The sequence below is a fragment of the Ambystoma mexicanum genome, chromosome 1q (genome assembly GCF_040938575.1).
Source record: "Ambystoma mexicanum isolate Mex_15411 chromosome 1q, UKY_AmexF1_1, whole genome shotgun sequence".
NCBI lineage: Eukaryota > Metazoa > Chordata > Amphibia > Caudata > Ambystomatidae > Ambystoma > Ambystoma mexicanum.
The window spans coordinates 1,105,282,080-1,106,435,512 of NC_090922.1; the positions used below are offsets into that span (position 1 = coordinate 1,105,282,080).

General features: G+C 48.0%; 1 protein-coding gene and 1 non-coding gene across 8 annotated transcripts; one reads left to right on the plus strand and one right to left on the minus strand.

The window, feature by feature from the left end:
• Positions 1 to 83,369: 83,369 nt before the first annotated feature.
• DIPK1A (divergent protein kinase domain 1A) lies at positions 83,370 to 928,186 on the minus strand. 7 transcript variants are annotated; one of them, XM_069641809.1, is made up of 9 exons: positions 927,928 to 928,124; positions 685,910 to 686,063; positions 680,518 to 680,611; positions 666,199 to 666,305; positions 621,545 to 621,638; positions 537,799 to 537,933; positions 417,837 to 417,944; positions 233,826 to 234,002; positions 83,370 to 84,801 (listed from the first exon to the last, which is right to left on the minus strand). In XM_069641809.1, the coding sequence occupies exons 5-9, from the start codon at positions 621,545 to 621,547 to the stop codon at positions 83,989 to 83,991; spliced, it is 1,236 nt and encodes a 411-aa protein (XP_069497910.1). In that variant the 5' UTR covers positions 621,548 to 621,638; positions 666,199 to 666,305; positions 680,518 to 680,611; positions 685,910 to 686,063; positions 927,928 to 928,124; the 3' UTR covers positions 83,370 to 83,988. The 7 variants fall into 7 exon arrangements, with proteins under 7 accessions (XP_069497910.1, XP_069497911.1, XP_069497908.1 ...); XM_069641810.1 differs by lacking the exon at positions 680,518 to 680,611 and having other exon boundaries at positions 666,199 to 666,308; positions 927,928 to 928,184; XM_069641807.1 differs by lacking the exon at positions 680,518 to 680,611.
• A 137,975-nt stretch (positions 928,187 to 1,066,161) lies between these two features.
• Positions 1,066,162 to 1,066,266, plus strand: LOC138565201 (U6 spliceosomal RNA). Its single transcript, XR_011301106.1, has one exon. It is a non-coding gene; the product is annotated as a U6 spliceosomal RNA (small nuclear RNA).
• Positions 1,066,267 to 1,153,433: the final 87,167 nt, after the last annotated feature.

The window sequence follows — 1,153,433 nt, forward strand, 5'->3', positions numbered from 1 at the left end:
TGGCCTGCCTCTCTGAGCCTTCTCTTCACCGTTCCAAAGTTCATTCGACTCAATTGTACAAGCAGCGTGTAATTGTCAGGCTCACTCCTGAATTCCGTCAATTTCACCCCTCTTCCCTGTGTGCCCCTCACACCCTCCTGCTCACCTGTGGTCTCCTCGTCTGATGTGAGTCCGAATCTCTTTAATCTCAATGCCTCCTCTCTGGAGTGTGGATGAGGTCCGCCTCGAGAGGAAGCCACCCTGCCCCTCTAACACGGGGCCGAGGGGGCCCCCGTACCGGGGCAGACCGGTTAAGGGGAAAAAGCCGATAGGCGCAAAAAACCCCGTCTTAGTTGAAGATGGCAGCAGGATACAAGGTGGGACGGTGTAACTTGAAGGATCCAGCTGATAAGGAAATGGTGTATGGCGACTGCTCTAGGGGAGAAAACAACAGTACAAAAGACGGGGTGACTAATGACTGAGCTGAGGGGGAAGGAACCAGGAGAACAGGGGAGAAAGGAAAGAGAGAGAGAGCCAAGGTGGAGCGGAGAAGAAGCTCCAACAGAGCGAGGCGTTCCCAGAGCAAATGAAAGCCAGCAAGCATACTGGAGAAAAAGGAAAGGAAGCGGCGGCAGCCGCTGAGGAAAGGACTGAAGCGTACCAACCCGGAAGCCTAACGCGAAAGGTTGCAACGCGCTGGCTTCCGGGTTGGCGCTCGTTAAAAGGACGTCGCTGGTCAGAAGGGCTGGAAGAACTAGACCGCTGCCGAGGAAAGCGTGGGCGGCGTGACGGCTAAATCAATGGCCGCTCCACCGCCAGCGTCTCCACAGCTGCCAGCGACTGCCGTGCGTGACAGTATACCCCCCTCCAGACCCGAACCCTCCGGGCTTCCCTGGATGTGTCCGGTTAAAACGCCTGACAAGCCTAGGCGCATGTACATACGACCTGGGCTCCCAGGAGTCCTCTGAACTAGGATAGTTCTTCCATGACACCAGGTATTCCAACCTGCCCTTGCGATATCTGGAATCTAAGATGGCAGACACCTCATATTCTTCAGGTATAGACTTGGGATTACTCAATAGCCCTGTAGTCTTATTAACTTGGGTGTCTGGATCAACTGGGCAGAGAAGAGAGGAGTGAAAGACCGGGTGCACCCGAGACATGGACTTGGGAAGTTGCAATTTGAAAGCCACTGGGTTAATCCTCTTGATTATCTTGAAGGGTCCTATAAATCGGGGGGTAAGTTTGGTCGAATGTACCCACCTAGGCAAGTATCTAGTAGATAACCAGACCCGATCACCCTCCTTCCAGTCAGGACAGGGTAAACGAGCTCGATCAGATAGGTCCTTATACCTGCGTCTAGCCGAAGCTAAACTCCGTTTAGCTGTAGTGTGGGCTGCAGTTATTTGATCCAGGGTGGATTCGATGGTGGGTATATTCGTAGGTGAGGAAAAAACTGGGAGAATACTGCGAGGGTGATAGCCATAAGAACAGAAAAAAGGGCTAAGTCCCGTTGCCGAGTGCACAGCGTTATTATACGCAAATTCGGCAGTGGGCAGAAGGTTCACCCAATTGTCCTGATTATTATTGACATAACACCTGAGGTATTGCTCGAGAGTGGCATTGAGCCGCTCTGTCTGACCGTTAGTCTGAGGATGGAAGCCTGATGACAAAGCCCTCTCTATCCCTAATCGTTGACACAGGGCACCCCAAAATCGAGATGTATACTGACTACCCCGGTCAGAAATAATCTTGTCAGGAAGTCCGTGGAGCCTAAAAATGTCCCTGAGGAAAACTTCGGCCATCTCGGTGGCAGACGGAACTCCCCGTAGTGCGGAAAAATGGGCCAGCTTGGTGAATGTGTCAATTGTAACCATAACACAAGTCGACCCCTGGGATTTGGGCAAGTCTACTATAAAGTCAGTGGAAATTTGGGACCATGGCCGGCTTGGCAAGTCCGGCTGCATAAGCAACCCGTAGGGTTTGTGGGTGGAGTTCTTATTCTGGGCGCAAACCACACACGTTTTACAGTGTTGCCTTACATCATGGGATTGTGAAGGCCAAAAAAAAGATTGAGAAATTAGCTCTAAGGTACCTCGGACTCCCCTGTGCCCTGCGGTTACATGGTTGTGACCCCATTCCAGAACCTTAAGTTGTAAGGACTTAGAGGGGACGTACAAACGCTGCCCCACCAGTAAGAGACCCTTAGACCAATGGATTTGAGAACGTAAGTCACCAGGTACGGTGGTTGCTAAATCAGGTTTAGTTACTGTCTTAATCTCTTGCAGGAACAAGGACACTATCCCCACGATTCAGTTTCGAGGAAACAGAGTGGCTAACGGAGTGAGAGTGGTAGTCTGCAGACCGACATCTAGACAGGGCGTCCGCCAAGCTGTTTTGGGTGCCAGGAATGTAGGTAATGGTAAAGTCATACTGGCTGAAAAAATGCACCCAGCGAGCCTGCCTTGAATTGACGCATTCCATATTACGGAGAATCTTCAGATTCTTATGGTCAGTACGTAATGTAAACGGATGTGCTCCGCCTTGCAGCAAGTGTCTCCACTCTTCACAGGCCACCTTGAGAGCCAAAAGTTCTTTTTCAATAACAGAGTAGTTCTGTTGACTTGTGGAAAGAGTCTTGGAAAGATATGCTACAGGATGTTCCTTGCCATCCGTCAGTTGAAGGAGTACCGCACCTAAGGCGCTTGCAGAGGCGTCGGCCTCGACTATAAAAGGCTGGTCTTGATCTGGTTGAGATAGAATAGGAGCGGAGCAGAATCTTCTTTTGAGATCGATAAAAGCTTGATTAGCTGGTTCCGACCAGAGTAAAGGTTTGGCGTCTTTTTTAAGTAGAGAGGTAATGGACAGTACAAGCTGCGAAAATTGACTGATGAACTTCCTGTAGAAGTTGGCTAGACCCAGGAACCGTTGAACGTCTTTCAGAGAGGTGGGTGTGGGCCAGTCCAGGATGGCAGATACTTTCCTCGGGTCCATGGTGATGCCTTCCTGGGAAAGAATGTATCCCAAATATGGAACGGCAGACGTATTGAAGAGGCACTTCTCGGGTTTAACTAATAGATGTTGGGACTGTAAACGATGTAGGACCGTCTGGAGATGTAATGTATGTTCAGAGGTGGACTTCGAAAAAACTAAAATGTCATCCAAGTAAACTATGACACTGAGGTATAACAGATCAGAAAACAGGCGATCCATAAAATGCTGGAATATGGCAGGAGCGTTAACCAAGCCAAATGGCATCACTCGATACTCGAAAAGGCCAAACGGAGTCCGGAAAGCGGTCTTCCATTCGTCCCCATTCTTTATTCGGAGAAGGTGGTAGGCACTTCGGAGGTCTAACTTAGAGAAGGTGGTGGAACCCTGAACAGCTTCCAATATGTCTGTTATCAAAGGCATTGGATAGCGGTCACGAACCGTGACCTTGTTCAAACCCCGATAGTCAATGCATGGCCTTAACTCAGAGGAATCCCTCTTAGGTATGAAGAATAGAGAGGCTCCAGCCGGAGATTTGGAGGGACGAATGAGGCCATTGGTCAGATGGGAGTCCAAATAATTGCGAAGAGTCCTCTTCTACAGTAGAGACAAAGAAAACATGCGGCTAAACGGAACCAGGGCATCTGGCACCAGCTCGATGGCACAGTCTTCGGGCCTATGTGGGGGTAACTCTAAGACAAGATTGTCTCTGAAGACTTCTTTGAATTCGGCCAGCTCCGGGGGAACCTTACAAATCTCATTTACTCCTCCTTGTTGGGGAGTAAGAACTTGGACCAATTCTTCTGAAGAATGAAATAAACAATTCTGTTTACAGTATGGGGAGTTAAAGGCCAGGGTGTTCTGCGCCCAATCGATGAGCGGATTAGGCCTCCTCAGCCAGGGAATCCCAAGGATTACTGGGAAATGGGCTGCTCGAATCAAGTCGAATTGTATCTGTTCCGAATGCTGGAAAATGCGGACCTTCAAGGATACTGTGGAATGGGTAATAGGCCCCGACGAAAGCGGGGAACCATCTACTCCTTCTACCTTCTGGAACTCTTCCTGTTTTAGCAGCGGGAGACCTTTTTGGTGTGCCCACATAGTATCCATAAATACCCCAGCGGCACCACAATCCAGCAAAGCCATGGTGGAGAGTACTTCTGTCGGAGTTTCCAACTGGATAGGAACAGCCATAAGGCGAGAGTCCAAGGTGGTTGGGTGTGAAGCTACCGTCACAGTGACATAGGGACTAGCGCTCTGACCTCGGTTACTCGTCCCTTTTAGTTCCGAGGTTGTTTGTTTCCCGACCGTCTAGGCGGGACTTCTGGACAGTTCCGAAGTAGGTGGGCGCTTGATCCACAATACATGCAGAGGCCAGCATCCCTCCGACGTCTTCTCTCTTCGGGTGTCAAGGGAGATTTAGTGGACCCCACTTGCATCGGTTCTTCCTTGTTACTGGAGTGAGGCAGGGAGGGCAATGAGTGGGCACTTGGTAGAAAGGGCCCAGGGGCTTTTTGCTTCTTCCTTTCAGCCTTGCGTTCACAGAGGCGATAGTCAATCTGAGTAACAATGGAGAATAAATCAGACAGGGTGGTGGGGCGGGCTATCCTTGCCAGTTCATCCTTTAACTCCTCTTTCAAACCTCGACAGAATATCGTGTACTGGGCCCGTTCTGGCCATCCAGCCTCTGAAGCTAGACGTTTAAAGGTGGAGATATATGTCAGCAAATCACTGGAACCTTGATGCACATCCAAGAGTTCTTCCGCAGCAACATGTATTATCTCAGGTTGTTCAAAAGTCTGGCGCAGTAAGGTCAAAAGCCCTCATAGTCTCTGATGGTAGGATTATTGTTGGTCACTAGAGGGGCGGCCCAAGCTAAGGCATTCCCTGTCAAGTTGGATACCATAAATCCCACCTTGGTGTGATCATTGAGAAACAACTGAGATCTAAAGGTAAAATAAATGGAGCAGGCTTCCAAAAATTCCTTGAGGCGCTTCGGAGTTCCGTCAAACTTGCCTGAGGATAGGGCCATAGGAGGTAAGTCGGAATCCCTAGTTTCCCGAGTAGAGACCATCTGCCTCAAGACTGCGTTATCAGCCTTCACGTTCTGTAATTCTACGTTCATGGCCTGGACTGCGGCCACTAGTTCTTGTATTTGTTCTGGGGTGGCCATATTCCTTTTTTGGCGTTGCAAATTGTCAGGCTCACTCCTGAATTCCGTCAATTTCACCCCTCTTCCCTGAGTGCCCCTCACACCCTCCTGCTCACCTGTGGTCTCCTCGTCCGATGTGAGTCCGAATCTCTTTAATCTCAATGCCTCCTCTCTGGAGTGTGGATGAGGTCTGCCTCGAGAGGAAGCCACCCTGCCCCTCTAACACGGGGCCGAGGGGGCCCCCGTACCGGGGCAGACCGGTTAAGGGGAAAAAGCTGATAGGCGCAAAAAACCCCGTCTTAGTTGAAGATGGCAGCAGGATACAAGGTGGGACGGTGTAACTTGAAGGATCCAGCTGATAAGGAAATGGTGTATGGCGACTGCTCCAGGGGAGAAAACAACAGTACAAAAGACGGGGTGACTAATGACTGAGCTGAGGGGGAAGGAACCAGGAGAACAGGGGAGAAAGGAAAGGGAGAGAGAGAGCCAGGGTGGAGCGGAGAAGAAGCTCCAACAGAGCGAGGCGTGCCCAGAGCAAATGAAAGCCAGCAAGCATACGGGAGAAAAAGGAAAGGAAGCGGCGGCAGCCGCGGAGGAAAGGACTGAAGCGTACCAACCCGGAAGCCTAACGCGAAAGGTTGCAACGCGCTGGCTTCCGGGTTGGCGCTCGTTAAAAGGACGTCGCTGGTCGGAAGGGCTGGAAGAACTAGACCGCTGCCGAGGAAAGCGTGGGCGGCGTGACGGCTAAATCAATGGCCGCTCCACCGCCAGCGTCTCCACAGCTGCCAGCGACTGCCGTGCGTGACAGTAATCCGTACAAGCTGTTATATTCGCTGACCCCCTTTCTATCGTGCCCCCTTGCCGGAAAAATTCGAGAATCTTCTTGCGGTCACGATAGTTCAAGATCTTTGCAATCAACGGCCGCGGGGGGGCTCCTGGGCCGGTCGCCTGGTCAGGGCCCTGTGCGCCCTTTCGACCGCGAACCCCTGGGTCAGCTCTCTACCTGTAATCTCCTGCAAAAGCATGGTTTCAACGAAATCCGTGGGGTTCGATCCTTCCATTCCCTCCGGTACCCCCACTATGCGAATGTTGTTGCGCCTGGCGCGCTCCTCCGCCTGCTCTGTCCTCCAAATTGCCCACTCGCTGCACGAGGGCATGAAGTTCCTTGGCGTGTGTATTGCATGCCTCCACGGTCGGGGCCAACTCCTGCTCCAGTTCCCCAGTGCGCTCCGCGATCGTTCGCACATCCTGGCGCAACAGGTTCACTTCTTCACGGACCTCTCCTATCTTGAGGTTTAGGCCCTCTTGCAACTCTTTCATGGCCAGGCCCAGCTTCGTCTCCCAGGCCACCTTCAGGTCAGCAATTGCTGCCAGCACCTCCTGGATGGTACCCGGTGGGTCTGTCGCCGTCGCAGGGGTTTCTTTGCTCTTGCCCCCTTCCGCGCCCGAGGGCGACCTAGCATAGGTCTCCATCGTAGGCTGCTTGATCCAGGGTCGCACCGACTTGGAAGACATCTTGTTGCGTCGGTTGGGCCCACGCGCCCAGCTGTATCCTCGCGGGTTCACTCTGCTAGTCCGCCACAACCCATGGCCTCTGCAGTAGGGGCTCGCCCTTATGTTCTTGCTTTCAGCCCGAGGCGCATGCGACCCGTCTATCTGGTTGGGCTTGCGCACGTTCCAACCTTGTCTTCCTCAGCTCGTCGGACCTTTTATGGCCCTTTGTCCACAGGCGGCCATCTTGGGTGCTCCCCTTCCTTTGCGCGATCGCCAACTTCTTCGGGGTCTAGTTCCGTGAATATGCAGTCTCGCCGTTGGGGAGGGCACGCACCGTATGCCCCCCACTTTCATACGCCTTTAGATGCACTCTGGGCTCGAAAGTCTGCCAAAAACCATCACTTTTTTCCCAGGATCAGGATCGGATCATCAGGAGCTCCTCCAAGGAACGTCCTCTCACGTAGCCATCAAGCCACGTCCCCCCTTTTTGGGATACCCTTGAGGGTATTTATTGGAGGAAAATCATGAAACTGCCTGCCTAACTGTGTCCCAATAGTGGCTATAAGATATGAATTGGGCTTGGTCTCTCTGCGAGCCAGAATTCTTTGGAGAGTCCTAACCCCTTTCTCTGCCTTGCTCTCTCCCAAACATGACGCCCTCTACGTTGATGTGGGTAAAACCCTCTTTGCAGAGGGATCCTTAGATCGTAACCTATATCTTTCTAGTTTTTGTGACCTCTGAGATAGGACACTATCAGATCTTTCCAGAGATAGGGATACCTTGTTAACTAATCCTAATAAAGTCAAGGAATCTCTTTTTAGTGCTGATTGGAGTCACATGCTTGAAAAATTGCATCTCTACCCTTCTCTTAACGATCTACAATTTGACCATAAGAAGAGGGGTTGCTTGTCTTTTATACTGACTCAATTCCCTAACCGTCACTTTCGCTTACTTCTTCTCAAGCTTAGATGGAATCTCCTCCCTACTAGGGAAGTTCTTCATAGAAAGAAGGTGATTAGCGATTTAGATCTTTTATGCCGGTTGTGTCATACTCCTGGGGTTATTGAATCTACTCGACATTTTTTTTTTAGACTGCATAGCTTTGAAAGGTCCTAGGGATCTTTATCTGGGAAGATTCAATACCCTGGGTATTTTGGGGGCCGAAAATCGCATTTGGTCTCAGTGTCTTGCCATCTCTCATATTAAAGATGGTCTTGCTATGGCTGGATTTATCAAATCTTTAGATCTGTATGCGCCTTCCCTCTGATTAAACTGTATGATATTCTGTATGATGAAATTTTGTAATACTACTGTTATCTCTTCAAGATTTTATGTTATGTAAAGGGAAGCTGCCTTTTTTTTTTTTATTGTCAAAATCAAAATAATACCGTATTTTAATTTGCACTGAATTCTTTTATCAAAACTGATTTGTAATGTGTTTCTGATCCTTAAAAAGGGATAATTGGGTCTTTAAGTATTTTTTTTTAATATATATGAAATAAAATTTTTTTTCCCCTTTCTTGTGTTTTCTACTTAATGTATTTGTAAAGGTTTCTTTTTGTAAACCATATACAATAATTTTTTTTAAAAAATAGTAAAAAATAAACACCCCAATACATGGGTAGGGTGCAGCTGCTCTATGCGCAGCCAATGGCCAGAGTCCGAGTCAATGGATATAGGTCCCAAATATTTCCACTGCAGAGAGGCACCTGACAGGGGGGGCCCACTGTCACCCCTGCTGTTCATCATGGCAATAGAGTCACTGGAGCAGCTTCTACGAACCAACCAGTTTATCCGGGGGTTCATGTGGCCCAGAGCGGGGAGCACAGAATCTCCCTATACGCGGACAACTTTGTAGTGTACCTGGGGGACCCAGTAACATCAGGCAGCAAACAATTGAAATATTGGAAGAGTTCCAATGGTACTGTGGGCTACAGATTAACTGGGAAAAATCGGTGATGATGCCAGTCAAAGGAGGGTTGGAGGCCATACCGGGAGGCTGCCCCCTCCAGGTTGCAGTGGAAGGCTTCAAATACTTAGGAATACAAGTGCAATGGGGCATGGGAACCTTTTTAGAGCGTAACCTTGACCCAATAATCGATAAACTACAGGAGGATGCCAGGCACTGGGCAACTTTTCCAGTGAACCTGCTGGAGAAGGTGAACTTATTAAAGATGTTTGTGCTCACCCGACTACTGTACATACTGCAGAACACCCTGGTGTGGCTCCCAAATAGACAATTTAATATAATTAATACCCTGATTAGGGAGGTAATATGGGGAATTAAATCCCCGGTATAGCATTGCACACAATGACTAGGTCTGTTTGGGAGTGAGGGGTGGGATTGCCGGATATTAGGCAGTACTACTGGGCAACCCAACTCGTAGCAGCGAACAAGTGGATGTTCCGGGGGAAGCAGGGACTCCCTTGCGACCTCTGTGGTCACCCTTGCGACCTCTAGTAAAAAAAGAAAAGTGTTTTTTTTTTTGTAATTCAAGCTCGTGGCCTGTGGCTCTTTAGTTCTGGAGTGGCTGGCTTTCTTGTTAAAGCCCCTTAAAAAAAGAAGAAAAGGAGTGACGCAAGTAACACATTCAGCACTGACCCTAAATAAGAAAGATTAGGAATACCAAATAATGTGTCTTTCTGGAATTCTATACAATAATTGCTAGACTCATTAAAGGTTTATTTCAGGCACACTTAAGGCGGTGAGTCACTGATTTAGTCTGTTCTTAAATGCCTCAAATCAGCCTTTCATCCTTCTGAGGTCGAGAAATGAGTACCAACACAGGTTGGGTGATATTGGGTGTATAGTTTTTCCATATAAAGCGTTTAAGCGTAAATGCTATATAATAACGCATCATTATTATTTGGTCATGGACTTCTGCTTGCATTCACAGTAATTTGGTAATATGGGCCTATACACACTGATCTTATCAATAAATATGGCGATCCATTCTTGTATGAAATGTACATCACATTATAGAGATATCGTAATCATATTTTTTGTAGTGTACAATGCTATGTGATGGCACTTCCTGTTTTGTCAACGGGTGAAAGGTCGCGTTTCCATCGCCTCCCGCAATATCACTTTGGGGTGGGGTTAAATGACATCACTTCCTGTGATGTCACCAGGGGGTCAAGGGTCATGTGATGTCACTTCCGCTACCCCTGGCATTTTGGTGAAATGACGTCCCTAGGGGGAAGGCTGCTGCCGAATACAAGGCTGGAGCTGAACGGTGCAGATTCACTGCAAGTGTTGTATGGGAGTTCTGGAGGGCGACAGTTACCTCCAGCAGTTTAGTGCAAAATCTGGAGGAGGCCATGAGGGCATTGGGATCGAAAGGGAAAATTACAAGGTTCCAACCCTTAAGGGACAACTTGCGCTGGGGGAAATTAAGAAGTTGGGAGATCAACCACAGTGGGTCAGAGCAGAGATAACAAGAGAGGGGGATGTGCTTGAACAAAATGTCATGCTGTCCTTCCAGGAACTGAGGAACAAATATGGCCTGGATGGGGGGGGGGCTTCTGTACGCCTTATTCATGCAGTATCGGCACAGTTTAGGGGAATTCTTGATCTTCTGGACCACAGCTCCCTAGAGGTCAACTTGCTCACAGAGGCACTATGGAAGAAGGGGATAACAGTACTGTACCACGCCATTAATATTTTTTCTACACCCCCGCTAGCACAGTTGAAGCTAAATGGGAAGGGGATCTCGGTATTCCTGAGAGTGAAGACTGGGCGGAGGTCATGGTGGCAGCCAGGGAAATTAATGCATCAGCCCGGATTCAGCTACTCCAATATAAAATCCCACACAGGGTATATTAATCAAGAGATCGTTTACACAGGATGGGCTTAGCAGAGACGGCCACATGCCTTAAATGTGGGGAAGCTGAGTCAACGCTTTACCACATGCTGTGGAATTACAGGCTGGTCTCAACCTTGTGGGACGCAGACCTTGGCAAACTGGCAAGGGTGTTGGGCAGGACAATCCCCAAGGAGCCCAAAATGCTTCTCTTACACATCAACAGGGTGAAGGGAACAGGTGGAAAACCTGATTGATGGCAATCGTGGCAATGGTGGTCAAGAGAGACTTGGCAACCAGATGGGGTTCCGGAGACATGCCAATGGTCGCAACATGGGAGATGGGGATGGAACATTGCTGCGGCATGGAACAGATAACCTACCGGTCCAGAGGGATGCAAGGCAAATACCTGACAATAAGGGGGACATGGGAGGATTATGTGGACTAAAAGGGTGGGGATCACACCAATAGAGGGACAACTAGGATCAGGGGGAATAGCAGGGATCGGGTGTTGGGGATGGAGCTCCACTCGGAGGAAATTCCCTTGAGCAATATGTTTTACACTTCGGTTGGCACCGGTTGCGAACAGATCCACTTGAGGGGTTCCCCAATGGGCGAAGATCTCCTGAAGGACTACCTGAGGCAACTCCCACTCATGGGAGACCCTGCTGCGCCTGCTCAGAGCATCCGCCGCCGTATTCTCCGAGTGAGATTCCTTGCTGTATTGCCCAGAACCAGAGCTGCAACCCCTCCCTGCAGAGCAGAAGCGACCCTACACCCACCTTCTTGTTGAGGAAATGCATGGCCACAGTGTTGTCCGTCATGATCAGGACACTCCTCCCGCGTACAGAGGGCAGAAAAGCCTTCAGGGCTAGCCTGAAGGCCCGCAGCTTCAAAAGATTGATGTGAAGTCTGGACTCTGATTGAGACCAACGACCGCTGGTGGCCAGACCGTTGGCGTAAGCCCCCCATCCTTCGAGGGAAGCATCCGTCACAACCATCACCTCCAGCCATGGTTGCCAAAACAGCTCCCCCTTCATCAGATTCTCTTCACTGGCCCACCACAGGAGATCCTGTGAGAGGAATCTGAAGGAGATCCGACATCTTGCCCGTGAATTGAGAGCACTGTGTCCTGAGGGCCCATTGAAGGGATCTCATCTGCAGCCTGGCCTCTGGCACCACAGGAATGCAGGATGCCATGAGGCCGAACAACCTTAAGAACTCGAAAGCCGGCAGATGCTGGGCATATTGAAACTTGTCGACCATCTGGACAATGTGAAGAGCCCTTACCTCGGGTGGCTAGCACTTCCCCAAGGACATGTCCAACACAGCCCGATGTACTGAAGCTGTTGGAAAGGTGTCATGTGCAACTTCTTGAAATTGAGGTAGAAGCCTAGCTTTTGAAGCGAGTGGCAGGTGAGGCTGAGGTGCTCCATGGCCTGTTCGGGAGAACGCACCCTGATCAGCCAGTCGTCCAGGTAGGGATAGACGGGAATCCCACTCTCCTGAGATACGCCGCCACAACAACCATGAGCTTGGTGAAGACCCTTGGTGCGGAGGTCAACCCGGATGGCAAGACCCAAAACTGAAAGTGGGAGTTGCCAAGGGCGAACCTCAGGTATCTCCTGTGCTTAGGATGGATTGGCACATGAAAGTAAGCATCCTGTAGGTCCAATGACACCAACCAATCCTGAAGTCGAAGGGCCTGAAGGACCTGAGAAAGAGTAACCATCTTGAACTTGTCCCTCCTGAGGAACTTGTTCAAGCGACGCAAGTCCAAGATGGGTCTCAGTCCTCTGTCTTTCTTGGGAATCAAAAAATATGGGGAGTACCATCCCTTGTTCCTCTCTGCCACAGGCACTAGTTCTATTGCGCCTTTCTCTAGCAGGGTCAAGATTTCCTGCACAAGGATCATATCCGGAATCTTCAAAGCGAGGCTCCCTGGTGGATTGTCGTGAAGCAGAGTTAGGAAGGGTAGGCAGTATCCATGGGCTATTGTTTCCAAAACCCACACATCCGAAGTAATGGCTTGCCACTCTTCTAAATGCTGCGCCAGTCTGCCTCCAACTGGTGAACAATGAGGCCTGGCCTCAGAGCTGTTTCGGAGAGGCTGCGGCAGGGGGGTGTCTGTACTTCTGCTCTCTATATGGTAGAGGAGAGGCACAGAGGACCCCAGCCAAGATTCTCTATTGTGGTAGCAATGGGCTAACAATCAAGGCATAGCTTCTCAGGAGGTGATGCAGGCTGGTTCTTAAGTACAGTGTTGTCCCCCAAGCACCCACAAAGGAATGACCGCACACTGTATTAGTTAAAAATCAGTCTTTATATAATTAATATTCAAGGTTATGTACAATATCACGATAACTCACTTTGTACTCAGTTATCTATAATGGCAAATATACAGTTCTACTCGGTACCACAATTACTATTAGATCTCTTTAAAGTGCATCAACTCTATGGTTAAATGGCACACAAATCAGTTCATAACAGAAACCAACAATAGATATAAGAGGAAAGCAATTGGTTAGAACAATTGGAAGAATATTAGCCCCAATACCTAGACATAGTTCTGTGTGGAGATCCCCCCCCCACCTGGGCAACCTGTAGAATAAAGATATATCACAAGCCCAGTCCATATATTGTTCACAAGAGACTTTCCAATAGTTCTGCAACCCCAAAGTAAAGGCCCTTCTTGAGTGCCCTCCCTTTAAGGCAGGAGTCACGGTTCGTCGAACGTCCGACAGAGAAAAGGGTGAGCTACGATGGTGAAGTGGCAGCTTCTTTCCTAGCGGGGCTCGTCGACGGGGGAAGCGTAAACGTCCTGCAAGGAAGAGGTGTGCAGGGCACCTCGGTGCCGATAGTTCAGGACCGCAAAGAGTTTGAAGAACTGTGGCCCAGCAAGGGTGTCGAGTCGTCGGCATCTCTGTGGTCTTGGGGTGGCGGGAAACCCACCGGTGGATGCTCCTTGGCGCGTCGACGGCCAGGCCTTCTCCGGCGGGATAAGGCGGCCAGCGGTGCGGACGAGCGCGTCCGTGAATCTAAAGTTCTTAGGCAATTGGAGCACGGTGTCTCCGGTCGGTGATGAGGGTCATCAACGGTGGCAGACAACCGTCCGGGCACTTCTCTTTGGGATTCCGCGGCAGTCCCTGTCTCCGGTCTGCAGCCTGTCGTAGGTCTGTCTACCAGGGAGCTTTGGCAAAGATCAGCTGGTGCACGATGGTCCCTCGTAGTTCGGGAAGAGGGCGCCTTACCAGGTCCTCTCTGGGTCAGTCCTTGGAGACACAGCAGCTTTCAGAATGATGAAGAAGAGCAACGGCAATTCTTCTCTTACAGCAGGGCTTCAAGGTTAAGCTTCAGTTTTACTCCAGTTACTCGTCGTAGTGGACTTCAGCTTCTGAACACTTCTGAACAATTCTGAACACTGAGAGGTCCCAGATATACTGTTGATCTCCCATTCATTTCGCTGTGTCATACTTAAGCATCCAATCACTGCGAAGGGCATTCATGCAGGCAGGCAGCCAATCAGGTGCATAGTGCGTTCAGGCCATTCACTTCTCTCCAGACACTCGCAACAAGTTATGTGTATTGGGACAAGTACCCAGCCATTCAACACTTCACACTGCATTCATACCAGTTTCGGGCAGGGCTGTCTCAGTCATTGTGTCAAACACCAGAAACTAGACATCTACTGCATATTCGTCACACGCTCCATTCACCGAGGTCCCACCCACAGGCGTACCCACAACATACGGTTGTTGGGAAGGCTCCAGCCAGTCTGGTCGGCACTTCCCCACACTACCATATATGGAACTTCCACCCAACAGCCAGTCAGGGGACAGGGACAGAGTCAGGGCTTCCTGGGACTTCGGGAAGATAAAGGTAACAGGCGATGGAAGGCAAGAGGCCACGGGGGCCATCTTGTCTCCATCAGGAATCTACTGATTCCAATGACAGGGCCTGGGCATCCCAAAATGGAGGACGCTCAGGGAACCGGTCAATTCAGCACGGAGCTGCCACCAGCCCATACCCTTCTCTGTGGGCCACACACAGGTGCCCAAAAACATACACTAGGGGCACAAGGTTGTACCCTTACCCATGGGTGCCATAAGGGTATCCCATGGGTCTGTACACCAAACCAAAGGAGAGAGCTGCACCGCCAGGAGTCCCACATGAACTCCTGCGCGGAAAACACGACAGAACACACAATAAAAGGCAGTAAAGACAAGGATATGGAGGCTCTGTCCCTCTGATGCATTTCCAGCATCGCAGGCACCATGTCCACCTGGAGAACCTTTACGGCTGCCCCTTTGAGTGAGCGGTCACTCCTCTCGCCCAACAAAAGGAGGAGTAGTAACAAAAGGAACCCCTCCACTGTTGTCCCCTAGGACGAAACGGCAGAGGTTGACGCACAGCAGCACCCAAAGATTTAGCAGCTGCTTTGGAGGTCTGCAACCTCTCAAAGCTCTCGTCAGCCTTGCTGCCAAACAAATGAGAGCCGTCAAATGGCATGTTGAGGAGACAGGCTTGCACGTCTTGGGTAAATCCCGACTTCCGCAACCACGCAAACCTGCATATCATGATGCTTGCAGCCATGGACCGGCTTACACTATCCGCAGTGTCCAACCCAGACTGAAGGGATTCACACATGGCATCCTTGCCATCCTGAGCAATATCAAGGAACCCATCCCTTTCTTCCCCCTCCGGAATATGCTTAGACGCCGGAGAGACAATTCCACAGAATGCGCGAGAATTTGGCCAAGGCACAGGTGGAGTTGGCCAATTCAAGGGCCATACTCCCCGCCGAAAATACCTTTCATGCCCATCCATTGAAGCGCTTGTCGTCCCTATCCGGAGGGATGGTAGGGTACGCAGCCTGCCTCGAGATGGCCGTAGCAGCCTGAACCACCAAACTCTCGGGAGTGGGGTGAGTGGATAGGTAGCTGGGGTCGCTACTGGATGGGTGGTATTTCTTAGTCAACTACTTGTTGACCGCAGGAAGAGACTCCGGGGCGATCCAAGTAGCCGCCACCCACTTCTGTAATGTCAAATGGAAAGGTAATACTGAGTCAATGGACAGACCCTGATCCAAAATATCAGTCAGGTCATCCTGAACAAATTCGACTGGAGGACCTGACCACTCAAGGTACTCAGTGACCCTCGACATCAACCTCCTATAGGAGGATTCAGCATGAACTCCAGGCTCTGGCCTGCCTAATTCCATCTCTGGAGATGTATCCAGGCCACTGGTATCATGTAAGGACTGACACAGATCCTCCAATTGACTGTCCTCCGAGAAACCCCTATCAGGAGCCTCAGGAGCGACAACATGATCCTCAAAGTGCTCCAACTCCACATCGGACCTCTCCTCATCCTCAAGAGATTGAAAGAACTCTCCCCTAGAAACAGGAGGAGGCCTGGAGTCGACAGAGGGCTTCACAGACTTGGGCAGAGTCTTTCTTGGAGGATAGACAGCCTTGGGAGCCACCATCGGCAAAGTCAGGCCTGTAGGCCCGGATGGCATCAATGGCGCAGACGGCTTCGGCGTCGACAACATCGCCGAGGGTTCTGAGGGCCGGTCCGAGGTCAAGGCTCCGACGGGCATACCCGATGGGCCTGACGCCGACGACCCCTTCCTCGACACTATCACAGGTTTCGACAGTCTCGCTCGGGATGAGGACCACGACCTGGACCTGGACCTAGACCTGGCACATCTCTGGCAATCAACCGGATTCTTGTCCAAGGGGGACTTCAACGGTTCCCGATGCTGATCGCTCGGGAGCGAAGACGCGCGAACGTCGGACCAAGACTGACCCCCGCCGGCTTCTTTCAAAGACGCGGATGGGGCAGTGCCCCAAGATTGAAAAATCTCTAACATTTGCTCCCTGAATGCTTCCCACTCCTCTGGGGTAGAGGATTTAGTCGGGCAAGCCACTTTCCTCGTGGACCCATCATCCGACGAGGATGGGGAAGGCGACCGGTGATGCCGCTTTTGGGAGTGCCTCTCCGGGATCGAGATCCCCTGGACTCCCGCCGACGGGGAGAGTCGCCCCTCGAGTCATCAGTGGAAAGACCAGTTTTTGACTTAGATTGACTTAGATTTACAGGGTTTGGAAACCCGACCTACCTGCAATTTCCCCGTATGCTCCCGCAAGGCCTTCGCAGTCAACAACTTGCACTTCGCGCAGTCGTTGGTGTCGGGACTCTCACCCAGACACCACAAGCAGACACGGTTCGGGTCTGTGATGGACATCTTGGACGTACAGTCCTTGCACCGTTTAAAGCCTGACCGACGGGTCAGAGGGGTAGATGATGAAGACATCTCAAAAGGTAAGATACGAGGTACGCCGAGTTCTCGAAGCAAATACGTTTGCGGAAAAAACAGAACTGAGGCTACGGCACCGTGCGTCCTACTAATAACATCCGATGATGTCACTCGGGCTACAACGGAGGCCCTCGAGGGACACTGACCAGACGCCATCGACGCAGGACGCCCTCTGCCGAAAAATGTCCAAAGCAGCACAGCGGTGGGCATTCCATGTCAAAGATGTGGAATACGTTGGAGGACACAATCCATTCAAATAAAACGTATAAGTGGGGAGACCGTAGTTTAAACAAATAATTACGCGGCTCCCAGTAAACTGGACTTGATGTGTATAGCCTATATATTTTCACCTCTGTCTAGTTTTCTCCACAACTGATTTTAGCGGTTCACTCAGGCTTATAGCTTTAAAGTGGTTAAAAACGATAATCTCTATGTCTTTAAACCATACACTCCTTCAGCCTCTTCGTACATGTGGCCTATCAAGGAAGTATTATCTATACTAGCCCAAAATCTGCAAACTGAAACCTTCCAAAGGGAAGTTAATAACAGTGTCCCCAACTCCAATCTAATTGCCTCAATATGAACCGCACCCGGAAGACCCAAAAAGGATTGCAAAATTTGGGGGGGCGTGGCTTGGACGGCCATGTAAAGGGACGTGCTCTTGTGGAGCTCTGTTGATCCTACAATGATCCTGGAGAAGTGCGTGCACGGGAGCCGGCCGGCACCGAAAAAAATAACGTCCATGCCTGTGAAGATGACGGCTACACTCGCTGAAATTTTGATGCGTGTGGAAGGTGCGGACACTGAGCTATACTCATCTGCTCGCCGCGGGCCCCGAATCGGCGAGTGGAACAAAATGGCGGCAGAGACAAAGAGGACGACGGGGGTCACGAGAGCGCCGCTGCGTTCACAAATGTAGGACCTGCAAGCCCCCTGCATCGAACACCAAGACCTGCGATTAGAGGCAGACCGCGGTGTTGGGAAACAGAGGAGGAGTATCGGTTTGCCCGGGACGCGCTGCTGCTTCACTGAGGCAGCGCACATCTGAAGGCGCACGCACCCGGAGCTGATACAATCTACGGATTGTACACTACCGAGAATCGCCGAGCGAACTGGTAGCTGACGCTGGGACAGCGGCGTAGTCGGATCGAACGCCGGCGGAACCCAGGAAGATACATTGTGGCAGCGCACCTTGGGGAAAAATGTGCGAATGTTGCGCCGGCAACAAGGTGGCTGCGGACCCTGGGGCCAGCGCGAATGAGCGGGCGGCGGTGGCTGCAGTTTTCACAGCGCTGCGGATTAACTCTGTACACGCAGGGAGATGGGAGAAATCCCATAGGGACAGTCAGTAGGCACGCTCTGAGCACCTTTAAGCTGGGCTGCCCGAGGAGAGGGTGGTCGCGGGCACCGTGAGGAGTGCTGGGCCCGCTCCTGGAAACACAGGGTGTAGTGGACACTGCGGCACCGGGGGGCCCAACATAGATATGGTACACTGAATAGGGGTACCCAGGCCCGACCATGGTGGGCCTGCATCACGAAACATTGGCGCAGGCCAGTTGAGGAGGCCGATGCGAGACATTTGCTGATCCCCTGACACTTAAAGCGCCCCCCCAGAGCCTGGGTACGGGAGTACCTCATCTGGAACTGCATTGTGGGCTGGATGGCCTCGTGATTGCGGAAGAGGGGGAACAAAGGGAATGCAGCGGATAGGTGAGCGCACTCGAGAACTGGCCACGGAAGGAACAAGACCGGTGCCACGAAACCGAGAGTGTACGAGTAAGTGGGAGGACACGGCCCACTCTGGGTGCGAGGGGAGAGACAAGTACATACCTGGACTGCTGAGAGTGGTGAGTGACCACGCGGACCTTCGTGCAGAGGGAGGCACGGCAGGCTTTCACCCAGTTAACACAGCAGGATGTCCTCTAAAGTGGTTAGACCCAGGATCAAACAGCCCACGATGGAGGCCTATGCCAGGTCGCCCCCAGATGCGGAGGGGGGCAAGAGCAAGGGGACCCCCATGGCAACGGCGGAGACACCGGGCATGATCCAGGAGGTGCTGGCAGCGATTGCAGACTTAAAGGTGGCCTGGGAGACTAAGTTGGGCCAGGCTATGAAAGAGCTGCAGGAGGGCCTGAACCTCAAGAACGGAGCTGTCCAGGAGGAGGTGAACCTGCTGAGACAGGACGTGCGAACGATTGTGGAGCGCACTGGGGCCTTGGAGAAGGAGATGGCCCCGAACACGGAGGCGTGCGCCGCACATGGAAAGGAGCTCCATGCCCTCGTGCAACAGGTGGGCAATCTGGAGGAGAGAGCTGAGCAAGCAGAGGGGCGCGCCAGACGCAATAACATCCGTATAGTGGGCTTGCCAGAAGGTATGGAAGGGTCAAACCCCACAGAATACGTGGAAACCATGCTCTTACAGGAGATAACAGGCGGGGTGCTGACCTAGGGGTTCGCGGTTGAAAGGGTGCACAGGGCCTTGACAAGGAGACCGCCCCCAGGACCCACCCCGCGGCCGCTGATCGCAAAGATCCTGAATTATCGGAATCGAGAGAAGATACTTGAATTTTTCCGGAGGGGAGGAACGATTGAAAAGGGTTCAGCAAAAATTACGGCTTACCCGGACTATATGCTGCATGTACAGCGTAAAAGGATGAACTTTGGGTCAGTAAAAAGGAGGCTAAAGGAAGCAGGCCATCGCTACATGTTGCTCTACCCAGCCAAGTTGAAAGTGTTTTATAAGAACAGATCCCTTTGAGATGCCGACTGAGGCGATGGATTGGCTGGATATGCAGGGCCGACCTCAAGAACCGGATGTCCAGATGGGAGCTGCGGAAGATAAATAGCACGCAGCTGTGGCACCTAGGGTGACATGGCCAAGACATTGGGACTTGAATATAGAGTTGTATTAAGCTTGTGGGGAGTGTGTTGTAGTATCAACTGGCTGGACCCGTTGGACGCACCAATCCTAAAATAGACGACTGGGAGCTCCTAGGAGGCATCCCTTGAACCCAATAGTAATATACTTAGTTAGGTCACTGTTAGATCGGTGAAGCCCTGCGGGGTCCTAGTCCTCGGCGACGGGACAGGACCAGACGTGGGTGGGCCTGAGATCCAGGGATGGAGCTGGGCATTTGTTGGGGTAGGGTAGGGTGGGGGGAAGGGCGGGGCTGTGTGCAGTGGAATGGAGTTGGGGAACAGGGAGGGGGGGGAACTGTTGAAAGGGGGAAGAGGGAGAGTCGGAAAACGAACCATCAAGGGAAGCATTAAAGGGAGAGGTGGATTGGGAACAAACCGAGTAGATGGCATCGGGTAATCTCAGAATTGTGACCTGGAACGTACGGGGCCTAAATAGCTATCTGAAACGTAATAAAGTGATGCTGTATTTAAAAAGGATGCGCATTGACATAGCCCTGCTGCAGGAGACTCATCTCACAAGGGAGAAGTTGGAGGTTGTCAGGAGAAAATGGAGGGGTTACGTTGTGGGGGCTATGTATTTGGCATACGCTAGAGGGGTTATCACTTGGGTGGTGCCGCATGTGCCGTTTCAGGTGCTTAGCTCAACGGTAGACCCAGAGGGCAGAATGGTGGCGGTGACAGGACTCCTGGAGAACAGGGAAGTGCATATCATAAATCTGTACGCCCCCAACCAGATACAGCAGCTTATTTTAGGTCCCTTTACAGCAAAATTAGCCCCCTGGTTGGGGGTGCGGTGGTGTGGGGAGGGGACTTTAATTGCACCCTGAATCCCAAAATGGATAGGTCAGTTGACAAAGCGGGGAAGCTGGCGCCGGCGGCCAAAGCGCTGGGGACAATGTTAAAAGACCTAGGCCTAGAGGATGTGTGGAGAAGGTTGCATCCAATGGATAGGCAATACTCGCACTACGCAGTGCCACATGACCTGCACACGAGGCTAGATTATGTGTTCATAGCGGCTGAGATAGCGGGAGAAATGGTGGGAACGGGATACAAGGCCCGGGTACTATCTGACCACTCACCTTTGGTTGTAGAGTGGCGACACCAACCCCCCAGAGCGTGGATCCCGACATGGAGACTTAGGACTGAGGCATTTGAGGGAGGCCATCAAGGAATATTTTGATATAAACACGGGCAGTGTACGCTCTGTGGGAACATTAGGGGAGGCGTTTAAGGTGGTGGTGCGTGGAGTAGCCATTTCGAAATCCAAAGGGCTCCAGGGGGGCATTGAAAGGGAACTTCAGGAAACAGAAAGGGAGCTGGAGGGTCTCACCCGACATGAGGATACCGCCCATGAGAATAGCGCCAAGATAAAGGACCTACAGCTAACCTGCAGTGGACTCTGGACTAGGCTATGTAGACTAAATTACAAGAAATACACGGCGAGGCTACACACAGGGGGTGATAAGCCGGGCAGATTGCTGGCCTGGCTGTATAAGAGTGAGACCCCCGCTCAGTGATCAGTGAGATTAGGGATGAGGAAGGTCGCATCTGTAATACCCAGGAGGGGGTAAACAAGGAGTTCCTCAAGTTTTACAGACACTTATATGAGGACACAGGGAAGGATAAGTGTCAAGACATACTGGACATGTTAGAGGACATAGAGCTGCCCACCCTGGACGACCTAGAACGTGTGGAATTGGACACCCCTGTCACCTCGGATGAGCTGGAGGTGGTGATCCAACATTTGCCCACGTGCAAGGCACCCGGGACGGATGGGTTGCCTAGTGTGTTTTACAAGACATACAAACAGGAGCTGCTTCAGCCACTGCTTGCCATGTTCAACGAGGCCTATGAGCAGGGGAAACTGCCATTGTCCCTTCACGAGGCGATGATCATCCCACTCCTGAAACCAGGCAAGCCGGCCGTGGAGTGCGGGTGCTACAGACCCTTGTCCATGCTCAATCAGGACAGCAAAATACTTACGGCAGTGCTGGCCAATAGGCTGAAGAGGGTGATCGGTAAAATGATATACCCAGATCAGACTGGCTATGTCCCCGGCAGGAACATTACAGATAACCATAGGAGGCTACACCATATCATTGACTACACTGAGGAAGATACGGGTGAGCTGGCTATCGTGCCTTGGTTGAAAGCGGCCCTAAGGGGATACGAGAATGGCACCTGGATATATCAGGTGGGTCCAGTTGTTATACAGCACCCCGATGGCAAGAGTTAAAACAGGATCCATAATCTCAGATACTTGGCAGCTCAGCAGGGGGACCAGACCGGGATGCCCCGGTCACCCATGTTATACATTCTGGCATTAGAGCCGTTGGCAAAATGGCTGTGGCAACAATACGGGGAGGTGGGGACTAGCACGGTAAGTGGTAGACACCTGGTATCGCTGTATGCAGATGACATGCTCCTTTATCTGCGCTATCCGGAGGAGAACCTGCAGTATGTGCTGGAGGTGATGAACCGTTATGCCACCCTCTCGGGCTTATCGGTGAACCCTAGGAAGTCTAGTTTGTTCCCCTTGGGTAGATATAAGAATATCCTGTTACAGAGGCTGCCTATCCTGCCAATACCATGGCAGACTGAGACATTTGGGTATTTGGGAGTAAATATTTACCACAAGATCGAGGCAGAGCACAAACATAATACGGAGAAAGCAATAGAGGGAGTCAAGAACAGCATGGTGTTTTGGTCTAGATTGCCCCTGACTATGATGGGGAGAGCGGCCTTGCTCAAGATGGTGGTCCTGCCTAGACTCTTGCATTTTTTTGTGAATGTCCCGTTTTTGATTCCCAGGAGCCTATTTGTGAGACTTCATAGCGTGTGCAGGGGCTTCATATGGGGTAACTCTAGGAACAGAGTGGACCTGTGGAAACTCCAGAACCCATGTGACAAGGGGGGCATAGGCCTGCCGAACTTTGAGCTTTATTATCTGGCGGGGCAGCTGCTGATTGTGGCCAGATGGCTGTCGGCTGAAGACTCGGCGGAAGCCAGGCTTTTGCGGGGAGACTCGGCCCCATACCTTTTGAGGGAAGTGGTGTGGTTACAAAAGAACAAACTGGTGGGAAGAGGGCGGCTATTGAGGCTGGGCTGGGATGTCTGGCGCAGAACGTGGAGAATGATGGGTGACTCAGAGCCGTTCTCTCAGCAGGCCCCGCTGGTGGCGCTATGCGGGAACGACTCTCAACTGTTTGAAGCGGTCCGTAGATATTGGGAACCGGTAGGCCTGGCCACTCCTGAGGACATATGGCAAGAAGGAGAGGCATTGGAATTACAGAGGTTGCAAGAAGAGACAGGGGTGCATAGAGGCCAGTATATAACCTACGCTAGGCTCATGAAACGGGTTAGGGAAAGATGGCCTGAGACAGTGCTAGCGGATGACCCTGATGCCTCCCTGGAAACGATGTATGATGTTTGGGAGGGCGGGCACGAAATATCAAGGATATACGAGCTTCTGAGAGCAAAGGCAGGGAAGGAGCTGTTTCAACTGAGACAGGACTGGGAGGAGGAAGTAGGAGGACCCATGACAGAAGAGCAATGGGAGAGAGCCCAAAGGTACCATAAAAAGGTGTCCCGGAATGCGAGACTCCAACAACTCCAATTGTATGTCACTCACAGGGATTCTCTGACTCCCGGGAAAATTGCAAGGTTTGGAGGCTCGGCTACGCAGAAATGTCCCAGGTGTGGGGAGGTGGAAGCGGGGCTGCTACACATGTTCTGGGATTGCCCAGAGGTGCACAGATTTTGGGATGAGATTAAAACTAAACTGGCTAGTGGGGGAGTGGAGCTGGACGTGGGATCAGTTTGGCCATGCATGCTCGGGATTTTTCCCAGGCCACGGGATTTAAAGCACATAAGCAAAATGAAGGACTTAGCCTACATCCTGGCCAAGCGCAGGATTGCAATGGGCTGGAAGGCGGCCCACAGACCCAAGGTGGAGCTATGGTGGGCTGACCTCCTCAGATGGGCGGATGCGGAATCCGTAGTTTGGTTTGAAGCGGTTACTAGGGGGGGAGAGGAGGAAGTAGGGCCTTTGCTGGCCTGGCGGCAATTGGTGACCTCTATGGCAAACCCTCACCAGGGCAATAACGAACCAGAGGACTCGGATGAGTGCATAAGCACTACAATACCTAATAATGCTCCTGTAGATGACATGAGTGAGCCGGCTCTAGTTTGTGGGGTGGGAGGGGGGAGGACGGAGAATTACACTGTATAATGTGATGGTTTGATGCTGATTATGTACGTCCTAAACAGTTGTATTGTGTGTTGTTATGTTTGGTTTTTTGAAAATAAATAAAATAAAGGTAAAAAAAAAAAAATAAAAAGAAAATAAAAGGATTGCAAAATGTTTGCCTCCTACCTTCTCAACCATGAAATACCCTGAACAGTCTATGTGTCTAATGCATACAAAATGCCAGGAACTATAGAAATCCTGTACGCCTGGACTTTCACCTCTATTGAACCTCCCGCATGTGCATCAATGGCCCTCCTAATAATCAGCCATTTTTTCCAAGCCTTTGGAGGCACTATTTCTACCAAATGGGTTAAGGTCCTTGAATTTTTAATCATCAATCCCAAGTACTTATACTCACTCACCTGTTCAATGCGGAGGGTTCCCAGCCTTCACGTAAATGCTGTTTGGCCATATGCTCTTTTCCCTATAACTATAATATTTGTTTCATCAGCGTTGAACTGGGTGACCTCCAGCCCTTTAAGATGAGTAGCAATACCCTTGAGATGGATGGGGATGCAGACTTTATTCATACATCAATAATCGAAACGACTCCGGTAGTTGGCAAAAAAGGATAACTGTTTTAATATCAATTATCTAAAGCAGGAAGTACAACGGACATCAACGGATGTCTCAGCGCAAATTCTCTCAATGCATCTTAGAAAAAAGTTTCTTTTATGGCAAAAGAATTGTCATAGATGAAGTCAATTTACGTGTTTACTAACGTCATCCTACGTGGCAACTTACAAAACCTATTGAAGAAAGTGATGTTGTCTAAAGGGATTTCTAAGTATATGTTCTATACTAGTATAGGACAGTGAAAGAAAGCGATTGGTTTTTTTAACATCAGGTGAGGCAACTAAGCCGTGCCCATAAAAAGGTCACTATGAACGAACGTCACTAAGTGCACAACGGCCCATTGGTTCTACAAGTATAGGACCCTTGATTACATGGTCCCCTACAATTTGTTGGCACTCTAACCTTCGTCAGTACTTTTCCACCCACAATAGCAGCACGCAGGCTGGGCTTCCAGGTGCTGATGAGCTTGTCTTAACCATAGCTTCCCACCTATCGGCATATACATCTATCATCACCTCAGTGGTCTGCTGTCAATTAGGACTTTGAACTTGTTCTTGGGAGTTTTCTTAGCTCTGGAGAATTCAGGGAGTGAAGGCATGCTCTGCCCTCATGCGTAGTGTTACCATCATGCTCGTCCAACTTCATCCTTCCATGTGACTGAAGACCACAAAATCGAGCCTTTCGTGTATTAAGATACTATTTTCTAATGGACCTCTGACATCTTCCTTGTTTTGTTCATGCCTTTCTAAACAGGACTTTTGTTCTTTCACACAATATGTACCCAATGTCAGCCCACCCCAGCCTGATAAGACCTTGGCTTCTTGGCTTGGCTTCATGGCTCATCCAGCCTTGCCTTTCTGAGATTAACTTTGTAATTCATTTTGTTTCTTACTGTGACACACTGGCAAAAGAGGCCTTCTTTCTCTAGCCCAGCTCTGCTATAGTTTGCAGTGGAAACATACATCCTTTACTCACTTATGCATATATGTATATGTTGGTGCATACCGCAATCTATTCACTATAAAGCTAGCCTCAAGAATACTTAGTCTGCTTGCGTTTCTTGGCATATGTACAAGTGTAAACTGGCTTGATCTCTTCGTCAGTTCTGTAGCATAAGCTTCTTTACCTTAGTCCCAAGATGTCACTTACCCTTAATACTTTCTTGATGCCTTATAAAATATCTGCATTCTCTTGTCTCTGCCGCTCTTCTATGTACGTCAGCTCGACTCTGCATGACGTCACCATTCGTCTTCACCATTCACTTGCACTGCTTCTTCAGGGATTTAATTCAAATGGCCATCATATTTTCTCGTATGCAAGTATGGTTTTCTCAATGGGAACCTTGCTTCCAGGATTCTCTTTGGTATTGGTATTCTCACTGGTAGAGCACGTGTCTCACATTCTGGCGCCCAGTATATAGGTAATATGGGTGATGTGGTTGAGGTGGGGGTACTTGGCACCTTCTTTACAGCGTTAACCCGGAGGCCATTTGCCCTTGAGTACTCACAAAGCGTATCCAATGATCGCTGGAGGACCTCTGCTGTACGGTTCAGAATCACAGTATCATATGCATTGACAAGAGAGTGAATATCATCATTACCAAACAGTAGCGGATAGTTATTAACTATTTTCAAAGCCGAGGCAAAGTCCGAGACATAAAGGTGCTCTAACATAGGAGCAAGGACACATCCTTGCTTTAGGCCCTTTTTCGTGGGATAGGAATCTGATAAGTCTCTGTTTTGAGATAACCTCTAACCTGGGTATCATTATATAAAAACTTAAGAAAATAGAGTACAGAATGATCAATACCCCAGGTTGTCGGTCTTGATATTAGATAGACTTTTCAAATCACACGTAACCCTTACCCCAATACATAGTCTTACTTGGGGACGTCCTGCCATTGGAACTGATCAGAGAAAAGTAGTGAATAGCCATCCAGATCAAATGGAACAGTTTGCCAACCTGTAAGAAAACTAATTAGACATACTTTGTTTTTTTCAAAGCTTTGGCATTTTGGAGAAAAGAGCGATGGCCACGCATATTCCAGGAAATCAATCAAAAGGAATATTCAGAACATTTATACTTCAGTCACTGAGAGGGTTGAGGCACATCTACCCAGGACCCTGCCATTCGTTCAGATTCAGGCCTTTAGTCAAGCTCCTTAGGTGCCAGAGACCTGTGGTTATATGTCTGATTTCTTATACTTGTGCCTAAGCCCCTCTCCGACTGATTCAGAGGCTGAAGGACCACAATGTCCAAGCCCAGTGCAGAGAAAGAATCCACATGTTTACAGATCCGTTCCACCACTGTAGGGGGCAAGAAGGATACTAAAACCCAATTCGTAGCACTATGCATTCGGGGTAATTCCAACCCCTCAATGTCTTTTGAGGTAATATTGCACAAATCCGGAATAAAATGTAATAAGTCCAATAGCCATGATCGATTAAGTAAGGGGCTAGTAACCATTGGATTCCTCTTAGTGACCTCAATACATTTTGAGTCAGCATACCATGGGGATTCAGGTTGAAAACATACTTGAGCCTTTTTAATACATTGTATTGAATCCATACGTGTGAGCCAATGGTCATGAGACAGGACTGTCGAGGGTAGGGGAAGAGGTCCATCTCTTGTGAGTCATGAATATTTCCTAATTTATTTATTTTATTAGTAGTAGGCAAACCATCCAACTCAGATGACAGACAGCCACCTGGAATTCCTGCTCAGATCTCTCCCATCCACAAGCAGCCGGAATATCCAACATGATTTGTTTTGAAGGGTCAGCTTCAATCAAAACAGAGTTCAAAGGCCTATTCACTTCTTTAGTGACAGCCCTCTTCCTTTTAATAGAGGGCGGTTTATCAGGGCACTCATTTGACACTGACATACTTACTACTCTACTAACGATCTCTGCCTGAAGGCCAGCAAGACGGAGATCCTCCTCATTGGTACACCTTCACCCTCCTTTCCCATCACTCTCTGGCCGGCCTCCCTTGGCCCTCCTCATACCCCCTCCTGCGAGGCCAAGAACCTCAGGGTCATTTTGATCCCACGCTTTCCTTCTCTGCTCACATCTCCAATTTCTCTAAAAAGTAAAACTTCCTACTGCACCTGCTCAGAGGTACTCTCTTTCCTCTCCTTCCCCCAAAAGCTCAGTGTCTCCCAAGCACTGGTTCTCTCTAGGTTGGACTATTGTAACAGGCTCTTTCTAAATATACCTGCCTCTACTCTCTGCCATTTGCAACATATCCAGAACAGGACTGCGAGACTTGTCCTTGGCCTCAAGCCCTGGAATCGTATCTCTCCACTAGCTCCCAGTGGATGCAAGGATTAAATTCAAAACCCTCTGCATTGCCCACAAGGCTTTCTGCGGCCTGGGTCCAAAATACCTTCAGCTATCCCTCTGTAAATACCTCCCCTCTCGAGTTACTTGCTCCTCTAACTCTCTCAGGGTCAGTTGTTATTCAAAGAAACAAGCTGGGGGTAGCTCTCAGTCTTCGGCTGGGGCCTCCTTCTGGAACAGCCTCCCTGCCACTCTGAAACTTGAGAACCATCTCCAGAAGCACCTCAAGACCTTCCTCTTTGCTTCTGCCTTCGCACATCCTCTCCCCTTCTGACCTCTCTGTCGGCACCGTGCACCTGACCTACCCTCTGTCTTCCGGGCCCAGGTACCTGCTCACCCTGCCACCCACCTGCATTGCCTGTGGGCAATCCCTTTCACTGGGGTCTGTATCTGCAACCATACAGCTTCCCCACCACAAGCCCCTTTTTCCTGCACTTATCAGACATATCCTGTCTGCTGCCTTAAACACAGCACTTGCCACTTACTGGCTGCACTACCACGGTTTGTTGCCGTTTATTATTTATTTAATTATTAATCTGTTGTCCTTTGCTCTGCACTTTCCACTTCTCCCCCCTTTCATGCACTTTTCCCCTTTCCGTCTCCCATGCACTTGCGCGTTATCAATGTCACTGGGCCAAGTAAGATGGTTGTTTTTGTTTCTCCCTTGTTCCCCTCCCTTGCCTTGTAGCGCTCTGAAACACTTGTGTACAAGCGCGATACAAATAATATATCAATACTACATCAATCACGTTGTTTGCCCTAACATGTCCAGTATCGATTGTATTTTGAGATTCCAGCCATTTGTCCAGTGGAACAGGCAATAAAACTTGTCTGACAAGGGTTCATAGTAAGGACCTTATTTTTTTGAACACAGATGGATGTGTGGGCTGACATTTTTAGGACACGTTTTTCACCCTCTGTTCACATCGCAAAGAGAGGGGACTGTTTAACATGGAGAGTTCCATGCACAAAGCTTCTATAGCATGTTCCTCTGAGGATGCCACAACATTAACCCCATCCTGAATATCCACATCCATCACTACGGCGGTAGAAGTAACAGTTTGCTTGCACTGCTTCTTCTGAGGTTCTCTTTGAAAATTGGCAATATTCCTTAGTTTTGGTCCCTGTTGTCGTCGAGGGCCAGAATCAACTTCATTCAAATCCCGATTTTCACTCTGTAAAAGGACCTCAATTATACTGTTCTCTAAAATTACATCCACCACTATGGCAAATAAGTTTTTAAAATCCTTCTGTTCTGTAGCCCAACTCATGCAAAGATAGAGCAGTACTTCTAATTTAGATTCAATCATATTCATTGATGCCATCATCTTTGAGGTATATTTCACTGTACTAGAAAGAGGAATGTTACTGTGCTCTAAAAGAACTTCTTCTGAAACACTATCACTCGAAGAAGATGATGAAACAAACTGAACACAATCAGGTGATGCGGAGAGATTCATTCCAATAATTAGAATGTGCAGGGCCCAGTGAAATTAGTTTTAGGTTCAGGCAGTGACTTACCAACAAATCATTATTATCAATATCAAATGAATTTTCCGAAGGGATAGTGTTTATTGTAGCGCTCTGTCCAACAATATGCAAATGTTCCTCCTGTATGGCAATCACAGTGTGCATTACCGCCTCCCCTACCATTAGAGCCACTTCACCAAGAAAGCCTGTGATTGGCAGTTGGCATCCTTTCCCACCCTCATCGTTATCTCTTTTCCCCTTTTTCATTAAAAGGGAGATTGGTCTTAGAGCGTGTATTACGCACCAGACTCTGCCCTCGTTTACCCATGGTGTTTGTTGTACTGCGTAATTTGTAGCGACTCATCGTTATCTCTTTTCCCCTTTTTCATTAAAAGGGAGATTGGTCTTAGAGCGTGTGTTACGCACCAGACTGTGCCCTCGTTTACCCATGGTGTTTGTTGTACTGCGTAAACTGTAGCGAACCTGCCAACGCTCTTTCATGTATGGTATAAGTTCAATGTTCCACAGTAAAAAACTCTAATTTGTAGGTGAAACGAGGGTATCACACCAATATTGAAATTCAGCAGAGGAGTTTACAAGTGCTTACCTGATGAAATGGCTTTGTAGACTTCGGCTCCAGCAGCCTGCAAATGTGCAAATCTGCACTACACTGCACACGCGCAAATTAGTGCGCTTGACCCTTTTAAGCTGTTTCCAGGGTCTAAAGGCGGGACTTCCTTTACTCCAACCAATGGGATGCAGATGTAGACAAAACTCTTGCTTGAGAGTACTTATTTTTATTTTATTTGTATATGATGCACATGCACCTTTACAAATATGTATAAAAAATATATAATTCATAAAGAAATACCAGACATTTTCATGAAATCAATATTCATAATAATATACAAATTAGAACTACTTTGAAACATGCAATTTGAAAGAAACAAGTGAATGAATCAAAAATGCCCTAATGGCTGAAGACTAAACATAAATCTGGAAAAGCTTATTAAAATCTGCCAAAATGAGACAATGATGCACGATATTACATGTATAACAAATTAGTAATCGTATAAACGTAGAACTACAACTAGATAAGAATTTTTAGAGCCATAATTCAAAAGCATTGTTTTAAACAATTAATTAAAGTGAGAGAAGAAAGAAAATATAGACTTGGGACAAGTGCCAATATCTTCAGACAAGATAAGGCGATGAGCTTGCACAAAAACAAATATTTCACATATCTGCATGCAACAAATAGCAGTTATTAGTACTAAATATTGGCATGTTCCATAATTCCTGTCGAGATGCGGACATACAATTATTGTAATTCATTCCTCGAGCTCATTCAGTTCGGCCTGAACCGAGTTTAGGAAGCATGCTAAGGAGAGAATTAAAGTATTACTATGTCCCCACATACAACAAAACCACAATAGCTTGCGGGAAAATAGCGATGAGTGAAGCAAGTTTTTTCACCAACATTAGCGATCTTTGATTTAAAAAAAAAATTGTTAAATATAATGAAATACTTTAATGTTTCTAGTTCATCACTGTTGTGACAAAAACGACAAAGGAATTTGCTTGCATTAGTGTGAAATAAATAGTGTAATCTGAATCTCATGTAGAGATTTCTAGATTTATTGCACCGAAAGCATGTAAGATAGGGCATACAAGGATGCTGTTTATCCCTAAATTTGACGTATTCAACATAGGATTGGTATGTCGCAATACGGTCCGATGTGTGAGCCCAATCGTGTTGAAAGAGCTTTTTCTTCACAAGCGCAGAGCGTGCTAAAAGATCTTCAGGCTCCATAGCGATCATAATAAGCAAAGACTGCATTTGTTTGTTAAAAAGCGCAAGCAAACCTGGTGAGAGCTTGACAAGCATTGCCGCGAGATCCTCATAAAGACAATTAGCCGCGGGGTGTAACATTTTGCCCTCATTGTTAAACCTTCTCCACTGAAGCTTGGAAGCCAAGGAGAACAACCAAGTTTGTGAATATGAATGACACTGGGCAGTCCTTTTGGAAGACCAAGAATGATTTTCTAGATACTGTCTTGTATCTTATTAAGAATTGATCCAATATCTAGCAAACAGAGATCCAGACCATAAAGAACGGTCGCCTCTACTTTCACGAGATCGAAGTCTATCAGTGGCATGAGTGAAAATTGACAGTACCTGTAATGGATAAGTTTCATTTGAGCTATCAGTGGAGCAATTTCGATGGTTAAAGAGCTTTGCCACATCTTTAAGGAGTTGGTATTTGAAAGATTGTAGCCCAAATATGTCATTCCCATAATACGCTGAATTGGATCAATGTTCCATTGAAATTTGCATAGATTTTTCTTGTTGGAGAAGACGAGAATTTTCGATTTGGTTCAGTTAGTGGCCAGATTGTGCTGTTTACAAAATCGAGAGAAGCAGTGAAGTTTTTTCTGCAGACCAAAAGGTGTACGGTCAAATAGTATGACGTCATCAGCAAATGCAAGCCAATTAAGATGCAACTCCCCCAATTTTACCAGAAAACTGTCAGATGTGGACCATAGTGAATCAATGTCAGCAAGATACAGATTAAAAAGTACTGATGCAAGATTGCATCCTTGCTTCACTCCGATCTCTGTAGGAATTTTATCAGTAAGAAGACCCGTTTGGTTGATGCGTATTCTATGATTGGTTTGGTCATGTAGTAAAGCAATGATAGCGGTGATATGTGTTGGCATGCCGTATGTCTGCATTCTTTGTCGTAGGGTACCTCTAAATACAGTCAAAAGCAGAAGACAGGTCAAGTGATGCCATGTAGATTGGTCCGTTTTTAGACTGCTGAGAGGAGGCTAAAAAAATGGGCTAAGATTGTGGCATTAAGTGGTGTGCCCATTGATTTTCTGAAGCCAACCTGAAATTGTGACAGTGTGTGATGGGTTGAAATAAAACGGTCTAGATCAGTGAGAATCAGTATGGCGAATACCTTGGCTGAGACGTCAATCAATGCGATTTGATGAAAATTAGCCGGGACTTCGATTGCGCTTTTTTTGTGCAGGGGAATGATAATGGATGTCAACCATGAAGGTGGACTAATCTTGGTTTGAAAGATGACATCAAAACGGCACTTCAAGATTGTTGCCCAGAAGTGAGGATCGTCCTTCAAAACACAAGGGGGAAGCCAGCCTGGGCCAGCAGCTTTGGAGAATTTAAGCTTTTTGATCGCCCATTGGACGTTTTCAACTTCCCACTGGCATTTGGAAGGAATTGAGTTACTAAAGTACGAACATCAAATGGGATAAATCCCTGTGGTAGTTGACATTTACCCTTGTAAAAGTTGTCCAAGTATCCCCTGAAATTGCGGATTTTAAAGAAGATACTCGATGCCCGAGTGGATTCCTCAAAATTGTCCAGACATCCCTGGTATTATTATTGCATAAGTGAGCAATCATTGCTTGGTTATCCTTCAAGAGTCTTTCAAATTGATTCTTTTTCAGCTCAATTTTATATGTGGAAGTCCTTTTGTTACTGAGGCAAAAGTATCCCAAAGGGGATACAGATTGCAAATATAATAATGCTGTAAATCTGCACTGCTCTGCACTCACACCAATTGGGGAGGTACTGAAGACACTGGATATCTGCATTGTGCAAGTTTGAAGTGGAACATGGTTGTATGTTTGTAAAATGCTAATAAAAAGAGTTGATAAAAAAAGTTTGAAGGTAGCCAGGCACTCGCAGAGATGAGTGATATTCTCAGCCCACTAGCCTTAAGGTAAAGCAGAGTCTCATCAGTGTACGGATGTACGATTATGCTGGAATCGTTTAGGAGAGTTCTCACAGCTTCCATTTATAGATTGAAGAGGATTGCGCAGAGGATGAAACCTTAGGGGACCCACACATGGATCTGAATGAGTCCACCTGTACGGCTTGGTGTCCTGTTGGATAGGTAGGATGCAAAACGTGTTAGGATGGTTTCTAAGAAGCCCATCCTTTTGGAAAGGAGAGTTACATGGTTCACTGTGAAAGAGTGGCCCTCAATCACAGGGCATGAGAGGAGCAGGGAGGAGGTGATGACTAGGTCGAGTGTGAGGCCTTTGACATGCATAGGTGAAAAGTTTGATGGTTGGGACTAAGGGATGTTGGAGGGTGTTAGTAGAATAGGAGACTGTTGAAGACGAGAGACGGTTGAAGAGATCATTGGTGAAGTTACCACTGCCCTGGGGTGACCTGCAATTAAGGTGCAATGTAAAGGACTCATTGTTTAAGATGGGTAAATGGCATATGAGGAATAGTAATGAGCTGTGTGCAGGGCTCAGGATAAACGTGCAGGACTAGTTAATCTTATAGATGATTGCCACCCCACCTCCAGTTTTTCCCCTGTGTGGTCAGTATTTCAGTAAGATGATGTTGGGGCGCATGGGGGGACGGTGTAAATCACTTTTTGGTAATGAAAAGGGCATCAAGATCGTTACTGGGTATGAGGTTGGTGACCTGTGCAACAGTTGAGCAGACAACCATCATAACAAGGCAGATGAGAACAGTAGGTGCATGTTGCAGGACTGTATGGGGTATGGACAAGATTAGCTAGGACAGCTGCTTTGGCTGTACGATCCCTGCAGAGGATGGGAATGGGTTGTGGCGAGAGGAGGCACATGGTGAGGTATACCTGGTGTACGACTGCCAAGAGTATCTGGATAGGCCCTTTCCAGGCCCTAACAGGAACAAACAGGAACAGGAAATGCCCTTTCTGTGTCTGCTAGGAACAAAAAGGAATTGCCCTTTTCTTGTATGCCCTTCAAAAACCCGGTGACAGACATCCTGTGATATAACAGTTAAGAAAGGAAAGGAAGAGCTGGGCCTACGCAGATGGGTGGGGAGGTTATGGGACCTAGGTCCACTTACACGTGCTTACCAACTTCAAACGAAAATCAGCTTATGTACAGACAAAAAGTGTGTCAAAACAAGAGGCCACCAACAGATGAGAAGGGATTGATATGTGGGTGGGGCAGAGGTACATGACCATATCTACTTGCATCAGCTGTCCAACTACCAACTGATAATGAATCCCCATCTAAATGCAGGATTCCAGGGTCGTCAGCATATGTTCAAAAATGAATACCACATTTTTGGAGAAGTTTTGTTAAGGGGTGAAGGTAGCATTTAAATAATCGTTAAATAACTGATACAAAACATTTCTAAATTTCCATAATATATATAGTTCATGGATAGAGTGAGTCCCTTTATTACAGTCACGATTCGATATTCCACGGCCCCAAAACCAAATGAGTTTCCTGTAAGCCTTGTCCCCCAGGGGTGTGAGCTTCACACCAGATAAAGCATAGTTAATTGAGGTGCCCCCAAGTGGCCCGTCAATTTCAGGATGAGGATACAGACTAATTACAACCCCGCTGTTGGCAGTTCAATCATGACACCCAGATCTTCCCAGGCCACCTTTGGCCAATCTCAGATTTCGAAATACCAGTTTTATAGCGTCATTGGGGTTATCACCCATAACAAACATTCTGTAGCAGCCCACCAGGGCTATGCTGGAAACATAAGCGCTGCCCCCTAACAGTATAAAGCCAGTGTATGCATTTATTTGATAAAGCTTTCCTTGGTTTTTCGCTTGCTTCATCGGTCAATTTGGGTACCCCATGAAGAAATACTGTGTCACTTCTTTGCCCCCCATGATCGTAACCCTTGGTTGTACTGTCCTTAGGCCAGTGAGTACAGGCTCTAGAATCCTTCAGACTAAGGCCTTAGATTCCCATTACGCATATCTCAGTACAATATTCTTAACATAAGGATTGGGGACCTTACTAGGCATAATATGCTGCAATAACCACTCAGGCTGGGGCTGCATCATATGGATATAGCCATTGGGCTCACAGGGGACAATAGCCAAAAGGGGTCTTGCATAGTCGAGATTGTAACTGTCTTCTCTGCAAGGGTCGACGGACCAGGTATGGCATTCCAAAGTTGGATACAACACTAGAAGGCTCCCCCTGGCGATCCCCTCTTCCTAATACTAATAACAGTTTTTTGATGATTTCCAATTCTGCAAGGACCCGTTTGCAGTTACATCCACGAACAGTATGATCCTCCCTGGAAAGTAGGTCAGAGATAGGTTGGATGCCTTGGTTGATTTGCTTAGAAGCCCTGAATGGAGGAAGGAGCTGGACCCTGACCACGTGGATGGCATGTTCTCACTTCAAGTACTGTAAGGGAGACTGGGGGATGACTGATCTTCAGTTCCATTGAACATCTCTGTCCATTTGATCCGGGAGGCATGGTGCAGGATTGGGAATAAGAATGGGCACAGGCAGGGGATCAAAGACCAAGCAGTTGTTCTCAGGGGTAAACTAGGATAACAAACCCCCCCCTCCCCACTGACCTCCCCCTGGAATCTATGGAGGGACCATCAAAAGCAACCACTGTTTGGAGGAGGGTGTGCCCCTAAAGCAACCTCATCCTCTGGATACGTTTGGTCAATACTGTCCTTGTGGGTAAGTCAATGGGTACTAATGCCCTGAAAGCAACAGGGCCTGAATGAGCTGCTGGTGACTAGTGGATGTCTGGCCTCTATATCTTCTTCCGATTGTTGGAGTACACCTTCAAATGAAGCTCTCAAAGAGGCCGCTGTTTCTTTGTCCTCTTTTAAACTTTCCATAGCCCTTTCCGCATGCATATGAAACAGGCTTTCCCTGTAAAAAGGCATGTTTCAAATATTAAACTTGGTATTCACTTTGGAGTAGATAGAAGAGGCACTGAGGTTTCAGGCTGGTGGAAAGGCCCGAGGAACTTATTCCTATTGATTTTTTTTAAGTGAGCCTGTAATCTGGGTGCCAGTATTGCCCAAGGTTTTTTTCCTTCAAATTTGTACTTTATTAAGAATTTAAGTCATATAAAACAAACTGCAGTGGTCGAGGACTTTACATCTGGCCCTCGGGGCGGCAACATCATCAGGTAATACCCTCTCGCCTTCCTGTTACTCCCCCCTCCCCCTAGTACTACTCCCTCCCGTTCGCCTACCCAACTTGATCCTTTGATACACACCATCAAGTCAACGTTTCAGTATGAGACTGCCCATTTCCTCTCCAGTGGGCAGCTCATTAAAGTCCATTATCGTGGTCCTTGGTTCATGGTTATTTCTTTTGTTTCAACATTTAACCCCCACATCTGCCCCCCTCATGTCTCCCATTCGGGTCCTTACAAGTTACGGATCCGGGCTCATATTTCGCAATTAATTCGGCCCATTCCATCTCCAGAGGGCCAGCTAGTCCATGTAGACTTGCTGTAATTCTTTCCATAGTATATACATTCCTAACAACATTGATCCATTCACTTTTACTTGGGGGGGGGAAGGGGTGGAGGGTCTCGTTTTTCCATGTGGCTACTATACATGCTCTTGCGGCCAGCATTAGGGCTGCTGGCATTTTTGAAAGCTTTGTGTATTCCCCTTCCACCTCTTCCATACTAAACAGTGCCAGAATGGGTGCTTTAGTTCGGGCTATACGATCCAGGTCTTTTATCCACCCAAGGACTTCATCCCAGAAAATGTGCACCGCAGGGCACACCCACCACATATGCCAGTAGTAAGCGTAATTCAAACACCATTTCCGAGACATGGGACTCGTGTTCGGGAAAACGACCGAGTCGTAGTGCCATCAATGAAGTAGTTCAATGGAGTGGAGTTTATATTGGCAAGAGATTGATGTCTGTGCTACCCCCCTGCAAAGTCTATCCCAGAGGTCGGAGTCTATATTGGTTCCCAAATCCCGTTTCCCTCGACCCCTCAGTTTTTCTGTGGAGCTCCTACTAGATCCCACCAGGGCCCCGTACATTGCTGAGATCAGCCCCCTCATTTTGTCCTCTTATCTAGGAGCGACTCAAAGGGTGTGAGGTCCCTGTGTATCTTTTCCTTCAGGTTCGTTCGTGTGAGGGCCCCTTTTAGCTGAAGGTAAGTGAATACTGAGAGCTTGCCTATATCTAGTACCTCCTCCAATGCAGTTATGGTGAAGAAGTTACCTCCCCTCCAGATTTGCCCTATCCTTTCCTATCCTAGCCTGCTTTGAAACATTTCTGTAATCGTTCGGGGTTCAGTATCAAGTCACGCACTCCCAGCACCCAAAGATACCCCAGTGGTAAGGGCCATGTAGTCACCCCCCTCATGTCCCCCTCTTGTCTCCAGATAGCCTATATAGTCACCACAATAGGGTGTTCACAGATCCTGCTCGGGAGCCTATTTTCCGGGACCCATAGCCAGTCACATACTGTGCCCGGGTACAGCTGCTGGTTGTCCAGCGCGATTCACTGCAGGTCCCTTTGAGATGAGGTATTAGGACTCTAAGTTGCGCTGTCTGATAGTAGAGCTTCAAGTCTCGGATGCCCACTCCCCCTTTCTCTTTGGGTATTACCAATGTTGCTCTAGGGATTCTTGCCTTTTTCCCCTGCCACAGATAGCTTAGGATGGTGCCCTGAATCACTCTAAAAAAATGCCTCCGGAATGTGAATGGGGAGCATTTGGAATACATAAAGTACTCTGGGGACAGCCACCATTTTGAGCGCATTGAGGCGGCCCAACCAGGAGATTAGCTTCTCCCATTTTAGGAGGCCCAACTTTACTTTATTCTATTCATCCGGGGGGGGTGGAGGGGAGGGAGTTCGCCTCAAATAGATACTCACAGGTCCTTGTAACGTTTATGCCCAGATATTTCATCTTGTCCAGACTTATCTGCATCTCCAACGCTGCAAACCTTTCAATACGCCCATCCCATTTGCGATCTAGAGCGAAAAGCACTGTATTTGGGTCTATTAATGTTTAGTCCGGCCCTTCAACCAAATTGCTCTATCAGTGATAGCATTGCCGATATTGAGTTCAGTGGGTCCCTAACGTGTAGGAGCTTATCATCCGCATACAATGCAGTTTTGGATTCCGCCCCACCACCCCCGGGTCATCCCTAATCTTTTGGGCTAAAGGCTCTATAGAAAGTGCGAAGAGTGTCGGGTATAGGGGGCAGCCCTGCCTTGTTCCCCTTCCCAGTTTGAACCAGCGGGAATACCCTCCATTAACCATGACACTTGTGCTTGGGGACGAATAGACCGCAATTATACCCCAGAGGAATTTTTCTCCTATTCCAAATTTTACTAGCACTACCTTGAGGAATCTCCACCCAACCCTATCAAATGTCTTCTCAGCATTGACTGATAATAGTGCAGGATCCCAGCCATATCTTGGGCTGTGTGGATAAGGTGAAGGGTCTTTCGCATTGTATCTGCTCCCCGTCAGCCCTTAATAAATCCCACTTGATCTCGGTGTTAGCCCGGCATGTGCCCTTTGAGTCTGGTCGCTAAAATACAAGTATATATTTTGGCATCTACGTTCAGGAGGGAAATCGGGCGGTAGGATGCACATCCGGGGTCCTTCCTCTACTTGTGTATTACTGTAATGAGCACCCTGCTGAAGGATTCCGGGGCCTTACCCGTGTTCAGTATACTGTTAAACAACTCCGTCATGAGTGGTAATAGGCGGGGAGAAATGTCTTCTAGAACCCTGCCGTAAAGCTGTCCTCCTCCGGACCCTTTCCCAGTGGTAATCTGCCCACTGCTCCCCTGACTTTGTCCTCCGTTATGGGGGAGTCTTGTGCATCGGCTATCGTGGGGGAGAGTTTGGGCAGATGGATCTCCCAGAGGTACCTATCCGGTTTGCCCGCTAGGTGCTCCACCTCAGAGCCGTACAGCCTCTTATAAAAGGTTGCGAAGGCCTCCACTATCCCACCTCCGGGTGATTCAGTCATCGCCTTCGCCCCCCTCGATTTCTGTGACCCACCTTTCGGCCCGTTGTCTCCTTAACCTGTACCGAAAAAAACACTCAGGGAAACAATTTTAGTTTTACTTTGTAGTTTGACCTGAAGTGTTAATTTTTGGTATGTTTTTAACACAAAAGAACACTTCGTGGGGTCCACTTTTTTTAGCGTGGAGACTGGTGATTATTCATATACCAATTAATGTGTGGCCTCAGAATATCTTTTCTTCTGGAGTGGTCCTCATAGTATATGTGGACTGCTATCCTTAGGAGTAGGGTGCACGGATCCTCTGCCCATAAAAGGGTGGGGGCAGAGATTAATGTCTTGGTGAGGCTTGGGGCCACATTTCAGAGATGAACTGTTTCACAGGTCATGGGACCTTTTTGATTTTATTGACCTTCGTACGAAGTGTGGGGTCCCCAAGTATTGGATCACTTTTGTGATTGCCAAAATAAATTGAAGGTTAAAAATGGGATTTTTTTATAGGCCCATCCGTTGTGACGTTCTCCTTTCAAGTGGTCTTTTATATTTTTGGTCTGGCTTCTTTCAGGGTTATGGTCCAGTATTGCCTTTGTGATCTATTTCACTTGGTGCTTTTCCACTTGGATTAGTTTTGATACAAAGTTTTTTTTTGGTTGAATGCTTCCTCCACAACACAATGTTTTGGTTTTTCTTCAGAGGGGTATCTCGATTAATTTCTTGGGATATCCTTGGTTTTAAAAAGAGGTCAACCGGTTTCGATGATTATTATTTATCATCTTCTTCAGGACCGTGATGTGTGAACCTGTCTTGATAAGATCAGGACAAGAAAGGGGTCCGTGGAACCGTTATGCCAACTGCCTAAAGAAGGAAGCGAAAACCAGAATAGGTTCTTCTGTTCATGAGGTCGTATGATTAGATAGCTAGTGAATAAGTCATAATTAATTTAATTATTAAAGAATTACTAAATGGACAGTCTTTTCTATTGGCGAAAGGGGACAGGGGACAAAAACTGCTTTTACCCAAAACAAGGTATTGTCCCCACAATTGATTGATACCTTCCATGCAGCTCTGCTGGTCAGATGGTGTAAGCCGTGTTGTAGTTATTGATGGCTGGAAGGTTGCATCTTGGTATCCTGTAAGACACAATATGGTGATGTGTCAGTATATGTGCTTTACCAATTCCATAGTACATGAGTGATTCTGTTTATTATAGTTTCTGCCTGACGCCTGCTGGTCCGCATCTATGCGCACTCTGGTGGAGAGGTGGCGCCAAAGGGGCCATGCAGCATGGGGCGTAAGCTAATGAATTGGACACGCTGGGTGTCTCTGGGCCCCTGCTGCAAGCAGGGCAGCCCGGAACACTGCATGGTATGCAGGGTGCTCTCGATCGCGAGCGCTGCAGGCAGCTGTGCTTGCCTCGGCTCGCGATTGTGCGCCTGTTCATCTTTACATAATACATTCGCGTTAGGCGCTGGTGTTTGCTGAAGGCAAGGCTGCCCATATCAGTTGGTTACAGTTGGTTACAGTGTTCGTTGGGCGGATGCGAATGAATTGGACACGCTGGGTGTCTCTGTGCCACTGCTGCAAGCTGGGCAGCCCGGACCCCGCACAGAATGCCGGGTGCTCTCGATCGCCAGGGCTGCAGGCAACTCGCGATCGTGCGCCTGTTCATTTTTACATAATACATCCGCGTGAAGCGCGGGTGTTTGCTGAAAGAGGGCAAGGCTGCCCATATCGGTTGGTTACAGTTACAGTGTTCGTTCACGGTCGCGAGCGCAGCAGGCTGTTGTGCCTGCCGCGACACGCGATCGCGGATGCATTTCATTTATACAAAGCGTCTTGGTTGGAAAATCGCATTCTAAAATGCATCGCTTACCGAGTAGTTTGTGTGGTCTCCGCTTGTTGTCAGGCCGTGGGACGCCGGGGTTCTCGCTCTGGGTATCAACCAACGGTTGCTCGGCAACAGAGATAGCTATTTATAGTCCATCTTCACTGCTGGTGTCCCTGGTCGCATTGGGCGGCCATCTTGGAGCATTTTTGGCTCCTATGGAGTACCCCATGCGTCTGGTGCCTTACACACTGTATGGATGGGTGACAGGACCCCAGTGGTTGGCGCTTTTTTGATTCGATGACAACATTTATGAACATTTTTCAAAACGATGACAACATTTATGAACATTTTTCAAAACATGCTCTGAGCTCGCAATGGAACATATATTCATTAGGATGTTATACTATTCTTTTCAGTGTAATCACTCTCCCATGGTGAGACTCTTTACGCGGAGATTCATAATATTTTGTAATATTTTTCAACAGTATCATAGCACCTTTTTCAATGCGTGCCATGAGAACGTGACAAAACCTATATTCATTTATTGCACAGTTAACATTATGACATTCATTGTTAAAGTGTCGCCATTCTCCCCTCGTAATTAGTGCTGATCTGGAAGTATTTTATGGATATAAATTTTAGTGGTGAATATGGTGGGGACACCACAATTGTTCTTATTGGCAGTCTAGTTGACCCATGTTATGTGTGCACTGTTTTTGCAGGGGGAGGAGGGTGTGCACAGCATTGACCAAGGTCTTTGTCCATGTTCATGGTGCGTTGTTTTCATATATGTGTTGTTCTCTGTGCTATGGTCTTCATTTTTCTCCTTTGTGTTTTCTTTCTTCATCTGTTGAAGATGTTCATTTCATTAGAGCCAGGTTGTTCCACTGTATTTCCTCGTTCAAACCATTTCTCAATGTATCTAGTCTGAAAATCCATAGTTGTTCTCGTTTCAACAGCATTTGTCCAAAATCCCCACCCCTTCTTGGGGGTGTTAGTTTTTCAAGAATTGTCCATGTGAAGTCATCCTGAGTGTGCCTTTTTTGGACAAAATGACTCACCAGCGTGCCGTTAGTTTTTTGGTGTGATTGCATGATTTATGTTCAATGAGTTTCTTCTTCACCTCCCCTTGTTGTCATGCCCACATATCGGAGTGTACAGGGGCATGTGATAAGAGACCACCCCTTTGGATTTACAGTTAGTTAGATTTCTTTGTTGCCAGGGTGTGTGCCATCCTATCTCAATGGTCTTACTCCTTGAGGTTTGTGCACACATGGAACAGCCCCCACAAGGTGTGTGTCCTATTGGTTTCTCTGCTCCGCAGATTGTATTTTCTTCATTGTCGTCTCGTTCCTTTAGTGTATGTACAAGACTATCTCTTAAATTTCTGCGTCTTTTGATGGTGAAAGACGGTTGAGCTAAGGTACTTGACCCTGTATTCAAAATAGGACACAGTATTTTGATTTCTTTTTTGATGGTATTGAACATCGGGGAGTAGCTCATTACAGTCGTTATCTCTCCTCTTTTTGGGTCTTTTTTTATGTTGCTGTAGCGTAATCTCCCTTGGTATATTTCTTGCCCGTTTGCATGCATCATTGACAATTTTCTTCGGGTAAGCTCTTTCTCTTAGTTGTTTTTTTAAAACTCCAGATTGCTCTTAGAAGTCTTCCAGTCTTGTGCATGTTCTGCGGTACCGGAGAAATTGGCCAAAAGGAAGGTTGTCCTTCAGGGCTTTCGGGTGGTAGCTGTTTTAACCGCAGAAGTGAATTCCTGTCAGTGTCTTTTTTGTAGACCCGCGCCCCTAATCCGTCTTCTTGGGTGGTAATATGCAGAGCCAGGAAATGTCTCTGTCCTATTCGCATCAATGGTGAATTTGAGCTGAAGAAGCTGGAGCTAATGGAAAAAGATCATACATTTGTACATAACAACTACAGCAAGACGGAAGCAGAAGCTCTGAAAATACTTGCGAACAATGACAAAATAGTAATAAAACCAGCAGACGGGGGAGGAGCCACGGTCCTTATGGACACCCAGGATTACCAGCAGATTTCCCCCTTGCTGCCATTATGTGTTCCTCGCGTCTCCCCGACCGCTCTTGTGCTTTTTTCCAGTTGTATCTCCTCCCTCAGCCGTCCTTTAATTAGTGCATGTTCCCTCTTTTTCCTCGCCCCCTCTCTAATTAGAATCCCTCTCCAAGTGGCTTTCCCAGCTTCCCATAAAATGTCCCTCTCGAACTCGCCTGTATGATTTTGTTCTGAAATACCACCGTTCCTTCCCAAACTCGGCGTGAAATACAGAGTCCTTCCACAGTGGTTTGTTGCACCGCCATTTCGACCCCCCTAGGGGTCAGTCCCAGCCATTCTACTTCCGCTGTGACCATATCATGGTCTGGCCAAGAGATTGGAGTAATCGCAGAGCCCCGTGCTTCTTTCCACAGGTCCCTAGATATGTAGATGTAATCTATTCTGCTATATGTTCCATGTGGGGGAGAATAAAAGGTATATGCCCTTTCACGGGGGTGAAAGTGTCACTGTGTGTCCCTAAGCCCATACCCCTCTAGCACCTCCTGGAATTCCAGATGACCTGGTCCAGGCGGGTCCTAGTCTCCATCATGTAGTGTCTGTCTATCTAATTCTTTATCAGCCCATATATTAAAATCCCCACTGGTGATGAGGTGACCTGTGATTTCCACCAACATTTTAGCAAGTATTTTTCAGAAAACTTAACTGCCCCTTGTTTGGTGCATAGACCGTGGCAAACGTAAAACACACTTTCCTTATGTTTCCAGAAACCAACATGGCCCGTCCCTCAACATCCGACCAGACCCTGGTAAGTTCCATCCTGAGTTATTTATTGATCAGAATCCCCACTCCCGCCTTTTGCAGGGGACCCGAACCCCAGTATTTTCTGTCTATGTGTCTTCCTGTCTTGGAATCCTTCTCTCCTCCCCCTTGGCGAATCTGGTCTCTTGCAGGAACAGGATATCTAGTCCTGACCTTCGGAAATTCTCTTGCCACCAGTGATCGTTTCGTGGGCGAGTTAAGCCCTTTTACATGTAAGGTGCCCACTCTCAGGATGTCACCCCGGGGTACCGCAGGAGCCATGACCATCATGTTATCCCCGACCATAAGTTCAATCCTTGTCACCCATGAGGACTACCGATGTGAGTGTAGACTTTGCTGTAGGATCCCAAAATTAGGGATAGAGCCTGTACCAATGGTCCCCCCCCCAGACACACCTCCCCTCCCCTCCCCATCCCCCCCGGGTGTCTGATCCCTCCTGGTTAAAGGCACCAGGTTGGAACCAAACCGCCTAGGCTCCTGTTCAGTCGGAACCCTTTCTCGTAAAATCACTTGTCCCAACCTCTCCACCTCCGACAGGCGTACGTCCATCTGGCTCTTCAGGGTATCCAGGGAGGATTGGTTGTGCTCTACATCCTACAGTCTTTCCTCCATCTTGTCAATACTTTGAGTCATTTTATCCACCCTTCCACCAATGTCCCCTCTCATATTCCTAATCTCCTCCAGTGGGGCTGCCACATCTTTTTTTGGTAACCACTGATTCATCCTCTCCCTGAGACATGGTTTTCCGTTTGTCTAGTACTGCTTTCTCCGAGTATATTTAAAATCTGCTAATTAAGCCCTTGTGTCCATATGCCACCTCTCACCTCCTTGCATGCCCTTGGGTGACGGTGGTGTCCCCAGTGCCGTGACCTATTGTCTTTTTTTTTTTGTTGTAAATTGTTTGTTTATTGTTTTTAAACACAGTCAAGCATTGGGTACACATAACAACTTGAGGGGTGGCCCCTCCAAAATCACTTCAGATATCATGACTTGTTCCCCCATTAACTCCACACCCACCCCTCCCCCCAATGTGTCAATTAAACTCTCCCTTCAGAAGCATAAGAGCAGAACTGTCCAGTTATATATCAGTCCGAGTTTCAAGTGGGTCGAGAACACTCAGTACACATCTTCTAGAGTTCCATGGCCCAGCCCCAAACACTCCATATCCATTCGGGTCGGGCAGGTTCTCTTTTTATAGACCATCTGCCCTTTCTCCCCTTACCCAAATGTGTTGCGAAACTGTATCCATTCAATTTCCACTGATGCGCTCCCCCCATGGATAGCTGCAGTGATCTTTTCCATTAAAAAGAAAAATGTCAGAGTGAGTCCTGGGAAATCCCTTACTAGCGTCTGCCGACGTGAGAATCATTCTTTGACGCTAGTAAGGGATTTTCCCGCAACTCACTCCGACATGGATATTTGAACATGAATATGAGCAATTTGCCCATTTGTTTAGTTTTGAAAAAGGCTCTTGTGTAGCCGAAACACGTGTTAACTAGAGGGCATTGCAATTCCATATGCTGCAGGTTTTCTCTTTGATTTACAATTACAATTTTCTTGGAAAATCAAAAATTGGATGTTGTGTGTGGCGCAGTCAATGTGTGGTGAAACCTTTTTCTTTTTTATAAACCAAGGAGGTAGGGGTACTGGTTCCTCCACCAATCACCTCACTGACGCGACATGGCCTAAAGGCACAATTAATAAGGTCACCAACAGAAGAAGTTGTACCCCGAACTAACTCCAAAACCGAATCTTTTCCATTAAGTAAATGTCTCTCGCCGTGTTCGACCACTCTTTCACTGTAGGGAGGGTCTTCCTCTTCTAGTACCTGCCAAGAAATGCATGCACCGCGAGGAGGAGAAAGTGCATCAGCGGTGAAAGTACACACCACTGGTCCTCCCACCTCTCTAACCCAAACACCAACATGGGGTCCAGACCTTACACCCCTCCTCCTGCATCCTTAAGCCCACCCCAGGACCTCAAACCAGTAGATCTGCACCCCAAGGTGGCCTCACCACATGTGCCAGTAGTCAGCCCTAGCACCACATGCATGCCAACAGCACGGGTCCACCGTGGGAAACATCTTGGACAAGCGCAACGGGTTATATTACCAGTAATGTAGCAGTATTATAGCATACAGCTTGTACTGAAATGATATGGACGTCTTGAAGGCCCTCCTACACATCAGCTGCCATAGGTTCCCCCGCTAGTGTCATACCTAGGTCCCTTTCCCATTTTGCTCGAGGTCCCTGTGTAACCCCTTCTCCAGGTTCCAACAGGGCCCCATAGGTGTGTGAAATTAGGCCTTTCATTTCCACATGTCCATCTAAAACCTTCTCAACCAGCATAAGGTCCCTCTGGTTATACTCTTTACACTTTTCTGCCATGAATATTCCTTTAAGCCTCAGGTAGAGAAGCACTGATAGTCTGCCTATGTCCAATGCCGCCTCCAAAGCCTGTATGCCTATGAACTCTCCTTCCTTCACCAGTTGACCAACCCTGGCTAGCCCCCCCCCCCACCCCAAACCATGGCTGGTACTGTATGACCTCAGGTATCGCATTCCTAACTGGTGAAGCCCAAATGTGGCTCAACGGACCTCCCAGTGCACTCGCAGGATTGGCTGATCCACGATTCGCCTGGGGAGTCTACCCTTCGGAACCCAGAGGCATTCACCCACTGTTGCTGGGAGCAAGTGTTCGATTTCCAGAAATACCCATCCCTTTCCCGGGTGCCCTCTCAGATGTGGAACCAGTGCCCTAAGTTGTGCCGCTCTATAGTAAGTCATCAGCTCTGGGACATCCTCCCGTCTGTTGGCAATATTAATGTCCCGTACGCCACCCTGGGTTTCTGGCCTTGCCAGAGGACCTTCGAGATGCCCGATTTAGCCTCTTTCAACAGCACCTCTGGCAACATTTGAAACAGGTACAGTACTCTCGGGAGGAGATTCATCTTCATCGCAGTAAGTCTCCCCATCCATGACAACTGCCCCATATGCTCATCTCTGAGAACAGCTTGTCAAACAGGGGGGGTTTGAGGGGATGAGTTGGCAAGGCCCAAGTCCTCTCCCAGTCTTACAATATTGACCTCCAGATACTTCACTCCTTCCAGCTGAATCTGTAATCCCAGCGGCCTCAACCCCTCTATTTCCCTAAGGCGGTCTGAAGCAAAATGAAACAACAATGTCTTTCCTCTATTCACCCTAAAACCTGCGAACCTCCCATACTCTTCAATTATCAATAGGGCCAGGTGTAACATGACATCCTTTGCATAGAGCCCTAGTTTAAACTCTCTACTGCCCACCCTGATACCTTTGACCTGCGGGGTCCTCCTCAGGTGTTCTGCCAGCGCCTCCATAGTCACAGCGAATAGGAGGGGTGAGAGGGGACAACCATGCCTCATCCCCCTTTGCAATAAAATGGGCGAGACAGTGTGCCATTGACTGTGACCCTGGCAGTTGGGGATGTATAGAGTGTGCAAATCCCCTTCATTATCCCCTCGCCAAATCCGAATTTCTTAAGTACCCCATAAAGGAAGCTCCAGTCAATGCAATCAAAGGCCTTCTCTGCATTCATGGCCACCAGGACCGGGTTCCCCTCTCCCCCTGCAGCTGCCTCCATTAGATGAAGCATTTTACGCAAGGTGTCGGCCCCCTTCTGCCCCAGAATAAATCACACCTGATCTGAGTGGATTCATTTCGGCATGAGGACCTCCATTCGTGTGGCCAGCACTCTAGTGAACATTTTTGCATCCACATTAAGTAAGGAAATGGGCTGGTAGGACTTACAACTCTCTGGTTCTTTGCCCACTTTAGGTATGACCGTGATCAAAGCCCTCCCAAAGGATTGGGGGCCCTCCCCGTGGCCATGATGGTATTAAATAGTCCTGCCAGGTGCTGCGCTAAGGATCCCGCAAAGGTCTTATAAAACCCAGTCGTGTACCTAACTTCCCTGGAGCCTTCCCCACCTTAAGCCCGGATATTGCTTTTAATACTTCCTTTTGGGTGATTGGTTTTTCAAGTTCACTGCTCTCACTACTCCGGAGGTTTGTCAGAGGTACCTCCGCCAAATATGCACCCAGTTCCCCATCTTCAACCCCCTGCTCCCTCCCATAGAGGTGCTCGTAAAATGTTGCAAATTGTTGCGTGACCTCCCCTACAAGGGAGTGTAGTTGCCCTCCCGTATCCCCGACACCCATCTCTCCGCTCTCTGGCTCAGAAGTTTCGCCGTCGGCAGCACATCAGCCTTGTCCCCCTTCTCATAATAGCTTTGCTTTAGGTACTGTAAGCTAGCCAACACCCTGCCCATCTCTAGGTCAGCTTCTGCCGCTTTCCCCTTGCCAGCTTGAGACCTTCCTCCCTCTCTCTTTCCCCCTTACCTTCCGCCCTCTCTAAGTGACAAAATCTTACCTGAGGTTTCGGCCTAGCAGGGCCCCAGTTCGTTTTTTGGAGGCACCCTCCCTGATAAGGAGGCCCATCCATGTAGCCTTCGCCGCATTCCAAACCATCCCCTTTTCCACGTCCCCCGTATCATTGAGTTGAAAGAATTCTTCAAACGCAACTTTCATTTTGTCTGCAAAGACCATGTCCTTTAAGAGAAGGTCATTGCACTGCCAAAGGGATTCCCGAAGTCCCAGGCCCGATAGGACTATTTCCAACTCCACCATGTCATGGTCTGACCAGCTAATCGGGCGGTGTTCGACCTAGTAACCATACTTGCGTGCTGCTGACATATGAACCAGTAATCCATCCTCGTTCTGGTGCATGGGCGGGGGAGTAAAAGGCAAAGCCCCTCTCACCCGGATGACATTCCCGCCACATATCCACCAACCCAATCCCACATGTAGTCCATGAATCTGCCTTTGAGGTGTCTATCTCCTCCCATAGGGAATTGCCCCGTTATGGTCCATCTCTCTGTCTGCCCACATGTTAAAGTCACCCCTGAAAAGGGGAAAGCCCTCTGTTTTGTCAAGTATCTCCCCCATAGATTCCTGCAGAAACTGCATTTGGCCCACATTCGGGCAGTATATCGATGCATTGGTCAACCTTGAACCCTCTATAACCCCTGAAACCAGCAGTGCCCTCCCATCAGCTGTACGCCATACCACTGGGTCCTCCATCTTCATCCTTCGATTGAGGATGATCCCTACACCTCCCTTCTTAAGTGTCCAGAGGCCCAGAAGACCTGCCCAACATGTGCCCTTGTGATGTGTCTCTTTTCTCCAAGTACCGTCCGTGTCTCGTGTACCAGGAGCACGTTCAGATCACAACTCTGCATCTCTCTCCCCAGCAGCGAGCGTTTAGTCAGAGAGTTTAGGCCTTTTACATTCAAAGATCCCATCTTAAGAACCTCTGCCCGGCCCACTGTCTCAAGGTGCATCAATTGGTGACATCCCCTCTCGTCCTGCCCACTCGGTCTCACTTAATACAGAACTCTTAATATATAACTTGGAACTGCCTTTTCTCTCAAAAGTTTCTGTGCCCCCCCCCCGCCCCTTGAGAATACTCATTTGTGAGACACCCACCCAAACGTGTGCCACTAGGGATGAGAGGCTGCCTCTCCCGCTGTTCCAAATATCCCCCCTGGCCCCCAGTGTGATCATTGCGCACGTGACATCTCCTGTTTCCTAGGTCACTTGTCCCCAGACCCCTTCTGTGGAAGGGAGTTCAGTTTTATACATTTCCTGCCACCCAGCATCTTTTTTGAGCTCTGTGGGCCCTTGTGTTTCCAATGGCACCATCTCTGTTCCCTCCTGGCCCTCCGTCATAACTTCTCCCTTGAGGACCTGAAGTACCTGCTGCGCCTCCTGACCACTAGTCACACGGTAGTCCACCTCTCCACATTCAAACGACAGGGTGAAGGGGAAAGACCAGTGGTACCGAATGCCCTTGTCGGTCAGCCATTGTGCAAGAGGGTGGCAGTCTCTGAAATGTGCCAATGTCAGTCCTGAAAGATCCTGGAACACCTTGATTGCGTCGCCCTCATACTGCAAGCTCCCCAGGCGCTTTGCTTTGTCAAGTACTTGCATCTTCTCCCTCTATCTAAGGAAGCGCACAACTTTGGATATTGGGCCTTCGCCACTGCCACCTCCGCCTCTGTGAGCTCTTTCCAGTTGCACCTCCTTGCTCCCCCACCCCCCCCAAGTCGAACAGTTGGTTAATCAACTCTTGTACCTTCCTCCCCTCCTCAGCTGCCGACTCTCCCTTCTGCTCTCCGACTCCAAGGATGCGTAGGTTGTTAAGCCACTCCCTATTCTCCAAATCGTCCAGCTTCAATAGGGTTTCTTCCTCCCGCATCTCAAGGTTAGCTAGTCGCGCTTCATATTTCATGTCATGGAGGGAATGGAGAATAATCACCTGCAAGTAGACCTCCTTATCAGTCCTGATCCGGAAATATGTCCCTCAGGTCTTCGCTTGTCAGGATCGATGCAGGTGTGCTCTCTTCTGCCGCCATTACGTGCTGGCCATGAAGAGTTCCCTCCAAGGCACTCACTGAACTTCTCCGGAAGCATTGTAGGGACAAGAACCATGCTAGGACTTCCCTACCATTCTCAAACTGTACCCATGGATTCCCCCAGCGTGCCCACAGGACCAGTCAGCTGAACATGGCTCCAGTTCCTCCAGCTTGGTGGTGGTGCAGCCTTTCTGGACCCTTCAACCGCTTCGCAGGTCCACTGTTGTCCTCTCGGGTTGCTCCCCCTGTTCCATTGCGTCTGCCCCCAACCTGCTCTAGGCCCCTAAGTCAGGCTATGGGCCCCAATATGAGTCTAGTGCCACTTCTTGATATATCTTTCCCCTTTCATTTTAGCCACGTGCAGGGCCACCTGGGCCTCTCCCCCCAAACCTCCATGTATGGACACAGTCATTCAAGATTAGGCCCAGTGAATGATCAGGGTTGCTTTGTCTCCACAAGTTAGTCTTTGTGCGAGGGCTTCACCCCTACGGCCCTGGTTACTTCCAAAACACTATCTTTTATGTCCTGTTTTTGTTCAGGACCTTTTGTGTAGCGGTATCAGCCCCCAAGCACGCCAGTCATGGTGCTGTGCCTCACGCTGCCCCCTGGGCGCCTCTGGCTCTAATTTTCACCCTTTAGGCCCGGGATGTAATGAGTTTGTGACTTCTTTCCTCCAATCTCCTCCCAGGGCCTCGTCCCGCTGTTTCAACTCCCGCCAGGGACTCTCGCCACTTAAGGCGTTGTAGGCTCGTGCTGGTGGCCATTATGTGGGCTTCCACACTGCTCCGCCCAGAATCTCCTTCCTTCTGGGACTCCACGCCTTCCCTGCCGGTCCCTGTGTCGTCTGGGTTTGTCTTCCTGCAGTCTGCAGTTCACGATTCTCTCAGGCTGCTCTCCGCTCAGCGGCTCTGCCTCTTCTTTCCTTCAGGGGGTCATCGGAGCGCACGTTCCCCTCCTGGGATCAACGCGGCCTGGTCTCCCTGACTCTTCAGTCAATGCTGCCACCTCGGGTAGACTCCAGGCTCCAACACAAGTGGGACTCTGTGTTGGTTGCTCACAGCCTTGCGACTCTGTGATAGGTTAGCGGTCCTCCAGGTGACAGGCTCCAGACGGCCGCCACTCCACTGTGAACCGCAATTCCCGCTGCCAGTCTTGGGGGTCCCGGGTGCCCATTCCAATCCTCCTCATGGCGCACGCTCCCCTCTCCGCCATTGGTGGTGGGGGGCATCAGGGCTCCCCGCGCCTTTTCTCAAGGGGCTCGGCATTTCTCCCGAGTGGGATTCTCCAGGTCGCCGCTGCCTCCCGTTTCTACGGTACTGCCAGGGGCTGAGGCCAGCAAGTTCCGCCGGTTCATCCTGGGTCACCAGTGCTCCTAATTCTTGCAAGATCGCTACGTTCTCCACTTGGGGGAGAATCAATATCACAGGCCCAACGGCTTGAGGCATGCCTACTGCTTCACGTGACCATCCTGGTCCGCACCGCCTAGCAGTCTCACCTATTATCTTTTGACCACCTACGGTGTGAAGACCGCCCTTGCGTCACTTGTTTGTGGGTCCTTTTCACCTGTTTTGATCCCGGTCACTTCTGTGGCATCACGATTTGGAGGGGTCACCCACTATCCATCCACCAGGACCCAACCGTGGGGCCCCGTGCCCTGCCAGGATACCCCTCCAAAAACTGTTTTTCTGGCTTGTGGACCTGGTATGCTCAGATTCCCTGAGCCGTCCTTCTGGTGGGGAGGCAGGCACACGCCCCTGAGAAGGGGGCCCAGACCTGTGCCTCCTCCGGGCCCTGGTTATGGATGGATCCTCCCGATTCCCCATGTTCACTTTGGGCCTTTTTAGTAAGCAGTCTCGGCGCAGCACCTGGTCGGGCGATGGGGTCCCTTGACTCCAGGGCCACAGCGGTACCAGAAGTGATCCTCCTCGTGCTGTGAATGAAGGTTGGATCCGGTTCTCTCAACTTGTGTGGGTGGTTAGGTCTCTCTGTGCGGCAATGTGCTTTAGGAGGGCTGAACTCCCCCAGCTGACAAGGCCCAGCAGACACGCGTTTGGCCCTACAAATCTGTTCTTCCTGGGGCCCCTTAGTCACTGGTGGGGTGTGGCCTAGGGCACCAGTGGGCCAGTGCTGTGTCTTGGTACACTATCTGCAGGCACCACGGCGCACCGACAGGGCCTTGGAGGGGTTCACGCTCCTCTAACAACGTTTCTCACTGTCAAACCACATGTACTTTGGGGCCATGTGAGATTGGAGGGTCCCAAGTGCCCTCCCCCCTCACTGTGTCCACACACGGGCTCCGGTGGGCCTATTACTGGAGGGGCTTCACCCACCTCTGACTGTATCGTGCCGGCCACTTCCTCTGTGTGGGGTGGGAGGCCTCTATCTCTACCCATGCTCCGTGTCGCACAACTTATGGGCACCAAATGAGGTGGGGGCCCAGAGTGGCCACTGATGAGGGGGCACTTCCACCACCTCAGCCCTTTTCAAGGCTTGCCAACCTGCGTGCCTGCCAGGCGGCAGTTCCGTCGTCACCTCTTGTGTGCTCCACACCCCGGGAAATCTGAATACTGTATTTTTTGGCTCCCTGAACATTCGACACGCATGGTACAAAAGGTATAACTTGCTAGCCCTTACAAGCTGAATTTTTTTTGTTTTCTGCACCAGCACCTGTTAATTTGTTATACTTAGCGGCTTGTCCCGAAAGGTTCTAATTTGTTTGAAGGATAATGTGGAAACATTTTCTAATCTGTTTATCAAATTTTAAAATGGTTTTCTATCTGTTTTTTTAATGAATGTTTGTATTTGAACCTCATGATGGCTCACAATGAATAAAGGGTTTCAACAACAAAGTAATAACTCTTCATAACCAGTGCTGTGGCTGCCATCTTACTGCAGTTTCTACTCTGTCCAAGGATATTTGTATCATTGAATTTGGTGCAACTCTATCTTCTTGCAGAATCGCATGTGTTTGTGCACAAATTTCCTCTAGAAGCATCTTAACAAATGGCACCATTTCATCCCACCTGGAGCAATCCTATGTTTCAATAAGTGCTGTGGAGTTTTCAATACATATACTGTATGACACCGTTCTGGACATTTTCCTACAAATGATCATGTATATGCTTGCATTCCCTGTCAATTTGTGTTGTAGATGCTGACGCTGGTGTACTGCAATACTTCCTATCCCATCTGATTTTGGGTAACCTGTTTGGGGGTCATCTGGCACAGGTCTATCTTTATCAAAGTAGCAGGACTGAGAATGGTGCATTTCAGTTCTATTATGGGAATTGTCTTTAGAAGTCATCTTGGTTCATCAAGTGCCTTCACCCAACAGTCATTTTCATCCTCGTACATATGCAGTTGTAATCCGGCTGCCACCATTATGATGTGCCTGGAGGCTAGCTGAGGGGCAATGCGATTGTCTTGGAAGCAAGACAACAAAGAGCAACATAGGGTTGGAGCCCAATCCTGCGCTTATAGACTGGTATCCACTGTTAAGCGTGTTACAAAAAATGTATGATTACTTCATGTTTTGTCTGGTCGCAATTAGATGAAGAGGCTGTTCAGTTTTATCAGAGCAATACATAATGTAAGGACCACAACGTCCCTTTAACGTTTTTTCACTGAATTTCATAGGTTTTTATTAGTGCAATTTAACCATAATGTCCATTTAATAACGTTTTTTCACTGAATTTCATGGGGTTTTTACCAGTGCACCCTAATTTGCTATAATAATAAATGTATCCCCAAAATAGCTGTAAAATGCTTCAAAAACATTTAAACTTTGATTTACAGGGCAGAGGACCAGTGTCCATAACAATGGGTTAGAGGATGTGGCTATAAGACGAGATGATGCAGGGGAGGTAGAAACATGAACCAGGGACAGTAGTGCATGGTATAGTAACGTATAATGGAGGAAGTGCTAAGTTTCAGAATGAAGGGGTGAGGGATACATGCTGTGGGGTTATCGCAGAGAGGCAGGGGGCAAGCAGAACAGTGAGATGTGGAATGCTGTGCAAGTAGTTCTTCAGAAAGGAGAACTCGGAGGTTGGATTTAAATAAAGATGGAGTGAGTAGTGCAGACAGGGAGAAGAGCACTCCAGAGTAAGGGAGCGCGGAGAGGAAGAGAGCCGCAGCGAGCAGGGGTGCAAGGGGCATGCGTGGTGGCAAGGAGGTGAGCCAAGGATGACCATAGGGAGAAAGAGGGATAACAAGGAGTGAAAGGAGCCAATAGATATGGTGGGGCAAGTCCTTCTATAGTTTTGAGGATGTGAATGAGTTTATTTATACTTTGCCCGCTGTATTACAGATAACCAGCCTAACTGACGATGAGCTGGGAAGGTGACAGTGAAGTGGGGAATGTTGAAGAGTGTATGGACAGCAAAGTTGAGGACTGTTATGAGGTGTTAATTACTGCACATTAACATACCATTTTAGCAGTATTAAGTTTCATTAAGTTATACTTTGTGTTGCAATCGTTTCTTCCACAAATTGAACGCTATGTTACTTTCAAGTATGGATGTTGTGCCCCGCTCCATTTCATACTTACATTTTGCTTGTGGTCTACAAAAGGTTGGGGAAACCTAGAACATCCAGAAAGATCGTCAGCAGAGTTTACCATGCAGCGGAAAGAAAGATGATGACCAAGTAAAGAAAGAATTTGCATTGATGTGGCACACCATTGAACATCGGAGGCACATGCCACACTCCAGCAGCAACCAAAGAGCACCCTTAAAGAGACTTGTGTCACTGTGCCACACAGCAGTTTCGAAAAGACCTAACAAATCTCCAATACCTACCTTGGATTTCACTGCAACATAGTCCCCTAACACGAACTGGGATACTTGCCTTTGTTGCAGCATGGCAGCCCCGCCTGGAAGAGGCAGGGCGTAACCATCATTTTGTAAAAAGGGAATGCTGTACCACCTCCCAGAAGGGGGAGCACAACACCAGATTGTTTAGGGCCATATGTCCAGTGGGAGAGGATAACAAGGGTGACAGAAAACTGGAGGGTGCGAGTTGTTCAGGTGAGGGCAGAGAAGGAGGTGGCAGACCAAGAGACGAAAAGGTGAGGTATTGGTTGGTGAGATCAAGTGATACTGTGCTGAGTATGTGTGCAGGGGGAGTAACAGTAGTTGAGAAAGTGTAGAGTGAGTAGAAAATTATTATGCAAAAGGTGTGACTAAGAAGAAGGTGGGGTGGAGAAGTGGTAGCATGGAGAGCAGTAGTAGAGGTGAAAGCAGTAGTGTGTAGAGGGAGAGTGGTAGTGTGTACAGGGGAGAGAAGTCATGTGGGGAGGGGAGTTTGTAGTGGTAGGAAGTCGGAGGGAATAGGAAGACAACATATTAGAGGGTGGAGGCTTATTGTAGGAGATGAAGAGACATTAGAGCAAACAGAGAAAGAAGACCTAGGACGAGAGTGGAGAGGAGGTGGGAGGAGTTGGAGGGCAGAGAGTAGGCAGAAAGGAGAAGAATATAAGGAAATAGGAAGAACAACATCAGGGCCTGAAAGGAGGAGTTCCCAGTGGGGCTAAAGTATGTGGAAGGCACATCCCTACCATCCCTTACAATTAATCAGAATGTTAAATTAAATCTAGCCTAGAAAGCCCCTAAGGATTAGACAGCAAAGGCAATTGCATTTAGGTCCTCACTACCAGCAAGGTAGTATTTAGAGAGTAGGGATACCTTGCCCTGGGAAGAACCTGCTTACATTAGTTGAGTCAGTGATGGGCATTAGGGCCCTGCCAAAGATTTTAATAAAAACCCTTGAACCTTCTCTAGGAGTTGGCATGTTCGTTACGCCATCATAGACATGTGGTGTCATTGTGGGATCCAACAGGCTCTGATACAGATGCTGTCCACAGAAGAAAGAACACGGACTAAAAATCAGGCACTGGAGACTCCAACAGCAGGCCCTGAGCTGATCGACTGACATTTTGGAAATTAGAGTTAAGAGTTCCCCAGCCTGGATCCAATACTTGGGGAATCAGATGATTCTGGGGAGTTGGTAGCAACCAATAATGGCAATCTAATCAGACCCCAGAAGAGTCTAGCATCCTGGTGGAAGATCTACAGAAAAGCCTAATCGACCAGATCAGAGAGGTGAGAGAAATGACCAGCCAGTGGAAGCTAGCCCAAGTCCAAACCAGAGGGCTACTAGAAGCTCTCCGTAGCTAGGGTTTCCAAAATTGGAAAAATACTACAAGTCCAGATGAGGAAGAAGAGGCCATACTTACCCCTTCTGATTAGGAAACCGGCCCTGAACACTGAAAACTATAGACAACGTATTAAGAGCCCTGATAGAACTATTGGCTATCAGCTGCCAGCATCAAAACACAGTTACTGCCCTAAAGGGTGCCATTCGAGAGCAGAGAGAACAACCAGATGTGCCAATGGCCAAATTACAGTATGTAGGCAGCAGCGAGCACCCGAGGTCTTCTCTCTAAACTTTGCGAGGGTGGCTGAGACTGCAGGCCAGCATAGCAATTAATGGGCTTGGTACATCGCCCCATTGCTCACAGGAAAAACCCAACAGGCTTTCAAAACAAACTCTCAACCAGGATGGGAGAACACCCTAAGCAGAATTAAAACATGGAATCTTGGAGAGACTGGGTGAAAATCAGGAACACCATCGCCTATATCTGAGACATCTACACCTAAGACAGGAAGAAACACCACGCCAGATGTCTTATCGAGTCCGAGATCTGTTTGAAAAGATGAATAGCTAATAAGGCCTTTGACGAGGTGAGGGGGGAAAAAAGCTAATCTTAGAGCAGTATTTCAACTCGTTACCCCCCAGATTTACACAAAGCGGTCTGGCAGCTACATGAACCAACCCTTGAGGAAGCCACACAAGCCACCATGCACATCAGAGGGCCCTATGTAACCAGGAAACAACCAATGGCAGGAATAAACCCCTTGAAACCAATCAGGGTCACAGGGTGAGAGGAAAGCCCCACAATGAGGTCGCCAGACCACACTTTAAAACCAGCGATACTTAGATGAGGGTACCTACTCCAGCAAACAGGTGTAAGCGCAGACCTACATCAGAAAATGTAAATGTGTTACACGCCTGCAGTAAACCAGGACACCCGGCACAATTTTGTACAGAAAAGACCAAAGAAGAGCCGATAGAGATTGTGCTTCTCCAATCGGTGCAGGCCCCGATTTACTAAAAGGAAGAGGACCGATCAGACTGGACGACAGAATCCCAGTAGAAGGAATACTTGGCAAACGTATTTCTCGAGGATGAGGAGAACCCAGCAGAATTACTGGAGTAAATGACCAGAAGTGTGGAGAGACCAAAGCTCTACTCTGGGCTGATAAGGTCGAACTAGAAGACATGGTTGCATTAGAAGAACTGCCCTCAGGAAGTATGTTCCCAAACGTTTGTGTCCAAGGAGACGTGGATCTTGATCTACAGGCAGACATAACAATCTGAGTGCTACAAAGATGTGAGCATGCCAATGATTGTAATGCCTGGGCTCCCAGAAGAGGTTTCACTGGTTATAGACTTACTGTTAGTTGACCCCAAGAAGCACAAAGAAAGGAAAAAGCCTGGGAGGTGAGTAACAAGGTCAGTAATCTGACCTGTCACAAAGAGATTGGCCTTTAACCCCAGCCCAAGAGGAGTGCCCATCAGGGAAGCCAGAGACTGTACTACTGAAGAGAAAGATTCTCGGTTTTCTTTTTGTAAATGCTGACCATTGCAACACCTTCAAGTGGGAATACAGGATTTGATTGGTTAGACATAGAAGTCCAATGGGAGAAGCGGGAGGGGGACAAGAAGGGTGGCAGGAAGCGGGTTATTCGGGTGAAGTCCGAGGAGGAGGTCGCAGACCAAGAGACCAGCAGGAGGAAGGATGATGGACTGGAGTGTGGAGGCGTTTGGGTGGTGAGAGAAGAACAAGTTACTTACCAACTGGTAACATTTTTTCGATTGGATGTTCCTCCAACGTATTCCTCATCTTGGATGTATTCCATCCAGCTTTGCTGCTCTTCGGAAATTTTTTCGGCAGAAGGTGCCGTGCGTCGATGTCGTCGAGTTGATGGTCCCTCGAGGGCCTCCGTCGAGGGTGACGTCATCGGGTGTATAAGTAGCACGCGCGGCGCCCGTTGGCCTCAGTTCTGTTTTTCCCCTCTTTTGTATCTGATCTTGTACTGTGTAGATTGTGCCGGCAGACAGGTATCAGTCTTGCAAGATTTGAGATGGCAATAACCCGGAAAAAATCTACAGAGGGGTAGGTTGGGAGGTCGATGAGGAATAAGTTGGAGGAACATCCAATCGAAAGAACGTTACCAGTTGGTAAGCAACTTGTTCTTCGAGTGGATTGTGTCCTCCAACGTATTCCTCATCTTAGATAGGCTCCCAAAGCAGTATTTTGCATAGTTCCTCTGGAGGAGGGGTCAGATATTTTTTCCCCACCAATGCCTTTAGATGGCAGAATAAAGCACTGCTTTTCCAAAAGTCAGCTCCCTAGACTGGGAAGCATCCAGGCTATAGAATTCTGAGAAGGTGTGAAGTCAAGACCAAGTTGCTGCTTCGCAAATTAACCTTATTGGGACACCTCTTTGAAGGGCTATGGAAGAGGCGATGCCGCTGGTGGAATGAATCCTTAACCCTTCTGGTGGGTCTTTTTGTGCTAGTCTGTAGCATTCTGAAATGCAAAGCATGATCCAGCGTGAAATTGTCTGTTTTGTTACTGATTGACCCAGTTTTCTTCCTGTGTAGCCTATACACAACTGGTTGTCCACTCTAAGCCTAGAAAGTCTAGAGATGTAAAAGCTTAAAACTCTTTTTGGGTCCAGTCTGTGTAATCTTTCTTCCTCCTTAGAAGGATGAGGTGGAGGATAGAATGAGGGCAAAACAATTTTCTGACTTAAATGAAAATCAGATATTACCTTTGGTAAAAATGATGGTTTAACCCTCAATACAATTCTGTCCTTATGGAACACAGTATAGGGTGGCCCAGAAGACAGTGCCTGCAATTAGCTCACTCTTCTTGCTGATGTTAGAGCAACTAAAAAAGCTGTTTTCCATGTTAATAATCTTAATGGACACGTGTGCATAGGCTCAAAAGGGGCACCCATTAAGAATTTTAAGACTAAATTTAGATCCCAAATCGGTACTTGAAATGGGTGAGGAGGAAACACATTAGTGAGACCTTTTAAGAATTGTGTTATCAAAGGAATTTTGAAGTAGGAGCATTCTTCCAATGAGCGCTTGAAAATGGAAAGCGCTGCAAGGTAACCATTTATTGTTCCGATATTCAGAACTCTATGTGCTAGGGTCAGAAGGAAAGATAGTAGTTCCGGAATAGAACATAGAAAAAGGATCGACATTCTTTTCCCTGCACCACTTGCAAAACTTTTTCCAATGGCAACGGCACAGAGACTTTGTTGCTGGCCTTCTTGCCGAAAGCAACACCTCCATAACATCATCTGGAAGGTTACAATCCCTGTATCTCAGCCTTGCAGATACCAAGCATGAAGGTTGAGTGTTCTGACCGCTGGGTGGAGAACCTGACCTTCCATTTGAGAGAGAAGGTTCTCTCTCTGAGGAAGACGTACTGGAGAACAGATGGACATATCTAGAAGGTCCGGATACCACGTTCTCCTGGCCCAATCCGGAGCAATTAGGATCATGCGGTTCCCGAAGCATCTCAGCCTCCCGATGACCTGAGGAATGACGGGAATCGGAGGGAATGCGTACAATAGAGGGAAATTCCAATCCTCCACGAACGCGTCCCCCAGGGCTCCTCTCGGGGGGAATTCCCTTGAGCAATACCTTTCGCATTTTCGGTTGGTACTGGTTGCGAATAGGTCTACCTGAGGGGTTCCCCAAAGGGCAAAGATCTCTTGAATGACTTCCTGAGCCAATTCCCATTCGTGGGATACCGTGCTCTGCCTGCTCAGAGCATTTGCTGTCATATTCTCTTCCCCGGCTAGATGAATTGCAGTTAAAGAGATTCCTTCCTGAATCGCCCAATACCAGAGCTGCATTGCCTCTCTGCACAGGGGTAATGACCCCACACCTCCTCTTTTCTTTAGGTAGTTCATGGCCACTGTTGTCCGTCATTATCAGGACATTCTTTCCCCTGACAGATGGCAAGCAGGCCTTCAGCGCTAGTCTGATTGCCCTCAGCTCCAAAAGGTTGATATGTAGTTTGGACTCCGATGGAGACCAACAACCCTTTATTGTCAAATCGTTGGCATGTGCTCCCCACCCCAGGAGTGAGGCGTCCGTCATTACTGTGATCTCCGGCCATGGTTGCCAAAAAGGTTCTCCCTTTAGGATGTTCTCTGCACAGGTCCACCATAGGTGGTCTTGTCTGACCTTGTTCAGAATCTGAAGAAGATCTGTCATTTGACCCGGGAACTGGGACCACTGAGTCTTTAGGGCCCATTGAAGGGGTCTCATCCTCACGCGTGCCTCTGGTACCAGAAAGATGCAGGATGCCATGAGGCCGAGCAACCTTAAAAAGTCGTAAACCTGGAGATTTTGGGCATTTTGGAATTTGGAAACCATCTGAAGAATGTCTTGAGCCCTTGTCTTGGGAGGCAAGCTCTTTCCCAAGGATGTGTCTAATACAGCTCCTATGTACTGAAGCTGTTGGGAAGGTGTCATTTGAGACTTCTTCAAATTGAGGGAGAAGCCCAGTTTGTGGAGGAAGTGGCAGGTGACTTTCAGATGATCCAGTGCTTGCTCGGAAGAGCGCGCTCTGATCAACCAATCGTCCAGGTAGTGGTAGACATGAATCCCCCCCCTCTCCTGAGGTGCGCTGCCACCACTACCCTTAACTTGGTAAAGACCCTCGGGGTGGAGGTCAACCCGAATGGCAGGACTCGAAACTGATAGTGTGAGTCGCCAACTACGAACCTCAGGTATTTTCTGCGTTTGTGATGAATCGGCACATGAAAATAAGCATCCTGGCGGTCCAATGACACCAACCAGTCCTGGAGTTGAAGGGCCTCAAGGATCTGAGAAAGGGTAACCATCTTGAACTTGTTCTTCCTGAGGAACTTGTCCAAGATGGGTCTCAGTCCTCTGTCCTTTTTGGGGATCAAAAAAATACAGGGAGTACCAACCCTTGTTCCTCTCCGCTGCAGGTACTGGTTCTGTAGCACCTTTCTCCAGCAGGGTTAGAACTTCCTGCTGTAGGAGCGGGTTGGAAAGTTTCAACGGGTGTCTCCCTGGTGGATTGCTTTGAGGTTGCTTTAGAAAAGGAAGGCAATAGCCTTGGGCTATTATTTCTAGAGCCCAATCATCTGAAGTAATGGCTCGCCATTCTTGCAGATGATGCGACAGCCTGCCTCCTACATGTGTTTTGTGGTGCAAGTCCTCAAAGTGGTTTTATGGCGGATGTTGCAGCTGGAGCTGGCTTAGCACGTTTTCCTCGTCCACCACGAGTGGCCTTTCTTTGGCCCCTTTGACTGGCCATTCCTCTCGTCTTCCTGTTTGAGGTGTAATAACGATAGGATCGTCCCCTCCATGATTGCCCTTGCGCACGAAAAGGCTGAGGTTGCCTAATAGCAGCTCCTCAAGATTTGGCCACTGCTTTTGAGGTCTGCAACCTCTCAAGGCTCTCGTCAGTCTTGTTGCCAAAAAGGTGAGACCCGTCAAAAGGCATGTTCAGGAGGCGGTTCTGTACGTCCGATGCAAAACCCGACTTCCGTAACCACGCAAACCTGCGCTTTACCGTGCTAGTGCCCATGGACCAGCTTACACTATCTGCAGTGTCCAATCCAGATTGAAGGGATTCCTGCATGGCCTCCTTTCCATCTCGAACGATGGCTAAGAAACCTTCCCTTTCTTCCCCTTCTGGTATGTGCTCCGCCGCCATTGCGATGCACTCCCACAGAGTGTACGAAAATTTTGCCAAGGCACATGTGGGGTTGGCAGATTTTAATGCCATGCTCCCGGCTGAAAATACCTTCCGTGCCCAACCATCCACACGCTTATCGTCCCTGTCTGGAGGGATAGACGGGTACGCACGTTTGTTGGAAGCTGTGGCTGCCTGTATGACCAAACTCTCGGGGGTTGGATGTTTTGACAGATAGCCGGGGTCGCTACTGGCTGGGCGGTATTTTGATGCGAGAGATTTATTTAGCGGAAGAATAGAATCCTGAGTTTCCCAATTCTTTGCCACCCTGTTTTGTAAGGCTGCAAGAAAAGGTAGTACTGGGTCTTCAGTGGGACCATGGTCCAATATGTCTGTTAAATCACCCTGGACAAATTGGGCTGGTGGTCTAGCCCATCCCAAGTAATCTACCACCTTGGTCATTAACTGACGGTAAAATGGACTGGCATGCTCTCCTGGATCTGGTCTACCAAAGTCACTCAGGAGAGGTGTCAATACCACTTGCATTATGTAATGACTCCACCAAAACCCTCATTCTGCTTTTCTCTGATATCAAGCATTCTGGGACATTTTGGGTGCCATATTCCAGTCAAAAAGGTACATCTTCCTCCTCGGATCTCTCCTGTTCCTCAAAATTTGAGGTCAAAGATTTGAAAAACTCCTTCCTAGGGAGAGGCTTGAAAACCTTCTCTGGGAGAGGAGGAGAAGAGGTGTAGTACCAGGTTTTGAAGAAGATACATGTTTTGTAGTTTTCTCCTTCTCTTTTTCTGGCTGCCCTGGCTTGGTTGGAGCCTTTGGTGCCGAAGGTTTCGGCGTCGATGTCGATAAAGGCGTCGATGACATAGTGGTCGTCGACAGGGTCTGCTTCGAGGGCGTCGAGGCGACCTTCGACGGTTTCCCCTTTGAGGTGTGATAGGTCTCGGATGGCGGTGACCTCGAGCGGTCAACTCGACTCGAGCGTTTATCGCTCGGCGTCCTGGAAGGTTCCCCATCCTTCCTTTAACAATCACCCGGGCTCGAGGGCGCGAGTGTAGGAGCCATTACGCTTCCGGCGAAGGCACAGACCGAGGCTTCGCCTTCTCAAACACCTCCATCATTTTGACCCTGAATGCTTCCCACTCTTCGGTGGTAGACAAATGTTTTGTGGGGCATTATATTTTCAGAGACTCGTCTGACGACGAGGTGGAGGGAGACCTATGGCGTCGTTTCTTCAACCTTTTGGACGAAGACGAGCAATGAGAATCGCTTCGGGATCTAGATAGATGCCTTTTGCGTCAAGGAGATTTTTCCCCATGGGGTCTCGACTCGACGCTAGAGGCTTTTCGATCCTTCCGACCTACCTGTAGCTTTCCTCTCCTTTCTCGCAAGGCCTTCCCCGTCTTCGCCTGACACTTCGAACAGGCCTCCATGTCGTGTCCTTCCCCGAGACACCACAAACACTTGCGGTGTGGGTCCGTGATCGACATTTTTGAGCCGCACGACTTGCATTTCTTAAAACCCGATCTCGGGGTCGTGGTCGGCATCGATGACGAGGACATAATTACTTCTCGTTATATTATATTTCTTGACAGAACCCGAGGCGCGGCGAATGTCCGAAGCAACGTAACTGCGGAAAAACGGAAATGAGGCCAACGGGCGCCGCGCGTGCTACTTATACAACCGATGACATCACTCTCAACAGAGGCCTTCGAGGGACCATCGACTCGACGACATCGACGCACATCGCCCTCGGCCGAAAAAATTTCAGAAGAGCTGCAAAGCTGGATGGAATACATCTAAGATGAGGAATACGTTGGAGGACACAATCCACTCGAAATATTATTGTGTGTGGTGAATGTTCATGCAAGGTGAGGTGAGTGACGGTATTAAAGAAAGTGTAGAATTTGAGTGGAAAGTGATTGAGAGGGTGAAAGGAGGGTGACTGAGAAGAAAATGGGGTGGAGTAGTGGTAGTATGGAGAGGGAAGAGTAGTAGTATTTTGCAGATGAGTAATGATATTGCACTGCTTTTCTTGACTATGAAAGGTGCTAAATAAATAACAAAAATAAATAAGGGCATAGACTTCACACATCAATACAGCCTCATATGGCCAGTTACTAATATTCTATCCCAGCTATAGTCTCTTTTCTTTGGCTTTTTGGGTTTACAAAACATTCTGCTGTGTGAGGTTGTCCTCCCTGAAATTGTTATGTTTGCCAAAATGTATTGGTGACTTACACCCTACTGTATGGTATGTCAGGCAGGAAATATTTTCTAAGTCCTGCGATTAGTTATGCTGCAGCATGTGGTACTCTTCAAAAAGGTGCAACGGCCATGTCCGGTATGCTTGGCAAGAGAGCATTACCACTACCCAGGTAGAAAGAACTAGGTCTGAACCAGACATCCAGTAGGACTTCCCTTCAATCTGGATTTGTGTTATTCAAGAGAACAGGGCTGACATGAATAGTAAATAAACTGAGAATTCCAATGTCATTCTATGATCCACTTCTGGGCCCAAATTGATGCTTTATTTGCCTAGAGATTCCTCGGCTTACTGTCAGGGGTGGGAATGTGATGTACCTTTTCCAGATGCACTCTCTAGAACCTTGTGAGGATAGACTGCTCCACATCAAGGTTCTGTAGCTGAAGGCCATCTTGTTTGCAGTGAAGGTGTGGTGGTCCAACACAATACATGATGCAGAGATACAGCTTTAACAAGTTCATTATTGTTTGGACGGATGGTGTTGAGATAAATCCTCCTCCGTTCTAGGAATGTATCCACAACAAATTCAAGTTGCAAGTTATTAGTCAGCCATAAAAAAAAGTCAAGCACCATGTCAAAACTATACCTACAGACAGCCCACCATGTCCTATTCGACAAGAGCCAAATATCAATACCAAATGGCTAGTGCTAATGTTGCACCCTGAGCATAGGATTAAATAATAGTACATATGTAGTACTCTATTTAATAGGAATAGTAGCCTCACTCTAGACATCTACTCCAACCAGGGTCTTGGGATATAGTTCCCAGCATGCTTCTTAGTTCTCGAAAACACAGTCTCAGGGATACAGCACATATTATTTGTAATCCATGCAGGGAGATAATGCCTGCCTCACTTCTTTCAGCTCCTAGAGATAATGCCTGCCTCACTTCTTTCAGCTCCTAGGGATATAGTGCCCAACTCAGTGCTCATGAATACAGTGCCCAGTTCATTCCTCAGGAATATAATGCCAAGCTTACTTCTCAATGTGTATGGTAATTCCGTGGATATCACAGAATCAAATGCACAATATAAGCGCGCATAATATACACTAAGAAATTTCATCTGAGGGATTTAGGGGAAATGGAGGGGAGTTAATACAAAGCATAAAAGCTACATGTTAAAATCTATACTCTTATAGTCTTGCATCTGTATCTTACCAAGTGAGCCGATTTAACGCCTGCAGCAGCCATTAACGTCCAATAGTTGGAACACTTGCCCCTCCGGCCCCCATCACTAACACCAACTGTGCATGTGTGAAGGGTGCACCGCAGAGGTGCAATTGCCAGCCCCAATCACCAAGACATGCACAATGCAAAACATCTCACACATATACTTGGATGTGCGGGATGATTTGCAATTCACACGGAGGCTAACAAAAGCAATGGATGCTGTTTTTTGCGACGTTCACAAATTAGACACGACGACTGGTCAGCAAGTCGGCCGGATCCCTAACTCCACAAGGCCCCAGCTTAACACAATGATTGAGAGAAAGAATTATGTTGTGAGACAACTATTCAAAAACCTGACAATCTGCAATTCTACTGTTTTGGGTGCCCTCTCCCTTTTCTTCTAGTTCCTTCCTCCCTCGCTCCCTCATCACATTACCTTTCCCTTTACTTAATTATGGAACTTTCATTCCCCTGGCAGTGTTGTTTTAACAGGTGTGAATTATGTATTGTGTTTTCCATTCCTATTCCTGTACAAAAGACCTATGGCCATAAGCATTCAAATCCCAATTTCTCCCCTCACCCTATCAGTATCTGTTGCCTTATTTTTTCGTCTTATGTCTGTTTGATTTCTCTTAGCCTTTTTCTGTTCATATCTGTCCCGCCTCTCTCTCCATATTCTTGCTGGTTTCTCTCTCCCTGGAACAGTTCCAATAATATTAATAATTATATGTATTACACGTTTGTTAAATGTAGCTACCGCCTTTCGGCATCTTGCCACCATTTTCAGTGTCCAAACATGGCAACCTCAGGAAACCTACTCAAGACAAGAAAAAACACCAAAAAAAACAGGTTTTAATAATCTTGCCGCATTCTAAATGACTGGTTAGCATTCTGTGTCTCAGTGGTACATCATTTCAGAATTTAGACAACTGTCAGTCGATAAATGTATTCCATGACGGGGGAAAGCCCAAGGTAGCTTTTTTTGTAAGGATTAACAGGCTGTAATTATAGACTTCTTATGGACTAAGGAAAGAACTTTAAACAGAGTCCTATCCTTTACTGGGAGCCAGTGCAACCTACGCCGCAAAGAGGTAATAAGATCAAGAGTTCATACATTGCACAATAATTGGACAGCAAGGTTCTGCACCCTTTGACGCCTCGTGATGGCCCAATAAGGAAGAACTAGATGATGTTTAAATAATCAAACCAGGAAAATACCAGGGACTTAATCATGCTTGTGGGGGTATTCTCTGAAAATGTCTGAATAACCTCGTAAGTAGTTTAAATTGGAAGAAAAACACTTTTATAACCTCAGAGACCTGATTTTAAGAGACAAAGCAGTCAGGGCCCATACACGTAGGACAAAATGATTCTGACCAAACATCCTGGATACCAATGATGCTCAAAATCTCGGTCTTTGCACCATTAAGCTTCTAGCGATTGCTACATGTCCAGGGATCAATTGATGCTAGGCAATGTCTAAATCTGTTCGCAATGTTCATAGACCACCTACCCATTCTGGCGATATCTGCGATTTTATGAGTGTAGGTGATGAATTGGAAACCACAGAACTGAACAAGTTCAGCCAGGGTGTAACAAAGATTGAACAAAAGGGGAGACAAAGTCGATTCCTGTGAGAACCCACAAGTTATCCTAACTTCAGGTTATTCAAACAAACCTAGGACAATGGCTGGAAAACAAACCTGGTGGAAAGAATTTGGCCACTGTGCTGTGAAAGCAATAGTCACTAAATGTCAAACGAGGCAGACAAATCAAGAAGAATCAGTACTGCACTGTCATTAGCATCAATGATCTCTTATGCCATTTAAAACATTCACTATAAAACTGTTCCCATGCCTGGGCGGAACCAGGACTGCAGAGTACAATGCAGGCCATTCATTTCTGCAAAAGACTTAATTTGCATTGCAACAGTTTTCCTGGAAAACCTGCCAGAGAGGAGGAGTTGTGAAATAGGTCTACAATTAAGTGATTTAGCTGGATCTGGAGACTTTTCTTCAGTAGTGGTTTTAGCATTACTGTTTTAAAATCTGTTGGCACTTCTCCCTGTGAAAGCAAATATGAGAGATCTGGTAAGAGTATAGCATTTCAAGATTTAAATTCATATGCTGGTAAGAGATCACAGAAATTTGGATGCTTTAATAGAGGCAACAAGCTTAGCCCAATCAGAACTGGAGGGTAATGTACCTTTCTCTGTACTAATTGTGCTAAAATTGTCATAGTCTATTGGCTTCTCCAAGTTATTTTCTTCATAGTAAACTACTGGCTCAGCTACGCCCAAGTGAGCACCCTCACTTCCTTGTTACATCTGCCTTACATGATCTTATATCTACCACGAAGGACGCGCCTAGCATACGAACTGATATTTCTTGTCTCAGCCCTTTATCTTGCCCACCTGCGCTCAGAGCCCTCCACGTTGTAATATATACTGCCACAGCATGCCACACAAGGTTTTCACACCCCCTGTGGAGACGCCTTGCTTTCAGGAAAGCACCACTGCACAGTGACTCAGACTTCCCGCTTCTCTTGTCGCTCGACTCCCGCGGCAGGCCAACCAACACTTCATCAGACCTCATCCATCGATGTACGTCACCTGATATCAATTAGCACTGCGCAAACTCTATACCCCCGCCGCCTAGATCCTTCAGCTGCCCTATGCCATGCCATGGCAGTACAATCTACCGCTCATGTTCATTGTAACCCATAACTGATTGTGCCAGGAACTCAAAGTCACATGTATGACCTGTGCCATTAAGTGAGCCATACTGTAACATTCCGCCTACTGTGAATTGAGTCTCACATTGTGCTATTAGCCCTTTATTCTATTGAGCGATCCATACTGTAAAGCTCTACCCACTGTGCTCCTTAGCTTCCTGCGAGTCGTGAATCACTGGGATGCCCATTGTGACTACCTTTCATTCCTCTTCTGTGACCTATGCTAGCTCACCCTGATGTCTCCAACAATGTATGCTATCCCCATTACCTTTAGCGCCATATTCCTGCTCACTCTTCATGCTATTCTCCCACCAGGTAATATAGTCAGCCAACTGAAGCTCCAGCTCCCACTTTCCAAAATACCAAACCCAATTCTCAGAAACCCAGCCACTATGTCTACTCCTGCGAACACTGCAAACCGGATTAAACTAACTAGGTTTATACCACCCTTTATCCTTCCGGACCGGATCAAGCCCACAGCATTCCTGCCACCACTGAAATCTCCGACCTTTAGAGTCATCCCACTTCCAATAGCTCCCATCAATAACCCTAACAATCCCCTTTTTAACCAACCATGTTGCATCCCCACTACACTGATCCACGCCCTATCGCCTCAGACTATCTCCTCCAGAATAATCCCAAAGTGCCCTTGCCCTACAGCAATTAGGAACGCTAGACTTGGCGCTAGGCTAGACAAATCGTATACCATCACAACTGGGACACACCCTACTAGCAGCCAACTATAGGGACAATATAAAACTCTACCCAAAACCCACAAAGCCTGTTCAAAAGCCAGACCGATAGTCCCTATAGCCGACACTAATGACCAAAGCAATAGTCCCACATCGATCATTGGTACACTGATCAATGCTAGATCCCTGGTGGCACAAGCAGTAGAAAGCGCAGATCTAATTATGGATACAAATGTGGAATTCCTAGCAATAACGGAGACCTGGCAATATGCAGCTGCAGGCCCCTCACTCCTTATTGCCACTCCAGACAACTACACAGTCCTTAGATCCGACAGAGAATCCACTAGAGGCGGTGGAATAGCCTTTATTGCCAAATCTACCCTCTGTCTCAGACTTGTCCCACATACTCCCACCAAGCCATGCGAACTGTTGTCAAACTCCCTCTCACCAACTTGCGCACCATAACACTACATCTGGACCTACTGGCTCCTTCGAGGAAGATATCATCACTCTGCTCTCCACCAATACCAAACCATCTTCACAAATCTTAATACTAGGTGATATCAACCTTGGTCTCAATGACCCCAATGACCAACCTGCCAGTACCCTGGCAAACTCGCTGGCCGAGCTTGGCCTTACACAAAGAGCTCTCTATCCCCACACATGAAAAAGGATGGGTAGCTGACCTTAACTGTGAAACTACCATAACCTCCATTGAACCCTACCCTTGGACCGACCACTCTCTACTCACCTTTAATATCCAAGACTGCAAACTTCCGAATAAACAAAACCTCACTGCTCCACCCATCCCGACCAGAAACAAAAGGAATATCACAGTGGACAATCTTAAGCCCTTTCTCCTACCTATAATCAATCCTCTGACCCGGTGAATTTAGTAGAACTCTACAATGATACTATCACCACAGCCTTAAAAAAAATTGCACCTTTTAAACTGTAAAAGCAAACCTAAAGCACATTTGAGCACCTAGTTTAAACCTAAACATATATCCCTACGAAATGAAAAGAGGAAATGGGAATGTACCTGGAAAAAAAATCCCACTCTAGCCAACAAAGACAGCCGCCTCAAAATCACAGCTAATTATAAAAAGAAATTCTCTCAGATAAACGCAATACCTACAACGATAGGATTAACAAAGCCAGTTTGAGTACCAGAGAACTCTTTACCATATTAAGAGAACTGTAATCTCCCACACCACTGACAGATAACTGTCTCAAGGACAAAACCTGGTGCACCAAGATCCAAGATGGACTAGCAAATAAGATCGCCCTAGTCCAAAACAAGATAGCTGCCAAAAAAAGTAACCTCCCAACTCAAGTAAACACTCCTAAATCTGGTCCTAACTGCCCCAAACCGCCTAAACAATTTAAATTCACCCAAGTATCCTCCCTCAAAGTGGAAAAAATCATAGCTTCACTTAAACCTTACAATTGCTAAGGAGATTCCTGCCCAGCTTCAACCATTAACGAAGCGGCTAGCGAATTAGCCACTTATCACCACGCTTATCAATGCATCCTTCCGCACATGTACCGTCCCCACTAATCTGAAAAACTCATGGGTATTACCGAGTCTATAAAAAAAAAACTCTAGATCCAAATATCCCCACCAACTTTAGACCCATCACTACAGTCCCCTTCCTGTTAAAGATCATCAATAAAGCAGCCTATATCCAGATAAATCATGCCTTAGAGACCAAGAACCTATTAGGACTCCGACAATCTGGCTTCAAACCCCAACAAGGCACAGAAACAGCCCTGATTGACCTGAAAATGCAGATTGACGACCTGAAAGATAAAGGTAAATCTGCCCTTTTGCTCCTACTGCGCTTGTCTACTGCTTTTGATCTGGTTGATCATAAGGTGCTCTGCAAACACCTATCATCAGCGGCCCATTACTCAGCAGAGGCAACAGCATGGATCCAATCTTTCTTAAACAATAGATCAATGAGTTTTTTCCTCCTCAGCAGCTGCCAATCCTATCCCCATAACTTGTGGAGTCCCACAAGTATCATGTGTTTCACCCACTATGTATAATGTGTTCACCAAACCACTGTTTGATGACCTGGACCATATGGGTGTCACCTACACTAACTATGCAGATGACACCAAGATCCTTATACCTCTGACAAGCGACAATGAGAGAGATTTGGCCTTGGTTAACAAAATCTATCTAATCATTAAGGCATGGAGGACCACACACGGTCTGTGTCTGGATGATGAGAAGACTGAGCTGCTACTCATAGCCACCGCCCCCTAATCAGAAGAAACTGAGTAAGCAATATCCCTCTTTCATCATTGATGGCAATGACATCAAGGTGGCTAGAGAGGTAAAAACCTTGGGCTTCTATCTAGACTCCTCCCTGAGTCTACGTAACACAAGTCAGTGCCACAGTGTCGGCGACAGCTAACACTTGTAACCTGATCCACGCCTGTAAACCTTTTCTCTCTACAGCAAGCTGCATCAAGTTGGCTAGAGCTCTCATTTTGTCAAAAATGGACTACTGCAATGCTCTTTACCTAGGTGCCAGCAAATATATTGTTAATAAATTCCAGATCCTCCAGAACAATGCACTTAGAACAGCCCTAGGCATCTCCAGAAGACAACACATCTCTGGGTTTAGACGTGACAACAATTGGTTATCCATTAAGGACAGAATTCAACTCAAAACAGCCTCCCTGACTTACAAATACCTCAGCAACTCAGCCCCCCAATATCTCACAGAACAATTCACTAAGACCAACTCAATCCACTAGGACTACCAATGACGGCTACCTAAGAGTTCCCCAGGTTCGAATTGAAAAAAGCAGGTGGCAGTAGCTTTCCCGTCATCGCGGCCCAACTTTGGAATTCCCTACCTACCACCCTAAGAGTTGACCAATCCTTCTATAAACACCAAACTGTGGCTCACCTCCAAAGACCTCCCACCGTGTTAGACGTCCTCTCCTAGGACCTCGCTAACAACGCTAGTGACATTTCCTTATCTATGTATATTAGCCTTGCACTATCAATGTATGCCTCATTATGCCTACAACTGTATCCTTACACAGTGTGACTATGTACTACATTGTATTTTTTACTGTACCATAACCTGTAATCCTTTTGTACTGTAACTAAGAAAATGCATATTCTTATTATGCACCCAGATACCTGAGGGTGAGGAGCACTTTATAAATGATAAACAAACAAAACATCCACTGGTGTTTGTGAGAGAAGAAAAGAGATTAGTTGCTTGAAAGGCTTTTTAGGCTACTTAATAGCAGGCCAAAGAACAAGTTACTTCTTACCTGGTAACATTCTTCCGGTGGGATGTTCCTCCGACGTATTCCTTATCTTGATAGATCATCTCCAGCTTGCTGGCCTCAGAATTTTTTTTTCAGTAGGGGGCGCTGCGGTCGATGTCCCTCGAGCCGATGTCCCTCGACAGCCACCGTACCGGCTCCGACGTCGTCATGCGTATAAATCGACTCACGCAGCGTCCGTTGCTCAGTTCCGTTTTGACATTAACAGTTGTTTTACATTAATTGGTTATTGACCCAGAAGGAGCGTAAGCTGTAACCACAAGGGAAGTTATACGGAGGGGATGAATGGGAGGGGCGATAAGGAATACGTCAGAGGAACATCCAATCGAAAGAACGTTACCAGTTAAGAAGTAACTTGTTCTTCGAAGGGATTGTGTCCTCTGACGTATTCCTTATCTTGATAGACTCCCATAGCAGTGGTGTGTAACTGGAGATGGGAGTAAAATTGCCGTGTTTCCCTTCAAGAATGAACAGAGTGCAACACAGCTTTGCCAAATCTAGTCTCTTGGCTAGAGGAGGAATCCAGGTTGTAAAATCTTGTGAAGGTATGTGCAGACGACCATGTGGCAGCAGCGCATATGTCTCGAATCGGTACCCCCCCTCTTTGGAGGGCCGAAGAGGCTGCAATACCCCTGGTTAAATGAGCCCTAAGATTTTGAGGAGGCTCTTTCCCTGCCAGTTTGTAACATTCCAGAATGGCCAAAATAATACATCTGGAAATGGTCTGTTTTGTTATCGGTAATCCCAATTTGTGCCTAGAGTAACCAACAGTTGGTCTGCTTGCCTAATCCTAGCAAGTCTGCTGATGTAAAAGCTCAAAGCCCGCCTTAGGTCCAGCCTATGCAGCCTTTCTTCCTCTTTCCCCGGATGGGGAGGGGGATAAAATGAAGGTAAGGTAATCATCTGAGTGATGTGGAATTCAAAAACCACCGTTGGGAGAAAATTAGGCTTCACTTGTAGGACAACTTTGTCTTTATGAAAAATTGTATGAGGGGGTTTACAAGATAGAGCTTGTAATTCGCTCACCCTCCTAGCAGATGCCAATGTCACTAATAAGACAGTTTTAAGGGTGAGAAACCTTAGTGAACAAGAGTGAAGTGGTTCAAAAGGAGTACCCATCAGGAAATTTAAGACTAAATTTAAGTCCCATAAGGGAACTTGGAATGGTCTTGGAGGATAGACATTGGTTAATCCCTTCAGAAATTGTATTACTAAAAGGTAACTTGAAATACGATGGTTCCTCTGCAGTGCGCTCCAAGATCGATAGCGCTGCGAGATAGCCCTTGATAGTGCCAATCTGAAGGCCCGAATTTGCCAAATAGAGTAGAAAAGATAACACCGTTGGTGTACCACATGAAAGGGGTCGATATTCTTTTCTCTACAACAGCTCCAAAATTTGTTCCAACGGCAGTGGTATAAAGTCTTTGTTGCTGGCCTTCTTGCCGAAAGCAACACCTCCATGACGTCATCTGGGAGGTCCCAATCCTTGTATCTCAACCTTTCATATACCAAGCATGAAGGTTGAGGGTTCTGATGTCTGGATGGAGAACCTGACCTCCCTTCTGCGAGAGAAGATTCTCCTTGAGTGGAAGACGAATTGGAGGGCAGATGGACATGTCCAGAAGGTCTGGGTACCACGTTCTCCTGGCCCAGTCCGGGGTAATTAGGATCATGGCTTTCCGGAACCTGCTCAACCTCCTGATCATTTGAGGAATGACAGGGACTGGAGAAAACGTGTATAGAAGTGGAAACTCCCAGTCCACTACGAACGCGTCCCCTAGAGCTCCTCTCGGGGGAAATTCCCTTGAACAAAACTGATCGCACTTCCTGTTGATGCTGGCGAAGATCTGTTGAAGGACCTTCTGAGCTAGTTCCCACTCGTGGGAGACTGTACTCTGCCTGCTCAGAGCGTCCGCTGTCAAGTTCTTCTCTCCGGCTAAGTGAACTGCCGATAGAGAGATTCCTTCTTGGATTGCCCAAAACCGGAGCTGCATCGCCTTTCTGCACAGAGGCAGTGATCCTACGCCTCCTCTTTTGTTGAGGTAGTGCATGGCCACTGTGTTGTCCATCATTATCAGGACATTTTTCCCCTGTACAGTTGGCAGAAAAGCCTTCAGCGCTAGTCTGATTGCTCTCAGCTCTAACAGGTTGATATGTAGTCTGGACTCCGATGGAGACCAACGACCGCTGATGGTCAAGTCGTTGGCATGGGCTCCCCCCCCGTGAGTAAGGCATCCGTGACTACTGTTATCTCCGGCCATGGTTGCCAAAACAGTTCTCCTTTCAAGATGTTCTCCTGGCAGGCCTACCACTGAAGGTCTCGAGCCACCTTGTCCGGAACCTGAAGGAGATCTGTCATTCTCCCTGAGAATTGCGACCACTGAGTTCTTAGTGCCCACTGAAGAGATCTCATTCTCAGGCGAGCCTTTGGCACAAAGAAGATGCAGGATGCCATGAGGCCTAGCAACCTCAAAAAGTCGAAGGCTGGGAGACGTTGGCCATTTTGAAACTTGGTGACCATCTGCAGAATATCTTGAGCCCTCACCTCTGGTGGCAAGGCTTTTCCCAGGGAAGTGTCCAGGACCGCTCCAATGAACTGGAGTCTCTGTGATGGAAGCCCAGTTTGTGAAGGAAGTGGCAGGCATAATCTATCTGGATCTGAGCTTGTTCTGGAGATACAGCTCTGATCAGCCTATCGTCCAGGTAAGGGTAGACGTGAATCCCTTCCCTCCTTAGACTTGCAGCCACTACCAACATTAGCTTGGTGAAGACCCTCGGGGCAGAGGTCAGCCCAAATGGCAGAACTCGAAATTGATAATGAGAGCCGCCAATTGCGAACCTCTGGTATTTCCTGTGTTTGAGATGGATTGGCACATGGAAATAAGCATCCTGAAGGTCCAGAGATACCAGCCAGTCCTGGAGCTGGAGGGCCTGAAGGATCCGAGAAAGAGCTACCATCTTGAACTTGTCCTTCCTGAGGAACTTGTTCAATTCTCGTAAGTCCAGGATGGGTCTCAGTCCTCCGTCCTTCTTCGGTATTAGGAAGTAGGGGGGGGGGGGGTGGGAGTACCAGCCCTTGTTCCTCTCCGCTGCAGGTACCGGTTCTATGGCACCTTTCTCCAGCAGGTCTACAATTTCCTGCAAGAGGAGAGGATCTGGAACTTTCTGAGAGCTGTTCCCTGGTGGATGAATGAGGAATGCGTAGAAAAGGCAGGCAGTAACCTTGGGCAACTGTCTCCAATGCCCAAGCATCTGACTTAATATCGTGCCATTCCGTCAGATGTTGAGTTAGCCTGCCCCCTACTGGTGTCTTGTGAGGAGAGTCCTCAGTGTGATTTAGAGGCAGCTGATGCAGGTGCCGGGGGTAAAGACGCACCTGCTGCTGCGGCTTTTGTATTTTTACCCCGTCCACCTTGGGTGAGTCTTTTTTGACCTCTTTGAACCGACTGTCCTCTGCCTTTTCCGAATGCGGAATAAAAGAGAAAGGACTTACCTCTCCAAGAGGTTCCTGAGGGGCGATATGACGTTTGACGGATTGCAGCTCCCAGGGATTTTGCTGCTGCTTTGGATGTCTAACTTTTCTAGGCTGTCATCCGCCTTCTTACCAAACAAAGAAGAGCCGTCAAAGGGCATATTTAAAAGTCTGGCTTGTACATCATGAGCAAACCCAGACATTCGCAACCACGCAAATCTGCAGGTTTTAGTACTTGCCGCCATGGCCCTACTGATGCTGTCAGCAGAATCAATGCCAGTTTGAAGGGATTCGCACATTGCGTCTTTACCATCCTTCTTAATGATGTTTAGAAACGCTTCCCTTTCTTCTCCCTCTGGGAGGCAGTCAGCCGCTGATGAAGCACACTCCCAAAGTATATGGCTGAACCTTGCGAGCGTACAAGTAGCGTTAATAGATTTCAACGCTATGCTACATGCAGAAAAAACTTTCTTAGCCATAGAGTCGTATCTTTTGTCATCCCTGTCCTGTGGAACAGTAGGGTATGCCGATCTACTGCCGGATGCAGTTGCTGCTTGAACAACCAGACTCTCTGGAGTTGGATGTTTAGACAAAAAATCAGGGTCAGTAGTAGATACCCTATATTTGGCTGATAACTTATTAACCGCCGGGATAACCTCAGGAGTTTCCCAGTTATCCAATATTTTTCTTTGTAACGCAGCATGAAATGGAACCACAGGATCGTCCTGTGGGCCTTTAACTACAATGTCTGTAAGATCATCCTTTTGGAATGCAGGTGAAGGTGTAGACCAACCCATTAATTCTATAATTCTTGCCATTATAATTCTGTAAGGGGTCTCAGCATGTTCCCCTGGGTCTGGTTTGGCAAATTCTATTTCTGGGGAAGTATCTAACCCACTTGCCTCAGGTAAGGATTCTCGAAGGTCCTTCAACCTATTTTCCTCAGAGATAAATCCCTCTGGTTCTGGTGTTGCAGATCTCTGCAACCCGAAGGGTCTTTCTTGATCCGAATCCTCCCCTTCCTCATAAATTGAAGACAAAGGTTTGAAATGATCAGACCTTGGAAATGGCTTAAATCCCATTTCCAGAGCAGAAGGGGCAAAATGTCATAATTGGTTGGGAAAACGTCTACGTCGTTGACGCGGACGTTAAAGGCTTCGAAACACCGAAAAAGGCGTCGAGAAGATTGGAAGAGGCCTTGACGAACTCGAGAGGATCGGGATCCTACTCGAGGTTGTCGATGACCTCGAAGTCATGTTAGAGGCCCTGGGTATGACCACTGGCTGTGAGGTAGTGACGGCCGTGGGTTTGTTGTTTTTCGACGTCGAAGACGGCATCGATTCGATCGACCTATGCGTCGATGAGCCCTTCGATAATGGCGACGATGACGCAGATTTATGCATCGAAGGGACCTTCGACAATGGCGTCGATGGCACAGTGCCTTTGCTCGAGGGTTTGTGACGCTCTCTAGTAGTTTCTTTTGCCGGGTGCAACAACTCACAGCGTTTAGATTTTTCGGGTCTTTCACCCAGGTTATCACCCTCAGCTGTCTTCGAGGGGGTTGAGGCCGCTTTCTCGAAGACGCTAAGCATCCTTTTACGGAATTCCTCCCACTCAGCCTGAGAGCTATGTTTTGTGGGGCAGGTGACTCTTTTCGGAGAAACAGAAGACGACGAGGAAGGGGATCTTCAACGTCTCTTACTTGAATGCTTGGATCTCGAAGAGTGGTGGGAACTGCTTCGAGACCTAGAACGAGAATGTTTCCTGTGTCGGCGAGGAGACAAATGGCTCGACTCTGCCGAGGAAACTTTCAAAGGAGTTTTAACTGTCTTACCTCTCTCAAGCTTCCCCTTACGCTCCTTCAAGGCTTTCGCCGTCATGGACATGCAGTCCTCGCACTCCGAACATTGGTACTCCGATCCCAGGCACCACAAACAGATCCTATGAGGATCTGTCAGTGACATTTTCTTTCCACAGTCTCGACATTTTTTTAAGCCGGACCGTGGAGTCGTCGGTTCGGATGAGGAAGCCATCGAGTAAGAGTTGGTATTCGAGGAATAATGAAGAATATATTTTCTGACTAACGAACTGAGCAACGCGATTCCGAGGCCCACGAAGCGCGGAAAAAAAAACTGAGCAACTGAGGCTGCGCGAGTCTATTTATACGCATGATGACGTCGGCGTCGATACAGAGGCTGTCGAGGGACATCGGCTCGAGGGATATCGACACGCAGCGCCCTCTACTGAAAAAAAAATTCCAAGGCCAGCAAGCTGGAGATGATCTATCAAGATAAGGAATACGTCGGAGGACACAATCCCTTCGAAAGATTTCTTTAGATGCATTCAAGGAGAGGTCAGTTTTATCCAGATAAAATAATATTTCTGCTGTCTGATTGGTGTTTCCTGAGAAAAGCTAGAAAGTTTTACTTTTCTGGCCTCCCATAAGATCAGCACCATCGCTATGCCTTCTTGACAGAAGCCTGGCAAGTTTTGGTAGGCTTGGAGTCAGTGATTTTTACTTCTTTCTGTGACAATTCAATCCAAAGCATCCATCAAGTTGTTGGTGAAAACCTGTAAGCATGAAGCCCACCTGGCAATTGAGATTATGAGATATTTATTTTACACAGACGGAACAATGCTCTTTTGATCACAAAAGAACATACAATAGATATGAAATAGATTTGATGAGAAACAGTAAGATTCTTAGAAGGGGGTGAGTTTAAGGGACATTGTGACCAGGTTGTGGAGGGGAGCAAATGTAACAGTCACCAGGGACACTACATAAATGGACATATATTTGTATTTTGTATTTAATTTATATAGCGCTTTCGATTAAGGACAACCAACATTGGACATTTTGCAGGTAGGCGGTATGGCCAGCTGTGCTCTGGATGCGGCCATGGTGGATGAAGTGCTAGAGTGGAGGGGTATCCCTACAAAATATCTCCACCAAAAATATCACCATACATATGACAGTTTGTCTCGCTATAGGCAATATTTTTGGGTGGGATAATTTGTGGGAGTGTGGGATGCAAAATAACGCAGGGGTTGCAGGGGTGTGCCCCGCAGGGTCCATGGGTCAATATCGTTGCAAAAATATGGCAATGTTTTTGTATCGTGATATTTTTGCAGGGATATTAACACATGGAACCAGTGGAGGGAGTGAGGGACAGAGGCAGGTTAGAAGAAAGGGAAACATTTCCACTACCATGGAGATGAGAGGTAGGTTAAGAGGGTAACGCAGAGGTGAGGAGGTAGGCTTTTAGTTTGGTCTTGAACAAATCCATGTGGACTGTTTCTCAGATGTCCAGGGGAAGAGAATTCAATGCAAGTGGAGCAAGAAGAGAGAAAGAGCAGAAGCAAGAGGAAGCACAGGGAAGGCGAGGAGGCAGAGCAGAGATTACAAGAAGGTTTGTAGAGTTAGACATAGGATAGATACAGTGGTGCCTTACTGTGGATAGATTTGTGGACCAGGAGAAGACATTTAAATCTGGCCCTGTTTTGCAACATCAGCCATCCAGCCTGGTGATGGGACAAGGAAGCAGATGTGAAGTGATGGAGTTCAAAGAGTCCTGGTAGCAAAGTTAAGGATCTCGTCAAGAGGACAGAAAGCATAGTTGGGGAGATCAAAGAAGATGCTGGCTCAGTAGTCCCGTTTAGAGATGACAAACGTGGTTAAGGGATGTTTAGTGGTGTTAAAAGGAAGGAGGTGCCTGATTTTCCTAATATTTAGGAGGGTGGGGCAAGCAGCTTTTCCAGTTCTGTAGATGAAAGTAGAGAAGGGTCATAGATGACGTCAAGGTTTCTAGCTGAAGAAGAGTAGGGGAGAGTGTCAGGTGGGTACTGGGTAGGCAGAGGAAGAGATGAGAGTGTGTTTTTGGCCGGGAAGAACAGAGAGTGAAAAGACATCCAATATTTAATGGCAGAGAGACTGTTGGAAATTTTGATAGAAAGATCAGATGAGAGTAAAGGAAAAGAGAAGATGATTTGGGTGTCGTTCACGAAGAGTTGGTACGAGAACCCAAAGGAGGAGATTAGTGCCCGAAGAGCAGACATGTAGAGTGTAAAAAGGAGCTGACCCAAGACAGTGCTGTGTGGAACACCAACAGTTAGAGGGGTGTGAGTTGAGAGGTGATGTTGCTCCAGGAGACAGAATTGGTGAGGTGCAAGGTAGGATTCAATCCAGGCAAGTGCTTGAACGCAAATCCCTAGAAGAACGAGTATTAAGAAAATTAGAGTGATCGACCGTATCAAAGGCAGCAGACAGGTCAATGAAAATTAGGATAGAGGATAGGTTAGAGTGCTTATCAGAGGCAATGAAGTTGGACACATTCATGAGAGCAGTTTCTGTGGAGTGACAGGAGCGGAAACCTGCTCGTAAGGGGTCTCAAAGGTTGAGGATGAGTAAGAAAGTGTTAAGACAGTTGAACAAACCCCTCTTGAACACTTAAGAGTAGTGCAGAAGGAGAGACACCGTTTAGCTGATAGGTTCGGGTCAGCCCCTTGCTTTTTTAGGAGAGGGATGACCATGGCTGTTTTGAAAACAGAGGAAAAGCAAGCGAAGTCGAAGGCCAGGTTGAAGAGTGCAGCTAGATGAGAGGCCACTAAAGGCTTGACTAGCTGAGGAGCAAGAGGATCTCGGGGACACAAGAGGGGTTAGCTTTTATCAGTAGAGATAGGGCTTTGTCAGTATTAGTGTGACTTAAGTGGGAGATAGAGGCAGATGATGATGGTAGAGTAGGCAGAGTGTAAAATGTAGGAGCAGGGAGTGTAAGGAAGGTCAGGAGAGAGTCTCTAATTTAGGAAATGTTTGCAGCAAAGTATTCAGCTAGGTCATTAGCTGCAAAAGTGGAGATGATAGTCAGACGTAGGAGGAGGGAGGAGTGAGTTTACGGTTCCCTGTAGCCGGCGAGGATGGTTGGAGTGAGAGTTAATGAGGGTTAGGTATAAATCCATTTTTGCTCTATCAAGAAAGGACTTGAGAGTGTCCAGGGCAGAGATGTAAAGTTGCAGCTCCTCACCCATGTGGGCACGCCTCCATTTGAGCAGCAGCCGACGCATGTCTGTACAGAGTTTACGAATGGGGTGACCAATGGTTGAGGATGCTGTGACGTATAGTAGAGATTGGAAGCTGGATAAGGCAGTGTTGGTGGAAGAGGCATCGAGTGTGAAGGAGGAAACATTGTAGGTCAGAGAGAAAGGGGGAATGGCAGAAGGTTTCATTTCATTTTAGAAATAGGTGAAGCAAGTGGTGAGGAAAGGTCAGAAGGCAGAAAGGAGATTGTGGTGCAAACAATGGAGTGATCAGATATGGATGGTGTGATAGTATTAGTGGCTGAGAGAGGTGGAGATGGATGAGAGATCCAAAGAGTTAGCCCCTGTGTGGAAAGGAAGTTTATGGATAGAGTGGAGAGCGTGGTCACTAAGAAAAGACTGAAGTTCATATTTCTGAGAAGTTTTTGGAGAAGGAAGGTTAAAGTCACTTAAGAGAATGAGGTGATATTTAGTGGAAAGAGAATCAAGAAGTTGCCCAAGATCATCAAAGAATGGTCCAGTGGCACCAGGGGGGAGATAGATGGAGATATTGTGAACCGAGTTGGTAGAGCAATAGTAGAGATGATGAATTCAAAAGAGGTAGGTGAGGATGTGGCATTGGAGAATTGTGTGGCATTGAGGCGGGAAGAGAGTAGGTGCCTGATGCCTCCACCACTGCCAGTAAGTCGAGAAGAGTGAATGAAAGATAATTTGGAGTAATGTAGGGCTGCCAGAGTGGAATTGTCAGATGGAGAAATTCAGGTTTCAGTGATAGCAAGGTGGTTTAGGGGAGGAGAGTTGGAGTGAAAGTCGTCCGTCATAAAGGACGTTTTGTTGCATACAGACTGAGCATTCCAGAGTACAATGTTCAGTGGATGAGGGAAGGAAGAGAAGTTGGGTCTCACAAGAAGAGAGTCGAGCTAGATAGGTGTTAGCAGAGGTATGGTTAGCTTGTTGGCTTTGTTTGTTGGAAGTAGGTGAAAGAGAGGAGTAGTGGAGTTTCGAGTTGCGAGTTTTATAACAGGGATAGGAAAGGAGGCAGTTTTAGCGTGACTGGAGAATGCATAGGGAGAGGTGAATAGGAGCAGGAGCAGCAGCAGGAGTGAATGCATTATAGGTGAGTAGCACAGTCTGGCGAAGCAGTACAGTAATTAGGAAGCTTAGGGTACGCCAGGGTGCAACAGGGAGAAAGGTAAAAGCAAAGATAGCAGACAGTAGGAATCTACAAGTGCAGAGTACCGAATACAACCAAGACCCTCTGCATCATCCACAAGGCTTTCTGGTGCCTGGGTCCACACTAAATGCTACAACTTTCTCTCCCTCAATACTTCCCTGCTAGAGCCGTCCGCTCCTCTAACTCCAACTCTCTTATTGTCAAATGCTTCTCCAAGTAGAGTGAGGGGCAGGTCTCTCTCTTTGGCTGGTGCCTCTCTGGAACAGCCTCCCTACCACTCCGAGACTTGAGTCGGACCTCCTTAAGTTCTGTAAACCTCTCAAAACTCTGCTTTCTACTTCTTTCTCTTCCCGGCTTATCAGCCCACTGACTGGCAGCCTGGTCCTTCATGAATCTCACAGATTACGAGGTCGTCTGCCCAGTCCACACCAGTACCCCGTACCAGCCCCCAAGCACTGCCCTTGTGGGCCCCCTGCCTGGCGGCTGTGCATCCCACCCTTGGGATCCCTCTGCCCAGCACTTAGCCAGTGGCCTCCTTCCCTGGCACTTCACTTCCAGGATCACCACCACTTGCCCATACCTTGCTCACCCCCGTCCCTCCCTTCATCATCTCCTGCATTTTTCTTCACTGCACCTGCACGTCCGAATGTCACAAGGCCTAGTAGAACCACGTTGGTGATATTTACTCTTCTTTTTTTCATTGTATTTACTCCCCTTGTTACCTCCACACTTGCCTTGTGGCGCTTTGAAACACCATTGTTTTGAATAAGCGCCAAACAAATGTGCAATAAATAAACTAGCTTCCAGGTTTGTACGTTTTGTATGTTAAAGATCTACAATTTAACATACGTGAAATGGACATTTTATATGAAAATGGTTTAGCGAAACATTTAACCCAAGATAACTACTAAAACACACAAAACAATTTGGCCCTAAAACCACATAAGATATTTTGTACCGGTTACCTTGAGGAGATGTACCCAACAAGTTTGTCTCATATTTAATGGAAAGAAGAACATTTGGAAAACTGTCAAATGGGTACAGTTATGCAATAGGTATCCTTGGTTTTTGGGTCTACACTTGCCCCAGAGGGATCCACACAGTAATTCTGTAAGTACTTGACACCTGAACAACTACTGAGTATTGGAAGGGTCGCCTTGATTATGCAGACCAGGAAAAAAGAATGAGAAATGCATGAGAATAATTTTGCTGGAAAAAAAAGAACATCTTGTGTGTTGCCAATCAGCCAGGTGAAAGCCTTGCTTTGTACCCTATAACCATGTTCTAATTAATCTTTACATAAATACTGAGGCAAGGTAATAAACTAGACTAAGATCAGATAGTCAATGGTCAATCAATTTTTAACACATATTCCAAAAGGACCATTGGCTTTTCAACACATAATTGGGCATTTTCAACTGTCACCTTGAACAAACATTTGTTTCAACACAAAGGGGAATATACAAATTATTAGCATACAACAACATCGCTTAAAAGTACCATTTTATTCTCACATGAATTGTTTAGCCATTTTAATTCTCCAACCATGATGTGCAAATTCTGCCATGCTAAAATATTAGTAAATTTAAGTTTCATAAAAATGTCTGTAGAATCATTTAAAACAGCAGCTTTTCACTAACCACACCGTGTCCAGGGGTGGTTGTTTGGCTAGTGCTTGCAAAACCACTTGCAAAAACACTTTGGAGTTGCATGGATATTTACAAACGAGTAAGTCATGTTTCACAGCATTGTAAAAAAGTTAAGGTTGTCCTTATGGTAGCACAGTGAACGCCGTCAGCAGAAGGCTGATGATAGAGAGCAGTACAGTGTCTCATGGCAAAGATCCTAGGAGTATAAGTGCACTGTAGAAATTAAGCTCTTCGTCCCATTTATGGAGCACGATCAAGACACTACTTTCATATCAGAGCTCGCCATCTGAACCTGAGAGAGATGGTTCTCCCCCTGCCATGGTAGGCGAGGGTGCTGTGGTATTAATTACGGTGTAGTAAAAAAGAAAACACAGACACATACTGATCATGATTTTGATGAAAAGTGGTGAACCTCCTACAGTGGTATGATGTCTTATTCTGCTTCTGGTAGAGAAACTAAGAATCATTAGTGTGAGATATTTTCTTCCACAACAATGTTTTTAAATTGTTTAATATTAAGGAGTGCTCCATTTCCATCTGATGTGCTGTGACTTTAAGGGCAATGCAAGCATACATTTGTTTCTCCAATTCTTCTCGAATTTCTGTAGGAGCACCTTGAAGCAGGTAATCTTTAAGTAATTGGCACACTTTTGCCAAATTTGGCTGAATTACTTGTGTAGTGCACTTCATTTTATTTGTGTTGCAAACAGTCCTGCAGTCTGTGCCATAAACACAGTCCATATCTGATACACAATGACGATCTTTCATTAATTCCTTTAAATTCATCTCTGGCTCAATTTTTCTTAAGTCTGCCATTTTGAAGTCATATTTATCATTGTAGCCCAAGATGTTGGCACTTATATCACACATAAGAAAATTACCATAAGGCCCATGAAAAATGTCTTCTACAAATTCTAGAAGCCCTATAGCAATCTTAGCTTTCCTGGGCCATGATGGTGTAAACCACTGGTCCATACTTCTCCGAAAACCAGATGGAATGAAAATCTCCATGATCCATGGAACACTTACACCATACAGAGACGTGTATTCAACTCTTTCCATCATGTAAACATCCCCGCAGAAACCAAGCAGTTTGGGTGTATGTTCTTTATCCCGAAGAATGACCATCAGCAGAAACTCATTCAGCTGTACAAGTGCCCAAGCAGACTTCGCCTCTGAAAGGGAAACATGTCCATCTTTGTTTCCATCAGCAACTGACAGGATCAGATTGACCAGTTCAGAAAGACTGCCCTGATCGCCCAACTTTGCCTGGAAGCATAAAAAGAATGGCATCTTAATCTTACACGGATATGTTTTGAACAGTACAATCAAGCATGTTTCCAAGTATTAAACATCAAATACATATTAAGTTTGATTCATGCCCATTGAGTTAATCCATACATGGAAGAATCAACAAAAGTGAGAGGAAAAAACGCCCTCCTGGTTGAGCTTGAAATTCGACAACTGACTGACACAAACGCATTAACTCAGAGAACCCACTACCTGTCTAATCACCACAGATCATGCCATTCATCGCAGCTGCACACAGCAGTGGCTGCACACATACCGAGGGCACCCACACACCATATATTACCCTACTCTCCACTGAACTGGTCTCCGGTCCCCGTGGGCGTTCAACCCACAGCGCTTTGAGATCATACCAATGGTATATAAAGCGCTATACAAATGCACAATAACAAAACACTGCCCTACTACCAACGTCCTCTGGAGACAAGAAGACAACCTACCTTCCACTCGCTCAGCACCTTCAAAAACAAATGCAGTTCACAGTACAAAACAGCCAACTTTGACTCCAGCCAACAAAAAGCCCAAGTATATGCTATGACACATAATGAAAGAAGCAAGACAAACAAGGACACCCCATGCCTCCTCATCTATGACCACACCATTGTGAAACAGTCCACAGGCATTTATGACCTGCTTAGCGAGAAGAAGACAAGTTTATTGTTCATCACTGAAACCTGGCTAACAGATGGCTACTCAGTAGTTATCCACAAAGCCCTTCCTTCACAATACTAAATTAAGCCTGCTCATTGGACTGGCAAGTGAGAAGGAACAAGTTACTTACCTGTAACTGTTGTTCTCCAGCATGGGTCTGGCATGGATTCACATGCTCATGAATATTCCCCGTCGTCAGGCTGGGAATCCTCGGTAAAGAAAAAGCCAGTATCAGTTTCGTTTCTGATCTGTCTTTCGTAGTAATAACCAATCACTGGTCTCTGCGTCATACTGACCACAGCCAATGACTGCCCTCTACCTAAGCACCGCCTCTGGCAGCCATCTTCAGATTTGGAAGCACGTGAAGTGGCAGTATGACCAAGTGAAGAGCCGCAGAGGGGTAGGCGGGAGGGTTCGCATGTGAATCCATGCCAGACCCATGCTGGAGAACAACAGTTACAGGTAAGTAACTTGTTCCTTCTCCAGCATGGGGTCTGGCATGGATTCACATGCTCATGAATAAAGAATACATAGCAGTACACACATGCACAACCACGGGAGGTGGCAAAGGCTCAACATTAAGCATCACATCAACTCAACATTAAGCATCTTACCTCCTCACCAGGCTCACCTCAGGCGAACAGGTTGCGCAGCACTGCTTGGCCGACCCTGGACTCCTCCCTGGAATCCCGGTCGACGCAGTAGAATTTCGTGAAGGTGTGCGTCGACCTCCACGTAGCAGCCCTGCATATGTCCAGCAGGGGCACACCAGATAGGAACGCCGTGGTAGCTGCGATCGCTCTGGTGGAATGGGCTCTCGGACGGCCAGGCAGCGGTCGGTTTGCCAACCGGTGACAGTACATGATACAGCCGGAGAGCCATCTGGAGATGGAAGCCTTCGAGAGAGCCTTCCCCTGATTGACAGGTCCAAAGTTCACAAAGAGTTGTGACGTCTTCCGAAAACCTTTCGTGCGGTCCACGTAGAACTTCAGCGCTCTAGCTACATCCAGCGAGTGCAAAGTCCTCTCAGCCGGCGACGAAGGCGACGGGAAGAACACAGGTAACACCAAGGGTTCGTTGAGATGAAAGTCCGACGGTACCTTGGGCATGAAGGAGGGGTGCGTCCTGAGCACTACCCTCGTGTCGTGGAAAGTCAAGTACGGGGCCTTGCAGGAAAGGGCCTGGATCTCTCCCACTCGTCGTGCGGAGGTGATGGCCACGAGAAAAGCTGTTTTCCACGATAGAAACTTCAACGGGGCCGAGTGCAGAGGCTCGAACGGAGGTCCCATGAGTTTGGTCAGTACCACGTTGAGCTCCCACGCCGGGGCCGGAGCCTTCACCGGCGGGAACGATCTGAACAGTCCCTTCATGAACTCTTTCACCAGACGATGAGACCACAAGGACGTCCGGCCCGTGGTTCTGGTGTATCGGGAGATCGCAGCAAGATGAATCTTGATGGACGCGTGTGCCAGACCAGCTTTGGCCAGCGTCAGCAGGTACGGCAGCACTTGGGGAGCCGTAATCCGTAGAGGGTTAATCTTCTGTGCGTGGCACCAGACAGAGAACCTCTTCCATTTGTGTCCGTAGCATTTAAGAGTCGAGGACGCCCTGGCCTTTGCAAGAACCTCTCTGCAATCGGCCGGTATGTCGTATCCTCCAAACTCTAGCGCTGCAGGAGCTTGTTGACGAGCCGGATTAGCAGAGGCAAGGGAGGGAACGCGTAGAGGAACAGGCCCTCCCAGGGGAACGAGAAAGCATCGCCCATGCTCCTCGTCTGGGGAAACCTGCTGGCGAACCTCCGGCACTTGGTGTTCGTCGCCGTCGTGAACAGGTCGATCTGGGGTGTGCCCCACCGTCGGAAGAGGCGATCCACCAGATCCTGCCGTAGTTCCCACTCGTGGCACGAGCGCAGCTCCCTGCTGAGTGAGTCGGCGATGGTGTTTTTTATCCCTGCCAGATGAAACGGCACCAGAAGAATCCCTTGGGCGACGGCCCAATGCCACAGGTCCTGCGCCTCCTTGGACAGCGCTGGGGACCTGGTTCCGCCCTGTTTCCTGATGTAAAACATGGTGGTGGTGTTGTCGGTGAAGATCCTCACCACCTTGCCCTTGAGGGACGGAAGGAAGGACCTGAGGGCCCAAAACACTGCACGGAGCTCCAGGACGTTGATATGCAGGGACTTCTCCGTCGGGAGCCAGAGTCCCCTTGCGTGCAGATTTTCGGTGTGCGCTCCCCACCCTTCTAGGGAGGCATCCGTGGTCACAGTCACCTGGTGGGCTGGGGTCTGGAAGTCCATGCCCGCCGTCAGATGCGCGCGGGTGCCCCACCACCGTATCGCTCGTCGGAAACTCTCGTCGAGCTTGATCCTTTCCTCGAAGCTGCCCGTCGTCTGGATCCAGCGCGCATCCAGGAACTCTTGCAACGGGCGCATCCGGAGCCTGCACATGGGAATGAGGTAGATGCAGGAAGACATCATCCCGAGGAGGGACTTGATGGACCTCACTTTGGCCGCGTCGGCCACCAACATCCGTTGCACCTTGCCCAAGATGGTCCTGGTCCTCTCCTCCGACGGGGAGGCCAGAAGGGACACTGTGTCGAGCCTCGCTCCCAGAAACAGTGCGACTTGCGCGGGCACCAGGTGGGATTTGGCGTAGTTCACGGAGAATCCCAGGTCCGTGAGGAGTTGGACGGTCCTTGCCGTGTGGACCACGGCGAGCTCCCTCGTCTTGGCGCGGATGAGCCAGTCGTCCAGGTAGGGGTAGACGTGAATCCCCTCGCGGCGCAGCTGCGCCGCCACCGGTGCGAGGCACTTGGTGAAAACCCTGGGTGCCGACCGCAGTCCGAAGGGAAGGGCTTTGAACTGGTAATGACGCCCTTGGACCACGAATCTGAGGAATTTTCGGTGCCCCTTTAGGATGGGAATGTGGAAGTAGGCATCCTCCAAATCCAACGACGATAGGAAGTCTCCTTCCTCCAGCTGACCCAGGACGTGCTGGAGGGTGACCATCCGGAACTTCTGCGCCTTGATGAACTTGTTCAGGCGTCGCAGGTCCAGGATGGGGAGCCATCCTCCCGTCTTCTTCTTCACGAGGAAGTAACGCGAGTAGACTCCGGAGCAACGAAGCCTCTTTGGGACGAGTTCGATGGCGCCCTTTCTGAGCATCGCCTTTACCTCCAGGAGAAGTTGAGGGACGTGAAGTTCTTTCCTGGCCACGGGGGGGACGCGCGGGCACCTTCTTTGAAACTCGAGCGCGTGGCCCCGGGCCAGGGCGTCCAGCACCCAACGGTCGGTGGAGATGGACTCCTACACGCTGACGAAGCCCGCCAGCCGGCCTCCCACCGGGGTGCTTCGGTGGGGGCCCGACCCCACGGCCGGTTCAATCCTGCTTGGACGCGGCCTTGCCGCCTTGGCCTCCTTGGCGACGACGGCGGGGGCCGCCAGACTTGCCTCGTCCTCTGTAGGCCTCTTGCGACGACGAGCGGGCCGCTTGACGGTAGGAAGCGAAACCGCCGCCGGAACCTTTGGAGGCGCCCTTGCCTCCGCCGCTCCGAAAGGGCGTCCGCCGTTGCTGCAGTACTCCAAGGGCCCGGGCCGTCTCAGTATCCGCCTTGATGGCCTGAAGGGAATCGTCCACTGTCTTCCCAAACAGGTTGTTCCCGTCGAAGGGCATGTCCAGGACCCTGGTCTGGACGTCCTGCCGAAAGTCCGTAGCCTTGAGCCATCCGCGACGTCGAAGGCAAACGCCGTTGCCCATCTGGCGGAACCCAGTGTCGGCGATGTCCGTCGCCACGGTGATGGCGTGGTCCGAGGCCACCTCACCTTCCTGCAGGATCTCAAGGGCCTCCGCCCTCTTGTCGTCCGGCAGAAAATCCAGCAGGGGAGCTATCTTGTACCAGAGTTCCCTGTCGTAGCGGGCCACGATAGCCAAGGCGTTGGCCGCTTTAATCGTCGTCGCCGCCGACGAGATGACTCTGCGTCCCATGGCATCCAATTTCTTTCCCTCGCCGTCCGGCGGGGAAGTCGACGTGGAGGCCGCACCCCCCCCCCCGCTTTCTTCCTGGCTGCCGCGGAGACGACGGAGTCCGGGGTAGGCTGCGCCCGGAGGCATAGGGGGGCCGAGTCCGGGACCCGGTACTTTTTCTCGTACCGGTCTCTTTTCGCTGGCGTCGTGGAAGGGTTCTTGAGGAGGGAAAGGCCCTCATCCCAAATGTCGTCCAACAGAGGCACTGCGAGGACCGTCTTCCTCTTGGTCTCGCGCCGTTGGTAAAGGAAGCCTTCCTTTTTCTTCTCCTCAGGGCAGAGTTGGAAAAGCTCGGATGCCCTGGCGATCATTGAGTGGAACGATCCAATCTCGTCGGGCGGAGAAGCCCTGGTGGGAGGCGACGACGGAAAATCCTCGTCGTATGCCTCGTCGTCCGTACCCGTCGCTGCCGTGTCAGTCCCCGTATCATCCCCTCGGGTGGACGGGGAGGAGGGCTGGACGGGGCGCGACGGTTGAAAAGGAGGCGGTGGATGGATCCTTCTTTTCTTGGTAGGGGGAACACCAGAAGGTCCCGGTTCTGGATCCCCCGACGGGAGAGGTTCCTCCGTCGGTAACGGTAGTCTCGTCCTTATCTCGGAGCATAAGGACTGTATAGCCAACAAAATGGCCGCTGAGTTGTCTTGCGGCGCTGGCAGAGGGGAATCCGACGGGCGAGCAGGGGCCCCGTCGGTATCCTCGACGATGTCGTCGTCGTCACCTGCGTCGGGGCCCATTCCGACGGGCTGGTCTTGTTCCACGCCTAGGCCGTGGCTTAAGACCTCGATCAGTTCCTCTTCTGAGGTTGAGGCCGAATCTACGACGACGCCCTGCCCCCCCTTCTTCCCCACGGAGGGTTTCACGGGGGTCCTATCGATGGGCACGAAAGAAGACTCCCTCCGAGGAGGCAGGGAGATTCTGGGCCCCGAGGCCGCCACCACTGGTGCAGCCTCCACAGGCTGGGCCAGGGCCGCCGCGACCGTTTCGATAGAGGGCTTGGTCGAATGGATCAAGGCCTTCACCACCTTAGGTGCGCTCACCGCCTTATCCTTGAGGGAGGGGGCACTGCCACGCTCCTCCTCTGCCTTAGAGCTCGACCGGGGTCTCTCCAGGAGCTTCGCCGGGTGCTCGGCCTTCCTCTTACCCGACCCAGAGCGTTGGCTCGTGGTTGATGGTGCCGGGGAGGGTGCGCCCTGCCTGGCGCCCGTAGAGCCCGACCGTTCGGCGCTCCCGGTGCCAGCGGACTCGCGGTGCTTGGCCTTATGTTGGGCCCCCGTCGCCGGGGCGCCCTCAAAGGTCTTAGAAGACCGCTCAGATTTCTTCTTCTTCTCGCCAGACGGGCTCTTACCCTCCAGCCAGCTGGCGAGACGTTGATGGCGGTCCTTCATGGTCCGTTCCGACATGTTGCCGCAAAACGCACAGTCCTTCTCCACGTGCGTCTTGTCCCCATGAAGGCAGTAAAGGCAGAAAGAGTGTTCGTCCTCCTTGAAGACGTTCTGCAGCTGGCATCCAGGGCAGGCCCTGAACAGCTTTCCGGGCGTCGAGCTTCCCTTCTCCTGGGCCATCTCCGAGACCGGGCCTGAGAAGCTTCTGGAGTCCTCCGAAGTGTAGCTCGACGAAATCTTCACCCTTGAGGGGCACAGATGAATCCGACACGGGTCCCCGTTGATCGGATGTAGGATCGGTGGAGCTTGAGGCTCTTTTGACCGAAAGAATCGAAGTTTTTGTGAAAAAGCGCGAAAAAATAGCACTAACGCTCGAGAGCAATAGCACGAGGATCCCAACACATGAACGTGCGGTAAAAATCTGAAGATGGCTGCCAGAGGCGGTGCTTAGGTAGAGGGCAGTCATTGGCTGTGGTCAGTATGACGCAGAGACCAGTGATTGGTTATTACTACGAAAGACAGATCAGAAACGAAACTGATACTGGCTTTTTCTTTACCGAGGATTCCCAGCCTGACGACGGGGAATATTCATGAGCATGTGAATCCATGCCAGACCCCATGCTGGAGAAGTTAAAAGCTCACGCATACAAAAAGACTCATGATGTCAAAAGATCACCATCCAAGAATATGAATCACTCCACCACATTGCAAACATCCACACCACGCTTTCTCCTTTATTCTTCTTCACATAACGCCTCAATTCCCATGCAACCTGGCAGATGTTCCTAACCTCTTGGTAGACTGCCAACACCTCACCATACTAGGACACTTCAAACTATGGTTTGGTAAAATGGGACAACGAGTTACACAATCCCTCCCTCTGCGAATCTGGATGCCCTGCATCTCAAGCCATAATAAGAGGAGCCGCCACAAATGCAGCTGAACCTGCCCTGGATGGAGTTTTCTGTTATAAAAACAAACACCTTTTCTAATACTCATTCAATAGGGTGACCAATTTGCCGGCCTGTTCACAATATTCACGCTGGCTGCACTGTTACCAAAAAGTACCATGGGTCCTTCCACATTGATCAGACCCTGGAAGGACATGAGGGTGGACATGCTTTTAACAATCCTGATACTTCTACCTCTCCATGCTCCCTATGTACATCAGATGATGTCACCAGATGAATAATTCCACAACCTTCACACATGGATTTCACAGACACTGTAAGCACAGGCCCCACAAAAGTCCTTAATATGCTCCCCAAACAAGCAAGTTGCTGCATGGGTTATTACCAAACGTAACAATTTCAAGAAAATAAAACAGGAGGCTCGAGCAACCCTAGAAGAAAATGCTTGCCAACAGACAACATTAAGTAATGTCAACAACGCTACATAGCAGAAATGAAAGAAGCACACAAAACTCTTACACACACTGCATAAAGTCCGAGCAACTTGTCAGAAGGAAATGTTAAAAATCACTAAATAAAAAAGAAAACCCTGCTGTTCAATCAAGATGCCTGCTAATCTAGCAAAATCTTCACTGCCTGTGGATCCTGTGTTTTTTTGTTGTAAATGATTAAAAATCCTTACCGATAGTGTATTCTGTATGTAACCTTTGTAAATGTCTCGTAATATTGAAAATCCTTACCTAGAATGTATTCTGCATGCCAAGATCACAAAACCCAATGGCTCCTCACCCGCTTGCACCAGAACTTTCTCTGTAACGTCCTCATTGTGCTTCACTGATTAAGTTATAAATTATGCTTGTAACCAATCCCGTAAGTCTTATGCGCCTAGATACCTCTGGGTTTTGTGAGCTATATAAATGTTCAAATAAATAAAATAAATAGATAAATAAAATATGGAGTATGCAGCACTGCACAATCCCCTCCCAACAACTATATGCCTCCATCTCGGCACACTTCAACAACATAATTCTACAAATCCGAGAGCAGAAAAGGGCCAACTATAGACCTCCACTCAGTGATTAAGATGGTGATGGAGGCAGCACACAGCAAACGTTCAATGCCGGCACCAAGTGCTTTCCACTGCTTCTTAATACACAGAATTCATTAGCACAGTAAATATCAGATCCCGCAGGATTGCCAGAGGAACCATATGTCCCTTTAATGTCTACGAGGTCATAAACCAGCAAACTGAACTTGCCCCCTATACCAAAAGCTCCTAAATGCATTAACAGAACAAGGCATTGCCCAGTGGACCACAAAAACGGCTTACGTTAAAGCTCCACTCAAGAAAACCACAACTAACCCTGAAAACCCAGTGTACCAGTGTCCTATCTCCAACACACATTTGACCAAAACAAATCCACAAAAAACAAATCTAGCAACAACTCTAGGACTATTGTGTAAACTAACAACCTACTGCAAGTATACCAATACAGATTCTGACCGATGCGGGTGGGGTGGGGTAGGGAGATGTCGGGTGGGGTGGGGTGGGATGGGAAGAAGTGCAGGAGAGGAGGAGAAAATATCCACCATCTCTTCCACATGGGACACTCTAAAAAGCAATGCTGGTCCAAACACTCCAAATGGGGTCATCCTCCTGGGAGTCCCTGCAGCTTTCGTCATGATCAGCTGCAAGGTTTCCCTAAAAAGACTTGTGGACATTGGATTAAAGGGAACAGTGCTATGCAGGATCACATCACTCCTCACCCAGAGGACGGACATTGCACACACATGACACCCTTCAAGTCTCCCCTGAAACATCACCTGTACTCCAAGAATCTGGATTATTACCACTTCTCTTCAACACCTTCAACTCAGGGTTCACATGATCCTTCAATGACACAGGCAATCAAATCATCTACAAATACTTCAAATGCACATCTATCAGATCTTGGCACATGTCTCGCACAGGTCAGCTCGATGACAATTAAGCAAAATATAACCTCAACAAATAGGAACTGATGATTTTTGGCATCAAGACCCGACCCAACCCCCACATCGATCCACTGGCCTGAAGTAACAGTAATCTGCCTATCGCAACCGGTTTCAATCAAAAACCTCAGGCTCATCACGTACAGTGCCCTCACAACCAGAACGCAAGGTAAAGATATTGCAAGAAGCTGCTTCTTCCAAGTTTGAACTTCTGGTGCATTATGTAATACCTGACGTTCCCACAAAGAACAATGGCCAAGTGATCACAAGTTTTGAATCCACCTCTACTCAGAGAATACCTACTAAATCACCTACAAGAGCGCAAAAAGATGAATCAAGACTAAGATTCCCAACATGGAAACACATCACCCAATCTCTCCAAACATTTACTAGCCCCTGGTCAGATGCAGGATGCAACTCAAAATCCTCTATATTTCCATTGCACCTCCCAAATCAGTGGTTCAGAATCCATCAAAGAACTTAATTCACTACAACATGGTCATAAATTCACTCTGGCAACATGGCTTTGCCAGACTTACCAGACTTTACCCAAAAATGCAAAAGAGGATCCTCCATCTCACTTCTATTCACCAAATAACCAGGCAGCTTTGCACAGATGAAGTTCAAGTAGCCTTGAGAAAATCCGTGAAAACTTAAAATTCAGAAGCCCACAATAGACAATATAGCCTTGCCCCTTCCAGGAAAAGACTAAAGTAAACCTTTCAATCTAATAGCAACCCCAGTCTATGTTTTTGAGATGCACCAGAAACAGTCAAACAAATACAAGCAAAGAACTTCCTAAGAGCTGACCACCTAGATTTTAACCACAAAAATAACCAAACATCACAAACCTGGACCTGAAGCCCTTGCACAGCAAAGACTAATACGAATACCACATAAGAAATCTAGACTAAATTGGGACAATGCCCACATCAAGAAATTTAGGGAGACCGAACTCACTTATATCAATCTCCAATTCTTCCACATCACTTAGAAGACAATGACACCACCCCACAACCATCACAAAATAGAAACCAGAACAATAACACCTCGCTAATTGATAAAACACATCTGGTCTCAGCACAACAACAAGGTGGAACATAAACAGTTCAGTCTACTGACTTCTCACAAACCCTACACCAGACCCCTTTGTCAATAAATCAAATCACCTCTCCATCTAGCACCCTTGCAGAATGCACACATACCACAAACCAAGGGAGCAAGGGATTCCTTTAAGATCCATTGATCAACAAATCGAGACTCGTGGAGCAGTTTGCAGCTCATTGATGGTGGCTTGCCATATCTTTAGTTCCATCAGGCACATAGTCTATGCCACAGGCTCTTCCATTGTCCTAGCATGTCATCTAATAGATCTTGGGTTCTCCACTCCTGATAAAAAACGTACTCACAACAAATATAGAACCATGCAAGCACTCAGAATTCAATAACTTCAATTCCCGCTTTCCTTGCAGAGTCACAGGCAACAAGGCACCAAAAGGGCACTTTACATTACAGAGATAAAAATGAAGAGTTGGTGAGTAGGAGCTAAAAACAGCTCCTTCCCATCAGGCATTGCATGGTAAGCAGGAGCTACATTGCAGCATAACAAATCTCAATTCTAAATGCAATACAAGCGATATCATATCCATTCTGTATAGACCTTGTTCATGCTTTTTTGTAATAAATCTTTTTATTAGCATTTTGGGAATGATACAAAAGGCTTAAGAATGTCATTGCTTACACCTAAGGTAATTTCCAATAACCCAATCCCAAACACCCCCTCCCCAGAAATGGACAGGCGACATAAATCAAACAAGAAGTGGCGAAACGCTATTTTTCCATGAGATAACCACAGATGCAACCATGATTATAGATTCCTGCACTGTCGGCTCATTGTGGCAATTCATTCTGTACCCCTTTGTGATAGGGTGAAGGGCATCCAGGGGTGCCAACTAATTCAATGGGGGTGAGCGGGAGGGCAAGATAGACTAGTGGGACAGAGCAGAGATTGTCATGTGGCACCTGCGATTCCTAGACTAGATGGTCTACTTCCCTTTGGGTGTGTCCAAGAACAATCTAGCAGGTAATGCGATGTCCAAGTTATGCATCTTAACATAGTCCAAGAAGCAACCAGATTGTGAAAAATTGAGACTTTCTTATTTATTATTATTTTCAACATCTACCTTGCACCTCTTGCTCTCCTGATCTCTGCCTTTTCTCCTCATTTCCAATGTTACACAGATGACCCACCTCTGCTTCAAGCTCTCCTCTTTCTCTTCCCCTTCCTCATCCATCATCCATCATCCCTGACTGCCTGTCTGCTATTCAATCTTGGTGCATCTCCAATGATCTCCGTCTTAATGCCAGTAAAACTGAGATTTTTCCTATTGGCACACCTGCTCCCTGTCTACCTCTTGCACTCTGGCTGCCCTCTATGGGTTCATCTCCCTCTCCTTCCACCAAGGCCAGAAATCTTGCAGTCATCTTCGACTCCTCTCTCCTTTACTCCTCACATCTTCGCCTTGCCAAGAAGGCCCACTTTCAACTTCACCTCCTTAGAGGCATTCTCCCTTTCCTCACCTTCCCCCAGAAGCTCAACTTCGAAGGGATTGTGTCCTCCGACGTATTCCTCATCTTAGATATATCCTTCCAGCTCTGCTGGCCTCGGAAAATTTTTTCTCTAGAGGGCACTGCGCGTCGACGTCCCTCGAGTCGATGTCTCTCGACAGCCGCCGTATCGACGCTCGACGTCATCCTGCCTATAAAGGCCGCGCGCAGCGTCCGTTGCTCAGTTCCGTTTTTCCGCACTTACTCGGTGCCTCGGAATACCGTTGCTCAGTTCTTAGTCAGATTAATCCTATTTACCTCGAGTTATTCGATCCGTACTCGATGGCTTCCTCGTCGGAACCGACAACTCCTCGATCAGGCTTCAAAAAATTTCGAGATTGTGGGAAAAAGATGTCGTTGACCGATCCTCACAGAAATTGTCTGTGGTGCTTGGGAGCTGAACACCATTGTTCGGAATGCGAGGACTGTATGTCCATGACAGCTAGGGCCCTGAAGGAGCGTAGGGGGAAGCTGGAGAAAGGTAAGACTTTTAAAGCTTCTTCTTCGGCGACGAAGTCGAGACATTCGTCTCCTCGTCACCATTCGCGCTCCAGGTCTCGGAGTGGGTCTCATCACTCCTCGAGATCGAAGCACTCGAAGAGGAGACGTCTAAGATCCCCTTCTCCGTCTTCCTCTTCCTCTGTTTCGCCAAAAAGAATCCCTTGCCCCACGAAACATAGTTCCCGGGCTGAATGGGAGGAATTCCGAAAAAATATGATGAGCGTCTTCGAGAATGCGGCCTCGACCCCCTCGAAGACTGCCGAGAGCGATGCTCTGGTCGAAAGACCCGAAGGTCAAAAACGCTGCGAGTCGCAGTACCCGGCGAAAGAAACCTCTCGAGCGCGTCTCGAACCCTCGAGCAGGACTATGACCTCCAAACCTTCCTCGAAGGTTCCGTCGACGAAGGTTCCGTCGAGGTCGATGTCTTCGATGCCGTTGTCGAAGGGACCTTCGACACACGGGTCTGTCGACTCGACGCCGGCCTCGACACCGGCGTCGACGCCAAGAAAAGTCACGGTGACCACACATCCAGTGACTATCCCCAGGCCCTCGACGTCGATGGCGTCGATATTGTCGAGTAGAATTCCAATTCTGTCGAGGTCCTCGAGGCCTCCACCTCTGTTTTCGACGTCGCTCGAAGCCTTCGACGTCGGCGTCGACGACATCAACGTTTTCGAGGCCAATAATGACAAGTTCGGCACCCTCTGCCTTGGAAATGGGATTTACTCCCTTTATGAGTTCAGAACAATTGAGAACTATATCCTCAATTTTAGAAGAGGGTGATTTGTCTGAACAAGACACATTTGAGTTACAGGAACCTGTAACCCCAGTTAGAGAGGAATTTTCCTCTGAAGAGCGCAGATTAAAGGATCTTCATGATTCTTTACATGAGGCAAGTGGGTTAGACACTTTCCCTGAGGTGGATTTTGCTAAGCCAGACCCGGGGGAGCATGCTGAAACCCCCTACAGAGCCTTAATGGCCAGGATTATAGAGTTCATGGGGTGGTCTGCACCTTCACAATCTTTCCAGCGAGATGACCTCACGGATATTCTCGACAAAGGCCCACAAGAGGATCCTGTGGTGCCCTTTCATAAAGCTTTTCAGAGAAAGATCATGACAAACTGCGAAACCCCAGATGTAATACCAGCAGTAAATAAAAAACTGTCTGCAAAGTACAGGGTATCTTCCACAGACCCAGAGTTTTTGTCTAAACATCCATCCCCAGAAAGTCTGGTGGTACAAGCAGCATCCTCTACCGATGTCAAGACGGTTTATCCTACAGTCCCACAGGACAGGGACGATAAAAAATATGATGCTATGGCAAAGAAAGTCTTTTCAGCATGTCGCATGGCATTAAAGTCTGTTAATGCTACTTGCACCCTTGCTAGGTTCAGCCATACACTTTGGGAGTGTGCTTCTACAGCGGCTGACTGCATCCCGGAGGGAGAAGAAAGGGATGCGTTCCTGAATATTATACAGGACGGTAAAGACGGTATGTGCGAATCCCTCCAGACGGGCATTGATTCGGCTGACAGTATCAGCAGAGCAATGGCGGCAAGTACATCAACCAGGAGATTCGCTTGGTTGAGAAAGTCGGGTTTTGCCCCAGATGTGCAAGCCAGGCTCTTGAACATGCCATTCGATGGCTCTTCTTTGTTCGGGAAAAAGGCGGATGACAGTTTAGAGAAACTGCAAACTTCAAAAGCTGCAGCAAAATCCCTAGGAGCTGCAATCCGTCAGACTCCTTTTCGTCCCACAGGAACCTCTGCGAGGGGCAAGTCCTTTCGCTTCTACTCCGCATTCGGAAGAGGTAGAGGACGACCGGCTCAAAGGGGTCAAAGAAGAACTACCCGAGGTGGACGGGGTAGATATTCTAAAGCCGCAGCAACAGCAGGTGCCTCTTTACCATCTGCATCTGCATCAGCTGCCCCAAAACCACTCTGAGGACTCCCCTCACAGGACACCTGTAGGAGGCAGGTTGACTCAACATCTGACGGTATGGCAGGCTATCACGTCAGATGCTTGGGCATTGGAAACAGTCGCCCAAGGTTACTGCCTGCCTTTCCTACGTATACCTGAGTCATCCACCGGGGATCAGCTCTCAGAAAGCTCCAGATCCGCTCCTCTTGCAGGAAATTTTGGACCTGCTAGAGAAAGGTGCCATAGAACCGGTACCTGTAGCGGAGAGGAACAAAGGCTGGTACTCCCCTTACTTTCTCATTCCGAAGAATGACGGAGGACTGAGACCCATCTTGGACTTGCGAGAATTGAACAAATTCCTCAGAAAAGACAAATTCAAGATGGTCACTCTTTCTCAGATCCTCCAGGCCCTTCAGTTTCAGGACTGGTTGGTATCTCTGGACCTTCAGGACGCTTATTTCCATGTGCCTATCCATCTCAAACACAGGAAATACTTGAGGTTCGCAATTGGCAACTCTCACTATCAATTTCGAGTACTGCCATTTGGGCTGACCTCCGTCCCGAGGGTCTTCACCAAGTTAATGTCGGTAGTGGCTGCAAGTCTAAGGAGGGAAGGGATTCACGTCTACCCCTACCTGGACGATTGGCTGATCAGGGCTGTTTCTCCGGAGCAAGCTCAGATCCAGCTAAATCACGTGTGCCATTTCCTTCACAGACTGGGCTTCTCCCTCAATTTAAAGAAGTCACAAATGATACCATCGCCGAGACTCCAGTTCATAGGAGCGATCCTGGATACTTCCCTGGGAAAAGCCTCGCCACCAGAGGTGAGGGCTCAAGATATTCTACAGATGGTTACCAAGTTCCAGCATGCCCAACGTCTCCCAGCCTTCGACTTTTTGAGGTTGCTGGGCCTCATGGCATCCTGCATTTTCCTTGTGCCAGAGGCTCGCCTGAGAATGAGATCCCTCCAGTGGGCACTGAGGACTCAGTGGTCACAATTCTCAGGGAGAATGACAGATCTTCTTCAGGTTCCCGGCAGGGTGGCTCGAGACCTTCAGTGGTGGGCCTGTCAGGAGAACATTCTGAAAGGAGAACAGTTTTGGCAACCCTGGCCGGAGATAACAGTAGTCACGGATGCCTCACTCACGGGGTGGGGAGCCCACGCCAACGACTTGACCATCAGCGGTCGTTGGTCTCCATCGGAGTCCAGACTACACATCAACCTGTTAGAGCTGAGAGCCATCAGACTTGCGTTGAAGGCTTTCCTGCCAACTGTACAAGGGAAGAACGTCCTGATAATGATGGACAACACGGTGGCCATGCATTACCTCAACAAAAGAGGAGGCGTAGGATCACTACCCCTGTGCAGAGAGGCGATGCAGCTCTGGTTCTGGGCAATCCAAGAAGGAATCTCTCTATCGGCAGTTCACCTAGCCGGAGAGAAGAACTTGACAGCGGACGCTCTGAGCAGGCAGAACACAGTCTCCCACGAGTGGGAGCTAGCTCAGGAAGTCCTTCAAGAGATCTTCGCCCTTTGGGGAACCCCTCAGGTAGATCTGTTCAGCCACCAGCCTAAACAGGAAATGCGACCTGTTCTGCTCAAGTGAATTTCCTCCGAGAGGAGCTCTGGGAGACGCGTTCATAGTGGACTGGGAGTTTCCGCTTCTGTACGCGTTCCCACCGGTCCCTGTCCTTCCTCAAATGATCAGGAGGTTGAGAAGATTCCGGCGAACCATGATCCTAATTGCCCCGGATTGGGCCAGGAGAAAGTGGTACCCGGACCTTCTAGACTTGTCCATCTGCCCTCCAATTCGACTTCCTCTCAGAGAGAACCTACTCCCACAGAAGGGAGGTCAGGTTCTCCATCCAGACATCAAAACCCTCAACCGTCACGCTTGGCTTCTGAATGGCTGAGGTACAAGGATTGGGACCTCCCTGATGATGTTATGGAGGTGTTGCTTTCGGCAAGGAGGCCAGCAACAAAGTCTTTATACCGCTGCCGTTGGAACAGATTTTGCAGCTGGTGTAGAGAACAGAATATTGACCCATTTTCATGTGGTACACCAATGGTTTTGTCCTTCCTACTATATTTGGCAAATTCAGGCCTTCAAGTTGGCACCATTAAGGGCTATCTCGCAGCGCTATCTATCTTTAAGCGTACTGCGGAAGAACCATCCTATTTCAAATTACCCTTGGTAATACAGTTTCTAAAGGGGTTAACCAATGTTTATCCCCCAAGACCATTCCAAGTTCCCCTATGGGATTTAAACTTAGTACTAACTTTCCTGATGGGCACACCTTTCGAACCACTCCATTCTTGTTCGTTAAGATTCCTTACCCTTAAAACTGTTTTATTAATAGCACTTACATCTGCTAGAAGGGTGAGCGAATTACAAGCTCTTTCTTGTAAACCCCCTCATACAATCTTTCACAAAGACAAAGTTGTCCTGCAAGTGAAGCCTAATTTCCTCCCAAAGGTGGTTTCTGAATTCCATATCACTCAGAAGATTACCCTACCATCTTTCTATCCTCCTCCTCACCCGGGGAAAGAGGAAGAGAGGTTACACAGACTAGACCCTAGGAGGGTTTTAAGTTTTTACATTAGTAGACTAGCCAGGATAAGACAGGCAGACCAGCTGTTTGTAGGTTACGCAGGTCACAAGCTGGGGTTACCAATAACTAAGCAGACCATTTCCAGATGGATCATTCTAGCCATTCTGGAATGTTATAAACTGGCAGGGAAAGAGCACCCTCAAAACCTTAGGGCTCATTCGACCAGAGGTATTGCAGCTTCATCGGCCCTGAAAAGAGGCGTGCCGGTTAAAGACATATGTGCGGCCGCTACATGGTCGTCTGTCCATACCTTTACACGTTTTTACAACCTGGATTCCTCCTCCAGTCAAGAGACTAGGTTTGGAAGGGCTGTACTGCATTCTATTCATCAATAGAAGACAGCGTGAAGTCAGTACTCCCTCCTCCGAATATAGAATACTGCTATGGGAGCCTATCTAAGATGAGTAATACGTCGGAGGACACAATCCCTTCGAAGAACAAGTTACTTCTTACCTTGTAACGTTCTTTCGACGGGATGCTCCTCCGACGTATTCCTCATCGACCCTCCCATCCATCCCCGCAGTTCTACTTCCCTTGTTGTTGCAGCTTACGCTCCTTCAGGGGGATTAGTCTAGTCCAGACAGTAATACTGTGGGCTACAAAACGGAACTGAGCAACGGACGCTGCGCGCGGCCTTTATAGGCAGGATGACGTCGAGCGTCGATACGGCGGCTGTCGAGGGACATCGACTAGAGGGACGTCTACGCGCAGCGTCCTCTAGAGAAAAAATTTTCCGAGGCCAGCAGAGCTGGAAGGATATATCTAAGATGAGGAATACGTCGGAGGAACATCCCGTCGAAAGAACGTTACAAGGTAAGAAGTAACTTGTTCATCTCTAGAACTCTGGTCCCCTCTAGGCTGGATTACTTTAACTGCCTCTTCCTCAACCTGCCTCTTTCTTCACTCTGTCCTCTTCAACTAAAGCAGAATAGGGCTGCAGGACTTATCCTTGGCCTCAAGCCCTGGTACTTTATCTCTCCAGATCTAAAATATCTCCACTGACTACCGGTTGCTGCAAGGATCAAATTCAAGTCCCTTTGCATCATACACAAGGCCGTCTGGGGCCTGGGACCACGCTACCTGCAGCTCTCTCTTACTAAATACTCTGCTTCCAGATCCCTCCGATACTCTGGCTCCAACTCTCCACTGATCAAATCGTTTTTGCAAGCAGAGGGCTGGGGCAGATAGATATCTATCTCTCATTCTCTCTCTCTCATAAGGTTAAGCATGTGTACCAGCTATGTCCAGTAGCGTGAGCTTGAGGCAGTGCCACCAGAAGTGTATATATGCCCCGCCTTTGATCGGGCGTTCGGTAATCTCTCGCAAAGACTTGAAAGCCTGTTCTGCAAACCTAGAGTAGATCTTCGCAATCCTTGCCATATCTCCAGCCATCTCTCTTCAGTGAGTTCCAAGCCTAGATCCCCGTGTCATGCCTGTGCATATGAAGGCATGACAAACCTTTCCCTGTGTTTGTTACAAAGACAAGACAAGAGTAATGTGCGAATTGAATCCCTAAATATTCTTCTCTCCAACTCTGTAAGTGGTCTAAGGGACACCTTTTAATTTCTCGCCTGCATTGCCCAATTTCTTAGCTGCCAACAGTGGAATCTCTCCCTCTCGCCAAGCCCAAAGGTGGATTAACTGGATTTGCAAGACCCGATTTGGCACTTCTACAACAAGTGGGATAGGTATTCACACCCCCTGTTCTCCATCTGGCGAAGGATTCCCAATCATAAACTGGTTGGAAATCTAAATTAAAATGAATTGGGGTGAAAGGTAGGATGAGATACAAAAAGGCATGACAATGTTATCCCCACACAAAGGTTCTAGTAGTTCAAAGCTCATACATGCTCAGGGGCCCGACTAGCCTCGCGAACCGGGACATGCATCGAAGAGGCCTACCAGACACCACCTACTCCAGGAGCTTCCACTCCTTAGATGAATGAGTGTAAACTCAGTCATGCAGAACTCTTCGCTGTGCTGCTGGGAAAAACCTTGTAATGTTCAGGAGCGACAGTCCACCCCTGTCCCTGTTTCTAAGATGGTAGCCCCGGGTATCCTAGGCCTAGCATTTTGCCAGATGAAAGACATCCCATCGTGCTGCAGCCTTCAGTGGGACATATATTGGAACGACTTGAAAATTATATAGCAACCTTGGGAGGATGTTAATCTTAATTGAAGCAATCCTTCCGAACAGGGAAGCCAGCGGTGTACACCGGCGATACGGCTGGATACACTGTGTCTCCCGTCGGAGACACATTGTGGCGTGCACCCGAAGCGCGCATGTGAGCGCTGGAACGGCTAAGGGGAAGCCCCGGAGGCACACTGAGTCACTGCGGACATGCCCTGCCCGCATAGCGCGGATGTGTTGGCCGCCCACATGGGCTAACATGACTTTTGATTGGAAGTGAAAACAAGGCATGAAAGCCGGGGGATACATGGTAGCCCCGCTCCACCGCTGAAACAACAATCGAATTGAGCTGTGCGAACACGCACGGGGCAGGACATATTGTAGCAGCGGGATAGCGGCCGCGGAACGGGGGCCCAGGAACAATCCCCCTTGGAAACACGGATTGAAGTGGATGCTGCGACACCAAAGGGCCCTACACGGACACGGCACACCGTACGAGTGTGCATTGGCCTGATCACGCTGGGCCTGCACCTTGGAACGTCGGCGCTGATCAGCTGAACAGGCTGATTTAAGACTTCTTGTTGATCCCTTGATGCCTACTAGGGCCCCCTCTGATGCACACAGGGGCCCCTGAATAAGGGTGCAGGAGTACCACATTGGTGACCGCCCTATACACTGGATGGACTTGTGCCGGCGAAGCGAAGGCACAAAGGGGATGGGTGAGCGCTCTTGAGCGCGGTTCACGAATAGTGCACGGCAGAGCCCGGTAACATAACACAGAGAGTGCGTGAGTACGTGGGAGGACACAGCCCACTCTAGGCGCGTGCGGCGGACAGATGCAGGTTTGGATGGCAGTGGGTGGTTTGTGACCACGTGGACAGTGGAGTGAAGAGGAGCACGGCGTGATCTTGCCCAACTGACACAGCAGGATGTCCTCCAAAGTGGTACGACCCCGGATCAAGCAGCCCACGATGGAGGCCTACGCCAAGTCGCCCCGGGCGCGGAAGGGGGCAAGAGTAAAGAGACCCCTGTGGCGGCGACGTACCCACTGGGTACTATCCAGGAGGTGCTGGCAGCAATTGCAGACTTGAAAGTGGCCTGGGAAACGAAGTTGGGCCTAGCCATGAAAGAGCTGCAGGTGGGCCTGGACCTCAAGATCGGAGAGGTCCAGGAAGGGGTGAACCTGCTGAGACAGGACGTGCGAACGATCGTGGAGCGTACTGGGACACTGGAGAAGGAGTTGGCCCCAAACACGGAGGCGTGCGCTGCACATGCCAAGGAGCTTCATGCCCTCGTGCAACGAGTGGGCAATCTGGAGGACAGAGCAGAGCAAGCAGAGGGGCGCGCCAGACGCAATAACATTCACATAGTGGGTGTACCAGAAGGAATGGAAGGACCGAACCCCACAGAATACGTTGAAACTATGCTCTTGCAGGAGATTACAGGTGGGGAGCTGACCCAGGGGTTCGCGGTTGAAAGGGCGCATAGGGCCTTGACCAGGAGACCAGCCCCAGGAGCCCCCCTGCGGCCGCTGATCGCGAAGATCTTGAATTTTCGTGACCGCGAAAAAATTATATTATTTTTCCGAAAAGGAGTAACGATAGAAAGGGGGTCAGCAAAAATAACGGCGTATCCGGACTATACGCTGCTTGTACAGCGTAGTCGAATGAACTTTGGATCGGTGAAAAGGAGGCTTAGAGAAGCAGGCCATCGCTACATGTTGCTCTACCCCGCCAGGTTAAAGGTGTTTTACAAGAACAGATCCCTTTTCTTTGAGACGCCGACTGAAGCGATGGATTGGCTGGATATGCAGGGTCGACCTCAGGAACCGTATGTCCAGATGGAAGAGGCTGGAGATAAGTAGCACGTCGCGGAGGCACCCGTGGTGCCATAGTCATGACATTGGGACTGGAATATAGATTGGTATTGTGCTTGTGGGGAGGAAGTCATGTTATCTGCCGGCGGGTCCCGTTGGACGCACTTCTCCTAAATAGATGACCGGGAGCTCCTAGGAAGCACCCTCTGAACCCAATAGTAGTACACTTAGTTAGGTCACTGTTAGATTGTTGACGCCCTGCAGGGTTCTTGTCCTCGTATACGACAGGTCCAGACGTGGGTAGGCCTGAGATCCACGGATGGAGCTGGGCAATTGTTGGGGGTTGGTAGGGAGGGGGGTGGGGGGGAGTTGTGTTCTGTGGTGTAGAGTTGGGGGATGGGGAAGGGGGGGTTCTGTTTGTAAATAGAAGGGAGAGAGCCAGAAAACAAACTAGCAAGGGGAGCACTAAGGGAAGGGTTAGGATGGGGCTAGTCCGAACGGATGGCATTGGGTAATCTCAAAATTGTGACCTGGAATGTACGGGGCCTCTAGGGAAAAGCTGGAGGTGGTCAGGAGGAAATGGAAGGGCAATGTTGTGGGTGCTGCGTACTCGGCGTACGCTAGAGGGGTTATTACTTGGGTGGCGCCGCATGTGCCGTTTCGGGTGCTTGGCTCTACGGTAGACCCGGAGGGTAGAATGGTGGTGGTAACGGGTCTCCTGGAAAACAGGGAAGTGCATATCATAAATTTGTACGCCCCCAATAACGACACAGCGGCTTATTTTAGGACCCTTTACAGTAAACTTGGCCCCCTGGCAGAGGGTTCGGTGGTGGGGGGGGGGGTTGAACTTTAATTGTACCCTGAATCCCAGAATGGATAGGTCAATGGACAGGGCAGGGAAAACGGCACCGGCGGCCAAAGCGCTGGGAACCTTACTGAAAGACCTAGGCCTAGAGGATGTGTGGAGAAGGTTGCATCCTATGGCTAGGCAATATTCACACTACGCAGCGCCACATGATCTGCACACGACTAGATTGTATGTTTCTAACTGCTGAGATAGTGAGAGACATAGTGGGAGCGGAATACAAGGCCCGAGTATTATCTGACCACTCGCCCTTGGTGGTAGAGTGGAGACACCAGCCCCCAAGACCGCGGATCCCAACATGGAGACTCAGGACCGAGGCCCTGCAGGACGAGGGGTTCCGGGAGGGTCTGAGGGATGCCATCGGGGAGCGTACGCTCTGTGGGCACACTGTGGGAAGCGTTTAAGGTGGTGGTGCGTGGGGTAGCCATTTCCAAAGCTAAAGGGCTCCAGGGGGGAATCGAAAGGGAACTCCAAGAAGCGGAAAGGGAGCTGGAGGATCTCACACGTTGCGAGAACACTGCCCATGATAACAGAACCAAGATAAAGGACTTACAGTTGTCCCGCAGTGCACTCTGGGATAGGCTGTGCAGACTCAATTACAGGAAATACACGGAGAGGATACACGTAGGGGGCGACAAGCCGGGCAGATTGCTGGCCTGGCTGAATAAGAGTGAGACCCCCCGCTCAGTGATCAGTGAGATTAGGGATGAGGGAGGTTGCATCTGCAACACCCAAGAAGGGGTAAACGAGGAGTTCCTTAAGTTTTACAGACACTTGTACGAGGACACGGGGGAGGATATGTGTCAAGACATACTGGACACATTGGAGGACATAGAGCTGCCCACCCTGGACGACCTAGAACACGAGGGGCTAGACGCACCTGTCACCTCGGATGAGCTGGAGGTGGTGATTCAGAGTCTGCCCACATGCAAGGAGCCTGGTTCGGATGGGTTGCCCAGTGAGTTCTATAAAACATACAAGCAGGAGCTGCTTCAGCCACTACTTGCCACTTTCAACGAGGCCTATGAGCAGGGGGTGTGATTATCCCACTCTTGAAAACCGGGCAAGCCGGCCGTGGAGTGTGGGTCTTACAGACCGTTGTCCATGCTCAATCAGGACAGCAAAATACTTACGGCAGTGCTGGCTAATAGGCTGAAGAAGGTGATTGGGAAGCTGATACACCCAGATCAGACGGGATATGTTCCAGGCAGGAACATCACCGATAACCATGGGAGGCTACACCGTATCATTGATCAAACTGAGGAGGACACGGGCGAGTTGGCCATAGTGTCGTTAGACGCGGTCAAAGCCTTTGATTCGGTACGATGGCCCTGGCTGAAAGCGGTCCTGAGGGGATACGGAATGGGACCTGGATAGCTCGGATGGGTCCAGTTGTTTTACAGCACCCCTATGGCGAGAGTCAAAACGGGGTCCACAGTCTCAGACACCTGGCAACTTAGCAGGGGGACCATACAGGGATGCCCCTGGTCATCCATGCTATATATACTAGCATTAGAGCCGTTGGCAATATGCCTGCGACAACAATATGGGGAGGTGGGCATAAGCACTGTAAGTGGTAGGCACCTGATATCACTATATGCGGATGACATGCTCCTTTATTTGCGTTATCCAGAAGAAAATCTGCAGCATGTGTTGGAGGTAATGGAACGGTACGCCATCCTTTCGGGCATATCGGTGAACCCAAGAAAGTCTAGTCTGTTTCCTTTGGGCAGATATAGGAATGTCCCTTTGCAGAAGCTGCCTATCCTACCAATACAATGGCAGACTGAGACATCTAGGTATTTGGGAATAAATATTTACCACAGGTCCGAGGCGGAACACAAACTTAACACGCAAAAAGCAATAGAGGGGATCAAGAACAGCATGTTGTTTTGGTCTAGATTGCCCCCGACTATGATGGGGAGAGCGGCCTTGCTCAAGATGGTGGTCCTGCCTAGACTCTTGCACTTTTTCGTGAATGTCCCGTTTTTGATACCCAGGAGCCTATTTGTGAAACTTCATAGCGTATGTAGGGGTTTCGTATGGGGTAACTCCAGGAACAGGGTGGCTCTGTGGAAGCTGCAGAACCCGTGTGACAAGGGGGGTATAGGCCTGCCAAATTTTGAACTCTATTACCTGGCGGGGCAGCTGCTGTATGTGGCCAGGTGGCTTTCGGCTGAAGACTCGGCAGAAGCTAGGCTCCTGCGTGGAGACTCAGCCCCATACTTTTTGAAGGAAGTGGTGTGATTGCGTAGGGACAAACAGGTGGACAGGGGGCGGCTACTGAGGCTGGGCTGGGATATCTGGCACAGGGCATGGAGGATGATGGGGGATTCGGAGCTGTACTCCCAGCAGGCCCCATTGGTGGCGCTGTGCGGGAGCGACTCACTTGAATCGGTCCGTAGATACTGGGAACAGGTAGGCCTGGCCACCCTCGGGGACATATGGCAGGAAGGGGAGGCATTGGACTTTGAGGTTGCAAGAAGGGACGGGGGTGCATGGTAGTCAATATATAACCTACGCTAGGCTTGTGAAAGAGACCAGAGAAAGATGGTCCGAGACAGTGCTAGCGGAGGATCCTGATTCCTCCCTGGAAACTATGTATGATGTATTGGAGGGCGGGCACGAAATATCGAGGATATACGAGCTCCTGGGAGCAAGGGCAGGGAAGGAGTTGCTCCAATTGAGACAAGATTGGGAAGAGGAGGTGGGAGGACCCATGACAGACGGGCAATGGGAGTGGGCCCAGAGGTACCATAAAAAGGTGTTTCCCGGAACGCAAGATTCCAACAACTTCAATTGTACATTACCCACAGGGCTTATCTGACTCCCGAGAAAATTGCAAAGTTTGGGGGACCGGCTACACAGCAATGCCCCAGGTGTGGGGAGGTGGATGCAGGGTTGCTACACATGTTTTGGGCTTGCCCGGAGGAGCACAGGTTCTGGGATGAGGTCAAAACGAAACTGGCTGGAGGGGGAGTGGGGCTGGATGTGGAATCAGCCTGGTCATGCATGCTCGGGTTCTTACCTAGACCCCGACACTTAAAACACATAAGCAAGATGAAGGACTTGGCTTATGTTTTGGCCAAGCGCAGGGTTGCCATGGGCTGGAAGGCAGCCCACAGACCTGGGGTGGAGCTATGGTGGGCGGACCTCCTAAAATGGGCGGAAGCTGAATCGGTAGTCTGGTTTAAAGCGGTCACTAGGGGGGGCGAGGAGGAAGTAGGGCCCCTGCTGGCCTGGCGGCAATTGGTGGCCTCTATGGCAAACCCTCACTAGGGTAACAACGGAACAGGACTCGGATGATGAGCGCTTAAGTATTGTGCTACCCGATAATGCTCCTGTAGATGACATGTGATGACCGGCTATAATTCAAGGGGGGTGGGGGGGAGTTGGGGAGTTCTAATAGAAATGTGATGGTCTAATGATGCTTTTAACGTATTGAAACAGTTGTGTGTGTTTTGTTTGGTTTTGAAAATAAAATAAAAAACAAATTAAAAAAAATAAATAAAAAATAAATCCTTCCGAACAGGGGAATCGCATGTGTGCTAGATCTTAAACCCACCTTGATTGTCGTAAACGACCCCAAGTAGTTGGCTTATTATAGGGCTGACCTATGCAGTGTCAACTGTGTGCCTATGTACTTCAGAGTATTGTTGAGCCAATGAAATGGGAACTCCACTTTATCCGGTCAGTAGTAGATGGATTTATATTGATATCAATGGTCTAGGATTGCTTTGAATCTGGAGGTGTCACAGAATTCCTCAAGGAGTTTCATTAATGGCTGAATCTAAACCTCTGCCTCAGTTATAGATAAAATAATGTCATTGTCCTTGTCTAATCCTTGCTGCAAGAGTCTCTGCAGCCAAGGCCAAAAGCAAAGTGATAGCGGCTTCTTTGTCTGGTCTGCCTAGAAAGACGTAATTCCAGAGGCAGAAAGGCATTAGAGGCCGCACTAGCTGTGGCCATGGAGTAGAGAGAGAAGATCCCTCTGATAAAGGACTCACCCCAATTAAATCTTCTCAACGTTTGGTGAAGACAAGGCCACTCAACTGATGAAACGCCTTTTCAGCATCAAGGCCAAAGAGCATGGCTGTGGTGTAGGTCCTATGGGTGATGTTGACCAGCCCTATAATCTTACTAGCATTATCTGAGCCCTGTCTCCCAATCAGAAATCCAGCTTTATCTCACCCTACTAAGAGTCTGCTCGAAAGTACTTTGCATATTCATTTGTCTGTATTGAGCACCGCAAAAGGGCGGTAGGGCGTACAGAACGTTGGATCGCTTCCCTCATTAAGTAATACTGTTATCTTACCTCAACCATGGATGCAGATGTCACAGAGTTAAATATTCTGTTAAACAAGAGCTCTGTAACAGGGTCACCAGACTGCTTGGGTAATGCCTATAGGAAGGTGCGGACAAGCCATCCAGTCTCTGCGCTTTAGCCCATTTCTGAGTAGAAAGAGCTTTAAGGATATCCACCTTTGTGATGTCCCCACTGAGGGGTTCTAGTTGCTCTGCCGTAAGCTGGGGGAGGGTCTTCCATGTAGGAACTCTTATTTGTGAAGTATCAGAGTGTTTAAACTAGTAGAACGCCCTGTTGTATTTGTCAAATTCTTTTTGAATATCCTTCTCAGAGTGTGCCATATTACCTTTCTCCCCTCTTATCTCTAGAATTAGTCCAGCCCAGCTCCTCTTTTTCCTCTTTTTAAGTTTACAGGCCAGTATTCTCCCTGATTTATCAATGTGTTCAAAGTACCTTTGTCTCAAGGCAAATTCAGCCATAGAAGCCTCCTTGACATTTATCGGGCATTCTAGTATTTTGTAGGTCCCTGTACGCTCTATCGGATCTTGACTCTCTATATGTCTCCTCCTTCACCATACATTCTGTTTCTAGCTGTAAGAACTGTTCCCATCTTAATCTATTGATTGCAGTTGCCTTGGAAATAAACATCTCTCTCCTGTAAGCCTTAAACACGTCCCATCTACTTGTCTCTGGTACCTGCTCATTCTGGTTTTCAAAGAAATCCCCAATTTTTATTTCCTCAAGTAAATTTCCAATATTTGGGAATGGCATGACCCAGGTGCAGCTAGAGCGACATTTTTACAGGAGCTTGATCGGAGAAGTTCATATTCCCAATCTCCACTCCTCCCAGCACTGGTGCCCACTCACTGCTGTCCCAAATATAGTCTATTCTGGAGCACTCCCGGTGGGAATGCGAGACGAAAGTGTAGTCCCTAGAAGTAGAGGGGGTTGGGGGGGGGGGGTGTTTCCAGGCATCTACCAGATTGGCTTTGGATATCCAGATATCCAGTCGGTAGTCCATGGGAATGTTGAAGGCTACCGTTAATATGATATGCCGCAAAGGATAGCAGCTCCTTGAGCAGTGAATAGGAATGGATTCTGTCCCGCTTTCGGCCTGCAGACCGTCACTAGGGTGACCGGATTACCCCCTAGGTGCCCTGATTTAAATGGATATCTCCCTTCTTCGTCAGCCTTGGTATTGTGCACCTGGACTTGGGATCTACCACCAACTAGTTTCCCCACTCCCCTCTTCTTTTGGTGGCAGGCAGAAAAGAACTAATGCAGGAAGGGGTTCATCCTAAGCCTCAGGGTATCACATCTGGGCAAATGGGTCTCTTGTAAGAATGCCACATCTATCGAGTCACGCTTCAGCTTCTAAAGGAGCTATGTCCTCTTCCTTGGGGAATGTAGGCCCCTTACATTGTATGTTACGTACCTCAATGACATCTTACATAAGAGAGGTTGAATGCAGGAAGGTATAACATCTGTTGGTGGCGACTTGTTTCGGTGAGTGGACAGAAGGAAATGTCTCTGAAATTGGCTGGAAATAAAAGACAATTCTCAGACATTTCCCTATGGCCACCCACCGAAACACGCCAACACCACATGGCCTACCTTCCCGCGTACCCACACGTGTCCCAATGGAAACGGTACCGCACATGTGTGGGTGCACCTACCTGGGGTGCAAAAGGAAAAGGGTAACCCACTGGTAACCCCATGCCTTTCGGCACACCACATTTTGTTTATGTGGGCAACCTACAGATCTGGGCCTAGGGTGTCGAAGTCAGCAAGGAAAACCGGGAACACCATGCATTTCCCAAAAGAGGACACCCGTGGGAATCCAGAGGTCTGACTTGTGCAAATCGGCCCAGAATCTACTACCCAGAACCCCCGGCAAAGTCAAAATTTGGGGGCAAAACACACAATTTTCAGACATTTCACTCTGCTCACCCACCGAAACACGCCGCCAACAACAGATGTCATACCGTCCCGCATTCCCACAGATGTCCCGACGAAAACGGTACCTCACTTGTGTGGGTGTACCTACCAGGGCACAAAAGGAAAAAGGCTACACCACTTGTAACCTCCAAAGAGTTTGGGGAGACAACGTACAGATTTGGGCCTAGGGTGTCCAAGCCACCAAGGAAAACAAGAGGAACCCCATGCTTTTCCAAAAAGAAGACATCTGTGGGAATCCGCAGAGGTCTGGCTTGCGCAAATCGGCCCAGAATGTATTACCCAGAAACCCCAGCAAACCTCGAAATGTGGCAAAAAAACCCCAATTTCTGCACATTTCACTCAGCTCACCCACCGAAACACACCCCCAACAACACATGGCCTACTGTCCTGCGTTCCCAGATGTCCCGATGAATATGGTACCTCACATGTGTGGGTGCACCTACCTGGGCGCCAAGGGGAAAGCCTAAAACACGGGTAACCCCAAGTCTTTCGGCACAGCGTCATTTCAGGAATTCTGTGTTACGCTCACCTGGTATCCATGGGGGCGCCACACGATACTGGATAGAGGTCTAAGTGCTACCCGGACCCCTCTCTGATTGGTTATGTGCCAGACATTGGATAGTGCCTTAGGTTTTTGTGCGTTGAACTCTCTGTCCTGCGTCTCTGTGCAGGGGCACGTGGTTGGTGCAGGCGTTCCGTGGACCTAGTTGCTTCACTGGTCTGTGTGCCCTTATGTCGGGTCCAGACCGGCTGTGACTCAGACTCTGCTTGCTGTCTTCCAAGTGAGTTATAATGTCTTTTCCGTCTTTATTCTGTCAGTTTCCCTCCGTTTTCTCTGTCTTCTCGGCGTCTTGCTCCGTTACGCTGTTCCCTAACAATGTCTTTTTGTTTGTTGTTCACAAGGATGGTTGCGATCTCGGAGTTGCCGTCCTGATGGCGAAGACCTCAGTGAGATATAGAAGCGTGGAGCGCTGCACTGTTTATTGGTGTTAATTGCTAACCTGTGTTCTCTACCCTTCGTTGTACAGGTTGCAGTGATGTTTCCGGAGTGATGAGCGATCGAAGCGCTGCTTGCCCAGGTAAGTGCTTTGTTAATGCTGTCCTTGTTCCTTCTCCCTTGCAGGTTGCAGTGAAACCCGGAGATGGGTGAGGTAAGAGAAGCGCAGTGTGCTGCCAGGACTCGCTGCTTGCCCAGGTAAGAATTGTTATTAATGCTGTTCTTATTTCTTTACCTTTGCAGGTTGCGATGAACTCCGGAGAAGGGCGAGGTAAGCGAAGCACCGGATAGTCAATACCGGTTACTTCACAGGTAAGTGTTCTTGCTCGCTAATGCTGTTCTTGTTCTTCCAGGTTAATAATGGAATCCGGATCTAGGGCTTCAGGATTGGGCCGCCGGAGAAGCAGATGAGCAGGAGCTGGACACGGTGAGCGTTATGCTGCAGGAATGCAGAAGAACACGAAGCGTGTTCTGCTGTTTGGGTGTGGTTTAAATAGCCCAGGCCAAGTAGTTCCAGGCCCAGCCACACCAAAACACTAGACTGCATGGCTTGGTTCTAAAGAACTGAGCTGTGTAATAGGCCTCCATGTTGGATTAAGGTCCGAAACTGGTATTGCTTTATTCCTGATAATGAGCCCAAGGCGCCAGGACCGACTCCATGTATGTTTCTGATGGAGTTTTAAGGCCCTTCGGGGCCAGTGTGACGGGCTTTAGCCCCACTGCTGCCAGGCAGCTGTCATACCGGAGGGGGTCAGGGGCATGAATCGTGACATTCTGCTCATGCGCACACCCTACTGATTTGGGCCTAGGGTGTCGAAACCACCAAGGAAAACAGGGAACCCCATGCATTTCCCAAATGAGGACACCCGTGGGAATCCGCAGAGGTCCGACTTGGGCAAATCTTCCCAGAATTTATTACCCAGAAACCCCAGCAAAGTCTGAAATGTGACGGAAAAAAACGATTTTCCGCACATTTCACTCGGCTCATCCACTGAAACAAACCGCCAACAACACATGGCCTACCGTCCCTTGTTCCCACAGGTGTCCCGATGAAAACAGTACCTCACATGTGTGGTGCACCTACCTGGGCCCCAAGAGGAAAGCCTAAAACACTGGTAACCCCAACTTTTCGCACAGCAGGATTTTGACTAATGTGCACACCATATAGATTTGGGCCTAGGATGTCCAAGCCACCAAGGAAATCTCGGAACACCATGCATTTCTGAAAAGAGGACACCCGTGGGAATGCACAGAGGTTTGACTTGTGCAAAGCGGCCCAGAATTTATTACCCACAATCCCTGACAAAGTGTGATATTTGGTGGGGAAAAATACAATGTTCACTTGTCGGGATTCTGGGTAATAAATTCTGGCCCGCTTCGCGCAAGTCAGACCTCTGTGTATTCCCAAGGGTGTCCTCTTTTCAGAAATGCATGGTGTTCCCCGTTTTGCTTGGTGGCTTGGACACCCTATGCCCAAATCTGTAGGGTGTGCACATGAGCAGAATTTCTGAAATGATGCTGTGCCGAAAGACTTGGGGTTACCCGTGTTTTAGGCTTTCCCCTTGGCGCCCAGGTAGGTGCACCCACACATGTGAGGTACCGCTTTCATTGGTACACCTGTGGGAACACTGGGTGGTAGGCCATGTGTTGTTGGCGGTGTGTTTCGGTGGGTGATCAGAGTGAAATGTGTGGAAAATTGAAGTATTTTCCCCACATTTCGGACTTTGCCAGGGTTTCTGGGTAATACATTCTGGGCCGATTTGCGCAAGTCAGACCTCTGCGGATTCCCACGGGTGTCCTCTTCTCGGAAATGCATGGGGTTCCCTGTTTTCCTTGGTGGCTTGGACACCCTAGGCCCATATCTGTATGGTGTGCCCGTCTGGAAAAATCATGAAGTCCAGCTGTCGGAAAAGACTTTGGGTTGGGGGCGTTTTCGGCTTTCCTCTTGGCAGCCAGATAGGTGCACTCACACATGTGAGGTACCATTTTCATCGGGACACCTGTGGGAACGTAGGAATGTATTACATTTGTTGTGTTTGTGTGGTTTTCATAACATTTTCGACCCATTTGCTGGTGCCCTTTGTCACACAACCCTTTCATTTCCCAAATGTGCCCTACATTTAGTTGCTGCTTTAGGCACCCTACACTTTTGTAACCGGCACAAGTCACCTACCCTTGAAAAGGTCTTCCTGTGCTCTTTCCAAAAATGTACGCTTGCCGTTCCTCACCACACTGGTTTTCCTGGTTAAAACATGCTAAGTGTGTCTTAAGCACGTAAGCATAAAACTCATGTGTACCATGGCTCAGTGTTTGGCTTGTGGTATTGCTTGTTTTGTTAAACACTACAAAAAATGTGTGCTTTCCTAACTGCAAGATTCGGGGGAATGTAGCGGAGCATAGTTTTTCTCAAAATTCATAGAAGCCATTGCCGTACCAAGCCAACCATATCCACCACATACCTTTTTTTCCAGGCATTTTCCCTCTTTTTCCCCCAATCTATGGCATTTTCCCCGACCTAGTCGTTGCCTGACCTGCGCAAATCACCCCTTCCTAAATTTTGTCTACTTTTCAGAAATGTATGCCAATCTGTCCTCCAATTCAGCTTTCCTACCCTTTTCTACCATTCCGTCCATGCATGTCCAATTGGCAAAAATGGCCAAAAACGCCTTCCTCTCACTAAACGGTTGATAAACACATCAAAATATATTTTTTTCCCCTTTCCGCTCAACCTGTTCCTGAAAACCAGGAAATTGGGGAATTCAGCACAGCAAACCATTTGTTCCTAGCTCTTACAAGGAAAAAACCACAGGCTTCTTTGTACATTACTTTATTGCCATTTTTTGAAAAAACACATTTTACCCCTTTTTGGTTATTTTCTCTCACCCCCCCTAAAGCAACCTAGGATTCCTGGGTGGCGTTACAACCGCCTACATGTGGGAAAAAAGGGGCCAAATTTGACCAAGATATCCCATGTAACAAAAAAGTTACAAGACATTGAATGGCGACATACCAAAATCACTAAAAAAGGCCTAGTCACTGGGGGGGGGGGGGAACCCATGGCACTTAAAGGGTTAACAGTTCAGGCTTGGGCTTCAAGATTCTCGCAGTTTAATCACTTCCTTAGGCAACACATCCGCCTTGTCATAAATATACAGTTCCACTTTTTACCCTTACTGTACAGGCTTCCCTCTGCCAGGCTCAAGCCCGTCTTTCGCCTCGTGAGGTTCCATTCCCCATGTTTTGTGTCTGGTGTCTATTCACTGTCTTAGACTTTCCAAACTACAAGGATTTTACATAGACCTCTCTTTCAATAACTCTACAATGCACAATCTTCCTCCTCAACGTGATTGTTTGTTTGCCTTTGAGTCCCAATCAACTCAGAACATTTCACAAAGACTTTCGAATGTGCGATTTCGCATTGCAGGACCACTCAGTTACTTTGAATCCATTAATTTTACAATTCAGCAATTGTCCTTTCCATTATGCATTTTATCGACATACACGCAACCTTCACCTTTTGAGTTACAGTTACTATTTGCTTTTAACACAAACCAAACTTTCGGTGCCTTTGATAACTCAGCGGTTGTGTTAATAAGCCTTCTTGCATCAACACTTTCCAGGCAGCAGTTAAGGCCATCTCCAACGCCACCCCTGCTCCTCCCCAACTCAGTCATTCACCCGGGAGGGCCACGGGCTGCTTTCAAGTACCTTGAAGGTTTCTTTCTTCTGCTCATTCAGTTTCAGTCTTCAAACGCTTACGGCTTCCCGAAAGTGTGGGATTCTCGCCTGGCTCTCTCTCCATCTTCGTAACTGCAGATCAGCACCTGACCTTCCGACTTCCATCGGCAGGTTCGCATCAGCCCCGAAAAAGCTGTTCCTTCTCGTACCCAGCCCTGCTCAGGGCGTGGCTGTGCGCGCCACCTTTTATTAATCTGAACGAGAGTTTTAACAAGTGGCTGGTGTTCATAGTTAGGATTACGTGCCTGACTCTACCTGGCCTCATTACAGTGGCAGAGCCATTGCAAGTTAGTGGAGGTAATCTGCCAGACCTTATTCCTCATATTCCTCGCCTCAGTTGTTTTGCCAATATAATGGGGGGAGGAATTATGGGAGATGTAGTTTCTCATAAAATAAGCATGGATAGAGGTTAGATGGGTTGCGGAAATAGGGGGATACCATGTCTCGCCATAAGGTGTTTCTGCCCCAAACCCAGAGGATTCCTACCTAGGTGATCCTCTCTCACTTTTCCACCCCAGGGTCGGAAACCAAATGCAATGGTCTTTCCCGTGGACTAGGTTGGTTTTCACTCCAAGTATCTGGGTAAATCCAACTTCATCCCTCCACAACCATCAATGTAGTACAGGGAGCCTCCAAAACAGAGGCATAATTGTTGTATCTAAACAGATCTCCTCAAGTTTGGCCCGGTCCATCACCCCCTCGTGTCTACGGTTTCTGGATTGCCCTCTTGTTCAGGCCCCAGTGACATCCCAAATACGTTGGCGGCCTATTCCGATGTTGTACATCTGCATTTTCGGACCTCCCAGGAGAAGAGCAAGCCGAATGGGAACATACACCCGTACATGAATTGCACCTGCTGTACCTTCCCTGTATTGGGGTGGAACGTCTGTCTCTTCTGAAGGCTGCCTTCTCTTTCAAGATCCGCAGGATCTCCTCTCTTACCATAAAAGAGCAACATTTAATTATGTCACATGGTGGGCTTGCAGGCCCCTTTGTAGCGGTCCAACCCGGTGGATAGGTCAAGAGTGATGCCCTGCTTTGCTATTTCCGAGAAGGTCTCGCCAAACAATCGAGGACATATGCGTTCAACTCTGAGCCCTGCGTGCCTTGTCCAAGCCCTCCAATTCTCAGATTCTCTCTTCTGTTCCCGTTCTCCAGGTCTTCGATGGTAGTAAGTAGTTCATACATGTTATGCTTAGACTCTGCCAGCTCCCCATTAAGATGTGTAATGTCCTTTTGCTAAGCTTGTATGCCTCTGCTGCATCGCCAATCCTAGTGTTCACTTGCTTTAAGTCCCTGAAAAGGTCAGCCAACTTCCGTAGCTCTGTGTATTTTGCTCTTAACTGCATGGAAAATCTCCTCCTTTATGGTACTCATACAGTCCAGCAGATCCCTCCTTGTAAGAGGACCTGACCCAAGCTCCATAGATATAGCTTTCAACATATCGGTCCCCTTAGAGATTTCTTCGCAATCCCTCTTGTTTTGGGCCGGCCTTGAAGACCGGAGAGACGCGATTCATTTGCATCTCCCTGGAGTTTTGGGCAGCGACATTAAGTAGCAAATCAGTAGCTTGGGTGGTGCTTTTTCCCACTCGCGCCTTTCCACACAAGCCCAGCCTGTGTGGGTCCTCAGTACCACAAGTGGTCCCACTGCAGGGGGCTGTACGTTCTGAATGATTTAAGTAGCATTATATGGGCTCCACTTCACGCCAGGGCATATGCATCAGTGCTTCAGGGAGGCAATGGGTCAGATGGGATTGCTGGGCTATAGAGAGGGTGAGGGCATACTGGTTGGTACCAATTCCCTCCACTTCCGACCCCGCCAGCCTGGTTGATCAGTTGGTCATGGGAAGGGCCAGAGTGCTGTCGCCACAGCTCCCAGCCACCCCTGGTCACTGGCATGAGGGTTGCTCCGAGGGCCTGTTCTCCCAATGTCACCGCCTTCTCCACCCTCCTCGATTACGATGCAGTTGGGATGGCGACTACACCCGCACTTCCCCTCTGCAGAGGAGATGGGGAAGGCAGAGAGCACCCTCCCGGGTTGGCAAATCTGCATCTACCCTACTTCTCCTAGCCTCCAGGACAGACCCCAGTTGCCGTTCACATAGGCCGATGGGCTGTGTCCTAGTCCCCGCTATCGGCTCATCAGGAGGATGTCTCACCAAGCACCAGACTGCTGTACACAGGGCGACATGCTGCGCCTCCATCGCTGTTGTCCATCGCCCTCTTAGAGCCACATTCCAAGCTTTTCAACTACACTAGCGTGGTCTCAGGGGTCCGGCACCCACAACTAACTAGTGGCGTCTCCCGGTTTGCTCCTTTTGGGGGCTAGATGGGGCAGATTCGGCCAGTGGTTTTTAGAGGACAGCCATCTTAGGTGCCATTGACCGCTCCTTTAAGCACATTCCCAAAAACACAGATGTGTCACATAGGTATGTTTATAGGGGGCCAAAGACAATAGTAGCTCCTGGTAACTTTTGTTCTTAAGCTAGGCAGGATCTGCTATGCTACGAGCAGGAGCTAAATTGCTCCCAGCAATTCCCAACAGTAATCTCTGGTTTTCACACCCTCAACATGCACAGTGTAGGGCATGGGATTTAGGAGGACAGTTCAACATTAATAATTTGTTGCATTACCCCCGCCTCCCTCTTGCCGTTCCAGTACCCCATTGGTATGCAGTAAATGCAAAAGATTTCAATTGCTTACTTGACCCCCCAATAAAAAAAAAATGTAGGTGCCCCCAAGGATATTTATTTAAGGGATTAAGATAAATATTATAGCCATCACACTAGATCAGAGCCGTAAACCATGCCTCAGGAATAAAGAAGAATATGTCATGCGACGTTAAATAACTTTAAATTAACTTGTTCCCAAATATATGTATGAATGCTCCCTCGAATTCCAGGAAATTAACAGCACTTTAACAATCCAGCAGTCATGAAGAATATTTCAACAATGTGGTTGGAGCTTCTGGAAGCCAACTCCAATCTGATGCAATCGTAGTACTTTTGGAAGTACGCCCAGGTCCAGTGACCACTAGTCTTTTGCCTTTGCTGTTAGTAGGGACTTTGATTTGTATCTTATTTGCTGCTGAAAGGGAACTCTTTGTATACCCTTAATCTGGCCTCGATCAGATCTTTTTGCTCTCTAAAATGGATAACCTGAAAACCTATTGGGCGCAGACTCTCCGGGTGTTCTAATATCATGCCAAAGTAAAATGAACTTTAGAAAGTGGAAGGTCATATAGAAGTAGAACAAAGCAATGTCGCTTGAGGAAATCAGACAAAACATTGGTACTGTTTTAAAGATGGCAAGAATCTGTGAGCGGTTCAAGAGTAAAGACTTCTCTCCAAATATGTCTTTCATAATCCACTGCAAAACGTTATCATAGTTTAGAGACTTTTCCAACAGTAATTAAGTGACACAGAGGCTTCTGCTGGGAAGGTATCAATTTGACTGGGAGAAGATTTGTCATGAATCCTGGTCGTCAAGGCTCAATCTGACTTTTCATTTAGGTCCAAGACAGATGGGCCTTGAGTAAAACATTCCTCCAAAGATCCTAATCTTATACCTTCTGGGGTCACATTGGGTATCCCTCTTATAGGTAACCCATTCTCTGCAGCATTAAGCCCTCACGTAGTACTTACATCCCCATCTTTCTAAGTAGGCATATCTCATGGTCATATTCCACCAAAATGTGGGACTGTCCCCCTACCCCTCATCACATTGCAACCCGACAACTATTAAAACTGGTGGTGTTGGTTTTTTATTTTTCCTCTTTCTTCATATTATCCCCTTTCCCTTTTTTACCTGGCACCGATTGTTCATTCCCTCTGGGTTTTAGCTTCTTTTTTTGTTGGTACTTCAATAGAATTACTACTCCCCATTTTCTTCTGAGCAGATGACAGTATTGTAGAACTGAAAGCTTCTTTGTTATTTAAAGCTTCTACCAGATTTGGTAATGGACAATTAGGAAGCAACATCTCCTGAAGATTACTTCCAGCAAGCAAATGGCCTTACAACCGTGTCTGGGCGTATTGCACAGTTCCCGCTTAGTCCATTTTCCAATCCACAAAGTGATTGCACATGGTGTTATAACCAACACCAGCGTGATTCCTTGCTGTTCCACTTCATGCTTTAATAGCTCAAAAAGCTTCACCAATGATTTTAAGACAAGATGTAAGGCTCTTAGCACAGACGGGCAGATTTTCTAGTAGCATGGTATGCGTCTTGGTCAGTGGTTTGCAGCCGGTCATGGTTAGGCGAATGGGTTAGAGTAGAAACAAAACCTGTCATACTCCCATTGAGACATGAAGTATGCAATGTTTGTTGGTTGAAAATCAGAAGATAAATGTTCCTTGTCAGTTGGCCACAATACATTGTTGCGTATGATGACGTCATGAATATGAGCAAGTAAGAGGAGAGTAATTCCAGTTGCTTGTTCCACAGAAGTTACCGGGTTTGAAGCCATAAGTTTGAGTGTGCGAATGCTGTGATGGGGGGGGGGGGGTCTTCTGAAGCAATGCTGCTAAGTGTTCTCACTGGATCATACTTTTGTTGAAGATGGATGTGATTTTTAACATTATTACTGTGAGCTAATCTGGCAGAGGAGAATAAGATGGAGATGTCAGCAATAAAAGACTCACTCCTGTGAGGTGGTCTGTAGATGAGGTGGGAGGTTATGGATTCCTTGTGAGATAAGGAACAAGTTACTTACCTGTAACTGTTGTTCTCCAGCATGGGTCTGGCATGGATTCACATGCTCATGAATATTCCCCGTCGTCAGGCTGGGAATCCTCGGTAAAGAAAAAACCAGTATCAGTTTCGTTCCTGATCTGTCTTTCGTAGTAATAACCAATCACTGGTCTCTGCGTCATACTGACCACAGCCAATGACTGCCCTCTACCTAAGCACCGCCTCTGGCAGCCATCTTCAGATTTGGAAGCACGTGAAGTGGCAGTATGACCAAGTGAAGAGCCGCAGAGGGGTAGGCGGGAGGGTTCGCATGTGAATCCATGCCAGACCCATGCTGGAGAACAACAGTTACAGGTAAGTAACTTGTTCCTTCTCCAGCATGGGGTCTGGCATGGATTCACATGCTCATGAATAAAGAATACATAGCAGTACACACATGCACAACCACGGGAGGTGGCAAAGGCTCAACATTAAGCATCACATCAACTCAACATTAAGCATCTTACCTCCTCACCAGGCTCACCTCAGGCGAACAGGTTGCGCAGCACTGCTTGGCCGACCCTGGACTCCTCCCTGGAATCCCGGTCGACGCAGTAGAATTTCGTGAAGGTGTGCGTCGACCTCCACGTAGCAGCCCTGCATATGTCCAGCAGGGGCACACCAGATAGGAACGCCGTGGTAGCTGCGATCGCTCTGGTGGAATGGGCTCTCGGACGGCCAGGCAGCGGTCGGTTTGCCAACCGGTGACAGTACATGATACAGCCGGAGAGCCATCTGGAGATGGAAGCCTTCGAGAGAGCCTTCCCCTGATTGACAGGTCCAAAGTTCACAAAGAGTTGTGACGTCTTCCGAAAACCTTTCGTGTGGTCCACGTAGAACTTCAGCGCTCTAGCTACATCCAGCGAGTGCAAAGTCCTCTCAGCCGGCGACGAAGGCGACGGGAAGAACACAGGTAACACCAAGGGTTCGTTGAGATGAAAGTCCGACGGTACCTTGGGCATGAAGGAGGGGTGCGTCCTGAGCACTACCCTCGTGTCGTGGAAAGTCAAGTACGGGGCCTTGCAGGAAAGGGCCTGGATCTCTCCCACTCGTCGTGCGGAGGTGATGGCCACGAGAAAAGCTGTTTTCCACGATAGAAACTTCAACGGGGCCGAGTGCAGAGGCTCGAACGGAGGTCCCATGAGTTTGGTCAGTACCACGTTGAGCTCCCACGCCGGGGCCGGAGCCTTCACCGGCGGGAACGATCTGAACAGTCCCTTCATGAACTCTTTCACCAGACGATGAGACCACAAGGACGTCCGGCCCGTGGTTCTGGTGTATCGGGAGATCGCAGCAAGATGAATCTTGATGGACGCGTGTGCCAGACCAGCTTTGGCCAGCGTCAGCAGGTACGGCAGCACTTGGGGAGCCGTAATCCGTAGAGGGTTAATCTTCTGTGCGTGGCACCAGACAGAGAACCTCTTCCATTTGTGTCCGTAGCATTTAAGAGTCGAGGACGCCCTGGCCTTTGCAAGAACCTCTCTGCAATCGGCCGGTATGTCGTATCCTCCAAACTCTAGCGCTGCAGGAGCCAGGCCTGCAAGTTCAGCGACTTCGGGTCGTGGTGGAGGATGGCGCCTCCTTCCCTGGAGAGTAGATCCGCGTCCGCCGGCAGCTTGATTGGCGGGGACGCCGACAAGTCCAGAAGGTCCGGGAACCATATCTGCCTCGGCCACGCAGGTGCGACGAGGATCATCCTGCACCGTGACCTCTTGAGCTGGTTGACGAGCCGGATTAGCAGAGGCAAGGGAGGGAACGCGTAGAGGAACAGGCCCTCCCAGGGGAACGAGAAAGCATCGCCCATGCTCCTCGTCTGGGGAAACCTGCTGGCGAACCTCCGGCACTTGGTGTTCGTCGCCGTCGCGAACAGGTCGATCTGGGGTGTGCCCCACCGTCGGAAGAGGCGATCCACCAGATCCTGCCGTAGTTCCCACTCGTGGCACGAGCGCAGCTCCCTGCTGAGTGAGTCGGCGATGGTGTTTTTTATCCCTGCCAGATGAAACGGCACCAGAAGAATCCCTTGGGCGACGGCCCAATGCCACAGGTCCTGCGCCTCCTTGGACAGCGCTGGGGACCTGGTTCCGCCCTGTTTCCTGATGTAAAACATGGTGGTGGTGTTGTCGGTGAAGATCCTCACCACCTTGCCCTTGAGGGACGGAAGGAAGGACCTGAGGGCCCAAAACACTGCACGGAGCTCCAGGACGTTGATATGCAGGGACTTCTCCGTCGGGAGCCAGAGTCCCCTTGCGTGCGGATTTTCGGTGTGCGCTCCCCACCCTTCTAGGGAGGCATCCGTGGTCACAGTCACCTGGTGGGCTGGGGTCTGGAAGTCCATGCCCGCCGTCAGATGCGCGCGGGTGCCCCACCACCGTATCGCTCGTCGGAAACTCTCGTCGAGCTTGATCCTTTCCTCGAAGCTGCCCGTCGTCTGGATCCAGCGCGCATCCAGGAACTCTTGCAACGGGCGCATCCGGAGCCTGCACATGGGAATGAGGTAGATGCAGGAAGACATCATCCCGAGGAGGGACTTGATGGACCTCACCTTGGCCGCGTCGGCCACCAACATCCGTTGCACCTTGCCCAAGATGGTCCTGGTCCTCTCCTCCGACGGGGAGGCCAGAAGGGACACTGTGTCGAGCCTCGCTCCCAGAAACAGTGCGACTTGCGCGGGCACCAGGTGGGATTTGGCGTAGTTCACGGAGAATCCCAGGTCCGTGAGGAGTTGGACGGTCCTTGCCGTGTGGACCACGGCGAGCTCCCTCGTCTTGGCGCGGATGAGCCAGTCGTCCAGGTAGGGGTAGACGTGAATCCCCTCGCGGCGCAGCTGCGCCGCCACCGGTGCGAGGCACTTGGTGAAAACCCTGGGTGCCGACCGCAGTCCGAAGGGAAGGGCTTTGAACTGGTAATGACGCCCTTGGACCACGAATCTGAGGAATTTTCGGTGCCCCTTTAGGATGGGAATGTGGAAGTAGGCATCCTCCAAATCCAACGACGATAGGAAGTCTCCTTCCTCCAGCTGACCCAGGACGTGCTGGAGGGTGACCATCCGGAACTTCTGCGCCTTGATGAACTTGTTCAGGCGTCGCAGGTCCAGGATGGGGCGCCATCCTCCCGTCTTCTTCTTCACGAGGAAGTAACGCGAGTAGACTCCGGAGCCCCGAAGCCTCTTTGGGACGAGTTCGATGGCGCCCTTTCTGAGCATCGCCTTTACCTCCAGGAGAAGTTGAGGGACGTGAAGTTCTTTCCTGGCCACGGGGGGGACGCGCGGGCACCTTCTTTGAAACTCGAGCGCGTGGCCCCGGGCCAGGGCGTCCAGCACCCAACGGTCGGTGGAGATGGACTCCCACACGCTGACGAAGCCCGCCAGCCGGCCTCCCACCGGGGTGCTTCGGTGGGGGCCCGACCCCACGGCCGGTTCAATCCTGCTTGGACGCGGCCTTGCCGCCTTGGCCTCCTTGGCGACGACGGCGGGGGCCGCCAGACTTGCCTCGTCCTCTGTAGGCCTCTTGCGACGACGAGCGGGCCGCTTGACGGTAGGAAGCGAAACCGCCGCCGGAACCTTTGGAGGCGCCCTTGCCTCCGCCGCTCCGAAAGGGCGTCCGCCGTTGCTGCAGTACTCCAAGGGCCCGGGCCGTCTCAGTATCCGCCTTGATGGCCTGAAGGGAATCGTCCACTGTCTTCCCAAACAGGTTGTTCCCGTCGAAGGGCATGTCCAGGACCCTGGTCTGGACGTCCTGCCGAAAGTCCGTAGCCTTGAGCCATCCGCGACGTCGAAGGCAAACGCCGTTGCCCATCTGGCGGAACCCAGTGTCGGCGATGTCCGTCGCCACGGTGATGGCGTGGTCCGAGGCCACCTCACCTTCCTGCAGGATCTCAAGGGCCTCCGCCCTCTTGTCGTCCGGCAGAAAATCCAGCAGGGGAGCTATCTTGTACCAGAGTTCCCTGTCGTAGCGGGCCACGATAGCCAAGGCGTTGGCCGCTTTAATCGTCGTCGCCGCCGACGAGATGACTCTGCGTCCCATGGCATCCAATTTCTTTCCCTCGCCGTCCGGCGGGGAAGTCGACGTGGAGGCCGCACCCCCCCCCGCTTTCTTCCTGGCTGCCGCGGAGACGACGGAGTCCGGGGTAGGCTGCGCCCGGAGGCATAGGGGGGCCGAGTCCGGGACCCGGTACTTTTTCTCGTACCGGTCTCTTTTCGCTGGCGTCGTGGAAGGGTTCTTGAGGAGGGAAAGGCCCTCATCCCAAATGTCGTCCAACAGAGGCACTGCGAGGACCGTCTTCCTCTTGGTCTCGCGCCGTTGGTAAAGGAAGCCTTCCTTTTTCTTCTCCTCAGGGCAGAGTTGGAAAAGCTCGGATGCCCTGGCGATCATTGAGTGGAACGATCCAATCTCGTCGGGCGGAGAAGCCCTGGTGGGAGGCGACGACGGAAAATCCTCGTCGTATGCCTCGTCGTCCGTACCCGTCGCTGCCGTGTCAGTCCCCGTATCATCCCCTCGGGTGGACGGGGAGGAGGGCTGGACGGGGCGCAACGGTTGAAAAGGAGGCGGTGGATGGATCCTTCTTTTCTTGGTAGGGGGAACACCAGAAGGTCCCGGTTCTGGATCCCCCGACGGGAGAGGTTCCTCCGTCGGTAACGGTAGTCTCGTCCTTATCTCGGAGCATAAGGACTGTATAGCCAACAAAATGGCCGCTGAGTTGTCTTGCGGCGCTGGCAGAGGGGAATCCGACGGGCGAGCAGGGGCCCCGTCGGTATCCTCGACGATGTCGTCGTCGTCACCTGCGTCGGGGCCCATTCCGACGGGCTGGTCTTGTTCCACGCCTAGGCCGTGGCTTAAGACCTCGATCAGTTCCTCTTCTGAGGTTGAGGCCGAATCTACGACGACGCCCTGCCCCCCCTTCTTCCCCACGGAGGGTTTCACGGGGGTCCTATCGATGGGCACGAAAGAAGACTCCCTCCGAGGAGGCAGGGAGATTCTGGGCCCCGAGGCCGCCACCACTGGTGCAGCCTCCACAGGCTGGGCCAGGGCCGCCGCGACCGTTTCGATAGAGGGCTTGGTCGAATGGATCAAGGCCTTCACCACCTTAGGTGCGCTCACCGCCTTATCCTTGAGGGAGGGGGCACTGCCACGCTCCTCCTCTGCCTTAGAGCTCGACCGGGGTCTCTCCAGGAGCTTCGCCGGGTGCTCGGCCTTCCTCTTACCCGACCCAGAGCGTTGGCTCGTGGTTGATGGTGCCGGGGAGGGTGCGCCCTGCCTGGCGCCCGTAGAGCCCGACCGTTCGGCGCTCCCGGTGCCAGCGGACTCGCGGTGCTTGGCCTTATGTTGGGCCCCCGTCGCCGGGGCGCCCTCAAAGGTCTTAGAAGACCGCTCAGATTTCTTCTTCTTCTCGCCAGACGGGCTCTTACCCTCCAGCCAGCTGGCGAGACGTTGATGGCGGTCCTTCATGGTCCGTTCCGACATGTTGCCGCAAAACGCACAGTCCTTCTCCACGTGCGTCTTGTCCCCATGAAGGCAGTAAAGGCAGAAAGAGTGTTCGTCCTCCTTGAAGACGTTCTGCAGCTGGCATCCAGGGCAGGCCCTGAACAGCTTTCCGGGCGTCGAGCTTCCCTTCTCCTGGGCCATCTCCGAGACCGGGCCTGAGAAGCTTCTGGAGTCCTCCGAAGTGTAGCTCGACGAAATCTTCACCCTTGAGGGGCACAGATGAATCCGACACGGGTCCCCGTTGATCGGATGTAGGATCGGTGGAGCTTGAGGCTCTTTTGACCGAAAGAATCGAAGTTTTTGTGAAAAAGCGCGAAAAAATAGCACTAACGCTCGAGAGCAATAGCACGAGGATCCCAACACATGAACGTGCGGTAAAAATCTGAAGATGGCTGCCAGAGGCGGTGCTTAGGTAGAGGGCAGTCATTGGCTGTGGTCAGTATGACGCAGAGACCAGTGATTGGTTATTACTACGAAAGACAGATCAGGAACGAAACTGATACTGGTTTTTTCTTTACCGAGGATTCCCAGCCTGACGACGGGGAATATTCATGAGCATGTGAATCCATGCCAGACCCCATGCTGGAGAAAAGGAGCTGTCAGGTAAGTGATTCAAATGAGTTTGCACTGGCAGAGAGCATGGTCAAGCGCTCCTGTGAATGATTGCCACTCCACCTCCTTCGCGTCTGGCTCGTTGACATGTTTGATGCAGTAGCCTGGGTGTAGGATGATGTTGAAAACATGAGGAGGAGGGTGGGGTCAACCATGTTCTGGTGATGTAGGGGGCAACAAGGTTATTGTATGAGATGAGGTCAGCGATCTCTGCAGGCTGAGCTACTTCTGAGCGAGTAATTATCAGCTTGAGGGAGCATGTGCTTGTGGTTCGTGGGTGATGGATGGGGGCAAGGATGATATTAATGAGGTTCGCTAGGGTAACTTTGTGGGGCTGCCTAAAGCATTCGGCCATTCAAACCCTAGCAAGGGTGGAATAGGCTGTGGAGGGAGGAGAAACATGGTGATCTCTTTTGGGAAGTAGTAGTAGTAGAAGCAAATACTTGGTAGGTGAAATGTAGGAAAGTGGGTCTGTCCCTTTGCCCCATCAGGCCTCAAAAGTCACCAACAGGTGAGGTCCTTCTATTCGTTCGTCCTTTGCCTAGTATGCCTAAAGACTGGTGAAATGGATGATGGATGGGACAACTGAGTGACAGGGACTAGTCACGTGACCAGCAGCCCCCTCAATGCTGTCTGCCTGGAAGGCGTGAAACCTGGTGGTGGACAGAGCAACTGAGTTGCAGGAACTGGTCATGTGACCAGCAGCCTCCTCCATTTTTTCTTCCTTTATCGTCAATTTGGTTCCGAACTGCGACCACAACGTTCCCTGAAACACCCACACTACTACCACTCTGTGCAGGTCTTCTATACCCCCGTGTTCCATCCCACTGGGCCGAGCTTTGGAAAAGGGCTGTCACCTGCATAGGGAAATTAACATCTGATCGTGATTGGACTGCTTGTATATAAATGTTTGTGTTTCAGGTGTGTGGCAGCTTTGGGCAGGATTTCCCACTGGTTTTCATAATTGTAGTTTTCCTCTGGTTGTGACTGTGCAAACGCTTGGGGCTCCAGGAGCAGAAACAATGGATCTCCATTGCATGTGCCTTCTCAGCAAAGGTGTTCTATTTCTGACTAGTGCATGTACACTCACAGGAAGTTTAACCTCTGCTGTGTCAATGTCACTAGGCTCACAGTGCCCATAATATGCAATCATTCTCCTCAAGACATTTCATTTAAAGGGCTAGCCGCATTTTGGTTGAATGGTATAAGAATGGTATGAATGGTAGAAGAATGGTATAAGAATGGTATGAATGGTAGAAGAATTCCAAAACAGGTCCCCGTTTTCGGAAGTGGAAACGGTGGAGCTTGAGGCTCGATTAAACCGAAAAAAATGAGAAATCTCCTGAAAAAGCGTGAAAAGGCAGGAAAAAAACTCGAGAGCTAAACACGAGGACTCCCAACACTTGAGCGTGTGGTAAAAATCTGAGGATGGCTGCCAGAGGCGGGACCTAGGGAGAGGGCAGTCATTGGCTGGGGGCAGTATGACCCAGAGATCAGTGATTGCTTACTACTAAGAAAGACAGATCAGAAACGAAACTGATACTGATTTTTTCTTTACCGAGGATTCCCAGCCTGACAACGGGGAATATTCATGAGCATGTGAATCCATGCCAGACCCCATGCTGGAGAAATGCCCTACCCAGTGGTAGAGACTATGTTGGAGGTAAATGGGGGATCCTCTCTATGCCACACCTTGGCCAATCACCCACTTGTAAAATACCAAAGACAACTCAGAATTTAAAAATTGGCAGTCCTCAAAGTAAAAAAAAAAAAAAGAAAAAAAAAAATAGACTACGCCACAAGAATCCAATCGGCAACAAATCTGCAAAAATAACTTCAGAATCATAGATCAAAAACCCTACATCCTGCAACAAATGCGTAATCTCATCACACGCACTATGTGACAACATCATCAACTACCTTAGAACAAAAATTTAAACAATCCAACAAATCACTGAAGCAAGTCGCAGAACTATAAAACACAACCACAGAGCCACTGACAACTGGCGATCCATCAACCACAGCAAAAATGTGAACTAATAGACAAAGATGTTTTCTCCAGACGCATAAAGGACACCAACCTTTCTGGATCTCCATGTGACTCTTTGCCCCCAGCCATCTACAAAGAAGTCATCAACCACAGTATGGCAGCATCACAATTGCAGCTACTGAAAAACCCATGCCTAAACACAGGATTAGTACCTAAATCATTCAAATCGACTTACATCAAGCTGAACTTATGAAAAAACTAAATGAAAAGCGCAGAAGATCCGAGTAATTACAGACCTATATTCGACCGGTCCTACCCAGCAAAAATACTGGAGAACGATGTATACAAAATTCTACATAGAAACAAACGGAATGCACAACTACTCGCAAGTCAGCTTCAGACCCATGAGAGGAACAGAATTGGCACTCCTATCCATATGAGATGAATAAAAAATAAATGCAGTCAATCTGCCCTCATACTACTGGACGTATCAGCAGCGTTCTAAATAATCAGTCACACACCACTAATTGAATGACTGGAGGAATACAGTGTTAAGACTGCCTTTTAATGGCTGTAATCCGTTGTCACAAATTGAACTGAAAAACCTACTTACAGCCTTTTACCTCAAACATCTCATGTGGGGTGCCACAAGGCTCTAGCCTCTCCCCTTCAACATCCACATGCCCCCCTGCCAGATGAAAGCCACTCTAAACCACAGACTTACCACCTACAACTACGCAGATGACACACAGCTCATCAAGATAGCCATAACCAGAGACACAAGCAACACACTCAACAATTGCCTCACTGATATACACAGCTGAATGACAACAAACAACCTCAAATTAAACCCAGCCGAAACAGAAATAATGATCTCTCCCCCAGAGGACAACCTAACCGACACACAACTGGACTGGTCGCCTGGCATGGGAACCCAACTACAGATATCAAACGTACAAAATCTCGGAATACTCATGGACAACAGACTCTCACTGGTACCACAAGTCAACAATATTACAAAGTAATACTTCTACCTCCTGAGACTACTTAAAGGGGTACTCCCCTCCCTCTCCTTCCCACATAGAACCTTTGGAATCATTTACCTAGTATTATCAAGAATTGACTATGCAAACAGCCTCTACCTTGGAATGCTGAAATGGCTAACCAAAAAACGTCAACGCCTCCTAAACACTGCAGCAAGGATACTCCTGAGACTAAACAGAAGAGACCACATCGGATCAGCTCTGAGAGGCCTACATTGGCTCCCAGTACAAAAAAATGCATTACATTCATGCTGCTTATCTGGACAAAATAGCCCCAGTGTACACCACTGCTCAACACAATCCAAACACACCTAGAAACTAGACCTACTGGTTCTACAAGCACCAACAGAAAAGTACAACCTCTATCCTACTCCCTCTTCCTTCACCAACTTACCCTACCATGTGAGCAACTGGAGACTATGCCAATGGTAATGGTGTGCTGTATAAGACAACATAAAATTTGTTTGTGGAGGTGCCCGGCCCTCAGCAGGGGACTTTGTCACAGTTCCCAAGTCAAAGGTGAAACCCCAGATAAAATGCTTGAACAAAACTCTTAATGAACTGTTTGAAGATCTTCTCTGCAAACAGAGACTGGTTACAGTGATACTTTTTTTTAACAGGGAAAAATGCCTGACTCTGCCTGAATATTAGTGGGACAGTTTCAGTTCTTTCTACAGTAGGTTTCCCTCACTTTCCCCATGTTGTTTCTATGAATCTATGTGATCACCGCGCCGCCCGTAACTGTGCTGCCCATAACTGCGCCGATGAAAATGTCGACTCCATTTAAGGCGTGGTGCAGTAGTCAAATAGATCACTTTACCCACCTCACCTACTCTCCCTACCCAACCCTCTCGCCTCACTTACCTTCAGGGTGGCACTTGTGTGTGCCGCTGACTCCCTGCTATACCTCCTACTTGCATGGGTCGGAGGCACCACCGCAGGTGCTTTTTTCTTCTTTACTTTGTTGTCCCCGGCTTACCACAATGGTAAGCGGGGGACACCCCGGCAGCCGCCAACTCCTGTTATTGCCCCCAAGGAGAGTGGGGGAAACCCCCGCAACTCCTGCTCTGCTTGGGGGAAGTAATGGGAGTCAGTATTTTGTGCGCCCCCAAAGTTGCAGTGACTGCGGGGGCACACAAATGAGGGCGACATTATGGTGTATTTCTGTTTCTATGGGTAATCTTTACTGCTCCTAGTTGCCTCTTTCTCGTCCCTGTATTGGTTGGCAAAGGGGAGGAGGTAATGGAAGGGTTTTCAGGATAGATCTATTTCCCGCTATTTTATCAGAGAATCGACTATTGACATAGGGAAATCTTTTAGCCTGGTTTTCGCTCAAGAGGGTGGTTGCTCCCTTCCACATTCCTGATGGTTGATTATGCAGTGTTTTTATGGTATTCCCTGGGATTTACATTGGTAGAGGATGAAGGGATTTTAACATCGGACTCAAGGCTTTTTTTTAGTTGGTTTTCCTTCCTTCCTCACCTTGGGCAATTGACTCTTTCCTTCCTCCCCCTTGGGTCATTGATATCACGATTGGAATTAGCGAAAATTAGACTTGGATTAGGGTGGCGGGAATCAACGTACCCCATGAAGGCGTCCGGGACTTCCTCCTCCTCTTCTGTCTCCCCGCCAGAATAGTGAGTCTCACCTCGAGTATTCCCGCAAAGGCAACTCAAGATTTCCCTACCCAGGTTATCCTTCCTTCCTCGTCCACCCCCACGGTTGGGATCCAAGAGCGATGGCCAACCTCCTGCCACCTGAATAGAGGACTCTCAGGGTCTTAATGGAATGATACCCCTAGGTTTCTTACAGGTGCCATCAATCTTTCTGGTACTGCTGAGCACGGTGAGCTGTTCCGGTCCTCATTTCACCGGACAGCTTGAATCCCCAGAGAGGCACACACCATTCAACCAACAATAAATGAGGCACTGAAGCGTGCGTTGGGTCCCACAAATCACGGTACTGTTCCAGTGCAGTAGCAGAGGTTGGAGGGTGTGGGGGGTAGCTGTTTTTGGTCCTTATACATGATGCACTGCTCCGGGGAGCTAAATATCCATAGGAACTAGCAGGCTCCCCCACAATTATTTTACAAAGTCATGCAGCGCTGTGAAATTACAAGAGATTATTCGGAAAGGACACATATAATGTGAATGTTCACGTGAAGCATGAGCATCTTCCAATTAAGAGTGCAGAGAATAGCTTGCCCACAGAGCTATGGCACTGCCTGTACAAGTGCAATTGGCCTACTGCAAAAAGTGGAATATACTGGCAAAGAGTGGCGTGTAATGCTCAAAATAGGAGTGGGCAGTAGATGAAGTGATGTCTCTGCAAACGACAACCGAAAGTACTACCAAAAGCTCTGTGAGGGGTCAGAAATGGGAGGCAGACAACTTGGTAAAGGTTTTTCACAATTGGCTATTTTATAAACTCAAAATGTGTGAAAAACGCCTCACTATCCCCAATCTAAAGAGGATTTTCCTGCCTATTGAAACAGAAATAAAGGAAACCGGTCTAATAAAAGTAATCTGTCCCTCACACTTATACATACATTAAACTCATGAAAGTAGAATATGGCATTTCACACTTCACAAAATTAACAGTTATGTTCAACATAAACCTTGTAACTATGTATCCTTACAAACTGGGTCAGATCCCCTTCCCCAGGTTCAAAGCAGGATTGCCAACCAAAGTTCAAAATTAGAACCGTTTCTTTTTTTTAAACTAGGCTCTGTTCATAAAGTTCTTCTTGCTCCAAAATTCTTTCACTCAACATTTCCACAAAAAAAGACTTCCAACTGAAAGTCAATATTTCAATATCACTTCTTGGAAAAAGAAACACTTTCACAATAATTGATTTATAACCATTTTTGGTCAGGATGATTTTTACCACAGTTCAAACACAATTGTGGCTTTACCACTTTCTTTCCTTCATAACCACAATCACAATGTAGTACTTCAATGTCTTCTTCCTGGTTGACACAGGTAGTATAGCTCACTGGCAACGTGCTCTTCTTGGAAGCAAGACAACACAGAGGAACACAGGTTCCAATACAGCGTCAGTGATAAAAAAAATAATAACCTGCCAGAACTACCACCAACAATCCTGTTCTTGGTATACCCGCCTGCCAGGACAAAAAGTCCTAACACTACTACAAGTACTGTGTGGTGAGGCTTGCTTCACATTTTTAGATGGGTCTTTAACTTTCAACAATATGGACCTCCAAACACATTGAGATCACCAACTTCTTTAGTAAAGATAGACTACACATTGATGCTGTTTGTTTCATTGATTTACAAGCAACGCAGGTTGCTTTCCTCCCTACCTTGACACCTTTGCCAAGGAAGACTCCTCTCCTGCCAATTCCGACTTCTCACTTGCACATCAGATACATGCAGACAGTGTCTCGTTATTGTATTTGTCTTTTGGCTTAGGCATTACTTGTTGGTGTTTGACTCAACTATTGCCTCTTTAATGACTGTGGGAATAAAGGTTAAAATCTCAATACAATATTGTTCTCTCTTTACCTAGGCAATGCTGGTTATGCTGTGAGGTTTTGCCCCCTCCTTACTTTGGCAATGCTGGTTATAGTTTGTCCTCAGTATTGCCCCCTTGTGACTCAGGCAATGCAGTTTCCTAACTTGGTCCAATATTGCACCCTCTTTACATTGGCAACAGTAGTTGTAACTTTTATTTTGCCTTCCTTCACAGTTAATACAATGCCAATGCGACTTTCTTACATCAGTTTGGTATTCAAAATCTGTTAGCAGTCAGGGGTCGATTTACGAAGTGCCCCGGGGTTACCAAGGAATGGATAATGCACCGGTCTCTCTCCATGCATCCGCTTGATCTGTTGCCACTGCCGCTTCTGTTACTTTTCTTGTTTCCTGAAACTCTGGTAGCTGTGGTTGTATTCCCGCGGCCCACGAGGACAAGGCACAAAGCAATGAAAGCGCTTCTCTCGTTGGGGACAGCTTACAAAAACACTGCTCCCACTGCACGGCCTCTGCACTTCAGGTTCTCTGCCTCGAAGACTCTCTCACAACTGGCATCCGCTTCAACAATAGCGGTGGGTTTGGCATCCTCTGTTTTTTCGGCTTCTGCAGCTGCAATGGCAGTTGCACACCTCTTCTGCTACTCCACCTTCCTGTTCTAAATATTCCGAAGTCCCACTCGGGTATGAGTCATTAGAACTAATAGACTGCGTGCTGCAGTTCTGCACCGCCAAGCTCCTCTTCCCTGTCCCAGTACTTAGGGTATTGTGGGACTTTGAAGTACCCAAAGCTCTATTACTTTTTATATCACAAGTTTCAAGTCCAACCTTATTTAATTCTGTCTGTTTATTAAATACATCTTTAAGGAAATATTTTAGAGAGGAAATAGATGGTCCTTAATTTCACAGCTCAAACCTAAGTGAGAATCAATTATCAGAAGCTAAGGTATTAGGGTTCTTTTATTTTTTTTATTTTTTTTTGATGAGTGGTACGAATGTCTGATAGTGTTTTATTAGCAAGTGCAGTGGAAATTCTGGTTCTGATTCCCGTTTAACTTGGTGTCTGTTTTGCTATGTGTTCCCAGAATTACATAGTTCTAAGGATGAGTGGGAAAGAGTGTCCACTTGTGATCTCTTCCCAGCTTTTATTTATGTCTTTGAAGGTTTGTTCTTCTTGTGCAAAGATTCTCAGTGTTTCATCTAGAGAAGGGCATTAAAGTTCTGCTATATAATATATATATATATATATATATATATATAATACATTACTCACCGTAATCATATTTCTGATGCTTGTATCTGCTTAGATTCACATGCTGTGCATAGGCCGACATCTAGTGGAAGCTGCAGACTATTACAGTTGTTTTCGAAACTCGAAAAGGGACGTCGACACGGCGTGCCATAATACTGTCTCTAGTGTGATGTCCACTGTACCCATGGTGCTTGACGCGCTGAGGTCCCTCAGATTGTTATTTTTCTGACATGAGGTAGCATGAGTACAGTTGTATCCAAGCAGATACGTATCAGACAAGCTCATAAGTAGCCATGCGCCTTCTCTCCATGGGGAGGAAGGGTGGGCACATTTGAATCTAAGCAGATACAAGCATCAGAAATACAATTACGGTGAGTAATGTATCCCTTCTGAGGCTTGTGGAATCTGCTTAGATCACATGCTGTGCATAGATTAGCGAGCAGTGTTAGGAGAAGGTGGTGGGATGTGAGAAGTTTTGTGGGCGAACAGATGTCTTCGAACCTCTTGTCCCACCTGTGTTTCTGTCTTGAAATGAGTGTCAATGCAGCACCCGGAGGGAAACCTCCAATACATTCTGGAAGTGATGGGAAAATATGCAGGGCTGTCTGGTATAGCGGTGAACCCTCAGATATCTAGCATTTTCCCATTGGGTGGATATAAAGGGATCCCACTGAAACAGCTACCTGTGTTACAGATACTATGGGAGGTCAGCACAGGATAAATATATACCATACGATGGAAAAGGAGCATAAATATAATACAGAGGTAGCGATCAGAAAAATTGAAAATTGTATGAAATTCTGGGTGAAGCTGCCCTTAGCAATGATGGGACGTGGGACAATGTTGACGATGGCGGTCCTACCCAGGCTCCTACACTACTTTGGGAATATACTGCACCTGATACCAAAGAAGTTCTTCATTAGATTGGACAGTATGTGCATAGATTTCCTTTGGCATGGTACACGAAATAGTCTGGCCCTCTGGAAACTACAGAATTTCCATGAGAGAGGGGGTATAAAACTGCCCAACTATGAAGTTTATTATATAGCAAGCCAGCTGCAATGGGAACCAGTGGGGATAGCAACAATGGGCGATATATGGCGAGGGGGGACCATAATAGATTTCAAAGTGTTGGGGGAGGAAACTGGGTTACACACAGGCCAGTATATCACGTACCATAGAGTGGTGCGGAGTATTAGGAAGACATGACCCGAAGCAGTATTGGGGGAGGAACCAGACGCTACCATAGATACAATCTATGACATATCGGAAGGGGGACACAAGATATCCAGAATATATGAGATGATGATGTCCAAAGTGGGAAAGGAAGTAGTACATCTGAGACAAGACTGGGAGACGGAAGTGGGAGCACCGATGGATGAGATGTGGGAACGAGTCCAAGGGTATCACAAAAAGGTATCGAGGAATGCAAGACTAAAGCAGATGCAACTATACATTACGCATAGGGTGTATCTGACACCCCAGAGGATAGCTGGATTCAGGAATGCGAGACGGCAAGCATGCCCCAAATGTGATGAGGAGAATGCTGGAAAGGTGCATATGTTTTGGTCATGTCCAGTTGTCATTTTGGAGTGAAGTGGCACACATACTAGAAGAAAGGGGTATTAAGATTGTGGTGGATAAAGTGTGGGCCTGCTTGTTAGATGGATTTCCTAGACCACGGAAACTTAAGCATGTGAGCAAACTTAAAGACCTGGCATATGTACTCACAAAGAGGAGAATTGCTATGGGGTGGAAGACATGCCATAGACCACGACTGGAGGTATGGTGGAAAGATTTACAAAAATGGGCTGAGGCAGAAACCATGGTGTGGCAGGAATCGAGTAGTGCTGCTGGGGGGAGGAGGAAACGGAGACCCTGATGGCCTGGAAATTATTAATAGCAGAGTTATTTGGGCCAATGCAAGAACCAATGGAACCCAATGGAACCAAAGGAAGAAGAAACCCGATCACAAGATGCAGAAACAGAACATGAGAGGAAGTAGGCTCGAAAGGGGGGGTGGGATAGGGGATGCGGTGAACACAATTAAGCAATTTATAATTGAAATGTTATTATATGCACTGCAAGTTTGGTTTGTATTGTTTGTTTGAATAAACCAATAAAAATGTTTTTAGAAAAATAAAAATGAGTGTCAATGCAGTAATGCTGAGTGAAAGTGTGTATTGAGCTCCATGTAGCTGCTTTGCAAATGCTGTCCAGAGGGACATTTGCAATGAAAGCCAGAGTGGCTCCTGTGCTCCTTGTGGAGTGCGCTCTGAGCGTGAAAGGTAGTGTTTTGTTTCATAATGGATTTCACAATTGTATACATCTGACTATCCATCTGGGGATGGCATTTTTGGAAATGCAGTCTCCTTCTCTGCCTGTAGCTATGGAGACAAACAGTTGGTCTGTTTTCCTAAGCAGTCTAGTCTTGTTTAGATGTGAGGGGGGGGTGGTCCTTTACTATGTAGTGTGTGGAGTTTTACCTCAGCTGAGCTGGTGGGGTTCTGAAAGAAAGCCGGCAGCTCAATAGACTCAATTACATGAAATTCAGAGATGAATTTAGGGAAGAACAAAGGATGTGTACGTAAAACCAGCTTATCCTTATTTACAACAAAGAAAGGATCCTGCACTGACAAAGCTTGTATTTCACTTACTCTTCTTATGGAAGTAATAGCCACTAAGAAGGCAGTTTTGTAAGTTAGGAGTTTAAGGCTACACTTATGCATCGACCCGAAAGGAGGTCCCATGTGCTTAGAAAGTACAACATTGAGAGCCCATCCTGTCGGTGGATTAGAAAATGGAGGATGCAGTCTCTTTACCCCCTCAATGAATGCTTTAATGACAGGCACCTTCCACCATGAGACTTTATTGTGGGAGGTGGTGTAGGCTGACAAGGCCGCCGAGTGGACTTTTAAGGAGTTGAATACCAACCCTGAATCTAGCAAGTGGAGCATATAAATTAGAATGTGGGATGGAGTACATTCTATAGGGTTAATCTGTTTAGACTGGCACCAAACTACAAATCTCCTCCACTTGTCGAAGTAACAGTGCCTAGTGTTAGGTCTTCTTGCTTCTTTCAAGATATCCATGCATCTCTGTGGTAGGTTAAGATGTCCGAACTCTGACTTCAGGAGCCATGCTGCCAAATTCATTGAGTGAGGTTGAGGGTGCACTGTTAGCCCCCCCGTACTGAGTGAGTAGGTCACTCGGGCACGGGAGCTTGATGGGTTCGCACATCGCCAGTTTGCGCAGATGTGGATACCAAGGTTGTCTTGCCCACATAGGAGCAACTAGGATGAGCGTCATCTGTTCCTTGTGGATCTTGTTGACCACCTTTTTCATGAGGGCTGTTAGGGGGGGGGGGAGTCTAAGAAAATTTCCCTGACCAGTTCATCCATAGGGCGTTTCCCTTGGAGCCTAGCTGAGAGACCCTGGACGCGAAGTCTGGGCATTGACTGTTTTCGCTTGTAGCGAACAAGTCTATTGTGGGGTAACCCCATTGAGAGCATAGGTGCTCTACGACCTCTGTGTGTAATCACCATTCATGTTCCTCTGGTAGGGGATCTCTGCTCAGTGAGTCTAGATCAGTGAGACCACTAGATCGTCACTGACCACTTGCTCCAGACCATTGTTTCGCCAACCACTCCTGAATGGGTCGCAGGCGTGCGTGTGGTACCAGGTAAATTCAAGATGCCATCATGCCTAGCAAACGCAAAGCTTTGCGCACCCTTATCTGGCAGCCACCTTATCTGTGTTTAAGACAGCTCCCAGGAACTGTTTGGTTGTGCTTGGCACTAGGCTTTATTTTTTATCGTTTATCGAAAAGCCCAATTGAAAGAGAAGGTTGATACTTCTTTGAGTGTTTTGCCTGCAAATTAGGGGAAATTCCCCTGTAATCAGCCAGTCATCTAGGTAAGGGTACACTGCGATTGCCTCCCTGCACAGGTGTGCTGCCACCACCGCCAGTACCTTCGTGAATACCCTTGGTGCAGATGCTATCCCCGAGTGGCAGTACTTTCAAATGGTAGTGCTGGTTCACTATCTTGAAATGCATGAATCTTCTGTGCTCTGGGAATATTGAAATGTGAAAATAGGCATCTTTCATATCCAGTATTGCCATGTAATCCCCTTTTTAGTTGAGGGATTACCTCTTGTAGCGTAGTCATGGAGAAATGTTGAGGCTTGAGACATTTGTTTGCAGGGCGCAAAACTAATACTGGGCACATTGTTAGATCTTTCTTTGGCACAAGGAAGTAAGTTGAATAAATACCCTTGTTTACCTGGTTGGCTGGGACGATTTCTAAGGCGTCCTTTTGGAGCAGCGCAACTATTTCCGCGAGGAGGGTGCGTTGGTCTTCTTTGGAGTGGGTTTTCTGGCGTGGGGGGCGATTGTGGGGTTGCCCGAGAAGCTCTATACAATATCCTCCCGCTACGGTGGACAGCACCCATCTGTATGAGGTGAATCCCTCCAATGCTTGGGGAAAGTTGGAAAATGCGCACTCCTACTGGAGAGGCATGGGAGGGCACCTGAAGCATGATGTCACTGCTTCTAGGGTGTGGTACTACCTCTGGAGGAGGAACACCTTCCCCGACCGCAAGATCTGCGTGGTCCTCTTTTGTAATTTTGAGAGGTTTGGCCTCGATTGTTCCCCCAGGCCGTACCTTGACCTTAATTATAGGAACCCCTCTGGGCAAAATTGTCCTTGTGTGCGACGAAAATTGCTGTTTCCCCTTTGGCCAGGAGGTTTATTAGTCCATTGGCCCAAAGATTTCAAAGTATCATACTCTTCCTTGGCTGTCTTCAGGGCGTCCTCGAGGGCCTTGCCAAAGAGTACGTTGGGCTCGACGGGCATGTTAATGAGCCAAGCCTGCATTTCTGGTTTAAATCCGGATTGGCATAACCAAGCGGGACGCTTAATAATGGTACCTTCAGCTTTTATTCTGCTGGCGTTGTCCGCAGTGTCAAGACCGCTCTTTAGCAGACAGCTTGACACCGCCCTCTCTTCTGCAGCCAATAGTGCTAATTGAGACTTGAGGGGTTCTGGTGCTGACTAAAGTAGCCCTGAGACTCCCCCCCCCCACCCCCCATTTATCGCAGTTCTAACTAGCCAATAACGTAGAGTTATTAGCAATTCTGGTTTGGTAAGCAGCAGAAGAGGCCACCTTCTTGCCCATTGTGTAAAGCCTTTTGCTTTCTTTGTCTGGGGGAGCCTCAGAGGAGGCTAGGGGAGTACCTGTTCTTTTTCTTGTTGTAGTAACAACTAGCGAGTCAGGTTTTAGTTGGCCCCTAATATAAAGCGGGTCTGATGGTGCAGGTCTGAAAAGTTTCTTTATGCGTGGGTTCACGACCCTCGTCTGATTGGGTCTCCAGAGAGGGTTGTATCTTCCGCTGGACTGACTTTCTAAGTGGAATAAACTGAGTAACCGCCTTCTTGTCTCCCAAGATTTCGTCCACAAAATCTTTGTCCTGTGGATCCTCTTGGGTAGCTATTTGAAAATGTTCTGCCGCTTTGATAAGTACCTCGTTAAGAAGAGGATGATTGTCTATGGGTGAATCTACAATCAAGGGGTCTTGATCCACTGGTGAATCTATGATGTACATGTCTGCATCAGGGACATGCTCCTCCTCCTCATTATCTTTATAATAAGGGTCTGCAGTTTCTTGGTCAGAGGTCTTCATGATCTGTGTCCGGGTCATAAAGTTCAACTGTAGTTGGATCTTGCTGTGGTTCACCGGGGCAAGATCTTTTAGCAGGGGATTCATCAGGGTTCTGCGACCCATAGGCTGCTGTTGTGGGAGGGGTGGAGTGAAAATTAGCCATGAAAGACATTCTTCTCATGACCCTTTCGATATCCTCCGCTGACCATTGGGCAGAACTAGGTATGACCAAAAATTGGGGAGGGAGATCCAGGTCTTCTGCAGTGGGTGGGATTACTTTAGAAGGTGTAGCCTTTTTCTTCAAGGCTGAAGACAGGGAATCCTGTGTTTGAGGTTCCTTACTTTTCTGAGGGATCCTATCCTTCTGTGTCTTATTCCTATGAGGGGTTTTACAGGAGCTCTTTTTAAACTCCCTTGACTTTACAAGGCTCTCCGGTACATGCGTTTTAACTAATTGTGCAAGTCCGGCTTGTATGGCCTTTTTTACAGCTATTGATGAAGAAAGATGAATCTCGGCCACTGTTAGCTCCGAAGTCTCGTCAGCTGACTCACGATCTTCAGGAATATTTTTATTGACAACGTCTGTTCTGTCATTCGACAGTGGGCATTTGTCATGTGGCGATCTCGATCTGGAGTGCCCAGAGGACAGCAAATCAACTGACCTTTCCCTAGACAAAGCACGTTGCCATTTGCTCGACACGTTTGTCGATGCTCAGCGGTGGGTTGTGTGTTTGGTGGGGGGGTTTATGAGAGCGCTTTCGCCGCCGGGTGTAGTCCCCATAACATGGCCGCTGGCCTGTCTGTTGGGGTTGGGGGCCTGCGCTCGGGAAACTTGAGTAACCCCGTCGCCTTCGCCGTCGTATACCGCAGCATTATTGCCGTAGCTGAAAGCATCCTCGACTTCAATGGCCTCGAGTTGCCTGGCGTGATGGGCACAGCGCTTAGTTAAGTGGTCCTTAAGTGTCTTGGGTTTGAAGAGTCTATATGCTCGACAGGAACCTCGACGTGTTCCAGAGAGAGACACAGGTTACACACAAGGTGTTTGTCCACCCACAGGAACTTTTTGCTGCACTTCAGGCACAATTTAAAAGGGGGTCCTTTCCATGACAGAATGACACAGCAGTTAGGCGAATGTAGTGTACGAAAAGGGGTATACACATTCTAGTATGACCTCCCCCCTCTCTCCCTAATGTGTAATAATAAATGGCGATAAGCCGAAAGGGAACTCCGCGAAACAGCGTCCTTCTAGGATGGCGGAAAAAAACAATCTGAGGGACCTCGACGTGTGAAGGACCATGGGTACAGTGGACATCATACTAGGGGTAGTATTACTGGCGCGCCCGGTCGCCGTCCCTTTTCGAGTTTCGAAAACAACAACTGTAATACTCCACAGCTTCCACTAGATGTTGGCCTATGCACAGCATGTGATCTAAGCAGATTCCATAAGCCTCAGAAATAAATATTACTCCCATGTTGATCATAACAGTTCTTACTATTACTAAAGTGGGTAGTTTTGAAAAGGTCTCATTTTGACAAAAAGCCATAAGATATTCTGGTATCATTGAAATATCTCCCTCTGAGGACGACAAATACTGCATCTCTCCTGAGTGAGCCCTCCTGCTCACTTGTGGGCCTTTTCCTCCCAGGTGATTCACCCGGCTAATTCCACCCCATGGTTAGGATCAGGTAGCAGCTGCCTTACCCTGGCCAACTAGGAGGAGACTCTAGGTAGGGTTTCTGTGAGGACTCAACAGGATTCATCACAGCTCCCAGACTATTAAAGCATTAAACCTTGCAAACTGGGAAGATGGAGGGTCCAGGGACGGCCCGTGACGAGGTTCAGGAAAAGGAGAGGCGGCAACATCAGAGAAATCAGTACCCCACTCAAAAAATTATCTCTAGGACTGCTTGGGCTTGTTTAAAGAGGATCTGACACAAACCTAGAAGCAAGACATTCAAAATGCCACAGCCAATATGCGCAAATCTCTCTGATATATCCCAAGACTTGCAACACATGGATACCTGTATTACTAAAGTGAAGAACTCTGCCCACTCATTGCAAGAGAATGTTATTAATTTGCAGGGAGAACTGGTTGATGCAAAACAAAACATGAAAGCTTTGGTGACCGCCGCTAAGGATCTGGAGAACACCATCAGCATGAGAATTTGAGAATACAGGGCATAAAAGAAGGCTCCTAGTGGGCAAACTTTAAATAATAGACCAGTCAATGTTTGAATCCCTTTTCCCTGAGATTGCAAAAGGAGTTAGAACAGTGGACAGAATAAATCGGGTAGGTCTGGCACGCCAGGGCTGAAGAGCCCAACTGCAAGGTATCATGAATGAAGTTGCGTGCATATGGCAAGAAGAACAGTTGCCCAGGGATCAAGAGAGATAGATGGCTACCATCTCATATAGGGCCAGCAATTATTCATCTTTGAAGACATTGCTTTTGCAAGCGTACAAAAGAGACCAACATTATGTTTGGACATGGAAAAGTTCACGCACGAGTATAAAGGGGAAATTTACATCTTCTCATAGGAAGGAAAACAGGTCATTGGAGGATATGGCTACTGCAATGAGGTTAGCAATAGAAATTGAAGAAAACTTGGGACAATGCAGAAGTTGCTGGAGAAGTGCAACAACTTGCCCAAAATGAGAGGTTCTCGGAACATGAGAAGTAGAGCTCCAACTGAACAGGCGAGTATAAACTGAATCAGGCAAGGAAACTTCAAAAGGAGACATTGGAATTCTTTAAGAACTACCCAGGAAATAAGGTGGATCTAGGTATGCAATGGTATGCATTCAAAGCTTATGTATGAGGCATACTAGAAGATCAAACAACAAGAAATGGCAGAATTTACAGAAAAGCTTTGCCAGTGTGAAAAAGATAGAGAAGTGGTCCCCCAAGAGATCTTTAGTGACATGTAAAACAAATACTCAACTGAATATCCCGAGCAGCAAGGGAGTAGAATATGCCATGTTGAGATGTGAAAGTTTTATCAATGGGGCAATAATGCAGTAAAACTACCTCCATACGAAATAAAAGGTAAAACCATGTCCAACCATATAGGCGGGATTAGGAATAAGGGAGGTATCCTGATGGGAGTCAGATTCTGATAAATTAGAGTAGTTCAGGACATTCTACAAAGATTTGTATCCGTCAGAGGCCAATATAGGTTGGCTGACAAAGAAAACATTTTAAAACGGAAAAGCCCCCTTTCTTAACCGTGCAAAGAATAACCCTTAAAAAGAGTACAGTGAAGTCTATGAAGAAGGGGAAAGATCCGGGTTAGATGGCTTCCAAGTGTACAACCATACAACATTTGCTAAAACACTTCTTAAACTGATCGTAGAGGTATACTAGAGTAGAGTGAAGCTAAAATTACTATAATACATAAGGATGGTGAACACCCAGAAAACTCTGCTTCCTACTGCCACATTGATGCAGAACTGTATGCTAAAATATTAACAACATGGTTGAAAAAGGTGCTATCACATTTTATTGGAATAGAGAAGTCGGGTTTCATAGCTAATAGGCAAGTAGCAGATTATTATTATTAATTATTTAGAGTGAACTTTGCTCCTGTAAGCAATGGAGTGTTTCGCAGTCATAGTGGGAAAACATGGTGAAGGATGCAGAGAAACAGGAAGTGGGGCGCTAACAAGAGGAGGGGGGGCAATTTGGCAGCAAACGATCTACAGAAAACCAAGGGAGGTAACAGTAGGGAGCAGATCACAGAGTCTTGCGTAACGTGGGGAGCTGTGTTTGTGTGGACCCAGGTGTATGGGAGGAGCCATTTCTGAAACTGTAAAGGTGAGGGGGCAAGTCTGATGCTGATGGAGAGGAGGTTCCAGAGTCTTGGGGCATAGACAAAGAAGGCATGCCTTCACCTGCACCAGCGAAGTTTAACTCTGCAAATGTCCTTACTTCTTTCTAGTGGATCATCTGACTCCAGAGATGCAGAGTTTCTCAATGAAGTAGCTTGGGTGACTGCCTTGTAGATGATGCAGCAAGATTTGAAAGTTGTACAGGCTTGCAGCGGGAGTCAGCGCAGTTTGGTGAGGGTCATGGCGATGTGGTCTAATTGGCAGATTCCTTTCATGAGTCATTCTACAGCATTCAGGACAGATCTCAGGGGTGCCAGATGGCCTTCCAAAACAGCATTGCCACCACCCAGCTGTTTGTCAAGGCTCGGACAGCATATCTGAAGTGGTTTTCTGGGATGAAGGGCTTGATTTTCCACAGGAGAGAAAGTTGGCATCAAGCCATATGTGTCTTCCTTGCAATGCACTGTTTGAAGTAGAGGTGTCTGCCTATGACGAACCCAAGTGACTTTGCTCAAGTGGCGAGCTTTGGTGTGAAGCCCTTGTGCTTCACAGCAGAGAGCCAGGTCTGGATGTCAGGGTCTTGGTTCGTCAAAGATAGGAATTCAGTCTTGGAGGGGTTGTGTTTAAGGTAAGCAATGGGCATACAGAACTGGATCAATGTGAGGCAGGCATCGAGTCTGTGGCCATCTTTTGGGGGATATTTTGAGGTAAAGCTGCATGTGTATGTTGTGTAGAGAGAGGAGAGTTCCAAACAGTTTCATGTAAAGATTGAAGATCATAGGGGAGAGTATGGATCCTTGCGGGCATCCACATGTGATGGGTAGAGTTGGTGATCTGGTGGAATCCATTTGTACAAACTAGAGGCGATTAGCAAGGTGGGATTTGAACCAACTGAGGACAATCTCACTGATCCCCATGCAGCGATGTAGTCTGGTGGTGAGTGTCTACTGTGTCAAATGCTGCTGAGAGGTCAAGAAGAACAAGGAGGCAAGGATGGTCAACATTGAGGATTTTAAGGGCATCATCAACCTCCTTGACGGTAGCTGTTTCTGTGCTGCATCTTTGTCTGAAGCCAGATTGGTAGGACTGAAGGAGGTTGTTGGCTTTGATGTGTTGGATGAGTTGTGTGGCTACTTCTTTCTCAAGGTTCTTACCTAGGAAGGGAAGATGGGGCGATAGTTGTGGAGGTCGTCTGGACCAAGTGTTGGTTTTTTGAAAAGTGGGAGGATTTGTCCAATCTTGAGCGTCGAGGGGAAGGTGTCTTGGGTTTGGCAGCTGCTGATATTTGTCAGGTAAGGAAGGAGTGCTTCAGTCGTGAAAGGTCTCGAGTACGGAGGTTGGGAGGATGATATCCACATACAATGTGGCCTTGAGGGATGCTAGGGTGGCAGTGATGTCTTCCATAATTAGTGTCTTGATAATGTTGGATGCGTTATGAATTCGGTAGGCACATCTCAAAGAAAAAGTAATCAACGGTCCTGTTCGCGTTCAATGCTGAAAAAGATTTTGACCGAAATTGCATGGCCTTTTTGCGAGGCATTATGTTTAAATACGTTCTTGGCAAGAAGTTTATTATGGGAGTAGTCTCCCTGTACGCTGACCCCCCACAGGAAGAATAATGGTAAATGGATCCTTTTCCAAGAGATTTGGGTTCACAAGAGGAACAGGACAGGGGTGCCCTACTATGCTCCGTTTGCGCTAGTGGTTGAAACACTGGCAATGGGGATCAAGACTGTCGCATCGATTAAGGGGATCACCTGTTGGAATAGATCCTGTATAGGAATGCTCTTTTCTGATAAAATTATATGCTCGCCTAAATACTTCCACCACTTCTCTGACTATTAAAAAATCTTTAGCACAATCTCAGAATTTAAATTAAATTTAAATAAAAGCGAGGTGCTGAACTTAACTTTAGACGTGGCACAAATGGATTTAACATACAACACTTTTTTTGATGGGCAGATGGAAGTCTTAAGTACTTCACGCTGTCCCTTGGGGCTATTAACTCATTTCTATTTCTATTTGTTAAGCGCCAAAGCCCTTGGGCATCCGGGCGCTACACAGAGACAAGAAAACAAAGACTAACGGAAACAAGACAACACAGACCAGAGGAAAGAAGGAGAGACGAGAGGAAAAACTCCCTGAAGGCATTTCCTGAAAACAAGATGATCTTTTTCTGTTTGCAAATTGTCTGTAAGCTTATTCCAGGCTTGTGCCAATCAGACTGGAAAGGAGCGACCATTTCCCCTGCTTCTCTTGAAGCGAGGAACGACTAAGGCTTGTGCGTCTGAGGACCGAAAGTGGCGGATAGGTTTATACACAACCGATTTCTCACTCAGATAAGAAGGCGTATTTCCGAATAGGCATTTGTGACCCAAACCCATCTTAAATTGGACCCTGGCAGCAAGAGGAAGCCAATGGAGTTCTCTACAGGCCTCTGAAATTGGTTCTCTACAGGCAATATTACAAACAACTTGCACTGAATCATTTTGGATCTTTTGTAACTTGCCCAGATATTCCTTGCTGGCCCCACCGAGCAAGGAATTACAATAATCAAGTCTGGGCAAGGCAATGGCCTGAACTAACTTCTCATGGTTTGATTGAACGACTAGGGGGCTGATCTGCTTCAAGACCCATAGATGGTAATTAGAGTTTTTGACCACATAGCTAACATGGGCATCTGCATTAAGTGAATCTTCCATGTAAACACTGAGGGTTTTGACTTTACTAACCATGGCAATATATTCTCAGTCTATACTAAAACTCTTATATGCAGTGCTCAGCCTATCTTTAGCATGTTTTGACCCGTAAATCATTAGTTCGGTTTTGGCTGCATTTAAGCATAACCAGTTCGAGGTCCTCCAGTCTTTAATAAACTGGTAGATTTTATTTAGGTTTTCCTGTTCCTCGTCATGGTTTCCACTGAGTTCCATAGACCATTGAAAATCATCCGCGTAATTTGCAAAGAAAACCTCCAGTGTCTCTAGCGCAGCGCATAAGGGCTTGATGTAAATTTTCAAAAAGGGACAGGGACAAACAGGCCCCCTGTGGTACCCCACAGCTAATGAGAACAGTATCAGAAAAGGAACTCTGGAGTTACAGCCATGGAGGAAAGAATCCATCCATTTCCTGGCTTTCTCTGAGAATTGTCCAACTTGAGTCAACGTATTTAACAGTCGACAATGATCCAGTAGGTCGAAAGAAAAGATGCAGATGGATCCAAAAGAACCGGCAGTCCCGACCCACTCGTTTCAATGGCAGTTAGCATATGAGTATGGAGATCTAGAAGGCCGCTCTCTGTGCAATGGGCCCAACGAAATTGCTTCTTATGGAGAAGACCCATGTTCTCCACATATTGCTGGATTTGAGTAGTAGCCATTTTATACATTTTTAAAACAATTAAGGTGTTCAGTGATAGGCCTACGTTTTTAGCAGACCCTTGGGTCTAACCCTGCTTTTTTTTTTTTTAAAGTAGCGGGGTCACTACTACCTCCTTGATGACCAAAGGAACAATACTATGTGCGAACGAGGCGTTAATGAATCGTCTAAAGGGCATAAACAATTCCCTGTTCACCAAGATGATTTTGGAAGGGAGAAGGATCTCCAGAACAGCTAGTTGGATGCATGCTTCCCAACAGCACCACTGCATCACTATTTGATACTGGGCTGAAGTCAAAAGAAACCGGAGACTCCCGGCATTGCTCCATGCCCGTGGTGGTAGGTGGTTCAGACTAAGCCTGATTATCCAAGTCTTTACAGATTCGTGCCCATGCAAGGCTAATTTTACGCTCAAATTCTGCACATGGATACAGCCGTCTCTGCCTGGCTTAAAAGCTTGGTCCAAGATGCTGGGCTTTTCCCAGCTGCTGAACAGTTTGAATAACTCTTTGGTTTCATTCCCAGCTTTAGTTATTAGCTCATTATGATAGTTTTTTCTTCGCCTCCAGAATCTTAAGTCTACAAGCTTTCTCAATGAATTTCCAGGCATCTTTCGTTGCCTGGGTTTTCTCCTTGAGCGAATTGCGCTCTGCCTGTCTCTTTGTTTAAGTTGGGTTAAATCTGGAGTGCACCAACTCTGATGATTAGGGTGATCTTTAATTGTTCTAGATTTGAGAGACACGTATATATTCAAAAAGACTTCCAAGTGCGAACTGTAACTCTTTACTAAATCATCGGGGAGGTCCTGGTCAGACGTTTGAGACATAAGTTCCCTCAGACAATTGGACAGTTCCAGAGATTGAATTTTTTGAATTTTTTTTCTAAAAACCATGCAGGAAATCTCATGTTCACGCAGATGAAGTGATGGTAACTGTACTTTAGCTGTAACAAAGAAATGATCCAACCATATGCAAGGTGTAGTGGTCTCATCGACTAAATTAAAATATTTGTATTAGAAAGCTAGTCTAACGTGTGACCTTTAATATGTAAAGGATCAGAGTTAATTATACAGAAGTCAATTTTCTTTAACGAAACTTCCAAATCCAAGGCTGCCTTATCTCTTGGATCGCCCTTCTAGCGATTGAAATCACCCAGAAGTATGGTAGAGCAATTGTTTTTTTGCAGAGGAGATCACAACTGTGCAATACATCCATTGAAAGTGGGCATCTCTGAAGGAGGCCTATAGACCAGAATAAGGTTTTGTATTTAGGATTTCACACCCATCACATTATCCCTACCTCACACATTTCTAGGTCTTTCCTGCAGATAATAGCAACAACTCCGCCCACCCCCTCAAATCGATTTTTTCCAAAAAAGACAGTCAGAAGGGGTTGCTTGTCCTATATTTGGCACGTGTGAATACAATAACCATGTCTCAGTGATGCACATGATGGCCAAAAGATTTCCCACAATGTAATCATGGACATCATGTGCATGTTTAGGTAGAGATCTGGTACCCAAAAGGACAAGTTTATCCTCACTGGCTGTGGAGCTTTTACGCCCCCTTCCGACTTACAGACTAAATTAAGACGTTTAGAGGTGCTGTCCAGCAATGCTGGTGTACCCAGGACAAGAGCAGAACATTCTGTCCCTCCCAGAGTATTAGTATGGGAATCAGCATGGGAAAAGACTTCATTAAAACTAGGATAGTCAGCTAGTACTTGCAAGGTGGACGGCACTGCCTTAGAGTTCGGTAGGATATACATACTATGTCTAGTCTTCCATTCTAAATAGGCCATAAGTAAGGGCGAAATAGCTACAGTAACAAACTCTAATAAGACTTTTAGTGCTTACCCAACCTCCAACACCACAGAAAACTACGCAGCAGGACGGGAGCAACAACACGAATCTGCACTAACCGGAGGCTCAAACGCGCCAGGCGCTAACGCGCCTGTTAAATAAATATGCACAGAAACTACAAAACCGCAGGGGATTGTAGTTCCTAAAGCGCACGTTCAGAAAATGATAAGGTACTCACCATAGTGACTAACATACTCTTAGTCCACAGTCCCCTTTCCTCCATACTGTATGGGCGTCCCTTCCAAGGTACAGGAGACGGAACCTTTGTCACCAGAAAAAACCTTCTTCCCCTTAGAGGCGCGCGGCCCATGGAGCATGCGCTGCCCTGACTCCGCCCTCCGGCGCCACACCTCAGTCCCCATTGACGTGACGACAATAGATTTAACATTGCCTAATGACACCAGTGTTTTTCGGGGGGAGGTTGGTGGGACGTATGGAGGAAAGGGGACTATGGACTAAGAGTATGTTAGTCACTACAGTGAGTAACTTATAATTACTCTTACGTCCCATCCCCTTTCCTCCATAGTGTATGGGCAATTACAACTGAATGTAGCCCCAGTGGATAGAAGACCATCCTTAAGCAAATAGGTTCCTGAGAACCACCTGTCCAAAAGCCGCATCAGATCTAGAGCCACCATCCAAACAGTAATGCTTGCAAAAAGCTGAGGGAGAGGCCCAAGTGGCCGCCCTGCTTATGACTTGCCAAGGGACATGGCGCTGGAATGCGATGGCCGTTGCCTCGACCCTGACTGCGTGGGCATGCATGTTGGTCGGGAGCGGCTTGTGCTGGCCCTCATAGGCTTCTTTGATGGCAGAGACCATTCAGCAGGATATGGAAGCCTTTGAGGCCTGATAGCCTGGCCTCGAGCCGCCGAAAGTGACAAACAGGGCGTCCGACTTGCGGAAGCCCTTGGTCCTGTCGAAGTAGAATTTCAGGGCACGCCTGACATCCAGTCAGTGTAGCACTCTCTGTGCTTTGACTTGGGATTGGGAAAGAACGTCGGAAGGACTATTTTCTCGTTCAAGTGAAATGCAGATGGAACTTTGGACAGAAATGCTGGGTGCGTCCGCAGGACTACCTTGTCCCTGTGAAAGGTGGTGTTTGGTTCAGAGGCGACCAGGGCTTGAATCTCGCTGACTCTGCGAGCCGAGGTAAGACCGACTAGTAAGGCCTTCTTGATGGTGACCAACCTAATGTCCACGGATGCCATTGGCTCGAATGGTTTGTGCGCCAGGGCGCCCAAGACTATATTCAGGTCCCACACTGGGTGCGGTCTCTTGACGGGCAGGTAGATCCTCATGAGACCAGTTAGGTGCTTCTTGACGATAGGGTTGGAGGAGGAAAAAATGCCTTCCTCCGAGTTCCTGTAAGCCCCAATGGCTGCAAGGTATGTATGGCAGGTGTCCACCTGTACGCCCGAATGAGCGAGGTGCGCCCAAAAGGAGAGCATGTCGTCCAGATTGCAGGCCAAAGGGTCTATTTTCCTGGAGCATTTGCTCTTGAACTGGGCCGTGGTGGCTTTGCTCCTGGAGCCCTGTATGATCTCCAGATTGGCCTGGAGAGGCTAAGGTGCCGAAGCATTACCTGCTCAGGTACCACACTGTGAGGGCTAGTTTCCCTGGCGCAGGGTGGGTGATCCTGCCCTCCTGCAGCGCCAGAAGATGTGCTGGGCCCGTCGTGAGGTGTATCGGGGGAACCTCCAAGAGGCTGAGGAGCTCTGAAAACCATGGTCTGGCCGGCCACCACAGAGCAATTAGAATGATCAGGAGTCGGTGCGACTCCTTGATCTTGCAAAGGAGTGGGCGGAAAGGCGTAGGCCTTCATGCCGGTCCACTGGAGGTGAAATGCGTTGCCCAGAGAGCCGGGGCCCTGACCCTGCCAGGATGCGAACTGGGGGCACTTCTTGTTGTGTGTCACGTCTCCCAGCCCACACTCTGGTATACATACTACAGATACACCAATCAGCCAGCACCTACCTGATACAGCGACCACCTCCCACCAGGGCACTTGTGATTCACGAGCTCATGTACACAAGCAGCAGCGACGTCCCGTCCGACAGGGGAGATACATTGTTGGCATTCCGGGAGTTTTCCGACCCTCCCTCCGATGGCAGCTACCATGGAAACTCTGCTGCCGCCCGGGTGCACGGAGAGGTCCGCCTCACGTGATGAGGCATCCACAACAGCCTCGTTCAACATCACGAATCACGTGACACGCTTCCGCACGCTCCCCGTGACCCGCATCATGTGATTGCATCGCACAGTTAAAAGCATCAGGAAACAAGGAAACAGTGCTTCACAGCTGCTTCTCGTAAGGACTGTTTGGTGTCTTGGATATTCTTGGATTACTAGGTACTACAACCACGGAACGTTACACGGATTGTTTTTCTCTTGTCTCCTTGCATTTGTCAACTGCCGGAACATTGCTTTGAACCTCGTTTCTCCTGGATTTCGACCTCATACTTGTTAACTGGACTGCACTCGGATTATCCTCGGTAGTGAACTTTTCGGCTCTTTGATTCTACTGTTTTTTGTAATCTTGTTTCTGTTAACTGGACTGCTAAAGGATTACCTCAAGTTCATCTCATCTTGGCCCAGGTGTTTTCCCACTAGCCAAAGCCTTGCTGGAATCCTGCTCCACTGATTCTGCTGTTGACCCCTGATGTTGATATTTCCCATTAAGGCCCTTGTCATCATTTACACTTAGGTAAGCCTTGCTACGACTTGTCCTTGTACTGCATTATTGTCCAATTGCATCATTTGACTAATCACTCATTGCCTTACAGTGCTCAGGGGGTCCTTTCGGCGTTCCTGGTTCCAGATTGACGGCTCACTACGCCTGTGGCCTCAAAGATTGTACAGGTAGTGATTGGTATTTCTACCTGTGCGGTACTTGGGGACGGAGGTATCATTAATCTGCACGACCATCAAGAACACGGCCTACGCTTCCAAATTAATTGCACTCAGCCGTCAATTTCTGACCCCAGCAAACTGCCTCACCCTGGCCAGAGCACTGGTCCTATCGAAATTGGACTACTGTAATGTATTACTACTGGGCACCTCCAACACCAACCTGGCCAAAATGCAACTTTTGCAAAACAAAGTCCTGAGGGCAGCGCTAGGCATAAAAAAATCAGACCATATATCCAAGACCAGGAAAGATGCCCACTGGCTCCCCATCAAAGCCCGCATCATTTTCAAAACATTATGCATCACCCACAAATGCATTACAAAAAAAGGACCTATCTACCTCAATAACACTCTGCATCCTAAAACTAACATAAGATTACTGAGATCCAACGACAAACTCCTCCTGGACCCCCCCCGATTCAAAACCACAAGAGCAGGGGGCAGCAGCTTCACCACTTTAGCCCCCAAACACTGGAACACCCTACCTATCATCATCAAAAAAGCATCCTCCTTCACGATCTTTAAGAAACAGCTAAAAACCTGGTTATTCAACCAATATTAGCACCCAAAGATAGGACCCCTTCCATCGGATACTGTTGTAAATACTTAGGCCACTGTATATTGTTGTGAATATGTTGTAACCTATATCATGTAATGCAACTAATGCAATGTTTGAATGTGACTAATTTCTAAGCTATTTTATAACCTCGCCGTGATACCCGAGGGTCTGGGCGTGTAACAAATAAATAAAATAAATAAAATAAACATTGTGCCAGGCGGCAAAAGAGATCCACTTGGGGGTGACCCCACCTGTTGAAGTTCTCCTGAATAACAAGGTTGTTTAGCTGCCACTCGTAATTGTACGCTCCCAGCCTGCTGAGCTTGCCCGAGAGGTACATTTTGTTTTCCAAGGCCCATTCCCACATGCTGATCGCCAGTCTGCACAGAGGAGGGGATCTGGTGCCTCCCTGCTTGTTGACGTAGTACATGCTGGTCAAGTTTTCTGTCTGGATGAGGACAACCTTGCCCTTGAGAAGTGGTAGGAATGCTCCGAGCGCTAGCCAGATGGCGTTCAGCTGCAACCAACTGATGTGGTATTCCTGTTCCTGTCGAGTCAGGTGCCGTGGACCGGGAGATCATCCAGGGGGGCTCCCCAGCCCTCGAGCGAGGAGTCTGTGGTGATGGTGGTCTGCAGAGAAGGCGGCCGGAAGGGCTTGCCCGTCGGTAGGTTGCAGTCCCTGGACCACCAAGTTAGGTCCGGGTGGAGGAACATTGATCATTTCGAATTGAGAGCCCCGCTCCAGACTCCATGAGGCTGCGAAGTGCAGCTGAATCCTTCTCATCGTTTGTCTCATGAGCGGGATGGCTAGCAGAACCGCTGCTTGTAGACCCAGGAGATGTTGATACCACCAAGCCGAGGTCACCTCTCTGCTGAGGAAGTGGGCGGTGGCCCTCTTGATGGCCGAGATCTTGTCTTCAGACGGGAAGATCCTCTCGGAGCATGTGTCCCAAAGGAGTCCCAGGAACATCAGAGTCTGCGTAGGGAGCAGCTGTGACTTCTTGAGATTGAACAAGAAGCCCAGGTCGTGCAGTGTGTTCATAAGCGCCTAGGAAGAGTGTTGAACCGCCTCTGGAGATGTAGCCCTGACAATCCAGTCGTCGAGGTATGGATAGATGTGGAGGCCCTGGTCTGAGGGCTGCTACCGCATTCATGAGTCTGGTAAAGACCCTGGGGGCCGAGTTGAGGCCAAACGGGAGGACCTTGTATTGGAAATGGTAGCCCATGATCCTGAACCGGTCTGAAAGAATGATGGGACTGCCAAATCGGGACGTATTGGTACGCGTCCTTCAGGTCTAGGGCGCACATCCAGTCTCCCTTGTCCAATGTCTCAGCTATAAAAGCTGGCGTAACCCTCTTGAATTTTTTCAGGGGTAAGGAGAGGTTGAGGGTGAAAAGGTCCAGCACAACTCTCAGGCCCGCCTGGTTCTTCTTCTGAATGGTGAAAATCCTGGAGTAGAAGCCAAAGCCTCGCTGGGAAGCTGGAACTGCCTCCACTGCTTGGCTATCTACGAGCGACCGGATCTTCGCCAAAAGAGTTGCTGTCCCAACCTGTGGGAGCGGAGGGGAGGAGGGAGGCGAGGCTGGAACGGGTAGGCGGTACCCCGTGGATACTACGGAGGGGATCCAGGGATCCGCAAAATTCTGGCACCAGAAACGTGCATGGAGAGTAAGCCTGCCCCCCCCACCGGAGACATGTGGACCCGAAGGGGCGTGTCATGCCTTCTTTCTCTCAGAGGCTGAGGAGGGGGACTGGAAAAAGCCCTTACTATCCCCCCTCCCCCTCTTTTGTCATTTGCACCGGTTCTGAGACGGCGAGCGGTCCGGCTGCCTGGATCTGCGTTCCTGGAAGCCGTAGACCCCCTCCATATGTACGACCCTTCTTTGAGCACTGCTGAGATTGGGTGTAAGAGTTGGGCGTGGTCTTTGTAAGAATAGACAAGGACTTTTCCGTTTGTGAGCTGTTCTTCTTTTTGTCCAACTCTTCATCCGTAGAGGAGTGGAAGAGGTCCCCTCTCCCCCCTCCTCGAACGGTAGATCTAGAATGCGCTCCTGGACGTCCAGGTTGAATTTCGTCACCCGGAGCCAGGCCGTGCACCTCATGTACATGGCAATGCAGATGGCACGGCCCAAGGTATCTATATGCGCCACTGTGGATTCCATGAAGTCATACGCCACAAGCTTGGCCTGCTCTAGCCCCGTCTTAAAGCGCGATTCGCATTGGGTGGGGAGTTCCGGGAGGAAGTCTGCAATTTCCCACCATAACCGTTGGTTGGTGGCAGCCAACATGGCATCTGCGTTGGCCTAAAGCAGGTGCAAGGAGGCGTTGGAGTAGATTCTTCTTCCCATAAGCATCCAAGACCTTCTCCTCCTTGCCTAGCAGCGCCACAGAGGAGGAGGCTGAGTACGCCTGCGGCTTGGAGTAAAGTGATGCCGCAGTGATCACCGAGGAGTGTGGCTGAGGATGGGTCGAGAGCAAGAGTGTGTCCCCCTTCATCTGCCTGTACTTGGCGTCCAGGCGTCGGTTGACCGGCTGGACTGAGTGGGGCTTGAGCCAAACCTTCTTGGCAAGGGAGACTACATCGGTTTGCAGTGTAATCCCCGTGTTGGAAGAGGGGCTTCTTGTGAGGACTTCAGCCAGAACCCCTCTGCCGGCTGTTCGACCTCGGGCTGAGGGAGGCCTAGGTATTCCGTCAGGCCAGCAAGACGTTCATAGAAGGCCCTGGCTAAGGATGGCATGTCTAGATCCTCCTCCTCGTCTGCATCATGCGGATCTGGAGGATCTTGTGGAGAAGGAGAGGTAGATGGTGCCGGAGGCTGGGGTACAGAAGCTACAGCCGGAGGCTGAGGAGGTGGCGGAGGTTGCAGAGTTGGCTGTGGAGCCGGACGTGACGGCTGCACCGGGGTAAAGGGGCCCAATGTAGGCGTCTGTGTTGCCGCTAGCATGGCAGGGAGGACTTCCCCGACTGCGTCCTTGATAACCCCCATCTGAGGAGACCTCATGAGGCCGAGGAATTTATCGAAGAGCACTTCCTCACTGGCCAAAGAGGTGGCAGGGGGTACCGACAGGGTAGTGGGGGACTGCTGGAGCCGCTGCGTACCCAGTCCGTATGGATGCATGGGAAATTTTCCCTGTGCATCTGAAGGGTAGACTGTAGGTCACATACCTGGTTGCGACCAGTCCCACCTTGACACTCGTTCTTCGACAAATTCGTGGAATGGCGTCGGACGGGGGCCCCTGTCTGGCACGGCGGCCATTTTGTCGAGCTGCCTGCCACGTGCCTGCAACGTGTTGCCCAGCCTGCTGGGTCCTGCCTCGTCCAAGACTCTGGCATGTGGATCAGGAGGCCTACCCTGCTCCTCGTGTCTCGGCCCGGTAGGTGTGACACCCTCGACTCAGGGGTCGGTAGAGCTGTGTTTAGGCGCCCCCTTGGACATATTGCTGGTATTAGGACGTAGCCCCTAGGACGTATTGCCGGTGTTAGGGCATAGCCCCTCGGCTATTGCGCTGGTTAAAGGGCATAGCCCCTCGGGTGAAGACCCGGTACAAGAACCTTCCAGTCCCTCGACACTGCGTCTGGGAGGATCCGAGGACCCCTCGACCCAAAGGCCGGTAGCTGTAGCAGCCTCGGTGCACGTGCCAGTATAAGGACCTGGCCGGTCCCTCCCGCGTGGGAGTGTCCCTGGGCAGTGTTAGGGAGAATTCTCAGAAATGGCTGATTTCCCTTACCTAATGAGTCCCTCAGCAGCTTTGTTGGATTTCTAGGGTTTATTTGTTTCACCTGGTAAGAGTGTGAGCCTTTTTCCCACTCCAAGGGATAAAGGCATGAATCTAACACAGCCGCACCATTATCAGAACAATGCGGATGCAGGTGGGGACCTGCAAACAATTGATCTAACAAATACCGCCCTGACAGAAATCCAAGAAGTTGATTAAAGTTTAAAGTTGATCCCTTGCACTGCTACAACTACGACAATCCAGGATTTGTGTGCTGAGAATGCATACAACTCTAAGCCATCCACCTCAGCCAATGCTGAGGGGATAATTGGTAACCACACAAAGCCCGGTGAGCGAGTCAGAAAACAAAATCCATAAAGGCGATGGTAGTTACTAAATATTTCATCCAACAAAAGCACTTGGCAACAAAGGAAGAGTGGTTAAAACTCTACAAGTAAAAAAAGACAAATTCTAGCCAAAAGAAAGGGGTGCAACCCTAACAATTCCTGAAAATTTCTAAGAAATATCAAGGCCCTGAATGTCACCATTAACTCAAACCATCCAGTTAGCTCAGCAGACATTATCATGAAAAACCAGGCCACTTCTAAAACTATCGATGAGGTGTCTGTGGTCAATGAGCCTGTCAGTGATAACGATGACATGATGGACTTAATAAACTTATCAACTTATGACTGACACCAACGAAGAACACGAGTAGGGTAAAAACCAACATGAACAACCGGACACAAGTGTCAAACTTAGTCACAGAGAAGCAGAGTCAACCAGGCTGTTGCGGGTGTGTAAGATCATCCCGCTGACGGATGACATGCTTGACAGATCATCAAAATCTAGGGCAGCAAGCTTTCGTAAGCTTGATCGGAGGAGCATGAAGTTTTAAGTGCCAAAACATGAAATTAAGGCGAGTGAAGAGCAAGAGGGCCACCATTCCATAATAGGTCCGGTTCCGGCCGGGAATCACATGCTGGTGTAGAAAGCTTGTTGGCTAGTAAGCTGGGATGTGATCCGGTAAGGCGGTCTGAAGGAAAAACACAGATCAAGAGATCAGGAAAGCAGCTTGGCAAGGTGTGAAACCTCCAAATGCCAAAAACTTCAGTGTAAATAAAAAAACACAGGCTAAATACTTGCTAATATTGGAACATATTTTGGCCATCAGAGATGGACTTATTCTAAACAGAAAGAAAGTTCTTTGCCTGCTGCACCATATGCCGATGTTAAGAACTATTGAGTTAAATGATATTGCGATCGTTGAATTTATGGATGAACGTGATCAAGATAGGGTGCGGCTACATACGAACTTGAGAGTGATCTGTGTCTTCTGTGCGTGGTTCTATTTCTCATACCTCTTGGTTTTGACATTGATCTAGAGCGCAAAGAGGAACACATAGTTGAAAAACGTAGCTCAGACATAGACCAAGGTGATTCAAGTAAGCAAAAGACTAACAAATGCCAGAGAGAAAATACATCTAAACGATCTGCGGAACGAGTGATCATATTGTAATCCTTTGAACATATCCATCAAGGAGCTTGAAAATCCTGAAAGCGAAGCTCAATTAGGAGAACGCTTAAAAATCAGTTGTGTGTAGTAATAAATTTAGCTCAGTAAATACCAGCAAAAATGACGTTCCAACTGAAACTACCAAGACTGATAACTGGAATTGGCTAGCAAATGCCCTAGGTGGGAGTAATTACAGCTAATGCCACCAAATAGGAGGAAAGGTCTTACATCACGTCGGCACATGGAACACAAGGGGAGTTGTGCACTTGTTTAACAACTCAATATGGATAGACCACTTTGATATACTGTGCTTGGAAGAAACTTAGCTTGCAGAATGTCCGATCATTGAAGGTTTTGATACAATGAATCTTGCCATTAGAAAACCGAAAGGCCGCCCAATGGCGGGTCTTCTAACATGCATAAAAAGAAATCTCTGGTTACTGAGTCATTAACACTAATATCATCTCCCCCTACATTCAAATAACTACGATTGGATTGATAAATGAACATAACTGTGAAGAACATAGGACTTATATTATTAATCCATACTGGCAACAAAGCTGCTGGGACAACAATGTTCATTGACCAAGTGTCCGAATTGAATGACATCAACTCTGAGGAACTATATACGAATATAATTGTGTGTGGTGATCTTACCAAATTGTCTAAGCATCAGGCAAGGCGGCAATCAAAAGGCAAATGCCCAACAGCATATAGGAGCCCGTTGGCATGAAGAGACAGGACCATACTTAATGGGAACACAAAAGGAGATATACCTCAGGCTACTTGGAGGAGGGATACACAAAACTCCATCCTGGACTATTTTTTTGTCTCTGGCAAAGTGGCCCAACGTATGGTATCTCGTCAAGTCACGCCCAAGGCAGAAAGTGACCACAACCTGGTTGAAATGACAGTCTTTAGTTCTAAAAGAATTAGGAAAGCTCCATGGAACGCCTTGGTGTCTGTTGAATCCAGCAGGATCAGATTGTTTTCACATTGTTGTCATTTAGACGCAATCATAGAAGCCTTGGCCTTCTGTTAAAACAATATGCTGAAAGCAATTAAGGCTTTCGAAAGTGTGCATTCAAAACATATGTACAACGCACAGATCTTGAAATAGAAGAGAGTGTTGTAAAGAAATCAGGCTCAGTTTGAAAGCACCAAGAGATAGCACCAATGCTGTAAGGAAAAAAGCAAGACAAAAATACAAAAACTGGTTGATCGCACACAGACATGCCATGGAACAACACGATGCAGAAACCATGATGAACACCTTAGTAAGTAAAAATTTGCGAGACTTTCGGAAAATTATTAATGATGTAAATGCCTCGCAACAAGCTCTACACTCCAACACGGTTGTGGAAAAACAGATAATCCATTACAGTGAGCTCTACAAGAAAGGACAGCCAGAAAACCTGATTCTCCCAAAATTAGATCACTGGAACATCAGCTTTGGAAAAGAGGACATCCTCAAAAACATCAAATCAATTAGTTCTTCAAGGGCTCCGGGCCCAACGGAATTACTAACTGCATGCTGAAGAAAAATCCAGAAGAATGGGCTGAACTCTGCTCTATTGTTCTCCACGATACTGCTTGAATGTTCATGGAAGTGTGCGATCGTTGTTTCGATCTTTAAAAAAGGCAATAGAGCGGAGCCTAAAAACTACCGCCCGATCGAACTCCTAGATGTCGTCGGGAAGATCTTTGCCATGCAACTCCAACTACAACTATCATCTTGGATAGCATCTAGTGGCCACAAACCAGATTTGTCAAGGGCATTGGCTGTGGTTTAAACTTGCTACTAATCAATCTCCTGAAAATTGAAGCCATACGTCGGGGAACGAAAATCTACCATGTCTTCATTGACTTGGCCGACACGTTTAATAGCGTGGATACAGAGCTTCTCTGGACAAAGCTGAAAAACTGCAACTGTCCTAGTCTGATTTTGGCATTGAAAGAGCTGCATCCCAACACAAACAAAAATCAGACTTGACCAGGCTGGCAATTTATCCACCCCTATAAAAACGTATTGATGAGTGAAACTGGGATGTCCCCTGGCATCAATTTTGTTCAACCTGTTTCTATCCGATATGGGCGTTAGATTCATAAATATGGCTGTGTTTGCTCCTAAAATCCATGGGTGTCATCTAAGCTGGATGCTGTACGCTAACGACTTAGTGCTTCTCGACGTAAATCCTATTGGGTTGCAATGAAAACTACATTCATTGGAAGAGTATGTTAATGCAAATGGATTAAACATCAATCCCGCCAAATCGCAAATTCAAATTCTTCAAGATTTGAGGGGACGAAAGACCCAGTCGAACAAGAGGTTTCATTGGCATTTGGAAAAAGAAACTTGAATGATGCTCCATGGGTGGAGAAAATCAAAGCTAATTGGCAGTACAAGCTGCCATGATAAACAAAAAAAAGTTTGGTAAATTCTCATCGAAACCTGCAAATGACTTTTATAAACAAAAAGCGGTTCCAACTTTGATCCATGGAGTGCAATTTGCGCTGGGTTGCCCGTATTCACTATGGGCCACATTGGAAAACATCTTCTGGCAAAAAGTGCTGTGGCTCCCGAAAGGGCCCCCCGACAGGATGCATCCGATATAAATTGGGCCTTATCTCGATAAACGCTACAGTAACATGCTCACGTTGTATCGAAAAATTATCAATTTCAAATTTGACATAATCCTAATAGTGGAAAGAAGGAAAATATCCTCACCCAATGGGCAGAACGCTGTGACAAAATCCTAGAAGACCTTAACATTGACAAAAAAACTCTGCAAATGAATCCGAATCTGGCCAAGAAAAAACTGGCTGCAAGATTGGGTAGATACTCAACAAGACCAAAGATACAAACATAGAATAATGCAAAATATACCATACGTAGCCAAAGCCTTGAACAAGATCCGGAAATACCTGGAGAAATTCCCTGATAGACATCGAACAGCTCTTTATATGATATTCTGACTAAATCAATTTGAGACCAAAGAGGTCCTTAGTCGTTGGGCAAGCAATTCAACAAAAGACATTAGTTGCAGATTCTGTAACAAGGCGGAGGAAACGCTCAAGCACTTGACTCTGTATTGTCCTGCTTTAAGATCCATAAGAAAAACAAGTTACTTACCAACTGGTAACGTTCTTTCGACTGGATGTTCCTCCAACGTATTCCACATCTTTGACATGCAATGTCCACAGCTGTGCACTTCGGAAACTTTTTCGGCAGAGGGCGTCCTGCGTCAATGGCGTCGGGTCAATGTCCCTCGAAGGCCTCCGTCGAGGGTGACGTCACAGGATGTTATAAATAGGACGCACGGTGGCCGGTTTCCCTCAGAACGTGTAGGACCAGTCTCATGCCTGCTTGACTGCACTTCGCCTTGTGGAAGCAGAAGCTGCAATCGCATAGGAAAGTCTCCTAAGGGGCAGGCTGGGAGGGCGATGTGGAATACGTTCGAAAAACATCCAAATTGTTCTTCGAATGGGTTGTGTCCTCCAACGTATTCCACATCTTTGACAGACTTCCAAAGCAGTACCAGTAAATGGAGGAGGGATAGGAATTTAGAGTACCCAATTAAATTGCGGAATAAAGAACCGCCTTCCCAAAGGCCATATCCTGACCATGGATTGTATGCAGGGAATAATGTTTTACAAAGGTGTGGATGGAAGCCCATGTAGCGGCATCACAAATATTCCTAATAGGAACACTCCGCTGGAGGGCGGTGGAAGTACCCACGCCACTAGTGGAATGAGCTCTCAACCCTTCAGGAGGGTCCTTACCTGCCAATCGGTAACACTCCGTAACATTAGTCAGTCCTTTAAGAAACTGAGAAATCAAAGGAATCTTAAACTAAGAACATTCTTCAGATGTGCGCTTAAAGATAGATAGACAGCACCGCCAGGTAACCTTTAATGGTACCTACATGAAGGTCCCTGTGGTTCAAAGAAAGTAAGAAAGACAAAACGATAGGAACTGAGCACTGAAAAGGATCAACATTGTGATCACTGCACCAGTCGCAGAACTTGCGGCAATGGTACAGGGATTTTGTTGCAGGGCGCCCGGCAGAAAGCAACACCTCCATCATGTCATCCGGGAGGTCCCAATCCTTATACCTCAACCTTTCAGATACCAAGCGTGAAGGTTGAGAGTCTTGACCTCTGGATGGAGAACCTGACCACCCCTCACGCGAGAGCAGATCTTCCCAGTAGGGAAGACAGCGTGGAGGACAGATGGACATTTCTAGAAGGTCCGGGTACCATGCTTTCCAGGCCCAATCCGGAGCAATGAGGATCATGTGGGAACCGAACCTCCGTAACCTCCACATCACTTGAGGAATGACGGAGACTGGAGGAAACGCGTACAGCAGTAAGAATGACCAATCCACCACGAACGCATCTCCTAAGGCTCCTCTTGGAGGAAATTCCCTTGAGCAGAATCTCTTGCACTTCCGGTTGACACTGGTGGTGAAGAGATCCACTTGCGGGGTTCCCCAAAGGGCAAAGATCTCCTGAAGGACTTCCGGAGCCAACTCCCACTCGTAGGGGACTGTGCTCTGCTTGCTCAGAGCATCCACCGCCGCATTTTCGTCTCCGGCCAGATGAACTGGCGAGATCGAAATTTCCTGCTGGATGGTCCAGAACCAGAGCTGCATTGCCTCTCTGCACAACAGAAGTGGCCCCTAACCCCCCTTTTTGTTGAGGTAATGCATGGCCACTGTGTTGTCCGTCTCAATCAGGACACTCTTCCCCCGTACAGAGGGCAGACAAGCCTTCAGGGCTAGCATGACGGCCCTCAGCTCTAACAGATTGAACGTGGAGTCTGGACTCCGACGGAGACCAATGACCGCTGGCGGTCAAGTCGTTGGCATTAGCACCCCATCCTGTGAGGGAAGCATCCGTCACTACCGTGACCTCCGTCCATGGTTGCCAAAACAGTTCCCCCTTCATCAGATTCCCTTCGTTGGCCCACCACAGAAGATTCTGGGAGACCGAGAGTGGAATCTGAACGGGATCCGACATCTTGCCGGAGAACTGTGACCACTGCATCTTGAGAGCCAACTGCAGGGATATCATCCGCAGCCGGGTCTCTGGCACCAGAAAAATGCAGCAGGCCATGAGGCCGAGCAACCTTAAGAATTCGAAAGCCGGGAAACTCTGGGCATGTCCACCATCTGCACATTGTGATGAGCCCTTACCTTGGGAGGCGAACACTTCCCCAAGGACGTGTCTAAAACAGCCCCGATGTACTGGAGCTGTTGGGAAGGTGTCAGATGCGACTTCTTGAAATTCAGAGAGAAGCCCAGCCTGTTGAGGGGGCGGCAGGTGGCACCGAGATGATCCAACGCCAGCTCGGGAGAGCGCACCCAGACCAGCCAGTCGTCCAGGTGGGGGAGACGTGAATCCCCCCCCTCACCTGAGGTTACGCTGTCACCACCACCATTAGCTTGGTGAAGACCCTCGGGCGGAAGTCAATCCGAACAGCAGGACCCGAAACTGAAAGTGCGAGTCGCCAGCCGCAAACCTCAGGTACTTCCTGTGCGCGGGATAAATCGGCACATGAAAGTAAGCTTCCTTAAGGTCCAGAGAAACCAACCAATCCTGAAGTTGAAGGGCCTGGAGTGTTAGGGAGAATTCTCTGTTTAGGCTGAATTTCCTAACCTAGTGAGTCTCCCAGCAGCTGGATTTTTGGGGTTTATTTTCTTTCTCCTGCCAAGAGTGAGACTCTTTTACCCTCACTCTTGGACATGATTTGAGTGTGTTTCTTTGACTCTAGATGTGTTTAATGGGCTATGGGGTCTTTTACTCCATAGGGCTTCATGTGTTTTTGTGATGTGTGTTACACAGCACCCTCAGTGCAGTAACAGGGTTGTCATAGTGACTCCATACCCTGGGACTGACTACTGTGTCCCAGGGTCTGTAAAGTCACCATTGACTTTACTAGTCTTAAATTCTGAACAGAACCAGTACAAACCATCATTTTGTGGACGTACTGGCTGGGGCAATTCAATTGCCCCGGGGTCTGTTAATCGAGGGGGCACGTCTCCGTCCCCCCTGATCAAGTTTTGGCTGGTAGCAGTGGATACTACTTTTTATATTCAACCGTGAATATTTCTCTATGGGATTTTCCCATTGTTCGAGGCTACTATCTTTATTTATTTAATTACGATAGCCTCAAACATACCGCCGGTTTATTTAATTAATATTAATTCTCTGGTTGGTATTTTTTTTGCCAAAACTCGGTTCTAAAATGGCATTTGTGTTCTCTTCTGTGACTCCAACCCAAGTCGAGCCCTTTGTTCCACTTTTGGGCGGGCTTCTCCACAGAAGCCCTCCGAAGTGGTGCTACTCTGTCTGGGGTACTTATGAGGGGTGGAGGGGGATTTAGGCACCCTGGACTGAGTTGCCTAGGCAACTCAAGTCGCACTCCGTCCTGATTGGGCCAAGTGGTGAGCCGGCCGGCTCAGCACTTAGCATGTTTGAGTGACAGCTAGGCTGAGTGAATGGGGGTTTTCTGCATAAAAGCAGGGCTTTGGGGACAGGAACTTCAGAAGTCGCCACAGGACCTATGAATCCGACGAGGGAGAAGCTGAGCCGACCTGCCACGACGACACCACCGGTGGAGCCCTGCTGGACCGTCTCACCACTTTTCCCAACGACAGAGGAGATCGCCCGCCGGAGAGTCTTCTTCCTTTGACTGATGGGGATAACCAGTTTCACCGTCTTTTCGCCTTCCCGACGTATCTCGTGGCCGCCTTGCCTGTGCCAAGCACCCCGGCAACCGGGATACCACGTTTTACCACGACAGCAAATTAAAGAGTAATACCTTTAACCGGAAAACTCTGCGGCTGGTTTCTTCCCTGGCAGTGCAACGACCTTCATCTTTCCTCCAAGTCGAGATCTTCTCTTCCCCTGGACGACAACGAGACTTGCACCCGCTGCCAGGAACAACTGCCACCGCTGGAGGATCCTTCCCACTTAAGGTACCGTGTCCTGCCCGGCTTCCCTTGCCACCGACTGTACGGGGTAGATTTAGCCCCCGGCTTTCGAACCTGGGTTAGCCTGGGACACCCTGGCTAAACTTTTCTGAGCCTCTCTAAACTCTTTTCGAACTCTCTGCAAGACTTTCTAAGCCTAGTGTAACTGTGTGATCTTGGGCGCATTTGTGCTCTGCTCTCTCTAAGAGTGGGCCCAGCCTTTGGACTTTGGCTCACAAGTGATTTTTGCTCTTCTGCCTTGCTAATAGTGTTCCTAAAGCTTAGAGTGGTGTACCTTCCCATATTCTGTCTTTTCCCCTCCCTTCTTCATGAACTTGTTGGAGTGCCATCTATAGTTAAGCACTCACCGCTGTATGAAAATAAGTGGTGTTAACTAAGACATATCTGAGAAGGAATAAGGGTTGTATATATTATAATAGTAACTGTGTTTAGAGTGTTTTACGATAAGAGTGCTGGAGTGTTTCAAACAGTGTGTTTTTAAATAAATAATTATATACTTTGATACCAAAGCTCTGGTCAGTGTTTGCTTGTATTGTTGTATCTGAGTGCCTATTGTGTATACTTTGCATACTGCCTAACTCTTCTTGAGGGAAGTCTGACTGCTCAGCCACAGCTACCAGGGAAATCTGGGTGGTACAGACTGCTACCAAGTGGGTTTACTGCTAACAACTGTAGTCCTAAATCTTTTGCAGTGTTCCCAAAGGGAACTGCACAGGTTTCTGCCTAACATGGAGGACTTGAGAAAGAGTGACCATCTTGAACTTGTCCTTCCTGAGAAGTTTGTTCAACCAACGCAAGTCCATGATGGGTCTCAATCCCCCGTCTTTCTTTGGGATCAAAAAATAAGGGGAATACCATCCCTTCTTCCTCTCTGCTACAGGTACCAGTTCTATAGCACCTTTCTCCAGCAGGCTCAAGATTTCCTGCGCAAGGATCGGATCCGGAAGCTTCAAAGAAAGTTTCCCCGGTGGATTGTCGCGAGGCCGCTGAAGGAAGGGAAGGCAGTAGCCGTGGGCAATAGAATCCAGAACTGACGCATCTGAAGTAATGGCACACCATTCTTCGAGATGCTGAGACAGTCTGCCCCCAATCGGTGAACCATGGGACATGGCCTCATGACTGTTTGGAAGCGGCTGCAGCAGTGCCTGAAGGCAAAGAGGCAGCTGCCTGAGCGGCTTTGGCACCACAAGTTCCCCGACCACCAAGAGTACTTTTTCGCTGGCCCCTTTGACTGGCAGCCCCTCTCGTTCTACCAAAGGAGGAGTAGTAACGCAAGGAACCTCCCCTCCACTGCTGTCCTAGTATGAAAAGGCAGATGTTGACACATTGCAGCGCTTTAATATTTCGCCACAGCTTTTGAGGTCTGCAACCTCTCAAGGCTCTCGTCAGCCTTGCAGCCAAACAAATGTGCGACATCAAAGGGCATGTTGAGAAGACGGGCCTGCACATCCGGAGCAAAGCACGACTTCCGCAACAACGCAAATCTGCGTATAACGGTCCTCACAGCCATGGATCGGCTAAAACTGTCGGCCGTATCCAAACCCGACTGAAGGGATTCACGCATGGCATCCTTGCCGTCCTGCACAAGAGCAAGGAACCCATCCCTTTCTTCCCCCTTGGGAATATGCTCAGCCGCCAAAGAAACACAATTCCACAGAGTGTGTGAAAACCTTGCCAAGGCACACGTGGAGTTGGCCGATTTCAGGGCCATGCTCCCAGCACAAAATACATTCCAGGCCCAACCGTCTAAGCGCTTGTCGTCCCTATCCGGAGGGATGGTAGGGTACGCCGCCTGCCTCGAGGTGGCCGTAGTCGCCTGAACCACCAAACTCTCGGGAGTAGGGTGAGTAGATAAATAGCTGGGGTCGCTAATGGAAGGGCGGTATTTTTTGGTCAAAGACTTAATAGCCCGAAGAGATTCCGGAGACTGCCAAGCAGCTACCACCCTTTTCTGCAAGCTAAAATGAAATGGCAAAACAGGGTCAGAGGACGGACCTTGTCTAAAATGTCCGTCAGATCATCCTGCACAAAGTCTTCAGGAGGACTGGACCAGCCCAGATACTACGAGACCCTTGCCATGAGCCTCCTGTACAAAGATTCTGCATGAGCCCCAGGCTCAGGCCTACCGAATTCCACTTCCGGAGAATTGTCCAACCCACTGGCATCATGGAGGGTCTGCCTCAACTCCTCCAACTGATTGTCTCCAGAAAAAAGTGGAGCATCATCAAGTCACCAGGTTTCTTAACCTCAGACCTTTCCTCCTCTTCATAAATATCATCCAGAGGGAGTTGAAACCCAGGTCTGGGGACAGAAGAGGGCTTACAGGCCAAAACCGGCCTCACAGACTTCAATGTAGCCTTCCTTGGAGAATCCACGATATCCGGGTATTCCAATGGCAAATTGAGAAAAAATCCCCAAAAGGCACCGATGGCGTCTAAGGCTTCGACGTCGAGAACGTCAACAACCTCAATGTCGTGATCGCGGAAGGCGTCGACACAGGTGCCGCCGGCACCGTGGGCTGATATGACAGCAAGGCGTCGATGTCCAAATCGGACGGACACAGCGTCGAACGAGTTGACGCCAGCCCCAAGCCCGCAATAGGTTGCTGCGGTCCCGCTGGAGAAAAGGACCGAGACTTAGAGACACATTTCTTCCAAGTCTTCGAATCCTTGTCCGAACGGGACCTCGACGGCTCCCAGTGCGAGTCGCGTCGTGTACCCGAGCCCGAAGGCGTGCGAGCCACGGTACGAAACCGATCCTGGCCGGCTTCGTCAGAAGGCGCGACCGTGCCCTGCGATTGAAAAATTGCTAACATGGATTGTTTAAACGCCGCCCATTCCTCCGGAGTCGAGGACTTCAAAGGGCACGTAACCTTCCTTGAGGCACCATCCTCCGAGGACGACGGGGAAGGCGACCAGTGATGGCGCTTCCTAAAGCGCAGGGACGAGGAAGACGAGTGGAGGGAACCACTCTGGGACCGAGAACCCCGGGACTCTTTCCGACGCAGAAAGTTGCCCCTCGAGTTGTCGGTGGAAACCCCCTTGGACTTGAAAGTCCGGGATTTAACAGGCTTTGAGCCCCTACCTACCTGGAGGTTCCCCTTCCGCAAGGCCTTGGCGTCAGCGACTGGCATTTCGAGCATTCTTTGGTGTTGTGCGACTCGCCTAGGCATCACCAACAAATGCGGTGGGGGTCGGTGAGCGACATCTTCGACTTGCAGTCCCGGCAGGTCTTGAAGCCAGACCGCGGAGTCAGAGGGGTCGAAGAGAATGACATCGTAATGATGAGCACACGAGGTGCACTGAGTCTCACGAAGTTAACACGTTATCGGAAAAAACGGAACTGAGGCTACAGTTGCCGTACGTCCTACATCCTGTGACCGGGGGACATTGACCCGACGCCATCGACGCAGGACGCCCTCTGCCGAAAAAGTTTCCTAAGTGCACAGCTGTGGACATTACATGTCAAAGATGTAGAAGACGTTGGAGGACACAATCCATTCGAACCAGCTATTTAGGGCTGTTTATAACAGAGTCCATCGAGGAGTGCGGAAGACCGGTGGTTCGTTTCGACGAAACAAATAAGAAATTAACATTTGCTCTGATGTTTTTTTTTTTTAAACAATTGGTAAAATTGCTAGCAGCTTAAGTTCAGAATGTTTTATATTAAGAGTACATTGTACAAACTTGTTACATTTTGTGAAAAATAAGAATATATTATTTGTAAGCACCAGTTGAAACGGTATGGAATGTGGCTAAATGATGAAAGGTTTGTAATAAACCAAATGAAATAAAAAACGTAAAAGGTCTAAACTCCCTGACAAAGAGATCTTTGGTTGACAGAGAATTCCATAAAGCCTCCCTAAACGTGCTCTTCCTGCAAGAAACATGCTTGATACAAGGGGAAGAGAGGGCCTTAAGAGGGGCAGCGATAGGACAGGCCCACTGGGCAACAGGAAACTCCGAGAGAGGGTCCGGGGGTCGAGATTGACAAACTATGTAAATTGCGGGAATGCGTGGCCAACAACCTGCTGGAGGGGAGGTTACTGATACTGCAAAGCATCATGGGGCGAGTGTGTTACTGGCTGCAGCGTATGCACCCAATCAGGGACAAGCACAGTTTATAACAAATGCGCTTATGCGATACAGGGGCAGGAGGGCCAACCTATATGTCATAGAGGGGGGGGGGGGGCACTTCAACTCCTGGGCGAATGAATCCTGGGACAGGAAAGCAGTGGGACAGGAGACGCCGGGAGATGAGAAGAAAGACCTAGGGCAGGAGATTGAGACCCATTGCCTCAATGTGTGGAGAGAGTAGCACCCACGTGAGAAAGGGTACACCTTTATTCTCAGCCCCCAAAAAACGTATACAAGGATCGATTATGTGATCCCAAATAGAGACCACGGGACAAGGGTGATGGGCTGTGAAATCAGACCGGTGGGCTGGACTGACCACGACATGAATACCTGAGGGAGGTGGATATGAATAAACTCATAAGCTCAGAAACAGAGCAACTAGAGAGCCCAATAACACCAGAAGACGTACAGGAGGCAATATCTCGCCTCCCGAATGGCAAGGCACCAGGGGAGGATGGGTATACTATAGGGTTCTACAAGAAATATGCGGGGGTCCTCTCTCAACACATGGTAAAGTTGTATAATTGCATCCTGGAAATGGGGGTGGCTCCACTCACGTTCAGTAAGGCACTAATCTCTGTAATCCCGAAAGAAGGGAGGGACCCAACCCAATACTCCTTATACCGCCCCATCTCGCTTCTGAATGTGGACAAGCAAAGTTTTCACACAAATCTTGGTGACGTGATTCGAAGAGAAACTGCCCCGAATCGTCCACCCGGACCAGATAGGATTTACAGAAGGTAGGCAGGGCCCGGATGCAATTAGAAAGACATTGGACCTCATGGAGCACGTTGGTGAAGACTCAGGGGACCATGCTCTACTGAGTCTTGATGCAGCAAAGGCCTTCGACCGAGTTGAATTGGTGTTCTTATTTGCAGTGCTACAAAAAAAATAAGAGTGAGAAAATGTGTCGGGCTATCAGGGCAATTAACTCAGGACAATATTCAGGGAATTCAGACTCAGTAGGGGTACTAGGCAGGGGGGTCCACTGTAGCCCCTCCTCTTTGCCTTGACTATGGAGCCACGAGGAGAGAAAATTATACAATACTCACTGTAGTGACTGACATACTGTTCGTTCTCCATACTGCATGGGCGTCTCTCCAAGGGACGGGAGACGGAACCTTTTTCACCAGAAAAAACCTTCTTCCCCTTTAAATTTAGAGGCGCGCAGGGGTGCAGCACAGGGTGCATTAGCTGCCCCGACTCCGCCCTCCGGCACCACACTCAGCCCCCATTGACGCGTCAACAATAGATTTAACATTGCCTAATGACACCAGTATTATTAGGGGGGAGGTTGGTGGGATGTATGGAGGAAAGGGGACTATGGACTAAGAGTACGTTAGTCACTACGGTGAATAACTTATAATTACTCTTACGTCCCGTCCCCTTTCCTCCATACTGCATCGTCGATTATAACTGAATGTAGCCCCAGGGTGGAGAGGAGACCCTCCTTAAGCAAATAGGTTTCTGAGAACCGCCTGTCCGAAAGCCGCATCGGATCTAGAGCTGGCATCCAAACAGTAATGCTTGCAGAAAGCCTAGGTAGTGGCCCTCCTGCTTATGACTTGACAAGGGACATGGTGCTGGAATGCGATGCCCGTCGCCTTGACCCCGACTGCGTGGGCATGCATATTGGCCGAAAGCGGCTTGTGGTGGCCCTCAAACTCTTCCTTGATGGCCGAGACCATCCAGCAGGATATGAAGGCCTGATAGCCTGGTCTTGAGCCTCCGAAAGTGACAAACCGGGCGTCCGATTTGCGGAAGCCCTTGGTCCTGTCCAAGTAAAATTTCAGGGCACGCCTGACATCCAGGCAGTGAAGCACTCTCTGTGCTTCGTCCCTGGGATCGGCAAAGAACGTCAGAAGGACTATTTCCTTGTTCAAGTGGAAAGCAGATGGCACCGTGGGCAGAAATGCCGGGTGTATCCGCAGGACTACTTTATCCCTGTGAAAGGCAATATATGGTTCCGAGGCGACCCGCGCCTGTATTTTGCTGACTCAATGAGCCGAGGTGAGGCCCACTTGCAAGGCTGTCCTGATGGTGACCAACCGGATGTCCGCGGATGCCATTGACTCAAATGGTTTGTGTGCCAGGGAGCTCAAGACTATGTTGAGGTCCCCACACGGGGTGCGGCCTCTTGACAGGCGGGTAGAGCCTCGTGAGCCCCGTCAAATGTTTGACGATAGAATTGGAGGAGGAGAAGATCCCCTCCTCCAAGTTCCTGTAAACTATGATGGCTGCGAGGTATGTACGGCAGGTATACACCTGCACACCAGAGTGGGCGAGGTGCGCCGAGAAGGAGAGCACGTCGTCCAAAGCACATGCCAGGGGGTCGATTTCCTTGGAGTCTGCCCAGTGGCAGAATCTGGTCCATTTACTTTTATAATGGGCCCCGCTAGCCTTGCTTCTTGCACCCTGTATGATTTCCATATTAGCCTGTGAGAGGCTGAGGTGCTGCAGCGTTACCTGCTCAGGTACCATGCTGTGAGGGCTAGTTTCTGTGGTGCAGGGTGGATTACCCTGCCCCCCCTGCTGCACCAGGAGGCATTAGAGGCATCTCCGAGAGGCTGAGCAGCTCCGAGAGCCATGGCCTGGCCGGCCACCATGGAGCTATTAGAATGATGTTGGGTTGGCGAGACTCTTTGATCTTGCAAATCACTCCGACGGTCCACTGAAGCTGAAATGCGTCGCCCAGGGAGCCAGGGCCCTGTCCCTGTCAGGAGGTGAACTGAAGGTACTTCTTGTTGTGCCAGGTGGCAAAGAGATCCACCAAGGGATGACCCCACCTGTTGAAGATCTCCGGAAGGACTAGGTCATTTAGCTGCCATTCGTAATTGTCCGCTCCCAACCTTCTGAGCCTATCTGCCTTCAGGTTGGCTTCCCCCCGGGAGGTGGACTGCCGCGAGGTAGATGTCGTTTTCCAGGGCCCACTCCCACATGCTGATTGCCAATCTGCACAGAGGAGGGGATCTGGTGCCTCCCTGCCTGTTGACGTAGTACATGCTGGTCAAGTTGTCTGTCTGGATGAGGACAACCCTGCCCCTGAGAAGTGGTAGGAATGCTCTGAGCGCTAGCCAAATGGCATTCAGCTCTAACCACTGATGTGGTATTCCTGCTCCTGTCAAGTCCAGGTGCTGTGGACCGAGAGATCGTCCAGGGTGGCTCCCTAGCCCTCGAGCGAGGAGTCTGTGGTGATGGTGGCATGCAGAGTGGGCGGCCGAAAGGGCTTGCTCGTCCGTAGGTTGCAGTCCCTGGACCACCATGTTAGGTCTGGGTGGAGGGATGGAGGAACGTTGATCCTCTCGTATTGAGAGCCCCCGCCTCTGGTTCCATGAGGTCGCGAAATGCAGCTGAATCCTCCTGAATCTCGTGTGTGGGACGGCTAATAGGACTGCTGCCGAGAGACCCAGGAGATGCTGGTACCACCAAGCCGAGGACACCTCTCTGTAGACGAAGTGGGAGGTGGCCCTCTTGATGGCCGAGATCTTGTCCTCCGACAAATACCTTCTCGGAGCACGTGTCCAAGATGAGACCCAAGAATGTCAGAGTCTGCATGGGCTGCAGCTCGACTTCTTGAGATTCAACGAGAAGCCCAGATCGTGCAGCGTGTTCATAAGGGCATGGGAAGAGTGGTGAACCGCTTCCGGATGTAGCCCTGACGAGCCAGACATCGAGGTATGGGTAGATGTGGGGGCCCTGCGCTCTGAGGAGGGCAGCCACTGTATTCATGAGCCTGGTAAAGACTCTGGGGGCAGAGTTGAGGCCAAAAGGAAGGACCTTGTATTGAAAATGGTAGCCCATGATCCTGAACCGAAGGAAAGAACGATGGGACTGTCAAATCAAGACGTGTCGGTACGCATCCTTCAGATCCAGGGAGCACATCCAGTCTCCCTTGCACAATGTCTCTGCTATAAAAGCTGGCGTAACCATATTAAATTTTTGCAGGGATAAGGAGAGCTTGAGGGTGGAAAGGTCCAGCACAACTCTCGGGCCCGCATGGTTCTGATTCTGAATGGGGAAAATCCTGGAAAAAAAGCCGAAGCCTTGCTGGGAGGCTGGGACTTCCTCCACAGCCTGGCTCTCTACGAGCGACCGGATCACCACCAGAAGAGTTGCTGTCCCAACTTGAGGGAGTGGATGGGAGGAGGGAGGAGAGGCTGGGATGGGTAGGCGGTACCCCGTGGATGCTACGGAGAGGATCCAGGGGTCAGTTAAATTCTGGCACCAGAAATGTGTATGGAGAGCAAGCTTGCCCTCCACTGGAGACATGTGGACCCAGAGGGACGTGTCATGCCTTCTTTCCCTCAGAGGCTGTTGCAGAGGAGGGGGACTGGAAAAAGCCCTTACTCCTCCCCTCCCCCTTTTTTGTTGCTTGCGCCGGTTCTGAGGCGGCAAGCAGTGAGGCTGCCTGGATCTCCGTTCCTGGAAGCCACGGAACCCTCTGTACGTACACCCCCAGTCGGAGCGCTGCTGTGACTGGGTGTACGACTTGGGCGTGGTCTTGGTCAAGATGGATAAAAACCTGGCCGCTTGTGGGCGATTTTTGTTCTTGTCCAGTTCTTCGTCCGTGGAGGAGTGGAAGAGGTCCCCCTCTCGAAGGGCAGATCCAATATGCGTTCCTGGACGTCCGGGTTGAATTTCGTTGCCCGGAGCCAGGCTGTCCTTCTCATGTTTGTGGCGATACAGATGGCACGGCCAGAGGTGTCAATATGGGCCATGGTGGATTCCATGAGGTCCTGCGCCACCAGCTGCATGGCCTCAGCCAGACCCGCCTTAAAATGTGATTGGCTCTGCGTGGGGAGTTCTGGGAGGAAGTCCGCAATTTCCCGCCATAACCTTTGGTTCGCTGCAGCCAGCATGGCATCAGCTTGGCATGAAGAAGATGCAAGGACGCGTTGGAATACAGCTTCTTCCCGTATGCCTCCAAGATCTTCTCCTCCTTGCCAAGCATTGTCGCTTAGGAGGAGGCTGAGGATGACTGAAGCTTGGAGTATAGTGATGCCGCAGCGATCATTGAGGAGTGTGGCTGAGGATGGGCCGATAACAAGAGTGTATCCCCCTCCATCTGCCTGTACTTGATGTCCAGGTGTCGATTGACCGGCTGGTCAGAGTGGGGCTTGAGCCAATCCTTTTTGGCCACGGAGACTACATCTGTCTGCAGTGGAATTCCCGTTTTGGCAGAGGGGCGTCCTGTGAGTACTTCAGCCAGAACACCCTCTGCCAGCTGCTCAACCTCAGGCCGACGTAGGCCCAGGTACTCCGCCAGCCCTGCAAGACATTCGTGGAAGGCCCTGGCTGAGGATGGCGTATCAGGATCCTCCTCCTCCTCATCATCCGTATCCTGTGGGTCAGGAGGATCCTGAATAGGTGGAGGAGTAGCGGGAGTTGGAGGCTGGGGTATGGAGACCGGAGCCGTAGGCTGAGGCTGGTACGGAACCGCCTGCGCAATCGGCTGGGGAGCGGGAGGCTTCGCCGGAGGAGCCTGTGGTGCCGGTAGCATCATAGGGAGCACGTCCCTGAGGATAACCCCCATCCGAGGTGACTTCATGAGCCCGAGGAACCTCTCGAAGAACCCCTCTTCACAGGCCGGAGAGGTGGTAGGGGGTATGGGGTACCGACAGGGTAGCGGCGGGCTGCTGCAACTGCTGCATACCCTGCCCATAAGGACGGGCGGGAACCTGCCCTGTGCAAATGAAGGATACGCTGTAGGCCACGTACCTGGTAGAGGCAAGTCCCACCTTGACACTCATTCTTCGCCGAACTCCTGGAATGGTGTCGGATGGGTGCCCATGTTTGGCACGGCGGCCATTTTGTCGAGCTACCTGCCACGTCCCTGTGTCGTGTTGCTCGGCTCACTGGGCCCAGCCTCCTCCAAGACTCTTGAGTGTGGATCGCGAGGCCTACCCTGCTCCTCAGGCCTAGACCCGGTAGGTGTGACACCCTCGACCCGGGGATCGGTAGAGCTGCGTTTAGGCAACCCCTCAGACATATTGCCGGTAATAGGGTGTAGCCCCTCGGATGAAAATCGGGTACAAGAACCTTCTGGTCCCTCAATACTGTCACCAGGAGGATCCAAGGATCCCTCGGCCTGTAGGCCAGTAGCTGAAGAAGCCTCGGTGCCCGCGCGAGCGAATCCTTGGGAAGGAGTCTCCTTTGCGGGGTGCGATGGAAACTAGAGGCCCTACCTTGGGCCTGGCTCAATGTTTCACAAAGTTCTTCAGGTCATCTGGAGGCGACTTCTGAAAGAGCTCCTTCCACCTGACTAGTGTGCTCTTCAGCGATTTCGATGATAGGGCGTTGCACACTGAACAAGCTTGCCAGCCATGGTCGTGGCCAAGGCAACGTAGGCAGAGGGTGTGGGGGTCTGAAGTTGGAAAGAGCCCGTTACAGGATGGACACGTGCCGAACCTTGTGGAAGTTGACATGCGCCGGGGAGGAGCATGACGCCTGAGGACCAGGCACCTGAATAATAAGACAAAAAAGACAAAGAGAAGAAGTATACACACGTGGAATTACATGGCTGAAGTCAAAACCAGGAATGCTGGTGAATTCGGCCTGTTCCCGTCGTCGCAGAAGAGGGGACTGAGGTGTGGCGCCGGAGGGCGGAGTCAGGGCAGCGCATGCTCCCAGGGCCACACCCCTGTGCGCCTCATTTAAAGGGTAAGGTTTTTTCTTGTGAAAAAGGTTCCGTCTCCCGTCGCTTGGAAGGGACGCTCATGCAGTATGGAGGAAAGGGGACGGGGACGTAAGAGTAAGTAGAGATGACCAGATTGGCGGCATCAGGGTGGGAGAAGATGACCATAAGCTAAGCATGTACGCAGATGACGTCCTGCTGTATCTTCCAGCGATGGGTGAAACAGTCCTGAGGGTGCTTCAACTCTGGAAAAGTATGGAAGTGTATCAGGGTTCAAGGTGAAAGTAATTAAGTTGGTGCTCTTCCCTTTAAAAGAGGTCACCGTGTCCGTAGAGCAGAATGGAGAGGGTTGGGGATACCGGTAGAGGAAGATAGTGTAAAGTACCTGGGGGTGAGAATACCCGTGAAGCTGGGTGATCTCTATGAGAAGAACTTTCTCCCACTATTGAACTGGCTCCGTCGGAGAACTGTACACCTGGTCGAAACTCACCATCTTGTGGGTAGGCCAGCTGAATGCGCTGAAGATGGTGCTTCTCCGCAGAGTGCTCTATCTGTATCAGGCATTGCCAATAGAATTACCCGACCTACATTTTGCAGAGCTAAAAAGAAGGATAGTGCAGTTTCTGTGGCAGGGAAAAAAGCGAAGAGTAGCCTACAGGGAGTTAATACTGTCCAAAGAGAAGGGAGGGGTGAGTCTGCCCAAAATGCCAACATACTACAGGGTGGTCCAGTTCAGGGCCCTGGTTCCCCATCTGCGGGGTGATGAACAAAAGCAGGGGTAGGTATCGAGAATTATATGTTCAGGCCAGTCACGTTGGGATGAGTGGCTCTGGGCTCCGTAGGAAGCAGCCCCGAGAAGGGTACGGGATTCTGGGTCTGTTTTGGAGACTGGAGAGTTAAAGGGAAATGACAGGGTGACAACATGGCCTTCGCCACTGAGCCACATATGGGCCCCAACCATTAGAGAACATATCCCAGAACATAAGATTTTTCAAGACTGGTTTGAAGCAGGAGTGGAAAAAGTAGGGCAAGTCTTGAAGAAGGATGTATTCATAGACTTGGGTGAGCTGGAAGGGATACTGGAGTGGGCGAAGTCTCTGTGTTCAATTATCTACAGCTAAAAGGGGTACTGATGTCGGGTGATTGGAAGGAGGTGCTACAGAGGGACCTGATTGCCACAGAGAGGGTATTTGACACAGGAAAAGAGATGAGGAATGATATCCAAATTGTACTAGAGGCGCAGAGAGGGGAAGCTGGAACACACAAACAGAAATGGGAAAAAGATGGGGATGGAAATGGAGATGGAACAATGGCAAAAACTATGCATGAATGCACACCGCTGCTCGGTGGCCTGTAAATATAAGCTGCATGGGATTAAACTCCTATATATGTGGCAGTGGGACCCAGTGAGGTTATCAAAGATGTGCCCAGGAGCTGACCCCCACTGTTGGAGGAGGTGTGGGCTGACCGCAGACTATTGACACATGTGGTGGGCGTGCAAGAAGGTGCAGAAATACTGGAAGGAGATCCTGGGGTGGTTCAGGAGCCTAGACAGGGAAGATGCACGCCTGGACCCCCAATTCGTGCTGTTTGGGGTGGAAGAAATTAAGTGAGACTGGGTCAAACTTCCACACACGCCGTACTATCTGCTGCTAGCGGCAAGGGCTTATTTAGCAAGTGGTTGGAAGAGGGAAGTACTGCCCAGTGAAAGACAATGGGTCTGTAAAGCACTGGACATATACAGAATGGAATAACTCACCAGACAAATTGGATGACCAATCCCCATCCAGGGCACTAGAGTGGGCACTATTCCTCGAGAAGTACGACCCTGAGAGGCCTCAGTTGGAAGCAAGACATGAGAGCCCGAAGCCCACTGGGGACCGTGGGGGGCGGTTTGTGAGACCTGATGCAGGAGGAAAGGTCAGAGGGAAAAAATGAGGGGAAAGCAGCCACGGCTGGCACAAGAGGAAATTGGTTGAGAGCCACATCGGCGGACCTCAACTCAGACCCCATAGAAATGTTGTAAAAACCATTAACGAATGCGGAGGAAGGACTCAAATTTAAGTGTGGGGCAAACGATTGCTGGAGCTTGCCGCAAGCAGGCTCCAATGAGACAACCCAGGGGCCAAGTTACGATGGAGGGAGGGGGGAGTGGTAGTGGAATTGCAGTTTGGGGGGAGTTGGGATAGAAGTTAAAGGTTGGGGAGGGAGCGAGGGGAAAATACTCAAACATTTGGTACAGTGAACCTTGCAATATGTATATGAGAACATATATTGTTTTGTGTCCGACAGTTCACCAATAAAGCTTAGTTGAAAAACAAAAAAAAAAATTAATTAGGAGCAAGGTACCAATGGAGCATGGGGTGTCCAATACGGCAGAAAGGGGAAAGACAGGTGTAACAAACCTGCTTTAATCCGGCACTAACCGGATGCTCAAATCGCACCAGGCGCCAACACACTCTATAGTTTGAATTATCCTAAACTGTGGTTACTAGGATCTTGGGAGTTGGGAAAATATAGCACTATCATGGTTTAGAAGTATACTAGCAATAGTCAAACTTGTTTATTTTGGAAAATAAATTCATAAAACGCAAATAAAAACACATTTCATACAATATTAAAACAAAGACAAAAAGGAGTCCATCCAAACAAAATAGTGAAATCCAAAAATGATGTGTACATTCATTGTTATGTTGACATCATAAGGATATAAGCACATACTAATTAATGTAGAGTATTGATATAAAACAAAAATTGTATAGAGATATTGCATGGGTACAGGAATAGTAATTCACATTTCCCTTTCCACAGCATTCCGTTGCTCTGAGGGCGGTAACAATAAAAAGCTCCCTTAGCACATACCAGGAAGCTGGCAAAGGCAAACACCACCATCAGCTCCATACACAACAGCAAGAAGGTGAGTGCTGGTTGCTAAGTGAGGTGGAAGTCTGACGGAACCTTCTGCATCAAAGTGGGGTGCATACGCAGCACCACCCTCGATTTGTGGAAAGTCATAAGGCTACTTGCAGGATAGGGCATGGATTTCACCCACTCGTCTGGCTGAGGTGATGACCACAAGGAACGCAGTCTTCCACGAGAGAAACTTGAGTGGGGCCTGATGCATAGGTTTGAAGGGTGCCCCCATGAGTCTTGACAGGACTACGTTGAGTTCACATGCCGGGGGCCGGCGCCTTCACCGACGAGAAAGATGGAAAAAGCCCCTTGAGAAACTCCTTGACGAGTCCATTGGACCAAGACGAGGATCTTCCTGTGGATCTATCGCCAGGTGTACCTTGATAGAGGCGTGAGCCAGAACAGATTTTGCCAAGAAAAGTAAGTATGGAAGAATCTGTGGGGCCGTGACCCTCAGAGGGGTAATCTTCTGCGACCCACACCATGGAGAAACGCTTCCATTTATGACTGTAGCATTTTAATGTCATTGATGTCCTTGCTTTGGCGAGGACCTCGCTGCAGTCCGCTGGCAGCTTAAAACCTCCAAACTAAGGCTGCAAGAGCCATGCCTTCAGGTCCAGAGATCCTGGGTCGTAATAAAGGATTGCGCCTCTCTCTGGTGAGCAGATCCAGAAGTACCAGCAACTTGACTGGAGGCGACACAGACAGGCTGAGTAGGTCCGGATACCAAATCTGCCTCAGCCACGCCGGGGCGACAAGTATCATCTTGCACCGACACAGAGTGTGTTGATCAAACGTAGCAGGAAGAAAAGTGTACAGAAACAGACCTTCCCACAGGAAGGAGAACACATCCCCCCATGCTCCTCGGCTGCTGGAATCTGCTGGCAAACTTCTGGCACTTTGAGTTTGCCGCCGGGGCAAACAGATCGATCAGGGATCTACCCGATTTGATGAACAGACGGTCCCCCTGATCCTGACTAAGTTCCCACTACTAGCAGGAGTGCAGTTCCCTGCTGAGGGAGTCAGCGATGGTGTTCTTGACGCCTGCCAGGTGGAAAGGGACGAGGACCATCCACTGTGCGATGGCCCAATGCCACAATCCCTGGACCTTCTTGGAGAGCACTGGGGATCGAGTGCCCCCTTGCTTCCTGATGTAGAACAGGGTGGTGGTGTTGTCTGAAGATCAGCACCACCCTCCTGAGCTCCGCCCTGCGCATCGTCCTTCAGTCCTTTTCTATCGCCAGGTCCAGGGCCATTTAGCAACAATAGAGGGGACGGCTTGCAGGCGTATGGAGGAAAGGGGACTATGGACTAGGAGTAAGGTAGTCACTACAGTGAGTAGATTTGTCATACTCCAACGTCCCGTACCCTTTCCTCCATACTTGTGGGAGATTCCCAAGCACTGACCATATGTATTACGGGCGGATGGACATTTCCCTTACTGGAATACATTTTTAAGAACTGCTTGGCCAAACTGGGCATCAGCCCATGAGCTCAGGTCAAGACAGTAATGTCTCCAAAAAGCTGATGGAGACACCCACATAGCCGCCTTGGCAATGGACTCCCAAAGGACATACTTTTGGAGGGCAACAGCAGCCGCTTTGCCATGGACCAGATGTGCACGAATGCCCTTTGGTGGGTGAAAGCCTTGAACCATGTAGGCCTCAGAAATATATGAGGCTATCCAACGGGAGATGGATGCTTTTGAGGCTGGTTTCCCCGTAGGGTCACTGAACGTAACAGTTGTGCAGAGCTTCGGAGATCACTTGTTCAATCGAGTTAGAACTTCAGAGCTTGTCTGATGTCTAGGCTGTGCAGGAAGAAGACTGGTAAAGATATGGACTGGTTCAAAGGAAGGAAGGAAGGAGGGGAAGGAAGAAAGGAGGGGAAGGAAGAAAGGAGGGGAAGGAAGAAAGGAGGAAGAAAGGAGGGGAAGGAAGAAAGGAGGGGAAGGAAGAAAGGAGGGGAAGGAGGGAAGGAGGGGAAGGAGGGAAGGAAACGTGCGATGCACAACCTTAACTTTGTGGAAAGTTAGGAAAGGATGTTCCACCGAAAGAGCCTGAAGCTCACTTATTCACCTTGCCAATGTTTCTGCAATCAGAAAAGCCACCTTCCAAGAAAGGTACTTGAGTACAGTAGTGGCCACAGGTTCAAAAGGCTTATGGCATAAAGCGATGAGGACCACATTCAGATCCCATTTGGGATGAAGGGCCCGAACCGGCGGGAAAGGATGAAGAAGACCTGCAAAGTGTCTCTTGATGACAGGGTTAGCCAGTGAAAAAGAGCAGTAGTCTGTAGACAGGTAAGCTGCAATGGAGGAAAAATAAGTCCTGCAAGTTAAGACATGTATGCCAGAGGCTGCAAAGTCCGATACGAAAGACAAAAGAGTGTCGATAGAGGCATGCCTGGGGTCAAGCTCTTTGGCTAGACACCAGTGACAAAAACACAGCCACTTGCTCCTGTATTGCGCTCTCATAGAGGGCTTTCTTGCCGCTTGGATTATACGAATGTTATCCTCAGAGGGGTTGAACTGTGCTAATCATCAGAACTCAGGCACCAGTACGCCAATCTGAGCAATTGTGGACAGGGGTGCCACAACTGGTGATTGATCTGATGAAGGAGGTCGGCAATTTGCGGCAGACTGTTCGGAGAAGACCTCGACAGGTCCTGCAGTTCCAAAAAACAGAATCTGGCTGGCCACCATGGCGTTATGAAGAGGAGAGTGCAATTGAATGCACTCCTGAGTTTACTAAGTGAGCGATGTATCAGTAGCAAAGGTGGGAAAGCGTAAGCTCTCAAGTTGTCCCATGGGATCTCGAGGGCTTCCCCCAAGGAAGTCACTGAGTCCGTTCCTGGAAACATAAAGGAGGGGAGACTTGGTGCCCCGTTTGTTGATGTAAAACATTGCAACGGAATAGTCCATGCGAATTCGAAACACATTGTTCGTGATTGAGGGTTGAAAAGCCTTGAGCTCCAGAAAAACTGTCAGGAGCTCCAGGTAAGGGATATGGACGCGCCCGTCTTGGGTGTGTCCACAAATTGTACACCTCGTGGTGACGCAGTGTCGCACCCCACCCCAGCAGGGAGGAGTCTGTGGTAACAGTTACTTGTGGGCAGGGCTCCTGGAAGGAGGTCACCATTGAAAGGTTGTTGGCAGATAACCACCATTGAAGATCTGCCGTCATGCTGGATGATCTGAGACCTAGAAGTTTCTGTACCTCAGCTCTGAAGGAGGGTGACCCAGTCTGCTGGAGAGGAGGGTGGGTTAAGGGCAAGCGGAAGCCCGCCTGAGCGACTGACAAAACCCATTGTTCTTCTGTGATGGTCTGCCACGCCTCCAGATGAGACGAAATTCATCCTCCCACCGAAATCTCGTGTGACCGATTGAAAAAATTATTTTGATCTTTTATCGGTGGAGAGACCACCCTTTGCTGAAGAGGAGGCTGTTGGGCGAGAGAAAAACCGGCCACCCTGCCGTTGCTGTTTATGGCAGGGGCCGCCAGTTGTAGCATCAGTGCGGCGTGCGCAGTGGTCCTGAAACCCTCTGAAGCCAGAGAAGGACCTAGTGTGAGACCCGACCTCTGAGTGTAAGGTGCCTTTGCTGGTGTCTTCGCAAGGACTGGCAATGACTTGGCAGTTTGAGTACTCATCCGTGGAGGAGTGGAACAGTTCTTTACCCTCGAAGGGGAGATCAAGCACCTTGTCCTAAACTTCCTTCGAAAACTTAGTAGCATGCAGCCACGCTTGGCAGGAGATGTCTAGCCCGATCATAAGGCCTCGAGCAGAAATGTCTATGTGATGGGCCGCAGCCTCAAGTAGATCCTGTGCCAGAACCCCGGTGTCAGATTAGCCGCGCTTGAGGTCTTTGTGCCTATCAGGAGAAAAACATTGCTGGAACTCGGCTAGCTCCTTCCACAGTTTGACATTTGGTAATGGCTTACCGAGCTCAATAAGATTGGAGGCAAACTATACGTCCTTTAGAAAGAAACGAAAAACAAGCCTATTCAAGTAAAAAGATCTAGCCAACCTCACCGTTAGGGAGAATTCTCTGTTTAGGCTGAATTTCCTAACCTAGTGAGTCCCCCAGCAGCTTTGCTGGATTTCTGGAGTTTGTTTTTTTCTCCTGCCAAGAGTGAGTCTTTTTCTCCCACTCTTGGACATGATCTATGGTGTTCCTTTGACTGTTAATGTGTTGTATGGGCTATGGGGTCCTTTACTCCATAGGGTCTCATGTGTTTTTACTGTGTGTGTTGCACAGCACCCTACGTGCAGTGACACAGGGGTGTCATAGTGACACCCCACCATAGACTCCATACCCTGGGACTGACTACTGTCGCCCAAGGCATGTAAAGTCACCATTGGCTTTACTAGTCCCAAATTATGAACAGAAACCAGTACAAACCATCATTATTGTGGACGTACTGGTCGGGGCAATTCGATTGCCCCGGGGTCTGTTAGTCGAGGGGGCACGTCTCCGTCCCACCTGATCGGGTTTTGGCTGGTGGCAGTGGATACTACTTTTTATATTCGACCGCGAATATATCCCTATGGGATTTTCCCATTGTTCGAGGCTACCAACTTTAATTATTTAATTCTCATAGCCTCGTACATACCGCCTGTTTATTTAATATTTATTCGCCGGTTGGTATTTTTTGCCAGGACTCTATTCTAAAATGGCGTTTGTGTTCTCTTCTGTGACTCCAACCCAAGTCGAGCCCTTTGTTCCACTTTTGGCAGGCTTCTCCACAGAAGCCTCCAAAAGTGGTGCCACTCTGTCTGGGGACCACAGGGGGTGTGGGAGGGGGTTTAGGCACCCTGGACTGAGTTACCTTGGTAACTCAAGTCGCACTCTTGTGTGATTGGCCCAAGTGGTGAGCCGGCTGGCTCACCACTTAGCATGCTCGATTGACAGCTGAGCTGAGTGAATGGGGGTCTGCTGCATAAAAGCAGGGCTTTGGGGACTGGAACTTTAGAAGTCACCACAGGACCTGAGAATCTGACGAGGGAGAAGCTGAGCCGACCTGCTACAACACCACCGGTGGAGCCCTGCGGAACCGACTCACCACTTCCCGACGACAGAGAAGATCTCCCTGCTGGAGAGTCTTCTTCCCCTGACTGGCGGGCACAACCAGTTTACCTTCTTTTCCTCGCATCCCAGGACGTCTTGTGGTCGAATTGCCCGTGCCAAGCACCCCGACAACCGGATAGCCACTTACCACTGGACCGCGAACCAAAGGACCGCTCCTTTTAACTGAGAACTCTGCGGCTGGTTTCTTCCCTGGCAGTGCAACGGACTCCTGTCTTCCTCCCCGACGAGATCCTCTCTTCCCCCGGATGAAGCACCGACTTGCATCCGCTGCCAGGAACAACTGCCCCCACTGGAGTATTCTCACCACTTTAAGGTACAGTGTCCGCCAGGCCCTCCCTTTCTAAAGATTGCTACAAGGTTATAATAATCCCTTAACCTTCTGGACTGGGCTGGCCGCCTTGACCATCTAACTGGTCCCTTTCTTTTGGTCCAACTCTTTCTGAACCTTTGAGACTTTTGTGCACTTTTCAATGTGTGACCTTGGACACATTTCGTTCTGATCCTCTTAAAGTGGATCTGGCCTTCTGAACTCTAACTTCACGGTTTGACTCTGCCTTCCTCTTTTGCTGTGTTCTTGTGAAAGTGTTGGGATCTGTTTCAATTTATACTCTGCTTTTCTCTCCCTTTTAAAACGAATTATTAGAGTGCCAACTGCGTTAAGCGCTCACCGCTGTCTGAAAATAAGTGGGGCTTTACTTAAGACTTGTCTAATATTCTTGTAAGGGAGTGTATATCTTTTAGTGACCGTGTTTTTGAACTGCTTAATGGTCAGTGTTTGCTTGTTCTACTGTGTTCTTTTGACCTATTGTGAATACTCTGTATACTGCCTAACTCTTCTTTTTTTTAACTTTGTTTATTTTAAATCAAGGCAGAATGATAAATACAGACATTATATGCAAGGGTTATCTCAGCAAGTTGACCCCCAGTCTTTAGACCCCCCCTGTGTCTTCTCTCTCTATCCTCCTCCCTGGGTTATCAGTCCCACAGGCTCTGCGAGCGGGCTCCTCCCGCCCGGGCGGTCCGGCTGGATCCTCAGCGGTCAGGAGTCTTCCTCCGGGCTCGCCTGGTTCGTCAAGATCCAGAGGGCTCTGGCGGGCCTATAGGTCAGGGCGGGGAAGCGCTGGTCGAATTCCAGGACTGGGGCCCAGATGTTCTGAAAGCGGTGTAGTATCCCCGCTCGTGCTGCCGTTACCTTCTCCGCTATCAGAATGTCCCATACTTTGGTCCACCATTGGGCAATGTGAGGGCCTTCCGGGGATTTCCAGGTTCGGGCCACCACCGTTTTCCCTGCCAGTAGGCAGTGAGTCAATAGTTTCGCTCTGTGTCCGGAGCGCGGGTAGATCCCGGGAATTGGAGCTCCTAACAGGATCGGCTCCGGTTCCGAGGGAATCATTGTTCCGGTAATCAGCGAAATAGACTCTAGACAAGCTTTCCAGAACGGTCGGATCTTCGGGCAGTCCCACCACATATGGAAGAAAGAGCCAGGGAGGCCGCATCCTCTCCAGCAAGCAGCGTGGTCTATCTGGGGGTTCATATGGTGGAGTCTGAGGGGCGAATAGTACCATTGCAGCATGATTTTGTATGCGCATTCTCTGTTGGTGATGCAAGTGGATGCGGTATGCGTTCGGGTCCATATGTCCACCCAGGTTTGATCCTCTATCGGGTGTCCCAGGTCCGCTTCCCATTGGGCCATACATCGGGTTCTTGTGGTTAGGAAGTCGCTTAAGAAGCGTTTGTAGAGGGTGGATACGCTGCCGCGAGTCGGAAGGTCTCCTAGGGTGAGTTCCAGGGCAGTGGGAGGACGGGTCGCTGCTTGCAAGGTTTGGGGGTGTGAGCACCAGTGGCGTAGTTGGATGTAAGTAAATCTATCACATTCCCGAAGTTGGAACTTCTCCTTACATTGGGCGAAAGTGAGCGGTTCCTCCCCTGTATACAGCTGGTCTATGGTTTCTAGCCCACCTTTGGTCCAATTTTGAAAATTGCGGGGATGCATGCCCGGTGCGAACATTGGGTTGAGAAAGACCGGGGAGCGTGGGCTCAGTCTTCTTGGCACTCCCTTTCGTTTCAGCGCCCAGTCCCAAGTGCTAAGGGTGTGAGCAGGAGCTCTCCCCCATGGGATCTGAGGGGGGGCGGGATGTGTGGCAGAAATCGCAGAGGCAGGGGGGTCCGCGACTGTTCCAGCTCCACCCATCTCGGGCGGTCTGTCGTATTTTGCCAGGCCTGGACCCGGGCCAGTTGGGCTGCCACCCTGTAGGCCTGAAGGTCTGGAACCCCCAGTCCCCCCAGTTTGGGACTCCCCAACATAGTTCTGAGAGGGATTCTCGCTTTCTTACCTCTCCAGATAAAGTTCAGCATTTTCCTCTGGATCCCTCGGAGAATCGGAGTGGGGATTGCCACTGGCAGTGAGGCGCATATGTATAAAAATCTCGGGAGAAGGTTCATCTTGCATGCCGTGATGCGTCCAAGCAGCGAAATCTCCTGGGTCCCCCATCGCTTCAAGTCGCCCTCCAGTTCCTTGAGAAATCGGGGAAAATTGGATTTGTACGTCTCTTTTGGATCAGCCGGAATGTAAACCCCCAAATAGGGGATGGCGCTCCTTTCCCATATTATCGGGCACATCCTAGTCAGCGGTTCTCGCTCTGCTGGGGTGAGGCCAATGCCCAAGGCGGAAGATTTATCGAAGTTTATGGTGAGGCCCGAGACTTCGCCATAGCTGGTGATTTCGTGAATCGCATGTTCAAGCGATGAGGGGGCCTCCGAGATCGTAAGCAAAATGTCATCCGCATATAGGGCAAGTTTATGATGTAAAGGGCCGCTTGTTATGCCCTTAATTTGGTCGTTCCGCCTAATTTTTTGTGCGAAGGGCTCCATGGTGAGTGCAAAAAGTAAGGGCGACAGCGGACAGCCCTGCCGAGTCCCGCATGACAAGGGGATTGGAGCCGAGAAGTGGCTGTTGATCCTCAGGCTTGTTGTAGGTCGATCATAGTTGGCCAGCACCATCGTTTGGAACGCCGGTCCGAAGCCGAAGGCCCCTAAAGTGTGTCCCATAAACGTCCAATCCACCCTATCAAACGCCTTAGCTGCATCGAGGGGCCACAAGGATTAGTTTTTGGGAGTTCCGGGAGGCGAGGTCCACCAGGTTCAGGGTTCTCCGGATATTATCGCCTGCAGTCCGGTGCCGGATAAGCCCAGCCTGGTCTGGATGAATGATGTTCGGCAGGATGCGATTCAAGCGGGTCGCCAAAATTTTCGAGTAAATGTTCGCATCTATGTTCAAGAGTGCGATGGGCCTATAAGAAGTTATGCTTCTTGGGTCTTTTCCAGGTTTAGGCAGAAGGATGGTGGTCGATTCCTGCATCGATGGGGTCACCGCCCCCGTTTCCCTGAAGGAGTTGAATAGGGTGGTAAGATGGGGGGTCAGTTGCGACCTGAATAGTTTGTAAAACCTGGTTGAGAAGCCCGTGTTATGAGAGATTTGATGGCGTCCTCAATTTCCTCCCCCGTGATGGGCTCCTCCAGTTCATTTCTCATTGCGTCGGAGAGCTGGGGCACCTCTGCCTGCCGAAGGTATTCCTTCTGTTGTGCTGGGTTTCGTGGGGTTGCCTTCACGGTATGGGCCAAGTGCTCAATCGCGAGGCGTTGCTTCTCGGGTTCTGAGTATAGTACGACCCCGTTGGTGTCTTGCAGGCCCATGATCGCGATGCTGCGTCTCTGCTTGGCTAATTTGGCCACCAGGAACCTGTTCGCTTTGTTGCCCTTCGCATAATACGACTGTTTGACCTTCGCCATTAGTTGGGCGGTTTGTTCCGCGTAATGGGCTTCCAGTCTTTTCCGTGCCGTGCGAATGGCCCGTTGTGTTCTGGGGGACCAGCCTTTCTCCTTGTGGAGTGCCTCGGCCTCTCTCAATTCAAGCTCCAGGGCCGTCCGGGTTCGTCGTCTATCTCGATGGTAGGCCGCACCCTGGGCTATCAGGGAGCCCCTGATTACTGCCTTCATGGCGTCCCAGTTGTTTGCTAATGAGGTGTCTGAGGCCGGGTTTTCCACAAAGAAGTTCTTTATTTCCGTTGCGATCTTGTCTCTGGTGGCCATGTCGTTGAGGATTGGGTCGTATAGCATCCATTTGCGCGGGGTGGTGGGGTCAGGGTTCTGAAACCGAAGCTCCAGGAGCACTGGAGCGTGGTCGGAGATCGCTCTTGTGCCGATAGTGACCTTCTTAACTGAAGGGAACGTGTGAGGTGAAATCAGGAATAGGTCAATCCTTGAGAAGGTGCGGTGGACATACGAGTAAAACGAGAAGTCCTTATCATCGGGGTGAAACACCCGCCATGAGTCTATTATCTCCAGGGTCCTAAAGAGACGAAGGAGGCTGAGTGCTTGGGCGAAGTCGCCTGGGGTCGGGGGGTGTGATCGGTTTTTAGTGGGGTCAGGGACCCCGTTGAAGTCCCCACCGACGATCGTTTGGCCCTCCACGAAGTTGGCGAGCGATGTGCCCAGGGCGTCATAAAAATGTGATTGTCCAGAGTTGGGGGCGTATACTGAAACGAGGGTGTACAAGTCTCCCAACAGGAGACGTTTGATCGCTATAAATCGGCCTTCTGGGCATGTCTTTGTTTCCAGAATCTGTGGGTTCAAGTCTTTCCTGAAGAGAATCGCCGTGCCTCCTTTTTTGCTTGTGCCGGAGGCAAAGAATTGAAGCGGAAATAGCCGAGACCGAAGGCGGGATACATCAGCGGGCAACAGATGGGTCTCTTGAAGCATGGCAATCGCGGCCTCCTCGTCGCGGAGTTTTAATAGAATTGCCTTTCGCTTGTAAGGAGAATTCAAGCCATTAACATTCAGGGAGAGGATCCGAAGCGACTGAAAGTCCTCTGAGGGCTCACTCTTCGTTCCCTGCGTTAGGGGGGGGTCCTGGGGTGGAGGTTCAACTGCCATGACTGACGGAAGCACTCACAAAATCATTCTGCACTTGAGGTTTTAACGCGAAAACCCAACGGGGGATCGCAACTTTAACAGGGCGGTAGACCGACTTTGTTAGTACGGTCGTACCTAAGGCCAACAGGGCCAATTGTCCCATACTGTGGGTTCCCAAGGAACAGAAGATGGAAAGTATCCATGGGGTGGGTATGAGCCATGGGAATGCCCCGCCGCCGTCATGTACTTAAAAGAGATTGGCAAGTAGGTAGCGGGTTCTAATTCAGACGAGCATATCTGTGTCCCGGCTAGCTCATTGACGGAGCCTGGGACCGTGGAGGCGTCCACGTTCATCACTTCTTGTTGTTTCGTTGTATCGACGACCAAGGCGTGCGTTTAGCTTTTGGGGAGGGAGGCGGACCAGGGCTCTCAGTCCCCTCTAAGAGTGGCGTGGGAGGGTACCGCGGAGCGGTTGAATGCAAGATTTTCTCCGCGTCTTCCAGGTGGCTGATTCGGCGTAGGGTGCCATTATATGTGAATTGAAGAGCTGTCGGGAACAGCCATCTGTAACGGATCTGTTGCTCCTGGAGGAATAATGTCAGAGGCCGAAGTGCTCTTCTTTTCTGGAGCGTGAGTGCCGAAAGGTCCTGGTAAATTTGAAGAGGGGTGCCCTGGAAAGTGATCTCTTCACCTTGGCGGCTGATCGCTGATATCGCTTCTTTCGTTGTAAAGAAGTGGACCCTAGTGATCACGTCTGGAAGGGGGTCCGAATCTGTCCCGCGGCGCTGGCAAAGCCTGTGGGTGCGGTCCAATATGAGCCGAGATTTGTCCAGATCTGGAAGTAGAGCCTCAAAGAAATTTGCCACGTAGTCCGCTAGCTTGTTATCGGGGACGGAGGATGGGATGCCCCGAATGCGGAGATTATTGCGCCGGGCCCTATTTTCGAGATCTTCCTGTTTAAATTCCATGATCTCGCATTTGTGATGCAGGGAATCGATCGATTTTTGCATTTCCCCCAGAGCGGTGGTGTGCTCCTGGGCATGATCTTCGATCTCTCCAAACCTCTGCTCGAGTTCTGTGACTCTCTGACCTGTTTGGTCAACTTTGGTGGCGAGTTCCGAGAGGCACGCGCGGAACTCAGATTTGATGTCCGCCATGAAGGCTATTAGGTCTCCTTTAGTGGCAAGCTCGCCCCTGTCCTCTTGCTGCTTCTGTGGGGTCAGTTTGGGAGGTTCCTGTTTCTTGGGTTTCTCCGTAGCCGTAAACATGGCGGAGATATCCGTGCCTTTGCTCACTTTTGTTTGTCTCGACATGTTGCTCACGCCAAACAGTTCCAGTCGGGAAACTAGCGGCAAGGCCCAGGACGGTGGGAGATGGCAGCTGGAGAACTCCGTCACCCTGGCCTTCGCTCCGGGTCAGGTGTAGATGGGTGGGCAGGGGCGCCCCAGGAAGGATGGAACGGGGAGAAGGACTTCGGTAGGGCTGATCCAAGATGGCCGCAGTGGTCCCGACTTGATCTGCAAAGTAGGGAGAGGAGTGGGGACCTGCTCTCGGTAGCAACCCAGAAGGAATCCAGGCTGCCCAACCGAAATCAGAGGATTCTATATTAGGTACCGCTCCCCCTCTCCGGCTCTTCTGCCTCCCAAGGTCCCACTACGGACAGGTGCAGAGCGTGCTGCTGAGCCCCGGTACGGCGGCCATCTTAGTTTCGTCCGTCGGGTACGGGAGAGAAGTTCAGCTTCAAATTTCTAGTAGAACGCCGCCACGGTCGAAGACGATGTTTAGCCAGGTTATGCCATGTCGGTTCCGGTCGCTGTAGATGGCATTAGCGACACGAAACCCCGCCTAGAGCCGCCAGATTTCGACGGCGGCGGCGGACATCCCACGGGCGGCCTCAGAGGAGCGACCACATCGATGGCGCTCCAAGCCACGCCCCTGCCTAACTCTTCTTGAGGGAAGTCTGACTGCTCAGCCACAGCTACCAAGTGAATCTATGTGGTACAGACTTCTACCAAGTGGGTTTACTGCCAAACACCTGTAGTCTTAAATCTTTTGCAGTGGTCCCAGAGGGAACTGCACAGGTTTCTGCCTAACACTCACTAAAGAACTTGGTTGTCCCGTTCATTATTTGTTATCCTTGTCCTCATGTACACGCCCTGATGACCGCGGGCTCCAGCAAGATATAAATTATTAGCCTGACGCAGCCGAAGAGCTGAATTGGAAAAAACCCTTTCCCCCCAATGGCATCAAGAAGTTTGTCCTCCTTGGAAAGGATGTGAGACGCTGCAGTGGAGGATGTAGATGGCAGCTTTGACTGGAGAGTGGCTGCTGCCACCACCGTTGACAAGGGGAGAGCATGCAGACAAGGAAATGTCCTGAGATGTGTGAAGCTTGTAGCAAGCATCTATTTTCTTGTTTAGGTGCTGCCCGGTATGGAGTGTTTCCCATACCTTACGGCCTCGGCCGGGACATCGTCCTGAAGGAACAAGCCGGTGCGATCCTGTATCGACAGAGTGAAGGCTCCAGAAAGTACCCCCTCTTGTGGAGCTAGGGGCTCGGGTATTGGGATGTCTAGCAGTGCCATCATATCCAGCACCCAGGCATGAAAGGCGCTAATAGAGTGGGGCAGGACATTGCCGTCCTGGTCCGCCTGGTCCTCATCCAGCGAGGATGGAGCAGAAAACGTTTCCGCCACATGGGGAGGCCCCAAAGGTGTGGTTGGCAGAGCAACCAGAGTCTTTTCCACAGGGGAAAGTGGAGGCAGATGAGGCAGTGAGGGAGGAGGCCCCATAGGGAGCGGTGGTGGAGGTGGCACTACAAGGACCTGCATAGGGATTGCCAGAGTAGGGGCCGGTTCAGGCAGCTTATGATACATTTCCATAAACAAATCCTTAAAGTACACCTTCATGGGATCCAAATGCATTTGCGTCTGAAACTTGCCAAAAAACGCATACTCAGATGAGGGTCTAGGCGCTGGAAAGGGCAAAGGCTGCTCGGAATGGGTATACCCCCAGGATCGCAAAGAGGATGGTTGCCAGGATGGCCCTACACCAACTGAATCCACGTAGATCAAAGGTGCGGACGCAGGAAGGGGCGAGACTATGCGGCAGCGGAGTCCGAGCACGCCAATCCATTGGAGGGCGGAACAGGATTTTATTGTCCACAAACCGCGGAAAAGGCTGCTATGCCACAAAAACAAGCAACTCAACACCAGCCGTGGTAAAAGTTGGTGTAAGAGAGGTAGTCAAAATGGCTACCATGGGGGTTGGACCGCCATTTTGTCAACGCCTGAGGCGAACTGCGTCACATGTGTAAGTGAGGCTGTGGTCACCACAGGGGAGTCAGGGGTCTTATGTGCCGTCTTAGCCTAGTGACAAGGAACCTCGGCAGAGCCGGTGCTAGCAGATCTAGAGTGTTTCTGGGACACCTTAGGGACTGCTGATAAATTAGCCCCAAATAGGAGACCCTCGGCATAGGCAGTACTAGAAGACTTATGGTGCGTGACCGGCTTCTGTGCCCCCTCAGCAGGATTGGTTCCACCACAGGTCTGAGTGTGGGAAGGCTTAGAGTAACCCTGTGAAGCCAGGACCCTCAAAAGGACCCCCTCAATCTTGCCGGTCTTAGATATTGCCCCAAGAAGGGGAACCTCGGGGATAACCCTGGTACGTTTAGTCACCTTGGTAGGGACCTTGAGCCAAGACTCTATACACTTGGTTCCAAACATCAAAACCTCAGGACTGACCCCGGTGAAAAAGGCACCAGAAGAACTGGGCCCAACTTTAGCCCCAAAAAGGGGAACCTCAGATTAAGATCCGGTTTTGGCAGCCCCTTTACAGGAGTCCTCGGAGAAAACTCTGGTGCGCCGGTTAGATCCCTTGTGGGAACCTCAGGGAGATCCCTGGTAATAGAACCGCTTGAGCCCCCTCCCAGATCCAGAAGATCCCAGGAAGGAGTCCGCTAGCTGGGGTGCCCTGAAAAGGAACAAACTTACAGGTCGTCTCCTTTTTTCTTCAATGAACTGCTGTAAATGTGGCGGAGGAACGTGTTGAAACACTTCCTCCCACCTGACTAGCCGACGGACTGCCCGGACAGAGAAGGAGTCGCAGTAGAAGCATGTGTCCCAGAGCTGTTCCCAGCCTAAGCACTCCAGGCAAAGATAATGGGGATCCACCGGATGAACAGGATACAAATCCCAGATGCTCCGGCATAAACGGCAGAAGAGATGACCATGGAACTGGAGCATGAATGAAGGACAAGGGAACAAAAATATTCCCTGTGATGCAAGTGTGTCTGACCCCGACGAGAAAAGGACTGAAGGGCTAAGAGTTGGGCAGAGCTCAGGAGGGCGGTGCTACGGTCACGTGCGGTAGCCAGAGTAAAAATAAAAAGGACAAATATTTCATATTTCATTTTTGATGTTTAAAAAAGTGCTCCGGTTCCGTACCGATGGACGGAATGTCCCACAAGTATGGAGGAAAGGGGACGGGCCATAGGAGTACGAGGTTCCCTGTGGTGGGGACAGCCGTCTTGATCGGTTCAGACTTGCTTGGGTACTGGTGCCCTGTCCTGTGGGTGGTGCAGATCTCTACTCCCATAGGTCTGGGAGCGACTTCTGTAGGCTTCCTGCATGGAGCATCGGGGGAGGCTGCCTGTAAGACATGGAGTATCCCTTGGATGATCCGCTCGATTTTCCCCTATTGGAATGAAAAGATGAGCGATGCTGCTGCAGAGTGCCAAAGGAACGTGGCATCTCCGTGCCAGTCTTTATGGCTTGAAGGGATTCCTTGACCGTCTTCGCGAACAGATTTTTGCCATTGAAAAGCATGTCCAGCACATTTACATGAACGTCTCAGCGAAAATGTGTGACCTTCAACCATCCCTGCTGACAAACTCTTTTCAGATTTGTCAGAAGCCTGTGTCGGCGATGTCCACTGCCACCATAATGGCATGTCCGAAGCCACCGCCCCTTCCTGAAAAAGGGCGAGAGCGTCCGTTTTCTTGTTGTCGGGGCCGAATTCCAGGATAGGGCCAACCTTGTACCAAAGCTCCCGGTCATATCGGGACAAGATAGCCAGCGCATTAGCTGCCTTGATCATGGATGCCACCGTATAGATGACTCTCTTCCCCATGGCATCCATCTTCTTCTCCTTGTTTTCCGGGGCGACTGATGATGTGGAGGCTGGGTTGGCTGAACATTTCCTTGTGGCGGCCTACACTACCGAGTCCGGCAAAAGGTTGTGAACTCAAGCACTTGGGTGCAGAGTCCGGTACCCTGTATTTCTTCTCCAACCTGTCTCGCTGAATGTCCCAAGAGCCGGGACATTCAGCAGGCTGTGTCCTGGGGACAAAGGGAATGTGCCAGGAGCTCCCGCTGTCGGAGAACAAGACGGCTGTCGATTGGGGGTTGGGGGGGTGGGGTGGGGTATGTTCCCTCCCCACCTCAACAAGGAGCCTAATATTGCTGGTGGCGGTGGCTAGAGCCTCAGAGGTGGGAGCAGGTGAGCTCACATCGATATAGTGCTGGCCAGGTGAACAACACGATCCTGGTGAAGCTGGAATGCAGAATCCATTTTGTGGCTGGTGGTGAGGGAGGGGGTAGGGGACCTTGTCCACGGACTCTGATGTGTGCATAGCGCTCTGTAAACATGCAGGCAACTGACAGAGTTGGAGCAGGAGCGGTGATGGGCAATGCTGCATGGGCATCCCACAAGCGAGGCAGGGTAACTGCTGTTACCATCGGCAGCTGGGAGAGGGGCAGCCCCAACCTCCCCGTGCCTGCTCCTCTCCTCCCCCCAGCTACGGAGACACGCAGTCTCGGCAGCACAAAAGCCACGGAAGGGTAAGGTGCGAACAGTCATCTCACCCTTCCTCAAAACAGCAAGGTGCTAAGCGCAATAAGGAAAACAACCGTCAGGCAGGGCCCAAGTTCAAAAGATCTGCCCCCACCAGGAGGTCAGACAGTCGGCTATCCGGCCGGGGGCTGCGACAACAGCAGCCCCCACCACATACACAACAAAGACCCAGGGCCTCCCTGGGTCCTATAAATGAGAGCAGCATGCTCAGAGTAAACACAATCTGTTTGTGGACCCTGAACGGGGACCCAAGCAAACAGGAGGTTCACTGTTTACTCAGTGTCTTCCAAATCTTCTTGCTTCTTTAGCAATTCTTGAAGTTTGCTGTGCATCGCAGTGGCTTTTTTCCTTCTTGAACATTGTACTGTTCAAAGCAATTGCAATGCAGCTTTAACGAAGGAAGAAGCGGCAACCGAAAGCCCAGCGTGGACGCTGTCAACCTCAACATCTCAGCATAGAGGGAAAAGCGAGCAGCGAGCGTGTCCAAAACAAGCAAAGATGCGTGCTGCGGAATCATCCCCAAAACCAGTGCGAACGAAGGAGAGAGAGGCACTCGAACAGCACGGCGCGGACGGCGACCGATTCAACAACTTACAGGTGAGCCACCGCGCTGGGTCTACGAGGGAGGAAAAATAGACATTTATGTCCGGAAGAGATACATTTTATTACAGTGGACCGGAACCCCTGCGTTATAAGGCAGGCGGGGCAAGATCACACAAGCCAGTTTTAAACTCGGGCAGAGTCACAAGCCAGCTTGGTAGCACGGCGAGCCGGGACTCGTCTTTTCTTGACGGCTACGCAGAGCTGGCGAACACAGTTTCAAGCTCAGCGGGCCCAAATACTGCAGATTTAAAATAATTTCTGTAATATTGCAGCGCGACCTCACAAGCGAAACCAATTATTTAAATCCAGTAAATCAAGCCTGGGGGCTGCCCAATTTTTTTAATCCGGTCAAGAAGGCACCAGTCAACAGTTACCCAGCACGGGCAACAAATAGAACAGGCGCAAAGAACCTGCCGATAACAACAGTTTAACTCCTTGATAAAACCTTTTTCCTTTTCCTATAGCAGGCATAGAAGAACATGGGGCCCAAACGGAAACCATGGGCACCCCCAAAACCGGTGCAGAAGCCCAAATCACCACAATTGCTAGCAGCCATTGAATCGGCAGAGCACTACGGATGGGCATGGGTTAGAGAAAACATGTACGCCTACCCAGGGAAGGAATTACCAGCCCACCCAGCCAGGAGGAGCTTTCTGCACCATTAAAAAGGAGAAAAATATCCAAAGGTGCCAGAAAAGGTACCAAAAAATTGTCAAAACTATGCGAGAATGTAGCGGAATTACAGCAACTAATGGTAGAAATAAGGGGAAACGGACACCGCCCACAAGGGAACCTGGGGCCTCAAACCCTACCATCGCAATAGAACAATAACGTTTGTCAACCCACCTGTAACACTATCTGCAGCAATCCCGCCACAACAAGTACAGCAGTTGCCAATAGCGCCCACAGCTATAAATACAACAGCCTCCACAACTCCAGCAACAGATTCAGCAGGTGCCCTAAAAGCATGGGCAACCCCAGGCACAGACAACACGGGCGCGACAGGGACACCCGGCAGCAATACAACTGACATTGTAACAATCTGCACTGCACAATTAGACCAAAAAATGAAATCTTTCCAAACAGAGATAGTAAATAGATACAAAAGATGCCTGGCATGGAACATTGATACCACAATCAAAGAAGCCATATGGGCCAAAGAATTTATAGAAATCTTTTCCCTAATAGAAGCCCAGCGCAAAGGGGAAGACGCTTTCAGAGACCCCAAAAAAATAGAAGAAAAAGCTATTGCCAGAAACGCGCAGGTCGAACAAAACTGGGACAACTGGTTACAGGCCTTTGCCATTTTAGCAACAATATATGAAGAAAAATTCCCCATGGATGGTAGGACGATCTGGGCATACATTGATAAAATAAGGGAAGTAAAAGTAACACAGAGGGGGAAGACATGGCTTGCATACAACATCAGATTTAGGAGGAGCATGTCAGAAAGGCCGGCCATTGAGTGGGATGAAGTCCAGAACGATTAATACACCCTCAACGCCGAACCTCCCCAGGAAGAAGATACCATGCATTCTTCTTCCAAAAATAGCAAAAATTTGCAAGTAAGCAAATCCCATGACAATGATGAATCCAAAAAAGGGGAGCAGCCCTTTCGGAGGAACAAGCCTTGGGAGGCTAAAAATAATGCCCACAGACAGAACAAACAGCAGGCTGTCAAATCCAACATCCCATGCAGAAATTTTGGGAAAAACCAGTGAAAATGGGGCAAAGAATGCTGGTACAAACACGCCTGCACAAACTGCAACGGCGACCATGCAGCAAGCAACTGCACCAGACTACCAGCCAAGAAAGAATGATATCCCAATTTTAGAACCAGGACGAACGCCCATCAATCCGGGGAATTTTAGGGACGCCCTAAACAGCTACCCAGACAAGGAAACCAGCAGGATATTATCGCATGGTTTCACCAAAGGTTTTTTCATCCCATTTAAGGGCACTGGGTCACAATACATCCCGATGAACCTAAGGTCAGCCAGGGACAACCATCAGATAGTAGAAACCAAAATCAAGAAAGAACTGCAACTGGGCAGGGTAGCAGGTCCCTGGGACGCCATGCCTTTAAAGGACTATTTAATATCTCCACTAGGCCTGGTCCCCAAAAAAGAACCCGTAAAAATGAGGCTAATCCATCACCCCTCCTACCCTAAAGGCCAGTCTTTAAACGACGGCATCCCACACACAGAATCCGCTGTATCTTACACGCATTTCCAAGAGGCGGTAAGGCTCATACAAGCGTGCGGCAGAAACACCTTGATGGCTAAACTGGACATCGTATCTGCTTTCAGACTCTTGCCAGTCCACCCAGAGTCACAGCAGTGGCTAGGTTTCACTTTTAACAACACATTCTACGTAGATAGATGCCTCCCCATGGGGTGCGCAGGATCCTGTGCACTATTTGAGCAATTCAGTCCTTTTTTCAATGGGCTTTCCCAAAGCAGAGACCAGGGACAAAATGGTACATTACCTGGACGATTTCATGGTCATAGGGCCACCAAACTCAGAGGAATGCGGCCGGGCTTTAGCAAAACTGGAGCACATGGCCGAACAGTGGGGAATTCCCCTAGCGAGGGAAAAAAAAAACCCAAACCAGACACAAACATAATTTTTCTGGGCATCGAAATAGACTCAGCAAAGGGGCTCTGCAGAATCCCCAAAACAAAAATATCAGAACTCCTGGCTAAAATACAAAACCTGATAATGAGAGAAAAGGGGACTGTAAAGGAAATACAATCCTTAGCAGGCAGCCTCAATTTTCGCATCCAAAATAATACCTCAAGGGAGGATATTTTCCAGAAGCCTGGAGTTCAAAATCAAATCACTCACCAAACCACACTTGCATATCCAGCTAGGCAGAGAGGTGAAACAAGACCTGGAAGCATGGGGAAAATTCCTCAGAGATTTCAACAGGTCTTTACTTTGGCGAACGCCTTTAAATACCCGGTGAAACAGGGTCCTATACACCGACGCAGCTAGGAGCAAGGGGTTTGGAGCCATACTAGACTCCGAATGGGTGGCAGGACACTGGCCCAATTCATGGCAAGCAGCAGGGTAGACAAGAAACATCACCCTACTAGAAATATTCCCCATCTGGCTAACATTACACATCTGGGGCAGGCGACTAGCAAATACGGAACTTTTGATCTGGTGCGATAACAAGGCTGTAGTGAGCTCTATAAACAGAAGGTCTACGAAATGCCCTTTAGTACTAAATGTATTACGAGCTATTACAACAGTCACACTACAAGTAAACGTTGTACTCAAAGCGAAGCACATTTCAGGGGCAGATAATAACATTGCTGATGCCTGATCTCGTTTCCAGTGGACAAGATTCCGAGAGCTAGCGCTGCACGCCCAAGAACAGATGACGCCAATACCAGCAGAATGCTGGGCAATAATGGGAAGACAAGAATAACGGCATCAACGCCAACACCAGAGAGCACAGGCCGGGATGCCCAACGAAAACCAGGCACCTCTAAAACGGGTGCCAACAACACATTGGCATCAACGCCAGCACCAGAGAGTGCAGGCCGGGATGACCAATACAAAGCAGGCACCTCTAAAATGGGTGCCAGCAACACATTGGCATCAAAGCCAGCGCCAGAGAGCCCAGGCCGGGATGCCCAACAAGAATCAGGCACATCAACAACGGGTGCCAACAACCTCACAGGCTTCCTAACGGAGATGGCAGAGAGGGCGGTGGCAAGCACCACTGCAAAACAGTACAGTAAGTGTTTGCAAACAGTATTTAAGGCCACAGTTGTAAACCACGTAGAACTAATAACGATTAAAGTTATAGAGGTATTTTTAAAATGGGCTCGGGAACAAGGTTTCAAAAGGGATTGGGCTAAAAGACACCTGGTGGCAATTTCATACTTTACAAAAATACGGGGTGATTCAGACCCCACCCAGAACTCCCTCATCTCTTATGCAATGAAGGGATAGGGCAGAATAGAGGGTCCGCAAGTGGACACCCGCCGACCCCTTGATTTCAGCAAACTGGTGCAGATAGCAAGCCATTTGGAAGCCATATGTTGGCACCCATACGAGATAATGTTATTTAAAACAGCCTTTTTCCTAGCCTACTTCGGGGCTTTCCGGGTAGGAGAACTCATCGCTTCCAGCACCAAGGCCACAAACGGCCTGGGCGTCATGGAAATCAGAGTGAGACAGTAGAGTGTTAACATAGAAATGCAACAGTTGAAAATGGGTGCAAAAAGAACCATCAATATTTGTTGCATCGATGAAGCAACAAACTGCCCGGTTTGCATCACCAACCTCTATTACGCACAACGACCCAAAGTGGGAGGGAGTTTTTTAATCCACAAGGATGCATCGGCCCTAAGCCGCTACCAATTTAAAGGAGTGCTGATGAAAGCAATCAGCAGAGCAGGGTGGGATCCCAAACATTTCGGCACTCATTCCTTCAGGATAAGTGCCGCCACTGCAGCATGGCAAGGAGGTTTAGCACCGCAACTACTAAAAAACATAGGGGGATGGAAGTCAGACTGTTATAAAAGATATATCAGACCACAATCGATATAGCCATCCGCCCTAAAATTTTCTTTCTTTTCCCTCCCTCCCACCACAACAGAAACAGGCGAATCGACGACCACACTCCGATCAGCATGGATAGTTGGCCACTCATTCGTTTTCAGGACAGGCAGATGGGCAGAAGAGACTAAAGAAGGGCCACCTTTCAGAAACACCATTACTTTATGGTGGGGATATAGAGGCCTACGTTGGGCTGACGTCCACGAAACACTAACGGAACTGGTGGCATACAGGGACCCCCCCAGAATTCCTGATCATGCATCTAGGGGGCAACGACCTAGTCAACACAGCTAGATGCATCCTATGCAAAGAAATCTGCTCCTCCCTAGCAGGCATTTCGCACAACTGGAGGGGTACTGAAATATACTTCTCAGCCATCTTACCAAGAAAGAAATGGCTAGTGGCCAACTGCTACAAATCTATAGACATATCCAGAAGAAAACTGAACAGGACGATAGAGAGATTCTGTATGACAAGAGGACTGGGTTTCATAAAACACCCAGCCATTACACTAGGCAACCCAGACCTTTTACTCCACGACGGCACCCATCTGTCTAGCCAGGGCATGGAGCATTTCTTTCGGGAAATCAATAAAACACTTGCTCACAGGGGCTGTCTCTAGGGCATACTCTTGGGGGAACACGGCCAGCCGGCAACCTGCCCGTGTGTGGCGGCACGGGTCCGAGGGGGTAACCTCAGGATCCGGTACCCAAAAGTAAGATACCATCATGATATGTGATATTGTTATTGCCATAACCCATATCTGTACAATAAAATCCTACGGCCTTTTATTGCCAACACTTTATACAAGTTGTGAGCCTATCATTATGGGAGAGGGTTTGGGGTTCGGCCATTACTAATACATGCATAGGGTTCAGCAGTTATCACATAGTGTTAACTGCCTCTTATCAACAGCAATTGCAAAGGACTAGAGGTAATTAGCCCTGCAGAGAAGCTTGTGGCAGATAATGGTCGCCTGCCATGCACCAATGGATATCCTCCACCCGGGGGTGGCTGCCCTTGCCCTATTTATCCAGAGCCTGGATGTCTCAGCAACTAGAGGAAGCAGCAGGGACCCATAAGACGGAAGAGCGAAAAGTTGCGGATGGCGAAGTTTTGATAGCAGGGACAACACAGATCTGTTATTGGAGTCAATCTAGACAGCCCCAGAGGAGGCATAGTGAGCATCCAGTTGAGTGAGGGGCCTCCATCCTTCTCCTTCTCCACAACTCATCCATGCGCAAGATGAAGCCTGTGAAGGTTAAAGACAAGCTGACGTCCTCTATTAATGAGATGCTTCAGCAATCTAAACCAGCATCTGAGCAGGCACGGACTGTAGGCGATGCTCAGCCTGCCACGAGGGGGTATATTTTTCGTCTGTTTCAGTTAATAAAAAAGGAAATGGCATCAACAATGCAAGAACTAAAAAGCTTTTTCCAGGAACTGTCTCAATGTGCAGCAGAACAAAACTAGACCGGGAGAACTGGAAACGGCCGCCTACGACCAGGCAAACACCCAGGATCGGCTGGAGCAAAGTGTGGCGGCACTTGAGGCATACAGGCATTTGGTGGAAGAAAGGCAGGAAGATGCTGAAAATCGTTCCTGGAAGTACAACGTCGGTATTAGAGAGGTACTGAGTGAAGTTAACGATCACGATCTGGAGGGATCTGTCCAGGGTTATTTCAGCAAAAATTGGGGAATACAGACACTGATCTTAAGCTTGATGGAACACATAGGGTATACTCCAACTTTCCAACATGGCAAAATCTCCTCCCGGACGTCTTGACAAGAGTTCACTTTTTCAAGACCAAATACCTTATCTTCCAGAATGGCACGCAGAGGCCTGTGTCGGCATTTTTTTTATTTCAGAAGCAGCTGAAGTTAGAAGGATAATTATCATAAGATGAGGAATACGTGGCAGGACACAATCCATTTGAAATGGATATACCCAATTACAGCATTGTGGGGCCCAAGCACACGTAACAGCCCAAGGGAAACAGAATACAACCCACTTTGATTTGTTTATAGGTGATCCACCAGCAGCAAGGCTTGCATCACTGTACAATGTGCTGAACCCTAGCAGGTTCAAGGACCTACACAAGTACATGTCCGAATGGGAGGAGGATGTGGGAAGGCCCAGATGATTTGACTTGGTACAACATTTGGATGAGGGCGGGCAAGTCATCACAGGTGGTGCAACTCAAAGAGAACGGTTTTAAGTCATTATGCCGTTGGTATCTGCCCCCAGAACCACTACACAAGATGAACCCGAAGCTTTCACCCCTGTGTTGGAGGTGTGGGGCGTCCTCTGGCTCCTTTTTCCATATGTCATGGGTGTGCCCTCAGATTCAGAGGTTCTGGAGGAAAGTGGTTGCCAAAATGAAGGAGATCTGTGGGTTTGAACAGGAACTAAAAACTCTAGTGCTGCTCTTGGGGACAATGACTCACAGGGCCATTACACATTAGCATCCAGAAGCTCTAGATTGGTCACCCACTTTCTGGTTGTGGCGGGACTGGTGATAGAAAAGCACTGGAAGGCTCAGGATGAGCCTGACATGAAGGAGGGGTGGACACGTTTGTGGTATGTGGCTGCTTTGAGCAAAATAGATGGGGCCATGCAGGATCGGATGACGCAATACTCAACTGACTGGCCTTCTGATTACGTGTGTGAGTGAACATGATAACCCCAATATCCACCACAGGCCTCAAAAGAGGGCATCATTCTCACTATAAATTACTGGCTGAGATTAAAACCGGTACCCAGCCCTAACATGACACTCTGATTAGTACCTGAATCTGCTCATAAGCAGCTCCATGGTTGTGGAGCATTCTCTTTTCTTTTGCATTTTGTTTACCTTTTCTTCTTTATTAGAAAACTGTTTCCAAATATTTTATATGCAACATGGGGAAAAGCCTTGGAGGGAGGCCAGGGAAGAGGGGTTGTGATATACTTAGCTGTTGCCGTCTTCCGTTCGAGCACTTGAATAATTAAGCTGTAGCTGTTTTTGGTACAAGAAGTATTATGCTTGGATAAAATTTAAATGGCAAAAAAAATAAAAGTAATATGATATTTGTCCACCCAAATACATGATAGGTGGCTCTAATACTGTGCTGATTAGACATCTCTTGAACTGGGAATGAAAGGTAAACTTGAAGTTAGTGGTGGTCAGGAGTTGGTATTTTCTTTTTCTTGAAAAAATGTTGTCTATGTGGTTTGCTTAGGAAAATGACTTAACTTGAAGGTATTGTTAGTATTTGATAAAAAAGCTAATAAAAACATGAACAGAAATAACTGCCCAGACAATTATCAAAAAAGCTTGCCCATTCTCTCCCATCTGACCCTAGATGTCGGATTGCAAAGCGTTGTGCATTTGGTGTTGCTCTCCGTTACATTGAGATCTATCTCTGCAAAAGTGATTTACCGGACTTTTAATATTTCCTGTAGACAGGCTGAAAGCTACAAAACCATTATATTATATAAAAGACAGTCACAAGGGGGGCATGGATGGGGTGGTGTTCAAACACAGTTAGGATGCATGCTGAGCAGTCGAAAAGCAGAGCTTCAGGGTATATGGGTATGGACCACTTGGATTCTTCATTTGGTAATGGTTTAATGCGCATTAGACAGCACAAGTTAACGAGGTTGCACATTAGACAGCACAAGTTAATGAGGTTGCCAAACTCCAAGCTTTGCACCAAATGTTATCTTTGGATTTGGAGAAAGCACTGCAGGGTCCAGTGTCTGACCAGTCTTGATAAGAAGGTGGATGGCTTGCATGTGAATTCATGGCAGATAGCAAGTGTGGATAACTATGGTAACAGAAATTAGTACATGGGTTTTCTTTAGCTACCTTGAGTAGGCCCCTAAACAGTATGCTGGCTTTTTGGTTTCTATACTATCTTTTTGACGGAAACATTTACAGAGGTCTCCCAGATAGTTAAAACTTAGTTTTGGTGTGCTGCCCAACGTAGCCCTTTAACTCGGCAGGGCTGCTCTCAAAGCACCCCATTTGTCCCTGTGTGAACATTCCCACCTAGAAGGTGTGTTGGTAAGCTGCTAGTAGGTAAGAAAAATGTACTCACTGCAATGACTAATGTATACTTGGTTCCTAGCCCCCTTTATTCTCTATTGTATGGGCATCTCTGCAAGGGTATGGGACCAGAATCTTTTTGCCCCACAAAGTAACACAGTTCCCCTTTAAATTTGGAGTGAGTGCAGGCATAGCTGCAGGCTCCATAATAGCCCCGCCCTCCGGCACCTCACCTCAGTCCACTTTTTCCATGCTGGATGCAAGTCTACTGCCTAGATCAACTTATTAAGGGATGGAGGGAGGGTTGTATGGAGGAAAAAGGTCTATGCAATAGGAGTGCATTAGTCACTACGGCGAGTAACCTTTTCTTACTCCTATGTCCAGTCACTCCATCCTGTAATGGCGATTTCAACGCGCCTAGAATTCAGGAAAAAGGATTACTTACTCAGCAATCGGGCAGGCAGCAAAAAGGTTCCTCAACTGCCTGACCAAAAGCAGCATTTGATCTGGAGCTAGCATCTAAAGAATAATGCTTCCAAAAGGCTGAGAGGGGAATCCAAGTAGGTGCTTTGTCCCAAGACACATGTCACATAAATGATACTGTGGAGCATTTGCTCTTACTGCATGAGCGTTAATCCCTATTGACGGCGCACCAGCAACAGATGCCTTGGGCACGTCATTGCTCAGGCAATACCCCTAAATGTGTCCAACAGTGCACTAGACTTCTCAAAACATTTGTTTTTGCGAAGATGACATATAGTGCTTGCCTTAAATGAAAGCAGTGCAGTACTTTATCTGCGTCAGATAGCATTTTAAGAGAAAATGTTGGTAAAACCATTTCTTGATTGATCTGAAACAGATATCCTTCGGCAAGAACGTGGGATGAGTACGTAGCACCCTTTGTCCCTGTGAAATACTGTGAAGGTTTTGTAACATGCCAATGCCTGTATTTTGCTCATCCATGATGCGGATATTAATGCAACCAATTATGTTGTCTTCCATATAACCAATCTGACGTCCACTGGTGACATTGGTTGAAAAGGTTTGTTGGAGTTGGCTGCAGAGTTGCAGTCTGTGGCAATCACTCCATTCCTCCCAGAGACCGGAGTCTCTCTACAGTTACCAGCCTTTCATTTTGTGGGTGGACCCATAAAAACTTCATTCAGCCACGGAGCGGCCGCGGAGTTGGCTGCAGAGTTGCAGTCTGTGGCAGTCACTCCATTCCTCCCAGAGACCGGAGTCTCTCTACAGTTACCAGCCTTTCATTTTGTGGGTGGACCCATAAAAACCTCATTCAGCCACGGAGCGGCCGCGGAGTTGGCTGCAGAGTTGCAGTCTGTGGCAGTCTGTGCATGGCTGAATTGGCCTCAACGCCAGTGTGCTCACCCTCCATGGCCATGGACCACGAACCCGTGGAAATAGAGGAGGGTTGCCTGTTGAGAAGCGCGTGCCCACACCCCGCTGCAAAAGCCCTACCACAACGTAGTGCACAACCACACCATCTGCTGAGCCTGCCACAAAAACATCTAAAACCCCCAGCAGCAACAACAGTAAATGCCCGCTTAAAACGGGACATTTTTGAACAATCCGCGGCAAAAACTTCCAAAACATCAACAAACTTGCCAAAAACAAGTCTTACAGAAGCAGAGGACCCGCATCAACATGTACCTGGTCCCTCGCCTCCAGCACCGGATCCAGACCTCAGCGCTCCCTCGCCCGCGCCAACACGTTCCTGCTCCCCTGCATTCTGCTTCGATTCGGACCTCGCCGGCACCCGGCCAGCGCTCATTCGCCCGCGTCCCCCACCCTCACAGCTCCGGGACCTGATGGCCTCTGGAGGGAGGATCGAGGACCATGAGCAGGGGGGGTGGGTGATGGAGCTTGCGCCTGTGGGGAGCGCGGAGCAGCCGCCACGGGCCTGCCTGGGGGGAGAGCAAAGTCCTGCACCCCCGCTCTCGGCAATGGCTGCCCCGCAAATGGCCCAGAGCGAGGCCACGCAGCCGCGGGCCTTTCAGGGGGAGGAGCCTGGATCCATCTCTCCTCCCCCTGCAGGACGTGATCAGCACTCTCGGATGGGCTCGGTGGTCATAACACCACGCCCCCCGCCGAGGAAGACTTGCATCTAGTATCCTCGCAACCAAACGGAGCGAAAGAGCCCTCTGGGGAGGAGAGAGGTCTCGAAAAGCATCCAGTTTCTACTACGGCAAACCCAGACACCAATGTGCCGCTACAAATAGTAGCCCAAGTGCACTCTAGCATGCCACCCAAAGTTTTTCATTGTCATTCGGCAGACGAGTGCAGGGTCTCGGCGACCCCAGGAAATGAAGACCAGGACTCTGGCCTGGGAAAGCCTACGACCCCCTTGCCTAACCCTTTGGCAGGCCTGATAAACAAACAAAAAATGCACTAGGAAAGAGGCGGAGTCCCCCGACACAGGAAACACCAGAGCTTCCAGGAAGAAAGTACCCCCAAAAACTCAACAAAACACAAACGTACAAACAGGCTACAGATGCCAAAAAATAAAACAAATGGTCAACCACCAAAAAAACCAGGGATCTCAGAATCCATAAAGCCATCGGTTGCCAGCCTCGAAACTGACTTTTTTCATGCATTCGCACCAGATTCCCACTCCAGGCAAACTGACCTTACCGATGAGGAAATCCTGGAAGCAATTAAAACCTGTCAAAAGCGAGAAAAATAGGCTCATCGAGAGACCTGCGTGCTCAGCCCCAAAATTCCGCAAATGACAAACAATCTCCTCCATCCCCAAAACGGCCTCCGCAGGAGAAATCACTAAAGCAAATTGACTCGACCCCCCCCCCATCTTGATTTGGGGCCCCAGATCGTATCTGAAAAGGAGAAACCGCCAAAACAAACACCAGAAACTGACCGAGACATCCTAGCCATCGACAAGCTCACCGGCGTGACGCCAATAGCCTCTCCTTTGGAAATCCCCGCTCTTGTCAAACTTAAAGCCATTCAAACTCACATTGAAGGTTCCTTTAAATCAACACTGCCGAAATCTAAAGCCTTCCCTGCAACCTCAGGGCAGGCAGGGACACAGTTGCTTCAGGAACAAGCCTCAGAAACCCAGAGGCCAACACTACCGTTAAATGGACAGAAACCTGAAACTCCCACACACAACGCAGGCTCACCCTGGACAAACAAAGATCGGCCAGTCGGCACCCGGCAGGAAGGCGCTCCAACCGTCCTTCTACTCAAACCACAGCCTCTGGGGCGACTCAGTGGTGGCCTATCTGACCTACCATCTTCGCCGGTAGTAGGACGGCTCCTAAACAAGTCCTATTCACCTTCTCCAGCTCCCAAACAGCGCCCCCTCCCCCAGGGCGGGTCAACGGATTCTCCAGCGCAACACAAGAGAACCCTTCTATCAATAATGTCAGCAGTCACCATTTCAATGAACCCATTTACCAAACTTTACGAAGGTATTAACGAAAACACCTCGATCCAAGCAACAATGCCCTCAAAATTAACTTTCCTGGAAGGATACATCACAGCCTTAGACGATAAATTCAAAGGCCTAAGGTTGGACGTGGAACAAGGACCAAGATCTTGCAATCCTTCTCACCACATCCCTCTCGGGGATCAAACCGGGAGGCTCAAACCCTTCAGTGCAATTTTTATCTCCTCCTTTCAGCGCCGTCGCCCATCAGTCATCGAACCTCGGCCTGCCAAATTCCAAAATGCACGAGGTGATTGACATTACAGACGATACTGCCAATGCCCCCCTTCCCCTGGAACCGCCAGTGGGGGTGGAAGACCCTTCGTACCCCCTGTTCACAGGTCCGAGACCAGAAAAATCAGCTCCCGGGGGAATCCAAACCCCAGAAACTAAACTCAGCCAAGCAACAAAGTACATGCTCATCCAAAAGAAAAGAGAAAGTAAGAAACCTGGCCAGAGTCCGGCCGCAAGCCAAGAAACATCAAAGGCATCAAACGCCTCCCCAGAACATCAGATGATTTCCTGGCAGACGAGGTCTTGATGAACATCTCTCAGCACCTAGACGTCACTCAAGATATATCACCGGACAAAAGTGGAAAAAAGCCCCAACCATCTAATCCGCAGGCCTCTTCACTCGAATGTGAACAAAAAGCTGAGAAAGAAACCTCTGAGGAATCGTCTGAAGAGGACTTTGCACACAAATTTACCACTCTGGAAGGGCGTAGGAAAATCCTCCATCTCCATCAGCCGACGAGCGGTCAACTCGCAAAAAGCCAGCCTCTGGCGTCCAACATCTTCAACAGTCCACGAGACGAAACCAGGACCACCACTCAAAGCCTAAAGGAGGCTCATCTTCGGAGTTAAAGAAATCCGACAAAAGGGGGCAACACTCGCGACCCCACTTCACTTCAAGGACAGAGCAACATCGAAAAAGTCATGACTCCTTTAGGGAATCTCCCATCAAGCTCGAACAGCATTCTGAAAACGACGATGACATAATACTGAATAGAAGAGGGATACTTACACTATTCAGCCTGATCCCAGCCCTCAGGGAAATAAAGTCCTCAGACTTAAAAATAGTCGACCCAGATTACTCAAACGAAAGAGCGAAAGCCTATATCCACGCAGCGTCAAAGCGCACCAAGACGGTAATTGCGGGAGCAACAAACGACTTGGCTGCGCTAGGATACATCGTGCAAAGGGATCCTCAAAAAAGCCAACATCTGGAGAAGTTTCACTCGGAAAGGAAATCGGCTCGTAAGGACAAAACCCCAGACAAAGAGAAGTGAGTGGAGCATCGAAGAACTTCGGAACTCACTCGAACAGTGGTAAACTTACACTCTAAGCCACAGGCGAGCCCCTGTGGAAATACACAAGATAAACCCAGGCGCGACAAGCCGACAAAGTCCATCGATGCGAAGACCCCGAACGCCAAACAGCCAAACGCAGATCTACCTAACTTGACCACGACTGTGCTCACGGCGCAGAGAAACAAGTCAACCACCAGAGCACCAAAAGAGTGTGTTAATACGTCCTCAAAATCAGCTGCTAAACTACAGGGGTTGTGGGCCTGGCTCCCAAAGGCTCTGTCCCAAGCGACAAAATAGTAATCCGCAGGTCGGCTTGCTGAGTCCCCGGGAAAACGGAAAGTCGACCACTTCACATCTTCACTACACTTCTGCTCATGGAACACGAGAGGGTACTTAAACCTTACAACAACGGGCGATGCAAACCTAGCCTCATTTGACATCATCTATCTCCAAGAGACCTGGCTTAGGCAAACCCCGGCTATGGATGGATACAACACTATCTTGGCCCCAGCCAATAAAGGGGTTTTGGGTTGCCTGAAATCAGGTCTCCTTTTGGCCTGCCGACAGGGAATCGGGCTGACACTCAAGTCCACTCTTCAATCAAACCTCTCAATATTAGCAGTACTACTCGACTGGACCGAAAAACCCCTTTCCAATTCATCACAAATAGTGCTGATTAAAACCTACTGGAACCCAGCTGCCATCAACCACCAGACCAACCTCTCAATGATGGAAAACCTGGTTGACGAAATTCAAGCAATACACCAGGTCTATTCAATCATAATCTGTGGGGACCTGAATGCCAAATTCTCCAAGGAGTCGCGAATGCCGGATGCAACCTCTCAACCAACAACAGCAGTGAAAAGAGGGTGTCTATGGTCCTCTTTGATGTCCTCCAGAAAGTTCGATAACCTGAATTTGTTTTCCCAAACGATCAGCGTTTGCCGACTTGGGAACAAGGATCACTAAACGCGACTATAGATTACATCTACGTATCCAGACCCCTCCTGAGCAAAGTAAATACCTTTGAAGTTCGAAAGACCACAGCCAGCGACCACAACCAGCTGACGATGACTCTGGCAAATCACTTCAAGGAGCCTAATCGTAAGCCATGGAAGTGGAACCAAACGCCTGTGGAAACCGCCTAAACTTGACAACTCGAGCGGTCACATCTTTGCTGGCAAATTATACCGGGGAAGGAAGTCCCAAGGGCGCCAACTGTCTGGACTACGTGCCTTTGTTGCTAAAACATGTGGTGAAATCAAAACAGAAAGTCCCGTCCTCCATCTCTCCAAATCACACTTACGACATCATCCTGGGGGCAAAACGACGGGAACTCCGCAAACTTAAAAGACAGCTGGGAAACCATCCGTCGAATAAAGAAAAACTAAAATCAGCAATCTCAACCTACAAATCATGGGTGAAATAACATCGACACCGACTATACCAACAAGACACGGAAACCATGTTAAAAGCCATCTGTGGCAACAAAGTCAAAGAATTTTGGTCCTTGCTGAAATCTGTGGCGCCTTCATACAACAATTCGACAATCAACGCTATGCCGGAGCACAAATGGATCACACACTTCACCACGGTCTTCCAAGCCCCCGTACCAACCGCCATCCTGAACAACACATCTCAGACGACAGCATGGCTCAAATTGGATGACCAACAAGAAATCAGCAATCGCATCAAAAAACTGAAGATCTCCAGAGCAGCGGGCCCGGATGGGATCTCAAACATCGATCTGAAAGCAAACCGACCGGAATGGGCCGCGCTGATGGCGTCTATCTTCCAGAAATGCTCTGAGCAGAAATCTTTGCTGCCGTCATGAACAAAAGCCATCATTGTCCCCATCTACAAAAAGGGGGACATCACTGACCCTCTAAATTATCGTCCCATAGCACTGCTAGACTGCATTGGAAAAGTCTTCGGGAGTTTGCTTCTGAACCGTTTTCAATCTTGGGCCGAATCAGCCCCATGCAACGACAAGTTCCAATCGGGCTTCAAGAAAAACATGGGCACGGCGGCAAACATTCTTGCGATCAGTACCTTGAAAAGCAAGGCTTGGGAAAGAAAATCTCAGATCTTTATTGCCTACATCGATCTCTCCCAGGCTTTTGACCTTGTCGACAGGTCTTGCTTGTGGAAAAAATTGGAGGGGTGGAGCTGCCCACAGGAAATCATACAACCAATTAAAGCGCTCCACACGGACACCACCCTCAGGGTTCGCCTTTCCCAAAGAGGTACCCTATCAGATGAAATCCAGATAGGACGGGGTGTAAAACAGGGTTGCCCTCTAGCTCCTGCGCTGTTTTTCTTGCATACATTGGCGACTACAGGGCCTCAGAAGATCCGGAGCATACTTTTCCACCGTCACTTGCATCCTCAAAAATAAGCCATCTGTTAGACGCTGACGATTTAATACTACTGGATCAGACCCAGATCGGCCTCCAGAGACAGTTATCCTATCTCTTGAGCTACACTGCTGAAAATAACTTAAAAATAAACCAAGAGAAACAAAAATCATGATACTGGAAGCGGGCCAGAAGTACAAAACATCAGAAAAATTCAAATGGTTCCTTGAGAAAAATGTGATCGAGAGGGTCACCGATTACAAATACCTAGGCGTCCAGATCGACTCCTCAAAAAATGAGGCATCCATGCAGAATGCCTTTCAAATCAAGCTAAAGAAATTAGCCTCTCAAGGAAAGGCTATCGATTCAAAATTCGGAAAATGTTCTTGCATTCCTGTAATAGAATTTTACAAGAAAAAAGTTGTCCCTTCAATCACCTACGGAGCCGAGGCTATGCCAACGATCCCAGAAAGAACCTGGCAAAAATTGGAAAGCAGGTTCTGGAAAACTGTCCTGAGTCTTCCGAATTCTACATCTATTGCTGCAATCCACCGGGAGCTAAGCCTATTGTCACTAACAGCAACAGTCAACATAAAAACTCACTCAGGCTATTTAGGAAATGCATCATGGACGATAGTGAGCAAATCTTTGGCCTGTTGAACAAAGAACTACAATCAGGCAAAGTCAAAATGCTAACAAGCTGGAAAGATAAAAACATGTCCCTTCTTGATTCAGTCACGTGCTCGGAAGCTGATCTCATTACAAACCCGTTGAGAGTCTACAAGAAGATGAAAGAAACAGACTGGATCCAAACTCAAGACTTAGCAACCAGAAACAAACTCCTTCTTCACCTACCTCCCTCGTTCTCCAAACTAAACGAGCCGATGCAGTACCTCCAAAAATTCCCAAACAGGGGGGCACGCAACTTCATGCTAAGGACTAGGTTGAACCTGCTTGAAACCAACGAAATTTTAAACATCAGAGGCCTATCAGACTTAAGTACGTGTCGACTGTGCAAAGCCAAGACAGAAACCATCAGGCAATTACTGCTGTCATGCCCAAAAACTCTAGACTTGAGATTGGCCTACATAAAGCACTTCAGCCTAGAGGAATGTGGGTGGGACGGAGATATCTGCTGGCAAGGACTGATCGGAGGAGACCGAACCTCCTGGCTCCTAGCAACCATCAAAATACTCCAACATACTCGGACGAGGATAGAGGGATAAGGGTCTCTCCCTTGTGTAGTCACTGCACTTTGTTTTCTCTGCCCAACTATCTTTTTTTGTAAAGTTCTTATGAACATACACAAATAAAAAAAAAAGAATAATAAAAAAAGGTTTGTGTGCTAATGCTCACAGTACAATATACAATATTGAGGTCCCACACAGGGTGACGTAGCCTGACTGGCAGGTATATTCCTACCACGCCTTGCAGATGCCTTTTAACTACTGGGTTAAAGACAGTGAAAGGAATCTCCTCAGTTTCTGTTCTCTCCAATCGCCGCAAGATATGTGCAACATGTGTCCATCTGAACGCACGTGTCTGCCAAGTGCACTGAAAATGGGCAGGATAATGGATCATTATTCTTACCTTTGCCTAGAAGCAGAACTAATTTTATTTGCTCTGGTATTGAGTGTTTTGTACTCTTTCCTTGCTTTTTGAATAATCTGGAGATTTTATTTTGACAAACACAGGAGTCCCAATATACATTCTTCAGGAAGTAAGCCACTAGGGCTAGTATTTCGGGAGATGGGTGAACCACTGCTTCCCATGCTGGGTTAACAGATGCTGGAATAATGTCGCTAAGGTCAGAGGACCTTGCACCACTAGTCATATCAGGACCGGAAAACGACATACTGGAGGGACATAGCGTGGCCACCAGAATCATTGTGCAGCTGACCGACATGCAAAACTTGTGCATCACCCTTTGCATATGGGAGTTGGGGACGACGCATAACACCACAGATTGTTACTGGGTATCTGGGACGAATCCCCCAACAATGCTCCACTCTTTCCTTCCCACAAGGTGAAGAGAAGATCTTTGGCATTTGCAGCTGATACAAATAGGTCCACTTCTGGATAATCCAATTTCCAAAACACTGGGTCCAGAGATTCCTGTTGTAGCTCCCACTCATAGGTGTTTATTCCCAGCCTTCTGAGTCTGTCCTCCTCCGTTTTACACATGTCTATTGCCAGTCTGCAGAGGGCAGGAGATCTGGTACCTCCCTGTTTGTGGCTATAAAATGTGTACCTTGAGATGTCTGTCCTGACCAGCACCACCCTGTTCAGGGTCAGAGATAAATAGGACCTCAGGGATAGACAGAATGCCTTGAGTTTTAGAAAATATGTGTTCAATCTGTCCTCATGAGACCGGATCCCATGCATTGAGAGCCTGCCACCCCTCCCAGAGTGGTCCCACATTCTTCCATCATGACCGTGCAGAGCTTGGTAAAGCGACGCTCTGCATATGATATATGATATGATATATGATTTGGCATTTATAACGCGCCTATACATAAGTGTTTCAAGGAGCGACGAGGCAAGGGAGGGTGAACAGAGGGAAGACGGACACACCTACTAGGCCAGGTGTCATTCAGATCGCACAAGTGCATGGGAAGGGGGAGGGGACAGTGCAGAACATGGGATAATAGAATAAATAACATAGTATAAATACGGCCAGCTGGTGGCAAGTGCAGGGGTAAGTGCAGACATCAGGTATCAAGTGCTGGTAGTGGGACTGTAGGGATACACAAACGGTCACCAAGTGCGGGGGTTGCCAGGAGGGCAGTGCAGGTGTGTAAATGGCGCGGGAGGGGGACCTGGGCCCGAGAACAGAGGGTGGCCAGGTAACCAGTGCAATTTCAGTTTTAGCCAGGAAGTCAGCAGGGGAGGAGGAGAAAAAGCAGAAGCAAAGAGAAAGGTTTTGAGGTGCTTCCAGAACCGGAGATGATTGTCCTCGAGTTTCAGGGAGTGAGGGAGGCTGTTCCAGAGGGAGGCCCCAGCCGAAGAAAGAGATCTACCACCAACTTGTTGCGATCTACCACCAACTTGTTGCTTGGAGAAGCGACTGACCCTGAGGGAGTTGGAGGCGGATGAGCGAAGAGCTCGGGAAGGAAGATATTTAGGAAGAGATAGTTGAAGGTATTGAAGCCCCTAACCCCAGAAGGCCTTGTGGACAATGCAGAGAGTTTTGAACTTAATCCTCGCAGCCACTGGGAGCCAATGCAGAGATTACAGGCCTGGAGAGGTACGATCCCTGGGCTTGAGGCCAAGGACAAGTCTTGCAGTCCTGTTCTGGATGAGTTGCAGAGGGCAGAGAGTAGAAGGCAGATTTAGAAAGAGGCTGTTACAATAGTCCAGCCTAGAGAGAACCAGAGCTCTGGAGACAGTGAGCTTCTGGGGGAAGGAGAGGAAAGGAAGAATACCTCTGAGGAGGTGAAGCTGGTAGTTGACTTCTTCTCTCTTCACATCTCTGACGTCTCTAAGGAGAGTGTAGAGTCAAAGATGATCCTGAGGTTTTTAGCTTCACATGTGGGAGCAGGAAGAGTGCCAAGAGAGGCCGGCCAGAGAGTGACAGGAAAGGAATCAGTGGGTGTGCCAATGAGGAGAATCTCTGTCTTACTGGCATTAAGGCAGAGATCATTGGCGGCACACCATTCCTGGATGGCGGACAGACAGTCAGAGATGAGAGAGGGTGAAGAGGTGGCTGAAGGTAGCCTAAAAATGAGCTGAATGTCATCCACATAGCACTGGAAGTTGGGCCAGAGTGTGGAAATGCGGTGGGCAAGAAGTACCAGGTATTGGTTGAACAGCCAGGGAGAGAGGTTAGACCCCTGGGGAACACGACAGGTAGAGATAGAGAAGAGAAAGGACCCAAGTTAAACCTGGGAGGGTCGGTCAGAGAGGAAAGAGGTCAACCATGGCAGGATCCGACCAGTGATATCCAGGTTATAACGGAGGAGGTTGAGCAGGATGGCATGGTTGACCGTGTCAAAGGCAGAAGAGAGATCAAGTAAGATGAGGACACAGGGGGTTTTGGAGTCGAGGCTGGAGAGCATGTCTTCACAGATGTTCAGGAAAGCAGTTTCCATGCTTCTGGCAACTCTGAAGCCAGACTGATGATCATGGAGACAACCAACAGATTCATTGTGAAGATTAAGCTGGGAGACGGCCAACTTTTCCAAGAGTTTGCCCAGGAAAGGAGTGATGGAGACTGGGAGATAATTAGCCGGGCAGGACAAGGCAGCAGAGGGTTTCTTAAGAAGAGGGTGCACAAGGGAGTGCTTCAGGAGGGGGGGGGGGAGGGAAGATTCCAGTGGCGAAGGAGTGATTGCAGAAGTCGCCAGAGCAGGAGCCAGGGAGTCAATATGGTCCTTGATGGTTTTGGAGGAGCAGGGAAGAACCGGTTTTGATGAGACTTTCATAGATCGAACTTGTCTAGAAACCTTGTTTGGGGAGAATAGGGAAAGGAAGAGAAGGAGGGAGGAGAGGTGGCCGAAGAAGGGCCAGAGGAAGCAGGGAGTAGAGGGAGGAAGGGGAGAGGAGGAGAGAGAGGACAGGATGTCCTGAGTTTTAGAGACAAAATGTGATGCCAGTGCTGTGTAGAGGGCTTGTGAGGGGACAGGAGAGATAGAGACTGCAGCAGGATTGGCCAGTTCCTTGCATATTTTAAAGAGTTCTGTCGAGTTGCTAGTTGCCGCAGAGACACGGGCTTGGATGTGAGCTCTCTTCTTGATGAGGGCAGAGAGCCGGTATTGCCTTTGGAGCAGGCGGCAGGCCAGTTTGCCAGAGAATGTACCAGAAGCAAGCCATTTCCTCTCAGCCACCTTGCAGTTGCGTTTGAGGGTGACGAGGTCTGAGTCGTACCAGGAGTTGCACTTGGCTTTGGGCTTCAGGCGGATCCTCATGACGGGGACAAGAACATCGAGAGTATCAGATATAGCAGAGTGGAGCATGGAAAGGGTTGTGTCAGGGTGTATGTCAGCCAAAGAGGGAGGGGGTGAGAAAGTGGTGGCGAAAGCCTCAACTGACACACGCTTCATGGGTCGGATGACCGAGAAGGTGGGTGGCAGTGCTGGAGTTGGCTTAGTCTGAGGGGCAGAGAGGGTGAGCTGGGAGGAAAGGAGAAAGTGATCACTCCAGCAGAGAGGAGTTGTGAGAGGGGTAGAAAAGGGAAGGTCTGAGGAGATCAGACAGAACATCCAGAGTGTGCCCTGCAGAGTGAGTCAGGCCAGAGGGGAGACTATAGAGAGAGAATCGCAAAGGTCGCGAAAGAGTCCAGATGAAGGACAGGAAGTATCCAGGTGGATGTTGAAGTCTCCAAGAAGGAGGAGTTGAGTGGTCGAGACCAGGAGGGAAGAGGAGAGGTCTGCCCAATCAGAGAGGAAGGAGGAGGTCTGACCAAGTGGTGGATAGATAATAGCCACAGTAAGCTAATGGCTAGGAGAGAGAGAGAGCCTGCAGATGAGGCATTTGAAAGAGGAGTAGGCCTGCGTAGGAATGACAGAGGCAGGAATCCACTCAGGGAAGATCAGGGCAACACCCCCTCTGGGACGGTTCGATCTGGGCACGGAGAGGATTTTGTAGCCATCAGGGAGGAGAGTGTCAAAGCTTGTGACAGAGCTGGCCATGAACCATGACACTGTTCACCTCCTTTCAGCATAATAGAGGGAGGCATTCAGATTTTGTGCGTCTGTGGACCCCTCTCCTGGCCCAAAGACTGAACTAAGTGAAGCTGAAAAAGTAGCATCTGTAATGAGAAGGAGCACCACACTGAAAGCCGTGCCGCCAGCGCAGGAACCCAGGGGGATTAGTGATGCTTCCCTTGAATTGGCCAATTTCTGGGTCATACTAGTTTTCTGAGCCATACCGGCTCATATAGCTTCGAAATTGGCCAATGGAGGAGTGCCACGTCACTCCCCTGGGATATGTTTTCTTCACTTGTAGTTTTTCAGAGACAAATACATAGTCCAGTGTGGAGAAGGCATTACCACGGGACCACGTTAGATTCGAAGGGCAGTCACCTTCAGCAGAGCCAATTAGCATGAAGAGGCCCCACGAATTTAGAAACTCTGACCACTGTCTCCCGGCCTTGGAGGTTTTTACCCATTTTGATACGTTCTTCGTGTCTTGAGTCATAATGCATTGCGTATTCAGATCACCGCCCAAGATCACACTGTCATCACCATGGAACAACGCAATTTTCTCCAACACCATTGACAGCGACCGATGGAATTGACCAAGGCTACATTGCGCTGGGTTCCAATAAATATTCACTACTACAAGGGAAGGAAGATCATGGACAGACTGTAGTTCAATTTCACATGCCAGGATTCCTCCCTTTCCATTGTGCAGAAGTGTGACATTTTTGCTAAATAAGTTGTTAATTCCAAGCAACAATCCCCCTGATGGTCGACCTTCAGATTTTTGGCTTGCCGGGGTTGTGAATATTGCGAACCCTTCTATTTCTATTGGGTGTGTGTGCCAGGTCTCCTGGAGTAGGATAGCATCAGAATTTAAAAAGAGATCTTTCTTTCTGCTGCTCGCAGTAAAGGTCTTTGGGCCGCGGGTGTTACAGCTTGTAATAGTAATTTAATTATGCCTAAAGACTCTGCTGAGTCAACCCCAGCTTTAGTAGTACTTGTGAGAGGATCTCTGGGAGTGCTGCTAAAGTGCTAGCCTTATTTTCTTCCGAGTTACCCCGAGATGGCACCACTGGCTCCTGATTTGAGATTCCCACAGCTTTCACGCTTTCTCCTTCAGTGGTAGACATCTCGCTGTTTTGACCCATTTGTACTTCCCCAGGGTTCTTCTCAAGAATCAGGCTGTTTTTTTCCAGCTCTTTTTTGTTACTTTTAATGGCTTTCCACGCTTTTTGTGATGCAAAACTCACCTCTACTATGTTCATCACCTGTCTGCTCGGAAACCTTACATATTCTATGTCCTCTGAGCCAAACAGGTAGAGGTTGGGAACTCTTGACACAGTCCAAGATAGCACTTCTGCAAAGTGATGCATGTTTTGGTATTTTATTTAGCGCTTTTAGCCAATGTTTTGGGACAGCATATTCTTGGATTTCCAAGTCTTCTTCCAGGACTTGTTCATGGGTGTTCGCCTCTACATATACTGTTATTTTGAGGTCTTCTGTTTATGTCAGTTACTTATGTCAGTTTCTTAGTCTTACCCTGACCATTTTTGATTTCAACCATCAGTGATGTACTTGACTTGTGCTTTTTTTGGTGTCTCGTTTTAAAAAGATTGATGCGATTTTTAACCTTTCTTTTGTTGAACCCTGACTTTTTTTTAGGAAGATTTCTGTTCTCCTTCCCCAAAAATATTGAGGCCCAAGGTGGGCCTTTCAATGATGGGCAGATTAGAATTGATTTTTTCCCTCTATTCTCTTCTCCACTCCCGGTTGAGCTTTTGGTTCTCAAGGCTCCTGCAGATAAAGGTTGGCGTAAAACTTCTTGTTGATCCAAAGGATGTGTCTGAAGGCCAACGTTAGCCCTCGAAATCTTTGCTTTAGTCGGGCTGCACATGTCAGATTCCAAGATGGCTTTCTGCTTCCCTTCGGTCTGTTTTTTTTTTCTTTCGGCATCACAAAAGGGTTTCCCACTTTTTTTTTCTGGGAACCTTTCGTGTTTCCATTTGTTATGTCCAGTAGATGCGAGTCATTTCCTAGCATATCTTTCTGGGAGGTATTTTTCAAGTCTTTGATTGTAGAAGGGTCTTCATTATTAAGCTGTTTCGTTTTTAGGGCACCAGGCTTGACTTCTCTTTTTTTTTGCTTTTGCAAGATAACTGGGAATGCCATTGTGCTGATTTTCTGTCTCATTTCTTTTTTTTTTTGCCTTTCCTTCGTCCCTTTGACAATTGTTTGCCAGGTACCAGCCGTTTACCAAAACTACCATCCTGAGGGCTTGACACATTCTCCTGAATATTTATGGGGGGCTCAATTTCTACCAAGCCTTCTGAACTCCTCCCAAACTGACTCCGAGAGGGGAGTATCGTCAAACTGATTGTTTGTCCCCTCTCGCTCTGGCTTGCCACAGATCCAGTTTCTGTATTCCTTTCAATCTTCACTAGGTGTAAGATTTCTTCAAGCAAACATTTGTGTTTTTCTTCTTCCTCTTTTCTTTGTCAATGACCTTTCTAGGGCTGAGAGGTCCAATCCTTGTCTCGCTAGCTCCACTCTCAGCTGTACTAATGCCGGAATAATGGTTGTGTTAATTGATGAGGTCAACCCCACTACTGTGGAGTCCAAACTAGTTAGATCTTTAGTTATTTCCATCAGGATACCTGATTGAAGTTGAACTTCCAGTGTCAATTGCTCAAAGACAGACACCAATGAACTTAATACGAAATTCAAAGCACCCAGTGCAGCTGCACTTGGCTGTTTTGGAGATTCTTCTCCTATTGTATTTTTTGGTTCCTTGGCTGCTTGACATGGAACTTTTTTCCCCTTTGTAATTTTGTAAAGGAGCTTCCTCTTCTGGCGCCTCCTCTACATTTGGTATATCCCTTTCAGGCACTGCAATTTTTTGTACAGGCGTTTGTGGGGGAGGGTCTACTATGGATGAACAGTCATTTGTCATTTCCTAAAAATTCTGTACCGTTTCAACATGTACCATCTCCATTAACACAACGTTTTTTCTTGCCAAAGTGTTCGTCGATTTTCCTTTGGATCTTACTTGTGGTGGTAGTGTATTCCAAATCCTTTCTCCACGACTGTACCGTGTCAGAGGGGGTACTACTAAAACAACACGACAGTCAAACCACACTGCCGTGAAGGACGCTTAGCCGCTGCTACCAACTGTCAAGTGTCAAATGTATAGCAGTGGGCAGGGCACGACAGCTGTACGTTGCAAGATCAAGCTACCGAGCTAGAAACGCCCAGCCACTTCCAGCCTCACAGCAAAGTACGCAGGGAAGAAGAAACCAGGCTATACCAGGCTATACAAAATGCTCAGGTATGACAATGCATTACTTACCGTAAAAGCATTTCTGATGGTTGTATCTGCTTAGATTCACATGCTGTGCATAGTCCAACATCCAGTGGTCACTGCGGAGTATTGCATTTTGTTTTTCGTAGTCGAAAAGGGGACGTTGACAAGGTGCGTCTGTAACACTATCCCTATAGTGACGTGCGTTGTACCCACAATCCCTCACACGTCGAGGTCCCTCTGTTTGTATTTTTTCTGCCCCGAGGGAACCTTCTATACGTGAGTGAGTAGAGAAAAGAGAGAGAGATGTAGAAAGGTGTCTATGTTCCTTCCATCCGAGCGGGGAGGAAGGGTAGGCGCATGTGAATCTAAGCAGATACAACCATCAGAAATGCTTTTACGGTAAGTAATGCATTGTCTTCTGATGTTTGTTAATCTGCTTAGAATCACATGCTGTGCATAGACTAGCGAGCAGTAACTGGAGTTGGCGGTGGGTTATGAGAAGGAACAGTAGAGAAAAGATGCCAATACTACCTGTCCCACCTGGGAGTCAGATCTAGAGTGTGCATCTAGACAGTAGTGTTTTGTAAAGGCGTTCACAGAACTCCAGGTTGCCGCTTTGCAGATGGACTCAAGGGGAACATTTTCAATGAATGCTATGGATGCCCCAGTGCCTCGAGTAGAATGTGCTCTTGGCTTGAAGGGTAGTTCTCTCTTAGCAAGAGTGTAACAGAGAGTGATGCATTGAACAATCCATCTAGCTATAGTGGATTTTGAAACTGCATCTCCTTTTCTTCCTGCTGCCACCGAGACAAAGAACCGATTAGTTTTTCTCAGTGGTCTGGTTCTTTCCATGTAGAACATGACAGCTCTGCGCACATCAAGTGCATGCAGACTTTTTTCTCCCGAATTGGAAGGGTTTTGAAAGAACGTTGGTAGTTCTATTGACTGGTTTACATGGAATTTTGCGATGAATTTCGGTGCAAACCTTGGGTGCGTGCATAGAACCACTTTATCTTTGTGAACTGCTACAAAGGGGTCTAAAACAGAAAAAGCCTGTAGTTCGCTTACTCTCCTAATGGAGGTGATAGCTGTAAGGAAAGCAGTCTTAAGAGTGAGGTCTTTAAGAGTTGCTTTGTGCATGGGTTCAAAGGGTGAGCCGATGAGTCTGGTAAGTACCACATTCAGGTCCCAGCCGGGACCTGGGTTTGCTATCGGAGGGTGTATTCTCTTTACCCCCTCCATGAAGGCTTTGATAACTGGGACTTTCCACCACAACACTTTAAGCTGGGAAGTGGTGTATGCAGAAAGTGCCGCTAGGTGGACTTTAATGGAATTGAACACTAGGCCTGAGTCCAGTAAATGGATCAGGTACAGGACAATGTGCGTGGGGGAGCAGTCAACTGGGTCGATGCTTCTTCTTCTACACCAAATGACAAATCTCTTCCATTTGCTAGAATAACAGTGACGAGTGTTAGGCTTTCTAGCCTCCCTGAGGATGTCCATGCATCTCTGCGGGAGTTGTAAGTGTCCAAATTCTATGATCTCAGGAGCCAGGCTGCTAAGTTCATGGTCTGAGGGCATGGATGCAGTGTCCTGCCCTTGTCCTGTGACAGCATGTTGTGCGGGCAGGGAAGTTTCACTGGGGGAGATAGAGACATCTCCATCAAGTGAGCGAACCATGGCTGCCGGGCCCACGTAGGGGCCACTAGTATCATGGTAACTTGTTCCTGGTGCATCTTGTGCACAATCTTGTTGAGAGGGGGAGTCGGGGAAAGGCGTAAGCAAGTTTCCCTGACCATGAAATCGATAGACCGTTCCCCTTGGATTGGTTCTGGGGGTACCTGGAGGCGTAATCGTGGCATTGTGAGTTCTCCAGAGTTGCAAACAGGTCTATTTCTGGGAATCCCCATTGTGTGAAGACGTCGAAGACGATGTCTTTGTGCAACTGCCATTCGTACTCTGAGGGCAGAGGGAAGTCTCTGCTGAGTTCGTCTGCTAGCAGATTGAGTTCCCCTGGTACATGTTGCGACAGTAGGAACATGTGTTTGAGAGCCCACTTCCAGATATTCTGGGACAGCTTGGACAGTCCTGGAGAGTGGGTGCCCCCTTGCTTGAGGTAGTACATGGCTGTGGTGCTGTCCGTAAGGACATCACTGTCTTCCCTTGTAGGTGTTCCTGGAAGGCTTTTAGTGCCTTGAACACGGCCAGTAGCTCCAGTAGGTTTATGTGCTTGGATGCTACGCTCGGAGTCCACACTCTGTGAGCAGTCTGATGGGATAGGTGAGCCCCCCCATCCTGTGAGGGATGCGTCTGTGGTTAGAGTGGCTTCCACTGCGGGTGTGGCAAAGGGTTTCCCTCTTACCAGGTTTTCCTTTGTCCACCACCGTAGCGAGAGAACCAAGGCCTGCGAGACCACCACTAGATCGTCCCATTGTCCGCTGGCCTGACACCACTGGCTGTTGAGCCACTCTTGCATTGGGCGCATGCGCAGGCGCGCGTGAGTTACCAAATACATGACGCCATCATTCCTAGCAAGCGCATAGCTTTGCGCACTGTCACCTCCCGACCTGCCACATATTGGGGGATCTGAAACAGCATGTTTTGGACCCTCTCATTGGAGGGGAAGACGAGGCCGTCCTTTGTTCGAATTAGAGCCCCTAGGAATTGTTTGACTTGGCTGGGGTCTAAGCTGGACTTCTTCTCGCTGATGGAGAAGCCCAGTTGGAACAAAAGGTCTACAGTCTTTTGGGTGTTTGAGAAGCATGTCTCGTAAGAATCCCCTGTTATGAGCCAGTCATCGAGGTAAGGGTATACTGGGATGGATAACCTGCGCAGGTGGGCCGCTGCCACTGCCAGTACTTTCATGAATACCCTTGGTGCAGATGCTATGCCGAAGGGTAGCACCCTGAACTGGTAGCGTTTGCCCTCTATCATGAACCTGAGGTATTTTCTGTGCGCTGGCAACATTAAAATATGAAAGTATGCATCTTTCATGTCCAGTGTTGTCATGTAATCTCCCTGTGATAGCAGTGGGATCACTTCCTGTAAGGTCACCATACGAAACTTTTGGGGTTTGACAAACTTGTTCACTGGGCGCAGATCTAATACAGGGCGCATGGTTAGATCCTTTTTGGGTACAAGGAAGTACACTAAATAAATACCTTCCGTTACCTGAGATAGAGGCAAGACCTCTATAGCTCCTTTTTCCAGTAGCTGGTCCACTTCTTGGAGAAGGATGGCGAGGTGTTCTGGTGTCATGCGTCGTCCCCTCAGGGGTCTGTATGTTGGGGAACTGTTGAACTCTATACAGTAGCCACGGGCTACGGTGGATAGTACAAAGCGGTCTGATGTTATTCCCTCCCATGCTGGAAGAAAGGATGTTAACCGGCCCCCGACCTGCGATGCATGGGAGGGGACCCGAATCTTCGCGTCACTTGGTGTTGTTGGTGGCTTGGGAGCCTCTAGGGGTGGAACCCCGGCCTCTCCCCTTGCCACGGCGTTGACCTCTCTGATTGTACTGGCCAATATTACTTTGGTAGTTGTTGGCAGAATATTGAAGTTGTTGATTCTGTTGCTGGCGTTGGCCACGAAAAGAACGCTTGTTGCCAAATCCCCACCTGTTAGGGGGCTTTGAGATTTGGTCCAAGGTCTTTATGGTATCAAATTCTTTTTTCGCATTTTCCAGTGCATCGTCCACTGCCTTTCCAAAGAGGTTAGACTCTTCAATAGGCTTGTTAATGAGCGCCGCTTGCGTTTCCGCCTTAAACCCAGAATTGCAAAGCCAGATGTGGCGCTTCAGCAGAATTCCCTGTACCAAAGAGCGGCCAGCTGTTTCCGCTGCATCGAGGGTATTCTTAATGATGCATTGGTTGAACAGAGACCCTTCATTAACAGTAGCCAGCAATCTAGTTTTTAGGGGTTCAGGGACTTCCTCGATGTCCTGCTTAAGCTTTCCCCATTGCGCATCAGCGTAGCTTGCCAGCAATGTGTTATTATTGGCAATTCTAGTTGAGAATGCTGCCAAGGTGGTAGTTCTTTTGGCTAGGGCATAAAGCTTTTTCTCCTCTTTATCCGGGGGGTGCCTCGCTGGTAGACAGTGGAACCCCAGCCCTTTTCCTAGTGTTAGTCACCACTAAGGAGTCCGGGATTGAGTGACACTTAATATATAGTGGGTCTGATTGAGAGGGCGAGAACAATTTTTCGATTCTTGGTATAACCCCTCTTACTAGTGCAGGGGTGGCCAGTGAAGGGTTGATTGGAACTGTTTGGCTGGTGGGGGGTTTTTCTTTGATAATCCTTTCCACGAAGTCAGTGTCTGGGGTGACCTCCCCAGTTTCGACGTCAAAATGTGCTGCTGCCTTCCTCAGCAGCACGTTAAAGGTGGGCTGATCGTCAACAGGTGAAGGGTTTCTAACTGGTGTGGTCTGAGGAGACCTGATGTCTATAATATCTGGCTCTGTAGACCATGATGGTGACTGCCAGGGATTTGGGTCACCTTCACCTGGGTCTTCTTCGTACCCTTCCTCACTTATGTTAGTGTCCTCATGAAAGCCTTCTCCCTCTTGTGGGTTTTCATCATTAATGAACTCCTCTCCTTCCTGGAAGTGGGTGTCCTCTTCGGTGAGGTCGTAAGAGTTCATATCCTCCTGAAAGGGGTTATAGAACAACTTTGGGTATTTAGCCCTTGGACTTTCTAGGAGTATCTCGTAGGTCTTTTAGGTGTCCTATTTTCTGGAATGGCCATGAATCTGTCTAACTTGTCCATACAGGACTGGAACTTCTCTAAGGTCCACTGAGGTAGGCCAGAGCGGTCTGGAAGTGAAAAAGGAGTTTCTTCTCCTTGTATTCGCCTAGATCTGTCCCATAGCATCGAAGATAAGGTGCCTTCGCCTTCTGAGAAGTGTTCTGGCAGGCTAGGGCTTTCCGTCGACGGTGGGAGCTGTCCCAGCCTACTTTCCGGCGCCTTCGGCATTTCTTTGGCTTTGTGCGCGGTTTTTGGCGTGTCACTTGTCCGTCTCTGGCCGTCCTTCGAAGATATACGCGCAAGGCTTTCGGCGATCATTCTGTCTGCCGAGGGATCGCTCGCCGTCGCGCTAGGTACCGTTGAGTCTTTACTGGCAACGTGCGCACTCTTACGAGGCGCGTCGCCGCCTGAGGGTTTGGGGTTAGCGCCCTTATTTCCAGAGTGCCCGGTCGCCTGTCGCGGGAGCGGTGGCGGGGAGGGCTGGCGACCCGTATGGTCAGCGGAAGACGCCGGTGGGCCCGGCCCCTCCGTTGGCGCTATGGCTGCCTTCGTCTTCGACGAATGCGTGCCGTGGGGTATGTGTTTATGAGATTTCTTGTGTGCGTCCTTGTCGCCGGGGTGTTCATCCCCATAAACTGGCCGTGAGCCGGGCTTGTCGGGGCCGGGGACGGATGAAGAGGAGCGAGAATGCTCCCTCGAGAGGTCTACAACCTCCGTTACAGAGGCCATGTAATCATTGTCCTCGTCACATTCGGCGGCAGCGGGCGAGGAATTTGACCTAGACATGGCATAGGCCGCCCACCTTTTGACCCTGAGGTCCTTTATCGTTTTGGGCTTAAGTAACTTACAGGCCGCACAGCTGTCCTCCTTGTGATCGAGGGGCAAGCAACGGTTGCACCGTTTGTGCTTGTCCTTCCAGGTATTTTTGCCTTTGCAAAGTGGGCAAAACCTAAAGGGCGTCCTTTCCATAGCTGAAGGCAAGAAGTGTGATTACGACCTCGAAAGAGAGGGAGGGGAAAGAGAAAGGCATTCTCGGTGTTAGATATTAATAATAATAAACGACCAAGGGTCGAAGAAATGATTTTGCAATGTCTCTCGAAGGAGCTCCGCATAGAGGCGACCAATAACTGGGCGGAAAAAAACAATCTGAGGGACCTCGACGCGTGAGGGATTGTGGGTACAACGCATGTCACTATAGGGATAGTGTTACAGATACGCCTTGTCGACGTCCCCTTTTCGACTACGAAAAACAAAATGCAATACTCCGCAGTGACCACTGGATGTCGGAATATGCACTGCATGTGATTCTAAGCAGATTAACAAACATCAGAAGCTTATTTACCCACCCCCCCAGGTGATTAATTCCTGCTTATAGTATGCCCGGCAGTATGCCCGGCAGCACAGCAGTTCAATACAGCCCAATCCAGCACAGTATTAGCACTGCACTAGCAGCACTAGCACAGACAAACCAGTGGGATAAAACCAGGTGGACAAGGTGGGAAACAAGGTACAAAACAAGGCAGCACGCCTTTCACAGCCTCTTCCTGAAGATTAGATGTAGTTTCACTCTAGTCCACCCAGCACCTCGGGGGTAGAAAGTTAAATATGTTGGTGTCCAAAGGCGAAAAGGCCGCTGATCAGGCAAATCCGGCAGCTTGCCCGAACCACTCAGCTTCTGCTTCCGCCCCGCACCTTCAACGGCTCCTCTCCCGGTGCCGAGCTCCCGGTGCGTCTCAAACGCCTCAAGCACCTCAAACGTACCAAGCTCTTCGTAGGCTCTCCGGGTCCTGGAGCTCTGGAGCTGGACTCCCGACCAGCTCCCTGAGCTTACCCGAGTGGGGGAATCAGGGTGGATCAGGTAACTTTATGAACCGTGGTTCGCTTGTTTTTTTTTCCCGGACGCTGCTTCGCTTTGCCGGCTTCAAGGGCCCGAGTAAAAGACCCTACAAACTACTCACTGCACACAGACTCAAGCCGCACCTTGCGTATGCCGTACGTTTCTCAGACAAAGAGAGGCTGCTTCCGAGACTGACTGATCATATAATGAAGGTCATTGGTCTAGGAGTTCATTATTTTTGTAAAAACGTGAGGAGCTGAATTGACACCAAAAGGTAGAACCCTGTATTGAAAATGTGTGCTCTTAACAGTTGTGGATGTCAACTGGTACACGTAAATTAGCATCCTTCAGTCCCAGGGAGCACATCCAAGCTCCCAAGCGGGGAGACACTGCACTCTGAACCAGCAGCACCAACTTGAATTTTCCCAGGGGTAGGTATGAGTTCGCGAAGGACAAGTCTAGCACTGCTTGGAGGCCGGCTCAATTGTTTTTTGATCTGTAAAAATCCTGAAGTAAAAACCAGTGCCCCTGTGCAAAAGGGAACTAGTTCCACCGCCTGGTTGTGTAATTTCCCTGAGTAGTGTTGGAGAGCCTGTCTTCAGCAGTGGAGGAGATACAGGTGGCTAGCAGGAGACTGGTACACTAAACCCCATTGAAACCACTGAAAGTAGTCAAGTGTCTAGAAACAGATGGCACCATTCCAACAAATGCTGAATCAGTCTGCCCCCTATCAGAGAACTGTGGACCTTGGTGCCAACTTCTTTGGTTTTTTGAGTCCGACGCTGGTGAAGAGATGGTGACGAGAAACATTTGTTTGGGGTTGTAAACCACTGCTTATTCATACTGGGGGACCGCTCTGGTTGTCACCCAGTACGAATAAGCAGAAGTGGTTTACAACCCCAAACAAATGTTTCTCGTCACCATGTCTTCACCAGCGTCGGACTCAAAAAACCAAAGAAGTTGGCACCAAGGTGCAACAAGATTGACCTCTGTGGTCGTCTGGCCATCCTTTCTTGAAACCCAGTAAGGACACCAAATGATCTTGATCTCGAATAATAACTGGTTTGATGCTGACTGAAAGGCTTTACAGCAGGTTTAGACAGTATTGCTAGTGACTTAACAGTTTGCAGCTAGCCTTTTTATTTGCTAATTTCTCATCCCTCAAATGGTAAATGCAGAATACGATCCTGTATGTCCATAGTGAATTTGGCAGCATGCATCCATGCACCACGCCACATATATCTGCCCCAATGGCAATGCTATTGGCTGTGAGCCGCTGAATACTCAATGTCAGAAAATTGGTGGGGGCATGTTTGAGTGGTGGCAGACATCACTTTAAGGGCATCAAGCCCTGGCATTGCAGCTCCGGGAGGCCATGAACTACATTACTCAGGTGCCCCTGGGATGGCGTGGCTCTGCGCATACAGCACAGCCGCTGCGCATTTAAGCCACTGCCTGGTCATACCAGGTGTGGATTATTGGGAATCACAGCACAGGCGGATGCAGCATTGTGGCGAGGCAGACAGGTTAGGCAGCTGCAAGTACCAGAGAAGAGAGCGAGGACCTGGGCCATGTGGCAGTGACAACCGGAAACTCTGGTGCATTACGACATTCTACACATCGTCAGAGCAGCCTTACGGGGCTTCCGGACTAAGTTAACTACTCACACCGCATTAAATCATTGTATTTCGTGATTTTCCCATTTCAATAACGCATGTGTGGCAAATGGCTACATGTGGTTGACTTACATTGCTTGTGTTCACTTACGGATCATGAAATTGCACATTTCTTCGGACTTAATGGTTAAGAACTGCACAAAGTAACATGTGTAGTTTAACACGTTGCTAAGTTACAGCGTGTGGTAGTTAACACGCAAACATACAGCATGGGCACAGTTAGGGCAGGTTGCGTTTGCTTGCAATATGTTATATGTCTCTTCATGCACCACTTTGCCTATCAGGCCATGAGTCATGTGAAATCATTTGGGGAAAAACCCCGGTTGTTTGTTCCATTACACTTGCCATGTCCATTTATTTTGGTTCAATTCACCCTCATGTGCTCATCATGCTTGGTGTCTCAGTCTAGTTAAGGTCTATTGTTCATGTTGTATGGGAAATGCATGTTAGATTATGATTACAGGTATGCAAGGTTATGCTGCAGGCAGGTTAGGCAACAAATAGGTTATGTCAGGTTAAGATATGTATTACATGGTATCAAGGTGTGTTTTTCCCTCCCTAAACTCCCCCTATCGAACCAATCTTGTTACCCTAACCCTCTTTCCGGATTTTCCTAACTCTCCCTCATCCCTCTCCCCCCCCCCATTGGTTGCCACGTGGTAGCCTGTACTTATAATATCAGGAACACGTGCCAACCATGGATGAGGTATGGGGAGGTTCTATCCCATTTGGCTTCTGTGGTTCGAGAAAGGGTGTCAATACTCTCCCTTTTATGGTCTTGACGCTCAAGGAGATCTTAAGCTATCATTTTGCCACAGAAAGCTCTGCTTTGGAAGCTGCTTGTTGGTGTGGAGGTAGGTTAGGCAAACATGTGCTATCTCCCACCATAGGAGAATAACATCAGCATTGACCAGTCTTGGATGTAAGCCTCTTTCAAATAGACTTTTCATCCACAAACCTCCAAAACTCTGTCCTCCTTAAAAACGAACGAGGTTGAGGAAGAAGCTGCCGAAATTTCTGCTGCTGCAGCAGGCATTTAATAAAGAGATCCTGCTGCCACTATCAAAGCGTGTGGCTGTGGGTAAGAGGACAGGAGCACAGACTCTCCCCCCCGCCCACTGCCGCTCTGTAGCTGGCATGCAGCCACATAGACTGGTAGCGCATAGTGAGGGTTCCTGCCCAGAGGAGGACTGGTACATTTTAGCCTGGGTGGCAAGTATAATTTTCTAGCCCACAGTGCTGTGGCCCAAGCCCACAATGCAGCCGCCCCAACGTCCAGAACAAGTAAACCAAATACCAACCTCTCCTCCACCCACACATTCTCAAGTAGACATTATTGACATTACTTTCCTTTTAAGCAACACAACTTTCAGTTATGTTTGTGGTTTTACATACCAAACATAATTAAATGATTTTACCAGGATAACACAATTTGGTGAAATTGGAAAACTGATATTTGAGCCCAGGTTTCCTTGAATTAATGTTTGCGATTTGACAGCAAGCTACATCTCCTCCCTTCCATCCAATTCCATCTTTAGTTTTAGACCAATATAAAGAGGTGGGAAGAGCTAGAGAATTCGCTGGTAGAGACCAGCCATAGCTGAGTCAGGTGGTCTGGCTTCAGTCTAGGAGCCAAATAGCAGCTGTCACAGCAGAAGACCCATTCCTGGCTTCTTGCCTATCGACAACACAAACCAATTACTGGGTCTTTGGCTACTTTGATGAATCGTGGGATTCAGTCACTTCTCCCCAGGGGGAGAGCCTTTCCCTGTGAGGCTAGGGAGGTGAGTCCGCTATGAAATACCCTTCCTAGAGGTAGAGCCAAGCAGGACCTCACCGGAAGAGACTCTACCCTTGGGGACAAGGACTCCCGTTTCGAGGAGGAACTCCATAAGTTACTCACTCAAAACTCACTATCAACAGCTACAACAGTAAGAAGACAAGAAGAACGAGCTACTGATTGTTACTCTGGTATAGAACCATTGTTTCATCATGAGGAGCAGTACTCGTGTAATACTGAGAAGAAGAAGAGTGCCAGAGTAATACAGAAAACTCAGGCAACAAAGAGGAAGGACTATGAGGCTCTGCTGGGGAAGACCCAGCACCCCGTCATAAAAGCAGAAAGAGGAGTCCTATCGGAGAGAGAAGCCCGGGAGCTTCAAGTCCGCTATGCAGCGAGAGCTGATAGAGACCAGGACGCACAGTGTTTGAATATGGATGAAGGCTGGCGTGTTAAGCTGACAAGAGAAGAGCTGGAAGCAGGAGAAGCTGGGGAAAGGGAACTCCAATGAAGATACCGATACTTAAGTGGTGGCATGACCAAGAACCGGTGGACTGAAGCCCTGCAATGATGTTGAGACCACAGAACCGCTCGCATCACTGAGCGGACATCGAGAAAGAGAAGCTCAACGTCAACCTGACGACGCAAGAGAAGCTTCCCGTCCTGAGTGCAGGCCGGTGACGCTAACCCCAGTGCAAAGAGGTAACTGGGAAAGCGGGAGACCTGGGAGGGATAACTAGTATAACGAATGCATGAATCATACTAATCTCTGTGAAAACGTACTAATGGATAAGATTACGAATTACTATGTCAACCCTGATACAAGTATCGATAAGGATAAGGCCCTAAAGAATCAACGGAATTGTTACTGGAACATTTATACTCATCCCAGTAAGAGTAAAGAGTGGAAACCAAGTGAGCATCAATACTGGAAACACAGAAAAGTGAGAATCCATTTGAGAGAGTTTCTAACTGGCCCAGCCAGGGGAAAGAGTGGACATTGTGTCAAGAGAAAGTAAGAAATCTAATCAATCAAGTGAGCGAACAGAGCCATCTCAGAAGAGGAAAGCAAGGTGTCAAGGACACGAAAGAGAATCTGAAGAGCCCTATTTCGGGAACTGTACGAACTGGCAAAAGTAGTTGCTAAAAACTACTTGCAAATAAGTTACTAATGTGAGTGTGTTAAACAGACCACAGGAGAAGGAAGGCATTCTGCTGTGCTTTAGTTCCTTTTGATAGTGGTAAGGACAGAATAGCTTAGTTTTGGACAGAGGATAGATCTTCCTTTTGGACTCACTGACGAGTACCCTAGTTAGTTTTGGGTTAGGTAGGGAAAACCCATAGTTTAGGGACAGTTACGAGTGTGCATCATTTTATTTAATCAATAAAATACTTGAAAACGGAAGATATCAGTCTCTATCCTTCTGACCCGCCACACTACCCACAACTGAAGACCCTCACTAGGCATCCTGCTTACCCACCAGTAGATGATATATAAATAGTTCATATTATATTTTAGTATGGACTAACACTGTGGATTATAAAGCCATGGGATGTTCTCTGCAGATAGTTAAGAATAATAAGGCAAAGTAATTAAAAGTTATGTGCTCAGGATTATTTAACTTTTCAAGTGTGGCTGAAGGGCAATGATACTACAACCCAAAGTCCATGGAGAAGCCTTTTAGCGTATCCCAACAATAAAGTGAAAACCATAATGGAAGGTCTGTCTAGGAGAGGGGAAAATGCTGATATCCCTGTTGAGGACCCTGCATACATCAAAAGGCAGACTATAGCTACACCACAATGCTCGCCCATGATGGGTAGGTACAAGTGATGGGTTAAACACAATGGTTTTCACAATGGAAATTGTAATAGAAAATTGGACTGCAGTGATAAAAATAAAAGTTGACTAGAATTTCTGGTAAAGGGACAAGTTTTAGCATCTTGAGGGGGGGGCAGGGGTGGGAAGAAAAAAAAAATAATACTCTACACAAGTTCAACAATACAATAAGAGCAGATAATCCTTAAGGGTTTTCTGGATTCCAGAGGAGCCCGACTTAAGACAGAGTGCTCCAGTTTGCTTCCGGGACCTTTCAGGCGATAGCAAACAAGTAGAGAAGGATAAACAGAATTCTAGAGGAGAATAACAATCCATTTAGCTGGTCTAAACATGAGTTTTAAAGCTGTAGCACTCAAATAAATCCTTAAATCTCATTCTCACAGGGACCAAAGCTTTACCAACCTCATCCTGGATACAATACAGTAACGTAACCCTCTTCTTCCCACAGGAAACCGCCATTACAGATACATGTCCAGGCTTTGGTCTAATATGTTAATCAAGACAAAGGCAGTCCAGACTTTTTGAGAACCAGTTGAAGCAGATAAGGGGCAGGCCTGTTTTGTGTTTAGATTGCTGGCTATACTGTGATATACAACGTTTAAATTCTGGTTCAAGAATGGTTTGAGTATTCCAACAGAATGGTGGTATAACAAGAGGCCTATTGGAAATGATTAGGAAATAAATATATGCCCCAACCCCTCCTTCCACGGGGACATTTCACAGAGTATACATTAAATTACTCTGGGTTGTGAAGTGACGTCCGTGTTTGTGTTTAATATAGAGCCTTTGGTTTGAAATGCACTATCCTTAAAAAAAGCAAACAAGAAAAACATGTATACTCTACTTACTTTGAAAAGGGTGTAAACCATTTCTTTGAATTTTTGAACAGTCGTTCCTCTGGTTGGTTTTTCAAAGAGAACCATCTCTTTTCTAGGTTCTACTTCAGATCCAAAATCCAGATGAAGTACTTCTTCCATTTGGCATTTTATCACACCTTGTTGATTGCCCCAGAACCCTAAATACATCTAGAAGAGGAAAACAAGAAGATTGCTTACAGACATCAAATAGTACCAACTGTACAGTTCAACATGCGTTTGTAGAACTATTGCAACTGTTTGAAAGTTCTGTTGACATCTTATCCGTTGATCCCGCAATAGAATGTTTTAACCCCTAAGCAGCGCACACTATCATGCTCTGCATATTTTCCCTCTCTCTGTATTCTAGCACTTTTTTCTTAGTGCATTCCATTCCTTTGTAGCTAGGTTTGCAATTCATAAATCCCATATATATGGGATACATTACTCACTGTAATTGTATTTCTGGTGCTTGTATCTGCTTAGATTCACATGCTCTGCATAGTTCAACATCTAGTGAAAGTCGCTGAGTATTGCAAGATTTGTTATTGAAACTCGAAAACGGACAAGGATGGGGCTTGTTAGTAATACTATCCCTAGTGTGACATGCACTGCACACATGGTCCTTCACGTGTCTTGGTCCCTCAGATTCTTTCTGAAATGAGGTTGGATGAAGTATACCATGAGTACAGATGTGCTAAAGCAAATCAGTGATAACCTAGAAAACTTCTATGCGCCTTCTACTCCAGTAGGATAGGAAGGGTGGGCGCATGTGAATGAAAACAGATACAAGCACCAGAAATACGATAACAGTGAGTAATGTATCCTTCTGGAGCTTGTGGATCTGCTTCGATCACATGCTCTGCATAGATTGGCGAGCACTGTCTGGAGAAGGGGGTGGGAAGTGAGTAGGTACAACGGCAAAGAGATGTTTTAGGACCGCTTGTCCCACCTGTGAATCTGCTTTAGAGTGTGTCTCAATGCAGTAATGTTGTGTGAACGTATAGATGGAACTCCATGTGGCAGCTTTGCAAATGGCCTCTAGAGGGACATTTGCAATGAAAGCCAAGGTAGCTCCTGTACCTCTGGTAGAGTGAGCCCTGAGGGTGAAAGGTAAGACTTTCTTGGATCGGAAATAGCAGAGCTGTATTCATTTGACTATCCATCTGGAGCTAGCGTTCTTTGATATGCGATGGCCTTCTCTTCCACGTTCTATGGAAACAAAGAGTTGGTCTGTTTTCCTTAGAAGATTAGTTTTGTTCACACAGTACAAGACCGCCATACGTACATCCAGTGTATGGAGGCTTCTTTATGCTGAGTTAGATGGATTTTGAAAGAAGTTAGGAAGTTCTATGGATCGATTTACATGGGACTTTGAAATGAATTCAGGTAAGAGCCTAGGATGCGTTCTGAGGAAAACCTTGTCCTTGTGTATAACGAAAAAAAGGGTCTTCTATGGACAAAGCCTGTAGCTCACGGACTCGTCTTATGGAGGGGATAGCTACTAGGAATGCCGTTTTTTAAGTTAGGTGTTTTAGGTTGGCTTTGTGCATAGGCTCAAAGGGTGGACCCATGAGCTTGGGGGATGGTTGGAAATTGGGGGGTTTAGCCTCTTCACCCCTTCCATGAATACCTTAATGACAGGGACTTTCCACCAGGACAACTTGTTCTGTGAAGTGGTGTAAGCTGACAGGGCCGACAGGCGCTCTTTGATGGAATTAAATACTAGGCCGGAGTCTAGTAGGTAAAGCATGTAGTGTAGAATGTTAGCTGGAGAACATTCTGTTGGGTTTAGTGTATGTGACGTGCACCATATCACAAATCCCTTCCACTTATTAAAATAACAGGGTCTGGTGTTGGGTTTTTGTGCCTCTTTTAGGATATCCAAACACCTTTGTGGAAGATTTAAATGGCCAAACTCTAGGACTTCAGGAGCCAAGCTGCCAAGTTCATATACTGAGGGCACGGGTGGAGGGATTCTCCCTTGTGTTGTGTAAGCATCTTGTACGGGCACGGTAGCTTGACTGGGTCGCACATCGCCAGTTTGAGCAAATGTGGAAACCAAGGTTGTCTCGCCCACATTGGAGCAACCAAGATAAAAGTTACTTGTTCCTGGTGCATCTTGTGCACTATCCTGCTGAGGAGTGGTGTCAGGGGGGAAAGAGTAAGCAAATTTCCCTGACCAGTTCATCCACAGAGCGTTCCCCTTGGACCCTGGTTGGGGATACCTGGGTGCGAAGTCTGGGCATTGTGCGTTTAGGCTTGTGGCGAAACCCGCTGTGAGAATATTCCATCTAGGATATCTGTCGAATTGCCACTCATGTTCTGTTGGTAGAAGGTATCGGCTTAGAGTATCTGCCAGAGAATGGAGTTCCCCTGGAACATGTTGAGATGTTAGGAACATGTTCCACTTGAGTGCCTGCTTCCATATTCTTTTGGATAGCTTGGAGAGACTTCGAGAGTGTGTCTGCTTGCTTGTTCAGGTAGAACATGGCAGTGGTCCTGTCTGTGAGGACTTGCACTGTTTGACCTGTGAGATGTTGCTGAAAGGCTTTAAAGAGCCTTGAGGACTGGCAATAGTTCCAGGAAGTTGATGTCTGGTGGAGGAAGTGAGCCCCCCCCCCCCAACCGGCGAGCGAGGAGTCTGTAGGCAGTATCGCTTGTGCTCGTGAGGGTTTTCCCTTTAGTAGGTTGTCCCTTCACCACCATAGAAGAGCCTACACCAAAGTTAGTGAAACAACCACTAGATGGTCCCACTGACCGCTTGCCTGAGACCATTGTTTTGCTATCCATTCCTGCATTGGACACATACGCAGGTACGCGTGTGGAACCAAGTGAACGCATGAGGCCATCATGCCGAGCAAGCCATTTCTTTCCGTACCGCTATCTGACGACAGACCTTGTACTGAGGTACTTGCAACAGCATGTTTTGTACTCTCTCGTTTGAGAGAAAAGCCAGTTCCTCTTTTGTCATTAGGATAGCCACTAGACATTGTTTTGTTTGGCTGGGGACTAGACTGGATTTCTTTTCATTGATGGAGAAGCCCAGACTGAAAAGAAGGTTTGTCCTTTGCGTATTTAGTTTGCAAATTTGAGTAGGTTCCCCGGTGATTAGCCAGTCCAGATAAGGGTATACTGGGATCAATTTTCCATACAGGTGTGCCTGCCACTACTGTGAGCACCTTTGTGAATACTCTTGGTACTGAGGCAATGCCGAAAGGGAGTACATTGAACTGTTAGTGCACTCCCACTATCTTGAAACACAGATATTTCTGTGCGCAGAGAGCATTGAAATAGGAAAGTATGCATCTTTCATATCCAATGTCGCCATGTAATCCCCCGTTTTAGGAGTGGGATCACCTGTTGGAGTGTGGTCATGCAAAACTTTTGGGGTTTGACTTATTTGTTTGCAGGGTGCAGATCTAATACTGGGTGCATGGAAATGTCTTTCTTTGGCACAAGGAAGTACGTTGAATAAATACCCTTGTTTAACTGGTTTGCTGGGACAATCTCTATGGCGTCCTTCTCAAGCAGTGCCTTTACTTCTTCCAACAGAAGAAAAAGTTACTTACCCATGGTAAAGTTCTTTCGACTGGATGTTCATCCCACTTATTCCTTATCTTTGATATTTCCAATATCCAGCTTGCTGCCTCAGAACATGTTTTCAGTAGAGGGCGCTGTGCGTCGATGACTGGTCGAGTCGATGTCACTCGGAGGCCTCCGTCCTGACATCAACGTCATCACTGGTAAAAGTAGCTTGCGCCGCGCCCGTTGCTCAGTTCCGTTTCGAAGAGCGAAGCATTATCTTGAGTGGATGGTTACTAACCTTGGGAGAGCGCAAACTGTAACCACACAGGAAGTTTCACTGCGGGATAGGATAGGAGGGTGATAAGGAATACATGGGAGGAACATCCAGTCGAAAGAACGTTACCATGGGTAAGTAACTTGTTCTTCAAATGGATTGTGTCCTCCCACATATTCCTCATCTTTTGATACACTCCCAAAGCAGTTATATTATTTGAAGGAGGGAGTAAAATTGAAGTCATCAAGAATGCGCTGAGTGCAGAACTGCCTTTCCAAAAACAGACTCTTTAGTAGTAGAGGAATCCAGACTGTAGTATTTTGTAAAGGTGTGTGCAGAGGACCATGTGGCAGCTGCACAAATATCCTTTATCGGAACTCCACCGTGCAAAGCAGACAAACTTGCGATACCCATGATCGAGTGACCCCTTAAGTGTTCTGGGGGATCCTTACTGGCTAGTTTGCAACATTGCGACATTGTTAAAATAATCCATATAGAGATGGTTTGTTTGGTGTTGGCTAGACCCAATTTATGACTTGTGTAGCCCACAAACAACTGATCATCCTGTCTTAGTTTTGCTAATCTGGTAATATAGAAGCTCAATGCACGCCTAGGGTCGAGTCCGTGAAGTCTTTCTTCCTCTTTCCCCGGGTGTGGCGGAGGATAAAAGCATGGTAAGGTTATTTTCTCAGTGATGTGAAATTCAGAAACAACGCTGTGAGTTTGGCGACTGAGTTTGAGGAGTGAAGAGTGGAGAGACTCTGTTCAACAAGCTCTTGGATCTGTGTGCTGGACTGTACCTTTAAGGAAAGCACCTCCCCTGAAGCCCATAAAGCAACACACTGGCGCATAGCGCCGGCACGTGAGTTTGGCGCCAGAGTTTGAGGAGCTTGGAGGAGCGGAGGCTCCAATGGGCTCCCCTGTCCGTCCTCGACCACAGACACGACATCAGATTCTGAAGTCTAAGGCAAATGAGCTGCAGAGATGGAAAACAGCAACAGCGGGCTACTCTTGACTACTGTTTCCAGCCGTGAGATTGACTCTGAAGACAACCAAATACATTTAACCAAGAAGGTGAGTCACACCATGTGTGAAGTGACACCGGCAGATAAGAGTCCTCTGAACATTTAGAGACTAAACCAGTGTTTAAAACTCTTACACCTGTGTGCGGGGCTGATGTGTGTTCGCTTGACACTCTGAACACATCGCCCCACCTATACCATTTGGTTGTTGGTAACACGGAAGAAATGGCCCAACATCTTAAAATCCAACGTCTCGACCGTTCCCAGAATGACGGGTTAAAGATAGAAGAAATGGAAGTCTCAAATACAGCGAAAGCCGGAGAGGTGGAGTCCGGGACTGTCAAAAATATGTCACCACTCAATAACAAGGAATATTTTCTGGGTACTCAGGACCAGATCTCGACAAGAGAGACAATGGAAAGCTGGTCAAACAACCACCACAAGTTCAAAAGACAGGTCTAAATGAACAAACTGAGACCCCCCCTCTGACGAGCTTAGAAGACGAGCAGCGCAGGGGCAAAGTTAGTGTGGCAACAGAAATGTACACTTGCAACCACTCTACAAAACCCAGCGGTGACAGCGACCCCCTAATCGAACAGACGCACAGCTCGTTTATCACTCGATATCACGGAAATAGAATTGTTGATGGCAAATCACGAAAAACGGAATGCAGTATTTGGACCAACTGCTGCATTTTGCGGAAAAAAATCAAAACCGAAATGACATCAACACCTTTACCACAGAAGGGGTGTTCTAGATTTGACTTTGACTCAAACTTATCACCGCACATGACTGCCCCCGAGCCTGCGGCTGTTGCATTCGCAATTGAATCAAGAGCAAAAGAGAAAAACTGCACTGAAAGAAATGAAACCATGGCAGCAAACAGGAAATCGTTTTGCAAATGTGACAGCAATTATACACCGCATCAACAACATCATAATGCTATCCTGATAAGAATGCAGGACCTGCAGAACATTCTAACGGTGGCTTCTTCTGTAGCTTTAGCCCCATTTGTGAAATTGTATGAGAGCTCCAGCGAATCGATGAAAGACCAGGCTACGCTGCTAGCTCTCATACATACAGAACAAATTCACAATTAATAAAATCCAAGCTCGTCTGGCCGTAGAAGCAGAACAATCCAGGCAATGGCAACCCCACCTCTTTGATATTGCTAGACTGGCCCACATGAATAAGGCATGCCTAACCACCACTTTGATGGAGATGTTAAACAAATTTCTACATGGAAACCAGCAGGACGAAAATCGTAAGAACTCTAGCCTAGATAGAGCGAATCAAGACCCTCAGGATAGGAAGAATTCACAACAAACAAGGGCTGCTTCACTAAAAGCTCCCATAAATACCCAACATAACTGTACTCAGAGTCAAGATCCATGAACGATCCTCAAACAAAGAAAGGCTTCCGGTAAATGCAAACATCCAAGATGATTCTAGTAACAACTTGATAAACTTGGCTTGGAATACTGCACAAAACGGTATAATCTCACAACCCCAAGGTGCGTTCCCAATTTTTTAAGACTAACCAACTAACACTGAATACAAAAGTAGTGAGATTGCAAAAAGTCGGCCACTACAGAACAAAAAAAAATCAGTCTGTAAAGTCAAAATACAAAGCAAATGGATCTCATGCTTTTCTGAGAAACCTGCCTATACCGGACCAAACGACGAGCCAGCTAAACAAAGCTATACTCAAAAAAATGTCTAGAGTAATACTTCCAACTCAAATGTCAGAAATTTACCAAATGAAGAACAGACCCAACAAGATATTCTGCTAAATCTCTCAGTTTATTCAATAAATGAGATGTCAATGAAAACAATCAAGCCTAATGAAGACGCCTCGATTGCTGAGGAAGAACGATGTGGATTTTGCACGAGAAAAAAACAGAGTGGGCATAACACGTTTATTATAATTTCTGAGCTATCTTGTGAAAAAATATCGGATGCAAACTTAGAAATAACAGAATACAATACAATATTTAGATACGATAGAAAGGCCTCTTCATATTGCGACCAACTCGTTGCATCATGAGATCAGACATTCAGAACAGTGGCCCAAAAGTGGCACCTTGCTCCACAATCTATCTCACCAAAGTGTGTTGCAGAAAGAAAGCCAGTGAATTAGGATCTTCAACTGACTCTGCCCAAATGTATTGATCCACAAAGCTCCTTAGAAGCAAAATCAATAATTATACAAAGTAAGAGAAAACGTGTTGAGGCTGCAACATTCAGTCCACGAGATTTGTCCGGTAAAGAAATCCGATATCAGAATTGTGGAATTCTTAAATGAAATGGACACAGCATGGGTGGAAGTATATTTGAACTCGACGACACTTCTAAAATCTATATTGGACAATCAACCCGCGTTCTGGTACCTGAGCTTTAGAATATCTCTGCCTCGGAGGACACAAATACCAGACTCGACAATGAATGAAAAAACATTGGAAAATAGAGCAAGGAAATCTAACATTGGGCAGAAAGATGAAAAACTTGCAAAACCAATGATCTGCAACGATTGAGGACATATACCCCTACAAATTAAGAATGAAACTTGGGTTGCTCGCATTTACAAGACTTGACAGTGTAGAGCTGGCAAAGGATATACTTAAGAAACTAACACAACATTCTGTAGACACAGAATATCAACATAAAAACCTAAGAAAATCATAACTTAAAGAGGTACAAGATCCAGAGCCTTGGTACTTCTGTTCATGGAATGCGAGAGGACACACATCTTTTTGAGGAGAAAAACCAACAGATGACTAAACATGATATTATATGCCTCCAGAAAACCTGGATCCGTCTTCAACCGATGTGTGATGTATATGTAACGATCATGAATCCAGCAATAGTCATATCTAAAGGCCGCCTCTCAGCAGGGTACATTTGTAAATACTTGAAACTCAAAATCCAAACCCCTTTATACAGGTATCGATTGTGGAACACAAACCATCTAACTGTTCCTATGGAACACAAAATAACACCATCTTTCAATGTGAAATAATGGGCTTCATCAATCTATATTGGAACCCCCGCTTCCATTAATGACTCCTATTCTATTAATTGTGTACTGTCAATAATCGACATACATATACGCTTTGAAAATGTAAGCATCATAGTCTGTGGAAACTTGAATATACATATTTTTTTACAACATTGCCGCACCGATTCCACCACAGAAACTAATGAAAGCCTGTACCTGGAGAAAGGAACTGTCAAGAAGAGATCTAGTACTATTACATGGACATACTAAAGGAGACCTGCCAGCCGGGACGACTTGGAAAAAAGTGAATTCAGAGGAAACTCTGGATTACATATATATATGTCCCAAGACGCGAGAAATGGAATACAAATAATGCAAACCATTCCAACTGAGTCTAGTGACCACTATAAACTGGTCATGACATGGGGAGCCAACAAATTTTGTACATCTTCTCAAACGCTAACACCAATGAATTTGTCTTATACCAACACAAGGCTACGAATTACTGATGACCAAATGAGAAATCTGAAGTATACTTTTATGACCACGAACATGCTGGAATCTCAAAAAGTAGAATATGAATGGCTTCTACTACCTTATAAACATACAGTACGTCCTAAAACAAAGGAGCAAACACACCATAAACATGTGTAAAACAAAACCCTAGCTAGGAAGAAAAGGCAACTGCACACTGAGCTAAGAAAAATCAAGCATCTGTAGTTGGACCAGCAATCGCAAAGAGGAAAACTCTGCAAGCAAACATATAAAAACTGGTTATCAAACACTAAGATGATACGGGCACAAAATTATGCAGAGGAAATGCTACAAGCTCTTGCAGGCAGAACTACGAGAGAGACACAGATGGACCTGATAACATCGAATGTGCCAGAATCATCCTGGAGCACTTCACTGAGCTATTCGGGAAGAAAATGGTGGATGTTAACGAGGCTGATACCCCGACCAAAACATCATGGGACCTAAATTGGGATTATACAGAGTTATTGAAGCATATTAGGCGGCTCAATCCCTCCACAGCTCCAGGACCAGATGGGCTCTGCAAACAAATACGAAGGTCGAACCCAGAGACATGGGATGACCTGTGTCTCTGCCTATTTGGTATTATCTACAAGTGCAAACAAATCCCTGCAACCTGGCGAGCAGCAACCTTGATACCAATATATAAAAAGGGAGACAAATGTAATCCAAGCAATTATCGACTGATTGCTCTGCTTGACCCCCTGGGGAAAGTTTTCGCATCATTTCTACCAAAACAATTTCCGATTGGACAACAACAACTAATAGAAGAGACCCGAGACAAGCTGGCTTCACCCGGGGAGTAGGGATAAACCTCAACCTACTCATCCTGAATTTACTTAAATTAGAAGCGATCAAGTCGAACACAAGTACAAATGCAGTATTCATAGACTTTAGGTTGGCATTTGATAGTGACAACCGATCGAAACGGTGGTAAAAATCTAAGGCTGTGGAAGTGCCCGAATGACATCATGGAACCAATAAAAGCATTATATGAAAATACCATTATAGGGAGACCACCAAGGGGCACGGGACAGGATGGCTTCTTAGCCCTGCAGCTCCCGCTCACTGCGGAAAAGAGGAGAAGAAATCGAGAGTGATCGCCCGTGCAGCTGATCTAAACGGTTGCCATAGCATGCCGAAGGCTGCGGGGCACGACCATTGACCAGAGGGGCAGAGAAGAATAAGCTGGAAAGTCGAGACAGTGCAATCCCCCGCCGTGATACAATCAGCAGCGAAACAAGGCCGCAGCCCTGTGGAGTGGAGGGCCAGACACAGAGAGGGGGACAGATCACGCCAAGAAGGTGAACCAGAGACCCCAGAGGATCGGAACGGGCTGCTAGAACCTGCAACTCACACTCGACTGAGAGGGAAGGGCCACCACGGAACAAACCCCTGGAAGAGCTGAGGCCCTGTGAGGCCACAGCGAGCTCTGCCCAGGACAGCGGGAGTGTGTCTGACCCATGGGCGAGAGAACTGGGAGGCGCAGAGAGCTGCATCCCCAGCCCAGAAGCAAGAGGAGCAGAGCGCAGCGTCCCCCAACCCCGAAGCGAGAGGTCCCGCACGAAAGCGGAGGGCAAGCGGATCATACCGCACAAAACGTCCAGAAAGGGAGAAAATTATCCCGCTCCCGGTGAGGTGAGTCCGAGCCCGCAACCCATGCCAGACTGAGGGGGAAGGGCCGCACTGGAGCACACTCCTGGAAGAGCTGGGCCCTGTGAGGAAGTAGCAAGCTCTGTCCGGGACAGCGTGAGTGTGTGCGACCCATTGGCGAGAGACCCGGAAGGTGCAAGGACGGGAAGGCGAGCAGATCGTACCGCACAAGGAGTTCAGAGGGGGCGAGGAGCATCCGGCTCTGAGTGAGGTACATCTGCCCCCCCCTCTGGCTTAGTGGGGATACCAGAGTAAAGCGAAGCCCGTCATGGGAAGCGAAGCAGGGGGGCACCCGCGAGGGGGAGTATACGGCCCAAAACAAACACAGAGAAGGAGCCGAGGGGCTTGGATAGCACGAGAAGCCCAGACTGGGAGAGTGCCTGTGCCAGAAACAGACCAGAGGAGAGCCACGCAGTGAAGCTGGTCGAGCCACGCAGGGCGTAGACGGGCCGGCGAGCCCGAATGAAATATTGTGCAGCCACTGAGGCTGTCTGAAACCAGACTACTTGAGAGGCTGCCCACGCAGCAGGGACAAGATGTGCTGGGCGCCATCATAAACAGGGATAATTGAAACAGAGCGGCAGCCTCACAAGTCACCATAGGGTTGCAGCTTAGGGGACTTAAAAGCAGAGTGCGAGCACAGTCCAGACAGAGCCGGATGGCCGGACAGCTGCATCCCTTATAGGCCAACACCACCACTGAGAACCCCCATTGGAAGAAGGAGAGAAAAGTGGGAAGTTACGGACGGGGGCAGCCAGAGCAAACAAACACAGGGCTTGCAGACCCCTCCTCCCTCATATGGGCAGGACAGTACACCCCCACACTACTGGACACGAGCGGAATAGCGCAGAGTCCCCTTCCCCCAAGAGGACTAACTGGCAGAGGGCAACACTGCACCTTGGGAGAGCGAGAAGGGTAGACAAATTATTAAGGAAAGGCACACAACGGCGCTCTACTCTCCCTGGAGAGACAGCCAAAGATAGAAACAAGCTAAGCTTTGCAGCCCGAAGTAGTACTGTGATTAGCCGCAGATAGTGAGGACTGCCACCCAGTGGTGCTAGAGTCCCCACAGCAGTGTACACGAGAGGGCCATTGCATGCAGATAGCTACACCACTGCTGGAGGATAGAAGTTACCTCCCCAGAGCGGGCAAGGGATCATGGCAAAGGCAGCTGGTGATACTGGGAAGGAAACACAGGCCGACATGGACACGTCAAGGTTCTTCACTAAAGAGGACATCAGACATATTGGCGGAGATTAAGGCCCTCAGGGGGGAAATACAGTCTTCACTAACAGACCTAATGAAGAGAATGACAACAGTTAAAAATAAGGTTGAGAACCTCGAGCACAACCAACTGAACGCTGACATAGTGGAGATGAAATTCAACGCCAGAATGTCAGAAATAGAACTCTGCGAAGAAGAAGTCATGCTCAAGATGGACGACCTGAAAAACAGGGAAAGGCGCAACAACCTACGGATAATTGGACTCAAGGAGCTGGCAAGGGAAACCCTGAGGTAGGTGGAGGAAAATGTCCAGGCGTTGGTTAACCAGCTTTTTGAGGCAAAGGGGGGCAAGACCGTGCAGATAAAAAGGGTGCACAGAGGAGGCAGACTGTATGGGAATGGCCATCGTTTGTTAGTGGTCAAATTTCTGAGATATAGAGACAAGTCTGAAGTCTTGAACGGAGCCAAACAGCTCAGGGAAATTGAATTTGAAGGCTCCAAAGTTTATCAGGACCTCTCGAACTGCACCCTGGCCAGTCAGAGCCTGTAGACCCCTCACGACATGGCTGCGAGATAAGGGGATCAGATATCAAAGGGGTTACCCGTTCTCAATGTAATTTGAAGTGGAGAGGGTGGAGTACCGCCTAACCTCAGCAGAACAAGCTGAATAGGCCTTAGGCCACCTAACAGCAGACCGGGGGAGCCCACGGGGTCCATCGCGAGCAGCGATTGGCCGACCCCAGCACCGGGCCCACAAAGAAGGAGAGGGCAAACGGGTAGGAAATACATGAGGCTCAATGGACCCTCTCCCCGGAAGCACCCCGCTACACAGGACAACAGAACGGCACAAGAACCTAGGGAATGAAACACATGAAGATTGGAAAGGAACCAAGACACACTGGGCGAACACTTGCAAGATGGCTAATGAACAGCCAGAGGGGGGCTGAACACTCCGCTCCAAGGTGACCCTCCGGGTGGAGTAGGGTGTTTTCAGGATTATATTTGAACTAAAACAACAGTTCTTAGTTAAAACTTTGTTGGGGGATTTATATCAAGGTTTTGGCTCTTTGAACAGAGACAGTGCGGGAAAGGAACATTACTCCCAAGTAAATGTCAAATATGTGAGAGTGGAGTCACTTGTTAGATTGGAGAAAGGCATGAGAGATGGGAAGGGGTGATGCTTGAGGAGGTCTGCGGGTGGGGATGCTGAATGTGAAAGTGCTCAACTCCCCAAACAAGAGATCTTTAGCGGCAAGAGAATTCCGTAAACCACATTTGGATGTACTCTTCCTAAAGGAGACGCGATTAATACAAGGAGAGGAGCAGGGCAATAAGAGGCGCAGGTATTGGCCAGGTCCACTGGGCATCGGGTGTGTTAAAAAGGGGGGGGGGTCGGCATAGTGATTCAAAAGCATTATAAACTGTGAGACTGCACGACCACCTGTCTTCTGCAGGGTAGATTACTGATTCTCAAGGGAATCTTAGATGGGGCAAGGGTACTCCTGGTGGCACTGTATGCCCCCAACCAAGTACAGGTACAGTTCATATCGAATGCCCTCAATGCGATACAGGGGCAGGAAGCGGATATCTATATAATAGGGGGGACTTTAACTAATGGGCACATGAAGCTACAGAGAGGAAGACCACGAGGACCACACCGCAAGTTGACACGGACACCAGACCCGGACATTTGAGATGCACATTAGTGGCCCGTGGCTTAATTGATGTCTGGAGGGAGAAACATCCGGGGGAAGAGGGGTACACATTTTACTTAGTCCCCCACCGCACCTATACTAGGATAGATTACCTTCTCATTAACAGGGACTAGGGGACGAAAGTGAACCACAGTGAAATTAGGCCAGTGGGTTGGAGCGTTCACGACATGGTCCTCATGTCCCTTGATATCACCGGGCTTTACAGACCAGGCAGCACCTGGCGTTGTAACAAATCCCTCTGTAAATACCCTCACTTTGTTGAACAACTGGGGGAGGCAATTTCCAAATACTTTGAACTAAACAATAATGGGGGGGTGAGCAGTGGGGTGCTTTGGGATGCAGGAAAGGCAACATAGAGGGGGCTACAGAGAGGGAGAGGGTCCTAAAAGAGAGAGGAACATCAGAGAAGAGAAGCTGAGGAGAGAGATAGTGGAGGCAGAGGCCAGGGTGCATGCAAGGGAGGGGAACACAGAGGAAACCAGGGAACTGATGCACTCCAATAGAGTGGAACTGAAAGCACTAGGAATGGGAGAAACTAAGTGGATGCTGAGATACCTCAAGCAGAAATACATTGAGAAAGGGGATAAAGCGGACGCGATGCTGGCGGCAAGGCTCCAAGCACAGAGGGCGGAGAGGTGGGTATCGTACCTTGTAGGGGGTTTGGGGGAAAACATAAGGGACTCACCCAAAGAGATAGAGGAATTTGCCCAGTTCTATGAAACCCTCTACAAATCCGAGACACAGTGGGGTGAAGCGGCAGTAAGGGCATACCTTGAGATAAGCTAGATATGAAAATGCTCACTAACTTAGAATCAGAGCATCTGGAAAGCCCTGTAACAATAGAGGAGGTACAAGAAGCAATATCCAGTCTCCCCAACGGCAAAGCCCCGGGGGAGGATGGATATACTATAGGATTCTACAAGAAATTCTCAGGAGCCTTGTCGCCGCACATGGTATGGATGTATAATTGAATCCTAGAAACAGGAGGCACCCCAGACACCTTTAGCAAAGCATTGATATCCGTGATCCCTAAAGAGGGGAGGGACCCCACACAGCGTGCATCCTATCTTGCTGTTGACCGTTGACCAGAAGATTTTTACATGCATAACAGCGACGCGCTTTGAGGAAAAATTACCACGCATAATACACCCAGATCAGGTGAGGTTTATAGCGGGAAGACAGGGCCCGGATGTGGTTAGAAAGACCCACATGTTCCATGAGATCTAGGAAGGAAGCCAGGGGGACCACACACTCCTACGTTTAGATGCGGAAAAAGCATTTGATCGGGTGGAATGGGGATTCGGTTCATTGTACTGAAGAAGATAGGAGGTGGGAGTGAAAATGTGCAGAGCTATCTAGGGTATCTACTCGGGTCCCAAGGTGAGGGTGGTGGTGAATGGGCCTAGATCCCGGGAATTCGGCCCAAGTAGGGGCACTAGACAGGGCTGCTCGCTCTCCCCGCTCCTATTTACTCTGGCTATGGAGCCCCTGGGTGAGGAGATCAGGAATGATTTGCAGCTGCAGGGGATAAGGGTGGGGGTTGTATTCCACAAACTAAGCATGCATGTGGACGATATTATGATATACCTCTCAGAGGTGACAGAGGAGGTACCTAGGGCACTCTGGGTGGTCGAAAAATACAGAAGCTTATTGGGATACAAGGTAAATGTTGGTAAATCCATCCTCCTCCATCTGGGAGAGGTAACGGGAGAGCGAAGAAGGGGATGGTAAGGACTGTGAATATGGATAGAAGAAGGCAGCCTCAAATATCTCTGAGTGCTGATCCCCAGAGAATTGGACAAATTATATGAGGAAAACGTCCCCCTACCACTGCATCGACTTTAGGGAACTAGATAATTGGGTGGAATTAACCATTTCATGGCTAGGACGTCTAAACTGGCTAAAAATGGTTCTCCTCCCTATGGTACTATACCTTTATCAGGCACTCTAAATAGAACTGCCAGAGACACACTTTGTAGAATTAAAAAGGCGAATGATAAGATTCCTTTGGGAGGGGAAGAAACACAGAGTGGCCCATAGACTGCTGGTACAACCCAAGGAGAAAAGGGGGGAGAGGGGGGGGGGAGAGGAATAAGGCTCCCGGAAATGCATACGTATTATAGGGCAGCCCAGTTCAGAGCCCTGATCCCCAACCTGAGGGAAGATAAACAGAAGCAGTGGGTGGACATTGAGAATCACATGTCGCGTCCAGGGACGCTTGGAGAATGGTTGTGGGTGCCAAGAGAGGCTGCCCCAAGTAAGGTACGGAGACACAGGATCCTGGTCCCTCTGGAGAGTTAAAAAGTAAAAGGAAGGGGTAACAACCTGGCCCTCGCCTCTGAGCCATATCTGGGCGCCCCCCATAAGAGACCGGATCCCCGGGCATGAGAGATTTCAGGACTGGTTTGAAGGTGGATAGAAAGGGTGGGGCCAGTCCTGAAGAAGGATGGGTTTATAGGGTTAAGCGAGCTGGAGGACAGACAGGGTAGGGGAATGATTTTGGTTTTTAAGTACCTACAACTCAAAGGGGTACTGATGTCTGAGGATTGGAAGGAGAGCCTGCAAAGGGAACTGCCAGGCACAAAGAGGATGCTGGATACGGGGAAAGGGACAAGAGGGCTCATTTCTGCATTATATCAGGCCCAACTGGAAGCACAGGGAGGGGATATAGAGGTATACAGGAGAAAGTGGGAGAGAGACACAGAGATGGAAATGGGGGATATTCAATGGCAAAGATTATGTGATAACGCCCACCACACTTAAGTGGCCTGCAAATATAAACTCCATGGGTTGAAACTCTTGTACAGATGGCAATGGGACCCGGTGAGACTATCGCTGATGCTCATGGGAGTCAGTCCCCAGGGCTGGAGGGGGTGCGGGCAGAGGGAAGACTATTGACATATGTGGTGGTCCTGTGACAGGGTGCAGAGATAGTGCAAGGAAATTCTGGGCTGGATAAGGGACCTAGAAGGGGTGGACAGGCAGCTGGATCCTCTCCTGGTGCCATTTGGAATAGAGGTAACAGAAGGGGACTGGGTCAAACTCTCGCACATGCCGCACTTTCTTCTAGCGGCTAGGGCAGGCATCGCAGGAGGTTGGAAAGCGGCGGAGCTGCCCAGTAAGCGAAAATGGGCCGCTAAGGCCCGGGATATATATAGAATGGAACAACTTACTAGACCAATACACGGTCAAGTTCACTCGAGGGAAATGGAATGGGCCCCCCTTCCTGGAAAAGTATGACTTGGAGAGGCCCCAATCAGGAGGCCAACAATAGCCCCTGGAGACCGAGAGGGGGGAAAGAACAGTGTGGGAGATGGCACGTAGGTAAGGAGGGAAGGGGATTGGTGCCATGGAACGGAGAGGGGGGATGGGACACAGACTGGACAGTGGTAGAACCCACCACCGACCTCAGAGGGGGAAGATGTAAACCACCGGAAACGGTTGTGAGTGAACTCCAAACACACATAGGGAGGAGGTGGCACAGGGACCCGACAGGGGCAGGTCCCAGCGAGCTAAACACTTGCCTCACCCGAAGAGCCAGTTCATATGAGTGAGGGGGATGAGGTTCAGGATCGGGGGGGGGACCCTCTGCTGACCCCCTCCTGCCCGGCTAACTATCACCCAATCTCCATCACGCCCTTCCTGGGCAAGCTCCTTGGGAAACTGGCCATCTCCATCTTACTCTCCACACCGAATCTGTTGGTTGTCTTTAGGACCATCAGTCTGGCTTCAGGCCTGTCAGAAGCACGGAAACTGCTCTCATGAACATCCGTGAAGACCTGCTCTCCAACCTTGACTCCAACACCCTGTGTGTCCTCATCTTGGCGTGGCCGACTTCTTTCCTCTCCGACCGACCCTCCCAGGTCCAACTTTGCTCCTTCCTCTTAGATATCTTTTTCTCTACCTGTGGTGTCCCCCAGGGATCCAACCTCTCTCCTTGGCTGTTCAACCAATACCTGGCACTCCTTGTCCACCGCATCGCTACTCTCTGCCCCAATTTTCAGTGCTATGCGGGTGATACCCAGCTCACTTTCAGGCTACCCTCGGCCTCCTCCTCTCCTTCCCTCATCTCTGACTGTGTCTGCTAACCGGGAGTGGTGTGCCGCCAATGATCTCTGCCTTAATGCCAGTAAGACTGAGATTCTACTCATTGGCACACCCACTCCCTCCTTCCCTTCAGCTCTCTGGCCGCCCTCTCTTGGTGCTCTTCCTGCTCCCACCTGCAAGACTAAAAACCTCGGGGTCATCTTCGACTCCACACTCTACTTCTCTCCTCACATCTGACGTCTCTAAGAAGTCACACTACCAGTTGAAACTCCTCAGAGGTATTCTTCCTTTCCTCTCCTTCCCCCAGAAGCTCACTGTCTCCACAGCCCTGGTTCTCTCTAGGCTGGACTATTGTAACAGCCTCTATCTAAATCTGCCTGCCTCTTTTCTCCGCCCTCTGCAACCTATCCAAAACAGGACTGCGAGACTTGTCCTTGGCCTCAAGCCCAGGGATCGCATCTCTCCAGGACTGAAATCTCTGTACTGGCTCCCAGTGGCTGCAAGGATTAAGTTCAAAACCCTCTGCATTGTCCACAAGGCCTTCTGGGGCCTGGGGCCGCAATACCTTCAACTCTCTTCCCAAATACCTTCCTTCTCGGGCTCTTTGCTCATCTGCCTCCAACTCCCTCAGGGTCAGTCGCTTCTCCAAGCAACAAGTTGGTGGTCGATCTCTCTCTTCGGCAGGGGCCTCCCTCTGGAACAGCCTTCCTGCCTCCCTGAAACTTGACGCTGTTCAGCCTATATATCTCGGACTTTGGAATTTCTTAGAACTTACCATCCACAAATCCGCCACGTTTAAATGGGTCACCGGTGTCATATTTGTTATATGCGGACCACCTCGTTCTCCTGGACCGCACCCAAGTGGGACTACAGAGGCGTCTTGTTGCCTTGGAACAATATGCTGAGGAAAATGATCGTATCGTAAATATCCAAAAGACCCAAGCCACGTGCTTTGCACGACATGTAGGGAAAAAACAGAGCCCTGAAATTATACCTACATAAAAAGAAACTGGATGACATCAGCGAACTAAAATACTTAGGTATCTGGTTGTTAGGCAGAATCCTGTGCAGTTCCCTTGGGGGAACACTGCAAGAAGATTAAGACTACAGGAGTAAGCAGTAAACCCAATTGGTAGCAGTACGCACCACCCAGATTTACCTGGTTGCTGTGGCTGAGCAATCAGACTTCTCTCAAGATGAGTAGGGCAGTATACAGAGGATACACAATAGGGCTAAAAACACAGTAGAGCAAGCAAACACTGACCAGAGCTTGGTATCAAAAGTATATAATTATTTATTTAAAACACACTTTAGGAAATACCCTAAGCACTATAAATCAAAGCAAGTTCAAACACAATCAGAAAAAGTATACACACCTCCCTTAATAATTTTTTAGGCAAGCATAAGTCAAAACACCACTATTTGTGAAAACAGATGGGAGCGCGTAACTTAGATGGCACTCCAATAATTAGGTTTAAGGGAGAGAAAAAGGCAGGTCATAAAAATAAAACAGTTCCCAACACTTTTATAAGACCACAGCAAGTTAGTGAAGGCAGAGTCTATTGTAGCCAAAGTTTATAGGCCAGGCACACTTTAAATGGAGCAAGGCGAAATGTGCCCAAGATCAGACAGTTTAAAAAGCACTCAAGTCTTTGCAGAAATGTTCGAAGGAGGTTGGTTTGATGCGAAAAGTAAAGTTAGAGGGTCTGGGGGCCAACCCAGTTGGAAAGCCAAGGATTTAAGGGTCGCCTTTAGCAATCCTTAGAAAGGGAGGCCAGGCGGAACACAGTACCTTAAAGAGTGAGGAAGCTCCAGCGGTGCCAGTTTTTCCTGGCAGCGGGTGCAGTTCGTGGTTTCGACTAGGGGAAGAGAAGATCTCATCGAGGAGGAAACTTGGAGTCGTTGCACTGCCCAGGGAAGAGACCAGCCGCAGAGTTTGTTCGGTTAAAAAGGTGCGTTCCTTTTATTCGCGGTCACAGTGGTGAAGCCTGGCTATCCTGGCACTGGCGATTCGACCAAGAGACGTCCTGGAAGGCGAATGGCGAACTGGTTGTCCCCACCAGCTCAACGGGAGAAGACTCTTACAGCAGAAGATCTTCTCTTGTCGTCGGGAAAGTGGTGAGGTCGTTGCAGCAGGGCTCCACCGGTGGTGTCGTCGTTGCAGATGGCTTAGCTTCTCCCCTCTTCGGATTTCTTAGGTCCTGTGGCGACTTCTGAAGTTCCAGTCCCCAAAGCGCTGCTTTTTTGCAGAAAAAACCCCATTCAACAGCCTAGCAGTCACTCATATATGCTAAGTGGTGAGCCGGGCGGCTCACCACTGGGCCAATCAGAACAGAGTGAGACTTGGGTTGCTAAGGCAACGCAGTCCAGGGTGCCAATTCCCCCACCCACACATCCTGTGGAACCCAGACAGAGTGGCACCAGTTGGAGGGCTTCTGTGGAGAAGCCCGCCAAAAAGTGGAACAAAGGGCCCGACCTTGGTTGAAGTTACAGAGACGGACACAAACGCCATTTTGGAAAAGAGTTCCGGCGAAAAGACCCAACCGGTGATTTTATATTAAACAAATAAACCGGCGGTATCTTTAACATTGCACCAAAAAAGTGGTGCGTTTAAAATCAATGGGAAAATCCCATAGGAAATATTCTGGTGGAATATTTCGCGTCTTAATCACTGCCACCAGCCAGAAACTCGACAAGGGGGGACTGGACAGTGCCCCCTTGGAAACAGACCCAGGGGCAATCGAATTAACCCCTTCCAGTACCTCCACAATATGATGGTTTGTACTGGTTCTGTTCACAATTTTGGACTAGTAAAGCCAATGGTGACTTTACATGCCCTGGGAGACAGTAGTCAGTCCCAGGGTATGGAGTCTATGTTTGGGGGTCACTATGACACCCCTGTGTTACTGCACTGAGGGTGTTGTGTAACACATACACTAAAACAGATGATACCCTATGGAGTAAAAGACCCCATAGCCCATAAGCACACAATAAGTCAAAGACATACCTCAAATCATGCCTAAGAGTGGGAGGAAGAGAGTCTCACTCTTAGCAGGAGAAAAAAACAAACACCAAAAAATCCAGCAAAGCTGCTGGGGGACTCACTAGGCTTGGGAAATTAACCTTAAGAGAATTCTCACTAACACTGGTTAAATCAAGGTACCTCAGAAAAGGAATGGTTTGAACGTTTAGGAACAAAAGTAGAATCTCTGGCTAGACAAGGCTTAAGTCTACATAAGAAATTTGGAAGGTTTTCGCTAAAACCACTTATAACATTTTATAGACAAAGAGTGGTAGCCATCTTAACATATGCCAGTGAAACTCTTCTAAATCTGCATTGGAAATCTTGGGATCGGCTTGAAGCAATCTTTTCGAGGAAAACATGACATCTCACAAACATTTCCAATAAATGGAATACGGTTTGAAGTAGCAACACAATCACAATCATTAAGCTCAATAATGACTTGGAAACCCGTATACCACTTTCGAAAAACTATACTAGATTAAGTGAACCCACCGCTTGAAATTTTAAGAACTAAACTTCAAACCTCTTATGCCTCAATCCTAGAAACGTGGAAAGAAGGCTGCGTTCACAAGATAGATACTCTTGATTCCACTTTGGAAACATTGATGCTGAGACCACAAGTAATCAAACGAGAGCTTCAAAGATATTATTGGATGGAGACAATACAGAAGAAGGACTTGTATAAATTGACAATAAAAGTGACTGAAAGTAGAGCCTTAAATCAGCTTCCTGCGTACTTGGTGCTCTTTCCCTGTCAAAAAACTAGAGCTCTTTTTCTAAGAATTAGACTTAACATATTACCAACAAAAGAAGTCCTTGCCTCCAGGAAACAACTTGCAACAAACAACAAGCTTTGTCGTTTTTGTAAACAGAATGATCAGATCGAAACATTGCACCATATCATTATGAACTGTTCTGCACTGAACGAAGAGAGACAGAAACATGCAGCAATGTTACTGACTACAAACTTGAAACTATCCCCCGAAGATAGATGGACATGCCTTATGTTGGGAGTTGACAAAAAAACTGATCTTCAGAGTAACTCAATTCTGGTCAAAGATAATTGGGAATACATCTGTGGGATCCTTAGAGATTTGTTATTACCATCTCTTCGAGACAAAAGTTGTGATGAAAGATGTGAGGGCATGCAGAAGAGAGGGCAACTAGGTCATGCAAGTGGCACATAATAATAACTAAAAAGACTGATGCCTTACCCCCGCCACTCATGGCCATAAAATCTTTAGAACATGTGGAGGAAATGCAGAGTACTTATGGTTGATTTGCCTGACTAAATGGATTTTTGTTTTGATTGTGATACATTTTTTGTAAGGTTTTTGGGATGGAGGACAGATAATTAAATGTTTTTCTAAAAAAACTAGATCATTAATTAAAAAAAAAAAAAAGAAACCACCTTAGAGAGAAGGTTAGGCTTCACTTTCAATACCACTCTGTCTTTATGAAAAACAGTATGAGGTGGCTTGCAGGATAAAGCCTGTAGCTCCCTCACCATTCGGGCAGATGTTATAGCTACTAAGCAAACTGTTTTCAAGTAAGGAGTCTTAACAGGCAAGAATGAAGAGGCTCAAAAGGAGTGCCCATTAGATAGTTTAAAAGCAAATTGAGATCCCACAGTGGCACCTGAAAAGGAGTTGGAGGATAAACATTAGACAAGCCTTTTAAGCATTGAATAACTAGAGGAATCTTAAAATACGAGAATTCCTCAGCAGTACGCTTGAAGAATAAAAGCGCTGATGGACACCTTTTGATCGTACCAATCTGGAGCCCCAGATTTACCAAGTGCAACAGAAAAGATAACACCATCGGTGTATTGCATGAGAAAGGGTCAACATTCTCATCTCTACACCAGCTGCAGAATTTATTCCAACAGCAGCAGTATAAAGATTTGCTTGCTGGCCTTCTAGCCGAAAGCAAAACCTCCATTATGTCATCCGTGAGGTCCCAATCTTTGTATCTCAGACTATCAGAAAACATGCGTGAAGACGGAGGGTCCCGAATTTCCGGATGGAGAAACTGACCCTCCTATAGCGAGAGAAGGTCCTCTCTTTGTCGAAGACAAATTGGAGGGCAGATGGACATGTCCAGTAGGTCCGGATACCACGTTCTCCTGGCCCAGACCGGGGCAATTAGGATCATGGTTTTCCTAAACCTCCTGATTAGACAAGAAATGACGGGGACTGGAGCAAACATGTAGAGAAGTGGAAATTCCCAGTCCACCACAAACTCGTCTCCTAGAGTTCCTCTCGGGGGAAATTCCCTTGAGCAGTACCGTTCGCACTTCCTGTTGGCACTAGTCACAAACAGATCCACTTGAGGGGTTCCCCAAAGGGTGAAGATCTCTAGAAGGACTTGCCTGAGCTAGCTCCCACTCCTGGGAGACTCTGCTCTGCCTGCTCAGATCATCCATCGCCGTGTTCTTCTCTCCGGCTAGGTGAACTGCCGATCGAGAGATTCCTTCTTGTATTGCCCAGAACCAGAGCTGCATTGCCTCTCTGCACAGTGGTAGTGACCCTACACCACCTCTCTTGCTGAGATAGTACATGGACACTATGTTGTCCATCATTATTAAGACATTCTTTCCCCGTACAGTGGTCAGAAAGGCCTTCAACGCAAGTCTGATTGCCCTCAGCTCTAAAAGGTTGATATGTAGTTTGGGCTCCGATGGAGACCAAAGACCGCTGATAGATAACTCGTTGGCATGGGCTCACCACCCCCTGAGTGAGGTGTCCGTCACTACTGTTATCTCTGGCCATGGTTGCCAAAACAGTACTCCTTTTAAGATGTTCTCCCGACAGGCGCACCACTGAAGATCCAGTGATACTCTGTTTGGGATTTGTAGGAGCCTGAGAATTGTGACCACTGGGTCCTGAGAGCCCACTGGAGAGATCTCATTCTCAGGCGAGTCTCTGGCACCAGAAAAATGCAGGATGCCATGAGGCCGAGCAACCTCAGAAAATTGAAGGCTGGTAGACGCTGGGCATTCTGGAATTTTGTCACCATCTGTAGAATGTTTTGAGCCCTCACCTCTGGTGGCGAGGCTTTTCCCAGGGATGCATCAAGGACTGCTCCGATAAATTGGAGTCTTTGTGATGGTATCAAGTGGGACTTCGTGAAGCTGAGGGAGAAGCCCAGCCTGTGAAGGGAGTGATAGGTAGAGTTGAGATGGTCTAGGGACTGTTCTAGGGAACTGGTCCTGATCAACCAATCGTCCAGGTAGGGGTAGACGTGAATACCCCCTCTCCTGAGACTTGCCGCAACTACTGCCAGTTGCTTGGTGAAAACCCTTGGGGCGGAGGTCAGCCCAAATTGCACAACCCGAAACTGATAATGAGACTCGCCAACAGAAAACCTCAGGTACTTTCTGTGCTTGTGATGGATCGGCATGTGAAAGTAAGCCTCCTGAAGGTCCAATGATATCAACCAATCCTGAAGCTCGAGGGCCTGAAGGATCTGAAGAAGAGTTACCATCTTGAACATGTCCTTCTTGAGGAACTTGTTCAAGTTTCTTAAGTCCAAGATGGGTCTCAATCCTCCGTCTTTCTTTGGGATTAGAAAATATGGGGAGTACCAACCCTTGTTCCTCTCCGCTATAGGTACTGGTTCTATAGCACCTTTCTCTAGCAGGGTTAACATCTCCTGTGTAAGAAGCGGATCTGGAACTTTCAAAGAGTTCTTCCCTGGTGGATGACTCTGAGGTTTTTGCAGGAAAGGTAGACAGTAACCTTGGGCAACCGTTTCCAATGCCCAAGCATCTGAAGTAATAGCTTGCCATTCTGTCAGATGCTGTGATGCCCTGCCTCCTACTGCAGTCTTGTGTATGAAGACCTCAGAGGTTTTGGGGTGACTGACACAGTGGCTGAAGGTAAGGCAGCCGCTGCTGTTGCAATCTTAGTTCCTCTACCACGACCATAATGGCGGAATAGTCTTTGGCATCTTTTAGCTGGCTGTCCTCTGCGTTTTCCGAATGCGGAATTATAGCGAAAGGACCCACCCCTCCAGGGCACACCTGTGGGACAGTTTGGAGTTTGCTGTATTGCGGCTCCAAGGGATTTGGCCGCTGCCTTGGAAGTTTTCAGTTTCTCCAAACTTTCATCAGCTTTATACCCAAGTAGATGGTTGCAAGCAAAGGCATGTTGAGAAGTGTGGAATGAACGTCTAGGCAAATCCTGACTTCCGCAACCACGCACATCTGTGGACTACTGTACTAGTCGCCATGGCTCTGCTGATGCTGTCAACAGAGATTCGAGACCGGTCTGGAGGGATTCGCACATAGCGTCCTTTCCATCCTTGATAATGTTCAAGAAACCGTCTCATCACTCCCCTTAGGGTATGTGGTCAGCTACCAGTGAAATACAGTCCCAAAGGGTGTGGGTAAACCACGCCAGCGGGCATGTAGCATTAGCAGATTTTAACGCCATAGTACCGTCCGAGAATACTTTCTTGGCCATGGCCTCGTATTTTTTGTCATCCCTATCTTGTGGGATTGTAGGATAGGACATTTTGTTTGCCAGAAGCGGTAGAAGCCTCAACTACGAGACTTTCAGGTGTTGGATGCTTTGAAAGGTACATACGGTCAGAAGCTGAAGCTCTGTATTTGGCGGTTAGCCTTTCATTCACTGCTGGGATAACCACGGGTGATTCCCAGTTGGAAGTTAGCCTCTTTTGAAGAGCCTCATGAAAAGGGACAATAGGGTCTTCCTGTGGTCCTCTATCTAGGCTGTCTGTTAAATCATCCTGTTCAAAAACAGGTGTGGATCTGGACCATCCCATGTATTCTGTTACTCTAGACATGAGCTGTCTATAGTTGCCTTCAGCATGTTCTCCTGGATCTGCTTTACTAAATTCAGCTTCGGAGGAAGTGTCAATGCCACTTGCCTCATGCAGCGAGTCCTGAAAATTCTTTATTCTACATTATTCAGATACGAGTTCTTCTGGGACTGAAGGTGTCCCATATTCCAGACCAAATGGCCTCTCCTCGTCAGATGACTCATCTGCCTCCTCATAGATCGAGGAAAGAGTTTTAAAATACTCTGAACGAGGTTGTGGTGTGTAAATCCTCTCAAAAGGAGCAGCAGAAGAAGAAGGCGCCATAGATGTCATGATAGGAGTGTTGAAATAGTCGATGAGGACGTTGACGGCTTCGACAAAATTGTCGACGGCTTCGATTTTTCCAAAGACGTAAATGTTTTCAACACGAATGTCGAGGTCTTTGACAAAAGCCAAGGAATTGTCATGTACGGTGTGAAGGAGTTCGATACTCGAGGTGTCGATGACCCCTCCTTCGATTTTGCCACCAATGGCGTCGACGTTACACCCTTCGACTGTCATATGGGTTTCTTTCAGCATCGATCTTGTGTGTCACGGAGGCTTTCTCTCAACTCATGGGATTAGATTGCTCTCGAGGAGATTCCACAGCTGAGGTCGAAGACACACGGCTTCTGTGCTTCCCAGGTGTTTTGTCTGGGGTATCGCCTCTAGGTGCTTTCAAGGGGGGGCAAGGCCGCGTTCTCGAAGACCTATAACATACTCATTCTGAATTTATCCCATTGAGCTGGGGTACTATGTTTCGTGTGGACAGACAACCCTTTCGGGTGAACTAGAGGAAGTGGACAGCAATCTATGGTGCCTTTTTTACCATGCCTCAAAGATGAGGAATGATGCAATCCACTTCGTGAACGGGAGTCTCTAGGTTTTTTATGGCAGGGAGACGAAGGCCTCGACTCATCAGATGACTTCCATTTAGATGGGATAAGAGACTTTTGAGGAATTCCTCTTTCCAACTTTCCTCTGCGCTCCCTCAAGGCCTTGGCCGTCATGGACATACATTTGTCGCACTCCGAACATGGATGTTCTTCTCCTAGACACCAGAGGCAGACCCTCTGCGGGTCCGTCATGGACATTTTTGCCCCGTAGTCGCTGCATTTTTTTTTAAACCGGACCGAGGAGTAGACAGAGCCGATGAGGAAGCCATTTCGTCGAAAACTCGAAGAAATTCGAAGATCACACAGAACCAAGCGTTGTTAGTGAAGCTCTGAAGCATGGAAAAATGTAACTGAGCAACGGACGCTGCGCAAGCTACTTATACCCGTGATGAAAACGTCAGGACGGAGGCCACCAAGTGACATCGACTCTACCAGTCATCGACGCACAACGCCCTCTACTGAAAATAATTTCCGAGGCAGCAAGCTGGATATTGGAAATATCAAAGATAAGGAATATGTGGGAGGACACAATCCATTCGAATTAGTCTTCTGTTGACATTTTCCTGTTTCTTTGTGGGTGGTAGGGTGGCTTTTGTACCAGCTTGATACAATACTCGCCTGCCATGGTGGACAATACCCACTTGTCCAACGTTATTCCCTCCCATGCGTGGGTGAAGTGTAAAATTTGGCTTCCTACTGGAGTGGCATGGGAGGGGACCTGAAGCGGTGTGTCATTTTTTGGGAGGGTTGGAGCCTCTCCCAGGTGAGGTTCTGCCCCTTCCTCTGCCCCTATTATTTCCGCTTTGAAAATTGCAAGGTGAACCTGGACCTTGCCATTGGCCCAACGACGAGGACTGTCCGCCCTGAGTGTAGCCTGAGGAACATCGAGCACCCTGACCCGGAAACCTCAGAGTTTGGGGAGCACCGTTGAGCATAGGGCTTGTTTGTCAAGTATCCAAGGGATTTTGAGAGTGTTGTATTTCTCTTTAGCACTCTTAAGGGCGTCTTCGACGGCCTTCCTGAAAAATACAGTTGGCACCACTGGTATATTTGAGAGGGTTGCCGGAGTCTGGAGCTTAAACCATGACTGTCTGAGCAAGGTGTGGCGCTTGATAAGCGGACCCTCTGCTATGATGCATCCTGCATTATCTGCTGCATCAAGGTTGTTTTTCAGTATGCAGTTTGATATCTGCTTACTTTCAGAGATAGGCCCTCATTCCGAGATCGGAGGTAAGTACCGGTATTTTCCGGCACGGTGTAAAGTACAACACCGCCCTGGTGTCAGACCGCTAATTGCGGCCCATTCCGACCTCGCGGACACGCGCTTTTCGCCATGCCGGAAAAGAACCGAGCGGCCTGCCACTAAACGACCCGCAAACCCCCTACCGGCATGCTGCGACACGTAAATAACAACACCGCCTTGGAAGCAGTAGCGTCAGTACATAACGGTGACTGTAATTTACAGATACCGTAAATTACGGTCACCAAAAAAAAAGGAACTGGAAATTACGTTATCGCACAGGAACGGGAAGGAGAGCGGCGGCCATCTTTAAAAACACAATCCATTGCCATCCTCATCCGCCAGCACCCTTGGGAGCAAACTAAAGTTCGGAAAAGGACCAGACGACTACCAACATGCCGAAAGCTCCAAAGAAGGCTGCAGACCGCATCCGCAAGAGGAGATTCAGCCCTGAGGAACTCCAGGCCATGGTGGACTTCCTGGCTGAGCATGCAGATGTCGTTTTCAGCAACGACATGCAGAGTCTATCCTCCGCAAAAAGAACATCTGGGCTGAATTTGCCCAGAGGGTGAGCGCTGTAGGCAACACCCCTCGCACCCCCAGGGACTGCCGCAAGCGGTGGGATGACCTCCGGGTGCGGGGCCTCCTCTCCAGCAACCGGAGTCAGGCCATGTAGAAGGGAGGCGGTCCAAGTACCCCTGTGCAACTAGAGCCGTGGGAGGAGACATGTGCGGCTCTGATTGGCACATAATCGATCAAGGGTGTGGGGAACATGGAGTGCGGGGCAATGACTTCTGCCGAAGTAGGTGAGTGTCCACAGTGTTCACTGCCAATGTCCATTGCATGATTCAAACTGCCCCAAGGGCCATCGAAGGCACCTTCTCGTGTTGCCCTCCCCCATCCAACTCATCTCCCCATCCAACTAATGCAGAGGCAAGTCCCACGCAATCAAGGGCCAAGCGCAAGTACATAACGCACATCAACCATAGTGCATTAACTTGCACATCCCATCATGCACACTGTGTAGCCAGCTCGGCATTGTGCCAGCCAAACTGCACATAACCAGGCAGCCATGTATGCAAATAGGACATCTTACAATCACTCATGTTGTTCCTCTCTTCTACCCCCACAGGCATTGACCATGACAGCGCCGAGCCACAATCAAGCCGGCCAAGCACCTCCATGGGTAGTTGCAGGGTCAGGCAAATCCCTGCACCAAAAAGAACAGCACCCCCCCCCCCGGCTCCGGAGGAAAGGCCACTGGATGCTGCCCAACCACAATCCATCCCAGCATTGGCACCAGCCACAATGCCAACCCCAACATCGGCACAGTCGAGCATCTCTGGGGAGGCTGCTGCTACCTGTGGAGATGCACCAACACCTGTCTGTAGTCCTCAAATAGACCCGCAGGGGTTTGATGATGATGTCCCAAGTCCACAGGTACAGCCCTCGCCCGAGCATGCAGTGGCAAGTGGTTTCAGCGATGGTTTTCCATCATTCGGCACACGTCGAGTGAATCAGCTGGCAGACCTCAAAACAGAGTTCATGGAAGACAACCGCCAGGCCAGGGTTCAATGGCATGATGGAGTAAGGGAAATGCGGCAGGCACTCACCAACTGCACCAACCGGTTGTGTGACACTGTCACTGACAGCACAACCCGTCTGTGTCACATCCTTGGCCGCATAGCCAATACCCCTGAGGCAGGCCATTCTAATGCCCAGCCAGAGCAGGAGGACACGCCCGCATCCAGTGAGGCCACACAAGGCAGCCCAGCAAGACTCACTCGGCGTTCCATGCGGCGCAGGGATATGCCTCCCCCGGGCCAGGGGAGCAAGAAACAATAGTTATTGCAGCCACATTTGGCCTTTACGTCCTACATGGGACAACTGCTGTGGAGTTGGGGGGAGGGGGGTGGGGGTTGGGGGTTTGTTGTGGAGTTGGGGGGAGGGGGTTGGGTGTGGGGGTTTGTTGTGGTGTTGGGGTTTAGGGGGGTGATGGTTTGTTGTGGAGTTGGGGGGGGGGAGGAGGGGCTGCAGATAATGTTCTCACTAATACCTTTTTCACAATACACTATTGGTGTTGCAAAGTTCAACCGTTGTGGACATTCATCATTGAGCATGTGTATAATGACGTCTGACAGTGCATGGTGTACAAGTATACACACATCCAGTGCCCTGTGTGCCCATGTTATGTCACCCTCTGCTGACTTGTGTTCTGGACATCTTGACCACTCCTTTTTTGGCGCATTACATGTCCCTCAAGTGCACTGCCTCCATGATGCTTTCTTGCCACTTCCTCCTCCACCACATCGTCATGTGGTAGTAGCAGTACCATGTCAGGGGAGAGAGACGCAATTGTAGGGATGCACATTTTGTTCAGCTACACATATGACATGGGGTTTTCGGACACCAGATAGCAGTGGATGGGTCTCCCACCAGTCCTGCTTCGCCAACTCATTTGTGCCTTACGCAAGCCAGTGACTACTTCATCTACACGCATGCATGGGTATGGCCAGTGTTTTAGTGCTCCCTGGGCCTGTTCTGTGGGTTACTGACAGGGTTCATGTACCATGGTGTCAAGGGACAGCCACCAACAACTGCATATCTAGCCAAATAAGGTGAGTGTTTGAACTGTCATGGTGGAGAACTGAACCTGGCTGACATGGCAGGGTTTCACTGATGGCCATATGCACATGTCCATGGATGCATTCCGCACATTCATGGACACAATATATGTCCAATACAATGGAATGCTGTGGGGGGTTGCGTCTTCAAGATGGTCCGTGAGCGATGGCATGGACATCTCGTGGCACATGTTCCGTTGATGCATGCTGCTGTCCCGATGTTAGATCTATGTGGTGCTGTGTACTGTGTAGAATCGTATTTGGGTGTGATGGCTGTAGTCAGTGGCTCATGGTCATCATCCTGCTCTGATACATACTATGGTGAATCCCAACACTCCTATGGGTGTGCCATGCCGGTGACGTGGTGTGGTATCCCTGCTGCCCTCAGTTCAATCCACTCCCAGGGATGGGTCTCCGATGTGGTGCCATGCTGGGGGGGCAGCCACATTGTGCATACGCAGTGTGTCTTCCTATATGCGCTTATGGTTGTGGTGTCCGCCAATGAGTGGTGCCAGTGTAGTGGGATTTGTCCTTGTCAGATGGTGGAGATGTTGTGCATTGTGAATGCCTTATTCCATCGATGTGGTAATCAGTTCTCATGTGCCGTTGCGCTGGTTCTGTGGCAGGTTGGTTGTTGGGGTGAACATCGTACGATGGCTTCATCATTTCAACCCAGTTGGTTCATGCAAGCATCCACCTCATGGCACCAATGCACTTGCATGAAACAGTGAGACGACTCAACAGGCAGCCAGGCACGTCATCCTGCATGTTGCACCATGTGGCACGGTAGCGTGGTGAACTGCTGGCCCTTTGAGTCATGTGTAGTTCTTTGATGTCGGGCCCACCCATGTGTGCGGTTCTTGGTTGCGTTGCATTCCATCTGCACGTAGGGGGAGTGGTACTGTTTGCAGTTGCTGTCCGCCACCTGCATGCCATGCTGGTCTACATACGACACGTGGGTGCTGTCAGGGGCACCAATGTCATTTGGCATGCCTCCATATGCATGAGGTCCAGCTTTACTGTTGTGTATCTCCTGGGTGGTCCATGTTTGGGATTGGTAGGCCCTTGTGTGCTTGGGGAGGTGAAACAGCACTTGTTTATGTGTCCGTGTAATGGACGGTTGTGACATGCCATGCATGGGCACCACTGTGTGCTGGTAGGTGCCTGTGGCATGGGTGTGGGGCACAGGCAACACCGTCACTTGTGCCAGGTTAGCAGTGAATATTTGTATGCTGCTCCCTTATCTCGTTATGTCTCAGGCCAAATATGGTAGTGACGGTGTCACAGTCAAGGTGGTCAGGGGTGTCTATCTGCTAAGGGTTTTCCTTGAGTGGCCGGACATGCTGCGTGTGCATGGGGGCTGCTGGGGTGGTGACGGAGGCTGCACTGGTGCTGCATGCAGGGCCTGTCTCCCCCTCCTTCTTCCCCTGTGTCTCCTCAAAGGGGGGGGGGCCTGGTGTTGTTGCTGAAGTTTTTGTGGTTGTGCCCTTGCTGGTTCTATTCGTGTCACCTTAGTGTGGCAGGGGGTGTGGTGTGTGGGTGTGTTCCTTTTCTGCTGTGGCAGACTCCATTTCCTCCACCTGTGCTGATTGTGTGCACCTGTGGCTCCATGCCGGTAAGGTACTTTACGGGCTTGAGGAGGCCGTTATTTACGTGTGCCCCTTACTTGCGATCAGCTCCGGTTTACGCCATGCCGCTAATTTCGGCATGGTGGGGCGTGCGCAAGACCCAAGACCGATATTTACGGCATTGTAGTTTACGGTGCCGTAATTAGCGGTCTGAGGGGTCAGAATAGCATGTAGCGGTAAACAATGCCGGTAAATCATTACCAGTATGGTTTTTAGCTTACCTCCATGCTCGGAATGACCCCCATAGTCTTTAACAATCAAGCATTTAGTGGTTCTGGGACGGCTTCGATTTGGCATTACAGGTCATCCCATTTGTGGCAGCTATAACTAGCTAAAAGTGTAGTGTTGTTGACGATCCTTGTCTGGTATGCTACCGAAAGTATATATCTTCTTGCTTTCCTTGTCTGGCGGGGCCTCTACCGACGCCAGGTAAGTGCCTGCCCTCTTTTCTGATGCTGGTGACCACTAAGGAATCTGGTTTAAGCTGACCCCTAATATACAAGGGGTCAGTGGGTGCCGGTTTGAATAGTTTCTCTATTCTGGGGTTGATAGCCCTTGTGAGACTAAGCACCAACAGGGATGGCTGGATGCATCTTTGGATAAACTGCAGGAGCGGAATAAACTGGGTGGCAGACCTTTTGTCCCCTAGAATGTCTTCCACAAAGTCGTTGTCGACCTGTGCTTCCAGAGTGCCGATAATAAAATGCTGCCTTTAGTAGCAGTTAATTGTACTGTAGTTGGTTGCCACAGGCGAATCTGCTTCCCTGGTCCTGGTGGTCTGCCATATATGTTGTAGTCATAAAATTGGTCTTGCTCTTGGCTATGAAGGTCCCCTTGAGATCCTGGGTCATGTGACCCTGAGGGGTCGTCATAATACAAGTCCTGAGAGGGGTCTTCGTAGGTCGAGGACGGTGTGCCTAGAGCAGAGGTGATAGGATGTGGATCAAGACAAGACCTTTTGGCGGGGGCCTGCTGTGCCTTAAGGGTTGACAGTTGGTCTGGGTGTCTGTCCATAAAGTCTACGAAACTTTACACCCTCCTTAAAATTTTACTGAACTGTTCAGGTGTGTACTCGCATGAAGGTGGGAAGCCTGACATGATAGGGGTGGCCTGGGAGGGAGCTTGGTCTTTGTGGTGCATGAGAGAGTCTAAATGGGGGAAAATGCAGCCTGCGTGGTTTTCGGGGCCAAAGGCATCAACATTTTGAATTTGGTCGGTGACTTTGCTTTAAGCATGGCAGCACAGATGTGTTTAATTAGTTCCCGCATTTCTGGCGTTTTCTTGGGGGGACTCTGAAACGCCTTTCGCCACCTGTTCTTCGGTGCGCAAAAGGAGGCCTTTTTATGTGCAGTGTCCGAACTGACTTTTGGTTTCGGTGGTCTGTTGTGAAGCGAACGCATAAGCGATGGCCCAGGAGACAGTGAAGAACCTGAGGCTTTCTCCGGGAACACTGCATGAGCTTGGAAGCTCGATAGCTGTGGGATATGTTCTCAGTGTCTTTGTGCTTGTGTGCGCCGTGGCCGCCGGGTGTCCTCTCCATCACAGAGCCGCCGGCCTGCTTCTTGGAGTCAGGGGCCAGCTCATGGGGTTATGACGAACCCCACTCGCCTTCGGTGTCACTCATGACCCCGATGGAGTTTTCCGTCACGTTGATGGAGTCCTCAGCCTGCATGGCGTCAGTGGCCCAGCGTTTGGTGCGCATATCCTTTAAGGTTTTTGGCTGAGAAAGTGTACAGTATTTACCAACTTTTCAGGGTGATCCCTCAGGAGACTGTAGTTGCACACTCGGTGCGTGCCCTTCCACAGGAATTTTCAGTGGCAGGTAGGGCAAAATTTAAAGGGAGTTTTGTTCATTATTGTTTAGAAGGGCAGATTGGCAATAAAAAAAGGCGAAAGGGATGACAGAGTATACCTTCCCTAAAGAGGTCCGTATGAAGAACCTCCCCCCCTCTCTCCCTACTGTAATGGGCCAAAGCACGAAGAGGCCTGTGTATGCCACGTCTGGTCGATCAGTCAGTCGTCAACGATGAGGTTGTTTGTTGAAAGCCATCGAGCTGTCTGTTAAACGTGCGGAAAAGTGAACAATAAAGGAAAGAAAGTCTACAATTAAACTTTAAACTAAGTAAAAGCATCAGCCTGGAAGAGAACTCCGCATTTGCGACAGATTTCGATGGCAGAACAAAACAATCTGAGGGATCTCGACACATGAAGGACCATGGGTACAGTACACATCACAATAGGGATAGTATTACTAGCACGCCCTGTCATCGCCAGTTTGAGTTTCGAAAACAAATCTTGTAAAACTCAGCGACTTCTACTAGATGTCAGACTATGCAGAGCATGTGATCTAAGCAGATCCACAAGCTCTAGAAATAAATATATGCACATAAATGCTCAATCATATGCTGCTAATCGTTATACAGAAAATCGGAGCCTTTCCTGTTGTCATGGTTGTATAGGCCTACCATCGCGTCAACCCTTTACTCTCTATAAATTAGTAATTTGTTCCATTGTGAATAAACCTATCAGAATCTGTGATGCACAAAAAGTTACATTCACTCCCCACATCTTCAGTTTCCAGTGTTCAGTTGCTCATTTACATGAACAAAGATATCAGTCAAAACTCCAAAGCAAAGACCCAGAGTACCTCCCACAGAGTACTGTGCCCCCTTAGAACAATTTCTACACTTATACTTTTGCATATTTTCCCACAAAAATAAATGAACATTCCTTTCTCTGTATCAAAAATGTCATACAATTCTTTTATAGATGGCTTCACATCCTTTCAACAATTAACGAGGCTGACAGTACTTCGCCTATGCATTTTGAAAATACAGTCCATCTTCATGTCATCAAACTGCAATAGTGCACCACTTCCAGTTAAGTCATGACCTCCAAAAATACAGATAAGATCAAATGCTATGTTATGTTGATTTATACCACGCTCTGCTACCACCCAGAGGCAGTTTCCAGGCGCTCATGTGGCTCTGCAAGAAAAGTGGGCAGGTTTTGTAATGTAAATGTGTAGCAAAATGTGTAACAGAAGACCTGACAAAAAGTACTAATCTGATGCCGGTCATCTTGTTGAGATAGATAGCGCCTCATTGGGATATTAACCACCACATGCACGTGATCTGTGAATAAAATAAACAATAGTGACATACCTTGTTGCCCTTCATTTACATAATATACACAGACAAAAATACATAATCTGCAAACACTACATACCTTTCCCACAAGGAACATGGGCAACAGCGTTGACGTGTTCTATTCCTACATATGGAGTAAGAGGAAAAAGAAAAGCAGAATCCTAATTCATGTATCATTTTTATGTATGCCGTAAACTTCTAAAAAATTAACATATATGAATATTGGAATGATTCTTACCTGACAGTAATCACTGTTAAGCAACAACGCTGTTCCCACAAGAGCTGTATCAATACAAGTAGAATGTTGCCAGGTTTATAAAAACAAAGATTAGCGTGAACGCACCAACGCGATGATGTCATTGTGTACAGGATACGATGACGTCATAGCAACCAGCTATATTTTAGTAATACAGTGAAGGTTTAACACCTGTTTCAAGAGACTGTATGTCTGCTACATATATCTGTACGTTCATGATTATAATAACCTGTTACCACATCGAGTGGAATGTGATTTGAAAATCTATGAGAGCATATTCCAAAAAGCATAGAGTATCGAAGTGTTAATTAGGGTAACCTTTATAAATTCCACATGCTATCCTTACATTTTTTGTACATGGAGGAATTGCACACATTCTGTTCCATAAGATTTGAATCTTCTAGTTGATATTTGCCACTACTAAATGTCATGCAATGAAATAACCATTGGTAAAATGATTAATTGAAAACACTTAAAGACTAGTCTTCATATGCCACTTATTCTGGCAAACAAATTTAATGTTTTCTGTCTGGACAAAATAAATTCAATCCAGGCAGAAATTGATTCTCAGCCAGTCGGTCAACAGGCAATCACATTAAATACTGAGGCAACATCTGCAGTGTTAGTCTGGAGACAGTCTCCAATCTCATCTGTAAACTTAAGCCGACAAATTTCAATTATGACCCCACTCCAGCATACTTGGCCAGACAACATGCGTCAGCATTGAGTGGGCCTATTATACGAGTTAAAAATGCCTCACAAGCCGAGGGATGTGTTCCATTGGACCTAAAAAAAAAAAAAAAAAAAAGCACATCTTACGCCACTTTTGAAAATAATCTACATTAGACCATAACATGGTCTCAAACTACTGCCCAATTGCCGGTCTCCTCTGGCCTGCTAAGATCCTGGAAACAATTGGTACCATGCAACTACAGAGCTTTATGGAAAAACATGAGATTCTGGAAATGCATCAGTCAGGATTGAAGGCAGGACACAGTACCGAGAGTGCACCTCTCTGTCTGTAACGATATTCTGAGGGCTGCCGACGAGGGTGATATCCGCATGCTGGACCTATTGGCAGCCTTCGACATGGTTGACTTTGAGATGCTCATTTCCAGACTTTCCATGGTGTCCCAAGTGTCCGACTATTCCCTGAAATGGTTTGACTCTTTTTTTTAACCAACCGTTCCCAACAAGTCAAGCTGAACCTACACCTGTATGATTCACTACCTGTCTCCACTATTGTTTAACATTTACATAAGTCTGTTGAAGAGAATGTTCTCCCAATTCGACCTGTAATAGCCTTCTTATACCGATACACAAATCTACGTCTGGCTAAAACACCCAGTGGAACCAATTGTGTACTATCCTGTGAATGGTACAAAAAGAAATTGGATGCTGGAAAGCAAGCTTCAGTCGAATCGTTCAAAAACTGAAGTCAATGTATTCGGATCAAAGAAGAAACTAGCTAATATTTTAAAATGTGTCCCATGTCCAGCACTCTTTGGCGTCTCAACAAATTTCTCATCTAAGGTTAAGAACCTCATCTGCATCTGGCAGGCAAACCTTAACTGTAACTTGCAGGTTAATTAAACTGTCAAAGCAGTCTATATTGAGAATAAACTGTTGAAGCCTCTACTACCTCATCTCAGAGAATGATCGTTGAGAGGTAGTTGGAGTATTCATTAACTCAATATTAGATTATTGTAATGCCCTGCTTACGGCATTCCTAAAAATCAACTGCAGTGACTGCAGGTCGCCCAGAACTTGGCTGTTCGGCACATTTTCTCCTTGTCTAAGAAATTGTCTATTTCTCAGTTCCGCAGGAACCTTCACTGGCTTCTGGTGCAGCAGAGAATCCTGTTTAAGGCCCTCGGTCTGGTTTTAAAAAGCATCCATGGCCTGGCCCTAGCTTATCTCTCTTCAGAAATTGAAGTCTACCATCCAAATCGCTCACTTCAATCTTAGGGACAAAGTCTTTTGGTGGTTCCACCATTCAGGTCTATCTCCTGGGGTGACAGACGCTTCTCCTCTGCAGGCACGCAGGCCTGGAACATGCTGCCAATTGATTTACGAAAAATCAAATGTCTGTGTCTTTAGGAAAAGGCTTAAAACCTTCCTCTTCGAATAATGTCCTGTGACAATGTTTCAGCTTCCTGTCCAACTATTTCTTTCATCACCTGCACCCAGATGCAGACTATGCTTGGTTCCATGGAGATGCACCATTTAAGTTTAAAAATCAAATCAACTCATGCTTGTGTTTATGATTATGTTTTTGTGATTGAAGGCAGAGGTTGCAGCCACTTTACACATTTAAATCGAAAATTAAATGTCAATCATGGCAACCGCTACGAATTCCAGTAGCAATCTTTACATCCTTCTGTACATTGTTGAGATAATGACATTGAGAATGCCATATGTCCAGAAGGCTCGAAATCCTGTTTATTATTCGTTGTTATACTGGGTTTGTTTTTTGAATTGCATGCCAGGATTGTGGCCGTAGTCGCTATAACATTATCGCGTCCTGCACGCAAAGACATCATCGCATTGGTGCGTGCACGCTAATCTTGGCATTTTATAAATCTGGCGACATTCTACATACTAGTTTGCTCGTATTGGCACAGCTCTTGTGGGAACAGTGTTGTTGCTTAACACAGATTACAGTCAATTGAGAATCATTCCAACATTCATTCATGTAACCTTTTTGAGAAGTTTAGAGCAAACACAAGAAAGATATATGAATTAGGATTCTGCTTTAATTTTTTCGACAGACTCCATATTTAGGAATAGAACATGTCTACACTGTTGCCCACATTTCCTTGTGTGAAAGATATGCAATGTTGGTAGTTTGCGGATCGTGTATTTTTATTTTAGTATATTGCCTGCAATGGCTGCACCGATCCAGCCATTGCAGGCCTTCTGACCTTCTCAGCTAGTACAAGCAAATTGCTTAAAATCATTTTTTTACATTATTTTATTTTCTGAGCATATTATCCGAATCGTGTTGGGAGCACTTGTGCCTGCCTATCCTTATCCTGGCAAAACTCCTGGTGGAAAAAGCTTTGCGTGAAGCAGGCGTTTTGTCATCTGGAAAGTTTATAATTGCAGCACTGCACTTATGCCCGGGCCCCGCGTGGCATCTGCAAGACTGCTGCCACCTGCAACTCCTAATTCAAAGGCACCTCGGCTGTTTTTCCACATCAAAAAATTCAGTTTGCCCGCAGTGACTAGTAGCAGACTCGGGCAATAATAAATAGAAGAACAAAAATGGAATAGTGCTGCTACAGACGGGCTCTACCCAATTCCATCATCATGTGAAGCAAAACATTTTAGTTGTATCGGGGAACCTTTGTTGTTTACTAACGGAATATATCCCAAAGTTAATAGCCCGTGAAATTGTCAAGGAAGAAGAACACAAATGAGGGGCTGCATCTTGAATATAGTTGGTTGTATTAAAGCAAAACAAGTTATCTTATATACACTTGCACGTATAACATAATTCTAGACTGAAGACAAACATATTAGTGTCATAATTAAAACAACATAAATCATACTCTGGTCCCTGAACTGATGTAGTTCTAAAGGAAAATCAAATCACAACATAAAAAAAAAAACACATATTGAACACACCTATATATTCATACATATATGGTGCTTAAAAACCTATATTTTAAGAAATACCCAGATTCAGAAAATCTGGTGCGTAAACATTTCTACCTTGCATACATCATCGTAAGTTATTCAGATGCCTAAACAGTTCTAATAATCATATGTCTGCCTAGTGAGTTTGGCAGAAAGAAATAATACTGATAACCATATGCCAACGTAGCAGGGGGTAGGGTTGTGGTCTAACCACCAAGTGCAATAAGATCACATGAAACATGTCAATCTAGAGACCCTAGCAATAGGCTTATTGTTCCCCCTTGGCTGTTTTCACCTCCTGCACTCTGATTGGGGCAGGGCAGGCTTATTTTGCCTATCAGGGTGCCGGAAGGCTTTACCCAGGCTCCCTAATCAAAGGCCCACTTCTAAGCCCCCTGTCTGTACCTGTCTGGGACTGCCAGAGCTCTGGATGGCAGTCAGCTCTAGATCAAAATGATAGATGGGAGCAAGATCGTCAAACCGACCCTGGTAAGGCTTCCTTGCAGTTTCTAACATGCTTCCATTGATCAGCTCCGGGAAACTCCCCACTGCAGTCTTTCACATACTCCCCCTCGACATGTCCAAGTGTAAATGAACTCTTCCCTGACAGCCACACAAGTCATTCACAGCCTTTGGGAATGCAACTTTCTCTTGACTATTTCAACTGCCCCCTCCCATGTCCTACACTAAAAACTGCTCCATCGATCACCTGGAGGAAGGCACACCTCAACTCCAGAACCACCTTCCACTCCACTACGAGATTACATCAACCGCCCTTGCCCAACTCCTATCGCAACTCAAAGGCCTCCACCCATGATTCAACTGGTACTGCACACAACTTGAAAGACACCACACATGATTCCACCGATGCCACCAGTGATAGGAACACCTCCACCCTTGGTCAAACAACCTCTTTCCTGAAACCCACAACCTCTGAATCGAGTACAGCAATCCCACCAGCTCTGATGCACCCATCAAGCACTGAAGTCAATCCATCCCCTAAAGACCACGCTAACTTGGAAGCAACCATGCTCAAGGGTGCCCTCATTAACGCAAGGTCACTCCTGGTACATGCTCTAGAGACATTGCAGACCTTACCATTACAAATAATCTAGACTTCCTATCCATTGCCGAAACATGGCTCCATGCAGCAGCCGGCCTGGCACTTTCTCTCGCCATCCCTGAAAGCTACACTATCTTCAGGACTGATAGACATGCTTCCAAAGTAGGAGGAGTATCATTTATTGCTAAGAACCAACTCCCCATTAGGAAAATAACCAGGTTACTCACCGTAGTGACCACCTTACTCCTAGTCCATAGTCTCCTTTCCTCCATACTTATGGGACATTCCTCCGTCCTGTGGGACGAGACCGGAGCACTTTATAAGAGCATCCAAAATTTTGCAAAGATTTTAGTCCTTCCTCTCTTTTTAGGCGGGGCCCAGCACGCGGCCGTAGCCCCGGCCATCTTGGCTTCGCCCCGCGCATCGCCCTTCAGTCCTTTTCTATCACCAGGTCAGAGACCTTTTAGCAGTAACACAGGAACCTTATTAGAGGGGATGGCGGGCGGGCGTGTGGAGGAAAGGGGACTATGGACTAGGAGTAAGGTGGTCAGTACGGTGAGTAACCTGGTTCTACTCCTACGTCCCGTCCCCTTTCCTTCATACTTATGGGAGATTCCCAAGCACTCCTTACAGGAACTATGGGTGGATGGAAAACTCCTTACTGACACAGGTTCTTCAGCACAGCCTGACCAAACTGAGCATCAGATCTGGAGCTAAGGTCTAGACAATAATGCTTACAAAAAGCCGATGGGGAGGCCCAAGTAGCCACCTTTGCCATGGTCTCCCAGGGGACATATTTCTGAAAAGCAACTGCGGCTGCCTTGCCCCACACCAGGTGTGCATGAATACCTTTAGGAGGCTGCAGTCCTTGGATGGTGTAAGACTCCGTAATGGAGGCAGAGATCTATCTGGAGATAGTCGCCTTGGAGGCCTGCTTACCTTGTGGATTACCAAAGGTCACCAACAGTTGAGAAGAGCTCCTAAATTCGGATGTTCTGTCCAGATAGAACTTAAGAGCCCTTCTAACATCCAGGCAATGCAGAACCCTTTCCGCCTCTGAAGCGGGGTTTGCAAAAAAGACCGGCAGGGAGATTGACTGGTTCAGATGGAAATCAGAGACCACCTTTGGCAGGAAAGCAGGGTTTGTCCGTAGGACCACCTTATCCTTGTGAAAAGCCAAGAAGGGATGCTCCACCGACAAAGCCTGGACCTCACTCACGCGCCTTGCTGAAGTAACGGCAACCAAAAAGGACACCTTCCACGACAGGTGCTTGAGGTCCACCATGGCCATTTGTTTGCAAGGTTTATGGCACAACGCCGTCAGAACCACATTTAGATCCCACGACGGGTGCGGACTACGAATCGGAAGACAAAGGCGCGTTAAGCCTGCAAAATGTCTCTTAACCACTGGATTAGACAGAGAGTAAGAGCATTGGTCCGTAGAAAGGTAGGCGGATACCGCCGAATGATAAGTTGTGCATGACAAAACTTGAGTTCCCGACTCTGCTAGGTGGGATACAAAGGACAGTACCGTGTCAATTGTAGCCACCCTGTGGTCCAGCTGTTTGTTTAAACACCAATGACAGAACCTGAGCCATTTGCTTCTGTACTGGGACATAGTTGAGGGTTTCGTGGCTGCATTAATAATACGCATGTTATCCGCAGACAGGCTAAGATGTTCTAAAGACCTTAACTCAGGCACCATGCCGCCAAGCTGAGCGATTGTGGCGAGGGGTGCCACAGCTGTTGCTCCCCCTGGTGAAGAAGATCGGGGCTTATCGGTAACCTGATCGGCGGATGCACCGACAGGTGTTGAAGTTCTGAGAACCAAAACCTGGCCGGCCACCACGGGGCTATGAGTAGAAGGGAACAGTTCATCCTGTTCTTCAGTTTGCAAATCGTCCGATGAACCAGAGGCAGAGGCGGGAAAGCATAAGCCCTCATGTTGTGCCATGGAATCTCGAGAGCATCCCCCAGCGAGGAGGCTCGCAGCCCGTTTCTGGAGGCATACAGAGGAAGTTTGTTTGCCGCCGTAGCAAAGAGGTCCACTTCGGGAGTGCCCCAGCAGAGGAAAATCCATGAGAGGATCTCTGCCTTCAATTCCCACTCGTAGCTGACCATCGTCCGCCGACTGAGGGCATCTGCCGTGACATTCAGCTGGTCCGGAATGTGTACTGCAAGTAGCCAGACACCATGACGAACCGCCCACTCCAAAATCTGGATGGACAGGTCCACGAGAGGGGGAGACTTGGTGCCCCCTTGCTTGTTGATGTAATACATCGACAGCACATTGTCCGTGCAGATACGGACCACTTTGTAGGCAATGATGGGTCTGAACGCCTTGAGCGCTAGGAAGATCGCCAGAAGCTCCAGAGGATTTATGTGGAGGAGCTTATCCTGAGGCGACCACAGATCCGAGACCTGAAGAAGATCCAACGTCGCACCCCACCCTTGAAGGGAGGAGTCCGTTGTGACCGTCTACATAGGGGCTCGGTCCTGAAAACCCACCCCCACCGACAGATTGCTGAGAAACGACCACCACTCCAGGTCCGCTCTCATGGAAGCCGGAATCATTATCAACTTGGAGTCCGGATCCACAGCCTGACGCCAAGAACTCCGAAGAGCCATCCGAGTCCGCCTCATCTTGAGACGAGGAAGAGCCAATACGCATGAGGCTACGAGGCCCAGAAGCCTCTGGAACCACCAGGCCGACATGCTCCCTGACTGCGCAAACATCTGAAACGTGGCCAACAGATCTGCCATTCTGTCCCTGGTCAGGTACACTCTGCAGTCGATCATGTTCCAGCGAAAACCCAGGAAAATGAAGTCCTGAGAGACCGTCATGGAAGATTTCCGCCAGTTCACCAAGAGCCCGAGGTGGAACAGGAGCTGGAGGAGAGACTGAATATTGCAGGCAGATTTCAACGGTGTAACGCTCACCTGATTCCCGTAGAGGCGCCGGTCTTGACTGGGCATATACCGTATCTTCAAAGGTGATGTGTAACACACGGCTGGCTCTTTGGGCTGGACCTCTGTGCACTGTATGTCTGGCTCGAAGGGTAAGATGTCTGCAGATAGAAAATGTGGGATTAATGAACTGGGTTATTGAATGTCTCCCTCTTCTTCCCTTTCTCTTCTCCTGTAGAACCCCAAAGGTTAACGCTCTCACCTTAGGTAAGTGAACGCCGTGCTCTCCATCTGCCTCGAGGCAGGGTGCTGTAACCAGTTTCTTCACTGGATAAGGGGAGCAGGCCTCTTGACTTCAGAGGACTGCTGTCCGTCGTTTACTGCACGAACGGTAAAGTTTCGAGTAATTCTAATGTCTTTAAAGTCTTTAGTAATGATGTCTCTTGTTTTGCAGGGTTCCGGCGATGGCGGATGGCGGGCTGAAGTGAGTTGAAGATGGAGCCCGTGTGATGAATAGAAGCGCCTGGAAGCACGTAAGTAAGCGCTTGTTGCCTGCTTCACGATGCGCTCTAACTGTCTTTTTATTTTGCAGGTACAAGTTCGGGGCGGCTGCAGGGTACCGGAATACCCAATGGGTTAGATGTGGAAAGGGGTAATGGCACGTGAGTATTAAAGTTCCCCAATGTCTTTAAACGCACCTTGTTTTGTCTTTCAGATGCGGGATGCAGCGCCGAAGGCCTCCGGAGCGTGCGAAGAGTTGGTAAGCTTTTGTCTTTCAGATGCCGGAATGCAGTGTGAAGACCTCCGGGGCGCACGAAGAGTAGGTAAGCGTTTGTCTTTCAGATACCGGAATGCAGCGCGAGGCGTTGGTGACAGCCGATGGACCAGGTAAGTGAAGAGCTGTCACTGAAGACCGTAATGCTAACCTGTTCTTTCTTGTCTTTATAGGTGTTGCTGAAGACTGGATTCAGAATGGTAAGCCTTTTTCCTTAGGCCCAGGATCAGATGCAGAAGACACGATGAGCGTTCTCCTGCTGAGAATGCAGAATAACGCAAAGCAAGATTCATCCATCGGGTGTGGTTTAAATAGCCTCCTGTAGTGCTTAGGTGTCTCCTTCCACAGCCACGCCTAAGAAAAGAGTTCCTGCTTTCCAGAAGAGTTCCAGTGTTCTGAACCTAGGGAGTGGCTCCTGCCCCACCCAACAGGAAAAGTAGTTCCAAACAGAAGAGGATCAGAGACTCAACTGGCAGGCAAGTAAGCAGCATGGTCTGCTGCAGGTAAGTCCACCCAAGCATTATGAGGCCGGCGCTTCCAGCGCTGGGACTGGGCATATTTATGAGCCTGGTGCCACTGGCGCCAGGACTGGGTCCAAAAGGTCCCAATTGGGACTGGTTGGCTCTCGGAACCTGGGTTATGGATCTGCTTCCAAGGGAGTTGGGAAAACCCTGACCTTTTGGAAGCAGAGATCATGACAGTACCCCCCCTCAAGGCCCCTCCCAAACCGGGCTTCTCTGGGGGTTTTGGCTTGTCAGGAAATGTTCGGTGAAACCTTTTGATTAGGCGAGGGGCGTGGACATATTCAGCAGGTTCCCAGGATCTCTCTTGGGGGCCGTAGCCTTTCCAGTCAATTAGGTAGAATAGTTTAGATTTGGAGATCTTGGAGTCCAGAATGCTTTTGACTTCAAACTCGAGTTCTCCATCACTTAGGATAAGTTTTGGAGATTTGGTTAGTCGGGTTTGAGGTTGCACGGGTTTTAATAGAGAGACGTGGAAGACCGGATGTATCTTCATGTGCGGGGGCAAGTCCAACTTGACCGCTACTGGGTTTACTATGGTAGTGATGGAATAGGGACCAAGGTATCTTGGGTTGAATGTGCGTGGCCCTTTTAGAGGGAGATATTTGGTGGATAACCAGACTTGATCCCCTACTTGATATTGAGGGGCTTCCTTCCGATGTTGATCTGATCCTTTCTTGTATTGTTCTTTAGCCCTTTGAAGGTGAGAAACAGCTTCCTTAAAGGCTTGGGTGATTGTAGAATGCAGGTAGTCTACTGCTGGTGTTTCAAGATCTTGGAGGGGATCCAACTCCGAGGTTCGAGGGTGACTGCCGTACAAAAGAAAAAACGGGGTTTTCCCAGTTCCCGAATGGACAGAGTTATTGTAGGCATATTCGGCTATCCAAAGGATGTCTTTCCAAGTTTTTTCAGTTTGTTGCAGCATGCAGCGTAAATACTGTTCCAGAGTTCGATTGGTCCTCTCGGTTTGTCCGTCGGTCTGAGGGTGGTGACTGGTCGATAGTCTCACATCAATTTGAGCCGACCGACAGCAACTTCGCCAAAAATGAGAAATAAATTGACTACCTCGATCCGAAATTAGAACCGAAGGAAAACCGTGCAGTCGGACGATGTTTTTCTTTAACAAGGCAGTGATGGGCTGGACTATTCGAGAGAATTCGGGGATAAACCTGCGGTAAAAGTTAGCGAAGCCTAACATGCTTTGCACACCTTTTACGGAGGATGGTGATGGCCATTTGAGAACTGCATCGACCTTCTTTGAATCCATACGCACTCCGCCAGGTGATAATATGAATCCCAAGAATTCAACTTCAGTCACGTTGAAAACACATTTTTCCAACTTAGCGAAAAGTTTGTGTTGACGCAATCTTTCGAGGACCATTTTCACGTGTTTCCGATGTTCAGATTCCGATGAAGAATAAACGAGGATGTCGTCAATGTAAACAACAACACACACATCTATGAGCTCTCTGAGGACATCGTTCATAAAATATTGAAAGGCGGCCGGGGCATTACAAAGTCCGAAGGGCATAACCTGATATTCAAATAGCCCATACTTGGTGCGGAAGGCCGTCTTCCATTCATCGCCCTCTTTTACTCGTACCAAGTGGTAAGCTCCTCTAAGATCCAGCTTTGTATATATGCATGCTTTTCTGACTTGGTTCAGGAGTTCAGGGATCAAAGGTAACGGATATCTATTCTTAACGGTGATCTGGTTCAGGGAGCGATAATCTATACAAGTTCTAAGGTCTCCTTCCTTTTTTGGAACGAAGAACAAAGCTGAAGAAGCAGGGGACTTGGAAGGACGAATAAACCCATTTGCCAGGTATTGATCCAGGTATTGTCGAAGGTGAAGGTTCTCAGGCTTGGTGAGGGCATAAATTCTACTACAAGGAGGAGTAGATCCAGGTATCAGGTCGATCTGGCAGTCATAAGACCTATGAGGAGGTAGAGATTTAGCCTGATCCTTCCGGAAAACATCTTGGTATTCTAGATATTCGGGAGGTAACTGGGGAGTCTCTGAAGAAATTGCTGCCAGTGCAACACCAGGTGGAGGGTGACAAGTAGAGACACATTCTGGAAACTGGACCGTTCTTGCTCGCCAATCGATCAGAGGATTGTGTTTCTCTAACCAAGGTATTCCTAGAATAATCTGAAACTGAGGGGCCTTGATCACATCGAACACAATCTTCTCATGGTGTCCATCTTGACTTACTAGCGTCACTTGAGTGGTATGCGTTACTGGCCTGGAGGCTATCTCCGTACCATCCACCGTAGTAATGACGTCTTTTACAGCCTTGGGACAAAGAGTTAGATTCATCCTCAAAACCATTTCATGATCCACATAATTGCCGATGGCACCGCTGTCGACGTAAGCTTCAATTGCATGTAATCGATCCGGATTATCAGGGCTGATGAGGACCATAGGTATCACGAAATGCGAGGCCACGGAACTGGTTTTCACGCTCGGCAAGAGGACCTCTATTCTTGTCGGGCGAGGTTGTTTCCCTGCTCAGAGTTTGTAACTTTGGTAACTGCAGCTCCTACTGCCTTCTTTGCAGGTTTCACCGGACAGTCTCGAAGAAAGTGCCCTGAGTTTCCGCAATAGAGGCATAATTGCAACTGTTTTCTCCTTTCCCGCTCCTTTTGTGTTAGAGGACCTTTCAGACCCCCTATTTGCATGGGTTCCCCGGAGTCTACTCCTTTGGAATGAGTTGGCGGTTTGGAAAATACTCAAGCATCAAACTTGGAACGATCGGCCTTCCTGTTCTGCAGTCTGTGATCTATTTGAATGACTAAGTCTATATAGTCCGAACAATCTTGTGGGGGATTCACTACTTGGGCTAACACATCTTTGAGCTCTCCGCGTAGACCTCTATAAAACAGCGTAATCCTTTTGTCCTCAGGCCAGTGAGTTTCCACTATCAGTCTGTTGAAAGACGCAATATAAGCCAAAAGGTCTTGATTACCTTGTTGCAACGAAAGAAGCTCATTGTCCAAGGCCTGCCCCTGTGAATGTCTTGCAACAGTTTTTCCATACTGAGCTGAAAAGCTTAAAATTCATGGAGGACCGGATCATCTTGATTTACTAGAGGGATCGACCAGTCTGCCGCATTGCCACTAAGGTAAGAAAGCACGAAAGCTACTTTAGCTTGATCAGTTGGAAAGGCTGCTGGCCGGCATAAGAAATGCAACCGGCACCGATTGTTATATACTGCAAACCTCTTTGGGTCACCAGAAAATCGTTTGGGCGGAGCCAGAGGTACATTCCCAGGTAGGTTGATCTGCACTGGATTCATAGAGGATGTAGAAGGAAGATTTCCCCCAGATGCGGGTAACGGGGTCTGTCCGGCTTGTGACTGTAGCAATTGTCTAGCGAGATCATCTGTTCGCTCCTTGGAAATAATCAGTTCCCTTCTTAGAGCGTTCGTTTCCTGACGGGCTGCATGCACTTCTGCCCTTAGTTCCCCAAGTAACTGGGCTAGCTGGTCGGTATCCGAGGTTTCCATAGCGCCTGGACGGGAGTTTTGTGGTAGGCTTTGCGTTCTGTAACGCTCACCTGATTCCCGTAGAGGCGCCGGTCTTGACTGGGCGTATACCATATCTTCAAAGGTGATGTGTGACACACGGCTGGCTCTTTGGGCTGGACCTCTGTGCACTGTATGTCTGGCTCGAAGGGTAAGATGTCTGCAGATAGAAAATGTGGGATTAATGAACTGGGTTATTGAATGTCTCCCTCTTCTTCCCTTTCTCTTCTCCTGTAGAACCCCAAAGGTTAACGCTCTCACCTTAGGTAAGTGAACGCCGTGCTCTCCATCTGCCTCGAGGCAGGGTGCTGTAACCAGTTTCTTCACTGGATAAGGGGAGCAGGCCTCTTGACTTCAGAGGACTGCTGTCTGTCGTTTACTGCACGAACGGTAAGTTTCGAGTAATTCTAATGTCTTTAAAGTCTTTAGTAATGATGTCTCTTGTTTTGCAGGGTTCCGGCGATGGCGGATGGCGGGCTGAAGTGAGTTGAAGATGGAGCCTGTGTGATGAATAGAAGCGCCTGGAAGCACGTAAGTAAGCGCTTGTTGCCTGCTTCACGATGCGCTCTAACTGTCTTTTTATTTTGCAGGTACAAGTTCGGGGCGGCTGCAGGGTGCCGGAATACCCACTGGGTTAGATGTGGAAAGGCGTAATGGCACATGAGTATTAAAGTTCCCCAATGTCTTTAAACGCACCTTGTTTTGTCTTTCAGATGCGGGATGCAGCGCCGAAGGCCTCCGGAGCGTGCGAAGAGTTGGTAAGCTTTTGTCTTTCAGATGCCGGAATGCAGTGTGAAGACCTCCGGAGCGCACGAAGAGTAGGTAAGCCTTTGTCTTTCAGATGCCGGAATGCAGCGCGAGGCGTTGGTGACAGCCGATGGACCAGGTAAGTGAAGAGCTGTCACTGAAGACCGTAATGCTAACCTGTTCTTTCTTGTCTTTATAGGTGTTGCTGAAGACTGGATTCAGAATGGTAAGCCTTTTTCCTTAGGCCCAGGATCAGATGCAGAAGACACGATGAGCGTTCTGCTGCTGAGAATGCAGAATAATGCAAAGCAAGATTCATCCATCGGGTGTGGTTTAAATAGCCTCCTGTAGTGCTTAGGTGTCTCCTTCCACAGCCACGCCTAAGAAAAGAGTTCCTGCTTTCCAGAAGAGTTCCAGTGTTCTGAACCTAGGGAGTGGCTCCTGCCCCACCCAACAGGAAAAGTAGTTCCAAACAGAAGAGGATCAGAGACTCAACTGGCAGGCAAGTAAGCAGCATGGTCTGCTGCAGGTAAGTCCACCCAAGCATTATGAGCCCGGCGCTTCCAGCGCTGGGACTGGGCATATTTATGAGACTGGTGCCACTGGCGCCAGGACTGGGTCCAAAAGGTCCCAATTGGGACTGGTTGGCTCTCGGAACCTGGGTTATGGATCTGCTTCCAAGGGAGTTGGGAAAACCCTGACCTTTTGGAAGCAGAGATCATGACAAACGGTTAAGGGCAGCGTAAAAGCCAGTCGTCCAAATACGGATACACATGGATACCCTGCAGACGAAGATAGGCCGCGATCACCGACATCTTCGTGAAATGCGGCGCCGAGCTGAGGCCAAAAGGAATCATTCGAAACTGGAAGTGCTCCTCTCCCACAGAGAACTGGAGATATCTCCTGTGTGGACTCCAGATCAGAAGAACAAGTTACTCTCTTACCTGGTAACGTTCTTTCGATGGGATGGTCCGACGACGTATTCCATATCTATGACAGTAATCACCACAGCTGTGCTGCTTCAGAAAATCTTTCAGCGTCTGCGTCGATTACGTCGATATGCTGTCCTTGAGGGCCTCCGTCGAGCTGACGTCACCGGATGTTTTAAGTAGGACGCACGACGCCCATAGCCTCAGTTGTAGTTTTTTCCCCAGAACGTGTGGCACCAAACTGCTGCCAGTATGACCACAGAAAGCCTTGTGGAAACGTAAGCTGCAATCGCATAAGAAATTCTGTAGCGGGGCAGGTAGGGAGGGAGCGATATGGAATACGTCGTCGGACCATCCCATCAAAAGAACGTTACCAGGTAAGAGAGTAAAATGTTCTTCGAGGGGATTTGGGCAGACTCCCAAAGCAGTACCAACGTATGGAGGAGGGAAAAAGAATTTAGAATATAGAAATATAGAATGCCCAATCAAATTGAGGAGTAAAGGACCACCTTAACAAAGGCTAGATCCTGCCCATGGATAGAATCTACGGAGTAGTGTCGTACAAAAGTATGGACCGAAGCCCATGTGGCTGCTTCACAGATGTTACGAATAAGAACACCCCACTGCAGGGCAGTAGAGGCAGCCATACCCCTACTAGAATGGGCCCGTAAGCCTACCGGAGGGTCCTTACGCACCAAGCGGTAACATTCAGAAATTGCCAAGATAATCCATCTAGACAAAGTCTGCTTAGTAACAGCTTGTCCCAAACGCCTTCCAGCGTAACCAATAAAGAGCTGATCGTCCACTCTGACCCGGGACATGCGAGAAATGTAGAAACATACAGCTCTCCTAGGATCCAACCTATGGAGCCTCTCATCTTCCTTACCAGGATGTGGAGGAGGATAAAATGCCGGAAGGACAACCTTCTGGCTTAAATGAAATTCCGACACCATCTTCGGAAGAAAGGAAGGACGAACTTTAAGGACAACCCTGTCTTTATGAAACACAGTGAAGGGTAGCTTAACTGAAAGTGCCTGCAACTCACTCATTCTGCGAGCGGAAGTGACCGCAACTAAAAACACAGTTTTAAGGGTTAACAGCCTCAAAGGACAAGAATGTAAAGGCTCAAACGGAGCACCCATAAGGAATTTCAGAACAAGGTTCAAATCCCAACCAGGCACCTGGAAAGGTGACAGCGGAAACACATTAGTAAGTCCTTTGAGAAACTGAGAAATTAAAGGAATTTTGAAATAAGAACACTCCTCAGACGAGCGCTTAAATATAGAAAGCGCCGCCAGGTAACCTTTAACAGTACCCACTTGCAGGCCCCTGTGGGCCAACAAAAGCAAAAAAGACAACCACAGGAATGCTACATGAAAAAGGATCCACATTCTTAACCCTGAACCAGTCGCAGAACTTTCTCCAACGGCAACGGTACAGGGACTTTGTTGCCGGCCGCCTGGCCCAAAGCAACACCTCCATCACGTCTTCAGGGAGGTCCCAATCCTTATACCTCAACCTTTCAGAAGCCAAGCGTGAAGGTTGAGGGATCTGACCTCTGAATGGAGAACCTGACCACCCCCCTCCCGTGAGAGCAGGTCGTCTCGGTAGGGAAGACGACGTGGAGGGCAGATGTACAATTCGAGAAGGTCCGGGTACCACGTCCTCCGAGCCCAAGCCGGAGCAATGAGGATCATCCAGGAACCGAACCTCCGCAGCACTTGCGGGATGACGGGGTCTGGAGGAAACGCATACAGCAGTGGGAAGGACCACTCCACCACAAACGCGTCTCCTAAGGCTCCGTTTGGAGGAACTTCCCGCGAGCAGAACCTTTCGCACTTCCAGTTCACACTGGAGGTGAAGAGATCCACCTGTGGGGTCCCCCAAAGGGCAAAGATCTTCAGGAGAATCTCCTGAGCCAGCTCCCACTCGTGAGAGATTGCGCTCTGCCTGCTCAGAGCGTCCGCCGTCTCGTTTTCGTCTCTGGCCAGATGAACTGCTGAGATCGAAACTTCCTGCTGGATTGGCCAGAACCAGAGCTGCATCGCCTCCCTGCACAGAGGAAGTGACCCTGCCCCCTCCTTTTTGTTGAGGTAGTGCATGGCCACTGTGTTGTCTGTCAGAATTAGGACATTCTTTCCTCGCATAGTCGGCAGAAAAGCCTTCAGGGCAAGCCCGACGGCCCTCAGCTCCAACAGACTGATATGGAGTCTGGACTCCACGGAGACCAACGACCACCGACTGTCAACTCGTTGGCATGAGCTCCCCATCCCGTGAGGGATGCGTCCGTCACGATCGTCACCTCCGGCCAGGGTAGCCAAAACGGAGCCCCCTTCATCAGATTGCCTTCGACGGCCCAACACAGAAGGTCCTGGGCGACCGGGGGCGGCACCTGAACAGGGTCTGATATCCTGCCGGAGGACTGCGACCACTGCATCTTGAGGGCCTACTGCAGAATTCTCATCCGCAACCTGGCCTCCGGCACCAGAAGCATGCAGGATGCCATGAGGCCGAGCAACCCCAATAACTCGAACGCCAGGAGACTCTGGGCGTGTTGAAACTTGTGCACCATCTACTGAATGCGATGAGCCCTCACCTGGGGAGGAAAACACTGCCCCAGGGATGTGTGGATGTACTGGAGCCGCTGGGTTGGCGTCAAATGGGACTTCTTTAAATTGAGGGAGAAGCCCAGCTTGTGAAGGGATTGGCAGGTGACTGACAGATGATTCAGGACTTGCTCGGGAGAGCGCACCCTGGTCAACCAATCGTCCAGGTAGGGGTAGACGTGAATCCCCCTTTCCTGAGATACGCTAGCACCACCACCATGAGCTTGGTGAAGACCCTCGGGGCGGAGGTCAATCCGAACGGCAGGACCCGAAACTGAGTGCGAGACTCCAACCGCGAACCTCAGGTACTTCTTGTGCTTGGGATGGATCGGCACATGAAAGTAAGCGTCCTTGAGGTCGAGAGACACCAACCATTCCTGAAGTTGAAGGGCCTGGAGGACTTGAGAAAGAGTAACCATCTTGAACTTGTCCTTCCTGAGGAGCTTGTTCAAACTGCACAAGTCCTTGATGGGTCTCAATCCCCAGTCTTCTTTGAAATAAAAAAATAAGGGGAATACCATCCCTCGTTCCTCTCCGCTACAGGCACCAGTTCTATGGCACCTTTTTCCAGCAGGGACTGAATTTCCTGCGCAAGCAGCGGATCCGGTGTCTTCAAAGAGATTCCCTGGTGGATTGTCATGAGGCCTCTGCCGGAAAGGAAGACAGTAGTCGTGGGCTATGATCTCCAGAACCCACAAATCTGAAGTAATGGCACGCCACTCTACAAGATGCTGCGCCAGCCTTCCCCCAACCGGCGAACCATGGGACATGGCCTCATGACTGAGCTGAAGCAGCAGTGCCTAAAGGCAAAGAGGCAAATGTGGCACTCCTACGGTGGCCCGTTTGACTTGCAGCTCCTCTCAATTTACTAAAGGATGAGTAATATCGAAAGGAACCTGCCCTCCGTTGCTGTCCCCTAGGACGAAAAGGCGGAGGTTGGTGAACTGCAGCGCTCAACGATTTCGCTGCAGCTTTGGAGGACTGCAACCTCTCAAGGCTCTCGTCAGCCTTGCTGCCAAAAAGATGTTCACCATCAAAGGGCATGTTGAGGAGCCGGGCCTGCACATCAGGAGCAAACCCAGACTTCCGCAACCACGCAAACCTGCGTATTACGGTGCTCGCCGCCATGGACCGGCTGACACAATCTGCCATGTCCAAACCCGATTGAACGGCCTCACACATGGCATCCTTGCCATCCTGTACAATAGCAAGAAAACTATCCTGTTCATCCTTCGGGAATATGTTCAGCCGCCAATGAAATACAGTTCCACAGAGTGTTTGTGAAACGTGACAAGGCAGACAAAGAGTTGGCTGCCTGTAAAGCCATAGCCCCTGAAGAAAGCACTTTCTTCGCCCAGCCATCAAAACACTTGTCGTCCCTATCAGGAAGGATGGTAGGGTATGACACCTGCTTTGCAGGGGCCGTAGCCGCCTGCACCACCAAACTCTCCGGAGTGAGGTGCGTGGTCAAGTAGAAAGGGTCGCTACTAGCTGGGCGGTATTTTCGCGGCAAAGACTTGCTCACTGCCGGGAGACTCTCCGGAGCAGACCAAGCTGCAGCCACCCTTCTTTGCAAAGCCATATGGAATGGCAGTACCGGGTCAGTTGGAGGACCTTGGTCGAGGATGTCTGTCAGGTTATCCTTCAGAAAATCCACAGGTGGCGCAGACCACCCCAAGTATTCCATGACCCTCGACATAAGGCGCCAGTACGAGGACTCGGCATGGGTGCCAGGCTCAGGTCGACAAAACTCAACCTCCGGAGAGGTGTCCAGACCACTGGCGTCGTGCAGTGACTGGCGCAGGTCTTCAATCTGGCTGTGACCTGACAAAATCTCGTCTGGCACCAAACCTTCCTCAGATCCCTCATCCCCCTCAGAAATATAATCCAGAGGTTGGTAAGAGGGCACAGAAAAAAGGACAGAAAAAAGGACAGACATTCTTAGCCTTGGCCAGAGCCTTTTGGGGGGTTCCACCGTGCTACGGGGTACCTCCGACAAAGCAGCCTCGAAAGGCGTCGAGCGAGGCGCCGACAACTTTGACGGCATCGACACAGGCCTCGAGGGCAGAGCCTAGAGCGTGTCCTTCGACAGCCTGGGCACCGATGGCATCGACGACTTCCTCGGAGGCGGAGCCTCGAAAGAGTCCCTCGACTACCTCGGCGCCGAAGGCGTCGATGTCTTCCTCGAAGACTTCACAGGCTCTCGTGGTCTCGAGGGCGTCGAGGACCGGGACCTGGAACAGGCATGTCTAGAGCGACCATCCTTGTCCGACCGGTGGTCGCGATGACCGCTCGAGCCCGACGGCGTACCAGTGGCATCTCTAGCATGGTCACGGCCGGCGTATTTTCGACGGCGCGGACGGACTGGAGCCCTGCGACTGAAAAATCGCCATCATCTCCTTTCAGAAGGAATCCCATTCCTCAGGAGTGGAATGCTTTTTGGGATAAGCAACCCGCCGACAGGACGGGGAAGGACGGGGAAGCGCTTCCGTGAGTGCCTCGAAGAGGCAGAGGAATGGTGAGACCGACTCCTGGACCGAGACACCGCAGACTCACGACGATGCGGAGAGTCACCCCTCGAATCGTCCGTCGAAAGTCCAATGGATCGCGACTTCCGGGGCTTGGCCACCTTACCCACCGACAGCTTCTTCTTACGCTCCTGCAAGGCCTTCAATGTAAGCGACTGGCAGTCGACATAGTCATCCGTATCGTGGTCCTCCCCGAGGCACCAGAGGCAAGCGTTGTGCGTGTCAGTCAACATCTTGGACCCGCAAACCCGACACTTCTTAAAACCCGACCGCAGGGTGGAGGAAGCCGAAGACGACATTTCAATATACAAACGAACAGGTTCGAAGAACCCGAAAGAACAGGATTCAAAAGAACCGCGGCGCGCCGAGATCTCCAAAGAGAACACGTTCGTGGAAAAAACAGAACTGAGGCTACGGGCGCCGTGCGTCCTACTTATAACATCCAGTGACATCAGCTCGACGGAGGCCCTCGAGGACAGCGTATTGACGTCATCGACGCAGGAGCCGAAATAATTTCCGAAGCAGCACAGCTGTGGTGATTACTGTCATAGATATGGAATACGTCGGAGGACCCAATCCCCTCGAAATATGCATGTACGCATCCTGAAGGTCCACCACGCTGAGCCAATCGCCCATCTGCAAGGAGGACCGTATCTGGCCAGGCGTGATCATCTTGAATTTCTCTTGGGGTAAGAAAAGATTGAACTGGGAAAGGCCTAGGATGGAGCGTAGGCCAGCCTGGTTGGGTTTGGGCACCGTAAACAGTCGGGAGTAGAAGCCCTCCCCTCATTTCCCAAGGGGAACGGGTTCCACAGCTCTGAGGTCCAGAAGTTTCTGAACCTCTGCCTTTAGGCAGGATGACCCCGACTGCTGGAAAGGAGGGTTGAAGGGTGGGGTAGGGGGTAAGGGTAAGCAAAAACCCGCCCGAGCAACTGACAAGACCCACTTGTCCTCGGTGATGGTCTGCCACGCCTCCCAATGAGACACAAGACGTCCTCCCACCGGGGTCTCGTGCGAGCGCGGAGAACCCTCATTTGGCAGGCTTTTCAGTGGTGTTACCACCTGAACCTGAGGACGAGGCTGAGGAGTGGGAGAAAAAGTGAGTCTGTTGCTGTCTCCGGCGGGAATTACCCAAAGGGGTATCCACTCTGCGGGATTTCCGATCTAGAAACCCCCCTGAAACCAGAGGAGGGCCAGCTTTGCGACAACGGTCTCTGGGTCCTAAAAGGAGTTTTAACCAGGACGGACAAGGACTTAACTGTCTTGGTGCTGTCCTTCGTTTTGGTGAGCTCCACATCCGTTGTGGAATGGAAAAGCTCCTTACTGTCAAACGGCAGGTCCAACACCTTGTCCTGCACCTCCTTTGAGAACTTGGTGGTATGCAACCACGCCCGTCGAGAGGTATCAACTCCCAGCATAACGCCCCGAGTCGAAGTGTCGACATGATGAGCCGCGGCCTCAAGCAGATCCTGGGCCAAGACCCTGGCATCGGATAAAGCCGCCTTAAAGTCTTCCAGCTTCTCGCCCGGAATGAACTCCTCGAACTCCGACAGACCTTTCCACATCTTCATTTTCACCCCCGCCAACACCAGTTCTGCATTAGCCTGCCGGAGCTGCAAGGCCGAGTTAGCGAAAATCTTCCTCCCAAGGGAGTTGAGGAGCTTGTCCTCTTTCCCCAGGACCTGAGCAGCCATCGTAGAAGAGGATGCTGCAGGCCTGGACTGTAAAGTGGCTGCAGCCACCACCGTGGAGGAGGGGGCGGACAAGATGATAGGGCCACCTCTTCCGAAGAATGTAGCCTGTATCGCGCGTCAATTTTCTTATTGTCGAAAAGTCCAGAGTGTGGCTTTTCCCAGACCCTATGGACCAAAACGTCCTTCTGCAAGAACAGGCCGGTACGCTCCGAAGGAGACAGGGTGAACGCCCCCGAAAGCACCCCCCTCCTGTGGAGCGGGTGCCTCGGGCACGGGAACATCCAATAGACACATCATGTCCAGTACCCGGTTCTCTAAGCTCTAATAGAACGGGGCCGGTCTTCGCTGTCCTAATCGCCCTGTGCATCATCCGACAGGTCAGGACCCTGCTTAACCGTGTCAGGCACCGTCTTGTCCACGGGGGACAATGGAGGCAAAGGCGGAAGGGTCGGGGGAGGCACCGTAGGCAAGGGTGGCACCGGCGGAACCATCGAGAGAGCGGGTGGAGCCAGAGGTATAGGCGGGCATATCTCCCTAAAAAGACACTTGAAATACTCTCTCATGGGGTCGGTGCGCATGAGCGTCTGAAATTTGCCAAAAAAGGCGTCCTCCGGAGACGGTTTTGGAGCTGCTGGAGGAGGATAATTCCAGGGACGCAGAGGGGAGGGTTGCCACACAGGCCCATCCCCCGAAGTGTCCACAAAAATCAAGGGTGCCGAAACCCACAGGTAACGAGACATTGTGCGGAAGGGGAATCCGAGCGTTCCAGTCGTAAACTGGATGAAACGGATGCGCACAAGGAATGTTATGTTCACCCGCAGAACCAACTCCTACACCTGAGGCCGATGGCGTAGTTGTAGGGGAAGCGCCCAAAATGGCCACCGTGGTTGTGGCGGGAACAGGTGCCATTTTGCCATCACCTGAGGGGAACAGCGGCATGTGTGGAACTGAGGCAGGGTGTCACAATGCCTGCCCCCAGACATCAGGAACAGGTACATCTGTCCAGGGAACAGGCACCCAAGAAGACACATGAATTCCCAAAACCCTGCCTAGGAGCTATATGGGTTCAGTCCTGGCGCCATATTACCAACTTTAAACTATGCAGGTCATCCTGCAAAGAACTAATGTACAGGCCATGAAGGGACTACTTTCCTTTAGGAACTATTTTGCTGCTTGGGTGTGGTACTGGAACTTCTTACCTGGGAACTACTTTTTTGATGCTATTTAAACCACACCCGAAGAGCAGCACATGCTTTGTGTTATTCTGCATCTTAGCAGCGTAACGCTCACCGTGTCTGCAGTCCAGAATCCAGTCTACAGCCACACCCGTTTTGTGTCCGGAGCCGATCCTAGAGAAAAGGAAAGAGAAGCTTAGAACAAGGAGATTTCCACTTGGTCATCAACTTTTCCTGGAGCAGCCGCACCTCTGGATAAAGGAAAAAGACATTAAAATAAACCGCGTTGCATTGACAGCTGCAGCGCCGCGCCATACTCACCTGTCTTCGGAGCATCTCCACGACCCGGCGCAGCACCCGTTGAATCACCGCCCGAAACATCAGCATCTGAAAAGACAAGAACAAACAAAAGGTGAGCGGGGTTCCACCAAAAACATTCTTTTACTTACCGCAAGATACTTACTCGGAATTTTACCGCTCGCGGCAGTGCTGGTCACCATCCTACGTTAGACATTTTCGGCAAGGCGCCGCACCTGCAAAGAAGATGGAGAACTATTGGTTAATTACATTTGGAACAATATTACTTGCTAGACAGTGCTTGGTACAAACTGACTCTTACCTAAGCGCTACCTTCATCCATCGAGGCAAACTCACTCCTTGGATCACGCCGCAAGGGAAAAGGTATAAAGGAGCAAGAGTGAATTAACAGACATTTGAACTCTAAAAGAACTATACATTCGGTTTACACACTACTTACCTCGGAGTCATTGTTGTCTGAAACTCTGCCAAATACCTTCGGATCAGTGAAGTAAATTAACTTTTACGCGCCCCTGCACTCCACGCAGGATGGAGAGTTCATCCTTCCAAACAATAAGGTGAGACTTTATGAAGGGGAATACTGGAAGTTTTCAGGGAAAATAGTGGTATTGTAACCTCTCTACCACGGGTGGCTAATCCCTTTTACTGCTTTTAGGAAAATATTCTTGCGGGCCAGGCAGACGAAACTGAGTGGGCAAGTGCAGTCACATTGGTGGAGACCGCAGCAGTCCAGCTTCATTCGACGCCCCTGTGGAATCCAGGTGAGCGTAACACAGGGGTCCCCGTCGGTGGGTCAGCGGTCTTAACTTTAGCCTTTACATAAGGAACCTCGGCCTGGAATGTTTCTGCGACATACCAATAGCCAAACTAGCCTTCACAGGAAGGACCTCGGCACTGCCGGTAAAGGAAGAACTTTCACTCCTTGCCCCCTCAACAGTTCTGGCGTCGCCACAAGAGCGGTAACGGTGAGAAACAACTTTCACCGATAAGGCCTTGCCGGGCCTCTCAGAAATGTTGGTTTCTTTAGCCTCTGTACGAGGGACCTCGGACCCAGGTCTGGTAACAGCCTTACTAGCGCGGGCCTCGAACATCCTTTAGGTAACACCAAGGCCTCGGGGCGCACCCCAGTACTTTTGAGGCAAGCCGATAAAGAGGCCTCAGAGCGAGCTCCGGTACCCCACGACTCAGAACTGGGTCTACAAGCAGCCCCCATAGGAGGTGCCTCGGAGCGTACTCCGGTATCCACAGGTCCCTTACAGAGACCCTCAGAGAAAACTCTAGTACAATTATTAGGCCTAGAAGGCACCCCGGTGATAGAGCGGTCAATGCTCCTCCTGGCCCAGGAAGAGCCCGGAAAGGTGTCTCCCGGCTGGAGTGCTCTGAAAAGTAAAGAACTTACCGGGTGTTGCTTCTTTTCTTCGATAAAAGATTGAAAATGGGAAGGAGTACAACGTTGAAACATCTCCTCCCACCGCTCCAACCGACGTTGAAGTGCCCTGACCGAAAGGGAATTGCAATAAAAACAGGAGTCCCAACGGTGGACCGGACGCAAACACTCTAAACAACGAGGATGGGGATCCGCCCTCGCGAAGCTTCAGTGACACGATGAACAAGCTGGAAAGTCTAGTTTGAACGACAGACAGACTAGTAAGCGATCGCTAGCGAAAGCCAGAGAGGAGGGAAAAAAAAGGGAAGAAAATCCACCGCGGATGCAAGTGCGCCCAGTCCCAAACGAGCGGAGAAAAGGACTGATGGGCGATGCACGGGGCGGAGCCGAGATGGACGGGGCTACGGCCGCGTGCCGGGCCCTGCGTAGAAAGAGAGTAAGGACTAACATTTTTGCTAAATTTTGGATATGGTATGATATGGCATTTATAACGCGCCTATACACAAGTGTTTCAAGGCGCGACGAAGCGGGGGGGGGGGAAGAGGAGACAATGATAGGCCAGGTGTCATTCAGATCATGCAAGTGCAGAGGGGAAGGGAAACGTGCAAGGGGGAAGTGAGAGGGGAAGTGCAGTACTGGGTAAGTAGAATAACAAGATAAAAAATAAGGGCCAGCTGGTGGCAGGTGCAAGGTAAGTGCAGACAAGTGCTGGGAAGTGGGGCTGTCGGGATACAAGAGACAGTCCCACAGTGCAGGGGTTGCCAGGGAGGCAGTGCAGGGGAGAGGGGCAGGGCCAAGGCCCGAGATTGGTGAATGGCACAGTTGCAGATTCAGTGCAGTTTCAGTAATATTAGCAGGGCAGATGGGGAGAGAAAGCGGAGGCAAAGAGGAAGGTTTTGAGGTGCTTCCGGAACCGGAGATGGTTCTCCTCAAGTTTCAGGGAGGCAGGAAGGCTGTTCCAGAGGGAGGCACCTGCTGCAGAGAGAGATCTACCCCCAACTTGTTGCTTGGAGAAGCGGCTGACCCTGAGGGAGTTGGAGGCGGATGAGCGAAAAGCTCGGGAAGGAAGATATTTAGGAAGAGAGAGTTCAAGGTATTTTGGCACAAGGCCCCAGAAGGCCTTGTGGACAATGCAGAGGGTTTTGAACTTAATCCTCGCAGCCACTGGGAGCCAGTGTAGTGATTTCAGTCCTGGAGAGATACGATCCTTGGGCTTGAGGCCAAGGACAAGTTCCACAGTCCTGTTCTGTATGAATTTAGGAAGAGATTTGCTTTTACAAAATGCTCCGGTCCCGTCCCACAGGACGGAGGAATGTCCCATAAGTATGGGGGAAAGGGGAATGGGACGTAGGAGTATACCAAACCAATCATTCCACTCAGGTGAACTACCATCTATCACCTCCTTGGTCACCATGACCTTCCACCTTATATACAGACCCCCAGGTCTGGTGCTTTTCTTTGAAGATGATGTTGCACAACTCTGTTCAAAGAATACCAAGCCATGTTCTCAAATCATACGAGACTTAAATCTGGGTCTTAACGACCTACCAATGACAATACCCTTGCCATCACCATTGGTGCATTAGGCTTCTCACATCGTATTATTAACCCCACACAAATCAAAGGTCGAATCCTTGACTGACTGGTGAACCTCAACTGCAAAACTTACATCCTCTCCAACACCCCATGGCCCTGGTCTGATCATTGTGTCATCTCTGCCACGATCCCGAAGCACCTTGCTGCAGATACACCCCCCCTAAAGCACCAGCCACATTATCCAGAAATTCGTGCAATATTACAGCAGAGAAATTACTACCTCTGATGCACCCCATCACTGAATACCAAGTTAACTCTGTCAATTACCCCACCACCATGGTGGAGGTATATAATCAAACTCTCCTAGCTGCCATTGATAAAAGTAGAGCCACTGAGTATGCGCAAAGCTAAACCTCTATCCCACCTAAATTCCTGATACACCCCAAACCTCAAAACAATGTGCAGCACTAAGACAACTGCTGAGACCAATTGGAAAAAATACCCTACTGAATCGAGCAAAGAAATCTTTTCAGCGGCATTCAAAAACTATAAACAGGCCATCCTCCATACTAAAAGTGCCACATACAACGAATCGCCAAAGCCAACTCAGGCACCAAGGAACTCATCCATTCTACGAGAACTTGAATCACCAGTGCCACAGCAAGAATCGTGTCTTAAACACGCTGCCTGGTGCACAGATATTCAAAAAGCTCTTCTTGACAAAATCACCCTTCTACAGTCCAAAATCGAATCAAAAAAAGAAGAGAACACCATCCCAAACCCAGCAGATTCCTAGTTATATACCCCAGAAAACTAATACACAATTTGAATTTGCCACAGTCAACAGTAGTCTTGAAAATGATAACAAGCCGCAAGCCTTCCGGGTGTCAAGGTAACATCTGCCCGGCCTCTCTCATTAAAGACTGCACTGCCGCAAGCAGTGGCAGTTTCCCTGGATGCCGAAAAGGCGTCTGACTCGGTGTCATGGAAATATCTGTTTGCCGTACTTGAAAAGTTCGGCAATGGCCCCTATTTCCTACAAAGTGTTAAGCTACTGTACGCTGTACCTGGGGCTAGGGTATGGAATAACCGAACACTCTGTTATCTTCTGTCTGGGCAGGGGTACCAGACAGGGGTGCCCATTCTCCCCCATACTATTTGCACTTACAATAGAGCCAGTGGCAGCGGCCATTAGGCAACACCAGAGACAGCGAGGAATCAGAATGGCGGGACTGACCCAGTCAATATCCCTATACGCAGATGATACTCTACTGTACATCCGCGAACCCATGTTAATTTAGGTCCTGCAATGAAAACTATACACGAGTTCGCGGAGTACTTCGGTTATAAAACAAACAGCTCTAAATCCAAACTTTTTCCCCTGACTCCCGCCACTAGATGTCCAACAAATACTTACAAACTTAAATGGTCACCCACGGGAATAAGATACTTGGGGATCCTTGTGTCAAAAGACAACTTCTTTGTACACGTTTAATCATGAACAACTTCTTTGTAAATCTCAACCAAACTCCAGTTGTGGGCCAGACTCCCTATACCACTGATTGGCCGGGTTGCAATGTTAAAATTGGTAGTCCTGCCCAAAACTGCTGTATATATTTAGTAACATCCCGATATGGCCGGGCAGACAATTTTTGGATTCCCTAAGATCCATAGCGTTTGTATGGAATAGGGGTACAGTCAGGATGAGGTGGGAGAAGACAGTTGAACCATATGAAACAGGAGGCATAGCTGCTCAGACTTTGAATTGTACTACCTGGTAGCACAGGCTCAGTTTGCCAAACACTGGTATGACCCTCTAGACAATGCACAACATATTACCATAGAGCAACACACCGCGCTCCCGACTTATCTACCATCTATCCCATTTAAACACAACATAAAGATTCATGCAAGTTTGACCCAGTTAGCACAACAGTCAACGCCTGATCTAAAAAGTACAAAAGGCTACAACTAGAGACACCACATAACCCCGATGCTCCTCTCTGGAACTTTCACAGCATTTCGCCCTCATTTGATACAGATATGCAGAAGATATGGGACCTCCAACAGGGAAATAAAGATGTCGGATATGTTCCCTAACGGGAAATTTGTCACTCAAGAAGACCGACAGCTGTGCTGGGGGGGGGGCGGAGGGAGAAACAGCTTTGTATATTGCAATACCATCGCATGCGGCTGGCTTTTAGGGTACGGTGGCCAATATTTCCAGATGAGCCCCCAACACATGAATGCTTTGTATCGTTGTTCTTTCAGTCTGGCACTAGTGTCTCTATACTTTAAACGATAATACAAACACACACCCTCACAACACAATCAAGGCTTCCTAGGGACTGCAATGAAAGACAAAAAATGGTTGAAATACTGTGGGCTGTCCAATAAAGTATCTATTAATTCCGGTCTTCGGCTCATCCAGTTGAAGGTACTGAATAAACTCCATTATATGCCAGCCAAAATCGCTAAATTCACAGAAGACTGCCCTGGTAACTGCCAGAAATGTGGGAATCCGATGGCGGACTCATTCCACATATACTGGAGCTGTCCACTTATTTCTGGGTTTTGGAGGGAGGTGGCCGAGAAAATAGAGGAGATAATACAGATTCCAGCTGACCTCACCCCACAGAGGCATTTATTTGGGTACATAGGCAAAAGAGCAGAAGTAACCAGAAGACTGTTTAATGTATCATGTGTGGTGGCCAAGAAGTGTATACTTCAAAACTGGAAGAGTCCACACGTGCCACACGTAAACCAATTCCTCAAAGAACTTGCATATGTAAATGAAAGTGAGGAACAATACGTGATGACATTACCAAGGACAAGCAGAACCAAACATATATGGGGCCCTTTCGGGGTATATTTATGCAAAATGGTGTCAGATGAAGAAAGCCCCACAAGATCCTGATGGGCATTGACTATGTATACTATATGATATGATGTGTGTCTAAGTTACTCATCTCAACAATGTTCAGATGTAATGTAAAGTGTTGCTGCAATGACATGTACCACAACCAATAAATAACGTTTTTTTTTTTTTAAAAAAGGCTGCGCTGCCGAACTTACCCTGTTCATCACAAGCCTAAGCAATGCCTCATTTCCTTCTCGCGGTGGGGTGGCTATGACTAATTTTTTATTGTTTTTAGGGCCTTAGGAGGTCTATTCATCCTAAGTTTCCCAGGGTTATCCAGACGTGGACTCCTTGCTCACTGTGCTTAGAGAGGCACAGCTCCAGCTCACTGATGAGGCCCATCAAGGCTGAAACACATGTCTGGGGTTGCTGTTAGTACTCTTGTTCAGATGGGAATTGCCATAGCATTTTGGTGCTAGACTTCCAGTGTGCGCGGGACAAAGTGATATGCAAATGCATATTTCCCATTTGAGAAAGGTACAGTGAGCTAAAGTGTGGCTGCAGACTTTCGAGTGGATACCTTCCTAAAGAAAAAGGTCAATGGGCCACGTTAGTTCTCGCAGAGGGGCACCTATAACTCATTTTTGATCATTTGAAAGGAGCACTGTCCCAACTAACCTCAAAGATGTGTGGGTCCTACTCTTACTGAAGAAACCTACCTTAGACCCCAACATCCCGAAAAACTACCGCCCTATAACAGTAGCTTTCCTCCTTCAAATATTGGACAGAGCAGCTTATCTGCAAAACCAAAACCATCTGGAAACCGACAACCTCCTTGGCCTATGCCAATCTGGCATCCGTCCAGGACATCGCACAAATGGACGAGATCAAAGATATTGGCAATCTAGCACTCCTCCTCCTGTTGCTAGACCCATCAGCAGCCTTTGATTTACATACTTCACAAACATCTTTCCTTGGCTGCCCATTTCTCAACCAATGCCATACAATGGATACAGTCCTTCCTAACCAACAGAATGATGAGGGTTTTCTCACCCACCTCAGCAGTACTGCAAGCCCCTGTCACCTGAGGAGTCTCTCAAGGCTCCTGCATCTCCCCTACACTCCACAATATTTTCACCAAACCTCTATTTGACCTTCAATGACTTGAGTGTCACCTACACTAACTATGCAGACGACACCCAAATCCCCATACCCATCACAGGTTCATATGACAGACTCAAAATCACTAAATGAAATCTACTAAACAATCCAGGCTTGGATGGCCAACATCACCTGTGCTTAAACGATGAAAAAACGGAATTACTCCTCATTGGCTCACAAAACCGTCTAAACAAACTATGCGACTCCTTCAAATCCTTTGCCATCGATGGCATCATCATCAATGTCTCCAAGGAAATAAAAACCCTGGGCATTTACCTTGACTCAGCTCTCACCTTAACTAGATAAGTCAACACCACAGTATCAGCGGCAGCTTACACTTCAAAGCTAATCAATGCCTGCAGACCCTTCCTGTCATCCGACAGCTGTATTACGCTAGCTAGAGTGCTTATCTTATCCAGATTAGACTACTGCGACACCCTTTATGCAGGTACTAACCGCCACAATATCAGAAAAACTGCAGGCGATTCAAAATAATGCTATAAGATAAGCCTTTAACATCCCCAAAAATATACACATTACCATGATGAGACGGAACGCCACTGGTTACCGCTCCATGATCGAATCCTATTAAAAATGCTCCCCTTGACACTCAAATGTCCAACTCTGCCCCCAAGTACTTAATCAACACATTTTCCAATGACCATTCCAACAGACCCATGCGTTCAACCTACTCCCATTTACTCATCATTCCTAGATTCAAACTAAAGAAAGCAGGGGGCAGTAGCTTCCCAATGGAAGCTGCCAAACACTAATGCTCTTCCATCCTCAATAAGATCTGAATCTTCCTTTTGGTCCTTCCGTAAAAGCTTGAAAACTTGGCTCTACACACAAGAATTGTTAAAGTAACTCTCTATCACAGTAACTCCAACCATATGCATGACTCTGAACAGAAAACCTCAACCTTATTACGCATGATGCATGTACTTATTCCTTTATTGTCCAGAACCAGCACCTAGATGCTTCAGAGTTCGGTGTGCTTTACAAGTGTCAAAATAAATACATAACATAAATAAGGGTAGCAAGGTATATCACTATTCAATTCACAGTCAACTTGCATATGTTTTTTAAATAGCCCAATTAGGCGTCATCTATCTCAACAAGATGAGTCATGAGATTAAAACATTTTGTAAGGTCTTACGTTAGACATTTTGCTGCACATATTTACATTTGATATTATCAGTATTTTTGGAGGTTATCAATGAACTTTATGTGTTGCACTATTGCAGCTTATGTCATGAAGATGGACTGTATCCCCGATATTCATTGGCCAAGCACTGTCAGCTTCGATAATTGTTGAAGGGATGGTACAACTTCAAGAACATAATTTTATACCATTTTTGATAAAGAAGGAGTAAAGAAAGTTTATTTCTTTGTGAGTGAAAACATGCAAACGTAGAAGTGTAGCCATTGTTCTACCAGGGCGCAACCAGTACCTAGGGATGAACAAGTTACTTACCTTATCTGGTAACGTTCTTTAGATGGGATGTTACTCCGATGTATTCCACATCTATGACGGGTAATATACACAGCTATGCAGCTTCGGAACATTTTTCGGCAGAGGGCGTCCTGCGTTGATGACGTCGATACGTTGCTCCTCGAGGCCTCCGTCAAGGGTCGACGTCACCGGATGTTATATATAGGACGCCCGGTGCCCATAGCCTCAGTTACAGTTTTTTCCCCAAACGTGTGGCACCAATCTCCTGCCAGTATGACTGCAGAAAGCCTTGTGGAAACGTAAGCTGTAATCGCATAAGAAATTCTGTAGAGGGGCAGGCAGGGAGGGTTCCATGTGGAATACGTCAGAGGAACATCCCATCGAAAGAACATTACCAGATAAGGTAAGTAACTTGTTCTTCGAGGGAATTGTGTCATCCGACGTATTCCACATCTATGACAGACTCCCAAAGCAGTACCAACTTATGGAGGTGGGAAAAGAATTTACAATTTAGAATTTTAGAATGCCCAATCAAATGGCTGAATAAAGGACTGTCTTACCAAAGGCCAAATCCTGCCCATAGATGGAGTCCAAGGAATAGTGTCTCACAAAGGTATGGCCAAAGGCCCATATGGCTGCTTCGCAAATATTGTGAATAGAAACGCCCCTCTGTAGAGAGGTGGAGGCAGCCACACCCCTAGTAGAGTGAGCCCGCAAGCCTACTGCAGGGTCCTTTCCCGCCAAACGGTAACACTCAGACCTTGTCTAGATGGATCATTTTGACTATCTATTTGGAAACAGCCTGACCTAAGCGCCTTGCAGCATAACCAACAAAGAGCTGATCATCCACTTTGACCCGGGACATCCGTGAGAGATAGAAACTCAAAGCTCTCCTAGGATCCAACCTATGGAGCCTCTTCTCTTCCTTGCCAGGATGTGGAGGAGGATAAAACGCCGGGAGAATCACCTTTTGGCTCAAATGGAATTCCGACACAACCTTCGGAAGAAAAGAAGGCCGCACCCGCAAGACAACTCTGTCCTTATGGAAAACAGTAAAGGGTGGCTTGGCGGAAAGTGCCTGCAACTCACTCACTTTGTGTGCGGAAGTAACCGCATCTAAAAACACAGTTTTAAAGGACAACTGTCTCAACGGACAAGAATGTAAGGGCTCAAACGGCGCTCCCATCAGGAACTTTAAAACCACATTCAAATCCCATCCCGGTACCTGGAAAGGCGACGGTGGAAACACATTAGTTAGCCCTTTTAGAAACTGAGAAATCAAAAAGGATCTTAAAATAACAACATTCCTCAGACGAGCGCTTAAATATGGACAGCGCCGCCAGGTAACCCTTAATGGTACCAACTTGCAGGCCCTTGTGGGCTAAAGAAAGCAAAAAAGACAAAACCAAAGGAATGGAACACTGGAAAGGATCCACATTCTGTATCCTGCACCAGTCACAGAACTTTCTCCAACGGCAACGGTACAAGGATTTTGTTGCGGGCCTTCTGGCCGAAAGCAACTCCTCCATCACGTCTTCGGGGAGGTCCCAATCCTTATACTTCAACCTTTCAGATACCAAGCATGAAGGCTGAGAGACCTGACCTCTGGATGGAGAACCCAACCCCCCTCCCATGAGAGCATATTGTCTCGGTAGGGAAGACGGCGTGAAGGGCAGATGCGCATGTCTAGAAGGCCCGGGTACCAGGCTCTCCTGGCCCATGCCGGAGCAATGAGGATCAATCGGGAAACAAACCTCAGTAACTTCCGCAACACTTGCGGAATGACGGGGACTGGAGGGAACGCGTACAGCAGTGGGAAGGACCACTCAACCACGAATGCATCCCTCAAGGCTCCTCTTGGAGGAAATTCCCACGAGCAGAATCTTTCACACTTCCGGTTGACACTGGTGACGAAGAGATCTACTTGTGGGGTTCCCCAAAGGCTGAAGATTTCCAACAGAACTTCCTTGGCCAGCTCCCACTCGTGAGATACTGTGCTCTGCCTGCTCAGAGTGTCCGCCGCTACGTTTTCATCTCCGGCCAAATGAACTGTCGAGATAGAAATGTCCTGCTGGATGGCCCAGAACGAGAGCTGCATCGCCTCCCTGCACAATGGGAGCGACCCTGCCCCCCCCCCCCTTTTTTGTTGAGGTAGTGCATGACCAATGTATTTTCCGTCATATTCAGGACAATCTTCCCCCACACAGTCGGCAGAAAAGCCTTCAGGGCTAGCCGGATGGCCCGCAGCTCCAACAGACTGATGTGGAGTCTGGACTCTGACAGAGACCAACGGCCGCTGGCTGTCAACTCGTTGGCATGAGCTCCCCAACCCGTGAGGGATGCGTCCGTTGCGATCGTCACCTCCGGCCAAGGTTGCCAAAACGGAGCACCCTTCATCAGATTACCTTCGACGGCCCACCACAGAAAATCCTGTGCGACCGAGGGTGGAATCTGAACGGGATCCGACAACCTGCCGGAGAACTGTGACCACTGCATCTTGAGAATCCACTGCAGGGATCTCATCCGCAGCCTGGCCTCTGGCACCAGGAAAATGCAGGAAGCCATGAGGCCGAGCAACCTGAAGAATTCGAACGCCGGGAGACTCTGGGCACGTTGGAACTTGTTTACCATCTGCAGAATGTGATGAGCCCTCAACCTGGGGAGGCGAACACTGCCCCAGGGATGTGTCGAGCACTGCTCCGATGTATTGGAGCCACTGGGTTTGTTGTCAAATGAGACTTCTTTAAATTGAGGGAGAAGCCCAGCCTGTGAAGGGAGCGGCTGGTGACGGACAGATGATCTAGGGCTTGCTCGGGAGAGCGCACCCTGATCAACCAATCATCCAGGTAGGGGTAGACATGAATCCCCCCTTTCCTGAGATACGCTGCCACCACCACCATCAGCTTGGTGAAGACCCTCGGGCGGAGGTCAATTTGAACGGCAGGACCCGAAACTGAAAATGCGAGTCGCCAACCGCAAACCTCAGGTACTTCCTGTTCTTGGGATGAATCGGCACATGAAAGTAAGCATCCTTGAGGTCGAGAGACACCAACCAATCTTGAAGTTGAAGGGCCTGGAGGACTTGAGAAAGTGTTACCATCTTGAACTTGTCCTTCTTGAGGAGCTTGTTCAGCCAACGCAAGTCCATAGTGGGTCTCAATCCCCCGTCTTTTTTTGGGATAAAAAAATAAGGGGAATACCATCCCTTGTTCCTCTCCGCTACAGGCACCAGTTCTATGGCGCCTTTCTCCAGCAGGGATAGGATTTCCTGCACAAGGAGCGGATATGGAAGCTTCAAAGAGAGCTTCCCGGGTGGAAGGTTGTGAGGCCTCTGCCGGAATGGAAGACAGTAGCCGTGGGTTATGATCTCCAGAACCCACACATCTGAAGTAATGGCATGCCATTCTCCAAGATGCTGTGGAAGTCTGCCCCCAACCGGCGAACCATGGGACATGGTGTTAGGCAGAATCCTGTGCAGTGCCCTTAGGGACCACTACACACAATTAAGACAACATGTGGCAATACAAGTTTTACCTTAAGTACAAGCCTGTACTACTATGTCAGAGTGGTAGCAGTGGTGGAGCAGCCAGGCTTATCTCAAGAGTATATGAGCAGTAGCAGAGATTACACAAAGGGACCACAATTACTGTGACTCAAGCAAACACTGACTCAAGGTTTCAGGTAGAAAAATATAAGTACATTTATTTTTAAACCATTTGTTGTAAACACGACACTTCTATTAGATTTAAAACCACACGAAAAATATACTACAACTAACCAATTCACTTTGTACAGTAAGTCTCAAGGTAAGTACCCTGTGTTTGAATGGACCGGTGTTACGAACAAAACATGTTACTGTGAATATGATTGCGATCACTTTTTGACAGTTCTGTCTAATAACGAAACGCGTATCCGTGACATGAAATGCTACCGGGGCAAAAACACACTTCGCACTTCAGATACCCAGAGGGAGGTGGAGGCCAACATCACAGGCAATATTTTGGTTAGGCAGACAGGATCGAGAAACACTCAGACAGGAGTTCAAGAGTCAAAGGGCCGGAACCAGGGTTAAGTGACACCTGAGACCTGTTGCCGAAGATCACACAGTCAGACAGTTCACGATTCAACGTAGCCAAGAGTACTTCGATATTGTCAATGTTCGGAAGCAAAAGTTATAAGGAGGAGGGAAGACAAGGGCAAGCCTTGAAGATGAAGAAAAGGGGTTCACCCTGTTTCCTCAAGCAGAACACAGTACCTTATTCCAATGGTGCAGTTGGTTCCCTGGCAGTTGTTCCTGTTGGTCTCCCGCAGACCCACGGTTCCTGGAGCTTCGAGGTGAAGGACGACGTCTGAAGGGGGTCTGCACCACACAGGGATGAAGCTGGCAGCAGCGACAATGAATAAAAGGTGTGCTCCTTAAAAACAGGAGAGGCTCTTCAGGTGGCTATCCGGACCACTACACCAGTGTGCAGCGATTTCGACCACGAAGGTGACCTCTGGCTGAAGATGAGATGGTTATCCCCACCAGGCTCAAGGGAAGAAGACTCCTGACTGGATCTTCTCTAGTCGTCGAAGGGCAGATAGCTCAGGACTGCAGCAGGGCTTCACCGGGACGGGGTAGTTGCAGCAGTCGTCGTTCTCTCCGCTTCTCTTCGGTTCCTTGTAGTTCCAGTGGCGACTGACTTCTAGCCCAAGAGAACTGCCTTTTATGCGCAAAAACCCCCATTCACACAGCCTGGCTGTCAATCGCCCAGCAGGGGGGTTGTCCAGCCTGGACAACCACCTCAGCCAATCATGGCAAAGTGCGACTTGGATTTCCTAGGATACCCTGTGCAGGGGGTGACTACACTCCTCCCTCACATTCAGCCCACCTAGACACCCAGGCGCCTGGTGGAGGGCTTCTGGGCAGAAGCCTGCCAAAAGACGGTGAACAAAGAAGGCGAACCTAGTTTGCCGCGCAAAGTAAAACACAAGAAGGACTTTAACAAAAAGAAAAGGTGAATAAACCCAACCAGGGCCAAAAGAAAGACAATTTGGTCAAGCAGGTTTATGTTCGAGGCTAATATAATAGCTTAAAACAATACCACGTTTATCTAATACAATCGTGGTAGAAAAGTTAGGGTAGATGCCACAGCCACGAGCCAAGTCTAAATGTTAAAAAAGAGTGAAACAATGCTCTAGGAGGTACAGATAAAAAGGGATACGAAGTAACCCTTTCCAGTACTCCATGGAAGATGGGGTGTACTGGATCTATGGTAGATTGACTAGGTAAAGTTAATGGTAACTTTACCCTTTTCTGGGGGACTCTAGTCAGCCTCAGAAATGGAGTCGGGGGGTGGGGGGGACTCCATTGAAGGTGCTGTGTGACACACAAAAGAAGGGGGCTACTGAAGTGGTGTACTTCAGAGTCCACAATCACAAAAACCGAGAAATATACCTGGCAAAACACAGGTAAGAGTGGGGGGGGGGAGCTCACACTCTTACCAAGTGGAAAAAAATTAACTCCAGAAGTCCAGCAAAGCTGCTGGGGGACTCACTAGGTGAGGGAAATTAGCCATCAATGAGAATTCTCCCTAACACATGGCCTCATGACGGAGCGGATGCGGCAGTGCCTGAGGGCAAAGAGGCAACTGCCCGAGCGGCTTTGGCACCTCGAGTACCTTGCTTTCCACCTCTGGTACTCCTACGGTGTCCCCCTTTTACTGGCAGCTCCTCTCGATCTACCAAAGGAAGAGTAGTACCGAAAGGAACCTCCCCCCCTCCATTGCTGTCCCCTAGGACAAAAAGGTGGAGGTTGACGAACTGCAGCATTCAAAGACTTCGCTGCAGCTTTGGAGGTCTGCAACCTCTCAAGGCTCTTGTCAACCTTGCTGCCAAACAGATGGATACCATCAACAGGCATGTTGAGAAGCCGAGATTGCACATCAGGAGCAAACCCTGACTTCCGCAACAATGCAAACCTGCATATCACGGTGCTTGCAGCCATGGACCGACTGACAGTGTCTGCCGTGTCCAAAACCGACTGAACAGCTTCACACATGGCATCCTTGCTGTCTTGCACGAGGGCTAGAAAACCATCCCGTTCCTCCCCTTCGGGAATATGCTCAGCCGCCAAAGATACACAATTCCACAGCGTGTGAGTGAATCTCGCCAAGGCACAAACGGAGTTGGCTGCCTTCAAAGCCATACCCCCAGAAGAAAATACCTTCTTTGCCCAACCATCAAAGCGCTTATCGTCCCTATCAGGAGGGATGGTAGGGTACGCAGCCTGCTTTGCGGGGGCCGTAGCCGTCTGCACCACCAAACTCTATGGAGTAGGGTGTGTCGACAAGTAGCAGGGATCACTACTGGCTGGGTGGTATTTTTTCGGAAGCAACTTATTCACTGGTGAGACACTCTCTGGAGCAGTCCAAGCCGACGCCACCCTTCTTTGCAAAGCCATGTGAAATGGCAACACCGGGTCATTGGGTGGACCTTGCTCCAGGATGTCAGTCAGATCATCCTGATCAAAACCAACAGGTGGAGCTGACCACCCAAGTATTCAGTCACCCTCGACATGAGACGCCTATAAGAGAATTTGGCATGCGTCCCCGGGTCAGGCCTGCCAAACTCCACCTCCGGAGAAGTGTGCAGACCACGGGCGTCATGCAAGGACTGACTGAGTTCCTCCAACTGACTGTGCCCAGACACAAGGTCATCAGGAACATCAGGAGGCACAACTATCTCCTCCTCAGACCCTTCCTCCACCTCCGAAATATAATCCAAAAGTTGAAACACATCCAATCTGGGAGGAGGAACAGAGTAGGGCTCAAAAACAGGCCTCACAGATTTACTGAGAGCCTTCCTCGGAGGTGCCACAGCCCTCCGGGGCATCTCCGGCAAATCCTCCACAAACGGCGTCGAGGGCGCAGAGGGAATCAGCGTTGACGTCTGTTAGGGAGAATTCTCATTTTATGGCTAATTTCCCTTACCTATAGAGTCCCCCAGCAACTTTGCTGGATTTGAAGGGTTTGTTTCTTTTTACCTGCTAAGAGTGAGACTCTTTTTCCCACTCTTAGGCATTTTTGCTATGTGTGTTCTAGGCTATTTTTGTGTTTAATGCCTATGGGATCTTTCTCAACCCCGTAGGAACCATCTTTATTCACATGTGTTACACAGCACCCTCAGTGCAGTGACACAGGGGTGTCGTAGCGACCCCCCCAAACATAGATTCCATACCCTGAGACTGACTACTGTCTCCCAGGGCATGTAAAGTTCCCATTGACTTTACTAGTCAAATCCTATGAACTAAACCAGTACAACCCATCTTACTATGGAGGTACTGGAAGGGGTTAATAGTTTTTCCCCCATGTTAATTTTAGAGAGGGTACCCTACAGCCCCTCTCACTTGTACCGGCAATCCGAGGTGAGTGGAAGTGTCCCGTGAGCCATCCAACCCCATTTTTAACATAGAGAAGGTCCCCCAAGGCCCTGCTAAGCCCGCTGCTGCCCGCTCTCCCTCCCGCATCGCTTCCTGGTTTGTGAGCCCGTCCTCCTCCATCCCCGCCCATCGTGCCGTGATTGGGCCGTGTAGTGTTGTTCTCCCCATCCCAACGCTCGTTGCAGGCCCCAGCCCCCTCACTTGTACCAGCAATCTGAGGTGAGTGGAAGTGTCCCCATGTGCCCTGTGTCTCGCGTGCAGCCTCCATTTCCAACCCTCCTCCCTTCCTCTTCCCCTCCCTCCACCCGCCTCCCGATCCTCCCTGCGTACGTGATTGGTCCAGCCCGCCTCCCGACCCGCCCACCATCCTCCGATTGGCCACCCGGCCTTTGTTCCCAGGCCATTACTGCACCTCCCAGGGCAGCCCTCTGCCCGTGCAGCCCTGCGGCTAAGGACCTGAGGCAAAGGACGACTCTGTCAGGGACGACCCCAGATCGTATCTGCAGGTATCCGCAGGAGGAGCAAGAAGCCAACAACAAGTAAGTGTGGCAAGGGCAGGGCCAGAAGCAACTACTTCAGGCCAGACTTCCCTACCACTCTTCTAACGCAGCATCAACAACGTAAACCCATTATAGTTGCACTCAGAAACTCTCCCCTTAGCATGTGAAAGGTGTCCCCAATTGCATCTAGAAGTATTCCCAATTGCATTTGAAGTTGCGCTCAATAGCCTCTCTGAGAAAAGTTGAATTTAGAACTGTTCCCAATTGCATCTAGAAGTGTACCCAAGTGCATTTAGAAGTTGCGCCCATTAGCCTCTCAGAGAAAAGTTGAATTTTAGTGTACCCAACCACATTGTCAAGTTGTGACCAATAGCCTCTCTGAGGAAAGTTGAATTTGAAAGTGTACCCGACTGCATCTAGAAGCATACCCAATTGCAAGTCGACGAATTTAAAAAATGTTACCAATAGCCTGTCTGGAAAGTTGAATTTAGAGACACACCCAATAGCCCGTCTGAAAAGTTCCACTAAAGTGTGCCCATTAGCCTCTCGGTGAACTTAGAAGGCGTTCCTAATAGCCTTTCTGTGGAAGAATACCTTCTGAAGTGACCACAAAAGCCTCTTTATGAAAATTGCAATAATGTAATATCATGCTGGACCAAACCGATCAATCTCACTAATAACCTATCGGTACAAAGTCCCTAATACCCTCGCTGTATGAAGTCGAATTGAATGAACTGCACCTACTAGCATACCATAACTAATCATATTAATATAACTAAACAGTATAGATGTGTAATGTAAAACCTAAACGGCGACTAATAATCTAATACAAACTTGATTTAGATTCATACCCAACACCCTCCCAGTATAACAGTGAATTGAAAGTAGTACCCCACTTGCTTGCCCTGCTAAACCCTATTAAGATAACTAACAGTTTAGCTGTGTAATGTACAATCTAGAACGGTGACAAATAATCTAATACCCCCTCCAAGTAAATTGAATCTAGTGACTGACCGATTTTCTTCTCTGTGTACAGGAGAACTCAGAAACGTACCTAATAAACTAATAAACATCTGGCGACTATTGTATCTAGAGAGCACCAAATAGTCTAATATCGTCGAACCCAGAAGTGTGCCTAAAGGCGTGACACCCCCGATCCTAGAACTACAATCAGAAAACCCTCCTAAATCAACCGAAAGCCAGCACCAATCATGAGCGCACCCACTCCACCAGAGTCTGTCAGAAACGACCCCCGGGGACCACGCCCACTCCCCGATCTGCCTTCCCCCCCCACCCCCTCCCTCCCAAACCACCCCACCCTCATCCACACCCTGCTGCCACTCCCCTCTCCAAACACCAAGCCAGAGGAGCACGATGGCGAACCACTCACCCTAAAACCACTCATCCCCTGAACCCCACCCCGACCCGCCAGCATTGCCCACACCCGCTCCCCTCACTATCAGACCTGGCACACCCCACACGGAAATCACCCACCCACCGCCTTGCCCTCATACCCCTGCCACCTTCCCCCCGACCGCACTCTTTCCCCTCCCTAAAAACTGCGCACCTAGCCCTAGCACGAACCGAAGCTGCTTCCCTCTCCCCCTCTGACCCCCCTACCCTCTCCGACACACCAGTCGCAGCAAAGAAACTAAAGAGGAAACGCGCCTGGTCCACCTCAATCTCTCAGCACTCCTCGCCTCCCCCGTCTCGACCCACCCACTCCCTCCCTCCCTCCCTCCCGCATTCTCCGCCTTCCCCCGTGGCCTCCCCCCTTCCTGAAACCCCTCTCCCTTGATTTCTCATCAACTGCAACTGAAACCCCCCCGCCCACACCCCTTCCTCAAATCCCCCAACCCAAATCCGATCATCCTATCACACCCAGCCCCGCCTGAAACCTGCCAAGTTTTCTGCCCACCCACTATTCCCTTCTAGCATCACCGACCTTACCCCCCCTCGCCCCCCTCCACTCTCTCCGCCACCGCCACATCCCGGTCCAGCACCTAGACCTACCTTGCCCGCCGATATGAACTGTATCCTATTTAACTCCCGTTCCGTAGCAAAAAACAGACATTGCATCTATGACCTCCTCGCCTCTGTCGAACCAGACCTAGTTTTCATCACTGATACCTGGTTCTCCGATGACTTCGGCCCAATCGCTAGTGAAGCCTTTCCCCCCGACTACTCCCTCATCCCACTGAACCATCCGTCCAGAGGAGGTGGGGTAGCATTCGTCTTCAAATCTCTCTTCCGCGCCTCGATCATCGACAACCAACCCTCCATCCCATCCTGTAAATCTCTCCTCGTTAAACTTTCCCTCTCCCCATCGCTCTCTCACAGCTTCCTAATAATCTACAGGCCCCCTGGCTACGATAGACAATTCGCAAACAACCTTTGCGACTCAATCGCCACCATCCAACTAAACCATCCCAACCTCACCCTCCTTGGTGACTTCAACATATGGCTCGAAATCCCCACCAACCCTATGACACACTCCGTGGTTGACGGTCTAGATGCAATTAATCTCCAACCCCACATAAACGGCCCGACTCACTACAAAGGACACACTCTTGATGCCATCTTTAGTTCCAACACTCTGATTCATTTAAAGCCCCCCACCCCAATCATCTGGTCCGATCACTTCATTCTCTCGTTCGCCATCCACTCACCTGACCCCCTTCCCGTACTTGCATCCGAACCTCAGAATTTACGCGAATGCTGGAAAAAACTAACGATCACCCCGGACCTAGCCGAGGCACTCCTCCAATCTCCACCACCCACCTGCCTTCCCAACAACCAACTAACCCCTGAGGCCTTTGACTCATGGCTCAACGCATCTCTCCTGCGACTCACCCCCCATGCAAACCATCAACCCGCTGCGGCCCTTTCCCCAGATGGTTCACTCCTGAGTTGAAGACCACTAAACGACTTTACAAATACCTAGAATACAAATGGCAGAAAGAGAAAACCCACGAGAGCAGGACCACCTTGGCCCGTCACCTATATCAATACAAGGCCGAAATCCGGAAAGCAAAAAAAGGCCACTACAACACTCGAATCCTAAACTGCAAAAACCCAAGCAAAGAACTCCACAAAATCATCTCAGAATTCACCAATCCTGTTTGTAATACAACCATCCCGACCGCCACACAATCACTGTGCGACTCACTCTCCCTCCACTTTCACAACACGGCTATCGAAAGAACAAAAACTCTAAACACCAAGATGGCTCAACTACAGCCACCGGGCAATCCTCCGCCCGTACCAGCCAGCCCTGCAGCCGCAACCTCTACGCAACCAACGTTTGAATCCTTTAGTCCAATATCACCAGAACAGTTTCTCAAACTGCTATCTGCCCGCAAACCTTCTGGTTCACCACTGGACCCCTGTCCAGCCACAACCCTTAAAGAAATTTTTGCTTCCACTTGCGCAGGAGAACACGCAAGATCTATCATAAATTCCTCCCTCTCCTCCAGTATCTTTCCCGACGCATTCAAAATGGTGCACGTCAAACCTCTAATTAGAAAACCTTCGCTCGACCCTCTCGAGCCCAAAAACTACCGCCCAATCTCAAACACCAGGTTCCTTGCCAAACTCAATGACCGAACCGCCTACTCCCAACTAAATGCGTTTGTCGAAACCAACAACCTCCTAGACCCAGCCCAATCAGGCTTCAGATCACGTCACGGAACTGAAACCACCCTAACCTCGATCTGGGATGACCTTAAAATGACAGCAGACTCCGCGGGATGCGCTGCACTAATCCTCCTCAACCTATCGGCCGCCTTTGACATGATTAATCACTCAATCCTCCTAGACCGACTCCACTCCATAGGAATCTGTGGAACCGCCCTTAAATGGATAGCTTCATTCCTCAAAGACAGGCACCAAATAACGACACTCTCCAGCTTTACCTCACAAGCCCGACCAGTCGAACACGGGAGTCCCTCAGGGAGCATGTCTATCCGCCCTCCTGTTCAATCTCTACCTGATCACCCTCCCACCAATAATTTGTTCACACAACATCCTGTGTTACAACTACGCCGACGACACTCAACTAATTCTAAAATTCCTGAACTCGAAACCCGACTCCCGACCCGACCTGGCATCCTGCCTCCTTAACATAGAACTCTGGATGACCCAAAGCCACCTCCTGTTAAACCCCTCCAAAACAGAAATCATGATTTGCGGCAACCCCGATCTTCTTCCGCACCCACTACCCTGGCCACCCGCCATGGGCAACTCACCGACACCCTCCAACACAGTGAAAAATCTTGGATGCACCCTAGACTCCGACCTAACACTCTCGCGCCAAGTCAACAATGTCTCAAAATCCTGCCACTATCACCTCAAAAATCTTACCTCTCATTTCCCAACAGAGTCTCCGCAGTCCAATCAATTGTCATATCAAGACTGGACTACGGAAACCCCCTATACCTCGGAATTCATGCCTACCAACTAAACAAACTCCAAAGAGCACAAAACGCAGCAGCCCAAATGCTACACGCGCTCGGTCCAAGAGACCACGTATCCCCAGCCCTTAAAACACTGCACTGGCTTCCAGGAGCCCGTAGGGTAGCTTTCAAAACTTTATGCCTCTCCCATCGAGCACTGCATAAAACTGGACCGCAATATCTTCAAGACAAGTTAATACCTTATCACCCCACTCGCACCCTAAAATCAAGCTCAGCTGGCCTCCTAGTAATCCCCAAGACAAACTCAGCCAGGTTAGGTGGATCATCATTCTCAGCCCTAGCCCCAACCCTATGGAACTCGCTCCCACCCCACATCCGCCTAACTGAAGACTTAACGGCCTTCCGCAAACTACTGAAAACCTGGCTCTTCCGCTAAAACTAACCAGCAATTGCCCGGAAGCAAGAAATGTACAACTAAATAAAATCGAATGTAAACCATAAGACATACAGTACCAAACGAGTAATGCAGATCAAAACAGTGAAGTGGATAATAGTAATAAATCATCAGGAAACTAGGAGATCTGAATCGATGAAATGATCTTAATGAATGAGGAGGGAACTTAATGAATGACATAGATGAAATATCCAGAATGGATGTAGCATATAGAACAGATGAACACACTAAGTGGAAGGGTGCGAGAGTGGTAGAATAGACAACTAGAAAGATCAAATGAATATAGTGACCAGAGGAAATAGATGAACATACTAGAGCCAATGAGTATACAGAGTGGTTTGTGTGCGGAGAATGGACGAGCATGTAGAGATGAGTACGTGTAGAGTTGACGAAAATGCAAAAACAGAAAAGCGAACAGAACACAGGAGGGCGTAGAACAGTCGACTAATCCGAACGGACGAACGTATAGACTGGATGGACGTCTGACCAGATGAATGTGTAAGAGTGAACGAGCATTTATAGAGAACAAGCGAGGAGGGCAGATGAGCATGGAGAGCGGAGGAGCGTGGAGAGCGGATGAGCATGAAGAGTGGATGGGTGTGAAGCGTGGAGAGCGGATAAGCATGGAGAGCGGAGGAGCGTGGAGAGCGGATAAGCATGGAGAGCGGAGGAGCGTGGAGAGCAGAGGAGCGTGGAGAGCAGAGGAGCGTGGAGAGCAGAGGAGCGTGGAGAGCAGAGGAGCGTGGAGAGCAGAGGAGCGTGGAGAGCAGAGGAGCGTGGAGAGCAGAGGAGCGTGGAGAGCAGAGGAGCGTGGAGAGCAGAGGAGCGTGGAGAGCGACTGAATGTGGAAAAGCACAGAGCGAGTGTGGAGAGCGACTGAGTGGAGAGCGCAGAAGCCTAGGATGCAGTTGAGCCTGGAGAACGGTTGAGCCTGGAGAGCGGATGAGTGTGGAGGGCGGATGAGTGTGGAGGGCGGATGAGTGTGGAGTGCGGATGAGGGTTCTGAAACAGACAAATACGTGCAGCGGACGTAGGAGTGGCGCGGATGAGCTGATGGAGCAGATGATTGTGCGAAAAGGTGAATGGGTGGTGTCGGGTGAGTGTGTGGAGTGGATGTTGTGTGTGGAGCGGATGGGTGTTTGGTGCGGATGAATATTGTGGAGCGGACGAGTGTGAAGCGGATGAAAGTTTGGTGCGGATGAGTCTTGTGAAACAGATGAATGTGTGGAGCGAACTAATACACAGTGCGGATGAGTGTCTGGAACGGATGAACACGCAGAGCAGACGAGTAATTTTGTCAAGCCAACGAGTAGTATGTTGTGCCGATGTGTGGGTGGACCGGGTGATCGAGTGTGCAGGCTGGACGAGTGTGTAGGCTGGACGAGTGTGTAGGCTGGACGAGTGTGTAGGCTGGACGAGTGTGTAGGCCGGACGAATGGGTGGAGCGGACGAATGGGTGGAGCGGACGAATGGGTGGAGCAGACGAATGGGTGGAGCAGACGAATGGGTGGAGCAGACGAATGGGTGGAGCAGACGAATGGGTGGAGCAGACGAATGGGTGGAGCAGACGAATGGGTGGAGCAGACGAATGGGTGGAGCAGACGAATGGGTGGAGCAGACGAGTGTATGTGTAACGAACGAGTGTATATGGAGCGTAAGAATGTATGTGGTGCTGATGAGTCTGTGGAGCGGACGAGTGTACGGAGCTGATGAGTGTGGGGAGCGGACGAGCGCATGGAGCGGATGGATTTGTAGAGCGGATGAGTATGCTGAACGGAGCAGTATGCTGAATGGATGAGTATGTGGAGCTGACTAATAGTATGTTAAGCGTATCAGTGTGTAGTCTGGATGAGTGTGCAGACCAGATGAGTGTGTAGATCAAATGAGCGTACCAAACAGATGTGTATAGAGAGCGGTTGAGTATACAGAGCGGATGAGTGCATAGGCAGACAGGAGTTCATGCGCTGGGTAGACTGGAGTGCGTGCACAAGAAGGACAGGAGTGCACACGTATGGAACACATGAGAGCATGCGTGAGGCACACTGGAGAATGAAGGATAATCTTGAGCACGCAAGGTGAACCAGAGTACATGAATAGGTCGAGCAGGCATGAATGTGTAGGACAATCCTGAACGCCTGAAATGAGCAAAAATGAATAGAACCGACCTGCCCGCTCGGAACTGCGTGACATACATAATATGCTTTGGAATGCAGGGAACATTTGAAAAAGAATATATATCATAACAAACCCCACGCTTACTCTCTCCCTTACACCATCACTCAACTAGAACACAGAGATACTATGACACCATTCGGTATAACTGTTCTCATATCTACATCTCCCGCTCACTCCACAACACTAAGTAAACATTGCTGGTTTCACACCCCCCAGCCAGGCGTTCTTCTCAGGCCTAACGCAGCCGCATTCGTCCTGGATAAAGCCGGCCAGAACGAACACATACTCCAGATCTCTCAACCACCACTCCTACCGCTAAGAAGCAGCTACCACTTGAATTCCGCCCCAGCTGCACACATACCTGGTGCGCACACGCACCTTTTGACTCTCTCTTCTCTCTCTACTGACCCGAACTTCGGTTCCCGAGGGCGTTCAACCTACCAGCGCCTTCAGACCATACAAAAGTTATATAAGGCGCTATATAAATGCAAAATAACATAACATAACAAATGTTTCTGGCTGGTGGCAGTGGTTACTACCATAACTATTCGACCGTAAATATTTCCCTATGGGATTTTCCCATTGTTCGAGGCTACCACATTTCCTGACAGCCTCTAACATACCGCCAGTGGATTTTAATATTAACTTTGCTCCGGTAGGTTTTATTTGCCAGACCTTTAATATAACTTCTTTCTCGTGTCTTTCTCTAAACCCCTAACCCAGGTCGGGGATCCTTGGTTTGTCCTTTTGGCGGGCTTCTACCGAGAAGCCCTCCTTTCGGTGTCACTGAGTCTGGGGTAGATCCATTGTGTGGGAGGGGGGAGTAGGACCCCTGGACAGGGTTGCCTCAGCAACCCATGTTGTACTCTATCCTGATAGGCTGGAGGGTCTCCCGCCAAGATGACCACCCCACTGTGTGAGTGACAGCTAGGCTGTATGAATGGGGATCTTTTTTTGCATAAAAGCGGGGTCCTGAGGACTGGAAGAGCAAGTCGTTGCGACTGGAACTAAGAAGCCAAAGAGGCAAGAAGCCAAAGACATCTGTGTTAGGCAGAAACCTGTGCAGTTCCATTAGGGAATACTGCAAAAGATTTTGGACTACAGGTGTAAGCGGTAAACCCACTTGGTAGCAGTCTGTACCACCCAGATTTACCTGGTAGCTGTGGCTGAGCAGTCAGATTTCCCTCAAGAAGAGTTAGGCAGTATGCAAAGTATACACAATAGGCACTCGGATACAATAATACAAACAAACACTGACCAGAGCTTTGGTATCAAAGTATATAATTATTTGTTTAAAAACACACTGTTTGAAACACTCCAGCACTCTTATTGTAAAATACTCTAAACACGGTTACTATTATAATATATACAACCCTTATACCTTATCAGATAAGTCTTAGTTAACACCACTTATTTCCATACAGAGGTGAACGCTTAACTATAGATGGCCGGCCGGCTCACCACTTGGGCCAATCAGGACGGAGTGCGACTTGAGTTGCCTAGGCAACTCAGTCCAGGGTGCCTAAATCCCCCTCCACCCCTCCTAAGTACCCCAGACAGAGTGGCACCACTTTGGAGGGCTTCTGTGGAGAAGCCCGCCAAAAAGCGGAACAAAGGGCTCGACTTGGGTTGGAGTCACAGAAGAGAACACAAACGCCATTTTAGAACCGAGTTTTGGCAAAAAATACCAAGAGAATTAATATTAATTAAATAAACCGGCGGTATATTCGAGGCTATCATAATTAAATAAATAAAGATAGTAGCCTCGAACAATGGGAAAATCCCGTAGAGAAATATTTGCGGTTGAATATAAAAAGTAGTATCCACTGCCACCAGCCAAAACTCGATCAGGGGGGACAGAGACGTGCCCCCTCGACTAACAGACCCCGGGGCAGCCAGTACATCCACAATATGATGGTTTGTACTGGTTCTGTTCAGAATTTAAGACCAGTAAAGTCAATGGTGACTTTACATGCCCTGGGAGACAGTAGTCAGTCCCAGGGTATGAAGTCTATACTGGGGGGTCACTATGACACCCCTGTGTTACTGCACTGAGGGTGCTGTGTAACACATCACAAAAACACATGAAGCCCTATGGGGTAAAAGACCCCATAGCCCATTAAACACATCTAGAGTCAAAGAAACACACTCAAATCATGCCCAAGAGTGAGGGTAAAAGAGTCTCACTCTTGGCAGGAGAAAAAAATAAACCCCAAAAATCCAGCAAAGCTGCTGGGGGACTCACTAGGTTAGGAAATTCAGCCTAACAGAGAATTCTCCCTAACAATCTGCAATGACTGAACCACCGGTGAAGCCCTGCTGCAGCGTCTCACCACTTTTCTCCACACGACGAGAGAGGATTTTCACCTGCAAGAGCCTTCTTCCCTTGAGCTGGTGGGGCCAACCAGTTTGCCAATCGCTTCCCGGACCTGCCTTGGTCGAATCTCCCGTACACTGTACTTGGAGGCCGGATAGCCTGGCATCAGTCCACCCGGACCGCGATTTAAAGGAGCGCACCTTTTATTCGTCGGGCAGCACCGCGGCTGGTTTCAGCCCTGGGTAGTGCAGTAACTCTAACCTTCCTCGACAACGAGAGCCTCTCTTCCTCTGCTGGATCACCCGAACTGCAGGAACTACCAGGAACAACCGCCACCGCAGGAGCCACCTCTTCATTTTAAGGTACATTGTTCCGCCAGGCCGCCCTTTCTTCACGGTAGTGCAAAAGGTATTTTAAATCCTTTACCTACCATTACCTACCTGTTGGGTTGGCCGCCCCCCTCTCTTAACATTGTCTTTTCAACTTCTGCAACCACCTTTTCAAATGTGTTAACCAAAGACTTGACTGCAGCTACAAGAACATTTTGCTCCTGGGCCCTTGCCCTGTACCACTGACTCTGGCACAGGCCTACTGACTTTGGTCACATTTTTTAGATGTGCTTTCATTAGATTGATTCTCACTGAGAACTGTGTTGGTGCACCTATTTCTTTTAACTACCCTGTCCTTCCCATGCTTAAACATTGTGAAATGCCATTTTGCTCAGTTTTTATTTTAATTATTGTCTATACTGATGCACTGTCTTGCTAAACTGGTTAACCAACTGATGGGAAGTGTTGCTAGGGTGTATGAGAAACTATTTCTAGATAACTTGTGTTTTCCCTCCCTTGTGAGGAATTGTTAGAGTATCCCTTTTGTGAAGTGTTCACTGTGCCGTTTTGCTCAGTTTTCACTCTGGTTCACTTGGTCTACAATTCAACTTTGGAGTGTGTATATTTTTCCTTTGACTTAATTTTTAACTTGCTTGAGGACTGTGATACCTGTGTTTTATTAGAAGTGTATAAAATAAATATATAACTACTTTTTAATACCAAGCTTTGGTCACTGTTACCTTGTGCCATGGTACAGTAGACCTATTGTATAAACCCTTAATACTGCTCATCTCCCTCTTGAGATAAGTGACTGCTCAGCCACAGCTACCAACTAAATCTTTGTGGTACAGACTGATACCAAAGGGGATTTATTGCTCTCACCTGTAGTCCTAATCTGGTGTAGTGCTCCCTAAGGGAACTGCACTGGATTCTGCCTAACAACGTCGACCGAGGCATCGACGGCGTCGACAACCTCTTTGACGGCGGAGCCCCGAGAGTGTCCCTCGACGGACACGGCGCCGATTGCGTTGATGACTTTGAGGGCGGACCCTCGAGAGAGCCCCTCGACGGACACGGCGCCGATGGCGACGACGCCTTCTGCGAAGGCTTCACAGGTTCGGACGGTCTCTATGGCGTCGAGGACCGGGACCTGGCACAGCTATGGCGATCTCCCTTGTCCGATTGGGACCTCGACGGCTCCCGATGATCGCGCCGACCGCCCGAGCCCAAAGGCGTGCGAGTGGTGGACCGAGCCCGTTCCTTTCTGGCTTCTTTCGAAGGCGCGGACGGAACTGTGCCTTGCGATTCGAAAATCACTAACATCTGCCAGCGGAATGAATCCCATTCGGCCAGCGACGAAGACTTGGTGGGGCAAGTCAACCGTCTAGCGGAGTCCTCCTCCAACGAAGAAGGGGAAGGCGACCGGTGATGGCGCTTCCTAGAATGTCTCAACGAGGCAGAGGAATGGCGGGAACCACTCCTAGACCGAGACTCCCCTGGACTTTAGCCAACGCGGAGAGTCACCCCTCAAGTCATCGGTCGAAAGCCCAGCGGACTTCGACTTATGGGGCTTAGACACCCTACCTACTTTCAATTTCTTCTTATGTTCCCGCAAGGCCTTAGACGTCAGGGACTGACACTCCTCGCAGTCGTCGGTGGCGTGGCTTTCGCTGAGGCACCAAAGGCAGATGTCGCGCAGGTCTGTGATGGACATCTTCGACCCAAAATCCCAACACTTTTTAAAGCCCGACTTTGGGGTAGTAGAGGACAGACATTTGAACAGAAGAATCGAGCACGCCGAGATTCCGAAGCAAATACGTTGCAGAAAAAATGGAACTGAGGCTACAGCGCCGTGCGTCCTATATATAACATCCCGAGATGTCGACCCTTGTCAGAGGCCCTCGAGGGACAAAGTATCGACGTCATCGATGCAGGACGCCCTCTGCCGAAAAAATTTCCAAAGCAGCACAGCTGTGGACATTACCTGTCATAGATGTGGAATACGTTGGAGGACACAATCCCCTCGAGCTTTGCTTTGGTCTGATGTTTCCAATTATGTGTGTGGTGGATCTGGAGTGTGCCACATTTTTTAATTTCTTTTTTTATTACTTGTGTATAGCCACGTTAGGCTTTTACAAAGGTGAAGGCCGAAGTTTGATGTGTGTGATTGAGACCATACTGGGCTCTCTCAGTTTTTGTTCAGTTTTTCCATGGATTCAATTTTCTCGAAAGCAGCATTTAAAATCTTAACTCCTGCGATTGTCGATCTAGTCTTTTCTCCTGAGATGAGGCGTGCCCACCGGGCTTCTTACTTACGAAGATCGCAAGTAGAGAACAAAGGTAGAAGGTAGGCACTCCTAGCTTCTAGCAACGCTGGACAGGATATCAATAGGTGTCTGATGGATTCAAGTTGATGATTCTCTGGGCAAAGTCTACATTCGTTTGAATTAGACTGAGATCTTCTTTTCCAGGATTTCGCGGGTCGGAAGAAGGTTGAGATGCGCTCTCATGAAAGTTCCTCTTAGCCTAGTTCCTGACGGATTGCTGCAATAGACGTGGACTTCTGTGCTCAATCTACCGATCTCCAAAGGAAACCGTCTAACTTCGGCCATAGTGTTGAAGGGATGGCCGGGCTCGCGCCCATTCCGTAGGTGATGGCAGGGATCACTTTGGATTTATAGAATTGGATGGCAGGAAGCAGCGAAAACCTTTCAAAGTTTCTGTCATTTGCTCGAGTTTGTGCGGTTAGAGTGCGGACTAGATTGTTTTGCGTAATGAACCAAGTTGTTCAGCTGGCTTTGGAGTCCAACTGGCGTTTGGTCCCACAAGATGAGGTCGTCGGCGTAATCGGGGGACGCCTGAATTCCCGATTTTGGGGGGAAATGCTTGCACCATTGTTACAGTTTCTTGATAGTCACCCAAAAAAGGAATGAACAGGGCGGGAGCCAGCGGACAGCCCTGTTTCACTCCTCGATTTGAGGGAATTTCGGCTGAGAGGAGTCCTTGCCTGTTGAGTCTCATTCTCATTTTTGTGTCTGAATGTAAGGCGATAAGGGGATCCAAGATGGGTAAAGGACACTTCCACGCTGAGAGTTTCTTCCACAGTTTCTCTCGATCTACTCGATCGAAATCCTGAGTAAGATCAATGAAGGCTAACACACTTTCGGGGCACCGTCCCTGATCTTACTCTTGATGATGTTTAGTAGCATTATATTGACTTAGCCCAGGCTTGGTGACTTCTTTCAAGAAGCAGGGTAGCGAAGATCTTTCCTTCCAATGATATCCAGCAAGGCTATCGGGCAGTAGTTGGCCAGGTCTTCTCTGACACCTTTCTTAAAAATTGGAACCACCACTGCTGTGGTCCAAGATGTTGGGACTGATTTTGCATCTTTGCAACGGCTGAATATATGGCTGATTAATGTTGCCCACTCCTCCAGATAATATATATATATTTTTTTATTTGTCTTTTTATTCGTTTTTGAACTAAAAGTTTGACAATCATGTACAGGCATTTGCAACCGAACGGTCAGGTACAAAAAAAATAATATCACATCGATAGCAAAACAGTGTATAAAACGTTTGGGATCTGATGCACATCGCATAAACTTTGAGTAGGTTCATCAAACCCAACTACCCCTACCCTCCCTCTCCCCCCCCCTTGCACATAGTACCGTCTGAAGGGCTGGAAAAAACCAGTATCTATCTCCGAACCAATATTAACTACCTGACATCAGGTACATAGACATATTAGAACTTGCAAGTTTAGCCTAGCAGCGAGATTCAGCCATCAACCAAAATGCCTCCAAACATTATAACGCTTTGGACACATTTTTTATATCACATATTTAGCCCGAAATTCCGACCATGCATTCTCCACTGAGGTGCGATCTCCATGTAGGACCGCCGTGAGGTTGTCCATTCTATATATATTCAAGGCAACACTCAGCCATTCGGTCTTATTAGGGAGCCTTGCTCTTTTCCACACCATGGTGAGGCACGCTCGAGCGGCCAGCAGTAAATCCATAATCATTTTAGGTGCTTTCTTAATTGTGTCTTCTGTTTCAACCAAGCCAAACAATATCAGAAGTGGGTGTACCTCTCCGTCATCATCATCATCCAGCTCCTTGATCCAGCTGAGGACCTCCGTCCAGTAGGCTTGGACCGCCTCACACCCCCACCATATATGCCAGTAATCGGCCCGTTTTCCACAGCCCCTCCAGCAATGTGGGCTTATTCCTTGGTACATTTTGGCCAACCGGACCGGGTCATATTGCCATCTGTATAACAACTTAACAGCATGCAATTATTATTGGCATGATATGGAAGATTTTGCTGTCCTTCTACAAATTTGGAGCCCTAGCTTTTGCGAAATCTGCCTTCCCATGTCTGATTCCCACCTGTTCCTCAGTGTGTGCGATGGTGTGATATCAACCTCAATCAGCGCTGAGTACATTGCACTTATCAAGCCCTTTGAACTCGTAAATGTGTTGAGAATGTGTTCAAACGGGGTGAGATCCCTTTGTAGTTCCTTCCATACCGCCCTTGTCATCCCCCCCTTGAGTCTGAGATATAGGAAAACCGAGAGTGGGCCTATGTTGAGCGCATCCTGTAAGTCCTGAATTGTAATAAAGGCACCATCTCTCCAGAGTTGACCAGCCCCCTCTAATCCTGCATCGTACCACGTCTCGAAGCTCCCTGGGTCTGGGATAGCGTCGCGAATACCCAGTGACCATAGGTGTCCAAGGGGAGATGGCCAAGTTGTTACTCCCACCATTTTCTTGCCTGGTGTCCAGATTGCCCATATTGTTCCAATAATAGGGTGCTTTTTAACACTATTTCGTAATTGGGGCCCCGGAACCCATAGCCATTCGCTTAGAATGAATGGCCGGAGATGGTAGTTGTCTAGGGCTATCCACTGTGGCTCTGACTTTTGCCGGATGTGCGGGACAAGGACATGTAGTTGGGCTGCCCTGTAATATGCTTCTATATCCGGGAGGCCCACTCCTGCGTTGTCCTTCCGGAGCTGTAGCAAGGATCTGGGGACTCTCGGCTTCTGGCCCTGCCACAGGAAGGCTGAGAGGGTTTTTCTCATGCTCGTAAAGTATTCTTTGGGCATTTTAATGGGGAGCATTTGGAACAGAAAGTATTTTAGGGAGAATCACCATTTTTATTGCATTTAATCGGCCCAGCCAGGAGATGGTGAGTCTGGACCACCTTTGGATGTCCTTTTGGAGGGAGAGCGATAGTGGGGGAAAGTTAGCCTCATAAAGGGAGTCAAGGTCTCGGGTCACATTAATACCGAGATATCGAAGCGTGGTGAAGCTGACCTTTACTCCTAAGGGAGTGAATCGGTCTGCCTCAGAGTCTCCACTTTTGTCAAGTGGAAGGAGGATCGACTTTCCGGTGTTGATTTTAAGGCCATCCAGTTCCCCATATTCGATGATGCTCATCGCGACCGGGACAGAATTTAGGGGGTCAGTTGGGTGCAGTAGTATATCATTCGCATAGAGGCCTAGTTTGTATTCGCAATCTCCTACCATAATGCCTTTTACTTTAGCATCCTGCCTCAATCTCTGTGCCAACGGCTCAAGCGAGAGCACAAATAGTATTGCTGACAGTGGACAACCCTGCCTCGTTCCCTTTTCCAAACGGAACCATTGCGAATAGCCCCCTTTTACTGTCACTGACGTTGTGGGAGATGTGTACAGGGCCGTAATGGCACGGCGTAACTTCGGCCCCAACCCGTTCCAGACTAGTACTCTTTCTAAGAAGCCCCAGGCAACCCTGTCGAAGGCCTTCTCAGCATCTAGTGAAAGAAGAGATGGGTCCCCTCCCATTCCCTGCGCCTCGTAAATAAGATGTAAAGTTTTCCTCATGGGGTCTGCACCCTGTCTCCCGATGACAAAGCCAACCTGGTCGGAGTGAATTAATCGTGGTAAGTATGTTTCGAGTCGGGCTGCAATGACTCGCGCGTATATTTTATCATCTATATTCAGAAGAGAGATGGGGCGGTAGGAACTACAACGCGTAGGCTCTCTCCCTTCCTTCGGAATGACAGCGAGAAGGGCTTGTGAGAAGGACGTGGGCGCCTGGCCTGTTTCGAAAATGTGATTAAATAAGGATGCAAGGAAGGGGGCGATGAGTGTAGAGAAAGCCTTGTAGAATCCGGGTGTGAAACTATCGTCTCCCGGGGCCTTCCCTGTCTTTAGACGTTTTATGGCCTCTGTGACTTCTTCTTCAGTGACTGGCGTGTCTAAGGATTTGGCTTCTGTGGGTGTGAGTGTGGGGATCCTAACTTCTCTAAGGTAAGTGTCAATGCTTCCTGGGGGGGGGGGGGGGGGGGGGGGGGGTCGCATGTGTATAAATCCTCATAAAAGTAGGCAAATGCCTCCTGTATCCCCTCAGGAGACGTGACGATCGTGTCTATGAGGGTGCCATCAGCCCTTTCAATACGATCTAACCATCTTTCAGCTTTCTGTGCCCGAAGACGAGCCGCCAGAAGAGCATCTGCTTTATCGCCCTTTTCATAGTATTTTTGTTTTAAATATTGTAGGGTTCAGGCTGTTTTACTAACGATGAGCAGTCAGAGCTCTTCCCTGAGCCGTCTGGCTTCGGCCATGTGTTTGGGTCTGTCACACGAGGAAGATTGTACTAATTTCTAGGCTATGTGGAGCTTTTCCCTGATGTTTCTATCAGTGCACGTTCTCTCTTTTTTTGGGCCCCTTCCCTAATGAGTACCCCCCCTCCAGGTGGCCTTAGCAGCTTCCCATACGTGTAACTTCCCGACCTCCCCCATGTCATTGGTAAGAAGAAATTGCTCAATCTCAGTTTCAAGGGTTTCCTTGAAGACCGAGTCAGTCCATAGGGAATCGTTGCACCTCCATTTGGAGTTTCGAGGGGCCAAGTCGTCCCAGCACATATCGACCACGACCATGTCATGATCTGACCACGCGGTGGGATGAATATTTGCTGTACGAAGTATCTGCAGGAGGCCGTCGTTAAGGAAGATATAATCAATACGCGTAAGCGTGTCGTGGGGGATGGAGTGGAAGGTGAAGCATCTATCTGCTGGGTGCAGGTGACGCCAACTGTCAGCAAGACCATATAGGTCATGGATAAGTTTAATTTCGGCTACATCTTGAGAGGTGGGTGGGTTATTCGCATCTGCCCTGGTTTGTCTATCCATCGAACTGTCCATCCAGGTGTTAAAATCACCCCCAAGAGCTATGTGTCCCTGTGCCATGGGGAAGACTTTCTTATGGAGGAACCTATTATGCCCCTGGTTAGGTGCATAAAGTGTAGCAAGTGTGAAAATTGTGTCGCGAATGTTCCCCACCACCACGAGAGCCCTTCCCTCGTTATCCGTCCACGTGTCAAGGGTCGCCATCCGGAGACCTTTGCGAATAAGAACCCCCACACCCCCTTTTTTTGTGATATTGGAGCACCAGAAAGAAGGGCCCCCCTCACGAGATGGAATAAGTTTCTCCTCGCCTCTGCAGTATCTTGTCTCTTGGAGAAACAGGATGTCTGTTTTGACCGCCTAAATTCCCCTAGTCACCATGGAGCATTTTGTGGGGGAGTTCAGTCCCTTTACATTCAGTGTGCATATGCGTAGCGTATTGTTAGTGGATGCGAATGCGGGAGACATCACAGAGTTTATGTGAATATTTCAATGGTTGAATCGTCTGCTTCATGGCCCTTGACTTGATTGATAGGACGGGACGTGATCCGTCTTTCTCAGATTGGGACCCAACATGTCCTAAGGAGGCAGGCCAGTGAGTGACCCGCCCAGTACGCCTTCAGTTCCTTCATAAACTTGCATCGTGTTCTTCCGCCCCCCCCCCCCCCCAGGTTTGCCTTCCCGTGTACTACGTGTCGACCCATTACCCGAAAATCACCCACCCACCCACCCACCCCTCCCCCCGTGCATTCGGCGTCCGGTCCTTCCAGGTTAACATCACCCAGTCGGCCTCGGACGACCAATGGGAACCGCAAAACAAGCGGTCCTATCAAAGTATAAAGCAATATAACAGTGAGCCCCCAACTTTGCACTCATAACATTCATCAAAACCAACTTGTAAATACGACTTCCAGCCTCGATCTTGGGCATCTGTCCAGTGTCTGACAGTAAGACAAGTGTTAGACCCTTATGCCGGGCATATCAGTGGCGCGCACCGGGAGTCAGATCGACATCAAGTGAGCTAAGTTACTCCACCCATTGTGAGGCGACGCTCATGCTCCCGGGCCTCACCTTGTTATCACCTCAGTGTTTCTTTTGCGTTAAGCGGCATGATGTGAGAATCCATGCCTCCGATTAATGTTCCATATCCTGGGAATTGTTCATCCTACAGAATTTTCTGGATCCTTGGATTCTTCTCCGCCTTGGGCCCTTGGTGTGCCACTCACCCTCTTCCTTTTTGGACTCCGCAAGGGAGGAACCCTCCCCCTGATGACCCAATAGGTCCGTTATACAGTCGGTGATGTCCCTCTCCGAGTCTCATCGCCGAGCCTTCCCATTCAAAGGTGAGGGAGAACGGGTAACCCCATCTGTATCTAGCGCCTTTGTCCTTTAGCATCTTCGTGATCGGGGAACACTTCTTCCTCAGTGCCAGCGTGAGTGATGATAAATCCTGGTAGAGTGAAATATTGGAGTCTTCGAGTGAAAGTTGTGTGGTATTCCTGGCCTTCTCCAGGATTCTTACTCTGTCATCATAATTGTGAAATCGGGCCAGTACCGACCTCGGGCCTCCCGGCCTACCCCCAGCTCTGTGAATACGGTCTATTCTGGGTTCATCCACCGAATCATCCTTGAAGAGGAGCTTTAGAAACTTGTGTAGGGTCTGCTTTAGGTCGAGTTCAGTTTCACCTTCTCTCTCGGGAACACCAAAGATCCTTATGTTGTTGCGGCGTTCCCTATTTTCAAGATCATCAACCTTGAGGCGTATTTCTTCCTCTTTATGTTCTATCTCGGCGATGCGGTGATCCATTTGCGCCTCTGTATTCAGAGAGGTTTGATTATGCTCAACCTGTTCCAGCCTGTCATCCATTTTGTCTATCCTTTGTGTAATTTTGTCTATTTTGCTACCAATGTCCGCTCTCATGCCTCTCATCTCGGTGAGTAGATCAGCAACATCCGCCTTGGTAGCCGCTGCATCAGACCCCGCCGTCGACATCTTGGACTCAGTGGAAGATTTCGAAGGTTCGATGGCTGGCCTGAACCTGTATTTTGCGAGTTTACCCTTAGGGTTCATGGAGGACAGGTCTCAGATGGATTTATGAGGGCTACGCTGCCGGGGTAGTCATTCGAGTGTAATACGCTTGTGCGCGTGGGCTGTTATCCCACGTTGGCCAGGGGAGGCATCGAGGCAAAGAGCTTTTGTAAAGTTCGCCACCGACGAGCAGCGTTCCTCATAAGATCAGGCACCACTTGACTCCTTGTATCTTGTTTCGTTTTATTCTGGTGGGGGTTCGTCCGTGACGTAGCGTAACGGAAAACTCAGAAGATATGTCCCCAGGAAGAGGGGCAGCTAGGCACGGGCAGGGTACGGCCCTCCTGGATTCGCCACGTGCGCTAAGACCACTCCAGGTGGAAGGCCGGGAACGTGTTCCCAAGCCCAGCGAGCTTAGGAGCGTGTATGTGTGGTCAGAGGAGGGCACACGCCCTGACAAGCAGGGGCCCAACCCTCAATCCTTCATCGCCCAAGGAGGTTCCGTAAGTGCCCCTTATCGCAAGGCAACCGTAATTTGTTCATACGAATATTCAGGCCGGAATTCCCATCCACCAAAACCCCACCCCAGTTGTGAGCGGCCTGTGCGCCTTGCCGATTTCTCCTTCTCTGGGGGGGGGGGGGGGAGTGGAAGGTGGCCCCTCAATATCAGATCACTTATGTTCAAGGCTACTCGAGGAGGCACACTCCCCTCCCCAGGTATGGGGGGCCCAACCCTCAGTCCTGGTGACCTTCTGATATGCCGGTGGATTTGGTGCAAGATCTGGTAGTGTGGCAGGGTTTAGGCACTTACTAGGCGGTGCCCCGCGTATGTTGATCCAAATGCGTGGTAGGGGGTGGTATCCTCGCCCTCAGGTGCCTTTAGACTCCTATTTCTCGTTCTGAACGGCACTGGACCCCGGCTCCGTGCCGGGGGGTGGGGGGCTCATCACTCAACACTTGTGCTACGCGGCCTTTCAGCAGGAGGAGGGAGAGGAGGAAGTTCCGTTGCATCGGCGGACCGGCCGCCTAGGTGCATGCCGCAGCGCGGGACAGTCCCTTGTATGGTGGAGTCCTTCAGACAGGGGGTGAGGGGCGACCGCCTACCTTATCTCGTCGGGTGGGGCCCTTCCGGGTGACAGGGCTCAGCACGCAGCGCCCGACCCACACCGACGGGCCGCGACACGAGCGGGACCGAGCAAGGCTCCCTCAGCCGTGTAGGGGCCGTCGCGCAGGTCTGCTCTCCCATCAAGCGTGTGTTCAGGCACGGGGGTGCACTTTCCGTTTGTTGCTGCGCACGTCATGGCCAGGGCCTCAGAACATATATCTCGCTTTCTCCGCAAAGACTCCTCTGATTTTCTTTGGGTTTTTCCCCAGATTTGGGGGGGAGGGGGATCGCCTTCGGACGTGTCCTGCTCCGTAACAAGCTCTGGGCGGGGTCGTAAAAGTGGGGGCTCAGAGCCACTTTTGGGACCTCAGGTGCGGAGCTCACACGAAGAGCAGGCTCATCCGTGCGCCCCCTGGTGGCCGATCACCCTCCAGATAATATTTCAAGTCTGTGTTCGTCAGGCCATCTGGTCCTGGTGCTCTAGACGATTTCAGTTTCTTGATGGTTTTTAAGATGTCTTTGTCGGTAAGATCTTCCCATTGCGAGGTGTTGATTTTACTCTCGATTTGCTTAGGACCGTCAGAGGATTTAAAAAGTGTTGTAAAGTAGTTTACCCATTTTGTTTCGCTAACTGAGTTTGTGAGGGCCTCGTTAGTCTGTGTAGCAGTTTTCTTGCTGCTCATGGTTTGGAGCATGCTTTTGGAGTCCTGCTGGTAGAGAGTAGCTTGGAAGCCCCTGAGCCATGCTTTATAGTTTCTAGTGTCAGCAGCTAGGACCGATCTTGTTTTCCGCGTGTGGTGTTTCTCTGCGGCACTTTGAAGCTTTCTTAAATGTCGCCTCTTACAGCTTGCTGAAGGGGGCCAAGGCGATTGTCCCTGTTGACATGATGGTGATAAGGTCCGGTTTCTTTGTAGGTGTGTCTCTTGGAACTGAGCCGGGAAGATCACTCAGTCTGCGCTTGTTCGTTGGGCTGTGTGTCACAGAATTGCGACGGTGACTGGGACTGAGCATGGAGATAGATGGGTCTCGATGTTTTTGTCTACCAGCAGTTGGAATCAGAGGTAAAGAGTCTTTCTCTTAGTGCACGCTGGGATGGGTTGATATGCGGGTCGTCGAAAGCTTTTTCCGCTGTTGATTCACAGGCCGATGATGGAGCTTGTGCATGAGATGACAGTGATTTAGATGTAACGTTACACCTAGAGATCAGTTTTTTTAATGGTTTCTAGTTCAACAGTGGGATTCCACCTTTCCACTCTAGTTAGATCAAGTACCAATGGGGGATCTACAGAAGGCTTCCAAATCATTCCCCATAGAACTCAATCCAGTTTAGTTTGGATATTGAGTTTGATTGACAGATAGCATAATTGGGGTCCTTCCCATTTACCAAATACCAAAATGCACTCCCATCGGCAGCAATTAGTGTCCCAAGCATCGTTTCTGCATCACTCTGAAGCATTTCAAATTTAATTGATTTGCAGTAGTTTTTATATGATTGTTTGAGCTTCCCAATTAACTTCCTATTGGTGACCTCATTATGGTCAGCACACTGAATCTGTTTCACTGATCTCCTCAAGTTCTTTTTTGCGAGCGCTAGGTTAGCATTATAACAATGGACATGCCTAACCTGACGATGGCTTTTGGCTCCACATCTCGGGCCCAACTTGCCAATCATCTGTCCAACAAATGATTGGAACACAAATACATTAAAGCTGGTAAATTTCCACTCATAGGTCGAACAATTCAATGCATGCTGTATGTTGGAATTCAAGCGACAAAAATTCAAATCAGTCCATCCGATAGCATTGCCCCCCTACGTTAGCCATCAGTTGGAGCTTTTGCCGACATTTCCTGATGTTTGGAACCCAATCAAACTGTGCAGTAAGGATAGAATGGTCACTCCAATCGTTCTTAAACATGTGAAATGCCTGGCAACGGTTCATCAAAAAGGTGTCGACAAAAATATAATCAATTAAGGATGAACTATCCCCTCTGTGCCATGTATGCCATTCACTGCTATTACGCGAGTCAGAGGTTTTTCCCACCAAAGGGAATAGCCCCCTACTACCCAGACCTACACTCCACTTCTGTACCACAAGTATTTTTACTGAATTACCCATGTGGATCTCTACTGGTTCCCACAATTGGTGGGAATAGTCACAGCCTGCATTCAGATCACCCATAACTGTAGCCTTTCGCGCCAGATATGTTTCCATCCACTCATCTACCACCCGACAAATCCCATCCACAAACGGATCAACTAGTTCAATTCCCTTATGACAATAGATATTAAGCATTAGGAGGTTAATCGATCCATCTACAGACCTACAGTCAACCCCCAAGGCACCAAAAGGCAGGCCCGCAATTGCAACCCCACTGAGGCCCAAAGAAATATCTACTGCAGACAGGAGACCACCTGAGGGTCTCCTCCCCCACCCCCACCATCCCTTGCAGGCTGAATGAACACACTGTATTCATCAAGACTGGGGGCTGATGTTAACCAGGGCTCCTGCAGACAGATACAATAGCCATTCTCAACACATTCATGCACAGAGTATTAGAGAAAAGATCGGCATTGCCTCGGGTGTTCCAGGATTTTAAACATAACGGTACACTCTTCCAAACAGTAAAATGTCCTTATGGAACCAATTTTTGCCATAGGGAAGAGATGATTGATGCCCAGTCCTTATCAGTCAATCCCCCCACTCTGGGCTAACTTGTCAGATATAGCTATAGCCTTAGATTGATTATCAGTAGTGAGAGTCAACCTTTTTAGCTGCATCCCAATACCCGGCTCATTGATCTGTAAGATTTCGAAACCCAATCGTGCTAACGCTTCACTTTGGGTAAGTATCAGTTCACTTACCAGGGGGGAGGACAGATGAACAAGTTACTTTCTTACCTGGTAACTTTCTTTCGACGGGATGTTCCTCCGATGTATTCCTTATCTTTGATATACGTTTCCAGCTTGCTGGCCTCGGAAATTTTTTCTCTGTAGAGGGCGCTGCGCGTCGACGTCCGTCGAGTCGATGTCCCTCGACAGCCACCGTATCGGCGCCGACGTCACCATTCCCATAAATAGACACGCGCTGCGTCCGTTCCTCAGTTCCGTTTTGTAGTGTAAGAAAGACATGCCTGAATTGGTTAGTAACCTTGAAGGGGCGAAAGCTGCAACCACAAGGGAAGTTATCACTGCGGGGATGGATGGGAAGGGCGATAAGGAATACGTCAGAGGAACATCCCGTCGAAAGAACGTTACCAGGTAAGAAAGTAACTTGTTCTTCGAAGGGATTGTGTCCACCGACGTATTCCTGATCTTTGATAGACTCGCATAGCAGTAGTATGTAATTGGAGGAGGGAGTGATAGTGTTATATATCCCTTTAGGGATGGACCGAGTGTAATATGGCTTTGCCAAATCTGGTCTCTTGAGCAGTGGAGGAATCCAGGTTGTAAAATTTTGTGAATGTATGTGCGGACGACCATGTGGCAGCCGCACATATGTCCCGGACCGGTACCCCTCTCTGGAGAGCCGAAGAAGCTGCGATACCCCTGGTTGAATGAGCCCTGAGGTTTTGGGGTGGCTCTTTCCCTGCTAGTCTATAACATTCCAGGATGGCCAAGATAATTCACCTGTAGATGGTTTGTTTTGTTATGGGTAGTCCCAACTTGTGACCTGAGTATCCTACAAACAGCTGGTCTGCTTGCCTGATTCTAGCCATTCTGCTGATGTAAAAGCTGAGAGCTCGCCTAGGGTCCAGCCTGTTTAGCCTTTTCTCCTCTTTCCCCGGATGGGGAGGAGGGTAGAATGAAGGCAAGGTGATTTTCTGAGTAATACGGAATTCAGAAACTACCTTTGGGAGAAAATTAGGCTTCACCTGGAGGACAACCTTGTCCTTGTGGAAGATTGTATGAGGGGGTTTACAGGAGAGAGCTTGAAGCTCACTCACCCTTCTAGCCGATGTTAGTGCTAGAAGTAGGACAGTTTTAAGTGTGAGAAATCATAATGCGCAAGAGTGAAGTGGCTCGAATGGAGTGCCCATTAAGAACTTTAAGACTAAATTTAAGTCCCATAATGGAACCTGGAATGGTTTTGGAGGGTAAACATTAGTCAGACCCTTGAGAAATTGTACCACTAGAGGAATTTTGAAATACGATGGTTCCTCCGCAGTGCGCATGAAGATAGAAAGCGCTGTGAGATAGCCTTTTACAGTGCCAACTTGAAGGCCTGAGTTTGCCAAGTAGAGTAGAAACGATAGCACCGTTGGTGTACCGCATGAAAAAGGGTCGATATTCTCTTCCTTACACCAGCTGCAAAACATGTTCCAACGGCAGCGGTATAAAGACTTTGTTGCTGGTCTTCTGGCCAAAAGCAACACCTCCATGACGTCATCAGGGAGATCCCAATCCTTGTACCTCAACCTTTCAGAAGCCAAGCGTGAAGGTTGAGGGTTCCGATGTCTGGATGGAGAACCTGACCTCCCTTCTGCGAGAGAAGATTCTCTTTGAGTGGAAGACAGATTGGAGGTCAGATGGATATATCTAGAAGGTCCGGGTACCACGTTCTCCTGGCCCAGTCCGGGGCAATTAGGATCATGGTTTTCCGGAATCTTCTCAACCTCCTGATCATTTGAGGAATAACAGGGACTGGTGGAAACGCGTAGAGGAGTGGAAACTCCCAGTCCACTACGAACGCGTCTCTCAGGGCTTCTCCCGGGGGAAATTCCCTTGAACAGAACAGATTGCACTTCCTGTTGGTGCTTGTGGCGAACAGATCCACCTGAGGGGTTCCCCAAAGGGCGAAGATCTCTTGAAGGACTTCCTGAGCTAGCTCCCATTCGTGGGAGACTGTGCTCTGCCTGCTCAGAGCATCCGCTGTCAAATTCTTCTCTCTGGCTAGATGGACTGCCGATAGAGAGATTCCTTCCCGAATTGCCCAAAACCAAAAGCTGCATTGCCTCTCTGCACAGTGGTAGTGAACCTACGCCTCCTCTTTTGTTGAGGTAGTGCATGGCCACCGTGTTGTCCGTCATTATCAGGACATTTCTCCCCTGTACTGATGGCAGGAAAGCTTTCAGCGCTAGTCTGATCGCTCTCAGCTCTATTAGGTTGATATGTAGTCTGGACTCTGATGGAGACCAACGACCACTGATGGTCAAGTCGTTGGCATGGGCTCTCCACCCTGTGAGCGAGGCGTCTGTGACTACTGTTATCTCTGGCCATGGATGCCAAAACAGTTCTCCTTTCAAGATGTTCTCTGAATAGGCCCACCACTGAAGGTCGTGGGCTACCTTGTCCGGAATCCAGAGGAGGTCTGACATTCTCTCTGAGAATTGTGACCACTGACTTCTCAGTGCCCACTGAAGATCTCATTCTCAGGCGAGCCTCTGGCACAAGGAAGATGCAGGATGCCATGAGGCCTAGCAACCTCAAAAAGTCGAAGGCTGGAAGACGTTGGGCATTTTGAAACTTGGTGACCATCTGTAGAATATCTTGAGCCCTCACCTCTGGTGGCGAGGCTTTTCCCAGGGAAGTGTCCAGGACCGCTCCAATGAACTGAAGTCTCTGAGATGGTATCATCTGTGACTTCTTTAATTTGGGTCCGGGCCTGTTCCGAAGATACGGCCCTGATCAGCCAATCGTCCAGGTAGGGATAGACGTGGATCCCTTCCCTCAGACTCGCCGCCACTACCGACATCAGCTTGGTGAAGACCCTCAGGGCGGAGGTCAGCCCAAATGGCATAACTCGAAATTTATAATGAGAGTTGCCAATTGCGAACCTCAGGTATTTCCTGTGCTTGAGATGGATTGGCACATGGAAATAAGCATCCTGAAGGTCCAGAGATACCAGCCATTCCTGGAGCTGGAGGGCCTGAAGGATCTGAGAGAGAGTTACCATCTTGAACTTGTCCTTCCTGAGGAACTTGTTCAATTCTCATAAGTCCAGGATGGGTCTCAGTCCTCCGTCCGTCCTTCTTCGGTATGAGGAAGTAGGGGGAGTACTAGCCCTTGTTCCTGTCTGCTACAGGTACCGGTTCTCTGGCACCTTTCTCTAGCAGGTCCATAATTTCCTGCAAGAGGAGCGGATCTGGAACTTTCCGCGAGCTGTTCCCCGGTGGATGACTCTGAGGGATGTGTAGAAAGGGTAGGCAGTAACCTTGGGCAACTGTCTCCAACGCCCAAGCATCTGATGTTATAGCCTGCCATTCCGTCAGATGGTGGGTTAACCTGCCCCCTACAGGTGTGTTGTGTGCAAAGGCCTCAGAGTGGTTTGGGGGCGGCTGATGCAGATGCCGAGGGTAAAGGGGCACCTACTGCGGCTGCGGTCTTAGTACCTTTGACCCGTCCAGCTCGGGCGGATCTTCTTTGGCCCCTTTGAGCCGGCTGTCCTCTGCCTTTTCTGAATGCGGAATAATAGCGAAAGGACTTTCCTCTCCCAGAGGTTCCTGAGGGGCGAAAAGGAGTTTGGCGGATAGCAGCTCCTAAGGATTTTGCTGCTGCTTTAGAAGTCTGTAACTTTTCCAGACTGTCATCAGCCTTTTTTCCGAATAACGAAGAGCCGTCAAAGGGCATATTCAAAAGTCTGGCCTGTACATCTGGAGCAAAGTCCGACTTTCGCAACCACGCATGCCTGCGGATTGTTGTACTAGCCGCCGCGGAAGCGATGCCAGTTTGAAGAGACTCGCACATGGCATCTTTGCCATCTTGAATGATGTTAAGGAAGGCTTCCTTCTCCTCTCCATCGGGTATGCAGTCAGCCGCTGATGAAGGACACTTCCATAATGTGTGACTGAACCTGGCGAGCGTACAGGTGGCGTTGATGGACTTCAACGCCATACTACAAGGCAGAGAAGACTCTTTGCCATAGAGTCATACCTCTTGTCATCCCTGTCCTGTGGGACAGTAGGGTAAGCAGTCCTACTGCTGGATGAAGTTGCCGCTTGAACCACCAGGCTCTCTGGGGTCGGGTGTTTTGACAGGTATTGAGGGTCAGCAGCCGCTACCCTATACTTTGTCGACAGTCTTTTATTGACTGCTGCGATGACCTCGGGAGTCTCCCAATTGGAAGCAATTTTTCTTTGTAGAGCTGCATGGAAGGGGACCACCGGGTCCTCCTGTGGGCCTTTGTCCAATATATCCGTTAGTTCATCCTGTTGGAAACAGGTGAAGGCGCAGACCAACCCATAAACTCAATTATTCTTGCCATCAGGGTACTATATGGTGTTTCTGCATGTTCCCCTGGGTCTGGCTTTACAAATTCCACTTCTGGGGAAGTGTCAAGTCCGCTGGCCTCATGAAGTGAGTCCTGTAGTTCCTTCAGCCTCCTTTCTTCAGAGGAGAAATCCTCTGCAGCAGGCAGTGAGGATCTCTGTAAACCAAAAGTTTCTTGGTCAGAGTCTTCTCTTTCTTCATAAATTGAAGAAAGACCAGGGTATTCTCTCTGAAATGGAGTAAAGCCCATCTCTAGGGCTGAAGGAGCCAAACTTGTTATTGGACGAGAAAATGTCGACGTCGTCGATGCCGATGTAACCGGCCTTGAAGGCGCTGAAAATGGCGTCGAAAAAGCTGGAAGGGGCCTCGAAGAATTCGAGAGGATCGGGATCCTACTCGAGGGCATCGCTGACGGTCTCTGCGTTGTGCCGGAGGCCCTTGCAAACACCGTTGGCTGTGGAGCCTTGGTCCTCTCTTTCATCGGCGTCGACGATGGCGTCGAGTCGATCGACCGATGCGTCGAGGAACCCTTCGACAACGGCATCGATGGCGCCGACCCGTGCGTCGAGGGAATCTTTGACGACGGCGAAGGAACCCTCGACGACGGCGTCGAAGACGGTGCCTTCTTACCCGATGGCTCATGGCGCTCTCGGGTGGGATGTTTCGCCGGGTGCTGCGACTCGTGGCGTTTTGATTTTTTGGGTTTTTCACCCGGGGTATCACCCTCAGCTGTCTTCGAGGGGGTCCAAGCTGCGTTCTCGAAGACGCTTAACATTTTCTTTCTGAATTCCTCCCACTCGGTTTGAGAACTGTGTTTGGTGGGACAGGAAACTCTTTCTGGGGACACCGAAGACGACGAGGAATGGGACCTTCAACATCTCTTTTTTGAGTGTCTAGATCTCGACGAATGGTGGGAGCTGCTGCGAGATCTAGAATGGGAGTGTTTTCGACGGCGAGGAGACGAATGCCTCGACCCGGCCAACAAAACCTTCGAGGAGGTTTTGGCTGACTTACCTCTCTCGAGCTTCCCCTTTCGCTCCTTCAGGGCTTTCGCCGTCATGGACTTACAGACCTCACACTCCGAACAATGGTGCTCGAACCCCAAGCACCATAAACAGACCCTGTGTGGATCCGTTATTGAAATTTTTTTACCGCAGTCTCGACATTTCTTGAAGCCGGATCACGGCGTCGTCGGTTCTGATGAAGAAGCCATCGAGAACGATAAGGAATATTCATCGAATTAGATTTAGACAAACTGACTGAACTGAGCAACGATGTTCCGAGGCCCCACGAAGCGCAGAAAAACGGAACTGAGCAACGGACGCAGCGCGTGTCTATTTATGGGCATGGTGATGTCGGCGCCGATACGGTGGTCGTCGAGGGACATCGACTCGGGGGACGTCGACGCGCAGCGCCCTCTACAGAGAAAAAATTTCCGAGGCCAGCAAGCTGGAAACCTATAACAAAGATAAGTTATACGTCGGAGGACACAATCCCTTCGAAATATAGTGCTAGTACTCAAATCATCTTTCACTGGAAAAGAAACGCTCCCAATATCTGCCGATGACACTAGGGCCAAACTTGGTATGGCAGCAAAAATGGCTAAGATATTAGGCCGATTTATACAAATCTGGTAGTCTGATCCCAAAGTACAGTGAATTTTGATTTGGTGCATTTTGCGACCGGAACCCATCGCAGTTAGCCGTGAGTCAGCTGTCCCCTTAAGGGCATCAGAATAGGAACATCTACTCAGTGGTGCACCTTCAGGTCCACGTGGTCCAGCGTTATTAAAAACTTGTGCCTTAGTGTACTCTGCTGCAAACGGAACTCGTGGGGTAGTGAAAACGCTGCAGCAGATCCTTCATCCCAGCTGATACTCGGGGATAATTGGATTCAGGGGGGAGGTCGGCCACCTCTTCAAGGAATGTAGATTTACCCATTGCAGAGACAACCTCCACCCGATCCAAATTCAATGTAGGATTAAGACCATGGGGTAAAGGTTGAGGTTCAGAGATGCCACCTTTATCCCTAATTGGAAAAAGAGGACCATTTACACCTCGTAAACCCTCCATACTTAGCCTATCCGAATTCACACAAGGTCTTTCTGTTTTGCATGCAGACCCAATATTTCCTGCCACATTCTTAGCCGGCGTCAGCACAGAGGTCAACACTGAAGACTGGAGTTGATGGCGAAATGGGACGAGTCTGAATGCCCCCTCCCTGCTCACCCCATATCATAGGAGGAAAAGGGATAGAGAAAGGGGTAACCGGAAAACCATTTGCCTCCATACCATAACTCATATCGGGGACAAGCCTACCCTCGGAAAAATCAGCACTCTTTACCACTGGTTCAATAGTAGGAGTTGGAGGGATAGGAACACAATCCTGTCTACCACAGGCAACTGGTACAGTGTCAGTTCATATCTGAGCATTTAGCAAAGGTTATGATTTAGGAATCACATTTTCCGGTACAGTAGACAGTCTAGAGCGGAATAGGGTACAGTGAGCCATTCTATGAGATAGAATTCTATTTTTCCTAGCACCCATTCTACACTTCAACAATTTACCTTTCAATACAGTGGTGGTTTTTTAATAGTGGGTAAATCGCTTGAACTTTAAGTGGGCCCCCTTCTCCTTCTATGACCGCTGTTGCAGCTTCACCCACAGTAGGTTGATCATTAGTGAGGTCAATGGTAGTAGCAGCAATACCAGAACCTGATGAACAATTGGCGGGTTAATCCCACTCAAGTCAATAATCGATTCCTGGGTAGTCGGCTGATCATTCAAGCATAGGTCATCGGAAATTTCAATAACAGGCAATGGGTCATTATCCAAATTTGCCATCAACTGTTGTACATTCCGCAATACCACCTCCTCCCTCAACCCAAAGTGGCCAAAGCAAACCTCAGACCCAATCTCTTCAAGTTTATGACTAACATCGGCCAAAGCAGCATTATTGGATTTCAGTTCAGCCCAAATGTTATCGTATAGGGCAACAAAGGAACTTAACACCATATTTAAGGCCGATACAGTGGGGTGGGACAGGCGAATACACGCGTCCACTTCCCTCAAAGTATGGTGTAACACTGACGAACCATCCTGTCCTCCTGCGTCGTCTCTTACTTGGGAGGGTGGCTGTAAGTCTTCGTGATAGTGCCGAGATGTGTCTTCATTTATCATGTCAACCAAAGGAGTTGGAGAGTCAAAAGTGGGTGCATCACATGGATTGGGGGGCTGATGTTTAGAGAATTCTAAATTCAAAGCCTCCAGTTCGCCTTCAGCTTGGTCAGCAAGTTCAATTATACTGATGTCCGTCAGATCTTTAAGCCCCCCAAAGTTAGGCTGTGAGGCCATCACCGAATGATCAAGCATTGCTGTACCTTTCAATGCTTGCAAAGATTTGATCTCTGTGCTGGTCGTAGCTGGTTTAACAAAATAATGATCCATAACCCTTTGACCAGAGAGAGGTCTCCAGGGCAAGGTTAATTTGGGTGTCCGAGATATCAAAGAATTAGTAAATGCACCTGGCTCGCCTTCTTCTGTGGATTCACTTGGGGTGTGATGGTTGCAATTGTAATGCTTTCCACCCTGGCCTCCGCCCCCTTCTCCCCATTACAGACGTCACCACTGGTTCTAGGGTGGGGAGATGGATTCACTGGCGTGAGGGCCGATTTAATACCAACGTTTTGGAATCCACAGCTCTTGCCTCATCATCTGTAACAAATGTAGGCCCTGTTTCGGGGGGGGAAGAGATATGTTCATCAAGGAAGATGGGCTACGCATATTAGATGTCAATGTTTTGGGGCCACCCAACTGAGGTCCCCTTACTCAGCTGGATGCCACCCTGTGCTCCTGGGCAGGAGTTGACATGCCGGCCCCGCTCCGTAGGCCTGATCTCATAGGGATTACTGATATAACCGGCAGCCCGGCAGTTTAGAGTACCGCCACTCCAATAACAATCCTCCTGTGTCCTTTTACCGTTGGGATCAAAGGAACTAGTTCCCACAGTCTCCTGACACGGATCAGGTATGCTGCCTCTTACTGCCGCGTGGTTTGTGCTGGAAGTTGAAGTTGCCTTTCAGTATGTCAACGCTCTGAAACTTTCAACCCTCAATTTATTTGATTATTTACACTTGCAGTAAGCCAGGGTCAAAGGCCTTCGCCTGCAGTCCCCCAGCTACACCTGCTGTGATCGTGAAGGGTTTAGTGCTTCGATATGCGGGTACTAAGATAATGCCTTTGCATGCACTTACTCGGCATGGAATTCGACTAGGGTTTCTGACCCTGAGCACAGTGTGTGATCCTCAAAGTGTTCTTGTTGCTAAATTCTGTTCTCACAGGTAGTATGTGTGTGGAAGTATAGTGCAGCGGTAGTCAAGTCGCAATGTCTATTAGATTGCGCTTTGAATTGGGAGGGGCTCTCAAGTTAGACAGGTTAGGCGTAGATTCCGTAACCATTTACCAATTCACCAATGTATATTCTTACCCGCTTTTGCTGATCGCCAACTCGCCAAACAGCAAAACAGCAGACTAGCCCTTTCGACGCAGGGCTTATGACGCAAGGGCACTTGAGAAGTCCTTTTATGCACAGCTGATCTGATACTCGCAGTGAAAGAGTTAAAGGGGCACGGTCTCTTTCTCCTTTTAAACGTCCGTAGTCAGAGTGCAAAATAAATAAACAGATCTCCTTTTGCTATTAGGAACCAGCAGCAGTTATCCTCACGAGAAACACAGCAAAACAGCAGACTAACCCTTTCGATGCAGGACTTGGTCCACTATAAAACCATATATATCTTATGCCTCCAAGATAGGCCAGTGGCCTAGAGATCTAGAAGACTCACTCTCACTAACGCTAGAGTAGGAGTGTTCAAAAACAGTTTTTAGGGTGCCAAAATGATCAGTTTTGTCTTAGTCCCAGGCCAGTATTTATCACTAGCCGATGCCAAAATCTTGAAGCACCCCAATAACTCCAATACCTGTACTGTAATGACAGTGGGGGTTCCAAGTCCAGAAAATAATATGCTTTCCGTAAAGACACATTGAGCAAGTAAAACTGAGAACACATTTAAATCATTTAAATAAGGGGGCGTGGCTTGGAGCCGACGCGATGCAGTCGCTCCTCTAAAGCTGCTCGTGGACTGCCCGCTGCTATAGCTAAAATTATGCAGTTCCTGTTGCCTACACGATCCATCGACGCCAGCTATGTGGATCGGAACCGATGGGCCACTAGCAGCTCAAAGATTAAAGCCGGGAGAGGGAGCACTATGTCCGTACTCATCGCTTGAATTCCGGTCCCCCCTCCTCTGCCGCTCGGAGAATCCAAGATGGCGGGCGTACGTATGATGGTGTGCGCAGTCAGGAGCTGGAGGCGATCCTCCCCGTAGCGCTCGAGCCAGAGGGGACGGACGAGCATCCGGATGTCCAGACAAATGGGGACTGTGCCCATCGGCTGGTGAGGGCGGCCCAGGTCGTCCCCCCCTGGAACCGGCGAGGATTCCTGCATGCACTGGCTTCGTTTGTGCACCCTTTCCCTCTTCCTCCTGGGGCGCCCCGGCCCACACTGCTTTACAGCTTCACATCCAGCGGACGAAGATCCTCCTGGGTGTCCGGTGGAGTCTACCTTCCAGCCTATGGACATATGCAATGACCCTTGAAGCGACTCGATTTCCTGGAATGGAGATGGGAGACCCTCCCCCCAACGGTTGGCGGTGGGAGCCCTCAGCAGAAGCCCCTTGAGAGACTTAAGGTAGGCCTAGCCCGCATGCTCTTCTCCCTGAGCCCTTCCTGGGGCGCCCCGGCCCACGACCCTGCTGCACGCGGATAAGGCACACATCCCGCACGGGCAGCGCTTCTTAGCCGCTGGAGGCCCAAGAGCAGTTCCCTTAGCTACTCTTCTTCACTGCTACAGTGCTCCTGGCGGCCATTGCCCCGCCGCTGACAATCAGCACGATGGCCAAGCAACAAAAGACCACCAAGTCTTCGGACATAGCGTCTCTGCTGACCGCTTCCAACAAAGCTAGAAAACAAGATTCCGGCCCTTCTGCCTCACGGGATTCCCTAGATAACAAGGGACCTTTGGCGACCAAAGAAGATATACGTGAATTCATGGCAGATATCAAATCAGAATTCCTCTCTTGTATGGCAGAACTCACAACTAAACTGGAAAGCACAGATAAAAAAGTCTCGGAGGTTGAACAAAGAGTGGGAGTTGTTGAGGATCATATCCAAGATCATGCCTCCGCACTAACGGAGGTCCAGCACTCAATCGGACTATTGCAGGACAAGTACGACATTTTGTAATACAAGCAAGAGGACCTCGAAAATAGGGCCCGACGCAACAACCTCCGTATTCGGGGGGTTCCCACTTCGATCCCAGACAAGGGGTTAGCTGAATACGTGGGCCTCTTTTTCCAATCTCTCCTCCCTGACCTCGAAGATTCACAGCTTCTCCTAGATCGCACCCACAGGCTGAATCCCCGGCGTGGAGTGGAATCGGATGGCTCCCCCGACGTCATTACTAGGGTGCACTTCTTTACCACGAAGGAAGCCATCTCGGCAATAAGCGGCTCCAAAGACGAAATTACTTTCCCAGGGTCTTCCCTCCAGATCTTCCAGGACCTTTCTCCGCTTACTCTTCAAAAGAGGCGAGCCCTTCGCCCCCTAACCACTTTTCTTCAGGCTCAAAAAATCCGCTACAGATGGCTCTTTCCCACAGCTTTGCATTTTTCCTACAGGGGCTCACTCAGGAAAATTAGCCACCTGGAAGATGCTACCGACATCCTGCGCCCAGATGCTTCCAAACCCACGTCTTTCCTGCCCTCCGAAGCAACAGCTAACTCAAACCTGGTAGCTTCCCCTAGTCTCACACAAGATTCTTGGTCGAAGGTTCCCAGATTTCGGAAGAGGAAATAGCCAGAGTCGACCCCAGGATGGAGCTTCCACTTCGATTCTGGCTCGAAGTCCGACACCATGATCCGATCAGCACCCTCAGGATCACAGATAAGCTTCATCCTTAAAGCAGCGGGCGTTACTCCACGGTCCATGCCCGGTTCCAAGGCACAGTCCATCTATGAGTCCTTGGAACAAACCACTAAGATTTCCCGTAAGGTTAGCCATGTTGGCTACACACTGTTCTACGACCCCGTTGGCCAAGGGAGGCATTAGACCCGCAAAAGGTCAGCCCCCCTCTGTTAAAACTTGGCCCTCCCGTTGGCGGTCTGAGAAAAAACCCCACAGGCAGGTTGGGGAATGGCCACGCACTCTGTGACATGACGGCTGATCCCACTACATCTTTCCCTCTCCCCCAGGACTCATCAATCTCCCCGGAACTGTCCCCAGAACATCGAACTCTGAGGTTCATCTCCCTGAATGTTATGGGACTAAATTCACCCGCCAAATGGAAGTCCATCCTACAGAAGCTTCAGAATGATGATGTGCAGCAGTGGCTATGCTACAAGAAACACATTTGCTGCCTGCGGACCATAGCCGCCTACGCTCCCGAGACTTTCCGAAGCAACTTCTCACATCTGGAAACTCCAAGAAGGGTGGCACAGCTATCCTATTTGGGAGGGGACTGAACCCTCAAATTCTGGACTCTATAAGCTGCCCGGGGGGGCAGTATATGGCGGTGAAATGCCTACTACTAGGACAACTCTATTCTATAATTTCTGTATACGCACCCAACTCTGGCCAGGCGCTGTTCTATGAATCCCTGAGTACAACTCTCTCTCTGTTTGTGGAAGGCCAGATTGTGATTGGAGGGGACTTCAACGGGGTCCCGGACCCCACGAAAGACAAGCCACACCCACCCAGTGCCGGAGAACTCACCATAGCCCTGGCTCTCTTACAACTATTTAGAACTTTGGGGGTGGTGGATTCTTGGAGAGTACTCCACCCACCCAAAAGAGATTTTTCTTTTTATTCTTATGTCCACAGAACCTTTTCCAGGATAGACCTTCTCCTAGTTTCTCCACAAATCTTCACGTTCAACAACAACGTGGAAATTGGCTCCAGAATCTTGTCTGATCACGCTCCGGTGACCCTGGAAATCCGAGTGCAGGAACCAGCTAACCCCCAACAGCGCAGATGGACTCTATATGATCCGATCCTCAATGAGATGCCACTCAGAGATGTGATCGCAACCACGATCACCAACTTCTTTAAGGAGAACCCCAGCAAGGACACCTCTACCGCCAACACTTGGGACACAATGAAGGCAGTAGTGCGGGGGGAACTGATTGCGCAAGGAGCGGCCTACCATAGACACAAACATCAAACTCGCCAAGGCCTTGAAGAAGACCTCAGGAATGCAGAAAAGACCCATAAGGAGAAGGGCTTGACCCCTAAAACTCGGCGGGCCATCCGGATAGCACAAAGAAAGATTGAGGCCCACTATGCCGAACACTGCCCACCAAATGGCAAAAGCAAAACAGTTTAATTATGCTAAAAATAACAAAGCAAATAAGCTATTAGTGACCAAACTTGCCAAGGGGAAGAGGAACAATACAATTGTGGGCCTACGGGACCCACGAGGCAAGGTCTATTACGCTGACCAGGACAAGCTGCAGCTCGCCACGACCCACCTGAATCAGGTGATGACCCTGCCAGTACAGGACATGGAGGAACAGAAGGAATACCTACGGGGTGCAGCGCTTCCCCGGCTAAAAAGAACAGCCTGTGACTCCCTGGAGGCGTCGATTACTGACAAAGAAGTGGACGAGGCAATAAAAGCTCTTAAATCCCGAGCCCCTGGGCCTGACGGGTATACAACCAGGTTTTACAAAATCTTCACACCCCAACTATTAGCACCTTTGGTACAGTTGTTTAACTCGTTCAGGACCTCAGGCACTATAACCCCGTCCATGCAGGAGTCAATTACGGTCTTATTACCTAAACCTGGAGGCGATCCGAAAAACCCTGCATCATATAGACCCATTGTCCTGCTCAACATAGATGCTAATATTTACTCTAAAATCCTGGCATCACGTTTGTCTCAGTTCCTGCCGGAGATAATCAGTGCGGAGCAGAGTGGCTTCCTCAGACACCGTTCCACGGCTGACAACATTCGAAGAGCCTTGGATCTGGTGGAACTTGCCTCCCGGGACTCCCGGGAACTGGTGCTTCTGGCCCTGGACGCGACCAAGGCGTTCGACAAGGTGGATTGGACTTTCATGAGGCTCACCCTTGAGGCGTTTGGATTTGGCCCGGAGTTCTGCACTATGACGCTGGCAAATTATAAAGCTCCCAAAACCCTTCTCAGAGTTAATGGCACCCTCTCCTCCCCTATCAACTTAACTTGCGGAACCTGGCAGGGATGCTCGCTATCGCCACTTCTTTTCGCTCTAATTATGGAGCCATTTGCCCAGCGGATCAGGTTGAACCCTGCAGTCGAAGGCTTTCAATCAGGCCTCGCACACCACAAGCTGGCCCTCTATGCAGACGATGTCCTCCTGACCATCATAAAACCCTGCTCCTCCCTCCCTCAAGCCTTGGCTGAGATAACGAGCTATGGCAGGGTCACAGGCTTCACAGTCAACTACCGGAAATCAGTCGCCATGGGAGTAGGTGTGACCTGAGAAGATAGAGAAGCCCTAGTCCCGATGTCCCCAATACAATGGACGACCAAAGGATTTAGCTATTTGGGAGTTCAGATCCCGGCCAACCCAAGCGAGACCTATCGGGCTAATTTCCCCCATTATTTACAACCTTGGAGGCAGATTTCAGACGCTGGGCGGCCCAAGAGATATCGCTGATGGGCCGTATTACAGCTTGTAAGATGAACTTAATACAGAGATTCCTGTATGCGTGCTCCACGCTACCGGTGCCAGTCCCGGCGCCAACCCTTCAGTGCCTACAGAAGAAAATGCTGCAGTTTATCTGGAGGGGGAAAAAGCCCAGGATCCCTAAATCCACGATGCTGGGCAACGCAAAACTGGGGGGCCTCGGGGTCCCTGACCTGCAGAAATATCAAATGGCGGCTCAACTGTCCTGTATCCAGTCATGGCAAGTCCTCACCAACTGCCCTAGATGGGTGGACCTCGAACAAGCGCAGCTACCCCTCCCGCTACGCTTTCTCTCACATGTCCCCCCCCCCCTCCGGTGCCGCGACAGTGGCAGAACCTTCTGGCATCCACCAAACACTCCGTTTCGGTGTGGGACAAGGCGCTGAAACAGAAAAGATCCCGAAGGGGCTTAGCCCTCTCTCCCCAGTGTTTATGAACCCAACCTTTTCTTCTGGTCTGTCTACCCGGAATTTGAAGGCCTGGATTGCAGGAGGCCTAGAGACACTGGGTCAACTTTTTGAAGGGGGTCAACCCTGCACCTTTGAGCACTGCAAATAACTCTTTAGGATCCAGGAACAAGATAGATTCACATACACCCAGCTACTCCACTGGTGCACCCACCCACAGACTCGCCAGGCGGTGACTCGTCCCCCCCACGGCTATCGAACAGACCCTTAATGAGCTCCCGTCCCGAGGAAGAATCTCCTCTCTATAAAAGCGCCTCCAAACAGATTTCCTAACCTCCAAGACCCGGTATATGGCCCTATGGGAGGCGGACCTGGGCCATCCGATTGAAGACCAACAGTGGGTTGACATCTGGTCCCGGGCTCACACCTCCTCATCATGCATCACAAATAGGGAGTGCGCCTACAAGATCCTCCTCCGGTGGTACTACCCTCCCTTGAGACTTCACCACATGAACTCCACACTCAACCTTCAATGCTGGAGGGAATGCGGCCGAATAGGCTCCTTCTTGCACATATGGTGGTCCTGCCCCAAGGCTCAAGCATTTTGGAAACAATGCCTAGCGACAATAGCGGACATCACTCAGGTGCGACTGGCCCTGCCCCCCAAACCTATCCTCCTTGGAGCTTCGATCCCCGGGATCTACCCAAGGTCTGGTCCCAAGGCCAAACTACTATTGCAATGCCTACTGGCGGGCAGGAACGCGATAGCTCGCACCTGGAAAACGACGGAAGGCCCTCTCATGCCTTTCTGGTGGATGAAAGTTTGGGACATCCTGATCGCCGAGAAGGTGACGGCGGCCGGGGCAGGCACTTTACATCGCTTTCGCAACATCTGGGGTCTGGTATTGGACTTTGACCAAAGGTTCCCGGCCCTGACTTTCAAGCCCCAACTGGCCAGGAGAACGATTCAGGATGGAGATCCCCGACGGGGACGTGAAGACAGAACTTGAGACCGAAGGGTGGGGTGGGAGGAGCGTCAATTGATATTACTGTATGCTACATGTTGCAAGTGATTAAGCTTTGTTTTGCCATAACCTGCCTGTTTAAAATAAACACGTTTAAAAAATAAATTATTTAAATAAAACATTATGGTTATTTTGGGAGGTTCTACTCAAGGAATTTTGGTTGGCACAAGTGCCAAATGGGGTATTTGAAAGCACGTGGGAAAGTAACATTAGTAATACATGAAAGATGCACATTTCAATTTGTAGGTAAGTTTGGGAGATCTCCTGCAAAGAAAGATTCTAAAAAAGAGACTGCCATAAAGCAATTCAGCCAGTAACACTGACCAAACCTGTGATGTGGTTCTTTAACAAAGAAATCTTTAGAAAAATATTTGAATGTCATGCATTTTAGAACAAATTAGGTCAATGCAATGCATTAATAATTGGCTACCACTGGGTGGCCATATTGTGGCATTTGGGGCTCCACTTGCTATATTATAACACGTGCCAGAATGAGGATATACCTTAACCCGTGTAAATATCGGAGTTGTCAGAAGAACAAGTTAGTTACCCCTGGTAACGTTCTTTAACTGGATGTTCCTCCCACATATTCCTCATCTTTGATAAGACTCAAGGTAGTAATGTTCCGTGAACGTGTGTATAGTAGACCACGTAGTTGCATCACAAATGTTTTTGATCGGGACACCCCTTTGCAGAGCCGTAGAGGTAGCCATGCCCCTAGTGGAATGAGCCCTTAATCCTTCTGGAGGATACTTGCCCGCTAGCCTGTAGCATTCAGAAATTGCCAGAATGATCCATCTGGATAAGGTCTGTTTAGTCACAGCTTGACTCAGTTTGTGACCTGTATAGCCTATAAAAAGCTGATCATCAATACGAAGTTTGGATAATCTAGATATGTAGAAGCTTGGCGCTCTACGTGGATCCAATCTGTGTATTCTCTCCTCCTCCTTGCCAGGATGAGGTGGAGGATAGAAAGTAGGCAATACAAATTGCTGTCCTACATGAAAATCTGAAACGATTTTAGGTAAAAATGAAGGCTTAACCCTCAGAACAACCTTAATCTTGTGGAAAATAGTAAAGGGTGGCTTGGATGATATTGCCTGCAATTCACTCACTCTACAGGCTGAAATTAATGCTACCAAGAGAATGGTTTTAAATGTTAGCAACCTTAGCAGACATGAATGTAAAGGTTCAAAGGGACACACAAGACATTTTAAAACCATACTAACGTCACAACCTGGAAAGGAGAAAGGGGTTTGAGGGTGGGAGGGGGACACACATTGTTGAGTCCCTTTAGAACTTTAGAAACTGTGTCACCATTGGGATCTTGAAAAAAAGACTCCTCTGAAAAGCGCTTAAAGATGGCTAGCGCCACCAAATAGCCCTCAATTGTTCCAACCTGGACCCCATGATTGGCTAGACATAGTAGAAAAGATAATACTTCTGGTGTTTTGCATAGTAAAAAGGTCTATATTCTTGTCCTTGCACCACTGCAGAATTTGTTCCAACATCAGCGGTACAAGGACTTTGTTGCTGGCCTTTTGGCTGAAAGCAAACTCTCGATTACGTCATCTGGGAGGTCCCAATCCTTGAATCTCTGCCTCTCAGAAACCATGCGTGAAGGCTGAGTGTCTTGACCTCTGGATGGAGAGCCTGACCCTCCTCTCGCGAGAGAAGGCCCTCTCTTAGTGGAAGATGTATTGGAGGGCAGATGGACTTGTCCAGAAGGTCCGGTACCACCTCCTCCTGGCCGAATATATGGCAATTAGGATCATGCGTTTCCCGAACTTTCCTAACCTCCTGATCACAAGGATGATGGGGAGTGGAGGAAATGCATACAGGAGTGGAAATTCCCAGTCCACCACAAACACGTCCCCTAGAGCTCCTCTTGGAGGGAATTAGGGAGCAGAACAGTTGCAACTTCGGGTTGACACTGGTCGCGAACACATCCACTTGCGAGGTTTTCCAAAGGGGGACGAACTCCTGAAGGACTTAATGAGCTAGTGTTCTGCCTCCTGAGTGCATCCGCCGCTGTGTTCTCCTCTACGGCTAGGTGCACTGCCGATAGAGAGATTCCTTCTTGAATTGCCCAGTACCAGAGCTGCAATGCCTCTCTGCACAGTGGTTGTCAAGGTAGAACATGGCCAATGTGTTGTCTGTCATTATCAGGAAAAGAAATTCCCGTACAGAAGGCAGAAAGGCCTTCAGCGCATGTCCGATTGCCCTCAGCTCTAAAGGATTGATGTGTAGTTTGGACTCCGATGGAAACCAATGACCGTTGATTGTCAGATCGTTGGCGTGGGCTCCCCACCCTGTGAGTGAGGCGTCCATCACAACTGTTATCTTCGGCCATGGTTGCCAAAAAGGTTCTCCCTTCACAATGTTGTCCTCGCAGGCCCACCACATGACATCCTGTGCGACCCTGCTTGGAACCTGAAGTAGGTCTGACATGGTTCTCGAGAATTGTGACCTTTGTGTTCTGAGAGCCCATTGACGGGATCTCATTCTCAGGCGAGCCTTTGGCACCAGAAAAATGCAGGATGCCATGCGGCCGAGCAGCCTCAAAAAATGAAAGGCCAGGAGACGCTGGGCACTTTGAAATTTGCAGACCACCTGCAGAATGTCTCGAGTCCTCACCTTGGGTGACAAGCTCTTTCCCAAGGGTGTATCCAGTATAGCCCCGATGATCTGGAGCTTTTGAGAAGGTGTCATATGGGACTTCTTGTAATTGAGGGAGAAGCCCAGTCTGTGAAGAGAGTGGCAGGTGATGTTGAGATGATCCAGGACTTGTTCAGGAGAACGTGCCCTGATCCACCAATCGTCAAGGGAGAGGTAGACGTGAACTCCCCCACCCCTCTCCCGAGACACGTTGCCACCACCGCCATTAACTTGCTGAAAACCCTCAGGCGGAGGTCAGCCCGAACGGCAGAACTGAAACTGATAATGAGAACCACCAACAGCGAACCTCAGGTACTTTCTGTGCTTTAGATGTATTGGCACATGAAAGTAAGCATCCAGAAGGTCCAATGACATCCAATCCTGATGTTGGAGCGTCTGAAGGATCTGAGAAAGTGTGGCCATTATGAATTTCTCCTTCCTGAGGAACTTGTTCAAGCTTCTCAAGTCCAAGATGGGTCTCAGTCCTCTGTCCTTCTTGGGTACTAAGAAGCATGGAGAGTACCATTCCTTGTTCCTCTCCGTTACAGACACCGGTTCTATAGCAACTTTCTCTAGCAGGGTCAACATTCCCTGCACAAGGAGTGGATCTAGAACTCTCAAAGAGTTGCTTCCCGGTGGATGGTTCTGAGGTCTTTAAACAAAGTGAAGGCAGTAATCTTGGGCTATGGTTTCCAATGCCCAAGGATCCGAAGAAATGTCTCGCCATTCTTTCAGATGCTGAGACAACCTGCCTCCCACTGGTGTTTCACGACTCAAGACCTCAGAGAGGTTTTGAGGCAGCTGATGCAGTGGCTGTTGGTAAGGATGCCCATGCTTTAGTGGGCTTTGCACCCCTCTCGTCCACCACCAGGGAATCTTCTTTGTCCTCTTTGACCAGCCATTCCTCTTGCTCTTCCAACTGAGGAGTAGTAGCAAAAAGATCTACCCCTCCAAGGCTGTGCACTGGGGCAAAAGGGCTGAGATTGCCCAACAGTGGTACCTAAGGATTTGGCTGCCGCCTTCGAGGTCTGCAACGTCAAGACTTTTGCCAGCCTTGTTTCCAAAAAGGTGAGACCCGTCAAAAAGCATGTTAAAGGAGTCTGGACTGCACATCCGGCACAAATCCCGTCTTCCTCAAGCACGCACATCTGCATATTACAGTGCCAGTTGCCATGGCTCTGCTAATGCTGTCAGCAGAATCCAGACCCGACTGAAGAGACTCGCACATGGCTTCTTTGCCGGCTCTAACAATAACCAAGAATCTGTCTCTATCCTACCCCCAACCCCTGGGAATGTGCTCCGCCGCCATGGAAATACAGTCCCATAGAGCGAATGAGAATTTTGCTAAGGCACATGCAGAGTTGGCTGATTTAAGAGACATGCTCCCTGCAGAAAATACTTTCCTTGCCCATGTATCTACTCTCGTCATCCCTATCTGGAGGGATTGTACGATAAGCAGCCTTCTTTGAAGTCACCGTAGCTGCATGCACCACCAGAATTTCTAGAGTGGGGTGTTTTGATAGGTAGCTGGGGTCACTACTAGATGGGTGGTATTTTCTAGTAAGGTTTCTTTTTACTGCTGGATTAGACTCTGGCATTTCCCAATTTGCTGCCACCCTTTTTTGGAAAGCGATGTGAAATGGTAAAATGGCAACCATTTGCGGACCCTTATCAAGGATGTCCGTCAGATCATCCTGCTCGAAGGGGAGGGTAGGCCTACTCCATCCCAAGTAGTCTACAACCTTAGACGTCAACTGTCTTTAAGATGCATCTGCATGCTCACCAGCATCAGGTGTACCAAATTCTAGCTCTGGTGAAGTGTCTACCCCACTGGCTGTTTGCAGGTTGTCAAAGATCTTTTAATCTTGATTCCTCTGAAATAAAAACTCTCAGGCGCGTTTGGTGTAACATATTGAAGCCCAGAAGGCGCATCGGTATATGATGGCTCATTTTCCTTATAAATTGAGGTTACTGATTTGAAGTAATCTTTCCTTGGTAAAGGAATATGTCTTATCTGGAACGGGCATTGCAGGTTTCAGAAATTTTTAACTTAACTCTCGAGGAGATGCAGAAGTTGACTTCAGTAAAAATATCGACTTTGAAGGCTTTAATGGTGTCGAAGGTGCCATAGATGTAGATGGCATGGCTGGCGTTGATGGTGCGGCTGGCGTCTATGGTGCAGCCGGTGTCAATGGCACAGCTGGCATTGATGGTGCCGCCAGTGTAAAGAACGCAGCTGGCGTCGAAGGCGCAGATGGTATCGACAACCTCGATCGACTTATGCTTCGACTTACGGCTCAAAGGATCCTTCGATGATTTCTCATCACGTTGAGGCCTCAACGGCTCTCAATGAGGATCTGGCCTTCGTCCCGGGCGCGCAGGATTGGCTCGAGCTCTTTCCTTAACGGCTTCTTTGGCAGGCGCAGTAGGAGCGTGGCTTGATGAGGGTTTTTGCATTTCTGACCTAAAGTCTTCCCATTCAGGCTGGTGTGGAGGCCTTTGTGGGACAAGATAACCTCTCATATGAGGTGTCTGATGACTAAGTCGATGAAGGTGACCTGTGGAGCCTCTTTTTCAATTTCCTCAACGACGACGAGAAGTGGTGGGAGCCACTCCTCGACCTGGTTCTTAAACCTTCTTCCTTCGAGAAGAGTTGCTTCTCGGCTCGCCGAAAGAAGGTTTCTTCGACGGTGTAGTCGCTGGGATTTTTGGGGGTTTTTACCTACCGCCAATTTCCCCTTTCGCTCTTTCAGAGTCTTTCCGGTCATTGACTGGCATTCGGAGCATGGTCGGTTATCGACATATTGGAGTCGCAGTCCAGACACTTCTTGAACTACGTCTTCAGGGTAGTAGGTGTCGAGGAAGAAGACATTTTCATGAATAGAAAAAAAGAAGCCGCCATAGTTTCTCGAAGCATAAGCTTACTCGGAAAAACGGAACTGAAGCCAACGGGTGCTGCGTGTGCTATATATACCTTCAATGACGGCACTCGAGGGACATCAAGTCGATTACATCGACGTACAACGCCCTCTGCCGAACAAAGATGAGGAATACGTGGGAGGACACAATCCATTCAAATTGTTAGTTCAGATGCAAAGTGCTTGCCTCTCACATTGAGCCAGACTGCCCAAATCTGTGGTAGGGCCAACTTAGCCTTTCATCCTTTTGAGGATGATAAATTGAGTACAATAAAATATGGGGTTGTAATAACTGTTTTTACCACGCTTAGAAGCAGGCGCAGTCTGGCATGTAGCACTATAGAGCAACATAGATTATATGACTGAGGTATCAACTGGGATTGGATGGTGGTAATGAAGCATTTTAAGCTACACTTGGGCAATTATTGCACTAAGTGGACGTTTGAAGGCTGCATTTTACATTTGGTGATTATACCATGCTTAAATCATTAACTAGTATTACTGTGTCATTTGATGCTGTGCGTTAATTACAACAGGTTTTTCATAATGTTCTTAATACCTAATAGGTTTCTAAGAGTGGACCCGGGACTCGAACCCACATTGCTCTGCGTCGTCATGCTTCTAATAGTTGCGCGGTGCCACTGGGCTATACCACCCGTGTAACAATCAAGCAAGCCCCTTATCAGCTTTGTAGAAGAGGTAGAGCAAAATGGATGACAGGAGGACCGAGGGTGGCCAATGGGACACAATGAATATCCCTGCTCTAGAGCAATCTCATTCTCTGTTCGTGGTCACATTGGCAGTTTTAGCAACATGTATCTTGGTTCCATAAGTAGTGTGCTTAAGAGCGGCATGATGCATCTACAAACAAACACATGCACAATATCCCCCCTCCATTTCATGTTCTTTGTTTAGCTTGACCGGAACTCCAATCTGAGGTCTATTAGTCGCCATTCAATACAGTTCTAGAAAAGGTAAAATATCAGACCAGTTGGAGCGTAACCCCAGAAATTGTTCTCTATTGGCAAGAAAAGAACCAAATCCATATTTGGTTGACATGTACTGTGCCAAAATTGCATTGGTAATAACAGTCTTGCATACAAAAACTCTTAATAAAAACACAAAATTCAGTCTCAGAAAGATTGGTATACAGAGGATTTATGGAACGAAATAAATACAGAAAACAGTTGATGCTTCAGGAAATACTATGTGAATTTACAATCCATATACCAATACTATGTGTTTACAATCCATACACCTTGCTAATCTTTACCTATAAAGTTATTCAAGAATTTAAAACTTCTACTCCCCTCTCCTGCCCAAAAGTCTTGGAAGCTCTATGATGATCTTAACTTGATTTTCACCAGAATACAAACAGAACCCTTCCAGGTGGATCCAGTGGGTGACTTATGCTATTATACCAGTTGTACTGGGTGAACAAATTAGTCTCCAATCTTAGATATGCACATTTTGAAAACCATGCCTCTTGTCGGCTTAAAGGTCAAATGGTCGAAAACAAACAATCGACAGACAAATTGATCGAAACCAAATGGTCGAAAGTCAAATGGTCGACAGCCCATAAAGAAAACGTAAACAGGTGATTTGATCGAAACACAAAGATCGAAAGACAAGTGATCGACAAACACATAAATAATATACACGGGTCATTTGATCGACAGAAAATGGAATCGCATTGAAATGACTATGAAAATAAAAAAGGGTCACAGGAGATGACATTAAATAAAGAGTAAAGCACCTTGTATTAGACCAATGATCACAGCTGACGGTTAAAAACGAACTGTCAGTTCGTCAGGAAAGTGACAGATAGAGCAGCTGATGAAAACACGCGAGTGAAAAGCATGTACGTGACTGAAAAAACGCACTAAATAAGCGAATCAAAGAGTGGTTCACACAGTTTTATATTAGAAATGGGGGGTTCCCCCCAACCCCCAATCTTTTTTTTAAAAATCTTTTTATAGAAGTGCAAACCATCTCAAAAACAAAATTACGATTCGATCGTTTACCATTTAGAAAATCGGTATTATAATTTTAGGAAAAAAAAACTAACTGCACACTCATTTACCAAAAATAATAGAGTGGGTGGATTCATTTTTAAAAATTTGCTATTTCAGATACGGATCGATAAAAAAAATGGAATTCATAAAATCGCAAAGAGGCGCAGCGCAATTAACGTATGAAGGATATATATACAACAAGGAATGCCCACGACAAGAAAAGAGCTATAGGAAGTGTAAGGAGTACAAAAATAATGCTTGCAATGGCAGAGCAATAACGGAAGGAGAAAACATACGTTTAACTTGCGAGCATAACCATATGCCGGACACTACAACAGTTTTGATAAAGAAAGCGCTTAACGAATTGAAAGAAAATGTGGAAATGAATAAAAATGAAGCATCAACTTTGCTAGTAGCCAAAGCGTGTGAGAGGTTATCACTGCATATAACAGCGCAAATGCCAAATACAAAAACAATAAAACGGAATATAAAAAGGCAAAAACAATGAAAAGAAAACTTACCCATGGCACCACAAAATTATTTAAACATGATTATACCGGAGGTATTACAAAAAAGAGAAAAGGGGGAGCAATTTCTATGGAAATCATTAGAAATAAAGAGTGAGAAAATGTTAATTTTTACAACTTTTCAAAATATAACACACTTGGGAAATTCAAAAACTTGGCATGGAGACGCAACATTTAAAACCTGTGCAACACCATTTCTACAGTTTTATAGCATACATGGAACAATAAATGGAACAGTGATACCTCTAGTTTTCGTTTTAATGCCAGGAAAGTCGGAAGAACTGTACAGCTATATATACAAATTAATTCACAAATCATTGCCGGAAAAAAAACAGAAACAATAATCATGGACTTTGAACAGGGACAAATAAAAGCATTTTTAAAAATGTATCCGGAAACTCCTATTCAGGGATGTTTTTTTCATTTTAGTCAATCAATATGGAAACAAATTCAAAAATTAGGATTACGGACAATGTACATAGAGGACACAGAGGACACTGAATTTCAGCACCAGATAAAGAGATTATACGCTTTAGCATTTGTGAAAGAGGACATGGTTAAATATTATGACACTTTGATTGCATCTGATTACTACACAAATCATGAAGAACAATTATGTAATTTAATGGACTATATGAAAACACGTGGATTGGGCAATTTACTAGACATGGGACCAGACGAAAGGGAAAATATGAAGTTGAAATATGGAATTGCTATACATCGGTGAAGAACAACTGGCCGAGAACAAACAAAGTGCAAGAAGGTTGGCACAGAAAAATAAATAAAGAATTCAACTCTAACAACCCAACACTATGGCACTTTATCAAAAGTCTCAAAAGTGAACAAAATAAACAAGAAATACAACTATCCCAAACACTATCACTGGAAAACCGACCAATAACCAAAGAAAAATAGAGACTATGAAGAAAGAATTGCAAGCATTGTAGACAATTTAGAAAATGCAGAACCATTACAATTCCTAGAAACAGTAGCCTACAATTTGAAATGTTAGTAACAAAAAAAAAAACTCACCAGAAAAAAACGCCAGCTCCATGCCAAATCCATCCATGGTAGAGAAATCCCAAATCCAAAAAACATTGTACTCCAAGCCAAAAAAAAATATCCTTGAAAGTAAAATCCATCCAGGAAAAACAGTAATCCTCACTTTAAAAAAAGCCATCCGTAGTAGTGAAAAACCCAAATCCATGAACATATAGTCCAAAGAAAAACGATCCAAAACACGCTCCGGAGCATCCAAGCAGGCGAAATCCACGATATAATCCATCCAAAAATCCATGAAGAAGGAAAAATCAATTAGAAAATCCAAGAAAAAAGGGAGCGCGAGCAAGAGGCATCCGGAACGCGATCACGGAACTTCAAAAATGGCGTCTACGTCAACGTAGAAAACTTAACACGTCATACGTTACAATCTTTTAACAATTTAACGTTACTATAGTTTAAAAATGGTGCAATAGCACCATCTAGTGTTGAAAAAGAAATACATTATAACAAACTTTTTTTATTGTACAAAAACAACTTGTTATATTTAATTATTTAATTGTTAATATATTTATTTAAAAAGATACCTATTAATATATTTTATTTAAAAAGATAACTATAAAATGTTTTAATTGTTAAAATACAGACAAGATACAAGAAATATATGTAAAACAAAAAATAAAAGACAATACAATACCAAAATAAAGTGAATGTTTAAATCAAATAAAGTGAATGCTTGTCTCAATTTCGACTAAAAGGAAGGAATTTCGACCCTTTGACCATTCGACCAAATTGCAATTCGACCAAATTGGGTCAACCATTTGTCCGACGACCATTTGACTAGACACCCTCTTGTCGCCCATATGGCTTCTCTCATGAACCATGTTCTCTGCACTTCTTAAAGAAAGCTTACACTTTAGTGGTCCCCGATCTCTGCACCCTTCTTAAGGCTTCCTTCGTGACAGGTAGTGTGCCAAATTGCATAGGTGATCCAATTGTTGAACAGATTCTGGAGATCCATTGAACTTTTGCCCTATATCACAGCTTCCTTACGCTAGTAAATTGATGGAGACAATATTTCTTCTTCATAACTTTAAGCTAGGCTTTAGGCCAGGGTGCAGGACTGAGCCCATTGCTGTTGTGGTGATGGGTGACTTCACAGGAGTAGTAGGTACCACTGATCACCAAACTCTCCTGCAATGTCTTTTTTTTAATTTAAATTTGATTGATTTTCAACGCAAGGGTAATGCACAGTGGTACAATATTGTTGTCTTCACATAGTTACATCGTTATATTGTTACGTTTGAACAAAGATCATACAAGTATCATAATTAACTTTCCCTTCCCTTTTTGCATAAAGTTAGTTTCTGTCCATTCCCCCTCCCCCAAGACGGTCGGTCAGTTTCATCTTGATCGTTGGCAAGAACTAGGACGGTATTTGGTGTGAGCTGGGACGTTTTCCTCGTTTGGTGTGCATGGGCTCATGTTGTGCGACGGGTCTCTTCACCTGTGGATTGGTGCGTAGTGTTCAAGTTTCTTGTGACTGTGTGGTTTACGGTGGCTCGGAGTCTGAGTTAACTTCGTGTTTGGTTTGGGACATATATTGTGGCAAAGTCACTCCAGGTTTCTTTGTGGCGTGCTGCTTTTCCATGGAGGGCCGCTGTGATTTTCTACATCCTATATATGTTTGTTGCAATGTTTATCCATTCTTTTTTTTGTGGAAGGTGTGGAGATTTCCATTTGATGACTATGCCGGCTCAAGCAGGTAGTAGCAGTGGTGATGTGAGTCCCTTTATCCTGATTAGTTTGTTATCTTCCTCTTCCAGGCCGAATAAAGTTAGGAGGGGAGTTGTGTTTCTTTCAATGCCATCTTTTTAATCCATCCGAGCACCTCGGTCCAGTATATGCAGACTTTTGGGCAGTCCAACCACATGTGCCAATAGTTGGCGTCCATTCCGCAATGTCTCCAGCATTTTGGGTTGTTGGTCTGGTACATTTCCGATAATCTGTGGGGGTCATATTGCCATCTGTGAAGTAGTTTTATTGCGTGTAGTTTGTATTGTGCGGCAATTGATATCCGGGATGGTGTTTTGCAAATTGTGTCCCATGCCTGTTGGTCGAATTCTCTGTTGAAGTCCTTCTCCCATTTCTATTTGAGACAGGGGTTCGGGTTCAGGTCTTTACAGATCAGGACGGTATACATGCATGCTATGAGGCCTTTATTCGTGGAGGTCATGTCAAGAATGTTCACGAAGTTGGGGAGTTCTCTAGGTATCTTGGTTTTCCATTTGCGTTTGAATAGGACGCCCCTTCAAGGGTAGGTAGAGGAAGATCAGTATTGGGTGCAGTTGGAGGGCTTCCTCCAGTTAAGTGATTGCTATGAATTTGTCGTCTCGCCATAGCTGTCAGATCCTTTCAAGTCCTGCGTCGAACCAGGTTTGATATCTGGGGTGTTCTTGGATTTCTTCTGACTCCTGGGGCTCATAGGTGGCTCAAGGGGAATGGCCATGTGGTTACTGCCATCATTCCTTTTCCCTCCTTCCATATGTTCCATATCATTCCCAGTATTGGATGGTTGCGTAGTTTTCGTGTGAGTTTTGGTCTGGGGACCCATAGCCATTCTGAGAGCGTAGCGGGGATCAGGTTGTCGTTGTCCAGCTGTACCCATTGCAAGTCTTTTCTGTCTCATAGGCGAGGAACGAGGACTGAGTTGGGCCGCCTGGTAGTATTGCTGGGTATCGAGGAGGCTGACCCCTCCTCGGTCTTTGGGTAATATGAGGGATTTGTAGGGTATTCTGGGTTTCTTCCCTTCCCACAGAAATCCAGTTATTGCCTTTTTTACTTGTTTAAAGAAGTCTTCTGGGATAGTCACAGGGAGACTTGGAAAGGATATAAGAAGCATGGAAGACTAACCATCTTGATGGCGTTCAAACGTCCCATCCAGGAGATCGTCACGGGTCACCATTTTGCAGTGAGAAGTTGGGGGAAGCTGGCCTTGTATGTCGGTGATGTCTCTCGTCAGATTGATGTCAAGGTATCGGAGTGTGAGGCCTCCGATGGTGAGACCTAATTGATTGAATTCCGCTTTCTGGCTTGTGGTGGGTTCATGTAGTAGGAAGAGAATGGATTTGTTTCTGTTAACATTGAAGCCTGATAGTGAGCCATATTCTTCAATAAGTTGAATCGCTCGGGGGATTGATTTCATCGGATTTTGTACCTTTAGTAGAATATCATCTGCAGATAGGGCCAACTTATATTCCCTTCTTTGCACACGCAGGCCCTCAACTCGATCTGCTCTGAGTATTTGAGCCAGTGGTTCCAGTGAAAGCGCAAACAATATTGCCGAGAGGGGGCATCCTTGCCTCGTGCCGATGCTCAGTGGGAACCAGCGAGAGTACTGAGAGTTCACTGTTACGGATGCCCCGAGGCAATGTGTATACTGCTTTGATTCCTTGTCGGAGAACAGGGCCTAGACCGATTATCTTTAGTGTTGCTTCCAGGGAATGCCATTCGACCCTATCAAACGCTTTCTCCGCATTGATGGAAAATAGTGCAGGTGTATTTTCCTGGCTTTGTGTATGAGGTGGAGAGTCTTGCAGGTGGAGTTTTGCTCCCTGTCTACCAAGGATAAATCCAACCTGGTTGTTGTGGATGATGGCAGGCATGTGTGTTTCCAACCGTGCAGTGAGGACCCGCGTGTAGATTTTGGCGTCTATATTTAGGAGGGAAATATGGCGGTAGGAAGCGCACTGCTTGGGGTCTTTGCCTTCTTTGAGGATGACCGTGATTAGGGCCTCAGAGAAGGATTCGGGTGCGGAACCGGTTTGGAGGATATGGTTAAAGAGTTCAACCATAAACGGAAGGAGGGTATCAATGAAGGTTTTGTAGAATCCTGTCGTGCAGCCATCGTTTCCGGGAGGCTTTCCCTGTTGGGAGCCTTTTGATCGCATCTTCTATTTCTTTGTCTGTGATGTCTGTGATGGGGGCATCAAGGGCTTGTACTATTTCCGGGGATAGACTTGGGATAGTTATTTTGTCCATTTATTCTGTGATTACCCTCTCATCTTGTATGGTCTCAGAGGCGTATAGTTTTTCATAGAAGTCGTCAAAAGCTTCGGGATGTTCTTATTTTCTATGATTGACACCCATCTTACTTTGCGTTGTCCACTGAGACTGGCTGCAAGTAGTGAGTCTGCTTTATCCTCTTTCTCATAGTGTTTCTGTTTCAGATATTGAAGTTTGCGCATGGTTTGGTCTGTTTTTAATTGTCACAGTTCCTCTCTCTTTCTGGTTGCCTCTGTTATTTTTTTTCTCTCTCAGCGTCTGCAGTTTGGGCACTAAGTTCTAATTGCGCTATTTTGTTTCTGAGGTTATTTTCTATCAGATGGCGCTCCCTTTTCTTTGCTGCTCTTTCTTTAATTAGTGTGCCTCTCCACGTGACTGTCCCATCTTCCCAAACCATGTTTTTTGAAACTTCACCGGTATTGTTTCGTTCTAAGTATTCGCAAATGTCCTTTGCAAATTGTTCTCGGAATATTGGGTCCTTCCAGAGCGTTTCATTGCAACGCTATTTCGAGCTTCTGCGGGGGAGCATCATCCGGCTGAGGGTGATCGTGACCATGTCGTGATCTGATCACGTTGTGGGGGATATTTTTGATGTGGACACCGCCTCTGTTAACTCTGGTGTGAGGTATATATAGTCGATTCTGGTATATGTGGCGTGCGGCACGGAGTAGAATGTGAAGCTTTTTTGGTGGGGGTTCATATAGCACCATGCGTCTTTGAGTTTGTAGGAGTCCATCATGTCTATTACTTCTGAGCAGCCAGCCTCAGGTGGGTTATTCGCCTGTGGGTTGCCGGCTTGTCTGTCCAGTGTCGGATCTGCCCACATATTGAAGTCGCCTCCTAGGATCACTTTGCCTTCTGCTTCCATCATGACTTTTGGAACTATATGTCGGAGGAACCTAGATTGTCCAGAATTGGGGGCGTATATGGAGGCAAGTGTGATGGTAGTGCCCTGTATCTTACCGACCAGCACGATCGCTCTGCCGCTTACATCTGCCCAAGTTTTCCGGACTTCAAATTGGAGTTGTTTGCTGATTAGGATGCCGACGCCAGCTTTCCTGAGTGGGCTTGAGCTCCAGTGTTCGGTGCTGGTCCTGGCGTACAGAGGTCTTCTTTCTTCCTCTTTGATGTATCTAGTTTCCTCTAGGAAGAGAAAGTCGAGGTCTGCCCTTTTGAATTCCCTGGTCACTAGTGACCTCTTAGTGGGGGAATTGAGTACCTTGACATTCAGTGTTCCAATTTTAATTGTGCCGAGCCCATCAGTTGCAGTGTTGCAGTTATTGGCCATTTATGTGTTTCCTTCGTTTGTTTACTGGGTCCCATTTTTTATCGCTGGATGCCAACGAGATTAAAGTATTTTGTTGAACGTGCCTGACCGTCTTGAGTTTCAATGCTTTTATCTCCCCTCCCCCCTCCCATACCTCAGTGTTCTGCAAACTAACATTCCCTTCCCTCCTCCCTCGTTCACCTTCGTCCCCCCCCCCTGTTGAGGGCTTCCATCCTTGATTGGTGGCGTCCGATTTGGACTGGGTGAAAACAGTCAGTCCAACGTCAGACCACCGGTGGGAACCGTTAACGCACAGTCCTTATTGCGAATACAATCACTAATATTTTTAGCTCCCTTCCCGCCCCCCTTCGCCAAATGCTTAAATACTCAACAATAACTTTCATAAAAGGATATATGGTGAAACTTGCAGTTTCGTGGTGCATCTTCAGCTGATCGTTCCGCCCCTCCCCTCGAGGGGGATCTCTTCCACGAGTCTGGCCCCATGACGAAAAAGTGTGGGTCGTCTAGTGCTTTACTATCGCTTTCGCTATGTTACTCAGATTTCGGTCTCTTGGGTACGGGCCACTGAGATGCTATTTTCATTTGTCGCTGTCCAGCGTGTTGCCTCGCCTGTACTTTCTTGATCCCTTCACTCTTCTTCCCTGGCCCCTGGAGTTCCCATCACGATCCATTTTGCTCGGGTTCTCCTCGGTCTCCTTCTCTTGGACCTATTCCAAAGAGTTCCGCAATGCAGTCTCGGATCTCCTCTTCCGATCGTAGCAGTATGCTTTTGCTTCCGTGCACGAATGTGAGGGAGAAGGGGTAGCCCCATCTGTATTGGGTGCCTTGTTCTTTGAGCCATTTCGTCAGAGGATTAGAGAGGCGTATCAAGACTAGGGTGAGCGAGGATAAGTCCTGGAAGATGGTTATCTGGGCTCCTCCGAGGGTGAGGGGACCTCCAAATCTGGCTTTTTCTAGAATCCTGGCTCTATCCTGGTATCGATGGAATCTGGCAAAGACTGATCTTGGGCCACCAGGTGGTCCTCCATCCTTGTGTATTCTCTGTTTTGGGCTCATCGATTTATTTGTCCGCCGTCAGAATTTTGATAATGTTGTGGATTGTTTTTTTGAGTTCTTCTTCTGTTTCACCTTTGTGTTCCGGAATGCCGAAAAAACATAGGTTGCTTCTCCTCTCACAGTTTTCTAAATCGTCCATTTTTAGTCGGAATTCCTCCTCTCTTTTCTCAATTTCCCATATTCTGAGGACCATTTGAGTTTCAAGGGTATCTATGGAGGCTTGGTTGTTTCAACCCCTTCTAGTCTTTCCTCAATTTTGTCCATTTTCTGTGTTATTTTATCGCCTAGATTGGCCCCCATGTTTTTTTATTTCATTCAAAAGGGCTACGATGTCACCTTTGGTGGCTGCTGTACCTGTCTCGGAGGCATCCATCATCTCTTTGTTCTTGTTCCCTGATATCGGCGGGAGTGGGTTGTAGGCGTATCTGGCCAACTTCACCTTAGTGTTCATGGCGTGATTACTATGACAGAGGAGGCACACGTCCCTAGTTCGGGTGCCAAACCCTCTTTGCTACAGTGTGTTCAGGTGGCTTCAAAATTATTCCAGGTTGTTGGACAGTGATAGGGTCTACCGCATGCGGAGGAGGTCAATGAAGGGAGCGTAGATCTCTGACCAACTCTGCGCACCGTCTGGTTCCCTTGTGGTCAGGAGTTACGTAGGTCACTTTCTGGTTCGCCGATGAGTGCTTCTTCCGGGAACTTGGAGCAGATTCCCCTTCTGAGCGCCCTTCTTTATGTTTGGTGGGGGCTGTGGTCTTGGTTCGGTGTTTCTCTTCACTCTGGTGTGGGGTACTCTGCAGGCCTACTGCACTCTGCCATTATCATGTGTTCCTTAGTGGAGTCCCGTGTGAGTGCGCTTGGATAGTACTATGGATGGCCTTTCCCCTCTTTTGCCAGTTCTCTGCACTGGGCGTGCGGTAGGATACGTTCCTTGGATGGTGAGGGGGTGATCTGTTGGTTCTGGCAATGTCGCTCTGTATGTGTGCGGTTCGTCGGGGGCAGCTTTAGTGAGGTGTGCAGACTTATCTTTTATTGTGTCTCCTTGGCTTCCTATGAATGAGGTGCGCAGGAGTTAAACGTGGAGGCGCTCAGGGATTCAATTTGCGTGGCTGTGTTGGCAAGGTTATGTGCGTGGGGCTCTCATGCCAATTGGCGGGTGCTCCGGCCTCTCTCCTCCCCGCCTGTCACCACCGGGCGCCGCGTAAGGCCGACCTAGTGATGGCACACCGGGTGCTGGAGTCAGGGATCGTCGGGCGGGGGATATTGTGGTGGGACCCCCCCGGGCCTCTGGCGGGGTCGGGGACATCCGCCCGTGGGGTGCTGCGCTTCCGGGTGGGGTGGCCTCGCAGGCTCTGCTGCTCCCTGGTGTTGGGGAGAGTCTGCTTACCGCAGACACACAGAACTCCTTCTCCGAACCTCGGGGAAACGCGGGCTGGAATCCGCCGCAGGGAGGTCCCTCTGAGCTTGCCGTGCTTTTACTCTGCGCACTTCTCCTCTCCCCGCTTGGATGGGGAGAATGGGGGGAGACGGAGGAAAGTGTTCAGCGGGCCGTTTGTTCAGGCAACCGCTATCCTTGGGGATCCATTTCCCGGCTGGCGCGTTGATTTCTGAGGGTTTTACTTTTGCTTTTAAGTCGTCCTGTGGCATGCAACTTTGAGCGATGGTTTTTCGCCTTTCCTGGCTTCGATTTTCTTGGCATTTTCTCCAGGGGGGTGGGGGGCATTTGTCTTCAGTCAGCCTCTCCTGTTTGTTTTTCAGGGGGGGGTCATGTGACGGGGGCTCTAATCAAGTCGCGGACCTACGGTAGAGGAGCTCACATGGAGTGGAGGACTCATCCGTGCGGCCCCTCAATGGTGGCCAACCTCCTGCAATGTCTTTTTAACCTCAGTGTTAATGATGGGCCATGGGTTGGATTAAGTCTTTTCTAACTGGGCATAAACAATCCATCACCTTGCCTCTTTTTCAGTAATCACCTATAGTGATTACTTGCAAAGTTCCTAAGGGCTCACAATTGAATTGTTTGTTGCTCAATCTGTATAAGAAGCCTCTAGCGGACTGTATTCATGCTCATGGTTTATTCTTTATATGAATGCTGACAACACTGGGGTCATCCTACAGTTGGGGGATGACTGCCGCAGAACGGTTCATGCAGTGCATGCGGGGCACCGGTCAGTGCATGAATGAGAACAGAGTGAAATGTAATCCCTCGAAAACAAATGTAATGCTGTGTGCTTCTCAGCCACTGAACACACAGTTACTTTTGGAAACTAACAGGCATTCAGTTCAGATCTAATCATCTAGATGTTGACCCTCCACATTAATAGGGCCTTTTACACGATTTGTTAACTAGTTCTGCAAATTTGGTGCGATAATGGGCTCTGCTCTGTCTATGTAACAGCATGTGAGAGCTGTGACTCGCTCTGCTTTTTTCCCCATAATTCCTTTTTGTGCAGCTGTATTGAATATCTTCCTTTTCCAAAGAGTTCAACTGGTTAACAACTTCATCTACAGTAATTTGGACTATTGCAATGCAATCTATCTGGTTCTTCCTTAAGTCACCATGCATGTATCCATCTAATTCAGAATGGAGAAGCCCAGATGTTAATGAGGCTGGGATGGAGGGATCACAGCTCACGAGTGTTAGGGAGAATTCTCATGTATGGCTAATTTCCCTTACCTAGTGAGTCCCTCAGCAGCTTTGCTGGATTTCTAGGATTTTTTTTTTTTTCACCTGGCAAGAGTGTGAGCCCTTTTTACCACTAATACATGTGTTTTGCTGTGTGTTTAACATTTTTGTGTACATAGACTGTGGAGCCTCACCTACTCCACAGGCATCTTTTTACTGTGTGTTACACAGCACATTCAGTGCAGTGACACAGGGTTGTCTTTTAGACTTCCCAACTCAGACTCCATTTTCTGGGGCTGACTACTGCCTCCCAGAACATGTAAAGTTGCCATTAACTTTACTAGTCTTAAAATCCACAGACCCAGTGCAAACCATCTTACATGGAGTACTGGAAAGAGTTACTACTTATCCCTTTTTGTCTGTCTCTCATGGAGCATTGTTTTCCTCCCTTTTCATTAAGACTTGGCTGGTGGCAGTGGTAACTACCCTATTTTTCCTACTGCGGTTATCTTAAATATCCATGGTATTGTTTTAGGCTATCTTGGTAGCCTCAAACTTAAACCCGCTTGACCATATTGTTTTTAATATTGTTCCGGCTGGATTTAGTCACCATTTCTTTTTGGAAAAGTATTTCTCGTGTTCGTCTCTACACGCCAAACCAGGTTTGGTTCCTTTGTTCACCGTCTTTCGCAGGCTTCTGCACAGAAGCCCTCCTTTAGGTGCCTGAAAGTCTGGGTAAGCAGGATGTGAGGGAGGGGTTTTAGGACCCCTGCCATGGGTTCCCTTGGTAACCCAAGTCGCACTTCTGTTTGATTGGCTGGGTGACTGTCCTTGCCAGGACAGCCACCCTGCTGTGTGATTGACAGCCAGGCTGTGTGAATGTGGGAAAACTGCATAAAAAGCAGGTCTCTGGGTCTGGAAGAGCATAGTGCCACTGGAACGAGAGAACCGAAGAGGAGCCGACAGAAGAGGACCCCTACACCGACTTAACCGCCCGGTGAAGCCCTGCTGCATGTCCGAATCTTCAGACTCCAACGACAGAGAGGATCTTCCAAGAATCTTCTTCCCTTGAGCTGGTGGGACCAACCATTTCACCCAAACTCCAAGCCAGGACCCCCTCTGCTGGTGGAATTCGCTGTACAGAGCTAAAGTGGGCCGGTTAGCCAGGAAGGTCAGACCCTGCTTGGGTTTTAAGGAGCACACCTTTTATGTGTTGCTTTGCTCTGCTGCTGGTTTCTTCCCTGGGTGGTGCAGGACCCTCCAGTCTTCCTACTTCGTGTCAGTTTGACAGCCGCTCCAGGAACTGTGCGCCTGCTGGAACTACCAGGAACATCCACCGCAGCTATAGCTTCTTCTCCATTTAAGGTACTGTTCAACATCCAGTTGTTTCTTTCGTCCAGCCGCGGTGGAAAGGTGTGGAACCTTTCGCCAATTCGAGGGCTTGTCCTGCTCTTCTCCTTAAGCTAACTTTTCTGCTGACCAACTGCGTTCTGTGTGATCTTGAGCAAAAGACCTTTGTCTTATTGACTTTGGCCCTAAACCTTTTGTAACCGATTTCCTCGCTGTAGTTCCTCTTTCTAGATTGCCCTGCTTACTTACTTGTTGGTACTGTTCCATTTCTACCTAATTTTGTCATTCCCTCCCTTTTAAAATAGCAGAGTGCCATTTTGCTCCCACCTCATTTTGTGAGCTTGTCTGGAAACTATTGGGAGTGGTGTAGTGTATTGAGAGTGACTTTTGAACTGCTTTCCTTTAGTGACATGTTATACAACTGAAGAGTAAATAAATGTATATTCTTTTACTTGAAAACCTTGAGCCAGTGTTTGTTTGAATCATAGTAACTGATGTGCTTTGTGTAACTATTTGATACTGCTCACTTGTTCTTGAGATAATTCTGGCTGCTCAGCCATTGCTACCACTTTACTGTGTAGTACATGCTTGTACCAAAGGTCAATTTGTGCTGCCACTTGTAGTCCTAATTGTGTGTAGTGTTCCCAAAGGGTACTGCATATAATTCTGCCTAACAACGGGACTTGCAGATGTGGTGTACTGGTTGCCAGTAATAACCAGGCTACAATTCAAGACCCTTTGTATGTGTAGGGGTCATCTAAGCAACTAGGCAAAAGAGCTCTTCATTTGTTCAAGATATGTTAAATCTTTATATTCAGCTAAGACACTATAACCAGCTTTGCTAGGATAGTTTACTACACCTTCATTTAGATTGTCCACATGGGGTGGAAGGTCCTTCACAGTACAGGTGACCGGCATTTGTAACTAGGGGTGTACTGAATAGTGAAATTACTATTCGGCCAAATACCGAATAGTTAGCAAAACTATTCGGCCGAATACCGAATAGTGAGCCGAATAGTTGGTTTTTTTAATACATTTTCCAGCACATGAGAAATACTGCTTCACAAGACATTAAAGAGCATGTGAATGCATGCATCATGGATGCACACATTCAGCTGTCCCTTTCAACACCATTCGAGCATTTGCACAACCAAAAGAGGCTGTGGAAATCATTTTAAAATTGGCCCCATATTACACATTTTCAGCAAGCCTAATCCTTTTCCTATGGGAAAATGTGGAAATACCACAGAAAAGAGGCACAGTGTGCCAAGGCCTACCGGGAAATCTCCAGAGTTCCCTACAGGCCAGTCCGCCCCTGATGACACTGGCATTTGTATCCCATCTCTCAAACAGGGCTAGAAGTGCAGCGACTGGGGTCCGTAACTGCACTGTTTTAATTTACTGGGAATAGTGTTTTACAGCAGTGCTTACTAGGTCTGAGGGAGACCCAGTGCCCACACAAATTACCCCATTTTCGCTAGTTCACTATTGCGAAAAGCTGGATGTGTGTGCGGCGTGACCGCAAGTTTGAGAACACATCCCGAATGCCAAATTGGGGCATGCATTCCTGTGTGAGTGTTTGTACTGGTGCAGAGGAACTGGCAATGCACAGAAACACCATTCATGACCCTTCTGTACGTTGCTTGACCCTGCAATAATTTGAGCTGTTGCTGCACCAGGTATGTCACTTCCTGGTTCTTTGGGATCAAAATGATGGTGTTCTCAACATGGGAGCGATGGCTTCTGCGGATGCCAGCAGGCTCAGCCCTCTTCGGACGTAGATTCTGAGAGCCTGTGAATACATAGGCTATTACCTGGGTGCCTGCACAGCATTGTGCTGCTTGTCCAGGCCTCTTCCAGTGGACAGGAGACGTTTTCAATTGGGTGGTCGAAGCATGTATTGAATACGGGGATCTTTGCACTGTGCAATATATTTGCAACGTACCATTTTTTTCATGGCCGCAGTTTCATCAAAAACTATGATTGTTTTTTTTTATTCATATGATTACGGATACGATCTGAATATTACATTTTGGCAACAGCAATGCTCCATGCGCTAGGGAAATGTTGCCATCTTTTCAACTTAAAGACATTAACAGGCAGGTGTTCAGGGCAACAACTTGTTGACCTGAACACCTACCTGTTAATGTCTTTAAGTGTATCTGTGAATAATGTCTGCATCAGCTTGTTGCCAACAAGCTGATGCAGACATTATTCACAGATACAAAGTCCACGCTCACAGAAACTCGAGAGCTGCACCCGCCCCAGCCAGCATACAGCATCTCCTGTCTTCAAGAACACTCTCCCAAACCTGCTCGTCTGCGCGCAACACCGCGGACCCACTACTACTAAAAAAGGAACGACCTACACTTTATATGTTCAAAAGCAACGTTGTGTAAAAGACAAAAGACTTACCTGATGCCGCCTCGATGTCCGTCTTTCCTCGGGCGTCTTCTTCCAGTCTCTCTCGACCGCGGTGCAGGGTATTTTTCCTTGTGCCTCTTGCAGCAGCCAGTAAGCTATCAGCTTACTAGCTATTGCTGCGTCCCCAATGTTCTACCTTCTAGGATTGGCCATCTTCTGTCACACTGAGAAGATTGCGTATCATAGAAAGAGGACTTTAAAAATTTTTTTTTTTTTTTTTATAACTTCGGCTTCGAGTAAGTGTTCCAGGTGGTTTTCAGCTGAAATTCGGCCGAATACTTACTCAAAGCCGAAGTTCGGTACACCCCTATTTGTAACACTATCCTAGGAGAGGTCAGATTAATGACAGATCATTTGCAGTTCAGACAAATTGTAGACTTACCTGTTTCCAAAAAAGATCACTTGGTGACCGCTTCAGCTGATCATTCCTGAGGTTCTTTGCTAGAGTGCCAATATACCTATTGAGGCAAAGATGCACTGTAAAACCTTCTTACTGTGCGATACTGCATCTTACCTGTTCATTATAATTTGTTTTTGTTGTAAAGCCAAGTGTCTTGCATATTAATATCCCCCCGGCATTCAGTATTTTAGGGCATCCTGAATGAATGATATATACAAAATGTCAGTTGCCAAAAAACAAAAACTCTTGGGTTTTCAGTATGATAAATGATAAATATTGACATCTGTCAGTACTATAGTGCTGTTCTGTCATTTCTACTGCAGGCCTCTCCTATCTTCTACAACACTCACCTCTGTCATTCAATTGAGACATGTTTTTAGTGTGAACACTAATTAGGGTATTAGTCTGAATAGATTCTGAATCCCTCAAATCTGTACACCATCCCCAACTTTGCAAGACGTCCTCCTGAAGCGTCTATTACCCATCATTTCTTATTCAACATAAAACAATTCAGAATTAAATAAGCCAGATCACTGCAAAGCCGCAAACTAATATCCCCCCCACCCACTGACTATTCTCCCACAATGTAATGAATCTAACTCCAATATTGCACTGATGTTTAACTTTTTCTTACCCTCTTAATTGCCACTTGAAACATGTCCCTACTTGATCCAATTTGCCATCATGGGGCTGTTAACTTGAGCACTTGACCCAGAGATCAAAGTGAGCAGGAACTATCGAGAACCAAGTTCCACTACTTTTATTGTTTACTGTCAACCGCCCCCTTCTTTTTACAATGATTTTCACGATAACAGAACTGTTCCGCTTCAATTTAAAGGATGCGACTTCATTTTAACACCCGTAGATCTAAACTGAAATCCGTTTTACTGCACATTCGCAAAGACTGGATGACATTCTACCTGGCGTAATCTCCGTCATGGCAAGATGAAGGACATCTTGCTAACATTAAGAATGAATCTATCCTCACACCACTTCTCCCCATGATTTTTGGAAAACATGTGAAGTTGTCATCTCAGGTTAAATGCTTAGACATGCTAGTTGAAAAGGTCTAAGCCATTCACAAAAGATGCTTTTTAAATAGCGCATGGTTATTTTGGATTTGTCCCTTCATGTGACTGAACAGGTCTGTAGTTGCAGTAGAAGTCTAAGTGAACAGTCACTTTCATTACTGTACACATTCCTGGCAGGGAATTCAACTAAATATTTTAGAAAGCTTCAGGCGGATAAAACTTAGCTGTTTCTACATGTAGGGAAAGTAATCATATCCAAGCTGCTTACAGGAATCTGTTGTGGCTTCCAGAAAAGTAGAGAAATTAGCATAAAATTCTTTCCATCATCTCCAAATTAATCCACAGATCTTCTCCTGCCCAATTTAAGAACAGCATCACACTGTATATCCCAAGACAGAACCTATCGTGGTTCACAGACTATTCATCCCTGGTACGCTTTCAGCATTGGGACCTAGGCTTTGGAATACATTAACAAATTCCATTCATGACAACACATGCCATTTTTATAGCAGCATCTGTTGGAGTGAGTGTTAAGTATGGTTGCCATCGAGGCGACTGATTTCACAAAGGTCACCTATGAATGTTCCAAATGACCGACTGACAGTGCAAAGAAATAAAAAACATTAGAGGGGGTTCTGTCATTTGCCCTTTCTACCCTCTAGGCCATCAACCTGCTGTGTGAAACCTGAAGGTGTCTCCCTAACTGGTCTGTCATCCAGGTGACCAGGACACAGCCAATGCTATTGGATCCAGTTCCTGGTAATGGACTAGTGCGGGAGGATCACCTGGATGGGGGGTCCTCGGGTAGTGGAAGAAGGACACAGACGGGTGAGATGCGGTATCCCCCTTCTTCTAATATCTTTTTCCCAGCCTACACTGTAGGATACTCAAACACTTTACCCGCTCCCCCCCTTTTCCGACTAACACTTTTACACAACGAAAGACAATGGACCAACACTAAAGCTGTTTATCTTACATGTCCCAACACCAGGGTCAGGCAGAGTCAGGCAATTGACCAGAACCACACACACCTGACGGGCCTTTCCCTTGCGAACAGGGATAGAAGATGGAGCATGAGAGCACATTATGAGCAAGGCAGACCTCATAACCAGACAATTATCCAGACATGACAGTTCAAGAGGAGGAGAAAGGCTGTGAGAACCGAAAGGCTGACAAGGAGAGAAGCGACCTTGCCCTTTCCGACCCACACCCAGGAGACCTCCGTGGAAGGAAACCTAAGACCGCGAACAATAGCCCAAGTATGTTGCAACAGATTTCAACGGTACACGGAGTGTGCCTACGCTGATAAGCAGGACAGAGGGAGACGCCTGCTACTGTGGTAAAAGCCTTGACTTCAGTTATACTGAAAAGCCTAAGCGGTTCATCACAGCCGGTGAGTCGAAGGGGAACCGATAAAGAAAGAGAACTGTGTTGAATGAAAGTCGCCAAGTGGCACATTGTAGAAAGTTCAAAGAACTGTACATTGTTAAGGGAAGACCAACTGCAGAGAGGTCCGGCACCACGTGTGTGCTCACTCGAGAGACTCTGGTTGATCCTGCGTTGAACGAAACTACCGATACCAGAAGACCCTAGGGGAGCCGTGAGGAAAAGGTCAAAGTGGTTATACAGGCTCTAGCAAAATCCCTGTACAGACGAAAGTCTTTGACCGACAAGCCATTGAGAACGCAAGGGAAGTGAATCCCACATTAGAAGAAATGAAAAGGAATTATGAAATGGCAAGAGTGAACCCGATGGAGGGATGCTTATAAAGAAGGGCAAAGTCTAAAGTCCCAAGGAACAGTGTTAACAAAAGTGAACCCGACAGAGGGATGTCCACAGTGAGCTTTTGAGCGTGCCAAAAGAAAAATGGATTTGTGAAAAGCCATAGTGAACCAGACGGAAGAAGGCATACATTTAACAAAGGGTCTGAGCCCGGAAGAGGGGGATCCAGGGGTGAGAAGCCATCACCCCAACAACATGTGAATGCAAACAACAAAATGTTTTCGAATACAAGCTATCGTGAACCTGACGGGAGGCAAGCTGATATTCCAGAGGGGTCTGATCCCAGAACAAGGGGATCCAGGGGTGAAAAGTCATCACCCAACATACATTTGAAAGGAACTTTTTTTGTTTGTTATTTTGGAACCTATCAGGTCCAAACCTATCAAGAGACTTTTTGTAGAAAAGAAATGACCACTGACAGCCCTGATACCGGAAGCGGGACTGTCGTCTCGTGCTGGGAAAGCTCGAGCGTGTGCTGTGCTCAGGAGTCACACATTACCACATGCTCAAAACGGGGTGGGAAGGGACACCCGCTGGCTACCTCATCCTGACTTATCAATTGTGAACACTTCTTTTTTGTGAATCCAATCCCACACTCTTTTTGGTATTTAGTTGTAAGGATTTGCTATAGTTTTATTTTTAGTATAGACCCTTTTATTTTGACAAGACGCCACTAGCACTGCCTTATTTTGATTTGATGGTCGTAGCTTGCTCCCATCTTACATTTAGGTTTAGATTAGACGTTTTTCCACCCTACCTATATAGATTAATAAACACCCTTGAAATGTGATCACTTGTCTCTGTCTATTCTTAATACCATGCATTCCTTACACTGCTCTGTCCATAACCCACAGACACATGTGTTGCACCATGCTCTCACTTATCACTGACAGGATCATAGTTCCACTACTTTTTGGACACTTTTACAACTGTCCTGAACCAGATGCATCTCCTATTCTTTAGGATGGTTGCCATTTGAAAAACCAAACCCAAGTGCTATTCTTATTACCTGGGCTTCTGTTATTTTTAGCTATCCCTTTAAAGAGTTATTTCAGGTTTACTGTGTTTAAAGTACAAAAAGAGCTGGACTAATATCACCTGCAGCTTTGCTAGCAAAATAAGTACAACTTTCTATTGATTCGATATTTGCTCGTCTTCCTCAAATGAGTTTCATATTTTCTGGCTCAGGTAAGGGTAATCTGTAAAGATATATAGGTTATTTGAATTGATCTGCAAAGGTCCTTTTTCTTCTCCTCTACCTTTACTATACCTATCTGTATTGTTCTATATTATTTGTAATGGTTACTCTAGGTGGTGCTCCCAAAGCCATCCTCCCAGGGAACATTCATATCATGGACACTGATCATCGGAGCAATCCAAGCCTGGTGTGAGGGTTGAAGGATCTTTATTCTTTCTTGATCACATTGTGTGTACACAAAAGAAAGAAAACAGTGAAGGGAGTTAGACAGTATGACACCTAACAACCCTTCTTTGAAGGTCACCCAAGAGTCTCTTGAACAGTTTCTTCATAGCAATTACCCCATCCCAAGAAATAACAAAAAAAGGATTGCTCCAGCCACAACTCAGATAGGGGAATCTTGTCAATTATGGGAATGGTCTTTTCTCTCAATCACTTTAGAACTTGTCTGCTAGTCCAAAAATCACTTTTTGCATAAAAGAAAAGAAAAAGGTTTGTGCTCTTCAGATATCCTTGTATGTTGCACTCAATACAGGTTTACCTGTAAGTAACACAAACATCTTCTCTCAAACTGGAACACAAAAGTCACGATAGTCATTGGTCAATAGTTTCAAAACTTTTTTTTATAACATACTTAGTTTTAGTAACAAACAAACAAGTTACTTCATAACACGCCAAACCCTGTCAACCTCACCCTTAACTCCCCCCCCCATTGAGCACCCCTCCCTCAAGGAACATCTTACCTCCCACCCCAAGACACCAAAGCTTCAAATGTACCCCCCTTAACCTACATAATATTCTGCGTCCCCCTCATACCCATATCGCCATTTCAGAGTACCTCTTTCCAAAGCATCCACTTCAACCACACCTTCTGGTGCTTGCCTGGCATACCCTGTGCTTATAAACCAGTTTTTCAAGCTTGATATTCGTGTCTATACTCTCTTCTAACTCGGAGAGGAAGAACATCACCCGACCTCCATGCGCCTCTTACTAAAAACAAGAGCCAATCCTAACTGGATCGTCTCCATAAGCGGTGAAGGATGTGTCTTCCCAAACTGACAGCAGATTTCTTTTTTATTTTTAAATGCTTTTTATTTGCATTTTTGTAAAAAGGCAAACAAGAACAGTTCCAATATTCCCCGCCACCCACCTTATTCTTTTCTCGACCGATTTCCATGAGACCTCTTGTCCTGTATCACTCCTGTCACATCTCCAGCCTCTCCCGTCATTTGTAATTAGCCAGCAACATGTATCCTTCACCTCCCTGAAGAACATACTCTACCATTCCGATATCTGTTTTCTTCCTTCCTTTAGCCTCATCGTCCCACCTTCCCCCTGCCCCATCTCTCATGGCGGTTTCAAGTCGTTGGGTATAGCCAGATCATTCAGTAGTTGTCCCCAGTTTACCGTTAGACCATCCCTTTCTATGTCAGCTCTCGCCCCCTGCAACGTTTCCAGCTTGGGTACCCACCCCCATCTACTGGTATCTGCTTGCCATAGTGCCATTGATGGCCCCGGTGGATTTTTCCACATAATGGCCATACGGGTTTAGCCAATATCAATAGGAATGGCACCATCTTATTCCGTGCATTGTGCTTCCTCCCCCTGGAAGGATTCTCCAGATGCATATTCTCGGGTTATATTCCATTTACGACAGCAAACTTAATGAGGGGTCAGCTTCCAATCTGCCCTCTAGTACAGAGTTAATAGATCTCAGCACCCCACCCCAATAGTTCTGAAGAGGACATAAACTTCTATATGAAAACATTTTCCCCCCTGGTTCGTACGCTTGGGACACACCATGCTCTGTTCTTCCCATGCTATAAAGTTTCCTAGGGGGTGTATTAAATCCTATGAAGATCTTTGTATTGAATCATACAGTATCTAACTTTTATGGCCATTTCCCCAGGCAAACCTAGGGTGCACTCTCAATCCCAGTCATCCAGTGGGCCCAAGTCCCTTTACAATCTTTCTCGAAACCTACCTACTGGTTTAGAAGCAAACAACCCTATCCATGTGCACACCCCCAAAATTTGTTTCTCATTAAATCTTTTGGGCGCCAACAATCTTAACAATAGGGATTCATGAGGAAAGTCAAAACACTGCCAGTTGTCTGTAAAGCGCATATCTTGTTTGCAAAAATCAGAAAAACTTTCTGTCCAACCCTAGCTTATTTTGCAGTTCCAAAAACTGCACTTTGTCTCAATTGCCCAGGAGATCCCGAAGGATTCTCACGCCCTTCTACATTCAACCTAATAATCCCTGAATATGAAGCCCCAGTAGTAGCCTGTTACTCCAAAGTGGGTTGTCTCCCTCTAGTTTAGCCCCGCACCCAATTTTATCTAATAAGGTCTGCCAAGTTTTCACCACCAATCGGCCTGCTGGAGGGAGCTCAGGCAGGTTTGCCCTCCCATATTGGGCCGACTCACAGTGTACGATCCTATGCACCATTTCTCAATTTTCACCACAGGATGCTCTTCCCAAAGAAAAAACAGCCATTAACCGCAACCAACTACATTATACAGAAATACTTCACCACGTTTGGGAGATCAAGCCCTCCCTCCGAAATAAAGTGCGATAACGTATCCAACTCAGACAAAACATCATATGGTGTGGCTTGCAAAACAAACATAAATCTAGCAACCCTGCTCATTAGCATTAATGGTAGATTTATTCACCATCTAAAATCAGAAACTTGGATTCTGAATTGGAAACTGATCTTTCTGATGGCTTGTGGGATAATAGCTGGAGGGCTTCGGTGAGGGCCAAGGTTGATTTAAATCTGAGGTATATTCACCAACGTCTTTTAGGCCGTATTTATTGGACACCAGTGAAAATGAAGGAGAGAAGCTTGGCTGATGTAGATCTGTGCTGGGGTTGTGGAGGCTCGAGAGGGACCTATCTACACATGCTCTGGGAGTGTAGTAGAGTGCTGGACTTTTGGAGAGAAGTTTTGGATTGCATTGATAGGGTAACTAGTATGACACTGCCTCGTACTTTTCTGTCAGTGATTTTCCTTTCAACTGATAGTCGAAGTGTGGAGATGTGGGATTGTTCGGAATGGATTGATAGAGCATTGTTAATGGCCATAAAACAAATAATGAAGGTGTGGAAATCCAGGAAGAAGCCACATTGTGAGAACTGGGTGTCGGATATGCGGACGCTCTCTTGGTGAGAAGACTCAGGCAGTTAGACAACATAGGGAAAGTACGAGGAGAGATGGGGGTCATTCAGGGATCATTCAGGGATTTATTTGAATGAGATGTAGGCTTTGGTTTATTTTGTGGATATTGAGGTTGGGGATTGGTAGGGGTGTATGTTTTGTCCATTTTTTGTGTGTTTTGTGTTGTCACGTCTTGCCATGAGATAGGAGGGTGGGGATGTTTTCGGATTTCGTTTTGAATAGCTGTTACTTTAGTAGTAATTTGCATTTTGTTGCACTGATGTATATGGAGTAATCTTTTGCTTGTTCCCATTCTGTTGTTACTCAGTTGTATTATGTTTTGTATAATTATTAAATAAAGTTGATAAAAAAAAAAGGAAGAAACTTGGATAACACAGGATGCCAGTTCAACCTAAAGAATCCTCATTTGACTAAGCTATGGAAATGCCTAGATATCTAAACTGTTCTTTGAATTCAGGCCATCTTCGATTCTCTCAGTCCCCCTTCTATCAGCATACAGCACACTGATTTATCCCAGCTTACTTTAAGACCACTATACTCTCCAAACCTGCCGACTATTTCAATTGCCTTTGATATGGAACCCTCAGAACTACTCAAATAAAGGAGGCAATTATCTGCCAACAATAAAATCCTGTCCTCATGACCTGCTGGTTATCTGAAGCCGGTAAGGGTTGTTTCACTCCTTATCTACTCTGCCAAAGGCTTGATCAAATGTTTGAAAAAAAAAGGGAGACAAAAGGGCAATCCTGCCTCGTCCCCTTTCTTAAAGGGAAGATCTTCAATAAAATGTTCAGTCACCCTCGAACTCGTGTAGCAGCCTCACCCAACCAATAAATCCCAGTCCAAAGCCATTTTCTAAAGCAGCGCCCAAGGATGAGACCATTCTATTGTACTGAAAGCTTGGTAAGAGTGCGGGGCTAGTATCACTTTGGACAGGTGAGGTAGAGACTCTGCCATTGCCGCTGCCCCCCCCAATTGTCTGTGCAGATTAAGGTTTGTTGACCTCCCCAGCATAAAACCATTTTGATATGGGTGGATCAGCAAAGAGAGAGCGTTCTATTGGCTAATACGTTTGCCAGAATATTGACATCCCCATTCAGCAAGGAGATCAGCCTGTATGATTCACAACACTCTGTTCGCCTTCCCTTGCTTGTGAATCAATGTTATTAACATTTCCCTGAGCTCCTGGGGCAGGACCCATTGTACTCTACAATCTTTGAGCATATTTAAGAGGTGATACCTCACCTTCTCTGCCACCAGCTTTCATAATTCCACTGCAAGACCATTGGGGTCCGGTTTCTTGCCAGACTAACTTTTGCACAATGCATTCGAACTCTGCTAAGGTGAACTCTGATTCTAATGTGCTTCTCTGAACCTCTGTCCGTCGCCTTATCAGCAATTCTCTCAAAGGCTTCCTAATTGGTATCACTCTGTCCAAGCTACTTACATATAACTTGGCATAAAGGTTTGTAGTTTCTGCAGTCTTCCCATCTACACTTAGCAGCATTTCTCTTTCTTTCTCGACAGCGGTCACCTATCCAGCCTCCTAATCCAACCACACCATCAGCTTTCCATTAGTATCCCCTTGCTTGTATATCCTACCCTTACTCAACCAGTTCAGATGTTCGGATTCATCGTTCAAAAAGGACCTCAGCCTGTCTTGGACCTGTCTCAGCTCATGATGGAACTACTCCACTAAATTGGAAAGGCAAGCATATGAGGCAGAAGGACATTTATGCACTGCTGCAGACCCACTAAGCTTCTTCCTCTCCTTTTGAAAAAATGTATATACTTTTGATTGTCGAGTAAGCTGGTTTGATCTATACTTCATCATGTTCACTGTAGGTTGTGCTATGTCAAAATCAAATTCAGCATTACATTCCTGGATCAAGTCTAACACTTCATGCCACAGTGTCTATTGTCATAACATGGACATCTATCAAGAGACGGGACTACACCAGGATTGCGTTTTCAGGGATTTCTCTTTTTCCTTTGTTTTTGCCCTTTTTCATTCATAACAAACGAAAACCAAATTAGATGATGGGCAGGACCACAATCCAGACCTTCCATCTCTTCCCCCCACAACCTGCATAATCTCGTCCTTGGGATGGGAATAACTGGCCACAGCAAAAAACAAAATTTCCTCCAACAGTCTCTACGTGTCCTACTTGGGCCATCAATTTTAAAACCGAATTAAGCACTCGGTCTTAAGGAGTTCACAACAGACCGTCCTCGTTGCCTATCCTGATGCTGGAAAGCTATTGCCTTTAATCCCCTGCAGCCACCGCTCTGTCTAGAACATTAGGTGTAGCTTTATATCCATGGGCATGGCAGGCCTCTCCTGAGATTCTGGCCCAGGTTCAGCAGAGAAACTATTGAGGGACTTATAACATCCCTCATCAGAGTCCTGAAGTCTACCCTATGCCCTGCTTCGCTGATGCTGCACTGGTCCTAATCCTACTCATCACTCTGCCTTGTGCTTTCTTCTCCAACATGGGCTCTGCCCATTCAGATCAGGGCTTCACCCCTACCCTCTTCCATGAGCAATGTGTGCTCTCTCGTACCTACCTACTCTGACTAGTTCAAAAATTACAAGGCTTCTCCCTTCCCTCCTGTTATCCAGGTCTGACTGGGCAATCATCTATGGGCAACACCTATTCTCCTCCCTCCCGACACACACCTGTTGCTCTCTTCATTCCAACAGTTTCAGTACTCTTCCTGCCATAACCTCTTCTTTTAGAGCCCTGCTCTGTTGTGGTGGTTCTTTCCACCTCTGCTGTTTTCCTTCTTCCACCACCTGTATGCCCTTCTCCCACGCTCACCTTCAATCTCCTCCACTCGTTCTCCACTCCATCCCTTCTCATAGCTGCTCCCCCAACATCAAAGTGCTCAAACTCTGATCTCTGCTTACAAACGCTTGACATGACTTCTCCCTGGTTGTCCCTCTTATCCCCAATCTACCCCTACCTCAAGGTTGGCTTTGGGCTCAGGGTTTTCACTTGTGCCTTATAATTACCTTGCTTTGGCTATTGGTTCGATTTAGAAAAATATTGCTGCTCAGTGGTTATGCGAGCCTATGTGAATTAAAACTAGCACTTCTGTGTGCGTATGCTTAGGTGGGTACCTTTGGGATAGGAGCTGGATATGAGTTTTTCTGGTGGGTTAGCACTTACGAAACATGGTATGCTTGTAGCAGGTGATTGACAATTACACTTTCCTTCCTGCTACACAAGAATTGATGGATGCGAGAGGGGCCACTCAATTCCTTTGTTCAGGGAATTGTTGTGCAGGCCCTAGTGGTATGGGCATCTCCGGGGTTTCTGCATGCAGCTCATTCTCCTAAAAGATCAATAGCAGTTAGTGTAGCCAAGGACGGTTCCATGGGGCCCATCATCCACTGGACTATGGAGGCATCCCGTCTCCCCCCCTACTGAGCCCTTCCTCCCAGAGTCACTCCAATAAAAGTGCTCAAACCAAGACAGGGGACTTCCTCCCACTATGTAAATTATGATCCAAAGCAAAATGCAGGATACTACACTAAATGCTTGAGGGATAAAGCAAACAACCAATCACCCCATAACTTCATATAAGACAACACTTTGGTATGAACCTAACAGAAAGGAAGAAAGTGGGACCTTGGGTCTAGCTTAGAGAAGTGGGCAAACCAAGTAAGTGAATCATGGAAGTAGGTGAGCAATGAAGATTCAAGGACTTGGCACATGACCAAACAGAATATACCAACTGCCTAACAGAGAAAAAAGCCACCATTGAGATCCAAGCCTGGAGAAGAAAGAGGTCCCAAATCAACGCAGTTATAGAGACACCGATGATACTAGAGGTTTAGCAGCTTCACAACTGATTTAAAAGTACTTGAAGCTAGGGTGGAGGAACAGGAAACCCACCAATGCAGTATCTACATACGCATCCCAGGAGCTGGTGAATTATGCTAGGAATTCCTTACGGTGAGTCGCCTTTGTGAATAAGCAATTAAAGAATATTCTGCCTCAATACCTGTTGTCTGAATAGCAACCCCACCCACCCCACCTGCAAACAAAACCAATACCTATTGTTGCACAAATAAGGCATTACAAGAATAGTGATGCTGTGTTGGGTGTAGCCACGGAGGTTGCAGAGCTGCGGCTGGGACGAGATAGCCTCTGGCCTAACTTTAAAAGTGAAGAAGGAGAGGAATGAATTCACAGGCGTGAAGCAAACATTGTATGGTAGGAGTAAAAGATATGTAATTTTTTACTCTGAAAAGTTGCAAATATTAAGCAAAGTCCAGACACATTTTGTTTTACAAGACCAGCAGAAGCCCTTGATTATGTGAAGAAAGAAGTCCAGCGGCAGCTGAACCAAAGGAACACAATGAACAGATCCTTGATGCAAAGGACTAAGGGCTAGTTAAACACAATATGCTCAGAACCCTACTCAATCTTGAATCAGGACATGGGGGTGGTGAACAGTGGCACTCGAGACTGGGGAGGAGGAGACCTATGTGGTGATATGAGGTCATGGACACCAATGTGGCGTTACTCACCTGGAGACTGATTTGGCCAGGGGGTGGCAGGACTGTGCAGTGAACTTGAATGAAGTTTAAATCTGAAAATAAGCGTGCCAGTCCCTCAGCCAATTGCGCCCCAACAGCACCACAGCACCACAATGAAGACCAGTGGCTAAAATCGTTTAGTGTTCGGTGAATGGTAAGGAGGGGTATAGTTGGCAGGACCTCAAGTTGTACAGCAAACCGACTTCCAGAGATCAGGTTGCTGTCCTGCAGAGGCGCTTGATCCATGAGCCCCGCCAAAGCTGACGGGGGACTGACTGAGGCTGCAAAAAATGTGAGCTACAGCTTAGTCCGCATTCAAGAACCTGGCTGGTGGGCTCAGGCACAGTGAGTTAAAAGCAGAGAGTGGATCATAGTCAATCCCCTCTGTTCTATTGAGCAGACGTTGGCCTTCGGTGCTCCCGTGTGTAGGTTTAGCTGGTAAGGAGGAGCATGATCCCATGCAGAACAGTACACATGACTCAAGGGATGTTCACAATGGTTAATGATATTTTGGGTAGTTAATGTGTTGGTTCAGTACATCTGAAAAGCTGGGGTGCCAATGGAAGTGGAGGGTGGGGAAAGAGGGAAGCATGCGGTTGTGCAATTTAGGCTGCAGGTGCAGTTAAGTTGCGCAGATTTAATGCAGTAAAACCCGTGAAATTCAGTGGATGTGGGAAGTCGGGACCACCTTAACTCAGTGTGTTCCTGTTGAAGTCCCCCATAATGCCATGTCCCCCATAATGCCATTTTGTATGTCATTGTGAATCCCTTCTCTTATAATATATATGTGCTCATGGGCTTTGCAACGGAACGTGCTGAGTCATGACTTCCGACATCCACTGAATTTCAAGCTTTTTTTTCAGTGAATTTCAAAGGTTTTGTTATACCATAGTTTATTCAAAGCCACTAGCCATGTCCACTGTTTATGTTTCACCAACAGAATATCTTTAGGGCTGCCGTGGACATTGTACATCCTCCACCTATAGCTTACCATGGGGACCACTAGCCACTGGGTTTGGCCGTGGCCATGTACATGTTGCACCAATACGTTTTGGGGCCCACTGGCACAAAGACCCATTCCCGCCTGCCTAGTAGATTTGATCATAATAGATGTCCCCCCGTTCTTTTTTTCCATTACTCTGATAATTATTGCTGTAATTATCACAGTAGAACAAGTTACTTACCAACTGTAACGTTCTTTTGACTGATGTTCCTCCCACATATTCCTTATCTTTGATATTCCCATATCCAGCTTCCTGCTCCAGAAACTTTTCAGTAGAGGGTGCTGTGCGTTGATGACTGTCGAGTCTATGTCCCTTGAAGGCCTCCGTCCCGACAGTGACGTCATCACTGGTATAAATAGTCGCACACAGCGTCCGTTGCTCAGTTCCATTTTGAAGAGTTAGGTATTGTGCAGGAGGAGACAGTTACAACCCTTGAAGGAACGCAGACTGCAACTACAAGCAAAGTTTTACAGCAGGGAAGGATGGGAGGGGCGATAAGGAATACGTGGGATGAACATACAGTCGAAAGAATGTTACGGTTGTTAAGTAACTTGTTCTTCAAATGGATTGTGTCCTCCCACATATTCCTTGCCTTTGATAGTCTCCCAAAGCAGTAATATGTGTAGGAGGAGGGAGTAAAAATTAGTATGTTTTAATTGTGCAGAGTGCAATACAGCTTTCCCAAATTTGGTCTCCTGACTAGTGGAGGAGTCTAAACTATAGAATCTAGTGAAGGTGTGTGCAGGCGACCATGTAGCAGCTGCACAGATGTCTTTTATTGGAACTCCCTTCTGGAGAGCTGACAAAGCTGCGATACCCCTGGTTGAATGAGCCCTCGGGTGTTGAGGAGGGTCTTTCCCTGCCAGTTTATAGCATTCTAGGATAGTTAGAATTATCCATCTTGAAATGGTTTGTTTGGTGATGGCTAGGCCCAGCTTATGCCCTACGTATCACACAAACAATTGGTCTGTTTGCCTAGGTTCTGCAAGTCTGCTGATGTAGAAACTCAAAGCACGCTTTGGGTCAAGTCTGTGCAGCTTTTCTTCCCCTTTCCCTGGGTGAGGAGGGTAAAATGAAGTTAAGGTTATCTTTTGCATAATATGAAATTCCGACAAAACCTTTGGGAGGAAACTTGGTTTCACCTGAAGAACAACTTTGCCCGTATGAAAGACAGTGTGAGGGGGTTTGCAGGATAAAGCGTGTGACTCACTAACCCGCCGCCGTGCAGAAGTTATTGCCACTAGAAACAGGGTTTTAAAGGTGAGGAATCTCAGCAGGCAGGAATGAAGGGGTTCAAGAGGAGTAACCATTAGAAATTTCAAGACAAAGTTAAGGTCCTACAGGGGTACTTGAAATGGAGTTGGGGGTAAACATTGGTCAACCCTTTCAAAAATGGAATAACCAAGGGTATTTTGAAGTATGAGGGTTCCTCAGCAGTGCGTTTAAAAATGGACAGCGCTGCTAGGTAACCCTTGAATGTGCCGATCTGGAGTCCTACATTTTCTAGGTGTAAAAGGAAAGATGACACCGTTTGTGCATTACATGAAAAAGGGTCCACATTTTTATCCCTACACCAGCTACAGAATTTGTTCCAATGGCAGCGGTGTAGTGATTTGGTTGCTAGCCTTCTGGCTGAAAGCAACACCTCCATTACGTCATCCGGGAGGTCTCAATCTTTGTACCTCATCCTTTCAGAAACCATGCGTGAAGGCCGAGTGTCTTGACCTCCGAGTCCTGATATCCGGATGGAGAAACTGACTCCCTACCCCCTCGCGAGAGTAGATCCTCTCTTTGTAGGACAAATGAGACCACAGATTGACATGTCTAGAAGGTCCGGGTACCACGTTATCCTTGCCCAATCCGGGGCAATTACGTTCATGGTTTTCCTGAACCTCCTTATTACGTGGGACTGGACGAAACGCGTAGAGAAGTGGAAATTCCCAGTCCACCACGGATGTGTCTTCTAGAGCTCCTCTCGGGGGAAATGCCCTGGAGCAGTACAGTTCGAACTTCCTGTTGGCATTGGTTGCAAACGGATCCCCTTGAGGGATTCCCCAAAGTGTGACAATCTCTTGAAGGACTTCCTGTGCTAGTTCTCACTCGTGGGAGACTACACTCTGCTTTCTCAGAGTGTCTGCCGTCGTGTTCTTCTCTCCGGCTAGATGAACTGCCGACAGAGAGATTCCTTCTTGTATTGCCTAGAACCAGAGCTGCATTGCCTCTCTGCACAGTGGTAGTGACCCTACACCACCTCTCTTGTTGAGGTAGTACATGGCCACTGTGTTGTCCGTCATTAACATGACATTTTTTTTCCACTTCCATGTTATTGAACATTCTCCCCCCAAAGAAATATGACTGTCAATAAGTCACAGATGACATCCACAAGGAGCAGCATATAACTCCCCCCCCCCCCTCTCCACCCACACCCACCCCGCTGCTCATTTACAACCGAACCGATATGGGTATTGGAGACTCAGTCATAAATCAACCAGGGACCAAACAAGCTACACAAGCTGATGCAATGGCTCAAACCAGAGGGAAAAAAAAAAGAAAAAAAGGGTAACAGTTGTTGGAAGGCATACACAGAGCTTAGATCAATCTATACCAGTGGCTCTCAGAGTCGCATTGATTCACAATCCTCGTGAAGCAAAACTACTGTTCAATCTGGAAGAAAAGACTTCATGGTATCGTGAGTCAAAGCTGTGAGCTTTTCATAAGTATCGCCCAGAGTTTGGCCAGCCGTCTGACTTAGTGGGCACTGAGGCGCTTTTCCATTTCTGAGACAGGGCCAGCCTCCCTGCTCGTAAAATGGCCTGTACCACCCTCGGCAAGGCAGCCGAGACCTCCTCCGGAGCTGGGATGCCAAAGAGAAGTTCAAGGGGGATCATAGGTAGGGAGGCGCCTGTGAACTCTTTAATCCAGCTCTGCAGGTCTGACCAATATACCTGTATAGCAGGACACTCCCACCAAGGATGGAACCATGTTCCGCGATGGCCACAATGCCTCGGACAGAGTGGAGACACCCGCGGGTACATTTTAGCAAGCCTCTCTGGCGTGAGGTGCCATGCGTGTAGTATCTTGAAGTTGTGCTCCATAGCTGCAGATTATAGGGAACCTGAGAAAAGGGATTTAAAGATAGTGACCCAAGTATAATCATCCACCACCTTCCCCACCCTTGTCTTCCACTGCTTCTTGAAACTCGGCCTACCCTCCACGTTCACTGTAATTAAAGAATTATAAAATTTAGACAGGGACGTCAGGACATTCTTTCCCCGTACAGAGGACAGAAAGGCCTTCAGAGCTAGTCTGATTGCCCTCAGCTCTAAAAGGTTGATATGTAGTTTGCACTCCGATGGAGACAAATGGCCGCTGATGGTCAAATCGTTGGTATGAGCTCCCCACCCCGTGAGTGAGGCATCCGTCACTACTGTTCACTCCGGCCATGGTTGCCAAAAAGGTACTTTTCAAGATGTTTTCCCGACAGGCCCACCACTGAAGGTCCAGTGAGAGACTGTTTGGGATTTGTAAAAGATCAGACCATCCTTCCTGAGAACTGTGACCACTGGGTCCTGAGAGCCCATTGAAAAGATCTCATTCGCAGGCGAGCCTGTGGCACCAAAAAGATGCAGGATGCCATCAGGCCGAGCAACCTCAGAAAGTCGAAGTCTGGGAGAAATTGGGCATTCTGAAACTTTGTCACCATCTGTAAAATGTCTTGAGCCCTCACCTCTGGTGGCAAGGCTTTTCCCAGGGATGTCTCCAGGATTGCTCCAATTAACTGGAGTTTTTGAGATGGTATCAATTGGGACTTCTTGAAGTTGAGGGAGAAGCCCAGTGTGTGGAGGAAGTGGCAAACAGTTTAGATGATGCAGAGCTTGTTCCGGGGAACTCGCACTGATCAACCAATCGTCCAGGTAAGGGTAGTCGTGAATCCCCCCCCTCTCCCCTGAGACTCGCTGCCATAACTGCCATTAGCTTGGTGAAGACCCTCGGGCGGAGGTTAGCCCAAACGGCAGGACCCAAAACTGATAGTGAGAGCTGCCAATGGAGATCCTCAGGTACGTTGTGTTTCGGATGTATAGGCACATGAAATGAAGCATCCTGAAGGTCCAGAGAAACCAACCAATCCTGGAGTAGGAGGGCCTGAAGGATCTGAGAAAGTGTAACTATCTTGAACTTGTCTTTCCTTAGAAACTTGTTCAATTCAAGTCCATGATGGGTTTCATTCCCCAATCCTTTTTCGGAATGAGAAAATATGGGGAGTACCAACCCATGTTCCTCTCCGCCACAGGTACCGGTTCTATAGCACCTCTCTGCAGCAGGTCCAAAACCTCCTGCATCAAGAACAGGTCTGGAAACATCAAAGAGTTGTTCCCCGGTGGATGACTGAGGTATGTGTAGGAAAGGCAGGCCGTAACCTTGGGCAACTGTTTCCAATGCCCAAGCATCTGAAGTAATAGCCTTGCATTCCAACAGATGCTGAGTTAACCTACCTCCCACTGATGTTTTGTGATATAAGACCTCAGAGGGGTTTTGGGGCGGGTGAAGCAGATGCTGAGGGTAAAGCAACACCTGCAGATGTGGGCTTGGTACCTTTGCCCTGTCCACTACGGGTGATTTGTCCGGTTTGGAGTTTGTCTAATTGCAGCCCCAAGGGATTTAGCTGCTGCTTTGGAAGTTTGCAACTTCTCCAAACTGTCATCAGTTTTTTTTTACCAAATAGATGGGTGCCGTCAAAGGGCATATTCAGAAGTCTGGCTTGCACATCAGGAGCAAATCCAGATTTCTGCAACCACGCAAATCTGCGGATTGTGGTACTAGCCCCCATGGCTCTGCTGATACAGTCAACAGAGTCGAGACCGGTTTGGAGGGATTCCCACATGGCACCCTTCCATCCTTGATAATATTCAAGAAACTGTCTCGTTCCTCCCCTTCTGGGAGATGATCAGCCACTACTGAAGCACAGTCCCAAAGGGTGTGACTGAATCTTGCCAGCGTGCATGTGGCGTTTGCAGACTTTAGTGCCATGCTACATGTCGAGAAAACCTTCTTGGCCATGGCGTCAACTCTTTTGTCGTCATGATCTTGGGGGATTGTGGGATATGCTGATTGTCTTCCTGACGATATTGATGCCTGAACAACCAAGCTTTCAGGGGTTGGATCTTTAAACAGGCATGGTGGGTCTGCAGATGAAGCTCTATATTTCGCAGACAACTTCTTACTAACTGCTGGAATGACTGCCGGCGTTTCCCAATTGCTGGACACTTTTTTCTCCAAAGCTTTGTGAAAAGGAACTGTAGGATCCTCTTGTGGACCTCTGTCAAGTATGTCCGTGAGCTCATCTGGCTCGTATACAGGTGAAGGTCTTGCCCACCCCAAATATTCCATGAGTCTGTTCATGAGAGACCTATAATTACTCTCGGCGTGTTCCCCTGGTTCAGGCTTGCTAAAATCTATCTCAGGAGAGGTATCTATTCCACTTGCTTCCTGCAAGGAATCCTGTAAATCTTTCAACCTCACTTCTTCAGAAATTAATTCTTCTGGAATGTGGGTTCTAACTCTTTCTAGACCAAAAGGTCTTTCTAGATCTGAATCCTCACCCTCCTCATAAACGGAGCATAGAGCTCTGAAATAATCAGAGCAGGGTAGTGGTGTGTAGCTCTTTTCCAAAGAGGGTGGTGCTATAGAAGTCATTACAGGAGGGGCTAAACTGGTCACAGTTGATGTAGAAGCCATTGGCCTCGATAGATTAGTAATTGGCCTCGATGACGTCAATAGAATGGATAACGGCTTCCATGTCTTCGACGAAAGCGTAGAGGATGTCGAAGTGATCGACGTCGACAGGGTTAACATACGAGGTGTGGAAGATTTCTCTTTCATTAGAGGTGCCGAAGGCGTCGATGACTGAGATATCGGAGTCGATGTGTGAGTCGGCATCGATGACGCAGTTATCAGCGTCGATTTGTGAGTCGACAGTGTCGATGCCTTGGGCGTCAAAGAGGCTTTGGCCCGACTCGAGGGTCTGTGATGCTCGAGGAGTAGGTTTTGCTGAGGTCGACGACTCACAGATTTTATCTGTACCAGATTTTGTTCCTGGGGTATCACCTCTAGGTGTCTCCGAGGGGGGCAAGGATAAGTTCTTGTATACCATCATCTTTTTTTTAAAATTCCTCCCACTGAGCCGGGGAGCTGTTGTTAGTGGGACATATTACTTTCTCTGGTGAACTGGAGGATGATGTGGAAGGCAATCTGTGACGTCTTTTACTGATATGTCTCAAAGCGGATGAATGATGCGATCCGCTCCGGTACTTCGATCTGGAGTGTTTCTTTCGACGAGGAAACGGCGGCCTCGACTCGTCCGAGGTCATTTTGGTAGGGGTAATAGATTTAGTAGGCCTACCTCTCTCCAGCTTTCCTCTGCACTCTCTAAAAGATTTCTCCGTCATTGAAAAGCACTCTTCACATTCCGAACAGGGATGCTCTGCCCCAGGAACCACGGACAGACCCTGTGGGAATCTGTCAGGGACATCTTTGCCTTACAGTCGCGACATTTTTTAAAGCCGGATCCAGGCGTGGATGGACCCAATGGAGAGGGCATCTCGACTCGAGTATTCAAAGGGTTTTTTGACAGAAAGTAGAAAATGGTTGTTCTCTTCACAGAACCGGGCGTCACGTTCCCGAAGCTCATGAAGCACAGAAAAAATAAACAGAGCAACGGATGCTGCGCATGGCTATTTACACGAGTGATGAAGTAGAGATCGGGACGGAGGCTTTCGAGGGACATCAACTCGAAAGTCATCAACGTGCAGTGCCTCCTATTGAAAAGTTTCTGAAGCAACAAGCTGGATATGGTAATATCAAAGATCTATTCAAAATCTGGATCACTGCGATAATATGAAAATGTTTGAGCTGCAGCTGGCTCCCCAGACCACCTCCAACTCCCAGACTAAGCATGGTGTCCTCTTACCCCTAACCACCTCTAGCCCGATGCCACCAAATCCTTTTTCCTCCTCCAAATATATTTTTTCCACTTTCGCACTACCCCAGTAATTATCAGTGATATTGCTCGCATGGAGCAAAGAATGACTAAAGCCTTGTTAATGAATAGTGGGACACATTTAGCTATAATTTTGGGAGAAGGGGCGCACACCCTGCTCTGTCAAATATTTTAACAACTACTGGACGGAATAACCCCAGACCTCTCCCGGAAATTGAGTCAACGTTTCGTGTCCAAATTGTTTCATACCGGGTCCAATTCCATCCACCAGTTTTTGCTGTGCACTGCGCAGAAATGTGGACTGTGGAAGCAAGGCATGGTATCAACAGTTAGACAATCAATTAGGAGAAATAGAACTGGTCTTAGTGAAAAGATTGCTAAGGATGCAAAAGTAGGGAGGCCTACTAGGAAAAAATACTAAAACACTACAGTTTAATCAAAGGAACAGAGTTAAAACAAGTATTAAATCAATCAAAATGTGAAAACTTAATCACAATCCAGCACAAATATGTAGCATATAATGTTCATACTGTGTAAAATAGGACAATAAAAACAAACAGGTCTCATGGTGAACAAATGTAAAAACAGGTAAGTACAAAATCAATGGTTCAATCACTGTGCACAAAAGGTGATGGTTTTAAACATAGTTCAATTTAGGAACTCTGATATTGTTCAGAGTCATACAGTCTCGACATGTTTCAATTCTTTTTCATAAGTACAGAACTTTCTTCAGGAGAGGATTCAAATAGAATTCCTATTGTTAGTATTTTTTCCTAGTATGCCTCCCTACTTTTGCATCCTTAGCAATCTTTTCACCAAGACCAGTCTACCCATGTTCTATTTCTCCTAATTAATTGTCTATCCTTACCCGGATTAGATAGAACCAGATACTTACAACTTTTTGTTGTTAAGTGTCATCCGGGATGCCTCCTTTATCCTTTGATATCAACAGTAAGATAGACACAAGTGACCACAGTTCAAGGGTGTTCATTGAACTTCAATCGGGTTTCAAAAACAACTATCTAATCCTAAATTTAAAGATGGGAACAAGCTACGACCATCAAATAATAATAACGCAGTCCTAGTGGTGTCTTATCAAAATAAAAGGGTCTATACTAATAAACCTATTGCCAATCCTTACCTCTGAGTACAAATAATGTGGGAAACAATGTTATAGAAAAAAAGGTGTTCAAGAAATTATATGTCAGGATATTCAAGCCATAGGTTTCCCTTCCCAACGTGTTCAGCAAGTGACAAGGCTGCGCACTCGAGCTTAGAACAGTCTTATGGCTTTTCTAGCACGAGGGTGCAGTTCAAAACTTCAACAACATTGCCTTCTATGCTTAAGTTTCTTTGCCATTCAAAGTCTCTTCTTTCAGAGGGCCTGATGCAACAAATAACAGAGTTCCTTTCCTTTCAGTATTTTGCATATACACACATTTCTTAGGAATTTCACTATTCACTTCGGATCCCCATCTCCCAGGCTCAGATCCACTTTAGCACTATAGTCTCAGGGTTTTTGAGTATACAATTTCTCGGGTGCTTCACTGTTCGCCGTGGATCCCCCTCCACTTTGACACAAGATCTTCAATCAGTCTCCTGCCGCTGGGATCGGGCCAATCTATTTACTTTAACACAAACTTACTTTCAACTGAAAGCTTTTCAATTGATCTCCCTCCGTCGGGCTCGGACAAACTTATCTATGTTACCATCAACGTTCTTTACTGTATCAACATCGAAAGCTTTCGATTGTGCACAGGATTTTGCTTGACCCGTCGCAGGACCACTTTGATTCCCAATTCTTTACTTCTCTTTCACCATCTCTCGGCTGGATACCTTACAGAGACCTTCGAATGAGCACCCACCTGGTGCTGGACCACTCTGTCAAAGGTATTGTATCTTAGTTCCAAAGGTCAATCACTCATCTGTAACTCCACTTTACCTGGGTTGGTTATCACACGCGTTTCAAACAATATTCGTTCCACCGCCTGCCATACAATGTTGCCACTCGCAACTTTGGCTTCAACAAACACTCACCGGCTGTTTTGATTTCGCTGAGACATTGCTTTGTTCGTAGAGCCAAGAACAGTACCATAGTAGCTGGCGACTCTCCCTGTATGGATTATCAATGCGGGCGGGCCCTGGGTACCTCCGACACACAATGCAGGATTCTTCAGCCTGGTTTCCTGGTCTTACGATTTCTATTCTTGAGGTTTCGTGATAGTGACAGTTTCTTGTTGAAATGGTCAAGGGCACTTCCCTCCTTGTGATCCACTTCTGTTTCGCCGTCTTTCTCATCGTGTTAAACTGTCATCTTGGAACTGATGTTTCCTCGTGTGTTTTGACTTGCTCAGAGTGTGCTCCACCTTTTATCCGTGTGGAGAAGTGTCATGGAAGTCAGGTGTGTGTGTGATTGTCGGTAATTGCCTGACCTCACCCGACCATAGTATTGGGACATGTCAGGTACACGGCTCGGGTGTAAGTCTGTTATCCCTTATATCAGGTTGTCTGTGAGAAAGTGTTTGTGTTGAGGGGTGGGGGGTGGAGTTCATAAATATCCTACCTGGTAGGATGGGGCAAAGGTGTTACAAGGAAGGTGATACTGCATCTCACCATCCGGCGTCCCATTCCCCGAAGACCCCTCACCCAAGTGATCCTCCCGCACTGGTCAACCCCCAGAAACTGGATCCAAAAACGATGGTCGTGTCTTGGCCACCTGGATGACAGATCCCCAGGAACCAGTGGGTGAGACACCTTCAGGTTTCTGACAGGGGAAAATGACTGAAATAACTCAAGTTTTACCATATCTTTCCCAAAATGTCCAGTCTCTGGGGCATGGGGGATGGGCCTGAAAAAAAATTTGACTGCAGAATATTAGCCAAATTAGTCATGCAAATCAAAGGTCATTAGCAATTCAACTTTTAGGTTTCCTACGGAACTTGATACTCTACTATAGTGCGGTGACCGCCACGCTACCATATATTGATAGGCAGGATGAAGTGATAAAGTAACTCTGTAGATACACAGTGTTATCAGGTTGATATGCATAGCAGACGATATGAGTCATATGTAGGCCATCTGAATGTCACAATGCAGGGGACAATTGAAGAAACGGCATAATGAATGTAAACGCACAGATGCGTAGTGAATGGCCCAGCTGCATTGTGATGTCGATGATTGGGAACAGGGCCCTCTGGGCACGAAGTGTGAACAGTTCAGGTATAGCACTCAACGCCAAAGACCAAATGTCACAGAATTGGATTTGCTAAGGCAAGGGTGACCTAAAAGTGCTGGAACATAAGAGGACTACAGAACAGGCTGTTGGGCCTTAATTAACACACGCTCTATTCCAGGCCACTCATTGGAAATCAATTATTTTATCGTTGAGCCTAATTTTGACTGTCTTGCTATAAAGGAAACCTGGCTTAAGAATCATTCAGGGCAGGCCATATCCACCACCCTCACAGACAAAAAGATCATTTGAACCAGTTACAGAAAATGTGGAAAAGGTAGAGGTACCTACAAGTTCATCTATTAAAAAGGATTGTGTTTTGTTTCATAACTGTAATGCATTTAAAAATGTATTATCTTTGATTCCAATATGAAGTCAAGATGAAAGGCATTCTGGGAACACCAGTGAACAGTAGATTTCAGGCTTAAAGAGAATCACATTTCTAAGCATAATGTGCATTTGCTGGAGCCATGGAAAGACAGCTTATTTATGTGTTCAGACAAAGCTTGTTTTGCATTCTTTTAGCAGTCGAGAGCAAGGTCTGTCGCTATTCTCATGAGAAACCAGAGATTATTTACAAATTCAGTGGAGTTCAGTAGCTGCAACGGCCACACTGCTGTGGGGTTCTACTGACGGTGAACATCTCCTGAAAAATAGTGGATTGTGATTTTCACTTTGAACTCTGGCTGGGCTGACTGAAGCAGACGTGTTTCCTTCAGCCTGTTCCTGTTCGTGAGAGACTCTCTCTCCTATCCTTGTGGTTTTCAGTGAAGACTTGGTAGAGATGAAGAATGTTAGAGAAAAGCTAACAGTGATGTATTCCTGCTTTATTTCTATCTGCATTTTGCTGTGGTAATATTTAATTGTGATAATTGACACGCAAGACAGGTCAATTTCGGAATTGACATGAAGGGTGAATCAATTCTTGTGTTCCACATTGCTGTCCAGCCTTAAGCGCAGAGGGGAATCCCAAAAGCATACATATGTTTAAATTAGTGAGAAAACAGGAAGACAAAACAATAACCCAATTGAAATATTCCTGGTTGTGAAGTGTTTAGTGGAATTTATGGAAATGGCTTGTCTATACCGCTAAATGTGTGTGTCGTTTCCACGTTTGTGGACTCTATTTTAACAAAATATTTTGGAAATTGTTCTTTCTTTGATGAAAATGTAATCTTCCTTACTGATATTAGGAGACTGAATTGTTGATGTTAATGATTTCAGGGATACCCAGGCTTCTCTTCTACATAATACCCCCTGATCAGTTAAGAGATCATTTCTTACAAACCTCTCCTACACGAAGATCTACCCTTGACTGGGTGATGACCTGGAATACTAAGTATTTGTATTCTTCTGTTATGCCCATGAATTGGTCAGACCATGCAGCTGTACTTTTTGTTTTACCCCATCTCTTACCGACTACCCCTGTGCCGGAATTAAGGACAACTTGTTACAGGGAGAAACATCACCTTTCATGCAATTACTTGGGCCCTCACTTTCAAACCATTGATGACCTTTTGAACTATCAGTCCAGCCTGGATTACATTGAAGCTAGCTATAATTTGTACAAATGGATTCCTCCAGATCACCAACTCGACCCATCACATGTGGAGTCCCGCAAGAATCCATCCTCTCCTCGTGATCTACAATATTTACATGTAACCGCTCGGAACACTTCTCGCTCCACACAACAGCCACCATTAGACAGATGACGCGCATCTCTACCTCCAGATATCCTTGATCGAAGACATCCACAGGCTCAAGGCCTGCCTCACATTGATCCATTCATAAATTTCTAGTGCTTTCTTGAAACTCAACTCATCCAAGACTGAATTTCTACTTCTGACCAACACCACCAAACACCCTGACATCTAGACCTGCCTCTCTGCTATGAACCTCGAGAGCTTCACATCCCAGCTGGTCACCTGCACCAAGTCTCTTTGGTCTGACATCAACAGACACATCTCCTTCAAATAGCACATAGCAAGAAAGACACAAATGGCTTGGTATCAGCTTCCTATCCTTAGGAAAATCAAGCCCATAATTCAACTTCAGATCCGTGGTCCAAGCCTTGGTCCTCTCCTACCTGGATGGTGGCAATGCCTTTTAGAAGGCCTTCTGGCGACTACTCTGATATCCCAGAGATGTGTCCTGCATGATGCAGCATAACTCATTGAGGACTCTGCAAATTCATTCACATCACTGACCCTCATCCATATCATATTTAAATACTTTTGCATCATCTACACGGCTGTCATACTGAAGTTCCCAAGCTACCCCACTGAGAAACTCTGCAAAACCAGATGCCTACGATCCACCAGAATTATGAACATGTGCAGGCTTGAACTCTGCCAGTGCAGAAAGGAAAGAGCCAGAAGACGGGCTTTCTCCTTCTACCCTCCCAAGACTCTGGAACTACCTCCCCGTCAACATCAGACGCATCCCGTTGCTTCTACAGTTCCAGAAGGAGGTCAAGACTCTCCTCTTCAAATATTGTCTTCTTCCTAACACCCAGGTGCACACCCCCTTCAATCCCCACCATACCTGACACTGGGTAATGTGTGTCATACGGTTTCTTCCCCCGATTGCTTGTAGATCCCTTGCTACCAAATTACACACCCTCCCCGCTCCCTGCTCACTTGTTTCTCTGCTTCCCTCACCATGTTCTTCCCCTTTGATTGTGAAGCAGACATTTTTTTTCAAAGCTCAGTTCGTGCTCAATAAATACCCTAATAATAATATAATGCAAATATCTCAGTCATCAATTCTATGCCTCCCACCCCGTAAAATCTAGGTCTATTAAAGGTGAATCATTTGGGCAATACGAGAATGAAGATGGATGGAAGATGGAAAAGAAATCCAAACAGCATAAACAACTGAAGTCTTAAATTAGCCAGACCGGCAATCACAGAAGCAAAGAAATGTTTCTTTGTCCAATCAATCCATAATGCTGCTAATTCGTCCAAGGAATTTTTTTGAGTTTTCAATAATTTTATAGATCATGTACAAATCTGGGAAACCCAAGCTGACTTTGCCTATAGCCAAACAAAATGCAATCTTTTTTTGAAGGATTAAATTGTCCCCATTCTGACTCGGATCTTCTCCTCAATGGAGTCCTCCGAGTTAGGGGTAATCAATCTTCTTGTTGGTACCGACACAAAGTCGGTTTCTTTTTAAAATGAATCATGTTATCCTTTACCTCCTTAGCTGAGACTGCAAGATATATCCTAAGCCCTCAAACTACCCTAGTGATCCCTGTCCAGCCTTTGTTATGCCCCATGATCTCCAGATTCAACTCTGAATATTTTAATAGGGCAGCAAATGCTTTGGTGAAGTGGCATTAGCCTCTAAACACTCAGTAAAATGGTTCTGCCTTTTTGTACGCAATCAACCATCTTGGGAGAAAATCAATAAAATTAGATTTGAATCTCTTGTATAGCATCTCACAGTGCTTGTCTATTCTCAAATTCTTTTAAATATGTAAATTAAACCTTTACATGACTTACTAATGTTAGGACAGTCTTCCAAATTTATGACGTTGACACAGATTCTTTGTCACCTAGATGAAGAGCATCCTTCCAACTTAAAGTGCATTAAATCTGTTTTCAGCTGCATAGAACGTTGGATGGTGCAGATCTGGTTGTGTCTAATCCAAAACAAAACAGAGATCCTTCTTGTTGCTCCACCAACCATTCTTACTAAATCCTTAGAAATCTACTCGGTTGACCAAGTTTGAAAGAATACTCACTATTCAATGTTACTCTGTCAAATTCTTATGGAAACAACATTCGGCATGTTTGCACAAGCTATTTTGGGCTCTAGGCTCGACTACTGTGACTCCATGTATGCTGGTGTGACTGAGTCCTAAAGCTATCTTTTGCAGCTCTTCAGTACATGGTGGCCTCGATTGTTATAAATACTCTTAAAGTCTGTCATCTCTCCCCTATTCGCCTTAAATTACACTGGTTGCCTATTATTGGGATGGAATATGGATATCCCACCCCCTAGGCGCTTCCGGGTAAGGTGAACACTGTATGAGGTGATATAACATACAAGGGAGGAGCAATCTGCATCATCGGGCAACGTATACAGCCCTGCAGTGCTTAGAAGTAGGTGCATGGCACTAGAAAAGCCCATAGCCCTCGACTCCATTTTGTATTAGACCCGGAAGGGATAAGCTGCAGGCTTGTGCTGTTCACGTTCCTGGCTCACAAGGCCCAATTTCTGTATATTACACTGGCTCTGCAAGAGCTCAATTGCCACGGAAGCCACTTCCCCCTCGTTCCTTCAGTGTTGCGAATATTTAGTATCTTTCGCCGGTATGCGCCCTACAAGAGCGTGAGACAACACCAGGCTCCGCGCTGCGTCCATCCATCTCCACTAAACTGCCAGTAGGACTCTCACCCCCCACCCAGCCAGGCTGGTGCCAGCCTCACACCACTGACTCGACCCCCGCACCTTTGCATTCAATGACATGCACGCGACCCCCAGGTCTCAACCCCAAGGCATAAATTAAGCAGTATCACAATTCACGATGCAAAAATGATTAATTGCTTTTCATTTTGTAAATCATGTCGCTCTAACTGCAACATGATTTCAGAAAAGATAAGTGTGTTTTGTTATTTCAGTCACCCAGCTCTAGGGCAGCACATGGAAAAGCAGAGTCTCAGGCTACTGGCAAACCCAAACGCTCACAGATGGAAACTGGAGATCAGAGTGTGGGAGCCCGTCAGTGTTTCTGGTACTTCCTTGTAAGCAAAAATAGCCCTAAATAAATATTGAGGGGTGTTGCTTGCAGGATGGGACTAAATGAATTGGCCCGTCTTTTAACTGTCTTTTCTCTCTGCTCTATTCCTTGCATTTTTCCCTTTCATTAAACTTTTGCTCCTTTGTTGCTTTTCTACGAAGGTCTACACTGCTCGAGGTAGGTGATGCTGCAATGGTTGCACATGCCAAGTTAATGAATACATCAAAATAAATGCACGATAGAAGACTTTTAATGTATGTTAAAGCTTTCTGGGGAAACTTAATAGGCAATTAGCATGTAGATGTTTGCCCTCCATTGAGGGCAGGTTTAGGACTAGCATGGCACTGTGCAACAAAAACAAAACACATGTAGACTCCCCTAAATTGCATAGTTATTGACATCACAAGAAGTGATAAAGACAGTGACATCACAGGTAGTATTTGACACTCAGGGGGATCATGGTAAATTCAGTACAAGAAGTTGCAACAATTAAGACAAGAGGCAAATAACTGATGTGTAATACATCAAATTTCACAGCCATTATTATAAATGAAGCAGTACCTTGAGGGAGGTTTTTTCGTATAGTGTACAAAAGTCAGCGGAAGGGATGTGGGGAATTTCCAATTTTGGCAGGAAATGCACAGTGAAATAAAACAATTTGCCCAGGATCACACAATTTAGTTAATTTATGAAGCCAGGATTGGAGAGTAATGTGCAACCTAGGCATAACTGCATATCGTCCCAGCTCTAGTTAGAAATAGCTGTTTGGTTTTCAAGAATAGTTTGTAGCAATGACTTAAAAAATAGAAAAAAAATCATAACCCAATGTGACAATGTAAATTCATACAGAAAAACTTGAAGACGAAGTGTGTTCTACTTTCCGATTCAATTTTTTTAATGGAAAACTACAAGTTCCAGGATGCAAATAAATATACTTTACGTTTTGGAAATGTACATTCAAGACATAGAACACAACAGAAAGTACTGTATGATAAGGTCACCTTCTTGTAGTCCATGCTCGACACAATCATGCTGCTTGCTATTGCATAATAAATGAAGGAAATGTGAAGAGAACACTTATCAGAAAAAATGAATACACTAGTGTGCTATCCTTAATAAGGAGTATTCAATTTAAATGCTCTGCCGATAGCTTAGGGGATATTACATATTTGCAAGGTTCTAGTGGGAAGCCATGTTGATTTTGCTAGGACAGCAGTGTTCCTATTATGTCCTACTGAGGCATCCATTCATCATAGCTCTAGCATGGAGACAAATATCCCAGGCCCTATATTGGTGCACAGGGGCCACATGTATTGTGCAGGCCATGCTGGAAAAAGGCATATGCACATTTGCTACTCATATATGTTGAATTGCTAATAAAAATAAAATTATTCAGCAAATTTTACTAATCAATTTTAAAACACTAATTTAGGCCTTGCAACCCTCATCAAGTGTCCGCAGGAGATCAAAGCATGCGCGGCTGTATTTCTTACAAGCAACAACACATACCCCTTGTAACACGAGGTACCAGGGGGGATAAATTAAAGCTCAAACCCCAGGGTGGAGACCTTGAGTGCGGGAACTGCGGTATCAACGAAACCCTGAATGTGTGGGTGAGCATGACTGTATTCTATCCTCCCTTTTCCTTGGCACTACTTCCCGTGCCGCCCAGGTGCCTGCCACAATGCGTTATTCAGGCTTAGCGTGTTTAGCTTAGATAGAAACAATGTCTTAATATGTGACCCGAACTTCACTGCGAGGAGGAGCCCAGATGACCCGCGTTGATCCTGATTGACAGGAAATAACCAACCAATTACTGCCTGGCATCCCCTATGGAGCAGGCTCATGTGTAGGGTGCCTCCAATCAGTAACACCCATTGTGTACCCTATGTATGACGCGTTTTGGGTTTCTAAGCCCATGTTTGTAAGAGAGTTAGAGCACTCTCGAGCAGCAGAGCCCTTCGCTTATATTTGTATTCTGTACAATTAAACCTTTTATACATCTGCAACGCTATCTCCTGGCCTATTTCCCTAGCGGGTTGTCTTAATTCTGGAGTGTGCACATAGGCGCATTTCCCTTCATTTGGTGACCCCTATGACGTGATTCCATCGCTCCCGTACTTACAGAGGTATCCAGGCAGCCTCTCCTGAAGGGTTGTACCCACCTAAGGGGACCTGTCCCCTAAACGTGTATGCAGGAGTGGCCTTTGCGAGTGCAGTCTTTGCAGAATTCCTGCCTGCTCGTCAAAGCGGGTTACAGCCTCAGGGAGAGGCTTACAGAAGAACGTCAACACGCGAGTATAGCCTGCAAGGAATAACAATGTTTGGGAGGGGGTATAGAGCGTTATGAAAGGGGTCAACACACGGTGGATGGGAGTGAAAGTATAGTAGTTTTTATGGCCATTTTGTTTAATTTCATTTTGAGATATAGTACGAATAAGGAAAAAGTAGTAAGGGAGCCTCCCCGAGTGAGGGGGAGAAGGCGGCAGCCACAGTGCACTGTCCCGACCAGTACGGAACTAGAACATAAGAGGACATTTAGGAGCTCTATATAATTAGAGGGCTCGGGAAAAGTAGCAGTTATTTTAGCTTGTTATTTTAGCCTTTATTTGTGCATTTTTCCCATATACGGAAGAGGACCAGGAGGGGCGTGTGTGGAGTCAGTGGATGAATGCATCAGGGGGGGTGTGTAGAGGGTGACTGAAGATGCTCTAGCGGGAAAAAGGTGATAAATATGCTGTTGCTATGAACATTTTGGACAGTATTGACTGATCGTACCATGACAATCATATAGGTGGTTCTGGATGAATTGTACTTGTGGGATAATGGTGGGACAACTGTACCGACGCATTTCCGATACGCCACATCGACTGACCATAGCCATGGGGACGGACACACCCCTAGACCACAAATCTAAAGCACTCCCCCTGTACAGTGACAAAATCAAAAAAGTACCACAACCAATGGGTGATGGATACTGAAGGAGAAGGAATGCCCCACTCCTGACCAGATGGGGTGGGGGGGTCCTTTTATAGGTGTGCCTAAGACCATATGTCCACATATTTGACTGCCAGCTATAAAGGGAGACCAAGACAGAATAGAAGGAAGATATTGGACCTCTACCTGAAGGGGATGGGGCGACACCAGACAATGGGGAAAACAAGTACATTGTAGAGTGGGAAGGTGGAGAAAAGAAGGCGATTTATCCACTTGCTACGCGACCAGCCGAAGGGTACACTAATCCAACCTATGTGTCTGGAGGAACGATTTTGGCCGGTCCCAGCCCGTCCCCACCGTATAGTGCTCCCCCCTAAAGTTTCCACACACAGGGGTGAGCGCGAGAGCCCTTGAAGTGGCACTGGCCATTACATGTCCAGAATTAGCTAGGTTAAAAGCAGCTTGTGAAACAGCGTGAGCGACAGAGGTGCCGATGTTGCCCCCAGGGACCCCTCCCCAACCGCCTGGGGATGAGTGGAACTCTGGTGACTTCCTGCGCAGGATTGACAATGCCCCGTAAGGGCAGGGCACATAGAGCGGGAGGGGGAGACGGGCAGCCTGGGATATGAGAATGTCGGGTCCCGGCGAGGGGATGAGAAGTATTGGAGTGATTTTGATGATACAGATGAAGGAGCAGAGCGAGAGGGCCGGGCAAGCACCCATGACCACACCAAGAGTAGAAAGCCTGTGGGACGGGAGGTTACAGGAATGGTTTGGGAGAATAGCACTGGTAAAGAAAAAGTGAAGTGTTGTGAAAAGTGGGAAAGGAAGAACAAAATTACAAATGCCCTTAATTCATAAAGGTGCAGGACGACCCCATTAAGTTCCCTGGGCACAAATGGACAAAAACAATCACCCCAATGCCCTCCCCCAACTCGCTGCGGGTGCAGGGAAATAAATGTATGCTTTTGAACAGCACACTGCAGGGGTGCCCCTCGCAGTGGGGTCATCAAGAGCTTGTTGGTAGCAGCAGTGCAAGACCAGGCAGAGAGAGTGTGGGTCAAAGCGGGGTACCCAGGATTAACACGAAGTAACCACCCCCAACATGGGGCATCGTTTAATAAATCAGAGCACAGGTCTGGGTTGCACTACGGTGGATGTGCCCGGACACCTCTGATTTACAATTGATAATGCAGTGGACAATGGGGGGCGTGGAAGACACTGCTCAGTACATTCTTAGGGTTCAAGAGATGTGGACAGCAGAAAAGGCAGCCCCTGGGATCAATCAACATCTTTATTTTATTGTAAAAAGGGGATTGCCTAAGGAGGTGTAGAAGGCACTGAATAAGATAGCTGGGGTGGAAGAAAAGGGTTGGTCTGAGATTCAAAGCATCATAGTGCACCATTGTAAAAGGATCAAAGAGCGCGAAAAGGAAACTTCAGAGAAGACAGGCGGAGAAAGTAAAACTAGTTAAAAATTAACTAGTGAAAGTAGCAGCGGTATCAGCAGTACCGCCCGCATAACAGATGGGAGAGGAAGGGTGTGCCTCCCTTGCGACACAAGCAAGGATGGCAGCAGTATGGGCAGACAACGGACAAGGACAGTGGGGAGGAAACCAACATTTTTTCAGGGACCCAGTGGCAAGGAGGGCCGCAACGAGGACGAGGTGGGTTCCAAAGACCGAGAGGAGAGGAATTCGGTGGACAGGAACCAAGGGGTGGTGGGCCAGGGCAATGCTGGTCCATGCGGGAGCTGGGGGCACTTCAAGAGAATGTTGCAGCAGACAGGGAGGAAATTACAGTTATAATCAACAAATATATGGATGTCCCCACCCAAGGAGCCCACAGGAGACGTCAATGATCCCATACGAAATACATCAGGCATACACTCAGTTGCCTCCCCAAATCCTTGGCCCTTACCAGCCACCACAACAGCAGCAGACAAAGCAGCTATACCAACCCGCCCCAACCAACAGGCCGGGGGAAACAGACAACCCTTTGCCACTGCACTGAATGGAGCAGCAGCCCCTTATCAGGGGGCCACAGTGGTAGGGGGAAACCCCTTCTCGTTCCCGGGAACAGGCACCTACCCTGACTAGGACAGCCCACAGAGAGCACTTGCGTGTCCAGTACTGTCAATGACCTTACGCCCAGAAGAGGAATCACTGGTGGGGGCAGAGATAGGAAATAAGCAATTCATATTCATGGTGGACTCGGGAGCGGATAAGTCATCCACAAGTGAAAGTAACTTCCCGCTATCAGGTAAAACTCTCGACACGCAGGGATTCTCTGAAGCTGTAATTATTTCATACACACAAGATTTAGACATCAGAATAGGAGGGAAGGTTCTACGAGCACCCTTCCTCTACTCACAGCTCCCCAGTCAACTTAATGGCAAGGGATCTGCTTAGCAAAACTGAACATGACAATATCTTTCACAGACAGGAGGATTGTCTGCGCCACCCCTGACATGAGCTCCCTCCAAGCAATGCTAGTGATACATGCTGTGGAGAGTGAAATTGTAGTGAGGGGAATACCTGTGAACCCAGACATGTTTGTTTATGGCATTAAAGTCCTGGCCCGAGCTGTCCCCCAGATTACCACGAAAGAATGGAGAGTACCTGCAGATTTAGCTTTCCGATCTGTAGCACTCCAAGTAGTGGTTGCCGGCACAATCTTGTCATGAGACCTAGAGGGTTTGCTCGTGTCTGCTAGAAAGATTGTAGTACTAGGAACTGACCCCCATGGGTGCCAATGGCGCACAGTGCTGTGTATTGACCCCAATGCACCTCTGCGAGAACTGACAGACTAGGACCTTTTTGAAGAGGACAATAATGATGGAGAAATGATCCCAGTAATTTGTATACCATGTGACATAATGGTACAGTACAGAAAAGTGCAGAGTCTGCATTTAGCCATCGTTAGTGGGCCACCCTTCTTCTGTGAAAGTGATTTACAGTACACATTCCACCACACTTGTGGACTACACCATTGTAAAAGGATACCCCATGGGTATGTTAAGGGAAGTAACACCAATGAAGATAACACTTAAACCAGAAGCAATACTCCCAAGTGTCAAACAATACCCCCTGTCTAGAAAAGCAAAGGAGGGAATTAAAAAAACGTTGCAGGCCCTATTACAGCAAAGGATTATAGTGCCTTCTACCTCACCATGAAATACGGCTATCAGATCAAAAAAGCAACATGGAGCAGTTGGAGAATGATTCAGGATTTGAGACCCCTTAACAACATTGTACAGAAAGAGTTTCCACTTGTCCCTAACATGGCATCTATTTTGCGCAGCATTCCCAAACAGGCCACCAATTTCACCATAGTAGACTTGAAGAATGCATTCTTCTCAGTGCCCCTTGACCCAGACTCATTATCTTACAGCATTCACCATGGGACGGAAGAGCTATGAACATGGTCGCTTGCAACAGGGGTGCTGTGAAAGCCCCAGTATTTTCAATAGAATACTGCATGAAGATCTAGGCAACATACAGGTGCACAGCACGATTATTCAATACATAGACGACCTACTGGTCTGCAGCGACAGCGAACAGAGCCAAAGGGATTCAACTGCACTACTGCAGCTGCTGGCAACGGAAGGGTACATGGTGGATAAGAAAAAACTCTAGTATTGTTTGTTAGAGGTGTTCTACTTAGGGCAACTCATCTCCAAAGATGGAAAGAGAATAATTCCACACAGAGCATCTGCGGTGCATGCCACTCCAAAACCAACAACAGTGAAAGACATGCAAAAGTTCTTGGAGCTCTGTAACTATTGTAGGGCATGATTTTAGATTACGCGGCATATACCAGGCCGCTCCTCCAAGGTCTCATGGAGGCACAGAGGAAATTCAGAGGACAACAGAGATAAGCAGTTTTAGTGATCTAACAGAAGTGATTTCTACAGCTCCTGTCCTAGCCACCCCCGACTACACAGGAATGTTACCTCTTTACCCACTCAAACAGCACCCTTCTAACATAACAGCGGTGCTTACACAGAAGAGTTCTGTGGGCCACAAGCCTCTGGCTTACTACAGCGACACGCTCGATTCTGTCACGCAGAGACAGTTCGCTTGAGAACAAGCTCTTGCTGCTGCAGCTTTTGCCATTGAAAAGAGTTCCACCATTGTTATGGTGTGCTCAGTAATGTTGTACGCTTAACACTCAATGTTTGCAATATTAGATCGATCAAAATCCCCCCTCACCACACAGAGCATCTGCATACAAAATAATACTGCCCAACCCCCAAATCCATGTGGTGCGGTGTAGAACAGTAAATCCTGACACATTTCTCACAGAGCCATGCAAGGCTGAGGACATGCAACAACACGATTGTGCAACATATGAAGGGGAAGGTGACGACATCCCCAAAGTCAAAGACAGCCCCTTAGAAGGAGAGGTACTTTTTGTTGATGGGTCAGCATCCACTAACCAGGATACAGGTGAAAAACATGTTGGGGCAGCAGTTGTGCGATTAGAAGCGGGGGAATATGAGACCCTAAGCATAAAAAAATAAAAACATAACCCAGGCATTATGACACACAGTCAGCATAACTTGTCGCACTCATAGAAGCCCTACAGACTTCAAAAGGGTGTTGTGTGACCATCTATTTGGACTCTGCCTACGTCACCACAACGTGTATGCAGTACTGTCCTAATATAGAATAAGGGGGTTCAGAAGAGCGGATGGCTCTGCAGTGCAACACATGATTTACTGAACGCATTGATGACCGCCATCGCAGAACCTTCTGTGTTGGTGGTCGTTAAATGCGTAGCACACACCCAAAACACAGACGAAATATCATTGGGCAATGCAGTCGCCGATGTGGCAGCAAAGGCGGCAGGGGCATACCTCCCAATACCTATGTTAGCAGAATATGTTCTAGCATTATCCAGTACAGCCCAAACCACAGGTGCATACACAGCCCCTCCCTATAGCAAAAATGATCAAACTGCAACCCAGGGCACCCGTGGAAGAACAGGACCCATGGTTTACGCATGGGTGCACCCAATCACCATACAGATCTCTTGTGGAGAGAGCAGGCAACGGGAAATTAGCGATGCCTGTTGAATTACTGTACACCGCATTTGAAGAGTTACATTTTCCATCTCACAGCTCTAAACAGCACATTGCCGCAGACCTTCTGGAAGATTGGTTAATTCCGAATATACAGGAACACCTGACACAAATGGTGGTCCAATGTACAAAGTGTCAAGTGTTCAGTACAGGAATGACACCGAGGCTTTGCCATGCTTTCCATTGACTTAATTCAGCAACAGGACTCTACATGGCTCACAGCATATGCGGCTCACGCGTTTTGCTGTGCCCCACTGGCCTTCACCAATACGTGCATTCTTGTGCAACCGCACAACAAATATGTTGTTTCACTGCATTTTCTTGCCCTTCATTGACTTAACTGAGCAATAGGGCTTTACAGCTCACAGCATATGCGGCACATGCGCTTTGCTTTTTCCCCATTGGCCTTGACCAATACTTTTCACTTAGCTCAGCTACTTCGGCCCACACTTACCCAGCATCCAGACACAAACAAATGCAAAATGGCTCCAGATAGTTTGGTGGGAACCGATCCACCTAGCAAACGATACCGAACAGGGGTCAATGTCATAGGAGTGGATATAAGGGCCCGGAGACTAATGACTATGCAAAATAGGTACGTGTTGGACCGCCTGACAGCAATGCAAGGTGGTGTTTCCAAAAAGATCAGGAGTTCATGTTGCACATTCGTACCTTCAGAAGATGCTGAAAATAGGACACTATACGTCATCGTACATGTACTAGGGGTGAAAATGAAAAAAAGCTGGGGAAGGAAGAAGACTGGTTCACCATGGCCTTCAGCTCGGTCCCATCATGAATCGGACCATTGGTAAAGATGCTGGTCCCCATCATCGTGGTTATCCTGGTGATCCTGGTGATCTTCTGCACATGCCAATTGGGTCTCCGGTGTTGTACCAAAGCAGTGCCTAATAGTGCAATGATGGTGATGACTATTGGGAAAACTAATAATAAAGTACCTTGTGATATACAAGAAATAGAAATACAAAATGAGCACAATGGTGGCTCCAAATACCACATGGCCTCCCTCCCTCTTGGTGACGAGGTGGACACTTTGTACCACACAACCATTGTACCTCCCCTGGACCCTGACAATTACAAAGAAGTATTGGTAGATTTAGCAGGGGTTAGGGGATGCATATAACGACCTGCATGCCTGAACAGTATGCGCAGCATAGGGTAAGTTTAAGAAGTGTATGCAGGGCATTGATGCCCAAAAAAGGAACACCTGCATGGGACAAAGCAGAGGCGTGCGAATGAGCAGAAATATGGGGGGGTGAATTTGTTACTGTAGAATTAACGAAAGGGGGGAATGTTGGGATGGGAATTAGCCTATCCCTCCCCCCTAGGCGCTTCCAAGTAAGATGAACACCATATAAGGTGATATACAAGGGGGGAGCAATCTACATTATTGGTCAAGATGTATCAGCCATGCAGCATTTAGAAGTAGATGTATGGCACTAGAAAAGCCCAAAGCCCTCGACTCCATTTTGTATTGGGCCAGAAGGGATAAGCGACAGGCTTAAGCTGTTCACTTCCTGGCTCACAAGGCCCAATTTCTGTAAAATACACTGGCTCCGCAAGAGCTCTATTCCCACGGAAGTCCACTTCTCCCTCATGCCGTCAGTGTTGCAAATATTTAATATCTTTCACCTATGAAACCCTGAATGTGTGGGTCAGTATGACTGTATTCTATCCTCCTTTTCCTTGGCACCATTTCTCATGCCACCCAACTGCCTGCGACAATGAGTTAATATTCAGGCTTTGCGTGTTTAGCTTAGATAGAAACAATGTCTTAGTATGTGACCCAACCTTCACTGCGAGGATGAGCCCAGCTCATCCACGTGGATCCTGATCGATGGGAAAGAACCAACTAATTACTGCCTGGCATCCCCTATGGAGCAGGCTCATGTATAGGGTGCCTCCAATCAGTAACACCCATTGCGTACCCTATGTATGACGCGTTTTGGGTTTTTAAGCCTATGTTTGTAACATATCAGTCCTTTGCTGATATTTGTATTATGTACTATTAAACCTGGTTACCCTTGCAACGCTATCTCCTGGCCTATTTCCCTAGCGGGTTGTCTTTATTCTGGAATGTGCGCATAGAGGGACTTACCTTCACTATCAAGTGCACAATTACATTCAAAATACTAACATCGTGCACAGAGCACCATAAGGGTCTACACCTCTTTATTTGAAACATTGATCCAAGTGGCGTCTGGCGGCACGGCCTTAAAAATCCACTACTCGAAACTGCTCGCTTACGCATAGTTTTAAGCAATCTGGGGACCTTGCCAGAGACCGTGAAGTTCTGGCATCTAAAGTATGCAACTCCCTCTGTGGTCCCTTGCAGGCGACAAATAACCTGCTTCTTTTCCATAGAATATTGAAAATTCACCTGCTCCTGCACCAGCCCTTCTTTCTATCTTGTGGCTAGAACCCTAAATTCACTGCTCAAGAGGGTTGATAGTCTTAATTCACAAATTAGTGAGTTTAAAATTGATCACCAATGAAGATTATCGGTAGGGCAGGTGGTTGAAGGTCAAAGGGGTGTTTATGGATTGTGAGACATTTATCAGAGCCTGTTCGACCTGGGACATGGTGCTCTAGATTCATGTTGATTAGATGGAGAGACTTCAACGTGGTGACTGATGCATCAGACAAATCATCAGATAACATTGGATCAGATAAACCAAAGGGTTGCATATTGAAAGCAATGTCATATTTATGCACAAATGGATTCCTGAAAACCTTTACATACCAGTGAGAGGAAATATACATTTTACTCTTGAGTCCATGACTCCCCCTCTGGAATTACCTACTTTCTTACATCAGCATCACTGCTAGGTAAAATGCAAGACTAGGATTCTGCCCAGAACGTTGTTTGACCACAGTCTGATCATTTTCAGCACGAACCTGCGCCAGGACAGCACAGAGTTTACAAATGGAAATTCAAAGCAGAGGCAATAGGTGATGTATTATTTGAGACATCAATGGACAAAGAGATAAAGGTGTTTTCTAGAGAAATAGGACAGAGAATGGACATAGAATGTGAATCATCTAACTATATGTGAGAGTAATCTGTTTATCAGTTGAGGTTGGACTGTAAAAAAATGGCAAGTGTGGAAATGATCTAAGTTGGGAATAAACTAAAGGAAGCAGAAAGCATGTATGTATTAAAATCGTTAAGATCTATTTAGCCCAGATATGCACTTCAAGCTTCAAGCATAGAATCACAGGAGGTGAAACATGTCAATAGAATGTTGTGCCAGGAGGTATGGAGAGGGCGAGAGCAGGGCAGAACACTAGCGTGGCTAATGGGACAGGAGAAATGCAGTATGCACATTGACTATCGAAAACATGCAAGGTATCAAGGTATACAGACGAGGAAGAAGAAACAATTAGGGAAAAATATAAAACATTAAATGCACAAAAGCTGTCAATATGAAAGACTAGGTACAGACCAACTTAGACATGGTAAACATACAATAATTCACTGTTGAAAAACTGCAAAGCGCTTGATGAGGAGATAACCAGGGTGGAAATTATAGTGCGACAATGCTATTAAACTCTTGGAAAACCCTGGGCCAGATTAACTTACGACAGAATTGCGTATTGCATAAAAAGTTTATAATAATGCCCTGGAAAGAAGCATTGTCGAGCACAATCGGGTGGCATGTATTATTACACTACCCAAGCCAACAGGGACCCTTCAAATTATTTGTCACGCGAGCCCATGTCGTTAATCAATTGAGGATAGTAAAATGGCATCACACTTGTGCACATTGATGAACTTTCTGGTACACCTGGACAGTAGTTGCAAACAGTCTGATTTTGATTTATTGCTCGATCTAATGTGTCCCTTATTTTTTTGTTTTCTATCGCTTTGCGTTTGTCGTGTGCTCCCCAAAATAAAAGCGTAAGAATGTTTTCTTCCTCCTTGACATGGATTCACCTGCATAATTTTAGGACGGCCTAGAAAGAGGTACAATGCACAAGGTGGTAATATCCTTTTTGATGCAGTATATATAGTTTTGGAATATGGAATAGTAGTGTAAAAGGTGGTGCTGCACCACGGGGAGAGGAACGGCAGGATGGAAAGGACCAAAACCCTCTTTGGCTTTAAAATCCAAACAAATTAAAAGGTACAAGACCAGGCACATTGAAAGGGTGTAACCACATTTGTACTGCGTGACAAAGCATAGGACACAAAGAAAGCCAATTTATGACTAGAATAATCTCCTATAAACAGCCAATTTCTTTTTCAAGGGCATTACAATGCAATCTCAGCTGAATGAATGTAAGTTAAGAACTAGTTGTGTGAAGAACAGACCATGGAGATCCTGTGCAACTTAAAACCAAAGTGGATATTTAGAAAACCTGGACACCACAGGTCTTACATCCACTGGTTCCTTAATGAGTGCAGCAGAAAAAAGCAATATAATGGTATTCCAATAAATATAAACTAATGGCAGCTAGGAAAAAGGGAGTGCCACGGCGTAGGTAGATTACTGAATGCCCTTCTTAAAGCAATTGGGAATTAGATTTGTCCTCATCTCCCAAAACAATTTCAGTATTTTGGGGAAGATTGTATTGCATTTATTTTATTGAAATTTTGTTAAGCGTTGGCCCAAAGTGCCTGAGAGCGCCTTGCATGTTTCAAAGGTCCAAAAGGTTGGAGGTGAAAACAGAAAGGACCTTAAGTTTTCAGGATAGGAAGATTAGGATAGCCAAGTGGTAGCAGGGGAGGTGGAAAGGCTGGATTATGTGTGGGGAAACATGTATGCTTATAGGCTCTTTTGGAAAGTGGTGTTGTAGCCTGGAAGTGGGGCCAGACGCTGACATGGAAGATCAGACAGGAACAATCCACACAGGATCCAAGCTGATGGATAAACGGGCATCTAATTATGCACAAGATAACAGAGTAGACAAAAGTCAGATGAGGCTTGGAAAACACACAGATTGCCAGAAGGTGCTCTGGCATCTAGGCTCAGAGTAGCATCATATATAGCCCTATTAGTAATACAAAATCATACTGGCATGGGCCCAGGTAGCATTTATCATAACAGGAACAAACTCCTGTCCTCTCCGGAACCTAGATCATAACAAGCCTTGCGGTATAGTCAGCATATGTTGGGGGGAAACAAGTTAGCTAATCGTTCCATTCTTTAAATGGTATTGGCATAGCCTGAGGAAATGGCTGCCAGTGGATGCAACGTGTTTGTGGCTTGCAGGAATCTGCCAGCCCGGTCATGTACGCAGGGTGAGGTGGAGGCATAGAATAGGCCTACTGTAATATAGAGAAGGGTAAATATGCTGCCACATCAGTGCAGTGTGTTAACCCCAGTTTTCCAGGCAGGCAATAATTGCAGACATTCCAAAGAAGCACAGCTTCCCAAGATTGCTCCTCCAAACGATTGAATCTTGTGCTCAAAAGGGAGATGAGGCATTTGCATAAATCCTTGTTAACATGCTTACCGCAATGGTAACCAGATAGACACACCCAGGTCAATTGAGCTTGATTTCCAACAAACAATTACTGTCAGTTTAACACTGATTTACCTGCAGCTGAATAACTAGTCATATTTTGGCCCTACTGCTGTAGTATTATTCGACGTGGCAAAGACTTGAGTTGTTTTAATTTCATTACGCCCTCTGTTCGCAAGAAGATAGACTTTGGGAAAACTTCAGAACATAAACCAATATTCAAGGTTGACTAATTTGCTCCTATTTCTTACTCTGGTAGCCTGAAAACGAACTCCCCTAAAGTCTATCGTCAATCCATCAGTCTTTTCTTTTAAAAAAAACAATTTTCATCCTAAATCTACCCTAATAATTTTTCCTTTGCTGGCTTTAAGTTTTACTGAGACTGCAACGTAGTCCCTTAGTACATTAATAACTTTGCCTCTCCATAACTTATTAACATTTTGAGCCTATAATTCTCCATTTGTTCTACTACACAAATACTATTTGTGGTCGATCCCGCTTGATTATACTTTTCACAAATTACTTTTGGCACTGCACAGTCGCCCCTTTATAGTTCTGTGTAAGGTCCTTTTTTTCCTAAAGTAACCACTTACCCACCCCGGTCTTTATTGCACCGTCCCTTTCTTTCTCATAGATCAAATTAAAGATTTGATGAACAGGAGCTTAAAGCAACTCTTGGCTATCAAACATCACTGTGTAAGCATGTGCTGCCTGTGAAGAACAGGGAGTTAGTAGATCGCGTGGCACAAATTTAACCTCCAAAAGAGATGCAAGGTATAATGTGTCCATTATGTATACATTAAAAGGCCATTAGGAAACATCTAAAAGCCATGTATTTACATTCTGAAACATACATAGTTGTTATATTATTATGGCACCAGATTACCTCACAGGCAAAGGTAGCTTCTAGTACCTGTTGGTGTCAAGATAAGCAAGACTATACAGACTACAAGCAGAAGCCAAATAGCTCCAAGTCATTTCGATCCCTGGATCTACACCAGTAGTCTATAAACCACTTGCTCCCTGTCGCACTTCTCCCTCTTCTATGTCAAATAACATTTTTAGATCATCTTTGATATACACTGTACCATTTCTGTAAACTCAGTTCAGATTTGTAGGTGCATGTGTGAGAGGGCACCGATATCTCAAAGCATTACTGCTCTAAGAAAAGGTTGCCAATTTTCCCTTTTTTGTCATGGCCAATGACTATGTTGCCAAGGATAAGGAGGAATACAAACAATCAATTCAGAGTGCCACAACACAGCGGGGAAATGTCGGCGTGTGGCAAAACCAGGCTTTATTGCCACATACATACATAAACAAGTGAGGCAGTGAATGAAACAGGGAAAGTTACTGGATGTTTCACAGCACTGATCTCTGTTTCATGAATACCAAGCGGATGTCCGTTTTCAGGTTGAGCTCTATTTGTACTATCCGCACTTTTTGAATTGCCATGGACGTTTAAATCAGGACATCCCTTGAATCCTATTTGCAGTGTTAATGCTGGTTTAAGGACATGCGCAGTAAGCGTGGGAAAGAAAGTAAAGGTCAAAACTTTTGGAGGGTTTGGGGGTTTAGGGGTTGAAGGTCACCCAGCCACCATCTTTGGATTGTACCCGTTAGGATTAGACCAGACAATGGAGCCTTTTACCACTAGTGGAAATAAGCAAGAAGACAGTGAACCAGCACCCCTCACCTGAAGTGGATGGGACCAGATGCTGTCACTGGCAACCGTTTGAATCGGAATTAAGTTGACATGTGATAGTAAGAACTGAGAAAGGACAAAGCTCGAATATGAAAGTTTATTGCTCTGGGGAGGTGGGAGAAAGCAAAGTGGCAGTTATGTTAAGTAAGGAGAGGTTGAGCTTTGGGGGGGTTTAAAATTAAGGTGAGTAAGGGGGTGGGGTTGGCCATGGGTAGTGGGGCAGGGTGTTACACACTCTTGGAATTAAGTTTAGCTTGTTCATCCCACTGAAAACTAATTTAGTAATTTCTCTGTTTGTTGAGAGCAAGGAAAAATGAATTACTTCACTATGTGGATAACATATTGGTTAACTGACATGGTCAGTCAATTCAGCGAGTAGTTTGGGATAATTATAAATTGGGGAAAATTGGTAGCTTTTTGGGTGGGGTGCTTGGGAGGCGGCCATCACCGGAGGGTGGGGCGGAACTGGGGGGTTTATACATCGTTTCCATCAATTTGCTTATGTATTTTCCCTGGCCAGTTTAATTGAGGGCTTTTTTCTTGTATTTTACCTGTTATGTGCTGTTAAATACATGGTAAGTGCCTCAAATGTTTTTGTTTCAAGTGTTGTAGTCCACCCCTTTTGCTGCCGCCATGTGCTTTAACCATTAACTGATGTGTGGAAGGTTTTCAATTATACCAAAACACTGGTACTGCTCTGGGTAACCTTCCACACTTTTCTTATTTAGCTCGTCTGCGTGCCTGCTGAAGGGGGCTAGCCATATGCAGATCGGTATCGTTACAACCAATGAAACAAGACTAGTCTGGACTGCTAGGCCATGTCCCCTTTGCACGAAAACACAAGCATCATCATAACGGTTTTTGCCTTGTTGGGCATCAGAGGTGTAGCTCGACTTCCTATGGCGCAGAAGCAAGAGATTCGAGCCTGGTCATCCCCTCGGTCCTTCAGGGAGACAGACTATATCCCAAAAATGTGATGACTGGAAGGCGTTTTAATTATTTCATCTTGCCACCCATGTGCTTTGGCACTTTCCCTAGCCCATCTTCAATACATCCTAGGATCACACCCAAGCAAATACCATCAGGTTCTTTCTCCAAATAGGATTTCCATTGCGTGCATCCACCTATCGCTAACAACCTTCTCCCCAATATCATTTTAAATTGCATGTTTTAAATTGCATGCTCTGAAATGTGCACTCAGCTGTTACAATTCATTACATGATTGTACAACATGAACTTGATTTGTTTTGGATAACAGAAAATCGGTTAAAAGAAGAGACTTATTTAACCCAATTTTCTGGTCATAAATAAATATTCTATAATCTGGATCAATTGTTCTGCTATGGCTGATGGTGGTATCTGCACACATTTTTAAGTATTTTCTTCAATTCCATATTTTAGAGTCTTCATTTCACTGGAACATATATATTTTTTTACATCTTCACCTAATTTATGCCCCCCTGCCAAACACTTTCCCACGGTCGAATCAATAATAAACTCTAAAAACATGTTTGGGAAATTTGAATTTGCCATGGAATCCAACAGCTGATTCTCATATAATCTTCTCCATTATGTGTTAACTCAATCCTTTGCCAGTTTTCTGCAACTGAAGCCGATTCCAGATCTTTTAAAAACAATATATCTTGACAGAGCTTTCAAGAGTATTACACCAAATATGCTTGGTGATAACTTTATATTCTTGTTTCATAGATTAATCTTTTTCACGCTCTATTGATGTGAATATTCAAACATCAATTCTTTTGGCAGCCGCTTGCTCTGTTGCTTAGCAACTTTCCCCTCATCAAAATGTATATGCCCTCATTCATCTGCCACATAGTTCTCAGCCTTAGCTAATTGGCTTAAACAGAAAAAATTCCCTTACTTACTCTCACATTGCTAACCTCTGTAAATCTTACCAGGTCAATGTTCATGCAGAAAAATCCAACTATTTGATTTATCTTAATTCTGCAGCTTCCAATCATCCCAGTCAGCTGTGAGGAGCACTAAAGAAAATGCCCTAATCCAATTTCTTTTCCTTCCATTGAACTTTCACCTTCCTTGATTCATTCTTTCTCTTCTGTTCAGACACTATCAAATAAATCTCATCTTTCCTCTTTTCCCAAGGTGTTGGTGCACACTTGGTTCTGTTTGTGACCCTTTCTCCAATTTCCTAATCTGAATTATTTTTTTCTTTCTTCTATGAGGACTATGTCATATTCAGATGATTTAACTTATGAAACGGATTTCAGAAGCCAATTCCTGTTTGTGACTCCATTGGGCTAGTTCTTCATTTACCCCAAATTCCATGTCCAAAACAGAATGTTGTCAAATGCCTCGTTCGTTAAAAAATGTGAGTCTCTACATGCTTGAGAAGGTCAACTATTGACCCATCACCCCCTTACCTTACAGTGGGAGGATCCTGGAAATGTATACCGCAGTTCAACTAGCCATTCTTAAATCATAGTTGTCTTTGGGACCATCACTCTACTTTTTCACTCCTGTAGTGTAGCACAGTGACTGTTACCCTGTAGGTAGTTGGCAATGCCCTTCGAAAACTAGACACTGGAGAAATTGGCTTGTCCATTTATTTGACTCTCTCAGTGGTAATTGACATGGTTGATCATGAGATTTTGGGGAACATCTTATTCCTTTGTCTGGGTTTGGCTGGACTTGTCCTGGCATGGTTTGCCTCTTTCCTGCGTGATCATGTGCAGATGGACTCGGTCAAGTTGGGCAGCATGCCCATGCACTGTTAAGTACCTCAGGAGTCTATCCTGTCATGCAGATTATCATATATGTGGAAGACCTAAGATATCTGATTAACAGGGTTTGGGCTGGAGGCGCACCAAAATACAGATGTCAGGCCTTGCAAATTCTTAAAAAATCCTCTAGAAGAGCCGGGCGAGTTCCTTAATTTACAAACTCAACTTTAAAGAAATGAAACTTGCCTCATAGTGACGGGTGACAAAATATTTACCAGTGCTTTCTGTAAAATGGTGCAGGTCACCATAAACACTTCAAATTTGGTGCAAGGCTGCCACCCGAATGCCAGTCATGCACAGTGAAACATTTATTTGACATGCACTGCAAACAAATTCTGTTTGCAGTACATGTCAAATAAATGTTTTCAAACATCCACATACTCGCCAGCAAGGGCGAGTGCAATGAAAAGGGTACTCGCCCTTCGTAAAATCTCCTCTCCAATGCGAGTGGGCTAGTAGATTTTGCAAGCTGTGAGAGTTATAGCTTAGTATGTATTCTTCAGGACTGCTTGCAAGACTGCCTTGTTGCTATCCAGGGGGGGATTGCAGTACTTCTCTCCGATTCACAATCCACAAAAGACTGAGGGTGCCAGAGTCCCAAATATTAGCGCAAATTTAAAAAGCGCAGAGGAGTCGCTTTTTTTACTTGCGCTGACTGTAGAAATGCGCAGCTCACCTTATTCTCAAAGGTGACCTTAACATTTCAGAGGGAGGTGGACGGTAGTACAAAGATGACGTGGCCAGCCCCCTTGCATACAGTAGGCACCAGACACTAATGCATGAATGGATCCCAGCAACAACATGGTTGCTGTGAGCGCATTTCACAGAAACATTCCTTTAAAAGAACCCGTCTCTCTGAAACAAGAGACAAATATTGCGTTTCGATCCCTGATTGCACAACGGGGCCACAAATTATCACGTCAAGGTTTGGGCATCTCCATGCGCCTGTTCTCAGTAGGAGCAAGGGAATGTGCACCATTTCTGTGCATTTAAAGTGCATCCCGTTTGTGAACTCGAGAGGCTCTTTTAAATGCATAGAAATGCCCCACGATTTGCACAAATGCGCACAAGAGTGAAAAAGGGCATCTGAATATACACCTATTCAAATGCCCTTTGTGGATTGGGCTGCTCTCTATTATTGGCACACTTGATGAGATGCATCAAAACATATTTGAGAATCAGATCGCAAATGTGTAGTGATCTCTTCCTCCCCTCAGTATATATCACATATTCAAGTGTGGCTCACTCCCCTTTCGGATTTCAAAATCATTCCTTCATTGGTGCCCGTTACGGAATCTCTTGGTTTTGTTTTGGACTCTCATTTGAATTTTAATTGGCCTACTTCCCTCCAATATCACAATATTTTTTTTCAGATGAATCTTCGTAGGAAGATGCATGCGTTTTTACAATCCCTCAGATTTCCGTAACAAGTGTCCAGGCCCTGCTTTAACCCGCTTGTTTGGAGATCATATTTTTCTGGGTTTGCCCCCTTCATTGACTTCCCTAAAAACTGGCCTCCATGCTGTGATATGTTCAGTCTCCGGCACTCAAAATGTTGAGCACATGACTCTTATTTTAATTTCTCTTCATTTGTTACCCATACACATTTGTATACTTTTTAAAAGCTACTGCATTACTCACAAGGCAGTGGTGTTAAGCTCTAGAGGGTTAAAATCCACCCATAGTGTGGGTATTTTGAGATTATGTACTTCCCTTTCTAAACATGTTGGGCATTGTGCTCAAGTGTTTTCGGCAACACTTCGTGCCTAGAATGCTCCCCTTTGTCGTCTTCTCATCTTTTCGTATTCATTGTTATGTCATTCAGATTTTTTTTGTGCATATTGTGACGAGGCCATGGATTTAACCTGGTCAGAAAGGAAGGAGGTGGACCAAGACCCAGCTCTGCCTGTGATAACTGCAGGGAGGGGCCACGTTCCCGATTTTTCCAAATGATTGTGTGCAGAACCATGTCTCCAATCATAGCTCGTAAACCAGTTGGCTCTTCAGACTTTTTCTTCTTGTTAAAGATAAACCTCCAGAAGAACAGGCTGACCAAGCAGCAGCATCAGCACCCGCATACTGGGAGAAGCTGAAATACTACTGAGTGACTTGCAAGCCAACCCGAAACAACGCAGAGTCGCAGGGGAGCCAGACAGAGTGAAAACACATGAGTCACTGAGAGAAGCTGCTAATGTGCGCAGTAATCACAGAGGCAACACATTCCCTGTTGGACGAGGCAGCAAGGGGCCCTGCGTAACTCTGCTAAACCCCCAGAGAGAACACACACACACACACACTACCTGAAAGGGGAGGGCTACTTAAGGGGTGAAAGGAAACGGGAAGTTGGGGGATATACTGTGTGAGGTCAGTAGTGAAGTTGGAGAATGGCTAAGAGACCATAAGGAGGGAGTGACGGATCATGGAAGAGATTGATGGAAACTGTGAGGTATTGGTTCTGGAGTATCAGTGGTTCTGCAGTGTGAATATGTGTGTGAGAATGTAATATAAATGTGCAGTGAGGATAGAGTAAGGAGTAACAATTTATTGGGTGAAAGAAGGGTGCTCGAGTAGTATTGGTGGGAAAGGTGTAGCGATTGGAGGGGAGTAGAAATAGCTTCAGGCTACAATAGCAGCTGGAAAAGAGTAGTAGCAGCTGCAGCGGAGTAGTGGTGGTTGTCGAAGGAGAGTAGAAGTAGTGAGAGGAGTAGGAGTAACAGGCAGTGGTAGTAGTGGGGAAGGGAATGGTTGTGCAAGTAAAAGAGGAGAAAGAGAGAGAGAGAGAGAGATGACCTCAGATGGTGGAAGCAGGAGACGTAATGAAATATCTGAGGGGAAAGAAGGCACTGGGGAGGAGAGAAGGAACAGGAAGAATAGAAGGAAAGGTGAGAGTATAAGTGGAAATAGTCTAATCATACAAGGCGGCCAAGGGCACTATTCCCAATTCCGCTAGAGAACTAACCTGTAGTGGGAGTGGGGAAAGATAGAAAGTTCCACAAGGAGTTAGTGAGCCTGCATTTAGGGATAGCAATGTTAGTTCAATAACTTAGACAGTAGCGTTTACATTATAATAGTACTAACCCCTCATTATAGACGCACGGGTTAGGGTGGTAATCCCAAAGGAGGGGGGGGGGAGAGCGCGAAAGAGAGCAAGAGAGCACGAGAACGAGAGAGCAAGAGAGAGAGAGAGCAAGAGCGAGAGAGAGCCACAACCTTGAGACTCATAGAATTTGGGCTATCTGTGACAAAAGGGCACCGTTAACTTTGTGGCTACGTTGTGGTTTATAAAGACATTAAAAAAAGCTTTGCCCTTTGAGAAGCAAATTACAGGAATATCAGTAATCTCAGTTTGTACATGCCCAATTCCATTTGATTCATCCACATGTTTATTCACTTTTGGTCTTGTGGAAGCATACTAGTCACTCCAGTTAAAGCTTTGGACCATGGGTACATTATGCCCCCATAAAACCAAGTTCAACCCCACTTCTAGTCCTTCAATAAATACATGTACTTGGCCGAGCAGCTAACATTTAATTTGTAATAGTTCTCCCTTTCAGTTTGCCCATGCAATATTACCTCAAACAATGCACCTCACAAAACACTCCCATCCAGTGTATTGGTGTACACAGCCCACTCACTCAACACACAGTCCATCATACTGCAGGGTCCACAACTCTCTTTATGTCATTCCTACCGCCCTCTACCAGTACACCATATTTACTTTGTGTTACCATACATCGTACTGTTTGGTGATCTACCATCTTCAAACTTACCCTGAATGAGTGCATAACAAATTAGTGGATGTATCCTTTCGTATTGTTTCCTCCACCTGCGCATAGATGTGCACTTCCACCTCCTATCTGTCTCTGCGCCATATAGCCTCAATGGAGGGTAAAGCACTTCGCTCCCCCCACACCCCAGGCCTTGTGTGTGCAATGTAAAACTCTGGAATAAGCAAATGATGTGTTCATGCTGAGCAAGCAGTCAAATAAAGAAAGCACCAGTGACAATAGAGCACAAAAGGAACTCACAGACAATGTGGGTGCTGTTCACATTTTCTGGGGCTCTTGATGAATGCAGAAAAAAATGTAAATGCAAGAATATCAAGGTTCATTTAAGAAGAAAAGAAACTTATGGCAACTTTTACCTACATATTCTTTTGTTTACCTGGTTGCTGGGTTTCGTTGACAAACATTTTCCAAAGTAAAGTGTTTCCTTAACGCAAAGACTTTCGCATACCGAACCATCAATGATTCCTTTTTTATATTTTTCACACTAAAATTAAAAGAAAATTGAATAGAATCAGGTATGATTCCGGTAAAATAATAGAAATGCAATTGCAGCATATGGATCGTCATGTAAAAATCAAGCTAGCAAAGACACAAACCGCCAAATGTACATAGGTTTGTTTGTTTTATTCACTTATAATGCACACCAGACCCGAAGGTAAGCGGGTGCAGCAGTACAGAATATGGAAGGCTTGAAGTTACATGGTTACAGATTATAAGCAAAACAGAATATATACAGTCAATACAAGGTCACAAAACTGGACAAAAGGGAAAACGTACATTTAGGCAGCAGGATGGGGAGTATATACAATCAAGAAGGTATCAGGAGTCTTATATGAACTAGTGAGCAGCTAGTTGTCGGCAGACTTCAGCAGATTGATCTAGTTGGATCTGAATTTGAGATAGGACTGCTCATCACGTAAAGGATATGGCAGTGAGTTTCATAATTGGGCCGCTTGGACTGGGAAGCTGCCACCGCCAGCCTTGGCCAGCCTGAATCTCGGTACGATAAGGCTATTGACATTAATGGTTCTTGCCGGTCGTGTGGAGCCTCTCTTTAGGAATCTATCCGTAAAATAGCTAGGTGCTGCATTATTCAATGCTTTGTGAGTGAGGGATGCAACTTTTAAATAGATTGTTTTGGGTAGACAGCCAGTTGTTATGGCGCCTTATCTTAGATGTGTGCGATCTTTGGACACGGCAAAGACTGCTCTCAAGGCATTATTTTGTAGGATTTGAATTCTGTGGATGATAGATTTGTTAGCACCGATGTATAGGGCATAGCAATAGTCGAGCCTAGACAGAATCAGGGCTCTGGCTAATGCAGTTGTCATCTGAGAGAAAGCATTTACCTGCTCTAATGAGCTTACATGTGTAAGCTGTGGCTGAATGAACAAACTACAATTGAATAGGTCGAGGAAAATCAGTCTTTGCACTCTCCTTCAGTCCTCTCCCCCTTATAAATATACACAACACTTCATGCGTGGTAGCCAGTGTGGGTAACTTTTTGATTTTTATAATTTATCAGGTTGCATATAGTCAAATGTTTCTCATAATCATCATACAGAGAGATAAAACATAAACATTGATTGGTCTAATTTATTGTGTATCAAGAGATGAAAATACATCAGTCACTGCCCGAACTAGATGGACAGTGTACTAAAGTGAAAACATTTCTTACATAGGTAACAAAACAAATAAATTGTTTTATTGGAGAACAGTGACAGTACACTGCAGTTTTTAAAAGATGCGTCGACACTGGGGTGTTTCAGCCATCTGAGCGGGCTAAACGAGCCTCGTATCTGACACGGCCTTCATCAGGATGGGGGCTGTACGAGATGAAAGCAGCGTGGAATGCTGTAGATGGGGAGAGGGAGAACCGATCAGGGGAGTGTTCAAAAGATATAATTTTTAATTTAAGAATAACTGAATATATTTACTGTGCAATGTATAGGAAAAAGCATCTTACTTAAGGGATAATTTAACCCCCTGGCATCAAAAAGGACGACCATCATCAGTGTTGGTGGTCCAGTATAGCTCCTAATATGGAAAAAAGGGGTGGTTGAGTGTACTGCCCTTACAGGTGAGGCACGACATTATGTGCAAAGCGCTCCATGCTAGAACTCGCTTACCTCAGAGTGGAGGCTGTAATCACAGGCTTGGGTTCGCGGCGGAGAGTCTGTCCTAGAAAAGGACATTGTGTCATTATACTGTTTTAATAAATACACTGCGTGTAACTGTCAGTGTGCTGCATACCTCTAGGATTCCATTGTTGGCATTGCTTGCATGCTGCGAGTAGTTTGCACGAAGCTGCAGAGCTGCGGGTAGTATGCACGGTGCTGCAGCGACTCGGATCGGACTTGAAAAATCAAAAAGTTAGCCACACTGGGTACCACGAATGAAGTGTTGTGTATATTTATAAGGGGGAGAGGACTGAAGGAGAGTGCAAAGAGTGATTTTCCTCGACCTATTCAATTGTAGTTTGTTCCGACAAGTAGCCTTCCTGGGCAGAATAGGTTCCTCACCAGGAGCCCTGATTTAGAAGCTGTGGCTGATGCCATGGATTTCACCTGTTATCGAAGGAGAGGGTGGAGTCCAGATAAAAGCCAAGTGTCTTCACCTCCTTGGACACCTTGATGATATTGCCATCAATCTCAAAAGAGGTGTAGTCTTGGCCTAATTTTTGTAAGATTAGAGTGAATATCCGGGATGATTAGCTCTGTTTTATCATCATTCAGGCATAGACCGTGGGTTGCTATCCATGCCTGGATGATGAGATGGACCCTATTTACCAAGGCCAAATCCCTGTTGTAATCCCCGGAAAGTGGAAGGAGAATCTGGGCATCATCTGCTTAATTAGTGTAGGTGATATCAAGAAGGTCTAGATCATAAAAAAGGGGCTTAGTAAATATGTTGTATAGGGTTGGGGAGACGCAAGAGCCCTGAAGAACTCCGCACAGAATGGGGACTGGGTCTGCCGCTGCCGAAGGGGAGAACACCCTCATGGTACTGTCGCTAAACAAAGACTCAATCCAGGTTATAGCCTCTTTGGAAAAATCTGTAGCTGAGTCTAGGTGGCTGCAAAGGAGCTTGTGGTCGACAAGGTCAAATGCAGCCGAGAGATCAAGCAACAGGAGAAGGGCTGTTTTACCTTTGTCTCGTAGTTCATCTATTTGTGCCTTCAAATCAATGAGTGCAGTCTCAGTGCCATGTTGGGGTCGGAATCCTGATTGCCGTGCTCCTAAGAGCTTATGTTGTTCCAGGAATTTTTGAATTTGGTTATATGCAATCTTGTCCAGGATTTTTAGTAGAAATGGGACTGTCGTGATGGGACAGTAGTTTGTAGGTATACGTGGGTTTAGGGTTTGCTTTTTGAGCAAAGGCAGTACCCAAGATTGCTTCAAGTTGGTAGGCACAGTGCCCGATGTAAATGAAGCGTTGATAAGTTTAGATATAAATGGGGAGAGATCTCTGGCAGCGTCTTTTATAAGCTGGGCAGGGCAGAGGTCGCCTTGGAAATTGGATGGCTTGAGAGAAAAGATAACCTTTTCTACCTCAAGAATAGAGGTTTTTGAGAACATGAATCAAACAGCTGAGTCCTGTTCCTTTGAAGTATGGTCAGTATTCAGATTGTTAGTCTGGGATGGTTGATTGAGTGAGGCTTTTTTCTTAGCCATTTTCTTTTGGAGCATAGTTACTTTATTTGATAGTGCTTGTTGTATGTCTGAGCACCATGTTTTATCTTTGGAACACGTATCCGGAATGGGGATAGGTGACTAATTCCTCGAGTATTGTGAACAGCTCCCTCATACTCGAATTAGCGTTTTTTATATGAGTTTCGCTTGGCTAGGTGGACTTCCTTTTTGTAGTGTGAAGATATTTCCATTAGTTTATTTTTGTGATCTTCTGAGGGGATTAGCCTCCATGAGATTTCACAACTTAAATTGTTGTAAATCCTTTAGTTCGGGGAGTGAACCATTTATTTAGATGGGATTTGGGTTTACTCGGTCTGAGTTTTAGAGGGGCAATGTTGTCGAGTGTATTTAACATAATTTTGTTATACTCGTCAACAAGCGTTTTGGGGTCTAAGTGATCCGCTAATTGGTTAAGAGTGGGTAGGATACCAGGGATCACTTTATCCTTTGTGATTCTCTTTATTGCTGGTTGGACATGGCGGGGCCATGGAGGTAGCTAGAGAGAGAGAAAAAAAATGAAAAGCAAAAAAGGATTTTTTCTGAAGAAAGAGAATCGCGATTCTGGAACACACAAAATTCAGAGAAAGAAGGTTGAGGTACACCCCCTAATTGGGCCAAAAGTAACGCTTACAGCTCATCTAGCGAAATCGAACAGCTAAGAAATCTACATGCTCTTCAATGTAGTGAAATATGATCTAAGCACAAAAAATCCAATTTGGGCCATATGAAGAGGAAAGTATCCTCGAAACGCGTCACCAAGTGAATTGGACTCCATATGTATACATCTCTTTCTTCAGAAAAAATCCTTTTTTGCTTTTCATTTTTTTTCTCTCCAAACTTGATGTGATCTTTTGATACCATTTGTGCTTCTTTATGTTGTAAATTTCATGTTGAAAGAATTGAATCACATTATTTGTGATATATAAAAAAGTTTTTTGTATAATTTTGTCTATTGACATTTCTTTTTATGAAGTATTACTCCTTAAACATTCTGTTGATATAAAAATAACAGTATTGGACTTGATCCAAACACAAAAGTGTGCAGGGACGGGAGGACTCCTAGATTGAATGCTTTTCTTTTATTCGCACAAGAATCAGAACGCTTGTTAAAACTCACCGACTTCTGTCTTCACTCCCTCTGCGTGTCTCAGACTTTACCTGCTTCTGGCTTAATTTGAACAAACACGCTTCCTCTGTGATGTTGTCTTCATTCCCGCCACCTAGTAACAGAGCTCATCTTGCTCCCGAGACCCTCAGCTGTACAACTTCCAGCCATGGTCTACGGCAAGCTTCTTGCTGTGCAGTCTCTGCAATCAGGTTCAGATGGGGAAAAGCAGTCATTCTTGCTTTCCACTGCGCAACCTTGTTAGGGAGAATTCTCATTTCTTTGCTAATTCCCTTCAAACTTGGAGACCCCCAGCTCTTTTGGTGGACTTAGGGACTTTTTTTAATTTTAGCCCTGGAGTGAGTGAGACCTTTTTCTCATTCTCTCATGTGTTTTTGACCTGATTTGGATTATAGGTTTCCTCTGCTTTTTGTAGTCTGGCAAACTCCATACGGCTATTCTTTTTGTACGGTGACACACAGCACCTTTAGAGCAGTGGGCCAGATACATCCTTTGATTTTCTCATAAGGTTTAAATACCTTTTCTTGCATGAACTACTGTTCCCAAGAATAGTAAAGTGAAATTGACTTTACTTACCTTTTAGCTCTGTAGGTCCAGCACACACCAATGTATGTGGAGTGTTGGGGTTACAACTAGTATCCTCTTATCCTACACTCTCATGTAACATTTCGTATGTTACCCACACTACATTAAATGGCTGGTGGCAGTGGCTTAATTCTCCTACCATTGTGCTTTCCTACCGCAGGCTGAATCCTCAGCTGCAGCATAGCACCCATGGGTGACCATTTTGTCAAAATAGCCCCAGTCTTCTTTTTTTGCCATTTTCTGTTTGTGAGGTCTTTCTTGGGTTTTACTCAGCGTGCTGAGCCACGTTTGAACTCTTTGTTTGTTTTGCCTTTGGCAGGCTTCAGTCCTCAAACCCTCCTCTGGCTGCAGTGCCTCTGAAAAGGCAATTGATGGAGGTGCGAGAAACTCCCCTCTCCTTTGTCTCTAGGAGTTCATGAAAGCAACCAGTTATGATTGGCTGGCTGTCCTTTTAGGACAGCCACCCAGCTGTGTGATTGACAGCTTAGGCAGTGCCTGAATGGGAGAAACCTGCTTAAAAGGCAAAGGTTTTGGGACTAGAGTGGGAGTCGACCACTAAGAGAAACACCAGACGAAGAAACCATGAACGGAGCTTGCTGCATCCTTTTTCTGATCGACAAGAGAAGCTCCGGAAGGGACGACCTCTTCCTTTAGGTTAGGGGGACCAATTCACCCCAAGACTAACTCTACTGGACAACCTTCCATGACTGGCTGTACTTCTTCACTGCTGCAGGAACAAAGTGCCAGGAGTCTCCTAAGGACCCTCCAGAAGCAGGACAACCAGAGCTTGAGTCCCCTCACCAGAGTGCAGGACTCAAGGAGTGAAGGAAACCCAAACGGTATCCGAGATCCGCGGTGGTGCTGTTTACCATGCGCCGAGAATGTAAATTGCTGCTGCAGGAGTCCTCCAGACGTCCTCCCTCTTGTCCCCACAACTGAGGCTCAGGAACCCAGGATCTGCATCGCTGCAACAGGACAGAATCCAGCTGGTCCATTCTTCTTTAAACCAGAAGTACTGTTTAGACTAACTCAGTGTCTTTAGCTGTGCTCTTCTCAGTTGAGACTTGAATTGGCTACTTTTGTTGCAGTTGATTCCAACTCCGCCTTTAACAAGTCTAACAGCTTGTGACCCCACAAGTGATTTCTACAAAACTCTCTAACTTTGTGCAAGAATTGTGTTAACTGAGAAGTGCCTCAACTCCATAGACTGTGCTCCAATTGACTTTGGCTGTCCTGGCTCCCCGCAGACTCTTCTAGTCCATTGACTTTGATATTTCTGTCCCTCAGAGGTGGTAACTTGTTTTTAAACTATTATTGCTGGGAAAGGCTTGTCTAGAGTTCATTGGAAGATTTAAGTATGCTCACATGCCCTGAGAACCTATTTAACATTGTTCCTTCCTTTAACTTTTCCTTTCAGCAACCTCAGATTCTATCTGCAAAGTAGAACTACTTGTATATTAATGCCATTACTGTCCTTGTGAATGAAGTCACATCCGGGTGTAGGAAGTGTGTAATAAGCATCTCTAAAGAGTATCCACTAAACTTATACTTTCCCAGAATCAGCACATTTGATTGTTACATTTATTGCCCTTTTTAAAGAACGCTTATTTAAAAATGTATGTTAAATAAAAACTATTTATAACTGAAACCTTGAGTGCAAGTGTTACTTGGCTACATGTATTTGTGAATTTCATTGCTACAGCTCTATAGCTCACATTTACCCCTCTTGAGATAGGCCTGACTGCTCAGTCACAATACCAACTTGTGTAGTACAGACCTATACCAAAAGGTAGGTCACCTAATACCAAGCAGATAAGTGGTGTGTAGTCTCACGCACTGTTACTACGCACTGTTACTACATCAATTCTTAACTGAAAAACTTAAAATTCAGGGAGAAAAGGACCCTCTGAGCACCGGTAGTTAATATCTGCTTCACAGTGGTTCCGGCGCCCTATCTTTCACCAACGTCTGTTTGGACTTCCAACAACGTGCACCTCTGCTGCTGCTACTATTGCCACTACTCCAGCTCCACCTCCATCTAACGGCCTGCACCTGTGCAGCCCTTTTAAGCCTCTCTGCTTCCCTCAGGTGTGGGTCATTTGCCTTAACAGGCTGACCACTTCTACAGTATTGCTCTGGAGCACTGTTCCTTGTCTCAATACTTAAAGAATTATGCAACTTGAAGTATTGAACAATGAAATTAGGTTTTCTCATTTCTTTTATTTGGCAACAAGACATTAAAAGTATGGAATTTTGGGGAAAGTTAAACAAGGAGGTGTCCCAGTCTTCATGAACCATTTCTCCCTCATGTGATCCTCCCGCAGAACACCGCCTGCAGGGTCAGGAAGTGTCTGCCCTTCCCTGGCCACATGAGAAGGGTCCCAGGCCAGGTTTACTGGGGGAATCATTTCTGATTCATCACAGCTCCCAGGCAATCATATTATCACCCATCAAGTATTATGGATGAAAGTAAACTTCTTAGAATCATTGTAGGTATTCTAATAATTATGAGTGACTTGTGTTTGGTTTAGATAGACCTAGTTAGTAACCCATTGTTCTTTATCTTGCAGAACGTTTAATGGAAGGATAAAGGTTCCAAAACCCCAGTGCAGTTCCCTTTCAAGGCAAATACTTTAAAGGTAAATTCTGAATGTCCTTACCAGTCTGTGGTGTAGAAGTCCTTCACAGTCTGTAGGGTGACTATCTTGCATCTGTGTCTCCCTGATTTCCTTTGTGACATCCTGCTTCAAGAGTCTCAAAACAATGAATACTTGTAACTTTAAAAATAAAAAAAGAAATAATGTATGTTCAAAACAATTGGGGTTTTTAGATTAGGGGAGTACTTTGACTTCCAAGCTGTCTCCCACCTCCTTAGCCCAGGCGTTCCGATCCCCCACAACGAGCCTCCAATATAGGTAAACTATTGTCAGCTGACCCATAATGTCTGGATCTATATCTTGCTCTAAGGGGGAGGGGGGCTCTAAAGACCATGGCCTTATCTCCCTCTGGGACTTCCTAATGGACCAAATGTGTTGCAGGGTCGTTCTGTTCCTTTCCTGAAATGTTACCCCAAACAAATAATCCTCAGTGCAGTCTCCTCTCCCCATACAGGTAATAAAGGGGCACCTGGCTAAGCCCTGATTTACCCAGGTGGGTATATGCTTGTAAACTAACACATTAATCAGGGTGAGAGATTGCGCACACTTTCATATTTAAACACCTACAAAAGCAAACAAATTCATAGATTTTTTGGGGGTCGAAAAAAAGAGAAATCAGTCTCAAACCAATTATTTTTTTCAATATTGTTTTATCAAAGTGGAGAACAAACCCCATGGACACTTGTCAATTCACAATTTCGAACAACCTATGAAGCGATACAATCCAGTCACTTTGACTGGATAAATAGTGTAACATAACATGTTTTTCATTTTTTTTAATCAACTTTATTTATAATTTCCAAACAAATTCAAACAAGGAAAGATAACATAAGAAGAACAACAATACCAGCTTTAAACCTTCCCATAAGCCCATATCAGTAAATATTTCTCATAATGAGATACATAGAAATGGGTAACAAACAAGAACCAAATGAGATTCAAATATATAGTAAAAACTAACAAGTGTTTTCAGAAAAAAATATATATAAAAATATGAAACAAAAACATCTACACAGCAAAATTTACCAAACCCCATGACAGAGACAAAAGGACAAAAAAAAACCCTCATATCTCACTTCCGCCATCCTGTGTTACATTACCATACAAATCAGTGAAATATTTCCACAAAAAACAATATTCATTTTCTTTACCCTTCTTTTTGGATTGAACTAACACATATTCCCATAATACAATCACATCATTAATCCAGTCCTCAATAGTTGGTTTCTTCCTAGATTTCCACACTTTCATGATTTGTTTCACTGCTACTACCAATATCTTATCTATCCAACACCCATACAGCTGAGCTTTCAAACAACAACCTCTTTTTGCCAATAACAGAACCTGAAAAGGTTCCCTTGGAAAGGAAATCGACAAAGTGGTATCCAACCTATCCAATACTTTCGTCCAAAAAGTCGACACTCTCAAACAACTCCACAACATGTGAATCAATTACCCTCTCTCACATCCACATCCCCAACAAATATCCTCAGCAAGTAATCCCAAACCATACATCTGCACTGGAGTCCAGTATAACCTTCCCAAACTTTTCTGATGTACAAGACGCAGCTTGAGATCCATCTTACTACTATAACCAACCTGCCATACATACTTCCAGATTCCATAATTGATTGCAAAACCTAAATCCAACTCCCACTTCTGTTTCAATGTGTCCCAAGACTGCAATACTGAATCATCCACACTCATGAGTTTCACATACGTGGATACGTTATGTGGCAATAAGTGTAACACAGTCCAACCTGCCGGTTCTTTTTCCAGTTGTAAATTCATCATACCAAATACTTGGGTCAGAAGCTGTTCAAGATCCCTATATCTATTCTTTTCCTGACCACTCAAATGATACTCACTTTGAAGTTCCTCAAAAGACTTCAAGACCCCATCTCGCAACAAATCTCCCAACAAATCTCCCAATGTCAACAATCCCTTTGAAATCCAACTTCGCCAACGCAATATTCTATTACTTACTTGCAATGCTGGGTTATACCAAATTGAAGAAACCCGATTCAGAAATACATTACCCTTAAAGTTAAGTACCCACCATGTTATTGAGTCTTCAGACACTTTAATAGTTGGCAACTTAGTAGAGCTTCTAGGTAGAGTGCCCATTGAGAAAATATTTACCAACTTGAAGAGCCTTAAAGCATTTCTCTCTATAGTCAACCAAATTGGCTCCTCAACAGTCTAACTTCACATATTGGGCCGCCTTCTTCAAAACAAAACCCCTATAATATTTCCCCAAATTTGGATATCCAAAACCCCCTTCCTTAGTTTCCCTCTGCAAAATATATTTTGGAATCCTAGGAGCCTTTTTTTCACCCCAAAGAAAATCCTGGAATACCCGATCAATGTCCTTAAGTAATTTCTTTGAAAAACGCAGAGGGATTGACTGCAAAACATAAAACTTTAGGCAGAAGTGACATTTTAATAGTATTAACCTTAGCACAGATCCCCAAGTCTAATCTGGACCACTTCCTAGTATCTCTCCTAAGTGTATCCAACATCTTAGCTACATTACATTGAAGCATCTTCCGCACATCTTTCATCAGAAAACCCCCCAAATATTTCACACTGTTCTCAGACCATGTACATTTCCATTCTGCAAAATCTTCCCTTCTGACAGCAGTCGAGAGCGGGACGACTTCAGTTTTGTCCCAATTAATTCTATAACCCCAAAAGTTACCAACTTTCTCAAGAATCTCCTTAAGAACCATACTCCCCTTCCCAGGGTCTGAGAGCACCACCACCATATCATCCGCATAAGAGAGCGTTTTAATTTCCTTAGTCCCGAATGTCAAACCACATATTCTCTGCTCGTTACCTAATAGTGCTACCAAGGGCTCAAGAGCAATATTAAATAAAAAAGGCGACAAAGGACATCCTTGTCTTGTACCTCTACTAAGAGTGAAAGTTTCCGACATAACATTGTTGACCCAAACTCGCGCTGTAGCCGAATTCTGAAGATTACGAACCGTCTCTCTGAATCTAATCCCAAAACCCATTTTCTCCATAGTAAAGTCTAGAAAATTCCAGTTTACCCTGTCAAATGCCTTTTCAAAAATGTTTTTCCATTTTGATCGACAGAAATTCAATTTAACAAGTAACATGTGAGCAAAGATACATATTTGTAGTGAACAAATAACAGTGTTAATGGTGGACACTGAAGAGGTGAAAAGGTCGAACTTCTGGTAGGATCCGCCGACACTAAAAAATCTAAATACTCTGTTTAGCCATTTCATCATTGACTCCGTCAAAATACCAGTATCTGACACAGTGAAAACTCTCAGAGTCTATCTGGATTCCAACCTATCCATGACTAGACAAGTTAATGCAATCGCATCCTCAGCAGCGTATCATGCCAAACTCATTAACGCGGCTAGGAATTTTCTCTCCAAGGAGAACTGCACCAACATAGCCAGAGCCATCACCGGTTCAAGGCTGGATTACTGCATTGTACTCTTCTTAGGGACATCCACTAAAAACTTGGAAAAACTGCAAGTCATCCAGAACAGTGCGCTTCGTGCAGCCCAAGGCATCTCCAATAGAGAACACATCACGGCCGCCAAAAAATAAGCCCACTGGCTCCCAATAAAAGAAAGGGTTATATTCAAAGCATTGACACTTACCCATAGATGCATCCACCTCTCCGTACCTGCCTACCTATCGCAATTAATCCACCCCTCTACCTCCACAAGGCCAACAAGAACACCTTACGCAAACATGTTCACCGTGCCCATGGTAAAAAGAGCTACAGCAGTAGGCGCTAGCTTGCCCTACCTTGCTTCATTACAATGGAATGCCCTACATACAACTCTTCGAGCTGAGTTATCACTCATGGCCTTCCGCAAGGCCATGAAAACCACTCTCTTTGCTTGATGAACACCACATTCACCTATGTGACTGCTTTCTGCATCGCCTGTTAACCTGCAAAATGTGCTTATAACTTGTTCTCAAATGTATTATTGTACAACATGTAAATGCATAACCCACTTGTACCTTCCCTATTACTAAGTGCCCCTCAAGTAACAGCGCCACAATGCCCAAGGGCAGTTTGTGCGCTACACAAAAGGTAAAAAAATAAAATATTATGGCTTCTTTAGCTCATATAGCAGACCCGGTTCAATATCCTGCAAGGACACTGCTATTGTTTACATAGTGGTTGTAAAAGGTTCTCTGTATTTGGGGTTCCCAGACCCTTGTTCCATATGTAATTATTCCTTCATACTCTTTCTTGTACTTAAAGTTCCAGACCCCTACTTCATACGCAGTTGTTCCTTTAAAATCTCTCTCACAGGCTTTCCTCCCAGCCTTGTACTCCCGGGTATTTTTACCCTTCATAAGGGGTTCCCAGATCTGTCCTCCGTTCTCACCAGCTATCCCCGGCAAACCCTTAACTTTAGGGAGACTTCTTCGGGCTACAGCTGACTCCTGGAGTCAATCTCTTCAAACCGTGCTCTCTGCGTTACGTGCTACAGCCACAGCGTCTTTGTAGCTGCTGCTTGCTGCTACTCTGCTGACACGCGAGGCGCAGTCCCTTCTCTCAGGCTGACCTCCGTGATCTGCTTCTAGGTCCTCCTTCTTTGAGCCCTTTTTAGAGGCTTTAGCTTCTCGCCTTGTGTCTCGGTTTCTCTGGTCTCCCTTCTCCGCTCTGCCAACCTGCTTGCGGCTCCTTGCGGGAGGGCTGAACAAACTCTCCAGTTGTACCTCCCCTTTTATTTATTGGCGGCTTACTGATTGTGTACATCGACGACTAGACCGCTGAGTTGGTTCTGCAGAGCGCTTTCCATTACTCCACGTCTCTTCTTTGTCCCAGTAATTATGTTATTCTTCTCAAATGGGTTGCTCGTCTCAGTACTTTTGCAGGCTTCATACAGGGAGTCCCTAACCTTCCTCATCTGAGCACTTTGGAAAACGGTTGGATGCTCTACCTTATATAGGAACATGGAAGAGTGTGTATATGGTAGGAAGATGAGGGAGGGTATGGGGTATTCGGGGTAGACCGCGTTCTTCCCTGATAATTGTCCACAGTCCCACAAGAGGGATTCCCTCCCATGAAATCCACCCACTGAGTACTAAGACCAGGGGGACAATTGGGCGGCGGTCTCACCTACCTGGCCTCATCGGAAGGGGCTCCCCCTCGGGAAGCAGGGACGATAACCTGGGATGCGTCATAGAACACAGAGACAACCACAACATGAAAGTGGGGAGAAACCCACCCAAGTGGTGGAGAGGTATTAAGGATAGATCCCTCCACATATGACAACCTGGACATTTCATCTCTTCAGGCACACGAGACTTTATTTTGTAAACTTGAGAAACCATTGTAACATTGACAAGATGGAAAAGAACTGTTAAACCAGGGAGAGATGTTTCCTACAGATAAGCATTGTATCCGAAACCAGGAGGGATTCTTGAGAGCCCAGGGGGGAAATCGGATTGAACAACTCTGAAGGACATTCTGCCTAGTTTTCCATTCTATTTATTCTAAGTAGTAGGGCCAGTTGGATCCATGTGATCACTGAGCCTCCCATAATGTCGACTTTCAAAAAGCTGGCTTCCAAAATGGCCAATGCAATGATCACATACATCACTGTGCCCCACATCCCCCTACCTGCCCCCCCCCACCCACTTACCTTTTTTGGTGGCACACACAGAAGTGTGCCGCTGTCTCAACTGTATACCTGCAGTGTAAGTTCTGTCCCACTAACATTGGTGTGAACTGGCGCTGCAGGGTCCTTCTTTGTTTTTTTATCTTTATTGTCCCCCACTACAATGTAATGGATGCGGGGGACACCCCTGCAACCCCCGCTTCCGTTAGTCAGAGTGTGGGGGTTGGGATACTAGTACAGCGCAAAGGTGCCATATTTGGTATAGGGGTTGCATTACTTGTATGTTTCCAGGCCAGTTTAGAGGATAGGTTTGGATAGAGGACCATTTTTGTTATTTTTACTATTGACGAGCACCTTAGTGTAGTTTGTTAGGAAGGAAACTCCCCTTTTAACAATAGGGCAAGAAAGGTGTTTTCTTTTGACCTAAATAAAACCCTTTGATAACATGTCCTCTGGCCCAAGTCATTCTTCTGGCTTGCCACACTCTACTCTCTCTTTCCTGAACACCCATTTGCACCTACTCTTAACTCCCACTTCTCTCTATCCTTCCTCCAGTTAATCTCTCAATCACTCACAAACAACTCAGTTGGTACCACCCTCTCAGGCACAACATCTTAACTTCACTCTGCCGCCTACCAATCTCCTCCACCACCTTCTCCTACAGGTACACCTTCCCCTGTGGTTTCTTGCTCCACCTCCTTCTCCCAACCTCCACCGAACACTTTCTTCGGCACCCAATGGTTTTTTATAGCCTTGTCCTGGTACCTTTGATAGGGGGGTGAACTCGCTGCTTAATTTTTACACATTTTTTGCTGCATGTCTATGGGTGGGCAGGGGGAATAAAGGCACTAATATCTCCCTTCTACCACCCCCATATCTCACCCAACTAATTTTAAATGTTTTAAAAAAGTATACCCTACTCCACCCCCCAAATAAATTCAGCAAAATGGGTGCGAAAGAAATGCAGGTAAACAGCAGCATTGAATTGGGCTGGTACAGTTCTCCCTGTCTAATCCCTCCCTTTGAGCAGTCACGTCAGCTGTTCCCTATGGCCAATCGCTAACCGAGATATTCCCCTGAGGGTCGTCACTTCCCCCTAGAAGACGTTAAGAACGCTTCTGGACGGCCCCTTTCCAGTCTCTTCCTCTGCCCTGCTGATTTCCTGTCTGATACTGCACTGGTCACCTGGCTACCCTCTTGATTTCGGGCCCAGGTACCTACCCGCCCAGTTGCACACCCGCACTGCCTCCCACCAACCCTTGCGCTTGGGTCTGTATCTGCAACCCTACAGTCCCTCTACCTGCACTTTTGGACACCTGCTGTCTGCACCTGCCACCTGCTGGCCGCACTTCTTGTTATTGTGTTGATCCCATGTACAGCACTGCCCCCTCGCCTTTCCCCTGGCACTTTTCCCCTCTCCCCTCCCCTGCACTTGCGTGATCTCATTGTCACTTGGCCTAGTAAGATTGTTGTCTATATCCTCCCTCTGTTCCCCCTTTCTTGCCTCATTGTGCCTTGAAACACTTGTGTATAGGCGCGTTACAAATGCCATATCATACATCACATCATGAAGCCATGTGCTCAGGCTGCTTGTTTTTCCTGCAGATCTGTCCACCCTTTGGGGAGGTTTGCTTCCAACTGGGTTTGAGAGGATTTCTGTGTCTCCCCTATTTCCAAGCAGTCGCTTTCCACTCATTTATTTGGTATTATTCCCCCTGTTCCTGTGGGGTCCATCTGGGGTTGGTGGGTTGTTTTTTGGGCATCTCATTTATTTTTGGAAGGGATCATTTCAGTCCATTCCAATTCTGGTTGCAACTCTATTCCTCTGGCTCTGGGCTGGGTTGTCTAGATTGTGCCCAGGTTTATTCTGGGAGTTGTAGTTCAGGTCTCCCACTGCTTGCTCTCATTTCTTTGGCCTTGGGATTTCTGTTAGACTTTGCAGTGATTATGTGTTAACGAACCTTTGGGTGTTATGAAAATTAATGGAAATAGATCTGGGTCAGGATAGAGGTTTATAGGTATTGCAGAAGGGATAGTGGTACCAATAGCCCTGTAGATGTTAATGTACTCGGGGGGAGCCGGGGACTGGGGTCCCTCTTAGCTCCCCACACCACTCCTGAGGCAGGGCGGGCTCTGGCTATACCCCAAAAGGTCATCTAATGCAGGTTCAGGGGGGTCCCTATGGCGCCCCCATAAACCCCCTACTCCACTTCTTTCTGAGTGTGGTTAAAAGGAGTATCACTGAAATGTACCATAGTAAACCACGTTTTCAAAATGTAATCATCCAAAACCTAGCTGTGATTAAACAAGATGTGACTTCACAAAATGAACAAGTATGAGCAGCAGATCAGGCCATCAAAGAGGTACCTAATTAATTACTTTTGTTCGTGGATGCACGGTGAGTAATCAGCCTTGCCTGCGGCCTTACTTTGGTAAAATTGCCTGCTGATTGCCCTTGATTACATTCTCCTAAGCCCCCAGGCCCTAGAATCCCCTCCCGCATCCTCGTTTCCCTCCCTACACCCGCTTCCTGGTTTCCCCGGCTTCCCACCTCCCGACCCGCCCATCGTGTTCTGATTGGCCCCCTGACCGTGCATTACCAGGTCTACCGACCTGCGTAGCACACCGGCTCCACTTTCATTCGTGAATGCACAGTGAGTAATTCAGTCTTGCCTGCGGCCTTACTTTGGTAAAATTGCCTGCTGATTGCCCTCGATTACATTCTCCTTAGCCCCCAGACCCCAGAATCCCCTCCCGCATCCTCGTTTCCCTCCCCGCATCCGCTTCCTGGTTTCCCCTGCCTCCCGACCAGATTGGTCAGACCTCTGGTCTTCACAGACCCTCCTAGAGCAGCCCTCTGCCCGTGCAGCCCTGCAGCGAAGGGACCAAGCACAGGGCGGCTCCTACATAGGCGACTCCAGATCGTATCTGCAGGTATCCGCCGGAGAAGCAAGAAGCCAGTAGCCTGCCGTCAACCAGCACCAACCAAAAAATGTAAGTGTGGCAAGGGTGGGAACTGAAGCAATAACTTAATTCCAGAAAGCCCTGCCACTCTTACTTAATATTTTACTGTGTTGAATCGTGCATCTAGATTGTGGGCCCAAAACATTGAGTGTGCCTAATAATTTCACTGTGTCGTCCCCTAAAAACGTTTACCGTGTTGAAGTTTGAACTTAGAAAGTGGGCCCAACAACATACAGTGTGCCCTAATAGCGTCACTGTGTTGAACCTTGCATTTAAATAGCATGCCCAACAACTTTGAGTGTGCCCTAATAATTTCGCCAGCATGTACCAAAAGTTGCACTGTGTTGAACTTAAATCCACATAGTATGCCCAAACATCACTGAACGTCCACTAAATATACTAATAGCTTCACTGTGCTAAATCTCGCATCCAGATAGTGTGCCCTAATAGTTCACTGTGCAGAATCTCTAGATAGTGTGCCCAACAACAATGAGCGTCCACTAAAGTTTACTGTACTGAATTGTACAGCTACTTATTAAGGTCAAGCGATATAAGTGTACCCCATTAATTTCACTGTGCTGTGAACCCACTATGTTGAATTCCACTTCTTGATATTACAACCAAGCCTTAAACTCCCCCTGCGCCTCGCCGTGACGCCAATTCTCCTAGCTAAATCCAAAATGAGAGCTTCACTCTGGCGCGCCTCTCACCTCCCTCTCCTTAACTCCTCCCCTCTCCCATCTCAAACTATCCCACCCACCACTGTGATCTCACCCCACCCCCTAGCCAACTCCCAAGCCAGAGGAGCCCAATGGCACGTGAACCCTCCAAAGACCTCCGTTTCTTCCATCCCTTCCACCCACCTGCCTCTGAGCATATTCACCCCCGCCTCCCCTTTACCCCCAGAGGCCGCCCCGAATCCCACCACTGAACCACCCACCCACGCAGACCCACCCCCAACCCCTGCTCTTTGCTCCTGTTGACTCCCACTAACATCCCCCACCCACCATATCCCTTCCCCTCCCTAAAAACTGCATGTCTTACCCTGGCAAGAACAGTGGCCGCCTCTTCATCGCCCGACGACCCGCCCCCCCCTCTCACACACACCAACTGCACTGAAACCCTTGAAAAAGAAAACGAGCCTGGTCCCCTTCATTTTCCCACTACTCCTCACCCCTCACCCCTCCTACCTCGGCCCATCCCCTCAATCTACCACCCCCCCACCACCACCCTCCCCCACTCCCTCACCCCACTTTCAACCCCTCTCCCTCGACGTCTTGCCCAGCACACCTAGACTCCCTAGCGATTCACCTGTGAATCCCCAGTGCCAAATCCCTCTCCCCAACTGCCCACCCACACACACACACCCCAACTCCGTCCTCCCCCCACAAACCCCCTCCCCCACCCACCTACTCATCCCAACACTCATTGCCCGACACAGATCATTCACCACCCAGATCCCGCTGCCATCCTACCCCCTCCCCCCCTACCCCTGACCCATCCCTGCCACTGTTCTCCGCCACTCCCCCAATTTCCCCCTACCACCACCCCTACAACCTCCAGGACAACCCCAAATACTGAAGTAAAATGCATCCTTTTTAATGCCCGCTCTGTAGCAAAAAACAGACAGTATCTTTGACCTCCCCGCCTTTGACAATCCAGACCTAGTCTTTATCACGGAAACCTGGTTCTCCGACGACTTTGCCCCTGTTGCTCATGAAGCCGCCCCTCCCTCCCTCATCCCACTCAACAGACCCTCTAGCATTCGTTTTCAAATCACACTTCTTCGTCTCACTCGTCGGCTGCCAGACAATCCCTTCTCGTCAAACTATCACTCCACCCAACGTTCTCACACAGCTTTCTAATCATGTACAGCCCCCCCCCAGCTATAACAGACATTTCACAACCAACCTCTGACTCTATAGCCACCATCCAAGAAAACCACCCCTCTCTCACTATTCTAGGGGACTTCAATATCTGGCTAGAAATTCCCACCAACCACATGATCCACTCACTGGGGGACTGCCTTGAGGCGCTTAACCTCCGCCTCCACATGAACGGCCCAACTCACTCTAAAGGACACACCCTTGATGCCATCTTTAGCTCCCACGACCAGATACATCTAACCCCCCCCCCCGTGTACCCCTCATCTGGTCCGGTCACTACATTGTCCCTTTCATCATCCGCACGCCTGCCTCCATGCCCAAACTTGAGCCAGCTGCCCCGCCGCAAATGTTGGAAGAAACTAAAGCTCCTCCTTGACCTAGCCGAAGCTGTGCTTCAAAGACATCCCTCAACCAACCCACATAATGAACCCTTAACCATCGACTCCTTTGACTCTTGGCTCAATATCTCACTAATCCCGCTCACCCCCACCTGCCAATCCTCCCCTCGCCGCGGTCCTTATCCCAGAAGGTTTACACCAGAACTGAAGACAGCGAAACAACTGAATAAATCCCTCAAACGCGAATGGCAGAAAAGTAAAACCAACCCGAGTAGATCCATCCTCGCCCTGCACCATCGCCACTACAAAGCTGAAATACGGAAAGCTAATAAAGCCCACTACAACTCCCGAATTCTCAACTGTGGAAACCGCAGCAAGGACTTCCACAAAATCCTTTCTGAATTCGTCAAACCGACCTGTACATCAGCCCAATCCACCTCATCTCAATCACTCTGTGACTCGCTCTCTCGCCACTTCTACACCAGTGCTCTCGACAGAACAACTTCTCTTAACAACAAACTGGCCCTCCTTTCACTAGCACATAATCTGTCCGTCCCATCAACCACCCCCCGCCGCCTGCCACTGCAGCAACTCCACCCACTTTCAACTCGTTCACACCAATCTCGAGTGACTAATTTCTTGACCTTCTCTCTGCTCGAAAACCATATGGCTCCCCCCTTGGCCCCTGCCCCGCCTCAGTCCTCAAAGAAATATTCTCATCCACCTGCGCAGGAGAGTACCCAAGAACCATCCTTAATGACTACCCCAGCTCAGGAATCTTCCCTAACGCTTTCAAAACTGCACATGTCAAGCCTCTTCAAAAAAAAAAACATCCCTCGACCCCAAAAACTACTGCCCCATCTCAAACACCAGGTTCCTTGCAAAACTCATCGATCAAACCGCATACTCCCAACTAAATGCCTTTGTCGGATCCAATAACCTCCTGGACCCCGTACAATCAGGCTTCAGACCACGACACGGAACCAAAACCACATTGGCCTCAATCTGGGACGATCTTAAGATCACTGCAGACTCTGCAGGATGCGCTGCACTAATCCTCCTAGACCCATCTGCCGCCTACGACGCAATTAACCATTCACTCCCACTTGATCGCCTCCACTCCCTAAGAATCAGTGTAAATGCTCTCAAATGGATAGCCTCCTTCCTCAACAACAGGAAACAAATAACCCTCCTCTCAACCTTTGCTTCCGCCGCTCAACCAGTCAATACTGGAGTACCACAAGGAGCATGCCTATCAGCCCTCCTGTTCCCTACCCTGGAATAATCCTCCCGCACAATATCCTGTGCTGTAACTACGCCAATGACACCCAAATAATCCTGAAACTCCTCAACTCAGACTCCAACTCTCAGCCCGACCTCGCAACCTGCCTCCTTGAGATTGATCGCTGGATGACAACAAACCACCTCCTCCTAAACCCCACTAAAACCGAAATCATGGTGTGCGGCAACACCAAACTTCTCCCCCCACCCTTTACCTTGGTCCACGTCCATGTGCAATCCACCCACCACCTCGGCCACAGTAAAAAACCTTGGATGCACTCTAGACTCTGACCTAACCCTCTCTCGTCAAATCAACAACGTATCTAAATCTTGTCATTACCACCTCAAAATTCTTAGACGCATCTTCCCCTACCTCTCCTATCCTAACAGACTTGCTGCAGTTCAGTCTATTGTAATGACAAGACTGGACTACGCTAACTCCCTCCATCTCGGAGTCCGGACATACCACCTCATTAAATTACAAAGAGCACAAAACGCTGCCGCCAAAATGCTACTAGCATTGGGCCCAAGAGACCATACCTCTCCAGCTCTCAGAACTCTCCACTGGCTCCCTGTTGGACGAAGGGCCACTTTCAAAACCCTATGCATCACCCACCGAGCAGTGCACAAGACCGGCCCTCTATCCCCGCAAGACAAGCTAAAACCCTACCACCCACCGCCCACTCTAAGATCAAGTTCCACCCTCCTTTTAGTGATACCAAACACCAACTCAGTCAGGATAGGAGGATCCTCGTTCACAGTCTTGGCGCCCCCCACTCTATGGAACTCGCTTCCACCCCGCATTCGACTCACCGAAGACTACTTGTCATTCGCAAACTACTGAAAACGTGGCTCTTCCCATAACACCAATGTCCACCCAAGATGTGTCCAAACCCCCCACCCCCTAACAACCGAACGACGAGACACACAACGAAGCTGTCCTACCTGGTGCACACCCACATGATAGGACATAAGGAATGGATTAGAGGGAATGATTGGAGTCGATGGATGGAGTAAACTGAGTGAATGGACACAAACAAAACATCAGAGTTGATCGAGCAGAGAAAATAAAGGAGTAAATGGAGTGGATGGAACAAAAAGAATGACTAAAATGGACAGAACGGATGAGTCGACGGAACGGACGGATGTTACGGATAGTGCGGATGTTATGGATAGTGCGGTTGGTGCAGATGTTGAGGATGGTGCAGATGTAGGCAACACCTGTTCACCATGATGTTGCCATATATCTGTATCCCCTATATATGCTATCTACCTGTATCCCCATATATATCTGTATCCTATATATGCCTGTATCTGTATGTCGCTATGTACGTCTCCACTGTCCTGCTCACGTGCCTGGTCTCAGGAGCTTATACTGATAACTACCGTATCACACCACTACGCTTACTCTCTACTATACACCATCATTCAACCAGAACACAGCTATACCCCTGTTAATTCGGCCTAGCTGTACACATACAAACAACTCCATGATCACCTTATCACCCTAATAAAACACAGGTGGCCGAGCACATTCCGGCTAGCTGTTCGCATAGGCGTCCATCAGGCCTAACGCAGCCAGAACCCAGTCTAGGTGTCCACCCACCAGACTGAACACATCCAACTGATTTCCTCGGCACCACACCTATCGCTAGGAAGCAGCCATCATCTACCCTAGCTGCACACATATCCGGTGCACCCACGCACTGTACGACACTCTCTCTCTCTCTCTACTGACTTGAACTACGGTTCCCGAGGGCGTTCAACCTACCAGCGCTTTGAGATCATACCAATGATACATAAGGCGCTATACAAATGCCAAGTAACATAACATAACATAACCAAATGTGCACTCTGCACTAGACTACCTTAAGGAGCAAATATCTTCACTGCCAAATGTGAAGGTTTTGAAAATGACTTGCGCAAAGGCCTCAAAGAGGGATCGGACATCTTCCACGCAGTGTGGGACAGTATGGGAATCATCCTTCCAATTGCCAATGCAAGACATTAGAAACTGTAACACGGTTGGGTCCAAGTGAAAAGGAGTCTCGAACATCATGAGACACATGGATTTAAACGGCACTCAAACCATGAAGGGCAAAGCATTCAAAGCTGTTAAAGAACATGGCCCAAAACCCATGTATATTTAGTTTAAAACCAACTCTTGGTAGATTCACTAACATAGTTACAGCATTATTGGTAGAGGGCATGATTTTATATATATATGGAGACATTGAGAAATTAAAGTTACTCACTGTAGTGACTAGAGTACTCATATTCCACGTTCCTCCATCCTTGTGGGTTTACCCCACCCAATAAGACCATAGGGTGGAGCCGTGACAGACTGCCTCATATTTAGGAAGAAGCAAACAGAAGCAAACAGGTTTCACAGAACCACATGACCAAACTCAGCATTGTGCCTGGATCTGTTGTGCAGGGAATAGTGCCTGCAGAAAGCCGACTGGGTGGCCCAAGTAGCTGCCCTGCTGATGAAATCCCAAGAAGCAGCTCTCTAAAATGTGACATCCCTGGCCTTAGCCCTAAGAGAAAGGGCATTAATCCCCTCCGGGAATGGCTTGCCCACGGTCGTATACGCCTCTGAAATGGCCTGGACCATCCAATGGAAGATAGAAGCATTGGAAGCCTGAGAGTCGGGGGAGGCGGTCCCGAAATTGACAATGCCTTGGACTTCCTGAAGGATTTCGTCCGAGAGAGGTCAAACTTGAGGACCCTCTTGAGGTCCAAGGAATGTAGGGCCCTCTCTGCCTCTGACTGCGGGTTCAGGAAGAACACCGGCAGACAGATCTGATTCAGATGAAATAGAGAGACCACCTTGGGCAAGAAATTTGGGTGAGTGGGCAAGATGACCTCATTGTTGTGAAACGTGGTGAAGGGCTTGCATGAAGACAACGCCTGCAACTCACTGACCCTATGTGCAGATGTGAGAGCTACCAGCAAAACTGTCTTCGAGTTACCAGACAGATGTCGACAGAGGCCATCGGTTAGAAAGGTTTGCGCTGCAAAGCTGCAAGAACCACATTGAGATCCCAGACTGTATGCGGCCTATGGCTGTGTCCGGATGTTCCAATGCTCCACCCTGCTGAGTCAACAAGCGCCTGTTGGGGATCAGAAGGTGGACAGGCCCCTGGGAGAACAACTGTAGCAGATCTGGAAACCAGGCTCTCAAATGCCAGTGGGGGACAATCAGGATGAGGTTGCAGCCCACTGAAGCCCGGAACTTGCAGAGAGTCTGCTGGAGCAGAGGGGGGGCAGGAACGCATAACACCTGCGGCCACTCCAACAGTTTTGGAAGGCGTCTCCCAGAGACCCACAACCCCGTCCTGCCCTTGAAACAAACTGGGGGCACTTGGAATTCACATGAGATGCAAAAAAGTCCAGGTCCCCGAACCGCCCACGTTGGAACAGGGGCAACAAGATGTCAGTGTGCAATTCCCACTCATAGGTGTTGAACACCAAGAGGCACAGCTGGTCCGCTTCTGCATTGCTGTCCCCCACAAGATGGACCGATGAAATTCAAATCCCCTCCGTCAGGGCCTATTCCCAGATCGATACCTCCTCCATGCAGAGGGAAGGGAGCGGCAGGCGTAACTGGTGCCAGCCTGCTTGTTCAGGTAAAACATTGTAGTAGAATTGTCTGTCCTGACCAGAACAGACCCGTCCCTGATGAGGGGCAGAAACGCCTTGAGGGCCAGGCCCACTGCCCTGAGCTCGAGCAGATTGATATACAGGAGGGCTTCTGCCCTGGACCATGCACCATGAATCGCGTAGCCCTTCAGAGTAGCCCCAAGCCCGAAAGAGGTGTCGGTCATCACCACCTGGGTAGGCTCCGGTCAGGTGAAGGGGGCTCCCACAGAAACATTGCCGTCCATCAACCACCAGCCAAGATCGGACAGGAGGAGCGGGGGTATTGGGATCATGTCTGACTGAGACCCCGTCTCCTGGTCCCAATTGGTCACCAGGTGGCGCCAGAGGGGCTTCACCTTGAGGCAAGCATGCTGCACAGTGAGCATGCAGATGGCCATCAGCCCCAGAAGGTGCTGGAATCACCATGCAGAGGTGGTTGAGTTGGCCAGAAAGTGCCCTATCGACTTTTGAAGGGAGAGGAGACACTTGGGCATGGGGAACACCCGCTGAACGGCTGTGTTCCAACACACCCCTAGGAAGACCAGATCCTGGGAAGGGCACAACTATGAAATCTGGTTGAGGGAGAACCCCAGCTGATGAAGATCTGCCAATTTCTGGCAGCAGTGTACTAACCCCTCGGTGAACACCCCCTCACCAGCCAGTCATCCAGATAAGGGTATAGGTGATGTCCCTCCAAGCGGTGGAGACCGGCCACTGCATTCATCAACTTTGTGAAGATACAAGGGGCTGATTTCAGGCAGAACCTTGTACTGAAAGTGGTACGACAATTGTGAACAGCAGAAACATCTGATGCGACTGGTAGATGGGGACATGCAGGTACGCATCCATCCAGTCCCCTGCACACAGAGACTCTGCTATGTGCATGGGAGTAATCATCTTTAAGCGTTTGAGTGGTAAAGACAGATTGAGAAATGACAGGTCCAGCACTACCCGCAGGCTGGCCTGGTTTTTCTTGGGTACCGCCAAAATCCTGGAGTAGAATTGGAGCCCCTGTCTGACAGAGGAACAAGTTCCACCACCTGCATCTCAAACAGCGAAAGGACCTCCTGTAAAAGAGCCAGGGACCCAATCGGACCAAGAGAAGGAGAGGACGGTAGAGGAAAAGGAAGAGGAAGACTGAAGCCAGTGGAAACTTTAGATGGGATCCAAGGGTTCTTGAAAAGACGCTTCCAGCTGTCCTGGAGCTGGAAAAGAGCCAGTGGGCCTCCTATTGGGGAGCTGTGTTCCCCGATCCTGATGTCACTGTTTCTTGGCGTCAGAGGTGGGAGCAGAGGAGGGGGAGTGGAAAAACATGCACAAAGTCCTCTGCTTTTTCCACCTGTTGTTGCTGGGCGACTTGCCAGGCCTCCGTGTACCGCGATCCCAAAACCTCAAAGCCGGTGAAAGCGTGGGGTTTGAATTCGGTCCTGTCCCGAGAAGATTGAGGGAAGGACTTCTGTCCTGGCTTTGCCAGGATGGCCAAGGACTTGATGGTTTGAGTGGAGTTAGTCTTCTTTGTCAACTCGTCATCATGAAAGATCCACATCCTCAAAGTGCAGATCTAGGATACGCTCCTGCACATCAGATGACATTTTCATTTAGGCACCCAGGCACAGCCCTCTGCTGGCCGTGTCGATGGGGGAGACCGAAGACTCCATGAGGTCCTGCACAACAGCCCGGTCCTCCACCAGACCAGCCATGAAGGAGGCTTGCCTCTCCAGAGAGAGAGCAGGCAGAAACTCCCTGAGCTCCCGACACAGTTTCCGGTTAGCCGCGGCTAGAATGGCATTGGCATTGGCATTGGCTTGTCGCAGATGCAGTCCTTTTATGGCATAACAGTGTATGCCCAAAGACTCAAGGACCTTGTCTTCCTTGGAAAGACAACTGGAGGCAGCTCAGGAAGAGGAATGGTTTAGAAGGGGGGAGGAGGGGGTTGCAGCCACCACTGAAGAATGTGGCTGAGGGTGGGAGGCCAGGAGGTTTGGCTCCACATCCGTCAGTCTGAACCTGCTGCCCAACTTCTTGTTCGTCTTGGCGTTGACCCTGGGCTTCTCACAGACCTTTATTCCCCCTAGCAGGACATCCTTCTGGAGAGGGATGCCAGACTGGATCGTGGTGCGCTTGCCCAAAACCTCTGCTAGCACTCTCGACTCCTCGGGCAGAGGGACTCCCAAGAACTCGCCAGGCCATGAAGGCAGTCATGAAAGGCCTTAGCGGATGCCGAAGGTTCATCATCCTGTGCGTCGTCATCACACCGCCCTCTTTTTACAGACCAAGGGGAGTCCGGGTACTGGGACACAGTTGCCGGCGGGGTCCCCCGCCCCCTATGCCCGGAGGCGAATACAGGTCCAACGGCTGTTGAGAAGGAGGCGTTGGTGGTACAGGAGGAGGTGGACAGGTCTGAACAACAAGTAGGGTCGGAACCAGGGGAGGGACTGGGACTGGCAAGAGTGTGGCTGGAAGAACAGGCGGAGGACCCAGAGGAGGCAGCCAGGCAGGTACCACCTGCAACATCATCTCCTTCACTATATCCTTCAGTAGCCCCGTCATCTCAGGGGAGCGCATGAAGAGGATGACGTGCTAGAAGAAGCGATCCTCGCTAGTCGCCGGATCCCTAGGGGTCCGGCCCTCTAAGGCGCTTGAGGCATGTAGCCTTAAGGCTGCGATGGGTAGATGTACCCCTGAGAAGGCCAGATGCCTGTACCATACAGTCCCACAGCCGCTTCAAGAGGGAAGGGGATTGGGACCTTCTTGCAATGCCATTCAATGGGCGATAGCAAGGGCATGCCCTGATTCGGAATTCAAAATGGGCACCGGCCAAGCAGACACTGCACGTGCTTATCCGCCATTTTGGGGCCTCAGACACTGAGGAAATGTGAGGACACGTCCTGGGTCCCGAACCCGAAACAGCAGCATCAACCTCAGAGACCACTCTGGTAGGCGCTGAGCCCTCAGCCGACTGCCCTTTAGTCGAAACGCCCTGACTGACGACCTCGAAGCAAATTCCGGTAGGCTGTGCGCCCTCCGCACATGCCCCAGTATTTGTGCTGGATGGTGCCCAGAACGTATTCTTGGCGGTAGCACTTGACGATCATTTACCGCTTGCGTCGATAGAGGACAAACTTAATCGCCCTTCCAAGGACAGCCCGATAGGGCCCCTCGGCCCCCGCGGCTTGGGAGCAGGTAGCATTAGAGGCATTGGGAATGCCAGAACCTGAATCCAAGGAATGCTTGCCTGTGGAAACCCCTGGGATGGAGTCACTGCACTGAGGAGCCGTGCTTACCTTGACTTGACGAGAGGTCCTGGAGACGAAGTCCTTAAGGTGCGCTGGAGAAGTGTGGAAGATAGCCCTCCAACGCGACAACCAATTGTTCAATGTCCTGTGACCAAGAGTGCTGCAGGCCATGCATGCATCCCAGCGGTGGTCGGACACCAGGCAGGCAAGACAGAGTGCATGAGGGTCTGAGGCCAGGAACGAGCGGTCGCCTGAGGCACATCTTGTGAAACCTCCTGATGCCGACATGCGCAGGGGGAGGCGAGGCACCAAAAGGGAGGTTAAATAAGATTCAAAAACAAAGAACAGGGAGGAAGCAAAACACTGAAAAGTCTCTGCGCTGGCTGCCAGGTCTGACACTGTGTGTGGAAAAAGAGACTGAAGTAAGGCACTGGAGGGCGGGGCCACGGCAAGGCGTTCTCACGCCCCCGGGGCTGCGCCCCACACGTGTACTAAACTTAAAGGGGAAGCTCAATTTTTCACTGCAAAGGTTCCAATACCGTTCCGGTTTTGGGGGACGCCCACAAGGACGGAGGAAAGGGAACAGGATGTATGAGTATGGAGAAGCTCTTAAATTACAAAGAGAGGTGCAGACCAAAAATTAATGCTAGAGGATTTCTACTTCTTCATTACATATGCCCCATAGCAGGTTTGCCCTTTCAATGCACCCCACAGAAATTCCCAACTACCACTATGGTCGGTAGATGACTGAAAATACATAACATACAATAATCTTGTCTCTCGACTGGTGAGACAAATAGTGGCACGTTGATTTTTATTCCAGTAGTCTTTTAGGCAGACGCTCATCTTTTGGACTCCAGCTCTGATTCAATGCCTGCTTCTCAATCTCTTTACCTTTCACAAATTGCTTTAAATCCCAAACGTGCAAACCTTGTAGGAGGAACTCCAGCAAATTACATGCTTCTTGCCAATCTCCATAGTCAATAGGAAACCAAGAATAAAAGGAGTTCTCATTAGTCAAAGAAATCTTGAAGGATTAAGTCAAGTATACCAAGTTTAGCATTAACTAGTTTAAGACAGAATTGCATATGATCCTAACTTCAGGCCCATGCCTTTCTCTAAAATCTGCCAACTACAGCACTCCTTTTGAGTACTTATATCATATAGATAACCCAAAGTTTGCTACAGGAACAATCTTACACTGATATGTGGTAATCATTTAGACAAATGTGTGAGCACCAAAATTGTAGAATAAACCTCAAAGCCTGAAGCAAGCTCACATATCGACACTCTCTGCATCCCATGAGGGTTGTCTTGACAGTTGCATACCAAATTATACACCCATATGTAGAGGACTGGAGACAAATTCAGACACATTCCACAGGAAAGACCCATTTCCTCTACCAAATATCATTATTTGCAGATTTCTCTCCTGCCCATTAAGTGCTTTCACAAGTCTTAAACGGATATGATCACAAACGCCCATCGTGTGCATATCCAAGCAGTTGCAAATGGACTGTACCTGATTAATGAGGGCAATTGTGTACCCAATACAACACAGAGCCATGATATAAATATTAATTAAAAATGACTTAAGAGCACACTATTGACTGAGACCATCCTGCCTAGGAATATTAGAAGTTACTCACCACTTAGTCCCCTTTCCTCCATACTGCATGGGCGTCCCTTCCTAGGGACGAGAGATGGAACCTTTTTCGCCAGAAAATCCTTCTTCCCCTTTAAATTTAGAGGCGCGCGGAGGTGCAGCCCTTGGAGCATGCGCTGCCCTGACTCTGCCCACTGGCGCCATACCTCAGTCCCAATAGACGCGTTGACAATGGATTTAACATTACCTAATGACACCTGGGAGGTATGGAGGAAAGGGGACTAAGGTAGTCACTATGGTAAGTAACTTATAATTACTCTTACATCCATCCCCTTTCCTCCATACTGCATGGGTGATTACAAATGAGTGTTGCCCCAGGGTGGAGAGGAGACCCTCCTTAAGCAAACAGGTTTCTAAGAACCGCCTGTCCGAAAGCCGCGTCTGATCTACAGCCGGCATGCAAACAGTAGTGCTTGCAGAAAGTCGAAGGGGTGCCCCATGTGGCCGCACTGCTTATGACTTGCCAGGGGACATGCAGCTGGAATGCGATGGCCGTTGCCTTAGCTCTGACTGCGTGGGCATGCATTTTGGCCGGCAGTGGCTTATGCTGTCCATCGTAAGCTTCTTTGATGGCTGAGACCATTCAACGGGCTATGGAGGCCTTGGAGGCCTGATACCCCAATCTTGATCCACCAAAGGTGTCAAAAAGAGCATCCGACTTGCGGAAGCCCTTGGTCCTGTCCAAGTAGAATTTCCGGCCACACCTGACATCAAGGCAGTGCAGAACTCTGTGCCTCATCTTTGGGCTCAGCGAAAAAGGTGGGCAGCACAATTTCTTCGTTCAAATGGAATGCGGAAGGCACCTTAGGTAGGAATGCTGGGTGTGCCCGCAGGACTACTTTATCCCTGTGAAAGGTAGTATATGGCTCTGAGGCGACCAGCGTCAGGATTTTGCTGTTTCTGCGAGCCGAGGTGAGGCCAACTAGCAAGGCTGTCTTAATGGTGACCAGCCTGATTTCCACAGACGCCATTGGTTCAAATGGTTTGCGCCAGGGCATTCCAAACTATGTTGAAGTCCCACATATGGTGCGGCCTCATGATGGGCGGCTAGAGCCTGGCGAGTCCCCTCAAATGTTTGACAATCGGGTTGGAAGAGGAAAAGATCTTTCTCCGAGTTTCTGTAAGTCCCAATGCCGAGAAGGAGAACACGTCGTTTTAAGGTACATGCAATGGGGTTGATGCCCTTAGAAACGGCCCAGTGGCAGAACCTGGTTCACTTGCTCTTATACTGGGCCATGGTAGATTTGCTCCTGGTGCCCTGTATGATCTCCAGATTAGCATGGGAGAGGATGAGGGGACCTAGTGTGACCTGTTCAGGAACCACACTGAGGGCTAGTTTCTGTGGAGCAGGGTGGATGACAGTGCCCCCCTGCTGCGCCAGAAGATGTTGTCTGCCCGTCGGAAAGGCAAATGGGAGGCCTGTCTGAGAACAGCTCAGAGAACCATGGTGCTATAAGAATGATGCTGAGGGGGATTCCAAGATGGCTGCGATGCTGTCTACACTGCGGCCGCTGAGCTCCTGACCCCCGAGGCCCTGTAAACCACCGCAGCCCTCCCCAGGCGACAGCAACGGCAGGACGGGGGTGCCGCCATGAGATAGGAGCCCGTATAGATCCTTGCCGGATCGCTGCGAAGTCCGCGGCGACTGAAGCGAACCTGCGAGGTAGGTGGAAGTGCGCAGTGACTCCCTCGGCCGCACCGCTCGGACTGATCCGGAGGACCTGCAATCTGCGGCCGTTGACGTTCAGGGGGGCCCCAACATCAAGGGGTCCCCCCGCTCCAGGATCTTGGGGATCGGACCCTCGGATCCCCCCGCCTACACCGTCAGCGCCTGCCACGCGGGCGCAGCGGACGCGCAGACATCAGTGGGGGTGTGCTGCGGCATACGCCGCGGGGCGACCAATCCACACACTCTCCCCCCTCAGCAGAACTGGGGGCAGGCCCACTGTGGGGAGTGCAACAGCGACGAACAGGAACCCGGAAACCAGCATCCACTAACAAGGTGCCTGCGGCGGCCCCACAGAGGTGACCGCTACGATCCCGCTCAAGTGACTTACCATCCCAGCATAGGCGGCAACCCTCCTCTACTTTATCTGGAATTGGGGCCCCCCTGCCGTGGGACCCCCCTAGGCCTCCAAAGAATCACTGGGGGGTGAGGGTAGGGGAACGGGGAACCCTCTGGACCTGCGAGGGAGGCCCACATGCCACACACCTGGATTGGTGTGCACCCCACAACGCTTGAGACCCCCGATTCAAAGGACATCAATCCAGTACCACGGTGCCCGGGTCTGGACTTAGCCCCCCTCGTGGACAGGTGGTACCCGCTCCTCGGCACCCGGGCGGGCCTCGCCCGCTGTGGTCACGCAGGGGGCCCGACAGCACAGCATTGCAGAAAGCGTCTCGGGAGGGAAGCCGCCATCAGGGACCCAACCAGAGCACCTGGACCCACGTGGAGGCCCATCTTCGCTGGAGGGTCTGTCCGGGCCAGGAGCTCTCTGTCTGAGGGATCCTCCTTGCACTGGGATTTTGGGGGGCTTCTTCTTCAGAGCACAACGCCCTGGGACACAGAGTATGTCTAAGAGTAAAGCCAAGGACACTCCATCTCTCCAAAGGCCTCAGAGGAAAGCGCAGGAGGGCACGCTGGCCAAGATATGGGCCAAGGACACGGAGGAACCCCAAGGAACCTCCCTCATGGAGGGGCCTACAGCGGATCTCTCAGCGAACCCTGGGACTCACGAACAACCAGTTACCCAATCGGCACTGAAACTTCTTCTGGCCAACATAGTGGATAAGATTACCACAGCTAGTCAAAAGCAAATGGACGCTCTCAGGGAGGATTTGGCTGAAGGCCTACAGGAGATTAAGAGAGACATTAGTAAGATAGAGTAAAGGGTCAATACAAATAAGAGAGGGATCCAGGACCTGGCTGAGGACGCGAGAGTGTTGGACTCTCTTCTGGACACATGGCGACAGCCACGCACAACCTGGAACTTCAGGTGGAAGACTTGGAAAACAGGTGTAGACGCCTGAACATTCGTATAAAAGCGCTACCAGAGGACGCTCAGGACCTGCCCTGCCCCAGGTCGTAAAGGGCATCTTTGTTGACCTCTTGGACGCACCAGAAGCAGTGAACATAATCTTCGACAGAATACATAGCGTGGGTCCCAGAAGATAAGACCCCGGCTCAAGACCTAGGGATGTCCTGTGGCACTACATAGTTACACACTGAAGGGGCAAATCCTCTCGGGAGCACAGAAGGCTGGCCAAATCACCTATAACGGGGCGGAAATATTGCTATATCAGGACCTGGCCCAAGCAACCTTCATCAAACGCAGAAGAATGGCTCCGGTACTGGCCCACTTACGGGCCCACGATATTCGGTATAGGTGGCAAAACCCCTTCGGGCTGACTTTCGACTGGAGCGTAAAGACTCAGAAAATCACTACATGTGAACAGGGCCTTGCCCTCCTTGGAATGGGAGAGGCGCCTCCGCCACCAACTACCCAGTCTTCTCTCCAGCAGGTCGGCCGCAGAGTGTGGGAATGGTCCACAGCACGGCCAAAAAAAATCAAGAAAAATAACACCCATTCAAGAGAGAGAGTCCCGCCATCAAGGAAGGAACAGGCCTCCTAAAGCTGAACGGCCCAGGTATGGGAGAGGTGACCCATACAGAGGGAGGCAGATTAAGAAAAGTACACCTGGGGAGGGTGCAGGAGAATAAGAATGAAGAAGCAAGGTTCTGAGTTTTTAACTCAGCAGTCAAAAGGGTTCTTAGGGTGGGGGGAAGGGGACACTTATCTTGGAATGGGATTGGGAGATCCCGCGTTGGAACAGTTTGGGGGCATCTGGAGGGACGGCTCTCGAGGTTTTGATTCGAGGGGGGCCTATGGAAAGCAGTTTCTCCCCGCCATGACCATGGGGGGAGAGAGTGTGGGGGAGGGGGGGGGTCGACGGAGAGCAGGCACAGCCACAAGGGTGACATGATTCAGAGTCCAGGTGAAAAGGAAGCGCCTCAGGGAGGGGACTTGGTAGCAGCAAAGCGGAAGGTTGCATACATTCCAACTTTTCTGGTTCCGATATGACTAACTCTGGGGAATTGAAGATCCTTTCTCTCAACGTGAATGGCCTAAACTCCCCGATTACGCGCAAGAAGCTAGAGCGCTACGTTAGGCGTGAAAGCCCAGACATCCTCACGCTGCATGAGACCCACATCCGAGTATTAGACATGGGTAGGGCCAAACTATGGGGATATTCCAGATCTCTTCAAGCCACCCAGTCCATTAAGAAGGCGGGTGTCCTATTGGCCCTCAGGGATGGTCTCGATATGCGTATCACTGGGAGGGACGGGGATGATCAGGGGAGGTATTTGGCAGTGCAACTTGAGGGCAGAGGACAGGCCCTCACTGTGGCGACCTTGTACGCGCCAAATACGGCACAAGACCATTTCCTCCAGAGTGTCCTGCGAAAGCTTGAGAGGTTCGCCAAATTTCCCATCATCCTTACCGGGACTTTAACATTGCATGGGACCCAGCGAAGGACAGGAGCGGGGGAGGGGCCGCCCCACAGGGGAGACCAACACAAGAACTGAAGGGCAAAATGGCTGCCTTGACCTTGGTCAATGCGTGGAGGGAGATGAAAGGAGAGAAAGAGGGGTATACCTTTTATTCGCACACAAACCGGTCCCACTCACGAATAGACTATATCTGGCTCTCACCCATCCCTTTGGGAAGGGTCCTAGATATTTCCATAGGCACCACGATACTGTCTGATCACACCCCCTTGATTATAACCATGAGAATAGGAGGCAAACCCCCAGGGTTGTGGAAATGGGGTTATCCGGCCTCACTCTTTAAAGATCAAGTGCTTGCCGAGAGCTAGAAGAGGAAATGGAACTTTTTTTCAGGGAGAACCCAGTAAGGGACACGTCACCTCAGGTTAGATGGGATGCCTTTAAGGCTACCCTGAGAGGGGCGATAATAGCAATTAAAGCCAGGAGGGACAGTGAGCTGAGATTAGAGGAGGCTCGGCTGGAAGAGGAGCTGAAAGCGATAGTAGCTAGGATGGGGAAAAATTCTTCCCCAGCCACCAGAAGGGAGTACAGGATGGCCCGAGGCCAGTTAGAACTGATTCAGACCTAAGCGGCATAGAGGAACCTACTATACCTCATGCAAAAAATGTACATTAAGGCTAATAGGGCGGATCGGTTGTTGTCAAGGATGCTTAAGAAGGAGCAGAAAGAGAAGACAATCTTAAAAATCAGGGTGGGGGGTGGAGGTACCAGCTCCAAGAACGAGGATATAGCTAACAAATGTTTCCAGTTTTACTCCTCTTTCTATGCATCTGATAATCCATCGCAGATTTGTCAGCTAAACTATCTAAATAAGAGTTAATTTATCCTGCATCAACGAGCAGGAGAGGGAAACTCTGGAAAAGGATATCACGGAGGACAAGGTTAGAGCTGCTATCAAATCCCTGCCCAGTTGTAAAGCCCCAGGTCCGGATGGGTACGTGGCCGAATTTTATAATTTGCATAAGGAAATGCTTATTCCCATCCTGGCCAACCTCTTCAACCAAATAGGCTGAGATAGCACAATATCAAGTTCAATGGAGGAGGCGAAGTTCGTCCTTAATCAATAAAAATGCAAGGATCCCATCGACTGCACTTCCTACCGCCCCATAGCTCTAATTAATGTAGACTCTAAACTACACGCCAAATTCCTAGCAACGCGATTGGAGCACTTATTCCCTAAATTAGTTCACCCAGACCAATCGGGATTTGTTAGCGGTAGGCAGACCAGCGACAATGTCAGAAGACTGACCCACTTGATAGAGAAGGCCCATTAAAGTGAAATCCCCCCTCTCCTCATGGCAATCGACGCGGAGAAGGCGTTTGATCGGGTGGAGTGGGGATTCCTTTTCGCAACTATGTATAGGATGGGCTTCGGTCCCAAATTCACAGATGGGGGATCAGGGCCAACTACCGACATCCAACCCTCCTCCTGGCATTGAATGGCCAGTTTACAGACCCAGTAAAAGTTGAGAGGGGAACTAAACAGGGATGTCCGCTCTCTCCAATCCTGTACACACTGCACTTGGAACCCTTCCTTGAAGCGGTCCGATCCAATCAGGACATAACTGGAGTCCCTTTTGCAGGGAAAACTCACAAGATAGCGGCATTCGCTGACAATATACTTCCTCTGACCCTCCCGAGCACTGCCATACCTGCAGTTGAAAGGGAGCTATCCCAATTTGGCACCGCGGCAGGCCTGAAAATCAACCCTGCTAAAACTGAGATCCTTAACCTCATAGTCCCGCCGACAGTAGCCCACACCTTGAAGGCCACCTCCCCTTATAAATGTTCTGACCAGTCCATCACCTATCTGGGAATAAAATGATCCACATCAATTGATCAATTGTATCAAGCCAATTACCCCGCCCCTTCTTGTGAACCTTAAGAACAAGTTGGTAGACTGGGGCCCCCTGGCGGTTTCTTGGTTGGGACGTATTAATGTGCTAAAAATGACGGTACTCCCAAAACTACTGTATTTTTTTTTCGGCCCTGCTGGTATATATCCCCCCAGCCTTTTTTAGGACCCTGAACAAAATGTCAGGCAGGTATGTATGGGCCAACAAACCCCCCAGGTTAGCCGCCAGGGTGATGAGAACCCCCACAGACCAGGGCGGTATGGGCCAACCAGATTTCAGAGTGTACTATAGGGCAGCACAACTGAAAGTGCTCCGGGATTGGCAAAAAGATGATCGGGGCAAAGTATGGAGGGCCATGGATGGGGCAGTGCTGGGAGAGGATCTCACAGGAGTTATGTGGAAGCCTAAACAGGACAGGTCGGCCCGGATGTACAGTAGTGCCATCTTAGACACAGTATCACAAACTTGGGACAAGGCGGTTCACCAGGCTCATCTAACAACCTACCCCTCACCCTACTCTCCGTTGTTTGGTAACCCACAGTTTACGCCAGGATGCAATACGACTGCATTTCAGGCTTGGCAGCACGGGGGGTGCTGGATGATAAGGGACATGTTCATGGGAGGGCAACTAAAGCAGTTCGATCAATGCAAGGTGGACTTTGCGCTGAGTGAAACCAAAAGGTTTCGATACTTTCAAATTAGGCACTGGCTTACCATCCCACCATAACGCAAGCTGCAAAACACCAACTAACCCCTTATGAGAGAGATCCTGATAAGGAATCGGGAGACCAGCACCTAATTGCAGCTATTTATAAGCATATGAAAGCAGGGGAGGATCCACCTCCAAGGTCCTACATGAAAAAGTGAGATAGAGCCACGGGATCCACAATAGAGGAAAAAGATTGGTACTGGATATGGGCCCACATTCCCAAGCTAACTAAATCCCTCCAGATAAGGGAGATGTGGCTGAAACTGGTAATTCAATGGCACATGACCCCCTCCAAACTTAATAGAATGTATCCAGGGACCTCACGCTTCTGCTGGAGGGAGTGCAGAGCGGTGGGTACTTGGGAACACATATGGTGGGAGTGTCCAAAAATAGAGAAGTATTGGGCAGGGATCATGGAGGCAATCAATTGGTGTTGGACCTAACCTATAGGGGCAATACGGGCCTGGCATTATTGGGGTTGCGAGGGGCATTGTCTTCAATTCAAACTGGTGCGGGCCGCAAGCTCTCTAATTATGATGATGGCCGCAGCAATGGAAAGCAAAAGACCCTCTACACGATCACAAATGGGTGGGAAAAATGTGGAGCCTCTCAGCGCTCAAATGGCTCACGTACTCCATTCAAAGGGACCACCTGCGAATCAGTACGGATTGGTCATCCTTGCTGAGTTACTTGCAAGACGGCGCAAGGCAGTCGTGGTGCGCTAGGAGCATGAAGCTCTTGGGCATAGTAGGCTTGGACGATCCCTCAGGGGAGGCGCGCTCATGAAGAGGCAAAATATATTGTCTGACAATAACAGATACCAGGAACTCACCGTGGACATGTAACGACCTCTGGGATGAGAAGAACAAGCTCTACTACTCCCGAACCAAGGGGTGGGGACGGGGGGAGGAGGGGACGGGGGACTTTGGTTATTCATATTTTACTGTTTATGGAAATGCCAATAAAAAGTTTAAAAAAAAAATAAAAAATCAATGATGCGGAGGTTGCGAAACTCCTTGATCTTGCACATCACCCTGTGAATCAGCGGGGTGGACCAGAAGGCATATGCTGTCCTTCCATCCCACCGAATCTGGAAAGCATCGCCCAGGGAGCCCAGGCCCTGACCCTGCCAGAAGGTGAATCGTTGGCACTTCCTGTTGTCCCCGGAGGCAAAAAAGGACCACCTGGGGGTGTCCCCATTTGTAGAAGATCTCCTGCAGTACTAGGTCGTTTAGCTCCCACTCAGTTGTCCGCTCCCAGTCTGCTGAGCCTGTCTGCCTCCAGGTGGGATTCCCACAGTAGGTGGACGGCCGTGAGGTAGATGATGTTCTCCAGGGCCCATTCGCACATGCTGACTGCAAGTCTGCACAGGGGGGCGGGGGGATTCTGCTTGTTGACATAGAACATGCTGGTCGAGTTGTCTGTCTGAATGAGGATGACCTTGCCCTCGATAACCGGAAGGAAGGCTCTGAACGCCAGCCAGATGGCCTTCAGTTCCAGCCAATTGACGTGGTACTACTGCTCCTGCTGGATCCAGGTGCCATTGACGCGGTGGTTGTCCGAGGAGGCCCCCCAACCCTCGAGAGAGGAGTCTGTGGTGATGGTGACCTGTGGGGTAGGTTGCCAGAAAGGCGCCTGTCCGCAGGTTGCAGTCCCTGGACCACCATGTGAGGTCTGGGTGAAGCGACAGATGAACGTTGATAATCTCTGACTAGGAGCCTCACTCCTGGTTCCAAGATGCTGCAAAGTGCATCTGTATCCTCCTCATCCCGAGTCTCATGTGGGGGAGGACTGCTACCATGAGACCCAGTAGGTGTTGGTGTTAGGCAGAATTATATGCAGTACCCTTTGGGAACACCACACACAATTAAGGCTACAAGTGACAGTACAAATTCACTTTTGGTACACACCTGTACTACACGGTAAAGTGGTAGCGATGGCTGAGCAGCCAGACTTATCTCAAGAGTAAGTGAGCAGTATCAAATAGGTACACAAAGGACATCAATTACTATGATTCAGGCAAAGACTGACTCAAGGTTTTCAAGTAAAAGAATATACATTTATTTCACTCTTCAGTTATATAACATTACACCATTATCAGCAGTTTAAAAATCACACTCTTAATACACCACACCACTTCCCTTAAATCCCAGACAAGTTAAGCTCACAAAATGAAGCTGGAGCAAAATGGCACTCCAGTCATTTAAAAGGGAGGGAAAGACAAATTTAAAAGAAATTGAACCACACCAACAGGTAAGTACTAAGGGCAATAGAACAAGAGGAACTACAGTAATAGAATCAGGTAGAAAAGGCTTAGGGCCAAAGTCAATAGGACAAAAGTCTTTTGCTCAAGATCACACGGTTCAGGGTAGTTCGTGGTAAAGTTCGTGCCACGGATTTCGGACGAGGTTGGGTGGTAGAAAAGTTAGTTCAAAAAGAAGAGCAGGACAAGCCCTCGGATGGGAGAAAGATTTCACACACTTTCCCTGCGGCTGAACGAAACAAGCAACTGGGATTGCACAGTACCTTAAAACGGAGAGAAAGCTGTAGCTGAGGTGGACATTGCTGGTAGTTCTTGCAGGCTCACGGTTCCTGAAGCGACTGTCGGACTGACACGAAGTAGGAAGACTGGAGGGTCCTGCACTACCTAGGGAAGAAACCAGCAGCAGAGCAAAGCAACGAATAAAAGGGGCGCTCCTTAAAACCCAAGCAGGGTCCGACCTTCCTGGCTATCCAACCCACTGTAGCTCTGTACAGCGAATTCGACCAGAGGAGGGGGTCCTTGCTTGCAGTTTGGGCAACCTGGTTGGTCCCACCAGCTCAAGGGAAGAAGTTTCCTGGAGGATCTTCTCTGTCAGCAGATTCTGACGATTCGGACCTGCAGCAGGGCTTCACCGGGTGGTTCAGTCGTTGAAGGGGTCCTCTTCCGTCAGCTCCTTGTTGGTTCTTGCGTTCCAGTAGCGACTGCCTTTCCAGTCCCAGAGACCTGCTTTTTATGCAGTTTTCCCCCATTCATACATCCTGGCTGTCAATCACACAGCAGGGACAGTCACCCAGCCAATCAAACAGGAGTGTGACTTGGGTTACCATGGGAACCCATGGGAACCCATGGCAGGGGTCTGAAGATCACTCCCTCATATCCTGCCTACCCAGACTTTCAGGTGCCTTAAGGAGGGCTTCTGTGCAGAAGCCCGTGAAAAGACGGCGAACAAAGGAATCAACCCCGGTTTAGCACGCCGAGAAGAACACGAGAAAGACTAACAAAAAGAAATGGCGACTAAACCCAGCCAGAGCCAAAATAAAATGTATTTGGTCAAGCGGGTTTATGTTCGATGCTGATATGATAGCCTAAAACAATACCATGGTTATATAAGATAACCACGGTAGAAAAGTTAGGGTAGTTACCACTGCCACCAGCCAAGTCTTGATGACAAAAAGGGATAGGAATTAACTCTTTCCAATACTCCATGTAAAATGGGGTGTACGGAGTCTGTAGTTAAAGAGACTACATAAAGTTAATGGCAACTTTACATGTTTCTGGGAGACAGTCAGTCCCAGAAAAATGGAGTCAGAGGGAAGTCTAAAAGACAACCCTTTGTTACTGCACTGAAGGTTATGTGTAAAAAAACACAAAATGGTGCTCTTGGAGTAGGTGAGGCTCCAGAGCCCAAGATCACACACATGGTAAAACACACACACAGCAAAGCACATGTAAGAGTGGGAAAAAGTGTCACACTCTTACCAGGTGAAAAAAATAAAATAAAGGATGGATAAAGACTTGACCGTTTGTGAGCTGTTTTTTTGTCCAGCTCCTCGTCCATGGTGAAGTGGAAGAGGTCACCCCCCTAGAATGGACAATCTAAGATGCATTCCTGGACGTCTGGGTTGAATTTAGTAGCACAGAGCCAGGCTGTTCTTCTCATGTCCGTGGCTAGCCAGATGGCACAACAAGAGGTATCAATGTGGGCCACAGTGGACTCCATGATGTCTTGTGCCACCATCTTGGCCTCTGCAATCCCACCTTAAATCGTGATTGGCTCTACGCCGGGAAGCTCTGGGAGGAAATCTGCATTTTCCTGCCAAAGCCTCTGGTTAACGGCTGCCAGCATGGCATCAGCGTTGGCCTGACAAAGATGCTGGGACTCGTTGGAATACAGCTTCTTCCCATACGCCTCCAAGATAATCTCCTCCTTGCCTAGCAGCGCAGCGGACGAGGCGACTACTGAGTCTTGGAGTATAGTGATGCCGCAGTAATCACTGAGGAGTGCGGCCGATAGCAATAGTGTATCCCCCTCCATCTGCCCGTACTTGGCGTCCAGGCATCGACTGACCGGCTGGACCGAGTGGGGCTTGAGCCAGCCCTTTTTGGCCAAGGCGACCATGTCCTTCTGCATCGGGATTCCCATTCTTGCTGTGGGACGCAGTGTGAGGACTTCGGTGAGGACGCCCTCTGCTGATTGCTAGGTTGAGGAAGGCCCAAGTACTCTGTCAGCCCTGCAAGACGTTAGTGGAAGGCCTTGGCTGACAACGGTCTGTCAGGGTCCTCCTCCTCATCCGTGTCCACCTGAGGGTCCGATTGGTCCAGTACCAGTGGTGGGGTGCTGGGAGCCGAAGGCTGGGCCGTGGAGACCAGAGCCTGAGGCTGCAGCGGAGGCTGGTACGGAACCACCTGCACAATCGGTTGGGGGACCAGAGCGGGAGGCAGAGGCTGCACAGGGGCCGGAGGCGCCTGTACTGGGGCCTGCAGCGCCAGAGACATTGGAGAGAGCACGTCCATGATGACGTTCCTGAGGATCACCTCCATCCGAGGAGATTTCATGAGCCCAAGGAATCCTTCAAATAATCTGTCTGCATAGGTCAGAGAGGTAGGCGATACTGATGGGGTAGCGGGCGGCTGCTGGAGCCGTTGTGTGCCCTCCCTATACGGATGCAGCAGAAACCTGCCTTGCGCAAAGGAAGGGTAGGCTGTAGGCCACATACCTGGTTGACACCAGTCACACCTTGACACACGTTCCCACACCTGCTCCCTGTCTTGGTGCGTTATTGGGAGGATGTCAGGAATGTCTGGCACGGAGGCCATTTTGTCGAGCTGCTTTCCACGTGCCTGCGTCGTTTTGCTCGGCTCACTGGGCCCCACCCCGTCCAGGGCTCTTGAGTGTGGATCATGGGGCCTACCCTGTTCCTCAGGCCGAGGCGCGGTAGACCTGCGTTTAGGCGCCCCCTCTGATATGTTGCCGGTACTAGGGCATAGCCCCTCAGGTGAAGACCCGATAAAAGAACCTTCCGGTACCTCAGCACTGTCACAGGGAGGATCCACTGACCCCATGGCCTGTTAGACGGTAGCTGATGTAGCCTCGGTAGTCGTGCTGGTATGAGAACCTGAGCAGACGCTCCCACGCGGACGAGTCCTTGTGAGGTAGTATCCCTTGCGGGGTATGCTGGAAAAGAGCGGCCCTACCTTGGGCTTGGATCAATGATAGACGAAGTCCTTTAAGTCTTTTGGAGGCAATCTCTGGAAGAGCTCCTTGCTCCTGGCTAGTCTTTTCTTCAGAGACCTCGAGGAGAGCGTGTCGCACGCGGTACAATTTAGCGCTAAGGCAACGTAGGCAGAGTGCGTGGGGGTCTTTAGTTGGAAAGAGCCTGTCGCAGAATGGACACCTGCTGAACCCTGTAGAAGTCGACATGCGCTGGGGAGGAGCAGGACGCCTGAGGACCGAGTACCTGAATGACAAAAGGACTAAAAAGACAGAAGAGAAACTGAAAATAAAAGGGTCTATACTAATAAACCTATTGCCAATCCTTCTAAATACAATAGTGTGGGAAACAATGTTATGCAAAAGCAAAGTGTTCAAGAAATTATATTCAAGGCCTTGGCTTCCCTTCCCAACTTTTTCAGCACGGGACAAGGCGGCACACTCGAGCTTAGCACAGTCTCTGGCTTCTCTAGCACTGGCTTCTTGATGCAGTTCAAATCTCTATATCAGGGCTCTTTGCCATTCAAAGTCTCTTACTTCAGAGGGCTTGATACAACAAACATTTAAAAGTTACTTTCTGCTCAGGATTCTTATGTACAACTTCTTGGTTGATTTTCGATTCACCCCGGGCCCCCTTCTGCTGGGCTCAGACCCACTTGAACACAAAACCTTCAATTGGTCTCCCTCTGCCGGTTTTGGACCAGATTCATTTGCGTGGGATTTTGCTTGACCAGTCGCAGGACCACATCGATCCACATTTATTTGTTCACTTTCAAATGATCTCCCTCCGCTGGGGTTGGGTCAAATGTATCTACTTTCATTAATCGTCACTTCTTTTACAAAGGCCTTCGATTGAGCACCCACGCAGTGCCATACCACTCTGTCAAAGGTATTGTAGTTTGCTTTAAAATTCAATCGCTCATCAGCAGTTTAACTTCACTTAGGCTTCCCTGAGTCGGGCTCAAGTCGGTCTTGGTTTCAACATTTCATTTTAGACACCTTCCATCACAATTCCCCTTTCTCCTTCTCTGTCGCTGTTTTCTAGAACTACAGGTTCCACAATGCAACAGTCATTTCTTACGACAATTACTTGAAATGTCACAAAGCAGGCTCTCTCACATTGTACACGAGAACACCCTGGTTGTCTTGGCCTTCCTTCTTTTCAATGTTTGCCTTAGGTCGGGGCCTCCGGTGCCGGCGTGGTTCCTCCCCAACTCAGTTGTTCACCCGGGAGGGAACTGGGGTGACTCCCGTGGCAGGAGAACACACACAGTTCAATGTAGGGGGAAGGGTTTGGAAGTCTTCACTCTCCGCCTAGCAGACCTTGCGGCAGCTTCTGCTCTGCTCCACATCCGTCCCTCCATCAGTCAGTCCTGGGCAGAAAGGGATCTGGGGGTTCTGCTCTCTGCTCTGTGGCTCCCCTTCATGTCTCGCCTTCTTCTCCGGGCTCGCAGACTGCCAACACTTAGGGATCCTCTGCTGGTCTCAAACGTGTAGCCTCCCTGTACCCGTGCTGGGTCTGGTCCACTGCTTTCTACCAGTGCCTGGGCTTCAGGTAGGGATCCTCTGCCGGACTCAGGCTTGCAGCTTCCCCCCTGTGGTCACAAGAGCAACTGATCCTTCTTGCTCAGCAGCCTTCCTTTATATACCTGGAAGATGTAAACAGGCTACAGGTGTTGGGTCTGCCTGGCCTTGCTTGACTCCATTAGTGGGACAGCCTAAGGTCAAAGTGTGATAGTCTGTTTTCTGTTTCCCAAGGGATTTTTCCTTGGTTTTACCTTTATATCATCTGTAGTGCCTCGTATATTCGTCTTAGTGCTTGAGTATTTCAATAGGGGAATGGGATTATGGGAATTGTGGTGTTATACAAAAAGGGGATAAAGATGTTGTAGATTTTTGTCAGGAAAAGGGGTCTGAATGTAGGGCTGTTGAAAAGTGGGTTTTTCGAGGAAAGAGGGGTAAAACTCATGTTGGAATTTAGGGATGGCCTTTGTTTTCCCTGATGGATTAACTTTTTTCTTGCAGAAATGTACTGGGTATGATCCGACTCTGCTGATAATATTCCCTACTGAGGGGATGTCGGGTCTGGGTGTATCGGAATGGGAAGGATACTATGTCTTGCCCGAGGGCGTTGCTCCCATAGTCCCCAAGGACACCCTGCCCAGGCGATCCTCACTCGTCCGCCCCTTCGGTTGGGATCCAAGAGCGATGGCCCTCCCCTGGCCACCTGAACAAAGGATACCTGTGAATAGCCTGGGATAAATGCCTCTGGTTTCTCACAAAGACCTATGTAGAAATATGGTGCTGGCTGTGGCAAAGTGGCTATTAGCACAGCACAGACACGTGAGGGGAAGGGGTAGTTCAGTGCCGATTAACGCAGGGAACAGAGGAAGGGATCAGGAGAGCAACAGCATTGAAGGATTTTCTGTGGTTATCTGGCAATGCACTCTTTTCCCATAGAAGGGATGCGTAAGACACAAGGAAGGTGCAGTGGGGCTAACAGAGAGAGGCAAAGCAGATGGACATAGATAATATGCTCATGTCTACACAGAAAAATGGGTAAAATAGAGGATATGTAAATTGGTTCATTGTGAGTCAGAGGAATTAAGGAAAAAAGAAAAATGGAAGGTCAACAGTCTTGATTTCTTTGTAACACATCAGAGGCCGGAGAACTCAGGTGTGAACAGCACAACTGAAGTTGAATGGACTCCCTAGAGGGACTTCAGAAAAAGTCTAATTCCCTTGTATCAAAAATGACATCAATGTAAACACTTGAGCAGTGATGATCGACAGAGAAGTCACGGCGGAACAAAGGGTGGATATACCTTTGTAGGGGAGGGTAAGCTGTTAGGAATGATCCTTCGAAAAAGTTGCAGAGACACAAAATATGTGGCTGAGACGGATACCCTCAGAAAAGAATTATGGGGATTCAGGAGACTTTATCCCAGGCATTACGTCTAATATATTGAAGGAGTAACTGGCTGCACCTGCAGAAGCAGTGAGAGCCTTTCTGCTCAAGTTAGAGTGGCCCTAACAGGTGTGCAGGACCTTCCTGGTGATGCTTAAACACCACACGCTGCAGAATGTAGTACTCCTAGCATCTAAGAAGAATCAGAATTCCTATGAGGGCCAAGAGTGATGATTTTCCCCCCAGACTTCAAAAGTGTAAAATGAAATTAACATGTGAACATTTGAATTTCCTGTAATGTGCAATAACCATGAGACAGAGCGAAGTGAGAAAACATTTACTCACCACAGTGACTACACCAATCTTACTCCATAGCCCCTTTCCTCCATACCTATGGATGTCTGTTCCACGGAGATGGGACCAGAGCCATTTATTTCAGCAAAATATTCTTATATGCAAGAGCCACCCATTTGTCATTTGTCCATTGGCTACCACTAGCTAACTGAATCTGTGCGACAGTGAGTGGGTATATGGAAAAAAGGGGACAAATGGCTAGGGACATTGGCGTAGCAGGGGTCCCCACAGCCTCTGCCGAGTGAGGTGGAGGGCCCTTGAGTCTCCATGTTGGGGTGGGGGAAAGGGGTATGGTAAGCAAGTTGGACTAACCTCGCATTGCCTTAAAGACAACAAAAAATGAAGGCGCAAGCTCTGCGCCTTCTCTATTGGTGCCTTTTCAGTCTTTTTTGGTGGCTTGCACAACGGACATCATAACATTCTTTTACTTGGCAGCGAAGTACACTCACTTCTCCTGTGCTCTCACCTTCTTGGGTGGCAGTTGACAATTTCAGCTAAATTAATATCAACAAAATATGGCTGGAATTAGAACGGTGTATGTACGTGTGTGTGTCATCGCAGTCCCATATAGATAAGACGGCCTAACTTTTTCCTGATACAATAAAACACATCCTATTGTTAAATCAAGCCTCCGCAGCCTTGAATAATAAATCAGTATTCATCTTTGCGGTAAAGATTGATGAGCTTGGGTGGGGGGCGCTGTTGCGCACGCTGCCGGATGGAGCTTAACGTGTAAGCTCTGTAGGCAAGTCGAGGACCGGAGACATAAACTCGCAGAATACAGCCCGGTTTTTTGCCAAAATCAGCACAGAGGTGTATGAATTCGCTCACCATCCACCCACCATGTTTGGGGAGGGTTGGATTTACGATTCCAGAGTTACACTGTGTTTTCGGTGCAACTCCGAGAGGCCTTCCGTCAGGCCCTGCTCACTACTTGAGGCCGCGCACAGCAACGCCACCAGCGCTGCGGTAGAAACAAAGCTGAACTGCCCACCATCTCTCGTCGACGGGAGCATGAAGACCTGCAGCCACACAAGTAAAGCGATGCCGGTGGCCGAGACACAAGCTGCCTCGAAGAGCATGCGGGCGCTCCGGAAATCATCGTAGAGCTCCTGCGCATGCATGGCCACTGGGGCAGAATCTGTAGATAGTGCCACGCTTTTTCCCAGCAGATGGACACAACGCACAAGGTGAGGCCGACCCCGTCCCCTCCCCACATTCTGGAACTAAATACGAACTAGCAATGCACATCGGATACAAGGGCTAGACTGCCCGGAGAGCTTGATGGCGGCATATTAAATAATTTTACAAGGGACAACAAAGCCCGACCTCCCTGATTTGGAAGCCTGCCATGTTCAGAATCCCTCCCCAATATTAATGCTATATCGAAGCCAGGGGGCACTCGCAGCCCAACGCTCCGTCCACTTCAGCAGGGGCCCCAAGGACACCTATAACTCCACGCAGCTACGGGGCTCGCTACCCCTGGAAATCAAGGGGCTCATCTGCAGGGATTTAACCATCACGGCCCCGCACACTACCCACACTACGAAGAGAGGCTTATGATACGGGGGATTCAACCGCGACACTAACGCAACCGTTGAAAGGAAGATGTGGTAACCACCCTGCACCCCCCCCATAACCTGCTGAAGCGGCTTCCATAACAAACTGCCACGGAGCCAAGCACGTACACAGATAAGCACGCCATCAATCATTAAGACCACTGAGCTGCCTTGGGCACCCGATCTGAAAGGGCGAACTGCGCCATGTGAAAGAGGCACAAGCTAGATGCAAAAACCCTCACTTGGACAGAGACACCGGCCTCATCCACGTGGCAAGGCCCTGCACTAAGGACAATAATCGGGGGAGGCCTGGGGTGCAATACAGAGACTGGTCACACCACATGGGGTCCTTATCCAGTAGCTGACTGGACTAACTGGAGAAAAAGGGTGCTAAAAGTTCAGGCCCAACATCTGGGCATGCTACAGCACCATACATTTCGGTGACCCACAACTCAGGTACCCCCCGGCACAAGGAACTCTGCCAGTATAGCATAATAGCACGGTCCGGCAACTTGAACACAATAAGGCACGCCACGCTCCCCAAGGGGGGCCGAATCTGCGACACAGAGGACAGCAGAGGGCACGACCATCACCCAACGTGCAGGTGATAGTTACATTCTCAGGACAGATTACGGACGCCTGGTACCTAGCAAGAATGCCATCTTGCGCATAGTGCACAGGGCAATACACCACGTTCACGACCTGGAGACAAGGACCACAACTCTGTACATCCATCGAAACGTGGTCTTTCTTGTGCTAAAGCCAGGCCACCCATTGTCCCGGACCACCAGTGCACAGGCCCAGTATCCCACTAAATACATAGCACATCCCACATACTGCGGCGAGAAGACATACAATGCCATTGAGAATATACACCACGCAGGCACCTAAAGTAAGCTACAGGCCCAGCACCATTCCCGGATCAACAATGCAGAACACCCCCACGACCCCGCTGGCCACCATGAACCCTCAAGCGGTCTTCGCCTCGATGTAACAAGGCTTCTCGGCCTTGAACGACAGACTTGATGGAATTAATGCAAATGTTACCACAATCAGGAGCCAACTCGAGAAAACAACTAATCGCATTACAGAGGCCAAAAACCGGATAAGTACTACCGAGAATGCGCTAGAGACACTACAAAACACTGTGATGGAAATGGCTAAGGATCTAGGAACAGTAAAACTCAAATGCGAAGATTTAGAAGACAGATCCCGATGCAATAACGTGCGCATAGTTTGTGTGCCAGAAGATGCGGTGAAAGGCCCAATGGAAATATTGGTTGAAGAATTGATCAGAGACTTGCTGGGCGACCCGAGCTGGTCCGCAATGTTTGTAGTGAAAGGGCACACAGATCCCTGGTACCTCGCCCCAAACCTGGCACCTACCCTAGGCCCATTATAGCCAGACTGATGAACTATAGGAATAGGGATCTGGTGCTTCGAGCAGCTAGAGACAAACAAGAACTGAAACTGGGCTCCAGTGTCATCCTGAAATTTCCAGACTACACACTGGCAGTTCAACAGCAACAACGCCAATTCACAGGTGTCAAGAAAATGCTACATGAACGTGGGGTTCCGTACGCAATGCTATATCCCGCCAGACTGCCTACAGCACAACAATAAAAGGTACTTCTTCACTTTTCCTGAAGAAGCCGTCACCTTTGTTGAGTCCAGCATCCCCTTGCTATCCAAGCAATCACTCAGAACTACCGGCGGGGGCGATGATGCCCCAACATTGTCTAATTGAGGTGTTCATAACAGTTGACTCATACTATACTCAGGAACAATGGACATGAGGCACAGTAGCGGACACTTAAGTGTTGCATCTTCTTCATATATAGCCATTTAATGCTAGCACCGTCATACTACTTATTGCCATTGATCATTATGTGTACTGGAAACATTCAAGTCGGTAATTTTGTTGGCAGTCGTGTTATACTCCTTGTCCTCGGCGTCCGTCGAAGCGCCCACCCAATGTGGGTGCAAGGGTTAAAAGAGCAGGTTACGATTTGGAAGGGAGGGGAACACATAGTTGAAGTTCGGGGAACTATGAGGGAGGGGGCGGATGAAGGAACGCAAAGGGTGTTACAGTTAAAAACGCACTTACATACATAAAATGGACATATGGCAACACTAAGCGACACTTGAACGCTATGGAACATACTAGAAACTGTATGGAGTATGGCTGATACAGACCCAAAAGGCCTTAAATTGATAAGCTGGAATGTAAGGGGACTGGGGATGTCAGTAAAAACACAGAAGATAATGGCATTTATTAACAGAACGAGTGCCCAGATCGCATTCCTCCAAGAAACACACTTATTGGGATGGCAGGCGGATAAAAATCGCACCTGGTTGAGGCGACCCCCGCTTCTACATGTCCTACTCGAGCAGAGCACGAGGGGTACTCATGTTGATACATAGGGCACTACCTTATACACACATGGTGGGTGAATGTGACCCAGAGGGCCGCTTCGTGATTGTTCACGGGAAGCTCTCCGAAAAGGAGATTCTCCTCGTTAATCTCTATGGCCCAAACACAGATGAAGCAGAATACTACACTAAGATCTTTCAGGCATGTGCCAAATACCCCACTGCTCATATAATCATAGGTGAGGACTTCAACACGATATTCAACACCCAGCTGGATCGCACGTCCGAAAGTCCCAGAACACTCACCGAAGCTGCACGCACTATTCATACGCACATGACCGACCTTAATCTACTCGATGTTTGGCGATCCCTACATGGAGAGAAACGTGCGTAAACCTTCTACTCATCGATGCATGACATGCACTCTAGAATTGATATCTGGCTGACATCCCAGGGGGTTCTAGGTTCGGTGTCTGAGGCGACAATACTACCCAGACCGCTGTTGGACCACTCCCCAGTATTGTTGACATTACACATTCCAAAAGTCTTCCCACATAGACCCCCTTGGAGATTAAAGGCGGCAGCGCTGTTAGATTAAGTATATAAGTCCACCTTGACCCTACATATTGAGGAATATTTTTTTTTAAAACGAAGGTACGGTAGAGAGGCAAGCAACACTATGGCAAGCCTTCAATGTATACATAAGAGTCGCCATGTCGACTGAACTGGGAGTGCTTAAAGTCATCTGTGGGGAACTCGGACGCCACGAGGGGAACATAGCTCAGCTGCAAGAACAATACACCATTAACCCAACTATCCAGACCAAACTAGATATCAAGACTCAACTAGCCGGGTACAATGAGGCAGCAGAACGGGAAATTCGATACTTTGACAGACCGGCAGCCGGTAGACGATACGGTGAACAGGAATGCCCCGGAAAACTCCTGATTAGGTTGGTGAGAGGGGAGCGCGGCAACTCGAACATCCCATGTATAATACGACCGGATGGGTCAGTGGTCACCAATCAGGGAGAAATAGGGAAAGTATTCTATGACTTTTATGCAAGCCTATACTCTGCCCAAAGTGTCGCCACAAAGGAAGAGATAGATACTTAGCTGGGATCCCCACTACACTTTTATCGACCGAAACGAGGGAAACACTAGAAATTCCCTTGAATCAGGCTGAGATAGCAGAAGCAATCAAACCCCTACCAAATGGGAAGGCGCCAGCGTCCGATGGGTTGAGCGCCAAATTCTACAAAGAATTAGATACAACCTTGGTACCTAGACTCCTGGCAGTCTGGACCGAAGCTCTAAACCCCGGTGAACTACCTGAAACAACTGGGGAAGCAATTGCTAATCTACTGTATAAAGCCGGGAAACGGCCAGAGGAATGCGGCTCCTACAGGCCCCTCTCAATAAATACTGACGTGAAGATATTCCCCAAGATACTGGCCACACGATTAAACCCTCTAATGCCGCATATGGTCCATGAGGACCAGGCCGGTTTTGTATTGGGCAGGTCCATGGCGACTAATATATGCCGCTGTTATAATATCCTTCCGTCGATACCAAAAGACACACATGGAGTAGCACTGGCACTTGACATGCAAAAAGCCTTCGACACGGTCTACTGGCCCTTCCTATTTAGAGTACTCAATAATTACGGATTTGGACCGAAATGTATACGATGGGTGCAAATATTATACACTAAACCATACGCCAGATTTGGCATCAATGGGATCCTCTCGGAGATCCTAGGGTTGACCGGGGGTACCAGACAGGGCTGTCGGATGTCCCCTTTACTATTTGCTTTAGTCATAGAACCACTTGCAGATTTACTGAGAGCTGGACATAGCAAGATGGCAATATCCCTGGCGGGTAGGATTGAAATAAGTACACTATACCTGATGACATATTGTTGTGTTTAAAAAAACCCTGAAGCTAACCTTGCTAAGGCGCTACGCTCGGTAAAAGAATTCTGGGAATACTCTGGGCTGAAGCTGAATGCGACCAAATCATAGATATTTTCCTCACAGAAGCCACATCCATAACCACAGAGCTATACAGGCTCCAATGGGCCCCCACACGGGTTAAATATCAAGGCATTGTGCAGTACGCAAATCGTCCGCACCACAAGCTATACAGCCGTTGCAGACGTGCTGTGTGCCAAGCTTGAACGGTGGAGGGTCTTGCCAATCTTGCTCATGGGCAGGCTTGCCCTGATCAAAATGATCATTCTACCCAAACTATTTTATTTATTCCGCACTGTTCCCGTATGGCCAGGCAGGTCATTTTTCACTAAAATTCAGGGAGCATGTACGGCATTTGTATGGAATGGGCAACCAAGGGTGAGTTGGCGAGGACTCTCCCAAACATACCCCCACTGTGGCCTTTCTGCCCCAGATTTTGAATTATATTATCTCGCAGCAGAAGCTTATTATACTACATACTGGATAGAAGGAAACCCCGAGCACCACACTCAGTGATTGAAACTAATGCACTGGGCCCACTGAAGCTTTTACACAAAGCGGCAGAAGCCAAAGTCAGGAATGACACCACCATCAACCCGGCACTAGTGACATGCTCAGCCTGGACTAGAATGGCTGGGCACCCCGGACACGAAATTCTGTATCACCCTAACATGCCATTATGGGAGGCCCACTACCTCCGTCCCACCCAGGACAGGATCCTCACCATACACCGGAAAGACAAAAGGGATACATCAGTTTGGAGATCTGTTCCTAGATAAACATTTTATCAGCTGGGAGGAGATAAGCAAGACCATAGCGGGTAAGCCACTGCAGAAATTGCAATACTTAAGACTGCAATCCGCCATGGCAGAAATATGGTCTGTTTTCCCTAATGAACCGCAGATATACCTGGGCTTGGGGCACAGGTTTGTCGGTAACACAACCAAGACATCCATCTCTACACTATATAAAATCACACAATCTACTAGAGAAACATTACCCCCAGAAGATAAAAGGAAATGGCAGACAGATCTAGACTGCACCATCACTGACCATCGATGGGCTAAATTGTGTGAATTAACGCAGAAGGTCTCGTATAACTCTCGCTATCGGCTAATACACTACAAAGTATTACATAGGGCCTACTACACCCCTGCCAGGATCAAAGCTTTATACCCTGAAGCCGATGGGAAATGTCCCAGATGTGGGAATGAGGTAGCTGGCATGCTGCACATCTTGTGGTCATGTACGCGCTTGACTAGATACTGGGCTGAAGTATGTGATGTACTTGATGAAATGGCAGACCAACCTATGGTATGGGACCAGGGTTTATGCTTGTTGGGCACGGTTCATAAAATGAATCCCATCTGACGCAAATTGCTTAACCTCAGCCTGGTTCGTGCAAAGCAGACAATATTGATGAGATGGAAAAGTTTAGAACCCCCTACAAAAAAGGACTGGGAAGGGGACATTATATGGGCCAACAATTGTGAGGAAACATATGCCAGCTTGCTACCCTTACACAGCCGCCCAAGAGACATACGGAGCAGGTATAAACAATATTTGTCCGATAAAAATACAGGAGAGTGACTCTGAAGCAATATAATAGTGTATGTAAGTGTACCAGTTTGCTATGTAACTAATGATAGCAATGTTATCAATTTTAAGTCAAGTTATGTTGATATGCCTGTGCAAGTTAAAATAAAAGTTATTAAAAAAAAAGAAAAAAGATTGATAAGCTTGTACTGAATTATCTCCCTTTTCCCGTCCACAAATAAGAGAACCGCTTTGTTTGGCCCCAATCATCATTTTGTCATGGCTTGAATTTTAGTGGCCACGTGTAAGCCACATCATAGCCCTGGGAGCCCTCTTCTCTACAGCTTGAAAATACAGTTAGAGGCACCAGTGTAGTGCTTAGTATGATGAAGTCAAAAGAATGCAGCAAGAGTATTAATAGCTGCAGATTATACGGGACAGGCAGCAAGCGGGAGTTGAAATACTAAATGTCCACTGAAAAACTATGCATCGCTTTCTGACAGCAGGGTGCCAATGTAGATGAAAACAGAGTAAATAGGTCATTGGGTTATAAGAACATTGCTGGATCTGGCAGCAGGCACATGGTAGGTGATGGCAAAGCACACATTTAATGTCTTGAATGAAAGGATTAGGTTACCGTACCATAAGACTGCTAAAATAGGGCAGCTGCTTGGGGCCCACTTGATGCTTGGGGTCCATTTCAACTAAAAGGGTTAGAAAGCCCAGGTGCCTGCCATTTATGAGGAGTTTGAAAATAATAAGTGATTTGTATTGGCAGTTAATTGTCTAGAGTTTGTTTGCAGCTCCATGAGAGACTTGGTCACCATAATAGCATATACTGTGTCCTCCTGTTCATGAAAAATATGGGAGCAGTTTCTTACCTGTAACTCCAATTCTCCAGCGTTGGCATCTTTAATGGATTCACATGCTTAGAATATTCCCCGTGGTCAGGCCGGGATCAACCGAGGGTATTCGGCCCGACGACAGGGACTATTCTAAGCATGTGAATCCATGAAAGATCCAATGCTGGAGAAGGGAGTAGTTTCTTACCTGTAACTCCATTTCTCCAGCGTTGGTATCTTTCATGGATTCACATGCTTAGAATATTCCCCGTCGTCAGGCCGGGAACCCTCGGTTGATCGCGGCCAGACGACAGGGAATATTCTAAGCATGTGAATCCATGAAAGACCCAATGCTGGAGAATTACAGTGATCATTACAGGCATACATTTTTTCTCCAGCTTTATGAACGTTATTTATAGTGACCATTACAGGAATAGATTGTGGCTGCAGCTTCATGAAAATGACAAAGTTAAAGTGACAATGCTAGCATATGCTGTGGACGCAGGTATCATTAAATGTAGAAAATAATTCCATGTACTGTTGCTGAGATAAAATCTACTGGATTTTTTTGTGTATTACCCAAAAGAACCAAATGCAAATTGTATGGCCTTTACTAGATTTGCCTCAAAACTTTTGCCAATAAATGCACCATTTCATTTGGGTGTTTGTTTGTTTTATTATTTATAATGTGCGAGTGTACACGGGGGTATCAGGGCGCAGCATTTACAAGAATTGCCGAAGCTTAGTTATTTATTTAATAATGTGAGACAGTTTAAATATAAACTTTACACATAATTCAAATACAATTACAAGTATAAAAATAAAGAATATAAAAAGAGAAAGGAGAATACATTAAAGCGAGATCAGTTAGAATGAGTAAAAAGTAAAATAAAATACATTAATTTAACCCCTATTAAGCTAATCTAATTCTCTTAATGGGAGATATAGCTAAACATAAAAAGTACCAACAGCAGTTCAATTAAGTTCATGGTTCAAGTATATGTGCATAGAACTTCATTATTCATGGCGGGGGGTCTAGACCACTTCGGAGCCCGACCCTGTAGAAAAGAATTAAATAGACCCCAACAAACCATAATTAACTCCATACAGTGGTGATCCTTCAAGGTGTTAATTGCTACAGTTCGTATAGAGAGGTCCCACCCGCTTAACACAGTGTATTGCTAAAGTATTGAGAAATAGGACACGTTAGATAGAAATACCCAGAATGTTTTAAATCATCAACCAGATGCTATATATTGCTATGTGAGTTTTTATACTGGTTGAATTTAAGATACGATACCAGAACCAAGGTTCAGCTATGTGCTCCAAGTTATGGACCAGGTTCACATAGCATAATTCGTAGGTTTTAACCATGACCGGGCAAGCTGTAAATAGATGTATAGTAGTTTCCTTAATGGCAGAGTTTTTACAGATGCGGCAGTGTCTTTCTTGAGGAAGCAAGTGGATATCAATCCACTTATTGGCAAGCACCGGTAGGCAATCAAGTCGAAGCAAAAGAAAGAAACGTCCGAGTCTACTGGAAGGGCTCAGATTCATGTATACCTGTGGTTTCAGAAATATATACAGTCTATACCATACAAATTGGTACTTTGATAACTTGCACAGATGGTCATGGTTCTCCAGCCAGTCTCAAAGATCGATCCGTTTGGACAAGCCTTTCTTCGAAGCGTCGTAGGTGCCTCTCAATGCAGGAATCCAACCAATCTCTTTATAAAGGCTTTCCATATGATTTTTCAGGTGGTAAGTCGTCGACTCCCTAGAGGGCTCATGATGTAAAGATCTCAATAAGAGGTTCTGAGGTTGGTTGGTCATCTTCAAATACATATCCGCTCTTCTTTTGAGTACAGTGGCTTTAAGGGAGATTAAGTCCAATTCCAATCTAAGAATCGCCATCGGGATACATTCGGGAAGGCCCAGTATCCTCCTCCAAAATGTACCCTCTATGACTTGAAGACAGCTTAGATTGATGTTCAGAAGAGCTTCCAGGCCATAGGTGACCATCGGGACCAGTATCTGCATGTACAGCTGACGCACACCCCACACAGTATAGCCACAATTTTTAAGGGCAAATCTATGTATTAATGCTGTTAGTTGTGCAGCTCTGGTGATTCACATTTGTATGCAGGTTGAATATTCACCTGTAAGATCGATCTCCACACCTAGGTATTTATACATTAGGGTGTATTTTATTTCAATCCCCTGCATTATTAATTTAGGCCTAGAGAATTTTTTAGCCGAAAAAAACATTAGTTGTGTTTTTTCGTTATTAATGACCAAATTATTAGTAATAGCATATCCCCAGAGCGCAGAGGCCGATCTAGATAATCCACTAAATGTGTGATCCATGATAATCAAATCATCAGCATATGCAAGCACTGGCCAGTGCTCGGATCCGATCCGTGGAGGGCAATTGTGGGCTGCAGAGACCGCTATAGGAATGTCATGGGTGAACAGGTTGTATAAAAAAGGAGCTGTAACACAGTCCTGTTTTACTCTTCTATTCTGTACAACTGGGGCGGTCATATGGCCTTGGGAGTCTAGCTTCAGTCTGGCCGTAGTATTTTGATGAAAGGCTCTCAGATAATAGAGAAGTTCCTCAGGGCAGCCTAATAGTTTTAATTTTAGCCAGAGTTTGTCACGAGGGACAGTATCAAAAGCCGCTCGGAAGTCTATGAAGAGGGCATACAAAGGAGGTTCCCCACGGTTCTTAGCTTTCGTCCTCAGCAAGTCAATAATTGTCAGGTTCATGGAGGTGGTATAGCCTTTCCTGAATCCGCTTTGGAATCGGTTGAGTATTCCAGCCTTAGCAGCCCATGCCTCCAGCTTTTCCAAGAGGAGCGTCGCGAACAGCTTCCCTGTACAGTCCAGCATTGAGAGCAATCTGTAATTTCTAGGCTCCAATCCGTTTCCCCTCTTGAAGACTGGTATAAGTATGGAAGCTTGCCACAAAGCCGGGATATTACCAGTCTTCAAGATTTTGTCGAATAGGATCTTTATTAAACTGGCCCAGAAGTCCGGATTACTCTTCAGAAGGACGTTAGCTAGGCCGTTGGGTCCTGGTGCTCTTGAAGATTTTAATGATTTAATTTTGGTGAGGAATTTCTCTTTAGACGTTGATCAATGGTTTCTCCAATGGGACCGCTTCAGCACTACAGCAGATGCCCGGTGCTAACAGAATATTACGATCAGATAGGAATTCAGTCCATTGCTGAGCATTTATTGGGTTGACCATTGTATGGTTAATTGGGCCCCTCACTTCATTCAAGACACCCCAGATATTTCTGGTGTTTTTTGAGCACACAACTTGAACCATTTGCTGCCAGCGACCCCGCTTCTCAGCTCTTCTCTTCATCTTGATCCAGGCATGGTATTTATTCTTAAGCTTTCTTCGTAAAACTGCAAAGGATTCAAGAGTGGGAGTAGCGTTTTTTGCTTTACGTATAGACGCTCTTAGGACTCGCTTGGCGTCTCTGATGCTTTTGTCGAAAGGTATGGTCTTTCCTTCTTGGATCATCGGATTAGTAGAGGTAGTGGCATGTGAAGACGCAAAAGCAGTAATCCATTCCTCAATATCGTTCGCAGTATATTTGCTGAAAGTTTCGATATCATAGAGCAAGACCTCTTGTGCTGCACGTGCTGCATTATCGATACTTTTTGTGTGCCAGCGGATATGAGAGACTGCGTGGTTTGTCACCAAGTAACCCATAGGTCTGGGAGTTAGAATTTCCCAGTCAACTGAAAAAGTCAGGGTTAGGAAGCTGTGGTCGCTCCAGTCATTAAAGGTGATCTTCATGTCTTTAATTCTGCTAGCAATATTCAGGCTTACGAATACATAATCTAGGGTGCTGGTAGCCAAGGCGTTTCGCCAAGTGTAATTGCCAGGATAATCGCTTCTCGTTCTCCCGTTAATTCAAGGTCCCAATCAGAAGAAAAGCGGAGCCAGTTTGAGCCTTCTGGATCTTCTTTGTTGTGGAGCATTAATCCCTTTGGTTGAAGTAGAGGGTTGACAGTGGTGCCCTCCGATCCGTTTATGTGACAGTTGAAATCACCTGTGAAAATGACTGAGTTGTTACCCGATGTCAATGTCCATTCGCTTAGTAGCTCATGGATGGCTTCTTGAATTAATCCTCTGCATACCGCACCAGGTGGATTATATAGAGTGACAAGTAGGATTCTTTCATGGGCAGCTTCATTTGGGACCGCCTCTTCTATAGCTATGATGTTATCAGATTGGTTAGTGGTAATATGATGTGATTGCACTGAGTGCCTAGCACCCATAATCATTCCCCCGAAAGGTCTGCCCCTGGGCCCCTTCTTGGCAAGAGACTGATATAGCGAATATCCATTTAGAATCACTGGGGAGACCAACCATGTTTCCTGTAGACAGATACATAGGTGGTCGGCTAGAATAGACAGGATGGAGTGGACTCATTGCTTACTTATTATTAGGGGGGAGAGATTCAGCCAGTCAGCTCAGAACTTTCTGAACATCGGCGATCTGGACTTTCTCCCCCGTAGGTGGTACAGAAGGCAAGAGAGTTTTTTCCGGTGGAGGAATCACCTTTTCGTGAGCAACTAAGCTCTTCCGCATCTGGATCTGCGTCGATCTCAATGTCTACCATCAACAGATCTTGATTGAAGCATCGCATCAATTGGGCGGTCGCTAAGAATTTGCAATGAATCGCGGAAACATTAGTGTTTATTGCTTGAAGTGTTTCACCGTATTCAAAGTCGGCTGAACTAAGAACACGAAGTTGAGGGACAGAGTGGAGCCTGGTCATGAGCGCCGATCTTGTGAGCCAGTTTCGCTAGTGTTGCTGATATAAATTTTTGATAAGACATATACGGCTATTAGAATATGGGATTTGCAGAGCCGCTTTCATGGTGGCAGGATTCGGCATACTCGGTGCCAAAGGGGCCCTAGTTACATCTTTGTTTGGGGTTGAAGAGATCTTCTCCTAATCATTATTGAGTTGAGATGATTCGAGGTCAAGTCAGTCTTCTTCTACACATAGGGACTCCATCACATTGTCGGGAATTAACCAGCTTGTTAGAGAACCCGAGCCCTTCGCTTCCCTTTTTTGTGCCCTAGTTGCTTTCTTTTTAGCCTTTTTTGAGGGTTTCCCCACCGGAGCAGTCGTAGGTAGGGGAGAGGCTATTACGGAAGGCTTTTTCTTCATGGCTGCTCTCCTCACTATTTTTCGTTGTTTCCGTGAATAGTAAACTGCTGATTCATCAGAGGGTTCAGGTATAATCACTAGATCCGCAGCAGGTTGTGCGGGGCTGTTATCCGTGGGTCTCGGGATCATATTTTCTTCTGGCCCCAGGCTTTCTTTAGCTCTTTATCTTGTTGCCAGAGTGAGGGTAGTCTCAAGGATACGCCCGCATAATTTCAGAATAATTTTTAAGGCGAACTGGAGGGAAGCCACTGAAGATTGCAATTCAGCTAGGACAGGCGTACTGGATGTAGATGCTCTGCTAGAATCGCTAATACTTCCCGAGCCGGAGAGTTCCTGAAAGGGAACGAGATTAGGGGAAGCGGATAGTTGATCCGTTGGCTCCCTCTGAGAAGGTAGTGCACTTGATTGTAAGTGCTGCTGACTATTTCCTAACAAGCGCGGTTGAGCTGGAGTCATGGCCCTCTGCATTGAAAGGCAGAGGTCAAGGAGTGAATTGTTGTCTATATCACCATAATTAGTGATATCTTGGGGAGCCGTGGTTAAATTACTCACAGGTTCCTCTCCTTCCGTTATATTGGTGTTTGCTTCGAGAGGGGCATTCGGTGGAAAGAAGTCTGTAATTGCTCCTTTAGAGAGAGCTTTCTTTTTAGATTTAGGTTTACCCATTGTTCCGTTTGTTTCAGATGAAGGAAAGTTGTTGTTACTTTTCCGAAGATTATACTTAGATTGCTGACCTTGCTTCTGAAAAGGCATGCGCACTTAAGCAAGCGCAATCAGTTTACTCCAAGTAATTGACATCAGGGTGGTTTTTGTAGAAACAAGGGCCCTTCTTAAGGTTGTGCGGGGGGCTATTATCTACAAAGCCCCAGCCTGGATCCACTGCTAATACCAATCTATACGAATATTATCTTCAAAAGGGCAGCCGTGATCAAAGGGCAAACCCTACAGTCTCACAGCTGAACCTAAATCTTATTCGTGGTCAGGGTAGTAGAGACTCCACTATCTGCACAGGCTGAGTCTCCCACACTCTCGCCACTCCTACCGTTTAACTTACAGCTTTGTTGTTGCAGCCTCAGCCGCAGCCTCGTGTGTTCAACTTCAGCAGCTGTCCGCTTCCCAGGGCTCAAAGTCCGCAGCCCACAGCCTGCAGCCCTGCCAGCTCACACTCGCCTGGATCTTGGGCGGGTCCTGTCACAAAACTCAGCCCAACTCGGTTCTGCCCAGCACTGAAGAAGACTGGAGGGAGGTGCCGCAAAGTGCAGCTGCAGCCGCAGGGTCGCAAGGCGATGCGGAAGAGAGCTCAGGAGCTCAGAAGCACAGCAACGATAGTATGCTGTGTACTGTGTGCAATAGAATTGAGTTGAAAATGGTTAGAGGAAGGGACGTCTCGGCGTTTCGAGCATCAAGCCGCAACGTAGCTAGGAGGACCTTGAACCACGTTCGAAACGGCCGCTTATGACACTCTCAGGTTTCAGTATACAGAGTATGCATAATACAAGAATAACGTACACCAGTGTTATATACAAATCAGTAGAGGCCAACAGGCCATTATATACAGGTACGCAAAAAGGCACGCATGGTTACAGTTTGTGCAGGTAGCGCTAGGCACTTTGTTGTCCTAGTGGGACTCCAATTTCAGCCAGGAGACTGCCAGAGAGCGGAAGTTCCGATAGGGCAGGTCTTCTCTATGGTTTGGGGGCATGGAATTCCACAGCTTGGCAGCTTTTACAGGGAAGCTGTTGCCTCCTATGGTAGACCGTTTGTAATGGGGAACAGATAGACAGTTTTTGTATGCAGTTTTAGTGCGTCTTAGTGAGGACTGTCGGTGGAATCTGTTGATCAGGTAAATTGGGGCGGCATTGTTAAGGGACTTGTGTGTAAGTGATGCCGTTTTTAATAGAATTTTATCTCTAGTGGAGAGCCAGTTGTTCTGTTGGCTGAATCTTGTGATGTGTTCTCTTCTGGAGATGCCCAGGGCTGCTCTGAGAGCATTGTTCTGAAGGGTTTGCAATTTACTGGTGGTGGCCTTGGTGGATCCCAGGTAAAGGGCATTGCAGTGGTCGAGGCGAGACAAAATGAGGGCTCTGGCGAGTGTCAAGCAGCTATAGTCCGACAGGAATGGTTTAGCTGTGCGGATTCATTTGCACGTATAAGCCGTGGAAGATGCAAGGGAGCTCACTTGTCTTTTAAGGGAAAAGTTGGAGTCTAGATAGAAACCCAATGTTTTGACCTCCTGTCCGACTTTGATGTGGTTTCCGTCAATCATGAAGGAATTTTAGGCCATGCCTAGTTTCTTTATACTGAGTGTAGTCCCTAAAATGATAAGTTCTGTTTTATCATCATTCAGGCCTAGTTCATGAGTGGCCATCCATGCCTGGATGATGATGTACACCCTATTTAAAGGAATGGTTCGCCCAAAAAATTTTATTTCAAAAATAGATAGGCAATATAAAAAAAAAAGATTGGCATTTTTTTTGTGTTGAAGTCCCTATGTAAAATTTTGAGCAATTCAAGCTCAAAGATAGCACATGGGGGCATCTATTTTGTGAAATGGATGCCCGCCGCTGTGCTCGCTTTGGCTTTTGTGGCACCAATGAAGGAAAAGCCACCCAGTGGTAGCTTTTGTTTACTACAGCTGGCTGGCTTTTCCTTCATTAGTGCCGCAAAAGCAAAAGCCAGCACAGGCGGGCATCCATTTCACAAAATGGATGCGCTCATGTGCTTGCTTTTTCAATTTTTGAGCTTGAATTGTTCAAAATTTTACATAGGGACTTCGAAAAAAAAAATGCCAATCTTTTTTTTTATATTGCCTATCTATTTTTGAAATAAAAAATTTTGGGCGAACCATTCCTTTAACAAGGCCAAATCCTTTCCATAATCTCCAGAAAGCGGAAGGAGGATCTGGGTATCATCTGCATAGTTAGTGTAGGTGATACCGAGATGATCCAAATCATCGAAAAGGGGCTTGGTAAATAGGTTGTATAGTGTGGGGGAGACACAGGAGCCCTGAGGAACGCCACAAGTAATGGGTACGGGGTCTGCAGCAGCAGTGGGTGAGAAGAACCTCATAGTCCTGCCATTAAGGAAGGATGTGATCCAGGTGATGGCCTCCGTGGAAAAGTGAGCTAAAGAGTAGAGGTGTGAGCAAAGGACCGAGTGATCAACCAAATCAAAGGCGGCCAATAGGTCAAGGAGAAGGAGTAGGGTGGCTTGCCCATTGTCTCTGAGCGAATCAATCTGTCCTTTCAAGTCAATGAGGGCGGTTTCGGTCCCGTGTTGGGGGCGGAACCCAGATTGTCTAGATCCTAGGAGGTTATGTTCTTCCAGGTGCTTCTGTATTTGTACATAGGCAACCTTGTCCAAAATTTTTTGTAGAAAGGGAACTGTCGTTATGGGTCGGTAATTAGTGGGTATGGCTGGGTCAAGAGTAGGTTTTTTCAGTAGAGGGAGTACCCAGGAGTGTTTTAGATTAGTAGGGATGGAACCAGTAGCGAAGGAGGCATTAATCAGTTTTGTAATAAAAGGGGATAGGTCGCGGGCAGCATCTTTAATGAGCTGTGCAAGGACAGTTGGATGGTTTCAGAGATAAGATAATTTCTTCAACTTCCAATGTGTTAACTTTAGAGAACTGGAAACGGGCTAGATCAGTGGGCATGATCTTGTCGGGAATTTTTGAGTTGAGGGTGTCGCTCAGGGAGGCTCTTTTGCTGGAGATTTTATTTTGAAGAGTCACAATCTTATTTGATAGGGCATTTTGAATTTCTGTGCACCAACTTTTATCTTTGGTGCAGGTGTCAAGGGGTGCTATAGGGGTTTCTATTTCTTTGAGGATTGAAAAGAGTTCTTTCATGTTGGATTTAGCTTGGGATATACGAGAGTCAAATGAAGCTCGTTTGGCCATGTATATTTCTTTTTTGTAAAGTGCAGCTAGTTTGGAGAGTTTGAGTTTGTTGGCGTCTGATGGGGATTTTTTCCAGGTGGCCTCACAGTTTCTTTTTTGCTGCCTTAGGTTTTTGAGGAATGTTGTGTACCATTTATTGAGGTGTGTTGTTGGTTTGCTGGATCTGGGTTTAAGAGGGGCAATGTGGTCCAGTGAAGTGGCCATAATCTTATTATATTCTTCAACCAGGGACTCAGGGTCCAGGTTGTCGGGCAGTGTGTTGAGAGTGGGGAGTAGATTAGGGATAAGTCTTTCTGCTGTCATGTTTTTCTTGTTTCTGGTGAGAGTGGGTGGGGCCTTAGTAGTAGGCGGGGGTGGAGGTCTGTCGGTGGAGAGCATGAATGATGCCAAGTGGTGGTCGGTCGAGGCTAGAGGTGAGATATTTGTGATATTCGCTAGGCAATTGTAGTCCGCCACCCAGTCAAGTGTTCTACCTTTCAAATGTGTAGGTAGCGTGCATCTTTGCATGAAGCCTAGTTCAGAGAGAGTGTTAGCTATGGTGCTAGCGGGATGGTCTTTTGGGTCATTGTAGCCCAGGTTGAGGTCTCCAAGGGTGAGTGCTTGAGTGGTACTTTTGAGGTTGCTAGATAGAATAGAATTGAGGTCTTCATCAAAGGTGCCTATGGGGCCTGGCGGGTGGTAGATCAAATAGATGTTAAGAGTTTGGGTGTCAGTGAGTGGTATTTTGACGGCTAGTAATTCACAAGAGGGCATCGATAGAAGTAGCTAATCTCATGGTAAGACTGCACTTATAGATGATGGCGACACCGCCTCCTCTAAAGTTGGGACGGTCTTGTCTTAAAATAGAGTAATTATCTGGGACGGCCTGCTGCTGGGTGTAGCCAGGTCTCGGTGACGGCGAGGAAGTCAAGGTCTTCTGTAATAATTAAGTCTGCAATTTCTGTGGCATGGGCTACCAACGATCTGGCATTGATCAAAGCTCCCTTAATTTTAGGGCTGACTGTTTCTAGGAGTGGCTATCTTTTTTGAAGTAGTAGTATGGCGCTTGTCCTGTGTAGGTCCAGGAGTGCCCAAGTTGGGGGGGTTATGCGGGGGAGTGGGATAGGGTTTTTGGTGGGATGGGTTACTGGATTGAGTGGAGAGTGGCAACGTTCTAGTGTTTTGTGAAGTGGGCAGTGAGCGGGCCGTGAGCTCGTGAATTTTGGCTAGTCTGGCTCTAAGTCATAGGTTCCTTTCTATGGTGATGCAGGGGTTACTGGAAGGTAGCGGTACCTGCGTGTCATTTGAATCTAAGTATGGTGCTTGGTTGTTAAGCCTAGATAAGGCTGGCATGATGTTAGGTAGTTGTGGAGCCATCTTGGTCAGTAGTGCAGTATTGAGACTAATCAAGATATGGGCCAGCAGGTTAGCGGTGAACAGACACATGCTAAGTGGTGCAGTCGAGAGCGTTGTGAAGTCCTGAGTAGTATTTGAGTTGTAATACCTGGGTGGTTATGGTGGACTACATAGCAGGGTAGCTACCCTAGACAGACACAGGCAGCCTAGATGCGAGTTTGCTAGAACATTCAAGAATGGGTGGGCTGGTGGTCAATGGGCAAATACAAGCAGTCTAAATGCGAATTTGTTAGAACAGGCAGTCAATGGCAGATTACTAGAGTGCAAGCGAATACAAGCAGTCTAAGTGCGGATTTGTTAGAGCAGGTAGTCCAAGGGCAAGTTTACTAGAACAGGTAGCCTAAATGAGAGTTTGCTAAAAGAGGCAGGAAGGGGTGGACTGGTAACTAGGGATACATGGCAGGCGAGCAGAGTACAAATGTTCAGGGCAGAAATAGCTAAGGCAACAGGCAAGGCTAGTTGACTAATTCTTATGGGTGAATGAGACCAATTCAAATAATATTAGTCAAAGTAGTGGCGAGCATTGTTGGCAGTGTGTCACAGTGGAACGCATTAGAAAAAGAATAGCGAGGCGCATTTAAGCAGGGGCCGTGTCAGGCGCGAGGGGCAATGTGCAGGCAGGTAACAGCAGTCTACATATGATTACTAGGGAGGCAGTCTAGGTGCGATTACGGATAGAGTCAGGATGCTCTAGGTACAAAATGCTAATCTAGTTGCCAATGTGGTCACGCAAATTGTAGCAGTATAAATAACTGATGCTCTGAATGCTGTTTATAGTGTCAGATGAGCAGAATCACGCTACTTCGAGTCGCTGAGGTGACTATTGATCAAAGCGTTCGAGTGATCAGGATACATTTTTCTGAGCATGCAGTAGAAATGCAATTTGCAGTACAATTTTGGGGTGGGGTGACGTAAGATTGGAGAGCACCAATATTGGAATAAGTGGGTCAAGGTTATGAAGTAGGGAGGTAACCAAGACAGGGACGCATTGGTAAACACGAATGACCAAATAGAGGCAGGCAGAGATTGAAAGCCCAAGGGTCAAACGTGGATTTAATGTATTTAAGGCTTGAATAAAGCTTCTGGATCTTCTTGTTAAAAAAGTGATTACACTGATTGGCTAGATCCAGGGATGGTATCAAGGGTTGATGAGAGCAAGGGAGGATAATGAAGTTGTCAATCAAAAATATCTTAAAAATAGCTTAATTTGAACTAATAAGAAGGCAGATTTTGTCTTAAGAGGTGGATTTCATATATGCTGTGAGGGCTTGGCAGACTTCCAGAAGATGGGAGGGGTCCCTCTTTTCACTCCACCGATTTTTAGTTTGGCGACTATATGTATTTTAAGATTTTTTTAATTCACAAGTATACCAGGGATTAGACATTTTTCTGGTCTGGGTGGGGATCAAGGGGGAAAAGTGTCGATTGTCACTAAGAATGAGGATTGACATTTGTCAGAAAAAGTAAATCATTGTTCCAGTTTGGCAAACTGGAGAGCAAGGCATCTGAGCTAATCTGTGAGTGCATTTTTCGACTGATATACTATAGCAGTGGTAGATTGTCTTTGATTAATGTTGGGCAAGCTCTTGATTACAAACAGTCCAGCTAAATGATCACTTTGAGAACTAGGACGTGTGGAGACAAGAGTAAGATCAAGATTTCTAGAAAATATCACATCAAAGCAGTTGCTATTTATGTGAGAAGTGGATGTAGCGAGAGATTAAAAGACATGATGGGCTATTATCTCCAAAGGTCTTCTAGGATCTCTGGAGTCTGGGCAATCCAGCCAGGCATTAAAATCTCCTAAAATAAGCAGTTTTCATTTAAAGGGGAGATGGCAGAACAAAATTCCTAGATGCCTGACAAAAAATACTGATTAACTCAGGGGGATGTTAAATTAGCTAATCCTTCCAATGTGTCTTAAAGTGATGTATTAAAAATAAAGTAAGACATTTGTGATAATTATACAGATCTATGGATTCGAATTTTGATACTGAAAGTGAGTTTTTGAAAATTATAGCAACCCCTCTGCTTCCCACCCACACCCTACCTCCCCCTTGACTGTTTCCCTCTGGGTCCATTTAATGGCCAAGTCACTAAGGACTAACAGTAACATTTGAAATTCATTTTTGTTTTAGCATAATACATTAATATAAAGTTTACAATTTTAAAACGGATGTTTGTTTTAGTTTGTTCATTTGTGGAATACATGTATTAATTAACTATTTTTCTTTGTAACCTCCAAAGATGAAGGAGGAGAGTTCGAGTGTGTGGTCAGAGTGCACCGGCATTTGAGCAGGATACTACGCTACTTGGCTCCTCCACTATTGAAGCTGAACACTTGCGACTGTGGATTTTATGGCTCTTATTCCCTGACAAAGAACATTGCTCAGCGGTTATCGGCTTGGTCTGCCTGGGAGCTATCGGCTTGGCTATCTTGGTCTCCTATGCTGGGAAGCATATAAACACTGCCCCAGCGCGATAGCATGCCCGATCGAGAGTGCAGTCAGAGTGAACTGGCAGTTGGGCAGTTTGGCGGTAAGGCGGCCTGCCGGCGAATGACTATTTGAACTTGTTGAAAGAAAGAAATTAAAAAGGAAAAGATGCCATGAATTTATTTTCTTTGCCCACTGACCTCACCACTGCCTTGACATATAAACTATTTGATTACACTACTTGTTTTTTGTTCTGCCAGTACATTGCCATATGTATGACCTTCGTAGAGGTAAAAGAATGGCTCCTCACTTGCTGACAGACTATTTGACAATTTCTGACGAGGATATGCTTCAGGCTATCCGCCTGCACCTTCCTCCCTCCCCGGGCGACATCGTCTCTTAAGAGTGACAGCTGCTTATAAGCTCCTCATTGTTAGTTATGCCAGGGGAGCAATCGCTGCAATAGGCAGCTAGTGGCAGATAACAAAAGAGCTCCATTTCAGTGAGACCATATGGGGAAAATCACGGACTATTACACTAGGCTCTCCTTAGCATAGAAAAATAGGGTCCGTACCTGCAAAGCAGGGTGTCGCATCAGAAAGTGAATCTCGACAACGTGGCCCGGACATTGCAAGTAGTTCCAGTTGAGGTGTACCAGAATAAAGACCAAAATTAGGCCTCCTTTATGTTGGACTCCCCTCTGGATTTTATCACCAAGCAATTTGAGCATAACGATTCTTCTTTTTCCTCCGACTCCTCTTTAGCAGCTCTACCTTCACCATGCAGATTGTCAGCAGTACTAATTAAAATTGACATTAAAATGGATGCGCACAGACGGACATACTAACTGAAAAAAAACAAGTTCTACGGGTCCAGTTTCCCTCTATGAGGGATTAAAAACAGTGACCAGGACACATTCAGTTGTGTTGGAATTGCTTCTATTGAAGTTTGCCAATGTTAAGGCTTACAGCTGTATAAAGGATTTCCTTCATGACCAGAAACGGGGACTGCAGCATACATGGGCTGCAGATATAGCAGCTATTGATAAATGGGCTAATCGAATGTTCCCAAACGCGAATGGGAGCCATGAAGGTTTTAGTGTACAACTGCAATTTGAATTAAGGAAACCCGCCACTCCCATTACTCCCACATTTGAATTGCTGCTTGTGTTTGACCATAATGTAGTCGATCACGTCGACCTTTAGAGCGTCCCTCCCGTCCCGGAGGGAAGAGTGGCGGGTCCTGGTCTACTATCCCTATTAGAGCTGTGCAAAAGGAAGGAGATTTGAGGGAAATGAGTGGGGTGGGCAAACCTGTAACTTCTGGGTTGCCACCACTGATGATCGGCATGCACAAGAGATTGAATAGAAAGGGAGGGAAGCAAGGTAAGAAAACCAAAAATATTCCATTCACTAGGTTGAACAATGGTTTTTTGAATGGTTTCTGAAACAATCACTGGTTAAAAGACATCTGGATGCGAGTGTGACTGAGATGGGAGAGTCGGCTGATAAGGTGCCCTCCAGGACGGTATTAAATGAGAATGATTGCATAATGCGGTATTAAATGAGAATGAGAGGGATTGCATAATGCTAACTGAAACCAATACTATTACGTCCGGAGTTTATAGGTGCGTCTCCGGGCCATTCGGCTCTTTAATACGATATTGCTACATACAGACTGAGCCTGGGATATGAAGCTGAGAGGCTAGCAAGCAGGACCCATTGCAAGGATATGGTTGCTGGTGGGGAAACCATAATGGAGTTCCGTATTGAAGGACCCCCCCAGGGCCCGACGGAAGGAAGGAAGATAGGCTGCAAGGGGTGTCAGGAGGCAAGGGAAGTGCGCATAAACCCGCACTGCGCGGGGTAAGCAAGAAGGTGCAGCACTAAGCTCACATAGCCTGTGAAAGTAAAGGGAGTAGTTTCTTACCTGTAACTCCATTTCTCCAGGGTTGGTATCTTTCATGGATTCACATGCTTAGAATATTCCCCGTCGTCAGACTGGGAACCCTCGGTACACATATATAGTCGTTTTCTATAGGAAAAAACTTCCGACACTTGTGTGTCCTATCCACATCTACGTCCTCTCCGGGGCCGTCCACGCAAGCCCCGTTGGACGTAACGGTATAAAAGGCCCCGCCCCCGCGGGTCCCGTCAGATTTCGGCCCCTCCAAAGTAGAAAAAGGGAAAGCTGCTTATGCACATATCTTGCACATTGCAATCCGGGGAGGCTGGAGGGCGCATGTGAATCCATGAAAGATACCAACGCTGGAGAAATGGAGTTACAGGTAAGAAACTACTCCCTTCTCCAGCAATGGATCTTTCATGGATTCACATGCTTAGAATAGATTGTATAGCAGTATCATTGAAGACGGGGGTGAGAATGCAATGTAACTTACTTTTACAAGAAACACTCTCAGTCCAATATGTGTGTATATATATATATATATATATGTGTGTAAGCAGCAACATATTTTCAGATATAAACATATTCATAATACATAAATAAGATCAAGGAACAAAATAGGCAAGGTAAGAGACAACAGCTTCACCGTATTTGGCTTACCTTATTGAAACAGACGGCGCAGCACTGCCCTTCCCATCTGTACCTCATCCGCTTGCTGCCTTTCCAGGCAGTAATGGCGTGTAAACGTGTGTGGAACAGACCATGCCGCCGCCTGGCAGATGTCTGTTAGAGGAATTCCAGCCCATAGAGCCGCAGAGGAGGCTGTCGATCTCGTGGAATGGGCTCTAGGGTACTCTTGTAGGGGTCTCCCGGCCTTGGAGTGACTAAAAGTAATCGCCGAAGAGACCCATCGAGCCAACCCTTGCTTGGAAATTGCCCTTCTTCTCACCGACGGGCCATAGGCAATGAACAGCTGTCTGGTAGTTCTGATATCCTGCGTCCTTTGCAGGTAAAATTTTAACGCCCTTTTGACATCCAGCGTATGAAGGGCTTTTTCCGCCGTCGACGACGGGGATGCAAAGAAAGTAGGAAGGACCAGGGTCGAGTGCTTGTGATAGACTGTCGGCACTTTCGGGATGAAAGTAGGGTTAGTCGATAAAATTACTTTGTCCTTAAAGAATCTCATATACGGAGGATCTATGACCAGTGCCTGTAATTCCGACATTCTTCTAGCCGATGTAATGGCAATTAAGAAAGCCAGTTTCCACAATAGGAACTGCATGGGTGAAGAGGACATTGGCTCAAACGGAGGCTTCATTAAGGCAGCCAACACCACATTTAAACTCCACGACGGTGGGAACCGTTTCGTAGGGGGGAAAGTTCTAAAGAGACCCCTCATGAAATGTTTCACCAGTCTGTCACTGAATAATGGTGAGGACTGTCTCCTCCTCGTAAACCTTGAAACGGCCGCCAAGTGTACTTTGATGGACGATGATGACAGCCCACTCTCAGCTAGGTGAAGAAGATACGGAAGAATTTGTTCCGGGGTTACTTCTAAAGGTTGAATTTCGTGTTGGGTTTGACACCACGTACAGAACCTTCGCCATTTGTATATGTATGATTTGTTAGTCGAAGGGGCCCTAGCCGCCTGTAGAATTCTCCGGCAATCCGACGAGACTTTCAAGCTGCCAAACTCTGAGAAGTCAGGAGCCATGCTGTTAAGTTGAGGCTGTCCGGATTGTGATGCCACACCGTTCCCTTGTCCCTGGACAGTAGGTTCGGCACTTTCTGGAGAGTTATAGGCCGTTCCAACGACAGATGTAGGAGGTTGGAAAACCATGGTTGTCTCGGCCAGTACGGGGCCACTAGAATGACCCGGCATTTGTACCTGAGAATCCCCTGGATTGTCCTCCGTATAAGGGGGAACGGAGGGAAAGCGTACAGGAATTTGTCCGTCCAAGGAAACGAGAACGCTTCCCCCAGGGATCCTTTTTGAGGCCATCTGCTCGCGAACTGATCGCATTTCCTGTTTTCTTTCGTTGCGAAGAGGTCGATTGAGGGGGTCCCCCACCTTCCGAAGATTATTTGTATCTGACCGGTGTCCAGCTCCCACTCGTGTATTTGAGTCATTGTCCTGCTCAGGGAATCCGCTTGCACATTCTTCACACCCGGGAGATGGTAAGCTACTAAGGATATGTTGTGTTTCAACGCCCAGTGCCAGATCTTTTGTGCTTCCGCCGAGAGGGTCCTGGATCTGGTGCCCCCTTGCTTTATCAAGTAGAACATGGCTGTCGTGTTGTCTGTCAGCACTCTTACTCTTGATCCTTTGATATGTGGCAGGAATGATTTCAAGGCCCATTTCACTGCCCTCAGTTCCAGCACGTTGATGTGTAGGTGTGATTCGGTGGAAGACCATCTGCCCTGGGTTTGATGATCGTTCATGTGTGCACCCCAGCCCGTCAGGGAGGCATCCGTGATGATGTGTTCTGAAATTCCGGCTCTTGTAGAGGAACCCCTCTGTCCATGTTGTGAAAGATTTTCCACCATTGGAGGGATCTGATGACACCCTCGTCGTCGACGAGGATCTTGTCTGACCACCGGCCCGTGGCCTGCTTCCATCTGTCCGACAGGAATTCCTGTAGTGGCCTCATGAATAATCGGCAGTTCGCTAATAGGTGGATGCACGACGCCATGGAACCCAGGATTGCCACATATTTTCTCACAGAAAATGTGCTCTGTAGGCGAAGTTGAGTCGTCAGTTGTTCGATCTTCAATATTCTGTCTAGGGACGGTTTCACTATTCCCGAGTGGGTTTCGAATTGAGCTCCCAAGAACTTCAAGCTCCTTGAGGGCTTTAGAGAAGACTTTTCGAAGTTCACTGCGAACCCCAATCGTTGCAGAAGTTGTAAGGTAGCTTGTACGCTGTTGTTGGTCGACGCTGGGGAGGATCCCCTCACAAGCCAGTCGTCGAGGTACGGGTATACATGATGCCCTCTCTTTCGCAGCCAGGCTGCCACGGGTGCTAAACATTTTGTAAACGTTCTTGGGGAGGACTTTAGACCAAATGGGAGCACCGCAAATTGGTAGTGTGTCTGACCTACCATGAACCTCAGAAACCTCCTGTGTTTTTGACACACCGGAATGTGGAAGTAGGCGTCCTGTAGATCTAGTGAAGCCAGAAAATCGTCCTTTTGGACGGATTTGATCACCTCCTGCAGTGTAAGCATTTTGAATTTTTGACTCTGTAGGGTCTTGTTGAGGTCTCGCAGGTCGAGAATAGGGCGCCATTTTCCGTTGGGCTTCTTTACCACAAAACACCGTGAGTATAGCCCTAGGCCTTTCTGCGATGCAGGGACTAATTCGATGGCGCCTTTCTGTAACATGAGTGTTACTTCCTGCCGCAAGATGTTTAGATGTGGCTGGGATAGGTGTATTGGTGGACATTTTGGGGATTTGCATTTGAACAGTAGGGAATGCCCGTACCTCACCGTGTCCAAAACCCACTGATCTGTTGTGATGGACTCCCATTCCTCGATGCAGCTTGACACTCTTCCTCCCAGAACGGTACGCTTCCCGTCATTGCTGGTCTTTCTGCTTGCTCGTCGACGAGGAAGGATACGCTGATCTACCAAAAGATCTATCCCTGGTCGCTGAGAATCTTGAGTTTCCAGATGCTCCTCTAAAGGGACGAAAAGAACGAAAAGGCTTACCGCTCTGGAGCGAACCCAACGAGCGTGCTGTATCTGAGTCCTCCTTCATGCCCTTCAAGGCCTCATCCACCTTTTCTCCGAAAAGAAGATCACCTTCAAAGGGCATGTCCAAGACTTTATACTGTACTTCGGGTCTGAAGTTGGTGCACTTAAGCCAAGCCTGGCGTCTTAGAACAACTCCGTTATTAATTTGTTGAAACCCCGAATCTGTCAGGTCCACCGCTATATTAATAGCATGATTCGATGCTTCTTCGCCTTCTCGAACCAGGCACATCGCCGTTCTTCTATGTTCTTCCGGGAGGTGGTCCAGGATAGGTGCCAGTCTGTGCCACATCTCCCTGTCATATCTGGCCACAATCGGCAGGGAGTTAGCTGCTTTCACCGTCGAGGCCCCTACAGAAAGAACCTTCTTTCCAAACACGTCCTGGCGCCTCGCCTCGTTATCTGGAGGGGTAGAACATTTATGTTGGGCCTTTGCTTTTCTCGTCGCCGCCGACGACACCACCGAGTCCGGTGTAGGTTGAGACGAAAGACACTTCGTGTAGAGTCTGGGACTTTAAATTTCTTTTCAATGCGGCCTTTGACAGCCGGCTCAGAAAAAGGGTGACGCATGGTTTGAACACCTTCTTTCCAGACATGGTCTAAAATGGGTATTGAAAATATTGAGCGTCTACTCTTGCCCATATGGTCAAAGAGAAAACAGTCCTTTTTCTCCTCCTGCTGGACCAGGCCAAACTCCTTGCACGCTTTTTTCCATCATAGAATGAAAGGAACCTATATCGTCCGGTGGCGACGGGTGAGTAGGACTCTTTGGTGTTTCCATTTCCACATCCGACACCCAGGATGGATCCCTAGATGGTGAGAGGGATATATCCGACACTGACCCGTGGTCAGATAGGGAGTCCAAAAGCTCACCTTCCTCCTGGACCGCTGGAGTAGTTGGAACCCCGATCACCTTGGTCGGGCGGTGTGAAGGGCCAGGCTCGTCGACGGGGGGTGTCGACGGTATAGGTGGAAGCCTTTCATCCAGCGATTTCAGTAGCGAGTGCAAAGAGGACAGTACCTCCATGGACAGGGTCGCCTGAGAGCTTGGAGGCTGGGTAAACACCTGAGAGCAGGTTGCTCCTGCTGGAAACCTGGCTCGTAGACCGAGGTCCTACGGGCTCACAATTCTGAAGCCGTCGTCTTCTTTCGAGGCAATCGAAGCTGCCTGTTCCTGTAGCAATGTGTCAGGCAACTCCACATCAAATACTTCTGGTCTCCAAGCCAGAACTTCCGTCGACGAGGTCATCGTCGTCGAGGTTGTCGCTGGGTTGACGACGGGTGAAATCGACTGCGTCAGAGGCAGTGAGGACACCGACTGGATCGTCGTCGACGACGTTGGGCCTGCAGGTGGTTTAGGCGGTCCCGCCTTCACAGTACTCTCCCTGCGTTTCTCCGAATCTCTACTCGTGGCTGATCTGTGTTGATCGCCCGGGGAGGATTTAGGCCTCTCCTTTCCTTTCTTCAACGAAGTTGACGAAGATGTCTTTCTTGAGTCTTTAGCAGAAACCTTAGAAGAGTGACTTCGTGGCACGTCCTTTTCCACAGGTCGTGACTTCTTAGCCGGAGGCTCCGACGAAGTTGAGCGGCGGGGAGCTCCTGATGTTTTCGCCGAGGCCACGCTGCGCACAGAGCCCACCTCAGACTGAGGGTACACTCCCGCACCGTCATTTAACCAGGATACCAGTCGTCGGTTTCGATCCTTTAGGGTTTTCTGGGAAAAACCCTTACATATTTCACACTGGTCTGCCGAGTGGTGAGGGTGGAGGCAATAAATACAGTCTAAATGGCCGTCCCCCTCATAAACCTTCTGCAATCCGCACGTGGCACACAGGCGAAATAGAGGTTTTCCCGACATACCGATAAAACTCCCAAACTCACAGGAGTTCGACAATTTGACAAATTCTAGCAGTAGAGACTACGTGAGGAGATCCCACTATCTTTGGAGACGGTTGAAATCTGGCGGGGGCGGGGCCTTTTATACCGTTACGTCCAACGGGGCTTGTGTGGACGGCCCCGGAGAGGACGTAGATGTGGATAGGACACACAAGTGTCGGAAGTTTTTTCCTATAGAAAACGACTATATATGTGTACCGAGGGTTCCCAGTCTGACGACGGGGAATATTCTAAGCATGTGAATCCATGAAAGATCCAATGCTGGAGAAGAGGGGGTGACCAGTGTGACATGCCACAAGAGGAGGCAAGGGAGAAACCAGGGCTGAGGGGAGAGGAAGAACCTGAGCCCCCCACCATGCCTGACTCGAGCAAGGGGCAGTAACCCCAGGAGGAATTTGGTGAATCCGAGCTGAAGAGGTGAATGTATAAGGGCGGCCTCAGATCAACATGGCAACGTCTAATACGGAGGGTGATATAAACACCTTCGCAAATAGCATCTGAGAAGTCTGGAGGGATATTGTGGGACTGCAAGCGAGGGCCCTTGATTGACTGGGACACAGGCCACAACACAGGGTGCAGGAGCACCAAGACTAGACTTGCTGGCAAAGAAAATTTACAGCACCTCGGAATGGGTGGTGACAGAACCAGGGGGGACCCCGCTGTATGGTGCCTGCTGCGCCCGGGTGCAAGCGATACCAATGCCACCTAAGGCAAGGGAGAATCAGCCAACCATCGACACCTTTGCCACATCCAAACAGCAGGATCCAAAAGAGAAAATGGACTCCGCACAGGAGACTGAAAGGGCCCCCCCCCCCTCCGCCCCAAGGACATACATAATCAAGTGATGCTGGCTATGGCAGATTTGAAAGCTTCGCTGGGAACGCAGATAGCAGCGGTACAATTGGACATGGGCCTGTTGCACCAGGATGTGCAGCATCTAACAGTGCACACAGCTAAGCTGGAGATACAAGTAAATGAGGTCCACGTTCTGCAGCAAAAGGTAGGGCTACTGGAGACCAGAGTAGAAGAGGTGGAGGGACAGGCCTGGAGAAATAACATTTGCATAGTGGGCCTGCCTGAAGGGGAGGAAGGCGCGGACCAGACGGCATACGTAGAAAGTGTGCTGTTCCAAGAGATTGGGCCTGGAAATCTTACGCAGGGCTTCACCATTGAGAGGGCGCATAGGGTGCTAACTAGGCGGCCCTCTTCAGGGGCGACCCCGAGACCGATTATCGCTAAGGTTCTAAATTACAAGGACCGGGAAAAGATCTTGGCGTACTCCAGACAAGGAGGAGAATTGAAGAGAGCCTCCACTGACCTGACGGTCTATCGAGACTACACGTTTCAGGTGCAGAGGAGCAGGGCACAATTCACAGTAGTCAAGACACTGCACGGCGGGGCTGAAATACATGTTGACATATCCTGCGCGACTTAAGGTTATATAAAAACAGGTTGTGGTTTTTCGATCTCCCAGAAGATGTACAATCATGGATGGACAGAGAAAAATGGGTTGGGTGAAAAGGGGGGAAGAAGACTATCGAGGAGGACACAAAGGAGACTAAACCCAATTGGAGGCGAGAGATCAATGAGGTACTTTGGACTATGGGACTGGTACATGGGGGAGCCTAGTCAAACTGACGAAAGATAGATATCCGGTTGTAGAGGGCTCTGGGCATGGGTTCGCTCCAAGCAGATGCCCTAAATGCTTGGAAACAGAGGTTTTGTATATGGTGGGAAGCTTTAGAGCAGCTAAGCCAAATAATGAGGAGGTGCCGATATCCATGGCTGTGCCCACTACGCCCTTCAATCGTTTGTTTGATAGGGGCACTTGATTGTGTGCCCATCCGCTGTGCGGCAGCACCTGTCTGGATAGTTTGGGGGGGGAGGGTAAGCGGGAAGTGGACAAGACTGAGCAAGGGCAACAAAGCTGAGCAGTTTTCAGTAGGGTTTGTTGGGATGTTTTTGGGGGGTAATGGGTTGCCTGCATGTCTTTTGAATAGGGTGAACAGTACAGTATTTTGTGAAGGAGCACTTGCCGGAGGAGGATGCGACTGTCAGGGTGTGGGGAAGAGAGTGGGGGTGATCAAAGAGGAATGGGAGCAAATGGCGGGAACCCTAAATGTGCTCACCTAGAATGTGAGTGAGGGCGCATAATGCATATGTGAAGAGAAATAGAGTATTTACAATACTCATAAGAAGGAAGGTGGATATCACCTTCCTGCAGGAATCACATCTCACTGCTGAAAAACAGGGCCTATTAACGAGTAAATGGAGGGGGCAGACATGTGGGTCCACATATTCTGCTTACGCACAAGGAGTATTGATTTGGATAGCATGCTCGGTACCCTTTAAAGTTACGCACGCAGGACGGATAATGAGGGCAGAAAACACATATGCCCCTATCCACAGCGCCGCCAAGTTTATCCAGACCTTATACCCACGATTAGCCCCCTACAGGGACAGCAACATAATATGGGGAGGAGATTTCAACTGCATGCTAAATCCTATCTTGGGTAGGTCAGATGCCAACTATACCAGAGATGCCAAATATACCAGATCTGCTCCTCCCACTAGGATCCTGCTGATGCTTCTAGACTATTTCGCCTTAGAAGATGCCTTAAGAGCTCTCCAACCCAAATTCAAACACTACTCACATTTCTCTGCGCCACATGCAGTACACATAAGAATAGATTACTTCTTTGTTGGGAAAGAACAGGTTCATCAAATCACATATGCCCAGTATGAAGGCAGGTTATTATCGGACCATGCCCCCCCCCCTTAGATTACAAAGGCAAAACGCGCTCCCTAGGGCCCCAATACCCACATGGAGGCTTCAAAGCAAAGCACTAGGTGACTCCCCCCCATCCCCCCATTTCGTGATAGCATTAGGAATTGTATTATGGATTACATAGAGCATAACCTAGGTAGCGTACCACGAGCTGGCATCATTTGGGAAGCACTAAAAGTGGTGGTTAGCGGGGCCACTATGGCGGGGTCAAGAGGGATACAGGCATCAATAATCAGGGAACTGGCTTATGCTGAGGAAGAATTTAGGGAAGCAGAGCAGACACCGGGGCATCGCCCGGACTGCAACAAGAAGACTAGGGAACTAAAGGCAAAATGCATGGCATGTTGGGAGAGACTGGGTAAGCATAGTTATGCTAAGTACACAGAGAAGCAACATAGGGAGGGGGATAAACCGGGCCGGTTGCTAGCATGGCTATATAAGAACAGACAAGGAGCCCCATACATTAGATAGATTTAGGGCAAGGTAGATCATGCCATACTCAAAAGGGGGGTTAAAGATGCGTTCGAAGAATTCTACCTCCAACTATACCAGCTGGGGCCCTTGGTCCCAGGCACCCACTTAATGGAAGTGTTGGACGAGATCGTGCTCCCCGGATTTATTTGGGAAGACAAGCTACCTGGAAGAGCCCATTACTAGGGAGGATATTGAAAGCACAATTAGGTGTTTTCTGACAGGTAAGACCCCAGGGTCAGATGGGCTACCCAGGGAATTTTATAACGAATACGTACAAGAAATGCCCCACCTCCCCCCATCTGCTTAATACATCCAATGATTCTTACGAGGCTGGGCTGCTCCCACTGAGTCAGAGGGAGTCTATTATAATACCTCTACTGAAGCCCCATAAACGCCTGACAGATTGTGGCTCCTATAGACCCCTCTAGATGTTATATCAAGATAATAAAATACTGGAGGTCCATGCTGGCGTCTAGAATGAATAGTGTGATACATAAACCAGTGCAGCCGGATCAGACGGCTATGTCCCTGGCTGAAACATGTCTTGGAACCTGAGGAGACTGCACCATGTGGTGCATAGCCATGTTGGATGCAGTAAATGTGTTTGATTCGGTGAGCTGGAGTGGCTTTATGCAGTTTTGCGTAGGCTGGGATTTGGGCCGGCATACATCAAGTGGGCCCAGCTAGTGTACACTAAACCGTTGGCCAGGCTTAAAATGGGGGCTGGGGAGGGGGGGTTGTATTTCAGGGGGGTGGGAACTTGGGAAGGGCACTAGACAGGGCTGCCCCTATCACTACTGTTGTATGATGTCCTTCCAATGGAGCAGATTGCTCAGTACCTCAGAACAGAATACAGGGACGCCGGTATTGAAATAGATGGGGATAGACACCGGATATCCATGTATGCAGATTACACTATTGTATATTCAGAACCTGGAGGACAATTTGGAACTGTTGCTTGAGGCTATGGCCCTTTTTGAGAAACTGTCGGGGATCACTAGAACTATGGACAAATCAGCATTATTTCCGATAGCAGGATTGCACAAGACAAAGAGGGGAGGGAGGGGCAGGGAGGGGGGCTGCCAGTGTTAGCCCTGCGGTGGAACGAGCACACGTTAAGTACTTGGGGGTGAATGTGTTATGATCCAGCAGAGGAGCACATGCAGAATACGATACAGGTACTGGAGGGCATCAAGAACTCCATGAAGTTATGGTCTAAATTGCCACTGTCAATGATGGGGAGAGCATCCATGTTGAAGATGGTGGTATTGCCTAGTCTCTAAACTATTGCATGTCTTTGTGAACGTCCCATTTCTCATTCCTTGACCATTTTTCAGGAGGCTGGAGAGTGTTAGCAGGGGCTCCCTGTGGCAGAACGGGCAGAGTGGAATAGCGCTGGAGACACTATATAGACTGCATGCAGAAGGAGATATTTGAGCCCTGAACTTCGAATTATATTACGTAGCTGGGCAAATGCAATTTGTAGTGGATTGGTTGGCTGAAGACCCCACCCCAGACACACACATGCTGCAAACTACAGAGTTTGGGTTTTATCTAAAAGAGTTACTGTGGATTGAGAACCCTCTAGGTTGCCCCACAGGTCACACTTGGTATCTTTAGGGGTAAGCGTGTGGGATCAAGCCATGGCACTGATGGTTCTGACGGACCCAATATCAGTACAAACTCTCTTGATTTCGGTGATGTCATCTAGGCCACAGGCGCGTATGGGTAAACAGCGATATTGGGAAACCTGTGGGGTGGCCACCATAGGGGATTTGTTGCAGGACATGGTTTTTATACCCTTCTCAGAGATGGCAAGGCAGACCGGTATGAACACAGGTCAATACATGCTACATGGTGCCATTAAGAGGAAGATAACACTCCGATGGCCGGCCTATATTGAATTGATGGAGAAACACTCAATAGTGGACGTCCTGTATGATGTGGCTGAGGGAGGGCATACCATTTCACGAATATATGATCTTATGCTGTGCGTCGGGCCGGCTTCCCCTCTTTTAGTAAGTAGTAAATGGGAATCAGCTCCAGGGGTCCCCTTTGCGGATGCAAAGTGGGGGAGGGTACTGAGGAACCGCAAGAAAGTGTCGAGAAACTCACGATTGCAGATCATACAACTGTTGGTTACGCATAGAGCGTATATGACTCCCCAGCAAATCTCTAGATTTCCAGGGCCGCCGAACAAAGATGTCCATGGTACAATGCAACAGCAGCCGGCATGTTAGACATGTTCTGGGCATGCCCAGAGGTGGAATTTTACTGGTGGGATAGATAACATAGTGGGGGAGTAGAACTGGATGCGCATTCCCTGGGTGCACTTTTGCTTCGCTGTTTCCTATGCCCCAAGGGTCGAGGTCATGTTGCTAAATTAAAAGACCTGGCGTGTATTCTGGCTAAACACAGTATAGCTATTGCATGGAAATCGGCCAAAGGCACCAGCATAGAGGAGTGGTGGAAGGACCTACATAAGTGGGGCGGGGCGGAAACCGGGGCATGGAAAACCGTGGTGCAGCGAGAATATGTAGATGTCCCCGGAGGAATTAGAGAATGGGAAGGCTTATTACTAACTGTTTGCCAATGCGCCCAATGAAGAGGTTGGATTGAATTGACCGGAGTGAGAGCGCATGCAGTGCTCAACAGTCAAAAACCGAAAAAGAGTTGTATTAAGGGAATGTAGGCAAACCGGAGGGTGGGAGATGGGAGGGTGTGGGAGGAACTGGGTTGGGAGGGTGGGGGGGAGTGAGTTAGGGGTTATGGCATGTTACAGAGAATGTGATTAATTGATATGTCATATGGTTACGGAGTCTTCTGGTTTTTGGTTTGTGTGTTTTTTTTAAAACAATAAAACCAATTTAAAAAAAAAAAAAGAATATTGGGGTCCTGACCCACACAAACCCACTTCTGTTACTGAACGCTATTCCATCTCTTAGTGCAATTTCTTCACGGGGTATTGACAAAATCTTTTTCTTTGACCATTTCAGAACCGATAGAGTGGAAGTACTGTTTTGATGTAAAATGGTGTTAGACATTGTTATGAAGGAATTGACTGCCATTCGATTGTTTGGCTTTGACATTACACCCTACATCGATAGGGGTAATAATCATGGTGCAGCAAGCAATGGAGGTCAATGGACCCTCACTCCTAGGGAGATCTGGGTCTTCCTGGCCCCTGAACAAGGCTCAAACTTAATGGTACAAATCAACAAAAACAATTTGGCTTCTGAGGCAGAAGCTAGTGATTGGTCTTGGGAAATGAGTACCATTAATGGTGGAAAGCCAGAGGTAGTTCCACATTTTCCCTAACAATGGTCACCATCTGATATCTCTTTTATCATGGAACACACAGGGCCACGCTCATTTATTTAGTAATACAGCAGTCAGCATATTATTGAATACAAAATGGATAATCAGCTTGGAGGAAAAATGGTAATTGGACCCGCCAGTTGTGGACGGCTATGAATGCAACTTTCAGCCAGTTAAAAGGGGTGTCTCCAGGGTGGCCATCCATCCGGTGGACTGCTGAGCCGTGTGAAATCCAGTCTGGTCTATTCCATCGTTAAGTGCACAAATTATGCATTCTGTTTTATTACAACTCACGATAGACTGTCTATGAATCTCGACTTGGACATCTTGGTTGTGAATGTCTGTTGGCATCAAGGCTGTAGGAATGTAAGTATATTTACCAACCTGATTTTAAATAGCATAAATGAGAGGCTGGATAAATGGGAAGGCGGAATGATCCTCCTCTCAGGAGACCTTAATGCCACCTGCATACAAGTGGATTCAATGACTGGTACAACTTCTGGCCTCAAGAGGAAACGAGTATTTTGGTTATGTATGGTCAAAACTAGCTGGTATTGATCGAGTGATGTTAAATGGAGCGGTTAAAAGGTGACATACCAAGCCATTTCACCTGGTTTAGTGCATCTCTTTCATCTATGCTAGACTATATATTTACAAACAGTCCATTGTTCGAGAGATGCAAGTGTCTATCCTTCCCACTAATTCCAGCGATCAGTGTGTTTTGAGCACTGAGTTTGAGATTGGGAGTTTGGGGGGTAATGCTAGTTTATTGTCAAAATGGGTTCTGGAATTCATCTATATGCTCCCAGAAAAAGGTTAAGATGGAATCCATCAACAGTGAGCTGAGTAAGCATGAGTGTTCGCCAAGGCCCGAAGCATCTTTTCTGTTCCGCTAACAAAAATACTCATTCCTTTTGGCAGTTGATGAATGATCCAGAGAACTTAAATCTGGCAAGGGAGATGCACCCAATCCCAGAAGTAACATGGGTTTCCCATCATATGAACATATTTCCCTCTACAGGGGTTGGAGTGACTGATCTGCCTTCGGCCAATACCACTTGAAAACTTACAGCCACTCCTGCAGTGATTGAGAAAATTCTAAATATTAGTGTCTCCCTTGACTCAGGTCCCAAGAAACTGTCAAACTTGTTATTCAATGGGAACCCGCATATGTGGGCTGAGATATTGCCACTCCCATTCTAACACATCTCTCTGATACAAAGGTTTCCACCCACATGGTCAACAGTCTTGTTCTGCCGCTTTAAAAAGGGAGTAGATCAGATCCATTGAACTACCGGACCATTGCCATCCTGGATGCCGACAGCAAAGGCCTAGCTGTTGGAACATGGAACAAAGTTACTTACCTGTAACTGTTGTTCTCCAGCATGGGTCTGGCATGGATTCACTTGCTCATGAATATTCCCCGTCAGGGTGGGAATCCTCGGTAAAGAAAAAAATCAGTTTCAGTTTTGTTTATGAACTGTCTTTCTACTAGTAGCCAATCACTGGTCTCTGGGTCATACTGCCCCCAACAGATGTCCAGCAGGGACATACCAGATAGGAACGCCGTGGTGGCAGCGATGGCTCTGGTCGAATGGGCTCTCGGACGGCTGGGCAACGGTCGTTTTGCCAACCGGTGACAGTGCATGATGCAGCTGGATAGCAATCTGGAAAGGGAAGCCTTCGAGAGGGCCTTCCCTTGGTTCACAGATCCAAAGTTCACAAACAGCTGTGATGTCTTCCGAAAACTCTTCCTGCGGTCCACGTAGAACTTCAGCGCTCTGGCTACATCCAGCGAGTGCAAAGTCCTCTCGGCTGGCGATGAAGGCGACGGGAAGAAAACAGGTAACACCAAGGGCTCGTTGAGATGGAAGTCCGACGGCACCTTGGGCATGAAGGAGGGGTGCGTCCTCAGCACCACCCTCGTCTCGTGGAAAGTTAGGTAGGGAGGTTTACAGGAGAGGGCCTGGATCTCTCCCACTCATTGTGCGGAGGTGATGGCCACAAGAAATGCAGTCTTCCACGAGAGGAACTTCAACGGTGCCGAATACAGAGGCTCGAATGACGGCCCATGAGCCTGCTCAGCACCACGTTGAGATCCCACGCCGGGGCTGGAGCCTTCACCGGCAGGAATGATCGGAACAATCCTTTCATAAACTCCTTGACCAGACGATGGGACCACAGAGATGATCGTCCTGGAGTTCTGGTGTTGCAGGAGATCGCCGCTAGATGTATCTTGATGGAGGCGTGGGCTAGCCCCGCCTTGGCCAGCGACAGTAGGTACGGCAGCACCTGTGGGGGCCGTAATCCACAGAGGGTTAATCATCTGTGCACGGCACCAGAGAGAGAACCGCTTCCACTTATGTCCATAGCACTTGAGAGTCGAGGACGTCCTGGCCTTTGCAAGCACCTCCTTGCAGTCTGCTGGGATATCATACCCTCCAAACTCTAGTGCTGCAGGAGCCAGGCCTGCAAGTTCAGCGACCCCGGGTCGTGGTGGAGGATGGCCCCTCCTTCTCTGGCGAGGAGATCCGCGACCGTCGGCAGTTTGACTGGGGGGGACGCTGACATGTCCAGAAGTTCCAGGAACCAGATCGGTCTCGGCCACGCCGGTGCAATGAGGATCATCCTGCACCGGGACTGTGAGTTGGTTGATGAGTCGCAGCAGCAACGGCAACAGAGGGAACGCATACAGGAACAGGTTGTCCCAGGGGAATGAGAGGCCATCGCCCATGCTCCCGGGGGGGGGGGGGAACCTGCTGGCGAACCTCCGACACTTAGTGTTCATCGCCGTCGCAAATAGATCGATCTGGGGATTGCCCCATCGTTGGAACAGCAGATCCACTTGATCCGGTCGTAGTTCCCACTCGTGGCACGAGCGCAGCTCCCCGCTGAGTGAGTCAGCGATGGGGTTCTTTAATCCTGCCAGGTGAATGGGTACCCGAAACATCCCTTGGGCGACGGCCCAGAGCGCCTCCTTGGATAGGGCTGGGAATCGGATACCTCCCTGCTTCCGGATGTAGAACATTGTGGTGGTGCTGTCAGTGAAGATGCTCACCACCTTGCCCTTGAGGGACGGAAGTAACGACCTGAGGGCCCAGAACACGTCCAGGAGCTCCAGTACGTTGATATGGAGCGACCTCTCCTCCGTGAGCCAAAGGCCTCTTGCGTGGAGATCTCCGGTGTGCGTTCCCCATCCCTCCAGTTAGGCATCCGTCGTCACCGTCTCCTGATGTGCTGGGGTCTGAAAGTCCATACCCGCCGCCAGATCCGGTGGTGGGGCACCCACACGCATCGCTTGGCGGAAGGTCTCGTTGAGCGAGATCCTGTCTTCGAAGCTGCCCGCCGCTTGCATCCAACGGGTGTCGAGGAACTCTTGCAGTGGTCACATCCGCTTGCCTCTGGAGTTCCGAAAGGGCAGCCGTCATTGCTGCAAAACCCCCAAGGCCCGGGCCGTCTCCGTTTCGGCCTTGATGGCCTGCAGTGATTCGTCCACTGCCTTGCCAAACAGGTTATTCCGATCGAAGGGCATGTCCAAAACACTGGTTTGCACGTCCTGGCATAAATCGGTTGCCTTGAGCCAACCACGCTGTCAAAGGCAAACACTGTTGCCCAACTGACGAAAGCCGGTGTCTGCAATGTCCGTGGCCACCATTATGGCGTGGTCCGACGCCACCTCGATTTTCTGCAGGACCTCGAGGGCCTCCGCCCTCTTGTCATCCGGTACGAAGTCCGGCAGAGGAGCTACCTTAAACCAAAGCTCCCTGTCGTACCAGGCCCCTATCGCTAGGGTGTTGGCCGCTTTTATCGTCGTCAACGAGATGACCCGTCTCCCCATGGCGTCCAGTTTCTTCCCCTCGCTGTCCAGGAGGAGTGGGAGGGGGGGGGGGTTTGAAGTCGAAGCCGTAGCCCCTGCCTCCTCATTGGCCACGACCGAGACGACCGAATCCGGGGTCTGCTGCGCCCTAAGGCACAGAGGGGCGGAATCCAGGACCCGGTACTTCTTCTCGTACCGGTCTCTCTTGGCAGGGGTCGTGGACGGGTTCTTCAAGAGCAACAGCCCCTCGTCCCAGATGTCGTCAAGTAACAGGACCGACAGGACCATCTTCCTTTTGGCCTCACGCCGTTGATAGAGGAACCCTTCCTTCTTCTGTTCTTCGGGGCAGAGCTCAAAGAGCTCGGATGCCCTGGCAATCATGGCGTGAAAGGAGCCAATTTCGTCAAGCGGGGGAGGACCGAGGGGGTGGTGATGGAAGGTCCAACCCGTCGTCACCACTGTCGTCATCCGCCCCCTTCATGCCAGTCTCTGTACCGTGTCCTCCCTAGGATCAGGGGAAGGAGATGAAGGCTGTGAGGGCCGCGAAGGCTGGAGGGGTTGGGGGGTGTGGGGGGTGGTGAACTCTCCTCCGCTTGCTTGGAGGGCTCCCCGACGGGCCAAGCTCCGCTGAATCGTCCGTTGGGGTAAGAGCAACCTCGTCCTTATCTCCTTACATAAGGCCTGGATCGCCATTAAGATGGCTCCCGAGTAGTCCCATGGCTCGGGTACCGGCTGCAACAGTTGGGGAGTGGAATCCTCCGCCTCCACAGGAACTTTGTCCGCACCGCCATCGCTCTCTTCGTCCGCCTCGTCGGGATCCCTCCCGTGGGACCAGACCTCCTCAAACTCCTTGAGGATCTTCACGACTCCAGCCAGCTCCTCTTCAGAGGCTGTATCCGTGTCCGTGATGGCCACCAGCCCCCCCCCCCCCTCTTTTTCCACCAGGGTTCTCACGGGGTCTTATCGATGGGCTGAAAAGAGGATTTCCTCTGCGGTGACAGGGAAACTCTGGACCCTGAGGTCACCTCCACTGGGGGAGCCTCCACAGGCTTCGCCAGGGCCGCCACGATTCCCTCGATAGAGGCCTTAGCCGGGTGAATCCGGGCCTTCATGACTTTTGGCGCGCTTGAGGCCTTCAACTTACTTGGGGGGAGGGTCACTGCCTTGCTCCCCCTTGGCTGCTTTCGTCAGGATCCTCCGGGGCTTCTCCAGAAGCTTACCCGGGTTCTCCAACTTTCTCTTCCCCGAGCCAGAGCATTGACTCGTGGTTGATGGCGTCGGTGAAAGTGCGCCCTGCCTGGCAGCCGAGGAGCCCGACCGTTCGGCGCTCCAGGTGCCCACAGACTCACGGTGCTTAGCCTTCTGTTGGGCCACTGTTGCGGGAGCGCCCTCAAAGGACTTAGAAGACCGCTCGGACCTCTTCTCACCTACCGCTGGGCTCTTCCCTTCCAGCCAGTTGGTTGAGGCGGATCCGCCGATCCCTCATGGTCCGTTCCGACATGTTCTTGCAAAACGCACAGTCCTTTTCCACGTGCTTTTTGTCTTCGTGAAGGCAGTAGAGACGTCTAGAATGCTCGTCCTCCTTGAACACATTCTGCAATCTGCATCCAGGGCAGTTCCTGAACAGCTTGGATCCGAGCGTCAAGCTTCCTTTGTTCTGGGCCATGTACACGGGATAGGCCTCAAGGTCTTCTGGAATCATCTAAGAACCATAACTCGACGAAAACCTCGCCCTTGAGAGGCGTAGAAAATTCCGAAACAGGTCCCCGTTGATCGGAAGTAGAAACGGTGGAGCTTGAGGCTCAATTGACCGAAAAAATGAGATTAAACTCTTTGAAAAATCGCAAAACGCAGTAAAAGCTCGAGAGCTATTGCATGAGAACTCCCAACACTTGAACATGCAGTAAAAATCTGAAGATGGCTGCCAGAGGAGGGGCTTAGGTAGAGGGCAGTCATTGGCTGGGGGCATTATGACCCAGAGACCAGTGATTGGTTACTAGTAGAAAGACAGTTCAGAAAAGAAACTGAAACTGATTTTTTCTTTACCAAGGATTCCCAGCCTGACGACAGGGAATATTCATGACCATGTGAATCCATGCCATACCCCATGCTGGAGAACTAGAGGAATGGCAATAAGGGGCGGATATAATTTCAAAATGGCAACCAAGATTCCGTAAATTCATGGCCACCTCATTAAATGGCTTCCTATTAAAATGTAAAATGTTCTTGGCGAGCAGTGACTTTGCGGCCACATTTGATGCTGTTGATAGGTCTTGGTTCAAATTGAAAAAATGGGGGACCCCAGAGGGCCACTTTGTCTCATTATCGGACTGTATGAGGTTTTGAATGTGCAAATCCGTTTAGACCATCAAGGTTCTCTTTCTCGCAAGATCAAAACATTTAGAGGTGTTAGGCAGGGTTGCGTATTGGCACCCTGCCTATTTAACCTTTACATGTCTGATGTGGGTAATTCATTACTTCCAGCAGTATTCGCCAGTCCAGAAATTGGAAATTTAAAAACAATGCGGCTGGCATATGCGGATGACTTTCTAATATTCGATTGCTCTCAAAAAGGCCTCCAAAGTTTGATTAATGCCTTCTCAGAATTTGCAAAAGTGCATAGTTTAAAAGTAAATCCCTCTAAAACTTGCACATAGCGGACAAGCATTACTAAGTATAAATGGAGTCTTGAAAAAGCATCTATTGCGCTAGTTGATCACTTGACTTACCTGGGAATTTCAAGATCAAGGAAACCACAAAAACAGTATATAAAAGAGCAGTTAAAGACACGTATGACCAAACTGTTGAATCAACTTCACAGATTCAACAATAAACATGGAACATTTTCATTGCTCCCAGTATTAAACATGCTGTAAGGTAAAATTGCCCCAAAAATCTTATACGGGATATAATTCAAGGAGATTTGGATTTTAGATTGCTTAACCGTAATATAGGGAATAATGTGGAGGAAGATCCTCCAAGTACAAAATAGCTTTCCAAGCTAGCCCATTAGGTACAAGCTTGGAACTTATTCCCTTAACGTTACAGCCTGTTGGCATTCATTAAGTCTATCCAGCAAGATTGTCAATTCTAGGACCAATTCATTATATTTGGACTTAAATATGACCCTGTAAACAAAGGCTGACAAATTTGTCAACGCATTTTCTTCATTCTGCTTGTTGCTGCTCGATGCAGTTGGGCCATCTACTTCGAATTTGGTTTCAAACCCAGGTAAGGTCAAAAAGTTGCTTTTTCAATATGGCTGGTCGACTGGTGATTCAATGCATGCACATAACTCTCGCAGACACCTGAATGAAGACCATAAAAAGGCGGGAATCCTTGCCCCATTCCTCTCAATATACTCAGACAGAAAAGCAAGAAGAAACTTCTTGCATTTTCATTGGAATCTTCGTTTAACAGGGTGTATTGATAAGATATGGGCTGTTGGGGCACGATCAGGGAGACTGTTGCTTTTGTAAAGATAAATAGCATAAGGAAACACTAAAACATCCGATTACAACATGTATTGCGGTGCAAGGGAAGAGGTGGAACTATTTTAAAAAATACCTGGATCTATTTTTAATAGGTGCAAAACAGACCGCTTGGCACTGTTGCCCGTCGGGTCGAAACACTGCAATGGTAGAGGCAGTGACGTGCCTTCTGAACTCACTTCACTTGGATGCGCCCCATAATGCACATTGCAATATAAATAAGTAATCGGATAATATTATCGCTTAAATTTAATGTGATTTTGTATCTTAATCTTATATTTTATTGGAATAATTATGATTGATTAGTGCAGTTAGTGGATCAATTTAATAATTAGTGATTTGATGAGTGATGTGTTGAGAGATATGGTGTTGGTGCTATTAACTTTTGCTTGGGATTATGATTTTGATTAAGCATGCACATGACTTGCACAAGAAAGGATTTTAAAGTATATTGAACTTAATGCGATTTAATATGCTAGTTTGTTTCTTTTTTTTGCTTGATATGAATGTATGTGATTTAATGTTGTCATGTATTTTCAAGTGCTTTTCTAAGTAAAAAAAATGTTAACGGCTATAGTCTTAACCAAATAACTATAACAAATGTTTAAAAAACTAAATAAAAAAAGTTCAAGAAAAAGCCACATTTCCTTACTACCTAAGCCAGTAACGCTAGTGTCAGAATGTTTGGAGGGCCGTATATATACAGGGAGTTAAAGACTGCATTCCAAATGTTTAATGAGAAGTTAATAGTGACTACAAGGGAAAACTGGAATTTATATTATATTGTGCCGCTTGAAGTAAAATGGTACTTCAGAAAACATGCGTTAAGATGGATTTCTAAAATCAGACCCGGTGGCCAGATTTTAGGAGGTCACCCTTGTTCTTCTTTTCTTTTTTTTTTACCGTTTTTATTGAATTTTGTCAGCATACAGACAGGTTTCCAGTGCGTCGGGGCAACCCCCTTAAATCCACAGTTTTAGGGTACGGTGCAAAGCATCCCTTCCTCCCCTGATCTAAACCCCACACTTTTCGGATACAGACACCTCCCATTTCAAACATACCCTCCCGCAAGTCCCCTTGAATAGTCCATTGTCAATGAGATTACCTCAATTTCTGACCTCGCCCCCCCCACCCCAACATACGCGTTATGATATTTGATTTGGCATTTATAACGCGCCTATACACAAGTGTTTCAAGGTGCGACGAAGCAAGAGGGGGGAATGGGGAAAACAGACAGCGATCCTACTAGGCCCAGTGACATTGAGATCGCGCAAGTGCAGGGGGAAAGGGGAAGGGGCAGTGCAGTACATAGGATAAGTCAAATAAATAAGACAAGAATTAAACATGCAGCCAGCTGGTGGCAAGGGTAAGAGCAGATATCAGGGGTCAAGTTCTGGTGGGGACCTGGGGGGGGGGGGGACTATCATGGAGACAGTTGAGCAGGATGTCATGGTTGACCGTGTCAAAGGCAGAAAAGAGATGAAGTAAGATGAGGACAGAGGGGGTATTGGAGCAAGGTTGGAGACCAAGTCTTCACGGATGATCATGAGAGCAGTTTCCATGCTTCTGGCAGCTCTGAAGCCAGACTGATGGTCATTGAGACAACCAACAGATTCAGTTTGTTTATTATTTATAAAGCGCTCTGGACCCATAGGTATCTGGGCGCATTACAAGACAGCTTAGAATACATATAAAAAAATAGATAAGGTAGGTATGAGGTGTACAAGATAACTGACAATAATTTACAATAAATCAAAGGCAAGCACAGCATAAATAACTAACAGACAGGTCGGTGACAGTCCAGGGTAGGTGGGTGTAATGTGAAGGTCGAGGAATAGCAAAGTTACCAGGCCTTGGTAGTGATAGCAGACACGTTGTTTGCGAGGAGCCACTTGTTTGTGTTAAGTCTGAAGCTGTGGAAGGTTTGGTCCGCTTGTAAGTTAAATGGAAGGGCATTGAACACCGTGGCTGCTTAAACCAGGAAGCTAAAACCACAAGCTCTTTTTAGGTTAAAGCAGGGAGTGATTATGCAGCATGAGTTGGCTGATCTGGTAGGTCTGAATGAAGTTTTGCAGATAATTTTATCTTTCAAGTATTGGGGGCAGCGTTATTGAGACATTTGTGTGAGATGGAGACAAGTTTGAAGTGGATTCTATCTCGGATAGATAGCCACTTGTAGCTCTGTCTTATTTCGGAAATGCAGTCTTTTCTTGGAATACTCAGGGCTGTTCTCAAGGCATTGTTCTGTAAAGTTTGCAGTTTATTTAACACTTGTTCATTAGCTCCTGAATACAGTGTATTGCAGCAATTGAATTGAATTTGGACAAGATTAGCGCTCGTGCTAGTGTGATGCAGTGGTTTATAGATAGGTAGGCTTTGCAGGCATTAATAAGCTTGCAAGTGTAGGCCGTAGCCGAGACAGTGGCATTACCTTGTTTCTTCAAGCTCAGAGTAGAGTCTATGTAAAATCCTAAGGTTTTGGTTTCCTTGACAGTTGTAATTATGTTGCCATCTATGAAGAAGGATGCATATTTAGAGTTTAGTTTGTTGAGGTATGGGGAGGCACCTAGGATGAGAATTTCAGTCTTATCATTCAAGCAAAGGCTTTGGGTGGCCATCCAGGCTTGAATGACGAGGTAGATTTTGTTGAGTAGGTCGTTGTCTGTGTAGTAGTCACCTGATAGTGGAATCAGTATCTAGGTGTCATCTGCATAGTTGGTGTAGATGACACCCAGGCAGTCCAGTATGTCGAACAAGGGTTTAGTAAAGACACTGTATAGTGTAGGGGATACACAGGAGCCTTGTGGCACTCCACAGGTGTTAGGGATGGGGTCAGGTGAGTCTGTAAGGGTGAAAACTCATTTGCTCTGTTGTAAAGGAAAGACTTAATCCAATGGTAGGCTTCTTGTGCGAAATTGGCAGATGAGGTGAGGTGTTCACAGAGTATGTTATGGTCTACCAAGTGAAAGGCGGCGGAGAGGTCTAGCAGAAGGAGTAAAGCACATTGTCTGTTGTCTTTCAAGAGGTTGATTTGTGTTTTCAAGTCAATTAAGGCTGTTTCCATTCCGGTCTGAAGCCGGACTGTTTAAGCCCTAGGAGGTTGGTAGTCTCAAGGTAAGTCTGGATTTGGGTGTATGCTGCCTTGTCGATAATTTTCAGTAGAAAGGGAACCGTCGTTATGGGTCTGTAGTTAGTCAGGATAGTGGGGTCAAGTGAAGCTTTTTTTTAGTAAGGGGAGAACCCAGGCGTCTTTCAGGTTAGTGGGAACCGGACACAATTTGAAGGATGCATTAAGTAACCTCATGATGAAGGGGGCGAGATCGCTGGAAGCATCTTTTATAATTTGTGCTGGGCAGATATCGTCTTGGCAGCAAGAGGGTTTTAAAGAAGCTATAATTTTTACAACCTCAGATGTAGTGACTGAGGTGAATTTGAATTCTGGTAGGGTGTTGAAGGCTAGGGGTTTTTCAAGTTTCTTGGTAGTCTCGGTGCGGTTGATGTTCAGTCTTTTGGTGGCAATTTTGTTGGCTAGGGCACTTTGGATGCCAGTGCACCCGTCTTTGTTTTTTGGGTGAGAGTCATCGAGGCTATGGGAGATTCTAGCTCTCTAAGAATTCGAATAGTTCCTTAATGCTGGAACTCGTGTTAAATATCCTGTCGTCATAGGTTTCGTGTTTAGTTTTCATGATCTCTGCTTTGTAGCGAGAAGAGATTTCACAGACTTTATCTTTGTTCTCTTAAGTGGGTAGATTGTTCCAGGCGGTTTTGCATTTCCTTTTTTCAGATCTAAGGGTTTTTAAATGTGGGGTAAACCACATGTTAAGATGTACTTTCAGTTTGCTTTTGCAGAGTTTCAGGGCGGCAATGTGTGACGATTAAGCTGGGAGATGGCCAGCTTTTCCATAAGTTTGCCCAGAAAAGAAGTGATGGAGGGTCGGCAGAGGGTTTCCTAAGAAGCGGGTGCACAAGTGAGTGCTTCAGGGGAGAGGAGAAGACTCCAGTTGCGAAGGAGTGGTTGCAGAAATCAGCCGGAGCCAGGGTGTCAATGTGGCCCTTAATGCTTTTGGAGGAACAGGGGTGAACCTGTTTTGACGAGACTTTCATAGATCAGGCTTGTCCAGAAACATCATCAGAGGAGAACAGGGTAAAGGCAAATAAGGAGGGGGAGGAGTCTCTGAAGAAGGGCAAGAGGAAGAACAGGGAGTAGAGGGCGGAGGGGAAGAGGAAGAGGGAGAAAACATGATGTCCTGAGTTTTTGAGATGAAATGAGAAGCCAGGGCCGTGCAGAGGGCCTGGGAGGGGACAGAAAAGGTAGAGACTGTAGTAGGATTAGCCAGATCCTTGCAGATTTTTCGGCGGAGTTGTTCGATGCCCCGGAAACGCTGGCTTGGATGTGGGCTCTCTTCTTGGTGCGGACAGAGAGCCGGTATTGCCTTTGGAGGCAGGCGGCAGGCCAGTTTGTCAGAGGATGTACCGGAAGCACGCCATTTCCGCTCAGCCACCCTGCACTTGCGTTTAAGGGTGACGAGGTCAGAGTCGTACCAAGAGTTGCACTTGCATTTGGGTTTCAAGCAGTTCCTCATGACTGGGGCAAGAACATCGAGAGTATCAGATATAGCAGAGTGGAGAGGGCTGTGTCAGGATGTGAGTCAGCCAGAGGAAGGGGGGGGCGCAAGAAGGTGGCAGCGAAAGCCTCAACTGACACACGCTTCATGGGTCGGATAACCAAGAAGGTAGCTGACAGGGCTGGAGTTGGCTTGGCCTGAGGGGTACAGAGGGTGAGATGGGAGGAAAGGAGAAAGTGATCACTCCAGGAGAGAGGAGTGGTGCGAGGGATCGAAAGGGTAAGGTCTGAAGAAATCAGAACATCGAGGGTGTGCCCTGCAGAGTGAGTCGGGCAAGAAGGGAGAATGGAGAGAGAGTAGCAGAGGTCATGAAAGAGTCCAGGTGGATGTTGAAGTCTCCAAGAAGGAAGAGTTGAGAGGTGAGACCAGGAGGGAAGAGGAGAGGTACGCCCACTCAGAGTAAGGAGGACATCTGACCAGGTGGCCGATAGAAGGTAGACACAATAAGGGAATGGCCAGAGGAGAGAGAAAGCCTGCAGATGAGGCATTCAAAAGAGTAGGCCTGCGTAGGAATGACAGAGGCAGGAATCCACTAAGGGAAAATCAGGGCTACACCCCTCTGGAACGGTTGGATCTGGACGTAGAGAGGATCTTGTAGCCATCAGGGAGGAGAATTCAAAGCCTGTGACCGAGCAGGCCATGAACCATGTCTCAGTGAGACAGAGGACATCGAGCAGATGTCAGAGGAGTGTTTGACAGCTGAGCCAAGAGTTTAGAGTGGCAATATGGAGAAGGTTGCCATCCTTGAAAGACTTCCGGGGAGGGGTACAAATCAGAGGTATGTCCTCCGTAGGTGTAGAAGAGGCCTGAGGGGTGGGGGCAGAAGAGAAAGGAGGAGAGGGCAAGGTAGCCAAGGAGGAGACAGCAGGGGGAGGCAAGGAACCCATGGAGGGATGAGAGGGGACAGCAGGAGAAGAAAGGAAATTGATGAGGCGTGGGAAGAGTCTATCAAAGAGGAGAAGGTTGGCTTGAGGGCCTTGGACCAAGACAGTACCATTCAAGTAAACATTAATGATGACCTTCGAGGAGTGGAAGGAGGCTAGTAGGGCCACCCACCGGGTGCCACCATTATTGGGAGAGGAAGACAATGGAGAGAGCACAGAGACCATATGTAGAGTCCATAGGTCCAGCGAGGGAACAACAAAGAGGATGTCGGTGGAAGTTTGCCTGGAGGAGGCAATGGTACAGTTGTCGGCAATAGGGAGGCCTTGGTTGGAGACCAGGATGTCCTTTTTAAACTTCTTCCTACCAGATTTGGTGAGGGGAGCAGGATAGTCTATAGAGAAGCAGTTAGAAAAGATAGGAAAGAGTAGGTGGGGAGAGGAGAGAGAAGGAGGGGTGGGGAGTGGGAAGAACACTAGGTAAGGACACAGGGCAGGGTGCAAGCAGTCGAGACAGAGGGAGACGAGACAAGTAGACAATTGGACAAGACGACAGGCACTTAGGCAGTGGTAGAGAGGTTTACTAGATGAGTGCTTTGCTAGGTGGCAACGCCAAGAACAGCACTACTTTCAAAATGTAATTTAAAAAAAAAAGAGGAAAAACACACCTAGGTTTGAGAGTCCTGAATAGAGGGGGAAAAGGCGTAGGTGTCCATACAATTTTAAATACTTTCACAATGCAATTTTATAAACAGGAGAAAAAACACCTGGGTTTGATCTCAAGGGGTGCAAACATCGTCTGCATCAGCTCGTTCCAGGCCGCCACCTATGACTCCCCCAAACTCCCCCTGTCTCTGCGCTCTGTGCCTTACGGTAGTTTCAGCCAGTGCCCAGCACTTAAAATCCCTCAATCCTAGGACCCTCAGTTGATTTCCAGGCCATTGCAATTCTGCGCTTTGCTGGTACACAAATCAAATCCTTCATCCTAGAGAAATGCATAGTGTGCCTCTTCCCTTTCAGGAACATCCCCAGTAAACAGAACTCTGGGGGCCATAAATGCATCCGAATCCTTCCCATGGCTGCTCTTACCACCACCTCACCCAAGAACCTCCTGATCACTGGTGTGAGACACCCGAGGGTATTCTCCCAAGTAGACCTCAGGAAACCCTTATTCAGGTGGCCAGGCGCTGGCGTTCTCCGATCCCAATCCTGGGGGTGGATGAGCGAGGGAGGATCGCTTGGGTAGGGGAACGCGGGGTTATTCTTGGGGAAATACCCCAGGTGAGATGCAGTACTACATTGCGGAAGACGGAGAGGAGGAAGTCCCTCACATTTTCTTTGGGTAGTCCACATCTACCGCCCTTCCACCAAAGAAGCTCCGATGATAAAACCCAACCACCCCTACACCTGTGGTAAACCAACTATGAGCAGAGACCCCATTAGACTCGAAAACCACATCTCCCAGAATACCTGCATTCCTGTTTTACTACCTGAATACTCCAAACCCTTTTTCTTCTCGTCCCTCTGATTATTCCTTCCTGAAATCCCAGTATACTACATTAACAACACACTACCAGTCCCACAATACCCCCTGTCCAGGTCACGATAAACACTCCGGTCATTTTCGTTAATTCCCCAACCCTTATGCATCTCATCCTTCCGAGTTAACCTGCCAACCCACATCCCCTTTTCTGACACAAGCACTTTCATACACCACGAAAGACCACAGACTAAGTCCAAAGCGATTTACCGGACATGTCCCAACCTAATGGTCAGGCAATGGACCAAAATCACAAACACCCGACGGCCCTTTCCTCACAGGGATAATAGGTGGAGCAAGAGAGCACAATACGAGCAAGGTAGCTGCACGATGTAAGAGCTAACTCAGCACGGCAGTTCAAGAGGAGGAGAAAGACAGCACAGACTGAGGGGGTGACAAGGAGACAAGTGATCTTGCCCTTTCCGAGCCAGGCCTGTGAAACCTCTGCAAAAGGAAACGTAAGACTCTGAACAAAGGCCAGCCTGTGTTGCAGCAGATGTCTACGGTACGCAAGACCCACCTCCGCTGAGAACCAAACCTGGGATGGATGTCTGCCTCCGTGGTACCAACCTTGACTCCAAGGATAAAGAAAGGCAAGCGGTTCATCACAGCCGGGGAGTTGAGGGGAAAATCGATAATAAACCGAACTGTGTTGAACGAAAAGTAGCCAACGGCTAATTTTAACTTTGAGAAGCTAAAGAGGTGGAAAACCAGCAACAGAGGCCGGCACCATGTGGGTGCTCACACAGGAAACTCTGGGCGATTACCCGATCGTAGAAAATCTACTGTAACCAGAAGCCCTTGGGAAGAGGCGAAAAGGGGTCAAAGTGGTCCTACAGGGGTCTTGTAAATCCACTTTACCGTTGAGTCTTTGACCGGCAGATGGTTGAGAAAGCTAAGGTAATTGAATCCTGCATGATGAACAATAATCCGTGAACTGTATTTGTAAATATTAGCAAGATTGAACCCGGCAGAGGGATGCTAATGAGAAGGGGCCAAGATTAAAGTCCTACGATGAATTGTCTGCAACCATCGGCTAGAGTGAACCTGGCTGAGGGAAACCAGTAATGAGGGGCAAAGCCCGAAAACCTGTTCAAAAAGACATCACGATTTGTGAAAGCAAGAACTATTGCAAGGCAAGGCGAAGGAAAATAACCCTCTTGTCATTTCGGATCCGAGCCCGGTCAAGGGAGATCCAGGGGTGGAAAGCGGTCACCCAAAGTTCACTACAAAGGGAACTATCTTATGAATTTGTTGAATACTATTACTGAGGGGTTTGCGCCCAGAAGAGGGGGACCCAGGGGTGAAGCCGTCACCCATAGTATACGTGAAGAAGAACTTTGCATTTGTTTGTTGTGGAATGCATCATGTCCTCGATTGCAAGTGAGTTTTATAGAAAAGAGACTTTACCATTGAAGAACCTGATAGCTGGAACGGAATTGGCGGCTCGTGCCGAGAAAGCTTGAGCGTGTGCTGTGCCAGCTGGAACGGAACTGTCAGCTTGTGCTGGGAAGGCTCGAGCATGTTCTGAGCTCCAAAGTCCCACCTTGTCCCGTGCTAAAAACGTGGGGAAGGGAGACCTCAAGGCAAACACATCCTGCCTTATTATTTAAACACTGTTTTCTTTATTTTGATATCCTATCCCACACTATACTTGGATGTAAGGAATAACCAGGTTACTCACCGTAGTGACCACCTTACTCCTAGTCCATAGTCCCCTTTCCTCCATACTTATGGGACATCTCTCCGTCCTGTGGGACGGGACCGGAGCACTTTGTAAAAAGCATCCAAACATTTTTCAAAAAATGTGTCCTTCCTCTCTTTCTTGCGCTGGGCCCGGCACGCGACCATAACCCCGCCCATCTTGGCTCCGCCCCACGCATCGCCCATCAGTCCTTTTCCATCCCCAGGTCAGAGACCTATTAGCAATAACAGAGGAACCTTATTAGAGGGGACGGCGGGCGGGCGTATTGAGGAAAGGGGACTATTGACTACGAGTAAGGTGGTCACTACTGTGAGTAACCTGGTTATACTCCTACGTCCCGTCCCCTTTCCTCCATACTTCTGGGAGATTCCCAAACACTCCTTACAGGAACTATGGGTGGATGGAAATACCCCTTCCTGAAAAAGGTTCTTCAGCACAGCCTGACCAAACTGAGCATCAGCTCTTGAGCTCATGTCAAGACAATAATGCTTACAAAAAGCAGATGGGGAGGCCCAAGTAGCTGCTCTAGCGATGGACTCCCAGGGGACATTTCTGAAAAGCAACCGCGGCTGCCTTGCCCTGCACAAGGTGTGCATGAATACCCTTAGGAGATTTCAGCCCTTGGACGGTGAAAGACTCCGTGATGCAGGCGGCGATCCACCGAGAAATAGTCACCTTAGATGCCCGCTTACCCTGAGGGTTACCAAAGGCCACAAAAAGTTGAGAAGAACTCCTAAGCTCGGAAGTCCTGTCAAGGTAGAACCTAAGAGCCCTTCTGACATCAAGACAGTGCAGAACCCTTTCAGCCTCTGAGGCAGGGTTCGGAAAAAAGACTTGTAGGGAGATCGACTGATTCAGATGGAATTCAGTTACCACCTTCGGTAGGAAGGCCGGGTTTGTACGTAGGACTACCTTGTCCTTGTGAAAGACCAAGAATGGATGCTCCACTGACAAGGCCTGGAGCTCACTCACTCTCCTCGCTGACGTAACGGCGACCAGAAAGGACACTTTCCATTATAGGTACTTGAGGTCCACCATGGGCATTGGTTCAAAAGGTTTATGGCACAGCGCCGTCAGGACTACACTTAGGTCCCACGGCGGGTGCGGACTATGAACCAGAGGGTAGAGGCGTGTCAAGTCTGCAAAATGCCTCTTAACCACTGGGTTACTCAGAAAAAGAGCATTGTTCCGTAGAAAGATAAGCGGAAACCACTGAAAGGTAAGATCTGCATGACAGAACGTGAACACCCGACTCTACTAGGGAGGACACGAAGGACAGCACCATGTCAATCGTAGCCACCCTTGGATCCAACTGCTTTTTATAACACCAATGACAGAACCTGAGCCATTTACTCCTGTATTGGGACCTAGTCGAGGGTTTCCTGGCTGCCTGGAAAATACGCATGTTATCCGAAGACAAGTTAAGATGCTCTAAAGTCTTGAACTCAGGCACCATGCCGCCAAGCTGAGCGATTGTGGGGAAGGGTGCCACATCTGCTGTTCCCCTTGGTGGAGAAGATCGGGGGTCACTGGTAACCTGATTGGTGGATACATCGACAGGTGTTGAAGTTCTGAGAACCAAAACCTGGCCGGCCACCACGGGGCTATGAGTAGAAGGGAACAGTTTACCGAGTTCTTCAGCTTCCAAATTGCTTGATGAACTAGAGGCAGAGGCGGGAAGGCGTAAGCTCTCATCTTGTGCCATGGAATCTCGAGAGCATCCCCCAGAGAGGAGGCTCCCAGCCCCCCTCTGGAGGTATACTGAGCAAGCTTCTTGTTTACCGCCGTAGCGAAGAGGTCCACCTCCGGTGTGCCCCAACGCAGGAAAATCCATTCGAGGACCTCCACCTTCAACTCCCACTTGTAGCTGACCTCTGTCCGCCGGCTGAGGGCATCCGCTGTGACATTCAGCTCGCCCGGGATGTGTACTGCAAGAAGCCAGACACCATGAAGCACAGCCCACTCCCATATCTGGATGGACAGGTCAACGAGGGGGGGGGGGGGGAGACTTCGCTCCCTGTTGCTTGTTGATGTAATACATTGACACCACATTGTCCATGCGTATGCGGACCACCTTGTTGGCAATGATCGGTATGAATGCCCTGAGCGCTAGGAAGATCGCCAGAAGCTCCAAATGGTTTATGTGCAGGAGCTTGTCCTGAGGCGACCAGAGGTCCGAAACCTGAAGAAGATCTAACGTCGCACCCCACCCCAGAAGGGAGGAGTCCGTCGTGATCGTCAACGTGGGGGATGGGTCCTGAAACCCCCGCACCCACCGACAGGTTGCTGAGAGATGACCACCAATCCAGGTCCACTCTCATGGAATCCGCAATCATTATCAGCTTGGAATCCGGGTCCACAGCCTGAGGCCAGGAACTCCGAAGAGCCATCTGGGTCCGTCTCATCTTGAGACGAGCAAGAGGAATAGCCAGCACGCACAAGGCCATGAGGCCCAGAAGCCTCTGGAACCACCAGGCCGACATGCTCTCCGACTGCGCAATCATCTGACACGTCGCTAACAGATGCGCCATTCTGTCCCCGGTTTGGTACACTCTGCAGTCAATCGTGTTCCAGCGAAAACCCAGGAAGATCAGGTCCTGCGAGACCGTCATGGAAGATTTCCGCTAGTTCACCGACAGGCCAAGATGGAACAGGAGCTGAAGGAGAGACTGGAGATAGCCCGCTGCTGTCAGCAGACAAGGGCTGGTAAGAGCCAGTTGTCCAAATATGGATACACATGGATACCCTGGAGACGAAGATAGGCCGCAATCACCGACATCATCTTCGTGAAGACACTGGGCGCCGAGCTGAGGCCAAAAGGAAGCACTCGAAACTAGAAGTGCTCCTCTCCCAAAGAGAAGCGGAGATATCTCCTGTGTGGGTTCCAAATCAGGATATGCATGTACGCATCCTGAAGATCCACGACGCTGAGCCAAACGCCCATCAGCAAGGAGGACCGTATCTGGCCGGGCGTGATCATCTTGAATTTCTCTTGGGGTAGGAAAAGATTGAACTGGAAAAGGTCTAGGATGGTGCGCAGGCCAGCCTGGTTGGGTTTGGGCAACGTAAACAGCCGGGAGTAAAACCCTCCCCTCGCTCCCCAAGGGGAACGGGTTCTACAGCTCTGAGGTCCAGAAGTTTCTGAACTTTGGCTTTGAGGGAGGGTGAGCTTGACAGCTGAAAAGGAGGGTTGAGGGGTGGGGTAGGGGGAAGAGGTAAGCGGAAGCCCGCTCGAGCGACTGACAAGACCCATCTGTCTTCTGGGATGGCCTGCCACGCCTCCCAATGAGACGCAATGCGTCCTCCCACCGGGGTCTCGAGCGAGCGGGGAAAACCCTCATTTAGCAGGTTTATCGGTGGCAGTGCCACCTGAACCTGAGGAGGAGGCTGAGGAACGGGAGAAAAACCGCGTCCGCTGTTGCCTACGGCGGTTATTCCCCGCAGGGGTATCCACTCTACGAGACTTGCGGTCGACGAAGCCCCTAAAGCCAGAGGAAGGTCGACTTTGCAACAACGGTCTCTGGGTTTTGAAAGGAGCCTTAACCAGGACAGACAAGGACTCAGCTGTCTGAGTGCTATTCTTCGTCTTGGTGAGCTCTACATCTGTTGTATCGTGAAAGAGCTCCTTCCCATCTAACGGAAGGTCCAGCACCTTGTCCTGCACTTCTTTCGAAAATGTAGTTGCATGCAGCCACGCCTGCCGTGAGGTATCAACCCCCAGCATAAGGCTCCGAGCTGAGGTGTCTACGTGATGAGCCGCAGCCTCCAGGAGTTCCTGGGCCAAGACCCTGGCATCGGAAAGGCCTCCTCTAAAGTCTTCCAGCTTCTCGACCGGGATAAACTCCTCAAACTCCGACAGACCTTTCCACATCCATAGCTCCCGCTAATATCAATTCAGCGTTGGCCTGCCTGAGCTGCAAGGCCGAGTTGGCGAAGATTTTCCTCCCGAGGGAGTCGAGGAGCTTGTCCTCCTTTTCCAGAACCTGAGTAGCCGTCGTGGAAGAGGACGCTGCAGACCTGGACTGCAATGTGGCCGCAGCCACCACTGTGGAGGAGGGGGGCGGACAAATGACAGGGCCACCTCTTTTGAAGAATGCAGCCTGTACCTAGCATCAATTTTCTTATTGACAAAAAGTCCAGAGTGTGGCTTTTCCCAGACTCTGCGGACCTCGGCGAGAACATCCTTCTGCAAGAACAGGCCGGTACGCTCCAAGGGAGACAGAGTGAATGCCCCAGAAAGCACGCCCTCCTGCGGAGCGGGTGCCTCGGGCACTGGAACATCTAAGAAGTTCATGTCCAGTACCCGGTCATGAAAAGCTCCGATAGAGGGGGGGAGGTCCTCGCTGTCCTGATCGCCTTGTGCGTCATCCGACAGATCAGGGTCCTGCTGAACCGTGTCGGGCGCTGCCTTGTCCACAGGGAACAATGGGGGCAAAGGCGGAAGAGTCGGGGGAGGCACCGTAGGCAAGGGAGGCGTCGGCAGAACCACCACGGGAACAGGTGGAGCCGGAGGCGCGGGAGGGCATATCTCCCTAAATAGCCCTTTGAAATACACCCTCATGGGGTCGGTACGCATAAGCGTTTGAAATTTACCGAAAAAGGCTTCCTCCGGGGACTGCTTCGGAACCTGAGGAGGCCTCTCATGAGGTGGACAAATCCAGGGACGTAACGGGGATGGGTGCCACACAGGCCCCTCCACCGACGTATCCACGTAAATCGATGGTGCCGATCCTGCAGGCAGCGAAACATTGTGCAGAAGAGGCATCCGAGCGTTCCAGTCATAAACTGGCCGGTAAGGATGCGCACAAGGGACTATGTTCAACCAAGGGGCCAAGCCCTACACCTGAGGCTGATGGCATAGTTGTAGGGGTAGCACCCAAAATGGCAGCCGCGGTCATGGCGGGAGCAGGCGCCGTTTTGTCATCATCTGAAGGGAACTGTGGCACGTGAGGAAGTGAGGCAGGGGTCCGCGTCGATGGATCAGGGGTCTTAACTTTAGCCTTGACATAAGGGACCTCGGCAGAGCCGGTACTGTGAGGCCTGGAATGTTTTTGTGACATACCAACCGCCAAATTAGCCTTCGAAGGAAGGACCTCGGCACTGCCGGTAAAAGAAGAACTTCGCTTCTTTGCCCCCTCAACAGGTCTGGTGTCACCGCAAAAGTTGGAACGGTGAGAAACGGCTTTCACCGACAAGGCCTTGTTAGGCCTCTCAGAACTGCTGGTAGCTTTAGCCTCTGAACGAGGGACCTCGGACCCAGGTCCGGTAACAGCCTTATCTGCACGGGCCTCGAACATCCGTTCGGTAACAGCAAGCCCACACAAGGCCTTGGGGCGCACCCCGGTCTTATTTTTGAGGGAAGCCGACAGAACGGCCTCAGAGCGAGCTCCGGTACCCCACGACTCAGTAGAACTGGGTCTACAAACAGCCCCAACAGTTTTTAGGCCCAACGGGCACCTCAGGGAGAGCCCCGGTGGCAGAGCGATCAACGCCCCCTCCTGGCCCGAGAGGAACCCGGAAAGGTATCCCCCCCGGCCGGGGTGCTCTGAAAAGTAAAGAACTTACCGGGCGTTTCTTCTTCTCGTCGATGAACGCCTGAAAATGCGAAGGAGGAGACAATCGGAACACCTCCTCCCACCGCTCCAACCAACGAAGTGCCCGGACTGAAAGGGAGTCGCAGTAAAAACAGGAGTCCCAACAGTGATCCGGACCCAAACACTCTAAACAAAGAGGATGGGGATCCGCCCTCGCGAAACGACAGTGACACGATGAACAATCTGGAAAATCTAGTTTGAACGACATAGAAGAACAAGTTACTCTCTTACCTGGTAACGTTCTTTCGATGGGGTGGTCCAAAGATGTATTCCATATCTATGACAGTAATCACCGCAGCTGTGCTGCGGTGATTACTGTCATAGATATGGAATACGTCGGAGGACCCAATCCCCTCGAAAGACCAGCACACGATCGCTAGCGAGAGCCAGAGAGGAAAAAGGCGAAGAAACTCTTCCGAGGATGCAAGTGTGTCCAGTCCCGAACGAGCAGAGAAAAGGACTGATGGGCAGGGTTATGGTCGCGTGCTGGGCCCCACTCAAGAAAGAGAGGAAGGACACATTTTTGGAAACATTTTTGGATGCTCCTTACAAAGGGCTCCGGTCCCGTCCCACAGGACGGAGAGATGTCCCATAAGTATGGAGGAAAGGGGACGGGACGTAGGAGTATTGGCAATAGGTTTTTCTTAGCATAGATCCTTTTATTTTGACACGCCACTAGGACTGCCTTATTTTTCATTTGATGGTCGAAGCTTGCTCCCGTTTAGGTTAGGCGTTTTTCCACCCTGCATTTATAGTTCAATAAACACCCTTGAACAGTGATCACTTGTGTCTGTCTTTACTGTTGCCACCATGGGTTCCTTACACTGGACAGGCCCAAAACATGTGCACCATAACTGCTCTCTTGTGAGTGTACCTGGGGCATCCTCTGACTCCCTCTACACAATATTGTGATGCCCTGCGATGGGTCAGATACGCCCTGTGCGTAACATACAATTGGGTGAGCTTAAACTGAGGTTTTCCTAGAAACTCCCTTTGTGTACAAGAGGGCTCTTTTCCATTCCTCATCCGTGGAAATCTTCCCCAAGTCCTCCTCCCACTTCCCACATGCTGCTGACACCTCTTTGTTAAGACTTCATAGAGAAATAATTCATATAACCTAGAGACCATGTGTCCCCCCTCTGACACATCATACATGTTGCCTAGTCCCAGATTAACATCGTCTTCCCGAAACCCCGGCTCATTTCTCTTCTACCTTCCTAACCAGGCCCGAGTATAGTAGGAACTGCCCATGTATATGCCAAATTCTCTGGCGAGGGTCAGGAAGTCGACTATCCTGCCGACTTGCAGTAGATCCCCTATCACTGCTATGCCCTTGTTCACCCAGTGTCTTCTAAACTGGGCAGTCATGTCCATCTGCCCTCTAATTATACCTGCCAAGGGGATGTAAAGAGGTCCCCAAGGTCTTCCAGGCTCCACGCCTCAATTCCCTGCCCAGCATCAAAAGTCTTGAGGGCGCAGGAGTGCAACCTTCTATCAACAACACTTCTTTTAAAAAAGTGTTGAACCAACATTGGTTGCAGCAACAGAGTGTCCATCGAGACCATCTCCCAGCCATTGCACCACGAACTGCAGCTGTTCTGCCAGATAGTACAAATCAAAGTGGGGTACCCTGATGCTACCCACCCATACTCCCTCTGCAAGGTGTGTAATGCAATTCTATTGCTTTTAGCGCCCCTCACGAGCTAGCGAGTCCTGCCGCTGGAAGAACCTTCTGGGTATATTAATGAAATGTTACAGGAGGCGCAGGAGCACGGCTTTAGCAATGCCGCAAGTCTCGGCATCGCCATGGGCAGCACACTTCCAGAACTGCGTGCGTTTACTACGCCATCATAGGCCCTCTGGGCGTTATACCGATGTGAGACAGCAGGGTCATGACATGTTGACACCTAAATAATGGAAGGTGTCTGCCGTCCATCTCAGGCCTAGATTAGGCAATTGTGCCTGAGTGAGCCCCCGGAATCCCACCAGTGGTAACAAGCAGGATTTCTCTCAGTTCACCATTCTATCCGAGAGCTCTGCAAACCTGGGAATGATGTCAAGTATATACGGCAAGTTAGTCTCTGGTTGGTTAACATACAACAGCATATCGTCCGCGTACAAAGATCAAGTGCCCCACTATACTGCGCCTCTGCATAGTCCGATCTCAGGAAACTGCTAATGGCTCCAGAGTGAGGATAAAAAGCATGGGAGACAACGGGCATCCCTGCCGCGTACCCCTTCGCAACTCCCATGCTTCAGAGATCTGCTTCCCAGTTTTCACTCTGGCCCTGGGTTCAGTATAGATCAGTCTGATCCACCTTATGACGTCAGCCCCAATCCCGAACTGTTTCAGGATGCCCAACAGCCAGTCACACTGGATCGAGTCGAAGGCCTTGATTGCATCCAGCGAAGCCATTACGCAGTCCACCCAGATGTGGTTAGTGCCGTCTATCACGTGATGCAAGCTTCTCAAATTCCACTAGGTGCTGTACCCTGGGCCATACCTAGTCTGGTCAGTGTGGACTAGTGTTCTAATTACATTTTGGAGTCTGTTAGCCAGTACCGCCATTAGGATCTTACAATCTTGGGTTTTTCAGGTTTGAGGATGGGCATTATAGCAGATTCCCGCATACTGCTGGGCAACACACCCAGCTTGTGTGCTTCCTTAAATACTTCCAGGAGCCTAGGCGCAAGTATATCCGTGTACACCCGGAACCGGGGTCTTGGCCGTTGAGAGAGCTGCTCTCACTGCCCTAATTTCATCGAGAGACAACGAAGCGTCCAGCATGCCCACGTGGTCCTCATCTAGTCTGGGCAATCCAATCTGAGCTAGGACTTCTCCCATGTCCCCATCACCCTCAGCAGGGTCGTCTGCATAGAAGGACTCCGAATCTCGAAAAGACCTCATTAATCCAGTCCCGCGTTTCCACAAGGTCGCCTTTCGCGTCATCAAGAGTGCAAATTGTGGTCCTCTGCTCCTCCCTCCGGCACAATTATGCCAGCAATCTCCCCTGTTCGTCTCCCTCCGCGTACAGACTCTGGGTATATTCTGCATAATGCAGTCTGCCCAGCCTTTCCCATTTAACCATACATTTCTGGTGCAGCGCCGTCAGCTCCATGGAAATCCCCCCCTGCCAACACCCTCTGCCACTGCAATAGCTTCCTCAGTGTGCGTTAGGGTCTGCACGATTTCCTTCTTAAGGCTGCCCATCTTCCAGATAGCCACACCTCACATCACTATCTTCAAAGCTTTCCATAAGGTACCAGCCCTCTTAACATAACACTGCCTGTGTTGACATCAAAATATTCCTCTATTCTGTCCTTTAAATAACGATTAAAGGCTTCATCTAGCAGGGTCTCTGCCCTCAATCGCCAAGTAGGGAATCGGAGGTTCTTGGCGGGGTTACCCGCCATGTTGTGACCAGCAGGGCGTGATTGGAGAGAACTCTGACCTTATAATCTAAAGCTACAAACTCATCCAAGGTCTCTTTCTCAGTGAAGACGTAGTCAATACAGGTGTGCACTCCATGTGGAGCCAAAAATTGTGATGACCGCGCAATTCCCGTCAACAAACCAAGTGCTCCCTTCCAACCCGGGAGATTGTAGATGAAAAAACCCTCCAATCCAATCCGGACCAGGGAAATAACCCAACAGCTTCCCTCAGCCCAAACAACAACAGCCCAGCAGCAGCTTGCCTGCTCAGGCTCAGCTGCCTTTTCCACACGTGCCTCCTCCTCCCCGGGTAGCGTGCAGCAGCTTTATGCCTTAAAACTGGCACCCTAAGGTACAACTGGGGTGTGTTCCAGTCGCCTGCAGTGGAAGCTGTCGGGCACCAGCCCTGCTTCTCCTGTGTCCCAGTTCTGTGTGCTCCTGCACTCTGTTACGTATCCTTCGCTCTTGACCATAGGCAGCTTCCCTGGAGTGTCTCAGCCAAGTAGAGTTATGGCACATTATTACCTCTGCCCGGAAGCTGTGGGATGCACTGTGCATCCATCGAGGCATGTGCTTCTGCCGTGCCCTCAAAGAAGTGCGACCTGCCATTCTGCAAGACCTTCAGTTTAGCCAGGCAAATCAACATGTATCGCAAGTTTGCTCTCCTCAGCCTCTCCTTGGTGAGCCCAAACATTGCTCTGCGCCACTGCACAAGGGTGGTGTAGTCTGGATATATCGCCAGCTTTGAGGAGCCCCTTGTGATGACCCCCACCACCCCTGGCTGGAGAATGCAAGTATCCTTTCCCTGTCCTTAGTTCATAATCTTTGTGATCATCGGTCTCGGGGGTGAGCCAGGCGGTTGTTCTTTTGCCAGCGACATGTGCTCACGTTCAACTGTGAATCCCTGTGTTAACGTGCGGGGGCCGCCACCTGCATGATCATAGTTTCCACGTAGGCTGTTTCTCTGCCTTCCTCCACCTCCAGGAGGCCAAGGATTCCGACGTAGTTTCTGGAGGCCCTCCCTTTCGCAGCCTACACACAGTGTTCTAGGATCCTCACTCTGATCATCTGGTCTTCCACTTGGTTTCGGGTGCCAGTTGTGCTGGTCGTATTATCCTGCAGCCGCTTCTCTGCCGCTCCCAAGTGCTCTGTGAGCCCTCGCTCATCCTGTCGCAATAAACCCACGTCCACGATGACCGTATCAATCTTGTGCTCCAGTGCGGTTTTTAGTGCAGCAATTGCCCCAAGGATTGCACACTGTTCCTGTGGGCCCGCCCACAACGAGGCTGCCGCTTCCACAGTCACTTCCTGCTGACTGATAATGTCCCCATCTTTTCTGGCATTGGCCTCCATGACCAGCTGCTTGGCCTTGCTCTTGCGATTCTTGTCTGGCATCAGGATCCAATTTCCCAGCGTCGGGCCCTCACAAATCACCTCAGCAACCCACGGTCTTTGTTGCAACCTCCGCACAGAGCCTGCAAAGGAGGACCGCCCGGACCTAGGAGCAGGCCACATGGCAGTGCTGGCGTCACCACCGATGGCCAGGCGGCTATGTCTATTATTTTGAGGTTATTGCCAGGTGTACACTGCAGGCACCCGCCACAGCCGGTGACCTGCCCCACTCACCACCAGGAGCAAGCTGGCCCACAAGTCAGTCCCTTCAAGGCCCCAGGGGTGTGCTCCTGATCTGGGCACCCAGGCAGCGGGACCAAAGGCACAGCCCCCCGAGAGGAGATGTATTCCACAGTTTACGCCCAGGCAAGCCAACCGTCCTCTGAGCGCCAACCTCTGGGGTGCTAGATTTAGTGCTCTGGGTCCCCGCCGCCCCTCCCCGAGGCGCTCCTCAACAATCTGCAGTTGCCCGTTGGTAGCCTGCCCCTTCCGTGCCACTCAGCCTACACCGCTGGATCTCACCCGCCGCCTCTCCAGGCAGATCCGCCCTCAGTAGTGTCTGCCACATTACAGGCCCACAGGAACTACCAGGGCCGCTTTGCCAGGAATCAGTCAGGGGTGACCTCACTTCTCACCCCGATCAGTCAGAGGCTCCTCTTAGGATATGGAGCGTACCCCAGCCATGTCATGTCACATGTGCACTGCCTTGAGCCCTCCACCGGCTCCGTGTGCTCATCTGTCTCCTTCTGCTCGACCGTGCAGGTCCAAGCTGCTATCCTCAGTTCCACTTTGGAGACCGACCTCGCTGATTCAGCTGCTCCGGCATCTGGCGCTTCACACCTTCACCGCTGCTCACAGCCCCTGGGTGAGCCAGACAGGCAGTGCACCGGGCTCCCACTGTCACCGCCAAGCCCCCTCTCACTGCATACCAAGGGTCCAGCTTCCCTTCCGACTGCCGCAAGCAGTTGGTTGCTAGAATACTGGGACTATGGCGCTGCAGGGTTTCACTCTCCAGGAGCCGAGGGTGCTATATTGGCGGGGTCGCTTGCATCTAGTCTGGTCGCTTTCCGCTGTGACTGAGGATCTCCAGTGAGCGCCTCTGCGATCATTGCATTGCCCAGCTTCTTCGATGCTGGAACGTGTGTGTTAAAGTAGAGAAAAGCAGGTCTTTCTTGCGTTAAAAACCAATTGTTGCAGGATCAAGCTGGAGCTCTTGGAAGCTGCTGCCTACCGCATGGCAGCCGGTCACACCCCCCACCCCCCAGGAGGCCATTCTAGTTATGGTGAACAGGGTAGCTCTGCGAGTTTTGCGAAAACCCAATTAAGGTAGTGTGAAGAGCAGTCAAGGCATAGTCTCAGGAGTGTGTGCACGTGGTCAGGTACACTCGCTGAGTCCACACAGAATAAGACAGCAACTCAGCTTAGACAGTCAGTTATAAAAATACAGTTATTTATTTAGGCTTTCAGAACACAGTGAAAAGTGAAACTAGCAGGTACTATTATCACACAATACTCTATAACACAAAATTATAGAAACACCAGTATGTTCATTCACAATACATCAAATAATTAACTGCAGAACAGGGATGAAATGCAGATGCAATTCAAATGAGAATGTCAGGTTTCACAGGTAGTTGGGGATGTCACTTTGGGATTTAGTAGGTATCTACAATACATTTGATGCTGGCTGTTTACTGACACTTTAGCATTTACTGTTTAGTTCAGTTAATTAGTTTTAATTACCTTAACTCCTATTTTATCTCAGGAGGATTACCCAAGACATTATAGTGGTCAGGAAGCTAGGTTTTGACTGGTCGGGAGTAAGCTGTAAGGTGATTGGAGATGAAAGTAGCTTGGAGGCTGTTTGGGAATTCTAAACTGCCTTTCATTATCCTCCATTTTATAGGAAGGTCCTGTTTTGCAATATCTCACAGTTTAGACCCAAATTCAGTTCCCATATTTAATCCAGGTTGGTGAGTGAACAGGTGATAAGAGAATCCCAGTGAGACAAGACATGCGGAGGAACTGATGGGGCGCAGCGCTCTAATTCTTTGAAAAAGACTAATTTAAAGACTAAGATTTCATTTAAAAGTTTGGAGTTCTTATCTTCAATCCGAGGGGACATTTGTTGTTGAGTGGACTTTTGTTAGGTATTTAGGCTGTGAAAAAACTAATTACACTTTTTGATGGAGTTCTCTGTGTTTGTGTTTTCAACATTAAAGTAAAGTCTTTCATGAGTGTAAGAAGAAAAGAGCTTAGTGCGTTTCTCGCCAACTGTATTAGTTTATCCATTTGAATGTATGAACGCTGACCGGAGATTTTGTCCTGTTTTGAGAGTGTCGTGACAGATGGTGAGCACGCTGAATCCTTTGTTTCCAGAGTAATAGGGGCAATGTAATGCGCATGAGTGTTACGAACAAATTCACGTAAAACAGAGAAACGAAGCTCAAAGGCTCACCTTGTTTATGCACGCACAGGAGGTGGAAACAGTGAATGAATGCCGTTTTTATGCGCGCGTATGCATTATTTCGGAGGTAGTCTCTCCGTAAAGGAAAAATACTTTATTTTGATTTTGCGAGTGCACAATGACTTTCAAGCCGAAGTGGCTCCGGTCATAATGCGCATGCGCAGGAAGTAGCGTTCACAAGGCAGAAATAAAGCAGTGCTTCTTCATAAACAATATTGTGGGAAGAATAACTGCTTAGAGATCAGCAAGGATCCAAGCAGGAAAAGAAATTACCCTGTTTCAAATTAACTCTTTACCTGAAACAAGGGGTGTTCAAAGCAAGAAGTTAAATAACCTTTCAACTCAGAAGGCGCAGACTTCATTTTAAGATTTACACAGTAACTGCTATTTAGAAAGGACCATTGACTTTTTTAGAATAAAGAAACCCAAAATTCAAGTTATTTTCAAGTACTTTAATAGCCCTTGAAATCTAAGAAGTAAGAAAGTCAGCATCTTCAGCTGATTGATAAGAGAAACCATTTCTCTCAGTCTTCCAGAGTTCTAGGAAGACTACACAGGTACAGCAGCTTCCTTATTCTTTGGGGAAATGGGAGAAGATCCGTTACAGGGAAAATAACCTTTCATTTTCTATCTCCTGCAGGTGGAGCTCGGTTGGTTGGAGTGGGAGCGACCGGTGTTCGGTTTATTTATCCAGTTTCCCCTTTCCCTCGGGGGTGTTGATATTTCCACGGTTTCATTCAGTGGAGGACTACACATCCGGGAGGGGCTGGGGGTTTAGCAGCTCCTGCGGATCAAGAATCAGGACTGGACAGAGAGCCAGTCACAAGTTCAATTCCCTATACTTTATAAGTTAAAGCCTAAGATGTATGGGGCATATTGCCCAAACGTCACAGGTTCCAACACAAGGTTTCCCACAGGTATATATTCTCTAAAGGGATGCAACTGACTTTTGGTGGTTTTTCATAATAGTTTCAAACTATTTAAAAGTTCAACAAAAACTTAACAGAACAGGTAAGCTCTCTTCTCTCTTCCAGAGGAAATGCTAACCCAGGGGCATAATACTGTACCTGACCCAGGTTCGACGATCAAAGGTAATTAAGAGGGGGATAGGAGACAAGGGGATGTGTTCCCAATGTTATCCTAAGGAGGACAGGGGAACAGGCACAGGTATTGTAATTGGTTATTTATAACACGCTTAATACCCAGAGGTTCCTAAGCGCGGACCCGGGGATTGAACCTGTGTTGCTCTGCGTCTTTCTTCCAAAACAAGCACATTGCCCCTGATCTACCCTCCCAAGACGATGTATGTTTACTCTCCCCCTGACTCTGATTTTCCCCAAGAATCACAATGGGTTGACGTGGGGTCACTGAGAGTGCGATTGTCCGTCCTTTATTACAGTGAAAGGTGCCCAGGGGTTGCACATTTGAGGATTATTCCGGACGGGTGCAACAGCAAGATGAAATCCCTGTCGAAGAAATGCAGATTCCAACGGTGCGTATCTGCAGAAGAGTTATAACGTTTGCAGGCGAGGACAGGAGCCTTCCAGTCGCAGTCACAAGAGCTGCTCTAGGATAGGTACCCTTGAAGATAGAAGGTGGTATTTCGGGAGAAGGTGGTTTGGGGACCACCAAAGTTCTGGGCTTAAACATGGAACAGACTGTTCTGGCGAGGCTGTCCACGAGGGTGCAGGTCAGTCCACTGGGCACTCCTGAGACACTTTGAAATGCTCGGAGGGCTTGGATCCTTTGAGAAAGTGTTCAGACTATTTGATCCCAATTGTCAAAGGGCTGAAGCACCGATATAGGTCTTAAGAGATCAGGCAGGGGAGCAGGGCTTTACGGGGCCAGTCACTGGCCCACTGCAGAAGTGTTCCACGGTCATCAACCGGCTGCTCTTCTTCAAAGGATTCCTGGCTCAAACATAGATCTGAAGAATGGCCACAGGAGCCCTCCTCTTATCCAAAATCTGAGCTAGAAACAAGTACATCAATAGTAACAATCTGCACCATTCAAACAGCCAGTAGTTGTACAATTTGGGACAGCTACTGGTTCCACCTCTGCCCCAGTAGCAGACCTATTGGCACCAGCGATATGGACTGTGATTAGACAGTCACAGCCCCCTTTCCTGGGGGGTGGGGGGGGAGAGAAAGAGAGAGAGAGACACACACACACACACACAATCACTAGCCCAGGAAAGCGTCAGCTTCCCCAGGCAAGTGCATGACCTTATAAGCAATGTACTGACCTAAAAAGTCCCAACTACAATATGGTCAATGAACGAGCGAAAATCTCGTGGCATGACCATTTTAGGCCCCAAGTCACGTTTATAGCCATACATGGAATGGCGAATGTGCACACTAAAAATAATGCAAACACGTTAAAAATATAATGGCTACCACCAGCTTGTTTTAGCACATATAGAAATAATCCCAAATCCCATGTGTAAAAGGCTAGGGTGATACAAATGTAGCCCCATTGCGCCACACTGTAAGGTGCAATGTAAAAATACAAGAATTCAAAAGGGACACAGTTTTCCAGTACTGAGCGTTTGAAGGACTAGTCGGATACCCCATAATAAATTGGCAAAAGGCAAGGGAATTGAAACTGAAGGCTTTACTTCCTTTCAAAAAGTCAGGACAGGATCAAAAACAGAGCAAAAACAATGGGGTTCTATAAAAACCAATGGAGGGAAAATTTGATAAAGAAAATCGTTTCTGACATGCATAAAATGTAAGCGAGCAAGAGGATCCAGTGTGGTTAAGGGAAAGATAGTAATGTGATAAATTAAGTATATAGGTAACACATTCAACTTCATGAAGCCCCATTACCACCTTTGGGATGCCACAACTAAAAGATTGGGATATTAGTTCAGAAGTTTAAGAGTGCACCCTCTAAAAGTAAAATACAAAATCCTTGGTGATAGAAAAACTTAGCAATACCAACATTTTTCATTATGTGTCTCAAATTGCATGCCTTTAATGTCCCTTTTGACAAAAAACACAGTACAACCTGTAAACATGTCATAGGATGTTCACAGTGATACAGAAGGAAATGTTACTGGGTGTAAGATGTACAATACTTAAAGTGAAGCTCACTAATCAAGCCTTCTATCATATTGGGGGCCTTAGGCTTCCAAAAGAAAATAAAACCAATACCTTTGAATAATTTAAGCTCTGTTTTGCATCTGTGTACCCTAAAGGAATTATCATAATCGTGATATATGGAGAATTTGGATTTGCTGCCATCACCAGCAATCAATGCATTTTTTGAAGGATTACAGGACCATCCTGCCTAAGTAAGAGAGAAGGAAAATCTGTGTACTTGTAACTTATTTATCCATATTTATTATAAATTCTTATTCACCGGAGTGACTAAATTACTCCTAGTCCATAGTCCCCTTTCCTCCATCCTGTATGGGTGTCCTTCGCGAGGGACGGGGACTGGAACGGAAGGAACCCTTTTTCACCAGAAAAAAACACTTTCACTTTAAATTTGTATGTGCGCGGGGTTGCGGCCTCGGGAGGACAGGCTCCCTTGACCACACCCACCGGTGTCACACCTCAGTCCCAGTCCCCTTTGACGATTCGGCTGTATTGTGTTGAACAACCTTGCTGCTCTTATGTTAGGGGGAAGGATGTTTGTACTTAAGGAGGAAAGGGGACTATGTACTAGGAGTAGGTTAGTCACTGCAGTGAGTAACACTTAATTCTTCTACGTCCTGTCCCCATTCCTCCATTACCACGGACAACTGCCATGGTCAGGAGAGCGGCCCCTCTTAAGCGAAAAGATTACGCAGTACTGCTTGGCTGAAAACTGTCAGCCCTGCCACTGGTATCTAGGCAGTAATGTTTGCAAAAGGCTGATGGAGTGGCCCATGTCGCCGCCCTGCTACTCACTTTCCATGGCACATGGCACTGAAAAGTGATTGCTGCTGCCTTGGCCCTGATGGCATGCACATGAATGTCCCTTGGCGGATCCTTGTGCTGCACCTTGTATGCTTCCTGGATCGCTGCGGTCATATATCTGGCTATGGAAGCTTTGGATGCTTGCTGACCCGGCTTTGAGTCGCCGAATGTGACAAACGAGGCATCCGTCTTGCGGAATCCCTTAGTTCTATGCAGATAGAATTTTAATACTCTTGACATCTAGGCAGCGAAGGGTCTTTTCTGCCTCTTCCTTGGGTTCCGGGAAGAAAGTGGGGAGCACGTTCTCCTCATTAATATGCAAAGAGGAAACCACCTCCGGAAGGAACTTTGGTTGCGTATGGAGCACAACTTTTTCCTGATAAAACCTGGAATAGGGCTCCAAGGCCACTAGAGCCTGGATCTCACTGACCCTGCACGCTGACTTGATTCCTACTAAGAGCGCTGTCTTTAGAGTAACCAGCTTTATATCTACAGTGGCTATGGGCTCGAAAGGTTAGTGCGCCAGGGCACCGAGCACGATGTTAAGTAACCGGGTGCGGGCGCTTGACCGGAAGGTACAGTCTGGTCAGACCAGTCAAATGCCTTTTTAGAACCAAATTGGCTGAAGAGAAAGTAAATTTGCAGAGTTTCAGTATGCGCCAATAGCCGCAAGTTAAGTCCGGCAGGTGTCGACCTGGACACCGGATCTAGCCGCCTTTCCCTAGAAGGATAAGACCTGGACCATCATACAACCCAGCCGAGCCACGCCATTTTCCTTGGACCATAGGCAGAACCTCGTCCATTTGCTTTTGTACTGCTTTCGTTTAGATAGACTTCTTGCGCCCTGTATGATTTCCAGGTTGTCTCGAGATAGCTGGAGATGTTGAAGGGTTACCTACTCGGGTACCAGACTAGCCTTCCACCCCCATTGCTGCGCCAGAAGAGGGCTCTTCCCGAGCAAGAGGGGCATTTCTGGTTGGGCTGCCATCTGACAAAGGACGGAGGACCAAGGCCTTGGAGGTCACCAAGGTGCTATGAGGAGCAACCGTGGGGTTTGCCTGATCTAGGCTCAATACCTTGTGCATGAGCAGTGTGGGGGGGAATGCATACACCTACATCGCGTCCCAGTGTATCTGAAGCGTGGCCCTGAAGGAGACACGACCCCTCCCGCGGCAGGACGGGTACTGTTGACAAGTCCGGTTCTCCCTGTTGCAAACTGGTCTATGTTCGGGTGACCCCATTAGTTGAACATACCACTCGTAATTGTCGGAGCCCAAACGACTGAGCCCGTCCACCTCCACATTGGACACTCCCGGCAGATGGATTGCTGAGAGCCAGGCTTCTTGAGCAATTGCCCAATCCCAGATGTCTAGAGCTAACCGATACAGCAGAGGGGATCCGACGCCCCCCCCCCTGCTTGTTCAGGTAATACATGCAGGTAGAGTTGTCGGTTTGGATACACACCACACTTCCTTTGATCATTGGAAGGAAGGATTTGAGTGTGAGCCAGATGGTCATCAATTCTAGCCAGTTGATGTGATTATCTCTGTTCGGTCAGAAACCATAGCCCATGCACTGCCTGTGCTCCCAGGGTGGCGGCCCATCCCTGGAGAGAGGAGTCTGTTGTAATTGTAGGTTGTATTGGGTGGCGGATGAAACGGCCTGCCCTGCATGAGGTTTACCTTCTAGTCCCACCATCTGAGGTCCTGCTGCAAGTGGGAGGGAATAGTGACCAGTGCTCCCTGATTATCTGTCTTCTGGTCCCAGGAAGCTGCGAAAATGCAGCTGCAGCCTGCTCCTTCAAAGCCTGGTGTAGGGGATGGCAAGGATTAAGAAAAATTACATCTCGGATGATCACAAGTGGTTTAATCCAGACCTAAAAAAGCTTAAATCAAAGCTGAAATATTTCTATGCATGGAGGAAAAATCAGGAGAATCAAAGCTTGGAAAGGTACAGAATAGCAGCCAAGTCGTATAACAATGCCGCTGTCTGCAAAAAAGGAGATGTTCAGTGATAGAATCTCGAATGCGTTTTCAGAAAGTAAAGAATTGTCTAAAATGTTTAAGAGAACAGGAATCTCCAAAAGGTCCGAGCAAGGAAGCCTCGCTGAAAGATGATGCCTGGTGCAATGCAATCCAGGAAACCATGATGGGGAATTAGACAAAATTAAAAAAGCATTTAGGCTCATAAATTGATTAGTCGTTCGAGTGTGCAAACTCAGACTTTGGGCGAGTCGGCTCCTCAGCAGGATTTCAACTTTTCGCTCATCTGAGAATCGGACCCGTCTACGGTCATCATGCAGCTGAAATCTACAAGCTGCAACGGAAACCCATGTTCCTCCATAATTATTAAAGCGTGCTTGCCCTTGCTTATTTCTGCCGTATGTCAATTAGTTAACACCTCATTTGCAGAAAATCACGTTCCAGAAGGCCTATAAAAAGCATGGATCACCCCTCTATTAAAGTAATCAGGTCTGTGTACACTTATTGCAACAAATCATAGGCCGATCACGAACCCTCCATGTCTATTAAAGCTATTGGATTGGGTGGACTTTAATCAAATATCTGCATAGCTCAATCACCATCAGATATTGAACAAACTCCAATCAGTTTTCAGACAACACTAGGGAACAGAAACAGCACTCCTTTATTGGAAGGCTAAATTACTCAAGACCATGGATAAGGGCCATACGTCGCTCCTTATGATCTTTGATCTCTCTGCAGCCTTCGACCTGGTCGATCACTCTATGCTGACCACCAGGTTGAGGGATGTGGCTACATTTTCTAATGATGCTGCCCAATGGATTGCCGCTTTCCTAAGTGATAGACAATACAGAGTTGTTAGCGGGGAAGCTGAGACTAAGCCAGTTACTTTATCATATGGCGTGCCTCAAGGAGCTTGTGTTTCCACGTCACTATATAATCTCCTCACTGTCCCTTTTTTTTCGATTTACTGGAGCACAATGATATCACATTTGCCAACTATGCGGATGACAATCAATGTGTCATCCCGCTGACAGGATTGCATGGGCAGGATGAGCGTAATAACAAGATCTATGAAGCCATCCAAATTTGGATGGTACAGAATGAATGGACCCTCAATAAGGAAAAAACTTATGGTGGTGGGATCACCGAAAGAAATTCTGAAGTTAGGCCCACTGTACAAATACTTCTCTATTGCAGACTACAAAATTGCGGTTCAGAAGAAGGTGAAAACACTAGGCATTTTTCTGGACCAGAATCTGAATATGAAGGCACAGATCAGTGGGTTGGTTTCTGCAACTACCCATTATATAAAATTAATTGCTCACCTTTGGCCCCTTGTCTCTCAAAAAATGCAGAGACCATTGCAAGGGTTGTAGTAGGCTCATACATTGATTATTGCTGCAGTCTGCTCACTGGCATGTCACAATCAGATTGTGATCGCCTACAGGTAATCCAGGCAGTTAAGGGAGTCAAAGGACTCAAATAGAGAGACCATGTGTCAGACGTGAGGCAAAGTCTGCACCAGTTCCCGGTGAGGGCCAGAGTTCAGTTTCGGCTACTTTTAATTAACCACAAATGTCACATGGTACTCATGCCCTCCTACCTGAAGCATCATCATTTGGTGGAGAAACAGAATCTGAGGGCTCTAAGATCTAACCATACCAATCAATTGATGACACTGCGTTGCAATACCAGCAGAGTTTTAAAGGGATCATTTGCCACAGCTGCCCCAAGCGCCTGGAATTCACTCCCTGTGGATTTAATGGAAGTTAAGTCTACGCAACATTTCAAAAAGAAATGAAAAACCCTGCTATTTTGCTAGGGCAGTCGTCTTCTGATTCTTCGATTGAAATTCCTAGAGGGCAACCTTCTATCCTTCCACCTGGGGTGTTTTGTTTTGTTTTTGGGTGCGCCCGTAAGCCTTTGGGACCTTCATCCGCGGTATAAATAAAAGAAATATATTTTGTTTAAGAAGGGGGGGCCTGCCGCTAGCACTCCCAGCAGGTGTTGGTACTACCACGCCGGCATTACTATTCTGCTGATAAAATAAGCGACCGAAGCCTTGATAGCTACCACCTTTTCCTCTGCAGGGAATACCTTCTGCGTATCCCATAGTAGTCCCAAGAACACTAGCGTTTGCATGGGGCAGAGCTACGACTTCTGGTAGTTAATCAAAATGCCCAGCGCGAAGAGTGTAGCCATCAGTCTGTCCTCTGAGGCCCTGTCCTGCTCAGGAGCAGTGCCTCCGACTACCAGTGAGGTAGAGATATACATGCAAACAGGCTGTCCCGAGGAGAACTGCCACTGCGTTCATGAGTCTTGTGAACACTCTTGGAACGGAATGCAGACCAAAGGGTAGTACCTTGTATTGAAAATGCAAGAACATGACCCGGAACCTGAGGAAGGACTGATGAGGTTGCACTATGGGGACATGAAGATATGTGTTTTTCAGATCCAGGGAGCACGTCAGTCCCCTCCACACAGCGTCTCTGCTCTGATAGCTGGTGTCACCATTTTGGACTTCTGCAAAAGTAGGTACAGATTGAGGAAGTAAAGATCTAACACCACTCACAAGCCTGCCAGGTTCTTCTTTTGAATGGCGAAGATGCAGGAGTAACAACCCTGACCCTGCTGAAGGGGAGGGACCTCCTCAACCACCTTGCTCTTCACAAGCGAATGGATCTCCCCCAAGAGTGAGGGGGGACAAGGAGGAGGGGATGGAAGGGGAAGTTGGAAGCCCGTGGAGACTACCGAGATCACCCATGAGTCCAAAAAGCATGCACCCCAAGCCTGACTTTAGGGTCAGTCTGCCCCTGATTGGGGTGCTGTGGACATGAAAAAAGCTGTCATAGCTTCTTTGGTTCTAAGACTGACGACTGGGAGCGGGACTGGAATAACCCTTTGTGGGCAGATTTGGGATGTTTCCTCCTATGCTAACTAGGGGACCTGTCCGGTTGCCTGGCTCGGTGGTCCTGAAACCCCCCGGAACCTGGCGAAAGCTTGCCCCTTGTCAGAGCGGCATTGGCTCTGAGGGAAGGATTTTGCTGCCGGCTTTGTCAGAATGGCCAGTGATTCGACCGTTTGCGAGCTGCTTTTCTTTTTGTTCAGCTCTTCGTCCATAGTAGAGTGGAAAAGATCACCACCCTCGAATGGCAAGTCGAGAATTCTCTACTGGACGTCCGGGTTGAACTTAGTGGCTTGAAGCCAGGCCGTTCTCATGTCTGTGGCTACACAGATCACCCAACTAACAGTGTCTATATGGACCACTGTGGCCTCCATAATACCTTTTGCCACTATTTTAGCCTCAGCAAAACGAGTCTTGAAATAGGCTTGTTGAGCAGAATGTCTGGGATAATAAAGTCTGCAATCTCTGTCTTGTTCCTCCTTATCCGTATCCTGCTGAACCCCTGTGTTAACCGGTACCCCCAGATCTGTAGAGGTAGTCCCTGTCGGGGCTCAGATAGTTGGCACTGGTGTTGATGACGGCGTTGCCAAAGAAGCAGGTAGCAGCGGGAGGCAGAGTACGCTGCGCAGGCACCAGCATAAGTGGTGGTGTGGGAGGGAGCATGTCCTGTATTATTCCCTTCAGGATGTTTTCCATTTGAGGGGATCTCATGAAGGAAAAGAACCTGTCAAAGAAACGGTCCTCGTAGGCAGACTGGGAGCGTTCCTGCATGGCTGCCGAAGGAGAGTAGGCCAGTTGTCTACCCCACCCCCTATGAGAGTATATGCCCTCATTGTACTGAGCTCCGGTGAAGGTCTGGTACGACGTGGTCCAGGTGATCAGAGTCATTGGTACCCAGGCCGAAGGTTTGCGCCTTTGTGGTTCACCCAATTAGCGGGCCTCTGACCCAGCTGGGGTACTTTCCCACATTTGAGGTTGTGGCCTGGCCGCCATTTTGTCTACATGCGCTGCCATCTTGTCTGTGCCTTCCGCACGTGGGACCGTGTTAGATGCCGGCCTGCGCTCGGCATGCATGCCAGGACACATTGGCTCTGCCCACCTTGCACCTCAGGTATGTGCCTGGTAGGCGATTGGCTCTCTATCATGAGGCCGGTAGTGATGGTGCTGCATGAAGGTGCCTCCTCGGACGAGTGGCTGGTACTAGAGCTAGGCCCCTCAGGGTGCCTGTGGGCTCCTCAGCAGTGGAACCGGTAGGGCCTGTAGACCCCTTGGCCGTTAGGCCAGTAGGTGCAAGAGCCTCAGTAACCATTACGCCGGTACGAGGGTCCGACTGACCCCTCCCATCCCCAGGCTTTCCCGGGAATGAGTCGCCTCAGCGGGGTGCTTTAGATAAGAGTACGCTTACCTCCTTGGTCTTTCTCCTCACGTATTCCTTCATACTCTCCAAGGGAGTCCTGTGGAACAACTCTCTCCGCCGCATGAGCCGGTTTTTGAGGGAGTGGGGCGTGAAAGCGTTGTACACGGAGCAGCCTTCCCATCCGTGGTCTTCGGCAAGGCACCAGAGGCAGAGCGCGTGTGGATCTGAAGTGGGGAAGGAGCGGTCACACGACGGACACCTGCTGAAGTCCTGTCGTGGCCGACATGCACTGGGTTCAGGCTGAGGCACCGGTGGACGGTGTTCCCAATTTCTAAAAAGTAGAAATAAATGTACTATTAGGGAAAAAGCATGTGGAATTACACAGCTCAAGGCCTTGCCCAAGAGCGCTGGTGAAATCGGTCCACTCCAGTTGATGCGGAAAAGGGGACTGAGGTGTGGCGCTGGTGTCCACGCACCCGCACAAATTTAAATTTAAAGGAAAATTGTTTTTTCTGGTGGCAAAGGGTTCAGTTACGGTCCCTCGTGAGGGACGCCCATACAGGATGGAGGAAAGGAGGCGGGACGTAGGAGTATCATGAGTAATAGAACAGCCACGCCGCCGACTGTGTGAGGGTAACCCACAGATATTCCACTGTTTAGGGATACAGTTAGGATCCGATGACTGAGAAGGAAAATTTCATTTAATGTAATCCCCTTCATTTATCACTTCATCATAGCTCTGCGTATGGCCGGGACCATCATCCAGCAGTGAGATTGTACTACTCAGGATGTTGATGCTGATCCATTGAAGGAGAAGTTACTTATTTGTATTCACTGTTCTCCATTATGAGCCTCTTCATCATAACGATAAGCATATCTCTGCACGTGTGTAGGATCCCAGAGACAAGCTCCTCTGTTTATGATCAAACAGAGTCCACAATGGAGAAGGAAACTCATACTTACTTGTAATTTCGGTTCTCTGTCGGATCTATCTTCATTCAAATAAATTGTGTGTGAAATAATGACTTTCCCAGTGGGATCAGTCTTGTTCAAAGATTTTCTGTCGTTAACTATTGCTGACCATCCTATAGTGGGCAAACACACAGGCGCTCTTGCATGCGTATGGAGAAAATAACAAAAGAAAAAATGTACAATAAACCACAAGTAACGTGCCAAACTTTTGGAATAAGGTTTCATTTTGTCATCAGTTGTGCTACATATTTGGAGCGTGCTATATGCAGGCCTTGAAATCAACAGCCGAAGTGAAGATCTAGTTCAGTAATCTGAAAAAACGTATACACTGAAATGCATTCATACTTACAATGAGTTTCTTACAATCATGCCCTCTGCAGAGCTCTGTGTAAGAGGAGTACTGGACATATATAACCCAGCTGCCAATAAATACAGCCAACCAGGAGAAGAAGAGATACTTCACGCGCATATAGGACCAGCGAGCCTGTGTAAGACAAAAATAACCACTGATTAGCAACGATTCAAACAGCAACTTTTCGTTTCTATCACATTGGAGTTTAATCAAATGCATAATGTGCCATTACTATTTATATCAGCGAGTATACGCGTATTCATCTCATATTACATTCGCTCTTGTCTGAAAATGGATATTACACACCGGGAGACACATAACAGCCAAGTGTGGAATAAGCCTTCCTTGATCCACAACAAGTACTGCACTGAAAGCATTGCCGCACGAACCCCTTCCTGCCACGTCTGCACCCATGATGCGGACTTGACTGACAATATGTCCCACGCCAGGGTGAGCTGAGTCATGAAGCAGAAGAACAAGTTACTTCATACCTTGTAACGTTCTTTCGATGGGATGTTCCTCCGACGTATTCCCCATCTTTGATAATTCGTCTCCAGCTTGCTGGCCTCGGAAATTTTTTCTCTGTAGAGGGCGCTGCGCGTCGACGTCCGCCGAGTCGATGTCCCTCGACAGCCACCGTATTGGCGCCAACGTCACCATGCCCATAAATAGCCACGCGCGGCGTCCGTTGCTCAGTTCCGTTTTGTAGCAGAAGATAAGTCATGCCTGAATTGGTTATTGACCTTGAAGGAGCGGAGCGTAAGCTGCAACCACAAGGGAAGTATTACTGCGGGGATGGATGGGAGGGGCGATAAGGAATACGTCGGAGGAACATCCCATCGAAAGAACTTTACAAGGTAAGAAGTAACTTGTTCTTCGAAGGGATTGTGTCCTCCGACGTATTCCCCATCTTTGATAGACTCCCATAGCAGTGGCATGTACTTGGAGGTGGGAGTAATAATGTCATGTATCCCTTTTAGGAATGAACCGCATGTAATACAGCTTTTCCAAATCTGGTCTCTTGACTAGCGGAGGAATCCAGGTCGTAAAATTTTGTGAACGTATGTGCGGACGACCATGTGGCAGCCGCACATATGTCTCGGACCGGTACCCCTCTTTGGAGGGCCGAAGAGGCTGCGATACCCCTGGTTGAACGAGCCCTAAGATTTTGGGGTGGCTCTTTCCCTGCCAATTTGTAACATTCCAGAATGGCCAAAATAATCCACCTGGAAATGGTCTGTTTTGTTATGGGTAGTCCCAACTTGTGACCTGAGTATCCTACAAACAGTTGGTCTGCTTGCCTAATCCTAGCCAGACTGACAATCTGTAAAAGATCAGAGTTCGCCTTGGGTCCAGCCTATGAAGCCTTTCTTCCTCTTTCCCCGGATGGGGAGGAGGGTAGAACGAAGGTAAGGTAATTTTCTGAGTAATATGAAATTCAGAAACCACCTTTGGGAGGAAATTGGGCTTCACCTGTAGGACAACTTAGTCCTTATGGAAAATTGTATGGGGGGGGGGGTTTACAAGAGAGCTTGTAGCTCGCTCACCCTCCTAGCAGATGTTAGTGCTTTCAATAGGACAGTTTTAAGCGCGAGAAATCTCAGCGAACAAGAGTGGAGTGGTTCGAATGGAGTACTCATTAGGAAGTTTAAGACTAAATTTAGGTCCCATAAGGGAACTTGGAATGGTCTTCGAGGATAAACATTAGTTAATCCCTTGAGAAATTGTATTACTAGAGGTAGTTTGAAAAACGATGGTTCCTCTGCAGTGCGCTTGAAGATTGAAAGCGCTGCGAGATAGCCTTTTACAGTGCCAGCTTGAAGGCCTGAGTTTGCCAAGTAGAGTAGAAACGATAACACTGTTGGTGTACCACATGAAAAGGGTCGATATTCCTTTCTCTACACTAGCTGCAAAATTTGTTCCAACGGCAGCGGTATAAAGACTTTGTTGCTGGCCTTCTGGCCGAAAGCATAACCTCCATGACGTCATCAGGGAGGTGCCAATCCTTGTACCTCACCCTTTCAGAAGCCAAGAGTGAAGGTTGAGGGTTCTGGTGTCTGGATGGAGAACCTGAACTCCCTTCTGCGAGAGAAGATTCTCTTTGAGTGGAAGACAGATTGGAGGTAAGATGGATATATCTAGAAGGTCCGGGTACCACGTTCTCCTGGCCCAGTCCGGGGCAATTAGGATCATGGTTTTCCGGAATCTTCTCAACCTCCTGATCATTTGAGGAATAATAGGGACTGGTGGAAACGCGTAAAGGAGTGGGAACTCCTAGTCCACTACGAACGCGTCTCCTAGAGCTCCTCTCGGGGGAAATTCCCTTGAACAGAACAGATCACACTGCCTGTTGGTGCTTGTGGCAAACAGATCCACCTGAGGGGTTCCCCAAAGGGCAAAGATCTCTTGAAGGACTTCCTGAGCTAGCTCCCACTCGTGGGAGACTGTGCTCTGCCTGCTCAGAGCGTCCGCTGTCAAGTTCTTCTCTCCGGCTAGGTGGACTGCCGATAGAGAGATTCCTTCCTGAATTGCCCAAAACCAGAGCTGCATTGCCTCTCTGCACAGTGGCAGTGACCCTACGCCTCCTCTTTTGTTGAGGTAGTGCATGGCCACTGTGTTGTCCGTCATTATCAGGACATTTCTCCCCTGTACTGATGGCAGGAAAGCTTTCAGCGCTAGTCTGATCGCTCTCAGCTCTAATAGGTTGATATGTAGTCTGGACTCCGATGGAGACCAACGACCGCTGATGGTCAAGTCGTTGGCATGGGCTCCCCACCCCGTGAGTGAGGCGTCTGTGACTACTGTTATCTCCGGCCATGGTTGCCAAAACAGTTCTCCTTTCAAGATGTTCTCTGGATAGGCCCACCATTGAAGGTCGTGGGCTACATTGTCCGGAAACCGGAGGAAATCCGTCATTCTCCCTGAGAATTGCGACCACTGAGTTCTCAGTGCCCACTGAAGAGATCTCATTCTCAGGCGAGCCTCTGGCACAAGGAAGATGCAGGATGCCATGAGGCCTAGCAACCTCAAAAAGTCGAAGGCTGGGAGACGTTGGGCATTTTGGAACTTGTTGACCATCAGCAGAATATCTTGAGCCCTCACCTCTGGTGGCGAGGCTTTTCCCAGGGAAGTGTCCAGGACCGCTCCAATGAACTGGAGTCTCTGTGATGGTATCATCTGTAACTTCTTTAAATTGAGGGAGAAGCCCAGTTTGTGAAGGAAGTGGCAGGCATAATCTATCTGGATCTGAGCTTGTTCCGACGATACGGCCCTGATCAGCCAATCATCCAGGTAGGGGTAGACGTGGATCCCTTCCCTCCTTAGACTCGCAGCCACTACCAACATTAGCTTGGTGAAGACCCTCGAGGCGGAGGTCAGCCCAAATGGCAGAACTCGAAATTGATAATGATATTCGCCAATTGTGAACCTCAGGTATTTCCTGTGTTTGAGATGGATTGGCACATGGAAATAAGCATCCTGAAGGTCCAGAGATACCAGCCAGTCCTGGAGCTGGAGGGCCTGAAGGATCTGAGAGCGTTTTACCATCTTGAACTTGTCCTTCCTGAGGAACTTGTTCAATTCTCATAAGTCCAGGATGGGTCTCAGTCCTCCGTCCTTCTTTGGTATGAGAAAGTTGGGGGAGTACCAGTCCTTGTTCCTGTCGGCTACAGGTACCTGTTCTAAGGCACCTTTCCCAAGCAGGTCTATAATTTCCTGCAAGAGGAGCGAATCTGGAACTTTTAGAGAGCTGTGCCCCAGTGGATGACTCTGAGGGATGGGTAGAAAGGGTAGGCAGTAACCCTGGGCAACTGTCTCCAATGCCCAAGCATCTGACGTTATAGCCTGCCATTCCGTCAGATGGTGAGTTAACCTGCCCCCTACAGGTGTTTTGTGTGGAAAGACCTCAGAGTGGTTTGGGGGCGGCTGATGCAGATGCCGAGGGTAAAGAGGCACCTGCTGCGGCTTTAGTACTTTTGACCCGTCCACCTCAGGTGGATCTCCTTTGGCCTCTGAGCCGGCTGTCCTCTGCCTTTACCGAATGCGGAATAATAGCGAAAGGACTTTCCTCTTCCAGAGGTTCCTGAGGGGCGAAAGGGAGTTTGGCGGATTGCAGCTCCTAACGATTTTGCCGCTGCTTTAGATGTCTGCAACTTTTCCAGACGGTCATCAGCCTTTTTACTGAATAAAGAAGAGCCGTCAAAGGGCATATTCAAAAGTCTGGCCTGTACATCTGGAGCAAAGCCCAACTTTCGCAACCACGCATGCCTGCGGATTGTCGTACTTGCCGCCATGGCCCTGCTGATACTGTCAGCGGAATCAATGCCAGTTTGAAGTGACTCGCGCATGGCATCTTTGCCATCTTTAATAATGTTAAGGAAGGCTTCCCTTTCCTCTCCTGCGGGTATGCAGTCAGCCGCTGATGAAGCACACTCCCACAGTGTGTGGCTGAATCTTGCCATAGAATCGTACCTCTTGTCATCTCTATCCTGTGGGACAGTAGGGTAAGCGGACCTGCTGCTTGATGAAGTTGGCGCTTGAACCACCAGGCTCTGTGGAGTCGGGTGTTTTGATAAGTATTCAGGGTCAGTCGCAGCTACCCTATGCTTGGCTGACAATCCTTTATTGACTGCAGGGATAACTTCAGGAGTTTCCCAATTAGATGAAATCTTTCTTTGTAAGGCTGCATGGAAGGGGACCACAGGATCCTCCTGTGGACCTTTGTCTAATATGTCTGTCAGGTCATCCTGTTGAAAAACAGGTGGAGGCGCAGACCAACCCATAAATTCAATAATCCTTGCCATCAGTGTTCTATAGGGTGTTTCGGCATGGTCCCCTGGGTCTGGTTTAACAAATTCCACTTCTGGGGAAGTGTCCAGCTTACTTGCCTCGTGTAATGACACCTGTATGTCTTTCAACCTTCTTTCCTCAGAGGTGAAATCCTCTGAAACAGGTAGTGTGGTCCTCTGCAACCCGAAGGTTTCCTGGTCAGAATCCTCCCCTTCTTCATAGATTGAAGATAATCCAGGGTACTCTGACCTCGGAAATGGTGTAAAACCCATTTCTAAGGCAGAAGGAGCCAAACTCGTCATTATTGGGCGAGAAAACTGGAAGAGGCCTCGAAGAACTCGAGAGGATCGGGATCCTACTCGAGGATGTCGACGACGGTCTCGGCGTCATGCCAGAGGCTCTTGGTATTACCGTTGGCTGTGAAATAGCCGTGGTTTTCTCTTTCATCGGCATTGACGATGGCGTCGAGTCGATCGAGCGATGCGTCGAAGAACCCTTTGACAACGGCGTTGATGGCGCCGATCCATGCGTCGAAGGGATCTTCGACGACTGCGAAGACGATGCCTTCTTACCTGATGGCCCGTGGCGCTCTCGAGTGGAATCATTCGGCGGGTGCAGCGACTCGCGGCGTTTCGATTTTTTGGGTTTTTCACCCGGGGTATCACCCCTCAGCTGTCTTCGAGGGGGTCGAGGCCGCTTTCTCATAGACGCTTAGCATTTTCTTCCTGAATTCCTCCCACTCAGCCTGAGAGCTGCGTTTTGTGGGGTAGGAGACCCTTTCTGGGGAAACAGAAGATGACGAGGAAAGGGATCTTCGACGTCTCTTATTTCAGTGTCTCGATCTCGACGAATGGTGGGAGCTACTTCGAGATCTAGAATGGGAATGCTTTCGACGGCGAGGAGACGAATGCCTCGACTCAGCCGAAGAAACTTTCAAGGAGGTTTTGACTGACTTACCTCTCTCGAGCTTCCCCTTGCGCTCTTTCAAGGCTTTCGCCGTCATGGACATGCAGTCCTCACACTCCGAACAATGGTGCTCGGCTCCCAAGCACCACAAGCAGATCCTGTGTGGATCTGTTATCGACATTTTTTTACCGCAGTCTCGACATTTTTTGAAGCCGGATTGTCAGTTCTGATGAAGAAGCCATCGAGAACGAGTTGGTATATTCGAGTAAATGTAGGTTTATTTGACTGAACTGAGCAACGATATTCCAAGGCCCCACAAAGCGCGGAAAAACAGAACTGAGCAACGGACGCCGTGCGTGGCTATTTATGTGCATGGTGACGTCGGCGCCGATATGGTGGCTGTCGAGGGACATCGACTCGGCGGACGTCGACACGCAGCGCCCTCCAGAGAGAAATTTTTTTTTTGGCCAGCAAGCTGGAGACGAATTATGAAAGATGGGGAATAATGTCAGAGGACACAATCCCTTCGAAATACGAACTATGTTATGTACCCCGGAGTGACGAAACCCAGAGTGTGATGGTGGCGCACTGAAGAAAAACAGGACACTTATTGCCTTCTTTGTGGCATCTCAGAAAACGAAACCTAAAGCATTTGTTATCATGAGGGTTTCGACTTGTTATTTTTCACTGAAGAACACAAGTAAAGATTCAAATACACGAGAGCATGCAAAGCATTTCAAATTACACCGGGCGTTCGTCCCAGGGTGCAAAAACCACCATTAATAAATGACAACATAATAAACTGCGCCATTGCAACAATGCTGTCACGATCAACAAATGACATTCTTCTTACAACGAGCTGGCAGTATCTATGGTGCAAAAGAATATTGGAAAGAATTAATGTAAGGATGTCCCCCGTGGGTGTGGTTCTTGGCAGGAATGCGAAGAAATTCACAAAGGTTTCACTCTTTGACTTACTTCAAAGGGGTGGATATAAAACCAAACAGCACTTGAAGGCTATGTATCCATTCTCACATTCCATCATCCATCCTAAACCTTCATTACCGTGGCAGTGATTTCGGCGCATAGGCGGCTCTTACAGTGCCACCTATTAGACAAAAAAATAAATAAATAAAACACAGTATGTTATGTTACTGCCATTTATATAGCACGCATCTTCCATTGTAACGCGCGGTAGTGCCTCAAAGTTCTTTTACGGGCTCCAGCAGATCAGAGCCACTCTAAGAACCAGAGTGCTAACATTACATACTTCTTGGCAGCAAAAGGTGAGGCAGCCGTTTGTCATTCAGTTAACAGCCACGCTACAATGGAAAGTGACGTGTTTTAACACAAGCATGGCGTCCTGGGCTGGTGCCGACAGTTTGAGATGCAATGTTGGCCCACTAGTTCTCAGTTAGAACTCTGTGGTCAGAGCAGGTGTATGCATGTCTGCCAGAATGCTTGATGGAGTTGGGCCTATGTTTAACTAGTATCCACCAGTGTTGAGCGTGATGCGCCCAAGGGCATTGTTGTTGCGTAAAATATTTTTGGAAGAGTTTGTTGAAGTGATTAAGGTCAATCAAGCAGCTCTGTGCTAGTCGAGTGGCTGCAAACATGACAACATTTAAGAGGATGTTAGAGGTTGTGGGTGATGCTTGGCACATTCTGTGTTGCAGCAGCCACTGCAGTCATCTGTAGCACAGCGAGATATTGGTTGCAGTGTGTAAACCTCACGAAAGCTGCTGTCATGAAAACAAAGTGTCCCATGTCAAAAACATCTGGTATAATTCATGTTGCTATATAGTTATCTGGGTTGGGTAGCACCAACAATCTCTTAGAAAACAGACAGATGCACAGGTGCAGATATGCACAGTCTCTTTCATAAAATCAAATCTGGTGATCCCAAACGCAGAGTTGCACATTTTCCTTTTTAAAAGATTTGAACTAATGAACACACTAATAATTGAGCTACAGGTGCATCTGTACTCAGAGATAGAGTGACTGAAGTATGTACAGTGAGCTTTAGGCCCTTATCCGGAAGATGCCTAGTGATGTCAGGGACTAGTAAAGGATTTAGCAGTACATCAAATAGTTAAAAGGTTGCGACAGTCGTGCGGTTTCTCCCTATTGTGAATTTACATGTGCAATGGTCACTTGAAACTAATCATGCTTCCCTGAGCAGTTACCCAAGTTCATCCGACGAAAGCAAGCACTTACTGTACATGACTCAAGGCTTGGGCAGATTATCTAATGGCTACAGTGAAAGTCGTCTGTGCTTCTCAGATGATCCAAGAACAACCCAACGTACAGCATCCCTTGAAGTCAAGACAACTGCGATTACCTGAAGGTAGGTGCTGGATACCTTGGTCGTCCTGTAGGATGGGGACTGGGTGAGGAGGATCATAATAGCCCTACAGGACACAAACATGGCCAAGGAAGTCAGGCTCCTATCAACGTCTGCCCTTTACGACAGATGCCCGAGAGGTGGGCAACTTTTTTTTTTCTCTCCAATATTTATCAGTATAGAACCATTGCATGAATACAGAGACTAGTTGGAATAAGTGCTTTGAGTGGTATAAGAAATCGAAAGGGACCCTCATGAGGCATAAGACAATCCGTGGGGCAGTGTCTGGCACAGCCCAAGAATCTCAACCACCTAAGGAACCATTCAATGACAAGTGGCTTAAAAGGTGCAGTTGCATTTTCGTACGCAGCGTCAAAGGTAGAAAAATCAATTTTAAACAAACGTGTTCAATATAATTAATCTGCAGGCAAAACAAATGACAGTTAAAATATTGAAATAGAAGATGAAATCAAATAAAAATAGCTAATTGCAGGTTCCAATCCCTCAAGCTCTTTTGAAGGACATTGCTTTAGAAGGACTTTGATCATTTGTATGTATTATTTAGTTGTATCAGCAAATCTAATGGCAGAAATAAATGTAAGTATTCTATGTATTATATACTCCCTTCAAGGTACTACAAAATAATCCAACAGCAAATGTTTGAAACTAATGATGTAATTGTTAACATGGAGTGATAGTCACATCTACTGGGCTAGTGCAATACTGCCACTCAACTTTTCATTGCAAAAACAAAGAGGTGATGGCTGGAAGGTTTAGACTGAATCTTAACCACTGGCATTGCTCAGGGCAACCCGCCAGACCATCGTTCTTCGCCTGCCAAGCCGTTACAGAAGGGGAAAGACCATATGCAAATCAGGCTTCGTCCCACCCCAAAAGGGGAAGTCCAGCCCGAACTGCTAGGTCACATCCCTTCTGCACGAGACCACAAGCATCCCCAAACATGTTTCACCCTTGTTGGGGCTCATCAGTGAGGAGTAGCTTGGGTCTCTAGGCCCAGCAGGCACGGGACCCACGTCTGGGCATACCCGTCCCACTCGGGGTGACAAAGCAAAAACAAAGAGGTGATGGCTGGAAGATTTAGACTGAATCTTAACCACTGGCATTGCTCAGGGCAACCCTCCAGACCATCGTTCTTCGCCTGCCAAGCCATTACAGAAGGGGAAAGACCATATGCAAATCAGGCTTCGTCCCACCCCAAAAGGGGAAGTCCAGCCCAAACTGCTAGGTCCCATCCCTTCTGCACTTAACTTTTCATTGACTTAACACCCACGGAAATCAGGTCTACAAGCCCAAGAAGGGTCCTGGCTCAAGCGTAATTTTAAGACCCTGCCGGGGCTGATACCCAACCCACTTAAATTCATTTTCCACAAGCTGTGCCACAGCGGAAATCCTCCTTTTCCAACAATTAAATACAATATAGTAGCTAGATGATTTAAGTAGATGAATAGAATTATCCTCTTTGAAAATACTTCCGTAATTTATTCTGGTCAGATAAAACAATTACAAAGTTCACTAGATGGGTGTTGGAAACGTAACCAGAGTTCAGTTGGTCACCCGACCCTTTTTGGACAATCACTGCCTTTACTGAAAAATGGTCTCAATGTAATCTAATAGCACCTGCCAAATGGTCAAATTAATTACAAACTGCATTCAATCTCTATCCGTGCATGACCCTTCAATTAAATATTTTATTTTCAAAACTAAAGAAACATTCTAGCTATATTCAACAAGCTAGTATGGTACGGTGGGCATATCAATGTAATAAAACCAATAGATATGGTCCTCTTACAGAGCAACATTTTAATAAAATACGATAATAAGGTTGGAGGCCTCACAAATTCTTAAAAATCCCACTAGACCAGGAGAGCGAGCTCCTTAGTTTACATGCTCTACCTAAGAGAAATGAACTCGCTCCATGGAGACGGGTGACAAAATATTACCAGTGTTTTCTGTAAAATGGTGCACATCGCCATAAGGCACTTCAGATTTGGTGCAATGCTGCCACCCATAGTGAAACCTATTTGCCATTTACAGGTTTGTTTGCACTAATTTTCAAATCAAAGTTTCAAACATCCCCGTATTTGTCATCAAGGTCAAGTAACAAGAAAATTGTACTTACCCTTCACAAAATCTCCTTGCCAATGTGAGTAGCCTAGTGCCAATGTGAGTAGCCTAGTACATTTTGCAGGCCCTGTGTATTGAGTGGATAGTTTTTATGGTGGTGTGGGTGTAAGTGTGAAGGTATCAAAGAAAAGGGCCTTTACGATTACATTTTTGTCTCTGTTAATGTTAATGTTAATGTTAAAGGTCATTTGTACCGCGCACTATCACCACCAGAGTGGTCCCCTGGCGCTCTGGCGGCTCTGAAAGAGGGAGGGAGGGGTGGGTTAGTGGGTGGAGGCTGGAAAAGTGCAAGATTGCAGTGATGTGCTGTTGGCAGCCTCAGCCCGGTGGTTCCGTCGGCTGGGCCTGGGGTGTATGCGGCCGGTAGTCGTCGTGTGCTGATGTGCGAGTCTATGTGTGTTTTTGTTTTGTTGTTGCAGTGTAGTGAAGTTCGTGCGGTTTACTGTGCTGGAGGTTAGTGGTTGTGTTTGGTTTGGAGTTTGAGAGGTGTATGCAGAGAAGGAAGTTGTTAGTGGTATTGGTTAGTTGGCATCTCTAGAGAAAACAAGAATGTATCTCCTCTTTGCCCTCCTAAATCAGTAGAATACACAATAGGTTGGAAGTACTGGAACGTCTCAGCAAAGCTGCTGCATTTTAATGGGAGTGAACTTAAGTGACACAAATTGTGTGTTCTGTATCATTTGTTTGCAGCATTTTGATCATCACCTGAGAATTATCTTTGTAGTTCAAATCGAGATTCTGGCAACAAGTCGAAGATTCATTAAAGGCGGGCTATACGAAATTAAAAGTAGGGGAGACAGGACTGAGTCATGTGGTACCCCACAGGTAAGAGGGTGAAAAGGTAACTGGAAAGGACCCAATGCAATTGCACAGCTCCTATCATTGAGAAAGAATTCAAACCAGCCCAAGACCATGCTGGTAATGCCCAACCTACTTAAAGTGTTAAGTAGAAGCTGGTGTTCAATAGTGTGGAAATCATTCTAGGTAGCGCTAACAAAATTAGGGCTCCCACAAAGCTACAAACCTGTAATTCTCTCATGTCGTTTCACAAAGATTACTTCTGTGCCTGTGCTGTTCAAGGATCTAAACTATGCTCAATGAGGGTGTAGCGAAAGGACTACTTCTCTGCAGGAGTAAAGCAATGAGTAGTGGCTAAACTGCCTAACTCAGCCACACACTACTACTAAACCAACAATTATCCACATCATAAGTGTCCAACCGGTACACCTCTTCTGCCGCCTTTGGTAACGCGGGCTGAGGCCAGGCTATATCTTCTGGGGGGCGGGGATGGGTAGGGGTTGAGCTGATAACAGAAGTAACCCAAACAGCTTTAATACAAACCAATCCCTGTAAAAAACACATGCAAATCGTGGAGTGAAAGGGCACTCTGGGTTGATGAGCTGGAATGTTCAGGCAAGAGACTTGGCAACAATGCCAATAGTTCAAGGATATACCTTTGTAGAAAAACGGTAGAGAAGAGAACGGGGGCTTACAAGTCACTATAATCTCCAAAGATGGACCTTGGGGACAGGGCCTCTACAGAGTACTTTCTTGCTCTATTGTCTTGGTGGCTCAACAGTTTTGAGCCAGGCATTTAGGCCCTTCCTGAGGCAGTGAATCTTGTCGGGTTAATGAGCTGGTCAACTGGTCCCCACTTTCGTTGCTGTCCAAGCAGCAATGGCACATGGCACTAATAACTTTAGGACAAGCAGGCGATCTACAGGTCAGTGTAGCTCACAAGAGGTTCAATGTGGGAAGCCAGGCTCAGAGCGGTTGGATTTCTGGGTTGATGGGAGGCCCAATCAAAGGTCTCCAGGGAAAGAATGAGTCCTTAGTTCTGAAACTCCATTCCAGGACGTTGTCTGGCACCTACAGGGGAGCCTTCACCTCCAGGGAGCAGGATCCTGGTTCCAGTGCACAGCTAGCAGAGAGCCTGTGATCCAACAGCAGTGTCACCCCAACTGTTTCCTGGGGACTATAAGGGGGCACCTCTCGCGCAGATAGCATTGGAATAGATTGTGTCCCTAACATAGTTCCAGATGAATCCTTCTTTCAGAGTACAAAGATTAATCAAACAAACAAGGAAAGGATTTCTTCACCTTACAAAGGTGAGTGATCACATGGGTTTGGATACAAAGCAAGCATGCAGGAAAGGGGTCCACTCCAGGCTGTTGTAACAAGTGCCCCTTGCCTTCGGACTTTATATCTAGAGTACCCTGTCCCTGTCTATTAAGAAATTAGGCCGGAGGATAGAACATGGCAGAGAGACCTAAAAGAATCCAAGATTGTGGAATTCCTCTCTCAGCCCACCTCTCCAACTCTGCCCCTCTCCCATTCCTGTAGGCGTCAAAGGGACTCCAGTAGTCAGCATCCCGGTGTGAGTGTGGCTTTGTTGTCAGTGCTGTCTTTTAAGAACTGGTTTCTCATAGATCTCCTGGCAAGTGTTCCAGTGCCCTGGGAAGAAGGTGCTTCCTAGCCCAAAGGACTATGAAAAGGCAGAAACCTGGTTATAGTCCCATATATCCGCTTTGGAGACAGTAAGACACTAATACATATCAGTTCGTTCATGGCTAGGCCCTGCTCACAGAGCTGAGACTAGTGTGACATCAAATTGCTGTGGCTTTATAATTGCATGCTCTTAGTAGTCATCATGCCCCAACTAGGCATGGCTTATATGTAAAGATGTACAGGCTGCCAGAATGACTAAGGTATGCAATTATTAAGAGTGGAAACAGTTGCAGAAGATTAAAAAGCCAGATCACCTGCAGGCACGGTGTACTCCAGCACCAGTCAGGAGTGCACCCATGATATTTGAAGCTGCCCTGTGCCACTGCAGGGCTGAGGAGGATGCCAGGAGTCTCTCAGCACAGGCACATTTGTGATGGAGAATGTATACATGGGTGTCTCATTAGCAGACCTCCATTTCAGAAACAGAATTATCTGTAGAATTACATAATAAAAAATAAAAGCCAGGGCGTTCATGCCCTAGCAGATGGCAACCCGTCACACAGTAAATGATTGGCTTGTACCATTGCTTGTAGCATTTTTTTTTTAAAACATATTTTTTCTATCATTTTGGTTAAGTAGGAAATATTCGATGTGTTGCAAAACCAGGCAGAGTCTTCGGGTCTGTAGTTGGTTTCCTCAATAAAGGGGTAGGAATCATAGGAAAAATACACGTTTCCATGAAGGAACGCACTATTGACAAGAGCCTTACTAGGCATAATGGAGAGGATAGAATCTCCGAGTTATGTAGCCAGACAAAGGAGTTCAAAAGCAAACCTGATGCTTTTCTTTGTTGGATGGTTACAACTATTCTATTGGGATACTGTAAAAAACCTAAGGTTATTCTGAATCCTATTCCCCATAGGTCATCTGCACAGGAGACCAGACAAAGGCCATCGCTCTTGGATTACGACCCCGGTGGTGGACAAGCGAGGGAGGATCACATGAGTGGAGTGTCGGTGGGGACTGGGATGCCCTTGGGAGAGACATGGTATCACGCTTTTCCTACTAATGACCAATCCTTTCCCTGTCTTGTCTTCATGGGGTATTATAAATCAACTACTCTGACTTCCTCATATATAACTCCTAAAAGTACTGAGGCGAGGAAGAGGCAACCGGGAATAATGAAGACTAAGTGCTTTTACCACTGCTGAGAGTAGTAGAGGTCACGCATGTCCCTTTAATGAGGGCCAGGCAGGTCTAATTGTAAACTTGCACATGCAGCCTGTTAGAAAACTGCAGGTGTCTAAAGAGCCCCATCAAATGGGAGAGGAAACAGGGACAGGAGCAGAGGAGGTGAAATAGCAGCAGCAGCATCAGCAGAGAGGCCAAAGGAAACAGCGGGGAGCTGTCAGTGTGGTGCACGTAAATGGTTCAGGGATGAGTGGCCGTTGGGAGCTGGGGCCCTGTGGAATTGAACAAGCATTCATTAATTTATTTAATGCGTTATAGTTTATAAAATAAAACTTTACACATATACAATTTGTTTATTTGTAATGTGTGCCAGACCCAAGGGTATCAGGGTGCAGAAGATACAAGAATACTTTCAGCTTAGAGTTCCGCATTTACATATATGTCATACAATTATCATGGTTATATATAAACAGATGCAATTGTCTCACAAATGTATAGCATTTACAGATCTCATACAGTCAAGGTCCGTTTATCAAGTATATACAGGTGATGTGAGAAATCTTCCTAAAATTACTAACAGCTAGAGTACAGCAGGAATACGCCTTATGGTATTCAAGTAACAGTAAGGTATATTCAGTAGTGCATGGAGGTGGGTCTGTCTCTTAGATCGAGTTAATCGTCTTTTTCTCTGAGCCATTTTGTGCTGTTATGCTTGAAGTTCATAAAGGTTTGGTCTGCCCTCAGGGTGGGGGCAAGGGGAGGGAGTTCCATAGTTGAGCTGCCTTAACTGGGAAGCTGCTACCTCCGGTTTTGGTCAGTTTCAACCTGGGAATAACTAGGCAATTTGTGTTAGATGACCTAGTGGGGCGATTAGATATTTTTCTGCTAAATCTCTCAGTCAGGTAGCGGGATGCCGCGTTGTTTAGGTATTTGTGGATTAACAAAGTAATATTTTGTCACTTGTGGACAGCGATTTGTTTGGTCTCCTTATGACTGAAATAGGCTCTCTTCTGGCAATACCCTGAGCTGCTCTTATATTCTGTAGGATTTGCATCTGGTTAACAATTTGCTTGCTAGCACCCAGGTATAGGCTGTTACAATAGTCCCTTTTGGACAAAATTAATGCTTGTGCTTGAGTGGTACAGATAGTCTTAGATAGGAATGGTTTGCCTGCTCTGATCAGCTTACATGTATATGCTGAAGCTGATGCCATGACATTGACCTGTTTCACCAAGGAGAGGGTGGAGTCGAGGAAAAAACCCAAGGTTTTTACCTCTATGGCTACTTTAATGATGTTGCCATCAATGTTAAAAGAGGTGCATTTCCAACTGAGTTTATTAAGGTTGAAAGCAGTACCCAGAATAATAAGTTCAGTTTTGTCATCATTTAGGCATAGTCCATGGTTGGCCATCCATGCCTGGATGATGATACATTTTGTTCACCAAGGCCAAATCCTTATCATAATCCCTGGTAAGCGGTATGAGAATCTGTGGGTCATCTGCGTTTACCATTTAAATACCATAATAGTAACTACAATTCATACATATATACGTACATACATATCCTTAAGCGAATTATATGTCAACAATATAAAAATATAAAAAAAATAAAAAATAAAAATCATGTCATACAATTAAGCATCAGAACGACACACACTACCAACACCACCAACACCACCAACAGGACCCTTCCAAATTCGCAAAGTCAGTGCAACAAACATTTCATAAACTTTGCAATAGTAATAATAAGCCATATACACAACAGCCATCGCCTAATTGATCCTATAAAGCCAGTGTATTCAGTACAAACTATTCAGTAGAATAGCTTACTTCTCTAGGCCTTCTTCTGGTGTACCTTCCGCCACCTTCCATACAGTAAGAGCAATAAACGTACCACTATTTTGCGAGTTTATACAGCGCTTCCAAAAGGTTGCGCTTTTTATTGAGTCTTGGTAGTGGACAAGTTTGTCGAGATATTTCAAGTATACCATCTTCAGCTTACTACACCTAGTAAGAACATGTCTGATCACTCCTGTTCAGTGCGCTTTCCACAAATCCGGCATGACAGTTCAGTTACAGACAGAGCCATGGCAGGACGCACTACGCTCAATACCGGCAAACTTAATTCGCAGGAGTAGGATAAATTTCCTCAATTCCTTAGATGGACACAGTGCGGGTTAGGGTTGCATCTTTTTTTATAGGGGTACAGCCTCTCTGTTACAAAGATGTAACTTTTAAGGGATCCCAGATACTTAAAGTGTTCACACCAGTCCCATAGATATAGATGTTTAATGAGGCGCTGGCGGCGATTGGGACTACCTATCCCCTACATGGATGTCCACCCTATTTCCTTGAAGAGTAAAGCTATTCCTCTGCTAAGGCCCGACTTTGTTTCTGATTCCGGATCATGTACCCATGGTCCTTAATAACGAATTAGAAGAACCAATTATCCGTTTTATGATAAGAGCAACTCTTTTCTTCATCACCATTGATTTAAGTGAGTGTAGGCCAAGTTCTAGCCTCAAGATAGCCATAGGGATACACCTGGGTAAGCCCAATAACTTTCGCCAGAATCCTGCCTCAATAGGTTGTAACAAGTCAAGATCGATTTCCATTAGGCTCTCCAGTCCATAGATGACTACCGGAATCAGGCATTGCATATACAATTGCCTAATACCCGTTAATGAGTATCCAGCCCTTTTCCTGGCAAACTGATTAATCAGGGATGTAAGTTGTGTGGCTTTTCCTATCCGAAACTCAATACAGATTTTGTATCCCTTTTTGGCCTCAAACTCTGTCCCCAGGTATTTACACGGAGTATAAATCTCGAGATTTTGTATACGCAATCTTGGTCTTGCCACTTGCTTTGATGAAAATTGCACAATTTGAGTTTTAGCTTCATTGATGACTAAGCCATTTTTCTCTGCCTATTCCCACTGGCTTAATGGTAAGCTGAATACCATTAAATGTATGGTCTAACAAGACCAGGTCATCAGCATAGGCCAGGACCCGGCAGTGGGAGTCGACAATTTTCAGTGGGCATGCTTTAATCAGTCCGGGAGGAAAAAGAATCTACAGAATAGGTACGGTTACGCAGCCTTGTTTATCTCCCACGTTTTGCACAATAGGGGGTGTCATTGTACCACTATTATCTAATCTAAGAGAGACTGTTTTGTTAATGTGTAGTAATTTCAAGAAATATAGGCAGCCAGGTGGGCAGCCTAAAGATCTAATTTCCTCCACAGCAATTCTCTCCTGACCGTGTCGAAAGCGGATTTAAAATCGAGCGAAATTGCGTAAAGAGCGGGTCTATTTGCCACCTGAGCCTGATCGGCCATATGGTCCAGAAGGAAAATGTTATGGATCGTTGAGTACCCAGCCCGAAAGCCATTTTGGAATTTATCCAATATATTTTCGTGCTCAACCCAGTGCTGCAATTCTTTAAGCAAGAATGAGGCAAATAGCAGGAGTCCAGCATCGATAATAGCCGGTAGTTGCCACGTTCTAGAGAGGAACCTTTCTTCAGTATTTGTACCAAATGGGCAGTTTGCCAGAAAATGGGGATTTTAACCTTCCCTCAGCACCTTGTCAAATAAGATCTAAAATAGGGAGGACCGGAAAAAGAGAATTGTGCCGAAGCACAGCATTAGCCAAGCCATTTGGGACTGGGGCGCGGGAGGTTTTCAGGCTCTTAATTATTCTGTAAATATGTTCCTCAGTGATTTTTATTGCTGTCCCGGGCGGCATACGTTCTACCCTAACAGATACTGGTGACTGAATGCCTGGATTGTCTTCACCCAAAAAGTTTTACCCATTCACTACTTTTGATGAGATTAATCATGTTATGGCTAGCATTTCCCTTGGCTTCACCTACAATGGCCCAAATTTATTACAGCTTCAACGCCACCTTTTTGCCCAATTACGGTGGGCATTTTATAAGGCTCTTCTCTACTTAAGGAGAGACTATTGGTAATTTAATTTTCCCTACCCGAGGCAGATCTCGTCTAAGTATGCGTTTAGCTTCTTGGATGACTATCATACGGCCTACGTTCCTTGGAACATTTTAGTAGGACGGGTACCTTAGCGCTTGCATGTATGGCTGAGAAGGACAGTCCTCAATGCCATTCACGGTAATTTCCTGGACAATTCGAATAGCAAGCCTCCGAGGGGCTGCGGCTCGTCTGGCCTTCATAATGTTATTGTCAGACCATTGTAACCTATTGCCACTAAGGTTTACGCCCAGCTCCCCCGTATATCTGATATTTGACTGTATAAGCTCAGAGTCCAGCCTTAGTATTATCGCCTCGTGATCACTCCAAAGATTGGCGCTTATGCCAAAATCCTCCACCTCCATGGCAAGAGTTGTGCTCACAAAGATATAGTCGAACACAGCCACTGATTTACCTGACCACCAAGTATAATTGCCCGGGCAATCACTCCTAGAGCGACCATTAATCATTTCCAGCTCCCAGGAGTGGAAAAATCTCATCCAGCCCTCCCCCTCAGTGTCCATTATATTATTTGGCATAGTACTACTGGCCGTGAGTTTTCCCTATACCCGAGTACCCAGAGCCTCTACACAGCAACAATGTAGATCAAACACCACCAGAATTCCCACAGAAAATTGACCATTGATCCAGTTCCCAAAAGTTTCCTGCAGATCTTCCTGAAGTTGTTCCCTGTATATGGCCCCCGGAGTATTATATACATTTATTAGCAGGAGCATAGTATAGCTGCTACCTAGGGGCATATTAACTTCCACTGCCAGCATATGTGGTGAAGTAAATAACATTTGGGTGTTTAATAACTTCTTTACACCCGTGATTAGACTACCATAGGGTCTTCCCGTGGGGCCCCTCCTGGCATAGGACTGATCAATACAAAAACCATCCATAACAAAGGGGGTAAACCAGCCAAGTCTCCTGCGGAAAGAAGAAAGTATGTTGCACAATATAGGTCAGTGACCTGGTTGCTGATAAGATATGAGAAAAGCCCCGAGTGTTCCAGGACATTAAAGTTGTTACTCACTGGTTATGTAGAGCCAAGGGAAGAGATTCGGCCAACCATTTCAGCATTGCCTGTAGGTCTTCAGGTTGGACCTTGTCATTTCCCGGTAGTTGTGCCCCTGAGCTTGTCTTGCTAGATAAACCTCTGTTAAAGTAGGATCTTCCATCTCTGGGTCAACGCCCAACGCAGTGCCCCCCACCTTCCTCAAGTTGTGCCTCAAAAGACATGGTCTCAATCCCTGGTCTAAAAAGTCCTTCAGCTGCCAAAGCCATACTTTGCTGCATAGAAAGACATAAATCCAATATGAGTTATTATCAATGTCCTCATAATTGGAGTTCTCCTGGGGCAGTCTATCCGCCTCAGGTACCTCGATATTTAGTTCCAAATCTGCCGCCTCCGTGACCCTTGGGTCCCCTGAAAGAAGGCCGGGATTGTCCCTCGAATGTTGGTGTTTCTCTTCTTCATAGTTCTTTTCACCCCTTTGTTAGCCGTAGCTTGAGGATGAACATCCGGTAGAATCTCACCGCCTTTCCTCAAGTTATAGTGCGAGTTCTGTGGTCGTATTATATATGGCATCCCTAGCACCGTGTAACTGGATTAGTTTAGCATTGTTGATCTTTCAGTGACCTATACCCGAAATGCTGCCCGACGGTGTTGGTTCCTTTAACTTCAGGCTCAGTCTGGCGAGCTCACAATAGGAACCACCAAGCCGACAGGCTATGGAACTACTACGTAGAACCACATTCCCGAAAGGCTCAGTGCAGATTGACTTCGGCGAGGGCTATGGAAAGCACAATCCCAGTGCTATTGTAGTTTGATCCAGATTGTTATGCTCGCATACAAGATTTTAGCCACTTTGCCTGGAGCTGCAAGAACACTCCTCCACTCATTAACACTCAAACGATTCTTACATACAGATTTGGACACGTCCGGGTCATCATGGGATTGTAAATACCTGCATCCGTGTCCTTCGTCTCCGCGGGCTCAGCAAGAACACAAACACATAGCGACATCCCGCGCTCTAAGCACCAGAGGCTATTTAAGTCCAACCTCTCAGGCCGCGGCTGCTGCTTAATAAAAACACAAAAAAAAGACTTCAGTCCAAACGTGGTAAACAAGCAGCAGAGTAATCTTCCAGTTCCCAGTATTCTCAGCAACACACAGCGCACACCCACGAACGAGCATTGAAAGGGGAGCCGTGTTGGAAGACTGCCCCTTTTGCAGCTGCCCTAGTGCTTGTTCTTCTGGGGCCAGAAGCTGACCCAGGAGTGCCTGAGGGGCAGGAGGTGGTGCCCCGAAACAACAACCAGAAGGCAGAGGGATCTGCACTGCAGGAACTCACATTAAAGTAACCGGTGAGTTTCTAGGCAAGCAGAAACCCGGTATTCAAGTATTTGATATTACGAACAAGAGGATGATAAGACAAGTGATCAAAGGTCTCCGATCCGAATCCTTGCAAACCAGCGAACAATAGAACTTGTTAATCCTTAAACAAGTGAGAATACTTTGTTACGAAGTGGCCGAGTGGGAATAAAAGCACACTGTTAAAAGTCTCAATGCTGGACGCAATTAAAGGAAAACTACAAAGGTGTGTTATACTGAAGTGAAATGAAATTAACAACCGAATGCCTTACGTGAAAACCTTTAAAAAAAGTTGAACGCTAAACCGAAAACAAAGTCTAACAAATCTAACTTCATATTTTAAATATCGCACTGAAAGACAATAGTTACTTTTGAAGATTCTAAAGAAACAAAGCTTTGCAATTTAAATGAGTACATTGTGTACCAAGCCCAAAAGGGACAGAACTTTAAAATCGCAAGCAAGCTTATATACATTGAATCTACAAATCAATCAAGTGATAAAACAAAGAAATAAATATATATGGAACTTTACAGCAAATACACCTTTAATAAAGCCAGCAAACCCAATGTGTGTTCTACTCCAAAGTGAATGGAACTTTAGAGATTAACTTTAAAAAGTGAATCTTGGGGAAGGGAACCCTGAGGTTTGAACTATTTGACTTGAGGACGGAGGCTAAGAATATTTTGTGCTTTGAACTGTGTTTTAGAACTTGGGGAAGGGAACCAAAGTACTGGTTAATTCTAGATTATTTTGGAATTTAAGGCAATCCTGAAACTTTTGTTAGAACTCCTTTATACTTGGGGAGCTGAAAGAAAGCTGTAAGCAGAACAGAGCTGGTGAGGGTGAATAATTATTTCAAAGGCTGCCAGGAGTTGGAACGCAGCATTTTTCCCGCTCCCAAGTGTGTTTGTACTTAAAATCACGGACCTTGCCGCGAAGCCACGCCCATCCAAGAAGTGCGGCTTTAAGAACACAACACCAGTACCCTTGCGATAAGCCCTGGTGGGTAAAGGGCTTGTGCTGTTGGGCGAGTTGAACATCTGCACAGCTCATCGCTGTACCTAGTAATCCCCAGGGAAATGCTCACTGCCAGCTGAAGGATTGGAAGTAAGCAACTTACTAAATTCAGTCATAATACATCTCCTGGTTTTCAGACTCGGTTTAAGGCCACTCCTCAAGCTGTCAGGCGTTCCCAACTCAGGCGGTCACTCGAAATTGAAACTCTGGTTATATGTGGATCTGTTGCCCAACAGCAAGCTGACTAAATTTAACCTACTTTTGATATCTATATATTTAGTATAGGATAAATTCAAAAATTGTCTATTTTTTTGCTTTTTTATTTTTTGACATGAATGGCTTTTTAATATTTATGCCCCCTTGCGCATAGTTTCTATTCTTATTCTCCTCTTCAGAAGGTGATATTGTACAAATATCCTGTATGACTATAGTTGCACTTATTTTGGGGCTACAAAGTTTTCTTCTCCACTATAATTTTTAGGTAAGGATTGTTAATTCCAGCCTCTAGGCCCCAGCCCCCTTTTCTTAATTCTAAACTATATTTATTGTTGTTCATAAGCACTTAGCACTTTAACCTTCTTTTTGCTAGTAGGGAGTTATTTTGGTCTTACTAGCTGTGATATTGCTTGGATTCCTACTCACTGGAGGCTGCGAGGTGGCTCCTCTCCTCTGGGATTAATAGGAATTATTTACCGAAGGTATATAAATCTGAGCAGTTGGACTACTCTTATATCAGAAACATGGGCCCTAGCACACGCTCACACAATCTTAGGTCAATGAATGATAAGAAAAATACACCCACACTGAAACCTAAACAAGGAACTTTGGTGTTCGGTCAAGAAAAAAAAACAAAGAAAGGAGGTAACGAAGATGTTCGCCATATAAGTTCTGTTAAATGTGCACTCGAGCAGCCTAAGATACTTAGTTTCTTAACTGTAAAAGAAAAAGTAAATGTTCCCAAGACAGTAGAGCCCCAACCCCCCCCCCCACCCCCCAATCAATAGCTCGACGGCAATCTATGGGAACACGCATGGATCTGGATATCTCTGCAGTAGAAGAAACCAACATGAATTACACCCGACTTGGAAAAATGTGCACAAATAGAAGTCGAATCTAATGAGGGTGATGTGTCTTGGAATGATATGGGGAATTCTATTGAAAATACACCAAACCAGGCAAGGGGTAGGGGAAGTGAAAATTCACAAAGTCGGGGAGAAATTTGATGCTCCAACTACCATGATGGATGTTCTTCTGACCATCTCCACTAAGTTGCTAAAGGAACAGAGTGACATCAAATCATTGGCACAACAGACTTGATAACACCAGATCTCTTGGGACTATGATTGAGGAAAATTGGGGAAAGGACCTTCATAGTAAAAATAATACCTTGATGAAAGCAAATGTAGCCTTAGGAGATTTGAGTGAATTGGTTTTGACTGCTGAGAGAGAGAGAGAATGAGAAAGGTGATTCTCAGTTAAAGGCCCATCTGGGTGAGACACCTTCCTCTAAGGGAAATCAGGAGGAGGTAATAAATTTAAGTAACAGTGTTACGGAAATAACTATGTCCCGGGAGCTAAACAGACGTACTAGACACAAAAGAAAAAAATAAGAGATCTACCCGTAACAACGTGGCTATGGCTAAGGTTAAATCACATAAGAGTGCTAAGAGGAATACCTTGGCTCTAGCCACCAGAGCCCCTTTAGACTCTGAATGTATAGAAGTGGGTAACCGCTTTGAAATCTTTGAATGTCAGCGGAAGTTGGTTGAGGGGAAAAACAGCGGCAATCAAAGTGAGGGGCCTAGATAATTGGTTGAGGGGCAAGGAACAGACCATAGATAAAACGGTATCGGGTGATGAAGTCTCAAAGGGAAACAATATTAAATATGTCAACATCCCTATTAATGAAAAGGCTATGTCTCTCACTAGTAAGGAAAGGGAGATTTATATTAAGGAGATGGAAAGATTGGCAACGAATGGTAATTCTAAAGTTAGAATGAATACTTTACTGCCAAGAAAGACAAAACCCCTTTCACAGTGGGGAAAAATATAAAGATCATTGAGAAAGTCACAACTGAGGAAATCCCCCTTTAAAATAGGGCCTGGATATTGAATAAAATTACACTTATCCCACAACTACAAAATATTAATTCAGGGAACATTGATTGCATTGTTCAGCCTAAATTTGGGAGCTGGGATAACTCGGTAATTGTACAATTCAGATCTGCAGTTTTAGGAGATCTAATACGTGAACATTCCAGTGATGTGTAGGGTAACAATTATGAAATTGTGATCTGCCATACCTCAACTTCCCATGATTTGAACGACAAAAATGCCAAATCGGGTGTCAACACAAAATTAAGTACGGATTTGGGCTGTAACCAAAGGGAAGTGCGATTCTTGGAGGGAAATATACCTATTGTAAACTGAGATGAGGCATATAAAAAAGAAATCACCCTATTATCCTGGAATAGTAGGGGTTTTAATTCCCTACTCCACATGGATGGTATAAAATTGCTGTTGGACAGCGATATATTTGCCCTCCAAGAAACCTGGGTATGTGGGGAAATGCTACTGGAAGGATATAATATATGGAACAAAGCAGCTACTAAAGGGGGGAAAAGGCCGACCAATTGGAGGTCTATGTATTGGGGTGAAAAACCATCTCTCATACAGACCATATAAGTATGGGAATTCCCCTTTTGTTATGTGTGCAGTTATTGATCAGGGAAGCCAATTAGACAAATTACTACTTATAAACATATACTCACACCCAGGTGGTAAAAACATGCTGGAGATAAGGGATGTTATAAAGCATACCATTGATGGATGGTTATTGGAATCCCCGGACTCTGAAATTTGTATAGTAGGGGATTTCAATGCCTATTGTGATACTGCCAAAAAGGAGATGGATAGGTGTCAAGAATTGTGAGATGATTCACTCATTGTACCAGTGGAAATACAGGATTACTGCTCGGCTGGGGGGAAAAATCCCCAGATTTTATATGGAGCTCGATGGTTGAAACTGTTGTCTAATTGTGAGTTAAATTACGTTCTAACATGTATCTACCCCTCTGAGTGACCACACAGCTCTAAGGGGAAAATGTATTAATGGTAATAAAGTACAGCGTTGGGAGGTAGGAAAGGTGGGGAATATTCAGTTTACAGCAGGAGGAAACAGGATCATGTGGTCTGATAAGAACCTAGATACATTTAACAGACTGTTTGACCGACTTGTTATTGACGGCCAGGATATTGCGCTCAATGGCTTTAACACGATCACTAATTTGTTGGGTTTGATACAGAAAACTAATTGTAAAATGATCTTGAAAAACAAATATGGTAAAAGCTATACACACAAGTTTGACCGATTGATTCAGGAGAGGAAAAAGGAAATGAAGCGGGATATTAAGAAACTTAAGGAATTATGTGACTTCGATGAAGAAGAGAGGAGGAAGAGATCTAGTAATATAATGACGCACTATAAAAATTGGCTCAAAAATTATAAATACAACATTAATAATGCTAATTGGAGGTGCATATATAAATTAAGTAAATCACACGACTCTAAAACATTCTGGTATTTATATAGCCAATTCCTGATGGAGGACGAAAATAGAGAAAATAATGACGTAGGACAGGATGTATGGATACACTACATTGCAGATCTCTTCTTCAAGATAAGTCACATTTCCGACATTCCCATTTTCAGTATTCCTTTTGGAGCACATATCTTGCCTTATGATATCATTCATCTCCTTCAAGTGATCTCTAAAATGAAATCTTCGAGACCTCCTGCCCCAGATGGGGTGGCGAATATGGTTATCAAACAAAATCCCCAAAAATGGGCAGGGATATTTCTCCAACTATTGTTATATGGGAAAAGGGGATCATTCCAGATAGTCGGAGGAAAGCCATAGTCATCCCTATTTTCAAAAAGGGGGACAGGAAACTTCCTTATAACTACCGTTTGCTAGCTATGGCTGAAAGCAGCTGTAAGATTTTCTTTTCTCTGTTAGTGGGCACTTTGAACAACTGGATAAAGGAGAAGGATCTACTCTCTGTTCAACAAACCGGTTTTAGAAAAGATCACAGTACCCTGGACAATTTGACTATGCTAAACCGCATCATTGCTGACTCAAAGGATAAAGGGGAAAAACTATATGTGTGCTTTATAGACTATTCAAAAGCATTTGATTGTGTAAACAGAGGCTTATTGTGGGAAAAACTGAGTGAAAAAAAAATTATGCCCAAGAGTTCTCCACTTCTTAAAAGAAATGTATAGGGACACAACAGTGTCTATTTGCCTGGGTAAAGGAGGGATTTTATCACCTGAGATTAGTAAAAATACGGGGCTTAAGCAGGGATGCGACATAGCCGATACTGTACAATTTGTAGGTATCAGCTATGTGGGACAGTTTTATTACTATAAATAATTTCCCTCCCAAAGTAGGGGGTAAAACTATATGTGGTTTTATTTATGCATATGACACCAGTCTAATGGACAACACCTGTAGGATTACAAAGGTTATTGGATGGATTGCATCTTTATTCAGAGGCAAATAATCTAGATATAAATATCAACAAGACTAAGATTATGCTATTTGGAGTTTCTAAGAAGGAGAAAAGAAAATTGACCTCTAGATGGCAGATTAACTCTATCACCTTGGAGGTTGTTGATGCTTACCCATATTTGGGGTACCCATTTTGAGTAATTCCAGCATAATTTTTTTCCAGGAAATGGTAGATACAAAAATATTTAAAAAGTGGACTGTTATTCGGAAATATATATCCAGTAAAGGAGGTCGCTCCATAGAAGGTTTCCTAGAGGTATACAGGAGTTGTATCAGACCTGGTATTTTGTATGCTTTGGAAACAGTGGAGGGTAAATACTTGTGTAAATTAGGTATACTCGAAGGGAAACTCTGGAGACCTGTTTCAGGACTACCTAACGCTGTGCCAATAGAAGCAATAAAATGTGAGCTGGGGCTTGTCTCCCTTGCAACTCTGTGGAAAATAGGACGCTGTAAATTGTATTTTAAAATTATGATGGGGAGGGGGAGGATGGAAATCTACTTAACCTTATAGGAAAACACAGAAGTGAAGGTAAGATTAAGAATACTTGTATATTAAGTCTGTAAAATACAGTATTGGCCTGCCTTGAAAATTTAGGCTTGAAGGCACCTATGATGAAAGAAGACATTACCTGCATTCTTAAAAATGTAAAGAAAAAAGCAACTACCTGGGACTTATGTAAAATCAACCCTAACTTTATATTAAGAGGAGATATGCCGGCTATGCTCCTCAGGGTCTCAAACCTGCCACCCCGAGAATATATTCATTAAATACAGGTAATAGGGCACTAGAAGAACAAGTTACTTCTTACCTTCTAACGTTCTTTCGATGGGATGTTCCTCCGACGTATTCCTTATCTTAGATATCTCCTTCCAGCTCTGCTGGCCTCGGAAAAGTTTTCTCTAGAGGGCGCTGCGCATCGACATCCGCCGAGTCGACGTCATCCTGCCTATAAAGGCCGACCGCAGCGTCCGTTGCTCAGTTCCGTTTTGAAGCCCACAGTATTTCTGTCTGGACTAGACTAATCACCCTGAAGGAGCGTAGGCTGCAACAACAAGGGAACTAGAACTGCAGGGATGGATGGGAGGCTCGATAAGGAATACGTCGGAGGAACATCACATCGAAAGAACGTTACAAGGTAAGAAGTAACTTGTTCTTCGAAGGGATTGTGTCCTCCGACGTATTCCTTATCTTAGATAGGCTCCCATAGCAGTATTCTATTATAGGAGGTGGGAGTACTGACTTCACTCTGTCTTCTATTGATGAATAGAGTGCAGTACAGCCCTTCCAAACCTAGTCTCTTGACTGGAGGAGAAATCCAAGTTGTAAAATCGTGTAAAGGTATGGACAGACGACCATGTGGCGGCCGCACAAATGTCTTTAACCGGCACACCTCTTTTGAGGGCCGATGAAGCTGCAATACCTCTGGTCGAATGAGCCCTAAGGTTTTGAGGGGGCTCTTTCCCTGCCAGTTTATAACATTCCAAAATGGCTAGAATGATCCATCTGGAAATGGTCTGCTTAGTTATTGGTAACCCCAGCTTGTGACCTGTGTAACCTACAAACAGCTGGTCTGCTTGTCTTATCCTGGCTAGTCTACTGATGTAAAAACTTAAAGCCCTTCTAGGGTCCAGCCTGTGTAACCTCTCTTCCTCTTTCCCCGGATGAGGAGGAGGATAGAAAGATGGTAGGGTAATCTTCTGAGTGATATGGAATTCAGAAACCACCTTTGGGAGGAAATTAGGCTTCACTTGCAGGACAACTTTGTCTTTGTGAAAGATTGTATGAGGGGGTTTACAAGAAAGAGCTTGTAATTCGCTCACCCTTCTAGCAGATGTAAGTGCTATTTATAAAACAGTTTTAAGGGTAAGGAATCTTAACGAACAAGAATGGAGTGGTCGAAAGGTGTGCCCATCAAAAAAGTTTGGACTAAGTTTAAATCCCATAGGGGAACCTGGAATGGTCTTGGGGGATAAACATTGGTTAACCCCTTTAGAAACTGTATTACCAAGGGTAACTTGAAAAAGGATGGTTAGCGCTGCGAGGTAGCCCTCAATGGTGCCAACTTGAAGGCCTGAATTCGCCAAATAGAGTAGGAAGGACAAAACCATTGGTGTACCACATTAAAAGGGGTCGATATTCTGTTCTCTACACCAGCTGCAAAATCTGTTCCAACGGCAGCGGTATAAAGACTTTGTTGCTGGCCTCCTTGCCGAAAGCAACACCTCCATAACATCATCAGGGAGGTCCCAATCCTTGTACCTCAGCCTTTCAGAAGCCAAGTGTGAAGGTTGAGGGTTTTGATGTCTGGATGGAGAACCTGACCTCCCTTCTGTGAGAGTAGGTTCTCTCTCAGTGGAAGTCTAATTGGAGGGCAGATGGACAAGTCTAGAAGGTCCGGGTACCACGTTCTCCTGGCCCAATCCGGGGCAATTAGGATCATGGTTCTCCGGAATCTTCTCAATCTCCTGATCATTTGAGGAATGACAGGGACCGGTGGGAACGCGTACAGAAGCGGAAACTCCCAGTCCACTATGAACGCGTCTCCCAGAGCTCCTGTCGGGGGAAATTACCTTGAGCAGAACAGGTCGCATTTCCTGTTGACGCTGGTGGCGAACAGATCCACCAGAGGGGTTCCCCAAAGGGTGAAGATCTCTTGAAGGACTTCCTGAGCTAGTTCCCACTGGTGGGAGACTGCTCTCCCTGCTCAGAGCATCCGCTGTCAAGTTCTTCTCCCCGGCTAGGTGAGCTGCCGATAGAGAGATTCCTTCTTGGATTGCCCAAAACCAGAGCTGCATCGTCTCTCTGCACAGGGGTAGTGAACCTACGCCTCCTCTTTTGTTGAGGTAATGCATGGCCACCGTGTTGTCCGTCATTATCAGGACATTTTTCCCTTGTACAGCTGTCAGGAACGCCTTCAGCGCAGGTCTGATGGCTCTCAGCTCTAACAGGTTGATATGTAGTCTGGACTCCGATGGAGACCAACAACCGCTGATGGTCAAGTTGTTGGCTCCCCAGCCCATGAGTGAGGCATCCGTGACTACTGTTATCTCCGGCCAGGGTTGCCAAAACTGTTCTCCTTTCAGAATGTTTTCCTGACAGGCCCACCACTGAAGGTCTCGAGCCACCCTGTCGGGAACCTGAAGAAGATCTGTCATTCTCCGTGAGAATTGTGACCACTGAGTCCTCAGTGACCACTGGAGGGATCTCATTCTCAGGCGAGCCTCTGGCACTAGGAAAATGCAGGATGCCATGAGGGCTAGCAACCTCAAAAAGTCGAAGGCTGGGAGACGTTGGGCATCTTGGAACTTGGTAACCATCTGTAGAATATCTCGAGCCCTCACCTCTGGTGGCGAGGCTTTTCCCAGGGAAGTGTCCAGGATTGCTCCTATGAACTGGAGTCTCTGCGATGGTATCATTTGTGACTTCTTTAAATTGATGGAGAAGCCCAGTCTGTGAAAGGAGTGGCAAACGTGATTTAGCTGGATCTGAACTTGTTCCGAAGATACAGCCCTGATCAACCAATTGTCCAGGTAGGGGTAGACGTGAATCCCTTCCCTCCTTAGACTTGCCGCCACTACCGACAACTTGGTGAAGACCCTCGGGGCGGAGGTCAGCCCAAATGGCAGCACTCGAAATTGATAATGAGAGTTGCCAATTGCGAACCTCAGGTATTTCCTGTGTTTGAGATGGATAGGCGCATGGAAATAAGCGTCCTGAAGGTCCAGAGATACCAGCCAGTCCTGGAACTGAAGGGCCTGAAGGATCTGAGAAAGAGTGACCATCTTGAATTTGTCTTTCCTGAGGAATTTGTTCAATTCTCGCAAGTCCAAGATGGGTCTCAGTCCTCCGTCATTCTTCGGAATGAGAAAGTAAGGGGAGTACCAGCCCTTGTTCCTCTCCGCTACAGGTACCGGTTCTATGGCACCTTTCTCTAGCAGGTCTAAAATTTCCTGCAAGAGGAGCGGATCTGGAGCTTTCTGAGAGCTGATCCCCGGTGGATGACTCTGAGGTATGCGTAGGAGAGGCAGGCAGTAACCTTGGGCAACTGTTTCCAATGCCCAAGCATCTGACGTGATAGCCTGCCATTCCGCCAGATGTTGAGTTAACCTGCCTCCTACAGGTGTCCTGTGAGGGAAGTCCTCAGAGTGGTTTTGGGGCGGCTGATGCAGATGCCGATGGTAAAGAGGCACCTGCTGTTGCTGCGGCTTTTGAATATCTACCCCGTCCACCTCTGGTAGTTCTTCTTTGTCCCCTTTGAGCCAGTCGTCCTCTACCTCTTCCAAATGCGGAGTAGAAGCGAAAGGACTTGCCCCTCGCAGAGGTTCCTGTGGGACGAAAAGGTGTCTGACGGATTGCAGCGCCTAGGGATTTTGCTGCTGCTTTTGATGTTTGCAGTTTCTCTAAACTGTCATCCGCCTTTTTCCCGAACAAAGAAGAGCCATCGAATGGCATGTTCAAGAGCCTGGCTTGCACATCTGGGGCAAAACCAGACTTTCTCAACCAAGCGAATCTCCTGGTTGTTGTACTTGCCGCCATTGCTCTGCTGATACTGTCAGCCGAATCAATGCCCGTCTGGAGGGATTCGCACATAGCGTCTTTACCGTCCTGTATGATATTCAGGAACGCCTCCCTTTCTTCTCCCTCCGGGATGCAGTCAGCCGCTGTAGAAGCACACTCCCAAAGTGTATGGCTGAATCTAGCAAGGGTGCAAGTAGCATTAACAGATTTTAACGCCATGCTACATGCCGAAAAAAACTTTCTTTGCCATAGCATCATATTTTCTATCGTCCCTGTCCTGTGGGACAGTAGGGTAAGCAGTCTTGACATCAGTAGAAGATGCTGCCTGTACCACCAGACTTTCTGGGGATGGCCTTTTTGACAAAAACTCCGGGTCTGCAGAAGATACCCTCCTGTATTTTGTAGACAGTTTTTTATTTACTGCCGGGACGACATCTGGGGTTTCCCAGTTCGTCATAATCTTCCTCTGAAGAGCTTTATGAAAGGGCACAGGGCCTCCTGTGGGCCTTTGTCAAGAATATCCGTGAGGTCATCTTGTCGGAAAGACTGAAGGTGCAGACCACCCCATAAACTCTTTGATCCTGGCCATTAAGGCTCTATAGGGGGTTTCAGCATGCTCCCCCGGGTCTGGCCTAGCAAACTCCACCTCAGGGGAAGTGTCTAACCCACTTGCCTCATGTGAGGAATCATGAAGATCCTTTAACCTGCGTTCTTCAGAGGATAACTCCTCTCTAACTGGGGTTGCAGGTCCCTGCAACTCAAATGTGTCTTCCTGTTCAGACAATTCACCCTCTTCCATAATTGAGGACATAGTTCTCAATTGTTCTGAACTCATAAAGGGTGTAAACCCCATCTCCAAGGCAGAGGGTGCCAAACTTGTCATAATCGGCCTCGAAAACGTTGATGTCGTCGACGCCGAAGGCTTCGGGCGTGGCGTCGAAAACAAAGGCGGTGGCCTCGATGACCTCGACAGAATTGGGATTCTGCTCGAGGAAGTCGACAACCTCGACGCCATCGTCATCGAGGACCTGGGGATAGCCACTGGGTGTGTCGTAACCGTGACTTTTCTTGGCGTTGACGGCGGTGTTGAAGATGGCGTCGAGTCAACAGACCCGTGCGTCGAAGGTCCCTTCGACAACGGCGTCGAAGACACCGACCTCGGCGTCGACGGAACCTTCGTCGATGGCGTCGACGGAACCTTCGAAGAAGGTTTTGAGGTCATAGCCTTACTCGAGGGTTCGAGAGGCGCTCGAGAAGCTTCCTTCGCCAGGTACTGCGACTCGCAGCGTTTTTGACCTTCGGGTCTTTCGACCAGAGCATCGCTCTCGGCAGTCTTCGAGGGGGTCGAGGCCGCTTTCTCGAAGACGCACATCATATTTTTGCGGAATCCCTTCCATTCAGCCCGGGAACTATGTTTCGTGGGGCAAGGGATTCTCTTTGGAGAAACAGAGGAAGAGGAAGACGGAGAAGGGGATCTTCGACGTCTCCTCTTCGAGTGATTCGATCTCGAGGAGTGATGGGACCCACTCCGAGACCTGGAGCGCGAATGGTGACGAGGAGACGAATGTCTCGACTTCGTCGAGGAAGAAGAAGCTTTAAAAGTCTTACCTTTCTCCAGCTTCCCCCTATGCTCCTTCCGGGCCTTAGCTGTCATGGACATACAGTCCTTGCACTCCGAACAATGGTGTTCAGCTCCCAAACACCACAGACAAACTCTGTGAGGGTCAGTCAGCGACATCTTTTTCCCACAATCTCGGAATTTTTTGAAGCCGGACCGAGGAGTTGTCGGTTCCGACGAAGAAGCCAACGAGTACGGATCGAATATCTCGAGGTAAATAGGATTAACCTGACAAAACTGAGCAACGGTATTCCGAGGCACTGAGTAAGCACGGAAAAACAAAACTGAGCAACGGACGCTGCGCGCGGCCTTTATAGGCAGGATGACGTCGATACGGCAGCTGTCGAGGGACATCGACTCGGCGGACGTCGACGCGCAGTGCCCTCTAGAGAAAAATTTTCCGAGGCCAGCAGAGCTGGAAGGAGATATCTAAGATAAGGAATACGTCGGAGGACACAATCCCTTTGAAGGTTTATTTTGCAACTACGAATGAATACTCTCCCGTGTAATGAATTCACTGGTGTTTGGAATAACACTCCACGAGCAGAAAGATTATGTAGACATTGTAAAACACAGGTGGAGACTGCAAGGCATATCCTTACCATGTGCATTAAATTAAAGGAATGGTATTACAAAGGGTATAAAAAAACTGGTTGAGGATTTTCGAATGATCGAAACAGATCAATTCAGGTCACTTATTTACGAAGGGGGGATTAAGGTCTTTATTGGGGCAGCTTTTTATATTTGGAAAAGAGCCATCTGTTAGTGTATTATTTGGCATTTCCTTTAAAACGTTTTTATGAGATAACGTAAACTGTTGATCTGTGTTTTAACAATACATTCTCTTTTTTTATAACTAGACTTAAATTGGAAGTAATTAACTGTATTCTGTTTTTTAAACTGTGATTGTGTGATTAATGAATTGGTAAATTATTGTTTTTGCGATTTACTTGTAGTGTATAAGGTTTTAATTAACCAACTTGCACTTTAAACTAATTTTAAAAAAAAGCTTGAGCCTCGAACTTTATGCTGAACACCATTTTGTTGGTTGCTGACATCCCTACACGTTGCATAAGATTAGCTATGAGGGCCAGTATAGGTTTTGGACACAGATTCCTAAAGTGAACTTTTGGACTTTGACCTTCCTTAATTTTGGTTTGGAGGGAAATCCCACCATAGTATAGGGCAAGATAGGGGTTTTTCCATTCTGATAGACAAGTTAATAAAAGTGTTTACTTTGAACTTTGAATCTGTTGTATGTGTCTTACTCCAAGATGCCATCACAGTACATACATGAATTATCAGTGCTAAAATGCATGAGAGATTGGGTTATGGGGGTTACATAATTTACAGAAATTGATGTGGAACACAAATATGAGTGTGAGCTAAATGTTGTGTGTATACATTATTAGGCAGTTTGAGGGTGAGAACAAAGATAGGTGAAATTAAGTCTTTACAAGAAACGACCAAGTCAAACTGCCCCCGCTCTACTGGTTTACTGGTTTCTCGCTAATCCCACTGCTCTAGACGCCCAGTATAATGCCACCTCACTTCCCTCCTTTGGCTATGCCTTTAATACCCTGGTCTCATCCGTTCATCTTTCACTTGTCAGTCTGTCTTTCTCCTCCCACCACTCTCGCTCCTCGTCACCATGGGCTCCTTAGCCCCACTCTGTCACCTCACAGCTTCTCTGCTTCACTTTCCTCTACCACTTCCCTGCTTCTTTCCCACAAGAGCCCAAGCTTGATTCTGATGCAAGAACAATATTAGAGTTCTGCCACTTCAGATCTCAATAAGCATTGATCCTTTCCAGCACACACTGGACAATGCCTTTTCATACTTTTCATACATTTTGCTTTGCTTTCTACTTTTACAGCCATGGTGCCTTTCCTAACTCAACCCGTTTATTTATGGCTCCATGGTGGTACATTTCATCCAGCAGGTCTGTTTTATTCCCCAAAGAGAAAAGAAACAAGGGCTGAGTGACAGTGAGGCACACCAAAGCTCCTTTTTGTGAATATTTCTTTATTAGCATTTTTAGAAGATACCAGAACAATGCAATAAGGGGATACCCCAACAATCTATACAAAGTGCAGTGCATCACAGCAACGTATTCATCCCCAGCATTCAGAGGACCCTCCGAAGATATTTTTTGATCTCTGCCAAGCACTTACCGGTTCCAAGCAACTTACTCCCTGGCACTTCCACCCTCTGTGGAATTCCCAGCATTTACCCCATCCCCCTTCCTCTATCCCTTCTCTCTTTGCTCTTGTAAAATCCGAAAACTTGCATGGCCTAGTCGGACCGCCTCCACCCTGTTCATTGTATTCTATTGCCTTTGTCCCATGTTCCCTCCCATTGCCCTGTGGGTGCTTTGAAACACAATTCCTTGATGTAGAAGTGCCTTACAAATGCACAATAAAATAAATAACACTCCCAAACCACCCCCCCCCAACCCTCCCAACCACCCACCCACCCATGGTCTGCATTGGAGTAACAGAAAGACCGAGTGTCAGAGAATATTTAAAAAAAATAATAGTGTTCAGATTTATGGGACACCATCATCCGCACACTGTTCTGAAACCAGGAGAGGTTTCACAGGCAATAATTATGACCGAATGCCAGAAAGGCAAGAACATAAAAGCTTTAATGGAACCTCGCAAAGTGCTCCAATAAAAGTCAGCCACCGATGGATGGTAGAAAGCTGAGCCGCATAGCAGGAGGAGATTAATAAAGGGGCCTGACAAAGCCAAAGGGCAACTGTTACTTCAAACCATCCAGGGTCTTGAGCTGGATTTGAAAGAAAGTTTTAAAACAAGAAGGCAACACTGAAGGCTGACATCACCACTGGAGTGGAGGAAAAAGGACATTATTGAAAGGGCAATAAGCCATCTTGAAATTAAGATGCCTAAACTAATGGAGGATGTTACTGAGATAAAGGAATCAATACTTGTGCTACAAAGAAAGAATGGGGACTTGGAAAATAGAGCAAGGAGGGGTTCTCTTAGGATACTGTATTTGAAAGAAGGCACAGAGGACCCTATAAGACCCTCTGATGAATTTTAAATTAATAAGATTGCAAAGAGCGGGGATCCGAAGACAGGAACCCGGGACAGGTCCATGAGAAATTGTAGTGAAGCTACACATTTACACGTTAAAAGAAATATTAACAGAAGCCGGGGACAAGGGAAAATCGACGTCAAGAATTTCAAGCCATCTCCTAAGCGACATCAATAGAAGATGCATGAAATCTACTTACACTCAAACTAGCAGATAAGATAGGCACAGCATTTCACTGGAAGATTGTTCAAAGTTGTTAGAAAGAACAATCCCTCAAGATACAAAGAAAGCGGATGAACAAAAGGGGCACTTTCAAGGCCAGAGCAAGGATTTGCCATCCCCACTACCAACCTAACGTTGTGACTATAAAAAAATAAAAATAAATACCAAAAAACAAAAATCACATATATGTTCTCACCACTTCACATGCATGTCTTGCCATCCCATTCACAAGCTGCAGTTTTCCATAATGTTTTAGAAAACTTCATAATGAGGTCAAATGAAATCGCCCTTTCTTACACACACAATATATAAAATACAGGATCGATTACAAACTGTGACAGATCAGGAAGTCTTAGCAATACAAATAGGCAGATTCATGAAACATCTATGACATCAGTAGAATTGATCATAATGACCCTCAGACATCCCCTGTCCACACTCCTGCTCCACACCTACAAATGCATTCTCTGTGAAGTCGTTTTCTGGACTATTGTTAGACACTTTAATTGCATGCCATAGGTGTGTATTTAAACGGTTGTTGGAAGGAGGCTATCACCATCCACCATCCCCACTGGTTCTCTGCAAGCACCCCAGCTTTGGAGGTGAAATTACCACTGGCTTTGCATGCCATAGATCTGCCTCTGCCCTGATGCACCTGCAGCCATTAAGCCTCCATTAAAGAGTGGCAGAAACTGGTCATTGAAAGTGAGAGGGTCTAGTGGCTCTTAGTAGCTGTGCCACCACCAACACTAAATCTGGTAGCCCTTTCATATCCCCTTCACAGGTATCGGGGATGGCAGAGAAATACCCTTTGCTTGGCTAAATTCAGTGTCCACTGGAGGGAATTCCTTTGGCAGCTCAGAAATGGAGATGAGAAGAGGAGTGAGCCAGGCCCCCGCATTCCCCAAAAAGGTGCTACACTACCCAAAGCTCCATCTGATGCTTCAGAGAACCTGGGGAATATTTATACCCACGCCAATGTGCCACGCTGCACCCCTTTGCCAATGGGGAAAGAAAACTGGCAAAAATGGAGGCGATATCCCCCGTGCGCGCCAAATCTGAAAAAATTGCGCATGGTGCATAAACCACAAAAGAGCTGCACACCCTGCCACACACACAGGCAAAGTTGGTGTAAAAACAGGAATCACTGCTGTCACATGAATCAATGAAACAGAAGTGGGCTAAAATCCGAAAATGCACTTAAAAACAGCTCCCTAATCAATGGCAATCTTCAAAGTGCTGTTTTTGCGCTAAATTCAGTCATTTTCCCCAGTGAATTATTGAAAGGAAAGTGTGCTGAAATAATGGATTCTCCAGGCAGTCAGAGGAATCCAGGCCTCCCTGCCTGGCAGCTGCTTAAGGAAATTAGCTGTCAAACCCATTTAAAGGTGTTTGTTTTCTGGAAGAATTGAAAAATCCACTATTTCAAGCATGTTTGTGAAGGGCTAATTCATTTAAAATGTTTAAATCCCTGATAAACTGTGCTTATATGTTATATGTGAAATGAAAAGACTTTAATGTCAAAGAGCCCAGTCTGGAGCCAATCCACTATTTAATTCTGATCTGACAGCCTGGCCTGGGAAAATTGACATCTCCGCTTGACACTTCCTTGAGAACAGGAAGGCTAATGGCTGCTAATGGTTCCTGCATAATGCCAACACGCAACAAAATGGGGCCGCATTAGACATTCGTCTTCTGGCTCATCAAAGAACAAAGGACAGGCTGAGCATTGACCTATGCAAGGAGGGTCAGGATGTGGAGGAGGTTTCTCAGTGAACTTCAAAGGACTGGACAGCTGCCGCCTGAAAAGGGGAGGTTACAGAGGAAGACTTTGATGTGAAATCCTTATTTTTGATTAAAGTTTAAAACTCTTTAACTGAGCAACCTAAAGAGGGATGCATCTGAAACTTGGTAGATATTAAACTAATTTCAGCCTTGTGATTTCAAGACATTGAGGAAACTAGTACCATTTGAGGTACTAAAGTTATGAAAATTGTCTGATTGTGGCAAAACTTTTAATGTTGCAAACTTACGATTGTGTGTACATAATCCACTGATAAGCGTCCACAGATGTACCAAATTAGAAGTGATTAAACCTAACTGTTATGGGTTAAATTGATACAAATCTGTAGAATGACCAAGACAGCTCTCACAAAGATGGGGAGTGAAGGTGAATGTAGATAATTGAATATAAAATATATGTGTCCAATTGGTTTAGGGTACACAATGTTAGAAATGTACATTTGTGCAAAAGTATGTTTTGGTAAAAATCCATGTAGGAGTGCCTAAATCCTGTCATAAGATGACAGCTCTGGTCAGACAGCCAACTAAAACAAAGCACATGCCTGTAGCCACATACAACCATGGGGGTGTGTTCTGAAGTTCTGCCCAAGCCATAAACTTTATAAACGGATAAATATAGGAATTTCACTACACATACGAGACTGCTTCCAGAACAGACTGCTTCCAGAACCCATCCAGATGTCCGCGCAGCACCTTATTCCAGAACTCTTCAGCTTGTAGCTGACTCCAGAATTCTTTGAAAGATCCAGATTTCCTTGCAGACTGCAGACTTTAGCATTGCAGAACTCTTGTCAGCCTGACCCAATTGCAAACTCCAGAACTTAAAAGAATAATTCTGATTCAGCTTGGCTAGCTACCATTAAGGCATGCCTGCTGAAACTTGCATCCTGCCATCCATGTCCAGTAACCAGAAGGGCCCATCCTAATCCAGTCTGAGGTGCAGTCCAAAATTGACCAGAACTGCGCCGCTGATCCGATCCCTCCCGAGGTAATTTGCTGCTGGTAGACCTGATCCACCCAATGACCAGTACTGACGGTCCAATTTAATTTCAAAGGACTGCAAGTATAATAGGAAGAACAGTGACCCATAATATATTTGCATTGTATTATGACAATCTCAGCCCAACCCATCTTTAAATTCAGAACCATAGTATTGTTAGAATCCTTCTTGCGCTGATTTTCTCTCATCTGTGTACAAAACCATAACTCCTTAGTGATTTCAAGTAACTAAAGAAAATCCCAGAAGAAATTGAGGACCCATCACGTGAATGGTTGCGCTGGCCACATAGCCGTGAAGATTCATGTGTGGTCTCTTTTTCATAATCATTAATCTAGTATAAGAAAACCTATCTGTCATTTTTAAATCAAATTTGTTTCCATTTTCATGCCTATTTTGCAAAAACGTCTATAAAAAACCTGCATCGCGGAACAGTGTATCTGACCAGTTTTTCTCCAATATTGCATAGTAAAACGTTTGCTGCGAATTTGCAAAGTTCAAAGGTTTACACAGGTTTTTGTTCCATTTCAAAGTGCTTCTTCCATCCCATCCTAATCTGAAGTGTGTATTGTTGTTTATATTATAGCTCATGTGTGTTAGGACTTGTTTATTGCTTTCTTTAGAATTTTCTTCACTTAAGCATTTTTACACCATTTTGTAGCATTTCACAAAGCCAATTTTCACCTGTGATTTTAAAAGAGTTCAATTGCCAAAACGGTAGTTCTCTCTTGTTTGGGGAGGGAAGCTGGCATCTAACTCTAGATCTGGTTTTTCCTTCCGGAATACCTGCTGGTTACTCACATTGGTGTAGGATTGCTCATTTGTATGTAAACAAAACTTTGTAGGGGGAATCTTAACCTAAAGGCTATCTGTGCACAAAACAACACTGTTTTTTCCTGTGTTTTCTATTTTTCATCATTATAAGTGAATTCAATTGCTTTGCTTATTTTCTTATTTTCTTAAGTGTATTGTCACCCCTTTGTGATTGCTGTCCCATAGAGAGATATATATATATACAGACCGATGACCACCAATTGGCTGCAGGTAGGGCCAGGTTTTCTAAATAGGGGCCTTCGTGTGCTGTGCATCTGGGAGTTGTAACCCATTTTACTGGCTCAATGTTCTTTAAAATGTCCCGTTTATCACAAGCTACCCAAAGGGTCCTCCGATTACAGTGCCATACTGCTTCCTTAACTCACTAAACATGTACAGTGCTGTGAGGGGTCAGAAACGTGAGGCGGACAACTTTGTGAACGTTTTTCAAAAGGTGCCATTTTATTAACTCAAAAAGGTAGAATAAAAGCCTCGCTATGTCTACTCGGACAAGGATTTCCCTGCCTAAAACAAACTAAGGAAAACACTAACAAAAGGTTTATGTCCCTCACACTTGTACACATAACTCTACAAAATAATATATGGCAGTTCAAAAGCAAAAAATATAATAGTTAAGTTCACAATATGATAACTGTCTCTCCTTGTAATCTGGGTGAATTCCCCTTCGCCAGATTAAAGCATGAGTCTGTTCAACAGTTCCAAAAGAATAAGGAAATCCTGTCTTCTTGTAAAGTTCCTATGCAGTTCTTTGGATTTCCACTTAGCAACAAATGATTCCAGCGTTTAGCATTGTTAAACAAGTTTTCTTTCTCTTCTTCTTGAGATGTGAAAAAAACAACCTTCATCACGTAAACCAAGAACATATCCCGAGTTCATTAGAATTGATATAAATTGTTTTTGTCAGGATTATTCTCCAACCACATATATAAAATAATATATGTTTAGATGCCTAAAAAAATAATTATATACTTCTGCAGCAGTTTATCCAACACTTTCTTCAGCAATTAAAGTTTGTCAGAATGATTTGTCAATACCACTTAATAGCACTTCCAACTTCCACCTGGTTTACTTCCATGCCAGGCCTACTACTTCAAAGTTTCCTGTTTTCGCATACGCCACTGCCCAAACAAAATAAAGTGTTACCACAACCCCTGACCTGATGTACTTCTATGCCAGGTTAGAGTATTACGAACAGCATGTGTTTCTGTGGTTAAGATAAGCTTACAAAAACTGTGCAATGTCTCTTGATTCACAACACCACGTTTTAGGAATTTCTTCAGGGAAGACAAGATTCACATTGGTGCTCTCTATTTCACTTTTGTGATTTACAAAACCTCTGCAAGTTATGCTCCACTCATTAAGGGTAACCTTCTTGCCACTCTCGTTTCCCCACATCTTCATTAACCAGAAACCAACAAAAGTATGGTTTTACTCCACGTCTTCCTCAGCTTTGTCAATGTGGGTTTTTACCAGCTTCAGTTATGCACCTCTTTAACCACAGGCAACATGCTTTACAAATTTATGGATTTTGGGGCGTGGCTTAGAGCGCCATCGATGTGGCTGCTCCGCTGATGCCAGCCGTACAAAGCCCGCCGTGTCAGCCCTAAAAATGTGGCTTCCCGAGCTCCTGTCGGGGCCCCAATAACATCTGGGGCCGTCGGAACATTTGGGGCACTGGAGGTCCAAAGTTAACGCTCTTCAGCGACCCGGCTGCACCGCTGCCTCCTTGCAGCGCCGAACGGCTATCAATTTCCAAAATGGCGGGTGCACTCGGCCCGCGGACCCAGAGACTGCGCTGGGGGCTTCAGGAGCGGCCCCACCATTTGATGACCCCCCGGTCAGCCATCCAGCTCCAGCGTACCCGAGCTGGGGACCCGCAGTGTCTGCCGTGCTCTGGCACTGAAGGGGAGACACCCACGCAGCTCCTCGGAGCGGAGATTAAGCTTTGGCTCCGACGCCGACACGGGAGGCGGTCCGTGGCACGGCCCCCGTGGTGGGGAGAGCACTTATCCAGGTGGGTCCCGCGGGGGGTGGGAGCCGTAACACGTCTTGCCTGAGCCCCAGCTGGATTGCTGTCTCCCCCCCTGGCGGCAGGGCTGCGGGCCGTGATTCAAGCTCCACCCGGCTTCTCCCACTGTGCTCTCCCACGGGCCGCTCCGCGCTGGGAAGCGCCACCGGCCTCATACCCTGCAGGCCTGCTGGCCCAACTCCAGGGGCGCCCCGGCCCACCTCCATCCCGGCTCCACTCCCCTGGGACCACGGCTCTTCCCCTCCTTGCTGGACAGTGGGTGCTGACCCAGCTTAGGGCCCTGCGCCCCCCTCCCACTTGGAGCCTCGTCCCCATAGAGCAAAATAAGCGGAGGATCCACCTTCCCCCAGCGGACTGGGGGGCCCAACGCCAGAACTACCTCGACCCTGGGTGACTCCAGCGGGGGGCCTCTGGGGACCCTGCGGCTCAGTCTCACTCCAATAAGCACCCCTACATCGGTGGGAACCCACGGCCACCCTGCACAGGAAGCATCCAGAGCCACCAGGCGGTGGCCTCGGCCCTTCAGGCCCCCCCGGGCCCCCCATGGAGTGCACAATCAATAGCCCAGGCGGTGGGGATGCCGCGGTGGGCTCCTGAGGCACCACTCTTCTTGTGAATCTGCTCTTCCTGGGGCACCCCGGCCCATATCCCCCCTCTCAACTCATTTGCTGTCTCCTGTGAGACCCTTGCTGGCGGATCTCGGACCCGGCGCTCCCCGGCCCGGGACAGCGCCCTCAGGGCAGAACAAACCAGAACACAAGGCAGAACACAAACTTGCCGCCCAACACAACATCCGCCCCACTCCTGGCACCATGTCCAAACGCACAAAAGTGACCAAAAATGCGGAAATAGCCACCATGCTGACGGCCTCAGACAAGGGGAGGAAACCCGATCTTACCGGACCCGCCCTGCAGGACCAGCAAAAGGAGGGCAGCCCCCCAGCTACCAGAGGCGACTTACTAGCGTTTATGGCGGACATTAAGGCCGAATTCAGAGCCTGCATGACAGAGCTCTCCACAAACTTGTAACAAACCAACAACAGAGTCAATGAGGTGGAGCAGAGGCTGGGAGAGGTCGAGGACCACACGCAGGACCACACAACAACGCTGGGCGAAATCCAACAATCAGTCACAGCCCTTCAGGATAGATGCGAGATTCTGGAGTTCAAACAGGAGGACTTGGAGAATAGGGCCCGCCGCAATAACCTCCGGATCCGAGGTGTTCCCACCTCAGTCTCGGACAAACAACTGGCTGAATATGTGGGAGATTTCTTCCAGGCCCTCCTCCCGGACCTAGACAAGCACCTATTGATGCTGGATCGAATCCACAGACTGCGCCCACGCCGGGGGATGGAATCGGACCCCCCCTCAGATGTCATCACTAGGGTCCATTTTTACTCCACAAAAGAGGCCATATCCGCCATCAGTCTCTCAAAAGACGAGCTCACCTTTCTGGGCTTGCGCCTCCAGGTCTACCAAGATCTCTCGCTCCTAACCCTACAGAAGAGGAAAGCACTGCGACCCTTAGACCTTTTCCTTCAAGAACGTCAGGTCCGGTACAGATGGCTCTTCCCAACAGCCCTGTAATTCTCCTACAACAGCACTCTGCGGAGAATTGCCCATCTGGAGGATGGCAGCAAAATGATGCACCCTGCCTCCCCGACGACCTCAGAGGCGAAGGAGGACCGGGAGTCCGCCCCCACCCCACAGCCCAGACGGCCCGCTTGGTCGAGAGCCTCCCGAAACAACAGGAAGAGGTAAAGGACACACAGGCCAGACAACGGGAATCAAGGCCACACGATCAGCCTAGGGGCCACGCTCCTCCTTACAACAACTCGCCCATTCCGACACAGCCGGAGGGTGTTTCTGCTCAACACGGCAGGCTTCACTCACAGCCCCTGCCCATTCCAAGGTACGTTCCACCTTTATGTCCTTGGAAATCCTAGTTACTCTAATGACTCAACTGGCCCCGTTGGCCAGGGGTTTGGCCGCACTTACAATGTCGACCACCCCGCCAGTTAAAAAGTTCGCCCCCCGTTGGGGGCTTCCGTTAAAACCCCAAGAGGAGGACAACTCAATCTCATCCTACACCAATGATGGCGTCTGACCATCTTCCCTCCGGCCCCCTCCCACCGGAGCTCAACGCAGCTGGCTCTCCATCCCGAGAAGCTCAGACACTACAGTGCCTCTCGCTAAACGTTAACGGGCTGAACTCCCCCGCTAAACGCAAATCGATCTTACAGAAACTGCAGGATGAGGAAGCCAGGGTGGCGATGCTTCAAGAAACTCACCTCCTCCCAGCGGACTTTGGGAGCCTTCGCTCACGTCTATTCCCACTTAAATTCCTCGCCTCGGGGGATCCAAGAAGGGGGGCACAGCGATCCTCTTTAGAAAAGGCCTCAATCCCCAGATCTTGGACTCCGTACTATGCCCAGAGGGACGCTTCATGGCAATTAAATGCCTCTTGTGGGGGATCTTTATACCTTTGTCTCAGTCTACGCACCCAATTTGGGACAGGCAAGCTTCTAAGACTCCCTGGGCTCCACCCTCGCGGGCTTCACGGAAGGCCAGATGATAATGGGGGGGGGACTTTAGCGGAATACCGGACCCCACCAGAGATAAATCTCATCCACCTTCCCCAGGCAACTTTCCCCTAGCCCTCAGCCTCTTACGCCTGTTCAGAACCTTGGAGGTGGTGGACGCATGGGGGGTGCTACACCCTACCGAGAGGGACTTCTTTTTCTCCCACATCCACCGCACCTTCGAGGATGGACCTCTTCCTGACCTCGCCCCAAACCCTTTCTGTCGCCAACAAAGTCTCCATCGGCCCAATCACCCTGCCCGACCACGCACCGATAGTCATGGGGCTGCGGACCCAGGATCCCAGAGCCAACTCTTCACACAGTTGGACCCTCTACGACCCCATCCTGAACGATATGTTGGTTAGGGACAGGATCACAACCTCGATCAAAAACTTCCTTGAGTACAACCCTGCTACGGACACTTCCCTCGCAAATAATTGGGATGCGATGAAAGCAGTGATCAGGGGAGCCCTGATAGCCCAAAGGGTGGCATTCCACCGCAATCGCCGACAAACCCGGCAAGCCCTTGAAGAGGAATTGCAAACGGCAGAGGAGGCCCAGAAAAAGAAGGGGTGGTCCCCCAAGACTCACCGAGCCGTCCGCATAGCTAGAAAGAAACTAGAGGCCCACTACGCGGATCACACCGCACAGTTGAAGGCCAAGACTAGGCAATTTTACTATGCCAAGAACAACAAAGCGAATAAGCTTCCAGTAGCCAAATTGGCCAAAACAAGACGAGTCAACACCATCACGGGGCTCCATGACCCGCAGGGGAGGATGCACTACGCCGAACTAGAAAAAGAACGGCTGGCAGTGGACCACTTAACGCAAGTAATGACTGCGCCCACACGGGACCAATCCCAAAAGGAGGAATACCTACGGGGGGCGGCCCTGCCACGCTTGCCCACTGCAACAAGGGACATCCTAGAAGCCCCAATCACGGACGAGGAGGTAGATGAAGCCATTAAAGCCCTCAAAACTCGGGCCCCGGGCTCAGACGGCTTCTCCCCGAGATTCTACAAGATATTTAAATCACAGCTGATCCCCCCCCCCCATGGTAACTCTCTAACTCATTCAAGGAAACTGGATCAGTGACTCCATCGATGCAGGAGTCCACAACCATCCTCCACCCTAAGCCCGGGATGGACTCGAGAGACCCGGCCTCGTACAGGCCGATTGCCCTGCTGAACATAGACGCAAGCCTCTATTCCAAGATTCTGGCTAACCGGCTGTCGTACATCCTCCCGACACTAATCCATCTCGACCAAACAGGCTTTATTCTGAACAGAGCGGCAGGGGACAACATCAGAAGAACCCTGAACTTGGTTGACATCGCCCACCGTACCGCCCAGGGTCTCGCAGTCATGGCCCTAGATGCCACCAAAGCCTTCGACAGAGTAGACTGGTCATTTATGAAGCTCACCCTGGGGGCCTTTGGCTTTGGGCCAAACTTCCAATCTATGGTAATGGCCAACTACGCAGCCCCCAAGACCCGCTTGAGGATCAATGGCTCCTTATCATCCACGATCCCCATGACTTGTGGGACGAGACAGGGCTGCACCCGGTCTCCTCTTCGCACCAATGATGGAGCCGTTTGCCCAAAGAGTTAGACGGAATGAGCTCATCAAGGGACCCAAAGTAGGGTTAGCTCAACATAAAATTGCACTGTATGCCGACGGCGTTCTTCTGATACTCTCAAACCCCAACTCCTCAGCCAAACACGCCCTGGTGGAAATATCCGACTTCGGAAGAGTCACCGGCTTTGCTGTTAAATCAGTGGGCCTGGGCATTGGCCTTCACCAGGAGGAACAAGAGGCATTAACCAGGCTATGCCCAATCAGATGGAAGAAACAAGCTATCCCCTACTTGGGAGTCCATATCCCAGCAGACCCAAAGGACACATACCAGGCGAATTTCCCCAGATTATTCAGTGAATTGGAGGGAGACCTGAGGCGCTGGTCCAATCTCTTTAATGGGACGGATCACAGCTGCAAAAATGAACCTGCTTCTGCGATTTCTCTTTGCCTGCTCCTCCCTTGCAGTGGCCATCCCAAGGCAGGCTCTCCAGGATCTGCAGAAGAAAATGCTGAAGTTTATTTGGAGGGGCAAGAAAGCCAGGATCCCCCACAAACCCTGCTGGGCAACTCGAGACTGGGGGGCCTGGGGGTGCCCGATCTTCAGGCCTACAGGGCGGCAGCACAGCTAGCACACATCCATGCCTGGCAAATCGTTACAGACCAGCCAAGATGGGTGGAACTAGAACAGGCCCAGCTGCCGCTCCCCCTGCGATTCCTCCCGCACATCCAGCCCCCCCTGAGAGAACACTGGAAAACGCTGCTTTGAACCACCAAACATACACTGAGCTCATGGGACTGGGCCCTAAAACAAAAAGGAATCCCAAGGGGACAAAGCCCACTCTCCCCCATTTTCCACAACCCAAACTTTTCGCCTGGATCGAACCCCCGAAACTTCCAGAACTGGATCGACGGAGGCCTCGAGACCCTGGAGCAGCTATACGCCGGAAACGTGCCACGCACCTTTGAACAATGTAAGGCGATATTTCAGCTTCAGCAAAGGGATAGATGTACGTACTGCCAACCCCGCCACTGGTGCTCACACCCCCAGACCCTCCGGGCAGCAGTCCGCCCCCTCACCGCTCTGGTACTAACATTGAAGGACCTGCCATCCCGGAGCAGCATCTCAACCCTGTATGGGCGCTTCTCGGGGGACTTCTTAAGCGCAAGAACACGGAGCATGGCCCAATGGGAGGCCGACCTGGGTCACCCGATCGAGGACCAATCCTGGGTGGGCATCTGGACCCGCACCCATTTCTCATCTACCTGTGTGACCAACAAGGAATGTGCATATAAGCTGCTGCTCCGATGGTACTACTCCCTCCCCCCCCTTAGATTACATCACATGAACCCCCGGGTGGACCCTTCTTGCTGGAGGGGGCGCTCCCAGCCTGGTTCCTTTTTCCATATGTGGTGGACTTGCCCAAAGATCCAACGATTCTGGGTCCAGTGCCTGGGGACGATCAAACAAATTACGGGGATGTCACTCCCCCTTGAGCCCGAGACGGTCCTGCTGGGGGTCCCGACCCCAGGGGTCTACCCCCGCTCCGGAAACAGAGCAAAACTAGTGACGCAATGCCTTTTGGCTGGCAAAACTGTGTTGGCCCGCTTCTGGAAGTCCCCGGAAGGCCCGTGCATGGCCCACTGGTGGGGTAAACTTTGGGACATCCTGATCGCGGAAAAAGTGACTGCGGCAAGGGCGGGGGTCTTGCATCGCTTCCAGAACCTATGGGCCCCAGTGCTGGAGTACGACCAACGTTTCCCCGCCTTAACATTTAAACCCCTCAGCACTCGATGGACTCTGGGAGATCAAGAACCCACCTGAGGGTCGGGGGCAGCGGTCGGCCCTGAGGAGTGCGGGGGCAGGGGTGGGAAGATGGGCTCCGAGAGGTGGGGGGAGGAGGGAAGGAGAACGAGAGCGAAAGAGAATGGTTATTGCTGTGAAATCTGTACGCAATATGATCTGTAAATTGTCCTGCCTTGGTTTAAAATAAACATATTTAAAAATAAAAAAAAATGTATGGATTTTTATTTGCCCCCTCTTGAATTTGCCAATGGGTGTTAGTTTCAGATTGCCTTGTTTTAACTTTTTTTTTGGCTTGGCCAATGGTAGTTTGCAGTGGGTTCTGAAATGACTGTCACCCCTGGTTGTTGGCTTTCAAACAACCCTGCATGCTTAAAATCGCAGTCAGTTTTTTTTTCAAAATAATACTTTTTCTGCTTTGCCAGTTGGGTATTTAAAATTGTCTTCTTTTGTGGTTTTCCATCTAAGCGTTTGCTTTCTGTTAAAGTACCTGTTCTGAGCACGTGAGCGGTTAACAAGCGCTCTGGTGTCACAACCACTCTGAACTTACCGGGTATGGCATGCGCATCAGTTTCCCTAGCTGCTCACAGGTTCTCCTCCTCTGCTGCTCCTCGCAGTCAGGCAATATGTCACTTTCAGTCTGCCACGAGCCGTGCCACGAGCACACAGTGCTTCCTCTGCTCAAAAGCTCTCCGGTGCACTCACACCGGAGACAGCCTGTTGTGGAGAAGCTCTTCAAACTTCCCTTCCCGCTTCGCCGCCTCTGCAATTCAGGACCCCAGGGGGCAATCTTCCCTCTCCAACGCTTCCCACTGTGTGACCACTGCAAATAAGGCTTCTGGAGGTTAAGTCCCTCTCGGGACCAGCTACTGCTCGACACTCGACCGTGGTCCCAGCGTCATCTTTCTCCTCAAGTCTCTGCTTCGGATGCAACACTGAGAGTTCACAACTCCTCCACCTATGACTATTACTCTGCTCCTTCTTGCTAATGGCCTGCACCAGAGGGGGGCTTTTAAACCTTGCCAGTCTCCTTCAGGTCTGGGGCATTTCACTTCTTAACAAGCTGCACTTTGCAGGTGTGATCCTCTAGAGCCCTTTTCTTCATCCCAGCACCTTGGGGATTATGGGACTTGAAGTCTATAATGAAAAAAGCAACAAGTTACTTACCAACTGGTAACGTTCTTTAGACTGCATGTTCCTCCAACTTATTCCTCATCTTTGATAATCATGTCCAGCTTCGGCTGCTTCAGGAAAAGAATTCTCGGCAGAGGGTGGCGTGCTTCGAGTTGATGTCCTTCGAAGGCCTCCGCCAAGGGTGATGTCATCGGGTATACAAGTAGCACGTGCGGCACCCGTTGGCCTCAGTTCTGTTTTTCCCTCCTGTTTGTGTTGTGTCTAGGCAGACAGACAGCCCTGCGAGAGCGGAAGCAGTAACAGCATGGGAAATTCTACAGAGGGGTAGGCTGGGAGGGCGATGAGGAATACGTTGGAAGAACATCCAGTCGAAAGAACGTTACCAGTTGGTAAGTAACTTGTTCTTCGAATGGATTGCGTCCATATTCCTCATCTTTGATCGACTCCCAAAGCAGTATGCAGAATTTGAAGGAGGGTGTAGAATTTTTAATTGTCGCCACTTTATAAGGCCAAATACAGTACCGCCTTACCAAAGGCAACATCCTGAGAGTGGGAAGCATCTAAACAGTAATGCTTCGTGAACATATGCAGTGAAGACCAAGTTGCTGCATCACAGATCGATTTAATAGGAGCGCCCCTTTGAAGGGCTGCCGAAGAGGCTATACCTCTGGTAGAATGAGCCCTCAAGCCTTCACGCCTTCTGGCGGGTCATTGTTTGCCAATTTGAAACATTCCGTGATGCCAAGTATAATCCACCTTGATAAAGTCTGTTTTGAAACAGCTTGACCCAATTCTCTTCCGGTATACCCAATAAAGAGTTGGTCATCCACTCAGAGTTTGGAGAGCCTAGAAATATAAAAGCTTAAAGCTCTTCTAGGGTCCAATCTATGGAGCCTTTTCTCCTCCTTACCGGGATGCGGCGGGGGGTAGAACGCCGGTAGAATCATTTTCTGATTGAAGTGGAAATCAGACACAACTATAGGTAGGAAGGAGGGTTTTACCCTCAACACCACCCTGTCCTTGTGGAACACAGTAAAGGGTGGCCTGGAAGAAAGTGCCTGCAGGTCACTCACTCTGCGTGCAGATGTCAATGCAACCAATACTATGGGTTTAAAGGTTAGCCACCTCAATGGACATGTGTGCAAGGGCTCAAATGGGGCATACATTAAACACTTTAGAACCAGAGTAAGGTCCCAAACTGGGACCTGAAAAGTAGAAGGAAGGTGGGAACACATTTGTGAGCCCTTTCAGAAATTGAATCAAGGGAATTTTAAAGTAGGAGCATTCTTCTGAAGTGCGCTTGAATATGGAAAGCGCTGCCAGGTCACTTAACGGTCCCAACATTGAGACCTTTGTATGCCAATGATAATAGGTAAGATAATACCTCTGGAATTGAACATAGAAAAGGGTCAACATTCTTTTCCCTGCACCAATCGCAAATCTTGTTCCAACAGCAACAGTACAGAGATTTTGTTGCTGGCCTTCTTGCCGAAAGAAACACCTCCATGTCGTCATCTGGGCAATCCCAATCCTTGTATCTCAGCCTTTCAGAAACAAAGCGTGAAGGTTGGGAGAGTTGACCTCTGGATGGAGAACCTGTCCTTCCCTTTGCGAGAGAAATTTTTCTCGCTGCAAAAGACGAATCGGTTGACAGATGGACAAGTCTAGAAGGTCTGGGGAGCACGTTCTCCTGGCCCAATCCGGGGCAATTAGGATCATGGGTTCCCGAACCGTCTTAACCTCCTGATCACTTGAGGAATGACGGGGGAGGGGGTCGTTGGAAACACGTATAGTAGTGGGAACTCCCAATCCACCACAAACGTGTCTCCTAGAGCTCCTCTCTGAGCAAATTCCCTTGAACAATACCTTTCGCACTTCTGTTTGACTACGGTCGCAAACAGGTCTACTTAAGGGGTTCCCCAAAGGGCAAAGATCTCTTGAAGGACTTACTAATTCCCACTCGTGCCTGTGTTTTCCTATCCGGCTAGGTGAAATGCTGATAAGGAGATTCCTTCTTGAATTGCCCAGTAGTAGTGACCCTACACCACCTCTTTTGTTGAGGTAATGCATGGCCACTTTGTTGTCCATCATTATCAGGAGATTCTTTCCCCGTACAGAAGGTAGGAAGGCTTTCAGCACTAGTCTAATTGCCCTCAACTCCAAAAGGTTGATGTGTAGTTTGGACTCCGATGGAGAACAACGACCACGGATTGTCAGACCATTGGCTTTGGCTCCCCACCCCGTGATTGAGGCATCCATCGCTACTGTAATCTTCGGCCATGGTTGCCAAAAATGTTCTCCCTTCAGAATATTGTCCTCGCAGGCCCACCACAGGAGATCCTGTGGGACCCTGCTTGGAACTTGGTCCCAATTTTCAGGAAGGATGATGGACCTGCTCCATTGAGTTCTTAAAGCCCAATGAAGGGATCTCATTCTCAAGCGGGAGTCTGGCACCAGAAAAATGCAGGATGCCATGAGGCTGAGCAACCTCAAGAAATAGTAGTGGGAACTCCCAATCCACCACAAACGTGTCTCTTAGAGCTCCTCTCTGAGCAAATTCCCTTGAACAATACCTTTCGCACTTCTGGGCACTCTGAAATTTGGAAACCATCTGAAGAATGTCTTGAGTCCTCGCCTTGGGTGGCGAGCTTTGAGGATGCGTCTAGCACAGCTCTGAAGTACTGGAGCTGTTGGGAAGGCGTCATCTGACTTCTTGAAATTGAGGGAGAACCCCAGTCTGCGACGTGAGTGGCAGGTGACTGAGATGATCCAGTGCCTGCTCGGGAGAACGTGCCCTGATCAGCCAATCTTCCAATTAGGTGTAGACATGAATCCCCTCTACGGAGATACGCTACCACCACCACCATCAGCTTGGTGAAGACCTTCAGGCAGAGGTCAACCCGAATGGCAGGACTCGAAACTGATAGTGCGAGCCGCCAACGGCAAGCCTCAGGTATTTTCTGTGCTTGAGATGGATTGGCACATGAAAATAAGCATCCTTAAGATCCAAGGACACCGACCAATCCTGAAGCTCGAGGGCCTGAAGGATCTGAGAAAGTGTGACCATCTTGAATTTGTCCTTCATGAGGAACTTGTTCAAGTATCTCAAGTCCAAGATAGGTCTCAGTCCTCTGTCTTTCTTGGGGGATCAAAAAATATGGGCAATACCAACCCTTGTTCCTCCCCGCTACAGGTACCGGTTCTATAGCACCTTTCTTTAGCAGGGTTAAGATCTCCTGCTGCAAGAGCGGATTTGGAATCAGAGTGTTTTCTCAGTGGATTGTTGTGAGGCTGCGTTAAGAATGGAAGGCAGTAACCTTGGGCTATTGTTTCCAGAGCCCAGGCATCTAAAGTAATGTCTCGCCATTCTTGCAGATGCTGGGACAGTCTGCCCCTCACAGGTGTTTTGTGACACAAACTCCCAAAGCGGTTCTGGGGCGGTTGCTGCTGCTGCTGATGGCAAGGAAGCTGTAGCTGGAAGCTGGCTTTGCACTCTTACCTCATCCACTACAAGGGATTTTCCTTTGGCCTCTTTGACTGGCCATTCCTCTCGCCTTTCCAAATGAGGAGTAGTAACGATAGGATCGTCCCCTCCAAAACTGTACTGATGAACGAAAAGGCTGAGGGTGCCTAGCAGCTGCCCCTAAAGATTTGGCAGCCGCCTTTGAGGTCTGCAACCTCTCAAGGCTCTCATCAGCCTTGCTGCCAAAAAGGTGAGACCCGTCAAATGGCATGTTCAGAAGACAGGACTGCACATCTGGTGCAAAACAAGACTTCCGCAACCACACAATTCTGCGCATAACTGTGCTAGCAGCAATGGACCTGCTGACACTGTCTGCAATGTCCAATCCAGACTGAAGGGATTCACGCATTGGCCTCCTTGCTATCAACACACAAGTGGAGTTGACCGACTTCAAGGCCATACTGCCAGCTGAAAATAGCTTGCGTGCCCATCCATCCACACGCTTGTCGCTATCCGGAGGGATGGTAGGGTACGCCGCTTTGTTAGATGTAGCTGTGGCGGCCTGGGGCACCAGACTCTCGGGAGTGGGGTATTTGGACAGATAGCCGGGGTTGCTACTGTAAGGGCGGTATTTGCTAGTGAGGGATTTATCCACAGCAGGGATGGAATCCGGGGACTCCCAGTTTTTGGCCACCCTATTTTGCAAGGCCACATGAAAGGGTAAAACTAGATCTGTAGGTGGACCTTGGTCTAGAATGTCTGTAAGATCATCCAGAATAAACTGAGCTGGTGATATAGCCCAGCCTAAATACTCTACTACTCTTGACATCAGGTGTCGATGAGAAGATTCAGTGTGTTCGCCTGGCTCTGGTTTGCCAAAAACTCAGTTTCTGGCGATGTATCCACACCACTGGCATTGTGCAGTGTGTCAATAAGGTCTTTCATTTTACTTTCTTCAGAGATTAGAGACACTGGCACATTAGGAGTACCAAACGCCAGACCAAAAGGGACCTCTTCTTCCTCAGATTCTTCCTCTTCTTCAAAAACTGGAGTGTAAGATTTTTCAAGAGGTTTTGTGGAAGACTTTGGCTTAAGCTTTTTCTTTTGCTGCAACATGCTCAGAGGGCTGAGCTGAAACCTTATAAATCTTCGGCGCCGATGGTTTAGGTGTCGAAAAGGGCGTTGATGGCGCCAATGAAAATGGCGCTGATTGCGTCAAGGCTTCAACGACCACCTTCGAAGATTTCGCCTTCAACGTATGTAGACTCTTAGATGGCGTCAAGGACCTCGAGCGCTCGTCATGACTCAAGTGACTCTTGTTTATCGGAGACCTCAAGGGCTCTTGGTAGGTCTTTCTTCGATCACCCGAGCTCGAGCGAGTGTCGGAACGGGAACGCTCTCGGCCGGCTTCCGGAGAAGGCGAGGACAGAAGCTCGGCCTTCTCGAAAACGTCTAGCATTTTCAGACGAAATGCTTCGCACTCTGCAGAAGAAGAATATTTAGTGGGGCACCTAAGTTTTCTGGGGGATTCGTCTGACAACTATGAAGATGGCGATCGATGGTGTTGCCTCTTCGATCTCTTTTCCTCACTCGAGGGACATCGGCTCAATGCCATCGACGCACAGCGCCCTCTGCCAAGAAATGTTTTTCTGGAGCAGCCCAAGCTGGACATGATTATCAAAGATGAGGAAGGGTTTTCCCCATTCCTCCTGACCTGCTTTCCCCCTTATGTGATCCTCCCGCGGAACACCAACCCCCATAGTGAAGATCAGAAAGCAACTGCCTTTCCCTGGCCACATGAGAAAGATCCTAGGCCATGTTTTCAAATGCATGCTTGCAACCAGGTCCATCCGGCACTGCTAAATACTAATCCTACAGCCATCACACCTGGCAATTTCACCTGTCTCACTCAAGCCCCAGTTACCCGCCGACTCCAACACCACTATTTAGCACACAAGAGGGACTACTCTCACCATGCTCTTAAAGAGGCACTGCATAGTATTAATCACTTGCCTTCCAACATTGGCAACCACACTAGTTCGGCAACTAAACATGTGCGCACAGACAACACTCATCCCAGGCATTTACTCGCCTAACAATGCCTAAACCTATTCTTCCCCGACCAGGCTAATCAGCCCATCATGGATTCTTAGGCGTCATCAAGGTCTACTTACCTTGACCAACGGGACACTCGTCCCAACCAGGTTATATTGTGCATCTCACATGACACCTGCCGGATCTGAATCCACTGTGACCCAGCAATGACTGCTTCTATAATCTACACAGTAAGACCATGATCTTATCCACAACTCGTGATTAACAATTCCTAGATAACCATTACCATGCAAACAGCTAAAGAACCACCCCTTTTGTTCTCTTTTGTCCTCCCCCGCGCTTTCTCCCTGGTGCATTCATTCCTTTCTGGACCAATATGTTTATTGTTTGTAATTTACAACATGCTAAACAAATGTGTTCTGATATCCAAACATTTATGTTCACCACTCACCAATTATAATGCATCTCTCATCAATCACCTAACTGATTACAACCATTATGCCAACTGTATACTATGGTCACCACTCACCAAATATGATGCATTGCTCGCCTGTGTAACAATCATGGAATCACAAATCTTGGTGATGTATACACACTCACACAAATGGTACTATGTCACTATATAATATCACAGCTTTGAGAAAGACCCCTGAGGGTTAAAATACTTGTCATCTGACAATTAGTAATAAACACAGCACTATCAAATTGGACTGTATCCATTAATTTTCATTAATTACTACAAACTGATCCAATCTATAACCCAGCGCTCATGTGAACGGGGCCCACACTCCCCCTCTTAAATGCACACTACATAGTGAAAGAAGGGCACTTTCTAATGGGGACCTCATCACTAGCAGCAGGGTACTTTCCTTCAACCGAAGATCAAGCGCATTGATCAGCCAATTCTAGTGCCCATCAACTACCTAGCAATGTTCCATATGGATATCAGTGAAAGTGACCCTCACGCAAAGAACAGGAACTGCATAGGGAGCAGCATTGAAAGCATCCACCACACAATGGAAAAATAACATGATTGGCAGCACTGCAAGCTAACATTACACACCAAATAGGTACAGCATTAGAAGCAGCAGGTAAAATTCCCTCACAGGTCCCCCATAAGCCACAGTCTAGGCAGCAGAGATTCCGAAAGTACAAGCTTTCCTCAAAAATACAGTGCATACAGTTGCTATATACAAAGGGCCAGCAAAGGATTCCCTCAAACAAGTACAACATAGCCCAGACTATTACAAGCTTTCCACAAAATTCAGAAGGAACCGTATGGGCAAGGCCAAAGGACGCTTTACACAAACAGGTACAGCATGTGTAGCTACAACCTTCCAAAACAACCAAGTATACATACAGCCTGAACATGGCTAGAGCAAGATTCCATCTCAAAGGGATACAGCATTTATACAACCAGAGCAAACTTCTCTCACAAACGGTCCAGCATGGTTAAGTGGAAGTTGCCTCACAAAAAAAGTCAAAGCAAGCATTCTTCACAAACAAGTACAGGTGGAGAGTTATGTACATGTCTGCCTAGCAAAAAAGTAGAAGTACAGAATGGACACGTCTATTACTTATTTTCCAAACAAACAGGTACATGGACAGCATTAGTCAGGCCAGGCAAGCTTTACTCACAGATAGTAGGTGCAGGGACACTGAAGGCTTCCCTCACAAACAGGTACAGTATGGGCAGGGCCACAAGTTCTGTGCAAACAGGTAATGGCACAGCATGCCACAGACAGTGTCCATTTCCCTCACAAATATGCACAAGCACAGCATTGGAAGAGCAACTGATTGCAAGAGTCTGTGCACACTTCAATCATATTGGTACATGTATGGCACAAAGAGGATCAGTGCAAACTTCCATCCACACCGGCACAGGATGTGCCAAGCCAGTGTAGGTTTTCCTGCTAAGCTAGTACTGGTACAGCAGGGTCAGAGTCAGGGCAAGCTCCATCAATAGACAACTTGCACAACATAGGCAGTGACCGTGCAAGGTTCACATGCAAAGAACAGGTATAGCATGAGCTCTTGATCCATGCAGCCTGCCAGCTCCATGCATGGGGAGATCTGTTCTTTCACACAGCCATCTGACCGATCAGCAGCTCTTACCAGTGACCATGTGGTGGCTAGGGGGTGGGGCAGGTACAGGAGTTGCAAAAATGCAATACAATTGGCCACCTTTGTTTACTTTTCAAGAAACGCTAGCTAATGCTTGCAACTGTGAATTCTTCAAGATGCAAAGAATTTCAACTTTCATACAGTGTGTGTGCCCAAAATAAACTATTCATGAAGAACTTTTAAAGTTGCATGAATAAAATGTGCATTACTTCCACTTAAGAGCAACACTGCAACAAATCAATTTTAGGTTTAGTACTTTGAGTTAGCCCTTCCAGCATTGCCTAAAGCTATATCAGGTTGTTCATGCTAATGAAATGTTTCACAGTAAATGTGGGCAAGCACTTTACAGTTTGAGCTTTTAAGAGATTATGCGGGTAAGAGTCTCAACTCCTTGTTGCTAAACTTGCATGAGGCCCCTACAATCACCACCTTTCCTTCCTGTTCCAACTTGCGAGGTGTACTTCGCCTGGCCTATGCGCTGTTCGAGGGGGATTCTATTATGACTCTTGAATTACCTTGGTGTCAGTACGCCTGGGGAGACCAGGTTGTTTTATCAACATTTCTTCCTGCTAAGTCTGAGCTTTTATTTGAGCTAGACCATATACTGTGCTTGTCAAATAATATCAGTAGGTAATAGCTCTCCTACCACTGCCATGTTAGAGAATGCTAGAAATGTGAGCACTGTGATTTGCAGCAGGGCACCTCTTTATTGCGGAGGACATTGTGCAGCTACTTTTACTAAAATTGGTTTACATCTCTTTTGTACTTCATGAGAGCAAAAGGTAAAACCCTGCTCTTTAGTGCCCCCTGATGGCCAACACTATTGGCAGTGGCCTAATTTGCCTAATGCTTGCACCGGCCCAGTCTATGACACTGCTATTTTCTGCTTGGCTTGGCTATACCAGATACAAGTATGCACTTCGTAAAAAGTAGCACACGACCCAATAGATCGAGTTCGATTGAAAAAAACAGGCCCTGCTTAGAGAGGTCAGCCAAAAACATCAGTTCATCTAGTTGCAAGACCTATTCCAATGTGGGTGCATTCTGCACTTCCCTCCTTATTTGCTTTGTGCAGCAATTCATTCATTGTCAAATAAGGCCTCTGAAAGCATTTAAAATACAGCAATTTTAGTTTAGCCTTCTACAGGACAGTCCTGGAACTCCCAGTCAGTTTTAAATGCCAGCCGTGAAGCACGCTGCTGTTTTCTGTCTCCCATTTCCCACTGATCTCCTCAAGCAGCTCAGTACCCATTGAAGCACATGCTTTGTACATTTCTGAAATATGCTGCCCCCTTTTCTCAGAGCCAAAACATGCCTCTTCAAACAGTCCATTGAAGAGTGCACTTCAAGCTTCATGGAACCCACTCTGTGCTTACGGTCCCCGATAGGTGTACATCAGAGAGCAATCATTATCTAATCACCAGACATCACAAAAACATCTAAAAATCCCAAAACCTGCCATCATTGTTGAGGTCATCAAACGGTATCACAGAATTACCCAGCATTAATCATCTTAATAGGAAAACCGGAAACAATCCATCCTCCACGCTGGACGCTTTGGTACATTCGTTGCTTTGTAAGCCTAGAAATGTAGCACTGGCAATTAGCCATCTCCAGGCTCATAATCTGCTTTTGGCACTTTGCAAAGGGGATAGGTTGCAGGTATTTGCCAGTTGCTTTCATCAATATCCAATGAGGAAGGACAATACAACCTTCTAGAGAAGGTTTGTCTCTCCCAACATCAAAATCTTTTTAAGGAGTTCAAACTTGCTTTGTTTTGAATTTGTCCTAAACAAAAGCTCAAAGCGTTAGTCAAAAGTAAAAAACTATAAAGGAAAATGGAAAAACAGCACATACTTCTAAAATAGAGAGGAGGCATGGAGGGTGTGTTAGATGTTGGTTTGGAATTTGGTTATTTGTAAAAGATGCCAATGAAGCAGTTTGCTAGATTACTAGCTACTAAGGTTTAAGTTACTTACCAGTAACTCTTGTTCTCCACATGGGTCTTGCATGGATTTACATGCTCATGAATATTCCCCATCGTCAGGCTGGGAATCCTCTGTAGAAAAAGACAAAGCAGTTTTGCTTTAGACTGAAAACTGCTGGTCTCCCTCTACAACCAAACATTGTCCTTTGGGTCATACTGCACCCAGCAAATTACATTCTTACTCCTAAACTCCACTCCCGGTGGCCATCTTCAGATTTGGTCGAGCATGTAAAGTGGCAGTATGAACCAAGAAGAGCCATAGAGGGAAAGGAGGGAGGGGTTGCTTGTGAATCCATGAAAGACCCAAGCTGGAGAACAAGAGTTTCTGGTAAGTAACAAACTTCGCCAGCATGGGGTCTTACATGGATTTGCATGCTCATGAATACAATTACACAGCAGTACTTGTAGACAACCACAGGAGGTGTAAAGGCTCAACAGAAGCAACACACTGACCCGTGGAACAGAATCACCTCAAACAGGTTGTGTAGCACAAGTTGTGTAGCACCGCTTGGCCGACCCAGGACTCCTCCCAGAAATCCCTGTTGACGCAGTAGAATCTTATGAAGGTGTGGGTGGACCTCCACGTAGCAGCCCTGCAGATGTTGAGTGGGGGGGGAACACCAGAGAGAAACGCTGTCATTGCTGCGATGGCTCTGGTGGTGTGGGCTCTTGGCTGTCCTGGAAGAGGTCTGTTGGCCAGATGATGATGGTGCATGATACAGCCGGAGAGCTACCTGGATATGGAAGCCTTAGACAGGGCCTTCCCGTGTCCCACAGGTCCAACATTGATGAACAGCTGAAATGTCTTCTGAAAATCTTTTGTACCTGCCACAAGCAACGTCCAGCAAATGCAACGCCCTTTCAGCAGCCATAGAAGGGTTCAGAAAGAAGACTATCAGAACCAAAGGCTTGTTCAGCTAGAACCCCGATGGAACCTTTGGCATAAAGGTGGAATGAATACGCAGCACCACCTTTGCTTGCAGGAGAGGGCCTGGTTCTCTCTAACTCAACTGGCCGGGGTGATGGCCACCAGGAAAGCAGCCTTCCATGAGAGAAAATTCAGAGGGCCCTAATGCATCAGTTCAAATTGAGTCCCCATGAGCTTAGTCTAAACTACGTTCAGCTCCCAAGCCGGGGCAGGAGCCTTCACTGGTGTAAACGTTCTGAAGAGGCTCTTGAGGAACTCCTTGACAAGCCTGTGCAACCACGGGGAGTGCCTGGTGTCTGGGTGAACCGGTACGTGGTAGCCAGATGAACCTTGAAGGAGGCGTGAGCTAGCCCTGCTTTGGCCAGCAAAAGCCATGTATGCATAGCTGCAGAGCCGTTCTCCACAGAGGCATTATCATCCGAGTCCTGCACCACATTGTGAGGGGCTTCTATTTGTGACTGTAACAGGACCACACAGACGAGGCTCTGGCCTTGGCCAGGATCTTATTGCACTCCAGCAGCAGGGAATAGTGCCCAAACTCTACAGATGCAGGAGCCAGGTCGTGAGGCTCAGCAACACTGGTTCGTGGTACAGTATTGTTCAGTGTTCTCTGCAGAGCAGGTCGGGAAGTGGAGGCAGTTGGATGGACGAAGCCACTGACAGATGGAGAAGGTCCGGTACCAGATCTGACACGGCCACGCTGGCACGATGAGGATCATCCTGCAACGTTTGAGTGGGCTGATCACATGTAACAGTAGTGGAATTGGAGGGAAGGCATACAGGGAGAGCCTGTTCCACAAGAGGGAGAAGGCATTCCTCAGACTCCTCAGCTGAGGATATCTGCTGGCAAACTTGCAGCATTTGGAATTGGCAGCTGTGCTGAAGAGATGTGACACCTGCACCTGTTGAAGTTCCCCACTTGTGGCAGGACCGCAGCTCTATGGCGGAGCGAGTTTGCAATGGTGTTCTTGGTGCCTTCCAGGTGAAAGGGGATGATGAACATGTCCTGAAGAATGGCTCAGCGCCATAGGGACTGGGCTTCCAGGGGGAGAGTGGTGAGCGCGTCCCTCCCTGTTTCCGGATGTAGAACATGGTGTTAGTAGTGTTGCCTGTGAAGATGTCAGGCAGAAACCTGTGCAGTTCCCTTAGGGACCACTGCAAAAGATTTAAGACTAACGGTGTTTGGCAGTAATCCCACTTGGTAGCAGTCTGTACCACACAGATTCACTTGGTAGCTGTGGCTGAGCAGTCAGACTTCCCTCAAGAAGAGTTAGGCAGTATACAGAGCATACAAAATAGGTACAGAAATACAGTAGCACAAGCAAACACTGACCAGAGCTTGGGTGTAAAAGTATATAATTATTTATTTAACACACACTTATAAAACACACTAGCACTAAATTGGTAAGATAAGTTCAAAACACAATCACTATTATCATATATACATCCCTGATTACTTGTTGGACAAGTCTTCGTTAACACCACTTATTTCCAGACAGAGGTGAGCGCTTAACATTCAATGGCACTCCAACAAGTTAAATAAAAAGGGAGGGAAAAGCAGAATTATGGAAGCACACGCTTCCACTTTCAAGGGAGCCAGGCGAAAGATGCCCAAGATCAAACAGTTACACAGAGTCTTCGAAGTTTGTGGAGGTAGTTCGAAAAAGGTTTAGTTCAGTTCAGAAAAAGTTAGCTAAGGTGTCCCAGGCTAACCCAGGTTCGAGAGACGAGGATTTAATACACCCCGTTCAATCGGTTCCAAGGGTAGCCAGACGGAAGGAACAAGTTACTTACCTGTAACTGTTGTTCTCCAGCATGGGTCTGGCATGGATTCACATGCTCATGAATATTCCCCGTCGTCAGGCTGGGAATCCTCGGTAAAGAAAAAACCAGTATCAGTTTCGTTTCTGATCTGTCTTTCGTAGTAATAACCAATCACTGGTCTCTGCGTCATACTGACCACAGCCAATGACTGCCCTCTACCTAAGCACCGCCTCTGGCAGCCATCTTCAGATTTGGAAGCACGTGAAGTGGCAGTATGACCAAGTGAAGAGCCGCAGAGGGGTAGGCGGGAGGGTTCGCATGTGAATCCATGCCAGACCCATGCTGGAGAACAACAGTTACAGGTAAGTAACTTGTTCCTTCTCCAGCATGGGGTCTGGCATGGATTCACATGCTCATGAATAAAGAATACATAGCAGTACACACATGCACAACCACGGGAGGTGGCAAAGGCTCAACATTAAGCATCACATAAACTCAACATTAAGCATCTTACCTCCTCACCAGGCTCACCTCAGGCGAACAGGTTGCGCAGCACTGCTTGGCCGACCCTGGACTCCTCCCTGGAATCCCGGTCGACGCAGTAGAATTTCGTGAAGGTGTGCGTCGACCTCCACGTAGCAGCCCTGCATATGTCCAGCAGGGGCACACCAGATAGGAACGCCGTGGTAGCTGCGATCGCTCTGGTGGAATGGGCTCTCGGACGGCCAGGCAGCGGTCAGTTTGCCAACCGATGACAGTACATGATACAGCCGGAGAGCCATCTGGAAATGGAAGCCTTCGAGAGAGCCTTCCCCTGATTGACAGGTCCAAAGTTCACAAAGAGTTGTGACGTCTTCCGAAAACACTTCGTGCGGTCTACGTAGAACTTCAGCGCTCTAGCCACATCCAGCGAGTGCAAAGTCCTCTCAGCCGGCGACGAAGGCGACGGGAAGAACACAGGCAACACCAAGGGTTCGTTGAGATGGAAGTCCGACGGCACCTTGGGCATGAAGGAGGGGTGCGTCCTGAGCACTACCCTCGTGTCGTGGAAAGTCAAGTACGGGGCCTTGCAGGAAAGGGCCTGGATCTCTCCCACTCGTCGTGCGGAGGTGATGGCCACAAGAAAAGCTGTTTTCCACGATAGAAACTTCAACGGGGCCGAGTGCAGAGGCTCGAACGGAGGTCCCATGAGCTTGGTCAGCACCATGTTGAGCTCCCACGCCGGGGCCGGAGCCTTCACTGGCGGGAACGATCTGAACAGTCCCTTCATGAACTCTTTCACCAGACGATGAGACCACAAGGACGTCCGCCCCGTGGTTCTGGTGTATCGGGAGATCGCAGCAAGATGAATCTTGATGGACGCGTGTGCCAGACCAGCTTTGGCCAGCGTCAGCAGGTACGGCAGTACTTGGGGAGCCGTAATCCGTAGAGGGTTAATCTTCTGTGCGTGGCACCAGACAGAGAACCTCTTCCATTTGTGTCCGTAGCATTTAAGAGTCGAGGACGCCCTGGCCTTTGCAAGAACCTCTCTGCAATCGGCCGGTATGTCGTATCCTCCAAACTCTAGCGCTGCAGGAGCCAGGCCTGCAAGTTCAGCGACTTCGGGTCGTGGTGGAGGATGGCGCCTCCTTCCCTGGAGAGTAGATCCGCGTCCGCCGGCAGCTTGATCGGCGGGGACGCTGACAAGTTCAGAAGGTCCGGGAACCATATCTGCCTCAGCCACGCAGGTGCGACGAGGATCATCCTGCACCGTGACCTCTTGAGCTGGTTGACGAGCCGGATTAGCAGAGGCAAGGGAGGGAACGCGTAGAGGAACAGGCCCTCCCAGGGGAACGAGAAAGCATCGCCCATGCTCCTCGTCTGGGGAAACCTGCTGGCGAACCTCCGGCACTTGGTGTTCGTCGCCGTCGCGAACAGGTCGATCTGGGGTGTGCCCCACCGTCGGAAGAGGCGATCCACCAGATCCTGCCGTAGCTCCCACTCGTGGCACGAGCGCAGCTCCCTGCTGAGTGAGTCGGCGATGGTGTTTTTTATCCCTGCCAGATGAAACGGCACCAGAAAAATCCCTTGGGCGACGGCCCAATGCCACAGGTCCTGCGCCTCCTTGGACAGCGCTGGGGACCTGGTTCCGCCCTGTTTCCTGATGTAAAACATGGTGGTGGTGTTGTCGGTGAAGATCCTCACCACCTTGCCCTTGAGGGACGGAAGGAAGGACCTGAGGGCCCAAAACACTGCACGGAGCTCCAGGACGTTGATATGCAGGGACTTCTCCGTCGGGAGCCAGAGTCCCCTTGCGTGCAGATTTTCGGTGTGCGCTCCCCACCCTTCCAGGGAGGCATCCGTGGTCACAGTCTCCTGGTGGGCTGGGGTCTGGAAGTCCATGCCCGCCGTCAGATGCGCGCGGGTGCCCCACCACCGTATCGCTCGTCGGAAACTCTCGTCGAGCTTGATCCTTTCCTCGAAGCTGCCCGTCGTCTGGATCCAGCGCGCATCCAGGAATTCTTGCAACGGGCGCATCCGGAGCCTGCACATGGGAATGAGGTAGATGCAGGAAGACATCATCCCGAGGAGGGACTTGATGGACCTCACCTTGGCCGCGTCGGCCACCAACATCCGTTGCACCTTGCCCAAGATGGTCCTGGTCCTCTCCTCCGACGGGGAGGCCAGAAGGGACACTGTGTCGAGCCTCGCTCCCAGAAACAGTGCGACTTGCGCGGGCACCAGGTGGGATTTGGCGTAGTTCACGGAGAATCCCAGGTCCGTGAGGAGTTGGACGGTCCTTGCCGTGTGGACCACGGCGAGCTCCCTCGTCTTGGCGCGGATGAGCCAGTCGTCCAGGTAGGGGTAGACGTGAATCCCCTCGCGGCGCAGCTGCGCCGCCACCGGTGCGAGGCACTTGGTGAATACCCTGGGTGCCGACCGTAGTCCGAAGGGAAGGGCTTTGAACTGGTAATGACGCCCTTGGACCACGAATCTGAGGAATTTTCGGTGCCCCTTTAGGATGGGAATGTGGAAGTAGGCATCCTCCAAATCCAACGACGATAGGAAGTCTCCTTCCTCCAGCTGACCCAGGACGTGCTGGAGGGTGACCATCCGGAACTTCTGCGCCTTGATGAACTTGTTCAGACGTCGCAGGTCTAGGATGGGGCGCCATCCTCCCGTCTTCTTCTTCACGAGGAAGTATCGCGAGTAGACTCCGGAGCCCCGAAGCCTCTTTGGGACGAGTTCGATGGCGCCCTTTCTGAGCATCGCCTTTACCTCCAGGAGAAGTTGAGGGACGTGAAGTTCTTTCCTGGCCACGGGGGGGACGCGCGGGCACCTTCTTTGAAACTCGAGCGCGTGGCCCCGGGCCAGGGCGTCCAGCACCCAACGGTCGGTGGAGATGGACTCCCACACGCTGACGAAGCCCGCCAGCCGGCCTCCCACCGGGGTGCTTCGGTGGGGGCCCGACCCCACGGTCGGTTCAATCCTGCTTGGACGCGGCCTTGCCGCCTTGACCTCCTTGGCGACGACGGCGGGGTCCGCTAGACTTGCCTCGTCCTCTGTAGGCCTCTTGCGACGACGAGCGGGCCGCTTGACGGTAGGAAGCGAAACCGCCGCCGGAACCTTTGGAGGCGCCCTTGCCTCCGCCGCTCCGAAAGGGCGTTCGTCGTTGCTGCAGGACTCCAAGGGCCCTGGCCGTCTCAGTATCCGCCTTGATGGCCTGAAGGGAATCGTCCACTGTCTTCCCAAACAGGTTGTTCCCGTCGAAGGGCATGTCCAGGACTCTGGTCTGGACGTCCTGCCGAAAGTCTCTAGCTTTGAGCCATCCACGACGTCGAAGGCAAACGCCGTTGCCCAGCTGGCGGAACCCAGTGTCGGCGATGTCCGTCGCCACGGTGATGGCGTGGTCCGACGCCACCTCACCTTCCTGCAGGATCTCAAGGGCCTCCGCCCTCTTGTCGTCCGGCAGAAAATCCAGCAGGGGAGCTATCTTGTACCAGAGCTCCCTGTCGTAGCGGGCCACGATAGCCAAGGCGTTGGCCGCTTTAATCGTCGTCGCTGCCGACGAGATGACTCTACGTCCCATAGCATCCAATTTCTTTCCCTCGCCGTCCGGCGGGGAAGTTGATGTGGAGGCCGCACCCCCCCCCGCTTTCTTCCTGGCTGCCGCGGAGACGACGGAGTCCGGGGTAGGCTGCGCCCGGAGGCATAGGGGGGCCGTGTCCGGGACCCGGTACTTTTTCTCGTACCGGTCTCTTCTAGCTGGCGTCGTGGAAGGGTTCTTGAGGAGGGAAAGGCCCTCATCCCAAATGTCGTCCAACAGAGGCACTGCGAGGACCGTCTTCCTCTTGGCCTCGCGCCGCTGATAAAGGAAGCCTTCCTTTTTCTTCTCCTCAGGGCAGAGTTGGAAAAGCTCGGAAGCCCTGGAGATCATGGAGTGGAAAGATCCGATCTCGTCGGGCGGAGAAGCCCTGGTGGGAGGCGACGACGGAAAATCCTCGTCGTATGCCTCGTCGTCCGTACCCGTCGCTGCCGTGTCAGTCCCCGTATCATCCCCTCGGGTGGACGGGGAGGAGGGCTGGACGGGGCGCGACGGTTGAAAAGGAGGTGGTGGATGGATCCTTCTTCTCTTGGTGGGGGGAACACCAGAAGGTCCCGGTTCTGGATCCCCCGACGGGAGAGGTTCCTCCGTCGGTAACGGTAGCCTCGTCCTTATCTCGGAGCATAAGGACTGTATGGCCAACAAAATGGCCGCCGAGTTGTCTTGCGGCGCTGGCAGAGGGGAATCCGACGGGCGAGCAGGGGCCCCGTCGGTATCCTCGACGATGTCGTCGTCGTCACCTGCGTCGGGGTCCATTCCGACGGGCTGGCCTTCTTCCACGCCTAGGCCGTGGCTTAAGACCTCGATCAGCTCCTCTTCTGAGGTTGAGGCCGAATCTACGACGACGCCCTGCCCCCCCTTCTTCTTCCCCACGGAGGGTTTCACGGGGGTCCTATCGATGGGCACAAAGGAAGACTCCCTCCGCGGAGGCAGGGAGATTCTGGGCCCTGAGGTCGCCACCACTGGTGTAGCCACCACAGGCTGAGCCAGGGCCGCCGTGACCGTTTCGATAGAGGGCTTGGTCGGATGGATCAAGGCCTTCACCACCTTAGGTGCGCTCACCGCCTTATCCTTGAGGGAGGGGGCACTGCCACGCTCCTCCTCTGCCTTAGAGCTCGACCGGGGCCTCTCCAGGAGCTTCGCCGGGTGCTCGGCCTTCCTCTTACCCGACCCAGAGCGTTGGCTCGTGGTTGATGGTGCCGGGGAGGGTGCGCCCTGCCTGGCGCCCGTAGAGCCCGACCGTTCGGCGCTCCCGGTGCCAGCGGACTCGTGGTGCTTGGCCTTATGTTGGGCCCCCGTCGCCGGGGCGCCCTCAAAGGTCTTAGAAGACCGCTCGGATTTCTTCTTCTTCTCGCCAGACGGGCTCTTACCCTCCAGCCAGTTGGCGAGACGTTGATGGCGGTCCTTCATGGTCCGTTCCGACATGTTGCCGCAAAACGCACAGTCCTTCTCCACGTGCGTCTTGTCCTCATGAAGGCAGTAAAGGCAGAAAGAGTGTTCGTCCTCCTTGAAGACGTTCTGCAGCTGGCATCCAGGGCAGACCCTGAACAGCTTTCCGGGCGTCGAGCTTCCCTTCTCCTGGGCCATCTCCGAGACCGGGCCTGAGAAGCTTCTGGAGTCCTCCGAAGTGTAGCTCGACGAAATCTTCACCCTTGAGGGGCACAGATGAATCCGACACGGGTCCCCGTTGATCGGATGTAGGATCGGTGGAGCTTGAGGCTCTTTTGACCGAAAGAATCGAAGTTTTTTGTGAAAAAGCGCGAAAAATAGCACTAACGCTCGAGAGCAATAGCACGAGGATCCCAACACATGAACGTGCGGTAAAAATCTGAAGATGGCTGCCAGAGGCGGTGCTTAGGTAGAGGGCAGTCATTGGCTGTGGTCAGTATGACGCAGAGACCAGTGATTGGTTATTACTACGAAAGACAGATCAGAAACGAAACTGATACTGGTTTTTTCTTTACCGAGGATTCCCAGCCTGACGACGGGGAATATTCATAAGCATGTGAATCCATGCCAGACCCCATGCTGGAGAACACGGTACCTTAAATGGAGAGGATCCTCCAGCGGGGGCAGTTGTTCCTGGCAGCGGGTGCAAGTCGCAGCGTCGTCCAAAGGAAGAGAAGATCTCGTTGTGGAGGAAAGATGAAGGTCGTTGCATTGCCAGGGAAGAAACCAGCCGCGGAGTTCTCCGGTACAAAGGTACTACCCTTTCGGTTTGCGGTGATGGTGAAAACGTGGTATCCCGGTTGCCAGTGTGCTTGGCACAGGCAAGGCGTCCACGAGATGCTCCAGGAAGGCGAAAAGAATGTAGACTGGTTATCCCCACCAGTCGAAGGAAGAAGACTCTCCTGGCTGGAGATCTCTGTCGTTGGGAAAAGTGGTGAGGCGGTTCAGCAGGGCTCCACCGGTGGTGTCGTCGTTGCAGGCCGGCTCAGCTTCTCCCTCCTCGGATTCTTTAGGTCCAGTGGCGACATCTGAAGTTTCAGTCCCCAAAGCCCTGCTTTTATGCAGCACACCCCCATTCACTCAGCCTAGCTGTCAATCAAACATGCTAAGTGGTGAGCTGGCCGGCTTACCACTTGGGCCAATCACACAAGAGTGCGACTTGAGTTACCAAGGTAAGAGTCCAGGGTGCCTAAACACCCTCCCACACCCCCTGTGGTACCCAGACAGTTTGGAGGCTTCTGTGGAGAAGCCAGCAAAAAAGTGGAACAAAGGGCTCGACTTGGGTTGGAGTCACAGAAGAGTCTATGTTGGGGTGTTGCTACGACACCCCTGGGTTACAACACGGAGGGTGCTGTGTAACCCACATCAAAAAAATCACATGAGACCCTATGGAGTAAAAGACCCCATAGCCCATCAAACACATGGAAAGATAAAGCAACACCTCAAATCATGTCTAAGAGTGGGAGCAAAAGAATCTCACTCTTAGCAGGAGAGAAAAAAAATAAACCCCAAAAATCCAGCAAAGCTGCTGGGGGACTCACTAGGTTTGGGAAATTAGCCTTACAGAGAATTCTCCCTAACAGAAGATCCGCACCGCCTTCCCCCGTAGCGAAGGCTGGAACAACTTGAGGGCCCAGAAACCACCCAAAGATCCAGGACGTTTATGGGCAAGTCCTTCTCTTCTGGAAGCCCTAGGCATCTGATGTGAGACTGTCTTGTATGGGCTCATCAACCCCCCAGGAGGAGTCTGTGGTGACCGTGGCCTGGTACAGGGCAGGAGGTGTCCGAAAGGGAGCTCCTTGAGTGAGATGAGGATGCACCCCCTCACCCCTCCCCATAAGTGCAGAGCCTGTAGGAATGCCCGATTCAGGGCGATCTTGTCTGCCCAAGCACCTGGGCCCTGCTGCCACCTAGCGTCTAGGAATTCCTAGCAGAGGTAGAATCTGGAGCCTGCAAAAGGGGACCAGATGGATGCAGAAAGACATCATGCCAAACAGGAATTTGATGGACTGGACTGTGGCAATGGATGCTGTTGACAGCTGCTGAACCCTCCGTAGAACGGCGTAGCCCTCTCCTCCAAGGGGGTTGCCAGACATGCAACTGCATTAAGACGTGTGCCCAGGAACAGCACATTCTGCGATGGCACCATGCAGGACTTTGGATAATTAATGGAGAATCCGAGCCAAGTCAGAAGGCATATGGTCTACGCTGTGTGCTAGGTCGCCAGCGTGCGAGAACGGGAGCGAATGAGCCAGTCGTCCAAATAAGGGTGTTTATGCCTTTGCAGCGTAGGTGCGCCGCCATGAGGGCCAAGCATTTTGCGAACACCCTTAGAGCCGATTTCCGGTCTAAGGTCAGGGCCTTCAACTGGTAGTGCCTTACCCTGTACTACAAAAAGCAGTAACTTCTGATGCTTGTGAAGAATGGGAATGTGGAAGTACGCATCCTCTATGTTCAGAGTTGCCAGAAAGTCCCCCTTCACAAGCTGGTCTAGCAGGTGCTGCAACGTGACCATCCTGAAATGTTGGGTCTTCAAATACTTGTTCAGGCACAGTCTAGGATCGGTAGCCACCCGCTTGACCTCTTCCATACTAGAAAGTATCTGGAGTACACTCCGGAGACCCAGAGGTGCTGAGGGACTGGCTCTATTGCCTCTTTTCCCAATATGGCCTGAACCTCCCGTAGCAGTTTAGCCATGCAAATTTGACACACGACAAGAGGAATGTGAAGTCACCCGTCTTGAAATTCTAAATCGTTCCCTTGCAGAAGAACATCCAGCACCCATTTGTCCATGGTGATGTTTCTCCACTCTTCGACAAAGTTCGATAGCCACCCTCCCACTCAGATGAGAAAGAGGGTGCACAGATTTATGGCCGGTGCAGTGCTGCTTGAGCATCTGCACCACAGCCTCAGGACGACGATGCTGGCCTCTGCTGCCGTAGGCCTCGGACCAGCCACTGTAAGCTTCCTGGGTGGAAGACTGAGGGCAGACAATCTGGGGTAGTGTCCCCCTTGGAGGACCTGGACACTCTTCCCTTTGGGAACAAAAGGATGCCCACCTTTGCTGTAGGGTCCCCAGGGAACGTGCAGTCCTGTGTCGGTCTTCATAGCCTGGAGAGTCATCCACTGCTTTCCCAAACAGGCTGTCTCCATAAAAAACATGTACGCAACCTTGGAGTGCACGTCCACTCGAAAGTTCGTGGCCATCAGCCACCCCTGGCACCCAAGGGCCACGGCATTCCCTATCTGGCAGAATCCTGAGTCTGCCATTTCCAGCGCCACAATAATGAAGTGATCCGAAGCCACCACACCTTCCTGGAATAGGGCCAGGGCCTCTGCCTTCTTGTCATCAGGAAGGACATCCAGTATCTGGCCGAGCTTGTACCAAACCTTCCTGTTGATGCGAGACCGGATGGCAAGGGCATTGGCAGCCTTGCTGGTTAAGGCAGCAGTGTAGATCTGCTTGCCAACCGCATCTAGCTCCTTGCCTTCCTGGTCTGGGGCACCATGGACAAAGACAAGGGATTGGACATGCACTTCCTGGTGGCGGCAGACACCACCGAGTCTGGAGAATGCTGTGACCAGAGACACCTGGACGCGGAGTCTGGGATCTAGTATTTCTTCTACAGCCTTAATGGCATTGTACTTGGAGTTTTCATGAGGACCAATCCCTCCTCCCAAACATCGTCCAACAACACAACCAACACAACAGTCGAAAACCCTACTTTTTTTCTTCCAGGACCAGAGTGAAGAGTTTGGACGCCTTTAAGCTGATGGCACTGAAGGAGCCAATTCCGCCCCCAGTGGTGAAGCCCCAGCAAGCTCTGCAACATCCGGAGGTTCCCCATCAGCGGGGACATAATCCTGATACTCATCAATACAAGTAGCCATGGTAGTCATGGCAGTGCCAGTGTCTGTGCGCAATGGCTTCTCCTCCACTGGGGTCAAGGACCCAAGTCCAGATCCATATGCGACAGGCGTCCTATGGGACGGTGCCAGCTGACGTTTTGGCCTGCGAGGACTCCTGGCTGGTGGCCTTGGAGGACTTCGGGTCGTAGTGTGATGAATTAACCAGGTTACTCACCATAGTGACTACCTTACTCCTAGTCCATAGTCCCCTTTCCTCCATACTTACGGGACATCTCTCCGTCCTGTGGGACGGGACCGGAGCACTTTGTAAAAAGCAATCACCATTTTTTTCCCAAAAATGTGTCCTTCCTCTCTTTCTTGCGCGGGGCCCAACATGCGACCGTAACCCCGCCTACCTCGGCTCTGCCCCACGCATCGCCCATCAGTCCTTTTCTATCGCCAGGTCAAAGACCTATTAGCAATAACAGAGGAACCTTATTAGAGGGGACGGCGGGCGGTCGTATTGAGGAAAGGGGACTATGGACTAGGAGTAAGGTGGTGAGTAACCTGGTTATACTCCTACGTCCCATCCCCTTTCCTCCATGCTTATGGGAGATTCCCAAGCATTCCTTACAGGAACTATGGATGGATGGAAATACCCCTTACTGAAAAAAGGTTCTTCAGCACAGCCTGACCAAACTGAGCATCAGCTCTTGAGCTCACGTCAAGACAATAATGCTTACAAAAAGCAGATGGGCGGCCCAAGTAGCTGCCCTAGCGATGGACTCCCAGGGGACATATTTCTGAAAAGCAACCGCGGCTGCCTTGCCCCGCACCAGGTGTGCATGAATACCCTTAGGAGGTTTCAGCCCTTGGACAGTGAAAGACTCAGTAATGCAGGCGGCGATCCACCGAGAAATAGTCGCCTTAGACACCTGCTTACCCTGAGGGTTACCAAAGGTCACAAACAGTTGAGAAGAACTCCAAAGCTCGGAAGTTCTGTCCAGATAGAACATAAGAGTTATTTTTGAGGAAAGCCAACAGAGGTCTCAGAGCAAGCTCTGGTACCCCACGACTCAGTAGAACTGGGTCCACACACAGCCACCACAGGAGGGGTCTCGGAGCGTGCTCCGGTATCCACAGCCCCTTACAGAGACCCTCGGAAAAAACTCTGGTACAATTATTAGGCCCAACTGGCACCTCAGGGCAATCCCCGGTGACAGAGCGATCAACGCCCCTCCCGGTCCGGGAGGAACCCGGAAAGGTATCCCCCGGCCAGGGTGCTCTGAAAAGTAAAGAACTTACCGGGCGTTTCCTCTTTTCGTCGATGAACGCCTGAAAATGCAAAGGAGGAGTTCACCGGAACACCACCTCCCACCGTTCCAACCGACGTTCAAGTGCCCGGACCGAGAGGAGTCGCAGTAAAAACAGGCGTCCCAATGTTCATCCGGACCCAAACACTCTAGGCAAAGAAGATGGGGATCCACCCTTGCGAAGCGACGATGACACAAAGAGCAATCTGGAAAGTCTAGTTTGAACGACAGACTAGTAAACAATCGCTAATGAGAGCCAGAGAGGAAAAACGGAAGAATATCTTCTGAGGATGCAAGTGCGTCCAGTCCCGAACGAGCGGAGAAAAGGACTGATGGGCGATGCAGAGCCGAGGTAGGCGGGGTTACGGCCGCGTGCCGAGCCCCACACAAGTAAGAGAGGACGGACACATTTTTTAAAACATTTTTTGGATGCTTTTTACAAAGTGCCCCAGTTCCATCCCACAGGACGGTGAGATGTCCCTTAAGTATGGAGGAAAGGGGACAGGGCGTAGGAGTACAGAGATTATTCCCCAAAAAACCTGGCCTGGGACCCTTCACATGTGGCCAAGGAAATGCAGATGCTTATTGATCCTGGGGGTGGTGTTCTGTGGGAGGATCACATGGGGTTAGTGGGGAATCCGATCAGGAGGAATGGGAAAACCCCTTTACTAACTTTCCCAGAGACACTACCACTTTACCAGCCTATTTTAAGACTAAAGTTGTGAAAGGAAAAGGTAACTTGAACATTGGGCACTTAAAAGTGCCACAATGCCCACATTACAGAGACAAGGAAGAGAGATGCAGAGGCACTAGACTGTAAGGTGCAGTCTAGTGGTTCGGAGACCCACACCTAGAGAGAATAAAGTTGCTAACCCGAGTGACTACCTTACTCCTAGTCCATAGTCCCCTTTCTTCCATACTTTTGGACCGGAGCACTTTGAAGCATCAAAAGACTACTTTTTGTCCTTTTATTTTCAGGCGGCGTCACTGCAGGTGGCTGTAACCCTGCCTTCCTGAGCTCCGCCCTGCGCATCGACCTTCCGTCCTTTTCTAACGCCAAAGTCGAAGGACCATTAGCAAAATAGAGGAAACATTTAAGAGGGGACGGGTGGATGGAACAAAGGGGACTATGACCTTGGAGTAAGGTAGTCACTACGGTGAGTAACTCTGTTATATTCCTACTTCCCGTCCCCTTTCCTCCATACTTTTGAGAAATTCCCAAGCACTGACCAAAGAAACAGGAGGATGGAAATTTCCCTTACTGGAACAGGCTCTTAAGAACTGCCTGGCCAAACTGGGCATCAGCCCGGGAGCTCAGGTCAAGACAATAGTGTCTACAAAAAGCAGAGGGAGAAGCCCAAGTAGCAGCCTTGGCTATGGACTCCCAAGGGACTTATTTCTGAAAGCCAACAGCAGCCATGGACCAAATGTGCATGAACGCCCTTTGGGGGCTGCAGGCGTTGAATCGTTTAAGCCTCTGAGAGACACGAAGTGATCCATCGTGAAATGGACGCTTTTGAAGCCGGTTTCCCATTTGGGGCCCCGAAAGTAACAGAGTTGTGGGGAGCTTCTGAAATTGCTTGTTCTTTCAAGGTAAAACGTCAGAGCTCTGACATGCATGTTATGTAGAACTCTTTCTGCAACCAAGTCCAAGGGGTACCAAGAGCTAAATTGTCTCTAATCAATAAGAGTGCCTTCTACAATGCAGCTCCTATACTAAGGAACTCTATTCTGCCAGAGCTCAGAATGGAAACGTCCCTGGATAAGTTTAAGAAGAAATGTGAAGATTTACCTTTTTAAGCAATCTGAGCAATCTTTGTCTGGTATGGCAGGTTAGCTTTATGTGTTGCCCATCGTGGGTGTGTTTTTTTCCTTTTTTCCATTTAGGTGTCATCCTCTCTGCCCGTATGCCTCTGGGCCGGTCTGTATTGCGCAGTGAAGTAGAAGACCGGGTTCGGAAAGAAAACCGGTAGGGATATTGGCTGGTTTATGTGCAAATCCGAGACCATTTTTGGAAGGACAGAAGGATGAGTGCGTAGCACAACCTTATCCTTGTGAAAGGTCAAGAACGGGTGTTGGACAGTGAGAGCTTGCAGCGCGCTTATTCTTCTTGCAGATGTTATTGCAGTTAAGAATGCCACTTTCCAGGAGAGAAACTTGAGCTCCGTAGTTGCCAATGGTTCAAAAGGCTTGTGACACAGAACGGTAATGACCACGTTTAGATCTTATTTTGTGTGTGGAGGCCGGACCAGCGGAAAGAGGTAGAGGAGACCTGCAAAATGCCTCTTGGTTACTAAATTTTTCAGAGAAAAAGAGCAATTATCTGTAGAAAGATATGTTGCAATGGCTGGCAGATATGTTTTGCACAATAAGACGTGGATGTCAGAGGCTGCAAGGCCCGATATAAAAGACAAGACACAGCCAACAGAAGCATGACGAGGCTCAAGCTGTTTAGCAAGACACCAATGACAAAAACAAAGTCATTTACTTTTGTACTGCTCTCTTTTAGAGGACTTAAGTGCCGCCAGGATTATGCACATATTATCTTCCGAAAGGTTAAATTGCGCTAAAGCCCTCAACTCAGGCACCAGGCCTCCAAGTTGAAGGATTGTGGGGAGGGGTGCCACACCTGGTGATTGCTCTGGTGTAGAAGACTGGGGGATCTGAAGTAACCTGCTTAGGTCCCATATCGATAGGTGCTGAAGCTCTGAGAACCGGAACCTGGCTGGCCACCAAGGAGCTATGAACAGGAGAGTGCAGTTGGAGGCACTTCTAAGCTTCCAGACTGAACGATGAATCAACGGCAGAGGAGGAAAGGCATAAGTTTTCATGGTGTCCCATGGAATCTCGAGCGCATCCCCCAAAGAAGATGCTCCGAGACCATCCCTGGAACAATAGAGTGGTAGTTTCCTGTTGGTTGCAGTCGCAAAAAAGATCACAGTTGGAGAACCCTGGTACTGGAAAAGCTTTGCCAGAACATTGCAGTTCATTTCCCACTTGCAATTCGCTACAGACTGGCGGCTTAGGGCATCTGCCACAACATTGATCTGTCCCGTAATGCGCACACCCGGTACCCAGACATTGGGCCTCATTATGGGTGTGCCGGTCTGGAAACATCGGTGCCGGTTGTTTCCAGACCGGCACGCTACGACTCTGCGGGTGGGTGCCATCACGCCCGCCAGAGTCAGACCTGGCAGATGCAACGGTACCTGCCCGCACAGTTTCACGGAAGGACTGGCACCGTTATTAACGGTGCCGGTGCATCTGTGGTCCCCATGGAGTCCAATGACCTCCATGGGAATGGAGACTTACAGAATTACCAGCGCCTAACTTGCCGGCTGCCGGGGTCGTAATACCCCGGTGTTACTAGGAAGTCAGGCGCTGGTAGTTTACTTGGGGTCTGGCGTCAAGCCGCGGTTATCACCGACAGGCTTACCACCAGACCCATAATGAGGCCCATTGTCTTGGACTGCCCAATTCCAAATCTGGATAGCTAGATACACTAGAGGAGGAGCCTTGGTGCCCCCATTTGTTGACTTAGAATCTGTTCACAACAAGACTTTATCCTGTGACGTCCATCATAACTGTCAGCATACAGTGAGTACACAATCACCTGCTGAACGTACTTAACTATGAAAGTCCTTGGTGAATCGCTGCAATGCGAGCACTGCAGACGATCTGCTGCAGCATAGCTCTATAGCTGAAAGACTGACCCTGCTACTGTATCAGTTCGCATATTAACTGATCCCTTGTCCTACAGACACAGAGATCCAGTTTGCTCAACTGTTTCCACCGACAGTGAAGACGCTGGGGTTGACTACTGTAAAAGATTACAATATCAAGTGCCCAGCATATGCGCCAATGAATCTGAACACAAAGCGAGTGTCACTCACCGTTTAATCAGCAATGAGGAAACAGACTACTGTTAACACCTTCAGTCTCTGCGTGGGACCCCAGCACTTCACCATGAGCAACTAATCCCATGGGAGACAGACTGAGATGTTGGAAAAACCACTCGTCTCAATTATTCCATCTACAGAAATTTTGAATTTACATCCATATCAGTGAAGAGTACGTCAACCTGTTGTGACACGAACCCCAAAGTCAGTGACTTAGCAGCACAGGATAACTTATTCAAAACACAGGTGCTAAAAACCTAGATACAAATTGTATACTAGAATACTTACACGTAATCATCTTTACTTTTATTTTTAGAAAAACATCACACCCCCAGATACACTCCCAGATATCCTTACCTAAAGAAGGGCACTGCTCAGCCCGAAACACGTTGTAGCTAATAGGAGACGACTTACAGAGACATCTCTTCATAGACCAAGCATTCGTCCCTATTGACATATCTGAGCCAATCAACATTTATCAACTGAATTGCTTTACGTTATGATACATTGTCAGTTACTGTTAATGATGCAGGTTTTCAATGAACTATCACATGCATGGCGATTACCCCAGTGGTGCACTTATATCTAAACTGTTCTGCACTGTAAGGCATTTTTCTTGTATAGGCAATCCTTGTTTCTTACCCAAATGCAGTGAGATGTGATAATATTCGTTGTACTTTAGTGGTCTGATCTTAGTATCTATATGTATAAATGAGCAAAATTTCTTTTGTGAATTCAGTAACTGTATGCACGTCTTTAATTTATTGACAATTATATTCCCTTATGTATGCCTGAAGTCTTATCCTGTGATGTTTGACGGACCCTGTTCTATAGTGTGATCTTGTAGGCAAGATCTGACTGGGAACACCAAAATACGGCTGTACTTTAACATTAGCTGAAGCTCACCATACACCGAGTGCACCTCTACACACAATTCTTCCAGGCAGAAGCCTAACCTAGACACCGTGTTCTGGTCTCCAGCTTTCTGCTTATTTTTTCTAAGTGGCAAGGCTAGTTTATAGTTCTGATTCGGAAGGAAGACTTTTTTGCTGGAGTTTAACAAGCTCCATTTGTCTTTTTAGGTAAGGAATTTCCCTCTAAGAAATAGGGCAAAATAGGCGTTTTCCATTTATTTAAATAAAACCTGTTAAATCATGGCGTTAAGTCGTCTGACTCCTTTTTGCTCGCCACATGGTACTAAAATGTTGCCACTTTTACTTAATAAAAATACCTGCTTATTTTCGCCTAGTTGATACCCACTTGATGCGGACTATTTGCCTTTAGGACAATGGAGGCTGGTTACTTTGCATTCTAACAGGTTTACTACTAATATCCAGACTTGCCTGATCACTTAGTTATCCAGTGCTCTCTTACTTATCTTCGGATTTCACATAAAGACTTAAGACAATAGGACTAGGCAGTGCTCTAAACAGCTCAGTTATCTAGCTCTTTAGAGTCCCAAGAAATGGGAGAACATATTACAAATTATTACAACAGTAGTGATCTGGTGCAGTAAAAATGCAAAGTAGCATAATATAAAAACATGTAGTATGAGAAATAATTTGGTGTACTAATCCTGCCCAGATCAAACGTCAACTGTAACATACAAAACAATTAGGAGTGTGTTCAGTTAAGTAAATATTGGATGTTAAATTTGCATCAGCATGCAATGAAAACTAGATAACGCTGGTCTTGGCCTCCACTGCGATTCCCCCAAAGGCAATGCAAAAAAACGCAGCCCGCAACATAAGCAGCCAGAAGAAATGTAATCATATCACCCCGACGTTAAAGAAATGTACTGTCAGCCTCTCCATGCCATCATCATCTTCAAGTCAGCATGCATTGTCTACAAGACCATAACAACTAATGCATCTCCATAATTGAACTAAATGCTCACCTTCTTAACAGCCTAGAGTATAACCAGAAGCAACAAAGTCAGGCAGCAAACCAAGAAATGAGGGAAAGGAAACAAATAATAGGCCTTCTCCTGCATGTCTTCCTCACTCCTTCGCTTCAAAAAAGAAACTAAAATGCTGTTCTTCAAAGATCGAATCATCGAACCCTTAAGGCTAAATTATTGGGAATAGCCCCTACCCATCATGTCAGGCTTACCTCCAACTGTCATAAGCCCCCTAATGGAAAGATAGTCCACTTTTTCTGTGTACTGTGATCTTTTTCTAAACATCTAGATTTTCCCAATTAAAAAAAAACGAATTTATACTTTACATAAATACATATACTGCCCTGTGTAGGATTATTTTTGCTAGCTCTAGCTTGCCCATCATTGACAAGTTAGTAGAGTCAACGTTCAATAAAGTTCTGTTATCCCAACAAAAAGCCAACCTTTGCCTTTTCTCTGGGATCACTGGATGTCCACCAACCATAGAGAACTGATGAATCAGCAAATATCTCTCGCTCTCCCCACACCCAGCAGGCACAGCCAACTCCCAAGCCTCAGAGATCCACTGCTAATGGAAGGGCTTACTGTCAAGTCCTCACAAAGATAAACACTATGAGGGATAAACTCCCGACAACAAGAGCACAGCCAACAGGAGAGCCAAAATCCAAATGACAAAGAATGGAACTACAAGTCGATAAAACACAAAAGCACTGCTGACACTCAAACACCCTGATTCATGGAATTATTTACGTGCAAAACGCACATTTGCATGCCATTCTGCCCGAAAATCCCCGTTTGAGGTATGAGGATTTTCAGGCAGAATGGCACACAAATGTGCGTTTTATGCACAAATAATTCAATGAATCAGGGCCAGTGTGTCCTTCTCCCATCTGAAGTCCCTCTGTCCAACAGCGCCTACATCTCCCAGCACCAAGCTGCATCCTTAATGAACCGGACAATTGCAATGGACCAGACTTCACGGGTCTTATTACTGGCCTGGCAGTATTACAACAAAGGCTCCATAGCAGTCCCTCCCAGCTCAAAATACCATTCCTCACCAAAAGAACAAATGCTGATCTCCAGCTGCATACGTTCCCTAGCGCTAACTTCCAGCAGACAAATGCAGAAGACAACTGAATGCACTGCATGGCCCTTTGCACTGGGCCTTTCACTCAGAAAGGTGCCCAACGAATCCCGAAGAAAAGTCATTGTGCTGTTTCTTTAGCCTTGAATCCCATACTGAGGGATGGAATCCCTGCCCTAGTCTACGTGTTCCAAGGCACCAAAATAACTGCACTTCAGTTCCAATTAGCAGTCACCTAAATATTCAGAATTTCACTACGATACAGACTAGACACATTTTTTTTTCCAAAATAGGAAAAGAGGGAAGTAAGAAACAAGGATGGCCACAGATGCCAAAACACTAAGGGGACTGAACTCTACTTTTCTGACATTTTACAAAGAACCCTATGTTGAGAGGTCCCCTTTTCCACACCACGATTTAACATTCACCATTTCTATTAAGAAGTGTGTGTCTCTCATGCCACATGATCAATATCTAGAGCTTTCACTATTTTGGCCGAGGACAACAAAGACGGTCTGATCTCCAGACCGCCAACCCTTCACCTTTCATATATTCTCTGGCTTCATGTTCTGCCCCTGAGAACTTGCCCTTCACCCTCCGTGTTATGCCAGGTGAACAACAGCATCTGTTTCTGGGCCCATATTGTTGCTTGCCAGTACTGTAATTTTGTATTGATTTCTTAATGACTGTGTCCTAAAACATGCACTCGTATGATATCCTCCCCTCTGCAGCAGAGGAGAGCTTTAACACTTAAGTAATGGAAGCTTTTGAAAAATAGAAAGAGAGGACTCTGTTGTACATGCAATCTCTAATCTGCCATTACTGGAAGCTAAATTGCTGCTGTTAACCAAATTTATCTGAGCTCTGACTCTTAAAAACGTGATAAAATTGTTAAGTTTTAAATAACATCCTTCATAAATTTCAGTATGTGATACTCTACTTGCATCTTAACTTACAGGTACAAACGCAAGCCACTTTTTCTGTTCTTGTTTTGTACACACATTATTTTGTCTGCTAATTTGCAACATTAAAGCCTATTATGAAACTCGATAAGAATATTAATAACCAAAACAGGCAATATATTACAGGATTACGACAATTTTGCAATTACTGAAGCAAGTCCACAATCTATTTAAAAATCACAATGCAACATGCATTTCCGAGATAAATGCTAAAGCGTGATGAGACTTGCCCTTTTGTTGCGATTATGTTATGCAAGGGATGCATGCAGGTCCCTCGTTGGGCCAAGATCCACAGAGTCCACAAAACCTCATGTAGTTGGAGACACTCATTACGTAATGAGCATTTCCTAAGAGTGAATCCCATGGTGACTAAAGTAATGGGTCAACCGGCGTGCTCTTTCAAAATCTTGCGCATTGCCTCTTACGCCATGCTATTTATTTTTGGAGTCTATTTCTGGGATAGCCGTAGAATTAAGATGTGAGAAAGGGAGGCAAAGATCATTTGTCACACTGCGCCTCATCTCCAGGTTGGAAGTGTGTTGCGTGGAAAAACGGTATGAAGATTTTGTCCCTCTAGATCCAGGGCCTCCAACCAGTGGATTGTGAGCCACTGGTAACTCCTTGTAACATACACCAAAATGAGCAATATGCATTTATTTTGGTGTCCGGCAGTAGGCAATAGTAACCCAATTGTATTAAAGGTTATGATAGAGTTTGCAATGATATGGAGAAGCCCATCTCCATGTGTGTCCCCAATACAGGAATTCAACTACCAACAGCAATGTTACAATTAAGCAAATGTGGAAAACTACTAGCTCCACTGTATTCTGGTGCTTGCCCACTTACATTTATAAAACTAAACACAAAAGTAAAATCACAGGTGCTATCAATGAGGGACTTAAAAACATGATCAGAACTCTGTCTCAGCCTAGGTTTACAAAACAAGAATATGGATTAGGTAATTAGGGGAGAAAAGTAAACAGTGGTTTGTATGTATATATTTTAACACGCATAGAATAAATGCAGCTTAAACCTAGTACCAAGTAAAAGAGCACTGCACAAAACAGGGGGTTAATAAAAGGGAGAGAACATTCAGGAAAGCCATGGGATGGGAGATCAATTAATAGGGTTGATCTTCTTTGGATATGTACACAAAGCGGGAGATCTACCGAGATCTGTGGGGTACATGTATACATATATGCAAATTTAATTTATGAGCACTGTTTTTGCTAAATATTGGGCAACACACCATACAATTTACAAGTTATTCACCAACACATGGAAAGTTCCAATATATCCCTAGTCACCAACAGTAGGCGGGATATGCTGGCACTGCCACTGTAAAACACATGTGTATGTGCAAGCCAGGCATGGCTCATTTGTCATGGACCAGATACTCTGTGATACTGCCTCCTTCATAAAGGGCAGAGGGGTGGCAGGTCACCACCCATTAGGAATACGTCGCCCCTCACTGCAGCCATACTTTCGTTGCTCAAAATATTAATATAACGATTTAAGTCATCGCTATACAACGGAATGGATATTAGCACTGTGATTTGCACCTTTTGTTCATATACCTTGATCAAATTGTTTCCACATGTTATTTTTTTCAATCTTGCCAATTTTGACAAAAACATTTAAGGTTAGTCAGCAAAGTAGGCTTGGCTTACTTTTCCTTGGCTGAATTCTGTAATTTGGCATGCGAGCAATGTGAGATTTGGGAGTATGCTAAACTGGCAGTAGATTATATTTTTTAACAAAGCAGCAAATGAAACATGTTGAAGTTTTTTAAAACCATATAACACAATGATTGAAAGATCCCTCAAATTTTATTTTTGCGCAGGCATCCCCAAAAGAAACAAAAAACTTCCATTGATTAAATCCTGGCTGTAGATACAGACACACCATTCAACAAAAAGCAAAGGATGTACCACTTCCATGTAAAAGTGGGAAACCTATTTTTCTTCCAGCGTAAAAAGAAAACTTGAATCTTTAATCCACAGTGCTCAAGTTACAGTGGGGAAAAAAGAACAACATTGAGACATTTTGCAATAATACACACAAATTATGAAACTAATTTTCCCAAAGGAACTTGTACACGAAATGCTGTTAGAGAGGAATTCTTTAAAAGTTGCTAATTATTTGATGAAAAAACAAATGTACTTTTAAAGATGGTCCAATTATGAAGGGCACAGCAACTCCTGTGGCTGAGTCCGTTGTAAGAGATCAAAACTGTCCTTTGCCACGTCAGGTATGCAGCTCGGTGCACACACTATGGCATGGAGGTTATCTGCACTACCAGTCAATCTGGTTGCTTATCTCTGTGAATCTGTCTTTTTCAGACATGAAGTTCCTGAAATCAAAACTTTGATCCCATCTCACAGCATCCGAGCGTTGTTCCTGTTCAAGCTACACACCAGATTACTGAGCACTGGTTGATAGCATTCAGGGTCAGCCTTTACATTGAATGTCTCAAATGATTTCCTACATTCTGATATGCTTGACAATTTTTAGCAGACCGCTAATAACAAAAGATAATGAAATAAAGATGTTTTGTAGTTATAAATGTCAAGGTAAAGCCTATGTTGTACCTTTGTTATAAAAAAAGCAAATAAACCACCCTTGGTACAAATTGTCATACTCATCGAGATCGCCACCCCAGTAGCTCTTGCCAGTAGCTCCCACCTATTGGCCATTAACTACAAGTAGCTCTTGCTAACACGGTTGGAGACCCCTGCTCTAGATTGAGACCATGATTAAAAGTTGATTAGGTGGAGATAAGGTTAACTAGGGAGTGAATTTATAGGACCTGCTGCGACATTGGAAACATCATTGCAATGTCTCGGCTTATGTTAGTTATCTATGTTCTATCTGAAGTATTTAAGGTTGGCACTATTATTTGCATGATCTCTACTAGTTCACCTGCCCTAAGCCCCCCCACCTGGTGCCTTCCTGGTTGCCGCTCTTTCACCACTTAGCAAGCCCCGCCAACCTTTTGCCTTCCTGCTTGCTGCTCTTTTCCCTACTTAAGGAGCCCTCCAGTGTCTTTTCCTTTGCAGCTGGGGAGCAGGTGTAAGTGGATCTAGGTCACCTGGCCTAAACACCACCCACCGTCTTAGCCCTGCTTCTTCTTTCCTGCTCTTAACTCTTGGATCAAGGGTGTCCCTCGCCCAGGCGTCCAAAGCGAAGGGCAGTCGAAGAAAAGGGCAATTCCTGTTTGGATATGTTCGGACCAGGAGAATCCAGAGTCCAACCCCCTGCTAAGACAGCAGGTAACCACGCACCAACATGTGTTTACACCCTCTGTCCCCACAGGCCATCCCCACCCTCTCTGGTCCCCCCCCGTGTGTTTCCCTTGTGCCCCCCTTCCTGCAAACAAGAGTCCGTCCTGATACATTCTGGTTTCACCATCACAGTCTTGTGGCCAATGCTGGATTTTACTTTTATGGACTTCATTGATTCACAGCGCGTCACCCTTTCTCAACTCTCATGCTGGACTTCCTTTGCATCTTGTACTCATGTTGGCCCTGAATCATGCTGTTCCCATCCTCATCTTGTATCCTGGCTTGCAACATTATGTGTTACTACTGACTTCTGCTATTGTATTCGCTCTCCCCTCTTGCTTCTCCACTCTTTTTGACTGCTTACTCTCTGTTCTCCCCTCCCCTCCCCGCTCCCTTTTCCTATCTCCTCCCCTCCTCCCCTTACCTTCTTCTATGCACTTACTCTATCAGAATTGTCCCTGGACCTAGTATGATAGCTACCTCGTATGCCGCTCCACCATCCCCTTACTGTTCCCCCGTCTCCCTCCAGCACTATCTGAAATGTTGTCAGGCCTAGTACGATAGTCACTTGTCTTGTTTTGGTCCTCCCCTCCCTTTCTGCACCCCTCGCCCTCATCTTTTGTTTTTCTCCGGCTCTACCAGAAATGTCGTCAGGCCTAGTATGGTAGTCGCGTGTCTGTTTCCATTTCCTTCCCACTCTCCCCCTCCCTTCCTTGTCTATGTCTTAGCTCTTGCACCATCTGAAATGTCGTCAGGCCGAGTACGATAGTTAATTTCACATCCTTACGCTTCATGGCCTGCAAGAATGTCATATTTTCCCTTGTTCCCTTCCTTGCCTTGATGCACTTTGGAACACATTGCGTATAGGCGCTATATAAATAAACTATTATATCATATTTCATTTGTTTAGAGCTTACCGGTGTGCTGCACGTATACATTTATGAGGAAGATAGCATAGTTTGATAATATTATTGTTTAAGTGAAAAGAGGGGTGGAATTGCTTATTTACACCATTAAGATAAACGACTACAATCAAAATGTGGTATTTTAATGAGGTGGAAAAAAAGTCGACACGTGTTTCGACACTCAGGTCGTCTTCAAGGCACAGGGAAATATGAATGGCATGTGAGCATAAGAAACCATGTAGAGATCAAGGTCGTGTTCGAAGTCGTGTAAGAAAATTAAGATTGTCGTATTGGCTCGAGACAATATATCGCTCGATAGATCGAGTAGAATCGTAATGTGACGGGATGGCTGCTAATATTATTGAACTGGTTGAATAAAAAGTTTAAAATAAAAACTCCCAAAAATGAAAGTCCCTTTCATATGATGGAAAGTATTAAGGTGTTTTATTCATGAAGGCTAATAGCACGATTGTTGCCATGAAATGTACGGGCCTTTCAATCGCAAGATAATGCATTTATTGCAGTTTGTTATTTTCTAATGTATATTGGTTTCTAACTTCAACCTCTATATTCTGGGGAAAACAATAGGAGTAAGACATTTTCTTCAATAAGAGCCGTTTGATCTCGGCATGCAAAATAAAAGTGCATTACAGCAAAGAAAGAAAACATTGAAAACATAGCCGTTGTACATTAGCTTTAATTGTTAAGGTCCCAATTAGCGGTAAATACTTACCATTAAAGATGGTGATCCCTCCAAGTAAGGGCAGAGGTCAGTGATGTGCCAGTGTATTAATTGTCACTCAATGGGAACCTGCACCTTATTCGATCTGTAAATGAGCATAGAAATTACATTTTAGTTTGTGATTTTTACCATGAGTAACTCTAGAAACCAGTGCTGTATATTTAAATACTGTTTCTAAACATCTCATCTGCATTTTAAATATGTAAAATTATAAAATGTCCAACAGTAATCTGATATGAGCAGGCATATCGTTACTCCCTCGTCAGTTCACCTCGTCACAGTCTTTGCTCTATCAAGCAAGTCTTCACCCAGGAGACTGGTGGCTCACAAGACCCCTAAACGTTGATTTGCTCTTACAATTTGTTTTTTTTTGTTGTTTTTTCACTTTTGGTTTTATTTTGTTTTGCAGAAGAGTATGGCAATACAACATTACAGAATCAAGAACACCAACAAAAAAAGCAAAAAAAAAAGAGAAAACCCCAACAACTCCCTGTTATTCTCCCCCTCCCCTCCGCCCCTCCTTCCCCTGGTACCGCTTACTCCTGCACTGCCTGAGTCCTGAGATCCCTGTCGATTGAATACTCCACTTTGCAGCTCCTCATTCCCCCCTCTCACACCGTGAAGGCATTCTCTGAACATCGCAGACCCTCCTCCTAGGTCCCCCGCACTTCTCCACCTTGTCCTAGACCCCATCTGTAGTGAGTGCCACATTAAGACTGTCCTGCCTGCAGGTCTGACTCCATGTATCTGACAATAAAGGGGTGCCAGTCCATTTCCACTTGCTCGCTCTTTCGTGAAGTCCTGCAGTAATTATTTCCATGACAAATATTCTTGGCCACGTTCGACTACTCTCTCCTGCTGGGTGGATGTTCATTTTTCCATTTCATTGTAATGCAGCCCTGGCGGCCAGCAGTAAAGACGAACAAGTTACTTCTTACCTTGTAACGTTCTTTCGACGGGATGTTCCTCTGACGTATTCCTCATCTTAGATATCTCCTTCCAGCTCTGCTGGCCTCGGAAAATTTTTTCTCTCTAGAGGGCGCTGCGCGTCGACGTCCTTCGAGTCGATGTCCCTCGACAGCCGCCATATCGACGCCAACGTCATCCTGGCTATTAAGGCCGCGCGCAGCGCCCGTTGCTCGGTTCCGTTTTGTAGCCCACAATAATGCTTTCTGGACTAAACTAATCACCCTGAAGGAGCGTAAGCTGCAACAACAAGGGAAGTAGAACTGCGGGGATGGATGGGTGGGTCGATGAGGAATACGTCGGAGGAACATCCCGTCGAAAGAACGTTACAAGGTAAGAAGTAACTTGTTCTTCGAAGGGATTGTGTCCTCCGACGTATTCCTCATCTTAGATATGCTCCCATAGCAGTATTCTATTATTGGAGGAGGGAGTACTGACTTCATGCTGTCTTCTATTGATGAATAGAATGCAGTACAGCCCTTCCAAACCTAGTCTCCTGACTGGAGGAGGAATCCAAATTGTAAAATCGTGTAAAGGTATGGACAGACGACCATGTAGCGGCCGCACAGATGTCTATAACCGGCACACCTCTTTTGAGGGCCGATGAAGCTGCAATACCTCTGGTCGAATGAGCCCTAAGGTTTTGAGGGGGCTCTTTTCCTGCCAATTTATAACATTCCAGAATCGCAAGAATGATCCATCTGGAAATGGTCTGCTTAGTTATTGGTAACCCCAGCTTGTGACCTGTGTAACCTACAAACAGCTGGTCTGCCTGTCTTATCCTGGCTAGTCTACTGATGTAAAAACTTAAAGCCCTTCTAGGGTCTAGCCTGTGTAACCTCTCTTCCTCTTTCCCCGGGTGAGGAGGAGGATAGAAAGATGGTAGGGTAATCTTCTGAGTGATATGGAATTCAGAAACCACCTTTGGGAGGAAATTATGCTTCACTTGCAGGACAACTTTGTCTTTGTGAATGATAGTGTGAAGGGGTTTACAAGAAAGAGCTTGTAATTCGCTCACCCTTCTAGCAGATATAAGTGCTATTAATAAAACAGTTTTAAGGGTAAGGAATCTTTACGAACAAGAATGGAGTGGTTCGAAAGGTGTGCCCATCAGGAAAGTTAGGACTATGTTTAAATCCCATAGGGGAACTTGGAATGGTCTTGGGGGATAAACATTGGTTAACCCGTTAAGAAATTGTATTACCAAGGGTAACTTGAAATAGGATGGTTCTTCCGCAGTGCGCTTAAAGATGGATAGCGCTGCGAGATAGCCCTTAATGGTGCCAACTTGAAGGCCTGAATTTGCCAAATATAGTAGGAAGGACAAAACCATTGGTGTACCACATGAAAAAGGGTGGATATTCTGTTCTCTACACCAGCTGCAAAATCTGTTCCAACGGTATTGCATTTCCTGTTGAGGCTGGTGGCGAACAGATCTACCTGAGGGGTTCCCCAAAGGGCGAAGATCTCTTGAAGGACTTCCTGAGCCAGCTCCCACTCGTGGGAGACTGTGCTCTGCCTGCTCAGAGCGTCCGCTGTCAAGTTCTTCTCTCCGGCTAGGTGAACTGCCGATAGAGAGATTCCTTCTTGGAATGCCCAAAACCAGAGCTGCATCGCCTTTCTGCACAGGGGTAGTGATCCTACGCCTCCTCTTTTGTTGAGGTAATGCATGGCCACCGATTTGTCCGTCATTATCAGGACATTTTTCCCTTGTACAGCTGGCAGGAACGCCTTCAGCGCAGGTCTGATGGCTCTCAGCTCTAACAGATTGATATGTAGTCTGGACTCCGATGGAGACCAACGACCGCTGATGGTCAAGTCGTTGGCGTGGGCTCCCCACCCCGTGAGAGAGGCATCCGTGACTACTGTTATCTCCGGCCAGGGTTGCCAAAACTGTTCTCCTTTCAGAATGTTCTCCCGACAGGCCCACCACTGAAGGTCTCAAGCTACTCTGCCGGGAACCTGAAGAAGATCTGTCATTCTCCCTGAGAATTGTGACCACTGAGTCCTCAGTGCCCACTGGAGGGATCTCATTCTCAGGCGAGCCTCTGGCACTAGGAAAATGCAGGATGCCATGAGGCCTAGCAACCTCAAAAAGTCAAAGGCTGGGAGACGTTGGGCATGTTGGAACTTGGTAACCATCTGTAGAATATCTTGAGCCCTCACCTCTGGTGGCGAGGCTATTCCCAGGGAAGTGTCCAGGATCGCTCCTATGAACTGGAGTCTCTGCGATGGTATCATTTGTGACTTCTTTAAATTGAGGGAGAAGCCCAGTCTGTGAAGGGAGTGGCACATGTGATTTAGCTGGATCTGAGCTTGTTCCGAAGAAACAGCCCTGATCAACCAATCGTCCAGGTAGGGGTAGACGTGAATCCCTTCCCTCCTTAGACTTGCCGCCACTACCGACATTAACTTGGTGAAGACCCTCGGGGCGGAGGTCAGCCCAAATGGCAGCACTCGAAATTGATAGTGAGAGTTGCCAATTGCGAACCTCAGGTATTTCCTGCGTTTGAGATGGATAGGCACATGGAAATAAGCGTCCTGAAGGTCCAGAGATACCAACCAGTCCTGGAACTGAAGAGTGACCATCTTGAATTTGTCTTTCCTGAGGAATTTGTTCAATTCTCGCAAGTCCAAGATGGGTCTCAGTCCTCCGTCTTTCTTCGGAATGAGAAAGTAAGGGGAGTACCAGCCCTTGTTCCTCTCCGCTACAGGTACCGGTTCTATGGCACCTTTCTCTAGCAGGTCTAAAATTTCCTACAAGAGGAGCGGATCTGGAGCTTTCTCAGAGCTGATCCCCGGTGGATGACTCTGAGGTATACGTAGGAAAGGTAGGCAGTAACCTTGGACAACTGTTTCCAATGCCCAAGCATCTGACGTGATAGCCTGCCATACCGCCAGATGTTGAGTCAACCTGCTTCCTACAGGTGTCCTGTGAGGGAAGTCCTCAGAGTGGTTTTGGGGCGGCTGATGCAGATGCCGATGGTAAAGCGGCACCTGTTGTTGCTGCGGGTTTTGAATATCTACCTCGTCCACCTCGGGTAGTTCTTTGTCCCCTTTGAGCCGGTCGTCCTCTACCTCTTCCGAATGCGGAGTAGAAGCGAAAGGACTTGCCCCTCGCAGAGGTTCCTGTGGGATGAAAAGGTGTCCGACGGATGGCAGCTCCTAGGGACTTTGCTGCTGCTTTTGAAGTTTGCAGTTTCTCTAAACTGTCATCCGCCTTTTTCCCGAACAAAGAAGAGCCATCGAATGGCATGTTCAAGAGCCTGGCTTGCACATCTGGGGCAAAACCAGACTTTCTCAACCAAGCGAATCTCCTGGTTGTTGTACTTGCCGCCATTGCTCTGCTGATACTGTCAGCCGAATCAATGCCCGTCAGGAGGGATTCGCACATAGCGTCTTTACCGTCCTGTATAATATTCAGGAACGCATCCCTTTCTTCTCCCTCCGGGATGCAGTCAGCCGCTGTAGAAGCAAACTCCCAAAGTGTATGGCTGAATCTAGCAAGGGTGCAAGTAGCATTAACAGATTTTAACGCCATGCTGAAAAGACTTTCTTTGCCATAGCATCATATTTTTTATCGTCCCTGTCCTGCGGGACGGTAGGATAAGCCGTCTTGACAACGGTAGAGGATGCTGGCTGTACCACCAGACTTTCTGGGGATGGGTGTTTAGACAAAAACTCCGGGTCTGTAGAGGATACCCTGTATTTTGTAGACAGTTTTTTATTTACTGCTGGTACGACATCTGGGGTTTCCCAGTTTGTCATGATCTTCCTCTGAAGAGCTTTATGAAAAGGCACCACAGGATCCTCCTGTGGGCCTTTGTCAAGAATATCCATGAGGTCATCTTGTTGGAAAGATTGTGAAGGTGCAGACCACCCCATAAACTCTGTGATCCTGGCCATTAAGGCTCTATAGGGGGTTTCAGCATGTTCCCCCGGGTCTGGCCTAGCAAACTCCACCTCAGGGGAGGTGTCTAACCCACTTGCCTCATGTAAGGAATCATGAAGATCCTTTAACCTGCGTTCTTCAGAGGGAAATTCCTCTCTAATTGGGGTTACAGGTCCCTGCAACTCAAATGTGTCTTCCAGTTCAGACAATTCACCCTCTTCCAATATTGAGGACATAGTTCTCAATTGTTCTGAACTCATAAAGGGTGTAAACCCCATTTCCAAGGCAGAGGGTGCCGAACTTTGTCATAATCGGCCTCGAAAACGTCGATGTCGTCGACGCCGAAGGCTTCGAGTGTGGCGTCGAAAACAAAGGCGGAGGCCTCGAAGACCTCGACAGAATTGGGATTCTACTCGACAATCTCGAAGCCATCGACGTCGAGGACCTGGGGATAGACACTGGGTGTGTCGTAACTGACTTTTCTTGGCGTCGACACCGGTGTCGAAGCTGGTGTCGAGTCGACAGACTCGTGTGTCGAAGGTCCCTTCGACAACGGCGTCGAAGACATCGACCTCGACGGAACTTTCGTCGACGGCGTCGACGGAACCTTCGAGGAAGGTTTGGAGGTCATAGTCCTGCTCGAGGGTTCGTGACGCGCTCGAGAGGTTTCCTTCGCCGGGTACTGCGACTCGCGGCGTTTTTGACCTTTGGGTCTTTCGACCAGAGCATCGCTCTCGGCAATCTTCGAGGGGGTCGAGGCCGCTTTCTCGAAGATGCTCATCATATTTTTGCAGAATTCCTCCCATTCAGCCCGGGAACTATGTTTCGTGGGGCACAGGATTCTCTTTGGCGAAACAGAGGAAGAGGAAGACGGAGAAGGGGATCTTCGACGTCTCCTCTTCGAGTGCTTCGATCTCGAGGAGTGATGAGACCCACTCCAAGATCTGGAGCGCAAATGGTGACGAGGAGACGAATGTCTCGACTTCGTCGACGAAGAAGAAGCTTTAAAAGTCTTACCTTTCTCCAGCTTCCCCCTACGCTCCTTCAGGGCCTTAGCTGTCATGGACATACAGTCCTCGCACTCCGAACAATGGTGTTCAGCTCCCAAACACCACAGACAAAATCTGAGGGTCAGTCAGCAACATCTTTTTCCCACAATCTCGGCATTTTTTGAAGCCGGATCGAGGCGTTGTCGGTTCCGACGAAGAAGCCATCGAGTACGGATCGAATATCTTGAGGTAAATAGGTTTAACCTGACAAAACTGAGCAACAGTATTCCGAGGCACTGAGTACGCGCGGAAAAACGGAACTGAGCAACGGGCGTTGCGCGCGGCCTTTATATCCACGATGACGTCGGCGTCGATACGGCGGCTGTCGAGGGACATCGACTCGAAGGACGTCGACGCGCAGCGCCCTCTAGAGAGAAAAATTTTTCCAAGGCCAGCAGAGCTGGAAGGAGATATCTAAGATGAGGAATACGTCGGAGGACACAATCCCTTCGAAGCAGCCATTTTTGGTAGCCTAGAATATTCTCCATCCTCCTCCTCCAACCCAAACAGGACCAGCAGGGGCTTTTTATCTCTAGTTATACCTTCTAGGTCTCTGATCCACCCAAGGACCTCTTCCCAGAAGACATGTACCCTGGGACAGCCCCACCACATATGCCAATAATCGGCTCTCCCTTCACAACCCCTCCAACACATGGGACTCAGAGTAGGGAATATTTTTGACAGTGTGGCCAGATCAAATGGCTACCTATGGAGAAGCTTGATGGAGTGCGGTCTGCACTGGCAGGATAATGACATCTTGGAACCCCCCCCGCACAGTCTGCCCCAGAGATCCTCATCTATCTCCATCCCCAGGTCTCTCACCCACCGCTCTCTCAGGTTGTCCATGGTCCCAACTCACGCCCAACCTGGACCCCATGTATTGGCTGATATCAACCCTCTCATTTTAGTGCCCCTGTCCAATATTGTTTCAAAAGGAGTGAGATCCCTCCTGGTCTATTTCCTGACATTCGGTTCCGTGAGGGCCCCTTTTAGCTGCAACTACAAACATGCTGAGAGTTTGCCTATGCCCAGAGCCTCCTCTAGGTCCATTATGTTAATGAAACTGCCCTCCCTAAAGAGCTGTCCTATCCTCTCGAGACCAGCCTCAAATCATTCCTGAAATCTTTCTGGATTAGGTATAGTGTCTCTAACTCCCGGTACCCGAAGGTGACCCAAGGGTGAAGGCCATGTGGTAACCCCCATTCATATCTGCCCCTCGTCTCCAAATGTCCCATATTGTCCCCAGGATGGGGTGCTCCTGGATTCTCTTTGGCAATTTATTCCTAGGCACCAACAACCATTCCCCGACCGTGGCAGGGTGTAAATGAGAGTTGTCCAGGGCCAGCCATTGTTGGTCTGCTTGAGACCTGAGGTGGGGAATTAGGATTCAAAGTTGGGCAGCCTTATGGTAAAGCCTCACATCAGGGAGACTCCCGCGCTTCTCCATTGGTAAAATCAGGGTTGCCTTGGGAATTCTAGCCTTATCCCCTGCCAGAGGAACCTATGAAGGGCCCCGTGTATATCGTGAAAAAACACCTCCGGAATCTGTATGGGAAGCATTTGGAATAGGTACAGCACCCTGGGAAGGACCACCATTTTCATTGCATTAAGATGACCCAACCGTTCAATTCATGAGCAAACAGGTGTCTTAGAACCGCTTGTCCCACTTGAGTATCTGTCTTGGAATGAGTGTCAATGCAGTAGTGCCGAGTAAAAAATGTATGAATAGAGCTCCATGTAGTTGCTTTGCAAATGGTGTCAAGGGGTACATTTGCAATGAAAGCCAGAGTGGCCCCAATGCCTCTTGTAGAGTGGGCTCTTGGCGTAAAAGGCAGAGTCTTTTCAGAAAGGGAGCAACATAGCTGGATACAATTGACGATCCACTTGGAGATAGCACCCTTAGAGACGCGATCTCCCTCTCTGCCTGTAGCTACGGAGACAAACAGTTGGTCTGTTTTCCTTAGCGGCCTAGTCTTGTCTACATAGAAGAGGACCGCTCTTCACACATTTTGAGTGTGTAGTTTCACCTCAGCAGAGCTTTTGGGTTCTTGGAAGAAGGCCGGAAGCTCAATGGACTGGTTAACGTGGAATTTAGAAATGAACTTAGGTGAGAACCTAGGGTGTGTTCGTAGAACCAGTTTATCCTTATGAACAGTAAAGAAAGGATCCTGCAGACAGAGCCTGAATTTCACTGACCCTTCTTATGGATGGAATGGTTACTAAGAAGGCAGTTTTATAGGTCAGGTGTTTGAGACTGGATTTATGCATGGGTTCATAGGGTGGACCCATGAGCTTAGCAAGCATGTACGTGTCCCAGCGTTCGTAAATTTAGCAATCTTCTTTGGTGTCATGTAGGCCCTGTGGGTGACATAACTGAATCTATTGTAGTCTCACATTTCTGAACACTTTCTTGTAGTATCTCTGCATGCTGACCCATAGTCTGTCTCCTATTGTTTCCCCACTTTCTTTCTCCCAGTCTCGCCTCTACTGAACCACCTCCTTTCCGACTTTGGCCATCATGAGTTCATAGATTCGGGAGACCTCATGGCCGCCATCAAACACAGCCTGAAACATTTCTATGGTGGTGTCTGGCTCCCGAGCCAGCTCCACTTCCGACCAGGTCTTCTTTACCAATGTTACCACCCTAGTGTATGTGATGTACTGTCCACCATGCAGGCATGTATCCTCTCTAAATGTGTCGAATTCTATTTTCTCCCCTTCTCGCCACAGGTCTCCAATGGTCGTTAAACCTACTGATTCCCAGTGTTCTCTAATGGTCCTCCTCAATTGCTCGTCCACCCCCTCCAGTGCCACCAATGGTATCTGTGGGGAGCACGGTAGCGGGCTCCCCATCACTTGGCAGGCCCTGCGCCAAATCTTCCCCAAGTCTAGTAGTGTGGACCCTCTTCCCTTCGGAGACGTTGCTAACCACATCCATTTGTTCATAAAATACAGTGTGCACTAAGCCCTCAACTGTTTAGACACTGGTGTGGGGTCCTCTGACAACCATCTAGCCACATATTGAAGCTGGCCGGCCAGGTACTACACCTCAAAATTGGGCAGTCTAATCCCTCATTGCTCGTACGGTTTCTGCAATTTCCACAGTGCTATCCTATTCCTAGTATTATGCCAAATGAACCCCCTACATATACTTTGTATCTTGGTGAAGAACCGCTTAGGTATCAAGTATGGTACATTCACGAAATAGTGCAGTAGCCTAGGTAATACTATCATCTTCAATAATGCTGCCCTGCCCATCATAGTTCGAGGCAACCAGACCCAGAATGCCATGCTGCGTTCAATTTTTCCCACAGCCCTCTCCATGTTATGTTTGTGTTCATCTTCGACTGATGTATATCCACTCCCAGGTACCTGAAAATATCAGTTGACCATCCAATCTGTAACACTGGTAGCTCATGCCGTGGTATTCCCACATATATACCTACGGGGAATATGATAGACTTTTTGGGATTAATTGTTATACAAGAGAGTATCACGTATCGGTCCATTACCTCTAGGATGTATTGCAAGTTTTCTTCAGGGTATCTCAAGTATAGCAACATGTCAGCATATATGAGGTGCCGTCCCAATTTTGTGCAGATTCCCACCTCGCCATATTGTTGCCTCAGATACACCGCCAGAGGTACCAGTGCCAGGATAAAGAGCATCAGGGACCAAGGGCACCCCTGCCTGGTGCCTCTGCTTAGAGTCCATCGTTCCAAAGTGATCGGTCCTGTTTGGACTCGAGCCACTGGCTCACTATACAGAAGCTGGGCCCACTTCAGGTACATTGGTCCCATTCCACATTCCTTCAGAACAGCCATCAACCACGGCCATTTGACCGAGTCGAAGGCCTTTACCGCATCTAGCGAGACTATCGCCACTTCCTGTGGGCTCCCCTCTGTCCGGTCTATGAAGTGGTGAAACCTCCCGAGATTATTACAGATACACCTGCATGGGACATAACCCGTCTGGTCAGGGTGTATCAATTTATTTATCACTGGCCTCAGTCTGTTCACCATCACTGGAGTGAGGATCTTGCTATCCTGACTAAGCATCGATAGCGGACTATACGAACCACAGTCCGTGCTCAATTTATCGGGCTTGAAGAGTGGAATAATAATCGCTTCCCTGAGGGTCTCTGGAAGCCTGCCCCTGTCAAACGCCTCATTTAGCATAGCCAACATCGGTGGTAGCACCTCAGCCTTGTATGTTTTATAGAACTCGCCTGGGAGACTGTCCACCCCCAGGGCCTTGTTAGTGGGTAAAGTCTGGACCACGTACTCCAACTCCTCGAGCGTGAGCGGAGCCTATAGATTCTCCCTATCCGTTTCCCTGAGCCTGGGCAAAATAATCTCAGCCAGCGTATCCAATATATCAATCTCCTCTTCTTCAATCTTATTTGTGTACAACCTCGGATAATATTCATAAAAGCATTCATTCCCTTGTTCCTGAGTGTCCACCATAAGCCCCTTTCCTTTTTGCATTTCTCCGATTGCCTGTCTGGGGACTTTGTTCTTACACAACCAGGCTAGTAACCTCCCCAGCTTATCACCTTCAGCATGTTGCCATTCTATATATTTCCTATATTTCAAGTTCCTTAATCTCTCTCAATGTCCTCTGCATTTTGCTTGCAATTGGAGTATTACCTCAGCCCCTGCCGGGGAATCTGCTCCCTCTCGCATTTTGGCCTCTATCTCCTTTTCCGTGTCTTGTAATTCCTGCACTATGCCACCCTGTAGTCCTTTTGCTTTCAAAATTGCTTCCCCCCTCACCACTACCTTGAATGCTTCACACAGCGTGCCGGCTGACCTCACACCTCCTGTATTGTGCTCAAAGTATTCCTTTACCTTCTCCAGGTCTTCTCTAAATATTGTATCGCTCAATGCCTCGAAGCTTACATGTCGGGATTCTCGACCTTGGAGGTGAGATCTGCCACGTTACAATCAACGGCACATGGTCCGAGAGGACTGCTGCTTTGTATTCTGCACTTCTCATGCTTTTTATTAGTGTGCTGAATGAAAATATAGTCCAACCTGGTGTATAGGTTGTGTGGTGCTGAGTAGTGTGAGTACTCTCTATGTTGTGGGTGGAGCCTCCTCCACACATCAACCAAACGGAAATCATTTAAAAGTGCCCCCAGGGCCTTTGCCCCCAGGGTGGGCTTGGCCACCTTCCTGTCCGATCTATCAAGTTTGGGGTCTAGTGTGCAGTTGAAGTCCCCCTCCACCCCCAAGTATATCTGCACCATCTATATATGGGCTAATTTTAGCATACAGATTTTTAAAGTATATCGTAGTATCATTGTTCGGGGCATATATGTTGATGTTAACCTCCTTATTAAAGGGGTTGGTGGGGAATAATACCATTCTGCCATCTCTCTCTACCTCTTGTTGTAATAGTTTAAACGGGACAAGTGGTGCTATCCATGTGATGGCCGCTCTGGCATACATGGAGTATGTTGCGCCAATTGTGGTCCCTTCCCACTTCCTTTTTACTACTTCTAATTTGTCCCTGTTGAGATGAGTTTCTTGTAGCAATGCAATGTCTACCTTCTGTCTCCTCAGATACATCATGACCTTATTTTGTTTCGTTTGATATAACTTTTTAACCCTCTTACATTCCAGGTCAATATCTTCAGGTCCCCCATATCATCCATACCCTACTCCTGTAACGCTCACCTGATTCCCGCAGAGGCGCCGGTCTTGACTGGGTGAATGCCGTATCTTCAAAGGTGATGTATAACACACGGTTGGCTCTTTGGGCTGGACCTTTGTGCACTGTATGTCTGACTCGAAGAGTAAGATGTCTGCAGATAGAAAATATGGGATTAATGAACTGGGGTTATTGGGTGCCTCTCTCCTCTTCCCTTTCTCTTCTCCTGTAGAACCCCAAAGGTTAACGCCCTCACCTTAGGTAAGTGAACGCCGAGCTCTCCATCTGCCTCGGGGCAGGGTGCCGTAACCAGTTTCTTCACTGGATAAGGGTGCAGGCCTCTTGACCTCAGAGGACTGCTGTCCGTCGTTAACTGCACGAACGGTAAGTTCTGGGCACTTCAAATGTCTTAAAAGTCTTTTGTAATGATATCTCTTGTTTTGCAGGGTTCCGGCGATGGCGGATGGCGGGCTGATGAGAGTTGAGGATCGAACCCGCGTGAGGAATAGAAGCACCTGGAAGCACGTAAGTAAGAGCTTGTAGCCTGCTTCACGATGCGCACTAACTGTCCCTTTTATCTTGCAGGTACAAGTTCGGAGCTTTAGAGAAGCTGAAGGGTGCTGGAATACCCACTGGATTCGGCGTGGGAAGGAGTAATGGCACGTGAGTAATAAAGTTGCCCAATATCTTTAAACGCACCTTCTTTTGTCTTTCAGATGCGGGATGCAGCGCCGAAGGCCTCCGGAGCGTGCGAAGAGCTGGTAAGCTTTTGTCTTTCAGATGCCGGAATGCAGTGCGAAGACCTCCGGAGCATGCAAAGAGTAGGTAAGCCTTTGTCTTTCAGATGCCGGAATGCAGCGCGAGGCGTTGGTGACAGCCGATGGACCAGGTAAGCGATGCGCTGCCACTGAAGACCGTAGTGCTAACCTGTTCTTTCTTTGTCTTTACAGGTGCTGCTGAAGACTGGATTCCAGGATGGTAAGCCTTTGTTCCCTTAGGCCCAGGATCAGAAGCAGAAGACACGATGAGCGTTCTGCTGCAGAGAATGCAGAATAACGCAAAGCAAGATTCATCCATCGGGTGTGGTTTAAATAGCCTCCTGTAGTGCTTAGGTTCTCCTTCCACATCCACGCCTAGATAAGAAAAGAGTTCCTGCTTTCCAGAAGAGTTCCAGTGTTCTGAACCTAGGGAGTGGCTCCTGCCCCACCCAACAGGAAAAGTAGTCCCAAACAGAAGAGGATCAGGGGTTCAACTGGCAGGTAAGTAAGCAGCATGGTCTGCTGCAGGTAAGTCCACCCAAGCATTATGAGCCCGGCGCTTCCAGCGCTGGGGCTGGGCATCTTTATGAGCCTGGTGCCACTGGCGCCAGGACAGGGTCCAAAAGGTCCCAATTGGGACTGGCTGGCACTCGGAACCGGGGTTATGGGTCTGCTTCCAAGGGAGTCGGGCAAGTCCTGATCTTTTGGAAGCAGAGATCATGACAACTCCCCCCGACCCCGCTCCCGTCCTCCTCTTATGTAGGACTGGCTTATGATTGCAGACTCTCCTTGTTAGGGAGAATTCTCTGTATAGGCTAATTTCCCAAACCTAGTAAGTCCCCCAGCAGCTTTGCTGGATTTTTGGGGTTTAATTTTTTCTCCTGTTAAGAGTGAGACTCTTTTTCTCCCACTCTTATGCATGATTTGAGAATGTCCTTTGACTTTGTAATGTGTTTTTTGGGCTATGGGGTCTTTTACTCCTTAGGGCTTCATGTGTTTTTGGTAAGTGTGTTACACAGCACCCTCAGTGCAGTAACGCAGGGGTGTCATAGTGGCCCCCAAACAGACTCCATACCCTTGGACTGACTACTGTCTCCCAGGGCATGTAAAGTCACCATTGACTTTACTAGTCTTAAATTGTGAACAGAACCAGTACAAACCATCATATTGTGGAAGTACTGGTAGGGGTAATTCGATTGCCCCTGTGTCTGTTTTTCAAGGAGGCACTGTCAAGTCCCCCTTGTCGAGTTTCTGGCTGGAGGCAGTGGTTGCCACACGAAATATTCCAGCAGAATATTTCCTATGGGATTTTCCCATTCATTTTAAACGCACCTCTTTTTTGGTGCAATGTTAAAGATACCGCCGGGTTATTTATTTAATATTTATTCCCCGGTTGCGTCTTTTTGCCAGGGTCCGGTTTTAAAATGGCGTTTGTGTTCGCCTCTGTAACTCCAACCCAAGTCGAACCCTTTGTTCCACTTTTGGCGGGCTTCTGCACAGAAGCCTCCAAAAGTGGTGCCACTGTCTGGGTCTACAGGATGTGTGGGGGGGGGGGGGGGGGCGGGAATAGGCACCCTGGACTGAGTTGCCTCAGCAACTCAAGTCGCACACTTGTGTGATTGGCCAAGTGGTGAGCCGCCTGGCTCACAGCATGTTTGAGTGACAGCTAGGACTGATGAATGGGGGTTTTCTGCATAAAAGCAGGGCTTTGGGGACTGGAACTTTAGAGGTCGCCACAGGACCTAAAGAATCCGAAGAGGGAGAAGCTGAGCCGACCTGCAACGACAACACCACCGGTGGAGCCCTGCTGAATCGAACTCACCACTTCCCAACGACAGAGTCTTCTTCCAGGAGAGTCTTCTTCCTTTGAGCTGGTGTGGTTAACCAGTTCGCCTTTTTTCGCCTTCCTGGATCGTCTCGTGGTCGAATCGCCCGTGCCAAGCACCCCGGCGGCCGGATAGCCACGCTTCACCACTAACGCGAATAAAAGGGTAGTACCTTTTAACCGGGAAACTCTGCAGCTGGTTTCTTCCCTGGCAGTGCAACGACCTCCAGCTTTCTTCCACGTTGAGATCTTCTCTTCCCCTGGACGAAGCACCGACTTGCACCCCATGCCAGGAACAACTGCCCCCGCTAGAGCTTTCTCACCATTTCAGGTACTGTGTCCCGCCTGGCCTCCCTTGCAACAGACTGTTCAAGGTGTCCCGTAAATCCTTGACTCTCTATCCTGGGGTGACCTCGGACCTGTTAACTAACTTTTCTGAACTGATCTAACTCCTTTTTGAACTATCTGCAAAGACTTTTAAAGTGTACTTCAACTGTGTGATCTTGGGCACGTTCCGCCTTGCTCTCTCCAAGAGTGGGCCTGGCCTATGAACTTTTTGCTCTACAGTAGACCCTGCCTTTCTTGACTTGCTGTGGTTCTTTAAAAGTGTTGGTATTGTGTGTTTTCCTATTTCTGCCTTTTCTCTCCCTTTTTAAAACATTATTGGAGTGCCATCTATGGTTACGCGCTCAACTCTGTTTCGCTAAATAAGTGGTGTACTAACCTAGACTTATCAAATAATTAATTAGGGAGGTGTATATATTTCTAGTGACTGTGTTTGAACTTGCTTGACATATTAGTGCCAGTGTATTTTTACAAGTGTGTTTTAAATAAATAATTATATACTTTTATACCAAAGCTCTGGTCAGTGTTTGCTCGCGCTACTGTCTTTGTACCTAATGTGTATACTCTATATACTGCCTAACTCTTCTTGAGAGATGTCTGACTGCTCAGCCACAGCTACCAGATATATCTGGGTGGTACGGACTGCTACCAATTGTGTTTACTGCTAACACCTGTAGTCTTAAACTTTTTGCAGTGGTCCCTAGGGGAACTGCACAGGTTTCTGCCTAACACTCCTCCCAACATCTCAAACCCCCTGACCCCACCCTCCTCCCCCCTTCTCAACTTGTTGCACCCCAACTTTTCCCCCTACCTCTCCAAACTCCCAAACTTCCTTCCCGCCCCCCCGCACCCTACCCATCCCCAATTGTTGCCCAACTCCATCCCTGGATCTCAGGCTATCCTGCAACTAGCCCTTTCCCGGTGTAACCGATACTCTGAGCCCAGCAGGAGGATACCGTACTACCAGTATCTCAACTAAATTACCTATAGGTGGTGTTACTTGGTGCTGGTTATACTATGCCACACATGTGTCTCCTGCGTTGAGCTAACAGTCTGCCGCTCAAATTACATCTTAATTCTTAACATCTCTCCTGGCTCTATCATAAACCTATGCTATAGTCAAGTCCCAAAGTATATTTCTCATATAACATAGCAACTCGGGAAAGTACAGTTTCACTTATCCATTCCACCCTACGTCTGGTCCTCTGCTCCCGCCGGACAGTTCTGTGCATCCAACCACTCTGTCGCATCCTCCAGAGTCTCAAAAAAAGGGCCTTATTCTTGTGAAACACCAAGTTTCGCTGGGTACATCAACATGCATCTGTAGCCTGCTTCGCGCAGCCTCCTCTGGATCGCCCCGTAGTTCAGTCGCCGTCTCTGTACCAGAAAGGTGTAATCTGGGTACACTGTGATGGTTGCCTATGCTCTTTCTGTTGTTCCCTCTTTACAAAAGTGGTGCAGGATCCTCTTTGCCCTTGTAATTTAATATTTTAGCAATGACCGGGCGTGGGGATGGGTCCGGTGGTGGCCTCCTAACCACGGCTCTGTGCTCTCTTTCCACGGCTAATCCCCGAGTGAGAGCCCCACCATCAATTTCCTGCAGAAGCATGGTCTCAACGTAGTTGGTCGGGTCTGATCTTTCTGCCCCATCTGGGAGCCCCACAATTCGTATGTTATTTCTCCGTGCACGCCCTTCCGCTTCTTCGGCCCTGTTCTCCAAGTTCCGCACCTGCTGTCGTAATGTATGCACTTCCGTGGCGTTTGCCGTGCAGGTGGCCGTATTTGTTTTCACCTCTATCTCCAAACCACTTGTGCGTTCTGCCACGGTCCTCACATCCTGTCGTAACAGATTGACGTCCACCTTTGCAGCGTCTATCTTGAACTCCAGTGAGGTCTGTAGTACAGACATCGCAGCAGCAAGCTTCGTTTCCCATGATGCCTTCAAGTCCGCGATTGCCTCAAGTATCTGCTGATCATTTCTGGTCGGGGTCCCTTTGCTCTGCGTGTGTTGGCCTTTAGTCTTGCCAACCTCTGATGTTTGTGGCGATTTAGTGTACTCCGCTATTGTAGGCTGCTTCCCCTTCACTTTAGGCAGTCTGGAGGCCATATTGGACCTAGGAGCTGCCTCTACTTGGGGTGGGTCAATTCTTTATATGCTAGTGCCACTCAGCGCCCGGCCTAGATCTGCTACCTTGTCTTCCTGAGGGCCACTGTCTGCATGTTGTGCAGTGTCTGGGTTTCTCACCCTGTACTGCGGTCCTTCTCGGGCACAGGGTGCTCTTGCGCACCAGTCCGTAGAGCGGTCGTAAATCTCAAATACTCGGGCTACCCTTTCAAGTGACTGCATCAGTCTCGTTGTTCCGACCAGGTCGCCTTCAGTGTGTATTCCAACTGTGTGTCTCGATGTATCCGCCACCATTAATCTCCGGGCTTCTCATACCCTCTCCTCTGGCACCTCCCTTCCTTGAACCAGGTCGCCCGAGTGGCAATTATTTGTGTTCCAGCCTTTGCGTGGCCCTTCTGTGCTCCAGCTTCCTGAGCGGTCACTTCATTCGGGGGTTCTCAGCAATGCTACTGCCTTCCACTATAGTAGCGTTCGTATCGTGAGCCTCATAGGCTTAGTTCATGCCTCTGAAGGCCTTGTCTACCGATGCGCTTCTGTTTTCATCATTGTCTGGGTGACACAGAGCGACTACCACCAGCACACTTGCTAGGTTAAATGGTTTAATAAAGTATATTTCTCTGCAGCTTCTGCTTCTGGACCTCAGGATGAGTCTTTCACCACTACTCGTGGTGTGTTACAATGCCTGCTCTTTATCATGCAGTTGAACTGGCCCCATCATCCCATTAGTACCATCAACATTAGACTGAGTTCCCTCTTCTGCAGCCCCCGTCCTTTATGCAGTGTATCTGCCCATGATGTGTTGTATCCAGCAGCCAGGGTTGTGTTACTGTTGCGCTTTCAGCACGTTTCTCGTGTTCACATAAAAGGTGTCGGTCTACAGTCTCAGCTACAACTGTAGCAGTCTGATCAGATAACCAGAGCGAGCCTCTCACTTCTGTGTGCTCTGATGCCTCCGATGGCAACAAAGTATCTCACCGGCGCAGGCTTCCTGAGTCGCGTGGCTCACTGGAAAGGCACGACTCCTCTGTCAGTATCTGTGAGATGCTGGGTCAGCTTTTCCCATAGGTTAGTGCTGGAGCATTGCCAGGTCTTGCCCTCACATTGCTCTTTGACGGGCCACTGATGATTCCCTCCAGCCTTGGGTGGCTCTCGCAATCTGGCCCTACGGCGTGAGAGTGGCTAATTTCCAGCCAGGCTCATACATGACTCAGAGGACAGACTTGGAACTGGACTTGGTAATGCACTTTGTGAAATATGGATGCCCCCACATAACTCAGTTCCATGAGCTGAACTATGCGGTCTAGCTTTTTGGGTGTGGTTCGACCGAGGGATACCTGGAGGCTATATAAACCACGCCTGGGCAGAGAAACACGCTTTGCATTACTCTGCTCCTTCAGCGTGACAATCACCGGGTTCGGATCGGTCTCCTGAAGACTTTCGCCTTTCCTCCGCATCCCACGTACCTGAAAGAACAAGAATAATATTAACACAACACTTACCTTGAGGAGAATTCTGCTTCCATCCATCTTTCCTCCGGTCCTGTGGACAGCATCTCAGCGGTGCCATCTCCATTTCGGAACGCCGCATTCTGGGAAGAAAAGAATGAAGGGAAGAGACATTAGTAAGCTTTCTCATATCCCCGATTCCCCTAAAACAGCAAGAAGAGTCACACACTTACCCGGACTCGAGCCACTCATGGTAACTTCAGCTCCAGAGCACGCCATCGATCTACAAAGGGAAAAGACAACACTGGTTAGCACATAAAGGACAAGGCGGTGCTGCACATTGCGCTTTACTCACTGCACCTTATTCTCTCAGCCGGCAGCCATACTGGGACATTGCAGAGTCCAGCAAGGGACAAAAAGAGACATAGGTCAGCAAAAAAACAGACGAACAGCGCTTTCACTCACCGCTTAGGGCTCGGCTCCCCTAAGCAGCACGACACCATCAACGACCCCCTCCAACACCTAAAGGGAAAAAGAGGAGACATTATTAGGAGGCAAGAGACAAGAAAAGGACAGTTCACCAAAATCAACAACCTACCTTGTCAGGCTGGAGTTACATCAAGCCCAGACTCATTGGGCCCGCACCAGTGAAGCAACTTGGTCGCGCAGCGCCCACATCAAACGAGGCACCCCTGCACCGAGGAGCAGGACTGAGAGCTCACGATACAAGAATACAAGATGAGTAGAGGACACAGGGAAAGTTTGGTCCTCAAGGGAGGTGTTGGGTCAAGCAACCAGAGACAATAAGTTAAAATCCGGAAATCCTGTATTTCAGGCCCAGTCGAACAGATTCCAGGGAAGGGTTCGAGATAGTGACTGGTCCAATCAGGCTGAGTGGCTCCCCCGTGGATATCAGGAGAGCATTACAAAGACAGATAAAAACACGTCCCAATAGCATAATTTTAAAGAGTTACTATTGCTTTCATTTCTACTAAAGAAGGGCCACTTTTCAATAATTCCAGCGCAGCAGAAGAGGATCCTGCGCCAAGGCCGGACCAAATTGGCTTCAGCCAGCAGGATCTCTCCATAACATAGGCAGGGCAAAAACAGAAAAGGTGTTTTTCATCCTCGACTGGGGCAGGACAACAGGGACACCTGGTGGACATGTTCTCCCCCCATTTACAGCTGTGACATGCAAGTGGCAAAATGCCCAAATTTTTAAAATATACTTTACACTTGCAAATTCAGACAGAAGTCCAGATACTGTTCAAAACCCCAAGACTTTTTGATCGAGATGTAATTGACCCCTGCTTTAGGAGTAAGCAGGCGCCCAATCATCCTCCCCCCCCCTAAGCCCAATGATTGATTGAGGCCTTTAACGCAGCCTTCATATTCCGAACCCATTTCAGTAGGATTTAATCATAAGTCTGCAAGGCCAACATCCTCAACCAATACAGAACGGCCAAGAGCATTATATAGTAGCCCACTCTAAAGTCTCTGCGAAAGGTGAAAGGTTTTGTTCTAAAGCAACAATTTGAATGACCTCCAAGATACCTAATGATCAAGATTAACCCCGGCAAAAGGGGAAGTGAAAAGGTGAATGTTGAACTTTTGTGCTTATGATACTGAACTACCCAGACCAAGAGACACTGGGGCAAATAACACAAGAGTCGTAGCAGTCCTGCGGAGGTCTATAGAAAAAATCTCACAATTCGAAAGTCTGACATCAGAAAAAGGTCAGAGCCCGACTGAGGGAGACCTACGTACACTTTTTATTGAACTGCGGAAGAACCTTGGAAAGCTGGAATTAGAGACTTTAACGGGGAAGGCCAGGTGGGCCTCGATCCATGTTTTGAATTGCTGTTTTGAAAAACCCGAGCCAGTGTGGGTCATCCTCACTACGGGGACTACCTTACTCCGTGCTGTCCAACGTGGGGGTGAGAGCTGACTCAGCCACCTACTCCCATCATAGCTATTGGGCAAGGTAGGAGTTTTTTCAAACCCCACGAATCTAATAAAGGTTTTGAAATTGTATCTCTTGTGTCTGTCATACTTGTGATACAATGGGCCTCATTACGAGTCGGTCGTACCAGAATCCGGTGATTCCGTGACGACGGTTACTCCACTTCCGCGACCGCAAGGTTGTGGAAAGAAGGGCCGATTACGGCACTTGAGTCGTGCTCAACACACCGAGGCGGAAACAGAGTCACCGCCGTCACGTAAACACCCACGCACATGTACTTTACGCCACAGAAAACGGTGCTAACCCGTGTCCGCCCCCGCCGACACGGAAACACCGGAAGCGGAAACATCATGACCGCAGGAAAAAACGGAAATAGAGAGGCAGCCATTATATAAAGCACAATGCACTGCTATCCTCAGACACCACATGTCAGATTACCTCCCTGAGACTGACAACTCATCGAATGGCATCCAGGATACCAGCACGCAGACAGTGAAAGCCGCGCTTTAGTGAGGTTGTTGAGCATGCGGAAATGCCCTTTAGTGCAGATCAGCGGCACAATACTCAGCAACGGCGCAAGGAGGTGTGGGCAGAGACAGCACACAAGTGCACAGCGGTCGGTGTGACCACACGCTCTGTGAAGGACTGCCATAAGAGGTGGGATGACCTCAGGTTCCGGGTGCGCAACCTCATGACTGCACACCGCCAACACAGCACGGGCACTGGTGGAGGCCCTGCATCCCCTCTCAAGTTGCAACCGTGGGAGGAGCGCTGAAGCAGTGTCATGCACCTCGAAGGCATCCACGGCATAGGAGAGGCAGAGGCCGGAGTGAGCCCACCTGCTGGTAAGTGCACATAGTACAAAGCCATAAGTGTGAATGGGAGTGACCCAATGGACCCACTCACAATGCCCCCCCCCCAACAGGGCAGGAGTGACCCAATGGACCCACTCACAATGTCCCCCCCCCCCCAACAGGGCAGGAGTGACTCAATGGAGCCACTGACTGGCCAGATGACAAGTAACACATCCCCAAAGCATGAACCATGGAAATGCACACAGTACGTGCCTGACTGGAAGCAGACACACACCTGAGTGCATCAATAGTCACAAGTGTGTACATGCAAGTGGTAATGGATTATCATGTTGGATGCATGTGATGGACACATCTAGTAACATCACACAACTAACAGCATGCCCTCTGTATCCCCACAGTCGAGACAAGCGACAGCGACGGCCAAAAGGCAACGCAGCGGCCACCTGCATGTGCCCAACTCGGCACTTCTGCCCAGGAGGATGATGCTAGCTGCTCCAGCACACAAGCACAGGATGCATCAGCCACACCGGATGCATCAGCCACACCGGATGCATCAGCCACACCGGATGCATCAGCCACACCGGATGCATCAGCCACACCGGCATACGCCACCATCCCCATGCAGGCACCCACCCTACCCCCGGATGATGAATCGCAGCCCATCTGCACAGCTGAGGAGGCTGCATCAAGTGATGGAAGTGCCCCGGCCATGCAGGCCGAAGCAGTACAACAGGGTGAGGGGGACAACATGGATGAGGCGTCACCCATCCATGGCCTACAGTTCAGCCCCCAAGAACTGCACAGCCCCATGCGCTCCCCAACTCCCTCCATGGCCGAGCTCAGTACACGCTTGCAGCACTTTGAGCAACAGGCCACCCTGACGCAGCTGGTGGAAAGTCAGCTGGAGGAGGCCAGGCTGCAGCGTGAGGAGGCCGTGCATCAGCGGGAGGAGGCCAGGCTGCAGCGTGAGAGCAATGTTACGTCGGTGCGGCGGCTCTCCAGGTCGATTGGACGATTTGCAGCCACCATTGTCACCCTGGCACGCCATGTCAGGGAAGGGAACAGTGTGCAATCCAGCATTGCTCAGTCAATGTTGGTAGCCCAGCAGGCGTTTCAAGGGTCCTTGCCCACAGTCACACCGACAGTCACCTCAGCCAGCACCACCCCATCCAGCTCTGCCACTGCCAGGACACAGAGGCGTTCTAGTCGGGTGACTGGAGCCGCCAGCAAGGACACGGCACCGCATAAGCACCCCCGCAAATAGTGGCATGTGGGGATGCCAGTAAACATGACATTTGGGGACACTATGGGTGTAGGGGGTGGGTACGTTTGGGTGGTGGGGGAGGTCCAGTAGGGGGGTTAGTTGTTTGGGGCCTGGTTGGGGGGGGTGTACGTTTGGGTGGTGGGTGGGCACGGGTGTACAGCTTACCTACCCAATGCACTTTACCTGGTTTATCGAAAATACAACACCTTAGAAAAGTACCATAATGAGTGGACATCTGTTATTTCATATGCAGTACAATTAAATGGTATTTCCGGTCCTAAATTTTTATTGTCCCTACCATGTGTTTTTAAACATTAATCAGTAGATCGTAGTAAAATTTGCTATGGACCCTACCCGACCTTTCATCCACTAAACAAACGATAAATCTCACTTTTACATAAATAGACAATTATCTCCAAATGTATGGTTCTCTAGGGCTGCAAAGCACGCGGACAATATACAAAGATGGAGTGTAAAAATCAAGTTCTCAGGGATGGCTTTACACAGAATGTTGCAAAGTAATAATGTCACGTTCACAGTGAAGGTCAGCTGCTTCGATTTATTGCTTGCGGGCCGGAGTGGCCCACGACTCGCAGAATAAGGTTCTATTGTTTTTTGACCTTGACAGACAGGCACCGTGCCTAAAGACTTCTTTTGAAGGAGGGGTGCAATAACGTAAGAGATGATGAGGATGAAATTTCAGAAACGAGACCGATTTTCATGTTTGTTCACTATAAGAAAGATCGTTGGCATAGACAGAGTGGTATTTAGGGACTGCATTACCCCTAGACAATGGAAAATGCAAATCTAATTTAAGTAACCCTTTAGATGATTTTATGCCAGAATATATTAACAATAGCGTAGCGTTAAAGGCCGGTTAAGTTGTACTTGTTCGTTCAATGTGGCATTTTGTACCGCGCACTATCAACGCCGAAGTGCTCCCCTGGCGCCCAGGCGGCTCTGAAAAAGGGGGAGGAGAGGGGGTGGGTTAGTGGGAATAAGGTAACATACTCCGTTGCACTATCCTCGCTAGCAAATAGTTTCAGGCCCAATAAATAAAATGAATAATTTTAATGAAGATTGGCTGGAGAGACTAATTTATGTTTTTAATAGAGATACATCCTTCCATTCTGCCAATGCCATCATTTCCAGACCCCGGCCGACGGGTTCTTCAGCTGCCAGGTGCAGCTCCATGTCAACAACTTCACCACCCTGACCATATTATGGGACGATCGTCATGGACCAATATGCCCTTACGCGGTACTAGCGGCTAGAAGCAACATCCCAACCGTTACGGCGGTGTAGTGCCTCGTTGTTGGAACAGCCTTGCGATTATCAGTGCAACCATAGTGCTTCTTTTATCGTAAAACAACACCCTGTGTACCGCAAAGGAACAGCGCGTGACTCAAGATGATCTTTTGCGGATCAAGAGCAAAGACAAATGCGAATCGCTGAATATTCTTAAAACATTTGACATCAAATAAATGTACTTTACCAATTGTACAATCTTGCCGTTTGCTTTTAAACCACAGTTTCATATTCCAAATTGTGGCGCGCTGTGTTGTGAGATGATCTGTGTTGTTTTACGGGTTCTGTGTGAAGTCACGTAGAAGTCGACTCGGTGCTTTTGGCTACGCAGCCCAGTAACGTCACCTAGAGAGGCGGGGAATATGAATGCTTTGTGATGTCAGGCTCAGGGGCGGGGATATGATTTGGTACCGCAAAAGCAGGTCAGCCAGGGCGATGGGGCAAGTGATAGGATTATCACCTAATGCCGGCGCACAGCAGCCTGATTTATCGTTTGTTTAGTGGACGAAAAGTCGGGTAAGGTCCATATGAAATTTTTCTACGAGCAACAGATCCATGCCTGAAAACATATGGCCGACCCGTAGGGACAATTAGAATTTGGTCACGGAAATACCCTTTATTCATTTAGTGGCATCACCATATCCCTGAAATGCTGTGGATGTGCTGTCTCTCAAAAGTAAATGCGAATCAGTGCATCCCGTGCTCGTTGTCCATCTAGTGGACCCCCAGGAGGTGGTTGTGCCATCCCATCCCCATCTGCATCTTCATCATCACCGTCTGGGGGCATTGGAATGTTCCTGCGCTGGCACAGATTGTGCAGCATGGCACAAACAAGCGTAATTTTACCCGTCTTCACTGGGCTGTACAGCAGTGATCCGCCAGATCTGCTTAAACAGCGGAACCAAGCCTTCAGTAGTCCAAATGTCCTCTCAATCATGCCACATGTGCGGACATGTGCCCTGTTGTACGCATCCTCATGCCTGTTCCTTGGCCTCCGTACAGGCGTCATCAGCCATGGCATGAGTGCATATCCGGAATCTCCTACATGGGATGTAGATGTGGGAGACAGGTCAGTGTTGGTAGTATCATGCCTTCATCAGATGCAGTGCAATCTTGTGTCATTCATGCATATGTGTCATGCAGTGTTTCACTGATGGGTGTTAATCTTCTATGGCCATCATAGTGGGGGTTGGCAGCTGGACATTGACCAATGCATTGGTGTGCATGTGGCTTGTGAGTATGGCATTGTGCAGTGATGTGCACACATGGCAGGGTTACTCCACAGTGATGATATAGTAGATGCAGGACGTCCCATGTACATTGCAAGTGCTGCATATTATATGGGGGGGGGGTGTGTGTGTGTGTGTGTGTGTGTGTGTGTGTGTGTGTGTGTGTGTGTGTGTGTGTGTGTGTGTGTGTGTGTGTGTGTGTGTGTGTGTGTGTGTGTGTGTGTGTGTGTGTGTGTGTGTGTGTGTGTGTGTGTGTGTGTGTGTGTGTGTGTGTGTGTGTGTGTGTGTGTGTGTGTGTGTGTGTGTGTGTGTGTGTGTGTGTGTGTGTGTGTGTGTGTGTGTGTGTGTGTGTGTGTGTGTGTGTGTGTGTGTGTGCGCACACACTGTGGCTACCTGTCATGTGTTGCTTTGTGAAGTTTGGGTTCTGCTGTCTATTCAGTGGATGGGCAGGAGGTGATGCATGTGCAGTCGCAGCAGCCCACTCACGTAGCTCATTGCCCTGGTCACACATACACACACCCCACTTACACAGGTCCGGAGCATTGGCAGCTGTACTCACCCAATAGCCATGTGCTTTGTCCAGCATAGCGTTCCATGTACCGTGGCAATGTTGAATTCCGCAGTACCATTGAGTCATGGGTTGAGCCCGGGAAATGTGCGCAGCAATGTGTAATTACTTGCGTCGCATCACATACCATCTGTACATTCAGTGAGTGGTACTGTTTCCTATTGAGGAACACCATTTCAATTGCACGTGGTACTGTCAGCTCAATGTGGGTGCAGTCGACTGCACCTATGCAATTTGGCATGCCTGCTATGGCATGGAAGGCCAACTTGGTGGCAATCACCTGGGGGAGGGTACGGGGTAGGGCAATCTGTTCAGACACATGGCGCAACAGGGCATCCAGTACCTGAACCAGGATTATTGAGAAACAGGGTTGTGATAGGCCGTGCAGCTCACCGACTGTGTGTCGATAGGTACCGGTGCCAAAAAAGTACAGTACAGACACAACCTTCGGGAGGGGGGGGGGGAGGCGGTGGGTGTGTCTATATGGCTGCTGATGTCATCCTCTATCAGGCCAGTGATGTACAGGATTGTTGGACGGTCCAGCCGGTATAATGTGTGGATCTGTCCTGGGGTGAGGTTCCAGGGTGAGGCCCTGATGCGTGGTATTGCAGGCTGCCTGCGAGGTGCTGCCGGCTGGACAATGGGGTTTTCCATGGGTACAGGGTTAGCTGGTTGCCATCTGCACTTCCTACGCCTCCGCCTCCTCCTCCTCCTCCTCTGCAACATTACTGCCATCATGTGCAGTGCTGCCTGTTGATTGAGTAGGACCAGTCCCAATGCTACTAGGGCTGCTACCTGCATGGTTCTGTTTTGAGTTGGGCTGGGTGTGGCCCTTTTGTACACACCCAGTGGCCTGCTGGGTCCAGCTGGGCTGATTTGGTGCACCTGTGGCCTGATGCAGGACACCAGGCACAGTTTAACGTCAAGTTCGTTGAGGCAGCGGTACCGCCACCGTGATCACGGTTTTACCGCCATTTTGTTGTCAGAGTTTCCATGTCCGCGCTAGTTGTGATGCTCGCGGTGTTTTGTATTGCCGGCAACGGAGGAGTTTCCGTGCAGGCGGAGTTTACGGGAGCTTTAACTCCGCGGGGACCGGAGCACTTGTAATGAGGCCCAATGCCTCTTACAGCATATATATATATATATATATATATATATATATATATATATATATATATATATATATATATATATATATATATATATATATATATATTGTTTTTGATAACATACAAAGTAAAATCAAATTTAAACACATTGTAAGGGGTCAAGAGTAAGACTTGGCATTATGGAGATTGCTAAAGCCTTTTATTGATAAAATTCACAAGAGGGTTGGGGAAATCCTACCTATCCCTAACTCTAGGAGGGGTTTTCCTGACTCAACAAAACTAAGGAACGTCCGTGCCAGAATGTGCAAAACAAGTTCTCGGTCATGTATCCAAAATCCTAACCTGACCCTCACACACTATACTCAATATAACATGAAGGGGAAAATGTCATTTAGCTGACCACCTGCAGCTCCTTTCCAAAGTTCCAACATAAAGTTCCAAAGTGTATAAGAAACCAAACAAGTTCTACCAGTTAAAGGGGTTCTTCTCTTCTCCTGGATTTCTCTATGTTTTTCATGTTTTTCACTTTCACTTCACCATACCCCACAATCTCAAGGGGGATGCCTGTTCCCCAGAGTTTCCTCCGGTTTACACAGTGAATCAACTCAATATATACAATTTCTCGCGGTCTCTTTTTGGGTACCCCGTTCCACAATCTGAAGGGGCATGATTCTTCCCTTGAGATTTTCACAGTTTCACAATTCACAGGCTCAAGGGGTATGCTTCTTTCCCTAAACTTTCTTTACTTTGCCACAGTTTACAGACTTCACCTGCAAAAGGGGAGGGAGACTTCCTTCCCCTAGATGCCACACATTTGAGGAACTGCTTTCCCCCTTTTCGAAGTTCAGCAATCTTGATTGGGTGCAGGTCCCAGGCTCGCTGTATACCTGGTTTACTCTCCTGTCAGGAATTTAATTGGTTCAGTATTTGGGTGTGGGTCCCAGACTTGCACTTCTCATCAGTAAATACCTTTTCTTTTATATGGTTCCTAGATTTTTTCCTTCTATTTTCGATATACTGGGTCAGCGACCCCTTTTCAGTCCCTTTGCTCAATCGCCCCAGTATCCCAGCTCCCTTGTTTGGGCTTACCAGGTTCATCAATGGTAAGCAGCATCTGTCATGAAGCGCCTCAGCATCCCAAACTCGTTCTCTGGGCACACCGGTTTCAATTGGCTGCCTTTGTGTTTCACTGTTCTCGCTGCAGCTTGCTTGCCAGCTGGGAGGGTGTACCGACTGCTATCCAGTTCCCATTTTGCCACCACCCCCCACCCCCGACAGCTCCTACTGTCTGTGGCACAGGAGCAGCAAACTTTCGACTTCCAGACTTCCTCAGATGGCACCCCAACACCTTCACAGCTCACTTCACAGCTCAGCACTGCAGCCTGCCCTCCGTTGTCACGACCGGCATCAGGGGCAAGTAAGCATCTCCTTCACTCCAGCTCCAGGTGTGGTGTTCTTAAATGTCCCGGCACCTGTTAACCTTTTCCAAGAGCGCACCATTTGCTTTCCGGTTCTAGTGAGCTTTATTACACTAGTCCTCTTCCTCGTTTCAGTGTTATCAAGCAAAGGGGAATGTAACTACAGCTAGTGATTGGTCCCGACTGGAGGTTTTACACCCACACTAAAGTATGTCATACAGGAATGGGGAGGCAAGTGGGTGTAACAAGAGGCTAAAGAAACAGGGAGATGCCTGCCTTGGCCTAGCGAGTCTACTCCGCCTCCCAGAGAGTTGTCTTCACTCCTGTGGTCCTCCCACAGATAGCAACCACCAGAGTCAAAGTCTGGTAGCTTCTGCCTTTCCCTGGCCACATGAGGGGAGATTTCCTCAAGTGAAGTAGTGACGACCTTGCTAGATTCATCATAACATATACTAACCACTCACTATAAAACACACATTACAATTTCACATTCTTTATATTTGTCCTGATCAGGTCTAATTCACTATAACCAGACTCGCGAAATCCAGACACTATGCTCAAAGGGTGCATGTCATTCAGCTCAGAGCCTGAAAGAAGAGGGAAATAGTCATCCTAGGAACCTGTTAAACACACTAAATCTGTTTCAACGGTCCTTTCATAATTTGTATGCCTTCATCAGGATCGATATAGACTTGTCGACTATATTAATTCACTCAACATGGTCATGAAGTCCGTACTTGTCATCTACACACATTAAGAGGTTATGCTTGCATGTAACAATGCCCTTTTCTAATCACAGGTTATCATTGATCTTTAATCCTACTATTCAAAAATATGTATTAATACTCATAACCACATTTTGTATCATGACTGTTCCATTTATTAATGTCTTTCCCCAATTAATCCATCATCCTCCAAAGCTCAACATCTCTCTGTACTTCACACCACTCATCCATCTTCTTTCCATCCCGAACCAACATAGTATGGAGTACCTAACGTACTGTGACAAGGTCAGTAATCAGACCTTTACACAAGGGAATAGGAAACACCTCTCCATCGGGGGTGCAGGGCTTCCCAGGGTGTAAGCCAGAGCCAGTCCTACCACAGAGCTGGGACAACGGCACTTGAGAAGGTCCCAATTACTGTTCCCGCCCCTAGTACATGCTTATGTATGAACAGTACTAACTTGCATCAACACATCTCTTGAGCAAAATGCTGACCAGACATGTGGCAGCCAATGTAAAGGAAGATAAATCGCAGGACTGCAACCCACCAACACACCTTGCTAAATATCTACAGCCATCTGAATTCTCAAGAAATAGCAGAGGGATAAAGAGCCAATGAAAAGAAACCAGCCTACGCCGCACGCCTCTTCCCAGCATCGGCATGAGGGAGCCCTTACCACTGCGCCAGACCGACTACAACAAGGACTTGCCACAGAGAGGATTTTGCCGCATTGTTTTTCACCTACTTTATGTAACACCACACCACAGCCCCCCCACAACACAAACTGGGACATTATGCAATGCTGACTGCCATTATTGCAGCACTGCAGTGAAGTGTTGGAAGAAGGGGTGGGGTTTAATCTGTTATTTGTGAACTCCAATGACTGGAACACCTCAAGGCGGAGATGACAGACTTAGTCAGGGCCAGTAAACCAATGGGAGGAGGGGGGCAGGTAAGCAGGTCAACAAGAAACAGAAAGGAGTGGGTTGCTTGGGTGTGGCCAGGGGAGGAGGAGGGCGTCCGGGGGAGGAGGAGGAGGAAGAGGTGGCAGACCAAGAAACCAACAGGAGGAAGGATGGTGGAATGAAGTGTGGAGGCGAATTGGAGAAAAGGTGAGGTATTGGTATTGACAGCAAGTGGAACTGTGTGACTCTGTGGTAAGTGTGAATGCAAGGTGATGAGGGTATTAGATGGAGTGAAGGGAGTGAGTGAAAAGTGGGTGTCACAGTGAAAGTAGGGTGACTGGAAAGAAGATGGAGTGGTAGTAGGGATGGGAGAGCAGTAGTGTGGAGGTGGAAGTAGTCACATCGAAGGGTTGCGGCCGGTAGAAGGAGAGAGACATCAGAAGGACATATTAGGCAGATGTAGGGAGAGGGTGGTTGGAGTTAGACGCAGGCAGTTAGAGAGGAAAATAGCAGTCCGTAGTAGGGTGTGAAAGGAAGGAGGCCGAGTCAGGCAGCGTGTCTGAAAGGCAGAATCTTATAATATATTTAGGTACTAACATATATAGTTCAAGACCAGCTTAGAAAGTCCTGGCGGGAGCTCCGAAAGAGAAGGCGATTAACTTGAGATCCTCATGGACAGCTATGTAGAGATTAGACAGCATGAGTTAATAATCTCTATTTGCTAATTTGGGGACTCGGGAAGGTTGGGAAAGGGGTGAAACTTGTGCATCTAGATGAGAGAGAGTGTAGAGAGAGGGGTATGACACTAGCTCCCTACGAAGAACTCCATAAAAACCCTTGAGACTTTGGGAGCTAGAGCATTCTTTAATACTCAAGATTTATTGGACAGTGAAGTGGCTGCAAGTGATTGTTTGGGTGTGCAGCCAGGGAAACGCATACAGATGCACAAATTGGGAGGATAGCTCAGCGGCAACGTGCTCGTCTTGGAAGCAAGGCGACACGAAGCAGCAAAGGTTCGATCCCCGGGTCCGCGCTTAGAAACCTCTGGGTATTTAAGCGCGTTATAAATACGCAATTAAAACAAAACAAAAATAAAAATCAATTACGCAACAAAAAAAAAAAAAAATAATTCTTGTAATAGCGCCTCGATGCCCGTGGGCTGTGTGAGCGCTTTAAAAATAAAAATAAATAAATAAAATTACTTACCCCGGGTAATGTTCTTTCGACTGAATGTTCCTCCCAAGAATTCCTTAACTTTGATACTCAAGTCTGCATGCAGCTTGTGTCTGAATTTTATTTTTCATAGCATTGGGCACCGTGTGGTATCTATTCGTGGTCCTCAATGGCCTTTGTCCTGTCCTTGGCCGTGAAGGCGATGCTGGAATAAGTAACACTCGTGGCGACCGTTACCTCAGTTCTACTTTTTCCTCTGCATGCTCTGCCGATGTTACAGACGAATCCGGCGCTGAAAGAGAGAAAGGTGTAACTACACGGATATTCTTGGCAAGTAAGAGAGGAAGGATGGAAGGGCGATGAGGAATACGTGGGAGGAACAGCCAGTCGAAAGAACACTACCCAGATTAAGTAATTTGTTCTTCAAATGGATTGTGTCCTCCAACGTATTCCTCATCTTTGATACACTACCAAAGCAGTCAGCATGAGGAGGTGGGTGCTAAGAATTTCTATTGATTGATGCTGTGAAGCACAGCTTTTCCAAATGACACAGTGTCTAAGCAATAATATTTACTGAAGGTGTGTAAAATTGACCAAGTAACCCCTTTGCAGATATCCTACATGGGTACCCCCGTTTCAAGTGCTGAAGAAGTAGCCACTCCTCAGGTGGAATGAGTCCATAGCCCAGCAGGTAAGTCCTTGCCAGCTAAAGAATAGCATTCTGAGATGCACAAGATTATCCATCGTGAAATATTCTTCTTCATGACAACTAACCCTAATTTAGGGCCCGTGTAGCCTATAACCATTTGGTCATCCTGTCTGACTTTTTGCATTCTTGAAATGTAAAAACTTGAAGCCCTTCCAGGGTCTAAACTGTGCAATAGGGAGGCGTCTAACAAATGTCATCTCCGGCCAAGGTTGCCAAAATGGTTCTCCACAATATATCCTCTCGGATGGCCAACCTGGGCAACCTTGTTGGGGACCTGAAGGAGATCAGTCATTCTGCCGGAGGATTGAGAGCACAGATTTGAGAGCCCAAAGAAGGGATCTTACTCTCAGACGGGCTTCTGGCACCCAAAAATGCATCATGACATAAGGTCGAGCAACTTTAGAAAATCAAAGGCCGGAAGATGCTGGGCACTCTGGAATCTTTGGACCATCTGCAAAAGATGAAGAGCCCTCAATTTGGGAGGTAAGATTTTTCCCAGCAAGGAATCTAGGACCATTCTGATAAACTGAAGCTTCTGCGAAGGTGTCAAGTAGGACTTCTTGAAGTTCAATAAGAGGCCCAGCTTGTAGAGGACTAGGCAAGTTTGACTCAGGCGATTCTGTGTCTGTTTGGGCAAACAAGCTCTAATCAGCCAGTCGTCTAGATAGGGGTAGATGTCAATACTCTACCTCCTTAGACTTGCTTAGACCACCACTATGAGCTTGGTGAAGACTCTCGAGCGGCAGTGAGCCTGAACAGCAGAACCCGAAACTGAGAATGAGAACCGCCAACCTCCGGTACTCTGTGTTTTTGATGAAGAGGCTCATGAAAGTAAGCATCTGGAGGTCCAATGACACCAACCAATCTTGGAGTAGAAGGGCCTGAAGGATCTATGGAAGAGTTACGATCTTGAACTTCTCCTTCCTGAGGCACTTCTTGAAGCGTCTCAATTCCAAGATGGGTCTCACTCCTCCATCCTCCTTGGGGATTAGGAAATAAGAGTACCATCCCTGATGCCTCTCCGCTGCAGGTACTAACTCTATCACACCTTTCTCCAACAGGGTAAAGAGTTCCTGTAGGAGGAGCGGATCCGGATCAGACACAGAGTGGCCTCTCGGGGGGGCAATCTGGAGGTTTTGTCAGAAATGGGAGTCAGTAGCGGTGGGCCACTATGTGCACTGCCCAAGCAGGCAAGGTAATGCGGAGGTAATGTCCCGCCAACTCGCCAGATGCTGAGAGCCTGCCTCCCACTACACTCTGCAAAGGAATCAAAAAGGATTTTGAAGGTGCTGCAGCCGAAGGCAATACAGCTACGGCTAAGAGGGAAGTTGTTCCTCCTCTACCCCTGGACCACATGAAGTCCTCCTATGGCGCCTCAGAGTAGGAGCTCCTTCCCCTTGATACAGATGAATAAAATCAAAAGGGACACCCTCTGCATCCATGTGAAGAGACCTGAGGTTGGGAAGACTGTTGAATTGCCCCTCCTAGAGACTTTGCTGCTGCTTTAGATGGTTGCAGCTTCTCCAAGCGGTCATCGGCTTTTGCTCCAAAAAGCTGGCAACCGTCAAAAAATGTCCATCAAGTGGACGCAAAACCCGATTTTCTCAGCCATGCAAATCGTCCTGAGACTGTGCTGGCTGCCATCGCTCTGCTAACCGAAACCACTGAGTCTAAACAAGATTGTAGCGACTTGCACATGGCCTCTTTACCATCTTGGTAGCCTAGGTAAATCCACTTTAAATGCTACACATCCCTCGTGTATTTCAATATACTGAGAGAGGCATAAGGCTTCACATTCTGGCTTATGAATATTTACAGGGATTCAGCAAGAACCACGCTTACCAGCGAGTGGCCCCAGCTAGGAAGGAACAAAAGACTGCACACAACGAGCGGGGAGTGCTTACCTACATACAGGTAGGCAGCGTCACCGCAGACTGTATATATTTAAGCAATAGAGCAGTTCTACCAACTCATAAACAAACGCATTACATATTTTGCAGGAGAGAGTCCAACAATCCTCCAGGAAGACAAGAAATCATTTGTGACCCACAACTGACCCTGATAGTGTAACCACAACTACAGGGCGAGGGTAAGCATATTGTTTGTTACCCTTAATGAGTAGTAAGACAGACTGATCCTCGTGTGGCGATAGGGGGACCCAGCGCTATTTTTTGGCACCTGGTCCCCCTACGCCACACATCACTACCATCTTTGATACTGATATGCATATATCTTGCAGGGACAACATAATCTCCATGATTAGAAACATCCGGACTTAACTCCAAGTCCAGCACCAAGGTTAGTGCAACACAGCACTTATGCATGATTTTGCACATGAATTCTATGCAATATTGATTAGGTTTTTTCTACAATTAATTGCAGGGGAACTCCAAAGAACAGTTACCCAAAATTTAAACCTGAAGAAGGGCGGCACAGGCCCGAAAAGCGTAGTTAGATGAGAGGACTACAGTTATATTAATATCGAATAACTGATGTCAACTCAAATATTGGGACTTATTTGTGAATTTCGTTATAAAAATGTATTACCATTGAATGTGACAATAACATATTGTGTTCTTTTTGAAAGAAATTATTTGTGTGAAAATATTTGACAGAATATTCAATGAACTAAACAGTTGTATGATGTGAAAAAATACCCACATAATTTATACAACAAAAAAATCGAATGTTTGCATTTCTTGAAAACTTTGATACTGAAATGAATGAGTGCAATTAATTTGCTGTGCCCCAGTTTATTCACCGTGATAGTGCAGTGAATCTTCCCAGGTCTCACTCTTTACCATCTTGAACTAACAGAAATCCTTCCCTCTCCTCGCCCTCCGGGATGTTCTCTGCTGCTAAGGCAGCAACATCTCATGTGTGGGTGTACTTGGCCAGGGCACAAGTCACACTGATTGATTTCAGGGCCATACTTCCAGCACTAAAACCCCATTTTCCCTAGGACATCAATTTAATCTCTTTCTGGTGGTATAGAAGGGCATGCAGAAGCCCTTGAAGGTGTTGCCGCCTGCTTCCCTTGGGGGTCCACTGTCCAGGATGTCAGTGGGGTCATCCTTTTCTTTTCTGGCAGCCGGTTTCCCCCATCCAAGATACTGAGTAACTTTGCTCATCACCAATCTATAACGGTCAGAGTAACCAGACACTTATTGATTGGCAAAGTCCGTTCAGGTGAAGTTTATAAACTACTTGCCTCCTTCAATGGCGCGACAAGATTTTTCATTTTGAATTCCTCCAAATTAGTTTAAGTACATTAGGGGTACCATATCCGTGCCCAAAGGATACATCTTGGTCTTCCTCCTCAAATATAGATCCCATAAACTAGAGGTTTAAAAGACCTTGGTGCCTTGACAGGATGTTTCGAAACCTTCGAAGGCACTGATGGCTCAAAGGCATCAATGTAAGAAACGGCATTGAGGGTGTTGATGGCTTTGTAGATTTTGATGAATGGTTCGACAAGGGCTTCAAGGGCCCAGGTAGCTGTCATCTATCATCGAGGAGGAAGAAACAGACTTCTGCCAGTGCCTCGAGGAAGACCACCTTCCGACAAATGTCAAGGAGACTCTCTTCCTGGGCTCTCTGGCGCGCTCTACAGGCACCCTGCCGGTCTTGTCAGACGCGTGCACGGAGGAGTCTTTTTCAGCCTGGTACTCAGAGCATCATTTTGAAACACCTCCAATGTTTTTAACCTAAAATGTTCCCAGTCAGTGGGGGTCACTGACTTAATCGGAAAGTGACTGCTCTGTCAGGCAAAGAGGAAGAAGACAACAGCGACCTATGGCATCGCTTTCTGGATTTTTTAATGGGAGGATGACAAGTGTTGAGACCTGGACCTGGAGCGCTATTGGTGTTTTGAGTGCTTTTTCATCAGGGAAACCTCCCTCGAGTCATCCAAAGACCTCCTTTTGTGGGGGTAACAAAAGGGAATTTTGAAGAGGGCCTACCTGCCACGGGTTTCCCCTTCCTCTCTCTCAAGGAAGTCACCATCAATGACTTACAGGAGCCGCAGTCATCTACTCTGTGGGCCACCGCCAGACACCACAAACCGACTTGATGCAGGGCCATGAATGGACATTTTTGCCCCACAATCGGAACACCGCTTGAACGACTTCTTGAGTGTCGACATCTTGATTTCTTGAAGTAAATGTAGTAAAGATTTGCGGAGGCGGAAAAAAAGTCTGAAGCTCGCTAACTTTCGGAAAAACAGAACTTAGGCAACGGTTGCAGCGCGTGCTACTTATACCAGCGTCGACATTAAGGCCGAGGACAGGACGGAGGCCATTGAGGGCCACGAATCGACACCCAACACCACTCGATACTATGAAAAAAGAATTCAGAAGCAAGCCGCAAGCAGACTTGAGTATTAGGAATACGTGGGAGGACAATCCATTTGAAATTTATTTTAGTAATACTAGGGGTGGTGGGTGTGGTCGGTGACAACCAAGATGGATGCTTTTTAGGTGAGCTCTGCCAACCTCAGGCGGTGCGCACCCCGGATCATGCTTGTTGGCGGGGTGCCATGTTCCCTGGGTGCTACCCTGAAGTGCCAGAGACACCAGTGAGTGGGAGAGTTGGGTCCAGGCCAGAAAAGCAGCAGGAACTGCAGCACAGTGCCGGGGGGCCTGCAGATCATGCGGTGGACTGAATGGCCGACAGCTACAGTCTGGTTGGTAGCGCCTGGAGTGGCACTGTGCCCAACGGCCTCCACAGCCAGAGGAAGGAGGGGCTCATAGATACACTATCCATCAAGTGGTGAGAGCAGCGGCCAGCCCAAGGGAGGCCAGACTACAGGATGCTACCAGAGTCGGAGCTCGGTGCATAAACAGTCCCCCCAGGACTTGTGTCCGTCACCTGGAGACGGAAATGGAGCGGAGCACTAAGGAGAGCAACATCCTGTTCGATGGGTGCTCCTGAAGTGGACAACACTATTCTGCGACCTGTTTTCCTCAGCTGCGGCTTTGGGAGTGCTATTGCAGGCTTCCCAGAAGGAAGAGGATGACCTGGGGTGCTGTGAAGTGAGATCCCTGCGGGGAGGCCCTACATGGAGCTGTGCCTGGGCCTTTCTGTCTTTTCCTTTCTCTCCCCTCCAGCTGGAGAGAGTGAGCGGTGGAGCCTGAAGCTGTGCCCCTGGGCCAACCATATAGCTGTGGATGAGGCTTTGGTGAGGACACTGACAACATTTAGGGGCTGAAGGAGGAGTAGATTGTGGGCCCAGCTGTGCACCTCTTCTGACCCCTGCCTGGAGTTGACGGTTCTGTGGCTGGCTGCCAGGTTGGATGCATGCTGGGGGCCCCTGATATTCACCCTGCAAGGTCTGCCAGATGAGCACTACCTGACATTTTAAGAGCCTGCTGCCAGGGAGATCAGTGTTGGCCGCCCCAGGTGCGTCAAAACTCAGGTGAGCTTAGTAGTGTCGAGGGGGCGGCAGGCATTGTAGTGTCTTTCTGCATGTGCCCCGTAAGGTACAAAAGAAGCTGAGGTTGGTGCTGCACCATGTGGACACCTGTGACTGAGCGTGAAGTGACGAGTATGCCACTAAGCAGACTGGAGAGATGATGGAGACAGCAAAAGACGTGGGGGCTGGGGTATCCCCTCGTACGAAAAAAGTCCTGCTGGTGTGCATGGCCACCCTTGAGGAGAAGCTCTCAACCTAGGTCAGAAAAGAGATTGCGTCTGCAACGGAAGGGCTTCAGAAGTCTCTTGATGTGCTCTCCAAGGACCTTAAGTAGATCAACACGAGAGTGGGGGAAATACACTCCCCACAAGAGGATGTCATACTGCAGGGGGAGCTTTCTTGTGCTAAACCGGGAATGGAAGAGCTAATCTCCACCATTGATTTGAACAAAAGATATAGGAAAGAGAACCTCAGGATCCGGGGCCTTTAGCAAACCGCTGAAGGAACGGAACTTAAGACTTGGGCCCTCCACATTTGCAAACACAACTTCCCCGACATCTCTACGGATCCCATCATCCTCAACAGAGTACATAGGGTTAGAGCCCTCTGTAAGTGCCAGCGAGGCCAGCCCAGAGACAGCCTCATACATTTCCACGCTTGCGTGCTCAAAGAGGAGAACCTGAAGTCAATGGGGGAAATGTTCTATGGCACATAAATTCATTTTCCAGGATTTGGCTGCTCTTACGTTCAAAAGACGTATAGCGTTTAGGCATGTAACGGGCAAACTGGCAGAAGGAGGTACAATGTCTATGGACGTTTCTGTTTGGCCTGCTCTTCACGTGGGAGGGAAAGCAGTGGCGCAGCACAGCACATGACGAGGCAGCCAGTGTCCTGGGTTTCTCACTGGAGCACAATACAAATTATGACATTGAGAGAAAATGGAGACGTGTGGGGAAGGGGCCTCAGGGGCAAGTGGGACCCGGGGCAGGGCTCCTCAGGATGACAATGTTCAACAGAAGAGAGTGTTTGATGAATGGGTCTCTTGCCCTCTCTGTTTGGGAAAGTGAGCTCTGGATGGCTCTACAGGGTTGTTTTGCCCAGGAGAGGGTGTGGCGGCCTTGTCAAATTGGGAAAAGTGGTTCCTGACAGGGCATATCTGCCTCTACGCGCCTGGGTATGGCTGAAGTTTATTGTTTGTGTTTATTTTTGTTGCTGGTATGTTAAACTGGAGGATGCAGTGACTTAGAAGGGGTTTCATGGTATTGATGGCGTAGGAGTCTCAATACAGGTTTGTTTGTGGGGTAGGCTGGGACAGCCCGTAGGTGCTACATTACTCTCTAAGGCGCGATGGAATTACAATGGCTGACCCACAATGTTAGGGGCCTGAATCCCCCCAGAAAACATAGTATACGTGTACACAGACTGAAGCAGCACCAGGTTGATAACGTGTCAGTTCAGGAGACGCACTTGCGCAGATCAGATGTGGATAGGTCAAGCACTAGGGAGTTCACTCAACAGTACTTCTCCACACACCGTCTCAAAAAATCACGGGGTTGGCATCCTTATTGGGAAGCGGGTTCCGTTCCAAGTTAAAGGGGTGATATATGATGGTCAGGGCTGTTTCTCTTTGTAACAGACCTGTGGGGGTGGGGAGGGGTCTTGCATCACTCTAGCTTATGTTTTCCACAGGCCATATTGTTGCAGGGGGGGATTTTAATTTGCCCATGGACCACAACAGGGATGAGTTTGAAAGGGATTATTGGGGATCTCCATGGCCCTCTAATGTTCTTCTTAAGCAAATTGGTCGACGCTTGGCATCAATTACATCCAAATAAGAGGGACTATACTTTATTTTGCTCGATACTCGAGAATATATCACTTCGGGATGGGGAAGGTCTTATTCTCTAAAGTGAGTAACGTTGATATAGGTACTATCGATTTCTCAGACCACGCTCCAATCCACATGAGTCCAACTATAACCCCCCCAGTGAAGCAGGCTACAGATGCTGGAAGCTCAACCAAGCGCTACAAAATTAACCCATTGTGTGGGAAGAGATTAATGTGGCGACTGCAGATTTCTTCCAGACTAATCCTTCACCGTATATTAGGGGTGTTTGTATTTCAAAGGCTGCTATGTTTAATAGACACAGGAGAGAGCAAGCAGCCTTGCTTAACCAGGAACTGAAGAGTAGGGAGACTAACTACAGGGAACAGACCTGACGCAAGGCCTTTTGCGACTTGCAGGCAGTGTGAAGGCAGGTTAATATGTTTGAGACTTCGAGGGAAGAATTTAATATCATGCAGGGCAAGCAAAAATACTTTGAAGGTAATAGAGCAGGGAAGAACCTTGCATGGAATCGCAAGCAGAGAACTAGCTCAGGGAGGATTGCCGGTTTCAGGGGTAGGACAGGCAAAATGCTATGTAGCAACCGAGAACTGCTGGGAGAGTTCAATACATTTTATAAAAAGCTATATATACACACACACACTTCCGACCGGCCTGACCAAGACTCTGTATGTGAATTTCTGAATCAGTGCCCCAGGCCTGCGCTCTCGGCAGAGTAGCGCGATATACTGGAGAGTGAGATCACCAAGGAAATACTGCATGCAATCTCGTCCCTGAGGGTTGGGAAAGCCCATGGGCTGGATGGCCCAATGACCTAGTTTTTCAAGAAGTTCTCTGGGAGTCTCCTGGAACCCCTTCATATGCTTTTTAATGGGATGACCATGGGCCAGGCAAGGATAACCCTCATTGCTAAGTCAAGCAAGGGATCCTGCTTCTTGCAATTCATACAGGCCTATTTCCGCTTTGAATACAGACATACAAATGTATGCTAAAATCCTGGCTGTGAGGCCTGATAAGGTTCTGCCACTTGCTGTGGGAGAGTACAAGGCTGGATTTGTAAGGGGTCCCTGTGTCCGGAAAATTGCAAACCTCAGACGTGGCATGGAACTCTGCACATATTGCTGGGGCTAGATGCCGAAAAGCATAAGACTGTGTTGAGTGGCCTTTTCTCAGAGAAGTCTTGAAGAGGTGTAACCTAGGCAAAGGGGGTGTTTTCTCTGTATTCATGTCTTATGGCATGGATCTCCACAAATGGTGGGATTTCAGAGGAATTCACACTTTCTAGAGGCACCAGGCAGAGGTGTCCCCTCTCGCCGGTACCGCTCACAGTGCGGATTAGAGCAGAGGAGCGCATACAGGGCATTCCGTATAGGGGTAATATGCATGAAATAGCCTTCTTTGCTGATGAGAGCTGAAACCTCGGTCCCGTGCTGTTGGGGGTGGATCCTTGACACTTTCCACCCGGTATCTGGGTTAAAGGTGAATCTAGAGAAGAGTGAGGCACTGAACATATCATGTGGGGCATCTCCTGGTTTTGGAGGGTCATGGCGATCAATATGAATATCTTGAAGAGGTTGCTCTACTATTTTCAGGCACTCCCATTCTCTATCCCTGCCCGTACTCTGGCGGTGCTGCAGAGGGACATTCTGGTATATGTCTGGAAGGGTGGGAAAGCCTGAATCTCTAAATCTACTCTCTATAGGCCCAGGGATAGAAGTGGTATGGCACAACCAGATATACGTCGATATTACAGAGCAGCTCAGTTAAGGGTTATACACGACTGGATGAATCCCTGCACAACTAAAAGTTGGTGTCGGCTGGATGAGGATGTAGCAGTTAAACCACTTCGCTACAATCTGTGGCTGCCTAGAGGAGATAGACCGCTGATGGTCTATGAACTACCTGGTACTAGGGTGACCATGCAGGTTTGGGACTGCGTCAGTGCACCTGGAGCTCTCCTTGTTCCCGTCCTGCTCACTCCCGCCCACTTCAACCCCAGCTTCCAACTGGCTTGGGATTGCGTTTTCTAACTGGAGGGCTGGTGACATCGAATTCCTAGCACATATGTTTCAGAATGGCCAGATCTGGTCTTTTAAGTCTTGTAAGAACACTTTTGGGGTAAAGGAGAAGGACAGGTGTTGGGCAGAATCCTGTGCAGTGCCCTTAGGGACCACTACACACAATTAAGACTACAGGTGGCAATACAAGTTTTACCTTTGGTACAAGCCTGTACTATGTTAAAGTTGTAGCAGTTGCGGAGCAGCCAGGCTTGTCTCAAGAGTATATGAGCAGTAGCAGAGATTACACAAAGGGACCACAATTACTGTGACTCAAGCAAACACTGACTCAAGGTTTCAGGTAGAAAAATATAAGTACATTTATTTTTAAACCATTTGTTATAACCACAACACTTAAATTCAAAACCACACGTAAAATAGACTACAACTAACCAAATCACTTTGTCCGGTATGACTCAAGGTAAGTACCCTGTGTTTGAATGGACCAGTGTTATGAAACAAGACGTTACCGTGAATAAGATTGCAATCACTTTTTGACATTTCGGTCTACTAAATAAACACATATCCGTAACAAGAAATGCTACTGGGGCAAAAACACACTTAGCACCTGAGATACCCAGAGGGAGTTGGAGGCAGAAATCATAGGCAATATTATAGTTAGGCAGACAGAATATAAGAACACTCAGACAGGAATTCAAGAGCCAGGGTCAAGTGACACCGGGTGCCTGTTGTCGAGGATCACACAGTCGGACAGTTCACGATTCAAGGTAGCCAAGAATACTTTGATATTGTCAATATTCGGAAGCAAAAGTTATAAGAAGGAGGGAAGACAAGGGCAAGCCTTGGAGATGAAGAAAAGGGATTCACCCTAATTCCTCAAGCAAGACAGTACCTTATTCAGTGGAGAAGCTGGAACCCTGGCAGTTGTTCCTGTTGGTTTCCCACAGACCCACGGTTCCTGGTGCTTCGATTTGAAGGATGACGTCTGGAGGGGTCTGCACCACACAGGGAGGAAGCCGGCAGCAGCGACGATCAATAAAAGGTGCGCGCCTTAAAAACAGGAGAGGCTCTTCAGATGGCTATACGGACCATTACAGCAGTGTGCAGTGATTTCGACCAAGAAAAGGATCCTCTGGCTGTGGAAGATGAGCTGGTTATCCCCACCAAGCTCAAGGGAAGACGACTCCGGACTGGATCTTCTCTGGTCGTTGAAGGGTAGATAGCTCAGGACTGCAGCAGGGCTTCACTGGGACGGGGTAGTTGCAGCAGCCGACTTCTTCTCTCCGGTTCCTTGTAGTTCCAGTGGCGACTGACTTCTAGCCCAAGAGACCTGCCTTTTAATGCGAAAATCCCCCATTTACACTGGCTGTCAATCACACCGCAGGGGGGTTGTCTGGCCCGGACAACCACCTCAGCCAATCATGGCAAAGTGCGACTTGGGTTTCCTAGGATACCCTGTGCAGGGGGTGACTACACCCCTCCCTCACATTCAGCCCACCTAGACACCCAGGCACCTGGAGGAGGGCTTCTGAGCAGAAGCCCGCCAAAAGACGGTGAACAAAGGAGGCAAACCTGGTTTGCCGCGCAAACTAAAAGGAAATGGCGAATAAACCCGACCGGAGCCAAAAGAAAAAGTATTTGGTCAAGCGGGTTTAAGTTCGAGGCTAATATAATAGCCTAAAACAATACCACGTTTATCTAATATAATCACGGTAGAAAAGTTAGGGTAGATACCACTGCCACCAGCCAAGTCTACATGTTAAAATTGTAAAACAATGCTCTAGGAGGTACAGATACAAAGGGATACGAAGTAACCCTTTCCAGTAATCCATGGAAGATAGGGTGTACTGGATCTGTGGTAAATTGACTAAGTAGAGTTAATGGAAACTTTACCCTTTTCTGGAGGACTGTAGTCAGCCCCAGAAATGGAGTCGGTGGGAAGTCTAAAAGACAACCCTGTGTCACTGCACTGAAGGTGCTGTGTAACACACAAAAGAAGGGGGCTACGGAAGTGGTGTACTCCAGAGTCCACAATCATAAGACCGGTAAAAGACACATGGCAAAACATGGGTAAGAGTGGGGGAAAAGCTCACACTCTTACCAAGTGAAATAAACTCCAGAAGTCCAGCAAAGCTGCTGGGGGACTCACTAGGTGAGGGAAATTAGCCATAAATGAGAATTCTCCTTAACAACAGGTTCCAGTATTGGCAGCTGCAACATAGGGCGATGTAACCCAGCATCCGGCAAGTGGCCATTAGGACGCTTACACAATTTGAAAAAGTGATATTTTCACCCAGTACCTCCAGGGGACTTGTGTCCAGCCCGTCTTCTTGTTTGAGCAGGGACATTGAGGGCCCTCTCCTGTTGAAACTGCGGGCCTGGCACGAAGATCTTGGGCTTGAACTCTCAAAGGCTTGAGGGGTTGGAGGGCTGAGGAAGGCCACAAGGAGTGTCCAATATGTAGAGCGTGATTTAGGTTCTTGGCTAGAGGATGTCTAATGCCTAATCGGATGCGGCACATAGGGGGACAGAGTGAAAGCGGGCTGTGCTGGAGGGGTTGCGGGGGCATAGGAACATACCTATATGGCGGTGTTGCCCTAAGCTCACACAATACTGGTCTGGTGTACTGAACACGCTTAATTGTATAATGTGGACCTCGTTGACACTTCACACGATCGTCTGCTTGCAGGGATTTTTCCAGGGGAAAGCAAACCGGGCAGAATCTCAACGTAGCCTTGGTACACACTATACTCTTCGTAGCAAAGGCCACAATCACTTCCTTCTGGAGGACTGCAAAGCTACCAATTGTGGATGACTGGTTGACACGCATGTGGGATATAATGGCGTCAGCAAAAGTGGTTTACTGCACAGAAAATGAGGGCCAGGCCTGCTTTCGGAAATGGGGATAGTTTTTGGCATATGTGGGGACTCAAAATCTAGTCTCAACATGCCCCTGTAGATTGGGGGCTATGGAACTGCTTGAATGCTTCTAGGAGAGGGCTACGGTCCCATTGTAAAACTATGCTGCTGGGACTCATTCTTATAATTTTTTTCTAACCTCTTGTACCGTCGACGTGTGGCTAATTTAATCAATGCCTGCATGATGTGATGTTTATGTAGTTTGGTGTTTCTTTATTTGATGTTTCCTGCAAGTCACGCCGCTCAAGTTCGAGTGCAATGTTTTATATGACTTACGATCTATAAATGCCAATAAAAAGATTTCAAACACAAAAAATGTAGCAACACTGAATGTTCACCACAGCGATGCCTTTTAGACACGCCTGTTAACCACTTTAGACCCAGTTTGGGGTAGAAAAAGCAGCAAACCCCATTTTCAAATGATGTGTTTTTGAATCCTTCCTTTCAAAATCGATCTAGGGTCTCGTGCAATTCTTTAAACTTAATGGGTCCCCACTTTGGGGTTGCTTAAGCTGAATTCTGTGAACATGTTTGCAACAGATTGTTTCTCAAGTGTAACCTCCACCACTTCTAGAACTATGAATCAGTTTCAATGTGTGCCATGCCCTGCTGCCAGATTTCTGCCTCCTTTGATAAATTGGCTGTCCAAGGCCTGGATTCCAAGCATAAAATTACTTCACCCAACTAAATTGAAAGTGACAATTCTCCTTTTTTCTACAAGAAAGAAATGTACAGGTTGTGTTTTATTTTTTTACTCATTTTATCTGACACTTCATCTGATGAACTCTATGGGACTTCGAAAGCAAATACTTTGCAGAATTCTCAGAATTATTTTAGTTAGACAAATGGGTATCAAAACTTGGATTTTGTGTGATCCTCTTAATTGGTATACATTTATACCACATTATTTTAATTTCTTAAATATTGTCCCTTGCATCTTAACATCTGCCTTCTTAAACACTCAATTCCAATCTTACATGTCCCTGGAGGACCACTTGAAAGATTAGATATTTATTTCATACAGTGGTACACCTCCAAAAATGTCTCTTCACAACCTCTGGGTCAAACTGCTAAACTTGTGTACAATTGTGTCTGTTCTTTCCAGATAGGGACCTGCCCGCTGTATCAAATTCTACAAACCTCAGCATCTACATTGCTGAACAGCCTCCATGTATATCAATCTCAATCAAGCACATACGTACATCTTTCTTCTTCATCTGTCACTGCAGGTCTTCCCAATACGATGATGCATGGATCCTCCATTGCCAATCTGGATTGGTTCTTTAAATTTGCCTGTGTTCTCATAATACTGCTGAGAAAAACAAAACAAAAATCAACAGAGCAATAAGTCTAAACATCCAGTCTCATTTGTACAAGCTACTACTAATTATAAACTTCATAAGAGAAGTCATTTTACTCCTATTGTATCAGACTACTTAATACCATGCTCACTCTATTCGGGTAACATCTAACTTGATCATATTACCACTATCCCCAATCACAAAATCCTTGATTCATACACACTTATGACTGCCCATATAGTTCTAATCATTCATATTTCTACTGAACTCTGGCTCTTATAGTTTGATAGTAAATAAATCTAATAAGAGGAATAGGTGATCCTGGTTGAGATTGACAGCCAACTACTTAAAGTTTAAATGAAAGACAGCACAGTATATTGGGTCATGATAGAATGAAGATATAAGAGCTTGGTGAAGGGAGCCGAGAGGGCCCCGATCTCTGTCTCCTCTCCATGTGCCAGATTACAAATGCTACATACCACATTCAATTGCCCTATACCTGCCATGCAAAATACTTGTTAGGGTCTTCTCTTCTAGGTATGCAAAATCCAGAAGTCCTTCTGGCGGAGCATGGAATGTGCAATCAACGAGTGAGAGATCCGACAGAGAGGAAAAGCAGCAGAGCAGTACGTGCTGCAGACTAGCACCCAGAGAGATTTCCAAACTACACACCTGGAAACTTAATTGCGGACTACCATTGCAAAACTCTGGCAGAGTTTTATGTAAAGACATGGCAAAGGAATTTGAAGATGGATTATGGTTTTTAACAGGCCGCTGGTGGACCAATTTTTCAAAGGGGGTGGGGGAGTCTTCAAAGGGATTTTAAAGCCTTGCACCTGTATGAAACAACCCAGGGAAAGGGGATTATCCTGGGAAACCAGATGCGTGCGAGAAATCACAAGTGTGGAGGAGGTTATAAAGGGAACCAGGGAGACAGGGAAGCGTTGCTTGTTCGGGTGAGGTCCTTGGAGGAGGAGGAGGAGGAGGAGGAGGAGGAACAAGAGACCATGCAGAGGAAGGAGAGGAAGGATGGTGCAGTTGAGCGTGAAGATGAGTTACTGAGAGCAAGTGCAAGATGAGACAGTGGTTGGTGTGAGAGCGTGTGTGCATGCATGGTAAGTAAGGTGAGTGAATGAGACCAAGTGGTAAGGTAGGAAAGTGAGTGAGGCTGAGAGAGCAGGAGGGGAGGAGTGCACAGTGGAGTGTAGCGGAGAGAAGTGACACAAGTGAATAGATGAGAAGAATGGAGACTAGTAGAGGGGAGAGTAGCAGCGTGTAGCCCCTTCCTGTGCAGCTAGGGAGGCGAGCCTGCTATGCAACATTCCCTCAAGGGATGGTGGTAAACAGGACCTCACAGTGAGAGACTATCCTCTTGGGAATAAAGACTCCTTTTTATTATCCTCACATACTCAATCCAGTTCTAGCAAATGACAGACATCAAAACTCCCCTTGTATGTACTACTGTAATGTAATTACTGTACAAAGCGATCAGTGTAATACTGGGAAAAGTAAGATCACTGCAGTACTGAAGAATGCCCATCTACCAAATACTGTGACGAGGAAACCACACATAGTAAAGAACAAAAATCCAGCACAAAGAAAGGACTATGTTGACAGGTTGGGGATGCTCCATCATAGCGTGATAAAAATGGGAAGAGTCAGAGAACCAGAGAGAGACACCCAGGAGTTTCAAACCGGCTGGCTGAGGAGAGCCAGTGACTTGGGAAGCATGCTGGTTTGTACGGCGGCAAACCAGGCGAGTCAAGCAGCCAACAGCAGGAGTATGCAGAGACTTCAAGTCCCAGGAGGGACTTTTGTCTAGGGCTGACCGAGAGCCCCAACTCCGATGTGCCGAGGGAAAAACATGCCGGCAGAAGATACCGGGAGGTCTGCCAAACAGACACTTCCCAGGAGGGAACCTGATGCAAGAGGTGGTGGCCAAGAGGAAAAGGAACAGAGTAACCCTTATGAAGCCAATACCACATTGGCATGCCAAAGAAAGTGTCTGGAGAAAACAGAAGAAAGCGGATAAGCCATCCTGAAACATAGCGAGTGCGTAACAAGAAAACGCTGAACTGGTGACGCAGCCCCAGTACATGCAAAGGCATAATACTAAAGAGGTACAGCGATAACTACAGAGGATATAAAGCTGAACATAAAGAGTGCAGTAATTATACTCGTCCCGGTGTGTGGCAAACTTACAAGAAGAGTGAGAATACTGTTTATAAGAAGAATAAGAGTCCTATGAGGACTCCACCTAACTGGGTCAGTGAGAAGAGGAATACAGAAAGGAGTCCTGAACAGTGTATTTGCCCTAGAGAAGGAAGAATTATTGTAAATTACCAGTGGTCTATAAAGACGGTTGAACTGTAAAGAAAATGCAGAGAGATCTCTGTGAAACTAAAGGAACTCTTATTCAAGGGCCTGGAGGTGACCCTTGAAGGAACTGGAAGAATAACTACAAAAATGGCAAGGGCTATCTAAAGATCCCCTATTGAGGAGAACTGTGAAAACTGTGCTGATCAAGCAATCCAGGAGAAATGAGTCAATCTCCTGGATCTGGTCTGTTTACTATTAGTGGTAGGGTCATGGCAGGTTAGCTTTTGGGACAGAGGACAGACTCTGGATTTCAGACATCAATATTGATTACAAGCACCCTAGTTTAGCTGTGTTAGGCTGGGAAACCCTTAGAATAAGGAAGGGGAGTTTTCTTTATTATTTTATAATAAGCCTTGTTGAAACATGGCACCCACTGGTCTGTCTCCTCCTTCTGACCTACCACAGTAGCCAGAACCTAGAAAGTAGGGGTCACAAAGTCCTGGTGACCATTTTGGGATTTAGGAAAGCCTGGGATAGGGATGGCCCTTAGTGAGCCCCTTCTAAAAAACTGTGATAAAAATCCTTGAACAGTCTTCAGGAATTGTTGTGTCCTTGAGGAGAAATGTGACAGAGGCTAAGGGAATACGTGGTGAGGAGAATGAATCGATGTAATAGACATGCTAAACTTGAGTAGCAGTAAAAAGTAAAAAAAAAAGTTGAATAGTTTGAATGACAAATTGGCAAATATACAAGATAACTTATGGGGAAGCATTGTGTTACGGGCAAGAAGTACCTTACAATGTGTGTAGAATACGAGAATTCACGCTGCATAGCTATTTTGGGATCGGAAGAGAATCTTAGTCATGAATAATTGTCTATGAATTATAGAATGTATGTCTTTAAAAGAATAAAGAGAGTTATTATTCTGGCATTGCAAATAAGACATGAACAGAACCCCAGGGATTCATGTATTTCTAGAACCTGTGAGTGTGGAGGAGCTAAGCCCTTTCCATCCCCAGAGGAATTTTGCCTTGCACCAATATCTCAACAGTACCATGTATGTGGCACCAAGTCCCTGTGATAGAAGGTGGGCCCTTTCTGCAAGACAGGACTGGCAGAGGGAGAGGCCGCAGATACACTCCTACCAGTGCAGCAATGTAGAGTCATGGATTGGAAGTAACAGTGATATGCCTACTTGCATAATTGGATTGAACCATGGGAGCCAAGTTCCAGCCGCACCTAATGTACGTGCAGGAACAGTGAAGGGCCTAGATTTCCACCCGACCTGAAAGAGGATGCCAGGCACTTTATCATATCCATGGACAATGAACCCACAGCAGCTTGTTGAGCTCCATCCCACACAGAAACCCAACTTGGCGCAGATAACCCCAGACACATAATTAAAATTATATAATCCTGCAGGGAGCACCGTGGCCGGGTCCAGAGCCCCCTGGAAAAGTTTCTGCGTGCACGCAGCAAGGAAGAGGACCTGCCGGGGACACATACTACGAAGGCCGGGGACCCTTGCCGGAAGAGCGGAGGGGGAGACCAGGAGGGATGTGGAGACGGAGGAGCAGCCGCTCCTGACCCCACTCTGAAATGCTGCTAATCCAAGACCGCCAACACCCGCTGCCAGCCGCATATCAAGATCCGACACAACTGGCACAGCAGATTTGACCGCTACTGGGTGCTCCGGATGAAAGCGCCTCGAACAAATGGGAGGGTATTTTTCTCTCCACAGCAATGGGCTTAATAAAGCGGGACATAGCACAGAAATGGGGTGCACCGGAATGCCCAACAGTCGACCAATGGGTCAACGAAAAGGACATCTGTGCGACAAAAGAACATAGCATATACACGGCACAGGGGTGCCCTGCAAAAGCTACGAAGATCTGGGGAAAGTGGGAAGAACGTGAAATCTGAGAACTATTGGTGGGCGATGGCGGGAGCACTGAGGCCCTATCTTGAACATTACAGGCGACATACCACTGGAGGTGATGCATGGCGTGACAAACATGAACGGATTAAGGAATCAACCCGGGGTGGAAGGGGGGGGGGGAAACTGTTGATATGTTGTATGAATGCGCGTGCAAAATGGTCAAACGTGACGATTCAGGATGGAGATCCCCGGCGGGGACGTGAAGACGGAACTTGAGACCGAAGGGTGGGGTGGGAGGAGCGTCAATTGATATTACTGAATGCCACATGTTGCAAGATATTAAGCTTTGTATTGCCCTAACATGCCTGTTTAAAATAAACATGTTTAAACATTTTTTTAAAAAAGGGTAAAACGTGGAGGAAAAATAGCCGCATGGCCGGTTCCTTCCTCCATGTTCCTGTGTCAAAACAGCCAAAGCACATCAATCTCTCTCATGCACAAACACAAACTCCTTACTATAATTTGATGTGCCCAATACTGGTGCGGAACATAGCACAGTTTTGAGCAATACAAAAGCGTTTTGACAATCCGTATCCCAAGGTAGAGGTAATGGTACGTCTTTCCTTGTCAATGTCAACAAAGGTTTGATCAAAAGTGAAAAATCTGGAATCCATTGCATGTAATAGGAAGCCATTCCAATAAAAGCCCTTACCTCTTTCTGTGTATTTGGTATTGCCATATCAGAGATGCTTTGTACCCTTTCAGGTGCAAGGCGCCTTCCCTCCTTCGACAGGAGATAGCCGAAATAGGCGACCTCCTGTTGACAATACTGACATTTCTTCGAAGAGGCTTTATGACCATTATCAGCTAGATGCTTTAGTAACAAAATAGTACCCTCCCTGCAAGCGCTTTCTGAATCTGCAGCGATAAGTCAATGTATTGCACAAGTGCGCATGAAGAAGGTAATTCCAGCATATCTAGCTGTTCCTTGAGTGCCCTACTGTAAATGCTAGGACTCTCAGTGTATCCTTGCGGTATTCAAGTGAAAGTAAATGAGCATCCCCCAAGGAAGAAAGCAAACAAATACCTGCCATTGCAGGAATCAGTCAGAATTGTGGTGATGTCAGAAACAATGGAAAACTGTGGTGCGACTACCTTGTTAATCACTCGAAGATCAATAACAAAACGGTAGGGTAATGCATTGTCACCTTTCTAATAAACATGCAAAACAGGGCTATTGCATCTGCTACCAGAGATTTCTTCTATCACACCTTGATGTATTAAATCCGAGACAATACTTTTAAGTGCTTGCTCACCATCAACTGAAACTTTATACTGTGGAATGTGAGGCAATATAACACTGGATTTTAAAACTATGAGCACTGGTTCAACATTTAGAATTCCTATATCATTGTCATTTAGTGCCAATAAATGTGTAGGAACATGGTGCAACTCACTGGGTAAAGGCAAAGCCATGCATTGTGAGGTGGAATTCAGCTGGGGAGAAATGGCCAAGTATACTCCATCTGGAGGGCAGTAAATCACTGCATGCAATTTTTTCAATAAATTTAATCCCAGAAGATTTTCACCGCAGTTGTTTGTCAATAGAAATGGACACGAGTCAGTGAAAGGCTCTAAAGAAATCGGCACCAGTTTAGAGACCGGGCTTAATACTGGGGTACCAGAGACCCTACTGATACATTTTGTTGCCTTGACAAGGGAATATCTGGAACCTTTGAGTGGTCAATAGAGCATTTCCGAGCTCCTGTATCCACCCGAAAAGTGTGCGCTCTATCCCCAAATTTTCATTTCTATGTAGGGTCCTTTCTGGTCTACGGGGAGAGGAGCAGGTTCCAGACCCTGCTTCGGGCTGTCGTAGCGAAAAACAAAATGTCATCAGATGTAAAATGTGTGTGTGTGTGTGTAGCACTGCCAAAAACATTTGCGCTTATAGTGTTTTGTTGCCCTTCTTGGCTCCCCGCATTGTTATCTATTGCTGGTTTTGGGAAAACTGAATTCCATTTGGTCCTTGCATGCCATTGTTACGTGCTCTCGACCTTCTATAGGGTTTCCATTTGCTTTTTGCTGGAGGACCGAACACTGACCTCCAGTGGCCTTCCTGCTTACAATATGCACATTGGTTTACATTCACAGTCCCCGTTTGCGGGGTAAACTGTCCTCTCTGTTGAGCATTTCCTCCGCATGGCCCTCTTGCAATTTGCTGCAAAAACACACTCGTTTTTAAGTCAACCTTTTTCTTTTCAATCTTTTCCTTCTCATTGTTCATTCTATTCTCATAATACTGGGCCATATGTAGAATTTCAGATTGCGCTTAGTCTGCCATGCACTTTCAGAGGCCGCAATTTGAGACTTAATCTCGGGTAATAACCTGCGTACAAATTTATCAACATACATTCTCTTTCCTGGTTCCGTGCTCAAATCCAGACCACTGAAATCCGAAAACACTTGCTCAAACCTGTTAAAATACTCTATGGCTCCCTCTGTCTTCCCTGGCATGCATGCGGTTAAATTACACCAAATTATTCTTTTCTCAGGCACCAAAGTCTTAAGTTTAGTCACAATGTGATTTGGTAATATCAATATATTCTGTGGAGGTTTCTCGCCAGCTTTTCTTGACATATCAGCTAGTTCTAGTACAGCCCAGCTATCGGCCATAACAGGGTCATCGTCTACAGACCTAACCTGCTTCCATAAATCTGATGGCAAGATGACAGGAAATAGCAAGTCTATGGGCCTCATTACGAGTATAGAGGTAATGAAAAAAGGAAGGCGGAATGGTATTACCGGCATCGTTAATGGGTCAGGGCCATTACGAGCCGACAACCCGGCAATACTGCTACCGCCCATACTGTGCCCCTTCTTACCAGAATGCGCGCATGCATGCGCCCCTTCGCGGCGTAAACACCGGCATGCCGCTAACAGGGGGGACATCAGAAGTTACGCGGGCATGCACTTACCAGCATCCCGAAGGCGGTAATTAGGGCCTGCACGATGGTGGCAATACAGGCATCGCGGACCACCCACAAATAGCAACCTGCAGTGAAGCCAACTGCCACAGGTGCACACAATCTCCACAGGTGGAGTCAATGGAGCATGTCGCAGTACAAAAGGAGCACACCCACACGCCACACCCCTTCCCACTCCAAAATGATCCCACTAGCTGTTGCAATCCTGGGGCTGCAAGGCATGCCTCTACTGCTACAACAGCAACAACATCATCAACAGGCAGCACAGAGGAGACGCAGGTGGAGGAGGAGGAGGGTGAGACAGGCCCAGCAAGTCCCACCACTGCAGCCAGTGGTACCACGTAGGCAGCCACCAATCCCTCGCATCAGAACCAGTCCATTCAATCTTAACCCCTGAGCAGATCCACACCTTGTATCGGTTGGACCGGGACACCATCACCCACATAGTGGACTTGATACACGACGACATAGTCAGCCTCATAGAAATCCGCACTGCCATCCCCCCTCTACTGAAGGTAGTGACTGTGCTCCACTTCCTGGCCACAGGCACCTACCACCACATAGTGGGCCAGCGGCATGGTATAACACAACCTCTCTTTTCACACATGCTGACCCAAGTGCTGGATGCCCTCCTGAAGCACGCTATCACCCACACATCCCTACCACAGACTGCCCAGGAGCTTGCCGATACCAAAGTAGGCTTCCACGCACTGGCAGGCATGCCCAACTGCGTCGGTGCCCTCGACTACACCCATGTCAAATTGGTTGTCCCTCATGCCATAGAGGCAGTGTACCGCAATCGCAAGCAATACCACTCCATCAATATGCAGATGGTATGCGACTCTAGCAAGATCATCGCACATTGTTGTGCCCGATATCCTGGATCCACACATAATGCCATGGTTTTGCGGAACTCCACGCTACATGGAGCTACATGGAGCGACATGCTGGACGACGTGCCTGGCTGCTTGGGAAGTTGCCTGACTGGCCTATGGCAGTGCAGTGGGGTTGTTAGGTGGGGGGGATGCATACTCCAACCTGGGTGGGACTGGGGGGGATGCATACTCCACCTGGGTGGGATTGGGGGGGTGCATACTCCACCTCAGTGGGATTGGGGGGGTGCATACTCCACCTGTAAGGATTGGGCGGTGAGTGGACAATGCCCTCAGAGCTAAGCACTGTGTCCTGAACATCTCCACCGGAACATGACACATCAATGCCATACATAAGATCAATGCCGCATATCAATGACAACATGTCAGACGCACAAACAGGCCACCATGGGTATGTCAAGCAATGAATGACTAATCATGATTACAACTGTGCCAATGCTGCTAGTGTGATTAGGTACAGAATAGCATACACTGCAATAATGGGTGGCACTTGTAACGCTCACCTGACTCCCATGGGGGCGCTGGCCTGGTTCGCGCTGCTGTGACCTCGTCTAAGGTGATGCGCAGGGTTCGGAAGACGGACTGGACCGGGCCCCAGATCTGGCTTGTCTGACTCGCAGAAGTATCCTTCTTAGGGTCTGGAAGGACGAGCTCTCCATCCTGCTTCTGATGCGGGGGCGCGTTGGTATCCAGTTACGTCACTGGATTTTCAGATGGGTGAGAACCAAACTTGCTTGGCTTCCGGTAAGTTTTTCTATAAGTGGTTCCCCTTGTGTCCATGCATTAATGTTCTAATGCTAGTGTCTTTTTCCCCATAGGGGCCGGGGTACGGAATGCCGGGGAACAGGCACCGACCCGAGGTGAGCGGTGAAATCCTTGTGGAAATCAGGTAAGTCTTTAATGAGTGTTTTGGTAATGTCTTTTCATTCACTCATTAACGCTGATGTCTTTTTCCCCTTAGGGGCCGGGGTCCGAAAATGCCTGGATGCGGCGCGGACCCGAAATGAAAAGGGAATGACCCAACAGGTAAGTCTTGACATGGAGTTTTAGCTTCCCTTTTCCCTTCTTTCTCTCACCTCTGTTCTTGTCTTTTTCTCCCTAGGCGCGGGGGCGTGACTGCGAATCCGGATGGTCGCTGCTGAACATGGAGGCGCCCTGTAAAGGTGAGTAGAATGCGGCGCTGCAGCAATCGATGCAATGTGCTTTTAAAAATAAATGTCTTCCTTTTCAGGATTGTCGGCGAAATGTCTCTGGGATGCAGATTTAGCAGGTGAGGCCTTTTCCTTCTTCTGTTCTCTTGTTCCCTTCCTTTGCAGGTGATTCAGGATGCTGGCAGATGTGGCAGAAGTCAAGATGCAGGAGCAGACACGGTGAGCGTCCAGCTGCTAGATGCAGAACAACGCGAAGCACGTGTGGCTGATCGGGTGTGGTTTAAATAGCCTTGGAAGAAGTTCCTAGAATGTGTCCTTCCTCCAATCAGGTATGTATCCTTCCCCGACCACGCCCGGGTGGTAAATGAGCCCCACAGGTAAAGTAGTTCCTTTCAGGTCTCAAGGAGGCCGGGGTTCTGCAGCATGGTCTGCATCAGGTAAGTGCACCCAAACACTTTCATAATGAGCCTGGCGCCTATGGTGCCAGGACTGACGTTTTCTATGAGCCTGGCGCCATAGGCGCCAGGACGCTGTCCAAAGGGCCCCTATAAGGGGTTGCTGGGACCTTCCCCGGGGACTTGATGTCCGCTTTCGGGGACGCAGGGCCTGAGCCGGCTCCCCCATTGTTCGGCATCCACAGTACATCCGCATCAGCATGCAAGTGAACATCCTGCATCATTTGTACAATGCAATCCACACTAGTAGACCATAGTGCAGTACACAAAGCATCAAATCAACCTGTGTGCATACATCCAAGGACATGTGCTTGTCGACACCAAATAGCTGCAGCCATGGCCGTTGATCCTAAAGGTGTCAGCTCAGATTGACTCACACATACCTCTTTGTGCTCCCATGCAGGTGATGCAGGCTATCCCTTGAAGCCGTGGCTACTTACCCCTGTGTGGAATCCGCATAACAGGCACGAAGAGGAGTACAATCGGGTTCATACCCATACACGTGATGTGAATGAGCAGACCTTTGGCCTGTTGAAGGCACGGCTCCTCTGCCTAAGCAGGTCTGGCAGAGCACTCTTATGGCCCTGAGAAGGTGGCAAAGATCACCATGGTCTGTGTCATGCTGCACAACATGTGCATCCGGAGGAACGTACCACTGCCACCTGAAATTGACATGCATGCACCGGGTGAAGATGAGGAGGAAGATGATGGAGGAGAAGCAGCACCCCTGGCAGTACGTGATGCACAATGTGGCTGTGCTGTATGCCAATCACTGATTGACGAATACTTCTGAAGCACAGGGACGTTGATGGTTATGTGTCAGTACTACACTGAGCACTGGGACCGTGTGGACATGGACACGGTGTGTGGGTGAGTTGGGCACTGTGCGCTGTCATGAATAGAATGAACACACACGAAATGAGCAATGTCCAGGCATGAAATGATTTTGTACACAACGGGTGTATTAGGAAAAATGACAACATTGTGCTTCCTCCCTCCACCACGCACACGCCCTCCTCCCTACCCCCAACAACCCAACCTCCCCTCCCCCAATAACCCAAAACCCCCCCAACAATCCACCCCCCCCAACAACCCAAACTCCCCCAATAACCCAAACTCCACTTATTCAACCACTTATTCCCCTCAACACCACCAACACCACCACCACCTGCCCCCTCACCCATTGTCATCCCACACACAATGTGGTTAGAGCGGCTATTTCTGGACTTGTTTTGTGTTTGGGGGCAGCATTTCTGTGTTCCTTGCACTGCGCCTCGTCATCCGCACAGGGCTTGAGGGAGCGGAGCTTGCAGGTGTGGACGATGGGGTGGAGGCGGATGGGTTTTGCACCACCGGTGCAGGTTGTTGGTGCTGCATGTGTTCGAGCATCCTATTTTGGACCTGTGCGACGGCCCCTAAACTGTATCATTATTGCACTGGAATTGATGGCCACAATGGTTCTGGCATTCGCCTCCCGGATCTTACGGCGTGTTTCCTCGCCCTCTGCCACATACTGGCTCACCAGCTCGATCATCGAGTCCCGACAGGCCTCTACCCTTAACAGTCTCCATGTCAGTGTGGTCTGTGGAGGGTGCTGCAGCTGGGTAGGCCATTGTATGGCTGGCCCCTGGGGTGTTCGACAGTTGCGGACTCCGCAGTTGCACCATTGATTCCTGCATGGAGCTGGACGGAGTGCCATGTGTGGAATGGTGGGGAGTGTACGGGGGGCTTCGTGTGGGAGGACATTCCACATGGATGTTGCCATAAATGTCCTCAAATTCCTCCACTTGCACATCCTCATCACGGAGGGGGAGTGTGGCTGCTACTTCACCCACAGAACTGGTGGCAGCGGACTGGGTGCCATCTGGCTCACATTCGGCAATTGTTGACAACTGATTTTTAGCAGTCTCGTCCGCTGCTGTTGTCTCCCCCTGAGCCAGCCTGGCCTGTATAGGTGCCCTGGGTTGCACTCTTGCCCGCGGTGCCGTCACGGAGGTGGAAGGCCCAGTGCCCTGTGGTCTGCCCCTGGATGTTGATGCCCTTGGTGCAAGGTCCTGCCCTTCACCTTCTGCATCAGCGCCTGTGGGGGGACAAGAGATGCAGGGCATCAGTGAGGGTGTTGCATGCAAGATGAGTTGGTGCGGTACAGTATTTGATTACTCATGCATTGCATTCTTATAGGTGTGTTACACAGGGTACTTTCAGTGGGGGGGCATCTTGGCATGAGCCGTGGCCTCTCCATTTGGTACTGATGTATAGCAGGTGGCATACCATTGTATTGCAATTTGTATGATGTGTGACATGCGATTTGTCCCTGTGTGTTGGGTTTCTGTTGGTAATGGGATTGGCACACAGCATGCATTTCATTGTGCCAGGGTTTGGGCCTCCATCTGGGCATGGATCTGTATATGTTCATATGATGGGACATGCATTGGCTTGGCTCACTTTCACATCTGTTGTACTACATTATGGTTTGGCCTAATTGGGGTTTACGTGGTCACTCACCTCCATCTCCTGATGTCACCGCACCCATCTCCATTTCGCCAAAGCCCTCTATGAACTACATTCGTATGGTGGTGCTGCAGGTTTCTTCCCACCACATCAATTTCACAGGTGAGTGGGCACCCCCACCTGTGGCCATGGACTCCCAGCGATTGGATGCAGGATATTATGGACCCGGAGACGTAGGTCATCCCAGCGGTTTTTACAGTCCTGGACTGTGCGTGGGGTGGTGCCAACCGCTGACACCTTGCGCGCAACATCCTCCCATATTTCTTTTTTTCTAATTTATGCTTCCCTTTTGAGGTTGTTTGCAAAAACCTCATCTGCATGGGCTGCAAGGGTAAAAATGGGACATGCACAAATTGAGAGATATAGTGTGCAGGGGTAATTGTTTCAGCTGCACCGTCAACGCCTGTTTCCTCTTTCTGGGGTACAAGAGTAGGTGGTACGTCTCTCATGGGTAGTTGCACAGTGGGAGTCTTAGATCGTTTATTAAGGAGCAAAGCTAGGTCAAGGGACAATGAGGCTAGCGTAGTGTCATTAGAAAACGTGCGTTTATATATCATCATAATATCTCCGGGGCAGCATAATTTGTTTTTAAGACACTTGTCTTGCAAATATTCAACGATAACCGGTAATACCTTTCTTTGCATGGAGGAAGAATATTGTCTAAAATTGTCATGAATGTCGATAGGGGAGATCGAGGCATCTGTAATCCATCCAAGCTTGTCTCATGCAGATGCGCATTTCTTCACTAACAATTTCTGTTGCGGTTAAAAATCTTTTCTGAACGTAGTATGTCTATTGTACATCTCTATCTAATTTTAATTGGTGCAGCTGATCTCGTTCCTGTGTAAAGGTAAATCATTTTGACATGTGTTCCTTTATTTTCAATGGTGTGTCTCTAGCGCATGACAAGAAATTCAAATCCTGCAACTCCTGTGGTACGGTGGAATCAGTAAGATTGCCCCAAATCTGAGCTGTATTGTCCCATTTGTTCTAGTGATACTTTTTGTTCAGCGATACCTCCATGATCTGTCAAAGAGCCGGAAGAGGCTGTTTCGTTGCTGTCCTGTATATATAGTTCTGCCCATTTCTGTAAAGCTTTTCTCCGTGCTAGAGGTACTGCACTGCGAGTCACAGTTCTTTGATCGCTGGCGCTACAAGCGGTGTGTCAGAAGCGGCAGAGGTAACTTATGGCAAAAGTAAATCCAGTGTGGTAGGGGGTGGTGGCCAACCATCAGAGTGTGTATCGGGTGCTGGTAATGGTGGCTGTGCGGGTGTGGCAGGTGGAGGAACATACAGAGGAGTTGCAGTAGGAGGTGTTCGCCTTTCATTCAGTAGTTTGTTTATTAATTCATCAGATGCATGCAATTCTTTTGACTGGTATATTTTGTGTATTTCTAATTGGCACCCCCCATCCATTCCCCTCATAGCCTCCTCTTGTTTGTTGGTCGTGCACGAATGCCTTTTTTTAGCCTGGGTAATGTGTCAACGTGCAAATTTCTCCCTACTTTTGAGGCATTGGGTGGCTTCTTTTCACCAATCCCTAACTGTGTCAAAGGCAGCAGGCCTCGCTTTCTTCAATAGTACAGAATGTAAATTCTGTATTCGAGCCATTTCAAAACTTCCCAATATAGGCCACTGAAGATCAGGCTCATGTCTGGTTTAGCAATGCCAAATACTGTAAAAGACTACAGATCCCAAGCCAAACTTTATATACATCTTGTAGGCAGGTGACCCTTCCGGCGGTGGCGGCTGACTGTGTTCCAAGTCATTCTGCAGTCTTCTTTTGCAACAAAGCATTGCCCAACAAGTCAACAACTTACTGAAGCCAGGCATCCTCCAAAAACAATGAGTATTACCTTTCAAATATTTTGCCCAAAATATTTTAGTAAAAATCATTCCAATTTTAAACAAACTCACCTGATCAAAACAAAATCACTCCCCCATCAATTCAAAACAAACCCCTTTGTGGCTGTTAGTCTCCCAAAAAACAAAACACATTCGCTGCATATGGTCCGGGAATCTCACCGTGAGGGCCTCTGGCCGAAACAGCGAACTGAGATCACAAGTAGCAGACTGCGAGGAACAGTGTCTCCGAAGCACAGGGGCCCCCAATACTCACCTTCAAGAAAATGAAGAACACACAAGTCACGAAACAAATATATAACAAGAGTTTATTCTTGCTTAAGCAGACCCAAGTTCAGCCATGTCTGCCCGCAGTCAGAGAAATTGAGCACTACACATGGGGGACAGGCAGCCTTAAATACACTTCAAATCGGCTTTGGCTGCTGAAATAATACATAGTTTATTACCCACGTAACGTGGGCATTCTCCATGGTGACACATGGTACCTCGCTCTGCGTCATCTCTGTACAATTTACAGAGCGAGGAAGTTCATCATGTTCTCATCAGGAAACATTCCTTGTGCTTCATTATCAATGTTGGTTTTAGACTAAAAGGGCACTTTGCATTTCAGCTTGGTAGTTCAATTAACATTTCCTCTCTAGAATGTGGATGGTACATTATGGTACATCATGTTTTCTAAACATGAGTCGTGCGATTAGCTTTGGAAAGCAGAAGACGGGGAGGAACATAAACTATCGATTATCTTCGTCTTTGTCTGCTTGTTCGAGCTGATAAATTCCATTAGCTAAGAATTCCTCGCAGAAACCGGTTTGCTTGTCAATAATAACAGAAATGTGTGCAAAATTAAATCTTTAGTAATTGCTAAAATGCTGTGGGAACAAAGGGATAATTTTAATCTGTTGGCATACGACTTATATGCATTTGAAAATTGCCAGGAATACACCAGGTTTGTTGAATTCCAACCAGAGAGGACTGAAATGAAGGATTCCAATAGAACCCAAGCTGAGGTGAATTCAGCCCTAAACACAGATATACTTTCTCAATTAGTCTCAGTTGTAAATGCTTTGAAAGGGCTTGTATGTTTGGAACCAAGCACCAGTAACAAGTACTATTGACAACGCAACCAAGCAAACATAACTTACATCTTTTGTCCTTTCAAGTTGGAATTGTTGGGCTTTTACCAACCTAACAAAGTGTCATGCGGAAAAACCCATAGTTCAAAATTCTTGTATTATCCTAATCCAAGAAACCATGGCCTTGAAACAATTGAATTTTGATGGGTTAGCGTATTTAGTCACCCAGCCAGAAGAGGTACACAGGGCCGACCATCAGGCGGGTTAATGACGATGGTTCATAACAGTGTAAAGATTGACTCAACTTTCATAGCTTCAACTAATGAATTGCTTATTTCAGAAGTACTCATTCATCAATATCAGATAATCATAAATATGTATTGGAATCCAGCAAATTGTACTATAGTAAAGATACTAAATGACTTGGATGAAATGCTACAGAAAGCATTTCTTCACAATGCAAAGTATAAGATGATAATTGGTGGGTATAAAAATAGCTGCGCCACCACGAGTGACGTACATAATTACAACGTGATTACTGTGCGTAATAACGAGGACCTTGGCATACTGAGGTTGGAATTTTACAGTTCAGTATCATCAGACATCCAAGGACACTAGGGACTTGTCTATCTCTTGGCTATTCTTGCTGAAAAAAGACTATTATTCTAAGATGTACTTGTTTTTTTTAAAAAAAAGAAAAAACAATTTGGATAAAAAACTTTATTTGAATGAAAAAGGTCAAACATTCTTTTGAATTTAGCATGACACTCATGCAATTTTCTTTCTATATATGTTCTTTATAGATGCTTGTGAAAGTTATGTTGAAAATGTAAGCCCCTGATGGAGAATATGAAACTCGAAACGCGTTGGGTCAACACAGAAAAAAATCAATAAAAAGGAGAAGACCCTTGTATTCTCAAAAAGCAAAATGATCTATTGAATTTCTTTATGAACTACTGTCAAACCTAAATTTTGAATCATTAGAGATTTCCAAAAACTTTGTTTAACTCAACTAGGCTTTATGCCGTCTAGAAAGTGTGCAGGGGACGCAGTTTTCCATAATTTGGATTTCTTTTTGTTCTCTATTGTATTCCGGCCCAGATACCAAGGCCGAGTCCTTCTCCCCTGCACCTTGAACCCTAATAAAACACACCCTATGAATTAGAATATTTACATAGAATTTCTATTTGAATACTGGTGTGCAAGTGTACTTCTGTGTTTTTTTACGAGGTTAGTGAACATACAGGATTACTCCTCCTTGGTAGAACATAACCCCTCGGTGGTAAGATTCCACTTACATGTTTCAGCAAAACAGCAGCTGACAAGTTCAACCTCTACTTACGTTGATAGATTTAACAGTAAAGTTGCTGCATTAAAACTACACAGAACAGGGAATTCAGAAGAGTAAAAAAAGCCTATAACGTGGGTGATGCCTCCCAGAGGTACAAAAAGCAAATTCAAAATAATTTTAATTTGATCTTAAAAGGGATGAAGATGGCCAAAACACTTGAGAACCAGAAAATGATTAGGCTATTATGTAAACGGGAAACAAAGGATGTATGGAACATACTTAGAAATCCGACCAGTAAGCCACGATCGGAGTTTAGTTGTAATACTATCAGACCTGTATGGACAACATACATTAAACAAAAATATATGTTTACTAACCACTTTCCTTTTATTGATATTTTAAATCTTATCAATAAAATTCTGAGTAAATGTCCATGGGACCTAGAAGATGTGATGTGGGCTATTAGTAAGCTTAAATATTCAAAGCCAGCTGGTCCAGATGGGCTGCCTCTATGTTTACTAAAAGATGATCCCTGTTTTTGGGCCAAAATGTTAAAAACCAATATTTGACCTGATCTTTGTAACCAAAGTAATTCCACCATCTTAGTGTACTGTAACAATCGTACCAATTTATAAAAAAAGGTCTTGATGATCCAGAAAACTATCGACCCATATCGTTGATCGATGTACCTGCAAAGGCGTTTGCCTCCCTTCTTCTGAGGGAACTTGAAAATGGGTAGAGGAGAAACAACTGCTATCCCAATTCCAAGTTGAATCAGAAAAGCGATGGGCACCACACTAAATGCTACCATTCTCGCCCACCTCCTTGAAACATCTCATCACACAGATTCAGGAGCAATATATATGGCATCATTGGACTTATCCGCAGCATTTGACAGGGTCATCCGTTCACTGCTGTGGAGTAAAATGATACAATAAGGGATACCTCCATCTTTAGTGGGATTGGTATCCCTGTTGCACAATCATACTTCGTATCAGATACGGATCAACAAATCTGGGTCTGTGACCGATTACATTGAGACCGAAATTGGAGTAAAGCAGGGATGCCAACTTGCGGCCATACTTTTCAATCTGTATATTGCGGACATGGATAAAATCTGGGAAAAACTGATCATCTTCTCAGTTAAATTAGGAGAAGCAATAATAAACTGGTTGGCATTTGCAGATGATATCAGTTTGTTTGATCTGACACCTTATGGGCTTCAAAATAAGCTGAGCCTGTTCGCTGCATATGCCACCAAGCACAATCTTGCAACCAATCCCTCGAAATGTGCCATTATAGTTTTTGCAAATAAAAAGAAAGAGTAAATTCAATTGGAATTTGGAGGGGGCATCTATACAACAGGTTTTGCAAATAAGATACTCGGGATATAATCTAACTGATGTAAATTCTCTTGCAATGTGGAATAGAACACTGAACATAAAAATAACTTGCCTCATTTCTCAAATGAAAATAATATACATCAGACATGCAAAAGTTTCACTAGTACCGGTCTTAGACTTCTACATTCTGAAAATAGAATGTATCATCTTGTATGTTTTAGATCTTTGTTTATTAGATCTATCAACAATCTTAAACAAAATACAAGGAAAATCTGGAAAGAGGTGCTAGGACTACCAAAAGCACTGCCCAATACTTTTATTCTACACGAACTGGGGTTAAATTCTTTATCAGCTAAATTTGCGTGGAGAATGGTGAACTATGGGAAAATGATAAGTCCTCCAGCAAACTCTTTTTGAGGATTTTGCTAAAATTGTTGGAACAGAATATCCTGCCTCGTTAAAGAGTTATCTTAACAAAATGAACATGCATCTTAAATGGATCGCAAATGGACCCAAAGATTTGTATTAACGTGCAAATACAGTAAAAATGAGATGGATGCAGTATGACTGGCTAAAAAACGATTGAAAGGGACGCATCTTATAAATCTTACACAGATATCACAGATTTCTGCCATAAACAATACCCTAGGATACAGTACTTGTTGATCTGGCCGTGTAGCAAAGCAAGAAAAGTATACTTAAGATTCAAGCTTGATTTCTTTCATACTAATGAAAGGACCAAGCATTGGAAGAAAAGTATCAATGCAAGTCGAATTGAAGGTTGAAGATTCTGTGCAATAGAGTCTAAACAAGAAACACTAAAACACCTGGTGATATATTGTGAATTCTTTGAATGTCTCCGTATGATGCACTGTGCCTTGTGTTTTAATGAAGAACTTAATTTGTCTAGAGAACTGTTATGGGCACAGTGTATGTGGGGAACAAGGCAGGCCCTGATTCTAGCCCTAACTTGCTTCTTGAATACTCTGCAGGTCCATCTCGATGATATGGAATCGAAACAATGATGCAAATACAGTATGAGGTCTATAATATGGAAGCGAATGAAATAAATAAAGTGATTATATTTTGTTCCATTGACATAGAAAAAAGAACTGCTGGTGTAATCCTTTTTTGTTGCGATATACTTATGAAGTGACATAAGGTTACTTTCAATGTAAATAGATCATTTGTTTTATGTGTTAATGATTTTTTAGAACAGAGCATTTTATACTGTATTTTATATGAACTATGATGCAATATTTTTAAAGGTATTTTTGCCAAATATAAATAAATAATAATTAAAAATCTGAGAAATCTCAAACTACAAAATGAATTGGTCCAAGTCAGAAGCCTTGACATGCTCAGATTTATGCAATGGTTATTTGCTGAAAAACCTAGGTTTCAAATGGTGCACAGAGAAAATGAAATACTTGGGTATATGGATTACAAAATACCTGGATGGTATGATGCAAGTAGATTGGAGGCTGTCACTTGATAAACTGCCCACAGATGTCCAACGGTGGGACTCCCTAAATTTGTCAATGGGAGGAAGGGTAAATGCAATCAAGATAACACCGGCACCTAAAATAATGTATGTCATGAGCAGGATTTCACTTCCAATTCAGAAGTCTTTGCTAAAAGAGCTTGACTCTATAATCCAATCATTCCTTTGGGAATACAAAAAGACAAGATTGAAGCTCTGAAAATTGCAACTGCAGAATGAAAAAGGAGGTTTGAGTATCCCTAATTTTGAAAGATACCATCAGGCTTTCACGGCAAAACACTTCCTACCATTAATTGGAGAACTACTAGATAAATGGGCTGTCGCAAAGACTGGTTTGACTAACCCGTTACAACCATCAGCTCTCCTGTCCACAACAAGTCAAGGTTGGCCCACAAGGTCTCCATTGACTGAATTCTTGAGATTCACTTGGCATGGGATAGCCTCCTCCCTCAACATGTCGCCAAGACGGATGGGCTCTTCATCAATTTGGTTTAATCCTGCAATAAAAATAAAAAAAATCAACAATAAAACTATATTCTGGCCTGACTGGTTTATGGCAGGGATCAGATGATAGATAACCTATTTGAAAAAGGTACATCGCAATCATATAAAAGATTAAAATCAATATTTGACATTAGAGGCTGTTGCTATGGAGACTACAGGAAACTCAGATCTGCTGTGAACCTGGAAGAACTTGACTCCTCCAATCTGTTGAACTTGATGAAATCCATAGGAGGTCAAAATCATATCCATCTTCAAAAAGAAATGGCAAGTTATTGCAATCCTGGTCATTGTGTCTGGAGGAGGAGATGGCACCTCAGTGATGGAAAGCACTATGCAAAAATATCCCAAGACTGTCTATGAACATTGGTGAATGAACAAGACAGGTTACAATTTGAAACAGTTTTCTGAACTCCAGATCGTTCATATAGTCAATGGCTGAATTCAACTGATGCATGCTGGGGCTGTAGTCACTCGAGAGGTGCTCTTGAACATATGCTTTGTAAATGTACAGCGGAAGATCTTTTTGGTCTGGGATCACGGAAGTGAACAGGATGCTGAACAACGAAAGAATTTAGTTTTGAAACAATGATTCAGAGAGAAGATACAGATCTGGAAGATCTGTCATATCATCAAGCATCCTGGATTTTAAAGGGATCGCTGACAGCAAAAAAGTTAATCGTATGCAGCTGGAAATCGACAGACACCAACAAAAGAATTGTGGATGTCAGAAATGTACTTAATCTGCAATATTGAAAGAGTTATGTTGAACTTGCAAAAAAAAAAGGAAAGTTGTTTAATAAACTCTGGAGCGGTTCCCTAAATATGGGTTACAAAACGATTACAAGATGAATTAGATGATAACTCCAACTTAAGATAACATCTGTGTTCTGACCTCTGCGCAAGTACCGCTCCAATTTTTACAGAATCAAATTTATTACAAACTCATTGATATAGTAAATCTATTTTTTTATTTTTTAAATTGTCTTTATTAATTTTTGGAAAAACAACGATTAAATAACATAACTTCAACAGCCCCCCCTCAACTCCCCCCTCTCTCCCTGGGGACACGTGTGCTTTAGTACAGGGAATACATTATGCATTAAAGATATCTGAGATCTTGATGTTGTGCGGACACCACTGTTCCATAAAGTCTGATTGTAGATACTCCAGGACACCGCCCCATTCCTTTGCAAACCTGTCTCTCGTTCCCTGGATTGTGTTTGTTATTTTTTCCATCGCCATCTGGGCCCAGACTCTTTGGAGCCATGCGAAAATCAGCGGGGTGTCTTTTTTATTTTCCAACTATGGGCAATTGTTGTCCATGCCGCTATGAGGAGGCCCATAAGACTTCTCCATTGTGATTTATTATATCTTCTAGCCATGTCGCCTCTTATTCCGCACAACCATACTCCCTCTCCTAATTGCCCCACATCTGGAAATATTTTGCCCATTTCTCCCTTAACTTCATCCCAGAAAGGCCTAATTCCTTTGCAAGTCCACCAGATGTGTTTCCAGGTTCCCACCTCTCCGCATTCCCTCCAGCATAAGCTTGATATTTTCGGGAACATAGTGTGGAGTCTCTCTGGGGTGTAATGCCACTGTGTTACTATTCCTTCCTCCTCCCAGTTATCGTATGCCCCCTGCTCCATCCCCGGTGGGAACTGCAGGTTTCTACAAATGGGGGTGAACGGGCCTAGCGTGGTGGTCATTATGCCCTTTCGAGTTTGCGTGTCCCACGCCTCCTTCGTTGTTTTCATTATTTCGCTTATCCCTATGTTGGGATGTCTGTGCTGTTTCTGTTTCCATAGTAGTTCCACTAATGGGGTTCTTGACACTGCTCTGTCCTGTGCTGCCCAAATCGGTTGTGGGTCATCGCCTAGCCACTCCCGTAGGACCTTTAACTGTACCGCTTGGTAGTATTTCTGGAAGTGAGGGAGCGCCAAGCCCCCCTACCTGGTTGATGTGGACAAGACCGCTCTAGCCATTCTTGGCGTTTTCTCCTTCCACACAAAGGCTGAGATTACCCGGGACAGTGTTTTAAAGAATACTCTGGGTACCCCTATCGGGAGGGCCTGGAAATAATAGAGAAGTTTTGGTAAGATGGTCATCTTTACCGCTTGGATCCTGCCCCACCACGAAATCTGCAAAGGGTTCCATTTCTCCATATCCCTACGGATGCTCGTGAGGAGCAGCGGGTAGTTTTTACCATAGAGCTGTTCCACCCTGTGTGTAAGTGTAATTCCCAGATATTTGATGCCATCCTCTGCTATCTTGAGATTTAGTGCCTTGGCTTCTTTGACAATCTCCCCCGTCTCCCGCCAAAATTAGAATTTCCGATTTATTTCTATTAATTTTTAAGCCTGAGATGGTCCCAAATGCTTCTAGCTCCCCCACCGCTGTTGCCAATGTGCGGCCCGGTTCTTCTAGTGCAAGCAGCATATCGTCTGCATATGCGGTTACCTTGTGTTGTATGCCTGCCATGTTTATCCCCTTAATATGTGTGGCTTCTCTTAATTTCAGAAGTAGGGGTTCTAAAAAGATAGCGTATAGCAACGGGGACAGCGGGCATCCCTGCTTAGTTCCACGGGCTATGTGTACCGTTCCGTAACCTCCCCATTAACGGCCACTCTGCAAGTTGGGGCGATATAGTTCGCTCTTATTCTTGCAATGAAGTTCTCCCCAAAGCCCATGGATTGGAGTGTCTTAAAGAGCATGGACCACTCCACCCGATCAAAGGCTTTTTCCGCATCTACTGCGAGTAGGATAGTCGGGGTCTGCTTTATGCCAATTTTTTCGACCAGATGAATTATCCTTCTCAGATTGTCGTGAGTTTGTATTCCTGGGATAAAGCCCGACTGGTCTAGATGTATTAGTTTGGGGAGTAGAGGGGAGAGCCTGGTGGCTAGAATTTTCGTGTAGATTTTTGCATCGATGTTTATTAGGGAGATAGGTCTATATGAGGCCGGATATATAGGGTCCTTCCCTGGTTTGTGAAATACTAGGACCTTCGCCTCGTTCACTGTGGGGGTCACTGTGCCACTATCTTTAAATGAGTTTAGGAGCTTGGTCAGAACTGGGATCAAGAGATTCGCATATTTTTTATAAAAGGGGGCCGTGAAGCCATCCGGGCCTGGGGCTTTATTCATTGGGAGGTTATTTATTGCTTTTTTGACTTCCTCTTCTTTAATAGGTTCCTCCAGGGTCTGCCTGTCTGCTTCTGAAATTTGTGGGAAGGTGAGGGATTTCATATATGTGTCCTGTGCGTCTGCCTATGGGTGATCAGTGGAATAGAGGTCCTGATAGTACTGTCTAAACACTTCCCCTATGTCTTGTGTGCGCGTGTGAAGCTCCCCTGTCTTGGCTGTGAGGCATTTGATCGTGGTGTCTTTCTGTTTTGCGCTGAGTTGTCTCGCTAGCAATCTATCAAAGCTATCTGCTTTGTTTGCTTTTATGTAGTACATTTGTTTTAGGTAGAGTAGGCTCCTTTCCGCACCTTTTGTGCGTAGCATCTCAAGTTGACCTTGGGTATGTCTAAGCACCTTCTTCAGGTCTCTAGAGGGGTGTGCCACTATTTCCCCTTGTAGTTCTGTTATTGATCTTTCCAGTTCCTTTTCCCACATTGCCCTCTGCTTCTCCTTTGTGATTTTCAGTGCCATTATCTTCCCGCGGATCACCGCTTTAAACGCCTCCCATACCGTATTCATAGAGACCTCCCCCGTGTCATTCTGAGTGAAATATTCTTCAATCATTTCCCTTATGGACTCCCCCGAAACCGGATCCCGGATGATGTCCTCCGGTAATCTCCTTTTCCACAGCCCTTGAGGCTTCCCCGGGAGTTTTACCTCAAGCCACAGGGGTGCATGGTCTGAAAGTGCGATTGACCCTTTTCCAGCCCCTGGATCTTGCCCATAAGCCCAACTGAAACCCAAAAATAGTCAATTCTAGACATGGTGTTATGTACATGTGAGAAGAATGTAAACCCTCTTTGCTCCCCCTTCAATTCCCTCCACACATCATTCAGGGCAAGTTGGTCCATCCGTTTGAGGCGTTTCGACGGTGCCCCGTGACCGTGTGCACAACCCGTGCTCCTGTCCAGTTGTGGGTCCCATGCCATATTCAGGTCGCCCCCCAGAATCACCTCCCCCCTTGCGAAGGATTCAAGTTTTCCCAGGGTGTCTCTCAAGAAGCCATCTTGACCCACATTGGGCGCGTATACTGACGCAAGAGTAAGCCGCTAAGACAGACCTTCCCTCCTTATCTGCCATGGTGTCCTCCAGTTTAGCGTCCCTTTCATCCCTCCCTGCTATCAGAACCCCCGATCTTTTTTCATTCGTGTTGGCCTGGGCCCAGATTTTATATCCCCTTATACGGATTTTCTGTTTGTCCTTTGTTCTTATGTGGGTTTCCTGCAGGAGGAGGAGGTCCGCCCCTTCCCTTTTGATGATTTTCTCCAACTTTAACCTTTTCGTGGGGTGGTTCATCCCCCTTATGTTATAAGATACTATGCAGATTTTCCCCATTCAATAAGGCATATGTTCATTGTGCTTGACTTCCCAATCCTTGCCACTGTGCTGATTTTGTGTCCCCCTTCTCCTTGTCCCTTTCCCCTGAACTCCCCCCCCCCCCCAACAGATAACCATAAACCAAACAATATGCCCCCGAGCAGGGCAAGGGTCCCTAGTGTAGCGAGGGCGTTGCGCCCAGTGCTCCCTGCCCTTCAACCTCTGGGGGAAAGTTTTGGTGGGGGATCCTAAACCCCACATTACCGATTGTTCTTACTGGATTCCAAGCATGGTGGCCCGTCCCAGGCCGCCGGCTCTGCCTCTTATGTAGCGGTCCTTATTCTCACCTTCCCCCTCTCTGTTGTCTTCCGTGGGTGCTTCAAGGCTGTCCCCGTCATTCCTCTTCTCCGTCTCCGATCACAGCATTTACCTAAGGCCTTCTCTTCCCGTGATTGGCCTTTTTTGTTTGATCGTTTCCCATCCTTTAGGTCTTCTCCTTTGCTCCCTGCTGGGCCTTGCTTGTTCCGCTTCCTCCCCCTCGTTCTGGAGCCCCATTATGTTGAAGCCCTCTTCCCAGGAGGTTACTCTTCGCTGTTTGCCCTCCCATGTGAAGATCAGCCCAAATGGGAAGGTCCACTTGCACCGGATTTTCTTTGCCACCAGAGCCTTGACGAGTGGGGCCATCGCTCTTCATTTTTGTAGTGTAATCAGGGCCAGGTCCTGGTAAAGTAGAATTTCTTGTCCATTCATCCTGATGTGATCCATTTCCCTGGCCTTCCTCAGTATCTGCTCTTTTTGCGGGTATGAGGATAGTGCCACCAAGACGTATCGTGGTCTTTCCCCCGGTGCTCCGGATCTTTTTGGTCCCACCCTGTGGACCCTATCCACTCCGATTATATATGTGTCCGGGACATCCAGAATGTCTCTAAAAAACTCCGTCACCGCATTCTTTAGATCTTTGTCCAGCACTGATTCTGCCATATTTTTGATGCGGATGTTGGATCGCCTGGAGCGATTCTCCAAGTCTTCGCATTGTAGCTCCAGGTTATGGGTAAGTCTCACCAGGTGTTCTTGGGTTTCGCTCCCCTGCTGCGTTTCCTCTTCCAGTCCCTGGACCGTTCTCTCCAATATGTCTGTTCTCTCCTCCAATTTCGCCACATCCACCCTGAGGTCCTGAACTGCCTGTTTCATGTCGTTTTTCATCGTAGTGAATTGTTCCTGAACTGTCGACATGAATTTTTATTGCAGATCCTGGAACCATGCTTGCAAGTCATCCTTTGAGGGTGAGTGGTGTGGGTTCGTCTGTGACATGGCTTCGCCTTGTTGACTGTCCTGCGGCTTCCCTTTAGCGTGTGGCATTGAGTCCGTAGACCATAATTGTAAAATGTTAGCTTCTAGTCTTGCGGACTGTGGGGTCTGTTGGGAGGCAATGTTCTTGTTTTTTGCCCTTGACATGTTCCGTTAGCTTGCCTGGGCAGGCTTGGGCTCCTGGATTATCCTTGCGATCTTTAATATGTTCCCTCTGAGGCCCTCACTATGCTGTGCTACTGGTGGTTCTCAATCTCTCCCGCCGGTGGAATCAGCGACTGGTGGGGCCTGCCTGGAAAGGCTCTACCCCCATGTGTGCTACTCCCTTCGTTCCCGTCACGACAGCAAGGGCCTCTATGCAGGTTTCACAGATTTGGTTGGGTCTCTCTCCTCCCTGTTATGTCCCCCCAGACTCTGGGCCTTATCCGCTTTATTGGCGCCTTTCTTACTACCGCCCGGTTCGTACCTCCGGCCCCTCCACGGGGGCACCAAGTCTGCTACTCCACACTCTTTAGGCGCCTTAGCCCCTGTGCCGCCTCGCGTATTGTTGGGGGGCCCGGGCTCCGAGTGTCCAGTGCCGGGTGTCTTCTAAGGGGGCAGGGGGATAGTGTTCCCCTATGCTCTCTGCAGGTTATCGGCACGATGTCCCCTGCTTTACGCGGCTGATGGTCTCCGGCTGGCTCCCTGGAGTTCGCGGGCCTCAGTCCCTCCGGCGCTGCATTCGCCTCCTGGGAGATTCCCCGCCTGCGTTCCCTTCTCCGACCTCTTCTGTGCCGAGTGTGCTCTTCCCCTGCTGGATGTGGATGCCTCCGCATATGCCGGTTGCGTGCCAGGTACCTGGTGGCTCCCCCGGGGCTGGGGGAGGGGGCCGGTGCGCCCGCTCCGCGGTCCTCAGCAGCCGCCTCTTTTGTTTCTGTCCCCGGTGGGGGAGAGCCCCGGCGGCCCGCCCGGGGATGGATGCCCGTCCCTGCCGCAGCGCCTTCTCCTTCTCCTCGCTTGCGTGTGCGGCGAGGCCACGGCTCGTCGCCAACGTTGATGCCGGCTCTGCTGGCGCGGTTTCCCGATGGGGGATGGGCGAACGCCATCGCCGTCGGTTCCCTGGCTTCCCCTGCTCCGTTTCTGCCCAGATTTCATGTCGGAGGCTTCAGGGGGTGTTGGGGGGGTGATCCGCTCGGTGGATTTCCACGTTCCGCTGCTTAGAGGTGTTTATTTTGGCGGCCCCGGGAGAGCACGGTTTAGACGCGGCTCAACGCCCCGGCGGCCATCTTGGAATCTCAGTAAATCTATTTTAATTGTTAACAATTGGACATCGCCAACACGTGTTTTGACCCAAAAACATAAGGGTCTTCCTCAGGGCTTGATCCACCACATAATTATATACACACGACTGACGAGCCAAAGATGCGTCACATCGTAGGAGAGTGAGGAAACAAATGTACAGTACACCCAGAAGAAGACAAAAGAAAAGAGAAATACATGTCAACTGTTGTTCACAAGTATTTAAGGTCCTAACATTCCTTATATATATTTGAACCATTTTAGGTCTACATTTATTGAGGTATACTTAATAGTTATCTTCACCAAATGCTGTGTCAATGTCCCCCACCAACACTCTGTATTTTAATATAGAATTAAACTGTAATCTGCAATGGTGTTCCCAGTGTGTGCCCCCAACACTCTGTTGGACAAGTTCATAGTTTCAATATACACAATCTACTATACAGTTCCCATTAAGTAGTCACTCAAAAGTACACAGGAATTCCTGTTTGACTGTTTCGCTCAACATGTTTCCAGTTCCCTCTATCGTAGTTTGTTTCAATTGTTCTCCTAGTTCATCTAGTATCAGACTTACATTCCATCAATAATTGGAAATAATTATAATAATGCATAATTCATTTGATACATTGGAATACTAAAAAGTAATTTCATTTTCCTTGTAAAGAAAATTCGTACCAAGTGCGTCCAATTTCAAAACACTGTTGTGTGTGACCAGTAATCTTCACACGATGTTCCACTTCTTATCACCTAATCACAAAATGTATGAAACCTCAAATTAACATTCAATCAGCCACATACTACTTCACATACTGCAGGAGGGCCCCGGGTATCTCCTACACACAATACAGGATTCTTAACTCTGGTTTCCTGGCCTTCTGCTTTTACATCTGAAGGATTTTGGAAAGTAACTGTTTCTTGCTGGAAAGGTCAAGGGTATCTCCCTCCTTGTGCACCCTTCTTCGTTTGCTGTATTTCTTCCCTCATTCAGCTGCCGTCTGGAAAATACTGTTCCTTCCTGTGTTTTGCCTTGCTCAGAGTGTGCTCTATTACTTTGCCTTTTATCCATGTGGGGAAGTAATGGGAGTCAGGTGTGAGTGGTTACCAGCAATTGCCCGACCTTGCCGGACCATAGCAGTAGGACATGTCAGGTACAAAGCTCGGGTGTAAGTCTGTTTTTTCTGAGAGCATGCTGTCCATGTGAAAGTGTGTGTGAAGGGAAAGGGGTGGGGGGTTGAGTTCCTTAATATCCTACCAGGTAGGATGGGGTAAAGGTGTTACAGGGATGGGGAATACTGCATCTTGCCATCAGATGTACAACTCTCACTCCCGAAGACCCCTCACCCAGGTGATCCTCCTGCACTGGTCCACCCCCAGGGTCAGGATCCAAAGACGATAGCCGTGCCCTGGCCAAAAGAGACCCACAGGGAGTAGCGAGTGAAACACCTTCTGGTTTCTCATAGTGTACTCCTCTTTCCAAAAAGCAAATAACCAGATTCCCGATGCGCCATCATCTCGGATCCACTTTTGCAGGTAAAAGAAAGGATTATGAAAGCAGCGAGACCATCCCAAGGGCAGATTCAATTTCAGGACACCTTGCGGAATCATTTTAAGATCTGGCACCTGCTTCCCTCCAAAAAAAGGAAGAGACGGAGGCGTGATAAATTGGCTGCAGGAAAAAGGAGGTGCAGTATCAATGGATCTTCCCACATCGAGAACAATTTGAATATCAGGGTAAACCCTACAGTGTTGCGCAGGAAGAGGAGACCACTGAATTAATGGATATGGGATAAGTAGAGGATGAGTAGAGGTGGTTGTCGCCGGAGAAGTCAAGGGACCCAAGATTCAAGCGTGGGACAGGCAAAGAGGGGTAGAGAAGGGGGTCACCCTATCCCAGAAGGAAAAGTGTCGAGGAGAGAATCCCAAAGACCTCTTAACTGGGGGTGGAGGGCCGAAGTGGTTTGATTTATTGGGAACTGGAACAGAGGCGCCGGGGGGGGGCGACTGGGGGGTGGTAGAAGCGGCACAAATTGAGGAATGGGGGAAGATGTGGTGTAATGGGTGGGGAGGCCCCAAAGGGACCTGGTACTCCAGGAAAATTGGAGGGGGACCTCAAGGATGGATGTGATTATAAGTGGGAGGGCATGGGGGAGTTGGATTATCATGGGGTTGGATCAGCAGGAGGGGATGCGAACCGGGCTGAGCCTCCCGAAACTGTCTCGGTACTAGTTCACGACTGCAATTGAAGGTAGAAGAGAGAGGGAGATGAGAGGTGGATTGCGAGGTATGTTATGGAAAGGTCATGTAGAACTGACAAGTGTTGTAAGTTTTGGCGGCATCCAAATAGGATAATTAAGGGGCATGCATGGGAGGTGACCAGATCAGACCTAATCAAATGTTCAGTTTGATTTGTGCTCACCCAGCTGTAGTAAATGGTGTTGCTTCTTGCCTGGTTTGTGTTCTATTTCGAGTAGGTGGTTTTTATTATGGAGTAATTAGCATACCCCCGACTACAGAAGCTTGCCATGAGTGATGGGGACACACATAGGAGTGCCTCAAAGTTGTACAAACTACTGGACAGGGCCCCATTTGAGGAAAAGCTGTCCTACATGGAAAAATAGGAAATGAACCTGGGGCATATATGGACAAGAGCGCATAAATCCTCAAGGTGTGCTTCCATTAAGGAATCAGCGTATAGAATATGCATGCGCTGGTATCGAACGCCCCAGAGAATTAGCAGGATTACAGGGGCACATCTTCTTTGTGCTGGAGGAACTGTGGGAGTATGGGAACAATGGGACATCGGGTGGTCATGTCCACGGGTACAGATATTTAGGTAGGAGATTCGGGGGCACAAAGGAGATCATGAGGGTCAGGATACCGGAGAACAAGCCGGTAGTGGTGTTGGGGGCAGTGGCTGCGGATAGTTATGCAGAAAGTGGGGCCTCAGTGGCATTGATCACTCATTTCTTGACGGAAGCATGATTAGTGTTGCCACAGATCTGGATATCTCCTGAGGGCCCCTGTGTAGCACTCTGGTGGGTGAACATTTGGTGAGTAGTAGCCATGGAGAAGATAGGGGTACTGGCAAAGGGGAGCCATCAAAGATTTTTGAAGGTCTGGAAACCCCTGAGGTAGTAAAGGACAAAGATTAGATGTTTTACAAACCAGGAATGTTATAAAGGACCCTACAGGTATGGAGATGAAGGGGGAGGGAACAGGGTGGTGGGGGAAGAGGGGAGAAGGCCAAGTTAACGGGCAGAGGATGAAGGATGGTCTCTGTACAGAGGAATTAGATTAGGATGTCACCAAAGAGGTATGAGGGGGGGGAGGGAGCGGATATGTTCTTAAAAATTTAATTTCAGGAGGGAAGAAATGCAATTGGTGGGGATAATGTTTCATCTCTAATGATGTGTGTGAATCAAGAAAGGATGTACGGTTGATTAGGTTGCTCATCTCCTGAAGATAAATAAAGGTTTTACACAAAGAAATTGCCAATTTCTCCCCAGAATTTGATGTTGCAGGCAGCAAGGATGAGCTAGAATTGGCCTAGCGCAGATGTAGAGCACTTTTGATGAAATCACCTTTTTCTCCCTACCCAAAGGTAACTTGGGTTACCTTTGGGTAGGGAGCCCCCTACCCTAACTTGGCCTGGAGCCAAAGTGGAAGTGTGTCGGGGGTGGGAGGGTTGGGACTCGGGGATCAAGGGTGGGGAGGGTGTTGCTTGTAGTCTCCGCTTCTATTGCACAGGCCTATTAAGCTGGTGGGTTAGAGCCACCACATAGTTTTCCGTTTGGCACCTGAGTTTACCTAGATATCTAGCCTCTTATTTACTGGTTGATCATTATTAGGTTTACCCAAATCATCTTGGCTTCGCTAAAGATTATAGAGGAATGCCACTTTTGTACAGCTTTTGAGGGTGAACAGAAGCCAAAATGCCTGTCCCCATTGGGAGGAGCATCAGGCATGGGCAACACGAGAAACTCCATGACATCATAAATTATTTCATGAAATATTTTACTTACTTTGAGGTTTCAACCCAGCATTCATTCTCATCTGCAGCATCCATCTCCCTTATCATCCATGGAGGGAACGTTGCTAGAAGCAGCCCAGAATGTGCTTTAGAGGCAGTGGAAAAGAGGTTACCTCCAATGATGTACTGTAGGAATTCACTACCCCCCCCCCCAATCGCCTTGGATGGTTTCTGTGGGGAAGAGTAGCACAGATTTTGGTAAAACTTCCAGGACGATTTCTTTGAAAAAGTATCCAATATCGTGGCCAGTCGTAAAGCTACTGAAGCGGGTCATAAGCGATTCATCTGCCGAGTGTAGTAGAATGTATTTTGGCTCCAGAGGGAGGATTTGGCTGCTAAGCGATGATGGCACAGAAATAGAAAGTATAACGTAGACAAAAAACAGATCAAATATGACCCACAGGAGCTGTCCACTGGACACAGAGTGAAACTATGCACCTCTGTTGCACCACAACAGTATGCACCACATGCAAGATATTGGAAAGCAGGTGACCCAACGCTTTGCAGGTTGCGCTCTCTTGGTACCAGAGTTTACCAGACTTCTGGCTCTCCCAGCTCCTTGACAGTGCCCAGCTGCTCTTCGAGTCTGGCACACACACCCCATTGCAGTCAAGACAAGCCTTTAACACTCCTTCCTCCCACAGACTAGTCCTGAATGGTTCTGTCATTTTGCTGAAGTAAATTACTCGAGGTAAATTACTGCAACAAAATCACAAAATATACATTTTTATTTTCCATTGTCCAATAAAGTGAACCCCACTTAATCCACAACCCACCCACTACCACTACTAGAGTCCGCACCCCTAAGCCCCCCCATACTCTCCGACCCTTAAAAACACAAACAATTACTTCCTCAACAAAGTGATTGTCAAAGTAAATTACCAGAGGACTATTTTTCAGATGGCCTGACAGTGGCTGTAGTGTTTGTATATTATGAAAATAAGCCACATCCGCCACTCGCATTCTCAGACTCGGAGCTGGGCCTCCCCCCAAGCCATTGCTACAGACCAAAAGCAATCCAACAATTTTCTAAACAGGCGGAGTAACCTTTCTTACTTTCTTATATATTCAAGCAGACCAACTAAGGGTGACCTTTCTACATTCCCATCCACCATTAAGCATACTATTTTAAAAATATTTTCCCAGAATTTCAGAATGTCCATAAACTTCTAAGCCAAGTGAAACAAATCTGCATGATTTGCCTGACAACAAAAACAGGTATGGTAAGCATACTAATATTTATGAAGATGCCCGAAGAGTGAAAGATTTTGTGCAGAAACTTAAAATGAATAAGTATAAATCTGGCGTGGAGTAAAACGTGTTTAGGCTGCATGCATACGTTGCTTCATCTATCCCCAGTTATCACTTCCCAATTCACCTTTCCTACACCTCTTGGCTAACTCGGCCATCTCTGTGCAGTCCTTTATCATTTTGCATACACACTTGAAACAGGTCTGCCTCCATAGTCATGGCTGCAGGTTGCTTGGGAAAAGAATGAAATATACTTTATCGTATTCTAAAGTATAAAAAAGTCCAACAGGGGCACCCCTAACTCTTTAAATGCCTCTGGTGTTGGAAAATGCCCATCTCCCAAAAATCACTAGAGTGATAACTTCCAGCCTGTTCAACCAAACTGTTCATTGTATGGAATTCACATACAATTTCTCAATTTCATTGGAACAACAGCACTGTGCTTCCCAGGAAGAGCAGGGCTCTCAAACTCTTTAAAATCCCACTAGACCTGCAGGGAGAGTACCTTAGTTTACATACTTCGCCTGAGAGAAAAAGTACTTGCCCCATGGTGACAGGTGACAAAATATTTACCAGTACTTTCTGTAAAATGGTGCATGTCACCATAAGCACACTTCATATTTGATGCAATGCTGGTACCCAAAGGCCAGCCATGCACATTTAAATTTATCTTCAATTAACTGGAAACAATATTTGTTTGCAGCAAGAGTCAGATCAAAGTTTCAACATCCCCATACTCGCCAGCAAGGTCCAGTTCAATGCAAATGGTATTCGCCCTTCATAAAATCTGCTAGCCAAGCGGGATAGTAGATTTTGCAAGCCCAGACGAGTGACGAGTACACATATGTTGTACTTAATTTGGATGCTATCCTGCTTCAAGTGCAGCATCTACAGGCCACCATATTAATGTCACTGTGGCCCTACTTCAATCCCTGGATTATCAGTGTTTAAGAATGCTCGTGCCACAACTGCCTGTTTAACCTGAGCATCCAGCCAATTTCACTATAGCGAAAAAACAAACCAGAAATACAAAGTGAGCCTGGGTGGATAAATATAAGCATGCAAAATCTGTCATGGCTAGTCCACTACCCTCCAAAAGGGGCCACCAGTTTGTCCCATATTATTCTGTCCTTTTTTCTAGCCCAGACAAACTCTGGCAGAAGACCGCATAAATGTTTAATGTAGACAATGGGTAAAATTAGAGAGACGTTTAGATGCACATCAGTGAAACCCGGTAAGATTTCTAATTTTAACACGTTTTAGCCTGCAAACCGGCCATCTATCTGTGTTTTCAACTTCATCTGCCATCTAAAAATTTCACAAAATACTATGCCATAATCAGTAGCTATTTACACCCCCTAATAGTGCATCACTTTCATCTTCCAAACACTAGATCGTGCGGAAATCTTCCACGCCCTCGGCCCGAGTCAATGGGAAAATCAGATTTAATAAGCTTCACCCAGAGTCCAGATTCATGAATGTTATTCACTAGACGGGGCAGATTCGAATGCAGTCCGTAATAAACATCGTACCGTAGTCCGAGATTATCAAATATGGAGAAAAGGGGACTAGGAGTAAGGTAGTCACTACGGTGAGCAACGTACTCATAAGTCCCATCCCCTTTCCTCCATACTTGTGGGAGAGTTCCAAGCACTGACCAGGAAGAAAGAGCGGATGAAAATGTGCCTTATTGGAACAAATTCTTAGAACTGCCAGACCAAATTGGGCATCAGCCAGGGAGCTCAGGTCAAGACAATGTCAGCAAAAAGCCGAAGGGGAAGCCCACATAGCAGCGTTGACTATTGATTCCCAAGGGACCTATTTTTAGAAGGCAAAAGCAGCCGCTATGCCACGGACCAAATGTGCATGAATGCCCTTTGGGGGCTTGAGGCCTTTAATTTTGTAAGCTTCGGAAATACATGAAGCTATCCAAAGAGAGAGGGACGCTTTCGAGGCTGGTTTCCCTTTTGGGTCACCAAACATAACAGAGTTGTGAAGAACTTCTAAGTTCTCTTGTTCTGTTGAGGTAAAACTTCAGAGCTCGCCTGATGTCTAGGTTGTGTAAAACCCTCTCAGCATCAGAGACTGGGTTCGGAAAGAAAAACAGTAAAGATATTGACTGGTTTAAGTGGAATTCAGAAACAACTTCGGGATGGAAAGAAGAGTGAGTGCGAAGCACACCGTTATCCTTGTGGAAAGTTAGGAACGGATGATCAACAGAGAGCTTGAAGCTCACTTATTCGTCTTGAAGATGTTACCGCAATCAAAAAGGCCATCTTCAAAGAACAGTACCTGAGCTCGATAGTGGCCATAGGTTCAAATAGCTTATGACATAAAGCGTTGAGGACCACATTTGGGATGAGGGGCCCGAACCGGTGGAAAAAGATGAAGACCACTTGCAAAATGTCTCTTGATGACTGGGTTTGCTAATGAAAAAGAGCAACTGTCTGTGGACAGATAAGCCGCAAGGGAAGATAAGTATGCCCTGCATGATAAGACATGAATGCCAGAGGCTGCAATGTCTGATAAAAAAGACAAGACACAGTCAATAGAAGCTGGTCAGGAATCAAGCGGTTTAGCTAGACAACAATGACAAAAACAGAGCCATTTGCTCCTGTATGGAGCCCTGGTAGAAGGCTTACTTTCCGCTTGAATTATGCGCATGTTATCCTCAGAGAGGTTGAACTGCACTAATGATCGGAACTCGGGTACCAGGCCACCAAGCTGAAAGATTGTGGGGAAGGGTTCCCCAACTGGTGATTGCTCTGGTGAAGAAGGTCGGGAATCTGTGGCAACAGGTGCGCCAGTACCGAAAAACAGAACCTGGCTGGACACCAAGGAGCTATGAAGAGGAGAGTGCAGTTGGAAGCAGAGCAACGAATGAATCGGTGGCAAAGGAGGGAAGGCGGGAGCCTTCCTGTTGTCCCAAGGGATCTCAAGAACGTCCCCCAAGGAAGACACACCAAGACCGTCTCTGGAAGCATAAAAAGTATGTTTCCTGTTCGATGAGGTTGCAAAGAGGTCCACTGCTGGAAGATCTTGGTGAGAATACTGGTGTTCATCTCCCACTCATAAAACGCCACAGAATAGCGGCTGAGGGAGTCTGCAGCCACATTAATGTGACTCGTAATGTGCACTGCCTGAAGCCAGACATTGTGTTGGATAGCCAAATTCCTAATTTGGATAGCTAGATCCACCAGAGGAGGAAATCTGGTGCCCCCTGCATGCTGATGTATTACATTGCTACGTAATTGTCAGTGCAAATTCGAACCACACTGTTGAGGGTTGAAAAGCCTTGCGTGCCAGAAAAACTGTCAGGAGCTCTAGGTAATTGATATGGGAGTGCCTGTCCTGGGGCATCTACAAATCGTACACCTCGAGGTGACGCAGTGTTGGGCCCCAACCTAGAAGGGAGGAGTGTGTAGTAACCGTCACTTGTGGGCAGGGCTGCTGAAAGGAGGTCCCCACTCAAAGGTTGCTGGCAGACGACCACCATTGAAGATCCGCCGTCATGGAGCATGGAACTGGAATCATCTTGAAGTCCGGATCCGAAGCCTCAGATCAGCAGCTCCAAAGAGCAAGCCGAGTGTGCCATCCTGCAAGAGGTAGAGCTAACACACAAGAGGCCATAAGGCCCAGGAGTCTCTGGAACCACTAGGCCAACATGTGGGAGGACTGCAGGAAGTGCTGACATGTGGTTGAAAGGTCTAATCCTGTCCTCCATCATGAACACTCTGATACCGACAGTATGTCAACAGAAACCTAGAAAGATCAGGTTTTGAACAACCATCATCGACTATTTACACCAATTCACCAACAGCCCGACATGGAACAGGAGCTGGAGGAGTGACTTAAGATTAGCCATCGCAGCCTGTGGGAAAAGGACTGTGCAGCAGGATCCAATCGCAGTCTGAGGAATGCTGCATTGGGCGTCATAATCTTCGTAAAGACACGCTACGCTGAGCTGAGACCAAACGGTAGCACTCGATACTGGAAGTGTTCCATCTCCAGAGAGAACGGCAGATATTTCTGATGCGGGCCCCTATCAGGATATGCATGTTGGAGTCCTGAAGGTCTACCACACTGATGCAATCGCCCTTCCGGAGAAAGGACTATCTGGCTGGGCGTAATCATGTTTAATTTCTCTTGGGGTAGAAATATTGAAATTGGAGAGGTCGAGGATAGTGCACAGGCCAGCCTGGTTGGGTTTGGGCAATGTAAACAGAACGGAGTAATAGCCATCCCCTTGCTCCTGCAAGGGAACAGGCTCAACTGCTCTGAAGTCTAGAAGTTGCTGTACCTTGGCTCTGAGGGAGGGTCGACCCAGTCTGCTGATAAGGAGGGTGAGAGGGTGGGTTTGGGGGAGAGGCAAGCAGAAGCCCGCCCAGGTGACGGACAAAAGCCATCGGTCTCCTGTGATGGTCTGCCACACCTCCAGATGAGACTAAATTCGTCCTCCCACCGGAGTCTTGTGCGACCGATGGAAAACATTATTTAGATGGTTTATCTGCAGGGAGTAATTACCCAAAGGGCACTGAAAGTACAGTGAACAGGGCGAAGCCCTAACAGGCTAGCATTGTAACACAGTAAAGGAGGGCATCACACAAATGTATGCTGTATTAAAAAACCTATATTACAGCAGTACAAGAACACTGGTTCAAGCCTTTTCTTTTCCAAAAACCGTTTTATTTTGTTTTAAGTGTAGTCTCACCCTGGGAAGTCTTGTGCTGTCTATGGGATAGTAAAAGTAATATGTACCCACAATAGGCAGTCCGGACTTGTTACCTTTTTATATGTGTTTTCAGTCCAAGGTGTACATTTTACTTTTACACATTTTTGCCTTTATTCCCCTAAGAGGTCTTAGAGTGACCAAGAACATGCAGGAGTCTAACAACCTTGATGTTGTTACGGTTTTTCAAAAATAATTTCTCTTTGACTTCTTTTACTGTCCCCGTTTTTGTAAGCGGCACATCAGCGCTTTCTAAGGAAAGTTTTTCCCTATTTTTAGGGATAGGACAGGGACATATAGTGATTTTTCCCTCTATCATGCTGTCTTCCAAAACCGACCCTGCATCTCCTCGGCCACTATTTGTGTAGCGCCTCTGGTTTGTTTCAAATGGGATTCCCATACTGCCTTTTTTAATGACATACAGTTATCTGCGGGGAGACCACCTGTTGATGAAGAGGAGGCTCCTGTCCGAGTGAAAAACGGGCCACCTTGCGGTGCAGGCCCCCAGCAAGAGCATCTGCCGGGTGGTCCTGAAAGCCTCTGAAACCAGAGAAGGACCTTGTTTGAGACCCCGACCAATGGGTATAAGCTGCCTTAGCTAGGATTTTGGCAAGGACCGACTAAGACTTCGCAGTTTGCGTGCTTGCCTTAGTTTTGCCGAGTTCCTCATCAGTGGATGAGTGGAATAGTTCCTTTCCTTCAAAGGGAAGATCAAGTACTTTGCCCTGAACCTCCTTCGAGAACTTCGTAGCATGCAGCCACGCTTGGCGGGAGAGGTCTACTCCAACTATAAGGCCCAGAGCAGAAGTATCAGCATGATGGGCTGCGGCCTCCAGCAGGTCCTACACCAGAACTTTGGCATCTGATAAGCTGCCCTTAAAGTCTTCGAGCTTGTCAGGAGGAATACATTCCTGAAACTCGGCAAGCTTTTTCCACAGCCTAAGATTAGCAGCCACCAGGATGACCTCGGTATTAGCCGGACACGGCTGGCGGGCAGAATTCCAAAAAACGTTTTGACAGAGTAAAGGCCCCCAAAAGTACACCTTCTTGTGGAGCCTGAGGTTTGGATATTGGGATGTCTAACAATGCCATCATATCCACTACCCGCATCGCTATCCTAATCCGCTTGATCGTCATCCAGTGCGGCGGAAAGAGTATCCTGATCCGCAGCACGTGGCACCTCAGACCCCGTGGGCAGACTTGACTGCACAACGGGAGCCTTTAGCACAGGTGAAAGTGGAGGCAGTGGAGGAGTCAGCCCCAATGGAAGGGGGGGGGAGGAGGCACTACTACCGGGACCTGCGGAGGAGTACCCTTAGAGGGAACCCTTAGAATCTGCTGGAGGATTAGCACTCATTGAGGGAACTTCGGTGGCACTGGGCACTCGAAGACTTATGGTGTTTAACAGTCTTCTTTGCCCCCTCTGCAGAATCGGTTCGATCACAGGCTTGTGTAAGGGAAGGCTTAGGGTCACCCCAGTAGCCAGAGCCTTTGGAGGAGGCCCCTTGATTTTGCCGGTCTTAGATATAGCCCAAGTCAGGGATTCGCAGGGGTAACCCCAGTGCGTTTTGTTGCCTTAACGGGAACCTCAATACGAGTCTCGGTGCACTTAGTTCCAGATTTGGAAACCTCAGGAGCTACCCCAGTGGAAACAGCCCCAGAAGTACTGGGGGTTAACCTTAGTCCCTAGAGGAGGAACCTCGGATTAAGACCCGGTTCTGGTAGCCCCCTAACAGGGAACCTGGGAGGAAATTCCAGAGTCCAGGTTAGATCCCTTTTGGGACACCTCAGGGAGAACCCTGCTACCCTGATGGAGAGGGCGTTGCAACAGAAGCAAGAGTCCCACTGCTGTTCCAGGCCCAAGCACTCCAGACAGAGAGTGGGGATCCGCCCTCCCGAAACAACATTCGCACGAAGCACAGGACACAAATCCCAGGCGATCCGGCATAGATGGAAGGAATAAGAACATGGAACGGGAGCAGGAATATGAGGGACTAGGGAACAAAAAGAAAAAACTCCCTAAAATGCAAGCGCGCCTGACCCTGATCGCGCAGAGAAAAGGACTGAAGGGCGTAGCGTGGGGCACCGCTGAGGATGAGGGGCTGCAGTCATGCACGCTGGCCCCGCATAAAAATAAAAGGACAAAAAAGTTAAATTATTTGATGCTCTAAAAGTGCCCCAGTCCCGTTACGCTCACCTGGTCTCTGCGGAGGCGTTGGGGCATGGTTGCAGCCCTCACAGGGGTGAGGTCCCTCGGGTCTGACGTCGCCCTCTGCGCTTATGTGGTGACTGGTGGTAATAGATGATGCTCCTCGGGACTGCTCCTGCATGGAGAATAAGGGGCACGAGTATGCCAGCTTGTGCGCCTGATCCCCTTCCAGCCCCCGTCTCCCAAACTGTAGTACCCATGGGATGCCCTGTCCCTGGAAAGCTCACCTGTTGATTAGTTTTGGCGAGCACTCCGTCCGGCTGCTTCTGGCAGGGGCACTTGTATGATCTGGACAGAGTTCCTTCACTGGTCCCTTGCACGTAGTGGTCCAGTCCTGCTGCGACTAAGCCACTATACTTCAGTTAAGTGTTCCTGTTTGCCTTTGCCTTTCCTCGTCTGTTTTTGTTATTTTGTATTGCTGTCCGTTCCACTTTTGATGTTTGCCCTTTTGCTTTCTTCCCTTGCAAGTGATGTTGCCGGCCTGGCAGAAGCTGCAAAGCTCGAGGCGACAGCCGGAGGGAATGAGGAACGAAGCTGCAGCGGTACAGTAGCTGGTAAGTTGTTAACTAGTGGGCACGTCAAATTCGGCGCGGCCCTAGGACGGATGTTCTAACCTTCTTCTTCACAGGGTCTGAGTTTGTGGATGCCGAGTGTGGTGATGCAGCCTCAGGATCAAGATCACTGGATGTCAGGAGAGGAGTCTGCAGATGAAGAGATGAAGAACCGGTTTCCTGGAGGTGAATATGCAGGAGAACGCCTGGTTTCAAAGGTAAGTAAACTGATCCAAGCGGCGGTGAGCGTCACGTTGCAGCTGAGCTCCTGAAGCCACGCCCACCAGGTTCAGCAGGTTCAGCATGCCTGCCACACCCGAGTCAGCACATGAGGCTGTTCTCTGGAGTAAAGGCTTTCAGCTCCTGGAAAGTTGTTGTAAAATAAAAGCACTCCTGCAATCAAATAAAGTAAAAGCACTCCTGCACTGAAATAAAGTGTTCCTGCTCACATCTCTATACGAGCCTGGAGTCAAAGTGCCAGGACTGAGTCCAGCCAGGGCCCCTGTGTTTATAGGTCACAAAGGGACATAAAGAGTCAAGTGACCCATTGCCCCCATCACTAGATGGTGTGGTTTTTGTGTTCTGTGGCCATGACAGGTCCTCTCCCGAGGGACGGAATGTGCCACAAGTATGGAGGAAAGGGGCGGGACGTAGGCTTATAGCTTCACGCATGGTTGTGGGCAATACTTCTCTTCCTACATCCTCTTGATGGACTTATAGAACGCGCAAGTTTAGGATATTCAAGTATACTATAGACGATTCTGCCGCTGAGATGTCGGATAGGTGCGATTTATGCCCCAGGAAAGCTAGCCAGAGTACTGTGCATCTCTTCAATGGCTACTGGGTTATTTAGGGACACTCATTTCCCCCACTTTCATCCAATCAAGACCAATGTATCCAGATATTAACCAATTTGTTGTTCTGTCATTTTGCCAGTGGCCATGTGGAGCCTTAAATACAAATAAGTATGGAACATTCGGACACTGGCTATTGAAGAATAGGACGTCGTCCCTGATTACATGTAGGCATGTCTGCCCTTTCTCCACCCTAGTCAGTCATGTCAGAAGTTAACCCGGTCGTTGATCCTCTCCATATTGACAGGCCAACGGATGCCTTCCAAAATATGCCACCTTGGGAGTAGCAGTATCTATAAATTGCTGAAAATCTGAATGCATTTTTGCCATGAGAGCCCGACCCCCTTCTTCTGAATGTAGCATTTAAAGGCCTCCCAAGGAACATCTGGCCAGTCCACTGATCCTTTCTTGATGTTGATGAATGCCAGGATTTCTTTTAAAGATTTGACTTAAAGGCCCCATCTTTAGAGCTGGTGACTTGAATTTCCACCCTCTGCTAGTTACAGTGAATCTGTGGTTATCTGATTTCCTTCACTGGGAGGCGACATACCCCTCTGCCCAAAACCCCCCCTGTCATGGTGCAAGCCGTCATGGCATATTGTCAGACTGGGGTAGAAACTGTGATTGAGAATAATGGTCAACATTATGCTCATAGCCCCTTCTGTAATACTGGAACGATGAAGAGGGCCAGAGTAACAAAGATTCACAGAGCCAGAAAACCAGTGCTGCACTCTAGCTGTTGTAGAGAGTTACATGGTGCAGAGATACTTAAAACCATAACAGCTGTTTCAAGGCTATTGAGAAGGGGAATGAGACCAACTGCCCCCGAGGCAGTTCGGGAAAGCAAGGAGAAGCAGCCTGCATTGCAGAGATGGGGAGACGCTGTCGCGAGAATCCCAAAAGACAGAGGTTGCCGCCGAGACGAGAGACAAGAAACCTGTTGGAGAGTCAGAAGCGTGGCAGATTCCGAGGAGCGAGCAAGGTGTTTGCCAGACCCGATGGCAGACCACAGCACGAGTGAGGATGCAAAGGATCCTAAAGCTGTTAGTGAGAACCGGTGAGCCTGAACAAAGGGCTAAGCACACCAGAGCGATTAAAAGGGAATACAGCGTGCCGAAAGAAACAGTATATGAAGGTTGGGGAGGCCCTAACAGGAAAGTAGGGCAGCTGGGACATTACTGGAGAAAGTCTGAATAAAATAAGGGGTCAGAGACCCGATGCCATACTGAAAGGCACACTGGGCCTCATTACAGGATTGGCGATAAAACCCACAGGTAGGCTGCAGGCTACCGTCGACCCTGTAAAACCGTTTCCACCGCCTAACATCCCGGTGCCACTGGCATAGGCAGCAGCGGAAGGTTTTTTGATACCGCTACCGTTATTTCCAGATCGACAAACTTGTATTGAAGCCCCCTGAGTCGATAAAAACAGTAGGCATAAGAAAATAAAAGAAGAGATGGAATAATCAGGGGACTCCTGGTAAGGAAGTAAACCAGGTGTTGAGAATTGCGAGTCTGGCACTAGCACCCAAATTATACATGCTGAGAAAGTCCAGGCAGGAGAGTATGCCAAGTCCTATGAACCTTAAATCGTTCCCGTCTGCCATCTGGTGGCATTCTTGCCAGCTGACTGCAAGTGGCAACTTGTGGTCTTGGCTGCTGAGACTTGCTATGTGCTCTCTAATTCGAACTCGTAGTTGTCTGATGGTACGTCCCACATACTATTTTTTGCAGACCCAGATTATAGCATATACTACAAAAGCCGTTCAGTTAATGAAATCTTTGATCTTAAGCTCTGTGCCCCCTTTGTCAGTATATTCATGACTGTCAGCATGGGTATACCTGCACATGCTGCAGGTTCCTCAAATGTGGAAGCCTATCGCAGTTCTCAACCAATCGCCTCCACTAGTGCTACTGGTGTCTAGTAGTGAGGGACAGTTTATTCCCGATAGTGGGTGCTTTGGTAAATACAAATTTAGGTTTGTTTTCTAGATATGGAAGTAGGTTGGAGTCCATAAGTAGGATATTCCAGTTTCTTTGCACTATTTTGTAGAGTATATGTGCATCCTTAGGGTATTTTGTAATAATGTCAATGTCCCTTTGGACTTTGTCCGCTTTACAAGTGGGGTGTAACATGGTTGCTCTGTCTTGATCTTTGACTTTTTTGGTGTGATTTGTTGACAAAGCTGGGCGGGTAGCCTCTCTTGAAACCTTTTTGTCAAAAGATGACATTCTTTAGCGAAATGTAATTATTCGCTACAGTTACGGCGTGTTCGGTAGAACTCTTCTGCTGGTATGTTAATAGTTGATTTACGATGGCAGCTCCCTGCATGCAAAGTTGATTTGACCTCGAAATGCCTTGGTTTCTATTTTGCCATCTGAAATATAGATGCGAAGATCGACGAAGTCTATGCTAGTATGGTCAAAATTACCTGTTAGTGTGATACCGAACATATTGTCATTCAAGTAGTGTATGTAACCCTCAAAAGATTTGGATGAACCATGCCATATGACAAAAATATTGTCGCTATTTCGTCTCCACATGATAACATTGTTCACAAATTCATTATTGCTTAGAGCTTGTGTCTGTTCGTACTGAGCCATATAGAGATTGGCCAATGAGGGGGCATATTTAGACCCCATAGACACTTAGTTTGGACATAGTACGTACCTGCAAAGAGAAAAACAGTTAACAGTGAATTTAAGGAACATTTTGAGCATCTCAACATGTGATCGTTAAAATGCTGAAAATTCCCGATAGGTGTAGTCAATTGGTTTTATCCCCAATTCATGCTTGATAGATGTGTATAAAGCGATCACATCCATCGTGGCTAAAAGATATGCTTCTCGCCATTCTGTGTCCGACAGGAACGGCAGCACCTGCGTGCCGTCTCTGATGTAGGATGGGAGTGCTTAGAACATGCTCTTTGATTAGGTTATCGATGTACTGTGACAAGCCTTCCGTTGTCCACCCTATCCCACTAATTTCTGTTGCTCACCCTATCCCACTCCTGACGGGCAGACCTCTGAAGTGTTTCAAAATGTTTGTGTATTTTGGGGAAAAAATACATAGTCGGGTCAGTTATACTTAAACTCTTATCTGTCAAAAGGCCCATACCATACCACTCTTTTATGAAAGCATGAAGATGGGCCAAATGTGGTATAAGAGGAAGGGGTCTGATCTGAAACTGAGGCGTATGTAGTCAAAATGTATTTGTTACTTATGGTGTGTTAAAGAGGGACACAACACCAAGCATGAAATTAACATTTTCTTTTGACTTACTAGACCTTGGTCAGCCGAAATAACATGCTATATTACAATTTGAATGACTGCAACAATGAAAAAGGTTTGAGTGCGGCACCAAATTAGCTATTGCCAGGCTTACCATAAAGCAAGTGATGTAAAATATATACCCAGTATTGTTCATGCCGGCAATTAAGCAAGAAGGCAAGAAGGGTCAACAAGACAGAGAAGGAGAGCGGCCCGGAAGGTGCAAAGATTGCACAGAAGGAGGAGGTGTCCTGAAACGGGGGACATTGTGATGAGGCAAGGGGCCTGCCTCCGGGAGGGATACAGGGGGACGCGAGGCGAACCGCGCTCCGGCAGAGGCGCTGGTGAGATATGCCAAAATCTGTGCAGCAAAGGAAGTTTAGGCCCCAGGGACAGAGGTCTAAGCTAGGCACAAGCACTGAAGGCCCAATTGGCAACATGGAGGAAGGGGAGCTCCCAACCACCAACGCCACAAGCAAAGAGCCCCCAAAAAAGGACGGAAAGCACATACTGCGACCTGGGCCGGCCCCCCAGTCTCTGAAGATCGAGGCTGAGGTTGCAAAAGGAGAGATTAACGACCTGGGGTAAATTAGGCTGGGGCCAGAACGCAAGTGGCCCGCAGGCCCTAGGAGAGAAGGAGAAACCGTGGATCATCACCCGCCCACACAAGAAGGGGGAGAGGGTTCAGCCCCCGAGTACTGCCCTGATCAGCAGCGGAATCCACGGCCAGCTCCAAAAGGAAAGCACAAGGAGGAAGGGGCTGTGCCAGGAGACAAAGGACTTCAAAGGATAAGGGCGGAGTCACGAAGGCCGCTCCCTCCATGGGGGACACACCTGGCACTCTACTTACAGTGTGGCCTGCCCTCGAGGCGAAGGACCAGGGGAAAACAAACCCAGACCACTCGACGGAATGTAAGGACACCGGATCAGATGAGATTATGGCACCAATGGCAAGACAGGACTTTCGTGGAGAAATGCAGTCCCTCCAGGCAACCCTAGGCAAAATCTTTCAGGAACAATATCAGCTAATGCGGTCTGACCTCAACTCGGAACTGGTCGAAATGTGGCAGGAGGTGGGACGGCTAGGTGAAAGAACGGACCTACTTGAAAGGGGCCTGCAGGAGGTGGACAAAGAGGCCACGGCAAACAGCAAGGCCATAGAACACCTGAATGTCGCAACAGAGAACCTGGAGCTACAGCTGGTAAACTTGGAAAACAAGTAGCAGAGAATTAATATCAGAATAAAGCTATTGGCGGAATCCGTACAGGACAAAGACCTGAAGGTGGAGGCACAGAGGATCTTTGCGGACCTGTTGGGAAGACCCGATCTGGAGACGATAGAGCTGGATCAGTTCCAGAAGGTGGGCCGGCAAACCAAGGGCCCTAATGCAAGGCACGAGATGTCCTGGCAGCGTTTGTGAGGTACAACCAAAATGAAGCGGTGCAGAGGGCGGCCAGGCAACTGGAGCCGGTGGTACGTAAGGGCCAACAGATCACATTATTCCAGGACCTGGCGAGTAGTACCCTAACTAAACTCAGACACATGGGCCCAATCGTGAAGGAATTGAGCAAGAGAGGAATAAAGTACAAGTGGACCTTTCTGCTTAGGTTGTTATTCAAGTGGGAAGGGGCCCAAAAGCAAGTGACCACCCCACAGGAGGCAGCGGACGTGTTACATCTTGACCTGGGAAATGAGCAGCTGAGAGAGGTGTTTCTCCCCCCCCACCCGCCAAGGAGAACAGATCAAGGCCCAGACCGTGGGAGTGGTCGACAACTTGGGAAAGGTGGAGAAGGAGGGCGTCACTAAAGAGCCCTCACCCGAAAGAGGATAAAGTGGATGCAGGCGCAGAGGGCAACGAGGGTTAGCGGAAGTATGGCAATGTCTACAAGTTTCAGCAGAAATGGGGGTGGTGGACAAATAAGGCGGACTAAAGGCACAGGGACGTAGGGAGTGTAAACATGTTGGAACCAGAAAGGGAGGACGATCCCAGGGCGAGGGAGGGCAAACAGGGTGGAGGAGAAAGGGGAGTGGGAATCAAACTGAAGTTGCGCCTGGAATGAAGGGCAGGAGGAGACGGAGGAGGAGGAGGAGGAAGTGGAGGACGTAGTAGGAAGACAGTGGGGAGAGGGGAAAGTCAGGGGGAGAATTGCAGGAGGGAGGCAACCGTTAAACAAAGGGGCACGACGGGGAGGACTCAAGGGGCTAGGACCAATACGGAAGGGAGGAGAGGGAGACCTGGATCAGGGGAGAGGGACAAAAGGGAGGAGAACATGAGCAGGGTGCAGGCAGCCGCGTTTTCAAGTGGATGACTCATAATGTGAGAGGGCTTACACACCCCTCTCAAAAGGAAAATGTTCAACGAAGTTACTCACCGTAGTGACTACCTTACTCCTAGTCCATAGTCCCCTTTCCTCCATACTTGTTGGACATTCCATCCTTTGGTACGGGACAGGAGCACTTTTTTCCAAAAAAGCATCAAAAATGTTTGTCCTTCTCTTTTTACACGGGGTACCGCACGTGGCCGTAACTCCACCCTCCTGAGCTCCGCCCCGCACATCGCCCTTCAGTCCTTTTCTATCGCCAGGTCTGTGACCATTCAAGGAATAATAGAGGATACTTATTAGAAGGGACGGCAGGGGGACAGCGGGCGTATGGAGGAAAGGGGACTATGGACTATGAGTAAGGTAGTCACTACGGTGAGTAACTTTGTTATACTCCTACATCCAGTCCCCTTTCCGCCATACTTGTGGGAGATTCCAGAGCACTCCTCAAAGGAATATGGGTGGATGGAAACTGATTACTGAAAAAAGTTTTTAAGGACAGCCTGACCAAATTGAGCATCGGCCCTGCAGCTCAGGTCCAAGCAGTAATGCTTACAAAAAGCTGATAGGGACGCCCACGTAGCTGCCTTGGCAATGGTCTCCCAGGGAACATACATTTGGAAGGCAACAGCAGCCGCTTTGCCACCTACAAGATGGGTATGAACGCCCTTAGGAGGTTGAAAGCCCTGTATGGTATTGGCCTCGGAGATACAGGAGGCAATCCGTCGGGAGATAGTAGCTTTTGAAGCGGGTTTCCATTTCAGGTCTCCGAATGTAACAAAGTTAGGAGGAGCCTCTGAGTTCAGTTGTTCTGTCCAGATAGAACTTCAGAGCTTGTCTAACGACTAGATTGTGTGATACTCTCTCAGCATCTGAGGCCGGGTTCGGGAAGAAAACAGGCAATGATATAGACAGATTCAAATGAAAATCTGTCACCACTTTCGGAAGGAAAGAAGGATGAGTGCGGAGCACATCCTTATGAAAGGTAAGGAACGGATGTTCCACGGACAAGGCTTGAATCTTGCTTACACGCCTTGCCGAAGTCACTGCAATCAAACAGACAACCTTCCAAGAAAGGTACTCGAGATCCATCGTGGCCATAGGCTCAAATGGCTTATGACATAAGATGGTCAAAACCACATTTAAATCCCACTTTGGGTGAGGATTGCGTACTGGTGGAAAAAGATGTAATAGACCTGCAAAATGCCTTTTAATGACTGGGTTTGTCAAAAAAAGGAGCAGGCATCAGTGGATAGGTCGGCGGCAATAGCCGACAAGTAAGTCCTACAGGATAGGACATGAATGTCCGAAGCAGCCAGATGAGAAATGAACGAAAGGACAGTGTCAATCGTAGCATGTCTGGGGTCTAATAGTTAAGCTAGACACCAGTGACAAAATCGGAGCCACTTGCTCCTATACTGAGACCTCGTAGAAGGCTTTCTGGCTAAGGATTTGAACTCAGGCATTAGGTCGCTAAGCTGAATGATTGTGGTGAGGGGTGCCACATCTGCTGATCAACTGGTGAAGTAGGTTGGGAATCAGCAGCAGTCTCATCGGAGGACAAATCGACAGATGCTGAAGTTCCGAAAACCAGAATCTGGCTTGCCACCAAGGAGCTATGAACAGGAGAGTGCAATTTGAAGCATTCCTGAGCTTGCAGAGTGACCAGTGAATCAGAGGAAGAGGCGGGAAGACATATGCCTTCATGTTGTGCCACGGAATCTCAAGAGCATTCCCTAGAGAAGAAGCCCCGATACTGTTCCTGGATGCATAAAGAGGAAGTTTCCTGTGTGTGACAACCTCAAAAAGGTCCACTTCTGGAGTGCCCCATTGGCGAAAGATGTTGGAGCAGATTTCCAAGTTCAGTTCCCACTCGTAGCGGGCAGCTGTCTGCCGGCTGAGTGAGTGAGTCTGCCGTCACATTGAGTTGCCCCGGAATGTGCACCGCCAGCAACCAAATGCTGTGCTGGATGGCCCATTCCCACATCTGAGTGGCAAGGTCCACAAGGGGTGGTAACTTGGTAACACCCTGCTTGTTAATGTAAAACATGGATACCAAGTTGTCCGTGCGGATGCGGACCACCCGGTTCGTGATGGATGGTTGGAACACTTTCAGCACCAGAAAAACAGCCAGGAGTTCCAAATAATGTATATGAAACTCCCTGTCCTGCGGTGTCCAAAGATCGAAAACTTGGAGATGATCCAGAGTTGCTCCCCACCCTAGGAGGGAGGAGTCTGTGGTAATCGTCACTTGTGGGCAGGGCTCCTGAAAAGAGGCCCCCACTGTGAGACTGCTGGTCGAGGACCACCATAGAAGGTCTGCTATCATGCAGAAAGGAACTGGGATCATCTTGGAATCAGAGCCTGAAGCCTGAGACCAAGAGCTCTGAAGAGCCAGCCGAGTACGCCTCATTTTGAGAAGCGCAAGAGGAAGAGCAAGTATGCAAGAAGCCATGAGGCCCAGAAGTCTCTGGAACCACCAAGCCATCATATGCTCTGACTGGATGAAGAGCTGACACATGGCGAATAGATCCGCAATCCTGTCCGCCGTCAAATACAACCTGGAGTCGATCGTGTTACAACGAAAACCCAGGAAGATCTGGTCTTGGGAGACCGTCATGGAAGATTTCCACCAGTTCACAGAAAGCCTGAGGTGGAACAAGAGCTGAAGGAGAAACTGGAGACTGCTCAATGCCGTCAGTGGACAAGGGGTGCGTAGGAGCCAATCGTCCAAATACGGATATACATGCACACCCTGTAGCCGAAGGTAAGCTGCGATGACCAACATCTTCGTAAAGACATGCAGCGTCGTGCTAAGACCCAAAGGAAGCATCCGGAACTGGAAATGCTTCCCTCCCAGGGAGAACCGCAGGTACTTTCGAAGCAGTCCCCCATATAAGGATGTGCATGTACGCGTCCTGAAGGTCCACAACACTGAACCAGTCGCCCTTCCGAAGAGAGGACTTTATTTGGCAGGGTGTGACCATCTTGAATTTCTCTTGGGGGAAGAGAAAGATTGAACTGGGAAAGGTTGAGTATGGTGCGCAGGCCAGCCTGGTTGGGTTTGGACACTGAACAGTTGAGAGTAGAAGCCCTCCCCTTGCTCCTCGAGGGGAACAGGTTCCACCGCCCTGAGGTCTAGAAGCTTCTGTACCTCGGCTCTGGGGGAGGATGTCCCGATCTGTTGCAAGGGAGGATTGAAGGGTAGGGTTGGTGAGAGGGGCAACCGTAAGCCCGCCCGAGCAATGGACAAAACCACTGATCGTCGGTGTTAGCCTGCCACGCCTCCAGATGAGACGAGATTCGTCCTCCCAAAGGAGTCTCGTACGACCGACAAAAAATATAATTTTGCAGGTTTGTCGGCTGGCAGAGGAGGCTGTAGCACGTTGTTGCTTTCGACGGGTGCCACCAACCGGAGGGTCAGTTCTGCGTGCCCTGCGGTCCTGAAACCCTCTGAAGCCAGAAAAAGATAGAGATTGAGACCCCGACCTTAGGGCGTAAGGGGCTTTAGCTGGGACCTTTGCCAGGACTGACAAGGATTTGGCAGTTTGGGTACTCGCCTTGGTCTTATTGGGTTCGTCATCCGTAGAAGAATGAAACAACTTTCCGTACAAGGGAAGGTCCAGAACTTTACATTGCACCTCCTTCGAAAACTTTGTTGCATGGAGCCACGCCTGGCAAGAGGTGTCAATTCCCACCATCAGGCCTCAAGTTGAAGTATCCACATGGTGTGCTGCAGCCTCCAGGATATCTTGTGCCAACTCCCTAGCGTCTGTCAAGCTGGTCTTGAAGTCGTCCAGCCTATCCGAAGGAAGATACTCCTGGAAATCAGCCAACTCCATCCACAGCTTCATATTAGCGGCCGCCAGGATCAGCTCGGTATTTGCTTGGCGAAGTTGTAGTGCTGAATTAGCAAAGACTTTCTTGTCCAAGGTGACCAGAATTTTGTCTTCCCTGGAGAGGATCTGAGCCGCAGCTGTAGAGGCCGACTTGGACTGAAGCGTGGCCGCAGCTACTACTTTTGAAGAAGGAAGCAGGCAAGACTTCAAGGCTATCTCCTCTGAGGTGTGAAGCCTGTAACAGGCATCGATTCACTTATTAACATGTAGCTCGGTGTGGGGTTTATCCCAGACCTTATGGGCCTCACCCAAAACATCCATCTGGAGGAACAGGCCGGTGCGCTCTTGAGGTGAACAGGGCCTCAGGTAATGGAATGTCGAGGAGGGCCATCATATTCAGGACCCGGTCATGGAATGCTCTGACAGAGCGGGGCTGCTAATCGCTATCCTGATCTGTCTGAGGATCATCCACTGGCTCGGTGGGAGACAGCTGGGCCGCCACAGGTTTTAAAGTGCTATCCCGTTCCACCAGTGTCTTCTCTACTGGAGACAACGGGGGTATGGAAGGAAGACCTGGAGGTGGACCGACAGGGAGAGGCAGTACAAACAGCAGAGCTGCTGGAGCCACTGGAGTGGAAGGTGGCAAAGGAGGACCAGGGTATATTTCATTGAAAATACCCTTAAAGTACTCCTTCATAAAGTCCCAATGCATGAGCCTCTGGAATTTCCTGAAAAACACATCCTTGGATGAAGTCTTAGGCGCTGGGGTAGGCAGAGGCCTCTCGTAAGGGGCGTGCCCCCACAAATGCAATGAGGACGGTTGCCAGGAAGGCCCACCACCAATCTGGTCCGTGTAGATCAGTGGGGCATAAGTAGGAGGAAGCGAGACTATGTGGCAGCGGCATCCGAGCACGCCAGTCATAAGAAGGGCGGAACACATTTTTACATTCTGCCTAAGGCGAAAAAAGGCAGCTCAGCCCCAAAAATAAGATTCCCAGCACCCACCGTCGAGTATGTAGGTGTAAGGGAAGGATCCAATATGGCCGATGAGGACCATGAGGGGTGGGCCGCCATTTTGTCGATGCCTGAAGAGAACTGCATCACATGTACAGCTGAGTTAATAGTCTCCACAGGCTGGTCAGGGGGCTTAAGTAACAATTTACCCTTGACACAAGGATCCTCGGTCGAGACAGAACTGGGAGGTCTCGGATGTTTGCTTGACATTTTAGAGGTGGCCCGAACATTAGCCTCCAAGGGAGGCACCTTGGCAGGGCCGGTAACGAGAAGCTACGGTGCATGACCGCCCTCTTTGCACCCTCGACAGAACTGGTATCACCACAATGAGCATGGGAAAACTGAGGCATGACCCTTACAAACAAGACCTTGGAAGGTCTCGCGGTTTTGCCGGTACAGACCTTAGCCTCAAGTAGAGAAACCTCGGGGTTCGTCCCGGTATTTATAGCTCCCTCGTGAGGAGCCTCAAGCCGTGGCTTGGTACAGAAAGCTCCAGAAACTGAAATCTCGGAGTGAACCCCAGTGTCCAAAGCCTCAGACTAACTGGCCCTACGCTTAGCACCCGACAGGTGAACCTCGGAATGTGTTCCGGTCTTCGCAGGCCAGTCATGGGAACCCTTAGAGAAAACTCTGGTATGCTTATTAGGACTGTGAGGCACCTCAGAAATCCTGGTGGTAGAGCTACTAGAGCCCCTCCTGGACCGAGAAAGACCCCAGAAAGGAGTCCCCCGGCTTGGGCGCCCTAAAAAGTAAAGAACTTACCGGGCATCTCTTCTTTTCGTCGATGAAAAGTTGAAGATGGGAGGCCACCAGGGGGCACGGGCCAGATGGCCGCATGAACCTATTGCTCTACCCGTTGCCTAGATAATCCTGTGGAGTCAGTGAGAAGATAGCAGAATCGTGTGTCTGACCTCTGGGAGTACCCAGAGCTGTCACTCCAGTGACTGGAAGTCACCCCTATGCCGAGAAATCCGCAGTTCAACGCGGAGCTCCCCCTCCCCCATCACCGTGCCTGTGGTGGATTTCGGGCTGGGAGAGAGGCCCCGCTGGAAGTGTGAAGGCTTCGAGAGTCTGGGACAGTGCGCACAACAGATCCCCCTGCCCCGCCCCCCTGCGCCGCAGTGAACTGCCACGCAGGCACTGTTACTGGTGCATTATCTACAACTGCCGGGAGAAGGCGGTGCCTGCCTCAGGACTTCACGGCAAGCTGGCGCTCACCTGCAGCCCTGCAGGAACACAGGCCCTCAAAGCGCTGGCTGCCAGGGGTCGCTGCACATGGGTTGTCCCGGTGGGCGGGCCCTGCACCCTCTCGCCCCCACCCCCAATCTGCAAAGAACATGAGGGACACCAAGGTCCCGTTGAGAGGGCTCCAGCGCGGGGCTGAACCGGCATCCTTAGAAACATTTTACGGGCCGGAGGAAACCCAGGTGGGCCTTGGGCTGAGGCCTTGATCTCCCTGCTGCCCGCACCCAAGAGAAGCCCGCACAACAGAGGAGGAGCCACACGAAATGGTAAAGCAGGTAAGGAGTGGGGGGAATAGACACCACCCCCCCTCCCTGCAACAGCTGGGGGGGCTCAACACTTCTTGTCCAGACTAAGGAGTCATGGAACGGTTTCCAGTGTCATAATGGAGAGAGAGGCACCTCACACCAGCTCTATCTTAGGAATACACTTTGGGGCAACCCTCTTGGACCCTTACTGGGACGCCTGCAGGACCCTGAAACGCAAGCGGGGGATCCCCTCTGGCCGGGGACGTGGTGCTAGGCAACTGCATCACTAATGCACCCTGCAACTTGTGGCTAGACCCGTGGAGCACCCGCACTATTGTGCGACCCTTGTATGTGGTGCCCGGGCTCGCCCTCTGTCTGCGGGTGGACGGTGGGTGGAGGGGCCCAGGCAGGCAGGCAGTTCACAACATCCCGCCGAGGTTGAGGATACCACTTCCCCCTGGCCCGTCACTTGGCCCTCACGCCCTTGCCCTCGGGATACACCCCAAAGTGAAACAGACGACGGAGAACAGCCTCCAGTGCTCCGGGGGTGTCCCCACTGGGTGAAATCTGGAAACCGTGCCAAGTTTGCCTCCACCCCCTGAGCTACTCGCAGAGTCGCTGAAACTCGCTGGTGGATATAGCCGGGGGGGGGCCGCTGGAGTGACAGTCATACCCCTACCTGCGCCTTGAACATAGTTGCACAGACTGGACCATCCCTTTCATCTGACTATCATAGCAGGGCAGAGGCATCCGGAGGCTCCCATGCCCCAACTCCAGACCTGGGCACGACAACATTCAGATGATACTAGAAGAGATCAGGGGGATAAGGACAGACTTGGGGGGCCAAACTCGCAGACCTCACGTCGAAGGTATCCAGGTTGGAGGACCGCATGGAGGGGGTGGAGAACAACCAGCTACCGACAACGCTCTTGGAGACTCAAATGGAGGCAAGATTTATGGAGGTGCAATCTTTAGCCTGGTGGAGTCAGAGGGCGAAACCCCATGTGCACTGGAAGGCAAAGTGCAGGATATTAAGCGGATTGTACTGGGGAATGGCGCTGGTGAGGAGATCATATTGGATAGAGTTCACCGAGCAGGAGGGGGAGGCAGGGGTCCTCGCTCAGTGTTGGCAAGACTGTATTACTATAGAGACAAGGCTAGAATCTACTGATGCAGAAAAAGTGTGGCAACCTCACCAGATGGCTGCAGAAGAAGGGGGTCAGGTACCGCTGGGGCCACCCCTTCTATCTTGCGTTTGAATGGCAAGGGAGAGGCACCACCTTGTTTCGGAGGAGGACATCCAGAGGGTCACTGAGGACCTTGTAGGAGGCCGAGCTGGACCCTCGGAGGGCCAGGGAGGAAGAGACTTGGATCCCGTGAGGGTCCCAGGGGCCCAGACACGTTCAAGGGTAAAGCTAAGGTGAAAAAGACCACGCACCCCTCCTCAGCCTCTGAGGGACACTTAAAATGAAGCTGAATTGGGTTGTCTTTTCTTTCAAAGGTCTCTATGCAGTGGTTGGTTTTATGGCCCCTGTTGGGGCGGTTAAAAGAAAGGGAACTGTGTGGCCTGGGCCCAAGATGGGTCAGGTCTGCACCTCAGGTACAAAGTAGTTGTTGTTGTTGTTGTTACTCCCACATCGGAAGAAGAGTTAACTTGCTTGTATTAGTTATCAAGGAGTGGGGAGGGGCACACGGTCAGGTGAGGATTGCAGTGTAATGGGGGGACGAGGGGTTAATTGAGGCGATTTTACCCTCAGGTCTTTGAGACACGCTTGAAGCGAAGGTATAGGAAGATTGAGTTTTCGCTAGTTAAAGGATTCGTAGCAACGGATAAGCTCCTGGTGGTTCATTGACTGATACCCAATATATTCAGGGGGATGGAGACGGACGCCTTGGCTGGGGGGATGCGAGAGGGAGGGACTGGGATGGGACAGAGGGAAAGACTTGCAGAGTGCATAGAGGTTCTTGAAGGCAGGATCGACAACGACAATGGTTGAAGGATGGGTGGGTACTTAAGGGCCTGAACTCGCAGAACAAACGGTCCCTTACTAGCAATCTGTTTCACAAGCAGAAACTGGTGGTCCTTTTCTTACAGGAAATGCACAACAAGGGGGGTGCTGAATCGGCAATACGCGGCAAGGAAATAGGGTTGAACTTACGGGCCTCCCATAAAACCTCCAAAAAGGAAGGGGTGGGTATACTCCTGGGTAAGTCACCTCACGGAGGTTGAGGTAGAGGGGTTTTGGAGGACGGTTCTTGGGGATCAAGGGAACATTCAAGGGTACGCAAATCACCCTTGCCACTCTCTATGAGCCAAACACGAGCCAGATAAAGTTCCTGCAAGGGGTGTTCAGAGTGATGGACGAATGGGCAGAAGTGGTATGGTCCTCGGTGGGTATTTCAACCTCATAGCTGACCCCCGACTGGATTGGTGGTCGGCAAAGGGGACGGGAGGAATACTACTGGGTAGAGGTGTGGCATAATGCGTGGCAGGGCCCTGGAGGCTACACTTTCTTCTCCCCCCGCATCAGACATATACAAGAATCGGCCTCCTGCTTATATCGGAGGAGGGAGGTGGGGATGCCAAGTGTGGAGGCCGTAACCTGGTCGGATCACGAGCTGTTGGTCGTTGATTGGCACCTCTCAGGGGCCACTAGGAACTACAGGTGGCGTTGCAACGATACCCTAACAAGAGACCCAGTATTTAAAGAATTTGAAGAAGGAAATAGAGGCATATTTCGAGACTAACGATAATGGGGAAACAGGGATGGCAGTGGTACGAGAGTCGGCGAAGGCCACCTTCAGGGGCCTCGTCAGAAACGTGAAAGGGCACTGATCGAGAATAGGCTTTGTGAAGAGCTGAGGGTTATGCGGGAACGCCTCACCCGCAAGGACGTAGATCAAGAGGCTCTCTTAGGGGAAATGCGAGAGAAGAGGCAAGCTCTGCACACAGTCCTTATTGGGGGAGTGCTTAAAAAGAAGAGCTATATGCGGCAAAGGTACTATGAACGGGGAGATAAGGTGGGGACCTTACTGGCGCATAGAACTAGAGGCAGCAGGGCGGAGAGGCGTGTGGGAAAGATTTGGGATCAGGAAGGGAGGTTCCGCAGGGAGGGAGAGGATATAGCAGAAAGCTGCGCAGACTTCGATAGGGAGCTCTACACTAAACAGGAGGGTGAATCGAAGGGAGATATCCAGGACTACCTGAAGAACCACCCCATACCCAAACTTGAAGACTTAGAACAAAAGGACCTGTAGAGAGAGATATCAGAGGAGGAGGTAGAGGGGGCAATTAGAAAACAGAGGACAGGGAAGACCCCGGGGTGGTGGGGGTTGAGACGGCTACACAGCCGACTTCTTCAAACAAAACCAGTCCATTTTGGTGAAGCCACGGGCCAAGCTGTTTAATCAGATCAGGGGGCGGGACACAATGCCATCGACATTCCTCCAGGCCCTGATCCCTTTACTACCCAAACCGGGGAAGGATCCAGCAGAACGCGGCTCATATAGGTCCCATCTCCCTCCTAAACGTGGATGCGAAGATCTTCGCTAGAATCCTGGCGACACTTCTGGAGAGATACCTCCCACAGTTGATCCATCTGGACCAAGCGGGATTCGTGTTCAACAGGCAGGGGGCCGATAATACGCGCAAAACCATCCATGTCCTGCACTCGAGGGAGGTACGAGAGAATGGGGCTCTTCTGCTATCTTTGGATGCCGAAAAAAGCCTTTGACAGGGTGAGCTGGGCTTTTATGGGGGAAGTCTTGGCATCTGTCGGGATGGGCCCGAGATGGATGGGTTGGATGTCAGCTTTGTACTCCGACCCCTCGGCAAGGGTGGTCGTGAACAGCAACGAATCTGGGTTGTTTCCATTGGGGAGGAGTACAAGACAGGGATGCCCACTCTCCCCACTTATATATGCGTTGGTGATGGAACGCTGGGCAATATCTATCCGAGGGAAGGAGGGAATCAGCGGGGTAAGGGTGGAAGGTGTCAATTGCAAGATCAGCCTGTTCGCGGACATGTTATTTTACGTGACCAACCCATCCCAATCGGCGCCACGGGTGCTACGTAGTTTGGAACAATATGGAAGCATCTCGGGCTACAAGGTCAATCTGGGGGAATCAGTGGTGTTCCTGGCAGGCAACCTGCCGGCCATGGAGAGGGATTACTTGGAGGGGCTCACATTCAGCATACGGAGAGACAGGTTTTGCTACCTTGGGGTCCAGGTGACACAGGACCCCGGAGACCTCTTCGCCAGTAATTTCCTCCCTTTGTGGTCGGCGGTGAAGCGAGATATTGAACGGTTGACAGGATCAGGTCTCATGGATGGCACGTCTCAACTCAGTCAAAATGGTTATCCTCCCCAAGTTCCTATTCTTGTTTCAAATGCTCCTAACCCAGTTGCCCAAGCCATTTCTCCCAGAGGTTAAGTGGGCTCTGTTACGTTATCTTTGGGCGGGTAAGAAACATAGAATCTCTTATGCAGTGTTAACGAGGCCGAAGGAAGAAGGAGGGATGGGGTTCCCAGACCTTGAAACATATTACAGGGTGTCACAGTTGAGAATTTTGGTGGACCACTTTACGCCAGGCACGGGGAAGCAATGGGTGGCGATGGACAACTCAATCCTATCACCAATCACGTTGGACGAGTGGTTGTGGGTCCCAAAGAAACTCATCCCAAGGAGGGTCTTACGACATCGAGTCCTTGGGATCTTGTGGTCAGTATGGAAGGAAGGTGGAGACTATAAGTGGCTCACAACATGGCCCTCACCTTTGAGCTGCATTTGGCCGCCCTCCCCTCTGGGATGGAATAGACAAACCACTCGCGAATCAGAAATCGTACGAAGCCGGTCTCAGTAGGGCGAGGCAGTTGTGGGTAGGGGGGAACTTATGTCCATAAATGAACTGGAGGAGGCCTTGGGCCTGAGCAATCTCTCGCCCTTTCGCTATTTGCAACTAAAGGGGGCTCTCACAGAAGCTAGATGGGGAGACACCTTGAGGAGGGAACTAACAGACTTTGAAAAATTTCTTATTACACACAAAGGCTCCAGGGGGGTAATATCCAGTCTGTACAGGCTATTGCTATTAGCCGCCGAGAGACACTCCACAGTGCAGGTGTGATGGGGAGAGGACCTGGGGAGGTGGGGGGAGAGATGATGACAAGAGATCGAACATGTGCAGACAGGCCAACCGATCGACCGCATCACTCCAATACCGCCACCAGGCTCTCAAACTGTTACATAGGTGGCACTACCCCCCACAGAGGATAGCACGGATGAGGGAAGGGTATGACCCGCACTGCTGGAAGTGTCGTGTGGAAAAGGGAGACTATGTGCACATGTGGAGGAAATGCCCGATGGTGCAGATGTACTGGGAGGAGGTCCTGTCCTGGATAAAGGGGATGGATGGGATAGGGAGGACCCTGTCCCTATGGATTCTCCTTTTTGGGGTTGATGTGGAAGGAGACCATGGCGAGACTCACGATAACATGTTTCAGGTAATGTTGGTGGCGGCGAGGTGTTGCCTGGCCGAAAGATGGAAAACTCCAAGAATGCCTGGGGAGAAAGAATGGGTCACTAAAGTCCGTGCAATTTATGATATGGAGTTTCTGACACAGCTCATGGATGAATCTTGGTCGAACATTGAAGGGCTGTGGCGCCCCTTTTTTAAAAAAGTTTGGACGGTCTATGTGAGCTCCAGGGGCGTCTCTGAGAAGATCTCCAGGTGATGCACCTGCCTGGGAGTGATGTGAGGACTCTGGGATAAGATGTTGGGCTTGCAAAGATGATAAATGAAGGGTGAAGTGCCCGAGGTTCTAGTGTACATAGTAAAGCGATCTTGCATTAAGTAGTATTACAGTTCACTTGCACCCGTCTCTTGAGGTGGAGCCAAGAGAACGGGCCATGGCTGTTGGGTGAGTGATGGGGAGGGGGGAAGGTTATAATTGAAACCTAAAGTAATGCCGTGATTATTATGACTATGTTATAACTCAAACGCTAATAAAATGGAATTTAATAAAAAAATGAAAAGTTGAAGACGAGGTGGAGGAAAGCACTGAAAAACGTCCTCCCACCGAAGAAGACGGCGCTGGAATACCCGGACGGAGACTGAATCAAAGTAGAAGCACCAATTCCCAGCAATGGACGGCCCGAGATACTCAAAGCACAGAGAATGGGGATCCGCCCTAGCGAAGCAACGTTCGCATGAAGAACAGGACACAAATCCCAGATGCTTCGGCATAGACGGAGGACTACACGACCGCAGAACTGGAGCAGGAGAGAAGGAAAGCGGGAACAAAAAAAACTCCCAAACATGCAAGTGCATCCAGTCCCGACTGCTCGGAGAAAAGGACTGAAGGGTGATGCACGGAGCGGAGCTCAGGAGGGCGGGACTAGAGCCCCATGCGGTACCCCGCGTAAAAAGAGAAGGACAAAAAAAAATTCCATTCTTGATGCTTTTTGGAAAAAAAGTGCTCCGGTCCCGTCCCAAAGGACAAAAAGGGACACTGTCATACCCGGACTGAGGAAATACAGGAGTGCCTGGCCAGGTATTATGAATCCCTGTATGTATCCCAAAACCCAATGAATCAGTCGCAAATAGACTTACTGGTGAAAATACACATGCCCAAAGTGGACCCGGGTACAAGGGAGATGTAGGGACACAAGATAACAGAGGAGGAAGTGAGGGGAACCATTGCCAAACTGCCCCTGAATAAAGCCCCGGGACCGGACAGCTATACAGCCGCCTTTTAGAAAATGTATGCGCCCCTACTGGCCCCCCACCTATCACAGCTAGTTAAACCGTTCAAGACGGTCCGCATCACACCCTCCATGGAGGAAGCAAAAATTACTCTCATACCAAAACCCATTTAGGATCATACAGCATGCACCTCACAGGCCCATAGCGCTCATAAACGTAGATGCGAAAATCTACACCAAAATATTGGCAAATAGGTTAGAGGGCCACCTCCTGTCATTAATCCATCAGGACCAGGCGGGCTTTATCCCAGGAAGACAGACAGCGCACATCAGTAGGGTGTTGAGAAAGCCTGCAAGACGTCCACTCCATCGGTCCTGTTGTCACTGGATGCAGAGAAGGCATTAGACTGAGTGGAGTGATCGTTCCTATTCTGGGTAATGGAGAAGGTGGGTTGGGGGGGGGGTGAAAATCGTTCAAGGTAACTACAACACTCCAGTAACGCGACTTATGGTAAATGGTTCCATGTCGCGCCCAATGCACTTGGAAAGGGGAGCCAAGCAGGGGTGTCCACTGTCCCCATTGTTGTACACACTGTATCAAGAACCTCTCTTACAATCAATACGGGAGGTGGAGTAGACCCAGGGCATTCCTTTGGGGTTACGCAACATAAGGTTGCAGCGTTTGCTGACAATATGCTCTTCACACTCACCAGACCCCACGAGACAATAGCGTGCATGGAACTACTGGGAAGATTTGGGGAAGTTTCGGGCTTGCGGGTTAACTTTAATAAGTCAGAACTGTTGAAATTAACGGTGGCAAAGGAGGACATGATAGAGTTAAAAGCTTCCTCGCCCCTTCATATGGAGTCAAGTGGTGGGGGGGCGGGATCAACTGCCTGGGGGTTTACATAACACCAAAACTGTCTAGGTGGTACAGGGCCAAATCCCCACCTACACTAAGGCAATAAAGAAGGAATTCGAAAAGTGGAGTCATCTTAGAGTCTCGTGGATGGGGAGGACGGCAGCGGTCAAAATGGTTGCACCTCCCCGGCTGCTCTGCTTATTTCAAGCGATCCCGTTGGCAATACCTGCAATCTATTTCAGGGAACTGGGGAAAGTAATAAGAGATTTAATCTGAGAAGGGAAGAGGCCACAAATCAGTCGCCACCTGCTGATGGCCCCAAAGAGGGAGAGGGGGTTGGCTCTCCCCAACTTCCAACAATACTATAACGTGGCACAACTGCGGGTGATAAGAGAATGGTTCTCTGGGGAGGAAGGGAAGCAACGGGTCAAGATGGACAGAGCTGTGGCATAACACAACTTGAGGGACATCCTATGGCTGCCAAGAAAAACACCTGCACATGAGTGCCCTGACCAAATTGTTTGAAGATACATGGGACAGATTGGCAAAGAAGCAGGGCATCACTACCTTCCCATCCCCATTTACACTGATTTTTAACAATAAGGATTTCACCCCAGGAATGGAACAGGAGGCCTTTGATAAAAGGCGAGAGGGGGGCTGTAGGAGGATATGTGACATGTTTCAGGATCGGCGGGTCCGCTTCTTTCTGGAGTGCAAACAGGACTTCGGGATAGAGGAAGGGGAGAGACGCAGGTGTTTTCAAATAAGGTTCTGGATACTGAACTGAGAAATTAGGGCGGCATTGACTCGCCAGGTAACCCCATTCGAAAGGTTCTTGGTGAACGCCGCCCGCGCAAACTAGCCCTATATGGTCCACTGGGAGCTGATGACGGGGCAGGTAATTGACAGAGAGGAGTGAGAAAGGCTTTGGAGAAGAATATCCTAAGTAGCAAGGGCGGTGCAACTCTAAGATACCTGGTATAAGATCCTGTATGGATGGCATTACACGCCTGCATACCATGTACCCAAACGCATCTAAGGAATGTTGGAGGGGGTGTGGGGAAGGGTGCACAGCAGAACACATATGGTGGAAACGCCCCAGGATTAAGCCGTTCTGGAGGGAGCTACAACAGGCTTGGCATTTGAGGACAGGGCAGGAAGATCTCCGGAACGAGTCCTGCTGGGAATGACAGGGGCAGGGGAAGAAGGGGAAAGTAGGGGTCGGAAAAAGGCAAGGGTGGTACGGACACTGGCAGCAATGACCCTCATCACCCAAAAATGGAAGGGAACCGACATCCCATCGGAACAAGAATGGCTTCGCAGGGTCTGGGACCTGGTGGGGCTAGAATGGACCACGTACACTATAAACAATAACCTGGGTACATTTGCAACCGACTGGGGAGAGACTCTGGCCTTTCTGAAAGAGGAATATAGAGCCCAATGGTACCTGGACCTGGACCTGAGCTAACTGAACTCCATAGGGGAGGACAAGCAAGAGAAAAGTTGCCGAACCCTCAAGAGTGGAAGGGGATGGGGAAGTAGGGGTGGGATGGGGAAGGGGTTGAATGTTCAATACATTTAGTATGTTGTAAAACCAATAAAAAAGAAAATTGCACCAGCCCCAACTTTGTGAAGACCATAACAGCATCTGTACTAAGTATGCTAATAAGCCGTGACGATGCGTGCTATGTCACACGCATTACTCCTCACATAAACAAACGTCCCTTATGTATTTACCATCAACTGCTAGCACACAAGGCATTTGCCATTCAATTTTCAATTGCATCATCAGCCCGAATAGTGATAAGGTGGAAACAGCATCTGCACAGAATATACCATGAAGCTGTGACAACATATGTTTCATACGTGTGAAGTCACACACAGGACTTGTCACAAACATTCAAAATGGTGCCAGAATGCCCCACACGCGTGCAGTGCCCGGGATCAATCCCGATTAACTAGTAGGAATACTGCTAATGTAAGAAGGCTGAGAACTCATCACTGACAGGACTAGCCAATTAAAAATTATCAAATACCATTGCAATTTCTTTGCAACAATAGACTGCAACGAGCATAGTTGGAGATGCACTATGGCACATCCAACTAGCTCTAAACACAAAACCGATGAGAACATAGAAACCACATGATTTCTCAAACAATGTCATGCACTGAAATAGCGCAAAGATTAGGCGATAATGTCACTACTTTATCATTAACGATACTACTATTAAGTATATGTGATTTACCAAAACTAATACAAGTTGATTGATTGCAGCACTTTACCTCTTACAGGAACATATTTCCGACACAACAGGCTACTCTCTAGATATTAGGGACCAGGAGAGAATTGCAATAAGACAACATTTGAGTAAGCGACATCAATACTTCTTTGCAGCCACATATACCATTCAGACATAAAAATAAGTAATACTCCGTCCATTCTATAATATTTTATCAGTATCTTAAGGAAGGTACACGATAGCGGACCGACCGGTGCCCTGCGACTCAAGAATCGCTAGCATCTGCTTCCCGAAGGAAGCCCATTCCTCTGGTGTCGCTTGCATGGAGGGATAAGCGACCCGCCGACGGGCGGAGTCCTCGGAAGAGGACAGGGAAGGCGACCTATGCCGGCGCTTCCAGGAATGCCTCGAAGAGGCAGAGGAGTGGCGAGACCGACTCCTGGAAGGAGACCCACTGGACTTCCGACGATGACGTGGAGAGTCGCCTCTCGAGTCATCCATCGAAAGCCCCGCAGACCTCAACTTCCGGGGCTTAGACACCCGGCCTACCGACAGCTTCTTCTTGCGTTCCCGCAAGGCCTTTGCCGTGAGCAACTGACAGTCGACACAGTCGTCCGTATCGTGGGCCTCCCCGAGGCACCAGAGGCAGGCTTCGTGCGAGTCCATGACCAACATCTTGGACCCACAGTCCCCGCATTTCTTGAAGCCCGGACGCGGGGTTGAAGACAAAGAAGACATCGCCACGAACAGGTCTTCACAACAAACCGAACAGGTTCAACGAACCGAGAATTGAAAACAGTAAACTCCGAGTCGAGGCGTACCGAGATTCACGAAGCGAACACGTTCGCGGAAAAAACAGAACTGAGGCTATGGGCGTCGTGCGTCCTACTTATCACATCAGGTGACGTCGGCTGTCGGAGGAGGTCCTCGGGGATGGCCCATCGACGCAGGACACAGACGCCAAAGATTTTACGAAGCAGCACAGCTGTGGACATTATCTGTCATAGATATGGAATACGTCGGAGGACCCAATCCCCTCGAAGATTAAAGACAATATTGGATCTTAAAGATTAAGCGATGTACCGCGAGTGACCTAATTTAGCATCCTATATAATGTTACTATGACAATTATGTAACCAACAAAGAGTCCTTATCAAGACCATTTCTCCCTTACCAACAGGGAACCACACCCAAATACAATACTATACTTATTACATAAGAGGAACTCACATTTGATTATAGTACTCAGGTGGCACTACATAAATACATACCATAGAACCCCCACTCTCCTACAACTAGACACTAATTAAGTAATTACTTAACCCTTACTCAACGTTTTGAGATTTGGGGACCTATTTACCAGGCACGCGTTATTGGGTGTTCGACAAAACCTTTCGAGAAGTCTGATCTAAAATCACTGTCTTTTCCCTTCTTAAGCAGCCCTCCAACCTCTCTTCCTTTGCAGATGGGAAGCAGGTGCAAGTGGATCTAGGTCACATGGCCCAAGCACCACCCACCTTCTTATCCCTGCCTCTTCCTTTCTGCTCTTAACTGATCCTGGGCATCTCTCACCCGGGCGTCGGAAGCAAAGGGCAGATGAAGAAAAGGGAAATTCCTGTTCGGACTAGGAGGTCCCAGGACCTGAAGCCCTTCTCAGACAGCAGGTAAGCATGCACAACACGTGCTTTCTCTCTCTGCCCCCACAGGCCATCCCCACCAACATCAGGCAACTCCAATGTCAACTTCTCATGTGCTGGGATGAGGCCAGGTGCTCTGTGGCACCGCAGCGAGTGTGTTCCCACTCCCTTCTGTCTTTGTCCCGGTTGCTTTCTCGTTTGTTGACCCTCCACTGAGAAAGAAGAAAACAGTTTTCTTTCACAAGCACTGCAGCTGGAATTAAGGTTTTCCCCTTCGAGGAACCACACCGGTTGGCTAAGGGGTCTCTCTCCATGGGTCTGTGTTTCCAAATAGCATACCTTTACACACACTTGACTCTGCGTGGCATACTCTCCTGCCAGGACTTTCACACCGTTACTTTCCCTCTTTATCCATGAAGCAGTATTAGCCCAACGTTGCTGTATCGTTCCTTGCCTAACACTGTTTGTTTCAATAACACCTCTCATTCATACAATGCGCTTTTGCCCCTTAGTCCATTTGTATTTATTTAACTTTCTTTCTCAATTCTTCCATGGTATGAGCTCAGCAACCATTTTGTGGCACGACTTACCGGTATATAATTTTCTTCTCTTCGTTCCAGTTTTGTTTCTACGAAGCAGCACACACTTTTAGCCAACCCAGTAACCTTTCAGCCTTCCATGGGCTTACCAGGTGCTTGTAATGTCCCTATACACCATTTCCCGTGGGGTCCTCTTCCCTGCATACTGGTCAGTATCCATGCAAGTCAACGTGAAGCCCAGCGCCTGCAGCTCTCTGCTGGTGGTCACCTGCGCTGGTTTTAAACTTCACAGCATTATAATAATCTCCAAAGATTAGAGCGCTGTGTGGGCTTTCTGGTCTTAATGATCTTCATTATTCTGTCCCTCTTCCTCATCTCAGTGGTTACCATATCGTTCTTTATAGGATGTTGAAGCTGGTATAAGATCCTATTGGGAGTTATCATTACTGCTCGCTGTCTCTTCCTCGTCTCAGTAATTGATATATTGGCCTTTGTGTGAGGTTAAGGAATACCAAGAGTGGGTCTGGTAAGTGATTGAGGGAGTGTTACAGTATGCCATTAAGGCATGAGGAATGGAGGGAACATCTGCACAAAGGAATGGGGGCATTTGATCTCCTCCACTGATGTCAAGTAATTTCCAGAGGGTCACCTCCCCCCAGGTTGTCCTCCCTCATATAGCCGCCCCCAGATTCAGGATCGGGTAGCGGCTGCCATCCCCTAGCCGCGTAGGGAGAGGCTACATAAGGGAAAGGAGTGATGACATCATTGGATTCATCACACCCCAAAGAAGGCAAAACAGTGAGCCATCTTTGGTGGAAACCCCCCCCCCCCCAGGGAAGGGGCAAAACAAAACAAAAAACACTAAAGAAGTGTTATGGGGGGGGGAGGGGTTGGGGCACCTAGACCACCAGGATTTTTTGTGTCAAAAGGATAAAAGGGGGGTGCCCCCACCACCCCAAGTGGATGGGGGCATCTGATGTACCCCTCCATGGGAGCAGATTTCTGCCCCTAAGAAGGGACATCTGCCCCCAAGGAGGCCTACATGAGATGCCCCTCATCCATTTGGGGTCAGGGGAGAGGACCAACTGAATTGTCACAGGCCCCAGCCAGTGCTTCAGGATGGTTGGGGTTGATTTCCCTGTCCTTGGGCAGCTGTCTCCCATGTGCTTTGACTGTCCTCAAGCCCCGCAGTGGGTCCAGGGAGCCCTGACAGGGTCCCTGACCTTTCCCAGAGGGAGAAGCTGTAAAGCAGGTCAGCCAGAGCTCCAGGAAAGTTGGGGGTAATTTCCCTGGCCTTGGGCACCAGTCTCCCATGTGGGTCTTTGCTGGGGCTTGTGGGTAATAAATTCTGGGGCGATTCACGCAAGTCAGACATCTGTGGATGCCTACGGGTGTCTTCTTTTCGGAAATGCATGGGGTTCCTGGTTTTCCTTGGTGGCTGCGACACCCGAGGCCCAAATCTGTAGGTTGACTCCCCAAACCTTTTGGGGAATAGCAGTGGTTTAGCCTTTACTCTTTGCGCCCAGGTAGGTGCACCCACACATGTGAGGTACTGTTTTTGTCGGGACACCTGTGGGAACGTGGGAAGGCAGGACATGTGGTGTTGGCTGTGTGTTTCGTTGGGTGGGCAGTGAAATGTCTGAAAATGTTGACTTTTTTGCCAAATTTCAGACTTTGCCGGGGGTTGTGGGTAATACATTCTGGGGCGATTCGCCCCAAGTGTCACGATCCATGCCCCTGACCCCCTCAGGTATAACAGCCCCCTGGCAGAAGCGGGGCTAAAGCCCTTCCCACTGGCCCCAAGGGCTTTAAAATTCCATCAGAAACATACATGGAGTCAGTCCTGGTGCCTTTGGCGCCAGGCTCATTATCAGGAATAAAGTAATACGAGTTTTGGACCTCAATCCAACATTAGACAGCTCAGTTCTTTACAACCGAGCCATGCAGTCTAGTGTTTTGGGTGTGGCAGGGCCTGGAACTACTTGGCCTGGAACTACTTTACCTGGGCTTTTTAAACCACACACAAACAGCAGAACATGCTTCGCGTTATTCTGCACTCCTGCAGCGTAACGCTCACCGTGTCCAGCTCCTGCTCAACTGCTTCTCCGGCGGCTCGATCATGAAGCCCTAGATCCGGATTCCATCAATAACCTGGAAGAACGAGAACAGCATTACCGAGCAAGAACACTTACCTGTGAAGTAACCGGTCTTGAATCTATCCTGCGCTTCGCTTACCTCGCCCATCTCCGGGTTTCACCGCAACCTGCAAGGGAGAAGGAACAAGGTCCGCATTAACAAAGCACTTATCTGGGCAAGCAGCGCTTCGATCGCTCATCACTCCGGAACATCACTGCAACCTGTACAAAGAGAAGAGAACACAGCAATGAACACCAATAAACAGCGCAGCGCTCCGCACATCAATATCTCACCGTGGTCTTTGCCATCGGCGCAGCAACTCCGAGATCGCAACCATCCCTCTGAAAACAAAAATATTGTTAGGGAACAGCATAGTGGAGCGAGACGCCTAGAAGACAGAGAAAACAGAGGGAAAGAAAGACAGAATAAAGACAGAAAAGACATTACAACTCACCTGGAAGACAGCAAGCAGAGTCAGAGTCACAGCCGGTCTGGACCCGACATAAGAGTACACGGACCAGTGAAGCAACTAGGTCCACGGAACGCCCACAACAACCACACGCCCCTGCACAGAGATGCAGGACAGAGAGTTCAACACACAAAAACCTAAGCTGAGCAATAACCCCAAGGGAGGGGATTTGGACCAGAGGGAGGTGGGAGCCCACCCATCACAGAACCAGTATCTTAACCCTCCGTTCTCCTGTTATAGGCGCTACTCAACGTCTGGCACATATCCAAGAAGAGAGGGGTCCAGGATAGCGCTTGGACCTCCATCCAATATCATCCAGAGCCCCTGTGGATACCAGGTGAGCGTAACAGCAAGTCACACCTCTGCAGATTCTCACGGGTGTCCTCTTTTCGGAAATGCATGGGTACCCTGTTTTCCTTGGTGGCTGTGACACCCCAGACCCAAATCTGTAGGTTGTCCACAAGAGCAAAATTCCTCAAAATCTGCTCTGCCGAAAGACTTGGGGTTACCAGTGGTTTAGCCTTTTCCCTTACCACCCAGGTAGGGGCACCCACACATGTGAGGTACCATTTTTGTCAGGACACCTGTGGGAATGCGGGAAGGTACAACATTTTTTGTGTTTGCGTGATTTTCATTTGCTGCTGCCCTTTGTCACACAACCCTTTAATTTCCCAAATGTTACCTACATTTAGTTGCTGCTTTAGGCACTATACACTTTCGTAACCTGGACCATGGCAGTTAAGGGGTTAATCACTCGGTTCCGTTTCACCCGATCCCCCATCGGGATCTTGCTGCACTCCATATTCTCTTCCGTAGCCTTTCCCGTCACAGTTTTCACTTTCATAAACTTTATTCAACTCGCTTTTCACCTCAGCAATACTTTAACTTTCGCATTTCACAGAGACCTTCTGTCATGATCCCAGTAAGTGAGCACAGTTCCCATTCAGGCATGCATGAGAAGCAAGGTACATCACATTAGTCAGCAGGTCAAAAGGGGCTACAAGCCTGGCAAACATGGCATTTGTACCATACCATTCATAGCATATGCTCCCATAGTCTCTCATAGTGCTTACAGTGGTCTCATACACTAAACATGGCCACCGCCAGATCCATTGATAACTTACAGCACGCTTTCTACTTATTGCAGAGGGAGCTCCTTAAGCCCGGCCATCGCCGGAGCGTTCGCTTTGCGTCTTCTCCGCTGACAGCAGGTAACACTACCGGCGTCTCTCCTCACAGAACCTGTCAAAGGAAAAATCAGAGACATTTGTTTTCACAGAACAAACAGAATTCCATAGTTATTGAAAAGACTTGCTGAACCGAAGTGATCTCCGAAGTAGTTTTTCAGTCAGCTGTGTTCATTCGTAGCCGCAGCATCTTCAAGCAACATTCTTCGCTCGCAGTCGCAGTTCCTTCAATCAGAAGTATCCTCAGCAGTCACCAAATCGTCCGAATGTATTTTTCCTCAGCTTTCCAAAAACCTGCAGACAAATAAGGTATTTAATTAACGAACAAACTTAATAGAAAATAAGAAAGAAGAAGTTTAAATAAGTTTACATACCTGAAGTTTCTTCAAGTTTCCACCGCACAGTTATTGCTGCGCTCTTCCCCAAAAGGATGCAGTTACTCCGCATAGACGGACTTACGCTAGTTGAACGTTTCTCCATCCCGAGTAATGTCGCAGTCATCCCGATGCCATTAGACTCTCTGAATTCCGAGAACTTGCAAGAGAAAGGGAAAATATTAGAAAGAGATCTCTCCAACGTGGGTACTATTCCAACCCTAAAAGACTATAGTTTTTTCTCCAGATACTTACCCAAGACAAAATCTGGAAAAGCAAAGACATTATTAAGGCAAGAGTCTATTCAACACCACAGCCTTCCAAGTTAAAGTTTCTTCATTCCAACGCGCCCCTGTAGAATAACAGGATGGAGAGCTCCACGAAACAAACACCAGTGAGAAGGGAGGGTTACCAAAAGCACACAGTTATATAGTAACTTCTCAGAAATCAGGAATTATAGCAGTTCTATTGTTATTGTTGTTTATGCATAAAAGGAATCCTAAAACTGCCCAAGTAACAGGTCCACAGGATGAGAAGCCATTACGCTCCCGAGGAGTCCAGGTAAGCGTTACACTTTCGACAATGCAGTATTCCACAGGATCACTATGTTACTTTGTTTCATCAGTTCAAAAACAATTGCAGCTTTCTTTCAACGCATCTCGCTTCTCACACGTAACCTTGCTTGCACCTTGGTAAACATTTGCACCGTTAACCGAGGTCTCATCACTTGGAACTCACCAGCTGTACTTTAACAATGCATCCTTCATGATTCTTTTATCCGACGTCAGGATCTCTTCCCTCCTGCCCCTCTGACCTTCCTGGGCGGCTTCACGGTCCCAGGGAAATGAGCAATCTCTTGCCATAACGTTCTGAGAGATTAGCCAGCTTCTTGGCTTCCTTTGACAAACCCTTTGGCTTCTTAGAAGCACGGCTCCCTCGACATGCTTTCCCCTGCTTCAATTGTAGCGTCTCAACATCCCATTCTCTCAAACCTGGTTCTCAATAGCCTCTGCTCAGCTGCTTGCCTGCTCTCCTTCTCGAACTAGTCTTTACCTTCATGGCTTTCCATTCTCCCTTTGTGGATCTGGGTACCACCTTTTATACTTAGTTCGGTTCTCAATTGTTTTCAGGTGTTTGCAATCCTAGCTAAATGCCTGAATTTGCCTGTCCTCATTAAATGGACATTTATACTAAGAGAAAAGTCCTTTTGAGTGTAGGTGTTCAGTAGTAATATTATTAAGATGGTAGAAGCACTGAGGATCCTGGGGAAATCAGGAATCTGGCTGACAGTAGGCTGAGGGGGATGTCGGGTAGGGGATTATTTGAAGGGTGGGGGGGGGAATACCATGTCTCAGGTGGATCCTCCCTCGCCAGTCCGCCCCCAGGGTCGGTATCCAAAAGCAAAGGCCCTCCTCTGGCCACCTGTTTGGAAAATTCCCTGGGAGTGGGAAGGGAAGACCCCTTAGATTTTTCACACTGGGATATAAAAGCCCAGCCAGCACAGAAGAGAGTACAAGGTGTTTGGGTGGAGGAAGGTGGATCAATAGTCCAAGAGGAGGATGGATGACACTAGCAATGTTTTGTGAGAGGGTAGGTAAGGTACCGTAGAGGCATATCAGTTGTGTGTAGTGCAGTGAGGAAGGGGGGTTAAATCAGGGTGAAAAAGAGAGGGAAATAAAGTGTAGCGAGAATTGGAGTGAGAGTATAGACAGCGTATGTATTGCAGAAGGGTGTGGAGACAGTGCAAGGCAGTAGTGAGGGCAGAGTAAAGCAGGGGAGTAGTTGGAATATATCGGTGGAGAAAGGGTGATAAGATCAGGGCAGAGAGGTAGCGAGTGGATTGAGATTAGGGAGCGTGGAAGATTCGAGAGAGAGATCGAAAGAAAGGGAAAGAATGAGAGCGAAAGAAAGGGAGAACGAGAGAGAACGGGAAAGAGCGAGAGATAAAACAAGAGAGAAAGCGAAAGAAAGCTAGAGAAAGTGAAAGCAAGCAAAAAAAAGCAAGAGAAAGCGAAAGAGCGAAAGGGAAAATGCTAAAGAAAGAGAAAAAGCGAGAGAGAAAGCAAAAGCGCACAAGAGAGTGAGAGAAAGCGAGAGAGAGAGAGAGAGAGAGAGCGAAAGAGAGAGAGAAAGCACAAAGTTATAGTTTATAAAAGTAGAAATTCAGAAATTCAAGTAAACCAAGTTTAAAGACTAGAGGGGGGATATCTGTACTTCTGCCCTCTATATGGTAGGGTAAAGGCACACAACACCCTGTCCGGGGCTCTCAATTTGGTAGCAATGGATGAGAAGGCAGGCTTAAGCTTTCAGGAGGTGATTCAGGCTGGTTCTTAAGTAAAGTGTTTCCCCAAAGCCCCCACAAAGGAATGTCCACTCACTATGTTAGGTGATAACACAGCTTCTTTATATAAAATAAGATTCAGGATTATATATACACATTTAAATAATAACACTTTGTACTTGAAAATACATATTCAAAGAATGGCAAATATATACGCTATGTGGTACCACACAATACTTAAATTCAGTAATAGATTCACAAACTGCAGACAGTTTTAAATAGGCATGTGAATTCTTAAGTGAGGTCTATCAGCATAGAATAGGGAAGAAAAGGACGTTCGTTCTCAACAGTGACAGAATGCTTTCTTTAGACTAGATGTATAATTCTGTGCAAAGTCCCCCCCACCCCCTCACACATGTGCAATCTGTAAGGGAAAGATTAAGAAGTACCTTATCTTGTAATTTATAGCACAGTCCAATCATGTTCAATAACCTCCTGCTTTCTTTAAAAGGTTCTACCACCCTAAAGTACCTGAGAGGCCACAGAAAAACAGGATCCAAGACTAGTCTGGGACTGCAAGACGACTCCTGAGGCTAGAAGATGCTCTTCATGGCCACAGTACTTTTGGTGCCTTGGCAGGCAAAGTGGCAGAGTTTCTCGGTTTCACTCAACGATTCCCTCAAAGGACAGACCCCCTTGGAAGAAGGAGCTACTGGGATGTCGAGGCAACTAGAAAAAAAAGAAAAAGTCTTTTGAAAGTGCTGCAGTTTTACTCTTTGCGGTACTGTCCTTTGGTTGATGATTTTTCCGACTGTCGAAGTCCTGTGAAGGTGGAACTTGCTGTGGGCTCCTTAAAGGCTTGGCAGGTGAGAGTACGACCCCCTGGGACCCTTCAATGACTTCTGGCGGGTGCAGAGGTAACTTTTGGTTTCGGAATATCGTGGTTTTCCCAACTTTCGGTTCTTAGTTGCTGCAGCTGCAGCACAGACCACTGGATGGCTTCTGGCGACCTGGACTCTACCACTGGTGTGGACCTCGGGCCTTCACCAAGTCTGGACCCACAGGAATTCTTTGTTAGCTTCTGGTGGCGGGAAACACGCCGACGGACCTTCCTCTGCACTTAGCGACGGAGTCTCTCTGGCGGGAAAAATTGGTTGGTGATGGTGGCAAAGGATGTCCCTTGAAATGTACTTAGGCAGTTTGGAACTTACACAGCTCTGGGATTCCAGCAGCAGTATACCACAGTACCCCCTCTTCTAGACGGTAGACAGCAATGGCTTCCAGCGGTCACGAAACGCACCTCTGAACCCTGGGTGAAACTAATGGGCTATTTCAACTCAAGCTGTCCGGGCACTCCTCTTCAGGACTCACAAAGACCCCTTCTCCGGATGGCAGACACACAGGACTGGCTTCAAGGATACTTCGATGAAGAGCAGCAGGTTGCACGATGGTCCCTCTTATCTCGGGAGGTGTCTCCTTTGCAGGTCCTCTGTGGATCAGTACTTGGAAGAGCATGGCAGCTTTTAGATTACGTGAAGAAAAAACAGCAGTAGGCTTCTCTTCTCCAGCTGGGCTTCAAGGAACGACTTATTCTTGCTTCAGCTTCTGAAGAAATTGGTGAGCGAGTGGTCCCCCGTTCTACACATCGGTTCCCATTCACTCAGGCTGAGCCGTGCTCAGTCAACCAATCACGCAAAAGGGCATTCATGCAGGCAGGCAGGCAGCCACTCCGTCTCACAGGCATTCAGGCCATTCACTCCACCCAGACACCCATAACAAATAATGTGGATTGGGACAAGTACCCAGCCTTTAAGCACACTACACTGCATTCATGTCAGTTTCAGTCAGGGATGTCTCATTCATTGTGTCTCACACACAGAAACCACACTCTCCTAACACAGAGTGTGAGTTCACTTCAGACACCATTCATACAGGTCCCACCCCTAGGGTGTACCCACAACACACAGCCTCTGGAAAGTCTCCACCGAGTCTGACAAGAAGCAGCCCCAGAGCCATATATGGTATTTCCACCCAAAACCCAGTAAGGTGGAAGGAACAGAGGCAGGGCTCCCCAGGACTTTGGTTAAACGAGGTAAAAGGCAATAGAAACCAAGAGGCTGCAGGGGCCATCTTGCCTTCTATCAGGAATCCATTGACAGGGTCTGGGCATCCCAAAAATGGAGGACACTCAGAGCCACTGCCAAGTCAGCATGTAGCTGCCACTAGACAATGCCCTGCTCTATGGGCAACACATAAGGGGTACAAGGTTGTACCCCCACCCATGGGTGCCATAAGAACAACACAGAGAAATGTTAGGACAAGGACTAGGAGGCTCTGTCCCTCAATAACACTTTTACAGCACCACACATCGCATATTAAAACACTCACTAAGATACAGCGTTAAAAACTTTGGACTTTGTAAGGGATAAGGCCTTTTTATTTAATAAAAGCATACATAGAATCGGCCACAAGAAAGAGAAAGCAAAAGTATTAGCCTCCTTTAATGTTCAAACATTATATTGCCTACAAATAGGAAGGATAACTTTCTTAAATATTTTAAAATGTGCCAGAAAAATTACATAAAATTGTTAAATCATCCACCGCACTCCCATCACAATAACAGAATGGAGTTGAACCATGCAACTTGCTAGGGTTCCATTTAACCACTACAAAGGCTAGCAGAAGAGGATTACCACGCCAGTAAAAATAAAATGCCCCTCCTATGTGGGTTTGGAAACAAATTTGTATAGTTGTCTGAACAGAATTGGGGACCATGCTAAAAAAAAAAGAGGTACCGTGGAATTTCTAATTCAGATATTCGGCAAGTCAGGTTTTCCCTGCATAAAAACAGCCTGTAGTTTGAGAAGATCAGTCCCTTCCTAAAATGATTTGAAGAAAGAGTTACTTAGATCCAATGAAGACATGTTTTATTGATTGCAGCCAAGGACTGGGCCCGTCAACCTCTGAGACCAACAGGTTCCTTAATAAGCCAGTACATTAGATAATAATCACACTCCCTCTTACGCCACAGTCTCGCCAATGAACTCAGAGGTTTAAAGCTTAGAGGGTCAGAGGTGCTGCTCAGGCTTCCGAATGCAGCAGATAGGTTGGGGCGCCACTAGACACTCCAAAAAGACAGCACAGAAAATGATTATTTCCATTGAATCAGTGGAAGAACAGCCCCATACCTCAGCCTCGTAACTGGCAACTGTCACAGCTTTAGCAATGTAATTTGGACAAATAGCATCCAGTGAGCAACCCCACAGATTCTTGCTGAGTCAAAGTACTGCAACGTTGATTTGTGCATGTTTTATGGCGCAATTAGGTATCTGAGAGCCCCAGTCTAAGTTGTTTGTCTTTTAGTTGCTGCGATCATGGTTGGTAAAATATCCATGTGATGGTTCACACACATAGCCTTCGATTTGGCAGAATTAAGATACAAATTACAAGAGGACATAAAATCTACAAAGATGGAGACTACAAGTTGGAATGCTCTCAGTGTGCGAGCAAACAAACCAACATCTGCATAAGCCAAGGAGCAGATGTTCCTACCGGCACACTGACGGGTCAGAAGAACGATACAGACTTTGAATTGCCATTTCACTGATTATTTTTAAACTGAAAGGAATAAATGCCTATATCTCCCTACGCTAAGGGTTTGTCCAACCTAACAACTAAGGTGATCGTCAGTCATCAGAGTCCAAATCAGAATCAGTCCACTGTCCAAACTACCTATTCTAAAACCAGGAGAATGATTCCCTGCTCCTGTAAGCTGGTTCTTCACCAAGTTCAGTTCAGTAACTTTATCCAACACTTAGAAGTTTTCCCTTGGCTTCTTGGGTTCTCAATCTTTATTGTACACTCTTTGATTTGATTTTGGGCTTGCCCTGACTCTGTTTCAATCTGCTCCTCAGCTTTTTCCCTTTCACAGTTTTTCCTATTCTGTAATATCTCAGGGTTTTCTCCTTGACCTTTTGGAGTGTAAACCTTCCAGTAAGGATTATCATTCCATGTTAATCCTTTACCTTGACTGGGACGGCTATGAGTGTTCCATTAATGATCTTCAGTCCCACTCCCGGGTCTCCAGCTTTCCCCATTACCCATCCTTTTCAGGGATAACATCACCAGGGCTCTCGACTGGTTGGGACCCCCCTCTTCCACTTGTCAGGTTGTCCTCTCATAATTACTACGGCTTCTTATACCATCTCCCCGGTCTCTCGTTTGTCGGTTTGCTCCGTGTTGAATCAAAGGAAGTGGTATCAGTGTTGTTCAAAGGCCACCTTGTCCGTGTCCATTTGACTGCGGTCACACCACTTGGCACTCACTCAGGAAGCACCTCTGCTTCCCGTTCCCGAAGCTGCGTGTCTAAGGTTTCAATCTAGTTTCTCTTTTTCATAGGCTGCTGCGCATCTAGCTTTCCTTCAGTATGTATCTGAAAGCAAGTCTAACTCATGCATTCTCACTCTCCTTTTCTTTCCATCTTCCTGACGCTGTGCGCCTGAAGTGTCGGTTTTTTCTTTAGTATAGGACGCTGCACGTCCACCGCGTCTCCAGCATATGCCTGTGAGCAAATTTGTAACTCGCGGGCACTCTATCCCCCCCAGTCTCCGCCTCTTTGTTTTATAATGTTGCCGTGGGACGTCCCCTGCACAATGTTGCAGTCCTTTCTATTTGTTCTACGCTCTGAGACCTTTTTCCTCGCCTCAGCACAATATCGTTTTTCCTTCATGACAATAACATATTTTGGTATGTTCTTCATACCTTTCTTCAATGGGTGTTTTTGGAGGTGTATTATTGGCATGTTTTTTAGGGAGTTCCTCTTAAGAATGGGCGTCCTTCTCCCGGCGAGATCCGGCTTTACTCTAACCCTAGGGAGGGTGTTGTGGAGCGGGCTCACCTCCCTAGTCTCACAAGGAAAGGATCTCCCTTGGGAGAAATGGCGGAATTGCTGTGATTCATCACAACACCTTAGGGTGTCAGGAGTGGTAGCGCATAGCACAGAGAAATATAAAGATTAACAGCACGCAAACCTGTTAAACCCTTCTCGACGATTCAAATGCTGGAGACAGCTCACCAGTGCAAGTTATGCGCACCATTGCAGAGAGAGTATCATGCAAAGATAGCAAAATGCAAGTATCAGTCTGGCACGGCCTAAACTCCCTAGAAATTCACAGAGCTTCCAGCGATTGACAGTTTCAAATGCCGAACTAAGGTCCATAAAGCCCAGATATAAAAGGGGTTCATTACCTAAGAAGAAATTTGTCCAAAATCAGCACCTGCTCAACTGCGTCAGTTTAATAAACTCATCTCCCAAACCACTTTGCTGAAGAGTCAATCAGGTAGACAGGGCGATAACATTGACCGCCATGTAGACCTTTTTGGAAAAAAGAAATAATAGCCTGTTCCTAGCTCAGCGGAAAGAGATTATTTCTGCTAATTGTATTAAAAAGCTGGGCATACACTGGAACCAAAACTGACAGGATCAGTTTAAGAATGTCCAGCGGTACCATGTCACCCCCCAGGAGCTTTGTCATTAGCTAAAGACTGTAAAGCCTGTGGAACTTCTACAAGTAAACACATTAACATCAACGGTCTTAGCCAGATCGGTCATGGAAGGCGAATGGGCCTGCAAAGAAGAAAATTGCTTCACCCAAACGTCAGAAAATACGGTTTACATCATTCCTTTGTGTAACATTTCCACCTTGCGCTATGAACTTCCAGAACATATTTTTCTTGCTGGGAGAAGCACCCCCAAGCTCAATGCACACCCCACGTTTCCATCAAGATTTTGCCTCAGACAGAACTCTCCTGTACCATTACCTCGCTGTTACAATTACCCTTACGACTCTAGGGTGATTTTTACCACTGTGAAAAGAGCAGCCTTTAACGTCCTGCATTATTTTGTGTACCAGCCAACATTGTACGCCCTATGAGTGCGGAATTGGAAGCTCCTGGTTAGAACCGACCTAGCCGTTGCCATAAAATTAACCAATAATAGCAAGGTGTGATCACAGACCATAGCAGAGGAGAGACGAACTTCAATTATAGGTAGGGCCTGAGAAATCAAACTATCGGACAAAGGCCAACGGCAAGTAGCAATACATTAGCTGTTGTGTTGCGCCATATGAAATACTAAATTGCCCGTTGAGATACTCTGCATCTTCCAGCTGAACATTAAGTGGCTGCATTAGAGGATCAAGGTCACTCTCAGGTGGCGCACTATCCGAAAATCAGATACAAGATGCCATTCCAGCACAGAAAGCTGTAAGGGTGCAGAAGTAGAAGAATGACAGGTGTTGTGCTATTGGCTACAAACCTTTATTAATAAGACAATGAAAGGGTGAACCCTATCTGACGCTAGTTCTAAGAGTGGTTTCCCTAGCTCAACTACGAAGGGATTCGTCAGGATGTCAGTCCAAAGCAAGGGGTCCTCAGTTGTGTGTCCAAAAACCTTATTTCCAAACCTTACAATAAAAAAAACAAAGAAAAGGGCAGGGTGATCTCCTAGATCCAGAAGAATGGCTTCCTTCTTTAGACGATGGCTGGAAATTCATCTCGGGGTGATGCAAATTAACTATTTTTTGTTTTTCTCAAAGTATGTAAATCAAAAAGTCTCAAAAGGTTTCCTTGGACTGAGATTACACTAAAGCACATAGAACATAACGTCTTGTATCTTCACAGTGGTTAGGGGAACGTCTCCCCCCACTCCACTTCCTGAGCTTTTCTAAGCTTTTGCAATGCAAAGAGAAAGACTACCTTAGGTTTGCTTTTCCAAAACAATCACAAACAACGGGAAGTATGGATCCCTTGCCTTTTCTTACAATGTTCAATGTTTTTGTAGTGCAAGAAAAGGTCTCCTTTCCCCTGGCTTTTCTTCCAACTCTCACAGCGTACAACAAGGTCACGGTCAACCATGTTAACTATCGACACGTACAGTAATTGCGAGAATGATCTCTGGAAGCAGTTCATTATGTGTGGGATCCTTCTCGGCTCTGGTTTCATAACATGGTTCACTACCCTGCCAGGTATTCCCTTTGTTGGGTCCCAGAACCGCTTGCGTTTGTTACTCTCTTGTAGTTTAGGCAGCCCTGGTTTCCCAGCCTGCCAGGGACTACTTCTCTGTTGTATCCCAGACCATTTTGTCTCATTTCTTTCTTTTGGGTCCCAGATCCCTCTGTATGGACTTTCTTCTTTAGCCTGTGGTTTACATAGCCCTGACTTCTCAGTACTCAAAAGGACAGCCACAAAGATAACTTTGAATGTCGTTTCTTACTGGGTGCGAGTCCCAGACCCATGTCTCTATGTGGTAAAGTCCATGAGGACTCTGTTGTTCCCATTGATGTGGCACTGGTGTTGGGCTGGGGGGGGGGAGACTCCTGGGAGACCCGCCCAGTGCCTAAAACATCAGGGGAGCAGTGAGCGCACAACGGGAACACTTATGATCCTGTTGGAACTTAAAGCATTCAGGGCGGAAGTACAAACCTCCATGGGTGCCATCATGGAGAGGATCCCAAAGGTGTAAGGGATGGTGGAGACCCTAGAACACAACCAGAGGGCGGCGGACGTAGAACACGTAGGTCTGGAGGTGTGGCTCAAAGAACTGGAAAGCAGGGAGACAGAGGGAGGTGCACTGTAAATTGGATGATGTGGAGAACATGGAAATGAGGAACAATTTGAGGATCTGGGGCCTAGCGAGTAAGGAGGATGAATCCCCCAGGGGTTGGAGCTCCTACTGTGCTGTGGTGAAGAAGCTCGTGGGGGGAGTCTTGACAAAGAGGTCCGTTTCGATAGGGTTCACTGAGGAGCAGGAGCGGTAACAGGGCCTCACTCAGTGCTGGCAAAGTGCCACTACTATAGGGAAAAGGAGGATATTCTGCACAAGGCCTGCCAGGTGGGTGAGCTGGACTGGGAAGGCGCCTCAGTGCGAATATTTTAAGACCTGTCGATACATACCCTGGAGCAGAGGAGGAAGCCTAGGCCCCTAACTAAATAGTTGCAAGATGAAGTTATCTGTGGCGATTCCCCCTAGCCCTTTCGTTTGAGTACAATGGGAAATATTATGATCTGAAACAGGGAGATGAGGCGGCTCAGCTGCTGGTGGAACTGCAGAAGGAAGGAGCGTACCAGTAATGGGACGGACAATGAAAGCTAAGTGAGTGCTTCAATAGTGCTTTTGCCCAGCCAAAGGGGTCCCAGAAGGAATCGGCCTCTAGGAAATCCAAGAACCTTCTGGCAGCGATGTAGAAAGTCTCTGGCTGAGGGAGGGGTAGATCAGAAGATTGGTTCTACAACATGGAATTAGGGTGGTGTAAAATTTTGGTAACTTTTAAATTGTGTTGCTAGATGGGGTGGCAGTCTCTGTTATCCTAGTGACCCGGGTAAACTTGGGTGTCTCAGGGAAACCAGACAAGTAGCCCCGGTAGACTGTTAGTAATTGCAAATGTTGAGTGTTATACTGGGGACGGGAGGGCAATATGCATGCATTACTTTATCACAATTAATGTGGAGAGATGGCTTGACCAGGGGAAGTTACTGGAGGCAGAACTTATGGTGGGGAGAAGAGTAGCTGGAAGGCGGCTACGCTTTATGTGAAGGGGCTGAACTCCCTAAATAAGAGATCCCTCATGGCAAACATGCTCTATAAGTGCTTAGTAAATATGCTTTTCTTTTTTTTTTATTAGTATTAGCTTCAAAATAAGCTTTTTTATCAATTACAGTTCAAATTCAACATAAAATAAGGAGAAACAAAAAGAAAATCCGAAGGAAAAAAACAAAGAAAAAGTTGAAGTAAACAAAAATTCCATAACTCTAGAAACATTCCATAACTCTGAAAACATACTACAATTATTTCAATCAATTGCTGTAAAAAGGAAGAGGGAAATGGGGAGAAGAATAAAGGGAAAAAGAAAAATACAGGTAAAAGAAGGGAGAAGAGGAAAGGACCAATTCAGCCAGAGTTGGCAGCTTCTTTCAGTCTTCTTATGCAGAAATAAGCTTTCTTTCTCATTTCTCTCTGTCACGTTTAAAATAAATGATCGATACCATCTCTAGCAGGGCAAAAGTTATAGATAACCTTGAGCCCTGGAGCAGCTGAAACCAAACGTCTTTCTTTGTTAAAGTTTGATTGTTTACAAAAAATCTCCCCAGTAGATTGCGATGAATGTCCATGATGCCCTGACAACTCATGATGAGATGGCAAAGTGTTTCCATTGGATGACCACGAAGTCGACATTTATAGTCTCTCGTACTTTTCTGTTTTCTTGCTTTGAGAATTTATTTGGTCGGGAAGATGTTGAAGCAAAGTCTAAGAAATTGCTGTCGTAGCTCCGCCGAGGGAAACTTACTCAGATACAGCGGAGTTAGACCTCGCTTGTTCAAGGCAGCGCAGTATTTGCCATAGAGTTTGGATGACTTCGCCAGCACTGAGGACTCGATCTAATCATGCTCATGCAGCCATTTTTTTTGCAAGATCTGGATTTTCAATAAGTAGTTTTGCAGTAGAGTCTATTGAGACCAACATGCTCAAACATTCAAAATGTAAAGGCTCTCTTTCTGACTTCAGTGCTTGGCCCAACAGTCGAAAACCCCTATCTGATGGAGGCAGTAAGCATTTACGATAGAAAGATGGATTTTTCCAGCTGACACAAGTAATGAGAGAAATCAGTCCAAACTCTTTTCTTATTACAGCCACAGGTATGCAGTTAGGGAGGTCAAGTATGGCTCTCCAAAATAGGCCCTCTAAGGTCTGCCATATCTTCCAGCTCATCTGGAGAGAGCACTCAATTAATGGGGACTACCTTCATGGTGTAGAAGCGGAGCAAGGGTGTCAATGTAAATTTACAATATCTGCGTTTGATCAGTCTTACCTGCGCTGTCAACATCTTTAATTTATGCCTTAGCGCCATTTCTCTTGGGGCTTCACTATAGCTTGCGTTGATTGGGATGCCTAAATAGAGCATTTCTCATGTCTCTCGGATCTGGTCACCATTTATGTGCCAACCCTTAAACTTCATGAGGTTGCATCTTTTCTTCCCCAAGGTAAGCACCATCGATTTGGTGGTGTTTACTCTTAGGTCATTGGAAGATAAGAAGAGAGCTAAGGCATTCAATTGGCACTGGAGCCCGATTGTAGTTTCATCCAGAAGAATGACATCGTCTGCATACAATAATCGATTCATTGGGGAGCCCGCAATACAAGGGGGGGGGGAGCATCTAATTTCCATAAAGGCGTCACCCATGTCTGAGATGTAGAATTTAAAGATGGCTGGGGCTAGTCGACAACCTTGCTCGAGGCCCACTCCTGTTTTGATGGAGTTTGACAGGTCTCCCTTTTGGTTCAGCTTGATTTGAATGCTTATGTTATAAAGAAACTCATAAGAAGGGTAAGCAGCGTGACCTGAAAGGGATGGTAATTGGGCTAACATACTGGGCCTCACACAAAACGAGTAAGAATGAGGGTGTGGGGATTATCCTGTTAAGAGCCATGCCATTGAGGGAGGTCCAGTGGAGGAGTGGTTTTGGAGGCAAGTTTGTGGCAGTGAAAGGGCATTTGGAGGGACCTATGCTTACCCTTCAATCCATATATGTACCCAATAAGAACCAGTTGGCTTTCCTTTAGCAGGTGTTTACGGTATTGGAGGAATGGGGCGAGTGAATGATCATGGTGGGTGGAGGCTTTAATATGATTGCAGTTGATTGATGGTCGACGCGGGCGAAAAGATTAAAATAAAATAAAGGGGAGAGAGCACAAAGCGTTCACACAGTTACAACAGGATCATTTTTGGGCTGACATGTGGAGGTCCAGGTTCCCCCAGGAGGGAGGGTACACCTGTTTCTCGCTCCTGCACCTAACATATACTATAATAGGCCTCTTGATGGTGGAAGCTGAGACTTGGTCATATCACGAGATGGTCATGAATGGTGGGTAGAGATGGGGAGGAAGGGCACACCACGTTGGTGATGCAATGATGCCCTCTTTTGGGACTCAGTATTTCGGGACTTTCTGAGACGAGAGATTACAGTATTTCGATAGCAATACCACAGGGGAGGTTCACTGGAAGACAATGCAGGAGGCGCCAAAGCAACGGTGCAAAGTCTCCTTATTGCGGAAGGGGCCTGGAAAAAAAAAAAGGCAGAATGCTGATTGAGGAGCGGTTGCAGGAGGAGTTGAGGGGTATGAGGGCAAAGCCAACGATGCCGGGAGAGGATTGCGTGGGGTTGCTGGGGGCAATGCAGGATCTATGCCAGGAACTGAATTCGCTCATGATAGGGGAGGTTTAGAAGTAGATGCGCTACACCAAACAGCAGTTTTATGAAAGAGGCACCAGAGTGGGTACCTTTTTGGCAAACAGCATAAGGGAAATCAGGACGGGGAAGAGGGTTCTCAGCCTACGGGATAGGGAGGGGATCCTGATTGGTCCACAGGGGAGTATGCTGGATCGCTTTTTTGAGGTCTTCATGGTATCAAAATACAAACACAAACAGCAAGTTAATGGGTGTTTATTTAACACTTTAAGGGGTTTGGAAAAACTAACTTGCCCTAATGCTAGAATGGGAGTAATCTCGACCATTGAAATAAGGAAAGAAATAGTCCTGTCAAATCAAGATGGCCTATACTAAAACATTTTTTTTAAAACAAATCAATAAACGAATGCCTGCTCTGTCTCTTGTACGAACAGTGTGTAAAGGGGAAGGTGTATGCAAAAGAAAGTCAGTGTTATAACAAAGGATCAAGGTGGCCGAATTAGCTCGCCTCCCCACACTGGACAGCACACAGGCCCATGTAGACAGGATGACACTCTGGCTCAAGTTATCCAAAATAAAGCAGTTCAAAACGTGGGTCGAGGCCTGCTTTGCCTTCCACGTTAAAGTCACTTAAGTTCACCATCAAGTTTTTTCACGATTTAAAAAAATTCACGTATGTCTCCCTCAGCCGGGCTCGGACCTCGCAATCACAGCACTTGCAAAGGCTCCCTTCGCCAAACTTTATTCACATTTGTTAGTGGTTCCCTTCCCCTAACTTGTTTCATGTTCCAGGTCTCCCTCAGTCAGGCTCAAACCTTTCACTGACCAATTCGACTTCCCCTTATGTTGTCCCTTATGGTATTGGTTCCATGTGATTTCATCGCCTGCTGTTTCATCGCTGGGTTTTTTACTGCAGATTTTCTTTAGAAAAAGAAAAAAAAAAAATCGATTTTTTTTTTGGGGGGGTTTCTCCCCCAAACCCCCCGTACCCTTTAATTATTTTTATATCCCTGTACACCGACACCCAACTTATATAATTTTTTAACCCCCCCAAAAAATGTGATTTTAAAAAAAAAAAAAAATCTGCGGCAAAAAACCCAGCAAAAAAACATCCGGCAATGAAATTACATCGTACCATGGTATTTGCCCCAGTGTCTCTTGGTCTGGGTAGTTCCATAACACAATCAGAAAAGTTCACGGGAGGCTCCCCTCAGTCAGGATCAAGACTTCTTCCTTGCCTTGATTTTCCTGTCGAAGACTTTCGAAAGTGCGAGGATTTGACATGTACCTCAACATGACCACTTCGATCTATTCAGTTTGCAGAGACTTTTGAAAAGGCACTCTCAATTCAGCCAGACAACTGCTACTCATTTTCAGGGTTTTAATCTTTTGCTGAAAAAACTATCAGTCCCATAATGCACTTGGACTCAGCTCAGTAATTTCCATTATGCTTCAGTCACACACGCCGCTGGTTTTCTTTCTCTCTCTTAGACTCAACCAGGTGGAACAGTGCCGACAGGCAGGGTCTGGTGATTTCTTGGGCAAGGTCAGGGTCTCGTCACCTGCCCCTCTTTCATCCTCAACTCCTTCATTCACCCGGGAGGGAAGCAGATACTGCTTTGTGGGTCTTTCCTCCCAAACTCTGGTTCACCCAGGAGGCTGTGCACTACTTTTCCCAGAATGTACTTTTCCTCTGTCAATGCCCCAGAGGAATGAGCTCTGGCCTGGACATGTCCCGCTACGAGAAGCTCTCTCTGCTCTGGCTTCAAGGCACTGTCCAGCGTCACCAGCTCGCTCTAAGTGCTTGGTACTAAGATAGGGATCCTCTGTCAGACTCAGCCATTCAGCCTTGCATCCTTGCAGCCTCCCTCCTGTCTTCCCAAGAGCAACTGACTTCTCTTCCCCTGCAGGTTCATTTTATGCACCTGTGAGATGTTAATTGTCTGCAGGTGTTTGGTCAGGGTTGGGTCTGCCGGACCATGCCTGTCCTCGTTAACAGGACAGCCTGCCGTCAGAAAAGGAAGCGTCTGTCCTCTATTTTCCTTCTGTAAACTTCATACTCTCTTCCTCGTCTCAGTCTATTGGTATTGTAGTAGAAGAATGGGTTTATGGGAGTTGTAGTGTCCTTTGAAAGGGAAAGAAAATCGGGTACACTTTTTCTCAGAAAAGGTGGTTTGGAAGGAAGGTTGCTGAGAAATGGGTTTCACAGAAGGAGAGGTAAAATTAGCATTGGAGTTTAGGGAAGGTCTTGGTTTCCTGTGATGGTGCGGACTTCTTTTGCGTAAGGGAAAAGGTTGGAGTAGGACGGCACTCATATGACTATATCCCATGAATACAGCGGGCTTGTCTGGTAGGTATCTATGCAAAAAAAAAAAAAATGATACTGCCTGCATTGCGCTCAAGGGTGCTCCTCCCGCTGTACCCAAGGACACCTTTCCCAGGTGATCCTCCCTTGCTTGTCCACCCCCCAGGGTTGGGATCCAAGAGCGATGGCCCTCCCTTAGCCATCTGAGTCAGGGATCCCTGGGAATAGCATGCGAGAAATGCCTCCCTCCGGTTTCTCACACTTTGCAGAATATTATGAAAACCTATGCGCCCAGCCCCCTATACTTGAAGGGGAGCTGCAAGATTATCTGGGGAGGCTTCCTATCCTGCAGCTCACCACAGGGGAGAGGTACATGACTGAGGCGGACATCACGGGGAGCAGAGGTCCTGTTAGCCATAAACCACCTCAAGCCGGGTAAGGCGCCGGGGGAGAATGGCTACTCAGCTGAGTTTTATAAGCAGTTTCAGGAGATACTGGCGTGGCCCTTGGCTAAGCTCTTTTAACTCCATCCAGAGTGTGGCAGACATGCCCCCCAGCTTTCTCGAAGCATTAATAGCAGTTATCCACAAACAGGGTAAGGACCGGACGAGCTGTGCCTCATACAGGCCTATATCATTGCTAAACGTAGACGCAAAGATTATTTACAAGAATATTGGCGTCACGGCTTGGGATACATCGGCCCGTCTAGTCCATCCAGATAAGACTGGGTTTATCCAAAACAGGCATGGCTCAGACAACTTAAGACCCTAACATATTGAACGCCCCAGAGGTGCAGAGGGAGGGGGTCTTGGTCCTCTCCCTTGATGCGAAAAGATATTTGGGTCCTTTATGAAGGGGATCCTGGTGGAGGTTGGTATGGGGGAAAGATAGATGGGGTGGATCTCAGCCTTGTATTTTTGTCCAAGGGTAAGAGTGGTGGCTAATGGGGGTTGAGGGTGTCCAGGTCAATAATGCAGAGTAGGGGTACCAGACAGGGATGCCACCTAGTGCCCATTCTGTATGTACTAGTGACGAAGCACTAGGAGATTTTGCCTGCATGGTAGTAGGGACATAATGGAGTGACGATGGGGGGAGTGGGGTTATAATTTGAGTGTTTGCGGACGATGCCCTGCTCTACCTCACAAACCTACAGGCCTCAATGCCTGCCATGCTAAGGAAATTGGAGGGAGAGATTGGGGAGTTGTCGGGGTTCAGGGTTAACCTCATCAAGTTTGTGGCATTCCTAGCTGGGAATTGGAGTCAAGAGGATAGGGGCGAGGGACAGGGGATTCACAACGCAGCAGGAGGGATTTCTCTACCTGGGGAGAGAGATCACAAGAGATGCTGGTGAGCTGTTTGAAAAGAATTATCTTCCACACTGCGGAAAGATACAAGCTGGGGAAGGCTTCGTCTTTCGTGGATGGAACGTTTGTATTGTATAAAGATGCTGGTCCAGGGGGGTTGCTAGAGAGCCCACGACCAAGATGGCGGAGTCTGTGTGAGCTCTTCGTAGACCGACAGCGGAGGAGGACAAAATCTGACCTTTTGGGGCCAAAAACCACAGTAGACTGGTGGGAAGAGCTGCAGGAGTTCCAAGGCAGCAGTGGACGTGGTCTGTGTGATCGGTTCGCCTGCTCTGAGGCTGTAGTTGAGGCGGTCTGTGTTCGGTGCAGCGGCCGGGAAGCTGCAGTGCAGCTGGAAGACCGGGACCTGCGGTGCGGCTCGGGTTTGTCACGGCCTGAGTGCTCGTACGCCATTGGGCCAGTGGAGACCACGGGACAGTGAGGCTGCTGTGGAAAGGAGACGTGGAGGTCACAGTCAGTGGGTAAGCAGAGAACGCCAGCGGATCGGAGCGTGAGCAGGCGGAGCTCGGCACGGGGAGGGACTTGCCTCGGCGGCAAGGGGGAGGATCGCTGCAGACCTTGGGAGAAGCGCCCCTCCTCCCAGCCTCTGGCATTGAAGGCGGCCAGCTGCGGGCTCCGAGGGGGCTCAGGGGCACTGAGCGTCTCATCAGCGGAGGAGCAGCGAGGGGCTGGACAGCCTCGGGGCGGCGAGTTGGAGGAGTGAGGAGACCTCCTGTACTCCTGTACGGTTAACGGCGGCGGCCCAAGAACCTGAGAAGGTCAGGAGGGACCTGGCGGAAGGGGGGGGGGGGTCGTGGTGGGAGGGCTTGCTGGCCCAGGAACACTTATAGCAGGGACAGAGCATAGACCCCCTGCACGCGGCCACACAGCCCCTCTGAGGCCCAGAAGCTAACTGTGCTGGGGGGTGCAGCCTGCTGATGCTGACAGTGCAACACCTGAAAGGGGGTGGGGGCAGGTGGATACTGGAGGCCCTCTGAAGTTACGGGGCACTGCAGCTTGCTACACCCGGGGGAAGGGTAGCAAGCAGTCATTAATGGAATTGTACTGTGTGCTGGAGGCCGACTACGGGGACTAGTATAACGCCTTGGAAGGGGCAGGCAGATACTAGAGGCCCTCTGAAGCGGAGAGGGGCTCAAGAACGTGTGGGGTCCACGACGATGGGCAGGAAGGAGAGAGGACTGAGCTCTTCTCTACGCGCCGGAGCTCAAAGGGCCTGCAGCCGAGGACATTCGGTCTGAGGGGCTACATCAGACTAGTGGGGGCAGGCTGGTGTTGTACAACAAGGGCCTGGAAGAAACTGCTGGCTGAGTGGAGCTTAGGAGCCTGACTACATAGGCGCAGAGGGGTTGGAAGTAGTGTGGGTGAGCTGCTTGGACACAGGGCCCACTTGGCTGAATTTGTGGTCGGGGTCCAGGGCTAATCTCATGGAGGGGGGCACAGTTGGATGGACGCGGGATCCGGAAGAGTGCATGGCGGACGGCAACCTGGAAGACTTTGATGGCGATGGGTGGTAACAAACTAGATTGCCGTTCACACACAAGGAGGGGCCTAGGAGGGATAGAGAAGCAACTGAGTCGAGGACCGATCCAGCTAAAATGGTGCAGGCAGTGCACCTCGCAGAAACTAAGGAATTGAGCGAGGAACCCTATTCCTCAGAATCGAGTAGGATCCTGGCAGAGGTGCGGTCCGGGTTCACCGCTATTAACTCCAAATTGGATGGACTGACTTATAAGGTGGACAGGATGCAGGAAAGGATCGACAAGGCAAGCAACAGAACCTCGGAGGTGGAGACAAGGGTTGGGGTGCTAGAAGACTAAAGTAATGATACAGCCCAGGCGGTGCAGAACTGAGAAGAGAAGTGAAGGCCATTAGGGATAAAAATGAAGATCTCGAAGTGAATCACGCAGGAACAATATAAGAGTGGTGGGATTCCAGAATCTGTTCCCCAGCAGAACATGGAGGCGTTTATGGAGACCTTTATCAAAGAAGTACTGCAGGAGCCGGCTTTGTCTTCACAATTGTTAGTAGAGAGAGCACACAGGATAACGTACGTTGTGCCAAGGCCCGGTCAAAATCTGCGACCTGTAATTGCTAAGGTACTTAACTATCGCGATCGGTATGCCATACTAAGACGGTCTAGGGAGCTTGGGACCTCAGTATGAGAACAGTAGATTCTCCTTCTATCTTGACTTCACACCAGCGGTCCAGAAGGCCCATATGTCGTTTGCAGCTGTGAAGAGAAGACTGAGTGAGAAGGGCTTGCAGTATTCCATGCAGTACCCCTCCAAAACTCAGGGTGCAGCACAATGGGAAAGCTTACTGTTTCACAGATGTGCCGGCTGCACACAAATTTATTGAGAATCTGTCGAACTGATCCGATAAGGGACTAGGAGACATACCGCCCGGTTACGCTTGAGGAGATATGAAACCTAGCGTACCCAAGTCAAGGGAAGGAGGTCAACAAGAAGCAGGCTCAATCGGAACTGCCGCCCAGGAGGGTCAAGCTGGAATATAGCTTGTTATGTACCTAGTCAGTCCTGCGGCACGCATGAATGCTTTAATCTCATTTTATTTTTTTGGTTGGTTCTCCCCTCCTGTTAAAGTGCGGTTGGCCGCTTGGGAAGTGGTGTCTGGCACCCCCGGGCAGTGGCCCATGCTATTGTTTGTGTGGGGTTGTTGGGGTGGGGGTTTGATCACTGCAAGTTGGGGGGAGGGCAGTGTGGAAGGGGGGTGGAGGGAAGTGGATTGGAGGGAATGAGGGGAGCATAAACTGCCCGTTTGGCAGAGTTGAGGTTTATGAAAAGGGTTCACCAAACATCGGAAGAACCATGATGTATGACTGGGTGTGGCCACGTGGGCAAGGTATACTGGCACTCGGTGTTGCACTCATTTGAGTTATGGTGTATAGGGTAATGAGCTGGAATGTGCAGGGCTTGAATGATCCGCGCAAAGCTAGGAAAGTAGTGCAGTACTGCGAGAGACATGGCGCCAAGATCGTATTGCTACAAGAAACACATCTTAAGGGACAGGGGAATAAATGGGTTGCTCGAGGGTGGGGTAAATACAAGTATTTCACCACATAGTCTGCATATTCAGCGGGAGTAATGACTGACACACAAATCGCTGGGATTCAGGGTTAGTGGGACCGAGATAGATCCAGCTGGAAGGTATGTCATTGGCTCGGGGTGTCTGGGCCAATCAAAATTAACACTGGTCAATATATATGGCCCCAACTTGGACGAGCCAGGCTTTTTTGAGGGTCTCCTGGAAAAATGCCTAAAGTATTGAGATACGTATGTTCTGTGGCAGGGGATCTAAATGTTGTCTTGGACCCAGGGCTGGACACAACGGGGGAGAGAAAGAGGCGCACGAGGGCGGCTGAAGCGGTGCTGGGGGCTATGGAGATTCTTGCACTGGGGGATGTGTGGAGGGTGTTGCATCTGGATGAGGCGGGCTTTTCGCATCACTCTACAGCATACAATACATCAACCAGGATAGATTATATATTGGGTTGCCCCCACTTTATTCGTTGCACAGTAGGTTGTGAGATGCTATCAAGAACTTTGTCAGATCACTCCCCGGTAGGGATGTAACGGTATAACGGTATACCATTAAAGATACCGTGAACCACTTAATTGAACAATAATAACCGTCACATTGTTTATACCTTTATACCGTTCATACCGTTAAGTGTGCTTTTCAATCTGATTTGGAAAGGCTGCAGTAAGCAATTGCTGCACAGTCTTGGTTTTGCACTGTTGGATGTGCCGTCTGCCAAGTAGTTTCAGTTGGAGCAGTTTTTAATGCCATTCCATAAACCACACGTGCCTTACACAAAATCAATGTGTTAGCAATAGGAAGAATAGATACAGTGCCAAGAAGGAATAGGGTTTACTTTGGGGTGGCGGCTTTGGGGTTATATATTTATAATGGATAATATTCTCTAAACATATGGCAATGGGGGATTTCCCTGGCTCTATCATTGAATTTACATATAATAAGTCACACTGCGAAATTCACTAATCTCTGTGGGTATTCCCTGCTGCTATACCAAAGGGTAACATGTCCGTGATTACTGAACACCTTTTGGCCCGCAAGTAAACTAAAGGCTGTAACGTAAAGAGAAAGTGCGTGCGTGTGCATGTGTGTGTGTGTGCACAAGCGTATACTACCATCAGCCTCCATTGATCTGTGGCATGCAGGTTATCAAGATGGCAACATGTTCATCTTCACCAATAGCCAGTGGGGAAGCAAAAAGCCTAAATGACCACTTAAGAAAAGCTATTCAGTTTGCTTTGCCAGTTGCAGCAGGCCTCCACCCCACCCCCTCCTCTCCACACGTGTGTTTGTGTTTGGTGGAAGCAAGGCATTTCAGTGGAAAGTATGTTGAAAAGCCCAATTCTGGCCCTGGGTGCCTGGTTTTGTTTGTGATGATACATCTGTCAATGTATGACCTTTTAGAAAATATTTGTTAAGATCAGTTAACTCCACCTGCTATACCGCGATAACCATGATATACCGTCATTTGGCAAGAAGGTTATCGTACCGTCATAAAATGAATACTGTGACACCCCCTACTCCCCGGTATTGTGGACAGTGTTTGGGAGAACCACTTCCCCGCCCTAAATGGAGGTTTAAACCAGCAGCCTTGCTAGAGAATGCCTTTAAAAGTGACATACATAGCTTGATTAAGCATTATTTCCTGGAAAACGAAGGCTCGGTGCAGAGTAAGGGAATGCTTTGGGAGGCATTTAAAGTGGTGCTGAGAGGAGGGTGTTTGTCTGCAGAGCTTGGGGTGCTGAGGACAATACGGAGAGAGCTCAATGTGGTGGAATTGGAGATAAAGCAGTGGGAGGGGGAGGTGGAGAGACTGAGTTCACCAAAGTCGCTTGCCAAGCTGAGGGAAGGGTTGGATAAGTTTAGAGCGCTAGCGGGCCGGGAAGTGCAGTACTTTGCGTGACCTGCAAGGGCCCGTAAATATGGAGAGGAGGGGAGGCCAGGCAGATACCTAGCGGCTCTGGTCAGGGGAGAGCGGGGATTCAGGGAAATAACTGCAGTGTGGTCCAGCTGTGGGGAAGTCCTGGTGAAATCAAGTGAGATAGCGGGGGTGTTTCGCAGGTTCTATGAATCCCTGTATGCCACAAGGGATACACCTCCGGGTACTGAATGGAGTGATTACACTGAGGGTGCGGCACTCCCCAAGTTTGATGTGGAGGCGGTGGAGTCCCTTGCCAGGCCCATAATGGTAGAGGATGTGTTGGGAGCGATTAAAGCCCTACCCACCGCGAAGGCTCCGGGAACAGACGCCATAACAGCCGAGTTTTATAAAGAATGGGGTCCGGTGGCGGCTAGTCACATGGTGTGGATGTGGGAAGAGGGGGATGGTTATGGGTCTACTGCCACTTACGCTCTGGGAAGCTGTTATCACGCTGATCCCAAAGCCAGGAAAGGACTCACTTGATTGTTCGTCGTATCGGTCACTATCTTTGATAAACCTTGACACAAAGATTTTTGCTAAGGTTTTGGCGGATTGCCTCCCGCCGTATGTTCCGCAAGTAGTTCACCGGGACCAATCTGGGTTTATTACTGGAAGGTCAACGTCTTTAAACCTTCAGCGATTATTGGCAATCTTGGCGGAAATAGACCCGGGGACACAGGCAGTGGCAGCGTTGTTAGATATAGAGAAAGCATTTGCTGCCGTTGAATGGGAGTACTTGCTCGAGGTGTTGGCGTGGGGGGGGACCCCTCCATATTTTATGCAGGCCGCGAGGCTGCTGTATTCCGGTTGTAGAGCTCCGATAAATATAGGCGGTACATGGTTGGACCTGCTTTTTGCTTGGGAGGGGGACCAGGCAGGGGTGCCCGCTCTCCTCATTGCTTTTTGCATTGGTCATAGAGGTGCTGGCGGGTAGACTCTGGAAGCTGCATGGACACAGGTGACTGAAAATGGGCGGGCCGAGGGAGTTAATCATGGTTCCAATCTTGGTACAAAGCAGGATTGTCAAGGGCAGGCAGTTGTTGGAGGGAGGAAAGTTCATGTCTCTAGCCTGTTTGGAGGAATGCTTGTGTATAGGGGGGCTTTAGACCTTCAGATACTTGCAGTTGAAGAGTGTTGAGGGCTGCCTGGGTGGAAAATGTGTGTAGGGAGATCACCTCCTAAGAAAAATACTGCTGCAAGATACCAACACAACAAAAGTCAGATATCACGACTCTATGGGGAATTGAGGTGGAGCAACCAAACTGATATACTTCCGACAAGAGTGGAATGGGCCAAGGACCTGGGCATAGAAATAACTGACCAGCTGTTGGGCAAGATAAGTAGGAGGGTTAAAATGTCCACATTGTCCCTGCAATACCGAATGCAGGCGTTGAAGCTGATACACAGGTGGCACTACCCACTGGCAACCCTGGTGTAGATTCGCGTCATAAACCGGTATGTGGTGGGGCTGCATACAGAGATAAAGGACATAGGTGTCGGACTGGCTCAAAGATTTAGACGTAATGCAGAAATCTCTGTTGCCAGGGCTGCAGCTGTTTGGGGTGTATGGGAAGGAGGAAGGGGGGGGGTGGAGAAATCACATGGTTCATACCCTACCAGAAAAGGGGGGCATACCCTCTAAAAGGAATGGTTACAGAAAGCACGGTCCATATATGATATGAAGTATTTGACACACATGTCGGATGAGGCAGGAACGGACATACAGGGGAGCTGGCTACCTTCTTCAGCAAATATGGTCATTAACCTGCCATCTGAAAGCAATGCAATTTTGTATAAATATGCTTGATGCGACAGTGAAATAGTTGGCGTTTACCATAATGCATGTGGGAGGAGGGAGCGTAAGGGGTGTGGGAGCAATTTACATGAGCCCTTTATTGTTCATAGGCATTTTAAAAGGTTTGCTGTCTTTAGAAAAATGACAAAAATTGATTAAAATAACAAAAATAAGCTGCAAAATGTCAGGATTGGTAGATACATGATTTGTGCAGCAGAGAAATGCTTGTGGGTACTGTGGCTGACCTGGCCTTTGAAGTATTGGAACAGCTCACATGGTCACTTTCAGAATAGCCTGCAGCTCCCATTGATGATTATCAAATTCCTTAAAACGTAGAATAGTAATGCAAAATGCACCAATTCATCCCATTCACTTAGGAAAACATTGTTTTGGAAGGATAAGGGCATTCCACAAACGTGGGGTCTGCATGCGTCAATTGCTCCCTGTAATTCTATAGTGATTTATGCTACAATAATTGAAACGTCACCAGATGCTGCCTCGACCCCCCCCCCACCACCACCCCGTGCCACTCTACTACTAAGCATGCTGTTAAGCAAGATTGTATGCAGTAACCCTGTGGGAGACTACACCAGCCATGTCCTCTTGGCAATAGGTAACCCAACCTTTGTTATAAGTCTGTCCTACACAAGTTGGTAGAGTGACTGAGCAGCCAGGCTCATCTCAAAAGGGGTCAATGTGAGCTGTAGGGTTGTAACAGAGTTTCACAGTGACAAGTATTCAAATAACACTTACACTCAAGGTTTCTTGATTAAATAATGATTTATTAATTTAACAGTCAGTTTTAAAATAAGCCTTCTTTAGAAGGTAGCAATTGGAAACAATAAAAATACACCTAAAAATGCACTTCTTCAATTCAACTAAGTAACGTAGATGCCCTCTTGGGATGGTACACAGATGCTTCCAACACCCTGAGGTGACTTCAATAGTTAGGACACTGCGGTCATTAATATATCACTTTTCACACTTAAATGAGAATACTGAAGTTGTGGCAAAAAGGAAAAGGTTAGGGAAGGAAACCATGGTTAACAAGTTTCTCAAACAGGTAAGCACGTTTGAACCCCCCCCCCCCAATTCAAAGCAGATTTACCCTTCCCCAGCTATACAAGTAAGTTATGTATGACTTTGGAAGGATAGCGAAAATAAAAGGTCAGAGGTTAGAAGAGTATTCAGGGAGCCAGGTCAGCCAATGTCATTCCCTTGCTCGCTGCGCCACAGGGAACCAGGCTGCACCTCACTGAGGAGGTCCAACAAGGCCGAAACATGTCTGGGGTTGCTTGGTTTTCTGTGCAGAGGGGACCTGGCCTAGCAGTTCGGGCTGGGCTGCTACCTTCGGTGGCGGCAGCTGCTGACTGATTTGCATACGGCTGGTCCCCTTTTGCAATGGCGCAGACGGGCTAAAAAACGGTGGTGTGGAAGGTTGCAGAGAGCAATTGCCAGTGGTTTAGATTCATTCGAAAGCTTCCACCCATCACTTTTGTGGTCAGCCAATGTCAACTGAACAAAGTCTAGGGGAGCGGAGGCACTCTTGAAGTTAGGTAAAAGTCTTGCACAAAGTTTAAAAGAGATTGTTGTAAAAGAAATCACTGTTGGGCCACAAGCTGGGAGGCTTGTGAAAGGTAAAGCTATGAGGGCAGCCAATGCAAGTCTCAACTGAAAACAGGCAAGCTACACACACAAGAAATAAATACTCCTTAGTTCACAGCACCTTAGGTCTGAAGAAATCATTCCAGCTGGCTTCTGTTCCTGTTGTAGTCTGAGAGATCCTGTTGTTCCTGGGCCTCAGGCGTGGGGACAAGAGGGAGGACGTCTGGGGACTACTGCACTACGATTCGAAGGTCGGCGGCAGCAATGGACAAAGTACAGATCAGAGCCATTTTGTGGTTTCAGCTTCTCACGAAAAACACCACTGCGTTTTTTGACACCTTGTGGACTTTCCTTACTTCTGGGGTCCAGCACTCTGCTGAGGTGGCTCAGGCCTGGTCAGCCCTGCTTCGAGGGAGTCCAGAGGATCTTCCTGGAGCACAGGTCTGGCTTAAAAACGATGCACTCGATTCAGGTGTTCCTGTCCCCTGACACGCAATTCCTGCATCAGCAATGGAAGTACAGCAGCAAAGAGAGGGTTTTCAGTTGAGTTAGTCTTGGGGTCGATTGGTCCCACCAACACAAGGGGAGAAGTTGTTCTTTGCAGGGCTTCTCTAGTCGAGGCGAATTCGGAGCTTCGGCACTGCAATAGGGCTTCACCGGCCAAACCAACGGTCCAGGAGTTGCAGCAAGTTTCTCTTCCAAGTTCTTCTTCGGATTCCTACATCCAGTGGTCCACTCTGCCTTCCTTACAAAATACCTCACCTTTTATGCAGGTCTCTACCATTAATTTGCAGCCTACCTGTCAATCACACAGCAGGATGGCTGTCCTTTAAGGACAGCCAGCCGGCCAATCACCTTCGGGTGCATATCTGTAACCAAGGAGACTAAGCACAGGCAGTTTCGGGCACATCCCTGGCTTCCTGCCCTGCCTGACACGCTGGAGCCAGAGGTGGGCTTCACTAGTGAATCCCACCAAAGACAAAACAAACTAAGGGACCAAACCTGGTTTGGCACGAAGAGTAAATCTCAAGAAGGACCTTTCCAACAAGAAACAGCGAAAAAAGATGACCGGTGCCAATTTGACAAAATGGGTACCCATTGGTGCAATATTGCAGCAGTAAAACACACAATGGTAGGAACAATTAAACCCCTGCCACCAGCTATTAATTGTAGAAAGGGTCACATAAAAAAGGTTACATGAGAAGATAGACAAAGGCGATACTAAGTAACCCCTCTAGCACCCTATTTTAAGCCAGTGTGTGCTGGGTCTATACAGATGCTGGGTCTATAAAGTTACAAATGGAAGTAATGTCAATTTCACTTCACTACTCTTAGAAACAGTAGTTTATTCAAGAGAAGGTATTTAAACCTTAGCAGAAATCCAAGGGATTTCTACGCGACACTGCACTGAGGGTGCTGTGTGTCGCAATGTAAAAAGATGATGCCTATGGAGTTTGTCAGACTCCAAAACCAAAATAAACAGGGTTTAAATACAATAGAAATGCATGAGAGAGTAGGAAAAATGTCTCACTCTCTTCGGGATAAAAATTAAAAGTCCTAAAGTCCAGCAAAAGAGCTGGGGGTCTCTAAGGTAGAATAGAATTAGCACATTTCTGAGAATTCTCCCAAACACATGCTCACCAACCAGATAGATAAACGAAAGAGTATGTTTTTCGTTTGGGCTATTGGGTGGTGCATTAGCGCTACCTGTAAGCTGAAACTATTGCATTAGAGTACAGGTAGATGAGAATGGCATATGAGGAATGACAGACAGCTTGCAGGTGGTGTTTGGTTTTTACCAAACTGTTGACTGCCCATGTACATGCTAATCCCTATGGCCATAACCACCCAGTTCCTGCCCCTGCCTGCCCAAAAAACCTCCTACCGAGAACTCTAGCTTTATTCAAGCCTTACCATCAAACTTTGCATTTAAAGTGCCTGCCAGTGTTTTTTCAAAGCAGTCTATGACTTAATTGGAGTTGCAATCCCACTACTACCTTCAGTCACCCGATTTAGAAGCACTCTGCATGCCCTTCACTGAAGTCCTGTTAAAAACAAGCATTGGAAAATTCAAGAGTTAGTTTGTTTTTGTTTAAGTATTAGGCATTTGATAGGCACTGCTATTAGATGACCAGGTACTTGCAGCATTTTGCATCTGCTGCCAACAATATCCAATTAATACCACTACTCTCCCCTTGCAATGTTTTCACAAATAATGGACCGAGGACTAGCAACAGAATTACATAGGTAATTTGAAAAACAGTAAAATCAGGAAACACAAAAGCGTAATAATTCTATTTGGGCCTCAGCAACTAGCAACTCTGGTAAAATGAGCTATCCCGCCCATCATTTCCAGTAACAGATGGACCGCTATTACATAAATTGATAGTTTTCATGCTAATGCCCACAGTAGCCAATTACAAAAGCCCAGCGTCGCAACGGGCACCTCGTTTCTCTCTTCGTTGGTAAAGTGACCATCACCATTGACATCGGTAACAGCTCTGAAAATTGCAAGTTGGAATTCAAGAGGTCATTCCCACTTGCAAGCCTCGAATCAAAATTTCCCGCATGTGTTTCACATCATTGCCCTCCAAGAAACTTTGTTAACCACCACGCCAGCGTGGGATGGATATGATATTATATTGCTTTCAGCTCTACCAACAGGAGGGAGGCCGTCAGACCTTTTGGTTGCTGTAAACTTAAAAATAGGTCTCTCTATTGCCGATTGGTCACCCGAAAGTGCTTACATCCTTTTAGTAAAAATCACCTGTGGCTCTCAAAGAATAGCCTTAGTAAATCTTTATCGCAACCCAGCGGTGATGGTGGATGAGGCTTTTTACACGGGCTGGAGTCGTATTTTACATTTAATTAACATCGCAAGCAACATAACTTATACCATTATTCTTGGTGATTTGAATTTAGACTGTTGGAATATAAATCGTGATACAAAAGATGTACATACATGGACGTCATTCATGGCTGAAAAACAGTTTCACATGGTAAATGGGGCAGTCCGTGGAGACATTCCTGCACATTCGACGTGGTTTCGAAATTCAAGCACAAGCATCATTGATTACATATATGTAGACCAAATTCTCTTCCAACAGGTACAGAGTTTGGAGATCCTTGCATTAGCGCACAATGATCACAAGCTACTATCACTGTCGATTGCAGGAGATTACGAGCAGCATAGAAAGTGTTCTGCAAATGAAATCCTTGCGATCAATTCCACAAAGAATCAATTAAGGTGGTCTGATGCAAAGGTGTCAGCATATAGGCACACTCTGGAAAGAAATGCCAGGACCTCCATGCCGGTACATTACACAGAGTTATTATTGCCTTACATCAATACGGTCTCCATTCTGTCGAAAGATCGTTTAAAGTAGAAGCATGTATTTGATCTTGATATTCAAATACAAAGAGCAGCATATCTGGAAAAAAGAAGGGCTATTTTAACTGCAGGATCTATGTCCTGTCAACAGGAGTTAAACAATGCTAAATGCCAATATAAAAATTGTGTTAAATCCAAAAAACACCTTATGTTTCAACATGACAGCGAACATATGGGACGAGCAATGGCAAACAAAAACTCAGCCCAGATGTGGTACTTGCTTAATAATCAACCATGTAATTTGCAAGCAGATGCACAGCTAATGGCAGTAAATGAAGACAAATGGATTGATTACTATACTGATTATATGCTGACGCACGTTTTGATAAAGTACAGGGTGTGCATCCATCATCAGTGGGATGGTCTTTGAGTTTCTCCCCAACAATCAAAGACTTAATACGGCGTGCCAGTTCATCAAGGGCTGCTGGTCCTGATGGCATCACCAACAGCATGCTAAAAGCCAACATTGTCGAATGGGCTCTGATTTTGGATCAGATCTTTCAACTTGTAGTAAAGACGCGAGCGGTGCCGTTGTCTTGGAAAACATTTGTGATCATTCCCATTTTTAAAAAAGGGGGATCGAACGCAATCCCAAAACTAATTGGCCTATCGCATTGCTAGATGCCCCAGGCAAGATTTTTACCAAACTAGTTCTTTGTGATTTCAAGGCTTGGACACAAGTCAACAATCTGCGTGACCCGTCCCAGACAGGTTTCGTGCCTGGCATGGGCACGCACATTAATCTGATATGCCTGAATGCAATCAAGGCTCAGTGTCACGCTATGAAACAAGCAGTATATTTCGTCTTTGTAGATTTACACACTGCATTTGATTCCATCTTGTGTGTAATGTTGTTGGAGAAACTATCAAGAGACCATTGTCCAGTAACACTTTATGAAATCATCTGCACATTACACTCTGAAACCTCCATTCGTGTCCGCCTTTCGCTTGATGGGGTACTTTCTGCACCCATCCAGACAGCACGGGGGCTCAAACAGGGCTGTCTACTGGCATTATCTGTCTTCAACTACTTTATACATGACATCAGAAATGCATTTGATAAAGTAACCTCAGATTCCCTGAAACTGTGTAGTCACCCTATCAAGGCGCTGATGTACGCAGACTAGCTTGTTCTAATTTCTAAAACCCAGCTGGGTCTCCAAAACCTATTGACAGCCTTTCAAGTTTAGATCCAACACAATGAACTTAAGAGTCAACACAGAGAAAACTCAGATTGTTCCATATGCACACATAAGGGTCGGCCCTAGACAATTTGGGTGGTCCATTAGCCAGGTTACAAATAGTAACTCAATACACCTACCTGGGTATGTGTTTTGAGGGCATAGTCAATGCAAAGAGCCAGCTTGAATGTGTGGAGAGGAAATTAGACACAGCAATAGCTCAAACAAAAATAATCATGTACAGATGTGGTAAATTTTCCATCAAGCCACCATGGTTCTACTGGAACCAGAAGGCGGTCCCAGCCCTATTGTATGGTCTGGAGTCTCTTCCTACTAATACTCGCTTTCAATTTGATAAATGGGAAGCAAAATTCTGGAGACAAATTTTGCATTTACCGGTATGCGTGCCTCATTCCTGGCTTAGGTATGAACTGGGTCTGGTTTCCCTCCACGCTTTGTACAACTGGAGACTTTGCTCCTTATTTAGGAAATGTCTAATTTCTACGAATGTCAATATTATTTTAAGATCTCCATCTGCTTAGATGTTCTCGACTAAACCTTGTTTCATAGTCACATGGGTAAACAAGGTCTGTCAAATTTTTGCCACCTCTGACATAACCATTGAAATGCTGATCACTAATCCTGATCAGGCCAAAGGGAAATTATACAATGCTGATAGGATTACAACCTGAGAGTTATGTATGCGATATGAAGGCGGTGATATCCGCAGGTTTCCTCCTAAGAAAATGCGTACGTTATCTCCCTACTTAGTGACAGCACCAACATTAAAATATAGGCTAGCAATTCTACGCTTGCGTTTCAACTTATGGTATACAAAAGAGGTCCTTACAAAGCATCAGTTGCTGCGGCCTCAAGATAACATCTGTCGATTTTTTAACAATACAGGTGCAAAAGAAACGTTGGAACATTTGATCACCCATTGCCTTGAATTAAGTGATTTTTAGACAAACATTTTGCTAGGCATTATAAATATTTGGGTAACCTGGAATGATAGGAGTGTTGGATAATAATTCTGGGCTGTTTTCATCTGCCATTTCAGTTAGCTACTGTACATTTTTTGGAAAGTCTGCAACTAGAATCAAAAACTGTTGAGAATATTTAAGAGGGGCGTGTGTCCTAAGGAGTTGTTATATAGGCACTTGTCTTATTTGTGTTGTTTGTTAAAATGAGAAAATTACTATTTTATGAGATTCATTTTGTTATAGTTAGTTGTTTTCGTTTGCTTCATATTATTTCATGCATACATCATTTTAACATATATGGAAATTGTTTCAAATTGTTGTAATAATATTGAAAGGTTGATTAAATTCAACTAAAATAATTATTTTAAAGAAAAAAGCCCAGCACTGTCAGGGGCCAGCTGCTGTGGGCAGTGCAATCCCTGCCGACAGAAACCCCCAAACGATACTGCCAGAGAAAGGCAGACATGGATGCATTTTCATTGGGAATACCCCATGTACATATGGTCCTGTAAATCAAACTGGAGTTATGCATCCCAGATTTTTTAAAAGCGTGAGTGCGGCAAAGGGAGTAAGAAGGGCACAGAAGACACCTCCCACCCAGAGCCCCTTGCCTCGCTAGATATTTTCTGCCGTCATGATGGTAGGAACATTTTCCCTCTCCCCCCTTTCATCCAACCCTGATCATGTGACGAATCCCAGGGTATCGTCCCTGCTCTCACGAGGAAAGCCCCCTTCCCACGAGCCAAGGGAGGTGAGGCTGCTATCCAATAGTCCCCCTGGGGGTGGTATTCAGTTGGAGATCTCATGGGGAGGGAAAACCCTATGGGACCAGAAATGACTTATGGGAGAACACCATTTCCACCCTCCACCCTAACCTCCCTTATACTCCTACCCTACACCCACCTCTGCACGTCCCAATACTTCTATAAAAGTAGAGGACCCACATCCTTGTAGGACATACTGAGACGAGTAAGAGTAGCGATTACGTATATGGAGTGCATCAAGAAACTGAGAAGATGAAGAACTCACCTAACCCAGTGGAGAGTAATCATGACAACACTGGGACAAAGAAGATCTTCAGAGGAATAGGGAGCACACCACGCAACCAAACTACGCGCTCCATTCTATGTGGACGCTTAAACATATCAAAGGAAAGAACGGCTGCAAAAGGTGTCCAATCCTCCCTGAAGGAGCCGTAAGAGCCAGCACGACAAAGGAGGGAAGAAAGCAGACCAGGATGCCGAGAAGGAAGCGGAAAGATCCAATGCTCGTCCAGAGTGCGAGAACCCCTAGACAGTTCCACTAAGAGAAGCTCCAGGCATTCCTTACAGCGGGACAGCGTGAGAAGGGAGCACTGCGGCACCTGAAGGAAGTGTACTGCTGCGCAGCTGCTGCAGCCCGCAGAGAAACCATGAGGGTCAGGGAAGCCCCAAAGCTAATTGTAGAAACCATGGAAGATCCAGGACGATGGCGGACCAGGAAAGAAGGTACTCACATCGTTGGGAAGGCGCTGGGGCCCCCGAGACGGTGGTGAGAGCCCAAAAGGGGAGATCAAGTCAAGAATACAGGGTCAGGTGGGCATGGTCAAGCGGGGGCAGAGCAGATATGTCTGATGTGAGCTCCCGAGCCCCAGGCGGAAAAAACGCTTTTTCCTCCCTACCCCCCTTTGGTACCAGCATGGAGGTGAAGGGTGGACAAGCGGCCATGACCACCAGGACTCACCTGCTTGCACGGCATTCAGCTCCATGTTCCCCAAAATCGCATTCCAGCTCACAGCCGCGACCCGGAAAGCCAAGATGGCACCCTGCCACCGCTCCTGAGCTGGGACACTAAGTGAAGCTCTTCCCCTGGCTCTACCTGGGGGACCACGCCAAGCACACAGGCTGTGGCAGAACTTGTGATGCCTCCCCGTGGAGGCTGGTTAACCAGAAGGAGCAACAGCGGCTCTCCTGTAGCAGGACCAAGCTGCGCAGTGCACCTGGGAGGAGATCGCTGGCACATTGGGAGCGGGCACACCTGTCGGGGGGGGGGGGGTTTAAGGAAAGCAGCACGCCCCATCCATTGTGGAGGTGCCGACTGTTAAGACGGATTTCTGAACTCTGTCCTGGAGGGGCAGAGGTTCAGAAGGCCAGCCTAGTTTCTTGCAACAGGGTAACCTCTGGACAAGCCAGACCAATCAGGGTAGCGATCGCGGCGGTCAAGACTAGGTCTCAAGAAGGGTGAGGGTGACTGAAAGCCCGCAATGAGCACACAAAGCAAGGACACTCACAAATTACTCCAAGCAGGTGTTATATTAAAAACATATACCCATTTATTACAAGGCCTTTGTAACATTGACCGTAGCGAGAAATCACAATAAAACTCAAGTAAACCAACACATACCAAACCAATACAATATATATACAAATACAAACGAGTAACGAGTTAGATGCACGAAATGTGTAGACCACCTAGATGGGGAGGAAAACAGGCAGTGCGAATAATAATTAGACCCAGTCCGCCTTCAGAGGCACCTAACTAAAAGGAAGTCCAAGCCCTTGTGCTCAAAAGTACCTGCACACGCTGGTGCCAATGGGCAAAAAGGGGAGTCTCTTCGAGGGAATCAGGCAGTTTAGTTCGGTGAACAAATGAAGATGGACAGAGCTCCGCGACTCAAGCGCAGTCTCCACTGTGGGCAGAAGCAGAGCGCGAGTACGGAAAGGCATGCTGTTAGACCCAGCGGGGAAAAGCTATGGGCTCCTGCAGGAGGGTGACCAGTTCCAAGCGATGCTACTCGCCGGTCCCCGATGCAAGCTGACCCAGGCTTCTTCGCGTCAGTTTCAGTGCTGGCAGGTTCAGATGGGAGCAGGGGACGTCTCGTCGTCGTGTAGATTCCGCAGCAGCAGAAGTTGTTGAGGACGTCCCAAACACAGTGAACCCGCACAGTTTGTTACCACAGCAGGCCAACGGAGCGGCCGTGTGTATTTCAGCCAAATGTACACTACTCACTTCAGACCTGGGAATGCCAAGTGTACGAATCGTGTGAGAGTGACAAGGACTCGTAATACAACACAACCTGACGGCGGTTACAGAGCAAGACTCCTGGGTAGGCTGGTCAGTCTGCTGGATGTCCCAGAGACACTTCCGAAGGCTTACGTGCAGGAGATGGTGAAGATGCCGAGAATAGTTGCCCCCACTATTCCAAGGGTCGAAGTACCAGTACAGGCCTTCTCGTTCGATCAGAGGTAGAAAGGGTTTCACAAAGCGACAGCAGTGCAGAGGAGCAGTCCTTCAGCGGGTCACCAGCGATTCCTTGGTTCAGCCTCGTGGTTACAGGATACTTGGCTCCTGTATTCCTTTGTTCGTGAGAACTCAGGAGATCGACATGGTAGTGGCGTTTCCAGCCCCCTCTTATCCACGGTTCCCTTCGCGCCAAAACGGAGGGGACCCAATGGGAGATCCGCTCATAAAACACTCACACCATATGTGGATCTTATCACGGACCACGGGGGTCCTAGGCATTCACACCACCCTAGACTCTCTGGTGCCCAGGATGTGTATTGGGACCAGACATCCCAGCCCCCATCCTGGAGGCACACACCAGGCCTGTAGAAGCCTGTGAAAGCATCTGTGATGCGCGGGAAAGTACATGCCCAAATAAGGAAGGCCCCGGGTCGGCTCGACCTGGGGGAGGTGAAGGGGGCAAGACGGTCAGCGGACAGGACAAAGAGCCTCGTGGTCTGGCCATTTTGGGAGCCAGGCCACCATTTTCGGCTAAGCGCGAGAAACGCGCTTAAAACGCCAAAAGGAGCTCAAAAACACAAGAAACGATTGCTGCCACCAATCCCGTCCGTGATTCACTTGCACCGTTCATTTACAATCCAAAGAGAGTATTTAGGGCCTGTAGAAGACTAGAGACCCAAGAGAGCAGTAACTTAGCTTACAGTGCCCTCTTGTGCCATGTTGCGCGAAAGCTGCAACATGATAAAGAAACTACGGAAAACAACGTTTCCCGGTACTGACTGTCTTAAGGGCATGTCAGTTTCCCCGTAAGAATGGAGCGAAAGCCCAGAGGAGTGCGGCAGAAGGCTGCACTTCTCTGGCAAAGTCTAGATCATGGTGAAAACAGCAGCAAAAAGTTTAGGGGTTGCCACATGGAAGGAAAATTACCCACAATTACGAAATCTTTCCTAACACCGACGAGCCTAGAGGACTGGGGACTTGCCCAGTCCACTCTACCCCCCCCCCCCCATCAACTAATGGCTCCCAGCGTGGCCTGGGAGGGTGAAGAACGAATGCTTGACTCCTCCTCAGTCTCTGCAGCAAGCCGAGTGCCAGGAGAGCTCAAATGAGTCAGACCGGAGACCTCAGAACTGCTCTGAGGAGGCGCTATGCCCCAGGCCCCTTGGGGGGCAATTAGAGTGCCTAAACCTTAAAAAATGGAGGACCAAGTGGTGAAACTTAAGTGGGTTCCATACTTCATTGTTTTGGGCTTTTTGTCTTCCCCACGTGGTGGCAACATATGCAGGCAGAGCCACCCTCAGACTGGTAGCCCTGGCACCTTGCAGATGAGCTGAGGGCTTTGATTTCAACTGTTGGCAGGCAGCTGGTGTTCCGCATAACCTCATAGATGGACCTGGGAGCAAATGACACTGTGCCGCCCTGACTGAAACCATTTGTGAAAACCACCGGGTGGACTTGGGATGCATCGCCGCCCTCTGAACGGCTGGAGGGGAACTCAGCAGCGTTGTCGGAGAGACCAGGAAGAGACGTGGTCAAGGAGGAGCCCTTTGTGACCCCCCAGCCCCAGTTACATAGTGAGCCTCTGGAGGGGGTATTAGCCAGCGGAAAGTTCAACATACAGAGGGCACTGACAGGACTTCAGTGCATCATGGCCTTATCAATTTGCCTAGGAAGCAATGGCGCCTGATAGAGGCAAATCAAGAGTGCCAACCTCGAGAAACATTAGCAAATGCTGTCAGGTCAAGAGGGGGCCGGCAAGAAATCTCAACAGGTCAGTGCTCAGATCCACGCACCGGCCTCACCGCCGCCATTGGGGGTTGAACCCCGCCCCCGTCACACTGGCCACGAAAGAGGATATTAAAGCAATGTTGGCAGAGTTGAAACATGACCTCATGAAAGAAATACAGGGAACAATTGATAAGCTTGTGGGACTGGTCAAGGACCTACAAGTACATACCTCTGGGACTGAATCTCAATTGGTGGAGCTGGAAGATTTGGCAGTGGAAAAGGCCCACGAGCAAGCATGAATGTCTGAGCAGATGGAAAGCCCAGAACAGCGAATAGAGGCGGTGGCAGTCCAGCAGGACGATGCAGAGCATTGCTCAAGGCAAAATAAAATCAGGATACAAGGCTTCCTCAAACAGGTGCAAGACCCAACCCAGATCTGCCTATCTATGTTGAAGCCCTGCTCTGCACCATACTAAAAATCGACCGTAGGGCAAGGAGTTGGTCCTGGACCAGACACATGGGGCATACACGGTTTCTTTGGTCAGAAGGAGCAGGTGACGAGAAGCCCGGAAGCAAGAGTTGATCCACTTTAGAGGCTAGGATTTGATGCTGTTTCAGGACTCTCACAGGACACATTGTTTATATGCAAAAAACTAAACGTGGCGACGGCCTGATTGCGCGAGAGACATCCCCTATAGATGGAGATTCCCATGTAAACTACTCTTCACGATTGAGGGAGCCAAATACATTATGACGAAGGAATAAGAGGCGGCAGCCCTGATGGAGGGGGGCGACAGCAAGAAGGGAGAGTGTCTGTCACGAAAATCGCATAAACTCATCCCAGACTCGGGGGAGGAAGAGACCCGACCTCGCAGGCCCTTTGGCAAAGGCAAAAATAGGCCGATCAGGTGAGACGAAGCCCTGACTTGGCTCTGTTACAGATTGCCCTTCTGTGAGCACAGGGGTGTGGGGAGCAGGATGAAAATTAATTCTGTGCAATTTGGGGGGGAAGATACAAAGTTAAGTTTCACGAGTATGGATCTTGTGCAAAATTATGTATGCTGAGAAAGCTATTGATGTTGGGTGGGGAGACCTAGAGGAGGGAAGGGAAGGAGGTGGGGTTTGGCGGGGGGAGAGGGGTGGGAGATCTCCGGGAGAGGTGCAAATGCCTCCATGTGGGAGCATCCTATAACCTGGTTTCCAAAAGACCCTTAGAAAAAAATGGAACTTCCGAGAGTTGTTCAATTTTGATTTGGAAGTTATGTTGATAAACTCAAGTTTGATACACACTGGTGCTCAAGTGGAAACAGAATGGGAGGGGCGGATATGGGGCTTCGGATGCTGGGAGTTCTGGTTGGTCTGGGCCCGCAAACTCGGATTCTGAGGAACCTGGAATTCAACCTGGGGACAGTGAGCCGATCCTTTACAAATTGGGAGACCATGGGGAAATTGCGTGTGGGCCACATTTATGTGGGCTCATCTCTGCTGACCTTTGAAGCGTGCAAGACTAGATTTGCAGTTGATGAAAGGTTCCGATATAGCCAAATCTGCCACTGGGTCACTGAGGAGGTTGGGGATAGAGGGACCAGAGAACCCAAAGTAGTTGAGCTGACATTATTTGATGGCCTTAACTGAATCCAAACAACCACTTTTTAGAGGCTTCTTGACCCGACTGAGGACTCCGATACCCTACCCTACATGGTGAAGTGGCAGATCGAACTGGGAGTCGATATTAAGCCAGAACCATGGTCATCTATTTGGGAAAGGGCCCACAAAGCATAACAATGCACAACAATGAAGGAAAGTGGGTACGAGATGTTATGCAGCTGGTATGTGTCACCTAGCCAGCTGCATGAAATTAACCCTGGGATCTCGGATAGATGTTGGGGTGGGGTGTGGGGAGAGGAACATTGAGACACCTATGGTGGTCTTGCACCCGTTCTCAACTGTACTGAAAGGAGATGCTCTCAATGGATCTGAGAGTAATCATCTTGGGAGATTCAGCGGCGGATGTCGGTTACACAGTGCCAGGCCAGACAGCACGGTTGATAACACAACTCTTAATAGCGGCCAGATTAACGCTAGCTTTCTCATGGAAATTGGCTGAATGCCCGATAGTGGCGCAATGGTGGGTCAGAGTGTGTACACTGATGGCACTGGAAAAAATAACGGCGATCCTTACTGACTCATACCAATCCTCCTATGCGGCCTGTCTCTCCATTCTTCAATTTTTGGGATCTAAATAACCCACTATGCACAAACCGCAAACTCTTAAAGTTACTCCGAAAGCGATGCCATTACTGGGACAAGCTGTTTGCGCTGGCTGCACTTTATTGCTACTGTTTGATGAAATTGTTGTCTGTTGTCTTGATTGAGGACCAGAAGCATGCTCAGAATTGTGATTAAGAAAAATATAAATAAAGCTTGAAAACAAAAAAAAGAACACAGTCTGGGACACAGACCAAGGGGAAGAGATGTTGGCAAACCTTGGGTCGCACAATAGACTTCGGCCAAGTACTATCAAGAAGGAAGGTCACAAAAAAGAAGGGAGCATGGGACCCAAACATATAAAAAGGAAGGAAGATCATTATTTCTTCAAAGTCACAGTACCTGGCAGAGTGGTAAGCCAGGTGGGCTGTGCCGAACGAAAGCTGAAGAAAACCAGGGGAAGAAGCAATTCCTCCAGACAATACAAACTGCCAGGAAGCCTGAGAAAGGCCAGGTGAAGGGAGACATTCCCCCTACAGAGACTTGAGCAACCAAAAAACATGAGAATGGTTAGGGGGTCCTCCCCACCAACATTGGGAACTGGGGCCAAAAGGGAGTTTGTCCTCTCCCTGGCCCAGAGATCAGAAGAAACCTATGTCCCCAATATATAGTGAAGACAACTATGATAAAGAAGGAACATTTCTAGTGAACTGTGTTTTATGAAACCTGGAACTTTGTGTTATTTCCAAACGGCACTATAACCTGAGGAAGAGACTTGCCCTCAGAACACAGTCTCCTTTTTTTTTTTAAAAAAAGCCCTCTGTTATCTAGTGCAAAGTGTAAGGGAAGGAACTTGGATTTTGACACAAGACAGTGGATTCTTGACATCCTGACAGATCCTGTAGTATTTTTAGTTGCAGTAGGGAACCCCCTCTTAGTATAAGGGATAGTGAAGGTTTTCCCTCATTTATTTTCAACTAATAAAAGTCTTTGCCAATCACCATGCCACTATTGTGTCAGACTCCTACTTCTGTACCCTTAGACCACCCAGTGGCAATATTCATCGCCCGACTACATGACCAGATTAGAGGATGTCCAATACACAAAAAGGTAACTGGCAGAGTCATTTTCAGATATAGTAGAAGAAACTGAGCCATGAAAGCAAAAAGTATCTACTCCATGGTGGGGCCAAATGTTGCAGTGTTAAGAACAGAATAGCACTCCAAATAATGTGGAAAGGGGCAAGCGTGCAGCAGGCGGTCCCAGTCACAAATGGAGCCCAACCACTAGCCTAAAAAATTACTGATTGTATGAGCGATTCTAGTGAGAATGGAGAAATGTTTGTGGAAGTTTCACCATTGTGGGACATCTCATGGAAGGTCCTTCTCATTCTCAGCTGAAAAGGGGAGAGCAAACACAAGGTGCCTATCTCCTGACAGGGATAGGCATGGTCATAGGCCTGAGAAAAACAGATGCTCAACAGAACTGGGGGAAAAAAAAGACCTACAGAGCCTTCCAATGGGTTACCAAAGACAAAAGCAGAACTATATCAACAGAAGGATGACAGTGCTAAAAAAAAGTGTGAAACTACACATACTTTATTGGGGTTCGAGGCTGTTCCGGACACATTCCAGATTTAGATGCCAATGAGGAACAAACTTATACATCATCTCCCCAGGGTGCTTGCCAAGTGAAAACACCTACAAATCACAACCAACAGAAGTCATTCAGACACCCCAGAAGTTTTCCTAGAGTGAGTAAGGGGTTCTGAAAAAAGAAACCTCAGACTCATCCGTCTTTGCAGCTGAAAAGAAAAATGTGTCTTATCAGTCAGACCTGCCATTGGGGGGGATGCCTGAACACTTTCCTGTCCAACTGGGAAGATTAATTTCAGGAGGTAGTAATGAATGATTATCCAATCGACTATATTAGATTATCATCTCAACAGTCGATACTTGAGATGCATATGCTTTGAGATCCGGAGAAGGTGTGCAAAATCTGTCTTCAGGAAAGCAATCAGTATAGACTTGTCAAGGGAGCACACTACCAGTAACTCACCACAAGGAGGGTCTGGGCGTTTATTCCTACACTTTCTTTGTCAGAAAGAGATTGGCCACTTTTGTTTGGTCCTCATCCTGAACAAACTGATACCTTAAACTCCATTTACAATGGAAACTCAGCAAAAGAGATGTCCAATGTTATAGCCGAGCCTGTTTCTAACATTGGTGTATCTCCAAAATGTTTAGGATCATTTGCCGATAGCCACAGCTAACCAGAAGTGCCTTAGCTTTGTCTTCTTTGACAAACACTTTCTGTTCACAGTACTCATTTATCCTGGCCACTTCCCCAGAATCATCACCAGCATTTTGGCTCCAAAGATAGCTTGTCTTCAAAAGGTAGGGTATTCAAATACATGCCTAAATGAAAGATAGTCTGACTGTAGTCCGAACCGAGGAATAGACAATTCTCCAAACTCCAACGGCTTGCCACCTTGTGAAGCAACAGTTTTTTTCTGAAAAACAGGTCTCAGCTGACCCCAGTTCAACAACTGCCAATTATAGGGGTGAACTTAACACACAAGCCAGAGTTGTGCTTCCAAAAAAAAAAGGAGCAGTCGCTCTACGGACCCAACTGTCAAAATTACTTGCTCTCCAACATGCTTCACAAACGTTTGGTTAGAAGGTGCCGAGTTACGTGCTGCCACTTTGGCAGTAATGCAGTTGGCAAGCTTCCACCTGATGCACCTAGTAGTTTATCTTTTGGATCGATGCCACAGGGACAGTTAAAATGTGTGGATTTCAATATCTCCAGCAATAGGATTACGACTGCAATGGTGACTGGTGTGAGAAACTAGATGATATTCTTACTCATACTTCCCTAGGATCCTCTGCGCAGATGGCCAGGGAAAGGCCATAGCTCTTGGATCCTAACCCTAGTGTGGAGAACTAAGGGAGGATCACATGGGTGGAGAGTTCTTGAGAATTGGGAGGGAGATGCTCTCAGGCTAGACACAGTATTACGCATTTTGCCTTCAAGAAGAAAGCCCTACGCCAGAGGCAGCTATGGGATATGGTCATCCATTCCCATTGACCAAGAGAATAAGAGATACCAAGAGAATAAGAGATACCATCAGCTCAAACGCAGCAGAATGAGGATGAAAAAGATTAAGGGTAAAATCGGTGAGGCACGGTATCCCCCCTTTTCCTATGGATGACCAAACTAAACCTCCCCCGACCTTCATGGCCCGTTATAAGCCAGCTCCCCAACCTGCTCCCCCCATTTTTCCACATACAACACTTGACAGTACTGGGACTAGGAAGAGATAGCTAAGAATAATAATGATTACACCCTTTCACCACTTTAGTACTGGGACGAGGAAGATGCCTACTAAGAGCTGTGAGGGTCAGGCATGCCCCTTTCATTTTAGTCAGGCAGGGCTAATTAAGCATCCAGTTGTGGATGCTTAATTAACCTAGCCTGTGAAGGAGCTGTAGGTGTACTAAAGGAGACCAGCCAAGCAGGTAAGAGAGGAACAGGGAGACCTGTGTGGGGAAGATCAGTAGAAGAATCGTGTGAGGAGGCAGCTGCGGTGGATCCGGAGAAGGAGCCGTTATCCCAGCAGACCTGTGGGAACAGAGGCGAGTGGGCAGTGTACTTTCTCCAATTCTGCGAGCCTCTATATCCCAGACGAGCAGCAGGAGCTGAGGAGCCCGGAGCAGAGAGGACGCTACCCGCATGCAGGAAGAGGCATTGGAGGTGCCGGTGCATAGAGAGGAGCACACGGCAGGCAAGCGGGGCTCGCGCCGGGGGTTTCCCAGCTGTAGAAGCCAAGAGGAAGTCGCAGGAACCACCAGGAAGAGACACAGAAGACGGATGAATGTCGTGTCGGCACTGAGGCTCCAGGGCTCTTCTAAACGACCGCGAGTGAGCAACAGTCCATTAAAGTAAACAAACAAAAGTCTGTTGAACACTGAATTGAATAGAACCTGAACATTGAGCAACTGTCATGATCTCTGCTTCCAAAAGGTCAGGGTTTTCCCAACTCCCTTGGAAGCAGATTCATAACCCAGGTTCCGAGTGCCAACCAGTCCCAATTGGGACCTTTTGGACCCAGTCCTGGCGCCAGTGGCACCAGGCTCATAAATATGCCCAGTCCCAGCGCTGGAAGCGCCGGGCTCATAATGCTTGGGTGGACTTACCTGCAGCAGACCATGCTGCTTACTTGCCTGCCAGTTGAGCCTCTGATCCTCTTCTGTTTGGAACTACTTTTCCTGTTGGGTGGGGCAGGAGCCACTCCCTAGGTTCAGAACACTGGAACTCTTCTGGAAAGCAGGAATTCTTTTCTTACCTAGGCGTGGCTGTGGAAGGAGACACCTAAGCACTACAGGAGGCTATTTAAACCACACCCGATGGATGAATCTTGCTTTGCATTATTCTGCATCCTCTGCAGCAGAACGCTCATCGTGTCTTCTGCATCTGATCCTGGGCCTAAGGAAAAAGGCTTACCATCCTGAATCGAGTCTTCAGCAACACCTATAAAGACAAGAAAGAACAGGTTAGCATTACGGTCTTCAGTGACAGCTCTTCACTTACCTGGGCCATCGGCTGTCACCAACGCCTCGCGCTGCATTCTGAAAGACAAAGGCTTACCTACTCTTCGTGCGCTCCGGAGGTCTTCACACTGCATTCCGGCATCTGAAAGACAAAAGCTTACCAACTCTTTGCACGCTCCGGAGGCCTTCGGCGCTGCCTCCCGCATCTGAAAGACAAAACAAGGTGCGTTTAAAGACATTGGGGAACTTTAATACTCACGTGCCATTACTCCTTTTCACATCTAACCCAGTGGGTATTCCGGCACCCTGCAGCCGCTCCGAACTTGTACCTGCAAAATAAAAAGACAGTTAGAGCGCATCGTGAAGCAGGCAACAAGCGCTTACTTACGTGCTTCCAGGCGCTTCTATTCATCACACGGGATCCATCTTCAACTCACTTCAGCCCGTCATCCACCATCGCCGGAACCCTGCAAAACAAGAGACATCATTACTAAAGACTTTAAAGACATTAGAATTACTCGAAACTTACCGTTCGTGCAGTAAACGACGGACAGCAGTCTTCTGAAGTCAAGAGACCTGCTCCCCTTATCCAGTGAAGAAACTGGTTATAGCACCCTGCCCCGAGGCAGATGGAGAGCACGGCGTTCACTTACCTAAGACATCTTACCCTTCGAGTCAAACATACAGTGCACAGAGGTCCAGCCCAAAGAGCCAGCCGTGTGTTACACATCACCTTTGAAGATACGGTATATGCCCAGTCAAGACCGGCGCCTCTACGGGAATCAGGTGAGCGTTACAGCAACATAAGTGCATATTGAACAATGAACTGAATTAAATGCAAGTTGCACAACGATTTAACTCAAACCTTCAAGTCAAGTACGTTAAAGGCCAGAGAGCCAAACAGTCAAGTTTTATAAGTGAATGCAGCACGGCAAGGCCGCAGATTGGCAAGAGGAGTGTGACACATGGTGGCAAAGCCACGATGCTGAAAAGGAGAAGCCGGAGGAGTGCAAGAATACACACAAAGCCAAGAGGCCAATAAAATGAAGAAGGTGACCGTGACCTGGTGCACAGGAACCTGTGTGGGGAGTCCAGGGATCTTCGTTGCGTGACCTGTAAAGGGTGTACCGTGCAGTCTGACAACTACGCCTAGACTAGAGAGCCCTAAATGGTGAAAGATAAGGACACAGTGAAACAGCCTAATGAAATCACAGCAAACATACTGGCGAGGTAAGCCAGAAAGAGGGTCAGGTTGACCTTGTGTTTTGTTATGACTTTTCTAAAAGACTGAAGCAAGTGTAAAGTGAAAAAGTTGAAGTCTTGGGGAAGGGAACCCTGAGAATGAAAGAGACCACACTTGCTGTCTTGACAACAGAGTCTCAAGACCCTTTTGTTTTGGATTGTGCTACTTGGAACTTGGGGAACAGAACCCAAGGATTGGTTGTGAACTTTATCATCTTAAACTGGAGAAAGGTAATTGAGACTTTTTCACCTAACTTTCTTATGCTTGGGGAAGGGGAGCTAAAGAAAGCTGTGAGCTGGAAGAGGCTCAGAACTTTGAGTTGAACCCAATTTCTTTCGACTTTGACATCCCTACACATTGGTTAATTGTAGTTGTGAGGGCAAGGATATGTTTTGGACACAGCTTGACTTCTAAGTTGAACTATTTGACTGACTTTCCTTAGTTATGTTCAGGTAGGGAAATCCCACCTTAGCATAGGGCAGGTTAGGCCTTCAACCAACCTGACATTTAAGTTAATAAATATTTTCTTTCCTTGAATCTTAAGTATGTTGTCTGTCTTACTTCATGATGCCTTCACACTGGTCACACGGAATCCATCAGCAGGTACTGTGTTGGATCCTCCTCCAGTGATAGTAATGAAGGAAAATGAATAAATAATGAATAAAACAAAATCAAATTTAATTGCAGGTGGACATTGACCACAAACTGAATGAAGTTGGTCAGGTCACTATTACGTAACCACTCATTCCCCTTAAGGTTTCTTTTTAGCTGACCTTTTGAAATATTGCCTGATCTCATTAGGCTTGCCATTGCTTGTTTGCCTATGAACTACGTATTTGAGCATTCATTCTAAACACTGAACTACAAAGTACTGACCAGCGCTGGGCCAGGGACGAAGGCGCCAATATGGTGGAGTAAACCAGCCTGGAACGGTAAAGACAGACAATGGGACTGCTCCGTGACCAGAAGTCGCAATGTGAGTGGAGGTCATCATAGGACATCATTGCCAGAAGCGGACACTAAGAGTGACTGCATATTAATATAGAAGTACATTATTTTGGCAGGAGGCAGGATAGGTGTGCTGGAAGGCCGAATAGTAGCTTCTCGAATTTTCCTAGGATTCAATTCATTCAGGTGACCAGTGACTTATAAAAAGGTAAGGGGACTGGAGGAAAGGTTAGGTTAATGCAGTCTGTTCCCATTAGGTGCAAGTTGCCGTTTTCTTTGGCTTGCAAATCAACAAATAAAGATGACTCAATTTGTCATCGCCTGAAAATGGACACGCAAGCTTTATTTTTCCGAAAGGAATTAAAAAGGTGTGATGGGCTGGCCTGGGGAGCCACGCAGTAATGACCAGCCTCACTCAGACAGGATTGGGCTTGCAGCAGTACAGGAAGCATTGCAAGTCTCCTCCCATCAGTCACGTCTTCCCCTCTTCTCTGAAGCTACAACGGACTCCTGTTTCCTTTGCATTGATCTGCAGCAGATGATGGAATCAGACCCATGCATCTGCCACTGAGAAGAACAGGGCTGTGCCACTATTTTGTTTGCATTTAAATGATCATCTGTTTTGGGGGTTGGGAGGACAGTAGTCCTGCTTGCAAGGTGGACAGGGCCCTGGTTCCCAAGGTCTTGAAGAAAGTGATCAGAGAAACAGCAGAAGTAATCTTGATCATCCTTACTGGCCCAGGCTTTCCTGGGTCTCACTCCTTCAGGTGTTCACAATAAGCCTGGGTATTTTCTCTTTATCACCAATCTTGTGGAAGGTCCGGGATATGGACACTGGAATCATTACTGTCTATTTGAAGGTTGAGCAACAAGGCCTACATGGGCTAGGGCTGTCAGCAGCCGCAGCCACAGCAGTTCAGGGTTATAGGCATTTGTCCACCATTGAAAGTCACCATTGTACTGTGAGCCCCCTAAAATGCTAGACTTCCTCTTGAAGCGTATTCGCAAATGTATGCCAGTGGATACACTAAAAGACGAAAAGGCTGCTATATTAAGGCTTTTTACAAAAACCCTTGGTAGCTTTAAGGGCTCTTGATGACCTAGCTGCCCAGTTCATTGTGGGTTTCATTGTACGCAACACCCTCCACCATCCACCACTTAGAAACAGGTGCCCCTTGGGATTTTCTCGGATCCCATCCAAGCGCTCCCTATGAGCCACTAGAACAAGAAGAATTGCAATGGATATCCCTAAAAACCCTGTCTCCTGCAGTTGTTTTCTCAGTGTCTTGTAGGAACACATTTTTTTTAATTCTATTTATTTCATTATTAGTGTTTGATTTTGAAGCAAAAACATTTTACCAATTAGAGATAATCATCAAAACGTTTTTCCATCTATTACAATTTTTGAGCAGAAAAAAAGAAAGTGTGGAATTTTACAGCCATTATGTATTTATTAAATTAAACATTTCTTTAAAAAAAAGTTGATCAAAGCCAGGGTTAATGACAGCTTTTCCCCCTGGATCAATTGGATCTACCACTGGTCAGCCGAGAGCGATGGTTTGTCGATGTATTTGCCCAACGATTTAGTCCTCAGTTCTGTCACTGCCGAACAAAACAGCACTAAGTGCTGTAAGTTCTCCTTGGAGTCTTTATGGTTGCATAGTCTACAACTGAAATCAGCTTCAATCCCTTCCACCCTGGCACCTGAAATCTCTCTGATGGGGAAGAGGTTTAATCGAAATCTCATGAACTGTGCACGATGGTAGCTGCTTGGGAATTTTGTCAAGTACTTAGGAAGTGAGCTCAGCGAATACACTTGGGGGGGGGAGCTTTCCCATAGCACTTCAAACACGATCTTTCATGTTTTTTATCCAGTCTTGAGTCCACAATTTGTGTTTCCCACCAGTGGGATTGGAAGATTCAAAGTCCGCAAAAATTGTGGTGCAGATGTGCTTCCATTCACGTAACGGGCCTTCTGACTCTTCCGAAAGAGCGTCCTGCATAAGTCTGAGGCCCAATGGCGGCGATGGTAGTATGCATTTGCGGAGCAAGGCCAGGGACTTCCAGACAACCATTGCATACATGGAGGTTAAGCCCAGCTCCATTCTTATAGCCTGGAATGGGGTACCCCTTGGGAGGTTGAGGACCTTTTTTCAAAAAAGGCCCTCCAAGCCAGGTCACAGTGTTGGCAGAAAGGTAAAGAAAGCTTCAGCACCTTTAGTGAGGATCGGTACAATCTTCATGCAGTAGTATGATAGCAATGGGAACATTGAAAATGTACAATATTTTTTCCAAGATTATCTGGGCCTATGCAGCTAGGTTCTTGACCTTACTTCGCAGGATGATCTTTCTTGGGGCGTCGCTTGAGCTGATATTTAAGCACATCCCTAGGTAAATCAACTAGCTCACTAATTTGTTTCCTCCTCTACTGGCCCCTGGTTCCACGATCAGTATATGTGATTTCTTGGCATTGATCTTAAGCCCGTTGTCCTGGACGTATACTTAGAGAGCATCTAGTTGCCTTTGCAGGCCAAGCCGAGTCTGATGGATAAGGACGAGGTCATCCGTCTACAGGAGTCTATCAAGGTGGTCTCCAGCTAGTTTTGGGGGGAAACTTCTCGCACTCTTCAGGGTGTTGTAGAAGTCAGAAATGAAGGGAGGTTCAATAACACTGGGGCTAGGGAGCACTTCAAGCCCTTCATTGTCTTGATAGATTCAGAAAGCAGGCCCCTTCTGTCCAATCTTACTCTTAAAGAAGTCTCTGAGTAGAGCTCTTCTATGGCTTCAACCAAGTCTTCGTGACATTTCCACTCTTCAAGCTTCGACCAGAGTTTTGTGTGGTCGATTGTGTCAAAGGCCTGGGCCAGGTCTATTAAGGCCAGGTAGAAATGAGTGGCGTTCTTATGCTTTGTACGGCTTTTTAAGTTGTTGATCAAAAAGACATTTAGGGCTGGGTCCACACTTAACAAAACCAGATTACCTGATGTCATAATGCCCAGAGGCCGTGCTCCATTACGCAAGGGCCTGCAATACCAATGCCGTGAAGATCTTCCCAGCCACATCCAGCAAGGCTATGGGCCTATAGTTGGCTGGCGTCGCCCTGTCATCTTTCTTAAAAATTGGGACTACGATTGATGTTTGCCACGAGGGCGGTACTCGCCTTGCATTTTTCATTTGTTCAAATAGCACCCTCAAGAAAGAGGCCCATTGTCCTGGGTCCCTCTTTAGCATTACATTTGACATCCCGTCCGGCCCCGGGGCCCTTGAGTTGCTAGCTTTGTTGATAAGATGAGTATATCATCTCTAGTGGTCTCAGAAGTCCAACCTCCACCCTCTGAGGTACGGGTGGTGCTCCTTACCGGCACATCCGTCTGAATTACTGAGGCGAAGTGCTCCTGCCAGGCGCTGGACGAAACTGAGTTAATCAGTAAGGCCTCCTGAGGGGTGCTTAGGCCGTTGATCCTCTGCCAAATCTTGCATGTGTTTTTGGCCTCAATACTGCTCAGCATGCTTTCAGCGTCTTGTAGCAGCTCATGTTTTCGTGAACACACCCAATTGCAATAGATTTGTTTCAATTTCTTGCTGATCGTACTTGCTTCATTTGTTTCCAGTTTTTTTTAGGCACCTCATTTTAGAATTGATGTTATTTTTTCTATTTGCCACTGCTCAGTCATAAGTGTGCAGCAGAGGTACAAATGATCATATTGGGGCCCGTTTCCTTGATTCCACAAAAACCATCATCAGTTTTGGATAGTCCAAGACTTGTTCAATTGGGAACGCCTTTCCCATTTTCACTTGGGCATTGAATCTCGTTGTCAAAAGCTCGATTCGCTCCGGATAGACAATGAGTTAGTTTCTCCCTGCGGTCACACCCAATGCTGTAGGGTAGTTATCGAGCAGTCTCACATTCAATGCCACACAGGTTAACTCGAGTATTCTGTGGTCACTCTGCTAGGTTTCCAAAACTTCTAAATGTTGCACAAACTTTAGCATATTGGGAGAAACAAAGATGCAATCCAGATCTTGCCTTCTGGTTCATGTTTCCATGTTGCCCTGGCCGGAGTGTTACCCTTAGTGTTTCCATTTATTACATTTATGTTTCTCAGTGACAACTCCTCTCGCCACCTCAGGTTTCTTGTTTCCGCTTCAGTTGCTGCCAAGTTAGTGTTTTCAATGAGGCGTTTGTTTTTGACGAAGCATTGGCTATTTAGGTATCCACAGTGTGTTATTTAAGAGCCCAGTCATTTTTCCATTGCTTTATCCAAAGAGTCCATAAATGTTGTGGACGATTGAGCAGTCTCTGGGGCGGACATATTCCAGTAAAGGTTTAGTCCGATCAGTATGTTTGATTTTGTGGGGTTGGGCCCTCCCAACCTGATCCTAAGAACCTGGATGTACGGGTTGTAGTTCTCCAAGGTCAGTACTTCCAGGTTGGTTTTGTGCTTCAATGCTATTAATAAGCCAGCGATCAGCCGCCCCTTCTGCCCTTTCACAGCCGGGTTGACGTGGACCGTGTATCCTGCTATAATGGGCGCACACCTCATTCGTGTTTCCTGCAGGCAGATGTCATAGGCGCCTCTTGTGTTCCAGCTTCCACCTACCACATTTTTTGGTTGTTTGCTTGGGCTGTTCGACCTACTGGGTTTCGTTGCCAGCACCTCGGCCAACCAACTCAGTTTTCATCTTCCGGCAGGCATAGCTCTCTTATCGTCTGTGGATGGATGTTGTGGGTGTTAGGACTGCTCTCCATCAGAACAGTAGGAATGTAAGAAACAAAAGGGTCCTGCCATCTATTGTTTCAACATACCATGGTTGGTGTATGTACTAGTTAATCAAAAAGTATTGGCTAGAATTGATATGCCTTTAGAACCCACCCAGAGCCTAGTTCTAGGTTCATGAAGTCATATGCAAGAAATGTAAGCTACAACTTGTATTATCAAGACAGCCCTCTTAAATTGGCTGCATCATTCATTTTATTCCTGTTTTTTTTAAGTTCAAAATTTTTATTTTCACAAGAGCAAAAAGCAAAATATGGCATTCATCTTTAAATCACGCTCCTAGTCAAAGTTAAAACATATTAATCAGTTCATCATAAACTACCACTAAATATCCTATATAAGAGAAAGAATAGAGGTGCATGAAGGAGAGAAAAGAAGAAAAGGAAGAAAGGAAAAAGAAATAAAACATCGAAGCCAAAGACTAAAAATTACAAATGCATTAATCTATGCAGCAGATACAAGAATACCAAAAAAACATTGTAAAAAACTATAAGTAATTATACATATCAGTAATATACAAAGCTAGGGATACATCATTCCCGAATGAAAGTTCAAATTCATCCATAGACATCTAGAAAACAGCTCCAAATGTCCCAAAATGTGTCAGTTTCATCCTTGTTCTTGTAAATGGCTTTTTCATATGGAGACAGTAAGAAGCTCCTCCACCCAATCATCAATATTAAAAAGGAATGGCTTGATTTCCAGGACCTCAAAGTTTTTTCAGCAACCATGCATGTGCACAGTAAACAACTTTCCTGCCAAAGTCAATTTCATCCAGCAAAGAAATATCGCCTAAAATGAATATAGAAGCATTCATGAGAATTGCAATGTTTAAGACTAGACTCAATCGTTCACAAACCTTTTCCCAGAACTGCATTGTTTTGGGATAAGACCAAATCAAGTGACTGATGGAACCTCTTGAGCAGTTACACTTCCAACAGAGATCGGTGTCCAAAAGCTGTCTCCTGAACAACCTCTCCGGAGTCCAATAGGCCCTTAAAGGGATGGTCTAGTAAAAAATTTTATTTAAAAAATAGATAGGCCACATAAAAAAAAAAAAAATACTAGCATCCTCCGTTTTAAAACTTGCTATGTAAAATTTTGAGCTATTCAAGCTCAAAATTCAAAAAAGCAAGCACAGGGGCGCAGCCATTTTGTGAAAATGGAGGCCCTCCTGTGCTGGCTTTTGCTTTTGCGGCACTAATGAAGGAAAAGCCAGCCAGCTGTAGTAAACAAAGTCTACCGCTGGGTGGCTTTCCCTTCATTAGTGCCGGGACTCGGAGGACGCGGACCGGAGACCAGAGCAGGAAAGCTGCAGCTGAATCTCGGTGCGTGCTATTTATTTTTTTTTTACAAAAAATAAGCACTAGCTGCGTTTTTTTTTCTAAGTTTTCCGGGCTTCAAGGCAGCCAGGACCAAGGGGGACCCGGCGCTGGGCTCTAGCAGGATCCATTTATACCCTGACTTTTCGAGTGCAGTGGAGAACAAACGCAAATCCCTCTAGTCAGTGAAGAAGAGGCTTCGTGATTTGGGGATGAAGTATGTCATGATGTACCCGGCCAAGCTCCAGGTCGAACATAGCAGGAAAGTATTCTTCTTCACAATACCTGAAGAGGCCACGAAATTCCTGAAAGAACATTTCTCTGGATGATCTGAGCACGTCAGGATCATTTTAATGGTCCTGGTGTCCACCCGACTTGGGATTAATTCCTGTTCTGGTTGCAGAGTTGTCACTTGCAAAACATGCTGGGCAGTCACTTTGCTGTAAATGCATATATGCTTGTATTACTATGTAACATTCTATTGTGATGTAGGCTGACCCCCACTCCGCCGATGGGAGGGGTAGGGGCGAGGAGGTTGGGGGGGGGGACAAACAGTTTAAAAAGTTGCTTGACTTGTATTTGGAGAGACTACATGAACCTTATTCCTGGTCTGCTTATCCCCGAGTTATTCCCTCGTGGCTTTAGTCAGGCTCCAAATGACACGAGTTTACCGGCTTGATGGCGAATGAGGGTCTAGTATTCATGAGTTGGAATGTCAGGGGGCTGGGCAACCCTGTCAAGATGCGTAAATTGCAGATATATGTGGAATGACAATCTCGGGGTCCTCTTTTTGCAAGAGACACATGCTTTAGCCAGGGGTTGTGACAAGTTTGCTGGGTCATGGGGCACACAGCGCTATTACACCACCTACTCCACACAGCCACGGTGTGATGATCCAGCTTCATAAGTCCTTCAAATTCACCCACAAGGTGTCGCATATAGACCCCCAGTACCTTATTGGGGCCGGAGGTTGTCCTACTAAAAGTATAAAGGCCAAACATTGATGACCCACATTTATTTTTTTCCATTACGAAAAATGAAAAACAATACACCAGATAACAGCAATGCGGGACATCAACCAAAGAAACCTCTGGAATACCCCCAAACCCCCACCCTCACCCACCCACCCACCCACCCACCCACCGCACAAGAGTTACCGAGATCCAAATGTGACCTTTAAACCTGAGGAAACTACAAGAGTCGGAGATCGTAAATCAAACATTTGCCGGCCCAGGTGGGTTCAAAGTTAGTCAACAAAAGAGGATGGAGGCCATATGCATACCTCAAGGGACAACGGGGAGAAGGATGCAGAACCATGCATCTGAAGAGCAATCAAAGTCTCAGTGCCTCACAGTCTTCATGTAACAGTACCATAGTCCAGTCCAGCAGGAAGGATTCCATCTGATTGTGGGCCAACGCTGACCGTTTCTCATAGGTGAAAAATCGCCCACAATTTTGACATCCACTCTGATTTGGACGGTAAAAGTTTAGCTTTCCAATTATGCGCCAAAGCAAGCCTCCCCGCTCTCAGCATCCCCTTAATTACCTGCAGAAAGACCCCCGAATGCTCCTCGGATGAGGGGACACCAAAAAATATTTCCAAGGGACTCAAGGCCACACAAAAGCCCACAATATCCTTTTATCCAGCTCAAAAGCTCCGACCAGTAGATCTGAGCGGAAGGACACTCCCACCACAAGTGATACCATGTACCCCCCTGACCACAATCCCTAGGGCACAAGGGGGAAAGACCCGGGAAAATTATTTTCAACAGCTTAACCGCGGGGGGGAGACGGGGGGAGAAGCCAGGCATGGAGGATCTTAAGATTGTGTTCCATAGCTGCAGTGTACTGTACAAAGTGCCCGAGAAAAGTATATTTTAGACCAGGTAGAATCCTCGATTACAAACCCAAGCCTTTCATCCCAGAATTGTTTAAACCCTTGTCTACCTTGCAGCTGAGCCGTGATCAGGACTCAGATTCTTGAGAGGGCTTGAGGGGGCACGCTTGATCCCTGTTCCGGTGGGGGGTGGGTCAGAATACCTTTTATGCGGAGATGATCGAATATTGACATCGGACTATCCCCCCCATTGCCTCCACCAGGCTGTCGTATTCTATGAGGCTATTTTGCTGTAAAAGTTGGGCCGCCCTTTCTAGACCCAGGTCTGACCACTTCTGAGTGTTTCTTAGTCCCCTTTTACCCAGATCAGGGGGGGGGGGCATAGCGATGAAAGAGGAGAGGGCCAGGAGGAAAGGACTAGATTCTCTTTGGTAGGCTTCCATCCAGAGACCCCATAGAACCGCAAGTGTAGGATGATCCTTCACTAGATTGGGGAGTTTGCTATTAGAGGTACAAAAGAAGTCTTTTCTCAGATGTGTGTGGGCATCTTCGATGTAGGTCCAATAGGTGCGCATCTCTCATGTGTTCCAGCATGACCCTAAGCTGGGCTGCCTTATAAGATAGTCGAAAGTCTGGGAGACCAAAACCACCAAAGGAACTAGGGAGGGTCAGGGTGTCAGATCTAATCCTGGGTTTCCTGCTGTTCCATATGAATCACAGAACCAGGATATGTAAGGACTTAAAGTAAGACTCTGGAATCTTTGTGGGGAGAGATGTGAAGAGATAGAGAAGATGGGGAGGATGTTCATTTTAATAGACACCATTCGGCCGAACCACGAGAGGGTCAAAAGGTACCCAACTGGCTAGGTCCGATTTTATTTTGGAAAGGATCGGGGGGAAATTCACTTCAAAGAGGGTTTCCCCAAGTCCCTGGGGAGGAAGATCCCAAGATATAGGATGGAGTTATGTACTACTTTAATGTCCCCCACTACGCGTCCACGCTCAATGTTGCGGAAGCCCAGCCCCACTGGCATTAGACAGGATTTTGTCAGGTGGATCTTCAAACCTGAGAAGATTCTAAAAGAGCGAGTCAAGTCGAGAAGATTAGGAAGAGAAGTACCCAAATTAGGGAGATAGGCTAGGATATTGTCAGTAAAAAGCGAGCGTTTGAAGTCCAGCTCTCCCACCTTGATTCCAGTAATCCCCTGGTGTTGCCGAATAACTATGGGGAGAGGCTCCATTGCAAGCGCATATAAGAGCCGGTAGAGGGGGCAACCCTGTCTGGTGCCCCTGGAAAGAGGGAGCCGGTCAGATACAGTGCCATTTACAACAACTCTAGCTGAGGGCCCGTTGTACAAGGAGGCAATCCATCAGCAGAACTTTTCGCCCAGGCCCATTCTTTGCAAGACCTTGCCCATGTACGCCCATTCGACCCGATCAAAGGCCTTTTCTGAGTCCAATGAGAGTAGATAGGCTTCCAGGTTTTTACTCAAGGCTTTGTGCATAAGATCCAGGGTTTTTCTGATATTTTCTGACCCTTGTCTACCTGGAATAATTCCAACCTGGTCCCTGTGGACCAGAGCCGGGAGATGCTGGGCCAATATGTTGGCGAGCAACTTTGCCAAAATTTTCACATCAGTGTTGAACAGGGAAATGGGACGATAGGAGTGGAATTGATTAGGGTCTTTCCTTTCTTTAGGAATAACGACTATAAGGGCTGAAAGCATGGATTGGGGGAGGACACCCGAAACGAGAGTGGAATTGAACAACTTAGCCACATAAGGGACAAGGGTAAATCCAAAGGTCTTATAAAAGGAGATGGTGAAGGCATCATTACCCGGAGTAGTACCTCCCTTCATCAAACCAATCGTATCCACTATCTCCTGGGGGGGTAATAGGGTTTGAGGGGGCCCACTTGTTCCAGGGAAAGACAGGGAATTGGCAGGGAGTCCAGGAAGTTGTCCGCTTCAGATCCCTCTCCCACATATACCAAGGTATAAAGGCATTCATAGTATTGGCGGAAGTACTCCGCATTCCCTGTGTCATCTATGCATTTACCTTCTCCAAGGGGTTGCAATGCAAAGACTCTCTTGCTAATCCTAAATTCCCTTAATTTCCAAGCGAGGATCCTATCGGCTTTTCCATATATCTTTGCTTTAAAAACGCTAATTTTCTCTCAGTTTGTCTGACCAAGAGGGCCGCTAGTTGACCCTTGAGATGTTGAAGCTCCGACCATTTGCCCGGGAACATTTGGGACCCGAGTTTGCCCCTGGCTGAACAGCCTCTATTTTGTCTCTAAGAATGCTCTCCTCCCTACCTCCCTCCTGCTTTCTTCTCGCTCCCATACCAATCAGCACCCCTCTAATCACAGCCTTAAAGGCTTCCCAAAGCCCAGGTTCTCCCACCTCACCGTTGTCATTAAATGCAAAGTAGTCTTTTATTGCCACCAAGAGTTCTTGGGACAGGACCTTATCTTTCAACAAGTCATTAAATGACTCTCTCAGGCTGAAGGGTGTATACACAAGATACTCCAATGCTACCATGAGCCCCCCCCTCCCAACCCCAAAGCATCAGCCCAGAGGACCAGCACCCCCCCACCAGGGCCCCCAGAAGATGCAAAGTACATCACACAAAATGCCGTCCCACCTGGCTTACCGTGTCGACTTCATGACCTCCGAGGACCCTCAAAAGGCCAAAGCACCCACATTATTGATTCAGACACAAACAGAAAGCATAATATGCCGGGCGAGGTTGGGGATACCTTCCTGTATTTCCTGTGACCACGCACACAACGCCTTTCAGAGGGACCAGAGGGAGCTTGGGACTGCAACAAGTTAGATTCTTCACCTTCATGGCTGTGCCCAGTCTTGGGATCACCCAAGAGCTCAAGGAACACCCTCTAAATATCGTCTTCTGTGACCAAGGAAGATTTGTATCCGTCATACTCAAATGAAAGGGAGAAAGGGTGGCCCCACCTGTATCTCACTCCTTTAGACAGGAGCCATCTCGTCAGGGGACCACACAGATGTCTTCGGGCCAGGGTAAAGGCCGAAAGGTCTTGATATATTACGACCTTGGAGTCTTCCCAGGTGACAGGGCCCTTTTTAATTGCCTGGTCAAAGATCTTAGACTTCTCTGAGTAGTAATGAAACTTCACTAGGATCGACCTGGGACCTCTATTGGGGGCACCCGCTCTATGTGCCCTGCCGATTGTCGGTTCATCTGTGTTGCCCTCAAACAATTTAATGATCACTGAGTTGGCGATCTTAAAGATGTCTGCCTGGGTCTCTCCCTCCCGTTCTGGGACCCGGAGAAATAAGTTGCTCCGGCGCTCCCTATTTTCCAAATCGTCAAGCTTGAGGGTGCACTTCTCCTCCCTTCTTTCCAACTCCGACAGTCGCATGTCTATCTGGGTTGCTAGGAGGTCAATTGAAGACTGGTTCACTTCCAGGTCTTGGACCCGCTTGTCAACAGCGTCCAGTTTTTTATCCAATGAATTCAGTCGCCTGCCGATGTCTACCCTGAAGCCACAGATTTCTTCAAGTAAAGCTATTATGTTTTTGTTAACCGCTGGGGCATTATGCCAGGACATCTGCTTGTGCCTTGGTTGACATGTCGGTGGAGGGCTGGGCTGGAGGGGGAGTGTAGCAATACTTTTGCAAGGATCGGGCCCAGCTCATCCGGAGATAACATCGGCTTGGAATGGAGGTAGAAAACCGTGGAGAATGGGGCCCCTCCTAGGTCCTAGAAAACTCTTGGCGAAGCTCAAAGGGGTTTGTGACTGCTCCACAGATCTCCTCTGGCTGAAGACCCCAAAACCGTTTGTGGGGGGTGCTCCGTAGGCTGTCAAACCCCACCGATGAACAGAGCATCAGAAAGACACAGGGAGTGGTACAAATACTGTGGTGTTCCCAGATCTCACAGGGCGCCCAGATAGCGTGGCGAAGTGCAGGGGTTGGGTTGCCCCTCCCAGCTGAAGAACCTGGTGCCAACTCCTCGGGCCGTGACATGCAGAGGGGGGGGGCATGCAAAGATGGCAGGCGAGTATGAAAAGGCCCATGCACCCCTACACCTCCCCCCCCCCCCCCCCCCCCAAGTCCTCCCCACAAGCGCCCACCCAGCGCCGACCAAGAAGGGGGGACCGGAGAAATAGAGAAGGCCCCAACAACTCTGCTAGGGGCGAAAAGAGTCTGATCCACTCATCCCAGTGTCTGCCGCAATTCCAAGGGGGCACTTGCCGGAGAGGAGGCAGGTAGACCCACCAGAACGAGTCCCAGATGAGATCCACTGCAGTCTTCTGTGGGGAGGCGGGCCCCTGGCCCGCTGCCAGTCGCACACCGCTGGCGTGAAAAAAAAAAAAAAGAAAAGCTGTGGGCAAGTCCTCGACGGAGACATCAACGGTGGAGCGGGTGAGAGGGACTCACCCCGCCGGGCCCAGCAACCCGGAGTGCCCGATAACGGGCCCAGTTCAGGGCACCCAGGTACCCCGCGCCCCGACTCACCACCACTCACATGGGACCAGGGCGCGGTGCAGGCTCCAGCTCAGGGACAGAGGCTACAACTGCCTCAGGCCAGGTCGTCAGGCCCCGGTGCAGAGTGATGGCGCAGAGCCGCAGGCCCGGCAAGGAGGCGGGAACCTTCTACCTTAAATGATATGCAGCCCAAACTTGGGCTCCGAAGCACCCACAAAGACCGGGGGAAAGCTCGTCTGGTGCTCCACGTCGTCCGGGGCTCGTTACGGGGTCCATGAGTCAGCCCTGGGGGTGGGGGGAGGGGCTCAGTTCCCTTAAGTCACACCCCACAGAGGAGATGAACGAAGGAGCGTCAGAGCATCTCGGCGCCCCCTGGTGGCTCCCAATTACCCTGAATTTTACTCCCAACTTGCCTCCTTCTAGTTCGGGTTCGCTCTTATTTCTATACTTTGGGGTGGCGGTTTTAATACAATAGTGGACACGGACCTTGAATAATCCAGTGCCAGGGATCATCAGCTGTCCAGGGCTGCTAAGACCTTAATAGAGGTGCAAGCATCCAAGAGTGGTTGACACATGGAGACTTCTACACCCTCTCGTGAGTTTTCCTTCTACTCGACAATGCATGACTCGCACTCTCGAATTGATAGATGGCTATGGTCGGATGCACTTGTCTGAGGGATCGGGCGGATGTCATCCTGCCTAGGACCTTCTCAGACCATTCCCTGGTCACAATCTTGTTGATACGGGGTGAGGGATGCGGGACAGCACGTTCGTGGAGACTGAAACCTGGTGCCTTGCTGAACCCAGTCTTCATGTCTGAGCTTGGTTCAGGTGTTAATGAATATATTGAGATAAATACTGGATCAGTGGACTCTCAGGACACTCTGTGGGAGGCTTTTAAAGTCTACATATGCGGCCTCGCCCTGGGGAAGGAAGCTGGAATCCTCAGAGCGATCCATAGGTCCATCAAGGAGAGCAAGCTCCTTCTTGCCCACCTCGAAGCGCAATATGCTTCTTCCCCATCTAGTGTTACACTTGGTGAGATCGGGACCGCTCTGGACACCTTTAGGGCCCACGCAGACTGGGAGCCTAAGTTCCTAGATGACCACCAGGCCGCCAGACAGTATGGTGAGGGAGAACATCCCGGCAGATTGCTGGCCAGATTAGTCTGGCAGGAAAATGGTACTCTCCATATACCTTTGAGAGCAGACGGTACACTGGCCCATACTGCTCGTGAGGTAAACGAGGAGTTTTGCTCTTTCTACAAAGCATTATACACTAATGGCGACACAGCCCCCTCGTTAGATATTGAATCGTTTCTTGATGGCCTTCCGCTCTCAGGCTTGTCTTCCAAGGCTAGAAAGGCGCTGGACCGTCCAATGACAAGTGAGGAGATACTGAGAGCCATCGATTCGCTCTCAGCGGGGAAGGCCTCTGGCACCGACTGCCTCACCACTGATTTTTATAAATGCTTTAAGGGGCCCCTTGCTACCCGACTGCCGGCCGTGTGGCAGGAGGCATGTACGGTCGGTAGGCTCCCTCCACCCCCTCGCTATGTGAGGCGATTATCTCTGTACTGCTAAAGCCCAGCAAACCAGTTACACAGTGCGGCTCGTACCGACCCCTCTCATAAACTGCGATGTCAAGATCTTCGATAAGGTGGTAGCCCTCAGACTGTCCCCTTACATGACGTATATATCATTCACCCCGATCAGGATGGGATTCATTACAGGCCGTTCCACGGCGCACAACCTTCGACGCCTCAACATCCTGGCCCGGATAGATCCTGAGACGCAAGCAGTGGCAGTAACGTTCAACACGCAGAAGGCCTACGACTCGGTCTCCTGGCCGTTCCTGTGGGCAGTACTGGAGAAGAGTAACTTTGCCCCCACTTACTGTCATAGGTGAAGCTGCTTTACACATCCCCAGTAGAAAGGTCTGTACCGGTGGCCATTACTCTGCCCAATTTGAGATTGCCAGGAGAACCAGACAGGGCTGCCCCTTCTCGCCCCTGATCTTTGCGATAGCTATCAAACCTCTGGCCGACAGGATTCGCCAGAAACATGCCCATAGAGGCATAAGACTCACCGGGAACAAGAGATCATCTTGCTTTATGCAGATGATGCACTACTTTACTCATTCCCATCTCAGGTGATTATCTAGCTGACACCAAGGCCCTCAATGACGTCTACCTGGTCATCCAAGCCTGGATGGCCCAGCACCAGCTATGTCTAAACGACGATAAGACGGAGCTCCTAATCTTGGGTACCTCAACGCCTGAGCAAACTTGAGCCGTCTTATCAGTCATTCACCATAGCCGGCAATACCATAAGAGTCTAGAAAGACACCAAAACATTAGGCTTTTACCTGGACTCCACCCTATCCTTATCCAGACAAACTAATGCAGTCAGGTCTGCCTCTGCCTACACGTGCAAACTCATTTCAGCCTGCAGACTGTTTATCACCACCCCAACAGTGTCACACTAGCTAGAACACTTATCATGGCGAAAATTGATTACTGCAGTGCTCTTTACTTAGGCACCACCCAAGAGAACCTGTCCAAACTCCAAACTACCCAGAATAATGCCATTGGAGCAGCCTTGAACATCCCTCGTAACCACCACATTTCAGAAGCCAGAACCAGCTTAAAGTGGTTACATGTGAAGCAGAGAATCTCTCTAAAAACTCTGGCCCTCGCGCACAAATGCTTGGCCAACAAGGCCCCGATCTATCTTTGCAGTCGGCTATCGGGCCAGTCTGCCGCCCAACCACTAAGAACTGCTCAGAACCACTGTCTAACGATTCCCAGGTTTAAGCTTCAAAAAGCGAGAGGCACCAGCTTCCCTGTCCTAGCCTCTAAACTATGGAACACCCTCCCTGCTACCATCAGAGCAGAAGACTCTTTCAACATCTTTAAGACCAAAGCCAAATCCTGGCTCTTTGACCAGCAATAAGAAATGCTCGACATCTTTGTCCTACATACTCCGGTCCGTTTCCTTTGACACCATTTCTGGCCCACTACCTCCGTTACTAATTCAGCACACCCTAGGTTACATCCTCTATTAATCCTAGTTGCACTATAACCTATGTAATATATGTAATTAGTAAGACTGTTACTATGCTGTTACTGTAAATTTTGTAATGTAATGTAATCTCGGTCTGTATTTTTTTCCTGCAACCTTGTACAAATTGCGCCCTGATGCCCCCGGGCCTGATGGATTGCGTGTTATAAATAAACAAATACAAATACGTCCAGTACCCTGAGGAGAACCTGGCGCAGATCATAAATTATGTTCTCCTTTTCGGTAATCTATCTGGGTTAAAAGTTAACTGCACAAAAGGCCACACTGTTCCCACTGATGGACTTCACCATAGTTCCCCGAAACCTTCTTGGGTTTGTTTGGGCTCCATCAGATAATAAAGTACCAGGGGGTTGTAGCCACGTGTCACCAGACCTCATTATACAACCGCAATTACGGGAGTTACTGTTACGCTCACCTGGTAGCCACGGGGGCGCCACACGGTACTGGATGGAGGTCTAAGCACTATCCGGGACCCCTCTCTGCTTGGTTATGTGCCTGACGTTGGGTAGCGCCTATAACAGGAGAATGGAGGGTTAAGATACTGGTTCTGTGATGGGTGGACTCCCACCTCCCTCTGGTACAAATCCCCTCCCTTGGGGTTATTGCTCAATTTAGGTTTTTGTGCGTTGAGCTCTCCGTCCTGTGTCTCTGTGCAGGGGCGCGTGGTTAGTGCGGGTGTTCCGTGGACCTAGTTGCTTCACTGATCCGTGTGCCCTTATGTTGGGTCCAGACCAGCTGTGACTCCGACTCTGCTTGTTGTCTTCCAGGTGAGTTATAATGTCTTTTCTGTCTCTTCCTTTCCCTCCGTTTTCTCTGTCTTGTTCCACTACGCTGTTCCCCAACAATGTCTTTTTGTTTTCACAGGAATAGTTGCGATCTCGGAGTTGCCGTGCCGATGGCGAAGACCACGGTGAGTTATTGATGAGCTGAGCGCTGCACTGTTTATTGGCGTTAATTGCTAACCTGTGTTCTCTTCTCTTCTTTGTACAGGTTGTGCTGATGTTCTGAAGTGATGAGCAATCATGCGCTGCTTGCCCAGGTAAGTGCTTTATTAATGCTGACCTTGTTCCTTCTCCCTTGCAGGTTGCGGTGACACCAGAGATGGGCGAGGTAAGAGAAGCGCAGGTTGTTGCCGGGACTCGCTGCTTGCCCAGGTAAGAATTGTTATTAATGCTGTCCTTGTTTCTTTACCTTTGAAGGTTGCGGCGAACTCCGGAGATGGGTGAGGTAATCGAAGCACAGGATGGATTCAAGGCCGGTTACCTCGAAGGTAAGTGTTCTTGCTCGCTAATGCTGTTCTTGTTCTTCCAGGTTATTAATGGAATCCGGATATAGGGCTTCAGGATCGGGCCGCCGGAGAAGCAGATGAGCAGGAGCTGGACGCGGTGAGCGTTACGTCGCTGGAGTGCAGAATAACACGAAGCATGTTCTGCTGTTTGGGTGTGGTTTAAATAGCCCAGGTAAAGTAGTTCCAGGCCAAGCAGTTCCCAGGCTGCTGTTGGGTGGCCTACACTAGATGATCCTTCGATCGACTGACTTTGATAACTGGTGTCCATGTTTCGGGGAGCCAGTAGGTCTGCAGTTTAAATCAGTGTTTGAAGAAGGGGGTGGGGAAGCTAGGGATGCCACCTCGTCTTTGATGCTGTTTCCATTTGTTGAGAGCATTGGGGGAGGCGTCGGCAGACCAGTAGATGGATTCACCCTCCTCTCCCGCTGGTTCCCTATCGACATGGGTAAGGCGCGACTCCTTCATGTTATTAATGAATTTCCCAGTGCTTGCAAGGATTTCTACTTCTATGTTAAAGGGGCATAAACTGGTCTGTGTCGTGTATGGCCCTTTCCCATGACGAGTTACTAGTGGGCAGGGAGCAATGTTGGGCAGGTTTGATACAGCATCAATGTCTATGTCAGTATCAGCGGCACCAGCTGTTTTTGCTTTTGTTCGGAGGCTGCACATCTGGGTTCCTGAACGGGTTGGCGGCCAGTGTCACCTCTTGCAGTACATAGGATGTGGGGGTGGTTTCTTCAGGTGGGGGTGATGTCATTGACTTCCTCCCGGCCCCTGGCCTCAGCCTGCCACAGACTGTCAGACTGCTTCTTAACTCAGCAAAACTCCAAAACAAGATTTATCCACAAACATGGGCTCCATGGCTGCGGAGGCCACGAGAACACAGAACACTGCACTCTGCTCGCTCCGCTTGTGAAGCCGGTATATGATTCAGAAGCCACCTCCCTCAGGTATGTACACTTAAGACAGGCTCAGTTAGATCCAAGCTGCAATAGTGTAGCAAAGAATTTTCAGAACACAGAACACTCTGCACTCCAATTCTCAGACCAAGCAAGGGGTTTCTCCCAAAATTCGGTTAATCTTTTCATCAGGGGTTTTGGGGGGGTGGGCGCTCTGCTGCGCAAGATGGTGGACTAGACGCAAGCGGCTCTAGTTCTGCTCCGGCGCCAGCATTGGGGAAGCTCTGAAACCTGCCTGAAGAAACAAGTTACTTACCTGTAACGGTTGTTCTCCAGCATGGGTCTGGCATGGATTCACATGCTCATGAATATTCCCTGTCGTCAGGCTGGGAATCCTCGGTAAAGAAAAAAAAATCAGTATCAGTTTCGTTTCTGACCTGTCTTTCTTAGTAGTAACCAATCACTGGTCTCTGGGTCATACTGCCCCAAGCCAAAGACTGCCCTCTCCCTAAGCCCCTCCCCTGGCAGCCATCCTCAGATTTGGTAGCACGTAAAGTGGCAGGATGACCAAGTGAAGAGCCGCAGAGAGGTAGGAGGGAGGGTTCTTATGTGAATCCATGCCAGACCCATGCTGGAGAACAACAGTTACAGGTAAGTAACTTGTTCCTTCTCTGGCATGGGGTCTGGCATGGATTCACATGCTCATGAATATAAGAATACATAGCAGTACAGACATGCACAACCACGAGAGGTGGCAAGGCTCAGCATTAAGCATGAAATAAACTCAACATTAAGCAACTCTTACCTCCTCACCAGGCCCACCTTCAGGCGGACAGGTTGCGCAGCACTGCTTGGCCGACCCTGGAATCCCAGTTGACGCAGTAGAATCTCGTGAAGGTGTGCGTCGACCTCCACGTAGCAGCCCTGCAGATATCCAGCAGGGGTACACCAGACAAGAATGCCGTGGTAGCAGCAATTGCTCTGGTCGAATGGGCTCTCGGACAGCCGGGCAACGGTCGGTTTGCCAACCAGTGACAGTGCATGATGCAGCCGGAGAGCCATCTGGAAATGGAAGCCTTCGAGAGGGCCTTCCCTTGGTTCACAGGTGCAAAGTTCACGAACAGTTGTGATGTCTTCCGAAAACTCTTCGTGCAGTCCACGTAGAACTTCAGCGCTCTAGCTACATCCAGCGAGTGCAAAGTCCTCTCAGCCTCAAGTCCTTGGGCATGAAGTAGGGGTGCGTCCTCAGCACCACCCTCGTCTCGTTAAAAGTCAAGTATGGAGGCTTGCAGGATAGGGCCTGGATCTCTCCCACTCGTCGTGCGGAGGTGATGGCCACAAGAAATGCAGTTTTTGCACGACAGGAACTTCAACGGTGCAGAATGCAGAGACTCGAAAGGCACCCCATGAGCCTGGTCAGCACCACGTTGAGCTCCCACGCAGGGGCCGGAGCCTTCACCGGCAGGAATGAACGGATCAGTCCCTTCATAAACTCCTTCACCAGGCGATGAGACCACAGAGATGATCGTCCCGTAGTACTGGTGTAGCGGGAGATCGGTGCCAGATATATTTTGATGGGAGGCATGAGCCAGCCCCGCCTTGGCCAGCGACAGCAGGTAAGGAAGCACTTGAGGGGCCGTAATTTGCAGAGGGTTAATCTTCTGTGCACGGCACCAGACTGAGAACCTATTCCATTTCAGTCCATAGCACTTGAGAGTTGAGGACACCCTGGCCTTTGCAAGCACCTCCTTGCGGTCCGCCGGGATATTGTACCCTCCAAACTCTAGTGCCGCAGGAGCCAGCCTGCAAGTTCAGCAACCCCGGGTCATAATGGAGGATGGCGCCTCCTTCTCTGGAGAGAAGATATGCGTCCGTCGATAGTTTGACTAGGGGGGGGGGGGGGGGGAGGGGACGCTGACAAGTCCAGAAGGTCCGGGAACCAGATCGGTCTCGGCCACGCCGGTGCAACGAGGATCATCCTGCACTGGGACCTCTTGAGTTGGTTGATGAGTCGCAGTAGCAACGGTAATAGAGGGAACAGGTCGATCTGGGGTTTGCCCCATCATCGGAAAAGCCGATCCACTTGGTCCTGATGCAGTTCCCACTCGTGGCATGAGCGAGTCAGCGATGGTGTTCTTTATTCCTGCTAGGTGGAAGGGCACCAGAAACATACCCTGGGCAACGGCCCAGTGCCACAGATCTTGGGCCTCCTTGGATGGGGCCGGGGACCTGGTTCCTCCCTGCTTTCAGATGTAGAACATCGTGGTGGTGTTGTCGGTGAAGATCCTTACCACCTTGCCCTTGAGGGATGGGAGAAACGACCTGAGAGCCCAGAACACTGCTCGGAGCTCCAGGATGTTGATGTGGAGTGTCTTCTCCTCCGGGAGCCAAAGGCCTCTTGCGTGAAGATGTCCAGTGTGCGCTCCCCAACCCTCCAGGGAGGCATCCATCATCACTGTCTCCTGGGGTCTGAAAGTCCGTGCCTGCCGCGAGATGCGCGCGGGTGCCCCATCACCGAATTGCTTGGCGGAAGACCTCGTTGAGCAGGATCTTGTCTTCGAAGCTGCCCGCCGCTTACATCCAACGGGCGTCGAGGAACTCCTGTAGAGGACGCATCTGCAGCCTGCATAGGTGCACCAGGTAGATGCAAGAGGACATCATGCCGAGAAATGACTTGATGGACCTCATCCTGGCCATGTCTGTGGCCAGCAGGTGCTGCACCTTGCCCAGGATGGCCTTCGTCCTTTCCTCCGACGGGGAAGCCAATCGTGCCACTGTATCGAGCTCGGCTCCCAGAAACCGTGCGAGTTGCGACAGAACCAGGTGGGATTTGGGGAAGTTGATGGAGAATCCCAGGTCCGTGAGCAGTTGGATGGTCTTCGCTGTGTGCTTGACGGCGAGCTCCCTTGTCCTTGCTCGGATGAGCCAATCGTCCAGGTAGGGGTAAACGTGGATCCCTTGCAGGCGCAGCTGCGCCACCACTGGCACTAGGCACTTGCTAAATACCATGGGCGCCGACTTCAATACGAATGGCAGGGCCTTGAATTGGTAGTGCCGTCCTTGGACTACGAATCTGAGAAACTTTCGGTGTCCTTTTAGAATGGGGATGTGGAAGTAAGCATCCTCCAGCCGTCCCAGCACATGCTGGAGGGTGACCATCCAGAACTTCTGGGCCCTGATAGATTTGTTTAACCAACGCAGGTCCAGGACGGGGCGCCAACCGCCTATCTTCTTTCTGACGAGGAAGTATCTTCAGTATACTCCGGAGCCCCAGAGCCTCTTCGGGACAGGCTCGATGGCCCCTTTCTTGAGCATCGCCCTTACTTCTAACAGCAGTTGTTGGATGTGATTTTCCTTCCTGTCCACGGGAGGAATTCGGGGGCACTTCCTTAGAAATTCGAGAGTGTGCCCATGGGCCAGGCCATCCAGCACCCAATGGTCGGTGGAGATGGACTCACACACGCTGACGAACTTCACCAGCCAGCCTCCCACTGGGGTGCTCAGGTGGGGGCCCGACACTACGTCCGGTTCAGTCCTGCTTGGAGGCGGCCTTGCCGCCCTGGCCTCCTTGGCGACGGGATCCTCCTGACTTACCGCGCCCTCTGTAGGCCTCTTGTGATGAGCAATGGGCTGCCTGGCAGTACGTCAAGGAGCCACCGCCGAATCCTTTGGAGGCAGCACCTTGCTTGCCTCCGGAGTTCCGAAAGGGCGGCCGTCGTTGCTGCAAAACTCCCAAGGCCCGAACCGTCTACGTGTCGGTCTTGATGGCCTGAAGTGCACATCTACTGTCTTTCCAAACAGGTTGTTCCCGTCGAAGGGCATGTCCAGAACTCTGGTTTGCACGTCCTGGCGGAAATCTGTTGCCTTGAGCCATCCCCGCCGTCAATGGCAAACACCGTTGCCCAACTGGCGGAACCCAGTGTCCACGATGTCTGTGGCCACCGTTATGACGTGGTCCAACGCCACCTCACCTTCCTGCAGGATCCCCAGGACCTCTGCCCTCTTTTCGTCCGGTAGGATGTCCAGCAAGGGGGCGATCTTGTACCACAACTCCCTGTCATAGCGGTCCACAATTGCTAGGGCGGTGGCCACCTTAATCGTCGTTGCCGCGGACGAGATGACTCCTCGTCCCATGGCGTCCACTCTCTTTCCCTCGCTGTCAGGTGGGAGGCTTGAAGTTGAAGCCGTCGCCCCCGCCGCCTTCTTCTTCTTGGCCGCCGCCGAGACGACCGAATCCAGGGTCGGCCGCGCCTTGAGGCACAAAGGGGCAGAATCGGGGACCCGGTACTTCTTCTCGTACCGACCCCTCTTGGCAGGCTTTGTGGACGGGTTCTTCAGGAAAGCAAGTCCCCCGTCCCAGATGTCGTCAAGCAACGGCACCGCGAGGACAGTCTTCCTCTTGGCCTCGTGCCGTTTATAGAGGAAGCCTTCCTTCTTCTGATCTTCGGGGCAGAGCAGGAAAAGCTCAGATGCCCTGGAAATCATGGCGTGGAAGGAGCCAATTTCGTCGGGCGGGCAGGCCCGAGGGGGTGGTGATGGAAAGCCCATACCGTCGTCACCACCGTCGTCATCCGTCCCAGTCATGGCCGTATCTGTTCCCGTGTCATCCCTAGGATCAGAGGAAGGAGATTAAGGCTCAGCGGGCCGTAAGGACTGGAAAGACGGGTGGGGTCGGGGGGGCGGGTGAACTCTCCTCTGCTTGTTTAGAGGGCTTCCCGGTGGGCCCGGTTCTGCTGGGTCGTCCGTTGGGGGTAGAGGCAACCTTGTCTTTATCTCCGTGCATAAGGTTTGGATTGCCATCAAAATGGCTACCTAGTTGTCGGGCACTGGCTACGATGGTTGCTCCTCCTCCCCAGAAGCCTCGTCGGCGCCACCGTCGCTCTCTTTGTCCACCTCCCCGGGACCGGACCTCCTCAAACCTCTTGTATCAGAGTCCGTGATGGCCACCGGCCCCCTCCCCTCCTTTTCCACCAGGGTCTTCACAGGGGTCTTATCAATGGGCTGAAAAGAGGATTCCCTCTGCGGTGGCAGGGAAACTCTGGGCCCCAAGGTCGTCTCCACTGGGGTAACCTCCACAGGCTTCACCAGGGCCGCCACGACGCCCTCGCAGAGGTCATAGCCGGGTGAATCAGGGCCTTCACGACTTTTGGCGTGCTTGAGGCCTCCACCTTGGGGGGGAGGGACACCGCCTTGCTCCCCCTCAGCTGCTTTCGTCGGGATCGACCGGGGCTTCTCCAGAAGCTTACTCGGGATCTCCGACTTTCACTACGCCGAGCCAGAGCGTTGGCTCGTGGTTGATGGCGTAGGTGAAAGTGCACCCTGCCTGGCAGCCGAGGAGCCCAACCGTTCGGTGCTCCCAGTGCCCGCAGACTCGCGGTGCTTAGCCTTCTGTTGGGCCCCCGTCACTGGAGCGCCCTTAAAGGACTTCGAAGACCGCTCGGACCTCTTCTTCTTCTCACCTACCGCTGGGCTATTTCCTTCTAGCCAGTTGGTGAGGCGGATCTGCCGATCCCTCATGGTCCGCTCCGACATGTTCTTGCAAAACGCAAAGTCCTTCTCCATGTGAGTTTTGTCTTCGTGAAGGCAGTAAAGGCATCTAGAATGCTCGTCCTCCTTAAACACATTCTGCAATCCGCATCCAGGGCAGTTCCTGAACAGCTTGGATCCGGGTGTCGAGCTTCCCTTGTCCTGGGCCATGTCCACGAGGTAGGCCTCAAGGTCTTCTGGAATCCTCCAAGAAGCGTACTCGACGAAAACTTCGCCCTTGAGGGGCGTAGAAAATTCTGAAACACGCCCCCGTTGATCAGAAGTAGAAATGGTGGAACTTGAGGCTCGATTGACCGAAAAAATTAGATTAAACTCTTTGAAAAATCGCAAAACGCAGTAAAAGCTCGAGAGCTATAGCACAAGGACTCCCAACACTTGAACATACAGTAAAAATCTGAGGATGGCTGCCAGGGGAGGGGCTTAGGGAGAGGGCAGTCATTGGCTGGGGGCAGTATGACCCAGAGACCAGTGATTGGTTACTACTAAGAAAGACAGATCAGAAACGAAACTGATACTGATTTTTTCTTTACTGAGGATTCCCAGCATGACGACGGGGAATATTCATGAGCATGTGAATCCATGCCAGACCCCATGCTGGATAAGTGAAATAATTGCAGATTCTTGGACCCCTGAGGTGCTGAACCTGTGCCAGGAGAGAACATACTTGCTCAAGAATACACAGAACCCGCCGACAAGAAGGGGACGGTTAGGGAGAATTCTCATTTATGGCCAATTTCCCTCACTTAGTGAGTCCCCCAGCAGCTTTGCTGGACTTCTGGAGTTTATTTTTTTTCCACTTGGTAAGAGTGAGAGCGCCCCCCCCCCCACTCTTATCTGTGTTTTGCTATGCGTTTCCATCTGTTTTTGTGATTGTGGACTCTGAAGTACACCACTTCAGTAGCCCCCTTCTTTTTGTGTGTCACACAGCACCTTCAGTGCCATGGCACAGGGTTGTCTTTGAGATTTCCCTCGACTCCCTTTCTGAGGCGATTACTGTCCCCCACAAAAGGGTAAAGTTACCATTAACTTTACTTAGTCAATCTACCACAGATCCAGTACAACACCCCATCTTCCATGGAGTACTGGAAAGGGTTAACTGGTATCCCTTTGTATCTGTACCTCCTAGAGCATTGTTTCGCTATTTTAACATTTAGACTTGGCTGGTGGTAGTGGTAGCTACCCTAACTTTTCTACCTCGATTATATTAGATAAACGTGGTACTGTTCTTGGCTATTATATTATCCTCGAACATAAACCCGCTTGACCAAATCGTCTTTCTCTTGGCTCCGGTTGGGTTTATTCGCCATTTCTTTTTGTTAAAGTCCTTCTTGTGTTTTAATTTGCGCGGCAAACTAGGTTTGCCTTCTTTGTTCATTGTCTTTTGGCGGGCTTCTGCCCAGAAGCCCTCCTCAAGGCGCCTGGGTGTCTAGGTGGGCTGAATGTGAGGGAGGGGTGTAGTCACCCCCTGCACAGGGTATCCTAGGAAATCCAAGTCGCACTTTGTCATGATTGGCCAGGGTAGTTGTCCGGGCTGGACAACCCCCCCCCCCGCTGGGAGATTGACAGCCAGGCTGCGTGAATGGGGTTTTTTCGCATAAAAGGCAGGTCTCTTGGGCTAGAAGTCAAGAGTCGCCACTGTAACTACAAGGAACGAAAGAGAAGCGGAGAGAACGACAGCTGGTGCAACTAACCCGTCCGGTGAAGCCCTGCTGCAGTCCTGAGCCATCTGCCCTTCAACGACTCAGAAGATCCAGTCCGGAGCCTTCTTCCCTTGAGCTTGGTGGGGCTAACCAGCCCATCTTCTACAGCCAGAGGATCCTCTTCCGTGGTCGAAATCACTGCACACTGCTGTAGTGGTCCGGATAGCCACCTAAAGAGCCTCTCCTGTTTTTAAGGAGCGCACCTTTTATTCCATGTCGCTGCTGCCGGCCTCATCCCTGTGTGGTGCAGACCCCCTTCAGACGTCGTCCTTCTCGACGAAGCTCCAGGAATCGTGGGTCTGCGGGAAACCAACAGGAACAACTGCCAGGGCACCAGCTGCACCATTGGAACAAGGTACTGTGTTCTGTTGAGGAAACTGGGTGAATCCCTTTTTCTTCATTTCCAAGGCTTGACCTTGTCTTCCCCCCTTCTTATAACTTTTGCTTCCGAACATTAACAATATCTAAGTACTTTTGGCTCTGTTGAATCGTGAACTGTTAGACCGTGTGATCTTCGGCAACTGGCCCCGGTGTCTTTCGACCCTGGCTCCGGCCCTTTGACTTTTGAACTCCTGTCTCCGAATGTTTCTTGATTCTGCCTGCCTAACCAAAATATTGTCTGTGATTTTTGCATCCAACTCCCTCTGGGTAGTTCAGATGCTAAGTGTGTTTTTGCCTCGGTAGCATTTCATGTCACGGATACCCGTTTGTTTAGTAGACCGAATTGTCAAAAAGTGATTGCAATCGTATCCGCGGTAACGTGTTTTTGTGCCTAACACTGGTTCATTCCAACACAGGGTACTTACCTTGAGACTTGCTGTACAAAGTGAATTGGTTAGTTGTAGTATATTTAACGTGTGGTTTTTATTGAAGTTTAATAGAAGTGTTGTGTTTATAACGAATGGTTTAAAAATAAATGTACTTATATTTTTCTACCTGAAACCTTGAGTCAGTGTTTGCTTGAGTCACAGTAATTGTGGTCCCTTTGTGATCCCTGCTACTGCTCATTTACTCTTGAGATAAGCCTGGCTGCTCCGCCACTGCTACCACTATGACATAGTAGTACAGGCTTGTACCAAAGGTAAAACTTGTATCACCACCTGTAGTCTTTATTGTGTGTAGTGGTCCATAAGGGCACTGCACAGGATTCTATCTAATAGGGACGCAAAGCCACGCTGCCGCAGCAAACATGGCCGCCTGAGGTGTGCACCGATACGTGCAGAAAAACAAAAAAGGCAGCCTAAAGGATAGCAGAACGGGAGCCCGCAAGCGATCCAGCTGGACTCAAGACAACTGAAGAGGCTGGGAGGTGGGCTCAGCAGGACCGCGCTGGCATGGTGAGCGCTGCCCGGTGCAGCATCCCCCTTCGCAGCTGGGCCCAGTGGGGGGCGCTGCGACACGAAGCTGAGGGTCGCAGCACACAGGGCTAGCCCGGGCACCCTGACAGCCAGTGTAGTAAAGTGGAGAGGAGCGGGAGACGCCGTGGACGGGACCACAGCGAGAAGCAGTGTGGTACTCGGTGCAGCACTCCATCAGCAGTGTGCACATGCAGGGAGAGCCGAAACAGTACAGCGGTGAAGAGCAGGATACAGAGCAGAGAGCAGCGGCCAAGCTCTACCGAGGACCCAGTGTTGGCCTGGGATCCTGGCATCCCTGACCCTGAAAAAAACCAAGTGAGGAGCACCTGGGACCATGAGGAGGCCTTGGAGCAGCGGGGGCTATGGAGGCAGTGGGGAGGGCCCTCTGGAGGCCGAAGGAGCCCAGAGAGACACAGCCTAGTGAAAACAGCCAGAAAGGAGGAGAGAACGCAGGGGTCTGATGAAGCTCAGGGACACAGATAGCACTTGGCCCACTAAAATGAGCAGAACCTCCTTCCGTAGGCAGACAAGGGCCAGGGGAGCCGCACAGGGAGAAAACCAGTCTGCAGAGACGGTGGGAGAGTGTTGTGCCACACGGCCATGGAGGGCACCAGACTTGGATGCCTGGAGGACCAGTACCTGGGGAGAAAGTAGAAGGTGGTGGGCCAGATGCCTGCCAAGGGGGATTAACATACGGACGCCCGCCACTCCCCCCAGAGGTAGCAACTGATTGCAAGGGGGGAGCGAGATCCCCAACAGCAGAGGTACAGACCCTGGAGTACAGGGGAGAGCTAGAGGCTGGAGAGCTCTAGGTGCACTGCAGGGGCCGAAAGCCGATAACCAGAACGAGGCGAGTCAGCTACAAACCACGGGTCAGTGGGGCAGCCTGGACAGGTACAGAGAAAGATCCTGGCGAAACAAAAGGGTAAGAAGGGCCCACTACAAGCAAAAATGGATGCCTTCACCATTCCCCACAGGGAGACTGCGGCAGGGGCTGTGAATGGAGCGGCCTGTGGGGAAGGAGAAACCGGGGCACCTCCCTCCATGCAGGAGCTACTAATGTCCATCACAGATTCCAAAACCTCCCTTGAAAGGAAGGTAAACACAGTGGGATTAGAGGGGAGCTTTCTGAGGCAAGGTATGCAGAAGATATCAGCCAGAGTAAGGGAGGCGGAACAAAGAATCCTGGACATGGAAGATGCCCTGCAACCCATGAAAAAGGGCATTCAAGAGCTTAAACAGAGGACAAAGGTGCTGGAGGATAGGGCAGAAGACGCAGAGAAAAGGGACCGTTGAAATAGCATCAGAGCCCTGGGTCTCCCTGAGAAAGTGGAAGGACCATCGGTGGAATTCTATCTGAAGAAGTGGATGGTAGTGTGGATGGGCCCATGGGGTCCATCCAAATTCTTTTCTGTGGAACGGGCACACAGAGTCTCCAGTAGGGCGATCCCACTCAAGTCCCGTAATAGCTCAAATAATAAACTACCGGGACCGTGCCGCTATACTGCAGGTGTCGAGGAGGAAGGGCCCTACACAGGTCCAAATGGCCAAAGTGACAATCTACCTCGACTTCACAAGAACGGTCCAGAGGGCGAGACATTCCTTTGAAGAGACTGAGATATGATATGATATGATAGGTTATTTATAAAGCGCTTAATACCCAGCGGTTTCTAAGAGCGGACCCAGGGATCGAACCTGTGTTGCTCCGTGCCTTGCTTCCAAGGCGAGCACGTTGCCACTGAGCTATCCTCCCGAGAGGGCAGCTGAAATCAAATATGTTATGCTTTTCTGACCCACCCATGTTGTAGAGCTGGAGGAGAGGGGGGCTTGGGGTTGGTTTTTTCAAAGCCCAATGGAGGACTGGGACTGGGCAGATGGGGAGGGACTAACCAAAGGGACCATAACAAAGGCTGCAGTGGAAAACGGACCCTGTTGAGGGTCCAGACCTGGCACAAAAGGGAATCGCTGGTGAGAAAATATCCAGTGCTGGGGCACGGCCTGGGCGCACAGCCTGTGCCGGGGCAACTGTAAGCAAGCATGGCATTTGAGAGACATACAGCAGCAGCAGAGCTGGACAGATGGTGTGTGCAGCATACACCCAGATCGCCGGCCAGTAGGGGGAAATCCTAATAAAAAAGCAATTACTGTCGGAGGTGGGAAACGTGGAAAGAGATGCATTGGGGAAACGGCCTACTATGGGAGAAATCGGTCTGCATTATCTGTGTATATGCCCCCCACCCTCCCTGCTCCCCAGTGACTCGAAGGGAAATGCAGCAACAAGCCAGGACTGGTTAGTGAATTACAGGGGAAGACATCACACTGGTGCGGGTGGGGCAGGGGGTAATGACACAGTGAAGCCTGTGATGGACAGGGCTCTGTACAGAGATAGGCAGGGTCCCTACCACACCAAACTTAAAATGTTTCTGGAGCCTATGGGCCTGAGAGACATGTGGCGGGATCTACACCCGGAGTAACAGGGCTGCACACGTGTCTTGTCGTGAATAGATTACATGTAAATGCCTGGCTTACTAGCGGGTAGGGCGACATCATCCACGTTCCTATCGAGAGGGCTATCAGACCACTCCCCGTTGCTAGTCCAGATACTAAGGCGGGGGGCTGTTCAACGTGTTTTATCTGAAGCACATTAAGATCGCAGATGCCTTTTGGGAGGAATCGGAAACCTATTTTTCGAACAATAGGGGGATGGTTAATAGGAGGTCCACCTAATGGGAGGCATACAAGGCGGTAGCATGGGGGAATGCAATGCCAATGGTCTGACAGCATCTCAAAGGGAGGAGAGAAAGACTGGAGCAACTCGAGAGGGATATGATAGGGAGGCCGATCGAGTGGAGGTAACGCACGTTAGACTGCACACGGCAGAGAGCGGACGGGAACTGGCTAAGGTGATAGGAAAGTATGGTACAGTGGTGCGTGGAGGAGGCTCGGGCAGCACACGGGGACAAGCCTACTGGCGTGGCTCAACAAGAGGCATTAAGAGGCATAGTGAGTGGGGAAAAAACAGCTGCTGGGAGAGATTGTATCCAAGTAAAATCAGGATATCACAGAGGCGTTCATCAATTACTATCGGGAGTTGGATGGAGAGTTATCGGCCGAGGACAGGATGAAGGACATAAAATGTGTCGAAGCTACGCCTCTGCTGAACAAGGCGCAACGAGAGCGGCTGGTGCTGGACCCTACCCTTCACAAGATCCAAGAGGCCACGCAACAGATGAAGACGGGTAAACAGCCGGGGCCGAACAAATTCCCAGCAGTGTTCTTGAGGCTTGTGGGGGAGTGACCAGCGGAGAAAATGAGGTGGATGTTTCTAGAGGGCTTGGAAGAGGGAGCACTACTGGCGGATATCCGCCAAGACATGGTGATAAATAAAAAGTAGAGACCAGCAGACCACTGCAGCGCATACTGCCCAATATCATTGTTGAACGGGGAGGCAGAGATCTATGCAAAAATACTAGCCAATAAAATGTTGCCACTAATGTGCTAACTAATACACCCTGTGCAAACTAATATCAATGCGGTTTTGTAATGAGCAGAGTGACTAGAATGAACATAAGTCTGCAAAATGCGCCAGAAGCGATTGCCTCCCTACAGGGCCCACATGCCATCATGGCGTTAGACGCTGAGAAAGCTTTTGACTCAGTGGAGTGTGAATATCTATGGGCAGTACTAGATATATTTGGATTCGGGCCCAGGTTTTTTGAGTTGGTCAAACTGTTATACAAGGACCTAGAAGAGAGGGTTAAGGTGAATGGGCGTTTGTCCAGTAGCTTCCCGTTCCAACAGGGGACGAGTCAGGGCTGCCCGCTATCGCCATGCGTTTTCTTGTTAGCCATGGAGGCCATTGCGGCATGAGTTCAGTTAGGTCCCAAGAAACAAGGATTCAAGATGCCTGGGGTGGGGGTGGCCCGCATCTCATTGTATGCAGACTTCCTTCTCTGAGAGATCCCAAGCGTACAGGACCCTGGGTCATGGAGATTTTACAAGATTTTGGGGAGGTCAGTGTGCTGAAGATTAATTGGGAGGAATGGATTATGATGTCGGTCAAGGGAGAGGATGCAGCATTCCCAGAGGGATGCCACCTCGTGATAGAACAGTCTTACTTTAAATATTTGGGAATCAGGGTAGGAATACAGTTTTTCAAGAACAATCTGGATCCAGTGCTAGACCGGCTGAGAAGCGACGCAAAACATTGGGCGATGCTGCCGAAGTCTTTGGTCGGGAGAGCAAATCAGTTTAAAATGAGGTCATTACCAAGGATCATGCATGTTCTCTAAAATGGCCAGTCAGGGTTCCCACCAGGGTTTTCCGGAACATTGAGGGGCTGCCGAGTGGGGTTATCTGGAGAGACAAGACCCTGAGAAAGACACTATTGACATTATCCAGATCGGTGTGGGACAGGGACATACGGGTCCCCAACATACAACACTATTATTCGGACTCCCAGCAAGTGGAGATTAATGAGCGGCTGTTCAGCGGGGAGGGAAGGACGCATGTGGAACAGGAATTGGACGGGTACTGTTCCCCACTTGTAGGTGATCTATGGTAGCAGGGCGGAGTACGGGCTATCGAGAGCAGGGGTCAGCGTACTGGAATCTAGGAATGCTGCACTGAAGGAAATGGGGTGGGGAGAGATGGTGACAAAGGAGGTCCCTATATGGCCTAAAATTCAGAAATTAGGTAAACAAGGACGGTGGCAAGAGAAAGGTATAAAGCGCTAAGAAAATATTGTGACAGAACCAACTGGTATCACTCCAGCAATGCAGCAACGGTATGAATTGAGGGAGGGGGACCCATACACTTATATCCCATTACAACACGCAATGTACCGGTCACCTATAGAGGCTAACCTCATGGAAGGGGAGATTAAGGAAAGGGAATCGCACAAGTATCAGATGCTAAATAGTTTCCCCTCGAAACCTCTAACGAAGCGGAGAGACTCGTGGGAAGGTAATCTGGGACCACTAGAGGAGGACTGGGTGGAGGTCGTGGGGCCACCAAGAGAGGCAAGTATTACAATAAGGCCACGATTGATCCAATAGAAGGATCCTTACACCCTTTGTAGCACGTCTGCACCGGATGGGCCAGGCTATTGACCCTCTGCGTCTGAAGTGTAAGACGGGAGTGGGGTCCTATCATTTGGTTTGGGAGTGTTCGGTGGTGAAATCCTTCTGGGACAGGGTAAGAGGCAAGATGGCCGGGTTGGATACCAGACTGCCCAAGCTGATCCTGCTGAACATGTGGGGAGACACAGGCTTCAATGCCACAAAGAATCATTACTTCGGACAGTTCCGACGCTGGGGAAAAAGAAGTTGGCAAAAGAATTCCCTCCCCTGCTCCCTCCCTCTCCCCCTGCGCTTCAAGCAGGATCTCCTCAAATTCCAGAAGCTCCTGAAGACCTTCCTCTTACCCTCCTTCTCTCCTTGCTAATCCCACATTTGCTGAATCAGTGTTCTTGGCCCTTAAGCAACCTCTGGGCCTTGCCCCCTCACACCAATTCTTCCCAGGTCCTGTCCATCCACAGCACTTAGCATCTGCACACCCTCGGCTCTGGAGGTTCGCACTTAAATCTCCCGCGGCCCAGGCCTTGTACCAATCAACATTCCTAGCACTTTGTCGATGGCTCTCCCTCGAGCTCGGACCACCAGCCCTTACCACCTACCCTCTTCCTTTCTGCACTTGCACGTTCTGAATACTCACCAGGCATAGTAGGGTTGTCCCTCCCCTCTCTGTTAAATTTTGTGTTATAATGCATTTCAGTCCCCTGCTCACTCCCTGCCCTGTGGGCGCTTTGAACAGCATTTTCTTATTGTATATACGCCTAAAAAGCGAACAAATAAATAAATGGGACGCCTGTCCACCCGCTGGATTCCAGTAATGACTGGAGGAAACTGATTACTGCGCAGAATTGGAGAAAAGAGTATACAGGAACAGAGGGGGGGATCGAAAAGGGGGAAATGAGGGAGGGTGGTAGGTAGGAAGTTAGGCAACATTCCTGCAGGGTACAAATGGGAGGTAGGGTGGGCCGGACGAGGCGGGACCATTTATGAGCCTTAATGTGGAATACCTGACCTGTAGTTACAAAAAGATTTGCATTTTTATATAGGTTACTTAAAATCTGCTTTGTAAAAAATAAAACATATCTTTTCATCTGAATGAAGAAATAAGCCTCCCATCCTTAGCATCATTAACTGGCTCGACAAAAGGTTGTCAGCTGCCCTTGCTAGATGTGAATAGAGGTCATTATCTATTGAGCATATATGATATGAAATGATATGGCATTTATAACGCGCTTATACACAAGTGTTTCAAGGCACGATAAACAGACCTTCAGGGTGTGTGAAAACCTTTATTATGTATGGCAAGAATCAGAAGCTTTCCAAGCCAGTCGTCTCCTCAATGAGCCACAGAGTGAAGATGGCAATTTCAAAAGCTTATGAAATGGCAGGGGTGCCGTTCTCCAAAACACTGAAGGAGGATAAACTAGGCCAACGAAGACTACTCCTGCTGTATCGCACAGAGTCTTGATTCTATAAAAGACACGGAGGTGAGCATCATCTTTAAACTTCCTTTATTCTACTCTTCCAGCAGATTTAAAATCTATTTCTTTAATCATTGTATTTCTTTTCTTTGCTTCAAATCAGAATAATGTACCTTCACTTCCCATGCACTCCAGTGTCTCTGGTAGTCACATGTCCAATATCCTTTCTCTGTATCCCATGTCTTCCTGTCCAGGTACGTTTCTCTTATTTGATGCCTTCCTACTGACATTTGGTACTAACGAAAAACTCACTCCAAACAGAACAAACAATATGCTGTCTTCCGCCGTGCCAGAATTTGTACTCCCCCAACCAAGTAATCATCTCACGGCCCCCTCATTCAGCAACCTATACAGCGATCCATGGGCCTCCCGCTGTCGGATTCTCAGCCAGTTTTCTGGTCATCCCCTGCCAGAGAAGACATTAATTGGGGAGGGTTATATGACGCCACATAGAATAAACACAAGACGAGTATTAATGCAGAAAGTTATCATTGATGCGGAACGTCATTGGGTGGGATAATGCTCGCCTCCGTCTCTTTAATAGAATCAAGACTCCCTGCACTTCTGCAGGGGTAATCTTCATTCTATGTCAAGAACCAGAAGCGAGTGTGATGCTTGTTCAAAGCTATTCACTACTGCTGCTGCCACACTCACTATTGGCTTAAAATAAAAAGGTCTTATAAGTGGCATTGCTGGACCAACCTGTCGCTTTTAAAATGTCTTACAGGCACGCTCTGGCTCCAAAACCCTTAGAAGCCATGGCGCCCCTAAACAAATGTGCTCCAAACTGCATCACGTCTATACCTGTCAGTGCTATTAGCTCTCGCACCCATCAGGCTATAGTTGCCACAGCCACTGCCTTAAACAGCTTCCTGCGCTTAATGAGCAGTTGAGACACTCCTGCTGGCCTTACCTCGCCACGTCCTTGCCTCATACTCTTTAATACAGCTGGCCACACACAGCTTAGGCTGCTCTAGAAAATAGGGATAGGAGATAACTGACCAATGACTTTTAGTCTTTTCCTGTCCACCTCAAGGGCCTTCACATCTGACATTCTTCTACATGAAACTAGACAAAGTAGCGTTGCTAACTTTCCCCGATAGCGGTTTGTCTGACAGGTCTCCGTTACGCGGCTAGTCCATGAATAGCCGCAATACTGCGTTGACATCCAACAACTGCGCATTTTTTAGGAACGAGCAGTGCGCATACCTTCACGCCTGCATTAGCCGTACCACTACAGGATGTTCCCCCATAGGGGTTCCATCGGATGGATCGTGCCCTGCTGAGATAGCTGACTTGTAGACTTGTATGGTCCGAAAAGCTTTTCCTCCATTGGCCAGAGATGCTAGAAAATTGAGTATTGCACTAAAGGGGGAGAAACGGGATGAAGGTCACGTCTGCACCATAAGCATGATCTCTCCCATGCTGCATCATAACTCTTGAGCATAGAGGGGGCCCAGAATTGTTTCATTAACTCTGCAGCTGTTCCAGAAATGCCTGGCAAGCTCCATCTGCTCAGATACCCTGCAAGCTAACTAAGGCAGCTGGCCGGTCTTCATCTGGGGATGATATTTCACTGACGGTTCGGACAGGAGATCCTCCCTGAGAGGAATCACTTGCGGGAAATCTGAAGAATGTTCCATCAGAACTGGAAACCACAGTTGAGATTTCCAGTTCGGGGCTACTACGACCGCTTCTGCTCTCTCCTGCCTAATCTTTGCTAATACTCTTGCCAACATCATGAAGGTGTAAAAAGGCATAAAGCACTGCGTTTGATCATGCTTGCAGAAAAGCGTCCGCACCAGTCTTCCGCTAGTATGAGGAAATCGTCCAGGTAAACTATGATGCATATGCATCATTCTCCCATGGCTGCCGCCACCGGTCTCATCACTTTCGTGAAATCTCAGCCCGAAAGGGAGGCATTTGCATTGCCATACTTATTTGTTCCATTGGAAGCAGAGGTACCTTCGGTGCTCCCAGGCAATCGGAATGGTCAGGTAGGCATCCTCCAGGTCCAACCTCTCTAGCCAGTATCCTTTTGAGAGGTGGTCTCGGAAGAGGTGTATTCCCTCCATCTTTAAGTGTCTGTAGACTAGCCATCCATTGAGTTCTTTCAGGTTGATCACAGGCCTCGCTTTCTCTTTCCGGTGTACCAGGAGCATGTTGCTTATGAATGCGGTCGCTGTTGTAAGGAACTCATGGTGGCAACAAGCAAGACAGACATGTGATCACAAGTCAAGGGTGTTTATTGAACAATGTTTGCAGAGTGGAAAAAATCCTCAACTAAAATCAAAGATGGGAGCAAGCGTCAACCATCAAATAAAAATAAGGCAGTCCTACTGCCATCGTATAAAATAAAAAAAAGGGCCTATACTAAGAAACCTCTTGCCAAAATACAAAAAGGGTGTGGGATGGTTTTCAAGAAAAGAAAGAAGTGTTCTTAAACAATATGTCAGGATGCGGTAGTTTGGGTATCCCTTCCCCACCTTCTGAGCACAGGGTAAAATGGGATCTTGGAGCGCAGCACACACTCGAGCTTCCCCAGCACAATTCGAGAGTTCTGTTCCAATTTATCAGGAGCCTCGATGGCCAAGTCTACTTTCCCTTGAAAGTCTCTTGCTTTCGAGGGCCTGATGTATTTAACCACAAAACTAAAGTTTCTTCAACAAATTAAAGTTGGTTTCCTGCTTTCAATTAGGGTGAGGATTTTTCACCCCCGGTTCATCCTCTTCTGGGTGCTGACCCTTCAACAGTCCTTATCGATATCAAGGCCTTGAGTAGTTGCGTCTCCTGCTTCCTAGGGTCTGATGGGTTCATCAAAAACTATCAACATACACAAAGTTCTGTCACATATGTCTTGTGTGTGATGACTTCAACCCTGTGTCCCCTTCTTTTGGGCGCAGACCTTTCTTAGCTTTTAATCCCCCCTACCCCCTTACCGGGTTCACTAGGGCTTTTCTTGGGTGATAAATTCAACCATGGACCTCCCTCAATCAGGCTCAGACCGTTCTCAAATGTGAATGTCTTTTTAAACAGTTCATAGTGGACATTCCTCACTCGGGTTCACTCTTGCCAACTTCACATTCATTTCTCTTTCAAGTGTCACGGTATTCACGTCCCTTGCTTGCTTTCTCTCAATGCAGGATTCTACTAGACCGCCTGTATGACCACTTTGACCTCTTCTGGAGGCTATTCTACAGCTTTCTGGTATTTGTAGTTTCACTCAGACAGATATCGACCAGAGTCTCGAGTTAGCACCCACGTGGGGCCGGTTTCCCTCTGTAGCTGGTCTCCTCTTAACACTTGTTAACACTTGTCACAGTTCATTGAACTTGGTTCAAACTTGCCCCTTTGCAAATCTCATTCAATATAGCCTGGTTCTTATCGGCTCTCCCCTCAACCGTGGAGTCAAGTCGGTACCACGGTCTCAGGAGCTTCCCTCACTCCTGCTTATCGACGTAGGCTTGCCCTTTTACCATTGACATCTGCTGCAAGACTCTTGTGCTATTGTTCACAATCTTATGTCCTCTTGCACAAAGGTTCAGCGGGCCTGGGATGAAAAGGGCAAGGTCTCTTCTCTCCTCGCCACCCTCTCAATTCCTGCCGCCTTTTTCCTTCTCTTGAACTGCCATGCCTCGTTAGCTGGGCTGTCATTCTGTCTGCCGTGCTCGTATTGTGCTCTTTGGCTCCACCCTTTATCCCTGTGGGGAAAGGAAAGGGCTGTCAGGTGTGTGATATTCAGGTTAATTGCCTGATCCTTGGGTTGGGACATGTCAGGTAAACAGGTCGCCTATTCCATGGTCTATTATAATGCATAATAAATGTTTGGGTTAGAAAAAGGTGGTGATAGAGTTTCCAGGTATGCTGCAGGGTCGGAAGGGAAAGATGTTACATGGAATAATAGCCTTCATATTTGGATTTGGGTAGGTTTTTGAGGGTTTTAGAAAAACAAACGAAAATGACTGGAATTCTTATTGTGATCTGAATAGGGGGAATTGTGGGAATGTAGTAAGTTGTCAAAGCAGCCTGGGGGTTTCGGAAAGTGACAGAGGGATGGTATTGCTAAGGTTTGTGGGGCAAACGGGAACAACTGGGATTGTGAAATGAATGTAGGGAATTGTAACTGTAGTTTTCTGTCAGGGTAAAAACTGGGTGTTCTGGACAGAATGACCAGAGGGATGTTGAAGAGTCTCCTGGTTTGTTTAGGTGGAAAGAAAACAGGGTTTCTGTAGTAACAATACTTGGGTACAAGTGGGTTTGAGATCTTAGGGGATTGGTTATCAATGGAGGGGTTGATGGATTTGGGTAAGTGATAATCAATGGGAGCAGATGTGGCACATCCCAGAAAGGCCTCAGAGATTTCATCCTCTCTAACATATCACGTCTCCCTTTGGGCATCTTCCTGAGCATAACCCTGGGCTCCCCCATCCAGGGGATCTTTCCCTGCTCGTCTGCCTTCAGAGCTGGGATAAGAGAGGGTCAATCCATTCCTGGCCACCTGAATAAGGGATTCTCAGGGTCAGTTGGGGAGAAAACCCTTGGGTTTCTTACACTGTCCCGTCACTGCGCTCCCTTGCTTGCCAGCGGACTTAACTCCCTTTCTAAGCATTCGTTCTCCTCGTTCATTTGCACAAACTGCCTTGGCTGTGTTCACTGTATGGGCAATGCTGCAAATTCTAGTTGAAAGCCTGCTACTGTCTGCAGCAGCCATGAGTCGCTTGAAAGCAATTGCCATTTTTTTAAGGCTAACATTGTCCTGCTGCCCCAAGGAGGGTAGGTTATTGCGCTTCCCACCTGATTGTATTCATGGGTGACGGTAATGAGCCCGACCTCTGAGGCCTTGTTTGCCGCGCCCTCACGCTGGGAAGAATGCACCTTGTTGACGTGACTCCCAATAAGGGGCTCTTGGGTTTTGAGGCCTTCTCGGAGTGGAAGCGACAGGACACACGACCTCTGCTGCGTTCGGTCCCAGCAAAAACTCTTGAAGGGCAGATCTTTTTGATGGAGGTTTGTGCTTTGTCAGGAGCCATATATGTGCCCACAAATCTTACCATCTCTTTCACGAAAGATTCACTAACTAGAAACTCTGATGCGACTTTGCCTACCACGTAGGATGAAAGATCCCCTAATTTTAACATCTGTTTTTAATAGTAGCCCTAGTCTCCTTTCCGACGGTAAGGCACAATTTGCATTCCCTAGGAGGCACAAAGCCTTTTGTGACCAGTTGGCTAGGGTGTCAGGGTCTTCCTGCTCTTCAGTATCTTTGACTCACTCTGCCAGATCCATAATCTTAGCGATGGGACTCGCCATGTCCAAGGCCTTCCCTTGGTAACCCTTCCAGGCTCAGTCCATTTCATTTCCTAAGATCTCTGGAGGCCTTGGAGATTAATGTTATTTTCGGATCTAGCTTTGGTGTCTCCGCCACCTTTCTGGGTTATTCCGGACTGGGACACTCTGAAAAGGAAATAAGGCTACCAATGTGCTCAATCAGCTTGCACAGTTTTTCAGTCATATATGATGCTACCCACGGTGATGGCAGCCAGTCATTTGATCTCAGATGAACAATGGACTCCGGGTCAAACATGTCCGTTAATTCTTGTTTAGACTCCTCCAAATGCTTCACTTTGCATTTTCTCTTTCCACTCTTCGAATTTTGGGAGGATCTACAGTCGGATCCTCTATATTTTGCGCCCCTGGGGTAGGGGGTAGGAGGCTTGGCATGGTCAACTGCACCCTGAAGGTGTCTTTCGGATTTTAGAATGAACCCACAGCCTCAGGAGGCTTTCTTTTTCCCTCCTTGTCAGGACCCGGGGGAGTCTAAAGGTTTTTTCGTTTACGAATCTGTTCTCTCCCCATACTAGTAGCCTTGGTACTAGGCTGTGCAGAGGACGTGCTGATGTTCTCATTGGGGACTTGTTTCTTAAGGCCAAGGCTTCCAGCCTATCCTGGAAAGGGCGCACCCCTTAGGACACCGCGTTGACCAGGGATTCTCCTAGCACCCACTTAAAACTAAGGGTTAGATCAGAGACATCTTCGGACAACTCTTGGTCCTGGCTCCCCATACTCCCATCATCGGACTCCATTATGACAGAATAATGCAATTTTACCTGAACGGTGCAAGCTGAGTGGCACGTCCTCTGTGGGGAGTAAGGGATAGGGTTACTGCCCTATGGGGATATCTATGTAATCAACTGGCTGCTGTATTGCCCATGGACCTAAGGTCTAAAACCATAGGAAAATGTCAATCCTGTACAGTACAGCATTGTACTTTGATGCAGCATTGGCTGGCTGGCTCTGTTAATGGTCCCTGTGTGGAGCAGGGCTCTCTTGAACCGGCTGGCTGAAGGCCTGTTCAAACCCAGAGTTGATTTGGGTGCCTGCATCTGGACCTTGTGCTCTGCGCGTTGCTGCGTTCGATACTTTTGAATTAATTAAATGTCTATGATGTGTCCACCAGCCGCGCTGCTCCTGCAGGGCTGCTCTGGCTCGTGAGCAAATCCATCGAAGCACTCGTTATTGGTAAGACTTCATGCCCCTGCACGTGAAAACTAATCTCTGCTAAGGTGAAAGGCACCCATCTGTGTTTCTATGCGTGCTCGTGCACAGGGCGCATCATCTCCCGAACGCTTGCGGCTGCTACGAATCTGGAAATTGGCGGGCGAATGCGCCAACTGCAGGAGGCAAATGGCGGGCGCCGCCCCTTAGTGGGGGCTACCCATCCAGCCAACCCCCAAAGAAACATCAAGGGCTAACTTGGGCCCAGGGTTGGGGGAGGGGGAGAAGCAACGTGGCGACAAAGGGGAGGGAGGGGTGCAGAACCGAGAGAGGAGTGGGCTATACAAGCCTGGCCATTTGAGGATCTTCCTCTCTCTCTGTCCCAGCTCCCTCCCCGCACTAGAGTCAAAATCGTGGTGAGCAGTTCCAGGAAGAATGTGGTGGTCCAGGGTTCATCAGCAGGAGTGGCAGGTTCCAGAGGAAAGGATCCCAAGGTTGGAAGCGCTCCAGTTGTGCGGTTCGAGGTCGCCGTAGGAAGCATCGGTCGCGGGCCTAGGCGGAGGTAAGATAGGGCGCTCGAAGGGCAGCAAATGGAGCATGGGGCGTGGGTAGGGTGGCGTGCGTTAACAGGTTGTGGCGGGGCGCAGGCTCAGACCAGACACAGGCGGGGTGAGGCTGGAAAATGTGTACTGGGAAATGTGTACTGTAAATAAGGGCTCCGAAAAAAGGGCCTGGGGAAAGTGTACTGGGAAGCAAACCAAAGTAATGGCCATGGGTAGAGTGGGGAAATGTGTAGGGACGGCCGGGCTTAACCGGCAACGTGCTCAGTTGGGGGAGGTCCTTAAGAAGCCACACCCGGTGTAGAATATCCCGTGGTGCGGTGGAGAAACGGATCACCTGTCAGATAACTCCTTGACTTTATGCAAATAAAGCGTGCTGTGGCATTGCTATTTCCACCTTGAAAACTGGTTTTGCCTCTTTATTCAGGGAATCACGTGGAGGTTGGTTGGGAGTGAGGGGGGTATGAATGAGGTAAGCGTGCGGGTGTGTTTGGGAAGGCGCAGCGGTGGGATGACCCCGCTAAGAGCTTTGCGGGATGTCAAGGGAGAGTGTTTCCTCACGGAACACAGCCGAGGGCACTGCTTAAGAGTTTAGATGCTCAAAGGTCTGGCTGCTCTTCCACCACGTACATCCCTCGATAAGGATACGAGATAACCGACGTGTCAGATAGTGGGAAACCTAGCGCTGAATGACACGGCACAAGCATTCTCGAAATTCGCACAATGCAAACATCAGTATATGCTGCTATCTCTTGCATCTTCAGAAATTCTGATAATTTTAGCATGCATTCCAATAATTCCCCAATAACATTTCAGTGATGAAACAGAATATCTGGAGCTACACAGAAATGCAACTTAAACCTCAGGAAAGGGCTCATGGGATGCAGAGACAGGATATTGGACATGCGACTACTAGAGACACTAGAGTGCATGGGAAGTTACGTTTTAGAAACATGTTTCTGTTTTTAAGTAAAACAAAACAAAAAACTTAAAGAAATATATAGATTTAAATCTCCTGGAAGAGTAGGGTAAAGGAAGTTTAAACATAATGCTCGCCTCCGGTCTTGACATAGAATTGGTCGCTTCCTAGCTGAAGCATCAGGCATTTCTTGGATAGATATCAGCAGGGCAGCCACGTGCGCTTCCCAGCAACTTTCATTGATCACTACAGGCTCTCTATTCTTGGCTCAGCCATGGGCACGACAATTTTGGGGACTCCGATTGGCGTAGTTGTGGTAGGATACTCAAATAAATGTGTTCATTTTATCTTCTGCATGCTAATTTGTTCACTCTATGGATGGTGTGCCTCCAGGGCCCTGTTGGAGCGCAATTGTGGTTATAGTCCGTGCTGTAAGTGGTCCGTGGCCTGCCAGTGCCGGGTGCCGGTCCCGGCAGTCTCCCAAAAGTGGGGTTGAGCCCACAGTCCGACCACAACATTGGCGGGATGCGCGACGGGAGATGCGCCTGCCATTAGGTCAGGCAAGATGACAGAAGTGTCAGCACTTCTGTCAGTCACTAACTTCCTCTCGGGCGAGGGGTCACCAGAGGAAGTTACTGTGCCTTTGTTTCCCCAGGTCGCCGAGCCATCTTTAACCCTCGGCGAACCTGGGGACTCCTCGACATATTTCGAGGTTTATAAAAGTTGGCTTGAAAAGTGCACAATTCAATCCATCTTTTATAAAGCTTTGAAGATGGACAAAGCCTGAGGCGTCTTTGTCCGTCTTCAAAGCTTTATAAAAGATGGATTGAATTGTGCACTTTTCAACCCATCTTTTATAAACATAGAAATGTTTAACAATGATGGCTTGGAAAGTACACAAACCATAAGGTACACACACAAATATATAAATGCTATATATTTGTGTGCGTACCTATGGTTTATGTACTTTTCAAGCCATCTTGAAGTACACAAACTATAGTAAGGCACGCAAACAAATATATAAATGTAAGCATTTATATATTTATGCGCGTACCTTACTATGGTTTGTGTACGTTTTTATAGCCACGACCATCCAACAAGCCATGCCCGAAATGAGGACCCCCTCGATTTCTTACCCCACTTAAAGCCCTAGTTAAAGTCTCATACTAAGGATGGTGATGGGGGCGGGGGTCAGTCGTCGGGTAATTGGGATTAGCCAACGCAATATAGGCATTCTTAAACTCATTCAACACAAGTGCTGCCACTGTCTCTGCTTTGTCATTTGTGGACGAAATCAAAATACTTTAGTGCTGCCTGGCCAGGTATCAGTGGCATAACCATCATTTTAAAATGAGTGCAAACTTAAGCGAACAGCTTTCTTGATGCATTACAGCTAAAATGGAAAATAAGGTAGCAACAAGAGCATGGGGGAGGCTGCGTACAACACAGAGAGCACAAAAAGAGCATCTGCAAATAACAGATTATTAAAATAGTAGAGAAACAAAGCTGCAGGCCAAGGGCCAGGATCATTCAATGGCAGTGGGAGTAAACAGGATGTGAATAGGTGCATAGGGCGACGGTGGAGCGATGCCGTTTGGCTTTCGAGCTGTCATTCTGGTTTAATGTTTTATATTCTATCGACTAAGAATACAAGATACATGAAAAATATGCTAGAGCCATCCATGGAGTGCATTATTTATAGACCCTGGTAAATATAGACATCAGCGTTCCTGCTTTTCGATACATTACTAAAGTCTGCTAGGGGTTTTAAAATAGACATGCAATGTGCCGTACAGGACGACACCCAGAAGAGGTTCTTTAATTTCTAATGCAGAAACATACCAATGCAAACAATTCTTTTTAACAATAGCTTAACAGACTTTGCCCAATTAAATCAAGCGAACAACTCCAGGCCCAGCGCCCAACCCACCCCACCCCACCCCACGCTTAGAGGGAGCCGTCATTAGGATATGCGTAGCTGAAAAAGTCAGCTACACAGGGGAAAAAAGGGTCACTTGAAGCTTTATCAGACTACACAAGGATCACATTGGGAAAAACAGGTTTAAAGCGCGAGTTAACGAGATGTAGTCGTTTGCGAGTTTGGCCGCGTCCTAAGTAATTAAAGGATATAAAACACTTGGATATAGACTGGAGGTATTAACTCAAAAGCGTCGTGGGTTGGCAAGCTCCTCTGCCTCTCCTGGTGATGGTTCTGGCACGCAGAGCCTGAAACTCAGCACTTAAAAGCCTCTTCTCTTAAACAGCCGCACCGCCTCCAACAGCTATATATTCTGGATGTACGCCAATTTATATCGAGCCTTGATCTGGAAAGCGCTTTGTATTAAGCGAAGCCATGGCAACATTATTTTGGAGTCCATGCACCAAACGACAACGGCCATTGGATCATTCATTCATTTTGCTTAGTTAAAAAAAAAACGTTAGTGAATGGTACATATTCCACTTTCCAGACGCCTTCTGGAGCCTGGTCCGTGATGCAAAGAAAACGTTACAAATAAATGCTTTTCGGTTTAACAGAGTTATAATGAATTGCGCACTCCAAGTGTAACTAAGTGGCTGTTTGGCTGTTCGGGTGAGCGGCGTGGGCCGTGGGGAGACCGATGCTGGTAAAAGTTAATATCGATTGCATTTAATCAGCTTGCAGCTTTTACTTGCCTTTGTTGCCCGTTAAGGCGACGTTCCTGTTCTTCTGCAAATAGGAAGTACATGTATATACTGTTAGCGATTACGTTGTTATAAGCCATAAATACAAGACTGCGCTGCATTTTCCATTAGACTTATTTCACCAAGCAATTTGAAAGCTTTGTTATTTAAAGTTCAGTGGAAAACGCCTTCTTGACCCTTTATCTAAACCACCCACTTCCAGTCTAATACCGAAATGTATTATGATTAAACCTAGTGGAAATGCCCTAACAACTGGGGAAAAACACAAAGATTTGTCCGGTGCTCATGGCATACTAGCATCTACATCTGTTGAAGCGATGGAAGCGGTGGATACAGTATCGTTGACACTAGATAAAGGAATGAATGCTAACTTCATAAACGGGTACGCCTATCGCTTGGACCCTCCACACCAGTTTCTGGCACATCTGGCATTTGCGAGCAGGTTCATTTTCATAAGATACTTGATGATGGCTCATTTCATAATTGTGTTGAGGAATCAAATACCAAGGATCTTGAGCAGGTGAAGGCCAGCTCACCATACGGCAGATGCTTTATCTTCTATTCACGAGCCTGTACACATTAATTCCCCTGTATTACCTCTCGGTCTAAATCACTGTTTTGCCTACATTGGAATCACGACAACCTCAGTCTTCTCTTCCTTTCTACCCGTTAGAGGAATCTCTTATAGATTTAAATGAGCAAGAACTACAACATTTTCCGGTGCTTACGAGAATACTCAGCCTTTTGGACAAGGGACATGAGTATACTCATCTTGCCATCAATGCACTTAATTTATCTACATCAAATATTCTTGCTAACCTAAGCAAAATAGAAGGATTTATGCTGGCACGAGAAAACTGCAATTCTTTCTGGGCTTTGCATGCTTCTAAGGAACAAATGCATTGTCCAAACGAGCGCGAGAACTTACCAAAAATGACAGTGTCACAGTATACTCAAACTTACGACTGGATAGACCCCTCTTCTACATCTGTTAAAACCTTTGCTCAGATTATCAAGCAACAGTACACCAAGCCATCTGATGACACCAATACTTTACAGCCTAACTATATTGGAATTGCCAAATTACAGCATGACAGAATTCTGGTCATTGAACATATTTTGCTCAATGCTAATCTTGTACCTTTGGATCAATCCTACTCTGCTCTCTTAACAAAGTAATTAACCCTCATAACGTAGTCTCGCAAGAATCTCCAGATAGTGCTTCAGCATTAACCGATCTTCTAGATCATAATGCTCTCATGGCTGGAGAACTCGCAGGGCCCTCTGAGGAAGTGAAAATGCAGAACTAGTCCCAACATAACAATTCATGTCTCGTAGAGCTAAAAAACTCTTTATGAGAGCCCAAAAAAGATGTCACCTGGCCAAAACTGCCTCATCGTATATGCCTAAATTAGCTGATTCCCAACCCAAGTCTAAAAACTTGCCAGCTACAAAAATTAAAGGGCATAATTCGACAATTAAAAGAATGTGTAACATCTCGCATGACAAAGCAATCATTGACTTGAATCAGCTGGCCTCTGAAAGTCAAACATATTTACAATTAAGGAAAGAGGAGGAAAAGGCAACATCGACAGCTCCTACAATTGTGTTGCAGACCCCATTGCAGAATTCTAAAGAAGCTTCTACTCTTACACAAACTCAATTGTCCAATTTCTTTCAATTAACTGAAAATAAAAAAAAAACCTTGCTTCAGGCACATTCAGCCAGCACAAGCAATGTCCCTCGTTATCCATGCAATGCCAAATTTGTATGCAAGTATTATTCATACTCGAATTCCCATCATCAACATTGTTGATATTGCTTGTAGGGTCCATACCTACAGACACCAAAGATTGTATTGCTTCCAAAATTGCCAGTTCCAACTAGAATGCCAGATAATACTTCTTTGCAAAGTATAGATAATTCTCCAAAGCAGGTAGAAGGCAATAGGGGAAATATCACTAACTCAGACAATGACAACCATACCATCGTAACAAAATTTGCAGAGGTCTCGCTGGAGATGCAATTACTGTTAGGGTGGAGTACAAATCAAAAAATGGAAATTCCAGCCTAAAATCGCTCAGCCCTCATGAAATTATTTCATCAAATTCCAGCTTTGCGCAGTCTCATTTCTGACGACGTGGAATGGATTCAATTACCAAGATTTGCAAATTCCATTCCCACATAATAGCAAAGCTATTATGGGACCATCAATCAGACCTGGAACTACTGGGAGTCGATCTATATGCATTTCGATCAATGGATGAAACCGAAAAATGTATTGAGTATCAGCCTCCTTCAGATAGCGCCTTGTCCTCATCCAACACGTCTAATTTTCAACTCCAAGGTTTGAACATCACAATGAAGGATCAACTCGAATCATTCTCACACATTATAAAGGGTCTTGCCTGGCTTGAACCGCTACTGCAATCATTATCCAATGCAAACATGCAGGTAGACAAATCATAAAATACATTGTTGTCGATCTGCACGTGGAACTGTTGTGGTTTTAAAAACCTGTTTAAGTAGCATATGTCCAGAGGTGCATTGGAGTCTCCCTCCATTGTTCTATTACAAGAAACCATGTCACTAGATGACATTCATTTGGATGGTTATCCCGCATACTCCTATCGAGCAAAAAGAGGCATCAATGGTCGACCATTTGGAGATCTAGCAATTTTAACTACAAATAATCTAAAATGTACTACTCAAATTATTTCATCACCAGAGTTCATGGTTATAGAACTCTTACTTGAAAATGTTCCTTCTCGTAATATTTTAGTTATATCCTTTTACTGGAATCCCAGTGGATTATTGCTTGGTAACATAATACACAAACTAAATTCAGTACTTATTGATGCTTTTATAACCAATTCAAAGCATGAAATTATAATGGGAGGCGACTTCAATTCGGCTCTAGTGAACTATGCTAATACTGCTCTTGGAACTCAATATAGGGCTTACACAGCTCTCTATGTAGAAAGAGGGTTCTTATGAGGAGTGGCTTCCTCAAGGGTTGGGACATTAATATTAGTCAACATTTGACACCACAGGCAACTTGGCATCGTGGTAACAGCAGTTGGTGCATAGACTATATTGCACTTTCTCGAGCTTTGGCAGGCAAACCTAGCCCACTGAGCCTTCACAGTCCCAATTTAAGTGATCACCAAATTGTAAAATGTACTATACTAATTCCAATATCATGCTTTTTAGCTAATAATATCCTAGCGCTTCCTGTAATGGATAGGCACACACTTCCTATTCACTGGAATATCTCTGTACGTAGAAGGTTGAACTATCTCGTAAACCGTGATCCTTAGACTACAAAGGAGTCTGGCTCCCTGGGAGTTGAGAATATTGAGGTGGATGCATGGAATTATAGGATGATACAATCATCTTAGTACTTGAGCAACCCAAGAACAAGCTATGAAGGCCTTACCAACTGAAAGTACTTACAACTCAGCAATTAACGTACTTAAACGATGAAAGAACTGTGCAATCAGAAGTCTATAGATTTTGGGGATTTTCTACGCCACTCTCACTTATCGAAAAACATTTTCTATAAAGAAATACAAAAGTGAGGTGAACATTCGAAGATCACTTGAAAAAGAATCAAACTATGAATCATTTTTTATGCAAAAAAAATAAAAAAAATATTAGGGAAATTTGGAAAATACTGAGGAACCCAGGTGGTCAACAAACCTCAGTTTTTCAAGCGGCAATTTCTGCCGATACCTGGAAAGAATATTATAAGAACAAATATACCTTACCCCAGGGTTTTCCTAAATTCAACCTACAACCTCTCATTAATTCTATGTCTTTAATATGCCCCTGGGAATTGGGTGAAGTAGTATGGGCAATCAAAGGTCTTAAATACTCCAAAACCGTGGGACCGGATGATCTGCCAACATGCGTCTTGAAAGACGATCCTCTTTTTTGGCCACCCATTCTAAAGTGTCGCCATGACTCAGTTTTTTTATACAAGGGAGATTCCATCTTCATGGCTTACATCAATTATAATTCCCCTACACAAGATAGGTTCTATTGCAATGCCCTCGAATTTTCGACCAATTGCATTGATAGATGTAGATGTAGCTGCAAAGATTTTTGCCTCACTTATTCTCCTAGATCTCAATAGTTTCAGTTCAAATAATCTTGTACTATCACGCTTTCAAACTGGTTTCAGAAAACTGATGGGATCCCAACTAAATCCCACCATATTATCTCACATTTTGGCTTCCTCTGATCAATCTAAAAAATGGGCCAATCTACATGGCACTGTTAGACTTTTCATCAACTTTTGATAGTGTTGTTATAAGTGTATTGTGGGAAAAAATTCAACATTCCATCTCATATTATTGCCACGATCGCTCTATTGCATTAGCAAACAAACTACAGAACTCGCATAGATCAAACTGGGCTAATAACAGACAAAATCCTGACAAGGATTGAAGTAAAACAAGGCTGCAACCTTGCAGCTACTTTATTCAATCTTTATATGGCTGATATTGAAGCACTATGGGACAACACTGATACTTTTCCGGTAAAGTTTGGAGACCTGCGCCTTAATTGGCTTGCCTTTGCCGACGATGTGATTTTATTTGACTGTGATCTTAAAAAAAAAAACTCCAAAATATAATATTATGGTCTTTACCAACAAAAACAAACAAAGTGGTACATTTTCAATGGAGTCTAGATGGCAACCCCATCCAGCGTACAATGGGAACAACGTACTTGGGTTATAATTTAACAAACACTAACGCTCAAGAAATTGTATAATTCCATACTTATCAAAACCGCTCCCTTAGTGGCTCAAATGAGAATCATTTTCTAAAAAAATTTTACATTTTCACTAGTCCCACTTATTGACTATTTGATACAAGTGGAGGCGATTATTTTATATGGGTTAGATCTAGGTTTATTAGAAATCAGTGGACACCTTAATAAAATCCAAGGCATAATATGGAAGACTGTATTGGGTCTCCCGAAAAGTTTACCCAATGTTGTTCTCATTCACAAGTTGGGTTTGTCATCGTTGGCCTCAAGGCTCCAATGGAGAAGGGTCAGCAACTTTAGAAAAATTATCTATCCTTTGACAAATTCAGTATATGAAGATCTGTCAGCAACGATCACCAAGGGGTCTCCCCCCTCAATCATGTTATTCATTAATCAAATGCGATCTGTACTCAGTATGATTGCTCTGGAACAAGTGGATCTCCTTATATGCCCATTGATCATGAAAAAAAAAATATTACAACACGACCGGGTCACTACTTCCGATCAAATTGCATATTATCATTCAGAATATGCAAAATGTAGGCATAAACAATCACCTAGATTACCATATCTCATTGTCTTTCCATGTTGTGAAGTTAGGAGAATATACATGAGATTCAGACTTAATCTATACCATACTAATGTACGAACCAAACACCGAAAAAAGAATAGGAATAGTGATGGCCTATGTCGATTCTGTGGTAATATGCAAGAGTTGGAAACTTTGAAGCATCTTGGTTATCTATTGTTGCCATTTTGAAAGGCAAAGGCTTCGGATACTGGGTAAATACATCAGTTGTAACACACCATATTCCCTTGAATTATTCTGGGTGGTGTGTATGGGGGGGTCAAAATAATTCTGTCATTTTGTCATTGGCTCATCTGCTGAAGATCATGGAGGAAAAACTGAAAGAACTTTAAGCAAAAGAAAATAATGTTTAATCTATAACTTAACTTGCATCATGCAACTGAACAATGCATTAGTTCATTAGAGGATGCTTGGTGTATTGATAATCTTAATGATCTTGGTCATGGATGTTATGGAGACTTTGTTCAAAGAAATATATGTTTTATATATAGAAAGACTGATTTTCCCTTTTAAAGTTTGAGATGTGATTTAATTTTATAGTTAAATGTTGGTAATTATATTTTTATATGTTTTTGTTTTTATATAAGCTTTTTTTTTATAAGCAGTATTTAAGCATACAACATTGCATAATTCTTTTGTAAGGTGCTGTGCACTCAACAAAATAAATATAAAAAATAATTGAAAAGAAAATTGCATAGTTCATAATTTGTTAACAATACTCAATAACTACTGAAGGCACAGTCGATTATTTTAATTACAAAAGTCACCAAACATGACAAACAGAATAAGGAAACAACCGTCAAAGTGTCCATGTTTTCGTGTCCTCATCAACATAGCATGTACATTAAAGCCACAAGCCTAGTGTTATCAGCATGCCGCAGTTCGATGACAATATGTGAAATTACAATAACATTTCTCAACAAACACTTGACAAACGCCAGTTTTAAACAGGATGTTTTAACAGAGCTGTTAAAATATTTGGTTGAACCCAAAAATCAGAAAGTTGGCGTAACATTTATTTGGAGCCAAAATACAGCATATGACACCTCGGTTTCACACAAATGTTATATTTGTAAAACTCAAATCTCGCTATCAACTTTAAGAGATTATCTCGGGCGGATCCAGGTCCGTGCAGAAAAACCTGTGTTTGTCATTCATAGCTAATGTATTGTTATTTGCATGGTTACATTGATTTCAACTAATTAAATTGCAGAGAATGCTGTAATAACGAAAATGTTACAACAAAAATCCCTGTTTTCCTATACCTTTAAACCCCCCAACCCCACCCCACCCGTTTAAACCCATTACCTCACACCATGTATAAAAATAAATACATTTAAAACATTTTTTAAAAAAAATAATAATAATTCGATATTTTTCGTTATAGCGTTTTCGGTATTACAGCATTCTCTGTAATTTAATTCGTTAACATCACTGCATACCTTATTTCATCTACTCTGAATTACGAGGAGTGGTGAATCGTTTTATTTAAACATTTATCTATGTTTGTGAGAAGGATCTGTAAGGGGTCAAGAATAAGACTCTGGCACAGTGGTATTTTGGATGTTCGTTATTAACTTTTATTCAGACAAAAATAAATAAAGTGGTTCGGGAAATTCCTATCTATCCATAAGCTCTAAGAGTGGTTTCCCTGTGTCAACAAAACTAAGGAACATCAATCAGGATATAAAACAAAAAGAGTGCCCTCTGTCCCGTGTCCAAATCCTACACTGACCCTTACACTGAACACTTAATATAATGCGTGCAAGGGGATTTTCGGTAAGCTAAACACTTTTAGCTTTTCTTCAAAGTTCCAAAAACACAAAGATTAAAAAGGTGTAGAAAATAAAGAAATAAAGTTCCACAAGGAAAGGGGTTTCCCTTCCTCTAGATTTCTACTAGTAATTATTAACTCAATTTATTAGAGTTCACGGTTGTTCAAGAGGCATGCATCTTCCCATGAGCCTCCTTTAAACACAACAGATTTCTCACATGTTCAGACCTATATTACTGTGGACTTTAAAAGGGGCATGGCACTTCCCTTTTCCGTGGTCATTCTTTCTTATACCCCTGGTTTACTCTCCTACCAGGATGCCACAATTCTTATTCGGTGCGTGACCCAGACTCACAGTGTCTGGTTCACTATCCTGCCAGGGCTTTTCTCACTATTTCTCTCATCCAAGCAACAACATTTGTTAAGTAGTGGGCCACTGCCCTTTTATTGACCTTTATATCAACTTTGAACCACCGACCACTGTTGGACCCGAGTCGTATTCGTCTCCTTTTAACCATTGAGTCACCAAGCCTTTTTGCACACTGTTCACATTCTTATCAACCACTTTTTCCAACCAGGTCACTATCCCCCCTTTCTGCACATTATTCATATTGGCATCTGTAATGCATTAAAAAAAAAATGTTATTTCTCCGATTCCAATATGGAGTCTAGGTGAAATGCATTCTGCGTACACAAGTGGACTTGGACTTCAAGCTTAAATAAAAGCTAATTTCTGAACATTGTGTGCATTTGCTGAAGCCGTGGAAAAACATTTTGTTAGTTTTCAGGCAGAGTTTGTTGTGCATTCCGCAAGAAGCAGCTCTCTTGTGAAACCAGGGACAGTTTACAAGTCAGCGCAATCCAGTGGCTATATTGGCTGAGTAGCTGTGGAATTGTACAGACAGTTCTGCTGGGCTGGAAGAAGTAGATGCATATCTGCCAGTCCAATCCTGCGGCAAGTGGCTATTTGTCAACCTGAGGTTTTGAAAAAGGTCCAGCAAAGCACTTGACAAGGATGAAGGATTGCAAATTAACCCTCACTGTGATGTATTATTCAATTCTGTACTTTGATTTTCTAACTTTGATTTGAGTTAATAAAGAGGCCAGATAAGCGCCGTTTCATAATTTACCTGGCATGTTGATGAAATTTACCAGGTTACTCATGTAGTGACCACCTATCTCCTAGTCCATAGTCCCCTTTCCTCCATACTTATGGGACATTGCTCAGTCCTGTGGGATGGGACCGGAGCACTTTGAAAAAGCATCAACATTTTGCAAAAATTGTAGTCCTTCCTCTCTGCGCGAAGCGCAGCATGCGGTCGTAACCCCGCCCCTCTCGGCTCCGCCCCACGCATCGCCCATCAGTCCTTTTCTATCGCCAGGTCAGAGACCTTTAAGCAATAACAGAGGAACCTTCGAGGGGACGGCAGGCGGGCGTATGGAGGAAAGGGCACTATGGACTAGGAGTAAGGTGGTCACTACGGTGAGTAACCTGGTAATACTCCTACGTCCCGTCCCCTTTCCTACATACTTATGGGAGATTCCCAAGCACTCCTTACAGGAACTACGGGTGAATGGAAAAAAAACCCTACTGAAAAAGGTTCTTCAGCACAGCCTGGCCAAACTGAGCATCAGATCTGGAACTCCGGTCTAAACAATGTTTACAAAAGGCTGCTGGGGAGGCCCAAGTAGCCGTCCTTGCGATGGTCTCCCAGGGAACATATTTCTGAAAGGCAACTGCAGCTGCCTTGCCCCGCACCAGGTGTGCATGAATACCTGTAGGAAGCTGCAGACCTTGGACAGTGTAAGACTCTGTAATACAGGCGGCGATCCATCTGGAGACAGTCGCCTTAGAGGCCCGTTTACCTTGTGGATTACCAAAGGTTACCAACAGTTGAGAAGAGCTCCTAAATTCGGATGTTCTGTGCAGAGAGAATTTAAGAGCCCATCTAACATCCAAACAGTGCAGAACCCTTTCCACTTCTGAAGCAGGGTTCGGAAAAAAGACCGGCAGGGAGAATGACTTGTTTAGATGGAAATCAGAGACCACCTTTGGCAGGAAGCAAGGGTTTGTCCATAGGACCACCTTATCCTTGTGAAAAACCAAGAAAGGATGCTCCACCGACAAAGCCTGGAGCTCATTCACACGCCTTGCAGAAGTAACGACAACCAAAAAAGACACCTTTCAGGGCAGGTGTTTAAGGTCCACCATGGCCATTGGTTCGAAGGGTCTATGGCACAACTCCATAAGGACCACATTTAGATCCCACGACGGGTGCGGTTTACGAACCGGGGGATAAAGGGGTGTCAAACCTGCAAAATGTCTCTTAACCACTGGATTAGAGAGAGAGTAAGAGCATTGGTCCATAGATAGGTAGGCGGATACCTGCATGACAGAACATGAATTCCTGACTCTGCTAGGTGGGATACAAAGGAAAGCACAGTGTCAATTGTAGCCACCCTTGGGTCCAGTTGTTTGTTTAAACACCAATGACAGAACCTGAGCCATTTGCTTCTGTACTAAGACCTAGTCGAGTGTTTCCTGGCTGCCTGAATAATGCGCATGTTATCCGCAGACAGGTTGAGCTGTTCGAAGGACCTGAACTCAGACACCATGCCGCCAAGCTGAACGATTGTGGGGAGAGGTGCCACAGTTGTTGATCCCCCTGGTGAAGAAGATCAGGACTCACCGATAACCTTATCGGTGGATACACCGACAGGTGTTGAAGTTCTGGGAACCAAAACCTGGCCAGCCACCACGGGGCTATGAGCAGAAGAGAACAGTTCACCGTGTTCTTCAGCTTGCAAATCGTCCGATGAATCAGAGGCAGAGGCAGGAAAGCATAAGCCCTCATGTTGTGCCATGGAATCTGGAGAGCACTCCCCAGGGAGGAGGCTCCCAGCCCGTTTCTGGAGGCGTACAGAGGAAGCTTCTTGTTTGCTGCTGTCGCGAAGAGGTCCACTTCGGGAGACCCACCTGTCCTCGGTGATGGTCTGCCACGCCTCCCAATGAGACGCAATGCATCCTCACACCGGGGTCCCGTGCGAGCGCAGAGAACCCTCATTTGGCGCATTTTTCGGTGGTGTTACCACCTGAACCAGAGGAGGAGGAGCGGGAGAAAAAACAAGTCCGCGGCTGCCTCCGGCGGGAATTACCCAAAGGGGTATCCACTCTGTGGGATTTCCGATCTAAAAACCCTCTGAAACCAGAGGAAGGCCGGCTTTGCGACAACGGTCTCTGGGTTTAGGAAGGAGTTTTAACCAGGACGGACAAGGGCTTAGCTGTCTGGGTGCTGTCCTTTGTTTTGGTCAGCTCCACGTCCGTTGAGGAATGGAAAAGCTCCTTACCGTCAAACGGCAGGTCCAACACCTTGTCCTGCACCTCCTTTGAGACCTTGGTGGCGTGCAACCAAGCCTGTCGAGAGGTATCAACTCCCAGCAGAAGGCCCCAAGCCGAAGTGTCGACGTGATGAGCCGCGGCCTCCAGCAGATCCTGGACCAAGACCCTGGCATTGGACAATCCCGCCTTAAAGTCCTCCAGCTTCTCGACCGGAATTAATTCCTCAAACTCTGACAGACCTTTCCACATTTTCATGTTCGCCCCTGCGAACACTAGTTCAGCATTGGCCTGCCGGAGCTGCAGGGCCGAGTTAGCAAATATCTTCCTCCCAAGGGAGTCGAGGAGCTTGTCCTCCTTCCCCAGGACCCGAGTAGCCGGCGTAGAAGAGGAGAAGAGGCTGCTGCAGGCCTGGACTGTAAAGTGGCTGCAGCCACCAACGTGGAGGAGGGGGGCGGACAAGATGCAAGGGCCACCTCTTCCGAAGAATGCAACCTGTAGCGCGCGTCAATTTTCTTATTGACGAAAAGTCCAGAGTGTGGCTTCTCCCAGACTCTACGGATCCCGGCTAAAACGTCTTCTGCAAGAACAGGCCAGTACGCTCCGAAGGAGATAAGGTGAACGCCCCCGAAAGCACATCCTCCGGCAGGGCTGGTGTCTCAGGCACTGGAACATCCAACAGACATGTCCAGCGCCCGGTCGTGGAAAGCTCGAATAGAGCAGAGCTTGTCTTCGCTGTCCTGATCGCCCTGCGCATCATCTGACAGGTCAGGGTCTTGCTGAACTACGTCGGGCACCGCCTTGTCCACCGGGGACAACAGAGGCAAGGGCGGAAGGGTAGGGTTAGGCACCATAGGCAAAGGCGGTGCTGGCCGAACCATCCGAGGCACGGCTGGAGCCGGAGACACAGGCACAGGCGGGCATATCTCCCTAAAGAGACCCTTGAAATACTCCCTCGGTACGCATGAGCGTCTGAAATTTGCCGAAAAAGGCATCCTCCGGAGACGGCTTTGGAGCTGCCGGAGGAGGCCTCTCATGAGGAGAATAATTCCAGGGACGCAGAGGTGAGGGTTGCCAAACAGGCCCATCCCCAGAAGTGTCCACAAAAATCAAGGGTGCCGAACCCACCGGCAGCGAGATGTTGTGCGTAAGGGGCATCCGAGCGTTCCAGTCATAAACTGGACTAAACGGATGCACACAAGGGACCTTATGTTCACCTACAGAACCGCTCCCCACACCTGGGGCTGATGGCGTGGTTATGGGAGAAGCACCCAAAATGGCTGCTGTGGTCGTGGCAGAAACGGCCGCCATTTTGCCGTCACCTGAGGGGAACTGTGGCATGTGAGGAAGCGAGGCAGGGGGCCCCCGTCGGTGGATCATGGGTCTTCATTTTAGCCTTTACACAAGGAACCTGGGCTGAGCCGGTACTATGCGGCCTGGAATGTTTCTGAGACATAGCAATAGCCAAACTAGCCTTCATAGGAAGGACCTTGGCACTGCTGGTGAAGGAGGAACTTCCACTCCTTGCCCCCTCAACAGATCTGGCATCGCCACAAGAGCGGGAACGGTGAGAAATAGCTTTCACCGATAAGGCCTTCTCAGGCCTCTCAGAAATGTTGGTTTCCTTAGCCTTTGTACGAGGGACCTCAGACTCAAGTCCGCTCGCAGCCTTTCCAGCGCGGGCCTCGAACTTGCGTTCAGTAACACCAAGCCCAACCAAGGCCTCGGGGCGTACCCTGGTACATTTGAGGGAAGCCGACAAAGAGGCCTCAGAGCGAGCTCCAGTACCCCACGATTCAATAGAGACAGTTCTACAAGCAGCCCCCACAGGAGGGGCCTCCGATTGCGATCCGGTGTCACCAGGCCCCTTACGGAGACCCTAGGAGAAAACTACAGTACTATTATTAGGCCCAGAAGGCACCATGGGGCAAGCCCCGGTGACCGAGCGGTCAATGCTCCTCCCGGCCCGGTAAGAACCCGGGGAATTATCTCCTGGCTGGGGGGTTCTGAAAAGTAAAGAACTTACCTGGCTTTTCTTCGTTTCGTCGATGAAAGATTTAAAATGCGAAGGAGTACGTCGAAACACCTCCTCCCACTGCACTAACCGACGTTGAAGTGCCCGGACCGAAAGGGAATCACAGTAAAAACAGGAGTCCCAATGGTGATCCGGACCCAAACACTCTAAGCAAAGGGGATGGGGATCCGCCCTCGCGAAGCGTCGATGAAACGAGGAACAACCTGAAAAGTCTAGTTTAAACGACATCGACAGACTATTACGCGATCGCTACCGAGAGCCCGAGAGGAGGAAAAAAGGAAGAAATTTTTCCGCAGATGAAAGTGCGTCCAGTCCCGAACGAGCGGAGAAAAGGAATGATGGGCGATGCGCGGGGCGGAGCCGAGAAGGGCAGAGTTACAGCCGTGTGCTGTGCCCCGTGCAGAAAGAGAGGAATGACTAAATATTTTGCAAAATTTTGATGCTTTTTCAAAGTGCTCCGGTCCTGTCCCACAGGACGGAGGAATGTCCCATAAGTATGGAGGAAAGGGGACGGGACGTAGGAGTACTTGTGTTCCAGAAAGCACATTGCCTTCCTGTTAAATGCATTGGGGAACCTCATAAGCAAAAGATATATCTGGGCACTGAGACTTGGGAAGAGCAAAACAAATTGGCGTCATGAAACTGGCTGCCTTGAGCGGATAATTCCTTGGCAGTTCGCAATCTGTGTTGGTGCTGTGGAATGCAAGACATCATTTCCGTGTGTTCTTGACTGCAATATTTTATGGCCCCTTATGATACATTAGCAAAGGCTGTCTGTGCTGGCCCCGAGACACGACCTCACTGCTCCTGAGGCCACGCCCCCCAGTTTGTCATTGGGAAGGAAGAGAAAGGGTTAACCCCCCCCCCACACCCTCCACGTCACCCTTGCAGCAAAGCCTGCCACAGGAAAGGGTGGCGGTGTGTCGAAATAAAGTAACTGTGAGGCACTGACTCAAGGCATCTTGCAAGATGAGGGATATGATGATGATGGCGTTGGTACAGAGTTGGTAACATTACCTGAGCTCTTAGATTACGCCTCATTACTTAAGTGGTCCAAACATCTGGATTCCCTCTAAATTAATCCTGACCTGATCTTCATCGTCATCTTGCTGGGCGTGCTATGGTGTGGCAAAAATCACTTTTGATGTTGGATTTCTTAACTGGAAAAGCAGCTGCCAATTTCAATTTGGGTTAGGGCAGGAAGGAGAGAGACAGACTAGTGCAGCTCCTTAAACTGTCGGGTGTTCCCTGCCTCCCAGTGTGCCATTGCCTGCTCAAACTGTTTCATGCTCTGAGCAAAAAGCCAAAAGCTCCTTCAAGCTCTTCCAAGCAATAATGAAAGAGAAGCGTTGAGGCAGAGCACTATAATCTGGTGGCTCCCCATCCTCTATTCGGTCAACCCATCAACTGGCTAATCTGCCTCTGGGCCCCCTGAGGGCTGCAAGCTCACTCTCTCTCACTGTGGTCTGCTGGTGGTTAGCTGGGTATTGCGGCCTGGTGAATTGTGGTAAAATGTTTGTGGACTTTGGATCCGGGTCATTTGCAAGCAACATCTTAATATGTATTATTGATTTTACCCAACATCATCTTTTAACTCATCAATTGGCTCAATCATTTTTTTAAAATCATTTTTAAATTACTTTTGTATTGATTATTAATTCCATTTGAACTTTTTCATGGTCTAATCTGAAAGTTGGGAAGGAGAAGGGGATTCAGATCCACGGCCATAGGTGAAAAATCTACTAACCTGTCAGGGGGCAGAGAGACGGCCTATGGCAGCCCCGTAAGCCAGTCGGGTGTACCCCTGACATATATTGGCAGATACTGATTTGCTCTGGGCATTTAATCATCTCTGGGTACTTTTTATTATTAGAACCTCTTAATTTTCTGTTATTACAGTGTCTTATTACTCTTTCGCTCTTCTCTTCTATTTGGAACCCTCAATTGGCCTCTTGTAGACTGATTGGGAGTTTTCCAGAGGCATAGTGTCCGACATTTGGTGGGTAATTCAAAGTAAATCAAGGTTGTCACAGGACTGACAGAGAAGAGCAACTACTTAATTGTGGCCTAGGGGGTGCTAAACGAAAAGCGACAAGACTTTTGGCAAACAAGGGTCCCAAGAAAGTTAAAAAAAAAAAAAAAAAAAAAGGAAAAAGAAAAATCCCCTCTGCTGGAGAATATTGTGGCACTAGCAGAGGGTGCACCCGGGGTGTTGCACAGTTCTGGGGACGGGCGGGTGGTGGTCCTTGGACTCTTACCTACAAAAAGTCTCAGTAGATAAGGGTGCCCCAGAGCCGTCACCCTGCGCAAAATTTGTCTCACTAGGTATTCAAGATACACTAGGATCAGCACTCGGGGAGAGAGACCGTCTATGCCCATTGGCTGTCTCCAGGCCGATGCCTGGCCTGGATGCTGGATCAGCAACCCCTTTGGCATCTCCCACTCATTGGCAGTCGATTCACAGAGTATACCTAGAAGGCAGGAGGCAGAGGAACCAAAAAATGAATTGTTGCTACCCCTGATGAATTTTCTGGCGCATTTTAAAACCGGAATTATGAATACCTTGCTGATCTTAGATCAGGTGAGGTCATTGAAAAAAGGAGGTTGAGGTTCTAAGCACCCAGATCGGGCAACGCCTGGACCATGACCCACCAGGGAAGGGGGCGGGTCAAAGAGTAGTAGACTTATCAGTTGGGCAGTCTGCTAACCCAGAAGAGGTATGGGGGGAAGTTGGGAGAAGGTCACAAGTCAAGAACTAATGGTTCCCATTGAAATACATGCTCCTTCCAACCATCCTCGAAACCAACATATGCTTCCCCTGATGACAGAACGACCCCCCTGTCTTTATCCCAGTGCTTGAGATCCCTAGGTACACAATGGGCAGCATCAGCCATAATAAGAGGGGCGCCATTGCCAGTTCAGGACAAGGTGGACTTAAAGCGCCAACCCCTCCAGCTGCCCCCTTGAGGCTCTACAACTGGTGGGTGTAATATTGAACGTACCAATCCTGGGAACTGGGTGTACTGAAGACTGTGGGGTCAATTAATAAATCACCTCAGTGGGTAAATTCAAATATTCAGGGTGACTTCGGAGACCCTTGTCTGATCCTTATGGCCCACAGAGTACTGTGGGTGGGCTCCATGGCCAAATCAATAGCCGGGGACTGTGTGGTGGCAACCTTTCAAAATGCACATGTGACCAGATACCTGGTAGAGTCTAACCTGGTCACCCCTAGCCATAATCAAAAGGCATGGCTGGTGCTGTTAAACATTTTCTACCCCCAAGACCAGGAGAATGGAGGGGCAGTACCTAGGGACATGGGCGGTGCAACCTCAAAGGTACCCCTGGGCCCATGTCTGACTCCCTTCCAAGCAGCTCACCTCACAGATGGTTTTGGTCGCAGGGTGCAGGGCGTGACTGGTCTGGAGGGTTGTGTATCGGACTAGGTGCTTGCCCTGAATCAATTTGCCGGCTAACCGACAGGAAAGACATTGAATGATGCCATCTCCCCAGGGTGGCCCTGGAAAAGTAGCAAGAGATGGTACAAAGTGCTGCTCTGGGTACCACTAATGTGGGAGAGGAGGGGGTTAATCTGCAACTACAGTCTTGGAACGTGGCCGGAATAAGATCTAGGCTGGCCTGTCCGGAGACACAACTCACACTTACTGAAGTAGATGTTGTATTGCTCCAAGAAACATGGTGCCAGGAGGAGGTTAGTGTTAATTGTTTTGTCACTTACCAGAGGTTGGCAGAGAGGAGCAAGCAAGGGAGAAGCTAAGGTGGGCTATGAACTGTGGTTAAAACGCACCTGGAGAGTGTGCAGGTGACATTGACAAACCCGGTGCCATATATATTGGTGGTCAAAATCTTTAGACCAGGCCAGGTGGACCTTTTAGTAGTCAATCTCTACAATAGTCCCCACAAAGGGCATGGGAACAACTGTCTGGGTGTGTTGGCCAATGTCCTGGAGGAGCTATCCGCCAGACTTTCTAAGGGTAATGTGTGTCTGGTATTGGGAAGAGACTTTAACGAGATTGGGAGGTGGGCCGGTAGACAATTTGTATGAGAATACTGAAGATGCCCTTGCAGGGATTCACCCCCCTGCCCCCACCCCACCGTCCTAATGGATACCAGGCTCTGTGTGGAAGGGTTGTGTCTTTGGCACTACCTTCATGAGTGGGGATGGCGGACAGTAAATGGGCGGTTGGGTACACTCCTGGCAGTCATTTTCTCCTCTGCAATTATCGAGTATTTTTGTGTTGAGCACTGGGGACTCATAAAAATAATTTCTTTTTTTGTATTTGGTTAAAATAAACCTTTACAAAATCGACAGAATCAAATAAAATCATTCACAATCAAAATAAAATATATCAAATATGCATTTTCAACTTAATAATCAAAAAAGTAATATACATTTGGTTTTCTACATAAAATAGACAAACAATGAACTTTGTATGACTTCCAATTTCCAACTAGCTTAACAATCACTAAAATATATTTTCAACTTGATAGAAAATGCAAACAATTCATTACAATACATATGCATTACCGATCGGTCCCCATTCGTTACCCCGCATAAAGTTTCACAGCTAATTATACAGTTATTGCCAAGTTAGCTTAACTAATTTTTAGTAACTGTACTAAGGCAAAGGTTAATGGGTTATCATTTCCTACCATCATCCTTTCCCATAAGAATTCCAAACAATCCTCAGAATGTGAATTAACAAATTTCAGCAAAAGATTTGTCCAAGCTACTCTGAATTGGGGACATTCCAATACCAAGTTCTTAATTGTTTCAAAAGGTTCAGAACACATAACAAATCTACAATTCACCTGCTGCACACTTCATTCAACTCCATCCCAATGCCTGCAACGTTCACACGTACGAAATCGATTAAATTTGAATTGCATACAGTACATTCGAGTATACATGCAAGGAAAGATTCTTATGTACGTGCAGCATGGAGATCTTCTATGAGGAAGTTTTGCATATTCAGTATAGCTCATGTAATCTTTAAGCTGTTCCAAAGTGCAAATCAATCCCTGTCAGTTTCTTTTTCACCCAGACAGTTCATCTAACACGCCTTGCATACGCCTATCAAATAGGTTGAGAGAGTGAACACTTTTAGACTGAATGACTTCTAGATATAAGGAGTTTTTTTGGAGGATTCAGAAGTTTTGCATAGTTCGCAAAATAACGCCATAATGCCCTGCACGACTAAGAAACCAGGCCAAGCTCGTGGCAGACTGCACAATTTGGAATGGAGTGCTAAATGTAAAGCTCTTTGTAACAGACACCTTGTAAGGTATCAAGTTGTTTACTTAAATCAAACAGACACATGTCCGAAGAGTAGAGAATCACAGCTTCAACTTTCATTAGCAAAAACCTGCACAACAAATTAAATAAAATTGACAGTATTTAGCAAAAATCAACTTTATCTGGCTTGCTAGAGTTCAGACTTTCGGATTTAGCCTGTCGTTCAATAGTTTAACAGAGGAGTTGTTACTCATGTAATAACCTTGATAAATTACTTCTGACATTTGTGGAACTGTAACTCCCCCAATCTTCCATTTATAGATCTTTAACTTCCTTCCTGCGTTAAATACAATTATACTTGTCTTTGTTGCATTAGGCAAGAGGTTCTGGGCATGGGCACATAGCGCAAATGATTGGAGTTTTGCTTGGAGACCTGCTGGAGTTGAATCTAACAAATATATAATCGCGAATGCTATCCAACGCGTTCGCAGAGGTCCCATTCTACCCGCATTCATTCCCATTCCTTTCCACTGCATGTCAAGGTCACATAGGTAGAGATTAAAAAGTGTTGCTGCCATATTACAACCTTGTTTCAGGCCCATAAATGTCCTTATGGGCTCAGTAAGCACGCCTTCCCTAGTGACCCTGACTTTGTAAGCCGTGTAGTTGTGGAGCATAGCATTCCAGAAGATCAGGACCGGAGGGATGCCCAAGACCTCCATCTTAGCCCATAGCAGATTTCTCACAACCATGTCGAATGCTGAATACATATCTATACTGGCCACATAGACTGGACATGCTCCAGTTCCAGCTTGTATATGTGCCATAATAGTTGAATTCAACACTGTACTCATATCCCTTCTGAACCCTATTTGGAACTTAGACAAGATGTTATGCTGTGCAATATATTTCTCCAAGTCATACAGAACTAGAATAGATTTTTTTTTTTTGCAACAGTACCTATCAATGAGATATGTCGGTAATTATTTGGGTCATTCGGATCTCCTTTCTTATAAACAGGCACGATTATTGATGTTCCCCACTTCTCCGGGATGTTACCGGTCTGGAAAATGATATATTTATTTTTATAGATCCCAGACTATGATGTAGGATCAGCCTTATATGCACAAGGTGGAACACCATCAGGGCCAGGCGCTTTAGAGAGGGAAAGTTTGTTAATAGCCCATTCGCTATCATGTTTAGTCCAATTTAGACATTGCCAGTACACACCTATTGAAGTTGATATGTGATAGCAGTGAATCTAAGTGGTAAACAACATTTCTTAGATATATGCTTCTCCCACAAATCAGCAGAAATAATATTCTCTTTGGGACCACTATTACCAGAGTTGGGATTGTGTATTAGTGACCAAATTGCTCTTGTATCTCGTTTGCTCACAGTTTATTTTATTAGTCTTAGTAATTATGAGTGTTGTGAGTTTGTTTTTAAAGTTTTGAAGTATTTGTTTTTTTAGATATAGGTATTGCAAATTACTTACATGAGCCTTTTTCAGCATTCTAAGCTCCTTGTTTTTGCTACATTTGAGAAGTTTGACATGATCGAACTTATGCAATGTTGCTGGGACTATGGGTTTAAGATTGGCCCTCAAAGAATTAAGAGCGTTGGTGAAAATATCAGCAACCATCGCTTCCCTTAAGTAGCAACAGATTCTAGTATTCGATATTTGTTCATTAACTTTATTTAGCTCCCATCTCACATTCTCAACTAGTTTATAACTAAGAGTTGGATTCCAACTGAGCGAGATATTGCCACGCTCAGTCAAAGGCAGTAACTCATCAACAAGTCTTAGATATGGCATTCTCAAAGATGATTGTATTGGAGCGTGTTCACCATAGGAAATAGAATAGATACTTACTGGATCCGCTCAATGGATCAGCCAATATGATATAGCAAAATAATCGATCATTGAAGATGCTGTACCCCGCCGCCATGTATACTGGGGGCATGATTCCTTACATTTTGCAAAGCTGATCTCCCAATCATCAAGATGCAACACCCATCTAAGACCGCTGCTCCTCGCCCTCTTCACATACATTAACAATCATTTCAACTGCTAAGATATTTTCAGCAATGTACATGAATCTTGAAGTGCAATTCATGTTATTGATCGCAATGGTTAACCCTTCCATTGGACGTCCTTCATTAGGTATATTAGCTCGAGAACAAAATGTACTAAATATTTGCAACACCAATTCTTCAGTTCTCATGGTTTCTTGTAAAAAGATAACATTAAAAAGTTGCAAGGCTGGAAGAGAATCCATCCATTTATATAGGTTGAGGTACCCACATGCGTTCCATGATACAACTACCAGATCTTGTTTCTTACATTGCTAGTGCTGGGGGTTATCTGCTTTGATGGTAAATATTTTTCTCAATAAAGGTTCAACCCAGGCTAGCTCCCCTTTACCCCCGGCAATTGCCAGTTATTGTGATATACATAATTTTTCCTCAGTGGTGCCCCCTGAACCTCCACACAATGGTTCCGCTTCACTCTCCTGTTGAGGTCTTGGAATAGCTAAGAACTCATTGAGTAACAACTCATCATTGAAAGTGTGCAACCTAAAACCCAACTCCAGCAGTTCAGCTAGATAACCCCAAATTAATTTCAGAACATTTGCCGTCGGCACATAACAGATCCTGTAATTATTCTCACATACTAGCAAGATTCTCTCAATGTCCCTATTCGTTAGAATACGAAGAGGGGATACGGGCAAAGAGATCAAACAATTACCCATGGTTAATTCTTGCATTGTACAAAGTATAGGGATTTCCTTCTAAACCGATAATATTAAGGGCACTTTGCCCATCTATCCTCGTCTTAGAAGCTCCAGCTTCTATCACAGGCATTTTTTGGTTCATCTCATTGGATCTCAGCTCCAGTGCTAGTGGGCGACCATGTAAAACATCCTTCCCTTCATTGACAACCAAACCTGAGCCTCCTCCATCTACACCAACAATCTTATTGTGTGTCTGACACCCTCCACCACAGTCAACTTCTGAGGTTACATTTACCCCAGTTGAATTAAGCTCCTTCATAAGCATTTCCGCATTTAACACCCCACATTCCAAAGCTGCTTTCAAAGAGCTCATTATAACTGCATGCGAGTGAATTGTGGTTGCATTAGGAGCCTGAATATCAAGCAAGTTCTGCTCCAAGAATGCCATCTGAGCACCATTATTTTGCTGGGATTGCAATATCAGATCACCACTCATTTCCACTCTAGTGTTAGATGATTTAGCATAGGTAGCATTTCCACTCTAGTGTTAGATGATTTAGCATAGGTAGCATTTCCCAACATCAGAACGTTAGTTACTGGATCACCATTTTGTCTCAGCATTGGGGACAGATATAGTTTGCATGGGAAGTGCTCTAGATTTCCCGAAACCGCTAATTATTATGTAATTGCTTAATGTTAATGGGTTTTTTTAATTTTAGGTGCGTTAACGAGGAGCTACATGTTTCCGCGTACGTAGCACATGGAATGGCATCCGCATTCAGTTTGGGCTCTAAACCAATCCTCTTCAAATCCACAAGTTGACAATCAGTTTCACTCACAGCGGGTAAGCACGTCCGCTTTCTACACTTTTGACAAATTCATTTGTTTTTTTTTCATCGTCGAGATTAGAGCCTGAGCTAGGTTCATTAGATTCCCCCATCACTCTCGTCATTCGCTTTTCCTCCAGTCAGAGTGGCAACTTTTGGCCCAAAAGCACATTTAGCATCATTCATGTCACTTCCAGTGCCTAATTAAGGCTGCGCTAAAAACTCCGCCTCCCCAGTGATTTTCCTAGGTAGGAGAAGCGCCTGACTCTCCACTGATAGTTGCTCCACATCAATTATACCATCCTCAGCACTAAGGCCAGAGACTATCTTTTCTGGGGATTTGGTGTTTTTAGTATGAATCACAGGAGGTAGTTGAATCTTTTCCTTTTTTAAAAAAAATGTTTTTATTATCATCATTTTCGTTAATAGGCTCCTTACTGGCTTTCCTACATTTTGCAGCTCTTTTAACTGCTCTTAACTGCAGTTTTTTAGTACGCCTTGAGAGAAAACCTATCTCCTCCTTTGGGGGTTCACCCATCACATCATCATCATTTGCCATTTCCTCTTACTTTTGTAAGGGCAGAGGGGCCATCAGGCATCGCCTCTTCCTGCTGAGCAATCGGGCCCCCAATCGAAGTACTTAACACTGAGATGTTTGTCTTAATCTCATTAATATCATTTTTAATGGATTTGATGTCATCTACCAAACCTTCCATATGCCGACCTATGGGAGCTGGCAAAAAGACAAGCAATGGTTTTCCTGTAGAGTCATTCCCACCCGGAATCCACTTGCCAACAAGGATCTCATAGTGTTGAGACCCCTTATCTACGCAATTAATCTGTTATAGCTGTCTTTTAAATTGGTTCAGGGGGGGAGCAACTTGTTGAAATGACAACCGGAATCTTTAGCCAACATAAATCCCTCCAAACTATTTAATTTTATTAGAATATCGTTGGAGGCGAGTTTTAACTCACGAATTTCAAGGTGAGTAAAATCATGCCCCTTGTCCAATATTCATATAACAGGAAAGGAATATGGACTGGCCACATTAGATGCAGTCAGTGAGTTAACATTATGTGCCTCACCATCGAAAGCCTGATCAATGCTATCATTAACCATGTGGTCCAAATTATCATGAGCCAGATCCGATTTGTTTCATTGCGATCATGCTCTCATCGGCCTCATTACCAGCAATTCTCTTGTTCATCAAATTAAGGTTAGAGTGATCCATGAGCCGTGGAGTAGTCATCAGTTCCAACCTAGATATTCTTTCCAAATGACCCTTGACACCCCAGGACCGTTGGACCAATGGGGTCAATTCATCGATGGAATGTCTTATCAATTTATTCAATTCTTCCCCTGCCTCAGGCCCATCCTAACAGACTCAATATGAACTGCATTGAGTGACGTCGATGAGGTCCATGGCCTGGTTCCAGGCAAGAGATCTCCTTCTAAATCAAGTAACTCCACACATTCCTTTACAGCTTTGATTGAGCTTATATCGTAACTCTCAAGATTACATTCATCAATATGTACCTGGACACTGTGCACAACCTGAATATTCTTATAAATTACAGCAGTGTCATCCTTCTTAATCACTGTGTCGCACTTAAGGCTGCAGAATCCGGGGTAGAAAATGCTGCACGCTCATTGACATAAGGCCCCCAGACAAACCTTCATTAGTCATTGCATTATTACAATCCACACAGGGAGGATTTCCTGGGCATACCAATGCATAAATATTGAATGTACTAGTAAGAGGAGCCTCAGTAAATCGACCATTCTGAAGACCAGAGGCCATATTAAATAGAAACAACTCTAAGTGGTCTCACCTGCAATTCGTCGATCAGCGCCAACCCTGGAGAGCAGATATCGCTGAAAGGCAGTCATGAAGTCTACCTTCCTCAACCACCGCACCCACCCTCCAACCCTAACAGCCCAACAGCACACTTAACACAATTCCGAAAGCGCATGCGAAATGCGCTAGTGCACAGGTTCAAGTAGGATTGCCCCTGCATATATGTCCTAATTGAACTTCATTTCACAATCTACTGTGAAAAGGTCAATTCTCGATTCGATGAATTGTGAAAAGGTCAATTTGTATACATCCGTCCACCAGACGACTGAGGAGTCAAGAGAAGGGGTAGTTGGTTTAATTCTGAGTGCACCAGAGCCAGGAAGAATCTTCTACTTGCCCAGAGTAGTAACAGAACTCCCAAAACTGATATCATAGGTGCTAGATCCCATTACAAGAAAACTTTGGCCACCAGAAAAAGAGAAATTGAGGAAGAAGCATGGGAAGCTTGGGTGGTAGCCACATTCTGGGAGATCGCCCAGAGGGGTCCCTATTATAAATTTAAGATGGACACTCCGATAAATAAATGTACCAGCTAAGGCTTGGGTGGACCATTTCTCAGCCCTTTATAGTGCGGGGAGTGGGGCCGATGAATATGGAAAAGTGACTAGGGGCAGCCAGGTATGCAGTGTAGGGATGGGCTCTGAAGCAAGTAATGTGTTCTCTGTAGATGAAATAAACTCTATTGGTTGTCAGCGCTGTAATGGAGCACCGGGCTCGGACAATGTCCCAGTTGATTTGCTCGTTATGGCTCTTGAACTCTGGGCATCAGTACTAACACAAGGGTTTAATTCAACATGTACGGGTGGGGCCATCCCACCATCATGGTCCATGGCGGTTTTCCGGCCAACATACAAGAAGGGATCCTAGGCTTCCCCGGCTTCGTACAGACCCATATCTCTCTTGGATTCTAAGTTCAAGATACTAGGTTGCGCCATTTTGGCCGACTAGAGGATTAGGTTGTGAACATTGGGGTCCTTTCCCGGGGCCAGTTAGGATTTCAGCCAGGGCTGGGCACAGCTGAGCAGGTAGTCAACCTATATTTGGTAATGGCACACTCACTTGATCTGAAAGAGGAGCACATCTACCTGGCATTCATGGATCCGAGCACAGCATTTGACAGTCAATCGTGCCAAGTTTTGGGCCATGCTGGGGTCCATGAATTGCCCAGGGCCCTTGGTAAATCTTCTGGCCAGGTTGCATGGTTCCACGCAAGCATGTGTCCGTCATTTTTTCCCAGTGGAATTGGGGGTACGCCAGGGATGCGTTTTGGCACCTACCCCTACTCTTTTGCCAATATATAAAATGGCCTATATAACAATCTCTTAAAATCTTCTCCAGATATACCGAAATTGGGTGGCCGGCCCTTACCGGTTCTAGTGTATGCAGATGATTCTGTCCAGATGGCCCGCACACTCAGAGCTGAGCAGGTCCTCATTTCGGAATATGCCGACTTAATGGAGGGGTTGGACTTGGTGGTAAACGCAGCAACGTCGGCAGTGATGACTTGTCAGAAGGGGAGGCAGAGGATTCATTTCAGGGCTGTATACTGTAGAAACAGGGTTATCCCCAGGGTTGACTCCTTTTACTACTTGGGGGTCAGATTCTCTTATGTTGGCCCCTATGCCCCATATAACCAAGCAGGCCCCGAGTGGGGTCTCCAGGATCAGGTCCATATTTAGAGCTAAACCAATTGCTCCATTGCTGCAACTGTATAAGGGCAAAACGGCCTTGGTTGCCAGGTTTGGGATGGAACTGTGGATGTATTCAAACGTAAATGCGGTTCAGACCCTGGAGAATCAATTCCTCAAGAATGTGCTGGGGCTGCTAGCCTCGGCTCCGAACTTTGGAGTACACATAAAATTGGGTTGTACACCAATTGCGGATGTGGTCTCCTTGACTGTACTGAGCCAGTAATGCACTGGCTCAGGTTATGGGGCAACGATAAAGCGTCTCTTACCCATGAACTGATCATCTTCATGATAGGTAAGGACGTGGTAAGTAAGGTGCCATGGCTGTCCACATTAAGAAACAGCGGAGGGTGATCAATACCTTGCATTTGTACCCTCCAAGTAGTATGCTCTCTCAGGGAGAGATAAACCGATGGATGTCTTGTTTATACAAGTCTGTAAAAATAGAAAGAGAAAGCACAGAAACATTGAAGTCAAAGAACCATGGTTGATGACAATTATGTCCCTGGGCATCAAGCATTATCTGCTATGGGCGGAGTTCCCCTCGGATCGTGTTCTTGTAATAAGGGCAAGGTTTAACTGCTCCATCTAAGGGCAGTGGTAGCAGCATGGTTCCGGGCGGATGCAGACTGATCTTGCCCGATGTGTGAAGCAATTTATGAGGACCTGGCACATCTGATTTTTTTTTTGCCCTGCCTATACACAAGCCAGAGGACGGCTTATACAACCTCTATTACTGGAATTTGGCTTTGCACAGTATCAGCCTGGTCCAATTTATCTGTTATGGGTGGACTCACCATGTGGGGGCTGCCCCTTACTTACATACTGGAAAATTGCACTCTCTCAGGTAACGACTGTTACATATTATATTCTAAAATTGTCATGATTCAAGATGTCAGGCTGGAGCCAGCCCACGATCACCTACATGGCCCTCAAGGGCCTCTCCATCCCTCCAAAGACCCACTTGGAGTCAAACTTGGCGCTTGTGGCACCAGACTCACTCACTCCCATAGGATAACATTGGGGATTGGACATGTAGTGCATTGATGGGGACAAGATGGATGCCCCCACATATTTCTGTTCCCAGAACTGCATGTGCGTTCTAGTCTTTTGGGTGTGCTTCAGCCCAGAGACACCTGGGATATCTAGAGACTATTTAAGCCACAGCCAGGCTGAGAAACATGCTTTGTGTTTTCTGCACCTGCAGCGTGACACTCACCGCGTTCGGATCGGTCTCCAGTAGGCCTGCATCTTTCTTCTGTGCTCAGCTCCTGCAACAACAAGAACACTGTTGGGAACAGCCTTACCTTGTGGCCCTTCTGCCCATCATTCATCGCTCCTTCTGTTCTGCGGGCATCTTTGGCAGTGTCATTCCCATCCCGGCACGTTGCTTCCTAAGGAAAAGGAAAACAGAAAAAAGGCATTAGTAAGCATTCTGCAAATCTTCGCTTATTTTTTAAATACTGTACGAGTTTCAAACACTTACCTGAATCCTAGCCGCTCTGGGGGAACTCTGTCTCCGGAACTTCTCATCCATCTGCAAGAGGGAAAAGACACTCCAGGTTAGCGTGGAAACATCAAGAGGCGCAGCATACTGCGCTTACACACCGCATTTGTTCTTCATAACCGGCATCCAGGCTGAAAACGCTGTGGCACCTAAAAGACATAGAAAAAGAACTCAGTTCAATGCAAATACGAAAGGGGTGCATTGCGCTCTCACTCACCTTCAGCGCTACTCATCTCAGCAGCACGCCGCCATCCCCAGACGCCGGCCATCATCTAAGGAAGGAAAGGAACGAAGTTAGAGAACTGTTCAAAAGACTCATTATACTTACCTGTCGGACTCTTGCCAGTGAAGTAACTAGGCAGCAACGAGCCTGCATCAATCAGCACGCCCCTGCGCTGAAAGCAGGACGGAGAGCACACTATCCAAGAAAACAAGGTGAGCTGTGGATCAAAGGGAAGGGTTGGACCCCAGGGAAGAAGGGGTTCAAGCACACAGAGACAATAGGGAACTCTACCAATCCTGTGTTTAAGGCCCAGTCTCCAGTCGAATAGCCTCCAGGGAAGGGATTGAGGTCGTAAGAGGTCAGAACAGGCTGAGTGACGTCCCCGCGGATACCAGGTGAGCGTTACAATTCATTAAATAGTGTGCATAAAACTAATTTTTGTATCTGTGAATTTTTCTAGGAGCTAATTTTGATGAGGTTTGCATGATATCTTTTATTGTGTTACAATAGGTATGTATTTTGGATTTGTATAGTTTTTATGGATTGTTTCCTTTGCATATCCTAAATAAACATGATGATGATAAAAAGGAACAGAGGATTTCTTAGCCAACGCTCAGCCTGAAGATATGATTTTTTATTTACAAAAAGTCCCAGTGATTAAAGGTGAAGAATCTGCTGCTGTGGGAGAGGTTGGATAGTGCTTCGTGCTTCTTGCTTCAAGCTTTTCATAAGGTGCATCAGAGGACTGTGCATTTAGAAGCAGCAGTATTGCGATTAGAAAGGGAATTAAAGCCGAGAGACAGACTTCTTTAATGCAACAGCTGCAATTACAGATTTGGAGTGACAAGGCCTCTACATTTCAACAAATTACAAAAAAGTGCTGCAATTACAGAAGCCCAATTCAGGATTTAGGAAACGCAGAGGTAAGATTAATAAACGCAAAGTTCCAGATGTTATTTCAACAGCTGATGCAAATTGGGACATAAATAATTGGAATGCTGATATTTGGGGTTCATCTTCGAGTAGCATTGATTCTGACTCGGAGGTGAAGGCAGAAAATGCAGTGAAACAAGATGAGAAGAAAGTTACTGTGAACCCGGTGACCAGGCGCAGAGCAGGGCCTCATCCACACAACCCTGGGGGTGGCCTTGTTGATTTAACCACACTTGAGGATTTCAGTCGGCAAGAAGTGGGTGAAATAATCACTAGATTCAGACAAAAGTCTGGCAAGTCTTTATTGGCTTGGATGCAGAGGATATATTATGGGGGCGTGGGACGATTGTTAGTGGACTGAACTGATTCTCCACGCTTCTTACCATTATCAAGGCATAAATTGGTTTTCAAAAATGTATTCACAGAATTTGCCAATTACAATATTTTTGATTAGCAAACACACTCATTTGATTAGCAATTTCGTACTAACATTTAATATCACCAGAATTAGTTGCACCCCCAGACATAACATTAGCAAGAATTCAGACATTATTTCTATGTACCTCTGAATTATAACATTAGAGCAATGTCTGTAAAATATAAAAGCTTGCTGCATGAATGGACAAACAAATGATAAAGAAAGCTCTAAAAAATGTTCAGTTCAAGGCTGTGTGGGTCTGGGGCATGCAGTCAGTGTTGCAGCACAGTGCTGGTTTAAGTGGAAAATGAAATAGTTTTGGTAATATTTCTTTGCACCTAGTTATTCATGCACAATAAAAGATACAGGTTTACTTCTGACCAGGCAGTTCTAACAGTAGTTTCTTCTTGTGGTACTAGTTGCATTACTGGTCCAAACACATAGCCATAGAGCTGCGTGGGTGAAAGCAGGGGCACATGGCCCATTTCCTATTTTTAGTTGGGAGTATTTTTAGTCCCCATTTTTATTTTTTTGGGAGTATTTGCCTTTTTCTAGAGAGTACAAGTGACCGATACACCCCTTAGCTGTAAGGCTGAGGCCACTGACACAGTCTACTGATAAAATGCACATTTCTATTCTTGCCAGCACTGGTTTGGTTGGGTGAAATGATTTGCCCAGGATCACATACTTCGGTTAAACAGTGAAGCCAGAATTTGTCCAGCAATTTAAGTAACTTACCTGCTTCAAACTTGCAAGCTCCAATTAGTACACGTTTGTTTTTTGGTTTCAAGAACCACAATGATCTTGTTTATTTTCAAAGTACACCCAAAGCAACCTCCTTGGAGTATTTGCACCACCCTGAACACAAGACTACAAGTATCAGAATGCAAAACCAAAATTGCTTCGAATCACTTTCTGTGGCGTTTAAGGTATCTAGCTTCTTTACACATTGTGAAACTCTTTACCGTTAGCTTTAACGTTAAATCAACTTGAACTCTCGGGTCTCCCGTTTCCCCTTGCTTCTAAGCACTTGTGATTAAAGTGCTAACATCCCTGATCACAAATCAAATATTGCAAGTCGTAGTTGCTGCGGACAAGTTTACAGCCGTCATCGCCGGACATTTGTTATCTGTGCAGAGCCAACAGGAAGAATAAATGATTTAACCTTATGCAGGCTTTGTTATCAGTGCAGAGCTGCGTGCTAGCAAAGGGCTCTGGGCCTAATATTTCACCACCCAAGGCAGAAAGCATTCTAAATATTCTTTAAATTATGATTGAAAGAACATTTAGAAGGCTTTCAGTCAGCACTGGCTGTGGTTTTAGTGCGGGGCTGAGTGCAAGCAAGTGGCTGAAATTGATATTGCTCCCACCTGAACGGGTGGTAGAAAATTAATTCCCAGTGCAGCCACTTGTTAACAGCCCTGCAGCAATAACACGTCCTGCTTGCAGGAGGCCTTTGAATAGTCTTCCATTTTCATGATTAAAGCGCTACCCGTGGCACCAAAAAGAAAAGATTTTTTTTAGAATAAAAAGTTGGGCTACACTCATTACCTCTCGGGCCTGTTATCAAAGGCACAGTGGGAAGGTCCACTCTGCCTAATCTTCCTACAAAATAGGCAAAAAGCAACTGATTATCCACTGCAATGCACAGGCTCATTATTTGGGGGGGGGGCTCGAGAATCCACAGGGCCCCTCAGCACCAGCTATGAAACGGAAATAATATTTATCCCACCCGAACGAGTGCAGCCACTTGCTAACACCCACTGCCGCAATGGGGAACAGCGTTAGGGCCTTTCGACCCTTACAAACAAAAGAGGCTTCGAGCATCTGGGGGGAGGGTGCCCAGCAACTGCCCCAATGTTTCCAGTCCGCAGTCACTTAAGCACAGCAAAAATAAAAGTCCATTTCCATTCTGGGACCTAAAATATGCACTTTGTAGTGCTTGCATTAAAACTGTTGCCAGATTGTAATGCTCCCTCCTGCTGGCTGGCTGCCTGCCTCAGGATAGTCAGCAGCTACTAACCTCCATGCACCCCACAGTTGCCTTGCACCATTTTCGCTCTCAGCAGGGAGGGCCGGGGACACATCTTCAGCCGTGCCGGTTTTGCACATAACAGCCTGCTCGCAGAAACCCTTTTGAAAAACCCCTTTTGAAAGGCCTTCTGCAAGCAACAGGCTGTGTTGTTACTGCAGGCTTGGGTGTGGCTGGAAATAATATTTCTCCCATCCAGCCATTTGCTAACATCCAGCACTGCATTCAGAGACAGCATCAGAGCCTTTCACCTCTTACAAATAAAAGAGGCCATTGAGCCTCTGGGGGCCCAGCAGCTGCTCCCATGTTTTCAGTCCGCAAAGCACAGCAAGAAAAGTGTACATTTTCGTTCTAGGGCTTTTAATATGCGCTTTGCAGTGCTTTCATTAATGTTATGACCAGTTAGTGTAAAGCTTCGTGCTGGTTAAGGCTGCCTGCCTCGTGATAAATTCGGCAGCTAACCTCCATAACACCACTGTTTTCACTCTCAGCAGGCAGGCTCGGACTGGCCTATAGGGCAATAGGCCCATGGCTGAACTAAAAACACAAAATGCTGGTGTGGACCAGTTTTTGTGGTCAACGTGGGCCACTTATTTGGCCAATTTGGCCAGCATGAGGAGTTAATTCACACTGTGGCTGGTCTTTTTGACAAGTGTTGCTGAAGACATATTCCTTCAAATGCACAATTTGCATTACAATTCATCAAAAAACTTCACTTTGGTTATTCACACAGTGTTACAAAAGGAATAAATAGCCATTTGCAATTGTGGGCCACTTTTTCATTGGTGCCCGAGACAAGGTTATGGACCAATCTGACCTTGTCAGCAAGGCGTGGCGGACAGGGGCCACACATCTTCAGCCGGGCATGTTCGCCGCTTCCAGAAGCCCTTTTCAAAGGGCTTCTGCAATAAACAGGCTGTGTTATTACAGCGGGACCTGGTGTTAGAAAGTGGCTGGCAAGAATATTCACCCGAACGGGCAGGAGAAATATTGCCAACCACTTGCTAACACCTAGCGCCCGCAGTAATAACACTGCCTACTTGCAGAAGGCCTTAAATATTCTCTCATTCTCGTGAAAAGCGGCGCTTGTCACTAGAATGAAAGAATATTTTAAAGCTTTCTGCACGCATGCTGTGTTACTCAAACAAATTTGCTTGCAGAAGGGCTCCCCCACCCCAGCACTCGAGTGGGGCTCAGAAATCCTTGTGCTGTTGATGTCTCTCCACGCGATGACGCTGTACCCAGGCTGGGCTCCTAACATTGATACAATGTATTTAGCCCAGCCTGAGTCCTTCTGCTTCACATGCACGCTGTGCACAGAGACAGAGTTTAAAGGCACACACTTTATTTAATCTATGATTTAATCCGAGTGGAGATAATATTGCAGTTGGTGCAACATGATTGTTAAATTAAACAGCAGACCAGCAGTATTATATAGCAAATTGCAATGCAATACTGCTGATTTTATGCCTTGTTTATCCACCAATACTAATATTCATAAGTGCTGCAAGCTGACCTGCTTGTCAGATGCGAATGGGTAGGTCTCTCAGGTGTCATTATTGCACTGTGCAGATCAGGAATGTAATAGAAAGTACCCAATTACCACTGATTGGACCTCGGAGGAGAAAAGATGTATACTTTGAAGGAAGTGATTCAAAAGATTAGGGAACCTGCTATGAAAGAAGCAGTGCATGTAGATGAACCAGGGGACACGGGAGTGGTGCCTCTGTCAGTATCAACTAAAAATATGGTGATCAGAACTGCCCCTCCAGCATATAAAAGTGCCATCATAATGTTATTTGTTGGTATGGACGGGCAAACCCTCGGGTGAAGTGATAGATGCCATACAGCAATTGTCATATCTGGGTGAACGGGACAAAGGCGAAGACAAGCCTTGTGAGAAAGAGGGGTGCAGTAAGAGGAGAACAGAGGGCAGGAGACAAGATAGAGATGCCGGAGTGTCTATAAAGGACATGTTTTTGGCACTGTTGAAAGAAGGTGTTCCACGCAAAGAAATAGATGGTATTGAAACCAGAGAAATTCATGGGCTATACAAAAAGAGAGCTTGCTGGGAAAGAGCGCTATTAGCAAGTCAAAAGAGAGGTGGTGCCTAAGCAAGAAGGTGACACTTCACCTTCAGCACCTCCTGAGGAGGGGCAGGGAGAAATCTATTAGAACTCCTTCCCAGTACCAGCCACCATGTACTGAGTGGAGGAAAATAGTGAGTGCCATGTTGAAGGCTGAGTCTGGGTACACTTATTCAAAGTCTGAATAGGATAGGCCAAGTCCCGGTTGTGTCAGCTGGCATACAAATTAACAGACAACCTCACGTTGAAGTAAAGATATTTTGGAAACCTGGAAATACACAAGAGGTCCGAGCTTTGATAGACACTGGGCAGAGGCCTCATTGATTCATGGAAACCCTTCAAGATTTAAAGGTAGACACTTTACTATTACTGGACTGGGTGGAAAAAAAAGACACCTGCAGTACAGACAGGAGTGGAAATGAAATTGGCAATTTGAAAAAACTGAAATATGAAGTATTGATTGTCACGATTCCTGAATTTATTATTGAATTTGACATTTTGGAAGGGTGGACTTTACTGTTAGGAGGTTAAACATATCAATTCCGAGTAAAAGCATTGACCTGTACACCAGTTATGGTAGGCAAATTGAAGATCCCTCCGGTGCACGTTCCACTGGCCACGAAGCATGTGTCGAAGCAATAACGCATTCCCGGGGGGCACAAGGACATTTCAGACACTATTAAAGAAAATGTAGAGGCAGGAGTATTGAAACCAACCTCTACTGCTTGGAACAATCCAATGTGGACTCACAATTAAAAAGCTGGAGGATGACTGTGGACTATAGAGAGTTAAATAAATACACACTTCCTTTAACTCCTGCAGTGCCAGATACAGTTACCTTGATTGAAAACTTACAGAAGTTTGAGGGAACTTGGTAGGCTGTGTTAGATTTGGCAAATGCATTTTTCACAGTGCCAATTGCCGAAGAGTGCCAGGAGCAGTTGTCATTTTCTTGGGCTGCACGTCAGTAGACCTTCACAAGATTGCCTATGGGGTACTGTCACGACGCCCCTTTTTGGAAGTGCTGGAACAGAGGGACACACCTCAATTACAATGTTCTGCTGCGCTTGGCTGACTTAAGGTGTGCGTGCTCTTGTTCTAATTCAACATGGCCGTCCTCCATTCTATTTCGGTGCTCAGTTTGCTATCAGCCGGCGCGTTGCAACCCTTGTTTTTCACTCCGGGTAAGACACTAATGCTTTATCATCTCTTCTGAATACTGTTTTGGAATCCTTTTTGCTCCTCCCCACTCCTGCTCTCCTTGCTTTTTCTGGCTCCTGCTGTTGTTTCATCTGCTGTTGCTCCTGTTGCCTTCGATCTGTTACTACTTCCTCATTCAAGTGCTTTCATCCAACTTCATTGTCCTTTCCTTTGTTGGCTACGCTTACCATTCTACAGCTTCCGTGGAAATGCCCTGGTTATATCCTGTCTCTGGTACACCTACTTCACGTATCCACATTATTTCCAACGCTGCAGTCCACCATCTATAGAGGCTTTTGTGCCTGGAGGCTTTTCCCCCTTGCATGGGCTGTTACCAGAGTGTAAACCATTCTACCCTTCCGTTTTGACATCCTCAGGACATAGGGTCTGTTTCGGGAGGTAGCCACTATCTCTTCGAGAAGAAGGGCTCTTCCTGAAGCAAGAAATCCAAACCTGCTACTGAGCCATCAGATTCAGACCACGCCACTTCATCAACAGTTGAGAGTGAAGAAAACAAAACCGCTATTTTTGAGATGTACTTGCATAGTCCCACCCTTCGTCACCGGCTGGTGGCAGAACACTTAGACAAGATACCATGTAAACCTGACATACAGATCTCACATTACATTGATGATATTCTGATTCAGGGCAAAGATGAGCGCAGTATGCAAAAGCAATTGGAAGCAATCATCAAGGAACTGAATAAGAAAGGCTGGGAGATGAACCCTATGTAAGATTCAAGGAGCAGCTGAGTATCACATTTTTGGGACTTCAATAGCATAATGGCCAAAAGCCAAGCAAAAGATACTTGAATTTACCACTCCAGTAAACAAGAAACAAGCTCAGCCGTTCCAAGGGCTGTTTGGGTTTTGGAGAAGGCACATGCCACATTTAGGGCAAATCTTTGCCCCACTTCACAAAGTGACATAAAAGAAATATGAATTTGAATGGAGCGAAGAGCAACAGAGAGCATTTGACTTGGCAAAGGACACAGTGCAACATGTGCTTCATTCGTGGCCTTTGAAGCCAGAAGAAACAGAGCTAAATGTATCTGTACAAGAAAATTATGCCAACTGGAGTCTGTGGCAAAAGCAAGACAATAAGCGAGTCCCTTTGGTATTTTGGAGTCGCAAATTACCCGAGGCAGGTGATAAGTACGCTCCACTTGAGAAGCAATTGCAAGCATGTTATTTGGCTCTTATTGATGCAGAAAAGTTGACTGTGGGTCATGATGTACTGATTTGACCTGAGATCCCAATCATGCAGTGGGTAGTGAGCGCTCCTAAAACAGACAGAATAGGACACGCTCAAGAGTAGAGTATCATCAAATGGAAATGGTACATTCAAGACAGAGCCAAATCAGAAAAGGATGGAATTTCAAAATGACATGAGCAAGTGGCTAATATAACACCCGTAGATTACATACCACAGAAGTGACTGAAGTACACGAGTCTACAGTGAAATGGGAAGTACCTTATGGAGATCTGACAGTGGAACAGCCAGAGGATACCTGGTTTACTGAAGGATCTGCTTGCTATGTAGTGACTGGGTGCAAATGGAAAGCAGTGTCATATTATCCCAAGACACAAAATGGTGACAACGTCAGGGAAAGGGAAGAGACATCAGTTTGCAGAACTCAATTCAGTCTACCAAGCTTTAAAACAAGAGACACATGGTCAATGTCATTTGTGCACAAATTCATGGTCAGTGGCCAATGGGCTAGCTATGTGGCTGCAAACATGGCAAAAGAATGCATGGAAAATACATTAAAAAAATAATTGTGGTGAAAGGAGCTGTGCAAGATATCTGGGAAATGCTATCACAAAGTGAAGTAACAGTGTATCACGTGGATGCACACTGTACTACTAACTCATTAGAACGTTGGTTTAATTCTGCTGCCGATGAACACACCAAGATTTCATTTGTGGACGCAGAGGCTCAGGAGGACGATTTGGAGGGTCTGGCCAAGAGGACTAACCAGAAATGTGGGCACCTTGGAGAAAAAGCTACTCACAGGTTGGCACAAGCTTGAAGGATCACCATCTCTTTAGAAGTAGTAAAAACTTATTTTTGCAATATCCGGTGTGCAAGGAACACTTTCCTTGGACTATTCATACTCACAATTCCACAATCTCCAACCACCCCTTTTAAACAACCCAATACCATTCCGTCTATCGTTTGGTCAACAGATTTTCTGATTCTTTTTTCCTTATTGAATGGATTCCCCCCCCCCCCCAATTCCCCCACCTTATCAATTCACTTCTTATTTCTCATCTCTTCACACTCCTACCCACCTCGTTCTTCAGTGCCGTAAAACTTCTCAACCATACTTTTCTCTCCATGGGTGCTTCACACCTGATTCCTTCCCCCTTAAACTCCCCCCATACACTCCAGATTACCCTACACTCTTCCAGAGTCCTCTACATACTGTTACGCCACAGGGCGCCACAGGGACGCCACCCAGGCGACTTACTCGCTGGTATGCTTCTCAGTTTTGCCCAGATGTGGTCTACGGGGAAGGTTCTGCCTGAAAATACAGGAGGACTGTGTTCAAGACTGGCCGACCGGGGTAAGTATCCTCCCTCCCCCCACGTATGATTTCAGCCCCTCAGGGGCCCTCTCCTCACCTTGTGGTAGAGTTAGGCATGCTCTCCGTCCTGCCTTCTTTGCAGGGGCGCGTTGTCTTTCGTGGGCGTGTGCGGTCCAGTTACTTCACTGACGCCGGCCTGTTTGATATCATTCAGGTAGGTCTTATTGCTGTTCTTTAGTATTGTTGCTATCCTCCATGCCTCTCTTTGTTTAATAAGGTCTCTTTCTCCCTTAGGTATGCGGAGCTTCAGCGCGGCGAACTGGCTTGGTTGAGCCCCGCTGGTAAATGATGGCGATTTAAGAGCTCTATGATGCGGTAAGTAAGCGCTATGCGCAGCGCTGCGATGGCTTGCCTTTGCTAACTTGTTTTGTCTTCTTTCCTTGCAGGTCGCGGTGTTCTTCAGCGCGTATGGAATTTCGGAGTAGTGCCAGCCGAGAGGCGACCAACCAGGTAAGCCTTTTGAGCAGTTCGTAATTTTCAATGTCTCTTCTGCTTTCTTAATGTTGCCTCTATCTTCCTCTTTCAAGTTGTGCAGTCCGGGAGGCGTGCATATCCAAGGAAAGCTGTTCTCAGGAGCTGCAAGCAACTAAAGATGAAGACTGCAGGTAAAATGCTGCTGCTAATGATGTTCCTTTTGTCTCCATGCAGGTTCTGCTTCTCCAAGGTTCGGGGGTATAGCTGGACACGGAGCGTCACGTTGCAAGCTGCAAAGTAACGCGAAGCGTGTTGTCTTGCTCAGGTGTGGTTTAAATAGCCCCAACAAAATAGTCCAGGTAAAGTAGTTCCTAGGCTACCACACAGCTTGGTTCCGAGGAACCAAGCTATGTGGATGCCTCCATGTTGGCTGACAACACAATAAAGTAGTTCCCAAGCACATTGTTTTCACGGTGTATGAGCCTGGCGCCATAGGCGCCGGGACTGGCCCCAAGAGGGTTTTGGAAGAGGATGCCAGGCTCTAGAGGCCCGAGTCCTGACTCCACCTGCCCAATGGGTTTGCCAGAGGGGGTTTTGGGCGAGGGTCTTGACACATACTTTATTCCCCTCCTTGCAGTCAGTCATTTGAGTCTCGGAGACCAAATTCCATCTCACCGTCCCGATTAGCAGTGCTCTCCTTAAGTAATTTTTTGCTGCTGTAAGAGGCATGGTATCGCAAGTATGACACTGACACAAACGGGTACAACTTGTAAATACTTTATTCAGTTCGAGGTTTGTTAAAACTCCTACTTTACCCCATAGCTAAAATGGGAGTAGCCTCTCCCATCAAATAATAAAGAAAACACAGTCATAGTCAGTCTCAATCAAATCAAAACGGTTTGCCTTATCTCTTGTACAAAAAGTGTGTAAAGGGGAATAGGTTTGCAAAGGAAAATCAGTGTTTGAGTATAAAGAATCAAAGTCGCAGAGTCAGCTCTCCTCCACACATTGGACAGCACTAAGTAAGGCGGTCCCCGTAGAAAGGATGACACGCTCAGGTTCTCAAAACAAAGCAGTTCAAAACGTGGATCGAGGGCAGCCTGCACATTGAAGTCACTTTTCCAACATTCCAAAAGTTCTTTTCACAGTTCAACAAAAGGTTCACAGTTCAAAAGTGCATAGGCCCTCCTTGGTCGGGTTCGGGCCTCTCACTCACAGCACTTGTAGGGGTTCCCTTCCGCAAGCTTTATTCACCTTTGTTAGGGCTATCAAACTTCACTTCCGGTCCCTCTCAGTCGGACACGGACCTTTTTCTGATTTAGAAGACTTTCAGATGTGGTTGGCTTTTACTATAGACCTCCACAGGACCACTTAGACTTTCCCTTCTACTCACACTCGTGTTATTTGCCCCAGTGTTTCTTGGTATATGTAGTTCAATCTCACGAGCACAAGAGTTCAACATTCACTCTTTACTTCCCCTTTCACCGGGGTCAATCTTGATCAGCACACTCGTTAAAGTTCATTCATTTTGTTGCTTTATAAATTTCACCTTTCGCTGAGACCTTTGAGTGGGCTACTTCCCTTAGCCAGACCACTCCACTACTCTGCATCACTGGCTTCACAGTGATTTGTTATTTTTAAAGTTCACCATAGGAATGCCTTCCTTCGCGTCTCATCCACATGCTTGCAGCCTTGACCCTTAAGTGCCAAGGACGAGATATCTCGTCCTTGGAAGTGCATGCACAGGGCCAAGGACGAGATAGCTCGTCCTTTTTGGCACCTTGTTTTGTGTGATCACTGCAAAGCAGGGATCACACAAAACAGTAATCCAACCCCCGGGCTATGTGAGGGGACGGTCCCCTCTCACTGCCAGCGGGCTGGATTACCTTCAGTTTCACGTCGGCGTGCGTAAAGCACGCCGACGTGAAAGTGAAAGTAATTTTCACTGCAGCAGCCATTTCGGGCTGCTGCAGTGAAAAAAAAGGTGAGTGTTCACCTTTCTCCACCTCGATCTCCGGCTGTATTTCAAGCCAGAGATCTTGGTGGGTATCGTTGGAAAGGGGAGATACCCATTGTGTGGCATTTCTGCTCACAGATCGGGCGCGGGGCGGCCGATCCGTGAGCAGCAATGTCACAGGATCAATAGAGATCCGTTTGTGACGCAACGGGAGGGGGGGCTGCTTACTAGGTAAGCGGCCCCCTCTCCCCCAGGGATTTTTTCAAAAAGGGTGTCCTTGGAAAGGGGCGATTCTCCCCGCGCCCGCGGATCAGGCGCAGGGCGCTCGATGCGCGGGCAGCAATGGCCACTAGACACCAGGGATGTCTTTGAATGCGGGGGGAGGTGGGGGCTGCTTACAGTAAGCAGCCCTCTCCCCCCCAGAGACCCCCAAAGCATGGGGGCACATATATAATGACCCCCTGGGGGCAGACAGGTGACCATCTGCCCCAGGGGTGGGGGCATAAAAAAAAAAATGACAACATAAAAATACGTGATGGGAAGGGGGGGAGGGGGTTTGGGGCCCTAGCCACCAGGGAGTTTTTCGGAAATGGTGTCGTTGAAAAGGGGAGATTCTCCAGGGATGTCTTTGAATGCGGGGGGGGGGTGAGGGCAGCTTACCGTAAGCAGCCCTCGCCCCCCTCGACCCCCAAAGCATGGGGGCACATATGTGTACAACCCTGGGGGCAGATGGCTGATCATCTGTCCCCAGGGAAGGAGGCAAATTAAAAAAATTAAAATGAAAAGCACAAAAAAAAGGGGAATTTTGGGTGGAGGGCCACTAGCCACCAGGGATATATTTTACAGAAAAAGGGAAAATAGTGGAACACTTATTAGGGGAGGCTGTGGGGCACCCCAAAGGGTCGGGGAATTTTCTAATGGGATGGGGCGTTGACCGTCCTCCCCCCACCCGCAATGGAGTGGGTGCCATGTCATAAAGCCCTCCCTGGGACCATATATCTGCTCCTAGGAAGGGACGCCTGACCCCAGGGAGGAATGCAAGACAACCCCCCCCCCTTATCTGCCCCCGGGGAGGGCTGCATTTTGCTGGTGTGACCGTAGGTAACATGTTTGTTGTTTTGTTTACAGCTTTTTCTACACGAGCAGCTGCAATGTTATGCGAGTACTTTTTATTATTCTATTCTATGGTTAGGGCCCAGTGGGGTGGGCGAGACTGGGGCTGGATTGTTGGTAGTGTGGGTGGGAATGGCCCGTCTGGGCAGATCACCTCCAACTGTCCTGGAGTTGCGGCTGGGCTGCATTGCAGCTTTTCCCTTCGGGGAGGTATTGGCACACTGCTGAGACTCCTTGGTGGGGAGAAGCTGTAATGCAGGGCAGCCAGGGCTCCAGCAAAGTTGGCTGTAATATCCCTGGCCTTGGGCACGTTTCTCCCATGTGGGTCTTTGCTGGGGGTTCTGGGTAATCAATTCTGGGCCGATTTGCGCAAGTCAGACCTCTGTGGATTCCCACGGGTGTCTTCTTTTGAGAAATGCATGGGGTTCCCTGTTTTCCTTGCTGGCTTCGACACCCTAGGCCCAAATCAGTAGGTTGCCCACATGAACAAAATGGTCAGTGGCAAAAGGCTTGGGGTTACCAGTGGGTTATCCTTTTCCTTTTGCGCCCCCGGTAGGTGCACCCACACATGTGAGGTACCGTTTTCCTCGGGACACCTGTGGAAACGCGGGATGGTAGGCCATGTGTTGTTGGCGGCGTGTTTCGATGGGTGTACTGAATGAAATGTGCGGAAAATGCGTTTTTTCCCCACATTTCGGACTTTGCAGGGGTGTCCTGGTAATAAATTCTGGGCCGATTTGCACGAATCATACCTCTGCAGATTCCCACGGGTGTCCTCTTTTCTGAAATGCATAGGGTTCCCCGTTCTCCTTGGTGGCTTGGACACCCAAGGCCCACATCTGTATGTTGTGCTTGTCTGGATAATGTGTCAAATTCAGGTGTCGAAACAGACTTGGGGTTACCTGTGTTTTAGGCTTTCCCCTTGGCGCCCAGGTAGGTGCACCCACACATGAGGTACCATTTTCATCGGGACACCTTTGGGAACGCAGGAAGGTATAAAATATGTTGCGTTTGTGTAATTTTCATAACGTTTTGAGCCATTTGCTGGTGCCCTTTGTCACACAACCCTTTCATTTCCCAAATGAGCCCTACATTTAGTCGCAGCTTTAGGCACCATACACTTTTGTAACCTGCACAAATAACTACCCTTGAAAGGTCTGCCTGTGCTCTTTAAAAAAATGGATGCTTGCCGTTCCTCACCACATTGGATTTTCCTATTTACACATGCTAAGTGCGTCTGTTCAGGCCTTGAGCATAAACCTCCTGTGTACCATGGCTCAGTGTTTGGCTTGTGGTATTGCTTGTTTTGTAAAACACTACAAAAAATGTGTGCTTTACTAACTGCAAGAGTCGGGGGAATGTAGCGGAGCATTGCTTTTCTCAAAATTCATAGAAGCCATTGCTGTACCAAGCTAACCATGTCCAACACGTACCTTTTTTTCGGTCAATTTCCTGCTTTTCCCCCAATCTATGGCATTTTCCCCTACCTAGTGGTTGCCTGACCTATGCAAATCACCCCTTCCTAAACTTGGAATTTTGTCTACTTTTCAGAAATATATGCCTTTCTGTCCTCCAATTCGGCTTTCCTACCCTTTTCTTTCATTCCATCCATGCATGTCCAATTGGCAAAAATGGCCAAAATCGCCCTTCCTCTCACAAAACAGTTTATAACCACATCAAAATATTTTTTTTTCCGTTTCCACTGAACCGGTTCTTGAAAGCCAGGAAATTGGGGAATCCAGCACAGCAAACCATTTGTTCTTAGCTCTTACAAGGAAAGAAACCACAGGCTTCTTTGTACATCATTTTTTTGAAAAAAAACCTAATTTTTCGCCCTTTTTGCTTATTTGCTCTCACCCCCTCCCACCCAACCCCCCTCCCACACATCAACCTTGGATTCCTGGGTGGCATTACGACCGCCTACATGTGGGGAAAAAAAGGAGCCAAATTTGGCCAAGATATCTCATGTGACAAAAAAGTTACAAGGCTTTGAATGGCCACATACCTAAATCACCAAAAAAGGCCCTGGCACTGGCACTTGCGGGGGGGGGGGGGGGTAAATACCCATGACACTTAAAGGGTTACATTGTGCAATATACTTTTGCAACTTCAATCGTCCATTAACACACACACACACAACAGTCTCATTTTGCTCGCCAACTCACTGGCTGTGTGCACTCCATTCTTGTCTTTTGTCGTTAATTCAGCGGTCCAGGTTAATACCACAGGCTTGGCTCGCCTTCCCAACTCTGTCGTTCACCCGAAAGGGTTCCAGGCGCCTTTGAAACACAATGCAGCCTTGTCTGGAATTTTGGAAGGGGAGGAAGTTCTGGACGTCTTCATGGGATACGCAGATTCCCTAATCCAGGTCTCATTTTCCCCAATTCCAATCCCATCATCAATGACCCGTAGGGGAGAAAGAAAAGAGTTAATTGCCCAAGGTGGGGAATGAAGAAACAACTAAAACAAAGCCAGGAGTCTGATGTTAATATCCATTCATCCTCTACCAATTTAAATCGCAGGGAATATCATCAAAACTCATGTTTGTATACTCAACCATCTGAAATATGAAATAGAGCAACCATCCCCTTGAGGGGAAAACTAGGTTAGGATTTCCCTATGTCCATTTTTGATTCCCTGATAGAATAGCGGGAAATAGATATATCCTCCAAAACCCTTCCATCACCCTCACTTCATTTCCAACCAATACTGAGACGAGGAAGAGGCAAGTGGGAGCAGTAAAAGACTAACCATAGAAACAACATGGGGAAGCGAGGGCAACCTAATGTAGAAAGAACACAAGTTATCACACCAATAGCGTCAGGAATTTTTACCAGGTTACTCACCGTAGTGACCACCTTACTCCTAGTCCATAGTCCCCTTTCCTCCATACTTATGGGACATCTCTCCATCCTGTGGGACGGGACCGGAGCACTTTGTATAAAGCATCCACATTTTTTTCAAAAATGTGTCCCTACTCTCTTTCCTGCGCGGGGCCCGGCACGCAGCCGTAACTCCGCCCACCTTGGCTCCGCCACGCGCATCGCCCATCAGTCCTTTTCTATCGCAGGGTCAAAGACCCATTAGCAATAACAGAGGAACCTTATTAGAGGGGACGGCGGGCGGGCGTATGGAGGAATGGGGACTATGGACTAGGAGTAAGGTGGTCACTACGGTGAGTAACCTGGTAATACTCCTACGTCCCGTCCCCTTTCCTCCATACTTGGAGATTCCCAAGCACTCCTTACAGGAACTATGGGTGGATGGAAATTACTGAAACAGGTTCTTCAGCACAGCCTGGCCAAACTGAGCGTCATCTCTAGAGCTCATTTTGAAGCAGTAATGCTTACAGAAAGCAGATGGGGAGGCCCAAGTAGCCGCTTTAGCGATGGACTCCCAGGGAACATACATCTGAAAAGCAACCGCGGCTGCCTTGCCCCGCACCAGGTGTGCATGGATACCTTTAGGAGGCTTCAGCTTTTGGACGGTGAAAGACTCCGTGATACAGGCGGCAATCCATCTGGAAATAGATGCCTTAGATGCCGGCCTGCCCTGAGGGTTACCGAAGGTCACAAAAAGTTGGGAAGAACTCAGAAGCTCGGAAGTCCTGTCCAGGTAGAATTTAAGAGCTCCGACATCAAGGCAGTGTAGAACCCTTTCCGCCTCCGAGGCAGGGTTCGGAAAAAAGACCGTAAGGGAAATCGACTGATTCAGATGGAATTCGGTCACTACCTTTGGTAGGAAAGCTGGGTTTGTCCGAAGGACTACCTTGTCCCTGTGAAAGGCCAAGAAAGGATGCTCCACCGACAATGCCTGGAGCTCACTCGCTCTCCTCACTGACGTAAAGGCGACCAGAAAGGACACTTTCCAGGACACGTACTTGAGGTCAACCGTAGCCATTGGCTCAAAGGGTTTATGGTAGAGCGCCGTCAGAACCGGAGGGTAGATGCGTGTCAAGCCAGCAAAATGTCTCTTCACTACCGGGTTAGATGGAGAATAAGAACACCGGTCTGTATAGAGGTAAGCGGAAACCGCTGAGAGATAAGTCCTGCAAGACAGAACATGAACCCCTGACTCTGCTAGGGAGGATACGAAGTACAGCAGCGTGTCAATCGTTGCCACCCTCGGGTCCAATTCTCTCTCCAACCACCAATGACAGAACCTGAGCCATTTACTCTTGTATTGGGATCTGGTCGAGGGTTTTCTGGCTGCCTGGATAATGCGCATGTTATCCGCAGACAAGCCCAAACGCTCTAGAGACTTGAACTCAGGCACCATGCCGCCAAGTTGAGCGATTGTGGGTAGGGGTGCCACATCTGTTGTTCCCCTTGGTGAAGATCATCGGGAGTTACTGGTAACCTGATCGGTGGACACACCAACAGGTGTTGAAGTTCTGAAAACCAAAACCTGGCCGGCCACCACGGAGCTATCAGTAGAAGAGAACAGTTAACAGAGCTCTTCAACTTCCAAATTGCTCGAACTAGGGGGAGAGGCGGGATGGCGTAAGCTCTCATGGAATCCGGAATCATTATCCGCTTGGAATCCGGGTCCACAGCCTGACGCCAGGAACTCCGAAGAGCCATCTGGGTCTGTCTCATTTTGAGACGAACAAGAGGAAGAGCCAGTACACACAAAGCCATGAGGCCCAGAAGCCTCTGGAACCACCAGGCCGACATGCTCTCCGACTGCGCAAACATCTGACACATGGCCAACAGATCCGCCGTTCTGTCCCCGGTCAGATACACTCGGCAGTCAATCGTGTTCCAACAAAAACCCAGGAAAGTCAGGTCCTGTGAGACCGTCATGGAGGATTTCCGCCAGTTCACCGACAGCCCAAGATGGAACAGGAGCTGAAGGAGAGACTGGAGGTTGCCCCCTGCTGCCAACGGACAAGGGCTGCGTAGGAGCCAGTCGTCCAAATAGGGATACACATGGATACCCTGGAGACGAAGATAGGCCGGAATCACCGACATCATCTTCGTGAAGACACGCGGCGCCGAGCTGAGGCCAAAAGGAAGCACACGAAACTGGAAGTGCTCCTCTCCCAAAGAGAAGCAGAGGTATCTCCTGTGTAGATTCCAAATCCGGATATGCATGTACGCATCCTGAAGATCCACCACGCTGAGCCAATCGCCCATCTGCAAAGAGGAGCGAATCTGGCCGGGCGTGATTATCTTGAATTTCTCTTGGGGTAGGAAAAGATTGAACTGGGAAAGGTCTAGGATGGTGCGCAGGCCAGCCTTTTTGGGTTTGGGCACCATAAACAGCCGGGAGTAAAAACCCTCCCCTCGCTCCCCAAGGGGAACGGGTTCCACAGCTGTGAGGTGTAGAAGTTTCTGAACCTCGGCCTTGGGGGAGGGTGAGCCCGACAGCTGAAAAGGAGGGTTGAGGGGTGGGGTAAGGGGTAAAGGTAAGCGGAAGCCCGCTCGAGCGACTGACAAGACCCATCTGTCTTCTGTGATGGTCTGCCACGCCTCCCAATGAGACGCAATGCGTCCTCCCACCAGGGTCTTGTGCGAGCGCGGAAAACCCTCATTTGGCAGGCTTATCGTGGCGGTGCCACCTGAACCTAATGAGGTTGAGGAGCGGGAGAAAAACCGCGTACGCTGTTGTCTACGGCGGTTATTCCCCGCAGGAGTATCCACTCTGCGAGATTTGCGGTCGAGGAAGCCCCTAAAAGCAGAGGAAGGTCGACTTTGCGACAACGGTCTTTGAGACTTGAAAGCAGTTTTAACCAGAACAGACAATGATTTAGCCGTCTGAGTGCTATCTTTGGTTTTGGTGAGCTCTACATCAGTAGAAGAGTGATAAAGCTCCTTGCCATCGAATAGAAGGTCCAGAACCTTGTCTTGCACTTCCTTCGAAAACTTAGTGGCATGCAGCCACGCTTTCTGCGAGGTATCAACCCCAAGCATCAGGCCCCGAGCCGAGGTGTCTACGTGATGAGCCGCAGCCTCCAGGAGATCCTGGGCCAAGACCCTGGCATCGGAAAGGCCCCCTCTGAAATCTTCCAACTTCTCCACCGGAATGTGCTCCTCAAACTCCGACAGACCTCTCCACATCCGCATGTTAGCTCCCGCCAAAATCAATTCTGCATTGGCCTGCCTGAGCTGTAAGGCCGAATTGGCAAAGATTTTCCTCCCTAGGGAGTCCAGGAGCTTGTCCTCCTTTCCCAAGACCTGAGTAGCCGTCGCGGAGGAGGATGCTGCAGGCCTGGATTGCAACGTAGCTGCAGCCACCAATGTGGAGGAGGGAGGCGGACAAGACGACAAGGCCACTTCTTCCGAAGAATGCAGGATGTACTTCGCGTCAATCTTTTTATTGACAAAAAGTCACGAGTGTGGCTTTTCCCAAACTCTTCGGACCTCGGCTAGAACGTCCTTCTGCAAGAACAGGCCGGTACGCTCCAAAGGAGACAAGGTGAACGCCCCAGAAAGCATGCCCTCCTGCGGAGCGGGTGCCTCGGGCACCGGAACATCTAATAAACATGTCCAGCACCCGGTCATGGAAAGCTCTGATAGAGCGGCGAAGGTCCTAGTTGTCCTGATCGCCTTGAGGGTCATCTGACTGGTCAGGATCCTGCTGAGCCGTGTCAGGCACTGCCTTGTCCACTGGGGACAATGGTGGCACAGGCAGAAGCGCAGGGGGAGGCACCACGGGCAAGGGAGGCGCCGGCGGGACCACCGGCGGAACGGGTGGAGCCGGAGGCACAGGTGGACATATCTCCTTGAAAAGCCCTTTGAAATATTCCCTCATGGGGTCGGTGCGCATAAGCGCTTGAAGTTTACCGAAAAAGGCGTCCTCTGGAGATGGTTTCGGAACCTGAGGAGGCCTCTCATGAGGTGGACAAATCCAGGGACGTAACGGGGAAGGGTGCCACACCGGTCCCTCCACCGACGTATCCACATAAATCAAGGGAGCCGCCCCCGCGGGCAACGAAACAATGTGCTTAAGATGCATCCGGGCGTTCCAATCGAAAACCGGCCAGTAAGGACGCGCACAAGGGACCTTAGGTTCACCCAAAGGACCGAACCCTACACCAGGGGCTGATGGCGTAGTTCTAGGGGTAGTACCTAAAATGGCCACCATGGTTGTGGCGGGAAGGGCTGCAATTTTGTCCTCATCTGAGGGGAACTGCGGCACGTGAGGAAGTGAGGCAGGGGTCCCCGTTGATGGGTCAGGGGTCTTAATTTTAGCCTTAACGTAAGGAACCTCGGCAGAGCTGGTACTATGAGGCCTGGAATGTTTCTGCAACATACCAACTGCCAACTGAGCCTTCGAAGGAAGGGCCTCGGCACTGCCGGTAAAAGAAGAACTGCTTCTTTGCCCCCTCAACAAGTCTGGTGTCACCACAAGAGCGGGAACAACCGCTTTCACCGACAGGGCCTTGCCCGGCCCCTCAGAACTGTTAGTAGCCTTAGCCTCTGTACGAGGGACCTCGGACCTAGGCCTATTAGAATCCTTATCGGCACGGGCCTCGAACATCCGTTCGGTAACCTCAAGCCCAGCCAAGACCTCGGGGCGCACCCCGGTTTTGTTTTTGAGGGAAGCCGAAAGAACGGCCTCAGAGCAAGCTCCGGTACCCCACGACTCAGTAGAACTGGGTCTACAAACAGCCCCCACAGGAGGGGCCTCGGAGCGTACTCCGGTGAACACAGTCCCCTTACGGAGACCCTCGGAGAAAACTCCGGTAGAATTATTAGGCCCGACAGGCACCTCAGGGCGAACCCCGGTAACAGAGCGATCAACGTACCTCCCGGCCCGAGAGGAACCCTGAAAGGTATCCCCCGGCCGGGGTGCTCTGAAAAATAAAGAACTTAGTGGGCGTTTTTTCTTCTCGTCGATGAACGCCTGAAAATGAGAAGGAGGAGTTAGTCTGAACACCTCCTCCCACCGCTCCAACCGACGTTGAAGTGCCCGGACCGAAAGGGAGTCACAGTAAAAACAGGAGTCCCAACGGTGTTCCGGACCCAAACACCAAACACTCTAAACAAAGAGGATGGGGATCCGCCCTCGCGAAGCGACAGTGACACGATGAACAGTCTGGAAAATCTAGTTTAAAAGACATAGACGGACTAGTAAACGAACGCTAGCGAGGGCCAGAGAGGGAAACAGGGAAGAAAATCTTCCGAGGATGCAAGTGCGTCTGGCCCCGATCGTGTGGATAAAAGGACTGATGGTCGATGCACGGGACGGAGCCAAGGTGGGCGGGGTTACGGCCGTATGCCGGGCCCCGCGCAGGAAAGAGAGGAGGGACACATTTTTGAAAAAAATGTGGATGCTTTTTACAAAGTGCTCCGGTCCCATCCCACAGGACGGAGAGATGTCCCATAAGTATGGAGGAAAGGGGACGGGACGTAGGAGTAAATAATGATCACTCACACCTGACTCCACATGACTGTTTTTTCATCTATAAAAAGGTGCGGTTTTTCGCAAGGAAGAGAGCGAGCTAGGGATGCTGCTAGGACCAGAGAAGCCAAGAAGCAGAGAGCAGCAGGAGTAAAAGCCTAGAGGAGAATGGCGCACTGAGACGCTGGCCCTGTATTCATGAGTGGCTGCAGCATGGCTAGGGAGCTGTGCCTCAAAGGAGTCGGAGCAATGGAGCCTGTATCCTGGCGGTGGCGTATGGGGAAATGCTTGTTCCCTTGGCACATGTGCCAGTCCCAAAGAGGTTTAAGGGGCAGGACGTGAGAGCCCGACCTCAACCCCGTGCATCCAGAAGAAATGCTTGTCAACACAACGCTATCCGGTAAGAGGGAGAGAAATGCAGGAGCGTGCGTTTGACTGAAGCAGAGCAGGAGAAAGACACAGTTTTAAAGCAGCACAGAGCTGAAAAGTTTGAAAGTGTGCAAAGGACAGAAAGTATAAGAAATAAACAAAACAGCCAAAGAGAAATAGCAGGGAAAAAAGGGCGCTAGTGGCGCAGACGAAAAGAAAAAGCAAAACAAAGGCATGTGAAGAGTTTAAAGAGTGCAAAGCATGTACGATGAAGAGAAGTGCAAAGTGTGCACGGTATAGAGAGGACAGTGTAAGTGTGCAGGAAGCATGAGAAAGAAACGGACAAGTGCATGGTGAAACAAAAGGAACAGTAAAGGGAAGGTGCAAGTGTGCACGAGCAAGGAAACCAAGAAGGGGTTTAGGAAGCACCTGAAGGTGAAAGGTTTCAGAAAAAAAGAGCAAGGAATAAAGAGAGGGGATACAGATCAGAGTGGTGACTCCTAGGAGAAGCAAAGTACCAGGTGGTTTTGAAAGACTCTGATTGTGCCCCACAAGTGAAGTGTGTGTGGAAGAACGGTGTTTAAAAGGAAAGGTACATCCTGAAGAGCTGAACGTGTATTTGAAACCAAAAAAGGGGCCCAAGCTTGGGGAAGGGAATCCTGAAAGGCCTAACAAAGAAAGCAAAGTACATCCTGACAAAACTGAATTTGTGTTGGAAACGGAAAGGGGCCATAGAGGCCCAACCAAGTTGGAGACTTATTGTTTTGTAGAGTTGAAAGGATTGAAGCTTGGGGAAGGGAACCCCGAGAAGCTTCACAAAGAACTGTATTATCTTTCTTTTGTGGTGTTTGAAACTTGAACAAGTTGAAACTTGGGGAAGGGAACCCCAAGGAACCCAAAGACACAGAAGGAATTTAAGAATACTGCAATGACTGTGGGAAAGGTCTTAGGAACAGCCCTTTTTGATTGAACTCATTTTTGTGACATTGACCAAACTACACCTCGTGAGAAAACCGCCTGAAACCAACCTTGGTTTTCAATTTTCTGTTGATACATTATTTTCCTTTTAAAGAATTCCTATCACATTTTAATAAAGAGCGAGGGCAAGCATAGGTTCAGCCAGACGGACACTTATTTTTGACTATTAGACATCGACAGCAGTAGTATAAGATGATCCCTTTCATCAGCAATTAATTAAGGCTTGACAGGTGGGCGTGCCCCCTTGAACCTGGAAGTCCCGCCTTAGCGGAAAGCCTATCCAGGAAGTGATGCAGTGCTGTTTAACCGGAACTTAGGCCCTAGCGGCTGCGTTACCCCAGATGTGACATAGGTGCTAGCTGTGAGGCCGCCACAAAGCCTGGAGTCCCTGGGGGCACCCAACCAGGGTTCCCCCGGAAGTCCAAACATGATGGATGAAGTGGCCTAGTGTGCTTCGCCTGAAAGACTCACCTCTTTGAGGTTATGGGAATGTGGATTCACCATTCTGCCCCGGATGTCCCCAGCCCAATAGACCCAGAAGTGGGTCGCAGTTTTTGCATGGGGGCGCCTGGAGAGGATGTCTGTACGGGGCCAGCTTTAGGGTGTGGCATGAAGGGTGTATATATACAGATGGTGGTTGGGAGGTAGGTACACTCCTTAAAATTCATATTTAATAAAATGGAAATTAATATTTATATAGGATACAAACATTTCTGCAAATTATTAAATCATGCATCTTAAAATAGGTATGTACCATTAATCAGATAATTCCTTAGAAATTATAATGGGGTAAAGGGGTGTGCTAGTCCTGAGCACACAAGATTCTGTGAATCATTGCGACTGTCCTTTGAAAAGCCTCTGTTCCCTGAGGGCCTAGCATGGCTCCGGACAGCTATGGGGCTCATCGCACAGCACCTTTTGCATGTTGCAGGTCTGCGCAAACTGTTTGAGCCTCGGGCTAGTTGCATTTATAGGCAATGTTAGTCCGGGCTGTGGAACAAACCTGTGATGTAATGGCTTCATGTTACATGGCGGTTTCAGTTTTAAAAAACAGCTGTGAGCCACAAAGGCGTCCCTTGACATATACTGGTCTGCATTACAAGCATTTTGAAAGTGAAACACATCTTGGCGCACATCGCACAGGATGTGCATAGTTGCTCAGGGGCTGTTGGGTAATTTCTCAAAAAGAAACAGATGGCTAGGGTGTCCAGTGACCCTCCAGGGCCTTTGTCCAGAAATCCCTCCAGTTCCAAAATCTGTATGTAGGGGGTTGGCCCATTGTCAGGTGTTTTCGGACATTTTACATTGCTGCAGCCGCTTGTGAGCACCGGGGGTGAAAGACAGAATGCAGAATTCTACTTCTACAGAGCAGGAAGTAAGAGCCCACAGACCCTTTTTTTTTTAAAGGTGTAACAGATAGCTAACATATGTATACCCCCTCGGGCTTTGTGTGCTTTACAAATGTCAAAATAAATAAATGTACAGCTTGAGTGATGTCTTTTTGTATTTAATTTTTATAGGTTTCTCCAGCACCATCTTTTTATGGCAACGTACATTTCAACCCTATAACCAGCCCAGGTATGCCTTTTTTTTGTAATGTTTTTTTAACTGTGTTTGAGAGCCGTTTATGTTTAAAGCACATACTCCCGATAGTATGTTTAGAAGGGAATTACGGTATGTTGGCCTCAACAGCATATCACCGGGAGTATATGCTTCTATCCGATTGTAATAAATTACCATTCTGTGCTCAGAGCGTTGAAAATGGGCACCGATTTAGTCCTGATCCTGTCACAGGAATTATTTGCACACAGCATTGATAGACCATGTAAATACTAAACAGCGCATATAGCCGCCTGTAAATTGAACCCCCCCCCTGCAGCATTTGCATAAGGCCAGCCAGCGTTGGTGAGTGAATTTTCCACACTTTGAAAACATTTTTAAAGGCAAACCCACAAACTAACTGCGTGTATACTGTTAGCGCCGCAGACGGCTATCTGTGCATGGCTGGCTGGGAAGCGGGAAGATTAGATGGTAGTGCCCTTCAGGCGTGTAGAGCAATTATCTGTTAAAAGCAGAGAGCTGGGGCATCTGTATGCAATTCTGCGGATTCCCAAAACATCTCTACTTTTAACAGATCAACCTTGCAAAACATGATTATTTTAACGTAGTATGGCTCCTTAACTCTGATGTCAGGGAACAGAAATAATGCTAATCAGAGCTGCTGTGTTGAAAATCTGACTGCCATCTGTGCTCTGCCTGTCTACGGCCCTTGAGGGAACCCCCAGCCCTTGTTGATAGTAATTAACAAGGGCTGTTTCTCAATACAGCCTCAGGAGCTGGATACATGCAAACTGAGAAGCCTTTTCAAGACTCTTGAAACTTAATGTAAAACACTAAGCCAAGCGCATCCAATACAATTACATTTTCACAGTGCATGGCCTGTGGTAATTCAGTTTACATTTTGTGTGCAGAGTTTGAAAAGGCTACTGTAAAAGGCTATTTTGTATCCTTTAAAATACATGAGTCTCAGTAGGATGGGGACTCAGTCATTAATAAACGATCCAACCCTGCAAGCCCTTTCATCTGTTTTAAGCATTATTTTTTTAAGAGGCTACATCCTGAGAGCTGAAAATGAATGAATCATCCAAAGCCACCACATTTACAGGCCTCAGAATGTAGCGCTCTTGTGTTTCCAAAGGCTGCCAACACTGCCAGACATTTATTTTATTATTAAACAGATTGACAAGCATTTAACATCTTTATAAATATAACCTGTGATGTTGCATGCACGTGGGAGGGGTGCATGCAAAATACTTTTGGTAATGCAAGGCTTATGCTAGTACATTAAGGGGCCCATAGACCTGCTCTACAGCGGAGAGCAGCCGGGGTAGCTCAGCAGGTTGTGTGCCCGTGGCTATTTAGAAATTTTTTGGGGGCAAATCCATATACAAACACAGTTGCTATAAAATGTGTTTGGCCTGGGAATGTGTTGTGTTTATGATGTGTTTCATTTATATTTTTACATACCCTAGGTGATGTTGACGCGGTTTTGGAAGCAGGCTTGAGTGACTGTTACCTGGGGTCAGAATTACTGCTTGAAATATTTGACGAGAACGGTGTTCAGAACATACAGATTTATGGTGAGTATTTTAATAATTCTGTGTATTCTCTGAAAATAGCCCAGGTTTATAGAAGGTTATGGCTGTAAATTAAGGTTTTCTTTTTTCTAGGGCAGTTTTCATTTACTAGTTAGGTATTCTTAAGCAGTTAAATATTGTTTAGTTAAATAACACGTGAGTTTTAATTAATTGCTTTTTTCTTTAAGTAATGTATGTTTTTTAACTTTAGAGCCAGAGTCTGGTGACCACAACTACGCCAAAAGGAAATAAAAAGGCATCCGTATGCGGGGCTTTTGAAGGTTTTGAGAGAGGCATCTGTCAACTTAATAGGTAGTGATGTTTGTCACTAGGGATATGCTAGAAAGGTCTACAGTGTAAAACGTGAATGTTTTTCCAAACTCTGATCATCTGTCTAAAAAACAGAAAGGAAGTAGTATGGAGGATAGGTTGGAAGCTCTAGGAGTAAACATTTCTTTTTTTTCCAGATTCACACTCTGAAGGATCATCACCATTGGCCCAATCATTAAAGCGGAAACAACCTGTGGGGAAATACACATTGCACGTTTGTATGCCTACTAACGAACGTTTGTATGCCTACTAAATTCCTTCTGGTCCCTATTTCTTTTTAGATCAATATCTAGACGTCGACCACTTGTTAGGTCACCCTCCAGCCTGGCTACACCTACCCAAGAGCTTTCTCATTTAGTGCTTGTGTCTTGGTTGTCATGTATAGATTACATGCTAATCACTTGTCACTAAGGTGGTGGTTTCACAGTGTTTCTTCTTAAACACCATTTTGTCATGATTTGAAAATGTACCTTGTCATAAACAGATGCTTAAGGAAAAGTTAAGATTAATAATTAATCTCCTTATAAACTCTGTATTTTTGAAATGATCCCTCTGTGCATTTTCTGATTGTGTTCTTTCAACAAATGTTTTCCCCTTCTTTTCTTTTATTTAAAAAAACTACTGATGCAGGATTACCAATTGCATCCAGCAGCAAAATACATTTTTTAAAAAAGCTGTAAAATTGCTATCTATACATTCTCACATTTATAGAGTTTGTGTATCTTTCCTGACATAATAAAAATAACCCAGGCCTACTTAAGTCAAATAATAGGCCCTAAAAATGTTATACGACAGAACAGCCCCCCACTGTTGATCTACTAACGAACAAAGCCGTTTTCAACAGCTACACCTGTTAATATTTTAATGTGGTTTTGTAATGCCCTAAGCAGACCCTCTCATTTCATTATAGAGTATTGCTTGGGCTATTTTATTCTGTAATACTATGTTAAAGCTGTTTTTTTTCCTTTCGTTTAATTTTAGGGTCTTGTGTTGCCCAAGAGGAAGAGGTTCTAGCGTAAGCAACCTGTGACACTACCCGCGGACATCCCAACGACTAAAGGTCAGACGCATACCCAACCCGCAAACAGCAACAGTTATGGGGAAGCCGGATTTTACATAATGTGTTAAATAAAAATAAAAAACTCTCCTAACAAGGGACAGGGGCCTCAAGGGTTTGAAAATGTTCTAATTACCTGTAACAATGTGTTAAGTTCACAACACACATACCAGAGCCTGTTGAATCTTGTATGCCTTTGCATAGCACTACTGTTCTAGACCCTGTGAATGTTAGCCCTACCCCGGAGGCACAGATCGGGGTGGCAATAGACAGAGCCCCGTGTTACCAATTGTGATCTCCAAAACCTTTTTAGTCTGAGCCTCGGGTAGCCCCCGACCGTGGTCCCCCTGTTCTGGAGCGATCACTCCACCACATGTGTTCTCACCAACGAGCCACAACATTGAGCTGTATCTTAGTAATTCTGAAGATCTAGAGCGCCCGAGTGTTGACCAAAGTACCAATGCTGCCCTATATTCTGAGCCGGTTATAATAATTACTGATTCAACCCTAAAAGAGCTGGTCATAGTTATTGCAGACCGCCCCCCCCCTTAAATATAGAGTCAAGATTTTGTATACGCCTCTGTTATATGTGGATCAGGCTATGGCCTGAAACCCCTTGACATTTCCTACAGAGGGCCCAATGGTGTAAACAAGCAGCGCCGGACAACTGTCATTTATTGTACAGATCATAATAAACAGACCTTAAAGTCCCCAAAGTCTAAACATCTTAATACACCAAACCTCTGTGTAAATACTCGAGACTCCAAAAGGGTTAGTGTTGTAAAACATTTATTTCAGTTACCAACTTTAAAAAGTCAAAAAGGAAAACATTTATCAGGGCAGCCTAACAACGTTAGATTAGGACGCCAGGCCTGTAGAATAAGACACAACCTTGTTAAAAAAATCTTTAGCAGGGATTCCAAGATGGCAGCGTACTAGTGAGGACGTGCGGCGGCACACTCTGTCCTCCCTCCAGCAGCAAAAGTGTTTGGCAGCTGCTCTCTGGTCGCCTAGTGGCCGGGTCTTAGTGGTCCACCGAGCAAGGGGTGTATCAGCTCCCAGCATATGCCAGCCATAGGTGCATGTGGGCACAGCAGAGGGGGCTATTTTTCCAGCGGTAACAAATGCACCCGGCGTTGGACTGGGAGATGCAGGGCTGTATTCCAAAATTCATCCGGGCAGCGTGGCATCCCCAAGTGGGAACAGGCGGTTCCCCACAGCGCCATTCAGCGAGGACAGTCCCTACCAACAGCGGACCCCGATCTGAAGTCACCTGCGGACACACACAGGGCAGGGCAGCTGGGTGATCTCCCCCATTCCCACGCCATGCGGCAGCAACTCGGGAAGCGCAGCCACACATCGGACTACACGACCACGCAGGGACCCATCTATGTGACCGGCGGCGGCCTGTGTCTCCCCAGGCTTGATCATATAGCCCCAACAAGGGAGCGGAGACGGCACCGCTAGCAGCTGGATTGGACACAGGAGGCCGTTCCGGGGCTGAGAAAGGAACGGGGGAATTCCAGCAGCCCACAGGGATAAATAAAAAGGAAAAAAAAAGCATTATATCGGCAAGCAGACAGCAGATGGCGCGGCCTCGGAATTTGCGGGGTATGCCCAACAGCCCCGGACCCGGCTGTCCTGGTCCCCATAGAGACCACACTTGGCATGAGAGCGGGTGGGAGGGACTACCGCCCACTGAAGAAACACAATCAGCAACGACATGCCAGAGAGAAATTGGACCGGGCGACAGAGGCGGCACCCCTGCAGCTTCAGGAGGTTCCTTTCCCTCCAGCAGTTTTGATCTGCGGAGATTGCGGGTTGCAGCGCAGCCCATGAGCATCAGAGGTTGGACCACAACCAGCAAGTACTTCGACGTGGTAAGGAGGTGTCTAGTCGGGGACCGGTGGATACCAGTCAGGAACCATCTCAGTCCCCCAAGTAAGTCGGTCTTCGGGCAGGGCTGCACTCCACTAGGCGCTCACGGGCTCGGTGTGGGGTGTAGGGCAGTAGAAAGAGGCCTCCACTCCTGGTCGGGGGCTCCAGCGCCTTTCTCCCCGAAAGAAGACAAGGAAAGCGGGAGCCTCGTGGAGGGCAACATTTGGACTATCTAGAGAAGGGCTCGGCCCAGCTACCAGCACGCCCAAGTATAAGATTCAATAAAAGGGCGAACGGGAGAATAAGTACAGGCCTGATCATGTGGTTCTGAAGTCTCCCTCCAGTTATGTCCAGGAACAGGGCCAAGGCTGGGGGCCAGAAGAAGCCCCCCCCCCCAACAATGTCCCCAGCGGGCTCACTGCAGCACTGCTGGGCCAGGGAGGCCATCGGAGAGGACCAGGCGCTAACACAAAATGAGACTGAGCAACAGGAGCACCCCCCCTAAGTGCGGCCTCAAAGAATGATCTCAAAGAGTGCTTTCAAGACTTTTCCAACAAGATGACAAAGAAGCCGGTTAACTATAATGGCGCGGCGCTGCATCTATATCAGGACTTGGCCCAATCCACCCTGTTAAAAAGGAAAGAAATGGTGCCAGTTCTAAAGGTTCTCCAGGGAAAGCAGATACGATACCGTTGGACCTTCTCCTTTGGATTGCTCTTCACTTGGGAGGGCAAGCAACATAGGGTTATATAGCTACAGCAAGGGCTACGGCTGATGAATCTTGAGGAAGAGAGACTCCATGGACAGGGAGTGGCTCTCGGGCCGCCCACGTCGCCAAAGACCATGGGTATGGTCACAAGGGGAGTGGGGGGAGGTCGCACTCTGACCCAATGAGGGGGCCTTCCCACGCATCCACGAAAGAAGCTGCTTAGGGGGCAATTAGCTGCCTGTAAGTACCTTTAAAATGTCTACAGGCTGCGATCATCGGCAAGAAGATCAATACCAAATTGGCATGGTTGGGGCGAGAGAGGGGTTTGAGGCTTGTGTTGGGGTTGAGCCCAGGGGTTTTCCGATCCAGGGAGACACGCCTGTACACCCACGGAAACACCAACAGGAATGATTAAGCTCCGATCAACGAACATTCGGCAACAAACATTCAGGGGTTAAACACTCTGATGAAGCCAAAAAAACTAGAAAGACTCCTTGCACGTCACTCTCCGGACATCATTGTGCTGCAGGAAACTCACATAAGGAAAGCAGATGCACACCCTCTCCGGCTGGGTGGGTATCGTATCCTGGCCCAGGCGAACGCTTAGTCAAAAACGAAAAGGGTACTATTGGGGATTATAAATACCAATCCGGCACAAATCACGACAACGAAAATTGATAAGGTAGGCAAGTACGCCATCATCAGAATGTTGAGGGTCTCACAGTAACAGTGGCCACAGTTTACGCCCCGAATGCAGGTCAGGATTGTTTTTCCAGTGCAACCCTAGCAGTCCTAGAGGACATGGCGCTGGGGGAGATTGTCTTGACAGGGGACTTAAACATGGCTTGGAACCTCCTAGTGACAGAAGTAATTCCCTGTTCCGTCCACAGGCCTCCCCGACCCAGGCCTCGATCCAGGCTTTACAGAGGCAGGTGATCAACTAAAGCTAGTGGACCTCTGGCGGACATTGATGGGGGCTGACCCAGGGTATATGTTCCATTCCCACGTCCACCAAATTTCTTCCCAAATTTACTACATTTGGGGCTCCACCACATTGGTAAGCAGAAGACAGGCAATTATGACCCTGCCAATCACTCCCTCTGACCACGCACTGCTATTGATGACAATTAGGAGTAATCTCCCCAGGAAGGGCCTTTAGCAGTGGACTTTTCCGAGGGTTGCCCTGACAGACGTGGCCATTCAGGCGGATGTGGAGGATAAAATCAGGGAGTTATTTGAATTGAACAGGAGCACGGAGGTGTCAGAGGCGATGACGTGGGATGCGTTTAAGGGTACACTGCGTGGGGATCTCATCGCCCTGAGGGCACGATGGCAAAAACAGTACCGGGCCATGGAGACCCAACTAGAAGCTGACCTTCAAGATTTAATGGGAAAGATGGCTAAGATTCCTTTGAGGGCTATACGTGGTCTTTTAGCAATGAGAGATGCATACTAAATATACGCTTACAAAGCGGACAGGCTATTAGCCAGGCAGTTGAAGCAGAGAACTGCCGCCCGCACAATTATGCAAATCATATCCCCAAAGGTAAGAATCTACACACCACCCCAGATATCACGGCCCAATTTGTCACATATTACAAAAATCTCTATAGTTCAGATGGTCCAGATGAGGGAAAACGACAAACATTTCTCTGCACCGTTCCCCTGCCCCAAATTTTGAGGGAAAGCAGGATGGCTCTGGAGGCGAATATAACAATAGAAGAGGTACTCACAGCAATTAAACATCTTCCCTTGGGTAGGGCTCCTGGTCCAGATGGCTTTACCCCAGGGTTTTATAAAATCTATCAACAGCTACTGCCACCTAAATTGAAATTGCTTTTTAACTCCTTCGCGGCTGCAGGGAGGGTAACCCAGACGATGGAGGAAGCGAAGATTCTCCTATTTCCCAAACTAAATAATGCGGCTCATATCGACCTATCGTCTTAATAAACACAGATGCTAAAATGTATACGAGAGTACTGGCCAGTAAACTGGAAGGACTCCTTCCGCAACTCATACACCCCAACCAATCCGGGTTTATTAGGCATCGCCAGACACACAATTACAGACGGATTTGCCACATCCTTTAAAAGACACATAAAAAAGGAACTCCTGCGGTCTTACTATCCCTGGATGCTGAAAAAGCGTTTGACCGGGTAGAATGGTAATTCTTAGACAACACCATGTGAAAAATACGAATAGGGCCAACTTTTATGGCCACTGTCGAAGCGAACTACAAAAACACTTCGGCCCGCATACTAACGGGGAACTCTTGTCCCAACTCACCATTTCCAGGGGAACTAAACAGAGGTGCCCCTTGCCACCCCTCCTCTTTGCAATATATTTGGAACCTTTCCTGGCAGCGATAAGCCTGAAGGAGGACATCAAGGGCATTCTATTTGGGGGTGGGGAGGGGCGGAATACAAGGTTTCGGCTTATGCCGATGATCTGTTGCTTACTCTGGGGACCCCGGGACCCTCACTTCCAGCAGTGGTTAGCACTATACAGGAGTTTGGGGAAATAGCAGGTTTAAAAGTGAATCTTTATAAGTCAGAGATATTGAACCTGACACTAACAGGGGAAGAGCTTATCCACGCTAACGCAACATCCCAATTCAGATGGGTACGATCTAGAATACAGATTTTGGGAATCCAAGTTAAGCCATCGCTTGCGGGTCTATACAGCGCCAACAACCCGCAGCAATTGGCCCTCAAAAACCAACTCCACTCCTGAAGACCATTTCCTACCTCCTGGCTGGGTAGGATAAAAGTAATTAAAATGACGATTCTCTGAAAGCTACTTTATCTTTTCCAGGCCCTCCCGATTAAGGTACCGGAGACATTTCTATGCACCCTAGACAAGTAAATCAGGGCTTACATTTGGAAACGAAAATCCCTGTGGTTGGCACTGAAAATATTGCAAATGCAAACTAAGGCAGGTGGCCTGGGTCTGCCGGATCTACAGGTACATTATAAGGCGGCCAAAATTAAGATCATCAAAGACTGCCACACTCTGGACTCTGGTAAGGTTTGGCTGCGAATGGATCAAGCGGTGGTAGGCGCCCCTGTGGGGGGGGAGGGGGGGGCAGGGAGGATTCCTGTGGCTACATAAAAATCAGCGCTCACCCAACATGCTCAAATTAGACATCACAGCTCTAGTAGAACGCACCTCGGATGGGCTAGCAAGGGATAAACGCTTCACTACTTTCCCCTCCCCATGCACTCCCATTTGGCGAAACCCAGACTTCACCCAGGGGATTCCAGAGGGAGGCAGGTTACTCCAAAATCGGGGATATGTTCTGTGGTCAGGCTATAAATTCCTTCACTCAATGCAAGGAAGAAGTGGGTTTAGCAGAAGTTGACAGAATGCAATACTTACAACTGAGACACTGGCTTATTCACCCTGTGATTAGGGCGGGCGCAACGAGATCCCATAACCCCTTTTGAGAATAACCAGGTTACTCACCGTAGTGACCACCTTACTCCTAGTTCATAGTCCCCTTTCCTCCATACTTATGGGACATATCTCTCCGTCCTGTGGGACGGGACCGGAACACTTTGTAAAAAGCATCCCAAAATGTTTTTTTTTTTAAATGTGTCCTTCCTCTCTTTCTTGCCCGGGGCCCGGCACGTGGCCGTAACCCCGCCCACCTCGGCTCCGCCCCATGCATCGCCCATCAGTCCTTTTCTATCGACAGGTCAAAGACCTATTAGCAATAACAGAGGAACCTTATTAGAGGGGACGGCGGGCGTATGGAGGAAAGGGGACTATGGACTAGGAGCAAGGTGGTTACTACGGTGAGTAACCTGGTTTTACTCCTACGTCCCGTCCCCTTTCCTCCATACTTATGGGAGATTCCCAAGCACTCCTTACAGGAACTACGGGTGGATGGAAATACCCCTTACTGAAAAAGGTTCTTCAGCACAGCCTGACCAAACTGAGCATCAGCTCTTGAGCTCATGTCAAGACAATAATGCTTACAAAAAGCAGATGGTGAGGCCCAAGTAGCTGCCCTAGCGATGGAGTCCCAGGGGACATATTTCTGAAAAGCAACCACGGCTGCCTTGCCCCGCACCATGTGTGCATGAATACCCTTAGGAGGTTTCAGCCCTTGGACAGTGAAAGACTCCGTAATGCAGGCGGCGATCCACCGAGAAATAGTCACCTTAGACGCCTGCTTACCCTGAGGGTTACCAAAGGTCACAAACAGTTGAGAAGAACTCCAAAGCTCGGAAGTTCTGTCCAGATAGAAAAAAGCCCTTCTTACATCAAGACAATGCAGAACCCTTTCTGCCTCTGAGGCAGGGTTCGGAAAAAAAGACCGGCAGGGAGATCGACTGATTCAGATGGAATTCAGTTACCACCTTTGGCAGGAAAGCAGGATGTGTCCGTAGGACTACCTTATCCTTGTGAAAAACCAAAAGGGGATGCTCCACTGACAAGGCCTGGAGCTCACTCACCCGCCTCGCAGACATAACGGGGACCAAAAAAGACACTTTCCAGGGTAGGTACTTGAGGTCCACCCTAGCCATTGGTGCAAAAGGCGTGTGGCACGACGCCGTCAGGACTACATTTAGGTCCCACGGCGGGTCCGGACTACAAATTGGAGGGTAGAGGCTTGTCAAGCCTGCAAAATGCCTCCTAACCACTGGATTACCCAGACAGTAAGAGCATTGGTCCGTAGAAAGATAAGCAGAGACCGCTGAAAGGTAAGTTCTGCATGACAGAACGTGAACACCCAACTCTGCTAGGAAGGATACGAAGGACAGCACCGTGTCAATCGAAGCCCCCCCCCTTGGTTCCAACTGTTTTTCCAAACAATGACAGAACCTGAGCCATTTGCTTCTGTATTGGGATCTAGTCGAGGGTTTCCTGCCTGCCTGGATAATGCCTGGATAATACACATGTTATCCGCAGACAAGTTAAGATGTTCTAAAGACTTGAACTCGGGCAGCATGCCGCCAAGCTGAGCGACTGTGGGGAGGGGTGCCACATCTGCTGTTCCCCTTGGTAAAGAAAAATCAGGGGTCACTGGTAACCTGATCGGCGGATACACATACATAGAACCAAAACCTGGCCGGCCACCACGGGGCTATGAGCAGAAGGGAACAGTTCACTGCGTTCTTCAGCTTCCAAATCGCTCGATGGACTAGAAGCAGAGGCGGGAAGGCGTAAGCTCTCATGTTGTGCCATGGAATCTCGAGTGCATCCCCCAGAGAGGAGGCTCCCAGCCCCCTCTGGAGGCATACTGAGGAAGCTTCTTGTTTACCGCCATAGCGAAGAGGTCCAACTCCGGTGTGCCCCAACGCAAGAAAATCCATGAGAGGACCTCCGCCTTCAACTCCCACTCGTAGCTGACCACTGTCCGCCGGCTGAGGGCATCTGCTGTGACATTCAGCTGGCCTGAGATGTGCACTGTAAGCAGCCAAACACCATGAAGCACAGCCCACTCCCAAATCTGGATGGTCAGATCCACGAGCGGAGGAGACTAGGTTCCCCCTTGCTTGTTGATGTAATACATCGACACCACATTGTCCGTGCGTATGCCGACCACATTGTTGGCTTTGACTGGTCTGAACGCCCCGAGCACTAGGAAGATCGCCAGAAGCTCTAAATGATTTATGTGGAGGAGCTTTTCCTGAGGCGACCAGAGATCCGAGACCTGAAAACGATCTAACGTCGCACCCCACCCCAGGAGAGAGGAGTCGTCGTGATCGTCACAGTAGGGACTGGGTCCTGAAACCCTGCACCCATCGACAGGTTGCTGAGAGGTGACCACCATTCCAGGTCCACTCATGGAAGCCGGAATCATTATCAGCTTGGAATCCTGGTCCGCAGCCTGACGCCAAGAACTCCGAAGAGCCATCTGGGTCCGCCTCATCTTGAGACGAGCAAGAGGCAGAGCCAACACACACGAGGCCATGAGGCCCAGAAGCCTCTGGTACCACCAGTCCGACATGCTCTCTGACTGCGCAAACATCTGACACGTGACTAACAGATCCGCCATCCTGGACCCGTTCAGGTACACTCTGCAGTCGATTGTGTTCCAGCAAAAACCCAGGAAAATCAAGTCCTGCGAGACCGTCATGGAAGATTTCCGCCAGTTAACCGACAGCCCAAGATGAAACAGGAGCTGAAGGAGAGACTGAAGATTACCTATTGCTTTCAACGGACAAGGGATGCATAAGAGCCAGTCGTCCCAATACGGATACACATGGATACCCTGCAGACGAAGATAGGCCGCAATCACTGACATCTTTGTGAAGACACGTGGCGCTGAACTGAGGCCAAAAGGAAGCACTCGAAACTGGAAGTGCTCCTCTCCCACATAGAGAAACGGAGATATCTCCTGTGTGGATTCCAAATCAGAATATGCATGTACGCATCCACCACACTGAGCCAATCGCCCATCTGCAAGGAGGACCGTATCTGGCGGGGCGTGATCATCTTGAATTTCTCTTGGGGTAGGAAAAGATTGAACTGGGAATGGTCTAGGATGGTGCGCAGGCCAGCCTGGTTGGGTTTGAGCACCGTAAACAGCCGGGAGTAGAAGCTCTCCCCTCATTCCCCGAGGGGAACGGGTTCCACAGCTCTGAGGTGCAGAAGTTTCTGAACCTCGGCTTTGAGGGAGGGCAAGCCCGACAGCTGAAAAGGAGGTTGAAGGGTGGGGTAGGGGGTAGGGGTAAGCGGAATCCCGCCTGAGCGACTGACAAGACCCATCTGTCTTCGGTGATGGTCTGCCAAGCCTCCCAAATGAGACGCAAGCGCAAAAAACCCTCATTTTGCAGGTTTTTTGGTGGTGTTGCCACCTGACTCTGAAGAGGAGGCTGAGGAGCGGGAGAAAAACCGAGTCGGTTGTTGTCTGCAGGGGTATCCACTCTGCAACATTTCCTGTCAAGGAAGCCCCTAAAGCCAGAGGAGGGTTGGCTTTGCGACAGCCATCTCTGGGTTTTGAAGGGGGTCTTAACAATGACCGACCAGGACTTAGCCGTTTGAGTGCTATCCTTCGTCTTGGTGAGCTCTACATCCGTTGAAGAATGAAAGAGATCCTTACCATCGAACGGAAGGTCAAACACCTTGTCCTGTACCTCTTTTGAAAATTTAATGGCATGGAGCCACGCCTGTCGTGAGGCATCAACCCCCAGCATAAGGCCCCGAGCCGAGGTGTCCCCGTGATGAGCCGCAGTCTCCAGGAGATGCTGGGCCAGGACCCCGGCATCGGACAATCCCCCCTTAAAGTCTTCCAGCTTCTCGACCGGGATGAACTCCTCAAACTCCGACAGACCTTTCCACATCCGCATATTAGCCCCCACCAGTTCATCATCGGATCAGGGGTCTTAACTTTAGCCTTAACATAAGGGACCTCGGCAGAGCCGGTACTGTGAGGCATGGAACGTTTCTGTGACATTCCAACCGCCAAATTAGCCTTCGAAGGAAGGAACTCGGCACTGCCGCTAAAAGAAGAACTTTGCTTCTTTGCCCCCTCAACAGGTCTGGTGTTGCCGCAAGAGCAGGAACGGTGAGAAACAGCTTTCACCGACAAGGCCTTGCTAGGCCTCTCAGAACGGTTGGTAGCTTTATCCTCTGTATGACGGTCCTCGGACCAGGGTCCAGTAACAGCCTTGTATGCGCGGGCCTCAAACATCCATTCGGTGACAGCAAGCCCACCCAAAGCCTCGGGGCGCACCCCAGTCTTATTTTTGAGGGAAGCCGACAGAGGCCTCAGAGCAAGCTCCGGTACCCCACGACTCAGTAGAACTGGGTCCACAAACAGCCCCCAAAGGAGGGGCCTCTGTCAGGCATCTGGGGCGGTGGAGGCGAAAAAGGTGTCTAAATCTAAACAGAGCGTAGGAAAAACTACATTTCCCAGCAGCCTTTTGGTGTTTTGTAGTCCTTGCCGTGCGCGCGTATGGCCAGCTGTTCTTAATTAGTAACAGTTTATCAAGGGCCAACGGCGCATGGCAGGTGTGGCTTATTGATTTCATGAGGCGAAGCCATGCCGGAGGTTCGTGCGGTCTCGAGCACGCTCTAATCAGGATTCAGGGTATGTGATAGCATTAGAACACAGAACTGTGCGGAACGAGCAGCGGAGCCCAGGAAGTGTAAGGAGGACGCGCGCCGTCTCGTTTCAGCTCCGCTCTCATCCTGGTGCTGACACTGTGAAAGGGGCTGCCGCCTCGTTCAAGCTCCGCTCCTCTACCGGCGCTGACACTGTGAACGGGGCTTCATCTCAAGGCATCATTTTCCGTCTGGGACGGCTTGCGAGTCGCCCAGGCGCACAGATAAGTGCTTTATATGAGTTTGTTTGCTCTTGCGAGTTAACGTAGGGCTATGTTTGCATTATTATCTTTTTGAGAGACTTCAAGAGCATGTCTTTTGGGCAGAACACTATGATTAATCCATTACGAAGGGGGCATGCAGTGCAGCCTACAGCTTAGTATTACAGTGTATATGTTAGTTGGAATCCATTCTCTGTGGAGTCGAATTCACACCTTTGGTCCTACATGTTCTACGAGTGTTTTATGTTGCTTATGCTTGCCCAAAGGGCCATGTGTCATGTTATTCACATTGGGAATCATATCCCATGAGTTTGTTTCATTGGTGCTTGCATATATGTCTTCTATGTCCTGGTAATTACTGCATGTGCCGGTATCAAGGTGCTATTAGAGAGTACAACTACACTAGCTAGGTACTAGTTTGGCCTGTATTAAGGGGGTCATATGTTGAGATCTATGTGTGTTATGTTTCATGGTATATTATCTATGCATTAGACAGTGTAGGGTTTTTCCCTGTTCTTTCCCCTATCCTATCCATTTTAGATGTTTCCTAACCCTCTAGCCGGTTTTTCTAAACTTCCCCTCCCCGTCCACAACCTCTCCCTAACCCTCCCCCCCCCCCCCCATTTGCTGCCACGTGGTATCCTGTGTTTTAAATATCAGGTATCTGTGCCAACCACGGGTGGAGGGTCGACTTCATTCGGCTTCTGTGGTTCGGGGGAGAGTGTCGACATTTCGTCCCCTATGGTGTTGTTGACAGCCTCGGAGCGTGCTCCGGTATCCACAGACCCCTTAGTGAGACCCTCAGAGAAAACTCTGGTACAATTATTAGGCCCAACGGGCAACTCAGGGCAATCCCCGGTGACAGAGCAGTCAGCGCCCCTCCCGGTCCGGGAGGAACCCGGAAAGGTATCACCCCGGCCGGGGGGCTATGAAAAGTAAAGACTTACCGGGCATTTCTTCTTTTCGTCGATGAACGCCTAAAAACGCAAAGGAGGAGTTCACCGGAACACCTCCTTGCATCGTTCCAACCGACGAAGTGCCCAGACCAAGAGGGAGTCGCAGTAAAAACAGGCGTCCCAACGGTGATCCGGACCCAAACACTTTAGGCAAAGAGGATGGGGATCCGCCCTCGGGAAGCGACGGTGCCACGAAGAGCAATCTGGAAAGTCTAGTTTGAACGACATAGACTTAGTAAACAATCGCTAGCGAGAGCCAGAGAGGAAAAAGGGAAGAATATCTTCCGAGGATGCAAGTGCGTCCAGTCCCGAACGAGCGGAGAAAAGGACTGATGGGCGATGCGCGGGGCAGAGCCGAGGTGGACGGGGTTACGGCCGAATGCCGGGCCCCGCGCAAGAAAGAGAGGAAGGACAAATTTTGAAAAAAAATGTTTGGATGCTTTTTACAAAGTGCTCCGGTCCCGTCCCACAGGATGGAGAGATGTCCCATAAGTATGGAGGAAAGGGGACGGGATGTAGGAGTAATGTCTTGCCACAGACCCGGGTACAAACATCTCATTAAAAACTGTGTCTAGCAAGCAATCATACTGCACCAATCGAGCAGCTCAGGTATCAGCGGGTCTGGGAGGAGATGCTAGGGGAACGGATACCGGAGGACAGCTGGGCAGAACTCTGGCAGGACATCGTTAAGCTTGCCCAAGCCATTCAAATAAGGGTGTTCTGGTACAAACTAATGACACAATGGCACTATACACCCTCAAAGTTAAAGAGGATATTCCCCAATTCGTCTGGGAAATTCTGCAGATTCTGCAGGGAGGACAGGGACTGGCTTCACATCTGGAGGGGTTGCAGCAAACTGCAGGCATTCTGGGCCCAAACTGATCAATGCATGCAAGTGATTTTCAGAATCACGGTACAACGAGGCCCAGGGGCAAAGATCTTAGGTTTACACCCCCCCGGAAACATATGTAATTCTGTCACTCTCAGCACCGATGGTAATCATGCAAAGTGGAAAGGGGAGGATCCCCCAACAGAGCACGACTGGTTCTCCACTATCTGGCATTTTATAGCTCTAGAATGGATGCCATATTCCCTGCAAGGCTTGTAAAATACAAATTTGCATCAGACTGGGCTGTGGTTATGGACTTCCTAAGCAATGACTTTAAGAAAGGGTTCTGCCCCCACACCATACGCATACTGGAAATTGGTTGATCTCTTTTACACAAAAGGCAGCTGGATCGGAAGTGGGGGGGTGGGAGCTATCTTGGTTAATTTTCTATTGTTGGTTACTAGTTTTGTACCATTTGCATTTATGAAAATGTTTAATAAGAAGAATTTAAAAATAATAATCTTTAGCAGCTATACATAAGCGTGTTTCTAAGGCCAAACACGTCCTTTTCACTAAGAATCTAAAAACAGGGTGAATACCCCACCTAAAACATTAATGAAAAATAAAAGACCCCTAACTCAACGCACTAAAAAAAAAAAAAGAAGAAACTGTGGTTAAAAAAATCTTGTACAGACCAGGCCTGATTATGCAGGCCCCACAACGTCTTAAAGATCCGGGGTCGACCCCTGGCTGTGTACAGACGACGCAGACGGTGGAAAATGTTTTTGAAACGCAAAAATTATCATCAACATGCAGCGTGCGCTGAAAGATTTAGTCACATCCCCAAATCACACCCTGCCGTCCGACACTGACACTTTTTTTTGTTCCAGAGTAAGGGAACATACCAGAGAGATCTATCAAAGTTTAGAAGTGTTCAATACTATGAAGTGTTCCGCTTTGTAAATTTAGATCAACTAAGATCTACTGGACAACGTTTATTAATGATAACGGAGGCGGTTGAAAGGCTTGTCTCGCACATCTTTGAAACAGTTGGGCCTAATGATTTCGTCCAGATCTGTTTAGATAGTACAGTTTTAAACCATCCTCTTTTCAACAGGTGCTCATTTTGTCAGACTTTTGATGCGTTGGAGTTTCTACAAAACATAGGAAAACTGTTACAAAGTATGGCGGAGCTAGCAGTAACGAGAACCGTTGAGACTAGTGTCTGTGGTTGTCCGATTTAGAGAGAGGGAGGCGTGTACAGACCCCTGAAGAAAACACTTTACAGTATAGTTGTGGCCAAGAAGAAACATTGGCTCGTGGAGTTTAACTATGGGTCCTTGAACATATGTATGGTTGCGAGCATTATAGGGCTGCTGGAGGCTAAAACTGTTACTGACGGCTACATACAGACAAAAGCTTTGGAAGTTCACAAAGTTCTGGGTATACCCCCCCCCTCCCCGCCAATATCATGGTTGGTTTTAACGAATTGCGTTTATTTGAAGACTAGTTCAGAGTACCAATCAAAATACTGTAGAATGAGGAGAGGCTTTGGAAATACTTCCCGGAAGGTGACACTGTTAATAAGGTGGCTCACCGGTGCCACTTGACTGCAACATGTGTCGGAGAGACGGGTGCTTTGTGATCAGTGAATCAGGCTTCAAATGTCCCAAGTGTAAAACATTTGCCAGGTCTGAAGAATGTCTCCAAAAGCATCTCAAGGTTTAGCAGAATGTCATCTTAAAACGGACTGTGGGTCCTGGGGCAGTTTTATAACGGTCAACCATAATTCTAAGGGTAGGATCTGTCCCCGCTGTGAGGTGGAAGTTGTCTCGATGGATAAACACATGTGTTGTATGACAGCCCCAAACTATGTACCTAAGACCGAGAAATACATAGTCTTTGACATGGAGTGCATGCAAGGGACCGGTATACATATGTTTATGCCAAACATCTGACTAGGGGAAAAAAATGGGGAATTTGATGGCCCCGACTGCGTCAGCTGATTTATCACAACGTTTGTGGCTAATAAATTTCAGGGGTATAGCTTTCTGGCTCACAACAGTCAGGGATATGATGGCTTCTTCTTAATACATCAGTTGATTAAAGAAGAGAGTCACCATCAAGCTGATAGCTCAGGGTGCAAAGCTGAAGCTCCTCAAGGTACCACACCTTAAAATGTGCTTCATCAAAAAGCTTGAATTTTCTACCCACGAAGTAAAGAAAACTGCCTAAAGCTTTTGGTTTCCCGGTTTCATGTAATTTCATCGCCTGCCTGTTCATCCCCAGGCTTTTTAACATGCACATTCCATCGAATGTGCTCATGGTTTTTTTTTTTGGGGGGTCCCCCCCGACCCACCTCCCACACTTATATTTTGCTATTGCCCACCCACCCAAACCCTTATCTGCCCTTTCCCACCCCCCCTAAAAAATTTGATGAGCACATTCGATGGAATGTGCACGTTAAAAACGCCTGGGAATGAACAGGCAGACGGTGAAAGGACATCGTACCGGTTTGCCGGGGTCCAAAGGTTATTTCCCACATTTCTTTAACACTAAACAGAATCAAAATGATGTGGGACCCATCCCCCTGTTGAGTATTATGGTTCAGAATTCATGATGCCTGCCGATAAGGAAGCATTTCTTAAATGGTATACCGATGCCAGCACGCATGTTTTTGATTTTAAGCAAGAGCTAAAAGCCTATTGCTGTGAAGATGTATATGTTCTGTGAACAGCTTGTAACATTTTTTGAGACGGTATCATCAAACTGACCCGAAAGGTGCACATTCTACACCCCGACAACCCGGAAATGATAAAATGGGTTACCTACCTAGATCCCTTTACATTCATCACACTGGCTAGCATGTGTATGAATATATACAAACAGTTGTTTCCAAAGTCTGAAACAATAGCCCTTGTACCCCCAGACATGTACCACGGTAAACAAAAACACTTCTCCACACCTTCCATCCAGTGGTTAATGTATGTGTTGGAGAAGGTCAAGATATCTATACAGCATTCCCTGTAGGGAGTGAGAAAATGATTGGGCCCTATTTTCTAGACGGTTATGCTTCTTTAAAACAACAACAGGCCTATGAGTTTAACAGGTGTTTTCTTCATGGGTACCCCTGGTGCTATAAGAAAGATTACTATAACACCTTGACGGGGTGCACTTATGATCATCTATATAGAAGAACACTTGTAAAAAAGAATTTTCTTGAGACCCGGGGTCTGCACGTTTTTACGCTTTGGGAGCATGAATGGTCAGAAATGTTGAAAAACTATGCCGAATTGAAGATTTTTCTCGAAACAGCCCCGGGTGAGAAGATACTGGCTTTACCAGCCTCTACCCCTTTGTCAACAACACACAGCCCATGCCCGTTAGGGCATCCCTGTATCATCTATGAACATTTTGGGGATATTAAGTAGTATTTTGGTCTGATCAAATGCCAGGTGTACTCGCCTAAGAAGCTTTATTTCCTGGTGCTCCCGGAGAGGATTTCTGGAAAGTTAATGTTCCCTTAATGTATGACATGTGCAGAGTCAAAACAGACTGCAAAATGCACACACAGTGATGAGGAACGCTCGATTACGGGTACCTGGTGTACCGTCGAGTTAGAAGTGACATTGCAGAAAGGGCTGTCACGACCCATTTCCTTGAACCCCCTGGGAAGGCCCATGGGCCGGAGGGGTCTTGGTTCGGGGCCCCCAACAAGTTTAGGCATCCTTGGCCAAGGCCCTCTTTGGGCAAGTCCTGGCCCCTTTGGCGCCAGGCTCATACTTAATGAGACTTGTGCTTGGTGCTGGGGACTACTTTTTCAATGCCAGTCAACATGGAGGCATCCACATAGCTTGGCTCCTGGGAACCAAGCTATGCGGTATAGTGTTTGGGTGCGGTAGCCTAGGGACTACTTTTCCTGGACTATTTTTCTTGAGGCTATTTAAACCACACCCGATAGGAAGAACACGCTTCACGTTACTTTGCAATCCAGCAACTTGACGCTCACCTTGATCTGCAGCATCTGCAACCTCGGATGAACCGCACCTGAAAGGACAAAAGGACATTGTTATTAGCAGCAGCTTACCTGAGATTCTACTGTTAGCTGTCCACTGCTCCTGCGAGCAGCATCCAAGGAACAGCGTGCCTCCTGGGTCGTCGAACCTGCAAGAGAGAAAAGAGACATTAAACAATACATTTGAGCCGGCAGCTTACCTCAAGTCACCCCTCGATCAGCACCGCTCTGGAACTCCTTGCTCCGGTGAACAGCACAACCTGCGGGAGCAAAAGACAACAGGTTAGCAAGGCAAGACATCATCATAGCGCTGCGCAAGCACTCACCTACCGCATCAAGGCACTCTCGAAACACCATCACTCGCCTGCGAGTCCAAATCCAGCCAACGTTCCACAGCGGACTTCCGCGCACCTAAAGAGAGAAAAAAGACATTAGTAAATCAAGAAAAGGCTTACAGTATACAGTAATAAAACCTACCTGAGAGACTCTAAAAGGGCAGCATCAGTGAAGTAACTAGATCGCATTCGCCCACAGAGGACAACGCGCCCCTGCCAAGAAGGCAGGACGGAGAGCACGCCGAAACCCAAAACAAGGTGAGGAAAGGTCCGGGAGGGGCCGCGGGCATACCGGGTGTTGGGAGGCTCTTACCCCGGTTGCCCAGACTTGAACATTGCCCACCTGTTTTCCAGGCAGAACTTCCCCGCTGATAAATCCAGGGAGTGACTGAGAGGGGTACCAGAGTCCCGGCAGTCTGGGAAACAGTTATGAAATATAGCACTTTGATAACATTACGGTAGAACTCATCTGTGAGTACATTCGTCTGTTTCTTCAAATTAAACAGGAAACATCAGGATACCCTGAGGGTTGCGTGGATCGGCCGCCCACCAGAAGTGCACAGATGATAATTACAAGCATCAGGGTATCCGTTTAAGACCAGAATTCATTTAGAATAACCGCTCTAGTTGTCAACTAGCAAAGCTATGTTTAAATTCCTTATGGGGTAAGTTTGCTCAGAGAACCAATTTAAAAAACACAGCCATTATAACCAACCCAGACAAACTGACAGCCTATCTTTTTGACGCCGGTTATTACATTTCAAGCCTTCATTTATAGATGAGGAAACAGCGTGCCTCTGCTGGAAGTACGCTTAGGATTACCCAACGTGTTCCAACAATATAAGCATTTATTGCTTGGTTCAAAACCGCTCATGCCCTTAACTGTATACAGTAATGGACGCTCTCCAAGATCAGTGTTTGTACCACAACATCGATTCTGTCATTTTTTGATAGTGCACCCGGGCAGGAGAACCCCCCTACTGGGTGATTATCTGGCAAATTTAACAAGCGAATTAGCTCTGGATGAGCACATTATAGAATTTGTTTCCGAGGGGCCCAAAACCTATTCGTATCAGACATCCGCGAGGACGGTCTGCATAAAAGTAAAAGGCATCACTTTGAACGTCCGCAACATCATGAAAATCAATTTTGCCAGTCTGAAAGAGTTAGTGCGGGAGTACACTTTAAAAAAGCACTACCAAGACTATTGTGGTGCAGCAACCATCCATAGTGCGTGAGAAAAAGTGCCCAGACGTTGCAGAAGACTTTGAGGGTGGTATATGATAAACGTGTGCTCATTAATGATTACAAGACATTACCCTACGGCTACTGAAAAGGACGCATCGCGTAAGATGGACACACGATTTCAACAACCTTTTTCATAGGTGTTCCCACGGTAATGTCGGCCATACCAGATGTCATTTGGTTTTACTCTTGCTGGCAACCCTTGTGTAATGCGCTGACCGCTAAAATACCACACCTGAGGTTTGTGGAGGGCTTGCCAGATTCCACCATTGTCTATAAACCTAGCTATCCAACGTGTGCCTTCTTGATGCTGGGGGTCTGTGTTCACCACAAGGCTGATGGGCCGCTCAGCAGGTATATCCTATGGAATGTTATCACAGGAATACAGGCCCCATGATGTTTTCACAGCAGATCTGTCTTTACGCAGGAAACTCATGACCTGGAAGGTATCCACCTGAAGCAGATTGAGTTCGATGGCCAGGTCAAATAGAGTCATAATAATAAGATTCACAGTGTTTGGTAAATTTGCAGCAAACCGGACCTCGATTCGTAAATTACCATTTCTAATCAGATTATAATGATATGATATGGCATTTATAACGCGCCTATACGCAAGTGTTTCAAGGCGCGACGAGGCGGGGGGGCAACAAGGAAAGACAGACAACGATCCTACTAGGCCAGGTGTAATTCAGATCGCGCAAGTGCAAGGGTAGGGGGAGGGAAAAGTGCAAGGGGGAAAGGGAGAGGGGAAGTGCAGTACAGGGTTAGTAGAATAACAAAATAAGTAATAAGGGCCAACTGGTGGCAAGTGCAAGGTAAGTGCAGACAAGTGCTGGGAAGGGGGGCTTTAGGGATACAGAGACAGTCCCACAGTGCAGGAGTTGCCAGGGAGGCAGAGCAGGGGAGGGCCCAGTTGCAGATTCAGTGCAGTGCCAGCAATTTTAGCAGGGGAGGGGGGAGAGAAAACGGAGGCAAAGAGGAAGGTTTTGAGGTGCTTCCGGAACCAGAGATGGTTCTCCTCAAGTTTCAGGGAGGCAGGAAGGCTATTCCAGAGGGAGGCCCCTGCTGCAGAGAGAGATCTACCCCCAACTCGTTGCTTGGAGAAGCGGCTGACCCTGAGGGAGTTGGAGGCGGATGAGCGAAGAGCTCGAAAAGGAAGGTATTTAGGAAGAGAGAGTTGAAGGTATTTTGGCCCAAGGCCCCAGAAGGCCTTGTGGACAATGCAGAGGGTTTTGAATTTAATCCTCGCAGCCACTAGGAGCCAGTGTAACGATTTTAGTCCTGGAGAGATACGGTCCCAGGGCTTGAGGCCAAGGACAAGTCTTGCAGTCCTGTTCTGGATGAGTTGCAAAGGGCGGAGAGTAGAAGCAGGCAGATTTAGGTAGGGGCTGTTACAGTAATCCAGTTTCGAGAGAACCAGGGCTCTAGAGACAGCGAGCCTCTAGGGGAAGGAGAGAAAAGGAAGGATACCTCAGACTGGTATCTTTCCGATGATGTATTATCGAGTCTCAAATCAAAAGCCAGCGAGGTGTAACCCCCGCCGTAGTTGTCACGAGGTATCACAAAGCCTTTATCACGCATCTGCTTGCCGCTGATAGAGACTAGACCCAGATACTCTCTAATCATATTTTTGTGTTGAAAACTGGGACTATAGGCTTTGGCAGGTAGGACAAACCCGTCCTTAAAAAAGAGCAGCGTAGTTCATGTTGTAATATTTAAAATGAAAAGTATTGCTGGCATAATCCCCTGAAAAAGCGGTGTTATCCACAAAACCAATAATTATTATTTTAGCTAGTTGTCCTAAGAATAAGTTATCCTGACTGGCGACACGACTGCCGCTGGTACACTGAAGATTTTCAAGGATGTCCTCTCCACGGGGTATTTCAAGTTAGATACTTGAAAAGCGTCAGCATGAGCGTAGGTGACACATTGACCCTTTTAATAAATATACTCGCTGACGCGATTACCAGCTTGTAGGCTTCTGCATCATCACTGTTAAGGCAGAAGGCGTCTATATTGAGAGAGTTTAATTTTCAGATCAACACCATTCATCATAAGTTTCTCCTGAAAAAATAGATTGTGTGTAGATGCCCCAGTAAATCAAAATTTCTGCTACCGGTCGCATACAATGCTCTTTTTTAAAGCCTGTGTTGGTGCCACATAGAGCATAATCCTCCATATGCCCTGCTGTGTCCTTATAAAAAAAGCCCTGCAGTGAGTGGAGTGTCCAAAGCGTCATTGCTGTAGTTCAGAATGCTTTCTATGTACGCTCTATAGGCATACATGTTGTCACTCTGCGTAATCAGATGATCAGCTAGAGTAATTTCCACTTGTTTGAAAAGGGTGGCCACGGGATAGGCAACCGTGGTGACCTTCGCTGTGGCTGTAATAGCTGTCCTATCGGCTTTTGCTATTTTACAGGATAAGTAAAGTAAAGGGTCATTCAGACCCAGGTACGTTTCCATTGAGCCCGATCTATAAAACTATGGTCGCTAAAGGAGAGAGTGCAGCTAGGGGCGCAACTTCCATGAAAAAACAGTTTTCAATGCTTGTCTGTGTTGGGGGGGGGGGTCCGCCAAACAGATCTACTTCTGATTTCACACATTCCCCCGAAGCACAGTGGATAAAAGCCATCTTTTAGAAAATATTGATGTTGGGTCTGTTTTTATTACACTTGCTCCCTCTGTTCTTTGGTGTGTGTTTTCTCTTCTGAGCGGCTCTAGCTGTTGATCCTTGTTTTTATGCAGCTTCGGAGGGCCCCTTCTGTTCGAAGCTCTCCTTTTTCTTTTTGCTGGGCTTTTACCCACGTAAACCAAGCCAGAACCCTCATGTCGGTCGATTGAAACGATTTGCGATGGATGCTGTTGAAGTAGACACCACACCCTTAACAATATTTGTAGCAGCGGTTTTCATATGCGGCTTGGCTAATTCAAACCCTTTGCGCAGAAGGGCATGGCTCTTCGAAAAAGACTTCTGAAAATACTCCCTATAACCTCATCATACACAGGCGCTCCTTGGAAGTAGGGTTCATCTCCATAACCGGCCTGTCTGCGGTAATAATTCTTATAAGCGTGCGGCTCCCATAATTCTTCATGATTACCATGTTCTAGATGTCTTTCTCCCGTCTAGGGCACACGTGTAGTTTCACTAGGACCTTCCTGTATTTAAATGAGATCCGCTCACCCTAATCACCCCTTATCTGTATGTTGATGGTGTCAAAATGACACTTAGAAACAGGGATATAATCAGCTTTAATGTATTGTATATTAACAATGCCGTTATTTTCACCCATGACTTGGGCGGTTCTCATCAGGGGTGAATATGAGTCACCAACCCTTTGGTATTCTACTATATCGCTGTAGAACTTGAGACTGTAAAATACACCATCAATATCAGCCGTGTTTCGTCTAGTTTTATTACTTTTTACATGTTGAACACTTCACAGCACCCTAAAATGTTTGCGGCTACACAAACTCTGTGGTAAGATCGGCCGATCTTAGAAATACTTTCCTCCGAGCGTTATCCAGAAAAAGCTGTATATCTGAATAGCGATCTATGCTTACGATCGATTTGTTGACAGTATCTGGCTGCGTTTGTATTGTGGGGTAAAAGCCATGAGGGAAACCTACGTATAACAGTTCAGCAGGTTCTCCATGCTTGATGGTATATCAGGCCTTTCTTTTGTCTACTGTATCTCACATATGGGGGGGGTACAGATTCTCAATCAGACCCGCTTCCCACAATCCTTGTAAATTAACGGGCTTAGCCAATTTAACAGAATAATTGGATATTTCGTTGTTGAGGAATGTATCTCAAGAGGCGTTACTGGGCAAGGTGATATAAAATCCTATGTTTTCCATCTTCTTCTCAGGGAGCTCCTCTGCTTTTTAGATCCTCTAGAGATGCAGTGTTGACCCAACTGTTAAATTTCTCAGGCCAGCCCATAATTTTACCAGGTGCTGTTTCTTAGGTCCCTTACCTTTACTCTGTAATTTTCTCAACCCTATAAAGGATTCTGGGGATCGTCAACCACCTTTTTTAACTCCTTGGTATAGAAATGACCACTTACAACTTCAAACAGCATAATCAGTCAACTGGTATAAGTATATCCCCTCTAACACCGATGCTTTTGCCACTATGAAATTTTCAACGATAAAGGATTGATGGTAACCTTTTGTAAAGACCACTTTTAACATGGATACTCTGACATGGTCCCCTACGCGTAAGGTTGTTTTCTTGATCTTCTCCGATAACCTTTCAGCATACAGTTTTCTCCATGCTGCTTATGAGTTTTCAGACGTTACAGCCTTTGGAGTCATTTTAATAGACCGATGATAGCTGTCATAATACACATCTATAAAAAGACTAATATATCCACTTTGTGTTGTGTATTATAGGCTGTGAAATCTCTCCGTAGTTTAGATTTCAAGGTTCTATTAAAACGTTTAACAACCGCTGCTTTAGCCTCGGTGTGGGTTATAAAATTATGCACGCTGTGCTGCTTTAGAAGGTTTTGGCGGGGTCTATTTAAAAACCCCTTACCGGCATCAGTTTGTAATTTTACAGGTACTCGTCCCTTCCTGAAAATATCCTTAAAAGCTGCTGTCACTCTTGAACCAGTCTTATCCATCAAGACCTCGGTAAAAGCGTATTTCGATAGAACATCAATCACCGTCAAGATGTACCGTGCACCATTGTTCTGCTTTTCAAAAGGACATACATCCATTAAATCAGACTGCCACTGCTGGTCTTTGGCAGATACCACGGTCATTCTTATTTTAAAATGTTTTCTAGCATTTTTAGGAAGGGTACATATCTCCTGACCAGATAGCCAGGCCTGAACAGCTCCACGTGTGATGGGGTGTTTATCACATTGTAATTTTCGATAAACAGCATTAACACCCCCATAACTCCCAACACCGCTTCTATCATAATAGCTTTTATTCAATCTTGAACGTGTTTTATCCATTGAAGCACTACAAAACAATAACCAGGGACCAGACTGGTGTAAGAGTTTTTTTTTTATAATGGGTATTATACATGTAGGGCTTGACGAAGTGTTACCAGTTTTGATATTTTCTCGGCCACCTTATAAATCATGCTATACACGTCCTCCCGGGCGCCAGGTCTATAACTCTGCAGACACCAGATACTTGTAGCATTTAAAAGTTCAGATAGTTTAAGGGCATGTAAAACAAACTTTAATGCAAAAGTATCCAGCATAATGCTCATCCACGTCTTGCTGCAATACTGTTCTAGGGCACAGGTATAAAGATCTCACATCGTATTGGAATACATAACCGTAATCATCCTAAACAGGCATATTGATGATGGTACAAATGTCCCCTATATAGATTGCCCTTTTACAAATCCTCTCAAGTCAGTGTGTTGGTATCAGGAGATATTTCAACGTGCGTGGGGCGTTTACAGTTATTCTCTCTTTCAGCATAGCCTATAACAGTTTTTCCACACATATGCGTCCAGGCTTCAGGTCGCACTCCACATGCATGGCTGGTCATCCAGAAACGCTACCCTAGAAAGGAGCAGGTTTATTGTATTTTTATCTTTAAAAAAGCTTTCGGCATACCGGACACTCCTTATGGCTCTTCCCAAAATTGTATAGGTTAGAAAATTCTTGGGCATTAAACAGGCTACTTTGTTTCTAAAAGCCACGGGCCAAGCCACTTGTAAAGATCACATATTTTTCCCCAGATTGCGACAGGTATATTTCTAGGAAGGTCTTTGACAGTGGACCCTCCAAACTAGCATGTACACGCATCCCCGTGGCTTTATGAACCCCTTTAAGCATCTGAAAAACGTTATATGAATACATCAAAACATATCCACCGTATTGCTCTAGCATGGTAATGCGGGAGTAAACAATCATGAGCATCCTGCTGCGGGTCTTCGCATTTATGCCCGAAACACCACCGGTAATAGTCACGCTTCAAACTTATTTTCACAACACACACCGCAAAAGCCTGAACCGTTAAAGACTCCAAAAGGGTCACAGTTTCACCTTCATCAGAACTTTCAAAGCATTTTAAACCGTCACATTTCTCACACGTATTATGACCTTGGGTTGCTGTACCAATCATTTTTTAACAGCACACACAGTAAAAATGTATGGTATTGAATAAAGAGCTCCGACTCTCAGCTCCGTCGAGTTTATCTGACATTTTCTGCAATTCAAAAAAGAAAGAAGTTGAACTCCGTAAACATGTGTTTTTACAGGTTTTTTCACACACCCGGACATACTTTATTACATACCATAATGCACATTTCAGAACCAGCATCTCCCATCTCACAGGCGCTAGCAACGTCCATAAACAACGTGTCTTCATCGGAAGATGGTTCTAACTCCGGCGTCATGGCTGCCTCTGGAAAAAGCTCCTCTAAAACACTGAGGTCCTCATACAGGGTCTCTTTAAGAGACTTAATAGACACATCCATATCTACGTAGTCTGCATCTGTGTAGTCGAAACCCGTTATAGCTGCATCTACACCATCCCCGCATTAATCAGAAGGCTTGATAGGGGGAAACAGCCTGTGACATGTCATCAAAAGTAATCACATCAAGTCTTTCACACAGCTTATCCACAGCAGTGCCGTAATCAGGCTCCCCATGAGCGGTTGGAGTTGTTGCTGGTGGAATTTCAGGGCTGTAGTAATTTGGAATGGTGTTGAAATCATCGGCCCCTGGATTATTCTTAGCGCTTCATAATTCTGGGTATCGCGGGCTCTGCGCAAGCAGGTTTTCCCAGGGCTTCAGGGGCGACGTGTACCTCCCTCCCAAACACCATCAATGTCCAAAAAAAAAAAAAAAGTATGCAAACCATGCACTGGACAAACAATCATGAATCCCCACTAGGGGTGTATACATAGGTTGGACTTCAGACTGGCCACAGAAATAATGGAAGCCCAATGCCGCTGTGTAAGTTACTTCAACACGCTGCCCTCCTTGCAAGCCCATGGAAAGGGGAAGCACGAGTGGCATATGTGTCTGGACCCTAAGGCACAAACAAGGAGTGTACCAACACGAGACAAGCCTGTATGGCCCAGCCAGAACACACAGTGGATGCCTTCGAATGCCATACAAAGCAATACACTGTCACATGAATGCACAATAGGCACAAACATTTTTTTTTAAAGAAATTGGCCATGGTGGGTGGTGGGGGCACCCAGGAGTGAGGAGGTACAGGGTGCATAGAGTGGGAGAGGTGTTGATGCTGTCATCACCCTCTAGTGTAGCATTAGGAGTAGTGCGTGGTAAAGGAGGCGGACCACGTAAAGCCTTGGTCTGCTCCTCAATGGCAGAGAGCATGCGGGCCCCTATGGGTTTGATTATGCAGCATGATGGTCCAGAGGTCCGCATGCACCACCTCACGGGATGCACGGAGTTCTGCTTGCAAGACCTCATGGATCTACGCTTTCAAGACCTCACAGGATGCACAGAGTTCGACAGAGATTTTGTGTCAACTGCTCATCTGCTGTTCTCCCAGTCTAATGCGGGATAACTCTAGTGCACCCACAGTAGATCTGAAGGAGGTATTCTCTTCCCTCAGGGCAGCTCTGTGGGCCTCAGCCTCTGCAGCTATCCTGTGCAAAGAGCCCACAGTTCAGCCCGTCGGCTCCTGTTGCTGGCCAACAGGTCTTGTCTGTGTGAGCGGCATGTGGACTGAAATGCCTGCTGCTGGAACTCCATCTGTCTTTCGGGAGGGGGGGGTGGGGAAAGAGAATAGGACTGGCCGCCCTATCCATGCTCTGAGCCAGCATCTCACATAATGCCCCCTGTTGTTGTGCAACAGCATACATGGATTGCTCCCACACAGTATTCCCAGGTGGCGCACAGCCACTGCGTTGCCGGACCGCACACCTGCCGGACCCAAGGATACCTGGCCCCTGCTGCGCTGGAGTTGCCTGTGGCTGCAGGACTGCATTCCTCCCTTATCAGTTGCCCAAGGAACAGGAGCCAATACTGTGGAGCATGACCCACAGATGGACATTCCAACAGTGACCGGCCCCATGAGGGGGTCTACCCCCCCTGTGGGTGTTTGGGACATAACAGCACCCACAGTAGAAACACTCACCTGTGACAGCAATACAGGTTCCATGTCCAATTCAGCAACAGAGGCATAGGCTTCCTCAGAGGTGTACTCCGGCACACCCCTGGCCAGGATGGTCTGTAGGACCAATGGATTGTCATGGGCTACCACACCACGTCCTCCACTGACGCCTGGTTGTGGCTCATCATCATCATCATCATCATCACATGCACAAAATCAAAGAAAAACATGAATACGCATAGGCCACACACAGGTATCAGAATGTTGTCAGGCAACACATAAACCTGCCATGTCACACATGGCACAAACTCAGGCACACACACAGTGTCAATGAAAGTGAAGGGTACCAAGAAAGCAGACATGGATGTGCGTCAAAGGGCAAAATAACACATGTACTGCATGGTTCATAGCACCTGCTTCACGCACAAGCATGTGACTGGCATAGTCCTTCCACAAACATAACTGATGCTAATATACAGATGGCAAACGGTCAACAAGCCTCAGATGGAAGTTCAATACTACAGTCCATGAGCCATGTACAATGCATGTCAGATGACATTACATGGAAATCACCATTTCAAAACACAAATGTGTCACAGGGTGCAACCATGCTAGGGTGGTGTAATACAGTGAAGGCAGGCACACTGATTTCATAATGCTAGGTCACATTTACATTACGCAAGTGAATAGGCATGTTGAAGGGGAGAACAGGGTTTGTAAGTGTGAGGGTGCAGTGCCTCAACTATGAATAAAAACATGTAACCAGGAATGTCAATGTTGCAGCCTGATGGCAGTGTAAGGGTAAGTGCAGTCAACATGTGTAAAGTGTTGGTAGTGGGTTGTAGGGACACAGTGACCGGGAGATGGCTGGGAGGCAGTGCATGGGTTAAAATGGTGGCTAGGAACAGCGTTGTAGCTCACAGTGTGGGCAGGTGACGGGTGCAATCTCTCAGTCATCCGGGACTACAGCAGGGGAAAGGAGGACAGAAAGCACAACACATGAAGAAGCATCAGAGGTGCCTCCAGACCCGGAGAAGCTACACCTCCAGTTACATAGAGGCAGGGAGGCTGTACCAGAGGGAGGCCCCAGCTCAACACAGACGATAACCACAAAGTAATTGCCATGAGGAGCAACTGACCCTGAGGGAGTAGGAAAGGGATGATCAAAGACCATGAGAAGGAAGTAAATACTGGAAATGGAGTTGAAGGAATTGCTGTCCCCAGGACACTCAGGGCCTTGCTGAGAATGCACAGGGTTCAGGAATGAACACTTGTAGGCACTGTGAGCCGGTGCCATCATCACAGTCCTAAGGAGATACCTAGCACCAAGCCTAAAGTACTATTCACACAGTCCAGGTCTGGCTGAGTTGCAGAGGGTAAAAGTGTATAATCACAGAAATCCTGGTAAAGCCTGTTGCAGTAGTCTACCATAGGAATTACCAGTCCTCTGGAAACAGTGAGCTGCTGGGGGAAGGAGAGCAAAGGAAGAATGCCTCTGTGGAGGTGCAGCTGGCCGGGTGACCTCGCAGAGACGTCAGACATGTGACGACAGAATGCGAGTGTTGAGTGGAAGATCATCACAGGCTATCTGTCACAGTTTGGGGCAGAAATAGGGCCAAGGGAGGCTGGACAGAGTGTCATGGAAGGAGGGAGCAGGTGTGGTGAGGAGGATTGTCTCTGTGTGCAGCACATTGTTTGTATGCAGTCTGCATGACAAGCACGTATCAGTCAAACATTACATGGTTCACACATGGCAGTCATGTCATACCACATGGCCTGGACACATGCATCACCTCTGTCTGGACATTGCCTCATACATTGGCAGGTCTCCCACGCCTTGGATCTGCTCCACTGCAATGAAATCACCATCAATCTCTTCATGTCCAGCAAGTTCATCGTCCTCTGGCATGACCAGTGTATGGGTGTTGAGGTACACCAGGGGGGTGCAGCATGTGGTAGCATTTTAGTTGGCAAGTACTGCATTATTGTATGTTGGTCCAATGTGTTTTGGGGTGGGGGGGGGGGGGTGGAGACATGAGGCGGGGCCTGCCTGCAGGTCGCCATCACAGGTGGGGGGTGGGGACATCAGGCGGGGCCTGCCTGCAAGTTGCTGTCACAGGTGGGGGGTGGGGACATGTGGCGGGGCCTGCCTGCAGGTTGCCATCACAGGTGGGGGGTGGGGACATGTGGCGGGGCATGCCTGCAGGTTGCCGTCAAAGGTGGGGGGTGGGGACATGTGGTGGGGCCTGCCTGCAGGTTGCCGTCACAGGTGGGGGGTGGGGACATGTGGTGGGGCCTGCCTGCAGGTTGCCGTCACAGGTGGGGGGTGGGGACATGAAGGGGGGCGTGCGTGAAGGTTGCCGTCACTGGTGGGGGCATGTGGCAGGGCCTGCCTGCAGGTTGCCGTCACAGGTGGGGGGGTGGGGACACATGGCAGGGCCTGCCTGCAGGTTGCCAGCACAGGTGGGGGGTGGGGACATGAGGTGGGGCCTGCGTGAAGGTTGCCGTCACTGGTGGGGGCATGTGGCAGGGCCTGCCTGAAGGTTGCCCTCACAGGTGGGGGGTGGGGACATGTGGCAGGGCCTGCCTGCAGGTTGCCGTCACTGGTGGGAGGTGTGGACTGTTAGGCAGAATCACATGCAGTACCCTTTGGGAACACTACAAACAAGTAAGACTACAAGTGTAAGTACAATTTCACCTTTGGTACAAGCCTGTACTACACAGTAATGTGGTAGCAGTGGCTGAGCAGCCAGACTCATCTCAAGAATAAATGGAGCAGTACAAGAGGTTACACAAAGGGGCACCAATCACAGTGGTTCAAACAAACACTTCAAGGTTTCCTGGTAAAAGAATATACATTTATTTACACAGTCAGTTGGAAAACATTCCACAGTAAGAGCAGCTCAATATCACAATCTAATATACTACAATATACAACCAATCAGTTTCTGAACAAGTTCAGCTCCCCTGAAGTGGGAGCAATGGCACTTCAGTTACTTTAAAGAGGGGTAAAAAGACCAGGTTAAAAGAATTAAAGCACAAATATGTTCAGCAGTAGGGCAAATAGTTTCAGTTCACTACAACCAGCAATTCAATTCAATAGGCCTGGCCCAAAGTCAATGGTTCAGAGTCTTGGATAGGATAGCACAGTTCTCGTAGTAAAAGGTTAAGTCTTTGCCACGGTTTTTATAAGTAGTTGGTCAGACGAAAAATTATATGTCAGTTTAGGGAAGGACAAGCCTTCAAAGTTGGCAAAGTTTCACAAACTTTCACTGCGGCAGAAAGGATTTCCTGACCGCACGAAGAGCTGCAGCTGAGGCAGTTGTTCCTGGCAGTTCCTGCAGATCTCGCTGTTCCTGAGCTTTAGTCGTGGGGACAAGAAGGAGGACGTCGGGAGGTTCCTGCACTGCCCAGGGGAAGAGGCCACAAGCTTGGCAAAACGTTGGTTTAAGGTGCGAGTGCCCTAAAGACCACAAACTGGTATCCTTCTCACTGGCTATCCGTTTTCACCAGCACTCTGAAGAAAATTTGATCATTATACAGACGGTGTCCAGGTGACTTGCAAGTTTATTGTTCCCACCAAACTCAAGGGAAGAAGTTAACCTTGAAGGGCTTCTCTGTCGATGGAGTTTCAGGCAATTCGGACCTGCAGCAGGGCTTCAACGGTGGACCAGGAGTTGCAGCAGTCATCTTCCTTCAGCTAGTCTTCGTTTCTTTCGTTCCAGTGGTCGACTCTGCTTTCCAAGTCCCAGAGGCCTGCTTTTAAGTAGTTTTCTCCCATTCATTCCAGGCTAGCTGTGACTCAACCAGCAAGGTGGCTGTCCTTGCCGGACAGCCAGCCGGCCAATCATGCCAGAGTGCATTCAGCTCTCCTAGGAGACTAAGCACAGGGAGTTTCAGGCCCCTCCCTCACATCCTGTCCACCCCAGACACTCAGGGGCCAGAGGAGGGCTTCAGCACTGAAGCTCGCCATAGGCCAACGAACAAAGGAAGCAAACCGGGTTTGGCGCACAGAGTTAAACACAAGAAGGACCTTTCCTAAAAGAAACAGCGGAAAAAGGTTGACCGGAGCCCATTTTTACAGATAGGTCTTGGGCGCCATATTGAAAAACATGGCTACCCCGATTTTTAGCTACCGGTGTTCGAGGTCGGGAAAAATCATGGTAGTTTGTTCCAACCTACTGCCACCAGCCATTTCCAAAGGGAAAGGGTAACATTTAACTGTTCCATTGGTGTTTAGACTCCGGGGATGCTAAGCAACCCCTCCAGTACTCTATAGTAAGATAGTGTGTGCTAGGTCTGTAAATTTAAAAAGACTAGTAAAGTCAATTTAAACTTTACATGCTCTGGGAGACAGTAGTCAGTCCCAGAGAAGGTGTTTAAACCTTGGAAGTCTGAAAGACATCCCTGTGCCACTGCACTGAAGGTGCTGTGTGACAAGAAAAAAATATGCCTATGGAGTGGTTTTAAAACTTCATATGCAAAGAACACAAAAGTAAAACACACATCAAAATACATGAAAGAGTAGGAAAAGGCTCACAGTCTTTCCAGGTAAAACTTAAAATCCTAAAAATCCAGCAAGGTTTCTGGGGGTCTCAAAGGGTAAGGGAAATTAGCACATTCTTGAGAATTCTCCCTAACGGACACGAGGCGGGGCCTGTCTGCAGGCTATGATCATGTGGTGTGGGCTGCCTGCGGGGTATGTTCACAGGTGATAGTGAGGGTCCCATGTGGTGTGGGCTGCCTTCAGGGTATGGTCCACTGTTGAGGTCTGCCTGTCCCATAAGGAGGTGTCTGATTCCAGATGAGTTGCGGGTGTATCGCGGGGTACGCACGGGCTCTCCCATGCAATTTGGCCAGTGCAAAACAGGGTGCGTGCGGGCCTTCCCACGCAATTTGGCCGGTGCGCGCGGGCCGCCCCACGCAATTCGGCCGGTGCAAGCAGGGTATTTGCGCCCCTTTCCATGCGATTTGGCTGGTGGGACCGCATACGCTCTATTTTTCACGCAATTACGATGGCGGGGGGCTGCGTGCTGTGCCACGGATAGCGTGGGGCCTTGCGCCCTAGTAGGCATTTCACTGGCTTTGTCCTGCACACAGGGGCGTTGGGCATTACTGGCGCTGCTTTATGTTCATTGAGCCACGGCTACTGATGCCTCGGAAAATCCATAAATACGCGTGCCGCGCAATTGCTGGTTTGCGCCTTCTCGGCGCGCTGCGCTTGTGCTACTTCTCTGCTGGATTCTATGAATTGGGCCCGGTGTCTCTTGATACCATGCCTGTCTCACAACATCAATTTAATCCAATGTTTCTAAATTATAAACTTATATCTCCACATCTTCCTTACATAAATATACCTCTTTTTTAACTCTACGATGTTCAGAGATATAGTGCTGCGGCCACAGACTGAGGCGTTATGTTTAAAAAATATATAGCCACATTCTTTAGTAACATCTGTCCCTTTTCCTCGATTCGAAGGGACTCATTTTGTCAACATGGGAACGTCGGAGGTTAGGAATTGTAACCTATGCCTCCTTATTACAAGCACGTTTCTACCACAGGCACACTTCCCACTGAGCCATCTTAATTGCTTTAAAACCTTGGCCTGCAGGCTGAATAAAGTTCTTTGCTGCAGGTACACCACCTCCTGAGCCATTTTACTCAAAGTTTGGAAGTTACTGAGATCTCTGCAACAGCTATATTAATCAACTTAACTATATTATTTGGATTGGGCATCAGTGGGATTATATCCTGTAACTTTCAGATTTCTCACACAGGTATCTGTAAGTCAACAAGCACCTAAAGAAAATACAATTTTCCAATGGTGACTGCATACAATATTGTCTCAGCTTAATGGTTTCCAACTGCAAAATACAGGAGAGACCAGAGGTACATTCAAAATAAATATTGAGGGTTTGACTTCAGCTCACCCCTGTCCAGCAAACCACCAGTTGAAAGTCTGTCTATCCAGCACATGAAGAGTAAGGACTTTAGTTAGCACTTTCACACCATTGCTCTGCCTTAATTAAATCAAAAAAGTGACAGCAGCATGTGTTTAATGATCCATAAAAAAGGATAAACATAAGAGGCCCGAATGATTGTAAGCACACAGTCAAAGCAGTACTAACGTAGTTTGTAGGGGGAAACTATTCGGCTTAGATGGATAATGAAGTATTCGTCCGAAGCTAAATATCTAATTTACGCAAAGTTGAAATTCAGTACACTAACAGTTACTCTGCTTCAAAAAAAGCTTGAGCAATTCGACATAATCTCTGAAATGGATTTACAGACCAAATACAACGTCAAAGTAACCAACTTGAAAAACAGGAACATATTACTATTGGTTATGCAGCTTGAACCCCGTACTCTTTAAGATGTACATTATTTATTACTGTCTATTCCCTTGGAAATACCATTGAACCGAAGAATAAAGATACACCGATTCCTTCATGTTGATGATTTGGACAACGGATTCCTTCATGTTGATGATTTGGAGATTCAATCACATAAACAAGAAGGGTTGAACATAAAGCTGCTATACCTTTGGTCCCTTAAAAACAAACATTATATGCTGTAGTGGTCTTCTTTTTAAAAAAGTCAGAAATAGTAAATAACATTAATTTTTACCCTGGGGTAGTAGAGCACAACTTGATTTAAGCAACCTATCCTGGAATGATTTAGAAACGTTTTCACAGGCCATGGAAGCCTACTAAGAAATATAGACACTGCTGGCATGTTACGTGATAAAATAGCAAGCTTTCATTTTGAGCCTACTGTTAAGATTTTGGTTAACTCTTTTTGACTGCATCATTAAATCCATTCTCTTGAGAGTGGACCTGCTCAGAACCATTATCATCTTAAGCGGGATGCAATCCCAATAGGAAATATGCTCCTACTATCCTCTAAACAAAAACTTACGGTGCACAGAATTCACTCCACAAACTACTGGCTGCAGAATCTAACTTAATTCATAAAAGCTCACTACATACAGATTTACACATTTCCTTTTCATGTTCCTTGGTGTGTATGTATGTTTAATAAAAGATGATCTCTCCTTTACAGTGGGTTCTTCAGGACAGGCTCCCCATCCCTGCATGCGGGTTATGAAGCTCCCCGTTGCCTGCTTCTGGGCATGTCGTGGCACACCATGTGTGAATCGTGTTTATATTTCATTTGGCGGTTTTCGCATTACATCTTTCTAAGCATGTGCAAATCTGAGGTTTATCAATTTAAACAAAAACACAAAATTAACATATCCTTTTAACAATTGGATACAAATGAAATTGCAACATCGTGCCCGGTTCCCCGCACCCCGTCACAACGATTGTGCACGCAGCATAAACCCCTCTTCATCATGGGGACATTTCTTGACCACCCAAACAGAAAAGAAAGAAAATGGGGTAAGTGTTAGGACCTCATGCAAGTTCAGCAACAAGGCGTTAATGGCTCTTATTGACAATCTCAGTATAGGTCAACGTGTGCTGTGCTTACAAGCACATATACTCGGAAACATGTTCATTAGCATAATCAACCTGATAGATGTACCTTTAGGCAATGCTTGAAGGGATAACTCAAGAGTCCCGAACCAACAACAAATTTGTTGCAGTTTTTGCTCTCAACTGAAAGCAATGTATCTTTATTCATGCAACTTTAAAAAGATATTAAGGTGGTGACATTTGAGGACCACGATATCCTTGATAAAATATGCATCGAACTCTCGGACATCACTACTATGGAGAAGATACTATCAATGGAAAGAACTCTATTCAAATTGGGATTCAAATGCAATCGCACTACAGTGAATACCAATGATGGTAAGCGAAACCAGAAAACACCAGAACAAGAGCAATTATTGAGAGGAGAAATGGGGAAGACACCCACGCAATGTCGAGCTTCAAATGCTCAGACCGACACGCCTCTATCAGTTTCAACCATAACTTCCTCTTCTGAATACACTTCCTACAGTGTGAGATCTGATTACAGCAAATGCCTGATCAGGCACGAATACGTCAGACATCAAACATACATATCTCACGACATGGATTTCAATTCATAACCACCAAAGAAAGATGACAACACCTGGGTGCTATGTTCATGGAACACCAGAGGGAATGCACATCTATTTAATCAACCGTCCCCAGATTTCGAACTATGCCACATCATAGGTTTTCAAGAAACATGGCTGACACACCATGCTGCAATGGATTCCTATCTTTTCTGAACCCGGCTTTGCAAAAACAACAAAGTAGACCTTGTAAAATGAAACCGTCAAATGGGATCCAAGGTTGATTTGCGAGTTCAACCCTCTCACCCCAGCGCCCAAACTTGGCGGAAACCAGTCCGATCACTCAAAATATGACTAATGGCATAGGTTTACACAAGACAAAATTGAAAAGAGAGATGGCGCTAGCACTAGAAATCAAAGGCAGGGTTGCAAGTATGATTCTGACAGTTTTAACAGGTTATTGGGATATGGATAGGATGGCTTCGAGAGTGGGATAAGGACAAAGGCAAGACAAGGTATACTAGGGGGTTCTATGGGGTGGCGATTTATACTCAGTCCACTATTAGTTTGGGATTTTTGGACCGTCAACGGTTCTGGTCACTACACGGCAGCACGCCTGGCAAACAGCTGGGGAGTTATGGTCAACAGATAGCAAATCTGGACTGGCAATTCTGGTCAGTGGATACTAACGGTCAGCTGGAGAGCAGGATTGCAGGATAACAGGATGGCAGAGGGCATGCAGTTAGTGGGCAGCAAGCCAGCCTGGTTCAGGATGCACAAAGTACCACAGCTTTCCCCTTTTTAATGGGAGATTAGTGGGTTTTCAGAATTGAGGCCTTGCTGGGAATAGGATCAGCAGTGCTTGGGTTCTGCATTGGGCCCTTGGGTAGGGTCAACAATGCTTTGGCCTTGTAGTGGGGTCTGGTATCTGTGTGATAAATGCAACAGGAACGCTGCACAGGAACTTCAGGGAGAGTGTGTGTCTAGAGTCTTGTCAGGGACTCTTATTTATAATGCATAGTGACTTCAAAGTATATGGCTGGGGCAGGCTTAACTAAACACGCCTCTAACAACTGGATTGGGCAAGGGTGATAGTCTCTGCCTCGCTCTCAGGTGGTTGGATTTCCAGAAAATGATGTCAGATTTATGATGTGAGTTTTACAATGTCCAAAACCTCCCACAATTTTTTGTACTTAAATTCCATTTTTGCCCTAAATCGCACCTTCATACAGTGGAAACATCGAAACACTACATAAGCAGGTTACATATTTTATGCAGCACATAGCAGTCCAATCCTCCAGTTTGTGAGACCTTGTTTCACCCTTCTACCAGTTTTTTGTGCTTTTCAATGGGATTTATATTACTCAAAATTCTATAACTTTAGGGGCGTGGCCAGCTTGCTAACGATGAGGATGTGAGCTCCTACAAGCGCCGACTACATCCTGCTATATTATCCTTTCTTTCGTGATGAAAAGATTGATGGAGGCACAAACTGATTCTGCAAACTGTGGGGCTTCAACGGGCCGAGTCTGAGGCATCTACTCATCTAACTGGCCGGGTAAAGGAGAAGATAGCTGAGCGCCGGGGGTCTGCCCGCGTGTGCTTCAAAATGGCCGACCACTGAGGTGCAGAGCGACTAAGCAGCCGTCCGGAATGCCCTCAACAGCCCCATACCATGGACCCAGACTGCAGTAGCAGTAGCTGTACGCCGATGGGCCTCGGGGTGCTTTAAAATCCTTGAGTGCACCGGCAGGCTCTAGAGGCAGTGAAATAGCTGGAGGACCGCGACAGAACCAACGGAGGGCAGAGCACTTGTGAGGACCCGGCACACAAGTGCTCTCAGACGCTGGGAGGCGTGTGGCAGTCCTGGGGTGACGACCAGGGGGATCCAGACACCATCAAGCTCCCCCCAACCCCTGTGAGAGGCAGACGTGCTGTGCGACGCCTGGTGGAGATTGCTCCTTTCCCCATAAGGGGCTGCTGCACGACATGAGCCTCGAGCGGCACGATAGTGGTGCCTGGGACCGACTGGAAAGAAACTGCGCTGCCCGCGGAGCTCACGGCAGGCGAGTGTGTAACCCTGGGAGGAACCGCAAGCCCTGGGACCACACTGCTGACGTGGGACAAGTTATGGACATTTGAAGGTCCCCTGACACCAACAGGCTCCAGCCACGCCACAAGGACCATCGGACGGACCTGATCTACCAGCACGCCTACCTGGTACTTGAACGCTGTGCCGAGGCGAGCCGCCCGCACCGGAGGCCATCCCCGGGGAGGGTGTAGGCGCAGCTCAGTCAAGGCATACCACAAGTAAGTGCCCCCTTATCCAGGACTCTCCCCACAGCTAGTCCACCCATGGCATTGCACCGCACAAGAATGGGATACCGGCTCCTGGGGCCCGGGGGACGCGCAACCATAAGCCATAGAGGTGGCGGGGTTGTGGGGAGGTTGCCCTTCCCTCCACCCTACTGGACATACTGGACATACTGGACATACAGGGATGCTGGCCGCCGGAGTGGAGGGGTACTGAGTGAAGGACACGCCGGCGCGACATCATAATTGGGCCTTATGCACTCCACCTGTGTCGCACCCTGAACCCTAGCCTCTCCTTCCAAGGGCCCATTGAAGGTTCACATTCTGAAGACACTCCGATAGAACTGCTTGGGGGAAAAACCTTCGAACCCTGCCACCTCCGGCTCGCTACACCGGATACTGAAGGAGGTTCTGCCTTGGCCTACCGACAGCGCTGTGCTGACTCCAACCACGGAACACAAGATCCACATAACCTGCAAGATGGGCAAAGATAAACAAAAGAAAACGTCCACGCAGAGTAGCATGGATCAATATGCTGTTGCCACCACCCCGGTACAGACGAGCCAAGCAGCGCGACCGACCTCCCCCACTGGCGAGGATACTCTCTCATTACGGGACGTGATGGCTGCCATTGCCAGCAATCGGTCCTCTATGGAGATCAAAATGGACAGCATTGCGGCAGATGTCTCATTTTTACGCCATGATCTTCAAAAGCTTTCCTCCCGAACAGGAGAGGCGGAACACTGCATCTCCGAAATGGAAGACAACATCAGAGGCGTCAGCCAGCAGCTACTGCAAGCCCTGAACCGCCTGAAAACCCTAGAATCCAGAGTAGGTGAGGGAGAGGGAAGATCTCGCAACAACGTGCGCATTCTCGGACTTTCGGAGCGAGAGGAAGGGCATAACATGGAGCTATTTCTAGAACAATGGCGCAGACATCTTTGCGCTTCACTCCTTCTCTAAATTCTTTTCAGTGGAAAGAGCTCACAGGATGCCCTCGGGCAGTCCAATCCCAAGTGCACCGCCTCAAACGGTAATCACTAAATTGCTCAATTACCAGGACAGAGACGCCCTCCTCCAGATTTGTGTGCTCAAAAGGGACAATCACCCACAACGGATCCCGGATTGCATTTTTCCTTAATTACATTCAGGAGGTGCAACATGCACGGCAGTCATTCGAGCCACTCAAAAGACAGCTGGCACTCATGAACGTGAAATATGGACTGCTCTTCCCAGCGCAGCTCAAAATTTACCATAAGGGAACTACGATACATTTCACCGACCCGCAAGAGGCCTGGAAACGGGCAGAAGCTCACATTGAAGGCGACTGGACTGAGAGACCAACAAGACAGAGAGGAAGACTCCGGCCTAGACCAGGTCACGCCTCTCCTGTTAGAAATCCAGAAGTGCTGGGACCAGATGCCCCAGAACGAGCAGCAGCCTGGAATGAATGATGAGCAGGCTACGGTCCCACACTAAAGCAACAGCACGGATCGTCGCAGTACAATGACACATTATCCCACGGACTCGGTTCTTTGTCGTATGATTTAATCCAACATGAATGACACGAACAGACGGCGCAGGAGATTGTGCTCCAGGAAGGGCTCCCCCCTCCCGATAGTGGTTTTTCCTTTTGTTCTTGTTAGTATTGGAGAGTTAAGCCGACACCCTAAGCTTTTGAGCATCAGCAATGTTTGGGCGACAGGTACTTCGTGTTGGAGTAGAGTAGAGGGAGGGGGAAGGGGAGAGTTTGTACGGTTCTTTGCCATTTTGGGGCTATTACATGTTCACACGATGATCCAATCACAACCCTTTGTATGAGCTACCTCACATTACCTCACACTAGGACCCCACCCCAGCAGCACACACCAGCAGGATACTGACCTTTTTTCCAGATCATGATATCCTGAAGACCCTCCAATACATGCTGTAAATGGCGCCCGCACAATCCCAACCATCATTTGTTGACCGTCCCAGATTCCTTAAACTGCTCACCTGGAACGTGAACGATATGGGCTCCGGGATCAAAAGACACCTTGTTACGCAACTCCCAAATAGACACTCCCCCCGATATAGCTCTGATAACAGACATCTAGCATGGACAAACTGCACCTTCTTTCAAAGAACTAATTACCGTTCCACATTTCACACGGGATACACAATGGGATCCAGAGGCACTCTTATCCTGATACATAAACGTGTCCCGTTTGTTCCACTTATTGTAGAGCAAGATCCCAGGGGTCACTATGTGTTAATCTTATGCACGCTTTGGGGTGAGAAGATGGCCATTGCTTCAGTGTACTCTCCACCGGGACCGGGGCAAGAACTGCTAGACGAACTGACCACTCTTATGGGAAGACACCAACCCGACATGTGGATTCTGGGGGAGACTTCAACGATGTCATGTGTAATATCATAGACCGCACTCACCTTAGACACCGAAATCCGGACACCCCCACGAAGTTGGCCAACTTTATATCCGCCCTAGACCTCTGTGATGTGTGGAGGGAACTACACCCGGAAACTAACGGATATTCATTCCACTCGGGAGCCCACGGCTCACTGTCTACGTTGGACTAAATTTTCCTTCCAAACACAGACCTGCACAGACCAACATCCGCAGAGCTGCTTCCCCGTGGTATCTCGGACCATTCACCATTGACAGTGGAACTGCGAATGCATGGTATAATCCCCCCTAGAACATGGAGATTGAACAACTACTAACTTGGGTTCCCCGAATTGGTTGATCGCCTCACTGGAGCAACCAATGAATACTTTGAGATCAATGAAGCTGCAGTGGATAGCCCAGTGACGATATGGGAAGCTTATAAACCGGTGTGATGGGAGAGAATCTCCTGGACAGCAAACAAAAGGAAGGAAAGGCTCCAAAAGATAGTGGAAGCGGAAGGGGAGATGAATAATTGGGAAAATAAATACATTCTTGACCCAACCCCCGAAGTTCATGGGTCCCTCAAGCGCGCCAAAGAGTGCCCCTGGAATACAGTGCTGGACAATGTCAAAAAAGCCCACTGGCACTCCAGAGCGAGGATATTCGAATTTGGAGACGAGGCGGGCAAAATGCTGGCCTGGCTTGAAAAAAGATGAGGAACAACACCACATCCGGGAGATTGTCACTTCACACAATAAGTGCCAGATGGACGCCGAGATAGTGGAAGCTTTTGCAGAATTCTATGCCGACTTATATCGGGCTCCAGCTTCTCCACTGGACCCCTCCCTCTTAGACGATATTACACTGCCACTTTCTCAATACAACAGAAGGAGCAATTAGACTCCGACCTCTATGAAACGGAAATTGCTTAGGCTATAACACAACTGCAAGCGGGGAAAACACTGGGTCCCAATGGATTTTCGGTTTGAAACCTAGCAAAAACTGGGTGGGGACAAAGTAGCGTCCCCCCTCCATAAAATGTTTCTTCGTGCCCGTGAACAGGGAACCCTTCCACCAGACCAGTGTAAGGCGACCATCGTAGTTATTCCCAAATCGGACAAATGCCTGTAAGGTGCGCTTCCTATAGGCCCATATCACTAATTAATAAAGAAGCCAAGGTTCTCGCCAAACTCCTAGCTAACCGACTACAATCGGTCTCTTCCACCCTGGTCCACCCAGACCGAAGTAGCTTTATGCCACATAAGTCAACCCGAATGAATCTACGCCGCCTTCATCTAGCTCCCATTTTAGATACACCACTTGCCTTATTAGCAATAGATTTCAAAAAGGCATTTGATTCAATCCAATGGGACAGCCTTTGGGAAATTATGTGACGCATGGGGTTTGGAGATGGGTACAACTACTCTATACAAACACTCAGGCAGAGGTCAGAGTGAATGGGGGGCCCTCTCAACCCTTTCCTCTCGGCAGGGGTACACGGCAGGGATGCCCCCTCTCTCCCCTCCTTTTCGCCCTCGCGATTGAGCCGCTTGCTTGGTGGCTTCGCCAGAGCGCAGCTTGGACGGGATTTAGATGGCCGGAGGGGCATGAGGACCGGACGTCCCTATATGCAGACGATCCTTTGATATACCTGGGGGACCCAGCCTGGTCTTGCCCTAAGGGGATGGGGATGCTCATCCGCTTTGGCGAACTCAGCGGACTGAGAATTAATTGGGGGAAATCCGTTCTCTTTCCGGTAAGGGGTGGAGCGCAGGCCATCCCCCAGGACTATCTGTACCGAGTGGAGCGGCATGGGTTTCGATATCTGGGAATTTGGATATCCGAGGACCTGGATAGTTATGCAACACACAATTTCCAGCCAATCGTTGACCGGTTTGTCAGCGATGTTCACCACGGGAAACTCATCCCCCTGGCACTTATGGGTAGAGCCGCACTCTTTAAAATGATGACCCTACCAAGATTCCTGTACGTCCTGCAGAATGCTCCGCTCGAGATCCCAGACTCTGAATTTGACCGGTAGGGACCCCCTTCAGGGAACTCATAGGAGAGCGGAGGAGGTCAACCCTGCATCGCATTAACTACGCCCCAGAGATCGATTTGGGAAGGTGGGATAGGAGTGCCTCGACTCCAAACCTATTACTTCGCAACTTGCAGTGGTCAATGACCTGCTCCATGGTGACCGGGAATTACCTCACATAAGGGCCGAAGTCGAGGCTATTCATGACAGACCCACTACGCCCGATATACCACCCTCCTCCGAGAGCCCTCCCGCCTACAACCACAGCGCACATTAATACAGTTTGGAGACAAACGCATACCTTTGTAGGGTGGAAGAACAAAATAACCGTTGCACTGCCCCCTGTGGCAAAATAGCAATCTGGCCGAGATTGGGAAAATTGAGCCATGGCCTAGATAGATAGGGGCTGGGATTCTGAAAGTAGGAGATATCCTTGTAGATGGGAAACTGGCCTTGTTTGATGCTTTGCAATTCAAATTCTAAATCCCTGAGTAGCGAGCGGTACCACTATATACAGTCCATGCCCTGAAAACCCACATACCAGCAGATACCACGGTACTTGACTACACATCCACAGAACCCAGCGCACATCCTCACCAAATGCACTTCCATATTATATAATGCTATGTCATCCTTTGCCACTCCTGAACTAAATAGCTTAAAAGCTAAATGGGAAATAGATGTAGGAGGGCTATACCCAGAAGACCAGATTCAGGTGCTAATGCATCCCTCCAAGGTTGCTATCTCTTCTAGGCTTCGTCTGGTACAGTTAAAAATCTTGCATCAAGTGTTTTACCATAGGACAAGCTTATATGATTGGAAACGGGCCCCAAACCCGAACTGTCTCTGATGTGGAGAGGCAGAGGGAACTTTTATACACATCCTGTGGGCATGACCCCGGATCGAAACCTTTTGGAATGCATGCTGCAATGAACTTGCTAGAGTCCTGGACCGTACCATACAGTTGGATCCAAGGGTCCTACTCCTGGGCATACCCTATGAGAATGACGTTAAGTGGGAAAGGCTGCTTCTAACCACAGAAGCGGGACTGATGAAATGTAACATAGCGCAGAAATGTGGAGTCCCAGAGTCCCCGACGCTGGATCAATGGATAATAGATATGGACACATGCGCTATAGTGGAGCGTAGGGTATACAATGCAAGAGGCTGCCGTACCAAAGCTTCCAAAATATGGGGGAGGTGGGAATGAGGGGTGACCTAGGCTCCCTGGCATAGGTTGTGAGACTCTGAACAACATATGAATGTACTTACATGAAACGCATTTAGTGATTGGTGCTATGTGTAGGATTATTTATCTATGAATGGACATGCTAGTCCCTATTTTGTTTTTGTTTTTTGTGGTTGTTGCTTAAAACAATAAAAAATGTTTTATTAAAATGGATGATCATAAGGGATGCATGTACAAAACTTGGCATTTGCAACATGGATGCTTTTCTTGTAATCCGCAATACTTTGCCATTTCTGTCCCCAAAGTGTCAGTGAATTCTACCAGGTCTTAAAAGAAAGCCCATAAAAATCACTTTCAAACTGCAAAATTGTTACATTTTTACAAAGTCTTGCTGCAGAGATAAAAATCCTGAAATTTTATTTATGAAATGGTCTCTGGAAGCAAATGGCAATCCTTTGTCACTGGACCATTTTCTTTCTCTCTTCAGTAGTCACCAACTGTCACTTCCCTCCAGAGCAAGGTGGGGGGGTTACAGCTTGATTGAAGGTTTATTGGCCCCTCCCCGCTTATCACTTCCTTGTACTGGAAGTTTCATGGTCAGTGGGTTCAGCGCAGAATAAATTCTTTCCAACCTAGTAATTATCAGTGGGGCGTTAGTCTCTGATGAGAGTTTATGGTGTGGCTCCCTTCCTAGGGGAAGCTTTAACTCTGCCAATTGGAATAACCTTTTTTTGACAGCTTGCAAATCCAGCCAAGGCAGTTTAAAGCCTTTATTTTCTGATATTTTGTCCTGAATTAAAACAAGCCTGTGGAATAAAATAGCCCATGTGTGTATTATCACCAGCAACAAAACCCCTTCACATGCTAGGTAATGGCAGGCTTTCATTCAACAGTTTACTTTTTAAACAGGCATTTTTCTCCTTGTTTTGTAAGGCCTTTTTTGTGTTTTTTTTTTTTTTTTTTTTGTTTTTTTTTAACACGCGGTGCACAGCTGGCATTTCTTTTTACATTCGTTTTTGCATCTCCATCAGATTCCCACTCTGTCCTACAGCCACGGTTATTTTCCCAAGTGCAGGGGTTTTGTCTGATGCACAGATGCATTGAAACTGACACGGCTCAGATAGCTGGAGTCTCTTTTGAACTACTGAGCTTTGATACATTTGTAAAGAAATGACCGTGTTTTCCCGTGCAGGAAAAGTAAAGCTCCTTGTTGATTTTTCTCAAAGTTGGTTTGACAGGGCCCGTCATTCAGAAATCATGCCTGGTTTGGCTGAAGCACAATGAGATATTCTGGGCATGGCATGGCCTTATTGATCACAGTGGTTTAAGAAAGAACAGATCGTCAAAGCAGCATTTTTCTCAATGGGGATTTTGGGGTTTTCAGCAAAGCAGTGCTGTCTTTTCACTTTCTTTTCTTTTGTATATGTCAGAACACACGGGCACGCACTTTCAATGTGTCCCCTTGTTCCATCCTGCCCAATGTATGCTTGGCAAGAAGATGCGGTCATCTTTTTGTTGCTGCAAAATGCAGTTTTGAAGCCATGGCGCTCACAGGAGCCAGTGCAGCCATTTTTCTGTTTCTGCGCAAATGCAGCTTGGTGATGTGGGGAAAATACTGTTGAATTGGTCAATATAACCCACACTCTTAATAAAACAAACTAAATCAGATCCCTCGTTCATGGCAAACTGCCACCATGATACCAATTTATAAAACAGGGACCTCGAGAAGAGCCATCTTATTTTCGACCTATAGCCCTTCTGGAACCCATTGGGAAACGGTTTGAGTCGCTTCTTCTTAAAAGACTAAATAAGTGGGCCCAAAAAAATAACAAAAAAAAAATAAAAAAAAAAAATAAATAGAACCTCTTAATATTAAATCTGATTAAACATGAAGCCATCAGGAATAATACTATTGTATACAGGGCTTTCATTGACCTCCATATGACTTTTGATGCTATTTCCAGACAGAAACTATGGAACAAACTATCAGCCTGGAACTAACACTCAGGCTGACCAAAGAGGAGGTAACTACAGCTTCCATTCAAACCGCGAATGGCCTGAAACAAGGCCGTCCGCTAGCTGCTATACTGTACAACCTTTTCACCGCAGACTTTGAAGATCATCTCCAAAACACTTCTCTAAATCCTCCAAAAATGAACTCTGCCTCTCTTCCGGCTATGATGTATGCAGACGACATTGTGCTACTTGATAAGACACCATCAGACCTACAAACCATCTTACAATTTCTGGGTAAATACATGGAAAACAATGAACTGCACATCAAAAAAATACAGCGATGACTCTCCTGAAACACCGATCTAAGAAGACAAACTGCTCTAAATTCACACTAGACGGCAACAAATTTGATGGAAGTCCCCACCTTAAAGTACCTAGGAATACTTATCAATCGAAGACAGAAAAACAATGGGCTAATGAGCTTGAGGAGAAAATACACTCCCTAGCAAGAAAAGGCTGTGTATTACACCGCAAATGCGGAAGGTTTTCATTTAAACCTATACTCTCTTATTACAGGCAAAAGGTTATACCAAATAACTTATGGTAGCAAATCCATGATCACTGCGCTAAAAATCAACTGGCTAAAGCTTGAAGCCATCTTCTGGCGCAAAATCCTAAAGTTTCCTATGAACTTCCCAATAGCCAGAATAAGGTATGAAATAGCCACGCAATCATTAGCTTCCATTGTTTTATGGAAGCAACTTGACAATTTCACAAAACCCTGTCTGATGAGAAAACCCCAGCCATGCAAATCCTAAGAAACCACCCGAAAGCCATGAATAATTCTGTCCTATAGACATGGAAAGCGGAACTAATATGCCAACTGGCCAGCGAGGATATGTTTCTGGAAACGCTAATCCTTCGACCACAAAATGCACAAAAAAAAAAAAAGCATGTGGAACGATGGATAACAAATGAGAAAGCAAAGTACCGGATGAACCACCAATTTCTTGGCGACAAACGGGCCATTAACTATCTACCCGCTTATCTGTCCATATTTCCTGACTGCAAAATACGACACATATACATGAAACTCCACCTGAACCTTATACTGACACGATTTAACCTGGTCATGTCTAGACAAATACTTCTCACAGACCAATACTGCTGTTTTTGCCATGACCTCGAAGCACAGGAAACATTATGCCATCTCATATTGGTATGTCCAGCTGTAGCCCAAAAGGGAGCCTCTTCGGTGCACTTTTTGAAATAAATTTGCAGCAGGTCGATGCCGAAACCAGATGGTCTATGATAATGAATGGACATGCAAACAAACTCATCTTTAGAATTTCTCAATTTCTGTACAACATATTGGAACTTGGCAATCTGACACTCTAATCCAGTTGCATAACTGAGCCACTGTTCTGATGTCTGTTTTCTACTCTTTGTTTGTTCTCTTTATTTCTTGTTCTTCATTTGATAATTAAGATTGCTCTTACGCATTAATTAATGACAATATTGTAATCTATATAAATGAAGTTTATATTTAAACTACATCATTTTAATAAAATAAAAAAGAAGTACTTGATGAATAAATAGAGTTTCTTTTAGGCACACATGCCATTTGAAAGCTGGAACCAGGGTTTGAAATAGAGATTCGATGAACAGGAGCTAAAACCAGCTCCTGATGTTGGGCATCACCCTGTAGGCAGGAGCTACCACAGGGGAACCAGGAGCTATCAGAAATGCTTTTTTATTTTGTTGTCCATTTTGTTTGAATCACTGTTTAAATGTATATCGGATGTGTTCTAGTTCTTTATTGAGGCTTACATGAGATGCAGTCATCGATCTGTATCACTAGCACCAATTGGGAGACCCAAGCCTGTGAAGCAAACAGAGATGAGACTCTGGATTCCAAATTTTGAACAAACGCAATAGCAAATCCAGCACCACTTATACTGTGCCATCTACAAACACCTGTGAAGTAAACAGTCGTAATAACCTGCCCCTTTCTATGGTTCTGGACAGAACAACTAATGAAACTGAATTGATGGTACTTTGTAAGAATTGTTGGGATATATTTACCACTCGATAACGAACTGAAGAACTGTTAACATTGTATATATGCACAAGTGATGTTCGTCGCTGCATCTGCTCATCAATAAACAAATAATAATAGATGTGTACTAGTTCTTCTTTAGAAACATTCTCAAATAAATACTCAGTTAATGTCACATTTACATGTTTGCAAACCATGGCCCTAAGAGCCAGAAGTAGCTCATATTATCTGCTGGTTTCAAGCTAACCAGGCTCTAATATGCTAGAAGCAGGAGCTAAACAGCTCCCAGCTCTTCTCAATTTCGAACCCTGTGGAACAGTCTGTGTCTTGGTGAATTCACAGCTGCAAGGATTATCTAGCATTTCTTGGAAAGTTAACAAAGGGAGCCCAATTATATTGCAATTTGTGTGTGCTAACTTTCAAAGCGATACTAAACCATAGAGGTCATGCCTTGCTGTCGTCAGTATATTTACATCCAGTGCAGGTTATAAATCCAAGATAAACACGCTGGCTGGGAATGTGTGCATGTTGAGGGTAAATACATGGCACTAAAACAGTCAAATGTTTTATGTGGATGTCTGATGTCAAAATGGTAGTCAAACATTAAATTTACAGTGAAAAGTATTAAAGGAATTGAACATTTTGGAAGACCAGATCAGCAATTTGATGAAAAAAGGTCTGACCCTCCAAAATGATGTCACTTAAAAGAAGGGCCAGAGAAACGAATAAACCATCCTATTGAATACAGAGGACGCTGACAGCACTTTCCCTGCTTCAAAGGGCCAGATAAGCTCCAGCTAAGCTGCACTATCCTACAATCCTAAGACTTTCGCCCCAGTTGGTCTCTCCCACCTCCTTGGACAGCCTGAAAATAGATAGTGGGCATACTGGGAGTGGCGACTTTCTGCAATGAGCAAGTGTGTGGTCCTCCCACTCCACACAAGTAAATCCGGAAATGCGATGATGAGAGGGAAAACAGGTGGGTTTGCACAGTGCAGCCCTGTATCTGTCCCACTCCCTATGCAGCACACAGTCAATGGTAAAGGGTCAGCGGGTCATATACGAAAGAAGAGCTATCCACATGCATGGAAGTAGAACTCATGCTGTATATGTTCTTTGCAAGTGAACCTTGACAGTCAAAGCCTATGCTGTGCAAGTTGTCCGTTGAGGAGTTTACCATGGATTTGACAATGTTGTACCAATACTAGTTCAGGAGGAAAACCTGTGCTGGCCTTGCACATTCTGTACCTGTGTCAGTGAGCGAGGAATGCTTACACGTATCCTGTTTGTGTGATGAATGTACCATTTTCAGTGAAGTGTGCACAAACCCTTGCAATCAGATGCTCTGCCAAAGCAGTACTTGTACATACATATTTGTGAGGGAAACTTTCTGGCATGCTGTGCCAGTACTTGTTTGCAAGGAACTTGCACTGACCCTACCCATGGTGTACCAGTTTGTGAGGGTAGCTTGCAGTGACCATGCGCATACTGTAGCCGTTTGTGAGTGAAATTTGCTTGGCCCGACCGATGCTGCTCATGTACCCAACTTGTAATAGACTTGTCCATTCTATGCTTATTATTATACCCACTTTTGAGGAAAACATGCACAGGCCTGCCCACTCTATAAAACTATACTTGTTTCGGAGGGACGCTTGCATTGACTTTTTTCATGAGGCAACTTTCAGAAATGGTTCAGCATGGTCAAGTGAGAGAGGTTTTCTTTTGTTGTATAAATGCTTCATGTGTTTTAGATGGAATCTTGCACTAGCCCTGTCCATGCTTTATGTATGTTTGGTTGTTCTGGAGGTTTGTAGTGACTCTACACATGCTGTACATGTTTTTGGAATGTGTCCACTGGCCCTGCCCATGCCCTTGCGGTTTCTGTTGGATTTTGAATAAAGCTTGCAATAGCCTGTTTTATGTTGTACCAGTTTGCGGAAAGCCTGTGCTGGCCCTGCCTTTGCTTTGCCTGTACCTGTTCTATTTATGAGGTAGCCTGTGGTGGCCCTAAGCATATAGTAACTGTATGTACTGTACTTTTGGAAACTTAGCAGCACCACTGCCTAAGTGTGGCTTATGGGAATTTGACCTTCTACTTTCCATGCTGTATCTATTTGGTGTGTGATAGTATCCAGTGTGTGAAGGAAGCTTTCAGTGCTTCTCCCCATACAGTTACAGTTCTTTGTAAGAGGGTCACTTGTCCTGATACCCATATGGTACATTTCCCGTTTGTCAGGGAAGTTTCAGCTTCTGCTGCATGCGTTCTTTTTTGTTTGTGCAAATAACGATTGCACTGTTTGTGCCAGTACTGTACCTGTTTAGTGAGTTAAGGAAGCAGTGTGGCACACATTCTGTTTAGTCAGTTAAGGAAGCAGTGTGGCACACATTCATGAAACACAATTAACGACTTTACACAGCAAACTGATAGTACCAGGAGGACCCTTTTGGGCGGTTTGTGAGAAATTGAACATTTTACACAACATTAAGCCAATTCAAGGAGTTACAACTTCCAGATGCACAGCACACTTAAGGCCCCATTTAGCAAAACTTTCACCACTTCATTGCATGTCGACCTGGCCAGGAGGCACAGCCTCTGTAACATTTTCTTATCTGGCACCAACGCCAGCCCATTGGTGGTCATTGGTCTGGTTAAAGAAGGTTCAACAGGTGGATAGCCTGAAACACCAGATGATGCTTTGGATAGTGTACCGCCTGCTTTGGGATGGTGGGGGCTGGCTCACCGCTGTTCCCACCTCCATCACCAAGATGCCAAAGTAATTCCCTCCACTGGACTTTGAATGTAGTCAAGCAATAGGCATTTCCCTCCCATTCCTGATATCGTGAAAGGATGTGCGGGGCTACCACCACCCACAGCAATCAGTGGTGGTAGCAAAGCCACTGGCACCCTCACACTTTCAGTGACTTGAGCAGCAGTTTCTGCCACTCTCTTTAGTGGATGGGTATGGCTACAGGTGAGGCAGAGACATGGCAAGCAAAGCCAGTGGTAGTACCACCTCCAAATCTGGGGTGCTCACACACAGCCAGTGTGTTTGGTGGAAGGAAGGGATGGCCCCTTTCCAAAAATCTTTAAAATGTATGCCTACTGCATGTAATTAAAGTGGCTCACAACAGAACAGACAACTGCCTCACAGAGGCACACATGGGTGTGTTTGGTTGTGGTGGGGATAAGAGTGTAGTATGGGAAGGGTATGTCCAACGGCCTTTATTTTAAATTTGATTGATGTCACAGATTGTTCATGATTCTGCCTATTTGCATTGCTAATCCTTTCTGATCTGGTGATCAGTGTCTAATCCAGCCTGTATGTTAAATATTGTGTGTGTAAGAAAGTAATTTAATGTTACCTTCTTATGAAAAGGTTTAAAACATTATGGAGAAACTGCATCTTGTGAACGTGGTAGCATGACATGCATGTAAAGTGGTGAGGCCACATCTTGGATGAGGTGTTTGTATAGCCAGAACACATGGGGTTGGCTCCTGCTTCTAGCATAGTAGTGCCTGGCTAGCTTGAAACAAACAGCTAACTATTTTGGTTCCTAGGGCCAACTGGTGCCTTCCAAACATGTAAATGTGACATTAACTTTGAGTATTTGAGAATGTTAATGAAGAAGAATTATAACACATCTAATATACATTTAAACACAAGGGTACATACAAAATGGACAACTGTTAGCTAGCTCCTGGTTACCCTGCAGTAGCTCCTGCCTACAGTGATGCCCGACACCCAGTAGTTTGAGCTACTGCTCATCGAACCTCAATTTTAGAACCTGGTTTGTTAGTGGGGGCAGCAAAATTACCTTTCATCTAGCGTGGGCAAAATCTTTGCCCTGGCCCCCCTGAACATTACACAAAGTACATAATCCAAAAGTTTAAAAAAGCAATAAAAATCCGTCATAATTTTCAATACATCGATATAACTCCAAAAAGGCTTTTAAATATACAACCCCTACACAAATATTTAACTTCAATAACCCATTCATTTTATGGTGAAATCCATTGAATCTGTCCAATTGTTGATGAATATACGCTTCCAAAATTACTTAGTATTAATTGATCCAGAACACTGTACATATTACAGCACGAGGTGCCGCACTCTGGAACTAGTCACAACGTCTATGTAGCAACAGCCCATTTCAATAAACGCCCTTACAACAGGTTCGTTTGCCAAATCCCATGAGGTTTTTTTCGTGATATGTTGTGCGTTTTCAAATGAGACGTATACAAATAAATACAACACCTGCTAACATGTTACGGTACACGACACCCAAAAGAAGACATTTATATGTACGCAAAGTGCCGGTCTCTGGCCACAAAAAATGAACATAATACGGGGCACCTGTAAGAGAACAGTAGATGCTACCACACCTCGGTATATTTAGGAGCTCCTCGCGAAAATATGAAAAATCCAATTTACACGCAAACATTTCGAACCCTTGAATATTTAGCCACGTCAATGAAGCGTTACTGTATTGAACCTCAGTAGGAGGGCGAACGCACACGCAGTGCGCTGCAGTGCCTGATGCGGCTTGGGAACGCAGCACACCGTCTAATCAACAATTCTCTCTCGTTTCAGCAGTGACACTGGCGGCACGACAGAGTGGCTTCCTCTCGAGTCAACGTCTGACACCGCCCGCGCCAGCCCGCCTCCCATCCCATTCCCCGGTAGTGGCACCCGCACTACTCACCCGGAGCGTTGAATGATGAGTGTGAGACACAACGATCGCCCGGCTGGTATAACCCGCAGTCCTCCAGTAGTGGCATCTGATTTCAACCTAGCAGCTGAGCTCAGCACCAACTGACTAAGGCCAACTCTTATTCCAGCCAGCACTGAATCTGTCTACACGGGCGCCAGCGTGCCCCCTAGCAACGATGCGTGTACACGTGACCAGCCAGTTACGTCACATCCTGGTGGCATGTCCTGCACGGAGAAGGGGCGGTCTCTGTTTGGATTGGAGTTAGCATCGGGAAATAGACCGTAGTACTGAAAGAAACACAATGACAAACTGTAAGGCACCTGGACCTGGGTAGCAGAAGCAGCAGCAACTGAAAAATGGATTTGAAAGCATACGAGGCAGTGAGCTACTTGTTGGGCTTGACGGTATGATATGATAAGTCATTTATAATGCGCCAGCACATACGTGTTTCTAGGCGTTAGAAGGGACGGAGGACAGAAGAAACACAAAACTACGCTCTTACTAGGCCTTGTGTCCTAGGATCGCGCAAGTGGGTGCAGAGCGGGGGAGAAGTGCCAGTAGGGAGGGGAGCGTGCAAATAACTAGTAAGTGCAGCCAGGAGGTGGCTCATAAGTGCAGAGAATCAGGGTATTGTAGGGTTGCAGTCAGAGACAATGGTTGGGAGGCCCAGAGGTAGTGCAAGGACAACTGGTTGTGCAGGAGCCTGGTCCAATAAGTTCAGTTGGTGACCAGGTAACCAGTATGTGCAGCAGACAGGGACATCAGCAAGGGAGAGGGAGGGAGAGAGCGGAAGCGAAAAGGAAGATCTTGAGTTGCTTCCGAAACCTTAGGTGGTCCTGTTCAAGTTTGAGAGAGGCAGGGAGGCTGTTCCAGAGGGAGGCCCCAGCCGAGGACAGAGATCTACTACCCCCACTCTATGCTTGTAGAAGGAAGCGTATGACCGTCAGAGAGTTGCAGGTGGATGAGTAGAGGGCTCAAGAAGGAAGATGCTTAGGAGGAGAGAGTTGGCTGTTGTGGGGTCCCCAGAACCAGAAAGCCTTGTGGACAATGCAGATGTTCTTGAACTCGATCCTCACAGCCACAGAGAGCCAATGAGGAGATTTTAGAGAAGGAGTGATATGATGGCTGGGCTTAAGGCCAAGGACAAGTCTTGCAGTCCTGTTCTGGATGAGTTGTAAAGGTCGAAGAGTAGAGGCAGGCAGATTTAGAAAGAGGCTGTTGTTGTAGTCCAGCCTAGAGAGGACCAGGGCTCTGTAGACAATGAGCTTCGGGGCGAAAATGAGAAAAGGAAGAATACCTTCAAGGAGAGGCAGCTGATAGTGTGACTTCTTATAGATGTCAGAGTGTGAGGAGAGAAGGAGAGGGTGGAGTCAAAGATGACTCCAAGGTTCTTAGCCTCACAGGAAGGAGCAGGTAGAGGGCTCTGTGTCGGCAGCCAGAGTGAGGGAGGGAAGGCGGGAGCAGGTGTCCCAGTGAGGAGGATTTCAGTCTTACTGGCATTAAGGCAGAGATAATTAGAGGCACACCATTCCTGAATTTCGGACCAACAGTCTGGTATGAGATAAGGAGCAGTAGAGGCTGAGGGGAGCCTAAAGGAGAACTGGGTGTCTGTCAGGAATTCAGCTCGACACGCTTGGCGGAAATGGAGAATGAGTCATTCAAAATACCAACAATGGAACTCAAGATGGCGGCTTATCAGTGCTATTGCCACACGACGATTACCGTTCTAGTTGTTTCCAACATGGCGACCGCGTCTGCCCATTCTATATCTTCCTCTCTATGGTCGGGCAAGACGCGTCGCTTCTGTTCGCTTCACCTCGCTGTTGCGCTGGTGCTTTTCTAAACTTTCTGCAGTACTTCCGTTGAGGCTTTTCTAAGCCTCTTCTCCTCTATTCTGCGCTCTGCGCACTCTATCTGAGCTCCGTATCGACTTATTCTACCTTTTCCTTACCTTCCGTTTTCCCTGTAACTCTTCTTGCTTTCCTTCCCCGTGCACTCGTGTGCGGTTTCTTTTCTACGCTACTTCTTTCCTCGTTTCCTTCCTTACCTTTACTCCTTTTCTACAGCATTGAGCACGACCGGTCTTCCTTCCACGTTGCTGCTCGACTCCTTCTCACCGAGCGGATTCCTGAACCGTTCCTTCCTCAGCCTGCTGTACTCGGGCTTCCACTACGTTGCTGCTCGACTCCTTCTCACCGAGCGGATTCCTGGAACCGTTCCTCCCTCAGCCTGCAGTACTTACCATTCTTCCACAGCTACTCGGGAGACACCATCCTCTACGAGACACAATTGGGTTTTCTTCCCCACGAGGGTTTCCCAAGGGTACTGCCCCCGGGGTGCTCTGAGTCCAGTTTTCTGGCCTTTGAACACTTTGGGGGAATTACCTATATACTTCAGAGCCAATTCTACACCTCTGCTGTTTCCGGACATTCGTGAGTACCTAATTGTTACAGTGTCTTCCACATAACATTAAAAGTTAGATCAGAAGGTAGAGATGCGGTGGGCCAGAGGTGCTTAAAGTGGTTAAATAGCCAAGGAGAGAGGTTAGACCCCTGTGGAACACCACAAGTAGAGGGAGAGACAGTAGAGAGGAAAGACCAGAGTTGGACCTGGAAAGGTCGATCGTTGAGAAATGAGATCAACCAGGCAAGGGCCTGCCCAGAGATACCTAGGTTGCCTGGGAGACGAATGAGCAGGATGGCGTGGTTGACTGTTTCGAAAGCAGAGGATAGATCAAGGAGAATAAGGACAGAAGGAAGGTTAGAGTCAAGATTGGAGAGCAAGTCTTCACAGGTGTTCAGGAGAGCAGTTTCCATGCTTCTGGCTGCTCTGAAACCAGACTGGTGGCAATGGAGACAACCAACAGATTCAGTATGAAGATTGAGCTGGGAGATGGACAGCTTTTCCAGGAGTTTGACCAGGAAAGGAGTGATGAAGATCGGGCAATAGTTTGCCGGAAAGGAAGCATCAGCAGAAGGCTTCTTAAGAAGGGGGTGCACTAGGGAGTGCTTAAGGGGGGAGGGAAAGGTTCCAGTAGCAAAGGTGTGATAACAGAAATCGGCCAAGGCTGGAGCAAGGGTGTCAATGTGGTGCTTAATGGCTCTGGAGGAGAAGGGAAGCACCTGCTTTGAAGAGACTTTCATAGATTGGTCTTGTGTAGAAACATCATCTGGAGTGAACAGGGGGGAGAAGGAGAAGGGAAGAGGAGAAACGGCTGGAATGGTAGAGGGAGAGAAAGAGGAGGAAGAGAGAGTGGACAGGACGTCCTGAGTTTTAGAGGTGAAATGAGAGGCCAATGCTGTGCAAGGGTCTGGGAGGGAACAGGAGAGGTCAACTGGAGCAGGGTTGACCAGCTCCTTGCAGATTTTGAAATGTTGTTGTTAGAGGCCGCCGAGACACAGGCTTGGATAAAGGCTCTATTATTAGAGAGGACAGAGAGTCTTTATTGCCTTTGGAGCAGGTGGCAAGCCAGTTAGTCAGAGGATGTGCTAGATGCCCTCCACTTCCTCTCTGCCACCCTACACTTGCGCTTAAGGTGGCAAGGTCAGAATAGTACTAAGAGTTGCACTTGGATGCAGGCTTCAAACGGATCCTCATGACAGAGGCAAGGACATCAAGAGAGAATGCTTGGGTCAGCTTAGCTTGAGTGGCAGAGAGAGACAAGTGAGAGAAAAGAAGAAAGTGGCCAGTTCAAGAGAGAGGAGTGGTGAGAGGGTTGGAGAGGGGGAGGTCTGAGGAGATCAGAACATCCAGGGTGTGCCCTGCAGAGTGAGTTGGGCCAGAGGGTAAAATAGAGAGAGAGAGAGTCACAGAGGTTGCAAAAGAACCCAGAGGAGGGGCTAGTAGCATCCAAGTGGATGTTAAGGTCTCAGAGGAGAAGTTGAAAGGTAGAGGCAAGGAGGGAGTAGGTGAGGTCAGCCCACTCAGAGGAAGAGGTTGACCTGGCCAGGCGGCCTGTAGATAGTGACCACAGTGAGAGAGAGGCCAGGAAAGATAGAGAGCCTGCAGACCAGGCATTCAAAGGAGGAGTAGGCCTGCGTAAGAATGTAGGAAACAGGGATCCACTCCAGAAAGATCAGGGCTACTTCCCGCAGGACGGTTGGTTCTGGGTTCTGAGAGGATCTTGTAGCCATCAGGGAGGAGAGTGTCAAAACCCGTGACAGAGCTGACTGTGAACCAAGTCTCAGTGAGACTGTGTACATCCAAATCAAGCTCTTGATGGCATTTGTCCGGCGAGATTTTGACAGCAGATTGAGAGTTAACAGTAGCAACATGGAACATATTGCCACCTTTGAAAGACTTCCGTGGAGGGGTACAGGCATGAGGTATGCCCTGTGGATGTTTTAGAGGTGCCAGAGGATGGGCAGAGGAGGAAGGAGGAGGTGGAGAGGTAGTCGGAGAGGAAGAAGAGAGTGCCAAAGAGGTGGTGGAAGGAGGAGAAGGCAGAGTAGCCAGAGAGGCAGGCGAGGGTGCCAGAGGGAGGAGAAAACAGAGCGGTCAGAGAAACATCAGAGGGTGCCAGAGAGGTGGTGGAGGAAGGAGGTGGCAGAGCGGCCAAAGAAGCAGCAGAGGGTGCCAGAGAGGTAGCGGAGGAAGGAGACGGCTGAGGAGCCCGAGAAGGGAAGATTGGAGTAGCAGGAGAGGAAAGGAAGTTGATAAGACGCAGGTAGCATCTATCGAAAGGAGGAGATTGGCCTGAGGACCCTGGACCAAGATGGTACCATTTAAGTAGACATTAATGATGATCTTGGAAGAGTGGAAGGGAGCCCGGAGGGCCTCCCGCTGGGTGCCACCATTAATGGGAGAGGAGGAAAAAAGATAGAGAACAGAGACCATATGTGGGGTCCATAGGCTTGGAGAGGGAACAACGAAAGGGATGTCAGTGAGGGTTTGTCTGGAGGAAGCACTGGTGTAGGTATTAGCGATAGGGAGGCCTGGGTTGGAGACCAGGATGTCCCTTTTGAGCTTCTTCCTACCAGACTTATTGAGTGTGATAGTATAGTCGCTAGAGTAGCAGTTAGAGAAAATAGGGGAGACAGAGCGCACCATAGAGGGTGCGGGCGGAGGGTGAAGGGGGAAGCAGCCCAAGCAAGAGGGGGGTCACACGCTAGGGGCAAACAGGAGGGAAGCACAAAGGGAGTCACACACAAAAGAGGGGCGGCAAGAAGAACAATACAGGACAATACAGAACGAAAACACTAGGGCCTTGCAAGGTCTTAGCGTGAGTGGAGAGAACAGTGTGCGCAACAAAAGTATACTACAATGGAACTCCAGGCGTAAGCATGCAAATACAGTACAGGATACAAAGCTAGTATTCAAAGGGGTCCTGGATGGGAGGAAGAGAAATGCAAGCGATGCAGCACGTAAACAATACAATAGTAACCCAAAAAGCAAACACTGGTAGTGAACCTGGAAGTAAGAGGAATGCAGGCAATGCAATGGAAGACAATACAGTCGTGAAATGCAAAGCAGTGGACTGAATAATACTGAGAAGGATGCGCAAGACCTGGGGAGAGGGGACAAGTTATGTGGGGAGCAGCACAGAGAGGGATGCACTAGGCTGGGGGAGCGGGGACAAGTTGCGTGGGGAGCAGCGCAGAGAGTTAATGCGTGGGGAGCAATGCAGAGAGGGATGTGCTAGGCTGGGGAAGCAGGGACAGGTTACGTGGGGGTGCAGGTGCAGAGATGAGGGGGACTGGGCCTAGGTTGCGAGGGGAGAGAGCGCGGGAAGGGAAGAAGGGAGGATGCTCCGACGGGGGAAGCGTGGACAGTTACAGGGGGAACAACGCCTGTGCAAGATGGAGAAAGGGACAGAAACGCAGGGCCAGGGGATTGCGTGGAGTGTAGCAATGCTACTCACCCTCCCCGCAACTTCGTACCTTGTGGCTGCAGATGGAGAGTGAAGTGCGACCGGGCTCACAAACTGCTCCGCTACCCCATCGCCGCTAAACGCATGCGCCGCTCAACACTGCAGCCTTGTCCGACGAGGGCGTTGCCGCAGAGGGTCCGATCCTCGGTTCTTATAGGCTCGGATGCGTGGATGTAGCATTGTGTGCTATGTATCATTGGGCAGCGTCTCCTGCGCACCGGCATCGCCCTCTGCGGCCTTGTCCTGCGAAGGCTTTGAAACAGAGGGTCCGATCCGGACTTGTCCTGCAAGGGCTTTGATGCAGAGGGTCCGATCCTTGATTCTTAAAGGCTTGGAAGCATGGACATAGTGTTGTGTGCTACGTATCGTTGGGCAGCATCTTCTGTGCACTTGCGTCGCTCAGCACCATGGCCTTGTCCTGCGAGGGCTTTGCTGCAGAGGGTCCGATCCTCGATTCTTAAAGGGTTGGAAGTGTGGACGTAGCGTTGCATGCTATGTATCGTCGGGCAGCCTCTCCTGCGCTTCTGCATTGCTCAACACTGCGGCCTTGTCCTGCGAGGGCTTTGCCGCAGAGGGTCCGATCCTCGGTTCTTAAAGGCTCAGAAGGGTGTACGTAGCGTTGCGAGCTACGTATCAACGGGCAGCATCTCCTGCGCACCTGCGTTGCTCAACACTGCAGCCTTGTCCAGCGAGTGTCAAGGAGTTCCCCCCTTCTCACCTGAGTTCGATCATTGCTGGATTTCTTGATCGATGCCTTCTTGCGGGCGGATCGAGTCTTGAAAAAGGCTGCACGAGTCTCTCCCGACTCTAGCGTGCGTTCAAAGTTCCTGGATGCAAAGATCCAGGAATCTGGGAAATTTACAGAGTGTGCTACTAGCACATGAGTCCAGGAATCAAGAAAGGAAGGAAAGGGACTAGGAATGGGGTTGGCTGGAAAGAAGCATGGAAAACAATACCGCGAGCTACGGAGCACACGTCTGGTCGCAACTTCGCAATAGCATTGAGACGTGCGGAGCTGCAGGAGGCGTGGTCTATTAATAGAACACGCTACGTCCAAGGTGTAGAGCGAGGAAGGTATTTCACAGTGGACGGCCATGTTGGGAGTACAAGGGAGTGTAAGCCCCATTGAGACAAGGACCGGGAAGTCCAAAAGGGGCGTGTTCTGTAGTTCATGACAGCATGCCTCCTCCGAAGACCCGTTCCTCCGGGTTTGCCCAGGTGTATAAGGTGAAATCTTCTGAGCAGTCGAGGGGCCTTGAGATTAGAAAGTGGTTCCCAGGTTCTTTCACTAGGAGGATATCCTTTCCATTCAACCAGATTTTGAAGCTGACCCCGTTTCTACCTGGAGTCACATATTCGGGATACTTCATATTCCAATTGGTTGTCAACCAGCAGAGGAGGAGGTCGGCAGGATTTCCGGGAGGATTGGGTGTAGGGTTTTAATAAGGATGTGTGAAATACTGGGTGAATTTTCTTCCAGGAATCTGGTAGTCTGATCCGGTATGAAACTGGATTGATAATTTCCTTTATGGGAAATGGACCATAGTACCGAGGGGCCAACTTGATGTCGGGGTAGTAATTTCGAGGACAACCAGACTTGATCACCAATTGCATAAGAAGGACCAGGTCTTCTTTTGGAATCCGCATACCTCTTAGTCTGGCCTCCTGGTGTACGTTGATGAGGGTTTCTATCCAGGAGTCGACAGTAGGTACTGGTGTAGAATGAGGGAGAACAGAGGGTAGAACCGATGGATGGAAACCTTGGCTACAATAAAAGGGACTGGTCTTAAGTGCTGAATGATCGGAATTGTTGTAGGCAAATTCAGCCACGGGTATCAGGAGCGACCAGTCATCCTGAACCTTGGTGGCGAAACATGGAAGATACTGCTCCAGGGTCTGATTAGCACGTTCTGTGGCCCTGTTGGTTTGGGGATGATAACCAGATGAGAGGGCGCGTTGGAGTCCCAAAATGCAACAGAGATGTTTCCAGAATTGAGAGATGTATTGAGGTCCGCGATCAGATATGATCTTGGAAGGAAGTTCATGTAAACGAATATGTGTTCCAGGAAGATTCCAGCAAGCTCGGACGAGGATGGAAATGGCTACTATACGGGAGGATCTGGCATCACTTAAAGGAAAGAGTAAACGTTCTGGAGACGATGCTTTATGTGGGAATGCACTAAATCAACCTATGCCCGAATTAGGGGCATTAAAGACTGTAGTAAAGGATCATACTTAGGACTTTTCTTATTAATTTTCTACTGTTGCGAACAGCGATGGCTTACATGGCGCCTCTGTGCCATATATGCCTGGTCTAGACTGCTTGGACATGCGTCCTGACATAAGGGAAAGTCAACAATTTGGCAAATTTGAACTGGGGTTATCCCCTTTCTCTACAAACACAAAGGCCTTAAAAACTCCTATTGAAAGGTACCAGGCACCTGCTCTCAACATTGACCCCATAGACATGATCAACCCTGCAACAACTAATGAAGAACACTTGATTGCGAGCAGACCTCTTGGCTCTCAAACACAAGATTTAGCGCCTTCCTTGTTAGCCAACCTTCACATAAGTCTGAATCTCACGATAAAGACCTTGGCAGATGCCCTAGAAAATATAAGGGGGTTTTAGTGGGTCAACAGTCCGTATTTAACAACTTGATGAATCATATGGCTTACCGATAAGGTTTTGCCAAAGTTCTTGTGATACCTAAGGAGGACATGGGGTGGTATAAAAGACTTAGGGCCTCATCACGAGTTGGGCAGTATCCCGGCGGTAATACCGCCAGGATACCCCGGGGCTAGGAGCGTTACTGCCAAACTTCCCGGCGCTGTAAGCGCCGGATCACGGGTTTGGCGGAACAGTAATTCCCCATTCCCCATTGGGCCCATTCGGGAATTCCCCATTGGGCCCAATGGGGAATTTCCGCCGCTACTACCGTTAGCTCCGAGCTGGGGGTAAATCCAGCCAAACCCATGATTTGGCGGACCCTTAAATGCAGCGGTAATAGCGTTACCGCTGCATTTAAGGGTTACCGCCAAACTCGTGATGTGGCAGCTAGTGTTAGGGAATCCACACAAATTGACAAATTTGGAAAAAAGGGTGTGCTCTCTACATCACATCCTATCTACAGGGGAAATGGTGCAGAATGTAGGAGTGGAAGGTGGTAGAGCTGTGCTGAGGGTGAATGAGGAGTTTTCTGAAACTAATGGAGTGGTGGATGAGGGTCAATGTGCTCCCAACACCTCTGTGCTCTCGGCTACACCTAATAGTCCCACTGCTCTAATGCAGGCAGCTGTCAGTCTGGAAAAATCTAGAGCACAAAGGTGTCGACAGATGATGTGTCTGACATGATAGAACAAGAGGCAACCACGGTATTGAATAGTGAGTACATCATTGTCAAAGGGAAAAATACTCACAGAAAAAGAAACACCAAAATAAAAAATATGCCAACTCCCAAGTTCAGGAGGCACAGTGCATCTCTTAAAGTAATATATCAACTCTCTAAAGTGGCTGAGCTGAGTGACAATGACCCTTGGATGAGTCATGGTATTCAGAAGGGGAGAGTGAAACCTAAGGGGGCGGGGAGGACAATGCTATGGCCAAGGGGAGGGGGACTCACCTGGTAATAAGTTCCCATTCACCTACACCGGACGGGATGGTAGACCAGCCGACATGCAGCTCTAGTGAAAGTGCAGATGGGGCTAGGGAGAAGGGTCACGAGTCCCATCTTAATAAATCTAGTACTGGGACAGATGAAACTCGACCACTGGCCAATGTCTGTGATCCTTTGAGGCCAAATGATAGATCTCTGGATCGTCCTCACACCAAACAAACAAATATCTCATCATTGGGTGACTACTGTGGCTAGTCAGACCACAGAACTGGATGGTGGGGGGTCCGGGCCGATAGGGCCGTGCAATAATGCTTCTGGAGTGGAGGCAGGGGTTCTTTCTACTGTACCCCTTAAGGCTACCAGTAAACCAGGAAGTGAGGAAAGCTTGGGGACAACGCAATCTCTTGTCAATAACCAGTGTGCGGACGGGTCAGTACGGTGTCCCTCAAAAATATTGGGGTGGGAGTCAACAAAACAAAACAGCGATTCTTCTAGGCTCATGACGGAATTTCCCTCCCTATAGTGAATAATGAATGGATAGTGAGCTATTTCCACTCTGAGAGTGTATCAAATATGGTGTAGGACCAGCATGTGAATCTGAAAATGTTGGGATATGATCTGTTCGGCCTTAAATCAGCTGATGATGCTACAGTGTTTCTGGCTTTCAAGCGCATTGCTCCCTATGTCACAGTCTTGGGTGAGGTCTCGATGGAAGTCTAGAAAAGGGGCGAGTGAGTATACCACACTAATTACGAGTCTTCTCCAAAATGGACAGGACTGGTCTTGGGTGAGATATGCACTCAAAACCTTTGTGGTTTCCACACAAGGTTTTGGTCAATCCTAGCAATACTACAGTGGAGCTCATTTCATGGAATGTCTGTGGTAGGGTGAATCTTTTTAAATTCTGGGAGAACCATTCCTGGGTGGGAGTTCACAAAACCTACATGTTTCAGGAGTCCATGGCAACCACCAACTTTGACTTGGAGGGTTACAACAGTTTTCTTTTTTACGAGCTCAGCTGTTAAAGGTGAATTGGGTTGTTCTGGTGGGGTTGTAGCCATTGATCGCAATCTAAGTATGAAATGTGAACTATTCCACTCAGAATGGCTACTGGCTGTGATGTTAACCCCTATCCCGACCCAACCGCCCATACTGCTTATTAGATGTACTGGAACCCGACTGGTGTAAGTTTAGAGTGTATTCAGCATTCCCTGGCCGCACTTTTTGCGGATTGGTTCACTAGGGGAAATTACAATCTTGTTATCTTGGGAGGGGATTTGCTGACCGACACATGTGGCTGCAATGCTCACTGTTAGGATGGTACCAGACTCCATTTTGTGATACACTCAGACTCCATTTCGAACATGATAATTTAGGCTTCACTGGCACAGGCAGTCTGCAGGGCTGCAGCTCTCCCCTCCTGACAGCGCACAGTGAGCCCGGTGCTTCCCTCACCCTCCTCCCCTTGGCGGCTCTGCTGCAGGCCTGTTCTCATGAGAGACTAGGCGTGAACAAGCTACATTACAAACACTGTGGGCCTCATTACACGGTAGGCGGTAAGTAACAGTCCTTACCGCCATGGCGCTATTAACGTGTCCGTGTAGTAAGCAGCCCGCTAATTGCGTGGCATTACGAGTACGTGGGCACGAGCTTTGCGCCATGCCGGTAAGGACATTACCTGCATGCCGTAAAAGGCCCCAAAAAGTCCCTTAGCGGCACCAAGGAAAGCGCTGATAGCACTTCCGCCATCCATGAATCCGGCATTAACGGTAACCGCTAGAAGCGGTCACCGCTAAAAGCAGTGACCGTAAATAAACGGAACCGGAAGTAGCGACATCACACAGGAACGAGAAAGGGCACGGCGGCCATCTTCAAAAACACAATCCATTGCCATCCTCTGCCCTCAGGACCTGCAGCAACACCACAGCTGGCCAAAATTATCCCTACAACACCTGAGAATGCCCAAGGCTGTAAAATAAGGTGCAGCGCGGCAGCGCAAGGAACGCTTCTGCAATGAGGAACTGACAATGTTAGCAGACACACTTGCTGCTAACGCTGAGGTCATTTTTGCAAACGACATACGGCGTCCCGCACTGATAAAGAAAAAGGAGATCTGGGCAGAGTTGGCCCGTAAAGTCAGTGCGGTGGGCTCCACCCCCCGCACTGTAAAGGAGTACGCAAGCAGTGGGACGATCTGCGCCTCTGTGTGCAGAGTATTCTAGCAGCCAACAGGAGCCTGGCCATGGGTACAGGAGGCAGAGGAGGATCCCCAATCAAGTTGCAAGAGTGGGAGGAGACATGTGCCGGCACCATTGGCGTTGAATCCATTGAGGGAGTGGGTGAAATGGAACGCGGTGCGCCGTCATCGTCAGATGGAGGTGAGTGTCCACACAAAACACTGCAATGCAAAGCATGAGGTACTCCCCCAAATGTGACCTGGAAATTAGCTCATGGATGGGGCCATCACACATACATGTACACAACCCTGCCCATATGCTGTGCACATCCCCACACAACCACATGCATGCAGCACCTCAGACACGTGTCACCCAGACTCATGCCTGTATGACCCACCCATCTAGCTAACAACCTGTATGGCCAAACGAAGTCCAAATGCATCGAACTGCAGCAACAACAACATCTGCATGATGCACGTTGACCCATCACTGATGCTATCTCTCTCTTTGTCCCCCACAGGCACACAATCTGACGGTGAGGAGCAGGACTCTGCGACGCAGGCCCCACCACCGAAGAAACAGGCCAAGGGCATGGAAGTAGGCACCAGGCCCAGCACATCGAGGGACACTGGGAAATCTGCACTGCCGCAGAGCGCCAAAGCCACACATCCACCCGCGTCACGAAGGCGTGAAAGTCTGTCAGACAATTTGGCAGCACCCACTCCAGTCATTCCCACCACGCAGGATCCACTTGCGGAAGGATCACTGTCCACCGCAAACAGCTCCATTGGGGAGGCAGCTGCCACGGCACCCATGTCAGATGTGGAGGAAACGTGCATTTCACCCATTGAACACCACACACCCAGCCCGCAGCAGTCAGCCCAACAGAGCCCACGCCCCACATCAAATGCCAGCAGCCATGAGCTGTCTGGGGAAGAATTTGTGGCAGTGAGCTGGAGGCCCATGGTGACATCACCTGATGGCGGACACATGCCACAAGCTTCGTCAGGTACCATCAAACGCAGACACAGAGGCCATGACATGAGCATCATACGACAGCGCCAGGAAGACCTAATTGCACTCTTTGGCCAGCATGTGGGCGAGGGTGCCCTGGTGAGGGAGGAGTGCAGGGAACATGCTAAGGGCATTAAACAAGCCATTGAAGCCAGCACCAACCGCATTTGCGAAGAATTATCAGCTGTGAGGCAGGTCCTCACACGCATCGCAGATGCTATGGAGAGGCAGAACCCCGCCCAGGGACCGGACCAAACAAGCACCTCCTCCTCTGCCAGCTCAAGGCAGACCAGCCCCCTGCGCAGGTCCATGCGGGCTATGCGGCGCATAAACTTGCAACCACCCAATGCTGGCAGAGGAGGTGGGAAGTAGGGCCAGCCTGATGTTGGTGACTCGTGTACAGTAATGCTGCACTAATGTGCAAGCCATGTTTGGGGGAGTTGTGGGGGGAGGGAGGGAAGGGTGTTTGGGGGGATTGTGGGGAGATGGGGGAAAAGGTGTTTGGGGGAGTTGTGGGGGGAGTGAGGAAAGGGTGTTTGGGGGAGTTGTGGGGGAGGGGGAAAGGGTGTTTGTGGTGGAGGTTCCATGCACTTCATATTCTTACAAAACTTAATACACACTTGTGTCATGACAAATCACATGAGTGGACATTTTTCATTGTGTATGTGTGCTTTATTTCCGGACAGTGCACAGTGTTCATTTCCCCACAACACCCAGTGCCCTGATACCCACATCCATTGCGCCCTCTTCATCCATGTGTATTAGAAATATTGGTCTATCAGATGCTGGCGCACGGCACATCCCTCCTGTGCATCGCCACCTGCATGACGTGCAGGCCCATCTTCTCCCTCCTCATCCTCATCCTCACCAGGTGGTTGCATTTCAATGTCAGGGGGCAGAGGCACAACCCGTCTGATGCACATATTGTGCAACATGACACATGCCATGGTGATCTTGGCTACCGTCTCATGCCCGTACAGGAGTGCCCCACCCGACCTGCTGAGGCAGCGAAACCGTTTCTTCAAAAGGCCAAATGTCTGCTCAATCACCACACGGGTACGGGTATGTGCACGATTGTAGTCCTCTTCGTGCCTGTTCTGTGGGTTCCGGACAGGAGTAAGGAGCAACCTCTTCAAGGGATAGCCAGCATCACCTGCATGGTTGCAACAATAGATATGTGTAAATGATTACATCAAATGGATCCAGTACCTATCACACACAAGTCAACTTTGATTTGTTTGTGGATGATATCCACATATCCCTACATGCATGGAGGTAATCAAAGTAACTGCAATGTGGGAAGGTGATCTAGTCCTTGCAAGTGTGAATGCACTGTGCATGCCTACGGCAGTTGTTGCCATGAACTAGGTGATATGTAGTAATTCGTATCCTTTGGTCCTGTCACCGTTGGCACCAGACTCCTAGTGATCTGCTATTCCAAACTTGATGTCCCTATCCTGGTTTGCAGCACTCCTGTTGTGGTGTACGGGTGAGATTCCATAGATTAGCTTCAGGTGTTCCCTTTGTATGCACTCAAAGTCGCATTACCGTAGTAATGCTGTTCAGCGGACATTTGCATTGGCCATATTGGCTGCATATTGCTGCATTGTGTTGTAGAGGGTACGGTCTGATGATGTGCAGTGTACATGTGGATGGATATGGCATGGTTGCAGTAATGGCTTATTGTCATTGTTGTGCAGCTTACGTTTTGCATGTTGGTATCATGTGTCAGGTTCAGTCTGGCCTGCCTTGGGGGACAGTGGTGTATTTCAGTATGGGCATTGTTTAGTCCGTCAACTGATCTCACCCAGTTGGAGTATGCATCTCTCCCCCCTTCAATCACACCCAGTTGGAGTATGCATCCCCCCATCACACCCAGTTGGAGTATGCACCCCCCCCAATCACACCCAGTTGGAGTATGCATCTCATCCTCCCAAATCTACTCCCCACATCACACTGCCATGTGCTTGCCATGCTACTCACCGAGTAGCCAGGAACGTTGTCCGGCATGTCGCTTCATGTAGCATGGGATCGTTGAGTTCCGCAGGACCATTGAATCATGGGTTGATCCGGGATATCAGGCACAACAATGTGTGATGAACTAGTTTGAGTCACATACCATTTGGACGTTGATGGAGTGGTATTGCTTTCTGTTTTGGTACACTGCATCCATGGCATGTGGGACCACCAATTCCACATGGGTGCAGTCGAGGGCCCCGATGCAACTTGGGATGCCTGCCAGTGAATGGAAGCCAATTTCGGTGTTGGAGATCTCCAGGGCAGTCCGTGGCAGGGATATGTGTTCACGTGTGTGCTTCAGGAGGGCATCAAGCACCTGGTTCAGTGTGCATGAGAATACTGGTTGTGATATGCCATGCATCTGCCCTACCGTGTGTTGGTAGGTGCCTGTGGCCAGGAAGTGGAGTACAGAGACCACCTTCAGTAGAGGGCGGGATGGCAATACGGATGTCTATGAGGCTGACAATTTCATTGTGTATCATGTCCACAATGGTGTTGATGGTATCTCGGTCCAGACGGTACAGGGTGTGTATATGCTCAGGGGTTAGGTTCAATGGACTGGCTCTGATTCTGGGGATTGGTGTCTGCCTCTGTGGTACAACTACCTGCACTGGTGGGGCTTGATGTGCCTGTCTCGCCCTCCTCCTCCTCCTCCTACGTCTCCTCTGTGCTGCCTGTTGTTGTTGCTGTTGCTATGCAATCATGTCCTCCAGCCCCAGTAACGCTACTAGTATTGGAAGCACTTTGGTGTGTGAATGGGTGTGGGAAGGGGCGTGGTGTGCTCCTTTTGTGCTGGCCCAGTCTCCATTGCCTCCACCTGTGCTGATTGTGTGCACCTCTGGCAGTTGGCAACACTGCCGGTATGCACCTTTTGGGCCTGCTTAATGCCGCTATTTGCATGTCCACCTGACTTGTGATGTACTCCTATTTCCGCCATGCCGCTATTGCCGCCATTAGGGGTCGCGCGCCCGCGTACGTGCCGCTATTAGAGGCACTGTTCTTAGCGATGACGCTAATAGCGGGTCGTAATAGACAGGAGTGGTTAGCGATGCCGGTAATCCTATACCGGCATCATATTTCCCTTACCACCTACCGTGTAATGGGGCTCTGTATCTTTCACCTTCCGCAGTCCATCATTGACCTGCAGATGACCGGGCTGAAGCTGAGGTCTGAAAAAAACAAGCTACCTCCATAAAACTTATCCTGTCCTCTCGCAGACCCCACATTCATGACATATGCTGTGGAAACCCCCAAACCTGTTCCCTGTTTGAAGTGCCAGACATATATGCTAAGCCCATGTGCCACCCTGTTTTCACCCATGCAGCTAAGCCATCTGAAGGGACGATAAATCTGTTTCAAGTCCATGAGATTGATTGTACATATTGAAATAAGATGGCCCTCACCTATCCCAGATCGCAGACGAAACCATGAAGTGTATGATCAAGCCTTTCATTATTAATCAAGGATCACTGGTGCTGCACAATACACAAAATAAAGTATGATATCAGTATATACACAATGATGTCCTAAAAATGTACGATTTCAAATGTATTCAATTAAGTATTACAATATGTATGGTTTTAATGAAATGGGTGCCGACTGTATAATAGAGTGTCCTTTGTAGCATTTGTTTATCCTCGGAGCATTGAGTTATGCACGTCATATTGCAAGCAGAACGTTGCAGACTTTTCACTGTACCAATGCACACACTAACCTATTTCTACATCATTTGAATGTAAGCTCTATGTGTACCCTTCACAACGTAGCAAATGTAAGGCACAACATGCTCGGGGCAGTTTCTCCCCTCACCCCTCTCAGGTACCACCGCGCGTACAGCCCCCACCTGTCCTCCCCCTCTGGCCGGGCCAGGATTCGAAGCCTCAGCCCTGTGAATGATGTGATGATACAACTGTAACCCTCACCCCTTTCGCTGAGCCTGCACCAAGCATGCACTCTCCCCTCAGCCCCCGTAACTCACAATGCTACCATGAATCTGCCTGGCACCCCCAGACTCTGGTTAATGAAATATGGGCAGTAAGCCCCTCATCTTAATTGTAATGCTTTTCTTTGAAGTAAGAGTGCATGCCCCTCCTGAAGTGTACCGTCCCAGCTCGCCCCTGACCCCCTGTGTGGCAATATATTCTTCTCACACAAACAAACAATAAATATTTGTCTTAGGAGATCTAACAGAATGATTGGTGAATGTGACACCATAATCCTATGAGTAATTTTGCTACTTGGACCCATGGGTTCTCACTTTTATTGTTCAGGTCAAACGTTTGAGAGTATGTCTCTCATGTGCTAACTTAGATAGATGACGGTCAAAGTATGTGTGGCCACAAGGGCAACTGTTATGTAGCATAAATTGTAACCGCTCGGACTTCCTCGGACCCAGCGCTCCACCTAGATGAGCCCTGCTGACCCGAGCACCCCGCACTGACACCACGTGGTTCTCTGCCAATCATGGAGCACTGCCCTTATACAATACTTAGTGTCCAGTCTTCACTACCCAATCCCCACGACTATGTGTCCCCTATAGCTTACCTCACTGATGACGTTATTTTGTAATAAATATGAATGTCTTTCTATTGTCCGGCAGAGCGCTCTCGGAGTTTGCAGAGTTCTCTGCTTGCCCTATATTGGTTTAGATAAACTTTTACCCTTTTACTTCACCCGCACTTGGTCTTGGTCTCATTCCCATTTGGGGTGTGTCCATTATTAACTCTCACTGGGGAGTTTTAAATGCTTTTTGGCGGACGCTCACTTTCCCCTGGGAAACCCCTAGCACGTGATTTGTCCTTTCGTTCCTTTTGGCATGAGGCGTCACCGGCCATAGCGGAGACCCGCGGTCCGCCCCCTCAAGAGAGCTGCCCGCCTACGGCAACTGGTACGCTTAGATGTGCGCACGCAGTAGGGCGATAGGGTAGGTCCCACTTCACAAAACCCATAGTACCGCTCGCCGGAGCCGGGGGCGGCCATTGAGCGTGGGGCAGCACCTGGACAGACCGGGTCCAGGAGGGTCTCGGATCAAGACAGACACGTGAGTATCAAGTGCGAGCGACATTAAGAGGAGTTGGATGTAGAACCTAGTATACGAGGTCAGACTGAGTTAAAGGGGCTCTTGGGAGTATAGTATAACAGATACTATCTTATTCTTTTTTTTTCTTTCTCTGCATATGGCCATTAGGATGAGTTAAGGAGATTACAAGGTGTAAAGGGAAGACGGGAACCTAGCTCTGCAAGGGGGTAGAAGGTGGCGCTGCATAGTGCTATCTAGACTAGTACTGGAAATAAGTGGGAGTCTCGCATAAAGGGAAGAGTCAGAGTACAACTTAGAAACGCTTTATTCTTTTTCTTTTCTGATCTACGGGAAGATATTCAGACAGCCTAAGGGATAAGGGGTGTAAAGAGCTGGGGTAAGGGAGATCCTTATTAATAAGAGCATTGAGAGAAGACAGGGAGGGTATGTGTTATGTGTTGTATGTGAACTGTCTATTGGTCAATGTCATGTACTGAATTTGTCATGTCTTTTGTGATCGCTGCATTTTTGATAATGGCTAAAATAACTGTACTGATGCCCTATGAATAAATGGTCGGTCATTGTAGGTGTGACACTTTTTAAGACTCAGTGTATATGGTGTATAGAAGTGGTATATCAACGACAAAATACTGGTATAGTTAGTATTGTAACTACGTAACACACACACCAGCCAGAAGTATAAGGGGGGGACGAGAACTTAACATGGTTGCAGAAACACCACTGGCCCATATTTGTCAGAATTTACCAGGTTATGCGGAGAGGATAACTAAGTACCATGATCAGTGGATCACGGAATTAAAAGGAGAAGGGCTACCGCAGTGAGGATCATTTGACAAAAGTGTCCTGGATATGGTGACACTTGCCTATTTGTAAAATATAAAGGAAAACAATTGCAGAATAGACCAGAGATATTAGACCTATGGAGATTATTTGAAGAGGTGCCTCCAGTAAAAAGGAAAAAGCAAGTAAAGGAACAGGTTGCATCACCCCTGGCAATAGAGAATAATAGAAAGGAGGGCGAAGAAAATGAAGGGCCAGTAGAGGTTGTACGAATATACCCCCTCTTAAACAAACCAGTGCCAGCTGAGGGATACAGTGATCCGGTGTATGTGTCAAAGCCCACCTCACCAACCACACCACGACCCACAGCACCCCCGCCATATGAGTGCCCAAGAGCGAGTGGACAGGTGAGTACCCCACCAATAGATATCGCAAAGTTCACAGAAGATTTAGACTCAAGGTTATCGTTAGCCTGGAGTGAACTGTCCAGACTAAGGGATATATGTGACCAGAGTGGATCAGGTACTTCCAGGTTCGATCAAACACAGAGATCACGGACACCCGGAAGATTCATAGAGGAAGGGTGGAAGAAGGGGGAGATACTGTTTCGAATAAATGATGAACCAACAAGGATAATAGAGCTAGAGCAACACACGCATGAGGGGGAAACAATGGGAGAGGGTATGGCATCGGGAGGAGCGGAAGAACTGTGGTGTGATATAGAGGAAGAGGAGTTAGAAGGAAGGAGAATAGGGATGGTAGCAGGGGGAGTACTGGTGAGACTAGACGAAAAACCTCTTGGGCGGGCAATGGAAGAAGAATGGAATGGGAGGCTAAGAAACGGAGTGGGTAGGATGGCCGTGTTGGGAAAATGAGTGACAAAGGTGGGTACGGGGAAGGGAACAAAAGGAATGTTGCAGCTGCCCCTGATACATCGGGGAGGAGGGAGGCCAAATTATATACCCTGGGCACAGATGGATATGGCCAATTTGTTGAAATTACTGCCCCTAGTGAAATTACTGACCACTGTCAGGAGGTACGAGTAAATGGATATATGCATTCGAGAAAAACACTGCAGGGGTTCCTTTGGCAGTAGGTGAGGTTAAAAGTTTGCTGGTGTCTGCAGTGGGTGATCCAGCTGATCGGGTTTGGGCAAAAGCAGGCTTCCCAGTAATAACATTAGATTGTGACCGACATGATGGTGCTTCCTTTAACACAGTAAGAGCAAGAATACAGGATGCATTGAGGGACACATTCCCAGACACACCAGACTTACAGGCAGTAATGCAATGCACAATGAATGATAAGGAAGATGCAAAGTGTTAGGGAGAATTCTCATTCTATGGGTAATTCCCCTTACCTATAGAGTCCCCCAGCAGCTTTGCTGGATTTGAAGGGTTTGTTTCTTTTTTCCTGCTAAGAGTGAGACTCTTTTTCCCACTCTTAGGCATTTCTGCTATGTGTGTTCTAGGCTATTTTTGTGTTTGATGTCTATGGGATTTCCTCAACCCCATAGGAACCATCTTTATTCACATGTGTTACACCGCACCCTCAGTGCAGTGACACAGGGGTGTCGTAGCGACCCCCAAACATAGACTCCATACCCTAGGACTAACTACTGTCTCCCAGGGCATGTAAAGTCCCAATTGACTTTACTAGTCAATCTTTATGAAATAAACCAGTACAAACCGAGGGTACCGTACAGTCCCTCTCTCAAAGGTTTCTGGCTGGTGGCAGTGGTTACTACTATAAATATTCAACTGCAAATATTTTCCTATGGGATTTTCCCATTGTTCGAGGCTACCACTTTTTCTGACAGCCTCTAACATACCACCGGTGCATTTTAATATTAACTTAACTCCAGTAGGTTTTATTTGCCAGAACTCTAATATAACTTCTTTCTCGTGTCTTTCTCTAAACTCCTAACCCAGGTCGGGAATCCTTTGTTTGTCCTTTTGGCGGGCTTCTGCCAAGAAGCCCTCCTTTCGGCACCACTGAGTCTGGGGTGGGTCCATTGTGTGGGAGGGGGAATAGGACCCCTGGACAGGCTTGCCTCAGCAACCCATGTCGCACTCTTTCCTGATAGGCTGGAGGGTCTCCCGCCAAGATGACCACTCCACTGTGTGAGTATCAGCTAGGCTGTATGAATGGGGATCTTTTTGCATAAAAGCAGGGTCCTGAGGACTGGAAGAGCAAGATGTCGCCACTGGAACTAAGAAGCCGAAGAGGAGAGAAGCCAAAGACATCTGCAATGACTGAACCACCGGTGAAGCCCTGCTGCAGCGTCTCACCACTTTTCTCCACACAGCGAGAGAAGATCTTCATCTGCAAGGGCCTTCTTCCCTTGAGCTGGTGGGGCCAACCAGTTTGCCAATCGCCTTCCCGGACCAGCCTTGGTCGAATCTCCCATACCCTGTACTCGGAGGCCAGATAGCCAGACACCAGTCCACCCGGACCGCGATTTAAAGGACCGTAACTTTTATTCGTCGGGCAGCACCGCGGCTGGTTTCATCCCTGGGTAGTGCAGTAACTTGAACCTTCCTCCACGACGAGAGCCTCTCTTCCTCTGCTGGATCACCCAAACTGCAGGAACTACCAGGAACAACCGCCACCGCAGGAGCCACTTCTTCATTTTAAAGGTACATTGTACCGCCAGGCCGCCCTTTCTTCGCAGTAGCAGTAAAGGTGTTTTAAATCCTTTACCTACCTGCTGGGTTGGCCGCGCCTCTCTGTTAATATTGTCTTTCAACTTCTGCATCCACCTTTTCAAAATCGTTAACCAAAGACTTGACTGCAGCTACAAGAACATTTTGCTCCTGGGCCCTTGCCCTGTATCACTGACTGGCTACATTTGTTAGAACTGCCTTCTTTAGAATGATTCTCAACTAGAACTGTGTTGGTGCACCTACTTCTTATAACTACCCTTTTCTTCCCCTTTCTAAACATTGTGAAATGCCATTTTGCTCAGTTTTCATTTAAGTATTGCCTATACTGATGCACTGTCTTGCTTAATCTGGTTCACAAACTTATTGGAAGTGTTGCTAGGGAGTGTAAGAAGCTATTTCTATATAACTTGTGCTTTCCCTCCCTTGTGAGAAATTGATAGAGTATCCTTTGTGTGTCGTTTTCACTGTGCTGTTTTGCTCAGTTTTCACTCTGGTTCACTTGGTCTACAATTTAACTAGGGAGTGTGTTTCTGTGCCATAGTACTGTAGGCCTATTGTGTAAACCCTGAATACTGCTCATCTCCCTCTTGAGATAAGTCTGACTGCTCAGCCAAAGCTACCAACTAAATCTTTGTGGTACAGACTGATACCAAAGGGGATTTATTGCTCCCACCTGTAGTCTTCATCTTCTGTAGTGCTCCCTAAGGGAACTGCACAGGATTCTGCCTAACACAATGACTTTCATTTTATGGGTGCAGGAGATGTGGAGAGCAGAAACGGGCACGGCCTGGGATCAGTCAACCTCCCTGTTCAACTTTATAATAAAGAGAGGGCTACCGAAGGAAGTTCAGAAAGCGCTCGATAAAATAGCTGGGATTGAAGCCAAAGGCTGGCCTGAGATACAAAGCATCATAGTACACCATTGCAAAAGGATCAAAGAAAGGGAGAAGGATATAGCACAGAGAAGACTGGCAGACGAGGCAAAATTAATTCAGACGAAACTAGTGAAGGTCACAGCAGCTGTAGGCGCGCTCCCCACAGACAGGGACAGAGAGGAGGAGGATGGTTCAGCAGTTATACAAGCAAGAATGGCAGCCAATTGGGCAGGAAATGGACAGGAGCAGTGGAATGGTGAGGAACAATACGGAGGGCCACAGTGGCAAATGAGGAGCGCCTGTGGAGGAAGAGGTGGGTACAGAGGGCAAAGAGGGGGTGGTCCAGGGTATGGAGGGTACAACGGGTACAGAGGTCCAGGTCCAAGGGGAGGACAATCGAATTCTTGGAGTTGTGGAAGGTGGGGACATTTTTCAAGGGAGTGTAGAAGCAGACCCATGAATAATTATCAAAATGAACAGCAGTATGGCCACCCCCACGCAGGGAGCCCATATGGGCTGCCAATGGGAGGTGGAGGGAGAGAAGAACTGCAGGATCAAAGATACACAGATGATCGCAGAGCACCGCTGCATAATGTTCAAAAACACCCACAATACCGTGAACACATGACACATGTACAAGGTAACCCTTTCGTCACAATGGCAAATGGTGCACCCACCCTTTGGCGGAGTGGCAGTGGTATCGGGGAATGTTTTTGACAATGGAGGAATGATAAGGCATCCAGCATAGGACAGCTCACAGAGAGCACTTGCGTGTCCAGTACTATCAACGACACTCGATGCAGCAGAGGAACCATTGGTGGGGGCGGAGAGAGGGAATAAACAATTCATTTTTAGGGTAGACTCGGGAGCCAAAAAATCATGCCTATGCAAAGGCAGGTTCCCGTTATCTAATTGTAAATTGGAAACGCAAGGGTTGTCTGGGGCGGTGGTCGAAGTTCCTTACACAGAAGATTTGGATTTGGATGTAACAGTAGGAGGGAAGACAGTACAAATACCTTTACCTTTCTTGTATACTGTATAGTTCATGTACTCTGGAGAATCACCAATTAACTTGCTGGGGAGGGACCTCCTCAGCCAGCTCAATATGACTATATTGTTCACTGAAAGAGGGATAGTTTGTTCGACCCCGGAGATCTGCCCATTGCGAGTGATGTTGGTAGTATACACACAAGCCACAGCACTGGAGGTATGCGGCATACCAGTTGACCAGACATGTTCATCCAGGGGCTAAAAACACTAGCACGAGTGGTCCCCGAGTTGGAACGCCAAGAGTGGAGAGTACCCGCAGAGTTTGTTTTCCGCCCTGTAGCACGCCCAGAAATAATGCCAGGAACAGTGATGTCCTTAGATTGGCATGCAGTACAGGTATCAGCGCAAAGAATAGTGGTCATAGGAATGGACATACATGGATATCAGTGGCGGACAGTATTGTGCATTAATGCTAAACATTGCACTGCAAGACTTGTCCAACGAGGACCTTTTTACCGATTCAGACAGCGATGGGGAAATAGTAATGGAGAAAGCGATCCCCTGCGATATCATGATACAATCAAGACAGCTGCCAGTACAGCTAATGGCATTGGTAGGGGCGCCACCTTCCTTTTTCAATGACGACATGCAACTGGTGCCACACTAACTATGGACCACAGACCCACACGATGTGGGTGTGATGCGTGAGGTGACCCCAGTAAAAATAAAACTCAAACCAGGGGCATTGCTGCCCCGAGTAAAACAATACCACCTGTCCAAAGAAGCAGAAGAAGGGATAAAGGAAACAATATATGCACTACTGGTTTAGGGGATAATAGGTCCCTCAAACTCACCATGTAATACTTGCATTTAACCGATCAAGAAAGCAAAGGGTGGGGCGTGGAGGATGATCCAGGACCTACGCCCTCTTAATGACGTCATACAAAAAGAATTTCCATTGGTCCCAAATCCTGCATCAATTTTGTGTAGTATACCAAAAGATGTGTCGTGTTTTACAGTGGCGGACTTGAAGAACGCATTCTTCTCGGTTCCACTAGATCCCAAGTCACAATATCTGACAGCATTCACCCAGGGAGGGAAAAGATATGAACATTTCAGATTACCTCAGGGATAATGTGAGAGCCCAAGTATATTCAACAGGATTTTACATGAAGATCTAGGGAATATCATAACAAAGAGCACGATCATTCAATATGTGGATGATCTCCTGATTTGCGGGAAAGATAAATATGAGTGCAGGAAAGACTCTATTATACTTTTGACAGTATTGGCCCACAAAGGTTACAAGGTTACAAGGTAGACAAAGAAAAATTACAATACTGTCAGGAAGAAGTGTTGTGTCTGGGTCAGTTGATATCAAAGAATGGTAAAGGAATCATACCAGACAGGGTGGCTGCAGTACGCGCTGTAAATTAGCCAAAAACAGTGAAAGAAATGCAGAAACTTCTTGGCATGTGTAATTACTGCCGTGCTTGGATATCAGAATATGCAGGATACACAAAACAATTACTGCAGGGATTCAAAGAAGCACAAAGAGAAAACACAGTAATAAAATGGACAGCAGAAATGCAGGATGCAATCAGCACATTAAAATAACTGATCTCCACAGCACCATTACTCGCAAACCCAGATTATGAGCGTGAGTTCTATTTATTTTCACATTGCAATGGGACACTCATGACAGCAGTTCTAACACAAAAAACATCTTTGGGTCACAGGCCTCTGGCGTACTATAGTGGCATGCTAGATGCAGTAATGCAAGGACACTTCGCTTGCAAGCAGTCTCTCGCAGCCACAGCGTTCACAATAGAGAACAGTGCAACAATTGTGATGGGGTGTTCTGTGACACTGTTTGTAGAACATTTTTTTTCAAATATATTTTACATAACCCAAATGGTTTTTAAAAGTTTGTACCTTTCATTTCTCTTCTTTCTTTCTTTATTTCTCACTTATGTTCCTTTTTCTGCCATTGACAAAATTGTGTCCAGAATTTTTGCCGTAGCAGTTACCCAAGTAGTTCATCCACCTCCAATCAGTCTCCGCCACCAAGTCTCTACATCAAAGGTGTAAGCCGCGGCTAAAATTTCTTTCAAGTAAGGATCTCTTATTGATTCTACTCCTGGGCATCTTAACAGCAGATGTTGAATTGTTTCAACCGTACTATGGTCTTTACAAAATCTACACGTGTTTGTGATAGCCAGGCCTCTTATCTCTAAAATTTCATTTTTGTGTAATAAGTTGAGGCGGGCTCTTAAAAAAATATTCCTCAGCTTTCTGTTTGGATATTTTTTTACGTATGGTTGGAGTTTGTGTAGTTTGTGAACGGTTTGTGGCAGATGTGAAGTTAGCTTATATGAGGCTGCTTTGTCCAGCGTACATATCCAATCCAGCTCGTTTAGCTTCTTTTGAATTTTCGTCGGATTGTCCATAAGCTCTATTTTTGAACATTGGATATGATCAAGTTTCGCTTCTTGGTCTCTGTACCATTTACTCAAAATGGCCACACCACCTTCTTCTGCTTCTTTATTTATAGCCCCCACAAGTTCTGGGCGATTTTCCATCAGTAATTTCCTAAACAACATCATGCTGTTCCTTTCCACTATGGAGGCGAGTGAGAGCTGACTCATTTCCCGTCTAATCAGGGCTATTGGCATTGACTTTGGTAAATTCAGGACTTCTCTCCAATATTGACTTTCCATCTTGTTCCAGATGTTTTGTGGGATCCCGAGCATCGCTTCTGCTCCATAAACCAATGTGGGAACAACCTTTACCCTATAGAAGTCCATGATTGGAGTTAGTGAAAAGCGACCATATTTCCTATCTATCGCTTTTGCCTGCAATGTTAGGTTTTTCGTTTTCTGAAGCAGATGTTTTTGCATTGCAAGCTCCTTTGGTGAATTAACCACGATTGTGCCCAAGTATTTAAATTCGTTGACTGTTTCGATCTGTTCGCCTTCAAAAGACCATACAAAAGAGTCACCTTTGTTTCTGCTTTTGCCAAGGAGCATGATTTTGGTCTTGGGTTTGTTTATTTCAAGACCGTTTGCGTTTATGTATTCCGCAAGGTTGTTAAGTTGTCTCTGCAACCCTATTGCGGTTTGATCAGCAATTAGGATGTCATCCGCGTACATGATTCTCGAGATCTTCATCTGTCCAATTTGCGGGGGGAAAGATCTCATTTTTTCTTCAGTTTCTTTGTAATCTCAGATGAAACTCAAGAAGAGTGCCGGGGCCAACGGGCATCCTTGCTTGACCCCCTGATTGGTTGAGATCTCCTCCGAAAGGGTACCCTGGTTATCAAGCCTCACTTGTATCTTTGTGGCTGTGTGTAATGCCATGATTGGAAGTAAGATTTGTTCGGGACATTTCCACGATCTTAATTTCTCCCATAGTCTCTGTCGGTTTACTTGGTCGAAGGCTTGTTTTAAGTCGATGAAGGCTACATAGATTCTAGTGCCTCCCGCCTGGCTTTTGTTTTTTAAGATGTTAATCGTTGGAATGTTTATTGTTGTTCCCACATTCTTTTTAAAGCCAAATTGAAGAGGATCTTCACATGGCGCCTCCTTAGCCCATCTTAGGAAATGTCGTAGAAGTAACGAGCCGTACTCCTTCCCAATCACGTTCAGCAAGGCAATGGGCCGAAAGTTTTTTGGGTCAACTCGTGACCCCCTTTTGTAAATGGGTACAACCACTGAGTTGGTCCAGGATTTCGGTAGTACCTTTGCTGTTGTCAGTCTTTGGAAGACCACACTTATGAAATTGGCCCATGCCTCAGGATGTTCTTTTAGATGTCTATTGGTAAGGCCATCTGGCACAGGGGCCCTGGAATTTTTCAGTTTTTTTAAGATGAATAAGATGTCTTCCGGATCGTGAAGCTCAACCCAGGGTTCAGTGTTCCGGAGGTTTGTAGTTTCCAAGCCCTCTGGGTTAAAAAAAAGATCTTCAAAGTGCGCTGTCCATTTAGCTTCAGCAACACCGTTAATTAAAGCGTCTGAGTTTGTCCGTTCTGTTGCGTTTATCAGAGCCCAAAAAGTTCTTGGATCCTTGGTGGTAATGCATCGCAACATATCTTCAGAATCTTTTTGGTACATCTCAAGACGATGGGTTCTCAGCCAAGACTTATAGGCTTTTTGCTCGCTTTTCCATAGTTGTTTATTATAATTTGAGCTGCACCTTATTAGTCTTCTTTTGACCCTCCTAAATTGGCATCTTTTTTCGACTAAAAGTTTGTCGTAAGTGTGAATTGACTTATTCGTGTTGGTTCGATTTTGCAATCTCGGTTTCTTAAAAACATTCAACAGGGCACTGTAATCTGGCTGGATATGGACGTGCTCTTCCCGCTCTATCTTAGTGTAGTTATTTGTCAAGGAGATGACGTTGTTTAAACTGAAGGCGAGTCGGTTTCCTTTTGTATTTACTTCGAGCTTTGGGGTCAAGGATGTTTGTTCAGGTGTCATGATCTCTGCTTCCAAAAGGTCAGGGTTTTCCCAAGTCCCTTGGAAGCAGATCCATAACCCAGGTTCCGAGTGCCAACCAGTCCCAATTGGGACCTTTTGGACCCAGTCCTGGCGCCAGTGGCACCAGGCTCATAAATATGCCCAGTCCCAGCGCTGGAAGCGCCGGGCTCATAATGCTTGGGTGGACTTACCTGCAGAAGACCATGCTGCTTACTTGCCTGCCAGTTGAGCCTCTGATCCTCTTCTGTTTGGAACTACTTTTCCTGTTGGGTGGGGCAGGAGCCACTCCCTAGGTTCAGAACACTGGAACTCTTCTGGAAAGCAGGAACTCTTTTCTTACCTAGGCGTGGCTGTGGAAGGAGACACCTAAGCACTACAGGAGGCTATTTAAACCACACCCGATGGATGAATCTTGCTTTGCGTTATTCTGCATCCTCTGCAGCAGAACGCTCATCGTGTCTTCTGCATCTGATCCTGGGCCTAAGGAAAAAGGCTTACCATCCTGAATCCAGTCTTCAGCAACACCTATAAAGACAAGAAAGAACAGGTTAGCATTATGGTCTTCAGCGACAGCGCTTCACTTACCTGGTCCATCGGCTGTCACCAACGCCTCGCGCTGCATTCCGGCATCTGAAAGACAAAGGCTTACCTACTCTTCGTGCGCTCCGGAGGTCTTCGCACTGCATTCCGGCATCTGAAAGACAAAAGCTTACCAGCTCTTCGCACGCTCCGGAGGCCTTCGGCGCTGCATCCCGCATCTGAAAGACAAAACAAGGTGCGTTTAAAGACATTGGAGAACTTTAATACTCACGTGCCATTACTCCTTTCCACATCTAACCCAGTGGGTATTCCGGCACCCTGCAGCCGCTCCGAACTTGTACCTGCAAAATAAAAAGACAGTTAGAGCGCATCGTGAAGCAGGCAACAAGCGCTTACTTACGTGCTTCCAGGCTCTTCCATTCATCACACGGGCTCCATCTTCAACTCACTTCAGCCCGTCGTCCGCCATCGTCGGAACCCTGCAAAAACAAGAGACATCATTACTAAAGACTTTTAAAGACATTAGAATTACTCGAAACTTACCGTCCGTGCAGTAAACGACGGACAGCAGTCCTCTGAAGTCAAGAGGCCTGCTCCCCTTATCCAGTGAAGAAACTGGTTACAGCACCCTGCCCCGAGACAGATGGAGAGCACGGCGTTCACTTACCTAAGGTGAGAGCGTTAACCTTTGGGGTTCTACAGGAGAAGAGAAAGGGAAGAAGAGAGAGACATTCAATAACCCAGTTCATTAATCCCATATTTTCTATCTGCAGACATCTTACCCTTCGAGTCAGACATACAGTGCACAGAGGTCCAGCCCAAAGAGCCAGCCGTGTGTTACACATCACCTTTGAAGATACGGTATACGCCCAGTCAAGACCGGCGCCTCTACGGGAATCAGGTGAGCGTTACATCAGGAGAGATGTTAGGCCAGGACACACATAGAAGGTTGTGGTCGCTCGCCTTTGTTTTCATGACGTCAAAGGATGAAATAATAGGCAATAAGGCTGATGAAGCGTAGATGTGATCTATTGTTGCCATCGAGCCACGTCCTTCCCAAGTTGGCAACTGGTCCATGTTCTTGAATATTGAGCTCACGTTTATCAGATCTTTGGCTTTCATCAACGTTGACCATACTTTGCCTCTGGTTTCGGCTTTGGTTTTGATTTGCTTTTGGGTGTATACAGCATTCAAATTTCCACAAACAAATAGATGTGTTTCAGAATAGTCAATATATGCTTTGTCTATTTCTGATTCGACCATGTCCAAGAAATCCTTATTTCTGATGACTTCAGGATTCCAGTACAAGTTTATAATAATAGCTGTTGTTGACACTGGTTTCTTTTGTTGTATATCCCAGTAGTTCCACTTGACTTGTACTGAGATCATCAAGAAGAAGAAAGTCAGAACCTTGATCATTTTCATTCCTTTTCCTGCTCTTACAGCAGTTAACAGGCCAGAGGAAGGTCGTCCTTTTAGTCCCTTTTTAGCAGTCGCGAAGGCTATTTCGAAACCATCTAGGATAGGTTTTGTAGTAAGCCATGTCTCCTGCAAACACATAATGTCGAAGGAGTCAAAGTTCACATCGCCCTGTACAGTAAGGTGCATAAACCCTCGCGTATTCCACAAGCAGAGTTTAGCTTGGTTTATGTTTGGACCTGATCTTATTTTCGGGATGCTATGTATCAATTCCATCACAGTTCTCCTATTCAGGATCACATAGTCACGGCAATTTCCAATTTGTTCAATTTTAAAGGCTGGAGCGCCTCTAAATTGCATTTTAGGCATTGCCCCTCGTCCTTGATCTTCTCTTTCATATTTTTTTTCATTTCTTTCATAATTTTATTTGTATCTGTTCACTTTTCTATCTTCTTGCTGTGAGTGGTTCTTACATCTATCTTGTTTCACTGCCTCTTTTTCAGCTGTGCTGGGGAGTTGCTTTTCACCCCACTGATCCAAAAGTTCAAACTTCTTTATGGAGTTGGAGTTTTGCGGGCCCTGGCTGATGATATTCAATCCGTTTTCGGCCTGTTTGGCAGAGCCCCAGTTCCCAGAACAGGAGATCTTCTTACAGCGGTCCTCTAGCGATAAGAATAAACTTTCATCTTCTGTTTCTTCTCGACCTCCATCTGTTTGGGGTTCCGATTTGTTTTGGCCATTCTGCCCTTTATTCTCTGTGGTAGGGGATTTACAAGGTTGGTTTAGGTTTTCAAGCACTTCTTCCATCAGAAGATCTTCTGTGCACTTTGAGCTTGTAGAGGCATTAGAAGTATCCATTTCGTTCAAACATGTTGGTATTTTGGCTGCCTCTATCTTTGTTGGAATTGAACTGCTTGAATCAGTGTTTACTCTTGCTTTAGCCGTCTGTATCATCTTCCTATCTTTAAAGCTCATTTCCTGGATTGGTAAGCAGAACACAAGTTGTTTTTCTTTGGAAGCGGCTGGTGTCGAGGATGACTTACGTTCTGAAAAAATGGAAAAGTCTTTGTTGACAACAGGTTCCATGCTCTTCTTTGGGAAACTTTTTAAAGTAGATGTTTTTTTTTCAAAGCAGAGGTTTGCATCGTTTTTGATTCGTGTCCACTTGGAGCAGAATCTTTCCTTGCTACGTTTGATCGTAGATATGAACTTGTGGACTTTTGTCTCTTTGTTGGCGACTGATTTGAAGAAAATTGCTCCATGATAAGTACATCCGCTTCTTCTGTTGGTTTTATAGGAGCTCGAGCTTTTGTTGGAACGTTGTCCCCAGTTTGGGACCCCTTTTCAGTAGATACAATTGTAGCATTCTTTTTCGTTTCTCCTATCACTGTCTGCAGTGATCTCAATATATCAGCCTTTGGCTTTTCAGTTTCCATAGCGGTGACATACCCCTCCAGATAAGCCAACTTTGTGTGCATTGTTGCCAGTAAGAAACAATTGTCTTTTAATGGGTTGTTTATAGCCTTGCACAATTTAGTGAAAGGAGCCATGGCTACCGCCACCGCGGCCATCAGTGTCACCATATCCAATTTTTTTTCTGGTGTATTCACCATCAAGGAGTCTTGTCCAGGATTTGTTCCTGTTTCTCTCCTTGGCGTGCCTGATACAAATGAGTCTGGCTCGTATTCCATTTGGTTTGCGTCCTCAGCTATTGGAAGCCAATCCTCCGGGTCTCCACTTTCCGTAGTATTTATCGATGTAGCTTTTTCATTGTTATCACTGTTTGGATTTTTATCTAACCCAGAATTTGCCGATTCTGTGCTGCCCCTCTGAATCTCCTTTTCTGGTGTCTTTACTTGATTTTCAACCCTCGAAGTTTCCTTTATAGGGGGAGGACTGGGCACAGATTTTTCTAGCTCAGCTGTAGCACTGCTAAGTGGATTTTTTGGGTTTTCTGATCTTAGGACTCCAATGTTTAAACCCAAAGAAGGTAATTCCAGCTGTGAAACCTCGGAGCAGTGCACCACTTCCAGCATTTCGCTGTCGGTTATTTCTCGTATGTTGTCAAGTTTCCTTTTTCTGGGATTCACAAAGAAGTCTGCCATACTTTGAGGCGAGAATATGGTGATTGCTTGTTGACTTTTGCTAGCTGTACTTTCTGTTGCTCTCCTTATTAACCTTTTTCTTCTCTTTTTCCCCACGTTGTTAAAGTCAAAGCCTTTACCTCCTGGCCACTTTCCTGGGGGAGTTTGTACGCTTTCGGGATGTACTTTTGCCACAATTTTTGATTTTTTGCAACACGGCCCTTCATCTATTTGCCTTTCTGGTGATTTAGTTGATTGGCAGTCCTTTGGGTTGCTCGTATTTACCGCCTGCTCCTTCTCCTTTAATTTGGCCAGTTCTTCCAAAGCAGGAATTGCAGACTCACTTGGAGGTTGCTGTGGTGTTGGCCCTGCCATCCCCACTGAGCTGTCTTTTGCTTGACGATCCGGTCTCTGAGGTTCATGGAAAGGTTCGACGAGCGAATTTTCGGTCGTTTCCTTTCTCGGAGCGGCCACCAGAGGGCCCTCCGACTCAACCGCTGCTTGCTGGGCTGCACCATCCTCCATCTCCTCATACATGGAGTCCCGTCCCTGCAGTCCGCCCGCAGAGAGCCTCGGCGAGGCTCCTAGGTCCGTCACCGGCGGCTTCGTGGATGCTTCGATTTGATCTCCCGGTCTGGTCTTTCCCAACTGGGTCGGGCTCAACGCCGTCTGTCCTCCGACGGACGGCGGAGCACACGCGGCTGGGAGGACACAGCCATTTTTGGAGGAATCGCCGGCCGGAGTCTCCAGGAGAGCCTCGGAACAGCCCTGTAAGTTTGTGATTGTTTGTTCCTTTGTTTGGCATGCAGTAAGGGTGTCCATTTCTCTCAAATCGTCGATGTTAAAACGTAGGTCAATGGGCTGGAGACCCTGTACTGGAGATGGTATCTTTGTCGATGCCTTTTCTTTGCACCACGTTGTTTTCAGGCAAGAGCCGCCACTAGACTCAGGCGTCAGTAAAGTGGGCTCCTTTCTTCGAGATGGGCTCCGTGACTGATCAGTGGTAGACAATTTGGTCAGCTTTAAATGCGCCATGGATTTTACTCTGATTTGTGGTTGCTGTCCTTCCACCTCAGCTCGGGTGCGCGAGCGTGAGCTCCTTTGCTGTTGGTCATTCGCAATTGTCTCTGCGGTATGCGGGAGCGGCAGAGTAGCGTCCCCAGCGTCCATAGCTGCCATAGACTGCTTGAGACTGCTACTCTGCCGCTACTCCGCGGCAGAGTAGAACATTCACTATTCACAATATTAGAAAGAACAAAGAACACACTGACAACACAAAGAGCCACAGCCTACAAGATCATCCTATCCAGCGCTAACATACACATAGTGAGATGTAAAACGGTTAACCCTGCAACATTTATCACAGAAGTGTGCACAGTGGAAGACATGCAAACACACGATTGTGCTACATATAGAGGAGAAGATGGAGAGACACCCACAGCAAGAGAAAATGCACTATCTGAAGGAGAAATATACTTTATAGATGGGTCAGCATCAATAAATTCAGAGACAGGGGAGAAACACGTGGGAGTGGCTGTGGTACGACTAGAGGAAGGTGAATATGACGTACTTGTCCAACAAAGGTTACCTGCCCACTACTCAGCACAAGCAGCAGGGTTAGTAGCATTCATCAAAGCTCTACATACAGCAAAGGGATGTGCAGTGACAATCTATACTGACTCTGCATACATGACCACAACAGTACATGGGGGATTGGCTAGATGGGGGAGAAGAGGATTCCACAGAGCAGACGGATCCCCAGTGCAGCATGCTGTTCTACTAAAAGAGTTGAAAGAGGCGTTAAAGGAACCTACAGTTGAGGCCATAGTAAAATGCCAGGCCAATACAAACAACCATGACGTCATCTCTTTAGGAAACGCGGCAACGGATGCTGCCGCGAAAGAAGCGTCATATTTAACCAAGGGAAAAACAGGTGAGTACATATTACAGAAGCACGTGGAAGGAGATCGCCCTGATGGGTGTAATTCAATGCCCATTTCCCAGATATTAGAATTGCAAGAAGGGGCGACAGTTGAGGAGAAGGATTTGTGGGAAAAAGAGGGTACAGCCAGCCAGCCACAGACCTCCTTTGGCGTCAAAACAATACAGGTAAAGTAGTGATGCCCCATAAGCTATTAGAAACAGCATTCCAACAGCTTCACTTCCCAGCTCATAATGCCAAACAACACATTGCCGCAGAGATACAAGAAAATTGGTTTGCACCAGGGCTGCAGGAGCAAATATCAAAAATGGCTATGGAATGTACAACATGTCAGATATATAATTCAGGGATGACACTCAGAACACTGCGAGGAACATTGCTCAAATCAACCGGCCCATTTAGAGAGCTGCATATTGATTTTGCCAACATGGGAGAAAGATGCAATAGGTCACACTACATGATAGTAGTGGTGTGCCTGTTTTCAAGGTGGGTGGAGGCAGGGCTGTGCGCCCACCCGGATGCAAAGTGTGGTGCAAAGTTCCTAGTGCATGAAGTGTTTCCGCGCTGGGGAATCTGCGACGTAATACGCTCAGATAATGGGACACATTTTGTCAATGATCTGTTCAAGGAAGTAACAGCAATGCTGGGAATAACACATACACTGTGCACTATTTATCACCTGCAATCGAACGGCATGGTTGAGAAAATAAATGGCCTCCAGAATGGGAGGTTGTCGAAATTGTGTTTCATGCTAAAAAAGAACTGGGTGTACTGCTTACCCCAGGCCTTGTTTGAACTGAAAAATCAACCCAGCAAGGACCAGCTAATGCCAGGGGAGATGGTGTATGTGAGAAGTTTCGTACGTCGGTGGAACTCTCCAAGATTTCATGGCCCCTATGAAGTGGTGTATTGCACACCCACTGCGTAAAGGTGAGGGGGCTGAGATATTGGATACATTTGACAGACTTACAAAAAGCTTATGAGTGTAACACAGGAAACTGAAACAGGAATGGCGGAAGAAGAAACACAAACTTAATAGAAGAAAGGTGTAAATTCAGAGGTACAATCGTGACCGAAAGAAGAAGCATTAAATGAAGAAATATAATGATGTACATAATAACGTTAATGGAGCAAAGAAATATTATTCTCACTCTCACAGCCCTACGTAATAATATTCTAACAATAATTGAATTAAAAAATGGTTATGACAAGAAAATGAAATGTACAAAAATGAAAATAAGATAAAACTGTTATGTATATGAGTTGCTTAATACACTTTTATGTCTCATTATGTAGGAGAAACCATGGCAACAGTAGAATAGATAGAAATGGAAATAGTAACTTTGATATGCGTAAAAAATACAGTTATGAGTGTGCTCTCTTCGTGTGTGCTGTGATATTTTTTTCAATGATGTTTGGACTAGTAATATATTGGGCTGTAGCATTTATATCGATTGATATAAATGAGGGGGAAGGGAATGGGACGAGCATGATAACACAAGGGACCCACCTCATATGGGATGGCTTTAAACTAATATGGGGACATGGTACACAGCAAAGTGGCACACGGCATACAAATAGTACAAGTGATGAACAGGTATCACCACGCCGTACTACCCCGTACAATGCCTCTGAATACAACATTTACGAGCTGAACGACCCAAATTCTTCTGAATTACCTTGTTTATATGATGACATCACCACCACTGCAACCCCACTATTTGAAACTCCTATAGGTAATAAATTCCCCACAAGTGTAAAGCAAGAAAATGCGGAGACAGCCGAGAGGTTTATTGCCTTGTACAATGAATGGTAAAAGGGGGGCGGGGGAACACCTTTAATGCAGCATGATGTAGAGAAAGGAAGAATGCATCCCAAAAGCAATATAAGAAAAAGAAGGGAGGTGGGGAGGAGGAAGTATGATGGATATTCTCGACTGGGATTAGACACAATAGAAGAACCATGACACCCACACCAGTCCAAAAAGTGGTATGCAGACATGAGTTCTACTGCAAAACAAACAACTAACAAGAGTTGTTACGTGTGTTCTCTCATCCCCCACGCCTCAGGTACCCCCAAGGTGCTCCTGCCACAAGAATCACCTATTGCAGATGCCCAGTGTCTCCTTCATCTCGCCTTATGTAGAATAAATAACACCTTCCAGGCACACACAGTTTCTTTTGAAATGCTACAGAACGAAAGAACTTGCTATTCAAGACTCAAAGGGGTGGTGTGCTTGAAAGAACCATTTTTAGTGATTAAAGGAACATTGTATTCGAACAATAAGTGGCAAGACGAACAAATTACATGCAAAGCAGAAGCGCTACGAGGGATGGCAGCAGAAAAGTTGCAGTGGATTGAGAAAACATGTGCTCCGGTATGGACCCAACACATCACAAAGCTCACTTGGGTAACAGCCGTGGAAAAGCCCTTCAAACTGCAAAAAGAAATTACCTACGAACTGTGCTTTCTCGGAGAAGGAAAAATAAACATGGGCACAAATAAGAACTGAAACAAAACACTCATCATCCCAGACATGAAGAAGGGTACAGCTGTATTAATGGATACGTACTGGGTTTGCGTTAAACAGCCATACTTGCACCTCCCACAGTCAGGGAGGGGCACGTGTTCTCTGGCAATGCTGCATTCCGCCCTGATGGTGGTCCCGGATAGTCATATTCAAGAGGGGAAGGGGCTGCCAGCCATCCAAGAACCAGAGGCTCCACAACCAACTGATGAGGCCCCAGTGTATGCCCTATCTGCGGAGAACATGAAAATCCCAGTATCCAGAAAAAGAAGGTTGTCCAATTACATATCTAAGGCATCCACAGAACTCTTGGCACAGATTCCAGACAGGTTCCGGTTGTTCAATTCCACTGAAACATTTTTCGCCTCCCTCATCCCAAGTATCCAGGCGCGAGCCAACGCAAAATGGCTCCAAATTATGCCCTGGGAGATGATCCAACTGGCCAATGACACAGAAGAAGGATTCAATGCGATCAAGGTGGAGCTAAGGGCCCTACGGCTAATGACAATGAGGAACAGGTATGTCGTAGACCTGTTGACAGCCGTGGAATCGGGAGCACATGTTGCACGTTCGTACCTTCTGCAGACGCAGTGTAATGCTCACCTTGTATCCACGGGGACGCCTCTCGACTGGCCGGGATGCTCTTCGTTCCCTTCCCCTTCCCTGGAGTTCGTGCTGTCGAGGTTCGGCTCTAGAAGACAGGAGGTGAAGTTTAACTGCTGTTCCTTCCCTGGCGACCCATCTCCCGAGTTCCTGTTCCCCTTGCGGTTCCCCCGGGACATCTCTCACCTTGATTTCTATAAGGATGCGCACTCCATCCTGCCGTGCTGGGCAGGGGCGCGTTGTCAATGGCACCGTTCCGCCGAGTTTCTTCACTGGCGAGGACCGGAGTCCAGACCGGCTGCGACTCCGTTTTTTCAGGTAAGTCTTTGAAGATGAAGATGAGAGCAATGTCTTTAGTGGTTTAAGCACAAATAACCTTCTCCCCTTTTCTTGCACATGTTGGAGGCTGCGGTGGATACTGAAGCTGAGTTTGAGAAGGTAAGATGAAATGCCAAGCGGTGCTGAGAGCGTCCTTGCAAATGGCTAACCTGTGCTATTGTTGTCTTGCAGGTCGAGAAGAATAGAAGATGAGAGGTTCTCAGAACCCAAGGAGGAGGAAAATGTCTTGGAGAAGATGGCCTTCCTGACGGACTGGTAAGAAGCTCACACGATGTCAGAGATGGTGCTGGAGGAAGATGGTGAGTGTTGGACGATTTCGATTGCTGGAGGATGCTGCTGAACAGGTAAGGGTGGCAATGCTTCTTGCCTTTTCTCTCCCTTGCAGGCCAGGAGGCTGAGCAGGACCCGGTGAATGTCACGCTGCTAGAACAGAATAACGCGAAGCGCATGCCTCTAATCGGGCGTGGTTTAAATAGCCAGCAGGCATCTAAGGTGCCTTCGGGGCGAGCCCCGTCCTGGATGCTAGACCGCCGAATGCAGTTCCCCAACGTTCCTCATGGGGTCGGCCATGCTTGTCCATTGCCCATTGAAACCCCGTCCTAGCACGTGCCTCCGATGCCAACAGCGCCAGGACTGGCTCCAAGGGATCCGAGGGGGACCGAATAGAGTCTTTAGGGCTCCGTGAACACTCGTTGGGGATAAGGTCATGACACGCGGACAATGGGACCTTGTCCCACATTAAAGCAGCCGTGCACAACCTGGGCGAGTGAACGAAAGAAGAAGGAGGGGTGCAGTCAAGCTCATGGTTCGATGACATTTTTTTATGGGTACCTCCCTGGCTCGGAATGACTGTTAAACTATTGGTACCCACCATTGTCTTTTTGCTCCTGATTTTTTGTGTGTGCCAGCTGGGTCTTCGGTGCTACGCAAACGCAGTTCCTAATGGTGCAATGATGATGGTGACAATGGGCAACGCCAGAGGAGTGGCACAGATGACACATGAAGCACAAGTACAAACAGGTGAGGATCCGGTGTCAAAAGCCTCTTTCTTTCTCACCTTTTTCTCCTTGCTTGTGTTCTTCCGGATGAGAAGAGGTGGTTTTAGGCTCTAGGAATGGAACCTGCCAGTGCTAAGCTCCAATTATGCTGTGATTGCGATTTTGGGCAAGATCACAGGAGCGGTTTTGGGGTTTAGCCTAAGCCCCAGTTTGGTAAATTAGAAAAGAAAGGTTTGTTGCTCCCGGATATCTTGCTTGTAGTTTGTGAAATAATTATTTCTGACACCTTGGTTAGTATGAATTACTTCGTTTATTGTTCGTTGTTTTTCTGGGTGATTTTTTCCTTTTAAAATACATGTGTTTATGAAAAACACTCTTTGGAACTTGACAAGCAAGTTAGGTCAGCCGACACGTGTTTCGACCTTACGGTCGTTCTCAAGGCCAGTTGCGGTTTGCTGTGTGCCCAAATTGGGGTTCTGTAATATAAGATGTCCTTTACGGCAATCCTGGCTCCTGTTGGGCCCTCTATGTTCCGTCTGGTGTCCTGGGCGGTGCTTCCGGATGAGGCTTCTTTCTTTTTCACCGACCGTGACTTGTACAGGCTGCACCGTGAGTCCTCGGGTTCCAGTGTGGAAGCCGGCTGTCAAGCTGGTAGCTTTCGAATTCCAGGAACAAATGTCAATGACTCCAGGAAGGAAGGTATAAGAAGGTAAGGATTGGAAGAGAGGGTTCCAGGAACAAAGAAGGAAGCTAGAAATACACGGCAACGCAGAGAGCAAACTCGAACAACGTCTAGTAACTCGTAGGGGTAGAGTTGAGACGCACGGAGCCGCGGAGGCGTGCCGGTTTCCTAGGAAGCTGGCAACTGCACGCAAAGGCTAGACCGCAACGGTTCTGACTTGTCGGCCATCTTGGATGAATTGCAGTATTTATGCCGCAGTGCATCATGGACCATGAAGTCCAGAAGGGTCGAATCTGGCTACTCATGACAGTATGCCTCCTCCTGAGCCCGGACCCACCTGGTTTGCTTGGGTGTATTCAATGAAACGTCTGCAGTAGACGAGGAGCATTCATGTTAGAGACTGGTTCCCATGTACGCTCGCTGGGGGGATAACCCTTCCACTGTACCAAATATTGTAGTTGGCCTCGTCTATATCTGGAATCACATGTCCTGGAGACTTCGAATTCAACCTGATCATTGATGAGCACAGGATTAGGTCTAGGAATAGTCTAATTGGATTGTATATATGGCTTCAATAAGGAGGTGTGAAGACCGGATTAATTCTTTTCCAGGATTCTGGGAGCTGCAGTCGATATGCCACTGGGTTAATGATTTCTTTGATGGTGAAAGGTCCGTAGTACTTGGGAGCCAGTTTATTGTGCCGTAGATGTCGAGGAAGGAGTTTGGAGGATAGCCAGACTTCATCCCCTATTGAATAAGAAGGGCTAGGTCTCCGCTTGACATCTGCATATCGTTTAACAGCTATTCTGGCCTTTGGCATCCCTGTGAACGTTTACCAACGTTTCAATCCAGGAATCAACTGTAAGGACCGGAGTTGGATGTGGTAAAACTGATGGTAAAACTGATGGTAAAACTGAAGGATGGAATCCTTGACTGCAGAAGAATGGACTTGTCTTGATGGCCGAATGGTCTGAATTGTTCTAAGCGAATTCGGCTACAGGAATCAATAATGACCAATCATCCTGGACGTTGCTCGCAAAACAGCGGAGATACTGTTCAAGAGTCTGGTTGACTCTTTCGTTGATCCCATTGGTTTGGGGATGGTAACCTGAAGATAATGCCCGCTGAATGCCTAGTATTCGGGATAGTTGAACTGGGAAACATACTGAGGACCTCTATCGGAGATGATCTTGGAAGGTAATCCATGGAGCCTAAATATATGTTTGATAAATATCCCAGCAAGATCAAGTGAGGAGGGTAATTTAAACAGCGGTGTGAAATGTGCTGTATGGGTGTAAACAAGTCAATGGTAACCATAATAGTCGTATATCCTCGGGATGGGGGTAATTCCACAATAAAATCTGTGGCGATGATCTCCCAAGGACGTGTCAGTAATGTAGGTTGATGCAGAAGACCGGCAGGTTTTCTATTGTCATGTTTGTTTTGATTGCACACAGCACAGGATTGGATGTAGGTTTTTATGTCAGTAATCATTCTAGGCCACCAGAATTGCCTCTGTATGAGATGAAGGGTAGTGGTAATGCCTCGACGTCCTGAATGAAAGGTGTCATGACAGAGAGTCATGATTTTGTTTCTCAGTTCTTGTGTAGGGATGACTAGTCGTTTGTCCTTGAAGAGATAACCATCCTTAGTGTTCAAGTGTATTGATTGTTCTGGGTGTAATCTTCCCAGAGATCAGAGGAAGGGGTATGAGAATGGATGTCTTCCAGGAGAAATTGAGCTTGTGCTACAAACACGGTTTTAGGAAACATCTTGGGAAATGCCCTGACCTCGACAGATTCGTAGTCAGGACGTCTGGATAAGGCATCTGCGACAATGTTATTGATTCCAGGAAGGTGATTAATTTGAAACTGATACTGAGCGAAAAAGAAGGCCCAACGGGCCTGGCGACTGTTTCTGCGTGCCAGGGATTGTAGTACTTGCAGGTTTCGATGATCTGTACATACTTGCACTGGATATTTAGCTCCCAGGAGTAAAATACGCCTGTCAGTGAATGCTTTTCGGATGGCCAGTAGCTCCTTTTGCAGGACTGAAAAATGGCATTCACCAGGTGTCAAGGTGCGGGATAGGTAGGCAATAGGATGTTCCATCTTGTCCTCAAATTCTTGTTTTAAGACTGCCAAGATGGCATAGTCAGAAGCCTGTGTTTCCACCAGGAAGGTTTGATCTGTATCGGGTTGAGCCTGGATTGGACATTCAGTGAATTTTCATTTCAGTTGTTGAAAAGCCTTCTCTTGCTCTGTAGACCAAATAAACGGTGTATCCTTCTTTAGAAGTGCCACAATGGGATGTACAATTTCAGAAAATGTCGGAATATGTTTTTTGTAAAAATGTAAAAGTCCCAGGAAGGATTGTATCTGTTTCACAGTGGTAGGCGCAGGCCAAGAAAGTATGGAATCTATCTTGCCCGGATCCATTCCTATTCCATTAGGGCTGAGCACAAATCCAAGGTAATGAATGGTCTGAGCATGAAATAGAAACTTTTCAGGCTTGGCCAGGAGTTGGTTTTCACGTAATCATTGCAGAACTGCCTTAACATGCTCTTCATGGATCTGGGGATCTTTAGAATAAATCAGTATATCATCCAGGTATACGATAACAAAAAGGAACAACATATCTGAGAAGACCCTGTCCATGAATCGTTGAAATACAGCGGGAGCATTGGCAAGACCGAAGGGCATGACCAAATATTCAAAGTGGCCAAAAGGGGTTCTAAAGGCAGTCTTCCATTCATCACCCTCTTTAATTCGAATGAGATGGTAAGCACCCCTGAGGTCGAACTTGGTGAAAATAACAGCTCCTCGCACAGCTTCCAAAATATCAGAAATGAGTGGTAACAGATAACAGTCCTTGAGGGTACATTGGTTAAGACCACTGTAGTCCAAACAGGGTTGTAGCTCTTTTGTGTTTTTCTTGGGAACAAAAAACAAGGAGGTACCGGCGGGAGACTTTGAAGGCCGGATAGTTCCATTTGCCAAGTTGGTATCCAGGTAATCACGTAGAGCCCTCTTTTCAGGTTTGGATAATATGAACATTCTCCCAAATGGAATCACGGCGGAAGACTCGGTTTCTATGGCGCAGTCCTCAGGTCTGTGGGGTGGAAGAGCTTGAACAATATCTGTTGAAAATTTGTCAGAGTATGTCTGGTATGATTCTGGTACGTGGATAATGTTGGACATGCCCAAGGAGGATGGTTTGTGGTTCTGGGAGTTTACTGGAAGAATCCGGGACGTGTTCTGACATAGACAGTGAGACATACAAAACTCTGAGCCAAGGAACAAGGAACCTGCTGTCCAATTAATGTATGGGTTGTGATCTGTAACCAGGGCATGCCTAAAACCATGGGATAATGGGAAGCCTTTATGATGTCAAATCGTATCCTTTCCTGGTGGTTGTTTATAGATAGTTGCAATTCTTTTATTTGATGAGTAATGGGGCCTGAAGACAACGGTCTACCGTCAATTCTTTCCACGGGTTGTATCACTTCTTTGAGCTTTCTAGGGATGTTATGAGTGGTGGCCTATTCGTGATCAATGAAAATCCCCATGGTACCGCAGTCCACGAGAGCCAGGATGGGAAAAGATTCATTCTCGGTGGATGTCAGGACAGTTTGTAGAATCACTAAGGTATTCTGTCCCGGAGTATTCAAGGAAGGAATGGATGCGGAGCAGGCATCTTTCTCCCGAAGCTGTGCTCCGCTTAGGATCGGCAGCTGGCATTTCCCGAACGCCGGGGTGGTGCTATAGGGCCTTCTCTGACTAGATGTTTGTCTGAGGGACAGTACATGCAGAGTCCCGTATCGATTCTACGGAGCCTTTCTTGTGGAGAGATTGGACCCCTGAAGGCGCCTAGTTGCATGGGTTCGGGATCCGGGGTACATGGAGCAGCACTCTCTTTGGTACTTGGGTATTCAGCAGTTGTCTTTGGGAATGTTTTCACTTTTCTTTTCTCAGCCTTTCTCTCCTGGATCCTAAAATCTATCTGCAAGGAAAGATCCATAAGGGCCTGGAAGGTTCCTGGATGTGCTACTCTGGCTAGCTCATCCTTTACTTCATCATTTAACCCCCTTATGAAGAGAGTAAAACTGGCTTCTTGTGACCAATCTGCTTCCTTAGCTAGCTGCTTGAAGCGAGTCACATAAGTGAGCATATCCTGACTCCCTTGTTTAAATTCAAGAAGTCTTTCTTGTGCACTGTAGACAAGCTCTGGTCGATCGAACATAGCATTTAGGGCATCCACAAATCCTTCGTAGTCATCCAAGAGCTGATCTCCCGAATTAACTAAGGGAGTTGCCCAGGTTAAGGCATTGCCCGTTAAGTGTGAAATCATGAATCAGACCTTTGCTCATGGTGGAGAAAAATAGTAGGGTTTGAAAGTGAAGTGCACTAAGCATGAATCTAGGAATGATCGCAGGGACCTAGAGGATCCATCATACTTGTCCACAACACCTCCTACCAAAAGCTTTCTTTCACTGTGGAATCCCGGGATAAGACAAGCTGTTTTAAAGCTGCATTTTCGGCTTTGAGATTTTGAACCTTGGTAGTTAATTCTTGCATACCTCGCATGAGATCTTCGACTGCCACTTCCATATCTGATTCCGTATCAGGTTCTTGGCGTCTCAATCTGTCAAAAGCCTCTTTCTTTCTCACCTTTTTCTCCTTGCTTGTGTTCGTCCGGGATGAGGCGTCTTTCTTTTTCACCGACCGTGACTTCTACAGGACGCGAGTCCTCAGGTTCCAGCATGGAGGCCGGCTGCCAACCCAGTAGCGTTCGAATTCCAGGAACAAATGTCAATGAATCCAGGAAGGAAGGTATAGGAAGGAAGGGAGAGGGTTCCAGGAACAAAGAAGGAAGATAGAAATACACGGCAACGCAGAGAGCAAACTCGAACAACGTCTAGTAACTCGTAGGGGTAGAGATGAGACGCGCTGAGCCGCGGGGCCGTGCCGGTTTTCTAGGAAGCTGGCGACTGCACTCAAAGGCTAGACCGCAACGGTTCTGACTTGGCTATCTTGGATGAATTGCAGTGTTTATGCCACGGTGCATCATGGACCATGAAATCCAGAAGGGTCGAATCCGGCTACTCATGACATCCGGGGCCCAAATATAGAATGGTACCATTGTACTATGATAGTGTAGAGGAGGTCCCAAATATGGCCTGCACTCCAGCCACCCATTTTGAAGTACCAGGAACGTTCACACCGAGATATGTGACGTATGATGAGCAAATAAACCAGCAAAGAGCTGCATTAGGGCTCTGCCCAGTGCCCATCAGAAGAGCAACACCTATTGAAGTGCCAATAACCAGACAACCATGGGCAGTAAGGTATCCATTGAGAAAACCCTACCAGCAAATAACACGAAATGAAGATTGCTTAAACACTGTCCCAGAAGAAAATCAAAAGGCCTTAATGGAAGATGATTGATGACGTCACAAGGGCCCGGACAGACGTACAGATAAAGAACGACAACCAAAAGATGACACACAAAGACGAAACACCATAGATAAGAATATCACAGACATAGAAGAAGAGACGATGTTGAAATGTAAAGAAATGTAACTGCAAAGCAGGATGAAAGTATTCAACCAGCTAACGCCTGTACATAGGCTTGTAACGCAAGAAGCTAAGAAAACAGTGGAAGGCTTGCTATGCTTATTAGAAGAATAGAGCAGCAAGCGCCAACTATATATATCTACCTAAACAAAGTACATTATGTAAGTGCAGTCCACTTTATCCCAGAGCAGAATTAACCCAGGTTACTAAAGGTCAAAACAGACCAGGATTCTTATTCGAGCTAAAACAAGAAGAGAGACGGCAGAATCGAAACTCAGCAAGGAGCAGGCTGTGCCTGGGAAATCAAGGTCAAACCAAGAGAGGGAAGCGGACAGTAACATTCTGAGAATTGAAACTTAAGAGCAGAGCAGCCTGCCCTGTGAAGGTCGAGATAAGGGGTCCCAGGCAGGTGGCGGCCAAAAGTAAGAATTAAATGCACAAATAGAAGGGTAACAAAGCAGACGTAGACGCCCCCTGATAAGATTTAACCAATCCTCACACTCCATTACTGTATGCATATATAGCACCTATACATAAGTTACCTTTTCCAACCAATAGAATTGCATGACAAATTTATGAGTGTTACACGTCAATGATGTAACGAATTTTTACTATAACTGTTGCTGTTGAATGAAGATTGTTGGGAGTTGAAGCGAGACGGGCCATCGCATCATTGCTGATCTCTGTTTCCCCGTTTCTTGTACTTGTCATTAAACGGATTCCCCTTTGTCAAACCATTGAGTTGTCCTTATTGATTGATTCTACCACTTGGCTGCAAAAACCTGGAACAACATCCCAAAAGAAATAAGAAACACTGAACATCACCACAAATTCAGGAAAGGTCTTAAAACCTGGCTTTTCAACACCACAGACTCAAACTGAAAACCGAAACAAAAGAGAAAAAGGATGACTAAACGGGAAAGGACACTGACAGCCCAGAACTGACAGGGAACTACCCACGGCGCCTGGACAGGTGACACCGGATAGACTGGAACACAGGCGACACGCATGGAGACAGAGTTAACTACCCAGCCATTCCCACCCAACACCCTCACCCGCCCCTTAGTTGCTACCAGATACCACAATGTTGTGGGATTGTCGAGATATTGGAAATCACCACACTAGCTGAGTTGTGGACATTGGCAGGTGCACTGGCCACAGAAGTATGATGGGAGGATAGGGGGGGTTGTGAGGGAGGCGTTGGAGGTGGGGTCCAGATGTGAAAGGGACTTTGAATGCCAGACGGGCCCAGACCAGGACAGAGGCGCCTCAATTCAGGATAGATATGCCAACTAACCAATTCCACTAACAATTTCCCCCTCTGCATACATCTCTCAAACTGCTGACCAGACACAACCACAAACCTACAGCACAACAAACCGCACAAACTTCATTACATTGCAACAACAAAACAAAAAACACACATAGACTTGCACAACAGTACACGACGACTACCGGCCGCAAACATCCCAGGCCCAGCCAACAGACCCACCGGGCTGAGGTCGCCAACAGCACATCATTGCTCACTTGCACTTTTCCTGCTTCCTCCCACTAACTCATCCTTCCTTCCTCTTTCAGAGCCGCCAGTGCGCCAGGGGTGCACTCCGGTGGTGATAGTGCGCGTTACAAATGTCCTTTAACATTAACATTAACATTGGTGTTGGAGTAGTAAACGATAAAGTATTCGAGAGAGAGCTCTGACTCTATGGGCCGGTTAGGGGTCAATCGCCCTCGATTACAATAGGAACCCCACACACTAGAGTGGTATATGGAAGTATGGGTGGACTTGGAGGGGAATGGGGGGTATACATATATGACCTGCACCCCTGATGAATATGCTAGAGCTGGACAGAGCCTCCGGGGAGTGTGTCTGGCATGGATGCCACGAAAGGGAACACCGGCCTTGGACGAATTGGTAGCTGATGAGGAAGAATGGAGAAGGTTAGGTGAGCTACAATATTCGTTACTTAAGTAACGAAAGGGGGGAATGTATGGGAGGAAAGGTCTTCATGGCCCCCCTCCCCTCCATTCTTGCCAAACATTCAGACTATGGGGGTCATTGCGAGATTGGAGGTAAGTAACAGTCCTTACCGGCATGGAGCAAATACTGTGTCTGTGTAGTAAAGATCCCGCTAATGGAGGGCTATTATGAGTTTGCGTGCACAAGCTTAGCGCCATGTCCAAACAATGGCCCTTAGCAGAATCATTGAAAGTGCAGACAGCACTACCGGCATCAATGGATATGGCATTAGCGGAATCGGAAGGAGCGTCATCGCACAGGAACAGGAAAGAGCATGGCGGCCATCTTGAAAAAACAATCCATTGCCATCCTCACCACACAGGACCTGGGGCATATTTCTGACTACAGATATCAACATTCACCACCAGCATCATGCCCAAGGCTGTAAAAAAAGGTGCGTCCCGGCTGCGCAAAGAGCGCTTCATTGAGGACAGACTGAATATGCTGACAGAGACACTGGCAGACAATGCAGAGGTTGTTTTTGCCAACAGCCTCAAGAGAGAGGCACAGATAAAGAAAAAAGAGATCTGGAAACTTGTTGCCCAAAAAGTCAGTGCCGTAGGCAACACTCCCCGCACAATTAAGGACGTTCGCAAGCGATGGGAAGACCTGCGCCTGAGAGTCAGGAACATTCTGTCCGCAAACCGGAGCCTGGCCATGGCTGCTGGCGGTGGTCCTAGCTCACCCATCAAGCTAAGCCGGTGGGAGGAGATCTGCGCCAGCACAATTGGCATCGAGGCCATAGAAGGTGTGGGAGAGATGGAACGTGGCGGATGGAGGGGAGTGTCCTAAGAAAACACTGTAATGCTAAGTGTAATAATAGTCCACCTATTTGTTTGTCCAAAGAGGCAATGCATGGCCCAATACATACACATTGACACATCCCTGCCTAGATGCCGTCCGCAGCACAAACACATGCACCTGCATGCAGCATGGCAATGCCATACCTGACACACACCACACAAATATGAAAATTGAATAAGTCACACTGCACGCAGTCAACAACAGAAATGCATGTCACATAGCATACGCCAGCTCCAACATGAGTGACCCTGACGGAGGCCTGCATGCTCCACCCATAAAGCAAGCAACGTGATCATAAAAACTCCACTGCCTAATACCCTCTAATGTGTAGAAAAGCAATAATACCAATGCATGCATGATGCTAGTCAAACCATCATTTATGCCGTCCCTCTCTTGATCCCCCACAGGCTCAGATTCTGACAGCAAGGCCCGGGACTCACCCCCACAGGCAACAACTCCCCGGAAGAGGGCCAGGGAGGAAGACAACAGGCCTTCCACATCAAAAGGCCCAGCCAAGTCACGACAGCCACTGAAGGGGCAAGCAGAACAGGATGCCACAGCACTGGAGCCGCTAAGCCCCATTGCTACAGTCCCCACAACACCTGTGTCACCTGCACAGGAGACAGTGGGCGATGGGGCACATTCAGCAGAGAACAGCTCTGTTGGGGAGGCGGCAGCTACGGCACCCCACACAGACAATGATGTGCAGGGCCAGCTGTGTGATCCTGTCGAGGACGACTCCTCGGACCTTCCTGCAACACCCAGTCCCGCACCATCACCCCAGGTCACACCTGTGTACTCAGACCATGACACCACACCGGTGCAGTCTGGAGGGAGGCCGTACAAGGGAGCATAAGTCCCATAGAGGACCCACATGGATTTGGGGATGTTACGCATGCACCCTACACCTCCACTGGTGTACAGGCGGTGGTGCAGCAGATAGGACATGCAGTTCAGCGCCAGGAGGAGCTCACAGCCCTAGTGAGGCAGTTTGTTGCAGACGGTGCCCAGGCAAGGCAGGAGGGGTGCGACAACACTGCGTCCCTGAGGCCGGCCATTGAGGCAAGCACTACAGGAATATGCGAGGAGGTGTCTGCTCCGAGGCAGGTCCTCTCCCACATAGCGGATTCCTTGGAGGCTGAGCGTCCGGCCCCCAGACTGGAGCAAGCGGCCACCCCTTCTTCTTCCAGCTCCACCCAAACCAGCCCCCTACGCAGGTCAGCGCGCACCTTGCGCCGATCGGACATGCCGCCACCAGGTGCAGGAAGTGGAAGAATGTAGATGGGGCAGCCTGATTAAGGCAATAGATGCAGACACATGAAGCATTTGCTTGGACACCATGTGTGGGGGAGTTGTGGGGGGAGGCAGAGGGGGAGTGGGTGTGTGGGGGTGTTGTGGGGGAGGGGGAGCGGGAGGGGTAGGGGGAGAGGGTGTGTGGGGGTGTTGTGGGGGGAGGCGGAGGGGGGAGAGGGTGTGTGGGGGAGTTGTGGGGGGAGGGGCGGAGAGGGTGTGTGGGGGCGTTGTGGGGGGAGGGAGGGGGAGAGGGTGTATGGGGGACTTGTGGGGGGAGGGGAAGGGGAATGGGTATGCGGGGGAGTTCTGGGGGGAGGGGGAGAGGGTGCGTGGGGGAGTTGTGGGGGAGGGGGAGTGGGTGTGTGGGGGAGTTGTGGGGGGAGGGGGAGAGGGTGTGTGAGGTGGAGGGTTTGAGCACTTAATTCCATTGGACAGTTGAATACACCCGTTGTGTAAAAAAAAATCTTGAGTGGACATTCCTTATTGCATATGTGTTATTTGTTGATATACAGTGCATAGGGCCTCATTACACGGTCGGGGGTGGACCAAGGTGCTATTAGCACCTTGGTCCATGCCGGTAAAATACCGGCACCGCCTTGGTGGAAAGGGGAATTACCACCCTATTCCAAGGTTGATGGGGGGGTAACTCCCCCTTCCCCCATTGCCCTTCCCCATTCCCATTTTTGCCCCATAGGGCATAATGGGAATGGGGAAGGTGCTAATTACGGCACCGCAAATTGCGGTACCGTAATTAGCTCCCTGGTCCCTTTGCGGGTTGGTTTTTAACGCCTGCAAAAAGCAGGCGTTAAATTATCCAACCCGCAGAGGGACCTCGTAGTAAGGCGGTAAGGGTTAACGGTTACCGGTACTATTAACGGTGACCGTTAACCCTTACCGCCGTCCGTGTAATGAGGCCCATAGTGTACATGTACTCCCACACCCAGTGCCCTCTGTCCCACTTTCATGTCACCCTCTGCACCTATGTGTGTTAGAAATATTGTGCAATCACTGACTGACGCACAGCATGTCCCTCCTGTGCATCAGCACCGCGATGATGTGTGCCCACGTCTTCTTCATCCCCTTCATCATCACCAGGTGGTTGCAGTTCAATGTCAGGGAGGAGGGGCACGTTCCGTCGGATACACATGTTGTGCAGCATGACACATGCCATGATGATCTTGGCCACCTTCTCATGCCTGTAGAGGAGTGCCCGATCCCGACCGGCTAAGGCAGCAAAACCGTGCCTTCAACAGGCCAAAGGTCTGCTCGATGACCACATGGGTATGGGTATGGGAACAAATGTAGTCCTCCTCGTGCCTGTTCTGCGGGTTTCGGACACGGGTGAGGAGCCACGGCTTCAAGTGATAGCCACTATCACCTGCATGAGAGGAAATAAAAGGTACATGTTAGTCGATTCATGATGGACAGCTGTACTTGTCACACATGCCTGCAGATAATTGTTGGTCACATGCACATGTCCCTGGTTGTATGCACACATTTCTCAGTGCGCAGAGAAGACGTGAGTAGATATTAAAAAGTAAAGGCGAAAGACATGAGCCCTGTGGAACACCACATAGTACTAGAGATGCCATAGAGTAAGCATTATCCTTTGTTACCTTCATGTTTCGTGGGCCCAAGAATGATTTAAACCAGGCTGATGCTTCAGGTGAGCATTTACCAATTGTGATTAGTCTATCCGCCAGAAGTTGGTGATCGACTAAATCGAACCCGGCGGATAGATCTAATAGCAGCAAAGCTGTATGGCCTTTGTCAACAAGACCAGCAATATAGGATTTTAAATCCAACAGCGCAGTCTCCGTCCCATGATTGGGACGAAACCCGGACTGTTGAGTGGCTAATATACCATGTTCCTCGATGAAAGTTTGAAATTGGCAATACGCAATTTTGTCCAAGATTTTCAACATAAAGGGAACATTGGTAATTGGACGATAATTCCCTGCCTCAGCAGGATTGAGATTTTCCTTCTTAAGCAATGGTGTGACCCAAGCTTCCTTTATATTCTCAAGGACACAGGATTCTTGAAAGGATCTATTGACAAAGGTAGTGATCCATGGGGCAAGAGTAAGGATATGGGGCCTCATTACACGTTGTGCGGTAAAAAACGGCATTTACCGGCATGGCGCTATTAGCGTTTTCGCCCTCGCAAGAGGGCACTAATTGCATACCATTATGAGTACGCGGACACGAGCATAGCGCCATGCCGGTAATGACCCTACCGCCATGCCGTAAAAGTCCCCAAAACGTCCCTTACCGGCTTCGACGAAAGTGCTAATAGCACCTCCGCCCTCACGCTACATGCAAATTGCGGTCACCGCTATTAGCGGTCACCGCCATTAGCGGTCACCGTTAAAAAGCTGAACCGGAAATAGCGTCATCGCACAGGAACGGGAAAGAGCATGGCGGCCATCTTTAAAAACACAATCCATTGCCATCCTCTGCATCCAGACCTCTTTCCAGGAAACTCGAACACAAATTCATCCCGGATAGCCCGAAGATGCCCAAGGCCGTGAAAAAAGCTGCAGATCGCAAGCGAAAAGAAAAATTCAGCAATGAGGAGCTGATCATGCTCACTGAGACACTTGCGGCAAATGCCAATGTAGTCTTCAGCAATGACATGTGGCGGGAGACCCTCCTCAAGAAAAAGGCCATCTGGGCAGAGGTTGCCCACAAAGTCAGTGCGTTGGGCACCACCACCCGCACAGTCAAGGACTGCCGTAAGAGGTGGGACGACCTCCGGATTCGTGTCAGAAACATACTGTCAGTGAATCGCAAGCTGGCAATGGGCATAGGAGGTGTCGCCAATTCCCCTCTGAAACTCCGGGAGTGGGAGGAGACCTGCGCCTCCATAATTGGTGTGGAATCGGTAGAGGGTGTTGGAGACATGGAGCAATAGGAATATCCTGGGTGAGGCCAGGTCTCAGGTGTCCCTGGGCCCAGGCAAATATAGTACCACACTGCCAGTGTACTGCCATTCCGACATCCATATTGCCATGCTGTGAAGCATCACTTCAGTGGTGCTATAGTTGTGTGGTCCAATGCTATAGCTAGGGATGATCCCTTTGCATGCATTCAAGGGCACATTGCTGTATTGATGTTGTGCTGCCCTAATTCTGTATGACTGTCTTGACAGCATGTTGCTGATTTGTGTATTATGTGGTGTGGCATGATGTGCAATGTGGGTGTGGATGGATGAGTAATCTTTTAAAACATGGATTTATTTCAATGTTGTGCAGCTTCAAATTGCATGTGGTGTCTTCTCAAGTACATTGTGGCCTTCCCTGATGAACATTGGCGTACATCTGTATGTCCATTTGTCCTACGCACGACAGTCAACACCCAGTTGGAGTATGTATCTCCCCCCCCCAATCACACCGCCATGTGAATGCCCTGCTACTCACAAAGTTGCCACGACCGTTGTCCGGCTTGTCGCTCCATGTTGCGTGGTATGGTTGAGTTCTGCAGGACCATTGAATCATGGGTTGATCCGGGATATCTGGCACAACAATGTGTGATTGTCTTGTTTGCGTCACATGCCATTTTGACAATGATGGAGTGGAATTGTTTTCTGCTTCGGTAGACTACTTCATTGTGATGTGGGACCACCAATTCCACATGGGTACAGTCGATGGCCCCAATGCTACTTGGGATGCCTGTCAGTGAATAGAAGGCAACTTTGGTGTTTGCGATCTCCTGGGCAGTCCGTGGCAGGAATATGTGTTCATGTGCAAGCTTCAGGAGGGCATCGAGTACCTGGTTCAGTGTGCGTGCGAATACTGGTTGTGAGATGCCATGCATCTGCCCCACAGTATGCTGCTAGGAGCCTGTGGCCAGGAAGTGGAGCACAGTCATCACCTTCAGTAGAGGGGGGATTGCAGTTCTGATGTCTATGAGGCTCACAATGTCGTCATGTATCTTATCCACGATGCTGGTGATGGTATCCCGGTCCAGACGGTACAGGGTATGTATCTGCTCAGGTGTTAGGTTAAATGGACTGGCTTGGATCCTGGGGATTGTTGGCTGCCGAAGGTGGTATTTCTGGGTGCCCTGGTGGTGCTTGCTGCGCCTGTCTTCCCCTCCTACTACTCCTCCTCCTGCGTCTCCTCTGTGCTGCCTGTTGTTGTTGGTGCTGCACTGCAATCATGTCCTCCAGCCCATGTAATGCTGCTAGTATTGGAACCATCTTGGTGTGGGAAGGGGTGTGGTGTGCTATTTTGTGCTGCCAGTCTCCATTGCCTCCACCTGTGCTGATTGTGTCCACCTGTGGCATGTGGGAACACTGCTCAGGTCTCTTTACGGGTGGTTCGCGATGCCGGTATTAGAGCCATGCCGGTAAGGGGTTTTTGGGTCTTTACCATGCCGCTATTGCCATGTCCGCATGGCTTGTAATGGCGTGCTATTAGCGCCATGCCGCCATTTCCGACCTGGGGGTCGCACGCCCACGGACTTGCCGCTATTAGTGGCATCGTACTTACCGGTTCCGCTAATAGCGGCAAGTCCGGGTCGTAATTGGCTAGGGAATTTAGCGCTACCAGTAATCACTTACCGGTACCGTTATTTCCTTACCGCACAACGTGTAATGAGGCCCATGATCTTTAAATAAGGAGGCTGGAAAGACATCTTCTTTACAGGCGGTAGGTTTAAATTTAGAAACAGTGTCAATTACTTCTTCTATAGAAACGGATTTAAAAGTAAAAGCATGGAAAGCTTCAGTAGAATCAATATTATCTATAATAGGTGATATATTGGTAGGAATAAGTTTGACCCGAGTACTAATATTATTTTGATGGGTTAGAGTTTTATTTATGAAGCCATTGTGGATATTTTGACACCATGCACTGTCCGCCAGAGGCAAAGATGTAGTGGTGCAGCCCTTAAGATCCTGGAGGATAACAAAGAGCTCTTTAGAGCTAGATTTAGCTTTAGAAATCCGGGAGTTAAGATGCAATTCTTTAGTAGAGCGAATCAGTGACTTGTAGTGTCGAAGAGCATGCTTGTAGGAGGTAAGGCTAAGCTCAGATGGTTGTTTATGCCATTGTCGTTCCAATTGGCGTTTTTTTGGGCGAGCGTCAGTTATTTCAACTGAGAATAGAATATAGGATGCATTTTTTTCCTTTTTTTTATTAGAGGTTTTAAGTGGAGAAAGTATTTCAAAAGCTTCATCAAGTACAGATCTTATGTTTGCTACAAAAACTTCAAGTGCCATGGACTTCTCCAAAGACGGTAATAAGGGTATAACAGTAGCACGAAAGGCATCTTGTGTAATTTTACGTGTATTCCTTGACAAAACAGGTGAGATTGACTGATTATTTGTGCACACAATATAGTTGTGATCTGTCTGAAAACTTACAGAGAAATGATCTGACCAGATACATTGCTCTACATTGATGTTACTAATGGAAACATTTTTAGCTATTACTGCAGATACGTCTTACTCGAGATGGCTCTCTTTCCTCGGTTATCAGATCTTATGTAGGATTAAAGCAAGGATTTACTTTAGCTCTGACCTTTTTTAATTTATACTTCTGTGATTTGGATAAGGAGTGGCAGGGGACTGCTATTGTGTCTGCTATGCTTGGCAGTCTTGAGGTTGGACTGGCTAGCCTTTGCCGACAATTTTATTCTTTTCGATCGAACAGCCAGGGGCTTACAATGCAAGTTAAATTTATTCTATAAGTATGCCCTAGATAATAATATGATACCCAATGGCACTAAATGGTGGTTTTTGCCAGGGGACGCAAACCCAAGATCATGCATTGGGTAATGGGACCAGAAAGCCTAGGTCTGGTAACATCTATGACATTTCTGGGCTATACTCTTAGTAATAACACTTCTATGGCTATGTGGAGGGACACCCTTATTGGAAAAATTAGGCTTTTAACTCCCCAAATGAGATGCTTACCTGCCCGATTGTGTAAATGGTCTATTATGCCCGCTGTACGCTACTATTTGGCTAAGTTCGAACCAATTATGTGGGCTGGACATATGTCTACTTGATGTAGGTTGTATGTTAAATACCATTCAAGGCAAAGTATGGAAGGAAGTACTACATTTTTCTTTGGAAATTCCCAATGCCACTCTAATATTGAACTGCATATCTGCTAACCACTTGACAATTTGGGGGAAGTTGCCATAACCGATCCCTGTGTGGAAAACCAGATCACTAAAGGTGTGTGGTCCTTTCTTACCAAAAAGGATATTCCCCACAGATACATTCTAATATACCTCACTGCCTAGAGACAAGCCCATGCCGCCTTCTCAATTACTGAAAATCTATTCTCGCACTCAATGCTTTTGACGCAAACGCAATTGGTACTATGATGAATCCTGCTGAGTCATCACTGTACCCCAACCTAAAGTCTCCTCCCATGTGGCCAGCGGAAGGCAGCCGCTACCTGATCCAGACACTGGGGGTGGCACTATGAGGGAGCATCACATGGGAGGAGAGGACTGTTGGGGTGAAGTGGTGACTCCCTTAGGAGAGACATGTTATCCATCCTTTTGTGAGGATGATTTTGTAATCCCCAAATACCTGATGGCATGCTGCCACTACACCAAACCCAGCCATGTAAAAGCTCCAAAGACAATACAGGAGAGGCTATCTAAACAGAATATGTTTTCTACTATTGTAGTATATGGATCACATGTAGTACCCCCTGACTGTAATAGTTCTGTCTTGGGAAAAGATCCTGAACTTAATGTTGTTGCACATAATGTTTTTATGACACCTGCTGTTTCCTGTAATCATCAGTTGAAACATGACTGGACTTAAATGCCCAAAATGCTTATAGTACTGGGACGAGGAAGAGGAGGGAAGAGTTAATGAGGATTACTGATGATGTTAAGCAGACAGCACAGTCTGTAACTCCAAACAGCTGAATTGGACATTTAAATTTAAAGCCCAGCCAAAGCCGAGCAGTAGTGTCACGCCCCCAGTAGTCCCGCCCCCGGCAGCCCCGTTCAGCACACAACAAACACCTCAGGATCCCAAAGAGATTATGTCCCACGTACCCACACAGGTCTGCAGACGGCGAGTGGGTGACGACAAATGGCATCAAAAACACCTGCAACAACCATGTTCTCCTTTTTTACACTGGCAAATGCCCTGGTGACTTGCCACCAGGTTCCTGCAGCACAGACTCCATGGGGCTCATCGAGCAGTGCGTCACGTGACCGGTAGGGTTCATGTTTGGGGCAAGAAGACGCGAAGCATACGTTGCGCATGAAGGAACTGCACGAAATTGAACAAATCACGTGTTTTGGAGCACGGTCACGTGACTAGAAGTGCGGTCACGTGATTAAATCACAAGAGCATTTCTCGCATTCAAAAGGAAGGCGCTGACCCTCTCTCAATGCTTCACAGCTGACACTGTTAGGTGTTTCTACAGATTTTTGCTCTTGTTCTCTCGACCATGGACTGCTTCTTGCAATTCTTCTTCGCCCTCCCTTGGTACTTTTGCCTCTACTGTTTGATCTACTCGGACTTCACCTCAGCCTTTCCTCTGGGATTGTTTTTGGATTTCCCTTTGCATTAACAAGGATTCTTGGCTTTTCGACCTCAGATTGTTCACTGGATTGATTCTGAACTCCCCTGCTTGTTTTGGTTCTTGATCTTGCTTCTTCTGCATCAGGTGTTATCATCATTCAAACCGAGTGCCATCCAGGTTACCAACTGTCGCCTACCACCGCCGGCTACTGCAGACCCCTGTCACATTACATCATTCACTGGGTTCCCTGCCATCTGTATTGGATAAGCTTCCTGTAGCTATATTACCTTGCTCTAGATTGGGACTGTTTTCATTGCTTAACCTGGTTGCTTGCCTTACAGTGGTCAGGGGGGTCCTTCCAGCGTTCCTGGTTCCGGCTGATGGCACTCTACACCTGTGGCCTCAAAGACTACACGAGCAGTTGTATTGTTATTTTGTTCGTGTGGTACTTGGGGAACGGAGGTTTCATCATCTACACGACCATCAAGTCTTGACAAGTAGTAGTGGAAGAAGAAGTGGAGAGGCAGGAGCAGCAGAAGTGGAAGCCGAAGCAGAGGTCACGGCAGAGGTCGTAGTCTGAAAGGAGACCGCAGGATTCAGCAAAGTGTGTGCAGCAGAAAGCAGCGGCATGGAAGAACGCTGAGGTGTGGGAAGTCCACAGAGCAGAAGAAGTGCTCCCGGGTGGCAGAGGGCCGCTGCCGCAGACCAGCACTGTCAGGGCTACCACTCTCTTCCAGTTCCTCACTCAGTTCTGACAAGTCCTTCTTCTCCTCACCTGAATCTTCTAATGAGGATGGACGGCTCTTGCCCTTCTTCCTCTGGGTAGACTGTTTTTTATGGAAGAGATATGGCCTCCCTCGGGTAGAAGCCACTTTGCCGCCATAATGAAATGAGGCCAGCAGAGGACCCCTTCCCGAGGTTGCCAAAAGAGGAAAAAGCCAGTGGCAGAAAAAAACTCTGTGTAGATTGATCCTGTATGACCAGTGGTCGAAGTGTAAGAAAAGAAGTAGTGGAGCAATGTTCCCTGCTAGCCTGCCCCGCTCCTCACAAACCCCATTGCCCTGCCACCTCCCACACACAATACAAACCCAAAACACATGCAGCTGGTATTTAAGGGAACGTTCAGTGCAGTGCACTGAAAGTGCAAGTTTCAACTTCTTCCAACACGTTTATTTTAAAACGAAACCATTCCAGAAAGGTTTCTTTTTAAAATAAAAGTATAGGAGCTGTAAAACGTAATTTAAAAAGTAGAGGAGCACCGCTCCCGCTCACTTCGACCACTGTATATGTCCGTGAGCGTAAATGTTGAAGGGATATGAAGACTACAGGAAAGTTCACTTGGTTCTTGCAGGAACAAGAGATCACAATCCAATCAGTGGCAAACAACATGGGGAAAAGCTGAAGAGCGAGTAAGAATTGCAGCTGGCACCCCTCACTCCGTTGGCCGGACAGCACAGGCAGTGTGATGGAAGGAGCAGTCCGTTACACAGCCGGCTCCGGTAGGCGGGCTGTAGCGAGCACCAGCCGCCTCACACTCCGATACACCGCCAGCGCAGTCTAAGAAATGGGAGGCGCTTACTGCGGTGTCGGGGCCAGATGATAGGATATGTGCAAACAGAAGAAAGACAGAACCGAGGGGAGAAGGGTCAGATACGGTGGAAATGGAAGGCAAAATGAAAGTGAAGGATAACTACAAGGGATAGGAAAACGAGAGAGAAAGCAAGGCAGAGCGAGGGCGCCGACCAAGGAAGATAATGCCAGTCCAAGGAAAAGGGACTGGACTCGCAAGGCAGGGGGCCGGAACCGACAACAAAGCAAAGGGTAGAGCAATCAGGAGAGAAGAGAAAAGGAAAGGCTAACACTGCAGAGGAAAGTCAACAAGAAAGAGAGCACTTCTGAGCGTTGGAACCGTAGACAAAACGTACGGCAAAGGTTGCAATGCTCAGAAGGAAGTAAGGGGAGGAGATAAGAAAGGAAAGGACCGGCGAGGCTGCCAAAGACTAGAACGTAAAAGAAGCAACGGGCATCGGAGCTTCCAGGAGTACCACAACCCCTTAGTGCCGACACCCGCAGTGGGATGGCACGGTGGCAGCCCTTGTTGCTCCTAATGCCCCCCCAGCTCTCATTCCACATTCCGACTCTCACTCCTGCCCAGCTACCCTCCTCCCAAAGCATCCCAACCCCCATCAACCCCAATGATAGGCAGAGACCAGTAGTATGAGTGGGAGAAAAATTGCCACAGCAAACTTTATTACACATAAAGTCAGGAGTTAGCTTACAGGTGTTCCGTTTACACTCAGGATTCTGCGCTGAGAGCAAGCAACTTTCCCCCCCCCCCGCCCCTCTGGGTCCTTGGGGGACCCAACGCGGGCGCCCAGTCCCTTCCTCAGCAGTCCCTCTCTACCCTTTGGCCATTCCTTTATTTTTGCAATTTTTCTTTTCATTTTCTTTCCCCAACGCTATTTAAGTGCAATCTTATCTGTGCTTTACTTTCTTTCCATTCTCCATTTCCGCTTAGGCTCCTTCTAAAGGATGCGTTCCGGTCTCCTTTTCCCCATTTGCTCCCTTTCCCCTGGATTCCCTCTTCCCGTTTCCCATGGTTGGCTTGTTAATTATCTTTCCCCAAACAGGTCTTCCTCCAGCCCATCCTGCCAGGGAGCCCCTCTCCCCCCTTCCTCCAAGACCCCTATCTGCCCTAGCTCTCCCCGCCTTAGTTGTCCCATACCCTCCGGCCCCCGTCGCGCCCTCCTGTTCTCTAGAGCCCAATCCATCAAGCTCTACTTATCCCCCAGAGCCCAGCCTCCTTCTTATCCCCATCCTCTTCCCCTGCCTTTCGCTGAAGAGGGGTCCTCCCCAACTATCCCCCCTGCTCCTCCTGGACCCTACCCCCCGCACTCCAAAGCCCCTTCCTCTCCCCCAAGTTTCTTTTGATCTCCTTAAGCTGCCAATCATGAGGGGCCCCCTTCCCCTCAGTTACCAACGTACTTGCCGGATCCCCGTTTACAGTGCAAACTTTCAATTCCCCCCCCCCCTTGCTGACTTCATTGTTGCTTTCCAATTTTCAGTTTCCTACGATGCACTTCCCATTTCCCCCAACCACTTTGGAGTTGGAAAGGTCTTCCAAGCCCCCTAACCCTCCCCATTAACGTGGGCCTCCCCTGAGTCTAATACTCCTGGGCGCCGATCTTAATAAAGTGATGGCTGTGCAGTTCCCCTTGTGGTATCCGTCAGTACTTTCTAACGGGAACACCAGGTAACATCCGCTGGGCTTGTCTGGCAGAGACCAGGCGCTGCGACCGGTGTCACTGCCACGACTCACAGCTGAGTTCCCCCTCATGCACCTGGTCGCCTTTAGCGCAGGAATCCCCAGTTATACTCCCAACCCGTAACTTTCACCCCATTCATTCAGTCCGCAGCAGGCACGCAGACCCTCCGGCTATAACCGGTGGCGTGATGAATTGTGCCGCCACCTTCCCTGCTGGTGCTCCTCCTGACTGTTTGCTGCTTGCTCCGGGCTCCATTGCAGGAGGGCCAACTGACCTGGCAGCGGCGTGCCGAATGAGGTCTTCCCTTGACCGTTCCGTTCCGTATCTTTACCGGAGCCCCCCCCCCAATAAGATTAGGGGGGGAGGGTTTCAGGCCCCTAAAGGCTTTCCTTCGTTTGACAAAGCCCAAATAGACACCCACCCTTGCCCCCCCCCAGCTGGCCTCCCCCGGCAGTTCATCTACAGCCCATCCCCTGCAGGGCATCCTTTAAGTTGTACACCATCACCCTTACCCCCACTTCTGATAAGTGCACCTTGTCCTCCCCAAAGCAACCCAGAGTTTTCAAACTGATCAAGGCATGCTTGACCCATCCAAAGCCCCTGCTGATTAGGAATTTCCCCAGTTTAACATTCAGTTTTCGCCTGGATTCCTCAATGCCTCCCTGGGAAGGCGCCCCCCTCCAAGTCTGCCTGGGTATGATCTCTGACCACGCCAATGTCGTGCCCCGGAAACTGTTCCCAATTTGGGTGAGCCTGGCCCTCATCCCCACCAATAACCCCCTTCTCCCCCTGGCCACCAGGTCGTTTCCCCCCAAGTGGATCACTATTATGTCCGGGCGGCCGTAGCGCCATCTGCAATCATCCAGCACCCCCCACAAATCGTCCCATCTCATCCCTCCTTTGGATACCCAGTACATTTGAGTCCGCACGAAACCCATAAGCATATCATTGTATTCCTTCTCCACACCCCTTGCTGCCCGCGCCACGAATGAGTGGCCGATGACCCACACCGACTTGCGATCTGTGGAGAGATAATGTTGCGGGTTGGTGAATTGTCGTGTCCTTGCGCCGGCCCAGGCTTCCCTAGCCCCTCCCTTGCCCCCTCGGTGCTGCCAATCCCACAAACCTTCAGGCCTTATGTAGAGTTTGTACTTGTCCGATTGCCACCTCCCAATCCTCTTTATGCTCACTTCCCCCAGTCCTTCCTGGAATGCTGTTGTAGCCGCCCCTATTCGGAAAGAGTGAGGCGTGTAGTGCCCGTTGATGCCTCTAATGCCCGCAAGAGCCGAAGCCATTACCTTCCTGAATTGGAATTGCGTGAGGGGGGAGCCCTCCTCGTGTATGAACAAGTAACCCGGGCTCCCTTTTCTGGCCCGCAAGAATGCACCCATGGTCATGACAGGGCAATGTTCCTCTACCCCCAAACACCCCAGCACCAGGTTTCTTCCAGCGCCCCGCTGGTCAGTTTTTGAGCTTCTTATCTTCACCCTCAGTTCTCCCTCCGAGATGCTTATATCACTCCTCCACAATGCCTTGAATTCCCGATCGTGCTTTGAGCGGGCGATCAATTCACTGGGACGTAGGGCTCCAGAGAAGGCTAAAGTGAAGCAAGCTCTGAAGAGAGTACACTCATACTGGGAGTAGCATATTAGGTTGACACGAGTGAGCATTTGTTTCAACAGTTCGAAATGGATAGGACGTCTATCATCCCTGCTAGGGGGTTCCTCCTTGTCCCAGCCTCTCAATGCCGTCCTGACTAGGAAGCCCTTGGTTGGGTCGCTGCCACCCGCTAGCTGGCTATGGAAGGCGATAGAGCATAAATGCCCTGCGAGCCAAGATTTGGACTTGTGGTTCTTCCTGGCCCATAGTATGAATTGTTGAACCTTGGCTTCCCCGAGGTCGTTGTCCCAGTCCCCCGTGATCTTCAAAAAGGTCTCCAAACCCCTGTTGTATCTCTCCCTTGACCCCCCCGAAAGTGCCCTGGTTGCTAATGCCCTCATACCCATTTCCAGGTCACTAGGCTCCACCACTCGCTGTTGAACGGTACCATGTCCTTGTTCACCCCTGGATGTGCTTTCCGGAATTGACCCATCTGCGAACGAGAAAGTGCATCCGCAGCAATGTTAAGAACACCAGGGATGTGGCGCGCCCCCAACTCTGTGTTAATCCTCAGCCCTATGCTCACCAGATGGCGCAGCAGGCTCAAGGTGGCTGGGCAATGGGCCACCTGTGTATTTATACCCACCACCACAGCCATGTTTTCCGACCATACGGTTAATCGCTTGTTGGCTAATTCACCCGGCCAGAGATGCAGGGCCACTATAATAGGAAATAGTTCCAGTACGTTGATGTTTCTGCACCAATCCTTCTTGCCCCAAGCACTCGGCCAATCCGCCCTACACCATTGAGCCCCCAGAATCACCCCAAACCCGTGTCTGGCCTGCAGTTCAGACCCTGGCTGTCCAAAACGGAGCGGCCCCACCCCTCTACCTTGTGTAACCCCCCCGTCAAGCCACCTTTCCTACCCCATTTGCCCATGCCCCAATAAATCTCCCCCAAATGTATATCTCCCGGTCCCATCCAGGAATTTGGTTTTAAACTGCACAACATGGTGTGCTACTTTGCTCTATAACTGCGCCAAAATCCTGCGATCTCTCAAACAGCCACCTGGAACGCGTTTCACCACTGCACCAACGGATGTGCTGTATTCCCTAACTGCAGCTAACAATGTGCCCCACGCCCCGGAGCTGCCCCGAATCATGCGCCCTTTTGCGCCAAAACTGCACCGCTGCATGCGCCCCCCCGCGCGCCCATGGACACGAAGCACCAACTCGTGTGTGTGCGCCCAGCACGGCTGAGCCCCTCCCTGCTGCCGAGCAGAACGCGAGCAAACACTCAGCACCGAGGGGGGGGGGCATGGACCGCCCCACCCGAGATCTCCCCATGCAGCGGGAGCGCCCGAACCCGCCACCGACCCAAGGCGATACTACTTGCTAGGGGTGCTGGCGCAGCACCAGAAACACGGACCCCGACGTGCTCAAGCCCCGTGCACTTCCTCACCCTGGTCAGAATTGCGCTCCACTCCAACCCGAACACCTCCAAAGGGCGTCCGGCAGCACTCGCTGCAAAACCCATGCCTCGCTTGCACCCAATCAAACCACCGTCAGATACCACCCCAGCCACTGGGTCACGGCTCACAGCAACGCAAACAGGGGACCAGAGCTGCCCGAATCACATCGCGGGACCACGCCTGTCCACGCATGCCCACCTTGAATCCCACTCCAAAAGGCCCACCCGTAAATGAATGGTGCTCGCCCCAAACAAAAGCTGGATACAGCCCACAACACTCCTTGCCCCAACACCCCTTCGCCCCGTCCCAACTCCTTGTCCCTCCATTCCCCCGACCATGCTGCGGAGCGCACCATTCCTGACTCCCCCAACAACAACACGGTCTGCCGCATCTCAGCACGCAGCGACCAACGCGCCGCACCCCCTGCGGCCGCACGTGCCCCAGCAGGCAAGAGCACACTTACCATGCCGCCACCCCAACCAAGCCCTCCCAAGCCGCGCACCCCGAGCACTGGACATGCAAAGTCTTAAGGCTGCAACCACCATGCCCCAGCGCGCGTCGCGTGCCATCGCGCCCCAACCCCCCGGCTGCAATGCCCACAAGCAATCCACAGAATGAACACAATGCCTTCCCTGGACACACCGCAGGACGCAACCACCCCCCTTTACCCCCAAACCTTACGCCCTTTGGCAATCTTCGCCCTGTAACACCCCATAACGACATAAAGTCAATGCACCGCATCCCCCCCCTTGCACGACACACACAAAAACCACGCCCCAAACCACCCGCAGGACACAATTCCCCCCCTCTACCCACCCTGTGTCATGCCGCCAGCCTCCACTCCCCATTCCCCGTGTGGCCCCTCTGCCGCACCCATCACTCTAGTCAATGCCCCCCGTTTCGCAGACAGCCGCCATTGCCCACGCGGCGACCCAGACCCTCTGTTGCCCCTTAGTTGCCCATAACCCGGGATCATCGTGTTCCCACCCGCCCAAAAAAGCCCTGCTGCCCCTAGCAATGCTCCATACTCCAGGCCCTCCTCCCCACAATACAGCCATTTGCCGAATTCCGACAAGTGGCGACCGCGCATGGCATGCCCAGCAACCACAAGTGACCCACCGCGTTTCCCGCCTGATAAATACGAGCACCCCAAAGCAATCCCGGCAACATCGGGCATTTCGGACATGCAAAGCGAGGCCACCTCAAAACGATGCCAACAACCCCGAAACATTCCCCAAACATCTTGTTACACCCACCAGCCCTGCACCGTCCCAGGGTTGCACGTCTAAACGCCCCCACATTTCCCAAACCAAGTCGTCCGTGCCTGCTACTGCAGCATTCCCCCACCCCACAATGCCACCAACTCCAAAGCCTTACCCAAATTGCACATTCAAAAGCACTAGGCCCGTAACGTCCCGAGTTTGCTGCACATTCCTTCTTAACGGGTAGCTAACACGCCTTCCCAATACCCCGACGCATTCAAGCAACTCCCTCTCTTAAACCATATACTATGCATACATTTCTATACATTGCCCACTACCCCTTTGCCTTGCCCCAACTCCTTGACCTCTCCCTCCTTTAGCCCTGCTGCGGAGCGCACCAACTTGACCCCACGCAGCAACATCACGGTATGCCGACTTTCGGCATGAAACGACCCACGCACCGCACCCCAGCGGCCACATGTGCGCGCGTAAACAAATGGCATACCCCAAACGATGACCCCCAACCAAGCCTTGCCAAGCATCGCATTCTGAGCACTGAACATGCCACATTCCGATGTAGCAACCTCCATGCCACAGCGTGGTCCCAAACTTCCAAAAGCCCAAAAGCCCAAAACAATGCCATTCCTGAATCCAAAAGCGAAACTCTTGCGTACTTAAATACAACTTCATTTTCCCAGAATGCCAAGACGCCTTCCCCACGCCCGAGGTAGTCAAGCAGTCCCTTTCCATCCCATTACAAGTACATTGATTACCCCCTTGCCCCCCTTTACCCCCACGGCCACGGCCCCAATGCGAGCGAGGGTTCGCACCCATTACCCTTCGCCCCCGCCACGAACCCCCTCTGTGTCTGTGAAGGCGCGCCAAATTGACCTTCTTGAAAAGCCCCCAAGCGGGTTGCGCTCCGCTTGCTGACCTGACAATCCTAAGCTCCCATTGCATTGCCCTTGTCCCGGTCAGACACAAACCAGTGGACCCCGGTGCCCAAACCGTCCCGCCATTAGCCTTGACGCCCCATGGTGCCCCTTACATGGTGCTGATTACATATAAACACTTACCCAACCCACAAAGGGGTAACGCATTATCCCTCCCTCCTGTGGCCCATATGCACATGTTAGTCACCCAGCCAAAAGACCCACCCCTTCGCCCTGGAGCGCGCCATATGTTTTCCCCCTCCCGCACTTGACCTAAAACGTACACGTCGGCAACCCTTGTGCCCTCACTAGCCTCAGTTTCCACCTCTCCCGTTTACTTTACCATCAATTATAACGCGCCTCCCACGACCCACTAAGCAATTGACTTCATGTAACCCGCATAACTGCACGTATCGGTTGATCCCCAACGTAGCAAAACCAACGAAGCTACCAGCCACAAAACATTTCCCCACTTAACCATTAAATTAACGTCAAACAGGAAAGCATCTACCTTATTGCCACACTAAACCGACATACATCCAATAAGGCCAACACCCTCCTTTCCCCCTGAGCGATCCCACTGTAAACACCCCCCCATGCGTGCTTAACTACTCTCCCGGCCTAGTCTCCCTGAACTCCCGCCCCCGTGAAGCCCTCCGCAACCGGGCATCCCCCAACTGCAAAACACCCCACCCGCCAAATTATTTACCTCCTCACTTCCTCCTGGAACTGGACACTACATCACTGGAACCCACTGGAACCACCGGAACGACTCGACCAGGGCCGCTTCCTTCCTCGTCTAGGCACGAAAACAGCTGCAACGTTGGCGAGGGGCCGACAAGGAGAGACCCCGCGACCCATGTCCAGGTGTATTTATGGCGCGAATGGGCATGCGGGAGAATGGCCACTCCCTCCCCCCTCCCCCCTCCAGGGTGGAGTCATGCTTGGCTCACGCCCCCCTCCCCTTGCTACTCCTCCCACCACCGTGCCTCGTGAGGCAGTCGGCACTAAGGGAGCCCCCGCCGAGGGACCCTCCTTCGTAGGGCGCGGGAGCCCGTCGTTCCTAGCAGCGGAAAACCGGGCTTGCTCAGGTGTAACCTGTGATACAGTTGAACCAATCTGGGGGCATGAACATGCGAAAAGGGTTCCCAGGAATCCTCAGAATGAGGATAGCCCTTCCAGTGAATGAGGTATTCAAGACGCCACTTTCTTTATCTGGAGTCCATAATCCTAGCAATTTCGACTCTTTCGGTGCAGTATTCACAGGAATCCGGGAGGTTGGAACAAAACGCTGATAGGGATCCTCTTGGTATTCTCTGAGCAGAGAGGAATGGAAGACAGGGTGAATACGTTTCATCCGCGTGGGTAGTTACTGGCGGTAGGCTACCGGGTTGATCCTTTCCAGAATGGCGAATGGACCCAAAAAACGAGGAGACAGTTTTGAGGGTCATATCCAGCATGGTAGGTTCTTTAAGGACAGCCAAACCTTGGTGCCTTTCGTCCAAGTGGGCGACGACTGGCGATGTGTGTTGGTGTCGGTGCAGTATCGAGCTTGACTGTCCTGTAGACCCTCTCTGGCAATCTTGTGTGCTTCGTGATGCTGGAGAGAATAGCATCCACTGATGGTACCGGAGAGGCCTGAGGAGTTATAGGCAGGACACTGAGAGGGTGAAAGCCGTAATTACAGAAGAATGAGCTGAGATTGGTAGCTGTATGTTTTGAGTTGTTGTATGAGTATTCCGTGGTGGGTAACAAGGTGACCCAGTTGTCCTGTTGGAAATTAGTGTAACAACGAAGATACTGCTCCAGGGTGGCATTTAATCTCTCAGTCTGCCAGTTGGTTTGGGTGTGAGACCATGAGAATAACGCCCTCTCAATACCCAGTTTGTTACACAAAGCTTTCCAGAAATGTGATGTGTATTGCCTACCTCAATCAAAGGTCATCTTTTTGAGTAGTCCATGTAACCGGAAGATGTCCTTGGCGAACACCGCCGCCATCTCTGCAGCTGTAGGGAGACCAGGAAGGGGGAGAAATGTGCGATCTTGGAGAAGGTATCGACTGTGACCATAAACAAGGCACAGAAATCAAGGCAGCGGATATAAACAAGTCCACTATAAACAACACAATCCCACCAGTATTCGGGGCGGTCCCTCAATCAACCCCTCAGATCACTACACGTAATACATAGACACGTTTTTTTGAAAAATGTATTTATTTTTCTTTATTTAATTAGAAACATTAAAATAATTATTAAATAGATCAGAGCTCATATAAGAGTAAGTATAAATATAGGACATACAGTTATACAACATGAATAAAGTGCAAAATGTGGAGAAAATGCTAATATCACAATAGTGCTGCTGGGAACTTGCTGCCCAATTACAAGCTGGGTAATAATCACCATCGTCCAAAATAAGTCCAAGTCAATGTCGAAGGATAAAATCCACTCGAGAGAAGGGAATCCCTCGGGTGGAAAAAATCCTAGTCAACCGAATATAGTCAGGATGGTTTCGAAATGAATTCAAAGATGGATTAAATCCTGATAGTGGCAGCAAAAAAAGTTGTTAGTTCCGAATCTAGCAGTTTAAACATTGCAATAAACAAGAAACTGAAAGGTCTTCACAAAAATGATATTCATAAACCCATACTCTAAAAAGTCTAACATGGGATGCTATACGTCAACTACTAAGGTGACATGCGAAATAAACCACAAATACGTAAAACAGTATCGTGAGCATGGCGCCTTAAACCAGGTAGTTTTGATGGAAAACACATCTAGCTGGATTACAGATGATGTCCATCTTCGTCAGGACGTAGCATTCCCGTATAAACATTCATGAAGATTCATCTGTGTCTTGAAATTACCTACACAAATGTTATAGATTAAAAAGAGACACTAAAAATGTATGTTCTCCAAACAGTGAAATAAAGAAAAAGAAACGAGAAAATAGTAATGCTAACATCAAAGCAGCCTTTCATATAGGCCGCACAATCATTCATACATAATAACCATAAAAACAAGTGATCTGAGGATCCCGATGAAGGACCCGGTCCCCAACACTGGGTTGGGACGTGTATAGTGGCTAGTAGGGGAGAAAATCTAATTACCATGATCTCAGACCCTTTGGGGGTGGGCACAGAAGCCTGACAAAAAAGTCCAGGAAATAGCGATCCGGCCACACCAAAACAAATCACAATTGAATTAGATCTGTAAAAAATGAGAGAAAGAAGGCCACAAATTGGTCATGAATTTCTCTGGTTAACAGATTCGAGCAAGATACAAGCAGCCAAAGAGAAAACCAGAAGTAGAAAAATAGATAAATATAACTCTAATGAAATAAACATACAAAAAAATACATATGTATAGAAAAGAGGAGCCCAAAAATGGGACTGCCCATATGTTAAAGATAAATTAAAAGAAATTGAGAATTAAAGTGAAAGAAACAAATGAGTGATGCAGTGGTATCCATAAAAATAAATAAAGGAAGATCCTGCACCCAAAGAAGAAGGATAGAACCGACATCATAGTTGTCATTATGCTCACCATTGATCAAGCCCAGATCTGTCAATCAAGAACCATCAACAGATGATTCCTTAATGTGTAGAACGACCTCAACTACATGTACAGAATCGGATGTCGAAAGGTTCCCCAGAAGGGTGAATCTCCAAATGTCATTAAAGGATAGGCGAAGTCTGTGGGGCAATAGAAAGTACAACAAACTAGTAAGACATCTGTTATGTCCCAAAGTATCGCATACATAGAATGCAACACTGCACTGTATGGAATCAAGTCATGAAGCGTAATCTGAAAGTTTGTGAAAAAACTGAACTTACATCAGTCCAAACAGGATCTGTGTGTCTGTTGTATAGTCTAAGTGGCAGTACTACAAGGTCCCAACATATAGGTCTATGTATATAGATAGATGTTTGACCTAATCTTGAAAATGAGAAATAAAACAAAGCCAAAAGCGTGAAAGATTCCGCCTAGCTACCCGTTCAAAGTTACTTACCTCAGCGGCAAAGGCCATAGACACCAAACTTCCTGTGTTGGCATTTGTCCGGGGTTAAATACGTCAATGGGCGTATCAGGACTGACGTCTACAACGTCTCTAGTGCACGTGACTATTGGCACAGAAAGGCACGTATAATCTAGGGCCACGTACCGTGCAATGGAAGTGTCATGATGCCTACCCCTGGAGCACCAGGCCAGGCCCAGCACCCCCGGGAGCAGGCATCACGCCCCCGGGTAAAAGCCCAGCAGCCCTTTATAGGGGCTCTTTGGACACTGTCCTGGCGCCGTTGGCGCCAGGCTCATGTTGGACATCAGTCCTGGCGCCATAGGCGCCAGGCTCACAAGGGGAAGTGTTTGGTGCACTTACCTGAAGCAGACCATGCTGCACACTCACCTGATGCAGACCGTGCTGCATGAAGAACCAAGCCAAATGAGGCTTAGGAGGGACTATTTTTCTGAAGGAACTATTTTGTTACTTGGGTGGGGCTGTGGAAGAATACTCACCTGGAACTTCTTCCAAGGCTATTTAAGCCACGCCTGGACAGCCACACGTGCTTCGCGTTGTTCTGCATCCCAGCAGCTGAACGCTCACCGTGTCTGCTCCTGCACCTGGACTCCAGCCACGCCCGCCTCGAACCTGGAACACCTGTAAGGAAAGAAGAGAAGAGAAAGGTGAAAACCAAGAACTTATTCAACCTTCTTACCTGCATCCGGAATCTTCATGCCAGCATTCCTGAAGGAAGACTTCCATTTAAAAGCACTGCGTTGCTCGCTGCAGCGCCGTGCTTCACTCACCTGTTCCCGAGACGCCGCCCGGCTCCATCGCGGCTCTCAGCACCGGTCGCCACATCTCTGCACCTAGGGGAGAGAAGAAGAGACAAAAGGTGAGCAAGGGAACACAAGAGGAAAGCCGAATTTTCAGCCATATTACTTACCGGCTTTTCTTGGTGAACCATTCCACATATCGGGTCGGCGCCGCATCTTTGGCAGGTTCCGCACCCCGTCCCCTATGGGGAAAGGCCAAAAGACATTACTGGGGAATTATAAAGACATTTAGAGGGGTCGCCCTCATCACTAACTCGCCTGATTTTACCACCAGCAATTTAACCCCTCAACGCATCGCCTTTGTTCTGCACCTGAAATAAAGGACAGATCACAGGTTAGGAAAAAACAACATAAAAGGAGGCTCACACTTGAACCTTTGCATCTTCTTACTTACGGCGTATCGCTCAGAAAAGTCAAGTGGATTTGCCAGCGCCATTCTGAAAACCAGTGAAGTAACTGGACGAACGCGCGCCCCTGCACCAGAAGCAGGATGGAGAGTTCATCCTTCCAAACCATAAGGTGAGCTTAAACCGGGGGTTTTGGAGGAAGTCAGAGAAGAACGAAGGGGGAAGGGGGGAGCAAGCACACTATTCAGCAGACAATTAATCCCCTTTCTCATCTGCAGAAGGATATTCCTACGGGCCAGACAAGCAAGATTTGGGGGTCCTGTTCAATCGGTGGTCAGAATTCTGCGCATCACGCTTGAAGAGGCCACAGAAACCCAGACCAGACCAGCGCCTCCGTGGGAGCCAGGTGAGCGTTACAGAACGCGAAGCCTTCCTACAAATTCCCACCCAGGCGCTATGGAAACTTCTGAGACTGACCAGTTGGCCCAACTACTGGGGGAATTACGGGCCGAAGTACACGCCACTCGTCAAGAGACTAATGCTCTCAGGAGGGAAGTGATTGTAACAAAGGAAAGAGCTGATGACCTGGCTAGACAGCTTTTGCAAGGTCAAGCTGGACAAACTCCTTTACCCAGTTCCGGAGGGAACCCCGCTCCTGTGCTTTCCAGTAACCCGGTGCAGATTAATCTACCTGGAAACATGCCGCTGGCCCCACCCGAACGCTTTGCTGGGGACCCCAAACGATTCGCCGTATTCATGAATCAGTGTCGTTTGCATTTCCTGTGCAGACCTGGGGCCTTCCCTAATGACCAGACCAAGGTAGCCTTTGTATTGTCATATCTCAGCGGCAGTGCTGCCGATTGGTTAGTTCCACTGGTAACTCAAGATGACCCGATTCTTCGTGATTTTCAAGGATTTCAAGCAAGCATGGAAAGGTTATTTGCTCGTCACTCCCAGGGGCAGGCTCTAGATGACGAACTTCTATCTCTGCGACAGGGCAATCAAGACCTCCTTTCCTATATTGCAACCTTTAATAGACTAATTGTGGAAACTGGGTGGCCAGAGGATAAAAGAATCACGTTATTTTATCGAGGTCTACGCAGAGAACTTAAAGATGTCCTGGCCCAAGTTGTAAATCCGCCCCAAGAATGCTCAGAATATATAGACTTAATGGTCCAATTGGATCACAGACTGCAAAACAGAAAAGCAGATCGGTCCAGGTTTGAGACCAGGGTGTTAGTCAAGACCCACGTTAACCTCAAGGGGGCTGAAGCCTCTGAGCCAATGCAAATCGGAGGAGTTAAAGGACCTTTAACTCAAAAGGAACGTGAAAGAAAACGCCAGATGCACTTATGTCTTTATTGTGGTTCCTCTGGACACTTTCTACGAGATTGCCCGGCAAGGCCGCCCAGGAAGCTGGTAGGAGCCGCTGATAAAATCCATGAAACCTCTGTATCGGGAAACGACCCCGCCCGACAAGCGTAGGGGTCCGCTTGCCGAGCTTGAAAACGAACTCTCAGACCTCGCATTTCATTGTGCCAATGGTCCTCGTAGATCCGGAACAGCCTAAGCGGTTGCATGCAATAAAGGCATACATCGATAGTGGGGCTATAGGAAACTACGTGGATCGTGAATTGGTCTCCAGGATTAACCTCCCTCTGCGTCCTAAAACCAGCAAAGATGTCATCACCACAGTTGATGGAACCGAAATTGCCTCGGGACCGGTAACACATTCCACAGCTGAGGTGACACTTGTAGGTCCGGACGGCCATCGGGAGGCAGTTGTGTTTGATGTAATCAAGGCTCCACAGTTTCAGGTTATTCTCGGAATCCCTTGGTTAGAGACACATAATCCTTGAATTGATTGTCGAGCGAAGAGTATAACCTTTCCGGAGTGTGCACGAACCTGCTACCCAGAAAATCTGAAGATCAGTCTAGCATCAGTAACCTCTGTCTCCATGCAACTACCTCCGGAATACTAAGACTTTCAGGACGTCTTCCAAAAGGAACAGGCCAACACGTTACCTCCTCACAGATCGTACGATTGCCAAATCGATCTGGTGCCCGGTGCACAACCCCCTTGTAGCAGGATTTATGCCCTTACTGAGCCAGAGAATCTGCATTTGAGACAATATTTAGATCAATACCTAGCCAATGGTTTCATTCGCCCGTCAAAGTCTCCGGCATCCTCGGCTTTGTTCTTCGTGCCAAAAAAAGAAGACGACCTTAGAACTTGTATCGATTACCGCGCATTGAACCAGATAACTGTTAAAAATCGTTACCCTCTGCCTTTGATCCCTGAACTCCTTGACCAGGTGAAGGACGCTTGCATATACACCAAGTTAGATCTCCGGGGGGCTTATCATCTGGTACGAGTAAAAGAAGGCGACGAATGGAAAACGGCCTTCCGTACAAAATATGGATTATTCGAATACCAGGTGATGCCTTTCGGGTTGTGCAACGCGCCTGCTGCCTTCCAATTCTTCATGAACGATGTTCTTCGGGAACTCATTGATGTCTGTGTTGTCGTGTATATCGATGACATTCTGGTGTAATCCTCTTCGGAATCAGATCACAGAAAACATGTCAGGGCCGTCCTTGAGAAATTGCGCCAGCACAAACTGTTTGCAAAACTGGAAAAATGCGTTTTCCATACCACCGAGGTTGAGTTTCTTGGATTCATCCTGACACCTAAAGGGGTCCGAATGGACTCACGGAAAGTGAATGCCATCCTCAAATGGCCATCACCTAGTTCGGTGAAAGGTGTACAAAGCATGCTTGGTTTTGCCAATTTTTATCGCAGGTTTATCCCAGAATTTTCACGGGTGGTGCAACCTATCACTGCACTCTTGCGGAAGAATAAACGTTTTGAATGGACCGAGGAAGCTGAACAGGCCTTTCAGGAATAAAAAGCTAAATTTACGTCCGCACCTATTTTGAAACACCCGCGTCCTGATCTCCCATATATAGTCGAAACCGACGCATCCAGCTTAGCCATGGGAGCTGTCCTGTCTCAGAGAGACCCCGAAACCAACCAACTGCAACCCGCAGCATTTTGGTCCAGAAAGTTCTCGCCACCGGAGATAAATTATGCAATCACCGATAAGGAATTATTAGCCATTAAGTCCGCCTTTAAGGCTTGGCGGCATTATCTTCTAGGCGCCAGGCATACCATCACCGTGATCACTGATCACCGAAATTTACAATATTTAAAAACTGCCAAAGCTCAGTCTTCACGACAGCTCTGATGGGCTTTATTCTTTGCTGAGTTCGATTTTGTAATCACTTACCGTCCCGGCTGTAAGAATGGCAAAGCGGACGCGCTATCTCGAATTGGAATGGGAGAAATGGACAGAAACTCAGAACCTGTGCCGATAATTCCCGAACAAAGAATCTTGGGGATAACCACTTTACAAACCCTTGAAGACATTCAAGCACGGGTAAAACTATTCCTGGATTCTTCAGCCTTTCAGGATTGGATCAAAAGGGGGTCTGACTTTTCAATCAACGATGGCTTACCTTACTTCCAAGGACATTTATTTTTGCCAGAAAAGGAATTGCAAGAACTGGTTATTTCCCGTCATCACGATACTTTGATGGAAGGACATCCTGGCATTGCCAAAACAAAGGAAAAAATTAAACGACAATTCTGGTGGCCGTCCTGGCGAAAGGTTATTAAATCTTTTGTGATGTCCTGTGGAGTTTGCGCCCAAAACAAAGGTCAAAAAACAAAACCCGCCGGTCTTCTTCAACCCTTAGACATTCCACCAGCACCTTGGCACTCCTTGTCACTAGATTTTATCACGGACCTGCCCTCTTGTAATGGATACAATACTATTCTGGTTGTGGTGGATTTATTTTCCAAGATGGCCCATTTTATTCCGTTGAAAGGATTACCTTCAGCTTTTGTTCTTGCCAAGGAATTCCTCGAAAATATCATCCGTCTGCATGGATGGCTTGGCAGGCGAAGAACGATGGTCTGGAGGGTTGCCCAGAGCAATGCCAGAGGTCAAGATTTATTCTAAACCTTCCAGCCATCAACTCTTTTGTTTTGCTATTGTCATCCCGAGTGGGAAGGGTATGCCCAGACGTGGGTCCCTTGCCTGCTGGGCCTAGAGACCCAAGCTACTCCTCACTGATGACGCCCAACAAGGCTGAAACATGTCTGGGGATGCTTGTGGTCTCGTGCAAAAGGGATGTGAACTAGCAGTTCGGGCTGGACTACCCCTTTGGGGGTGGGACCAAGCCTGATTTGCATATGGTTTTTCTCCTTTTGTAATGGCTTGGCAGGCGAAGAACGATGGTCTGGAGGGTTGCCCAGAGCAATGCCAGAGGTCAAGATTTATTCTAAACCTTCCAGCCATCAACTCTTTTGTTTTGCTATTGTCACCCCGAGTGGGAAGGGTATGCCCAGACGTGGGTCCCTTGCCTGCTGGGCCTAGAGACCCAAGCTACTCCTCACTGATGACGCCCAACAAGGCTGAAACATGTCTGGGGATGCTTGTGGTCTCGTGCAAAAGGGATGTGACCTAGCAGTTCGGGCTGGACTACCCCTTTGGGGGTGGGACCAAGCCTGATTTGCATATGGTTTTTCCCCTTTTGTAATGGCTTGGCAGGCGAAGAACGATGGTCTGGAGGGTTGCCCAGAGCAATGCCAGAGGTCAAGATTTATTCTAAACCTTCCAGCCATCAACTCTTTTGTTTTGCTATTGTCACCCCGAGTGGGAAGGGTATGCCCAGACGTGGGTCCCTTGCCTGCTGGGCCTAGAGACCCAAGCTACTCCTCACTGATGACGCCCAACAAGGCTGAAACATGTCTGGGGATGCTTGTGGTCTCGTGCAAAAGGGATGTGACCTAGCAGTTCGGGCTGGACTACCCCTTTGGGGGTGGGACCAAGCCTGATTTGCATATGGTTTTTCCCCTTTTGTAATGGCTTGGCAGGCGAAGAACGATGGTCTGGAGGGTTGCCCAGAGCAATGCCAGAGGTCAAGATTTATTCTAAACCTTCCAGCCATCAACTCTTTTGTTTTGCGATTCCCGTCCATACTAATCTCCGATCAGGGAAGCCAGTTTATTTCTCATTTTTGGAAAAAGTGTTGTCAACTGGCACAAATCGACGTAAGACTCTCAACCAGCCACCACCCACAGACCGATGGTCAGACGGAGAGAACGAACCAGACCCTTGAACAATATATACGATGTATGTTGCACCAATCTGAGGGTAATTGGAAGGATGTTTTATGGGTGGCTGAATATGCATACAATAACTCGATACACTCTGGAACTGGTCAGAGCCCCTTTTATCCCCTATATGGACATCACCCTCGTACTTCAGACTTGGACTCACCTTTGAGCCTCGAAATGCCCGCAGTGGACCATTTGCATTCTACGATTACTCAAGCCTTCAAGGATGCTACTGCACACTTACAACATGCGAAAGGGAAATACAAAAAGAATGCGGATCTGCATCGCAAGGAGGCGCCTCCATACCAAATAGGGGATCAAGTATGGTTGGCTACCAAACACTTATCGCTCTAGGGACCTCAGACTTTTAATCCAAGGTATTTAGGCCCTACTCGATCAAAGCTATAATTAAACCAGTGGCAGTCAAGCTAGATCTACCATCTAACATGCGGATTCACCCCGTTTTTCATGTGTCGCTTTTGAAACCAGTGCAACCAGGAACCAGATTAATAAAGCCACCAGAACCAATCCAGATAGATGGGGAGCCTGAATTCGAGGTGAAGAACATTTTGGACTCTAAGATCTCAAAATCAAAACTTTTCTATCTAATTGATTGGAAGGGGTACGGGCCTCAGGAAAGATCATGGGAACCCAGCGACCACGTACATGCACCTCGGCTAGTAGAAAGGTTCCATCGGAATTTCCCGAACAAACCAAAACCTCCTGAGGGAACGACCTTGGGAGGGGCCTTGGGGGGGACTGCTGTCATGATGCCTACCCCCGGAGCACCAGGCCAGGCCCAGCACCCCCGGGAGCAGGCATCACGCTCCCGAGTAAAAGCCCAGCGGCCCTTTATAGGGGCTCTTTGGACACTGTCCTGGCGCCGTTGGCGCCAGGCTCATGTTGGACATCAGTCCTGGCGCCATAGGCGCAAGGCTCATAAGGGGAAGTGTTTGGTGCACTTACCTGAAGCAGACCATGCTGCACACTCACCTGATGCAGACCATGCTGCATAAAGAACCAAGCCAAATGAGGCTTAGGAGGGACTATTTTTCTGAAGGAACTATTTTGTTACTTGGGTGGGGCTGTGGAAGAATACTCACCTGGAACTTCTTCCAAGGCTATTTAAGCCACGCCCGGACAGCCACACGTGCTTCGCGTTGTTCTGCATCCCAGCAGCTGAACGCTCACCGTGTCTGCTCCTGCACCTGGACTCCAGCCATGCCCGCCTCGAACCTGGAACACCTGTAAGGAAAGAAGAGAAGAGAAAGGTGAAAACCAAGAACTTATTCAACCTTCTTACCTGCATCCGGAATATTCACGCCAGCATTCCTGAAGGAAGACTTCCATTTAAAAGCACCGCGTTGCTCGCTGCAGCGCCGCGCTTCACTGACCTGTTCCCGAGACACCGCCCGGCTCCATCGCGCCTCTCAGCACCGGTCGCCACATCTCTGCACATAGGGGAGAGAAGAAGAGACAAAAGGTGAGCAAGGGAACACAAGAGGAAAGCCGAATTTTCAGCCATATTACTTACCGGCTTTTCTTGGTGAACCATTCCACATCTCGGGTCGGCGCCGCATCTTTGGCAGGTACCGCACCCTGGCCCATATGGGGAAAGGACAAAAGACATTACTGGGGAATTATAAAGACATTTAGAGGGGTCGCCCTCATCACTAACTCACCTGATTTTACCACCAGCAATTTAACCCCTCAACGCATCGCCTTTGTTCTGCACCTGAAATAAAGGACAGATCACAGGTTAGGAAAAAACAACATAAAAGGAGGCTCACACTTGAACTTTTGCATCTTCTTACTTACGGCGTATCGCTCAGAAAAGTCAAGAGGATTTGCCAGCGCAATTCTGAAAACCAGTGAAGTAACTGGACGAACGCGCGCCCCTGCACCAGAAGCAGGATGGAGAGTTCATCCTTCCAAACCATAAGGTGAGCTTAAACCGGGGGTTTTGGAGGAAGTCGGAGAAGAACGAAGGGGGAAAGTGGGGAGCAAGCACACTATTCAGCAGACAGTTAATCCCCTTTCTCATCTGCAGAAGGATATTCCTACGGGGCAGACAAGCAAGATTTGGGGGCCCTGTTCATTCGGTGGTCAGAATTCTGCGCATCACGCTTGAAGAGGCCACAGCAACCCAGACCAGATCAGCGCCTCCGTGGGAGCCAGGTGAGCGTTACAAGAAGGGAGCCGAATGGATGTAACTACGCCCCCTGGAGGTATACAGGCGGCGCAGCGTTACCCGTTCCACCATGGGGTCAAGACAACAAAGGAAAAATAAAAATAAAGGAAAAAATAAGTTATAATGCACCCCATGCAGTGGTAGATCTCTACCAATATAGAGGTAGACATAACACCTAGAATGATTAACAATGGAATGGAACAGGCTAATAACGCCTGAAAGCCATATCGAAGGCACCAGCAATAACCAAAGTCTATAAAGCTGAGTCCAAAAGACGTCACGACATAGAGGATTTATTGAAATATCGCATGCCATTTTTCATGGGCATTCAGGCCCAGTATATGGCTTTGGGTGTTAAATATCCACCACTGTTCCGTTCGGGACATATTTGTGGCTATGGCATAATGGTTTGGTCCCGTAACTCTTTCAAGACACCACCAACATAAGTTTTCACAGTCATGTTGGTGTTCAACAAAATGAGCAACTAAGGGAGAAGAAAGATTGCGAGTCCTGATTCTAGACTTGTGCTGAGAGATTCTCAGTTTAATAGGTCTAGAGGTTTTTCCTATATACGATTTATCACATGAACACATAATCACGTAAATCACGTTTTTAGAATTACACGTAGTGTGATCCCTCAGTTTCCAGACTCTGTGGTTAATGGAGACAGTGTTGGTCACTGTAGTAGATCCGCACTGACAACAATTGCCACAGGGATAGTTGCCAGTAACTCTTTCCATTCCCCACATTTCAGTGATGGTTTTGGGTGCCTGGCTGGTCTGCAGTCTATCTGCCTGAGATAGCCAGCTCTTCAAATTCCTGCCCTTTTTGAATGCATACATGGGATGTTCCAAATCGGGCGTGTTCATTTGAAGTAAATGCCAATGCTTAGCAATAGTCTTCTTGATTTTGGCATGGTGGGTGTTGTAGGTCATGGCACAGACTATATGTGACTGGTTCTGGGTGGTGCGGATATTTTTAGTCAACAGGACTTCGCGATGTTGATATCTCGCCCTTTTACGGGACTGTCGCAATATGTGAGCTGGATAACCTCGCTGGGAAAGTCTGTTTTCTCTGATGTTAGATTGGGACATAAAATCTTTCTTGTTGGTGCAGTTCTGCCTAGCCCTCAAAAATTGACCATACGGAATACTTTCCCTTAAAGACTGCAGGTGAAAACTATCAAAGTGGAGGATAGTATTTTGATCCGTAGTCTTACGGAAAAGGTCCACAATGATAACACCATTCTGGTGTTTGAGTATTAGATCCAGGAAAGAAATAGACGCACTGTCCACCGACATGGTAAACTTGAGATGGCCGTTCAATGAGTTAATCCAAGTCAGGAATTCTTCATGATCTCCCGTCGTTTTGTCCCACACAATTATATCATCTATATATCTTTTATAAAAAAGAATAGATGGCAAAAAGGGATTGGAGGTATCAAAGATAGAGACCTTCTGAGTCCTTCTGAGTCCCGATTATGCGGGTCCAGGCCTTTGGAATGATCCGTCTCATCCTAATCAGGGTCCGCAGCATTATAGAAAAAGAGTTACCTTTTCAGATAGTTCCTCAGACGGGAGTGGTTCTTTTCCTAACCAAAATACACGCAGGCCAAGAGGTCGCCAATGGAATAGAGGCTCACGTAGAGGGAGAAGAGGACGCCAAAATTGGCCTTACCAACAATACATGCAGATGCCCATGTTTGTACCTCAAGGCCCTTATCAGGCCTTTCCTCCCCCGAACCTCCCTTTTCCTCCCGCCGAAGTAGGACCTCCGCCTATAGAGAACATGTTTCAGACAAGGAGGAGGTCTTACCAACGTTAACTAACACATCGGCAGTTTACAACATCTCAAAACGGATACTTACCCCCAACGAAACTGCAGTACTTGAGAAAGGTTTTTCTTGTATTCCTATGCGCAATCCAAGCCAGATGGACCTTGAATTAGAACTTCGGAGCTTTTTTTAGAAAAATTCAGCTTAGAGACCATTTTGGCACAAACGGCTGTGATTTAGAAAACAACTATACTCCGTTCAGGCCCAAATCGACTTTTATGCCCACATCACAGATGGTCTCTAGCGAAACGATCACTTTTGAACGTGCCGTTCTTTGTGATTTCCATTGCATTTTCTCAGCACAGGCTAATCCCACTTCTAATTGATGTTATAACTTTTCTAAAAAAGAATGGTCCTGCTTGCAAGACCTTAAAAGAGACACTTCTATCATCATTAAACAGGCAGACAAAGGTGGAGGTCTGGTAGTCTGTGACGGACCTTTCTATGATTCAGAAGTACTTAGACAATTGGACAATGGGATCTTCTATCTTAAACTCAAGGGGGACCCTACAGAGACTATACAAGGTGAAATCTTAGCCCTGGTTACACGGGCTAAAGATGCGGTAATCCTTAGTACCGAAGAATTTTCATTTCTCACTGGTAAAGGAACACGCATACCTCTGTTCTATATCTTGTTAAAAATCCACAAGAATATATTAAATCCTCCAGGTAAACCGATAGTGTCTCTTTGTGGCTCTATCTTAGAACCTTTGGGAAAATACATTGATTATTTTCTCAAACCATTGGCAGCCAGTACACCGACCTATCTGGCCGATACCACCGATGCTATTGTCCATTTGGAAAATTTTCCGTTTGATCCACACAAAAACTTGTTTATCACTCTTGATGTCGAATCCCTTTATTCGAATATCCCACAGTCAGAATCATTGCCCATTATTAAATGTTTCTTGGATCTCAGAGATGACCCGCAGTTGGTCCCAGGCGAATTCATTGTGGATCTCCTCCAAATTGCCCTGACCAAGAATTACTTTAGGTTTAAAGAAAGTTTCTACCTACAAGTCAAAGGTACCGCAATGGGTTCAGCATTTGCACCCAATTACGCGACCCTTTTTATGTGGGCTTTTGAGAAGGTCTCTATCATTGATACCTCCAATCCCTTTTTGCCATCTATTCTTTTTTATAAAAGATATATAGATGATATCATAATTGTGTGGGACAAAACGACGGGAGATCATGAAGAATTCCTGACTTGGATTAACTCATTGAACGACCATCTCAAGTTTACCATGTCAGTGGACAGTGCGTCTATTTCTTTCCTGGATCTAATACTCAAACACCAGAATGGTGTTATCATTGTGGACCTTTTCCGTAAGACTACGGATCAAAATACTATCCTCCACTTTGATAGTTTTCACCTGCAGTCTTTAAGGGAAAGTATTCCGTACGGTCAATATTTGAGGGCTAGGCGGAACTGCACCAACAAGAAAGATTTTATGTCCCAATCTAACATCATAGAAAACAGAGTTTCCCAGCGAGGTTATTCAGCTCACATATTGCGACAGTCCTGTAAAAGGGCGAGATATCAACATCATAAAGTCCTGTTGACTAAAAATATCCGCACCACCCAGAACCAGTCACATATAGTCTGTGCCATGACCTACAACACCCACCATGCCAAAATCAAGAAGACTATTGCTAAGCATTGGCATTTACTTCAAATGAACATGCCCGATTTGGAACATCCCATGTATGCATTCAAAAAGGGCAGGAATTTGAAGAGCTGGCTAGCTCAGGCAGATAGACTGCAGACCAGCCAGGCACCAAAAACCATCACTGAAATGTGGGGTATGGAAAGAGTTACTGGCAACTATCCCTGTGGCAATTGTTGTCGGTGCAGATCTACTACAGTGACCAACACTTTCACCATTAACCACAGAGTCTGGAAAATGAGGGATCACACTACTTGTAATTCTAAAAACGTGATTTACGTGATTATGTGTTCATGTGATAAATCGTATATAGGAAAAACCTCTAGACCTATTAAACTGAGGATCTCTGAGCACAAGTCTAGAATCAGTACTCGCAATCTTTCTTTTCCCTTAGTTGTTCATTTTGTTGAACATCAACATGACTGTGAAAACGTACGTTGGTGGTGTCTTGAAAGAGTTACGGGACCAGACCATTATGCCATAGCCACGAATTTGTCCCGAAGGGAACAGTGGTGGATATTTAACACCCAAAGCCATATACTGGGCCTGAATGCCCATGAAGAATGGCATGCGCTATTTCAATAGATCCTTTATGTCGTGACGTCTTTTGGACTCAGATTTATAGGCTTTGGTTATTCCTGGTGCCTTCGATACGGCTTACAGGCATTATTAGCCTGTTCCATTCCATTGTTAATCATTCTAGGTGTTATGTCTACCTCTATACTGGTAGAGATCTACCACTGCATGGGGTGCATTATAACTTATTTTTTCCTTTTATTTTTATTTTTCCTTTGTTGTCTTGACCCCATGGTGGAACGGGTAATGCTGGGCCGCCTGTATACCTTCAGGGGGCGTGGTTACATCCATTCGGCTCCCTTCCATTGCACGGTACGCGGCCCGAGATTATACGTGCCTTTCTGTGCCAATAGTCACGTGCACTAGAGACGTTGTAGACGTCAGTCCTGATACGTCCATTGACGTATTTAACCCCGGACAAATGCCAACACAGGAAGTTTGGTTACCGACTTCCTGGTTTGGTGTCTATGGCCTTTGCCGCTGAGGTAAGTAACTTTGAACGGGTAGCTAGGCGGAATCTTTCACGCTTTTGGCTTTGTTTTATTTCTCATTTTCAAGATTAGGTCAAACATCTATATAGAATTACCTATATGTTGGGACCTTGTAGTACTGCCACTTAGACTATACAACAGACACACAGATCCTGTTTGGACTGATGTAAGTTCAGTTTTTTCACGAACTTTCAGATTACGCTTCATGACTTGATTCCATACAGCGCAGTGTTGTATTCTATGTATGTGATACTTTGGGACATTACAGATGTCTTACTCGTTTGTTGTACTTTCTATTGCCCCACAGACTTCGCCTATCCTTTAATGACATTTGGAGATTCACCCTTCTGGGGAACCTTTCGACATCCGATTCTGTACATGTAGTTGAGGATGTTCTACACATTAAGGAATCATCTGTTGATGGTTCTTGATTGACAGATCTGGGCTTGATCAATGATGAGCATAATGACAACTATGATGTCGGATCTATCCTTCTTCTTTGGGTGCAGGATCTTCCTTTATTTATTGTTATGGATACCACTGCATCACTCATTCGTTTCTTTCACTTTAATTCTCAATTTCTTTTAATTTATCTTTAACATATGGGCAGTCCCATTTTTGGGCTCCTCTTTTCTATACATATGCATTTTTTTGTATGTTTATTTCATTGGAGTTATATTTATCTATTTTTCTACTTCTGGTTTTCTCTTTGGCTGCTTGTATCTTGCTCGAATCTGTTAACCAGAGAAATTCATGACCAATTTGTGGCCTTCTTTTCTCTCATTTTTCACAGATCTAATTCAATTGTGATTTGTTTTGGTGTGGCCGGATCGCTATTTCCTGGACTTTTTTGTCAGGCTTCTGGGCCCACCCCCAAAGGGTCTGAGATCATGGAAATTAGATTTTCTCCCCTACTAGCCACTATACACGTCCCAACCCAGTGTTGGGGACCGGGTCCTTCATCGGGATCCTCAGATCACTTGTTTTTATGGTCATTGTGTATGAATGATTGTGCGGCCTATATGAAAGGCTGCTTTGATGTTAGCATTACTATTTTCTCGTTTCTTTTTCTTTATTTCACTGTTTGGAGAACATACATTTTTAGTGTCTCTTTTTAATCTATAACATTTGTGTAGGTAATTTCAAGACACAGATGAATCTTCATGAATCTTTATACGGGAATGCTACGTCCTGACGAAGATGGACATCATCTGTAATCCAGCTAGATGTGTTTTCCATCAAAACTACCTGGTTTAAGGCGCCATGCTCACGATACTGTTTTACGTATTTGTGGTTTATTTCGCATGTCACCTTAGTAGTTGGCGTATAGCATCCCATGTTAGACTTTTTAGAGTATGGGTTTATGAATATCATTTTGGTGAAGACCTTTCAGTTTCTTGTTTATTGCAATGTTTAAACTGCTAGATTCGGAACTAACGACTTTTTTTGCTGCCACTATCAGGATTTAATCCATCTTTGAATTCATTTCGAAACCATGCTGACTATATTCGGTTGACTAGGATTTTTTCCACCCGAGGGATTCCCTTCTCTCGAGTGGATTTTATCCTTCGACATTGATTTGGACTTATTTTGGACGATGGTGATTATTACCCAGCTTGTAATTGGGCAGCAAGTTCCCAGCAGCTCTATTGTGATATTAGCATTTTTCTTCACATTTTGCACTTTATTCATGTTGTATAACTGTATGTCCTAAATTTATACTTACTCTTATATGAGTTCTAATCTATTTAATAATCATTTTAATGTTTCTAATTAAATAAAGAAAAATAAATACATTTTTCAAAAAAACTTGTCTATGTATTATGTGTAGTGATCTGAGGGGTTGATTGAGGGACCGCCCCGAATACTGGTGGGATTGTGTTGTTTATAGTGGACTTGTTTATATCTGCTGGCTTGATTTCTGTGCCTTGTTTCTGGTTGTTTCCCCTCTTGCCAGCGATGTAGGGGGTACCCATCTATTGTATTGCATTGACTGTGACCATGTCACAGGTACAACCCCCAGAAAGAGGGAGATCTACAATAAAATCTGTAGTCAGATGGTTCAACGGTCATGTAGGTGGATGATCTTGATGTAGTAGACCGGGTGGTCTTTGTGTCCGGTACCTGCCCGTATTGCAGGTAGGACAAGAACAGACATACCTCTTGACCTCAGTAGACAAACCCGGCCTACAGAATTGCCGTTGGAGCAGGTCCAATGCGGTTGAGCAGCCCCGGTGGCCTGCTAGGGTGCTGTCGTGACACTATTCCAGGGTGTATCGACGAGATACCGGATCCGGTAGAAACAGGCGGTTGTTGAAGAAGATCATACCATCTTGGTTGAGACGATATCCTGATGGTTGACTTTAGGGGGGATGATAATCTGACCTGTGGCTTCTCTGACCTTTTGGAGAAAGGTGGACACCTAGTAGACGATTCGGTTGCGCAGAAACAAGAACTCCGGGAGGCACTCAGAAGAATGCCCTCAACCAGGTATCCTAGAACGGGAGTCGGCTAGGATGATCTTGCTGCCCTGCATATAGGTAATAACGAAATCATATTGGGCAAAAAAGTGAGCCCACCTCGCCTGTCGTGAATTGATGCACTCTATCTGTTGGATGACTTTGAGTTTTTTGTGGTCTGTCCGAAGAAGGAAAGGGTGTACTGCCCCTTGGAGAAGATGATGCCACTCCTCACAGGTGGTCTTCATGGTGAGCAGTTCTTTTTCGATTACAGCGTAATTAGCTTGGCTGGGAGACAGTGTGCCTCATTAGGAGTTTGGCGGTAGCCATGCCGTTTTTAGCGGTATGGCTATCCCCAAACAGGGTACCGGGTCCGGGGCCCCCAAAAGGGGACTTACCGGGCCATTCCGACCTTGGAGGGCCCGGTAATTCCCTTTCGCAGGACCCGAACCCGGTACATCACCATTCCCATTTGAGCCCCGATAGGGCTCAATGGGAATGGGGAGGATGATAACAACAAGCCCGTTAATGACAGGCCCGTTGTTAGCATCCTGGTCTGCTAGCGGGTCCCGCTCTGCACATCTGGTATGGCCAGGCGTTCAGAGCGGGACCCGCTGCAGAACTCGTAATGTGGCAGTCCGGAATGAATGGTGCCGGTCCCCCTGCATAGTGGCGTCTGGTTCCTCCGCCAATACAGTCTCAGGCCAGATTTTACGAATATTCTGCACCAGCCTTTGATACGTGACATACTGGCCCCTATGCAAGCCCGCCTCCTCCCCTAGTCCTTCAAAATCCCTAATGGCCCCTTCTTGCCAGACATCCCCCAATGTAACCAGCCTGACCGACTCCCAGTAGGTCCTGATTATCATCCTTAGTTGTTTGTCTTCCCCTGCCAAAGCAACCAACGGCACCTGCGGGGAACACGGGTACGGGTCCTCCATCATTCGACATACTCTACGCCACATCTTCCACCCAAGCAACATCATTCCCGGGTGCTCCTTCATTTCTGACCTAGGCAACCAAATAATTTCTTTCAGGTAAAACGGAGAGCAGTCCTGTCCAAACAGCCTAAATTCGGGAGTTACCTCATCAGAGAGCCATTTGACCACATATTGCAACTGACCAGCTACATAATAGGCCTCAAAATTAGGCAGCTTAATATCCTCCTTTTCATAGAAATTCTGCAACTTCCATAGCGCCACTCTATTCCGAGTGCCATGCCATAGGAAGTCTCTGCACATACTATTCAGCTTGGCAAAAAACTTCTTAGGTATCATGTATGTTATATTGCTGAAAAAATGTAAGAGCCTGGGTAGGACCACCATTTTGAGCATCGCCCCCCGTCCCATCATCGCCAACGGCAACTTCTCCCAAAACTTCATGCTTATACGGATTTTTCCCACAGCCACCTCGGTGTTGTGCAAATGTTCCTCCTCTACCGTGTGATACACATCTATTCCGAGGTAGCGGAAGGAACCAATCGCCCATGGTATCGGCAACACTGGCAACCGCTCCGGAGGGGTTCCTCAGTAGCTACCCAATGGGAACATGCTCGATTTTTGGGGGTTCACCGCTATGCCAGACAGTTCTGTATACCTTTCCATTACCTCCAGAATATATTGAAGATTTTCCTCCGGATATTTCAAATATAATAGCAAATTGTCAGCATACAGGGATATTAGGTGTTTTTCTCCCCCTACCTCAATGCCTATCATATCATATTGTTGTTGAAGGTACACTGCCAGGGGCTCCCGGGCCAGACTATATAACATCGGCGACCAGGGGCACCCTTGTCTGGTGCCTCTGATAAGTTGCCACCTCTTGGATATCACTGCTCCTGTACGTACCCTAGCCAGCGGATCACTGTACAGCAACTTCGCCCACCTAACATAGCCCGGCCCCATCCCGTATTCCTTCAGGGCCTCCAACAACCACGACCACCTGACTGAGTCGAAAGCTTTGACTGCATCTAGGGACACAACCGCCATTTCACCCTTGCTCTTGCTCCCTATTCAATCACCCGGTGGAGCCGCCTATGGTTGTGGGTTATATTTCTGTTGGGGACATAACCTGTTTGGTCTGGATGTATCAATTTACTAATAACTCTCCGCAATCTATTGGCCAGGACCGCCGTCAATATCTTGCCGTCCTGGTTCAGCATTGACAAGGGCCTATAGGAGTCGCAGCTATGCCCTGGTTTGTTGGGCTTAGGGAGCGGTATTATTATCGCTTCTCTAAGCGATTCCGGCAGCCGACCCACCTCAAACGATTCATTAAGCATTTCTAGCATGGGGGGGTACCTCCTCTCTATATGCTTTATAAAATTCGCTAGGGAGTCTGTCCGCACCCGGGGTCTTACTGGTGGGCAGCTGCCTTACCAACTCTTCCAATTCCTCCAAAGTAATCGGTGCATCCAGCTCCTCTCTTTCTTCGGCACTAATTTTAGGTAATCCCATATCTCTTAAAATTTCCCTTATCTCCTCTTGGCTGCCCCCCCCTTTGTCCTCATATAGTGCCCTGTAATAATCTAAGAATGCCTCATTGACTCCTTCTTGGGTGTTCACTACCTCTCCATTCTCTCTGGTTTTCGTCCTAATCGGGGGCCTAGGGGTTTCACTCTTGTGTAACCACGCCAAGAGACGGCCCGTTTTATCCCCACCTGCATGCTGTCTCTCAACATACTTCTTATGGTTGAGGTTGCAGAGCCTTTCCCAAAGTTCCGCACACCGCTGCTGTAGTTTAAGTACTGGCTCCGCATCCCCTCCTCCCCTATTGAGTTCCCGTTCCAGTTCATCCTCAGCTTCCCCTAACTCCGTTAGGACCCCACCCTGCAGGCCCTTTGATTTAGCAATGGCAGCACCCCGCAATACCACCTTAAAGGCTTCCCAGAGCGTGCCCGCCGAATCCACACTGCCAGCGTTCTCTTGGAAATAATGTGTGATCTCGTCCCTGATATCCTCTCTGAAGACCGGATCCTTGAGCGCCTCAGCCCGGAGGCACTACGTCGGTATCCGCGTTCTGGGGTGGCAGTACTGCCATCCCAAGACCAGAGGCGAGTGATCCGACAGGACCCTCGCTTTGTATTCTATTTGGGTGGTCTCTAACACCACATCTGGCATGGCAAAAAAATAATCAAGTCTTGTATGCAGTTGTTGCGGGGCTGAGTAATGCGAATACTGTTCCTCATTAGGATGTTTCAGCCTCCAAACATCTGCCAGCCGAAGTCGTCCAGCAGTGTCTGTAATGCCCTGGCCGCTGGGGTGGGCCTATCAATCTTATCATCAGATCTGTCTACCCTGGGGCTCAGCACACAATTAAAATCCCCTCCCCAAATAACCGCCCCACCCACACACGCACCCAGGTTGGTACACAGAGTCCTAAAATATGCTGCCGTGTTTTGATTGGGGGCATACGTATTTACAATGCACACCTCCTTATTCTCCACCAGTGCCTTCAGTATGACCATCCTCCCCTCCGTATCCACCACCTCTTGTGCAAGTTGGAGCGGAACGTGCGGTGCCACCCAGACCAACACTCCCCTAGCGTAGGCAGAACACGGAGAGCCCACTACAGTACCTCTCCACTTCTTCCCCACCAGTTCCAACTTTTCCCGAGTCAGATGCGTCTCTTGCACCAGTGCAATATCAATCTTCCGTCTTTTCAAATACATCACGACCTTGTTCCTCTTTAAGTAACTATTGAGTCCCCTAACATTCCACGTTACAATCTTAAGATCCCCCATAGCTCATAAGTATCCTCCCCCCGTCCGTGAAGCAAATCCCACCTGCCCACGCGATACAGATACAGCCCTCTGGCTTTTTCTTGTAGCCTCATGTACAAACTCGAACTCCCCATAACTATATACACCCCAAACTCCCCACCTATCCCTTCCCCAACACCACACTCCCCAACTGCTGCCCAGCTCCATCCATGGAACTCAGGCACCCCCACATCTAGCCCTGCAAGCACCAACCAATGCCCAGAGCTCAGTAGGGTGAAGTCGCCCTAATGGCCACTTAACTAAAGTTACTAAGTGGGGTAAAGAGATCCGCTCTGCAAGGCTCCCCGAAATACAGCAAAGTCACAATGCTCATAATATATTGTGCAACAGTCTGACATTCTCTGCCTAAGGCCGCTCAAATGACTATAATCAAGTCCCAGAGACCTATTCTGCGTCATCTTGTAGCACCCTCCTCGTGCACTACTTATCTCCTCCATCTCCTCTTCCCGTCCGAACGTCAGGCTCCTGGGGACATCCCTGTGCTTTGAGCCATCCCATGGCGTCCTGTTTATAAAAAACTTTCAATTTCGCTGGATACAGCAACATGTATTTATGGCCCGCCTCTCTCAATCTCCGCTTTACCGTCCCAAAGTTCATGCAGCTACGCTGCACAGTCAGGGTATAGTCCGGGTAGGCCGTTATGTTTGCCGCTCCTCGTGTAATCGTTCCTCCCTTGCGGAAGTGTTCTAGTATCCTCTCCCGGTCCTGGTAATTAAGGATTTTGGCAATTACTGGCCTAGGCGGGTTTCCCGGCTATGCGCACGTCCCACCGCGAATCCTTGAGATAAGGCTCCTCCAGGTATCTCCTGCAACAGCATAGATTCAATGAACTCTGTGGGATCGTGGCCCTCCGATCCTTCTGGCAGGCCCACAATGCGAATTTTATTCCATCGGGTGCGTCCTTCCGCCTCCTCCGCCCTGTTCTCCAAGTTGCCCACTCTCTGCACCAGGGCATGCAATTCGGCCTTATGGGAGGCACAATCCACGGTGTTCGGGCTCACCTCTTTCTCGAGGGTCTCAGTGCGCTCCGCCAAGGACCTGACATCCTGCCGGAGTAAATTCACCTCCTCCTGCACCTCACCGACCTTAAGGTCCAACGCCGTTTTCATCTCAGTTACGGCCAGTTCAAGCTTAGCTTCCCAGGCCACCTTCAAGTCCGCAATCGCAGCCAGGACCTCTTGGTTAGTACCCGTCGCAGGCATGCCGCCCGTAGGCGACTTATCTTTGCTCTTGGAACTTTCCGGACCAGGGGACGTCTTGGCGAAGTCGTCCAACGTGGGTTGCTTCGCCTTCGGTCTCACTGTTCTATTAGACATGACCCAGAGGACCTGTGTTGCGCGCAAGTTACAAATGCGCACACAGTTCGCTCCTATCGCCTGACCACCGTGCGGCCTGCTCCTTCCTTTGTTCCGGTCGTTGATCGCCCATTTTGCTTCGTCTTCCGTCTCCGGCGCTCCTTATCTTTTTCGCACCAAACTCCACCACCGTTCCTCCGACGCCTTCCAAAAGTTCACCAAGCGCAGTCAGACTGTTCACACATCGACATGTTTTCAGCAGTCATAGGAACGTTGTTATGCACTATTTTGCCAGGATAATTTCAGGATCTCAAGAGCTCCTCCAGATCGCGTCCTCCTACATGGCCCTCGTAGCCACGCCCCCCCCAGATAGGTCACAGTTGACACCTTAAATAAACACTTATCTGGGTTGACCAATAGGTGATGTTCTGAGAGCCTGAGAAGGACTTTATGGAGGTGTTCTTGATGGAGTTGAGGGGAAGTAGAAAACACCAGAATGTCATCAAGATAAACAATATTATTGTGGAACAACAAGTCTGAAAACAATCGGTCCATAAATCTCTGGAATATTGCGGGAGCATTCACCAAGCCGAATGGCATCATGTGGGATATATTTACCCACTCAGCAGTACTTCCCCCACATCACCAACTTGCACTTCAGCAGAAACAGCAAAATGGCTGTGCTGGCTCCTGTGAACACCATTGTACCCAAACTGCGTTTTGCAGCGACAAAAGGATGGCTGCACTGTTTTGCCAAGTGCCATTGGGCAAGATGGAACAGGAAGCACCCCGAGAAAGGTTGCTAGGGTGTGTTCTTGTTTGTCTTAAAGAAATGGAGTGAAAAAGCAGTGCTGCTTTGCTGCAGAGCCCAAAATTCCCATTGAAAAAGAGAATATTTAATCTTTAAAATGATGCCGCTCTGACCCTGTCATGCCCAGCCATATTCACATTGTGCTCCATCAGAAAAGACTCATTCCTGAAAGACAGGCTGTGCCAGCCAAACCTGGCAAAATCAACAAAAGCTTTCCTTCAGCTACACAGGAAAAGCTTCAATTTTGCTACAAAATGTCAAAAATCACTGCTTGAAAGAAAATCATAGCTTTCTGTTCACATGTCAATTTCATGAAGACTTTTGCCTTGGACAGACTGTTGTGTAAAACAAACTGACTACAGCTACAAAACCATGTGGGAATCCAGATGGAAGAGCAACACCGAATTTGAAAGGAATATGCCAGTTTTCACCACATGTGTCAGAATGGGCTTTTACAAACCAGAGAGAAAAAATGCCTGTTTTAATAAGTACAATGTTGAATGAAAGCTTGCCCGTGCCAAGCAATATGAAGTAGTTTGTTGCTGGGGAAACTCTATGGGCTGTTTTATTCAACACGCTTGTTTTGATTCAGGACAAAATAAAATTAAAATAAAACTGTTACACTGCATGGGCTGGATTTTGCAAGCTCCCAAAACAGGTTATTCCTGTTGGCAGAGCTAAGGCTTCCCCCAAAAGGGAACCACCATAGACTTCCAGGACATGAAAGTGATAATTGCTAGGTTGGAAAACTTTGACTTACCAAGACAAAGAAGCTTCACCTGCTAATCAGGCTTGGGTCTGGGCTGAACCATCTTCCAATGGAACTTCCAGGACACGGATGTGCGAAGTGAAAAATCACACCTACTCGTGACATCTACAGGAAGCTTCAAAGGAAATCTCTGTGACAACCCTGGATTGAGGGGGTAGCTTGGAAGCTATGCCCGTATATGGGAAACAATACTGAACATTTGTTTCCAAAGACTATTTTATAAATAAAAATTGTAAGGAATTTATCTTTACCGCAGGACTTTGCAAAAATGTGAAAAGTTACTAGTTTAAATGTGATTTTATGGGCTTTCATTTAAGACGTCATAGACTTCACTGACACATGCGGAATAGAAATGGCAGAGAATTGCTTATTATAAGGAAAGCATCCATGATGCCATTGCAAATTTTAATACTTACATGCCTAATGATAATCCACACCCATGTATAAAGTTATAGAATTTTAAGTAATATAATTCTCACTGAAAAGCGCGAAAAACTGGTAGAAGGGCGAAACAAGGTCCCACAACCATGAGGATTGGACTACTATGCTCTACCTACAATATGTAATCTGCCCATGTGATTGGTTAAAGTGCCACAAATGTAGAAATGTGTAAATTAGGTTATGACTGATTTTTGGCAAAAAGGACTGTGGGATGGCTTTTTACCTCATAAACTGCAACCTTATAAACTGGGACTCCTCCTCGAGGAGGCAACCAACATTGATTGTCCGATCCGTTTCTTGGTGGTAGGGCTAGCTCAGTTCTGCACACCAATAATTCTGTGATGTAACCATGCTCTATAAATAAGAGTGGTTGACAGAGCTCCAGACACACTCTCTGCTGATTTTTCTGCGCCGGCGTTCCTGATCTGCTCCATTCATCTTGTTGGTGCCAGATTTTCACTACAAAGCCAAAGCATTTCTGATCCTGTCCCAGCAAGGCCATTGATCCAGAAAAACCCACGAAATCCCATTAAAAAGGGAACAAGCTGGGGAGCGTGGCTTGGAGCCATGGTGGTCGGAGTGTGTTACACTCACCTGTTATCCACAGGGACGCCACCCAGCCATTTGGTCGTTGGTGCCCTTCCCAATGATTCCCTGGTGTGGTCTCGGTGTCGATGGGATTCCGCCTTGAAATGAAGACTATATTTGGACTGGGCGACCAAGGTAAGTTTTCCCCCACCTTCCTTGTGTTTCCAGCCCCTCCAGGTTCTCTTCTCACCTGGTTGTCGGAATCAGTGGGCTCTCCGTCCTGCTCTCTGGGCAGGGGCGCGTTGTCTTTTGTGGGCGCGGGCGGTCCAGTTACTTCACTGACTGCTGCCCTTGTAGTGTCTTTCAGGTAGGTCTTATTGCGATTGATGGCGTCGTAATTCTTGCATGCCTTTTCTCTGTTCTAAATGTCTCTTTTTTATCTCCCTAGGAGCGCGGAGTGTCCGCTTGGAGAACTGGATATGCTGATTCTCACCGGGAGATGATGACGCACTATAGCGCTATGATGCGGTAAGGGGGCGCTTTGCGGAGCGCAGCAATGTCTTGTCCTCACTGACCTGTGCTTTTCTCTTTTCGTAGGTCGCAGTGAGTTCCCAGCGCAGATGGAGCTCCGGAGCTCTGCCGGTCGAAATGCAACCAACCAGGTAAGTCTTTAAGCGCTTTGCGGTTGTAATGTCTCTACTACCTCCTTTAATGATGTCTTTCTCCTTTTCTCAGGTCCTTCGATCCGGGCGGTGAACTCCACAAACAGAGCTGCCCAGGAGCTGTGAGCAGTGAAGGATGATGAATGCAGGTAAGATTCTGCTGCTAACAATGTTCTTGGTTTTTCTGCAGGTCCGGAATTCACCAGGCTTGTGAGAAAGCTGGACACGGTGAGCGTCACGTTGCTAGACGCAAAGTAACGCGAAACGTGTTGTCTTGTTCGGGTATGGTTTAAATAGCCACTGTAAAGTAGTCCACGTAAAGTAGTCCCTAGGCCACCACACCCAAAACACTAGACCACATAGCTTGGTTCTAAGAATCAAGCTATCGGGATGCCTCCATGTTGGCTGAAAGCCTAAATAAAGTAGTTCCTCAAGCAGATGTCTTTCCTTACTTATGAGCCTCGCGCCAAAGGCGCCAGGACTGGCCCCAAGAGGGCCTGAGAAGTGGATGCCAGGCCTTATTAGTGATCCGAGCCCTGATTCCACCTGGCCAATGGGCTTGCCAGTGGGGATCAGGGCTGAGGGTCGTGACAGAGTGGCTCTGTGAGAGCTCCCGGCTGGTGCCACATGGCAAACTATAATGCTCTGGTGAAACTTTAATCTGGAGATCCTCCTACAGTGCGATTGACAACTGAGGCATTGCAGCTAATCCTGGCTGACTCTCAGCCATCAGCAACGCCGGGTTCTGGGTGATACCCAGACCTGAACCACGCGGAGGAGCAGTGAAGGAGCGGGCAACAAGATGCCAGACCTCTCCCGGGAGAGATAGCACGGACAACAGCAGCAGCCCATGAAACTCTGAGCCTCCTGAGGGTGCAGCAACAGGGGGCAGCCCGCCTCAGCCCCAGTGCAGTCTCCGATCCATGATGGTGCTGGAGGGGCCCTCTGCACCCAGCATCAACAACCCTGAGAGGCCGCTTGATCCCACACGCAGGGCTGGCAGAGCCGAGACGATCTGGCGTAGCCATGCACCGGTCCAAAAAGAAGCATCACCACAGAGAAGGGATTTCGCACATGGGAGGCCGGTGATCTGAGGAACCACACGGAGAGCGGGGTCCCAATACATCGAAGGCCACCCCTCCCTGAGCAGGCTCGGTAACCGCCCAGTGACCATCGACCGATGGCAGCCAGACCTATGCCACACCCCATATGGACCGCTTGTGGAACTGCACCTCCCGGCGGGGCTCCCCCTTCCAGCTGTAAACCTAACCACTCCCGAAGCTGGTGGGGGTGATTGCCCTGGGGTCCCACCAGCGACCTTCCTGCCCGTCATTCTGAGGAGGCTCCGGTCCCACTTGGAGCCCGACAGCAAGCGGACCGCCCCCGTGCAGAGGGCAACTGAAGGAAGCTACGGAGGACATCAGTAGCACCCCACCGAGGTCATTCCCCCGTGGATCGACACCCGAGGACTGATCAGCATCCGGGTGGGGGACGCCTAGGGACCCTGGCTGCTCCCACCACCACCAAACTGGGAGTCGGAGGGGCTCAGACTCATCTGGTGCGGGCCCCCAGGCAGGTTGAAAGGCGGATACCAAGGTCCCTTCGCCCTGATTCCCAGTTGCAGCCTCCAGCGCTCGCTAAGCGCCAGCACGCACAGCAGCAACCGGAGGTAAGGCAGCACTTGCTGCTCCTCCTAGTGGTCCTGTCCACAGCATGGAACATACTCACCCTCCCTGGAGGGGGATCTGCTGGGCCGTCTGGCTAGATTCTCCTCGAAGCGGGAACTGGGCAACAAAGGCCCCTCTGGTTCCCCCTGCACAGAGGCATACGAACAATCTGGGGACAGTTCTATCTGCCCGGACAACTGCAGGGGCCCGGACACCTGCGGGGGATTCCTGTTGGTTGGGGGACTAAGGAAGCTCTGAGAAGCCCAATTACCAGCTTCCGCACCCTGAGCACTCACAGCCACATTGGGCACTGTGCCTGAAGCCGTAAAATCCACGCCTAAAGGGGTGCTGCACACAATTGTGGTGCACATCGATCTCCGGGGAATACAAGTTATGGACACGGCCCTTGCAGCACAACTCTCGCCGGCCAGAATGGGTTCAGCTGAAACACACTGACTCTCTCCCCTCCGCGACACAGAGCGGTAGGCAACTTGTCTCCGGTGAAGGCGCCCGTGGAGCCTGGGGATCTTGGAACCAGCAGGCTCAGCAAGCCCTTGCAGCAGGAAATCCTTAACGTCTTGCGTTTAACAGCCATAACTACTTCCCGCACACTGGTCTACAGATCAACTAAGCAATCTGTCGCCGAGCTGCACAGCCTGTGACTAACACTACCCAGGCTCCCAGAACGACCTGCCTCTTCAGCTGGGACCCAGCCCCTTTCCCAACCGCCGACTCTGGCCGTAGCCCCAACAGCTTCAGCCGCCTCAATCCTCATCAAACTACAGTCATGTCTTACTCCGCGGGTGATATCTGTCCGACAGCAGCAGTCGCAGCTCCTCGTCTGGGGCGACCCTCTCCTACACCGGAAACAGCTCCTTTTGGCCAGGGCTGTACAGTAAGATTAGGGAGCCCATGACACACTGGGGGCTCACCCCACCCAGTGCTTGGTGCCCCCCCTGACTCTCCTGCCTCTGATAACTCAGAGATCTCCGAGCCCTGCTCTGGGTACAGGCTTACATACATAATGGCAAAAATATTATCCAAACAAACAGATATTTCGGCCCTGCTGTCAACCTCAGCATTGAAAAGGCCCAAAAGAGGTGATCGCCCGGAATCAGCGGAAGCGAACACTGGAGATGCCCACACAGAACCACCCTGGGAGGCTTCAGCTCAGGCGGTCACGAAATCTGACCTTCAGGAGCTCCTATCAGCGCTCACCAAAGTGTTTCAGAGGGGCACTGAAGAGGTGAAAAGTAAAATCACAGTCCTGGATGAGAGAGTTGGGGAATTGGAGACGAGGACGGCAGAGGCGGAAACCACCCTTTCTGAGCATAGGTACGAGATTGAGAAGGTGGCAGATAGACTCACCACATTGGAAGCCAGATGCGAGGCCCTTGAACTCAAGGAGGAGGAAACGGAGAACCGCTCCCACCGCAACAACATACACCTGAGAGGGATCCCAGCCCTGTCCCTACCGGATGATTCTCCCCTATTACTGGACAGAGTCCACAGAACCAGAACAAGATCTAACACCACTACTCTGCCGGATGTCCTTGCAAGATTGCACTATTTTAAAGTCAAGGAAGAATTAATGCAGGAAGCAAGAAGCTCCCCTTGCATACATTTTAAGGACGCTTCCATCTCCTTGTATCAGGACCTTGCTTCAATCAAACTCCTGAAAAGGAAAGCCTTGAAGCTGTCAGGTTCCGGTTCCAATTCCCCCTTCTCCTCACCTGAATACTCGGAAGTACGTTCCTTAAGTGCTGTTTCAGGCTTCTTCTTGTTCTTCTTTCTTTCTTTGGGCGGACTTTCCTTTAGTCTCTGTCCTTTTCTTTCGTGTAAATAAGGTCTGGCCCCTTCAGAGGCCACTGTGACAGAGATGAGAACCTGCTCAAGGGGACCTCCAGGAGGGCCAGCCTCGCCCCAGGGAAAAAGCCGGAAGGCAGAAAAAACCCTGGTTCTGGTGCTTTGCAGATGTGGGGAAAGTTGAGTTTCCAAAGACCAAAGTCCTGAGATGATCCAACGGGATGAGAAGGGCAAAAGAAATAAGAGGATGGAACCTAATAAAAAAAAAGAAAGGAGGAAGTACCAAAAATACAGAGAGATAGCACTAGAGCCAACAAGGGAATTGCTATGGAAACTGAAAACCTATACAGATGGAATCATAAACAGAAATAAGTAGGAACGGACAGGCACCGTGAGCCTATGCTGAGAATCACAATGAAAGTACACAAACACAAAGCAAACTCGTATGTAAAAAGAAATCAGCTATGCAGAATAGGCAAGCTCCGCGAATGTATGGAGCAGAAATGGGAGTCGCAAGAGCAGCTCGCGTGTAGAACGAAGAAAGGAAGCAGTGCGGAACGGCAGGCGCCGTGAAGGTAGGAAGGAGAAATGAAGTCGCGAGAGCAGTTCGCGTGCAGAACGAAGAAAGTCAGCAGTGCGGAACGGCAGGCGCCGTGAAGGTAGGAAGGAGAAATGGAAGTCGCGAGAGCAGCTCGCGCGTAGGACAATGAGAGAAAGCAATGCAGAACGGCAGGCGCCGTGAATAGAGATATGGAGTCTAAGCTAGCGGAAAGAGGAAAACAAACAGGCGAACCGAAGTAGAGTAGCAGGGAAAATACAGCGAGTAGCCGTAGAGGTTAGAAAGGACTGATAGCAACGATACTATAGAATGACAGAATTGAAATCACGAGAGAAGGATTCAGAAAAGCGGAGCGCAGTAACGAGAGTTAAACAGATACAACGCACTGGCTGGAGGGGCCGAGCCGGAAGATATAGTGCGTGCTGCCATCTTGAATGAGGACTAGAACGTTACCCTGAAAAGGTCACTGCCTCCAACCCTTCCATAGTCTCCACCTGCCGATCCTGACAGAAGCCAGTTACGGAATGGCTGAGGGAGAAAGGCGTCTCATACCGCTGGGGCTTCCCCACTTCCTTGACCTTCCCATGGGACAGCAGCGTCCGCCACATACGCACTGTGCACGAAGCAGAGAAACTGCTGAACCCAGTGGTGGGGGAGGGGACTCCCGACGGGGGCGCACCTTCTGAGGAGGAGGAACCGCACGCTCATTGGTCCTGGTCTCATGTTGAGAGATGACATCGAAGGATTAGAGGCCCCTCACTCAAAAGTAAACAGCCCAACAACATTGGCTAGGGCGGGGGTGCTCAGAGATGGCAGATCCTCGTAACCCAGAATCCCTAACGGGGACACCTGACAGCTCCCACAGTCTCCGGTTGCACGGTGTGCACCTCGAAGTGGAGCGGCTTCTCGATTGTACACTCAGCTTTCATCACTCAACAGCAGAGGCCCAAGAGCCTCCACACCAGAAGGCAGCGTTGGCCCAGCCGGAGGCCACGTTGGTCGAAGGCTGGCCCAGATGACCAAGTTTTGTTTTCTACAGGGGAGGGGAGATTGTATTGGGGAAGGACTTGAGCCATCAACATAGGGAACAATTTGATCTCCAGACACTTCGGCTGTGCGGCAGGAACTGGGGGACAGCAGCATCCGCAATCCGCAATCACGACTCTCCGTGATGACGTCTTCTACTAAAGATATTACCATCATCACATGGAACATCCAAGGCCTGAACTCTCCCAGGAAGCGCAAATCTGTGGAACACCGTCTAACCCAACTCGAGGCGGATATTGTGTGCCTACAAGAAACCCATCTACTACCCCCGGACGAGATGCGAATCAGGTACCAACGTTATCCCAAGAGATACTTTGCATCTTCTGGGCAGAAGAGGGGTGGGCTAGCGATCCTGCTCAATCAATCGGTAGCCCTATCAAATGTCACAGTCAAACGTGATCCGGGGGGACAGGTTCTTGCTGCTCAAAGGTCTTCTTGTCGAGCTCACAATTACTTTTGTAGTGATAGACTGCCCAAATGACGCCCAGGACCTCTTTCTACGCAAGATCCTCCCAACGATAACCACTTTCGCCGAAGGCAAGGTGCTGATTGGGAGGGACTTCAACCTCACTCCGAACCCCAATGCCAGCAAAACACTGCTGCCCTCCAGATCACATTTCTCGAAGGCGCTGGGGCTCGCGGAATTCCTGAGGGGGAACAAAACGATTAACGCATGGAGGCTGAAAAAACAACAAGGCCCGTGATTACACCTTCTTCTCACACGTCCATAGGGGATTCTCTAGGATAGATTCTCCTGCTGGTCTCAAGCACTCTGTTCCCCTGCATCGTTAACATCCACATCGGTCTGAGGGTAATCCCTGATCACGCTCCAGTGATAGCCCAGCTACAAACGGAAGGCCTTCCGGCACCACCGCAGAGGGCCTGGAAGCTACAAGACTATGGGCCTCATTACGACCCTGGCGGAAATGGAAAAATGATGGCGGAAATGCAATACCGCCATCGAACACCGCTCGTTGCGATTATGACCCGTCACCGTAAAGTACGATGCCATTAGCGACACCGCAGTGAACGGCAACGCTAACTGCACCAAGTACGCGCACGCGCGCCTTGCAAAACCGGAATCACCGCCATGGCGCAACGGTACGCGAATTCTGACCCTAGCGGACATGTACTGAACGCCATCAAGCACGTCGTAAAGTACCATTCCGCCATGGCGAGAAATACGGCATCGTGAACCAACCGTAAATGGCCCACTGAGTGCCTGTACTCCACTCCCTGGCCACATTGCACAACTCCTGGCAGGCGCAATGTACTCACACTATGCAACCAGTGAAATCTACAATTCACCCATGCATGCCAACGTAGAAAAGCATGCAGGGGCTCAAAGCGCCCCGTGAGTGGGCATCCATGTACGGCATGTCACCATAGCCGTACTGATGCAGCACAGGCATGTGAAGGTACAATACATCAAAATGAAAATCAAGAACACATGACACAAAACAACAGTAGTCCCCCATCGCTTGCCACCAGCGCAAGGCAACATCCAAAACAGCATCCTGAGGGGGATTGCACCAGCCCTGTACTCTTGCCAGTAAACAAACCAACCATCAGCAGAAGCATGTACCACACAAGTTGGCAGAGTGACTGAGCAGCCAGGCTCATCCCAAGAGGGGCCGATGGGAGCTGCAGGGCACAGATGGCATCAATACAGAAGCAATTCCAATGGACATGACCCCAGTCCCCCTCCAACAAACGCACGCAAACACAGTCACCTGTGACCAGCCACATTCTGAACATCCCATCATTCCACCAATCGACCTGGCTGACAGGCACCAGTCGGCCAAAAGCCAATCCCCCGCCCCTGAACAGCACATCATGTAAACAGTCACAATGGCAGCCCCTATCCGTGACCATACTGTGCTACGTAGGCAAACGCGGCCAGTACTGTACCACACAACTCAACTCAGAAGGCGGAACACAATGCAGATCATCTCGCAATACATACCGCCACAAAGCGAAAATCGCCACATCACCTGCAAAGAACAACGCAACACGACAAATATCGGAATACAATTTAAATGCACATCCAAATGACAAAGGCCCCACAGCAATTTGCAAAATAACACCAAAACAACCATCATCACCGAGGGCTGCATCTGCAATAATTGACCAGCTTCCACTTGTGTGACGCCCTGTACCATCATGGCACACAGGGCCTACATCAACGTTCCAAAAGGCAACATGGAAGCGGCAAGAACCGCAGGTCCGTCCCATGAGGCAGGCACTAGTCGAGCTGAAAGGCCGAAATGTTGCACCTAGCCACCAGTACAGCGTAAGGGCATGTGGCCCATTGGCGATCGTCCCATAAGATCGAAATGGTGCTCCACTGATTCACCCGAAGCTGCAGGTGTCGAGAGTAAAAACCATCTGGAGGAGTGGCGTAGAGATGGCATCTGCAATAGGGCAGGAGATACCTGTCACCCAAAAGAAACACAAATTAACCGATTGCATTACGGGACTCATGATGCATTACAATCTTCATTCAACACACCAAATCCACACCCATATGCATGCTAGCCCACTCCAAAGGAATATACACACCCCTAAATCAGTATCGAATCATAACGAAATCAATCGAGGTAAATACACCATTGGCAACGTCGGTTACTGTGCATGCGTCCGTCAAGATAGAACCCATGACATGGGATTAGTAACGTGCCTAGACACAAGTGTATGAAGGCGCGTCGAGACAGGGAGGATCCGACAAGGGCAGATAGACGTAAGTCCCACTATGGCAGCCTTGCATCACATAGCGCAGGGGAAGGGGAGTGATTCAAAAAACCCATGTACATGGCAGACCCTAAACGGAATCATCAGTCCATGCATCCATTCATCATTCCCTCATCCCGCAATGAAAACGCATGAATATTCACTCACATAATATGTGAAACTTCCATCGCGTCTGTGCGTAATGCAGTCTGCAAAAACCACTGTGCTCCTGGCCGGATCTGTAGTGTTGTGAAGCAAGATGGATTTGGGAACGTCCTGCCTTATCGTCCACTACGCTATTGCGCATCCCATTCAATTCATATCATTCATTGCCTGCTCGTTATGGGCCATGTCCCAAGGACATTCTACAATAGAACGTTACATTTGCAGCCAGACCTGTGGGCGTATCCTCGCCGCTACTTCAAAACCAAAAATGCTGGCCTTCGAATTCCTCACTTGCAACATTACGTCGAAAAGGCTTCTGTGAACGCTTGCATTCACAATTACATCAATGTAGTGCGGCTGTGTGTCATAATGCTAACTGGCTGCAATCACAAATGGGACGCCACGCCCGTCGGTGAAGTACGTTACTGTGCTGCATGAGGGTCGGCCATCGATCGAGCCCTACATACCACTGACTCTTCACAGGTATGTAAGCGGCTGCAATCATAGCATGTGTAACAATGGGAGCATAGCATGAAAATCAGTCAAAGTACATCACACTGCCATCGGGATTTGATACATGATTCCAATCCCAAGATGCCATGCGGCCAAATGCAGCCTTACGTGCGGGACGTGCTCGGCCAGAAGGGATTGCATCTGCCACAGATTCATTCAATCAGCACAGGTGGAGGCCATACAGGCCGACAGCACATATATTGCAGACCCAAACCCCTCCCACAACCACTCCCACTCCAAAATGCTACCGGCAGGACTAGCGATGTTGGGCCTGGGGGACCAGATAGCACTGCAAGCGTCCACAAGAAGACGACGAACAACAACAGGTACAACAACCGGGCGCACAGGGGAGACGGAGGAGAAGGAGGAGGAGGAGGGCAAGGCAGGGTCAGCAAGGCCCACAAGCACTGCCACTACCACCACGCAGGCGGCCCGCAATCCCACGCCTCCGAGCCGATCCGTTCAACCTCACTGCTGAGCAGATCCACACCCTCTACCGTTTGGACCGGGACACCATAATCGCCATTGTGGACATGACACATGCTGACCTCGTGAGCATGATAGATAGCCCAACCGCCATCCCACCCCTACTGAAGGTGGTGTCTGCACTCCACTTCCTGGCCACAGGCACCTACCAGCACACAGTGGGACAGTTGCATGGCATTTCACAGCCACTGTTCTCACGGACACTCTTCCAAGTGCACGATGCCCTCCTGAAGCACGCCGACGACCACATCACACTACCACGCACGTACCAGGAGATTACCAATGCAAAAGTGGGATTCCATGCACTTGGCGGCATCCCGGGTTGCATTGGTGCCATCGACTGCACCCATGTTGAATTGGTTGTCCCACATGCCATGGAGGTCCAGTACCGCAACCGGAAACAATTTCATTCAATCAATGTGCAAATGGTGTGTGACTCCAACAAGATATTTACGCATTGTTGTGCCAGATTTCCAGGATCTACCCATGATTCTATGGTCCTGAGGAACACAAGAATACCACGCTACATGGAGCGACACGCAGGGCACAGATCCTGGCTACTTGGTGAGTCTCATTCCATGCATGACATCGTGGCCCATTTGATGCGTCAATGACCTTGCAGGAGGGGGGGGGGGGCTACTTAGCACTATCATTCCACTGACACCCTTTATTCGTCTCATACAGGTGATGCCGGGTATCCACTGAAGAGATGGCTCCTTACACCAATCCGGAACCCACAGAACGAGCATGAGGAGGACTACAACCATGCCCACTCACGTACCCGTGTGGTCATTGAACAGGCATTCGGCCTACTGAAGGCTCGTTTCCGCAGCCTCAGCAGGTCTGGCGGGGCACTCATGTACAGCCATGAGAAGGTTTCTAAGATGGTCATGGCATGTGTCATGCTGCACAACATGTGCATACGTAGGAATGTGGCCATGCCCCCTGACGCTGTACTGCATGCACCTGAAGATGATGATGATGATGAGGGTGGGGATGTGGAGGCACCTCAAGGAGTCCATGAGGCACAGGATGCACGTGCAATCCGACAGAGCATCATAGATGCATGCTTCTAGCAACCACGCATGGTGCCTATTACACGGAAAGGGGACCTGTGGCACTGTGTGTGTGTAGTACAGGCACATTGTGGACTGTACGCCTATGAAGGCCTCGTACGCAAATATCAATGTCCACACATGTCATTGGATGATAATGAGATGCTGTATTGTTAATGTGATTTGATTTATACACCCTATGGACCCGCCACCCAGTGAAGCCCAACACACCCCCTCCACCCTACTACCTCCCCCCCCAACACCAGTGTCCAAATATGCATGCTGTCCGTGGTTGGACGCTATTGCAAGCCCCCTCTACGGGTATCAGGGGCACCCCTGCCCGTGGAGCGCAGGTTCCTGCCAGATCTGCGTTGGGGGCTGCCCTGGACGGAACTTGCCACGGATGATGTCTCTGCCTGCTCGCGTCCATGCATGTCTCTGAGGGTTTGTGAGAGCTCCGAGAGCACACGGCGCACAGCAGCAAGTTCAGCACAAACGTCTTTGGACGTCGCATGCAGTTCCCCCCTCAGGCTCTCGGTGCTTTTCTCCATTTGTGCTCTCAGGCTCTCGGTGCTTTTCTCCATTTGTGCTCTCAGGCTCTCGGTGCTTTTCTCCATTTGTGCTCTCAGGCTCTCGGTGCTTTTCTCCATTTCTCCCCTGAGGCTCTCACTACTTTTCTCTATTTGTGCCCTGAGTGTCTCGGTGGATGTTTCCATGGCTGCCCTGGAACCCCCGCATTCATTTGCATGGTCCTTGAGTAGCGTGGACACTTCCTGCTGTTGCTCGATCAGCAGGTCGAGGGACTGTTGCCTCTGCTGGGCCATGGACATTTGCGGTGGTGTGACAGGGGGGCTGCTCAACACATGTTGCCTTGGCACAGGACTTGTGGGGGTTGGCCAGTCGTCGTCTTCAGGGTGCCCCTGCGTGGTTTCGTCATGGTGTAGGGGATGGAACATGCAGGGGGATTGGGAAAGGTCATGGATGGTACCTACGTCGCCAGCACTGTTTTCCGTGTCGGAGCATGCTGGCATGACAGCTGTGTCACCTATGGTGCTGCTACCACCAGAGGCAGTGCCATCAGATACGTTCTTTGGGGGGACCTGTGGTGCTGGGGTTGTGGACTTGCTGGCTGCTGGGGTGCCTGTTGCAGTCCCCTCCAGTGTGCTGCCACTTGATTCCTGCTGCTGCCGTGTCTTGATCCTTGCACCTGAGGTGGAGGCTCTTGGGACGTTGGTCCTGGCCCTCTTTGCAGGCGTGCTGGTAGGGGTGTCCTGCAGCTCGTCGTTGGTATCGGACCCTGTGGTGGAGTAAAGAGGGGCGAGCGTTAGTTATGGGTCTGTCGGATTTGGAATGGCAACTTATCAAATGCATTGGGGTGGTACATGAGGCTGATTTGGGACTGGGCCTTGGAGGTGGTCTCATTTTCGTGTGGATTGAGGATGCATTCATTTGGCTGCCTGCAGTTAGGGGGTGCATGCTGCACATGTAGGGGTTGTTTATGGCATCTTGATTGATTTGTTTGTTCATTCTGACTTTTAGAGGGCGCTGTCAGGGCAAAGTATGTATTGCACTATGGGGTCACATGGTACTGCACATGTTCGTGGTTTGTGGATTTCGCATTGTTTCTCTTGGCCAACCTACCTGATTCTCCGGATGTCGGCACTCCTTTCTCCATCCCTCTGACTCCCTCTATGCTCTCCATTCCTATGGTGGAGGCGCAGATATCCTCCCAGGGGGTCAACTTGATGGGCGACTCTGAACCCCCCCCGGTAGCTGTGGCGATGTTCCTGTTCGCAGAAAGTATGCTGCGTACGCGGATCCGCAGGTCGTCCCACCGCTTGCGACATTGCTGTGGCGTGCGGGGTGTTGTCCCCACCGCACTTACGCGCTGTGCCACCAGGGCCCATATGGCCTTCTTGTTGGCAAGGGCCGTCCTGGTCATTTGACTGGAGAAGACGACGGCGGCATTTTCCTGGAGGGTCTCGGTGAGCACGGTCAGTTCCTCTCGGGAGAAGTGTACCTGCCGCTTGCGGTCACACGCTTTCTTGGCTACCTTTCCCATATTTATTTTTTTAACTGGGGTTGCTAACGGGTTGGGATGTGTGTCAGGGTCGGATTTTTAATGGTTGTGTTGGGATTCGGTTTTTATAGTTGTGCGGCGTGCTGTTTCCCGTTCCGGCCACATGCTTTTACTTCCGTTTCCGTATATTTACGGTGCCCGTAATTTGCGGTGCACGCTCGTTACGGTGACCGCTCATTACGGTGACCGCTAAGATGGGTGGCGGTATTGCACCTGGTGCAGCGTACGGCGGCGGTAAGGGCCGTTTTGGGGTCATTTCCGCCATCGCAGCCTTTCGGATTCCGCCATGGCGTAATGCTCGTGCCCGATGGGTCGTAATTAGCCGCACTTTGCTCCTTCGTGCAATGGCGGAAACGCTATTTACGCTGTTGCGGTCCGGTCAGTCACTTTCCGCCAGGGTCGTAATGAGGGCCTATATCCTTTTAGACGCAGCAGCTAGTCGGGGCTGTCGGAAGCTTTGGTTAACTACTTCTCAGAGAATGCAGGCAAGGGATCCTCAGAGGCTACGGTGTGCGACGCTATGAAACCTGTGATCAGAGGTGTAGCAATTGCCTGCACAGTGGCTTACAGATGCAGGCACCAACTCAGACTAGCAAAACTGGAGACACAGGTGGCAGACAAAGAGGCGAGCTACAAAGGGCGCCAATCGGCAAGAACGTGGAGGGATCTCTGTAAAGCTAAAGCAGCCCTCGAGATGCACCTAGCGGATCGACCGGCTCGAGCCTTGGCATACACAAAGCAGTACTATTACCTCAGTAGTAACAAGACCAATCGTCTGCTGGTGCATAAACTCAAGAAAGTACACACAAGGAACAATATCTTAATCCATCAGGACCGAAAGGGGAATCCCTGCTGCACTGACACTGATAAGCTGGCCATCATGACCGAACACCGCAGGAGTGTGATGTCAGGGAACCCCACAAGCGCGGAGTCACATTCCCATTATCTGCAAGCGGTCCCAAGGCCGCCTCGACACCCGCAGATCGACTCCTTGGAACTACCCATCTCATCTGAGGAGGTGACTGAAGTTATCTGCTCAATGAAGAACACAGCTCCAGGTCCGGACGGCCTGCCTGTCCCATTCTACAAGAAATACGTCCACATCTTGGTGCCCCACCTGGCCTCTCTTTTTAATACCTTCTTGGAAACGGGTTGTGTCACCCCCTCCATGGAGGAATCCATCACAGTCCTGATACCAGAGCCCGGGGGAACCCGTAACTCTGCTCATCGTATCGCCCCATAGCGCTGATGAACGTGGATTCCAAAATCTTCTCGAAGCTTCTGGCGCACAGACTTGGTGGAATCCTCCCGGATCTCATCCACCCGGACCAAACGGGATTCATCCCAGGCCGCAACACCCTAGACAGTAGACTTCGAATATCCGACAATATTTGACTTATGACTTTATTTTGTAAGGTATACCCAATTTGTACAATATGCAGTTGTATCTGCCATTTTATAACATGTAAATCCGAAGTCACCGACCTACACGTCTTCATTATCTCAAGCGCTTATACATTTGTTTCCCCATTTTTACTTTCTATTTTTATTTTCACTCTACCCATCCCAATTTTGTTCCAATTTAGTTACTTGTTGTGCATAATCCAGTGTACCCGCCTTTCATTCAGACATGTATGCCTCTATATGAGGTTTCTCCATTACCCATTAGTACTAGTCTATCATGGCTGCCCTTGTGGTATGCTTCTTTAGATGAGTCAAAATCACACTCCAGTCCTTCCTCAATGTCTATCCCTCTGAGAACTACTTTACTATGCACACAAGGGGGCGCGCACCAAGTAACTCGCGTCTGCGCCTTAGTAACAGTTGCCATTAGTTACCTTTCGCAGAGCCCACCGCACCGAGGATATTCTTCTTGGATCCCCGTCCACGCGCCATTGGATCTCCTCACTGGCTCCAGTGATGTAGCATGATTCAGTAAGCCATTCGGTTTCATTCTTTACACCGCAGACATGCACCGCCTTTTATTTTTAGGCGTATTCATTTCCTTTCACATTTTTTTTACGTGGTTTTTCATCTTTTCTATAGCCCTTTGCTGACATACTGCAAAACATGTGCGAGACACCAATACTGAACGGCGCTTCACGGTCCAGCATTTGATGCTGCATATCTACTTGTATGTGCCTTTAAACTTCCCCACTATGTTGAGTTATCAGTTACATTTCTCTATCTTTTTACTCCACTGTCATTCTGTGTTTCCTTCATTTGTGCCCATCCCTCTATTACAGGACCATCTTTTCGCCGCACATCTCACGACCTATGGTTCCCAAACGCTGGACCCCTCATGACGACTAGGAGCACGGTAGATAGCTGGAAACAAGCGGACAGGAAATGGAACTGCAGGAGCACAGTGGGGTCCCTCACCCCGATCTGGGAGAACCCTGACTTCACTCTTGGGCTGGGACAGAATGTTTTTTCTATATGAAAGGCAGGCAGCCTGAGGTGCATTGCAGATTTTTACACGGCAGGCTCCCTGCTCACTTGCGAGGGCTGCAAAGGGAAATTTCAGATCCCGGAAAGCGAGAGGTTTCACTACTCCCAGCTCTGACATTAGCTGACACACGAGTCGATGAGGGCACACAGAAACTAATGGCGACCCCGCCTAAGGGGAAAATGTCAACCTTGTACAGGCTGTTGGACAGCGCACCCTCTGACTCTTAGGAACCTTACATGGAACAATGGGAGCGAGATATAGGCAGTGAATTGGACGCGGCAAGCTGGAAATGCAGCTGGATGAGAACCCATAGAACCTCCAAATGTGTCACAAACAAAGAGGGGGCAATAAAGGTTTGCTACAGGTGGTACGTGACACTGGAGATTCTACATAAAGGCAACCCCGCCATAACATCACACTGCTGGAGAGGCTGAGCGGACAGTGGAAAATTGTTTCACATCCCGTGGACGTGCCCGAAGTCGGTTTGGTTTTGGATGGAAGTCCTGGAGCAGATCAGACTTATCACCGGCCTAACGATTCCATGGGACCTGGGCATTGTCTTGTTGGGAGGCACGGGTGAGGGACAATTTCCGATGCCAGGTTGTGGAAGCTCCAGGAGGGCCCAGCGATCCCAATGTGGTGGGCAAAGTGTTGGGACATTGCTGCAGCCGAGAAGATCACTGCCCTTTGCTTTGGCAACAGGAGCAAGTTTTATAGCATTTGGTCCCCTTTCTTAGATTACGTGCAAAAATTCTCTGGAATAGCCAGACAGCCACCATCCCTCCGTTGGTTGGAAAAGTATGACTGGACCTCTCAGGCCTTGGTGGCAGCTGCCTGACCCACAACCATCCTTAGAGTCTATTCCTTGAAACATTAACCCAAGTCTGCAGTGGTCCCTCCACTGGTTCATCCCGACACCCCCCCGAGCCTGTTTACCTCAGTTGAGATAGTGTTGATTTATGTTCTGTGTTTTTTCTTAGCATTATGACATGAATATCTCATGAGGCACTTGTTGTTTGAAAATGCCAATAAAATGGCTTGTTGAAAAAAAAGGGAAAAAGCTGTGGTATTCTTTTGGGACGCATTCTGAACCAGCCTGCCTTGCTGCCCACTAACTGCTTGCCCACTAACTGCATCCAGCGGTACTTGTGCCATCCAGTAGTCCGAATTGCCCAGCTGTCCTTGTCATCCAGTGACCAGAACTGCACAGCTGTATTTTGCCAGGCACTCCCGCCGTGTGGTGACCAGACCCGTTGACTGTCCAAAATCCCAGATTCAAAAGTGGACTGTGAGTATCCTGCATCCCATAACCCATAGTCTACCCATTTTGATTTTTCTTTATCCCACTCTCAAAGCAATCCTATCCATACCCTGATAATTTGTCCAACTGCCAGAATTTTTTGTGCATCTTGTCCGTGATTTCCTAGTGGTAGCGGCAAATTTTTTATTCACCCCATCTTGTAACTCCTTAGCAATGTTCTGATTAAATTAATTAATTTCTCCTAAAGAACAGAGGTACACTTCGTGAAGGGTTACAACTGCAGCATAAATTTTATATTCACCGGTGGCGTTCCTCTTTTCTCAGCCATTAAAACTAGTATAAGCAAAAACTGTCTTTTCCTTTCAAAACCGATTTTATCACTTTTAACTACTCTATTTTCCTAAAACTGAACCTCATTTCACTATGAAAATCTCATCCAAATCTTCAACTACCACTATTCTTTCACTTTTATGTTGTCCCTGTGATATACATCTTTCCCCCAGCCCAAAAACCGCATTGCAAATCAGAGTATTTCACCCGTTTTTCATAGAAACCGTTTATGGCATTTTAAACGGGAATTAGGTCAATTGCAAGTTTTCCAACGTGTCATTTGGCTGCAGCATGCTCTAAACTTTCCACTTGTTCTCGAATTGTATGCCTTTTGCTGATCCATTGCCTTATCATTGCCAGTGATATAACATACATGCTATTGTGATAAAACATATGTATATTATAATTTAACCACACATTAATTCATTACTTTTTCTCTTCTAAAATACTCTCTCTTCGCCAATACATTCTTTCCTCCCCTCCTTTCTGCCCTCCTCCCCCGTCTATCTCCTCCCCTTCCTCTTACCTGTCTGACTTCTCTCCTATTACTCCTTTTGAAATCTCCTTCCTCCTGTCCAAAACCTACCCTACCGCCGCCCCCTCTGATCCCCACCCCGCTGATTCCTAAAATCTACCCTCTCCTCGTTCCCTACCTTACCTCCTTCTTCAATATCTGCCTCTATTGCCACCTTCTCTTCCGCCTTCAAACATGCTACTATCATTCCTATGATGAAGAAACCCTATGCTAAACCCCTCCTTGCATCCAACTTCCGCCCAAACTCAATTCTACCATTCCTTTCTAAGCTTCTCGTATGTTTAGTCTACTCTCAAATCTCTAACTTTGTAACCAATCTCTCTCTTATCCCCCCTCTCAATCTAGTTTCCACCCTAAACACTCTACTGAAACTGCCCTCACCTATGTTCTCAACTCCCTCCTTACTGCTCGCTACTATATGAAATCCTCTGTCCTTGTCCTCCTTGACCTCTCTGTGGCCTTTGATACCGTTGATCACCCCTTACTTCTTAACACTCTTTCTTCCTTTGGTATAAGTGGCTCTGTCCTCAACAGGCTTTCCTCCTACCTTTCCAACCACTCTTTTGCTGTCTTCTGGGGTGGTCGTACCTCTTCCACTCTCCCCCTGGACTTCGATGTTACCCAAGGCTCTGTACTTGGCCCTTTCCTTTTCTTACTCTACACTTCTCTACTCACCCCCATTATCTCCTCTTTCGGCATATCTCATCATTTCTACGCAGATGACACCCAGCTATTTCTTTCCTTCTCCTCTTTCACCCCGAACTACACCATAATCTTTCTCCCTGTCTTACTGCTATTAAAACTGGATCTCTTCCCACTTTCTTTGCTTCAACTCTAAAGAAACTGAAGTCTTATTCTTCCCCTCCAACACACTTCCTCCTCCCTCTCCCCCTCCTTTTATTTTCTTTCCTCCTACTAACCTCCCTATCTCTGCCTCTGCTTGCAACCTTGGCCTCCACCTTGATTCAACCCTCTCCCTTCCCCATCATATTTCTCTTACCTCTTGCGCCTGCCGCTTTCACCTATTCAATGTTTGCAAAATCTGCTCTTCCCTCACCTTCCATGCTACTAAACTTATAATCTCTTCCCTCATGTTTTCCTGTCTTTTCTACTGTTCTTCTCTCCTCTTTGGACTCTCTGCCTCTCACCATGCTCCCCTCAAATCCCTTTACCACTCTGCCATCTGTACCCTCTGTCTTCTTGCACCTCTTGATTCCATTTCCTCCTCTTTCTTTTCTTGGCTGGCTTCCCTTTCACTCCCAACTTAAATTTAACTTCCTCCGCCTAGTTTTTAAATCTCTTCATGGGCTAGCTCCCCCTTACCTTTCTTCTCTCCTTTCTTTCTACTCTCCTTCTCGCTCCCTCAGATCCGCTGATCTCTTCTTACTCACTGTACCTCCATCCCCTTGTGCTTCCTCTCGTTTCCATTCCTTTCAGCTACAAGCATCCCATCACTGGAACTTTCTACCTCTCTCTACTCTCTATCAGTTCCATTTCCTCTTACCCCTCTTTCCGTGCCTCCTTGAAATCTTTCCTTCTTCACCCCCTGCACTAACTCCCCTCCTTCTCCTATTATCTCTCTCCTTTATCCCTACCCTCCTTCCTACTTCCCCTCTTCTTCCCTTTCTTTCTCATTCCTCCTTCCCTCCTCCTGTTATCTCTTCTTCTCCCGCTCTGACCTCCCTTTCTACTTCCCTTACTTCTTCCTCTTATCTATTCCTCCTTTAGAACTGGTCAATTGATCTACATACTGTTTTTGATTGTTTGTTTCATGTCTTTGTAACTTTATGCTTCTTGTTTACAATGTATTCTTGTTGTTGTATTGTAAAGCGCTTTGGCATAAAGCGCTATATAAACCTAATAAATACAAATACAAATTATTTGTAAAATCTGAGTGTTATTTTAGGCCTTTGCAAAGGGCTTTTGCTTCTTATTTTATGAGGGATTTTGATTCTGTTTACTGCCTCTTATTCCTGACTACCCGCTGCTTCTTTCTATCCACTCAGAATTGAATTAATTTTGGGTTGAGGGAACATTGCAGGGGGAAATCCTAACTTGGGTGCTATCTATCCTAATTCTAAAAGTGCTCCTATTAAATTGTGCTTTGGATATGTTCTATTAGAAGGTTAACCAAGTGCATTGCTTCCATTTCCATTGTCATTATCACCCCATTGGTGATTGCTGCCTACTATTAAAATTTGTGTGATTTTTGTGAACTTTCAAAATAAATAAATATTGTATTTGCACCATCCGGCCTGGTTCATGGTCCATTGAGACCCGGGGTATTTGTAAAAGGGGTGTGAGACAACCAGGCTAAGACCAAGTGTCCTGGTCCAGTGTGTGACGCCCGATTGGTATCTTTAACAAATTGGGGGCTCGAGTTGGGATTGAGCTTGTTTATTCACTCGTGACAGCCCAACACAGCAGACTAACCTCCAAGGTAGGAATACTTTGGGTGGCTGGAACACTCTGTTATGCTGTAGAAGCGCCTCCAAAACAAAAATCCTAAGTGCCAGGGCTGTGTATAAAATGAAATATAAATCAACCCTAAAATAGACAAAAAGCAATAGAATACAGATCACCCTTCTATAAATAAATTTATAAAGAAAGACCACTTTTCCAAATGGCCACAGTAGAGATCAACATAGCTAGTGAGCACCTTCTGCACAAACTATTTGTCATGGGGGAATGGCCAGAATAAGATGAAAAAGTCTGGCTAGAAGAAATAATGCAACAGGTCACCGCCAAAGACATGGATATATGGCAGGACGGTGGCCTATTACACCAAGCTTTGAGCAAGTTATTCATGACTCAGAATATTAAAGAGGAGCAGATTAAAATTGTTAGAATTGCGGCCTATATGTATCTGCATATGGGATTAATGCGGGAAAAGCATGAGGAAAATACAATTCTGGCACAAAATCAATCCAAACTTTTAGCTCAAATCCAGACTGAATTGAAATTAGCGGAACAAAAATTGCAAAAGAGCCAAGATTCTGAGGCAGAATCTGGAGATTATATTAAAAAATTAAAAGAGGACTTGGCTCTCCAACAGGAAAATAATGTAGACCAAGAGTTTCAATTAAATGTCTTAAGAATGGATTGTCAAGAAAAGGTTGACTCTTTGGAAGAGAGTCAACAGAAATTAAATGAATAACTAAAATTTTATAAAGTTTGCTCAGAACAAAGCAGATTGAGAAAGTGGGAAAGAGGAAAATAATAAATTAATTACTAGAGACCTCCACTCTCAATCAGCATTTGATGAAGAGCGCCAAAAATGAAATGCCATAAAACAACAAAGAGATGACCTGGCTGAACAAAGGGGCGCCCTGTATCAGGAGAAAGAGGCCCTATGCCAGGAAATGTGCAGTTTAAAAATCAATCTGGAGAGGAGCGAGTCAGACCTTCAAGAACTGACTGGTATAAAAGAAGAATGTGATAAAATAATGTGACCTAGGAGACAAATGGAACTCGAGCTAGAGCAGGCCTTAGAGGCTCTTAAGGTGCAGAAAAAGGAGGTTCACCTCCTGCAACAGAAATTGTCTCATTGGTCTCAAACCATACAGGAAGTGCAGAGAGACAATGAGGTTCCCTGTGAGGAGAATGATGGACTCCACAAACAAGTGGCAGCTAAAGAGCGGGTCATAGAGGCCAGTAAAACTCTAATAGCCGAGCAAAAGGCTCAGATCTTTGCCTATTATCAAGATATACGGGCTGAGAAGGAAAAACTGACATGGTTGGAGAAAGAGTATTATAGACCTAATACCAACTGGAGGGACCCCGAACAGGTAGAAAGGGACAGGGCAACCCCTGATCATAGTATGATGACCTCTGTACTAGTGCGGCACAGGGGAGTAGAAACTAGGCCCCACCATTCTGTGAGCCTCTCCCAAGCTCAAAGAATCCGGGAGCGCCTAGATGATAATGAGGGGACTTCAAATAGCAGCGCCTCTGAGTCTGAGGGCGAATGGACTCGGTGACAAAGCCAAAGAAGGCAAATAAACTAAAGAGAGTTATGGCCATTAGGAGTTTCATAACCCCATACCACTAAAACGCAAAATATTTTGTCTGGGAACATTTGGAACTCTATGAGTAGATGATGGACACTTTCCACCTTAAAGACAACCGGAACTGCATAGAGTATGCTAAGTGGACGTTCTCTCCAGAGTACACCAGCTTCTTTGCTGGACTGGAGGACTAGAACCATTCAAGATGGTCCACCTACAGGGCGGCCATCTTGAAACACTTTTCTGCCCACAGAAACCCCCAAGAGGCTCGCAAAGCAGCCTACAATTTGCAGTGCAGGGAAGATCCGGCCTCATAAGAATTTGTTCAGGAGCTAAAACACGCCTTTGCATAAACTACTAGGAGGGTGCGCACGGATAGCTGGGAGTTTATAACTACCTTCTTTCATGCCCTCCCAAAGTATATCATGACCCAGCTGGTGAGGGATTTCCACGGTAAAAGATCTCTGGACTGTGTCATAGAGCAGGCGACTCGCATTTATGAAGTCCAGAAACCTGCAGAAAACAAAAATCAGACCAAAAACCCCAAGCCAGCCAACACCCCTGCTGCTGCTAAGGTAGCGGAGGTGAAGGTTGGCCCCATTTTAGACCTAGAGATGGGGAGCCTAAAAATTTACCTACACAAAATCAGAGATCCAGAAGGCCTTCAAGCCAATCACAAATAGGTGGCAGTCAGGGAACCAATTCCACCAATGGGACCCCTAACTCCCCTGATTATATAGCTCCCAGATACAAGGGCAACCAGCCAATCTTGGGGTATGTATGTACTCCCCCAGCCCAAGGGGGGATCCAATCAGGTAAATACTGCCCCGGGAAACTTCCCTCCTAGCCTCCCCCAGGAGGGCAGTAATCCCCCAAATGCTGGGTTAAGTTTCTTACCCCGGTACCCACAAAACTCCAACCTGCAGGACAACCCTCCTTTCTTTCCCCACTTTCAGGAAACCAGACAACGCAATCCGGGAGAGTTGAGGCCAAGGGCGGAGGGTTACCAAAATTCACAATATCCAGGGTACTACGGGAGAAGGGATAGTTACCCTTCCCGTGATCCACCTAGATTGGAACAGAGACCCCTGTACCAGCCAGAATAGGGGTCCCAACTGGAGCGCAAGGTCCAGAACCTTACCCAGGATCTGGGTCGCATGTTGAGGGCTCAACAGAACCATCAGAGGAACATGGCAGCTCAGAACCCCACAAACCAAGGGTCTGGCACCCCAGAACAATGACGGGGAGAGAACCCTGACAACTCACCGGTTCCAGAAGAGGAGGCACAGGGGGAAGGTGGGTGTAAAGCCCTAGAGGAAGCTTCCTTCCTCACTTGTGAAAAGCCCCTGGACACCCAGGAATGGGAACAAAAATCTCCTGCCCCTGAAAATCTGCAACCCAGGGAACAGAGAGTAGGTAGGAGAAATAAAGACAGCAAAAAGGCCCATTTTGTAGAGGAAGTTAGTGTCCTCCAGTTTGAAGGGGAGGATTCTAGGAAAACCATCTTCTCCTTCAGGGACGGGTGAACTCCTTCCAAAGAAAAATGTGTCCCAAGAGATCTAAATTAAGTCTGGGTGGATTTGGGGGCTGATTCCGAATCGCCCGTCCTTGAACTCCAGAATGAGCATCCAGAGAATCAAATATTTTTTTATTTTTTAAAGTGCGGGTGCTAGGGGGCAGCCTTGTTTTACCCCCCGGGCCATGGGAATTTCTCTTGATAGGTCGCCCGATCTGTTGAGCCTCACTCTTATTGATGTTTGGGAGTACAATGCTCTTAATGGCCCCAAGATTGTGTTAGGGCAGATGCGATTTTCCAGCTTTTTCTACAGGATTTCCCGGTCCACCCGGTCGAAGGCCTGTACAAAATCGATGAATATTAAGTGCAGCCGTTGTTTTCCTTCTTTTACTTTTGCTTTCAGGGCAATCAATACTAAGATGTTAACTGTTGTGCCCAGACCTCTGACAAAGTCTGTTTGTAATGGATCAAAGTGTTTTGTTTGATTTATCCACCCTTGTAGATTTTCCAAAGCTATTGAGCCGAAGATTTTTCCTATCGTATCGAGCAAAGCAATAGGTCGATACTCCCCAGGGTCCTCTTTGTCTCCCGTTTTAAAAATTGGCACGATATGAGCCTTTCTCCATGACGATGGAATGTCTTTAGCCTTAGCTGCTTCCTGAAATATTGTACTAATAAAGGGTGCCCAGGTTTCCGAGTGGCGCTTCAAGATTCGTAATTCCATCCTGGCCTGCTGCCCGTGAGTTGTTCAGTTTTTTTTATTTTTATTTCCATTTCCTCTATAACACATGTGATCTTCCATTTTCCTTCTATTTTTGCGTTGATGTTAACGGAGGTGGTTTTCCGATTTGTACAGTTCCTTAAAGTGAGTTGCCCACCTTTCCTCTACAACACCGTTTTGCGGCATCCCACTGGATTTCCCTCCTGTTGCTCGTATCATCGACTAAAAGTCTCTGGATTTTTTCCCACTGAGGAACCAGAGCTTGACCTCAGAGTCCTTTTGATACAGTATGTGCCTGTGGTTTCGTACACAAGCTCTGTAACTTCGCTCTTCCTGCTCCTTTAACTTCTCTAAGACCACTGGGTCACTCCCTTTTTTGGCTTGCCTCTTAAGCTTTCTCAATTTTAGTATTTTAGACACTAATGAAGATTCCCCCTGCTAATAGCGCAGGGAGCTCTTGATTCTATTAAAGACAAGGAGGCGAGCATTAAGCTTTCTCTTCTCTTTAATTCACTCTCCAGCAGTTTCAAAAAATACATCATATTTCGTGAAAACATTTTTTTTTTTTTCAAAAAACTTCAAGTCCCATCATTCTCTGTAGTTCTAGTCTCTAGTCTCTGTGCCTTAGCCCTTCCTGTTCCTGTGTTCCTCCTCTTCTTTGACTGCTTTAAACTGAAATCCTCTGTAACATTAACTCGCCAACGGGCCCAACAACTTCGCCTTTCCTGCTTTCAGCAGATTCGATCTCTTGCTTCGGAACAATCCAACCTCTTCGAATAGAATTCACCCGTTCTTTTGGTCATCTCCTAGTGTCAGAAAGTAAACAATAGAGATATATTAGGGCTGGGAATACACACCCTATTCTAGGAAGAAACGGTCATCATGGTTACTCACAATTCATATTCCCTTCATTACAATACTTTTCCCATTTTCTGTGTATCTGGGTCGGGGATTTAATGCTCGCCTCCTTGTCTTTAATAGAATCAAGAGCTCCCTGCGCTATTAGCAGGGGGAATCTTCATTCTATGTCAAGACAGAGGCGAGCATTAAGCTTGTTCAAAGCTTCTTGCTACTGCTCCTGCTATCGTGTTGATTGGTCTAAAATAAAACGTCCTAAATGTTTTATCACTAGCCCAATCTGCTGCTTTCATGATATCTTGTAAGGCTGCGCCTTGCCCCAATGCCTTTGACGCCATCGCTCTTCTGACTGAGTGTGCTCCAAATGTAGATAAATCAATACCCCCTAGGCCCATGATATCTCTGACCCATCTCACTATCGTAGCTGCTGCTACGCCTTTGTGTGGTTTTCTGCGCGGTATAAGTAGTTGGGTTGTTCCTACTGGTCTCATTTCCGCTGTCCTACTCTCGTACTCTTTAATACATGAGGCCACGCACCATTTCGGATAGTCCTGCATGTATGGGTATGTGATTGTCGATGAGTCTGTTTTAGTTCTCTTTGCCAGATAAAAAGTTACCCCTTCTGGTCCATATGTCTTTCTATCTATCTCCAGTGCCTTCACGTCTGCCACTCTCCTGCATGATACCATACACAGTAACATGGCTAGTTTCCCTGATAGCTGTTCTAGCGATAGGTATCTGTTGCTAGGCCAGTCTGTTAGCAGTTTCAGCCCCACCGATACGTCCCATAATTATTTGTACTTAGGTTGAGGTGGCTTCCTAAATCTTATTCCTTTCAGGAGTCTAATCACTGCTATGTTCTCTCCCACTGGTGTACCATCAAGTGGTATATGACCTGCTGAAATCGCAGATCTGTAGACTCCTATGGTTCTATATGCTTTGCCATCCTGCAGAAGCCAGAAAATACAGTATTTCGACTAAAGGTGCAGAAACGGGATGAAAATCTCTCCTCCTGCACCATGACGACCACTTATTCCAAGCTGCGTCATAGCTCCTTCTGGTTGAGGGTGCCCATGACTCGGCGATGAGACTTGCAGCCTGCGCAGAAATGCCTGGGAGGTTCCAGCGTATTCTGCTATCCTGCACGCCATCAATGGCAGCGTCCCCCTCACTCTCAGAGGGTGAAATGACCCAACTGGGTCCGTGAGCAGGTTCACTCCTTGTGGTAACATTCTTGGATAGTCTACTAACATTTCTATGATTCTATGAGTGCTGGGAACCAAACTTGTGATTTCCATATTGGAGCTATTAGTATCAGATTTGCCGCCTCTCTGCGAGCTTTCGCTAGAACTCTGCTCAGTATTAGGAAAGGTGGGAAGGCGTATAGAATCTGTTCTCTCCAGTCCTGCAGGAAGGCATCCACTCCAGCTGCTGCTGGGTCTAATCTCCAACTGAAGAACCTCTTCTTCTGTGCATTCAGTCTGGACGCAAACAGATCTGTACGGACCGGCCCCCAACGTTCTTCCAGCTGTCGGAAAACTTCCCGGTCCAGCTTCCAGTCACTGGAGTCCGAGAGGTATCTGGAGTTCCAGTCTGCTATCACATTCTGTGATCCTGGCAGGTATTCTGCTACTACCGAAATCCCTGATTCTAGGCAGGAGTGCCAGAAATCCTTGGCTATCTCCGCCAGAAGTTTGGATCTCGTTCCTCCTAGATGATTGATATATTTCACTGCTGAAATGTTGTCCATTTTCAACAGAATACAGGAGTTCACTTTCCCTTTCGTAAATGCCTTGATCGCAAATGTCCCGGCTAGTAATTTTAGACAGTTGATGTGAAGTTTGAGTTCTTCCGAACTCCACTTCCCTCCTGTCTGAAGGTCTCCGCAATGGGCTGCCCAGCTCTATAAGCAGGTCTGGACGATCGCCGAAAATGGCTCTCCCATTCCATGCTTCCATGTTTGCTAGCCACCACTCCAGTTCTGTTCTGGCTTCCTGGTCGATGTGGACTGAGCTGCTGATATTGCAGACCCTGTTGAAGGTGTCTTATCTTTAGTCTCTGTAGGGCTCAATAGTGTAGGGGCCCTGGGAATATTGCTTGTATGGAGGCTGCTAGGAGGCCCACCACTCGAGCTATTGTGCATAGAGATATGACTGCTCTGCTGAGACATGTTATTATCTCCCTTCTTATGTCTCTTATTTTTCTGTTTGGAAGTTCTAGTGTCGCTGATCTGGTGTCTATAACGAAACCTAGAAATTCTATTCTCTTGGCTGGTTTCATTTCCGATTTTTCTAGGTTCACTAGGAATCCCAGCGACGTCAGGAGATTCACCATCCAAGCTGGCCTGGTAGCGGAGCTTCTCCCTGCAGCTGGCCATCAGAAGGATATCGTCCAGGTATATAATCATACAAATCCCCTTCTCCCTGATCGCTGCTGCTACTGGTTTCATAATTTTTGTGAAAGCCCATGGCGCTGACCCCAGGACAAACGACATAGTAGCAAACTGCCATAATTGCTCGCCTCAGTAGAATGCTAGGAATGGACGGAAATCTTTTTGAACTGGTATTGTTAAATAAGCATCTTTGAGGTCTATCCTCACTAACCAATCGTCTTGTCTGAGTGTGTCTCTGAGATGGTGAGTTCCTTCAATTTTGAAATGGTTGTACGTTACCCATCTGTTCATGTCTTTTAGGTTTATTATGGGTCTCACTTTGTCCTTTCGATGGACTAAGAACATGTTGCTCACAAATTTGAGAGGGGTCACGCAAGGCTCTATCGCCTGTTTTTCCGCTAACTGCTGTAGTTCTGCGTGCAAAAGATCTATCTCTTTTCGTGTTTTTGTTACAGGACGTGGCGCCTGACTTTGAGTAGGAGTCTCTATAAAATCTATGTGCATGCCTTTTGCCGTCTGCAACACCCAGGCATCGCTGGAAAGCGCATGCCAGTTCTCCCAGAATATTGCTGTTCTCCCCCCAACTGGTGGATAATTTGGGACTCTCACCTGTGTGGAAGTTGTGTCCTCTCCCTTGTCCTCTGCTACATCTTCCTCTCGGGAAGCGACCCTTGGGTGGGAAGAATGCGTCTGGCTGTCTGTTTTCCCAGTAATTACTTCTGTTTCCTTGAGGCCTCCTGAATGCTTGGTAGCGACCGGCCGCTCGGCCTCTAGACCGGCTGGTCCCTCCAAAAATGTGTGCCGGGAAAATATCTTTCATCGATGCTTGGGCCTTTTCTAGGGAGGTGTATGTTCCAACAAACCTCCCCATTTCTTTGCCGAAGGTTTCACCGAATAGAAGGCCCTGCGTGGCTTCGACCGCTTCATAGGATGACAGGTCTCCTAACTTCTGATCAATTTTAAGCAGAAGCCCTTTCCTGCGCTCAGAAGAAATTGTGCAGTTCGCATTGCCTAAGAGGCATACTGCTCTCTGGGCCGAGTTTGCCAGGACTCCTGGGTCCACTTCTTCCCCCGTGTCCTTTGCACGTTCGGCCAGATCCATGATCTTCGCTAATGGTCCCGCAATGTCAAGAAGCTTCTCCTGACAGCTTTTCCAAGAGCGATCAATGCCTTTTCTTGGGTCCTTGTTCGCTTTTGAGACAAATGACAACATTTTCAGATCAAGCTCCGGAGCCTCTGCTACCTTCCCTGGTAACTCCGGTTTCAGGCACTCTGCCCTCATCCTCTGCCTGACTTCTTTTTCTACGGCCTTTCACAATCTCTGTGTCATGTATTTCGCCACTCTTGGCGACGGTACCCATTCTGATGATCTTGGGTTTCTGATATCCTCGGGGTTAAACATATCGGAGGTCTCATCCTCCTCTAAATGTTCGAGCTTTCTGAGCCTCTTCTTCGGCGGAGGTTGGCTGCTCTCGTCCCCTTCGTTGTCTGCCTCTTCTTGTGAAGAGGTAGGGGATTCTGGGATTTCCTCTTCGGGGAAACCTCCCTCTATGTTGCCCATATTATCATCCCCTGGGTAGGGGATCTCGAGGCTCGGCACATGTGTTTTCTTTATGAACGCTTCTCTTAGCTTACTAAAAGCGTCTAAAGCCTCCGGACCTCAGTATTTGCCCCCTCAGTTTGGCCCGGGGAGTCAGAAGAGTCTTTGCTCTTCTGGGCCTTGTTACACCTTGTGGGGTCCTTTGCAGCGACCCTGGTGGACGTGCTGTCTTCGGTGCATTTAACTTGAGTACTCAGGTATAATTCTATGGTATGTAGCCTGTCTTGCAGGGGTCTCACACCCTGTGCTACTGCCTCTGTGAGCGAGTCTCCCAGCACTTCTTTAAAGCTGTAGGCTAAATCCTCTGGATAGGTTGCCTCTTGCTCCTCTTCACTCCACTCCAAGTTAGACATTATTGTGCTGTTTAGGTGCCTTTCAAATACCTTTCCAGGTGTAGGGGCACGTCCACTGCTCCACTCTATGAGGCTGCACCTGTCTGCCCTCTTTCCTGCTGTGCAGGGTTCTTCAGAGCTAGGCTCTATGTGTTATGCGTGAAAGTATATGCTTTGAAGCTATATTCGAGTGAAATCTCTTCACGTTAAATCACTGAGCTTATTAACGCTCCGAAGCACGCAACGCAGTGAAATCCCTTCAAACCGGAATCTCTCCGTGTCGTGTGCTTTGCTCCTCCTCCCTAAGGGTGGGGGGCTCTCTGAGCCGAGCGCTCGCGCTCTTATTGGCTCACGCGCTTGTAGGCAGCGCTCCACCCTCACAAAGGAGGGGGCTCTCCCTCTCTGGGAGCGCGAGTTTCCGTGTGTGCTCACGCTCCGCTCTGCCTCCACAATGGTGGGGACTAACTAACTCCTTAGCGTGAGCGGGAAGGGAAGGCTTCCCGCTCGCGCCGCTTGCTCCGCCCCTTCAAGGGTGGGGGCCGTTTGCCCTGGGTCGCGCTAAGGAGCGCTGCAGGCTTAAATGAGGAGATCGGCAGGCCCCTGATGTGTCGGGTAATGCGGCACGGGGCCGCCGATTCTCCTCAGTAAATACCAAAACTGTAACGCTGCACGCTGCGCTGCGCCTCCGCTGGGTCCCACTATGACTCCCATAACATTATCTCGTTATAAGCATTAAACACTACTGTTCCCACTTCATATAAATATTCAATTCACAGAGCTCTGAAATAGCGTGTTACTTATCTGGAGAGCAGGAAAAGAAGAGGAGGAACACAGGAACAGGAAGGGCTAAGGCATAGAGACTAGAGACTAGAACTACAGAGAATGATGGGACTTGAAGTTTTTTTTAAAAAAAAATGTTTTCACGAAATATGATGTATTTGTTGAAACTGCTGGAGAGTGAATTAAAGAGAAGAGAAAGCTTAATGCTCGCCTCTGTCTTGACATAGAATGGGGAATTATACACATGTGCTTTTGGTTTTTGAATCCCAATTCCTTTTTTCTTATTTGATTTGAAAACTTCTAGCAAGGGCTAATAGTCCAGCTCTATTGTTTGTAGCTTTGTGTCCCTTTCCAACTGGGTCTGATATTTTTCTGTTAACATTTGAATGGCTTTTTCATTCAGACGCAGCCGAGTATTCCCTTTGTATAACTCCAAGTCCGATGTCATTTTATCTTGGAGTTTCTGAATGGATTTCCACATCTGTGACAGCAAGTCGTGATCGCTGTTTATCGTTCTTACAACTTCAAACTTGTCAATGAGCACCAGTAGTTCTCTTGTTACGAACGTGTGGTCAATCACCATACCTCTACCATTGCTTTTCCAAGTCGGGACTAAGGGGCCTGGTTGGTATTTTATACTGTGGTGATTATGGAGGTCGTACACCTCCATTAATCTTGTTCATTTCTTTCCTCTTTTATACAAAGGTAAGGTTTTAAGCCTTGCTTTCACCTGGTGTTCGTTTTCCTCGCAGAGTGCATTCAAGTCACTGGTAATTATAGTATAGTCAATCTTTTGAGTTGTATTTATTTCTTTCAGGTTATTTTCCATTGACTTTATATAGGCATCCTCCTTGGTTGATGCAGGGTTCCAATAGGTGTTAATTAGTAGGATCGTTGATGGTATTTCCTGCTCCCCTGTCGCGTTCCATTTCAGCCATTGAATTAGAGCTGCTTGGATCAAAATAGTTGTCACTGGTATTGCTTTTAGGTATAACCCACTCCCAGATCGAATAGCAATCAATAGGCCCGCTGAAGGTCTGCCTTTGGGTCCTTTTACAGCCAGAGAGGACGCTATGTCATAACCATCATGCTTGGTTTTGTCCTCAACCAGGTCTCTTGGAGACACAAGATATCATGGTCTCCAAGATTCACATCCAAGGTCCCTGTGAGTTGTCCGAAGCCACGAGTGTTCCAGGAACCCATCACTATTTGATCTTTCCATCTTGGGGGTTCCTGTTGTTCCTGTCACTCTGGTCATGGCTTTCCAATTCCTGTTTTAATGGCTAATTTGAGTTTTTCTTCTGATGGGCCCTAGAGGCCCAGGTCCAATTGCTCGGATCAGTCGTTTGATTTTTTTTGTCCCATTTTCACATCTCTTGCTGGTTATGGGTGCCTTTGTTCCTCCTTGTTCGACTCGGTCCCGGTCCGTCTTTCTTCTTGAATGAGGACCTTTCGGGTATCTGTTGCAGTCGGTATTACTTCTTTCTCTTTCTTTATACTTGTTTGAACATCTTCTGTGTTGGTCCCGCTCCGAGTTCTCAATTTCCCTTCTTCTCTGTCATCTCTCCGCAATTTCCTTTACATAATTTCTTTCTTTTTTGGCATGTTCCGATGGGCTTACTGCCCTAGCATAGTCTGTTCTTGGAAATTTTGAACTGTACTTTGTTGATTCCTGTGCCGGGAGATGCCAGGGAGGTTCCAAGGTCTGTTTTCGGCCACCGATTCCTTCACCCTTTGTCCGCGGGGTCTCTGTTGATAAGTCAATTAAGCCAAATCCTATTTTTGAAAAGTATCGACTAGAATGTCCAATTAAGTGTTTTACTCTTGTTGATACTATATGCAGGTAAGAAAAGGGTTTCCTTCCTTCATACATCGGTTCCACTATCGTTAAATCTTCTGAACGGAGGCCACTTAGATTCGGGATTTGAGCGCACAATTTCATTACAGTGCGTCGATTCAAGATCAAGTTGTCATTTTTGTTTACTGTTCTCATTAATTTAAATGAGCGAGTTACCTGTGTTTTGACCTTGTTATCTCTCCCTTTTTCTTAATAGGGTGTTGGGGATTTTTCTTTTTTTCTTTGATGACGTGTAACATTGTCTTTCCGATTGTGGTCATATTTTCCTTCCCTATCTCTTTCTTTTAGACCATTACATCTTTGGTCCAAATAATCCCTTAATGACTTCTTCTGTTCTTCAAGTTTGTCCTAGAGGGAGTTCTTCGAGGCCCTCTCTCTTCCATTCCTCTCTTTTCCTCTTGGATGTTTTCTTTGGGATTATGAGATCCTTCTTTAATTTTCGCTCTTTGATCTCCCCACCCCTTATTAGCACTGTTGGTCGGAGATGTTAATCTAAGTTTGCCTTTTTGCTGTGTGCTTACTGTCCTTAGATCACGTCTTTTGATCTTTTTTTCCAGTTTGCGTACTCAACCCTTATTCGTTGGGGATATCGCTTTCCTTTTCAACTGCGTTGGAGGAGGCACATCTGAGTCAGAGTCTTCAATTGGGTATTGACTCAGTTCCATTAGATCCACAGATTGTTTTCATCCTCATCTATGTTAAAGGATTTTTCCTTTTCCATTCGTTTGGAGATTTGAGTAGTGTTTTTTGAGTCATGTATTTCTGTCCCCGCTACTTTGAGCAGGACAGCTTTTGCATCCTTATTTCTGAATTGTCTGTTGCTTGGACCCCTTCTGCCTCTGAAATTGAAGTTAGCCACCTTGCCGGCACTTCCCTTAAATTACTCCCGAGTTTGTGAGAGAAGATGCCATATTTGGGCCCTCACTAGGCTTTCCTTCGTAATCTTTAGGTGACAAAATGACGATTTTTTGGTCTAGAGTGGAGTTGCTGGCAATCAAACCATTTCCTCTGGACTTAGCCGCGCATGCTCCCATCCCCTGTTCATTGATCTTCTAGCTAGTTTTATAGCCACTAAGGGTGCCGTTCTCCTGAGGATTTCCTTTTGATCCTGTTTTCTGTTGAGGTGATTCCCCCCTCAGAGATGTACCATTTCCCAAGCCTCTCTCCTTAGAAGGTACCATCTTTAAGGGGAGGTCTGTTTGGGTTGACGCTGGTGAGGCAGATATATTTTTAGGTGTACCTAAGGATTCATCCGTTTGGGACTCTGTGTTCATCATCCTCAAGTTCATAATGATCAGGGGCTTATCACTAGACTTTGCCATCACATAACCCTCTAAGAGGGTTAATTTTGTGTGCATTACTGCTGTCAGTGACGTGTGATCTTTCAATGTGTCATTTAGCGTCTCGTATAATTTGCAGAACGGTGCCAGTGCGATTGTTTTAGTAGACATTGTAGACATTAAGTCTGGCTTCTTTGATGGTGTTTCTCTCTGAGATTGGGATGACATTTCACGTATTCGTCTTCCAATCAGTGTTGAAGGAGTTCTCTCTAGTGGTATGCTTTGTTCCCCACTTTTTTTCTTTTCCTTCTCCTTTTTTCTTTCATCCCTCTTAGATTTTTCTGATACCCCTGGAATCTGCAGTTCTCCTTTTTCCATCAAGCATTCAATCTCGTTTTCACCAGAATCACTCATAGATGCACTTGATCTGCTCTTCGGCCATGGTCTAGTCCAGGGGTCTGCAACCTTTGGCTCCCAGATGTGTTTGGACTACCATTCCCATCCGGCCTGTACAACATAGTCAATGTCTGTTGGCTCCCAGATGTGTTTGGACTACCATTCCCATCCGGCCTGTACAGCATAGTCAATGTCAGGAGATCATGGGAGTTGTAGTCCGAAACATCTGGAGAGCCACAGGTTGCAGACCCCTGGTCTAGTCAGAGAGACCTCTCCCTCTTCGAGGTTTCTACTATTGCCGATGTCTTTCTGCTGTTTTGTGGCCCCAACCCACTGATCATGTGCCCAGCTCTGTTTTCTGCTGACGGCCGCTTCTCAGGACTCGATGATTCTCCTCCATTGCGGAGCCTCGACCCGGAGACCGGGAACTGCTGCTGACTGCAATTTACTCCGCAATTCACTCTACGGTACCGCTCTGCGGGAAAAGCAGTCTTTGCAACTGCTTGTGGGTCCGCCCACAATGATCACCACTGTAGACAGACTCTGAGATGAGTGACTGTCGCTGACTGCAATTCACTCCGCAATTCGCTCCGCCAGAATCAAATATTAAAAGAGGATTCCCAAACTTCCCAAATCAATTCTGGTGACTGCCTCCAAAAAGTGGGGGCAGCCCAGAATCAGAAAAGAAGGAGCCCGAAACTCCCCAAATATCAGAATGTCAAATTTTGCTTTCAGATTCCCAAACTCCAACACAGAATTAGGCCCAAACTACCCCTGTGTCAGAGTCCAAAATAAATAAATTGACCACCCAGCTTCCCCAAAATGCACATTACCTTTGCCCACTTGAGGAGAAGGAGGATAGCTTTTATGCCCCGGTCCAAGTGCAAGGGCAATGTATTTTTTCGACACTGGTGGACACTGGATCCCAAGCCACTCTTCTGTCAAAAAGGGCCTTTGAGCATCTAAATTCAGGAAGGGGGGAGAGATACCAGATCCCTCTCACCCCTCTTCCTGGACAACTCCAGAACTTTGACGAGAATGAAATTCCTGTCGAGGGGACTGCGAATTTAGAAATAAAAACTGGGCAACACAAAGTGAAACACCCGGTCATAGTCGTGACACCAGAGGGAACACCCTGTCTACTAGGGAATGACATCCTGCGTAGGTTATACCCCCCTAATAGACTGTGGGCCTCATTACGACTCAGGCGGTAAGGGGTTTACAGCGGCGTAAACAGCGCCGACCCTTACCGCCTGATTCCGAGGTCCCTTAGCGCCATGGAGGTTTTAACACCTGCTTTTAGCAGGTGTTAAAATCCATGGCGCTAAGGGACCTTGATGTTAATTACGCCACCGTAATTTACGGTGGCATAATTAACGCCTTCCCCACTCCCATTATGCCCTATGGGGCAAAAATGGGAATGGGGAAGGTTAAATGGGGATTGGGGACTTACCGCCCCGCCAACCTCAGAATGGGGCGGTAAGTCCGCCAACCACCATGGCGTAAATGTAGTTTACGCCATGGTGGTAAAGGTACGACCCAGGCGGTAACTTACCGCCTGGGTCGTAATGAGGCCCTGTGTGAATAAGGTCTTCTGGATTCAGACTAACAGGCTAATAAAATTAAAAAAGAGTGTCAATCATGTTAGTTAAAATGGCACATGCCACATGGTTGAACAAAAACCTGATCATATTGAGTTTCATTTCCAGCACATACTCTCCATTCCTGAAAATCAACCTTCCTTCCAGTTTCAGGTGGCATTCCACACTGGAAGGAAATACCGTGAAATTCTACACCAATTCACAATCTGAAATTCCCAATTCTATAGTCAAAAGTGATGAGAAACCAGCTCAAAGTTTATCTAATATTCAGAAAATTAGAGAACAGTTGTTCATCCCTATTCAGTTAAATGAGGGGAAGGAGTCTGTTCTCGCCCGAGTGTGCTTAAACAAAGGTAAGAGCTTCATCAGCGAAGCCATGTTCCGAAAGCTCCCAAAAGATCCAGCCACTCCCACATTTAAATTGATCTATAAGTGGGAAATGGGCCTGGAAACTCCCAATTCCAAACATCTCCTGCCTAGCAAATGTATGCTCAAAATTTCTATAGTTAATAAAAACATAGAACATAATTTTTGGGTCATGCGAGATGTCCCTGCTGCATTCTATTTAGGCAGTGACATTCTCAATTGTTTTGCCATTAATTTGGACCTGATAAATTACAAAGCCTGGTCCCGACTAGGGACTAATCCCATTGACTTTGATGATTCAGAAAAAGCAGTTCGGTCAGCCCAATTGCTGCCGTATGCAGTTGAAGTTCAGGGAGAAGAGGTCACCATCCCAGGATGGACCCGACTATTCCCACTTGAATTACAAATTAAAAGAGGACAGAAACTGCAAAATCCTGACACATATGTACTCCTCAATGCCCATCTCCAACAGCAAGGGCTGGGGTTAAACCCAACCCCATTAGTCAATACAGAACACAACACCATTCCAATATTGGTGGATAACAGCGACCTCAGGAGTATCACTCTGGGCGCAGGCACCATTATTGGAATGGCGGTTGATGACCAATATTTTTCCATGGATCTAGGAAATAAACTGATATGACCAATCCCCAATGACTATTTTGACAATGACAGTGACAATTACTTACCACCAGACAGGATCTTCACCCAGCAAGATGGGAATTTCCTGGTGTACTCTTCCTGCCCTTACAGTGAGGAAGAGGTGACCTGTGACATCAGGCAAGATGAGGTGATATTCCAGGTCCACAGTGCCTGCCTCTCCTACCTGAAACCCTCTGTCTAGGTCAATACTCTAACCACCTTTCTACCCAGATGTAGGAGGCCGCTGAGATAGCAAAACCGGAAGTCTTTCCAGGCTTCAGGCAAATGGTTGAAGAGCGAGTCAACCTAGCTGATGCCTATGAGACTCTTGAGCAAAAGCAAAAGTTGAAACAGGTGTTCTTAGATTTTCAGGATCTCTTTGCGGTGGACTTGTATGACTGTGGTCGCACCGAAATCCATACTACAACAATTCCCACAGACCCTGGAATGACTCCAGTGTTTGTGAAGCAATATTGCTTGCCTCTCGTTTCCCTGGGGTCCCTGACAAAAATCATCAAAAACCTTGAGTCCCGTAAATACGTCCAGTCCACAGCACCTTTAATAATCCAGTGCTGGGGGTTTTAAAACCAAACGGCCAGTGGAGACTCTGTGTTGACCTTAGGGAGCTAAATAAATGGGTTCACATGTCCCAATGGCCTCTTCCCTACATTGACCTGGCCCAGATCCAGGGGTCAAAGGTATACAATGCCATTGACCTGACCAATGGGTACTGGCCTGTGCCTATCGGTAGGGAGAACCAATACAAGCTGGCCTTTACCTTCGGGGGGGGCAGTAGTAAACGTGGACCCGGACTCCCTTCAGATACATCAACTCTGGCAACAAATTCAACATCTTCCTACATAAGGCCATGCCCGACTTGGGTGAAAGGGGTAACCTGGCCTATGTGGATGATGTCCTGATAAAAAACTCAACTGTGGAGGAACATATAGCAGAAATCAGTTATGTTCTGACCCAGTTGATGATTGCCGGAGCAAAACTGTCCTTTCCAAAGGCGCAGTGGTGCAGAACCCGTGTCTTGACAACTGCAGTGTAACTTTTATATTCACGGGTGACGTTCTTCTTTTCTCAGCCATTAAAACTAGTATAAGCAAAAACTGTCTTTTCCTTTAAAAATCGATTTTCTCACTTTTAACTGCTCTATTTTCCTAAAACTGAACCTCATCCCACCCTGAAAATCTCATCCAAATCTTACACTACTACTATCCTTTCACTTTTATGTTGTCCCTGTAATATACGTCTTTCCCCCAGCCCAAAAACCGCATTGCAAATCAGAGTATTTCAGCCGTTTTTCATAGAAACCGTTTATGGCATTTTAAACGGGAATTAGGTCAATTGCAAGTTTTCCAACGTGTCATTTGGCTGCAGCATGCTCTAAACTTTCCACTTGTTCTCGAATTGTATGCCTTTTGCTGATCCATTGCCTTATGATTGCCAGTGATATAACATACATGCTATTGTGATAAAACGTATATATATTATCATTTAACCACACATTAATTAATTATTCGTAAAATTCGAGTGTTATTTTAGGCCTTTGCAAAGAGTTTAACATTTTTTAGTTTTTGCCTCTTATTTTATGAGGGAAGGTCTGATTTTAATACTGTTTACTGCCTCTTATGACTACCTGCTGCTTCCTTCTATCCACTCAGAATTTTATTAATTGTGGGTTGAGGGAACATTGCAGGGGAAAATCCTAACTTGGGTGCTATCTATCCTAATTCTAAAAGTGCTCCTATTAAATTGTGCTTTGATATGTTCTATTAGAAGGTTAACCAAGTGCATTGCTTCCATTTCCATTGTCATTATCACCCCATTGGTAATTGCTGCCCATTATTAAAATGTGTGTGATTTTTGTGAACTTTCAAAATAAATAAATATTGTATTTGCACCAACCGGCCTGGTTCATGGTCCATTGAGCCCCGGGGTATTTGTAAAAGGGGGTGTGAGACAGGTTGGTTATCGGCTCAATTTGAATTCATTGAAATTAATGAAAAAGCATTCCAATTGCGCACCACGTACCAGGCTAAGACCAAGTGTCCTGGTCCAGTGTGTGACACCCGATTGGTATCTTTAACAAATAGCTTGTACTCATAGTGTCCGTACAGAGTTCTGAAAGTGGTCTACCATTCATCCCCTGCTTGGACACGTAACAATTGGTATGCCTGGCGAAGTCCAACTTGGAGAACATGACCTCCCCCTGGACAGCCTCTAGTATATCCTTGATTAAGAGCATAGCATACCTGTCCCTGATGGTCACACGGTTCAGGCCCCTGTAGTCAATGCAAGGTCTTAATTATTGGGTGTCTCTTTTGGGGATGAAAAACAAAAAAGCACCAGCAGGGGAGCGAGATGGTTGTATCAGGCCGTTTTGTAAATTGGAGTCGAGATATTTCCGGAGGACTTCCTTCTCCTTGAGTCATAAAGAGAACATCCACCCAAAGGGAATCAGGGTGTCTAGTAGCAGGTCTATGGCGCAGTCTTCTGGCCTGTGAGGTGGAAGTTTCTGAGGGTCTTGATCCATGAAGACTTCACTGAAGTCACACAACTCGGTGGGTAAGAAATGAACACCCAGAAGGGCAGTCGCGATTGGCGAGGCGGTCACAGTTTTTATTGTCTCAAAGTTGATCCAGGACAAGCAGGACTTGCGACAGAACTCGGAACTGAACACTATCTGGTTCTTGGTCTAGTCTATAGCTGGGTTATGCTTGCATAACCAGGATACTCCAAGGATAACCGGAAAGTGCGTAGCCCTTATGAGGTCGAACTGGATATCCTCCTTATGTTGAAGGACTGTCATGATCATCAAGTTTTTTTTAAAGGTTTTTATTGATTTTCACAACAAATAAAAACATAACCAACACACCCGACAGTTTCTGATGCAAGTTTCACAAGCTTACTTTGCACATTGTTATAGTTGCTGTCACCCCCCCTCCCCCGCTTTTAACTCAAGCTTACATTGCCATTCATTGGATTACTATTCTGCTGAGGTACATCTCCTTCCTCGTCCCCAGACTTGTCTTGTTCGCTAGGGTTGGCCGGGGAGGGTCCCAACAATGAGGCTACCATCTGTCTCCATGCTAGCAGAGGCCCCACCTCGCCATCTTCCCCTCTATCAGCTGCCTCGTACCATGCTACTGTCTCGGCTTCCGCCCATTTCAGAAGGTCGTGCCACCATATCTCTAGTCTAGGTCCTTTGGCCAGGATATAGACCAGGTCTTTAAGCTTACAAACATGTTTTAGATTGCGAGGTCTGGCGAATCCCCCCAGCATGCATGCCCATATAGATTTCACTTCCAGCTTGATTCCCTATTTAGCTAGTCGTAGCTTAACCCCCCCCCCCAGAATTTTCCAACCTCCGGGCACGCCCAGAACATGTGAATCATCCCAGCTTTCCCCTTCCCACATTTGGGGCACTTTTGTTCTTCTTTATTACCAAATATGGCTACTTTCCTAGGGGTCATGTATGCCCTGTGAGTGACATCTAGCTGTATCTGCTGCAGCCTTGCATTTCTAGAGACCTTTTTGTGATATCTCTGGGCTCTATACCACTACCTGTCTTGCATAGCTTCTCCCGCATCCTCCTCCCAGTCTCGTCTTAATTGGAGCAGCTCCTTTTCCACTTTGGACATCACCAGTTCATAGATCCGGGATGTTTCGTGCCCTCCCTCCGAAATCTGGTACATGGTTTCTATGGCGGTGTCTGGTTGTTCTGGTAGTACTATTTCAGACCATGTTTCTTTCACCCGTTTGATTAGTCTAGTATATGTAATATGTTGCCCCTTGTGTACCCCGGTCTCTCCCACTATTGTTTGAAAGTCCAGCGCCTTACCATCTTGCAACACATCTCCCAGGGACGCCAGGCCCACCGTCTCCCAGTGTTTGCGGATCCCTTTCTGCAGTTGCTCAGCCCCCCCGCTTAACGCCACAAGTAGCGTCTGCGGGGAGCATGGGGTAGAGTTTCTCATAACTCGGCACGCTTTGTGCCATGTCTTCCAGCCCAGTTCCAGCAATCTAGGTTTCCCCCGCAGCTCTAGTTTGGGCAACCATATCAGTTCTTTTAAGAAATAAGGGTCACATTCCCCCTGCAATAATCTAGATTCCGCTGTCTCTTCTTCCGACAGCCACCTAGTGACATATTTTAACTGCCCTGCCAGGTGGTATATCTCAAGGTTCAGCAGGTTTATGCCCCTCTTGTCGTGTGTGTTCTGCAGCTTCCATAGGGCCACTCTGTTTCTGGAGTTGTGCCACAAAAAGCCTCTGCATATACTCTCAAGTTTGGTGAAAAACAGTTTGGGCACCATGTATGAAATATTTACAAAAAAGTGTAGTAGCCTAGGCAGGACTACCATCTTGAGCAGGGCTGCCCTACCCACCATAGCTAGGGGAAGCTTAGCCCAGAAACCCATGCTATTCTTTATTCCCTCCACAGCTCTCTCCGTATTATATTTATGCTCATCTTCAATCCTGTGATATACATTAATCCCCAAATACCTAAGTGTCTTAGTCTCCCAGGCTATCTGCAAATTAGGTAAGCTCTCCGGTTGGTTCCCCAAGGGGAACATGCATGATTTTTTTGGGCTTCACTGCTATACCCGACATGGTCGCGTAACTCTCCATCACTTCCAGGATGTATTGCAAGTTCTCTTCCGGGTACCTCAAATACAACAGCATGTCATCAGCGTACAATGATATCAAGTGCGGCCCCCCCTTTTGTATAGACTCCTATTTCTTCGTATTGCTGTTTTAAGTAAATCGCTAATGGTTTGAGCGCTAGGATGTATAGCATCGGGGACCATGGGCGGCCCTGTCTCGTGCCTCTGCTATGTTGCCATTTATCTGAGATGATCGCTCCCGTTTTGACCTTAGCGGTCGGGGAGCTATACACCATTTCTACCCACCACAAGTATCTCGGTCCCATCCCACATTCTCTCAATGCCGCCATCATCCAAGGCCACCTTATGGAATCGAAGGCCTTCACTGCGTCTAAGGAGACTATTGCTACCTCACTGGGGTCTTCCTCCACCTGTTCTATTATGTAGTGGAGCCTCCTATGATTTTCGCAAATGCTTCTGCCCGGGACATATCCAGTTTGGTCCAGGTGTATGAGTTTACTTATTACCCCCTTCAACCTGTTCGCCAGTACGGCAGTGAGGATATTACTATCCTGGTTTAGCATGGATATGGGTCTATACGACCCGCATTCTGTGCTTGGCTTGTCCTGCTTGAGGAGTGGAATAATCATCGCATCCCTCAGGGATTCTGGCAGTCTCCCTTTCTCAAATGCTTCGTTTAGCATCGCTAACAGTTGGGGGGAGCACTTCTTGTCTAAAGGATTTATAGAATTCACTAGGGAGCATGTCTGTCCCCGGGGCTTTACTCGTGGACATGTGTATTACCACTGTCTCTAATTCTTCTATTGTGATAGGGGCATCCATGTGCTCTCTGTCTTCCTCATTCAACTTTTGTAGTTCTATATCTTCTAGTGTTTCTTGGATCTCTTGCCCTGCAATTTCCCCCTACGTCTTCATAGAGGCGTTTATAGAATCTAAGGAATCCCTCGTTCACTCCCTCCTGGGTGTTCCAGACTTGGCCATCTTCTCCTGTTATCTCCCTGACCGCTAATCTTGGTGTCTCATTCTTGTATAGCCATATGAACCATTCCGGGTTTATCACCCCCTGCGTGCTGTCTTTCTATATATTTTCATAGCCTCTCCCAAAGACCTCCACACGCCTGTTGCAATTGGCTCCTCTGTTTGGCATCTTCCCGTGAGGTACTCTCTCTTATGTCCATAATTATTTCTAGTTTCTTTTCTCTCTCATGTAGCTCCCACTCTATGCCTCCCTGTAGCCCTTTAGATTTTGATATGACCGCACCCCTCACTACCACCTCAAAGGCTTCCCATAGGGTTCCCTCTGCCTCCACACTTCCTGTATTATTTTCGAAGTACCCGATTATCTCCTCCCTTAGGTCCTCTCGGAATGCTGTGTCTTTTAGTGCCTCGGCCCTGAGCCTCCACATTGGGATCCTGGCTCTAGGGGGGTGGTGTTGCCACCTCAGAACCAGGGGGGAGTGGTCCGATAATATTCTCGCCTTGTATTCTGAGCCCGTCATTTCCCCTACCAGTTCTGCCGCGGCGAACATATAGTCCAGTCTCTTGTATAAATCATGTGGGGCAGCGCAGTGTGAGTACTGCCTGCCATTCGGATGTTGCTGCCGCCATATGTCCTCCAGCCCGAAATCTTCCACAAGAGTTTGTAGAGTTTTCGCCGCAGGGGTGGGATTGTCTAGTTTAGTATCTGACCTATCTATTTTAGGGTTCAGCGTACAATTGAAGTCCCCATCCCATATGACCGCGCCTCCTATGTGGGGGCTAATTTTGCTATATAATGTCTTAAAGTAGGCCACTGTGTCCTAGTTATGGGCATACATATTTATGATGCACAGTTCCCTGTTCTCTAGTAACCCCCGAATCACTACCATCCTCCCATCCGGTTCTTCCGTGGCCTATAGCAATTGGAAGGGTACATGTGGCGCCACCCAGGTGATTACCTACCTGGCATATGCCGAATATGTTGCTCCTCTGGTAATCCCTCTCCAGCTTTTCTTAACCCCCTCTAGTTTTTCTTTTGTGAGGTGGGTCTCTTGCAATAGGGCTATGTCTATGTTTTGCCTTCTTAGGCACATCATCACCTTGTTTCTCTTCACATAGCTGTTGAGGCCTCTGACATTCCAAGTGATTATTCTAAGGTCTCCCATTGGCATTTATCCCCTCCCTCCCCCCTCCGTGTCCTTCTCTTTGAATATCTCGGCGTGGTTGTAAGCTCGTTCCCTGTCTAATTTTAACATAGATAACCATATACACTGCGATCTCTTGCAGCAACATGGTTTCTATATAGTTTGTGGGGTTTGAACCTTCCTCGCATTCTGGAAGCCCTACGATGTGTACATTGTTCCTGCGGGCCCGGCCTTTGGCCTCCTCAGCTCTGCTTTCCAAGTTTCCCACTTGTTGACACAATATGTGGATCTCTGAGGCATTCGCTTTGCAAGTAGTGATGTTTGACTGGACTTCTTTTTCTAACTTACTTGTACGTTCGGCTATCGCTTTGACGTTTTGTAGCAATAGGTTGACGTCCACTTGTACAGCGCCTATTTTAAATTCAAGTGAGGTCTTGAGATTTGCCATGGCTGCTTCCAGTTTAGTTTCCCGTGTGAACTTTAAGTCTGCTATTGCCTCTAGGATCTGCCTTTCACTTCTCGTCGGTCCAGTTTCCATCTGTGGGCTCCTTTCCTTGCTGCTGGTGCCCTTCGTCAGGTGGGATGACCTGGTGAATTCGTCCATGGTGGGTTGCTTCCCTTTCGTTTTGGGGAGTTTATATGCCATTTCCGCAGCTGACGGCGTGTGATTCTCTGGTCCAGTGGGGGCTGGATGTCTGTGCTGTGCTAGCTCAGCGCCTCTTGGCTGTGTGCCGAGGGGTAGGTGGTTGCTCCAGTGTTGACCAGAGTGCCTGTCCGAGTATTCCTCCTTCAGCGTGGTAAAGCGGTCCTCTGCACCTGAGTGAGGCCCCGGCTCTCTTCTTTGTTGCTGCAGCTGTGTGACCCTTGTGCTCTCCTATGCCACGATGACCCATTCGTCCACTCACGTTCTGGTGCAAGGTTCTGTCATTGGTTGCACCGGAGGAGGCTTGTCTCCTGGTGCCGGTGGGGCAATGTGTCTTCCCCGGGTATACATCGCCCACTATTGCCTCCCAACCTCTTGCCTCTGCTCATCTGCACTTCTTGTGATGCTGCTCTTCATGCGGGGCAGTGCATTTTGCTTCCTTCGTCGCTTGGACTGCGCCTTCCTTGTGTAGAAGCAGGTTACTGCTTCCCCGCTGCCATTGGCCTAGCCTTACTGATGGTGTTTTCTTATCCTGCTTGGCTTATTATTTTATTCTGCAGTCCTTCGCAGTGACGTCACTGGTGGGTTCTGGGCATACACTGCCTGTCTTCGCTACGAGCCCTACGAGTTCTGTGTTTTTATCCACCGCGAGCCTCGCATCTACACAGCGTCTCGCCCTGTGTTGTGGGTTTATTAAGCTTCCGATGATGCATGCAGGCTTTCGCTGCACTCCAACGCTTACACAGTGGTCTTGCTGGAGGCTTGGACTGCGCCTTCCTGTGCTTGCACGAGTGAAACTTATTGGTGTGCACGTTGTGTCCATTCAGATGTTATTGCAGAGTTCCACTGCGCTTCTTACAGTATGCCACCTTCCAACCTCACTACCGTCCTCCGTCACTGGTTTATGCCTGTGGTGACATCCTGGCGGCCGTGAATCCGATCAGTCTCCACTCACTCTCTTACTGCCATGTGCAACTTGGGATCACATTGTCTTCCCCTTTGTGCTCCATGTTTGCACCTATGTGCACGCGATCGTGTGTATCTTTCAGCTGCGCGCACCTCTGTCACTTGTTTCACCCTACGTGCACCTATAACAGCATGTGGCCTCTTTATTCGTGTGTGCTCGTTTGGGTGTGGCCCCCGTTAGAGTATGCCTCTGTTCTTCTGGTATGCACATGTGAGTGCAGCCCTCCGGGTGTGTCGTTCACAGGATCTCTCCCGCAGGGGTCCGCTTGAACATATTTTGGCAGGCGAACGCGCCAGCGAAGGTGGCATGGCGGGCGCCGGCCCTTAGTGGGAGTTGCCCAGCCGACCTCCTCCCCCACGACTCAAACAGGTCAGGAGTGGGGATGGGGGAGAAGCACATTATCCCACCCCCGGAAGCGGACGGGAGCACGTGAAACGTGAGGGGCGGGGCAGGGAACCGAGGGAGAAGCAGGCCCCATAAAGGCACTGGCTTTTCTAGACGCTAACACATTCTCCCTCGGTTTCCTGCCTCACCGGATCGTGGTTTTGTTTTGTTTAATTTTGTTTCCAGTGGGACGCCCGCCTGCCTGCCTTCAGAGGACTTCGTTTTGGTTCGAGTTGATCCTGCTGCCGTTCCGGGATGGAAGAGCTCCGGGTGCAGCGTTCGTGGAAGGAGGGTCCGTCCATTCGTGAGCGGAGCGAAGGAAGAAGGAGAGGATACGATGGAGCGTTGTGGCGAGGGGCGAAACACCAATGAGCCAGATCAGGGTAAAGAGTTGTCGGTCATACAAGAGTGCAGCCATGGCAAAGAGTAGGAGTGGGGAACAGGTAGTAAGCATATTCCTTGGTGCTACCATTAAGTACGGCCTTGGTTGGGTAATAATGATAATATAATATGGGGGCGGGGGACGGTGTGGAAGGATGAGTCAAGTTATGATATTACACATCCACCCCCGGGACTACATACACCGAAATGCAGTGGGCAAAAGCGCCAAGGCACAGGTATAATGTGGGTAAGGTAAGCGAATGAAGTGCCAATAAGGTGCCCAGCTGGCGAGTCTGTTTTGGTGGCCGTAATACGGTGGAAGTAACGGGCGGATGGGTGACGGGAAGTATGTGCTCAACGGGTCCAGTGGGGCTGGTCGGTGTTGTTGCAGCGGTCGCCCTACCGAAATTCTGGAGACCCCTGTGCGGCTATAGGTTAGGGGGCGAGTGAGGTGAAGCCACGCGGCCAATGGCGGCGAGGCAGTAGGCTGTACGGCAGGTACAAGTTTGTCACAAGTGTGGCATTGTACTATGAATTAGGTTTTTTCCCAGGAACGTGAACGTGGCGATTCGTTAAAGATATAATATATAAAATAATAAACGACGTTGAATCTATAGAGTATACTGCCAACAAGGATATGAGTAGGTAGTAACAAGGGGCTCTTAGATCAGAAGCCACGGGGAGTAGGAGATGTGCAACGGGACATCAAGGAGATATTTAAACAGTTAGTGCGCAATTTCGGGCTTTACTGGACACGGATTTGGGGTTTACTTGAAATCGCTGGCATCGAAGCAATTTGGGTGCTGGCGCCAGAGATAGGAAGGGGGAGGCGGAGAATACCACATCCTGGTAGATGGGTGGGGCAAATGGTGGGACACCCCACCGATCGCTTTTGGGGACCTCTTGGCGAACGGCGTTGGGCGCAGCATTCAAAGCAAGGGCGCGCTTAGGTCGGCAAATGGGAACGGGAAAATGCGCGCAATGGGAGTTGGAATTGCTGTTACAGGCAATATTGAGGGTTAGGAACAGCTGTTAGGAAGCGCTGGCAGCAAAGATGCCGAACCCTCGTAGGGGCAGTGTGAGAAGGGTAGAAGTTGGTATGCGGCAACGTAGGATCAAACAAGACCACGATGCCCAGGAAATTAGTGCCATGCCCAACTTCGAATTTTATGGGGATGTCAAACTGACAGTGAAGTCCTAATGGGGGAAGGGAGGGATGACTTCCAGATGTAGAGAATCGAATACAGGGGGGAGGGGTACGGGCAAGGAGTAGCTGCATGGTGAACGCGCACGCGCTAGGCAGCTAGCGAAAGCTAAGTGTCATGTCGGTTAGTAATTTCGCCACATATTTGTTGTTTTCGCCGCACGACGACGGGCGCTTGCTGCATGAACATTGCGGCCGGTGCTTAATCAAGCGGGGCCATGGTGCCGTAGGTTTTATGTCATCAGCGTGGGGCGCCGTGTCCCGCGCCTACGGTGGCTGAGGTGGACGGGAGTTAGTGTTGCGTCGCTGTCTGGGCGACCTGGGGGCAGGTTGGGGCACACGGGGCAGGTGTTTTCCGTGGGCCGGGGAGGGATCATGTCTGGTTTTGGGACAGTTGCAGGGGTGTGTCGGGGGAAGAGATGGGTCGACCGTTTCAGGCGGTAGGGTGTAGAGCATGGTGTAGGTGGCGGTGTGCGATGTGCGGGGCTGCAGAGGGCAGGTCTCTCGTGGGTCGGGGGTTTTGGGGGCGGATATTGCAGAGCACTGGGAGCCGTTGCTCGCCTCCACGGCGGCCCATGGACACATGGGCGCGGTGAAGGGGGCGCGGTGAGCGAAGGTTCCCCCACGCCGCGTGGCATGGAGGATGGCGGCTCGCTTCGGCAGCACATATACTAAAATTGGAACGATACAGAGAAGATTAGCATGGCCCCTGCGCAAGGATGACACGCAAATTCGTGAAGCGTTCCATATTTTTCAAATATGTTTTCAGCGAGATCATCGTATGATGACTTTCCCCCAGAAGTCTCTCTCGGTATTTTAATTTTATAACAATGGGTTCTTTTATAATCCGGGCAAATGGCAAGCAAGGTGTTGCCTAGGGATCTAGGCCCAATGAAGGACGCACACACGGAGAGATAGGAGGAACTTCTTTATTCTTTTACAACCAAGTAGGAACTGGCGCTTGCTGCGCACGTGCCCCATAACCCCCTTGCCCAGTCAAAACTCCGCCTTTCCAACGGAGGGGGCTCATGAGCGTTAACCCCTTGAGCCCCGGGTAACACTACCCCCGGACAATATGTCCAAACATCAACTTGACACTCTGTGTCCAAACAATAACTCAGCACTCTTCAACAAGTCTCATCAGCTTCTTTATGAGTCGTCTCGGCCTCTCACCTCGAGTCCCAAGATCTGGCTCCTCTTCAGTCGCTCCACTCTGGCCCATGTCCCCGGGATCTCCTTCCGGGGGAAACCACTCATCATCCCTCTGCATCCTCGGTTCTGGTGAGAGTGCCCTCTGAGGTCCTTCTGTGTTTTCTCTTCTTGCGTATTGCCCGAACTGCTGACAGTTTCTGGTGACGGTCCTATTCTGGTCTTCAGCCGTCACCATCGTACCTTTCACTGCAACAATCCTCATGGGGCTTGGAGCAAACCGCGGGTCTGTCTTTCTATTTATCGACTGTTGCACCAGAACTTCATCTCCTACCTGGAACTCCGGCGGCATCGCTCCTCTCCGTGCATCGGTACGGAGCCTCGCGTTTTCCTTTGCTGCCGCGTCTCTCTGGAGCAGATCATGGTCGGCCGGCTCTGCCTGCGCCGTACTTCTCGGGATGCGGGTTCGCACCTCATATCGGAACATGAGCTCGGCGGGCGTCTTATTTGTGACCTCATGAGGAGTGTTCCTGTAGTCTCTTAACAGGCGGCATAGCGCTTGATGTGTATCGACTGCGTCAAGCCGTGCCCTCTGTATAGTCTTCTTGATCGACGCCATGAAGCGCTCCACCATTCCATTTGCCTGGGGGTGGCGCGGTGTGATCTTCATGTGCCTGAACCCCAGGTGCTCTGCCAGTGTCCCAAACTCGTGCCCACAGAATGGTGGTCCGTTGTCGGACTTGACCCACTTGGGGATCCCCCACTCGCTAAAGACCTCTTCTATCGTCGCCGCCACTTGAGTGAATGCCGTGGAATTGACCACCTTGGCAATCGGGAACCTTGAGTGCTCATCTATGAAGAGTAAAATGTAGTCACCCGCTTCGGTCGGCCCGTAAAAATCCATGGCTACTCGTTCCCATGGGTGATCAGGTATTTGAGTATGTTGGAGTGGGGGCGGACGTTCTGCAGGGGCTGTGCACTGACAGGCGTGGCAGTTCCTTACCCACTCGTCAACGGCTGCATCCAGGAGAGGGAACCACACGTGGCACCTGAGCTGCTTCTTCGTGTTCTCGGCTCCTCTGTGACCTTCGTGCGCTATGCTGACCACCTCGCTCCTGAGTGTGGCGGGGATGACGATCCTGCACCCTCTGAGCAGGATATTATTGTCCTTCACCGCAAGTTCACCATGTACACGGGCTAGCCGTTCGATTTCTTGTTTGTTCACCCCCGGGTGAGCTAGGATGGCTCTGTGGTGATCTTTCCATTTGCTGGCCGTCGTGAGGCTAATCGCCAGGGCTGTCGTCGGGTCGGCTGCCGATGCGGCCGCTACCCTTTCAAGGGACAGCGCCGGAGGCAGCGCCTGGGCTGCCACATACTGCACATACGCGACGTCACCCTTCCGTGCGAGCGGGGCCCCTACGGGGTGTCGGGAGAGGTAGTCTGCGGGGTTGAGGTCGCCCCCCGGGCGGTGTACAATGTCATAATCATATTCCTGGAGGCGGATGCCCCACCTCTCAATCCTCGGTGGCATCTTGGTGTGCGGGTTCCCGAACAGTGATAGAAGTGCCTGGTGGTCGGTGATCAGCGTGAACCTTTTGCCGATTATGAAGTTGTGGAAGTGCTCACACGCCCAGACCGCTGCCAAGCACTCCTTCTCGGCCTGGGAGTAGGCTAGTTCAGGCGTCGACAGCGCTCGGCTCGCGTATGCAACCACGTGTCTGGGGTTAACATCCGCGCCACTGGTTTGGGCCAGGATGGCACCGAGGCCTACGGGGCTGGCATCCACTACCACCTCGGTGTGCCACAGTGGGTTGAAATACGCGAGACGGTGAGCCTCCGCAAGGGCTTGCTTGATGTCCGCGAAGGCCTGTTGGCAGGCCGGTGTCCATTCGAACGACGACTCCTTCTGCAGCAGTTTCCTCAGCGGGTCTGTGATCGAGGCGTAGTGGGGGATGTACCTCGCACAGTATCCTGCCATGCCGAGGAACGAGCGGACGTCCGCCACCTGCCGGGGCTCGCCGCGGTTGGTGATCGTCTCGACCTTCTCGGGGTCAGGCATCATGCCATCCTTGGAGAAGATGTGTCCAAAGAACTTGAGTTTCGTTTTACTGAACCAGCACTTCAAGATGTTAAGCGTGAGGCCGGCTCTCTGAAGGGCTTCGCAAGTGTCGTGTAGTGCCCTGTCATGGGCTTCCTTGGACGATCCAAAGACGAGAATGTCATCGCTGTAGTTGAGAGCCCCTTTTATAGGTCGGATGATCTGGCGTATTGCTTCCTGGAAAATCTCAGCGGCCGATGAGATTCCAAAGTTCAGTCTCCGGTATCTGAAGAGCCCATCGTGTGTCGCAAACGTGGTTATGGGCCGGGAATCAGGGTGGAGCTCCAACTGATGGTATCCCTGATTTAGGTCCAGTTTGGAGAACATTTGGGCACTGTTCAGCAGCACAATCATGTCCTCGATACATGGTCCCGGGTGTCTCTCCCGTTGAATCGCTGTGTTGGCCACCCTCATGTCCACACACAACCGGATCTTTCCCCCTTCCTTGGGTACCACCACAAGGGGGGACACCCACGACGTCGGCCCCGTCGCCGGTTCGATGATGCCGTCGCAGAGCAGTTGCTGGAGTGCCTCCGAAACTGTCTCCTGAAGATGGAAACCAACCCTTCTGGGATGTTGCGGCACTGGTCGTACGTCGGGGTCGATGTGGAGCCTGATGGGGGGGTCCCCGGAGCTTTCCTAGCCCCTCGCATAGCTTGGGGAAGGCACCCACGATGTCTTCTTGTGAGACGAGCGATTGAGTCTGATGAGAAGCTATCAATCCTACAGCGTTCCCCGGGCTGGGGTTGGCCGCTGCGGTGGTGATTACGTCTCCCACATTCACGTGGATCTCGATCAGCCCCAGATGCGACGCCGTGTGGTAGCTGAGGAGGCATCGACTCCTGGCGAGAGACCGTATCTCGTGAATGGTCGCATCCACTTGCCGCCCATTCAGGAGAAGGCATTGGGTGAATTGGCCCACCGTCTGTAACGGGGTGGCAGCTCCCCACTGGAAAATTCTGGAACGGGACGGATTAAGCTGTGGTGGGCACGGTATACGGTCTTGTTCACCCATGATGTTCACTGTGGCCCCGGAGTCAATCATAAATTGAAATTGGCAGTTCCCCATCTTGAGCGGGATTTGCGGGGCCTCCCTGGCCTCTTTGTTATCGAGTATAAGGTTCACAAACTTGTTGTGGTCGTATTGGTCCTGCGGTGCGTAGTAGGCCATCGCCTGGTCTTCTTGGTAGAGGGTCTCAGGCCTGTAGTCTGCAGGAGGGTTGTCATATTCGTCCGTGAAGTGTCTAGGCTGTTCAGCCTGGTCATACGGTGGGGCATATCCTGCCGCTTGGTATTCATCCATCGCTCGAACGTAGCGCCTCTGCCCGAGGCCCTGTTGGTATGGTCTTGGCTGACTGTACTGCAGGGGCTGCGGCCGGAAGAGCATTCTGGGGGCCGCCTGGGGTCGCATCGGGGGAAAAGGTACACCCTCCCTGCAGACGGAGTGAAAGTGTCCTTCTCTCCCGCAGTTGGTACATCGCTGGGACAGGGCTGGGCAGGACCCCGAATGGGGGAAGGACATCCCGCAGCGGTAGCACTGTCTTTGTAGACGCGGGGTGGACGTCGAAGAGGTTGTCGGCGGTCTGTATGGCTGAGGGCCCCTGTCGCCTTGACTGGGGGGGCAGTATGGCGGCCACAAGTTCCCCCGTGTCTGCTTTAGGGTTGTTGGAGTGTCCCATGGCTGAGGCCTGTGCATCCACTCTCTCATGGATGCGGGCAAGTTCGCTGACCTCGGGCATGGTGAGCGGTTTTTTGAGTAGCTGTTTCTTGAGTGCGGGGGAGAGGCACCCTTCGATCACCCTCAGCCGAATGGCTTCCTCTAGCGAGAACGCATCAAATTGGCAGTTCGCCCCTTTCACTCGTAGACGTGTGATGAATTCGTCGACAGTCTCTTGCGGGAGTTGGGTGCACTGGTTGAACAAATATCTTTCATAGTCCCGGTTGACCTCGATGATCAGCAGTTTGTCCAAAGCACCAATCAACTTGGGAAACGTATCTTGGTCTGCGGCCGGAATAGCCTTGACAACCGTTTTGATTCCCCCCCCCTACCAGGTTGAGGAAAATGTCTCTCATGTTGGGGGAGTCCCCGTCGCCGGATCCTCTCACGAAATGACGAAAATCATCCATCCAGTCGGTCCACCTGGGGCCTGTGGTGGCTTGAGGAGTCATGGTGAACGGCGGTGGCAGACGTAGTTGTATCGACTTCGCCACCCGCGGCAGTTGAGGAGAGCCCTGGCTGGACCCAGGGTTGGAGGTGCTCATGGCGCCTGGGAGACGAGGCCTGCACGTGCGTAGGCGATGTGTGCGGGCCTCGTGGCTTAAACCACGTGGCTTAAACCACGGTGCGGAGGGGCTGTAATTCAGACCGAGGCATATTGCTATGGCCGCCGCGCCACGTATTGTTTAATGGAAGGAAGTATGTTTCTGCGTGAAAGGAAGGCTGCATGTGATTTCTATTGGGATGGCCGCCGCGCCACGTGTGTTTAAGCAAGGGCAGTTTGTTTCTAGGTTGGAGGCAGCATGTGATTATATTGCCATAGCCGCCGCGCCACGTAGTGATTAAGGAAAGGAAGTTTGGGGGTCTTGATGCTTTACACGGTCACTGGGTTGGTTGATGAAGTATGCTGTCTGGGTAGTTACAAAGTGAAAATAAGTGCCATAAATCCCTTTTTCAGCATCACTTGACTGTGATTGGGGGGGTGAGGGTTAGAAGGAGTTTGTTACTGATTTAATATATTATTAGAAGAAGAATGGGGTCTCCCACTTACATGGGAAACAATAGCTGTGGCGCTGAGGCATTCCTTTTGTAAGTCACCTCTACAAAAAGCATTTTGTGTTGGATGAGCTAGCTCAGGGAGACTTGGTTGGGTGAGATACCCTTCTGGTAGTCGTATGGATTCGGCACCCCCTTATTACCTTAAAGGTACCTGGTTATTTCGATAATGACAAAACACACCTGTCCGAGGTGGGCGCAGCAATAATGTACTTAGAATGGAGGACGGCACTAATTAAATAAATAAATAAAAACGCAGGATGCACGTGATGGGGTACAGATCGAAGGGGCGTGGGTGGATGGATGGGGGTAAAGGGGGGCAATTCCTCCTCCTGCCCCCCTTTCCCCCCTTCCACCCCTTCCACCCTACCCGCTTCCCCCCACCCCCAAACACCCACACGCCAGAACAGAAGTGGAGGCGCGGAGGCATGCTAGAGCAAAACGAATACTAAGAGTGGAGTGTCCTGTGCAGGCTGAGGGGAACTCTCCGCCGCCTGCAGCCAGCAGAGAGTCTTGGAGGTGTCACAGGTCAATCCCTTTAGCGAAGCACTGGCAGACCCATAGGGGAATGATCAGCCAACAAGATTAGATTTACGGCGCCCCAGGAGTACTAGGCTCGGGGGAGGCCCTGGGAAAAAGGGGAGGGATGCAGGGGACTTGGGAGCCAATTCCAAGCCCAAAATTGCGGGGGGGGGGGTAAACGAATAACAAACTCACAAACAAAACCATCAAGGGAAGTCGGTCGGGGGGGAGCAAGAGGAGAATACGGGGAGCTCAGGTAACGGAGACAAAATAACAGCAAGGGGAAGTCTTCACGGAGGAGGGGGACATGAGGGGAGGGAGGTGGGGGATCCAAGATAGGGCGGCAAGGGAATAGAGGGAACAGGGGGGAGGAAGCCAGCCCCAAGGAATAAGGGGGGGCAAGGACAAAAAGCTGGGGGACAGGAGACGGGGTAGGGAAGAATAGGACTGGGAAGTCTGCCTCTGGGGGGAAATGGAGCTAGGATAGGGAGGGGCAGAAACGGCAGGGAGGGGGGCGTCTGGCGGGACCCGGAAAAACATGGGACCTGGTGAGAGGAGGAGTGAGGGAAGGAAGGAAGGAGAAGGGAGAGGGTACACGCTGGCAGGGGGGCACTGGGCCAGACTCCACAGGGAGGCCTGGGGGGAGAGGGACTGGGAGGATTTAGGGGCTCGGCAAGACGGAAGGGAGACCTGGGGGGGCAGCATAGATAGGATAGGGCTTCCGGTACAAGCGGCACTTGGGGGACGGAGAGGGGGACAGAGTAGAGTAGAAAGGACTCAAATAGACGGGCATCACAAAGCGATGATCATAGGAACCTGAACACTAGCGAGGCACCGGGTGGCTGCCGGTTTTACCTAGACCCAAAACCAGGACACGGTGCAAGTGTCAGGGGAGGGGGGGAAGGGATTCCCAGCAAAGACCTAGAGAAAAAGGGGGGCCTGGGGAAAAATGTCAATCATGGGAAATCTACAAATGGCCAGGGGTAGAGAGGGGTGAATAGCAAGGGCCAGGCTCAACCTGAGGCATCCACCGGACGAGGACGGTAAGGGAGAGGGGGGGGGGGCAAGGGATACCTAGGTAGCCACACACAAAGTAGTATACCTGTGGTGGTGAATTACGGATCGCCTGTAAGATAACTCCAAGAAAGACTTTATGCAAAATAAAGCTGCTGAGGCATTTTAATCTTCCAACTTTACAAAGTGTCTGAGTTGTTTCTTCCAACATGTGATGTATGACATATGCCGGGTTGCATGAGGGGAGGGAGGAGGGGGGGGGTGAGGGGCCAGGGCATGGAGGAGGGGGGGAAGACAAGGCACTGGGATGCTCATGCTAGGTGTTCTCCGCTCACCCGATCACATATTCAAATCATGCTCGTGGCATTCTTCAGCCCCTGCAGAGCTGTTTCTCGCACGCGGCAATGGTCTTTCAGGGGCACATCTCCTCAATGCGAGCAGGGTTCAAGCACTGCATATGGTGCCTTGCTTGGGGTTCTATCTTCTCTGTTACGGGCCCTGCCTTCCTCAATGGTTGCTCTGTGCTGCAGCCTGTCACGGGGTAGATGTCTGCTGCCTTATGTGCCGCTGTTTCAGTATCCAGCTGCTATCTGTGATTCAACGCTTGTTTGTCTCATCAGTCTGCCAAACTTTCAGTCACGCTGCAACTTTGTTACTCTCGCCTTCCATCCGCCACGCGTCCCCAGGATCATGCAGCACATCAGCTGTAAACAGTGCCGCTGATGACTTCTCCCAACAACGTTCCCCACCTTTGCTGGATAACCACACGGCTCTTCTGTTGTGCAATGAGGCCGAACGGAGGCTTATCCCATTGTTTTCAATTGGGCGCCATTTTGTATCAGTCTTTGTTCGGATCTTTGGAACTTCACACACTTGCAGCTTCACGTTACATGATTTGTATCACTCAGCTCCTTGGGCGCTGCATACTTAACATATTCCCATGACCTATGCTTCAAAGCAGCGTCACTCTGTAAGCTCTGGGAGTAGTTTCTTTGTAGGATTCATGCCGGATCGACAGGAGCACTGTCCTACTCCGTGGCCATGCAGCCACGCCCCTCCATGCTCATCAAGTTAGTGGTATGGGTGATAAACCCAGAGCTAAGGGGCTTGCCATCAACCCCTTCGACCTTTTGGTCCTCTTCCTTTTCGATGCATTCGATTCCCATCTTGTTGGGCCAAAGGATGTCCATAAAATTGCCAGCCGCACTGCAATCTATGAGGGCCAACGTATCGACCTTCTGCTGTTTGATCAGAAGCTGGATGGCCACCACCATCAGCCTGTTGTCTTCCATGCAAATCGTAGAGGACATGGACATGGACACGTAGGGACTGGAATAACCACCTAGGGCACTTGTCCCTGTTAGTTCTGAGGACACCCGTTTCCCGGGCGGCGAGAGGGGACCTTCGGACAGAAGATGCTGACCATATCCGCAATACATGCACAGGTTGTTCTCTCGGCATCACTTGCATTCCTCATTGGTCGAAGGGGCTCTGGCAGCACCTATCTGCATTGGTTCCTCTTTAGAGGATCGGCTTGTGGAAGAAGTTGGGGCTAGTGGCTCTGGGAAACACACCGGACTACGACCCTTCCTCCTTTCCGACCTTCTTTCCTAGAGGAGAAAATCAATCTGTAGCGTAGCGGACAACAACTCAGGAAATGAAGCAGGTCTTGGGTTCCGAGCCAATTTGTCCTTAAGTTCCTCCTGTAGGCTGCGTCTGAATATGGTGTACTGTGCGGACTCAGGCCACCGGTGTCTGCTGCCACACGTTTGAACTGTGAGATGTAGGTAAGCAAATCGGAGGAACCTTGTCTGATGTCAAGCTCTTCAATGGCAACCTGAGAGGACTCCTGTCTCTCAAAGGTTTGTTTGAAGAGGGTAGTAAAGGCCCCGTAGCCTTGCAAAACAGGGTTTACACTGGTCATAAGGGGGGGTTGCCCAGGCCAAGGCATTTTCCGTCAGGTTTGAGATCAAGGAACCTAAGCGATACTGATCCGAAGCATAGGTCTGAGGCCGGAAAGTAAAATGAATGATACAAGCCTCCATAAATTCTTTAAACTTCCTTGGCGACCCATCATATTTACCGGAAGCTAGATGCATCAGGTGGAGTTTGGTGCGTTGTTGGTCACGGGCTGTGACCATCTGTCGCAAGGTGTTATTTTCAGCCTTTAATGTTTGCACCTCTTGAGAAAGGTCTTGTACTGCGTTTATCAATTCCTGCACTTGTTCCACTGTAGCCATGTCGGAGTTAGGGTGGTGTTTCAATCTGTCAGGGCTACCACTCTCTTCCAGTTCCTCACTCAGTTCTGACAAGTCCCCTTCTCCTCACCTGAATCTTCTGATGAGGATGAACTGCTCTTGCCGTTTTTTATGGAAGAGATACGGCCTCCCTCAAGTAGAATCCACTTTGCTGCCTTAATGAAATGAGGCCAGCAGAGGACCCCTTCCCGAGGATACCAAAAGAAGAAAAAGCCAGTGGCAGAAAAAACCTCTTTTTGTAGATTGATCCTGTATGACGTCTGTGAGTGTACTTGTTGAAGGGATATGAAGACACCAGGAAAGTTCACTTGGTTCTTTCATGAACAAAAGATCACAATCCAATCAGTGGCAAACAACGTGGGAAAAGCTGAAGAGCGAGTAAGAATTGCAGCTGGCACACCTCACTCCTTTGGCCGGACAGCACAGCCAGTGTGATGGAAGGGGCAGTCCGTTACACAGCCGGGTCCGGTAGGCAGGCTGTAGCGAGCACCAGCCACCCCATACTCCGATACACCGCCAGCGCAGGCTAAGGCCTCATTACGACCCAGGCGGTAAGTTACCGCCTGGGCCGTGACTTTACCACCATGGCGTAAACTTACCGCCCCATTCCGAGGTCGGCGGGGCGGTAAGTCCCCAATCCCCATTTACCCTTCCCCATTCCCATTTTTGCCCCATAGGGCATAATGGGAGTGGGGAAGGCGTTAATTACGCCACCGTAAATTACGGTGGCGTAATTAACTCCATGGTCCCTTAGCGCCATGGATTTTAACACCTGCTAAAAGCAGGTGTTAAATCCGCCATGGCGCTAAGGGACCTCGTACTCAGGCGGTAAGGGTCGGCGCTGTTTACGCCGCCATAAACCCCTTACCGCCTGAGTCGTAATGAGGCCCGAGGCACTTACTGCAGTGTCGGAGCCAGATGGTAGGATTTGTGTAAACAGAAGAAAGACAGAACCAAGGGGAGAAGGACGGATACAGTGGAAATGGAAGGTGAAACGGAAGTGAAGGATAACTACAAGGGATAGGAAAACAAGGGATAGCAAAACAAGAGAGAGAAAGCAAGGCAGAGCGAGGGCGCCGCTAAGGAAGATAATGCCAATCCAAGGAAACGGGACGGGAACTGCAAAGCAGGGGACCGGAGCCGACAACAAAGTAAAGGGTAGAGCAAACGGGAGTGAAGAGAAACGGAAAGGCTAACACTGCAGAGGAAGTCAACAAGAAAGAGAGCACTTCTGAGCATTGGAACCATAGACAAACCGTACGGCAAAGGTTGCAACACTCAGAAGGAAGTAAGGGGAGGAGTTAAGAAAGGAAAAGGCAGAGGCCGCCAAAGATTAGAACGTAGAAGAATTAACGTGGATAACGTGTAGTGTCATTCTAAGGGCATCAGAACTTCCAGGAGTACCACAAACTCCAGGGCTGCAGGCGCGTGACAAGCACACCCGAAGACATGGTGGAGCCTGGTGGCCTCCCGCGAAGTGCAGCGTAAGCAACAACAATCACTGGAGAGCTGTCAGCAGCGCTGGTGGACTAGAGGGGTCTGACAGCAGCCCGAGTTCCTGCCTGGGTCAAGACCGCACCACAGCCTTGTGAAAACATCCAGAGAAGCCGAAGAAAGCTGGTGTGTTTACCTACAGAGAAAGGTATCCCTGGGGCGCTTCGTAAGGGACAATTGCAATTAAAAGACCATTGGGAAATCTGACTAAGGGCCTCATTACACGGAAGGCGGTAAACCATGGTTGCCGCCGGTACCATACCGGTACCACCATGGAGAAAAGGGGAATTACCACCCCATCCCAAGGTTGGTGGGGCGGTAATTCCCCCTTTCTCCATGGCCCTTCCCCCATTCCCATTTCTGCCCCATAGGGCATAATGGGAATGGGGAAGGAGTTAATTACAGTACCGCAAATTGCGGTACCGTAATTAGCACCAAGATCCCTTTGCGGGACCCAACTTTAACGGCTGGTCTACACCAGGCGTTAAGGTTGGGTCCCGCAAAGGGACCTCGTAGTAAGGCGGTAAGGGTTAACGGTCACCGGTACCCTTACCGGTGACCGTTAACCCTTACCGCCTTCTGTGTAATGAGGCCCTAAGTAGACAAGAAGGGTAAGTTGAGTACAATTCTCCTCACATGGGATACCAGTCTGGGGAAACCTGCAATCCACATTGCCACCAGCCTGTAAGAAAGGAAAAGAAGGGCAAACGTTACAATTCTCCTCACAAGGGATACCAGTTTGGGGAAATCTGGAACCCGCATTGCCACCAGCCAAAAGATTGTAAGAAAGAGAAAGGGCAGAAAGGGTGCAATTCTCCCCACGTGAGATACATGTTTGGGGAAACCTGCAACCCTTGCAATGCCACCAGCCAAATGATTGTTAGAAAGAAGAAGGACAGAAAGGGTTTAATTCTCCTAACAAGGGATACCAGTTTGGGGAAAACTGGAACCCATGTTGCCATTACCACAAGCAGAGAAACCATTAAGATTTGTGTGAAGTTGAAGTCCATTCCTGGCAGGCGAGTATACTGGGAAAGGAGCAGTTACAGTTGATTTCAAATAGCAAACTTTGTGGCTATAAAGAAGGTTGTGTGTGAAGTTAAAACCCGACACTGGCAGGTGAATACACTGTAAAGAAAGAGTTGTTTTCAAGAAGAGAACTTTGTTATCATAAAAGGGGTTTTGAGCAAAATTAAAACCATTGGAGAAACAGTGGCTGGATTTAAGGACAACTCTGGGATGTAGGCGGTGGTTTGAACATTGGGGCCTCAGTTCAAGGGTGTTTATTGAACTTCAACAAGGGTATGATAAACGCCTATCTAATCCTAAATCTACAGATGGGAGCAAGCTACGACCATCAAATAATAATAACGCAGTCCTAGTGGTGTTTTGTCAGAATAAAAGAGCTTATTCTAAAAAACCTATTGCCAATCCTTACCTCTAAATACAAATAGTGTGGGGGTAGTGTTTATGAAAAAGAAAGAAGTGTCCAGACAAATGATATGTCAGGATGTTCAGGCCATTGGCCTCCCGTCCCCACGTTTTCAGCGAGAGACAAGGCGGTTCACTCGAGCATAGCACAATCTCTGCCTTCTTTGGCACAAGGATACAGTTCAATCATGTCATGATCTCTGCTTCCAAAAGGTCAGGGTTTTCCCAACTCCCTTGGAAGCAGATCCATAACCCAGGTTCCGAGTGCCAACCAGTCCCAATTGGGACCTTTTGGACCCAGTCCTGGTGCCAGTGGCACCAGGCTCATAAATATGCCCAGTCCCAGCGCTGGAAGCGCCGGGCTCATAATGCTTGGGTGGACTTACCTGCAGCAGACCATGCTGCTTACTTGCCTGCCAGTTGAGTCTCTGATCCTCTTCTGTTTGGAACTACTTTTCCTGTTGGGTGGGGCAGAAGCCACTCCCTAGATTCAGAACACTGGAACTCTTCTGGAAAGCAGGAACTCTTTTCTTACCTAGGCGTGGCTGTGGAAGGAGACACCTAAGCACTACAGGAGGCTATTTAAACCACACCCGATGGATGAATCTTGCTTTGCGTTATTCTGCATCCTCAGCAGCAGAATGCTCATCGTGTCTTCTGCATCTGATCCTGGGCCTAAGGAAAAAGGCTTACCATCCTGAATCCAGTCTTCAGCAACACCTATAAAGACAAGAAAGAACAGGTTAGCATTACGGTCTTCAGTGACAGCTCTTCACTTACCTGGTCCATCGGCTGTCACCAACGCCTCGCGCTGCATTCCGGCATCTGAAAGACAAAGGCTTACCTACTCTTCGTGCGCTCCGGAGGTCTTCACACTGCATTCCGGCATCTGAAAGACAAAAGCTTACCAACTCTTCGCACGCTCCGGAGGCCTTCGGCGCTGCATCCCGCATCTGAAAGACAAAACAAGGTGCGTTTAAAGACATTGGGGAACTTTAATACTCACGTGCCATTACTCCTTTCCACATCTAACCCAGTGGGTATTCCGGCACCCTGCAGCCGCCCCGAACTTGTACCTGCAAAATAAAAAGACAGTTAGAGCGCATCGTGAAGCAGGCAACAAGCGCTTACTTACGTGCTTCCAGGCGCTTCTATTCATCACACGGGCTCCATCTTCAACTCACTTCAGCCCGCCATCCGCCATCGCCGGAACCCTGCAAAACAAGAGACAGCATTACTAAAGACTTTAAAGACATTAGAATTACTCGAAACTTACCGTTCGTGCAGTAAACGACCGACAGCAGTCCTCTGAAGTCAAGAGGCCTGCTCCCCTTATCCAGTGAAGAAACTGGTTACAGAACCCCGCCTCGAGGCAGATGGAGAGCATGGCGTTCACTTACCTAAGGTGAGAGCGTTAACCTTTGGGGTTCTACAGGAGAAGAGAAAGGGAAGAAGAGAGAGACATTCAATAACCCAGTTCATTAATCTCACATTTTCTATCTGCAGACATCTTACCCTTCGAGCCAGACATACAGTGCACAGAGGTCCAGCCCAAAGAGCCAGCCGTGTGTTACACATCACCTTTGAAGATACGGTATACGCCCAGTCAAGACCGGCGCCTCTACGGGAATCAGGTGAGCGTTACAAATCACTAGTATCAGGGTCGTCCGTGCCCAAGTCTCTTTGCGTATCAAAGTCTCTTGATTCAGGGTGCCTGATGTAACAAAACAAATGAAAAGTTCTTCTCCTCTTGCAAGTACTCAATTCAAGTGATTCACTCTTCACCCTGGATCCCCTCAAGCAGGCTCAGATCCCTTTCATACAACGATCGTCACTCTGAATCCCCTCAGCCATATCAGATCCTTCCTCTTACATAATTAGTCTCCCTCAGCCGGGTTTGGACGAATTTCAGTTAGCACCAACTATCGAAGACTTTTGAACGTGCACAGGGTTTGGCTTGGCCTGTTTTTTCATTTGCCACCTCTCAGTTGGATAACTAACAGAGACCTTCAAATGAGCATCCACAGGGCGCTGGACCACTCTGTTTACAGTATCTGCCTTGGCTTCAAAAGGACAGTTACTCATCTGGGGTTTAGTTATATTCATGTCTCTTACCTGTGAGAAACCTGACAGTGTCTCACTTGCTTGTCCCCGAGGATCTGTGATCCAGGTGACCAGGACACAGCCATCGCTATTGGATCCAGTTGCTGGGGGTGGACCAGTGCAGGATGAGCAGCTGGATGGGGGTCTTCGGGGAGTAGAGGTGGGACACTGAAGTTTCAGACGCGATATCCCCTTCCTTTTGACACCTTTTCCCCATCCTACCCAGTAGGATACTTAGAACCTCTACCCCCCTTTTTCAACACAAACACTTTTGCACTGCGTGAACGACAATGGACTAATACCCGAGCCGTTTCCCTGACATGTCCCAACAAAAGGGTCAGGCAGAGTCAGGCAATTGACAATAACTACACACACCTGACGGCTCTTTCCCTTCCCCACAGAGAGCCCGCTTTGAGCAAGGCCGAACGCACAAAGAAACAGCTATACAGGACCCGATGTTCAAATGGAGGAGAAAGGCCGTGAGACCTGGAGGAACGATGAGGAGGGAATTGCCCTTACACCTTTTCAACTCCGACATGTGACCAAAAGGGAAATTATAGGACCGGGAAGTCCAGCTGGCGTGTGGTGTGACTGGTGTCAACGGAGCCCTCCCGCGCTGCCAGCCAAAGTGGGGAGAAGCTCTTGCCGCCGTGGTGCCGTCTTTGACTCCCGAGACAAAAAGCTCCAAAAGTTCAGCATGACAGGTGAGTCGGAGAAGACTGATAGTAAGCCGAACTGTGCTGGGCCCTAGGTTGCACGCAGCAACATTGTTGAACAAAGAGCTTGTGTAATTGAACTTTAAAGAAACCATCGGAAAAGGTCCAGAAGCAGAGTTGTCCGGCGCCATGGGGCACTCATTCGAAGGACTCGGACTGGAGCCTCTTACTGTTGTGTTGTTTTTTGGAAACTATGAGCACCAAGAGGCCTAAGGAGAGGCCTGCGTGAAGTGTCAAAATGGTAATATGAGGGTTGAGCAAAACCCCTCGTACATTGGAAAGTCTTTGACACGTTGAAGAAAACTGAATGAACTGTGAAATTGGCAAATTGAACCCGACGGAGAGCTGCCTGTGAATTGGGCGTAAACAGTGATATACCTGTGAACATTGTGGTGACAAGTGTGAACGCAGCTGAAGGATGTTCACAGTGAACAGTTATTTAAAAAGACATTGAGACTTTTGAATGTTACGTTTTGAGTAAAAGGCTGTGGTGAACTCAACTGAGGGAGGCTAACATTGCAAGAAGGATCAAAGACCCTCTGAGGGGGATCCAAGGGGCAAAGAGCAATCGCCCAACGTGAAAGATTACCAGAGGAACTTTTGTTTGTTTATTGTTTATGGTCCAGCAGGCCTTCTAAGGCAAGAGACTTTGCGGAAAAGAGACTTGGCCCCAGAAGGTCCTGGCATTGTTGAAAGGAACTGTAACCTTGTGCTGGTGAGTCCCAGTAGTGTGCTGTGCTCAAGAGTCTCACCTTGTCCCGTGCTAAAAACTTGGGGAAGCGATACCCCAGCCATACCATCCTGACTTATTATTTGGTGAATACTTCTTTCTTTTCTTGTGAACATCATCCCCCATGAATTTTTTAACTTAGCGGTAAGGATTGGCAATAGAATTTTTTACTACAGGCCCTTTTTATTTGACAAGACGCCACTAGGACTGGACTGCCTTATTATTATTTAATGGTTGTAGCTTGCTTCCATCTTAGATTTAGGTTTAGATTAGGCATTTATCTTACCCATTATACAGTTTAATAAACACCCTTGAACTGTGATCACTTGTGTCTTTCCTGTTGCCACCAGGAGTTCCTTACATATGGTGTTAGATATGGGATGTGAATCAATTGAAACTAATTGGCGACCCCTACAATTTCAAAAACGTAGTCAGAGAGCTTCTAACCCTTCTGTTGCCACCAAGTAATCAATAGGTTTTGATATCTGTTGCAGCAGGGTAGCTACTATCCCCCCCTGGGAAAAGAGAAATGATTCCTACAGACTTGGTTTTAATACCCCCTCTGGGGTGTTACATAAGATTGGCCTCAAAGTCTGGCCTAGCGTGGAAGTTCAGTATAGATGTTTCAGCAAGCATCAGCGATCCCGACTTCCAGGGAGATGTAAAGGTTCTCTTACAGAATCATGGTGAAGTGCCCTTTGAAGTATGCCGTGGAGATCAAATTGCTGGAAAGGGCTTTATTTCCTCAGTTTAAAGAAAGTGAACCAGACGAAACAGAGAGAGGTACCTTAAGCTTTGGGGAAGCTGATAAACTTGCTAACATCAAAGAAAGAAAGGGAGAAGAGCCTACCATCTATCCAGACCTAGCCTTCGCTCAGTAAAATGATCAAGCTCTTGCAGAAGCTTTTCTACAAGCTATTCAAGAAGGAGTAGGTTGAAGAAAAGAAGCCCTTTTTATTCCTAAAACAAGGGTTACTTTATAGACGAGAGACATCTGCGGAAGGCTTAGTAAAAACACAGTTGGTAATACCCAAGAGCCACCGAAAAGTTGAACTGGAGATTGCACATTCCCATCTAAGAGGGGCCACTTAGCACAATTTTAAACCAAGGCACATATTAGTCGGACGTTTTATTGGCCAGGTATTCATGCCGACATAAAGACCTTTATCAAAATATGCAAAATATGTCAAAAGACCAGCACGCACTTCCCATTACCTGCCCTTCTGAACCCATTGGCAATCAAAAAAGTCCCTTTTTCAAGAATCGGAATGGACATAATTTGACCTTGAGAAACATCCAGACTAGGCAACAAATATGTCCTTGTGACCGTGGACTATGTGACCCGATATCCCGAAGCCTTCCCAATACGAAATAATACAACACAGCAAATCCTTAAAAACCACCTACCATAATTTTCCAGAGTCAGCTTTACTAAGGAAATACTAATCCACCAGGGTTCGAATTTCATCAGTAAGCTTATGGCAGAAGTCAAAGAGCTACTCCACATTACCACCATGCAAACTTCTGTTTACCATCCTCAAACTGATGGCTTGGTAGAAAGATTCAATAAAACTCAGAAGTTAATTCACGAAAACTGGCAGATAAGGAGGGGAAAGACTGGGACTGAATGATCACTTGGGCACTATTTGCAGTAAGGAAAACCCCTTGGGCCTCCACAGGTTTCTCTCCTTTTGAACTACTCTATGGCAGAGAGCCTAGAGATGTCCTGGACATGCTCTGGGAAACCTGGAAAAAAAGAGAAGAGGCTCCCGTTCTCATCTTGCAAACCACCACCAGAATGCGAGACCATATGAACGCTGGTTCCCAGGACCTTTCGCTAGGTGGATGCCCTTTCGAACTGATAAAATACTGCAGTGTCCATCGATGGTAACATGATTCCGAGATATCATCGACTTTGTATTCCAGGTCCTCGTCAACCGGCACAGGTGGAGGTGGTCTGTGTTTTCTCAGGTCAGGGGCCTCAACATAAGGCTTTAGCAAAGAGTTATGAAATACGAGATTAATTCTGGTCCAACCTACAGGTAAAGCAAATTTGAAAGTAACTGCGTTGATAAATTTCATGATCTGAAAAGGTCTGTAATATCTGGGTGTGAGTTTGGAGGTTGGCAGACAGGGCGGCAAATGACAGGAGTAAAGCCACACCAGGTCACCCTCTTTATACTCTGGTGTCTCAGCCCGTTTCAGGTCAGCAAAACGTTTGGTAGTAGCCTATGCCTTATGCAGATGTTCCAAGGCAGTTTTATGGGTAGTCTTTAACCAATCCGGGGTATCTTCCACTACAGGAACGATGGTACGATGACTAAAAGGTAGAGGTATCCAACAAGGAAGTACAATAAAAGGGGCTCATGTTTATCGAAGAATGTACAGTATTATTGTACGAAAACTCTGCTATGCGTAGCAAAGAAGCCCAATTGTCACAAGAGGGGGAAGCGAAGCATCTGAAATACTGCTCAATGGTTTGCTTAGTCCTTTGAGTCAGTCAAGCCGTTGGTTTCAGGATGGAAGCCAGAAGAGAGACAGTGCTTAGTCGCCAAGGTTTTATAAAAGGCAGCCCAGAATTTAGAGGTCTACTGTGTTCCTCAATCAGAAATTATCTTGGTGGGTATTCCGTGTAGACGAAAGAAGTGAAAAACAAAGGCATCACTCATCACCTTAGCTGTGGGAATTTTGCTGAAAGGAACAAAATGGGTGTCTAAAACACACAATAATGGAGGAGAGAAATCGACACTCTTCCCCCGAACCACAGAAGCCGAATGAATTCGACCCTTCCACCGTGGTTGACACAGGTGCCTGAAGTAGTACACAGGACACCACGTCAGCTAATGGGGGGAAGAGGAGTTAGGGGGAGGTTGTGGATGGGGAAGGGGAAGTTAGGAACACCAGAAAAAGGGTTAGGGCGATCCTAAGTTGGATAGGTGAGGGGGAAGCACCAGGGAAAAACCCTCCCTATCAGATACCTGTCTCCTGACACCTTAGTAACTACTGCACAGAACTGGACCGTACATAAACACACCTTAATACGTGTGAAACATGACACATAAACAAACACAGAGTATCATAACTCTCACACATGTAGTAGCAAGCGGAATGAACACAGGACAATGGGGGATCTCTCATGTATGAAGCAAAAAACACATGGCCCTTGGGGCAAACTTTAAGCAATACATAGACACATAAACTTCTCTTCTCTGTAATCCTGATCCAGGGAAAAGGAACGGAATTTAATTCACATGAAGGCTAGACCATGTAGTCTTATAATCACGAGTTAGCAGCACTCATTATTAGCAATACTGCCGACATAACAGTTCTGTGGTTTTCTCCCCAGCTGATTATGAATGGCAACCGTAGCACCCAAACTTTTGTCGTAGTAGATTGCCGTCATAAATACTCAATGCAGTTGAACGTACTTCATGAACTTAGCCCCCACCCCGCAATGCAGCAAGCACTTATCTGAGCTCCGAGAGCCCCGCGGGACTTCTCAGAGGGAAAGTAGAACGCCGTGATCAGCCGCCGGCCTGCCCGCTTGGTCCTGTGAAAGCGAACGCCTGCGGCTTCAGAGGTCAGCTTGGCAGAGTTTTGCGTCCATGGATTCCTGCAGCCCACCGCCATACTGCTCCAAACACCAACCGCACCCAAGAATAATAAGCCACACCTGTTCACGCGCCGTTGCTCCTTTATGCTGCCCGAAATCACTGCACCTGGCAACGCGCACGTGACAATGCGCCCGTGTCCCAGACTACATACTCCCACAGGCTGCTGGGAACTGTAGTCTCACCCCTGTATGTGCCATGCGCGTTTCAGAAGGCAAAGTTTGTCACTCCCTTGCGCTTCCAGCCCTTATTCCTCACAATGGGCCATCTTGGAAAACATCTCCACAGTTACCATAAGCACTGTGTTACTCCTTGAAGGTGGTAAGTCCACAACGAAATCCGTTGAGATAGTGTGCCAAGGCCAAGGTGGTAGTTCAGGTAGGGTTAGTTTGCCCACTGGCTTTCCTGGGGCGTATTTAGATTGCACACACACAGGACAGAAAACCACATATCGAGTGATATCCTTATTTTGTGAGGGCCACCAGAAGTATCTAGCTGTGCAATCTTTAGTAGCTCGTATACCACGGTGTCCCGCAATGAGGGAGTCATGACACAGGTTTAGGCCTTTCGTTTGTAAATCTTTAGTGGGAAGAGAGATGTGATGACCAAAAAACAGTGGACCATTATTGTTACTGAGTCCATGTGCTTGTATTTCTGTGTTAATAACATTAAATGTGGCTGTTTTTATCTGCTGAAAAAACGAATCTATGGCAGAGATAGTATTCTTGTGAGAAAACACCATGGTCTTTGTATCAGTGCGTCCATTAGAGGGCATGCAGGATCGAGACAAAGCATCTGCTACAATGTTCCTAGTGCTGGGAATATGAGGGAAGATTAAGGGCCTCATTACACGGACGGTGGTGGACCAAGGTGCTATTAGCACCTTGGTCCATGCCGGTAAAATACCGGCACCACCTTGGTGGAAAGGGGAATTACCGCCCTATTCCAAGGTTGGTTGGGCGGTAATTCCCCCTTCCCCCATTGCCCTTCCCCATTCCCATTTTTGCCCCATAGAGCATAATGGGAATGGGGAAGGTGCTAATTACGGCACTGCAAATTGCGGTACCGTAATTAGCTCCCTGGTCCCTTTGCGGGTTGGTTTTTAACGCCTGCAAAAAGCAGGCGTTAAATTCTCCAACCCGCAAAGGGACCTCGTAGTAAGGCGGTAAGGGTTTACCGGTACCGGTAAAATACCGGTACCGGTAAACCCTTACCGCCTACCGTGTAATGAGGCCCTAAATCATAATGATGGAAAAAGTGAGCTCAGCGGGCTTGTCAGCTGTTTCTGTACTCAAATTCCAACAAGTAATGAAGATTTCGATGGTCTGTGTGAATTAGGATTGGAAAAGAAGCTCCCATCAGAAGATGATGTCATTCTTGGCATGCTAACTTGATGGCTAAAGGTTCTTTCTCCAGAACAGAATAATTTCTTTCTGCTGAAGACAAGGGCCTCATTACGGGGTGGGTAGTAAGGGATTACCGGCAACGGTAAGGGCACTGGTGCCAGTAATCGCTTACCGCCCTACTTCGAGTTCCCTTTGCGGGTCCTCCCTTAACGGCTGGTTTTTCCAGGTGTTAAGGACAGGACCCGCAAAGGGACTTTAGAGCTAATAACGGTACTGCAATTTGCGGTACCGTTAGTAGCGCCTTCCCCATTCCCATTGAGCCCTATGGGGGCTCAAATGGGAATGGGGAAGGGCCCTGGTGAATGGGGATGGTGAAAGGCCAAGTCAGATTCTTTGGTCCAGAGAAATTTAGGGCGTAATTCATAGAATTCAGCACGCAAGTGTCGCACACGGCTGGCGCACAGTGTGCGCGTGTGACAGTCTGCGCCAGCCGCGTGCGCCAAAATCCATTTCCGCGCACAGCGTATTCATGGATTTCAACATCCATTACCAGCCGTGGCGCAGAGTGGCACAGCGACCCTGCAGCAGCGCCAGTTACGCCCCCAAACCCTCCCCGTGCGCCATGCACAGCGCACAAATCCCGTACACGGCGCACAGGCCAGTGGACCAGCATACATGCCCCCAACCACGAAAACGCCTGTTAAAACTGCCTGTGCACCCCTCTGAATACACGTATACCCCTGTGTGTGGAGTTTCACACGCGATTGTCCCTGTGTGAGCGGGGTACGTGGATTTCGGGGGTGCGCGGGAAGTTTCACACGCGATTGGCCCTGTGCGAGCGGGGTATGTGTATTACTGGGGTGCATGGGAAGTTTCACACGCGATTGGCCCTGTGCGAGCGGGGTACGTGGATTTCGGGGGTGCGCGGGAAGTTTCACACGCGATTGGCCCTGTGCGAGCGGGGTACGTGTATTATTGGGGTGCGCGGGAAGTTTCACACGCGATTGGCCCTGTGCGAGCGGGGTATGTGGATTTTGGGGGGGCGCAGGAAGTTTCACATGCGATTGGCCCTGTGCGAGTGGGGGACGTGTATTACTGGGGTGCGTTGGAAGTTTCACACGCGATTTGACCTGTGTGAGCGGGGTACGTGGATTTCGGGGGTGCGCGGGAAGTTTCACATGCAATTGTCCCTGTGCGAGTGGGGTACGTGGATTACGGGGGAGCGCGGGAAGTTTCACACGCGATTGGCCCTGTGCGAGCGCAGTACGTGGATACCGGGGGTGCGCGGGAAGTTTCACACGCGATTGGCCCTGTGCGAGCGGGGTACGTGGATTTCGGGGGTGCATGGGAAGTTTCACACGCGATTGGCCCTGTGCGAGCGGGGTACGTTGATTCCGGGGGTGCGCGGGAAGTTTCACACGTGAATTGGCAGTGTGGGTCCTCCCAGGTGTGCCCTCTACCCCCTCCACGGCCCCTGCAGGCAGCCCACACCACAGGGGACTACCCTGAATCCCTGGTCATGTCCTGCAGGCAGCCCATCCACCATGGGCATGCCCCCCAGCCAGCCCACATGTCACCTTGCACTAGTGATCACCAACTCATGTCCCCCAGCACCCCCACCCCACATCAGTGAGGGTCACCTGCCAGCAGGGCCCGACTCAGGTCCCCCCAGAACCCCAACCCCCATCAGTGAGGGTCAGGGCCCGACTCATGTCCCCCAGCACCCCCACCCCCCATCAGTGAGGGTCAGGGCCCGACTCATGTCCCCCAGCACCTCACCCCCCATCAGTGAGGGTCACCTGCCAGCAGGGCCTGACTCATGTCCCCCCAGCACCCCCACCCCCATCAGTGAGGGTCAGGGCCCGACTCATGTCCCCCAGCACCCCCACCCCCCATCAGTGAGGGTCACCTGCCAGCAGCGCCCGACTCGTGTCCCCCCAGCACCCCCACCCCCCATCAGTGAGGGTCACCTGCCAGCATGGCCCGACTCATGTCCCCCCAGCATCCCCAACCCCCATCAGTGAGGGTCAGGGCCCGACTCATGTCCCCCAGAACCCCACCCCCCATCAGTGAGGGTCACCTGCCAGCAGGACCCGACTCATGTCCCCCCAGCACCCCCAACCCCCATCAGTAAGGGTCAGGGCCCGACTCATGTCCCCCAGCACCCCCACCAGTGAGGGTCAGGGCCCGACTCATGTCCCCCAGCACCCCCACCCCCATCAGTGAGGGCCAGGGCCCGACTCATGTCTTCTTGCAACACGAAAGGAAGATGCACAATCATGGCCCTCATGTGCACCAAAATACCACTGCACGCCACCCCAGTCTTGACATGCAATGATTTCACCAATCCACCCCACACCGACATGCCTATGTCAGGACACAAGTCAAAGGTCAACCATTTACATCAACACATGTCCGTCACACAAACACACTGGTTGCCATAGATTGTGTAAAACCACAATTTCACATGCATGAACCCAATGAGCGAATCCCACAAATGGAATTAAAATATCTCAATGTATTATTAACAAAATCAATGTAATGAAATGAAAGGCCAAAAAATCAAACAAGCATGAAATGAAATGCATGTCCAAAAATATGAAAAATGAAATGTAGATGAAATCCAAAAAAAACCTGAAGAAAAATGGTCCAAAATCATTGTCCACAAAAAGAAATCCAAAGGAAATGTAAAATCAAAAATCCTTTGCCCCATGGTGAAATCCAAATAAAATGCACACATAAATCCAAAGAAAGTCCTGGAGGCGGTCCTCTTCCATGGCCCCGAGAGTTCGCAGGGACGATGCCATGTTGGACTCTAACTTCCTGCGAATGGCCTCGAGGCACTCGGCCCGCCTCAGTGCCCTCCGCATGGAGTTCTCCGCCCTGACCATCGTGAGCCGTGCCTCTTCTGCCCGCCGCCGCTCCGCATCTATACGCCGGCCCAACCGCAGCCACACAGAAGACACACCCATTCCAGGGTTCTCCTGCCCTCTGGCCGATGCCTGCCCCTCTGATGTCGATGGCCCAGAGCCATCATTGTTCCCACCTAGAGCCTGCTGCTGCTGTCCATGTGCCCTGTCTGATGATGATTGCACATCCTCCATCAGCTGGTCTCCAGTTGTTGTGGTGTCCACCCCTGCTGGACCGCCGACTCCCGACTGTGGCAGGGATGGGATCTCCACCAAGCTGGCTGTGTTGGTCAGGCCAGGTCCACAGGGGACCCTGGTGGAATCTGGACCAGAAGACGGCAGGGAGAACGACTGGTGCATAGTCTCCACAGAGGAGGAGAGGTCTGCGACACATGTAGGAACCCACCGACCAGGGCCCCTCCCAACAGTGCCATGTCACGACGCTGCTATTCGTGATGGCATGCGTGCTCCGCCCAGGAAGCACGCATGTCATCACGAATGTCACGTGTGCGCAACGCGACACCAACCAGGACGGAGCCCATACGGTCGTGGGACCCCTCGTCCGCAGGTAGTGGAGAGGCAGATGACGTGGCATTCCCCCATCCCCCCTACCTGCGGACGGGCCTGGGACGGGGCATCGCTGCTGGTGCATGGTGGTGTAGTCACAGGGTCAAGGACAGCGACATGCACAGGCCCTTCCGCGGTGACCTGTGCTGCCTCCTGACCCTGTACCAGTGGTACTACCCCCACCATGCCCCATGTGCGGCTCAGTAGTGGGCTCCTCCTCCTCTGTGGAGACCACCAACCTGGATGTCTCCACACCATCTTCCGCCATTGCAAGCTACAGCCGTAGTGGCAGACGCGGCACCAGGTCCCTCGCTCCCGGATGATGGAAATTCCTGGGAGGGTGCTTGGCCTTGCGTCGCCGCCCGGTGGAGGCATCCCCACTGCTTGGCTCCACAGCGCCGTCTCCGCCCTCTTCTTCACTTGACGCTGCGTAGAGGGAGACATAGAACACAAGCATCAGGGTACAGTACAATAGTCCCCTAGACAGGAAGTAATAACACATGAGTGGCTCTGTCAAATGTCACTTCCATCCTGTCCCTCCACAATACATGTAAGAATGCACTCAACACACATGCAGAAACAGGCACGGCGCCTGCAATCAACATCAGCATCCATGTACAAGGGCCTCTTTGCCTTCAAACTCACATGCATCATGGCTCACACTGATCCCATGCACACACATCACCGGAGGGTCATGCATTATGGCTTGTACACCACAGACACAGTGGATAGACACAGTGGATACAACGGTGAACGCACTGCATGAGTGAATCTACACATCATCACGGACATGTGTCATGCATCAATGGCGTTTCAAAGTCACACAGACACTTCTCAGACACACACATATGTGCACCATACATGTACATGAGAGCAGCACCCATCCCTCACCCCCCCTGCATGTGCAAAAACAGAGACAGGCATGCATTCATGTGTGCATTCCGCATACAGCTCCCCATGTTGCATTGGAACACATGCACCATCCATGTGGTTCACACATTACTGGTCTCACATGCATGACCATGATGTCCCTGCACACACCCATCCATACATGGCCTATGTCACACATACAGGCAAGTATCAGACTTCCAGCAAACTGCAAGATGCCCTATCTCACACAGCAATGCTTAGCCACTTACCGCTCAACTCCAGATGGGTCTGCCTCCGAAGGATCTGGGCGTAGAGCGCTGGGCCTACATGTTCCAGGACCCTCATCTGGATGTTGTTCATGCTGACCCAGCCCCCCTCCGTGAGGCGCCTGGCCTTGTAGAGGGTCCTGGACCTGAAGTCCTCCCAGCGCTTCCGGATGTGCTTGATGTTGCGGATTGCCACCCCCTCCGCGTTGATGGCAACCACTGCGTCCTCCCAGATCCTCTCCTGTCCTTCCTTGTTGGCGTGTGATGTTCCGAAGAGGGCATCATAATGCCCCAGGACATGCTCCATCAGGACACCAACTTCCTTCTCACTGAAGCTGGTGGCCCTCTGCCTCTCTGGCTGGGGGTCGCCAGTGGTCTCAGATGGTGTTTGCCCCGACATGGTGACCCCCCGAGGCAGGCGTGGGTGGGCAACTGGGTCCTGGGGCTGGGCTGTGGAGCGATGGTATCCCAGTCGGGAGTCTTCTGTTCCAGCAGGGGTGGACACAGCAACTGGACCCCTGCAGATGGTTGACGTGCAGGCACCAAATAGCAGGGCATGTGGTCAGCAGGCAGGCAGCAGCAGATGGCTGGTGGGAGCGTGCTCGGGGCTCTTAGGGGCAGGAAAATGGCCTTTTGGGCAGGAGCGTGGTCTTCCATGTGTTTTCGCATGGCCAGCTTGATACGGAGTGATTTGGCACGTGAAAAAAGTGCACGTCAGCATGAAATCCGAGGAAAGGCCTTTAGCGCGTAAGCGCGTAAGTGACGTTACACGTGCGGGCGTTCCCCACAACACAGGTGCATTGTGATTCAGCACGTGAGAAAACTGCACGTCATCCGTGCTATTGGAGGAAAGGGCCTTAGCGCGTAAGCACGTAAGTGACGTAGCATGTGTGGGCTGGCTTAAAAGATACGAGTATCACGCTATTTTCTTGTACATGCTTTTTGTGGCGAGCGAGCGGGTGTTTCTTGTACTTCTTGTCGGTTCACACGCGATTACTTCACAACATTTCCAGTTCGTACTCCCTGTTTCCTCAGACTGCGTTCTTTTCTTCTTTTGCCAACGTGCACAAGCGCATCTTTTTCGCTTTTTTTTCTAAGGCAGACGGTGAGTCACGCACGTATTTTCCAACTGTGGTTGCCCCTGTGTGTCGCATACCCCAGGCTGCGTGTAACACGCGTACGCTTATTTTTGTGTTTCTGGGTGCCACAGCATAGTGCGGGTTCATTTTTCCACGCACGTGGTCTACCATGGATTGTGTGCACGTGTACTTTTGTTTTTTGGGTGCCTGTGTGTTGCGTGACCCGTCATCTTCCCCCAGGGATCACATCCAGCCTTGCTAGAGCACTAGGGTACGAATTCCATCTAGTACCCTACCCCTTTCACCCGAATTGCCCAGGACAATTGTTTACTGCAACTCCCATATGCACAACAACATCAGTGCCATTGTTGGGAGGCGACCAAGCAGTAAGGGAGGCAAAGGTGGCTGACCTCCAAAAGGTGGGCGTGATGGGCGCGGTAGGGGACGTGGCCAGGATTTCCAGGGGCCCCTAGAGCCCCGTGTGTGGAGGACCAATCGGGGACACCTATGCCCCCCCAATGGTTGTGGGAAACGTAGCTGACACCATCCCAGCTCAGCCCTTGCTGGACCGGCCCATTTTGTCACCTGAACTGGCACAGGATGACTCCCAGGCTGACTTCCAGGTCAGCAAGTCTAATCCACGTGTGCCGGCCTGGTGACACGTTGCTGTCACCAGGCCACGTGGATCTGGGGCAGCAATGTCATCTGCTGCACCAAGTAGGCAGGGTGGGGAGGCTGCAGGGGCAGCTGCAGCTCAATCCACCCCAGCTCCGAGTCTACCAGCCAAGACAGTGTCGGTCCAGGTCCATCACACCAACGTTGGCCCTGCTGACATCACCCTGCAGCCAATGCCTGCACCAAGACCTATGGTCATTGTGCCTTTACAGGCTTCTAGTACCCAGTCCACCTGCGCTTCTGCCCCTACTGACCAGAGCAGTGTAAGCCACTCAGGATCTGCACCACCTTACAAGAGGAAGAAGAAGGGTGCTCTTGCACTACAGGCTGAGACCCCAGACACGGCTACACACTCCGGCACGTCAAGGAAGCCTAGCTTCAATGACGCCGAACTTGATGCACTTGTGGCCTATGTGTCGGCACATAGCCACGAAATGTTGGTGACTGCAGGCTGTAAGACTACACCTGGTCAATGTAGGGCCCACTGGCAGACCATCGCGGACCACATTAGTGCCCTTGGATTTGTGAGGCGCACAGCTGATGATTGCTACAAGCGGTGGAATGACCAGAAACGCAGAGCAAAGAACAAGCTGTCTTCAAATCATGCCTCTACTCTGTTGACTGGCGGTGGGTCTCCACCAGAGGACGACCAACTCACTGAACATGAGTCTGTTGCTGGAACCTTCGTCACAGAGGAACAGATCCAAGGCGTGGGAGACCTACCAGATTATGATGCATTGTCCGGTGAGTGCCCATGCAAGTGTGTGTAATCCATATGTATGTTTCTTGGGTGATGTGTAATGATTGAGTGCCTGGTGAGGGTGTGTACTCTTAAGTGGTATGGGTCACCCATGTGCTTCCTCCAAACCATTCACCAGCCTTGGGTTTTGGTGTGACAGTATCCCTTCAGACCACAGTAGCCAATTAGCGCCACATTACTGCAGTTGCCCTTGAACTGTCATCTTGCAACAACATTGTTCTAATTTTTCAGTGTTCATTCAGCCTGATTGTTTCAATCCTCCCATTGTTGCAAGCATTTTTCTGCCCTAATGCCACATATGTGACATGCTTCTGTCATAGATTACAACCCACATTGGCCCACATTTATTACCTTGTTATGGGAATGATTTGACCATTCAGGCTGATTGAGTAAGGGCCTGCCCACATTAATTTATGGTCCCTGTTTAAATGTTGAACATGACTGTTGTGTTCTCTCATGTTGAAGTGACCAACCATTGATGTATCCATCTGCCTGCCATCAATGTATTTTTGCACACTGGATGTGTTGCAGTGTGTGGCACATGCATATTTTGGCACAATATTTTGCATTTTTCTTCTCATCATGTCCATCTCACATGGATGGGTGACAGTGCTCATTCACTGACATATGGCTGTACTTGTCAAATGTACCATGGCTATGCTACGTGCCATCTGTGTGCTGGCATGTGCCGTGTATGTGGATTGACCATGCCACTCACAGGCGAATATGTGATGACAGTGCTATCCAACATGCAGCACATGTGTTCATTTTTCATCTTGGAGTCCTCAGTGTCTGCTTTTTGCCTCCCCTTCCAAATCATTGACAGTGCATGCATGCCAAGGTTTTGGTGATGTGGGACATGTGTTGTTCAAGTACTGGCTCTCTGGCTTGTCAGGCCTATGTATTTGCTATGGTGCTCATGCCTGTTTCCATTTGTTGTCTTTCATGTTTTTGCAGGTGATGACGCACTTGATGCTGTAGAAGTGGAGGAGATGGTGCAGACCCAGGAGGAATCTCAGGCACGACCGGGCACCAGTGGAGGATGTGGTGTGGTGGTGGGTGAAAACCCAATCCTCCTGCAGACCATACTGTCCAGGGGTGTCTCTGGGTGCACCTCCCCAGACCTCTATGATTCAGGTGCTGAATTGGATGATGAGATTTATGTGCTGTCGCAGGTGAGTGTTTCTGGAAGGGATGCTGTTCTGTCCAACCCACCTGCACCAGGGGTAGACCCCTCTATGGGGATGTCAGTGTTGGTAACTCTGCCTTTGGCGGTTACGATGCAGGGTCACACTCCACAACATCTGATCCTGTTCCTGGGCCAGCAGATCAGAGGGGGAATGCAGTCCTGCAGCCGCTGGCGGTGCCAGCACAGCAAGGTGCAGATCGCCTTGCCCCAAACAGGTGTGGTGCCCGCCGACGTGGTGGCCGTGCGCCACCAGGCAATACTGTATGGGAAAACTCCATGTACGATATAGGAGCACAACAGGGAGCATCGGTTGAAATGATGGCTCAGGCAATGGAGAAGGCGGCCACTTCCATTCTCCCCCCTGAAAAGCAGATGGAGCTCCAACAGCAGGCAACAGAGTCCATTTGCCAATCACACAGGGAGGACATGTTGGCGTCCAACAGGGAGCGACGGGCGGCACTGGAGACTCTGCGCGAAGCCATATCTGTAGAGTCTCAGGGCCACAGGGAAGCCCTGAGGTTAGAACTCCATTTCCTCAGGGAGAATCTGGTAGAACTTGAGGCTTCCCGAAATGTTAGGGCAGAACAGCAGCTGGAGCAGCTCACACGTTCGCTCTCAGCTGAGCTTCAGGCAACTCGTGAGGAGATCCGGGCATCATGCGAAGCCATGCGTGCAGAAATGCAGGCAACCCATGAGGTGCTGCATGGGGATCTCCGTACTATCATCCTCCAGAACGAGACCTTCTACACCCGCATGCTTGCTGCCATGGAGGACCATACCAAGGCTTTGCGTGGGCTGCCTCCCATAGCACCGCCCACCTCCTGATGTAGCAGCAGAGATTGAAGAGAGCAACAGCAGTTCTCCCACATTGGCGTAGCCGTGCAGGCCATGAGCCCGCAACATCCACGCAGGTGGGTGTTGGTGTGCACCCTGTCCTCGAACCTCCATGGCCATTTATTTATTTATTTACAGTGTGTTGCCTTGTGTGGCTCCCGTGGGCAATCACTGTGTATTCCAGCTGGGCACGTGCAGGCTTGTCCTGTGTTTGGGTTAGATGCTTGGGTTCCTGACACACACACCCCTCCTGCTTCCCCTTTCCATGGGCTTGCAAAGGGTGTGACCAAGTGACAGTGAGTTACACAGTGACATTGGGCTCCCATGAGCTGTGTGGGCAGTCTGTGGTCAAAACTGTTTGGACATCCCTCGTGGGGATTGTTGTTGTATTAAACACTGCATGGTGTATTGATATGTGCTTGTGCATCCATGTCTTCCCCCTTATTCACAGGTACCTTCTTCATGTCTTCACAAGGCCGTCTCCTTTGCAGATGCAGTTCATGTTGTATGCAGTACGCTGACACATTTGCCTGACAGCAACCCTCTGCAGATTGAAGGGGTCGATGTGCTGGCTTATTCAGGTTGTAAGATTTGCACTACTTTGTTTTTGTACTGTCATATTTTGGCCCTGATTCATCCTGTGTTGCTGTATTGTGTTGCTGGTATTTGTTCATGTGTGCTGTTTGTTATTGATTACTGGGAGCATATTGTCTGTGTGCTGTTTCCATTTGGGACAGTGCACTTTGTGACACGTGTGTCATGTGTTGTGCATTAATTTGTTTGGTTTCACATTGCATGACATGCCACGGTGTGTTGGGTAACTGAGATGGGGAGGGATTGGGTGACATGGCACTATTTTCATGTTGTATTTTGCAAGGGGGTAGTCATTCATGCAGCATAAATGTGTGCCTTTTTGTGACACAGCATTGGTTGTCTTTCAGTAGGTAGGGATGCACACAATGTAACACTTCCAGATGACCAATCTCAGGCTAGTATGGTTGTGACAGTTGACTGTCCCTTATGTCATCATCATTGATTGACAGCTGGTATGTGCCAGGGCTGTGTGCACTCCACAGGGGTGTGATTTTAGGTGAAGTAATTAGCCACCAGCTGCGTACGGGCTGCCTCACCACGTGCCCTTTCCCCTCCAATGCGCAGCGGCCGTGCATGTGGTTGGGGATGTGGGGGCATCACCATGTCCACCCGCAGGTCCCGGCATGTTGCAACGTTGTGGAGGACACATGCTGCCACTATGATCCTGCACACTACTGGGGGCGCGTATAGCAGCTGCCCACCAGAGCGGTCAAGGGATCGAAAGCGTGACTTGAGCACTCCGAATGTGCGCTCCACTATGCCCCGGGTTGCAATATGGGCTGTGTTGTATCTTACCTCGGGTGGTGTGGCGGGGTTCCGAATTGGCGTCATCATGTGGGTGCTCAGAGGGTAGGCACTGTCCCCTGGGCAGGTCATGATGGGTATCATTAGTGGGGTTGTGACATTACTCAGTATCTGACATGCATGCATGTGCAGAGGCATTTATACTCACCAAGCAGCCATGTATCGCCATGCCATCCAGCTTCTAGGTCCCGGTTTAGCGGTGACATTCTGAAAATGAAACTGTCATGGGTGGACCATGGATAGTTGGCATATACTGAGGTGATGATTCCCTTGGCATAACATACTACCTGCACGTTGATGGAATGCCAGTGCTTGCGGTTTCTATAGATGTGCTCACTTGCCATGGGAGGACGTAGAGCCACATGGGTGCAATCAATGGCACCTAGCACTTTGGGAAGTGTGCCACCCCGTAAAAGTCCTGGACGGCAGCCTGCCTTTCTGCAGGTGTTCTGGGCATGTATATGTGCCTGCGGACGGAAGAGCGTGCAGTCATGATGGCCAACACCTGGTGTAGGCAGCGTGACTGCGTGGCCTGTGACACCCCCCCCCACTATGGCACTTGTCCGCTGAAATGAACCAGTGGCCATGAAGTGCAGTACATTGAGCACAGGGTGGGTGATGTGAGGTCATCCTCCCACTCACTCACCAGGTCGAGTATTATGTGTGGTGGGAACCTGTACCTCCCATACACCTGGTCTTCAGGCATCCCAAAAAGGCTGGTCCTGGGTGTAAAAATTCTGGGCCTGGCCATCCTCCTCCTGCGGTGTACCACGACCACTGCTGCGAGGAATGGTATATTCATCGTAGCGTCTGAGCTTATTTGTTGTTTGTCTGCACTTTTATGCTGCGCGGGCCATGTACGCCTGCTTCCTGCTGGCTTACGTGTTTCCGGATTAGCGTGTCTTTTTTGGCACACGCGTTTCCCCTGTTTGATTCCATGAATTCATTTTGTAGGCGTGCGTGTGGGCGTTCCGCGCATTTGCCTCCTGTACTTCCCCTGTAACGCCCACATTTTCATGCGTTGTTCCCCATTCCGCGTGTTACGCCGCATGTTCCGCCTACTTTTGTTGTGTGTGCCGCACTATGTGCACTTTTGCTGTGCGCCTAGCGCACGCCGTTTGTTGACGTATACGCCCACGTGTGCCACGCAGGATTTTAGCGCACAGCCCAGGATTTACACGTGCATGGACTTGCGCTGGCGCTGCGATTCACCCGCTTTCGCACACTTGCGCGGTGCACAATAATTCCATGAATCGGCCTGTTAGTGTTCTTTTTTAACAAAGAAGTGATGGGAAGCACAACTTGAGAGAACGGAGGAATGAATTTCCTATAAAAATATGCCAAACCTAAACATATCTGTATATCCTTCACTGAGCGAGGGGGTCTGCCAGTCCAAGACAGATTTAACTTTCCGGGGGTCCATTGAAATCGCTTTGTTGGACAGAAAGCATCCCAACTATGCGACTTCCGTAAACCCAAACAGGCACTTTTCAGGATTAGCCTTCAAACTTCTGATACATGTGCCTGATGGTCTTCTTTCTTCTGAGAGAATATAAGGATATCATCCAAATAGAAGACTATAGAATAGAGCAATAAGTCAGCAGACATGTGATCCGCGAACTTTTGGAAAACCGAGGGTGCATTGGCTAACCCAAAAGGCATCACTTGACATGGAAAGTGGCCAAATGTAGTGCGAAATGCGGTTTTCCACTCATCTCCTTTATCCTGATTAGATGGTAGACCCCATGGAGATATAGTTTGAAGAACATTTTAGCCGTCTTCACTGCCTCCAGAATAACTTGGATCAAAGGAAGAGGATACTTGTCTTTTTTGGTTATATTATTCAATCCACGATAGTCGATGCATAGCGTCAATTCCATAGTGTCCTTTTCAGACACAAAAAACAAACAGGCTCTCGCGAAGGAGCAGGATTCCATTATTAGGCCATTAGCCAAATGTTCTTGTAAGTATGACCAGAGAGCATTTTTCTCCCCTGGAGAAAGGATAAACATCCGGTTAAAAGGGACCTCTGAATTGGGCACAAGATCAATAGCACAATCTTCAGGTCTGTATGGTGGTAGCGATTTGACAGTTTCTTTCTCAAATAAAGTAGAATATTCCTGGTATTCAACGGGAATCAAGCATTGAGCCAATGACGTAGAAGAGGCCTCCAAGGTAGGTAGAGAGAAATTAACGCAATAAGGATTTGAAGACAAACATGTCATAACACAATACTCTGACCCCGAAAACACAGTATGTGCTCTCCAATTAATGTAAGGGTTGTGCTCTTCCAACCATGGCATGCCCAATATAATCGGGCAACTGGTCGTTTGGCTAAGATCAAAGGTTTTTACTTCCTGATGATTATGTATAAAGAACCGTATGGGTGCAGTATTAGCCACAATTGGTCCCCCTTCGAAAGGTCGTCCATCAACTCATTGTACAGGCATAGCAACCGGTTTCTCCAGGATGGGAATGTGTCTTTCTGTATCCCAGGGCTGGTCCTTGAAGATACCAGCTGCTTCGCTGTCAACTAATGCAATGGTCTTGATACTGTGAAGTGAGGTTGTTCTCATAGTAATCCACAACACCAATATAGTGGAAGGACTGGATGTCGTCTTTCCAGTGTTACTGCAGGGATTGTGTGTTGTCTCCCGAAACGTCATCCCTCCTATGGTTGGTAGCTGACATTTCTCAAACGTTGAGAAGGGGTCAGAAGACAAAGACGTAACAAATGATCAGCTGAACCGCAGTACATTCATAAGGCCTTTAACCCTGCGACGTGTCCTTTCTTCACCAGTCAGCGGACCTCTTACTGTTCCAATTTGCATGGGTTCACTGGTCTCTGTCTCTTTGTGAACGGGTGGCAATGGGTTTCGAGTAATGCTAGTCTTCCTTTTCTTTTCTGACTTTCGTTCCTGAATCCGAAAATCGATCTCTAGAGCGAGTTTCACAAGTTCATCGAATGTCAGAGGATGAAGAACTCGAGCAATCTCATTTATCAGATTGCTGAGATTTATCAGCCTCACCAAAGCCTAATTTGCCTCTTTCTGTTTTATCTTGTTTGCTTTCTTTGAACTGAGGGACAAAGTGAACCCCGAGACCTGGGGTCCTTTAAGACGAGGTAGCAATACTTAGAGATGGATGGGGCTGCAGAACGTACTCATGCATAATCAAACCGGTTCAGGAAGTTGGCAAATCTTAGTGCTGTTTTATTAGCAAAAACAGGGAGTACAACAGACATCGACGTCGCACAAGCAATCTCAACATTTTACATGAAAAAACACACATTTATAGCAAAAATGTGTCATCATTGACCTCACCTACTTGGGGATGTGATAGGCTTACAGGGAACATCTAGGTATACGTTCCATACTGACGGGGTTGTAATTGGGTAGCTAATATCAGGTGGACAACTAAGCCCTCCTCTAATGCAATTCATCTTCATCGTCATAAAATACACGACGATTTATTGGTTGCGCAAACTATAGGGTTCTCTGATACGTGGCCCTCTACAATTCACTGGCACACTTGTACCTTTCTGGAATATTCCATGCAATCTGGTTATCCCAGGTGCTGGGAGGGTTGGCCTGGTCATGCCTCCCCACCCAACTAGCCCAACATCTATCATCACTCCTGCGGTCTGCCACTCAATTAGGCTTTGAACTTGGCCTTGTAGAGGCTCATTGTGCCTGAGAATTAAAGGGAGTGTGGCATGGTCTTATCTTCTGGTTTTGGTGTAGCTCGTCCCAAAGTCTATTTCTATCTGACCATGTGACTGGAAACCACGTTTTATTGAGTTTTTCATTGCATAAAATACTATTAAATGATGAACTCTTGACACCTTCAGTGTTTTTTCATTTCACCTCAAACAGAAGTTTGTTTCTTTCTCACGTTCATGTAGCTTCTTGACAGACAACCAGGCTCACAGTGACCCTGACTCTTGGTGCTGGGCCAGCCAGCCTTTCTTGGATTCTCCTTCGCCATCAGTTATTTTCCAACTGCGCTACACTCAAGCTCTGTCCATTCACAGCGTTTAAGTTTGCTAAAGTGTATTTTGGAACATCCAGATTCTATACAGTCCTATGTATATACATTGACGCATCGCCGCAATCTATTCATTACATAGCCAGCCTCAGGATTACTTTGTCTAATTATTCCGTTACAGCATCTGTACAGTTGTAAAATGACTTTGCATTTTCTTCAGTGTTTCTTCACACGAGCATCTTCATTTCGATTCTGAAATGTTGCTTAACTTTGGCACCTCCTCGTCAGACCTTAGAATGTTTATGTTCTTTCGTCTTTTGTCTCTTTTCTCGGTGCATTAGTTCTGCTTCGTATGATATCACCAGTATTTCTTCTCATTCATTTTCATACTTCTTCCTGGACTTTGTCCAGAAGACCATTACTTCTTTGTGTATGCATATAGGGTTTCCTCAATGGATACCTTGTCTCAAGAATTCTTTGCGGTATAGGCATCCTAACTGGTACTGCACGTGTCACAATTACTGGTTCCCAAAAAATAGGCAACATGGGGGCGTAGGTTCTGGTAGGGGTATTTGGCTTCTTCTCTACAAAAGCACTTTCCAAAATTCCCTGCGGAAATTGGTCTCCCCGACGTACCTCAAAGGGACTTCACCATGATTCTGTAAGAGAACCTTCATGTCTCCCCTGAAGTGAGGGTCAATAACGCCTGCTAAGACATCTATCCCAAACTTCCATGCTAAGCCCGATTTTGCGGCTAATCGTATGTAACACCCCCGGGGGGGTATCAAAACCAAGTCCGTAGGAATGATTCCTCTGTTATGCTCACCTGGTCTCTGCGTGGACATTGGGGCACAGTTGCAGCCCTCCCTGGAAGTGGATTGCCCTTGTAAGGCTTCTTCCTCTGCACATATGTTGTGGGCTGCACTGATTGTTGACACTGCTCCTGTGTGGCTACGAGAGATCATGAGAATGCGGCTATAAGACTGCTGTCACTCTCTAACCATTCTTTCCAGAATGTGGTGAGCATGCGCCGACCCATATAGTCTCACCTGTTGATTGATGATGACGAACTCTGCATCCTGCTTCTCAATGCATGGGCGCTTTTGATGGACCGAGTTCCTTCACTGGCCCAAGCGCGTGGCAGCCCATACCAGCTGTGGCTGGTAAGTGAAGGTAAGTGTCTTATGGCTTTTCAAATATTGTGATGTTGATTCTTGATTATAGTCTGTGGGCCTCATTACGACCCTGGCGGAAATGGAAAAATGATGGCGGAAATGCAATACCGCCATCGAACACCGCTCGTTGCGATTATGACCCGTCACCGTAAAGTACGATGCCATTAGCGACACCGCAGTGAACGGCAACGCTAACTGCACCAAGTACGCGCACGCGCGCCTTGCAAAACCGGAATCACCGCCATGGCGCAACGGTACGCGAATTCTGACCCTAGCGGACATGTACTGAACGCCATCAAGCACGTCGTAAAGTACCATTCCGCCATGGCGAGAAATACGGCATCGTGAACCAACCGTAAATGGCCCACTGAGTGCCTGTACTCCACTCCCTGGCCACATTGCACAACTCCTGGCAGGCGCAATGTACTCACACTATGCAACCAGTGAAATCTACAATTCACCCATGCATGCCAACGTAGAAAAGCATGCAGGGGCTCAAAGCGCCCCGTGAGTGGGCATCCATGTACGGCATGTCACCATAGCCGTACTGATGCAGCACAGGCATGTGAAGGTACAATACATCAAAAGGAAAATCAAGAACACATGACACAAAACAACAGTAGTCCCCCATCGCTTGCCACCAGCGCAAGGCAACATCCAAAACAGCATCCTGAGGGGGATTGCACCAGCCCTGTACTCTTGCCAGTAAACAAACCAACCATCAGCAGAAGCATGTACCACACAAGTTGGCAGAGTGACTGAGCAGCCAGGCTCATCCCAAGAGGGGCCGATGGGAGCTGCAGGGCACAGATGGCATCAATACAGAAGCTATTCCAATGGACATGACCCCAGTCCCCCTCCAACAAACGCACGCAAACACAGTCACCTGTGACCAGCCACATTCTGAACATCCCATCATTCCACCAATCGACCTGGCTGACAGGCACCAGTCGGCCAAAAGCCAATCCCCCGCCCCTGAACAGCACATCATGTAAACAGTCACAATGGCAGCCCCTATCCGTGACCAAACTGTGCTACGTAGGCAAACGCGGCCAGTACTGTACCACACAACTCAACTCAGAAGGCGGAACACAATGCAGATCATCTCGCAATACATACCGCCACAAATCGAAAATCGCCACATCACCTGCAAAGAACAACGCAACACGACAAATATCGGAATACAATTTAAATGCACATCCAAATGACAAAGGCCCCACAGCAATTTGCAAAATAACACCAAAACAACCATCATCACCGAGGGCTGCATCTGCAATAATTGACCAGCTTCCACTTGTGTGACGCCCTGTACCATCATGGCACACAGGGCCTACATCAACGTTCCAAAAGGCAACATGGAAGCGGCAAGAACCGCAGGTCCGTCCCATGAGGCAGGCACTAGTCGAGCTGAAAGGCCGAAATGTTGCACCTAGCCACCAGTACAGCGTAAGGGCATGTGGCCCATTGGCGATCGTCCCATAAGATCGAAATGGTGCTCCACTGATTCACCCGAAGCTGCAGGAGTCGAGAGTAAAAACCATCTGGAGGAGTGGCGTAGAGATGGCATCTGCAATAGGGCAGGAGATACCTGTCACCCAAAAGAAACACAAATTAACCGATTGCATTACGGGACTCATGATGCATTACAATCTTCATTCAACACACCAAATCCACACCCATATGCATGCTAGCCCACTCCAAAGGAATATACACACCCCTAAATCAGTATCGAATCATAACGAAATCAATCGAGGTAAATACACCATTGGCAACGTCGGTTACTGTGCATGCGTCCGTCAAGATAGAACCCATGACATGGGATTAGTAACGTGCCTAGACACAAGTGTATGAAGGCGCGTCGAGACAGGGAGGATCCGACAAGGGCAGATAGACGTAAGTCCCACTATGGCAGCCTTGCATCACATAGCGCAGGGGAAGGGGAGTGATTCAAAAAACCCATGTACATGGCAGACCCTAAACGGAATCATCAGTCCATGCATCCATTCATCATTCCCTCATCCCGCAATGAAAACGCATGAATATTCACTCACATAATATGTGAAACTTCCATCGCGTCTGTGCGTAATGCAGTCTGCAAAAACCACTGTGCTCCTGGCCGGATCTGTAGTGTTGTGAAGCAAGATGGATTTGGGAACGTCCTGCCTTATCGTCCACTACGCTATTGCGCATCCCATTCAATTCATATCATTCATTGCCTGCTCGTTATGGGCCATGTCCCAAGGACATTCTACAATAGAACGTTACATTTCCAGCCAGACCTGTGGGCGTATCCTCGCCGCTACTTCAAAACCAAAAATGCTGGCCTTCGAATTCCTCACTTGCAACATTACGTCGAAAAGGCTTCTGTGAACGCTTGCATTCACAATTACATCAATGTAGTGCGGCTGTGTGTCATAATGCTAACTGGCTGCAATCACAAATGGGACGCCACGCCCGTCGGTGAAGTACGTTACTGTGCTGCATGAGGGTCGGCCATCGATCGAGCCCTACATACCACTGACTCTTCACAGGTATGTAAGCGGCTGCAATCATAGCATGTGTAACAATGGGAGCATAGCATGAAAATCAGTCAAAGTACATCACACTGCCATCGGGATTTGATACATGATTCCAATCCCAAGATGCCATGCGGCCAAATGCAGCCTTACGTGCGGGACGTGCTCGGCCAGAAGGGATTGCATCTGCCACAGATTCATTCAATCAGCACAGGTGGAGGCCATACAGGCCGACAGCACATATATAGCAGACCCAAACCCCTCCCACAACCACTCCCACTCCAAAATGCTACCGGCAGGACTAGCGATGTTGGGCCTGGGGGACCAGATAGCACTGCAAGTGCTACAACTACAAGAAGACGACGAACAACAACAGGTACAACAACCGGGCGCACAGGGGAGACGGAGGAGAAGGAGGAGGAGGAGGGCAAGGCAGGGTCAGCAAGGCCCACAAGCACTGCCACTACCACCACGCAGGAGGCCCGCAATCCCACGCCTCCGAGCCGATCCGTTCAACCTCACTGCTGAGCAGATCCACACCCTCTACCGTTTGGACCGGGACACCATAATCGCCATTGTGGACATGACACATGCTGACCTCGTGAGCATGATAGATAGCCCAACCGCCATCCCACCCCTACTGAAGGTGGTGTCTGCACTCCACTTCCTGGCCACAGGCACCTACCAGCACACAGTGGGACAGTTGCATGGCATTTCACAGCCACTGTTCTCACGGACACTCTTCCAAGTGCACGATGCCCTCCTGAAGCACGCCAACGACCACATCACCCTACCACGCACGTACCAGGAGATTACCAACGCAAAAGTGGGATTCCATGCACTTGGCGGCATCCCGGGTTGCATTGGTGCCATCGACTGCACCCATGTTGAATTGGTTGTCCCACATGCCATGGAGGTCCAGTACCGCAACCGGAAACAATTTCATTCAATCAATGTGCAAATGGTGTGTGACTCCAACAAGATATTTACGCATTGTTGTGCCAGATTTCCAGGATCTACCCATGATTCTATGGTCCTGAGGAACACAAGAATACCACGCTACATGGAGCGACACGCAGGGCACAGATCCTGGCTACTCGGTGAGTCTCATTCCATGCATGACATCGTGGCCCATTTGATGCGTCAATGACCTTGCAGGAGGGGGGGGGGGCTACTTAGCACTATCATTCCACTGACACCCTTTATTCGTCTCATACAGGTGATGCCGGGTATCCACTGAAGAGATGGCTCCTTACACCAATCCGGAACCCACAGAACGAGCATGAGGAGGACTACAACCATGCCCACTCACGTACCCGTGTGGTCATTGAACAGGCATTCGGCCTACTGAAGGCTCGTTTCCGCAGCCTCAGCAGGTCTGGCGGGGCACTCATGTACAGCCATGAGAAGGTTTCTAAGATGGTCATGGCATGTGTCATGCTGCACAACATGTGCATACGTAGGAATGTGCCCATGCCCCCTGACGCTGTACTGCATGCACCTGAAGATGATGATGATGATGAGGGTGGGGATGTGGAGGCACCTCAAGGAGTCCATGAGGCACAGGATGCACGTGCAATCCGACAGAGCATCATAGATGCATGCTTCTAGCAACCACGCATGGTGCCTATTACACGGAAAGGGGACCTGTGGCACTGTGTGTGTGTAGTACAGGCACATTGTGGACTGTACGCCTATGAAGGCCTCGTACGCAAATATCAATGTCCACACATGTCATTGGATGATAATGAGATGCTGTATTGTTAATGTGATTTGATTTATACACCCTATGGACCCGCCACCCAGTGAAGCCCAACACACCCCCTCCACCCTACTACCTCCCCCCACAACACCAGTGTCCAAATATGCATGCTGTCCGTGGTTGGACGCTATTGCAAGCCCCCTCTACGGGTATCAGGGGCACCCCTGCCCGTGGAGCGCAGGTTCCTGCCAGATCTGCGTTGGGGGCTGCCCTGGACGGAACTTGCCACGGATGATGTCTCTGCCTGCTCGCGTCCATGCATGTCTCTGAGGGTTTGTGAGAGCTCCGAGAGCACACGGCGCACAGCAGCAAGTTCAGCACAAACGTCTTTGGACGTCGCATGCAGTTCCCCCCTCAGGCTCTCGGTGCTTTTCTCCATTTGTGCTCTCAGGCTCTCGGTGCTTTTCTCCATTTGTGCTCTCAGGCTCTCGGTGCTTTTCTCCATTTCTCCCCTGAGGCTCTCACTACTTTTCTCTATTTGTGCCCTGAGTGTCTCGGTGGATGTTTCCATGGCTGCCCTGGAACCCCCGCATTCATTTGCATGGTCCTTGAGTAGCGTGGACACTTCCTGCTGTTGCTCGATCAGCAGGTCGAGGGACTGTTGCCTCTGCTGGGCCATGGACATTTGCGGTGGTGTGACAGGGGGGCTGCTCAACACATGTTGCCTTGGCACAGGACTTGTGGGGGTTGGCCAGTCGTCGTCTTCAGGGTGCCCCTGCGTGGTTTCGTCATGGTGTAGGGGATGGAACATGCAGGGGGATTGGGAAAGGTCATGGATGGTACCTACGTCGCCAGCACTGTTTTCCGTGTCGGAGCATGCTGGCATGACAGCTGTGTCACCTATGGTGCTGCTACCACCAGAGGCAGTGCCATCAGATACGTTCTTTGGGGGGACCTGTGGTGCTGGGGTTGTGGACTTGCTGGCTGCTGGGGTGCCTGTTGCAGTCCCCTCCAGTGTGCTGCCACTTGATTCCTGCTGCTGCCGTGTCTTGATCCTTGCACCTGAGGTGGAGGCTCTTGGGACGTTGGTCCTGGCCCTCTTTGCAGGCGTGCTGGTAGGGGTGTCCTGCAGCTCGTCGTTGGTATCGGACCCTGTGGTGGAGTAAAGAGGGGCGAGCGTTAGTTATGGGTCTGTCGGATTTGGAATGGCAACGTATCAAATGCATTGGGGTGGTACATGAGGCTGATTTGGGACTGGGCCTTGGAGGTGGTCTCATTTTCGTGTGGATTGAGGATGCATTCATTTGGCTGCCTGCAGTTAGGGGGTGCATGCTGCACATGTAGGGGTTGTTTATGGCATCTTGATTGATTTGTTTATTCATTCTGACTTTTAGAGGGCGCTGTCAGGGCAAAGTATGTATTGCACTATGGGGTCACATGGTACTGCACATGTTCGTGGTTTGTGGATTTCGCATTGTTTCTCTTGGCCAACCTACCTGATTCTCCGGATGTCGGCACTCCTTTCTCCATCCCTCCGACTCCCTCTATGCTCTCCATTCCTATGGTGGAGGCGCAGATATCCTCCCAGGGGGTCAACTTGATGGGCGACTCTGAACCCCCCCCGGTAGCTGTGGCGATGTTCCTGTTCGCAGAAAGTATGCTGCGTACGCGGATCCGCAGGTCGTCCCACCGCTTGCGACATTGCTGTGGCGTGCGGGGTGTTGTCCCCACCGCACTTACGCGCTGTGCCACCAGGGCCCATATGGCCTTCTTGTTGGCAAGGGCCGTCCTGGTCATTTGACTGGAGAAGACGACGGCGGCATTTTCCTGGAGGGTCTCGGTGAGCACGGTCAGTTCCTCTCGGGAGAAGTGTACCTGCCGCTTGCGGTCACACGCTTTCTTGGCTACCTTTCCCATATTTATTTTTTTAACTGGGGTTGCTAACGGGTTGGGATGTGTGTCAGGGTCGGATTTTTAATGGTTGTGTTGGGATTCGGTTTTTATAGTTGTGCGGCGTGCTGTTTCCCGTTCCGGCCACATGCTTTTACTTCCGTTTCCGTATATTTACGGTGCCCGTAATTTGCGGTGCCCGCTCGTTACGGTGACCGCTCATTACGGTGACCGCTAAGATGGGTGGCGGTATTGCACCTGGTGCAGCGTACGGCGGCGGTAAGGGCCGTTTTGGGGTCATTTCCGCCATCGCAGCCTTTCGGATTCCGCCATGGCGTAATGCTCGTGCCCGATGGGTCGTAATTAGCCGCACTTTGCTCCTTCGTGCAATGGCGGAAACGCTATTTACGCTGTTGCGGTCCGGTCAGTCACTTTCCGCCAGGGTCGTAATGAGGGCCTGTGTCTCTTAATAATGTCTTTCCTTCGCTTTTCCCCAACAGATGGAATGCGGCCGAACAGTAGTTGCGGTGCATGAAGTGAGGCCAAATGGGAAGAAAATGGAGTCCACGATGCTCTGACTGAAGGTGAGTGTTGGTTTAAGGTTAAGCGTGAGGATTTGTCAAAGCGCAACCTTAAACGTAATGTCTTAGCAAATTCTAACCTTGTCTTCTCTTTTTCTCTTGCAGGTGCCATTTTCAGATCGATTGCTCTTAGTGTCACGAGGTCAGGCTGGAGTACTGCTTTCCGGAGGTCCGAATAAGGATGATGGATGCCAGAGTCAAAGATGATGCGTGCTGAAGAAAGCAGATTCCAAGATAAGTGCAGCGGATGGTAGCTGGTAGCAAGGTAAGATGCGCTCAGGCTGCAGCTGGTAGCAAGGTAAGATGCACTCAGGCTGTAGCTAGAAATAAGGTAAAATGCGCTTAGGCGGGGGTGAGCGTTACGCTGCAATAGCAGAATAACGTGAAGCGCATGCATGAGGGCTGAACGGGCTTATATAGCCTAGCTCTGGCCATGCCCATTAACCTTGACTAACAGGCCCCACACATCCACTCCTAAAGGATGCTTACACGTGCAGTCTGAATCTCCCCAGCAGCCACGCCCGACCGAATGCACGTGGAGCCTCTGCAGAGAAAACAAAGTATTTGCACCAAATAAAAATGTGCTAGTGCACATTTAATCAGGAGCCTGGCGCCAAAGGCATCAGGACTGAGTCCAGCTGGGCCCTACATACTGTATTGTCCCCAAGGGACAATAAAAGGTAGTGTTACCCGTGCTCTCGTTCCCTGATGGTGCGGGATCTGGGGTTCCGGGCCAATGGCCATGACATCCTCTTTTTCCAGCGTGTATAATAGCTTCCATACTGCTACAGATATCAAACCCTATTGATTCCTTGGTGGCGATGGAAGTGTTAGAAGCTCTTTGACTAGGTTTTTGAAATTGTAGGGTTCCCCAATTTGTTTCAATTGAGTCACATCCCATACCTAACACCATATGTAAGGAACTCATGATGGCAACAGCAAAGACAGACACAAGTGATCACCGTTCAAGGGTGTTTATTAAACTGCATGCAGGTTGAAAAAACGCCTAATCTAAGCCTCAATCTAAGCTGGGAGAAAGCATCAACCATCAAATGAAAATAAGGCAGTCCTAGTGGCGTTGTGTCAAATAAAAAAGGGCCTGTACTAAGAAACCTATTGCCAGACCTTACAACTAATACAAAAAAGGGTGTGGGATAGTTCTCAAGAAAAGAAAGAAGTGTTCACAAATAATATGTCAGGATACGGCAGCTTGGCTTCCTCATGTTTTGAGCGCAGGCAATGCCGAATTCTGGAGCACAGCACACTCTCGAGTTTCCGCAGCATGATACGACAGTTCCACTTGGAGCTATCAGGACCGTCGATGTCCAAGTCTAGTTTCTCTTGAAAGTCTCTTGCCTTCGAGGGCCTGACGTATTCAAATAACAAAAAAAAAGTACCTTCAACAATATGAAAGTTTGTTTCCTGGTTTCACCTAGGGTGTGGATTCTTCACCCCTTGGCCCCCCTCTTCTGGGCACTGACCCTCCTTTACTTTAAGCCTCCCTCCACCGGTTTCACTCTGGCTTTCCCTTCACGATTCTCAATGTCTATTTAAACATTTCCAGTGGACATCCCCCGGCCGGGTTCACTTTTGTAAACACACACTGTTTCTTGGGACTTTAGACTTTGCCCCATCTTTGTCAGCATCCATCTTCTTCCCAGCTCACTCTTGCCAACTTCACATTCAAAAATGTTTGCAGGATTCACTTCTCTTGCTTTCTCACTGTTCTTAGGTCAAAGGGTTTCGATTGTACAGGGGTTTTGCTTGACCTCGTGTATGACTACTTTGACCTATCTTGGCGGCTCTCCTACGGTCTTCTGGTACCTGTAGTTTAACTCAGCCGGGGATTGACCAGAGTTTCTTGGAGCAGTACCCACGTGGTGCCAGCCCTCTTTTGCAGCTGGCTTCCCCTTTACTATGTTACAGCTCTTTAAGATTTTTTCGCTTTGCGACTTTCATTCACCATAGCCCGGTTCTTATCGGTTCTCCCCTCGACTCACTGGCTGTGATGAACCTTTTGGTGTTCCTCCTTTCTGGTGTCAAGGCCAGAACCATGGAAGTAGGAGTCTCCCTCGCTCCAGTTTATCAGCGTCGATACGCTCTGTGTACCATTGACATCTGCTGCAGCATACTTGGGCTATTCTCCTCGGCCTTATGATTCTTTTAGCGGACGGTTTGCAGGGTTTTGTTAAAGAATGGAAAGGTGGCGTCTCTCCTCGTCAGCCTCTCGATGTTTGCTGCCTTTCTCCTCCTCTTCAACTGCCGGGTCTGGATAGCTGTCTCGTTGTGCGATCTGTCTTGCTCATACTGTGCGCTCTTGCTCCACCTTTTAACCATTTGGGGAAAGGAAAGACCCATCAGGAGTGTGTGATTCTGATCAATTGCCTGACTTTGACTGACCCTTATATTGAGACATGTCAGGTAAACAGCTCTGGTGTTAGTCTGTTCTCTGGTATGACATGCAAAAGTGTTTGTGTAGAAAAATGGAGGGGCAGTGGTTTTGAATGTCCTACATGGTAGGATGGGGAAAAGGTGTTGAAAGAAGGGGATTACGGCATCTCACCTGTCGGTGTCCCACTCACCGAGGACCCCCCATCCAGGTGATCCTCCCTCACTGGTCCACCCCCAGGAACTGGATCCAATAGCGATGGCCTTGTCCTGGTCAACTGGATGGAACAACAAAAATGAACCTGGGCGAAATGAGATCAGAACATCTGTACACATTTAAACAATACCAGGTCTTGTCAATATATATATATATTTATTTATAAACAATTTACACAAATATTTATTGTTCTCAACATCCCCATTTAAACACCACCATTCATTCCATCATTCATTCACACTCTCACTATACATGTCAATATTCCACACTTGTGGTACTCAGACCACCTAGAACCAATATATTAACATAAATTTCAACACCTCTTGGTGATTACAGTAAGTGTTAATACAAAAACAAATAGCGGAGTGGTTGCAACAGAACCATCTGTCTCCTGAAGAAGATCACTTATATTTACCGGCTTAAATTAGGGGCCTATTGTGACGACCGAAACATATGTTGAGTTACAGCAAATAAGCAGGATGCTATTTGTTTTTGTATTAACACTTACTGTAATCACCAAGAGGTGTTGAAATTTATGTTAATATATTGGTTCTAGGTGGTCTGAGTACCACAAGTGTGGAATATTGACATGTATAGTGAGAGTGTGAATGAATGATGGAATGAATGGTGGTGTTTAAATGGGGATGTTGAGAACAATAAATATTTGTGTAAATTGTTTATAAATAAATATATATATTTTTTGACAAGACCTGGTATTGTTTAAATGTGTACAGATGTTCTGATCTCATTTCGCCCAGGTTCATTTTTGTTGTTACATTATATTTAGCCTGAAGAACCTGTGGCAGTAAGGCAATCCCTACTTTGAAACTGGTCAACTGGATGACAGATCCCCGGGGACTAGCTAGGGAGACACCTTCAGGTTTCTCACATGATCTACCTCCCAACCGGGCACATCCCTTCGACGTTTGTCATCCTGTTGTTTGTTTCTGTGTTTGCTGGCTTTCAGGTTTTTGCAGGCCTTCTTGTGTGCTAGAAAAATATCATTTAACAGAGAACTTACAGATGGAACAGATGAAGGAGGATAGGTTGTGGCTGGTAGGGAACGAGGATTCATGTCGTAAGTGCAGTAGAAGGGGCTTACCCTGTAGCTGAATGCACCGCATTGTTATATGCAAATTCTGAGATAGGCAACATATTCACACAGTTACCTTGTTGAAGGTTTGTAAAGCACTTGATGTACTGTTCCATGGTTGAGTTGAGCGTTTCAGTTTGACCATTGGTCTGGGGATGATACCTCAAAGAGAGAGCCCTGTCAATACCCAGTAAACTGCATAGAGTGCTCCAGAAAACTGAAGTATATTGTGAGCAGTCGGAAGACCTGAGAGAGGGGTGAAGTGAGCAAGTTCGGAGAATGAGTCGATGGTGACCATGATAGCAGTCTTGCCTTGAGATGTAGGAAGGTTAACAACGAAATCCATGGAGATATGACTCCAAGGTCAAGAGGGAGTAGGACCTTATTCCAAAAACCTGATCGGTTTCCTGGTTCTGTATTTGGACTGGACACATATGGGACAAAAACCGTCGTACTCCTTGACATCTTTACAGATAGAAGGCCACCAGAAATACCTGCAAATGAGTTCCAAGGTAGTCGCATACCCCTTGTGACCAGCCACTTTGTTATTGTGGTACCATGCCTTGACTCTTTGCTGAAGGGAAGAAGTAGTGAGAAGAAGTCAGTCTTGATGAAACCATAGACCTTCCTTCTCCTTAAGATGAAACTTCCAGAAAAAGGGTTATTCATAGTCACTGATGCTTCCTTGACCTCCTTTAGAAAAGCTGAAGCGGTATACACAAAAGTATTCCTGCGAAAGAGGGTCTCCAGAGGTGTTAAATGTGCGTCTCCCTTCTGAAAACACTGGGAAAAGCCGTCAGCGAGGGTATTCAGGCTCCCAGGAATAAAAGTGATGGAGAGGTCGAATTGAGTAAAGTAGTGAGCCCAGCAAGCTTGTCTAGCATTGCGGCATTCCATTTGTTGAAGAATGCAGAGATTCTTTTGGTCAGTCCGTACCTCAAAAGGATGACGGGCCCCTTGAAGAAGATGACGCCACTCCTCACAAGCCAGCTTTATGGCCAGCAATTCTCTCTCAATGACAAATCAGTTGCATTCACTGGGATTGAAGGTTTTGGATAAGTATGCTATGGGATGTTCAGAACCCTTAACCGATTGCTTGAGCACTGCTCCCATGGCAGCTGCCAAAGTGTCAGCTTTGATAATGAAGGTGAGTGATTGATCGGGTTGTAACAAGATGGGAGCGGTACAAAAAATGTTCTTGAGTAGTCGGAAGGCTTCTTCGGCATCCTTACCCCACCTGAATGGTACATTCTTCATGAGAAGGTTGGTAATCGGGAGAATGATGTTCGAGAAACCGTGGATGAATTTACAATAAAAGTTGGCGAGTCCCAAGAACTGTTGAATGTCCTTGACTGAGGAAGGAGTAGGCCACCTGAGTAATGCAGTAATCTTACGCGGATCCATGGAGATACCTTGATGGGATAGGATGTATCCTAGGTAAGGTAAAGTAGTCACCAGGAAGACACACTTCTCTGGTTTGACCAAAAGGCTATGTGTTCTCAGGCAAAGAAGAACCTCAGTGAGTTGAGCCTGATGTGCTTGTTCGGAAGTGGAGGAGATCAGAATATCATCGAGATAAACTATAACCGAATGAAACACTAGATCAGAGAAGAGTCGGTCCATGAAACGTTGGAAGATCGTTGTGGCATTGACAAAGCCAATGGCATCACCCGGTATTCGTAATGGCCGTAAGGTATTTGTATTTGTATTTTATATAGCGCTTCTTACAAAAGCGCTTCACAGAGAACAGTTAGCAGTATGATAAAATCAGCACAATTGTGTTAGAAATCAACCAGTAACAATCAGACAGGTGACTGATATAAGTGACTTTTTAAGGAAGAGTGAAACATTGAATAGGAGGTTAAAGAGTGGAGAGATAGAGGAAGGAGGTTCCAGTGAAGAGGGGCACAGCAGTTGGAAAGATCGAAAGCGAGATTGTGCACAGGGGGCACGAGGAACAGTAAGTAGGTAAAGTCCAGCAGAGCGAAGAGGCAGAGGGGGAGAATAGAAGGAGAGAAGAGAAGCAAGGTAATCGGGGGCAAGACCATAGAGAGATTTGAATACTAGACAGAGGAAGTTGAATTTGAGCTGAGAGTGAAAAGAGAGCCATCCGAGAGAGTCAGGAAAGAAGAGATTGAGTCACAGTAGGAAAGGAAACAAAGTGAGCGAATAGAGGAGTGATAGATTGATTTAAGAGGGGGAAGGGGAGAACAAGGAAGACCAAAGAATAGAACAGAGCAGTAGAAAAGACTAGTGAGGAAACCAGGAGCTTGGTGGCATGAAAGGAGAGAAAAGGGTGAATTTTATGAATGGTATAGAGTTGAAAATGACAGGCGCATGAGGTGAGTGAGATATGATTGGAGAAGGAGAGTTTAGAGTCAAGGTAAAGAACGAGATCGCGAGCAGAAGGAGAAATCAAAAGATTAGAGGGAGGAAAAGGGATAGAAGGAGGAGGAGATGGGGGTGGAAGAACATAAGCAGGAAAGAAAAGGACTTTGGTCTTTCCGGCATTTAGGGTAAGAAAATGAGAAGTCATCAATGACGGTTATAGGTCAAAGTATCGAATCAAAAGGATCGAATGACAAACGGGTTGAATCAAAAGGACCGAAAACAAAAGGTTCGAAATTATTATTGTTTTTTTTAACTTTTTTTTTTTTTGGGGGGTCCCCACCCTAACCCCCATTTTTGTGGTAAAAACCACTTTTTTTACGTAAATGAAAACCCCAAAAAATATATGCAATTAAAAAAATGTTTTCGAACCTTTGGTTTTCGATCCTATTGACTCACCTTTTGCATTCGATCCTTTTGTATTCGATCCTTTAACTGGACACCATCCATGACTTAATGTCAGTGAGGCAGGATGAAAGGGTGAAATGGATATCAGGTGTAAAGAATGAGAAAGAGAGCAAGAGCTGAGTGTAATCCACGTAGAAGTGATGAGACGCTTCGTAGGAAGAGATAACGGGGGCAAGAAAGGAGGTGTCTAAGGAAAAAAGAAAAGGACTGAGAACAGACTCTTGTGGGACTCCATGATCGAGAGGGAGAGAAGGAGACATATTGCCGCCCCAGGATACTTCAAAAGTTCGATTAGATAGGTAAGATCAAACCAGGATAGTACAGCGCCACAAAAACCAAATGAGGAAAGGGAATCAAGAAGCAAAGAGTGGTCCACCGTATCAAAAGCAGTAGAAAGGTCGGGAAGAATAAGAACAGAACAATGTTTCAAGTAACGACCTGTGAGAAGAGAGTTGATTACAGAGGTCAAGGCGGTTTGAGTTGAGTAACGGGGACGTAAACCATTCTGAGTGGGTGGAAGAAGGGATAGATCAGAAACAAAAGATGAAATTTGTGAATAGACTATACGTTTGAGAAGCTTGGATAAAAAGGTAGGAGAGAAATTGGGCAAAAATTTGAGGCAAGAGAAGGATTTGCTGTGGGTTTCTTAAGAATAGGTATGATGGTCGCATGTTTAAAGGCCGATGGAAAAGTTGAGGTAGCGAGGCAGATACTGAAAAAGGAGGTGAGAATGTATACCAAAAGTGGATAGACTTTAGGAATGAGTAATGAGGGAATGGGATCACTGGGAGCAGCAATAGGGTGAGTTTTGGCCAGCAGACAGTCTACGTCAGAGTCAGATACAGGAGTGAAGTTAGAAACAGTAGTAGAGGGTACTGGGAAAGATAAGGAAGAAGGGTTAAATGAAGGAGATAATAAGATGCCCTGATATAGAGAATGTACTTTAGAGGAGAAGAAGTGAGCAAGATCCGAGGAAGGTGTTCGGAAAGCAGTCTTCCACTCATCACCGGCTTTGATGCGCAGCAGATGGTAGGCTCCGCATAGGTCCAGCTTAGAGTGGATGACAGCTCCCTGTACTGCTTTTATGATGTCCTTATTAAGTGGCATCGGATATCTGTCTTTGATGGTGACTTCTCCGTTCAGTGGTGTCTATTTTAGGTACAAAGAACAATGAGGCTCCTGCCAGAGATTTGGAGGGTCTGATGAGGCCGTTAAATAAATTGAAATTAAAGTACTCTCTGAGTGTCTTCTTCTCGGGAATGGACAGAGAGTACATGAGACCAAACAGGACCAATGCTCCGGGTAGAAGATCTATGGAACAGTCCTCAGGTCTATGAGGGGGTAGGTATTTCGGAATCCTATCCTCAAAGACATCTAGGAATTCCTGGTACTGGGGAGGAATACAATGGATGCCAAAACAGTGGTGCTGGACCTTGGCATCAGCCAAGCCCGCACTTCTATCACGTCCTGTTTGCCTCTCTTGACACAGTATTCTGAATTGAACTGTAGGATGTTGTTAACCCAGTCAATACAGGGATTGTGTAATCTAAACCAAGGCATGCCTAGAATGAAGGAAACATGAGCTGCCTGGAAAATGTCAAAACGGATAATGGTAAAATGCAGGGTTTCCTTATGGTCTTCAGTGGTCACAGCAAGTGAAGGGGAAGTCTGAGTTATCAGTCTGGTGCTTAAGGGTTGGCCGTCGATGCCTTCAACCCTTCAACTGCTTGGTTCTCCTGTCGTTGCAGCATGGGAATAGACTCCTTAGTGGCCCAGACTACATACATGAAATTTCCTTCCGGCAGCTTCACAGTCTATTAATGCCAATTTCTCAAGGGTATGCGATTCAACTTGCAAGCTGGTTTTAATTACCATCAGTCAGTTATCTACCTCAATGGTGAAGGATGAGGCGAAGAGAAAGGGACTTAGATCCTGACCCCGGCACTTGGTCCCTTCTAAGGCCGGGGTTTGTTGTTTCATGACCACATGGGGGAACCTCAGGACAGTCGCAGAGCATATGGGAGTTGGAACTGCAGTACATATAGAGCCCCTTTTCTCATCTCCTATTCCTTTCGGCAGAGGAGAGTGGTCCTCTGGCAGACCCTATTTGCATGGGCTCCTCCCTATGAGCGGTCTCAGATGTAGTGGGAGAAGGAGCTGTATTCAAAGGAGAATCTAAAGAGCCACTAAATCTCCTTCTTTCACGCCTTCTTTTGTTCAGTTGGTAGTCAATCTGAAGGTCTAAGGAGACCAGATCCAACAGAGTGTTGGGCCTACTAACTCTGGCAAGTTTGTCCTTGATGTCTTCACATAGTCCACGTCTGAAGATGGTGAACTGTGCCGATTCCATCCAGCCGGCTTCTGCAGCGGTGCGTTTAAAGGTGGAGACATAGGTTTGCAGATCCGTCTGACAATGAATGTGTAGTAAAGTCTCACAGGCAATGTAAGTTACCTCTGGTCTCTTGAAAGTCTGGCGTAGAAGAGCAAGGAACACTCCATGGTCTGGTAGGACTGGATTGGATGCGGTAACCAAAGGAGTTGCCCAGGCTAAAGCGTTCCCAGTCATGTTGGATATCATGAAACCCACCTGGGAATGGTTGCATGCATAGGTGGCAGACCTGAACGCGTTGATGAATACCTTCAGTCTTTTGGGTGTGCAATCATATTTACCGCAAGCCAACCCCATGGAAAGCAAGTCCATTGCGTGGACCTCTCTGGCAGTGACCAGTTGCTTCAATATGGCCTTTTCAGTCTTTAGGGTTTGTGCTTCCATGGTCAGACCCTGCACTACTGCAATCAGCTCTTGCACCTGTTCAGCAGTTGCCATAGCGATATCCAGGCATTGCAAACTGTCAACTTCTAGGCTCACTTCCTCCTCCTCACCTGAATCTTCCACCGGTAACGGGGATCGGGAAGCCCGATGATGTGTCTTCTGAGTCTTCTTCATCTTTTTTGTAGAAGTACGCCTCTCTGTGGAGAAAGGGCCTATCACGGAAAGAAGCCACTCTGACTGCCCAATAATTAGCCACTCAAAGGATCTCCCTGCGGAACAGCCAGAGATTGGGGAAAAAGCCTGCAATGGAAAAAAAACCTTGATGTTAAAGCTGCAAGATGTAGTTTTAGGAGTGCCAGAGGAAAGATGCAATGAAGGTAATCCTAAGGATACAGAGAATAGTAGTCCAAGAAAAACCAGGGGAGCCGAGGGAGTGTCTGAAGGAGTGATAGGAGGGGGAGACCGCTGCCAGAAAAGAAAACAAAACAAGGAAGAACTCAGGAACAAAAGGACAAAGGTAAGGATCCAAGCCCCTGCAAAAAGAAGACAAGCAGCAGGAAGGTGCCAGGAAGGAAAGAAAAGAAACAAAGGCAAAAGGAGGAGGAACAGAGGAAGCATAACAGTGTGCTTGTGAAAGGAATAACTAGGAGCATATGACGCAAAGAGAAAGAAGCAGGGTTGCAACGCGGCGAGTGCCGGTTGCAACAGACACAAATACAGCTGGAGGCAGCCATGATGAAAAAGACTAGACTGCTGCCAATAAAACAGAAAGAAACGTGGTGGCACGTTAATGGCGACAGAGCACCCAACGGCTTGTTAAGCGCCAGGAGGGGCGAGCAGTGACATCTTTCCTCTTACACAATTAGTCTCCCTCAGCCGGGCTTGGACCAATTTCAGTTTGCATTAAACTATCGAAGACTTTTGAATGTGCACAGGGTTTAGCTTGACCCGTTGCAGGACCACTTCGATCTAAAAATTCCATTTTCACAGTTGCCACCCAGTTGGATACCTAACTGAGACCTTCGAATGAGCACCAACATGGCGCCGGACCACTCAGTCTACGGTATCTTTCTTGGCCTCCAAAGTTCAGTCCGTCCTCTGTTTTCAATTATATTCATGTCGCTCATTACATACTTTTCACACACTGTTCTCTTTAGATTTTTCCATACAATGTTGCAGCTTGCAGCCTTAGTTCTAACACAGTCTGGTCTGGTATCAGTCTCTCCGACTCACCGGCTGTGCTGTCTTTACTGGCACTGCTTTGTTGTAGGAGCCAAGGACAGTATCACAGCTACAATCATTCCTCTCTGCCTTGGTTATCGACGCAGGAGAGCCCCGGGTACCTCCGACACACAATACAGGTTTCACCAGCTTTAGTCCCCGGTCTTAAGTTTCTTATTTTCCAAGGTTCACGAAAGTAACGGTCTGAAAAGGTCAAGGGCACTTCCCTCCTTGCAACCCTCTCTGGTCTTGCCGTTTTTCTCCTCGTATTAAACTGCCATCTTGGAACTGCTGCTTCCACGTGTGCTTTGTCTTGCTCAGAGTGTGCTTTCGTGCTCCGCCTTTTATCCATGTGGGGAAGTGTGATGGAAGGCGTGTGTGTAATGATCAGTAATTGCCTAACCATTGTATTGGGACATGTCAGGTATACGGCTCTGGTGTTAGTCCGTTTTCAGTCACAGTGATCTGACCGTGAGAAAGTGTTCATGACGGGAAAAGGGGGTTAAGTTCCTAAGTATCCTACCTGGTAGGATGGTGAAAAGGTGTTACAGTGAAGGGGATACCGCGTCTCACCATCCGGTGTCCCACTCCTGAAGACCCCTCAACCAGGTCATCCTCCCTCACTGGTCCACCCACAGGAACTGGATCCAAAAACGATGGCTGTGTCCTGGCCACCTGGATGACAGATCCCCGGGGACTAGTGGGTGAAACGCCTTCAGGTTTCCTACTCTTCACACTTTTCTTATTCAAGTAAACAACAATTGCCTTTGTCGGGATGGTTTGTCACAAGCTTTGGCTTCAAAAGGAATAGGATATTCCAACTCATCCTAGAGCAAGAACAGGTTTCACATTTGTCTTCTTCAAATAAAAAACAGTTGTCTCTATCAGGATGATTTGCCACAACTTTAATTTCAAAATAAATAGTATGTTCCAACTCCGCCTAAAGTAAGTACAGGTTTCACATTTGTTTTCTTCAAATAAACAATAACAATTATCTTCTTCAGGATGATTTGTCACAACTTTGATTTCAAAAGGAATAGTAAGTCCTGGCAGGTTTAATGAGTTGCCTTTGTTAGACCCACAGTTCAGCACTTCCATCAACTACACCTGGTTTACACTCAGACCAGGCATTCTACATCAGCAACTTGCCATACAGGTTTACTCGCCTGCCCGTTCAATACTTCACAAAAGAACAAAGTGTGCTTCAGTGGTAACTTCCAACTTAGAACAACAACTTCATAAAGTCTCATTGGTATTGCTTGTAAGTTTTTGTTTATACTGAAGTTTCCACACTGGGTTTTTGGGCCTTCCACCAACTCACATGCTTGCTTGCACAGTCCCTTGGTTCAATAGGTATAACTTTTGTTGTTTTGGAACAGTTTGGTATTTAGAATTGGTATTGCTGCTTCTTTCACTCACACACAAGTGAAACTGCCTGCCGTGAACACTGCAGATAGTTTCAGGGCGCTCCAGAGTCACTCAAAAGCTGTGAACTCACCGGGTAAATCGCTCGATCATGCTCCGCTTGGTGTTCACAGGTCTTCGTGTCATTGTGGCTCCTCGCGGTCAGGCAAACAGCCTCCTCTGGTCCACCTCTGCCCGTGTCGCTTGGAAATGGAGCTTGTTCTGCTCTGGAGAGGCTCAGGTGCGACCCAGTGTAAGGAAGGAATGGTGTCAAACAGTAGGACAGACACAAGTGATCACAGTCTAAGGGTGTTTATGGAACTTCAGTTGGGCTTGAAAAACATATATCTAATCCTAAATCTAAAGATAGGAGCAAGCTACGACCATCAAATAATAATAATGCAGTCTTAGTTGGGTCTGTCAAAATAAAAGGGCCTGTACTAAAAACCTATTGCCAATCCTTACCTCTAAATACAAATAGTGTGGGAAACAATTGTATGCAAAAGAAAACATTTCAAGAAATTATATGTAGGGGGGAAGGGGGGTGCTCGTGAGCCCGAGCAAGAGGGCCGCGGGCTGATGAGGCTCCGGAGCTGTGGAACATCTTTACACACAAACAATCCCTCACAATGCATAGATTGAGCAAGTGATAGACCTCAAGGCTGCAAAATCCTAAGAAGATCAGTCGATCCCATTTGGAACAAATATGGAGCACTGGTGCCAGAAATATGGGCTGATGCACAATGTGGGCCCTCAGTGACGACCGTCCACCTCTTTGCACACATGCAGGGACCCAGAACCAGGAACTGGAGATAACTGCAACTCAACCCAACATACATGTGACTATACTACTGGGCCGACACAGCCTCACCTCCTGACACATAAGACCTGCGGCAAATGAGCGGGCAAACGCCGGGATCCTCCCCCCTGTGGGGACACCGCCTGGGGAAAATGCCCAAATCACGGGATGCCCGTGTCGGTGTTGGATATTACATATAATGCAGGACATCGCAGCGGACTATCAGGTGCAACTGCTGACACGCATGGATCGAGTGTGGTGAAACCAGCGGCACCGTGCGGCCAGCCGGAATACCCTGACACCGGCTCACCCTGCAGGACCAGTGAATGCCGTTCGGCGGAGACCTCCCCATATCAGAAATCCCTAAGGGAAAGTAAACGGCTGCAATCGGCAGAGATACGTACTTTGGAGCACAGCGAAGGAGTGAAAAATCAACCCTGTACATCCTACAATGACGAAACCTCCCACGCCCTCTGCGGAGGCATGAAACTACCTGAAAGAGGGATGCCGGCATCAGGCAGCAGAACGCACATCACAGATAGCTAACCTGGCTACTACCAACACAAATTGTCCCTGGGAGAACATCCTATCGGCCACAATATAGACAATCCAATAACACAGGAAGCGGAGCATGTTGGGAGGTGAGTTTTGGTCACCACTAAGCCCAAAAAAGTAATCACAGCACCAGGAATCAAGCTCAACAGGGAACCCTGGGAAGTGGATAAAAACACCAACAGGCGAGGGACCACACCACTAATAAAACAGTCACAACAACATATCTGCCTGACCACTGCCACCACCTTCCCAACTCAGGGGCCATCACACCTCCAAGATACCAGGCACATCACAGAGGACCCCCACATGTCGCTGAGTGGAGTGCCTTGATCCGACCAGACGCAAGGAAACAGTGAGTAACAACACTCCCACATCAGGAGACTCAGCACGCTTCCTCACACCTTTCCCGGTGGCGCACTACAAACCCTGGCAAACTCTTGCGCACCAAGCTCACCCGGAGTGACATCTCTTCCTCCTTAACACAGCCAACACCGGCGTACACCAACTGTAGTGAATCATTGGGATAGACAATTACTCACACGTCTCACAGGCCGAGACTCCCAACAGCATACATCTCTAGAAAGAACCTCTCGAGAAGACAATAAAAGGCGACGACCCCCAAGCAGTTCACCTCACGTCGACGACCCCCAAGCAGATCACCTCACGTCTACGGCCACTAGGCCACTGAGAGAGACGCACAACATTCAATGGAAGCCTGATTGGACACGCCAAAAATACAGGCCTCCTAAGCAGATCCCCCCCACTACTATGCCAATACAGGAGTCCGATCACAAGTCAACAACAATAGTTAACCCACATCTAGACAAAAATCTCCACACGTCTGGGGGAATGTCACCATGAAGCAAACCAGAGATCAATGCACTGACGGAATCCTGCATAAAATAAGCAAATCATTGGATTATATATACTAAGCCCCACTAAATCCCAGGCAATAGAGAGAGTTCACGGATTAAGCGCTTTTTACGAACACAAATGAAGGATACCACAACTTAACAATGTTCGCCACCTGCGGCCAACAAGTGCCCTGGCAGGTGAACCCCCTCCATGGAACCACCACAATATGTGGGGAAGGGCAACGACCCTCTGGCCTACACCAGTAAACACCATATATGGGCTTGCTGGCCATGTATTAGGAAGGTGCTGAATGGTTGGCTCTCCCAGTGTTTCAGGTTATGCTTTAGTTTCAGCTTATGGTCATGTTTATATTTGTGTTTAAATTATGTTGCATTAGACAACTGGGGATTATGATCAATGACGTGCTCAATCTCCACAAACCTAATAAAGCAGTGCCCACACGTGGACACTGCACAGTTCGATGACAGAAACGCCCACACTAGCGCACAATGGCTCAACTCACACTGATAACCCTAAATATCTAGGGACTAGGACACCCAATAAAGCGTAGGCGCATGCTGAATCATATGAGCGACCTCCAAGGAGACATTATTATTCCTACAAGAAACTCACCTAAACAGAACTGAATCAGAAAAACTAAAACGTGGATGGGTAGGAATAGTAAGTAGCCCACTCACCATGCCAAGGGAAAAGGGGAGTCTCCCTCTTGATCCATAAACGGGTTCTGTTTCATATACAAAACATCAATAGTGATGAGGAGGGAAAGTATGTTTTGGTCCAGGGTCAGATACATCAACACCCCATCACATTACTAAAATTATATGTCCCTACGACTGACACGCCGTCCTTCTTCACGCATACCTTCACCACGTGCACAATATATGAAGAACATCACCATTGTGGGAGGGGATTTAAATGTTGCTCTAGACCCCATTAAAGATCGCCAGAACACCGCCTCCGGCAACCCCACCAACCTTAGAAAATGAATAACCCTCCAAGCACTGATGAACGACTTACGACTAAGAGACGTATGGCAGCATATACACAGCAACCACCAGGACTACACATTCTACTCCCACCGACACCACAGCTACTCGCGAATAGACTACTGGCTGACCACCACCAATACATACAACACATAGCCACGGACTGCACGATCCTCCCAACTACACTTTCAGATCATGCCCCTGTACTCCTGCGCATAACACTCCCAAACACCGCTCATAGAACCCCATCATGGTGCCTCAATTTACGCATGCTAAGATGATCTTGTCACACACCTACAGGAAGACTTGGATCTCTTCTGGAATCAAACCTCTACCCTGGATATTCACACCATAAGTGCTGGGGCTCCTTTAAAGCGTACTTTAGAGGCCAATGCATATCCCGATGGGCACACAAACTTAAAGCCTGGGGAAAGACAGAAGCCCAATTGATAGAAGCCCTTCGAAAAAAAATGGAACAATGACATAAACAGACTCCAACTCCAGAAACTGAGAGCAGAAATTAAGCAACTCTCCACCACAAAGGCACAAGAATCCTTTACAAGCTGGCCACAGGCATACTATCTTGAAAGCGAGCGACCACTGCGCATGATGGCACTAGCATTAAAACAGAGGCAGGCGGCACAAATGATTTTAACAGAGATGCCGGTAGGCAGCTACTGGTTGGAGACGACCGTATTAATGCTGATTTGAGGAATACTACCAAGAGCTTTATGCAGCACCCAACTCCCCCTCTAACCAGAACATGATAGCATTTCTTGAATCCATACCCATACCCCAAATATCCCCAGAACAGGTGGACGAGTTAGACTCCCCCATTACAGCCTCTGAAATAACGCAAGCGATCTCCTCGCTCTACCCACGGAAGGAGTTGGTGCAAGATGGGAACCTTATCGATCTCAATAAAGCTATGAGCGAGGCGATGGTACCCAAACTAAAGGTGGTATATGCAGAAGCAACAGACCAGGGACACTTGCCGCAATCGATGCTGGCAGTGAATATAATAGTCTTCCATAAAGGAGACCGAGAACCCAGAGATATGCAGCTCGTACCACCCGATATCACTGATTAGCTCGGATGCAAAAATACTAGCGAAATGCCTGCACAACGGATAGGAGGGACACTCCCACATTTGATCCATAAGGACCAAACATGGTTTATTCGCAATAGACATTCAAGCGATAACATTCGCTGACTGTTGCATATACTAACTGGGGACAGGGAACCGGAGGATATGATCTTTGACGTAGACACTGAAAAAGCTTTTGATAAGGTGCAATGGGAGTTAATGTTCCTCACACTATCCATATATGGCTTTCCCAACATCTCCGACGGCTGATCAAATTGCTGTATACGAACCCCATGGCCTCAGTGATTACAAATGGCATAGCTTTCCCGCCCCTTTACTCTCCAATCAGGAACACGCCATGGATGCCCATTATCGCCCCTCCTGTACGCACTCTCCATTGAACCACTAGCTATCAAACTACGTAATGACCCCAGTTGGACGGGCATTCACCAAGGCACGGAGTAACATTGCCTCTCCCTACATTCGGACGACCTACTCCTTTATATAAGCAAAGGTCCCATTACTCTTCCATCCATACAGACCCTACTACAAGATTTTGGCCCAGTGGCGGGTTACAAAATAAACTGGACCAAATCTGAGGTTCTACCCCTTAGGCAAGATATCCCCTGGGACCCCGGAGGAATCGCCCCATTCACACTTCAATTACATCATATTAAATATCTGGCGATTAACATTAGCGCTGCCCATGCTGAACTTCGGGATCTAAACTACCCACAGATCCCAGAGAAGATCGGATCAGATTAGCAAAGGTGGGATACACTGGTCCTTTCCCTGACTGGCAGGATTAATTCAGTAAAGATGAATTAACTACCCAAACTGATATACATCGCTATGATGCTACCTATAAGCCAACACCTAAAATGTTCAAGAAGCTCGACAAGGCTATCACCAAATTTATATGGAGAGGAAAAAAGGCGAGAATCCATCTCAGTATACTACAGGCAGCAAAAACTGACGGCGGACTGGCAGTACCATCATTAAAAGCTTACTAACAAGCAGATCAGGTTTTCTGGGTAAAATGCTGGCTGGACACAAGGGATAACAGCAGGTGGAGGGCCATGGAACTGGCCCTGATGACCCCGCTATCCCCCAAAGAAATTATGGCTATCTCTCCAACTAAACTTCTACCGCATCTCAAGCTACACCCGATTCTAGGACCAACGATCAGACAATGGCATCGGCATATGAACCGCACAAGGAATACTGGTACAAAAAGCACCATCGCGGTCGAGTATCCGGGCGGTTCTGTCATATGGGCTTAAGCAAAAAATACACCCCAGACAAGATACGGAATGGGCAAATGTGTGGAGTATGGACATTAGCGAGAGGGACAATATACTACAATTTCAAGCTGAACGCCATACAGTGGGTCTTGAACAGGGGGATTGGCTCCGTTACCATACAATAAAGACCACAATCGTAAAGCACACATTGAAGGAGACTTATCAAACCTCCCCTGTCCTTTGTGAACTAGAAATGGAACAACACCTCACTTCCTTCCCACACCTTCACACGTTTTGTAATATGTCTACACCCAATAACCTGGGTAGGAACTGCATCGTGGCAACAGCATGGTCAGAAGTCCTAGGTATACCAATTGACGCTGCACATATATACAAATACTTTATGGCTATCCGGTCAGTCTCTCTGAACCTCAAAAACAGGGAAATACAATTCAAAATTATACAACGCATATACTACACCCCAATGAAGCTCTATAAAATGTGCTTGTCCCCCACAGCGACATGCTGGAGAGGCTGTAAGAATCTTGGCACCATGGGTCATATGATGTGGTCGTGCCCTGCCCTTAACCCATTCTGGCACATGGTACATCAACAGCTCTCAGATATAGATGGAGCGGACATTGCGTATACCCCCAACACTATGCTATTCGGGGTAAACAAAGACGAATGGCACTTAGACGCACTGACGTACAGATTGATGGGACTAATGCTTTTCACGGTGCGTAAAATACTGATAACCCACTGGAAAACCAACACACCACTCACCACAATAGAATGGGCCACACTCCTCTCAAAAACATGTATGCTAAAATGCGCCGCCTTTAGACGGCAACCAAGAATGGACACTACAAGGAGTGAACGCTACTGGGAACTGATGGAACCATACTCACAACGTCTGCTGAAACCAAGAAACACATGAGCATGTCATAGAGGGTAGGGGTGGGAATGTGGCCAGTTCGGCCACAATGTTGTTGGAGAAAGGTTAAGATGTTAGATTTACTGTAATTTGCAAAGGCTGAAAATGGGGCCTGGCCCGATACTGTTAAATGATGTAAGTTTAATGTATATCTGTGACTATGCTCAAAATAAAAACTGAATTCACACAAAAAAAAGAAATTATATGTCAGGATGTACAAACTGTTGGCTTTCCTTCCCCACGTTTTTAGTATGGGACAAGGCAGCACACTTGAGCTTTGCACACTCTCTGATTTCTATAGCACGAGGATGCAGTTTAAAACTCCAGAATCAGGGCCTTCTGTGCCAAAGTCTCTTTGCCATTCAAAGTCTCGTATTTCAGAGGGCCTGATGTAACACGACAAACATTGAAGTTCCTTTCTCAAAAACAGGGAAATCCAATTCAAAATTATACAACGCATATACTACACCCCAGCCAAGCTCTATAAAATGGGCTTGTCCCCCATAGCGACATGCTGGAGAGGCTGTAACAATCTTGGCACCATGGGTCATATGATGTGGTTGTGCCCAGCCCTTAACCCATTCTGGCACATGGTACATCAACAGCTCTCAGACATAGATGGAGCGGACATTGCGTATACCCCCAACACTATGCTATTCGGGGTAAACAAAGACGAATGGCACTCAGACGCACTGATGTACAGATTGATGGAAGTAATGCTTTTCACGGTGCGTAAAATACTGATAACCCACTGGAAAACCAGCACACCACCACAGCAGAATGGGCCACACTCCTCTCAAAAACACGTATGCTAGAATGTGCCGCCATTAGACGGCAATCAAGAATGGCCACTACAAGGAGTGAATGCTACTGGGAACTGATGGAACCATACTCACAACGTCTGCTGAAACCAAGAAACACATGAGCATGTCATAGAGGGTGGGTAGGAGGGTGGGGAGGTGGCCAGTTTGGCCACAATGTTGTTGGGGAAAGGTTAAGATGTTTAAGATTTACTGTAATTTGCAAAGACTGAAAACGGGGCCTACCCCGATACTGTTAGATGAAGTAAGTTTAATGTATATGTGTGATTATGCTCAAAATAAAAACTGAATTTACACCAAAAAAAGAAATTATATGTCAGGATGTACAAACCGCTGGCTTCCCTTCCCCACGTTTTTACCACGGGACAAGGCAGCACATTCGAGCTTAGCACACTCTCTGATTTCTCTAGCACAAGGATGCAGTTTAAAAATCCAACATCAGGGCCTTCTGTGCCAAAGTCTCTTTGCTATTGAAAGTCTCCTATTTCAGAGGGCCTGGTTCCTTTCTTCTTAGGATTTCACATATACAACTTCTCGGGTGGTTTACTGCTCACGCTGGGTCCTCCTCCGCCGGGCTCAGACCCACTTTAACACAAAACCTTCAATTGGTCTTCCTCTGCCGGATCGGACCAAATGTATCTACTTTCCAAACTTTCTCTTCTTCATCAAAATCAAAGTCTTTTTACTGTGCGTGGGATTTTGCTCGACCCATCACAGGAGCACTTCGCTTCTCAATTACTCGTTTTCTTCTTGATATAATATTTTTCTCACTTTCACCTTTGCCACTTCTCAGCTGAATGAGTTTCAGAGACCTTCAATTGAGCACCCACGTGGTGCCGGACCACTCTGTCATAGGTATTGTATTCTTGCTTTTAAAGTTCAATCACTCATCAGCAGTTCAACTTTACTTGTGTTTCTTATAACATGCGTTTTAACAATGTTCGTTCCAGCGCTCGCCCCATCGCTCGCCATACATGCTTGCAACCTTGGCTTCAACATAGACCGGTCTTGTATCGGTCTCCCCAACTCACTGGCTGTGTTGATTTCATGGACGCTGCTTTGTTCTTGGAGCCAAGGACGCTACTACAGTAACTGCTGCTTCTCCGCGCCTTGATTATGAACGCGGGAGGGCTCCAGGTATCTCTGACACACAATGCAGGATTCTTCAGCCTGGTTTCCTGGTTTTATGCTTTCTATTCTCAAGGCTTCTGAAAAAGTAACGGTTACTTGTCGAAAAGGTCAAGGGAACTTCCCTCCTTGCAATCTACTTCTGTTTTGAATGGTATTGGGACACGTCAGGTATACTGCTCGGGTATTAGTCTGTTTTCTCCCTTTGCAGGCTTTTGGTGTGAAAGTGTTTGTGTTGTAAAAGGGGGTGGAGGGCAGAGTTCCTAAATATCCTACTTGGTAGGATGGGGTTAAGGTGTTATAGGGAAGGGGATACTGCATCTTGCCATCCGATGTCCCACTCCCACTCCCCGAAGACCCCTCTCCCAGGTGATCCTCCCGCACTGGTACACCCCCAGGAACTGGATGCAAAAGCGATGGTCGTGTCCTGGCCACCTGGATGACAGATCCCCAGGGACTAGTGGGTGAGACACCATCTGGTTTCTCACACCAGTCACCTGAAACTTTTAAAGAGGGCACACTTCCCTCGTTATTTCTGCTTCCTCTGCTTGACCTCTGCACGAGTCTTCAATGGGCAAGCGTCCTTTTCTCATGCTTGCCACTGTGCTACCTCTCCAACAGGGATAATGTGGGGCAAAGATCCTCTCAGGTCCTGCCACCGCTTTTGGCTTTACAGTGGTCCCAGTGCCTTTTCTCGACTGGAGTTTCACTTTCCTCTGCATACATGGCCCATTGTGCTTTCTCCTCTCCTGCTGCTTCTGCTGTTTTTTGCCATTCTACTGCCTGCGCATGAGGGGGTTTTTTAAGCCTCTCAGTCTCCCTCAGGTGTAGGTCGTTTACACTAATTAGCTGACTGCTCCTACAGCAGTATTAATCTGCATCCCTGCTCCTCTTCCCAGTACTGAGGGATTTATGGGACTTGAAGTACCTGCCAACAAAGTTAGTTTTCCTAACCTTTTCTGCTTTGATGATTTGATCTTCACTCTCTGCAATCTTTATTAAAGGAGTATCACACAAATTAGTCACCAGTCCTGTTTGGAAAAATGAATAAGGCTTTCTAGACTTTTGATGGTTATTATTTGCAAACTTCCTTCCATTGCCCCCTTTTGAGTTAGGGAAGTGTCTAGTCCTATGGGTTTGAGAATTAATTATATTCCTTTTTATACCTCAGGACTTCTGGCTGATTTCATCCACATTAAGATGTTCAACATGGAGGACAGCTATGTTATTGTGGCAACAAGCGATTATATACCTTGGCATCTGTGATATGTCTTCCCTAGAGGAAGGCAAATACTGTGTCTCACCCCACGGATTCATCTCACCTGCCCAAGCCTTTTCTCCTCCCAGGTGATCCTCCTGCAGAACACCACCCCCAAGGGCAGGATCAGGAAGTGTCCGCCTTTCTCTGGCCACCTCACAGGAGACTTTCGGCAGGGGTTTAGTGAGGGATCAGTTGGATGCATCACATAATGCACATGCATTATGGACCAGACACAGGTGAGTGTGTCAAATTTTGAATGTGACTATCGTTGGTACATAGTGCTACCATGCATGTGGCATTGTCGCCTCAGGTGAATGGTAGACTCTATTTTGTCACCCCGGCATGTGACATGGCGCTTGTTCAGCTTCTGTGCGGGAGCCATGTGTCTGTATGTGCGTGTTCGGTTTACTGATGTGGTACATTTTGGGGATGGGACTGGAATACTGCACTGCATTTGATGTCACGTGTGGATGTGTTGAATGGACGCATGTCAACTGCAATAATAATGACTGGACCATTGGTTTGGTGCATGTCAATGTGTTTAGTAATGTTTAATGAGAAATGTACGTATGCGGATGTGGCAACTTGTTCACATGTTCACATTGCGTCTCATCCCAGGACACAGCATCCACAGTTAGGACTTCTCTCCACTCACAGGCATTGTATGCTTTTGCACATTGAAAGTCACAAAAGACAAGTATTTGTGATAGATTACTTTTATTCACTGTAGAGAGTTTATTTGTGCAAATGTGTGCGGTACTGTACAAGTTGCAGTGTGGGAGGCGCATGCATGTGTGCGATGGTGCTGTATCATGAGACATCCATGGAGCCTGTGGAAGAGATGGAAACAATGGAAGAAGGACTGAGCTCCTCCTTTACCTGGACGTTACGTTCTAGCCTCGCTGGAACAGAGGCTATAATTAACTGTCAGGTGTGGCAACCGGTGCGTTGCAACTGATTTCTTTCCCAACGCTAGTTGACAGTGCTCCTGTCTCGTGTTACTCCTTGTTTTTCTACCCATTGCCTTTCCATTGTTTGTCTGCCTGCCTTTTATCGTACATTTTGCCACCACGCTTCCTGTGGGGAATATCTCTTCTTTATTTTGGACCTTTCCCTGCCCGCATTTTCTTGTTAATTTCCCAGCGTGTGTGTTTGTTATTTTGCTGGAGTCAGCAGACACCTGCGTTCGCTCTGGGGCTTTTTTTTTACTCAGCGAGCGGGGACTTGCCATCTGCAGTTCTTTTCAACACACGCTTTTCCAAGCAGCTGTCACTTCAACTCGTGCCCCCAGAGTTGTGTGCTTCCTCTGACCTGTGTAACCTCTCCTTCTGTCTATTTTACTTAACCTTGCTCACAGAGTTCTTGGAATCTTTTCCAAAGCTTAGACATTGCACCCAAGTGCATTCTGGTAAATGTAGTACTCTAAAGAAGTGGGATTCCAAGAAGGATTGCGAATTACCCATTCGCTGAGCAGTATTCCAAGAAGGATTGCGAATACTTATTTGAACAGACCAATGCACCTGAAACTACCCAGGGTTTTTCTGCTGCGGCTTTACCCTGATTTGGGGTGGGCTCCCCGGAGTCCCCGCTGCTGGGCGTATAGCCTTACTGGCAAAGTGGCCTCCGGGGGAGCTCGGCCCTATCTCTTCAAACAAAAGGGCAAGACGGTGAAAAAGAAGAACCCAAGAGCCTGGAGAGAGGAACCTGTGGAGACTTCTTCAGACGAGCCTTCGGAAGCCAACTCAGAAACCGCAGGTGAGGAGTGGGAGAGTGATACGGGTACAATTGTAGACACTAAACAGCAAGAACCTGAAAGATTGCAACGCCCAGAAAACATGGCAAGCCTTGAGCAATACCAGGAATTGGTTAATGCTGTTCAAGCCCTCACAGTGGAAGTACAGTCACTAAGAGCCGATAATACAGCTCTGCGACAACAGGTACAACAGAGAGAAGGTAACCGAGGAGATCTACCTCCCATTGCATTACCTTGTGGCAAGTTTGACGGCAATCCCCGAAGAATGAAGGAATTCTTGGATGCCTGTTTGGTACACTATACCTTTCGCCCGAAAACATATGAACTGGATAGGGCCAAGGTGGGATTTTTGATTTCTAACTTAGTGGGGAATGCGTTGGCATGGCCTACTCCACTAGTTACCAACTCTGACCCAGACCTTAATGATTACAGTCATTTTGTTCAACGCTTCCGGGATAGGTTTGAAAGACCCGAAGTTTTGTACTCTACTTTTGAGACTTTATTTGACATACGCCAAGGACCAGCTGATGTTCAAACCTATGTTACCAATTTCCAGAAGGTTGCTACAGAAGCAGGTTGGCCTGAGACGGCACAGCAAGCCATATTCCGTCGCGGTTTACATGACGATATCAAAGATGAATTAGCTTGTGTCGCCAGACCTTCTACTTTTCAGGAACTAGTCTCCTTAGTGCTGCAAATTGAGTTCCGTATGGCCAAAAGGAAGGCAGAAAGGAAGAGACCCAGACTTACTGTACCCATTCCTCACCACCCTCCCTTACCTGAAAAATGGTCTACAGATGAGCCTGTGCAGATTGGTATGGCCCGAGGCCCCCTCACCGCTAGCGAAAGAAAGAGGCGTAAGGATCTAGGACTGTGTATGTACTGTGGATCCGATACACATTTATTATGAGATTGTCCTGAAGTTCCACCTAGGAGACAGGGAAACGACAAACCCCGACCTTGAACAGGGAAAAGGGAGGGGTTTCGACAGTGAATCCCTGTGAAACTACTCAGCCAGCTATGATCAATAATTGCAGCCTGATGGTCATTAAGATCCACTTAGACTGGAAACAGGAAAGCCCGGTGGAATGTTTGGCAATGCTGGATTGCGGTGCCGCGGGCAATTTCATTGACGACAAATGGGCAACGGAACATAAAATCCCCAGGCGCCAAAAGATACGCCCAATACCCGTGGAAGGGGTTGACGGCACACCTCTAACTTCGGGTCCAATTGTTCATGAAACCCAGGAATTAAGAATCAGGATGGCGGCTCATCAAGAATACATGACTTTCGATTTAATACGTGCAGCTCATTTCGCGGTTATACTGGGAATCCCCTGGCTCAGACAGCACAACCCTTGTATTGATTGGAAACTGAACACAGTAGGATTCCAGTCTCAATATTGCGAGCAGAATTGTTTAGTACCGGTGGAAACACCTCCTCTGATACACGCGTCCCTTCAAGATACTTCCTGCAGTGTCAACACAGTACCGATACAATATCAGGAATTCTCTGATGTGTTTGCAGACACTCAACCACGAAGCCTTCCGCCCCATCGGAAGGAGGACTGTAGGATTGATCTTGTGCCGTATGCAGTGTTGCCATTTGGTAGGATGTTCCCGCTTTCCTTACCTGAAAAGGAAGCACTTAAAGAATATTTGGCAACCAATTTACAAAATGGCCTCATCAGAGAGTCATCCTCTTCAGCCGGAGCTTCTCTTTTTTTATTTCCAGGAAGGGAACTACAGAACTCAGACCCTGTATTGATTTCAGGGGCTTAAACAGCCTTACAGTACGGGATAGATATCCCATGCCCTTGATGAAAGACATCATAGAGGCTGTCCAAGGGGCTTGTGTATTTACAAAGCTTGATCTCCGAGGAGCCTATCATCTTCTAAGAGTTTGTGAAGGAGACGAATGGAAGACGGCATTTAGAACTCCTCTCGGCCACTATGAATACAGGGTCATGCCGTTTGGGCTGGTCAACGCTCCTGCACAGTTCCAGCGTTTTATGGATAAGATCTTTGCTGATATGCTGTATAATACAGTAGTGATTTATCTAGATGATATACTTGTTTATTCAACTTCCCTAACAGAACATTGTCATCATGTTAAGGAAGTTTTACGACGACTGCGACAACACAGTCTGCTAGCCAAGCCAGAGAAATGCGTTTTTGAGACAACCACAGTTCCTTACCTGGGGTTTATCCTTTCAGCTGACAAGGTGCAAATGGATCCAGCCAAGACTAAGGCCATCTCACATTGGCCTGTACCCACTTGTGTCAAGGACATACAGAGATTTCTGGGACTCTCAAACTTTTATAGAAAATTCATCCCAAATTTCTCCGACATAGTGCTCCCGATCACAAACCTACTCAAGAAAGGGGTTAAGTTTGTATGGGATCTGAAGGCAGAGCAGGCTTTCAGACAACTTAAAGAAGCATTTGTTTCAGCCCCTATTCTGAGGCAACCAGACCAATCCCAGCCTTTCATAGTCGAAACCGGCGCTTCAGGTGGCGCAATAGGAGCAGCTCTGTTGCAGCAAAAAGAGGACGGGTTGGAACATCCCATCGCATATTTTTCTAGAACACTCAGTTCCAGCGAACGGAATTATTCTGTACTTGAAAAGGAGCTTTTGGCTATAAGACAAGCCTGTGAAGAATGGAGGCATCTGCTTCAAGGAGCCGTTTACCCGTTCCAAGTACGTACCGATCATCGGAACCTAAAGGTCCTTCAGCAGATGGAGTGTCAAAATTCTAGACATGCAAGATGGGCTTACTTCTTTTCCCAGTTCGATTTTGGAATCACTTATTTGCCAGGAAAGGACAATCAATAGGCGGATGCATTATCCCGAAGCATGGGAGAAGATACAGAGGGATTTCAAGACCATGAAATCTTGCTTGCATGAAAAAGATTCATTAACACAGTAAATTCCTTCCTCCAACAAGTACAAACAGCTCAAAGGGAGCAAAGACAGCATACCAATCTAAGATTACTATACAAGGGTGACTACCTCTTCAAAGACAAATCCTTATATCTACCAACTCAGGAGTTACGTGATCTTGCTATGTCATGGTGTCACGACCTTCCCGCCGCTGGACATAAAGGACAGAAAGCTACCTTGGAACTGACTTCTCGTCATTTCTGGTGGCCTACGATCACCAAGGATGTTAAAAAGTATGTCACCACCTGCCCTACGTGTGCCCAAAACAAATATCCATACTGCAAGCCCTTGGGTCTGCTACAACAAGACCTTCCACTGGCAACACATTTCAACTGACTTCATAGTAGATTTACCCATTTCTCAAGGATACTCTGCTATCATGGTTACGGTGGACTCCTTCAGTAAACTGGCTCATTTTTCACCACTCAAAGGAACACCAACGGCTTCTACTACAGCCGAGGTATTTTTAAGAGATGTGGTTAGGTTACACAGACTTCCTAACACTATAGTCTCGGACAGAGGCACACAATTTACATCCAAATTCTGGGCAAGTCTGTGTAAATTGTTGGAGATAAAAAGATCCCTGTCCTCAGGATTCCACCCAGAGAGCAATGGACAGACCGAATGCCTAAATGCCACTTTGGAGCAATACATCAGATGCTTCTGTAATCAAGAACAGAATGACTGGTATCATCTTCTACCCCTGGCTGAATTTTCACATAATAACACAAGACATTCAACCATAGGTATGAGTCCATTTCATTGTACCTATGGATACAATCCAAAACACATACCACTGTTCGGACATGCCTCATCTAATGTTCCATCTGTGGAAACACTTCTGAACAATCTACGGAACCGACAAAAAGAAGCCCAGACCAATCTACAAAAGGCTCGTGAAGACTACAAGAGATGGTCTGACCAGAAGCGAAGACCTAACCCCACATGGGAAATTGGTACGAAGGTATGGCTGTCGACTAAGTTTCTACCCAGATGGGTACATCATGGCAAGTTCTCACCTAGATTCATTGGACCTTTTAAGATAACGGCGAAGATAAACCCAGTCGCCTTTCGTTTAGCTCTACCACCCAAACTGGGGAGAATCCATCCAGTATTCCACACATCTTTACTGAAGGCATATGTACCAGATCCTCATGCTAGAAAGATGAAGAAGGCGAATTACCAGCCCCTTGATCTGGATAAGGAATATGAGGTCTCTAGATTGCTCGATTCCAGATACAAGAATGGTACATTACAGTACTTTGTGTTGTGGAAAGGATACCCCATGTCAGAAAGCTCCTGGGAACCGATTCGCAACATATCAGCACCCAGACTCATACAAAGATTCCATCGGATGTATCCGGGTAAACCTGGAGGAAGGCCTTTGAGAAGGGGTCATACTGTCATGAAACACCCATGGAGCCTGTGGAAGAGATGGAAGCAATCGAAGAAGGACTGAGCTCCTCCTTTACCTGGACGTTACGTTCTAGCCTCGCTGGAACAGAGGCTATAATTAACTGTCAGGTGTGGCAAATGTAGTACTCTAAAGAAGTGGGATTCCAAGAAGGATTGCGAATTACCCATTCGCTGAGCAGTATTCCAAGAAGGATTGCGAATACTTATTTGAACAGACCAACGCACCTGAAACTACCCAGGGTTTTTCTGCTGCGGCTTTTCCCTGATTTGGGGTGGGCTCCCCGGAGTCCCCGCCGGGCGTATAGCCTTACTGGCAAAGTGGCCTCCGGGGGAGCTCGCCCTATCTCTTCAAACAAAAGGGCAAGACGGTGAAAAAGAAGAACCCAAGAGCCTGGAGAGAGAAACCTGTGGAGACTTCTTCAGACGAGCCTTCGGAAGCCGACTCAGAAACCGCAGGTGAGGAGTGGGAGAGTGATACGGGTACAATTGTAGACACTAAACAGCAAGAACCTGAAATGCTGTTCTCTGGGCTGTGTGGTGTGACGAATCGCGGGATTCAGTCACATCTCCCTGCCTTTCTTTGTGAGGCTAGGGAGGTGAGCCCACTATGCGATATTCCCCCTATGGGTGGCCGCTCACAGAGAAAGATTCCCCCTTTGGGGACAAGCACTCTTATTCCACAGAGGAACTCCCAAAATCCCTCACTTTTAGACCAACAGAAACCTCAAGGATTCTGTGATGAATTTAGCAGCATCGTCACTGATTCTTGGGAAGTTAGCAACTCTTATGAGGCCAGGGAGAGGCAGAAGCTAGCTGACTCTGACCTTGCCAGTGGCTATCTGTGGGAGGACCACATAGGGGAAGATAAACTCCAGTGAGGTAAGAGAATGCTAGATCTAAACAAACCTTCAGTTGTAACTCTTAATAACACCCAAAGACCTGCTCCACACTCCTGTATGGCTTATTGTAATGTAATACTGAATTGCCAGGTTTTTCTAACCAACAACATTATGGACCTCCCCCTGCCCCTTTTCTAGTACTGAGACGAGGAAGAAGGATGGAGTAATGAGGATGACCAGACACGGTAAACCAATGCCATGTTCTAGTAATTGAAAAATGCAAAGTTAGACCGGGACATTTAAAATGGTAACAGCCAAACAGAACGCGAGAGAGAGGCGGCGACTGCAGCTGCATCCGATATGTTCTGACGCTGTTTGGGACACCGGAGGTGAGCGGACTGCAGAACGCAGTACAGGACTGACAAATACCTCGTTCATGGAAGCTAAGCCGGAAGAAGTTTACTGCTTTCTTATCACAGGCAACTAGAGCTGCCAAATGCAGGAGGCAAAGCGGGAACGAAGTAGCTCACGGGATGCACTGCTAGTCAGTGGAACAAATGCCGAAGAGGACTGGGAACCGTGAGGAACACCAAAGCTCCCACCAAACCGTGGTAAGCCCTGGGAGAGTGCATGGGTTACCGAGGTGCTTCAGGGCGAATACTGCGTACTGCATACAAGGCAAGAGAGCCCAACTGAAAGAAGTGAAGTCATTAATACAGATACAGACATTGTTGAAAGCCCAAGTGAAAGCAGTGGATTTCATACAGATGCAAACATTGTTGAAAGCCCAAGTAAAGGCAGTGGAAAAGATAGATACGAACATTGTTGAGAGCCCAAGTAAAGGCAATAGAATGGATTCAGATACAAACATTGTTAAGAAAGAGACTTGGTGAACAAATACTGGAGAAATATTGTTTTGTGGGTACAAGAGAGAGTGAACAGAGGGTGGCAAAGCCCTGGCAGGATAGTGAAACAGGCATTGTGAGGAGTCAGAAATGAGAGGCGGACACAATGCAGTAGAGTTTTCAACATCAGATAACTTTATTAAAGGAAAAGGGTTGGATAAAGGCCTTCCTGTCCCTATCCTAAAAAGAGTTTCCCTACCTAGGAAACTAAAACTAAAGATCAGTCTGTGTCTTGTCAAAAACAGGGATGTCATTTCACCAAAATGCCAGGGGTAGCAGAAGTGACATCATACAACCCTTAACCCCTGATGACATCACAGGAAGTGATATCATTTGACCCCACCCTGAAGTGATATCGCGGGAAGCGATGGAACACGACCTTTCACCCGTTGACAAAGCAGGAAGTGGCATCACATAGCATTGTACACTACGAAAAATGGTTATAATATCACTATAATGTGATGATCATTTCATACAAGAATGGATCGCCATATGTATCATTAAGATCAGTGTGTATAGGCCCATATTACCAAATTACTGTGAATGCAAGCAGGCGACCATGACCAAATGACAATTATGTGTTATTATACAGCACTTATGCTTAAGCGCTTTATAAAGAAAAAATATACACTCAATATCACCCAACCTGTGTTGGTACTCATTTATAGACCTCAGAAGGATAAAAGGCTGAGTTGAGGCGTTTAAGAAAAGACTAAATCAGTGACTCACCCCCTGAAGTGTGCCTGAAATAAACCTTTAATGAGTCTGAAAATTATTGTATAGAATTCCAGAAAGACACTTTATTTGGTATTCCTATTCTTTTTTTTAGGGTCTGTGCTAAAACTGTTAGACTTGTGGCACTCCTGTTCTTATTTTTCTTCATTTTTTTAAGGGGTCTGAACAAGTAAGCCAGCCACTCCAGCAGTAAAGAGCCACATGGTGCTGGCCATAGCCCAGGAGCTTCAATTACAAAAAAAAAGAAAGAAAATTAATTTTTTTAATTTCTTTTTTAGAGGTCGCAAGGGAGACCACAGAGATTGCAAGGGAGACCTCAGAGGTCGCAGTTGCAGCCTCTGGTGACCCCTAAATGACGTCCCTGGTCAAAAGTATGTAAATTGTCCCTGTATCCAAAACATACCTGACCCTCATACTAGAAATTAACAACGAAGAAAAAAGTGTAAGGAAACGTGTCTCTGATCTACGTTTAGCCAAAAAGGGTTCAAATGTAAATTAAATAGTAAAATCCAAAAAAAATAGTTTATTCCAAGGAGATGCCCTTGGATCCAGAGGGACATCCCCTTCCCCTGGATTATTTCAGAAAGGATGGTGAAAGTGTCTTTTTCCAAACAATGTTTCCTTAAGGAGGGCAAGAATGTCTCTTCCATACAACAAGTTGTCAAAGCTGTCAAAAATGTCTCTTACACAACTGTTGCTTCAAGGATGACTTCCTGGTATACTCTCCTGCCAGGAATTCTTCAGTAGATTCTTTAGATCCCCTGGTATACTCTCCTGCCAATTATCATTTCACAATGTACTTTTTCTTTCATACACTTTTAGTGGATTCCCTGGTATAGTCCCCTGACAGGAATCCCCTTCTGGGGTTTATAAATCCCCTGGTATACTCTCCTGCCAGGTATCTTTCCCCCCAGAAAGGCTTACTGCCTGATATATTTCATTTATCAGGGCTTCCTTCAATGTTCTTTCTGTTTACGAGTATAACACAGTTGAACTTCTTTACTGTCTATACTTCATTGACTTTAGATTCAAGCTTCCCATATGGACATCACTCATATTGTATTGTGTTTTGTTATTTATATAGCACTCTTTCCCCATTTGTATGGCCTCAATGCGCTTTCTGGTTGGAACTGTCAAAACCAGACAATCTTTATCACAACCCCCTCTTTGCCTGAAGCCAATTTGCAGCCACACTTTCCTCAGAAGAGCACAGTCTGTAGGTGTATGAGAAAGCACCTAACAGACTAGGGGCTTGAGTGAAAAGGCAGGAGCAGCAGCAACAGAGCTAGAGGAAACAACAATAACAGCTGTTTACTACTTTGATCAAAAGTACCAACCGTATCCGACACCACCCCCTATTTCCCACTCTTACCTGCTCCGTGAAGAACAAGACCCGAAACCTACTTGGCCACAACGGAGGAAATGGAATGAAGAACCAGATAAAGAAGGTCCAGCAGAAGTCCTGTAATCCCAACAGAAAAGCATTGACAACAGTTTGTGTCGTACTTCAGAGCGGCCCGGTATTTAGTGAAAAGAGTGACCAAAGAAGAAAACAGGAGAGCATCCACAACAGTCACTCTTGTGTCCAAATGAAGCAATCCTCGTAATTCAGCAGAGCGTCCCAGGGTGCAGGTAAATGTGTCCGTGTATGGAGGTATGGAGGAGGGGGCAAAATAAACAAGGATAGAAGGAGTAAAGGAATGGAAATGAAAGAGAGGAGAATACAGGTAAGCAGCGGGTCCAAGCAGGAGCGGGAGGTACTTGGTTTTCAGAAGCGATAACGCTCAGTTGCAGAGTTCCGGGGTCACGACGCAACAAAACAGTAGGCAGTGGAAATCCAGGTAACATATGCCGTGTCAGGGGTAACAGGAATCAATCCGAAGGAGCCGAATACCAGAAATCAGGGACAGTTCGAATTGGGTAATCCGTAATAACAGGCCAAGGAGTCAGAATAGGTTCAAGAAACAGATACTACAAAACTGGCTGTAGAACTCAGTTAAGGAGCACCGTTCCGTGTGCGCAGCAAGAATAAGTAGTACTCGCATACAGACGTGAATGGAGGTCCGTGCGTATCACGTGACTGTAGCACCTGACTCGAGTACTAACACGGAATGCTGGATGCTGCAGTCAACACAGAACCGCAGTGTTTTCGGTGTTGAGCCAAAAGCCAAGGAATCTTCCAAGTGATTGGAGGGGCAATCGCAAGTCGTTGTGACTTTAAATAGGGTCGATTCACGAAAGTACCGCCCCACAAAGGGCACCGCTCCCTGGAATCTCGCAGGCGTGTTTGCCAAAAGGAGCGCAAATGTCGAGGAGCATGTAGATTGGAAGCCAGTTCCCAAGTCCTGTCTTCCAGTCCATAGCCTTTCCAATCAATCAAATATGCGCGCACCCCGTTCCTCACTCGGGTGTCCAAAATTGCGTTGACCTCATATTCTTCTTCTTCACCCTGCACTTTCAGTGGAGCTGGGCATACAGGGAGACAAGTGCCAGAAACATATGGACGGAGTAAGGAAACATGAAACACGGGGTGTACACGCCAAGTGGAAGGGATTCGTAGACGCACGGCAGCTGGATTGATGCAATGCGAAACCTCATAGGGGCCTAGATAGCATGGCAGAAGCTTCTTCCTGCCCCGAAGAGTAAGTTGTTTGGTTGATAACCATACCCGGTCACCTGGAGTGTAAACAGGGGCTGGAGAGCGATGTTTATCCGCTTGTTCCTTAGTGCGATGCTGGGCGGCTTGGAGGTGGAAAAGAACAGAGGTACGTATAGAGAGCAGTGAATCCCTCATTTTCATAGCAGCAGGAACCCGGTCTAAAGAAGGAAGGATGGCAGGAAGAGTGCTCGGGTGCAGGCCATACAAGGCGTAAAACGGAGAACACCCCACCGATGAATGTCTGGAATTGTTGTAGGCGAATTCAGCGATCCCCAACACAGACAACCAATCTGACTGATGTTGTAGACATAGACAGCGGAGGTACTGTTCCATGGTAGCATTAGTACGCTCCGTTTGACCGTCTGTCTGTGGATGATATGCTGAAGACAGACGAGCATCGATGCCCAGAGCAGTGGTTAATGCACGCCAGAATCGTGATGTAAATTGCGATCCCCTATCGGATATCACCACTGTGGGAAGTCCAAAAAAGCGGACTATATTGTCGAAGAACAGAGAGGCCAATAGGGAGGCAGATGGGATTCCTGGACACGGAATAAATCGAGCCATCTTGGTAAACTTGTCCACCACTACTAGGATTGCCGTCCTACCCTGAACCATAGGAAGATCCACTACAAAATCAAGCGTAACCATGTACCATGGGTGCGGAGGCAATGGCATATTCATCAGAAGACCGACTGGTTTACCTGGTTGTCGCTTGCATTGGGTACAGACGGCACACGTGGCAACATATAGATCGACTTCTTTTTTCATCCTGGGCCACCAACACCATCGGCTTAATAACTCATGAGTTTTGGTCCGGCCTGGATGTGCTACCAGTTTGGAATCATGGGACCATTCAAGAGACATTCTCCTTGTCTTGTTGTCTGGCAAATACAAGAGGCCATGAACATAGGGAAGACCCGACACCCGTGTAGCCCCCAATTCTTCAAGAGAGGAGACATGATCCTTGGCCCATCGCCGGACCAGATCCAACAGTGATAGAGAGGCTGCACAAACACAGACTACTGATCCAGTTGGCAAAATCCGTGTTACCGGTTTGTCGGGAGTACAATCAGTGCCAATCCGGGGCAAGGCATCTGCCTTCCCATGTAGGGGGCCAGGACGATAGGTCACAGTGAAATCGAACATTGTGAAGAAAAGGTGCCAGCGTATTTGTCGAGCATTGGTACACTTGGCCTGTGACAAAGCTTGCAAGTTTCTATGATCGGTATAAACGGTGACCGGATGTCGGGCACCCAAGAGATGATGCCTCCATTCCTTAAACGCAGACTGTATGGCCAAAAACTCTCTGTCCATTATTGTATAATTGCGTTCAACAGGGGACAACTTCCGGGAGAAAAATGCCACAGGGTGCAACTGTTGCGTAGAAGGGCAGATTTGTGAAAGGATAGCTCCTACAGCAGCAGCAGAGGCATCAGCTTCTACAATAAACGGGAGAGATGGGTTTGGATGTTGTAGAACAGGAGCTGTTGTAAAGGCCTCTTTCAAAGCTTGAAAGGCAAACTGTGCATCAAGAGTTCCATATAAAAGGAACGGTAGGGCTGGTAAGGCGTGTAAGGGGAGCTACGATTTCTGAAAAGGAAACAATGAATCTGCGAGAAAAGTTCGCAAAGCCCAAGAAGGATTGCAAGGCTTTTATAGAAGTAGGGACAGGCCACTTGAGTACTGCCTGGACTTTGGAAGCACACATATGGACTCCTTCTGCTGATATTTGGAACCCTAAGAATTCAACTGAGGATGCATGAAAAACGCACTTTTCCAGTTTTGCGTATAAGGAGTTTTCTCGTAAACGTTGCAAAACAGAGCAAACATGCTGAACGTGTTGAGACAAATTATCAGAGAAAATCAAGATATCGTCCAGGTATACCACTACATAACAATCCATCATGTCCCTGAAAATATCGTTGACAAAATGCTGGAAGGTGGCTGGGGCGTTACAAAGGCCGAAGGGCGTTACACAATATTCATATAGACCGAACTTGGTTTTAAACGTGGACTTCCACTCGTCCCCCTTTCGCATCCTGACCAAATTGTAAGCCCCTCTTAAATCCAACTTGGTAAAAATGGTGGAGGAGGTCATTTTGTCGAGCAGTTCGGATATCAAAGGCAGTGGATACTGAATTTTTATAGTGATTTTGTTTAGAGCTCTATAGTCCACACAGGGACGTAAATCCCCCTCTTTTCTGGGCACAAAAAAGATGGGGGACGCTGCAGGAGAGCGAGATGGCCGGATATGCCCCAGCCGTAGAGCATTGTCTACGTATTCTCGTAGATGGTCCTCTTCCTTTTGTGTCAGGGAATAAACCCTGCCATGTGGAATCACTGCCCCAGGGACCAAATCAATTGGGCAATCATAACTTCGGTGCAGAGGAAGTTTTTCAGATAACTTCTTGTCAAAGACATTGACATACTGCCTGTATATCGTAGGTAACTCCGGGGGTAGGTGTTTGTGACGTGGCATTAACCGAGGACACATTTGCGACCATAGCCAAGCAAAGCGAGAGCTCTGGAATAACCGGAGTGTCCAGACATCGCTTGCGGCAATGTTCGGAAGAGAATTGCACTGTTTGCTCGAACCAATCAATAACAGGATTATGTGTCTGCAACCAAGAAAGGCCAAGAATAATCCCGAATTGTGGAGCTGAAATAAGGTCAAACATAATGTACTCCGAGTGACCTTCAGCAGTTGAAATCCGAAGAGGCCCCGTCTGTTCCGTTATCTGACCTGATATCAGATGGGAACCATCAACGGCATGTACTTCTTCCGGGATCTCTTTGATTATAAGGGATAATCCATGGTGATTAGCCAGCTGGACGTCCATGTAATTCCCGCTTGCACCAGAATCGATCATGACAAGGCTGGAAAATGCCTCCAAACCAGGAGCAGAAAAGGACATATGAAGGTATACGTGAGAGGGAGAACAACTGACCCCTGAGCCTTGTATCTGCTGACTAGTCCTGCAGGCTCGAGTTAAGGACGAGTCTTGGCGTTTCCCACCAACTTAGCTGGCCTTTTGGGACAGACACGAATGTAGTGACCTGCCTGGCCACAATAAAAACAATGTGAAGCACGCGTCTTTCCCGTTCTGTCTTGGACAAAGGCCCTCTGATAGCCCCTATTTGCATGGGCTCTGCTTCACTTGAAGCGCTGGCAGTACCCGTGTCTGGTTTGCCGGAGGTGCGGAGTTCCAGGTGTCTGCGTTCTCCCCGTCTCTGCCGCTGTCTGGCAGCAACTTGTAAGACTAGGTCAACCAGTTCTGAAAAAACAGATGGTACTGCTGGTACTACTGCTAGGGCATCTTTAAGTTCGTTGGAAAGGCCCTTATAAAAGACAGCGGCTTTCTTTTGTTCTGGCCACGAGGTTTCAACCGCTAGCTGGTTAAAGCGAGCAAGATAGGTCACAAGGTCCATTTTTCCCTGAGTGATAGCCAGAAATTCAAGATCAGAGGCTTGCGCCTTGTGTCTCATGTCAAACAGCGCATCCATAGCTTGGATGACAGTGTTAAAGTTATACAACACCAGGTTGTCCCCCTCTAAAAGAGGGTTAGCCCAGACAGCTGCCGTCCCACCCAAATGGAACAGGACAAAGGCAGCTTTCGTTGTGGCATCTGGAAACGCCAGGGGTCAGAAAAGAAAATGCAAACGGCCCTGGTTTACGAAAGTGCGATACGTTTTAGGGTCTCCCATAAAATGTTCTGGTGGAGCAAGAGGAAAAGGCCCGGGCAATACCACTGGGGTCGAAGCAGGAGGGACAACTGGCGTTGTCGGGGGGCCTGCAACTGCTGCAGCCTCACCAAATTCCTCATCAGGAGGTAACGGTTGTACAAAGCTCTGTAACACGTCCATATGTTGGTTTAAAGTCGTATGGGCCGATGCTATATCTGCACGCAAGGCTGACAAGGCTTGCATGAGTGCCTGTACTGGATCTGGCCCCAGATCCATTTCACAGGATGATAATAGAGGCTCCTTAATCTGTCAAAACCAAACAATCTTTATCACAACCCCCTCTTTGCCTGAAGCAATTTGCAGCCAAACTTTCCTTACAAGAGCACAGTCTGTAGGAGTATGAGAAAGCACCTAACAGACTAGGGGCTTGTGTGAAAAGGCAGGAGCAGCAGCCCCTATTTCCCACTCTTACCTGCTCCGTGAAGAACAAGACCGAAACCTACTTGGCCACAACGGAGGAAATGGAATGAAGAACCAGATAAAGAAGGTCCAGCAGAAGTCCCGTAATCCCAACAGAAAAGGATTGACAACAGTTCGGGTCATACTGCAGAGCGTCCCGGTATTTAGTGAAAAGAGTGACCAAAGAAGAAAACAGGAGAGCATCCACAACAGTCACTCTTGTGTCCAATTGAAACAATCCTCGTAGTTCAGCAGAGCGTCCCAGGGTGCAGGTAAATGAGTCCGTGTATGGAGGCATGGAGGAGGGGGCAAAATAAACAAGGATAGAAGGATTAAAGGAATGCAGAGGAGAATACTGGTAAGCAACGGGTCCAAGCGGGAGCGGGAGGTACTTGACCAGGTTTTCAGAAGCAATAACGCTGAGTTGCAGAGTTACAGGGTCGCGACGTAACAAAACGGTAGGCAGTGGAAATCCAGGTAACGTATGCCATGTTAGGGGTAACAGGAATCAATCCGAAGGAGCCGAATACCAGAAATCAGGGACAGTTCAAATTGGGCAATCCGTACTAACAGGCCAAGGAGTTAAAACAGGTTCAAGAAACAGATACTACCAAACTGGCTGTATAACTCAGTTAAGGAGCACCGTTCCGTGTGCGCAGCAAGAATAAGTAGTACTCGCATACAGACGCAAATGGTGGTCTGTGCGTATCACGTGACCGTAGCGCCTGACTCGAGTACTAACACGGAATGCTGGATGCTGCAATCCACACAGAACCGCCATGTTATCGGCATTGAGCCAAACGCCAAGGAATCTTCTAAGTGATTGGAGGGGCAATCGCAAGTCTTCGTGACTTTAAATAGGGTCGATACACGACAGGAACGCACTCTGTGACCGTAGTCAATGTGCTGGAGGTTCTAAGAGTTTTAGTTTAGATGTTACTTGTGTGAATTTTTGGTGGGGGGGAACTGTCATTTACCTTACTCTTAGCATTGTACCCATAGGCTCATTACACTTACATTATCTTCCCTATCCTCAACATGGCCGCCGCTAATCCCATAGATAACTCACAGTGCATTCTACACCTGTAGCAGAGCAGAGCTACTTAAATCCCGCCTCTGCCGAAGCTCTCACTTCGCGTCTTCTCTGCTGACAGCGGATAACGCTTCCAGCGATCTCCTGACAGAACCAGTCAACAGAAGAAAACGAGTCAAAGGTATTAGTTCCATAGCAAAATCAACAGAATAGCAGAAAAACTGTAAGGACTTACCGAACCAAAGTTTTCCAAGAATTTTCCTCAGTCTCAGTCTGCAGTAACATTCAAAGTCTCTGCATCTTCTGTCAGAAACTCCGTCGCAGTTGCAGCACTTCTTCTCTCAGCAGCCTTTATCCGCGGTCACAGCGTATTCTTCCTAAAGTTTTCCTCAGCATTCCTGCATCCTTCCGAAGGTATTTTCTTCCACAGTTTCTCCGAAGACCTTCAAAACAAAGGTATTTAATGAATGAATTAACTTGTAAAAAGAAAAGAAAGAAGAAGTTTCATATGTGCTTACCTGAAGTCTCAGCAAGGCTTTTCTTCCCTTATTTTAACCGCACTTGTTTCTGAAGGCAGCTATTACTCAGTGTTTTTTCGATGAACTGATGTCAATTAATGTTTCTTTAAAAACAAGTATATCTGCAGCCGTACCACAGCCTCAGCCCTTGTTAGGGAGCCACGAACCTGCAAAGGATGGAAGGAAATTCTAGCAAGAGCGATCTCTCCAACGTAGGGACCATTCTAATCTGATGAACTATATATAATTATTATTTTCACCAAGAGACTTGCCCATGATAGCAAGAAGTTTTGGACAATATTTAAATAAAAAGCTTTGGACACCATTGCCCCCTCGGAATAAGTCACCTACCCAGTGCACCCCTGTAGAATACAGGATGGAGAGCTCCACAAAACAAAAGCATAGGTGAGAAGGGAAGGTTATTTCAAGGTACACTGTATCATAGTTTTCAGTTTGTGAATGGGGATTAAAATAGTGGTTTTGTTTTAATTGTTGTTTCCACAGAACTAGTGCCCAGAGTACAGGTCCTCAGCTGAAAAGGCATTACGCTCCCGCAGAGACTTAAGGTAAGCGTTACATATATGCTGCTAGATTGGATGAGCATATCCATAGCTGCATTCTATGGTGCGTGGATGTTTGGCCGTGCCTGCGGCCTGTGTCCACAGATGTGGTGCACTGTATACGATCCGAAGGCTTCCATATTGTTCGGCTGCAGCGATCTTTGTCCAGTGAGGACAAGGCAGATGTAATAGGCAGATAAAGAGATATGTTCTAGGTTTCACCATATAGTAGGTTTCACAGTATAATAGGCAGATATGGGGAACACACCTAGATTTGAGAGTCCTGTATATTGGGAGAGAGGCCTAGGTTTCACAGTACAATATTGGTACGGGAAAACATACCTAGGTTTGAGAGTCCTGTAGATTGGGGGAGAGAAGCCTAGGTTTCACAGTATAGTAGGTTTCACAGTTTAATAGACAGATATGGGGAACACACCTAGAATTGAGAGTCCTGTATAGTTGGAGAGATGCCTAGTTTTCACAATACAGTCGGTTACACAGTATAATAGGCATATAAGGTTGGGATTTGAGAACCCTGTATAGTAGGAGAGAGGCCTAGGTTTCACAGTACAATTTGGGTACTGGAGAACACACCTAGATTTAAGAGTCCTGTATAGTGGATAAGAGGCGCTGGTTGCAAAATACAATAGGTTTTGTAAACATTTTGTGTTGACGATGGATTTCCTAGTAAGTGTGATGGATATGATTGGTTGGTTTATTTCTTTACTGGTGGTGCTGATGTGCGGTGGGTTGGAATGTAGGGTGGTTATTAATATCAGTGAAAATTGTTCCTACCTTATCCGCTGATGCTGGTTGACGGCAGTCTGTTCCTCGTTGGCGTGTCTGGGCACTGCAGTCGGCTACTACTGCTGGTTCGCAGGTGGGATTATGCCTTTGCAACCACCTCATTGATGGCTGTTGTTGGGGGTGGTCGGAGAATGACATTGCACCCAGGGACTGAGGTGCGGGGGCACTGCTGGTCCTTTCTCTTGGGCTGAGTGTGTTGAGCAAAGATAAGGTGATGGGGCACATAGCGTCTGTTTGGTTGTATGTGTCACAGAGTGATTGAAGGTTAGTTGGTAGTTTCGGCTTGGTTTATGTTATTGGGGGTGTCATGGGGCAAGGTACCTATCATGGTGTCCCAGCACTGGGAAAGGATCAGAGACTAATGGCAGCCAGCACCATGAAGAAACATGCCTTTGTAAGTAGAATCCTGTCTTACAAAAGGCTTCTATGTCCTTTCTGCAGGAGAATTGGCCTACAGACTACATTTCCCAAGCACCCCGGGCCAAGAACTACTTATTACAGCCCACGTCGGGCTGGGCACATGCGCGCATGCACACAAGACCATCAAGAGCACGGGGCTTGTGCTCAGAACTCCAACCAGATAAGACGTGTTCTCCAGAGCTCCGAGCAAGGGGAAGCGCACGAGGGGCCACGCCCCACACATCCTCCACCCGGGCCCCTCGCCTCATTCAGATAAGTATCGCAAGCCACAGGCAGGCCAAGCAGACCTGGGGGAAGGCTTGCAGCGCTGTAGCGCACCGTAAAGAGTCAAGAGGTTTCACCAGCAGCTGCGGCCAGGGGCACGCGCAGGGGGCTCTGCCCGAGGTTCTCATGTCCCCCTGCTCCAGTAAAAGCTAAGTGTGAACGTCCTGACTACCAGTGCAGTAGTTTCCAGCAATCCAAATCACGCGCAGACTTTAGGAGCTGCACAGCGCGATAGCTGTGCATGTATTAACCCACTAACTGCTGCGAGTTGACCTATTGGAAGTGAATGCTCCTGATATTACGCGGCTTCCTGGAAAGCTACAATTCGATTTGTGTGAATTACAACCCGAGTTGTTGCTACGCAGAGGCCCTCATAGTAGAAATATTACTTGGGGCAATTACAGTTGCGGAGCCACGCGCGGCTGTAATCCGCTCGTGTAGGGCATAGTCTGGGCAGATGCATTTGCCTAACGATTTGAGCATGGCGCACCTTGAGCATGTCTAGGGTGCAATTAACCACTTGTGTGAGAGTGTATGAATGCAATGTTCGGTGTGTCATGTAACACCGAACATTGCATTGCATTCATCTCTTTTCAGCAATAACACTGCTCCGGATTCTGGACCTGAAAGTGCGCAGGCAGGAGGCCAGCACTCACCCCTTGAGATAAGTCTCTTTCTGGCTCTTAGCCCTTGTTGTTGGTATAGGGGGGGGAAATTGTGCATGCTGTGAATGTGCAAATGTTTTATTGTGTTATCCTATGTCCCCTTCCCTGTCCACCTCCCCTATCCTAGTCCTCTCACCGGTTACCCTTGCTTTGGAACCCATCCAACCAACGAGACCCTAACCCTCTTTCCCCGCCAGGGTCACGGAAGCTTGTGTAAGTCTTAACTTGCAGGCACCAAGACTGTGGAGGGGTAGGTTGGTTCGTGCCACTCCTGAGCCTGGAAGCTGGAGACCTGACAGAAGCACAAGCCCAAGTGTTACAGGCTCCCGAGTGGTACGACCCGACCAGTCATGGAGGAACTTACCAAGGTTCTGCAGAACCTGCAGGCTGAGCTCGCTGCCACTAGGCAAGATTACGCGGTGTTGGCCACCCAGGTGCACAGTTTGCCGCCCAAACCTCCCCCCTTCCCGGTGGAACTGCAACCCCCACTCCAGTCCAAGTTAATGTAACCCCTGAACACATGGTTCCGCTGGCTCCCCCAGAGAGGCATGGGGGGATCCGCAAAAATACCAAACCTTCATCACACAAGGTAAGCTTCATTTCTTGAACTAACCTGCAGCATTCAGATCAACCCAGGTAAGAACAGCCTTTGTTATATCGTATTTAACGGGGGACGCAGCGGCTTGGGCGAACCCATTAATACAAAGGGATGATGCAGTCTTGTATGTCTGGGATGACTTTCAAACAGAGTTTGGAAAATCTTTCAATCGTAGGGTGGTAGCAATGTGCAAAGAGCGGGAATTGCTAAGCCCACGCCAGGGAAATAAAGAACTGGTGACATATGTCACTCAATTTAACCGGCTAGTTGCAGAGGCTGAATGGCCTCGAGAAAAGCAAATGTCCCTTTTCTATCAAGGACTGAGAGATAAGCTTAAGGACCTCATCGCTCAGGTTGACCCTCAGCCACTCGATTGCCCAGCCATGATAGATTTGGCTTTGCAGTTAGATCACCGGCAGGCTGAACGCCAGGGGAACGCGGGGAATCGAGATCGAAAGCACGGCTAGACAAGTTTCGTAGTCCACACCCTACAGGTTCTGTAGAATGAACACTCGGAGATGAACCTATGCAAATAGGCTCGACCAAAGGTCCTCTCACCAAGGAGGAAAAGGAGTGTCGACGTAATGAGGGGATCTGTTTGTATTGCGGCTCAGCAGAACATTTTGTAAAGGAATGTGCCACGAAACCCAAGTCTCAGGGAAACGCTTCGGCTCGACAGTAGTAGGGGTGATACAGTCGAGCCGAGTGGCAGAAGTTACCCCAGCAGTTAAGTTTGCAAATTTTGCTCCACACATTACCTTGACTGGTACCCTAAGTTTTCTCAATCAAGAGATTTCAGTGGCCCTTTTATTAGACTCGGGGGCCACGGGCCATTTTATTGATATTACATATGCACGTAAATTAGGAGTACCTGTATGTCAGAAGACATCTCCCGAGGTAGTACGGGCGGTTGATGGCACTGCATTGAGTTCTGGACTTATTACGAAGTGTACCCAAACATTATCATTGTGCTGCCAACAACATCATTTGGAGAACATACAGTTTGATCTAATTGCAGCACCGCAATTTGGGATCATTTTAGGGTTACCCTGGTTTATTAAACATGATCCACAAGTGTATTGGTCTAAAGGACAAGTCTCCCTGGCCTCTCCGTATTGCTTGGCACATTGTATCGTTCCGGGGAAGGACGAAAAGCCCACTCAGAACCCTGTGCCTAGTTTTTGTGCTGCATCCACCGGGGACAGACCTGAGTACTGTGCCCTCGGAGTATTATGAGTATCAGGATGTATTTAGCAAACAAGCTGCTGAAACTCTGCCGCCTCATAGGCCATTTGATTGCCGAATTGATTTAGAGCCAGGGGCAGTTTTGACATGCAGTCGTATTTATGCCCTTACGGGAGCAGAAACCATTCATCTAAAAAAACTACATAGATACTAATTTAAAAAATGGATTTATTAGGCCGTCAAATTCACCTGTCTCGTCCCCGCTCTTCTTCATACCCAAAAAGACCAGGGACTTGAGAACTTGTATAGACTACCGCGGAATAAATCACATTACCATCAAAAAACGATATCCTTTACCCCTGATACCCGTTTTGCTGGATCAAGTGTGCAACGCTACAGTAAATACCAAGCTGGATCTCCGAGAGGCTTATCACCTGGTACGAGTGAGGACAGGTGACGAGTGGAAGACGGCATTTAGAACCAAATTTGGTCTATACGAGTATCAGGTGATGCCGTTTGGTTTGTGCAATGCCCCAGCTGCTTTTCAGCATTTTCTAGATGAGGTGTTACGGGGGTATTTGGATGTGTTCGCGGTGGTCTATATAGACGATATCTTAATATATTCCAGTAACATGCAGGAACATGTAAAGCATGTTAAGGCAGTACACAAGCGGTTACGAGAACACTACTTATTCGCAAAGATAGAGAAATGTGAATTCCACCGATCTACGGTGGAATTCCTAGGTTACTTCCTGACATCTTCTGATGTCCAGATGCACCAACGAAAAGCACAGACGGTTCTAGATTGGCCTGCTCCTACCACTGTAAAAGAGGTACAGGCATTCTTAGGATTTGCAAATTTTTATCGCCGGTTTATAAAAAACTTTTTAGAATTGGTCACGACCATCACCACATTACTAAAAAAGGGTAAGACATTTCAATAGGATGCGGCTGCAGAACGAGGATTTCAACAGTTAAAGCAAGCCTTCAACATGGCACCAGTTTTAAGGCATCCGGATTTAGCATTAGCTTTTATGATCGAGACTGATGCCTCTAGTTACGCTCTGGGAGCAGTCCTATCCCAACGTGACATGCAAACAGGCTTATTACATCCAGTTGCGTATTATTCTCGAATGTTACTTCCGGCTGAAATTAATTACACCATAGCAGACCGGGAGTTATTGGCAGTGAAGGCAGCCTTTGAGGAATGGCGTCATTACCTTCTGGGTGCCCACCACACTATA

Bases quoted from the DNA above. Each gene is read 5' to 3' on its own strand.
- DIPK1A (XM_069641811.1), bottom strand. The intron at 417,945-537,798 runs GTAAGTATGAAT...TTTTAATTTTAG, and splicing joins ATGATTGTAAGAAACTCATT to TGTGAAAAATATAAAAAAGG. The intron at 234,003-417,836 runs GTAAACAAAAGA...TTCCTCTTCTAG, and splicing joins CAACGAAACCCAGCAACCAG to ATGTATTTAGGGTTCTGGGG.